Below are 1,143,972 nucleotides of genomic sequence, written 5' to 3' on the forward strand. Positions count from 1 at the left end.
TCAACGCAAGACCATGCAGGGTTGTGCTTAGTTTCGACCTGACTCTCCACAGTGTTGACAGGGTTTGTTGATATTTTGTGCCATCTGCTTAAATGTTTGTCAGAAACATTTTCCACGCTCTACTGTGGAGGGTCACCTGGACTTTCTATAGGCATTCATCTTTGGTAGTCTGTTGAGCAGTATCTTCTAGCCTCAGTCTTTGGACACGCCACCTGTGTGACTTGTTGAACATACTCCTCTGTTGCTTTACTGTGTCCTCCTGCTTGTGACTTGTCATCTGTCGGTGCCCTGAGCGGTTTCTCGGGCTCAGTTGATATTGCACTAAAAAGTCATACTTCTTAAGTTCGATGACACATTTTCCATTCTGGGCAGCAGATACTGAGATGGGCTTGAAGCAGGTTTACTGATGGATTGTTATCGGTGATTTCCCTGAACCACATCCTATACACGTATAGGTGACAACGTGTGCAACCCCCATTGGGTGGCCAAATCTACATGGTGAATCTATTAATAATTGGATTCAGTATCTGAGAGTTCCATGACCTGATGCATGTTTAAATACATCATTGCTTCATCATGCAGGGTAGTTTTATTGCCCTATGTAATGCTTCTTTATGTGCTCATGCCCATTCCTATTTTCTCTGGGCTTTCATCAGAACTTTCAGCAACCCTGTCAGGGTTGCTAAGCTTGGATTAAAACACCGACATTAGTTAGTCATTTTCAGGTGTCATTTATCTCTTTGAAGTGTTAGTCCATACTCAGAGTCTATTCTGCATTGCTTTTAGCCTCTAGTGATGTTTGTCCTTAGTCACTGACAATATAAGAATGTTGTCACTCAGTCACTTATGTTAATAATTCGCTCCATCCTTGACAGTGTCTTCCTGACAGCATGTTTAAACACTTCAGTCACTGAAGAGATTCCAGAGCTGAGCCTTTTATATCTCTGGAGCCCTATATGAGTGGAGATTGTGGTTTTATACTGGCTGGGTCCAGTAGAGTTAAATACCTTACATTCAAATCCAAGTTCGAGAACCACTGGACTCTGTCAAGATCCCCTATGATATGTGTCTCACATGTTAATGGCCTGATTTGGCAATCTTGTGTCAATGTTGTAAATGCAAATTTGGATGCATCCCACTGCCCAGTGCCCAGTGTCTTAGGCTTAGTGGTAACTAAGGGTGGGCGTAGTTCGCGAAGTAGCACTTCGCGAAGCTACGCAAAGTGAAGTTCGCACTACGCGAGCTACGCGTAGCACTTCGCGAACTGCGTAGTAACATGTTCGCACTGTGCAAGATGTTGTTTTCAATGATTGCACAGTGCGGACAAGCAACCGGCACTGTGCAATCATTGAAAATGGCATCTTGCACAGTGCGAGCTGTAGTTTTCTGCTGCTCGAGCGGCAGCTTTCTCAACGCGAACTAGTAGTTTCTCATCGCGAGCATACGCGACCCCTCGCAATGAGAAACCTGACCTCCTCGCGTTGGGAATCTCGCCGGGAGGTTTATTTTCCATGCTCGCGATCGCGAACAAGGAAAAAGTCTCGCCGGGATGTCATTTTGCTTGCTCGCGGTCGCCAACTTGACGTTGAGGACCGCGAGCAAGCAAAAAATGACCGCAGCACTACGCAACACTACGCTACGCGTGTTCGCACTGTGCTATGTGCAGTTCGCGTAGTGCGAAGTAGCGCGAACTTCGCAAACTACGCGAGCGTAGCGTAGTGCTTCGCCCAGGCCTAGTGGTAACCACTATGCAGAGGCCCACGGGGCTGGTCCCGACACATTTTCTATCATGGTAATTTTCTCAAGCTATTTTTCCACTAACGAGGAGGAATGGCACCTAGCTATGCCGCAGAGCCATGGGCTTCACTGTTTTGTTGATGTGCAAGGATATTATGGTATCCTTAAGGCACTATACACCTTTAAAGAGATGGCTGAATTCTTGCAATATTTGTCCCTCTTGCAAGGAATATGAGTGCTAAATGTTCAGTGGTACTACAGCTGAGTAATGTGTCTGTGCCCCAGAATTTTGTGTTAACAGTCTGGGCCTGATTCTGTACCTTTATCTGAAATACAGCAGTCAGGGTTCAGTGAGTCCCAATCATGTGCATATATTCAGATTTTTGTAGACTTCATCTCTGGCACAAACGTCTGTTGACGGACAATCCATAGTCAGTTAAAGCTGTGATCCGCCGTCTGTGTACCTTCACCTTACAGGTGAGTTGATGCTTCCTCAGTTTGCCCTCTGCATTGGTGTAGGAGACAAGGAATATATCCTCCACCTCTTCCTCTTGGCCACTATCAGCTGCTTAAAGGAAAACGGGATGCATTAAAAATAAATAAAAAAATAAAAACATTTTCGTTTCATTTATTAAGGGCAGGTAGTGGTCCCTGGGACCCCTGCCTGCCCCTAAAAACAATTCCCCTGCATTTTCAAAGGGGAAGGGGTCCCCCGGCAACCCCTTCCCATTTGCGAGTGCTTTACCACCCTTCTGAGAAGGGTGGTAAACTGCGAGTATTTTGCAACCGCAATAGCATAGCCCACAGGATTTTTGCATGCGCAAAAGGGTCTGAAACCCATTTGCGCATCCAAAAATCCGTCATACATCTGGCCCTTAGTTCTGCTCTGCCATCATTTCTGCCATGACATTTCACATACCTGGGGCAGCTTTGGTCTCTCACTTTGTTTTCTTTCTGCTCCCTCCATTGACACAGACACAATGGTTGGCTTTGCCACAATCCTTGTTACTTGTTCCTTGTGCAGGGCACTTTGTCATTGCATGTGTTTTCAAACCACAGCTTCCACGGCCAGCTGCTTGCAACCTTGTTCCGTCCTCTTGTGCCGTTCTTTGGCCTTATTGTATCCAATGTTTCCTTGTTGATGAAGGTCGTGCTTTCCAAGACTGTCTTGATGTTTATATCAGTTAGATCAGATTCCATTTCTTCTGCCTGGGTATTTGATAGATCATGTGGCCAGGCCAGCACTAACATGGCATTGAACATCATCCTTGGTTCTCTTAGAATGAGCAGTCTTATCACCTATGAGTAACAGCCCGGCATGTCTTGGTTGCAATCTGCTTTCTCTGGATTATCATTTGAATATGTACCGGCCAGCTCCTTCAGTTTCACTTCATCTAGTCAGTTGGCTCCCCTTCTTGCTGCTTTGCCTGTCTCAGTTTGAATCTCTCATAATTCAGATTCAGCTGGGGTCAAAGTGCCTATGATAGCCACTTGCACAGCCTCATAGTCATGGTCTGCCCCAGTGTTTGGAAGATTTTCAGACTGTTCATAGCAGGGCAATCACTTCACTCAATGGTGGGATGGGAGTTAGGGTTGAATGCGCTAAAGGCACCTCCTGAGATTGGGTAGAAGATTGGCTTCTCTGTGGATCATTGCCACCAATTAGTTGTTGGTCATCAGCCATCCTTTCTCTTTTGTGGTTTGTAACTGGACTTCTGACTTTCACTGGCTGTTGCACTATACTAGTCTACCTTCTGTTATTTCTTTGTGTCTTATGTGTCTCCACAACAAGTCAGTGTTTCGAACTATAACTAATGTGAGTTCATCTCTGTGCTGCCTTTAGTGTTCACTTTAGTTGCACAAATTTGACCCTTGCCTGTGCATACAGGCCGAACCAGATGTGTGCAGTGATGGGCATCCATCATGGTGGGGTCTAGAGCAAATAGCCTTCACACTCAACCCCCAGCTTCCAAACTGCTGCTGCTCTGGCAGCTACGGCCCCCATGTCTATTTTTTCCCACTGCACACCAGTCCTGCCCCACCTGACCTCACATGCCCATCTTTGTTTTGGGACTCTTCTTCAGCATCAACAAACATCCGGCGAGAGCTTGCCATTAGTGTGTTGTGCTCTGTTACAGGACTGGGCATCTCCGTTTTTTTGCACCCAATTACTATGCTGCTTAGATTCATTGCTCTGCCTGCCAACCTTGTTTTGGCCTTAGGCACTGTGATGTTTAATTGGTTGTCTTCCAATCTAAAACATCGTAAATTAGACTTACATATTTAGATAAAGCATTTAAAAAATTGAATGTCTTATTGAATAGCATTTTTTGAATCAGTTTACTTTGTTAGTAGGAACCTTAGAGGTTTGTTAGCAGTGCGCATTGTGGAGAGTGCACAGATGTTGCACACTTCTCCCGAATAGCCTTCATGTAGGCCCACATCCCCCCTTCCCTGTACACACCACACTCAGATATGTGGGGTGGAAACAGACCACAATTGATCTGTACCGCTATATTTATCTCCCCAGCAAAATCTGGCCCTTGGGTTATGTGTGACGTCAAGAGTTCTAGCCGTACAAGTCATGTGGCTCACACAACATGGATGCCGTTTGTACGCTTGAGTTAACTAGAATGACACTCCCACCAAGGCCAGGGCACTGAGACATATACAGCTGGTCATGGCCTAATCAGGACTGTTCTAAAAGCGTCAATTGGTCTATTTCTAATGACAGAGAGCCAGAAGCAAGAATTCTGTAGGGATTGATTGTGCTACCCTACACAGGACTGTAGCAGGTTAATGGGAAACTGGCAGCTAAATAGAAAAGCAAATCATGAAACAGCTGCAGCAAGATTCAACAATTTCAATCCCTCTGGGCAGAAAACACTAATAACGCATTTATACTTGCTAAATGCATTTAATCTTTTATTGGTTTCTTCATCCACTTTTGATCCCATCCAAATGAAGGTGTTATAAAAGCAGCAACAGTCAGTAATGTCAAGATCGCTTACCAATAACCTTGTTATTCTGGATCTCTTTTCCTTGTCCCAGCCCTTACATTTGAGCGCACACTACCTTCTGGCCAACCCTTTGTGTAGCTCATTATTATTTCTTTCTTTCTTTCCCCAGTATTCCCGTTAAAAAGGGTTCTACCCCAGTACCTCCCAAGAAGCACCTACTAAAGACAGTAGCCAAAGCTGCAGAACAAGACTGGATGGGAGGCAAAGGCCTGGAACGAGGAAGGGAGAATTGGTGTTATGTGAGTGCTCATATGTAATCTAGGCTTTACTTTCTCATCTGCTTCCCTCATTCTGTCCTTCAATGTGGGGACATACCTCAGTAGTCACAGTAGCTTTGGAGTAGCACAAAAAAGGCACATACATCTACAGACTGCTGAAAACCCTGCACACTTGTATTGAAACTGAAGCTCACCAAAGGACTAACAATCAAGTGGCCCCCACATCTGTAATGGGAGCCAAACACTGAGGAAGTGCTTGGTTTTGCTGTCTGACAAATGCCTTCAGCACCATAGACTAGCACCAAACACTCCCAACAAAGACACTGAGCACCATCAGAACCACCAGAGTTCTATTGGATGCATGGAGCAAAAGCCCTGAATAGACAGAAACCCTATTGTTGCTCCCTTTTCATAGTCCGAACCATCCATGGTCACTACCAGCAGCTCCCAAGCCCAAAGAGGACGCTCCTGTTCCAGATGGGCAGGCACCAACCGCAAATCTAGTACCACCAAAATCATCAGACACACCAGAAGGTTGCTGTTGTCCTTGTTGGACACGGGGTCCTGCGAATGGATAATGTCAAATAAGACAAGACGCAGGTAGGGCCAAGGCAAAGCACAAGAGACCACAATATCATCTTGCAGGGAGAGACCAAGAGTAGAACAAGTCATAACAAGACATCCGACTGATACAAGATCAGAGTAAGTCATCATAGAGACACAAGCTGAATGTTACAATGATGAATTGTAGGAACTCCAGACGTAGCCATGAGGTATACAAATAAGTAAAGGTTTATTTAAGCTTGGAAAGAAGATGGTAGTTACAGGATGGTAGTTAAGATAATCCAAAGCCCCACCAGGAGCAGCATCCTTGCTGCTCAGCCCACAGTCTTCAACTGTCTTTCTCACACACAATCATGCACTCCAACATTCTGCTCACTCATCAACATTCTAACATTCCACATCCATATCACATTCATACTGGCTGAGCAGCAGGGAAAGGAAATCAAGGTACAACACTGAACAGATCACCTGTATCCAGCATCAGGCTAACGCCAATGGATTGGCCAGGAGTACTCTTGTAATACTACATATGAAACACATGGTCCAGAGGCTAGGGCATTTTCCCACTTCCAAATGAAATCGAGCTCCAATACAGTTTAGATTCTAGGACCGCTCCAACCAGGACCTAAAACATTGACCAGGATGCCCAGAGAACCCAACAGGCAACACACCTCCTAAACATGCAATGCAGTCTTCTCCAGGGATGGCAAATAGACCAGCCAGTTATGCAGGGGTGTGGGTGAAGACTAATCACTCAGTCTTGCAACTCCCCAGTCACTAGGGCTAGCATCTTGGAAACGTCCTTGTAGCAGACATCAGGCCAAAAGTAAGGACATCAAACAGAACATAGGAGGGCTAGATTGTAAAGCGTCGATTGGGACAATATGTATGCCAACCTCGGATGTGGAGATAAGCAACCCTCAGTTTCAAGGCTTGCCTACGCAATCTAGTTCACCATCTTCAAATGCGTAAAGAAAGAGTAGCTGCTGTCACCTTTGGTATCAGGAACATGTGGGAGCAAAACACAATGGACTTTTTCTCAAAGGCAGCAAGAGAAATAGCAAATTTCTTCAGCATGGTCTTAACACCCAACCAGTTGTTGGCCTGCCAGCTTAGGTCTAATGGAGTAGATAGTGTTCCAGAACCCAGCTGAGATTATGATAATTCAATCTTGTACTGTACAAGCCATTGCTTGACCCAGAGTTTCCCCCAGAGTCAGATTACTCTATCCCAAGAAAGTACTCAGCATGACTAGAAAAAAGAACCAGAAGCCTCTTGGGCCATGGTAATCCCTAATAATGTGAAGCATGTTTTCCAGCATGATGCAGTGTGGTGGCCACCTTGGAATTCTATTTTTTTCATTTTTATTTATAGCTATGCCATTCCAAGATGGCCACAGTATTTAATCGACAAGCAATGTGATGCAAAAAGGTGCCCACTTTGAAACAATATAGCTCTAACAAGCGGTTCAAAAAACCAGGGACAGACTGACAGTTTTGGCTTAGCATATGGTTTTTATGCACAAACAATGACACGGCCATTTCCACCCTAGGCAAAGCAAAATCCATTGTGTACAAGCCAAAACTCTTTTATTTATTTATTTTATTTTATTTCTATATAAAGAATACAATCACAACCACTGTTGCAGGGTTAGCCAAGAGTGGTAGTAGTCGTTTGTACAATGGTGAATATATAGCTAGCCCCTACTGCTTGTACTTTGAGAGTGAAAGAGAGGTAAGAAGGAAAGGACAGAAAAATTAGTGGTGAAACAAAAGAGGAATAGGACAGGCATGTAGAGAGGTACAGTCGCTTAACATGCCATTGGCATCATCTGTACATACTGCATTACATCTGACACACTCTCAGAGTGCTTGAGTCCTCATGCTAGCCCACCCGGGCTATGTTGGGGAACCACACTTTTGGGCCGAGGGCCGGTACGATGTTTGTGCAAACCAACTGTTTATGGAGGTTCATAAGAGTCTAGGTAAGTGTCCAGCGCTTCCCACATCCCCTTCGACGATGCTTTCCAGGGTGAGTACTGTAGCGCAATATTGTCCGCTCCTCTGAGATGTGTGTCCCAGTTGATCCATCCTTTGTAGCTAGTTTTGCTTGTGTCTTTCCAGTTGGTTAGTACCATTTTCACAGCTGCTGTCAGTAAAAGGTCCATTAGGTCTGTATCTTGCTAAGTCCTCAGATTTGTGCGTATAAATGCCGAAGTGAGGGTGGAGAATTCCATCACTAGATTGCACTCAAACACATTATTAATGAAATCAAAGATTTTCCCCCAGAATACCTTGAGTGTTGGGCATTGGAAGATAAGGTGTGCTAGGTCCCCCTTCCCTTTGTTACAGTTCCAGCAGAGTGAGTCCTCCCTGAGACCTAATGAGTATATTCGAGCTAGGATCCAAAATGCCCTGTGGAGCAGCCAAAATTTAGTTTGTGCTAGAACTGGGGTAATCATATTACGCGAGGTCGAGCACCACAGAGTTGCCCATTCCTGTTTGTTGAGTGGGGAGTTAGATTGTATATCCCAGTAGGCAATTGTTTTTTCATTAAGTTTGTTGGTTTTGGGACGTAGTAACTTGTAGAGCTGCGAGACTTGGTGTCCTAGTTTGTTAATGTTTGATGCATATCAGAAGATTGAGGGTTGGGGCATAGTTAATTTCTTCTTTGATAAGGCTGCTCTTATTTTCAGGAACCTATATAGTTTGATGTCTTTTAGTTGATGTCTTGATTTGAGGTCAGAGAAGGTGATGGGGTATTCCCCATTTTCGAGTTGGTGCGGGTAGCAGATACCTTTCTCTATCCAGGTATCGAAGGTAAGGCTTTTCCATTTGCACCTAAAGTTGCTATTCGCCCATAGTGATTCTGTCTTAGACGCTTTGATGCTAACCTCCATCTTCTTGTCTACTTTTTGAAGTGCGATTTTTGTGTTTTTAAAGATAGGTTTGGATGAGTGGGGATATGTATTTGCTGTTAGGAGGGCCAGTGGGCTCAGATTGTTCAGGATGGCTTTCTTTACCTGAAGCCATAATGGTATATAGTCGGTTGCTGGGGCAACCCAATATGTTCCCTGTTTTGGTAGAAAGGCTAATTGGAACACCCTAAAGTCTGCTAGGTTTACCCCTCCTTGGGCTTTTTCTAATCTCCGTTTCCTAATGCTTATTCTTACCTACTTCCCGCGGCAGAGGAACTTAGTGTGCATGATATCGACTTTCCGGTGGAAATCGTCTGTGAGCATGAGTGGGAGCATGCTTATCAGGTAGTTGACCATTGGGGTAATCATCATTTTGATAGTTTCAATTCTTCCCCACCAAGTTCTGAATTTTGGACACCAGGAGTCCAAAAGTTTCTTAATTTTTTCTAGTAGCGCCTTCTCATTGTAGTGTAGGGTGTTTATTAGGTCGCTACCGAAATATATGCCTAGGTATTTAATATGCCCCGTCTGCCAGGTCAACCCCGAGTCCCCTAGAATGTCTCTTGTGCAGTGAATGTTTAGCGGTTTACATTCAGATTTATCCTTGTTTAGTATATACCCTGTTAGTCTGGAGTACTCTGCTATCGTGGTCATCAGAGCCCCTATTGAGAACTTTGGTTGTTCTGTTACGATCAGCATATCGTCTGCGTAGGTGGCTAGTTTTACTTCGGCTCCATTGATATTGACGCCTTTTATGCTAGTGTTTAGCTTTATGTCTTGGATGAGGGGTTCAAGGGCCAGTAAGAACAGCGCTGGTGACAGTGGGCAACCCTGTCTAGTTCCTTGTTGCAGTGTAAAGGGGTTGGAGAGTGTGCCATTTACTGTGATACGGGCTGATGGGGCCCTATATAGGGCCATAGTCATCCGTATATATGCCTCCCCAGGTTGAAGGTCTGCATACAACGCTCTAGGAAGGCCCAGGAGGCTTTATCAAAGGCCTTCTCGGCATCTAATGCTATTGCTACCGCCGGTTCTGGTTCAGCGGACACTTGTTCCAATATATGGTAGAGAAGCCGTGTGTTGTCGCTAGACATACGGTTTTGCAGGAATCCAACATGGGAGTTGCTTATTAATTTGGGGAGGATCGTATTTAGTCTGACCATCAAGATCTTGGCGTAGATTTTACAGTCCACATTGATGAGGGATATGGGTCTGTAATTTTTTGGTAATAGGTGGTCTTTACTCTCCTTTAGGATGACCATTATATTAGCCTCTGTCATGGATTGAGGCACTTCCCCTTTAGTTGCAGCCTGGTAATAGACCTTTTTCATGGTTGGTTTAAGCTGGTTTAGGAAGGTCTTATAGAAATTGGGTGTGTACCCGTCTGGCCCCGGGGCCTTATTTTTTTTCAGTGATTTGACTGCCATTTCAATTTCCGTGCAGTTAATTTCCTAACCTAGCCAGATTGTGTCTTCAGTGCTTAGCTTTGGGAGCCCGATTCTGTCAAGGTATTTTGTGCAGTCCTCTTGGTTGAGGTTCTGGTCATTCCTGTAGAGCTCTGAGTAGAACTCGTGGAATGTCTTGAGGATATCCTTGTGTCTTGGGTGGGTTTTATTGTTTGTGTTTGTGATAGACAACACCGCAGACTGGTTGCGTTTGTATTTTAGGTAGGAAGCAAGAAGCTTCCCCGCTCTTTTGGCTTCGCATAGGTTAAGGGCTTTGCACTTGTTGAACCACAACCCTGCTCTCTCGCTCAGGATTTTGTTATATTCGTATTTGTTCTGAGTTAATCTTGCTAGGAGCTTGTTGTCCTCTGTGGCGTTTGCATGGTTTAATTCTAACCTTTTTATCTCCTGCTCGGGGTTAATCTCAGGTTTGTATTCTTGTTTATTTTTGACTTAATTCCAATTATTGTGCCTCTGACAGATGCTTTTAGAGCATCCCATAGGGTGCAGACGCTAGTCTCGGGGGTATCATTGGGAATTAGGTAGTCCGTTATGGCATCCTCAATCTTTTTTTTTGTTTTCGGTGTCTGATAGAACTTCACTGTTAAATCGCCACCTCCTGGGGACGGCTTTGTTGTGGCACCCGCTTAGTTTTAGGCTGATACATGAGTGGTCCGAAACTAATCTTGGCGCTATTTTGGAGTGTTTGATTAGGTGTCTGTGTGTTCCCGAGATAAGTATGTAGTCTATCCTGGTGTAGGAATTGTGTGGATTGGAGTAGAAAGTGTAGTCTCTAGTATCTGGGTGCTGTAACCGCCATGCGTCTTTGTGGTTGAACTTGGAGCAAATGTTTTGGAGTGAAGCGTGCAAGTTGGTGGGGTTGTATTGGCAGGAGGATTGCCTGTCTGTTATGTGATCTAGTGGGATGTTAAAATCCCCCGCTATGATCATGAGTTCGTTTTGGGGAAAGTTGTCTAGTGTGCGTGACACCTCCGCCCAAAAGGATGGGTCATCTGCATTGGGGCCGTATATGTTTGCTACGTGGAACCGTTCCTCCCCCCTCCTCAGATGTGTTATTAGAAGTCTGCCCTCATTTTCGTGGGAATGTGAGTCTATTGTTATGTTTGAACGTTTGGATATTAGGGTCATGACCCCTCGCTTCTTTCTGTTGGCTGGTGGGCAAGCAATCAGCGCAATCCAATTGCCTCTGACTAGTTTGACATCCTCCAAAACTCTTGATGTGGGTGGGAGACTGGGTATTTCTTGCAAAAAATACTGTTGTCCGTTCGCCCTGCCCTGTCTTTCTGTTTTTTTTTAATAACAAATGTTATTGATTGCCAACAGTGTCTCACGCAACAGTTACAAGCAGCATTTTTCTTTGGTATTTCTTGTCATTTTACATTGATTATATTCAAACGAGATCGGTACATTGCCTTCATGCAGTGTCAGCATGTTTTTAATTTGGTATAATAACATTCCATACATTGCTATAAATGGTAGGTTTCCATATTAAGAGTAAGGCTAACAACATAACTAAGAACAACTACCCACTTTCCCCCCCTCCCCCTCCCATGTTCTGGCCCATCATGTCAGTTATCTAGTATGTCGATTGCTCACACATAAAGTTGCATAGTGCTCTGATTTGTGTAGATATATATATCGCCCATTCGCTCTGTTACATCACAGTCTGTTGTGGCTTGACTTGCAATTTACTGTGTAGCTGGAGTGGCAGGATGAGAATTGGGGTCTATGGTTTTAAAGCTCTCTAACATGATATCCCACTCCATGGATATCAGGTGTTTGCGCAGCCCCCGAGCCTCCTCCCATCTGATAGCTGCACTTTCTGCACCACTCCATGGTTCTACCTCACCATGCCAAGTGGATATCGCAGGAGGTCTCATTGACGTCCACCTCATTGTTATAGATCGTTTCGCTAGTATAAAAGCGAGATCTAGAAAGTGAAGTTGGAGTTTCTGAGCACCTGTACATTTACGTGTATGGTGTCTACAACCTGTAAATGCGTGACTGTCCCCACAGCTCTATGCACCTACCCCCAAAATCCTCTAAGGTGAGGGCAGGCCCATAATATGTGTATGAGATCCACCTCATCCATCTTACTGCGAGGACAGCAATGCTGTGTGTTTTAAAACATTCGGTGTAAACGGCGTGAAGTTAAATAGTACCTATGTAGAACCAAACATCGTATGAATTTAGATTTTGCCTTCCGGGTCACTCATTAGGGTGTTCTAGAATACTCGCCCAGTCCTTATTGGACAGTTCCCGCCCTACGGTACCCGACCATTTAGTTCTCAAGTAAATGAGGGGAACTGCCGCATGAGCCCGAATACCAACATACAGCCACTTTATAAGGTGCCGCCCCTCCCCAAAGTAGTATATGGTGTGGACTAATTTATGTGGCGGAGGCTCTATACGATGAGGGGCCCAGTTCTTCCTCACATAATGCAGCACCATGGCGTGTGTCAAATACAAATTACCTGATGCCCCATGACGCGTTTAAAATTGTCGTGATCTAGGAGAGTGTTGTCGCTAAACAGAGCTTCCACCGTGTCTATTCCCACTTCAGCCCAGGCCTGGAAACACCAGGAATCGGTATTCCCAGTAGTGGAATATTTCCCTTCATAGGGAACGGAGCGGGACATATATTGCGGCGCTTTTCTCCAGCACTGCAGTGCTGTTCTGAGTAATGGTGGTGCAGATGGGGGGAGTTTGCTTTTCGGCAACAACAGTGTGTGTTGCATACCCCGGTTAATATCCTGCATTGTGTACCCTAGTTCCTGCAGATTTATGCCCGTGGTCCAACAGGACAGCCATTGTAGTTGGCTCGCGTAGTAGTATGCGCTAAAGCCCAGAACTCCCAGTCCCCCTTTATGCGGTGTCAGTTGTAGTTTTTTATGGCTCACCCTTCTTCGTCCAGTCCCCCAGAGCAGATCCAGTAGTATGGTGTCTAGTGCCCAAAATATGGATAGTGGGACTAGTATTGGCAAGTTAGCAAAGTAATGCAACAATCGGGGAAGGACCACCATTTTAGATATAACTACCCGGCCCATAACCGATAAAGGCAATGAGGTCCAGAATTGCCGTCAAGCATATCAGCATGTGACCTATATATATGTATGCCTAAGTACTTAAATGTATGATGTGCCACCCATATAGTATATTGACCAAAGCCAATTACATCTGGGCAGACGCCTTCATGTAAGAAGAAGGCATTTGATTTTCCTTCATTGATTGCTAGACCTGACATACGCTCAAAATTGGAAAAGATACTGGGGAGGGGCTCCAAGACATCTGTGAGGTCCCGTACATATACAATTATGTCATCTGCATAGGCCGATATCAAGTGCATTGCATTGCCTACTTGAATCCCCAACTGATCGGCCTCCCGCTGCACTTTAGGTGCCAGCGGCTCTATGGCAAGCACTAATAATAATGGGAATAGGGGACAGCCCTATCTTGTTCCTCTATGCACTTCATATTCTTGCGATATGTGGCTGCCGGTGCGTGGTCTTGCAGTGGGGCCTGTGTATAGCAGCCGAACCCATTGGAGATATTCAGGGGGCAACCCAAACCTCTCCAGGGCCTTAAACATATATTCCCATGTGATGGTGTCAAAGGCTTGCCGCAGATCCAAGGCAATGCAGCCAGCATCAACATATTCCTCGGGGGGTAGCGGCAATGATATGGTGTAACCACCTCATATTTAATGACGTACTGCGTGCCCGTAGGAAACCACATTGGTCCCTGTGTATTAATTTATGTAGGTGGGGAAGAAGTCTGCCTGCTATGATCTTACTTAAAATTTTATATTCCGTCGCCAAGAGCGATAATGGGTGGTAGCCCGACAGATCTGTTGAGTCTCTTCCTGGCTTGAGAAGTGAGACCACCAGTGCCTGCATGATGGCATTCGGAAGGTGTCCCAGCTCCAGCGACCCATTGTATAATGCCTTCAATTTAGGCATTAAGGCCTCCGAATATGAGTCGAAAAGCTCAATTGGCAGACCGTCCAGGCCTGGTGCTTTATTTTGTGGGAGCCCTTTAATGGCTGGTTTTATTTCAGTAATTGTGATCGGACCTATGGTGCTTTTCTGTGCATCAGCAGTGAGCTGTGGGTAGGGCAGATCCTCTAGAAATGTACTGATAAGTGTGGTGTCAATTTGAGGGGGTTCACTGTACAAGGTACTATAATATGTGCAGAATGTTTCATTTATGTCCCGCTGAGAGCAAGCCATTCCTTCCCCCGGGACGTTGACATTACAGATCACATGAAGTGGCTGGTCATCCCTCAGTATTCTAGCTAATAGTGTCCCAGATTTATCAGCGTCTGTATGTTTCAATGAAGTGTACGCCCTGTGGTCAATTACCCTGAGGGTTTCTAGCAACTTTACATGCTGTATGCACGGTTCCTGCAATGGAACCTGTTTAGCTGGATTACCCACTGCTTCCTGCTCCAACTTGTTCATTACATCTTCCACTTTGGCTAAGTTTTTTTGTGTTTCTTGCCTAGCTCCTACTGTGGTGCTAATCGCTGTGCTCCGTACCACTACCTTCAGCGCATCCCATTCAATCAGAATCAAGGAGGCAGTATTCCCATTTTCTAGAAAAGAGTTTGTGATAGCTGTGTATTACGTGCTACGAAAAGGAGTGTCCGCTAGCATCTGGGGCCATAACTTCCATGTAGGGACTGTAGTGGGGACTCTGCCCCATGTAATGCAGACCTCTAGGGGGTTGTGGTTCGAGAAGGTCTTTGCTAAGTATGTGGCATGGGTCACTTGTATTGCTTTGGTAAGGGAGCACAGCATTCTATCAATGCATGTGTGTAATTGATGGACTGGTGAATAAAAGGAATATTCCTTACTTGCTGAGTTCTTCATTCTCCATATATCCTCCAGCCCCCACCCATCAGCCCAGTTGCAGAGGGATTCAGCCTGTTAAATAGTTCCCGCCCCATTTAAAGGGGGGTGTGAGCTATCTGACTATATGTCCATCACTGTGTTACAATCACCTCCTAATGTCCATGGGTGTATCTCCCATTCTGCCAACACCATGCTCAGCCTTATGAAAAACGTATCCTGGTCAAAGTTTGGGGCATAAATGTTACCTAGCACCACTGGCGAGCCATCTAAGGTCCAGCGTAAAAATATATATCTGCCTTGTTCATCAATGTGCCTTTCCAGCTCGACAAACGGAACCCCGTGCCTAATCCAAATAGGCAACCCACTTGCAAAGGCCATGTAATTAGTAGAGAATACCTGCTCCCTCCATTTTTTGCGAACGTTTTCCGCATTTGACTCTGTGAGGTGTGACTCTTTCAGGAACACTATCTGTGCCTTGCATCTGAGTAATTGCGCATGCACCCTGTGCCACTTTGCACATACCCCAGCCCCTGCACAGTCCATGTGATTAGGTTATAGGAACCAAGCATACTCGATTAGTGATAATGTGTGACTGCAATGTGAGTGTTGAGCTCCTCAACTCTGACCTAATCACGCGCTGTGAGCCAGAACCCCCAAACTCCATTTGAACTAGTAATACACGGCTCAACCATTGAACTATGCTGAGCAAAACAGAGAACTCAACCATTCAAGTACTGCTGCATCTATGCGGTGCATATGCTTTGTGGGGGAAGCCGCTACCACCTGCCATGTTTTCTTACACACAATTACTAGTTCCGCAAGCTCTACAGAAACCGGGAATTATATCATTGTCCTCGCATTAACAGTTACCATCATAGCTGTACAAGAAAAGGATATATTGGTCCATGAAACCACATACTGAGCACCAACCGCTGCTTCGCCTTAGTGTCAGAGAATGTCGCCTGTCCAGTGTAGTTCTAGCCCAACATATCATCCGTTGTCTGAGATGTCACCGTGGGGCACAGCGTAAAACTTCGCTCTGAGTCAGAGTGTATAGTACTATCCCCTGTTGAGTCAGTTGCCATCTGGACAGTATCTTCCTTGAGGGTGGTCGCAGCAGCCAGCACCTCTTTTCTGCTAAGCTGGGATTGCTCATATGTAGGGCTCAGTGTTTGAGACATATGTACTTTTCTGACCTACGTTCTTGAGTCCGTTTAGGACTGTTGGGCGGGCTGCGAGATGTGGCTCCGGAGTTCGAGATTGGGTCCATTACTTCAATCCACTCTTCTGCATCCTCAGGGCTGTCAAAAAAGTATGGTTTTTTGCTTGTGAATGTGTTTTAAGTGGGCAGGGAACAACAGTGCATATTTGAGGTTCAAGGCACGCAGCTTCTTTTTAACTGTTTGGAAAGAGGACCTTTGGTGCTGAACAATTATTGTATAATCAGGATACCTGAATCTGCGATCGCTCACATGTTTTCTGGAGTAGTACATCACGGTCCCTGTAATTTAATATCTTGACTATTAGGGGCAGCGGCGGCACTCTTACTTTTGGCTTGCCAGTGGGGATCCAGTGGGCTTCCTCCTCATAGAAGAAGGACGATAGACCATCCAGGGCTATATATTCGGGGAACCATTGCTCCATAAAGCTGGCAGCGTTGGGGCCCTCACTGCGTTCCGGGAGTCCGATGACGCGCACCTTATTCCTGCGATTTCTGCCTTCCGCATCTTTGATCCTGACCTGTAGGCCGTTAACTTACAGCTGCAATTGATGTATTTGTGATGCGTGTTCCTTATGTTGGGGCTAGATCTTGTTCAGGGTTTGCCCATGCAATTTCACTGTGCTTGCTAGCTTGGCATGGTCAGCCTTACGCAACGTGAAGCCCGCCGTAAGCGATCCAATTTGCTGTTCAATGGCCTTTCGGGATTCCCTGACTTCCTCGAGTATTAAGTCCAGTTTGTCTTGGGGCGCCTCTGTGTTCGTGGGAGGGATGGAATTGGGTGATGAGGGTTGCGTAGAGTAATCTGGGTCTTCCGTGTGGTGAGTGGTGGTGTAGGTCGTCTCCAGCACTTTCCCCTTGGGTCGCCCCATTGCTCGTGGCAGCCCTCCTTCCAGTCACTGTTATTCGCATGTGCGGGTGGGCCCTGCCTTTCTGTTGGCATTCAGATCCATCTATTCTTTTTTGGCCATTTACAGTTTAATTCTGAATTAAGATTTTAACAGTGGTTTTAATATTACCTTGCATTTTCACAATATTTGACCTATATAAACTTTCTGTATAAAGGATATTGTTTACGTTTAACATACTACTTTTGAGGCCTATGGTATCAACAGCTTCGCATGGCAGAGCCTTTACCTTTTCTTCCTGTTTCTTGTCAGATAGTAGTCTTTTTTGTCTGAGAATTGTTGAGATAACAGAGAGATCTCACTGGAAATGTAGACATACATTAGGTATGTTTCTAATAATGTAGCTGCCTGCATTCAACAGTTCTTCTTTTCAGAATTGGCTACCTAAATCTTATTGATTTGGATGATAATCAGATGTAGCCACTGATTTATACAGCAGGAGGCCACACCACTAGGTAGCTTCTGAAAAGTTGCTAAAGATAACAATGAATCACTTGATGTTGAATTAAATTGGATATGGGAATTCGATGTATTAAATTGCATTCCCAAAACGTCCTCCAGTCAGTATTATGTGATGGTTGCTTGCAAATCTAAGTTGAGAATAGCTGTAGGTTCACAATGTGCATGCTCTTCTGGCAGTAGAATGTGTTACACAGTGAAGATAGTTTCTAGTAGACAAGAAGGCTGAGGGTCACCAACACTTTATGAACTATTTTTTTTAAACAAGACTTTAAGTGTTGGTTACACAAACACAGTTACTGGGGGCTTATGAAAAAGGAGATTACATATGCTGTATGACCCTAATGAACACATATGGTTGTGTGTACATCAACCCTGTTCACACAAAGTGAAAAGTCAACTTTCAATTCATTGGAAAATGTGCAGCTACTGAAGATCTTCATTGGTCCTGATTTTGGCATGCCTAGCTAATTAGGTTGTGGATTGTAGACAGTTTTACATTTCTTTTTCTACTGGTCATAGTGCAAGGTACTTAAAGTAAGAAAAACTCTCCTGACATATTAGTGTAAGAAATCAAACTGTCGATGTGAGATGGGAATGATATTTGACATAACCTAAAAGGATATTCTCTAATGTTTTGATAGTTTGGCCACGAACAAAATGCATGCTACTGGGAAATCCAACAGTATTTTAGGTAACAATACTAGCTAAACAAGCATTAGCAAAGCACATGAGTCTGGCATTGGATGCCATCCTTTGCCGTTGTCAATTCTTGTATTGTTTTGCCATGATTTTTATAAAGCATTGTTGTGTTTCTGAATCTATAATAGAAACAGGTCATGGATGCAGAGCACTAGTGATACTATGTTGCTTACTCTTTTACTGTGAATATTTTCCCCACTGTTTCTTTGCAGTATTTTATGATTCTGAACACTGTAACTCTATATTTTCCCTCAGATTCGGACAGCGGGATCACGCATGGACACATGGGATACGTATTTTCTAAGTTGTACTCCGTTTCAGATGACAAGTATGGATGCCTGGCAGGCAACATCCCTGCCCTTGAACTAATGGCGCTGTATGTGGCTGCCGCCATGCATGACTATGATCACCCCGGAAGGACGAATGCCTTTCTGGTAGCAACTAGTGCACCCCAGGTCAGTCCAATTAATGTTTTTAATTAACATTTTGAATTGAGAACACTTATTCACATGAATGTTTTTTAAAGAAAACAACACACTTTTTTACATTGGATTATGTATCTCTCTCTGAAGTAAATATAACCTTCATCTACGTTTAGAAAAATGAATGAGGAAAATGACCACCACTATCCTACATTTTAGCATGTTTCCTTTTCTTTTAAATTTCAGGGGGTTCATTAAACGGGTAAAGTAGTGGCTCAAGTGACTGGAGTGGTCTCTGTTAAGGCGAAAGGTTGTATGTTACAGTTTGCTGGGGAATGTATGGGATCTGTGCCTGTGAGAAATGCTTTAGATGTATGCCTTTTATAGCAAAACCTGAAGGAACTCATTAAAGCAAAGGCTCATGAGACGGCACCTTCGAGGGGCTGATAAGAGAATACGTCATGGAAGAGAATGGTCCTAGAATACATCATGATAGGTACAATTATTTTACTTGGTACACGATAAAATGCGGGTGAACATTTATAGACTGCCAAAATTGTGAATATAGGGATACACTTATCTGAAAACAAATTCCTAAGCATCTAATCCTGCCCCGAATTTGCTAGGTCTAACCAGTCCTAAAGCACGTGGCATATGCATTCTGCTGGATTCAGGGATTCCAAAGAGGTTGATATTTTTGTAGGCTAATATTTACGTATGTCTATATTTTGGAATTGTAAAATTTTTAATTCTAGATTTTTCAATCTGATGTTGTTATATGGACAATTGTATTAAGGTACATGGCTAAAGAAAACACTGCAAGGAAGGTCTGAACATACACGTGATGGGGCACAGTGAACATTTTATTACAGTGTGATGTAGGATAACAAATATGGGGGAAAACTCAAGTTTTTGAAAGATATTGTGGTTAATGCACTCCAAGGAAGAGACAGGTGAGTTTATTAACATAGCAGAAGCGAGGGGTGCAGTAACACTGGTAAAAGGATTAAAGTTTATTTTACAAGTAGGTCAATGTGAGTGGAGAACTTAAGACCAATAGTAATTAATACAAAGCATATAGGTTTAAGAAGGGCTAAGTTGGCTCCTTGAATGAGACATGTGTGGCTCTGGGTTATTCCAATATGCAAAGTGGATTGTGCTCTAAATATCAGGTACTCATTAAATTAAACAGGGTTTGTTGAAAATGATACATTGTGCAAGATCTTTGTGGTGCAGGGCAATGAGTTTCCAGTTCAATGAAAGATACTTGGGTGCTGGTGGTTACCAGGGTGACAGTAAAAGGAATTTTCTGTGATGACTTTAAAATAAATTATTCTTCTGATTAAGTCAGACCAAAGAGGTATGGAATTTTCAAATATTAAGTAGAAGGTCAGGGAAATCTGTGGACAGAGAGACTCTCAGAGTAGCTGTCATGGAATACTGCAAGGTTTAACTAGGAATAACGATTGTAATTATGTAATCTTATATATATTATAAATGTGGTATTATGTACCTGCAAGTATACTGGGCAATAACATCTGTGATCCTGAATGGTTTCCAGATTTTTCAACAACTTGCTCTTGGATCAACCAAGGATAGGGTAAAACTAGTTCTACTTACATCTCTCTCCTCTGGAACTGGTTTGCACAATTACTACTAGGATTTTCATTTGACCACTAGTGACTTTTATAGGATTCTTTTATGGACTATTAGATGGCTTCCTTGATGGACTGGATTTCTAGTGGAGGCTAGATCAGGTTAGGTTTTTACCTCAGAACCAATGTCAGTGTGGTCAAAACTTTGCTAAGTCATTGCACTTATGAGTGCTTTGAGGTATGCATAGGTGATATTCCTGTTGTTCTCTGACTTGATATATACATGTTTCAGGGGTGAGAACAATTACTCTACTACACTATTGTCCATTGTATCATGTTTGGAAGGCTGAAATGGATGCAAGGGTGGAGAGCGTCCACAATGTACAACAAATTATTTTTATAGGCCTTAGGGTGCATAAACAGGCTTCCAAGGTAATAGGCAATATGGTTGGGTTATGTATGATATGAATTTTTTAAATATTAGAGACAAATGTTGATTGCTGGTTGCAAAATGGTTCCCTACCCCATCTACATGTCAAAGGCACTTGCCACCATCACACACAAAGGAATCTGACTATTTTCTTTTGTCACCCCAGACTTCTTGGAGGCTTGACAGGTAAGGGAAGCCTAGCCTAGGGGAAAGTCACAAGTTCAGGTCAACTGCTTTGAAGCACGGGCCGGCTACAGATACCAGGTTAGTCTCGCTGACAAAGTTACCTTCTGAAAGTCCAGTGCAAATAGTCAGTTTGCGGTGGAAGAGGCCATGAGCAGCAAGGCGTAGTGGATGTTTGTCGCTGTAGAAAAAAGAGCATGCCTGGCGTCATGAATGGTCGTCACTGTAGCACAAAGATACAGTCAGGCGAAGTGCATATTTCGCATTGGTGGTCATAGGTGATAGTTGATGTAGCACGAAGAGTCTGTTTCACCAGAGGTATCGAGATTTCTCTCTTTTTTTAAAAGGAGTGCACTCTGGTGCCAGCCAAGAGTCCAGGACTTAGAGAGGCATCTTTTGGGAATCCAGCAGAGCCAGCAAGGCTTAGACAGGTCCAGTTACAGCAGGTCAGCTGGGCAATTGCAGTGAGACCTCTGGAACCTCTTCTGTACCTGTAGCTCAGAACAGGAAGTCAGTCTGCTGACTCTTGGAGTCACTCAGAGCTTTGTGTTCTCCTTCAGCAAGGCAGATCTCATGCAGCAGGGCAGTCTTCTGAAGAACAAGGCAAGCCTCAAGCAGCAGGCAGTCCTCTGGTAGCAGCAGGGCAGTCTGCTGGGAAACAAGGTAGGTTGCAAGCAGCAGGACAGTCCTCTGGAATACAAGGTCAAGGAGTGTACTGAAGATTTGGTCTGAGGGTCCAATTGTCATACCTTTTGTCAGCTTTGAAGTGGAGGAAACTTCTAGGCTACCCCCACAGGAATGTTCCTTCCTTCCCCTGCTCAGGCTATAAGTTGTCTAGGGTGACAAAAGGCTGGTGTCCAATTCCAGTGTGAGTGTGCTGGTGGCAGCCTTTTGTAATGTAAGTGGGACAGTGAACAGCTTTGCCCCGCCTAACCTGGCAGGAGGGCCCATCCTGCCAGCATCTGATTTTATTTTTTCTCATTGTCTGGGAGTGGCATTTTCAGAGTGTGATTTAAAATCCGACTTTATCATTAAAGAGGGTTATAATTAAAAAATGTTGAGACCATTGCTATCTGATCTCAAACCAAAATTATCACTTATTAAATGTAATAAGGTAAGCAAATGCTATCCTATGGGAGAGGTATGCCTCACAGTAGAGTTAAACGAACCTGGGAGTTTTTCACTACTAGGACATGTAAAATGTGCAAATGGCCCAGTGGGCTGTTTAGGGCCTGTCGTAGGGGTCACTTATATCTATTAAAAAGGGAGGTTTAGCTAGGCAAAAGGTTTATTTTGTCAAGTTGAATTGGCAGTTTAAAACTGAAATAGGCTGTATTGGTAGTTTTGAGACATGGTTTAAAGGGCTACATATTGGGTGGCACTGATGGTTGGAGAATACCATGGTGTGACAGCCTGAGATGAATTCTTTTCCTTGGGGCTTTGAACTGTGATCTTGCCCGAGTCTTGGACAGTTTGATGAAATTCTTTCCCGTGAATCAGTATAGATTTGTATAAACGTGAACTGGAAACTGTGGTTCCCTGAGGTACTGGAGTTATGATGGTCATGAATTTTCCGAATAGAGGATTTAAAACCGTTTTTTGAATTGTAATTGAAAGTAAACACACTAAAAGTAGGATTACATCGTTTTCTCTTAAATAATGTTATTTGTCCTGATGATGACCTAACAAATCACTAAGGTCGAAATGCTGTCAAAGTTCGCCTTTGGCAAATCAAGATTTAGATGCAGTATGTTCTTGTTATAATACAGACAAATACTTGGATCATTAGGCCTCTGTCATTGTGTGTGTTTTTTGTTTACACTATTTGCTGTATATGTTGGTTAAGTGTAACTTTGTGAGCACTACTTGTCGGTTTGTACTGGACTCTGTATTGATTTGTGCTAAATAAGAATAATTAAAATAACAAAACTTTAAAAAAAAGATTTACTGTAGTACCATGTTTTCTATCTGTTGTTTTTTTGTTTTGTTCTTATTGGTGATTTTAACCACTCATATTTGTTTTGATTATATTGTAATTTTCGTCCTTTTCTTATAACTTTATCCCTGAACCCTTGTAGTTTTTACATTGCAGGCCCACTAATAGCATTTAATTTACAGGCCCTGGGTATATGTAGTACCACTTCACAAGGGACTTCAAAGTAAATTAAATGTGCCAATTTGGTGTAAGCCAGTTTTACCATGTTTGAGGGAGACTAAGAGTGGTTAGCAGTGGTAGAGTGCACAGAGTACAAATGCCAACAATAGTGAAATTCAGAACACAGGAGGATAGAAGGTGGAAAGTTTGGCGGGTGACCTTGCAGAAAGGGCCAGGTCAAACAACAGCTGTTGGTGCTTTGATCCTTTTTGTGCTATTTTACAATAAAAACGTTTGAAAAATCACATCTCCAGTTCTACTGATTAGATTTCTGCCCTTTTGGTACCATTGTATTCATTAAAAACACGTTATTTTTCAAAATTGGTTTGAGATTCTTCTTGTGTGGTGTTTTCACTTTATTACCGTTTCTGTGCTGCATAAATAATTTGCACTTTGCCCGGTTGCTTTTGTGCCAAACTACCAGAGGGTTAAGCGCAGGTTAATTTAGTGACTTTTGTGGTTCACCCTCACAAGGATTGTGGTTGTTGCTTGAGTGGGGCTTTCACCCCCCCCTCAACAAATAACCAAGTTTATTACAATTGTATTTTACATTTCTATTAATTTGAGTCCTTGAATCATGGTTCTAGCTATTCCCAAACTGAAGTTATGCATTATAAGGTGTTCTAAGTCTACCCAGTGATTTTCTGTGGGAGAGCCAGCCTTGCCTCAGTGAAAAAATTGACTTCAGAGATTTGTAAACCTTAAGTTCATATGTAATACTTTTAAAATACCATGCATCTTGCATTTTGGGCATGTCATCTAATCTTTCAAAACCTACTGCCACTTTAGCGTGGTGTGGATCTTGAGAGGGGAGTGTAAGAAAGGAAAACTGTATCACGGAGAAGGCTAACACCACATTCCTTCAGTTCATTCAGCCTTCGATGAGTGGGGTGGGGCATATTGTTAGGGGTTTGATTTTACGAACATGTGTGTATCTAGTAAGGGTAATGTCAGTTTTACCTGGATGTATTTGGTTATAGCAATGCACATCTCAACGATGAAATCCTGGGTATCTTTGGAGTTGATTCACTCGGAATAAATACAACTCCTAGTGCATGCTCAAAGTATCCTTTTACTTAATGAGTAGCAAGGAACCTTGACGAGTTTAAGTCGGAAAATGATAAAATTATTGAACAGAAACAAAATGTAGGTTCCAGAATTTGTGGTGAAAATGCCCCAAACAGATAACTTCAGGGTTCAAAGTTCCAAGATCCCCTTACATGTTGATTTTGATTTCCCTCATGAAACTACTTTCAACTTTCAGCCTCCAAATCTTACTTTTTCCTTGCAAGAGCACTTAACATACTTGTTTCTGTTATTCCTGGAGATACTTCTAGTATACAAAAATAATTCTATCCCTCTGTCACTTACAACAGCACAAGTGTGTGTGCATGCACACTCCATGCCATCACACACATACCAATACATAGATCCGACCTCCTCCCTTTAGTCCACGTCTCCTAGTCCTCTACATCACTTTTAGATTTAGCTTTTTTGATGCAGATACATTTAAACTCCAAGACAAATTGCAGCTGTAAGTGGGCATGCGCCAGGCAATGAAGTCCAAGATACTTTTGTTGAGCACAAAAAGTCTTTATTAGAAATCAGTATTTTCCATATTATAAAAGAACATTCAGCTCAGCCAACGCGTTTCGTTCTCGCTTGGAGAACTTCATCAGGGCTTAAGCAAAGTGAGGCTAGATGGCAAGATAGTCATGTAGAGGTGGTCCAATGTGGATGCTACAGTGTATTGCCCTAGACGCCCCAGGGCTAAGTAGGGACCGGAAGAAAAGAGCCTTCTCTTTATGAAAGACAGTTCCGTCTGGAAGAATACACTGGAGCATCCACATTGGACAACCTCTACATGACTATCTTGACTTAGAAGTCAGGCTTCTTGTGCCTGAAGTGTGTGTGTGATTTAATGGTCCATGGAATTATGATGAATTCTGCATGATTCTTAACAAGATACCATTTCAGCCTTTTATTCGCCTGTTGAAAAAGTAGCAACATAGATTTGGCAGCAATAAAAGTTTGTCTTTTTTCTCCCATTGCCAAGATACTAGGGGGAGAATGAGTGCCTTGCATCGTTAGGCGTTTCTGTAATAATGCAGAGTGAGTAATATGCCTGAATGCAGGGTCTGCGGGAGTGCAGGATGAGCCATGTGCCTGAGTAAGTGCAGGATAAGCTGTGTGCCTGAGTGATTGCAGGGTCAGCGTGATGCCTGAGGGAGTGCAGGGTGAGCAGTGTGCCTGAGTGAGTGTAGGATAGGCCATGTGCTTGAGTGAGTGAAGGGTCAGCATTTTGCCTGAGGGGTTGCAGGGTGAGCAGCGTGCCAGAAGGGCTGCATGGTGAAGGGTGTGTCTGTATGAGTGCAAGGTGAGTGTCTGAGTGTAGGATGAGCACTGTCTGTTTGAGTATTGGGTGAGTGGTGTGCCTTGTGAGTTACTGTGAGAGTGGTGTGCCTGTATGAGTACAGAGTGAGCAGTGTGTCTGTGTTTGCATAGTGATCAATGTACAGGGAGCATCTTATTAATACCAGGCCTATTGCCATTGCCAGTGCTTGTTTTTATGTGTTTAAAGTATAACCTTAATTATAATTCAATGTCCTTATTCTTGTCTCATATTGTTTATTTGTTGCCTGTTTAGATGCCACTACCTAACTAAAATAGTTGTTTTGTTCCCTAGGCGGTGCTGTACAACGATCGTTCCGTTTTGGAGAACCATCATGCAGCAGCAGCTTGGAATCTGTTCATGTCTCGACCGGAGTATAATTTCCTAGTCAACTTGGAGCACGTGGAATTCAAGCGTTTTCGTTTCCTTGTCATTGAAGCAATTCTGGCCACTGACTTGAAGAAACACTTCGATTTCCTGGCTGAATTCAATGCAAAGGTGAGGATATTTGATCATACCTGCACCACTGGTCACGGTTCATGCCAGATACAGTGGTGGTTGCCAACATGAGTGTCTGGATTCTTCCCTCTTTATTTTCTCCCCCAGTTTTAATTCATTGAGATTCTTTAAAAAATGCACACACACCTACACGCTTACTGTCTGTGAGTTACACTCACCTCCATTTGTGCTCACTCCCTTGTTCAAGTGGGGCATTTGAAATGCACTGATGGCTGGATGTGCATGCACCTAGCCATCCATTTGCTAAGGACATTTGTTAAGCTGGTGATCGCACTCCCTTGTGGTCTATCAGATCGTCTGTCCAGCAAAGCCATAGCTTCCTGGGCTAATCTCAACTCCCTGATGATGTGGAGGCAAAATGACCTCCAGGTGTTTCAGGCACCGCAACACCAAGGGTTTCTCATCAATCTTGCAGTGGTTTCCAAACCACCCCACACTTTCCAAAGTCCTCACCAGATGGAGTAGAGGCTACAGGTGGGAAGCATAGAGATTGAGCCTACGCAGTATATTATCAGACGTTTTGATGACACACTGTGCAGATTTGCGTTTTCTTGAGCCTTGAAACACTGAACTTAAGGGAGTGTGGACTGCTTCAGGTGCGAAGGGAAGCTGAGTTGAGCTACAAGCAAGCGCAAACCCTGGGAAAAGCAGCACTGGGAAAAGTGGCACACAAACACAATGCAAGGGATGCCGGAAGGGTGCGTCCCAGGGAAATCAATGCTGGTATGCAAATAAAGTGTGTGGGTCCTCCTTAGCATGTTTGTGTCCAGACTGATACGTACTTCTCATAGCGAACTTCAGACAGTGGTGTCACAAAAAAGAGAACCCATATGCATGAAATATACCAATTCCTAAAAATTGTTGTTTGCTCCTTTGTGTTTATCTGTTGTGATATACACCTCTAATTAATGTAAAGCTAATTAGAGTTGAGCTCTGAAATTGCTGCATATTTAATTAAAACAATTTGTGTTAGAAAAATAGTATGAGGAATTGTGAATGTGATTTTTATGAAAAGCAGAAAGTGGGGAGATTTCTCCACTGTTCGAGTAGTACATGGCATGCTGATCATCTCACCAACCTCCTATTTTGTCTCCAATTGGATCTCTCCTAGGAACTCAACAAGATTCTATACATGCTGTTGCCATTGTCCATCTAGAACACCAGCTTTTTGTTTTCTCTCTGTAATCCTTCCTGGGTGCACTAGCAACTTAATTAATATTTGAAAAGCTGTTTTGCAAGAGAACAGTTTGCACAGACGGAAAGGATAAGTGCAAAGGCCAAAGGTTGATACTGATAATTTGTCTCCTCCTGTAGGTTTTTGATATTTACACTGAAAGTTCCCCCTTTTTAACAGATTGAACTATGATTTTAGACACCACATAGGTGTCAGCTCTAAAGTGCTACCAGGGAGAACGCTAGACTTTCTATCCAAGGAGGGCTTATCAGCGGCTGAGGAGGCTAAATGACCGCTTCAAATTTATAGGCAAAAGATACACTGTTCCCTTGAGACTGGGGAGCATCCCCAAATAGCCCTGAAGTTTTGAGTATCAAAATAATTTGTTCAAGTGGTATCGAGGTAACTACTGAAGTTCTTTTTATTTTATTTTATTTCCATGAACTACATCATTATTTACATTGTAGTAGCCGTTTAAATTTTCTTCAAAATCATTTATCCATAACTTAAACCTGTCCAATGCATTTCGGGCTGCACCCTTCATCAGGGGATTAATCCTATGAAAATAGAAGAAACTCTAACTCAGTTGGGTGCAGTGCATTGTTCATGTTCTTATAAATTCACCAGGTAATAAATGGCGATAAAAGGCAATGGCTAGTATGTCCACAAGAGATCATGTGTGCTGGTAATCGTTAGTCTGAAAAATCCTGGATATTGTGACTGTTAACCACGTGTTCGTGAGAAAGACGAAAAAAAGAGAGAAAAATGTGTCAACCATGTTATTATGCTAAAGGTCTGTGGAATTGACTCGTTATTCAAAATTTGTCATTGAGAATAGTGACTGATGAAGTGAAATGTGCAAAACCGACCTAGAACGTGTCTTACACCTCATAGATTCATCAATGATGCAAGTGACTATAAAACGTCATGTAGTGCAGACCGTTGTACAGTTTTAGTTTCAATCATTATAAATGTGATGGTGTAAAGGGTATACCACAAATGTAACTTGCTGTTCACGGAAACTAGTTTCTACATTTCAAGGGTCCGATAGTTATGCCTTTGAAAAATAAAACAATTAGTATCACCAACTAATTGTGATGGAAAAGCATTTGAAAGAACACCGTCGTACAGTAGTTAAGAATTTACCCGATAAAGACACGAAGTGTTACGTAGCCGATTCCTGCGGTGCAATGGTTGACTTTCTCCGAGATACGGATAACCAAATATATCCCTTCCTTCCCCCAGAAGTGAAAGACTATGTGTATTGCATAGATCAACTTAACTAAAAAAACAACTGTGACGGGACAAAGTGATGTCCCATATACCGCATGGTGTAATGGGGTGTAAAAAATGTAAAAAAGTGTAAAAGAAAATTGTTAAAAAAATTATACATGTCACAAAAAATTGGGAATTTCTAAAGGGAGCTCCGGTTATCCAAGCTTCCCCCTGTGTTATAAAGAAGAATACAAGATTTGAAATGTGTAATCATCTAGATGCAGTATCGTACTGCCTAAAAAGTACTAACGAAATGTGTTCACCAGTCTTCTCAGTACAATAAATATGTCTAACAATAATCTGATAACAATCAATCCTCAGTAACATGATACACTTTGCAGATGAATGATATATACTATAATTGTTCTAGACATTTATATCAGTAATTGTAATGAATCACTGTCAGTCCAAAATCCAATTCTGTCATCACTCTACACAAAAAATGTCATAATGGACGCAACAATTGTGAGTAAATGTCTATGTGATTTTTGTACTTTTTTAAATACTTCATACTTCTCTGATATGTACGTCCGTGTGTTGAAGCTTTAGATAGACCATCTACAAAAAACAGCTTAAGTCCATGCTTTTGTTGAGGCCTTTAGATTTGACTTTATATAGGTAGTTGATCCAGTAGATTTCTCTTTGAAGCAAGAATCGAGTATTGTGTCTGCCATCTACAATTGGACCTTGTTCAAGGATCAAAAACCTAACTTGGCTTATGTTGTGATTATTGAGATTAAAATGAGTTGCAACTGTAGATTTCAGTTTTTTTGTTCAAATGTTACTATTATGTTAATTGAGGCGTATCTTCATTGTTCTATCAGTCTTTTCCACATATACATATCCACATGGACATTTCAGTATGAAAATGGCGTTACTAGTGTCACACGTAGATGTTACTTTGAGTTTGATGATTGTGCCTTGGGTAGGGTGTAATATAGTGTTGCCTTTAATATTTGAATTGCAACTCCCACAATTCATGCAGAGTAAAGTACTTCAATGGTTCTGGTGCTTTGGTCGTATTTTTTGTTGAGAATTTGTGCACAAATAAGCGAATCTGGGTTGTTTTTCAAATATACCCCTGAAATCTTTTTCCATTTGTAACAGGCCAGTATTTCAATATTTAATTTTTAATCCTGTAACTGCGGGTGGAGAGTTTGGATACAAAGACCATAGCCATTACTAGTTGCTGTGCCTTTTACATTAGAGAATGATTGGTGGTGCATAAATAATGTGATGGAAGGGAACTGACATGTTCTCAAGTGACTTTCGCCCTCCAGACACAGAAGCGTTTGTACTCTTCTTTACTCTTCTTTACCCCTGATGCTCGCCCAGCCCATGTATCTTCATTACCATATCCGTTCTGACTATCATCGGACCTAGAGGTTGAAGTGCATTAAAAAAAGAGAGATGGGTGTGCCACAGAACCCTCGAGCCAGAACCCTGGCTGTGGCTTAACTCGGGGTCTGCTTGAGAAAACCAGCCAAGCTTTCATTTGACTTCTTCTGGCACCCTTGCTCTAACCTCATTGTAAGATCCTCTTAGGGTTGAAGAATCATGAGGGAGGGTAGCTTAAGTTGAAGAGCAGTTTAAGATTTATTTCCAAAGAATGAAGAACCCATCTATACCACATCCAGCACAGGCAACTGCTCAGAGAAATGTTAAATGTATACATTCCAAAACCTAGGCAACACAGGTGGAAGAGAACCATGTGAATGATGTCATTAGTTGCCATGGTACATTAACATCAGAAGATGCCACACACCTTCCCCCTTAAAAAAACCCAATTAAGATACATAGTCTTTCAAATAGTTAGGTTTCTTGACAATTCTGGAAGATGCACATTGAGAAGATCCAGCATGGAAACCAACATTACCTGTAGGAAAATATTCACAACAAGTGGAAGAACTTGAACACACAGAGATTCTATTCAAATTCCAAACTCTGTGATCATGAATTCTCACAGCATTATTAAAAACCTTAATAACCTTGAGAATTGAGCTTTTGAACCAGGATGTCTGATAGCAACCATGTCCCCAACTTTGACATTTGTAACTTTGGTAGATTTCTTTGAGTCAAAGTGTGATTTCCTAGCTAAACATTTGGCTTCCTCTCTCTTATGCCATCCTAAAGTGGAATCAGATGAGAGAGAATTAGAAGCTGATTCCTCAAGAAGTCTGACCCAGGAAGGTTCCACTAGGGTACAAGGAGCTCTACCTTTGAAAAGAAAGAAAGGAGACTTGCCAGTGGAACTGTGTGTAGTTAATCTGTAACATTCCAATTTTTAAAGAACTTCTTCTTTCCAATTGAGACCAGAACTTTTGGCCCAAGAGATGGTCTCTTTCAACACCTTATTAAACCTTTCCACCATTCCGTTGGTTTCTGGGTGGTAAAGAGAGCATTTCTTGTGTTTGATCCCTCGTTTCTTAAGGAATGCTTCCATTTCCTTTGAAACTAACTGTACCCCATTATCAGTAAGGATCGATTCCGGATATCCTTCCCTGGCTATGAGTGCCTCTAGGAACTTGATTACCTGACAAGTTTCCACGCTACTATTAAAATGAATTTCTGGCCACCTAGAAAATAAATCAAGAAGCACTAAAATAAAAACTTGATGACTATCTGATTGGATAGGACCCACAATAGCCAAAGCTACTTCCTTCCAACGCCCACATGGGAGCTCTCTGATGACCATTAGTTGTACCCTCACCACCTTTGATTTCCCACTCATGGCACACACCATACAGTCCCTAACAACTCTTTCCACTTGTAGATCCATTCCAGGCCACCAGTAGGAGGCCCGGAGTCTCTCTTTTGTTTTGGACATTCCAGAGTGAGACTCATGAGCTAAGACTATGAGTATTTTACGAAGATCAGAAGGAGGTATAAGCCTAGTTCCACGTACAAGTAGTTTGTCACAAAGAGCCAATTTGTCTTTGACTCTCCCGAATTTTGAAGCTTCCTCAGAACTTTGTTTTTTCGTGTTCCAACCTTTATGGATGAGAGAAACTACCTCAGACAACACTGGCTCTGAAGCTTGCTTGCTTCGCCATTGACTTTCATTAACGATCTCCCCACCCACTGAACACACATGAACATTAGCATTGTCAAAATCATCATTAATAACGTCATCAGGACAATCATCAACTAATCTTGAAAGGGTGTCAGCAATGCAGTTTTCCACCCCAGGAATGTATCTGATTTCAAAATCGTATTCTTGGAGAGCAATAACCCACTTCATTATCCTGCTTGAGATCAGATCAGTCCCTTTTTTAGAAAAGGTCTCACACAATGGTTTATGATCTGTCCTGATCAAGAACTTAGTTCCCCACAAAACAATTTTCATTTTCCTAACAGCCCAAGATACAGCAAGGGCTTCACGCTCAATAACAGAGTACCGAGATTCCGGATCTTTAAGTCCTTGTGAGGCAAACATAATGGTCTCCAAACCATTTTCACCCTCTTGTTGGAGGACAGCCCCCAACCCCTTAAGGCTCGCATCAGTGGTAATTATAGAAGTTTTTGAAGGGTCAAAACTTTTAAGCTTGGGTGCTTTGTTCAGTTTATTCTTAAGGGAGGTAAATTCTGGCAAGAGTGCACCAGACCGCACTGAATTCAGAGTTGAAAGGGGCGAGCTCGCACTGATAAAACAACTCCCAACCCACAATGTTCAGCCGCCTAGACTACTGCAACGCGCTGATGATCTCAGCTAACGAAAAGGACATACACAGACTACAGGTTATCCAAAACACCGCGGCCCGTTTGGTGACCAATGCCCCCTCAAGAACAGCCTGCCTCCCTTTGCTGCAGAAATTACACTGGTTACCCATTCGAAAAAGGATCCTTTTCAAAATTTGCTGTATGGCTTACAAAGCCATAAACAGATTAGGCCCTAGTTATCTCAATGACAAATTTGTTAATTATGTTCCTCTCAGACCCCTCCGCTCAGGAGACAAAGCCCTTATCTCAGTACCTCGCGTTAGAAAGGCTTGACAAGGCGGGAAGGCCTTCTACCATCTAGCCCCGCGCCTATGTAATGAACTCCCTTTCTGCCTGCGACAATGCACAGATTACCTGGCATTCAGGAAAATGCTGAAAACACCTCTCTTCTAAATCAGTCTCCTCGTTCACTAGTGTGGCTCCAGCGCTGAGATACCCTTATGGGGTGATTCGTGCGCTTTATAAATGAAATAAATAAATAAATGTTAGTCAATGGGTGAATGTGCGGCGAAGCTCCCAACCCCTCTTAAATTCAGCAAGATGAGTTTAGATTGTTGTAAGTTATAAAGGATTGTTTTGCGTCCCAGAAACAGCAAAGAAAGTACAGTACCTTTAAGTAGGCAAAAGGTATGAAGAGTTGAGGTTGTTGGGTTCCTTTCCGTTCCATCCTGCCGACTACACCAGTGTAAGATCCTCTTAGGGTTGAAGAATCATGAGGGTGGCTAACTTGAGTTGAAGAGCAGTTTAAGATTTATTTCCAAAGAATGAAGAACCCGTCCATACCACATCCAGCACAGGCAACTGCTCAGAGAAATGTTAAATGTATACATTCCAAAACCTAGGCAACACAGGTGGAAGAGAGCCATGTGAATGATGTCATTAGTTGCCATGGTACATTAACATCAGAAGATGCCACACTCATGCAAATTAAAGGCAAAGCGTGGAACTTTGACCTAAAACATGCAAGAGGAATATAGCAGTATAGTCATTGGAAGCCCTCTACAGAGGAATTTGAGGGTGTAGCCTAAAGAACTATCACCCGGTATCCCTGCTGCCATTCCCAGCCAAGATTCTGAAGCGGCATGTCACCAAGACCTTTACAAAATATGTGTAGGATCAGCAACTGCTCCACACTCGACAATCTTGCTTCCAGGCCCACCATAGCACAGAATTAGAAATGCTTTTTGCACTGGATTAACTCAGGTTGGCGTCAGATAAAAATAGACCTTCAGCGCTAATCCTGTTAGATCTCATGGCAGTGTTCAATACAGTTGATCATCAATTGCTAGTGCACCCGTTGCTGGCTTGTGAGATTACAGGGTCTGCCCTTCTCTGGCTTTTACCATTTTTGAATGATTGCTCTCAGAGGGTACAGATGGGTGGTTATGTCTCCAGGGCAAGGGCATTAAACTGTGGGCTCCCTCAAGGATGCACAATATCCTTCTACTGTTTAACATCTATATACAGCCTTTGATTGCAGCTCTGGCACAGCTGAAATTACCTACTGTTTAATTATGCGGATGGCACTGAGTTGGTGTGAGTTGATTTGGGAGCTCTACGTAGTCGCAGTTGAATGTGCAGTTTATCTTGTGGTTCACTGTTAACCGGATGACAGCGAACCCTTTGCAGATCAATCCAGAAAAGACCAAAGTGCTGGCAGTCACCACAAAGGGGAATCCCTGGTTGGGCAGTTTCTGGCCACTGGAGCTTGGCCCTCCCCAGTGTTCCGTAATAGTAGCAAAAGGTCTTGGCATTAAGCTAGACAGTAGCCTGTCAATGTCCAAACAAGTGGCGAAAGTATGTGAAAGCTGTACAGCTCTTCTCAGACAACTACGGAAACCAGTCCTAGTTCTTTCACTCTCAACTATGAGGACAGTGGTAGCAGCAATGATATTGTCACGTCTGGACTACGGAAATACCTTGTACATCAGCCTCCCTAATAAGTTGATGGACAAACTCCAGGTGAAAATTAATGATGCAGCAAAATTGCTACTTAAACTGCTCAGACAGGCGCATGCCACTCCATTGTTGCAACAACTTCATTTGTTGCATATTAAACAGAGGGCCTTGTTTAAAGTCTTATGTATTGCACATAAGACACTGTATAGTACTGTGTCGGTCTACGTCAAGGAGGCCTGAGCACCATCTGTCCAGTTGCCATCTGCGATCTTCTGAGGCACATTTGTTGACCTTTGTACCACAAACGGTAGAGTGAGAGAAAATTAGACCAGTTGCAATCTCCCAATTCATACACAAGGGCAACTGGAATGTTCAAAGGGTTGTTGGGGAGCTTGCTCGAAGACAATATCAGAGTGGGTTCCAAAGATAATCTCTTGAATATCCAAAGATATTGGAATAGACGCCTCACTCAATTATTGTGACATTCTTCATCATCAATGCCTATCCACAACCCGGTAGGATGATACCACCAGGGCGGACTCAACCAAAGGTTGAATTGGGAGTTCATACATTAAATCTAACTGGATAATCAGGGTTCCAGGTGAAACTTTTACTATTAACAATACCCACAGAAATACCCAGAGGTTTCCTTTATTCGTCAGGTACCTGAGGTGTGTATAAAAACCTATGCTTTATATTGAAAATAATTGTCCAATTAAATCTATCCCTGACTTGTAATGCATGCATTCCATTGACATACGTGAAGCCTAATGCTCTCACCCTTCTTGTTATTTCTTCTTTGGAGGATTTTCTGAAAGACAAATAATTTTTAGATATATATTCGTGTGCTAGAGGTTACACTTATAGTATTGTGCTTGGTGACGTTGGAGATACTGGTTTTATTGACTGAGTGATTTCAAACATTAACACCTATCTGATCCAGGTCTAAAAGATGTGTGGGCATAGTTCTCATAGTACAAACCAGTGGTCAATGTGTCGATCCCAAGACTTTGGGATGTATATGTGTGTTGGTTATTGAAACTCACAAACAGACTTTTAAACTTGAAATCTAGTGTCATTCGACACATCTTGTGTCTTTTGTTATTATAGTGCCCCCAGGTGAAGCATAATGGAAATAAAGGTGATTCTCGCGATCCAGTTTTCGCATTCATACCCTATGCTTACCCCCTATATTTTTTTTCCGAGTCATGTGGTCCCTGGAGGGTTGTGCTGGCTTGCAGTCACACACTTATTGGATGGAGAAATTGTTTTTGTTATGGGTCAAAATAGGAAGAAGACATCATGGTATCATAACCTGTTAATTTATTGAGCAGAATCGCCAAGATTTTGAAAACAGCCTGCAGTAACATGTCATGATAGTCCTAAGGTAAATGCCAAGAGAGCAGTGTTATTTGTGCCCTGTATAAGTATCATTAACATGATATAACATTGCAGAATGTAAAACCAGAGAACCTGGTATCCTTCTTGGCTTCCGTGCTTCACCACATTTTTTGATGCAAGGCAAATATTTGATTTCACTGAGCCTCCTTTTTCCTCTTTATCACTTTTTCCTCTTTATCACATATAATGTTATCCTTAAAATACTAGAGTGCAAAACGTGCACTACAAAAAACCTCTAGTGTTTCATTTAAAAGACTATATAACTTTGCTCCATGTATAAAATTAAATTTAGGAAACATTTAGGGAGCACATGACAAATGACTTGCCTCCTAGTTCACTCTTGGCATTGCTGACGCGGCAGAGGGACAGGAATGTTTCTAAGTTAATAATTATAATGTATCACTATGAAAAAGAAATAATCATCCACGGGAAGTTGGTAGATCCCCCAAACTCCTCTTAATGCCAACAACTTTAAAATAGCCCTTACTGGCTGAATATCTACCAACATGTGTATTTCATGCTATTTTCCGACCACAGAAACTTATATTATTGAACCTAAATAATGTAATGGTTATGTCGCAGACTGTGGGAAGGGACCCCAGGTGCACCCTATGTTTATCAGGCACGAATGAAGATATCGCACACATTTTATTCTTTTGTCCAAGATATGTAGTTCCCAGAAGAAATTGAATCAAGCCTCTGTGCAAGAACTTGAAGACCAGGAAACACCTAGAGGTGGTGAGAATACTAAAAGCAGATAGCTCACAACTCATTGTATTTGGTGTTAGTAGATTCCTGCTGGCTTCTAGCTAACTAAGGAAAAAGAGAGGGTTAAAATTTGAATGCAACCATATTATAATTACGCTCTCCTAATTGGTTCTTAACAGAGATCACGCTCCTATCAATATGCTATTCTCCCGTTTGGCACAATCTGAATGAATTTAAATTATCCAGAAGGAAATACATCAGTACTCAATAAATGAATTACTATATATTTTATCTTTTTTAGCACAATTTTTGCCAATTGTCTTTTCGGACTGTGTTAATTTAGTATGCATTTGCACTTTATATTTACCTCAAATCAGGATGACTAATGCAACTAAGGATCTTTCACTAACTGAAAATTGTATTTTGTATACTTTCTATGCATCTCATCTTCTAGCGAAATCATCCTTATTAAAAAAAAAACTTTATATGTAATTTCTATGCTTGCTTGGTATTTTTAATGACATGTTCTGTTATGATTCTTTGAATCGAAATAAAGACTGGTTAATTGATTGACTCTAGTGGTATAAAATCTTTCGATTTTTGAATAGACAGCATTTGTGGTGGTTACATTTAGCATTGTTTAATTTGAGGTTTTTTTACTTGGCTTTTTTGGAGAATTTTAAGAGGTGAAGCAGGAAAAACAACTCAACTATTTAATGCTAATTTCCCCTGTGTGCTGTGTACAATTGTTATCTCCAGTTAACATTGAAACCAAATGCTGATTGTTATTGAAAATGTGTATTTCCAGGAAACATTTAGCAGGAAGCCCCCTTTTCCTCCGCCTCTTGCACTATATCTCACGCTCTCCCAAAAAACACTTCCCTGTTTGGTTTGTGCAATATCCTCTCAAGAAGATACCCTCCCTGCATTTTTCTGTTCCTTTTCCTAAAAAGAAAAAAACCCTTGCTTTGTCACTCAATCCAGAATGGAGCGCAAGCCATTGTCCAAATTCTTAGTCGAAGTCTGATCTAATGAGAGGAAACATTTGCTATGAACATTAATTGCACTTAATTCAACCCATGAAATGTATCCTATACTATTGTGTTTTAGCCAAACTTTTAGGTAGCATTTTAGCTAGCAGGATGACCTTGGCATGTTATTTTAAGCAAACATTTAGAACACACTGAGACCTAAAAAGTGTCCTGATGCTATGTAGTGCAGAAGGATGAACCGAGAGAGAGAGAAAGGCTGACTTGCTGGGTATAAAACCAGGTTTTTAAAGCAGATTTTGTGATTTGCACAAAGAAAAGTGACAGAATTCCAAAGGTGCCCATCACCTACGGAAAAAGATCTGCCCAAGTGTCAGAAAGAGCAGTCTACCAATAGGAGTGCAATGTAGGAACTTCTGCTGAGTATAGGAAGGTCCTTTGTCATAGGAAGCCCTATGTACACAACACAGGGACTGAAAGCTAATCATTTTCATTACTGACAACCATGGAAGTTAGTCTAGAGTCGCAGACGTATGGTGTGGCCCGCATAATGCAAGTCTTGTAGTTGTGTTTTGAATCCATTGGAGCCATTTTGAAACTCCTACAGATGAGTCTAGAAAAAGAGAATTGCAGTAGACCAAACCAATAAGAAGTCGACGGGACAACTAGTGAGTGAGCAGAAATGGGAAGTAGTTGTACCAGCACAAGAGTATAAAATAGGTGGACAATACATACTTAACCTGCCCAGCAAGACCTGACTAATGTCAGGTCCGTTTTATGTATCGGTGTAATGATTGCACCCTTCCAACATTCTGATATCAATCCTGTTACAGCTGCAAGTCATGTCCAAAGCCTTGCACCTTGCCCACCGCCTCTTCGGAGTGGACCACCAACTGCATACCAAGGTGCCGCTGTGGGGAAATTACAGCATCCGCATTAATGGCCAGGTCCTTCGCTAGCCGCTTTGGGCAGAATCAGGCATACATACTATGGACCAGGTGCTGCTGGACAGTGACCTGAAACCTTTCAACCACTTTAAGGAGGAGTTCGGCCTCCAGCCACAACAGGCCTGGCAGTATGTGCAACTGCAACACTGCCCACAGTGCTGCATTGGCCCCCGCCCGAGGTCTTCACATCCCTCGCCAGTTGTGGAATACATGTCTATGTGTGGCCAGCATTGGGCAGTGATGTTGGGGCTTTACGGCACACTCATGAGCCACCTCTTTTCCCAACCCCTCTCTCGTAGCCTCTGCACCAAGCGGCAGGACCGCCTTTAGATTACCATCGAGGAAAGGAACTGGCCTGATGTGCTGGCAGCCCTGGACAGAGGTGCCCGGGAAGCCCGAGTGAAGTTCTGCCTGTTTAATACACTCCACAAGTGGTACTGGACTCTGCAAGGGCTGCAAAGGGCCAGCCTCCTGTGTCACTTGAACTGCTGAAGGTGTCTGGCTACCCAATGCAACCTCACCCACATCCTATGTGACTGGCCCTCAATCCGGCCCTTTTGGGCCCATGTCCCCAACAAACTGGGGGATCCATGCCTCTCCAACTCCCCCTCGCTCCCTCAGTCATTCTATTGCACAATCTCAGAGGTTCCTCTGACCTGTCCAGGCCGCAACACTGCCTCCTGCACACAGCGCTGTCCACCGCCAAGCTCTTTATCCTTTGCCAGTTGCATTCTCCTGTACCCCCTCTCAGGAAGCCTGGACGGTGGCAATGGTACAGACGGCGTCCTATGAACACGTTATCTACTGTATGCAGGACCAGGCTGAGGTGTTCTTTCAGACATGGGCCCTTTTCCTACAAAATGCCACCGGAGGCAGATCACGTCAACACTGCCCCGCCACAGGTGCAGAGGCTGTTATGCATGAGGGATTGATTGCTACATACTCTCGTTCCCCTGGTCCCCGCCACAGCCGCCTTGAACGTGCAACCCACATGCTATCAGGGCCCCCCTCCTCCCTTGGTAGTACTCCTGGCTTCCCATACCCACTCCAGGCTCCCTCCCTCCCTTCTCCCTCCCCACCCCCTCTTCCAATGCCTGCTCTGATTTACCCCTACTTCTCTCTCCCTCTCTGCATCTCCTCCTCCATTCCTATCCCTCCGCTGACCCCGCTGCCTCCTGTGGTTCCGCCGCCACTCCTCCCTGCCCATGGTCCTCCCCCTCTGCATTTCCATCCCCTGCCCCTTTGCCCCTCTTCTTCCTACCAGGTACGCTGATGTACGGACCCCTGCCTCCATAGGTTCCCACCATCGCACGTCCATGATCCATCGGGCTCTCCCCCATAGAGGATGCTGTATTCCCCAACAGACCGGCGGCCTAGGATTCCCCTGGGTCTGCTTCCCGAGACCCCTACTCACCACCATTGCAAACCATTGCCCCCACTGTGGCATTCTTATCATGGTTCAGGACTGCGGCCCACCCCAGCCCTACTGCATGGGCGACGGCCTTTCCCCTTCTCACCCTGCCCTCCCGCCCACCGATCCAGAGATACCACGGCCCATGGGCCCCAACGCTAACTGCAGTAGGAGGATTTCTTGCAGCCCACCACGCTACGGCCTCTGCCCGGGGCCCAGCACCCTTGAACAAGGCAAAAGGCTGGGCATACTGTCTCCACTAGTGACCTGCACCCTCCCATTGCCACTTCCGCCACTCCCCTCCACACCCCCTACTCGCCCCTTCCCACCTCCCCCCATTTATTACTGTACACTCAATGTTGCTTGTTACTACCTTTTTTGCATTCCTACCTTGTTCTAAATGTTCACTTCAATACAAATTTACGACACAACAAAGAGAATGCCCTGATCCCCACTGAGCAGGGATGCTTTAAGGAAGGTCGCTCACCAATAGAACATTGTTTCAGCTTATGGCCTATTGTTGGGAAGGCAATGGAATGTAAGGAGAACCTATATTGATGCTTCGAACTCTTCCTTTGGCTTTTGATCTTGAGAACTGAGAGATACTTTCTGATAACCTAGACAAGCTTGGACTCCCAAGGGGTCTACTAGGCATCATTAAGGAACTCCACAAGGGAAATTGGGCAAGAGTGGAATTGGATAATGGCGGCACTGTATCAGAGAAGATTTAGTTAAGAAATGGTCTACAACAGGGATGTGTGTTGGCCCAAGACTATTGGAACTTTATCTAGTGGACTTACTTGAAGCCCTCTCAGAGGCCGCCTCTTTTTCCCCAGGAGATGGGAAGCCACCATTTGACTTGTCTGTATTATGCTAATAATTTAGTAATTATGGATATGACACAAATTAGCTCCCGAGAAAATTAGATGCCTTCCTTAGGTATTGCAGGGATACAAAACTCTTGATTAACATGAGCCAGAGGAAGAAAGAAAAAAACAGATTTCCTACAGAAATAAAGTAAAAAAAAGAGTTTAAACGATATTTGGGAACAACAAAAATTGACGAGGTAAATTTTTACCGATATTTGGGTATGCATTTCACATCTGGAATGGATGGAAAACTCACTGTGAATAGTTGAGGTGAATGCCCTGCCAACAGTAATGGGGTTATGCAAATTCAGGAAGGAGTATGGGGCAATCTTGGACCACTTTTTACAGTATTTAAAGCAATGGTCCAGACAGAATGCTTTTGCAGTACTGAAGTCTTTTTCTGAGTGGGCAGCGGCATTGGGAAAGCATTGAAGATCAATGTTAGAAAAATGTCAGTAAAAATTCCAAAAAGTAAAATGCATGTAGGAATAGTAGAACATTCCAGAAAAAGGGATTTTAGATATATTTTTACCAAGAGGTCACACCCTGTTGGTCCTATGTGTTCCTCTTACAGATGGCCTTGAAAATTTAATAGCCACATAGCTATTGTAAACATTGTTCTTGGTGTCCGATTGTAATCTGATCACTGTTTGCACTATGCGGTTTTCATTTGTCAGCCAAAAGGCTGGCAAATCATTACACTTCGATTGTTTATATGCAGATTGCATAATTTGTTATTAAATGCTGTTGTTCACTAAATGTTAAGTCATATTTGTGCAATGTATTGAAATAATCATCGACCTCTTGCTGTTGTAGGTAAATGAAGATGTTGGCCCAGGTATTGACTGGACTAATGAGAATGATAGACTTTTGGTTTGCCAGATGTGCATTAAGTTGGCAGACATTAACGGACCAGCTAAATGTAAAGACCTGCATTTACAGTGGACTGACGGCATCGTGAATGAGTTTTATGAACAGGTAAGGGCTCTGCTTACAGAAGGAACACAGAGCAGACAGCATATGATCTGATCACATTCACAATCATTACATTGCAGGCACACATGCATTTTATCACCAATATTTTAAGAGCACTTTTAGTGACACTGGAGAGTTTTTTGTCAGATCAGACAATTATTGTGATCACCACTGTATTTGAGGTAGGCACTTCTGCAGCTGGTAACATATTTTATGTAACCAAATGCAACAATTACCCATTTCTAAATGTTTGCTTGTGGCTAGCCTAATCAATGACCTCCATATCTCACAGCAGAAGTGCATCCCTAGGTAGCCAGGTCAGTACCTCACACACCTCACACACAAGAAGTAGCTCCTTGTGTCTGTACATTGGCAGTCTGTGGTGAATAGTCATGCTGGTATGGAAACATTTTTCTTTATTCTAATCAGATCAACCCGTAACATACAAAAGGGTCTCCAGCTCCACACCGAAATCTTCTTCTCTGCAATGGATCTTTGCGTCGGTTTTCAAATGCAGCATCAATTGAAAAGATCTCAATAAACATCATCAATTTAGTCATTTAGTTCAATCAATGATGAGAGTTTTGGATTACTTCGAAAACCTTTATTTATCCATAAGAGTTTGTTATAATGTATTGGTCTCTATTTTAATTAGTAGATCATATAAATCCATTTACAGAAATATCAAGAAAATCATGGTTAGAGTCAATTAAGAAAATGATCTGTGTTCCATAAAGAACTGGAAGCCCTAAGTCCCTATTCTACTCTAGCGGATCCTAACCTACCAGAACCCATAAAGAGTTCTTTTGGAAAAGAGCAATATTTAAAGGAGCATTGAAATAGAATCAGATTGAAGTTGAACTACTCAGGTAGAGTACTTTCAGAAACTCGTCCGAGTCTCTTCTCTCAAACAGCATCAGCAAACAGTCGAAGTAACAACTATTCAAAATTAAGCTAAGAAAATAGTCACAACAGTAGCCATAACCATTAAATAAAATAGATACCCACAAAGTAGTAGGCGACAAGAGTCACTGTCAGCAGTTGCGCACAGCAAATAGGATAAAAATTGCTAATTGGCATTATACCGGGGTCATCCTTCACTCACAATGAACCACCAGATCAATGCCATATCCTCGACCTGCTTCAACACCCTCTGCTTGCATCGAAAGACTTCCAGATGGATCCCACCCGAATCCAGAAAAAACGTCACATACGCGCTCATCAGTATCAGACTAGACTACAGCAACGTGCTCTATGCCGGAATCAATAAGAATTTTCTTCTCAAACTCCAGACTGTCCAGAATGCCACAGCCAGACAGATCCTCGACATACCCCGCCACAGCCACATCCCCCAACACCTCCGCGATCTCTAGTGGCTCCCAGTCGAAAGAAGAATAACCTTCAAACTCCTCAACCACACATACAAGGCCCTGCACAACACCTTTCCTTCCACAAACAAAAAAGACACCTCTGATCAACCGACCTCTCACTGGCCTCCTTCCCTCGCATCCACAGGAGCAGAACAAGAGAAAAGTCCTTCTCCTACCTTGCAAGGCATGGAACGACCTCCCCCTCCACCTCACACAAGCACCCACACTGTCCCAGTTCAGGAAGGACCTCAAGACCTGGCTCTTTGGCTCAGCCACCAGTCCACTATGAACCTCACGACCTGGCTCTTCGGACGACCCCTACACTCAACAGAGCCCCCCCAGCACCTTGAGACCCTCACGGGTAAGTAGTTGCACTCCAATAACCCTGATTGATTGATTGAAGGGAAATAAGGATGCTCACAGGAGAATAGCCTGGATCATTCTGGGCAGCACTGACTCTATTTCTAGCTTGGAACACTTATATTTTAAACACAAAAACACTTGTAACAATTGATGCTGGTGTTAGGTCATCTTAAGCCAATGAAGAAGGATCGTCAAATGGTCTTCCTCATCATCCCTCTTTCCCATGGTAAAATTCCGAAGTCGGCAAAGTGCTATTTATAAGTGTCAACTTATTTGCTAAACAATCATATGCATTAGTTTCACTCTGAATTCCCAAGAAAATCTGCTGATGAAACTATTAGTTATTTAGTATTCCGCTGCATAACAATGAACTATTCTGGAGCAGTAGCTTTTTCATGTAAGCATTATTGTTTAATACACTAGTCAGTATTGAGCATTGTGAATATGTGGCAGCTACAAACTAACTAATATGATGAGAACATGTAGCTTAGGAAAAGAAGAAAAACATTTTAAAGTCAGCACATTCTACAGAAATGACACATTTAAGCAATGCAAGTGTGAATCATTTATCAAATAATATTGCATAGTTCAGCATTCCTAAAAGCATTTATTTATTAAAGAAGAAAATTACCTGAAAGATAGAAAGATGAATGAGGCTCAATGGATGCAGTAAGTCTGTATCTGGGAGGTTATTCTCATTCTAGGGAGTTTAACTTGTGAGCCCTTTTTATAATCCTGTCCTGCTATCCCCCTGCAAATTCAACAGGACACTCGGAATGGGAACCTTAGTGCTGGTTTGTTCTCCTTGTTCTGAGAGACTTAATGGCTCTTTCTCTCTCATTTGAACAAGATCAGGCAAAGACCTGTTGCGATTGTATTGAACTAGTATTACCCAGCTAATTCCTCTCGTGCCAGAACATTATGTTCAACATTTTTGTGAATAAAAACTAGGTGGAGTTTAGACAGTGATGCTGCCTGTGCGCTCTGGGGAGTTTCAGAAGAGCCTTAGTGGAAATGTAGCATTTTTTTGTAAAGTATAAATAGCATTGATTATGTTTTCCCTATTTGCAACAATGCCGTCCTTAACTAAAGTGAAACATGCAGAGACACGTATTCCATAAATGTCCACAGGTTTTGAATGGCAGGAGAAATTTGTTGCACATTGATAACAGAGAATTATGGAGATTGCCAGAAAGAGCTACATTTTTCTTTAAGGGCTTTATCTTTTTTTCACACCTTTGTCAAACCATGCTTTGTACTGCAGTAAGACTGGAATTTATGAGCGTCCATGGAAAGATCTAAGTCAGGCAGTGATCATATTATGACTTATCAAAATTTCTTGCATACTTTTCAGTTTCTCTGGCTGATAAACACCTACATTGTCAGGAGATGAATTATGCTTTACATACATACCCATGCTGTATGAAAAGATGTGCCACCAATAAATGTGTTGATGAATTTATTTTGGCTTATGTTCCTATTTGTAAGGGATTTAAACGCTCATAATTCATGTGGGTTATGGAAATAGGAGAAATCTGAATTATCTTTCTATTGTCCAGATAAACAAAGAGTGATTTTATATCGTGAAGCTCTTAGAAATATGGTTTCAATTTTCTTTACAAATGTTTTAAAATGTCATTTTGTAAGAAATTGTGTTTCTGGTTAAGAGGGAGGGAGGTGTAATCCTTCTAAAGCAGCAACTACAAAAGCAAACCCTAATTAACCTGTACTCAACCCTCGGGCAGCTTAGCACAGAACAGTCAGGCTTAACTCAGAGGCAATGAGTAAAGTATTTGTGCAACAAGTCAAACAGTAACTCAGTGAAAACACACAACAAAAGGACCCCACACCAGTTTAGACATTTTTAATTTTTTTATAAGTAAAACAAGGTCAAAACATAAAAAATCCAATCTGTTTTCAGTAAAAACCAACTGTGGATATCGGGTCGGTCCGGACCATGATGGAGCGTGGGCAGGCTTCAGGGATTTAGTTAGACACGCTGAACAAAGTACCTTAAATCCTAGTTTGCGGTGAAGATGTATTGCGCAGCCTAAGTGATGTGTCAGTTCCAAGATGCTGCAAGACTGCAGTGCGAGGTCCTGGGTCATCATTGAGGCTCCCGTTGTTGTGGGCTTACAATGTGAAGGCCAGCTTCGATGATGCATTGCACAGTCGGGGTAGTGCTTTGGTTCCGAAGAGCTGCGATGCAGAGTCCAACTTCGTCGTTGAGGCTGCTGTCAACAAGGGATGAGATGGGCCTGCACCAAGGATGCGTTGTGCAGTGGTGTGTCAGTTCTGCTCGGGGTTGTGCCATACAGTAGAGGAGGGGCATTGGTTCTGCTGGATCCACAGAGGCAGGCAGAGCAACTTAGGCCCACTTACAAGACCCATGACTGGCACCACTTTGCAGGATGTGCTCACAGATGACAGAGTCCAGGTGCTGGGTTCACAGTTGTTAAAACCTTTTGTCCCTGAGGCTCAATTCAGGGGGCCTGCCAAATAGGCATTGGAGTCACTTTGGGATCCTGGGTTCATTAGATACAAGTCCAGTCGTTCTTACCCCAGCAAGAAGTCAGCATGGCAGCACAGCAGGGCAGAAGTTCCTTCAGGACAGCAGTCTGGCAAAGTGGCAGTCCTTTCAGCAGCACAGCAGTCATTCTTCCTGGCAGAGTATCCACAGGTCCAGAAGTGTAGAAGTGTACTGAAGTGGTGGTGTCTGAGGTCAAGAAATAATAACTAGTTGCCTTTGAAGTGGGGGATACTGTTCTAGAGGTTTCCCTCTGAAGTCCCTAGGCATTCTTCCCTCCCTGTCCTGGCTCCAGACTAAATACGGGGGGGTGGTACACAGCAGTTTGTGTGGAGGCAGGACTAGTCTATTCAAGTGTGAGTGGGGCTGTGTCTTGTATGTATTTAAAATGTGAAACGTTTGTGATAAGTTTTTGCGTAACTGTTGCACAACACATCTTGGTTTGTGTCATGCATACCTAGTTTGGTATTGCTAGAAAAAAGGGGACACATAATGGCTCAAGCTTGGTAGTATGAGCTGCGCACAATCTCCCATGGTATTGGTTCAAAACTGACTGTGCTGAAAAACACAAATTTAACATGGGCATAACTACTTTGCTAAACTTGAAATAGTCACTCATGGTGTCCCACAAACTTCATTGGAATTTCACATGTAAGGTCACTGAAATTATATTAATGACCAATTTTTGAAAGAATAAAGCGTGCCAACTTTTCAGAGAGTGCTGTCACTAATCATGCAGTAACTTTGAAATTGAAGTTCCTCTTCAATGACTTTGGTGTGCCCGGGCATTTTCAAAAGTTACTTGCTGGCTTTCTCTTGCCTCCCTGGGCTCTCCCCACCATCCCTGAGTTGGGGAGAGGATGTAGCCTTACAGCTAGAGCGTCGACCTCGAAGCTGGAGAATGATGCTCAATATCCTGTGATTTTGGGCAAATCACTTAATCTCCCCGTGCTTAACAAAAATGAATGTGTTTTTCAGTAAGAAAACTGGTGCTCATGTAAAGTGCTCTGATACCCAATGTCTCGGGTCTAGTTTGCACTATATAAAACAAACAAACAAATTGATCAGTAGCATTCTTAAGCCACCTGCTACCGTGCGCAATGGATTTCCAAGCTGCCTTTGTGACAAAATGGAGCAGGCAGTGTTGGCAGCAGCCATCTATGTGCTCCCCTGTCCCTCACAGGCTCCCTAGGCATTCCTCCCCATGCGTCTAGAGCAAGACTGGTTTTTGCCCCGCCATCAAAGTTTCTCTCTTAGTGTGTGGTGCTAGGTCCGCGCTCTGGGAAAGAATGTAATCTGTGGGGAGAGCAGGCGCGCACCATAGAGGGTGCACACTTTAGGAATATACTACTAGCTTTGTGCATTTTTTCATTTAACCTCTGTAAGGCTGTATTTTGTCTGTTAGAACTCAAGATGTTTAGTGGCTCCATAATATCTGTAAGGTCATATGAGCTGTCAGCAGAACTGCAACCCTTCAACTTCATTTAACTGGTAACATGGCTTCCCATGGCAGCCAATACAAATGCAGCCTTTCATCTACATGTAATGTTTTTTTGCCAGTCTATTAGTCTTCAGTGGAACTGAAGCCTTAGGCCTCCATGTTATATCTGAATAGGTTCTTGAGGTCAGTCAGCGGAAATGTATACCTTGGCCTCCATGTATTGTTTTGTGGGAGTACCCGTCTGCAGAACCAAAACTGCACACTTTCATCTCTATGTAGTATCACATGTGATATAATGTACATGATGTTACTGATGATATCATTAGTTATATTTGATGTATAAATGCAGCAATACTTCATTCACTTTATGGAGTAGTAATTCAGTCCCAAAAAATCAGTAAAAATCTCAAATGGCCCACTTTAGTCGATCATTTTTTCTTTCTGTGCTAGCATACAAATCCAGTTATTTAATGCTTTAAGCAATACCTTAATTAAAAACAAAGGCTCAGTCCTCGAAATAAACTAGTTTGCAGATACACAGTGTTGGACCTGATGTCGTTGGCATGGATTTTCCTAACATTTTGCCTTCAACCCTCCTGTTTTAGATGGCTTTTGGACTCCGTGCACTTTACCACTGCTAAACAGAGCTCAAGTTCTTGTGCTCTCCACTTTAAACACCCAATTGGCACAGTTACTTTTCTTTTAAGGCCCTAGTACAGTGGTACAACATGTACCCAGGGCCTGTAAATTAACTACTTGTGTGCCTGTGGCTCTTATTGTGCCACCCACTTATGGAGCCTTTTAAATATTTCTCAGGCAGGCCATTGAAGCTTATTACATTAAATAAATTATAACTTTAAATTGTGAGAAAGTATGAATGTCGAATTTGGTGTCTAAGGCATTGTAATCAAAAAATCTCTTTAATATTCTGAAAATTCCACTTTTAGAATGTTGAATCAACATACGGGGGTTAGGCCCTTGACTGCAACCACCATGGACCTCTATAAACATTCAAACACAATAACAATTGGCGGCTGCGTGTTTTAAATAAGTTTAAGTCTTCAAAATTAGTTGCCATTTTGACGAAGAGAGTGAATTTCAAAAACTGCAATTCTCAAAGTACAAAGCAGTGTGCTACATAAAAGAATCACAAAACAAGTGTTGAAACATACTAAAAAGAAAAAATCATATGCAACATTCAGTGTTCAACCAGTCCTAAATTAAAAAAAACAAGGGAAGAACATTTTCTACACACTCTTGGTATATACTTTGGGGCTTCCAAACACCATCTAATATGGAAATGAAAGAAAAAATGCTTTTCTACAGAAAGTCCTAATCATCCTCCATATTGATGTAAGTTGTGTGTGGAAGCCTCAATGATCCACAGTCTACGCGTTTCAAACCCCATTTTTTTGGTTTCTCCTCAGGACCAGGTCTAGATGATTTCTAAAACAAAAAAGTGAGAAAGAAAAACAAGGAGTTGGTTTTTCATTTTTCATTTTGCAAAAAGGAATTGTTCTATACGAATCACTCTTCATATTACAAAGGCCTTCCTCAAGATCTGTATGTACATTTTACCTTGAGCGATCATAAGGGAGTTTCAAGAGGTGGTACCTCTGCAAGCACAGTCTGTTTGTAGTAAAGGAGGTTCAAAATCATAGAAGAGCATGACAAGGTTTCTTCTGACAGGTCTGTAGGGGAAGGGTATTTGGCTTCGTAAATATAGAACTTTATTAAATTATTGACGGCCTAAACCATTCACACAAATTTGTGTCTTTGCTGCTGTGCGAGGTTTACCTTAAATCTTCAAAGGTTTTCTCAAATGATGGTGTCCTTTGAGAGTAAATCTTTTATAAAGTGTGGAAAATTCGAGCTCCTTCAAACCTCATTACCAGGTTTTTTGAAGGCTGCAAAAGTTTGATTAATGGACCAATTGTTTTTGTGTGCTTTATGCATAAAGGAATCATTATTATAAGTACTTTATTGTTGGTTAATTAAAACCCTTACAATATAAAAACACTTGCAGCATATTCTTAGAAGAAACATTAAATAAAATTACAGAAGTTACAATTAACATTTTTTTTTTCCTCATCTCACCTATAAACTGCTTGCAGGACTTAACCGGTCTACGTTGTTAACGGGGCGCCCTCCGACCGCCTGCACTTGTTTAGGTTATCCAACCAATCTCCTTTTATCATCCGGGATTTAGGTGATAATCATAGGACCATGATGTTTATCGACCCTTAGAATCAACATAGTCTCAGTTCCTGACCCAATCTTATAAATGGTGCCCAGAGCATGGGGGGGCTAGGGCTGGATCTTATAAATTCTAGCCGAGCCATTGCCAGTGCGGACTTTAACCAGTCTTCAACTTTCGGGGGGAGGAGGTCTTTCCATTTAAGACAGATTTCCCTTCGGGCCAACAAAATCAGACATAACAGCAGACCTCTGTGGGACTGTTCCAGATGAACAGTAGACACCTGATCGTTGGCAAAAAAAATCAAAGATCTATTAAAAACAATATCAGTTCCTAAGGTCTTACATAGATACCTACACACCCCTTCCCAATATATTTCTAATTTAGGACATTCATAAAAAATATGTATATCATTAGCTTTGGGGAGCGAGCACCTGGGGCATCTTGGTTCGGGATTTGGGGCAAATTTCGAGATCTTGTCCGGAGTGTAGTAAATTCGATTGGTAACGAAAAAATGGTTTTTCTTCAGACTAGCTGAGTTGGTATATTTATAGAGCAGGATCATGGAAGGTTCCAAAAGATTTCCAATATCAGCTTCAAAAGGAGAGTCGTTCCAGACTGACACCTGTTGTGGAATACCTACATCGTCTGCATTAATCAGGAACCTATACCAAATTGAAATTTCCTTCTTCAGATGTTGAATGGTTTTAAGCACAGCTTCCACCTCTCCATTGCCCCTAAAATTCTCCTTTTCTGTTTCAAACCAGGATTTTAATTGGATGAACTTAAATCTTGAAAACCTATTCTTACTTTTAATACCTCCCAAGGGTGTATACCGTTTTCATCCCCCAAGTCGGACCCTATGGAGACCCCCGCTCTTTTAATGGGGAGAGCCATACTGTCCTGAAGACAGAGGGGGGTCCCAGGGGAGTCCCAGATCGGAGCCTGATCGGAATAATAACCTATCCTACATCTAGAACGGATGTTATACCAGACTTCCAAGGCATTTTTGATCACCTTTAACCTTACTTGTTTAAAGAATTTTGGTGAACCAAACTTATAGAGAAACCCAACCTTACCCCCCCTCCTTCAGTGATGACCGACTCCCCAACAGTTAACCCCAGGCGCTTACAGTTGTTTCACCCAGGAGCATCCTAATAGCCTTGAATTGAAAAGCGACCAGATAGCAGCGGATATCAGGGAGGGTCAATCCCCCTTTAGCTAAACGGCGCCTCAGTTTTTTCCATGATAACCTAACACCCTTCTCCCCCCAGATGAAACTCCCAATTTTACTTTGCGCCTTAGAGATAGAGTGTTTAGGGAAACCTAGAGGGACCGCGTTGAACAGATAAGTTAACTTCGGGAGGATGATCATTTTTACTAGATTCACCCTCCCGAAGACAATTAACATTTTACTTCTGCAGAGCTTCTCGGCAGTTAATGTTCGACTCGAAGGCCAAGTTCTGGTCGACAGTTTATTGGTGGTCGAAAAACTGTTACTGTGTCCAAAGATGGGATACCGCGCTGTTGTAGTGGGGAGTGGTTACCAGCACCAATGACTTCCAACAGTTTTAATGCCTTCATGACAAATTTTGTTAGCCTGATATTCAACTTTGTGTTGTCCGGGTTTAGGGCTGCTATTATGGCTTGGCGGCATGATCGAATTCCGAGCCTAATCCATTCTTCTCGCAGTAAAAATCGTCTAACAGTAAGCATTGCGGGGCATAGACAAATTATATGTTCCATTCCTACAGTGTGGTAGCCGCACAACTTACATTGGCTATGATTATCTGGACGGCGTCATTCTGGGAGGTTCTTTAGAAAAGGCCATTCACCCATCCTTAGGGCCAGGAACTTTCGTTTCAGATAAAGTGCGAACATGCTTGATAAATAAGGGGGTACAACTCCTTGTTTAAAATTAGTGATCACTGCCCAGGCGTGGTTCCTTTTAGACAATATTGCCCTGTCCGAATGAAAGGACCACAACCTGATGCTCTTCTTGATAACTGCTTTTAATGCCACCTGGGAGGGGTTTGTTCACCAGAATTCCTTGACACCAGGTAGTTGTAAACTATGATCCAGGTGAAGCCGATATATATGATTGGCGTGACTTTTCTGGATTTCTTGCCAAAGTCTGGCCTCTAAAGAACCCTCCCGGGCGTGACGCAGTCTATTGCAAAACTTTATGAATGCTCCAGCCTCTACGCCTTGATGGGCAAATACACCAAATTCGAGGCAAACTTGTGCTGACGATGTTGACTTTGGCAGATGAAATGCAAGTTTAAAAAGTTTTATTATTAGTTTGTTTAAAAGAATATTTGTGGTGCCCTTCATGATCTCGTGGCCATACGTCAATGAGTTGGTTATCTTCGCCTTCATCACTTTCAACATTGGGATTAAACTAGGGCCAAGTAGCTTTTTAGACAGTTTTCTAGCGGCGACCTCTAGTGCCAGGGCTTTGGTCCTCAGTACTTCTTCCTGCTTGACAAATTAGCTTCTAGTATCCAGAAATATTCCCAAATATTTGTAATGAATCGATTTTTACGTTATTAAAATGCCATCCTCCATGCATCTTCTTTAGCTTCCCAAAGGTAATTGTTTTTGTTTTTGATAGATTCAACTCTAAGAGGTTGCTTGTTGTATAAGGGAGTAGTTCATCAAGTAGCCTCTGTAGGCCTACTTTCGTATGGCTAAGCAGCACCAGATCGTCAGCGTATAAGAGGTTGCTGATACGTACTCCGTCTAATTGGAGGGATGACAGTTAACACTGTCAAGAATTGGTGAGAGATCCGATATGAACAGGTTAAAAAGGAGTGGAGCCAGCACTCAGTCTTGTTTTACTCCGCTTCTGGTCTCGATCTTCCTAGAAACATGAGAGCCTTCACCCAGCTTGATTCTTATCCATGTTTCGGATTGTAGTTGAACTATTGTGAGTAGCAAAGACCGGGATACGCCCCAGGCCTTTAATTTTTGCCACAGTAGGCCCCGGGGTACTCGGTCGAAGGCCGCTTTAAAATCTACAAAGCAACAGTGCAATTGAGTTTGTTGAACTGTTGCTTTCTCTATCAAAACGGATAGAGTTAGTAGATTGGTTGTTGTACCAGAATTAGCCACAAAACCCGTCTGATTGAACGGGAGGCGCTTTGTTTCGTTGGCCCAGCTCAGCAGATCTTCCAATAAAATGCTGGCATAGTATTTAGACTCAAAATCTAGGAGTGCTATCATTCGATAATTACCAGGATCATTTCTCTTCCCGCTCTTATAAATGGGATGAATGAAGGAACATCTCCAGGACTCAGGAACTTCCTTATTTAGCCGAAAAATAAAAAAAACAGGGGTGTCAGATGGACTGACCAGAATTCGGCTTCTGATTTAAACATAGCCTGGGGAAGACCGTTTGGCCCGGGTGCACCATCGGCCCTAGATTTCTTTATTGAGTGTAGAATCTTATATGTTAATGCTTCTGGTATCATAGAGGAATCATTTTCAGGGGCAATGATTCTTCTGCCTTAGTGCTGACAGTGAAAGGTGCTCAGGTTTCTCCTTTTCATTAGTAAGCATAAGTTTGGCTGTAGCGCTTGTCTGAAGGAAAGATTTTGGTGTTTCCTTATTAACTTGTGGAAGCAAAATGTTGATACAACATATCAACACCTTGTTTCAATGAGTGAAACTGTTCAAACCCCGTTATCCATGGTCGGTAGGGACAAATGGAAACTGTTGAAGTTACCAACAGAAACTTTATAACTAGGAAACATCTTGTTTACGGAAATGGCGCCTTCTTGTCATATTGTTTGCTAAAAGCGCACCTTTTTTTTTTAGCTGGACAAATACCTACATTAACACTTGCTTGTCAGTTGGATACTGACCTTGATTTTCTCTTTGAGAACTCCTTCAGCTTTTCGCCATACTGACGGCCTGCTTGTAAGACGAATTTAAACCTAGGAATACTTAATCAATAGTGAGCTGCAAGCGCAAAGGGTTGTGGGATATGTAGTGTGTTCTGAGTGGGACCAAGGAAGGAGCAGTGCTATGTGATCTTTTATTGTGACGTATTAATTTCCGACATTTCATTGAGACCTCTGCTTGTCGTGTTGAATTTAAAATCAGGTATGCTTCTTTGCGCATTAGCTTATTTTCCACATACCCTCCTCTGGGGTCGGCTCTTGAATTACACTTGACACAGTCCAATGGAAATCTTTTTCAGAGTTCCCCATTTGATGGAAATGGTTCACTGTAAGTGCCGAAATGATGTATGTTTATATTCTTGACTTGTGATTTGTCCATGCAATAAAATTTGTATTGGAAAGACCAATCAAGAAGTGAAGCACCGTCCATTATTTGTGAACTCACACTTTTAGAATGTTGGCTTTTTCTACTTCTAACCATTTGATGCCTGTATCCTAGGTCATATGACTAGGTGTAGCTGGCAGTTGGTTTTTGTGTATTGCTTCAAGATTTAAATAAAGGGGTACTAGGTCTTGGTAGGGTGGGCTATCTCTGACTTTTTTACTTTACCACACTTGCACATAACATAACATCTATTTGTAAAGCACATGTTCACCCGCGGGCATCTTGGCGTTGAATAACAGATGTTTTTTGCTACCCAAATCAATGATACTCATTTTATCGACTTTAGATGGATAAAAGGCTGAGTGGACCCACCAGTATATGAACATCACAAAGGCTCTGCCTCAAATCAGTCACAAATGGTTTGGCACTAGTCTTTTGTGCCCCCAGACAAGCTCAGGCCAGGTCAGGAAACCAGGAAGGTCCAAGCATCTCTTGGGATGGAAACCTGAAGAACCTTATCCTACTTTGGAACTGGCACCAGATATAATTATTGGGCCCTCAGACCCAACTTTTCAGTACACCTCTGTACCTGTGGAAGACTCAGAAGAACCTCTGTGCTTCTCTGCTGCAAGTAGAACTGCTCCTCTGCTGCCCTGCTACTCTGGTACCCTGATGCCTGAGTGAAAAGAACTGGACCTGCATCTTGAACCCTGGACCATCCGAGCGACTCCAAGGGCTAGTTGGCTGGCCTCCTAATCAAAGCTTCAGAGACAGAAAAGGCTACAGCCACCTTGAACCCACCACCTGAACTCTGCTGCCACCCCATACCTTGGGCCTTGGATGTGGGCCTGAAAGTGCTCTGCCAGCCCAGCTGCGGTCCAAGCAGAAGCGACACAGCACAACACATTGTATGGCAACTCAGCATCAGAACCGGTGCTGCGTGATGCATCCTCAATGCAGGACCTCGCATCACAGCCCATCAAAACTGATGTTACACGACGCATCATCCATGCAGCGTGTTGTAACACTCCCAAACATGGATTTAAGGTACTTTGTTCAGCAGGCTTAACTTGGTCCTTGTATCCGGGCTGCGTTCCATCGCAGTTGGCCTGAAATGTGACTTTGTCCCAGTGCGGACAGATGACAACAGTTGGTGCTATGTGATTTTAGGCTTAATATTTAAAATTGCATATCTCCTGTTTTACTGATTGTATTTATGTCATCTCGGTCTCAGATAATATATTACATTGTACTCTATATATTTCTAAATTGGTTGGGAGTCTTTTCTTGTGTTGTGTTTTTATTTTACTACTGTTTGTGTGCTGCATAAATACTTTACATATTGTGTCTACATTAGGCCTGACTGCTTTTGCACCAAGCTACCAGAGGGTGAAGCACAGGTTAATTTGAGGCTTGCTTGTGTTTCACCCCGACAAGAATTGTGGTTGCTGCATGAGTAGGATTTCATCCCTTCAACCAGTAATCCAATTTCATACACACAGTAATGCAGTATTATTATCATTTACATTCCAATGGAGATGTGCTATTGAATCAGTTGTATACTTTCAAAACATCATACTTTCATACAATTTGTCTACCTTCTTCAGACGACTGAAGTAAAACAAATGGTGTTAAGTACATTTCGTAAATTCCTCTGCAAAGAAACACTCAATCCTCTACAAAAGAATCAGGAAAACACACCACCACAATGTCAGAGAGGGAGCATACAAGAAATGTTGGTGCTAAAAATGTGCAATAGGCCTAATTATGCCAATTTCTTCAAATAAATATCTAAACTATTTAAAAATACCAGTGTAGCTAATTAAAACAAAAATGAAAACAAAGGGAAATAAGAACATGTATCCACTGATTTCAAAATGTTCCTCCTAAAATAAAAAGGTGGTGGGCATTGGGGAACAAGGTGGAGAAAGGTAGGCTGTAACACTGCAGAAGTGTGACGGAAGAGGATTATGAGGTGGTTCCAAGATCCTCTCTCTGTGCCTGAAAAAAGAGTCCCCAAATCAGAACAAACATTAGCACTGACAATTGATCTGACTTACATTTTAAGTTAAAAGCCACACTTGCAAGTTTGTTTTAATTTATTTTTTAAGTCTTAATAAATGCAGGTTAAAAAGGAACAGGTGCAAGAAGGGGAGGGGACTACCTGTAGAGATAGCACTTTCTATGACACGAGATAGATGGACTTGTAAAATAGGTTTATTACAAGTAACAGAATAAACGTCTGAAAGGGCCCAGGAGTTCTGTTCATTGTAACACAGTCCTAGAGGCACAGGAAGACTAGCAATACACAAACATAACCTGTACAGTATGCTAAATATACTAACTGTGAAGACCCTTATTACAACATAGTATAGACAAAAGATAAAAGTGAAAATTAGTCATTCAATTTTCTTGGTAATTTCCTTACTCTCATACTATTCTTTATCCTAGATGTTACTTGGCTTTCCAAAGAACCTTCTTTGGTAACATTTTCCTTACTCTGCTTATTTTAGCAATGCGTGCCATGTTTCACCATTGGCCATTACTGGTTCTCACAGCTTGACCTCTGACTTCGATTATAATGGTTGGTTCCCTGAATTTTGATTTCCCTTTTTGCAATAACAAGGGATCTTTAACTCTTATAACATTCCCCACCTTAAACACAAGGGAACGTCTTTTCCTTTGTACTTGTAATTTTTTTTTTACATACTTTTTTGTTGAATATATCACTGACACTATTGGCTTTAACCGATTCATTAGAAACATCAATTTCTTCCTCAAATAAAGCTACATTCCAGAATGGATTCAATGTCGAAACAAATATACTATACTACCAATTAAACTTAGCTTTTATAGCAATTTACAGCACTTTGTATGCACTTGGTATGCATTCCACAAGTACTCTATGGAATCTTTCAATGTTGCCATTGGCTTGGGGATGATATAAAGGTGTATGTAAGTGTTTAATCCCCATTTTGTTTAAAAATTCAGCCACAGCATCAGAAGTAAATTGCACACCATTATCTGTTAGAAGCTCTTGAGGAACCCCCTGTCTGCAAAATACATCTTGCAAAAAACGAATGACAGAATTGGTGTTTGGTTGTGAAATACCACTCACTTCCACCCACCTTAAAAGGTAATCAATGAAGACCACAAAATGGAAAACAGCCTTTACAACGGAAGTGTTACAATGCATGCCATTACAGCGCATGTGGTTACAACACGAAAGGTTTGTGGCAGGGGGTAGAAGGTATTGGAGTTAACTCCAACACCTTCCCTACTGTTGCACACACTGGAGTTGGAATAGTAAATTATACTATTACAACTTCTGACACACCCCCAAAAGGCAAGTCGGGGTAAAGGTATGCGTTGTAACGGCATGCGTTGTAATGGCATGCGTTGTAACGTCATACAACCCCACAAAATAATTCATGTTGCTTGGTAAAATATGAAATTGTCCTAGGAAATCCACGGCTTATCTTTGACATACCTTGTCAGGACAGATAACCAGCTTGGGAATGGGCATAACTGTTGTCAAATGTTTGTCACTGTAAGAACACTGCACACAATCTCTAACCAACATGTCCACTTCTCTGTTCATACAGGGCCACCAAAAATAATTTCTGACTCTGCGTTTGGTTGCTGAAATTCCTAAATGGCCTGAATGAGCTGTCTCTTATATTTTATGTCTCAAACAAGTTGGAGGAATTAACTTACCACCTCTAACCAACATGCCATTTTCTAGTGAAAGTTCAATACACACCTTCCAATAAGGTTGCAAATCAACAATTTGTGACTCCTCTTTAGGCACAACCTGACATCACCAACTTCACTACTTGATCGAGAACTGCATCAGCTTTCACAGCATTGGTCTAGTCCTCCACGTTTGAACAAATTACTATGTCTTCAACACTGGCAATGGTGCATTCCTCAATTTCTTCCTGTTCCCTAGAATCTGCTTCGCTGTTTTCAATTGGTAATCTGGACACAAAATCTTCTTTCACATTTTTCCCCCCTGCAATATGACTAACTGAAAAATGTAATTCCAGTAATTTTGTAGATAACCTTGCCAACCTGGCTGTAGCTAAAGGTTTGTGGTCCATTTTGAGACAAAATGTTCTCCCCACAAATAATGCCTAAACTTGTTTATGCCCCACACACAAGCAAACATTTCTTTCTCTATTACACAATACCCTCATTTCAACTTCTTTTATCCTTCTTGAAGCAAATCCGATGGCAACCTCTTTCTTTCTGATCTTTTGTGACAAGAAGGCTCCCATTCCATAGGAACTTGCGTCAACTGTAACAAATGTATCTCTACCCTCTACATATGGTTAAAGTGCAGGAGCTGTAACTATACTTTGTTTAATTACTTGAAAATTCTCTTGGCATGCAGAAGTCCAGATAAAATCTGTACCTTTTTAAAAAAGATTTCTGAAACATTCTGTTAAACTCGCAAAACTTAAAATATACTTTGTGTAGAATTCACACAATCCAAAAAATTAATGCAACTGATCTTTATCAATCGACTAGGAGCATTTAAAATACCTTGTACTGTGCTAGGTTTTGGTTTCATGCCATGTTTTGAAAGAATGTGTCCCAAATAGTTGATTTCCTTTACTCCAAATATACACCTGTCTTCCCTAAGACTTACACCATCGTCTTGTAGTGTCTTTAGAACCTTTTCTACTACTTCATTGTGTTTCTCAGTATGCACAAGAATATCATCCTGAAATACAACTACATTAGGCAGATCTTTAAAAAAATCAAACTCATCACATTTTGAAAGACAGATGCCACTGAGGCCAGTCCAAATGACATGCAACAAAATTGGAAGGTACCATCAGGTGTGACAAATGCTGTTAAATGTTGTGATTGTTTATTCAACACTACCTGATGGTATGGTGCTTGCAAATCCAACTTTGAAAACCATTTGGGCTGACCTACAGACATGATGAAATCATATATACATGGTAACGGATAGTTTTCAACCCTTGGGGCATTGTTTAGCGATCTTAAATCTGCACACATGTGTAAAGCGTCATTCTTCTTGGCCAGAACAATGGGTGATAACCACAGTGTCATGTCATGTCAATAGGAATTTGTAGAGCGCATGTACACCGGGGAGGTTTCATGGCGCTAGTTTGGCAGGAGTCCAGGTCCCTGAGAAAAAGTTAGAAGGCCTGTCGAAAGAGCCATGCCTTTAAAAGACTTCTGAAGCCAAGAAGATTGGTGGAGAGACGGATTTCAGATGGGAGAGAGTTCCAAAACGAGGGGGCCAAGGTTGAGAACCTGACACCGCCGGTGCGCCTGAGTCTAAAAGAGGGGGTAGAGAGAAGGTTTTTGTGTGCTGAGCAGAGGTGGCTTGTGGGAGCATATCTTTGGATCATGTTATTGACAAATTTCGGGCTATTACCATTAAGTGATTTGAAGATGAGACATCTGATCTTGAAGGCACACCGCTGGGCAACAGGCAGCCAATGAAGTTGCTTCAGAATGGGGGTGATGTGATGATGCCGGGGTAGACGAGTAATCAGACGCGCTGCCTGGTTTTGTATCAACTGTAGCCGTTTAGAGAGATAGAGAAGGATGCCAAAATATAGAGAATTGGCATAGTCGACGTGTGACATGACCAGAGCAATAACTACCTGGATGTGAGCGTCGTAAGTGAAATATTTACAAATCTTCTTTATTTTCCGAAGTTGAAAAAAACAGGTGGAGATTACCGAGCTAATCTGGGGCTTCAGAGTAAGATCCTGACTGATGATCACCCCAGGGCTTCTAGCCGAACTGGAGTGACCAGGAGGCTGACCCAATTCTCCGGGCCAGAAATGGGGACCCCAGGGATTTTTGTCAATACCACCAGTTAGGATAAGTTCAGTTTTATCCGGATTAAGTTTCAGATGGTTCCTGTTCATCCATTGACTGATGAACAACATGGTGGATTGAAAAGCATGGATCGACTCGGAAGTATTACTAATGGAAAAGATGAGTAAAAATCATCGGCGTAATTGAAAGTGCAGACTTTGCGCTCCTTCAGGGCTCGGACAAGTGGGACGAGGTAAAGGTTGAACACCAAACGGGAGAGGGAGGAGCCCTGGGGGAGTCCCCAAGAGATTTTGACGCTAGGGGCAGTGAACTGAGCTGTGCGAACTGCCTGAGATCGATTTTCCAAAAAAGAGTTGATCCAGCTTAGGGCTGGGACTGAGATACGGCATCCCTGACACGGTCGACCAAAAGAGAATGGTCAACCGTGTCGAAGGCAGCGGAGAGGTCGAGCAGGAGGAGGGCCTGTGGAGAGCCTTTATCAGCCTCACTGCAAAGGGTGTCCAGTACAGTAAGAATAACCGCCTCAGTTGAATGGGCCGGGCGAAAGCCAGCTTGGTGAGGGTCGAGGAATTCTGATTTCTCCAATAAGTCAGCAAGACAGCTGGTGACATGGGCTTCCAATAGCTTGGCCAGGAAAGGGAGAAGAGAGATGGGCCCGTAGTTGGTCAAGACTGACGGATCGGAACCCGTCTTCTTCAAAAGGGGGACGACGATGGCCTCTTTAAAGGTTGCGGGGACGGAACCTTGGAGTAGGGATTCATTTAAAAGATTTAAAGCAGGGCCAGGAAGTACAGTGAAGATTTCCTTCTAAATGCTAGGAGGGCAACAGTCAGTGGGTGATTTGGATATGACTTTGGAAAGAAGGTTGAAAAAGGTGCGATCAACTAGTATGGGAAAATGCGAGAAAGAGCTGTTGTTGGTGATGTGAGGGGTAGTAAGAGACAGGTTTTGACTGGCAGGGATGCTGGACTTGAATTTCTTAATTTTATCAATGAAGAAGAGATTTAAGGCATTGCAAAAGGTTTGAGAAGGTGGGGGCCTACACAAGGTTCTTTCAGGATTGGAGAGCTCATCTACAGTGTGAAAGATCTCCTTAGAGCGGTTGGTTGTAGACAAAATGTTTGTGGAAAAATAGGCCGCTTTGGCCGCTGAAATTTATTTTTTATAGGTTTTCAACAAATTTAGATAGGACTGTTTGTCTTCAGGTTTGTAATTGCTACACCAATTTCTTTCCAGTTGCCTAAGAGCTAATTGTAGACGTTTTAATTCACTTGAAAACCATTTTTGAGCATCGTGTCGGCGGGGCGCGTGGATCTTCCTGAGGGGAGCAAACTTATCACTGGCGGCCAATAACCAGTTAGTGAGCTGAACGTCGGATAGGTCAAGTAGGGGATTGCCCAGGGGAGCTGAGTTTATGAGGGAGTCAAGAAATGATGATTTGTCAATCTTGTTTCAGTTTCTTCGAGTGAAACTAGCTGGGCTGGGGATTTTATTCATGGCGTTGTTTAGGATAGAAAAATGGATTAGATGGTGGTCAGACCAGGTGCAGGGTGAAACTGAAACAGGAGACAGAGTGACGTTCATGGTCCTGACCTGGTCGAGAATGTGTCCTTTGATATGAGTGGCCATGGATATATGTTGGGTAAGGTTTAGTTTGGTGAGTAGCTCGGTTAGCTCCACCGATTTGGGTGTCATTGGCCCAGTAGTTGAAGTCGCAGATCAGTAAAACCCTCCCATAGTTCGTTACCAAGTGGGCTATCTGTTCGCCCAAGGAATAGGGAAAGTGGGGCATGCCTTGAGGAGGCCTCTAAAGCAGGACGCATACTAATGGCGTAGCGCCAGATTCTAACTTAAATTTCTTCACCAGGTTTTCCACCAGGGGTAAGTCAAGCGGGGTAAGAGTCTTGCAGTGAAAGTCATGGCGAGTGATTATAGCAAGTCCTCCACCCACTTTCCCCTGGGGACGATTGGCCTGGGTGATGTGGTAATCCAAGGGTAATGCCGCAAGAATATCAGGAGATGACTCTTGAGACAGCCAGGTTTCAGAGAGCAGGAGAAGGTCAGGCTGCTCACATTTAAGCAACAGAAAAATGTCCAACTGGGGTTTAACCAGTGAGCGAGTATTAAGATATATGACTGAGATCTTGTGGGCGTTATGGTCCTGGCCGTGTTGAGTTGTGGCTGGGCCAGTTATGTTAGTCCCACACATTTCAGGGAAGGTAGTCCTGAGTTCCATGATTCCCTGCTCAAGGATGCTGGAGTGTGTGAGGGGACTTAGTGTGTGGTTGGCAGAGGCTGTTTGGAGTGCCAGTAGCTCACCAGAAGTATAGCTAATTCCCTGTGCATGATGACAGGCCCCAGGTCCCGGAAGGGCGCGGATGGGCACAGACGGGCTTGCCTTTGGCACGCCTTCGGCGCTCCCGCACTGCGACCGGCGTGAAATAGCCGGTGGCAGCCTTGGCTCCGCCCCCTTTTGCGCTGATAGGCTGATGAGAGGGTGTGACAGCCAGCAGCAGCTGGCCCGGGAGAGAGCGCGCGGGTGAGTGAATCAATCGATTTCAATTTTGAAAAGCACAAACACAATTCAAGTTGTTTTTAAAAACGTACAACAAAAGTCAAGCGAGCAGTTTCTATCTTGATCTAATGTGCGAGGAGATCTAGCCAAACTGCTGCTCAACTGTAGCATCAACTCTTTCAATTATCCCTTCTTCTTCCATATTTTTTAACATTTGAGACAATTCATTTCTAATGCTGGTACATTGCAAATTGTATGTTTTACCGGAATTGCTCCCTCCTTTACTTTAATGGTGTATGACTTTTTTTTAGTGCAACCCATTTTTTTACAAAAATGGAAACATTTGCTTCCAATAAGTGTGATCACAACCAGAGTTCACAATTGATACAGGATTCTTGTTTCCGGGTTTAACTATCATTCTAAATTCAGCCTCATGCCACCATCCAAAAACATTTATACCTTTACGTGCCACATAAATTTTGCCATGAATAGTTTTATTTTGGGATGAAATATCACTCCAAAAATACCCCTCGAGATCTATTCTGCTGCGTTCAAATGCAGTCACTACATCTTCTGGATGTAGCAATTTTTTCATGCATTCAGGACTATTTGTACTTATCAATTGCTATAATAGTTATTCTTGCACCTAAATCAATAAGAAGAGAAATGGGATGATTGTCATTACTCACTGGAACCAGAGGATCACCATATTTCTTTTCTTTTTGCACACTGTTGATATCTACACAATCTATAGATAAAGCTAATTCTTCCACTTTCCTTTGAACGTCATCAGATTCTTCATTTTCAATATGATCATGTACATATCTAACCAAAACACACCTACCACCCCTGCATACCTTACCAAAATGCCCCATCTTTTTACATCTCCAGCGTTCTTGACCAACTGCAGGATACTTTTTTAAATTAGGCACATGAGAAGAAGACCCACATCTGTAACAAGACACTTTGAATTGATCTTGCCCTGCATTCATATTCTTCTCCTCTTTCCTTTTGCTATCTGTACAATTTTTGTTTCTCCCAACATAAACAGGTCACACAACGTTGTTTTGAGAATTACTACTCAGAATTACTACTCACAAATGATATATGAGGATTTTCTGTTTCTAGTAGTTTAGCATCCAATTCCGAACTCTCTATACTTTTAGCTAAATCAATAGCCTCATCCAATGAAGGATTCTTTCTAGGACAATAGTTTTTGCTGTATATTTTTAGAAGGACATCTACAAACTATTGGATCACCAATTAATTGAGATGTGAAACTTTCAAACTCACAATAACTGGCTAGTATTTTTAACCCTGTTACATAAGAGTCAATTGATTAATTGTGATTTTGCACTCTCGGAAAAAATGTGTTTCCATGAACAACTAAATTGACTTTTCTTTCAAAATACAGACTTAATTGCTTAACAGCCAATTGAATCTAATCAATATCTTCACTGTCCACACCTGTATATTACGGTAAATGATCAAACACATTTGACCTTCAAATGCAAGATAATAATACATAAGACTTTATTTCCTATCTGCTTTATATTTCACACCATCAGTGGACCCTAAATATGCATTAAACAATCTAAACCACAATCTCCATTTCACTGGAGGTTCACCTGGACTTGGAGGACTAACTGCTTGCATAACTGCCATGAAACAATGAACTTCACAAGGGACCAGGGAAATGAAAAAAAAGCTAAAAAAAATAATTATGCAATCAACATATAAAATAATAAATAAGGAATAAGAACCTTTGGAATAGGCATAAGCTGTTCTCCAATTTTCATCTGTATTATTCATTTGTTTTCTTATTCTTTTGTGTTTTTAAACTGAGAAACGCAGTCAAAATTGTATTCATTGTGGATGCACAACAAAGAACATACAATACAAGTGTGCGTATCTCTGAAGCAACACGTTTTTGTAAAACAAAGTGTGCCTGTCACTGACTAAATGTTGTAATGGTCTAGAACAAGAAAATATGTTGCTGAATTTATTACAGTGTGTGCGTCACTGAATTGAATAGACAAGCTGAGTAGAAGCAAATTGTTTCCAAAAAGATTCTTCCCAACTTAATATGGCCACTGTACATCTTCCGTGACTGTCACTGGTTAGTCTAGTTCTGCACATACGTCACATTGCGAAAGCTCTCCTGCACTAAGGAAGATGCTTGAAAAGAACACAGATTCCCGTAGACAGCTTGAGGATAGCAATGCTGGAAACTTTCTGGAGATACATGGTACGTAACATTGGTGGTAGAAAGAGAAATATGGAGAATTCCCATGCCTGAACAATGCTGTTAAAGAATTATAAGTAGAATTGAGTGTAGCTCAAAACTCTTCCATGCGCCTGCGGTCTTCCAATATTTGAAAAATGTGCTTCGTAACTGTTGTGTGGCAACAGCTGAAAAATGAATATTGTCCAACAGAGTTTCATTAAAAAGTATATAATTTTTCCAAATGTTGTAAAATTTCTCTATTCATCTAAGAGCTCACCACCACTAGAATAACATACTCCATAGCTTAGCTGACTGTAATGTTGAATAATGTCCAACTGTGCCATTCACCACAATGCTAATGTGCTCACATTAAAATGTGCTCAATGAGAAATTCATGAACTAAACAATTCTTAAAATGATCCCCTGGGCTCTGAGTAACAGTACCTTTGTGAAGAGACAACAAAAATTGCCAGCCAAAGTTGGTAACTGGAATGTGGAGAAAATAATTTGTATCCCATACTTTGTAGAGAAAACACTTTCCAGGACACGAGATAGATGAAATTTTAAAATAGGCTTATTACAAGTAACAGAATAAACATCTGAAAGGGCCCAGAGGACCACCAAGCACTGACTTCCAAGTTCCTTTTCATTGTATAATCACATTCCAGGTGCTGTACATTCTAACACAGTCAAAGTGGCACACAAAGATTAGCATTACACAAACATAACCTGTACAGTATGCTAAATATACTGTGAAGAACACCACACCACCCTGGAACGATGTAGTCAGACAAGAGACACTGGGAAACAGGTGTGAGAGGAGGATTAGTCCCAAGTCCATAATCATCTGGGTGGGTGTGATGACCTAAGATTGGTAGCATCTACAGTGTAAAACTTCCACCAAGCGCAAAACAAGTTAACAGTACTCAGTATAAAATAAGTGAACAGAACAGCACTGGAATGAATAACCCCTCAATTTAAGCTAAAACCCTGATGGGCTTACCTGAGCGTATTCTGCAGTGATGTGTCCTTCGAGCCGCCATTGCTGTAGCATTTGCTAAATGGCGGGCCAGTTAATATGTAACAAGTGGGTATTGTTAATTTGTTTCCATGACTCTCTCCTCTACCATATTTTTGAGCTGGGGATTTTGATTTGGTTGCTCGCCCTACAAAGAGACCTTGAAATTTAGGAGGATCACTTGAAATTCAGGCATGGCACAAAACTTTGTTGTCTCACTGAAATGTTAGATGTGTAGCCAAAGGGCAGATTTATCTGTCTGCAGTGCATATTTGGCAATTGAGCATTCTTAAAGTTATTCACTCAAAATTGCATTCATTCATGGTATGAATCATACCTTCAGCTTACTGCATTTCGAAATGACACCATAGCCTAAATAAATACCTACAAACAAGAAAAACATGTTATAACAAGGTAACAGCTAACATTTTGTTATGATATTTCTGATCTCCAGGGTGATGAGGAATCAAGCCTTGGCTTACCAATAAGTCCCTTCATGGACCGCTCAGCTCCTCAGTTAGCCAAACTTCAGGAATCCTTTATAACGCACATTGTGGGACCACTATGTAACTCGTATGACTCAGCAGGACTGATTCCAGGGAAATGGGTGGAGGACAGCGATGAGTCTGGAGACACGGATGAAAATGATGAAGAAGAAACAGCTGAGGAGACTACATCGGAATGTTCAGAGACATCAACGGGTAAGGATTCGTTTACTATTACATATCTTATGTAAATAATGGAATTGTCTTTAATGGACCTCATGTGGACTTTGACAGTAAAAATAACACTTTGAAGCTGCAATAATGAATTACTTGAAAAATAGAGTTACACTCAGTCTCAGGATGAGAAACTTTGAGACTCAAATCTGATTTGCTTGTTTAGTTCTTTTTTACCTAACAACAAACTTACTCAGAGAGACCTAGTAAAATTGCCTTTAAATGGTAGGACGTTTCTGATGATATCTTGCCTGAAAAGCGTGCAAGTCCCTAGTGGGCTCTTTCTGTATATATCTAATGTCTGTAAAGTACTGGTAATTTGACATTGTGATTAAATAGGTATATTCTTCTGAATTAATAAGAACCTGTATACTCATGCTGCCACAGTGAATTTAATTCAAATAATTGTATATGCAAGAATCAACTGCAACTCACTTATATCTGAAGATGTGTATAATCGGAAAACAAATCTAACTCCATGGTTTTGTAGTTTTTGAAGATGTTTTGTTAATTATTGTGAGCCAGTGTAAATTACTTTTGAGTAGTCCAATTTGGAGGGAACCAGCGAGCATACAAAATAATGATGGTGATTGGTGTGTATGTTTTATTTGAAATAACACATTGTATCTTCATTGTTAAATCTGTAGAATGAAGGACAGATCAAAACTTGTTTTTACCCAAAGGTTCATGATTTCTTCACTATGTGGTATTTTACACTCTTTATTTTCTTAATGTGTTGTTATTTTGGTTAGCTGTTGTGCATGTACCACATGCATTTCTCGTAGGCGAGTCTTGTTTCCTAAGCCAAAGAACCAAGGGTAAGCCAGCGAATCCTTGCAGAAACCAGTTTTAGGAGTCAGTTTGTCTGGACTTTGTTTAAGCTCAGTCACAGCTCACACCATTATTTTGACCTCTCTCTAAGACAGCTCAACAATTTGAACTACTGCAGTTGGTATCCAAGCGTAAGAGTGGTTCAATAACATATTATTTGTATGCTACATTAGGATACAGAGGGGATTTTTGAGTGTGAACCAGTATTTTCAATACATTTGGCATGGGAGGTGGTTGTTTTAGAACAAATGCATGATAATAAGATGGAGTGTTTTAGACATTCTAAAATATGTCACCTTTAATTTAATTCACAAGTAATGCAGTATTCACTTTTCTTTCAGCATCAATATTGCACAATTGATTCACTTGCGGTAAATAGTATCTAGCATACATTGGTAGTTTCCGTCCTTTACACCTCCAAGTCCTCTAGGGAGGTTTGCGTCGGTAATTTGGGTGATTTACTTAATTCTCCCCTATAAGAATTCCATTTACTTCATATTTGCATCCATTTTCTCGTTCACCCCCTGAATACATACACTGTTTTCTCACAAAACATACACCGATCCATATCTTCCTTCCATTCCCTCAGTGTTGGTACATCATGTGACCCCCACTTCCTCACAATGTTCCTTTTAGCTACCATTCTCCCCAGTGCCACCCACAATCTCTCTTTAGTTTCTAGGTCTGTTGGCTCCCATACATTTAGTAGACACCATTTAGGCTTTGGTTCCAAGTGTACTCCCAATACATCCCCCATGCACTTGATGACGGCCCCCCAGTACCCACCTATAAACGAACAATCCCATCGTATGTGCAAGGACATACCCTCATGACCACAGTTCCATCTTCAACTAGGGTCCTCTCTGTATACCATCTTGACTAATGTGGGTCTTGTAAAGTATATTCTATGCAGCACTTTCAATCATACTAACTTCAGTTTTGACGATATCGCCACCTCTCTGGGTGATGCTAATGCCTCCCGCCATTCCTCCTCTTCCAATTCCCTAAGATCTTGTTCCCACTTTGCAGGGAGCTGTGAAAGTTGATCAGGGTAATTGTTAATCAGCTTGAAATAGGTCAGCAAAATTGCCTCGCGCTGCATATACCCATCCAGGAGCCGATCCTCAAAGGGCGAGGCCTCCGGAGGTGACACATTTCCAGGCACTACTGCTTTCAACGCATGCCATGCCTACCGATACCTGAACCTCTCGTTCTCTGCTAGCTCAAACTCTCGTTGTAATATCTCAAAAGTCACCACTTCACCTTTTTTCCAGAGATCTCCCACCCGCGATCTCCCTATAGTGTCCCATTTATCAAAGCCTTTCGATCTCCAGATGGATCCCAGCTGTTCTGAATCCCACAGTGAGGTGGCCAGGGTTATTGTCTTTGCACATCCCATGCTTTTCTGTGCCATATGCCACACCTGTACCGCGTGATATGTAGGCCCTGTCAACCCTAGTTACTTTGGGTTGGAATATAATGCTCGCGTGTAATTACTCTCTGGCAAAAGCCACCTTTCCATCACAATCGGGCCTTTTCTGGGGCCGCACCAAGAATTTGGAACTCACTCCTGCCCGCCATTAGAAGAACTCCATCTCTGGCACACTGTAAAAAGGATGCCAAAAGCTTCCAAATGGGCAAATTCCTTTCCTGAATATTGACTTGAAATCACCTCAGCGACCTTGTCCCGCTGCCATTTACTTCCGACTACTACCTCTCATCTGGTCTATCCTGTTGCCATCTATCCGGCACCTCCGGACACCCCACCCTGGGTTCTGGGACCTTCTGTTTTCTCGTAAAATTTATTTTCCTGTGCTTATCCCAAATGCACCGACCCCCCCCCCCCTCTAATTCTCTTGTATACAATTTGCGAATTCTGTAAAGCAGAGTGCTTCGGGCCAAGTATTTTTGTGTTTACCCCGAATTTATCAACCACCCCCCTCAAAGTCTCTTGTATACATCTTGCGAATCCTGTAAAGCACTCTCATACCCTAATGGGTCACGTTCGCGCTCTATAAAACACAAATATATAAAAAAATAATAAATAAATAAAATATCCTGGATCGTTGTGAGGGCGATAAATACAATGATTGATAGAAGCTAATTGAACCACACAGTAGTTTTTTTTTATATTGGGCAACCCGATTCCCCCGTCATACCAGCTTTGCACCAATTTTGGAAATTATATTCGTGGTGGCTTATTAACCCAGAGCAGTGCTCTCTGCACATTCTCCACAGCTTTGAAGTAAGTCACTGGGACTACGTCCAGCGATTTATGAAGGATGTATAAAAAACATGGTAATGACATCATCTTGAATAGCGTCGCTCTACCCAGTAAGGAGAGCGACAGCGCTTTTCAATGTTCCACATTGTGTCTTAGCCGCTGTAGCGGCGGCAACAATTTGGTAGTATAGAATAGTTTAGGATCTTTAGTGATGTACAGCCCTAAATACTTGAACCTGTCCTTAGCTATTGTCACCTGACAATCCCTGGGAAGGATGGGAGGGTCAACATGCAGGACACATATCACCGATTTTGTCAAATTTATTGCATACCCAGAATAGGTACCATAATTTAAATTTAATGATTGAACAAATTCTGGCTGTTGCTCTCTATTGCGTAGAAGTCTTGTACCGCTGACAAGCAGTACATGCATAAGCAGGGAAATGTTGAAATTAAGATACTACTCTTATTTTATAGCTTTGTTATAATATACATTTGATTTATTCTACTTTCGGATAGGTTCTTCTCTCTTTGCAAACAACTGCATATTCATGATATTAGCTTTTAGCATCAGTTGTTATGTCCATGATGGATTGGCATGACGTTGGGGTGAAAAGGATCAGTGATAATGCAGCAGTTCCCAACAAATTGGGGCAGACCATGTTTGATGTTGGTTGCTGAAGCTCACAAAGAGTGGTAAGCACACTATTAGGGTATCTCACAATTCTAATTGTTCAAGTAGACTGAATTTCCACACTTCACATTTTGTGGTTTTTAGGACTGGAGCATTTGCCACTCTTGGAAGGGGTACTGAGGAAGCCATTCACTAGTGCAGGGATCCAACTTGCTGACTGCAGCAAATATTATAATTAGGGCTCCCGGTTTTATGGTATTAATTTCCTTGACTTTTCCATCTGTATTTATCCATATTTATTGTTTGCTCAGTGTATCTGTAATTATCCATATTTATTTTGCGTTTTGTGAAAAAATTAAGCTGACGCTAGTATATTTCTGCATTTATTAAACCGCAAAAAGTACACTTGTACTTGAATACGTTACAACATTCAATGATACGAACACCCATAGACAATAAACCAATAGCCTTGTATGAAAACAGATTTTAGTATTGTGCATGTTCACATTTGCAGCTGTTACAACCTCATTCCTAAAATTTCTATCTTTTTTTAGCTTATTTACTTATCATTCCAGACACCTATCGGCCTGGCCGCCATGATTGACAAAATTGATAATCACTCAACCAACATTGTAATTTCTTTTATATCCACATTGAACAATTAATACAGATTGGAAAATAAATAGTTTTCTGTCTGTATTGATCCATAAAAATCAGTAATAACGAAAAACGGGGAGACTTAATTATAATCAGTAGATGTAAATACTTACTGGACATACACCTCAGATATTTTTGAAACATGCTGCAAACAGCTGGTTTGAATTTCAGCAGGACTTATGTTATACAGATGCAACCAGGAGACTGATGATACCCAGGTGTAAGATTATCATTAAAAGTGACAGAACTTGGTAAACTGTAGAGCAATATTGCCAGGAAAAATGCATGGTTGCAGCTGCTTTACAAAGGTAAGGAGATTTATTTGAATAAGTTTGATAAGTAAGGATGTCTGAATCTTAGCAGCAACACAAGGAAAGACATGAGCCCCACAGCAGGCAGAAGATAAGTGGAGAACTCAATGAGACCTGTATCTTCAGAAGTATAACAGAGGAAAGATTAGGCTGCACCCAGTGGTGAAACAAATTGCCTTGAAAATCTTGCTTTAAGTGGTAGTCGCCAATGTATTTTGGCTTGGTGATTGGATTTTTGAGTGCAGCTGTTGTTCCTGAAAATAAGGCCTGCCTCTGACTTTTGGATAACTTGTGGGTTTACTTAAAGGTACGTAGGCAGGCCCAAACACATTGCCGTCATAATCCAATTTGCATGCAGCTGCCTGCATTGCAACTTCACAAGACATTGCAAACAGAGTTATTTATACTGAAGAGAGCTATTTATTTTGGGCTTTCAATGGGAAAGCAGAAACAACATTTAATTTGTAATTTCATAAAACGTTACACTTCTGAGTTGGAGCCAATATTAATCAGCCACCATTACTTAGACCAAAGGTCATAAGGGCCACCAGTCACCAGGACTGGGATGAGTGTTAAGCTGTTCAAGCTCATCCAATGAGCTACTGCACAGAGACAGTTCCAATACTTGGTTTGGATGGGGGTTTCAGCATCCAGTTTAATGATGTTCTCTGCCACTGATGTAAGAATGACAGGTAAATTGTAAAGAACGGATAAGCAAGTTCTAAGGAAGGACAACATTTGTGTCACACTGTGAAGACCACTGAAGAACTCTCTGTATTCTACGTACGTTTTACAAAATGGCAGCCACAAGACTTCCATTGAGGAAAATACAAGCAAGATATTGTCCATTTCATTGCCCCCAACTTTAATAGATGAGATTCGAGTGAGATGTGAGAGACGGTGTCAAGAGATGCTGAAAAGTCTGACAGAATGATGTCAGCCTACCTCTCCTATCCAAGATCACATGATGGTTGTCAAGGGAGCCTCAATGATTGATGCTGGCCTAGCAATATCAAGAAGCAATCACTTTTCCATAAATTTAAGTGGGTGATATCAGCAGCACTTTCAGAAATGTTGCTAAGGTAAGGCAATAGAGAACTAGGTCAGGAACTGGGAATAATCACCTGATGTGCCATGGAGTGTTTAGAAGGGAAAGTAGGTAGCTCCTCTGTGGACCAGCTAATGTTATAGCCACTGCACCTTGACCACTGTCATAGAATAGGCGCCCAAAGAAGAGTCCGCTTTAATGCCAATGACAACAATATTCACATGAGGGAGACTTTGCCGATGAGTCATAGTTAAACTCGAGATTGGGATTTGAACCAAAAAATGTTGACATGGGAAATCAATTTCTGAGGAGAAGGCCTGACCTATTGCTGCAGAGCTCCGGGACTTGTAGCCAAAACTGAAAGTTTACATTTCATTTGGATGTATTTTAAAAATCCTACTGTTTCTGCAGGAAACCTTGCTTCTTCCCATGGATACCCGAGATATTTTGGCTTTTTCTAGACACTATTTTTGCTGGACTTAGAATTCTGTGTACTGTTACCCCTGCTAAACAACAGTAACATACCTCTGCTCTCCTTTTAAAAAGGTAGGGTTTGTATCCCTGATTAACGTATTTACCTTGCCTGTAGAATATGATATAGAAAGTTTTACTTATGGCCTGGAAGTTAAGTGCTACCTATGGGTTGTAGTGCCTGTTGTGCCATCCACAAAGAGGGCCTTATAAATAAGCCTTCAGGGCTACAAAGAGTAGCTGACTGCAGCAGCCAAAAACCCTACTGTCTTACTTGTCAAAATAGCCCTTTTTGACAAGAGTGAAATTCAGATTTTAATAAGTTACCTCGAAGTAAAATTAGCATGTTATTTAATATAAGTCTGTTAGAAATGGGGATCTCTAGTTGGCAAGGGTTTGCACCTTTGTCCAAGTAGGGACCCTTCTTCCTAGTCAGGGTAAGGGTTTTAAACTTCTAAAATAACCCCTGATCACCCCCTTGGTAGCTTGGCACTAGCAGACAGGCTTATCTCAGAGGCAGTGTGTATAGCATTTGTGAACACATATGAAAAAGACTACAAATGGACACCACATCAGTTTTGAAAAATAAGTAATCTTTATCTAAACCAACAAGACCAAAACAACAAAAATCCACAATACAGTAATAAAAATATGACTTTCAAATGGAAGAAATAGTTCAGTTCAAAGAAAATTGCAGATGACACTTTTCACACAAAGTACCTTGGATGCATCGTGCACACAAACAAAAAGGGTCGCAGGGAAGGTGATGCGTCAGTTCCTTACCCTCAGGAATGTGATGCGTCGGTTCCTTGCTCCAGTGGAGGTGATGCGTCGGTTCCTTACAGCTGCGCAGGGGAGGTGATGCGTAGGTTTATTACCTGAGAGGAGGTGATGCACCAGTTTCTTACTGCGTGGGGAGGTGATGCGTCAGTTTCTTACTGCTTCCCCCAATGATGCGACAGACCTGGCACCTCGATACAATGCGACGATCCAGGACGATGCATGGGTTGTTGCCGCTGCATAGCAGGGCTTGCGTCGGAATTGGTGCTGTGATCTCGTTCTTCGAGATGGGTGCACTCGATGCAGCGTGCAGTGATTTCTTGAGCTGTGGGCAGGCGCTGCAACGATTTCTTTGGTGATGCATCAGAAACAGGTGCGGATGCTTCACGCTTCTTCCTCTCAGCGGCAAACCGCCTCCAGGGGTCCAAAATAACAACAGGAACCTCTTAGCAGGTCAGACCTCCCAGCAAGGAAGTTCAGGGGAGCTGGTGGTGAAGTCTTTGTGTCCCTGAGACTTCAGAACAGGAGACGGGCTCAGTTTCAAGTCCTTGGAGATCTTCCTCAAGCAGGGTACACAGCAAACAGCAAAGTCCTTTTCACTTTCCTTGGCAGAAAGTAACCACTGCAGGCCAACCCCTGACAGCAAACAGCACAGAGGCAGTATTCCTCCTCAGTTTCTTCAGCTCCTCTTCTTGGCAAAGGTTCCTCTTGATTCCTAGAAGTGATCTAAAGTGCTGGGGTCAGGGCCCTAATATTTATATAGCAAAATCCTGTGTTCTCTGGTGGCAGAGAAGCCCTGTGCTCAGTCAAAACCAGTTCTGGCCTCTCTGGTGCAGCTTCCTGGCAGGAGGTGGAGACAGCATTGTGGAAGGCAGACAAGGCCAATTCAGGTAAAAGGAAATCTCCTCCCCCTACTCTAAATGCAGCCCAGGTCTATTCAGCCCAGCCCTGACTCATCCAGACTCTCTGGAGCCACTGCACATCCCGAGCCCCTGTCACTCCAAAGCAAGACAGTCGAGTTGAGTCAAAATTCTTTATTCGGCTGATGAGAGCTATAAAACCTCACTGTTCAAACATGTACACACATTTCAATAGACAAACTATTTAAAAAAGAAAAGATAATATACAAATCCATTAGAAGGGTTCTCATCATACACATATTACATATACATTAGTTAATCACCTGGATCCCGTTAAAATAGGACGCATTAAATAATATCATCCAACCATCAATACATTTAAGAACTTTCAACAAATAAAATATCATGGTAAAAGGTGCTTGACAAATATCCCCATGATAAAGTAAAAGAGGTGCTTAAAAAATATGTAATATTATAGACACATTTTAAGAGGCTTATTTTTCAGCTACTACAGGGACATCTTCTTCCTCAATCTCATTGCTCATAGCAAAAACCTTACGACCCCAAAGCACTTTACAGGGGAGGGTAGCATTTGTAAAAATAGCAAAGCATGCCTTACTGGAACAAAGTTTGCCTCTCTCAATAGCGGTATTATACATTTCTTACGAAGGGAGATATATAATTCCCCAAAAAAGATAAAATGCAAAGTGTCCTGTTCCAAAAACTTTTAAAGTACTTGGCTGCGAGAAACCCTTTGAAAAGGCTAAGAACCAGGGTACCTGATTCAGACGGAATCTTGTTAAAACAAAACAATGTTGTATGTTTGTTACTAGTGATAGATAGGGCTGTAGTTTTGGGGTCGAGTAAGAATTGCATATCTTCTTACCATAGGCTTGGCTAATTCAAGGCCCTCCCTGATCACCTGCCCCCTGCCTAGAAACTGTGTTTTAATCTCCTTGATCACTGCCGGTCCCTACAATGTTGGTTTACTATACATATCCGGGCAACCCAGCAACGTCAATTGCTCCCTATGTATTTTAACCACAGGATTTGGAGTACCCGTCAAGGGCAATACAATCCCTGATGACTAGCTGATTCTAGGTGGGAGCAAAACTTGACCAGATCCTTATTCAACACATCAGAGGGGCAGCAGCAATACAGTCTGGAATGTAGCCCAGGCTGAGTTCCTCATGTAAAATAAAGATTGGGGTACTAGAAGGGAGAGCTAGAGGGCCACCCGCGAATTTATTCTCTACCCCCTGGATGTCGCTCACATCCTTATAACCCCATGCATCACACCCATATGTCGCCATAGAAATTCATTTCTCTTTATAAATCTTCAGTATGGCAGGTATTGGTTTCGATCCGAATCTTTTGGCAAAATCCCATACAGCCCCAACTGCTCTTGCCTTTGTACAGCCCAGGACCCTTTATCGTCAAATAACACCCCCAAATACGGAAAAGTATACACTTGTGACAGTTCCAATTCCTTGCAGGAAACTTTGTGCCGGTGGCCTTCTTGCTGCCCATTGTCATTGTATGTGACTTTGCAAAATTAGTAGCTAGATCTAATGATTCCATAAAATCAATAAAAACATTTAAAAGATTTGGAGACCTATTGCGGTCCTAGCACAAAAGACAGCATCATCTGCATACAGTAATGCTGGCACCCACTTGGAACCGGCTTTTGGGATATCTTGAGTACTGTCTATAAGTAGATTTCCAGTTTATTTATGTAAAATGTAAATAGTAGGGGTGCTGTAATGCACCCTTGGCGTACCCCCCGCTTGACCTCCCAGGGGTCCGTTAGACTACCGTCATCCTTAAATCTTACTGCCACTGTTGTGTTGTTGTGGGCATAGTGTAAAAAGGATACCAGACTCGGTTCCATGCCCAAATCCCCCAGTATCTGCCACAGTTTTGAACGATTTACTTAGTCAAAAACGGACATTAGATCCATAAATGCTCTTCTTTGCTATGGTATACTTCCCGAGCACCAGGCTCAAATTTATACATTGGTCTAGTGTGCCTCTCCCTTGTCTGAACCCATACTGCAGGTCGCTAATAACATTAAACTTTTCTAACCATGATGAAAGCCGCATCAGAATTACCTTTCCCATAATTTTGGCAGCAGAGTCCAAAAGTGAGATAGGTCCGTAACAAGCATCCTTTTTTAAAATTGGGATGATAATAGCCGTTGCCCATGATGGGGGAAAACCACAAGTACTAGCAGTATTAAAAACCCGCACCAGTATTACAGCCCATGCCGTGGGATCTGCCGTATACAGATCAGCTGGTACCCCATCCGGGCCTGGGGCCTTTCCCCCCGCTGTGGCAAGAATAGCTGCCTGGACCTCAGCAGCATTACAATGAAGTGATTCTAGTGGAAGGGTAAGCTCCTGCTGTTGCTCCAACCTCTCCAACTCACTGTCACTATACATTCTCCCAAAAAACTCTACCCACCATTCGGGGGCTACTGTACAATCTGTGTTGGCATTTCCAGTGTCAGAAAAAAACGGGCTGTTCACCACCACCTAGACATTTTGCTATCCGAACATATACTTGCTTGCCCAAGCTCCTCCCAGGCCCTTTCCCTGATAGCTTTCTTTCTCTCCTGGATGGCCTTCTTATATACTGCCCTACATGCCCTGATTTCACTCTCATTTCTAGGTTTTTGTTTGACAGACAATACTAACTTCTTATGTGTGCTAGAGCAGGTGCCATCAAAGCATCTCTTTAGTGTAAAACCGTTACCCCGGCGTGGAATAGTTAAGTTGCTTGTTATCTTATTGGTCAGTATTCCAAACGCATCTAATACCTCACAATCCACCCCAGTGCTGTCCATACATACTGAAACCTCAGCTATGCACTCTGCATACAACTTATCTAAAAACTGTTCCGGTACCACTTTTGTCCATTTTAATCTGCGTGACTGGTCCTTAGTACAGATGTCTGAATTTGTGACACCCCTACTCTCTACCTTATAAAATGCAGATGAATATAATAACAAGTGTGAGGGGATTATAATCACTATGAGTGCTCCAAGAAACACTCAAACTGCGGCCCACAGGAGCTAGAGATGCAGAGATCATTATAAAATCAATGATGCTGAGACATCCCATTCCAGTAAAGGTGGGTATGGGAGTATTCACCCCGTTTGCTCTAGACAGTACAAATTATTTGCAACAAGAGACCCCTCTAAAAGTGTACCTGACTCTGTGTGTTCAAAGTGTATATTTAAGGCTAAACAATCCCTAGAGGATTTGTTCATAATACAGTTCAACCTGCACATGTGTGTGTTAAAATCACCCAAGAATAAGATCTCGAAATAAGTATGTATTTTTTATATGTTTTAACAAAATCTTCCAAGGCATCTAAATGTTCATTGGCAAATGATCTAGTAAAATATTTATAAAAATGTATTATTAATAAAGGGCAGTGATCCTTAAAAGTCAACTCTATTGCCAAAATATCGGGGGAATTACACTCTAAACGACTTTCTTTATAGGCTAGGTCAAGAGAAACCAACAAAAGAAGACCTCCCCTTGCATGTCCTGACATGGACGGGACTGCACGCTTAGCATATGAGGTATAACCATCCAATTGAAAGCCTTCACCGGTATCCCATGTCTCTTGTAGTGCAATTATTTGGCAACCCTGGAATGTCCTGCACCAAAGAACATCATCCCCGTTGGTCCCAATACAATGGCAGGCCTGAGTTACATTTACAGGGTGGCCCACTTAGTGCTGCAGGCCAACTTGCAGCATTTGATTTACATGCCCTGGGCACACATAGTGCACTGTACTAGGGACTGACTAGTAAATCAAATATGCTAATCATGGAATCACAAACCCATAACAACTATTGACAAAAGAAACACTTGCACTTTGACACTGAACAGCAGTGGCAAAGTGCCCAAAGCTTCTAGATCAGCAAAACGAAGTCTAACACACAGCAAAATAACAGGAGGTAAAGGCAAAAATACAGGGAAAACCCACGCCAATGATGTCAGATCTAACAAAGTCCAAATCATTAATGAAGATACATTTTAATGTATATTTAGAAAACATGCCTTTTAGAACATGAGCTTTTTCCTGCCTAAAACTCCTGGACGCTAATTTGCATTAGTTCTTCAGTATCTAGCTAGAGAGTGCTTGACCTTAATGAGATGTTAAAGCAGCTTTCGGAACAGTGAGTTAGGCCTGGTGATTGGAAGGAGTGGTGTATGGCATTTGAACCTTATAGGCTCAAGAAGAAAGGCTGGGTTGAGCCAGGAACTTCGTCAAATTGAAAGGGACTGAGGGGAAGCCTGCCCAATCATAGTCTATTATAAGGGAAAACAGTACCAGTCCTTCAGGACTTCTATCAGACACCAGGCCTAGTCCTCTTCTGATTTTACACAGGTCAAGAAAGTCATCTAAAGTGTCTGCCTGAAGGTGACCCATTTATGCCCAGAACCAGCTAGTGGGTGAAGGTGATTTCTTAACCCTCCGGAGCCAATGGGGTAAACGTTTTGGGAAGGCAACCCTACCTGCTTTTTCAATAGTTCCTACTTGTCTTATGCAAAACAGGTCCAAATTGTCATGTGTCAGTGCTGTTTGCAAAATGGCAAAAGTCTTTAGCCACACCAGCCTGGGCTCTGAGGTCTATATGTGGGAGTGTCATAGGGGAACCCCCAGTTTCCTTTCACATCTAACTCAAAATTATAGTTCGAGGCAGGCACAGAAGTCTGGTTGGGCAAAAGCCAGGTCCTTCAACATCCATACTCGGGTTCCGCATGAATTTTCTTGGCATCTCGTTCTCTCCCTTTCAAGTGTCCCCCAAGTGTTACATGTGGCTCAGCAGACCTTTCAAGCTGGATTTGACAGTTTGGTGTCACAGGATGCCCACAGGCCCAACTTTGTGGAGTTCTAAGGAGTCAACTCTGCCAATTCAGGTCAGCCTGTTGTTTGCTCTTGGGAGGCATTCCACACCTTGTTCGCATCTATTCTTGGCTGATCACAGGCTGGACGAAGCTGGAAAGCTAATGCAAATTACCACATGGGAGCATCAGGCAGGAAAAAGATAACTTTTAAAAAGTTACTTTACTTCAATATTTATTAAAATTCCGACTTCATCATTTAATTATTTTTCTAGCTAGTCCCTTTCCTGAGTTAGCAGTAGTATTATTTTAATCTGTACTCTCTTCTTATACCTAGAACAGCTTGATCTGCCACAGTGAAAATAGTTTTTTGGGACTATGTCCTGCTTGTAAATACCATGCACTCTTCCTTGTGGGCCATAAGGCATACATAGATGTGACTTACCGATATATACAAGGAAGGTTCTATACGTCATAAAGAGTTATTTACACAGTTCTCTGCAGGTTTTACACTGCAGCAGTCAGGCTACACAGAGTTACGTGTAGCCATGCTTGCACTGCCACTGTAGTGGATGGCACAATAGGCTCTACTGTCCACAAGTGACATTTAACTTCCAGGCTTTTGCACTTTCTACACCATTACAGGCAAGGTAAATATGCCAATTAGGAGTAAGCCAATTTAGCCATGTTTAAACAGGGATCACAGACACCCTTCTCTTAGTTAGCAGGGGTAACATGCATACAGTTCCAATGTAAGCAAGGCAATTAGGGCAAAAATCTGGGGTGATGACACAAAAAAAGGTGGCTTTACTACACATTTCAAATAACACACATTCACTGTGCCTGATTCCTCTGCCCCTATAATGCTCCCGAGAACATTTTTACTTGTTTCCATAGTTTGATAATATTTCATGCACATGTAGAATATGCAAACATGATTCCCTCTTTACTAGTAGCTATGCTCCCATGTAAACAAATTATATCTTTTAAACAACAAGGGAACCCAAAGGTAATGGACCAGGGACCTTGGGAGTTAATTATTCTAGACAACAATGGTCCCTAGAAGGAAGAATTTTTGAGAGCGAAATGAATATAGATTCAGTCGTTACTATATTGGCTTGACTTGCCCAGCCGGGCAGAAGTCTAATATTTACTTTTAAACAAGTTTAAAAAACAATTAGTACACACAGTACATAAAGTGGGACACAAGCCTGTGTCCTACTTAGTCATGCGGTACAAGAGAGAGCGGTGAACAACAGGAGGCCCAGGCAATGCTAATTGGTTTGTTACACATGAGTATACACAGAATTGTGAGGAACAAATCGCAAAAAACACCTTTACAAAGAAATAAATAGCAGTTTTTTGTATAAGGTGTATCAAGGTGTCGACGGCGTTTCGAACCGTGGAGAGAATGAGCGGATCATCATCAGGACATAAGGTGCCTGTTAGGTAGAGCCCATTAGCCTGAAGGAAAAGTGTGGAAGGAAAATACAACAAGGAGGCAATTAGGGTATATATGCTTAGATGTCAAGAAGTTAAAAGACAACGTTGTTTTAAACTCAGGAAGGTGTGGATTGAAGAACGGTGAGTGGTAGTGAGTTGCATAGTTAAGGAGCGGTACTGGAAGTGATAGGGTACGTGGTATAGTGGATTAGGGATATGCTTGTGACCCATCAAGGTGGCTAATTAGGCCAAAAGCGTACAGTGCTGATGCGAGCAATAACGGCAAATAAGAACCATGGTGGGGAAGATGTGAATAGGATCATTTAGATGCCACGAACATGTAGAATGAGCATATTTAAGGTTAAGGTGTCAGCGGAGAATGACCGGTGTGCACATTACAATGTAGGGACGCAATAAGAATAAAAGGAAGTGAGCCGCTAGAAATTTAGAAAGGACATGCCAATTATAAATATGCGAATCGTAATCGTTCGTGTTGAGCCCGCATGAGTCGTGCACACAACCGGCAGAAACCTTAGACGTGGATCTAGTCAGAAGGTATCACAAAGATCTTATAATTGTGGGTCAATTTGTTCTAATACATGATAGTTAAACATTAAAAAACATACAGTTGATGGAGTGAAACTATAATATAGGCAGCACGAGTGATTTATAAAAACAAGAAGGTCTTGTCATAGGACCACAATTTACTGGCAATTTGAAGCGGGAATTACGAACCACATCATAATGCATTACATGAATGAAACATTCAGAATTATGCAACCCACAGAAGCGTAATTAATAGAGGGAGGTTTGTGGGGGGGCGGTTGTAAGAAATCTTGTGCCAGAGTTGTGACTTGTGCGTGTACATTACATACCTAAACGGGTTTGGGTTAGGGAACAGAAGGTGCTTCTGGAGCGCTGCTGAATTGGCGGCGATTGGGGGTGAGAGCGCTGCTACAATGGCGGCATCTAGGAATTGTAAACAAGAGACACAAGTTTGAAGTTCACTTATTACATCAGGTCCCTCATAGCCCCATTATGTTAAAATGTTCATATTGGAGCTCACATTGATTGCTAGAGTGGGCATGGGTTTTCAGAGGTAAATAAAAGGCATGATACAATGCAGACACACATTTTTGAGATTAATGATTTACTCCTACCCAACAAGTCCTTAACTTGGGGGTCATATTTGGTTAGTACCTTTATGGATTCTCAGACTTCAGAGTTTGTGAATGCAAGCAACATATTTCTGGTCCCTCTTGAGATTGTTTGCATACATGGTCTATTGTCAATGTATTGGAGACATTGCAGCAGTAGTTTTGACCACACCCAATTGCTGAAATTAACTGCATTTTGAGCTGCCAACCTCCATTTGAATTCTCTGTAGACAGTTCATAATTTTGCAGCCTTTTCCATCAGCTGACTCCAAAGCATAATGAAGGTTTCGCTCTTGCACAGCACACAGCTCCACTGACTGCCGGAAAAAAACATGGTTAGTATCTCCATGATACTTCTGTCTTGATTTTTAACATTCCCCCATTCCTTTAGCAGCAGTGTACACATCTTGCTCACCCCCAAGAAAACAGGATACTCTTCCATTGCTTTGCCCCTGAAGGTTCCCAGGTTAAAAAAGGCAGTGGTGGAAAGACATTTGCTCTCGTCACGTGCATGTGGATATCCATTGTACCTCATGACCAGAAACTGGAAAACACAAATAGTATTTAGGAAGCAAGTGATTGCTCACTTGGTTTTATAATCTAAGGAATAATAAGAATATGCTTGCCTAGAACTCTATCAACAACAGTCCCAGTTTAGACAAAGCAAGTAATGGCTAACAGTTTGTTAATTTTAGAGAATAGCAGACAGACTGCCATGCCAGAGGAGGTTATTGCCTCCACCCTACTGACTAGGGTGTATTTCTGCGAAACAAAAAATAAATCAATGCGCTGTGATTTTTCTCCTTTTGAGCGGGGGGTTATTTTTTAGGTTTCGCCTGCACAGCACTTGCGCTGTGCTTGTGAAATCTATTGGTTTTAATATAAACTTAAAAGGGGTTCTACATCCAACCCCCACTCTTTCCTGGCTTTTCATCGGCCCCTGTGTGTGCCACTTACTTTTCCTCCATTTCTATTGGCTTTAGCATATTTTCCTACATTTAACAATGGTTCTTCCTTGCTTGCTTCTCTTATCAGTTTCCCATAGCGAAATACTGTTAACATCAGCTCTGGTAGGACTATTTTTTTCACACAGACTTGCCTCTGTTTTTTTTGTTTTCAACTCGCAGAAGATTTAAATAGCAACTTATCACTGGGGAGATTAAGTGATTTACCTGGAATCGCAGGAGGTCGCATTGTTGAGACTCGAACCGGGATCCCCAGCTCTCGAGCCAACAGCTCTGCCCACGGCGCCACATCCTGTCCACTCCTGTGTTACTTGTTTCCATTATCTTGGTTTTAACTAAGCTGTGAAGTTCAGCACAAGCACTGTGTGAGCAGTTTAACAGTCAGGGCCTATGCGGTTGCTGCCTGGATTGTTATTTTCCTCAGCTGAAAGGGGTGTAAGAAGCACCTGCTGCTGTGCTAGATGTGAAAAAAAATGACACTAGATCTTGCATGGGTGAAACCTTTCGGCTTTGCCAATGCTTGTTGTTTCTGTTGCTTCCTGTTAGGGACTGCTAGGGTTTTTCTGGTGGTCCTGAAGAGGAAATATGTAAGGCAGAAGGATAGTCCTTAGCAGGGCAGGCTATGTAAAATACCACGACTGACGGTCCTGTGTGCTCCCCCATCTGGAAAGCTGATGCTTTCCCCACCTCTAAATAGGGAAGACAAACTATAAGTGTCAGCCAAACTCTAAACGAACCTGTTTGTACCACAATTGGCATACCTTTGACAGCATTCTAGAAATTTCCTGTCATTTTTAGTCCATACCATTGTGACCCTGAGTGCACAGAATAAGTGCATATTTAAATGGTTCATTATGATCACTCTGAACCACATCAAAATGCTATGTCGGTTTCAGCTGTGGTGCATCCAGTGTCTTAGTACATGTGTACTGAAAGTACACTTTTATGTAGGTGGTATCAGTGCATTGCTCCATGATTGTGGGAAATTGAGTTGTATACCACCTGCACCGGGGGCCCTATACCCTGACAATAGTCTGAAGCCCTAGACGGTACCTACCATTGCAGGTGTGCTCACCCTCCAAAACCAGAATGTAGGTGCATTTATGCTTTGGAAGGAATCCAGTCTCCCCTGTATTGGATTCAATCTAGAACTGCATCCTCTTTTGATCATTGTCTCTTGGGCATTCAAATGACCCGCCCCCCTCCACACGGGCCCTCCTCTTTCGTGGAAGGATCCTACATTTCCCTGTACTATAGCAGCCAATCTGTGTCTTTTTCTGATGACTTTTTTACCCCTAGCTATGTTTTTGTAATGAGAGCAGTCAAAATGGTAAAAAGGGGGTCCTTCATGTGGATGAAATCCTGTGTTATACAGAGGAGAGCTTGCTCCCTTTTAAATGTTCCAGTAGCTATGTAACCTATCCAGTTGATTGAGGTTTTATTTCTAGCTTGCACAGTGTGCTAATGCGGTCTTTATTTCATGCCAGTAATCATTCATGTTCCTAGTTCATAGGGATCCCATTTTACATTCATTTAACATTTTGACAAGATGACATTTAGGAAGGTAGTTGTGTCCTTCACCTTATATTTCTGAGGTTCATGTTTGGTATTGCTCCAGTAAAATAGTCATCCAGTGAAGGTCAGAATTTTCCCTAGCCAGAAAAGAGGTTTTCCTCTCCTCACACATTGCTGTAGGGATATGTTAATTTGGTGCATTAAATTATATTGACGATAGATGATCACATGACAAGACATCTTAGTGGAGTGAAAAGGTTTTGCTAAATGTACACAGACCGGCATTACGGATAAGTGTACTGGACATCCTAACAAGCTATAAGAAGTAAAGAAACGAATGCCATGGCAGGCGACATGTGTTCCTCAGCTGTTTAAAAGTTATAGTTTATTTCTTCCACTAAATATCTCTTTACTGGCAAACCTTGTATCCACAATGGCCCCCATCATAATAATAATCCAACCATTTTGATATATTATTCAAATGTTAACATGTAACTTCATTTGCATCCTAACAGTATCCGTTGAAATGTCAGTCATTTTATTTATTTATCTATTTATTATGCTTCTTTTTATTGCCGTATACTCAACAAAAGTACATCAGTGATACAGTTTCATGTATCTTAATCCACTCATTAATTTATATATTTATCATTTCAATAATCAATGAAAGGATAATCAACGTAGTGTGGTAACAGTCTCTGCATATCCTACTAATCCCCGCTAGAGTCCTTGATAAGCCTGACAGTTCCCCCAATCTTTTCCCATTTCTTTGGACACTCTCTGCTCAGGTATATTATGTGCTCTGCCTGCCAGCACCAGTCTAACTACGTTTTCCAGTCTAACACTTTCGGTAGGGCAGGTGCCCCCCCAGTTCCTTGCAGTGTTACGCTTTGCCACCATTGCGGCTTAGGTCAGCCTTATCTTTATATATTCAGTCCAGGTCTCGTACCCTGGGATCAACAACAAGAACCACTTTGGCTCAACTGAGACCTTCACCCCCGCAACTGTTGCCATGATCCTCCCAATTTCACACCAATATTGCTGTTTCACCAGACTTTCCCACGGCAGATGGTAGAAGATCCCCTTCCGCCCACACCCCCTATGACATAAGGCATTCTCTGTGTGGCCCAGTCGATGTAATAATGTTCGAGAATAGTATATTCGATGAAAGACCTTTAATCAAATTAGTCGGAATTGGGAGCTTATCGCTACCTGTCTCAGGGCCTGTAAGACCCCCTCCCAATCTACCTCATCAATGGGGCCCACGTCACCCCCATGCTGTTATTCACTACTTTCCTGTATATTAGTGCTATCACTTTTTCTCTAAAGGGTCCGTCAACAGTCGGTCGTCTAGGGGGGAGGCTTCTGCTAGCACCTCCCCCTCGCAAATATGGCCTCGAAGCACGTGCCCCAACTACAGATACTTCAGCCACTCTCTTTTACCCATATCGTATTCCTGTTGAAGGTTGCCAAATGCCACATACGCCTGCCCTCTCCAGACATCACCCAATTTTTCCAAGCCAAGAAGTTCCCATTTCCCAAAAGTGTGCAGCCTTGTCACCCCGCCAAACTGATCACTATACCACAGCGGGGTAATCACAATTAGCCTGCCCTCCCAGCCAGATACTTCGCAAAGGAAGGTATTCCCTGGCCCCAGTGACTGACCTGTCCGCTCTATATGCAGGTCCGCCCAATCCCCAACGACCCAACCATTCACTGTGACCAGTTGAGAGGCCCAGTATTATATCTTGATGTCTGGAATCGCATGTTCACCCTCATAAATACCCGTCTGCAACCTGTGCAGTGCTATGCGCAGGGTTCTCCCTCTCCACAGTAGGGTCCGCACCTTGGCCTCTACCTTTTAAAAAAATGATTGCAGAAATCTGTGTTATGCAAAATATACAGCAGGCGTGGAAGTGTCATCATCTTAAATTGGGTCGCATGGCCCATTAATGTAAATGGCAATGATCGCCAATGCTGGGCATCCCTTATGACTCTGTCTATTTGGTTTGCTAGGATCCGCTCGTAAACTTCCCTGGGATCTCTTGTTATGTAGAACCCCAAGTATTTGTCTCTAGGGGAACATCACTCTTGGATGTCAGTCTTGGGGCCCCGACAACCAATGGAAACAGCAGGGATTTATCCCAGTTTATAGGGTACCCTGAATAGTCCCCAAAGATACTGAATATTTGTAATATACTGTCTATGGACTCCTGTGGTCTCCTAACGTACAGTAGAATGTCGTCCACATACAAGTATATGCACTTGTCCCACTGGTATACCCCATATCAAGGGGTCTTGTCAGTCCATGCTGCCAGGGGGTCCAGGGCCAAGGCAAATAAAATCAGGAATGGAAAGCAGCCCTGTCTCATTCCTTTCTGTAAGGAGAACATCAGGAACACCGCCGAATTGACTCTTACACTGGCCAGTGGTTGTTCATATAGCAGTTTCACCCAGCTGGTGAAATTCGGCCCTAACCCTAGGTGGTGCAGGACTGCTAGCAGGTAGCACCATTCCGTGCTGTCAAATGCCATTCTGCAAAAAGAACTATTGATGGACAGAATGCAGAACAATGTCATACATTCACCCCAGTACAGAGATCTGGGCCTAAATCCATCATTTTTTTGCTCACCATGCCATTCCAGTTTGGACCCAGCCATATGCAAATCAGTCTTGACCCTGTGACCCATGGGAAAAGTCCAGCCTGAACTGCCAGGCCAGGTCCTCCCTGGACTGGAAACAAGCATCCTAGGACCGGTTTCGGGGTTTCACCCCTCTTCAGCCAGGATAGCTTGATTCCAGTGGCATGGAGAGCACGGGACTCACGTCTGAGCATACCCGTCCCACTCGGGGTGACAAATGCAAAAAGAACTATTGATGGACAGAATGCAGAACAATGTCATACATTCACCCCAGTACAGAGATCTGGGCCTAAATCCATCATTTTTTTGCTCACCATGCCATTCCAGTTTGGACCCAGCCATATGCAAATCAGTCTTGACCCTGTGCCCCATGGGAACAGTCCAGCCCATACTGCCAGGCCAGGTCCTCCCATTCTGGCATCCAAGGACATAAGGGCCAACGGGCTCCAGAAACCTGCCTCCATTAAATGTAGGATCCCAAATTATCTACAAAGGTTCAGCAATTTCTTCTCTGTTTTCATTGCCCCTATCTGGGCCTGGGCATGGCCTCTAATCACCATTTTGAATAGCTTCCAATTCATCACCATGGAGCCCACTCACCCTAGGTTCTCTGCAAAAAATTGCTCTGTGCATTTTCTCATGTTGGTTTTAAATTGTACATCTTTTAGGTACCATGGGTCGATCGGCGGGGGCAGGACATGATCCAGCGTTGGACCCTCTAGCCTGGCCTCCACTGGGGAATGGTCGGATATCCCTCATGCTATATGTGTGGCTCCCTTAAAAAGCCCTATATTGTGGACTTGCGTGAGCAGATAGTCCAACCTGGTGAGGCTTCTGTGGGCCGTTGACAAGTGGGTATACTGTTTAAGACTAGGATGTTGGTTTTGCCAGACATATCCCAAACCATGGCCAAGAGGCAGTCCCTCAGTGAGCCCACCCTCCTCCCCGATGTTGCCCCCCAAAACATCCAACTCTATTTAAACCACATTGTTAATATCCCCACCCAATATCAATTGCTCCTGAGGCAGCCTTAGGAGTAGTTGGCCCTGCTTGTCCAGCATGGGAGCCTGCAGCCTATGTGTGACATACACCAATCCGAAATTAATGGTCTGCCCCTCCCACTGGCCACTTACTACCACAAATCTACCCATAGGATATGTCCAAGTTTGCACTGGAATAAAGGGGAGCGTCCTTTTACATACACTCCCACTCCACTGGAGCCAGTATTATAACCAATGTGCACCATCAGGGTATACCCAAATCTGTCTAATGCCTTGCAAGTGTGTTTCTTGTAATATAATAATATCTGGGGCCTGTTTCTTAATGAATTGCATTACCACTGTTCGCTTTATCCTGCCATTAAAGCCGTTGACATTCCAGGACCATATTTTCATTAACAGTGCTTGATGTTCAGGCATAGATAGGATAAGAGACTTTTACCCCCACTTAGAACTTTCCTGACTTCGATAAGGTCTTGCCACTTCCCCCGGCACCCTCTTGCTCTACTCTCTGTCGAAGCACTGCACTGTCTATCTATAATACTTCCATAACTATTCCCCATTCCCCAACTCTGACTCCTCTCCCCCACCCTGATACCCTGCTACCCTGCTAAATAGGTTGTGCTTTCCCCAACTACCCAACCTGCAGCTTGTCGCCCACACATTAACAAAGAATAACAATAAGGGGTTTCTCAGCACCGCAAGGATAACCAGCTAACTTGTCACTTATTTCAAACCCCTACAAGACCCTTCTCTCTCTATAGTCACCAATTGTCCCAGAATGGTTATGTCCAGGGTGGAATTGCGGGCATTCCATTTACAGTTCCATTATGTTCTTTCCGGCACTTCAATGCTGCCTGGGCCTTTGCACTCACTCAATTTCAGTATCAGGCCCCATGCTCACTTACCTTCCCGATGCCCCAATCCAGTCTCCTGTGGCTGCCTCCCAGTCCTTTGCATCTGTTTTGACCAACTGTATGTACGCCACCCCTCCAGCCACTCCCAGGTTTCCTCTGGGGATGCAAAGTGGCAAGTTTTTCCCTCTGAAATTACACAAAGCTTTGCTGGGAAGAGAATACTGCATTTGATTTCTCTCTCTCTGAGTACCCTCTTCACTGCCTCAAAGCTCCTCTGTTGGTGCTGCACTTGTAATGTAAAGTCGGGAAAGAAGCGGACCAGGGTATTTTCGTAGTGTATGTCTCCTTTCGCTTTGGCCTCCTGAAGGATTGCATCCTGGTCGCAGTGGTTGAACATTTTTGTGATAATCGTATGAGGAGGAGACCCCGGCCTAGGCGGGGGCACCGGGGCCCTGTGTGCTCTTTTGATTGTGAAAAACCACAACACCTCTCGGTAATTTAACTACACCAACCCAATGCAACATTGGCCACCCCCCCATGTCTGTACCGTCATCAAGACGAGCTGCGTCATCTATGCTTGAGGTGTCATTTGAAACGTTCCTCACGCCTGGCCAGGAAACAAACTTTCTCAGATGAACAGCTCCATACCAAGAACTGTGATGTCATTAAGGCTGGAGATGCAATGTACAAGAAATTTAAAAACAGACTACCGTTCTTTCCCATATACAGTCTCAGAATATGGAATAGCTCACCACTGACACTGACATCAAAAATGCTTCCACCCTCCAGCAACTCAGACAGAAGCTGAAGACTCATTTCTTCTAGGCGAAGTAGTATCCCCACACAATAAAAAAGGCATGTGTTTCCTACCACTATGTAAATGACCTTCATCCAAAACCCTGGCTCTTGTCTGTTCTATGCTCCTTTATTTCTTAGCTAGGTTACTGCTGCACAGATATCTTTTTGTAAATTCACACAATAGTTTATCTAGTTTACGTCATTATTTCCAGTTCCCTTGTGCCGCCCTATTATATGTATTTGGGGGACAAGCTGGTACTGAGTGTCTAAATTTTGTGGATAGAAAATTGTGGCTTCAGTCTGTTGGTCCTTTCAAACTGTGCAGCAAACTTGACTGAGAAATTTCACTGGACTTTTCTGCAAAACTGTATTAAGTTAAATCCTCCAGTCATCATGGGAAACCTGTCATAGAAAGCAAGTTTAAAGTTGAAGGCCAAGCAGAGTCTGATATCAAAATCTGGCGGTTCCATTCTTACTGAGTTGTCTAAGCAATACTTATATTCCTCAAATGCCTTTGGAATTTGGTTTGAGATGTGCCAAGCCTATAATTTTATTAAAAAATTGTATCATTCTTTGTTTGTTTTGTTTTACCACAGGGAAGAAAAGGTTCAAACGGAGAAAGGTCTACTGCCAAATTACTCATCATCTGATGGAGAATCACCTGATGTGGAAAAAAGTCATTGAAGAGGAGGAAAGGGCAGCAGGCGCTGCAGAGAAGCCTCAAGGAATGGATCCAACCACCCTGCACCAAACCTCGGAACAAATTCAGGCCATCAGGGAAGAAGAGGAGGAGAAAGGGACCTCCCACCGGGGAGGGTCTACCCCTCCCCCACAGAACTAATGACAATGCATTGAGCAGTATTTGAAGAGTTAAATAGACTGGTGCACAGACTCCTTACAAACCAGCACAACATTTAGACACAACACTGTAGAATTATGGGATAATGTGCCTACATCTGTTTATTTTAGTATCCCCCCTTTATATGGCGAGGAACATTGTTTAACCTCTTATGCTCAAGGAAGCTTTCGCACTCATAACGCCGGTTCTTACAGCCATCAAAAACAATAGGATGCCGGAGTTATAGGCTGCACACTTCAGCAACATAAGTAAGAAAATATATATAACGGTCACTGTGATAATGCAAAGAATATGGAAATGGTGCTTCGGGAGCCGAATGTTAGCTTTCTGTGCGGAACGAATTAAGTAGCATTTGCTCTTAACACAGATTGATACATGTTCCAAAGCTTTCCCAGACTTCTGATGCATCCTACCAACATATGTTTGTGTAATATATATTATTATTGTAGTTTGAGTACTTATTATACTATTTGTAGCACTGTAGCACATGACACAATACATGTGAACAAACATAATAGGGAGGACTATTTTGTTTCTACATCGTTCATGCTGTGAGCCAAACCCTCTATTTAAAAAGTTGATATTCACTTTCATTATTTTATTTCACAATATTATATTTGTCAATGATAGTTATCTTGTTGTAAATATGAAGAAATTTTTATTGGTTCCTGTAGATAGCGAACTGTTTTTTAAGAAAAAAGGGAAGCATTTTTGTAAAGATGATAATTTTTTAATCACCCATTTTTATACCAAGTAGACATTTCCATGCCCAGCAAATACGTTTGTGAATAGTTTGAATACATAGTGGCCCTATGGGAAATCACTGGTCTGTCTACTTATCTTGTTTGTGGTCTCCTTTCGAAAGGGTGTTATTTCCTTACTTGGACTGGTAGCATCAGTTAATAATAGGGAAGAAGGAAGTGTAGGCATTGTCAGGATTTTAGTTTTTGTCTTTGCCAATCACGGGAGGCCCAAGCGGCTCATTAGCCAGACCTCTTTTTTCATCATCTAAGTCAGTGGTAGTGGAATACATAATGTTACATTCCTTTGCGCCCCTCATTGAGAATTGTTTCAATTTCTTCACTGAAAGTGTATACCAGAAGTGCCAATCTTTGCAGTGCCAGATTATCTAAAGTGTAGCATCTAGCCTTATGGCATATGTTAAATTCCTTGGTGACACCTGGCAACTAGCCAAAGACACCTTTGCCTGCAATAGTAGAAGGTGCCCTAGTGATCATAGGAGTAAAACGTTCCTGGTGTGGAAAGGGCAATTAGTGTTTACTCTGCCTAACGGGTAATAAAGTGTGACCTGTATCTTTGTGCCATACACCGCCCTCTGTGGCTGGTCCTGAGTTGTTGATCCAGCACTCAGTAAAGAAAGTCACACGTTGCACACAGAAATAACATACCGGATCACTTCTTGGGCAGAATTAACAACTAGTACAAGGAAACACGGCTGCCTCCCAAATTCTTGAAATGGCAATGCCGGGGCACAATTTTATGCATCCATAGGATGCAGTTAGTCTTAACCGTCCGGTACCTGTCTAGGTATAAAAAACAGATCCAAGCAGACTCTGTTATTGAGCAAGGACACCTCAGTGCTGGGCAAGTTTGGGCATTTCTTTTAAATTGCAGAAAACATGAGGTAACTTTAGAAATGCATATTTCCAATTCCTCGTGCTGGTAAACCTCTATTATTCGCGAGTAGCATGTCCACAAAAATTACAAGCAAAACAATTGCCGCAACAATTGTACATAATATATTTTTAATACAATTTTAGTAGTGTGGGAGTGAATGAATGGGTATTTCCCACAATAATATAGTAAGAAGCATTTTCACACAGCATGGTCAAGAGTAACACTTTCCCATCCTCACACCTTAGGACAGGACACAAGTGATCGACATGGGGCCTTGGTGGTTTCTTGAAAAAAAGGGACAACAGTTCTGCAACATGAATCCACTGGTTGCAGCCCGTGGCATTATGGAAGGAAATCTACCTTCACCACCCTGCTGTATCACACAACAGATCACATATTTCACTCCTGCTTGAATTACTTCACAGTAAGTCGTATCAGTTCTTTAGTTAGAAAACGTTTGACCCAAAAGGAATTTCTTGAAATGTGTAAAAAAAATGATGAGTTTCAAATTAATTAGATTGAAAGTCTGGGGCTGGAAATTTGAATTGTGTAAAAAGAAATTCAAAATGTTTTGTTATGATTAAAAGACAGGATTTTTAGGAACTGTGTGAGGCACTTGGTCCCAAAGACAGGAGTTGAAATCTTTGTACATCTGTTCGAGGATCGTTTTGCAGAAAGATGTTTTTAAAATGTTTATTTTCACTCTAAGAATTTTGACCAAAAACATGAAATAATGTATAGGGTACGTTTTCAAACGTATCCTTCAAATCAAAAGACACATATGGGAGGACATCTATTAATTGATTTATTTGATTGGTATAATGTAGTGAAGTACCCAAATAAGTGGGTAAGCTTATTATCGCCCTAAATGGGTAGATGTGTACATGCGATCATAGGCAGACATTGGCATGTCTTACGTCCCACTGTTGTGTTACAAACCCATTTATGCTTGCACTATTTTGAGACCTATTGTGGCACCCGGGTGGGTCATACACGTTTGCACATGTTGTATCAGGAAGAATAATAAAGACGTATTCCGGTTTATGAGAAATCTCATACGATCTATTAGTATTACTTCTTGAAGTTAATTTAAAAGGGATACTCTTGCCTAACCCTCTTGCCTGCAGATGATGGCTCCATCTTCCAGCTCACAGATTTGTAAGAGCGATTTAAGGGAGATACAGTAGGACCAGGAAGCGGCCTCTTCTTCATCGTCATCGAACGTGAAAGGAAAAATGTGCCTGAAGGTGAAATCTGAAAGATGGTCCATGTGTTCGGTTCTGCTGCACTTCAAAGCAATATTACTTTCTGATGAGGATTTGTCATGTTCTGTCCTGTAACTGTCGGGAATGTCATTACACTTCTTCACAATCTACAGCATAAGTAACGCAAACTCAGGTCTGTTGAAATGAAGGAAGCGCTGAGTGACTCCACAAAGTATTCTGAATATTTCTGTTGTAAATTGTAGGCTATTGAAGCAGCCAGCCTTCTTTTCAATTGTAATACAGTATGAAGGATGTGCAGAATCATGTGTCAATCATTAAACAAAATCAGCTTCCGGCATTAAACCAGCTATTACTGTTGCATTCCAAAGTTGCTATCATAAACAACTCCTGTTATACTGACGCATGGCTGCTATACTGCTTGAGTTTAACTTGCGTCCTGTTTGTTTGTTTTATTGTAGTCTCTGACGTGATCAATGCACCCTCGTGCTCTGTTTTACTGTGGAATCATGCAGGAATATTTCATGAAAAATTAGGATATATATCTGTTCTAGTTAGTGTCTAGTAGAAAAATGCAGCATGTAGCGATCTTACATTCCAGACTGCTCCCCTGCTAGAAAGCAGTCTGTCATCTAAATAGAAATATGACGTAGGGCACCCTTTTTGCATATTAAAGAAAGGCCTTGGAAATGCTAGGCAACTTATGGAATTTGAAATAAGCCTATATATGTATATACACAGTATGTCTTCAGTTTAGACAAGGAATATCTTTGGAATCTTGTCTCCGAACAGAGTGCCTAGCCCAGGGTTCTCGCACCTTGTGAGTAATAAGAGCTACTTATGTTCAATCAAAATTATTGTGAGCTACTAATATTATTAGTGTTGTAATAGTGCCCACATCAGACAAGATTACATTAGTGGCACCATATGCATGGTTAATAGACAAGGCCATCAGCAGTAAGGTAAGAAAAGGCTTTGTCAATTTGAAATGCCTCTATATAAGTAACACAAAAAAACCAAAGCTGCAATGGCCTTGGCACAAAAATATTAGTAATAAGTCTCCCTACATGATTTATCTCTCTAAAATCTGCATTAAATATGTGTTGGAAATGTAGCCCTTTATCTCAAAACATCAGCTTATGAGTTCTGAAAATATACAATTTTTTTACTTGAATGCACAATTCTGGCATACATACAATAATTCAACCAACCGAAAGCTTCTAACTTAGTAGGCTGAGGTGCACACAGGCATGCTACTTACCGGTAGGTGGAGGGTTACCAGTAGCTCAATAGCTACTAGTTGGAGAAGCCTGGCATAGTGGCAGGGCTATTACGTTCCATTTTCCACTATTTCAACCCAATGCATCTGGAAAGGCAAATAGATACGGATCAGATTTCTCACAATGAGATCACAATAATATCATGTTTACTTTCACCACTATGCCAAATAATCACCAGTCTAGAAGTGGATGGGGTCGCATTTAAAGGTTAGTCATAGGGGAAGCCGTAGTAAAGTCTTGCTTGTGCCACTCCAAGACACGAGAGGTGCTTGAATCTGGGTGACAAAGATGGCACTACTGACTCCAAGTGTTATTTTCTTACTGTGAATTACAGCTTCTGATCCCTGCAGTAAGGGACATGTCATGTTGGAAATTCAACTCTTTCTGCTCAGGTGGTCTGTGGCATAGAGATTTGAAAACTTGCTATCCAGTGCTCTTGGTCTTAGCAGCCTCCAGTTTTGTAGAGAGTTTCTAGCTGCTACTACCTTTACTTTGTTCTGTTACATCAGTTCTGACGACTCAACTTGAGTGGTGTAGCAAAGGAGGAAGAGAAATGATTCCCTCATCTCCTGGTTTAATGGTATAAACCACTAATTAGAGCTAAGTCGGCCTCACCCACGCTATGGATAAAACCCATCAGAGTCACCAAGCGCAAAAGTGTCAGAACAGTTGACCCAAATGCCAGAGACTCTATGTCACCTCTGACAATACGCTGTTGTGACAGTGTGCAAAGCTTGTTTTCGCTCTGAGCCCTGGTTATCCCAGGTAAGCACCTGGTACTGGCCTACATTCAGATTTCAGTATGAATGTAACAGTATGGCCCAGGCCCTGCTGCCTTTGCACCTGCCACCTTATTGATAGCTATGCCCCTTCTTACGCTGCTGCACTTTTTGGATCACATCAGGTAAAAATGTCATTTCATTGTGATGTTACAGGCTTTATCTGTTGAGGAAAGGCAGATACATTCAAACTCAATGATAATGGAACCCTATGGTATGGAGGTACAGAATTATCATTCCTGTCCAATGATTCCTGTTGTACAGTAGACTTACTCAGTGACTTTCAATAGCCCAATGCCAAGCATTCACAGGACAGGGCTCATCTGATTGCTCTGGCAATGATGGAGTGATTTGTACTACACGTTTTCATTATAGATTAAACTACTTACCCTATAGATATTCCATTGATTTGGTTGAGAAGTCAGGAAACACAGTTGAGCTACATGGAGGTACTGCCATCGCTTGTATGATCGAGGCATGTATGGCTAAACCACGCGTGCCTCTACCACGCAGCCTACACCATGAATGCTTCTTAACCACTCATTCCTTTACCATGCATTCATTTCCCACTTAATTTTGTGGCAAAGACATGAATGGTAACGGGGTATGCCTGGATACGGTCTTACTGCCCCTCCCTGCACTAAGCTACACATTTCCCACCTGCCCCGCCTTGAGGTCCAAATACCCTGACCCCCTCCCAACCCCCATGCTGTCCCTAACCCTTCACACACACTACCCTGACCCCCCTTGTGTTGTCCCTAAAACTACCCCAACCCCTTTCACTGCCCTTAGGCCTAAAACCCAAACCCCAGAGCCCTAAAAACTACCCTGCCCTCCCCTAAACCCTAAAAACTACCCCAACTACCCATTCCTGTCACCCTGCCCTGAGACATAAAACCGTGTCCCTTAATAAGCACTACCCCAAACCCCTCCCATCCCCACACTGTCCCTAAAACTGCCCCAACCCCTTCCACTGCGCTTAGGTCTAATTCCAACCCTTAATTAAAAAAACTACCCCTATCCTCCCCACCCCTGAAAACGGCCCGACCACCCCAGCCCTGAAAACTACCTTAGACCCCCCCATCCCTGAAACCTACCCAAACCTCCTCCAGCCCTGTAAAACTATCCCCGAACCCCACCATGCCTGAAAAGTACCCCGACTATCCCCGAACCCCCAGCCCAGAAACCTACCCAGACCCTCCTAGCCCAGAAAACTATCCACGGCCCCCAACCCAGAAAAAGACCCCACAGCCCAGAAAACGACCCCGACCCTAGCCCAGAAAACCACCCGACCCCCGCAGCCCAGACAACTACCCCAACTTCCCAGCCAAGAAACTTACCCTGACACCCAGCCCAAAACACCACCCTGAACCTACCCAGCCCAGCCCAGCCCAACTTCCCTACCCGCAGCTCTCTTCCTGGCGCGGTCTTCCTGTTTCTGTCCCTGCAGAAGCCAGTAGATATAGCTCGCATTGCTTTAACCACACATATGCGTGGTTAAGGCAAGGATGGTTATGCGTGCAATGTCAAAACACGCATGGCTGGGCTACGGTGTTCCGACTGTTTCCCACTGCCATTACTCCAGGAGTAACACCCTAGTAGTATTCCGTGGTACATCAAAAAAGAAAATGAGAGGTCATAGGTTCTCAAGAGTTAACCTCGGGATGTTGACCTTGTAGGTCACAAACTGGTCTTGCTTTGTACATGTGTGGGATTGTATGCCAAAAGGTCTGTTGAGCACCAATCTGGATTACCTCAAGTCTGCAGTCTTGTAATTCTTGTTAGAAATAGCCATGGAACCATATACAAGGCACCAATCTCCTCCTAACATAAAGAACAAGGACATAGGCTAAACAAGGAGTAGAATACAGAAATGAAACAATCAAATCTGCTAGAAACAAATCCGGAACAAAAATAATAATAGTAATGGCAAAGATTGTGACAAAAATAAGGGAACTAAATCATTTGCAATACAGCTTCCTCTCAGAAAGTCTCCATAATATGTGATAAACACAGGAATTGAGAATAGAGGAAAGGACTCTACAACATCTTGGATTGGAAACCATCTTGTAAATGGCTGTTTATAAGGATTGTTTCTGCCCCCTTTCAAGAACACATGGTGTTCGTTCGATAACTGAAGAAGCCCAAATTTAGCATCTTGCACACCATGTTGAATTTTGAAGTCCCGCCATCACCTTTCTCGCTATGAATAAAATCCACTAGAGTCACCAAGCGCAAAAGTGTCAGAACAGATGACCCAAGTGCCGGAGACTCTATGTCACCTCTGACAATATACTATTGAGACAATGTGCAAAGCTTGTTCTCGCTCTGAGCCCAGGGTATCCCAGGTAAGCCTATTACAAAACGGTTAAATACCGGAGGGTCGGAGGGAACATTTTTGAGACCGCACAGGATTATATCCCCAAATAAAGTATTAAAGACACTAAGAACCCTGAGGTCTAAAATTACAAAAAAGAAAGATGAAAAGGTGGTGTGTGAATGAGAAACAAAAGCCCAATGCACCTAGTGAGAGGGCAATCCCTTTAGGAACGTAATCCCTCACTCACCCTGGGTGACATGCTTCATCATATGGGATTCTCCTCCCAGAGAAAAAGCCTAGTTTCTCTGGGGGCTACAACCCCCTCTATGAGAGGGAGGAGCTCAGGGATGTTTTGATTTTGCACTAAAGGGTGGACTAAATCCACATATGAAGAGCTGGGTGTGAGTGGGGGGTGCAGTGCTAATGAAATAATAGTGCAGTAAAAGTGTGTTAAAACTAGTCACGGGACGGCAAGGAGGAATCTCTTAACACCACCGTACCGATGCTAGATTAAAAATGTGAGCACCACTAGTTCAATATAACCAATGGTGCAATGCATAAGACAATGGTCGACATGTTTCAGCCAAGGTGCCTAAATAGGCTCGGCTTTCATCAGGACCTAGTTAGCTACTGCAAAAGGAAAGAATAGTGTAAGAACTACTCAACAAAGGATACCGTGAACACCCCAAAGTTGCTTGTCGGGTGTACGTCTCCTTTCTAATTCAAACATCACCTAAACAAAAGAGAATCACTGTAAGAAAAAGTTGGTCACAAATGCTAAGTAATAAAAATATAAGAGTGTGATAACTTAAAGCATTGGCCACTCACCCGTGAAAACTGGGTGGAAAATTGACCTCCACCTGGCAACCGCTCAGGAAGGAACACCGCTCTGAAAGAAGATGTAAGACTACTGAAGAATGGGGTACTTACATATCATGAGCGAGTGTAATAAACATGTGGACTGAACATCTAATAGCGAGGGAGACTGACAGAGTCAATGAATGCACGATGTGCTGATTAATACAAAAAATGGGATCACCAAAATGATCTTATAGTGATAGAACCATGACAGGACCACCACATGTCCTGTTAGACTGGGTATGGTGAGTCTGTGTGTCTAAACAAAGAGCGGAAAAGCTCAAAGTAACTGTGCCTCGTATACAACGAAGCCGTAACGAGTGACCAGACATACCAATAGAAGATTATAAAGTTACCGCCTTCATAAAATCATAATGTGAACTAAAAAGGAAGGGTGGTGTGAGCACAGCATCAGAGGTTATCGAAAACGCCTACCTCTCCGTCGGGGAACCGGGCCGGAATGAGCCTGCAGCCGGAGGTCCCGCGGGGCTAGACGGAGTTTGGTTAAGAAAAAATGTGTCATCAGAATTGGGCCAATCGGAGGACTCAATTCTCTAACACCAAATGGGGAGAGCCAATCAAAGATGCTCTACCGCCCGTGTGCCAGTTACCACGGAAACGGGTATGCAGCTGACGGTTGAAATCAAGCTGTCAAAAAATGTGGGAGTGCGCGCCACGAGTAATTAAGGGAAATGATGACAGCGCTCATTACCGAAGTGTGTTAGTTAAAAAGGGGAGTTAGGGAAACAAAATGCGTGTCACCGACTCTATGACGCATGATGTTCCCAATTGACAGAAACAAAGTATGCTCATGCTAAAGATTCATTATTGAATCCAACACGGAGACGAGCTAGTTAATACGACACTAGCTCCATTAGGAGAGTCGCTCCGTGAATAAAAGCTCACATCGGGGAATGAATGTGAACTGATGCTATGGCAACAATTCATACAACACGGCGGAACCTAGTTAGAAATGCACTAGCTCCGCCGGAAAAAATCTTAGCAAATTAATAACTAGACAGTTGGTGGAAGAGAAAACAAAAGGTGCTCTGATGCCCTAAACTATGGATGTCTGGAAAAAGCAAGACAGCAGTAGACTGTCAAGGGAGAATAAATAAAGTCAATGTTGACTGGCAGCCTAAATGTGTAAAACATGTGGCAAATATAAGGTGGCCCAACAAGGCCGCCGCAAAATGTGAAAAGCAGCAATAATTCATGAAGTGTACCCTATAGGTTATGCCCATATGCAGAGTGTGAAAGATGGGGCCAAAGAGTAAACTGGTGACGCGAAATTCAAAGGGACAGCCATGGAATCTCATCGTTTAGTCCTTGAACATGCGTCTTAAGCTTGTACACCCACCTTTGCTCGCGTTTAAATAGAAAAGAGGAGCAATCTGTCAGATGGGGTGGTATGAAAGGTTTGTCAAGGACGGTCCAATGTAGGTCATTGGGAACATGATTGACCGCCAGAAAGTGGTTGGTGAGTTTGGTAGAGGAACGACCACACCGTATAGTACTTTTGTGTTCCAAAATACGGGTTTTTATCCGACGGGTGGTCATTCCAACGTATCTTAACCCGCACGGGCAAGTTATGAGGTAGATCAAATTTGAGCTGTTGCAGTTACTGTGGCTTCTGAGAGTCCACGGTCTGCCGGTGCCAATGTCGATCTCTTTAGTTACAGAAGTGTGGCTGCATGCCGCACAAGAACCACATGGGTAGTGGCCCACAACCGGTGGTAGACCCCACAGAGTATGTTGAGTGCCTGTCTGATTAGTGCGTGGGCGAGTATGGACCAATTGATCTCTGATGTTACTACTGCGTTTAAACGCAAAAAGAGGTCTAGGCAACCCTACATTACCTATGTTCAGAATTTTCCAATTTGACAAGATGATTTTTTTGATTTGATTGGAGAATTGACAATAGGTGTGTACACTGGTTAGCCTGCTGTCAGATGTATTGGGGACCTTAGGTGCTAAAAGAGTCTCCCGATTGTTATTCGCGGCGCGTTTGGACGCTCTGCGGATCAAATGTTTAGGATAATGTCTAGCCAGTAGTTGTTTGGATAGATTGCTCGCATGTTCCTTGTATTTATCAGTTGAGGAGCAATTCCTTTTGAGGCGCAGAAACTGGCCGAAAGGCAGATTGTCCCGCAATGCCCGCGGGTGAAAGCTATCATATTTCAAAAGAGCATTCACCGCCATGGGTTTCCTGTATAGCTCAGTACTCAGGCCACCATCAAACGGGGTTATCAAAATGTCAAGAAAGGGTAGCTGAGTTTTGGAGTACTCACAGGTAAATTTCAAAAAGGGATCACAATTGTTAAGCCAATTCTTAAAAGCCAATAATGAGGATGGTGGTCCATGCCATAGTACGAACACGTCGTCTATGTACCTCTTCCATGTCCTTATTTGATCTTTGTATGGATTGTTGGTACTAAACACATGTTGTTCCTCAAAGACATGAACATACAGATTCGCCAGGCTGGGAGCAAAAATGCTCCCCATTGAAGTGCCTGACACCTGCAGGAACAGCTGTTCCTCAAATTGAAAAAAGTTCTCTTTCATGGCTAGCTTCGCACACGACATTATGAATGAAACAGGAGTGATGGAGTCTGGTGGATTGGCCAACAGGAGAGATTCGATGACATCCAAAGTCTCATCCTGCGGAATGCATGTATAAAGTGACTCTACATCAAATGAGACTAAGAATTCTGTTTCACAATCAAAGGACAAGTCTTTGAGTAGGATCAGGATGTCCTTGGTGTCCTTGAGGTACGTGGGCATTTTGGCCACAAATGGACGTAAGAAGTGGTCTGCAAAAGCCGACAAAGGTTCCAACAAGGACCCTAGTCCTGAAATGATGGGGCGACCAGGAGGGGGACTCACATTCTTATGTACCTTGGGCAGAATATAAAAATAAGGTACAATGGGCGAGGTGTTAACCAAATATTGAGCTTCATTGGAGGTGATCCAACCATTGGTGCTGGCTTCATTCACTAGGACCTGAATGGTCTTAAGTAAACGTTTAGTGGGATCTTGAGCGAGAGGTTGATAGAAGTTGGTATTACCCAACTGTCTCAAGCATTCGGTGCGATAAGCGGTGGTGTCCATGATGACTGTGGCACCACCCTTATCTGCCGGCTTGATCATGATGGTGTCGTCAGAGGTGAGAGAGCGTAAGGCTAATCGCTCTGACTTGGTAAGGTTTTGATATTGGCGGCTTTCTGAAGCACAGGTGGAAGACACCTGTGAGGTCACCGCTTTTTCAAACGTGAGTACCTGTGGAGGGACTTGACTGGGCAAGGGATTAAATGTAGATTTATTGCGCAAGCCCATGTTCAAGTCTTGGTCATCGGAAGAGGTACTGAGTTCTGCACGAAAAAAGAAATTCAAGCGGATCTTTCTGAAGAACAGAGCAAGTTCTTGATTTATGGAGAACAAATCACCTTTGAAGGAAGGAACAAATCCTAATCCTTTGTTCAGGAGGGACATTTCATCCTGTGTGAGAACTCTACTGGATAAATTAATGACTAAGTTGTGCTCGTGCTCGGGACCACTGGAGTCTCCCTCGAGCTCGATGACGGGGTTGCTTGTTGTTGATCTGCCCAGTGGACTTGGTTCCGTCTTCTTCCCCTTGACCTGCCTCAGCCAAACCCTAAAAAAGGCTGGTTGGAATACATTTGTGGAGGTGGGGGATAAGGACAAGGTTGTCCAAAGGGAGGAAAGGGGGGATAGTTGTATGGGCCAGGAGGCCACCACTGAGGAGGATACATAGGATTTGGTGCGCCTCTCAGGTTTCTCCTGTTACCCCTACCTCTCTTTTTGTTACCTCTCAGCGAGGAATCTTCACCTGAGGCAGTGTCTGACCCACTTGACCAATCGTCACTCCCTGATGTAGAGTAGTCGGACCCATACCTGCGGCCCTGGCGATTGAGTTGAGGGGGCACGTAGTCAGCACTAGTGTACGGGTACACCTTCTCTAGGGAAAAACGGGCCAAATCTTTTTTAAATTTGGTGATCTTAGTCATCAGTACCGAGTCCTTAAATTCTTTGTTGTGTTTATTAGATTCCTCTTGTTGTTTCTTGAAAAGAGCGCCTGTAAGTGTCACTTTGATTTGTGATTCCAATGCCTGAATCTCAACTAAGACAGCATCGGCAACTCGTTTGGCAGTGCTTATGATGAGGATTAACCAGTCTCTGGTGCACTTCCAAGCTATTAGGGACCAATCATTGAGAAAAGTTTTGTCATCCAGAAACAATCTGGGAGCATTAGTCACAATGATTTTTATCCCAGGTAAGCACCTGGTACTGGCCTACATTCAGATTTCAGTATGAATGTAACAGTATGACTCCTTCCTGATTCTCTAGGCGTATCATGTGTACCGTTGAAAGCAACAGCAAACTAGTAAAGTGGCCTGAATTTAATATTTGCAAATGTGCTCACTAGAAAGATTATCCTCCTACTGGATCAAGAGTTAAAACCGACCTCAAAACTTCAACTTTCTTGAACCTCATGTTCAGGTTGTACTTGTTCCATAACTGGGTGAGTTTTAGCTGCAAGTCAATGAAAAGGATCGGAAACCTAAGGTTTCAGTTCAGATGAATTAAAACCGGAGTGCATCTTCCAGTTACAAGACAGCTATATTTTGAAGCCCAATGAATTAATCTGGTGACCTACCAGAAATGGTCATAAAATAATGTCGGAATTTAACAGGCAGTGTATGAACTGGGAGAAAGTGAGAATATGAGAAGGAAGTCAAACAGTCTCTATGTAAAAAGGAAACAGGATTTTCTTTTTGATATATCAACATGTTCCTTCAACTTCATTTTAGAATGATGTAAGTAATTTGAAACAAGGTGTCTCTGCTTCTAAAGTAATGTAAATGATCAGTAGCTTCTGGAACCAGACAATTAATACCATGGAAAACTCTAGGATGAAACATTTCTAAACAAAAAGAAAGGTACAACTTTGGTAGCAATAGGAGTTGAATTATTGCAAGAAAATCTTGAAATTATTAGATAAGGCCAGTTGCTTTTAATAGCATCACAGTAGCATTGTAAATGTTGCCCAATACTTTGTTTAGTCTCTGTGCGTGCTCATTGGACTGATGGTGATAACCAAAGATAAAGCTTGTTCAGCTCCTTCTAGCAGAAATGAGAGAATGAGGCGAATGATGATGTTCAAAAATATCAGTCAAAAATCATTGAATCATTTCTTGAGCAGTTAGTGATTTAAACAAAGGAGAAAAACAGGCCATCTTTGAAAAAGTGCCTCCAGTGACCATTATTGCTTAGTACCCTTATGAAGGTAGATGATCTGCTATAAAATTTGTAGAAATTATATGCCAGAGTTCAGGAGCTACTGGTAAATGCTGCAAATATCCAAAAGGCTTAGAGTGAACAGATTTATGCCTGACACAAATATAGCCAGAAAGAATATATCTCTGGATATCAGAATCAATTATTGGCAACCAAAAACATGAGAGAACCAGATCTAAAGTGCCTGATCTTCTTTTGAACCAGAATTAGCTGAATCATGTCACATCCCCCATAACATCCAATTTTGCCCAGGCAATGCAGATGTATGTAGATGGGTATTCAGACACCTATCCTTTCTCTGTTGTGGCTGTCTAGCGGGAATGCAGAAAGTGTAGCTGTCACCAACCCCAGACGTGTTTTGGAGACAGGCTGTTGTGCACACAGAGCAGTAAGTGCAGAGAAATGTCCACTTTCTAAAAGTCGCATTTCTAAAACAATAATGTTAAATCTAACTTCACCAGTAATGAGGATTTATCATTTCTATTCCAAACATATGAAATATGCAAAAGCTACTCCTCTCTGATCAGGAATTACAGCTTAAAAGTGTATGAAGGAATTCCCAATTCTAGCCTACGAGAGGAGTAGGCATCACAGTAGTGAAAAATGAAATATGCTGTTTGTCACTACCAGTACATGTAAAACATAAATGTACATGTCCTGTCTTTTACTTACATAGCACCCTGCCCCTAGGGTTAATTAGGGTCTACCGTAGGGATGGCTTATGTGTAATAAAGGGAATCTGAGACTTGGCAAGTAGTTTTAAAATGCCAAGTTTAAGTGGCAGTAAATTGCACACACAAGCACTTCAGTGGCTGGCCTAAGACAGGTTTGTAATGCTACCTATGTGAGTGGTACATTTAGTGCTGTAGGCCCATTAGTAGCATTTGAAGTACAGGCCCTGGGTATATGGTATACCACTTTACAAGAGACTTACCAGTGCATTAAATATGTTAATCAGGTATACACCAATGTCAGCATGTTTAGGGGAGAAGCACATCACTTTAGGAGGGAAGGGTCTCTGGTCTTCTTGAAGCGGAAGCGGAAGCAGAGAATCAGAGCTGAGAGTGGAGAATTGAGATGCAGCGAGGGATCGACAGGAGTGGAGCGAAGCCCGCTGCTGTGCCGTTTGGGCGGAGTAAAACAGGAATGCCGCAGCAGGAAGCAGCGCAGAGGTAAGGGGCCTGAGCGCAGGGGGTTATTCTCCACTGTGAAGAGCAAGCCCGGGATTCCAGCCGAAGCGGCCTGGCCAGGCTCGGCGCGGCTTGTGGTGATCTTGAGTGCTCCCGCTCGGGCTCCCACCTTCTCCCCTCCCCACTGAGAAGCCCATTCACCACCAGCCACCGCACGATAATGGCCCATTAACGCTGGACATAGTGACACAGTGCCCAGTTCCCAAAGGAGGCAAAGGGTAGCAGAAGGAGTGACAGGTGAGGGGGTGTGAGGAGAAGCAGGGGGGCTCACAGGGGCCTCCTACACCAGCCTACCACTCTAGGGTGCTGCGAACGAGCCCCAATTCCACCCCTTAGGCAAGCATCTGGCTAGCAACGGGCAGGGGAACACCAGCACTACAGCCTAAGACACAACCCCCACATACACACAGACTAGTAAACTTCTGCCCCAGCTCCCAGCACACTAGCTTTTTGGAAAAACCCCTGGTCAGCCTGGCCACCTAAACAGTACTCTTCAACAGCTGAGCCAGGGCTGTCTGGCCTTCTGGCAGGGAGGTTGGGAGGTCAGGGGCCAGGGGGCTGAAAACAAAGGATACAAAGTAAGCAGAGGACAGGCACAGGACAACAACAGGAGCAACCCTTCAGACCTTGCGGATCCATGGTCCCGATCATCCCGGAGGGCTAAGGACTGCGCCTAACTAAGTACAATAACAAAAACTGGGGTATCTCCCTCTCCCAATCCCAAGCCCTGCTCAGTAAGTCCAAAAACCTGCAAAAGCCCTGCCAACAGTATTTGCCAAGAGTATTCAAGTCCTTGGCATTGAGGCCCAGGCCCTAGCGACCTTTGAAGCAACAACCGCTAGCAACCGCCAGCATTCCGCACCCACGGTAGTCTGACGTAGATGAGGTCAGGGAGAACCAGGGTGGCCATTCCCCCCAGGCCAGGGGGGAGAAAAGGAAAAAGACAAATCTCAGGCCCTAGTGCTCAGCACAGTGCCGAATTGCAACTAATAGCAACAGACTAGGAACCAATAGACATGGCAGCAGTAAGCGGCTCAACGCATGCAACTCATCTAAACCAAACTACAATTTGCACAAAATTCAGTTTTCTTAAGGATGCAGGATCTGTTCTCTGCTCAAGTAACACCACCCACAAAGGTCTGCAGACCCACTGCTACCCCTAGAGCCACAGCTGCCTGTTCCATTCGCAATGCCACTAGAGGAGCCCAGCCAGGGCACTGAGGATTTAAAGAGCCCAATGCAAAGAGCAATGCAAAGGCAAACGCAAAGGCAAACCAACACACCTCAAAACTATGCCCATCTGCTTGATCTGAACACCTGGGAAGCCCAAGGGACATGACTATCATTCAGGATAAAAATCTGTTCCCAACCTGGCTACCACGAAACCCAGGAAACTCTGCGCTGCCTGAACAACAACAATTACAACAAGCATGGCAACAAGCTCAAATTAAGCCTCTAGCCCCCACAAATCCAGCTTCAGACCTAGCAGCAGCACTAACACCACCTCTGGCTTCAGACGGGGGCCCGCATACCCGGCGCCTCTCCTAAAAGCAATCAGCCCACAGGGCTTCTCACAGGAGGACCTCTTTCATGAAGATCCCGATTGCAAAAGTATCATGAAGATTCCACTCCCAGAGCTTGGCATAGAGGCTAGCACCCCCACAACCAAAGGCGAGTTGCTATAGGAGGAACGGGGAGTTGTTTGCTGGAAGAACAAGTTTTGGGCATCAATCTCAGCCCCACACCGATTCGGATGAACAGCAAGAATAGCATCAATTAGGACTGGTTAGCAGTGGTAAAGAGCTCCGAATCCTTTGGCCAAAAAAACAGAATCAGCAAAACGTGGAAGCAAAAGGTAAAATGTCTGAAGAAAGACCACCCTAAGGATAACTGGTCTAAAAACAATGCATTAAAAATCATGAAGACAGCGTCAAACACAGCACACTATCCTGCTGCAAAATAATCACCCAAATATTGTTGTGTCATCGATAATGATCCGAGACAGACAGGGGGCCACACAATTGTTTTGTCCTCCTTGGTTTTTAAGTCGGTTTTCCTTGAGGAGAAGTTTGAGTCCTTATGTTTTTCTTTCTTTTATATGCAGCAGATGATAAGCCATTTGGCATTCAAGATTAGGAACGACTCATGCTCCATGGACTAACTTCAAGGTGCCCTTTAGGAAAGGCAAAGGATATCAATCTTTGTGATGTCAATCAAGTATCTATAAACAATGCAAGATATGAAATCTTAATCTTTCTTGAGAACAGAAAACAAAAGCGTCAAAGGAGGTGATGAAGAGGGCACATTTGACCCTTTTTATGAATTTTCATGTAAATACTCCTCTAGATTCTTCTTTTCTTTCCTAGTTAGGGAATAAATATGTCTCAAAGGAACAATAGCATCTGTTTCTGTGGATATGGCATTATCATATTCCCTCTAACGACCAAGTGAACAAACAACAGGCTTAACAAGAAAAATTGAAAAAAACATGGCACAGCAAGGACACTAGGAAAGGTTAGACATTATTAAATTGGAGGTACAATCTCTAATCTCATGAGTCGGTGACAAATAACTTTTAGAAGAATAACAATGGTTATGACAAAATCTTGAAGGCTGTGATATTGTTCAAATGGGTATGTTGCTATATGGCTTATTCTTCTGAATTCTTAGACCACCCATATGAAAGAACTCCGCCAGTCAGAATAAATACCTCTGGACTTCCTCCTTCCTCTTTCCCTCTCTTGTAATCTATTTTCAATCAATTATGCTCAATCAGTATGTTCATAAAAAAGTAGGAGACTGCAGTCAAATTAATTTATCCTGTTTTTTTAAAGTTTGAGTTTATTGAAATCAGCAAGATAAAAACAAGTTATCAATAATAAACATAAGTCACAATATGAAATAATAAGAATAAAAAAATACCTTAGATGCAAGAAAATGTGACAATAGAAAACTAAATACAAAATACAGTAAAATATACATTCTACGCTGTAAGTAATTCTATAATGAAATAATGAGAAAAGAAAGGAGAGCAGGGGGAAAAACAATAACCAACTTGCTTTAATAAATAGAGAAACTGTCAACAACTTCTAAGTAAAACGGTAGACGTTTATAGAAAGAGGAAGAGAAGATATACATCATATGCATATTTTAAAGTTTGAATAATATTATAAAGGTAACTTAGGTGTAATTCAAGGTGGTTTCTTTACCTCATTCAAGACAGTACTACTTTTATTAATAGATGTAGCACAATATGATAAGTATGTAGTTAATGGAAGCCATAAAAGGTCTTTTTTTATAGCTAAGGATATAGGTGAGACATAGTTAGTGTCCAGTTTACGGTGAAAGCAAATGGTATTCCACTAAACCCTAAAGGTAACATTTTGGGCTTGTTTCCAATTTGACGTAATAATATGAAATGCAATAGCCAACAGCAAATCTATTATCTTATAACCTGGGGTTAAGTGAGACCATTGTGGAGATAACCTATCCAAAATATGTTAACTAAGGAAAAAGAATATCAGTTTTAAAAATCTCATTAATTTGATTCCAAACCAGTTTCCAAATATGTTAAATAGTAGGCCATTCAAGTAGCGTATGTTTTAAATCTCCCGAGGAGCAAGCACAGGACCAGCAGAATGAGGTTGCATCTGAAGAAAATGATTTTAGGCTTACATGAGACAATAACAAATGATGACAAACAAAATAAAGGATCTGTGTAGTGTTAGCAGCTCATGTAGTTTTACAAAGTTTAAGCCAAATTCTATCCCGTAAAGTAACAGGCCAACTTTCCATTGAATCCTTTTCCCAATTCAGTTCAGTCATTGATTTTTCTCTATCTGAAATCTATTGAAGAGATTTAAAAATAGCAGAAGCTGTAGGAGTATTATTAATTAATTAAAAAAAGAGTGTTAGATTGGGAGGGGGGAACATGTAGAGGGCAGAGCAGGTGCGTACTGATTGAGGAAGGTACATTAAAGGGCATATTGTGAACTTTGGGGCATATTATCGCTGGCCGTGCTTAACGATAATTATATTACCGCAGGCTATCTCTGGTATTTATCGCCCTGGTAGCGCGTTATTAACAACGCGTTACTCCAGGGCGATAAAAATCCCAGAGATAGCGAGGTTATCGCCCTTTTGCAGGGAACATCGCTGGTTTTCCAGCGATGTTCCCTGCAAAAGGGCGATAACCTTACTGATATGACCCACAGGGTTGTATCAGCATAATCCACCCCCTATGTTAGGGATAGCTAAATCAGGATTTTAGCAGACGTCTGTTTTCGCCAAAATCTAATGTGTGCTAAAATCATGTGGGCTACCTTGTAAATATCACGATGTAAACATCAGTGATATTTGCAAGGTAGTCCATCTTGGGTACGCCCAGTAAATCCCCACTTTGCATCTTATTGGAGATGCAAAGTGAGGTGTTGGGAAAAAGGGTGCAAACATGCATAATCGCATGTTAGCACCCTTTTTCCCAACACCTCACTTTGCATCTTGTAAATAGGGCGCTGGTTTTATCTCCGCTTTTTTGGCCTTGTAAGCCAAAAAAGCGGAGATAAAGCCCTTCTAAATATGCCCCTTTGTTAGAAGGGCAGAATAGGGCAATATTTGGTCATTACGAAAAAGTTGGGATGCCCAACTAAAACCTCTGTCTCACCAAGATTTCGAATAGATAGAACAATTCCTAATTCATAGTAATTTATAATGCCAAATGTTTTTTTGCTGATATGTAATAGACCATGAGTATGAGAATAAAAAAAGAGGTGTTAAGTATGGGAGATAACAAGAGAGCGTGATTGAGAAATTGTTGTTGTGAAAGCAAGGATTTCTTTAAAGTCAAAAGGGGAAATTAAAGATTTCTTTAGTTGCAACCACAAAGGACAATGTGCAGATGTATCTGAAGAGAGCCAATTGGCAGCTTGTTTTAAGGAAAAGACATAATGATATCTTTTTTTAAATCTGGGAATTCAAGGCATCCATCAGATTTATAGTTTTTTTAATTAGGACAAAGCTATACAGGGTGACTTGCCTTTCCAAAGACATATAGATAAATGAGAGTCTAGTTTCCTAAAATAATAACCAGGAATGTGAACTAGAATCATAGCAATTATATATAATATTAAGGGAATAAGCATCATTTTAATAGAATTAATGCTGCCTCACTATGAAAGAAAAAGCGGATGGCATTGAGCAATATTATCATTTAGTGTCTTAGTAATGCAATCAAAATGTAATTTCAAAGTTTCTTTGATCGTTTCTGAGTTGCTTATTCCATAGGACAGTTAAAGGTAGAACTTCATATTTATCAGTGGTCGATAATCGGACACCTGGAACAAAGTGGTAACTTGTTCACGAAAATGAGGGAAAATGTGGGTTTGGAACAATATAGAAGAATATGGTCTGAATAAACTGACATCCCAATTTGAAAACCTGACATGTGCGTATCTTGGCAGATTTTGGTTAGACAGGGTTCAAGTGCGATAATAAATAAAAGAGGTGATAATGGACAACCTTAGTGTACCCCTCAGAACAAAGCATCTGAGAGGAATCCATTAACATAAATTGCAGCCTTAGGGCCTGTGTATAACAAATAAACCAAAGTAAATAGTTGGGGCAGAAAGCCAAACCATTTCAATGCCTAAAACATAAAGTCTCAACCAGTCCTATCAAAATCTTTCTCTGCGTCCAGAGCAATGGCAGCAAGAGGATGGTCTAGTGTGGAGGCTTTGCTTAAGACATTGAAAAATACTCTAGCATTATCAGAGGTTGTTGGACGTGGCCCTTCTGGCAGGTTCACCCCTAAGCTTTTTGCATTTATCCTAGCCTTTTTCCCTATGTAGTGTTAGTGCTTTTAGGCCTCTGGGCACTTTAGCACTGTGTCCCAGTGTAAAGTGCGTGCGTTCTGTGTTACATTTAGTGAGACTGGCCTGCCCTCCCATAGGAATGCATGGGGGATATGTGTGTCCATGGTAATTCCTGATGTGAGAGGAGTGCAGGGTCAAGTTTAGTATGTGCGAACTCATAAGAATAAATGCTGTGCAATGATGTGCGCGGATATATTATACCAATAGGAGAAGTGCCACTTCTAGAAGTTGTCACTTCCGTGTGCTGTGTGTCTGCCTGCCTGATGTGGAGTGCATGGCTGGCTTGTGATTGACAGGTGCTGGATGGTGTGGGGAATTCCAGGAGCCAGGGGGAGTCAGCCCAGTGGTGAATAGGGAGATCAGCAGCTAGATGGGAGGGAGGAGTTGCAACAGGGACCTGAATAGGGCTGTGCCTTCCCTCCACAATGCTGGCTCCGCCCCCTGTGGTGTGTCTGGTGTCTCTAGCCTGTCCTGTGAATAGGGAGAGGGGCTGAGAAAAACAAAGTGCTCCAGAACCAGTTGCATCTGGTTTTCCCCTTGCCCTGCACCTTGGTGACAAAGGAAATATATGTATAAAAAGGGTCTGTGACCCCATGTAAGGGGTTCTATCTCTGTGTTCCTAACTTGAGGGGGGCCTGCTGCTGCTGGGTGCCAGGAGATACCGCCACTGGGGACTGCCTCCCTGCTGGAGGGCCCTGTGAGCTGGCCCCTGGGCCCAGCCTTTGCCCCCCCCTGCATCCTGAAGTTCGCCTTTTATAGGGAAGGGCACTCTATCTTTCCCTGGACTCTGAACTTCTGCGCCTGTGGGCGATTTATTTTCCATTGTCGAAGAGCGCTTTTATTTCCTTGCTCCCAGAGGAAACGAGAGCATGTGGGGGCTTTGCAGCACAGAGCTGCACTTCATTGGGAGCGAATCCCCGGCGTAGGGATTCCCCCAGGCTTCGTGGAAAAGCGGGAGCCCACCCCGCATCTGTGCCGCTTTTTGGTAGATTTAAAACGACGGGTGCCCACCCTGCTTTTTGCCAGTTTTCAGCGGGGGCCTACCCCGCTTTATGGTAATATAAAAAGCAGAGGGTGCCTACCCCACGGTTTGATAGAAAGAGCGGGTGCCCACCCCGCAGTTTTGTGTCTTAAAACGGTAGCCTACCCCGTATTGCAGCCGCCGAAACCCTGAGGGCCGCCGCGCTGCCTGCTGTGCCCCGGAAACTGAACCGGCAAACCTTGACTGTGGGCGAGGCCTGAGGTGACACGGAAGTCGGCGCCAGCTGGAGCGGGGCTCCCAGGAGGAAAGGGAGAGCTCCGCGTGGTGCATCGTTCTGCTGTTCAAGAGTTAAAGACCCAGGTGGGAGCCTACCCCACGCTGGGCCGGACCGGGAAAGAAACGGCAACGTCTCGACCCAGGCGGGAGCCTACCCTGCGCTAGTAAGGGCGTCGGAGCAAGTCCCCCGGTGCCCAGGAGAGTGGTGCCGGAAGAGAGGGAAGGTCCCGCGTTGGAGGCCACGAAGCAGACACCGAAGGAGCCTGGGTCAAGGCGGGAGCCTACCCCGCCTTTGTGTGACCCCCGCAGTGAAGTCCGGAGAGCCTCCGTAACCGCCCGGTGAGTGGAGGTGCAGAACGGGTGATTTTTTTGAGTGCCCACGGTACCGTGGGCGCAGTACTTTTTCTTTGGGGCAAGTTTCGTCGAGGAGAGCCCCAGAGGGGGGTTCATGAGGCCCAGTAAGTGCCGGTACCATTTTCGCCACAGCTGCACCGCGAAAGAAAGCGGGCAGCTGCAACTTGGGGCACTTTGATTTCCGCTGCATTAGCTGCTCCAGGGGACAGTAGAAGGCCCACCGCTTACGCCCTGACATTTCAGGGACTTGGGGGGCAGATTGGGTTGAGAAGCCCTAGTGGGGGCCCAAGAAGCGCCAGGAGTGCCAGAGCTCGTTTTCGCCTAAATTTCCCCAGCTGCCCTGCGAGAGCGCAGGCAGCTGCAACGTTTGGGGCCACATTTATTTTGTTAGATTCCCAGTGGGGGACAGGGACTGCCCGTGTCCATCTTGTTGATTTTACAGCTGCCCAGCAAGTAGTAGGCAGCTGCCACGTTTAGGCCTAAACTCTTGCGCACTCTTCTTTTGCTGCATGTGCAGCGCCCTGACTGTGGGACATAGGGCATTGGAGCCCCATGGAAGGCCAGTTGGCCTGAGGCTAGTACCTAATGTGATTCTTGCGCAAAGGGATTGCATCCTGTGTTTTAGGTCTAATATGTTTTATGCCTAATGTGATTGTGATTGCATAGTGTGCTCCTAACTTGTACCAGTAGTTACTGGTTGTTCGCTACATTTACTATTTGTTCTACATTTACAATTGGTGATTGGTGATGGTTGTGACAGTGGCCCCATTGGCCCTGTCGTGTGTAAATAGTCCCCTGTAGATACTGCCCAGTGCCAGTTGGCACAGTGTAAATTGTGTGATTATTATCTAATGTGTTTATTATAACACAAAGGCTATTTTAATATATAACCTTGTGTGGAGTTTCTTTTGTGGTGTGCCTAGGGTGTTGTTGCTGGGTGCGTGCGCAAACGCTTTACACATTGCCTCCGGGATAAGCCTGACTGCTCGTGCCAACCTAACAAGGGGGTGAGCAGGGGTTATCTTTGGCGTGTAACTTCCTTGCCCTGACTAGAGTGGTGGTTTCTGCATGGCTTAGGGGCACGCCTTAGCCAACCAGAAATCCCAGTTCTAACAGAGGTCAAGCGGCCTATGAGGTTGGGTAGGATAGGGTCAACACATAATGCCAAAATCTTTGCAACATTTTTATAATCAGCATTTACCAAAGAAACGGGATGATAATTCTTACATTGTGAAAAATCTTTATTTTCCTTGGATATCAGGCAAATCATAGCATCCTGGAATGATCCTTGAGAAGCACCTTAAGTTATGAATGAGTTAAATAAATGTAAATGGTTAGGAAGGAGAAGACTTGTGCAATGGTTAGAAAACAATAGTAAAACCATTTGGTCCAGGAGCTTTACCCCTACGTAATATTGAAACTGTGTGGGTGATTTCTGTAAGGGAAATACCTGTCTCTATTAAAACAAATGAAATCAATATGGCGAGAAGGAGGGGAAGCAATAGATTGGAAATAATTAGTCAAGCCTGACTGTAGTGGTGGTGGTGTTTCTGGAGAATAGAGGTTTGTATAGAAGTTAGAAAATTCCTGGAAAAAATCTGTAAGCTTGAAAAGAGTAGTTCCTGTATTGTTTTGTAAGGATTCAATTTTTGTTCTGTCTCACCTGAATTTTAAATATTTTGCAAGCAATATCCCCATTTTATTTTGCCCTCCATAATAATGTGTACTGTTCTGCAATTGGTAAGAGGAAGCAGCATTTGCAGTTATTATGTTAAAGGTAAGCCTAGCATCTATAAGGTTTTGTAAGGAGTACTCATTTTTTGAGTGATAGTAGGTATACTCCAATTTTTTTATTTTATCAAACAATTGGTTTGGTTGGATTTCCATAGATTTCTTCTTTTGTAAAACAAATGTATTATAAATCCTTTTGCTGCAGCCTTAAAGGAATCCCAAACCATGGCAAAGGGGGCATCACGTATGTTGTTAATCAGAAAAAAATCATAAGCAAAAGCTTTAAACTGGGATGGTAATTTGGTATCTAGAAGTAGCGAATTATTAAAGCGTCATCTACCTGTGTGAGGTGAAAAGGGGATAAGGTCAAGGCCCGTGTACATTGATGCATGATCAAATATTAATATCAAACCTATATCAGATTGAAGAACATGTTGGGCCAGTCACTTACTTAGTAAGAGATCATCTATATGAGATTGTGAATGGTGGGGGGTCGGACATAGGGTATATTTTCGGAGGTCTCAGTGGCATAATCTTTAACTATCAACTAAAGACTTACGTTTGAGGGCTGATTTGAATTGCGAATGCATTTTACTATGAACAAACTTCACCACTGAATTTCTATCCAATGTAGAATCATGAATTTGATTACAGTCACCTCGAAATATAATATATTCATCATCACATAATAGCAGTTTATCAGAAATGGTGGTCCAAAAAGTATTATCCACTGAAACAGGACCATATTCATTAAAAATAGTTAAATGTATATTATCAACTGTGAGTTTAACAACAACCCATCAACCTTCGGAGTCAGACTCTTGATTGATAACTGTAACATGTAACTTTTTATGGCAAAGAATCAGTACTCCATTCTTTTCCCCCAAGCAGGGTAAGCAAACACATTGCTTAACCAACATCTTTTCAATTTAGCAACCTCTATATCACAAAGATGAGATTCTTGTAATAAGGCTATCTCTGTTTTGAATTTGTCTAAATGAGATAACAGCCTTTGACATTTAATATGGTTACTTAACTATTTAATATTCCAAGTAGTTACCCGGAATGAAATACAATAAGAAAGAATGCACAGTGAGTGAATATGTCTACAGAAATAAAGTTAAAAAAGAAATGGGACCAATATTGCAGCAAATAAGAATGTAGCTTAATGAGGAGCGTGAGAAGGAGAGTAAAGGTAGGTCAGGAGAAGAGGAAATCATAAAATATAAACATAGCAAGAAAAATCAGGGAAGAACTAGTGAAACAGAAAACAAAAAGACAGTACAAGTCATACAAATGATGACTGAAAAACATACCTGCACATCACAGAACCAAAGGGAGGGTAGCAACATCCGAAGTCGAGAGTGACAACATCCGAACTCCACAGGACATCAGGATAGTCATGATTTGGATGAAAACATCACACATAGCAGGACCTTACAAGAAAACAACGCAAAGACATATACCTGTATCATAAAAAGAAACATTACGTAATTAGACTACATTATAATGAGTAAAGTACATAGTAATAATGTAGTCCTAAAATAAATCAAAAGCCTATTATTAACCAGAGAGGAGTAAAAAGCAACAAAATAACATTCAAGTAACTTTTGAAGTGCCATATCATCTCCTCCATGCAATAGAAGAACTCATTTAGGTGCAGCAGGTTCCTCATAAATAGTAGTTGTTTTATCCTTGTATGTTACTTAAACAAGCATGGAAAGATTAGGCCAAATCTAGTGTTTATTGCTCTCAACTGGGGGCACATATTCAAGAATTGTTTCTGGTGATCTGCAGTAGCTTTTGCTACATCCTGAGAGAAAAACAGTACTTGACCAGTTCAGATAATGAGCTTTTTTCTTTTAACAGCAGACATAACCTGTAATAGGTCGGAATATTGCAAGAAAAACAAAATAACTTCTTGTGGTTTTGTAAAAACTATCAAACCAGGCCTGTGCACCCTTTTTATATTAAAAGATGTGTTTGTAGACATATCAAGACATTTTGGTAACAAAGTTTGAAAATAATTTGTAGGCTCAGAACCTTCAATGTTTTCCAGAAGTACATAAATGTGCAAATTGTCCCTGCAATTTCGATTTTCTAGATCTTCTGTGTGTTTTTAAGTAAATAAATTTCCAGATGGGAGATACACCAAGTTGCAAGCTGCAGACTCTGTTTTTTGTACTACTATTGAAATGCGTGTCTCAAGGGAAGACCATTTCTCATCTAAGTGTTGCAGTGTCTTGGTAGTTTCTTCCATGAAGGGTTTCAAAGAGCGAATTTCTTGAAGAATGACCTTCATAGAGGCTGGAATAGATTTCACTGGAGATCGAAGATCCTTTTTAAGTTTTTTATTTGGTCCTGTTAACATTTTATTTAACAAAGAATTTTTCAGAATGACACATGAATAAGCTTCAACTTTCTGAGAGATGGTCTCATCCATATCGTTATGGGTAGAGTCTGAATCAAACGGAATAACATTGGTAGCGGCACCAGAAGGTTTCAGGGTTTTGATTTTCCACCATTTATTTAAAAAAACTAAGAAAAAAACTGAAGTGTTGATAGTAAATTGATAAGTTTTGAGTAATAAGCACAGCAACTGAAATTATGCAGGAATTCGCAATACATTGGGACCAATGACAATCAAACTTCCTGTGAATAGAACAAGTCTCTCATGAAAAATATGTCAATGGGCCCAAGGTCTGAAGATAACAACAAAAAACTCAACAAGTTCGTCAGGAGACATGAAGAGCAATTAGAAAAATTCACACCGAAAATTCAAAGTCATATTAAGAGTCCATAGACCAGCAAAGCATAATAAAGTAGAAGCACTATGATGATGAAACAAATTGGTGCAGAAAAGGAACTTCAAAAGCCCTTGCAGAGCCTTCTTTGAGGAACAAAAACAAGAAAAACAAGAAAAACAACATTGCAGGTTGCAGGGGCCAGACTGACAAGGCCATTGTAGAAAAAAGAAAATGACACCATTTATTTTTAGTGAAGTAGCGCAAGCTCCACAGACAGTGGTACTTGTCTTGTGAGGAAACGCAACCACCACAGAGAAAATGGCGGACGCGACCTTTCACTGTGAGGCAATTCTTCCCTGGGGCCTGCAGCAGCAGAAAGTACAAAGGTAAAAAATAGGGGGAAGCCTTAATCACACCGCATCCCAAGGGCTAACCGAAATACAATAACGACACAATATGAAATGTGGGAAAAGATATCTGCTACTATTCTATCAAAATGATTCGTTTCATTAATCATTGATCAAAATGCAAATTTCATGCATTTAATTTTGTTTAAACACATCCAGTTGTATTATACAACTATTCTGTACTAGAAATGTAATACTGTATGGTGTCATTCATAAGTCGTTCAGATTAAACATTTATACAAAAACAATACAAAACATCACATAAAAAGCCATACAAAAATTGAAATAAAAACTCCTCTTCTTCCAATAGATCTAAACTCAAGGTTGAGATTTTATGCACAGTCGAAGTGATTAATAGTCTCTTTAGTCTATACAAAGTATAATTCCTTTCTTTGTTATTAAATGGAGCGTATGGGGTACTTAATACATAGTTATTAAACTTCGAGAGACTTCTTTAGAGGGATGTACCACAGAAAAGAGCTCAGATAACTAACCAAATCATCCGAAGAAGTCACATGGTTGTCTCCTCCCCTAGATGAGTGTTGGAGCAGTCCAGAAGAAGCTAAAGGCTGCAGTTTGTACATCCATTCCTCCTTGCTGAATAACACAACACTTCATAAGTGGTGAACTCCAAATCAAGACATTCAAACATATCCTTAAAATAAGATCGGAAGATCAAAGGACTGTAAACAAGCATCTGAGTCGGCTCCTTGTGAAAACCTATGCATATCTAGTAAGGCAACAGGTAACAAACCTTTGCTTGATCTTGCTTAAGCTGTGCACAATGAAACCTAAAATACACCATAAGCGAGTCCAAACATTCTCATAACCCACAAAAATGAAGGGCACTTGAAGGAGCTACTGGAATATCTGTAGAATGTTACATTGAGTTCAGTCTAAGCACTGAATTCCCATGGCACAATTGTTGTAGCTTTTGTACTAGGTCCTGAGAAGTATCCATAGTGTTACAAAACTTAAGCCAATGGTGGCGCAATCTGTCAAAGTGTGGAGACTGAGAAGTACCTCTTAAGCACCCTTTTTCACTGCCCAAGGAAAAGGTGACTCTTCCCCGTGGCCACAGTGCCGCCCTGCACAGAATAATAAATGTGAAAGGTATTCATTGTCTACTTGAGAGCATCCCAGCTAGGAGAAAAAATCCACAAAGTTTAAATGCCTCTTTTGACAATCTTGTAATTCTTGACTAAAAATGAAAATACCACTGGAGAAATAAGCAAGGCATCAAACTTCTGGCATCAGGAAAGAGAAAGGAGCCACCCTGTACCAGGAGTAAAATTCAAAACGAAAGTGGTCCAATTTTCTAGAAGCAAAAATAAGGGACAAAGATAGTAGCAAGGGTGAAGGATCAGAACAAAACATCAGGAAACAAAACTCATTGAAACACACCTTCCTTTAATACAGTCTCCTTCATATATGCTTCAAACAGAAACTGACATCACAGGAAAAGAGTAAAGCCTGTACTGCATCCTGACTTGGGAATCCCAGATATCCTCCACTGAACAGACCATCTTCTTTGAAATGACTACTTATTGGTTTACTTTTTTGCCCCTTTCCAAGAATTATTGGAGCTCGTTTGACAGTTAAGATGAGTTTAATATCCTGCAAGGAACTCTTAATTCCTACCATCGCCCTTCACGCTCAATCAGACTTGGGAAAAAAGAGAAACCTGAGCGAACACAGAATTACCTGAATGACCCAGGCAACGAGGATGGCCAATTACAATCTGAGTTCGGAATCTGACGAAGTGCTGATGGAGACCATGTAGAAAGCGTGTCTACCCATATTTAGAAGACGGACAAAGGTATGCAACACTGTAACATGCTCCTGCACACCAGTACATGAGTTGTCCAATGTCAGTTTCATAGATACAGTTTTTAGAATAAAATTAAAGAATAACATTTTCATCAATAATCATTTATTGGTCTTTTTTTTTCAACAGCAGCAAACCCATGTTTCGTCCGGCAGCATTGTTTGAAGGCCTGAGTTATAGAACACGTGAAGTAACACTGATAAAAAGTAAATGGCTTGTGTCTCAAGGCTCTGTACCTTTAATATTAGCAGTACGTTTCAGGTATCCCAAAGCAAGTAAGTAAAGGGTAGGGATGTGTGTCCATGGATCATAGCAGTAGACACTTCCATGGTGATTTGTAGATGGTCTTCCTGATCTGATAAAGTGACCTCCGAGTTAAGGTGAATGGTGTTCCCTCATAGAGCTAACTCATATTACAGCAAGCTCATTGCATTCAGCTAATAAAATGTAGATCCCATCTACTGACAGCCTTTTAGTTCTAAGTGAAGGAGAGGAAACTCACAAAAGCCTTTACATTTTTCAAACCCATACTTCTTTTTAGGTCTCGCTGAGCCCAGCGCATGCGCTGGCTCGAAGAGACATTATGTATGTGGGCCCCAAAAAGTGCTACCAGGCAAGCCTAGAGCTACAGTGCATGTGCGCGGGCGCGCGCGCCGCACTTACTTTCACTTTCGCAGCCGCACGGCCGCTTTGATCGCGATCAAGCTAACATCTGGTGAAAAACACTCAGGAAGATTAAACCAGTTTTACAAGTGCAGGCCACCAGGGGGTTATTAATCGGGCCTCGTTACAGAAAGGCTATTTTTCTTGTATTTAATATTCGATTACCAATCACATCAGCCCTTCATGAATGTTTTTTTCTTTCCGACATGAATCCCTCCCAAATAAACTCACATGAGCTTTTGATTAGGAGAGGCCGTCTTCAGCTGCAGCGCTTTAACCGTGTACCCCTCACCCTGCTGTAGCCTCAGAATGTCTCCTCCCTACAATGCAACCATGGCCTCGGTGGGGGTTTAGTCATGTTTTCCCAGGTTAGCGTTTACATTCTCGGAAAGCAGTTGCGCATACACAATATGTTGAGCTTTGGCTGTGAACGCAGCACATGTGTAAATCGATCCATTGCAAATTCACAAGATTTAAGAGGGGGACAGCGAGAGGAGACTACGGTGAAGTCAGTCACCCACAGGAATGACCTTGCGCCGCCGTGATTAGCCGCGAGCTCCACTCTAGCCTCAGGTGAGTGCTTCCTGAATGAGTCCCTAAAGGAAACTGGTGATCCATGCAGCACTTTTAACAACTGACCCTCACTTAAGTCAATCAAGGAAGATGGCTTCGGAAATGAATGGCTTTCCTGTAAGGAGGCGCAGTCTAAATCTTCAGCAAACTCGTTCACGTGCGGGTTCTCCAGCCAATTGGCAGTGCCCGAGCTATTTTCCTCGTCAATTTTGAATGTCTTTTAGCGGTGCTGTCCATCAGCACATCTGCTGTTCATCATGTCTGAAAGTCATTGAAAGGCCAGAATCACAGAATGTTGAGCAAAAGCTGAGTCTCTTCACCCCCAAGGTGAGTTAATTTCCCTGCTTCTCCTAACACAAAATAGCGCTATGATGTTGCCTGTGTTGGCTGCATCATAGCGCTTTTTTTAGGTCTCGCTGAGCCCAGCGCATCTCGCTGAGCCCAGCGCATGCGCTGGCTCGAAGAGACATTATGTATGTGGGCCCCAAAAAGTGGTACCAGGCAAGCCTAGAGCTACAGTGCATGTGCGCGGGCGCGCGCGCCGCACTTACTTTCACTTTCGCAGCCGCACGGCCGCTTTGATCGCGATCACTCACTTTCGTGCGCAGACCCAGCCTCCTCTGCCGGCACACCCACAACTGGCAACATTAGTTTTCTACAGCGCTTCGATCTAGCGCTTGAAATCACCTCACCTACCACCTGTTACTCTCGTCACTCAGCAATGTTTAGTTTCACCCACCCAGCCCAAACTAACATTGCTCCCCATCCCTTCCCATCATATCCCTTTAAAATGTTGTCCCTATCCAGCAACTGCAATATGCTGCTATGTCACTCATTTATGAAAAGGGTCATTTGCGCATATTTAACCTATTTTTTTATTTTTGTATTCACCCCTTTCAAGATTGGCAAAGAAGCATCTTGGAACTGCAAAGAAAACATAAATGGCGGCTTTGTCATTCCTTAAGTGGTGTAGCCAGTGTGCCATGGGTCTTATTGCAAGGAAGAACCCCCCCCCCCCCCCACCATTGCTTGAGCTGTGACCTTGGGGCCCAGTGCCACTTCACCTGCTTTAACAGTGATAGCAACAACCCTACATAACTTAAGTGCACACATGCATGTCGATGCATGAAAGCATAAACACACTCATGGTGAGTCGCTGCAGCGTCATGCCACCTATGTGTATATGTGTGATGACATGTGAGCTTACATACTGTTGGACTTTTTTTTTCACCAATGCTATTCAGCATTGGCAATAATCATTTCTCTTTTTGTTGATGCAGCATCAGTAAAAATAATTGCCAGAGCCTAAAATTCTGCATTGGCAAAGCATGCTGCCAGGGTTCTTGGCCCTCCCACATCTTACCACATCCCCCCCGGATCCCTTTGCATGCATATCAGCGCTAGAGCCTGGGTGCTCAAGATGCCACCATTGAAATGCATGGGAGAAAGCCCCGAGTGTAAGGGGAGAGCCTCCGCTGGGAGACTGAGCGCCGCGAACGGGGCTGTTTCTCCTCAAGATTGACTCCTCAGGTAACGACCCCTGAGGTTAGCCTGCAACTCAACTTTGCTGCTGCACAACAAATGCCTCAATCGCTACAAGTAGTTTTCCTAGCATATGATACCAGCTGAAGCCCGCCCTCCCTGTTTCAGTATTTTCTCATTTCTTTCTGATTCTGGGTGCTCTGTTTGCCTGCAAGTGCAGGTCTAGAAACACATCTGAAAATAGTTTCCAAAATATTCAGAATATGCGAGCAGTTTCCAAAATGTACAAGGAATTTGTAAAATCTGCACTCATTAAGAAATCAGAATTCTCTGAATATAAAACCATTTCCACGGATTTGGGCAGTGCCTACCTGTCGATGTTGGTCAATAAATGTTTTAAAACTGATGTTCAGTACTGATTGTACATGATTGTACAATCTGTTTCATTATTGTTCAATATTCGAGTACATTACTCTAAGTTAAAACTCGCTTTTGTGACTTTGGTTCAATGCTGGGTTCGATATTCGTCTTTGCCCCACCACATTTATTACTCAAGACAAGAAGGATGCATATTAAGTTGGTGCTTTGATTTATAAGCCATACCTTGAAAATCACACTGGACAGAGGCTGAAGCTAAGAGTGCCCCCCCCCCCCAAACCCCGCCTTTAAACTTCTTAGGTAGTACAAGACAGCAAAAAAAAGAGTGACAATGCATGCCCTGACAAACTAGTCTTTCACATTTTAATATAGCATTAGTATGCTATGAAGATTTTTTTTTTGACTTATGATTGTCAGAATGGCTCGGCTTGTAGTAGACAGTCGTGTTTGAATTGTACGTCCAGATTTCTCGAAATGACCCTCAACTCGGCTGCTTTTCGGAGGCAATCCTTTAAGTACGACACACGCGGCTGTATGAGCCTGTATTACGCCTTCCAGTGGGATAATGACCTAGACAGCACCCAGGAAGGAGGGGAAGTTTAATCTCTGGAGGCAGTCCTTTTATCATCCAAACAGGGGGAACTTTTCTGTGTCCTCTTTTGTTTCTCTTGATTACTTCAGGGCTTGCAATCAAATGCAGCTTAGTTGCTGCTTCTATGTATGACCAGAGCGCCATGCGCGCTTTCACTGTGGCAGTGCAATGGGTCTCACATTTGCGAGAGTTTGAGCTATTTGGCATTGTAAATGACAATGCCTTTTATTTATGTGTTGGTTTTTAAAACATAAATAATAAGTATTGTCATTTACAGTGCCAGTAGCTTAAACTCTTGCAAATGCGAGACCTATTGCATTGCAAATGCTTGTTTTAAGTGCACTGGATCACAAGTCCTCTGTTTTTTCATTACTTTGGCACATGTAGATGGGATCAGAGTTTGATGACTAATAGAGCAATCGGTCTGTGATTTCCACTACCTCCCTACTCCCCAAATCTATTTGCATTGGTTGAAGATTGTGAGACCCTGGCTCCAAAGTAGGGCAGTTCTCCGTCATCAGTAAATGATTACAGTAGCAAGGGGAGTATAGACAAGACGGCACCACTCTGCATTCTGCTTAGCAGAAGTGCAGTGCTTAACTGGAAATATGACATGTCCTACAGAGTCCACCCGGTTGGCAGACAAACAAAACCAGGCACAGAATGCTACTGTTGTGTAAGGTCAGCAGCAACAGAACACGCAGCAAGTTTGTCCTATTTTCAGTACTTTCGATAGGAAACACGCAAATTTACTTAAACACTCAACTGGCACATTATCTCTACTTAGAGGATCATCAATGGGGCATCAAACCAGCAAAATCCACAGCAGCAGAAGCCTGCTCATAGTAATGGTAATCCTGACGATCATCCTGGAAGCAGAAAAGGCCCAACCACTGTAGATGTTACAACTGACAGCTGAAGTTCCAGAAGAATATTGCGCTGTCAGCAGTGCTTTAAATGGGGAAAAAATAGTGTAGACAGGCGCGCAACACCCATTGGATTCAAAAGGCTTCAGCCTCCCCCCCCCCCGTCGTGTGTGGCAGCCCGGGATGAGACAGCTTCCCGGGCACACACACAGCCGCACCCAAGCACTTCACAGGTCTTTAAAAGACCATTTGCATGTTAATGAGGCCTTGCTGTTGTTTCACCCCTTCTAAGAGCCCCTGCAGCTCCACTCTGCCTATTGCTTAAAGATTCAGCCCCCCCCGCGAAATCATCTCCACTCTGCCTATTGCTTAAAGATTCAGCCCCCCCGGAAATTTTTTCTTAGCCCCCCCCCCCCGAAATTTGGCTCTAGTTGCGCCTCTGAGTGTAGGTACTCATTTCAATGTGGTGAGTGGGCGGGGGTAGGGACGGGGCGAAAGGCAAGACATGCCAATGCTTATTGACTTCTTTACTTGTTGCAGCACATACCAAAACACATGAGAAATTCGTTTCTATAACCAAAACAGTTTAATTCGTTATACAAGACGAAAGCCAAACACAGTGATATTTTAACATTTCCTTGTGTTGTAATATTTCTCTCCCTTTTCTCTCACACGAAACATGCACAGGCAAGCAGGTAAACAAACAAATATAAGCAGACACTCACACAAAAGGATCAGGTGTGATTAAAGCCATTTTAAGCTCCGTACCTCCCATGTCTTACCTCATTGTGCTGTCACTGGGCTGCCTCGAATCCTTGCAACACAGCGTGATGGTGAACGCCCGGGTTATCATGCAAATGAGCCCACGCTGAATAGTTCAGCGGGGTCTCTGCACTACAAAACTGCTTTGGCTGCCAAAGAGACAAGCTACCACCACTGTCAGCCAATGCGCCTACCCTTTCATGAGTACCTGTGCTCTCCTCAGCAGTAGAGAAGTGCCGGTACTCAGAGTGATAAAAATAGGAAGTACTGGTACTCAGTACCTGTGAGTACCGGCCCATTTAAAGCACTGGAGCCTGTCAGAACTTCAGAGTTCCATGCTAAAAATCTGTGTAGAGTCGGATGCAGTTGAAGATGTGGTGCACAATATTTGTGTAGGATTACAGACAATGCCATGCCAGCACCAAGATGCAGGTCCACAGAGTATCATGGCTTAAGTCAGCTTAAACAGGCTGATGCCTTCATGTTTTTTGTACCACTACCGAGACGTGAGCACAAGCACAAATGCCTTCCAATTGAACTGTCCAGTGTTTTCAAGAAGAGCACAGTCTGATCAAAGAAACTTCTTCACCGGTCTACAATGGCTGAAGCCAAATAAGACATCTGGCATGATTTCTGAAAATGTTTAGTTAATGTTTTCTCTGTTTTGCTAATACCCCTCATGGTAGTTTCTCAGCACGACACTCAAGACCTGCTTTTCATGACCACACTGCCATATCTCAACAGCCAGTACGTGAGGGGAGGCTCTCATTTTGTCTGCTTTAGGACTAGGGCTTATTTTTTAATATAATTAGTGCTAGCTGCTTTTACTATACCAAATTAAACAAAGAACTGTTGAGAGCACCTACAAAACATTACTCTGTCAAGTGAACCTATGAAACAGTAGCGTTTAAATGTATCCCCAACATAATATCTACGTTTGCACTACCCATACCATATAATAAATTATTCACCTCAGAAAAACTGTCAATAAACCTTTCTGCTGCAGTCAAAAGAACTTGCAGGGCGATAAATATTGTAGTGTTAAATCCCTACATTTCCTACCATACTATACATGCATAGACTCCTGAGGGTCACATCTAGTAAATCTTTCTGATAAAGGCTAGGTAAGCCTCAAATGTAGTAACATTGATCTCAAGTCAGGTGCAGGTACAAACAAAGAGCGGGAAGTTAACATCAATTGCATTTGCCTGATTCCTGAGAGAGCCCCTTCCTCTTATGCAAACCAGGCCATCCTGTGAGGAAGCATACTGTCTGACAAAGCTTCACGGCTAAGCATCTTAAGCCAGGAAAGGAGCATTTCCGGGATCGGACTGGCCTACAGGGCAATCAGGCAGTACCCGTGAGGGTGGTCTGTCAGGTCAGTGTGTGGGCCGTTTGTAGGTCGAGCATAGACAGTGCCTGCGCTGTCTGCAAGACATGTTGTATTGTATTCTATCTATATGTATCTAAAAATTAACTGCTTTCTATTGGCTGAGCCATTCAAAAATGTATCCTTTGTATTGGGGTTGGGTTCTAAAAGTCCCTCCCTTCTCTCTTTCTGGTGATTTCACTTAGTGAGTATGCAGGGGCTCATTAGGATTGTGGGCGGAGACACATCCGCGTTGCAGGCGGTGGCGGAAAATGTCATTTTCCGCACTCCAGCAGCGGTCCTCGCGCCTGCCATATTACAATGGGCAAACATAGCCCCTTTTCCGTCCGCTGCGGAGTGACATGAACCGCCAGAAATTTGCGCCTGCCACCGCGGCGGAGGGAGCCGATAGAGACACACCGCTGTTTGGAATGACTTCCTGTCCGCCGTAAAAATCCCGATGCCGCAAACAGCCCATCACACCACAGCGGAGAATCCACCCAACCAGAGACGGTGGAAGCACGACAGCGGAGCTTGAAACCAGACTCCCGGTCCCCTCCACACGGTCCTGACTGCAATGAATCCAGCTCTACAAGCCTTTCCAGTGCTGTACCTCATCCACTACCAGCAAGTAATGCTCCGTCGCGGACAACGCCGCAGGTACGCAAAAACACAACTTCGCACACAACCACAACACACAACTCCTGTGCTGACATACGGTTCCTGTCCACATCAGACACTCTAGTGGGGACAGGAACATATCCCCCAGTGTACCCACACATTTACCACCTGATAGAAACTCACCCTCTGCATCCGGGTCACCCATCAACCGTGAAATCACTGAAATGTCCCGGTCATGTCAACGCAGCGGTGAAGACGCGGGAAAACCTGCGCACAGTGGAGTAGGCTGGGCCGGCGCCAGGCATGGGCAGTCTAGGCAGGTTCCCAGGGCTCCACCTTCACCCTACCCACACTAGGCTTCCCACACCCATCTGTTAACATGCTGTGTGCTCCTCCTGTGTCCCCCCTGCACAATTAATCTGCCAGGCGTAGCCAGACCTTCAAGCCCACACACCAAAGGACAAGGGAGCCTGACTTGGAAGGTGGGGGTGAAGAGGAACACCCTGCATAGAAGCTCAGGGACAGGACAACCATCCTCCTTACACCCACCTCCCACTCATGTGAAGCAAACTGAGCATGATTACAAACTGAAGACTCACACTGCCTATGAACATCCACTGAACTGTTCACACTGCCTGTCAAGTCACACACAAACACCCAGCCACATACTCATACCATAGGTCAGCAGCAATGGAGGACAAGAAATGGACCAGTAAAAAGGGAAGTGTACAGTGCTGGAAAACCATGGAGCAATTGGACACTCAGCTAACACAGACAGAGACACCACACCACTCATCAAGTGAACATGGTGTCACAGTGTACCACAAACATGCACATGCACAATCCTGACAAGTGACAGGCCCAAAATAGGAGGACAAACCACTAGTGTGCACTCAAAACATGCTCAGGAACAAGAATACACCTTGCTGCATGTGACAGACACACAAGCAATGCACACTACACTTGCAACACACATATGAATGTATCACACAGCAACAACTACTCACACATGCCATGCAAATAGAACCTCACACACACATAGGATCTGCCAGTAGAAAGAGCCAACACAGGTCAAACACTGCATCCATCAACAACAAAAACACAACAGATGCACAGACCAATCCACCACATTGCAAACTCAGCTGGGCATCAGAGTGGTGCACACCAGGCAAGTACAAGGTAACATACACTGACAGCACTGCATGCACACCAAGCAGTGTGTGCCCACCAACCAAACCAGTAGCACACATATGAACTCCCACAACACAAATCCTTACAGCACAAACATAACATCACACTCAGGAAGGGTAGCAGAACCTCAGCAAACACATATAAAGCTTACCCATCACCCACAGATGCACAACTCAGGGACACCCAGATGCAAACAACATGACTAGAGGACTGTGCTGCTCAAACATATGCACTGCACATGACCAACCATGCTAGCAAACCAGTAGAAGAAAATGGCACACAACTAATTGTGAAACTGTCCTGAGGGTCACATTGGTCCTGTACACAGTTCAGCCTCACACAGCATATTGTCACACTATGAAGTGGTGGGGAGGCTCACACACTGGCAAGCCACGGGGTGGAAGACAAGAGATTGAAGTGGTGTGTACTTCAGTAGTGGACAGGTGAAGAGTGTACAGTACACAAACGCATAGAGGAGTTACTCACAATGTGTATGCATCAGAAGCACCTATAGGGGATGGTATGACTCTTCATATCACATACTATAAAATGGATCAAGTGACAGCAATGCATGAGAAAACTCACAAATAATGTCAGTGTGGCTGAGCAGGTCTGCACAGTGAGCACAAACAGTAACAAGACACATGGCTGATCAACAACACAACACAGACTTGGCAGTCACACACTCTGCATACTCACAACTGGCAGCAACAACAAGTAGGTATCCCCCAGGAGTGCAAGGACACACCAACACACTGCACAGTGCCCACCCTACAACTCCTACATGTGCCCACAATCTGAAGCACATGGCAGACAATTGAAACAAACAGACACTCATTACCTGGATCACACATGTGTGCAGTTGGCATTGCAGGGGCACACACATATCAACACTACTGACAATGACAGCCCATTCACACTGTATGACCACTCAAGTTCACACATCTAAATGTAGCCATGTGACTAGGAAGACAGGCCTGCACAAGATGACCACACATCAACACTGCTGTACACACATCAAGAAAGATCACACAGATATGATGGACCCTGCCACCCCACAAGTAATTCTGTGGATAGGATTCACCTCTGTTGTGGTATTGCAGCATAACATGACGTGTACGGTTTAGCAAACATTACCCTAGAATGACCAGGATAACAGTAGATCATCACAAACACCCATCATTGCACCCTCAAGCCTCAGAGTCAAGAAGAACAAAAGTGCCTGTCACCTCTGGCAAACCCTGAAAAAGTAAAACAAGCAATTAGCAATGTTAAAGTGGCATACAGAGCATGTGTCACATGCAACCATACCCATCCAGAACACATTTCATTTAGCAAGGACACTGACAAAGCAGACAACATCAGTAACTGTCTTTATTACATATTACCCAGATAGGCATCAACATTATAAGACAGCAAGGCCATTGGCCAGTCCATAGTTAAAAGTATGTACATATGTGCATGAGAAACTGCACAGAGAATGGGTAACACCGTAAACTGCCATGGGAATCACCACAGCTCGGGGGATACAAATGGGCAGTCCAGGCACCGCTGTGGGAGAGATGTGTTTGGAAGGGGGCTTTGCCTCAGACTTGGCTGTCAGTTGAACTGGGAGGTGGCTGATTGTCAGGGACAGTTGGAGGACTGGACCTGGGAAGAGAGGACCAGCTGAGGTTGAGGCATCAGTGGCTTTGTGGGCCGGAGGGCTGCTTGGACCGGGTGGCATGGTGGCACGGGGAGGCGGCGACATGCTGCCATAAGACACAGTATGTGAGGGAGACTGTGGAGGGCTGCCTTTCCACTTCTTGGGGATTCGATAGATAAAAATTGTCTTGGTAGGAGTGGGAAGCGGGGTGGGCACAACAGCCTCACTCTCCACCAAAGGTACATCAGGTGCAGGTGGCTCTCCCTGTGGGGGTTTGCTGGATCTGGTGATACGCTTGGGCTGGCCTTTCCTTTTCCCCTCCATCTCCTATTGACCAGGTGAACCCCCAACATTGCTCTCCTGCCCCAGCTTCACAGGGGTATGGGTGGGAGTTGAGGTTGTGGGTGAATATGCCTTAGAGAGCTGTTTCTGCAGAATCTTTGCAGGCACCAGCTTTACAGCAGGCAGGGCAATTGTGTGTTTGTCTTTGGGAGCAGGTTTGGGGACGGGAGTGTCCTTGGATGGGGTTGATTTGGATGCATGTGAGCCTGAGGCCTGCTCCTTGGCCTGATAGCCTTGAGTGGCACCTGAAGGGCTTTTGCCTTTGCGCTCCTGTGTGCCTGTTTTATGTTTTGGGGATGGTGTCTGTGCTCTGGGCTGCTTGGAGTGCTGCTGTTGTGTGCTGCGTGTTGAGTACTTGGAGCCTGAGGGCTGTGGTCACTCTTGTCAGATGTTGCCACTAGCAGGGTGGTTGCCGAAGGGACTGGAGCTGGACTCTGAGCCTGTGACAGCTGAATGGTTGCCGTCACTTTGGAGGACAAAGACTGGACAGTCCTCACCCACACCTACAAATCCCTCAACAACATCCAACCCAAATACCTCAACGAGAGAGTATCCTTCCACGTATCCAAAAGGAATCTCCGCTCCGCCGACCTCGCCCTGGCAGGGGTCCCTCGCATCCTCAGAAACAGAACTGGTGGGAGAGCTTTCTCCTGCATCGCAGCCAAGACCTGGAACAAGCTCCCATTGAACATCAGATGGTCCCCGACCCTGCTCACATTCAGGAAGGACCTCAAGACCTGGTTCTTCGACGGATCCTGAGCCGTTCCCCCCAGCGCCTTGAGACCCTCACAGGTGAGTAGCGCGCTTTATAAACTCCCTGATTGATTGATTGATTGTGTAGCCCACCCACGTCAGAATGAAGGCAACTACCTGTGCCAACTTCTTGTCATGATCCTGGAAGGTTTTCAGGAGAGTAGTCTGACCCACACACAGCTGGTGCAAAAGGTCCACTGCCTCAACACTGAGGGCAGCAGGGGGGCAGGGGTGGCAGTGCCTGGGGGAGGGTCACTCTACCCTTCTTACTGCTGTGGGAACGGGCAGCAATAGTGGTAGTAGCCGGGAGGGTGGGCACTGGATGATGTATGGTGGAAGAAGAGGCAGATTTCCCACTCCCTGTGCCCACCAACATAGAGGAGTCACCGCTGGAGTCAGATGATGTTGAGGTTGGTGTTTCTGGGCATGATTCTTCCAGGTCACTCCTGTGCCTCTCCGAGGCGCTGGTCACATCAGTGTCAGTGTGCTCATGTGTAGCAGTCGTGCCAGATGCCTCACCACTGGTGTCCGTCCCCTGTCCTTCTTTGCCCTCGGTAGATGCCCCAAAAGACAGAGACATAGGTCCAGTATAGTGCCATACTCACAAACATCATATGCAAGCAAAGCACAAAACTAGAATATGATACCCCCATGTTGCATACCACCCCGTGCAGTCTGCATGTGCAACCTTAATGCAAAACTCAGAAGATGCATGGAAACATGCATAGTTGGCATTAATGACCCATGTGATGTTCACACAGCCAAATAGCTGGCCCGTGCCTCCTGGTAACCTGACATACTGATTTCTGTAATCATACCTACGTGCCTGTAGGTGAGATGGAGGTACATCTCAACATGTTGTCACAGTCACATTCAAAGTCACTTTAAGGGGACAACACAGGTACTGTCTCCAGAATGTCCCTATACTATGGCCATGAGCCACTGATGTCCACCATGTTGTGCTTTGAAGCACAACGACCATTGCACATTGATGTCAGATGTGTAGTACTCACAATTTCTAAGTCAGGCACTGCACACATCGACAAAATCACACTAAGATGAGGCACACTGCTGTTCACTTCCCGGTGATGTCTATGACACCCATAATGAAGCAGATGTCAGAAGGCCACATCTCATCTTGCAATGCCAAGGGCCATTATATCAAATACATGAGAAAGTACATGTAGCAAAAATGTATGACAGCTGCACTCAACCCAGAGGCCACTTACAAGCTATTGCATCACACTAGAAACATCACAGAGCTCTGCACTGGCTCAGGGTTGGTATACATGCATTCACTCACACCCAAAGTCACCCTTCGCAGAATACTCACCCCCAACTTGCTGATGATGGGCCCTCAAACATCCATCCAACTCTGGCTGTGTCTCCGCCAAGATGCGGGCCATTAGTGGTGTCATGCTCCTGCGCGCCAACCTTCCAGTCCGAGGGAGCAGCCCCAGCGTCATCTCTGCCACGTAATTGCTCAGCCGGCAGATGTCATCTCACCTCTTATTACAGTGTGTGTGCCATCGGTTGGAGACACCCAGAGCCCGAACCTTGTGTGCAATGGCCCTCCATAAGGCCTTACGCTGACAGACTTTAAGCTGCAGGCATGGGAGACATGAAGAGGAAGTTTCAGTGTCACTGGGTTATGTACCACTGTGTCTGCACAAACTTAGCAGAGCAATGCAGATACGTTTAGCTCACTGTGTCATGGAGGTAACATCAAGGGACATGATATTACATCCTCATACTCTTCTCATAAGGTCTGTCTTGTGCAATCCACAGGCTTAAGATAAAACATTGATGAATAGGGTGGCAGACAACACATATGTCCCACTCTGTCATTTACTGATGAGTCCCGGTCAAATTGGGCATTTTCTGTGCAGGCCAGGGGCACTCACACTGAGGTTAAACGTGGACCATTAGAACATTCACATGCATGTACAATATGAGAGGGCAAACATGCAAGTCAGTACACATAATGAAAACAAGGGAAGGAGGATGTTTCAGGAGTACATTAATATGATGTGTCATAGGTGCATTTCCACCAAGAGTGTCAGCGTCAGGCATTTCAATCTTGTGCATAATGCTTACATATCCATGGTGGCAACATTAAAAATGGACACACATCCTTCAGTACCCTCTGGACGAAACACATTTGTAATGTCACAAAATGTGAAAAGCTCATGGACTCTGACATCCATTAGCACAGGCAATGTTTGTTCTGACTTACACTTTCCAAACCAGCAGTTCTACTGAAAGGCTGCACAAACACTGCATGTCCCTCCCATCCTGAAATACAGCCATGTATCTGTGGGAAATAGGCTACAAAATACATTGACATAAAGTCAGCATGCTAGGCAGTGTATCATACAAACTTGCACTCACAGGCACATACTACAGCAGATCAACTTCATGTGTGCACTCTTTGCACTCGCCAACTTTCACTCTGAAACACTTTCCATTACATCAGGAGCACCATATAGCCTCCCATATTGTGAAAGCACCTCGTTCACCTCCACCTCCAGCTCCCCTGTGGTGAAGGGAAGGGCCCTGATGTTCTCAGTTCTCGCATCACTGGGTCCAGGAGACAGGTACAACAGCAGTTGGGGAGGAAGAATGGCAGGCAGCAGTGTCTGGATGCAGTGGAAATGTGTGGCTCTCACCCAGACATATATAGGCCCCTGGGGCAGTACTCAGATGCTGCAATTGGGGTTCCAGATCAGCTTTTTTCAAATGTAACCAATGACCGGCCCCGCGGTAGCAGAGCACCCCCACCGCGATTTCCAAAATTGTATTTCCCTACTGCGATTGCGGTTCCCATTGGCTGAATGGACCTGGGCATCGGCGGTGACACACCGAGGGGCCCAGGCGGTCACTACCACAATCTTGCATCTTTCAATTGCATCCAATGACCAGCCTCTGGTAGCGGAGCATGTCTACCGCGATTTTCAAAATTGTATTTCACTACCGCGATTGCGGTTCCCATTGGCTGTGGGGGCATGGGGATTGGCGGTGCCACACCGCAGGGGACAGGCAGCCGCTACCGCGATTTGGCATCTTTACATTGGTCATAAACAACAACAATTAGACCTAATCTGCTCAGGCAAAAATCATATTCACTTCATGAGTGGGAGTGGAAGTTTATTTTCTTCCTCAGCAGCAACCCTTCATTTTTTATAGGTATTGTCCCTACTCATACTTGCCCTGTATCTTATTATTTAAAAGAACCAACCTAAGAGTCAACAGTCACTGTGTTCAAACAAAATACCCTGCACTTTAACAGGTGTTCATAACACACAAATGTGCCTCAATGTGAAAAAAATGTGATCAAACGAGGTAGCACCTCACATGTACACCACCAGAGCGGCTTGCTGGTTAATTATCACCAGTTATGACCACGTTTCTCATCATTGGTCGCTACCTCATGAAAACAAAAATTTTTGGTGTCCAGAAAGCCAGTGAAAACAGTGAACATGTGTATAATAATAACACAAATCAACCCCGTGTGATTAAAATTGAGATAAGCCACACAGTCACCAAGGAGCCACTTGTGGGCTTATTCAAAATAAAAGCACACTGCATGTTTGCAGACCATGTAATGATGGATGTAAATTGTAGTGGCAATTACTTCAGGGCACGAGGACTTTGTCCACCTTTTCTGGACCCTTATTATGAACACACAGTGACTGTTAAAACAAAGAAGGTTCATTAAAAGCACATCCAGCCAGTACAGAATTCTTATTACTGCATTCATCCTATATGTCTTCACACCCAAAAATGCATATTTACCCTGTAGTAGCCAAGGCCCCTCATACCAGCTAGCCACCTCGTCACACAGGGACTATAAACTCTTAGTAGCCCTGCTTCATAAAAAGGACACTTATGTTATCCATGTTCTGCAAAGACAAACAGGCATTAGCGACCTCATGTAAAGCAGTTTTGTCATAAATCAATTTTTTAAGGATGTAAAAATACATGCAACCGACTGTGATCCATTGTCATCAATCTGCCACCCTGATCTTAGTTGGTATTTCAATCGCTGACTGTACAGCATACCAATTTGTTCATGCCAGAATTTTAATCGGCTATCAATGTAAGCAAACACCCGCGGTGGCCTCAATTGCCATCCCACTGTGCTGCTAAGAGAGAAACAGAAATACTTCAACTTGTTTCAAACAAATCTCATTACCAACACTCATCTTACAAACAGTCTAATAAAGCCAGTAACTCAGGCTACGACCCCATTCTGCAGTCTATGTCTCCCAAAATTCTAACGGCTTTGGACATACAAGAGCTTTTATCTCCTTCCCAAGTAAAATACGGAAGACGCATCCACGCTTAGATACGGTAGTTCCAAAAGTCACCCGGTCCCTCCTGTGTAACTCCTGATAACCTTACAGCGTCTTGACACAAAACGAGCCTCGTCTCGTTCCAGTACAATACACAGAAGTGGACGTCTCATTTAAATGTGGTGGAAAAAACACCGGGGAGCTGCCTAGCTTTCAGGTCACATGATCGGCACTGAAATCAAAGCGCCATATTGGAATGGTCTAATTAACCAAAGCACCGATTCTAAACAAGAACCGGAACAGATACCAAACGTGATCTATCCTATTAAAATTCAGGTGTTGAATTTTTTAAAAACATTTATTAACACACAGCAAGTCAAACATTTATAGCCATTCATTTATTGATGACACAGTCAGTACTATTCAGTAAATGCACATGTAACCTGAATTACTGACGCCATATTTAAATTCCCACACTGTTAAGCAGCATCATTCCCTGTCACAGAATTTTAATGGAGACAGACTGGCCAGCTCTTTTAAAATGAAGTGAATATGATTTTTGCCTGAGCAGATTAGGTCTAATTGTTGTTGTTTATGACTTTGAGTGGAGGGCGACCTGATCTGATTTTTCCCTCTTTAGCTCCTTATTGTATAGAAGAATCTTTACATTGGTGCCAAAGACCGGCCCAGCGGTAGCGGAGCACACCTACCATGGGTTTCAAAAGTGGATTACACTACCGCAATTGCAGTTCCTATTGGCTGTAGGGGCATGGGCATTGGCAGTGCCACACCGCAGGGGACAGGCGGTCGCTACCGCGATTTGGCATCTTTACATTGGTGCCAATGACTGGCCCTGCGGTAGCAGAGCACGCCTACCGTGGGTTTCAAAAGTGCATTTCACTACAGCAATTGCGGTTCCCATTGGCTGTAGGGACATGGGCATTGGTGGTGCCACTCCGTAGGGGACAGGTGGTCGCTACTGCGATTTGGCATCTATATGTTGATGCCAATGGCCGTGATTGCATTGGTGGTGCCCATTTACAGCACATATGGACCCATCATGCTGTGTCAATGGCAATTGCAACTTCTCTGCATTGAACAATAGACACATACTCACAATCATGCCACCAGATAGTGTAATTCAATGCTAATGTGACATTTAACTTACTGATGACTACACATGCCATGTCAGGGCACAGGATTACATGCATTGGCATTTACTCCCTCACATGTCAGTTGTGATGTTGTTGTGCATGTACACAGATCTGTTGTGTGATGGACTCTCAAATATGTACACATGTCAATGTGTGAGATGGCTAAGCAACCCACAGTAACGATGGGCTGACTACATAATGTGCATATTTCACTGCATAGATTGATGGATTCATGTTTCTACTAGATCTCTATGCACACACTGTGCTCATTGTGTTGGTGATGTGTGCCCTGTCCGACTTACGCAAGAAGGTGTGGCAGGTACAGCAGCCACGTAGAAGCCAGCAGTGTTGCTGTTTCAGACATGTGCTGCGTCAACTACTCTCAGGGTTGGTGACACAAGATGTTGGAATGTTCCTTTTGGCATTCACATAGTCTGAATCTGTTCTAGGGATACTCACTATGTTAATACTGGACACGTGTACAACTACCGTAGATCAAGGTGTCTCTACATGTGACATGTGCTGTAAGCTGTAGTTTTAGTCCAGTCATTGTTGGCGCTGTGTCAGTCAAAACGTAAGATGTTGGACACATCTCATTGGGGAATTGAATTGACATGTGTCCCCTTTAGTCTCACCTAGGAGGCGACCAAATGTGCATCGTCCATTCACATTTCTTGCGGACATGGAGAATGAGGACATCATATGGAAATTCCATTTGGATCGACCTACCCTTCAAGACCTGTGTGCTCAGTTGGGGCCCCATCTGAGGCCTCACAGAACCTATCCAACTGCTTTGACACCAACATGTAAGGTGATGACGGCCCTGCATTTCTTTGCAACTGATTTGTTCCAGTACACGATGGCTAGAGCAGGTAGAATGTCTTAACCAATGATCAGCATGGTGCTACATGATGTCCTGTTCGCTATGATGACCTACAAGGACAGCTACATCCATTTTCCCAGGAGACATGAATTGGCAGCTGTAAAGAGTGATTTTTATGTCCTTGGCCACACCCCTAATGTTCTTGGTGCCATTGACTGCACACATGTTGGCCTGGTTCTACCACAGGCACATGAGCACATCTACAGGAACAGGAAGGATTTCCATTCCATTAATGTGCAGGTGGTATGCCAAGCAAATATGATAATCTCCCATCTCTGTGCCAAATTTCGGGGAGTAGCCCATGACTCGTACATACTGCGTAACAGCATGGTTTGTGGGTGAGTATGCAGAGTCAAGTAGCGTGCTGTATGTGTGACATGCTATCCTCTGCCACAGTTATATTACAGAATTGGTCTGTGTATCACACCTAGGTGACTCTGCATATCCCAACCGGCCTTGATTGCTGAGTCCACTGAGGAATACCAGGACCCCGGGTGAAGTCCGCTACAATGAGGCCCAACGGGAAGACACGTCGTGTGGTGGAGCGTACTTTTGGGCTTCTAAAGTCTCGATTTCGGTGCCTGGACAGGACCAGAGAGGCACTGATGTACTCTCCCCAAAAGGTGTCTCAGATCGTAGTTGCATGCTGCTTACTCCTCAACTTGGCCTTGTGCAGAGATCCCCCTGATCCTGGACGCTGATGAGCAGCAGATGCCCCGCCTGCAAACCTACACATGTCCAGTGAGGAGGATAGTGGAGAGGAGGAAGGTGTCAACCTGCATCAACAGCTCATCAACCGCTACTTCCCTTGAGTGTGAGTGACATTGTACAACTGTGCCATTGTCTGCTGTCTTTAATGGTAGTGAAAAGGCCTAGGGGACCTTTTAAACTGCTGCCTGTTGTTGGCTCTGTGCTGATGGCTGATGTTTGTGGCACAGTGTAGTCATGACCAGCCACATGATGTCTATGTTGATATCGTTTCTCATTGTGATGTGAGCTGGGTTGTGTACCTTGATGAGTAGTGTTGTGTACTGTCTGTGATGCATTCACCTGACAAGTAAATGTCATTCCCTTCTGTCTTTCTAGGTCCCTTCACGCTCTCAATGTCTCATCACAATCAAAGCTTCTGGTACCTTGGAATCAGAGTCAACATTGTACATCCTGTGATAAACATGGTGGTGACATAAAGACATAGGTGTGTGAAAAGTGTTAATTGACAAAGAGTGTTTGTGACAGACAAGTGATGTTTGAGAGAGAAAATGGTGCTAGGTGATTTAATGATTTCTCAGTGATGGTAAACAAGACAATAGAGTAGTCCCACATTGATGAGGCGACATAGTCCAACAGACACACGACATCAACATGGCAGTGTGGGTAAGGATAGTCAACAAAGTCAATGTCAAGGTGAAAAGAGGTGCCATCATTGCTGGCTCTTTGACCTGTGTTTGGCTGGTGCTTTGCCACGTGATCCTCCCGTGGTGTTTGTCAGACGGCCCCTTTTGCATTATCCCGGAGGGGCGTCTGCTGCGGGCTCAGCGGGGTCTGAGGAGTCATCCAGTTCCAGCTCACCCCCTCTGTGGCTGCAGATTAGGTGATGGGAGTTTCAACCTGCGGGCCACTGGAGGGAGGTTGAGCTGTCCTTTGGGCCACAAGACTGTCCCCCAAACCCCCACAAACTGGCCCATGAGGTCCATGATTTGACCCATACGTGTGTTCAAGGACCTCACCAGCAGGGGGAGCTCACGCAAATCTTCCAGACCCTGGCCCATATGTCCCTGGGTTTGTTCATATGCACCAAGGACTCTGGCGATGTTGGCTAGGGCTTTGGTCCCAGTGTCCTGTCGATTTTGTACCCCAGTTGCCCTCCCACCTGTCCTGCTGTCCCGGACCTGTGGCGTTACCACTCGACGCACGCGCAGACTCTCCCTGCCCTCCTCTGATTGTGGGATGGTGTTGGTATCCTCTGAGGCAGGGTGTTGCAGGCAGCACTGGTGGTGGTGGTGGTGATTGAGGCGGCACAGGTTGTAGCAGCAAGGGTCAGCGTGGTTGTTGTTGCTGAGGTGGTGGTGGTGGTGGGGACAGTGGGGGCCTGAGATGTGTACGCCCTGGCAGTCCCGATGGGCCAGGGTCAGGCTCCGCATCCGATGAACTTGGGGAGTCTGCATCCGAGAGTCCATGTTCTGGGGGGGGGGGGGGGGGGGGAGAGACTGGCTCTGCAGGTCGGTGTTGTCATCTGTAGCTGTCAATTGTTGATCTCCTGTTGAACAGAGGTGAAATGCTCATTGAAGGGCACCCCACACACTTGGTGTTAGACGTTTGGATGTTACGTGTGATACACCAAACAGTTTACATTGCAATCATGTGGTATGGCTGCAAGATACCAAGCATCATGACATGATGTTGATGTACATACATTACTCGTCCATGGTGTGAAATGTCAATAGATCCCATGTTTCACGTACAGATTGTATCATTGCAAGGACATGTCCTCATCTGACAACTAGCAGCACAACAACTTTATGTGAAGCGTCTTTTTGGTTTGCTCTGCATGGAAGCCGTTACATCTGAGCATGAACTAGCCATCGTAATCTAAAGCATACCTTTGTCCTAACATGTACTTTACTTTCTTTTTACAACTGACCGTGCATGTTTTATGTTCATATGGGCCTTGATGCATGATTGTGCCCAGAATTTCTTCATCATGTGATTTGGTGAGTCAAACTGAAATTTCTGTGACAGTTACATACACATTTCTGTGTACACACTGGAAGTGGCTATTGGATCTATGCAAAGTTTGCTGACATGTGAGGGCTAGTGTGGTCATATGCCTCCATGCTTTCTGAGAGTAATGGCAGGGTGCATGCTCTGTCTACCTATCTGTTATGTGACACAGTTGAGGGGAATAGCTGCCACATGTTTGGGGGGTTGTTCCATCCTGCTCTGCTGTGGGAAAAGATGGCCTGGTGGGAGTTTTAGTGCAGTCTTCCCACCCACAAAGACTCCTCCCTGTTGAGATGGCTACCTACCTGTTAGTTTGATGAGTGAAATGCAATATCTGCCACATGGTTATGGGTGTGGGGAGTGCTCCATCCTGCTCAGCTGTGGGACAGGGGGGCCTGGTGGGAGTTGCAGTGCAGTCTTCCCACCCACAAAGACCCCTCCTTGTTAGGATGGCTACCAACCTGTAAGTATGTTGTAAGCAAACCCCCTCACTGTTAAGATGGCTACCTACATGTAAGTTTGTTATGAGCAAACCCCCCTCCCTGTTAAAATGGCTACCTACCTGTAAGTTCATTGTGAGCAACTCCCCCCCCCCCCTGTTAAGATGGCTACCAACCTGTTAGGTGAAGTTGAGCAATGCAATGTCTGCCACATGCTTTGTGGGAGTTGTAGTGCTGGCTGCCTGTACACCTTCCCCCATGGTAAAATTGCTAGCAACCTTTGGGGTGAATCAGAGGGAGTGAATGTTGGAACTGTGAGACATGTGTTGGGGAGAGTGTGGTGCACATAAATGTATTTGGACCCAGGAGGTGTAGCTTTGTTGTTGTGCAAGACAGTACATAGCAGTGTGATGGTAGACATTTGTTGGTACTTACCAACCTCCACTCCTACGGCTATTCCTGTGAGACTCTCTGGATACAGTGGGGCAAGCACCTTCTCCTCCCATACAGTGAATGTTCGTAGTGGAATGGGAGGGCCACCGCTAGCCATATGAGCCAGCTTAAGGTTCTTGTTGTTCCTCTCTTTCACCTTGCTCTTGAGGTCATTGCACGGCATCCTGATCTCCTTCTGGGAGCGTGGAATGGTCCCTACTGCATTGACCTTGTTGACTATCCTTGCCCACATTTGATTTCTGTTGGCTAATGGTGTCTGTTGGACCAGGTTTCCGAACAAATGTGGTTTTACTCTGATTACCTCATCTACCATGACTGACAACTCATTGTCAGTGAATTTGGACATTTTCTTCTGTAACATGGTGTCTAATGTGCAAATGAGTTAAAGGTGCAGGTGTGAAGGTGGTGGTAATGTGTGTGGTGTGTGTGTGTGTTTGTGTGCAGATTTGCCACTCCTTTGTGCTGTGGGTTTGTGCCCTTCAGTCAGGGATGGGGCTGGTTTTATACTCAGCTATATTGGTGGGTCAAAATGGTGTAATCCTGTCAGGTGTGTTGTGTGGGTTGACCTCGGATTTGTATTTTTTTGTTGCCATGGGGATGTGTCATTGGGGTGTGTTAGGTGTTTTTTTAGGCTGAGCCAGGGTAATGGCCACACTTGGTGGCCTTGTTGTGTGTTTTTTTGTCGGCCTCCATTACTGTTCCGGAGCGACCGTGACGTGGGTATACAACCACCATTCTACCGGCTCTCCCATTCATCAATGGTTGTGATCGCGGCGGTCGGGAACAGCGGATCATTCCGCTGTCACCACAATGGTATCCTAATTTTCCGTGAGTTCAATCCGCTGACCGGGTGGCGGGTTTGGGTCTTTCCGCAGCGAATCTGTCCGCCGCAGATGGATTTTCACCTGCTCCGCACGCTACTGGTGGTCTTTCGTGGCATCGGTCCGCCACGTTTGGATTTTCCTGTCGGTTCATCATAATCTGACCGCCGGTTTTCCCACGGTACCTGTGAACGGTTAATTTCCGCTACCACGGAGGTCGGAATGGTTTTCCGACCGCCATCCTAATCGACCCCTTAGTTTGGCCATCATACTGTGTAGCCCCTGTTTACAGAGATGTGCATCTGTTAACAATTATCCTTATCGTGACTGCAGTCTGCAGTCTGACTTCCATTCTGACCTAAAGAAGCTCTGTGGCTTTGTTTCTGTTTCAGCGTGCATCTGTTAGCAATTATCCTTATCTTAACTGCAGGTTTGCTTCAATTCTGACCTAAAAAAGCACTGTGCCTCTGTTTATGTTTTAACGTGCATCTGTTATGAATTATCCTGATGGTAACTTCAGTATGACTTTTATTCCAACAGTCAAACTTAAAATTGATATTAAAAAACCACGGAGCATTTTATCTTACTAATATGAAACATTGCGTGTTATTAATTAAATAATACAGTAGAGCGTTTTTAGTTTCCTTTTCTGTTGAAGTTGTTGGGGTTTGTTTTCCGTTTTCCCAGCAGACATGGGCAGAGATGCTGGAGTCATGTAAAGTGTGGCTGGAAGTAAATCGCAGTGCATATGCACTTGTTTCAGCACCAGCTTTTTAGAGCTAACAATGGTGAGCACCGTCAGGACCTGGGCCAATTAAAGCTGGTGGTATTAAAAAATACTTTAGAGCATTTTTAGTTTCCTTTTCTGTTGACGTTGTCGGGGTTTGTTTTCTGTTTTGCCAGCGGACATGGTCAGAGATGCTGGAGTCATGTAAGGTGTGGCTGGAAGTAATTCGCAGTGCATAGGCACTTATTTCCGCACCAGCTTTTTAGAGCTAACGATGGTGTGCACCAGCTGGACCTGGGCCTATTAAAGCTCGTTCTCTTGGGCTCATTAATACAACTGTATCAAGTAGTAAAACTTAAAAATGATCTAAAAAATCCACGGAGCATTTTATTTTAGTAAAATTAAGCATTGCGTGTTATTGAAAAATACTGTAGATTTTTTTTTTCCTTTTCTGTTGACATTGTCGGGGTTTGCTTTCCGTTTTGCTACCACTGCTCTTTAATACTTTCACTGCTCTTTAATACTTTTTATATACTAAACTCCAATATACGATGAGACGTATTGGCACTGCCAATGCTTGTTTGGCTGCTTGTGGACCGTTTTATAGCCTGCTGGGCCGTTTTCATGTTGATTTCCCTGACATCAAAATAATCATAGCCTACAGCAAGCACAAATACATGCAGCCTTCCATACTTTGTAAAACACTGATACAGCGTATCTTCATAAGTTCAAACTGCCCCAATCTGCAAACATGGACTGCTTTTTTAGCATAATTCTCTAGCAGTGCCATTTTTATTCTGGTGCCCGGGCCTATTTTCTGCCTCAGTACGACCTTGAGCACTTCCAGCTTGCTTTGATATTTACCCTCTTCACCTTATATATTTGAAATTAAGAAATTAAGTGAAAATTAGGTTGTAGAGTTCACTATACCTGTCAAGGCAATGAGGGAAGGCATTCTATTGTATTCTTGACACACCTTGAGAGATAATAGAGGGACTGAGTGGAGAAGAGCCAAGTTTTTAGATGTTTTTTTAAAAATGGGCAAAGAATCGGTTTCCAAAATATGAGCAGGCCACTGAGTTGGAATTGCCACCCCATCTTGCCTTATGAAATCCGTGAATGATCACCTGCTCCCGGGAGGAAGTTCTGAGAGGCTTGCAAGGCGTGTACTACCAGCCACACAGTGTATTGAGTTGGCCGGGTCCTTTCTGATGCAGGGCTAAGAAAACCACACAGAGAGACTTGAAGGCAGTTTTCTTGCTGTCAGTGAGCCAGTGGAGAGAGCGGACCGGAAGATGTCTGGGGATGTTGAGGATAAGGCGGGCAGCTGCGTTCTGAATGATTTGAAGCGTATTGAGGCTAGATGCCTTGATGTTGAGATACATTGAGTTACAATAGTCCAGTCACAAGGTAATAAGTGTGATGGCAACTGATTGTCGTAGGTCCAAGGGGATAAATGGGAAGATCTTTCCAAGGGATCTAATGATGAGGAGCTCAGGGTCCAGCTGACCTGGGTCTCAAAACTCAAAGTATCACCAAAGATGACACCTAGCTTTCTGGCTGACTTGACCAGAATGAAAAGTGGGGCACAGTTCTTCTCCCCCCAGATGAGGGACCGGACGGACTCTTGAGTGCCAAGCACCAAGACCTCAGTCTTATCTGCATTCAGTTTTAAGGCACTGTCCTTTATCCATCCACTGATGTTGGACATGCATAGATTGAACTTCTCAGTGACAGATGGCAAGTTGTTAGAGATAGACACTATGATTTTGGTGTCATCTGCGAAAGACAGTACATGGAATCCAAAAGATCACACCAGTTCAGCCAGAGGGGCCTCATTTATATGTGAGAGATGGTCAGGCTCAGGGGTGAACACTGCGGCACCCCACAGGGAAGACTGAAGGCTTCCGCACTGAAACCCCCACAGCTGACAATTTGTGGTTAGAAAAGAATAGAGGGGCCTAAGGGTGGTCCCACAGACACAGACTTGCTGCAGGAGTTCGACCATCCGTACAGGCGAGCCAGTGTCAAATGATGCAGACAAATCAAGAATTAACAAAATGGCTGTCCCACCCTGGTTGACTTGGTGAAGGACACTGTCTGCAGCAACAATGAGGGCATATTCTGAATTTTGGCAGCTCATGAAGAAATTCTGCGAAGGGTCCAGGATGTTGTGCATATCAATTTAATTTAACTGATTCCTGGTTGTTACATTTTTCAAGTATCCTGGCTGGAGCTGTTAGCAGGGATTCAGGGCCACGTGTATCAACCTATCTTGCATTCGCATATGATGTGAATCGCTAAATTTGACCGTTTGTGAATGTAAAATAGCCTTTCAAGATGTAGGAAAGGCTTAACAGTGCATTTTAATTTTTTACTCAGGCTTCTATCTTGCAATTCCCTAAAATTGCGACTGCAAATAGGAAATCACAATTTGCGATTTTCTAAGCACATGTACCAAGCATTTTCTAAATGCAAACGGTGCATTTAGGAAATGTTATTTCCATCGAGTCCAAGTCAATGGTGACCACGTACAAGTTAATGAAAATGCACATAAAATGCATTGTCAAAGTACCATGTAGTGCACACATGCCCTTAAGGCATGTGTGCACTTTACATCTGCACATTTATTTTTGGGGTGCTTCAGGGGGGCCTTAGGCCTCTGGGCATCTTTGGTTTTGCATTACCTAATTTATGATTACCAATTAGGTGATGCAAAACCATTTGCGCCTTTGGGCCCATAGGAACAAATGGAGTAGTATTACCTAATATTGATTACCTAATTGCGATTTAGACTCTCTAGGGATCGCTATTTGGTAATCGATATTTTCTTACAAACCATTTTGCATTCCTTAAATAGCAATTACATAAAATTCACTATTTAGGGAATGCAAATTGGATTTTTGATACATGTGGCCAATAGGGCGGAGTTTCTTCAGATCTTCAGGATCCTCATTGGGTTTTTTAAGGAAAGGAGTTACGATTGCTTTTTTCCAGGGGGAGGGATAATTCCTGATTGCAGTGAGAGTGAAAACATTCTGCAAAAAGTCGGTGACTGGGACTGGGGCCAATTGGAGAGTTCTGGGAGACCAGGAACCCGATGGAGATCCAGAGTTAATGTTAAGCAGCAGGTCCTTGGTTTGCTGCAGGGAAACTGGGGGAAATTCAGACAGCTGATTGGGCTGAGAGTCTGAGGAAGCAATTTCGGTAAGTGCCTCGTTCTCTATAGACGGATAGAAGTATTCAAAATATTCAAAATCTTTTCCTGGAAATAAGGTACTACCCTGTCACAAAAGTTTTGAGATGTCTTCAGAGCACCCTTGGAGGGGGAGTGAAGAATGAACTTTTGGTCATTTTGGTGGCTTGTTTGCAACGCAGTAAGAGGACCTTATGTTTCTCCTTTTCCCTTGGGCCTGGATTAGCCTTCCATTTCCTCTCTTGTCTATGGCAGGCTTGTCGTAGGCCCTTAAATTCATTGTAGAACCGGGCACAGATGCTTTACATCTGATAATCTTTCTAACCTTAAGGGGGATGATAGAGTCGAGAGCAGCGTTGACCCAGGCTTGGAAGCCTTCGGTGTAAGAGACAAATAGGAGTCGTCGGGTGTGGCCCTGGTGTGATTGAGCACTTGTTGTAGGCTCTCGGTAGTGATCTTACTCCGATCTGTACATTATAGGTTTAGGGGTGTCCTCAGGTGCCCCAGGTTTAGGACTGGAGACAGATTGTAAAGGTGATTGCCTGATCGCCCATATTCAATGGACAAGGAATTGCGATTGGTAAATATGCCATCAAGGTTATGTCTGGCAATGTGGATGGGGAAGAGTACCTGTAGGGAGAAACCTAAGTTGGACATCAGTTCTAAAAGGGAGGTTGTTTCCTTACATAAGGACTCATTAAAAAGGAAGTTAATATCCCCCAGAATGGCGACGTGATTTTGCCCCAGGAATGACTCCAGTGTCTGGCAGCAGATCTATGGAAAATCATCTCTTGACGATGGCATATTAGGAGACCGGAGAAGATGTCATTAGAAGAGAGTTGGAGCCTGAAAAGGAGTACCTCCATAGAGTCCTCATTACTCATAGCCACAGACTCTAGGGTGTTGCAAAGCACATCAAGTGTCATAATGGGCAGTCCGTCTCCCCAACGGCCCTAGTCTGGAATGAGTGGAGCCTGATGGCACCGCATCCATCAATTCGAGGCCAGGGTCCTCTTTGGCCCTGGCTTTTGTTATAAATAGGCAATCCAGGGACAATGAAAGAATCAGGTCGTGAGTTTCAAAATTATGCTTGAAGAGAGACTGGGTATTGAGTAGGGCGCTGGAGAGATGTTTTAAATTGCCAACGCTTATTCTTGCAGCTTCAGATGCGTGCTCACACCCTGGCAGCGATGGGGGAAAGCCAGGAGCAAGCCGAGTGTTGAGATGGGAATCACAGTCGGGGCAGTCGCTGACTACTCTATCATATAAGTTAAGCTTAGCCTGACATGCACCCTCAGTTCCCATAGACCATTGGGTCATAAATTGGGCCTGGGAATAGCGACTTAAAGTGCTTATGCTGTGTACACTCCGACAATTGGCAGCATCCCTGGTGCCGTCCAGGCAGATTTCACGAACTGTATTTCATCGCTCCTTCTTTCACCTCCTGGTGCTTTCCATTTTCTTGTGAGAATTATTGGAAAGGCAAAAATCCGTGATTGCATAAATAAAATATAATTATGTTTACTCAAAAATTCCTAAATAAAAATATATATACATAGAGAAGCTTTAGTGCCAAGCGCCAATGTTAGAAAACACTCCAAAACACGACGTGGGGACATCGAAATATCAGCAAGATAATTAAACCAGTTTAGGTCGCTTTTGAAGTGCCCAAGAGGAATTAGTTCTGATGGCAGGCAGAATGGCTTTCCACATTTTGGGAGTGAAATCCTTTAGGGTTTTGGTTTTTATGATTTCAAGTCATGGAGAGTCTGTGATTTGGAAGGTGCAGATACCCCCTGAGATAATTAGTTTGTGTGTCAGGTATGTGGCATAAAGCACTCGTGAATTATGCAGGCAAGGGTTTCATGCCCCTGACTTCAATGGGGAGCCAGGTAAAAGTGCCTGAATAGGAGTAATGTGATTGGATTTACTAGTGCCAGTGACTAGGTGAGCTGTGGAGCTGAGGGCTACCTTTAGAGTCACTAGGAGTATTTTGGGGATATCAGCTAGGAGCTAGGCCTCTGTACACATGCTTAGGTTCACATGATGCCAGGGTCAAAAGAGCAGTGAGGATAAAAGATATACATGCAATTGGGCACTCAAGGCAGAGGATTCCACTGCCAGACCGGAAGCATTTCTGACCTTGGAAGGACAGCGGCAAACTCCCTGCCTGTTGGCAATCAGAGGGAGCACGGCAGAAAGGGGCAGGAGAAAGCCCGCCAACGGGGGAGAGAGAGTGAGTGGGCTCTTGGTGACAAGGACATGCGATCTTTAAACAGCCCAATCACAGGGGTAGGGGTGTAGCTGCATGTGGGGACAAAACGTGACCGGTACAAGTGTGTGCACTATACGGTCACCATAAGGAAACTGATACCTACCCGCCCACTCCAGGTCTCACGGGCATTGCAGCAGAATGACGGGGCTTGGCAGAGTGTTCCCATGGTCCCGATGTTAACTTAAAAGGTAAAGGGAAACAGCATGGGGCATTGTTCCCGAGATACCTTGCAGCAGGGACGCTTACAAATTCCTCAGGCCAAGTGTTTTGGGATGCTGCATGGCAGGGACACTCAGCCGGATAGGAGTTATCAACAAATATCTTCACTCTAAAGTAAAAGTGGGCAATGGCCCTGGGTAAGGGCCTTGGGATGCCTCACTGCAGAGATGCACAATTACCCGGACAGGGTCCTTGGATTGTCTTTCTGCAGGGACACCTGAAGGCAAAAGAAGTGGTCATCGCTAGGCGGTCACTGCACCTGCGGCCCAGGGATGGCCTCGTGGCCACGAATGCAGCAAATCCGGTAGCAGGGGAAGCCACCGAAATTGCAAACCGCTGTACCGAGTAGCAGCAGAAGGAGAGTTGTCCACACAATCAAAGTAATTTATGACTGTTTGAATGAGACATGGCATAGTGAATCGATTGGAATGTTACTATGCAATAAAGTTGAATGGATACATATAGCAATTAGGAATTAATCCACTTATTACAGTGCAAGAAAATCACCTGTGCATGCCAATGACTGTATATATCCTGATGACCATTGTACCAGTTTTTATGCCAATACACTGTGGCCATTCTGCCACCACAACCGATCTTGTCTCTCGGTATCCTTTAGTTGATGGGTAGGGAATGGCGCGAGGGTCTCTGGCGATTGCCTGCGTAGCTGGGGGGAGGGATTACACCTTTATAGCATGCAAGGGACATTCCTGCTCTAACTGGTGACATGAAACTAAAGATTATAAGTTAAAAAGTCAGGTTTTTAGAAATTATCTAAGGTGAAGAAGTTTTTGGGGCACATGCATCAAAGTTAAAATTTGCCAAATTACTAAATAGCAATTATTAAGCAATCACGATTTGATAATCGCAAATGCCAATGCATGTAGGAATCGCCCAAAAAATTGCGATTCCTTTACATTAGCTAATAGTGATTCGGAAATTGTGAATCGCTATTAGCTAATGTGACTCCATTCATTCCTATGGGCCTACCTGCCCATAGGAATGAATGGCATTGCATTCGCTAATTGCGATTACCACTGGTAATCGCACATAGCGAATACAAATCCAAGGGTACCCGGGGCATAAGGCCCCCCTGAAGCACTCCACAAAAAAAGGTAAGTGTGAACATTTGTACGCTACATGGCACTTTGGAAAATGTATTTTTGTTAATTTTTTAAAGCATACACATATTACCATCAACTTGAAGTTGATGGTAATTAGTGTTTCCTAAATGCACAGTATGCATTTAGGAAAGGCTACATGCATCTGCATTAGGGAATCGCAAATTGCGATTCCTTAAATGCATTCTCAATTTAGGTAATCGCAAAAAATAGTGATTACCTAAATTGCGAATGACAAAACCTACATGCATTGGAAAAGGCCTGTTTCCATCCACAAACGGGCAGATTCTGAGAATCGGCCCATTTGCGAACAGAAAAAGGCTTGATGCATGTGCCCCTTTGTTCTTATCAAAGGGATAGAGGCAAGGAATTTCAAAGTGCAAGGTCTGGTGAGGTAAAAACCTAGAGGCCAGCAATGCAAGGGAGTCTGTGGGATAACTTTGTGCACAATTGTAATGGACTTAAAAATGACTCTTCACTGCATCTGTAAGCAGGGATTATATATGTGTACTCTTCTAGCAGGGCATATGCACAGGATGTTGTCATTGGTGGTGGTGAAATCTACAGACAACTGCCAATGTCTATAAGCCTCCTCAACTTGTTCAGTGCAGATAGAACCACAAGTTCAGTGCTATGCTATGGTCTAAACCCAGCTTGATGCCCATTGAACATGGCATTTGCTTTTGCAGCGCTCTGTGGTTGTGCTAACGACAGCTTTTCCAAAAGATTACCTAACTAGGATAGAAAGAAAATGGGGCAAAATATGTTTAATACAGGTGTATTGAGAGAGGGAGACAGCCTTTACAATTTAGGGTTAAGGGGTGGATAAGGGTATATGGTGGTAAAGGAATTTTCAGGGATTAGAAGTAGGTGAGAATACAGGGTGGTAAGGGTCTTTTTAGGGATTAGGGTGGGTAAGTGTATAGGGTGGTAAGGGCATTTTTAAGGTTTGGGAGTGGGAGAAGGTATATGGTGGCAAGGGTATTTTATCGGGTTGATGATGGCAAAGGATATACAGTGCTTAAGGGTATTTGTAGGAGTGGGTAAGGGAATAGGGTGTAAAGGGTATATTTAAGGTTTATAGGGTGGCTGGTGGTAAGGGTTTTTTAGGGTTCAGGGGTGGATAAGGGTATAGGATATTCTAAGGGTTTCGTATGGGTAAGGGTATAGGGTGGTAAGGGTATTTGTAGGGTTTTGAGCCGGTAAGGGTACTGGGTGGTAACTGTATTTTATGATTTAGGGGTGGGTAAGGATATATGGTGGTAAGGGTTTTCTCAGGGTTTAGGGGAGGGTAAGGGTATATGGTGCTAATGATATTTGTAGAGTTTAAGGGGGGGTAGCGGTATGGGGTATTAAGGGTATTTTTAGGGTTTAGAGATGGGCAGGGGTACAGGGTGGTAAGGGTAATTACAAAAAAAGCGGAAGTTTTGGGGGGAACCCCCAACAAAGAAAAACATTTAATTTAAAATTATTTGTTTTAAAAAACTGTGTGGGGGGTCATACAAGCTTGAGTGAAGACAAAGGCTTCACTAAGGCAGCTATCCAAAGGTCAGGGAAAATTCCTTTAGTGACTAACAGCTGAAAAGGGTGGTAACAAAATCTTCGTAGGTCTGATGAAGACATTTGATTGGACATTTGTCTTTGGGACTAAAAGAGGGCGACTTCTCTCGGTCATAAAGGAGGGGCAGATGAAAGAAAATTCTTTAAAATGTTGAATACACACTTGGCTGGCACATGTTTCACAGTTCAAAAATCTCGTCTTCAGGACCATGCATTCAATCCTTCAATTAGAGCTGAAATTATCTACATCTCAGCATATTGGCATTTGCTGTAAAATATAATTCAGTAATACATCATAGTACCGCTGTACCAATTTAACTTCTTAACACATTCACATTGAAACGCAAAACGCATGTTGGGGAAGCCCGGATTCTACATTTTAAAGAATAAATCAATAAAGAGGTTCAATCTCCACCTCATTTATGACAAAAAGTACTATTAGATACTAAGGGGCTGATTATGATGTAGCGGTGGCGATCCGCCCTACATTTCCCTCCGCCCGCAACCCATTTCCCCAGCCATATTAGTATGGTGGGGGGCACCCCGGCGGACGGAAAGACCATCCGCCGGTTTTACCAGTCGACTGGGCGGAAAAGGGCTAGATATGGTGGCGGTGTCTGCTAGACACCGACATCCATATTAGCACGGGTGCGGGAAGCAGCATACGGAAAGGCATGCAGATTTTGCTGTCGGGGGCCCGTTGCGGGCCCCCAGAATATTGAGGGGGTGGGGGGTTGCACATGGGGGGTACCTATGGTACCCCTCTACATTGTCATGGACAAGGTGTCAGGCACCGCATGGTGCTTGTCGCCTTGTGCATGACAATGCACACAGTGCATTCCCAGCATTGTGGCGTGCGGTGCTGTGAGCACCACCCACCACAATGCTGGGAATAGAGGATGCCACTGCCACGGTGGCGGTGGCATCCTAATTGCAGGTGCAGGACCGCCGCACCACTGGCGGCCGGTCCCTCGTCCGCCCGCCATCCTAATCGGCCCCTAAATGTGGCTACCTAGTATAAACAGAGAGCAATCCTAGGGGCCTATTACGATGGCAGGCACGTAACGGTGAACGGGACCATCCGCCAGAGGTGCGGCGGTCTCGCTGTGGCCATTAGAGGCCACCGTGGCAGTTGCATCCCCCATCCACAACATTGTGGCAGGCGGTGTTCACAGCACCGCCCGCCACAATGCTGTGGATGCACGTTGTGCATTGGCATGCACAAGGTGACAGGCACCGGGCATTGCCAGTTACCCTGTCCACACCAATGTAGGGGGCTATCATAGGTACCCCCATGTGCACCCAGAGCCCCACCAACACTCTGGGGGCCTGCAATGGGCCCCCAAAAGCAGAAACCACATGCCTTTCCATGGAGGCGTTGCCGCCATAGAAAGGTACATCTCTGCCAACATCATGATATGGTGGCGGTGTCTTGCAGACACCGCCACCATATTGTGCTCTTTTTCCGCCCGGTCGACTCGTCGACCGGCAGAAAAGCGGCGGACGGTCTTTCCGTCCGCCGCGGACCCCCCAGCCATACTAATATGGCGGGGGGTCAATCACGCAAGGATGGGGGACGGATCACCCCCACCGGGCTAGCGGTGGCTACCGCCGGCCCGCCGGGGGCAATCTGCCCGCCTTCCTAATTGGCCCCCTATTCTTTTCTTTTGCAAAAAGGCCATAGATTAGATGGACTAATATTTTTTACTGTGAAAGCGGCAAACAATGTCATACTGATATTAAAGGTGGATACCTGGAAAAAGTTAGGAATGTTGTCAGGTAAGGAGACTGTGTCATTGGTAATTGAGCACGTCATTAAAATCTTGTCACTAAAGTAATCGGGAATTATTCTCGGTTTGTTGAGGGGAAGCTGGGCCTTAAGCCATCTATCTGGTCCTCAGATTTCTGACACTATTTAAAGGATCTCCTTGGATAATTTGGAACCACTACACAGGGTCCAAGAGAATGCTTTCATTAAAGCACAGTATTTTGTACTTTGTTTAATGATCTAAATAAAGGAAGATTGCCTGAGTGATGGCACCATTTATTTTTCACTAATTTTTATTAACATTTTTGAATCCTACAGCAGGAAGCGGCACACTACCTAACAGTACTCGAGATGGATATCTCCAAAGCTTTGCCAAAATTCCCAGTCAGACCACTGGGTCAGGTCATGACCCTAATTCGAGACTTTGTTGGCCAAGAGGTCACTGCGCTTCAGCGGTGTTTCGCTCTTGGTTGGCCCATCCAGTGTAGGAGGAATTTGCCACTCTTAATCAGGCCCAAGCCCCTCAATCTCATCAGGCATGCGAGCTCCCTGTTGTCACGCTTCAACTATGCTAAGACAGGTTTTCAGTCAAATACATGTGTACAACATCTCTTTTAGTTTATATGTTGTGAGAAGTTGGCCTGATATAGGCTGTCCACTAGTTATAGTGGGCACCCTGTATCAGTCCAAACAACCCCTTATGGTGAATAGGTCAAAGACAACCTTTATTGAAAGCTATCCTAGTGGTAGCTATGGAGAGCAGCCTTCAGGCTTAGTCTTGAAGGAATGTAAAGCAGCTTGTTTTACCAGTCTATAACCTCTTGAATGATTAAATGAAAGGACAACCACACCAGGTATATATTTAAAATATATGTATTTAAGCTAAAGCACACCCCTCTAGTCTCTTTATGAGGCTGGAGTTCGAAGTACTTAATTTACAAGTTAGCAATCAACAGTAATAGCACAAATACACATTTGGGCCCTAGGGGCATACCAAACCATATACCAATAAAGTGGTATAAGAACCACGACTGAACTAGACACAAGGCCTAGAGCCTGTAGAATTGCTGGGACCCCAAGGAACCACCCAAGGTAGTGACACAGGGGACCCACGGGGGCCGTGTGCAGTGTGTGAACACAGCCACGGGTTCTCGTTAGCTTCTATGGGCAATGTCGCGGTTGGAAATATAAAGATTAGGGACACTTAGAAGTGAGTCATGACCAAACCCTTTTGGACTTAGGAAGTTCTAGGGCTAGCACCCACGGGAGCACCAGAGTACTCGTGTTACCTCACCCAGGGAAGCCGGGTGCATAGGTGTCTTTTGGTGTTGGGTCGTGTCGTCGATTTCAATGGAAGCTGGCAAAGAAGTGCTGCTGCCGTGAAGAGGAGAAGTGTCTTAAGTGATCCAAGCCAGGATCTAGGATGGAAGGAACCTGAAAGCAGAGGGGACAGAGTCTGGGTTACGTACCAGTGACCAAGAGCAGGATGGACCAATGCCAACAGATGTCGGGTGCTTCAGGTGAGTTGACGGGTGTCTTGACTCTTCAGCCACGAGGTCCAGGAGGCGCCAATGATGACAAGGAGCTGCATTCGAGCTGTCCCACGAAGTCTGTCGAGAGCTGCGGTGTCGGCGACCATATTGGACCCAACAAGCCTTAGCAACGGCAAGTCACTTGGAATCAGAGAAAGGATGTCAGTGCAGACCAGCTAGGTCTGTGGGACTCACCCAGTGAGGGTAAGTCGGGGCACATCTGGAACAACCAGGAAAGCCCTATCAGAAGAGGAGTTGCCTTCATGGGGACCTACTAGCCAATGGGCTAGCGATCGCCAAGGGGCCTCGAGCGGTCTCACTGGAAACTGACCCACGGGTCACTCGTGGAGCGAAGGCCAGAAATCTTCAGTGCAGGAGGTGCTCAAGGCTGGGACTACTCGAAGCCCAAAGCACCACTTCAAAGAAGACCAGGAAGATGATGTTGCTGCAAAAGTTCATGGTGTCGAGGGGTCATGGTTCCATGTCACCAACGATAGCCACGGGCCTCAGTTTTGCTGTGAACTCAGGGCAGCCTCGGAGAAGTCTGGAAATCCACCTCTGGTGATGCAAACACCTCGGCATCCGGCGGGAGCTTCAGCGATCCAGACCGGTCAGCTGCTTCCTTGGTACCTGCCAAGCAGGGGAGTTACTCCTTGACCCCAACGGAGATTTCTTCAGTATTCTATTTAAAGTAGAACATCGAAGGTCCAGGATATATTTTGCAGAGTTTTGTCCAGGGTAATCTAAAGTCGCAAGAACTGGTTTCCCATACTTTTACAAAGTTTGGGGGTTGGACATACTCTAGGGACCCACCTATGAGAGGGTCTGGAAAGAGGGGTGGTTACACCCATTTCCTTTGTCCAGTTTCGCACCCGAGCAGGGGCAGGTAGCCCCTGCAACCGGTTTGAACTGGACTATGCACAGGGACACCAAGTGTGCCCCCAGTGCAGGACTTCAAAGCACCAGGAGTGCTCCCACCCAGCCCCAATACACATCTGCCTGTCTGGGGAGGTTGTTACACCTCCCTGGGACAGGAAACCTATTGTCCAGGCCTCCCCTGCCGGAGTTTCGGTCAGCAGCAGGAGGCCAGACCTGTGTCTCTGGCAGAGGCATCCATTTTGTGATGCCAGGGCTGTAGAAAGTCCTACCGGGTTAGACCAGTGTGAACATGTCTCTACATCTAGAAGGGTGGAATGCTACCCCCGCTGCCAGAACTGGCGGGGGGTGGGGGGTAGCATTCCAAAGCGTTTGACACCAAACACAACATGTTTCTGTGCAGCCATCCCAAAGTTAGAATTTACCACGAGGTTTTAATGCACTAAAGAGTATATGGTCAGGCTGCACTACACACAGCATCAGAGGAGATACTCCAAACGCTGCAGAGGGGCTCTGCTCATGCAGGGGCACCCTCTCACATAAAAACCAAGCACTCTGCCTTCAGGATTGTTAAGGCCTGCCATAGGAGTGACTTAGAGGTTTTATATGTGTGTGCAATGGTAGTGATATAGGTAGCCTATACCACTGTAAGGGGTACAAGCACCACCTTACCCAGGCTGCAGTAGCAGACCTGTGGTGTCATTTTGGAGTGCTTCCCAGGGGTGGCATAATATATGCTTCAGCCCCTGGTAGGCCTCTGAGGTACCTATGCCCTAGGTACATAGTACACCATATACAAGGGGATTATAAGGCACTCCAGAATCCAATTAGATATGTACCTAATGTACATGGAAACCATTTTAGAGAGGAAGCAGCTAGGCTGGGGTCCTGATTAGCAGGGCCACAGCCAGACTAAGTTAGAAAAACAGTGAAACACCAGCAAAAAGTGGGGGTACCCATGTGAAGCAGATCCTACTCTCCTACACAACCCCCCCCCCCTAAAAAAAAACTCAGGGACATTAAACTAACCTTGACCAGTCGAGTCTTCATGTTCTAAGTGGAAATACCTAGAGAGTCCATCTGCATTGGCATGGTTACTCCCAGGTCTATGTTCCACTGTAAAGTCCATCCCCTGTAGGGAAATGGACCACCTAAGCAGTTTGGGGTTTTCACCCTTCATTTGTTTTAGCCATAAGAGGGGCTTATGGTCTGTCTGAACAATGAAGTGAGTACCAAACAAGTATGGCCTCAACTTCTTCAGAGCCCAAACCACAGCAAAGGCCTCCCTCTCAATGGCTGACCAAAGTTTCCCTCTAGGGGTCAGCCTTCTGCTTATGAAAGCTATTGGCTGATCTTGACCTTCATCATTCAATTGTGACAGTACAGCCCCCACCCCTAATTCAGATGCATCTGTTTGGACAATGAACTTCTTGGAGTAGTCAGGACTCTGCAGAATGGGAGCAGTGCACATGGCCTGCTTCAGGTCATCAAATGCCTTTTGACAGCTAGCTGTCCACTGAACCTTTTTGGGCATTTTTTTAGAAGTTAAGTCATTCAGGGGTGTCACTATTGATCCATACCCCTTGACAAATCTCCTATAGTACCCAGTCAGGCCTAAGAAGGCTCTCACCTGAGTCTGGGTAGTGGGAGCAACCCCAGCATTATGGTCTGAATTTTGCTCTGTAGTGGTTGAACCTGGCCTCCACCTACAAGGTGGCCCAGGTACACAACCTGACTCTGCCCTATCTGGCACTTAGTAGCCTTGATAGTTAGGCCTGCCTTTTGCAGGGCCTCCAACACATTCCTCAGGTGGACCAGGTGATCCTCCCAGGTGGAGCTAAAGACAGCAATATCATCTAGATATTCTGCACTATAGTCTTCCAGGCCTGTAAGAACTTGATTCACCAATCTTTGGAAAGTGGCAGGTGCATTCTTCAAACCAAAGGGCATTACCACAAACTGATAGTGCCACTAGGGGTAGAAAATGCTGTCTTTAGCTTTGCAGCATCAGCTAGTCTGATCTGACAGTAGCTAGCTGTCAGGTCAAATGTGCTTAGAAACTTGGCTGAGGCCAAAGTATCTATTAGCTCATCTGCCCTGGGGATGGGATGGGCATCAGTCCTAGTCACTGCATTGAGACTCCTGTAGTCTACACAAAACCTCATTTCTCTCTTGCCATCTGTGGTGTGAGGTTTAGGTACCAGGACTACTGGACTAGCCCAAGGGCTAACTGAGGTTTCAATCAATCCCAAATACAACATCTTTTGGACTTCTGTCCTTATACAGTCCTTGACATGGTCAGGTTGCATGTAGATCTTATTCTTCACAGGCAGACTGTACCCAGTGTCCACTTCATGAGTGCACCAGGTGGTCTGACTTGGAGTCAGAGAAAACATATGTCTGAACTGGCTGAGAAGTTTTCTGCAGTCAATTTGCTGCTGGGCAGTGAGGCTACCTGCCAAGGCTACACCATCAACTGACCCATCATCAGGGTTCCGTGAAAGCAGGTCAGGGAGTGGGTCACTCTCTTCCTCCTGTCCTTCATCAGTAGCCATGAGCAAGCCCATGTCTGCCCTGTCAACATATGGTTTAAGTCTGTTGACATGAAGTACCCTGTGGGGACTCCTAGGGGTTCCAAGGTCTACCAAGTAGGTAACCTCCCCTTTCTGTTCAACAATTGTATGGGAGCCACTCCATTTGTCCTGGAGGGCTGCTGAGGCCATGGGCTCCAACACCCACACTTTCTGTTCTGGCTGGTAAACAGTCAGTACAGCCTTTTGGTCATGCCAGGCTTTTTGCAGTTCCTGGCTAGCCTCAAGGTTTTTGGTTGCCTTTTTCATATACTCAGCCATCCTGGAGCGGAGACCAAGTACATAGTCCACTATGTCCTATTTGGGGGGCTTGAGAGGTAACTCCCATCCTTCCTTAACCAGACACAATGGACCCCTGACAGGGTGGCCAAACAAAAGTTCAAAAGGGCTGTAACCTACCCCCTTTTGAGGCACCTCCCTGTATGCAAATAAAAGGCAGGGCAAGAGTATGTCCCATATTCACCTAAGCTTTTCTGGGAGTCCTTTAATCACGCCCTTTAAGGTTTTGTTGAACCTTTCAACTAAACCATTGCATTGTGGGTGATAGGGTGTGGTGAACTTGTAGTTCACTCCACACTCCTTCCACATAGCAGTCAAGTAACTAGACATGAAGTTTGCATCCCTGTCAGATACTACCTCCTGAGGAAAGCCTACTCTTGAGAACACACTCAAGAGAGCTCTTGCCACCACAGGTGCTGTAGTGGTCCTTAGGGGAATTGCATCTGGGTACCTGGTGGCATGATCCACTACCACAGTATAAATCTGTGCCCAGATGCTGTTTGAGGATCCATGGGACCAACAATGTCAATCCCAACCCTCTCAAAGGGAACCCCCACCACAGGTAGTTGTATCAGGGGGGCCTTTGTAGTGCCACCTTCTTTGCCACTGGCTTGGCAGGTTACACAGGAGCGACAAAACTCGTTAGTGTCTTCAGACATGTGGGGCCAATCTGTCCCAAGTCTTGTTCTGGCCCAGGTGTCCTGCTACGAGAATATCATGGGCTAGTGTCAACAGGAAACCCCTAAACTTCAGAGGTATAACCAACCTCCTGGATGCACCAGGCTTGGGGTCTCTACTCTCTGAGTAAAGGAGTCCATCATCCCAATAAACTTTATGGTTGCCACTAGCATTCCCAGCAGCCTCATTAGCAGCTTGCTTTCTGAGGGGTTCAAGAGAGGGGCAGGTTTTCTGCTCCTGGCTCAGATCACACCTGGAAGGGCCCCCTGTCCCCAAGAACTCAACCTGGTCAGGTTCAAGCTCCTCTGGGACTGTTCCTTCTTTAGGCTCAAGATCATCTCCATGAGGAGACTGATCAGCATTATGAGTCAGGTGGGAAGGCTCTGCCTTAACCCTACTGCTCCCCCTCTTGTGAGGCACCTGGTCCATTCTTCCAGAATTCAGGGTCTGTCCAGCTTTAGACATTTTGGCCTGTGACCTAGTCACAGCAAAGACATGAGCAGGGATCCCTAACATTTCTGCATGTGTCCTGAGCTCCACTTCAGCCCAGGCTGAAGTCTCTAGATCATTGCAAAGCAAGCACTGTACTGGTAGGTCTGCACTTACCACAACCTTCTTAAGGCCAGTTACCCCTCTCCAGGAGAAGTTAACAACTGCCAGAGAATGGTCTGTTCTGACATTGCTAGCATTGGTCACTTGGTACATTTCACCAAGTATAATCTGCCCAGGATCCACAAGATCTTTTGTCACCATGTGACACTTGCTTCTGTGTCCCTGAATGCCCAAGCTTTTACTCCATTTATCAAAGGCTGTTGTCTGTATTTGCCCAGGTTACTGGGACTCACAAAGGGGGACATATCCATGCCCCCATCACAGACAAGCACATCCTGAGTTTTAACTCTGACTAGGCCAGAGTCCATCTCAGAACCCAGGGTCAACCCTACTACACCTTTATTCTGAACATTGCCACCACCTATTGTAGCTGTACTAGGGCGAACAGTTGCCTTAGGGGCAATGGTGGCTGGAGTAAATTCTTTGGACTTGGTGCAGTCACTGGTCCAGTAAGGTTTCTGTTTACAGATTTTGCACCAAGGTTTCTTTTGGCCTTTTCCCTTGTTTGACTGTGACTCCCCATTAGAAGAAGATTGTTGGGGCCCTTGGGAAGACTTCTGGTCTTTACCCTTGTCCCCACCCTTGTCAGAGTTCTTAGAATCCTGCTTCTTTGGCTCACCACCTCGGTTCTGTACCTTCTGCCTTACCCTGGTTCTGACCCATTTGTCTGCCTTCTTTCCCAATTCTTGGGGAGAGGTCAGATCAGAGTCTACCAGGTACTGGTGCAACAGCTGATTTTGACAGTTATTAAGAATCTGCTCCCTCATTATCAGATTGTACAATCCTATGAAGTCACACACTTTACTGCCCAGTAACCAACCTTCCAGAGCCTTAGCAGCACAGTAAACAAAGTCAACCCAGTCTTGATTTTGTGCTTTTTGGGTATCTCTAAACCTTAACCTGTATTGCTCAGTGGTTAGGCCAAACCCATCTATCAGTGCACTTGTCAAGACCTTGTTATAATCAGCATCCTCTTCTCTTACAGCGAGAAGCTTATCTCTACCTTTGTCTGCAAAGGAGAGCCATAAGATTTCTGCCCCCTGACCTTGAGGGACCTTCTGTACTTTACAGGCCCTCTCCAAGGCAGTTATCCATTTGTGGATGTCATCCCCACTCTGGTAGGGAGGGACAATCTTACTTAGGTTTCTATGGTCATAAGACCTCTCCCTATCTCTAGGGAAATTGCTCCCACCAAGGGACTCTAGTCCCTCCTTTTTACTAGCTCTGTAGAGCTCTAGGGCTTCCCTATCTAGGTCCATCTGCTACTTTCTGAGGTTGAACTTATCTTGCCCATACTTCAGCAGTCTCTCTCTCCTCTCCTGTGAGGTTTCCCTCCCTCTGTGAGAAGAAACAGAGGTCCCTACAGAGGAGGTAGACTGGACAGATCCCCTTGAGGAGACCTATCCCTTCTAGCCCTACTTCCAACTCTTCCTGGAGGAACACAGAGGGGAGCATTGTTGTCATCCTCCTCATCCTTATGCAGTGGAGCTGGGTTCACCAGATCCTGATCATTGTCATCAGTCTGGTCAGCAGTAGAGGTGGGGTCAGGGGAGTTTCTACCCCTAGACCCACCCTCAGCTGCTGCCCCACCCACTCTGCCTACCCCTTCAGGCCCACTAGACCCTGAGATATCATCCAGCTTGAGTATCTTTATGAGATGCTGGGTGGTTGGGCTTTTGCATGTCTTTAGCTTCCTAATGGAACATAAGGCCCTAAGCTGTGCAAAGGAGAGATCCCCATATTTATAGGGGAGAAGCTCACTGGCTTCTGGCAGGGAACCACTGGTTCCTGGCTGATTAGACATTACTAATGCGGTGTGGTGTATTGCACTACCTACACTAGTGTGGCCTACTAAACTCTCTTGAGTTGTAGAAAGGGTGTTGTTAGACCTGGCACCTTGGAGTGAGTCTCCCTTCCACTTTTTGTCGCTGTGCCTCATGTGTTTTGCTGGTGTTAGCTCCTCAGAGCACTGTGCCACTGCCAACCAGTGCCACAGTGCAAGTGCTCCCTATCTAAAATGTATATGTTGGTTGGATTCCATGATTGGCTTATTTGATTTACTGTCAGACCCCAGTAAAGTGCACCAGGAGTGCCCAGGGCTTGTAAATACAAATGCTGCTGGTGGGCTTGCAGCACTGGTTGTGCCACCCACAGAAGCGGCCGAGTAAAATGTGTCTAAGGTCTGCCATTGCAGAACCTGCATGCAGGCTGGTACTGTCATGCTGACTGGGCAAGTGCACCCACTTGCCAGTCCCTAAACCTTCCCTTAACTTCATATCAGTCACCCCTATGGTAGGCCCAAGGGCAGGGTGCATTGTAAGCATAAGGTAGGACAAGCCCAGATGTGTGTGGCATGTCCTAATAGTGAATTACAGCCATTTTCGTTTTTCACTATTGCAAGGCTACCTGTTCCCATAGGCCAGAATGGGCTGTTAGAATTGTTACATCTTATGATCCTAACAGACCCAGGGAACATGGTAGAAAATTGAGTTTAGTATGTCTAAACTAAGAATAATAAAATACATCTTTTAGTAAAGTTTATTTTAATATTCTGTGTTTGCAAATACCACTTTTAGAAAGTTGGTATTTGCTTGCCTAACCATTTCAGCCCGCCTCTGCTATGATGTGTATCTGCCTGTCTGGTTTGTGTGAGTGACAGGGCTGGGGGAACCCAGAGGGGCAGGGCTAGGTAGCCTGGTGGTGAATAGAGAGATTGACATCCATATGGGTGGGAGGAGTGCACCTGGACTCTGAATAGGGCTGTGCTCTGCCACCACAATGCTGGCTCCACCTCCTGTGGAGCGGCTGATGTCTCCGCCCTGCACCATGAATAGAAAGTCAGAGTCATGTCAACAAAGTGCTCAGGAACTGGTTTGGGCTGGGCAAAGGCCCCTCTACCCCTGAGGAACAAAGGAATTAGGGGCATAAGTATTGGGGCCCTGCTCCCAAGAAATTAGATCCTGCTTGACAAGAAGAACCTCTGCCTGAGGAGAAGGAACTGGGAAAGCTGTAAGGAGGAGTACTGTCCCTGACCTGGGGGATTGGCCTGCAGTGGTTGCCTTGCTGCTGAAGGAGAGGAGAAAGACTACAAAGACTTTATTTCAACTTGTGCTTAAAAAGATCTCCAAGGGCTTGGAATAGAGCTTGCCTCCTGCGAAGTCTCAGGAACAACAGACTTCACCCCCCAGCTCCCCAGAGTTCTTTGGAAGTGCCTGCTGCTGTTGTTGGGCCTTCTGAGGGACTGCGTATCGCAAGGAGCTGGAAGCGCGACTCAAGAAAGAGAAGCGTGCCGCCGTCGGAGCTGCTGTCGTCGCATCTCGTAAAGTGTGTCGCCGCTGCAGCATCGCATCGAGCGGAAGCGTCTCGCATCATCCAAGAAGTGTCTCGCAACGCCGAAAAAGCGTGTCGCCATCGCAGCCATCGTAGCTGACGCATAGCACCGCATCAAGAGAAGAGTCTCACATCGAGGAAGAAGCGTGTCTCCATCGCAGCCATCGTAGCTGTCGTATTGCACCGCATCAAGAAAAGCGCCTCGCATCCACGGAGAAGCGTCGGAGCTGCTGTCGTCGCATCGCGTAATGGGGTGTCGCCGCTGCAACATCGCATCGAGCGGAAGCGTCTCGCAAACGTCGGAGAAGAGTGCCGCTGCCAAGGCCGCTGTCGTCGCATCGCGTAAAGGGTGATGCTGCTGCAGCTGACGCATCGAGTCGAGTCTTCTCGCAACATCGGAGAAGCGTAATGCATCTGGAAGATCTTCACGTCTTTATTTCTTTGCACCAAAAACTTCATCGCATCAACATTGTTGCAACACTTTCGTTGCCCTGCGTGTTGCATCTAAAAGGTACATTGACTTAAAGTGTCGCATTTAAGAACTTAAGAGAACTAAGTAAAATTCTACCAGCTAAAGTAACAGTATTGTGTATTTTTGTCGTTTAATGGTCTTGTGGTAACTCTATATAAAGAATCCTTATTTTTAATAGAAAACCTGTGTGATGTCCATTTGTGGTGTTGTCACTTGGTTACTGTATGTGTTCACAAATGCTTAACCTATAACGCTCTGAGATAAGCCTTGTCTGCTCGCGCCAAGCTACCAAGAGGGTGAGCAGGGGTTATTTTAGGAGTGTAACCCCTTACCCTGACTAGAGGAAAGGTTCCCTGCTTGTCACAAGTACCTACCTGTGCCAACCAGAGAACCCGGATTCTAACAGGTGTGCTATCCCTTAACACACAACTCTAAGTTCAGTAGAACGTACTGTATACCAAACTTGATATTATATGTACCTAAGGTACCTTTAGTGGTTTTCAGTTGATCAATTCAATTGAGATTATCTGGTAAAACAAAGCAAGCTGGAATCCCACAAGCTGCACACCAATGTGAGAAGTTGGCCTGATATATGCTGTCCACTAGTTATAGTGGGCACCCTGTATCAGTCCAAACAACCCCTTATGGTGAATAGGTCAAAGACAACCTTTATTGAAAGCTATCCTAGTGGTAGCTATGGAGAGCAGCCTTCAGGCTAAGTCTTGAAGGAATGTAAAGCAGCTTGTTTTACCAGTCTATAACCTCTTGAATGATCAAATGAAAGAACAACCACACCAGGTATATATTTAAAATATATGTATCTAAGATAAAACACACCCCTCTAGTCTCTTTATGAGGCTGGAGTTCGAAGTACTTAATTTACAAGTTAGCAATCAACAGTAATAGCACAAATACACGTTTGTGCCCTAGGGGCATACCAAACCATATACCAATAAAGTGGTAAGAGAACCACGACTGAACTAGACACAAGGCCTAGAGCCTGTAGAATCACTGGGATCCCAAGGAACCACCCAAGGTAGTGACACAGGGGACCCACGGGGGCCGTGTGCAGTGTGTGAACACAGCCGCGGGTTCCTGTTAGCTTCTATGGGCAATGTTGCGGTTGGAAATTTAAAGATTAGGGACACGGAAATGAGTCATGACCAAACCCTTTTGGACTTAAGAAGTTCTAGGGCTAGCACCCACGGGAGCACCGGAGTACTCGTATTACCTCACCCAGGGAAGCCGGGTGCATAGGTGTCTTTTGGTGTCGGGTCGCGTCGTCGATTTCAATGGAAGCTGGCGAAGAAGTGCTGCTGCCGTGATGAGGAGAAGTGTCCGAAGCAATCCAAGCGGGATCTAGGATGGAAGAAACCTGAAAGCAGAGGGGATAGAGTCTGGGTCACATACCAGTGACCAAGAGCAGGATGGACCAATGCCCACAGATGTCGGGTGCTTCAGGTGAGTTGATGGGTGCCTTGACTCCTCAGCCACGAGGTCCAGGAGGTGCTGATGACAACAAGGAGCTGGATTCAAGCTGTCCCACAAAGTCTGTCGAGAGCTGCGGAGTCGGCGACCAGATTGGACCCAACAAGCCTTGGCAACGGCAAGTCACTTGGAATCAGAGAAAGGCCGTCGGTGCAGACCAGCAAGGTCTGTGGGACTCACCCAGTGAGGGTAATTTGGGGCACACCTGGAGCAACCAAGGAAGCCCTATCAGAAGAGGAGTTGCCTTTGTGGGGACCTACTAGCTAATGGGCTAGTGATCGTGAAGGAGCCTCGAGTGGTCGCACTGGAAACTGGCCCACGGGTCACTCGTGGAGGGGAGGCCAGAAATCTTCAGTGCAGGAGGTGCTGAAGGCTGGGGCTACTCGGAGCCCAAAACACCACTTCGAAGAAGACCAGAAAGATGATGTTGCTGTAAAAGTTCATGGTGTCCAGGGGTCACGGTTCCACATCACCCACGATAGCCACGGGCCTCAGCTTTGCTGTGGACTCAGGGTAGCCTCGAGGAAGTCTGGAAATCTACCTCTGGCGATGCAAAGACCTCGGCGCCTGGCGGGAGCTTCAGCGATGCAGACCGGTCAGTTGCTTCTTTGGTGCCAGCCTAGCAGGGGAGACACTCCTTGACACCAAGGGAGATTTCTTCAGTCTTCTAGTTAAAGTAGAACATTAAAGGTCCAGGATATATATTGCAGAGTTTTGTCCAGGGTAATTTACAGTCGCAAGAACTGGGTTCCCATACTTATACAAAGTTTGGGGGTTGGACATACTCTAGGGACCCACCTATGGGAGGGTTTGGAAAGAGGGGTGGTTACACCCATTTCCTTTGTCCAGTTTTGCACCAGAGCAGGGGCAGGTAGCCCCTGCAACCGGTTTGAACTGGACTATGCACAGGGACACCAAGTGTGCCCCCAGTGCAGGACTTCAAAGCACCAGAGAGTGCTCCCGCCCAGCCTCAATACACATCTGCCTGTCTGGGGAGGTGGTTACACCTTCCTGGGACAGGAAACCTATTGTCCAGGCCTCCCCTGCCAGAGTTTTGGTCAGCAGAAGGAGGCCAGACCCGTGTCTGTGGCAGATGCATCCATTTTGTGATGCCAGGGCTGTAGAAAGTCCTACCGGGTTAGACCATTGTGAACATGTCTCTCCCTCTCGAAGGGTGGAATGCTACCCCCGCCACCAGAACTGGTGGGTGGGGTAGTATTCCAAAGCGTTTGACACCAAACACGACATGTTTCCGTGCAGCCATCCCAAAGTTAGCATTTACCCCGAGGTGATAATGCACTTAAGAGTATATGGTCAGGCTGCACCACAAACAGCATCAGAGGAGACACTCCGATCGCTGCAGAGGGGCTCTGCTCATGCAGGAGCACCCTCTCACATAAAAACCAAGCACTCTGCCTTCAGGATTGTTAAGGCCTGCCATAGGAGTGAATCATAGGTTTTATATGTGTGTGCAATGGTAGTGATATAGGTGGCCTATACCACTGTAAGGGGTGCAAGCACCACCTAACCCAGGCTGCAGTAGCAGACCTGTGGTGTCATTTTGGAGTGCTTCCCAGGGGTGGCATAATATATGCTTCAGCCCCTGGTAGGCCTCTCAGGTACCTATGCCCTAGGTACATAGTATACCATATACTAGGGGCTTATAAGGCACTCCAGAATCCAATTAGATATGTACCTAATGTACATGGAAACCATTTTAGAGAGGAAGCAGCTAGGCTGGGGTCCTGATTAGCAGAGCCACAGCCAGACTAAGGTCGAAAAACAGTGAAACACCAGCAGAAAGTGGGGGTACCCATGTGAAGCAGATCCTACTCTCCTGCACATGTTAGCTTCTCATGCCCTAAGAGTGTCCATGATATGTCATGAAGAAGTGGGAATAATCCTCAGTTACTTGATGGTGGTGCTACCAGGCTTTAGCAAAGCCTTGGTCTTCCAACAAGTCTTGCCACATCTTATAACAGCACATGGATGACTGTTCACAAGTGAATGGGTCTAGCCAGTGCTTCCCATAGAAAGTTGTCTTAATTTTTCAATAGAAGCAGAAACACACACTTTTTTTAACAGTATATAAAGAATGAAGGGAATCATTTTTCTTGCAGCATTAGACACTCTTCGACACTAGACATTTGACACTACTCAATAATAATAGCCTATTCTTCTCTCATTTTTAGCATCTGTAAGCAGGCATTGCCATACATCTTTTGAAAAGGCGCTCGTGGAACTAAATATGTAAGCGTCACTTAAGGAAGCTATGTAAGGTCAATAGATTTTTTATTTGCAAATGTCGAATACTATTGCTAATGGTAAACAGCCTCCGAAGGAAAAAAGAGTGCTTTATTTGAATGACTATCGTTTATAGAAAGAAGCAGCTAAGGCAGCATTACTTGATTTTAAAGATCCTGCTGTTGCCCAAGACAACTTTTTGTAGGCATCAGACAATAAGTTCCTTGATTTCAAGCATTTCACAAAAATACAGCTGTTTATTCTTTTTCACCCATCCGGCATCATAGAAATTTTTTGACTAAGGGGCCGATTCCGGCCGCAAAACGTACCGACCGACACAGACCCGGAACGGAGACCGACCGACACGGACCGGCCCTGTACGACCCGTGCAGTATGATGCAACGCGTGTGATTTACAACCGACACGTATGGAATACAAGCTGTACGAACGAGCCATAGGGAAAAAAGTGATTCACCCGGAAAACGGACGCGATTCACACCGCCGACACGCACCAGGATGAACCCGACCGACACATACCCGCGATGTCTGATCCGCGCAGTACGATGCAATGCATGTAAAACCAGACCGACTCGCACGGAGCCCAAGCCGCATGACCGACACGCACAGAAAACAGGGACCTGAAGCAATAGAGATCTCCGTGACCGACGCGTATGAAAAACAGAAGAAAGTCAGCGTGAAAGACCCGGAGAAGCCCGCACGAGCCAACATCAGCGTCCGTCTCGGTCAGAAGAACGTCTCCTTCATGACTAGAAAACCCAAAGGAAAAAATACAAAAAAAGGACAAAACAAGCAATGACAAAGTCAATAAATAAATATCCCCCAAAAAAACTTGGAACAAAGACACACCCACAACTGCACCTATATAAAAGACACCAATCACTACCATGATCCTTTGCAAATTCAAGACAACAGCCAGCAGAGAACACCATCACACAGCAACCACATACACACTCAAGACTCACCCATCACACTACTTTCACACCATTAGCATCTCACCAAAAGCACTCACACATACACCTAGCAAAACTGACACTCACCCACCCTCACTTGCACCCTCACACAAACATCACTCACCACCACCACCCATCACCATGCCCCCAAATAAGAATCCAAAGTTCACAGATAGTGAGTTAGAAATGCTGGTAGACGAGATCATCGGAGTAGAGCCACATTTGTTTGGTACATTGGTCCAAAGGACCCCCATGTCACAGAAAACAAAGATGTGGGCGAGGATCATGGACAAGGTGAGCGCACAAGCATCAATGTTGCGCACAAAGGATGATATCCAGAACAGGTGGTATGACGTGAGCAGGAGGGTCAAGAAACTCATCGAGAAAGATCACGCCTTGAGTCAGCACACTGGTGGTGGCCCTCCTGCCAAACCAGTATACTTCAGGTCCTGGGAGGAGACGGTGCGGGACATCCTCCCACCAGAGAGCGTCCATGGTCTATCAGACATACCAGAGCCTGGTGAGTACATTACCAATATACTCAATATTGTGTGGCAAGGGGACAGTGAAACCATGCACCGTTAGCAAAGCTACAGTAAGCAATAGATAATCATCCAAAGATGTGTATGCTAGTCAGACAAACACAATACCTGCCATCTCATAGTGACTTTTAACTGTGTCATGACATGTACAAACCTACCAGCAAATAGAGCAATGCAGTGGCACAAAGCCAAATAAACACTGTCAGACAGTTTGCCACCACAAACACACTACCTCACAGTGCAGCTGACTGACAGGAAGGAATAGTGGGTATGCAGGTGAAGTGAGTGTATCCAAAAGCATGATGGGGTTTGAAGTCACAGATAAAGCTCCCCCTCCCAATTGGCCCATCAAGACCTCTCTGAACCATGCCCACATCACAGGGAGTGGAAAATGACTGACAAGATGGCTGACACTGGGTCCTGCTGTGGGGAGCACAAGGCACTGGTAGGGCATTTGCGCAAATCAGAAGCAGGACACCACTGCCTGACATCCTAAAAGCCAACTTGCACGCCCTCCAATGGAAGCTCGTTTCATGGTGGGATGTCTGGCCGGGTGGGAAGGAGGACTGACAGCTCTGACCATACTTACCAGGATGTGTAGACACACACACACCCCTCAACACAAACTCCACACAACTCACCGGGTATAATGCGTTGACTCACACTCTTGTGAAATATCACCCAAAGACACACCGCACTGGGTTCTGCCGTGTGAAGCACAGGGGCTCTCTTTGGACTTGTAGCCAAGCAAACACCAGGACGTCACAGTCAGCCATCTTGCCATTGCTGTCACACTCCCTCACAGGGAAGCAGAGTCAAAAGGAAGGAAGTATGGGCATGCTGGGAAGGGGGGTGTAGCCAAAAGCATGATGGGAGTTGCAGTCACAGACATTCCCCCCCACATGGCCCAGCAAGCTCACACTGAACCATGCTCACCTCACCGGGAGTGGGAATGGACTGACAAGATGTCTGACACTGGGCTCTGTTGTGGGGAGCACAAGGCCCTCCTGGGAACTGGGCACCAACAAACACCAGGACTGCACTGACTGACATCCTGAAAGTTAACCTGCACCCACTGCAATGGTGGCACGCTTCATGATGGCATAACTGGCCTGGGGGAGAAGGAGGTCCTGACTTGAAAACAAATAACACCGATGCTGGAAACACACACACTTTCTATGCAAAAACCCATTGCACACGTGGTACTAGTCACTCACAAAGATAATGCCCGGGCAAGATGTCTGACACATGGGCCTGAGAAATGATGTGGCTGAAAATCACACATATGCACTGGCCAAACCAAACATGGTCGCACATACAGCCATTGAAACCATATGTTCAAACTCACTGTCTGGGGATGCAGTGTCCAGGGGTGCCCCCTGGCCTGGCTGTGGAGGTGTGTCTTGCAGATGACAAGTGTGGAGATCCATATATAGTACATTGCACAAAACACACAGGAACTCACATATACATCATTGACAGGGGACATCTGACAGTGAATGGAATGGACACACCAATCTAGCCGACACCATAGCATGGTCTCATTCACACTCGGTGCTGTTGTGAGCTGCATTCCACTCCTACATCATGCTGAAACATATGCATCCTTCACACAACACACCACTCACTGACATAGACACTGTAGACACAAGGTCTAACCTGGACTGCATTGGAGGAGACATGTTACTCACAGCAGCCAAACCGCAACACACACACCACCGGCTCTCACTGTCATAAGCATTGAAAAGCCAGAGTGCTTCCTTGCCCAATCCATGTCACCATGGAGAACATTGACAAGTCAAATCACATATGCATGTACAAAACTCAGCACCAGGCTCATTAATGATGGTGACATCATCACTTGTATGAAAAGAGATGGGATCTAGGAACACTGTAATAAAACACTTTCTCCCAAGAGATCACAGGCATACCGGACTGTGACCATGTCGTACCAATACACCAATGTGACACACAAAGACTAGCAAAAGCTGCTACCACACATGCCCCAATCTTACAACATATCCTCAGTGGAATTGCACGTATGTCCTTGTTAAAGGTCAAATGTGTACAGGGAAGGCACACCTGTGTCAGCAACGTGATGGACCTTGAGTAGTAATGGCCATGTACAGCCAAATCTATACATGAGCTGGGCATGCACACACTTCGACATGCACATTGAAATGTTTCATGTTGGCTGGGCAATGTGCCACAACAATATCAATCTCTGTCTGTGGCAACTTTGGACAAAGCAGTGTACAGGCATGCATCCTGATGTACAGTAGAAAATGTCATGTATGTGAACCATTGATGCCTGTAAAAACATAACTTACATTGTGTGTCTCTTCCAAACACAGGTGGTGCTGGGGACACAGCAGCAAATTAAGAGGAGTCCCTGTCCTAGACTCTGGTGGACCCTCAGCTCTCTCGTGTGGATCAGTCTCTGTCCTCTTCGGATGACGAAGAACAACCTGGCACCTCCGGTGTGAGTCATCATGCAGCACCAGCAGTACCAACATCTGCACCCCCTGTACCCACGCCTCCAGCATCTGGCAACAGACAGGGAACCCCCGCCAACATGGACAGACCGAGGACACAGAATACCAACGGCACAGGACCCCCATGAAGGAACGGACAACACCACCAGTAACAACACCCAAGGGGGCCCAGTGTCCCCTGTGCGTGCCGCCGCAGGTCCTGCCCATGTAGCTAGGGGTACTGGGAGGGGTGGTAGGCAGAGGGTGCGGCCTGCAGAGGGGTCTGGACTTCATGATGACCCCCAACTGGCACGCATCATAGATGCGTACCAGGATAGCCCTGAGAATTCGGCCAGGTAGTGGGGATGCTCAAGGACATTCAACAGGAGCACCACATGGAGGCAAAGTGGGATGCACTTATTGCGGTGCATTGGAACATACTCCAATGCCTCCGCCAGATAAGCACCAACATGTCCACACCTCCCTGTGTGGCCACAACATCTGTTGCAGCAAGATCTGCCAGTGCCACAGGGAGGGAGGATGACTCTGGCGGAGAGTCCTCTGCACCTCAGACGCCTGCACCTGAGGATCCCCCCCCGAAGAAGAAGAGGGGTCATCCGAAGAAGGACAAGTGAGACGCAGATATCCAAGCACATCCCCCAGGGCCTCTAAACCTGTAATGGAAAACGTTCTTTGTGCGCAACCCGTTCACCTTGTCGTATTGTGGAAATATGGATTTTTCTGGTCAGTTATGTCCCCTATCTTGGACCCCAACGGTTCTATGTGCATGTCGCAAATACATGTATGCTCCCTCCAGTTCCAGTAATGATGACGCAAACACATGTGCGTCCACCGTCAACATGTCCTCTGTCAGATCCGCCATAAATGGGCTGGATATTCCATTCCTAAATATGAAAGGCCACCGGCTTTATATGGTTCACTTATGCCATTTTACAGTCCAGGCAAGTAGGCCCTGATTCTGTCATCGAACTCCTCTTGCCTTCTGCCTCTGAGAGCTCCAGTTCAAGCCTGCATCTGTGACCATGAACTTTGTCTCATTCTCTGCGCGGCTCACGAAGCCTGACATCAGCCTATTCTCTGCCAAGAACTGTATTTCACCTTCGAATTATCTGCTTCCCCCTCAGCCGATGCATTCCTGCCTAGTAGCTTAAGTAAACATTCTTCCAGTTACCAAGCAAAAAAGGCCCATCTTCTCTGTCCCCATGCAAGTAATTCATAGCCCTGTTACCATGGAATATTCCTACCCCCTCGCATTCAGTGTAGACACCTAGACGCTTGTACACGCACGCACAGTCAGTATAGAATAGATTCTGTCCGAGAGTCCTTCTTTTGTGGATAACATAGTTCTTTAAACATAGGATGTTAGATATGATTTGGGATTAGGTTGACTTGACCCCCCAGACTTCTTGTCTCCACACGTAGAGCTAAATGTCAAGTCCCCGTCACCCCCTAGTTACACGTCAATTACACGTCAGACTGCTGCGCGCGCATCAATGCCAAGTATTATCTTATAGATCCACCTATGTATTACATCATAGCCAATCATGTTCCTTTTTACTCATTATTACACCCATTTTCGGTTACGTAGAACCAAACGTCAATGTCCTTATCAATTGTTACGCCTACTGTATTCACTTCATTATGATGTATGTATTATAAAAGTTACTGCTTGTCAATAAAGTATGTACTTCACTTCCTGAACTCCCGTGGTGATGGAACTTGAAGCATCCGATTATAATCGCTTATTGGAATAAAGCCCATTCTGAAACTCTAATATCACGGATTCTGCCTCTCATTTTACTGAGCTACTTTATAATGTTCCTGTATCAAATTCAGTCCCGGTAAAGGAGAAATATTTACCACATGATGGCGCCCGAACAGGGACACTTTCTCATCTCACGCGCCGGCGGTGCGTTGCAGGCCCGGTCTCCTGCCACAGCTGGACGGACAATAACGCGTACCAGCAGGATTTCCTGTATCTCCCTCCGGTCAAGCGGGGGCGACTGAGACTGCAATCAACACCCAGACGAGGCGGTGAGAAGTGCGAAGTATCCCGACCAGAGCCTAGCTGAGAGAGCAAGATCCGAGGTATACAGAGACCCACCAGTCCGACGTCAAGCCCAGTGTCCGACGAGTCGAGTCGAGTCCAGTCCAATCCGAGTCAAGTTCAAGTTACTGAGGCCTTCCGTTTCCGAAGCTACCCGGTGAGTACCATTGCTGGGGAGGCATTTCTGACGTGCACATAGGTTGTGCCGGTCAAGACGGGTTTGGGTACACAAATCCGGTCTGCACTGTTTTAGCAGTGTATCTGTACTGTTTAGCAGTATATCAAGTATTCCGAAGTATTCCGAAGTGTCTAGTTATTTTATCTAGTTATTGTCGAGAATTAAGCTTGGTGATTAGTTATGCAGACGATCATCATTGTTGTTTCAGTTAAAGGTTAAATGTTTAATGTTTGAAGTGTTTAAGTATATCGTGGTATGAATGACTGTTCATTATCGTGTTTATTGTATTAAGTCTGTTCAAATTCAAGTATCAGGTCAAAATCAAGTATAAGGTCAGTTCTCAATATGCCGCTCTTTTCGAAATTAAGACAGATCACTACCAGAAAAGGGGTTCTCGAAGAAGCCGTCCCTATTCCTCCTAGGGACACTCCAGGGCATTTTATGTATCACAAACATGGCTTAGACGCTATATTATTTCTTGACTTATGGGTAGACTATACCAAGGGATTACCAGAAAGTCAGAGGTGGCCCACAGCGGGGACCTGGGATGCAGAGTGCATCATGAAAGTCGAGGAAGAGTTATGGAAAAGGAAAGTCAGACAGTCACAGAAAGACGCCGTTGAATTATGGCGTAAAGAATCACATAGACGAACAGAAAAAGCACGTAGACAGGAAGAGAAGAGTAAAGAGAGTTCCAATAAAGTTCGAGAGAATCTATTAATTGAGGAAGGTATCCGAGTGAAATCAGAACAAGTAGACAGACAAAGAAATGCCCTTATGAATGGTATGTATCCCCTTCTGGCCGAAGGATTACCTAAGGCTACTCCGGAAACGCCAAAAGACTTGCCAACCCCATTGTTCCCCATAAAGGTACATCCTAAGGGGCATCCTAGAACCGCAGAAGATGTTTTTCTTTCCTCATATTTAGATGACGCAGCTCCCGAGTATGCCAATTCCGCCCCACATAGACCGCATACCAGGGAGGTTCAACGCCAAGATCCGGTACCCGTATCCCTACAGCAACAAATCGAGTCACAAGTTCCGGCAAGCACATCTGTTTCTGTATCCGCTCCTACAGCTACTTCTATGGCTGTGTCCACACCTGTAGTTGCTGTGTCACGTTCAACGAATCCTTTTACACCCGACGCCCCAGATGGAGCCGCGGGAGGAGCTACCAATGTCTTTTCTACGCCACCCAGAATAAATAAGCTTACTTTTCAAGAGTCAGCGCATTCACGTACACCCAAACTCCTTAGTGCCCGTGCGCTTAAGGAACTTCTTATAGATTGTAGATATGACCCGGTGCCTGGAAAAGAGGACGAAATGACCCTAGCATCATTGCGTATCAGACGAGCCGCAGTGTATTTAGCGAAGTTACCAGGAATGACTGCGCATCTAGATAATATATATCATTTTGTCCAAACAGGGCGAGATCCAGAATGTATTTACAGAGCTATGGAATACCAGAAAGTAGAGATACAGGGGGAACTGTTACGTTTCCTCATAAACTGTGTGATCAGAAATCAAGACCGACCGGGGGTAGACCCGGAAGCCATGAGAATTCTTACAAGATGGAGCCAGAATATATCAGAAGGGAGACATGATAAACAAAATTGTATAATAGCCATGTGCCGAAAGATCCGTAAAGAAATAGAACGCCTACACGAAGAGAGATTAGAGACAGACGAGTTCGAACAAAACGAGGAAGAAGGGCCAGGACTGCCCACAGGACAGTCAGACTCCATAGCCTATGTAGGTAGAGGAAGATCTTGTAATAGGAATCAGACTAGATATCATACTGACTCAATACATCCGACGTGTCCAGATAATAACAGGAATTTTCAAATACCTATAATTAATATAAGGTCTAACGAGCATTCGTTCCAAACCGCCGACAAACTACTCCGAGAACGAAGGGGTTATCATTTCCTCGATTCTATGGATGAACAAGATTTAGCCAGGGCAGCTGTCCATTGGGTGGACAGTCCCGGAAAATATAGTGATGATACAGTAGTACGCACATTTTTGAATCTTACCCCAGATGAACAAAGGTTAGCTGGGATTTATATGGTCCAACAACTCATTATACTATATCGGAGTCAGCATTCGGACCCTGGTCCCTTGCCTGACATACTGACTGAATTACTTATGAATAAATGGAGAGGTCCAGGTACTGAATTAATTAAAGAAATTCTAGAATCAAGAAAGCAGTATATTCTTTTCGTATGTTCAGAACATGTTCCATTGTCCGTCAAGGAAAGAACTACGTATCACATAGATAGACAGAATCCCTTACGAGAAGTGCACCCAATAAAGGGTGAGGACAATGAGTTTAAACGCGTATTTGTATATACGCCTATATCGAAAATAGAATTATTAGAAATGAAGAAAGTAGTACCCAGTCATGACAAGGACCCAGCGGGGTTTCACCGAGAAATTAAAGACATGTTACTCATGGGAGAGTATACCTACCCCGACATTATGACAATATTAAAGGTGTTGATGCCTGCTGGCATTTATGAGAAACTCAAAGAAAAAGAGTGGGAGGTAGGTGATCAAAAGATAGAATGGTCAGCATTAGAAGCAGAAGAAAGGGCCCGAGGTCCAGGTTCGGGGCTTGGGGACAAAACTAAGGCATTACCAGGACTACTAGTACAGGTACTGCCACGTTTATTAACCACGAAAAAGGAAGATTGGGGTACAATTTCAGCCTGTAAACAGAAGCAAGACGAAGACACTAGTGATTACTATGCCCGTTTTGAAAAATGTTTTGGTATAAATAGTGGCATAAAAGCAAGTAGCGAATCCTATCCACATCTGTTTGTAACAAAATTAGTAGAAAATGCTCTGCCTCCAGTAAAGAATAGAGTATTAAAATTCGAAAGTACCTGGCAAGGTAACACTCCAACACAAATGTTACAAATGTTACAGTACCACCACAATAGAATTAAAGAGGAACAAGAACATGAACACAGACGCATGAAAGACACAAAAATGAAAATGCTAGTTTCCCAGACAGTTCCAGCTGAAGGACATAAAAAGGGTATGACACATTCCGATTCAGCAGGACCTGTAAAAGGGACATGCAATTATTGTAAAAAGCCAGGCCATTACGTACACGATTGTTTAGTTTTAAAACATAATATCGCCATAGGTAAAACACAAGAAAGATCACGGCCACTCAGACAAGACCAGAATGAACAAGGAGCTATACCGAATGCCCAGGCAATGCCAGCCGCACAACAGCCAATACAGTTTGTGCCAGCTGCACCCCCATTGCCTGTTGCAGCCACACAAACAACAACACGACAAATGTATCAGACCGCACAGTATGAATATCCCGAGTATCAGCGTTACGCATGAACTAGCCTAGAGAGGGAAGTTGACTTACCCCTTATCGAGATTCCTGTAGATCAAGAAGGACCTTATGTACATAGTAAATTATTAGGTCAAGATAGAAAATTTTTACTCGATACAGGGGCAAGTCGAACAACAATAAAACGTAGTGAAGTTCCAGGGGCACCCCTCTCAGGCTCACAGAATATTTCCCTTGGTTTTTCAGGAAAACCTATGGTTAATGAAGTGTCACAGCCTCTTCCACTTACGATAGGACCTCTGACCCGAACTACAGATTTACTGCTTACTAAATCATGTCCAGAAAATTTATTAGGAATAAAAACGTTAAAAGCTCTAGGAGCCATAATATGTTGTTCTCCGGAAGGAGTAAGATTGTTTTTACGTGATTTTAAAGGTCACTATGTATCTAGAGACATGGATCCCCGACTACAGACTTTACCTACACATCTATGGGCACAAGGCCCTACTGATGTTGGTTGCATGAATATTACACCATATCGAGTCACGCTAAAGGCAGGAGTGGTGCTACCACGAATGCGACAATACAAGTTACCACCAGATGCTGTAGTGGCTTTACTACAAATCATTGACGAGCTCATTGCCCAAGGAGTAGTTGTGGAAACAGACTCCAATATATGTAATTCACCGATAATACCGATTCTTAAACGAACAGATCCGAAGGCCCCGCCAGTATATCGATTGGTTATTGATCTGCGCGAGTTAAACAAATGCATTGTGCCACAATTCCCTGTGGTCCCAGATATCTCGTCATTACTGACAGCTATTGATTCCGAAGCGACATTCTTCACTGTAATCGATCTCAAGAATGCCTTTTTCAGCGTCCCAATAGATCCGGAAAGCCAATATTTGTTCGGATTTAGTTTAAATGGACGTAGCTTTAAATTCTCACGCGCACCTCAAGGATTTACAGAAAGCCCCAGCATCTATAGCCAAGCATTGAAACGAGAACTTGACAGTATCCACATGCCAGTTAACACGGCTCTGTTTCAATACGTCGATGATCTGCTGATCACCGCAAGAAGTGAACCTGAATGTGAGAAAGCATCACTGACAGTTTTACAATTTCTAGCCGAAAAGGGGCACAAGGTGTCCCCTTCTAAGCTGCAATTCTGTGTCCAGCGAGTTGTTTATCTTGGACACTCGCTGGACAAGGAGGGAAGGCAGCTTACACCCGACCGCATTCAGTTAATAGCTAACATGCCAATACCCAAGACACAAAAAGAGGTGCGGGCTTTCATAGGCCTCACTTCATACTGTAGACAGTGGATCCCGCAATATGCATTCCTAGCAAAACCACTCATTCAGTTGACAACCCAGGAGGCAGCCACACCGACTGTTCTCCCTTGGACTCAGGAACACACACAAGCTTTTGAAAAACTAAAGAAAGCTTTATGTCAAGCACCAGTTTTAGCAACACCATGTTACAGAAAACAGTTTACACTCTTTGTTACAGAACGCGAAGGTACTGCTTTGTCAGTACTCACACAGGAACAAGCAGGAGCACACAAACCATGTGCTTATTTTTCCAGTACATTAGATCCCGTAGCTCAGGCTTTGCCTGCATGTCTGAAATCAGTGGCAGCAACAGCCTTAGCAATCAGACAAAGTGATGCCATAGTGTTAGGACATCCATTAACAGTTCAAGTACCACACGCAGTAGAGGTTCTTGTAAATAGAACACAAACACAACACTTGACCGTAGCACGACTTACAGGGTATGAACTTACATTGTTTCAGCCACATATAGAAATCAGACGCTGTAACACATTGAATCCTGCCACACTTTTGCCAGTAATCGGAACAGACCCACTAGCCCATGACTGTATTGAAGTTATTACTGTAACGACAAAACCCAGACAAGACTTGACCGATGTTCCATTGTCAGATCCAGACTTGACATTTTATGTCGATGGTTCATGCATGAGAACAAGTACAGGAGAGTTAGTAGCCGCTTATGCAGTCACAACAGATACTGAAGTCATTGAAACTAATCGTATAAATACTTTGTCAGCTCAAGCCGCAGAGCTCATCGCTCTGACACAAGCCTGTATTCAAGCCACGAATAAAAAAGTCAACATATACACTGATTCACGTTATGCATTCGGAGTTGTACATGACTTCGGCGTGCTGTGGCGAGAGAGAGGTTATTTAACTTCTCACGGTGCCCACATTCAGCACGGACCCCTCATTCATGCCTTATTAGATGCAATACATCTACCCACTGCAATATCAATTATGAAATGTAAAGCCCATACAAAGGTTACTGATACCATTTCCCAAGGCAATGATCTAGCCGACAGAACAGCTAAACTGACTGCTCAAACTCAAACCCCCGATATGACAAAGACAATAGTCCCGACACCGACACATTGTATGACAGTTAAAGATCCTACTCTTGACGTAATTGACATACAGACACATGCTACACCGGACGAAATAAAGAAATGGACTGAATTAGGAGGGATCCAAACGGACCAAGGATGGATGATGAAGGAAAGGTCTGTATGGTTCCTCCCTGATTCAATGGTCCAAGTCGTAATTAACACTATACATAGTCCAGCACATCTAGGAGAAAAAGCTATGCTAGACAGCATTCAACACATTTGGTTTAATAAGCATTTACGAGCAGCAGCCAAACAAAAGGTCCGTACCTGTATGATCTGTTGCCAGTTCAACCCAGGAAAAAGTGTTCCCGTAGAACAGGGTGGATTTCAGCCTCCTGATCACCCTTTTGAAGTCCTACAGATGGATTATATCCAGATGGAACGATGTCGAGGATTCAAGTATGTTCTCGTAGTTGTCTGCGCTCTGTCCCGTTGGACAGAGGCGTACCCGGTTTCAGATTACACTGCTCCGACTACTGCCAAACAGTTGGTTCGAGAATTCTTCCCACGATACGGTTTACCACGTGTTGTCTACTCAGATAACGGCCAGCCGTTCTCATCCGAATTAATGAAACACGTTTCACTTCTGTTAGGTTATCAGTGGAAATTCCACTGTGTCCGACATCCCGAGGCAGCAGGCCTCGTAGAAAGACATAATCAGACACTGAAAATCAGACTGTCCAAAATATGCAGACAGAAAGGGGTCGACTGGATAGTAGCATTACCAGTTGCACCTTTTTACATGAGAATGGTAGCACACTCTAGAACAGGGCTATCCCCGTATGAGGTGATCTTCGGTAGACCACCGAATATGTGGGGGACGCCCATACCACGCAAAATAACTGATATTGACTGTAATATGCTGACAGATTACTTGGCTTCCTTGATGTCTGCACTACAATCTTCTCGTTCACAGGTAGCTGCAGCCTTTCCCGACAACACTGAGGTGAAACCCCATGACGTTGTTCCGGGTAATCTTGTCTTTGTGAGAAATTTCGACAGAAAAACTCAACTGGAGCCCAGGTGGAAAGCACCCAAGTTGGTCCTGTTGACCACAAGAACAGCCGTGAAGATCGAGGGCCGCAAGGGCTGGATTCATTCAAGTCACATAAAAAAATTTCATGGACTACCTTCGGATATAGACACTGTGCCCTGCACTCCCTCCCAGACTGATACAAAGCTTCCTTTTGTTGAACCGAACAAATCTGAAAATTACAAACTAAAGCTTAGGCCCACCAAGTCGAGCAATTTGATTGTTTAAGTCCTCTCCAAGGTGAAGCGGTTGAATTGTCTCTGACATGTATCCCTTGGACCTAAGTAGAGGAAATACCGGAAAAATGTTGAAACGACAGGCGTATTGTAAATCACTGCGTAGCCACTGCATAGTGACATTATTAATTTTGTTTTCATTAAGTCTTTTAATAATTATTACAAGTATGTTGTTGCACATATATTACCCTATTTCTAGACATGTTTATAATGTTGCTGCAGAACATTCTTTTAGTGACTTACCTCCGCATGAATTGTCTTACAGACTTGCGCTGCGCAATAACACTTTCATTAGTATGTTACATCATTCCCATCAGACTAGTAACGCCACCAATTGTTGGGTGTGTGGCCGACTCCCTCCCTATCAGAATTATGAAGGAGTCCTGCCTTTCTTTCCGCATCCATTTACACATAATGGCTCCTGTGGAGCATGGTTTAGTTTAATTAATTCCATAGACTCAGACACAGCAGTTTACCAAGACCATTGGATATGGGGAAACCTGAACCTAGTTTTACTCAAAATCTGCTACCCTGACAAGGAGGGTCGCCCCAAAAGAACAGGAACTGATCTAGAAAATGAAGTATATGGATTAGGTAATTTTACACCTAACCTCATGATTCTAAATGTCGTATCCGAAGTTGAGCTAGTCTTACCCACCATGTCAGTATTCCCAGCAAAAGGTGAATTGTGTGTAAGAAAGGTTGGTTCTATACATATGGGCCATAGTAAATGCACTACTACAGTAGAATTCGGTGATCAAGGCAAATCTTCATTCAGAGCTTCTCGCCACTCCTACTTTATATGTGGTCAGACTGCATATATGCGTCTACCTCTAGATTGGGATGGTACCTGCTACATAGCATTCCTTTTGCCACCTGTTTTCCTAGCTCCTCCTGATTATTACAGAAATATTCATTTAGTACACAACAGAGAACGGAGAGATCTCCCCATTGTCGATTACACTGAGACGGCATGGGACAAGTATGTAGATTTTAATAAAGGCATCTTTCCCTATATAGGTACTGTTACTAATAGTAAGCTAATACGTAGATTAACTAGAACCCTTGAAGCAGTAGTGAATGAAACTATTTCCGCCTTAGGCAATTTAACAGAAGAACAGTCTGCTATGCGGATTGTTGTGCTTCAAAATCGTCTTGTCCTTGACGTCATCCTGGCTGATAGAGGCGGAGCTTGTAGGGTCATCGGATCAAGCTGCTGCGTATTCATACCAGAAAATTCGCCATCCGTATATAAAGCCATCACTCGCCTTCATAAGATAGTAAGCCAGATACACCAGAACCCAGGCACTTGGACTTGGTCCAGTTGGTTTTGGAATACGGTATCAGCCTGGGGATGGAGAGTTTTATCCTTCCTAGGTATTGGCCTTCTCATACTATTCAGTTGCTGTCTATGCCTGCAATGTGGACCAGCAATTTGTGGTCTATGTGCCACATCGTGCATCCCACATCAAGATTTTCATTCAAGATCCCGGAAGAAGAAAGAAGAACAAATGATGCTATATGAACAGATCAATGGATTGATGAAGATTGATATCTCGTGAAGGGCAAGAAGGGGACAAGGAGGGAATGTGGAAATATGGATTTTTCTGGTCAGTTATGTCCCCTATCTTGGACCCCAACGGTTCTATGTGCATGTCGCAAATACATGTATGCTCCCTCCAGTTCCAGTAATGATGACGCAAACACATGTGCGTCCACCGTCAACATGTCCTCTGTCAGATCCGCCATAAATGGGCTGGATATTCCATTCCTAAATATGAAAGGCCACCGGCTTTATATGGTTCACTTATGCCATTTTACAGTCCAGGCAAGTAGGCCCTGATTCTGTCATCGAACTCCTCTTGCCTTCTGCCTCTGAGAGCTCCAGTTCAAGCCTGCATCTGTGACCATGAACTTTGTCTCATTCTCTGCGCGGCTCACGAAGCCTGACATCAGCCTATTCTCTGCCAAGAACTGTATTTCACCTTCGAATTATCTGCTTCCCCCTCAGCCGATGCATTCCTGCCTAGTAGCTTAAGTAAACATTCTTCCAGTTACCAAGCAAAAAAGGCCCATCTTCTCTGTCCCCATGCAAGTAATTCATAGCCCTGTTACCATGGAATATTCCTACCCCCTCGCATTCAGTGTAGACACCTAGACGCTTGTACACGCACGCACAGTCAGTATAGAATAGATTCTGTCCGAGAGTCCTTCTTTTGTGGATAACATAGTTCTTTAAACATAGGATGTTAGATATGATTTGGGATTAGGTTGACTTGACCCCCCAGACTTCTTGTCTCCACACGTAGAGCTAAATGTCAAGTCCCCGTCACCCCCTAGTTACACGTCAATTACACGTCAGACTGCTGCGCGCGCATCAATGCCAAGTATTATCTTATAGATCCACCTATGTATTACATCATAGCCAATCATGTTCCTTTTTACTCATTATTACACCCATTTTCGGTTACGTAGAACCAAACGTCAATGTCCTTATCAATTGTTACGCCTACTGTATTCACTTCATTATGATGTATGTATTATAAAAGTTACTGCTTGTCAATAAAGTATGTACTTCACTTCCTGAACTCCCGTGGTGATGGAACTTGAAGCATCCGATTATAATCGCTTATTGGAATAAAGCCCATTCTGAAACTCTAATATCACGGATTCTGCCTCTCATTTTACTGAGCTACTTTATAATGTTCCTGTATCAAATTCAGTCCCGGTAAAGGAGAAATATTTACCACAGTATCAAACACAACTCGCCTACATGACATGGAGGGTTCATGTTGGTCCAATGTAGCAGATGACTGTGGACTTTACTCTGGACATTTCAGCTACCAACAATTCCAACTCTACTGTGAACTTTGGATTCAAAGCCCAATGTACAGCACACACCATCCTGTGCACTATCCTCACACATATTTGTAAATAAACTCACCAGTACACTATACTTGCCTCTGTTGTGATTCCAACTTGTTATGTGTCATGGAGATGTTGATCTGCTAAACAACACAGTGCATGCCAAATACTGCAGCAATGTGATCACCGTTATGTGAGTCATGGTGATGTGACACATGTGAGGGAGACACACCACTATTGCACCACAACACATACTCACCATGGCCATGTAACTCATCCCACACAATGATGTTGACCTGAAATACATTGGAATGCATAGACACCACACCTATCCACAGTCAGTGGTAACAATCCCACAGGTGAGGTAAGCAAATGTCAGTCAGATGTGGGAAGACAGACAACGCACATAACAAAGCGTAGCACAGATTCGTTACACATCAGCAACATGTTTATTCAACAACAGTTGCAAGGTAATTCTACGTTAGAGTGGACACACGGTCACAAAGTGTCGGAGAGTTGAAGTCCAGGCGAGTGTGGTACATCGCTTGATGGGAATTGACAACTTCCACCCTGGTGTTGGATTCTGGGTGTTGGGGGTCAGTGTTGACCAAACAACAGGCAAAGTACCCTGGGAAGGACAGACATAAGACACAGTCAAAAGCACAGCAGAACAGGAGAGAAATGCAATACACATGCACAAAAGATGTCAAAAGAAACCTACACAGAAACAAGTTAGCAGTTCGACACTATTGTGGAGTGCAGACCACCTGAAAGGACACATCACTGCACGCATCCAGTCAAGTAGCACACAGACACACTCAAAAAGCAACAGAGCAGCCCAACACATTTCAGGCTAACTCAATACTTTGACATAACAACCCTGTAAACTCACATTCAGGTGAAGAAGTTGTTGATGAGCTGTGTACGGATGTCACCCTCATCATCATCATCACTGGCATCGTGGCCCAGGCCTGGATCCTCCACAGGTGGCGGAGGTAGGTCATCGTCATCCTGGATGAGAGGTAACTTCTTCCGCACTGCCATGTTGTGTAGCATGCAGCATACAAGGATAATTTTGCACACCTTTGCAGGGTCATATGGGAGGGCCTGAGGTTCTTTAATTTCGACTCCATTTTACATTCACCGCCATTTTGTGTTGCCGTTACACAGGCTGCTCGATTCACAAAGTGTCTCTGCCCCTTGGACTGCAACGTGTCAAAAACCCCCTCCGTCCTTGTCTTGAAACCCATCTCAGACACCAGCCGGCCTAAACTAATCCTTGTCTGGACTACCTAATCTCTATATCAACTATCTGTTAGCCTTTAGTATTTTTCTCATGCCGTATCTTATCTTTTGGCCTTCGCTATTCTCTCCCTGTGTTTTCCTATTCTACAACCTTTCCTTTGAAGCACACAAACATGTTCTGCCATTACTGATTGACCTATAGGTGCTGTCATTGATTGACTTATGGGATTGGGCAAAAACACGACTCAAGGGGGACGTTCTGGTTACATTATGCCTTGTTTTGAATGTTTTCCTATTGGCTAATATTTGGCAGATCTTGCATGTCCATATTAGGCATTTTGCATGCTTGCATGAGCTAGGACTGCCCTTTACTTTTATGCTGAGTTTGTAACCCTCACATATATAAGACCCCAGTGTTCTGTACTCTTTGGACTGCCTCATTCAGTTGCTAAGGCTTCTGGGTGACGTAGTCACACTCATTTGAGTTTAATAAAGATGTTATTTTATATTCCAGCTTCTGTGTCAACTTCTTCTTTGTATTAGTGAGACCCCTGAGAAGGTGTTTTGATTTCTTCGATTGGCGCGCCAACGTGGGCTTCATCAGAGAAGTGACTTTCTGAGGGAGTGATCTTGTCAGGAGACTGAAATCTACTGAGGAGGAAAGGACAGGACTCTACTAAGGAGGTACTCTGTGCACGGAGATTCTGGGGATTCTTTGTTTCTGCAGCCCAGCATATTTCTGATCTTCCTGATTTTGATCCTCCACATGATGTCACTCCTGACTGAGAACCTTTTTGGCGTGAGTATTCTAAAAAAGACCGTTAGGTCATTCAGAACTTGGCAGTTAGAATTTGGACAACCTTTTGATTGGTAAGAGTAAGGTAGTTTAGTAACGCTTACTGTAGCTTTGGAATTTTGGACTTTGTGTTGGCCAACTTTGGATTTGTATTGGATTTGATATGCAAATTGCAATTTGTGTAGGCAGGTAATGAGGAGATTTTTCTCTATCTGATTTTGTTGAACGGTGCACGTACGAAGAGTACCTTAAGCACTACTTTGATTATAATATTTGCATATTCTGCAATATTTTTGGCATGCCTGTTTCAAGCTCACATCGAAGAATGTGCTGCTTTTTTGTTGTGAATTAAATTAGCCGGCTCCCCTAGAGGGAATACCTAAATAGGTTTAGGTTTAAAAACATATTTCTTCCTTGGTGATTTTGTATCCCCAGGGAATTAAAATATGACAAAATACAAACAAGGATCCTTTGTTCTGTGCAATTTTATGAATGGAGATATGCAGAGCGATTTTTGGTGTTCTGCCAGCCAAAGCTAGTGAATTGAGTGTATTTTGGCTTCTTGGACATACAGCAGTCTGTTGGGCTGTTTTTGCAGTCTTTTGGAACACTATTGAGAAGCGCTTCTTGTAAATATGACTTACAACTAGTATTTACAAATGGTTTGGTTTAAGTACAGTCTGTGGGCTGTCCTTTGTTTCTGTCCTGAGTATTGATCTGTGGGTTAAATGTATGTTTAAATGTCTCTGTGGGTTTCCCATTAGTGCACCTTCTGTAAGTAAATAGCGATGGCGCTATTTATGAAATAAATGGCTAAAGCACGCTGTAATGTGTGTCCTGAGTGTTTGACCCCTTTCTGTTTATGTCTGAAATGAGCTCAATGTGTGTTTGTTTTTTCTTCTTGATGTTTTCAGTTTATTAAGCAAAATGTCTAAATGCTTAAAAAATAAAATTAAAATTCACATTCACTAGGAATAAAAAAGGCCTCAAAAACGAAATTGTGTGTTTTGTAGAAAAATAAACTTATAGTATTTTTTACTTACATACATTGTATTAGATATTAACAGGCAAAGACTTCAGCTGAAGTAAATTTTTGCTGAACTCAAACGCAACACGCATTGATATGTCTTAGTTTGAAAAAGACTGCCACGTGCTCATGTTACAATGCTGAGAGACAAGCTTTTATTGTCGCTAAGCAAGCAGCTCTAATAGACAGGAATGTTTACTCAGCCAGGACTTCGCCCTCAGTTGAACACGGGTGAAACTTTGCATTTCAAAATGTTGTTTTAAAAAAGGTTCCAAAACTAAGGTTCATTATTTTGTATTACAGGAAGACATTTCAATTAAGGGGTTTCCTCTCTTTAAGCATTTTTGTAAGCATATTCTTGGTTCTGCTGCTAAATAATAATTGTCCTTTAAAAAATAAAAAATAAAGTGGCGCAAAAATGTGTCATGTTTCAAGTTACGCATCTGTGCTTAAACTTAGAAATGAATGCGTCTAAAATGATAGGCAAGGGATGCAGCTTGCTTTTATATGTGAAATTATCAAAAATGATTAGAGTTATCAAAAATAATTATTAATTATGAAAAAGAAGTATTAAAAATAGGTGCTTCTAAATTCGTTTTTTAATATTTATAAAGCTTAATACTCATACTGAGACCTCCTAGCATTATAATTTAATTTAAGTTGTGTTGTACTGCATAGTGAGGACATTTGTATATGGAATTTCACTTGGCGCTGGCGAAAAAAACAACCCCAAAAAACTCATTTTTTCTAAGGATTTGCATGAGATATGTCTAATGTCCAATATCTGCAATTTGTAAAAGTACATTCTGAGGATGATTAATATGTAACACAATTATAGGATATTTATTTTTAAGTGCCCCAAATATCATAGTCAAAATTGGTGCAAAATAGACTATTCAAACAGCATTCTTGCCATTTACATTAGCTTTAAAGTGCCTTAGGCTTCAGTAAATGCATACATTTAGGTATAATACAAATTTGCAGGTTGTTCCCATTTGGGGTTTCTTTTAATGGCTCAGTGAGCCAATGTGCCCGGTGCAGAGGTTTGAGTTTAATAATCAGGGTTGAAGGTTCTAACTCTAGCTAGACCTACTGAAACGTTCATTCATTTAAGGTTGATGAACTGAATACCGTTGCATAGGGTAGTAAAAAACATTTTTTCTAAAGTTAGTATGTTATGTTATTATGTTCTGTGAGTTATTCACAGTAAATGTTTTAATAATTTAAGAATAGAAATAAATTGTAGCCTCTAACAGAAGTAATATATATAACATGTGTTTTTAAATAGGGTTAATTATTGCAGGTTAAAAAGAGTTAGGAAGGCTTTTTGTCTTTGACAGCTTCAGGGTGAGGAAAGAGAGACACGCGAGGCAGATTTTGACCTCAGGGTCAGTAAGGTGGGAGTTAGGAGTGAGTGTAAACAGATGAAAAACCATTGCTTGGAAAACTTCTCTGACAAGAAGACATTAATGCTTGCACACTATAGGAACCTTGAAAAGTGGCGGGGACCAGGAATGCTGGCAGAGGCTGGATAGCAGCCCAAAAAGTTCTGCTGAGGTGTTATTCTTAGCTCTTGGAGGACTGTGCAAGGTCGAGAAGTGCATTCCTGCACGGCCTCGCTCAAAGCAGGGCCTCAAAGGAAGTGATACATTCATATTTTTGCTTTTGAAAATACTGTCCATGTAGTTGCCTTAATTTAAGATGGTTAGTTACAATTGATATTTTGTGTGTTATGTGAAGTATCAGCAGTAGGTTGAAACAAGATGATTTTTTGTATGACTTCTTTGAAAACAAAACAAAATGTTTGTGTGTTTTCCATGTTTTTGCATTTTGTCCTTCTATGAATTGTTCCTGCTGGTCCTGTGTGTCAGAAGCAACACAGTAAGTTATATTTGACAGCCGGTCACCACTGACTGGTGACCAGCTGTCAAACGGAGGGTTAGGAAAGTAAAAAAGTGTAATTTTCATTTTAAGCCTGACAAATTAAGCAGGCCCGAATATTGGGTTTTGGGCTGCAGGTTCACAGTGCATAAAGTACATGACATGGTGTTGTGCGTCACCGCTCATTTACATATGCTATTGTTTTGTCTATGCTTTTTGTGCTTTGTATACAGCAAGTATATCTGATGGCTTGACATGTGCGTTTTTTTAATTTTATGCATGTTTTTTGTTTTATGTTGTTGCTTCCGATGCATATCGCTGCGCAACGGTTGGTTGGACGTATTCTGAAACTAAATTCCACAGATAATGATACTTCATGCTGTGAACATGAGAGACAACACTTCACCAGTGCATCTCTTTTTGGCTATAATGGTGTTGAAGGAAAATAAAAAGAGATATACAGGATCAAAAGTGTGTCACCTGCAGTTAGTCACGTTACTGCCCCCTTCCTTTAAGGAACAGGCAGCCCTAGATTTATGTATCCTGATTGGACGTAAGGATAAATTATAGATCTGTGACTCTTGTACATGGTGACCTAATTTCTATATTACATTAGTCAGTTTTGTTCTGCTTCCTAAGTAGTGTATGGCTTTGTTCCTTAAAGGAAACCAGATTTCATTTTTCCCTGAAGAAGGAACTGGAACATTAGCTGAGATTACCGTATATGGTGTAGCGGCCAGCGGTAGAGTTAAAATTTGTGTACTATTTTGACTTTTGTGTATCACCCATACTCTTGGTATTGTGTCACAAACTTGAATATCACCCGAGTAATTTTTCGTTCTTCCTATAGATTTTTCTTTTGCCACTTCTCCCCTGATTGATGTCGCATTGTGCCAAGTTATTGGGGATTTTAGCTATGTCCTAGTCCCATTTCTCTTTTTCGAATTCCTTTCACCAGCCAGCCCTTTTATTATTATTGGTGTATTGTTTCAGGTTCACATTTCCAGACTGTAGTAATGTACCAGGGACCCCCATATTATGTATAATTCCCTTTTTGTATGACCAGACTGGTTTTCAAGAATTTTCCTTAGGCCTACTTCGATGTTTTCCAGTCTGACTTTTTGAACATGACAAATTTTCAATGACTATTTTTAATTTGGTCTTTTACCCTTTTGTTCCTGCTTCTGTAATTTTCGGTGGGATCAGATGTGTTCTAAATCATGGAAATACCAGCTCTCTCTAGTTCTTATCTTTTGTTTCCACATTTGATTATTAGCCTGTGTATTGCATAGTGCACCTGATGCACAGTTATTAAAGGGAGGTATCTACATGTCCCTAATAATCTGTATCAGGTGATTTCTCTATTGAGGTGTTCTAGATAAGTAATTTAGGAACACCTAGACGTAATCATTAAAAAAGAAAAAAAATGTTTACCCCATTAGACAATGCCACCATGTGTGAGGACATCCATTTAACTATCTACCCTTAGATGGCAGAGGATAATGAAGGGTACCCAATTGAAGAGATTAGAAGTATTGCCTTTGAGAATGACAGTGTATTCTAGACCAGAGTTGTCCCATGGCATATGATCACTCCCTCGCAGATTGCAGGCCACCTGCTTGCAGTCCCATTGTTAAATACAATGAACTGTTTTTGTACTAAATTGAAGGAAACTAACAACTGTGTCACATTTCCTACGTCACTAGATTCTGCTGGTATCAAGTCATAATAACCTGCAGAACTCTGATTTAAGCCTAATTCCCATCAGTGACAGCTACAGATGAAAGACGGACGTCTTGGCCCTACAGTCCCAGCACCCAGAAAGTAGCAAGGCTGGACACCGATCGCCAGCGCGCCATCAATGGTATCGTACTTGCTCCATCAGATGGCGTTGGACATCACAAAACCAGAGTTTCAGTGTAAAAGAGCGAAAGAGAAGGATTCCTGTTGTTGATGGCAGAGCTGGTTTGAGGCTTTAGTTTTCTACCTGTCATGTGCTGGTAACCTCTGACAGTGTGCAGTCCCTTGAGCCCCTTGGCCTGAGTTTTGACCACACACCCCCTTTTCTTTGCTCCAACGGAAGGGCAGTGCACCGGAGGATCCAAGATTGGCAAAAGGCACTACATTGTGGTACCCATGATGAAAGGAAAAATTAAATGAAAGAGCTGTCCGAGAATCCTCTGACACTGAATAGCGAGTGTTGGAGCCTGAAAGTGTTGCTGAGTGTGAAAGTCTGTTGCTCTTTCCCGATTAATAGTACTTGGGTCTGCATGAGATGATCTGTTCCTACGACCAATGAAGAGCACAATATCTGTAGTGTCTGCCACAGAGGAGAGACACTAGTGCACTGCATTGAGACATTGAGACTTTCGAGTGAGCTGTGAGTGTTTGCCAGGAGGGCACTCCAACGGATACTGAGAAGCACTATTTTCATGGAAGGCCTGAATCAAGAGGCCCAATGCGACAATGGGAGCAGATTTGATGGACGATAGAAGCCTACCAGAGAGGCTTAGAACGGACTTTGGGTATAGTTGTGGTTGCACAAGTGTTTCCAGTGCCACTGTATGAAGTGGGTGTTGGATATGTTCATCCAAAATGGTCCTGAAGTAGTGTTCTGTCTGTACTCTGATAAAGGATATTACCATTTCACCTAGCAATGAATTAGGATTTGCCTGCGTAATGGAGGGTCTGAGGTTCTTTAATTTCGACTCCATTTTACATTCACCACCATTTTGTGTTGCCTTTACACAGGCTGCTCGATTCACAAAGTGTCTCTGCCCCTTGGACTGCAACGTGTCAAAACCCCCCTCCGTCATTGTCTTGAAACCCATCTCAGACACCAGGCGGCCTAAACTAATCCTTGTCTGGACTACCTAATCTCTATATCAACTATCTGTTAGCCTTTAGTATTTTTCTCATGCCGTATCTTATCTTTTGGCCTTCGCTATTCTCTCCCTGTGTTTTCCTATTCCACAACCTTTCCTTTGAAGCACACAAACATGTTCTGCCATTACTGATTGACCTATAGGTGCTGTCATTGATTGACTTATGGGATTGGGCAAAAACACGACTCAAGGGGGACGTTCTGGTTACATGATGCCTTGTTTTGAATGTTTTCCTATTGGCTAATATTTGGCAGATCTTGCATGTCCATATTAGGCATTTTGCATGCTTGCATGAGCTAGGACTGCCCTTTACTTTTATGCTGAGTTTGTAACCCTCACATATATAAGACCCCAGTGTTCTGTACTCTTTGGACTGCCTCATTCAGTTGCTAAGGCTTCTGGGTGACGTAGTCACACTCATTTGAGTTTAATAAAGATGTTATTTTATATTCCAGCTTCTGTGTCAACTTCTTCTTTGTATTAGTGAGACCCCTGAGAAGGAGTTTTGATTTCTTCAGGCCCCTCCGGTCTTGTCCAGGCAGCGGAAGCGGCTTTTCAGGAGACCAAAGGTCCGCTCAATCACCCTCCTGGTCCGTCCATTTGCCTCATTGTAGCGCATCTCGGCTGGTGTCACAGGGTTCCTGAGGGGTGACAGCAACCATGGCATGTTGGGGTATCCGGAGTCACCTACATACAAACAATTGAACAATTAGCTGAGTTTTGAAAGAGGGTGGAATACAACATTGCCAATCACACACAATGGTAAACAGTCAGTACACACCGACAAGCCAGGCACGCTAGTCTGGCATCTGTGACATCAGCGTTGCAATGCGACTACTCCTCATGATGTAGGCATCGTGCACAGAACCGGGGAAACGTGCACAGACATGTGTGATACATATGTCTGCAAGACATACCACCAGAGCATTGATGGATTGGAAATGTTTCCTGTTCCGATATGCCTGCTTATGTGCCCGTGGTGGTATCAGGGCCACATGTGTACCATCAATAGATCCGATGACGTTCGGCATCCTCCCCAGGGTATAAAAAGCATCCTTTATGTCAGTGAGTTGACCTGGGCTAGGAAACTTGATGTACAGGTCAAGGAAATGCAACATCCCATCCAAGACATTGCGTAGCACACGACTGAACATAGTTTGCGACATACCACCAGCAGTAGCCACAGTGTACTGGAAGGTACCAGTAGCAAAGAAGTGCAGGGCTGATATCACCTTCTCCTCTGAGGTCAGTGCTGTACGGTATGTCCGGCCAGGTAGCAGGTGTGGTGCTAACTGCTCCGCCAACTCCTCAATCACTGGCCTGGTGAAGCGGTACTGTCGGATGCAGTCGCATTCCTGCATGGTTTCAAGGTCTGGGAATGGTCTATGGACAGCTGGTGCCTTGCAGTACAGAGATGAACAAAGGAAGATTGTCGATTCATCCACCCATGTGGCTATGACCAAGCAAAATATCACATGATACATCATGACAATACACAATGTACTGAGGTGTGTGCTGTTGGGTATGGACACATATTTCACCTACATGCATATCACCTCACATCTCAAGTCCACATGTCTACATAAGTTCCATGTAGTGCAACGGCCAATCATTGGGCTGTGTCACAGTACCTATGTACTGCTGTCACGGTACAAACACACACCACAGTGACAAGTGAAGCCTGATGTCTCCCAGGCATCGCAGCTCTTTGACATGCAGATACCCAGGGTCCCTGTATTGCCACATGGACACTGGCATGACATGGTGTATCATGTACATGCCACAAAACAACTGTGAGTCCGACAGGTAGTGTCCACTGTTGTCTCTGCAGGCCCTACATGGACGTCTCGTAGATACACACACAACATCAATGTTGATACACAAACCACATGGATGTGGAGACTGTCTCCCACTGGGCACATTTGATCAGCCACATCTGAGACACAACATGCACACAGACTGTGGGTGTACATCAGAATTGTGGCTATAGGTCTCACTGTGACGTACATACCATCACACCCAGGACTCAGGGTGTATGTGACATGTCCTACACATATCCAACCTGCCACTGTGTCCATGACTCATGACCATAACTGTACAGTTGCACATCACAGTGGTAATGTTCACAACACACAAAGGATTCTGTCCCCATGAACACGTGCACAGCCTGGGAGTGGCTGCACAAAAGTGCCACACAACAAACCAAATTTTGCCCCCCCAAACACACAGGTAATGCAGCCTGGCAAGTAATTGTGTGTGGAAGCCATCAAAAAGTCACACCAATGTCAACCGATGCGGGTGACTATCATGCGTACACATTGCACAGTTCAGGACCAAGCCGTACGTACGCTTAGCCATTGACTGCAATGAGAACCGATGTGGGTGACTATCATGCGTATGCATTGCACAGTTCAGGACCGAGCCGTGCGTACGCTTAGCCATTCACTGCAATGAGAACCGATGCGGGTGACTATCATGCGTACGCATTGCACAGTTCAGGACCAAGCAGTGCGTTTACTTAGCCATTGACTGCAATGAGAACCGATGCGGGTGACTATCATGCATATGCGTCGTGCAGGCATGGACTGAGCCCTGCGCACGCCTTGGCCATATAATCGTATGGAGACGGGTGCGTGTGGATTTTCAAAATACGCGTTGTACAGTCAGTTGACCGAGCCGTGCGCACCCATTGGCTCTGGACTGTCATGGAGACGGATGCGGATTCAAAACTTGTACGAGTTGTGCGCTGGAAATTCAGTTGGCTGCCTACAACAATGTTGCAATTTCTAGGGTTTTATGAAGGTGAAGATTTGAACGATGCGGAAGACGTGTACGAGTTGTACAATTCCATGGATTGGCCAGATTCATAGAATGCAACCGTGTTGGAACTATCACTTGGGACACATGGCACAGATTCTGCCTCTGCAGCACAGATATAAGGCTGGCTGGCCCCCAGGAAGCTCACTTGCCTGCACTACATGCTACTGGACCACATCTCTGATACCACTGCTGTTGTCTCTGCATCCTCTGGCTACTGCTATGGCACGTACTCTGGAGAGGGCCCCAGCCTTCACTGAGGAAGCTGTATGGGAAACCAGGGGAGCAGGTGAGTGTGCAGTCCACTGCCTTCCTAATTGTGCATGTTGTCTGACTAGCAGTACTAGCAGTGTGTACACCAGTGGCAAGCGTACTCACTGAGTACTTTCATCCCCCAAAGTGTGTAGGTACATGTAATGAACAGGTGTTCTGCAGCAAAAGTGCATTTGTGCAAGCTACAACTTCCCAGGCAATGTTAACATGTCAGACATGTAGGGCATTTGTCCATTTCCATGGGTGCACTACCTGTGTAACTCATTTTCCTTTGTGATGACGACATGTATATCCAACTGTGTGCAGCACAAATATGGGGCATGTGTGTTAATGGACTTTTAACTCTGTCATCCTCACAGGTTGATGTCCACCAGAAGCAGGAGATCTGGCTGACCATCGCCCGGGCAGTTAGATCAGTGGGGGTCTACAAGCGCCGGATCCGCAACTGCCAAAAGAGTTGGCAGGACCTTCGGGGCTGGACCCGGAGGATCGCAAGGGTCCAGCTGAAGCTGTTGCCTCCTTGCAGGAGGGGCGGACACCGGACCCTGACCCCCACATGCTCAGGATTCTGGCAGTGGTCTTCCTGGACCTGGATGGGCAGCTGAAGGCCAGACAGCAACAAGGAGGGGGTAAGTCCATGCCTAATCTGTGTACTATGTCTGGCATGCTATTTGCAGTCTTTTGGCTTGGTCACACTTCCACATTACGTAGGTCTTGTAGTCCAGGACTCATGTCCCTCAATTGTTTGATGCATCTGATCCACAGGTGTGGACCCTACAGTCTGTGGCTTGTGTCACTAGGGCACTGTGACCCTGCAGTCAGCTATGCTTCAGGTTCCGGACAGCATCTGTTACCGTGACTCTGTTGTGTGTTTCATGGGTGGGTCAATTGTTTACACAATGCCTGAGATCTGACATGTGATCTGTGTGTGCCCTTGATATGTGTTCCAATTGATGGTCTGACTCACCACATGTGCCTGGGGTATATAAAACACACCCATGCCTCAGGGGACTCCAAATTGTGGGCCTCAGGAGTATGTATATCAAGTGTGTTACACTTGCTTAGCTACCTGACTACTGTCCAGGGCTATACACTGTTTCACGTAGACCTGGGCAGTCATGCCTACTCAAGGGCATTTAGAAACACTCTGTAATCCCACTCCTTTGTATCAACTTACAGGTTGTGCTTAGTGACATGTACTTTCAGGTGTCTGCCTCTGTGTCATTGTGGTGTGGCTTCCTTTTCAGGACAACTGGGGTGTTCATGAGTTTGAGGGTCAGTAGGACGTCTGAGATGTGACTATAAGAGACAAGACCTGTGTGACATATAGGTGTGTGATCACTTGACAGTGCACAATGGTGTATGCAACGGTGAACTTCAGGCAGCTGTGTTTCATGCACAGCAGACTGTGATGTGCTCATGTACAGGGATTTGTGTTCACAGAGACTCATATGTCTGTTTTGTATGATATGGGGTCATCTGGGTCCGGGATATGTTGTTTGCAGGGGATGGATAAGTGCAATTGTCAGCTGCAGAGTTTGCTTTACCCATAACCTATGATTGTGACACAGTGCATACTGTTGTTGTCTGCATGCCAGGAGACAGTGATGATTGACTTTCCAGGCATGCCAGTGCCATGGCATTTAACTTGCTATGAGTGATCATGCATTGGGGTCAAATGTGCTCCATGCACCCCATTGTGGCATTGACTTTCAGGACATGACAACATCATAGTGTGTGTTGCTGGTATGCATCACAAGCATGTGAAATGAGACTCTGGCCATCCCTTCATCCTGACACCTGTACTGAGTCAGTGGCAAGAGATGTGATGTGTGTATAGTGACATACTCCTACATGTCCAACAAATGTGTAGGTGGTGCATGTCTGCACATTGGGGTATTAGCATCCAACATGCAACAGACATATGGGTGGAAGTCCAGGAGGGATATGAGTGCCATGGTTGATGGTGAGACTGACAATTGTCTTATTCTAAACAGTGTGAGCACTTTGAGCATTGTTCAGCTGATGCCAGGGCTTGCCCTGTGTTGTGCTGTACTCACTGTGGTGTGTGCGGTCAGTGCAGGTGACTGATGTTGTTCTTTGTTTCCTAATTCTATCCAGATACATCCACGGCCACAGGAGGGGACAGCTCCACAGACCAGGAGGAGCCACAGAGCCTGACTGGGACAGAAGGCGAGGAGTTGGAGGGACCCAGTGGCACAGAGGGCGAGTGGAGCCACACCAAGGAGTCCTCAGCACCATCCACCCCAGCTGAGGGCCACAGCAGCTCGGAGGATGACTCACTTGTGGAGGCGGGTGTCAGCAGCCACCAAAGCCCAGCTAGTGAGGCTGTCCCCGCCACCACCACCTCCATCACCACCCTCCCATCGGCTCCCATCCCAGAGGTCCGTGGAGGCTCCCGTGTTCGGGAGCATGTCTCCTTTGTGCCAGGTACCGCACCCCCTGCCCCTGTGTCCCCTGCTGCCCTGTGTGTGGAGTCTGTGGACTTGCTTCATGTCTGCCCTACAGAGGACCAATCAGTCCATGGCCTCCTCCCTGATGGCAGCAGTGTCCCTCCTCCAACAGTCCCTCACCCCTTCTACCCCTGCCCCATCCATGATTCCTAGCACCCTACCTGTCCCAAGCACACACACACCAGCACATTCACCCAAACCCACAGACACGGCCAGCACACAAACACCCAAACCAAGGTCTAGATGTGCACACAAGCAAATTCAGGGGACTGATACCACGCTCACAGGGGATGGTTTGTAAACACACACAGAGGCATCCACAACCACTCCGCAGTCCTCCGATACATCTCCCTCCAAGACCCCTTCCCTTGCCTCACCTGCAACCCTATCTCCCAAGAAGCTCTTCTTCTGTGACCTTGGCCTCTTCCCCACCGATCCAGCATATCCAGCTTACAAGGAGAAGAGGAAGTCCCCACACACAGAGGGGAGTGCCCCTCACACCCGGACACCCTCCCCTAGGCGCAGTCAGACTGAGGCCCCCACCCGCAAGTCCCCCCGGAGTCGGAAGAGCAAGACCCCACCCCACCCCGCAGCTCCACAACACAGTCTCCGTCCTCCATCCCCCAGGCTACCACTCCAGAGGTTCCCCCGCCACACCCTGCCCCAGGTTCCCCCACCCACAGATACATCATCCCCAAAATACTCCGGCCCTCCCACCTACCACTTGCTCTTCCACCCCCACCCCCTCCGGTCAGACTGTTTGTGCCACTGATGTGGGGACCGTGGCTCCCCCTCTGTCCTGCCGACCTCACCTGAACCCCATTCCGCTCCCATGGAGTTGGGCACTGCAGTGGAGTCCACGACCACCCCGTCTGACTTGGGCACTGCAGTGGGGACCCAGTCCACTCCATCTGACCTGCCCACTGCAGTTGTGCCAGCACCCACCCCATCTGACTTGTGCCCCACAGTTGTGACTGCGCCCACTATGTCAAAGACCTCCACTGCAGTTGCCAGTGACTCTCCTGCATCCACCACCCCTTCACTGCCTCCTTCTGCTGAGCCCTGATCCTGTCCCTGTGGTGCCTGGCCTGCCCCCATGTATGCCCCTCCGAGTGGATGTCCCCTGTCTTCACCAGTGCAGGCAAGCAACGTGTGACAGTTGTCACTCAAATCACATTGTTGACATTTGGATATGGGCTGGTCATTGGCCTTTGTTTAGAAAGCACATTTGCATTTGCATTGACATTTGGCTGAATAAAGCATTTGTATTTATCCTTGTGAATTTGATTTAGCTGTACATTATGTTGATGATGTTTACCATGACCTTGCAGTTATAATGCTGGATTTCCTATGTTGAATACTGAGGTGTTGATGTGAGGTACTCCATGTGGTCCATGAGATATGTATCCTATTCTGGTCAGTATCCATGTCATCCTTTGCAGCTAACTGGGTGTGTCATGATTAACAATTTGTGAACATCTCTGTAAACATTTCATTTGCATGGTCACATCTTGGCTTGCACACAGGCACATATGATGTGCTTCCCATTGTCCAATTTGTCTATTTCCCTGACTGTGGACGCATCTCCACTGGACCTGCAGGTGTGGGCATCATTGGTGTAGGAGCAACTGGGTCCTCTGTGCAACTTGCTGGACATATGTATTGAGTATGACCAGATGACTTAAGGGACAATCCCGTACCCAGGCTGTTGTGACCAGAGCCTTCATTGGGTGGTAACTGATGGCTGACTGACCAAGTGTTCTGCTATCAAAGAACAACCTGAGCTAGTCAAGTCAAAAGAACCTAACCTAGGGGAATGGGAGGTGTCAGAAATCAACTTGATTCTGAAATTCACCAATTTGAAAGAAAGGAAAAGATGATCTCTTTCTTGAGTCCCCTCACTCACCAGGGTTTCCCCACGGTGACATGCTTCATCATTGGGGTCCTCCCAGTCCTCTATGAACTGGGGCGTGCTGCGACTTACGGAATACGTAGGAGCACTAAAAGTCAGAATATGTGTAGTGCAAGTGAAAAAGTGGAGTGGGATAAGGAAAATTAAAATAACCAGCTAGTGGGCCAAATAAACTTTATTGATGCTCTTAGCTGATAGGTTTAAAAACGGGGTAATATGCTAAAAGGCCCTAACTATAATGGATAGGTGTGCCTAGAATATAATCTGTTACAACAAACAATTGATGGACAGAATGCTGACAATGCAGACATTCTCCCCCAGTCAAGAGATCTGGGTTAAATCCATCGTTCTTTTGCCGACTACACCACCCCAGTTTAGACATGGCCATGTGCAAGTCAGTCTTGACCCTGTGCCTCATGGGAACAGTCCAGCCCGAACTGCCAAGCCATGTCTTCCCTGGACCGGAATCAAGCATCCTAGGACCGGTTTCTGGCTATCAGCCGTCATCAGCCAGGATAGCTTGACTCCAGTGGCGTAGTGAGCACGGGTCCCACGTCTGGAAATACCCATCCCACTTAGGGCGAAAAGCGTTACAACAAACAATTGATGGACGGAATGCTGACAATGCAGACATTCTCCCCCAGTCAAGAGATCTGGGTTAAATCCATCGTTCTTTTGCCCACTACACCACCCCAGTTTAGACATGGCCATGTGCAAATCAGTCTTGACCCTGTGCCTCATGGGAACAGTCCAGCCCGAACTGCCAAGCCATGTCTTCCCTGCACCGGAATCAAGCATCCTAGGACCGGTTTCTGGCTATCAGCCGTCATCAGCCAGGATAGCTTGACTCCAGTGGCGTAGTGAGCACGGGTCCCACGTCTGGGAATACCCATCCCACTTAGGGCGAAAAGCGTTACAACAAACAATTGATGGACGGAATGCTGACAATGCAGACATTCTCCCCCAGTCAAGAGATCTGGGTTAAATCCATCGTTCTTTTGCCCACTACACCACCCCAGTTTAGACATGGCCATGTGCAAATCAGTCTTGACCCTGTGCCTCATGGGAACAGTCCAGCCCGAACTGCCAAGCCATGTCTTCCCTGGACCGGAATCAAGCATCCTAGGACCGGTTTCTGGCTATCAGCCGTCATCAGCCAGGATAGCTTGACTCCAGTGGCGTAGTGAGCACGGGTCCCACGTCTGGGAATACCCATCCCACTTAGGTCGAAAAGCGTTACAACAAACAATTGATGGACGGAATGCTGACAATGCAGACATTCTCCCCCAGTCAAGAGATCTGGGTTAAATCCATCGTTTTTTTGCCCACTACACCACCCCAGTTTAGACATGGCCATGTGCAAATCAGTCTTGACCCTGTGCCTCATGGGAACAGTCCAGCCCGAACTGCCAAGCCATGTCTTCCCTGGACCGGAATCAAGCATCCTAGGACCGGTTTCTGGCTATCAGCCGTCATCAGCCAGGATAGCTTGACTCCAGTGGCGTAGTGAGCACGGGTCTCACGTCTGGGAATACCCATCCCACTTAGGGCGAAAAGCGTTACAACAAACAATTGATGGACGGAATGCTGACAATGCAGACATTCTCCCCCAGTCAAGAGATCTGGGTTAAATCCATCATTCTTTTGCCCACTACACCACCCCAGTTTAGACATGGCCATGTGCAAATCAGTCTTGACCCTGTGCCTCATGGGAACAGTCCAGCCCGAACTGCCAAGCCATGTCTTCCCTGGACCGGAATCAAGCATCCTAGGACCGGTTTCTGGCTATCAGCCGTCATCAGCCAGGATAGCTTGACTCCAGTGGCGTAGTGAGCACGGGTCCCACATCTGGGAATACCCATCCCACTTAGGGCGAAAAGCGTTACAACAAACAAATGATGGACGGAATGCTGACAATGCAGACATTCTCCCCCAGTCAAGAGATCTGGGTTAAATCCATCGTTCTTTTGCCCACTACACCACCCCAGTTTAGACATGGCCATGTGCAAATCAGTCTTGACCCTGTGCCTCATGGGAACAGTCCAGCCCGAACTGCCAAGCCATGTCTTCCCTGGACCGGAATCAAGCATCCTAGGACCGGTTTCTGGCTATCAGCCGTCATCAGCCAGGATAGCTTGACTCCAGTGGCGTAGTGAGCACGGGTCCCACGTCTGGGAATACCCATCCCACTTAGGGCGAAAAGCGTTACAACAAACAATTGATGGACGGAATGCTGACAATGCAGACATTCTCCCCCAATCAAGAGATCTGGGTTAAATCCATCGTTCTTTTGCCCACTACACCACCCCAGTTTAGACATGGCCATGTGCAAATCAGTCTTGACCCTGTGCCTCATGGGAACAGTCCAGCCCGAACTGCCAAGCCATGTCTTCCCTGGACCGGAATCAAGCATCCTAGGACCGGTTTCTGGCAATCAGCCGTCATCAGCCAGGATAGCCTGACTCCAGTGGCGTAGTGAGCACGGGTCCCACGTCTGGGAATACCCATCCCACTTAGGGCGAAAAGCGTTACAACAAACAATTGATGGACGGAATGCTGACAATGCAGACATTCGGGCTGGACTGTTCCCATGAGGCACAGGGTCAAGACTGATTTGCAGATGGCCATGTCTAAACTGGGGTGGTGTAGTGGGCAAAAGAACGATGGATTTAACCCAGATCTCTTGACTGGGGGAGAATGTATGCATTGTCAGCATTCCGTCCATCATTTGTTTGTTGTAACGCTTTTCGCCCTAAGTGGGATGGGTATTCCCAGACGTGGGACCCGTGCTCACTACGCCACTGGAGTCAAGCTATCCTGGCTGATGACGGCTGATAGCCAGAAACCGGTCCTAGGATGCTTGATTCCGGTCCAGGGAAGACATGGCTTGGCAGTTCGGGTTGGACTGTTCCCATGAGGCACAGGGTCAAGACTGATTTGCATATGGCCATGTCTAAACTGGGGTGGTGTAGTGGGCAAAAGAACGATGGATTTAACCCAGATCTCTTGACTGGGGGAGAATGTATGCATTGTCAGCATTCCGTCCATCATTTGTTTGTTGTAACGCTTTTCGCCCTAAGTGGGATGGGTATTCCCAGACGTGGGACCCGTGCTCACTACGCCACTGGAGTCAAGCTATCCTGGCCGATGACGGCTGATAGCCAGAAACCGGTCCTAGGATGCTTGATTCCGGTCCAGGGAAGACATGGCTTGGCAGTTCGGGCTGGACTGTTCCCATGAGGCACAGGGTCAAGACTGATTTGCATATGGCCATGTCTAAACTGTGGTGGTGTAGTGGGCAAAAGAACGATGGATTTAACCCAGATCTCTTGACTGGGGGAGAATGTATGCATTGTCAGCATTCCGTCCATCATTTGTTTGTTGTATAGAATATAATCTGGTCAACTAGTTTCGAGCTTCCCCAGCTCTTCTTCAGGACTACACCGGGACCAGCCCAGTGTAAAAGTGCCACTCCTAGTTAACCTAAATCAGGTGCAAAATATGAGACGCTGCAACTATAAGGCATGCGTTACAATTAATACATACGTAATGTACGTCAGGCAATATCTGTAGGATACAATAAAACAAATGTTAAAGGGAAAGAAAATGTCATATGTACTGTTATCCATAAAAATTGTGAGCACACTACACCCAAGTGTTCATACACTTTAGTCTCTGATGTGCCTCTTTGTGGTTTAAAAACAAGAAAGGAACAATAAATCACTTTCTCCATGCCGGCGTTTGTGCTGAAAAGTGAGTCGAAAATGCAAAAAACTAACGTGTCTGACACAACATATAACACTCATACAAACATACAAATGACGAAAAAGGACATTACATAATTTTTAAAAAGCAACAATGTGCCTCATGGTCAACGGAGGCGGTGTGGCGATCTTGTACATCTAAGAGAAAATGTAAATGAGGCCGTTAAGACTGTGGCGTGCTCCGAGTTAATGGTTCGCCCTTAGGGAGAAAAACGGGAAGAATGGTTGTTCTCCGCGTAGCGGGTAGGTTAGAAGGTCCAACATAGAGCTATCACTTACTTGTACGTGGACTGCCACACTCAATAACACCTACTGGAGCCAAAACCTACCGGACCGCATTCTGGCATGTCTCCGGTATGGAGCTGGTTATCAAAGGAAATTCTCGCATGGAAAGCGAGGAAGGCTCGTTATCGGAGACCCTTCGGGGGTGGCCATTTTGGATTGGGTCGACTTTGCAAGAAAATAATGAGACACAATGTTAGTGTCTGATTAGACTATACGCTATGGCGTGACGAGATATAAATACTAACTTACAGAAGGCAAATGATGTCTCATGTATGGTGATCATGATCAAGGGTAGTAGTGCGTTGTCACAACGGAGCGGCCTTGACGGATTGGGGGAAAAAAGCATTGGGAATTTTTTTTTTGCAAAAACTTTATTGACCTCATATCAGAAGATAGACTGCAAGGATATAATGTCTATCATGGGACAAGAATTATTAATAATCAGGGGTAGGGGAGTTATTGTCAACCAAAAACTGGCAAGGTAATGGGCAACGTGTTAGAATCACAAAACTGACATATGGTGTAATAGATGTGAGGAGGTTCAATGGGTGTCTACGATGTTCAGAGTGAGACTGCTTTGGAAGCACAGTAGGGTTAAGGCATATGCAATGGATGTCAATGTCACGTAAATTGTCCCCAGGGTATATCATCATTTAAACCCTTGCTGTCGGAGCATAACTTAAACACCCAGCGTTGTTCTTTTTCGTGTAGTTTTCTTTCAATGTTTGGGTGATTGTTTACGTGTTCCAGAATGACCCAGTTAAGGTCATTAGGTGTGTGTTGTTTTTCCCAAAAATGAGTGGTCATTTTTGTGTTGTTGCGTTTACACCTAAAGTTACTCCGGTGTTCGATTATTCTGGTGTTCACCTTCCTTGTGGTCATCCCCACATAGTGAAGGTTGCAGACGCAGGTAATCAGGTATACCACCCCTGTTGTATTGCAGTTGGTGAAGGATCGAAGGTCCCATGTCATTCCATTGTTGTAGGTTACTGTTTTCGTCACTTTAGTTAAATGACATACACTACAGTTACTACATGGGTAATGGCCCTCAGGTAGTGGATGGAGCAAACGTAGAGGACCCATGGTTGTAGTAGGGTTGGGACGAGTATGGACTAGAAAGTCCCTCCGATTTTTAGCTTTCCGATGGCTAAACATAGGTTTTTGTAAATCTAAACCTCCACTGTTCAGGGTTCGCTAGTGTTTCCTTATTATTTTGGTTACTTGGTTAGATGCAATATTGAAGGTGGTAATACAGATTTGTCTTTTGCGATCTGTGTGTCTGGTCTCAGGGTTATCTTCCAAAAGTGCCTCTCTGTTATTGTTTGAAGCTCTTTTTCGGGCTCTGGACACAAGATGTTGTGGATATTGTCGTCGTATCAGTTTCTGAGAGAGATCATTGGCTTGAATGTTGTAGTCTTGGCGTGTAGTGCAGTTGCGTCTCAGACGCAAAAATTGTCCAAAAGGAAGATTGTCTTTCAAACTCCTGGGATGGAAGCTGTCATAGACTAGTAGGCAATTTCTTGCTATGGGCTTAAAATGTGTAGTAGTGATTACACGTCCTTCATGTGCTATTATGTTGAGATCTAGAAAGACCAGATTGGACTTACTCATAGTACAAGTAAATTTCAAGAAAGGGTCTTGTTGGTTTAGCCAGACTAGGAAGAACTCAGCCTCTTCTTCGTTCCCCTCCCAGATCAAGAGCACATCGTCTATATATCTTTTCCATAGTTTTATATGGTCGATGTGTGGGTTATGCTGATGGAGAATCTTTTGTTTCTCTAGGTGATATACGTAGAGTCCTGCTACGCTCGGCGTGAATGTGCTTCCCATGCTGGTACCGTGGGTTTGTTTGTACAAAGAGTCGTTAAATTGGAAGAAATTTTCAGTCAAGGCCAGGCGACAACACTCGAGGACCACATGTCTGGGTGTATGGTAATCCCAGTTACTTTGAAAAAGTACCTCCTCCAGGATATCTAAAGTGTCTTTATGCGGGAGGCTAGTGTAGAGGCTCTCTACATCTAAACTAATCAGTATACTGGTTGTAGGGTTGAATTCAAGGTCCTTGATTAAACAGAGGACTGCCTTAGTGTCCTGTAGGTATGTTTCAGTTGCTTGGACCCTGGTAGACCAATAGTATCAGGAATAGGTTCCATTCTGGAACCACTATCTAAGTTTGCAGACGCTTTCTTGAGACCTTTGGTCCAAGCAACTGAAACATACCTACAGGACACTAAGGCAGTGGTCCTCGAGTGTTGTCGCCTGGTCTTGACTGAAAATTGACTTTGTGACTTATCTTTATTTAGATTAAATGTGATCTTAACGAGTATTTTTAGTTCACAAATGGCACGGCACCGGCACTGTGGGGATTTTTGAAGTTTTCTGCTGTTAATGTGCCTTTGGTTTCATGTTGTGAATGATCATGTCACGTGGGAATTGCTACACTTTTGTCACAGTTTCAGTCCTTTTTGATCTATTATGTGAATTTTGATGATTTTGCAACAGGGTTTTACACATTGTTATGAGACATCTCTGTAGCCCTGAAGAAGTCGTGGGTTCACAACCTGACGAAGCACGTGTTGGCTGGGCAACGGATCTGCATTGAATCAAAAAGATACGTCATACTGGACTTTGCTCACTGTTTTTATTATCTGATTGTTCTCTCCATTACGTGCTGTAACTATGCTGTAATATATGGACTGCATGTGCACAGGCCAGCTGCTTATAAATTCTCACAGACTCCGGTCTATTTAGGGGGTTCAGGGTTTTTCCCCCTGCCTGTTGCACCGTTATAATTTGAAACTATTTGAATATTTACGTACACACAAGTGGGCGCCACCGTATACCGCATTTTCAAACCCTACTTTGTTGCTTATGATTTGTGTTTGTGTAGGTGTGATGTACGTTTGTGGCACAGGACACATGTCTGGGTTTCCCAGTTTGTACGACATCTACCTTTGTCATCACAGTGAATGTATCATGCATGCTTGTGTCACCCCAATGTATAGTCCCTGGGGGTAGTGCTGTTGTGTGTCAGTTTCTTGCTGTGTTAGTTGCTGTTCATTCCAGCTTGTGTCACATGTGTCTGTTGTGCTCCCTCTCATCTCACAATGCCTGATTGCCCACTAAGGGGGACCCAAGGATGGGTTACTTTTGTATGGCACTGTGTCCACATCTGTCTCACTGTGGTTCAGCCCCCCTCATGTGTTGTGTATTTGCCTGGGGATACTAAGACACACACACACATGTTGTGTCAGATGTGCAGTGTGAGGTTGTCTGTTTGTGTTTGTGCATCTGCAGCAGTGCATTGGTATTGTTGTTGTGGGCCATTGTCTGCATGTTGTTTTGGTGATTTTCCATGAGGTCCCTGTGAGTCATATCACATCATTCTGCACATTCATCCTGGTTGTTAGGTCCCATTGTTGGGAGTTTGTGACCTGACACCTACAGTCTACACAGGATGTTTTGATTTGTGTGTCTATTTTCGAGATGTGTGTATGCTTTGTGATGGTTACTTCTGCTTTTGTGTCATTGTACACTGTATGCAATGTCAGCCCCCATGGGTGGTGCTTGTCTGCACATGGCCGAGAGCATGTTAGGTTTTCACAACACTGTTAGCCTCACCACATCTATGTGGGTATGGGACACAACCACTACTTTGCCACAAAAGTGTTTCATCTGTTGGGACCAGGAATCATACATGCTGTTTGGCATTTGCAGCTTTGACCATGATGACACTTACCTTTTGGTCACTGTGATGAAGGGGGTTTTAGACCCCATCACCACAATGCTCAACATTTGCTGCAGTTTGGAACCCCACACTTAACCTTTGTTCTACACAGTGAGGGGGTGTTTGTGCACATTGACACAGTGCTATTGTGATACTTGCCTTGTGTAGGCCACACTCAGTTTTTGGTCACACATGTGATGGATGTTACACTGTATGTTCGAAGTCATAGTCACTGTTGTGGGCATTTGTCACAAACTACACACTGTTGTCATGATGTTAGGGGGGATGTATTTTGCTGACATACCTAATGTTGGTGTATGATGGATGTGTGGCGCATCACCCATCCTATGGGTGGGTGTGGCAGGAGTGATGGGCAACATAGTCCCTATGGGTGGGGGTGGCAGGAGTGATGGGCAACATAGTCCCTATGAGTGGGGGTGGCAGGAGTGATGGGCAACAGGTCCCCTGTGAGTGGGGGTGGCAGTAGTGATGGGCAACATAAGCTCTATGGGTGGGGGTGGCAGGAGTGATGGGCAACAGGTCCCCTATGGGTGGGGGTGGCAGTAGTGATGGGCAAGATAAACCCTATGAGTGGGGGTGGCAGGAGTGATGGGCAACAGGTTCCCTATGGGTGGGGGTGGCAGTAGTGATGGGCAACATAAGCCCTATGAGTGGGGGTGGCAGGAGTGATGGGCGACATAAGCCCTATGGGTGGGGGTGGCAGGAGTGATGGGCAACATAAGTCCTATGGGTGGGGGTGGCAGGAGTGATGGGCAACAGGTCCCTTATGGGTGGGGGTGGCAGGAGTGATGGGCAACAGGTCCCCTATGAGTGGGGGTGGCAGGAGTGATGGGCAACAGGTCTCCTATGGGCCTTTGGGTGGGGGTGGCAGTAGTGATGGGCAACATAAGCCCTATGAGTGGGGGTGGCAGGAGTGATGGGCAACATAAGCCCTACGGGTGGGGGTGGCAGGAGTGATGGGCATCATAAGACTTATGGGTGGGGGTGGCAGGAGTGATGGGCAACAGGTCCCCTATGAGTGGGGGTGATAGTGGTGATGGCCATGCAACCACTATGGTGGCTTGCTGCTAGTGGCCAGGATATGGATCCCCTGGGTGTGACATTTGGCGGGTACGTGTAATTTGTTTGTGTGGTGGGTGTCTGACTTACCGTCTGCGCCGTTCACGCCTGTTCCTGATCCGGTCATAGATGTTCAGTACTGGTATGACCTGCGCGATGGGATTCATGATGTGTTCGTCTCGTACACGCTGCTTGTTGCTCCGTCTTGTACCCGTTGCTAGGTGGTCCGTCTCGTAGCCATGGATTGTGTTCTGGTGCGAATCATACCTGATATGCTTCTTTTCCGGATGCTGTGACGTGTTGTACGTGGCGACCCGTCCGGCGCGTATTATTTGCGCATCGTACTTGTCCGACCAGAAACTGCTGTGGATACTGCTTCCGGGTGACTTGGTTCCGCGTTTGGTAGTACGGCTTGTACGGAAAATGAAGCTTGAATAACAGCCTACGTGTCGGTCGGATTTGTGTCAGTTATGCGCATCGTACTTCATCGTCCGGACGGACCGGCTCGGGGTACGAGTCGGTCGCAAGCTAAGGCTACGAACAGCTCTCGGAGAGCTGTCCGACCCGGATCGGAATCGGCCCCTTCGTTGTTTACTTGTTTACATTGTGTGCACTGGTGTTCTCTTTCATTAAGACTTATTTTTTGTTTTAATATTTACCATATTGATGACCTCTTTACCAGTCGGGCAGAGTGGAATTGCTATATAGAATTCCACTGCTTCTGAACACAAATGGCCCATTTTACTGGCCAGAAAACCCAGCTGGTAAAATTGTTTAAGCTTTGGCTGCAACAGCAGCCAGACCTCCTCCCCCAAACCTCCATCTCTGGCAAGGGAGGAGCATGAAATACTCCTCCCTGCAAGGGCAGTTCTTACCCTTCCTTCCCTTACCCTCCCCATCTCTGCCTGAAACAGAAGGCTCTGTTCGCATTTACCATTTGGTCAGAGTAGGTGGTAAAGAAGAGTGGTGAACCCCATGGAATTGGTAATTCTGTGCACACGATTATTCCCGATTCTTTGGGTTTAAGCTCGCAATTCAAAGCCCAACTCTTAGCCAAGCTAAATGGCTTCAGCTGAACCTCATCCAGTGGCTTTCCAGCTTTGAGAGGACTTTAGCAGATACAGCCTGAAACCTGACACAATGGAGAATTTAGACTTTCATTTCAGAGACTAAGGGACATATTTACAAGCCACTTGCACCGCCGGTGCGTCACTTTTTGTGATACACCTGGAGGCGCATTTTTCTGCCCCATATTTACAAGGACAGGAAAAGCCACACTGCATGGATTTTCCTGTCCTTGTAAATACGGCTCCTTTACATGCAACACCCATGGAACCTGACACATTTCCAGATCTACGAAAAATCGTAAACCTGAAAATATGCCTGAATGCTACGCCTGGTACAATGAGAAGTATTCATTTCGCCAATTTCTTTTCCTCTTTCTATGCATGCTGCTTTCTGAAACACACATAGAACGAGGAATCAACTCTTATGATTGTTTACGTTTTTCAAGTTCCTTTATGTGCTAGTGCAACACACATAGAAGTTGAAAAACGCCATTTAAAATTGTTTATGTGCAGGAAGGAACACCTTCCTGCACATAAACAATGATCCCTGTGACGCAGGCATCCTTGCACTGTGGTGCAAGGGTGCCTGCGTCAGCGCATGGCAGCCAATTGTGCGACATCGCAGGGGAGAGCAAAGGGATCCATCATATCTATGTAGATATGACACATGCCTTTGCTTTGAAACTGCCTCTGCGTGGTGCAGCCAAAGTGCTTGAAGTGCCACGTTGCGGCACTTTCTTTTAAATTAGGCCCTAAGTTGGTAGAGAAAATCTTTGACCAGTATGGACCGACTTGGTGTATCAGACCCACGCTCCATTGCGGTTGGCCGAAAATTGCTGCTAAGTCCTGGTCAACCATGTACACTCACTACTGATCGGTGCTTTACTTTTTCGTGGTTCTTTTTGCCTGAATTCTTTAAATAAACATATATCTGTGTTCCCTCATTTGATTTTTGTTGACTTGCTCTCAATTTATTATTTTCTATGTTTCTGAACTGGTTGTGGGATTTTCATTGTGTTGTGTTTTGACTTTTTAACTGTTTTGTTACTGCTAAATACTTTACACATTTTCCTAATTAAGCCCGCCTGCTCTGTGCCAGAGCTACCACGGGTTTGACTCGAAGTTTAAATTATTGAGACTGTTTTGTGGTCTTATTCTTTATGGTGGGCTCCAATCCAGCCCAATTAATAATCCACTTCCTTAAAAAGACATAGTGAATTCTTGAACAAATAAATACTGAAGTTTGATAAACCGTAATAATACTAAAAATTTATTTTTTTAAGCTGCATGGAGTATTCCACATGAAGGGTTTCTGGTAGTACTGTTTTTGTTTGCTTTATGTACAAACACTGAAGCACTGGTGCGTTTTAGTCTAGCAAACTGCAAATATTACAGCTATATTAGGGACTTATTACTTGTGGTGTTCTAATTGAGCTGTGTTCACAGCGTGAATTGGGTATGTTTCTAAGTTCAGCCTTGAAATTACCGATAATCATGTAGTAATCAGAACTATTCCCTCCAATTTTCTACATCACACTTAGAGGGCTAGACCCAGCAACTAGCACTTCACTACATTGACAGGTTTCAGTCCCCCACTAGACTGTCTACATGCAAGAGTGCTCATCTGTGTAGCTTTGGCATGGATAGATGCATATGTAAAGTCATGGGCTTAGTAAATCATGACGCAGACACAGTGGGTATGCTTAATGAACTTTATTGAATTGGCCAATGGTTTGAGGGCTCTGACCCTTTTATCAACAGGCCCACGTCACTCATGATGCCTGTGTTGGATGGGTGGGGGGTGGGTGTATGGACAGCCCTCGAAAGAGTGTCTGATAAACAAGTACCTGCTGAGACACTAGAACGTGTCCATCAGGACACCACAGTGTATTCCCCCAACATGTCCGACCCAACTGCACAAAATGTACAGGCAGAAGCAGATGGCTTGCCTTTCTCTTGCCCATTCTCTGTACTGTTGCACATTTGACTCATTGTAGGTATCTGAAGCCCTGTACATCCTCAGTGACTGGGGTGTGAAGCAGAACTCACCTTTTAAGATTATGGCCATAGTCAAAGGACACTTGGCGGTGCGTTATTGGGACACTAGGCTTGGGTGAAAGAACTCTACCAATCTACAGAACCCATTAAGAAGAAAGAATATGGTCAGTGTTCGAGTCACAGAGATGATGGTATGTGAAGAAAAATACATTGAGGAGAAAGCAGTGCTAAACCATAATCCAAGCGTATAAAGTGCTAAAAAAAGCTGGACACACCCACAGAAGTCTTTAGGAAAAGAATACAACTCATTCTGTCTGTGGGCTGTTTCAGAGAAAGTAACAGTACTGACGTCCCTTGCAGAAACGCCTCTATATGGGCGCCTGTCACTCTGCACATCTCCAATGACCATCGCACTTTTTCCAAGATGGCACCAGCCAAGAAAATGGTACTTGGGTGTGGTGAAAGTACGCTCGACCAACCGAGAAAGGCTATTAAGGATAGACAGTCTGGTTAGACTCATTTGTTATATTGGTTGCTTGTCTCCTGCTATCTGCTGACGCACCTCCGGTTATTGGTTGTACAGCACTCTGAAACACATATTGTGTGGCTTTTTTTAAACTTGTTGACAACATGTTGATGTAGGTCACCACAGTCAATTTGTGGTTGACAATATGATCTTTTTGAAATAACAGTGCGCTCTGAAACCCAGTAAGGGGAATTTGCAGTATATAAGACAATAAATAGGCAGGAAACCTTTGTTATTTTTTTTTTTAATTATGGTTACATTTCTTTACTCTGCATGGGCTACTCATCCCATATTGATTTAGCTTCCATTAAATTAGATTCTTAAAAATGAAAAATGTGGGTGGCTTTTCTTCCTAGACTGTTGACTCAGTGTTTTTTCAATACAGAGTTTAACATTGATTAGGGGGCAGCTTTGAACCCACCGGTGCCACTTTGAATGTAGCTGTAGCACTTAGTTGCAATGCAATTTTACTTGAATATGCTTCATTTTGTAGGGCTCATTTTGGGATCGTTATTACCAACGACGATGTAGTGTCCTGAGGAGTGGACACTAGGACCTGGGAGAGGGCGAGGGGCAGCACAGGTCACCGGACACCAGTTCCGGTCAGGGGGTGGCCGAGGGGCAGAGCACAGGAAGCGATGGTCGAGGGCAGACGCGCAGCATGCTAGCTGCCGATGATAAGAAATAAAGAAAACTTACTCACACTGCGTGGTGGTGGTCATTGCCGGGCAAGCGACGCGACAACTGGCGACGAAGGTGGGATCGAAATCCACGCGTCGCGGCGACTGTCGGAGCCCACCCGGTCGCGGAAATCATCTTGGAGCCAGGAGCCCATCCTGGTCCGAAGTGCCCAGCAGAAAAAGAACATCGTTGCGGGAGCCAAACCCCGGCACTGCCAACACAAGTAAGAGCAGCACGAAACTGAAATTGACGAAGCAGCCGAGAAAGGAAATTAAGACGCTCCTGCGCGTGAGTTTTCAACAAACTCTCGCGAGAGGAGGCGGCCATTTTTGAGTCAGGCAAATTGGGCCAATGAGCATCCAAGATAGACGGCGACCATTTTAAAGAGTCAGGCAAAGTCCCAGACAGCGCGAAATCACGCGAGAGTGTGGCGGCCATCTTGGAGTCAGGCAAATTTGGTCAATAACAGCACAGGAAGGCCGGGAGGCCATTTTAAAGTCAGGCAAAAGGAAATAAAGCACTAAAAAGGTCGGAAAAAGGAGGAATAAAAGAAAAAAAGGTGCTAAAGAAAGAAAATAGCAATAGAGGAAGAAGAAAGAAGAGTAAAAGAAAAAAAAATATATATAATAATAAAATAAAACAAAAGAAGGGGTGACGAAGACACAAAGAACGCAAGTTGTGTTCCACAGGTCACTGTCATTTAACATATCGGAACAGCAAGCAGGCATCAGATGGGAGAGATGGCTGCGACAACTCGAACGCTACATGCGCGCAACGGACGTCGCAGAGAGCAAACAACTAGATCTGCTGATTAACATTGCGGGGGACGAGATAGAAGACCTAATGATGACATTCCCGAGTGAAAAAACGGCGGATTACAAAGGCGCGAAAGCGTGCCTCACGGAGAAATTCGACCCCCAACGCAACATCGACTTTGAAAGGTACACGTTCCATACAGCATGCCAACAACCTGAAGAGAGCATGGATGACTTTGTGACAAGATTGCGGAAGTTGGTGACATATTGCGAATTCGAAAAATTAAACAATGAAGAAGCAATTCGAACGTGTCTCATTGTAGGGTGTCTTTTAGTAGAGTTCAGGGCACGCATTCTAAAAGAACCAACAACACTTGAGAAAATACTGACGATGGCCCGCACAGAAGCATGGCCCACGGAACATGCCAAACAAATACAAACAGGCAAAGAAAAAGGAATAGCTATGGCGCATCGGAGGGCGGAAAATTTTAAAAGGAACGATAACAGAGAGCAACAACATCCCAGGAAACAAGCCGTCACATGCTACAGGTGCGGCCTTGAATTCCCACACATTGGCACCTGCCCAGCAATGGGCCAGAAATGCAGAAAATGCAATAGGGACAACTATTTCGCAAGCACCTGCATGAGCCGGCAATTCAGGAATAAGAGGGGACGAACAGCAAGACCAAGGATGACGGGCACAAGACACGCCCGACACATAGAGACGGCGGAGAGAGGCTCGTCCGAAGAATCGGACGAAATGACGGCGGCCGGGAGGGAAGCACGGCTATACCTCATGTCCGACAAATTAAAGGAAGGAAGACAGCAGGAACACGTCCAGCTGGTGGAGAAGCAGCAAATAAAAAAGACGGCCACAGTAGACATCGACGTCGGGCGCCACAGAACAAAATTCGTGCTAGACAGTGGCGCAACATGCAACATAATGTGCATGTCAGAGTACATGAAGATGAGAGTAAAGCCAACGTTATCGCCATCAACAGTAGACGTGTTCACATGGGGATCAAAGACACCCGTCGAAAACATGGGCAAATTCGCCGAAACTCTGACATATCAGGACATGACATGCCAAGAAGAGATACACGTGTTGAAAGGGGACATCCCAGCACCCTGCCTGCTGAGCAACGTCACGGCACAAGTCATGGGGCTGTTGGCTATGACATATCTCATGACAGAAAAAGACAACATACTGCAAGAATATTAAGAAATACTGAAAGGCTGGGGAAACTAAAAGACAAACAGATCACCCTACACATAAATGAAGCTGTGAGGCCAGTGACACAGCATCACAGGAGAGTGCTTATTCATCTACAACCGCAAGTGGAAGAAGAAATAAACAACTTACTACAGCAAGACATAATTGAGCCTGCAGATGGCCCGACACTGTGGGTGTCACCGATTGTGGCAGTCCCGAAGAAGTACGCGTCCCAAATATGGATCTGTGTAGACATGAGAATACCGAATACCGCAATATCGAGGGAACGTCATCCGGGACCTCATCTGAACGACATGATCAGCCGGCTGACAGGGGCGTGCCGATTTTCAAAGCTAGATCTGTGCAAAGGATATCACCAACTAGAACTGGACCCCCAGTCAAGGTACATAACGACGTTCTCAACACACCTAGGACTATTCAGATACAAAAGGCTCAGTTTTGGCATCTCGTCAGCAGCTGAAATATTTCAGGAAACATTAAGACAGGTGATATGACCAGTGCACAACAGTTTCAACTACAGTGACGACATCCTAGTGTTTGGGAAATAGGACGAATAACACGATGGCGCCCTACGGCAAGTGTGCAAACAGCTGAAACAGGCCAGGCTAACACTGAATGGAGAAAAGTGCGAGCTAGGGAGAACAGAACTGATATTCTTCGGGCACATATTCTCGGAAAAGGGGATGAGGCCTGATCCCAGCAAAGTGGAAACGCTGAAGAACACAAGGCCACCGTCAGATGTGGCAGAAATAAGATCATTCCTAGGCCTGGCAAGCTACTGTGCCAGATACATACAAGACTTTGCTACGGTGAGCACGCCGCTGAGAGAACTAACGAAACAAGGCCAGAAATTTGTCCGGTCTCAACAATGCAATGAAGCGTTCGAAGAAATACGGAAGGCCGTGATGACTGTGGAGCACCTCGCATACTTCGACCCTCTGCTTTGCACCGAGCTGACGGTCGATGCCAGCCCAGTGGGGCTAGGAGCGATACTAGCACAACACTTGCCAGGAAAGGAGTCACCAAGGAAGATTGTTTCATACGCCAGCAAAAGCCTGACAGACATTGAGAAGGCATACTCACAGCCGTAGAAAGAAAGCTTAGCGGTGGTATGGGCATGCGAGTATTACCACATGTTTGTGTACAGGAAGCCATTCACCATCATCACAGACCACCAAGCACTAGTAACAATTTACGGCAACCCAGCGGCAAAGTTGCTGCCCCGCATCGAGCGCTGGGGCATCAGATTGATGGACTACGATTTCAAAATTGTCCACAAACCAGTGAAAGAACATAATCCAGCAGACTACATGTCACGGCATCCACTACCGCATGCAGAGACAAAGGCCTCAATGGCAGAAGAATACTTAAACTTCGTGTTAAAGCAAAGCACGCCTGCACCAGTAACTCTAACAGAAATAGAGAGAGAAACTGAAAAAGATGACACTCTCCGAGCAGCCATAGAAATGATGAGGCAACAAAGGTGGAGACATGTCAACAACAACTGCACATGGAAGGGAGGAGTAAACAAGGAGGACTTGCTGGCTTTGCAGAAAATAAGCACAGAGCTATCAGAGGCAAATAGTGGAATAGTAATGCGGGGCAGCAGGATAGTCATTCCAAGCTCACTACGGCGCCAAGTGGTCAGCATTGCACACGAGTCACACAGGGGCATTGTGGCGACAAAGAAGTTGCTGAGAGAAAAAGTGTGGTTCCCCGGTTTAGACCGTCTAGTCGAAGATACGATCGCAGCCTGTCACCTATGTCAAACAACAGGTCCGCCAGCAAGACAAGAACCTTCGAACATGTCGGAACTGCCAAGGGCTGTATGGACAACAATGGCTGCCGACTTCTTTGGACCTCTAGAAGCGGGAACTTACCTACTGGTCATAATAGATGAATACTCCAGATTCGCCATTGTGAGACAAGTCTCCTCAACGTCAGCAGCAGCAACCTTACCTGTTCTGGACGACATATTTGCAGCATGGGGCTCGCCAGAAACACTGAAAACTGTTAATGGTCCTCCGTTCTCAGGAGAGGAATTCCGAAGGTTCATGGCCTACCTCGGAATACAGCACAGGAAGATAACACCAGTATGGCCACAAGCAAATGGCATGGTCGAAAGATTCATGGGAAACATCAAGAAGGCAGTTCAGAGGGCGAAGCTGTCACAGATTTCCCTGGGCCAAGCACTATGCCAAATACTGAGAGACTACCGAAACACGCCCCATGGGTCTACAGGGAAATGCCCGGCCGAGCTGGTACTAGGGAGGACAAGCCGAACGAGGCTGCTGCAGGTAGAAGGACTGACGGCGCCAGGGCACGAGAGCGTGGCAGCAAAAGATGAGGAGGCTAAGAGAAAAATGAAAGAATACGCCGACTGCAGACGACATGCCATCAGATCACATTTCCATGAAGGAGACACTGTAGTAGTCCGCCAGAGACAACAACGAAAGTCGGACAGTTTGTTCGCCCAAGACCCGTTGACGATAACACAAGTAAAAGGAACAATGATTACAGCAGAATCAGACCGCCAATGAATAACAAGAAACAGCTCACATTTCAAAGGCCTAAAAGAAGAAAAGGACGAAGAGCAAGTGACAGGCATCGAAGAGACAACAAAAAGGGAGTGCAATGGAGCAGGTGCAGCAGAAGCAACTAGGCCAAAGGAGGGCCAAGGACTTGTGACGAGGCCGAGAAGAGACATTGTGAGACCAAAGAGACTGATAGAATCTGGGTAGCATCTCACGGGTCACATCTATCGATACCATCACATCTTGCAACGGACTCTACCTCACCAACTGTCCCATTTCTGATTACGAACTAATGTTACTGTCGTCACGTCTTTGTGACAAAGGGGGGAGAGATAGTGTCCTGAGGAGTGAACACTAGGACCTGGGAGAGGGCGAGGGGCAGCACAGATCACCGGACACCAGTTCCGGTCAGGGGGTGGCCGAGGGGCAGAGCACAGGAAGCGATGGTCGAGGGCAGATGCGCAGCATGCTAGCTGCCAATGATAAGAAATAAAGAACACTTACTCACACTGCGTGGTGGTGGTCATTGCCGGGCAAGCGACGCGACAGACACCTGAACCATAGCCATAAACTGAGACTATTTTATACCAGACCTTCTTTCAGAATGTATTGATCGTTGTGATTTGTCTGCTTCAACTGGTTCTAGTTATTGACAAACAGCACCAGGTAGAGGTATTAATTAATAATATATTTGATTGAATACATGTTTTGTTTTATGCTGTGTTTTTATATTATGTTCTTGTGTGTTTATTGTGGATTTGTAATGAAAATAAAGTATTACTGGTCGGATGCAGAAAGGGCTATTTGCCAAGGATGCAGTGTGCAGCACTTCAATGAGAGAGGAAATCATCACTGCTACTTTATTTCCTTTTTCCATGACGAAAAGTGCTTCTGTCTAATTATATCTCTATTATAGTCGGCCTGTAAAAGGGGGCGACATTTATTGCTCCAGATATTTTCTGACACCACAGGGATGGGAATTTATTGTGTGTGATAAATAGCAGATGATTGCGATTATTGCCACACAGAAAAAGGGGCATAACGTGGATTTTGGCAATTACCAGTCACAAATCTGCGGATGTCCCATTATTTATGAGGCATTTCCCCCCAATGAAGTTCATCAAGTTTTACCTGCCAAAAGTTCCTGGGAAAAAAAATTGTGGGTCTGGGTCTTGTCAAAATTGTGATATGTACTGTAACAGGAGTTACTATGCATATTTCAATTTAACAGGCCGAAAGTAATTATGGTCTAAGTGTATAATGTTCTGATGCATCACAAATTAGTGTAAATATATGTTTTCTAATACAATTTACTATGATGAAGCAAATGAGTTGGATATTTATGATACAAAGGTGGATGGCCTGATTATGGTGCAAGTGGAACCGGGCTTGGTACTGAGGCTAGCTGTACGCTAGAGGAAATCTGAGGTTATGTTATGTTATCAAAGATTTGTGTACCTGTATTTTCATGGGCATGAATTCACAGAGATGTCGACTTCAGGTACCCTTACACCTACGTCTCAGGGTTTTAGTCCCAGAAAGGAGTCTTTTTCTGTTTGATTAGTATCAATAATAGTATGGACAGAGGTAATAAAGTGCGAGAAATTGGAGTGTTGGTTGACTGGGTTGCTAGCTCTGGTCAAGCAACAGCCACAATCTCTTGCATGATGAACCACGACAAGTCCCTAAATTAACCTATGCTTAACACTAGGCAGCTTTACACATAGCCATTAAGGCTTAACTTATAGGCAATGAGTAAAGTATTAATACAGCTCACAAACAGTAATAAAGTGAACACACAACATGAGAAAAATCCCACACCAATTTAATAAAATAGAGCACATTTTAATAAATTATTTAACACCAAAATGACAAAAAGTTTTTAGTGAAAATGAGTGGCTAAAAGCTCAAAGCATCGACCGCAGACATCTAATTGGCTGAGACCGGATCAAAAGAAAAATATATGGCCGATCATGATTTAGTTCAGGTCTTATACAAGTGGATTGGACCCAATTATCTTTGGACTTAGAAGAATTTTCAAGGAAAGTGTTCTGAGAAGGTAAAGGCTGAAGGCAGTGTCCGAGGAGCGAGCGTCATCGCTGGGGAGCCTTGTGTCGAAGCCATGGTGAATATTTCAACGCTCTGACTGAGTTGTTTTTATTGAAGTGTAAAATCTCCAGCAGGATGAGGCAGAAGACTGCAGTCGAAGACAACTCCTGGGGCTTAGACACCCCTGTGGCGAAGGACCGCTGAACAGGATTTGCTGCAGCAAAGCAGAACATAGCGGGAGCAGCAACAAAGCCAGGATGAACCAGTGATGCACATTGGCCGGATAGACAAGCAGGTTAGTCCCATTCTCTCCTTGGATTCTCAGAGTAGGTTTTAGCAGAACATTGTTTAAATCCTCAGTTTGGGATATTGGCTATTTGGGAACCTTCTGCACCACAAACAAGGGTCTAGGGCTGGTGGGACACCACTTGTGGGTTCATGACTCACTCAGGCTAGGTCCAGGTGCGGGTTCAAGATGGCAGGAGCCTTTTATGTCCCTGTGGCTCTGACCAGGAGGCAAGCAAATTAGCCCTTGGAGTCACTCTGGTAGTCCTGGGTTCAGGTGAACAAGCAGGGCTCAAGGCAGGCTCTGGGCAGCAAAGCAGTCCCTCCAGGTACAGTAGAGAAGTCTTGCAAAGTGCACAGTGGGTCACAGAAGCAGGAAGTCCTCTGACAGTCCTTCCATAGGTCCAGGAATGAACTGAAGAATGGGTCTGGGGGTCCTAATTTGAGAAGCTTCTAGAAAGTCTATTTAAAGGGCATGTAATTTCCTGACTTCCTGTCCTGGCTCCATGCTGGCTGCTGTGGATGTGATAAGTCCTTTGTGTGAAGGCAGAGTACAGCCTAATCAGAGGAAGGTGTGGCTGTGCTCCCATTCAGGCACACCAAAAATCCTATATTGTGTGACTGTCTGTGAGGAATTCACAAAGTCTATCTGTCAGTCACACTCAGTCTTGTACACCAAGACAGGCTGCAGGCGCAAAAGAGCTAAAAATATGACAACTTTCTAAAAGTTGCATTTTAAAAATTGTAATAAAAAAAACAACTTTACCATTAAAGCAGGTTTTTCATTAAAATTTCATAGATACCAAACATGAACTGTGCAATGTTCCAATGAAAAGTTAGTACCTATTACATTCAAAATGGAAACCCAATGTTATTCTATGAGACAGGAAGGCTTCACATTAGTGAAAAACAAATTTAGGAGTTTTCACTACCAGGACATGTAAAACTTAAAAGTACATGTCCAACCTTTTAATTACAATGCACCCAGTCCCATGGGCTACCTAGGGGCTAACTTAGGGGAGATGTATATGCAATAAAAGGGCAGTTTAAGGCTTGGAAAGCATGTTATATTGCCATGTCGAATTGGCAGTTTAAAAACTGCATTCAATAGCAGGCCTATGACATGTTTTAAGGTGCTACTTAAGTGGGTGCCACAATCATTTCTGCAGGCCTACTGGTAGCATTTATTTACAGGCTCTGGGTATATGCTATACCACTCCACAAGGGACTTATAGGTTAATTAAATCTGTCAATCAGGTGTAAGCCAATCAAACCATGTTTAAGGGAGCGAGCATAAGCACTTTAGTATTGCATAGCAGTGGTAAAGTCTGCAGAATGTATCCCCCAAAGAGGACATCATAACAAATGCAAAACCTGTGAACACAGCTTTTGTAGCTAGTTAATTTAATCACAAAAGTTCTTCGGAGTCACCACGGAAAGTCAATACATGATGCACATTTAGGCTCATTGGCCAAAGGTGGTTGAGAGCTGAAGGTGCTGCTTCTTGGGTCCTCTCTGTAGGCAGTACTCTAGTTTAACTTCTTATGCTTTACTGCCGAATTAGTAGCCATATCACTCCTACACACCAACCTCCATGGAGTCTGATAGAGGATTGGTCACTAGAAAGAGTATATCATAATAATAATTATAACAATAATAACAATATTTTTTCTGTATATATTACAATAGATTATCAGACAGCAAAAGGAATTGTTTTTACTCCAGACCAAAAAAAGAAAAACACAAGCTTGATGTATCTATACTCTCCTCATAGCTGAGGGGAAAGCCACAGGACTGAATGTGAAGTCTTAATACATAATCAAACACATGTTTATATCATAATCATTTAAGGTTAACAAAGTATAATCCATTGATATACAGAGTTTATCTAGTAACAGTAAAATAGAGAATAGATGACTGTTTATCATGTGTGCTTAACTGCTCACCGCTGTCAAAAGAAGGGAGCAGTAATGGGGGCCCTGAGCAGAGTGGAAGGAGCAGCCCTCTCTGATTGGAACATTTGGGGGAAACGTCGTGAGTGATCACATTAGCAAATAACACAGCTGATGTATGGGGGCTGCATCAGCGCATGATGTCTGAGTAAATGTGTAGTGGGAAGTCTTTTTACTTTGTGCAAGAAAGGATGCAAGTGGGAAGAGCTGGAACTTGAGATGCCATGCCAAGAAGGACATCCTGGTGATGAGCAATGAATTGGCAAGAGATGAGGCTGGGGTGTTGCTGCCTCATAGAGTGGAAAAGCCAAGCAAGGTGTTGAAGCAATGGAATGGGCACTCTGGCTAAGAAGTGGTCCCAGTTTCAGTCCAGGATCCCAGTGAGGATAGGCAAGCTGACTAAAGTGGACAGCAGCTGAGCATGAGGCAGACTGGGTACCACTCCACCTCCTGAAGGTCATAAGAGGCCCAAGAGACAGTGGCAGGATGGAGAGCTCAAAGCGGGTGGGGCCCACAGGAATTTCAAAGTTAAGGGGTATTGGTGGACATACATGAGACAGCTTTTGGATCTGGGATTAGGGGTATGGAGCCTAAAAAGATGAGTAGGATGCCAAACAAACAGACAGGCTACTTCTATTAGATAATATTAATATGAATAATATCACCAACTATCATCAAAATAATATCAAGCACATGAATACAACCATCCTATACATACATTCCATACATACAGCACTACTATTGACTACAAAAATATAGGAGTACAAAATATAAACAAATTATTGAATTTAAAAAATCTAATCAATAAATACAAAATATCATCCACACTATATGAAAAAAGAAAAATGACCACAACTATGGAAACAAAAATATCATCAACCAACATATTGCTAAATATTGCTAAACTAAATATAAAAAAAATATTTCTATTTAATTCCTTAAGCAAAATGTAATAAACATGAATTAAACACACATGAATATAAAAAAACATAGTTAGCATTTTTCATGTAAGGTACAGATTAAAAGCAATCAAATTACTAACTGTGCAACCAATGAAATGAAAATCGAGAACAATTAAAACATGAAAACACTTTCCCAAATAAAATAATTGAACAAAAATGTGCAACTATGTGTGGTAAAAGTCCACCACTGCTAGGCATCCTCATGCCTGACTGAATCTATGAGCTGAAAGGTGGCAACACTCTTCAAAAATAAACCCCCTACATTTACATGGTAAGTGCAAATATAATATATAACTTAACTGCCAAAATAATTTCTATATTTTAACACACACACATAAAGTAACAATTCTTTAAACATGATATATCCACATGTGTAAATGTTGGCAATGAAGACACCAAACAGCACCACAAGAACAACAAGCCACCACATTATTGCAAATTCATGTTGCAATAAAGACACAACAATGTAAGTATAATAACTAAACCAAATGAAGGATTACCCCTAAAATTAATTAATAACAGACCTTTTTACACTTAGAAACATCCAATAATAATGTGTAAAGAAAAACATAAATAAACATCAATAGCTAAAACATTTCTCTTTCTCAACAGGACAATTACAAAAACTGAATATTAAGAGCCCTCTAAAAACACAGATTCAACCAACCTGAAAAAACAAAAGATATTGTAAAACGTATTGTAAAAATGTCATCTAATATCACATAATACACCTTCGAGAGAAAGGATACATTGGAAGTGCTCTAAATATTACTCCAGTGCTTGGCAGGGCCTCCTTCGAAGAAGAAATTATTGAAAGTGTAAGGGAACACAATCGTCCTCCAAATGTGATGGAAAATCGAGTTAGGAACATTCTACGGGTTTTAAGAGAAGCAAGCACATGCTTATAAGAGCCCACAGGTTCTTTACAAAATATATATTTCCCCAAATTCCTGAAGAAGGGAATATAGAACTCACTCCTATAGAAAATCTAAAAAGACTAATAAGTAGAACAAGAACAATTCCTGTAGAAATACTAATTGTGCCTGAAACATATAATGAAAAACAAATACCCAAACATTTAACAATAATATATACTAACAAGGTTTCGTTACTGCATGACAATGAAAACAAGAACAAACAACTCATTATCTATGCAACTAACAATAACATGGTAATCTTAACACAATGCAGCATATGGATGAAGGAAGGGAATTGTGCCTATCATCCTTTAAACAAATATACACTATACATGGACAAAACCATAACAGGAAACGTATCAACATATGCAGTACTGCCAAGCAAGTGGAGTCTATACATATTACTGTTACAGTCCCAAAAAATCAATACTGATTTTGAACAAGCTATGATTTCTGCTAGTCTAATAAAGCACTCAAACAAGGAAATACAAGGATATCATTACAGCTTCACCCAAAGTAGATGAAGGCACCTAAACAAATCTATAGTTTACATAGATTCCATCACAAACACAGTATATGAAGTAAAATAAATGAATAGCATCAACCTAAGGCCCTGTGACCCAACACTGTGAGATGGTAATAGATTCAGGCTTCAACTATTATACTGGAAGACGGTGTCAATAGAGGGTGGCAGCCTCTATTTGATATTCGTCGACCTTAAATCGGCCTTCAATCTGGTCCCCCGAGACAAACTGTGGGAGGTTCTTGAGCAGCTGGGTATCCCGCCCTAACTGTTGTTACTGATTATGCGATTGCATACAGGCAACTTTGCCCAAGTCAGGTATGGGAAATACGGAGAATTGACCCCAGCTTCCCAGTTAACAGAGGAGTGAGACAGGGGTCTGTGCTGGCCCCTACCCTGTTTTGCCTTTTTATCAATGCCCTGGTGGCCCAACTAAACAAAGTAGCGGACAATGACGCCCTGAAGCTGGCGCAAGGCAGGGTGCCAGCAATGATGTTTGCGGACGACACTTTGCTGTTGTCTAAGTCCCCTATGGGCATTCAAAGGATCCTGGACAGCTTTTCCTTATTTTGCAAAAACCGTGGGTTGGAGATTAACACTACGAAAACCAAATTTATGGTCTTCAACCCGGCTAAAACATCTCGCCCAAACCCCTCCTTAAATGGCACCTTGTAAGAGAGGGTGACTGTCTTTGAATACCTTGGTGTCACATTGTCCGAAATGTTCGAATGGGGCCCACAACTAGACAAGGCAGGCTTGACGCTAGCGCAGATGGTGGGGGGTATCACTAAAACCTTTAGGAATTCCCTATACAAACCGCCTGGCCCGGTTGCTGAAATATATAAAGTTCAAGTAAGGAGTGCTGTAATGTACGGGGCAGAACTATGGGGTCACCGCCCCTCTGGCAGATTGGCCAAAATAGAGAACCAATTTATGAGAAAGCTCTTGGGCTTACCGCCCAGCATTTCCCTCATCCCTCTGCGCCTGGACCTAAGAATCAAACCCATTGCAGAGGAGATCGGACTAAGACCATTGACCTTCTGCCGCAGACTGTGGATGACCTCTGAACTAGTATTCTATCAAAAAGAACTCAAGGGGGTCCTGGGACTTCCGGGGGCTGGTAAACTGCCATGGTTCAAATTCATCAAAGAAGCCTGAGCTAGAATAGACATGTCCAACCTGTGGAGCAATCCCAAGGAAGTGTCCCCAATAATATCTCAACTTCAACTCGTAAGAGCATATAGATCGCTCAAATTAGCCGACCTGCAGGGAAACACCAATTCGGGGACCTAACGGCTGACTTTCTCAACATAAAAGCTGAGTATATTTTTGAGCCCTTTCTGGATGATATACAGCCCCTCATGGCTAGGAAGCTGTATATCCAGTTTAGAACAGGGCCCCCCCTCGGTTAACGCTTTTACGAATAAATGGTCAAAAGATCTCTCTGGTGGGTGTCCCGCTTGCAACAGTCCTGATGAGACCGACATTCATGTTTGTTTCTTTTGCCCCGGCTACAAATCTGCCAGATGGCGTTGGCTCATACCTCTATGTAGGAATTTGGGCTGTACACAGTGTTTGGAGGTGTATAGAATTCTAAGATTTGACACACACCCCCCCATAGTTTTTGCCGTGTCCCGATTCCTCAATTCTATGTGGCACAGGCGTGGGGCCATTTGTAATATATCTCAGCAACTGTAAAAAATGTCCCCTCCAATTATGTCATTTTTACTTTTAAATTTAAAAAAAATATTTATCTGGTTTTAATCATCTTTGTTTTTAACTGGTGCAAAGTTATTGGACAAACTAAAATGTTTCTCTGGCCATATTTTGTGATCTGCTATCAATTAAATGTCATGATTTGTCCTAAAAGAGCTATATATGTATTTTTTACTTTTTATGGCATTTTATGACCGAAATAAAGTTGAATGGAATGGAATTGTAATAGATTATCCACACTACCAAAAGAAATTAAAACAAACTCTGGTCACAAATGGACTAGTTTGAAGACACTTGGATTGGTTGCCTGCACTGATCAGGGCACAGGGGTCAACCCAAATTTCACATTCCATGGTGAAATATGTACCAAGCTCTCTAAGAGGCAGAAACAAGGAACACTTGAAAGAAACCAATCTAAACTCAAAGCCTTGACATGCTCAAAAAAGAAAAACGGTACCAAAACGTAAGATTAGAACAATCCCTAACACAACTGAAACCAATAACATCGAAACAAAAGAAAAAAAACATAAAATTCTAGCAAGAAAACCATGACTATATACTAACAACCACAGCCTACTCTACCTTGAAATAATAGGCGGAACACAATTAAAGAAAATCGACAGAAATTAAACCAAAATAAAAAAAGACTTAAACATTTAAACAACAACCCAATAAATAACACATTTTTAAATCATTTTGATTACACTGAATAAAATGATCAAATAAACAGAAACATTTGAGATTGAAAGCACAACTATAAAAATATTAGTTATAAAAATACTTTCTCTCAGTAACAGAATAATACACAACACACAAAGACAAAATTAATACATATATAACACAATAATAGTGTACATAATTACAAATCAGCAAAACATAAATACACAAAGTACAATAAATAATTCTCATCAAACAAATAAATAATATAAATATTCTAATATGATTTCAGAGATGAAGTCCTCTAAGGGCAAAATACCATCACAAATCACATAACCCATCAAAAATGTGTTAAACATCAGAGCAAGATGGCGTATGTGTAGGATGCGAGGTGGCGTCACTCCCCTCCCGTGAGTCTCCCGCGGTCAAAGGAACCCCCGAGCCGGAGTGTGCAGTCCGGCTTCTGTGTTGGTGATTGGTGTTGGCGGGGCGTGGCCAGGTCGAGAACAGGAGCTTGCAACGGTTGAGGCTGGCTGATCCAGATTGCGGTTGGCGCGACCTGAAACACGGCTTTGGTGTTCCTGTGGACCTACCTCTGCCTGCTACTGTTCAGGGCTATTCTGTTGTGGAACCGAGGAATGCCCGGCCACGGGACCAAGAAAACAGCAGTGGCTAGCACAGGTATGGCGATAGGACACCCTCCCTCCGCTAGCTCTCTGCAAAACCCTGATAAAGAGGTGAAGGGGGAAGAATCCTGAAGGAACCTCTGGCAGGGGCAAATCCAAGTTAAATAGCTGGGACAGTGGAACCAAAATAAGTAAATGATCTGGAAAGCCAGGCTTCCTTAGTGATACTAAATGGTCTCAACCATTAATTCCTACCTTATTTACTGTCAGCAACAAAGCCCCCACTGTGGATTATGAAGGATTGAATCAGGCTAGCGGGTCTGGGGATAAAATAGAGATACCGCTGGAAAATGGGAAGGCAGAAGTTTCCCTCGCTGTACAACCGAGGAAAGTAGAAGACCTAAATAGTGGTGTTATGCCACATAGTGAAATGTTACCCCAAAATGACAAGCCTAATCTAATGTTAAAGCTGGGGGAGGACATGTTATCGGGCTCTACGTTGACCTCAGCCATAGCTCATGAAGGAGATACTGGAAATGGAACCAGGGATCACGGTCCTGAAAGTCAAAGACAGATGATTGAATCACACTCAGAATCCCAGTTGACGGAACAATCAGTGATCACCAGTCACATGGAGATGCAAGCAGCCGGAGCCACGGGGGGCCAATCTGAAACCCCTGTGATAAGAGGTCAGAGTGGGAACCTTAATGGGAAGCAGCCAATACCCATAGTTAAATCTCCTGATATTGGTGAAATAATTTTCTCGCTCACTGATGAGTCAGGTCTCTCCAACATGGAGGATTCGCCATCTTCTTTAAGTGATGAACTCGTTTCCTATTTTACCTCCAGTGATGCTCTAATGCTACTTGTTTAACCCGGCGCAAACTGTCAGGGAAGGGTGAGAGGGGGAAAAAAAAGAAGAAAAGAAGGGGAGGCTATGGCGAAGAATCCGATAGTAGGAAAGAGGCCTCCATGGACAATATACAATGAGACTACTCAACAACCCATCTGATTTCTTTTGACAGAGGAACCTGGGGGACCCCAAAAGAAATTAATGACGTGACAGGGGGTATTTCCCTAGAACCATCTACAGTTGAAACAGGTGCAGGAAGAAGCCCAGAGCTCGAGCCGCCGAGATAGGCTAGCTACAGAAAAACCGCGTAGAATGATCAAGAAAATAAATAAGACATGTTCAGATATTGCTGATAGAATAACTATGGTGGAGGAACGGACGGATAGTCTTGAGTCTGAAGGTAATGCTCTACAAATACAGAAATCCTCACAGGAAGCCGCAATGGCCGATGTCCTCTGGAAGTTAGAGGATCAAGAAAATAGACAGAGACATAAAAACCTGAGAGTTCTGGGGGTGCCTGAGGGAGTGGAAGGCTTGGACGTAAGAGCCTATATTGGTAAACTAATTTGGGGTGCCTTCCTGGAAAAAGCAAAGTGGGATTGGGAGTCAGAAATTCAACGTGCCCACAGATTTCCCCTAATGCTGAAGAAGACTCGGCCCAATGAAGTAAAGAGACCCATTGCTATTCTGGTCTATTTTGGAAATTTCTTGCTGCATCAGGAAATATTTGAACAAGCTCACCCTAATTCACAAAAGGAGTTTAAGGGTGTCACATTTTTTGTTAGACCAGATTTTGCAAATGCCACAGTAGAGAGGCGATGGTGGTTGCAACAACTTTTCAATCTGTTTTAGAAAATTGGGGCAGAAGTATACCTCCAAAATCCAGCCCGCTTGAAAGTGATTTATAAGGGGCATACCTGTAGTTTCATGTCCGAGATTGGAACGCAGGATTACCTTAAGGAAATTAGTGGTGGGCTGGCTGGAAGCCTGTAGGTAAACACCTATAGGACGTAAAGGCACCCCGGGTAAAATAGGGACTGGGTAATAGTTAGCTAAGTCAGTTGAAAGGTTCCACTGAGCCCAAAGTCTTGAATACACACCTGGAGTAAGCTAGCCACTTTGGTTATCCTTGGGTTTTTTGTGGTTTCTTTATTCCATTGTTAGGGGGGACGGTAGGAGAGCGACCAGGGAAGCATGCTTCCACGGGTGCATTCATTCAAGCATGTCACCTGATTGCTCACTTGGTGGTGGGGAGAGGGAGAGCTGGCGTGGAGGGGGCAGGGATGGTGTTGGCGGGTGGATGCTACGCAAGTAATGCAGAGGGCACAGAGTCGTAATAAGAAAAGGGGAATGTTGAGTCTATTGGTTGACCAGCATCGAGATACTAAGGGGCCCATTAGGATGGTGGGTGGACTTTAGTCCGCCCGCCACCCTAGCGAAGCTGGGACTGGCCGCCAGCAGTGCGGTGGTCCTGCACCACTAATTAGGATGCGACCGCCACCCTGGCGGTCGCATTCTGTATCTTTGTCATTGTGGTGGGTGCTGCTGTAAGCAGCACCCACCGCAAAACCAAAGAGGCATGTTGTGCATTGCCATGCACAACGTGGCAGGCACCGCGTGGTGCCTGCCACCTTGTGCATGGGAATGAAGGGGGTACCAAGGGTACCCCCCAAGTGCAGTCCCTCACCCCCAACCCGCCCGGGAGCCCCAAAGCAATGCCCACCAGCCGTTCTATGGTGGATTCAATGGCCCGTGAAACTCGCCATCATAATATGGATGGCGCTGCCTTCTAGGCACCACCACCATATTATGTCCCAGCTCTGCCCACATAGCAATCATAACGATTGCCAACCGGCGGAAAAGCGGCGGATGCAATTTGCATCCGCCGCGATACTCCCGCCATAATAATATGGTGGGGGGTAAATCTAGTTGGGATGGCGGGCGAATCGCCACCACCGAGTTGGCGGTGATGATCCACCCGCCTTCCGAATGACCCCCTATGTGTGATATCTCCAAGAAGGAGTTAAAAAAAGGGAGGGGTTGAGTTAAACGAGAATTGCCTCTGTGAATTATAGTGGGCTTGACGATGAAAAAAAGAGGGCTAAAGTGGCTCTGGAATTACTAGCTTTAGAGGCTGATATAATCTGCCTCCAGGAGACACATATTGAGGGATCTCAATTGTCACTGCTTGACTCATTGGGGTTTAAATTGGTTGGTGGTACTCTTCAAGGTACACAGACGTGTCGGGTGGCAATTGTAGCCAGAAGCTCTTCACACTTCTTTACACAAACGTGTGCAGATAGATATGGAAGATGGATTATAAGTTCTGCTCTGATGCAAGAAGATTTTCCTTGCCTTCTGTATATGGGTCCATTAAAGATGATCTCTGGTTATTCGACTGGCTGTCTAGTGAATTAGTATTTTGACCATCACCCATAGTTTTCTGTGGGGATTTAAATATTAATCTATCCACTAGCTGGTCTTGTGAGGAGCATTATAAATATTGTGGACGGAAACCAAAGGTATTCCAGTCCTTAAAGGGCTCTGTAAATATCATATGCTGATGGATGTTTGGCAGACAAAGAGATCTACGGAACATGGCCATACTTTTTTTTGTTCTCCTCATCAGTCATACGCTCGGGTAGATTTTTTCTTTGTATCATGCTCTGCGATTCAAGACTGCAATAGCAAAATCTACCCCTGGGTCATTTCCAATCATAATTCCCTTGTGTTGGTGCTAAAGAATGGGGGTTGTCCCAAAAAGGGCACTAATTGGAGTTTTGAGTGAGTGTTATTAATCAACAGTGACCATCTATGGATACCAATGGATACCAATATTCCTTAGAGAATACTTGGGTAGCACATCTGTGGAAGTTGTTTGGGACACTCTGAAAGCCGGGATTGGGGGGGAGACCTTGCAATTTACATTAAGCCGGAGTAAAAAGGAAAAACAGAGGATGCAGGACCTTTATTCTACACTAGCTATGGAAGAGAGTAAACTTATATTTGCTACTCAACAGAAAAATAACATTCAAAAGGCACATTTGGGGGTAACGTTGGCAAAAGCCGCTATTAATGAGATTAATGCAGCAAAAATAGCAGATAAATACACAGTGTGGAGGGGGAAAGCCTATGAACATAGTGAGGAAGTCGGTCACACTATCTCCATCAGGGTGAGGCCGAAGGGTGGTCAAAATAAAGTTAGAGAAATACGAGATCCTGTACGAGGCATGATTTCTGATCTGGTAGGAATAAGGATGGCTTTTAAAAGATTCTATCAATCCTTGTATTTTGAAACTGGCAAGGTAGAGGCCATGGCTACAGCTCACTTTTTGGATTCAATACAACACCCAGGATTCTGTTGTCTAGAGGGGGCTCCCACTTGGGAAGAGATCTTAGCAGCTGTCTCCTGCCTGGCTGCAGGGAAGGCAGCTGGGATTGATGGCATCCTGGCAGAATTCTACAGGGTATTTGCACTAGAATTGAGGGACTGCTTTACCAGTCTGTTTACACATATCTTAAAAGGAAACAACCCTCCACGTTCCTGCTCTCAGGCAAAGATTGTGGTCTTTCCTCAGAAAAACAAACCGGCATCGGAACTTGGGTCCTACAGACCAATCACCCTAATTAATGGGGAATCTAAAGTATATTCGAAAATCCTTGCCTCTCGGTTGTCCCCAATTATCAGTAACATAGTGTCCGGACAGCAACCGAGGTTTATACTCGGGAGAAGTACTACTGATCATGTCAGACGAGTAATCTCTTTGTTCGTTGCAGCCCAGGTAGAGGGAGACCCTAGAGCTTTGATTTTGCTGGATGCGGAGGAAGGTTTTCATAGGGTCTCCTGGCACTATCTGTGGACTGTGATGGAGAAGGTTAACATTGGGCCCAAATTCCTGTTAGCTATTAAGGCTTTATACTTTTATCCATAAGCCAGAGTATTTGTTGCGGGGAGCTCTCTGAATCATTTAAGATCTCACGAGGGCTAGGCAGGGGTGTCCCTGTTCCCTGCTCTTGTTCGCCCTATAAATAGATCCATTCATACATAAGCTTAAACAAAATACCTGTATTCCCCATATGGTTTTTAGTGGTTGGGGTACCAAAAGTCTAGCTTATGCACATGACATAGCCTTAGTCACACCAGAACCGTCTACAGCACTTGCTGAGATAGAGAAAGAGGCAAGTGAGTTTGGGCGAATTTCGGCCTATTTGTTAAATAAAGAAAAAGCTGTGATTTTATGTTAATAGTCGGATTTCCTTGGAGGACGCTCATGTAGCCTCAAACGCAGTATATTTAGGATTTGGATGTTATTGTTAAAGAAAATCTTGAGACCTTTATTGAAAAGTCGAAAAGAGACGTGTGTAGGTTAATTAAGTTACACTTATCCTTGGCAGGGAGGTTTAACATCATTATAATGATTCTTTTACCCCAAATCCTCTACTTTTTTATGCTATCCCTTTAGTGATAGGAAAGCTGTGGTTTAAGAAACTGGAAAAGTTGATCACACGATTTGTCTGACCCTCCCTAAAGAATAGGCGGATGGGGGGTTAGCAAATCACAAATTATATTATTGGGCTACTAGACTGCAAAATTCATTGGATTTACTGCAAGAAAAACCACCCCTACAAGCAGGAGTTGAGTATTTCCTCTCTCATTATGAGTTATTAATAGGTGAAGTGGCTTGGGGAAATCTAAGGAGGCAAATTGAACTTAATTATTTTAAGAGAGTCTGTTTTAAGATCTTATTGAATGCCTTTAAAGTTTGATCAATGGCTCGTAAACTAATGGGATTAGGTAGAATTAATTTTTATACTCAATTAAGTAATAATAGGAACCTTCCAGAGATCTTTGCTGATCAGTATATCCTATGCTGGGTAAAAACTGGCTTAAATAAGGTTGGTCTTTTCTTCTCTCCTGTGTGTGTAATGCCGTTTCAAGAGATTAGGAATGAATTTGATATTAGCCAGAACGATTTTTTTAAGTTCCTTCAGGTAAAGGATTTTTTAAATGTAAGGGAGGTGGCCCTGTGGCATTCCAAAGATGTGATCTGGTGGATATATTGGTAGATGAGCGTAAATCCCCTATTGGAGTTATTTATACTCTCCTTAATAAACGTATAAACGATGATGTAAATAAATATTCTTTGAAATGGCAAGAGCAGTTGTCCATCCCTGAATCGAGTTTTCTGGAATCCTTTTCTCTGACTCAGTTGGCTTTATTATCCTCGAAGCTGCAAGTACAGTATTACAAAATGTGTTTTAACCTTTACCATACTCCTAGTAGGTTTAATAAATGGGGGAGGGTAAAGGTTCTTGATCGCCCAGATGCCAACGTAGGGTTGCGCATAGTGTACATATTTTTGCTACCAGTCAAGCGTTAGCAACTATTAATTCCCATATTACAGAGTTTCTTAATGAAAAATTAAATATGAGGCTTTCCCTGACACCTGCTGTGATACTTTTGGGAGTGTCAGATGGGGAGAGGCTGGTAAAGGGCAGAGCACTGCTATTTATCTCCATGACTATTTTCTGACTATGTATTGCTTCTGCATGGTTAGATAATAACCCACCTGTCTTTCAACAATGGCTAGCCTGGGTGCTTGCAATCTGTAATGAGGAAAAGGCAATTTATTTGAGGAAAGGGGTCTGAGGAAAAAAGAAGGGTCTAATGCGGTGGGCACCGCTACTTGACTGGATAGATTCAAGGGGCTGAGACCCTAATGAAAGGTAGATCTGACTGTGAAATGTTTAGATAACATGACGAGAGGTGAATGTTATGCACAATGCACTTTGATTATGTGATTGGACTCTATTTTGTGACTCTGGACCTGGAGTTCTGTTTTCCCCTTGTTTGTAATCATTGATGATTTGTAATGTGGTTACTTAATGTGATTCTGATTAAGTGTGTAGCGGGGGTTGGATGTGAGATGTTTTTTTTCTTGTCTTTTTTGGGGCAAAAGGATGGTCTCTTTGTATTACATGAATTATTGAAATGAAATAAAAAATAAAAACATGTGTTAAATATATAGCTGCATAAATTGCATAAAATGCAAATAATAAATATAGTGCAGCGAATACAACTATATAAAATCAAGTGAAACCCTCTAATACCTGAAAAACATTACAAATACCAAAATTGCAATAGGAAAACTGGACAGAACAGAAAAAATAAAATAAATATTTGGTTAAAATATCCCAACTATTTTTTCTTTGATAAAAAAAATGCATCCACAACTCAAAAATAGAAGACCAACTTCAATAAACCTCTCCCACTAAAACAAAAACAGAGAACATCTACCCTCAAACAGCAAACCCCACATTAATATTTCCAAGAAGCCTGAATAAATAAAAATTATAAGAATAAAACACATTTTCTTCCAACAAAAATAAATACATAATAAAACAAAATTAGACCAATGGCATGCACGGTAAGCTCCTATGAGAAAGCCCTATACAAATTATAACCTAAAAATCAGATTAACATACACATGCTAACCTTACTCAAAATCTACCATCTCTGTCCAGACACACTAACATCACAAAATAAACTAAAATCAAACGTATCTTTGCTATAGAACATCAACAAAGCACTACTAACGTGCAGAGTGGCTTGTGTCCAAAATGATTAAAACACAGTACAAAAAAAGCAAACAGTAAACAGAGAATAACGATAATTAAAAAAATACTTTTTAGTCTAGGCAAAAATTGAATACATTGTTTCAAGAAGATGTGTAAAATATATGTATATGCTGGTATAATATATAACAAAAATGTAAAATCTATGTTTTGAAAATGTGAACGATAAAATGCATGTACATTTGTATGAGAATCCAACACAATGTGTGTTCTTATAAACATATATTATATATACAGACGTTATAAAATGTTAACAAATAAAACAGGTAATAGTGTCATTAAAAATTGTTGAAATAAATAGTGTTTTACAAAAATTAAATGTAAACAATTAATACATTGTAAGTTAACTTTCTTTTTTACTCAATAAAATGTAAATACTTTAACCCATATCTAGCCAATTTCACCCAAAGAGCATTTTTTAAAGTTACATTAATTATTTTCACTCCAAACTTAGGGGCATATCTACAACGCGGTGATAGAAAATTATCGCCACTTTTGCGGCCGTTTTCGGCCGAAAAGCGGCGATAATTTTATCGCCTAATTAGCAAGCTCACACTGACGCATGAAACCTTGCGTTAGCGCAGGATTTCCTAATGCCCAGCTTTGCATCTCTAATGAGATGCAAAGTGGGCGTTCCTGACCTGACATGACAGGAGAAATGTCGCTAAGCGACATTTCTCCTATCATCAAGCCCCACGCCATGAAGCATAGCGGCAAGAAAAGTAATGATAACCCCTGTTATCGCTACTTTCCTTATGCCTGCTTCAGGACTGACTTAGCCATGATATCCTATGGAAGGTGGATATCATGGCTAAGTTTGTGAGGCCCTATCAACAAGCTAACGCCACATTTCGTGAGATTATCGCTGGGTTTCCAGCGATAATCTCACGTTAGGCAGTTAGCGCTAGGATTTTTATCGCATTTAAGATAAGCGTTGCTAATAGCAATCCACGCTAGCCGGCGATAATTATCCTAGCACTAAGTGTGCTTAGTGATAATTATCGCCGGTTGTTGCTGATTTGCCCCTTAGTCGCATTCGGGTAAGTGTTAGATTTAGTATTCCCATTCCAAACCTAAACAGGTTGGGAAAGGATTCAGAGCTTGGGGAGGGTTACATTTACTATTCCCACTCCACACTAAACCACATTCGTAAAAATGTGGGACTTAAAGGGAGTTAGTTTTAGTACTCACACTTCAGATGCAGACACATTTGTGAAAGTGTTGAATTTTAGAGTGGGGCACATTTAATTTTCCATCTACAAATTTAAGCACATTAGAGAAAGTGTTGTATCATGCAGGATGTTGGTCTATATTCCAACTCTAGTCTTAACTATGTTTTGCAAAGTCTTGGATTTTAGGAGAAGTTCAAATGAATTTTTTCCACTCAGAACCTACCCACTTTCTAAAATATTATTGATTTCTGGGGACTTATAGTTACAAAACAAAGTGCCTCCCAACAAATACAATACACTTTGAATATAAACTTTATTAAATACACAAATAAAGTTAGAAATGTACCTTAAAACCATTTTTTACACATTTTGAAAAATTAGTTTAAGAACAATAAACAACAAATTTAAAAATAACTAAAAATAATTAAGTCATGGTCACAATAAAATAAAAAAAGAATAACATAAAAACTTTTGAATTAAATAAGATACAACAACCTTTAATAAAGTAAAGTCAGAATTAACATACAAAATAATTCTCACCGAATTCCCGCACTAACCCTAAAACCTGTGCCTAAAATATTTACAAATAACACACATATATAATAGATAAATATAATATTTATACAATTCATGACTTAAATAATAATAAACATAGCATAAACTATATTTTGTATGAAAATATTTAAGAACTCGCTGTTAACTGTTAACTAAAATATTAAAAAAGATTTGCAATAAAAGTTCCCACAATACAAAAACATAAGGTCTCAGTATAACTGAAACAATATTAAAGACTGCCAATATTTGTGACACAATATTGTGGTAGAACACTGGGAAGACTACATAGCAGAGTCAGAGGAGAGCACAGACAGGAGAGAAGGCAAGTGATAATGGCATTAGCAGTAGTCAGCCTGGTGGCTGAGAGATGATGGACAAGGGTAGCAGACCACATTGGGTGATAGAGAATGCATTGGTGCCCGTATAAGAGAAGAGCAATAGTAGCAGGCAGTCAGTTGATATGGGGCAGGAACATATGAAAAGGCCCTCAGGAGGGCCACTGAGACCACTGTGTGTGGCAGACGACAACAGTCAGCAAGAGGAGTGACAGCGAGGAGCGATGGAGGGGACAAAAGGTCTAGGTGGCTCAGATGCATGAGGAATGACCAGGCTAGGATGGAATATAATCATGAAAATCTGTGGTGGGATGTTTAGGGCAATGTCTGTGGTGAGGAGGAATGGAGTGAAAAGAAAATGGCAAAATGTGAAGGATCCATTGGGGATAGGGGTTCAAGGTCTTTTATTTTCAGGGGCTGTTACAGACCATGATCGGAGTCAAAGGACGAATTTCCAGAGAAGAGAGGACAGACGGAGAAGGGAACAAAGGAGCAAGGAAGCAAGTGCAACAATGGATGCTGCTGTAGCGATGCCGCTAAATCAGAAGGGGAGGAGCAATGACATAGGGAACAAAATTAAAAAGTGACTGATGAGGAGGTGTTGACTCGGGGTTACAGAAGGAGATACTCGGAATAAAGGAGTTGAGTGCAGGATTGGCAGAGATTGGGCATTGCAGATCCATTGTGGGAATCAAAAAGAAGCGTAAGTTATGTAGCCATATTTAACATACTGTATTGGGAGACCAGGTTGAAGGAAGGATCAAAGATAGAGGAGAGGGAGCTGGCCAAAAGACTAGCAGCTCAGATTAACATTGATACATGGATGGTAGAATTCACAATATTTCCCACCATACACTGTGAAAAATACCTCACAAACCTTGATATAGTAAGGATAGCCAGCAATCAGTTTTGGGGAGACTAGCATGGCTTTGGTAAGATGAAGAGTTCAGGGCCAGGAGAAGCCTTAATGCTTTCCCGTTATAGGGGGATATACAATGACTTGTCACAGCTAATGGCCCCACGTTTTGGCCCGTAGGTTGCTATTGCCATTTATGCACATTCCTGGGTAGCCCACTCCTACAGGTGTGGGGGTAATATAAGGTCAGGAAGTTAGCATGATGGAAATTTAATAAAGGAGGTTGCAATTGATTTCTGTGTGGATTTTGAAATGCAGTGGGAATTACTCTCTTGTGCAATGTTGTGCAACAAGGGTCCAAGTTCAAGCATCTGGGGATGAGGACATGCTAAGGTTTGGCAGTGACAGGCCAGTATGGCAAATAAACTGTAGACAATGTTAAAATGGCTTAGAAAATACGCTGGCAAGTAAACTGCAGTAGTTAAGAACCAGATTTTAACCAAAGTTTTAGGATTCCGACAGCAAATCTTCCCTCTGTAGGAGACAGAAAAGCATTGTGCGGATGAAACTGATGAAAGAGGTGAGGCAGGATAGAATACTTAAATCATGTGCATGGGCTTCATAGGGAGTATTTGGGGTGTGACACCACCCAAATAAATGCCTTCTGGCACGGTAGTTGGGTCTGCTATGTCTATGTTTGTTTTCTTTACTCATCCTGGTTTCACTCAGTTACTTTAACTGGGTATTTTTTTTTGGACCAGAAACTTCAGTATACATAGGTTCACTCTGCTTTGCATTGCTTTCAGGGTACTTTCCAGAAGTTTTGCACTGGAAAGTAAATTAGGAAAAAATAATTTTGTGCTGGTTAGCGTCGCTATTGTGATGCTACGTCAGCGCAAAGTGTTTGTAAATCTATCCCAAATTGTCTGGTTTGCATTGCTTTTTTTTATGGAAACCCAACAGAAAGTATAGTGGTAAAATCTACATTCCAATGCTTATTGCGATTTTGCATTGGATAGTAACCTAAAGTAATCCAGAGCTGCGCAATGTGCTTCGTGCATTACTTTGCATAAAGTGGGTATTCCATGGGTGTGTAAAAGAGTGTTTCTATGGAACCACCCAACGTATTGCAGACAGGGACTTAATCAATAATCCTGTACTTCTTTAAGGCAGCCTTAAGAAGTCTTGTTTTTAGGTCTCGCCTGACCCAGCGCATGCGCTGATCTGGCAAGACATTTTGTGAGGGCTCCAAAAAGTGCTACCAGGCCAGCCTAGACCTACAGTGCATGTGCGCGGGCGCGCGCGTCGCGCTTTACCGCGATTACTTTCACTTTCACGGCCGCACGGCCGCTTTGATGTTCTCCGTGAGGCTTCAATAGATTGCAGCAGTTAAAACAAGCATTGGCACAGCCAATAGGTCTCACTTTTGGGATCTTATAAGTGTTTAGTTCTGCAACTGTTGCATGGCTAAACACTTAGAAGGTCCCAAAGGCGGGACCTATTGGCTATGCCAATGCTTGTTCTCTAATGGCATGTGTGCACTGTTCTGAAGAACGCATACGAAGTGTAAAATGCCTTATAGCTTTTGTTTTTTACTGGAAGTGACCCACCATTGTACAAAAAATAAGCACCAGAACAGGAAAACTAAGCACCAGGACAGGAAGAGAGCAGGCCAGTGCCACATTTAAGTAGATCTGATGATGTTCTGTTCTCTTCCATTCATGCAATGCAGCACAAAGCAGCAGCTTTTCTTGCTGATGGATTCTTTTTTAGTAAATATGGGCCAGAGTGACCAGTTTTCCAAACAAGCATTTGCAATGCAATCGTCTTACCTTTGGGACCATAAATGTATATAGCTATGCAGCACATTAGCCTGGATGTTGAAACATCTACTGTTCTTTAACATGGAGGGAAAGTAAGCACTAAACTGTGTGACTCACCAGGTATGGGAAAACATGGAGAGAAATATTGCCTTTCAGCAGGAAAAGGTAAGTCCAAAGCTCTGTTTTAAATACAATATCAGGGCCTTCGGTGATCATCTCACAAAAAATACAAGATTTGAAAAAAATATTATTGTCTATGGGAGTCCATGGAAGACAATTTCTACGTACTGGAATCTAGAGAATGCTAAAGTGATTTTGGTATTTTACTGACCTCTGCTGGTCGTTTTCTATCAAGAAAGTTAAATAGAGGCAGTGGCCAGAAAAATAGAAAAAAAAGTCCCTCAGCAGAAAGCAATTCTGGTATTTTACCCACCTCTGCTGGTTGTTTTCTATCGAGACAGTTAAATAGAGGCAGTTGAACAGAAAAAAAAGTCCCTTAGGGGAAGCAGACAAGTCAAAGGGCTGATCTCCAGAGCCCACTAAGTACATGGACATATAAGTATATAATAAGTATATACTAAAATATATACACAAGAGGTCTCGAATGCTCAACCTAAAAAATAGTACATCTGCACCCATTTAAGTACACCTTAAATGCAAATTTACAACTTTTTGTAATTCAGAAATATTGGCAGTAGTAAGCCTCGAAAGCTGCACCAGTCTAAGATTTACAGGCACACTACTGGCAAAAAACCGATAAATGGTGATGGGACAAATGCTTCCAAATAGTTTAGGTACTGGCAATCATTTGGGTTAGCATTCCAACCTATCCTTTTGTGCTCACTGTGGCACACTAGAGAAAGATCCGGATTTAGGGTTTTATCTAACCTGGTCCTAGCCAAAATAAAAAGGATCAACAAGGCTACAGTGGATGGCTGTTCTTTTACCTATTTGGCTGCTACTCACTGAGGCTCTCTCCCTCTTTCTTACTGATGAATAAAATGGCATTTCAACACCGTGATATCCCTTTGGGGATGATAGTAAGTGCTTTATAAACACCATAACATAAATAAATAGGGTTTAGCAGATGGAGTAAAGGTAGATATGTGGTTGAGGACTTTACATCAGCCATTCTGCCTTTAGTCTGTCTACTAAACCAGGGGCCTTGTTACGAGTTTGGCTGCCCCATTCCTACACGCCAAACCCATGTGTGCATCGCCCACCAGATTATGACTTTTACCGTCATTGGTGGCGGGTGTTTGTCAGTCCCACGGCGGTGCCCATAAAATACGCACCGCAACAGGAACTTCAAAGGCAGTACCTGCATGGCATGGACTGCACCAGTGCAGGTACTGAGATGCATGCAGACAGGGGAGTACCACATGTGCCCCCCTGCATGCACCCCATGGCACTGAGGCAACCGGGGACATGTAGGGCCCTCTTTGTTTCCTCTCCGCCATTGTTTTCATGGAGTAGGAACCGCCACGAAAACTGTGGCAGAGAGAAACTCATAATATGCTTGGCCGGACCATGGCAGTCCCGCCAAGCATATTGTGGCCTCACCACAGCGGCGACACCGCCAGGGATTTCAGATCCCTGGTGGTTGAAGCAGTGTAATGGCGGTCTGACTGTCCAAGTTGTAATAGGATGGTTGGACCACTAGTGCTGCAGTGCCACCATGACTACGGCGGCCCATAGGATATGTTGTAGTCATATCCAGCTCTTATAGATGTCCACTGGCCTAGAGGACATCTCTATAAATAGCAGGGACTACTGTCATTGCAGTTCCTGTCACTGTAGGAAATGTTTGGCGTATGACTCCATGCTAAAATAATGGCCTGCCATCAAAGTTTTCCAAAGCTTTTTATTTTTCAAAACAAAACTCCTAAAGCGGGAGTTTGCTTTTGAAAAATAAAAGCCTGAATGACCCTCATATTATGGTAGTGTTCGCCGATGGTGTGGGGTAATCTTTTTTTCTTTCACTATCCCTCACTGCCATGACATACCTGATGGTGATGGACAGTTAAAAATAAGCTATCGCTGTCAATAGAGCAGCTGGTCGGTTGTCTTACCTCTAACAGTTCCTACTCTATTGAGTCGTCAGTGGATGTTTTACACAGATGGACTAAATTTTACTTCATCACTGCAAAATTTTCAGTCCACCCAACTCAAAATCAGATTGGGGGACATTGAGTTTAGTGAGCAGGGTGCTACATTACCAAAGCAAAGGGTACCCACCCCAAGGTCCACCTAATGCAAATGAGAACAGACTTGCTCCTCGTGGGAACAGTCCATACCGAAACTTTGTAATTCACCCTGACGTCTCCTGCTTTTTTAGTTGAGGTTCATTCCCCTCCAGTCCCACTGAATAAGCAACTCCCCTGCCCATTTGATCACATTTCAGACCGAAATGTCATAGTTTTCCCATTTGGCATCGTATCCCAAAAACACAAATAGGGAATTTGGACTGATTTACCCCTGGCATTGAGATTTTTGCAACATGTGCAAGATCACCTACATATTGCATGCAAGGTGATGGGCAACTGACTATTGCCATAAGGGATGCAGACACGCCTCCCCACAGAACAGGAATTAAATAAGGATTAGACAGGATGTACACCTATGTTTAGATTTTATGGAACACAGAACGGAGTGAAGGTGTGGCACTTGAATGAGCTGTTGACATGGAAGGTGAGATATTTTTGGACACATTTTTGTCAGCTAGTATCAGTCCATACAAGCATGGTCGGTGGTGTGCCAGCAGTAGGCTGGAAGAATGAAGGGGAGGGTTCTTACCATCAAATTCCTTGAGTTCTTTTGTGGTGCTGGCAGTCATGCTGTGTAGTCAGGAACTGAAAAGCATTCGTAATGTATACGTAATCAGTATTACCGGTTGACTAACAGGATGACAACATGTGACAAGTGGGTGCAGTGGCTGTTGAGAGAACTAATGCCAATGTGCGTGGGGTGAAATATTCTTTTACCAGTTCAACGGATTGCAGTCTTGGACAATCTGGTAATAAACACATTATCTCATTCACAATGGCCGAGATTTTCTGGGTTGGCATTCATGGCAGACCAACTCGGGAATACAGTTTTGGCCGACTTGTACACTCTTGGTTTGTGAGAGCATTGGAACTAGCAAAAGGATCCCTAACAGTGAAAGCAAGACCAGCAGATTGTCCAAAAAGGATGGAATATTTTCAGCAAGGAAAAAAAGCACCAAGGGGCCTATTTATCAAAAAGTCACACAGAGCATCAAGTATCCTTGCTGTGCTGCATGGCAGGGAGAGCACATAAATTTGTGAGGAGGATTTTGGAGAAGTAGTCTAGGGAGAAGAGAAGGAAGCTGGATGTGGAGATGTCCTATAATGTATGGAATGCTGAGAGGCAAAGGGGCATATTTACAAGGGCATATCGCCACCAGAATGTCACTTTTCCTTATTTACAAGAGCTTAATGCCACCTTGTAAATACGGCCCCTTTTCACGCTTCACTTAGAGTGAAAGGGACATGAAATGGGTGTTGCCGTTCCGCCGCAACACCCATTGCCTTTTGACGCTTCCCCCTATTTACAAGGATGGGGCAGCACAAAAAATTGAGGCCAGGTAAAACACAGTTTTAGGATTGTAATTGTAATTGCATTTATATAGCTTACTACCCCTGACGAGGCGTCAAAGTACTTTTTGGTGAGTAGCATGCTTCTCCAGGACCCAAAAAAGATTAGTGGCGAATTAGTACTGGGAGTTATTACATTAATTTCAACAGTGGACATGTGAGTTTGTTATTTAGATTGAAAAAGGATAGTGGAGGGAAGATTAGTGGCGAATTAGTACTGGGAGTTATTACATTCATTTCAACAGTGGACATGTGAGTTTGTTATTTAGATTGAAAAAGGATAGTGGAGGGGTAGAGAGGGAAGGGTTTGCATTTATATAGCGCTTGCTACCCCATGTCGAAGTGCTTTTTGGTGGGTAGCATGCTACTCCGGAACCCAAATAGGTTTAGAGAGAAATTAGTATAGGGAAATATGAAATTAATTTGAGTGGTGGTCATGTTAGTCTCTTACCTGGATTGAAAAGAATAGAAGAGGAACGGGTCTAGAAATGTTTTATTTTATTTTGGAGCTCACAGCAGTAGAAGGAGGTTTGGGATGAGTAAAAGGAGAGTTGGAGGAGGGAAGATTCAGAGGGAAAAGTTTAGAAAGGCTTGTTTAGGATATCTGAATAGTAAAAGAGGTGTGAGATGATGCAGGAGGGGTAGAGGAGGGAAGAGTCTAGAAAGGGTTATTTTGTGGATCGTAGTAGAATGGAGTCAGAAAGTGGAGCTATAGGATATATGGAGAGAGGTATGAGGTGACAAATAGGTAAGTGCATTGGATAGAGTAGTAAAATGAGGTTTGGAGTGAGCCAGAGAAGGGAGGTAGAGGATATATTGCAAGAGGTTTAGGGTGAGATACAGGGTAGTGCATTGGAGATGCTTGATTGGAAGTAAAGTAATAAATATAAAGATGCATAAGTACATGGAAGGTATATGTGTATAAGGAAGGTAATATATGTAGTTTTAAGTTGTTTTTCATAAACTTAGACTTTCAAGTGTTGCTGTATTTGAAGCCAATATATTTGTTTTGATATATTTTATATTTGTTTTGTAATTCAATAGTTAAGCAATTGTCGATAAATAGTTATGATAAAAGATTTACTTATTTATGCAGTCACCTATATACATATTAACCATAGAATAATATAACTGTCATTAATATGTATAATTTTTAAGCAGAACTATCAAATATTTCTATATCTATAAAAAAATTATTATACATGTTTATACAAAGCAATACACATATGTAGGTACACATCTATAGTCCAAATAAATGCTTATGGACAGAGAGATATGCTGTATATATCTGTTTGAGTATGGTAGTTATGTGGGAAAAGAGCCAACTCTCTAGTTATCTGTGATTCTTAAATTTGGAGGAAAAGAGTTCCATAGTTTGGCTGCTTAAACAGAGAAGGATATGCCACCTATGGTTATTTTCTTGCATAGTCGGATTTTGATAAGAGGTGCCAATCTAGATCGGAGGTTCCTTTGTTGAATATATTTGGTGATTTTATTCCTGATGAAGAGCAGTCCTGTTCCATGTATCGCTTTGTGGATGATACAAAGCAGCTTGAATGTGGATTTTCTGGCAACTGGTAACCAATGTAGGGCCTTCAAGGCAGGGGAGATATGGGCTTGTGGCTTTCTATGTAAGAGTAGTCTGGCAGCAGAGTTCTCAATCCATTGTAGTCTTTTCATAGTTGTTAAAGATGATCCGTGGTAGAGGCTATTGACGTAATCGAGTTTAGACAGAACAAGAGAGATAGTAGCCTAGACCTTGTGTGGAAATCCCAGGTGGGGGAAGTTGCTTTGCAGAGGTTTTATAGTAAATAAGTTGGATCTTGCCAGTTTGTCCACTTGGGCATTCCTTGATAGCTTGGAGTCCATGGTAATTCTGAGGTGTCTTACTTCCTTAGATACTCTCGGCGGTGTTCCCAGATCGTCAAGCCAGGCGGTGAGTGGGTTATAATTTTTCCAACCGCCACACATGAGTACTTCTGATATGAGGAGGAATTATTACTTTCTCCTAGTATTTTGCTCTTTGTATCTGCACACGTAGAAACAGCAAATCACCTTTAAAGATAGTTTATGTGCAGGAAGGTGTCACTTCCTGCACCTTCTTCAACATAAACAATTGCCCCTGTAGCTCAGGCACTCTTGTAACATGGCTCCAGGGTGCCTTTGCTGGTGCTAGGCAGCTTTTTTAGCGCCAGTTCAAGGGGAAAAGCAGGGGTGTGCCATATCTTTGTAAATACACTGTATCTCTGAGTTGAAAATGTCAGAGCGCGGTGTTACTAATTTTGGAGTACTATCGCACTCTGACATTTTATTATGAATATCCAGAAAAAGTTGCGTAAGCAAGAATCGCATACGCTTCCAAGTAGGAATCTAATCTCTTTTTGTCCATATTTTCAAGGAGGTTCTTTGGGTTTTCAGAGTCTTTTAAGTGGTCGGTGAAAGTGGCACAAGGGAGACATTGCGGATGAGGTTGACAAGGTAGTTATTGGGACTTGAAAGAGCAGGACTGACCAGAAAAGGGTGGAGACTTGTATGAAGCTGAACAAGTTAGGGAACAAACAAACTCATCTGGAGTGGGCATTAACCAGGTATGTTCTACCGAGTGGCTTGGGGAACAACAGTCATATAATCATGAGAATGGAGGACAGGCAGGGGTTATGTGGCAAGAGGAGGGGAGGGTGGCAAGCAGGATGATTTGGCAAACAGTTTTTCAGGATGGGAGCTGTCATATTGGGATTGAGTTGGATGTGGATGAGAACAAATTAAAGAGCAAAGACAGATGGACAGGAACAAATGTAGTGGGATATGACAGCCTAGAAGACAATAGAGTAGGAAGTGAGGGTTTATTATTCGTTGTCCAACCGGGTGGTGTTCGCATAGAAGCAGGAAGAGGATGTCTTAATTTGTGGCCACTCAATATTGACGTGGGCCAGAAAACAAGAGGACAGGTAGAGCCATGGTTAGCAGTTGGTGCTGGGCAACAAGATAGGGGTGCATTGGTTTAGGAAATTTGGTAAGCAGTGGGGAAACTGTTACCTCGGCTGTATGAATTGGGAGACTTGCGGCCTAGGTCTGATGTGATCTTAATCCACCTGGGGAAAATGATCTGTTACAGAGTTCTGGGATGAAATTAATAAATATGAGGAAGAGAAAACTGAAGGTAGTTCCGTGGGAGAGAACAGAGGTTTACTCCCCAGGAGGATATAGAGAAGGTAAAGAAGCCAGCAGCCATCAACAGGGAAAAAAGTGAACAGGAAGCTGTCGGGCTTTTGCAGATCCAAAATCACAGGGGTGGTGAGGCATGTGGATACCAGTTCTATTCGGCCTGGCGGGTGCATTTATCGCTATTGTAGAATAGAATGTTTTTTGTGACGTTGATGGAAGAAGTAGTGAGTGCAGAACAGAGAATGCCTCACGGGATGCTTTTTTTCTGGTGGCAGAGAGAAAGAGCCTAGGAATATCTTAAGAACAGGAGTGCAGGCGAGAACATTTTTCAAATGTAGAAATGAGAGGCAGTCCTGGACCTATTGGATGACAGGCTGGACTTGAATGTGTATCATTTTGGAAATAAAGGAGAAATACGCTGGTAATATTAAGAATAAGATTACTGAGTTAATAGAGTTGGAGTAGTGCAATAAGATCAGAATGATTGGGGTTTGGAATGTTCGAGGGGGGCGAGGGGATAATTTAGATATGCCCTGTTTGAAAGATAGTAGGGACATTTCGGGGCATATTTACTAGGAAGTGGCGGAGCGCGGTGTTAGCCACCTTGGCTTAACGCCGCGCTCAGCCACTTCCAAAAAGCAGGGCTGCACCATATTTACAAGGATACGGTGCAGCCCTGCATTTCCCCCTTGCGCTGGCACTAATGTTAGCTGCCTAGCGCCAACGCAGACACTCTTGCACCATAGTGCAAGTGTGCCTGCGTTGTACAGGAAGATTGTTTATGTGCAGGAAGGTGTTCCTTCCTGCACATAAACAATCTGAAATGGCATTTTGCAGCTTAATGCAGCACATATAGAAGTTGCAAAATGTCATTTTTTTCATTGACTGTTTATGTGCAGGAAGTTTCACCCCCCTGCACATAAACAATCAATGGCCTTTTGCTGTTTCTAAGTGTGCTGCACAAACGCAGCTTGTAAATGTGCCCCTTAGATTGGATGACTATTGCTGAAGGTTGTTAGTAGGTGAGCTCTACTTGCTTCCGATAAAAAGACCTTTAACACAGTAAAGCGAGTGGTGGCGTTCCTGTTTCTCCCACGGGGAGGGACAGCACAGGGCGCAGTTAATCTGTCATTATGCATTGGTCTCTCCTCAATTGCCTTTCAGTTCTCCCAAGCTCTAAATTTCCATACGTGAGAAACTTACCCATTCCCTGTCTTTTCTTTGCATTCTGGGATGTGAATTTCTTCTGATTCCATTATGGAACCAGGATTAGAAGTCACAAAATGCAAAGCAAAATGCTGGTCTGTACGAGGTGCTGAAGCATCGACATGCCAAACTTGACAGCTTTCTAACCAGTAATAATTAAAAGGCAGCTGAGCGCGCCTTATTTGCCACGGACTGGCTGAATACTCTAGCGCCAATAAATTGAGCTACATTTTACGTTAGATGCGATTGTGTTATATACCCAAACGAGTTACTTAGTATATTCTATATTTAAATAAGTAATGATATTGCCTTAAATTGTAACACATAGCGAGAGTTAGTAACTGTTTAAGAGTGGTGTCCTTCACTTTCGCTTCAGTTCAACCCAAGCTCTGCCGCAATGCAACCTTCCGTGAACAGATACCATGTGAAGGCACTAGATGGCAGCGTTTTGTTATATTTCGGAAAGTATGATTTATAAATTATTTTACAAACATTACCAAGCATTCATTGCAAGGCGAATAGTTCAGGCTAAAAACGTGAAAGTGTTTCTTCATTAATTATTTTCGCATGTGGACTGGTGAGTGGATGAATGTGAGATTTATTTCAATTGAATTCAATTAAATTAGATGGAATTAGAATTCCATTTAGAAGGATTAAGGATTAAATTCGATGCAATGGTGCGGGACACTTAATGGATGGATGAAGAGGGAAAGGGCATAGTGAGGGGAGCAGAGTAAGGAAGGGGTGAAACGGCAGTGTACGGGGAAGGGCAGTTAATGGGTCAATGGATGGATGGACGAATGAGTTCATAGATGGGTGACATGATGAATGCTTCAGCGCATGAATGGAGGAAGTGGGCATGGGCAGTATGCAGGGTGGGGGACAAGTGTGGTGTGGGGGCAATAGTAGGGTGGTGTAGGTGGGACAGTGAGAGCAGGATTGTGAGAGTAGCCAGCTTATGATGTAGAAGCAGTGGTACATGTGAGTGCATGGATGAATGGTTGCATGGATTAGATTATGCTTGCAGTGGCGTCTGTAGATGGAGCTTGTGCCCCAGCCATTTTTGTACTGGACCCTCCTTCATCCCAACATCACAGATGCTGAGGTGGCACAAAGAAAGCAGTCACTGCTATGTGCCGTAATTTGCCAGACACTTTTAATTGCAAAGCAGTGTTATTTAAAATGTTGAAATCTGACTCTGTACGTATGTGTAAATTATATGTGTCTGTGTATGTATGTATGTATCTATATATATATTCACTGAAAAAAACATATATTTCAGGCACGTTATAGTTAGGAATTAGCATTAAAAAAACCTTAGAAATTCACTGAAAAAACCATAGGTTTTAGGGGTGTTATAGTTAGCTGGACATTTCACTTGTACAAAACTATTGAAATTCCCCCGTTATAGTTAGTTCAGCTAACTATAACTCGCGCGCCTGCAATGCACTGCTGATGACGTCACATATTACATCACTCATGACATGGCCAGGGACATCACTCATGACATCTCCCGCCCTGTCATTGCAAACGGCAGTGTCCTGGGGGTGGGCAACCCGGGACACTGCGGGAGCCAGCCCTGGGGGGTGGCGGTCCCCAGGGCCTGTACAAGGCTCCAGGAGGGGGGGCCATGCCCTAAATCTTAAAACACTAGCCCCAGCATGACCTCCTACACTACCCAAACACCACTGCGCTACCATAAACCTTAACACACTACCCCCAGCACGACACCCTACACTACACAAACACCACTACACTACCCTAAACCCCAAAACACTACCCCCAGCACGACCCCCTTCAGTACACAAACACCACTGTGCTACCATAAACCCTAAAACACTACCCCCAGCATGACCCCCTACACTACACAAACACCACTTCGCTACCATAAACCCTAAAACACTAACCCCAGCACAACCCTTTACACTACCCAAACACCACTGCGCTACCCTTAACCTTAAAACACAAACCCCAGCACGACCCCCTACACTACCCATACACCACTGCGCTACCCTTAACCCTAATACACTACCCCAGCATGACCGCCTACAGTACCCGAACACCACTGCACTACCCTAACCCCTAAATCTTGCCCAGCATGACCCCCTACACTACCCAAACACCACTGCACTACCCTCAACCCTAAAACACGACCCCCTACACTACTAAAACACCACTGCACTACCCTAAAACCTAAAACACGACCCCCTACACGACACAAACATCACTGTACTACCCTCAACCCTAAAACAGTACCCCCAGCACTACCCCCTACACTACACAAACATCACTGCACTACCCTAAACCCTAAATCTAAACCCAGCATAAACCCAGCACAACCCCCTACACTACCAATCACCACTGCACTACCCTAAACCCTAAATCAGGACCTCCTATACTACACAAACACCACTGCACTACCTAAACCCGAAAACACTACCCCAGCACTACCCCTACACTACCCAAACACAACTACACTACCCTAAACCCTAAGACACTACCCCAGCACGACCCCCTACACTACCCAAACACCACTGCACTACCCTAAAACCCTAAAACACTACCCCCAGCACAACCCCCTACATTACCCAAACACCACTGCACTACCTTAAACCCTAAAACACTACCCCCAGCATAGCCCCCTAAACTACCAAAACACCACTGCACCACCCTAAACCCTTTAACACTTCCCCCTACACTTCACAAACACCACTGCACTACCCTAAACCCTAAATCTACTCCCAGCACGACCCCCTACACTACCCAAACACAACTGCACTACCCTAAACCCTAAGACACTACCCCATCACGACCCCCTACACTACCCACACACCACTGCACTACCCTAAACCCTTAAACACTTCCCCCAGCATGCCCCCTACACTACGCAAACACCACTGCACTACCCTAAAGCCTAAAACACTACCCCCAGCATAACCCCCTACACTACCAAAACACCACTGCACTACCCTAAACCCTTAAACACTTCCCCCTACACTTCACAAATACCACTGCACTACCCTAAACCCTAAATCTACCCCAGCATGACCCCCTACACTACCCAAACACAACTGCACTACCCTAAACCCTAAGACACTACCCAAGCACGACCCCCTACACTACCCAAACACCACTGCACTACCCAAAACCCTTAAACACTTCCCCCAGCATGCCCCCTACACTACCCAAACACCACTGCACTACCCTAAACCCTAACACACTACCCCCAGCACAGCCCCCTACATTACCCAAACACCACTGCACTACCCTAAACCCTTAAACACTTCTCCCAGCATGCCCCCTACACTACCCAAACACCACTGCACTACCCTAAACCCTAAAACACTACCCCCAGCACAACCCCTAAACTACCCAAATACCACTGCACTACCTTAAACCCTAAAACACTACCCCCAGCATAACCCCCTACACTTCCAAAACACCACTGCGCTACCCTAAACCCTTAAACACTTCCCCTACACTTCACAAACACCACTGCACTACCCTAAACCCTAAATCTACCTCCAACACGACCCCCTATACTACCTAAACACAACTGCACTACCCTAAACCCTAAGACACTACCCCAGCACGACCCCCTACACTACCCAAACACCACTGCACTACCCTAAACCCTTAAACACTTCCCCCAGCATGCCTCCTACACTACCCAAACACCACTGCACTACCCTAAACCCTAAAACACTACCCCCAGCATAACCCCCTACACTACCAAAACACCACTGCACTACCCTAAACCCTTAAACACTTCCCCCTACACTTCACATACACCACTGCATTACCCTAAACCCTAAATCTACCCCAGCATGACCCCCTACACTACCCAAACACAACTGCACTACCCTAAACCCTAAGACACTACCCCAGCACGACCCCCTACACTACCCAAACACCACTGCACTACCCTAAACCCTTAAACACTTCCCCCAGCATGCCCCCTACACTACCCAAACACCACTGCACTACCCTAAACCCTAAAACACTACCCCCAGTATAACCCCCTACACTACTAAAACACCACTGCACAACCCTAAATCCTAAAACATGACCCCATACAGTACACAGCCACCACTGCACTACTCTAAACTCTAAAACACTACCCCCAGCATGACCCCCTACACTACACAAACACTACTGTACTACCCTAAACCCTAAAACACTACCCCCAACATGACCCCCTACAATACACAAACACCATTGCACTACCTAAACCCTAAATCTACTCCCAGCACGACCCCCTACACTACCCAAACACCACTGCACTACCCTAAACCCTAAAACACTACCCCCAGCACTACCCCTACACTACACAAACACCACTGCACTACCCTAAAACCTAAATCTACCCCCAGCACGACTCCCTATACTACCCAAACACCACTGCACTACCCTAAACCCTAAAACACTACCCCCAGCACGACCCCTACACTACACAAACACCACTGTACTACCATAAACCCTAAAACACTACCCCCAGCACGACCCCCTACACTACCCAAACACCACTGCGCTACCCTAAACCCTAAAACACTACCCCCAGCATAACCCCTTACTCTACCCATACACCACTGCACTAACCTAAACCCTAATACACTACCCCCAGCACGACCCGCTACACTACCCAAACACCACTGTGCTAAACTAAAACACTACCCCCAGCACGACCCCCTACACTACCCAAACACCACTGCACTACCCTAAACCCTAAAACACTACCCCCAGCACGACCCCCTACACTATCCAAACACCACTGCGCTACCCTAAACCCTAAAACACTACACCCAGCACGACCCCCTACACTACCCAAACATCAAAGCGGTACCCTAAACCCTAAAACACTACACCCAGCACAACCCCCTACACTACCCAAAAACCAATGCGCTACCCTAATCCCTAAAACACTACCACCAGCACGACACCCTACACTACCCAAACACCACTGTGCTACCCTAAACCCTAAAACATCGCCCCCAGCACAACCCCCTACATTACCCAAACACCACTGCGCTACCCTTAACTCTAAAACACTACCACCAGCACGACCCCCTACACTATATATAATATCTACTGGCGGTCTCCAGTATTAGCTTCTGGCAGTCGCCAGTAGATAGTTATAGTTAGGACCTAGTTTCCATAGGAAAAGCGTTTTTTGTTTTCCCAATAACCTTGGCGCTGGTTGACGAATCTTCAGGAAATTTTCAAAATGTATGGCCTTCTCTGGTCAGCTCCTATCCTGAAAGTTTTGGGATGATTTGCCAAGCAGGGGCTGAGAAAAAAGGGGGGCCCCAAAACGTGTTTTTTCCATGTTATTTTCCATAGGATACTTTAGACACGGCTACAGCTCGAACTGCTGAACGGAATTGCACCAAGTTTGGCAAAAAGGTAGCCCTTGGTTCAGAAAGAGACCTTTTTGTTAAATGGTGTAAATCCGTTCAGCAGTTCCTGAGAAATTAAAAAAAAAGAGGTCGAAAAATGCATTTCCCTTAGGAAACTTTAGACACGGCTATAGCTCGAACTGCTGAACGGAATTACACCAAGTTTGGCAAAAAGGTAGTGCTTGGTTCAGAAAGTGTCCTTTTTTTAAATGGTGTAAATCCTATCAGTAGTTTTTGAGATATTAAAGGAAAAAAATCTTTATATATCTGGGCGGAACCTAACTACACAAGCACAAGCTTGGCTCTAATTGGCTGCCAACACTTCAATCCAGGAAGTGTTGGCAGACATCTTGGTGCAATGCTTGTTAGCTCTCGCCTAGCGATGCAGCACATGCACTACACAAACACCACTGCATTACCCTAAACACTAAAACAATTCTCCAGCATGACCCCCTACACTACCCAAACACTACTGTATTACCCTAAACCCTAAAACACTACCCCAGCACGACCCCCTACACTACCCAAACATCACTGCACTACCCTAAAACACTGCCCCCAGCATGACGATCCCCTACACTACCCAAACACCACTGCACTACCCTAAACCCTAAAACACTACCCCCAGCATGACCCCCTACATTAACCAAACACCACTGCACTACCCTAAGCTCTAACACACTACCCCCAGCATGACCCCCTACACTACCCAAACACAACTGCACTACCCTAAACCCTAAATCTACCCCCAGCATGACCCCCTACGCTACACAGACACGACTGACCTACCCTAAACCGCTACCACCAGCACGGCCCCTACAATACCCAAACACCACTGCACTACCCTAAACCCTAAAACACGATCCCCTATACTACACAAACACCACTGCACTACACCAAACCCTAAAACACCACCCCCAGCATGACTCCCTACACTACACAAACACCACTGCACTACCCTAAACCCTAAAACACTACCCCCTACACTACACAAACACCACTGCACTACCCTAAATCCTAAAACACTACCACCAACACGACCCCCTACACAACCCAAACACCACTGCACTACCCTAAAACCTAAAACACGACCCCCTACACTACCCAAACACAACTGCACTACCCTAAACCCTAAAACACTGCCCCTACACTACACAAACACCACTGCACTACACTAAACCCTAAAACACTACCCCCAGCACCAACCCCTACACTACACAAACACCACTGTGCTACCCTAAACCATAAAACACTACCCCCAGCATGACCCCTTACACTACACAAACACCACTACACTACCCTAAACCCTAAATCTACCCCCTGCATGATCCCTACACTACCCAAACACCACTGCCCTATGCTAAACCCTAAATCTACACTCAGCACTACCCCCTACACTACCCAAACACCACTGCGCAACCCTAAACCCTAAAACACTAGCCTCAGCTCGACCCCCTACACTACCCAAACACCACTGTTCTACCCTAAACCTTAAAACACTACCCCCAGCATGACAGCCTACACTCCCCAAACACCACTGCGCTACCCTAATTCCTAAAACACTACCCCCAGCATGACCCCTTACACTACAAAAACACCACTGCTCTACCATAAACCCTAAAACACTACCCCCAGCACGACCCCCTACACTACACAAACACCACTGCGCTACCATAAACCCTAAAACACTACCCCCAGCACGACCTCTACACTACCCATACACCACTGCGCTAACCTAAACCCTAAAACGCTACCACCAGCGCGGCCCCTACAATACCCAAACACCACTGCACTACCCTAAACCCTAAAACACTATCCCCTATACTACACAAACACCACTGCACTACACCAAACCCTAAAACACCACCCCCAGCATGACACCTACACTACACAAACACCACTGCACTACCCTAAATCCTAAAACACTACCACCAGCACGACCCCCTACACAACCCAAACACCACTGCACTACCCTAAAACCTAAAACACGACCCCCTACACTACCCAAACACAACTGCACTACCCTAAACCCTAAAACACTGCCCCTACACTACACAAACACCACTGCACTACACTAAACCCTAAAACACTACACCCAGCACCAACCCCTACACTACACAAACACCACTGCGCTACCCTAAACCATAAAACACTACCCCCAGCACGACCCCTTACACTACGCAAACACCGCTACACTACCCTAAACCCTAAATCTACCCCCTGCATGATCCCAATACTACCCAAGCACCACTGCGCTATGCTAAACCCTATCTCTACACTCAGCACTACCCCTACACTACCCAAACACCACTGCGCAACCCTAAACCCTAAAACACTAGCCTCAGCTCGACCCCCTACACTACCCAAACACCACTGTGCTACCCTAAACCTTAAAACACTTCCACCAGCATGACAGCCTACACTCCCCAAACACCACTGCGCTACCCTAAATCCTAAAACACTACCCCCAGCATGACCCCCTACACTACAAAAACCCCACTGCTCTACCATAAACCCTAAAACACTACCACCAGCACGACCCCCTACACTACACAAACACCACTGCGCTACCATAAACCCTAAAACACTACCCCCAGCACGAACTCTACACTACCCATACACCACTGCGCTAACCTAAACCCTAATCCACTACCCCCAGCACGACCACCTACACTACCCAAACACAACTGCGTTACTCTAAACCCTAAAACACTACCCCCAGCATGACCCCCTACACTACACAAACACCACTGCACTACCCTAAACCCTAAATCTACCCCTAGTACGACCCCCTACACTACCCAAACACCACTGCACTACCCTTTAACCCTAAAACACGACCCACTACACTACCCAAACACCACTGCACTACCCTAAACCCTAAAACACGACCCCCTACACTACACAAACACCACAGCACTACCCTAAACCCTAAAACACTACCCCCAGCACTACCCCCTACACTAAACAAACACCACTGCACTACCCTAAACCCTACATCTACCCCCAGCACGACCACCTACACTACCAAACACCACTGCACTACCCTAAACCCTAAAGCACGACCCCTACACTACACAAACACCACTGCACTACTCTAAACCCTAAAACACTACCCCAGCACAACCCCTACACTACCCAAACACCACTGCACTACCCTAAACCCTAAAACACTACCCTCAGCATGACCCCCTAGACTACCAATACACCACTGCACTACCCTAAACTCTAAAACACTACCCCCAGCATGGCCCCCTACACTACACAAACACCACTGCACTACCTTAAACCCTGAAACACTACCCCCTACACTACACAAACACCACTGCACTACTATGAACCCTAAAACACTACCCCCAGCACGACCCCCTACACCAACACAAACAATACTGCACTACCCTAAACCCTAAAACACTACACCCAGCACGACCCCCTACAATACACAAACACCATTGCTCTACCTAAACCCTAAATCTACCCCCAGCACGACCCCCTACACTACCCAAACACTACTGCATTATCCCTAAACCCTAAAACACTACCCCCAGCACGACCCCCTACACTACCCAAACACCACTTCGCTACCCAAAACCCCAAAACACCACCCCATCACACCCCCTACACTTCCCAAACACCACTGCACTACCTTAAACCATAAAACACTACCCCCAGTACGACCCCCTACATTACCCAAACACCAATGTGCTATCGTAAAACCTAAAACACTACCACCAGCACGAGACCCTACACTACCCAAACACAACTGCGCTACGCAAAACCCCAAAACACCATCCCCAGCATGACCCCCTACACTACCCAAACACCACTGTGCTACCCAAAACCCTAAAACACCAACCCCAGCAGGCCCCCTTACACTACCCAAACACCACTACGCTACCCTAATCCCTAAAACACTGCCCCCAGCACGACACCCTAAATTACTGAAACACCACTGTGCTTCCCTAAACCCAAAAACACTACCCCAGCACGAACCCCTACACTACCAACACACCACTGCACTACCCTTAACCCTAAAACACTACCCCAGCATGACCCCCTACACTACCCAAATACCACTGCACTACCCTTAAACCTAAACACTACCCCAGCACGACCCCTTACACTACCCAAACACGACTGCACTACCCTAAACAATAAATCTACCCCCAGCACGACCCCTACACTACCCAAACACCACTGCACTACCCTAAAACCTAAAACACGACCCCCTACACTACCCAAACACAACTGCACTACCCTAAACCCTAAAACACTGCCCCTACACTACACAAACACCACTGCACTACACTAAACCCTAAAACACTACACCCAGCACCAACCCCTACACTACACAAACACCACTGCGCTACCCTAAACCATAAAACACTACCCCCAGCACGACCCCTTACACTACGCAAACACCGCTACACTACCCTAAACCCTAAATCTACCCCCTGCATGATCCCAATACTACCCAAGCACCACTGCGCTATGCTAAACCCTATCTCTACACTCAGCACTACCCCTACACTACCCAAACACCACTGCGCAACCCTAAACCCTAAAACACTAGCCTCAGCTCGACCCCCTACACTACCCAAACACCACTGTGCTACCCTAAACCTTAAAACACTTCCACCAGCATGACAGCCTACACTCCCCAAACACCACTGCGCTACCCTAAATCCTAAAACACTACCCCCAGCATGACCCCCTACACTACAAAAACCCCACTGCTCTACCATAAACCCTAAAACACTACCACCAGCACGACCCCCTACACTACACAAACACCACTGCGCTACCATAAACCCTAAAACACTACCCCCAGCACGAACTCTACACTACCCATACACCACTGCGCTAACCTAAACCCTAATCCACTACCCCCAGCACGACCACCTACACTACCCAAACACAACTGCGTTACTCTAAACCCTAAAACACTACCCCCAGCATGACCCCCTACACTACACAAACACCACTGCACTACCCTAAACCCTAAATCTACCCCTAGTACGACCCCCTACACTACCCAAACACCACTGCACTACCCTTTAACCCTAAAACACGACCCACTACACTACCCAAACACCACTGCACTACCCTAAACCCTAAAACACGACCCCCTACACTACACAAACACCACAGCACTACCCTAAACCCTAAAACACTACCCCCAGCACTACCCCCTACACTAAACAAACACCACTGCACTACCCTAAACCCTACATCTACCCCCAGCACGACCACCTACACTACCAAACACCACTGCACTACCCTAAACCCTAAAGCACGACCCCTACACTACACAAACACCACTGCACTACTCTAAACCCTAAAACACTACCCCAGCACAACCCCTACACTACCCAAACACCACTGCACTACCCTAAACCCTAAAACACTACCCTCAGCATGACCCCCTAGACTACCAATACACCACTGCACTACCCTAAACTCTAAAACACTACCCCCAGCATGGCCCCCTACACTACACAAACACCACTGCACTACCTTAAACCCTGAAACACTACCCCCTACACTACACAAACACCACTGCACTACTATGAACCCTAAAACACTACCCCCAGCACGACCCCCTACACCAACACAAACAATACTGCACTACCCTAAACCCTAAAACACTACACCCAGCACGACCCCCTACAATACACAAACACCATTGCTCTACCTAAACCCTAAATCTACCCCCAGCACGACCCCCTACACTACCCAAACACTACTGCATTATCCCTAAACCCTAAAACACTACCCCCAGCACGACCCCCTACACTACCCAAACACCACTTCGCTACCCAAAACCCCAAAACACCACCCCATCACACCCCCTACACTTCCCAAACACCACTGCACTACCTTAAACCATAAAACACTACCCCCAGTACGACCCCCTACATTACCCAAACACCAATGTGCTATCGTAAAACCTAAAACACTACCACCAGCACGAGACCCTACACTACCCAAACACAACTGCGCTACGCAAAACCCCAAAACACCATCCCCAGCATGACCCCCTACACTACCCAAACACCACTGTGCTACCCAAAACCCTAAAACACCAACCCCAGCAGGCCCCCTTACACTACCCAAACACCACTACGCTACCCTAATCCCTAAAACACTGCCCCCAGCACGACACCCTAAATTACTGAAACACCACTGTGCTTCCCTAAACCCAAAAACACTACCCCAGCACGAACCCCTACACTACCAACACACCACTGCACTACCCTTAACCCTAAAACACTACCCCAGCATGACCCCCTACACTACCCAAATACCACTGCACTACCCTTAAACCTAAACACTACCCCAGCACGACCCCTTACACTACCCAAACACGACTGCACTACCCTAAACAATAAATCTACCCCCAGCACGACCCCTACACTACCCAAACACCACTGCACTACCCTAAACCCTAAAACACGACCCCCTACACTACCCAAACACAACTGCACTACCCTAAACCCTAAAACACTGCCCCTACACTACACAAACACCACTGCACTACACTAAACCCTAAAACACTACACCCAGCACCAACCCCTACACTACACAAACACCACTGCGCTACCCTAAACCATAAAACACTACCCCCAGCACGACCCCTTACACTACGCAAACACCGCTACACTACCCTAAACCCTAAATCTACCCCCTGCATGATCCCAATACTACCCAAGCACCACTGCGCTATGCTAAACCCTATCTCTACACTCAGCACTACCCCTACACTACCCAAACACCACTGCGCAACCCTAAACCCTAAAACACTAGCCTCAGCTCGACCCCCTACACTACCCAAACACCACTGTGCTACCCTAAACCTTAAAACACTTCCACCAGCATGACAGCCTACACTCCCCAAACACCACTGCGCTACCCTAAATCCTAAAACACTACCCCCAGCATGACCCCCTACACTACAAAAACCCCACTGCTCTACCATAAACCCTAAAACACTACCACCAGCACGACCCCCTACACTACACAAACACCACTGCGCTACCATAAACCCTAAAACACTACCCCCAGCACGAACTCTACACTACCCATACACCACTGCGCTAACCTAAACCCTAATCCACTACCCCCAGCACGACCACCTACACTACCCAAACACAACTGCGTTACTCTAAACCCTAAAACACTACCCCCAGCATGACCCCCTACACTACACAAACACCACTGCACTACCCTAAACCCTAAATCTACCCCTAGTACGACCCCCTACACTACCCAAACACCACTGCACTACCCTTTAACCCTAAAACACGACCCACTACACTACCCAAACACCACTGCACTACCCTAAACCCTAAAACACGACCCCCTACACTACACAAACACCACAGCACTACCCTAAACCCTAAAACACTACCCCCAGCACTACCCCCTACACTAAACAAACACCACTGCACTACCCTAAACCCTACATCTACCCCCAGCACGACCACCTACACTACCAAACACCACTGCACTACCCTAAACCCTAAAGCAGGACCCCTACACTACACAAACACCACTGCACTACTCTAAACCCTAAAACACTACCCCAGCACAACCCCTACACTACCCAAACACCACTGCACTACCCTAAACCCTAAAACACTACCCTCAGCATGACCCCCTAGACTACCAATACACCACTGCACTACCCTAAACTCTAAAACACTACCCCCAGCATGGCCCCCTACACTACACAAACACCACTGCACTACCTTAAACCCTGAAACACTACCCCCTACACTACACAAACACCACTGCACTACTATGAACCCTAAAACACTACCCCCAGCACGACCCCCTACACCAACACAAACAATACTGCACTACCCTAAACCCTAAAACACTACACCCAGCACGACCCCCTACAATACACAAACACCATTGCTCTACCTAAACCCTAAATCTACCCCCAGCACGACCCCCTACACTACCCAAACACTACTGCATTATCCCTAAACCCTAAAACACTACCCCCAGCACGACCCCCTACACTACCCAAACACCACTTCGCTACCCAAAACCCCAAAACACCACCCCATCACACCCCCTACACTTCCCAAACACCACTGCACTACCTTAAACCATAAAACACTACCCCCAGTACGACCCCCTACATTACCCAAACACCAATGTGCTATCGTAAAACCTAAAACACTACCACCAGCACGAGACCCTACACTACCCAAACACAACTGCGCTACGCAAAACCCCAAAACACCATCCCCAGCATGACCCCCTACACTACCCAAACACCACTGTGCTACCCAAAACCCTAAAACACCAACCCCAGCAGGCCCCCTTACACTACCCAAACACCACTACGCTACCCTAATCCCTAAAACACTGCCCCCAGCACGACACCCTAAATTACTGAAACACCACTGTGCTTCCCTAAACCCCAAAACACTACCCCAGCACGAACCCCTACACTACCAACACACCACTGCACTACCCTTAACCCTAAAACACTACCCCAGCATGACCCCCTACACTACCCAAATACCACTGCACTACCCTTAAACCTAAACACTACCCCAGCACGACCCCTTACACTACCCAAACACAACTGCACTACCCTAAACAATAAATCTACCCCCAGCACGACCCCTACACTACCCAAACACCACTGCACTACCCTAAACCCTAAAACATGACCCCCTATTCAACACAAACACCACTGCACTACCCTAAACCATAAAACACAACACCTACACTACACAGACACCACTGCAGTACCCTAAACCCTAAAATACTACCCCCAGCAGGCCCCCTTACACTACCCAAACACCACTACGCTACCCTAATCCCTAAAACACTGCCCCCAGCATGACACCCTAAATTACCGAAACACCACTGTGCTTCCCTAAACCCCAAAACACTACCCCAGCACGACCCCCTACACTACCAACACACCACTGCACTACCCCAGCATGACCCCCTACACTACCCAAACACCACTGCACTACCCTTAAACCTAAACACTACCCTAGCACGACCCCTTACACTACCCTAACACCACTGCACTACCCTAAACAATAAATCTACCCAGCACAACCCCCTACACTACCCAAACACCACTGCACTACCCTAAACCCTACAACATGGCCCCCTACACTACAGAAACACCACTGCACTACCCTAAACTGTAAAACACTACCTCTAGCACAAACCCCCAAACACTACCCAAACACCACTGCACTACCCTAAACCCTAAATCTACCCTAGCATGACCCCCTACACTACCCAAACACCACTGACCTACCCTAAACCGTTAAACACTACCCCCAGCACGACCCCCGTATACTACACAAACACCACTGCACTACCCTAAACCCTAAAACACTACCCCCACCACGACCCCCTACACTACCCAAACACCACTGCACTACCCTAAACCTTAGAAAAGTAACCACCACCCCAAGCCCAATCCCCCTTACCTGTCACTCCACGTGGTTCCTGCTTCACGTCGTCTCTGAGGGGTGGTGCATGTCGTTGTGAGGAAACGGAACAGCCTATGTTTCCTTACAACGACGTGGATCGTCTACATTTTTTTAGAACGCATGGTCATTTACCATACATACCTTTACAACGAAATTTATTGTAAAGGCATGCGTGGTAAATGACCATGCGTTCTAAAAAAATGTGTAGTAATTACTTTGCGATGTACAATGCATACATGGTAATGCATGCGTTGTAATGGTATTGCGAAGTAAAAAAGTCATTGTAACAGCTGTTTACCGATCGAAGCTGCCCCCTGTTCTTCAGTGAGTCTTTTATTTGATTAGGTCGGTTTCAATCTAGAGCAGTTCTGTTGTTGAACAGGGCCGGTGCGACACGTCATCAGAAAACACAGCCAATGGAAAGTGTCCTCCCCGAAGTGTGGAGCAGTGCCATGAGAGGTCAACGAGTGTGCGTCCCACCGCAGTTTGACCGTACTGTGCCGTTCTCGGTTACGGGAGGCAGAAGCTGCATCCATCGCAGGTCCTCTTGTACACTTAAAAAGGACCAAACAATGCTTTCCTTGCTTTTCTTCTTCTGCTGCACCATCTGTTCTTCCTCCTCTACTGCAAGTGGATCAACTTCGGCAAAACTAGAAGCCATAGTTGTATTAAATGTAAACAAACACACAAAAAAGGTATATCAATACAAAGAGAAGCAAGAAACAGGTCTTCTCTCTATCAAGGACAAAAAGTAAGGGAAATATCAGAAGGATGGATCCTCCCTCTTTCACAATGAATTTGATTTCAACCAATCAGATTCCTTTTTAGGTCTCGCCTACGCAGCGCGCATGCGCTGCATAGGAAAGAGACCTTTAGAAATCGCTCCAGCTTGCAGCCAAACACGTGCATGCGTTCCATTGCCTTCAATGGCAAGGCGTGCACATGAGGTGCCGTCATATGGTAGCAATTATTGCTCCCGCAAGTAAATCGCGCAGGCCACCCTCCCCCCCTGCTTCTAGCGTGCGCGCGCACACACACTCAACTCCAGGGCTTGTTTTTTTTTTTTTACTTTAAGCGCGAGGCACGCGTGGGCCAATGCTTGTTTTTCCTGCACTCAGCACGGCCGCCTGCATTCCTGTAATAGGAGCAGCAACTGAGGTGGATGGTGCACGTGAGCTCCCTGCTTGTTTAATTTAGATGTGCACTTCTTGTTTGCTTATTGTGAACGCGAAATTAACGGATAACTACTTCATGGGACACGCATGGGTGTGTGAACATTAACTGTCTAAAACGAGGCTCAGCTCAAGAATGTTCTAGTTCGATAGCTCGGCAATGCCAAACGAGCAGCCAGGTCAGGCTCAGCCCACCCGCTTCCGAGAGGCGACTCTGCCTGCATGCACCTGTTGGGGAGGACAGACAGCTACGGCTTTGCTAATGGCTGTTGAAGAAACCCGTCAGTATACAGTCCCCAGCTGAACGTGCAGGTCCTGTGGTACAAAGTTGTGTGGAGTGGGCGGAGTCATTCGCCGCCATCGCTCTATGCTCTTCCAGAACAGACCGAGTACACAGGAGCACGCCTCTGCAAGAACAACCCACAAAACCATGGACATCCCTGCATAATGTAGAAGAATAACAGGGTTGTAGTGAGAGAGGAGTACGTTTCATAATGCAAAGGCAGGATCACCTATTGTATACAAACTCCTATAGGTGTGTGACAAACACGTATTTAGATTGGTGTAGGTTTTCTAAAAAACGTACCCCCTGCAATTTTCTCTGTCAATTCTGTATGGTTAAGCACAATAATGGCATCGCGCACAGCACGTGTTTTTCTTCGTACCAGTGTTGCAATCAGTTTACAACGCCAATAACTCTAACTCTCACAAATGCGAGACCAATTTGCATTGCAAATGCTTGTTTGTTTTGGTTACATGAGTCGCGTAGGGTGCACGCATTCGTCACGCACCGTTCGCGCACCCGCGAAAATCATATATATCATTATACACACTAAATAAAAATTTCTATAAACTTTTAATAAGTATATTAGCAAAACTGTTCAGTCTAATATCATATTCAAACTTTCTTTAGTAATTTTTTCAACTTTAAAATTACGCCGAAGTCTCGACTTCGGCTCGATCTCAGCGCGATCACGGCACGACCCCAGAAATACGCGTGGGGGGATGTTGCACACATTAAGCAGCTACACTGCGCATTTCGTAACTTTACTTTAGTCGAAATTATATTGAAAATAATACTTTAAAAATACTTTTATCAATAAATTTATACAAACACCTAAAGGAAAACTTTTATTTATAATTAATTTAAAGATATTTCATACTTTACAAATTACGCCAAAGTCGCGACCCCAGCGCGACTTTTCAAAATGGCTAACGGAATGCGCGCAGCCATCGTGTAGGATGCATGAAGGGTGCGCAACTTCTGTATAATATAACAAAAAATAAAAAGAATGAATATAGTTTTCCTAACTAAAAATGATTCCCAATTTTTATAAATATATATATATTATATATATATATATATATATATATCTATATATATATATATGTATAGAAAATAAAAAAACATAGGATTGAGGTACATTAGACTTACAAATTTTCATTTAAAAAACCTTTGAAATTCACTGAAAAAACCATAGGTTTCAGGCACGTTATAGTTAGAAATTAGCATTTAAAAAAACAGAGAAATTCACTGAAAAAAACCATAGGTTTCAGGCACGTTATAGTTAGAAATTAGCATTTATAAAACCATAGAAATTCACTGAAAAAACCATAGGATTCAAGATTGTTATAGTTAGTTGGATATTTCACTTGTACAAAACCATAGATATTCCGGTGTTATAGTTAGTTCAGCTAACTATAACTCGCGCCCCCGGAATGCACTGTTGATGACGTCACATATTACATCATTCATGACATGATTAGTGACATCACTGATGACATCACTGATGACATCTCAAATGACATCACTGATAACATCACTAGCTGATGAATTTCTGTGCATTTTTAATTCAAATTGAAATTTTGTCAGTGACATATTCTCTTAACTATAATGTTACTTTAACCTTAGGTTTTTACAGTGAATATATTTATTATCTACTGGCAGTTGCCAGTAGAAGTTATGGTTAGGACTCAGATGAGTCACATAAAAAACATAAAAAACATTTTTTTGAAAGAAAAGGGGGTATGGTAGAGTCCTGACCCCACAGCCCTGCCCTGGGATCCCAGAGGCACCCCGTCAGGGCAAAAGAGCACTTTTTATTTAAATTTACACACAAAATTGTGATGTAGCAGTGACTCTACAGCAACAAGTTTAAAAAAAAAAAGTGCGGTCTCCCACGCTTGTTTAGATTATAGCCCCGGGTGGGCCAGATCCTAGGGTTATGCGCACAAAGACAAATAAAAGGAAGAGCCCCCCTCCAAGGGCTTACTTTTGCCTTTGGGACCACCACCTCCCTGCTGCTATTGTTAATAATTAGCGGGGGCTGTGTGGAACACCTTAGGCCCCAAGGACCACCACCTCCCCAGAGCTACTGTTGAAATTTAGCGGGGGCCAAGTGGACCCCCACACCTCGGGGACCACCACTTCCCCAAGGCAATTAATAAAACATTATTGGGGGGGGGGCTATGCAGCACCCCTCTGGCCCCAGGGACCTATACCTCCCTGGGGCTTTTTTTTTATAAGGAGGAGAGCTGTGCAGCCTTCATCAGGCCATTCTCGGCCCTAGGGACCATCACCTCCCTGGGACAGGCCCTTGAAAATCAAAGGAGGGGGCAGTGCAGCCCTGCTCCTGGAGCCATGCATGGCCCAGGAGATCACCACCCCCACATGGCCGGCTCCTGCTATGTCCCAGGGTTCCCACCCCCAGGACATTGCTGTTTGCCTGTGCTTGTTGAGAACTGTGACTGCTCCCACCAACCAAAAGCAGGCTCTCCGCTTCCAGCAAGTGGGAGCTGTCAAACCGCTTCTATTTGCTTGAAATGGAGGTTTAATCTCTTTCCCTGCCCACAGACATGCAGGCAGGGGAAGAGATAAAACTATTGCTCTTGCACTCAGGGAGCTGCATTTCCAGCATCTCCCTGTGTGGAATAGCAATGCTGGCTCCTGCAGGAAGCGGGGCGCTGGCAGGGAGCGCAAGGGACTTGAGGCTCTCTTTGGTCCCCATGATGGACACTGGGTGCAGCGGGTAGGCTCCAGGGCAAGATCACATGGGTATGCAGTCCCTAGAAAGTAAGGATTTGCTTGCTTAGGTCAGTTAAGTTACACAGAGTCTGCATGGAGCATTACTCTGTAGGAACAACTGGCCTCACACACCCAGTGGCGTAACAAAACTTGAGGGGGCCCCCCTGCATGGTAAGTGGAAGGGCTCCCTCCGGACTCAATCTGGAGCTCTCTGGCCGAAATGCGCTGCTGAGGAGGCCCCCTGGAGGTTGGGGGCCCCCGCACAGTGGGGGCTGCAGGAGCCTGTGTTACACCACTGCACAGACACAGATAGGTGTCATGCTTCTTAATTGGGCTTTTTCTCCAAGTCGGGCAGATGCTGCAATGCCTGACGGGCACCCTTAATGGGGGCGATTTACCGGAGATCTTTTTATAAGCCATATGGTGAAGTGTGGGTGTGTGAGTGACATAGTAGATTGGTGTATTTTAAGCAAATATGTGAAAGAGTGGGATACAAATAGGACAGGGGGTCTTCTACAGAAATATTTTAATGATTGAGTCCTACTGCCTATGTTAAAGTATGCGGTGCCACCTACTAGAAGTGATTATCTAAGGTAGCTGAAGGTCGACATGGTTCAAGCCTAATTAGTCATGTGAATGATCTAGCGGCTTTTCTTCAGGACCATAAAAGCCTAATCTACACAGTGAATGAGGTGTCAATATATGAGCAGAGGTGTGCTTTGGCACAAGCTAACTTGAGATCTAACAAATCAATTTTCCTTGCAAGACAACCCAGAAATATTTCCTACTTCCCAAACTTCAGCCCCATAAAATGAGGGGAGTAACACAACTGAACTCATGTAGCGAAACCCCAGTCACTGTGTAGAAGAGGTTCCTTCTTGATATATATGGGCTCCAGGGCACCCAGGGAATAATGGCCCCTACAGAGGATCAATATTGGGATATGGTGTGTAACCGGCTGGGACTGGATATGTCACCCACCCATTGCAGAGTGGGCCCAGTATTATGTTTTGTATACTATGGGGAGGGCGCCTTTAAACCAATTAATTTTCACTTGGGGCAGATGTACGACCATTGGAATTTGCGACTCGCAAATTCTGACAAATTATGAGTCACAATTTGCGAGTCGCAAAATCCAATGTGCAACAGTGTCTCAGACACTGTTTGTGATTCCCAATGGGGTCACAAATTGCATGCCTTATGAATATTAATGAGGCTGTCGCTATATGCGACCCCATTGAGAATGGCTGGCACTCCCAGGGATGGTGGCCTGCTGGGATCAGCAGACCACCATGTCTGGGACTGCTTTGTCAATAAAGCAGTTTAAAAAAAAATGGAGCCCGTTTTCCTTAAAGGAAATCGTGATGCATTTAAAAAATAAAAATGAAGCATCTCAGTTTCATTTTTAAAGGGCAGGCAGTGGTCCCTGGGCTATCCTCAGTGACATCACTGATGACATCACTGATGACATCATCCAGAGAATGTTGTTTGGTTTGTTATTTAAATATGTATTATATATAGAGCAATTTGCATTGAAGAGTGAGTGGATATATAAATATAAATATCTGGATGGAGGATTTAGTAGCAGTGTGATTGACTGTTTACTTGACTAATTTATAGTGTTTCACTAAATATATTGGATAGTGACTAAACTGTGTGAATATCTGTATCACTTTGTCAGTTGTTGTGTAAACTGCTTCACCAGTTGGTTACTAGCTACGTGAAAGTCTATATTATTTATTGATTAGTTAACTGACTATTTGTATGGGAGAGTGAATGTGTGTGTGGTTTGGTGGGGGGTGTGTGACTGCCCAAAGATGTGTAAATAGTTGATTCAGTAGGTATATGAAGTTAAAACTACATGTTATAACAGTTGTTTGGGTGAGTGAATATCTTTATGTGTGTGGCGATGAGCAAATATATGTCTCAATGGTACATGTCCAACAAACTAGAAAAATAAAAGCCAGTGTATGTGTCAGTTGTTGTATATAAATAAGTATACATAAGACACATGGATTGTATGAGTGACTGTATGGATAACTGTATAGTTGTAATGTAATAGTGATTTTAAAACACACTAGTATAAGCTATTATCTATATGAATAGATGAAGTGGTGTTTTTATAAGTGTATAGCTAAGTAAAAGTAAGTATGATCCATTGTCTGCATAGATGAGTAGGATAACTTCATAAGTGATTAGGATGTGTGCTGGTGTGTAATGTCGATATAGGTGTATAAGTATATTTGATAGTGTTCTATTGATCATTGACAGGATGTATGAGTAAATCTATAGGTAAGTGATTAGATGGTGTATACATCTAGGAATCACTGAGTGGGTGTTTAGAAACTTGTATTGGTGTGTCAATGGTTTTAAATCTGGCACTCTCTATTTTACAGTGAGTGATGAAAGGTTATACTAGTGTATGATGAGGTGTATCTGATTGTCACACGGATGATGATCAGTGATGTCATTTGAGATGTCATCAGTGATGTCATTGACCATGTCATGAATTATGTAATATGTGACATCATCAGCAGTGGATTGCGTGCGCGCGAGATGTAGTTAGTACAACTAACTATATCGGAGGAATTTCAATGGCTTTGTTCGAGAGAAATGTCCAGCTAACTATAACACCCCTAAAACCTATTGTTTTTTCAGTGAATTTCTAAGGTTTTTAAATGTTAATTCCTAACTATATCAGGCATGAAACCTATGGTTTTTTCAGTGAATTTCAAAGGTTTTTTAAATGCTAATTCCTAACTATATCAGGCCTGAAACCTATGGTTTTTGCAGTGAATTTCAAAGGTTTTTTAAATGCTAATTCCTAACTATATCAGGCCTGAAAGCTATGTCTTTTTCAGTGAATTTCAAAGGTTTTGTAAATGACAATTTCTTTTTTTTTAATTTTTTTATTAAGTTTTTGAAAATCAGCATTAATGATATCATAATTACATACAGTTAACATTCTGTTACATAGACCATAAATAAAAACTAAAACAGAGAGGAAAGAGCAGTCAAAGCATAATTGCATACAATAAAAAAACAGAAATAACAGAAATAATCATACCCAGTTCATGATTGGGCCCCATAGTGCAAGTCCAAGTTTCTTCTTTTCCCTGTCTTTAAGTTTATACAGAGCAATTTCTAAATTATACAGAGATAGTAATTTGGTTTTCCACATCGAGAAAGACGGTGAATCAGGGCTTAGCCATTGGGAGGTGATACATAAACGGAGAATAGCCATACATAAAAACAAAAATCCCTTCTCATGGGTTGGCCGATTTCTGATGTTTGCTCCAAACTCAAAACCGAACAGCACGAGTTGAGGTGACATGTCAACAGAGATACCTAAACTTAGATTAAAAAAACATTGTATCTCTTTAAGCCAAGGGGAGAGAACGGGGCAATCATAAAGCATATGTACCAGATCGGCAGCCCTCAGAGTACATCTAGGACAGAAGACCCCTCTGTTCGTTCCCCATTTGGCTATCTTTGCTGGGGAATAATATAAATCAAAAATGGCCATATAATATTGACTCTTATAACTACCTGAAAAAATTACCGCATCAGATAGGTTAAGTACTACTTGTAGGTCAACCCCTGACATCCCTAACCTCCTCTCCCAGCGCTGCTCAAAAAGCATAAGGTCGTCCTGTTGAAATGCAGTCAGTATTTTAGAGAGCTGAGAAATCTTACATCTCCCTTTTATACATTCCAATATCGTATTCTTCTCCCAACTAATCTGTCCTCTTATATCAAGCTTATCTAAAAAACTTCGGATTTGGAGATATTTGAAAAAGTCCGTACGTAACAGCCCAAATCTCTCTTGAAGTTCTACAAATGACATCAGTTGTTTGTCTGAAAAGAGGTCACCAATAGTTCTAATCCCCTGAGCATTCCACCTCCGCATATTAGGATCACAAAAAATTAAGGGGAGTTTCCCTGGTATTCCCACAGGCATATATCGATTATATTCCTTTAAAATAGAGTATTTACAGATTCTAGACCAAACTGCAGCTGCAGCAACCAAAATCTTAAAGCGGGTCCTTTTGTAGTAGCTGGGCTCAAAGAACTTAGAAAATATGTAATTGGCTTCCGGGCCCATAATAAGCTCATATATAGACGGATAAATAGCTAGATCCGTATAGGCCTGAGCACCAAAAAACAATATTCCCATATATTGAAGCATGGCCGCCCAATAATAATGTTGAAATTGAGGGATAGTTAGTCCCCCCCTCACCCTTGGTAAGCTCAGTTTTTTAAAGGCTCTCCTTGTTCGCTTGTACCCCCATATAAAACGGGAGCAGATTCTTTCAATTTTCGTAAAAATTAGATTAGGAACCAAAAGTGGGATCGTGCGGAATAAATAGAGAAATTTTGGGAAAACCACCATCTTGATAACATTACACCTACCATATAGGGATAAGTGCAGATAATCTAAATTCTCTAACATTTTGTTTGTTGAGGTTAGGATCGGATCAAAGTTTAGATTAACTATAAACTGTACATTAACGGCAATTTTAACCCCCAAATAAATAGCCTCTGTAACTGTATTAACACCTGGTAAAGCATCAGAACCGGTAAAAAGAACTTGTGTTTTATGTAGATTCAGCTTGTAGCCAGACACGGCACCAAATTCTGATGTCAAATTTTCAATGCGTCTCATCATGTTGACTACATCCAATGTGACAACAGCCACATCGTCCGCGTAGGCTAAAACTTTAATGGGTTCACTAACGGGCTGAACTGGAATGATCTCTAAATCATGTTCAATTTTGATCAGCAGGGGCTCGATATATAGAGCAAAAAGAAGAGGGGAGCAGGGGCATCCCTGCCGGGTACCCCTATATATCTTGAACTCCCCTGAATGATTCCCTGAGATACGAATTGTGGCAGCTGGACAGATGTACATAGCTTGTATAGCTTTAATAAAGGTGGATGGAAAGCCTTTCCAATAGAGAACTGCCCACAAAAATTCCCAGGAGACCCTGTCGAATGCCTTCTCAGCATCCAACAGGGCCACCCCTATTGGGACTTCAGAAACCTGGGACCAGTCCAGGAGAGATATTATGCGCCAGACATGGTCCGTAGTATCTCTGCCTGCCACGAACCCGTGCTGACGCAATGAGACTAGTGGTGCTATAATCTTTCCTAATCTCCTAGCAAGTAGTTTAGAAAAAATCTTGCTATCTGAATTAATTAATGTAATTGGGCGGTATGACGCTGGCTCGACCGCGTCTTTCCCTTTTTTTTTAAAGACAATTATAGTTGTTTTAGACCATGAGTCAGCTACTGTGCCCCTGAATGCTTGCTGAGATAAGGATAGTAACGCATCCCGCAATTCAGCCTGGAAGGAAACATAAAACTCCATAGGGATCATATCTGGCCCCATTGCTTTTCCCCTTTGTAAAGATGCCATTGCTTGGGTAATTTCCTCCCAGGTTATAAGAGTGGACAAAATGTCCTTCTGAGGGAGACCCAAGCCAACAGTGGAGATTTCCCCTAAGTAGCCCCACGGGTCTAAAGTTTTCCCACTTTCGTAAAGCTTTTGATAAAAATGTTTGAATGCCTCCCGGATACCAGACTCCGAGGATTGTAGAGAGCCATCTATATCCTTTATTTTGTCGATTTTACTTTGTGATTGTTTTTGCCTTATTCTATTGGCCAGCACTTTCCCCACCTGCTCCCCATATTCAAAACATTCCCTTCGGAAAGTCTGATATTTAGCAGCCATTTTGTCGACATACTGTTTATAAATTAGGGATCTCTCTTTGGTGATATTGTTTTGTACTACAGAGACATCTATCCGATCCTTAATCTTCTGGGCTAGCTCTCGCTCTAATAAACTTAACTCTAACATATCTTGTTCTAGTTTTTGTCTCATAACATTACGTTTCCGTAATACGTAACTAAGGGTTTCCCCCCTTACACCGGCTTTGAAAGTATCCCAGACAACTGTATCTGGGGCTGAGCCACTATTAGCTGAGAAAAAACTCGGAAGCCAATGTTTAATATAATCCCGGTATTCCTCGTCTACTAATAGCGTCCTATCGAAAGTCCAATTGGATCTTGGGCGTGACACAACAGAGATCTCAAATTTTAACACAAGGGGGTTGTGATCTGAAATTGATCTCCGCAATATCGTAATAGTGTCATCCACCAAAATGGAAGAAGAGACCAGTATATAATCTAGACGAAACAGTTTATTGTGGGGAGCAGAGTAGAAAGTGCTGCCCTGTTGAGATTTTTTAAATTGATTCCAGGCATCATAGAGGCCTTGTTTCCTTGCTAGATTACATAAAGATCTAAAGACTTTTGGTTTCCGACCAATATAATTTAGACCTGAATTTATATCAACTGACTCGTCTAAATGTATATTGAAATCCCCACATAGTATAATAGGGTGGGGCCATAGAGCTAATTCCAAATTGAGAGAATCGTACAATTCAGGTTCGTCTACATTAGATCCATAAATAGTGCATATAGTTATAACCTCAGCAATACCAAACCGTGCCTCAACAATAACCCACCTACCTTTTTTATCTTCCTTATACTTTCTACAGGAAAAAACACCTGATTTGCAAAGGATTGCTACACCTCTCGTATTTGTAGATTGCTTTGAACATGCGATCAGTTCAAACCCCATTTTTTTGAGCCATGCCCTATTGGCCCAGGCAATATGCGTCTCCTGGAGACAAAGAATGTCCCAGGAAAAACCTCTAGCTAACTGTGCAAAAACCAGCCGTTTTTTAAAATCATTCAGGCCGCATATATTTAAAGTACATAGCTGTATTTTTTTCATTAAGTGATTTGAAAACTTAGCTCTAAACTAATCATGCCTGTATCAAACATGGACCCAACTACCTCCCAAATAATAATATTTTTAGAGCTGGGATCTTGTCTCAAACAGTGTAGCAACAACAAAAACATCAATGCTGATTTTTCTTTACACCCCCCTACACCACCCACCAACAGCCCCCCAACCCCCACCCATGCCCCGATCGAGGGCTCCCCTCCCAACCCCCCCTTACCCTTCCCATGAAGCAAAGGGACACTAGTCCCAATAGATGGTGAATTGATCTGCCATCTTCCCCCCCCGAACTCTTTACCATATCTTAAATATGACCCCTCCGTGCCTAGCCTATTCTACCCCGGCTGAAAGAGAAAAAAAAAAAGAAAAGAAGAGTAAGAAAAGAGAACCTTCTATGTTATTGACACCTAGATTCAATTTCGCTAAAGATTAGTGAAACAGAAGGATAGAACTAGATAGATCCCATACATTATAAATCCCAAAAGCTCAGAATCTAAAAAACAGCTAATCGTTTATAACTTATGCAAAAATTCTTTGGCAGTAGATTCTTCAGTAAACACTGATGCCCGTCCTTTAATAATGATTTTAAGCTTTGCAGGGTTTTGTAAGAAAACTTGCGCTCCTTTTTCCTGGAATTTCGGGATCAGCTGTCGAAATCTCCACCTAAGATCCACCGTTGATTGACAAAAGTCAGGCCTCACAAAGAATTCGCAGCCCATGGCGTGAGCTCTCTTATTAGGGCGAGACAGATCAAAGAGAGCTTCTCGAGCAAGAAAATGATTTAGAGAGATTAGAATTGCTCGGGGGAAAGAGGTTTCTTGAGACATCGTTTTCTTCTGAAAGAATGGAAATCGGTGGGCCCTCTGCACCTCTAATTTCCAGTCCCAGCTGGTGATTTCAGGAAAGGCCTCAGACAAAAGTTCCACTACAAATTTCCGGGGGTCTGACCCTTCCTTTCCCTCGGGTACCCCAAGAATTCTAAGGTTGTTGCGTCTTAGCCTGTTTTCCATGTCCGTCATTTTCCATAAATAGTCATCTTTGTGAGCGTTCAATGCTGTAATTTCTTTTCTCTGAGACGCTACTTTCTCTTCCAGCGTTAATATCCGCCTTTCGGCTTCACCAATTCTTATTGCAGAGTCGGCACATTATTTGGCAACCCTACGTAGAGAGTTCTGTAGTTTTTTTAGCGCGTTCTGTGTACGAAGGTTTTCTGCTTGCGCCTCTGCTCTTTGTGCCATGATGACATCGTAGATAGTGTTAAGCGTAATTTCCTGATGCTCCCGATCAGAGGAATCCGAGGTTGTGATTGATTGTTGCACCATAGGAGGCTGGTTATTGATTTGGGGGTTTGGGGAGTCTTGATATGCATCTCTCGAAGAGTCGTCAGACCCATGTAGACTTCCAGTGGCAGAAAGCTGTCCTTGCGCTTCGTCCATTGATATTTGGCCCAGCTTAGACGTCAAATCCACATCATCTTCGCCCCCTGAACAGCCCTCGCCGAGCCACTCTTTAACCAGGCTTTCCGTAGAGGAACGGTCAGACATTGAGAAAAAATCACCCCCTACCGACATTTTATCTTGAGCCTCTATGCTGTAGCTCTCTGAATAAGCACCAGGTGCATGACCCCCCGAGACATGTCCATGTAATTCATTCTTTTTCAGACCGTCAAGCGAATTTATACCTGCTAGAATCGGAAGCACGTCTTTAGGAACACCTTCAGATTGCTCTGCTCTCATTGTCAGTGGCGTAATTGGCACTTGCGGAAGGACTACAGCTCCCATAATGCCGTTCTCCGATAGTCCGACGTTAGACACCGCGTTCTGACAATGAGGCTCTCCCAGCGATATCGTTTCATCCACGGTGAGTGGCGAGGCCAATGGTTGCGGGATAGTAGCGTGCATCACAGGTAGTTCCAAGTTCTTACCAAGTACTTTGTTGCCCCGAGCTTTAATAAAGAGAGAAGGAACCTTAAGCTTGGCGGCCTCTGCGGGGGGAGAATACTCTTCTCTGGTCACAGAACTGACCGTAGCCCCCTCCTGCGATACTACCGATGTTTTCTGGACCGAGGCATCTCCAGTTGCTGGGCGCATTTTCGCCGGCGGGAGAGATAGCTTAGAGTGTGGGCCCCGGTGCTGACCTTTGGGTGGCATAATGTCGGGCGGTCGTAACTTCGGCTCCAAAGAAGAAAATATAAACTTCTCAGTCAGGCGGGGGCAAAGACGATAAATGAGCGGTGTTTTGTACGGGCGCTGCAGTAGCCACCAGAACATCACGTAGTTAGGTAGAGTATCAGGCACTCATTTTCCCGAAATAAAGGAGAGTCCGGGAAGGAGAGCAGACCGCTCACACAGCCAACTGCTTAGCCGCCATCTTGCTTCTATTCTCGAGGGATAAGGTCTTTCATGGAAATTGACCAAATACGCATGAGTTTATTGTCTCCAATGAGAACTGTAATTGACAATTTCTAATGTATTAATTGTTATACTGGTTTGTTTTTATACTGATTTACTACATTTTTTTAACTATTTATTTTTAGATATATATTTTTTTAATTACATTATACATTACAATACAAAATATACTTTCTCAGAATGAATTACTTTTGTTTAAATACTTTGCAAATAGGCAATAGACTTTTAAGTACAGTAGTTACAGTTGTTGCAATGGGCAACACAATTTCAAACACAAAGCAACATTGTGCTCAATGTGAATTTCTAGTCAAATGCAATTAATTCAGTCCTTGGACATCTCCTGTAAACAGTTGAGTAAAAGCGTTTTGGTTACAGTAGTGATTTTTAAGGATTAATATTGTATTTTAAAAGTTGACAGAAATTTTTTCACATAGAATCACCAATGTTATCCTATGGCAGAAAATTAACTTAGCAGGTAAGTACTGTTATCTTTACTTTTTCTTACTCAGTGGTGGATCCTGGATCCAGCACAGGTGAATCTCCTGTAAACAGTTGAAAGAATGTGTTTAAGTCATACAGACGATTTTTTAGGAATATTTTTAGTTTGTGAAAATAGACACTTCGAAACTTTCCTGCTGAAAACAACACAATGGATTCCTATGGAATGAAATACAAGTTACTGGTAAGTACGCTTAGAATTATTTTTCAGGGTCAGTGCTGGGCTAAAAGATGCAGCCCTGGGTTCTCTCCTGATAACAGGTGAGTACATTGGAATTCCTAGTTCAGCTGATTTTAGAGGAATATGTGTACGTTTCAAAAATGGACACACAGAAACTTTTCTGCTGAAAACCACACCATGGATTCCCTATGGAAAGAAATACAAGTTACTGGTAAGTACGCTTAGAATTACTTTTCAGGGTCAGTGCTGGGCTAGAAGATGCAGCCCTGGGTTCTCTCCTGAGAACAGGTGAGTAAATCGGAATTCGTAGTTCGGCTGATTTTAGAGGAATATATGTACGTTTTAAAAATGGACACTTAGAGAAACTTTTCTGCTGAAAACCACACAATAGATTCCTACGGAAGGAAATACAAGTTACTGGTAAGTACGCTTAGAATTATTTTTCAGGGTCAGTGCTGGTCTAAAAGATGCAGCCCTGGGTTCTCTCCTGATAACAGGTGAGTAAATTGGAATTCATAGTTCAGCTGATTTTAGAGGAATATTTGTACATTTCAAAAATGGACACTTAGAAAGTTTTCTGCTGAAAACCACACAATAGATTCCTATGGAAGGAAATACAAGTTGCTGGTAAGTATGCTTAGAATTATTTTTCAGGGTCAGTGCTGGTCTAAAAGATGCAGCACTGGGTTCTCTCCTGATAACAGGTGAGTACATTGGAATTCCTAGTTCGGCTGATTTTAGAGGAATATTTGTACGTTTTAAAAATGGACACTTTGAAACTTTTCTGCTGAAAACCACACAATAGATTCCTATGGAAGGAAATACAAGTTACTGGTAAGTACGCTTAGAATTACTTTTGAGGGTCAGTGCTGGGCTAGAAGATGCAGCCCTGGGTTCTCTCCTGAGAACAGGTGAGTAAATCGGAATTCGTAGTTCGGCTGATTTTAGAGGAATATTTGTATGTTTCAAAAATGGACACTTAGAAACTTTTCTGCTGAAAACCACACAATGGATTCCTATGGAAGGAAATATAAGTTACTGGTAAGTACGCTTAGAATTACTTTTCAGGGTCAGTGCTGGTCTAAAAGATACAGCACTGGGTTCTCTCCTGATAACAGGTGAGTAAATCGGAATTCGTAGTTCGGCTGATTTTATGGTTTAAATGTTTTTATTAATTTACAAGACAGAAGACACAACCACATACAAACATCTATCTTCATGGGATGTGATATTAATACCACCGCACTCAGTGGCTATGAAACATTACTCAACTGTATGTGTCCCACTGTGCAATGATATCCATAAAATGAACAATAAAACACCTCCGCCCGCGTCCACCACTTAAGCTATATATGAACCGTCCGACTACTCCTTTAGCCATCCGCCTGCCTCACCTCTGCGAGCCGTAGCAACCGTAAATATCTGGGACACGTGAGTTCTCAAAATTCAGTAGCCAGCAATGACAGAAATGGTTGCCACAACTCCCCATATTTAGCTCCTTCCCCTGCCAGTGTGAGCGCTAGCTTCTCCATCCCTAGGACATGCCACAGGCGTTGTAGCCAACCCGTTAAAGCTGGGGAAGTGGGAGTGCGCCAATGTGTGAGAATGTTTTGTGTTGCAGACCCTAGTGCAATAGCTATCTGTCTGCCTCTGAGGGATTTTAGTGGATAGGTCAAGGGATTGGGAAGACCCAATAGGACATAGGCCGGGAAGCGCAGTATCTCAGTCTCGAAGTGCTTATCCACCTCATCCAGCACCTGAGTCCAGTATGGTTGGATGTGTACGCACTCCCAGAGTAGATGTACTAGGTTGCCCACTTGGCCACAGCCTCTCCAGCACGTCGCCTCTCGGGTATGGTCCATGTCGTACAAGAGTTCTGGGGTGTAGTACCAGTATGTCACTATCTTCGTGAATGTCTCCGTGAGTCCCATGTGATATGCGGAATGCCTGGCTCTATAGTATATTCCCTCCCACTCTTTATGTGTTAGTGCTCTGCCCAACTCGCGCTCCCACCATTCTCTGCTGGGGTTGTGATTGTGCGCATGTATCATCTGCAATTTCTTGTAGAGTTCCGATATGAGTTTTTGGTCTGACGTACGCATGAGAAGCCATCTTTCATAGGAGGAAAAGCACATATCCGCCCCAGAGCGGACCCGTGGCTGGAGCGCCCGGTGCCTCACCTGAATATATCGAAGTCTCTCTGACTCCTGGAACCCAAATTCCTGCTTCAACTGAGCAAATGAGTGAACCCTGTCAGCGCCGTAAATGTGGTACAAAAATCGTCAGCCCGCCGCCCTCCAGCCCGAAAAAGCTGCTTTATCCACCCCAGGAGCAAAATCAGGGTTGTCCATTAGGGGAGTGAGCGGGGACGGGAAGGTTGTGAGTTCGTGTTTAGCATTAGCAGAATCCCACACTTCTAGGGGGACTCGTGTGATATATGAGGCGTATAGGTTAGGAGGCCTGTGAGGCTTGCGCAGGAACGGGCTGCCACTGCCTGATCCTGGAATAGCCAATGTTTCCCGGATTCCCATCTACTCCACTCCACCAGGTACCGTAACTGTGCCGCCTGGAAATAGAGCTGGAGATCCGGGACACTCAGTCCTCCGATTTCCGGAGCGAGCACTACTAGGGCTCGTCGCATTCGTGGTTTCCGGCCATTCCAGATAAACTGGGCCAGATCGGATTGAGTCCGACGAATCCACTCGGCCGGCGGTCGCAGAGGTATGGTGCGGAAGAGATAAAGTATCTGCGGTAGAACAGTCATTTTCACTGCGGCCACTCTACCTAACCATGACAGGGGGTAGTGTTTCCACCGGCCCAGCTCTTGACGGATTTTCTTGCGCAGTATCGCATAGTTAACATCAACCACTTCAGGATCCCCAGATATGAGATTGTGTCCGTCGCCCATTGGATGGGGAGTAGGGACTGTAGGTAATCCCGAGTGGATCGCGTCAAGGACAGGTCGAGGGCCATGGACTTGTCAGTATTCACCTTAAATCCCACGACTCGGGCAAAGGCGTCTAGTTCTGCTATACATGCCGGCAGCGCAGACCTCGGTTCCGTGAGTGATATCAACACATCGTCTGCATATAAGCTAATTGTGTGGGTGTAGCCCCCAAATTTAATCCCCTGTACCTCCGGGTTCTGCCGTATTCTTTGAGCTAGAGGTTCCATATAAAGGGCAAAGAGGAGGGGGGATAATGGGCACCCCTATCTCGTGCCTCTCTCAATATGGAATCGAGAGGAAGTATAGCCATTCACTCGAACCGTTGCAGTGGGAAACTTATAGCAGTTGAATATGCACGTGCAAAACCGTTCCCCCATCCCGACTTTCCCTAGCACCTGCTCCAAATATGGCCAGTGCACATGGTCGAATGCTTTTTCGGCATCGATAGCTAGCATCATGAACTCTCCTGGCACACGGGTAGCTTTCTCGATAAGGTGCAAAACTCTTTTAGTGTTATCAGCCGTTTGCCGTCTGGGTCAATGAGGTCAGGCATGTGGGGGCCAAGACGGGAAGCCAAAATCCCCGTGTATAGTTTGAAGTCTGTCTTGAGGAGGGAAATTGGGCGGTACGATCGACAGCGGGATCTGTCCTTCCCGGGTTTGGGTATCACCACTACGGAGGCCTCCAAAAGATCCCCTGGTATTACCCCCTGGACGGCAAAGGAGTTAAACAACCGAGTGAGGATCGGGGTGAGCACGGCACAATACTTCTTGTAAAAAATAGCGGAAAAACTGTCCGGGCCGGGGGCTTTCCCCAGCTTGAGACGAGCTATAGCTGCTATGACTTCCTCTTTCTGAATATCCCTATCTAGGTGGTCAGCTTGGGCCGCAGTCAGTGTAGGCAGAGTAACGGAATTAAGGAAGGCCATCCCCTCCGAGCCGTCCAGCGAGTCCCCTGCGTAAAGAGTGGCGTATAAGTCATGGAATGTCTCCGCTATAGCACCATCCTCAGACACACATGTGCCGTCCACTCGGGTGATATTCTTGACCCCACGCTGCTGATGGACTTCCCGCAATTTGTGAGCAAGGAGGCGTCCACATCTATCCCCTCCTGTGTAGTATGCATGCTTCAGCCGTAATGCCGCAAATTCCGCTCTATCCTGATCCAATGCCGCTAGCTGGTGGCGCACAGCTTTAAGCTGTCGCCACACCCTCGGGGCTCCCGTTCTCTGGTGCATCTGCTCCAGCTCCCGGGTCCGCTGCATGAGGTCATCCCGTTTACGCCCGCGCTCTCTATTGTCCGCCACCGACAATGCTATAAATTTCCCTCGGATTACTGTTTTTAGGGCCGCCCATTGTGTAGCAAGTGTGGTATCGGGATGTGCGTTATGTGAGATGTAGTCATCTATAGTGTGTCGTATGCGTTGAACAATGTCTTTTCGATGTAGAAGAGTGTCTATGAGTCGCCAAACCCTGGTCGGCCACGATGTGGGTTGAAGGGCGAGGGTGGCCAGGACTGGAGCGTGGTCTGACAAAGCTGCCACTCCAATCGCAACTGTCCTCGTAAGTGTGCGTACGGAATCAGACGTTAAGAAATGGTCCAACCTTGCGTATGTCTTATGGGCATTAGAATAGAATGAGTATTCCCTGGCTTGAGGGTGAAAGCTGCGCCACAGGTCGCATAGCCCCAAATCCCGTATATGTGCGATCCCCTCGGATGACAATGCCCCCGTGCGGTGAGTGCGTTGGCTGGATCTGTCCTTGTGGTTGTCAAAAACAAGGTTCAGGTCGCCCCCCAGAATGATATTGCGATCCGTCGTGGCGGTGGCCTCTATAAGAGCGGAGTGTAAAAATCGTTCTTGGTCTTCATTTGGGGCGTATAGGGAACCAATTGTGAATGTCTGTCCCCCCAAGGCGAAGCGGTAGGCCAGTAACCTCCCCTTGATCTTGGCCACCCTATGAAGGACCTCACCCCGGAACCTCTGAGCCACTAATATCGCCACCCCCGCAGTCTTAGTAGGGGCAGAAGAGAATAATTGCGTGGGAAATTTCCGGGACGTAAGACGGTGGCAGTCCCTCAGCAGCAAATGGGTTTCCTGTAAAAGGCAATAGGTCTGCATGGGAGTTTTCTAGACAGGACAGGACTGCCCTGCGCTTCTCCGGGTTATTGAGACCCCTTACATTAAGGGTAAGTACCTTAAGTGTGGTGATAGGCATGTATATGATCCAATGATAGCTGTTGCAGCAAGCGGGCACCTCTCGTGTCCATGCCTGCAAGCGCACCCAGCAGTCGCAGAGGGTGTGTGCGGGCGCCAATAATCCTTTTAACTTTAAAGAAAAGGTGAACACGGAGCATCGGAATCCCTCCCCAAACAACCCCCAAATAACTCCCCTTCAAAAACAATTCACAGCAAGAACATAGAATCTGTAGTCCATCACTCGTCAGTGATTGGTAAGAAAGCATCCGGGTAAGTTCACCCACAGCGAAACGGAAGCCCCCCTCCCGCCAACGATCCAAATGTTAGGGTAACAGGCAGTTGCTATCAAACAGTGTGAAGAGTCAGACAGGATCAGGACTGGATAGTTCTGCGGAGACGGCCTCCAGAGCTGACCTCTGGCTCTCTGCGATTTCTGCAGCTGGGGGTCTCTTGGGGCGACGCCTGCAGCTCTCTTGATGCCATTGGGGCCTGGATTTCTCAGGCCCTGTTTTAGGTGGTTCTCCACCAGTCTCCTCTTCCGGGAGGTCTATGCCCAGAATTGTGCGTGCTTCAGACAGGGAGCATAATTGGTACAGTTCATTGTCTTTGCGGAACACCAGCCGGAAAGGATGGCCCCAGCTATAAGGAATGCCGTTCTGTTGAAGGTGCATAGTGACAGGCTTGAAAGTTCGCCGCTTTTGTAACGTGAGAGCAGATAAATCCTGATACAGAACCGGAGCCTGGCCATGAAACTGTATGAGGTGCATTTGGCGTGCTTTCTGGAGGATAGCTTCTTTAGTGCGATAGTCCTGGACACACACTAGGATGTCCGATGGAGAAGCCGTTGGTGCCCTCGGGGGTCCCACTCTGTGAGCGCGATCTATTCGCACCTCAGTCTCAGGCGATCTACCCAAGATGTGATTAAAGAGCTTCTGTGTGTAAGCGAACAGATCTTTCGATACATCATCTGCTTTCACGCCTCTAATCCGGATATTATGGCGACGGGAGCGGTTTTCCAGGTCTTCAAGGTGGGTTTGGAGGTCTACTTGTTGATCGAGGAGCCGAATGATCTCTTGCTGCAACTCCGAAATCTCCATGTCTCTCCCATCGCCTTTGCCCTCCAGATCCGCGACCCTCTCTCCGATAGAATCCATATCGCGACGGACCTCTTTTAGTTCCGATGTGAATTCTTGCTTGAATGGGCAGATGTCTTCCCTCAACGCGCTAAACATAGATTCAAGGAACGCCCTAGTAACGGGCTCCGCTCCACCGCCCTCCACCGCCGCTCCCCCAGAGGCACCCACCTCCGCACCGGAAGCCATCTGTCCGGCCGGTTCTTGGGCGAACACGTCCTTAATCAACCTAACCTGGCGTTTCTTGGATGAAGGCATAGCCCACCCCGTCTGGGCCTCGGGGAGCGCGCTGGGGGCCTGGCACCGTGTCCCCACCCCCCGGTAGATGATAGCACTCAGCTCAGTCCTCTTACCAGGGTTAGGAATGTCGGACCCCCAAGGGCCAGGAGGGCGACCAGACCACCCCTCTATTCCCCCGTTGGCGTTTCTATATGTGGCCCATCTCGGCGGGCAGCCGTGTCGCTAGGGTAGGTATTGGACCACGCAGCACCAGCTTCCACCTCTCCACTTCCTGTTGTTGGTCCCCTCTCCCCGCGACAGGGGATCTTCCGCCAGCCCCGCAGGTGTTTGACCCGCCTGCCTCTATGGGGCCTGCCTCCAGCCCAGATCAACAACCTGGGCCAATCTGCCGGTTCTGGCGCCGTGGCACTGTGGTACGGCTCGCTGTATCGGTGTACCGCTCCAATCACGGCCCGGGTCCGTCCCTTCTCACATCAGTAGGGCTCCCTCACCTCCAAATCTCCACACCAACGCCGCTGAACCTCTAAGCGGTGCGCCCCTTGTTTTCCGGGTGTTATGGCATAGCTTCTTTAGGCCGCCGCCGTTCTTTAAATGTCCACCGCTCCCGATGCGGAGGAGGGCCACTCGCCGATCCCCACAGAGGGGTGCCCAGCCGCCTTCACCCCGTCTCCAGCCGACCAATCCCCCGCCCCGGAGGACAGCGCCGCCTTGCCTCAGAAAGTTCCTACTTGTGGAGGAGGGAGGGGGAAAGGAAGAAAGGAGGCGCGGGGCCCACTCACCGGTTCAACCACCGTCGTTAACAAGGCCCCTGCTCCACTACCGCCGCTCTGCAGGGCCGTTTCTTCCTCCGTTTCCACGCTGAATATCCCGGCCCGTCTCCTCTGTGCATCCGTCTCTGCCTCTGCTCCAGCAGCCGCTCTTTCCTCGCCGGCTGCCGTCGCGAAGTCAGGGCCCCGCCTCTCGGCAGCCGCAAGCTCCGTCTGTCTGCCGGCCTTCTGCGCGGCCGTGCCCCGGTGTCGCCTCTGTCCCGCTTTGCACCGTGCCGTGCTGTGCCGGAATCTCCTGCAAACTGCCCGCACCAATCTCGGGACTGTTCCGGCCCCTGAAACCTACACTGTGTGCGCCAGTGACGGTCCGCAGACCGGTGCTGTAGCGATCGTCGGCGGGAGCACCAGAGCAGTACGTCTGCGGCTGATTTTAGAGGAATATTTGTATATTTCAAAAATGGACACTTTGAAACTTTTCTGTTGAAAACCAGTCAATGGATTCCCATGGAAGGAAATACAAGTTACTGGTAAGTACGATTAGAATTACTTTTCAGGGTCAGTGCTGGTCTAAAAGATGCAGCCCTGGGTTCTCTCCTGATAACAGGTGAGTAAATCGGAATTCGTAGTTCGGCTGATTTTAGAGGAATATTTGTAAGTTTAAAAATGGACACTTTGAAACTTTTCTGCTGAAAACCACACAATGGATTCCTATGGAAAGAAATCCAAGTTACTGGTAAGTACGCTTAGAATTACTTTTCAGGGTCAGTGCTGGGCTAGAAGATGCAGCCCTGGGTTCTCTCCTGAGAACAGGTGAGTAAATCGGAATTCGTAGTTCGGCTGATTTTAGAGGAATATTTGTACAATGGTAAAGGAAGGGGGCGGGGCCTGAGGTGACGTGTGCAAACACTCCCTGTGGCGCGTTTTAAGTTGGGGAATTAATTCCTCTTCAATCCTGCGGTCCCCTGGCGGCCAACTAGCCCACCAGGTACCTCCAGTATGCGTCAGGGAGCTGCGTTGCAGAGAGGTGTGCAAAGGCCATGCCCCTTTTTACAACACTCTGCAACGCAGCTCCGTGGCGCTTCCTGGAGGTACCTGGTGGGCTAGTTGTCCCCTAGGGGACCTTTGGATTGAAGAGGAATTAATTCCCCAACTTAAAACGCACCATAGGGCGTGTTTGCACACATATCACCTCAGGCCCCGCCCCCTACCTTCACCACTGTGCAAACGCGCCCCGTGGCGTGTTTTAAGTTGGGGGATTAAGTCCCCTTGAATCCTGAGGTCCCCTAGCTGCCAACTAGGCCACCAGGTACCTCCAGTAAGCGCCACGGAGCTGCATTGCAGAGAGGTGTAAAAAGGGGCGTGGCCTCATTACACCTCTCTTCAACGCAGCCCCCTGGAGCATATTGCGGGTTCCTGGTGGGCTAGTTGGCCCCCAGGGACCCCCAGTATTCAAGGGGAATTAGTTCCCCCTCTGCAAATTCTCCAAATTCTTTTTTTGGCCCTGGGGGTGCTTGTGGGACCCCTGAGCAGGCCTAGGGGGTCAGGGTGTTTCTACCCTGCCCCCTTGTCATGTTTTTTGCGTTCATTTTTTAGGTTTCTTGTGCCTCGGTTATACCGAGGCACAAGATGGCTGCCAACACTTCCTGATCTGGAGTGTTGACAGCCAAATAGAATACAGTTCGTGCACGGCAGAGTGCGCGCTGGGTGCGGGGAGGGGGCGCGGATCCTCCGAGGCCATAGATATATCTATCTTTTTAACTCTAATTTTCTCAGGAACTACTGAACGGATTTACACCATTTAAGCAAAAGGCACGAGTCTGACTGCCTCTTTACCAAATTTGGTGTAATTCCGTTCAGCAGTTCGGGCTGGGGAAAACGCGTTTTGGGACCCCCCTTTTTTCTTGGCCCCCGCTTGACGAATTGCCATGAAATTTTCAGGAGCGGACCGGAGCTGGCCAAAAGTTTGGAAAATTTCGTGAAGATTCGTCAATCAGCGCCAACGTTATTCCAAATAGAATGTTGCGGATTTCCTATGGAAAATAGGTCCTAACTATATCTACCTACTGGCGACCACCAGTAGGTAATATATATATATATATATATATATATATATATATATTTTCATTTTTTTTCAGCAATGGGGTTTGATGCCGGATCGCACAGCAGCGGGTGCAAGCGTGGGGCCAAACCCAGGCCAACTTCAATTTTATAACAAGAGACGCCGCACTCTGGAACCAGTTATTTTTAAAGCTTTATTTTTGCAAAGCCCAGTCTGTCAAACCGACGCGTTTCGGCCATGACGGCCTTTTTCACGGTAGGTGACATTACTGTCAGCTGACTTTATATGTCATTTCCTGTTGGAGAATCACTCCCATTGAATTCTGGGAGTTGAAGTTCAAAAGTTACAACAATCACCTTTAGACAGAACAAACTAAAAGAAATTTATAGTTTGTTGGAACAGTTTTCAGATATACCAGTGATGTTACTAAAAGTTGATTATATGCAAAAAGAGTGTAAAGCACAACAATATCGTTTTAAGGATAATGATTTCCATTGTGTAGTACTACATTATGGAAAGCAGATGTAGTAAGTACCTATTAGATTGGTTATGTTAACGTATAGTACAAGTACTTGTTGGCTGTGTGAAATAATGCCATAGTGGCTGAGTATTGTTGTGCATGTATATCTCAGTTCCTATTAATCATATGTTGACACAGAAGATTTAGTAGGTCTAGTACTATTGAAAGGAAGTGGATGCATATAACAGTTAGACCTTGTGGTTCAGATCTATAAATGTACGTAGTATTCCTCATCCAAGTTCATCCCTTTGGGATTCTTAGTACGTAGCCTGATGATGTACTTGGATTCAAGCTGGCGGAGCATCTTCTTGCGATCGCCCAAGCGTTCATTTTCTTCAACTGAGATATACATGCACAACAATACTCAGCCACTATGGCATTATTTCACACATATAATCAACTTTTAGTAACATCACTGGTATATCTGAAAACTGTTCCACAGTAATGTCACCTACCGTGAAAAAGGCCGTCATGGCCGAAACGCGTCGGTTTGACAGACTGGGCTTTGCAAAAATAAAGCTTTAAAAATAACTGGTTCCAGAGTGCGGCGTCTCTTGTTATAAAAAAAAAAAAAAGAAAAAAAAAATATATATATATATATATATATATTTGTGTATTTGAATGTTCTGCATTTGGCATCTGGGAAAGCCTTTCTCTTAGAGAGCATTGTTTAAAATAAAACCCCAAGCCTTATTCTAAAACGAGAGTCTTTGCATTTTGTAAAATGAAACCCTTCTCTAAAGGTGTTGTTTGTTTTGTGCTAATATCTCCTGCCTCGCCGAGTGTTGAGCCACCGTGTGGGAGCTGTATTATCTGAAAAGCGAGCAAGGCATTTTTGGCGTCACTTGTCAGGATACGAAAATAAAATTAAAAGGGAATGATGCTCTCTAAAATGCTTATGTTTTCAATTGCAGAGTCCCAGGTGCCAACTTAGTTATTTGAGAGGGAGATTGCCTCCCTTAAAGATGGAAAACAACTTTATCTTTCATACAAAAATAGTGTTGTCATTTTGAATGCATTTCTTAGCATGTATCAAAAATATAAACATTTAGGAACAAGAATGCAGAGAGAGTTAGCTGACGCTCAGTTTGAAAAAAAGTAATTGAAAAAGAGTTAAACATGTACCAAGCTCCGAATCCGTTTGTTTTGCCAGGCTGTTCAGATAGCCAGGGTGAGTCATTCATGAAAAATGTGAACTTAGAAATGTTCCCAGTAAATCTGCAGGTTTCTTTTAATTAATCTTTTGTGGACATTGCTCAGCCAGAAATGAATGTGGACCAGGAAAATGTGAATATGCAGGAAAAACAGACCAGTCTGTTAGAATTAGTGATCGTTGGTTGCAGGTATAAATCAGACATTTCAGTCAATGATGAATCTTGCTCTACATGGAAAGACGCTATTTTGAAAAAAGAAATGCAGCAATGTGCTTTTGAATCTGCACAACAGACTGTGCAGTGTGTTTTAAACATGTGGCCAATACAGAAAGGTGACAGTGAGTTATATGTGCCAGTTCAGGAGCAGTGTGCTATTTTTAGTAATTGTGAAAAACAGGGAAAGAAGAGTATGCTTTTAAAACTTGTGGACTGAAACATTTTCAAATGCTGGACAAATATAGATGCTTTTGTATATTGATAGGCACCGGGCAGAATACAATAAGACATAATGTGACTTTGACCTTTGAATTTTCTCAAATGCAATGGGAAAAAGCAAATGTTATTAAATGGCACATACAGACAGAAACTGCAGTTTTGCATGAACAGTTGGTGCAGGTCCCAATAGAAAGGCCAGGAGTTGTGTTTGAGACACAGGATTCCCGAGTGAAGTGGCAGAGTTTACTGTAAAGCCCAGCTACTGTGTATGCTCATGGTCCTAAACATTCACTAGACAGAACCTTTAATTTCCTTACAGAAGAAAAGGCTAAAATCTTGGAGACAGAGGTGATGATATATCATTCAGATTTGGTGCGCATGACTAAATGCGAGCACCTAGGAGAGAAAAACCATACAAACAGGTGGGCAGAGAATGAAGGCACTCATATCCCCCTAGATTTACCTAGAACTGTGATTCTTATGTGTCAGTATGCACAACCAAGACCAGTCCCATAGAAGGTGTGGGGCGAGTTGAAGAAAGCAAAATTACCAGAGCAGATAGAGCAGATGGATTGCCTTGGGCATCTGCCAATTGATAAAGGGAGCACATATTCAGCTATCAGTATAAAAATAGTCAGAAAGGAGACTGCCCCAGCCCTTCTTACTGTGCAGGGAAAAGGAGAGTTTCACTCCAATACTAAGAATTCAGAGGCCATAGTGTGGGTAGAATTCTCAGATAATTCCCCAGAGCCAGCAGAGAACCCTGCAGACGGGAATGATAATATTGTGCCATCAGACCCAAAACAGAGAAAGGAAAACATGCGCTTTTTGAAAAATATTTTTTGCAAGAAGAGTGATACTTGTTTCTTTTCCAGGTCATGATACTGCGACGTGTTGATATCCCTGTCCTGTGAGTGGGTGCCTTGGTCTGACTGGCCCGTGTGGGCCCCCTCCCCCAACCCTGGAGTGATCACTGGACGGTGCAATCTGACATCCTTTGGCAGAAAAAAACTGGAGAACTTACCAAGCCAGGAATCATGAACTGATATCATAAACATGAAGTAAAATGTTCACAGTTATAATTTTGAATGCAAGAAGGCTGTGTGTCTTTCACACAGAAGGACATTATTTGTTCTGCAAATGCTGGTCAAGTTGACGAGAAGAGAAAATGTTCTGCAATCGAAATTGAAGAAGATGTTTAAACCCTTTATTTTTAGGCACAAAATATATAAGTTTGACTGCTTCAAATGTAGAAATTCCAGAATTAGCCATTTGTAACATTAAGAGCATTACTGAGTTATTATGCTTGATTGTATTTGTGCATTTATTTTGTCTATCCATCATACATTTATTCTTGCTGAGTATCCAGATATACATGAGATATTTTTACATGCTTTGAAATGAATATTACATGCTGTCATGATTCCACTATTTTAATGTGTGTTTCAATTATATTTGTGCTTTCAGTTCAACACATGAGTCTATAATGTTACTGCTTTAACATATGTTTCAATCATAGTTGTGCCTTTAGTTAAGGAATTCAGTTATTTTTATATATGTTTGTGATGATAGTCAAAGCTCATGAGGTGGAATATAGTTCTAGAGACACTCTGTGATGACCTCTGACTACCAATATTTTAATTGACTTTGGTGTGTTATTTTACCCTAGCCTGAATGTACAAAGTCCTGCATATACCCTGCTTCTCTTAAAAGTTTCTTTCTTGTAATCTTGCAGTTTTTCAGTGGGAGTTGTCACAGAGTAGAACAGCCTTGCAAGAACAGAACGTGTGGGATGTGCATTTGAAAGCATGAGAGGGAGAGAGAGGTGTGGAATGTACTTTTTGATCTCGAAGAACAGTGTTGTGAGTAGTGATGCACAAATGTACATTGTATTGTACATTGATGAGTATTATGAAGTTCTAACTATTGGCTTCGACATGGCCTTATGACATCCTGCTTTCTGACTCTGCTTGGCTTCAGCTTTTCTGCATGCACAGCAGTGCTTGGAAGTTGTTTGGGTTAATCACGTTCAAGGATTGTTTTGTGAGAGATTGTTTAATGTACCCTGGAAGGCTTTTGTGAGCTTTGTCAAGATAAAGGTTGGAACATGCGAGATTGGAGAGGGAACGTGAGAGCTCCTTCCTGCCATTAGAATGCTTGCTTGGAAGCTGGCCAGTTCTGGTAGGATTCATTTGGCTCAACGGGGAAGGTTTCTCTTGAACCATCTAGTTTGTTTTGAGATTATAAAGCTGAGGGGTGTTGATTTAGAAACCTGGATTTTGGAATCCGAACGGGGACGGACGCCTCTACTTCAGAGTGGAACTCTGGTTGCTGAGGCTCTTAACCACGGCTGTTAATCCCCTGGTCAGGAGTGGGCTAAGATGCAGTGTTTGCACCAGGTGAAGTGTTGAGTTTTGTGTATTTCCATTGTGATGTTTGGCCAATGGCTTTGATCATTTGAGGTGCTTGAGCTTTGATTATTGCCATTGTGATGTGTAGCCAGTGTCTTTGATCATTTGAGGTGTTTTCTTTGTGATGTGTGAGTGAGGTGCACATCTAAAGCAATCATTTGATGTATCTAGTGTATATATATCTTTCTGATCTCTTGCAGGATGTCCATTATATTATATTTTGCTTGAATCGTATCTCATATTATTTGCTGCTTATTTATTCATCAGTATTATTCATGCATTTAACTGTTGCATTTACCAAGTGTGTTATTATTGCTTGCATATAAATATATATATATCTATGATCAAGGCCTGTGAGGCTGAAATGCGTCATGGCGGACAAAACGGGTTTACAATAAAGAAACTTGCACAGATATCGGGTCTGCTTCGTCAATCTGACTGATGGATTGCAGTGGCGAATGCTTACATATATATATCTTTGTGTATTTGAATGTTCTGCATTTGGCATCTGGGAAAGCCTGTCTCTTAGAGAGCAATAAAACCCCAAACCTTATTCTAACAAGAGCGTCTTTGCATTTTGTAAAATAAAACCCTTTTCTAAAGGTGCTGTTTGTTTTGTGTTAATGTCTCCTGCCTCGCTGAGTGTTGAGCCACCATGTGGGAGCTGTATTATCTGAAAGGCAAAGCAAAACAATTCCCAAAGGGGAAGGGGTCCCCTGGGGACACTTTCCCATTTGCAAGTGGTTCACCACCCTTCTGTGAAGGGTGGTAAACTGCGAGTGTTTTGCAACCGCAATTGCAAAACATTCATACATAGGTTTTGGAGTCGTTATTAGGAAGGGACGCCCTTGGCGTGCCCCTTCCTAACAGCGAGGCGCTAACCGTATTTTGCGACTTTTTTTAAGCGAATACCTCTGACACCATTGATCACACTTGTTACTTATCTCAGCAAGCCTATTTATTGACTGCGAGTCTTATCTCTTTTGTACAAATCTTGAATTCTTTGAAACAAATAGAACACTTCTTCACTGTGCCAAATACATGTCCTTTACATGAAACATTAACAACACTTTATACAAACATTGAAAATTACTTTACATATTGTACATTGACTTGATGACAAATCTACAAATGTAGACAAAACATAAGGAAATTATAACTCTACAGTACTCAGATATCCCTCTTTTTTAAATTGCGGGAACTTAAACTTATTGTTGCCTCTACGTGAATTACTTTCTGGTCCTATGCAGGGTCAAAGAACAGTATTCAAGGTTAGTTATACAGGGCATTGACTAGATGTATTGCTTTCGCTCTCCTGGGGACGAAGGTGTCTGATTGCTATCCCAAGTATGTCTCGTTATCTGCTAGCCGACGCGTTTCGACCTGTGTTTGAAGTGGACCTGTATTTTATTCAAGAGGTCTTCATCAGGGCTCATGTATGGTTCCAAATGGACATCTTTCTCCTGTAAGGGTAACAATGTGCCTTCTTTTAGTATGTGCTATAAAACTAAAACTATTTTTGTTTTTTTATTTTTTTATATTTTTTATTTTTTATTTTTAATAAAAACTTTGGTTGGGGAAACTTACGTACTACCAGTTGTAGGTTACTGTCGTCTTCTTTTGCCTATAATACACAAATGGGAACATTCTGTAAGGTGTAGAGTTAACTAATGATCTGTGCGTTTTAGAGCTGTATATAGCTGAACTCTATGTGAGTACTTTTTACATACCTATTGGCTCAGTTCGAGGGGAAGGGGAAACTGGAATGTAGTTCTGGTCCAATCTCACTTTGGGCAGTTGGAGTCCCTGTGGATGCAAATGGGATGCAACGATTTAATGGGCCATGAACATGATGGCCATTTCTGGGGCAAATGGACAACCCATTGCTGTACCCATGACTTGTAAAAATTGTGTTTCATTGAAGGTGAAATTTTTTTATTTCAGGCAGATTTCTGCTAACTGTATTAAAAAGGTCGTTGGTACGTTATGTGGGCGCATGCGGTTGTCCAAAAATACTTGTAGAGCTTCCAGCGCTGCCTCCTGGGGAATGTTGGAATACAGACTTACGATGTCGAGAGTCACTAGAAGTTCGTTTTCTTCATCGAAAGGAAAGTGTTCCAGTGCACATTAACCCGCGAGACACGGAGCCCAAAGCTGATTCCCCCAGGAACAAAGAAAATTCTAACTGCATGATACAGAGGTGTTTCCACGCGGGCTCTGCATAACTACGAGCACCTTCAGGAACAACGCTTATTATTATTTATTATTTTTTGTAGCAAGGTATTCCTAAGGTCCACAAGACACAGAAACCGGCACTTAGTCAAGTAAATCCACAAGGGTGTTAACTAGCGGACATTCCCTATTTTTCCATTAAATCGTTGCATCCCATTTGCATCCACAGGTACTCCAGCTGCCCAAAGTGAGATTGGACCAGAACTACATTCCAGTTTCCCCTTCCCCTCGAACTGAGCCAATAGGTATGTAAAAAGTACTCACATAGAGTTCAGCTATATACAGCTCTAAAACGCACAGATCATTAGTTAACTCTACACCTTACAGAATGTTCCCATTTGTGTATTATAGGCAAAAGAAGACGACAGTAACCTACAACTGGTAGTACGTAAGTTTCCCAAACCAAAGTTTTTATTAAAAATAAAAAATAAAAAATATAAAAAAATAAAAAAACAAAAATAGTTTTAGTTTTATAGCACATACTAAAAGAAGGCACATTGTTACCCTTACAGGAGAAAGATGTCCATTTGGAACCATACATGAGCCCTGATGAAGACCTCTTGAATAAAATACAGGTCCACTTCTAACACAGGTCGAAACGCGTTGGCTAGCAGATAACGAGACATACTTGGGATAGCAATCAGACACCTTCGTCCCCAGGAGAGCGAAAGCAATACATCTAGTCAATGCCCTGTATAACTAACCTTGAATACTGTTCTTTGACCCTGCATAGGACCAGAAAGTAATTCACGTAGAGGCAACAATAAGTTTAAGTTCCCGCAATTTAAAAAAGAGGGATATCTGAGTACTGTAGAGTTATAATTTCCTTATGTTTTGTCTACATTTGTAGATTTGTCATCAAGTCAATGTACAATATGTAAAGTAATTTTCAATGTTTGTATAAAGTGTTGTTAATGTTTCATGTAAAGGACATGTATTTGGCACAGTGAAGAAGTGTTCTATTTGTTTCAACGAATTCAAGATTTGTACAAAAGAGATAAGACTCGCAGTCAATAAATAGGCTTGCTGAGATAAGTAAAAAGTGTGATCAATGGTGTCAGAGGTATTCGCTTAAAAAAAGTTACTACATGATTCTGGCCTCTGAAAACCTCATAGAATCCCCCCCCTTAATTTTATAACCATATTTTGTGAGTCGCTAATTGCTTAGCAGCGGTAAACCAGGGGTCAGAAGGTTTCCTCCTGGCCTGTTTCAATTTCTGAATTAGGGCAACTTTGTCCAAGGCAGAGGTAACCCAAGAATTGAAGGAGCATGCATCCCTACAGGGGTCATCCGACAACTCAAGTGGGTCAGCCTCTAGCATGGATTCTATGATCTCAGGGGAGATCTCTCTCCAATCTCTCCTCTCTTCATACAAGGAACTACCTTTATTCAACCATGTAGGGGAAGTACAGCTAAAAGGAACTAACCGATGGTCAGACCAAGTAAGCGGGAGCGGGGCCTACACCATCAGAGTGGGATCATTAGTAAAAATAAGATCCAGCATGAGTCAAGCTTTATGGGTGGGAGCGCACACTTTCTGAGCTAGATTCATGCCAACTGAGAGGCAAAGGAGCAGTTACTGTTGTCCATATGGACATTGAAGTCTCCGAGGACGACAAAGTTGGGACGTCTAAGAGACAGGTCTGCAATAGTGCCACACAGCTCCAGCAGGTGGCTGGCAGGAGTATCCAGGGGTCTATAAACCAGCAACCCTGCTAAGGACGATGCCGGGAAAGTTTTAATGCAGAAAGACAGGGCCTCGATCATCCCAGAGCCATCTATTCTCTTGCTTGAGATTTCCCATTCGTCTCTCAGAATTACAGCGAGCCCGCCCCCACTCTGTTACCCACGGGTTGGAGGTAACATCCCGAAAACCCCCAGGAATTGCCAGGAAGATATCGGTATTAGAGCTATCCTTTTACCATGTTTCCATTAAGAACATAAGATCCCAAGAGCTTGACTTCAGTGCAAGCCAAACCTCATAAGTATATTTTGATAAGGACCTACAATTTAGCAGACAGGCCTAGAACACATGGTTTGTGGTCATATGACTTTTGGTGGGAGATACATCTGTTATTCCACCCTTCTTTGTGCGTCAAAGAAAATGTTGACATATATATATATATATATATATATATATATATATATGTATATATATATTCACTGAAAAACCATAGGTTTCAGGCCTGATATAGTTAGGAATTAGCATTTAAAAAACCTTAGAAATTCACTGAAAAAACAATAGGTTTTAGGGGTGTTATAGTTAGCTGGACATTTCACTCGAACAAAACCATTGAAATTCCTCCGATATAGTTAGTTGTACTAACTACATCTTGCGCGCCCGCAATCCACTGCTGATGATGTCACATATTACATCATTCATGACATGGTCAGTGACATCACTGATGACATCTCAAATGACATCAAAATCGTGAAGGGGGCCGTGTGGCCCACCTCCCGAGGCCATAATTTGCCCCGGGGACCCCATCCCCCAGGGCATGGCCCTTTTGTTTAAAAAAAATCATTTTTATGGAGGGGGGCTGCGTAGCCCTCCTCCTGTGGCCACTTAAGGCCCCTGGAACACCATCCCTTGGGGCCGGCCATTGATAAAAAAATATATATATATATTTGGGGGAGGGGGGGCCGCGTGGCCCCCCTCCCGGGCCACTTCCGGCCCCGGGGACCCCATCCCCCGGGGCCTGGCCTCTCGTTGGAGACTGTGGGGGGGTCCCCAATCCCCCCATGGTCCCAGCCGGCTCCCCACCTCCTGCGGGAGCCGGCATTGCTTTTCCACATGGGGAGCAGCTAACATGCTGCTCCCCATGTGGAAAAGCAATCTGCTTTGCTTCATTGAAGCGAGAGCAGGTTTCCCTGCTCTCGCTTCAATGAAGCAAAGCAGTTTGCAATGGCATTGCAAACAGCAGTGTCCCGGTGGTGGGCACCCTGGGACACTGCAGGAGCAGGCCCTGGGGGGTGGTGGTCCCCAGGGCCTATTCAAGGTTCCAGGAGGGGGGCCGCGTGGCCCCCTCCCACATGTACAAGTTGCCCCAGGGGGTGGCGGTCCCCGGGGCTGGGGGGGCCTGAGAACCCACCACATCAAATTGTTTTAAGCCCCAGGGTTGGCGGTCCCCGGGGTTGTGGGGGGGCCGTGAGCCCCCCCACATATACAATCTTCGAGCCCTGGGGGTGGCGGTCCCCGGGGAAGTGTGGGGGGATTGGGACCCCCCCACACTTTTTTTTTACTCTGCCCCTGGGATTTGGCCCCCCGGGGGTAAACTACCATATTCAGCGCAGGAGTACGCGCTGAATTTTTTTTTCTAAAGGGAGGATTCGCGCATCCAGAGCGCATCCTCCCGTTTAAAAAAAAAAAGTGTTTGGCCTTGGGGGTCCTTGTGGGACCCCCTGAGCAGGCCTAGGGGGTCAGGGTGTTTCTACCCTGCCCCCTTGTTGCGTTTTGCGCCTTTTTTATTTGGTTTTCTTGTGCCTCGGTTCCACCGAGGCACAAGATGGCTGCCAACACTTCCTGATTCAGAGTGTTGGCAGCCAATTACAATACAGCTCGTGCTCGGGAGGGTGCGGGGAAAATGGGTCCTAACTATAACTACCTACTGGCGACGCTATACCACTTCTACTCTATTCCCTGCCATTGGAATCAGAAAGGAACGTACACCTCTTGACTGCGTGAGATTTCTTTATTTGAAAAAGTGCCCAGCAGCCATGACGCGTTTCAGCCCCTAGAGGCCTTGATCACTTGACGTACCCATACTTCCCCCACAATGTAAAGTGCCAGTGCAATAACAACGGAAAACAGACTGCTTGTTTGTTTCCTTATCAGCCTTGTCACTGTTACATTTTCAAGTTTACAGGTAATTAGGAAGAAAGTACTTTTTTTGCATGTGCAATTTAACGTAGTGCAGAATTCAATTTTTACAGATAATCTGATATACAATGCTCTTTTTTGTATGTTCAAATTAGCGCAATGTGCAATTCATGCGGCTTCACATTAAACTTCATGTGCAATTGTTGATCTTAATTTCAGCAAGATGTGAAAAAATCGCAATACTATCTGGTTAATACGTATTATCTATACAATTTATACATCTTTACTCGGGACCATAATTTTATGCAATCTGTGCAAATATATTGGTATAAATAACTTGGCCCTGTTTTTGTCATCCTGTGCAAACATCGAAATACTATCAGCACAAATACCTAATATTCTCAATTTTTACTAGTTACACGCAAAACAAGCATTGGCTTAGCCAATAGGTCTCGCTTTGGGACCTTATAAGTCTTTTGCCATGCAACGGTTGATGTTGTTGCACCAAGGATATTGTGCTGCATAACTAAATATTTATAAGGTCCCAAAAGCGAGACCTATTGGCTATGCAAATGCTTTTCAACCTTTATACTGAGGGAGACTGCTAGCTCTCCGAAATGAAGCATTTAGATTAATGTGATGTCTCATGTATTTTTCCTAATCCTGATTTCAGCTAGATTAAGCGTGATGGATAATGCCCAGATTGTTATTTCATTGTTCCCAAGTGCCCCTCGCTGTGCTGAGTGCAGCGAGCGGTCATAACCTCAGAGTGTGCAGTCAGGGGAGGTGTAATCAAATGTAGGACATGCTTCACACACATTAAGAAGCTTCCGCTTCAACCGTTTCAATTTAGACTGTCTAGCATGAGTTCTAAAAAAAATCTGCAGTCACTTTTCCAAGGTTTTCATGATCGAAAAGCGTCACTCTTGGAAGTTATAAAAACATGATAAAGAGAAGGTGCACAACCTCACCGGGACTGTCCACCGCTGGTCCGCAGAAGGCGGAGCCATGCTGGAGCTTCAGGCTATTCACATGAGATACATTTACAGTAAATCCTAAAACAGAATGATTCACATAGTGGAAATCCTAGAAATGTGGCATCCCTGGGCCTCTTGTTAGCCAGCATCAGACTCCCCTACTGAGAGAATTTTAAAATATGCTTTAGAGCCTGAAAACTTTAAGAAGCATATGCAGCACTAATAAATGAACAATGCTGCCCATCATATTTGAATTGCAGCATAGCCTGACTGCATAGGGTTTGGCACTCCAAGGTGGGCTGTAGCTTTTTGCACATTTCAGTGTGCTCTTCTGGTGAGAACTAGGATATCGTTTAGCAATAAGATGTAAATGAAAGATAATGAAGTGCTTATTAAAATACTAGGTCTCGTAAAGAAAAATGTAAATGTGGAAAATAACACAATACTTGGTGGATAGTGAGTGCATGACAAAAATGCTTATACTACCTCAAAAATTGTAAAATTCTCCCCAGTGAATTGCTGCAGGTTCTAACCTTTCCTATCTTCGTTCTGCGTTAGTGCCCTTTTCTAAGAGGAGTGCTGCCTCTGAGGCACAAGAACACGGATCCATAGTAGCAGGTCATTTTGGTGGAGGATTTGTTATAATTTCGATCATTCCCCAATTTTGAAAGATGGAAAGATGGCCATTGAGCTATTTTTTTTGCAGGTTTTTTTTGTTTTATATAGCACGAACTCAACCAGAAGGTATTAAAGCGCTTTTACACAAGCACGAGTTGCATTGCAGCCTGACACATACACATATTATTATTTTTCGGCAGGGGGAGATAAAGTAATTTGGACAGAATCACAGGATGTTTGGGCCTCCCACCGGACTCGAACCTGGTTCCCCAGTTTCAAAATCGGCCGCTCTAGCCGTTAAGCCACATGCACACATAAAAAACAAGTGTAAGCTAGTGGCATTGTAAATGACAATGTGCTTTAATTACGTTTTAAAAGCCAACACAAAAATTAAAGGCACTGTCATTTACAATGCCAATAGCTCAAACTCGCATACATGCGAATAAATAACAGGTACAGAGTAACAACTGAAGTAAAAGGGCCAGTAGCTATGGGTGATGACAAATGAAGACCATGCGGTACTAAGGAGGGACTTACACGCCTATTTACGAATCAGAAGTCAGCATTTAGGAAGGACAATGACACAAGCCAATGGTAAATATGGGCGGAGAGTGGGCGGTACTTCCATTCCCTACTCCACAACAACTAGTCTCGCAGAGCTGCGCATGCACGCTGACTCAAGGCTCAACCTAAAAACTAGGATAACTTTTATTACACTAAATGCTACCAAAACAACAACATTCCAATAAGGGGAACAAGAGATATAATGTTTTTACGTTTTAAATGAAAATGTTGCCAAAAACAGACGGCACTAACTGCGGATAACTGGTCATTCCACTGGATCACATGGATTTATGACCATGGATTGAAATCACCTAATTATTGTCCAATTATCCTGACTCTGTTAACAAATAGAAAGCCTCCATAAACCTCCCAGTATTGTACATATGTAGAAATATACCAGTGAAGCCTATTATTGTGGGATCAAGCGTCAGGCTACATACGTTTAATGGCCATTTTTTAATGTTTTTTTTAATAGAACATTAGTAGATGTCCACCATGGAAGCGTGCATCCTTGGTTGCCCTCTTAGAAAGGGATTTGTTAAAATAAAACCAACCCAATTGGAGATACTTGCTGTGAATGAGTGCGCCAATGCGCATGCAGGTGCCCATCTTGGAATGGTCACTAAACATTTTGTAGATGGCCACCTGCCAGTAGTGGGGCATACAGCAAAAACAGTTAAAACAAGCATTGATAAAACCAATTGGTCTGGCCTTGGCCAGGACACTGGTAAAAGGAATGAAGAGTAAAGACGATAGCAACACACAGAATATGAGAGAACAACATGGAAGAGGACACAGAATGACATGTGGCACAGAGTGGAGAAACACATACAATATGGCAAGAACAGTATAGACAATAAAACACAATGCTAGAGCAAAAACATATATTGCTTGAGTGAAAAACCAAAGAGTTCAGGATGGGAAAAAGACCAAATAGGTGAGCATAGGAAGAGAGAAGCAGAGTGTGGGAGAGAACAAAAGTTGTAGTTTAGAGAGAGAAAGATGTAAGAGAATATAAGTTGGGAAATGGCACAGAAGGGTGCGTGCATGGGGCCTGGATTTGGATGATGAGAAATAGTATATTACAGGAGGGTTCATGCAGTGATCAGAGAGGACAGGATGAAAAAGCAGGAATCTACCAAAACAGAGAAGAGAGAGCATGGAATGAGGGACCTAACAACTAAAAATAGTGACAGCATAGGATGCAATAATAGGAGAATGGGAATAAAGCAAGCACATGTGGAATGGGGGAGTAAACAAGATGAATAAAAACAGGAACAATATGACACAGGGAAGGGGAGCACACAGACGAACATCACATTGTTGGTAGCATAAAATGAGAAAATGCAGCCATTGAATGAGAGAGCTTAGGGTGATGAAGCACGGGGTGAGAGTACAGAGGATGGACGAGAACAGTGGATAAGAAAGAGCAAGTTATAAGATAGCACAGGATGAAAGTGAGATGGATTAAGGAGAGAAAAAATGAGATAGAGGACAGGACAGTTCATGGCATGTGAAAATTGAGCTGAGGATGAGAGAGTAAAGGATGATGGAGCACTACATGGAAGAGGGCTAGACGGAAAAGAGCGCAGAATGGTTGAACCACATCAAGTAAGAGAACACATTGGAAAGTCACAGGATTGGGTGCATAGAATACAGGAGAACAGGATGCAACAGACCACAAATGGCACATTATGGAGAACATAGGATCACAGAGCACAGAAAGAGAGGGTACATTATGTTGACACGGGATAGAAGGGGCAGTATGCAGGGAATTGAAATAGGGAGTATAGAAATGGAAAATGCATGATGGAGTATCACAGTGCTAGGAAAAGCATAAGTTGGGCAAACCATAGGATAGAAAAACACACACATATAGAGCATTGAATGTGAATGGCACATGAGGGGATATAGCACTAGAAGGGACAGTACAGGATAGGAGAATGCATGATGGGGAGCACAGGGTGGGGAGGAGTAGGACATACGATTTCTGAATCAGAGATCATGGAATTGTGTAGTATGGGACTAAAGAGGCCACAGAAGTAGGGAGAACACACATCGTGGAAAAGAAAAGAATGGAGTGCAAATTGGAACAAGCAGGTATTAGGGGCCAAAGAAGATGCAAAACAATAGAGTGACAAAAGAACATGTGATAGCTGAGAATGGTCTGGGCAGATCCAAGCAAGGCAGACCGCATAACAGGATAGATCAGGAGAGGAGGGCATGATGGGCTTGGAAAAATAGGATAGATGAGATCTCATGATGGGAAGGATGTATCAAGAGGAGTATCACTAGATGGGAGTTATAAAGCTCTTTTTAAATGTGCAATTTTGGGTGACAAATAATTTTTTTACTAATAATGATTTCTATAATTAATATGGTTGTACCCAATGAATTATTAATGTTGCAATTGAAACAATTTTACGTAGCGGTTTAGAAGTGTGTATATTAATATAGTTTAGTTATGCCAAATTTCTACAGAAGCGCCATTTTATTCAAATGGATGGTGTTTGGTGTTCTGTTCATCTTCCTCCTGCTCATTGCCCCTCCCAATTAATGTCCCCCTTCATGTCTTCTCTCTCCACTATTTTCACAAAGCACAGAAACGCAGTGATGAAATTGGCTATTTTCTTCAGAGAGCATGTATTGTGAATGAGCCTTTCTTCATGTACCTAATGCAATATTGTGTAGGACACTCGTTCGTACCCTGGTGTATGAGTCTTTGTTTGAAATTTTTTGATATTGTGTTGTAAATCTCTCGAGTGTGCTGTTGCTGTGTAAGCTAATGGAAGAATTTACCTGACTTAGAAATGGGTTAGCAGTTCTTGTTGTGACGATCATCATTCTTATTTGCTCAATATCTATTATCATTAGTCATGTCATGCTATATTTGTAGTTTCAGCTTATTACCTGTGTGTAAAATGTGCATGAAATCCCTTGGTTTTGGAAGTGATGCAGAGACTTTTCATTTTCCTCACAGGTCTCTGTCCAATTGTTGAGAACCTTTTCCTGATCTATTAGAGACACTATTTATTTATTTAGTTTGTTTTTCTCCTTTCCCTGGAGATGCTATCAGAATTCCTTATGAATCTGACGTAGATCATTTTCCTATTCCTCCCAATTTTTGTCTGTTCCACTTAAGATTTTTGTTGCCTAATGGGCCTTTGAATAATTTTGATTTCAGGCTGCATACTCTCTATCTAAGCCTTCATGGCATTGCAGTACACCAGAAATTTTCAAAGAAAGTGGGTTCTGCACCCATAGTGCGAGGCATCTTTGGTATGAAAGAGAATTCTAGAATTTTGAGCTAAGTACTCTTACCAATTCTGACCAGAAGGGGAAAAGGTAGGAGAGCAAAGGAAAAGAGAGAAGTAGAAGTAAAATAAGAGGGCGATTTATAAAAAGAGATGGGAGCCCTAAAAACGGGAAGATGAGAATCAAAGACACAGGCAGAGAAATACAGAGAAGAGATATATGCGGAGAAATAAAGAATAGTGAAGGAATGACTGAAAAGAGCATTTCAGGGAAAGGCAGACAAAGACAGCCTGAAGGTGAGAATGACATGCATAGCATTTGAGATACTGACTATGGAGTGAGCCCGAGAGGTGTTTAGGCAGGTGGGATGCAGGTCTAAGATTTCAAATGAGTGGGGGCAAGCAAGAGAGTGAGTATGTACATGTCGGCGTTTGAAGACAGGGAGATTTTTGACACTAGATCGATGATATCGCAAACCTACCGATAGGAACAGTCTCCTACTTTTTAGTAGTCATCATCCAAAGACCTTGAGACAGAACTTACCTTTTGGACAGTTCCTTCGTATTCGAAGAAACTGTAGCAATCTTTCTGATTACAAAAAAGAATCACACACATTGAAAAAAGATCTTCTATTGCGTGAATATCCTAATAAGATTGTTGATATCGCTTGCAAAAGAGCCCTAAACAACAACCGCGACAACTTGTTGGAAGACAGGGTCAAAGTACCAGATCCAGCGATAACGTGTGTCACTACATTTACCCCTGACTCACATCGAATAAGAAAAATTATTCGCAAACACTGGAGTATCCTGAATATAGGTACACTAAATTTACCCACTCCTCGTTTTGCTTTTAAACGAACAAGTAACATTAAAGATATCCTGATCCACACTAGGCCTAAGATACAAGCTACAGTTCGCCAAAGCACCTTGTGGGGCCTTCCCCCTGTAACAGGTCATTACCCCTGCGGTTCATGTTCCGTCTGTCACCTCACTAAGGCGACAAAAAATCTGGATTTTCCCAACGGGGTTTCATGGACCATCACTGCACACACCAACTGTAACTCGTCCAATTGCATTTACCTGTTACGATGTAAATGTAACTTACTTTACATCGGCATGACAACAAGACAGGTAAAAATACGCATAATGGAGCATAGGAGCAATTTCAGATGCTTAAAGAGCAACACCAAAATGACCACACACTTCAAAGACAAACAACACTCACCAGACTCCATCGAATGGGGTGTATTAGAAACTCATCCTGGAATAACAAAAAATGCTTTATTTCGCATCGAGCAACGATGGGTCCTACGACTTGCCAGTGACAAAACTGGGCTAAATGAAAATATCCCTTGGAGCCTTCTGACCTAACTCAAGCATGACATGATCCTTTAGATTTGTGGTTAATAGTTATTCTGATCTGACATTAACCATCTTTGCCAATTAGTAATGACCACTTGATATCTGAAGATTTCCCTATGGCCTGACCCTTACCATTTGTCATTTCTAGTGACTCACAGTACATTAGAATATTTCTTTATGTATTACTATGGCCCGACCCTTTTTGGCCTAAAGTCACTTAGCACGCACTGAGGCTTACGACAGATTTGTTGTCCCCCACAAGCTATCTCTGCTTTGTGTTGGTTTCAATCTGCATGCGCCCGTTACATTCAACATAATGGTGTTTAACACATTCCGACACCCTTGATATGTTTATTCTTAAGTAATGTTCACTACTTTAGCATAATCCACGCTGTCGGCATTGCACTGGTACCATTGGGTGCTCCTATCAGCAGCACACCACAGGTATTCCGAGGCCTAATCACATATTTTGCTAAAATCACCGTTTACTTCCTCTTTTCTGTCCCTACGAATATTGTTGCGACTTGACTGGTTTATGGGAGCGTTGGCGAGTCCGGGGCTTCGGCTCACATGGTCGTGGAGGAATTCAGAGTTTCCCCTTCCAACATGGCGCCTTACTAATACCTCTTTCTAGTCTACTCGCGTTTCCGGTGAGGTACCCGGAAGTCCTTCTACCATTGGACGCCATGTACAGGATATTACACGACTCCCGTCGATTCACACTTGTGATTCCCGGACCGGCGACGTGGGGGTAGGTCTACCGCCACCTCCAGCTTTGGAAATCGTGAGTACTACCGACCTAGCTATGCCTTGGTCGATTATCATTTGTGCACACACCTGGCACTGCACTGTTTGGAACGCTGATCGCGCGGCTTCGCTGCCCTGGCTCCGCGGCGGTCACCACCAGCATTGCCCCTCAATCTCGCTCCCTAGGTACTGGTTACCGCGCCAGTCTCTGCGTGCATTGCTGCTCGCGTTCATTGTTATCCTACGGTGTTTTTCATACCTGGTTTGACACTATCGGGTGGGACCACGACAGGCTTATTATTCACAGCCTTGACCTCCCGCGGCTTGGCTGCGTGTGGTTTCTTGCCTGCCGGGGTATCACTTTATGTCATCCGGTGCCATATTGTATACTTCTTCATTTTGTGCACCCAGCCTTGATAGGCGGGGCACCTCTCTGGTTCATTTTGAACCCTTGGTGTACTGTTTGGACACTCTGATCTTCTGTATGCCCTCTACGACTCTAGGTACCTTTGTCCTGGACTTTCTGTACTTTTCTCATGCATCAATTATGTCTCTCTTCGTTTTAATCCCCGTTTACTATTAGGACACTACACCTTAGTGTCTCCACTAGCCGGATCTGAAACACCATTCCCATGATCCTAATGGGTGAGTCTACCTTCTTTGTGTGCTCTACTTGCTGCATTTATTTCATGTTGTTTTTACCTCTCTGTTCATATCTGTATGACACTATTTTGCATGTCACGAGCTACCTTAAATAGCATGAGGTTTGCATCAAAATGCTGCATGTCCTGTCGTGTATAATTGAAGAATACATTGACTTGATTTTCTACTATTGTTAATCTGTTTTTACTTTGCAGGTTTTATGTTTTTTTGAAATCACAGGTACCACACTTTCTTTGGGTGCTGTAAGGGTGGTCACTTGTATATTATACTTTAGACCACCACCATTTAAGTGTAGGTAGTTTTCTCTGGTCCTGACGAATTGCAGTCAAATTGACTTAAGGGCAAGAAACTTGTTGACCACTTGACAGACGCAATCAACCATCATCCTTATAACTGGTTGTAGCGTTGGTTTGTCTTATCATTTTTAATTGGGGTTGGGGCCATGTTCATTAAATAATTTTCCCTATTTTAGTTTTCCCTACACACCACTATCACCTACACTATTTTTTAGGGCCCTCACACGCACTTCACCCATCGGCTTCCGGAAAAAAGATCTCCGCCAGGAAGGCCCCATCTCGGGTGCCGATCGTGGATTGCAGCGCCGCCCCGATAAGGTGCAGACCCGATGATGAAGCATGACACCTAGCTGGCTGGGTGTGTGAGGGTCTTTTTCCGACAAGGAGAAGTACCTTCTCCCCTCCTTTATTTCCAGTATTTACTAGAGTTCACTCCTTAAATACATATAACCTGCTTGCACATTAGGCATTGCATACTTACTTTGTCATAGCGGCTAGGCCAGGGGGGTGAGACATCAAGAGAGAAATCAGTGGTGAAATAAACAATATGGGTGAAAGAGAAATTGGTAAATGATTTTAGGAAAGGCCGGGAGAGAATGACATAAGAATGTGAGAAAGGGGACACAGGGGAAGGGCAAGGGGTGGCGAGAACAAATAAGTGGAAGAGTAGGGGGACAGTGAGAAAGAATGTAAAGAATTGTGAGTGGCAGAGAGAAAAAGCTCATAATAGATTAGCAGTAAGTGAATGAGTGTTGGGGAGAAGTGCTAAAGTGTAACAGGGAGAGGGGAACTGGAGGTAGAGAGCTGAAAAATAGCAGAGAAAGCAGAAGAAGTATCAGTTTGGGGAGAAGTGAGATAACAATGGTAGCGGAGATATTAAGAGAGAGAAAGAAACAAGCGGGGTGCGCGCACCGTGCGCGCACCGTCACGAGGTGCGCACGGCGGAAAACAAATCATGAAAAAAATAGAATTAAAAACTCAAATTTAGGTGTTTAGATGTTAGGTGGCTCTAAAAAGAGCCTTTGTGTTAATTGAGGAACAGAGGAACAAAAAAATGAAAAAAATTATAGGGTGCCGCATGTGTGCTGCTGTATCTTGCTCTCTATTTGGGGAATGCTGGTGTCCCCATAAGAGAGAAGAGCATTGCACGCATTGCACCGTATATGCACCCTCTTGAAAAAAGGGTGTATATCCAGAGGAACAGAAGCAGGTGAAGCTGCCGCCGCAGATGAAGTGCTCGGTTGAGCTGCCGATGATGTGCTCGGCTGAGCTGCTTCGGATGTGCTCGGCTGAACTGCTGGAGGGTTGTCTTTAGCAGCTCGAGCAAAAGCCACAGGATGTACTCCTTTAACGTGCCTGATCATAGTGAAGATACTAAAAGAGTATTTCTTTTTAGGACCTCCTCTTGATAAGACAACACCACAAATAGTGCAGGTGACTTTTGGAGCATTCACCTTCTTCTACCCCTCTGGAAATCTAAAAAATTGCCAGATAAAAGAGTCTTTCTGTTTCCTCTGTCTCACAATGGTCTCCTGCTCACCCCCAGAAGATGACTGCTGCTCTGGCATTCTCATGTACTGGAGTACTGGAAAAGCTGCTCAGCTCCTTCTCCCAGGGAATCAGAAGAAATAATGAGAGGAGTGGGTGTGGTGTTGGAAGTTTCTGGAACTGAAACTACTATAAACCAATGAAAAGTGTTGTTTCTTAATCACATGACCTGAAACTACTATAAACCAATGAAAAGTGTTGTTTCTAAATCACATGACTTGCCGTGCGTGCACCGTGCGCGCACCGTGCGTGCACGGAGCACGCACGCGCGTACGGAGCACGCGCGCATGCGCGTGCGCACGTGGAGCACGTACGCATGCGCACGTGCAGCACGTACGCATGCGCGCACCGTGCACGCACTGAGCACGTGGAGCACGTACGCATGCGCACACGGAGCACGTACGCATGCGTGCACCGTGCGCGCACAGTCAAAAACCCTTAAAAAAATATATATTTTTTTTTTAAGTGTTTATAACTTTATAGAAGATATTAACTATGCTGTTCAACTTTATCCAAATAAAAATAAAAAAGAGCTGAGCCATTCCATATTACAGGATAAAGTCAATCTGAAGTATCGGGTTTTTCAGAACCCAGCGGTGCCAGGGAACACCCCCTAAGACTTCGAGTTCTTCCTGTTTCAGACTACAGAAACACAGAGTCTTCTTGGTGAAGTCAAAGATCGTATTTATTGGCTGCAACCAGTAACAGGTATCCTAGAAGTACAACACGGTGTACATTCTCAGGAGACTGCTCAGAATTACAAAGCCAGCCTTCTCCTTTTATACAAAATATTGTGCTTTAGGCAAACATTCCTTGTTTTACAGTTGACCATTCACATATTTCCACTACAAAGAAAAAGCAGAGTCATGATGACAAGCCCATATTTCAGTTTGTCCAGCCCTTAATCAATTACCCGGCAAGGCTCGGTACTTTCATCAGATATCGAAGGACCCCTAATAAAAACGGGCACCTCCTCCTCGTAAAGCAAGTCATAAAGAAAGAAACAGGGACAGGTGTGTGTAAGATTAGGCATGGTTTGTGTGTGATGAAAAGGTTTTATGATGTGTTGTGCTTTGATACTGATCTCATTCGGCCACTGGGAAAGGAACTGGCCGAACAGGTTTTGCTTCAGGCAGTGGAGTCAGCTTGCCCAGGTCACAGAGGAGTCAGCAAAGGTGTATGTGTCCTTTAGACTCAATTTTTGGCCTAGTCATTGGCCTATGTGAGGGCAACCACAAAATGGCTGCCGTTCAATGGGAACCGAGGGTACAGAACGGAAACTCTGATTTTAGGGTGATTTCGTCACCCGAATATGACGAAAATACTTGTGCACAGTATTCTGATCATTCTCGGTCTGCTGATACCAAAATCGTCATGATGCGACGATGTTCATAACACGGGTCCAGAATTTTCAGTACCACAGACCCTCCTTTTGCCCTTACGTAGGCAATAACCTATACCCATGTTAATCTGAGTCTAGGTCTGAGTCCAGGTCTATATTCATAAAGTCGTTGAGATGTTGCTGTAGCATCATCCTATTACTTAGCTCGTCTCTTGATGCAGGTTTCCTTACACACGATGTAGCACAGAGGCTACATATTGCAGGAGCACACTGCACACACAGACAGAACAGGAAAAGAATGGCTAAGATCATCCCAATGACTATCAGGATCTTCCATCCCCACGCGGATATCAGTTCCCAGAACCACCCCATCAATAACCAATCTCCTTTATCCTCGTGAATAGATTTGGAAATCCTATGCAGTTTGGAAATGGCCTGGTATACTGTCGGAGCGTTATCTGGAATGAAAACACAGCAACTAGATTGGATCACTCTACATACCCCACCTCGGTCTGCAAGTATGACGTCTAGTGCGACCCTGTTCTGAAGAGTCATAAGGCGATCCGACTGGAGCTCAGCAGTCAAATTACTAAGGGCACCGGCGGTTTCATCCACCGTGGATTCAACCACCCTTGTCAATTGCCTTATGTTCCTGCTGTTAACCATAGGCTCCCAAAACGGCAGAAAACCCTTTACGAAGTCTCGAAGTTCTTGTCCTGTAGTGTCTTCTTTACTGATGACACCTCTAACTATCCTTGTTTTATGGTAATCTGCCGCGGCCGTGTAGGTGGGAGGCAACAGGAACGAAACAAAACATGCGCCTGAGAAGTCAGGGGGCAACCATGTATAGGCTCTATTATGGCAGATGAAATAGGTACCCTTAGCTGCTAAGAACAAAGGGGAAGTCTGAGACGCAAAAACATATGTTTCAGTACAGATACTTCTCCTTAACTGAGCTCTGGGATTCTTGCCATTACCTTGCAGACATAGGTGACCCTGATGGGGTACAATCCAAATCGGGGAGGATCTCTTTGCTCGCTGGTTCTCACTCAGAGTAACTCCATATCCTGTTATGTTCCATCCAATAAATGCTAGTGTCTCATCTCTCGGGATAGTCTCATAGGAAATATCTTCTCTAATCATATCTACTATACCCTTAACTAGAGCACTATTCTTAGCATTATCTTTCACAGAACGTAGGGGGTTGGCTTCATGAGCGTATATGAATATTGTTCTATATGCCCACACAGAACCATTATGGCTAAAAGGCAGGACCAGATAAGGGATACCTTTATCAGTAGTATGAGGCATAAGACCACACACCCAACAGTTAGTTGTGTTAACTACTAATTGGTGTTGGTGTAGAAGCTGAATGAATGAATTATTGACAAAATCTTCTAGCAGACTCGTGTTCAGGCAGAGGGTGAAAAGAATGCGAGGAAACAGTAGAAGAAGGTATAGGCTGTGTAGTGGGTGCAAAGGTCACTTGAAAAGAGAATAAAACATATCCTATTAAAAACATCATTACACTAAGCAACATGAAAATACATAATATCAAAAATCGTTTCTTTGTCATCATTATACACATTCTGGTTTTAAAGTTCATCTGTTTGGCAGGTTTCTCAATCTCAAAAAACTCCATCCTCTCTAATTGCTGCTCGTGGTGGTAGGGTGTTCTATGCTAAGGAATGCTTCTGTCAGTCCAGGGCAACTCCCTTAGACTGACCAGAACTGTCGACCTAACGTCTTCAGCTGCACTCCAAAGACTTGGGCAACCACGACCCTACAGCTGAACCCGGATGGCGGTTCGAAAAAGCAAAAATAAGAACGTTTCTCAGATGAGAGAGCTGCACTTTCAAAAAAAATAGCAAAGAAAAAAAAAATGTATTTGTCCATAGTTCTCGGCCTCAAATTGTAGCGGCTTTTTGCAGGTACTGTCTGGTTCTGGAACAAGAGTTCAGGCTCTGTAGTGTTCAATCGAATTGACGGTGGCACAGCTTCTTGCAAAATATTGTCACTTTCCTGCTCAGAAAGTGTTCCTTTTACACGTGCATCGCTAAAAGGCAGAAATAGAGGCACAGTCTCAGTCTCAGAGTCAGCGATCCCCTCCTGGACCCACCGGTCATACGGTAGAGGCAAAGGGACCCTCTTGCAGTGTACGCCGTGGATCCAGTTATTTTTCCCTTCTACTCGAACAGCTGATCTTGTTGAGAGAAGGACGAGGTGGGGGCCGGTCCAACGGGGCTGATCATTCTTCGTCCGCTGGAAGTTTTTGACCAGCACCCATGATCCAGGATCGATAGGATGTCCTGGAGCTTCAGAGACCTGAGGCAGAGTATCGTGAACCTGTTGGTGTAATACACGCAATTTAGCCGTCAATTCATACAAATAATCAAGCAGTACAGGGTGTTCGATCTCACTGAATTTTGTCGGCCTTGGCACTCCCCATATGATGGCTGGGCGGCCGAACACAATTTCATAGGGACTAAGTCCCACTCGCGAATGCACAGTCATTCTAGTTGATAGGAGTGCTAAAGGCAAAGCGTCAGGTCATTTAAGACCAGAGCTCGCTTGTATCTTGGCCAACTTCAATTTTAACGTGCCATTATAGCACTCTACTAGTCCAGCTGATTGGGGGTGATTTGCAGCGTGGAATTTTTGCTGGATGCCTAGCCCTTCACATACTTTTTTCATCACTCGACCCACAAATTCACTCCCATTATCACTCCAGACCATTCTCGGCATTCCAAACCTAGGGAAGAATTCTTTGGCAAGGGCTTTAGCTGTGGATAAGGCAGTGTTGTCTTTTAAGGGATATGCTTCTACCCATCTTGAAAAGGCACAAACAACAACGAGTACGTATTTCAAATTGTTGCACCTTTCCATGTGGATGAAATCTAGCTGCAAAACCTCAAACGGATACGTTGGAGGTGCAAAATGACCAGCTGGAGTTGGGGTTCCCCTACCAGGACTGTATTTCAGACACACCATGCAATTCTTGACCACATTCTCTGCACATATAGGAATTCCAGCATTTTGCCATACTGGAGCCAACAACTTACAAATCCCTTTCACACTGATATGGGCCATTCCATGAGCCATTGTCACCACTGCAAGCACATACGCATCGGGTAACAACCATCGCTGATGTTCTGACAACTCAACCCAACAACCATTTTCATCCAATTTACCCTTGCTTTCTCTCCATTCATTCAACTCTTTCTCTGAAGCTTCAGCTTGAAGAGACTTCACACTCTCTATCGTATCTTCACACATTCCAACGTCACCAACCCATCTTGCAGGACCTGCAACATACATTCGATTCATCATATCTTTTGCTGTTTCTTTTGCAATTTCGTCAGCAAATGCATTGCCACGACCAACATCATCAGTAACCTTCTTGTGTGCACTGCATTTCACAATCGCAACTTGTAATGGCAAGGTCAGTGACTCAAGAAGCTCATTCACCAACTGACCATGCTGAATCTTAGCTCCATGCGAAGTCAGGAACCCACGTTCTTTCCACAATCGTCCAAAATTATGAGCCACACCAAACGCATACTGGCTGTCGGTGTATATGGTCACTTTCATTCCTTTCGATAACACACACGCTCTCGTAAGTGCAATCAATTCTGCTGCTTGAGCTGAATTATGTGGTATACGTGCAGCTTCAACAATCGTATGCAAAGTCGTGACAGCATATGCTGCAGTTGTGTCACCATTCGGAAGCTTGAAGCATGAACCATCCACCCATAAGGTACCATCACACTTTACAAGAGGAGTATCTTTAAGATCTACTCTCCCTTTCGTTTCTTCTTCTGTCCTGAGAAAACAATCATGCTGTTCAACATCATCTGTCTCTATTGAAATTGGCAATAACGTGGCTGGATTCAACGTATTGCACCTCTTTATGTGCACATGACTTGCTAACAGTGTCAACTCGTGACCTGACAATCGAGCACTAGTTAAGTGCTGTGTCTTAGTCCTGTTTAACAACATGTCCACTGCATGTGGAACCATCACAATCAACATATTATTCATCACTAACCCAGCAGACTGTCGAATAGAAACAGCTGCTGCTGCTGTGGCTCTCAAGCAACTCGGCAATGCTTTAGCTACCGGATCCAAAGTCGATGAAAAATACGCGCATGGACGCTGCTTGTCTCCAAAAGACTGTGTCAGCACTGACAATGCACAACCCTCTTTCTCATGGACATACAGAGTAAAGGGCTTACTGTAGTCGGCGGTACCCAACACAGGAGCCGAACACAATGCATTACGCAATTCGGAAAAACTTTTCTGACAATCTTCAGACCATGGAACGGGATTCGGTGTATCTTTATAGGGCAATGCTACCAAAGGTTTGGCCAGCAAAGAAAAATTTGGTATCCGCTGCCTACAGTATGATGTAATGCCTAAGAAAGCACGTACTTCTCTCTGTGTCTTAGGCACACTCAATTTTGCAATTGCCTGAATTCTTTCTGGGGTCAGTTTCCTTCCCTCCTTCGATAAGAGATGACCTAGTAGGTCACTTCTTGTCGACAATATTGCAGTTTTGAAAGGGACACTTTATGATGTAAATCAGACAAATGACGCAACAACGACAAAGTGGCTTCTTTAGAAATCTCTTCAGTATCTGCAGCGATTAGCAAATCGTCGACGTACTGAATAAGAGTAGCGCCATCAGGTAAAACAATTGCATCAAGTTGTGTTTTTAAAACCTGACTATATATTGATGGACTTTCACAGTAGCCTTGAGGAGCGCGTTTGAAGCGGAAACTTCGGCCTCCTAAACTTAAGCCAAAAATATCCCTGCTCTCCTCGGCAATCGGTATGCTGAAGAAAGCATTCTTCAAGTCAATCACCGAGAACCAGGTGGCGGAAGCTGGAATCATAGTCAATAGGGCAGTGATATCAGGGACAACTGGAAACTGTGGCACAACTATTTTATTGACCTCTCTAAGATCTATCACGAACCTGTAAACAGGTGGCTGAGAAGGGTCAGTACGTTTCAAAACAGGCAGAACAGGACTATTACAAACATTGCCTCTTGTCTCTTCAATTACATCTTTTTCAATCAAATCATAAATGATCGCTAGCAACGACTTTTCACCTTCACTAGAGATCTTGTATTGGGGAATGCGTGGCAATTTAACATTGGCTTTCAATGTCACAACATATGGCGGTATTTCCAAAAGACCCACATCATTAGGACCGGTAGCCCAAAGAATATCAGGAAGAGACAACAATTCGGTCGGAAGTTTATCCTTCGACAAATACATTGGAGAGATCACTTTCCTACCCAGTGTAAGTTGTACTCCCGAAGGAGAACAATATAATGTTGCATACAATCTTTTCAACAAATCCAATCCTAACAAGTTTTCACCACAACCTGTCGTCAGAATAAGGGGTGCTTCCAATTCACAAGGTCCAACAGAAAGGGACATAGGACTAGAAATCGGATTCCTAACCGGAGCGCCAGAAAAACCTACTGAAACATTCATCTCGCCAGACAAAGGTGCGCCAGGGAGTTTTGAGTGCATAATAGAACTCTTTGTAGCACCAGTATCCAACAGAAAAGGCTCTGACACACCTGATGTAATCACCTTAACATATGGTCCACTCTGATCTACTGGAACTGAAACAACTCCTTCTCTTTGTCTATGGCTGTCCTAGCAATCATTACCTTCCATATCCTCATCCTCTGCATAGTAGTCGTCAGCATAGTACTGAGCCGTCCTACCAGACGCGTTATTTTGCTGGTCAAAGCTATTCATTGAATTCTGAGGCGGCAGGGAACGCGCGTTCTGGGGTAAACCCCCACGTCCTCTACCTCTAGGGGCTTGTTGAACACCTCGACCTCAGAAGCACCATTCGTACGTTGTAACAAAATAGGACAACTACTCTTGAAGTGACCCTCTTCTTTGCAATACGCACACTGATTAGGACCTACAGAAAAACGCTGTTGAGAAGACTCGAACCTTTGCGAGTTTCTCTGAAACTGTTGGGGTTGCTGATAGTTACTCTGACCACCATGTGGCGGATACACCTGTTGTAGAAGAACTTTCGTCTTCAATTCTTTAGTTCTCTTTTCTGCTCTATCCTTCTCATCTTTCTCATCTTTATCCCTATTTTCGTAGTACTGTGCAGTAGCCAATATTTGTGCTGAAGAGGAAACGGCCCAAGAACTCTCTGAATCTTTCAATTTCTTACACAACTCGGGAAGCAAATTGTGCACAAACTTGTCAACGAACAACCGTTGACCACCTTTTGTACTCATATCTTGACCACTGTGGTCGATAAACGTTTCCTCAAACCTAGTGAAGAAATCAGACACTGTTTCATCTTTCTTCTGCTTACATGCAGACAATTTATCCCAATTCACACGTATCGCAGGCATTAAAGTCTTCATGTAAGTAATGATCCTAGCAGGAAGTTCGTCTACCAAAGGCTCAGGCTTGGCCCCACCAACTTGTGTATCATTTGCAGTACTAATATTAGCCCATGTGTCACCTAACTCTTGCGCATGATCTGTATGGCGAATCAATCTCCACAAAGGCTGTGGAATAACATTCCCAAATAACATGTCTATGTCGGCTAAATTCATAATGCATGAGTCTGCAGTCTGTGATAATTCCTTATAATATCCTGCAGGGTTTTTACGGGGGTCAGGCAAAGTCTGCTTAAGGGCTAACACTTCAGCTTGCTTCCAAGGTACATGTACCCAAACACGCTGAAAATGAGCTGGAGCAGCAACGATGTTATTAACGGCATCAGCCGCAACGGCTTCCTTCCATACCGGAGGGACTTCACTCATTGGGTACTGTCACACTTTTTTAACAGAGGGGTCAGGTTCAAACAGTGACTGGGAAAGATCCTTATTCCTAAAGGACAACAAAGTCGCAACTGCTTTCTCAACATCGGAACCCACAATCGTTCCCTTTGAAAACTCAAACCGTACACGGCATAATTCAGGCGGATTTGTTTCCAAATCACTTTCCTCCAATTCCTCACAAAGGAAAGCACACATTTTCTCGAAAACATATCTTTGTTTTGGTGCTTCCCATTGATGGAAAACATCCATAACGGACTCTACATCATATTTAAAAGGGAAAGTAACCCATTTACGCGCCATATGGTCAAACGCTTCTCTCTCTCGAGAATCAGGCAGTTGACTATGCGACTGCTTACGTTCCGAATTAGGGGTCATACCAGATGACCCGAAGAGTGGGAATATAATGCTAGCAACAGTATCAGTCATTCTCTGTCGGATAGTAGGAGAAGTTGACAAGAGAACAGGAGGAAAAACAGAGGGAGGCAAGGCAGGTGCAGATGCAGACGCAGAGGCAGTATCAGGAAGAACACCAGAAGAAGCAGTCGATGTAGTAGACAAAGTCGTAGGAAGTACAGATGGAGCAGGTAGCGAAGTCGGCGGCCCTTGAGGGGGCTGCGCCATAGGGGTAGGAGCCAACTGAAGAGGAGCTGGCGGCTGTGGAAGAACCTGAGGCACAATAACTTGAGGTTGCACAACTAAAGGTTGCGGAGGTGCTGTAGCACTCTGCGCATAAGGGGGTGGCGAACTCAACAAGTGTGACATTAGAGGATCTTTTTCAATTTCTTTTGCTGCATCTTGCTGAAGAAGCGGCAAAACTGGATACATTTATCAATCACCATTTTACGTTGCTTGTGCAACTGTTCACTCATTTGTTCTTCTTCATTATCTTTAAACTGCATAGCAGCTTGCATTATCGACATACCCTTTTCTCTCTTATTTCTCTTTGCTAACTTAATTTCCTTCTGTTTGGCTTCCTTACGCCATAGACGGAAAGAGTCAAACATCGCCGGCCGGGCTTTCTTTTTAAAAAGCTTAACCTCTAGATTATCCAGAATCTATGTGTCAAAACTACCATATTGGGGCCATTTTAAAGCACCATCTTTCCTGGTGTACCGGATCCATACTTCATTATATGTGATGGGGCCTACGCCATGTTTCACATATAGTTCATAGGTTGGAGTTCCAATTGGAGGAACCGGACACGAGTCCTCCAATCGTGAATCCCTATTATAACCAAGACAAAACAAATTTCCAAGTCTGCTAAGACCAGGCATCTTCGCTCTCTAGTCTAGCTTCAAACTTCAAAGGATTATCGAATACGATAGTCTCGTGAATACACGAGTCCCTCGGCTTTGGTACTTGCAAGTTCCAAATCAAAGATCCCATGGGGATACCAAACTAAGAACCAAACTAAGGACTGGGAGACGCTCCACTTATACTTAACTGAGATATCGATGACGTCACCAGAAGACTTGTCTATCGTTTCGCTCTACCAATCATCAAGGGTCCAAAACAGGGTGATAGTCAGGGCAGCAGTCCTTCGTAGCCGTCGGGAAGCGGGGAACCTCGCAGCAAAGACTTTCGGACCACGTCGACATGCAGGTGTCGATGAAGTGGCGGCCTTCCTCCAGAATTTTCGCACGAAGCTCCTCACGAACCTCTGGCTTGGACCGGTACCGCTGAAATTGCCCCACGTTGGGCGCCAACTGAAGTACTGGGTTTTTCAGAACCCAGCGGTGCCAGGGAACACACCCTAAGACTTCGAGTTCTTCCTGTTTCAGACTACAGAAACACAGAGTCTTCTTGGTGAAGTCAAAGATCGTATTTATTGGCTGCAACCAGTAACAGGTATCCTAGAAGTACAACACGGTGTACATTCTCAGGAGACTGCTCAGAATTACAAAGCCAGCCTTCTCCTTTTATACAAAATATTGTGCTTTAGGCAAACATTCCTTGTTTTACAGTTGACCATTCACATATTTCCACTACAAAGAAAAAGCAGAGTCATGATGACAAGCCCATATTTCAGTTTGTCCAGCCCTTAATCAATTACCCGGCAAGGCTCGGTACTTTCATCAGATATCGAAGGACCCCTAATAAAAGCGGGCACCTCCTCCTCGTAAAGCAAGTCATAAAGAAAGAAACAGGGACAGGTGTGTGTAAGATTAGGCATGGTTTGTGTGTGATGAAAAGGTTTTATGATGTGTTGTGCTTTGATACTGATCTCATTCGGCCACTGGGAAAGGAACTGGCCGAACAGGTTTGGCTTCAGGCAGTGGAGTCAGCTTGCCCAGGTCACAGAGGAGTCAGCAAAGGTGTATGTGTCCTTTAGACTCGATTTTTGGCCTAGTCATTGGCCTATGTGAGGGCAACCACAAAATGGCTGCCGTTCAATGGGAACCGAGGGTACAGAACGGAAACTCTGATTTTAGGGTGATTTCGTCACCCGAATATGACGAAAATACTTGTGCATAGTATTCTGATCATTCTCGGTCTGCTGATACCAAAATCGTCATGATGCGACGATGTTCATTACACGGGTCCAGAATTTTCAGTACCTCAACATAGGTAGCTTATTGTAAAAAAAATATTTTAAAAATATAATAATACATTCATAAATTAGCATTTAAAAAACCTTGCAAATTCACTTCAAAAACCATAGGTTTCACACACGTTATAGTTAGGAATTAGCATTTAAAAAACCTTGCAAATTCACTGAAAAAACCAAAGGTTTCACACACGTTATAGTTAGGAATTAGCATTTAAAAAACCTTGCAAATTCACTGAAAAAACCATAGGTTTCACACACGTTATAGTTAGGAATTAGCTGGACACTTCACTCGTAAAAAACCAATGAAATTCCCCCGTTATAGTTAGTTCAGCTAACTATAACTCGCGCGCCCACAATCCACTGCTGATGACGTCACATATTACATCACTCATGACATGGTCAGTGACATCACTCATGACATCACTGATGACATCTCAAATGATATCACTGATGACATCACTGATGACGTCATCCATGTGATGAATTACCACATCTTCTCACACCCTAATATAACCTTTGATACACCGACTCAAAATTTCAGAGTTCCATTCTCAAAACCATAGATACTGCAATAACTACATACCCACTTATTAACTCTGAGGTCTACATACACCTCCACTCATTCACCTGTACAGTCACTCATACTTACAGTCACTCCATACAAGACTATCATATGCATTTATACACCTATATAGACACTCACACACCACCAATCATCCATAGAGGTACTCTCACACCTAGTCAGTCATGCAAATAATCACACTCCCATTTACTCACCTATGCGGTTATACACACTCAAGTTCACTTACTCACAAAAATAGTACCACATTCTTACGCTCTTAAAGAATCATTGATACAAGCACACACTCATCCATACAGTCACTCTCACAATCACACACTCTCACATCTACCCACTTATATACTCTTACACGCATATATACTGCCTTTCACATATGTAGTTAGTCACAAATGTACCACTGAGATATACATTCAATGCCTAACACACCCATACATACACTCACTCAACCATACAGTTCATCACAGATGCACTCTTAAGACCATGCACCCACTGAATCACCCACTCACACATCTAGTAACAGAGTAACACACACCCTAACCACACAAACACTCAGGAACCCATACAGATACTCAGACAAGCAATCAATAACTCATATAGACACTCATATAGCTATTCACAAAACCATGCAGCCACTTATACACCAACATACAGACACATACAGACATTCACACAGTTTAGTCACTAGTCTGCAGTAAGATACATTTAATGACTCACTTATAGAGTCAGTTACGCACCTAGAAAATCACCCATTTACACACTTGCACACCCACTTATTCTTCAACAGGCCTTTCCCTATATATATTAAAGATATTAAAATTGTTCAGAAACACATACTCAATCAATGATGTCATCAGTGATGTCATCAGTGATGTCATTTGAGATGACATCCGTGATGTCATGAGTGATGTAATATGTGACGTCATCAGCAGTGGATTGCGGGCGCGCGAGTTATAGTTAGCTGAACTAACTATAACGGGGGAATTTCATTGGTTTTTTACGAGTGAAATGTACAGCTAACTATAACATGTGTAAAACCTATGGTTTTTTCAGTGAATATATATATATATATATATATATATATATATATATATATATATTCACTGAAAAAACCATAGGTTTCACACATGTTATAGTTAGCGGAAATTTTACTGATAAAAAACCAATGAAATTCCCCCGTTATAGTTAGTGCAGGCAACTATAACTCACGCGACCGCAATCCTCTGCTGATGCTAATACTGTATTTAGACACTTATTTGCCCATGTCTTCTTCCATACATTTTTAGCTATACATATATTACAAATATTTTTTTTTTCATAAAGACACATATGTCATCAGCAGAAGATTGCGGTCGCGTGAGTTATAGTTGCCTGCACTAACTATAACGGGGGAATTTCATTGGTTTTTTATCAGTAAAATTTCCGCTAACTATAACATGTGTGAAACCTATGGTTTTTTCAGTGAATTTGCAAGGTTTTTTAAATGCTAATTCCTAACTATAACGTGTGTGAAACCTATGGTTTTTTCAGTGAATTTGTACGGTTTTTTAAATGCTAAGTTACTTTACGCCATTCGTGGCGTGCGCGCCCACTTAACGCAGTTCGTTCCGTGTGCGCACGGTAAGCACGCGGTGCGCTTCGCGCACCGCGCGCCCACTTTACGCAGTTAGTGCCGTGCACGCACGGTGGGCACGCGGTGCGCTACGCGCACCGCGTGCCCACGTTACGCTAGATGGGCCATGTACGCACGATGCGCTTCGCGCACCGTGCGCACATGGAGGACACATGATGCACTTCGTTTTGAAAGGTAATAATTTAATTTTTCGTAATTTTTATAAGCCATGCACAAATGGTGCCCTTCGGGCACCATTTGCACACGGGGTGGAGAGAGTGTGGATAATTTTTTTTTTTATTATTTTTTATTTAAATATTATAGTTTATCTCAGGTGTGATAAGCCATGGACACTTGGTGGCCTTCGGCCACCAATTGTACACGGGGTGGGGAGAGTGTGGATAATTTTTTTTTTTTTATAATTTTTTACCGTACGCGTACGGTAAGCGTAATCGGCGAAATTGGCGAAAAAATAAAAATTCCGTTTTTGGCCTTGGGGGATCTTTGGGGACTCCCTCAACATGGCTATGTGTGTGGGAGCTGTCTAAACAGCCCCTTTACATGTTTTTGTGCTTTATATTTTAAACATCTCTCTCAGTGCGAGAGAGAAAATGGCGGCCGCCGCTTCCTGGTTTCGGCCGATTCGAATGTTTACTAAGATCTAAGAGCCAATCAGAATCGCGCTCGCGCACGCCACCGTACGCGTACGGTAAGCGTACCGTAAGCGCACCGTAAGCTGGCTCAGATATATATATTGATTTAAAGGCTATTTTCTCAGAATCTACTAAACAAATTTACACCAAACCTACAAAAGGCACTTCCTTGACCTGAGGACTACCTCTCTGCCAAATTTCTAGTAATTCTGTTCAGCCGTTCGGGCTGTAGCCCTGTCTAAAGGTCCTATGGAAAAATGCATGGGAAAAACGCGTTTTGGGACCCCCCTTTTATCTCAGCCCCCGCTTGACGAATCCCCCCGAGGCTTTCAGGGTAAAAGCGGAGCGTAGCGCCCCACCTATTTTGAAAAATTTGCGAGGATTCGTCGACCGGCGCAAAAGTTATTCAAAATAGAATGTTGCGGATTTCCTATGGAAACGTGGTCCTAACTATAACTACCTACTGGCGACCGCCAGTAGGTAATATATATATATATTTTTATATATATATATATATATAAAACTCCAAGACAACGCTCCTTCTGAATTGCTGCGACCCAAGGGAGCTGGCGCACACGCCGGCGGAGCACGCCGGAAATTAAATATTCCAAAAGTCAGATAACGTGCGCTCTCAGGAACAAAGTAGATCAACACAGATAGCGCTATCTGTGTTGATCTACTTTGTTCCTGAGAGCGCACGTTATCTGACTTTTGGAATATATATATATATTACCTACTAGCAGTCGCCAGTAGGTAGTTATAGTTAGGACCTATTTTCTATAGGAAATCCGCAACATTCTATTTATTTGGAATAACGTTGGCGTCGTTTGATGAATCTTCGCAAAAGTTTCCAAACTTTTGTCCAGCTCCGGTCCGCTCCTATCCTGAAAATGTCACGGTGATTCGTCAAGTGGGGGCCGAGAAAAAAGGGGGGTCCCAAAACGCGTTTTCCCCATGCATTTTCCCATAGGACCTGTTGACGCAGCTATAGCCCGAAGTGCTGAACGGAACTACACCAAATTTGGTAAAGAGGTAGTCCTCAGTTCAGACTCGTGCCTTTTGCTTAAATGGTGTAAATCCGTTCAGTAGTTCCAGAGAAAACCAAAAGTAAAATCACATATATATCTGGGCGGAGCCTAACCACACATCCCATCGTGAGATCTGATTGGCTGTCAGCACTTCATCCAAGAAGTGTTGACGCAGCCATCTTGGGACCAATATACATGATAGCACCTCATTAAAAAGCATTGCAGTTAATAGAAGGTTTTAAGACTTTAGTTACATTATAAATCATTTGTTGATGGTACCATACTCATTTTAGGAATTGTGGTGTGTTCAAAGGTGATTTTACCATGTGAAAAAGCCTTCTGCTGTGATATCATGAATCATGTTTGAGCGAAAACTATTTTCTCATGCTTTTCCCACAGAGGTTTGGAAGGTGATCTATAAGCTAAACTGAGAGCATATTTTCTGTAAATTCACATTATCTTTCTGAGTCATGTGAGAATGAAGTCTGTCATTCTCAGTAAAACATGTACATCCAACAAGGGCAGACACTGTCAGTTGATTCCTTTGTGTTCTACTGCAGCTTACCAGAGTGTTCTAAAGAACAACTAGAGCGCTAACAGTCCTGCTTATGACAAACGTATGGCACACCTAAAGCCATCTTGGTTGGAATAAAGTGGTAACTCTTAAAACATTTAATTTAAAAAGGAACAAAATGAGGGGGTTCATTTTGCCATAGAAAGTATGATTAGTGCTGCAGAAAGAAAAATTAGGGCACGTTTTGAGTGACTTCTCAAATCCTCTCCTATTTCATTAAAAAATTCTGACATGCAGACTGAAACATGCACTTTGAATACCAGCAGCAGACTTCCCTGGTGAGCAGTAGCTTTACTACAGTGATCTAATGAGCAACTAGAGTGCTAACATTCAGAATTTATGGCAAATGTGTGACACATCTGAATGCCTTCTTGATGGAACCAAAGTAAAAAACTGAAAGTATTTCCTACTGAGGAGACTGCAGTAAATGAGGAAATTAGGAAACTTCATAACAAATAAATCTCCCAAGATGGCCACCAGAGACAAAAGTGCCCAAATGTAGCCCAAATATCACCCAGATGTAGCCCAAGTATAGCCCAATGACAGAATGTCCCAGAGTGTTCTAACGAACAACTAGAGCGCTAACAGTCTTACTTATGACAAAAGTATGGCACACCTAAAGCCATCTTGATTGGAATAAAGTGGTAACACTTAAAACACTTAATTTGCAAAGGAACAAAATGAGGGGGTTCATTTTGCCATAGAAATTATGATTAGTTCTGCAGAAAGAAAAATTAGGGCACATTTTGACTTCTCAAATCCTCTTCTATTTCATAAACAACTTCTGACATGCAGACTGAAACATGCACTTTGAATACCAGCAGCAGACTTCCCTGGTGAGCAGTAGTTTTACTACAGTGGTCTAATGAGCAACTAGAGTGCTAACATTCAGAATGTATGGCAAATGTGTGACACATCTGAATGCCTTCTTGATGGAACCAAAATAAAAAACTGAAAGTATTCCCACTGAGGAGACTGCAGTAAATGAGGAAATTAGGAAACTTCATAACAAATAAATCTCCCAAGATGGCCACCAGAGACAAAAGAGCCCAAATGTAGCCCAAATATCACCCAGATGTAGCCCAAATATAGCCCAATAACAGAATGTCCCAGAGTGTTCTTAAGAACAACTAGAGCGCTTACTGTCTTACTTATGACAAAAGTATGGCACACCTGAAGCCATCTTGATTGGAATAAACTGGTAAGACTTAAAACATTTAATTTAAAAAGGAACACAATGAGGGGGTTCATTTTGCCATAGAAATTATGATTAGTGCTGAAGTAAGAAAAATTAGGGCACATTTTGAGTGACTTCTCAAATCCTCTTCTATTTCATTAAAAAATTCTGATATGCAGACTGAAACATGCACTTTGAATGCCTTCATGATGGAACCAAAATAAAAAACTGAAAGTATTCCCACTGAGGAGACTGCAGTAAATGAGGAAATTAGGAAACTTCATAACAAATAAATCTCCCAAGATGGCCACCAGAGACAAAATAGCCCAAATGCAGCACAAATATCACCCAGATGTCGCCCACATGTAGCCCAATGACAGAAGTGTGCAAAACACTTATTTTTTGTGTATTTGCAGTTTTATATAGTGCAGACTTGTCAGGTATTGGAGTGCTTTACACGAGCATTGGTTACATCACACAAATTCAAATTCATTTTGCTTGTAGACATGGGGAGATTAAGTGACTTGACCAGAATCAAAGAATGTTGAGCTGAAGCAGAAACTCCAACCTGGTTTCCCAGTTGCAATGTCTGCAGCTCTGGAAGTAACACCACATCCTCTCCCCTAGGTGCAACATTTAATCAAGTGGTCAACTGGATAAAAAACATAAAGATTACAAATAATTAAAAAGTTCTTTGTCGCTATTTGAAAACTCTGAAAATATGTCCTCATTTTAGTTTTTTGAGCACTAACGATAATTTTGATGCAAATAAGACCCCCTCATATATGTAATTTCTAAAGGAAATACTCTAGGTATTACAGTTTTGATTACATCAAGATGACGTCAGGCGTTCCACACTTTTGTAATAAATATAGAATGTTAGCAATCTAGTTGTTCATTGGGATACTGTTGAGAGGCAGAGGCCAGGGGCACGGACTCTGAAAATTGAAGGCAGGTAGGAGAGTGCAGAGGCAACAATTTGACCACACTGGGCAGGCAGGAAGGGCAGTGGCAGCACAACAGACTATGGAGGGCAGTGGAAAGGGGGGCAGGGGCAACAAACCAACAATACAGGACTGGCAAGAGAGGCTGTGGCAATATAATAGACCATTGTGGGCAGAAGGAAGAGGCAGTTGTAGTACAACCATACATGCCAACAGACCCGTTTCAGCCAGGAATTGCCCAATGTTTTTCAGCTCAAATAGGCTTTATTTGATCTGTCTCCTGTCTACAATCTCCTCTTTTTCAATGTAACTCAAAGAGGAAAATCAATACCCCAGGTTTTTTTTCAAAATCTCCCTCTTACCAATTTCAAAATGTTCGCAAGTATGGTACATTGGATCATGGTATGCAGGAGGAATTGGGGTAGGAACATGGACACGGATAACAGAGGACAGGAGGGACATGGAGAGGTGCACCAAACTGACCCTACAGGGCAGGCATCAGGGTTTGCAGCAGCACAATACACCACACAGCGCATGCGGGACGGGAGTGCAGCACAACAATCAATAGAAAGCAAGAGGGGGGGACAGGACCATGCACATGGACAACAGAGAACAGAGGGGAAAGAGGCAATGGTAGCTAGCTGACCATAATGGACAGACAGGAGAGAAAGCTGCAGCATAACAGACCATAAAGGGCAGGAGGGACGGATCAGGGGCATTACAATGGAACAGACAAGCCAGGAGGGAGGAAATAGGGGTCTGCACATGGAAACAGAGGGCTGGGGGCAAGGGGGCAGGGCAGGAGCAGCAAGATGACCATGGAGGTCAGGCAGGATGGGCACTAGAAACAAGACACACCATGGAGAGCAACAATGAGACTATGATGGCATACACACAGACCATGGAGGGAAGGTGGGAGGGGGTCAGGGGCAGCTAGCTGACCACACAGGGAAGGTGGGAGGGGCCATGGTAGCACAGAAGACCATGCATGGCAAGCGGGAGGGTTAGTGGCAATGATGGGCAAGAAGGAGGGTGCAGGGGCATGCACAAAGAACCATGGAGGATAGAAGGGAGGGTCAGGACCTGTGCACAGACAAGAGTGTTCAGGGGAAGGGGCCTCACAACAGACCACGCGGGGCAGGCAGGAGGATCAGTTGCAGCACAACAGACCAGGGAGGGCAGTAGGGTGTGGCAGTAAAATGGACTATGGAGGACAGGAGGAAGGGGATAGGGGCATGGCATGTGGACAGGCATGTGGACAGGCAGGTGGAGGTGGCAGGGACAGGTTACAGTCATCTGACAATGCTAGGCAGGTGGCAGGGGAGTGGCAGCTCAACAGAACACTCAGAGTAGATAGGAGTGGCAGGTCCATGGAACATGGTGGGCAAAAAGGATGGAGCAGGGGCATGCACAAAGACATCGGAGGGCGGGGGAAGGAGAATAGGGGCAGCAAGCTAAGCACAGAGGCTAAGCAGGAGGTCAATGATGGGCCATAGAATTTGGCAGTGGAGGGCAGGAAGAGTGGACTGGTACATCATGCTAAATGGAGGGCAGTGGCAGCACATCAGACCATGCATGGCAGGAGGGAGGAGGCTAGTCCATGGATTCAGACAACAGAGGATAGGGAGGAGGTGGATGGGGCAGCAAGCTAACTGTTCAGAGAAGGTGGGTATTAGGAACTTTATTGTTTTTTAAAATGTGTGTCTGTGCGAACTACTTAAAATATGAACAAGTATGCAGCATAATCTCACTTTTATTCAGGAAGAAGAGGACGTTTGTGACTCTGACTCCGGGCTCACTTGGCAGAAACATCCCCTGACCTTCCACCCCCATCACAAAATGTAATGCCCGTGAAAAGGGTAGGTGGACGCAGTGTTATATAGAACATAGTCCTGAGAGCACGATTGAAAATGAAAACTAGATATAGTATATGGTATAAACTATGCACCAAAAAGTGTGATATAAGATGAACCAGGGCATGAAATATAATATGCAATACATTGTGCGCAATGACAGACTCATTGGAGATTGCGAGATAGCACAGGCACTAGCGCGTGCTATGCGATATTCGCCTTGGAGTGTAATATGCACAGGGCAGTGTTGTGTAACCTAACTAGTATCTAAAGTTGTAATATAAAATATGTGCTGGGGAGTGTAATGTTGCATATGCACTGTGACAAAGATATGGATCCCAAATTGTAGTATGTAAGGCATAGCGCTGTGCGTTATAACATAGGCATCGAGGAAGGCACGTTAGATGGGGCAATATAACCCGTGCGAAGGCAAGTGTGGCATGACATATTCAAGGGGTGGTGTTACAGTGCACATGGGCTAGAGAGTGTCATAGCATACGCACTAGCTGGTGAAATACAACACAGAGGTGTGAGGCACTCGGTGGGCACTGGTGGTGTAACACAGCATTGGGCTCAGCCAGGAGCACGCTGTGACTGTCAAGTGAGGTTCTTCTCCTTTCCAGAGAGTAAAATAAAAAATATTACACATCCGGCGGTGGATGTGTATTTTATTAACCGTGAGGGGGGTTTCTTGCATAGTTTGGTCGAATTTTTGTCGAATCCCCTTTGAATGGCTTGGTGTGCGTGTATATTAAATGTGCCCGTCAATAGCTACCCATGTTTGTATAAATAAACGACAAGGGTGTCTACTTGGGGAGTACCCACCGGCGGGAGAGCCCGGAATAGGCATGGTAGGGCGTCAGACACGTCAGAGCTTCACTAGCGGTGTAAATACATTCCATGTGGATTCATTCTATGCATAGTCGCCTTTTAACGAATATCACGCAAATCGTCATGGTGATAGGTACGTACGGTTTGTCCAGCATGTCCTAGGTGTTTCTATAAATATATATTTTTTAAAAATAATAAAAAACAAAGGCGGGCCCCGTGGGATGGGGTCCCTGGGGCCAGAAGTGACCTGAGGAGGGGGGCAATGCAGCCCCCTCCTAAAGAATAAAAAAAAAATAAAGGCCATGACGCGAGGGTTGGGGTCCCCGGGGCTGATTAAGGCCTTGGGAGGGCCAAATGTATTTTTTTCAACAAAAAAAATTAGGGTGCAGGCCCTGGGGGATGGGGTCCCCAGGGTCAGTATATTAGAAAAAGAAGGGGGGCCACACAGCCCTCCTTCTTAAAAAAATAAAATAAATAAAAGACCGGCATCGCGCCGGAGGCCATGCCCCATCCTTGCAGCACTCTGCAAACGCGCCCCCTGGCCAGTTGTAAGTTGGGGAATTAATTCCCCTTCAATACTGGGGGTCCCTGAGGGCCAACGAGCCCAACAGGTATCTCCAGTATGTGCCAGGGAGCTGCGTTGCAGACAGGTGGTCTGAGGCCACGCCCCTTTTTACACCTCTATGCAACGCAGCACTGTGGCGCTTACTGGAGGTACCTAGTGGGCTAGTTTGACCCTAGGGACCCTTAGGATTCAAGGGGACTTAATCTCTCAACTTAGAACGGCCACAGGGCGCGTTTACACAGTGGTGAAGGGAGGGGCCTGAGGTGACGTGTGCAAACACGCCCTGTGGCGCGTTTTAAGTTGGGGAAATAATTCCCTTTCAATCCTGAGGGACCCTGGGGGCCAACTAGCCTACTAGGTGCTTCCAGTAAGCGCCACTGCTCTGCGTTGCAGAGAGGTGGTGCAGGCCATGCCCCTTTTTACACCTCACTGCAATGGCGCGTACTGGACGTACGTAGTGGGCTATTTTGCCCATAGGGATCCTCAAGATTCAAGGGGACTTAATCTCCCAACTTAAAAAACTGCCACAGGGCGTGTTTACACAGTGGGGAAGTGAAGGGACGGGGCCTGAGGTGACGTGTGCAAACACACCCTGTGGCGCGTTTTAAGAGGTAGTTTTAATCCCCTGCCCTATTATATACTAGGGGCTTACAGAGGAGGTCATGCTGATCACAGGGGGGCCCCAACACATAGTGTTCCCTAGTGTATGTAGGGGTTTTCACTGTATTCTGAGTGTCTTTTAACATAGCACTGGCTCTAGGACTGGTTAGTCAGACTCAGTTACCACCAGTATCCGTCTGAAAAAGTTGAGGGTACAGGATGATTTTACAACAAGGCTTCTTTCTGCTCTTCTGTTTGTTCTTTCTGCACGTTATCCTTCTTCCTGCACTTTTCTTCGTCTTTAAGGACTTCTGTTGCTTCTTTCTGCCATTCTTTATTTTCTTTCTGTGCGTTTTTTCTTCTTTCTTCACATGTCCTATCTCTGTAGGCATAGTTAGAAATTAGCATTTAAAAAACCTTTGAAATTCACTGAAAAAACCATAGGTTTCAGGCACGTTATAGTTAGGAATTAGCATTTAAAAAACCTTAGAAATTCACTGAAAAAACCATAGGTTTCAGGGGCGTTACAGTTAGCTGGACTTTTCACTCGTACAAAACCAATGGGCATACCAATATCAGTTACAACAACCTATTCAATAATTGTGAGATCCACATACACATCCATTCATTCACAACAGTCCTATACAGTCACTCATACATGTAATCACTCATCATATGTACTCATACACCTATACATCCTGTTACACAACACCACTCATCCATAGAGTTACTCACACACATAGTCACTCATGCTAATAAAGAATCAAACATCCATTTACTTGCATATACAGTTATACACACACCACCACACTTACTTCTACAGAAGCTTACACATACTTAGTCTTTTAAACAATCACTTATAGAAACACATACTTATTCATACAGGAACTCTTTCAATCTCTCACTCTCACATATACTCACTTATATACACCAATAGTCACATATACTAGTTTAAAACATATGTAGTTACTCATAAAGACACTATTGAGACAGTCATTCACTCACTAACACACCCATGCACACACTCATCCACCCATACAGTCCTGCACACATGCTGTCTTCAACACATACAAACAGTGAGTCACTCATTCATGCACCTATGCACTACGTAATACCCCCCACCGAACCATACAGACACTCAGGCACTCATACTGATACTCAAATAAACAACTAATAACCTAAATAGACACTCATGTAGCTACTCACCAACCCATGCAGCCACTTATACACAAAGTGAGAGACTGATACAGATATTTACATATTTAAACATTACTCATTAAGCCATGTATTCACTAAGATACACTTAATCAGTCAGTTATACAATCAATTTTTCAAAAACAAATCATCCATTTAGACACTTTTATACCCATTTATTCTTCCATCGACCTTGAGATATACATATATAAAACATATGTAATTTTCAGAAAAACACACATTCACTGGATGATGTCATCGGTGATGTCATCAGTGATGTCATTTGAGATGTCATCAGTGATGTCATGAGTGATGTCATGGACCATGTCATGAGTGATGTAATATGTGACGTCATCAGCAGTGCATTGCGGGCGCGCGAGTTATAGTTAGCTGAACTAACTATAACGGGGGAATTTCAATGGTTTTGTATGAGTGAAAAGTCCAGCTAACTATAACGCCCCTGGAACCTATGGTTTTTTCAGTGAATATATATATATATATTTATCTCCTATTTGCGGTCCGTGATTCCTGGAAAAAGCTAAAGCTAATGAAGTAATGGAATAGTGAGAAAGGCTTTTTGCCAAAATGCATCTGACGCTCTTTTAATGCCTTCGCTAAGCTGAAATAAATTTCAATTTGAATGCTAGCTACAAGGAGTGCCGTTCTGTTGTGAATAATGATCAGAAGTTTAGTTTTGTGGAATATGCCCGGGCGCATGCAGTTTGTGTTCACCCCCAGTGTTTTCACAGCACACCGTGACCACATAGACCTGCAGCAACATATATATATATATATTTATATATATATATATATATATATATATCCCAAAACCGCTGAGACGATTTGAAGACGGCAGTGAAGATGCACCAACTCCAAAAATCACACGGACACGGACCTTCAGATGAGTGCTGTCGTCTTGACGTTTCGGCTCCCATGAGTTTTAACCAGTAAGCAGGCACTGGCTAACCGGCATGCCCTCTCGGTCTGGAGCGACGCGCATGCCAGCACCTTTTGGACAGAGTATTAAAGTACAGCGCGTCGCCCCCCTACGCGGATACATCAGCATTGTGTTCCGCACTGGGAGAGAGGATGCAGCATTGGCTGCAGGGGACACAAAATTAGGTTCCATTTTAACATCTTTATATTGGTTCCGCGATGCTGAGGGTAAACGTGACCTGAAAGCCTACTAAGTTGGGACACCACTTGGTGTTTGGAAGTCCCTCACTTTACGGACTCCCGCATTAGACTACGTTGACCAGCATGCACCTGGACTCAGAGAAACACGAGATGCAATATCCCTTTTTTAAACAGAGGCGGGGTTGTAACATCCAGCCAATGAGAGTGGCTATATGAGTGTCACAGGACATCAAATAACCCCCAGGTGAGAGGCTCTGTTTGGAAACCGGCACTGAAGAAAGCTTACCGGCTGAAACGCGTCTGCCCAGCGTTTCCTGAACATGTGCAGCTTTGTGCTTTTCAACTATTTGGAATAAATCCTTTTTGTGTACCCCAGCATATGTCGGCCTCATTCTTCGTGTGGAGTGAGGATTGGACTTTGATATTTAACCAGTAAGCAGGCACTGGCTAACCGGCATGCCCTCTCGGTCTGGAGCGACGCGCATGCCAGCACCTTTTGGACAGAGTATTAAAGTACAGCTCGTCGCCCCCCTACGCGGAAACATCAGCATTGTGTTCCACACTGGGAGAGAGGATGCAGCATTGGCTGCAGGGGCCACAAAATTAGGTTCCATTTTAACATCTTTATATTGGTTCCGGGATGCTGAGGGTAAACGTGACCTGAAAGCCTACTAAGATGGTACACCACTTGGTGTTTGGAAGTCCCTCACTTTACGGACTCCCGCATTAGACTACGTTGACCAGCATGCACCTGGACTCAGAGAAACACGAGATGCAATATCCCTTTTTTAAACAGAGGCGGGGTTGTAACATCCAGCCAATGAGAGTGGCTATATGAGTGTCACAGGACATCAAATAACCCCCAGGTGAGAGGCTCTGTTTGGAAACCGGCACTGAAGAAAGCTTACCGGCTGAAACGCGTCTGCCCAGCGTTTCCTGAACATTTGCAGCTTTGTGCTTTTCAACTATTTGGAATAAATCCTTTTTGTGTACCCCAGCATATGTCGGCCTCATTCTTCGTGTGGAGTGAGGATTGGACTTTGATATTTAACCAGTAAGCAGGCACTGGCTAACCGGCATGCCCTCTCAGTCTGGAGCGACGTGCATGCCAGCACCTTTTGGACAGAGTATTAAAGTACAGCTCGTCGCCCCCCTACGCGGATACATCAGCATTGTGTTCCGCACTGGGAGAGAGGATGCAGCATTGGCTGCAGGGGACACAAAATTAGGTTCCATTTTAACATCTTTATATTGGTTCCGGGATGCTGAGGGTAAACGTGACCTGAAAGCCTACTAAGATGGTATACCACTTGGTGTTTGGAAGTCCCTCAATTTACGGACTCCCGCATTAGACTACGTTGACCAGCATGCACCTGGACTCAGAGAAACACGAGATGCAATATCCCTTTTTTAAACAGAGGCGGGGTTGTAACATCCAGCCAATGAGAGTGGCTATACGAGTGTCACAGGACATCAAATAACCCCCAGGTGAGAGGCTATGTTTGGAAACCGGCACTGAAGAAAGCTTACCGGCTGAAACGCGTCTGGCGTGCGTTTCCTGAACATTTGCAGCTTTGTGCTTTTCAACTATTTGGAATAAATCCTTTTTGTGTACCCCAGCATATGTTGGCCTCATTCTTCGTGTGGAGTGAGGATTGGACTTTGATATTTAACCAGTAAGCAGGCACTGGCTAACCGGCATGCCCTCTCGGTCTGGAGCGACGCGCATGCCAGCACCTTTTGGACAGAGTATTAAAGTACAGCGCGTCGCCCACCTTGCGCGGATACATCAGCATTGTGTTCCGCACTGGGAGAGAGAATGCAGCATTGGCTGCAGGGGACACAAAATTAGGTTCCATTTTAACATCTTTATATTGGTTCCGGGATGCTGAGGGTGAACGTGACCTGAAAGCCCACTAAGTTGGGACACCACTTGGTGTTTGGAAGTCCCTCACTTTACGGACTCCCGCATTAGACTACGTTGACCAGCATGCACCTGGACTCAGGGAAACACGAGATGCAATATCCCTTTTTTAAACAGAGGCGGGGTTGTAACATCCAGCCAATGAGAGTGGCTATATGAGTGTCACAGGACATCAAATAACCCCCAGGTGAGAGGCTTTGTTTGGAAACCGGCACTGAAGAAAGCTTACCGGCTGAAACGCGTCTGCCCAGCGTTTCCTGAATATTTGCAGCTTTGTGCTTTTCAACTATTTGGAATAAATCCTTTTTGTGTACCCCAGCATATGTCGGCCTCATTCTTCGTGTGGAGTGAGGATTGGACTTTGATATTTAACCAGTAAGCAGGCATTGGCTAACCGGCATGCCCTCTCGGTCTGGAGCGACGCGCATGCCAGCACCTTTTGGACAGAGTATTAAAGTACAGCGCGCCGCCCCCCTACGCGGATACATCAGCATTGTGTTCTGCACTGGGAGAGAGGATGCAGCATTGGCTGCAGGGGACACAAAATTAGGTTCCATTTTAACATCTCTATATTGGTTCAGGGATGCTGAGGGTAAACGTGACCTGAAAGCCTACTAAGTTGGGACACCACTTGGTGTTTGGAAGTCCCTCACTTTACGGACTCCCGCATTAGACTACGTTGACCAGCATGCACCTGGACTCAGGGAAACACGAGATGCAATATCCCTTTTTTAAACAGAGGCGGGGTTGTAACATCCAGCCAATGAGGGTGGCTATATGAGTGTCACAGGACATCAAATAACCCCCAGGTGAGAGGCTCTGTTTGGAAACCGGCACTGAAGAAAGCTTACCGGCTGAAACGCGTCTGGCCTGCGTTTCCTGAACATTTGCAGCTTTGTGCTTTTCAACTATTTGTAATAAATCCTTTTTGTGTACCCCAGCATATGTTGGCCTCCTTCTTCGTGTGGAGTGAGGATTGGACTTTGATATTTAACCAGTAAGCAGGCACTGGCTAACCGGCATGCCCTCTCGGTCTGGAGCGACGCGCATGCCAGCACCTTTTGGACAGAGTATTAAAGTACAGCGCGTCGCCCACCTTGCGCAGATACATCAGCATTGTGTTGCGCACTGGGAGAGAGAATGCAGCATTGGCTGCAGGGGACACAAAATTAGGTTCCATTTTAACATCTTTATATTGGTTCCGGGATGCTGAGGGTGAACGTGACCTGAAAGCCCACTAAGTTGGGACACCACTTGGTGTTTGGAAGTCCCTCACTTTACGGACTCCCGCATTAGACTACGTTGACCAGCATGCACCTGGACTCAGGGAAACACGAGATGCAATATCCCTTTTTTAAACAGAGGCGGGGTTGTAACATCCAGCCAATGAGAGTGGCTATATGAGTGTCACAGGACATCAAATAACCCCCAGGTGAGAGGCTTTGTTTGGAAACCGGCACTGAAGAAAGCTTACCGACTGAAACGCGTCTGCCCAGCGTTTCCTGAATATTTGCAGCTTTGTGCTTTTCAACTATTTGGAATAAATCCTTTTTGTGTACCCCAGCATATGTCGGCCTCATTCTTCGTGTGGAGTGAGGATTGGACTTTGATATTTAACCAGTAAGCAGGCATTGGCTAACCGGCATGCCCTCTCGGTCTGGAGCGACGCGCATGCCAGCACCTTTTGGACAGAGTATTAAAGTACAGCGCGCCGCCCCCCTACGCGGATACATCAGCATTGTGTTCTGCACTGGGAGAGAGGATGCAGCATTGGCTGCAGGGGACACAAAATTAGGTTCCATTTTAACATCTTTATATTGGTTCAAGGATGCTGAGGGTAAACGTGACCTGAAAGCCTACTAAGTTGGGATACCACTTGGTGTTTGGAAGTCCCTCACTTTACGGACTCCCGCATTAGACTACGTTGACCAGCATGCACCTGGACTCAGGGAAACACGAGATGCAATATCCCTTTTTTAAACAGAGGCGGGGTTGTATCATCCAGCCAATGAGGGTGGCTATATGAGTGTCACAGGACATCAAATAACCCCCAGGTGAGAGGCTCTGTTTGGAAACCGGCACTGAAGAAAGCTTACCGGCTGAAACGCGTCTGGCCTGCGTTTCCTGAACATTTGCAGCTTTGTGCTTTTCAACTATTTGGAATAAATCCTTTTTGTGTACCCCAGCATATGTTGGCCTCATTCTTCGTGTGGAGTGAGGATTGGACTTTGATAGTTAACCAGTAAGCAGGCACTGGCTAACCGGCATGCCCTCTCGGTCTGGAGCGACGCGCATGCCAGCACCTTTTGGACAGAGTATTAAAGTACAGCGCGTCGCCCACCTTGCGCGGATACATCAGCATTGTGTTCCGCACTGGGAGAGAGAATGCAGCATTGGCTGCAGGGGACACAAAATTAGGTTCCATTTTAACATCTTTATATTGGTTCCGGGATGCTGAGGGTGAACGTGACCTGAAAGCCCACTAAGTTGGGACACCACTTGGTGTTTGGAAGTCCCTCACTTTACGGACTCCCGCATTAGACTACGTTGACCAGCATGCACCTGGACTCAGGGAAACACGAGATGCAATATCCCTTTTTTAAACAGAGGCGGGGTTGTAACATCCAGCCAATGAGAGTGGCTATATGAGTGTCACAGGACATCAAATAACCCCCAGGTGAGAGGCTTTGTTTGGAAACCGGCACTGAAGAAAGCTTACCGACTGAAACGCGTCTGCCCAGCGTTTCCTGAATATTTGCAGCTTTGTGCTTTTCAACTATTTGGAATAAATCCTTTTTGTGTACCCCAGCATATGTCGGCCTCATTCTTCGTGTGGAGTGAGGATTGGACTTTGATATTTAACCAGTAAGCAGGCATTGGCTAACCGGCATGCCCTCTCGGTCTGGAGCGACGCGCATGCCAGCACCTTTTGGACAGAGTATTAAAGTACAGCGCGCCGCCCCCCTACGCGGATACATCAGCATTGTGTTCTGCACTGGGAGAGAGGATGCAGCATTGGCTGCAGGGGACACAAAATTAGGTTCCATTTTAACATCTTTATATTGGTTCAGGGATGCTGAGGGTAAACGTGACCTGAAAGCCTACTAAGTTGGGACACCACTTGGTGTTTGGAAGTCCCTCACTTTACGGACTCCCGCATTAGACTACGTTGACCAGCATGCACCTGGACTCAGGGAAACACGAGATGCAATATCCCTTTTTTAAACAGAGGCGGGGTTGTATCATCCAGCCAATGAGGGTGGCTATATGAGTGTCACAGGACATCAAATAACCCCCAGGTGAGAGGCTCTGTTTGGAAACCGGCACTGAAGAAAGCTTACCGGCTGAAACGCGTCTGCCCAGCGTTTCCTGAACATTTGCAGCTTTGTGCTTTTCAACTATTTGGAATAAATCCTTTTTGTGTACCCTAGCATATGTCGGCCTCCTTCTTCGTGTGGAGTGAGGATTGGACTTTGATATATATATATATATTCTAATACAACTTGGGTTACAGGTAACATTGCCCGGCGCCACCAATCTCAGACACTGGTCCCCACCAGTGCAATTATATATTCAACACAAACAAATCTGAGGTAGTTTCATATTACAAGCAAAGAAACAATATATGAGTCTTCTTATGCATCCATCTTCTGATGTTTATTCTTATTTTCTTTGTAGAGATTTACATATAAGAATCACAGTGATGCCTTCTTTTTCCTTTATGTTCAGATTTACATACAAGTTTCACAGTAAAGCCAACACGTGTTTCGCGCACACTGCGCTTCGTCAGGGCTGTCATACAAACAACATAAAACAATTTTTTTTTAAAACAGAAAAAGAGAACAACTTACAATAAAGCACGTTCCTGATACATTATTATACAAATTAACACTTATTTAAAATTAGAACATAATTATTAATTCATAAACTCAAAAGCAGTATCTAAATTATAACCGATTGTTAAATGCAGATTGATATCATTCCATACGAGGAATTTCTTAGAGCTAAAAGAAACTGTAGTGAGGATATGGAATACCAAACTGTAACGAAAGATATAACTGAAAGATTTTTGAGAAGAGGTTATGACAGCAGAACTGTAGAAAAAGCTAGACTCAGAGCACAGAAAGTGACAAGAGATGAACTTTTGAATGACAGACCAAGACCCAAAGAGAATAAAAAAGATGTGATTAGGTATATCACTACATACAGTGAAGGAAACGATAGGGTCTTATATTCACTTCATAAATATTGGGACATATTGACTTTAGATAAAGAAATTGCCCAATTTCTTGACAACAAGCCTAAAATGGTGTATAAAAAAGCACCACCACTTAGAAATCTTCTGAGTCCCAGTGATACATGTCAATATGAAGTGCAGAATGAGCAACAACTATTAACAAAAACTATCTTAACACCTGGATGTTATAGATGTAATCAATGTATTTTGTAAATATGTTGTAGATAAAACTCAAACTTTTTGTGATCACACATATAAAAACACATACATAATCAACTCTTTCATTAACTGCAATACGAGCCACTGTATATACACAATGACTTGTATTTGTAAAAAAATATATGTGGGTTCATCAATGAGAAAACTGAAGATTAGATGGATGGAACACCTTAGAGCCATCAAAAACTGCGATCCTAAATATCCAATGGCAGTACATTTCAAAGATAAACATAAACTGGCTGAATTAAAAGATATGCAATTCATGGGTATTGAACAAGTTAATATTGATAGAAGAGGTGGAGACTTAGAAGCAAAATTAAGATCGAGAGAAACCTATTGGATTAATAAATTACGAGCAGTACAATATGGGTTGAATATGGATCGTGAAATATATACATTATTAAGTTAACTTGGTCCTTAATAAGTAGGATATATATACAGTATGTAGGTAATATCTCAATATCTTAATTAAATCTTCTTTGCGACTCTGTATGTCACATGTAGGAATGAATAAGAGAAATACATATGTATTCTTATTGATATTTAAGATGATCATAATTGGGACTCTAAGTTACTTCCCATAGATCACGACCTCCTGCTACAATACAATTAAGAAGTTGAGAATAGGTACAGTGACCTGAGCAGGCAGCTTTGATGTTGATTCTAATAAACAACAATTATTGAGTATTCTAATTTTGGGTACGTTCTTTCATTAAAATGGTCTGAGTAAATAATACATTTTGGGTTTCAATTAGATGGAGGAGGAATTAACAAATTTAATAAATTACTTACCTAATAGATTTAATACTAGTTGTTCAAGAGGTTTTTTATAATAGATCGTATGCATATTTGTTTTTTACTTTGGTTAATTTTTGTTGTCCTAAATTTTAGATTATGACTAAGGACTTATGAATAAATTGCGTAATATTATAGAATTGTGTGGTAGGAAAACTATTATAAGATGCAACTTTTATATAGTTCTAGATAGCACAACACATAAGAACGATCAAGTTCCAATGCTAGCTATCTAGGGCTCGATTCTCGGCTGAGATACATAGAAGATGCATGGGTGTGGAGAATTATCAAGATACCATGTATTTATGCCTTAGGCTTTATTTTTTGTAACCTTTCTTATGTTGAACTATATATATTTCTAATTTATCACCATTATTATAATACTAGTTCTAGGGTAGAAACAGATATCTATTAAAAGACTGACCGCACTGACTTACAAGATAGCTCAGAGCAGTAAAACAAGGAATCTCAATAGAGCTAACATTAGAGGTTCGTGTTCATGATGAGAAAATAATTCAACTAAATCATTTTTCTTTTTATAAATCCCTTAATTTTGCTACATGTAGTACTCTATTTTTATTTTCTATTTTAATATAAATTCAGATTTTGTTCTAAATAAATGTTGAACATTATTAAGGAGAAGAACTCATGTTGATTTGGCAACGACGCATCTTGAGTCTGCTAACATTTAAACAAATTTTCCCGCCAAATTACGCTAATTGATTGACTAAGGGGGAGTATATAAAGTGGCAGTTGACACTAATGTTTTGTCTGCGGTACGGGCTGAGGAAAAGGTTAGACGATCGTCGAAAGGTTGAGAGGTAAGAAGAATTCTCTAGCATTGGGACTCTAATTTTGTTGAACTTAGACATAAAGTGTAGTCATTCCTCTGTCAATTTGACTTTACAATACTGACAGGTCCTGTCCTAGTTCTTAAATACTTTTCACAGCTATTTGAGTCAATTGTCATAGATATATATTTTTTACTGATATTGACAGAATGAAGCTTTTTAGTCAGTATGAAGAGTAGAGTGTACCTATAGTGTAGATTCAAATGTGTAATATTAGTAAGTGTTCTTTAATTTTGGGTATAATTCATCAGAAGCCTTTCTGAACATACAATTAATCTAAAAAACCAAACAGATAGCTAGTTCAAACTGGATTCGCTTTGACAAGCAGGATAGCGTAGCGCATTAGATCAAGGTATCAACAAAAAATTAACTTTGCGGGTTCGATCCTGGTATAAGGTTCAACAAGTAATTAATTAAAATAAACTCTTTAATATTTAAAAGAATTTTCTTCTTTAGACTAGATGACACTGTGTAAGGTATATGTTTGGTTTTTTGGACTATTACAGATCTTATCAAGGATCAGTAGACTGAGGACTGATAAAGAATACACTCTGATTATGAAGATATATTTTAGCTGTGCAACAAGTATACATGAATAATTAAGGTGAGAATTAAGTTTCAATATTAATAATGATTATTTGTAAATAAAAAAGCAATAAGGTAACATCAATATATATTATTTTAGGAACCTATACTTAGAAAACGGAGACTCTACTAATGGGAGAACTTTTTCCAAAATACAAGGCAAGAAGTGAGATTAGCTCCTTAACTGAGGTAAAGAAATGCTCCAGCCATTATAAGAACTGGGAGGATAAAAATGTTTTAAAAATTGATACACCACTATGAATCATTAGAATGGGTATACTTACCATAGAAAATGTGTATATTATTATGACAACCCGAATTTTTGTACACGTTTGACTGATTGAACAATCGGTTATAATTTAGATACTGCTTTTGAGTTTATAAATTAATAATTATGTTCTAATTTTAAATAAGTGTTAATTTGTATTTTAATTTATCAGGAACGTGCTTTATTGTAAGTTGTTCTCCTTTTCTGTTTTAAAAAAAAATTGTTTTATGTTGTTTGTATGACAGCCCTGAAGAAGCGCAGTGTGCGCGAAACACGTGTTGGCTTTACTTTGATACTTGTATGTAAATCTGAACATAAAGGAAAAAGAAGGCATCACTGTGACTCTTATATGTAAATCTCTACAAAGAAAATAAGAATAAACATCAGAAGATGAATACATAAGAAGACTCATATATTGTTTCTTTGCATGTAATATGAAACTATCTCAGATTTGTTTGTGTTGAATATATATATATATATATATATATATATATATATTCACTGAAAAAAACATAGGTTTCACACACGTTATAGTTAGGAATTAGCATTTAAAAAACCTTGCAAATTCACTTAAAAAACCATAGGTTTCACACATGTTATAGTTAGCTGGACATTTCACTCGTGAAAAACCATTGAAATTCCCCCGTTATAGTTAGTGCAGGCAACTATAACTCACGCGACCGCAATCCTCTGCTGATGACGTCAGATATTACATCACTGTATTTAGACACTTATTTACCCATGTCTTCTTCCATTAATTTTTAGCTATACATATATTACAAATATTTTTTTTTCAGAAAGACACTTATGTCATCAGTGATGTAATATCTGACGTCATCAGCAGAGGATTGCGGTCGCGTGAGTTATAGTTGCCTGCACTAACTATAACGGGGGAATTTCAATGGTTTTTCACGAGTGAAATGTCCAGCTAACTATAACATGTGTGAAACCTATGGTTCTTTAAGTGAATTTGCAAGGTTTTTTAAATGCTAATTCCTAACTATAACGTGTGTGAAACCTATGGTTTTTTCAGTAAATTTATATGGTTTTTGAAATGCTAAGTTGTGTTTCTTTTTTTTTTTTAAGGTTTTTCACCGTGCGCATACCGTACGCGCACGGTGCTCTTCGCGCACCGTGCGCGTGCTGTGGGCGTGCGGTGCGCCTCGCGCACCGCACGCCCACATTACGCATTTCACGGAATTTTTCCGTTTATACCATACGCGCACGCTAAGCGCCCCCCGCGATTTTTCGAAAAAAAATTTAAAGAAAGTTTGGCACTTGGGGGTCCTTCTGGGACCTCCTGACAAAGGCTAGGGGGTCAGGAATTGTCCACCCTGCCCCCTTTTCACGTTCTCCACCTTTGTTTTTCACCCCCTCAGACTGCGAGAGACAAAATGGCGGCCGACACTTCCTGGTTTTGACCGATTCGAATGTTTACTAAGATCTAACAACCAATCAGAATCGCGCTCGCGCACGGCAGCGTGCGCGTACGTCAAGCTTGCCGTACGCGCTCGGAGCGCGCCTATAGATATATATATTGATTTAAATGCTATTTTCTCAGGAACTACTGAACAGATTTACACCAGACCTGCAAAAGGCACATCCCTGACCTGAGGACTACCTCTCTACCAAATTTCTAGTAATTCTGTTCAGCCGTTCGGGCTGTAGCTTGGACTAAAGGTCCTATTGACAAATGCATGGGGAAAATGCATTTTGGGACCCCCCCTTTTTCTCAGCCCCCGCTTCACGAATCTCCCCGAGACTTTCAGGGAAGGAGCGGAGCGGAGCGCCCCACCTATTTTGAAAATTTCGCGAGGATTCGACAATCGGCGCCAAAGTTATTCAAAATAGAATGTTGCGGATTTCCTATGAGAACACGGTCCTAACTATAACTATATATATATATATATACACACATTTATATATATATATATATATATATATATATATATATATATATATATATATATATATATATTCACTGAAAAAACCATAGGTTTCAGGGGTGTTATAGTTAGCTGGACTTTTCACTCGTACAAAACCATTGAAATTCCCCCGTTATAGTTAGTTCAGCTAACTATAACTCGCGCGCCCGCAATGCACTGCTGATGACGTCACATATTACATCACTCATGACATGGTCAGTGACATCACTCATGACATCACTCATGACATCTCAAATGACATCACTGATGACATCACTGATGACATCATCCAGTGAATGTGTGTTTTTCTGAAAATTAAATATGTTTTATATATGTATATCTCAAGGTCGATGGAAGAATAAATGGGTATATAAGTGTCTAAATGGATGATTTGTTTTTGAAAAATGTATTGTGTAACTGACTGATTAACTGTATCATAGTGAATACATGGCTTAGTGAGTAATGTTTAAATATGTAAATATCTGTATCAGTCTCTCACTTTGTGTATAAGTGGCTGCATGGGTTGGTGAGTAGCTACATGGGTGTCTATATAGGTTATTAGTTGTTTTTTTGAGTATCAGTCTGAGTGTCTGCATGGTTCGGTGGGGGGTATTACGTAGTGCATAGGTGCATGAATGAGTGACTCACTGTTTGTATGTGTTGAACACAGCATGTGTGCAGGACTGTATGGGTGGATGAGTGTGTGTATGGGTGTGTTAGTGAGTGAATGACTGTCTCAATAGTGTCTTTATGAGTAACTACATATGTTTTAAACTAGTATATGTGACTATTGGTGTATATAAGTGAGTATATGTGAGAGTGAGAGATTGAAAGAGTTCCTGTATGAATAAGTATGTGTTTCTATAAGTGATTGTTTAAAAGACTAAGTATGTGTAAGTTTCCGTAGAAGTAAGTGTGGTGGTGTGTGTATAACTGTATATGCAAGTAAATGTATGTTTGATTCTTTATTAGCATGAGTGGCTATGTGTGTGAGTAACTCTATGGATGAGTGGCATTGTGTAACAGGATGTATAGGTGGATGAGTACATATGATGAGTGAGTACATGTATGAGTGACTGTATAGGACTGTTGGTGAATGAGTGGATGTGTATGTGGATCTTAGAATTACTGAAGAGGTTGTTGTAACTGGTATTGGTATGTCCATTGTTTTGAAAATTTTAGTCTCTATTTTTGAATGTGTATATAAAAGGTTATATTAGGGTGAGAGGAGGTCTGCCACTCTATCACAAGGATGATGTAATCAGTGATGTCATCAGTGATGTCATTTGAGATGTCATCAGTGATGTCATGAGTGATGTCACTGACCATGTCATGAGTGATGTAATATGTGACGTCATCAGCAGTGCATTGTGGGCGCGCGAGTTATAGTTAGCTGAACTAACTATAACGGGGGAATTTCAATGGTTTTGTATGAGTGAAAAGTCCAGCTAACTATAACACCCCTGAAACCTATGGTTTTTTCAGTGAATTTCTGAGGTTTTTTAAATGCTAATTCCTAACTATAACGTGCCTGAAACCTATGTTTTTTTCTGTGAATTTAAAGGTTTTTTAAATGCTAATTTCTAACTATGCCTACAGAGATAGGACATGTGAAGAAAGAAGAAAAAATGCACAGAAAGAAAAAAAAGAAGTGCAGAAAGAAGCAACAGAAGTCCTCAAAGACGAAGAAAAGTGCAGGAAGAAGGATAACGTGCAGAAAGAACAAAAAGAAGAGCAGAAAGAAGCCTTGTTGCAAAATCATCCTGTACCCTCAACTTTTTCAGACGGATACTGGTGGTAACTGAGTCTGACTAACCAGTCCTAGAGCCAGTGGTATGTTAAAAGACACTTAGAATACAGTGAAAACACCTACATACACTAGGGAACATTATGCGTTGGGGTCCCCCTGTGATTAGCATGACCTCCTCTGTAAGCCCCTAGTATATAATAGGGCAGGGGGATTAAAACTACCTCTTAAGACAGGCCACAGGGCATTTTTGCACACGTTAACTCAGGCCCTGTCCCCTCCCTTCACCACTGTGTAAACACGCCCTGTGTCTGTTTTTAGTTGGGAGATTAAGTTCATTTGAATCCTGAGGGTCCCTAGGGTCCAACTAGCCCACTAGGTACCTCCAGTAAGTGCCACAGAGCTGCGTTGCAGAGAGGTGTAAAAAGTGGCACGGCCTGGACCACCTCTCTGCAATGCAGCTCAGAGGTGCTTACTGGAAGCACTTGGTGGGCTAGTTAGCCCCCAGGGGCCCTCAGTATTGAAGGGAAATTATATCCCCAATTTAAAACGTGCCATAGTGCGTGTTTGCACATGTCACCTCAGGCCCCGTCCCCTCCCTTCACCACTGTGTAAACGCGCACTGTGGCTGTTCTAAGTTGAGAGATTAAGTCCCCTTGAATCCTAAGGGTCCCTAGGGTCAAACTAGACCACTAGGTACCTCCAGTAAGCGCCACAGAGCTGCGTTGCAGAGAGGTGTAAAAAGGGGCTTGGCCTCAGAACACCTGTCTGCAGCGCAGCTCCCTAGCGCATACTGGAGATGCCTGTTGGGCTAGTTGGCCCTCAGGGACCCTCAGTATTGAAGGGGAATTAATTCCCCAACTTACAACTGGCCAGGGGGCACGTTTGCAGAGTGCTGCTTCTGGGCACTGCTGGGAGGACTCTGCACACACCCCTCCTGTGTCTGCGCACTGCTGGGTGGACTCTGCACACACCCCTCCTGCGTCTGGGCACTGCTGGGAGGACTCTGCACACACCCCTCCTGTGTCTGGGCACTGCTGGGAATGATAGGCACACACCCCTCCTGTGTCTGGGCACTGCTGGGAGTGTTAGGCACCCACCCCTCCTGTGTCTGGCCATGTACGCTCCATACATACACGGGTGGGGGTACGGTCCGTACATACACTGTTGGGGTGGGGGTACGCTCCATACATACACTGTTGGGGTGGGGGTACGGTCCAAGCATACACTGTTGGGGTGGGGGTACACTCCATACATACACGGGTGGGGGTACGGTCCGTACATACACTGTTGGGGTGGGGGTACGCTCCATACATACACGGGTGAGGTACGCTCCGTCCATACACTGTTGGGGTGGGGGTACGCTCCATACATACGCGGGTGTGGGTACGGTCCGTACATACACGGTTGGGGTGGGGGTACGCTCCATACATACGCGGGTGGGGGTACGGGTCGTACGTACACTGTTGGCATGGGGGTACGCTCCATGCATACGCGGGTGAGGGTACGGGTCGTACATACATGGTTGGGGTGGAGGTACGCTCCATGCATACGCGGGTGAGGGTACGGGTCGTACTTACACTGTTGGGGGGGTACGCTCCATACGTATGCTGGTGAGGGTACGGGTCGTACTTACACTGTTGGGGTGGGGGGTACGCTCCATACGTACACGGGTGGGGGTACGTGTCGTACATACACGGTTGGGGTGGGGGTACGGTCTGTACATACACTGTTGGGGTGGGGGGTACGCTCCATACATATCCGTACCCACGCTATGGAATGCTTGTGCGGGCCGTACCCAGCCCTTTGCCACGTGGGTACAGCCGTCCCGCCATTGTTGGGGTGACGTAGGTGTGGGCGTGGTACGACTCGTACCCACGTTCTTAAGGCGTGGGTACGGGACGTACCTGTATTGTTGTGTTGCCGGTTCGCGTCATCAAGCACTTCCGTTGTGGCGGACGCTGGCTTTGCTGGACATGCCCCCACCCCCTCGTAGTGACCAGGGCCTGGGGGTCAGGTATGTCCAGGGCATGTGTGCTGTGTGACTTTGGTGGGGGTTTTGTGGCCTGCCCCTGCTCCTGCCCCCCCCCTTTCCACCCTCCCTTTGTTGTTCTGACCTTCTGCGGCGTCTGCGTCGTAACCTGTAGAGGAGGTCGACTGCTATGAGGGCCGGGATGACACGTAGGTTCGGGTCCATGTCTGTCCGTCGCGTGCAGGTACTCCTTGTTCGCTTTGTCTTGGTTTCCCGGCAGTTTTTGGCTGCCGGAAAATATTGTCCATGCGGGATGACGTCGGTGCGAATCGTACTTCCTGGTTCGTGAATGGCAGGCTGCGTGCGTCCCGACGTCACGTCGGCGCTTTCCCGGATCTCATTTGTATGTTTATTTTCGTCGGTCGGGGTTTTGTACGATTCATACGGAAATGGTATTTCCGTGCGAATCGTACTTCCATGTTTGTATATTGTTACGACCGGGTACGCGTCGGACGGAGAATATGCTCCGTCCGACGGTTCGTACCCGGTTTTTGCAGGATCGTAATTGGCACCCTAAAATTTTAAAGGCAAAGATTTAGGATGATAATTCACTCTCTGAGGAATTTATTATTATAATTTAATAGGATTACCATTGGACAATTTACATAAAAAGGAGTGCAAAAATACCATTTGGCCTCAAGGAAAGGTATATGTTTGAATTATGGACTTTTCGTGCTCATGGACTCGGTGAATATTTTAAAGCGACAACATTTACAGTTTTTATAAGTTAAAGTTATAAAATGTTGTTAGCAATAAGCATTTCATATATGTGTGATTTGTATTTTCTGGTATTTTACTGAGAATAGCATGTTGGTTTTCTTTAAACAATCTTTTTGATTGTTTTTTTTTGCCCGCTGTTATGTGATGAGTACGATTGAAATCACTATTTCTAGTGAAATTCAATATATTCTGAGAACAGCAAAAAAGGCAAACAAATTACTTTGTTTAAATTATGCTGTGCTGTTAGAAATGTATTATTACATGTTATAACAATTTTTTCTTTTCTTTCACAGATCCCAATTCTAAAATAAGCAATTTACCCCAATTTGCATTACAAAAATCATCTGAAAAAAATGTGTACCATTTTTTATTTCTATCACTGTGAAGGTAAGTTTAACTAAGTATTAATATGTACAATGGGCAGATCTGGAAGAAGCTACAAAGTTTGAATACGTTTTTCAAAACACCCTGTTTATACCTATGTAGTTTTTGAATCTCCCTGTCTTAGGATATCATGTGACCTGCAAAAAACAGATTTGAGTGGTTCATAATATTTCCCATTGTACCTATTGAAGGACCGCAATCATTTCAATCATTCTTCTTTGAGCATCTTTGCAGACAAAACTCTGTGCTTACCTCCTATCATTCGCAAGCAATTTTTCTAACAGAAATATGTCACTTTTTGTAACATAGTTATAGCGCAAGACACTCTTTCATATTTACAAAGAGAGGAAAAGGCACTCTGTGTTCCTTTTCTTCTCCATGTAAATACAACCTCATCATACACATCACTTTGCGTTGAAAGGGCGTTCTATAAGTGTTGTTGTGCGTGATTGCACTGAATACTCATAGAACAAGACACATCTCCAGATTTATCAAAAATCATAAATCTCGACATGTGTGTGAATGCTGCACCATTCTCCAATTGGTGTAGCAAAGCACAACAAGGAGAATTGTTTTCATTTCTCCTCATTTTTTAACCTTCAATGCATGCTAAAATGTTCAGCATACATTGAAGGAGAAAAATGTGTTTACTGATTGTTTTTGTGCAGGAAGGTGTGTCTTCTCGCACAAAAACAAACACCACATGACACAGATATCCTTGCACCATGGTGCAAGGGTGCCTGTGTCACTATATGACTGCAGTTTAAGCAGCCGTGCAGAGAGAAGCATAGATTTGCAGCATATTTATGTACATATGTTGCATCCCTGTGCTTCGGAAGTACTACAGCACCCTGCAGTTAAAGAGGTTACTGTGTGATGCTACAGCACTTCCTCATAGTTCTGCACTTATACATTCACCATACGCTACTAATGCATTTGTTCAGTCAATTACGTACTACACATACATTCATCTAAACTTTCACACACTAACAAACAAATATAGCTCTTTTTTTAAACCAGGAAAGTTAGTTCTTAGAAGAACTTTTTTTTCTTCATTTTTTGAACAATTTAAAAAAAAATGGTTTTTCTTGAAAAATAAAGGAAAAAACAGAACTGGAGGAACAAAACAATGAACTTCAGGGGAAAAAAACCCCCCAAAAAACTAGCAATGATGGTTCTCTTGCTTTCGACAGATAAGGTCAATCGACTGCTCTCCATAGCAAAGTACAGCATTGCATTTTATGCAGAGCACTTTTAAGGTTGCAAACTGTGGACGGATGTCCAAGTTTTGCACAGATGGATCCATCCTTGAAGTACTCGGCTGCGATGCATTTGATGGAGCTGGAAGAACTCGCATTCTTCGGCATTCCTCTCGAGCAAGGTTCACCGGATGGAGGGTCCTCAGATGCTTCATCATACTGGCTGTACCGCAGGAATATTTTTTGTTGGGATCCCCACGGGAGAGCACTCGCTGGCAGATCTTACATGACACAAAGGTGGCATTGGTTTTGGTTTGCCCCTCAGGAAAAGTAAAAAGTTTCCAAACCACACATATATCTTGGTTGGTGTGGTGGTTCTTCCAAAAATTCATCCTCAGATGAATGAGCAGATGCTGGTGAGGCCTGCTGCCCTGAAGCCATTGTTTTTGAAAAAAGTTTGAACTAAGTGTAAACTTAGCCAAAAAAAGTTCTTCTCTGCAGAGAGATGCTCCTCCAAAGAAGGTCAAAGAAGAATGATTGAAATGGGTGGGGTCTTTCAATATTTAGAATAGGAAGTGTAATGAACCAATCCAATCTCTTTTTTTCAGGTCACATGGGATCTGCGCACCGTGCGCATAGGCAGCACGCACCGAGCGCGAATTTGCGAAATTGCATTTAAAAGGAATATAGTTTTAGAAGTAAAAATATATTAATTTTATTAGTAGTTTAGATTATGTCTTCAATTAATATTCACATGAAATACATATATATATGGTTTTTGACATTTAAAATATTTCGCGGGATTCGCGCACCTACCGCGTCAAACACGCACATGACGTCACGTGGAGGCATGCGAGTGTCGCGTAACGTGCTTCGTACGTGTCGCGTATGGGCTTGAAGTCGTGTACCGGTCGCATAGCAATCGCTCACAAAAATACGTACCCAATGCTTACCGTACGCGGATCCTACACTACACTCGTAAAATGGCGACTATGTTCTGCGCAGGGATTGAGAAAGATGCGTATAGGGTGCGCGAATCCCAAAAAAATAGTTAAAAAAAATAACAAAGTATTACAAATATAGTTTAAAAAATATAAAAAAAATATAAAAAATAGTTTAAATAAAATTACAATTTAAAAATATAATCATTCAAAACAAATAATATTTTTTAAGTTTTAAAAGAATTAATTGAAAAACAACGTTTAAAAAATGGTGAAAAAGTATTATTCAAAAAAATAATTAAAGGAATTGACACACTGAAATATAAAGATTTAGAAATCCAATGAAAATCATTAAACCTCATAGCTTTAGAGATAAGTTATAGATAGGAATTAGCATTTAAAAAACCTTTGAAATTCACTTAAAAAACCATAGGTTTCAGGTATGTTATAGTTAGGAATTAGCATTTAAAAAACCTTTGAAATTCACTGAAAAAACCATAGGTTTAAGGGGCGTTATAGTTAGCTGGACATTTCCCTCGTACAAAACCCTAGAAATTCCCCCGTTATAGCTAGTTCAGCTAACTATAACTCGCGCCCCCGCAAAGCACTGCTGATGACGTCACATATTACATCACTCATGACATGGTCAGTGACATCACTCATGACATCACTGATGACATCTCAAATGACATCACTGATGACATCATCCATGTGATAAATTCGTGCATCTTCTCACACCCTAATATAACCTTTGATACACCCACTCAAAATTTCAGACGGCCATTCTCAAAACCATAGATACTCCAATACCAATAACTACAAACCCACTCATTGACTCTTAGGTCTACACACACATCCACTCACTCACCTGTACAGTCACTCATACTTACAGTCACTCAGTACAGGACTATCATATGCATTTATACACCTATATATACACTCACGCACCGCCACTCATCCATAGAGGTGCTCACACACCTAGTCAGTCATGCAAATAATGAATCACACTCCCATTTACTCACCTATACAGTTATACACACACAAGTTCACTTACTCATAAAAATACTACCACATTCTTACGCTCTTATACAATCACTGATACAAGCACACACTCATCCATACAGCCACTCTCACAATCACACACTCTCACCTATAGCCAGTTGTATACTCTTAAACACATATATACTGCCTTTCACATATGTAGTTACTCACACATGTACCACTGAGATATACATACAATCACTAACACACCCATATATACACTCACCCAACCATACAGTCATCACAGATGCACTCTTAAAACCATGCACCCAGTGAATCACCCACTCACACATCTATGCACAGAGTCATACACAACCCACCCACACAAACACTCAGGCACCCATACAGATACTCAGACAACCAATGAGTAACCCATATCGACACTCATGCAGCTATTCGCAAACCCATGCAGCCGCTTACAAACCAACAGACAGACGAATACAGACATTCACACAGTTTAGTCACTAACCCATGCATTCAGTAAGTTATGTTTAATCACTCACTTATAAAGTCAGTCACACACCTAGTAAATCATCCAGTCAGACACGTATACACCCACTCATTCTTCAACACGCCTTTCCCTATATATATTAAAGCGTATTTAAACTTTAGAGAAACTCACAGTCAATCAATGATGTCATCAATGATGTCATCAGTGATGTCATTTGAGATGTCATCAGTGATGTCATGAGTGATGTCACTGACCATGTCATGAGTGATGTAATATGTGACGTCATCAGCAGTGCATTGCGGGCGCGCGAGTTATAGTTAGCTGAACTAACTATAACGGGGGAATATCAATGGTTTTGTACGAGTGAAAAGTCCAGCTAACTATAACGCCCCTGAAACCTATGGCTTTTTCAGTGAATTTCTAAGGTTTTTTAAATGCTAATTCCTAACTATAACGTGCCTGAAACCTATGGTTTTTTCAGTGAATATATATATATATATACATATATATATTATCTGCTGGCGGTCGCCAGTAGATAGTTATAGTTAGGACCGTGTTTCCATAGGAAATCTGAAAATTCTATTTTGAATAACTTTGGCGCCGGTTGACGAATCTTCGCGAAATTTTCAAAACTAATGGGGCGCTCTGCTCAGCTCCTACCCTGAAAGTCTCGGGGGGATTCGTCAAGCAGTGGGCGAGAAAAAAGGGGGGTCCCAAAACGCGCTTTCCCCATGCATTTTCCCATAGGACCTTTAGTCGAAGGTACAGCCCGAACGGCTGAACAGAATTACTTGAAATTTGGCAGAGAGGTAGTCCTCAGGTCAGGGATGTGCCTTTTGCATATATGGAGTCAATCCGTTCAGTAGTTCCTGAGAAAATTGCAGTTAAAAGCACATACATATCTATAGCCACGCACCGTGCTCGCACCCTAACATGCGCGAGCGTAATTCTGATTGGTGGTTACATGTTAGTCAACGTTCGAATCGGTCGAAATCAGGAAGTGTCGGCCACCATTTTGTTTGTTTTCAGTGCGAGAGTGAAAAAGGAAGGTGGCGAACGTGAAAAGGGGGCAGGGTAGATAGTTCCTGACCCCCTAACCTTTTTGTCAGGGGGTCCCTGAAGGACCCCGAAGGCAGAAAAAAAAAATGTAATTTTTTTTAAAAAATCGCAGGCGTGCGCGCACCGTGCGCGCAGGGTGAAAAACCAAAAAAAACAAACAATTTTTTAATACGTAGTTTATTGTAAAATAAATATATATAAAAATAATAATACATACATAACTTAGCATTTAAAAAAACGTACAAATTCACTGAAAAAGCCATAGGTTTCACACACGTTATAGTTAGGAATTAGCATTTAAAAAACCTTGCAAATTCACTTAAAAAACCATAGGTTTCACACATGTTATGGTTAGCTAGATATTTCACCCGTAAAAAACCAATGAAATTCCCCCGTTATAGTTAGTTCAGATAACTATAACTCGTGCGACCGCCACTCTATCAAAAGGATGATGTCATCAGTGATGTCATGAGTGATGCCACTGACCATGTCATGAGTGACGTAATATGTGACGTCATGAGCAGGATTGCGGGCGCGCGAGTTATAGTTATTTGAACTAACTATAACGGGGGAATTTAATTGTTTTTTTACGAGTGAAATATCCACCTAACTATAACATGTGTGAAACCTATGGTTTTTTAAGTGAATTTTCAAGGTTTTTTAAATGCAATTCCTAACAATAACGAGTGTGAAACCTATGGTTTTTTCAGTGAATATATATATAGTTTAGATATCTATGTGGGCATATTGGGAGAACTGTTCCTGAGGAATCAGACATTGACATGAATAGAATTTTTTTTTACAGCAAACCTAGCATCGTTGACAGTGCCAAATCCCTAGGAGTCATCTTGGACAAAAGACTTAACCTAAGATACCAAATCAACACCATGGCCAAAAATGCACGCTACCAATTGCTCCTTCTCAGGGGATCTGACGTTTCATTCCTGGACAAGACCTAAAAACAGTTTTTCAATCGTTGGTACTCTCCTGACTTGACTACTGTAATTTTCTCTGTGCAGGCCTCCCTAAGACCCACCATTCTCCTTAAAAATCCATCCTCCATTCCACGGCACACTTTGTCCACAGGTCCATGAGTAACAAACAATATTTAAGACTGCCTGTATTACCCATAAAGCCATTCCCACTTCATCCCCTTTCTACCTAGCTAACAAACTTAAAATGTCTCCTTGGCTCCAGACCCTCACGTAAAGCTGAAAATCTACTGCCTGAACTTCCAACTTTCAAAAGGGAAAGACTTATGGCAAAATCTTTCTTAGATAATGCGACCAGAATTTGGAACTTACTACCCCCAAATCTTCGCACCACCACCTCTTTCCGGATCTTAAAAATGGACCTTAAAACTCATCTCCTCCAAAGACACTTTTATCAATAATTCTACTTACCTAGTTCCCCACCAAGCACTTGACTGCACATCGTATGGCTTGACTCTGACTGTTGCATGACACTCACGAGAGAGGTAGTGCGAAATTCCTCCTCAACTCTGTACATTTGTATTATATATTCATGCAACCCTAATTGTTCAATGTCTCTTGATATGTGATGGTTGGTGCCTATGTAATTTGTAAATATGTAACCCTCACTATGAGTACCTGTAGTAAATTTACATATTGTCACATACTGCAATGTTACTCAGAATTTACTTGCGTAATGTACTTCACTCTATTGTAAAGTGCTCTGACAATTCGGGGTAAAGTATGTACAATATAAAAACACATAAATAAATAAATTGTGTGGCTTCTCAGCTTGGGGACTGGTTCATCATACAGCCCCCCACTCACTCCCCTTTGTTATTTTCCTTCCATCAGTTTACTTGGTGCCTTTAGTAAAAGAGTGTGTGCCTAGCTCTTTATTTTTGTGTGTGTCTATGTATCTTGCTTCAGCAGCAAGTTTCTGACTCACAGCTCCTTGGCCTCCTGTGATTTTCTGCTAGTTTCCAAGTTGTGTTAGATCTTGTGAAACCATCAATCATCTTGGAGTATGCAAGTGGTTCAAAATGTCCTTTAGTTAATGGTGCTGATATTTCCCAATTCCTCTATTTAACGTTATGCTCTGTTTCTCCTCTGTGTGGAAACTCAGACTGAAGAGATTGTGTGCAGGAAGCCCTGGTGACTAAACTGACTCACAAAGATCACTAACTCTTGAGTCTCTCTCCCTTTCTCAATTAGCTTGTATTCTCTTGGGTCTCACGGATTATTCACAACTCCTTTCATTTTCCTAGTTTTTGCAGGCTCTCTATCTCTCTGCCTTCTGTCTCTAGGGTGAGCTTTCTCTGATAGGGTTCCAGAATTATCTGATACAGCACCTTGATACCTTCAGGTTAAGATCACTTTATAAGTTTCTTTTTCATTTTTTTTCTTCATTCCTTTCACCTCTCCTTAAGACAGCTGTTGCCAGCACTTGCTGGACATCAGGTGGGAGTAATGGGGCTCCCAGGAAACCGGTATTTAGACAAAATATCAGAAAAAAAAACCAATTGTGATACAAGTATATTCTGGCAAGAATATTGAGAATATGGAAATATCATTGACAGGAGTCTGGAAGGTAAAAATATAATTTTTAGTGTTGTTTTTAATATCGTAAAAAAAAATCAGAGTAGAAAATGTTGTGGGCAATATTGTTTGTAAGTGTTCATTTTGTGCACGTAATTTATTGTTGTGTGTTTAATTGTATTTGTTTGGTATTTTTTAGTTGTGTTTTTAGTAAAATCATTTTTTTGTTAGGAAATTGTTGAAATGGTTAATTTTATTTGGATTAATGTATATGAATAATGGTTTTATAATTTATTTAAGAGCAGCATATGGAATTTTTTGGGGATAAGGGTGGCAAGCTTTATTTACAAAAAGTGTATATTGTAAAGTAGAATTTATGGCAAAAATGTTAATTAAATGCAAAATAACATTTTATAATGTTATAATTGATTTTGTTAATTTAATGTTGTAACTTTTTTTAAATGTAATATTAATAAGAATATATATTAGTGGTATTAAGTGTAAAATATTTCCTAATTAGAAATCAAACAACTATGAAAGAAATGTACAACATAGTAATACAAATTTTTTTGAAGTAAAAAATAGAAATTAATATTTTATTGCAGTTTTAAATGTTATTACATTTCTAAAATACAATCTGTTTTAGTATTACAAAATAAAATATAAATAAAATAATATAAATATATATTAATGGCATAACGTTTTACCTATTTTTTTTACAAAAGTGTAACTTTAAAAAAAAATAGCATAATTACATTTCAAATTATATATTTTTTTAAAAGTAAACATTTTAGAAAATATCTTTTTTTAAATATTCTAAAATGTAAAGTTTTTGAAAACAGTTCCTCAAAATGATACAGTTTAATATGTATTTTGTTTTAAATTTGTTGTTCAATTTAAAAAAGATATCTTTCTTTTTTTTAACAATCTTTATTCATTTTTCAATAACTATCCACACTTCCCTCCCACCCAGCCCCCTCCACCCTTCAGACAGGTAATAATTAAGAAAGATACATATAAATATCAAATACAGATTAGAAACAGGTTGATCAAATTCATGATATTATTACAAAATTGCAAAAATGTCATACACTTAACTGATAGCTAGGGGCCTATTAGGATGGCGGGCGGACTTCAGTCCGCCCGCCATCCACGCAGTGCTGGGACCGGCCGCCAGACATGCAGCGGTTCCACACTGCTGATTAGGATGCGACTGCCACCCTGGCGGTCCGATTCCACATATTTGACATTGCAGCGGGTGCTGCTTACAGCCATAATGCCAAATTAACATGTTGTGCATTCCCATGCACAACGTGGCAGGCACTGCACAGTGCCTGCCACCTTGTACAAGGAACTGCAGGGGGTTACCGTGGGTACCCCCCAAGTGCACCCCCCAACACCCCTGCCAGCACATCCCCGCCAGCCTTTCCAAGTCAGCATCACCGCCATGGAAAGGCCTTTGAAACCATGCATCATAATATGGATGGCAGTGCCTTCTAGGCACCGCCACCATATTGTGCCTCAGCTCTGCCCGGCCAGCAATCGGAATGATTGCTGACCGGTGGAAAAGCGGCGATACCCCCTGACATAATAATATGGTGTGGGAAAATCAGGTTGGGATGGCGGGTGGATCGCCACAGCCAGCCCGGCGGTGGCAATCTGCCTGCCATCCTAATGAACCCCTAGTGTTTAAAGTGGCTCGTGCAATATCTTCCTTTCCACCCATAATAAATATTCAGGCTATCTTTCTTAAAGGCCCACAATTGTGCACACAAATTGAATTGCCAATTCCTCTTATATTATTCCCCTTTTTGAATTGAATCCAGCTATCTATGGGGGTCTAAATTTTCAGCCCTCTTCTCCGCATGTTCTTTCCTTTTTGTTTATAAATAGCCTTCTCCAGGTTAAATATTGCTCAAAACCTAGCTAACCATTGATGAAATGGAGGTGCTATTGGGTCCAGCCAAGCATAAGCAATACAAAGTCTTAAAACTGCCAAAGCAATTAAAATTAATTCATGACCTGTTCCAGCAAGACTAGTTTCAGAGACCCCTAACATCATTACATCCTCCGTCAATATTATTTCATTTACAAGTAATTCTTTTTAAACCATTACGTGATGCAAAAATATGTATACTATCTACGTTAAATAACAAACAGCGTGGGCAGAAAGTTCCCTTTCCACTCTCCCATTTGGCTATTTTATCTGGGGTGTAATATAAAAAGGAACGTTGTAATGGGATAGCGTGGTAACATCGCAGTCGTTGTAACGGCCGCGATGTAACATCACTCGATGTAACAGCACGCGTTGTTACATCATACATCCATAAATCCATGTTGTCGCTCCAAATTGACTTTATATATGATGAGTGCAAGTCTGTTGGCTAATACTTTTGAATATATTTTTGAATCAACGTTAATTAATGTGATTGGACGATATGATCCAAGTTGTATAGATGTTTTTTTTTTTTTTTTTAAATCAACATTTTTGCATTTGACCATGAGCCCGGAGGATGCCCACCATTACATATATGTACAATTAGATCCATAAGAGTGTATTTCAGCTGTTCTGCAAGGACCTTGTAGAATTCGGTCGGAATACCGTCTGTTCCTGTCGTTTTCCCATTACCCAAGTCCTTAATACTCACTTTCACTCTGCCCATTGCCTACCTTTGCTGTATATAGGGTGCGATAAAAACACACAAAAGCTTCTCTTATATGTTCTGGATTCGTGGTCTGGCCAATCACTGGATCATTTATCTCTCGAATTATATTTAGTGAGGTTTACTGTCTAATAAGCACCGCCAACTGATGGCCAATTTGTTCATTAAGCTCATACCCTGCTTCATTCTGGGTGTTAGCTTTACTTACTGCTTCATCAGTATATACATTAATAATTTCTGCCTTAGCAATTGCGACCTGCCACTGTACACCTTCTAGATCCTCCTTTCCTCTCACAGCCCTCACTAATTCCTCCTCTGCCGTCACCAAAATATCCTGTAAAATCTTCTTAGACAGCTTATCTTGTTTATTACGGTTTAAAGAATACCTTGGCGTTTCGCCCCTGATTCCAGCCTTCATAGCATCCCATACCATTTCAATAGTGGTGCTCCCTAGATTGTCTTCCAAAAACTGTGGTATCCACTGCCTCATATGTGTACAATATCCCTTGTCTGAAAGTAGGGATCTTTCAAATGTCCAGGACCTTGTGTTGGAATTAGCCATATCTATCTCTAAACTACGATCAGATAGGACCTGAGGTAATTTTTCTATTTGACATTTTGATTTTATGGAATTGGACATAAACACATAATCCAGTTGAGCAAGTGACAGATGCGGATTTGAAAAATAAGTATATCCTGCGATTGCTGAGTTTATAGCCTGCCAGCCATCATCTAACCCATGAGTCTGGCATTTATTTTTTAAAGCCCAAAATACCTTTGGTTTCCTACCCCCATATCGCCACCCCTCCTCCATAGACCAATCGCTGGGTAAATTAATGTTAAAATCACCAGAGACTATCAGTGGGATAGGCTAGTGCATTTGTTTATTCGAGATATCATCCACCACAACAGGATCGTCACAGTTGCTTCTGTATACTGTGCAGAGTGTAAACTGCTGTCCCGCATTATATTGAATTTCAGTAATTGCCCACCAGCCAAATTTATCAGACTTTGATCGATTGAATAGCAGCCCACCTCCTTTAGCCAGGATCACCACGCCCTGGACCTTAGCCCCCTGTGTTGTAGCACTTATCAGTCTCAACCCTAGTGTTTTCAACACATGTATCTGTGAGCTCTCTATGTGAGTCTCTTGGAGGCATATGATGTTAACGCCCAATGATTGGAGCCCCACCGCAACCTTCTGCCTTTTTCTCACATCGTTCAAACCACATATATTAATGGATGCAATGTTCAACACCCCCATATGGGGTTATACCACCTTACTACCACGGCTATCTCGTCCTCAATGTACATTTTTTCCAGTTTTCTTTTATTTATGAACGGTACGACCCGACTGTTCCGCCCTCCAAAGATCATATAATTCTACCATGAACCTACTTATCACCTCTCTGAAAGCCCCCCCAGTCCTCCCTTTCCCACCCACCCTCCCAACACCAATGCCTAGGCAGCCAGGCTCAGCCATGAGTCTGTGTGAGAACGTCTAAATCCTTCCACCACACTTCCCCCCCTTTCAGCTACCTTTACTCCTAGTTATACCTATATCCAATGCTGTATCCGATATCCTGGCTTGAACCCTCCATAATTGGTTTTAGTCCCCCTTTTTATCCTTTTTAAAAAAAAATTACACTTTAGATCCAAAAGTTCCTTTTGTGATGTCCTACAGCCGGGCCGGATTTTGTAAAAATACAATGGCCCCTGCTGCTTGAAATGGGGTCATTAGTTGCCAGAGGTGCCATCTCTGTTCCACCGTTGCATGGGCAAAATCTGACATAAACTGCCTGACGGAGTAAAAAGTTGCCAAAATAAACTAAAATGGCCCGTGGTAATGATTTTCCTTCAGTTGCATGCCTTAGTGGATTCAGCGGGAATCTGTGGGCTCTTTGGACTTCTCCATCCCAATCCAAGTATGACAGTTCAGGAAAGGAGTCCTTTAGCATTTGTACCACGAATTTCCTTATATCCTTAGGGCCCGATTCACAGAACTAACTTATGACAAAATCCTAAACTTACTACCATTTTGGTATTCACAGAAGGCACTTACTCATTTCGGTATTCACAGAAGTTAGGAGTCCTAAGTTTAGGACTCCTAAATGCCTTCTGTGAATACCGAAAGCCTTAAAATTGGGATTTTTCTCAGTTTAGTAGTAGTATAGTTAGGACTCCTAACTTTAGGACTCCTAAATGCCTTCTCTGAATACCGAAAGTCTTAAAATTAGGATTTTTCTCAATTTAGTAGTAGTAAACTTAGGACTCCTAACTTTAGGACTCCTAAATGCCTTCTGTGAATACCGAAAGCCTTAAAATTAGGATTTTTCTGAGTTTAGTAGTAGTAAAGTTAGGAGTCCTAACTTTAGGACTCCTAAACTGAGAAAAATCCTAATTTTAAGACTTTCGGTATTCACAGAAGGCATTTAGGAGTCCTAAAGTTAGGACTCCTAACTTCTGTGAATACCGAAGTGAGTAAGTGTCTTCTGTGAATACCAAAATGAGTAAGTGCCTTCTGTGAATACGAAAATGGTAGTAAGTTTAGGATTTTGTCTTAAGTTAGTTCTGTGAATCGGGCCCTTAGTCTCAAGGTTCTCAGGTACCCCAAGCAGCCTTATATTATTCTGACGTTGCCGGCTTTCATAGTCCTCAAGCTACCACATGACATTCTTAAGGACCTTATCTTGAAAAGTAGATTGTACCTGCAAGGTTTCCACTGATTTTTCCAGCACTTCTGTGCGTGACTCTACCATGTTCATCTGTTCCGCAATATCCGAACCGATTTTTCCTACTTTTCAAACTGATCCTTGCAGTTTCTTGGTGGCTAGCCTTGCTTGTCGGTTATCCGTTTTGACATCATCCTGAAAAGCTCTTAATGATTTTAAAATCAATGCTAATGCTGGCTCAGTTTAATTCTTTCCTTTAATATGGTCCGGGTCTGCGCCTCCCACGGCCATGGGTTGTTTACCATCTTCATTGGACATCTCTGGTGACAACATCAGTGTTGTTGAGTAGTCCCATCCTAGTTCTGTCATTGATTCCTGTTCTCCCAGGATCTTTCTCCGAGTCTTTTTTCCGGGTACCTTCTAAGCCGTTTTCTTGGCCTTGGTGAATTTTCCTCCTGGGGTGCTGTCTCCTGAGGATGACCCAACCTCCTCATTGCTACTGTCGGGGAGATCAATATCCAACACCTCAGAATCTTCTGTTAAGGAGAAAAACGTCTCTCCTGGTACGTCGGGCAACTGGTGACCTAATTCCTTGGCTCCTGTTTTCTCAGCTCTTCTGGGGGATAGTGTATTAGTTATTATATTTCTTCTTCCATCATTAGACAGATTGTCCCCTGGAGTAGTCATCTCTATCTCAGGCCCGAGGGCCTGACCTTGTTTCATTAATGCCCTTCCAACCAGAATGGGAACCGAGGTTAGCGTTGATGATTCTGCCGCATCTTTTACCACTTCAATCGGTCCAAGGCACCCATTTCTCCCCCCAGGATCCTCTATCAAAATGTCAGATACCCCCGGTGTCGTACTGTTCATGGCACCATCATCCATTTTTTCCCTTGCATTTTCTGTTTTGGAGTCAGATAAGGGTGAGAATATACTAGATATGGCTGGTTATGTTCTCCCAAGTTCATTATGAATCTTCGTGCGCCGGCTATTTAATTTCCCTGGAGGATCATTTTCCCCCCTTCCGTATCTGCTTTCCCTGCTTTGTCCACTTTACTGGCACATATGTCCCCTTTTTATTTACCTCATTCTTGGGGTCCATACCGTCTTTTTATGTTATGTTGTTATGTTATGTTATGTTAATTTGATTTGTAAGGCGCAACAGCTACCCAAAAAGGGTTTCCCGGCGCCGACCTGAAAGGAACAGAAAGAGGGGAAAGATTATTGATTTAGCAGCCAAGTTTTTAGGCATTTACAAAAGTTCTTGTAGACAGTTTCGTTGCAGAGCGGCACGGGGAGAGAGTTCCATAAGGAAGGACCTAAACAGGCAAAAGATCGACCGCCCATGCGAGACAGTCTAATTCTAGGGACCAAGAATTTGGCCTGGGTGGCAGAGTGGAGGGGACGTGAATGCAAATAAGGGTGGACCAGAGCTTGCAGGTATTGGGGGGGCCACTCCAGATTTGATTTTAAACATGTAGCTCAGAGCTTTGAACTTAATTCGGTTTTGTACTCTTAGCCAATGAAGGTCACGAAGAGAGCCAGAGAAAGAGGCAGTTCTGGGAACCTGACAAATAAGTCTGGCGGCAGAATTCTGCACCACCTGTAGCTTGCGTGTCACATCCTTGTTAGTCCCTAGATAAACAATGTTGCCGTAGTCCAGTCTAGAGGTGACAAGAGCCTGGAACACGGTTCTTTAGGTAGGACTGGGCAACATCCAAATAATCTTTTAAAGCCCCTTTGGGATAATGAAACAAGTTGCAGCCACCTTCACAGCTTGCTGTCTCATAGATAATAAATCATCAATGATGAAGCCTAAGTTGCGAACTTGGCAAGAGGGCTGAGGGAGAGCACCCATTTCAGTAGTCAAATGTTGGGGACCCCAAAGATCCTTATTCCTCCCCAGAATCAGAACCTCTGTTTTCTCTCCATTGAGTCTGGAATTAGTGCTATTTTACTCAACCCCAACTGGAGAGCAGATGTCTCATTGTAGTATCCTGGTTTGTTATGGTTCATGATGTGCCAGTGGAATGCTACCTGAATGATGCAAGATGGAATGTTGGGAGTGGAAACTCACAGTTGGAGATGGGCTGAGCACCTGGCTGGCTGCTCCTGGTGGGGCTGAATACTACTGAACCTACATCTTGTAACCAACCTGAATAAATCTACTTTAAACTGCATTCTGGATGTGGAACTGATTACTACATTTTATTGGCGACAAGTTAAAGAAAGAACCTGCGATCTCTACCTCTCAAGTTCAAGTGAAGTGTCTGGGAACCTCAAGCTATCATCAAACTGCCACGCAGGCCCACCAGTGACCTCTAGTTCGGTCGCCCTCATCAGCCTTCCAGTTGGTTCCCGTGCTGTGCCCTCAGTGAGGGTAAGCCTGACACTCTACAATGCCTTGGTCAGGTGCTGTGCCTTCAAGAGAGGGTAAGCCAAGCATTCATCAATGTGTGTTCCTGTGCTGTGCCTTCAAGAGAGGGTAAGCCTACCTGCGTCTGGAAAAGTCTACAGCATTTATCAATGTGTGTTCCTGTGCTGTGCCTTCAAGAGAGGCTAAGCCTACCTACGTCTGGAAATGTCTACGGTGCCTCACAAAGCAAGGTAATCTGTGGCTGCCTGTGTTTCTGCCCCAGCGCACGTTTAAATGCTTCTGTTTGGCGAAAGGCAACTTCTTGCTCAAGTTTTACATCTGTGACATCTGTGACCTGTCGTGTCAAGACAACCTAGATTTTGTTGGAGATCATACATTACAATGTGTGTCTACTAAAAAAAAAAACGTTGTCTTGGTATGTGCCTTCTGTGGAACAATACCTTTTTGTTTAAGGACATACTGTTTAAGTACAAGCTTTTCGTTATTCAACAGTCTCATCCATGTCTGGATTGTGGTGGGTGTTTCCTGCTCAACGTGCCCCCGTGTTAGCCATGACTTGTGGAAACTCTCTCTGTTTTGTGCCGTTTTACTTCCTCTAACGGGTATTTAAAATATCGCTTGGTTCATCACTACTTCTATGGCCGTTTTCAATGCTTGCCGCAAGAGGTGGGCCATCTAGGTGAGGAATTTACAGTTTTCAGTTTCTTGTCATTAAGATATTTGTTTTCCACATATTGGGCCTCTATTAAGAAAATCAACAGTTACTCTTCGTTTTAAAATTTCAAATACAGCTCGTGCGCCTTACCTTGTTCATGGTGTCGCGCGGAGCTGTTGTGGAGGTATTCATGACGTCTTCGTTCCTATCCATTCTTCAATGCTGTCGTTGGACGCCTTGCTGCATGACCGTGCCGTGAGCCACTCGGTGTGCGTCTTATGAACATGCTGCCATCTTGGAATTGGTGTGTGCAGATATAGTTGTTGCCTTTTACAGTCTGCGATTTATTTTTCTTCCGGTAACATGCCAACCACGTTTTGTTCGCTCAATAAAGTTAACTGCATGATGAAGTCTGCTCCCGCCTTGCAAATCAAAGATTGTTATGCTCCTCATTGTCTTCGCAATGACGCTTAGTCAACTTACGCATGATGTGATGGACAGCATTGTGATTGCCAAGAAGGTGGTTTTCGCCCAACGTTTTACAAGTAAGCGCAATGGTTGGCATGTTCAACGTGTGGTGATGAGTTTGAGTTCTCTCTGGTTCAGGCCCTGGACACAGAACTTTGCTGGCAGATCCTGTGGAGAGTTTGTTTTTCGTAACAAGACCTGCCCTTTAGTCTTCACTGGGCGTCCTCTCAGCAGCATTGTACCTTTGTTACTCAAGCTGCGTGTGCCACTACTTTCATTTGTAGTGCTCAATTGTTCCTAGGAACGCCTGTCCCTCATCATCGCGGTGACAGGCACACCATTGACATTTTCGGTATACAAGTTTGTGGTTCATGTTTACTGTATTTAATGCTAAAATATTTTTATTTTCCAGGAAAAAGTGATATATGCATTTACAATGTCTTGTTATTGCTGTATGCCAACATTTGTTTTTCAGAATTGTTTTCCACACGTACATGTTTAGTTGGCATGGGAGTGGGTTTTAGTCCCATTTTCCTTCTTCACGCATGTTTTTGTTTCAGATGTTTTATCCATGTCATTGGGATGGGAGTGGGTTTTTAGTCCCATGACCCCACGTTCACATATTTTATCCCTGCTTAGGGAGGGGAGTGGGTTTTTAGTCCCATTACCCTAAGTTTCAGATATTTGATCCCTACCTAGGGATGGGAGTGGGTTTTTAGTCCCATTACCCCATGTTCACAGTAATTTACATGTGGAATGGGTTTTAGCCCCATTTGTTTTTCTGTTTAAAGGGGGTGTGAGTCCCACCTTTGTTACGTTTGTGTTCGGTGTCAGTCCCTTCATTTCAATATTGCTGTTGTGTGTTGTGGGGTCTTTCCCCCATCACCTTGTCCATAGCATTTTACCTCCAGTCGAGGTGCGTCCGTACATGGACATCACGTTACATGTCTTATGCCTTCACTGCAGTGCACGTTTACCTTTCCTAAGGTGTCTAGTGTTGGTCATGTTTTTTTTAACAGTGCACATATCCCTACCTCCACTAGAGGTTGCCCATGCATCAGCAAATGTTTTTACCCTTAGCGGGTGTATGGTTTAAGGCGCCGTAGTGCATGGGTTACGTTACTCTGGGCGTTTAAATAGTTCTAGCTTTGTTTTTCACGCTGTAGCCCAGTTGTATTTTCTATTTGTAATTTCTTTCTTCATGTTTTTGATGGAGAAGAATGAGTATTTGCATTCCTCTCCTTCTCTGTCGTCTTGTTTTCTCCTGATGTGAACTGCCTTCTTGCATGCCCACCTGGCCAGTGGGTGTGCAGAGGACAGTCATTAATGGTTTCTCCTTCTATTCTTTGCCCTCTAGTGTTTCTGCTCTGTTTCTATCTTTGGAAGGGAAGATGAGTTTGGTTTATGTTATTTTTTCTCATCTCCTTTCATTATATTTTACCCCTACTCTCTCTGGTGTTTTTCGTTCTTCTCGTTCCTTTAGCCTGCGTCTAGCTTCTGCACTCTTTCTGTCTTGTTATTCTACATTTTGGCGTTCCTTTTGTTTTCCTTTTGGAACAAAGGAGGATATGTAGTATCCTGGTTTGTTATGGTTCATGATGTGCCAGTGGAATGCTACCTGAATGATGCAAGATGGAATGTTGGGAGTGGAAACTCACAGTTGGAGATGGGCTGAGCGCCTGGCTGGCTGCTCCTGGTGGGGCTGAATACTACTGAACCTACATCTTGTAACCAACCTGAATAAATCTACTTTAAACTACATTCTGGATGTGGACCTGATTACTACACTCATACAACCTCTCAGTAGAGAGAGAGAAGATAATCTGGGTGTCATCAGCATCGGAGAACAGGGCAACCCAACCTCCTCTGCAATGTCAGCCAGAGGTCTGACATACACGTTACATAATAAAGGGCTAAGAATGGAACCCTGGGGTACCCCATAGGGAGAGGAATTAGTATCAGAACTGGCCATTGGGGAGAAAAAATGGAACGTCCAGTCAGTGAGAAAAGAGATAAGCCTGGTGAGTGCTGGCCCAGTGACACCCAAAGATCATAAGGCTTTCACTAACACGGTGTGAGACACCGTGTGAAAGGCTGCCCTTAAATCGAGTAGTATAAGGGCCACCGTGTCTCCAGAATTTAAATGGTGTTGCAGCCTTTCCATGACTCCAAGAAGGGTCGTTTCAGTCGAAAAGCTGTCTCTAAAGCCCGACTGAGATGGGTGTAAAACATTTTGTGACTCGACAACCTGAGTTAACTGTGAATTAATATGCCTTTCTAGAATCTTTGAGAAGGCCAGAAGCAATGAAATAGGCCGATAGTTTGAGGGCTGATCAGGGTCAGCATTAGCCTTCTTCAGAAGAGGAAGCACCATTGCGTGTTTCCACTCTGGGGGAACCATTGCTTCCTGTAAGGAGGCATTCGAGAGCTCCATGATTATCATGAGTGAAGGTAACTCAAGCTGCTGGAGCACGGAGATCGAGAGAGGGTCACTAGGTGAGCCAAATTTAATACTAACTAAAAGCCTTTTGAGGGAGCTCATATCTAGTACAGACCAGGTTTCCAGTTTTTCCTTGGATTCAGAGATCCTATTGTCTCTGTGAAAGATGATTCTAGCGGTTTGAGAAGATGTAGGTGCTTGCTGAAGGGGAGTACCTGGTGCAGTCTTGCAGCACTGGGGCAGCCGGTACCGTCACCCGCTGCTGTTTGCCTCTTGTCAGCCCTTGTTGTTGGATTTTCCAGGGATCCTTCTGGGTATGCGTTGCTGTATCCTAGCAACCATCGTGGAGCACGAACACACTCTGCACCGGCAGCCACGCCAAAGCCTCCCAGCGATTTTCTCCGTGTAAGTGGTGTCTGCCCCCGGCTTGTCCTGAGCACAGTCATGGCCACTTGAAATACACTGCCAGTTGTGATTAAGCTGACCGCATCTCCGTACATACCGGCAGACACAGCCGGGATAATCTTCTTCAGCCTGGAGGGGAGAGGTAAGCGATGGTCTCTAGTCAGAAGCCATCTGGCCTCCTAAAAAAATATATCTTTCAATGTTAAAATAAAAAACTGGTTTGAAATATATGTGTTTTTAATTCAGGATTATTAATTTAGTTCATTTTTTGTGGCCTAAAGTTTAGGAATGGTAGCATTTTTAAATTTATTGATAATTGTATTCAATGTTTTTTAATATATTGATGTTGAAATTAATATATAGGTCTCTAGTGTTGGATAGTGTGTTCTAATTTTACTATTATTTTATTTTTAATAAATTGTGTTTAAGTATGCAGTATTTATTGTGTATATAAAATATTTATTTTGTATTTGTGTAATTTAAAAGATTTTCTATTGAAGTGTATATACCAATTTTAGCTCTTTATTGTTTAACTCTTCTTCAAGTAGCCTTACATTGAAGTGGGAATAGTTATTGCAAACCTTTTATTGTCCAACACCTTCCCCCAATATGGTTATGATGGAGTAGGAATAGTAAATGTCACTCCTTTACTGTCCATCAACTTCCCTAATATGGTTAGACTAGTGTGGGAATAGTAAATGCTACCCCTTTAGCATCCAACATCTTCCCCAATATGGTTAGACTGGAGTGGGAATAGTACATCTTACCCCTTTATTGTCCAACACCTTTCTCAATATGGTTAGGCTGGAGAGGGAATAGTAAATGTCACACCTTTAGTCTCCAGCATCTTCCCTCAATATGGTTAGACTAGAGTGGGAATAGTAACTCTTACCCCTTTAGTGTCCAACACCTTCCTCAACATGTTTAGACTGCAATAGGAATAGAAAATGTCACCCCTTTAGTGTCCAACATTTTCCCCTAATATGGTTAGACTGGAGTGGGAATAGTAAATGTCACACCTTAGGTATCCAACACCTTCCCCAATATGATTAAACTAGAACAGGAATACCAAACGTTACCACTTTAATGTCCAACACTTTCCTCAATGTGATTAGACTGGAGTGGGAATAGTAAATGTTGCCCTTTAGTGTCCAACACCTTCCAACATGTGGTTAGACTAGAGTGGGAATAGTAAATGTCACCCCTTTAGTGTCCTACACCTTCCTCAATATGGTTAGACTGAAGTAGAATTAATAAGTGTCACCTTTTTAGTGTCTAACACTTATTTTTTTTTAAATGAACTATGTTGGAGAATCATTATTTAATTTTATTGTTTTAGTCTGAAGTTCTTCATTTTAATTGTGTCTCTATGTAGTAGATATAGTTTGTAATGTTTATTAATATTGTTGGTAATAAAAAATAGTTATTTGCATGTTTGTACGTAATAACATTATGACATAATAGTGAATAATTTGGTTTACTAAGTGGATAAAGAGGAAGATCTGCAGCTACAGAACATTGCATTTATTTATTTTATTTATTTATTTATTTCATTTCGGTGGGAAATGTGATATTATTTTATTTGCATAAATATTATATGATTGTTCTTTGGAAATGTGTGATTTTATGTGTTATAATTCTTTTATCTCATGGCTTGAGTTTATCTTTAGTTTCTTGGGGGTGATGTTTGCATCTTTTAAAGAATACTTTACATATATCAATATATAAATAAATATATACATAAATATATATATATATATATATATTCACAGAATACAGAAACACACAGTCACTAGATGATGTCATCAGTGTTGTCATCAGTGATGTCATTTGAGATGTCATCAGTGATGTCATCAGTGATGTCACTGACCATGTCATGAGTGATGTAATATGTGACGTCATCAGCAGTGCATTGCGGGGGCGCAAGTTATAGTTAGCTGAACTAACTATAAAAGGGGAATTTCTAGGGTTTTGTACGAGGGAAATGTCCAGCTAACTATAACACCCCTGAAACCTATGGTTTTTTCAGTGAATTTCTAAGGTTTTTTAAATGCCAATTCCTAACTATAACGCCCCTGAAACCTTTGGTTTTTTCAGTGAATTTCAAAGGTTTTTTAAATGCCAATTCCTAACTATAACGTGCATGTAACCTATGTTTTTTTCTGTGAATTTCAAAGGTTTTTTAAATGCTAATTCCTATCTATAACTTATCTCTGAAGATATCATGAAAAGCATTCTTTTTTAAAAGTAGGGTGCACATTAGTTTTGTGGAAAAGCATCTTTGTGATTGGTTAAGAAAAAACAGTTTCAACGTGGAGTACATATCATAGGATAAAATTTGCTCAGCTCAACCACACCTGCTACTTGCATTTGGAAGGCACTGTTCGAACTTAAAACAATCATCAACTTTTAACCTGCATGTTTCGTTAAATGTTCAAGAAAATGTTACAAAAAATATCGTAAAGTTTAAAAAAATGTATGAACTTTTAAGCTGCACGTATTGTAGAATGTTCTAGAAAGTGTGTTGATAGAATACGTTGCACTTCTGACTTCTATGTGTTGATAAATATTTTAAAAAACGGTTCATATGGAAAATTAAAAAGAAACCAATAGGGAAGTTTTGAAACCTAAAAGAATCAATAAACTATTCTAATGTAATATTTACATGTATTTATGTGTGCAGCAACACAATTATAGACACAACAGCACTAGGAAGAGGAAGAAGCAGGGAGTGGGGGGAGTGGGGGAGATGGGCAGAATGGCACACATGCACAATTAAGTACAACACACATATAGACTAACAATGGCCAAAATGAAACACACCAACAAGGAGCACAAGTCACACAACCTGCCAACATCACACCACTGAATGAGCATAGAAGTTAAAACCACGCTCCATTCATACAGGATGTGTACAAAGGCCAGTCGTTGGTGTTGTGGGATGTCTGAGACCGTGGTCATCATGGATGAGATGCCCAGCATGTGGCACATGGTCGAGTTCACTGTGTGTTATGTTGCCAAATGGCTGTTCCTCCCTCCCACAAGCCCCCACACTTTTGTACGGTGAGCTGTTGTATCTCGTGCACTCGTACGGCACGCCATAGTAATGCCTATTTGCGCATGTCCTGCTACATTCCAACTACAACATCACAGTGCGGTTTGGAGGTGGTGCATGCCACTTCACAGCATCGACTGCTGCGGCTCTTGTAACAGGCCACACCAGAACACAGAGACACACTTACCGGACTTCCTGTACACGGACATGTCCGAGACACCCCGTTCCCCTTGGCGGATAGGCACACCCCTGCACTGACCTGTGAACGACAGACCAGCACACGCCAGTTGTGCATGCAGGAGGATGCGTACGTAGCTACACATCCAGCCTCACGGCCAACGCTGAGGTGACAGCACACTGTGATGTTGCAGGGCTCGTGCCTATCATGCTAAGACAATGACCACAGGGACACACTTACTAAGATGTGGGTTTGGGGGGCATTGGCGGTCCTGGAGTTGTTGAGATGAGTCTTCTGGCCCTCATGGGTATCCCTGTATCATTCTCATTGACTCTATGGCACCTGTGGGTGTTCTGGTGTGGCTCTTGGCTGTGTTCCCTTTCATGGTGCAGGTAGTTGTCCTGCTTAACACCAGCAGAAAGCAGGTGTAAAATCCCCGGTGCTAACGTGTCTTATCGCCGGAATTTGTGTCGCATTGCAATTGGTGTGAAAGTTGTGATGTGATTTTTTTCGTGTGCACAACAATATACGAACTGAGCAGTGTATCTCGTCAAGATCCAGCACGTGACGCACTATTCCCAATCAATATAAATACAATGACATTTCTTAATAGATTTTGTGTGTACACTGTAAGTGCAGCCAATACCTCAGTGCAATACAATTCAGAATTTAAGTATTTAGAATAAATCGCAAAGGTGCACCTCGTGTCTTTTTGCACGGGAACGGCTACTCTCCATTTCATTATCAGCACTTTAACGGAAGTAAAGTTGAGATAAATCTAACACACTATTCACAAGTTGGTGCAAACTGCAGATATCACCAGTATTCCAGCGATAAGTGCCCCAAAATTTAACACCATGGTGGACTCCATCAAATAACAGTAATAAGAACAAGAAAGAGTCACACAGCAGTTAAGAGAACAACCAAAAACATTATTAATTTTTTTTCAAACTTTATTTTTTATAATAATAAATATATAAACGATAAACTATTTTCAAACTTTTTTTTTTTATTAACATAAATATAAACAATAAACTAATAAACAAAATGTAACAACAATAATACAAAACAACAAGGCGGAACACTCCTGTGGGAACCACGGATGTCGACGACAGACCTGGAAAATCAGAAAGATTGTTAAAAAAAAACAATATGGTATTCTCAACAAAATACCACAAGAAACAAATCACAGATATATAAAATGAATACAGCTAACAACATTTTATAAGTTTAACTTACAAAAACTGTAAATGTTGCCGCTTTAAAATATTTACCGAATCTGAGGAATTTTTTTTGCAGAAGGCACCACGCCCACAACGTTTTTCTTCAGTGGTGAAGAAATTTTTAACTTTTTCCAAGGGGCAAACAAAGACCAATGTCACCTTCTTCATTCGCAAGATTTGCCAAAGAGTTCTGTTACGAGGGGATCCTAACAAAAAATACTCGTACGGCACAGCAAGTATGATGAAACACCTAAGGACCCTTCATCCAAACAATCTTGCACGAGAAGTGTGCAAACAGATGAGAAACACTCCTGTTCTGTATCTGTAAAAAAGAATCACAAATAAATGTATATTAATAACTTTCAAATTTATACTATTCCATTACTGTACAAACACATTTTATATAAAATCTGACTAAGAAACTATAGCCCTGAACCACAAGTGTGACGATGGTTAAAACACTACATGCATAGTGCATACTACTTTGAAGCAGTTCATGCCCTAAAGCCTACCTCACTAAAAGACTACATGCTAACTGACTAAATGATTACAGTACTATAAGGAGACACACTGGGTGAGTGACAGGGTGTTTGCTAGAAGTGTATGAATACTAACTAGGGAATTGAAGGTGTGAAAGACAACTGTGTAGGTGGTTAGAAAACTGCATGCATACTGGATAGGCATTTGAAGCAGTCCATGTGCTAAGGCCTGGCTCAGTGCATGAATACTTAGGCACTGACTGAATGATTAGAGTACTGCAAGGAGAGTGCCTTGGTGAATTTATAAGTGTTTGGGTTTTGGCACAGTGAATGAATTAGTACATGGTGCTGAATGGGTCACTAGAGGAGTGCAAAGGGAGTGACAAGTGCTGGACTGTATGGATACTGACTACGAAATTGAAAGTGTGAAAGACAAGTGTCTAGGTGATTAGAAGACTGCATGCATAGTGCATAGGGGTTTGAAGCAGTCCATGTGCTAAGGCCTGGGTCAGTGTATGAATACATAGGCACTGACTGAATGATTAGAGTACTGCAAAGATAGTACTTGGTGCATTTATAAGTGTTTGGGTTTTAGCACAGTGAATGGATTAGTACATGGTGCTCAATGGGTCACTAGAGGACTGCAAAGGGAGTGACAGGGTATTTCCGGGAAGTGTATGGATACTGACTAGGGAATTGAAGGTGAGAAAGACAATTGTGTAGGTGGTTAGAGGACTGCATGCATAGTGGATAAGGGTTTGAAGCAGTCCATATACGAAGGCCTGGGTCACTGGATGAGTACTTAGGTACTGACTGAATGATTAGAGTACTGCAAGGAGAGTGCCTGGGTGAATTTATTAGGATTTGGCGCAGTGAATGGATTAGTACATGATGCTGAATGGGTCACTAGAGGAGTGCAAATGGAGTGACAGGGTGTTTGCTGGAAGTGAACGGATACTGACTGGGGAATTGAAGGTGTGAAAGACAAGTGTGTAGGTGCTTAGAGGACTGCATGCATAGTGGATAGGCGTTTGAAAAAGTCCATGTGCTAAGACCTGGCTCAGTGCATGAATTCTTAGGCAGTGACTGAATCATTAGAGTACTGGAAAGAGAGTGTCTTGGTGAATTTATAAGTGTTTGGGTTTTGGCACAGTGAATGAATTAGTACATGCTGTTGAATGGCTCTCTAGAGGATTGCAAAGGAAGTGACAGGATGTTTCCTGGAAGTGTATGGATAATGACTAGGGAATTGAAGGTGTGAAAGACAAGTGTATAGTATGTTAGAACACTACATGCATACTGCATAGACATTTGAAGCAGTTTATTTGGTACTTAGAAACTGACTAAATCATCAGACTACTTCTAGGACAGTGCTTGGGTAAAACTTTTAAATTTTCAGTTCTGTCACAGTGAAGAGAATAGTACATGGTACTGCACCTTAGTGTCAAACCCTGACTCATTTTATCAATGCATAAGCAAAGACTAGCTTCTAATGCTACTAAAACTTGACAACATGAGAGGTTTTTAATTAGTTATCTGTCAGCAAATACACAATGTTACCAAATGCTTCTCTCACAGTGGTTCTCAAATGCACACAGACTCACAGTGTGATTCTAGACAACAACCACTATACCTAGGAGTTTACCAAAAATCATTCACTACTGTGGAAGTGGTAAGCGAACTGCACACAATCTTCATATTTCAGGACTGCACTTTTATGTCAAAGCCTGACTCATATAATCAAAGCATAAGCAAAGACTGGCTTCTAATGCTACTAAAACGTCACAACATGACCGGTTTTAAAACAGGTATATGTCAGCAAATACACACACACAATCCTTACCCAAATGAACACAGACTCACATTGTGATTCTAGACAAGCACCACTATCCCTATGAGTTTACCAAAACTCATTCACTACAGTGCAAGTGGTAAGGGAACTGCACACAATCTACATATTTCACAACTGCAATTTACTGTCAATGCCTGACTCATATAATGAAAGCTTAAGCCATAACTGTCGCCTAAAGCTACTAAAACTTGACAACATGACATGTTTTACAACACTTATCTGTCAGCAAATACACGATGTTACCAAACACTTCTCTCACAGTGGTTTCCAAATGCACACAGACTCACAGTGTGATTCTAGACAAACAACACTATCCCTAGGAGTTTACCAAAACTCATTCACTACAGTGGAAGTGGTAAAGGAACTGCACACAATCTACATATTTCACGAATACACTTTAATATCAATGCCTGACTAATTTAATCAACGCATAAGCAAAGACTGGCTTCTAATGCTACTAAAACTTGACAACATGACAGGTTTTAAAACAGTTATCTGTCAGTAAATACACAATGTTACCAAATGCTTCTCTCACAATCCTTACCCAAATGCACACAGACTCACAGTGTGATTTTAGACAATCAACACTATCCTAGGACTTTACCAAAACTCATTCACTACTGTGGAAAGGGGTAAGGGGACTGCACACAATCAACATATTTAAGTACAGCACATCAGTGTCAAAGCATGACTCATTTAATCAACATATAAGCAAAGACTGGATTCTAATGCTACTAAAACTTCACAACATGACAGGTTTTAACCCCTTCGCTGCTAGGCCTTTTCCCCTCCTGTGCTAAGCCCTTTTTGGGCTATTTGAGGTAGTGCGCGCTTAGGCCCCTGTAACTTTTTGACCACATTAGGTATCCACGCCAAATTTGCGTCCTTTTCTTCCAACATCTTGGGGATTCTAAAGGTACCCAGGGTTTGTGGATTCTCCTAGAGGGGTCACAGAAATTAGTCAAAATACAGCAATTTTTTTTTTTTTTGTGAAAAATGTGAAAAACGGGCTGCAAATGAAAGCTTCTGGGCTTTTCTCTGCAAATGGTATCAAAAAAGGGTTTGTGGGGCTGAAATCACAATTTCTCCAGCTTTTAGGGAATGACAGACTTTTGTTAGAAAACCAACATTTTTTACACAGTTTTGGCATTTTTCTGGGACATACCCTATTTTTGCTATTTTTTGTGCTTTCAACCTCCTTCCAGTTAACGGTAGAAAAGGGTAACAAAGCAATAATGGATCCTGGAAAGCTATACATTTTTGAAAAGTAGACAAAATTCTGAATTCAGCAAGGGGTCATTTGCGTAGATCCATCAAGGTTTCTTTATAGAAATTTACAGGCAAATATAGGAGAAATTAAAAATTTGTTGAAAAAAGCAGCCTCTTGAGTCAACGTTTTTACCTGTAACTTCTTCGAATTATGACATCTCTTTGAAAGCAATGTACCGTTACATCCGGTAGACCTTCCTGGTTGTGTGGACATATAGGACTTGTAGGTTCATCAAGAGCCCAACGAACCCAGAGTAGAAAAATGAGCAGCATTTTGTAATGTTTTTTTTTTTTGGTCCGGGTATATAGCAATTATTGTGGGAAAATGTATACTTGGAAAAATCGGTATGAAAGTCACCTATGTATTTCTGAAATGGGAACAAATTACAGAGTTCAGAAACAGTGCATATTTGCACATTTTCGAAATTGGGAATACTCATATTTGCATGACAATTATTGGTCATTTTTCAAAATGACTTTTTTTTTACACAATGTCTTTCATTTGGAAGGGAGAAATGCATCAAAAATCAACAGGTAATAACAGTTGCTTTACAAATTTGAACTACCCTAAGTCTCCCGAGAAAAATGGTACCTCACTTGTGTGGGTAGGCATAGTGCCCACGACAGGAAGTGGCTCAAAACCTAAGGTGAACACACCACATTTTCACACTGAAAATTTACACTTTTTTTGCAAAGAGTCTAGCTGTAGTTTTTGAACCCTAGCCCTGCCGGCACCTAGGGAAACCTAGCAAACCTATACATTTTTGAAAACTAGACACCCAGGGGAATCCAGGATGGGGTGACTTGACTGCCTCCCACCATGGTCTGTTACCCAGAATCCCTTGCAAACGTAAAAAATTGAAAAAAAAACCACATTTTCCCCACATTTCTGTGATGGAAAGTTCTGGAATCTGCGTGGATCCACAAATTTCCACCCACCCCGCGTTCCCCAAAGTCCTACGAGAAAAATGGTACCTCACTTGTGCGGGTCGGCCTAGTGCCCGCGACAGGAAACGGCGCAAAACGCAACGTGGTTTTGGAGTGAAAAATGACCCTTTTTTTGGCAAAGTGACTAGCTGTAGATTTTGTACCCTAGCCCTGCCGGCACCTAGGGAAACCTAGCAAACCTATACATTTCTGAAAACTAGACACCCAGGGGAATCCAGGATGGGGTGACTTGACTGCCTCCCACCATGGTCTGTTACCCAGAATCCCTTGCAAACGTAAAAAATTGACAAAAAAAACACATTTTCCCCACATTTCTGTGATGGAAAGTTCTGGAATCTGCGTGGATCCACAAATTTCCACCCACCCCGCGTTCCCCAAAGTCCTACGAGAAAAATGGTACCTCACTTGTGCGGGTCGGCCTAGTGCCCGCGACAGGAAACGGCGCAAAACGCAACGTGGTTTTGGAGTGAAAAATGACCCTTTTTTTGGCAAAGTGACTAGCTGTAGATTTTGTACCCTAGCCCTGCCGGCACCTAGGGAAACCTAGCAAACCTATACATTTCTGAAAACTAGACACCCAGGGGAATCCAGGATGGGGTGACTTGACTGCCTCCCACCATGGTCTGTTACCCAGAATCCCTTGCAAACGTAAAAAATTGAAAAAAAAAACACATTTTCCCCACATTTCTGTGATGGAAAGTTCTGGAATCTGCGTGGATCCACAAATTTCCACCCACCCCGCGTTCCCCAAAGTCCTACGAGAAAAATGGTACCTCACTTGTGCGGGTCGGCCTAGTGCCCGCGACAGGAAACGGCGCAAAACGCAACGTGGTTTTGGAGTGAAAAATGACCCTTTTTTTGGCAAAGTGACTAGCTGTAGATTTTGTACCCTAGCCCTGCCGGCACCTAGGGAAACCTAGCAAACCTATACATTTCTGAAAACTAGACACCCAGGGGAATCCAGGATGGGGTGACTTGACTGCCTCCCACCATGGTCTGTTACCCAGAATCCCTTGCAAACGTAAAAAATTGACAAAAAAAACACATTTTCCCCACATTTCTGTGATGGAAAGTTCTGGAATCTGCGTGGATCCACAAATTTCCACCCACCCCGCGTTCCCCAAAGTCCTACGAGAAAAATGGTACCTCACTTGTGCGGGTTGGCCTAGTGCCCGCGACAGGAAACGGCGCAAAATGCAACGTGGTTTTGGAGTGAAAAATGACCCTTTTTTTGGCAAAGTGACTAGCTGTAGATTTTGTACCCTAGCCCTGCCGGCACCTAGGGAAACCTAGCAAACCTATACATTTCTGAAAACTAGACACCCAGGGGAATCCAGGATGGGGTGACTTGACTGCCTCCCACCATGGTCTGTTACCCAGAATCCCTTGCAAATGTAAAAAATTGACAAAAAAAACACATTTTCCCCACATTTCTGTGATGGAAAGTTCTGGAATCTGCGTGGATTCACAAATTTCCACCCACCCCGCGTTCCCCAAAGTCCTACGAGAAAAATGGTACCTCACTTGTGCGGGTTGGCCTAGTGCCCGCGACAGGAAACGGCGCAAAACGCAACGTGGTTTTGGAGTGAAAAATGACCCTTTTTTTGGCAAAGTGACTAGCTGTAGATTTTGTACCCTAGCCCTGCCGGCACCTAGGGAAACCTAGCAAACCTATACATTTCTGAAAACTAGACACCCAGGGGAATCCAGGATGGGGTGACTTGACTGCCTCCCACCATGGTCTGTTACCCAGAATCCCTTGCAAACGTAAAAAATTGAAAAAAAAAACACATTTTCCCCACATTTCTGTGATGGAAAGTTCTGGAATCTGCGTGGATCCACAAATTTCCACCCACCCCGCGTTCCCCAAAGTCCTACGAGAAAAATGGTACCTCACTTGTGCGGGTTGGCCTAGTGCCCGCGACAGGAAACGGCGCAAAACGCAACGTGGTTTTGGAGTGAAAAATGACCCTTTTTTTGGCAAAGTGACTAGCTGTAGATTTTGTACCCTAGCCCTGCCGGCACCTAGGGAAACCTAGCAAACCTATACATTTCTGAAAACTAGACACCCAGGGGAATCCAGGATGGGGTGACTTGACTGCCTCCCACCATGGTCTGTTACCCAGAATCCCTTGCAAACGTAAAAAATTGACAAAAAAAACACATTTTCCCCACATTTCTGTGATGGAAAGTTCTGGAATCTGCGTGGATTCACAAATTTCCACCCACCCCGCGTTCCCCAAAGTCCTACGAGAAAAATGGTACCTCACTTGTGCGGGTTGGCCTAGTGCCCGCGACAGGAAACGGCGCAAAACGCAACGTGGTTTTGGAGTGAAAAATGACCCTTTTTTTGGCAAAGTGACTAGCTGTAGATTTTGTACCCTAGCCCTGCCGGCACCTAGGGAAACCTAGCAAACCTATACATTTCTGAAAACTAGACACCCAGGGGAATCCAGGATGGGGTGACTTGACTGCCTCCCACCATGGTCTGTTACCCAGAATCCCTTGCAAACGTAAAAAATTGACAAAAAAAACACATTTTCCCCACATTTCTGTGATGGAAAGTTCTGGAATCTGCGTGGATCCACAAATTTCCACCCACCCCGCGTTCCCCAAAGTCCTACGAGAAAAATGGTACCTCACTTGTGCGGGTTGGCCTAGTGCCCGCGACAGGAAACGGCGCAAAACGCAACGTGGTTTTGGAGTGAAAAATGACCCTTTTTTTGGCAAAGTGACTAGCTGTAGATTTTGTACCCTAGCCCTGCCGGCACCTAGGGAAACCTAGCAAACCTATACATTTCTGAAAACTAGACACCCAGGGGAATCCAGGATGGGGTGACTTGACTGCCTCCCACCATGGTCTGTTACCCAGAATCCCTTGCAAATGTAAAAAATTGACAAAAAAAACACATTTTCCCCACATTTCTGTGATGGAAAGTTCTGGAATCTGCGTGGATTCACAAATTTCCACCCACCCCGCGTTCCCCAAAGTCCTACGAGAAAAATGGTACCTCACTTGTGCGGGTTGGCCTAGTGCCCGCGACAGGAAACGGCGCAAAACGCAACGTGGTTTTGGAGTGAAAAATGACCCTTTTTTTGGCAAAGTGACTAGCTGTAGATTTTGTACCCTAGCCCTGCCGGCACCTAGGGAAACCTAGCAAACCTATACATTTCTGAAAACTAGACACCCAGGGGAATCCAGGATGGGGTGACTTGACTGCCTCCCACCATGGTCTGTTACCCAGAATCCCTTGCAAACGTAAAAAATTGACAAAAAAAACACATTTTCCCCACATTTCTGTGATGGAAAGTTCTGGAATCTGCGTGGATCCACAAATTTCCACCCACCCCGCGTTCCCCAAAGTCCTACAAGAAAAATGGTACCTCACTTGTGCGGGTCGGCCTAGTGCCCGCGACAGGAAACGGCGCAAAACGCAACGTGGTTTTGGAGTGAAAAATGACCCTTTTTTTGGCAAAGTGACTAGCTGTAGATTTTGTACCCTAGCCCTGCCGGCACCTAGGGAAACCTAGCAAACCTATACATTTCTGAAAACTAGACACCCGGCGGTTTCCAGGGAGGTATGGCTTGCGTGGATCCCCCAACGTTTCCTTACCCAGAATCCCCTGCAAACCTCAATTTTTGCTAAAAAAATCACTTTTTTCACACATTTTGGGGTGGGAAAGTAGTGGCATCACCGGGCTCACACAAATTTACCACCACCCAGCGTTCCCCCAGGTCTCCCGGTAAAAATGGTGCCTCACTTGTGTGGGTGGCCCAAGTACCCGCGGCAGGCAAGGGCCCCAAAGGTAGTGAGGCGACCTCAAGATGGCCTATTGCCAAACCACCTGGTTTTGCAAGGGGGGTCACTTTGGTTTTTGGCCCGGTGCGCGGCGGCCATCTAGGGAAACCTACCAAACCCAGGCATTTTTGAAAACTAGACACCCGGCGGCTTCCAGGGAGGTATGGCTTGCGTGGATACCCCAACGTTTCCTTACCCAGAATCCCCTGCAAACCTCAATTTTTGCTCAAAAAATCACTTTTTTCACACATTTTGGGGTGGGAAAGTAGTGGCATCACCGGGCTCACACAAATTTACCACCACCCAGCGTTCCCCCAGGTCTCCCGGTAAAAATGGTGCCTCACTTGTGTGGGAGGCCCAAGTACCCGCGGCAGGCAAGGGCCCCAAAGGTAGTGAGGCGACCTCAAGATGGCCTATTGCCAAACCACCTGGTTTTGCAAGGGGGGTCACTTTGGTTTTTGGCCCGGTGCGCGGCGGCCATCTAGGGAAACCTACCAAACCCAGGCATTTTTGAAAACTAGACACCCGGCGGCTTCCAGGGAGGTATGGCTTGCGTGGATCCCCCAACGTTTCCTTACCCAGAATCCCCTGCAAACCTCAATTTTTGCTCAAAAAATCACTTTTTTCACACATTTTGGGGTGGGAAAGTAGTGGCATCACCGGGCTCACACAAATTTACCACCACCCAGAGTTCCCCCAGGTCTCCCGGTAAAAATGGTGCCTCACTTGTGTGGGAGGCCCAAGTACCCGCGGCAGGCAAGGGCCCCAAAGGTAGTGAGGCGACCTCAAGATGGCCTATCGCCAAACCACCTGGTTTTGCAAGGGGGGTCACTTTGGTTTTTGGCCCGGTGCGCGGCAGCCATCTAGGGAAACCTACCAAACCCAGGCATTTTTGAAAACTAGACACCCGGCGGCTTCCAGGGAGGTATGGCTTGCGTGGATCCCCCAACGTTTCCTTACCCAGAATCCCCTGCAAACCTCAATTTTTGCTCAAAAAATCACTTTTTTCACACATTTTGGGGTGGGAAAGTAGTGGCATCACCGGGCTCACACAAATTTACCACCACCCAGCGTTCCCCCAGGTCTCCCGGTAAAAATGGTGCCTCACTTGTGTGGGTGGCCCAAGTACCCGCGGCAGGCAAGGGCCCCAAAGGTAGTGAGGCCACCTCAAGATGGCCTATCGCCAAACCACCTGGTTTTGCAAGGGGGGTCACTTTGGTTTTTGGCCCGGTGCGCGGCGGCCATCTAGGGAAACCTACCAAACCCAGGCATTTTTGAAAAGTAGACACCCGGCGGCTTCCAGGGAGGTATGGCTTGCGTGGATCCCCCAACGTTTCCTTACCCAGAATCCCCTGCAAACCTCAATTTTTGCTCAAAAATCACTTTTTTTCACACATTTTGGGGTGGGAAAGTAGTGGCATCACCGGGCTCACACAAATTTACCACCACCCAGCGTTCCCCCAGGTCTCCCGGTAAAAATGGTGCCTCACTTGTGTGGGTGGCCCAAGTACCCGCGGCAGGCAAGGGCCCCAAAGGTAGTGAGGCGACCTCAAGATGGCCTATTGCCAAACCACCTGGTTTTGCAAGGGGGGTCACTTTGGTTTTTGGCCCGGTGCGCGGCGGCCATCTAGGGAAACCTACCAAACCCAGGCATTTTTGAAAACTAGACACCCGGCGGCTTCCAGGGAGGTATGGCTTGCGTGGATCCCCCAACGTTTCCTTACCCAGAATCCCCTGCAAACCTCAATTTTTGCTCAAAAAATCACTTTTTTCACACATTTTGGGGTGGGAAAGTAGTGGCATCACCGGGCTCACACAAATTTACCACCACCCAGCGTTCCCCCAGGTCTCCCGGTAAAAATGGTGCCTCACTTGTGTGGGAGGCCCAAGTACCCGCGGCAGGCAAGGGCCCCAAAGGTAGTGAGGCGACCTCAAGATGGCCTATTGCCAAACCACCTGGTTTTGCAAGGGGGGTCACTTTGGTTTTTGGCCCGGTGCGCGGCGGCCATCTAGGGAAACCTACCAAACCCAGGCATTTTTGAAAACTAGACACCCGGCGGCTTCCAGGGAGGTATGGCTTGCGTGGATCCCCCAACGTTTCCTTACCCAGAATCCCCTGCAAACCTCAATTTTTGCTCAAAAAATCACTTTTTTCACACATTTTGGGGTGGGAAAGTAGTGGCATCACCGGGCTCACACAAATTTACCACCACCCAGCGTTCCCCCAGGTCTCCCGGTAAAAATGGTGCCTCACTTGTGTGGGAGGCCCAAGTACCCGCGGCAGGCAAGGGCCCCAAAGGTAGTGAGGCGACCTCAAGATGGCCTATCGCCAAACCACCTGGTTTTGCAAGGGGGGTCACTTTGGTTTTTGGCCCGGTGCGCGGCGGCCATCTAGGGAAACCTACCAAACCCAGGCATTTTTGAAAACTAGACACCCGGCGGCTTCCAGGGAGGTATGGCTTGCGTGGATCCCCCAACGTTTCCTTACCCAGAATCCCCTGCAAACCTCAATTTTTGCTCAAAAAATCACTTTTTTCACACATTTTGGGGTGGGAAAGTAGTGGCATCACCGGGCTCACACAAATTTACCACCACCCAGCGTTCCCCCAGGTCTCCCGGTAAAAATGGTGCCTCACTTGTGTGGGAGGCCCAAGTACCCGCGGCAGGCAAGGACAACAAACGTAGTGAGGCGACCTTTGGGATAGGCAATGTTGATGTTGCCTCACTACGTTTGTTGTCCTTGCCTGCCGCGGGTACTTGGGCCTCCCACACAAGTGAGGCACCATTTTTACCGGGAGACCTGGGGGAACGCTGGGTGGTGGTAAATTTGTGTGAGCCCGGTGATGCCACTACTTTCCCACCCCAAAATGTGTGAAAAAAGTGATTTTTTGAGCAAAAATTGAGGTTTGCAGGGGATTCTGGGTAAGGAAACGTTGGGGGATCCACGCAAGCCATACCTCCCTGGAAGCCGCCGGGTGTCTAGTTTTCAAAAATGCCTGGGTTTGGTAGGTTTCCCTAGATGGCCGCCGCGCACCGGGCCAAAAACCAAAGTGACCCCCCTTGCAAAACCAGGTGGTTTGGCGATAGGCCATCTTGAGGTGGCCTCACTACCTTTGGGGCCCTTGCCTGCCGCGGGTACTTGGGCCACCCACACAAGTGAGGCACCATTTTTACCGGGAGACCTGGGGGAACGCTGGGTGGTGGTAAATTTGTGTGAGCCCGGTGATGCCACTACTTTCCCACCCCAAAATGTGTGAAAAAAGTGATTTTTTGAGCAAAAATTGAGGTTTGCAGGGGATTCTGGGTAAGGAAACGTTGGGGGATCCACGCAAGCCATACCTCCCTGGAAGCCGCCGGGTGTCTAGTTTTCAAAAATGCCTGGGTTTGGTAGGTTTCCCTAGATGGCCGCCGCGCACCGGGCCAAAAACCAAAGTGACCCCCCTTGCAAAACCAGGTGGTTTGGCGATAGGCCATCTTGAGGTCGCCTCACTACCTTTGGGGCCCTTGCCTGCCGCGGGTACTTGGGCCTCCCACACAAGTGAGGCACCATTTTTACCGGGAGACCTGGGGGAACGCTGGGTGGTGGTAAATTTGTGTGAGCCCGGTGATGCCACTACTTTCCCACCCCAAAATGTGTGAAAAAAGTGATTTTTTGAGCAAAAATTGAGGTTTGCAGGGGATTCTGGGTAAGGAAACGTTGGGGGATCCACGCAAGCCATACCTCCCTGGAAGCCGCCGGGTGTCTAGTTTTCAAAAATGCCTGGGTTTGGTAGGTTTCCCTAGATGGCCGCCGCGCACCGGGCCAAAAACCAAAGTGACCCCCCTTGCAAAACCAGGTGGTTTGGCGATAGGCCATCTTGAGGTGGCCTCACTACCTTTGGGGCCCTTGCCTGCCGCGGGTACTTGGGCCTCCCACACAAGTGAGGCACCATTTTTACCGGGAGACCTGGGGGAACGCTGGGTGGTGGTAAATTTGTGTGAGCCCGGTGATGCCACTACTTTCCCACCCCAAAATGTGTGAAAAAAGTGAGTTTTTGAGCAAAAATTGAGGTTTGCAGGGGATTCTGGGTAAGGAAACGTTGGGGGATCCACGCAAGCCATACCTCCCTGGAAGCCGCCGGGTGTCTAGTTTTCAAAAATGCCTGGGTTTGGTAGGTTTCCCTAGATGGCCGCCGCGCACCGGGCCAAAAACCAAAGTGACCCCCCTTGCAAAACCAGGTGGTTTGGCGATAGGCCATCTTGAGGTCGCCTCACTACGTTTAGGGCCCTTGCCTGCCGCGGGTACTTGGGCCTCCCACACAAGTGAGGCACCATTTTTACCGGGAGACCTGGGGGAACGCTGGGTGGTGGTAAATTTGTGTGAGCCCGGTGATGCCACTACTTTCCCACCCCAAAATGTGTGAAAAAAGTGATTTTTTGAGCAAAAATTGAGGTTTGCAGGGGATTCTGGGTAAGGAAACGTTGGGGGATCCATGCAAGCCATACCTCCCTGGAAGCCGCCGGGTGTCTAGTTTTCAAAAATGCCTGGGTTTGGTAGGTTTCCCTAGATGGCCGCCGCGCACCGGGCCAAAAACCAAAGTGACCCCCCTTGCAAAACCAGGTGGTTTGGCGATAGGCCATCTTGAGGTCGCCTCACTACGTTTGGGGCCCTTGCCTGCCGCGGGTACTTGGGCCTCCCACACAAGTGAGGCACCATTTTTACCGGGAGACCTGGGGGAACGCTGGGTGGTGGTAAATTTGTGTGAGCCCGGTGATGCCACTACTTTCCCACCCCAAAATGTGTGAAAAAAGTGATTTTTTGAGCAAAAATTGAGGTTTGCAGGGGATTCTGGGTAAGGAAACGTTGGGGGATCCACGCAAGCCATACCTCCCTGGAAGCCGCCGGGTGTCTAGTTTTCAAAAATGCCTGGGTTTGGTAGGTTTCCCTAGATGGCCGCCGCGCACCGGGCCAAAAACCAAAGTGACCCCCCTTGCAAAACCAGGTGGTTTGGCGATAGGCCATCTTGAGGTCGCCTCACTACGTTTGGGGCCCTTGCCTGCCGCGGGTACTTGGGCCTCCCACACAAGTGAGGCACCATTTTTACCGGGAGACCTGGGGGAACGCTGGGTGGTGGTAAATTTGTGTGAGCCCGGTGATGCCACTACTTTCCCACCCCAAAATGTGTGAAAAAAGTGATTTTTTGAGCAAAAATTGAGGTTTGCAGGGGATTCTGGGTAAGGAAACGTTGGGGGATCCACGCAAGCCATACCTCCCTGGAAGCCGCCGGGTGTCTAGTTTTCAAAAATGCCTGGGTTTGGTAGGTTTCCCTAGATGGCCGCCGCGCACCGGGCCAAAAACCAAAGTGACCCCCCTTGCAAAACCAGGTGGTTTGGCGATAGGCCATCTTGAGGTCGCCTCACTACGTTTGGGGCCCTTGCCTGCCGCGGGTACTTGGGCCTCCCACACAAGTGAGGCACCATTTTTACCGGGAGACCTGGGGGAACGCTGGGTGGTGGTAAATTTGTGTGAGCCCGGTGATGCCACTACTTTCCCACCCCAAAATGTGTGAAAAAAGTGATTTTTTGAGCAAAAATTGAGGTTTGCAGGGGATTCTGGGTAAGGAAACGTTGGGGGATCCACGCAAGCCATACCTCCCTGGAAGCCGCCGGGTGTCTAGTTTTCAAAAATGCCTGGGTTTGGTAGGTTTCCCTAGATGGCCGCCGCGCACCGGGCCAAAAACCAAAGTGACCCCCCTTGCAAAACCAGGTGGTTTGGCGATAGGCCATCTTGAGGTGGCCTCACTACCTTTGGGGCCCTTGCCTGCCGCGGGTACTTGGGCCTCCCACACAAGTGAGGCACCATTTTTACCGGGAGACCTGGGGGAACGCTGGGTGGTGGTAAATTTGTGTGAGCCCGGTGATGCCACTACTTTCCCACCCCAAAATGTGTGAAAAAAGTGATTTTTTGAGCAAAAATTGAGGTTTGCAGGGGATTCTGGGTAAGGAAACGTTGGGGGATCCACGCAAGCCATACCTCCCTGGAAGCCGCCGGGTGTCTAGTTTTCAAAAATGCCTGGGTTTGGTAGGTTTCCCTAGATGGCCGCCGCGCACCGGGCCAAAAACCAAAGTGACCCCCCTTGCAAAACCAGGTGGTTTGGCGATAGGCCATCTTGAGGTGGCCTCACTACCTTTGGGGCCCTTGCCTGCCGCGGGTACTTGGGCCTCCCACACAAGTGAGGCACCATTTTTACCGGGAGACCTGGGGGAACGCTGGGTGGTGGTAAATTTGTGTGAGCCCGGTGATGCCACTACTTTCCCACCCCAAAATGTGTGAAAAAAGTGATTTTTGGGGCAAAAATTGAGGTTTGCAGGGGATTCTAGGTAAGGAAACGTTGGGGGATCCACGCAAGCCATACCTCCCTGGAAGCCGCCGAGTGTCTACTTTTCAGAAATGCGTGGGTTGGAAAGGTTTCCCTAGATGCCCGCCGATCCCTGGGCAAAAAACAAAAGTAACCCCCCTTGCATAACCAGATTACCTATTGTTACTACAGCGTGAGAATTTTGGAATAATACTGCAAAGAAAATGTGGCAGACAATTTGAGGTTTACAGGACAATGGGGATAAAATATATTTTTCAAATCACTAGAGAGACATCACCATGAACTCCCAAAGGTTTTCGACAATATCTACAGTTGGTGGGTTATTCTTACATGGAAAGTGTACCTTGGCAGAGAAACAAAAAAAAAAGATTCCTGCACAACCATCTATTCCTCAAACACACACACATACTGGTTGGATTTGGCACGAGGGCAAGTCATGGTTCAGTGTATTAAATTTTATTAACAAGAGATTTCACAAATATGAAATGCACTGTCAATAATTAAATTCACAAAAAACCAAACCAATGACTTGCAGCTCGTGAGCTGTAAAGCCACGTCAAGGCACCAACCGCTTTACAGGCCATTCACACACCTTTCATACGTGATACAAACAAGACCATTCGCACCACCAGGTACAAAAGCAACACAGTACAAAAATCACCAAAAAGGGACAAGGTACACCCTGCTTCAAAAAAACAAATATTACTGCACAGTCATCTAACCCGCAAGCACACGCACATACTGGTTGGATTTGGCACGAGGGTGAGTGATGGTTCAGTAGATAAAATTGTATTACCAAGTGATTTCACAAAAAATGAAATGCACTGGTAATAATTGAAAGGGCAAGAAACTGAACCACTGACTCACAGCTCGTGAGCTGTAAAGCCACGACAAGGCACCAACCTCTTTACAGGCCATTCATACACCTTTCATACGTGTGAGACATACAAAACCATTCACACCGCCAGCCGCGGGCCCATCACATAACAAAACTCACACCGGCACACAGCGCCATTCAAGGGCCCATCACTTTCACACGCCCACAATCCAGACTCAGCAACTACACAGGCAGAAGAATTGCGTGGAGTGGCACTCAGCTAGCAGTGTGTGTAGTGACCAGCAGAAAGTCACTACTCGCACACAGCCAGCCAAGCACCGGTCGACACACACCGCTAGCCAAACGCCAGTCCACGCACACCGCTAGCCAAGCGCCAGTCCAGGCACACCGCCATCCAATCGCCAGTCCAGGCACACCGGCAGCCAATCGCCAATCCACCTACACCGCCAGCCAAGCTCCAGTCCACGGACACCACCAGACAAGCACCATTCCACGCACACCGCCAGCCAAGCTCCAGTCCACACACACCACCAGACAAGCTCCAGTCCACGGACACCACCAGCCAAGCTCCAGTCCACGGACACCACCAGCCAAACACCAGTCCGCACACACCACCAGTCCACACACACTGCCAGCCAAGTACCAGTCCACGCACAGCGCCAGCCAAGCACCATTCCACGCACACCACCAGCCAAGCACCATTCCACGCACACCGCCAGCCAAGCACCATTCCACGCACACCACCAGCCACGCACACCGCCAGCCAAGCACCATTCCACGCACACCACCAGCCACGCACCAGTCCACGCACACCGCCAGTCCATGCACACCGCCAGTCCACGCACACCGTCAGCCAAGCACCATTCCACGCACACCACCAACCAAGTGCCAGTCCACACACACCAACAGCCAAGCGCAAGCCTACACACACCGCCATCACATTTTGGATTTTTTTAGAAAAAAATAAAAACACAAACAAATTGCAAATAGATACAAATCTTCTAACAGAAAATCAGCAACTAAATACATTGCACTAACACCAACATTGAAACAGAATCAAATTATCCAAAGAATACAGACCAGCCAGTTCACTTTACCACTCAAGAATCCTCCCAAAAATTTTTTCGCGTGTGGTACGCTCTAAAACAAGCAGAGAGACACAGTGCAGGATGAGAGGGACAATCGGGGCAGTACATACGACTCTCCTTCCGCAAACCTCTTCGCCAACAGACTCTACATCTCCTACTGGGAAAATCTTTTGCGGGTGTGGGAGGAATGTGATCTGGAAAGTGGCGTTCTTTCAATCTAGCAACATCCTCCACCAGTCCAACTCTAGGAACACTTGCCTGTTCCACTACAACAAGGCTGCCTATTACAGACTCCTGAAACTTAACAAAAGTCATCTTTGACTCAGGGCAAGAATCCTGGAACACAACAAAAGCATTAAACATTGCCAAGTGGAAAAGATGGATAGCCAACTTCTTGTACCAAATGTAAGCCTTACGAAGAGCAGTGTAAGGTTCCAACCTCTGATCTACTCTGTCAACACCACCCATGTACCTATTATAGTCTAAAACACATACAGGTTTGCGCGCTTCAGCGACCTGACCCCAAACAGTCACAGGTGCAGTGCTTTCATCATGGATGGAAGTCAGCATGTAGACATCTCTCCTGTCTGTAAACTTCACAGCAAGAAGCTCCTGGCAACGCAACGCACTGCACTGTCCCCGCACAAGCTTGTGACAAACAAGTTCTTTCGGAAAACCTTTACGGTTACAGCGGACTGTGCCACAAGCAAAAGTGTCCACTTTGGCCAATTCCCTGAACAACCGTACACCAGTGTAGAAGTTATCTACATATAAATGGTGGCCTTTGTTAAAAAATCCTCTTCCAAGTTCCCAAACAATTTTCTCAGTCACTCCAAAAGTGGACGGACAACCAGGGAGGTTAAACCTAGATTCCTTACCGGTGTACACCCTGAAATTAGAGACATATCCAGTCCTACTGTCACACAGCATATACAGCTTTATTCCATAGCGTGCCCTCTTACTAGGAATGTATTGCCTAAAAACCAAGCGGCCCTTGAACAACACCAAAGACTCATCCACTGCAATTTCTCTACCAGGGGCATAAATCTCAGAAAATCGATCAACAAAGTGATCAAGGACAGGCCTAATCTTAAAAAGACGGTCACAATCAGGGTGATCTCGTGGCAACGCTAAACCATTATCTACAAAGTGCATCATCCGAAGCAGAAGCAAATACCTGTCACGACTCATGACTGCCGGAAAAATAGACGTTGCCATCAAGGGACTGCTAGACCAATATGAAGCCAATGATGGCTTCCTTAGCAAGCCCATCAAAAAAGTTAAACCCAAGAACTTCTTCATCTCTTCAACATTTGTGGGAGTCCACCGGGTAGCTCTAGAGTGTGGCTTAAGACTGGCACAGTTGTCCCTCAAAAACTGTTCGGCATACAAATTAGTCTGCTCAACAATCTCTGCCAAAAACACATCGTCCATAAACAACTGAAAAAAATTTACAGGCAAAAAGTTCTCGGTATTCACTCTAGACCCTGGAACACCAGTAAACTCAGGAAATTCCGGCTGCACCATGCCAGGGGCAACCCAGAGGTCATCACTTTCAACGGGAAGACTTGCAGCCCCAGCCTGCAGCCCAGATGTCTCTTGCCGCACTACACCAACGGAAAGGCTTGCAGCCCCAGCCTGCAGCCCAGATGCCTCTTGCCGCACTACACCAACGGGAAGCCTTGCAGTCCCAGCCTGCAGCCCAGATGTCTCTTGCTGCACTACACCAACGGGAAGCCTTGCAGCCGCAGGCTGCAGCCCAGATGCCTCTTGCCGCACTATCGGCACATCAGTCTCCTCCTCTAACACAGGCACTTCATCCGCGCTAAGAGTATCTTCATCATCCGATGACCCCATACGGAGAGAAAACTCACTGCCAGAATCGTCCCCTGCCCCCTCTCCCTCAGAAGCAGAGTCAGTCTCTGACCCAATATCAGAGGAAGACTCAAACAGCAAACCAACAACCTGCTGAGCAGTCATCCTGCGGCTAGCCATTATACCTACTAAGATGGAAGACTGTACAAACAAGTCAACAACAACCAACAATGTGCAAACCAAGTAAGTAAAGAAATGTGTACCTTATATCAATAAGATCAATGTACTCAAAAACTATACAATCCAAAATCAAAAGAGACAGCTACACTCACCAGAAACAAACTCTGCAGTGACACAGCAAAGACCAACGATATCAAACTAGAAAGAAGAAAAAAAAACAAATTACTCACAAGACAACAAAATACACATCATGCACCAATGCAAAAAGTTTTTGAAACTCAAAAACCAAACATACTGCTATTATTACACCATTTGCAAAAAAAAACAGGCAGAGAAATCAAACACATTTGCATTGTACAAAAAAACAGTCTCTTACCAAACTACACAAACAGCAAAACCACCAGAACCAAAATGTCACCGTGAACAGAAGAAAAGCCTTCACCTAGAACAAAAAAGTAAACAAAAAAAACATTACAATTGGAAATCACAAAACATATAACAATAAACATTATAACATGCCATGTCACTACCCAAATGGTCAATCGGTTTGTGTGCCAGGTCAGGCAGAAAACAGCAGGAAAAAAAAGGCTATTCAGTCCCGGGGCAGGTGACCCAAATACATATAACAAATTGCACCCTGGAAGCGAGGGGTCACTTCTATTTCTAATTGAACTAATTCCCTGGTGTCTAGTGGGCTTTTCTGCCTCCAATGGGAGCAGAAACAGCAAAAAAATAAAACCGATCTGCCCACAGAGGGGGCAGAAAAGTCTTCAAAACATTTAGGGGCCCAAGGAAGCGACCCTTGCCCAAGGGGTCGCTTCCTACAATAATATTTATATCCCTGGTGTCTAGTGGGCTTTTCTGCCCCCCCCCAAAGAGCAGAAACGGACAGAAAGACGACCAATCTGCCCCCAGGGGGGGGCAGAAAAGTATTCTAAAAAATTAGGCCGCAAAGGAAGCGACCCTTGCCCAAGGGGTCGCTTCCTACATAAAGAAAAAGACATCCCTGGTGTCTAGTGGGCTTTTCTGCCCCCCCTGGGGGCAGAAACGGGCAGAAAGACGACCGATCTCCTAATCACTTTACCACCCTAGGAAGCGACCCTTGCCCAAGGGGTCGCTTCCTACATAACGAAATAGACATCCCTGGTGTCTAGTGGGCTTTTCTGCCCCCCCTAGGGGGAGAAACGGGCAGAAAGAAGACCGATCTGCCCCCAGGGGGGGCAGAAAAGTCTTCAAATTATTTGGCCCCCAAAGGAAGCGACCCTTGCCTAAGGGGTCGCTTCCTACATAGCATAAACAATATCCCTGGTGTCTAGTGGGCTTTTCTGCCCCCCCCCGGGGGCAGAAACGCGCAGAAAGCGGACCGATCTGCCCCCAGGGGGGGCAGAAAAGACTTCCACAAAATTTGCCCCCAAGGAAGCGACCCTTGCCCAAGGGGTCGCTTCCTACATAGTAGGAACAGCATCCCTGGTGACTAGTGGGCTTTTCTGCCCCCCCCGGGGGCAGAAACGCGCAGAAAGCGGGCCGATCTGCCCCCAGGGGGGGCAGAAAAGACTTTGCCAAATAATCGTGCCCAGGGAAGCGACCCTTGCCTAAGGGGTCGCTTCCCAAACTCCAAATGCAAAATCCCTGGTGTCTAGTGGGGCATCCCTACTCCACGATCGCGACGCTGTGCGCGATCGTGGAGCAGGAATGCCCTGTATTGAGAGATCGGGGGAGAGGAAATACTCTTTCCTCTCCCCCGATGCCTCAATACTAGAGATTTCACCGCCGCGGCCCCCACCAGACGCCAAACACCTACCTCTGCTCCCCTCGGACGCGCTGGAAGAAATGGATTCCAGCGCGTCCAACGCTTCCTGATGACGCCGGCGCGCGCTGTGCGCGCTGACGTCATCAGAAAGCGTGGGGGGGCTCGGGGGGGGTCGGGGGTGGCAGCGGAAGCTCTTCCGCTGCCACCCCCGTAAAGGGGGCCAAGATCGAGGGACAAGGGGGGGAGCGCCAGCGCTTCCCCCGGGGGCTGTCCTCATGACGGAACGGTTCCGTCATGAGCACAGCCCAACCGATGCTCATGACGGAACCGTTCCGTCATGAGCATCGAAGGGGTTAAAAAAGTTATCTGTAAGCAAATACATGATATCACCAAATGCTTCTCTCACACTGATCCCAAATACACACTAACTCACACTGTGATTCTAGATATGCACCACTATCCCTAGGAATTTTCCCAAACTCATTCACTACAGTGCAACTGGTAAGGGAACTGCACACAATCTACATATTTCAGGACTGCACTTTAGGTGTCAAAGCCTAACTCATTTAACCAACGCATAAGCAAAGACTGGCTTCTAATGCTACTAAAACTTGACAACATCACAGGTTTTAAAAGAGTTATCTATCAGCAAATACAAGATATTACTAAATGCTTCTCTCACAGTGGTTCCCAAATGCACACAGACTCACTGTGTGATTCTAGACAAACAACACTATCCCTTGCACTATACCAAAACACATTTCTTCATCTAGAAGTAGTACTACATTTTATTATAGAAACATAACATAACTCATTTCACAAATTCATAAACAATGACTGGTGTCTAATTCTACCAAAATATAAAAACAGCACAGTTATCTATTTGCAAACACATGAAAAACACAAATGCTTATCACAGAATGGTTTCTACATGCACACACATTGTAGAGAAAAAACAGTACTCCCTACACTTTAGCAGTAAAATTACACTAGTCTGATTAAATTCAAAATAGTCTACATACATCCCCTCACAATTAAATAACTCATCTTTCAAGTTATTTTGTAGATTAAGAAGTATATCAATCACTCACCATATTTTCTTTTACAGAATCTCTGCACTATGCACCTCTCAGCAAAAGCAAAGAATGGAAAAGTTTCCCTTTCATTTTCCACACATATACATTTAAACATCAAATCACAATCCTTCACACATAAACTCAAAAGCAATCACACATTTCTATTGGTTAAACATTTCAACCCTTTCCAACTGAAATACATTTCAACCCTTCCCCCAATCTGCCTTCTGCCTGTTACCATAGAAACAGGTCAGGGAACACTGCACTGAGCTCACAGGTCACAAGTTCAGCACACAATGTTCCTACACAAGACTTTTCAACATATCAGCTTATCATATATAATGTTCCTTACAATCTGTTTTTGTTAACCAATAACAATCATACCTTTAAAAAACAGAAATATACACCCTACCTTTAAGTGTAGAAAGTTGTCATACAACCGATGTCTTGTCGTTTTTCAAAAAACATTGCCGTGGATCCGCGGACCCACCGCGAGAGAATCCGTGCATCCAACGCGATAGGATGCGCGCAGCGTGCACGCATTTCGCCGTTTTTTTTTCCAAAAAAGGGGGGCCCCAGTGGGTCCTTCTGGGACCCCTAAGCACCTCTAGAGGGTCAGAGTATTTCCACTCTGCCCCCTTTATATCTTTTACACACTTATTCCCCTTCCATCTTCAGCCTCGCGGCCATAGATATCACTAACTTTTTACCCTAATTTTCTCAGGAACTACTGAACAGATTCACACCAAATATGCAAAAGGCACAAGTCCGAACTGAGGACAACCTCTTTGCCAAATTTGGTGTCATTCCGTTCAGCGGTTCGGGCTGTAGCTGCGACAACAGATCCTATGGGAAATTGCATGGGGAAAACGCGTTTTGGGACCCCCCTTTTTTCTCGGCCCCGCTTCACGGATCACCGAAAAACTTTCAGGGTAGGAGCAGAGCTGGCCAAAAGTTTGGAAAATTTCGCGAAGATTCGTCAATCGGCGCCAAAGATATTCCCAATAGAATGTTGCGGATTTCCTATGGAAAATAGGTCCCAACTATAACTATCTACTGGCGACCGCCAGTAGATAATATATATATATATATATATATATATATATCTGGAACTCCACAATCTTCTTTCGTTTTTTTAAACAAATGGAGCACGGACCACAATATCAGCGATCTAGAATTTTATTTTACCCGACAAAAATGTACGGCAGCCATTACGCGTTTCAGCCCCGGAGGGCCTTGATCACAAACTCCATCTGTTATAGGCATGGATATTTTGCGAGACATTGCAGTTTTCCTCCATGCTAGCCCACTTTGGACATATTGTTAATATGGACAGAGCACCGGCTGCTACCACTTCGGAGAAAAAATTCCACTATAGTAATGAACTCCCTAACCCACAATGCACTGGCTACAGAGGGTGGAGATTATGGTATAAGCATGAGCAGCTGTGGGGGTCTGTGTCCATGCCAGTGATCAAGGGCATATGCCCAAAACGCGTATGGTACTTTTTGTCATGGAGGAGTAATGCGCTGTTTGGCTTACCGGCAATAAAGAAGGGATTTACCTCTAACGGTGTTGGCGTTCTCAAAGCAAGGTGACTTTTCTTTTTGGGATATATATGTATATAGATATATATATTTATTTATATAATATTTTACTATTTCAGTGCTCATTAATTTTGAAATAGTATTTAATTTTTTGACTAACGTAATGAATTGTATTTATTATGTAAAAAAAACATGATTTGTTATCTTTGTTTACATTTTGTGATAAATGTGTAGTACTTTGGTTGGTTATTATTTATTTCATAATATGCTTTTGTCTTTTACTTCTAAGTAATCCACTCCTTTGATATTAATGAAGATTTTGACTTTACATTGTAGCAAGTCGTACTTTCTTTTGGTTTGTTTGTTAAGTTTGGCAATTTGGCTAACAGACTTCCCCATTCTTAGTTGTTGGTAGCGTTGCTATTTTTTGTAATGCTTCTATGAATTTATAGAGTGTATGTTGCGTTCTGCCTAGTGTGGATTGGAAGGTATTCTGCCATCCTTCCCTTGCATTGTTTGTGTTGGCTTCCTGTGCCTAAGGGCTGTTATAGGCATTTTATCATTGTATTTGGAATTTGGATTGGGGTCTGCGTCCAGAGTCAAGTCAGGTCAAGTCATAGAATTTGTATAGCGCACTACGTACCCAGAGGGTTTCAAGGCGCTTAGGAAGGGGAGGAGGGTTATTTGTCAAATATCCACGTTTTAAGCTGCTTTCTGAACGCTAGGTGGTTCTGGGTGAGGCGAAGGTAGGCGGGGAGTGAGTTCCATGTTTTAGCAGCCAGGTATGCAAAGGATCTGCCTCCCATGGTGGTCTTGTTGATGCGAGGTATAGTGGCGAGGGCTTGGCTGGAAGATCGTAGTTGGCGGGAGGGGGTGTAGAAGGACAGTCGAGAGTTGAGGCAATCTGGTCCGATGTCGTAGAGTGATTTGTGTGCGTGGGTAAGCAGTCGGAAGGTGATCCTCTTATTGACGGGTAGCCAGTGGAGGTCTTTAAGGTGATCAGAGATGTGTTCGTTGTGAGGGATGTCTAATATGAGCCTGGCTGATGCGTTTTGGATTCGTTGGAGTTTCTTCTGGAGCTTTGCGGTAGTACCCGCGTAGAGGGTGTTTCCGTAGTCCAGTCGGCTCGTGACAAGAGCGTGGGTAACTGTTTTCCTTGTTTCGAGGGGGATCCAGCGAAATGTTTTTCTGAGCATGCGAAGAATGTTGAAGCAGGAAGAGGATACGGCGCTGACTTGTCTGTTCATTGAGAGTGAAGAATCCAGGATGACGCCTAGGTTCCGTGCGTGGTCTGTCGGGATGGGTGCTTTTCCGAGGGCTTCAGGCCACCAGGAATCGTCCCATGCAGAGGGGGATGTACCTAAGATGAGGACTTCAGTTTTGTCTGAGTTCAGTTTCAGACGGCTTTGTTTCATCCATTCGGCAACTTCTTTCATTCCTTCGTGTAGGTTAGTTTTGGCGGTGCTAGGGTCATTGGTGAGAGAAAGGATTAGTTGAGTGTCGTCCGCGTAGGAGATGATGTTGAGGTTGTGTCGGCGTGCGATGGCCGCGAGGGGGCTCATGTATACGTTGAAGAGGGTGGGACTGAGTGAGGATCCTTGAGGGACGCTGCAGATGACTTCAGAGGCCTCGGACTTGAATGGAGGAAGGCGGACTCTCTGGGTTCTTCCGGTGAGGAACGAGGTGATCCATTCAAGTGCTTTTCCTTGGATTCCGATGTTATTGAGGCGTTGTAGAAGGGTGCTGTGGCAGACTGTATCGAATGCTGCAGAGAGGTCGAGGAGGATGAGGGCGACTGTGTCTCCGTTGTCCAGTAGAGTTCGAATGTCGTCTGTTGCTGCGATGAGGGCGGTCTCAGTGCTGTGTTTGGCTCGGAAGCCGGACTGTGAGGAGTCGAGGGATTTGTTGGCTTCGAGGAAAGCGGCGAGCTGGTTGTTGACGGCTTTCTCGATGACTTTGGCCGGGAATGGAAGAAGCGAGATGGGGCGGTAATTTTTGAGTTCGGTGGGGTCCGCTGTTGGTTTTTTCAGAAGGGCAGTGAGTTCGGCGTGTTTCCAGTCTTCTGGGAAGGTAGCGGAGTTGAAGGAGCAGTTGATGACGTCTCGGAGGTGCGGTGCTATGACGGAGTCTGCTTTGTTGAAGATGTGGTGAGGGCATGGGTCTGTGGGGGATCCTGAGTGGATGGAATTCATCAGGCGGATGGTGTCCTCAGTGGAGATTGGGTTCCAAGCGTTAAGGGTGTTCACGGGGGGAAGGTGGTCAGCAGATGGTAGGGTGGGTTGGTTTCCGGGTTGGTTGTCAAAGCTGTTGTGGATGTCTGCAATCTTGTTGTGGAAAAAAGAGGCTAGGGAGTCGCAGAGGGTTTGAGAGGGGGTGATGTCGTTGGAGTTGGCCGAGGGATTGGAAAATTCCTTGACGATGTTGAAAAGTTCCTTGCTGTTGTGGGCGTTGTTGTCAAGTCGATCCTTGAAAGCTGTTTTCTTGGCTTTTCGGATCAGTTGGTGGTGGGTGCGGGTGGCGCTTTTGAAGGCGTCCTTGGTGCTGGTGGTTGGGTCTTTTTTTCCAGGCCTTTTCAAGGGAGCGGCAGAGTTTCTTGGACTTCTTGAGATCATCGTTGAACCATGAGGCTTTCTTGCTGCCAGGTTTGCTTTGACATTTTTTCAGTGGAGCTAAGGTGTCGGCGGTGTTGGATAACCATAGGGTGAGGTTGGCGGCAGCTTCGTTGGCGTTAGAAGAGAGGGCTGGGGAGTTTCGAAGGAGCGATGCGGAGATTTGGTCCGTGGTGATTTTGTTCCAGTTTCTTTGCAGGGTAGGTTGGGAGTGGATGATGGGTTTCGGCTTGTTGTAGATGAAGTGAACGCAGCTGTGGTCGGTCCAGAGGAGATCCGTAGTGTGGCAGAAGGAGATATGATTGCTGGATGTGAAGATGGGGTCGAGTGTGTGACCTGCGATGTGGGTGGGGGAAGTGACTAGTTGTTTAAGTCCGAGGTTGGCGAGGTTGTCCACGAGGGTGGAGGTGTTGTGGTCGTTGGTCTTTTCAAGGTGAAAGTTGAGGTCTCCCAGAAGGATGTAATCTTTGGAGGGGAGCGCGTGTGGGGTGATGAAGTCCGTGATGTCTTCACTGAATTTTGCGCGGGGTCCTGGTGGTCTGTAGAGGAGAGTGCCTCTGAGTGTTGTTTTGGGGTCGATGTGGATCTGGAAGTGAAGATGTTCGGAGTTGGCGAGATTGACGTCAGAGCTGGTTGAGATGCGGATAGATTTCTTGTGGACGATGGCGATTCCTCCTCCTGTGTGGCTGGTACGGTCTTTGCGGGTGGTCTTATAGTCTTCAGGGATGGCAATGGTGATGTCTGGTGCGGAGGAAGCATTCATCCATGTTTCCGTAAGGAAGGCGATGTCCGGGGAAATGGTGTCTAGTAGATTCCATAGGTCAATGGCATGCCTATGGACCGATCGGGTGTTGAGAAGGATGCATTGTAGGTGGTTGGGGTCGGGAATCTGTGGTGTGGACGTAGCAGAGATGTTGTCGGTGCCGCTGAATTTGCAGGAGTAGCAGGAGAAAGGGCCATGGGTGTGTCCAGGAGCGGCAAGGACGCAGTTGGGGGCGCGACCGGGGTCGAGGGCTAGGAGGGAGGCGGCATCGTAGGTAATGCGGGAGGGCTGGGCAGCTCGAGGGGCAGGGGGTCTGGCGCTGGGCGCGGTCCAGGCGCGGACGGGCGTAGACGGGCTTACCTTTGGCGCACCTTCGGCGCGGGTTGGGCGCGGACGCTGCGCGTGGACGCTGCGCGCGGGAACTACTGTCATATATGGATAGCGGAGGGGGAGGGGCGAGGGCGGCTCAGCTGGGAGGCGTGGCGGGCTCAGGGGAACACAACAACAGCAGGATCAAAATGGAGGGGAGGTCAGAGCAGGGCGCCGGGGGAAATCACACACAACAATGCAATCAAAGCAATGTAAGCGCTGTGGGATAATAGCGCTATGAAATTACGAAGCTTACTAAAAATGGAGCTATGCAGATATCACAACTTGGTTACAATGCAGCAATACGATACCACGCTGTGAGGAGCAGCGAGGGGAGCGATCACTCAAGGCGGAAGCAGCGAGTGAATCACAGCGCTGCGAGGTTTGGGGAATGCTTTTGGGTGCTTGTGGGAGGGCGGCTCAGCTGGGAGGCGTGGCGGGCTCAGGGGAACACAACAACAGCAGGATCAAAATGGAGGGGAGGTCAGAGCAGGGCGCCGGGGGAAATCACACACAACAATGCAATCAAAGCAATGTAAGCGCTGTGGGATAATAGCGCTATGAAATTACGAAGCTTACTAAAAATGGAGCTATGCAGATATCACAACTTGGTTACAATGCAGCAATACGATACCACGCTGTGAGGAGCAGCGAGGGGAGCGATCACTCAAGGCGGAAGCAGCGAGTGAATCACAGCGCTGCGAGGTTTGGGGAATGCTTTTGGGTGCTTGTGGGAGGGCGGCTCAGCTGGGAGGCGTGGCGGGCTCAGGGGAACACAACAACAGCAGGATCAAAATGGAGGGGAGGTCAGAGCAGGGCGCCGGGGGAAATCACACACAACAATGCAATCAAAGCAATGTAAGCGCTGTGGGATAATAGCGCTATGAAATTACGAAGCTTACTAAAAATGGAGCTATGCAGATATCACAACTTGGTTACAATGCAGCAATACGATACCACGCTGTGAGGAGCAGCGAGGGGAGCGATCACTCAAGGCGGAAGCAGCGAGTGAATCACAGCGCTGCGAGGTTTGGGGAATGCTTTTGGGTGCTTGTGGGAGGGCGGCTCAGCTGGGAGGCGTGGCGGGCTCAGGGGAACACAACAACAGCAGGATCAAAATGGAGGGGAGGTCAGAGCAGGGCGCCGGGGGAAATCACACACAACAATGCAATCAAAGCAATGTAAGCGCTGTGGGATAATAGCGCTATGAAATTACGAAGCTTACTAAAAATGGAGCTATGCAGATATCACAACTTGGTTACAATGCAGCAATACGATACCACGCTGTGAGGAGCAGCGAGGGGAGCGATCACTCAAGGCGGAAGCAGCGAGTGAATCACAGCGCTGCGAGGTTTGGGGAATGCTTTTGGGTGCTTGTGGGAGGGCGGCTCAGCTGGGAGGCGTGGCGGGCTCAGGGGAACACAACAACAGCAGGATCAAAATGGAGGGGAGGTCAGAGCAGGGCGCCGGGGGAAATCACACACAACAATGCAATCAAAGCAATGTAAGCGCTGTGGGATAATAGCGCTATGAAATTACGAAGCTTACTAAAAATGGAGCTATGCAGATATCACAACTTGGTTACAATGCAGCAATACGATACCACGCTGTGAGGAGCAGCGAGGGGAGCGATCACTCAAGGCGGAAGCAGCGAGTGAATCACAGCGCTGCGAGGTTTGGGGAATGCTTTTGGGTGCTTGTGGGAGTGCGGCTCAGCTGGGAGGCGTGGCGGGCTCAGGGGAACACAACAACAGCAGGATCAAAATGGAGGGGAGGTCAGAGCAGGGCGCCGGGGGAAATCACACACAACAATGCAATCAAAGCAATGTAAGCGCTGTGGGATAATAGCGCTATGAAATTACGAAGCTTACTAAAAATGGAGCTATGCAGATATCACAACTTGGTTACAATGCAGCAATACGATACCACGCTGTGAGGAGCAGCGAGGGGAGCGATCACTCAAGGCGGAAGCAGAGAGTGAAAGTATCTTTAAAATATGCCACTAGGGAGTTTAGTTTGTCTTCATTTTGTTGGTAGTAAGGGATTTCTATGAGCAAATTGAAGTGGTTGGCTACCTCTGTTACAGGGATATAGGCTGGTGCTAGATTTTTTTAAATTTCAAATGCAAATTGACTGTTTGTACAATATTCTGCACTTAGGGCATAATTACGATGTCGGGCAGACTTACCGTTTCTGTACTGGGACCGACCAACCTCCTGCCGGCAATTAGGATGCGACTGAACATTATTTGGTCACACTCCTATTCTTTACAATCGCAGCATGCATTCCAACTGGAATGCACGCTTCCAATGTGCCTGCCACGGGGTTCAGGGATCAACAGGGGGGGACCTCGACCTCCATCTAGCAGTCTTGTACCCATGGGGGTCCTGCTGGGGGCCCCCAAAATCGACTTCTGACAGCCTTTCTGTGTCCGAAAGGCCGGAACAGAAAGGCTGTCAGAATCCGACATCGTAATCCCTTGGGTGGAAAGAGCTGCCCTTGGGATTAATGAACTCATTACGACTGGCAGACGGGTTCTCCGAGCCTGTCGGAAGTCAGTCGGCATGACCGGTCAGATTTGTTTCTGACTGACACCATCCTAATGGGTCGGGCGGAAAGGAATCCGACCGACTGATTACAATGGTGTAATAACTGCTGTGGCAGATGGGAGAATGCCACCAAGCCAGCAGCATCTCGACCTCCATACTCTCAGTACACTGCTGGGCTGGTGGTGTTGTTGGAGGTGCCACGGTGGCAGCATGCTTTGGATCATAGAGAGCCTCAAGCATATGCTGCCACCGTGGCAGTACCACTTGCACATTGGTGCACGTGTACCATGTCGTTCATTTACACAGTGCACACACAACAGTGCACGGAGTGGGGGCACATATGCCCCATGCACTTTTCCCAATGGACAAAATCACCTTGGGACCCTGTTTCTGCCAATGTTTCATTGTGGTGTCCCCTGGCATGAAAGGTCAGTGGTAATGCTGGTCAGAATCTGCACAGTGGTGCTGTCATCAGCGTCGCCACCAGAGACTGCTGCTTTCCCCACCAACGCCCCATTGGGATCCAGGGTCCTGGCAGTAACAACGGTCTTGTGTCAGTCCGACCGCCCTTCTTGTAATCGGGCAGTCGAACCAACGAGGAGGTGGCGGTCTGACCGCCACCGACGTTACAATGGTCTTGAGACCACCATACTCGGAATCAGGCCTTTGATATATTTTAAGAGATCATAGTAAGTGCTGCTTTGTTTATTTGGTAGTAGGGGATATATAAAAGGTATATATGTATTTTAGTATTCACCATGAATGGTGTATATTTAAGTGAATGGTTTGGGACACATTTTGAAGGTCCCATCCATCGTCCCCGTTTAAATGTTTAAACAAGCTATTTTCTATGGAGATTATTAGGATTTGGTTCTCATTATTTAGGTTTTCAGGTTTTCTATTTTTGTAATCTTCTGGGGACAGGAGGAGTATCACTGGTGGCTTTTTTAGTTTGTGCAAATAAACATTTCAAATTGGGAATAGGTGGTAGTTGGCCTCTGATGTGTACAGGGACTTTAGGCAGTATATCTTTAAGGAATTTGGTTGTGGGTTCCTGGAAACTAGTGCTTGCCTCTCCTATGTCTTGCAATATCTCCCTTACTTCTAATTCTGTCAGATTTTGGGGGTAGTTGTGATTCATTACATAAATTACATCATCTTTTGTAGTTGCCCTCCCATAGCATGCATTAGAATAATATTTGGTACATTTCCAGTTTATGTTTCTGGTGATATACTCTCTTGGCTATAGGCGTAGCCCATGTGATTAAGTAACTGCTTTCCTTTCTGAGACGTGATGTACTTTGCTGACTCAGTCATTGTATCGGAAAGTAGTGCAATAGTATAAATATATACAATACTGTAAAGTTTGTAAGTTTGTTACATACATGTAAAACTGTGCAATCACTTCTATTTTGTATACTTACATGCATGTTCTGTTGATATGTTTCATAGAGTTTTGCAGCTTTTTGTTCTAATTAGGCCTGGGCGGTGAACTTGGCTCCGTTCGTGGAGTTTGCAGAGTTTTCTGCACTCCACAGAGCTCGCAGAGTGCAGAAAACTCCGCTTCACAATGAACAGCAGATTTTAACCCCGCACACGATCGCTAATGGTAAGTTTGCAATCGCAAACAGTAAGTTCACGAGCGCGAACGGTAAGTTCGCGAACGCGAGCTGCCGCTCGGGTAGAATTTTACCTGAGCGGCAGGAATACCAGCACAAACTGCAGTTCGCACTGCACTCCGCTACTCACGGAACTTCGCAGGTTTTTTTTGTAACTTCGCGGAGTTCCGCGTAGCAAAACTCTAGGAACTATGCCCAGGCCTGGTTCTAATGTGGAGAAGGTGTTTTCTTTTCTGCTGAATGGAAACAAAAACATTAGTTTAATTTTAAATGTTAATTTGGTGGTAGTTTACAGAGGTTTAGGTTGTTAGATTGATTTTTAATCACTATTTGGATAGGTTTACAATTTTGCAATCATTTATGAATACTTACTTGATTTTGTTGTAGGGTTGATCTACGGTAGTTGTTTTTTTATGGCAGTTTATCAATTTCTCAAGTCGTAGTTTTGTCTTAACGGAAGTCTATGTAAAGAGATGGAAGTTTGAGAGTATTTTATTAATTAATCGTTGTTAGATCTGGGGGTCTCTAGTTGGCAGGGTAGGTACCACTGTCCAAGTAGGGACCCTTGCTTCTAGTCAGGGAAAGGGGGATACACTGTTAAGATAACCCCTGCTCACCCTCTATGTAGCTTGGCCTGAGCAGTCTAGGCTATCAAAGGCAATGTGTAAAGTATTTGTACCAACACTCACAGTAACACAGTGAAAACACCACAGATTTACTCCACACCAGTTTTAGAAAAATAGGTATCTTTACTAAAAACTTCACAAGACCAAATACTACAGACAAACCAACATATAATTCAAAAAGGTTACTTTAAAGATAGTTCAAGAGTTTGCAGAAAGTGCGACTCTCAATGCACAAAATGCGACACTTTCGTGCCCAACAGTACCTGTAGTTGCGATAAGGTTCCCAAAAGCTATAACAAGGAAGCTTGCAAAGGCGATGCGATACTCCTGAGATCCTGGGGAGGCTTTGCAGCAGCCCTGCTTCACGCAGCAGAGGTGGATGCGCCGGCTCCGATCTGTAAGGGGAGGATGCGATGACTTTGGCCTTCGTTGCGTAGGTTTCTTAGGGGGAAGCTTCACGCACAGGTTCGATGCGACACGCTTCGATATGGCACGATGCGCGGCGCAGCGTTGACTTCCGGCGCCGCAACTCTCGATGCGCCACGGAACGGGACTCTGCGTCGACGCACACGATGACTGGAGACTTTTCACGCACCGGCAGTGGTGCGGCCCGCAAACTGGTTCTGCGACGACCCTCGCAATGTCAGGAATGTTCACGCTCCGGGACGATGCTCGACGCACTCGGCGATGCGGGGACCCTGCGTGTTGCGATGGTGCCGCGATGAAATTTTCCACGCACTCTCGTCCTTGCGACACACAATCGGATGATGCGTTGGGTACCAGTTACTCTTTTCACGCTTCTGCTTCCCAGCTCCCAAAACACAGCAAAACGACCTCCTGAGGCCCCAAGACTGGGCAAGCACTCCAAGGCAGGTCAGAACTCCTTCAGTAGAGTTCCAGGGGAGCTGGTGGTGAAGTCCTTTTGTTCCTGGGACTTCTTAACAGGGAGCCAGCTCTTCTCAGGCCCTTGGAGATCAGAATCAAAAGAAGGGGACACAGCAAAGTCCTTCCCCTCTCCTTGGCAGCAAAGCAAAACAGCAAGCAGGCAGTCTTCTCCTCTTCAGTCCTTTTCAGCTTTCTCCTTGGCAGAGGTTTCTTCTTAGTTCCAAAGTGATCTAAAGTTTTAGGTGTCTGGGGTCCTCTTCTTATACCCCTCCAAGTCTTTGTCTCTCTTTGTTCCAGTGGGGGGATTCCCCTGCTCAAACCGGTTCCTGGGTGTGCTCTGCTCTGGAGCACCTGGTTCCTTTCAGAGTGAGGGGCATGGTCGTTAGACGCTCAGCAGGAGGTGGAGCCTTCTTTGTGCCAGCAGAGGCAGAGTCCTCAGCCTGGCCAGCAGGGGGTGGAGCCAGCATTGTTTTTGTCAGGGGCAGCCCTATTCAAACCCAGGGACTACTCCTCCCACCCATCTAAAGCAGATCTCCCTATTCACCCTGCTGCTGACTCATCCAGGCTCCTGGAGCCACCTAACCCATCACATGACACCAGTCAGCCAACCAGCACACAGGCACACAGGAAGGTTAAACAGGAGAATAGCTACTTTCTAAAAAGTGCTATTCTCACAAAGTGAATTTAAAAACCATCTTGCTAAAAAGATGTATAATTAAATTCTGAACACAGAGATACCAAACTTGGATTTTCTATCTTGCCCTTATGGGAAGATAGGCATGTAAACAGCCTTCCCCATTCTATCCTATGGGCAAGATAGCCTCTCAGCAGTGAAAAACGAAAATGGTTGTAATTCACTACCAGGGCATGTTACACACCTCAGTACATGCCCTACCTTTCAGATACACTGCACCCAGCCCAGGGGGGTACCTAGGGCCACCATAGGGATGCCTGACATGTACAGAAAGGGAAGGATAAGGCCTGGTCAGTGGGTGCACTGGCCAGGTCGACATGGCAGTCCTGGACTGCACATAGGCACTGCAAGCAGGCCTAAGACATCATTTTAGCGCTACTCCTGTGGGTGGCACAATCAGTGCTGCAGCCCACTAGTAGCATTTGAATCACCAGCCCTGGCACACCCAGTGCACTTTACTAGGGGCTAACAGGTGAAACAAATATACCAATCATGGATGACCAATCAATATAACAATTTATACAGAGAGCATATGCACTTTAGCACTGATCAGCAGTAGTAAAGTGCTCAGAGTCCTATTGCCAACAACCACAGGTCAGAGAAAATAAAGGAGGAAGAAGCAAAAAGTTTGGGGATAACCCTGCAAAAAGGGCCGTTTCCAACACAACCCCCTTCCAGCCTAAAGCCAGGGTAGACCAAGCGATACCTCGATGGGATTCCCTGCTTAGGGCGATAGAACACGGAAACTGGCCCAAACAGCAGGGCACTATTCCTGTTCTACGCCTTCCTGAACCTGGTTGGATCTCTCCCTCCATACTCTCAGGGTCCACCACGCCAACCCATGTGGAACCCTTCTCCTCACCTGTGGACACCACCTGTGCAGCACCTAGCCTTAACTTGCTCACAGGTGTGTCCCAACAGACAGACAGCAAGCCGCAGTGACCAGTGACAGTGGTCAGGGATGAGACCCAGGCCTTATGCCTCTCAGGGCCCTCAAACCCCTGTGGCGTCAGAAGGTGGGGGGCAGTAGCCCCAGGTGCTTGGCAACCTTTGTCCACTCCCTTTCCTGTCAGGTCGGGTCTGACAACCTGGCACTGACCCACCAGCCCCGGGCCTGTATCCGGTGGCTGGACAGGAGGCTGGGGTGGACTGTTCCACACCCGGTCCTCCTCTTCCTTGGGGCTCTGTACCCTCCCACCTGGAGCGGTACCCCCTTCTAGAATAGTCAGGGCACCTGTGGCAGGTGTCCTGCACCATTCGCCCACCAGTTCAGGGGTTCTATCCTGCAACTGGGATCCCAGGTCAGGGGGGACACCCCGGACCTGGCCCTCCAATCTAGGGTCTAAACCCTCCAGGTGAACCGGGGTCAGAGGCGAGGACTCTCTCCCTCTGCACCCCCTTCCAGAGTTCTGCACCCTCCCACTCGGAGTGGTACACCTCAAAGACAAACTGGTAGAGACACTGCTTACAGATGTCCCTCCCTCCAGTTCAGGACCTCTCTCCAGCAACTGGTCTCCCAACCTAGGGTCTAAACCCTCAGGTTGCACCGGGGTCAGAGGCAAGGACTCTCTCCCTCTGCACCCCCCTCCAGAGAGCTGCACCCTCCCCACTGGAGGGGTACCCCTGGAAGCCAAACCGGTCAGGACACAGCTTACAGATGTCCTTCCCCCCAGGACAGGCAGATCCTGAAACTGGCCTCCCAACCCAGGCACTAAACCCTGCGGTTGCACACCTGCCTGGCATGCCAGGACTTCTGGGGACTCACACAGTATCTCCCCGAGGGTGACACATGACTCATGTGTCTCGTGACAGTCTGCCTGGCGCAGATCTTCCGGCCCCTGTCCACCTGACAGTGCGCGAAGATCCCCCAGGACAGAAGTGGTGTCCCCATGGTCACTCCTAGGGGACTCAGCCCTTCTGGCTGGTCCCTGACCCACTGGTTCTCCCACTGGGGAACACATCCCCCTCTCAACCCTCAGTCTGGACTTCTGCACCCTCCCAACTGGAGCGGTACCGCCAGACACCAGAACCACTGGAGCTCTGTTTACAGAGGCTCCAGGTTCTCCTGACACTAGGAGATCCTCCTCAAATGGCCTACTAGCACTGTCTAGGCCCCCAACCTGGTGTTCCCTTAAGGAACCCTCCAGGCCCTGAGACTGGGTTTCGGGCACCTTGGGACCCACAGTCCCACACTCACCCCTTCTCCACTGAGACAGGACGTGAGCCCCTACACCCTCCCACTACACTGGGACCTAACCGGGCTACACTGAACCTCTTCCACCTCACAGGTCTGGAAGATATCTGGGCCACTCCTTTTGGGATCACTCCCCAATGCCTCTCCAGACCTTTTGGCATCCAACCAAAGGTCTGCCTCCAACGCAAGCTCTCTGGAACCAGAGAACTCACACTCCACCGAGTGTTGGCATAGCTCTGGAAAACAGGGACTTAAAATATGCTCTCCAACAAATGAATCACACGGCCCCCCACAGTTGTTAACCAAGCTACCATTTGCCTCACCCTCCAGTGCCTCACACAAGTACCCCACACCACTCTCCTGAGATTGGCAAGGCAGTACCTGACTGTCTCTGTCACACAACTCACACTCTTCTGGGCGGTCTTCACACTCACACACCAAGGTTTCTACCATGGGGGAACCCCTCTCCCTGTACCTCTCATCTAGGGTCAGTAGAGTGTCCCTCCCACCACTAGGAATATGGTCCCCTGTGCCAGTTCCCCAATCCACTTCAGGGACACTGCACTCCACAGGAACTACATCATAAACCTGAACCCCCTGGTGTATGTCAACCCCCTCCCTCAAGTTAGGCGCCACATCTCTGGGTGTTTGTACCTCTCCCTCAGCACTGGATATTACAATCTTGCTGCCACCATCTGAGCTGGACTCCGCCTCCAACTCAGCAAAGCTCACTTCTTGAGCTAACCATTCTTCTTCAGCTGAGACACTCATGGCCTCAAGCCTCTCGAGCTCCAAATCAAGCTCCCTCATTCTTAATTCATATGCCAAGGTCAATTTCAATTCTTCCAAGGCATACATCTTCTTGCTCTCCTCCGCCGCCTTTTCCATTTTAATTTTTTCCATTTCATGGTCTCTCACCCTTTGATTCTCCTCCAACTCCTCTGGAGTGAGCCCCCTACTGGAATGGGAGCTGCCAGCCCTTGAGACTGCTCTGCCCACGGGCAGATCTTGGGGAACAAAACCATCCTCTTCATCTGCATCGTCTTCCTCTTGGGCCTCCCAACAGGCCTTCAAGAATCTTTGTAGCACATCCTTTCTAGATCCGCTTTTCACAGGGCAACCAAGGTCTTTGCAGAATTGCTTGAGCTCCTCAACTTTGTACGAATACAAATCCTCAATGGAAAACTCCAATTCTGCCCTCTCACTTGTTGCCACCTGAGACATGATGCTCTTGAAGAGTTACTCAAAAATAGAAAAATACAGTATGTGGTTGTCTATTGGTCTGCACTTAAACTAGTGATGTACACCAATTACTGTGGGTCAAGTACAAATACAAGTTCAATCCTCACCGCTGACCACCAATGTTAGATCTGGGGGTCTCTAGTTGGCAGGGTAGGTACCACTGTCCAAGTAGGGACCCTTGCTTCTAGTCAGGGAAAGGGGGATACACTGTTAAGATAACCCCTGCTCACCCTCTAGGTAGCTTGGCCTGAGCAGTCTAGGCTATCAAAGGCAATGTGTAAAGTATTTGTACCAACACTCACAGTAACACAGTGAAAACACCACAGATTTACTCCACACCAGTTTTAGAAAAATAGGTATCTTTACTAAAAACTTCACAAGACCAAATACTACAGACAAACCAACATATAATTCAAAAAGGTTACTTTAAAGATATTTCAAGAGTTTGCAGAAAGTACTCCAGGATGTAAAAGTCAGTGTCTTGCACAATGCGACTCTCAATGCACAAAATGCGACACTTTTGTGCCCAACAGTACCTGTAGTTGCGATAAGGTTCCCAAAAGCTATAACAAGGAAGCTTGCAAAGGCGATGCGATACTCCTGAGATCCTGGGGAGGCTTTGCAGCAGCCCTGCTTCACGCAGCAGAGGTGGATGCGCCGGCTCCGATCTGTAAGGGGAGGATGCGATGACTTTGGCCTTCGTTGCGTAGGTTTCTTAGGGGAAAGCTTCACGCACAGGTTCGATGCGACACGCTTCGATATGGCACGATGCGCGGCGCAGCGTTGACTTCTGGCGCCACAACTCTCGATGCGCCACGGAACGGGACTCTGCGTCGACGCACACGAAGACTGGAGACTTTTCACGCACCGGCAGTGGTGCGGCCCGCAAACTGGTTCTGCGACGACCCTCGCAATGTCAGGAATGTTCACGCTCCGGGACGATGCTCGACGCACTCGGCGATGCGGGGACCCTGCGTGTTGCGATGGTGCCGCGATGAAATTTTCCACGCACTCTCGTCCTTGCGACACACAATCGGATGATGCGTTGGGTACCAGTTACTCTTTTCACGCTTCTGCTTCCCAGCTCCCAAAACACAGCAAAACGACCTCCTGAGGCCCCAAGACTGGGCAAGCACTCCAAGGCAGGTCAGAACTCCTTCAGTAGAGTTCCAGGGGAGCTGGTGGTGAAGTCCTTTTGTTCCTGGGACTTCTTAACAGGGAGCCAGCTCTTCTCAGGCCCTTGGAGATCAGAATCAAAAGAAGGGGACACAGCAAAGTCCTTCCCCTCTCCTTGGCAGCAAAGCAAAACAGCAAGCAGGCAGTCTTCTCCTCTTCAGTCCTTTTCAGCTTTCTCCTTGGCAGAGGTTTCTTCTTAGTTCCAAAGTGATCTAAAGTTTTAGGTGTCTGGGGTCCTCTTCTTATACCCCTCCAAGTCTTTGTCTCTCTTTGTTCCAGTGGGGGGATTCCCCTGCTCAAACCGGTTCCTGGGTGTGCTCTGCTCTGGAGCACCTGGTTCCTTTCAGAGTGAGGGGCAGGGTCGTTAGACGCTCAGCAGGAGGTGGAGCCTTCTTTGTGCCAGCAGAGGCAGAGTCCTCAGCCTGGCCAGCAGGGGGTGGAGCCAGCATTGTTTTTGTCAGGGGCAGCCCTATTCAAACCCAGGGACTACTCCTCCCACCCATCTAAAGCAGATATCCCTATTCACCCTGCTGCTGACTCATCACATGACACCAGTCAGCCAACCAGCACACAGGCACACAGGAAGGTTAAACAGGAGAATAGCTACTTTCTAAAAAGTGCTATTCTCACACAGTGAATTTAAAAACCATCTTGCTAAAAAGATGTATAATTAAATTCTGAACACAGAGATACCAAACTTGGATTTTCTATCTTGCCCTTATGGGAAGATAGGCATGTAAACAGCCTTCCCCATTCTATCCTATGGGCAAGATAGCCTCTCAGCAGTGAAAAACGAAAATGGTTGTAATTCACTACCAGGGCATGTTACACACCTCAGTACATGCCCTACCTTTCAGATACACTGCACCCAGCCCAGGGGGGTACCTAGGGCCACCATAGGGATGCCTGACATGTACAGAAAGGGAAGGATAAGGCCTGGTCAGTGGGTGCACTGGCCAGATCGACATGGCAGTCCTGGACTGCACATAGGCACTGCAAGCAGGCCTAAGACATCATTTTAGCGCTACTCCTGTGGGTGGCACAATCAGTGCTGCAGCCCACTAGTAGCATTTGAATCACCAGCCCTGGCACACCCAGTGCACTTTACTAGGGGCTAACAGGTGAAACAAATATACCAATCATGGATGACCAATCAATATAACAATTTATATAGAGAGCATATGCACTTTAGCACTGATCAGCAGTGGTAAAGTGCTCAGAGTCCTATTGCCAACAACCACAGGTCAGAGAAAATAAAGGAGGAAGAAGCAAAAAGTTTGGGGATAACCCTGAAAAAAGGGCCGTTTCCAACAATTGTTATTTACAAATTTGTATTTAGTTAGCAAGTACATTTTGGGTTAAATTTAAGTTTTACTTACTTGATTAGGTAGTTATATTTTTCATTTAATTGTTTGGTGAGAGAGTACGGCAGAGTTTCCTCATCTTGCAGCATTTGTCATTTTTGAAGTATTTAGTTGTTTAAATTAGTGTGCCTTTTATATTGTTGAGTTAATTGTTTGTCTGCTTTTATTGGTTAACGCTGTTTATACTTTAATTGTATTGGTTGGTTTAGTTTGAGTTTGATTTTTTTTATTTGCAATGTTTTTCTATAGTGAATGCTAATTTTGTTTATTTAATGCATGATATATAGTTGTATAGTTTTGAATATAAATGTATTTATATATTTATTAATATTTAGAGTGTTGTTTAAACATTTGTAGTTAATGGTAATATTTTATTTGTGAGTTTTATATAGCAGGAACTTGACCCAAAGGTATCAGAGCACTTTACAGAGTACGCACAACAACAATAACATACGATACATAGAGAGTAGATAGAGATATATACTAACAGTAGAAAACAAACAAATAAATGTATACAATGGGATACGTAAACACAATATCAGCAAGAACCCTAGTTACAAAAAGCTACAATGAAGATACATATCAGTATTGTCACAAGAAGAATCCAAAAGACATTTAGATAAATGAACGCAGCAAGTTCTTAGATAGTTATCGTGGGGAGTTGCCAGGGTGAGGAGAGTAGAGGCACAGAATTTCCCGGACATAGTGAACGGACATTGTATCTTGGCACTTCCTTCATGATATCTTACCACTTTACAAAGTAAATACAGCATCGATAAACTGAGGTACATAGAGAGAAAGTATAAATATATAATGACAAACAGAAAGATTAAAGAATATACAATGATATATGTAAACAAAATAGCAGCAGTACGCAAGGTACAAAGGTGTAAATATCCATACATAGTGACAAAAATCAAAGAAGAGTACGATAGATAGTGCACATAAATGTTCTGAGGTAGTTGAGGAAGTTTGATGCAAGGGTGAGGAAAGTAAATGCACAGTCTTCATCGAGGTAGTGATGCGTAGATTAATGTGGGGGGTGAAGTGTGACTTAGGTCCAAGATTCAGGCATGGTATGGTGAGACAGAAGGAAGCAGACAAAAAGAGGGTGAGGTCAGACAGGGTCAGGGAGCGTGGCCAGGTCCTCAGTGTGACAAGAATTTGTTTGATAGAAAACGTTTAACTTTTTTCCTAAAGAAGGTCGTGGATAAGTCTGGGCATTGAACTCCACCCTGCTCACGGAGTTTGCAGAGATTTCCGCACTCTGCGCTCTGCAGAGCTTGTGGAGTTTGGAGCAGAGTTTTTTCCTCACTCGCGTTCATCAATGTCAAGTTGGCGAGGAAAATCCACCTCCCGGTGAGATTTTTCCTCATTCGTGATCGTCAACATCAAGTTGGCGAGCGCGAGCGTGGAAAATCAACCTCCTGGCAAGATTACTCAACGTGGGCGGTCAGATTTCTCATTGCGTGTGGGCACGTATGCTCACGTTGAGAAACCGTGCGTTCGTGTTGAGAAAGCTGCTACTTGAGTATTATTATTATTAGCGGATTTGTACAGCGCATAGCTGCCCCAGCGACGGGGCGTCCCAGCGCTACCCAAAACACCAGTAAGTAGTGACAGCCCAGGAAAAGGAGAGAAAGTTACACCGGGAAGAGCCAGGTCTTTATGGCTTTCCAAAAAGCTAAGTGACCTTGGAGCCCTCTAATAGCAATCGGAAGGTAGTTCCAGAGTTTGGCCGCTAAAACTTTAAAAGAACGGCCACCAGCTCTGGCTCTTAGGACTCTGGAGGTACACGCCAACCCTTGGTCAGCTGACCGCAAGAGACGTCTCGGAACATACGGTGTTAGCAGGTCTGCTAAGACCGGAGGAGCTTGTTGAGTCAAGATTTTGTGAGCAACGGATAGTGTCTTGAACTGGATTCTTTTTTCTACTGGTAGCCAGTGTAGCTTAGGTAAAAACATAGACACTGAACATGATTTCAGAAGCGCCAGCAGAGTATGGGCTGCTGAGTTTTGTATTCTCTGAAGGCGCTGAATACAGGATTCGTTGGCACCTAGATATAGGGAATTGCCATAATCCAGTCTAGATAGAATTGTAGCCTGTAAAATAGTCAGGCGGATTCTGGGCTCAAAGAAGCCCAGCAGAGGTTTTAACCCTCTCAGGAGCCCAAAGCAGGTCCTTGAGAGTGGAATGAGCGTCAACAGAGAGACCTCTATCGATCCAAAAGCCCAGGTTCTTGACTGCCTCCTTAGGCAGGGGTGCTGGTTTTAATTGGTCTGGCCACCATTGCTCTGACCACATATCGCTGTCTCTCCCGTACAGCAGAATTTCCGACTTACTGGCATTTAGCTGCAAGCAGTTTGTTGTCATCCAATTAGCGATCGTCAGCATATCCTCCTTAAATTTGATGAGATTATTTTTACATTTCTTAGAAAAGGTGATGACTAATTGGGTGTCGTCAGCGTAAGAAACCAAAGACAGCCCTCTGCTTTTTGCCACCACTGCCAAGGGTTATACATAGATGTTAAAGAGCACGGGGCTCAATATCGATCCTTGCGGAACCCCATGTCTGATCGCCAACTCCTGGGAGTGGTAGGGTGGCACTATGACCTGGAAAGTTCTGCCTTCCAGGAACGAGTGAAACCAGGCCAAGGCCAAACCCCCAATGCCTATCTCCTGTAACCTGCACAGTAATATTTCATGAGAGACAGTGTCGAAAGCGGCACTTAAATCCAAAAGAATTAAGGCCGCAGAATTTCTTTTGTCTAAGCTACTACTAATTTCCTCAATCACTGCCAACAGAGCCGACTCAGTACTGTGACGGGCTCTGAAGCCATTTTGCAAAGAGTCCAGGATTGCATTTTTCTTTATAAACTCTGTCAGAATAGTAGTTATATGGGATTCAGTAGCCTTGGCTAGAAAAGGGAGCTGAGAAATGGGGCAAAAATTACCCGGTTCAGATGGGTCTTTTTCGCTACCTTCTTCAAAAGAGGTGTAGCTAGAGCTCGAGGTCAACGGTCCAAAATCACAACCCTCCACAACGCTCAGGGAGAGAAGCTGGGAAATGACGACCAGATAAGGTAATTCTATGCATCGCTCTACAGCGAGGACTTGTCTCTTGACAAAGATGGGGAGGCCTACTTAAGTCGGGCAGCCGACAGCTCTCAACGCCGCTGGTGCCACCTCGCTGCATGCACCTACCAAGCTTGAGGAGGTGGTCGGTGCGATATCCCGCCTCAGACCACTGAAATATCCTGGGTCGGACGGCTGCTCGGCCGGCTTTTATAAAAACTTTTGCCCACTCCTAGCACCGCTTCTAACCCGACTTTTTAATTCATTCCAGGGGCCCGGCTCAATACCTCCAGATATGTTGGAGGCGGACATAATCATACTGCCTAAGCCAGGAAAAGACGCCACCCAGTGCACTGCTTACAGACCGATCTCCCTACTTAACCTAGACCTCAAACTTTTCACAGGGGTTCTCGCTTCTAGACTTGGACCACGACTACCTGGCATCACTGAACCAGATCAATCTGGCTTCATCCCAAGCAGACAGTGCAGCGATAATACTAAACGCCTCATGCACCTGATAGACAAAGCTCACTTCACGGGGATGGACGCCATATTACTGTCGGTAGACGCCGAAAAGATGGCACACTTTGGCATCGGGGAGCGCTTTAGAGCATGGGCCACAAGTTGCTATGACAAACCGAGGGTAACGATACGCGTGAATGGTATAGGCTCACGGCCTTTTGACATGAGGCGAGGCACGAGGCAGGGATGCCCGCTATCGCCCCACCTCTTTGCGCTCTACATAGAACCCCTACCACAGAGGATTCAAGATAACCCTGACATCGCAGGCATTCCCTTCGGGGGGGAACAACATACAATTAGCTTATACGCAGACCACATCTTGGCTGCGCTGGATAAGCCCAAACAATCAGTGCCTGCCTTCTTGAGGGTGCTGGAGGCCTTTGGGAGGGTGTCCGGCTTCAAAATGAATAGGGGGAAATCCATGCTCCTACCTTTGGGTCGCAACACACATAAGCTATACGGCGCATCTCCCGACTACAGGGGCCTGCAACCCCACAACTCAATCCCATACTTGGGGATAGTCCTAACCCCGTCCAACGAACAGACAGTCACTCTGAACTACACGAACCTCACCTCCCAAATACAGGGAGACTTGGGGAGATGGCAGAAACAACCACTATCACTGCTCGGTCGGGTCGCGGTGGTAAAAATGTCCATCCTACCCAAAATTCTCTACATCTTTCAAACCATCCCTGTTGGTCCTCCCATGGAAACAATAAGTAGGCTACAAGAAGAAATCCAACAATTCATATGGGTCGGGAAAAGACCAAGGATGCGAAGGGACCTATCCCACCGACCTCCTGACGAGGGAGGGTTGGGGATCCCAAATATACTACGATACTTCCAAGTGGCACAACTAAGATACCTGGTGGAGTGGAGCCAGCCCGAATGAGATGGCTCTTCCAGGACAGAGCGATGGCGCAATCATTGCTCTGGAAGATACCTTTTCTAAAGCGATCTAATAGACCATCCTACCTCAACAAATCACCTGCACAGTGAGGCGCGTTTGGGACACAGTGGCGACTAAGAGGGGGCTCACCACTTTCTCTTCACCGCTCATACCTTTATTTGACAATCCTGAATTTACACCAGGGATGGAGAGGCGGTTGTTCCCGCAGTGGCGTACGTCGAGTTGCAGGTCCGCGGGCCATTTATTCGACCTTGAAGGGTTCCTCCAGTTCTCCGATTTACCACAGCTCTACGACATCAAAGCCCCAAAACAATTTCAATACTTTCAAATTAAACACTGGTTGACACAGTCAGAGATACGTCCCCTAGTAGGTAGAAAGCTGACAACCTATGAGAAATGGCTACTCACCAAGCAGTCAGACCGAAAGCTGATCACAGAACTCTACAAGATGATCTGTCCTCCAGCTCCTTTGCGACCCTCGGCCGGTCAGAAATGCTGGGAAAGTGAGCTGGGGAGAGTTATCTCGGAAAAAGAATGGCAAGCTATATACTATAGAGCCAACCACACAGCTAGGAACACTGTCAGCAGAGAAGCAGCGGTTAAATTCGCAACATATTGGTACTTGACACCAGTCAGACTAAACAGAGGTAACCCTAACTGCAGCCCAACTTGCTGGAGGGGTTGTGACGAAGAGGGCACACTGACCCACCTCTTTCCAGGTCATAGTGCCACCCTACCACTCCCAGGATACTGGACGGCAGTCCTTAACGACATTGACAAACACTTCGACACTGAAATTCCCCGTTTCCCCGCTTATACACTCCTAGGGCTGCCCAACGCATTCACCTTCCCACTGAAGTCAGTCGGGGGAGACAGATGGGACTAGCTATGGGAGCAGCTGTCCAACATATCCTATCGCTTTGGGGAACACAAACTCACCCTACACACACAGGGTGGCTGCACAAACTATGGTACATTGTTGGTATGGAGTGCATACAAGCCACTCTTACGCAATCTGCAGCCTCCTTCAACACTATCTAGCATCCTATTCTTTCCCTCTTGGTGTTGGAATTCAACGAAACCACTTGTCCGAAATATCTTCACCTCTCACTGACACATCGACACCAGAAGGCGCTCTAGAAAGATAGACACCTGGCAGTCCTCACAAATGATGTCCTAAAATGGCAGGACCATGGCACACCGGTTCTGGGGGGGTGCTAAGGGGGAGGGATTTTTTTGTTATTTACTTGTTTTTTCGGAAGTTGATAATTGGCTATCTCACGGGAGCCTCTGCCTCATCTTGCAACCGTGGACACTCGCCATACTGACGAACTCTCGATGACGTGCAACATTGTAAGGGGAAAGGGTTGGAATCGGGGACAGCCTTCATTGTTCCTAAATGGGAGCGTATGAGACCTCTATTGTGTCTGCTTCAATACCCAAAAATTAAATAAAACAAAGTTAAAAATAAAAGAGGTGTCACTTTAGCGTGCTTCCAGACTGATGGTATAAGCGCTGAGGACAGAGATAGATTAATCAGTTCCCTGGCCACTTGTAAAATGGGGTTGCGAAATTGACAGAATTGAGCTGGTCTCAAAGAATCAGTTGGAGAGCCTGATTTGATTTTCAAGCAGAGAGACTCAGTCTCAATAAGGGATAGTTGGGGGAAGGAACACAGTGTTTTATCCGTGATGGGTCCCATGTCCTTATGCCCTTCCCTCTGGTCAATATTTGTAGTGACCGGGGGAAAGCTTTTATAAATTGTATCCACTTTTTGTACAAATTATCCAGCCAAATCGTCGCACTGATTATTAGAAGTGACAGGTAAGTCAGCTTTCAAGTTTGCACATTTCATAACTTTAAGAAGGGAGAAAATCATATTGGGGGAATTGTTGCTCTCTGAAATTTTACCAGCGATATACTCCACTCTGGCTCTCCGGACCAGCTTATGGTATGCTCTAATGGATTCGCGGTATTTATTTTTTGCTTCTGTATCATACAAGCGCCTCCAGGCCCGCTCAATTTGTTTGCATTTTTTCTTTGCTTTAATCAGTGATTCGTTGGACCAGGGGTTTGACTGTCCTCTTTTTTGTTTAAAGCTAAATTTAGCAGTAATACAGCTGTCCAGAGCTTGAGTCAGCCAATCCTGAAAGCATGTATTAGCTAACTCTGTATTTAGTGGCAGCTGTGGAGTGCGGTTTGACAGTAAATCAGAGAATTTATTAACCTCTAATTTGTGCCAAGGTGATTTAGACACCGATAGTGGACAGTTCGGCGCTAGCTTGCCTTGCCAGTAAAGGGAGAAAGGAACAAGAAAGTGGTCTGTCCAGGCCATGGGGATCGAAAGCTCAGTTTTTAAAGAGCCTAGGTCTTTCTGCCGCTTGAGTAAAAGTCTACTCGAGCTGCAGAAAGGAAGCAGTGCCCGCTTGCGTTGTGCATGGTGCCGTTCGCAATGATAGCACAGCGCGGACAAGCACCTGGCACTGAAAATCATTGTGAACAGCAATTATCTAAAGAAACTCAGCTGCTTGCAGAGGTCCGCGTAGCACGGCGGAGTTTTTTTGCACTTCTTGGAGTTACGTGTAGCGGAATTCCGCAAACTCCGCCATGGATTGGTTGCACCTGATCTCAGTTGGAAGAGAGTTCCAGATATTTGGGGCCCTGCCAAAGAAGGAGCAGTAGTAGGTTTTTCTTTTTTCTTGAATTTTTGTGGCTTGAGCAGTAGGGGCCTCGTACTTCTGGAGGATCTGTTTCCACCCGAAAGGGTCGGTTTCTGGGACAGGTAGGAATGGGTGTTGTAGTGCAGTGCTTTATGAGTCATGCAAGCAATTTTGAAATGCATTCTGGCCTCGAATTGCAGCCAATTCAGGACTCGAAGGTCAGTAGTAATGTGATCACTTTTTTACATCCCATGGTGAGCTTAGCTGCTGCAGTAACAGTGGCCTTAAGAGGAGCAAGTGAGGTTTTCGCAAGGCCCACTAGGGTAGCACTACCATAGTCTAGTTTTGGAAGCACAAGTGCATGAGTCTTGGTTGTGAGGTCATCTGTGCTCCACTAGTGATAGGGTTGATGCATTTTTGTATGACAAGGTCTTTGTCTAAGGTAATACCTGGGTGATTTGGTGAAGTTGAAGATGTGTGGGGTACAATTTAAAGCAAAGGGAAGGGGGAGCCATTCTTTGATTTTAGAAGAGGAAGTGGGAACTGTGATAGGTAGGAATTCAGTTTTAAAGACATTGAGTTTGAGGTGATTGCGAGTCAGCCATTGTTGTGTTAATGTTAGGGTGTTGTTGAGGGTGTGGAGTTCCTCAGGTGAGGTTATTCACATGTAGAGTTGGGTGTTGTCAGCATACATATAATAGGAGATGTCAGAGTATATGGGGATAATGATTAGGGCCTCCATGTAGAGGTTGAACAATGTCAAAGAGAGGATAGAGCCTTGGGGGACGCCCAGCGAAAGTGCGCCTGCTTGGATAGAGTGTGACTAGTTAGGAAATGTAGTGACCTGTTGTGTAGAAAGGAGGAGAATCATTTTAGCACAGTGCTGGAGAAGGGCATGCCTTGTTCTAGAATATCGAGCAGGGTAGCATGGTTGATGGTGTCAAAGGCTGTATCCAGTAGAATCAAGAGGCGAGATACATTCTAGTCAAGCAAGCTTAGGGCATCATCGACAATGTGGACCATGGCAGTTTCAGTGCTGTGACCTGATCGGAAGCCAGATTGGCAATGGCAAGAGTTGAAATTGTTCAATGTGTTTGTAGAGCTGTAAATTCACACATTTTTCTAGGAGTTTGGCCAGAGTAGGGATGTTGGAGATGGGGTGGTAGTTATTGTGGTCGGATTGAACAGTGTTGGTTTATTTTAGAATAGGGATGACCTTACCAATTTTGAGGCAGTCTAGTAGGGAGCCTTGGGAGAGATAGGCATTGATTATCTCAGTCAATAGTGGGAGTAGGAGGTGAATAGACTCATTCAGGAGTTTGGGGGGGAGGGGATCAATGAAGTGGTTAGAATGTTTCAAGGAGGTCAGGAGATTTAGAGTGCTGATCTCATCAAGGGTTAAGAAGCAAGACCAGGTGGCATCATTTTTGGGCAATAAAAGGCGGTTATACAGGCGAGCTCCGTGGTCCATTGTGTAGTGGAGTAGGCAGGGTGGGGGGAAGAAGCGGTCTGAATTTCGTTGGTGATTAACAATGTTTTCTCTCTGAAAATGGCGGCCATAGGTTTCACAGGTACGGGGTGATTTGTTATTTATGGAAGCGTGATCGCTTTTGCAGGTAGCTTGATTTCTGTTAATTTCAAATAGTTCCTTAGATCTATTAGTAGCAGTGTCTAGTTGATTTTAAAAGTATGATGCTTTGGCATTCCTATTGTGACTCTTGTAGGTGCTGCGTCTTTTACGCAGGAGTTTGAGGTTGGCCAAGAAGGGGGTGTGTCCACATGCTCTTTCAGCCAGCCTAAGGAGTTGTCGTTGTTTGTTAAGATCACAGTTGAACCAGGGGTTAGATCGTTTGGACGGGATTTAGTTGTTTAGGGGCCATGGTTTCCATGATGTGTGACATTGAATTGAAATAGTGATCAGTGATGTCTTGGGCTTCGGTCATGGTGGAAGACGGGAGCAAGATTTCGTAACAAGCAGCACATATACAAAGGGAGTTAATGTTATGGGTGTTGCGGATCCAATATTTGGCTTGCTTAGGTTTGCGCTTGGAGGTGATTGCTTTGATATTTAGAGAGACGGTGATGCAGTGGTGGTCAGTCCAGTCGCAAGGAAGAATAGAGTCACCTTGAAGGGTGTTCTTGTTCGCAATGATTAGTTCACGGGTGGCTCATCTCTTATAGGTCGGACCGATGCAGGCTTGGGTGAGGTTGAGGTCCTCGAGGAAGGTTTTAAAACAGTTCACAAGCGGGTTATTTGTATTATTCCAATGGATGTTGAAGTCACCTATGAAGAATGATCGTTGATGTTGGCGGTGATGTTTGTGTTTTTACTAGTTAAGGATAGGATTTTGATATTTTGCTTTCAACATTTAATTTCTGCTATTTTTGTGTTTTTATATTGTATTCATCAATATTAGTGATCTCAGGGAACCATCTCCTTTGAAGAGGAATAACATTCTAGGGAAAGATACTCAAAAATCAACAAGAACAATGCCCTGGTTTCCTCTATCATAAATCATACTCCAACGTCAATATCTACAAACTCACTCCTCAATCTAAAAGATATTTGTTTTATTTATTCAGATTTTTATTTGCATATTGTTATCATAAATGTAGTGTATTTTTCATTTCATTCTTCCGCACCCCCATACTCCGCCGATTCCCATAAGTAAAGTGCAATTTCCATAAAAAATTAAAAAAACATTGTTCAAAGCATTGTTCGATGGTTTGCTGTTAACAGCAATCTGCAAAGCAGATCTCGAGATAAGCTCACACATATTGATAAAGTGTTGTTCTCTCAACATCTTTCTATTTGTTTATTTGATTTAATAAATATATCTTTGATGCTCCATATTCATGTATATATAACATCAACTTTTATTACGTATGCTTTCTCTATTTGGACAATTTTCTACATTTGCTCCTGTAATACGGCTTTCATTTTAAGTCCAACTTTCATGAATTTTGTTTTGACAAATTTCAATGCTGCTTTAAACTTGCTTATTGAATAAGGGCCTAACATTTGATATTACATGCACTTGAATTTGAAGCATCAAACTTGACTTAATTACATCAATGTAATCAAAAACGAGTTGTTTGTGTTATTTGAGATGTGTAAGTAGTGAGTTATTAGGCATTGATGTTGGAGCACTGTTTATGGTTAGAGTATTTGTATGAAATTAGATTACTGGGTTACTAATTGAGAAAGGTGGCAGTCCCACTAAAATATTAAACACAATACTTGTCAGGGTAAAATGCAAAAGATTTTTTTTTTTCAACTTTATTTATCACTATTCAAACATATACAGTAAATGGTATCTTGACAGTTGTTCCTGATAAATATATATGAACAGTTCCATGCACAAGGAGCTATCATAAACCCTGGCACACAGAAATAAAAGGGAAGTCACAAAATTACAATGTATAACAATCACAAGTTCAATTGTTTCTCGACACATCATTCCATAACCAGCAAATTCCCACCCTCCGATGCACATAATGTCTTGCGGATAATAGTAACACCCGTGCAAACTGTTCATCCCACGCCTGTCGGGACTATGACAGCTGGGGTTTGAGTGAGGGCACTAGGGTCCAGACTCTGTAAATAGGACTTGAGCGGGCTCCAAATATCTTTTGGACAGAACTTGGGTGGAAGCAATGTAGCATTTAATTCGCAATTCGTGCTGCAATAAGTAAGAATAGCAAGCTTCGTCGGAACAAATTTGTTGCCCCATCGAAGCGCTATTTTGCTTTTAGCCAAAAGCAGCATGAGGGCAATGAATTGCTGTGTTTTCTTGGGCATGTTATGGACGTACCTCATTAGCGCAACCTCCTGGAAGGGGGCTATTTCTAGCTGTGTCATGTGCAACAGTGTCTCAAAAACGACAACCCAAAACACTACAATCTTGGGGCAGGTCCATGTCAAATGGGGAAAATGGGCGTGAGCTCTGTTGCACTTCCTACAACAGTGCGGCCTAGAAGGATCAATCGTGTGGAGTTTGGCCGGGGTCATGTATGCCCTCCATAAATATTTAAAGAGTATCAACTTATGTTGGTTGTTGACGGAAATTCCCCGAGTTTGTGCACAGCAGAAGGCCCATTGGTCGTCCAGTATCAGATGCCCTAAGTCCGCCTCCCAGGCAACCTGGATCTTCGTATCATGGCACGGGAGTAGAGTCATACAGTCCTTATATAATTTAGATGTCAATCGAGCCCCGTCCGGTTTAGTAATTACGAGTGATAGAGGTCGGAAGGACTGCGGCTCAAGCGGGTATTCCGATATTTTAGCATGCAGCGCCCTGCGTACCCTGGCAAAAATAAACTGGTCCATAAAGGTCAGCTTGGTACCCGGTCACTGCTCGCATTATCAAACACATGCCCATCCGGAAATAAATTGCCAAATTTTACCATGGAGTGAGATTTAAGTACCCGCAGAACCAAGTTCTCTTCTGTAATAGGGAGCCATGGATTGTGTGCTATAGGGATGTCAGAGGAATACAGGGAGCCATGTCCTGTGATCCATGAGAGTTTACGCCACGCCCAGCTCATGGTAGATACCATCTGAATATCCCTCCTATCACGAGGAAAACCCTGGGGCAGAAGGGTGGAAAGTGAATTCGGGAGGGCCAAGTCAGATTCAGGGATCCCATATGGAATATGCACGTCTGGATGGTACCAAGAATGGGCAAAACTGGCCTGCACAACCAGATAGTACAATCTGAAGTCCAGGGCCCCCAAGCCCCCCCTCTCATATGACAAAGTCATAGTTTCCAAGCATATCCCGGGTTGTTTGCCCCCCCAAGAGCCGGATCAAGTGTGTTCGGAGGGTCTTGAAGAAGCTATCTGGAAGCGGGATGGGGACGTTGTGGAACATGTATAGAAATTTCGGGAGAACTACCATCTTCATAAGTGCACCTCTGCCGGACATAGAGAGTGGAAGCTTCAACCAGCGTTCTATCTGCGTTTCAAGGTTATGTATAGCTGGACCTTAATTTAGGCGCAGCATCTGATCCGTCTCTCTGTGTATTTGTATACCTAAATACCTGACTGAGTCGCGACACCATGTCAACAGGAATTCTCATTCCAACTCAATGGTGCCCGTGGTCAAAGGGAACAGTACAGAATTATTCTAGTTAACACCCAGCCCAGAATACCCACCAAAATGAAGAACCTCCCTGATCAATGGATCCAAATTAGTTTGAGGGCAGGAGACATATAAAACAATATCGTCGTCATAGAGTGACAAGAGGAGGAGGCCCTTATTAAACTGTATACCTCTGTGGAGATGCTTCTCCTGAAAGTGGCGAACCAGGGGGTCTAGTGCCAATATAAAAAGTAGTGGGGATAGCGGGCAACCTTGCCTAGTGCCACATGTGAGAGTAAAGGGAGGGGATAAGGTACCATTCATGCGGAGCCTGTCGGTGGGAGAGGCATACAGCAACGCCCTGAGGTCTATGAAACCCTTGGGAATGCCTAGTTTCCTCATTACGGCCCATATAAAAGGCCATTCCAGCAAATCAAATGCCTTTTCGTAGTTCAACAGATTTGCCGCGGCCGGGATCTCTGGAATAATTCTAAGTATTACTGCAAACAATGTACGCAAATGCAGAGCAGTGGACCTATGGGGAACAAAACCAGATTGCACTGGCGATCCAAGAGTAACGCGAGCCTCAACGCAATCATTTTGGCTAGGATTTTATAGTACAAATTTAACAGCGATAGCGGCCTGTAAGAACCGCAATGAAATGGATCTTTGCCTGGCTTGGGTAATAACACAATTACGGCTTCATGCAGTGTTGGCGGCAATAATTTATTTTCCAGGCCTTCATTGTATACCTCAAGGAGATAAGGTGTCAGTATAGATTTATAATGTTTGTAAAAAATGCCGGTGAAGCCATCTAGTCCAGGTGCTGTAGTGCCGCTTAAGGCATCTATGGCGCTGACAATTTCCTCCTTAGAGAATGGCTCTGCCAAGAACTTTTGCACATAATTCTCAAGCCATAGCAATCTCATCTAAATAGGCCCTGCAGTCATTCTAGTCTTGCTGCGTGCTCGTAGTGTATAAAGTTGTGAAATAACGACAAAACTCATTTTGGATCTCAGCTGTGTGGAGCTGTCCGTCCTCTGACTGAATATATGTAATGTAAGTCTTCCCCACACAAGACCGCAACAACTGAGCCAGTGTGTGACCCGGCCTGTCCCCCTCTCCATATCGCCTGGCAGTGGCATGTTTCCCTAGGATCTTTGTTTCACTCTCCGCCGTCTCCCGAAAATCTGCCAACAGCAACAGATGATTGGCCAGCTTAGTCGGGTCTGAGTGTTCAAGCAGGTCTGCGTCTAATGTTTTCAGTCGGTCCTCGAAGCGAGTTAGTGTGCCCCTCAAGGACTTCAAAACCCCAAAGTGTTTTGCCATAGATTGACCACTTATGAATGCCTTAAATGCCTCCCAGTCGCCCATGTGCCAACAGAACCCACAATTTGATCAAAATAAGTCATTATGGACTCTCGAATTTCCACTGAGAATACCGCATCGTTTACGGCCTGCCCCGGGATCCGCCACAGTCGCTCAACACCCTATAGCCTGGGGAGCCGGACATGCATACAGACCGGTGAGTGATACAAATACGTTCTAGGCAGATGGGTCATGGTGCGAAACCAAGGAACCATGGTACGGGAGACAAGCCAAAAGTCCAGCCCTGTCCAAGTGTCATGGGGGGCTGAGTATTGCGTGTAAGCAGAGTCGTCAGGGTTGCGCATGCGCCATACGTCAATGAGACCAATAGTGTTACAGATGTCATTAAGTACACTGTTAGCAGGGGGAGGCGCTGTGCTGTCTTGGGCAGGTTGTAAAAGCAGGTTGAAATCTCCCCCTAAACAAACATAATCAGCACCCAAGGGAAACAATAAGGCATGCAGAGAGTGAAATAAATCAGGGTCAACCACATTCGGCTCATAAATACACATTAAAACAATATTATATACCATCAGCTTCCCCGTCACCAATGTGTACCAACCCGCCCTATCCGTGGTCACTTTATACAATTGGAAGGGTAGACGTTTGTGTTTGAGTATGGCAGTTCCCCTGGAATACGTGCTATAGTTCGCAAAATAGGGGTGGTTGTTGTCTCTGGGGGAGTTCGGCGGAGCTCCAACACTACGCAGCCATCTTGGTCCGTGGTCCAGCCAAACCCCTTGGTGAAATGCAAAAGTTACTAAATTAACCTGTACTTTACCATTTAGTAGCTAGGCACAAAAGCAGTCAGGCTTAACTTTGAGGCAATGTGTAAAGTATTTTTGCAGCAAATGACAAATTACAACACAAGAAAAATCCCTAAAACAACTTTGAAAAATAGAGTACAGTGTATTAAAAGTAGATACCAGAATGAACAACCTCCAATCAGTAGAACCAGAGATATTAATTTTAAAGGTTTTTTGTAAAAATAGTGCCAAGAAGCAAAAAGCGCTACTCACAGTTATCTGGTCATGTTAGACCAGGGTAAAGTCAGATTAAGTGCCGGTTGGAAATAGGGAACAGGTTAGTCCTGTTGTAGAGTTACCTTCTCAAATCTGATGATAAGAGGTCCAGTCAAGTCAAGTCAGGGGTCCAAGAGAAGTAGGCTTTTGGTGCAAATAACAGGTTGAGCATTGTAGCACAAAGAGCTGGTCATTGCTGGAACTTCACATTAGGTTGATCATCGCAGGCAGTTGCTATCTGCATTAAGTGCAGTTCTCGCATTTCCCTGTCATTGCTGATGGTCAATGTGAATTGAGGGTCCTGTGGGAGCTTCACATTGGCGTTCGTCACAGGCATCACAGGCCATCAAAGGCAGCCGATTTTCAGCACAAAGAGGTCACTTTGTGGTTGCGAGGAGTACACATTTCAGGATTTTCACCTTTCCTTGAGGAGGAGTTCACAGTGATGCCTATTAATGGTCCAGAACCCGGGGTGGGGGGCACCTCTTGGGGATCAGGACTCCACAGAGGCCAGCAGCAGTCCTCAGGCATATCCAAATAGGCGCAGTTGATGTTGGTCAGCTGGTCAGTTGCAGGGAGGCCTCTGGAAGCTTGTTGCATCCCTGCAGCACACAAGAGGACAGAGGACTGACACTTGGAGTCACTGTGGGTGGCATGTGATCAAGCAAGCACATCCAATTGTCCTTCTTTAGACAGCAAGGCAGTCCTTCCAGCAGCAGGACAGTCCTTCTGGCAGCAGGATTTTCCTTCTTCTTACTCTTCCACAAGGCCATGAGTGTTCTGATGGCAGGTTCTTATGGTCTCCTTTTTATACCTGTGCCGGCCTTTGTGTGTGGGAGTTCCCTGACCTACCCCCAAAACTGGTTCTGGTCAGTTCTTCCCCTGGTTTTGGCTCTAAACAGAATAGGGTGAAAAAAGTCGTCCTGCCAGGAAGACCCTCTCCCCTCACACCTAGGCTCACTTTGTCTCACTGCCTGGAAGCATTACACAACCCACAACAGCAGAGCCATCCACCATCATGTGACTCTGGAAACTGGCAGAAATGTTTAAATTGCAGTTAATTTGATTGTAAACAGCATATCTCTATCTACTCCCTATCTGAAGTTAGCACTCATTAAGTGTAAATGTAAATGAAATGTAAGTGTAATATGTAATTGAAATGTACCAATTAGGTGTAGGACAATTTTACCATCTTTTAAGCGCAAGCACTTTAGCACAGGTTAATGGGTAACGTGCACAGACTATTAATGCCAAAAAAGTTCACAAAAAACAGTGAGTGAAGGCAAAATGTTTGGGGGAACACCGCGCCAAGGATGCCAGGTCTCACAGTGTTAAATAATTCTACAGTGGTTGCCTTTGTTGGTTTTTGAAATGCTAGGGATATGATAGATAAACTGCAGATCTCCAATCTGTCTAGTACATTTTATTTTCCTGTTAAGAAGACCTGTGATGGGCCGGACTGAGGAAATAAAAGTAGCCCTGGTAAAAGTGCTCAAACAGGCCCCACTCCTTTTGACCCCTCACTCTATTCCTCTCAATCCATCCACTCTCTTTCTATCCTTCTGTCCACTCTCTCTTCTCCCTCTCTGATCAGTTTTTCTCTACCCCCTTCTATTTTTCTTTCTCTTGAATTCCCCCGCCTTGCTGCAATTAACCTCAGGGGCTAGGAAAAGTGACAGAAGCACCAGCAGCAGTCCTGGGCTTTCAAAACTGGCTTCTAAGACTTTGAGTACACTGGCCATATGTCCAGTGGAAAAAAAGCCTGTCCAGCTCTGGTCCTGCGCTTTGATGTCAGATCTCCCTCCCTATAGCACGCCCTACATAAGAACGCTATAAATCTATCAATGTAGGTAGACATCCATATTTTACATAAAGTTGGAGGTTTGCATCATAATCTTGACTTCCTTTCAATGAATGGGGTCATAAATGCAATAACCTTGCTAGGAAACTTTGTAAATGTCACCAGCAGAGGACAGTAATTTGTGTTCTTCATTTCTCTAAGCCATAACACTTCAGATGTCATCAATCTGACCGTCTACAGGAACTGAATACTGCACGAAATCCTAATTAACATTTTATTGCCTGCAGTCTTATGTAAAGCTGAATAATTGCTGAGGGTCTGCTGTGCTGCGTCAGGAGGCTATAAGCTGGGAAGTACTAATCCCCAACTTGCCAGACTGCTTGCGACATTTTAACCCCTTCGCCGCGGCAGGAATTCTGCCGCGGCGCTGGGGGGGGTTTGGGGGCAGCACGGTGGCGCTGTGCTCGTGACGGAACCGCTCCGTCACGAGCCACGGTTGAACTGTGCTCATGACGGAGTGGTTCCATCACGTCTCCGCCCACTGCGCTAATCGCCCGCACAGGCGGGGAATTAGCGCCGCGTGGGCGGAGCGGCGGCCAACGGCCGCAGCATGACGGAACCACTCCGTCATGAGCACAGCGCAACCGTGGCTCATGACGGAGTGGTTCCGTCATGAGCAGGGAAGGGGTTAATGTGATAAGCATCTCTCCGCCCTGCCAGAGGTGAGCATAAGATATGAGTGGTGTAGATGTAAAATGGCTTGTGAACTAGGTCATATGGCTGATAGTGGAGAGGGATACCAAACGCATCCTTCCAGTCCTAAGGAGCAAGACGAGACAAGACCATCCTTTACCACATATTTTTGTACAGCAGTGATGAAGAGGAGGACAGACACTTAGGTGAAGAGTAGAGGAAAACCTTTCTAAAGATAAGCCAGTCTTAGTAATACTAGATATTCTCTGCCTTTCTTCAGGTGCTGTTGGAGCAGATAACTATTGAATTTGAATTACTTATTGAGGGGGTGAAACCCTTCTCAAGCAGCAACCACAATTCTTTTCACGGTGAAAATGCGCAACCCTAAATTAATCTGTGCTTAAACCTCCGGTGGCTAGACACAGAGCAGTCAGGCTGAACTCAGAGAGCATTTGTAAAGTACTTGTGAAACACTTCACATAATAACACAGTGAAACTGCACCACAGTATAAGCCCACAACAGAGTTAGAAACATAGAGTGGTTTTTAATAATTGAAACAACAAAAATCCAATTAGTAAAACCGAAGATATTGTATTTCAATGTTTTTAGAGAAAATAGCGCCAAAAGGCATAGATCAGCAACTATGGATATCTGGTCATGCCGGACCAGGAAAACAGGACAAAGTCACATGTTCAGGCCAACTCATCGGATCACAGGTTGGCTACAAGGACCCAGTCAGGCTTGCTAAACAGAGTACCATAAATCCTGATTTGCGGAGCGTGGCCTGGATCTGTGTTGAAGATGTATTGCGCAGTCGGGGTGATGAGTCGGTTCTGAAAAGCTGTGAGGCTGCAATGCAGAGTCTGGTGTTGTCATTGAGGCTGCTGTCAAGGAGGGATGTGAGGGCCTGCACCGAGGATACATTGCACAGAAGCGGTTCCAAAGGCATTGCAGGTTGCACAGCGATGTGAGTCTTTGCAATGGGTTCAATCCATGAAGCTGTGGAGATGCGTCAGTCCTGCTCAGGGTTGTGCCACGCAGATGAGGAGATGCTTTGGTTATGCTGCATCCACAGGGAATGGTAAAGCTCCGTAGGCACATTTCCAAGGGTCCAAGGCTGGGGTGGCAGGACTTGGCAAGGTAGACTCACAGTTGGTAGAGTCCATTTTCAGGTACAAGGTTTTTGGAAGCCTGTTATGTCCCCAAGGCTTCAGAGCAGTAGGCCAGCCAACTAGTCCTTGGAGTGACTCTGGGGGACATATTTACCAGCCCCTATCACCACCACAACGTCACTTTCAGTGACGTTGTAATGGCTTTAGGGGCCTCGCCTTATTTACAAGGCACCCTTCCATGCTGTATTTAGCTTAAAAGGGGAGGGCAATGGGTGTTTCAGTGGGCGTTCCACCGCAACACCCATTGATTTTGATACTGCCTCCTATTTACAAGGGCAGCGTAAATAGGAGGCAGTGCCAAAATTAAGACCAGGGAAAACCTGGTCTTAAACAGGCAAAACGAAGAGACATGCTTTATTTCTCCTTGTTTTTGCTGTTTCCATGTGTGCTGTCTTGGGCAGCACACACAGAAACAGCAAAATGCCATTGATTGTTTGTGTGCAGGAAGGTCTTCCTTCCTTCGCATTACAATAATTTTTTTTTTTAATGCCTTTTTGCAACTTCTATGTGTGTTGCATTAAGCAACACACTTAGAAGTTACAAAACAGCATTTAAAGATTGTTTATTTGTAGGAGGGGTGACCTTCCTGCACATTTACAATCTTCCGCCCAACAAAGACACCTTTGCACTATTGTGCAAGGGTTTGTGCGTTGGCACTAGGTAGCTGAACTCAGCCCCAACGCTAGGGAAATGCAGGGATGCACCACATTCTTGAGAATACGGCACATCCCTGCATTTTCAGAATGGAGAAGTAAGTGTTAGCAATGTTTGCTTAATGCCACGCTTCTTCATTTTACTATAAATATGCCCCTGGATTCTGTGTTCAAGAGATGCAGGCCCAGTATTTCTCACCCAGGTAAGAGGGCAGCAGGCAGCAGGTCAGTACAGCAAGCAGTAGTCCAGCAGACTGCACTCCTGCATAGTGGCAGACCATCAGCAGCACAGCAGTCCTTCTTCCTGGCAGAAGTGTACTGAAGTGGTGGTGTCTGAGGTCCAATATTTATACACAGTTGCTCCTTTGTAGTGGGGGAGAAGCTTTCAGAGGTTCCCTTAAAAGTCCCCGGGCATTGTGCGTTCCCTGCCCCGGCTCCAGACTAACCACAGCGGGTATGTGCAATCCTAGGTGGGGAGGCAGGACACACCCCATTCAGGTGTAAGTGTGGCTGTGCCCAGCTCCTCCTTCCCACCCTACCAATGATGGCCCATCTAGGCACACCTAAGCTCCCTATTGTGTGTGGCTGTCTAGGTGGAATGCACAAAGCTCAACTGTTAGTCATGTGACCAGAGACAGCCCTTGCAGTAGTGAAAAAGAAATGTAAGAGTTTTTCACTACCAGCACATGTAAAACTTAAAAGTACATTGTAGGAGAGCAGGATCTGTTTCACATGGTTACCCCCATGTTTTGCTGGTGCTTCACTGTTTTTCGACTTTAATCTGGCTGGGACCCTGCTATTCAGGGCCCCAGCCTAGCTGCTTCCTCTCTAAATTGATTGCATGTACTTTAGGTACACTCCAGACTAGATTCTGGGGTACCCTTGTGAGTCCCTAGTATATGGTATACTATGTACCCAGGGCATGGGTACCCCAGAGGCCTACCAGGGGCTGAAGCATGTATTGTGCCAGCCCTTCAAAATGACACCACTGGTCTGCTACTGCAGCCTGGGTAAGGTGGTGCATGCACCCCTTACTGAGGTATAGGTTCACTATACCTCACCGATCACTGCACATAGTAACCTATCAGTCACCCCTATGGCAGGCCTTATCAATCCTGAAGGCAGGGTACTTGGTTATATGTGATAGGGTGCCCAGGCATGAGCTGAGCCCCTCTGCAGCATTCAGAATCTCTTCTCCGGGGTTGTCAGCGGTGCAGCCTGGCCATATACTCTTAAGAGCATTATATCTAAAACGGTTAATGCTAACTTTGGACTGGCTGCACGGAAACATTTCGTGTTTGGTGTCAAACACCTTGGAATCAAACCCCCACATCAATTCCTGATGTGAGAATATGATCCCACCCTTCTAGAGGGAGAGACATGGCAGTACTGGTATACCCGGTAGAAACTTAACAGAGCCCTGGTATCACAAAATGGATGCTGCAGCCACAGACATGGGTCTGACCTCCTGCTGCTGACCGAAACTCTGGCAGGGGAGGCCTGGACAATAGGTTTCCTGTCACAGGGAGGTGTAACCACCTCCCAGACAGGCTTATTTGTATTGGGGCTGGGTGGGAGCACTCTCAGAGTGCTTTGAAATCGAGCACTGGGGGCACATTTGGTGTCCCTGTGCATAGTCCAGCTCAAACCGGTTCAGGGGATTCCAGCCCCTGCTCTGGAGCAAAACAGGACAAAGGAAATGGGTGTAGCCACCCCTCTTTCCAAACCCTCCCATAGGTAGGTCCCTAGAGTTAGTCCAACCCCTTCCCTAGGTATAAGTAAGGAACCTCTGTAACCAGAACTTTAGATATCCCTGGATGAAACTCTGAAGCTGAATCCTGTAACTTCGACGCTCTATTAAAGACTAGAGGACTGAAGAAATCTTCCTTGAGGTCAAGGAGTGACTCCCTGCTTGGCAGGCATCAACGAAGCATTTTGCCGGTCTGCATCTCCGAAGTTCCCGCCGGACTCCGAAGTATTTGCAGCCCAGAAAGAGGATTTCCAGACATCTCAGAGGTCGACCCGATTCCCCAGCAAAGCTGAGACCCGCAGCTCTCGTGAATAGCATGGAACCAGAACTCCTGGTCACCGTGCACTTTACAAGTGCATAGTCTTTTCGACGTCTCTTGAAGTTGTGCTTGGGGTTACCTGTAGCCCCTACCTCGAGCAGAGAATCCACTGAAGATTGTTGGCCTAGTCACTCTGAGTGACCCGTGGGCCGCCATTTTGTGTTTCCTCTCGAGGCTCCTTCGCGATCCCTGCTCCGTCAACTGGTGGGTCCCTGTGAAGGCCACTTTGATTTTCCTTGGGCTTTCCTGGTTGCTCCAGACATGCCCTGACTCTCTACCAAGTAGTGAGTCCCTCAGACATTGCTGGTCTCCACCGAAGCATCTTTCTCCTTTCTGTGTGGGTTGCTGTTGCCAAGGCTTGTTTTGTCCAATCCGGGCACCAATGCTGCAGCACTCGACATTCTTTGTGGAACAGCTCGAATCCAGCTCCTGGTTGTCTTAGACGCCTCCTGGTCCTCGTGGCTGAAGAGTCAAGCTTCACCTTCTTCACCTGAAATCACCCGACTTCGGCGGGCATTCGCCTATCGTCCTCCTGGTCACTGGCTAGTGACCCAGACTCTGTCCTTTCTGCTTTCAGGCCCTTCTCGACTTCGATCCAGGCTTGGATCTCTTCGGACACTTCGCATCTTCCCGGCAGCAGCACTTCTTTGCCAGCTCCCATTGAAATCGACGACGCGACCCGACACCATTTGACACCTATGTACCCCGCTTCCCTTGGTGAGGTAACTCGAGTACTCCAGTGCTCTCGTAGGTGTTGACCCTAGAACTTCCTAAGTCTCAAAGGGTTTGGTCCTGACTCGTTTCTAAGTGTCCCTAATCTTTAAAAATCTAACCGTGACTTTCCCCATAGAAGCTAACGGGAGCTCGCGGCTGTGTTCTCACACTGCACACGGCGCCCGTGGGTCCCCTGTGTCACTACCTTGGGTGGTTCCTTGGAGTCCCAGTGATTCTACAGGCTCTAGGCCTTGTGTCTAGTTAAGTCGTGGTTCTTATACCACTATTTCAGTATATGGTTTGGCTCGCCCCTAGGGCCTGATGTGTATTTGTGCTATTTTACTGTACTATTTGAAGTGTAACTTATGTGTTTTGACCTCTAGCCTCATTAAGAGTCTAGTAGGGTGTGTTTAGAAATAAATACATATATTTTATATATATACCTGGTGTGGTTGTCTTTCATTTAGCCATTCAAGAGATTATAGACTGGTAAAAGAAGCTGCTTTGCATTCCTTCAAGACTTAGCCTGAAGGCTGCTCTCCATAGCTACCACTAGGATAGCTTTCAATAAAGGTTGTCTTTAACCTATCATCAATAAGGGGTTGTTTGGACTGCTACAGGGTGCCCACTATAATTAGTGGACAGCATATACCAGGCCAACTTCTCACATACATGTCCAACTTTTTAATTACATTGCACCCTGTCCTCTGGCCTGTTCAGTGCCTACCTTAGGGTTTACTTATATGTATTAAAAAAGAAAGTTTGGAACTGCCAAAAGATTTATTTTGATAGGTCGAAATGGCAGTAAACTGCACACATAGACTCTGAAATGGCAGGCCTGGGACATGTTTAAAGGCTGCTTAAGTGGGTGCCATAATCAGTGCAGCAGGCTCACTAATGGCATTTAATTTACAGACCCTAAGCACCCGGGGCAGCTCCTCCGTTGGAGCGGAGGAGCGTCACCCCATTTAATTAGCCCCAAGGCCCCAGAGATAAAATATAAAATGGTAATTCATCACCTATTCCAAACAGAGTGTCAGTCATGGGCGGGGCTGCTCCTGAGGGACAGCAGCAGGGCAGAGTGTGGGCTGCCTTTTGCACTTGTTTAAAGTGCGAATTTTTTTAGGCCAGCTGTGTTGTGACGGCCAGACACACATGAACACTTTAAACATCTCGTACTCAGCTTAGAGCAGGGGTCTTCAAACTGTGGGGCGCGACCCCCAGGGGGGCCGTGGAGCAATGCAAAGGGGGTCGCACCTTCTCAGTCACACTTCTGCCCAGGCCCAAGGGTTTCAGCCCCCACTCTTCCCCCGTCCTGTGTCTCAGCCCGGGCTGCAGTGTCTGGAGTCTTATCTCCGGGCACGCCCCAGTTTTTCACAGGTCTTTGAAGACCATTTGCCTATTTACATACCTTTGTAAACTGGTTACAGAGGCTTAGTGTTTTTTCCTGGTTCCAGTACCCCCTGGGTCCCCACTGTGCCTATTCCTTACATTTGGATTTTACATTCACTGCCCTAGTGTGAGAATACCTTTCATGTAAAGGAATATTAAGTAGGGTTGCCAAAAAAAAAATGCCTACCGTGTTTTGTTTAAAGAGCCTGCAAAGACCTAGACTTGACACTAAATAGACTTATAAATAAAAAAGTATGTATGCATTCGTTATGTGACTTTTCTGTCTTTGTTCTCTTTAATTATCAGTCATGTATCATTGAGGCTGCCCTAGAACACAATTAAAAGTGCTTTCTATTTATATTTGCTGTTCGAAGTATGCACAGATAATAGCTGAAAATACAGCTTTAGGTGACTGCTTATTTTTGTACCGACTGGGCCATCAAAATAATCTGCTGGCAACCCTAACCATAGGACTGTAAGTTTGTTGCAGGATCAGCACATTATTTATTTCCTTCACCCTCGATCCCCGATTAATGCCTCAATAATTTAACTTATATCTGAAACACTACGCCGCCGTCAATATCATGCTGAGTTACTTCATGTGTCTGGGAATGCACCCTGCATTCAGACAACTCATTCCTCATTCTCGCCCTTCACTTTCACGCTCACCCTGGACTCACAGCGATCACAATGCACTCACACTGATCACCATGCACTCACACCATTCACCCGCTCACCCTGCACTCAGTGATCACTCTGCACTCACAATGCACTTGCGCTGTTCACCCTATACCTCATCCTGCAGTCACACGAGTACACTACTCATCCTCCACTCATGTGACACTTCGCTCACCTGTCCCCTCTCACTGCTCAATATGCAACTCACTCAAACAAGCCCATCAGTAATCATACATTCATTCATCTCATTCTGAACTTGCATCCGCACCCAAATACATACGCCACCTCACTCACCCTGCAGTCACTCCTCTTACCCTACTCTCACACTGTTGCATCGCTCACCGTGCACTCACATGGACACTCTTGTCACCTACACAGTGCAGATGGTTAATGTGCCTGCTACAAAGTATATGTACCATGCAGATCATAGAAATGAGTGTGAGTAAACTATGAGTTGCGCTATAAAAAAATGAAATGTTTGTCAGAAAGGTGCTATAGAGAGATGAGGTGCATTGTTGGTGAGTGACAGTGAAGAAATTCATGGAGAAGGAGGAAACGGGGGTGGGCACCAAAAAAGACTGTTGCACCGTGTGTGACCAGTGTTAGGACCAGCCCTGGCTGGGAGTGTTAGCACCCCTCTCCGAAGTTCTGGTCTAGTGACTCCCCTGCTTCTGTCTATTATTATTATTTACATTTGTAGTGCGCTACTGTTACCAAAAGATGTCCTGGGGCTAATAACCATCTGCTGCCTGAAGGCAAGTGAGAAAAACACAGAAGGAGAACCAGCCAAATGGGGTAACCTACAGAGCATAGAGAAAGGTTTTTATATCTTCCTAAAGGATAATAGATTCTTGGTGGAGCAAAGCAAAGGAGGGTGCAAGTTCCATAACTGCGCGGCCTGCACCAAAACTACGAGACAGACAACTCATGCCTTCTTGAATTAGGGAACAATAAGCAGAGTGGCACAGGCCGAGAGGAGCATACAGGCCCGACCTGTATGCTTGATGAGGAGCGATGAGAGGATGGGAGAGGACAGCAAGGGAGTGAGAGAATTTGATTGAAGAGGTCAGGGATGAGGAGAAATGTGAATTGCCGAAGAGAAGTGTGGACACGCAAGAAGTGAGTGTGAGCCAAAGGTGATGGCTTCTGTTAGAGCAAAGGGGAGATGTGAAAGATGAATGGGGGGACTGGAGAGGTGTAAGATACAAATAGACAAAAATGTGAATGGAGACACGAGGTGAATGAGAAGTGCTGAGGGGCACGGGAGGTGACAGGGCCAGAGAGGCCATGAGATAAATGCGAGAGACTATTAGAGATGAGGGCAGTGAAAGGACAGAATGGCAAAAGGTGATTAAAGGTGAAGTGAGAGGTTGAATGGGGAGAGTTTAGAAGTTGTAAAAAGGGGTGAAAGAAAATGGCCTGCAAAGTGAGAGAGGGATCCAGGGTTAGGAGAGGAGAGAGGGATGGAAGGGAGGGGGTGAGAGGAAAGCTGCATGGGTAAATTGCCTAACTCGGCGCAAAACCGCCAGGGTTTTAAGGGACTCCTGCTTCTCCCGGCCAGGGCCAGGTGAGCTTCTAATATGGCAGCACGTATTCCTGCAGAGTCGATGGCCCTTCGCAAAGGTTGACTAGAAATCTTTCTGATGTTAATTGCTGTATTTTGGTTATAAACGGTTACTGATGGGGTGAAATCTTTCCTCAGTGTTACTGTGTGTAAAACATTTCAAAATGATGAAGCAATGCTGTTGGACTTGGCCCTTTTTGCAGGGTCATCCCTAAACCTTTTGCCTTCCTGCTGTATTTTTCCTGACCTGTTGTTGGCTGATTTATGACTCTGGGCACCTTACCACTGCTGATCAGTGCTAAGGTGCATATACTTTCCCTATCGTAAAATGTATTATGTGAATTTACTTCCATATTTGGCTTATTTGGTTTACTATCAGTCCCTAGTAGAGTGCACCAGGGGTGCCAAGGGCTTGTATATCCAAATGCTGCTAGTGGGCTTGCAGCACTGGTTGTGCCACCCACAGAAGCAGCCTGGTAAAATGTATCTAAGGTCTGCCATTGCAGAACCTGCATGCAGTCTGGTACTGTCATGCTGACTGGGCAAGTGTCCCCACTTGCCAGTCCCTAAACCTTCCCTTACCTTCATATTAGTCGCCCCTATGGTAGGCCCTAGGGCAGGGTGCATTGTAAGGATAAGGTAGGACATGTCCTAATAGTGAATTAAAGCCATTTTCGTTTTTCACTATTGTAAGGCTACCTGCTCTCCATAGGCCAGAATGGGCTGCTAGATTATAACTCTCTATAATCCTAGCAGGCTCAGGAAGCATGGTAGAAATTAATGTTTAGTATGCCTGATCTCAGAATAATAAAATACATCTTTTAGTAAAGGTTATTTTAATATCCTGGGTTTACAAATGCTAATTTCAGAAAGTCCGCCTTTGCGTGCCTAACCATCTCAGTCCGCCTCTGGAGGGGAGGGCTATCTTCTTTGTGTGTAGCTTGAGTGACAGGGCTGGGAAGTTCCAGGAGACAGGCTGGGGCTACCAGGTGGTGAATAGAGAGATGACACCAGGATGGGTGGGAGGAGTGCACCTTGACTCTGAATAGGGCAGTGTTCTGCCACCACAATGCTGGCTCCACCCCCTGGGGAGCATCTGATGTCTCTGCCCTGCCTGCCGAAAGAAGAAGCCAGAGTCCCAACAGCAAAGTGCTCCTCACTGAAAAGAACTGGACTGGGATTATGCAAAGGCCCCCCTGGCCTGTAAAGACAAAAGAAACTTGGAATAAATGTAGGAGCCCTGCTCCTAAGAAATCAGATCCTGATTGAACCACGAAGAAACTCTGCCTGACCAGAAGGACCTGGAAGAAGCTGAAGGAGGAGTAACTTTCCCTGACCTGGGGGATTGGCCTGCAGTTGGTGCCTTGCTGAGAAAGGAGAAGAAAAGACTAAGAGAGACTTTGCACTTTGTTTTTCAACAATCTCCAAGGGCTTGGAAGAAGAGCTTGCCCCCTGAACTGAGTCCCAGGACCATTGGACTCACCTGCCTTCCAAAATTGAGTTGCTTGGACAATTTTTGCTTGTTTCCCGCTGGATTTGGCCCCAGTACGACTCGTACTCCATCCGCCGTGAAGCCGTGTCTTTGCCGCCCGGCACCATGTGTCTACGCTGATCCAAAAGCATTAGTACGCACCGTATCCCTCCCGGCCGCATCTCACCTAACCTTCCCCGCCGATTCGAGTCGTACAGCCCTGGCTGCCGAACCCTGTACGCCGGACCCAAGCTTCATTGTCCCGCAGGTACGGTCCGTACGCTGCTAACGTACTGCACCATGCCGTACTCCGAGCCAAGAAGCCGCATCACGCTGATCCTCCCCGTACGCTGTACGGCGCCGAGAAGTGTCGCCACCTATCCGCACCGAAGGTACGGCTCGAACGCCGAACGCCACGGACTCTGCAAGCTGATCCGGGCCATCCGCACGTATCCCTGAAGGTCCCGTACCAGCGCCGCGTCCCGACGCCGCGACCCGACCAGCATCTGAATACGTTGTTGAACCACGACCCGGACCCATCAACTTGTCCCGCACTGTCCGTCGCGGACCCCACGAACTTAAGGTACTTTGTTCTGTTCGCACCGCAGCGTGCATGTTACGGACCCCGGAGTCCGCACTGATTGTTTGACTCGTACTTTCCTTGTTTTTAATGCGGACGAGTCGCACACCCAGGTACGAACCGTACAAAGCCTGAAAAGAAGCAGAATTGACTAAAAGAAGCCTATTTTTGTATTTTAAGCCTTTTTACAAGAACATTGAACTTTAAAATAATACTGTGATCATTTTATTCGTTATTCTGGTCTTGTGCTAAGCCTTATATAAAGAGAACTATTTTTGGTACAACCTTGACTGGTGTCCATTTGTGGTGTGTCATTGTATTACTGTATGTGTCCACAAATGCTTAACCAATGACGCCCTGAGAATAGTCTTGACTGCTTGTGCCACACTACCTAAAGGGTGAGCAGGGGTTATTTGAAAGGGTGATCCCCTTACTCTGACTTAGAATTGAGAGTCCCTGCTAGTCGCAAGTGCATACCTGTGCCAACTAGAGATTCCCAATTCTAACATTGGTGGTCAGCGGTGAGGATTTGAATTTGCATTTTTGATTCATGTACAGTGATTGAGTGAACGCCACGTAGTGAGTTCAGACCGATAACGCAGCCACACAGTATTGATTTTTGTTTTGCTGAAGAATCTCCACTTAAGAAACCATGCCTAGCTCAGTCAATGGAGGCGGGGCGTCCTCTATGTTCTCTGGGGTTGATGACATAGATTGGGAGGAGAGGGCACTGCTGAAGTGCACAAATAAAGTCTTGAAAGGATACCTCTCCAAGTACAGAATAACCAAACTGGATTGAAAAACAAGGAGCAGTATACAAAGGCGCTGAGGGCCTGGTACGAATCCAAGTTCCCAGAGAATGTGCTGAAGGTGATACCCCCAGAAGGTGCTTCTAAGCCTGGCAGAGGCCTGTCATCAGAGGAGATGGCCGACAGGATGGCTGCAAGAGCACATTAAGTGGATATGGCAAAACTGCAAATGGAAATGGAAAGACAAAGGCTGGCCATGGAACATGAGGTAAAAATGAGGGAGTTGGATCTCAAGGTCAAGAGTTTAGACCGCTCTCCCTCTGGTGGCAGCAATATTGAATTTTCTAGTGCTGAGAGAGTAGTACACACACCCAGAGATGTGGCGGCTGACTTGAAGGAGGGGGTTAACATACACCAGGAGGTTCCAGGACATGAGGTAGCTCCAGTAGTGCGCAGTATCCCTGAAGGGAATAGGGTAACTGGTGCAGGGGTTCATGGTCCTAGTAGTGAGAGGGACACTCTACTGACTCTAGCTGAGAGGTGCAGGGAGAGGGGTTCCCCCAAAATTGAAGTCCTGGTGGGTGAGTGTGAAGACCACCCAGAAGAGTGTGGGTTGTGTGACAGAGACAGTCAGATACTGTCTTGCCAGTCTCAGGAGAGTGGTGTGGAGTACGTGTGTGAGGCACTGGATGGTAAGGTGAAGGATAGTTTGGTTAACCCTGTTAGGGGGCTGTGTGATCCAATTGTGGGAGAGCATATTGTAAGTCCCTGTTTTCCAGAGCTATGCCAACACCTGTGTGAGGGTGAATTCTCTGACCGCAGAGAGCCCACATTGGAGGCAGACCTTTTGGTGGATTCCAGAGGGTCTGGAAAGGCATTGGGGAGTGACCCCATGGGGAGTGGCTCAGGTATCTTCCAACCCAGAGTGGTGGAAGTGGTGCAGAGTAGCCCAGCTAGGTCCCCTGGTAGTGGGAGGGGTGTAGGGGCTCACGTCCTGTCTCAGTGGAGAAAGAGTGAGTGCGGGGCTGCGTGCCCCCAGGTGCCTGAAACCCAGTCTCAGAGCCTGGATGGTTCTGTAAGGGAACACCAGGCGGGGAGCCTAGGCTGTCCTGATGGTCCGCCCGTTGAGGGGGATCCCCTAGTGTCTAGTGGACGGGGAGTGTCTGTAAGCAGGCCTCCCTCGGTTCTGGTGTCTGGCAGTACTGCTCCAGTTGGGAAGGTGCAGAAGTCCAGGGTGAGGGGTGAGAGGGGGAAAGAGTCCCCAGTGGAAGAACCAGTGGGTCAGGGGCCAGCCAGAAGGGTTGCGTCACCAGTGAATGACCATGGTGACACCACTTCTGTCCTGGGGGGTCTTCAGGCACTGTCAGATGGACAGGGGTCGGGAGATCAGCGCCAGGCAGACTGTCACACGACACATGAGTTATGTGTCACCCTCAGGGGGGGCATGCGTGCTCCCCGGGAAGTCCTGGTGCGCCAGGCGAGCGTTCAACCGCATGGGTTGGACCCAGGGTTGGGAAGCCAGGTTCAGGTGTTGTCTGACCTGGAGGGTGGGACCACTGTAAGCAGTGTCCTGACCCATGTTGCTTCTACGGGTACCACGCCAGTTGGGAGTGGGTAGTACTCTGGAAGGGGGTGCAGAGGGAGGGAGTCCTCGCCTCTGACCCCGGCTCAACTGAAGGGTTTAGACCCTAGGTTGGAGGGCCAGGTTCAGGGTGTCCCCCCTGACCTGGACGCCCAGTTGCAGGATAGAACCCCTGAACTCGTGGGCGAATTGCGCAGGACACCTGCCCCAGGTGCCCTGGCAATTCTGGAAGGGGGTACCACTCCAGGTGGGAGGGTACAGAGCCCCATGAAGGAGGACCGGGTGTGGGAGAGGCCACCCCAGTCTTTAGTCCAGCCGCCGGGTACAGTCCTGGGGCTGGTGGGTCAGTGCCAGGATGTCATACCTGACCTGACAAGGGGGAGAATGGACAAAGGGTGCCAAGCACCTGGTGCTACTGCCCCCCGCTCCCTGGCGCCACAGAGGTTTGAGAGCCCTGAGAGGCATACGGCCTGGGTCTCATCCCTGACTACTGTCAGTGGCCACTGTAGCATTTTACTGTCTGTCTGTTGGGACACACCTGTGGGCCAGTTAAGGTTAGGTGCTGCACAGGTGGTGTCCACAGGTGAGGAGAAGGGTTCCCCAGGGGTTGGCTTGGTGGGCCCTGAGAGTATGGACAGAGGGATTCCAATAGGTTCAGATTGGCGTAGAACTGGAGTCTGCCCCTGCAGTTGCGGGCCAGGTCCTTGTTCTATCGCCCCAAGCAGGGAAGACTATCACGGTGGTGATTGGTCTACCCTGCGTTTTGGCTGGAAGGGGGTTGTGTTGGACTTGGCCCTTTTTGCAGGGTCATCCCTAAACTTTTTGCCTTCCTCCTGTATTTTTCCTGACCTGTTGTTGGCTGATTTATGACTCTGGGCACCTTACCACTGCTGCTCAGTGCTAAGGTGCATATGCTCTCCCTATGGTAAAATGTATTATGTGAATTGACTTCCATATTTGGCTTACTATCAGTCCCTAGTAGAGTGCACCTGGGGTGCCAAGGGCTTGTATATCCAAATGCTGCTAGTGGGCTTGCAGCACTGGTTGTGCCACCCACAGAAGCAGCCTGGTAAAATGTATCTAAGGTCTGCCATTGCAGAACCTGCATGCAGTCTGTTACTGTCATGCTGACTGGGCAAGTGTCCCCACTTGCCAGTCCCTAAACCTTCCCTTACCTTCATATTAGTCACCCCTATGGTAGGCCCTAGGGCAGGGTGCATTGTAAGGATAAGGTAGGACATGCCCTGAGGTGTGTGGCATGTCCTAATAGTGAATTACAGCCATTTTCGTTTTTCACTATTGTAAGGCTACCTGCTCTCCATAGGCCAGAATGGGCTGCTAGATTATAACACTCTATAATCCTAGCAGGCTCAGGAAGCATGGTAGAAATTCATGTTTAGTATGCCTGAACTCAGAATAATAAAATACATCTTTTAGTAAAGGTTATTTTAATATCCTGGGTTTACAAATGCTACTTTTAGAAAGTTAGCCTTTGCGTGCCTAACCATCTCAGTCCGCCTCTGGAGGGATGCATGTTACAGACCCCGGAGTCCGCACAGATTGTTTGATTCGTACTTTCCTTGTTTTTAATGTGGACGAGTCGCACACCCAGGTACGAACCGTACAAAGCCTGAAAAGAAGCAGAATTGACTAAAAGAAGCCTATTTTTGTATTTTAAGCCTTTTTACAAGAACATTGAACTTTAAAATAATACTGTGGTCATTTTATTCTTTATTCTGGTCTTGTGCTAAGCCTTATATAAAGAGAACTATTGTTGATACAACCTTGACTGGTGTCCATTTGTGGTGTATCATTGTATTACTGTATGTGTCCACAAATGCTTAACCCATGACGCCCTGAGAATAGTCTTGACTGCTTGCGCCACACTACCTAAAGGGTGAGCAGGGGTTATTTGAAAGGGTGATCCCCTTACTCTGACTTAGAATTGAGAGTCCCTGCTTGTCGCAAGTGCATACCTGTGCCAACTAGAGATTCCCAATTCTAACAAATGCTATCCCAAAATACGTGGCATCACATAACCTCATTTACATTTTCTTCCCACACAATTTAGTCAAGCCTGTCGCGTAATTTGTTCCTCACCTGCCTCATATTTCCAGTAGCCCTGCTTACAGGTTTAGAAATTTTTGTCAGGAGGGGGTCCTTACGCCTCAAAATGTTGACAGGGGGGTCTCGGCATCCAAAAGTTTGAAGACCTCTGACTTAGAGTAAGTGCAGGCCTCCAGAGTGCTGTGGAGCTTCAAGTGAGGCCGCTCCCTCCAATCACAACACTTACCTAATGCTGCATGAGAGCAGCGCCAGAATTGGCCAAGTGAGTTTCCTGTTGGTTGGGCTGCAGTTCAAAAAAGAAGCGGACCAGGTACGGAAGTGTTAAATATTGTATTTATTTATTTTATTTGCGCTCGCGCGTGCCTGCTCCCCATAGGTGCCAGCCGCCACTGCTCAGCATGTGTAGTGTCACTTTACTACGGTTGTACAAGTAAACTAAATATGCCATTTGTAGATCAGCCAATGTTACCATGTTTACAGGAGAGAGCACAAGCACTTTCACGCAGGCTAGCAATGACAAAGTGCACAGATTCCTACGCCCAGCAAAAACGAGAACAGAAAAATGGAAGGGGAAGGCAAAACATTTGGGGGAAGACCACCCTGAGGCCGATCAAAGAATAACATACAGGCCCAGTCATAGTTCAGTGCCCTCAGCCGAAGATCAATTGTTTGATGAAGAATACAGTGACAAAGATGAAGGATCCTTCTCTTTTTTCTGAAACATACACAAAAGAGACCAGTTTGGAAGGGATCGATGATTAGTCCCTTATTATCACAGAATGAAATTCTTTGAGTTCATCATTTGCTTCATTATACTGCAGAGCATCTACCATTAGTGGGCAGAGAAGTAACAAGTTTAAAGCATCTCAAAGCTCCTGAAACATCCCAAGTCACTGAACCCTCTGGGGCACTTTTCTGTGGTTTGGACCCAAAGCGTTGATCTGTGCAGGAATCTTCCCCTCTGTCCCCGTGTGGAATTCTCACTGATGCCTCCCGTGGGGTTGGAACTCCAAAGACCCAAACATTGCTGGATCTAACCTTGATCTTAATTTATTTTATTTTTTATCTTTAGTCTTCTGTGCTAAATATATGTTTTCTCCGATTTAAACATAACTTCTTACACAACGTGTCAGGTTCGGATTTTCTTCCTGCTGAACTGTCTGTGTAGGCACGCTAGTCACAAAATAGCTATGGTAAAACATGTTTGAAAGGATGTGAATATGAACGAGTGTGTAAGTATGCTCCTGGCAATGCCTTAACATATGTCGGACCTGTCCTACTTGCCAATCCCGACACCAGAGCACGCGCAGGACGGCTCTCCTTCGGGGTCCTACCACGGTGCGTGTGGATGACTGACGCAGCCACCGTGTGTCAATAATCAGCTGCCCTTATGGTATGGTGCCACGTAAAGGAATTCTGCCCCCTCACGTCATATGTCTGATGTCACAGTAACACTGGTCCACTCAGTCACCAACGCCAAGAGGCCATTGTGTGGCGTATGGGCACTGCTAAAATAACCGCCAAGATGGCATAAAAGGCAAAACTCGACAGAAAGCAGAAAGCATTTCAAGGCAACTCAGTTTGTGTAGATGGCTAGTGTTTGAATGCAAATACGAGATGCTCGAAATCATGGTTTCCTCGTATATTGTTTGCATGGGCTGTAGAGGTATTTTGTTTTAAAATACCTTTTTCCAGATAATGTTGTTTACTTTTCGAAGAGCAACATGTTTTTGATTGCATGCATGTTGGGGGGCGGTGCGTTTGCAGAGGGGGTAGGAACGATGCAAAATGTTTGCCCGGATCCTGTTTCAGTTTGTTTTGGGCAAAGATCAGTTAAAGGAGAGTTAATCATTGTGAGCTGCTAAAGGTTGGAACATCTTGCTCAAAGACGTCTCTTTGCATCACACTGATGGACTAGGAGCAGCTTAACACTACTTGCAGGTTCCAGGTATGTCTATTTTAAAATCCCCCCAATATGTAAAATGACATGATTGTGATAAATATCGTAGTATGTTAATGTGAACTTGTGAGAAAGATACTTGTAGCGAAAGTTGGAATACTGCTGTGTTTTTTTTTTGTCCTACAGGTTTTTTTTGCATGTTAAGGTACATAATGCGTTATATTTTTCACATGAAGTGCAGGATTCTTGTAACACACCTATTACATGTCCGAAAATTATGTCCATGCTTTCCAACTAATATATTAGCTGCCGGAGTTCTGCATTCCTGGAAACAGAAAACTATGTTCCCCTTGCAGCGTAATCGGATTAGTTTTTGTATAATGTCCATTATGCGAAAGCTGGAAACTAGGTCGCTTACATACTTGAGGGAAAATACCTCGAAGATGTCTGTCAGCACTTCTTAACACAGCTTGAGAAAGTTGCAGTTGGTAACGCATTCTGCTGAGACTTCACTTACAGGTGCTGGGGACTGAAACTGCGCACCTTCAGGAGAACCGCTGATCCCCGGCCCTGCAAATTCACATCTGCGCAACACAAAACGTAGGCAGCAGAATTGTAAGAGGCAAAATGCCCGTCATAAATGTGTGGCCGCGGTTCCGGGCCCACAGTTCTCAGTTTGCTCTCAAGACTGAGGGCAGGGAAAGGGCCAGGCACTTACAGATGCAGCCCGGCCCCTCATGCATCGACATAGACACATTGGCAAAGCCAATATGTCTGTCGTTCTGTCAACGCTGCGTTTGTAAGGGTGCTTTGCAAACTTGATTGTTTGGGAAGATTCTGAGGCCTTGAAAATAAAAAAGAAGAAGCCATTAGCTTAATGGAAAAATATGTTGACCTCAAAAAGCACACATTTGTATAGTAGGGCCTGGCAGTGAAATGAGCAACGCTGTGTGTGGATGTGCACCTTGTGGAACAGCAGAAAGATGTCACTCACAATGAATGTAGTCAATAACTGAAGTGGTCAATGTAGGGAATGCCCAGCTGTATGCTGTAGTGGGTGGAAACACGTGTGAAGGGCGCAGCAACAGACCACAGAATGGCGAATGCTACTGAAACCCTTATAGGTATGCCACAGCTATATCAAAAAGTGTAGTATAACACCAGACCTAAAAATCAGCGGAAGCACGACTACTGCTCTGTTATTTATTGTCTCTTACGAGTGCAGTCACACACGGAAATACATTTTTATCATTAGAGCTTGAAGGATCCGCACATGCGAATTGCAAGTCGGAAAAGCATTTGCAAACGGACAAAGATATTTAGCAACAGGTAACAAACTCTTTTGATGCCGTAACTCCTATTGTTTTGCGAATCTCACGTTTTCCACCACAAAATGACCCCTATCTCTTTCTAAATCCTACGTTAAAGTGTCACTTTTATACTTTTTTCAGAAATGTGTGCAGTGTATACTGCTCATGACCTTGGAGCCCGTTTAAGAACGGAAACAGACAGTGATTAGGGACACTGTGTGACAATCTATCACACTCTTTGATGGAGCCGCCCAGAACAAACTCACTGGTCTAGATCTCAATCATCAGTAGATTTGTGGAGCGCTTCTAGTCACCCGTGAGGGTACCCAGTTCTGAGTGAAATTTACACTTTCTGATTTTCAGTTTAAAGTTAACCAGCATATTTTAATTCACTGAACCGATGACTCCTGCTTCTTTTAAGGGGTTCTTATTTTTCATGGTATGGTGCCTATCTTTTCGGAACAGATAATTACTTCTTTCAGGATTTATCTACCCCCTGCTGTGCACACGCCTTTCACACATTTTTAAGGTCTTCATTTACTTTGAGTCGATTTCAGGTAATCTTGTCACGAGTCAATCCTGTGCGATCCATCCCGGCGCTCACCGGGGGTTCAATCACAGCTGTAATCCCAGCTGCTGTTGTCCCATTTCCTACGGAAGAAAACATTCTTCGTTTGACAAATCCGTTTCTAATATCCACTAGAAACCAGGCACTGTTATAATGTATTCTTTTTTTAAGTGTGTTTAATATAATACACTGGAAATCACTGCTCATCACCTTTCTTTTCATTTTCGTTGTGCATAGTTTGTCTCAACATCTGAAGGACCATTTTAGGCGTCCCCTCGCGCTTAATACTATCGCTAGCAGGCGAGGTTACCTTTAACTCTACACCTGTTTAATTTTACCGAGATCCAGGGCTCTCTCGCTAATGTGCTTAGCGTCTAACGGCTAGTGACAGTATCTCGGTTCGCGAGTGTACCGCGGTCTCTCTTTGATCCTTTTCGCTAGAGGTCGGATTTTATTGAGAGTCAACATTGCATTTGAAATGATTTTACCTAGTAAGACAATATCCAAATAAAACGCTAGCTCTTGAGTCGGGTGTCTCTACTCAACGATTGGTGACATTTGAGTGATTTGAGCTTTATTAGACTACCTGAAATGTAAAGGTAAAGCTCACTCGCTAATTTTGACGTTACTTCTAAAATAGAGATAATTTACATCATTTTAGAGTGTGTTATTATTTTTATGAGAATGGGCAACTATTATGAATCATTTAGACCAGCCCATATGTTACTTTTGAAACATTACATTTTGTATTTTCTTCCTATGAATACACTAGGAGGGTGTTCTGTGATTTAGGCTGTACCATACAATCAAATTTATTCTGCTCTTGCCTATTCATTTTTTCTCAATAACAGAAACCGACAGAGGTGAGTGACTCTGATGACGGTTGAGTGGGATTACAATGATAAAGTCTAGTCAATGATGATGATGAAAAAGCTTTATTCGGTAAGGCAATTACAGACCATAAAAGCATTTACATAAAAAGCAATTACATTTATACATTAGACATCAGTTTAAAATACATTTTAAAAAGTATTAGAAGATTTAATTATAAAAAGGAAGGAGTTTGTTTTTTTTGCCTACAGTATAAGAATATGTGCAAATTAGCAAACAAATATTCGTATGCCATTCGTGGCCGTTGATCAATAGATGGAATTATATAGTTGTTAAAAATTAAAAAGACGGAACAAAAACAAACCCCCCGGTAGCAGATTTAAGATGCATAGGGGGGTAATCCCGATTCATCGTAGGGTATGTTTTAATTAATTAATAATGACCGTCTTTTTAGATATTTAGAAGGGGAGCAAGTTTCCATTTAGAGGTTTGTTCTGTGTCGCACACAGATTTTTAAGAACTTCGTCATGTTTTTTGCCAATAGTTCTGTTTCTAACATTTGGAGAACCATTAGGGCTGGTCGACATTGCTTTAGGCCCAGTTGTTTCAATAAAGGGATCAGATATAACTTTCTTGGTTCGATATAAAATTTACAAAACATGATTGCGTGCAGAGTCGATTGGGCAGAAAGATCGTCACAAGGACATAGGGTCAGTTGGGGTGCCCAATCGTTTATCGTTGGAAAGGGGATTAGCCGATGGAACATATTAAGTCGCAATCTTGTCAGTAAGAATTTCTCAAAATTACTTAAGCTTGAATTCAAATAAGGCTCCATTTGGTCTGTGGTCTGAATGGGAAGAAAGAGCTGTACAGAGTTTTCACTTAATTCAAGAACCAGACGCAGGTCTGCTAGATGGCTTGAGCACATGTCTCGTAATTTCTTTCTTGAAATTGAATTTAATTTATAGGGATTAGAGAAAAAATGGCCGAGTCCCAAATCAGATAAAAAGTTTTTAACATAAGATAGCCAAGTGATTTGGGACCCGTGATCCAGATTCATGCAATCGGTGATAAGTGCCTGCGTGAATTTTAATTCTGGTGTGGTCCAGACGCGATGCCATAAGAGAATTGGCTGCATTCGTATCACGTCTGTAATGAATGGGAGGCCCAGTTCGCTGTGGATATTAAAAATTGAAGTGGACGACAGGACTGCCAGCAAAAATTTAAAAAATGTGTTCTCTACCTTTCGGATTGAATCGACTCGTACGTTACCCCAAATCCCTGCCCCATAAATTGCCGTGCTAAGGCATTTTGAGTTATAGATGTCGAGCATTTCTTTGGAGGCTCTCTTGCCCAGTCTCCGAGCAAACACTGTCAGTGCCGTTGTTGCTTTTAGAAATTGTAGTTTTCTATTTTCTGTTGAGCTTTTCCAAGTGCCTTTGTTGTCTATTACAACTCCCAGGTAAGGGTAGGTGGTAGTATGTTCTATTCTTATGTCATTTAGGTAGATACTTTTTATTTTTCGAGATTGATTACCTGATGTCATTATAAAGGTCTTTTTGACATTAATGTTTAGATCCAAAAGGTTCATGAAATATTTGTATCTGTCCAGGGCCCGTTGTAGGTCCAGGGCGGTGCGGGCGACTATAACTGCGTCGTCCGCATAGAGGAGGGCGGGGATCGGGCGCGATTGAACATATGGTTGGTCCTGGCTACCCTTTAACAAGGCTGCATCTAGGCCGTTTGTATACAGATTGAAAAGGAAGGGAGCCAGGACACAACCCTGCCTGACTCCCCGCTCAACTCCAAATGATGACGTTAGCTGCCCCCCTAAGCCATATCTTACTCTTGTGGTCGTGTTAGAGTAAATTTCCCTGATATAATTAACCAGGTTAGTGTCGATTCCCATTTGTGTCATTATACTCCACAGCTTGTTGTGGGCTACGCAGTCGAAGGCTGCGGATAGATCTACGTATGCCATGCAGAGGCTGCCACCCTTTCATGGACATACTTCCCTCTCAGAAGTGTGAGGTTAAGGACCTGTTCAATGGTGCCTCTTCCTTCCCTGAAGCCAAATTGAAGATCGGATAAAATATTATTTGCCTCTGCCCAGTTTTGTAGGCGTGCCAAAAGGATTCTTCCTACTACTTTTCCTAAAGAGTCCAATAGGGATATGGGTCGGTAGCACGCTGGGCTATTCCTGTTACCCTTTTTAAAAATCGGGACTAGGATCGAGTCTGACCAGGTAATTGGTAATCCTACCTTTCCCATTGCCTCTAGAATGTTAAGTAGCAGGGGGGCCCAGAGATCGATATTCGATTTATAAAGGTCCATAGGGACACCGTCAGGTCCCGGGGCCTTTCCTGATCTACTTACGTTCAGGGCCATCTTCACCTCGACGAGGTTGAAGTCCATGTCTGGTGGAATAATCCGATCCGTTAGAGGAATATGGATCTGTTGACTTATCCCTTCTGGGATAGAAAATATTTTTGAGAAATGGGTGGTCCACTCTTGTTCAGTGATGGCTGTTTCGAGTGTATCACATTCTTTAGGACCTGCGAGAAAGGACGAATTGACGATCTCCCAGAAGGTGACCGAATCTTTGTTGTAACAGCCATCATGTAAGGCAGTCCAATGTGCCTTTTTTAGTTCTTTTTTCCTAGATGTAAGTGTTTTGTTATATATTTTCCTGGCTTGTGAAACCTCTGTGACATTTCTTGGGGATTTTGTAAGGTTTTTTTAAGGAATTTATAAGCTGTAGTACAGGCTGAATTAAACCACCGAAACTTAGGTTTGTCCTTTGGGGTTTTCTGCCCTTTGGGCAGCACTGTCAAGGCATTCTTTACTTCAGAAATTATTTTCTCGTAGTTGGCTACAATCTCAATGGGAGATGACGTCTCCGTTAGACATACTGTAAAGGCTGGACGTGCCACTTTAAGTATTGTTTCTAAAATAACGGTGGAATCGATATGAGACCATTTGAGTACGTAGCCGTTTGGACGGGGCATTGAGATATTATCTTCGTGATATAGTGTTTGTGCCTTTTTATGTGGAGCAGTGGTTTGAATGGTGATGGACAATGGGAAGTGGTCACTAAATACACAATCGTGAGTAGTGACTGCAGTGATCAGCTCTGAGGGAATGTTTCCTGCCAGGATAAAATCAATGCAAGAAGATAATCCTCTACCATTAAAGGTTGGGGCAAAGACAACTGGAGGCTCAATGAGTTCGTTTGCGTAGGCTAATTGAAGGAGGGTCATAGTCTCGTTCAAGAAAGACCCCTTTTGAGAGTGCGAAAAATGTGTGGTGTTATTATTTAGATGGTCTATATAACCACATTTGCCATTATGTCTGCTCTTGCATAGTGTAAGGTTAAAGTCACCTCCCCAAATTATTATTGGTTCTTTCCCTTTGCTATGGATAGTTTGTTTTTGTAAAAAGTGTCGAATTTCTTTCGTAACCTCCATAAACCTAGGGTCTGTCAGATTATTGTAAATATTGACTATAAGGATGGGTGACATTCTACTTACGGTTGCTCGTAGTATCTGATAAGATATCTTGTTTTTGAGAGCCTGAACTTCCAAAGTTGGGACTAGATTTGAGACATAGGTGGCTAATCCGCCCTTTGCTCTGCCTGATGTTGAAGCCAGGGCTGGACTGAAAAAGGTTTTGTAGCCGTTTATATGAATAGGGGTGGTTGCCCATGTCTCCTGGAAGGAGACGATTTCACTTTCTATAATGAAATTCATCCACGCTTCATTGTGGATCTTTGATCGAAGGCCCGATATGTTCCAGAAAGTTATGTTTAAATCTGAATCCTTCGGGGAAGTTTTATTAAAACTGATGGGGATCCTTTGAGCATTTGATTTGGCTACTAAAGGGTCCATGGGTGGGCTGATGTCATCCTTCTTACGTGATCTATCTGTCAAAGGGGCTATTTTTTCAGGCATGCTGGTGGATTTAGAGATAGGGGAAAACCCTGTTTGAACTGGGAGCACCGGGAAGCTGAAAATAGAAGGTGCCGTATTCTTGCCGTGACCATAATTGGGCTCAAGGTGTTCGTTTGATGTGGGAAGAGTCTGGGTAACGTTTGGGGGAACAGGGTTATCTGGGGGTGTTGGTTGTCAGTCCACCTCCTCTAGTGTAGCAAGTTGTTCAAATCTATTTTGTGAGAAGATGCACCCATTCCTTCTGTAGTCATTTGTTTGCTCAGTGAGGTAGGAAAAATCAAGTGACACCAAATTAATTTTTGTGTTTTCGTGTATTGTTCCCCTATTAATCCTGAGAAGGGAACGCACTAGACCTGGTGATTTGAAATTTACAACTATGCAATTTCCAGAGCACCTTTTCTGGGAGTCCCCGATCCATCCCACTCTTCTGACCATCAAAATCTGATTTATGTGATTTGGGTGAAAGTAGGTGTATTTAGTGAGCCAGTCCGTAACCTTGTTTCAAAGTGAAACCCATGTTTCGATTGAGTCTTTATTTAAAGGTGGGACGCCTGTTAAGACTAGGACATATGGGCGAGCAGCCGGCAGTAAGTTTAGGCGCTCTTAATTTACAGTTGGAAAGGTTTTAGGAACTGGCGTTTTATCTTGTTTGGAACTTTCGGATGCTCTTGAAGATTGTTCCACTGTTACATTTGGTCTAATCTTCCCCTTGGTACCCTGGTTGTTTACCGGTATAGCTGTAGAGGGGAGGATAAGAGTGTTTACGGTGGGGTTGTTAGAATATTCTATTGCAGAAGATGAAGAATGTGCCTCATAAGAGGTGGATTGACTATTTACAGCCTGTGTTCTAAGCGAGTTTGGTCGTGTTATGCCCTCAAGTAACGATTTCCTTAATTGAGCGAATTTGTCTTCGAACACAGCAGAGAGTATGGAGATCATTTCGCCCAATTTCTCTTCTATGCCTTGGTTTACTGCTGTTTGGATTGCCTTCTCACTTTGCTTAGCTGTCCTCTCTATAATTGCACCGAGGGTATCTAGTTGGACCGAGGGAATTTGATTATTTTCCTCTGTCTGTGTGCCTATGTCACAGGAGACTGGATGGATTGAGGTCTTCCCCACTTTGTGGGGGCGACCTTTTGTGTGTGCCCCCCTTCCGGCAATCGGTTTTGTTTTGGTTTTCCTTCGAGTTAGGGGTCCTTTCGATTGTGGGGGGGTAGTTTTTGACAATGCTCCTGTACACCCCGGGGATTTTAGAAGGGGGTAGGCTAGGGAGTCAGAGGTAGGTATCAGAGTGGGTGATTTGGTCGGTGGCGATGGGTTTGAAACCTCAGAACTTCTAATTACTCTGGTGGTTGGATCTATTGAGAGCCTCCTTTCAGTGGATTGTATTTCCTGTTCGAGTAAGGATTCTGCTCTTTATAAATAGGCGTCTAGAGTGCCCACAGCGCTTTTGCGTTTTTCCATGTTTGGAGCAGAAATTAAAATAGAAACAAGTTACACAGACTACACAGTCCGACTCAGTTATGTTAACTAATAAGTGTCTTTGTAGAAGGATGGTCACAGCCAGTCCATGTGAAGCGAAGAAGCGATCGAAATCTTAGTCCCTGGAATATAACGTACCTCTTAGTCGCTGTTTCTTTTCGTGGGTGGAAAGGGGGGTAGCCCTGCCCTGCCTCTGTCTGCCCCTGATGGCCACGGACGGCCCGCCCTTTGCCCGGGCTTCGCTCGGCGCCGCCCACGCGCGTCCCACGATGCAGAGGGAGCCTCTGCCTTTTAAGCGCCTCTGGGCGCGCTGGTGGGCGGAAGTGCTCCGATGCTGCTGGGTATGCTGGGAGCTGTAGTCTCCCCCGACTGTGGCCGGTGGTGTCCTTCCGCGGCAGGGTAGACTAACAGCGTTGCCGCCCCGTTGTCGAGAGTCTGAGAGCAGGTCAGTGCAAGGTTCTCCGTGTGTCAGCGTTTGAAAGTTCCCCCCGCTCCACCAAGAGAGCCTCTGCCTTTTAAGCGCCTCCGGGCGCGCTGGTGGGCGGAAGTGCTCCGATGCTGCTGGGTATGCTGGGAGCTGTAGTCTCCCCCGACTGCGGCCGGTGGTGTCCTTCGGCGGCAGGGGAGACTAACAGCGTTGCCGCCCCGTTGTCGAGAGTCTGACAGCAGGTCAGTGCAAGGTTCTCCGTGTGTCAGCGTTTGAAAGTACCTCCCGCTCCACCGAGGGAGCCTCTGCCTTTTAAGTGCCTCCGGGCACGCTGGTGGGCGGAAGTGCTCCGATGCTGCTGGGTATGCTGGGAGCTGTAGTCTCCCCCGACTGCGGCCGGTGGTGTCCTTCGGCGGCAGGGGAGACTAACAGCATTGCCGCCCCGTTGTCGAGAGTCTGAGAGCAGGTCAGTGCAAGGTTCTCCGTGTGTCAGCGTTTGAAAGTTCCCCCCGCTCCACCGAGGGAGCCTCTGCCTTTTAAGCGCCTCTGGGCGCGCTGGTGGGCGGAAGTGCTCCGATGCTGCTGGGTATGCTGGGAGCTGTAGTCTCCCCCGACTGCGGCCGGTGGTGTCCTTCGGCGGCAGGGGAGACTAACAGCGTTGCCGAGAGTCTGAGAGCAGGTCAGTGCAAGGTTCTCCGTGTGTCAGCGTTTGAAAGTTCCCCCCGCTCCACCGAGGGAGCCTCTGCCTTTAAAGCGCCTCCGGGCGCGCTGGTGGGCGGAAGTGCTCCGATGCTGCTGGGTATGCTGGGAGCTGTAGTTTCCCCCGACTGCGTCCGGTGGTGTCCTTCGGCGGCAGGGGAGACTAACAGCGTTGCCGCCCCGTTGTCGAGAGTCTGAGAGCAGGACAGTGCAAGGTTCTCCGTGTGTCAGCGTTTGAAAGTTCCCTCCGCTCCACCGAGGGAGCCTCTGCCTTTTAAGCACCTCCGGGCGCGCTGGTGGGCGGAAGTGCTCCGATACTGCTGGGTATGCTGGGAGCTGTAGTCTCCCCCGACTGCGGCCGGTGGTGTCCTTCGGCGGCAGGGGAGACTAACAGCGTTGCCGCCCCATTGTCGAGAGTCTGAGAGCAGGTCAGTGCAAGGTTTTCCGTGTGTCAGCGTTTGAAAGTCCCCCCCCCCCAGTCAATGATAAATTCTAGGTAAGAGCAATGTTTTTTATAACTAATGATACAAATCTAAATATTTTTTATGGCACAACCCTAATATCATGAGTGATGATTCACTGTTCAATTGTTTCATTTTGCAGAGGGTTTTGACTATCAACTAAAGAGGATTGACAAGATTGGTCAAGTATTGTGGCTTTAGTAATGAAAACTTTATATAATAATTTTTTGCCCTTTTTGCTAGCAGAGTGACTTAGGTCCATAGGTCCTGAAGAAAGCCCATAACTTAATTGTCATTATGGCTGAAACATGTCGACCTAATTAGAACAAGGGTATATATATTTAACCCTTTTTCACTTGCTTTTTAAACACTACCACTTTTTGGGAGGAAGAATAAAAGTTGGTGCACCTGAGTAGGTAGTTTTTAATCACTGTTTAATTTTTGCACTCTGCCCCTCCTTACCTTTGAGTTGGGAGATCCTACAGGTGCTTTGCACTCCAGCTCCTTCCCACTAGGGGTCAAGTTGTAGCCCACATGGGGTACCTTGCGGTCCCCATGTGTTGGAGGAACCCAATGATGAAGCATGTCACCCTCGGGTGAGTGAGGGTTTTCGTCCAAAACTAGTTTGTGCCCTATCCTTACACTCTTCAAATTTGTGCTACCCTATACATGGTGTGATTGATGATTATCTGGTAGAAGTATTTGGTGGCATTATTCTACCTCTGACCCTCGTGTGTGGGAAACATACAAATAGGACACTCCCACCCACTTTTCAGTTTTATTTCTGGCCTGTGGAAGGACTATCAGAGAAGTGCCTGCTGTGTACTTCAGAAAAATGCTTTTCTACACCTGAAAGGACTTGAACCCCCAGAGTCCTACCCTGCTTCCTGAGCCCCGTTCCACCTCTTCAACCCAGGGAAGCCAGAGAGAGTCCAAGGGCTAGTTGGCCAGCATCCTGGTTAGAAAAGGCTCCAGCTATCTTGAACTCAGAGCTGGACCCAGCCTGAGTGAGTGTTAACCCTCCAGGTGGTGCATTTTCAGTCCTGGACCCTTGAAAGTGGAAGTAAAGGTGCCTAGACAACCCAAATCCTAAATTTGGAACTTAGTAAGTGTTTGCCTAAAAAGTGTTCTGAGAACTGAGCGGAGACTGGGACCTACCTGCTCGTCAATCTGCTGAAGCTGCATTCCCGGCCAGACTGACTTTGCCGTAGCTCCTGCTAAAATGTTTCTCCACAGCAGCAAATCCTATTCAGCGATCATTCGCAAATGGCATATTGGGCATCGGGGATTTTCTCCTAAATCTAAAGGTAATGGCAGCTGCACCCAATCCACTTCTTGTATCCAACCCACGCTCTATCGTGGTCAGCCAAATATTTTGACTTTGACCTGTTCTTGCGTGACTAGATGTTCGCAGTTGGCACTTTAATCTTTTAGATACTAGTTTTTAGCTTAAACTTTAAAAATTCATAACTTATGTTGCACTGATTGGATGTTTGTCTTTTTGGTGTCAAATAATTTATTAAAATTTACTTCTTACATTTGTCTGGGGCTATTTTTTGTTGTGTTTTCACTTTATTACTGTTTGTGTGCTGCATAAACACTTTACACGTTGTATCTAAGTTAAGCCTGAGTGTTTTTGTGGCAAGCTACCAGAGAGTAAAGAACATGTTAATTTGGTGACTTTTGTGGTTCACCTTGACAGAGAAAGTGGCTGTTGCTTGAGCAACCCCACTTAACCAACAACCCAATTTCTCGCAGTGCACCATAGAGAACAATTCTAAGTTGCAAAATACATTGTTATGAATTTCACTTACACATTTGCAACCAATTGATTAATGCCTGTTGACCAATAATGACTTTCTGATACTTTAGCAGTTGTTCATTGTGTGAGCCCTGATCAAGCAGCAATTGTCATAGTAAGGGTAAGGCACAAACAAACCCCACATTAACCTATGCTCAATCCGTTGATAGCTTGGCACAGAGCAGTCAGGCTTAACGTAGAGGCAATGTGTAAAATATTTGTGTAACAATTAGTTACACGCAGTAAAATAGTGAAAATATGACACAAAAGAGATCCCACACCAGGCTGGAAATATAGATACTAAAACCACAAAAGTCCAATTAGAAGAACTGGAGATATTGGATTTTAAAGTTTTTAGGAAAAATATTGTTAAAAGGCATAAAGCACCAACTCTGGTTATCAGGGGATGTATGTCGTTACAACGCACACTTTTACAACGCATGCACTTACAACGCATTTTTTACAACGCAAAATCCATTACAACGCATTGCATTACAACGCATGACACTACAACGCATTTTTAAAAACTACCTTTACAACGCATTCCATTACAACGCATACTACCTTTACAACGCATACCATTACAACGCATAATATTAAATTGCATTTAAGGTAAGTATTAGATAGTATAGGGGTAAAAATTACTATTCTAACTCCAGGGGGTGCAACAGTAGGGTAAGTGTTGGATAGTATAGGGGTAAAAATTACTATTCTAACTCCAGGGAGGTACAACAGTAGGGTAAGTGTTGGATAGTATAGGGGTAAAAATTACTATTCTAACTCCAGGGGGTGCAACAGTAGGGAAAGTGTTGGATAGTATAGGGGTAAAAATTACTATTCTAACTCCAGGGGGTGCAACAGTAGGGTAAGTGTTGGATAGTATAGGGGTAAAAATTACTATTCTAACTCCAGGGGGTGCAACAGTAGGGTAAGTGTTGGATAGTATAGGGGTAAAAATTACTATTCTAACTCCAGGGGGTGCAACAGTAGGGTAAGTGTTGGATAGTATAGGGGTAAAAATTACTATTCTAACTCCAGGGGGTGCAACAGTAGGGTAAGTGTTGGATAGTATAGGGGTAAAAATTACTATTCTAACTCCAGGGGGTGCAACAGTAGGGTAAGTGTTGGATAGTATAGGGGTAAAAATTACTATTCTAACTCCAGGGGGTGCAACAGTAGGGTAAGTGTTGGATAGTATAGGGGTAAAAATTACTATTCTAACTCCAGGGGGTGCAACAGTAGGGTAAGTGTTGGATAGAATAGGGGTAAAAATTACTATTCTAACTCCAGGGGGTGCAACAGTAGGGTAAGTGTTGGATAGTATAGGGGTAAAAATTACTATTCTAACTCCAGGGGGTGCAACAGTAGGGAAAGTGTTGGATAGTATAGGGGTAAAAATTACAATTCTAACTCCAGGGGGTGCAACAGTAGGGTAAGTGTTGGATAGTGTAGTGTAATATTATGCGTTGTAATGGTATGCGTTGTAAAGGTAGTATGCGTTGTAATGGAATGCGTTGTAAAGGTAGTTTTTAAAAATGTGTTGTAGTGTCATGCGTTGTAATGGAATGCGTTGTAATGGATTTTGCGTTGTAAAAAATGCGTTGTAAGTGTAGTGCGTTGTAAAAGTTGCGTTGTAAAGGTTGTTCCCCGTTATCAGGTCGTCCTGGATCGGGATGAAGTCACAAGTTCAGGCCAACTGTGATAGAGCATGGGACAGAGAAACAGCTAGGCCCGCTAAACAGAGTGCCTTAAATCCTGGTTTGTCGATCAATACATGGATCCACGCCGGAGCGATACGTCGGTTTCGAGATGCGGTGAGGCTGCAGTGCAAGGGCCTGTGTCATCATCGAGGATCCCGTCAATGGGACTTGCACTGCAAAGTCCAGTATCGAGGATGCAACACATAGTCGGTGTGATTCGTCGGTTCCGAAGAGCTGCCAGGCTGCAATGCGGAGTCTGGTGTTGTCATCTGAGAGATTAGAGGGTCCGCTCTGAGGATGAGAGTTCGGAAAGCGATGTGTGCTGCAACAGAAACTGCTGTGTTGGTGGTTACTGTCAATGCTTTTATAAATGTCCCCCTGCTTAGCTGTCATTTATAAATGAGGTGGGCAGCCCCTCCGCAATGTGGATAGAGTAATTTTCTCTGTCCCCATGGTGGTACAGCGGGCCACGCTCGTGATTTAAATCAGGCCTTTTATATTAAATCATAACTTGATTGATACAGTTTATTAGGCTTCCTCACAACCATAGACTATCAAATGTTTTATATCCCTACACCAGGTGTCTCCAACCTGTCGATCATGAGCTATCAGTAGCTTCTTGACACCTCTAGTGTAGATCACAGCCGTAAGGTAATTTTTAATATAAGCAAAAGGTCATAAATTTTACTTTTAAAGTTAAGAGAAGGCTGTGCTTATTTTACATGATTTCTTTCACACTACCAATAGCAGGGCCTGATAATGAGCAGTGCTGGAGTCAGATTTATGACCCAGGGCACAGAGGTCATGAACTGAAGCACTGAGGTTTTAACTCCTAAATAAGTCTTTGACAACTTAATATGTTTCTTAATGCGTTTAAATGGGTAAATGGAAAATGAAAATTAAAAGTTACCTTGATGAATAAGGGCATGATTACTAATTTGGCGGTGTGGTAGCAGGCCACCACGCCAGTGCCTCACTGCCACACCACCAAAATCAACCGCCGGCCCCTCCAGATTACAAATTATTTCATGGTATGGCGGGCGGTGCTTTGGTGGTCCCATGGCAGCGCCGTGCTAAGGCTCATGTGTGAGCAGTAGCAAGGCAGAGCCGTGGGATTGCCGAAGCCCATTCCTGCATGGAACTGCACTATGTTATGCAGTCCATGCTGTACAGGAACTGGAGGTGCAAACAGACAAGGGGGGACAACATGTGCTCCCTGCATTCAACCTCAGGCCCTGAGATAACAGGGGGCCCTGTAGGCCCCCCTGAGTTTCCTCAGTGCTAGCATTTTCATGGCGTGATCACTGCCAGGAGATTGCTGGCGATGAGGAAACCTGTAATATGCCTGGCAGTTGTGGCGGTACTATGGCGACTCGACAACCGTACTCATAATACGACGGTGGGACCACTGATGCTGCAGTCGTCGACCCCCATTGCACCTAAAATTCGTAATTAGCGCAATTAGGCCCTAAGTTAACTCTTCATTGAATTGTTTTCCCATTTCAAAGTCTCACATTTTCAAACAACAGGCCTCTTGCTTCGAGTAGCCAGTAGACACTGTGCCATATTTATTACTGAAGAATACAGTCTTCTTTTTTAAATGGGAGAAATTTAAAGTGAAGAAAAATATTTCTATGAAACATTAAGCCTTAATATTCTTCTCTACTTTCAATTAAGCCTATTAAGACTTTGGGCCTGATTTCGATGTCGGTCGGAGTTGCTTCCGACCAAAACTGTTTCGGTGGGGGAAGCTACTGAACATAGGTCATCGGTTTCGCACACCTTATTACAATGCAACGGCACATGGTGTGGTCACAAACTCCCATTTCTCAATGGGAGCTTGAGAAATGGGTGTTTGTGTAAATCCCTGCACAGTGTGGCAGGCACCATGAGGTGCCTGACAAACAATACAGGGATTTCCAGGCCACAACCGGAGGGCTGGAGGGAAGGGGGCCCTGCAGGGGCCCCCAAAGACACTTTCCGACAGCAGTTCCATGTCGGAAAGGCTGACATGGAACTGCTGTTAAAAAAGTGGTATAATAATCCCAACGGCGAAAATGCCATCCGTTAGGGATTATGAGACACTTCTGACTGGCCAATGGGCTCTTTGAGCCCATCGGAACTGAGTCGGATTCCCCGGCTGGTATGAACTCAGACTGCCGTCATTGTAATATGGTGGTCGGAGTTCAAACCTATGATGTCGGTCGGGAAGCCTTAGTCCAGTGGTCGGAGGCTTTCCGATCCAAATCAGGCCTTTAATGTTTTATGAGGCATGTTTCTTCACCTTAAATTCCTCCCATTTAAACAAATGGCTGGATTTTTCAGTTAAAAATATGGCATCTTTTATAGTGGTAACTGGGTGCAAGATGCGTGGTATTTGCAAATGTTTTTCTTGGAAATGGGATTATATTTAAATGATGAGTCTTATGGAATCCATATAAACATAAAGTAAACTCTTCAGTTTCATTTTCTACCATTTCAAAGTGTTGCCTTTAGACACAGCAGGCAGTGGCTGTTAGACAAAGTGCCATATTCATAAATGAAAAATACAGCCATTATTTTAAGTGGGAGAAATTTAAAGTGAAGAAAAATGTTCCATATCATGAACATTTTTGTAGAACATTTTCAACTCTTCAAATCTCACCCATTTTAAAAAAAGTGTTAAATGTGTTTATTATACATGTAACGGTGCCACATATGACGAAAGGTATTCCAGTGCCACAAGTACATACAACATAGGCTCTCAGTGCCAAAACACTTTTGTCCCATTCACATGCACACATGTTCATACTTCACTAAAGACCATACTCTCACTGATACATATGACAGTCCCATCATAGGGCCACTGGTCAAGGTAGTTTGTTGAAACGATAGTATCTGGTTCCATGGACATTAGGCTTAAAGTCAATGGAGCTGGGCATGAGGGAGTCTGGTAACAATGTGCTAGTTGCTTACCCTTCAGTGTCTCACAATGATTTACACAAATCAGATGTAGCTCTCACTGCAGAAAAGGTTGGAGTCCCCTGACCTACACCATTGTAATTTATGTTTCTATGCTTCTTAATGTTCTTCGAATCTACGAGTATCACTCTGACTGGTCACCAAGTGCTGGTATCAGCCCCTGCCATTTTAGTTACTGCAGGAGAGAGTCCATGGTGTACCTACTATGCTGTAGCCCAGACTTCCTAACTGCATGTCTCACTTTATTAAAACCTATCTTCTTGCTGAATGTGGTGCCCACCTACATTAAGGTGCTCAACCTTTGCATGACTATCACAACTCCCATGTACTTGGCACGCTTTGGGAAATTTGTTAATATCATTTTTTACAACAATCAATTCACAATGACCCTGATAATTTTTAATGGCAAACTTGTCTGAAGGTCAGTCATTTCTCACTAACTTTTCTATTAACTAATGAGATTTTATAATTGTGTGCCTTGGAGCAATTTTATATTGATTTGCACTATTCTGGGTAGATTATTTTATGCAGTTATTGTGATACTGTTCTAATAATTTGTTTAATTGCAGGCAAAGTTGTATCAGTTATAAATAATTGACACAAATAAAATAAAAAAGTAATTGAAAAAAGTCACTCATTTTATTGGGTACTTCCTGAAGATTAAAACTTGTTTTTTCTAGAAATATGTTCAAAGTGATAAAGGCTGAATGAAACCCTCTAACCTGATTACATTAACTTCCATGTGTACTCATTACATACCACTAAACAGCCATATGGTCTGCCCTTACCCCTTATCACTTTCCACACAAACAAATGCACATCAATGCAGTAATGCTGAACTAAATTTCAGTATGTTCGACTGTGTTTAAATACTTTGCATGAACTTTGGAAAACGTGTGTTGCTACTGTTGGATAAAATATCAAGTGTAAAGATTAACATTATTACAAATCTATATGCGTTTGGTTTCCAGATATCTACATCAAGAGATCATGACTCTGGAAAAGGACTCAAACAATGGAAGCGAGCCAGCATTGGATTCCCCCTTGAAATTTCAAAACCAGAAAGAAGACCAAGTCAAGAAAAAAACATCCTGCTTTGATAGTTTAAAGGTACAGTGCATTAGTACAGAAATATTTCTCTGCAGAACTTGGAATTGCATGTGATATAATTCTTATAATAATGCCTAGATAATTACATGATGACTTACAATACATGAAACCACAGCGTTGTCTAAAACCGAGTACCATTCTTTCAATAACCCATTTTTTTGTCATGGACCAGCATTTGTCTTGTTTGATTTTGCTAGCTTTGGGACTCTATGTGCTTTAACATTGATAAACAGTAGTAAAGCACTTGTGCTGCCTCCCAAACATATACTCTACTTTGGAAGTTCCTTTTTGGCCTTTCTAATGTTCACATGTCCATTGTAATGGTGCCTAAATGCACCTCTTTCCTGGCAGGCAATATATCGCATGTCGGCAGCAGAGTGTATTTTACCTACCCACACGTGCGCCCAATATATATGTCTGCTAGGAGCACCACTGTGTCCCTTTGCCATGTAGGCAAGACCTATTCTATATTTTTGTTAGTCAACCCTAAAAATGTGACTTTTAAGCCCACAGAACTTTGAGCTCATATATCAAATAGGGCATGCCACATAGTGAGATCAGTGTTCTCTCAGAGTGAAATAAACTGTCTTATTTTTCTCTTCATATGCCCAGATAGGATGCATTTTTGTTTCCTATCTCTGCTTAAAGAAATGATCAAAAATGCTTCAATACTATTTACTGTGTTATCTTTAAAGTCTGATCTAATGCTGAAATCAAGTGGAAAAAAGAACTTTGTTAAAATTGACATTAAGCCACAACTGATGTATAATCAGTTCGACCATCCATTAGCAACAGCACTAGAATAAACACACTTGGCTGGGAGAGTTAAGTTTAGCTGAGAGGACAATAGCCTGCCTCTGAGTCCAGGAAGAGCAAATGTTAACCTCTGACCACTCAGCAGGGAATAGGTATGTGGGTGTGCATTGGAACACTACCTCCTTAGCACATTCCTGGACCTGGGACCCATTTGAAGAAAAAGGCCTTGCTGGAAGAAAATCCCTGCTTGAAGAACAGGTCTCACTCAAGGACTCCTAACTTATGCTGGCATCGAGGGACCGTAAGTGGTCTCTAAGGGTCAGGTGGACGGTCTCCTGAGTGCCTGCTTCAGGGACACAAAAGGACCAGCGAATCACAAAGGAATAGACCAAGCAGGAGACTTGGCTAGAGAGAGACCCTGGGGCAGATTTATGTTGCACTTGCGCCACTTTTGCTGTACAGAAACCTCATTAAGTGAGACATCCCAGCGAAGGTATCCCTCCTTGTGGTGTTCTGCCCAGTTATGGCTTCCATCTATGCCACACTAGAGGATTTTGACTTCCAAAAAAAGTCACTAATGGCAAGACTTATCAGCACATTGTGCTGGTACAAAGTTGCCAAAACTGATGCTAACCAACATAGACTCTCACGCATACATTTACGCTATTGTGCAAACGTGTGTGTGACACTAGGCGGCCTGACAGTTACAGGGCTTGGAAAGAGAGCAGCATGACCATATCGTGTAGCTAGATTGCTGTCCTGTTGTCTCCCTTTCATACAAAACAGCACTGTGTTGCATGAAATAACAGTACATTTGACTCCATGTTCAAATTTCTCAGAACAGTGCAAACCGGCAAATTCGTTTGACCTGCGAAGTGAACTCATGGCTACGAAAACCAGGTTTGACCCTCTCAGAATGTTTGTCACCAAATCAACAGCTTCACTGGGAACTCGATGATGATGTATCTGCATTTGAAGGACCCTCAACAACTACACTCTTGGACCTGGCTAAGCTGGAAGATGTTGACACTTATTTCAGGGACTAATTCCCAAGATAAAAACTGACTGTGACAACCTCTTCTGTAGTGCCCAGCATGAAATCATGCCTAGATGTTGGTCAACCGCAAATTATTGCTTGCGTTTGACACTGTAGGCCCTTTTTGTGTGATAGTATTACAAAATGCACTTCTCTAGTTGCCCGTAAACTATTTTAATGATCTTTATGTCCTTTTACTCATTAGCATGTTGTCTATTGTTCTAAATTAATATGGGAATTTTATTATGCTGTGTTTCTTACATTAAATACATTTATAATGCTTGACCTTACAACACACCTCTGAGGATTACGTGCTGCGTGTGCCATAGAGTTGATCATAGATTCTAACACAACTTAAACAGAATAGGTTTATTGTAGGATCACCCCCAAACTTTTTGCCTCGACCCCTCCTGTTTTTCTGAATTCATTTTTGTTGGCCTATAGGACCCTACCACTTCTAACCAGCGGCCACATGCTTATGCACTCTCTTTCAAACATTGTAAAAGTGGCTTACACCAGATTGGCACATTTAATTTACTTGTAATTCCCTAGTAAATGGTACTATATGTGGCTAGTGTCTGTAAATTAAATACTATTAGTGAGCAGCAGTACTCATTGTACTACCCGCTAAAGTAGCCTTTTAAAACATGCAGCACAGTTATAAACTGCCATCTGATTTGGCAAAAACACACCTTTGACCATGCTAGACTCATCCTTTTTAATTTAATACTTATAAGTCACCACTAAGGTAGTCCTAAAGGCTCATTGGGCAGGGTACATTGTATTTATGAAGGAGAACATGAGAGTTTAAATTGGCAGTGAAAATCTCTTATGGTTTTTCACTAATGTAAGGCCTATCTCTCCCAATGACTAACACAAGGATACCATATTACATTTAATATGTCATAACTTTGGCTTGATAGAGATATGCTGATTAGACTCAAATGAATTGTAAGTCCTCTGGTAAAGTTGGATTTTTAAGTCACAATTCTGAAAATGCCACCTTTAGAAAGTTATAGCAAAACAAAAAGATGATGGACGGATTGCTGAGCATCTCAAACATGCACTCTCCTGTCACAGATCTGGGTTAAATCCATTGTTCTTTTGCTCACCATGCCACCCCAGTCTAGACCCAGCCATATGCAAATCAGTCTTGACCCAAGCCAGGTCCTCCCAGATGTGGGTCCCCTGCTCACCATGTTACCGGAGTCAAGCTATCCAGGCTGATGAGGGGTGATGCTCCAAAACCCACCCTAGGATGCTTGTTTCTGGTCTGGGGAGGAACTGGCCTGGCAGTTCAGGGTGGACTGTTTCCATGGGAAGCAAAATCAAGACTGATTTGCATATGGCTAGGTCCAAACTGGACTTACAAGGTAAGCAGAAAAAAGATGGATTTAGGCCCAGATCTCTGTACTAGGAATGAATGTTTTACATTATCCAGTATTCCATCTATCGTTTTTTCTTTTTGCATTTTTCGCCCTGAGTGGGACGGGTATGCCCAGATGTAGTTACTGTGCACACTAGGTCACCTGAGTAAAACTATCATGGCTCATGAGGGGCGATAAACCAAAAGAGGGCCTATGAAGCTTGTTTCCGGTCTGGAGAAGACCTGGCCTGGCGGTTTGGATGGTACTGTTCCCAATGGAGCAGGGTCAAGACTTATTTGTATATGGCTGGGTCCAAACTGGAATTAAAAAAACAAAGGATTTAGATCCAGATGTCTGAACTGGGAGTGAGTGTTTGACATTGTTCAGCATTCCGTCCATCATTTGTTTTTTTTTTGCATTTGTTGCCCTAAGTGGGACTGGTATGCCCAGACTTGGGTCCTGTGCTCACCATGCCACCAGAGTCAATCTATCCTGGCTGATGAGGGGTGGAACCCCGAAACATGTCCTAAGATGCTTGTTCCCAGTCCAGTAAAGAACTGGCCTGGCAGTTTGGGCTGGGCAGTTCCCATGGGGAGCAGATTTGCAGATGGCTGTGTCCAAACTGGAATGTCATGGTGAGCAAACAAAAGACAGATTTAGGCCCAGATCTCTGTACTGGAGATGTGCGTTTGACATTGTTCAGCATTCCATCCATCATTTGTTCTTTGTGCACTTTTAGAAAGTTGGCATTTTCTTGTGCTACCCATTTGTGCCTTCTGCTAGTGTACTGGGTCACATGACTGTGAATGGCTCTGCTTTCAGTGTTTATGTATTCCACACAGACAGTGACACAAAGAGGACTAGGGCCAGGATGTGCCCTGCCACACTTGCACTTATTATTTTTTTTAAATCTGTTTTTATTAAACTTTTGCAGTTTGTTAACCATACATAGTCTGTACATTTGTTTGAATGATTGCGTTACGTAATTACTAACATACCATTTCTAGCAATCGTTACGACATAACATATACTTTACATCGATTCATCCACAGTTTTCCATTAAATTTGCAGCCTTAGTTTGCATCTCACAATGTTATCTACAATTGGCCAAACTGCCTCATAGATTATCAGTTGATGCAACCGTACTGCGGTTATTGCGGCTTATGTTACATATCTGTGCTTTGATTGCAAATTGTTTGGTACATCTGTGAACTGTGGAGGAGGATTGTAATGAAACGGTGAGAAAGTAACTCTTAATAGGGAATGGATCTAAACCATGGAACTGGTTCTGGGGCACCACAGTTGTAACTTTCCTGGGGTTGATGCAGCTGGCTTGTATTTTGGCAATGATTGTTTGTCTAGTGAGGGGCATGTGTGTGTGTGTTTTTGTTCTCTATCTTCCTTACGTGTCATTCCCTGTGCCACCCATCTTTTTAGTAGTGTATGTGTTTAAGCATAGCATCCACTGGGGTCGTAGGTGGTGTGTTGTCATTCTGGACAAGGGTCAGAGCAGTCAAGATTGCGTCCCAACTAGTGGCGAGAGGGACCTTGTGAATCCCTAGCGTGTCCTCTCAGTGGAGTGCCACACTTTCCGTTTTGGCCCTGGTGAGCATCAAGTGTCTCCACATTAGTATGCGCAGGGGATCAGGGGCTTTCCACCTTTTTTTGATCAATCTTTTGACTACTGCCATCCCCAGGTCAAGGAACCTGGAGGTGACTCTTTTGTTACGGTTTCTATGGTATAGATGTAGAATGTATGTGTGACATTCGAATGAAAGGGTTCGATCTGTGCATTGTGACAGGAAGTCTGCTGCCGCTGTCATGTAGACAGATTGGGTGGGGCATCCCCACAGCATATGCAGTAGGTCTGCATCGGTTTGTGTGCATCTGGGGCATTCAGCATCTTGGCACTTAAAGTATTGGCTAATTTTTGTGGGTGTGAGATATGCTCCGTGAGAGATATAGAATGGGATTTGGCATAGGCTTACGTTCCTGGGGATTTGTGTTGGGCTCACCAGTACCGAGGCCCACTCAGAGTCTGTGAGCTGGCAGTCCATGTCCGCTTCCCAATGCTGACAGAGGGTCGACATGTTGGCCGCAGTGTGATGCCTGAGTGATGTGGCGAACCATTTGGTGAGGTAACCCCCTTGTCCCATAACATGCATATATTGTATGGTGAGGTGTGTCACTGGTTCGGTGGTAAAGGTCCCCCATTTAGTGGTGAGCGCTGTCAAGAGGGAGTGGTGGAGCAGAAACTGAGTGGGGGGGCAGTTCATCCTCCTCCACCAGAGTCATGTATGGGATTAGCATGCCCTCACAGTATAGGTCTCCTATGTCTTGGACCCCTGCCTCATGCCAGCTTCCAAGATCTGACACTGTGGTGATTATGGTGCTTCTGGGTGTACCCTCCAGTGGCAGGGCTGGTGCCTATGGGGTAACTGCTCGGGTAATATAGAGCGCTCTACAGCAGCACCTGTGCGCTACATTATGTAGCAGGGAGTATGGTGATTTGGTTTTTGAGAAAGGGTGTAATAGTTCTATCAGGTCTGAGAGACATAAGGGAGGTTCTGTGGTCACTGTGTCTCCGCTGTGGCAGTCCGCTAACCATCTGGCCACCCACTGCACTTGATCTGCGAAGTAGTATTGCTCTAGGTTCGGGGCTGCCAGGCCTCCTTGATCTATGGGTAAGTAGAGCTTGTTTATCGCCACCTGATGTCTGGAGTTTCCCCATCTGAAATCTCAGATCGGATCGCATCTGCCAACGGCTCAATAGCTAGTTAGAAGAGCTTCGGAGAGAGAGAGCATTGCTGCCTAGCCCGCCTTTGCACCTTATCCGGGCTTGATATGCAGGGGCCTGTTTTTACTCTCACCGTAGGGGCAATGTACAGCAATTTTACCTTACTTAGGAAAGTCTCCTCTAGTTTGTATGTTTTCAGCACGGCGAATCGGACCCCCCACTCCGAGGAGTCGAAATCTTTTTCGAGGTACAGTATAAGGCAGCCTGGTTGTGGCCAGAGGGTTTTCGAGTAAATGGTGATCCTGAAGAATTGCCTTACATTTAATGAGGTGCTCCTGGAGGGCACAATCCCATTATGGTCCACATGGCCCAGGGTGGGGACCACCTGCTCGAGCGGATCACCTAACATGTTTGCTAATATCTTATAATCAATGTTGAGAAGAGCTAGTGGTCTGTATGAGCTCAGCTCTGTGGGATCCTTATCAGGTTTGGGCAGGGACACCAGGTTAGCCTCTCTCATGGGTGGGGGTAGCCGTTGCTCATTCAAGTCAATTGTGTACAGCTCATTTGAAGGGGGTAAGCATTGTAGCGTAGGTGTTATAGAATTCTGCTAGGAATCAGTCTGGGCCTGGGGTTTTCCCACTCGTCAGCTCCTTTATCGCGCTTCGTATTATCTCAAGTGTTATATGCTCATTTAGCAGCTCATTTAGCAGCTCCCTCTGTTCCCATGTAGTTTCTGGTAAGTGCACTGATTCTAAGAACGTGGTGAGTTGCCTCTCTTCTTGGGACCACACGGACTGGTACAATGTAGTATAAAAGTGCATCATTGCAGCGTGTATTTCGTGTTGTGTATACACAGTCAATCCTGCTTCAGTTCTCAGGGCAGCTATAGCATGGTGTGCTTGTTCCTGGCACAATAGCCATGCTAGTGTTTTACCCGCATGGTATGCTGTGGTGTGTGCACGTGCCGAGTGTGCTGCATAGTTGTGTCACCGGAGCTGTTCTAGCAGATCTGTGTGTTCTGCCCGGAGCGTGTCAAGTTTTCTCGTATTCCTGCTTCCCTCTGACTGCTTTTGCTCCTGGCCCATTCGCTGCCTTTCTACTTTGCTGAGCGCCTCATTTAGTTGTTTACGTATGTTCCAGGTGGCCCCCAGGCAGTGCCCTCTGACAGTTGCCTTAAAGGCATCCCACTCAGGAGGTCCTCAGTGGAATGGTCAATGATCTCAAAGTGCTCGAGTATTGCCTTCCCTAGGGAGGAGCCTGGTCTTCTAGCGCTGCTGGTTGTAGGCACCAAGTGGGGATTGTGGGGTGTCCTGTGTCCCATGTAAGCTGTGGGAATTGGGGATCATGATCTGAATGTGTTCGCCCTAGGTATTTGATGTGTTTGATGAGTGGGAGGAGGGCTGGCGACAATACAGTCGAGTCTGACATGAAGGTCATGGAGAGGGGAGTAGAATGCGTAAATTCGTGTAGTGGGGATAAGAGTTCACCAGAGGTCCATCAGCACCCAACTTGCGAGCCATTCAAAAAGGGTTTGCGCATTGGAGGTCACCGTGGTGCGTGTAAGGGGAGGATGTGACCAGCCTAACTCTACATCTAGGACGGCATTAAAGTCCTCCCCTATAAGCCAGGGAATCCCACTCCATCCAGCGAGCACTCCTGTAAGTTTTCTAAGGAATGAGGCTTGATCCACATTCAGGGCATACACAGAGCTCATTAGCAGCGCTTGCCCATTTAGTTTGCCTTTCAAAAATACATATCTCCCCTCCTTGTCTGTGACCTCTTCTTTTACTGTGTGTGAGACACCTGCCTTTATCCATATCAGTGCCCCCCTTGCCTGGGAAGAGTGATTTGTACTATATACTTGTCCCCTCCAACGTATACGGAGGCGGTACGCTTCAGTTTGGGTGAGGTGTGTTTCCTGCGTGCAGGTGTATGCATGCCCCTCACGTTCCATGTTATAGTGTTAGTCTGTGCCATGAGTGCATCTTGTAGTTCCATGTGTAGCGGGGTTGAGATTGTTATCGATGGCAGGGATGCCAGCCGGAGCTTCTGAAGATGGGGTTAACTTATAAGGGGTTAAGGATGCATGCAACATTATGAGGGCGAGCTCGTAGTCGATGCTTGCCAAACTCTAAGGCCAAGCAGTGGCAACTATCATGTTTGATAAGTCTAACTGTGGGGGGGTGCTGTGCAACTCTGTGTGTTGGGGTACAACCCAGTGTTTACTGCGCAGAGGCCATGCAGGTGCTCAGTTGGGCTTTCGTCCACAGGCTATTGGTTGGATCAGGGGAATCCCTGACTGTGCGAGGTGGGAGGGACTCAAAGTCTCACTGGTGTCCTTTTCCTATTGTCTGTTAGTCTGCATTCTTTTATGGCACATGTGTGCTGATTCTTCCTTTTCTTATTCTCCTCCAATTCTGTCGCTCCCAAGTGCCAATATCGCTTCCAGGGGAGAGCTAGACAGCTCCTCTAGTTGATGGTGTGCACTTCGTGTGTTGTACTTCTGCTGGGTCTCGCAATGTGTTGTCAGGCGGGGAAAAAGCGTTCAAGGGTTTGTTGCCAGTGCCTTATCCATAGCATCTCAGATGCCCCTCATGTGGACACTGTGTCGCCTGCAATCTCTCGTCTGGTGTTGGGGCTTAGTTCAGGGCCCTTTGGGGCTGTCTGCAATGTCAGGTTATGTGTGGCAGTGTAGACTCTGGCGGGCGCGCACCAGGTAGGGCCTTGGTGCGTCAGGGGCCCAGGCTTATGGTAGTCTCCCACGGTGCTCCTTTATCTTGTGCACAATATCTGCTGCCCGTGTGCTGCCACAACAGGACTCTTGTCAGCACAATGGTTGGGGGAGGCCATGCATGTCTGCAGGGCCGTTACCCGTGATTCTTGGCGTCTCTCCCTTTGTCTCCCCCAGCGGAACACCAGACCCGTTCATTTGCTGCCTGACATCTGTGGTGCAGCTTCAGCGCTGCTGCTTTAATTCGCAGGGTTGGTCTAATGTGGGCCGACGCTGTATTTAATCACAGGCATCTAGTTGCTGACTTCAGGGTGTGTGTGTTCCCCAGGTGGTCTTCGGGCGGGGCACTTGCATTCCGGGGGCAATCCCAGGCCAGCACGGGTCCAGCATAGGCCTCAGCCTGCCCAGGTTCAACGTATTTGTTTCATCACCTGCCGCGCCAGCTCTCTCCTGCAGCTTGCGCAGCAGCGGCAGACCGGCTCCCTATTCTTTTCCAGTCTGCGGTGGGTGCGGGGACCTTCTTTGGTTACTGCTTCTTTAAGCATCAAGGAGGCCCCCGCACTGCAGCACCAGCCCGCCCGGTCGATCCCCCGCTGTCAGTTGGTCTCACGTCTCCCCTCCGGGGGCTGGCGACTATCAGGCCTCAGCCCGCTTAGTTGCACCGCTCTTGTTTCGCTGTCTATCATGCTGGCCTATTCCAGTGGGCTTACGCCGCCAAGGTGGGCCAGCTCCCAGTTCTGCTCTGCTCTGTGGTGGGGGCAGAGGTTTGCTTCTCCTTTGCTCAATACTTCCTTAAGTGGTGAGGCACCCCTTGCACTGATGCAGCGTCCTGCCCAGTCGATCCTCCACCGACTGCTGATCTCGCTCCTCACCTTTGGGGGCCAGCAACTTTCATGATGCCATCACTCTGCGACTTTGCCATGTCACGACGAGTGCCTCCTCCCGTATCGTGTCAGAGGGCTCAAGCTTTGCTTACCTCAGACGAGCCTCAGAGCCGCTTTCGACACAAATGATCTGCAGACCTGCGCTGCTTCACAGTGTCGCACTAGGGCGCCACAGGCTCTTCCCACTAGTACTCTCTCAGCTCACCGCTCTCCTGCAGTCCTTGGGTTGGGCCCCTCGGGTGCATGTGGTGCAGCAACATTTCCTGTCGCTGCTTTTTTCCCCCTGACTGTTGTGGTCACTGACACATCAGGGGTAGGTTCCGCCCCACTTCAGGGTGATGGGTCGGGATAACACTGTGTTTTTTAGGATATACGGGGCGATATGGTCAGAGCGTTAAAGACTCCTATCTGCCGTCTTGGCTAGTGAGCCACTCTCATACTTGCACTTCATAGGGCTTGACTCATGAACACACAAAGGAACCTGGCACTAGCCAGACTTAGGGCCTACCTTAGGGGTGACGTGTAATGAAAGGGGAGTTTAAAGTTTGGAAAGTAGTTTTAAATGCCAAGTCAAAGAGGCAGCAAAATGCACATAACAGCACAGCAGTGTGCAACCATGACATGGAAAGAGAAGGAATTTCTAGAACCAGATGTGTGGGCAGGGTGTGGTGTCTACCACAGACAAAGGCTGGCACCAGGTACAATTACTGGACCACCAGAACAACTCTTCACTAAACTCCTAGACCTGTGGGAGATTCAGGACTGCCCTGCTCCCCTACTGCAGAAAGGCCTGCCTTGTTGACCTGCTTTCTGAAGAGGGAGAACTGGACCTGGTCCATGAACCCAGGACCACTAGCGCCACTCCCTGGGCTAGTTGGTTGGCCTGCTGTGTGAGCTAAGGAGACATAACAAGCTCCTGAGGCCTTCTATCCTCTGCTGAAATGGGTCTTAAGCCCCCAAATGAAGCCCCCACCAAGTCCTGGACTCTTTGAAATCGTCTCCTGCCTAATCCTAAAACCTGGGAGAACCCACAGAAGACGTGGACCTACCTGCCAACCAATCCGCCCAAAGTGCATTGCCGGTCAGCCTGACTTTGCAGTAACTCTCACTATGTTCTTGTCCTCAGTAGTGAATCCTCTTCAGCTGGTCCTATTGGTTAAGGTATCTGGCCTGCATCCTTGTCCTGCTTGGTGATTCCAAGCACCAGAAAAACTTTAAGGCTGAAGATAGAAATCTTCATTAGGCTTGATGAGGACTAGCTCCCCATCGACGATGACAACCTCCTCGGCCGGGAAACCATCTTTTCATACCATCATTAAGTCCAAAGGCAAGCTCTGACTAGGCCCAATCTACCTCTTGCATTCAAACTGCGCTCCATTGTAGTCAGCCTTAATGTTTGACTTTGACCCCATTTCATGCACTCGGATACCCATGGATGGCGTTTGATCTTTAGGCTCTTACTAGAAACTTAAAAAAATATTAACTTTGATTTTGTTGATTTTGGTGGTATTTTATTTATTCAAATGTACTACATTTATTATAAAGCTTTGAAAATTGTTTTGCGTTGTGTTTTCGCTTTGTTACTGATTGTGTGCTGCATAAATACTTAACACATAGAACGCCTGGCTGCGTTGCCAAACCTGCTAAGCTACCTTAGGGTTAAGCACAGTTTAATTTAGTGACTGTTCACCCAGGCAAGAATTGTGGTTGTTGCCTGAGTGGTGATACCACCCCCCTCAACAAATAATCCAATTTGTTTAAATAGAGGTGCCCACTCCCACATTAATAACCTCATTCCTGATCAAAGGGACACACAATTTTTGGACTTCTCTTTAGTTATCCACTAGAGCTACTCATACAAAGACGGGTACATTTCTTTTGTATTGTATTTTTTTTTAATCCTGAATATCTTAAAATAGATCATACCTGGTGATACATAATCTTACATTCCAGTCCTTACACTAGATAACGTATACCACAACAGACAGACGAATGACGGTGGCACGAGCCAGTGAATAAAAAGTTATATTTATTTAATGAACACACGAAGACCTGTAGTTCATGTCTGTGGTATATTTCCCCCAGTAGTGAATTTGAAGTGAGATTCCAAAATCGACAGTTATGAATTTTTCTGTTGCACTTAATTAATGGATTTACAATTAGCACTTGGTATCATTAGCAATTTTAGCTGCATATGTCTCAATTTCCTCAATGAAAAAAGGAATTATGTTTATCTCAATATAAATAGAAACATGTTTACACTGTTTCTGAAAGCCTAGTCGGGCTCAACGCAAGGTGCAAAAGCTGCACCCTTGAGTGGGAAGGGTTAGACCTCTCATCCTGAAGGTGGTTTTTCCCTAGACTTTTCGACTATTGCTTACTATTGTTTGCTGATTCTTTTTGTTGACCTTAGGACTCTACCTTAGGACTTTACCACTGCTAACCAGTGCTAAAGTGCATGTGCTTCTCCCGTAAACATGAGGACATTGGTGTTCACCTAATTTGCATATTTGTTGTACTAGTAAGTCTCTTGTAAAGTGGCATACCATATACATATGCATGGGGAGAGAATGTGGCCTTGCGGCTAGAGCAGACAACCTTGAAGCTGGGCAGGGATGATCAACATCTTGTGATTCCAGGCAAATGACTTAATCTTTCCGTGCCTAACAAAAAACAAATGTATCCTTCTGTAACGCAACTGGTGCTCATGTAAAGTGCTCTGATACCTTCAGATCAAGTTTGCGCTATGTAAAACTCACCCCACAAAAAAATATATACCCAGGGCCTTTACTTCAAATGCCACTAGTGGGCTGCTGCACTGATTGTGCCACCCACAGAAGTACTCTTTCAAACCGACCTCATTCATGCCACTGCCGTGCCTGTGTGTGCAGTTAATTGCCACTTTGACTTGGCATTTAAATCTACTCACGAGCCTTAAACTCATCTTTTATTACACATAAGTTACCCCTAAGGATGCCCTAAGTAACCCCAAGGGCAGGGCGCTTTGTAAGTAAAAGGTAGGACATGTACCTTTATGTTTTGTACGTCTTGGTAGTGACAAGCAGCCTATTTAATTTTTCACTATGTGAGGACGACCCCTCTTACAGGCCATCATTGTGAATTCCTTAATACACTTTTAAGCTGTAATTGCTGATCAGAGAGGAGTAGCTTTTTTATGTTTCATATCTTTGGAATGGTAATGATAAATCCTCCTTACTGAAGTAGTGAAGTTGGATTTAACATTACTGTTTTAGAAATTTCACTTTTAGAAACTGGAGCATCTCTATTCTTACTGGATTTTGTGCCATACAGCCTTTCTTTAATAAAAGGCTGGGTTGGGTGACAGCTACACTTTGTGCATTACCGCTAGACAGCCACAAACACAAGAAGGTCAGATTCATCTGCATTTTGAGCACCCATCTGCGTGCATCTGCATTCTGATCACCCATCTGCATGCATCTGCATACTGAGGCATCTTTCTGGGCACGGAGGAATGGGTGGGAGTTGAACAATGAATTAAAGTGAGGGCAGGAGTCAGAGAAATGCAATTCTGATAAGAAATAGAGGCATTACCTCCTCCTTAAATTCATTGCATAGTGAGCTTTACCCAAGTCAAACACCAGTATAACTGTGAATTCATGCTTAAACTTTTAATCAACATAAAGATATGTCTCCTATTCACTAAATAGTAGAAATAACTTTGAATCCCAAAATATCCTTTACATCCATTTCCTGCATTATTCTATAAAGCTTTTCAGTGATGAAAGGGGTGGTGCATGTAGCTGCTCTGCAGATCTCCATCAATGATGTTTCCCGAATCTGCTAGAGAAGTTGACATTCCTCTAGTAGACACCAAGTGGAGAAGTATGAGTGAATTCCTTCCATGCAATAGATAATAGTGATTTTATCCACTTACTTAGGGTTTCGACTGTAGGTTTCAATCGCCTCTAAGCTATTCCAACCCTGTCCAGATAAGGTAAGAGTTCCCTTTTAACATCTGGAGAATGAAGCTATATTCTTTTTGATTCTCTGGTTTTCGAAAAAATACTGGTAGAACTACCTCCTGATCCTTATGGATGGCAGCATTTACCTTTAGAACAAAGCAAAATCCTGGATGCCAAATGATTCAGTTCTCAAAAAACTTCCAAAAAGGATGTTTACATAATGAAGACTCTAATTCTCTTAATCTTCTGGCAGAAGTGACGGCAACCAAAAAGAACATTTTCATGTTAATAATTTGATCCCCACTTTCTCCAGAGGTTTGAAAGGGCGATGTGCTTCTGTGACGAAAGAAAGGCCCCAAGATAGACATGAAGATTCCTCTGGATGGTGATGCTGCTAAACATACTAAACATTCTTTGGACCAATCATTGTTCATCTGACAGGTTGTCCCAACAATCCCTAAATGCTCTTATAGCAGCCTACTGTATATTTAACGTTGAGACTTTAAGCACCAACGCAAACCCATTCCACTGAAAACAAAGGGTGTGAACCAACTCAGTGGTTTGATGGAATAAATTCTTAGATATGCACCATTTACTACACGTATCTAAAGAGTTAGTATAGGATTTTAATTTATAAGACCACCTTGAACACTGAATAGTTTTGGCTAACTGATCTGAAAGACTCTTCCTAGGGGAGAAAGAGCAATTGGCTGTAACCACTCCCATTGTGTTACTAATGGACAAATTAAGGTTGCTAAAGTTCAGGGCATTTGCAACCACATGAATTGGAACACTCATAATTGGATTGAGTACCAGGATAACTACATGTGAATTGTCATGTCCTGTGTCTGTTTCTCTATATGTTCTTCTCTCCCTACATATTTGCTAACGTGTTCAGAAGTCCTGAATGCGAGAACTGGTGAACCATGAGTAATTTGGTTCCCTTTAAGACCATAGGTTAGGGTGCACCTTAGCGAGTGCATACCGCCATGGTCCCTGGTCCTAAAGAAAGCCTTGTGATTAGCATTTAAAGGCTGAAACATGTAGACCTCATTTTTTATTTAGGATGTGACTGATCAATCTACTCAGGCACAACATCCACTGCACATTTTTAATCTAGTCTTACTATTCAACTATTAAATTCATTAGGAATAGTAAAGACTATTTTACTCCCACTTTTTGCACTATCACTTGCAAATGTCACAAAATAAAAAGTCCAGCTCCGCTGTAATCAGGCGTTGTAGCACATGGGAGAGGCACTCGGCCTCTCTGGTGGGGGCCCAATGATGAAGCATGTCACCAACTAGGTTGGTGAGTGAGGGCCCTTCATAAAACATGAGTGATTTCTTTTAAAAGCCCTTCACTTTTTGGCTTCACTCTTCTGTTGTTTTTTTAGCACTCCCTTGGAGAATAAGAGTGGAAGCATTAATTTTCCTCTCTCTCATTTTGTTTATATATATTGAGGCAGCGTGCAGCTGCCAGAGATTTTTTGCAAGTGGAACACGTTGTTAACGATTAGACCCCCGATCTACAACAACACAATGGGGAACAATGGTTTAACCTTCAGCGATGCTGAAGTAGATGCCATTCTGGCAGATTCCTCCCATTTTGCAGATCCATCTATAGTACAAACTATCTCCCAAACAACTGAGTGGGATAAGTTAACTGAGCAAAAGCGAAATCGCATTAGAACGATTTTGCATGGCACCATTTTACCGGAGTACCTACGCAACAACATGGCACCTAGAGGCCTGCTTGTTACTAATGCCCCCAGAATCTTTTTAGAAGACCCTGTGTTCAGAAACGAATGGGCCCAGATTGCGTGGCAATGTGCCCACGACTGGTTGGGACCGATCATAAAAACTGCCCGAGATTGTCAGAGGCGATATTGGTGGAGATACAATTAACTGAGAACCACTTTAAGACCACGTTGACAGGATATAAAAAGAAACTTGACGAGCTTAACAAAGAGATCAATGAATATAAATAAAATATTACCCAAGCTAAGCTTAAGAAACTCCAAAAGGATATGAAACGTTTTGCCTTCAATAAAGTCTACCCATATGCAGATCCCGAATACACTCCCTCCACCAAGAGTGCAAATAACTCTGAAGCCTCAGAAGATGACACCTCTACTACTAGTGGCTCCAGTGGGGACAGCTTTAAATCTAGACAAAAAGGCAGGGGTAGAGCTAGGCAACAATACCATCAACAATCATGGTCCCAGTTTCCCACACCAGCGGGAGGCTTCTTGCCTAACCAGTTTCAACCACCGCAGCATCCACTAATGGGCTGGAATCCAACCTTCATGCAGATGCCTCCGTTCCCCCAAAATATGTACAAGCCGCCTTTTTTAGAGAGGGGCAGGAGGGGAAGAGGAAGGAGAAGAGGGGCCAATCAGGTCCATTGGCGAGAAGAAGATCAGGTGGGGAACAACACTCACAGCACGGCCAAAGAACAGACAGCAGGACCAAGCAATCAGAGAGTCTGGTGACCAATTTATCCAAGCGGACCCTCACTCCAACAGAAATGAACATACTGGAAAAAGGTCTGGGTTTTGTTCGCACAGCACGTTTGGACAAGTTCTGCCTCCACTGTGAGTTGTCGGACTTCTTCAGAAAGCTCAAACTAAGGGCCAGCAGAGACATCGTATACCACGGGCGAAAATGGTCTCAGACTGAAATCCACTTTCAGTCCACCCCCCACATATGGTCCCAGTAGAGATACTAACCTTTGAACAGGCTGTCTTTAATGATATGGAGAAATGTGAAGATTCAAATGCATTTAAGAACCCAAGTGCTGACGAGTTTCTCGCCCTTCAGAATCTGCAAAATAATGATACCGTTGTGATTAAGCCGGCAGATAAAGGGGGTGGCCTGGTCATTCTTGACAAAGTAGATTATGACACGGACTGCAGATGCCTTCTATAAGACCGGAAGAACTATACTCCACTGTCAACAAATCCTACAGCCTCACTCAAATCAGTATTTGTAAGCCTGGTACATTGTGCTGAAGCCAATGGTTACATCACTAAGCATGAAGCAGATTTCCTTACTGCAGGTGACAGTGTTATTCCATATTTTTACACACTACCAAAGACACACAAAAATGTGAGCCCTCCATCCGGGCGACCAATTGTTTCGGGTATGGGGTCCTTGTTGGAGCCGTTGTCTAGGTTTTGTGACTTTTTCCTTAAGCCTTTGGTTCAAAAAACCTCTACTTATCTTAAGGATACTAAGACCCTCCTAGCATTTCTACAGGTTCTTTCTGTAGACAAAGATTCCACTATACTGGTCTCGTTGGACATTGAAAGCCTTTATACTAGTATTCCTCAAGATGCAACAATCAGGGTACTAGCTAAGGCACTAGCAGAGGAACCATAAGAATACAACACCCCACAACAGTTCATTATCGAATGTGCCACCTTAGCACTGAAAAGGAATTTTTTCATGTACGAAGGTGAACTGTTTCTGCAGACAGCAGCACCTTTGCCCCAAGTGTGGCCGGTCTTTATGTATATGACTTCAAACAGAAATTTGTTTTGGCCGAAGACATTCCTTTCGCGCCTTACATATCATGCTGGAGAAGATATATAGGCAAGGTGCTTGTCATTTGGCAAGGACCAGAAGAAATTCTGTTGAACTTCTTCAATTGGATTAACACCTGTGATACCAATTTACGGTTCACACATACCCATGACAAAAAAGAGATTGTGTTCTTAGATGTAACCATTACTAAAGTAGAAGGTAGACTAACAACTAAAACATACTATAAACCAACCGCCAAAAATAATCTCCTATATTTCCCCAGTTTCCACCCAAGAACACTTCGGGAGAACCTTCCGTATGGACAGTATTTAAGGATTAGGAGAAACTGCAGCAGTACTGATGACTACCGCTCTCAAGCTACTGACCTATCAATAGAACTACACAATCTGGGTTACTCTGAACATATCCTCAAGAAGAGCTACAAGCGAGCAAGGAACCAGCCTCGAGAAATTCTCTTAGAGGATACCCGAGGAATGACGAAGAAATTCCATTGACATGTGTGACGACGTATAGCACGGCGTCAAATGCAGTAACAAAATCTATCAACAGTCATTGGAAAATCCTCAAAATTGGCAATTGGAAATGGAAAAAAACACTGTTCTCTTTTAAAAGAGCGAGAAGCCTCAGGGATTGTTTGGTCCACACCCACCCCAAAAAACCTGACAATAACACCAGTCTGTCAGTTCTTAACGCATGGGGCTTACCGAGTGTAGTTGGCCACTTTCCCTTTGGCAATTGCAGTGTCTGCCATCTGGCTTCTGCCACCAAGACACTCACACTCGAGCCCAATAAAACCTGGACTCAGAGAGCCCACACAAACTGCAACTCAACCAACATGATATACCTTATCACGTGCCCTTGTGGGTTATGGTATTTGGGCATGACCACCAGAAAGATAAAATAACGTATATGTGAGCATCGGAGCAATATCCGTTGTAAGAAAAACACAACTAAGATGACGGAGCATTTCTTACTGTCTAATCATACCACCAATGACACTCACTGGACAGTAATTGAACAACCAAAACCAGGCAGAAATACACAGAGGGCCCTTTTTGAGAAAGAACAGCGTTGGATAAATCGCTTGGCCACCCACAAACAAGGAATGAACGATAACATTCCATGGGGCTCAGCTTTAAACCGGTGATCTGTCTGCAACACAAAACTATTTCTTTTACATAGCATGTGTTATCTAGCAAGATGTTACCTTAATATATATTTTAAATGTAATTTTGAAGATTCTCTGAAAATCTATATCAGCATTAAACAGTAGAAGGTTGAACTTACACTTACCGCTCTCAATATTAAATATATGTGCACAATTGTATATTCTACCTTTTGGCAACACCTCGCCGGTCATATCCTGCTGGTGGTTAGTATTAAATCCTTGCACTTACTGTGAGATAACTATATGTTACCATTGTACTACTGCCCATTTTTTTTAGAATTCTTTTAGAATATATGTGCACAAGGGTGTATTCTACCTTTGGCAACATCCCGCCGGTCATATCTTGTTAATGGTTAATATTAGATCCTTGCACTTGCTTTGAGATAACGGTACGTTATCATTGTATTACTGCCCTGAGTTTCCCAAAAACGCAGGCGCAAATTGCTTATTACGTGGGTAGTCACAGTCGAGAAGTTAGCGGTATTGTCTTCCAGCTGGAACAGGCACGCACAGGCACGCAAACGTGTACTGGCTATGGCTCGTCCGTGGAATTTCCGCCCCAGGTAGCGCCAGGATATCGGTTTAAAAGTAACTGAATGGCAGAACTTATCTATCTTCGGGGTCCTTAGGACGGGCTTGACCTAGGCACAACGCGGGTGGCAGACTTTGGAGTAGTAAGTGACCCTCCATTTACCGCAAGACATAAGGTATTTATTGCAATCATGCACCGATACGAGTGAAGGTGTTTTATCCTTTGTTTCTCTACCGCCCCCTGCCAGGACCCATGATGTTTAACTATTCTACATCAAATGTAAGCCTCGGTTTCTCTGTAACATTTTAAAATGACCGTATCACATTATCCAATATCGTACGTGGCCTTTTTAAGTCAGTTTTCACCGTGTTTCACGTATAATCAGAGACAATCAGAGCGGACAAACTTATAATCTAAGTACCTCTTTATTATTCTGACTATACCTATTTTTTTTAAAGTCTCTGGCTGGATACTCTCCAGTTTATTAAATGCTAGTTTTGAGCATCAGGCACAATTAGCCATCCATACTAACTCCACCATAGCACCCATTGGGTTACTAATGCACAAATCAAGGTTGCTAAAGTTCAGGACATTTGCGACCACATGAATAGGAAAACTCATTATTTGATTGAGTACCAGGCTAACTACATGTGAATTGTCATGTCTTGTGTCTGTTTCTCTATATGTTCTTCTCTCCCTACAGATTTGCTAACGCATTCAGAAGTCCTGAAGGCGAGAAGTGGTGAACCGTGAGTAATTTGGTTCCCTTTGAGACCATAGGTTAGGGTGCACCTTAGCGAGTGCATACTGCCATGGTCCCTGGTCCTGAAGAAAGCCTTGAGATTAGCATTTAAAGGCTGAAACATGTAGACCTCATTTTTTATTGAGGATGTAAATGATCAATCTACTCAGGCACAACCTCCACTGTACATTTTTAATCTAGTCTTACTATTCATCTATTAAATTCATTAGGAATAGTAAAGACTATTTTACTCCCACTTTTTGCACTATCACTTGCACGTATCACAAAATAAAAAATCCCACTCCGCTGTAATCAGGCGTTGTAGCACACCGGAGAGGCACTCGGCCTCTCTGGTGGGGGCCCAATAATGAAGCATGTCACCAACTAGGTTGATGAGAGAGGGCCCTTCATAAAAAGCATGAGTGATTTCTTTTAATAGCCCTTCACGTTTTGGCTTCACTCTTCTGTTGTTTTTTGTGTAACCACACCAACTCATTCTTCATCATGTCATAAGAGGATACTAATAAGACTGTGGCAACACAGGCTCAACCTGAACAGTGACAGCCCTCTTTTTCTTCAGTCTGATTAAAAAGTTTAGAATCAAGAGAACATACAGAAGTCATAAAGTAGCCTCTTTAGCCAAAGACAAAAGACTGCGTCCACTATCCAAGCCCTGCTCTGCTTTGTTCTTGTATGGAATCGAGGAACTCTGAGTAGCTTGGCACAAAAAGTAGTCAGGCTTAACTTAGAGGCAATGTGTAAAGTATATATGCAGCACACAAACAGTAATAAAGTGAAAACACAACACAAGAAAAATCCCACACCAATTTAGAAGCAGCATGCAGTCCTCTAAGAGTCCTTGTGCTGGTCCAGGAGTGAACTGAAGAATTGTTGACTTGTATTTTTATACCCTGCTACCCTCCTTCTGGAAGTTGGGGGAAACTTTTAGACAGTGGCTTTGAAGTGCATAGAATTGTTGAATTGTATTTTTATACCCTGCTACCCTCCTTCTGGATGTCGGGGGAAACTTTTAGACAGTGGCTTTGAAGTGCATAATATTTTCTGACTCTCCTGCCCTGGCTCCAAGCTGGCTGCAGTGACAATATGGAGGTGATATGTCCGGTGTGTGAAGGCAGAACACTTCCTATTCAGTTACAAGTGGGACTGTTCTCATCTCCACCCCCATCATTCCAGCAAATGGCCCATTTAGGCACACCTAATCCCTCTATTGTGTGACTGTCAGAGAGGAATTCACAAAGTCTAACTGTCAGTTACAACCAGTCATGTGACCCAAGACAGGCTGCAGGCACATGAGGGCTAAAGGCAGAAAAATGTACACTTTCTAAAAGTCTATCTCAAAACAGGGGCGACGTCTCGCCCCAAACCAAACGCACTGCGAAATTATGCCTGTTATGGCGATCATGAAATTCATTCAAATTTGTCCTTGTAATCCTTTTAATCTGAACACTTGGATAACTTGTTTCAATAATGTCGATGTTATGCGCTACCACACGTGGAGTGGAATGCCAATTTACTCTTTTCTGATGTTAATGGTGGGCCATCCGAACCTCTTCCAAAAACACGAAACGCAAATTCATCCAAGACAGTACTTTATTTATGGAAAAACCCAATGCATTTCGGGCCATAATTGCCCTTCGTCAGGGGTCACTGTAATAACAAACAAAACAGTAATCAAAATCAATTTGAACCATAATAAAACAAAGTGTAGCATTCCTTATCACAAGTCTAAAAGATTTTTTTCGTGTATGACTACTTTAGCAAAATGTCGTGCGTATCGGTCCCAATGAAAATCCCTCAAATACTCGTCTATAGATCAAAACCAATAAATCATGGACTATTCCCAATAGATAATTAGCATAACTTTCTTTCGAATCATGAAACAAATGCGAGAAATGAAAATGAAACTGAGATGTAAACCCTTTGTTCCCCATGAGGCTCTTACTTCATTGACCCCAGTTAGCTCAAGCTTATGTCTCCCTCTTCTTTACGTAATCTGGCCAGCTCACATTTATTGTCGACCTAACATATCCTTCCTTTTCTCCTACATATAACCCAGCTTGCGTTGTATCCCGCCTCACTCTCCCTTTCTCTTACCTACATCACCGCACTGTAGCGTGTCACTCTTTCCTCACTTCGCTACCACATGTTTGCTTAATAAATCAACATAGTGCTCTTGTATCTCTCAAACCTTATACAACTCTCCATACCTGCCATAAATGTAAAAGGTGGCCCACTTCATCTCCCATCCATCGGAGCGTTCGCTCCCCTCAAAACTGTAATCAACGAGCAATCATCCCCTCCCAACTGCAATCTCTATTTAACCACACGTTCCTATCTATCATTACTCCCAATTGGTTAATGGTTTCCACGATTCCCACCATTCTAGTTGCAATTGTGACGTGACAACACATGCATGAAAACTTCATTACCCACAATGCCTCTCAATACTTGACGACTGATGAAGACTTGCCATATCTTAATGGTTCATAAAAAATATCCTCATTCGGATGTCAGTTTACTGAAGTGATGTGTTATTAAGTGCAAGTGAAAGTTCTTAAAATTGTTCCAAATAAATAAAATGTCAGCTTGTATGATGAACCACAATGTCTCGCCACGTGTGGATTCAAACAAAGTTTATAAGTTTTATCTTCTTTCTTTTTCTGCGGTGCTATCCCTCGTAGGGCAGTGAATTCAACAAGAAACATGAGGATGAGGAATGCACTCAGTTTTATCATAGCTTCTCACGTTATTTTCAAAGAGTGCGTGCTGATTGGTTGGTGCCCTGCCCAAATGGCACCTGGAATAACTATCTCAAAACAGGGGCGACGTCTCGCCCCAAACCAAACGCACTGCGAAATTATGCCTGTTATGGCGATCATGAAATTCATTCAAATTTGTCCTTGTAATCCTTTTAATCTGAACACTTGGATAACTTGTTTCAATAATGTCGATGTTATGCGCTACCACACGTGGAGTGGAATGCCAATTTACTCTTTTCTGATGTTAATGGTGGGCCATCCGAACCTCTTCCAAAAACACGAAACGCAAATTCATCCAAGACAGTACTTTATTTATGGAAAAACCCAATGCATTTCGGGCCATAATTGCCCTTCGTCAGGGGTCACTGTAATAACAAACAAAACAGTAATCAAAATCAATTTGAACCATAATAAAACAAAGTGTAGCATTCCTTATCACAAGTCTAAAAGATTTTTTTCGGGTATGACTACTTTAGCAAAATGTTGTGCGTATCGGTCCCAATGAAAATCCCTCAAATACTCGTCTATAGATCAAAACCAATAAATCATGGACTATTCCCAATAGATAATTAGCATAACTTTCTTTCGAATCATGAAACAAATGCGAGAAATGAAAATGAAACTGAGATGTAAACCCTTTGTTCCCCATGAGGCTCTTACTTCATTGACCCCAGTTAGCTCAAGCTTATGTCTCCCTCTTCTTTACGTAATCTGGCCGCCTCACATTTATTGTCGACCTAACATATCCTTCTTTTTCTCCTACATATATCCCAGCTTGCTTTGTATCCCGCCTCTCACTCTCCCTTTCTCTTACCTACATCACCGCACTGTAGCGTGTCACTCTTTCCTCACTTCGCTACCACATGTTTGCTTAATAAATCAACATAGTGCTCTTGTATCTCTCAAACCTTATACAACGCTCCATACCTGCCATAAATGTAAAAGGTGGCCCACTTCATCTCCCATCCATCGGAGCGTTCGCTCCCCTCAAAACTGTAATCAACGAGCAATGATCCCCTCCCAACTGCAATCTCTATTTAACCACACGTTCCTATCTATCATTACTCCCAATTGGTTAATGGTTTCCACGATTCCCACCATTCTAGTTGCAATTGTGACGTGACAACACATGCATGAAAACTTCATTACCCACAATGCCTCTCAATACTTGACGACTGATGAAGACTTGCCATATCTTAATGGTTCATAAAAAATATCCTCATTCGGATGTCAGTTTACTGAAGTGATGTGTTATTAAGTGCAAGTGAAAGTGCGTTTGGTTTGGGGCGAGACGTCGCCCCTGTTTTGAGATAGTTATTCCAGGTGCCATTTGGGCAGGGCACCAACCAATCAGCACGCACTCTTTGAAAATAACGTGAGAAGCTATGATAAAACTGAGTGCATTCCTCATCCTCATGTTTCTTGTTGAATTCACTGCCCTACGAGGGATAGCACCGCAGAAAAAGAAAGAAGATAAAACTTATAAACTTTGTTTGAATCCACACGTGGCGAGACATCGTGGTTCATCATACAAGCTGACATTTTATTTATTTGGAACAATTTTAAGAACTTTCACTTGCACTTAATAACACATCACTTCAGTAAACTGACATCCGAATGAGGATATTTTTTATGAACCATTAAGATATGGCAAGTCTTCATCAGTCGTCAAGTATTGAGAGGCATTGTGGGTAATGAAGTTTTCATGCATGTGTTGTCACGTCACAATTGCAACTAGAATGGTGGGAATCGTGGAAACCATTAACCAATTGGGAGTAATGATAGATAGGAACGTGTGGTTAAATAGAGATTGCAGTGGGGAGGGGATGATTGCTCGTTGATTACAGTTTTGAGGGGAGCGAACGCTCCGATGGATGGGAGATGAAGTGGGCCACCTTTTACATTTATGGCAGGTATGGAGCGTTGTATAAGGTTTGAGAGATACAAGAGCACTATGTTGATTTATTAAGCAAACATGTGGTAGCGAAGTGAGGAAAGAGTGACACGCTACAGTGCGGTGATGTAGGTAAGAGAAAGGGAGAGTGAGAGGCGGGATACAACGCAACCTGGGTTATATGTAGGAGAAAAGGAAGGATATGTTAGGTCGACAATAAATGTGAGGCGGCCAGATTACGTAAAGAAGAGGGAGACATAAGCTTGAGCTAACTGGGGTCAATGAAGTAAGAGCCTCATGGGGAACAAAGGGTTTACATCTCAGTTTCATTTTCATTTCTCGCATTTGTTTCATGATTCGAAAGAAAGTTATGCTAATTATCTATTGGGAATAGTCCATGATTTATTGGTTTTGATCTATAGACGAGTATTTGAGGGATTTTCATTGGGACCGATACGCACGACATTTTGCTAAAGTAGTCATACCCGAAAAAAATCTTTTAGACTTGTGATAAGGAATGCTACACTTTGTTTTATTATGGTTCAAATTGATTTTGATTACTGTTTTGTTTGTTATTAGAGTGACCCCTGACGAAGGGCAATTATGGCCCGAAATGCATTGGGTTTTTCCATAAATAAAGTACTGTCTTGGATGAATTTGCGTTTCGTGTTTTTGGAAGAGGTTCGGATGGCCCACCATTAACATCAGAAAAGAGTAAATTGGCATTCCACTCCACGTGTGGTAGCGCATAACATCGACATTATTGAAACAAGTTATCCAAGTGTTCAGATTAAAAGGATTACAAGGACAAATTTGAATGAATTTCATGATCGCCATAACAGGCATAATTTCGCAGTGCGTTTGGTTTGGGGCGAGACGTCGCCCCTGTTTTGAGATAGTTATTCCAGGTGCCATTTGGGCAGGGCACCAACCAATCAGCACGCACTCTTTGAAAATAACGTGAGAAGCTATGATAAAACTGAGTGCATTCCTCATCCTCATGTTTCTTGTCACTTTCTAAAAGTGGCATTTTCAAAAGTGGAATAAAAAAAAATGACTTTACCGTTAAATGGAGTTTTTCATTACAATTCCATCAATACCAAACATGATATAGCCACTTGCTCCCAACTGGATATTACAGCATATTAAATGCAATAAGGAACCTCCAGCGTTATACTATGGAAGGGGTAGGCCTCACAGGAGTAAAAACTAATTTAGGAGGTTTTTACTACCAGGATGTGTAAAACTAAAAGTACACGTCCAACCTTTCCATTACAAGGCAGCCTGCATTATGGGCTACCTAAGGCCCACATTAGGGGTGACATATGTAATACAAGTGGAGTTTAGGGCTTGGCAAGGGAGTTTTATTGCCAGGTCGACATGGCAGTTTAGAACTGCATACAAGCATCAAGGCGCTACTTAAGTGAGTGACACACAAAGTGCTGCAGGGCCACTCATATCATTTAATTTACAGGTCCTGGGTGTATGGTATACCATGCTACAAGGGCCTTATATGTAAATTAAATATGCCAATTGGGTATAAGCCATTTAACCATGTTTAGGGAAGTGAGCACAATCACTTTAGCACTGGTTAGCAGTGGTAAAGTGCACAGAGTCCTAAGGCCACACAAATCATTTTAGCTAAATGATGGAGAAGAGGCAAAGAGTTTCGGGTAAGACCACCCTAAGGCTGACAGGTCGAACAGAGCATTAAAGCCGTCAAGGGAGCTAGAACCCTGGTCAAGTCTCAATGGGCAGTCTTTAATCCAAATGGGATCATGCTGAACTGAAAATGTCAATCCCTTTTTGCGATTTGTAGATACGTCTATTGCTTCCTATACATTGGAATATGAAGGTAAGCATCTTGACGCTTAATTGTAGCCAGCAAATCTTCCACAGAAGTAATAAAAACGGCTTTTGGTAGTGTCACCTCATGTGGCCTTTCTTACCAGAAACTTTTTTTCCTGGAGGTCCAGAATGATGGCTTTCTTTTCCAGGAATGCCCATTCACTATTCCTTAGGGTCTCTCTGTTCACAGAATCACTGAAAACAGGCGTAAAGATGAGACCTGAGTCTGGAGGTGAGGCATCAAAGTCTACCCAATTACCCTTTTCAGCACCCATCTGCCCTGAATCCTCTATGGTCATACCATGTAAAAGATCTAGAACTTTCCTCCCACAGGGTACGCATTGGAAAGGTGAGAGCAAGTGTCAGAATTTGCGATTTGATGATTTAGTGACTGTTGAGGGTTCCTGAGCATTACACATCTTCAGCTGGAATTTCTTTCTGTGTGAAGAATAGGATTTTAACTTTCTTTTAGCGATGTCAGAGTAGTCTTGACTCCAGGATTAAAGGAAGGGGCAGAACATCCGTTATAGGGTAGAGTGTATTTCCTATCTTTAACAGCTATTTTGGTCATTGAGTGCAGCTGATCATTGAACAACTTTGTACCCTCAAATAGGACTTTTATGTAAGACTTCCCGTCCCTCATCTACAGGTTCCCACTTTCCAGAATGTTGGGCCCTAGAGAGACTGCTGTTGATCTCAAAATGTCCTAGGAGATAACTGCGATAGATTTGATCTCCTGAACCAGATGATTGGAACTTTCTGTTCCCTTCTGAGTCGTTATGCTAGGGTCTCGAATTCCCGAACTAGTAACTAGCGGCGGCGGGAACAGGTAAGTGCAGTGGGGCGGGGCAGGGTGCAGCTGGGGGAAGTCCACAGATGACAGTATATGTATGAATTATTTATTTCATAAAACCTATTCCATTCTCTATCGACTTCATCCTTACCCTGGCCTGCCCAGTCCCACTGCGTTTACCTATGCCAGCTGCTGCTAGTGACTGAGATGTAAAGGCTGCATAAGTACCGGATGAATGATTTCATCAACCTACTATCAATCTTCATAATTTAGAGTGCAGTACAATGGACTTACAGGTGATCTTCCAATCAAACATCTACTTGGACATTATGTCAGATAAACTCTTCTGACTCCGCTAGTTCACATGTCTTTTGTAGAAATCTTGGGGTGTAAGTTTGATCTACTTGATATATTGAGGAAAAAGATCTTCAGAATCATCAGGTAGTGGGACTGGATCAAATCCCAACTTGCCTCTAATGTGATCCAACAATTGTGGCATTTCCTATCTTTGTACATATTTACTAGAGAAAGAAGTACTCTGCATATCAGAAGAAGAGTGGTTTAAAAGGAAATGGATAACCCATCTACCTGCTTTGAACTTCCCTCCTTTCCCAGCAGCATTAGTCTGTAGTGATTTAGAGACTGCTTCATTGATCATCTGCTGCAGCAGGCTGTGACGTTCAGCGGGTTTAGTCAAAAACTTGTCTGAAGAAAACATGTTTTGAGTGATTGTCTGAATTTCATATAGTTGGAAGCTGTTCTGATCTTGAGGGGAAAGGAGTTCTAGATGCGATGACAAATACTGAGAATCTGGAGCCACTTATTCCCTTCTTTTTGAATTTGGGGATTGTGAGAAAGTAGATATGAGTGGATCTTACATTTTGGTTGGTGGTGTACTTTTGAATTTAAGCTGATATAAAGGCTGGGATTATTCCATAAGGGTTGTGAAAATGATGCAGTCAGTTTTGAAAATAGCCCTTTGTTCAACCTGTAGCCAGTTGAGATTTCTCATTGATGGGGTGATTTAGCAGTGTCTGGATTGTTGGAAAATTAACCTGTTTGTCTGGTTCTGGAGGCCTATGATTAAGGCATTTTGGGAGGCCCAGGTAGAGGGAGATAGAATAGTCTAATCTATAGATGACTAGGGCGATTATAACTTGATCATGGGCCTCAAAAGTGAGGAATTTACAAATGTTCCTGATTCTACAGAGTAGTAGAAATCAAGAAGAAGTAAATGCTCCTAGTTGTGGTTTTATAGAGAATTCCTCATCAATGAGGACCCCAAGGCTCTTTACTGATTTCTTGGGTGAGGCGGGAATGTTCGTTGTAGGAGGCCAGAATGAAATACTTCAGAAATCAGACTTGCTTCTGGTGATGACAATTTCCATTGTGTCTGGATTTAATTTTAAGTGATTGCTGTGCATCTAGTCACCGTTGAACAGCCTCTTATTTTTGAAGTCCCTCTATGATTCAAGGGAGTGTCAATAGAGAGAGTAACTGCATGACATCTGCGGAGTAATAAATATGACATTCTAATTTTTGAGGGTATGGGCTAAGGGGTGTACATATAGATTAAAAAGGTGAGGAGAGAGGGATGATCCCTGAGCTACTCCGCAGTTCGAATGAACTTTGGATGAGCTAAAAGGGGACACCTGGACAGAGTGTGAGCTATGTGCTGTGCAAACCTGCAGCTCCAACACAGTTCACCAAAAGATTATTGTTGAACGTGTCCAAGGCCTCTGAGGAGGACCAGAACTTGGGTGAGGCCCCTGTCAGCTTCTTCTCACATGTCATGTCTGCAGAGAGGACAGCTTCAGTGGACTGAGCTGAACGGAAACCCGCCTGGTGAGAGTAAAAATATTTGGACTCCTCTCGAAAAAAACAGGGGTTTCGAGCAACGTGTGCCTCTAGTACATTCTCTAGATATGGAAGTAACAAAATGGGATGATAGTTTTTCAGTTTACGTTGGTCTTCATCAGCTTTCTTTTTGAGAGGTATACTATAGCCTTCCTAAAGGAGCAAGGAACACTGCCTTAACTGAGAGACAGGATAAGGAGGAAAATGGTTGGTAAGGAAGCTAAGATATCTAGGGAGGATTCGTCAGTGAGCCATGTTTCAGTTAAGAGCAAAATATCAGGTGATTTAGTCTATTAAGTGTAATATTCCAGATTGGTGTTTGACCATGGATCGAATGTTGAGTTAGGTGACCATTAGCTAAATAATAATATTACCCTTGTGGGTAATAGGATTAGAATTTCTAGCTAGGTGGTGACAGAGGGTTTAGTTCGTCTGACCAGTACTGCAGTTGGTCTGGTCAGTACTGTGGTTGTAGTATTGTTATTTAGTAACCCTAAATTGTTTAGTTTTAGTATGAGTAGGAGGTCTAATTGATGGCTTTTGGGCATAGTGGTTGGCCCCATGCCCTGGCCAGCTGCGGACTGGTGCAGTAGGGCTTGACTTTGGCCCATCTTGGGCGTGTTTGGACAGCTGCTTTCATTAAATGGCTGGGGAGCTCTGACTGGCTCTGCCCACCTCTGCACTGATTGGCTCCCCCCAATTTTCAATCTCTAGTGCATGTAGTGAGATTTAAAGTTCAATTTAAACAAGAATAAAACTAACTTAAAATCTGGTGATAAAGTGCTCCTTTTAAAACTAAGTTGCAATGCTCAGATCCTATAGGAAGCACTAAAGTGCAGCTAGAGCGATTGCAGTTACCGGTGTGTCAACGCAGCTGCTTTCATTAAGTGGTTGGGAACCTCTAACTGGTAGTGCTGACAGACACAACAAAAACAGGAAGTGTTGGCAATGGAAGCGTATTTATACTGCAAAATTACTTTTCTTTGTATTGGCGTACCTGGGGAGGAGTACTGCCTCACTATTTAATGACTTAAAGTAAGGTGGAGGAGGAGGTAATGACCGTTGCACAGCACATAAAAAATATCCATCTTTTATCGTATTCACAGCAAAGACCTTTAGAGTATTTATGTCCGAAACTGAACCCACCATACATTGTTTAGTTAATCAAATTCACAAACATTTTGTTGAAATTATATGGTCCATGGCTGAAGTGGCTGTTTGTGTCCTGTTATTATGCATTATTTCTAATATTCGAAGATAACTGTTGGAGAAAAAACAACTTAAAATGTATTCGATCATGAATGTATATCATTTGTTTACACCTCTTGTCCACATCTTAATCCTTCCCTATTATAATGCAACAGGTGAGAAGCAATCTGGCAGTGGTAAATTTGTTTTTGGTGGCAAATTTGTTTTCAGCGTGGCGTTTGCATATTAAGCAAGCTACTGGGCATTAAATCACATCACAATTTAGTATTGAAGAGTAGCCTTAGTAAAGCTTAAGTGTTATATGATTAATTAAAGGTAAAGGTTACCACACTAAGTTTTCTTACGCACAATGGAATTATGGGTATATTTTTAACAACCTACACCTTTACCATCATGGAACTAGGTTCCCTTGTATGAGCCTGCTTTAATACTAAGAATTCACTCACAGTTTGTTTGGTTATACAGTCAAAAGAATAACCATTGCAGGCTTATAATTGTAAGACTGAATGTTGTTAAGTCATATTCATTCTTTCCTGAAGAATGGGGAGATTTTGGGGGGAATGTAAGCTTCTTATAAAGAGTTTGATGTAAAACCATATCGTGCATATTAAGGGGCTGATTAGGAGTCTGGCAGCTCGAGGACTGTCAAACCCACGGTGGCATTGTAGTGGCAGTCCAGCCACCGCCGCACTGGCGGTCCAACCTTCCTATTACAACTTGGACAGTAGGACTGCCATTGCACCGCCGCAATATGCTTGGTGGTGCCCTGAGGCACCGCCAAGCATATTACGGCTTTCCTCACCGCTAACGGTCTACAGGAGGCACAAGTTGTGACCCCTGTAGTTTTGCACCCCAAGTTCCTGAACTGAAAGGAATGCACAACATGGTTCATTCTTTCCCATGAAGGAACATCTACTATGAGCCATTAAACTGCACGGCTGTGGGACCACCATGCTGCCCACCCGCCGGACCACAAAAATACTTGTAATGTGGCAGACGGGTGGTTGTGAATTTCGGTGGCGCGAGACTGTGGAGTTGAAGTGCCGCCCACTCCTGCACCACCAAAACTTGCAATCAGGCCCTAAATGTATTCGAAGTGAGAAAGAACGCTGTTTTACACTATTTTCAATGGAAATCATTTTGGATTTTTGAACCATTCCAAAGATGTTTTACCAGTTTCCAATTTGAAACCTATTTTAAGAGTATGAAGGGAAGAATACCCATTGCATTTAAGTTAGCCCATTGAGTACACCAATCAATGTGACTTCTCAGTAACATGTAGCGGAAGGCAAAAGCACTATGTTAGAACATGAATACTTTCTTGTCAACCTCACCTGACCTGTCTAGACTGTATTTTTGGGAAATGAAGAAATCAACAAGTTGGGATACCACGTACACCTTTTGAACTAGAATACACAATTTGAAAAAAAGGATAATGGTGTGCTGAAGAGGAGGCGTCCTCTAAACCAAGGCGGAAGAATACAGTCAATAGATGCACTGCCCAAAACTGAGCAGTGTCCCTCTTGTAGCACAGCAATAATGGGCGACGAAGTCGCTAAGGGTCCAAAAGTTAACTGACCAGGTAATTCAAGAATGCTTTATTGAGCAAGAATATCCATTGTTCACTTATAAATCGCAGATCAAATGTTGAACATATTCCAAAATGTTTTTCAGAAGAAACCAAAGGAAAATCCCCGATGCATTTCGGGTAAATGACCCTTCATCAGGAGGAATCCTAAACAATAAAAGGGTAGGAGTGAAAATCACAGCCCCCACTGGACTAAATACGTATAAGCATTAACTAAATATGCAACGTGCAATGTTGAAATAAAAGTTGAGATTAATCGTGACATTGAAAAAACCAAAGTGATAGCACTTGGTGCCCCAACCAAATGACACAAACAAGAGGGTAAATGCTCAATGAATCGAACACCAATGGTGAGAACTCGAGGTGACGTGCTATGTTGTGTTATGCGTGCAACAGGTAAAAAGCTGAAATGATGAAAAGATACAGTGATGCAGAAACTAACGGCATACTGATGCCGAGTAATTAGAAGAAGAAAAAGAAAAAGAAAAACGACCACCAGAAACTGCCACCATGGAAGTGAAAACTAACGAAAATCTCACGGCGTGAAGTAGCGGCATTTAAAGTTGTATAAAGCAGGCAGTACAAATAGAATCCCAGCCAGGAAGATACGCAGGCAATCGAAAAGTAGAGGCTTACGATGTGCAGTTACCTCGGTTTCATCAAGAACGAACATCCGACGAATGCTCGCGTAGACTCAGCCATGAGCTACTGCCGTGTTTGTGTCTTATGAACATTGAATATTAAACATAGAAAACGGACACCAGAACGGCGACCATCTTGAAGAGGGCAAATGCCGCTGTAAAAATGCGGTAAGATAACCTGCTCGTGTCAAGTCCAGTGCAATATATGTGGTGATGTGATAGTACAACCAGTCATATGAATGAAATAAGACAATAGTGATAACGTAACTGAAATCTTGTACATAGTCAGTAGAATTATATGAAAACAGAAACAGAAAGGGAAGAAAAGAAAAAGGTTAAGAGAAGCAGGTAAAGTTTAGTGGAAACGTACAGAGACAATTGACAATGATGAACGTGACTGAAATCTTGTATAGTCAATAAAGTTATGTGAAGACATAAAAAAGAAAGGGAAGAAAAGGAAAGATTTAGTGAAAACGTACAAAGGAAATTAACATGTGTGAAAAAAGTGTGAAAAAAATATAAAAAATGTAAACAAGTAATGGTGAGAAAAAGTGTGAAAAAAATATAAAAAATGTAAACAAGTAATGGTGGAATTACGAGAAAAGCCATGGTTGTGCCAAATAGGGAGAACAGTTGACTGGTGAGAAAATTATGATGATGTAAGGAAAATTTTATGTGTTGCGCAAACAACAGGAATGCGAGAAAATTAGAAATGATGAAGAGACGTGATAAAGAGAAAATTTGGAAATGATAAAGATGCATGTAAAGAAATGCCCATACTTAGGAACAGGCAACAAAGTACATAGCAAATTTAAACGAAACTGTTAAGTTCAATCCGATCATTGAGTTCATAAGGTACCAAAGAGTTCATTCTGTAGATCCATGATGTTTCACGTTGAATCGGAAATTTGCGATTGTCACGACCTTCTTTGAGAGGAACAGTTTCACACACCAAGAACCGTAGCTGGCTAACGTTATGTTTGTATTCATTGAAATGTGTGGCGACAGTGGATTTTAAGTTGTTATTCCGAATGTTGCTCTTGTGTTCATTCAAGCGTGTTTTGATTTTTCTCTCAGTTTTACCAATGTATGGTAAACCACACGGACATTTCAACATTTAAACCAAGTTTTTGGAATCACAAGTGGCTGATACGAATAATTTGATGTTAAATCCCTTTGTTGGATGCTGAACGACATTGCCCTTGATGATACTGTTACAATTGCCACAATTGTGACAGGGCATCGTGCCCTTGGGTGTCGAAAGGGTCTGAAGTGAATTGACAGGTTTTAAAAACTCCATGAGGTTTTTACTTCTTTCATATGCGAATAATGGTTTTTCTGAGAAAATCTGATTGAAATCCGACTCAACTTGTAACAAAGGCCAATGTTTGAGAACAGCTTTTTTGATGTTATGGCTTTCTGTGGAGTATTTTGTGACTGTAACGGCTCTTGAAGAAGACTTGATAACTGCCCGTTGTTGACCCAATAGGTGTTTCCTTTGTGTTTTGGAGGACTTGTCAATCGCTTTAGTGAGAATGTGTGGAGGATAACCTCTGTCAGAGAAACGACGTTCCATAGTGGAAACTTGTTCTTGGAATTGTTCAGGTTCAGAAATGATGCGCTTGATCCTGAGGATTTGAGTCAGTTAACTTTTGGACCCTTAGCGACTTCGTCGCCCATTATTGCTGTGCTACAAGAGGGACACTGCTCAGTTTTGGGCAGTGCATCTATTGACTAGACTGTATTTTTAACATTATGGACCAGATGTACATAGCTTTTTTGAGCTCGTAAATGGCCTGATTTGCAGAATTGGGCTGTTTGAGACTGCAAAAAAAGCATTTTTATCTGTACAAAACCCTATTTTGCGAATCTGTAACCTGTTACTGAATCACAAAATGGATTTGCGAGTCGGTATTAGGAAGGGGTGTGTTTAGGGCATCCCTTCCTAATAGCAACTCGCAGTGGTATGTATGAATGTTTTGTGACTGAAATGAGGTCCCAAAACATTCTTATTTCACTGCCAACACTGAGTTTGTGACAACCCATTCGCAAACCAGAACTTCCCCTTTGTCACTGTATGCAAAAACGTTTCTTAAGAGCAGGCTGTGCCTCTCTTCAAAAATGAAAGGAAACTTTTCATTTTACATTTTGAAATGCATCCCATTTTCCTTTATGGAAAACGGGCTGCATTTAAAAAAAAACATTGCTTTATTCAAAAGCAATCACAGACATGGTGGTCTGCTGACCCTAGCAGGCCACCATCCCAGTGATTTTAGCGATTCCCAATGGATCGCAAAGTATGACCTACCTCATGAATATTAATGAGGTAGGTCAATTTGCAAACCACTAGGAATAGCAAACAGTTTAAAACACACTTTAGGACATCGCTGTTTACGATTACCTAATAGCGAATCGCCAGTGGTTAATTTGTAAAATAATAAGTGCCGGGGCTCTCGTCAGGAGGCAGCTTCTACCAGCCCATTTCTCCTGTTAGCGCTGCCTAAAACAGACGCCATGAAACCCTACAAGTGGGGAGAGGATGTGGTGTAATGGCCAGAGCTGCCGAGCTGGGGAACCAGGCTATTTCATTTTTTCGTGTACGCGTCACAGACGGCACTCTGTGTGTTCAGGTTAATTATCGACTATCACAACACGACTATACAGCATTAGTAAACTTCGATCAAACCTAAGAAAGGTTTCATTTGTAAACAGGTTTCCAATGCACACAAATTCACAAAATCAAAACTTGTTTTTAATATCAGAAGTTAAAAAACTCTCCCCTAAAAGTCACTTTTTCATATGTACAGTAATGTTACTGATCCCTCTATACATCGACCTCTTATAAACTTACAAACAGAACAATAACACAAGATGTATACACCGGGTTTAAAACATGTAGTTTCCAAATCAGCATCTGGCCACCAGTGCTGAGACTGGGGAAATCAGGAGGGTTAGAGACGCCACAACTTCTGCTAAGAACAGAGACAGATTTGAGATTGCTCTTCTTAACCTTTTTCTGATGGGACCGGTGAACAATGCTGTGATCCTTTTGCTTTGAAGAACACTTTCAGGAGAAGAATGGGCTTCGAATTGGTTTATTTTACTGTCTCAAATGTTGAAAGATTAAATTCAAGTATTTCCCGGTTGGCTGGCTTGGGGCAGCAAAATGGTGTTCAGTTACCTGAAGCATTCCGTTATTTCACTCAATGTCGGTCTGATAATGTGTTTTAGGTTCCTTAGGTTTCAATTTGGGCGTCTGTTACCAAGCCCGTTTCAAGGGTCCATGTCTCAGTGCACAGGCAAATTTTCTGTGCCGATTCGAATTTCTCCAAGGAAGCTGTTTTGTCACTATAGGATATACTTTTTAGTACAATCTTTTCCATTTCGGGAACTAGGTTTGAGTCTCAGCATCGACACCATTTTGTGATTTTCGGTGAATCACTTTATCGCCCTGTGCCTACTGAAAATGAATGTGTCCTTAACTGGTGCTCAAGCACCGGTGTTGATGTTTAAGTGCCGGTGCTGGGCACCGGAAAGCACCGGCTCAAATTAAGCACTGCGAATCGCAAACATTTGCTATTAAGTCATCGCAAACACAAAGCTATGTACATCTGGCCCTATATTCATAAAAGTGGGTAAAAGCATTTTACAAATATCGTGCCTAAGCAAAAGTTTTGTTATGGAATAGGCAGTCAAAAATGTGTTGACTTCTAGCTTTGCCACATAAAATATAGCATAATAAAATAGTACGTAAGAAAACTGACTAGACACAATATTTCAACAAGTTTAGAAATCAATGACTGAAACTGTCAACAAGTTTTCTTTTGAAATATATTACATTTAACGGTGGCATCAATTCGGAACATCAATTGTTACCCTTAGCCTGCCCTTTGATAACCATGGCATTTCTTTGTAGACCTTGGTCTCCAAGGGCTATAGAGGTGGGGCAGGAAGAGTAATTAAATAGAGGCTTGACAACCCTTTTTTTAATAATGTTTCTACACAAAACCCTTCCCCTGGCCACCCAGCAGCAAGCTGGAGGCTATTTGCATCAATGGTGAGCTAAGGGTAGCTTCTGTGATGTCCTCTGAGGAGGTCAAAGGTTTCTATCAATTTTGATACTATTACACTACAATGAATAGACACCAATGACACCATGTAAATACATATTTGATCTTGAAAGAATATCAAGTGAGATACTTATTCAGAATATCAAAGTTTGTTTTTAAATTTCAGAACATTTTATTGAGTTTCAGTAAAAAACAAGTATAAGATCATTATTCCATCACAAATTTCACTCCAGCCTGCCCCACACCTCTACATCTGATCAGCCAGTGGTCCCACTCTCTTCTCCCCCTCATGCTGAATTTCACCATCCTTCCACCTACAGCACACACCAATTCTCCCTCACCTACCTTCTCTACTCACCCCCTGCCTCGGATTACCCCACTGTAATAATACCATATAACGAATCGGATCACCTCCTGTCACAGGACCCCACACAAATAATAACCTGTGTCGGGTCTCCTCCTCCTCACCTAATTACAGCCCAGGATATGAACTCGATATCTCTGACACCTGACCCTAGATTAGATGAAATAGTGCTATCCCGACAACGAATCAAACAGGATATTCAAACACTCCATGACCTGATCCAGCAACAGTCCAAGACACAAGGGAAACTCACTCATCAGCCTCGTGCTAACTCCCCGTCTCGGAAGCTCGATAGATGGAAAACACTACCTTTTCCCAATGCCTTATCACGCCCGATCAGAAGTAATAATCCTCTCTCAAGGAGGACCTCACTTCCCTACTACATTCTTACGAGCCCCTGACCACACCACCTGATTTTGAACACACTGATAACACACAGAAATCGTCCCTAATTCAACCTATCCCTCCAAATGCCTCTAGAGTTACAAAACATATTCCCAGAGGTATTGTGGAAAGTAATCTCAAGAGAGTACTCATCTTAGACGACCCAACACTACTCCCACCAAGCCCTGGCTAAAATGTATCCTACTACACTGTAGGTCGGCCGCACGCCATGCCGCAGATATAGCTGACCTCATTCTAACCAATGAACCTGACCTCATAATTTAAACAGAAACTTGTCTTAATGAATCATCCATGCCTATCCTAGACATTCTAGTTCCCCCAAACTATCACATCACAAGACTAGATAGAATTGATAGGCTAGGCCGGGGAATTGCCTGCATTCATCGAAACTACCTCGCTGTGACCCGCTCCAACTCACCTGTTCTCTCGTCCTGCGAATACCTATGCTTAGACATCGCTAACCATAACAAGCCAATATGTTCACTACATTCATTTTACCATCCTCCAGGCAATAACCTGGGGGACTTCAACCTCCACTGAAATGACCTTGATGACCCAGAGGTCAATAGCCTCAAAGCATTCCTATCCGACCTCAAATTTGTGATAGTCCCACCCACCTTAGAGGTGCCTAGGTCAAGCCCGTCTGCGCCCGTCTGCGCCTGGACCTCACCTGGACCGTGCCCAGCGCCAGACCCCCTGGCCCCGGTGAGCACAATGACACCTGTCACCGCTACGACGCCAACCTCCTCCACGCACTCAACACCGGCCGTTCATCTACCTGCTTCCAGGCCAACCGAAGCACACCCACCGACCCTTTACCTGCCGAAACTGCAGCTTCACCAGCCAGCGTACCCCAGCACGACATGCCCCTCCCACCAGTGCAGGCCACAGCCATCTCAGATGCATACTACTCAACACCCACTCCGTCCACAGGCACGCTGTCGAACTCTGGGACCTGCTCGACTCATCCTCCCCGGACGTCGCCTTCCTAGCGGAGACCTGGATGAACACCTCATCGGCACCCGACATTGCCATAGCCATCCCAGATAGCTACAAGATCACCCGCAGGGAGCGCACCAACAGACAGGGAGGAGATATCGCCATCATCCACAAGAACACCCTCAGAATATGGACCAACACCGAAGATACCCTCAGCTCCGCCGAACACCTGCACTTCCAGATCCACATCGATCCCAACACCACCCTCAGAGGAACCCTCATTTACAGACCCCCAGGACCCCAGCCACAGTTCTGCGACTCCATTACCGACATCGTCAGCTCGCACGCCTTGGCCTCCACAGACTACATCCTCCTCGGAGACCTGAACTTCCACCTCTGAAATGCCAATGACAGCAACTCCACCACCCTGCTTGACATCCTAGCCAACCTCGGACTCAAACAGATCGTCACAACACCTACATACTCCGCCGGACACACGATCGACCCCATCTTTTCCACCAGCAACCATGTCACCTTCAGTCACACCACCGAACTTCCCTGGACTGACCACCGCTGAAGCCACTTCTCCATCAAGAAAAACACCGCACACAACCACCCACAATGAATACCCCCCCGCAGCTGGAACAATATCACCAAAAACCAGCTAATCACCAACCTCGCCCGAGACCCATCAATCGACCACAACGACACCGACACAGCCGTCCGTAACCTCATGCAACTGTGCCAACACCCTGGCCCAATCAAGAAGCCCTCAAACAGACGCACCGACAGAAGGGCCATCTGGCTCACCACCGACCTTCAGGCATCCAAGCGGACCTGCCGAAGACTTGAGAAGAAGCGACGCCACAAACAGACACCGGACAACCATGCGGCCCTCAAGAACGCCAGCCGCAGGCACCACCAACTCATTTGAACCGCCAAAAGGACCTCCTTCAAGGAACACATTGACAACAACGCACACAACTTCAAAGAGCTCTTCAACATCGTGAAAGAACTCGCCAACCCCAACTCCAGCTCTAACGACATCCCTCCGTCACAAGACCTCTGCGACTCCCTAGCCACCTTCTTCCACCGCAAGATCATAGACATCCACGACAGCTTCAACACTCAGACCCGCCCCGACAGCTGCTGACACCTCAGACCCAACGCCCCCCAGCCACACCTGCCTCCTGCTCTCCTGGAATCACGTCAACGACGAAGACACTCCAGCTCACTGTCAGACCCCTGCCCTCACCACATCTTCAACAAAGCGACCTCCATCATCGCACCCCAACTCTGGAAGATCTTCAACAGCTCCTTCGAGACCTCCCCCTTCCCGGAGAGCTGGACACATGCCGAGATCAACGCTCTACTCAAGAAACCCAAGGCAGACCCAAAGGACCTCAAGAACCTCTGGCCCATCTCCCTGCTCCCGGCAAAAGTCATCGAGAAGATCATCAACAGACAACTGACCGGCTTCCTCGAAGAGAACAACACCCTTCACTCGTCCCAAGAAGTGTGGCTCAATGGTTAGAGCGGCAGACCCTGATGCAGAGGTCTGGCCCGGGACCAGGGTTCAATTCCCCGCCTCGGCGGGTCTTGGGCTCAAAAAATTCCACGGACCTGACAATTCTCGCCTCGGTGCCTGTTTCATTCATGGAGTCCCACTCTGCAACTCTGGGCAATTACTTGCTTAATCTCCACAACGGCCCCCACAATGCTAAGGATGCCTGGCCTCCACCTTGGGGGTGCCCAGGAGTGGACACCTCACAGGGAAAGCCAGGATGGGTTCCACTGCGGTATTCATACAAGCGCCTTGAGACCCTTGCGGGTGAGTAGTGCGCTATACAAGTATCAATTTACAATTTACAATCCGGATTCCGCAGAAACCACAGCACCAGAACTGCTCTCATTGCCACAACCAATGACATCAGGACCCTGCTGGACAACGGCGAAACCGCGGCCCTCATCCTCCCAGACCTCTCGGCCGCCTTCGACACGTCTGTCACCACACCCTATGCACACGCCTCCACAACGCAGGAATCCGTGACAAAGCCCTGGACTGGATCACCTCCTTCCTCACCGACAGAACCCAAAGAGTCCACCTCCCCCATTCCGATCTGAAGCCACCAAGATCACCTGTGGCGTACCCCAAGGATCATCCCTCAGCCCGACCCTTTTCAACATCTACGTGACACCACTCGCCAACATCGTCCGATCACACAACCTCAACATCGTCTCATACGCTGATGACACCCAGCTGATCCTCTCCCTCACCAAGGACCCCGCCACAGCCAAAACCAACTTCCACGAAGGAATGAAGGCCGTCGCCGAATGGATGAAGAACAGCCACCTGAAACTGAACTCAGATAATACGGAGTTCCTCATCCTTGGCTTCACCCCCTCCACCTGGGACGACTCCTGGTGGCCGGCCTCACTGGGAGCTGCGCCGACACCCACCGACCAGGCACGCAATCTGGGGTTCACCCTGGACTCAGCACTGTCTATGACCCGGCAAGTCAACACCGTCTCCTCCTCCTACTTCAACACCCTCCCCATGCTTCACAAGATCTACAGATGGATCCCCACCGGAACCAGAAGTACGGTCACCCAGGCCCTCGTCACCAGCAGGCTGGGCTACGGCAAAGCCCTTTACGCGGGAATCACGGCCAAACTCCAGAAAAGACTTTAGCGCATACAGAACGCCTCCACACACCTCATCCTCGACATCCCCTACCACAGCCACATCACTGCCCACCTGAGGGACCTGCACTGGCTCCCCATCAACAAAAGGATCACCTTCAAGCGCCTCACCCACACTCACAAAGCCACGCCGCCGGACAAGCATATCTCAACAAACGACTCACCTTCTACACCCCCAACTGCCAGCTTCGCTCCGCTGACCTCGCCCTCGCCACCGTTCCACGCATCCACCGAATGACCACCGGCGGCAGATCCTTTTCCCACCTCGCCGCCAAGACATGGAACACCCTCCCCATCCACCTGCGCCAGACCCAGGACCTGTTGACCTTCAGGAGACTTCTCAAGACCTGGCTGTTCAAGCAGTAGCAGCTCCCTCCCTTAGCGCCTTGAGACCCTTGCGTGTGTAGTGCGCTTTACAAATGCTTGATTGATTGATTGAAAAAGGCTCAACCCTGGATCTAGTAATTTCCAAAATGGACTCCACCCAGCTGGAATCAATACTCCCCTGTGACTGGTCTGACCATCACAACATCACTTTCCATATCAATGAAGCTATTAAACTACTCTCTGTCCAACCCACGAGATCGAAAATCTGGAAGAGAAATCTAAACAATGTAAATCCTGTCTCACTCGCAACTGCTTGTCTGACCCTCTTGTTCCCACCAGATCGATGTCCATGATCTGACTAATCACTACTTCCACGCTATGAACTTAGCATTAGACAATCTAGCTCCCCTACAAAGGAAAGAGTCACCTCTAAAGTTTCAAACACTTGGTATGATGGTAGGCTAAATGAAGACAGAAGATCACTTAGAGCTATTGAACGACAATGGAGAGCTGCACCATCCTCCGACCACCTCAAACTACTAAGAAGCACGAGAAACTCCTATTACAGAAAGATTAGATGATCTAAAGCTGACTTCATTAGCAAAAAATTAGAGCAGGCCAAGAACCGTCCCAAAAGATGATTCGAAAAAATAAAATTTAAATCTAAGGGCATCGCCCACTCTCCCCAGGTCGATGCAGAAACTCTCCCCAATTGTGAGGAATTTGCCTCCTTTTTCACAAGCAAGACCGATAACATAAAGATTGAGCTTCTTAACGATCCATTATCCCACACTGACCCACACTTGCCCACCTCATTGACCTTGCTAACGACCTCGCTTACTTATCTCACAAAGCATGACCTCAAAAACAATGCCTCCTGGATCACCTTCACCCTCTACAGCAAAGAAAATATTGTAACAACACTCACAACTCTGAATCCCTCCAATCACTTTATTGACCCTCTCCCAGCAACCCACCTAAAAGACTTCATCCCAATGTTAGTGCCTCTATGGACTAGGATCATAAACACTTCCCTTCTCCAAGGAGCCATCCCAAATATCCTCAAACCTGGACAGGTGTCCCCGTCCTGAAGAAACCTTCGGCAGACCCGTCTGACTTTAATAACTATCGCCCTATATTCAAAATCCCTACCCTGGCCAAACTATTAGAAAAATGTGTTCACAAGCAGCTTAGCAACCACATAGACCATTTCAACTTGCTCGATCAATTCCAATCTGGTTTTCGGACAGGGCACAGTACAGAATCAGCCATGACCCACATTATGGATGATGCATTACAAATATTGGACGAAAACAAAGCTTGTTTGCTAATCTGGCTCGACCTATCTTCAGCCTTTGATACCGTCAAACACGAAAACCTACTAGACCTCCTGAAACATAGAATGAGACTATCTGGAACATTTCTAAATTGGTTCACTTCCTTCCTCCAAAACAGAACACAAAGAATCAAGATCAACCAATCTTTATCCAAGTCCACCCATGTCACTTTAGGAGCACCCCAGGTTTCTTCCCTCTCTCTGACACTCTTCACTTTGTTTATGGAGCAACTCACCGAGCTTCTCAACTCCTCAAATGTCCAATATCAGATGTACGCAGATGACACACAACTCTACATTAAGGTCCACTCACTTGAAGACATCAAGTCCCTCAATTTGACGCTACAGAAAACACAGACATGGCTTGCCAAAAAACACTTGAAACTAAACACCCTCAAAAGAGAATTCCTCCTAACCGCGCCCCCCAGCCAAACAACCATCGTCCGCGAGTGGATGAAGCACCTAACTGCACTCGACGGCCAACCCCGAATTATAGACTCTGTGAAATCACTAGGAATAACTTTGGATAATAAGCTTAATATGCAAAATCACATCAGTGCAGCAACGAAAGGAGCACATTTTCAGCTGAATACCCTGAGGAGATTGAAACCCTTCATACCTGCAAATGACTTTAAACAGGCAGTTCAGACTCTTGTAATTCCCAGAGTGGACTATGGGAGTGTAGCTCTCTGCGGCCTTCCCAGATCTATGACAGCCCCCCCATAGAGCCTCAATCAACTGAGCCGCTAGACTCATCACAGGCTCCAAAAGAAATTCTCACATCTCCCCTGACCTTCGTGCCCTGAACTGGCTACCTCTCAAAGCTAGAATCAAATTGAAAATTGCCTGCATGACACACAAGGCACTGCACCCCAAAACCCCAAGATCTCTAGCGGAGAAATTGGTACCATCGGGTAGTATCAGAACTACTAGGAGTTCCGATAACCTTCTACTGAAACCACAACGATTTTCCAAGAAGAAAACATACAACTGGATCTTCTCAGGAATGGCTCCTGGATATGGAACTCTTGACACGAGACTGAACCCCTCCACGACATCTTTCAAAAAAGAAGTGAAAACGATCCTTTTGGCCAAATTCACTTGAACTAATTTACCATGTATATATGTGCTTTTCTATATTAGCTACCATTTCTATATTTATCTAATTCACAGTATTTTTATGCTTATGTCTGCCACCTGTATCTGCCCTGTAAAGCGCTATGATACCCACAAGGGTCTTGTTCGCGCTATACAAAACACTCAAAATAAATAAAATAAAAATTATACACTTAGGGGCTTATTTATGAGCTCTTGCGTCACTTTTGCACCACCGGTGTTTCACTTTTTGTAACGCACCAGCAGTGTAAAAAATGAGCCTTGTTGCACCATATTTACAAAGGGACACATCTAGGTAGATGTGTCACTTTGTAAACCCCTGCACCACATTATACCTGCGCCAGGTATTATATATGCAGGGGGGGTGGCGTTCCAACGCAAGAAATGGTCGTAGAAGTGATGCAGTGAAATCTATAACATTTCAATGCGTCACTTCTATGATGCAATGCATCTTACGCCTGCCTCATGGCAGGCATAAGACTAACGCAGGCACATTTCACAAGGGACTTGCCCATGTGTCATGACCCATTGCTAGAGTTGCGTCACTTTTGTGACACACTCCAGCAATGTGTTATTTTTGCGCCTACAGATACGTCAGAAATAATGACGTATCTGTAACTACTTGCGATATGATGCATCATACTCTAAATATAACGCATCATTGGTGTCGCAAGGGGGGCGCAATGAAAAGTGACGCATCAGTGTTTTCTCGCAGCGATGCATCACTTCATAAATGAGGCCCTTAGTATCAAAATTTCCACTTTTGAAAATCCTTATTCGATAAGTATATTTACAGGATGAAATGTAACAAAAGTAAACTACACCATCTCATGAGGGAAGTAGAGTAATAGTACAGTAAGAGAGAGAGTAAAATAAGAGTGAATAATAAAGAAGAGAAGAGATCAACATGTATGACAGTAAGGAGTTTATGCATGCAGATCAATATGTGACTATGTGACGGATTGATTGTTAAAACACGGAGTGATAGATTACATAATTATGGAGGTTTAGCTTTTTCCAGGTAGCAGTCTAACTTTTCCCAAACTTGCCACGTCTTGGGTTTCCATTGAAAGTGCTGGAGCGTGACTTTGTTTGCCCCTATAGTATAAAATAGCAATTCTTTCCAATTGTGTGAAATGAGACTTTATTGTGCCTTTCCAGTTGTTCAAAATTATTTTACATCTGAGAGTGAGAATTATGTCGACAAAGCAGCTATCCTTTATATCTGGAATGAGTGGGTCATGTGGACCCATCAGTAGGTAAGCAAAGCACATTTTGTTCTAATTTGCACGGAGTCCTCAGTATTTTTCCAGAACTCATCCGCTAAATGACAGTAAAACATCATGTGTGAGAAGTCTCCTGTCACATGCAAATTCCAGCAAAAGGGCCGTCTCGTAACTTCATCTTACATACATGTTACGAGGTGCAAAATGTTCTATGCAGGAGGTGAAATTTGTTGTGAGATAAAGAGGATGTAATTTTCTTCCAAAAAACTGCTATCCATATTTCCTGAAAGTTGAGATTGTTCATACTTGCGGTGTTTTCTAATTCCCAATTGGATTGTGTGTAGCCATGAATATATTTTGTATCAGTAGGAGTAGGGAGTAAACCTTGGGGAAAAAATGACTCCTATGTAAGAATATGGATACAAGGTCTAAGATAGATGTGTGCCCATCAGATATGATGGGCTTTTAATTTAAGGAATTGGTAGATAACTTGTAGATATCCTGAATATCAAGGATGCGGCACTAATAGAATATATTCCATGATAACCTTACACAAGTATGTCATTGTATCATGTTATGCAGAGAGAGAGACACTTAGGCACTTAGTTTACAGTGAGGGAAATAGAAAGATCTCATGGCCATTCAGTGAGGGTGGGGGCTACACTGATATATGCCATGTAAGCTCTATTGGCACTTAATGTAAGCCTTTGACCGTTAAAATGAAATTTGCCTTGAAGACTGTAGTTAAGTGTGTAGATGGGAACATCTTGCATGAAGGAGAATAGAAGGGGCAGTTTGAGAGGAGAGAGTAAAATTCTGAGGGTGGAGTACTAGGCATAAATACTAGGTACAAGGTCAAAGGCTTGAGTCCTGACCAAGCACCAGTATATATAATTATCTACTAACCTCTGAACAACCCTCTTAAGTTATACAGATACATACTTATGATCAGAGCCAACTTTATCTCTGGTGGTGCCCGGGGCAACTATCTTTGTTGGCGGCCTTCCAGTTTCCTCCTTCTCAACGAATTCCCTCACTACCACCCTCCAATGGTGCTCCTCATCTCTCTATAGGCCTTCTCGCACATCTATTTCATTTTTTTTATAGCACTGCTAATACCAATGGAGTAAGTGAGAGTGGTTTACATCACTAGATGTTATACCGGGGTCCGAGACAATGTATAATACATATGGAAATCAGTTAATAAGATATGATACATAAGACAATCAGGACTACAACCTATAGGAGTCACATGTCATCCATACTTGAAAGCATCATATTTTAAGAGTGCTTGGTCTAGAGAAGCACAAACTCAAGATTTAAAATGTAACACAGAGATTTGGGGTTGGCTTTACGAATAAGAATTCTACACAAACAAACTGTCTTTACTAACCCTAGGATAAGGAAAGACTGGAGAAAGAACTCAAGTTTCTGACCTATGTCTTGGAGTTTGTTTGCAGCTCTTTGATGCTATTTTATAGCTCATTGTGCTGTATTAGGATTAGGATTTATGGACTGCAAGTAACAAAACGATCCATGTGACATAGGCAGTAAACCACTGAACTGTCTACATAAAAAGCAGTTTTGTGGCCCGCATGGTACCCTTGATATGTAGGTGGTACAGTTTGCCTCTGTGCTACTTTATGGTGATTTACACAAGACAAAAATTCGATCTCTGTCCAGCAGGTACATTGATCACCAGAGTTATGTTTACATTTTTATTATTGCCTTAAAATTGCTGGGAGCACAAGTGGCTCTGCAGCAGGTGGCTTCCTTTTAATTCTATCAGACGTTTCAAAATCCAGCGTGCCCTGAGCTCAGTGCCAGGTGCAGTTGCACCGGTTGCCCCACTCTAAAGCAGGCCGTGCTTATGGATTGCTTTCAAACTATTATAGCAGGAATTTTTAAGTACTGGCAAATAGAATAATTTAGCTTAGGGCTAAGCATGGAGAAATGATGGCTCTTTATCTTGAGCAAGTCTTTTGCACCAGGGTTTCTGCCATGATAGTGGATTGAGCGGAACTGTGAGGCTATGATGCAAACAGAAGCGTATGATTTAATCCAGCATTGCTTCAGTAGAAATGTATGACACTGAGGAGAACTGCATTTTACATCAATCTCTATGCCAGATTATACAGTGTGTGAGATTTGTGGTGAAAAGAAGCTGTTCTCAAGAATAGACTTTGTGAGCACTTCATAAAGACAGTGTTTCCTCAAACTGTATGTATGTCTATATGAGGTACATGGCATTTCTTTAATACAACCTATCCAAAAGGCAGTGGAATGCTATACATAGTCAAATGCAAGCATAAAGTCAATGAGTAAAAGGAGATGGAGCTGGATTGAGGATTGTCATTGCATTGCATTGTTAATGCAAAGTTGATAAGGAGAAAAGTGTCTGCTCCAGAGTGTTTTCTTCCACTCACATATAAACACAGAATACAAGAACTACTGGAGTCATTGTATAAACATAATGTACCAGTGGAATGCATTTGGTAGTCTGTAAAGGATAAAGGATAGATGTCAGATGATCAAATATTTAGAGGAAAACTCTAACTCCTCAAGGGTTCTCCCTCAATGTACTGTGCATGAAAATGTGCATTCTAACCACTCCACCCAGATGACTCAACAGGTGACCATGGGGCTCTAAACAGGGCTCAGCAGGAAGCCCTCTTTGGGACGAGCCTCACGAGAGGTACTTTCATGGGATATTTGACAAGGAAAGGTCCAGAGATGAAAGCCCCATGTTCCCTCTCATGCACCTCGGCACTTCCATTGCAACCTTGTGGTTATAGTAGATGCAGATCTAAATGTGTTGCTGAACACATGGCAGGAATCTGGTATGTTTGACAAGGAATGTGCTAGGTGCAGTTGCAGGAGATAGGATGCGTTCCATGTATCCCTTTGAAATAGCATTCAGGGCCACGTCCATACTATACCTTGTTTGGAGAAAGTCACTGGTAATCCAGACATTCATTTGAATATGGAGTACTGCAAGCTGTAGAAATGTCATACACGCACATTTATTTCTGGACTTGCATTTTCATATTACATGGATTTGCCTTCTTGGAGATTTATGTACTTTTGTTTTCTCTTGAGATTAATTTCTTATGTTCTCTATGAGTTTATTAGCTCAAAAGGCGGATTAACAAATGAAATACAAATATATATTGGGGCATCTTTTTCATTTAAAATGTTGCTATAAAAGAGTTGTCAATGTACTTGAACTCCTGTCCCAACAACCAAAGAATTACCTGTTATACAGATGTATCCTTCCATTTATCCTTACTAACACGGTATACACAGCCCTGCAAATGTATTTTTTTAATTGCTAAAACAAATTAATATATTTGTCTTTTCCCTGTTGGCAAAAACTACACACATAAATATGAAACTATTTCCACAAGCCTACTAGGTGGTTTCCATAAGCTGTTCTTGCTTATAGAGGCAGTTTCCTTTGCAGTAAGCAGGAAAGAAGAAATCAGATCTTTACAAGCAGTGAAGGCCTCCACATTCTTGGAAGTGTAAGGAAGTACTGTTTACAAGTTGTCAAAATTGCCAAATTAAATGATCAAAGTTTGCATCTTTTAGAAGTCACACTGTACTAAAATGGCATGTAGGCAAATACCTGGATTCTGGGTCAAACACTACAGTTTCTCTCACTTTCACCAAAGTCGTTTATAGATTCATCTGTACATGAGAGCTAGTTAGAGAAGCGGTACAAAAGGGGGTGGTGATGGACGGAGCATCAGAACCAATCAAACACTCACACCCAGTCAACAGATCTGGGTTTGATCCATCACCGTTCTTTAGCCCACTCTGCCACCCCAGTTCAGACATGGCCATATGCAAATCAGTCTGACCCTGTGCCTCATGGGAACAGTCCAGCCCGAACAGCCAAGCCATGCCTTCCCTGGACCGGAAACAAGCTTCCTAAGACCGGTTTCTGGCATTTCAGCCGTCTTCAGCCAGGCTTGCTTGAATCCAGTGGCAAAGTGAGCAAGGGACTCACGTCTGAGCATACCCTGCCAACTTATGGCAAACAAAGCGGTACAAAACGGGGTGGTGATGGACGGAGCATCAGAACCAATCAAACACTCACACCCAGTCAACAGATCAGGGTTTGATCCATCACCGCTCTTTAGCCCACTCGGCCACCCCAGTTCAGACATGGCCATATGCAAATCAGTCTGACCCTGTGCCTCATGGAAACAGTCCAGCCCGAACTGCCAAGCCATGCCTTCCCTGGACCGGAAACAAGCTTCCTAGGACCGGCTTCTGGCATTTCAGCCGTCTTCAGCCAGGCTTGCTTGAATCCAGTGGCAAAGTGAGCAAGGGACTCACGTCTGAGCATACCCTGCCAACTTATGGCGAACAAAGCGGTACAAAACGGGGTGGTGATGGACGGAGCATCAGAACCAATCAAACACTCACACCCAGTCAACAGATCAGGGTTTGATCCATCACCGCTCTTTAGCCCACTCGGCCACCCCAGTTCAGACATGGCCATATGCAAATCAGTCTGACCCTGTGCCTCATGGGAACAGTCCAGCCCGAACTGCCAAGCCATGCCTTCCCTGGACCGGAAACAAGCTTCCTAGGACCGGTTTCTGGCATTTCAGCCGTCTTCAGCCAGGCTTGCTTGAATCCAGTGGCAAAGTGAGCAAGGGACTCACGTCTGAGCATACCCTGCCAACTTATGGCGAACAAAGCGGTACAAAAGGGGGTGGTGATGAACGGAGCATGAGAACCAATCAAACACTCACACCCAGTCTGAACTGGGCTGGTGTGATGAGCAAAATAACAATGGATTAAACCCAGATCTGTGACTGGGGGTGAATGTTTTGCCAATGTGCAACATTCTGTCCATCATCTAGTGTGTTTTGCTGTTCGCCCTATGTGGGAAGGGTATGCCCAGATGTGGGTCCCGTGCTCACTACGCCCCTGGAGTCAAGCTATCCTGGCTGATGACGGCTGATAGCCAGAAACCGGTCCTAGGATGCTTGATTCCGGTCCAGGGAAGACATGGCTTGGCAGTTCGGGCTGGACTTTTCCCATGAGGCACAGGGTCAAGACTGATTTGCATATGGCCATGTCTGAACTGGGGTGGTGTGGTGAGCAAAATAACGATGGATTAAACCCAGATCTGTGACTTGGGGTGAATGTTTTGCCAATGTGCAACATTCCGCCCATCATCTAGTGTGTTTTGCTTTTTGCTCTATGTGGGAAGGATACGCCCAGACGTGGGTCCCGTGATCACTACGCCACTGGAGTCAAGCTATCCTGGCTGATGACGGCTTATAGCCAGAAACTGGTCCTAGGATGCTTGATTCCGGTCCAGGGAAGACATGGCTTGGCAGTTCGGGCTGGACTGTTCCCATGAGGCACAGGGTCAAGACTGATTTGCATATGGCCATGTCTGAACTGGGGTGGTGTGGTGAGCAAAATAACGACGGATTAAACCCAGATCCGTGACTGGGGGTGAATGTTTTGCCAATGTGCAACATTCCGTCCATCATCTAGTGTGTTTTGCTGTTTGCCCTATGTGGGAAGGGTATGCCCAGACGTGGGTCCCGTGTTCACTACGCCACTGGAGTCAAGCTATCCTGGCTGGTGACGGCTGATAGCCAGAAACCGGTCCTAGGATGCTTGATTCCGGTCCAGGGAAGACATGGCTTGGCAGTTCGGGCTGGACTGTTCCCATAAGGCACAGGGTCAAGACTGATTTGCATATGGCCATGTCTGAACTGGGGTGGTGTGGTGAGCAAACCCCAGATCTGTGACTGGGGGTGAATGTTTTGCCAATGTGCAACATTCCGTCCATCATCTAGTGTGTTTTGCAGCTAGTTAGAGAAGCCAGATTTTTGTCAAACACCACAGGAAGCTCTGTATGCCTTTGGTACCCTGCCTGTGTCTTAATGCTTGTGATTATAAAGTCCAAGAGCACACAGAAACCAAAAACCTACAGACACTCCTTGAAGTCTTCCTATTCCAAACCTGATATCTAGCAGTGAGGAAAGAAGTGTGCACACACAAGTAAAGTTGAGTTGGTCATAAAGCAAGAATTGTGAAAAGTCCTTCCTGATTTCTGTTTACAAAGTGTACACACAAATTACTGTGGTATTCATTGGTGTGGTAAGTTGCATTACTAGTGCCCAATAATGTTAAATGGTCTAAAAGCCTATTTAATGTCTGTAAAAAGCTTCCAGTTCCCATCAATAAAAGACACAACCTCCCAAGTCTTCACATTTGTGTCAACCTGCTTGCATTTTTGAATCCAGAAAACCACTCCACCATGACCCACTACACTGTATTTGATTTTATGGATCACATTCTGATTTAGCCATGCAACAAACAATGATGAAGGATAATGACATACAAAAAATGTCAAATTCTAATGGTAACATGGTTCACCAGCGCTAACACACAAACCCCATCTGACTTAATGCAAGCAGCCTTGCTTTTCACCCAACCCACACTTGGAAACTGTTCACTTTTTGTCAGATATTCCCACCTGCCGAACTCTAATAAGGTCCCCAGTCTTTGAGCACTCTCTTTGATAACCAAGGATGAGCCAGCTTGTTTGTGGAGATTTTAGGTTTGTCTCTATACAGCATTTAGTTCTGGGTCTAGAATCAGGAGTGGCCTTGCAGGTAAGAGAGGTGGGGCGGGGTGGGGGACGTACTCAAAGGACGACGACGAGGGAAAATGCAATTTTTATTTAATGTGCCATAGGCTGTTGAGTCCTGCCCACTCGCTCTTACCTGCACGGGCCGCTCCTGTGCAGCGTTCTACAGATGGCATGTATAAAAAACCGTAGCCATGCTTTCACCTCTACAGTGCCAATAGAACATTTAACAACTATAGCTTGCTTTTGCTCTTTAGTCTAGGCGGTCCCTTTAAAGAAAGAAAAAAGTAAAAACTAGTAAGAGGCTCATGAAAGAAATTGATTCCTTTTATTTGCTTATCCGCGATAACCTTACTTAAGCCCTAAAGCTCAGTGGGTTAAGGGGATATTTGTTTTCAGATAAGAGGGGCATTGGCATGTGGAAATACCAGGGTAAAGTTCAATGGGTACAGCATAGGTCATGTTTTTCAATTGATTATACAACTCATAGTGATGAGTTAAACACAGAAGGGTCAGCAATAAAAAGCCCAGCTGGATCAAAAAAACAATCTGAATGTTCTGAAGTTTGGTGAAACAGTTCAGTGAAAATTAAGTTACTAACTTTTAGTAGAATGCTTTAGTCTCATGTTTAGCCCATCTTACACATGGCAAGGAGAGATTTATTAATAGAGCCTGGGGCTTATCTTACGGTGAAGTCTCAGATCAATCCCAGTTGGCAGAATGAAATCATTCATAAGGGGAAATATCATTTGAGGCACTACACAACCATGAATCAAATCCAGGCATTACTAGATATATGTTAGATATTACTTTATCATATCATTTGACCTAAAAAGATTTCTTATACTGTGTCACTTTGGCCTTTTATTTGACCATCCAGGCAATTCAAAATATATAATTGTATAAAAGGATTCCCAAATTATATTATACATTCTTTTTACTTTGTCCGATAGTCATGTATGAGAGGAAGAAATATGTAAGACCTGCTTTTGAAGAAACTGCAATTAGAACAACCAACGGTTTCTAATATGTTTATCTTATACACACCGATTAACTTGTAAAAATTATGGAATGTTTTCCAAGGAGTGTGTATAGTAATACTTTTATTCTTTTTAACACTGTTTTAAATGTGTTGTTTTTATTGATAACATGTATGTCTAAAGGCCAACTTTGTCTAAATAAAGTACTTTCCTTCTAAGATGCCTATCGGGCCTTTCTATGCATTGCATCTATGCAAATAATTTTAATTTTCAATGCTATCATGAATGCATTTAGACTGTTATGTAAACATTTAAACATATCCAGGTGTTTCATTTAAATACAGTACTAAAGTGTTTCGAAATATCTTAAAATGGTATAATGGTGAAAGGAACACTTATTTAACCAGTTTTAAATAGTCCCTAACTGTTTATTATAAGTTCATTTTAAGCTTTAGGTCAATTTTACCGAAACGTTGTTTACCTACTGATTGGAAAATATAGGGAAAAGACTGTAAACTTAGGACACATTGCATGCAATCATTAACTGTGAGGATATTGGAACAATTCTAAAATGTTCTCTGCTGAGACCGGGACTAGACTATCTAGGGATAAAGGATTTTAGGAGGAGTGGTTTAACACACACTGTGCAAACTTAGAAGGAGAAAGACAGGACCACAGCAGAAGACTAGAGCAATGCACAATGTAAAGGAGGTCTGGGAAGGGGTTATTGTGCCTATAGGAGACAAAACTGTATACATTACAACAAACAATAGTAAGGCAATAAGAGAGTACAAAGCAGAAGAGAAATAGACAAACTCGTAAACAATGGTTTGTATGCTCTGGAAAATGAGCTATCTGTAGTGAAAAAAGATCAAAGAACAGTTTATCTCACAAGCACCCAGCAGCTCTTATGGAAGAAGCGTGCTGGGGGAGTCTCTTTGCAATTGGCATCAACCCTTGTAAACTCGCTGGCACCGTTGGTAAAAATTAGTTTCAACATAAACACAGAAGGGGGCACAGAGAGTTATTTTCCCAAAAACATTTTAATTTGCACAGCTCCAGTTGGGATTTTTGTTGTTCTGGTATCACATTATTTATAAAAATTTGCTCAATTTTTATAAAATATTTTGTGTTTTTTTGTGTTGTGTTTTCACTTAATTATTGTTTGTATCCTGCATACATTCTTTACATATTGCCTCTAAGATAAGCCTGACAGTTTTTGTGCCACAAGATGGTTAAGCACAGGTTCATTTAGTGACTTTTGTGGCTCACCCTAACAAGGATTGTGGTTCTTGCCTGGGTGGGGCTTCCACCTCCCTCAACCAATAAACTTCTTGCTGTAGGCTTTTGGCAACAGCTGCAGTTCCAAACAATGGGAGTCATTAACCCGTTCGACGCGCATGACGGAACGGTTCCGTCATGCACGTCGGTTGGGCTGTGCTTATGACGGAACCGTTCCGTCATGGCCCCGCCCGCGCACGGAACCTTCAGCGTGGCGCGGAAATCCGCGCCGCGCTGAAGGGGTTAAGAACTTTCTGGTCCAGCCCGGGAAGATTACACCACTGCAAAGAATAAAAGCTGGTCCGAGGTCGTAAACTTTTCAGAGCCTCATATGGAACAGAAGGTTCGCCAGCACTGTTTTGTAATGACTCTGGTATGCAACATTGATAGGTTTATCAGAAACACTGTTATTTACATGTTTGGTATCGGATTTTGGAACTTCTATTCCCAGGATGCACTGTTTTCACTTGAAACGCCCATGACGGGACAGTATTGGTAATATGGGCATTGTAGAATTCTCTGTGATTGGCCGCACATGCAGCCTATGAATAAGGACCGGGGAGGTCTGAAAAGTGTCAGGCGATGTAATTGCCGTTAATGTTCATCACCTGAGTTTTTAGCCGCGATAAATAGAGCAACCTAAAACCGAGTGAATCTTACTTTTGTGGGTAAACTGTAAATGGAAATGTTACAGCTGGGCCAGGTGGGAAGACTGCACTGTCGCACTGTAAAACTTAGGGGAAAAATATTGGCACAGAATTACTGTATAGTAATCAGACATCACTATTAATAAGTATATATTGACTGGGGTTTGAAACATGTAATGTTAACCCCTTCGCTGCTAGGCCTTTTCCCCCGTGCTAAGCCTTTTTTGGCTATTTGGGGTAGTGCGCGCTTAGGCCCCTGTAACTTTTTGACCACATAAGGTATCCACACCAAATTTGCGTCCTTTTCTTCCAACATCATGGGGATTGTAAAGGTACCCAGGGTTTGTGGACTCCCCTGGGGGGTTCCCAGAAATTAACCAAAATACAGCAAAATTTGGTTTTTGGGTGGAAAAACGGGCTGCAAATGAAAGCGTCTGTTTTTTTCTCTGCAAATGGCATAAAAAAGGGTTTGTGGGGCTGAAATCACCACTTTCCCATATTTTAGGGAATGACAGACTTTTGTCAGAAAACCAACATTTTTTACACGGTTTTGGCATTTTTCTGGGACATAGCCTATTTTTGCAATTTTTTGTGCTTTCAACCTCCTTCCAGTTAATGGAAGAAAAGGGTGTGAAAGCAATAATAGATCCTGAAAAGCTATAAATTTTAGAAAAGTAGATAACATTCTGAATTCAGCAAGGGGTCATTTGTGTAGATCCATCAAGGTTTCTTTATAGAAACTAACAGTTAAATATAGGAAAAATTGAAAATTAGTTGAAAAAAACAGCCTTTTTGTGTCAACGTTTTCACCTGTAACTTCTAATTATGACAGCTTTTTGAAAGCAATATACCTTTACATCTGCTGGACCTTCCTGGCTGTGGGGATATATAGGACTTGTAGGTTCACCAAGAACCTGACGAACACAGTCAAAAACTGAGCAGCAACTTGCAATGGTTTTTTATTATGTTCCGGGTATATAGCAATTATTGTGGGAGAATGTATACATTGAAAAATCGGTATGAAAGACACCTATGTATTGCTGAAATGGGAACAAATAGAGTTTAGAAACAATACATTTTTGCACATTTTCGAAATTGGGAATACTCATACTAGCATGAGAATTATCGGTCATTTTTCAAAATGACTTCTTTTTTACACAATGTCTTTCATTTGGAAGGCAGAAATGCATCAAAAATCAATAGGTAATAACAGTTGCTTTACAAATCTGAATTACCCTAAGTCTCCCGATAAAAATGGTACCTCACTTGTGTGGGTAGGCATAGTGCCCACGACAGGAAATGGCTCAAAACCCAATGCAAATTTACGAAGTGTCTAGCTGTAGTTTTTGAACACTAGCTCTGCCGGCACCTAGGGAAACCTAGGAAACCTATACATTTTTGAAAACTAGACATCCAGGGGAATCTAGGATGGGGTGACTTGACTGCCTCCCACCAGGTTCTCTTACCCAGAATCCCTTGCAAACCTAACATTTAAAAAAAAACCCACACATTTTCCCCACATTTCTGTGGTGGAAAGTTCTGGAATCTGTGTGGATCCACAAATTTCCACCCACCCTGCGTTCCCCAAAGTCTTCCGAGAAAAATGATACCTCACTTGTGTGGTTCGGCCTAGTGCCCATGACAGGAAACGGCGCAAAACGCAACGTGGACACACCCCAATTTCGCAGTGAAAAATGACCCTTTTTGGGCAAAGTGCTTAGCTGTAGTTTTTTAACCCTAGCTCTGTCGGCACCTAGGGAAACCTACCAAACCTATACATTTTTGAAAACTAGACACCCAGGGTAATCCAGGATGTCGTGACTTGACTGCCTCCCACCAGGTTCTGTGACCCAGAATCCCTTGCAAACCTAAAACATTGACAAACAAAACACATTTTCCCCACATTTCTGTGGTGGAAAGTTCTGGAATCTGCATGGATCTACAAATTAACACCCACCCTGCGTTCCCCAAAGTCTTACGAGAAAAATCGTACCTCACTTGTGTGGGTCGGCCTAGTGCCCGCAACAGGAAACGGTGCAACACGCAATGTGGTCACACCTCAATTTTGCAGGGAAACATGACCCTTTTTTGGCAAAGTGCCTAGCTGTAGTTTTTGAAACTTAAGCTCTGTCGGCACCTAGGGAAACCTAGAAAACCTATACATTTTTTAAAACTAGACACCCAGGGGAATACAGGATGGGGAGACTTGACTGCCTCCCACCAGGTTTTGTTACCCAGAATCCCTTGCAAACCTAAAAAATTGTAAAAAAAACCCACATTTTCCCCACATTTCTATTGTTGAAAGTTCTGGAATCTGCGTGGATCCACAATTTTCCACCCACCCCGCGTTCCCCAAAGTCTTCCGAGAAAAATGGTACCTCACTTGTGTGGGTCGGCCTAGTGCCCGCGACAGGAAACGGCGCAAACCGCAACATGGTCACACCTCAATTTCGCAGTGAAATATGACCCTTTTTAGGTCGAGCCTAGAACAGCGCATGTGCTGTTGCTCGACTTTTTGTAAGGGGGATCTCAAAAGTGCTACCCAGGCATTTGCTGGCTGGCTACAAGCTTGAGTGTGCGTGCACCCGCGACCATCTGCCTTTCCTGTGCACCATCTGTATTTTCTCTCCCTTGCTCCCTGCCTCCGCCCCTCCCCCCGCTGCTGTGCACACATCCCTAGCGTCATCGCGATCGCGATGACTTTCGCTTTCAAAGTGATCGCGATGACTTTCGCTTTTACGGCCGCGCTGCATTACTTTTACTAACGCGCTGCCAATGGTGTCTCCCGTGTTCACCTCTAGTCTGTGCCCAGGCTCGTTTTGCTAAACGGAAAGTGCCAGGCAAACACTTGTACTAATATTTTTTATAAAAACATGGCATTGACACCGGGCTGCCTCCATGTGTATGAAACTGCCTGTGACATGAATTCCACATTTATTGTAGTTAAAGAGCCTTTCCTTGTTCAGAGTTCCTCAGTAGTCATCTCGCCGTGACTGTCATGAGCCAGCTCTGTGGCACTCACAGTCGAGTGTTGCATTTGACGTTTTGTTGCACGTCATCTCACCATCAGAATAGTTTAATTTTTGTATCGTATTGCAACTTCATTTACATAGCGCTTCCTACCCCTTAGAGGGGCCAAAGTGCTTGAGGATGAGTAGAACACTACTCTAGCGGTGCCATGGATGGAAGAGTGTGAGTCTTAAATGGCTGGCCGGTACACATCTGTTCCCCAAGCGTGCGTGCCTCAGTGAACAGATGTGCACCCTTTGTTGTGTTCCTGCATCTGTGCATGGTCTTAAAGAGAAGGGAGCGAGTGGCTGATGCTGTCATGTAATCCATTGCGCAATCTGTCAGGCGAGCGAACATGCAGCCTTCATGCGAGCGGTCATGTAATATATCACACAATCTGCCAGGCAAGCAAATCTACAGCCTTCATGCGAGCGGTCATGCAATCTGCCAGGCAAGCGAGCATATAGCCTCCATGCGAGCATTCATGTAATCTGTTGTGCTATCTGCAGTTAAGCAAACATGCATTCCTCATCTGATCAGTCATGTAATCTGCCATGCAAGTGAACATGCAGTGATCATGCGAGCAGTCATGCAATGTATTGTGCAGTCTCAGGCAAGTAAACATGCATCCTTCATGTGAGCGGTCATATAATGTGTTGCACAATCTGTCAGGCAAGTGAACATGCAGCAGTCATGTGAGCTGTCATGCAATGTGTCAGGCAAGCGAACATGCATTGTTCATGTGAGCTGTCATGTAATCTGATGTGCAATCTATCAGCCAAGGCAAACATGCAGTGATCATGCGAGCAGTCATGCAATCTGTCAGGCAAGCAAACATGGGCCAGCCGTGGGCAGTCTGTAATGTGTTGAACAGTCTGTCAAGCAAGCACACATGCAGTGATCATGCGAGCTCTCATGCAATTTGAGAGTCTCGTGCAAGTCTGGTACTGCCCACGCCGGGTCCCTTCAGGTGTGGCACTCATAGTTGCTGTGTCTGCCTCTGGCGTGGTACGCAAACGCCATCTTCTCTTCAGATGTGAAACCCACCGCCCGTGCCCTTCTCTTGTGTGGTCCTCACCCCTGCCGTGTCCTTGTCAGAGGTGGAACTCATTGCCCTGTCTCTCTCTCTCTCATGAGTGGTACCCACTGCATCTGTCTCTCTCAGGAGTGATAGTCACTGCCTATTTCTCTCAGGGTTGGTGGTCACTGCGCCCCTCTCAGAAGTGGTTTTCACTGCCCCTGGCTCAATAGTGGTACTCACTGCCCATGGCTCAGGAGTGGTACTCACTGCCTATGGCTCAGGAGTGGTGCTCCTATATCTGTCATGAGTAGTACTCACTCATGCTCCTTGGAGCTCTTTTGCTTCCTCACCTCCGGCTTCGCATTAAGAGCCCCCCCCATATGTGTGCGTTCACTTTACAAATGGCAGAGTGCAACAAAGGCAGGACGGCATGGAAATCTACCCCTGGGCACGGTCATCACAGGTTAACTTCCTCGGGAGCAGTACACTTTTATCTCCCCTCCACTCTGTATACACCGTTTCACTTTAGCAATGGCAGAGTGCAACAAACTTTAGCAGGCCATGGCGTGCTCCTTGAAGTTTTTTCTCCCCCCCGCTTTGCATTAAGAGCCCCCCTCTCTGTATTTCTTTTGCACGCCGCGACATGCTCCTAGAAGTTAATTTACTTCTCCCCTCCCACTTCGGATTAGGAGCCCTCCCTCCCCCACTCGGAATGCGAACCTTCACTCTAGCAAAGGCAGAGTGCAGCAAAGGCAGGAAGGCACAGAAACCTACCCCTGGCATGGACATCACAGGTAAACTGCCTCGGGAGCGGGGAGCAGTACACGTTCCCAAAGCCTTAACCCAAATAACCGTATCTGCACACTCAGAGCCATAGACTTTCAAAGATAGCACAGCGGTGTGATGTGTGCTTACACAACATCATGCTGAGCTGCCTTTTGTTTGCTTCTTTATTGCACAGTAAGAGCAGCTAACTCCCCCTAATCCTCACATCCTTGAAGTTCTGCGATATCCTGTACTTGCCAAATAGTTTGGACTGTTTTTATGTGCATTTTACAGGTGTGTGTGGCTGTTAGTTATATACACCCGTATTAATTAGTCATTCATCTTTTTTTCACGTTATAGGTGTTTTCCATTCGTTATATCGCTATAAGAGTGCATTAATCTTTTTGGCATAGTCTATTGCTCGTTTATATCGCCACATTTATGGGTTTTCACACCTGACTCTGCAAGTCATTGTGCCGCATTGATCTTTATTACGGTGTGTGTTTCTACTAAGCAAAGAATATGTGAGTATTTTGAAATAGGTGCCTCCATGGCGCGAGTAAAAACTTGAATTCTTTGTACAGGAAGGACCGCAATCCTCTGGGCATCTGTTGTGTCCGAATTCATGGACAAGCATGTTATTCAAACAGGTATCTACCTGCCCTCTCTGATAAGAACTCAGGGTTTGTACTGCTTCCAGCACACAGTTTGCTTTTCCAAGTGTGTTACATAATTTTTTACAACAGCACAGGTGGCAAGTGTCTTATTAAGTTGCAATCGGTGTCAAAGAGACAAGTGGAGGGGGTCGATCTATTTCTCTTCTTCCCAAACTAGAGTATATAATCAGGTTTACTTGGGCCACTCTGCAGTCATATGTACAAGAAAGGATTCAGCTCAAATAATCGCTAGTACTAATATTCTCCCATATACAAGGGATAGCCATTATACAGCACAGTGAAGGCTTTGGGAGATAATTTTCATTTTATTTGAGAGCGCATGCTCTAGCAAGTCGTCTCACCTCCTCCCCAGTCCTTACTTGTACCTGGACTTTTGCAAGAGTTTAAGCTATTGGCATTGAAAATGACAATGCCTTTTATTTATATTTTAAAAACCAAAACATAAATAAAAGGCATTGTCACTTACAATGCCAATAGCTCAAACTCGTATAAATGCGAGACCTATTGGCTATGCCAATGCTTGTTTGGCAAAGTGCCTAGCTGTAGTTTTTGAACCCTAGCTCTGCCAGCACCTTGGGAAACATAGCAAATCTATACATTTTTGAAAACTAGACACCCAGAGGAATCCAGGATGGGGTGACTTGACTGACTCCCACCAGGGTCTGTTACCCAGAATCCCTCGCAAACCTAAAGAATTGTCAAAAAAAACAAATTTTCCCCACATGTCTGTGGTGGAAAGTTCTGGAATCTGTGTGAATCCACAAATTTCTACCCACCCCGAGTTCCCCAAAGTCTTACGAGAACAATGGTACCTCACTTGTGCGGGTTGGCCTAGTACCCGCGACAGGAAACTGCGCAAAACGCAACATGGTCACACCTCAATTTCGCAGTGAAAAATGACCCTTTTTTGGCAAAGTGCCTAGCTGTAGTTTTTTAACCCTAGCTCTGCCGGCACCTTGGAAAACCTAGCAAACCTATACATTTTTTAAAACTAGACACCCAGGGGAATCCAGGATGGGGTGACTTGACTGCCTCCCACCAGGGTCTGTTACCCAGAATCCCTTGCAAACCTAAAGAATTGTCAAAAAAACACATTTTCCCCACATTTCTGTGGTGGAAAGTTCTGGAATCTGCGTGGATCCACAAATTTCCCCCCACCCCGCGTTCCTCTAAGTCTTATGAGAAAAATGGCACCTGACTTGTGTGGGTCGGCCTATTCAATTCAATTCAAAAACTTTATTCGATCATTAATTAATAATCATAAAAGTACATACATACATAAATATAAAAACATGAGGATTCAGCAAGTTTTAAATTAATCACATGTCATGAAAATGGTGCTTTTCCTCAGACATATCGATTTTAAAATATATACAGCAGTAAAAAAACAGATGTCCTGTGAATTAAGTCCAAATAAAAGCCCCATGGCCGAAACAATATTGGATACATTATATTTTTTAAAAAGCGGTTTCAGATATACTTTTCGAAGATGGAGATAAAGAGGGCATAACAGTAAAAAATGCTCCGTACTTTGTTTTGTAGTCCCGTCACACGGACAGGGGGCGGTAGTATAAGTCTTCATTACAAGATACGCAACAAGCAAATGAACAATCCCCATCCGGAGTCTTGTCAACACAAATTGGTGGGAACGGATAGTAACCAATTTAAGGTATCCTGGGGGCCCCATTTCTTCCTTATTATATCTGTCATAAAAAACATGTGAGGAGAACTGAACAGTAGCTGCGTTACGCTTCATCATGCTAACCCTCAAAAATTCATGTTTAATCTCACTCTTCGTGATATCTAAAACACAAGAAGGGTTATCACAGACCCTAAAATTAAAAACATCATCAAATGTTCGGATAATATAGTTAAGCCACGGGATGCGGGAACATTTATCCAAGTAAAGACAATCAGAGATTATCTTTCTTGTAAAGCCAGTCTGTTCCTTAGACCAAATAGATCTCCATACTAACAGGGGTCTTAGTCTGATCAAGTCAGATAGATGTTCTAGACCAGACTCTTGATGGATCAGCTTTGTTGAGGAAGAAGATGGTAAACAAAGGAGTTTTTTGACGAATTTGTTCTCCTCAACCTGGAGCATGTTGTTATTACAATGGCCCCACACTCCTGAACCATATAGGGCCAGAGCAACACATTTATGTCGATATAAATACAACATGTCTAGTATCCGTCTTGAGCCTAGCTTGGATGCAAACCTAAATAAGCCAAAAGAACACTTGGCCATTTTGGCTCTTACATTGATCATTTCGGAAGTCCACATCCCCCCACTATTAAAAGTGATACCCAAATAACAAAATTTGTACACCACTTTTATGGTTTGGTCCATAACTGTAAAGGGCCTTAGGTTCTTAATTTTCTTCCCACAGGGCATTATAAAAGTTTTTGAATTATTAATTTTTAATTTTCTCCCCTTAATAAAATCTGCAAATTTATTCATAAGTTTTTGCAACCCTAAGGGGGTTTGTGAGAGCAGAACCGCGTCATCCGCATAAAGCAATATTGGGATGGACAAGCCACCAGCAGTCGGTGCATCTGCACTGGTGGACCGTAGTTCCGACTCAATTGCATTAATAAAAAGGGAGAAAAGGAGAGGTGCAAGGACGCATCCCTGCCTAATTCCGGATCCTATTTTAACACTGGGGGAACACTCCCCCGATTGCCCGTATCGTATCTTGGCTGTCAGGTTCCTATAAAGTTGGGCCAGGAAATAAATAATATCTTGAGGGGCACCCATGTCCAACAAGGTTGACCACAGAAGACCATGGTCAACCAAGTCAAAGGCACTGGACAGATCGGCAAAACAAAGAAACAACGAGCCTTGTTTGGCTCGTGTATATTTGCATATAATAAGGTCTAGGTTAATGCACTGTTCTATAGTGCCCAACCCCTTGCGAAATCCATACTGTGAATCTGCAAGGATCCCTTTATCTTCTGCCCATTCCTCTAGACGACTCAGTAATACTCTACTCATAATTTTTAGGGAAGCAGTAAGGAGGGAGATCGGGCGATAGTTTTTTGCCTCACCCCTCTCCCCTTTTTTATATACCGGGATAATAATTGATTCCCCCCAGGTCTGTGGAGCCGCAATCGTCGCAGCTGCATTAAAAACCTTTGTTAACAATGGGCTCCAAATGGAAATCTCGGCTTTATAAAGGTCAACGGGTACCCCGTCCGGGCCCGGCGCCTTTCCCCCCTTACTGGCCCGAATGGCTGCATCTACCTCTAAGACTGTGATATTGAGAGGTATGGGGATTAAAGCCATGGTTTCACTATCCCCCCCTACAGCTAATCCTTCGGGGTTAAAAATACTAGTAAAATGAGACACCCATTGTTCCTCAGATACCTGGGCTGACATTACCGGGACTTCTTCATTTTGGAGGAAGGGACTATTTACAGTGGACCAAAAAAGCTTAATATCCTTAAGGTCCACTGCCTTGGTCAAATTGTTCCAGGCCTCTTCCCTTAGTTCCTGTTTCCTATCCCTCAGATGAATTGTGTATTCCCTTCTGAGGGTTTTAACTGCTTCCTTATCTCTGGGTTTACCCTTAAGAGCAGCTTTGAGTCTTTGTAAGGATTTAGTACATTCTCTGTTAAACCATCCCCCATTAATCCTAGGGCCCTTTGGTTTTCTTCCCGTTAAAATTTCAGCAACATTTTTATTAATAATGTCGAAACTAACTAGAATATCAACATTATTCTTTTCGGGTTCGAGACAGCATTCCACCTCGTCTATACAGGCAGACACGATAGTACATAGTAAATGTTCCTCATTTTGCCTACCCCATTTAATTCTAGGGCCATTAGGTCTATGTGGAACTATATCTGTCACTTCACCATGTAACGCCTTTTCTTTGGCCCCCCACAAGGAAAGATACATTGTTAAACAGTTATGATCACTTAGGGCCGGGTCTACTATTACAGGTAAGGAACACAGAGCTATAATACTGGTGGAGACAATGAGGTAATCGATAACCGTAGCACAGTTCCTACCAATAAAGGTAGGTACCGAATTACCCTCGCTGTCTACCCTAGGTAACATAATGCATAAATCCATTTTAAGCATAAAAGTGTTAAGGGAATCCCCATAAACCGAATGTATAAAGTGGGTCTGATCTTCCCCCACCTCATCCCCATGCCCACACACCCTATTGCCACCAAATGGGCACATGTAAATGTTAAAATCTCCGCCCCACAAAATATCAAAAAGCACATCACTGCATCCATATAGCCTTTCCACCTCCGCTTCAAGTTCGTCAACCATATCTGTTTTTGAGTGGTTAAAGGCATTGTTGTAGTGGTTTATAACTAAAACATTTCGCCCATTCCTATTTTGTAACCACAACAACTGAGAGTGTAGACCGACGGTCCGGTGGATTTTTACTCGAACCGGTAGCCTCACAGAAAGCAATATCACCATTCCACCACTGGCTCTCCCCATGTTGGATGGCTGGGCATGGCAATTATAGGCAACATACCCGTCAAGATAGACATCTTCGGCCGCCCAAGTCTCCTGGAGACACAGGATATCAAATTGGGTTATAAATTCAAACCATCCTAGACATTCTATCTTGTTATTCCATCCAGCGATATTCCAGCTCGCCATCTTATATCCCCGTTCAATTAAACTAACAGCCTCAGTGGATGGTGGGGATAAGGTGTGGACATGGGTTGCTTCCCCTGGCACGGAATCTACAGATAGTAAGGTCAGGCTTGTGCTTCCATTGGCCGGGGTAAGAGCATCGGAATTACAGTAAAGCTGGGCAGAATTACATGTATTACCCCCAGAACTACATGTAGCATTGTATCCATTGGGTGAGTTAATACCTGTTGAACCTTTTTCCCCCGTGCCCCCACCCGTGTCTCCCCCTGTGTCACCACGGAATTCCTTCTCTCCCTTCCCTGTGGCTCGATGGCATCAATCGCAGTCTTCCAGGCCACTAAACACCTCAAACCTGTTGGTGGTATCTAGGGGCGTAAAAGGTTTGAGATGATCCATTCTCCTATGTGTTAGGGGGTTATACCTTGGGCCTATAGTATTCCACCCATACAAATCTACAACTAATGGTGGTTGCCTGTCGCTAAATATAGGGCCATTATTGTAGACAGGTGGACGATATGGGTTTGGAAGCATTTGCCTCAATAACGATGGTGGCGGAGCTCGCTGTGATTGATGATTTGGTGGAAACACCACTGAGCGAGGATAAAAATATGTTAGGGGACGGGGGGTAATAGGTTTACTATTGTGGTCTGACGGCCAATTATGTATAAAATGGACGGCATTCTGATCTCTAAAATTAATGACCACTATGTCTCCCTCAATATCTTTGGGTCTTCCTCCCAGCCAAGGAAGGCGGCGGACATGTATAATTTCTCCATTGATATTATTTGCAATGGGTCTATACAGACTTAACCAGTGTGATATTTTATTTTTCAACTGGGTAAAGCTCTCCCGTTTGTCCTTCTCCAGCTCTGGTACCCCAGTAAGGACTACTACAAGGGGTACAGCTTCTGGTGGAAGTTCTGGAAAAGGACCCTTGTTATAATTATCTCGAGCCGGCCGCTCGTTTCCTCTCTCTCTATTTATATTCCCTGGGGCTTGACCAGAATTATTCCGGCCTATTGCCCATGACAGGAAACGGCGCAAAACGCAATGTGGTCACACCTCAATTTCGCAGTGAAAAATGACCCTTTTTTGGCAAAGTGCCTAGCTGTAATTTGTGAACCCTAGCTCTGCCGGCACCTAGGGAAACTTAGAAAACCTATACATTTTTTAAAACTAAACACCCAGGGAATCCAGGATGGGGTGACTTGACTGCCTCCCACCAGGGTCTGTTACCCAGAATCCCTTGCAAACCTAAAAAATTGTCCAAAAAAACACATTTTCCCCACATTTCTGTGGTGGAAAGTTCTGGAATCTGCGTGGATCCACAAATTTCCACCGACCCCGCATTCCCCAAAGCCTTACGAGAAAAATGGTACCTCACTTGTGTGGGTCTGCCTAGTGCCCGCGACAGGAAACGGTGCAAAACGCAACGTGGCCACACCTCAATTTAGCAGTGAAAATGACCCTTTTTTGGCAAAGTGCCTAGCTGTAGTTTGTGAACCCTAGCTCTGCCGGCACCTACGTTCCCCAAAGCCTTCCGATAAAAATGGTGCCTCACTCGTGTGGGAGGCCCAAGTACCCACGACAGGCAAGGGCCCAAAACGTAGTGAGGCGACATCAAAATTGCCTGTCTCAAAACCACCCGCTTTTGCAAGGGGGGTCACCTGGGTTTTTGGCCCCGTGCTCGGCGGCCATATAGGGAACCCTACCAAACCCACACATTTCTAAAAGCTAGACACCCGGGGGCTTCCAGGGAGGTATGGCTTGCGTGGATCCCCCAACGTTTCCTTACCCAGAATCCCATGCAAACCTCAATTTTAGCTGAAAAAATCATTTTTCTCACACATTTTTGTGTGGGAAAGTTGTGGCATCACCGGACTCACACAAATTTCCCACCACCCAGCGTTCCCCCAGGTCTCCCGCTAAAAATGGTGCCTCACTTGTGTGGGAGACCCAAGTACCCGCGACAGGCAAGGTTCATGTTTGCAATTACATTTTTGGGGTTATCCAATGACATACTTTGACCTTGAGCAAAGCAAGGATTTGCTAAGCATGAACTTTTGCTATGAACAAAATGTATTGGTTCATGATGTAGCATTCTCCCATGCCTCTGTGCTTTCAGAACTCACTTTGCGTGAGTTTTAGATTCAGACCTAGACCTCTACCCTTATACGGTAACTCCACCCTTAAAGTTGATTATGCCCCAATGTCAGTAATATAAGGGTATTGGTGTCACCAGACCAATTTTCAGGGATATGGAAAAATGTGGATGGAACAAATGCAACTGTTTTGTCTCCACCTATTTGAAAACAAGGGATTGCCTTTTATTAGCACCCCTTGGTGGTTATTTTACTCATTTTATCATGTGCTCTGCATTATCACAGCTCAGGCACCTCATGAAAAACAATTTGACATTGAGTAAAGGGATTGAATGCATAGTTACCCCATAGGAAGGCTACCGCATGCCCACAGACCATTTGACACGAATGCATGGTTACACCAGAAGTAGCTATTGCAATCCCACAAACTATTTGAAATTGTCATCCACTATAAGCGCTGGTAGCATCCATATGACATTCATCAAGATGCTCAAAGTGTGGTACACTACTGATAGTAGTTACTTACATGCTTATTCTCACAACTGTGCAATTTCATCCCGCCATGTTGCATTTACAAAGTCGTAACTGCTCACTGGGGGCCAGATTTATCAAACTTTAACAAAGCGCAACACTCCAAGACAACATTCTGCGCCGCACTGCGTCAAATGGAGAGTACAGCAATACTCCATATCTATTGAGAAATCACACCTCCTTCTCTCTCTTTGCACTGACGCACTCAGTGCAGCCTAGCACCACCACAGGCACCCTTCCATCATGGTGCAAGGTGCCTGCCTTACATGTAGTGTGGTTGTTTTTGTGCAGGAAGGGACACTTACAATCCTTAGAAGCTTTTTCCTCTTTTGAAGTGCTCTGCACAATGATTCACATTTAGAAAGAGAAACAATGGGCAGAAATAAATATATTTCTCCTCATTGTACCTCTATTGTGTATAGCATTTTGATGCATTCCCAGGTTTACCTGTATTGGTAAATCTCGGAATGTGCCAAAATCCATGGATGATTGCGTGGAACACCCATGCTCCACCCATGGAGCGCCTTGCTAGGGCTGTAAAAGGCAAGGCATTGACTTTCCCTGCCTTGTTTTACTTCAGATTTAGCAAGCAAGGCAGGGCCACACAAGGTGGCCTTGTGTTGAATGGTGAATCTGATTTAAGGATTGCGTTGACCTTGCGAAACCATGCATGATACAAAGGCAATGTAATCCGATGATAAATCCGGCCCCAAGTGTCAGCAGCAAGTTTGTATTCTGCACTCTGACTTGTTCTGATATATCCTAAATTTGCCCACTCCACAGTCTCACTTGCCCTATTGAAGTTTCCAAACCGTTAAGATGACTTTACCATGATATACTGTTTACGAACTAAGGGGGCCCTTATGAAGGCGGGCAGATCGCTGTGGCGATTTGCATGCCATTCACCCCCCGCCATATTAGCATGGTGGGGGGTACTCCGGCGGACGGAAAGACCGTCCGCCGCTTTTTCACCGGCACGCAATCGTCACGATTGCCTGCCAGGCGGAAAAGGCCCACAATATGGTGGCGGTGCCTTGCAGGCACCACCATCCATATTACGATGATGGTGGTGGGCATGCCTTTCCATGGCGAAGACTCCACCATGGAAAGGCATGCGGAGAATGACATTGGGGGCCCGTTGGGGGCTACCGGGTGTGTGTGGCTGCACTGGGGGGTATAGGTACCCCCCTTCATTGCCATACACAAGGTGGCAGGCACAGCGCCATGCCTGTCATGTTATGCATTGCAATGCAAAGCATTGAGGCGGGTACTGCTTACAGCACTGCCGCCGCAAAGTCCACCCGCCTTCGTAATCGGGCCCTAAGTACAAACCACAATTTTACAATACACTTTAGGGTGGAATTCGCATGTAAGGTAGCAAGTGAAATACAAATGGTCAAATAATGCACATTTGGGGTTAAATCATTGTGAAAAAGAGCATAAATCTGAGAAGTAGTAGTGATTAAAACAAAAGTCACACTAAAACGACATTAAAAGTATTTGACTGGTCCTCATTTATAATAGTTCATGAAACTATCAAATATGTCAGAAAATACAACACAGATTGCTATGAAACTAGAAATTCATGCAAATGCAAGAGTAATAATGCCTATACAAAGAAAACATGCCTTTCTATTTTAAAGAACAGAGCTGCATCTCCTTCAAAAGTTGAAATTGTCGCTTTCCTGGTTTAAGCTACGGTACATTAGATTGCCATCTGAGGTCCTACCAGTCACACACAAGAGTCTTTGCTGTAGCAGGTTATAGGTACCTTAAGCCATTACTACAAGTCTCTTGAAACAGGCTGTTCTACTTTAAGCTGTTATGAGAGGTCCTACAGGCTTCCATCACTCCCCCCTTAATGTGAGGACTCCCTTGAATGTGTCCAGTCGTTACACGTTAAAAGAACAATAGCAACAGATGGAGGAGATGGACCAGATCTCTAGAAGGGAACAGATCTCTTCCTGTTTCGTGTAAGGTATAAAGTGTAGCCACCAGAGGACTCAGCGCTGATAGGGTCTGTGGATATTAATCCGGGGACCAGGATTAGGCTGTCCCTTATCGCCCTTATTATTTACATTCTTTATAGAACCCCTAGCGATCAAAATACGTGCTAATAGGAATATTCAAGCTCCGATTTTAGGCATGGCAAAATTAAAGCTCTTTGCCAATGATGCCATTTTATATCTTTGTCCCGCAAAAGCCCAACATAGACCAGACTTTGGCCGAATTCAGACAATATGAACTAATTGAGGGATACAGAACTAACCCAACAAAAACAGAGATTATAATATTAAATACTGGAGCAGAGTTTTTGCCATATAATTTAAAACAGCAGGCTATCAACACTGATCCTATACGATATCTTGGGATTTTTGCTACAGGTCATTATGGCCAGCTAGTTAAACTGAACTATGAGGCTACTAGTTTTAAGATTCAGAATTTACAGGAAAAATGGGCACGCCTTCCATTAACTCTGATAGGTTGAGTGGCGCTCATTAAGATGTCCATTTTACCACTTTTAATTTTTCTTTTTTCCAATATCACTATCAAGATCAATGCTAGCTATTTTAAAGGGCTTGAGTCTATGATAAGATCATTCATCTGGAATAAAAAGGTCTCTAGAGTTAAACTCCCGGTCCTACAACTAGATACAAACTTAGGTGGCTTAGCCCTACCAAATATTCGCACATACTAAGAGTCAGCATTTTTGGATTTGGCAGCCTGTTTATTGTCTAATACAAGAAGTTTAGATAACTTTTTTATAAATAAGATGATCCAAGTAGTGGGAACTCAAATCCCCACATTTCTCAAAAGATCTAAACTTCCCAAAAAAAACAGGTACAAAACGCTTTTGGATTTGTCGAGTAGACTTCAGTTTTTCTTTAAACAGAGTGGCTTTTCTGGCCTTTACACTCTAAAATTAAATGAGTGTAGAGATCTGGGTCTTCATATTCACTCCACCACCTTAGAAATTGGCAGGACTCTGGATTAGGTGTAGTGAGTCCGTTATTTATTCGGGAGAGGATAATTACTTGGGAAGAAGTTCAGACCAGGTGCCACGTTTGGAATAAGCTACCGTTTTTTGAATACTTGCAAATAGTTCATTTTTTAAATAAATACAAGTTAATATTAAGTTGGTCCCCTTCTAAGGCAACTACCGCATTATACTCCGTAAATAGGAGTGGGGTAGGAAACTGGTACCGCCTTTTACGAGCCCAAAATGAATCCCCATGGGTAGAAAAGTTTTTGTAGAATGTAGCCTTAGAAACCCAATGCTCTTTTTCCAGTCAAGAATGGAGAACTATATCTACTACGGGAAATAGGGCCCTGAGAGCTGGTAACTTTTAAAATAATGGCCTTTCTTTCTCATTGGATGGCCTATTACCCTCTAAAGGCTCTAAACAGAATGTATCCCGAGGTTTTAAATAGGTGTTTTCGTTGTCTCGCCCTATCTGAAGGGGGATGGAGGCACATATTCCTTACCTGTCCAAAACTGGGGTTGTTATGGGAATTTATTTTGGGGCACTTCAGTCGAGCAATCCAGAAACCTTATGTTCCAATTGCGGAAGCTGCCCTGTTTGGTATAACAAGTCAGAGGGTTCCGCTGTCTAAATCCGAGGGGTATTTTTTAGCTATTTCAATGTTGGTGGCTCATTCTTTAATGTTATAAAACTGGAGATTGTTGGAAGTACCGTTGTATGAAAAATGGCTTAATAAGATGAGGCATACTAAAAAGTTTGAAGAAGCTTATGCTAAACGAGTGGGGGCAATCAACATTTTTTCTCAGACTTGGAAATATCTCGCTAACTGTGAAACTTGAGTTTTTTGTTCTTTTTTTTTTGTTGCATGGATGACATAAGCAAATTTGCTTGGTTAAAGATCACAATTTAGCTGTATAAACTTCTTGCACTTTGCTTAACAGGCTGAATAACGAGATATACCAGACGATGATTTCTTTTGAATTGTATTTAAGGGATTACATTTTTCTCCTTTTCTCCTTCTCTCCCTTCCCTGTGGCTCGATGGCATCAATCGCAGTCTTCCAGGCCACTAAACACCTCAAACCTGTTGGTGGTATCTAGGGGCGTAAAAGGTTTGAGATGATCCATTCTCCTATGTGTTAGGGGGTTATACCTTGGGCCTATAGTATTCCACCCATACAAATCTACAACTAATGGTGGTTGCCTGTCGCTAAATATAGGGCCATTATTGTAGACAGGTGGACGATATGGGTTTGGAAGCATTTGCCTCAATAACGATGGTGGCGGAGCTCGCTGTGATTGATGATTTGGTGGAAACACCACTGAACGAGAATAAAAATATGTTAGGGGACGGGGGGTAATAGGTTTACTATCGTGGTCTGACGGCCAATTAAGTATAAAATGGACGGCATTCTGATCTCTAAAATTAATGACCACTATGTCTCCCTCAATATCTTTGGGTCTTCCTCCCAGCCAAGGAAGGCGGCGGACATGTATAATTTCTCCATTGATATTATTTGCAATGGGTCTATACAGACTTAACCAGTGTGATATTTTATTTTTCAACTGGGTAAAGCTCTCCCGTTTCTCCTTCTCCAGCTCTGGTACCCCAGTAAGGACTACTACAAGGGGTACAGCTTCTGGTGGAAGTTCTGGAAAAGGACCCTTGTTATAATTATCTCGAGCCGGCCGCTCGTTTCCTCTCTCTCTATTTATATTCCCTGGGGCTTGACCAGAATTATTCCGGCCTATTGCCCATGACAGGAAACGGCGCAAAACGCAATGTGGTCACACCTCAATTTCGCAGTGAAAAATGACCCTTTTTTGGCAAAGTGCCTAGCTGTAATTTGTGAACCCTAGCTCTGCCGGCACCTAGGGAAACTTAGAAAACCTATACATTTTTTAAAACTAAACACCCAGGGAATCCAGGATGGGGTGACTTGACTGCCTCCCACCAGGGTCTGTTACCCAGAATCCCTTGCAAACCTAAAAAATTGTCCAAAAAAACACATTTTCCCCACATTTCTGTGGTGGAAAGTTCTGGAATCTGCGTGGATCCACAAATTTCCACCGACCCCGCATTCCCCAAAGCCTTACGAGAAAAATGGTACCTCACTTGTGTGGGTCTGCCTAGTGCCCGCGACAGGAAACGGTGCAAAACGCAACGTGGCCACACCTCAATTTAGCAGTGAAAATGACCCTTTTTTGGCAAAGTGCCTAGCTGTAGTTTGTGAACCCTAGCTCTGCCGGCACCTACGTTCCCCAAAGCCTTCCGATAAAAATGGTGCCTCACTCGTGTGGGAGGCCCAAGTACCCACGACAGGCAAGGGCCCAAAACGTAGTGAGGCGACATCAAAATTGCCTGTCTCAAAACCACCCGCTTTTGCAAGGAGGGTCACCTGGGTTTTTGGCCCCGTGCTCGGCGGCCATATAGGGAACCCTACCAAACCCACACATTTCTAAAAGCTAGACACCCGGGGGCTTCCAGGGAGGTATGGCTTGCGTGGATCCCCCAACGTTTCCTTACCCAGAATCCCATGCAAACCTCAATTTTAGCTGAAAAAATCATTTTTCTCACACATTTTTGTGTGGGAAAGTTGTGGCATCACCGGACTCACACAAATTTCCCACCACCCAGCGTTCCCCCAGGTCTCCCGCTAAAAATGGTGCCTCACTTGTGTGGGAGACCCAAGTACCCGCGACAGGCAAGGTTCATGTTTGCAATTACATTTTTGGGGTTATCCAATGACATACTTTGACCTTGAGCAAAGCAAGGATTTGCTAAGCATGAACTTTTGCTATGAACAAAATGTATTGGTTCATGATGTAGCATTCTCCCATGCCTCTGTGCTTTCAGAACTCACTTTGCGTGAGTTTTAGATTCAGACCTAGACCTCTACCCTTATACGGTAACTCCACCCTTAAAGTTGATTATGCACCAATGTCAGTAATATAAGGGTATTGGTGTCACCAGACCAATTTTCAGGGATATGGAAAAATGTGGATGGAACAAATGCAACTGTTTTGTCTCCACCTATTTGAAAACAAGGGATTGCCTTTTATTAGCACCCCTTGGTGGTTATTTTACTCATTTTATCATGTGCTCTGCATTATCACAGCTCAGGCACCTCATGAAAAACAATTTGACATTGAGTAAAGGGATTGAATGCATAGTTACCCCATAGGAAGGCTACCGCATGCCCACAGACCATTTGACACGAATGCATGGTTACACCAGAAGTAGCTATTGCAATCCCACAAACTATTTGAAATTGTCATCCACTATAAGCGCTGGTAGCATCCATATGACATTCATCAAGATGCTCAAAGTGTGGTACACTACTGATAGTAGTTACTTACATGCTTATTCTCACAACTGTGCAATTTCATCCCGCCATGTTGCATTTACAAAGTCGTAACTGCTCACTGGGGGCCAGATTTATCAAACTTTAACAAAGCGCAACACTCCAAGACAACATTCTGCGCCGCACTGCGTCAAATGGAGAGTACAGCAATACTCCATATCTATTGAGAAATCACACCTCCTTCTCTCTCTTTGCACTGACGCACTCAGTGCAGCCTAGCACCACCACAGGCACCCTTCCATCATGGTGCAAGGTGCCTGCCTTACATGTAGTGTGGTTGTTTTTGTGCAGGAAGGGACACTTACAATCCTTAGAAGCTTTTTCCTCTTTTGAAGTGCTCTGCACAATGATTCACATTTAGAAAGAGAAACAATGGGCAGAAATAAATATATTTCTCCTCATTGTACCTCTATTGTGTATAGCATTTTGATGCATTCCCAGGTTTACCTGTATTGGTAAATCTCGGAATGTGCCAAAATCCATGGATGATTGCGTGGAACACCCATGCTCCACCCATGGAGCGCCTTGCTAGGGCTGTAAAAGGCAAGGCATTGACTTTCCCTGCCTTGTTTTACTTCAGATTTAGCAAGCAAGGCAGGGCCACACAAGGTGGCCTTGTGTTGAATGGTGAATCTGATTTAAGGATTGCGTTGACCTTGCGAAACCATGCATGATACAAAGGCAATGTAATCCGATGATAAATCCGGCCCCAAGTGTCAGCAGCAAGTTTGTATTCTGCACTCTGACTTGTTCTGATATATCCTAAATTTGCCCACTCCACAGTCTCACTTGCCCTATTGAAGTTTCCAAACCGTTAAGATGACTTTACCATGATATACTGTTTACGAACTAAGGGGGCCCTTATGAAGGCGGGCAGATCGCTGTGGCGATTTGCATGCCATTCACCCCCCGCCATATTAGCATGGTGGGGGGTACTCCGGCGGACGGAAAGACCGTCCGCCGCTTTTTCACCGGCACGCAATCGTCACGATTGCCTGCCAGGCGGAAAAGGCCCACAATATGGTGGCGGTGCCTTGCAGGCACCACCATCCATATTACGATGATGGTGGTGGGCATGCCTTTCCATGGCGAAGACTCCACCATGGAAAGGCATGCGGAGAATGACATTGGGGGCCCGTTGGGGGCTACCGGGTGTGTGTGGCTGCACTGGGGGGTATAGGTACCCCCCTTCATTGCCATACACAAGGTGGCAGGCACAGCGCCATGCCTGTCATGTTATGCATTGCAATGCAAAGCATTGAGGCGGGTACTGCTTACAGCACTGCCGCCGCAAAGTCCACCCGCCTTCGTAATCGGGCCCTAAGTACAAACCACAATTTTACAATACACTTTAGGGTGGAATTCGCATGTAAGGTAGCAAGTGAAATACAAATGGTCAAATAATGCACATTTGGGGTTAAATCATTGTGAAAAAGAGCATAAATCTGAGAAGTAGTAGTGATTAAAACAAACGTCACACTAAAACGACATTAAAAGTATTTGACTGGTCCTCATTTATAATAGTTCATGAAACTATCAAATATGTCAGAAAATACAACACAGATTGCTATGAAACTAGAAATTCATGCAAATGCAAGAGTAATAATGCCTATACAAAGAAAACATGCCTTTCTATTTTAAAGAACAGAGCTGCATCTCCTTCAAAAGTTGAAATTGTCGCTTTCCTGGTTTAAGCTACGGTACATTAGATTGCCATCTGAGGTCCTACCAGTCACACACAAGAGTCTTTGCTGTAGCAGGTTATAGGTACCTTAAGCCATTACTACAAGTCTCTTGAAACAGGCTGTTCTACTTTAAGCTGTTATGAGAGGTCCTACAGGCTTCCATCACTCCCCCCTTAATGTGAGGACTCCCTTGAATGTGTCCAGTCGTTACACGTTAAAAGAACAATAGCAACAGATGGAGGAGATGGACCAGATCTCTAGAAGGGAACAGATCTCTTCCTGTTTCGTGTAAGGTATAAAGTGTAGCCACCAGAGGACTCAGCGCTGATAGGGTCTGTGGATATTAATCCGGGGACCAGGATTAGGCTGTCCCTTATCGCCCTTATTATTTACATTCTTTATAGAACCCCTAGCGATCAAAATACGTGCTAATAGGAATATTCAAGCTCCGATTTTAGGCATGGCAAAATTAAAGCTCTTTGCCAATGATGCCATTTTATATCTTTGTCCCGCAAAAGCCCAACATAGACCAGACTTTGGCCGAATTCAGACAATATGAACTAATTGAGGGATACAGAACTAACCCAACAAAAACAGAGATTATAATATTAAATACTGGAGCAGAGTTTTTGCCATATAATTTAAAACAGCAGGCTATCAACACTGATCCTATACGATATCTTGGGATTTTTGCTACAGGTCATTATGGCCAGCTAGTTAAACTGAACTATGAGGCTACTAGTTTTAAGATTCAGAATTTACAGGAAAAATGGGCACGCCTTCCATTAACTCTGATAGGTTGAGTGGCGCTCATTAAGATGTCCATTTTACCACTTTTAATTTTTCTTTTTTCCAATATCACTATCAAGATCAATGCTAGCTATTTTAAAGGGCTTGAGTCTATGATAAGATCATTCATCTGGAATAAAAAGGTCTCTAGAGTTAAACTCCCGGTCCTACAACTAGATACAAACTTAGGTGGCTTAGCCCTACCAAATATTCGCACATACTAAGAGTCAGCATTTTTGGATTTGGCAGCCTGTTTATTGTCTAATACAAGAAGTTTAGATAACTTTTTTATAAATAAGATGATCCAAGTAGTGGGAACTCAAATCCCCACATTTCTCAAAAGATCTAAACTTCCCAAAAAAAACAGGTACAAAACGCTTTTGGATTTGTCGAGTAGACTTCAGTTTTTCTTTAAACAGAGTGGCTTTTCTGGCCTTTACACTCTAAAATTAAATGAGTGTAGAGATCTGGGTCTTCATATTCACTCCACCACCTTAGAAATTGGCAGGACTCTGGATTAGGTGTAGTGAGTCCGTTATTTATTCGGGAGAGGATAATTACTTGGGAAGAAGTTCAGACCAGGTGCCACGTTTGGAATAAGCTACCGTTTTTTGAATACTTGCAAATAGTTCATTTTTTAAATAAATACAAGTTAATATTAAGTTGGTCCCCTTCTAAGGCAACTACCGCATTATACTCCGTAAATAGGAGTGGGGTAGGAAACTGGTACCGCCTTTTACGAGCCCAAAATGAATCCCCATGGGTAGAAAAGTTTTTGTAGAATGTAGCCTTAGAAACCCAATGCTCTTTTTCCAGTCAAGAATGGAGAACTATATCTACTACGGGAAATAGGGCCCTGAGAGCTGGTAACTTTTAAAATAATGGCCTTTCTTTCTCATTGGATGGCCTATTACCCTCTAAAGGCTCTAAACAGAATGTATCCCGAGGTTTTAAATAGGTGTTTTCGTTGTCTCGCCCTATCTGAAGGGGGATGGAGGCACATATTCCTTACCTGTCCAAAACTGGGGTTGTTATGGGAATTTATTTTGGGGCACTTCAGTCGAGCAATCCAGAAACCTTATGTTCCAATTGCGGAAGCTGCCCTGTTTGGTATAACAAGTCAGAGGGTTCCGCTGTCTAAATCCGAGGGGTATTTTTTAGCTATTTCAATGTTGGTGGCTCATTCTTTAATGTTATAAAACTGGAGATTGTTGGAAGTACCGTTGTATGAAAAATGGCTTAATAAGATGAGGCATACTAAAAAGTTTGAAGAAGCTTATGCTAAACGAGTGGGGGCAATCAACATTTTTTCTCAGACTTGGAAATATCTCGCTAACTGTGAAACTTGAGTTTTTTGTTCTTTTTTTTTTGTTGCATGGATGACATAAGCAAATTTGCTTGGTTAAAGATCACAATTTAGCTGTATAAACTTCTTGCACTTTGCTTAACAGGCTGAATAACGAGATATACCAGACGATGATTTCTTTTGAATTGTATTTAAGGGATTACATTTTTCGCTCTAATTTTTACCTTATTTTTAATATGTTACAATGTATTGTTTCTCCGGTAAGCTCTGCTCAATAAAAATTTACCCTAAAACATTGCCTATTATCAAATCTTAAAGAGAATACAAATTGGCGCTATTATAAATGTCTACAAAATGCCATGGCCCAAAGCCAGTGACAAACCTTGCAATCCCTAGAATATCAATAGCATGAAGGGGACGTGATCAGAAACAACTGATGGAAACAAATTAATGTATGTTAAGCTGTGAAACACACTTGTATTTAGTCTAGTTAGTTCCTTTTTAAGTCTTGCTAAACCCACAGAGAGCTAAAACTAAAGCTGTTTGTTTAGCGAAACCTAAAAATGCCTAGACTGACTACATACAAGTGTGTTTCACAGCTTAACATACATACATTCGTTTCCACTTGACTTGCTTCTGATCAGGATTTCATATTGCCCAGATGTTTTTTAAACAACAAAAATAATAATTTGTGCTTTCATTGCATACACATCTCTAAAGTCATAATTCCTCATCCGATATGGTGTTTGTGCATGTATTATTGTTGTACAAATTTAAAATGAGTTTGGCATTCTATTAAGAAACCATAATATTGGCATGTCACCTAAGATGGGGTTTTTGCATTGAACTTGATAACTAAGGCCCTGATTTAGAGCTGGTATATGGGCATCCCTTCAGAAACGTAATGGAGACTCCATCTGCCTTATTACAAGTGCATCATATCTCAATGTGATGAAGTACTGCTCGGCAAAACTCTAAATCAGGTCCTATGTATTAAAAGAAATAATCTTTCTACCACATATTTAAGACTCTATGTTCATCTAGCGACATTCTATTTTGAGACAAATACTTGCTGATTTGTTAATTTTCAAAGATCCTTGATGTTTTATTACAGTGTAATTTAGTATGTATGTATTCATGTATTCATTTATTGCTTCCCCAGGTGTTCTTAATAGCACTCTCCTTCTCTTACTTTGCCAAAGCCCTTTCCGGAAGTTATATGAAAAGTTCTATCACCCAAATTGAAAGAAGATTTGACCTTCCCTCTTCTGTAGTTGGCATCGTTGATGGAAGCTTTGAAATAGGTAATAACTTTGTGGAATTTCTTGTTTTCTTCCTGGGCTATAGGGGTGTAATGTGCTGGACTCTTGACCTTTACCCAGCTTCTCTGTAACTACACCTGCTAGTTAGGTTTTCATTACTACCCAGTAGACCACTAGACCATATGACTACCATAGAAGTATAAATCAGTAAACAAGGAATGATCTATTAATTTTTGCTCTATTGTTTCACAAAATTGTTTTTCCTCAAAACGTTATATGGCATCGCCCCAATATGATCCAAGTAAACAACAACAACTTCAGTCCTTCTCATGTAAAATCATACAACTTTTGCAACACAAAACAAATAAATTGTGTCAGTAACATTGCTTATTTGAAAATTGAGCTAAGCCTTCCCCTGCCAATGAAGAGTCATATGCTTCAAAAGCACACAGCCACCTACAAAACTGTTTTTTTGGTAGTAGAAGGGACGATGTGCTCCAGTCTGAAAATCAATGAGCCTTGCCTAAACACCACAATAGGTATTAATTAGGTGGTCTAATTAAGCTCCCCACGTCTTATAATCTGCAAAAAAACATCACAGTGAGTAAGGTAAATGCCTCCGAAAGGACCATGTATCTAACCTGGAACCAAGAAGGGACAAGGAACAATGCCCATTTTTTCCTTTCGCCTACACAGAAACCAGAAGCTGGCCAACATTGTCCGGGGTGGGCGACAGCTGAACTTTGTGCATTCCCTCAAGGTAGCCACATACAAAGGGAGCTTTGTTGTGACTGAATGGCCATACACATCCTGATGGGCGATCCTTTGCAGGATGGGTGGGAGGAGCTGACACACCTGAATAGGCTCTGTCCTGTCCCCACAAAAAAGGCTGCATACCACCTTTAGTGATTCTGGAGCCAGAGCTGGGAGGGAGGACCTATGTGCACTTCAAAGCACCTCATTGAAGTCACCTATACTTCAAAGGTGCAACTGGGTATAAGTAATGTGTCTCTGACCCCATCAAATCAGGTAATCACAGACATCTCATCTATTTGCAACGGTACCTGGACTTTGTTTGCTGCAAGTCTTGCCCTGCCAAGTGATGCCAATTCAGTTTGGGGCCCTTGGAAGTGGGTATAACGTGATGCAACTGTTGAAAATCCATAAATCAACAACAATGCGCCAATCAGAACTGGTTTATCACCCTTGATGCACCGCAAATGTTGCAGGGACCATGTACCTCGCATCGCAGACTGTGTGGCACATCACCTTCTGTTCCCAACGCATTGCCTAATTCCTGTGGCTAGACAATGAAGTATCTCTGATTTGCTCAGCTCGACGATGACACATCACCTTTGATCCTGCGATTTGACTCCAATGTATCGACCCTTTGCTTCTTGCATCTTGACCCTGTCAACGACCATAAGCATAACCTTTAGCATAACTCTTTGATACATTTTTCACTACTGTGAAGACTTCCTCTCCCATTGGATAACATTGGGTTACTTTATTACATTTAAGACATGCTAATATTTGATTGGGAACAGGTTGAAATGTCCTTTTTGGTCTTAAAAGCATTGTAATTTAAAACCTTTTATAATTGTAAAATTGTATATAAAGTCAATATTCTGAAAATGCCACATTTAGAAAGTTGGCCTTTTCTTGATCTAACCCTTTGGCACCTTCAGCATGTGTCCTGGGTCACAACTGTGAATAGTTGGCAGTTTTGTATTTTTGTATTTTTCCCAAATAGTAAGAAAAAGGTTAACTAGCTGTTGGTAGGATAAGCCATTGTGACAGGATGGATAGGACATAGCCAACTTAAGCCCCATTTAGATTTCAAAGGGCTGCCTTCTGCAAACATGCAAAAAACCTAACATCACCCATTTGTCACCCTTGACCTCTTGTGGTCTGGGCAGTAGAAGTAAGGAAATTTCCGGAACCAAATGGAGGGAGAGCCTAGAAGTTTCTCCTACTTCAAAGTCTAGGACCACTTATAAATACTGGACCCTCAGACCAACTGCTCAGTTCACCTATGGAGGATCACCAGAAGGACTGATTTGTGAATCAGAGGACTGCCTTGCTGCTTGACGCCTGCATTATACCCTCAGGTGACTGCCCGGCTGCCTGAGGCCTGTCTTGTTGCTTGATCCCAGGACTATATGAGTGACTCAAAGAGATAGTTGGCTGGCCTCTTGTACTGAGCTACAGAAACACAACAAGTTAAAACAACCTTAAACCTGCATCTGGACCCTGCCTGAAGTGAATACTCTCCTCTAGGTGGTACCCTGCCAGTCTCCAATCCTTGAAAGTGATGCTAAAGGTGCCCAAAGATCCAACAACTGAAACCTGGGACTTAAACATTTTTCCACTAAAATGTGGCCTGAGAACTCACAGGAGACTGGGACCTAACTAATCGCTGGTCTACCCAATGTGCATCTCCGCTCATTCGACATCGCAGTTACTCCTGCTACATTCTTCTCTATAGGAGCAAATCCTGTTTAGTTGGTCCTCTCAGGAAGGGTATCTGGTCTTGTGGAACCCTCGTTGGCTACAGGCTGGAGCTGTGTCCCACTGGAGATTCTTATATATAACAAGGAGAAAGAAAGGTATCAAGGAAATAATACATCAAACATTAAAGAAGAGAGCACATTTAATTACCCCTTCATGAGTATCAAATATTCGTTTTGAGTGCATCTGACATCATTTTCAAAATATCACAACAACAGGCGCTTATTCAAAGAAAGACACAATGACATAAATCACACAACATCAATTCTGTACAAAACACACAAAATCTACTACACATAACAATTAACCTACATACAGATTTTTTACATCAGTGTCCCCTTCTAAATTGCAGGCGGACCACTGGGAGGTAGTCGAACACAGGGGGAAACACAGGACAAAGAGGGCAAAAGTGGCCCAAAATATTACAAGTGTTTCAATAACAATCAATGAAACACTAAGACTCTGGTGACTCCTCCATCCAATGTCTGTCGACGTGACCACGTTTCAGCCAGAATAAATTTGTGGCCTCTTCAGGACAAAGGTTGAACAATAAATGTATCTTTCTAATTTTTTTCTTGCGTGACTGCTCAAACAATGCACGACAAATTTCTGCCAGCCAGGAGGAACTTCGAGGCGTTGCGCGCGCTTATGCACAGGTGCTGTTCAATAGATTCGACCACCGGTTCTCCACAAAGTTTTGGATCGAGGTCGGGTCGATCTCCACATGCAGTCCTTGCTCCGACGTCAGCCACACACACTCAATGAGGTGTAACGACCGGGCGTTACGAGTCCTACCCGGAACTACAACTCTTGCAAGAGTTGTAGTTCCGGGTAGGACTCGTAACGCCCGGTCGTTACACCTCATTGAGTGTGTGTGGCTGACGTCGGAGCAAGGACTGCATGTGGAGATCGACCCGACCTCGATCCAAAACTTTGTGGAGAACCGGTGGTCGAATCTATTGAATAGCACCTGTGCATAAGCGCGCGCAACGCCTCGAAGTTCCTCCTGGCTGGCAGAAATTTGTCGTGCATTGTTTGAGCAGTCACGCAAGAAAAAAATTAGAAAGATACATTTATTGTTCAACCTTTGTCCTGAAGAGGCCACAAATTTATTCTGGCTGAAACGTGGTCACGTCGACAGACATTGGATGGAGGAGTCACCAGAGTCTTAGTGTTTCATTGATTGTTATTGAAACACTTGTAATATTTTGGGCCACTTTTGCCCTCTTTGTCCTGTGTTTCCCCCTGTGTTCGACTACCTCCCAGTGGTCCGCCTGCAATTTAGAAGGGGACACTGATGTAAAAAATCTGTATGTAGGTTAATTGTTATGTGTAGTAGATTTTGTGTGTTTTGTACAGAATTGATGTTGTGTGATTTATGTCATTGTGTCTTTCTTTGAATAAGCGCCTGTTGTTGTGATATTTTGAAAATGATGTCAGATGCACTCAAAACGAATATTTGATACTCATGAAGGGGTAATTAAATGTGCTCTCTTCTTTAATGTTTGATGTATTATTTCCTTGATACCTTTCTTTCTCCTTGTTATATATATTGTCCCTTATACCCAGGTATCATAGGGTGATTTGGGTATAGCCCTGTTGTTTATGCCCACTGGAGATTCTTGACATACAAAAAAGTGACAAAGTCCGAATGGAGACATCCTCACCACAACCTCATCCACTGGCACCCATGCCCTGCAGAACCTTACCTTCCTAGCAACGTTTTCTTTAATATTTCTGCTAAGTCTGAAGGTAAGATGAGACTGGGTCCAAAACTGTGCTCAATCATGGTTGACCATAATGTTTGAGTTTGCCCTGGTCTCGTGCTTCTAGATTGTCCTGGTTAGTGGTTTGATATTTCAGGTACTATTTTTACTATAAACCTCAACTCCACTTCTACTGATTCAAGTTATTTTGTTTTGGGGTCAAACAATTTATTAAAATTGTTTCATTTTTTCTAAATTAGAGTAGGATGCTTATTAATAAAATGATTTCTATTTTTCTAAATTAGTGTAGGATGTTTCTTGAGTTGTTTTTTAAAGATGTTATTACTGTGTGTATGGTAACCCTAGGCGTAGTTGGCATAGCAGGGCTACGCGGAGGTCCACGGAGTTGTGAATAAACTCCACGGAACTTTGCTCCGCCACCCGCCTCCAACCCCTATTAACAATTAATTCTACATTAATTAAAAAGCACTTAACTGTACTGCGATGTCCCCAGGCTGCCCTCTTCCTCTTCCTCCCCGTCTCTGGTGATCCTTGAGAAAACTGTGCATGCGCGGGCAGGCGCGCATGCGCAGTTTTTGCAAAGATTACCAGAGACAGCGAGGAAGAGGAGAAGGGCAGCCTGTGGATGCCACAGTACAGGTAAGTGCTTTTTAATTTACTTTTCATTGATGTAGAATTCATTATTAATAGGGGGGTGGAGGCGGGGGCTGGCCAACTCCACTCCGCTCCTGAGTGTGCGGAGATTTGTCTTGTCCACTTTCTCCGCAGAATGCGGAGTAGGCAAATCTCCATACACCCCGGCGGCGGAGCGGAGTTCTCCGCCTGCCCCAGTGTATGCTGCACAAATACTTAACACATTGCCTTCAAGTTAAGCCTGACTGCTTTTGTGCCAAGTCCCAGACTATTAGGCACAGGTTAATTTAGTGAAAAGCTATTTCCTACAGTGAACTATAAAATGCACCACAGATACATGTACTTAAACCTCTGGTAGCTTGGCACAAAAGCAGTCAGCCTTGACATAAAGGTAACATGTAAAGTATTTTTGCAACACTGAAATAATAATAAAGTGAAAACACAACACAAAAAAAATCCCAAATCAATTAAGATAAATACATTTTAATAAAATCACACAAAAATTACGAAAAATGCAATAAGGAGAACCAGAGTTATTCATTTTTAAAGTTTAGTCTAAAAATAGCACCAAGAAGCAAAAGGTGCCACTCACGGTAATCTGGTTGTGCAAGTGCAGGATGATTCGCGTGTCACATGCAGGGACCAGGATTGTACCAGCGAGGAACTTACCTTCTTATACAGTCCAGTTCCGCATGAAGTTCCCGGGCCTGAGCTTCACATTAGTGGGAGCCACGAGGAGATCATTGCTAGCGTGAAGAGCAGGTTGCTGTCAGATCTTTGCATTGGCAGAAGACTCAGGCAGTCATTCGCCATCATAAGGAACCCCAAATGTCTGAATGTTTTAGCTAGAGTTCAGTTCTTGCAGATTTAATGTAGGAGGAGGACACTCTGAAACCAGCTAAGAGTCTAGGACCTGTGGAGGCACCTCTTGTGGTTCAGGATGCACTCTGGTAGAGGACAGCAGCAGGGCTCAAGCAGGATCAGTTGGTGTTGGGCAGTTGCAGGAAAGGCCTCAGGAAGCTTGTGGTGTCTCTGTAGGAGCTCAGAATATTGACCCTTGGAGTCACTTCTGGTTTTCTTGGTTCAAGGCAAGCAAGTCCAGTCTTCCTTCTTCATACATCAGGACAGCCCTTGTTCTGAATCTTCCACAGGTCCAGGAGTGTCATGATGAGTGGTTTTGAGGATGCCACTTTTTATTCCTAGTGCCAGACTGTGTGTGAAGGTATTTCACTTTACCTTCCCCTTCAACTGGTTCTGGTCTGTTCTGTACCTTCCCCTGGGTCTGAATCTAAACTGTCTAGTGGGACAAAGGGCAGGCAGGTCTAGGTGTGGAGTGCTGAGTCAGGCAGCTTCAAAAGTCAGAAAGTGGATATGTTCAGCCAGTAAGATACTCTTTAAAGCTAAGTAAGGGTGTAATACCATATCCCAGGCCATCCTGCTCATGAGAGGAATATCCTCCCCATACTCATAGCCCTTTTGTCCCCATGCCTAGAAAGAATACACATCACACCACAGGAGAGCCACTAACATTCATGTGACCACGGACAATGGCAAAAAGGTACATTTGGGTTATGCAGAAAAATGCCAGAGTGGAATTTTTGGAACAGCAACCCAAAACATATCTTTACCAATAGAGAGGATTTCAAATGACATTTTAATGGGTGGAGAAGTATTTCTCCATCTGCTCCTAAACTGAAGTTATCACTTGGGCAAATGACTCCCTTGAAACCAGCTCATCTCATCATTAGCTGATACTACTAGCCCTGCAATAAATAAAGTGGAAAGAAATTGATTAGAACTGCTGTGGAATCAGTTACCAAGGCCTAAGGGCCACTTCGAGAGAAAAATATACCTCAAGGCCATAAGTGACGCTGCTCTTTTCCCACCTGGAAATACTTAAAACCCTAAATGAAACATTTTTACCCACACTTTTCTGCACACACAAAATAAAAGGGCACATTTAGTGCTACAATTGCAATAAAGATCTGTACCAAAATGCCTTCCTAGAGCATTTTCCAAGCTTCTTACCCAATAGTGACCCTTAGCTTAGAGGCCAGTCGCTATGGTGGCCATTCAGGTCACAGCAATGACTTTAAAAAAAGAAAAAAAAGGAAATGGTCCCCGAATGGAAAACATTTCACTGTTGCACAAAAAAGGTTAATAGAATTTTGCAGTTAAGTTGTCACAAAGAATTTCTGTACCTGAATCCTTCATTGCCACTCGGCTGGTTTTTATGCAGAAGGCATGCCTCAAATTACTTACTTTTTACGCAGCCTAGCCCCTAAACAACCCTGCATACCATACTGTCCGCCCTCCATTCGGAGCAATGATTTTTTGTGTGCACTAGGTGCAACTGGACCACGAAGGCTCCAGACACAAGAAAGTCTGCCACTAATGCGCCTATAGTTGGGTTAAGAACTGATAAGTATTCAGTGGTTTTTCTGAATGTTTTTTCAATGCAGAAACACAAAATGCATGTTGGTTGAGGATGAAACGCCAGACTTTATGTTTCTTACAAAAACCTGGCTTAATGAGTTCTCGAACCCAACAATAGCTAATGCCATCCGCAGAGGTTATAAAATCCTCCGGAAAGAACATGACAAGGGGAGAGTGGGAGGGGTATCCATTATATATAAGAGTAAATATAAGTGTGCACCAATCCCTATAGATGAAGTTGAGGGCGCCGAAGGTCTAGGCTTCTGCTGTTTGCTGTCTTCCCCTGGACAAACGGGCCAGTTTCTGGGATGCTTGAATAATGCATTAGCCTCATGGTCCCTGAAATATTCTCACTTTCTGGTGGTAGGAAACTTTAATATTCACATTGATAAACTGGCAGATCCTGAGGTATCCTCCATTTTAGATACGATGTCCTTACTTTTCCTAACATTATAACTGTAACGGCTGACACACACTCCCAATGGCCTGAACGGATCACTACTTGATCAATTTCAGTTGGTTAAAATTCAAGAATACCCAGCCTTGCTTGGAAGTAACATAAACTATAGCCAGAGCCTTTCACAAAATATTTGCGCAGTGCTCTAGAAGCAGACCCCCCTCGCTTTGTCTGGGGATCCAGAATCAGATGCAGAGCACACTAATGACCAGATACGCAACAATACCAATGACTTAGCACCCATCACCATCATACAATCCTTTCAAGCTAAACAATTGGCCCCATGGTTTAATGAAAACCTCTGGTCTTGCGAAAAACACTGTAAATGCCTCAAAAGAAAGTGGCAAAAAAATGATAAGTTGATGGACAAGGACACCTATAGAAAATCATTAAAGAAGTACTATCTCCAGGTACAACTAGAGAAAATGTTGTTTGAAAGGAAAATTGTACAATCCGGAAATAAATCCAAGGATATTTTTCAAATCGTAAAATCATTTCTTAATCCGGAGGCGATAACTAATCATCTACACACATCAGGCAAATGGTGTAATCAGTTGGCCGAGTATTTCCATGAGAAAATAACTACAAACCTAGCTAGCCTGCTAAACACCATCCAGCTATAGAATAGCAGCACTGTAGAGGTAAGCTCACACAGAATCAGGAAAACTCAAAAGACGTCCACGCTAACCACGCTCCCTCATTTCTCCATGGAGGAATCTTTGAGACCATTAAGCAACTCAAATCAGGGTCTCATGTGGATCCGTGCCCACCCAGCCTTCTGACCGAAGTAGCTCAGACCATTAACCCAGTAATTAACAGAGTCTTAAATGAATAACTAGAGTCCAGCATAATGCCCGTCAGATGGAAACATGCAAAAAAGTCTTCCCCGTACTTAAAAAGCCCAAGGCGGACCCCAAAGTGCAAACCAACTACAAGCCTATCTCACTTCTTCCAGCATTCTCAAAAATCTTGGAGAAGCATATTAACTCACACATCTCGAGTTACCTTTCGAACAATAACCTCTTCAACCCAGTCAGTCAGGTTTCAGAGCTAATTGTAGCACAGAAAAGCAATACTAGAAATAGATGAACATATTAAAGACACGCTTGACAAAGGGGCCAAGGTCGTCCTGATATTGCTGGACTTATCGACGGATTTCAATCTGAAGTGGCTAACCTCATTCCTAAATAACAGGAGTCAAGAAGTATGGATCCCTCAATATGCAGCCCCTGTTCGTGAACTAGTTGTAGGAGTGCACCAGAATTTGTCATGGAGTCCCACATTATTAACACATACCTTACTACCCTAGCTGGGCTGGCAGAGGCTCTGGGGGTGAAAGTAATATCATACGCAGACAATACTCAGCAGCTTTTTACCTGTGAAAAGGGAAAGTAATGTAATGGAAAAGCCAGTAAATCTTGTCTTTCCAATGTCTTCAACTGGTTATTGCTGTACCAGCTAAAATGCAACCCCGATAAAACTTTGATCTTGTTCATTGGTGATATCTCTCCTGAAATATGGAGGACTTGGTGGCCGCAAGATACTCCTCCCCAGGGGCACAACAGAATGTCGTAAAAAAAAAATGGAATTAAAATTGATAGTGCCCTGCCTTTTTAACTACACATCCAGACATTGGTAGGCTCCTGTTTTAGGATCCTACAATCTCTAAAGAAATGCTTCCCTTTTTTTACAATAGAGACTAGGAAAATGGTGGTCCAAGTCCTGATCACCTTGAGGCTTGATTATGGAAATGATCTCCACTTGGGCCTCCCAGACTACTTGCTCAGCAGTTTACAGGTAGTACAGAATGCGGCAGCTAGATTAATTCTCAACTTGGCTCCAAGAATGCATATGACTCCCCAGTTAAAGGCACTACACTGGCTGCCTATAAAAAGAGGATTTTTTTCAAGAATTTGGACCTGGCACATAAAGCTTTCCATGGGAAAGGAGCGGTCTATCTGAGGGGGAGGATATGTACGTATAGCTCCCTCAGACAACTGCCATCCTCCCATAGGTTTTTAGCCAGGATTCCTAAAATTCGCCATGCAAGAACAGGTGGAAGATTGTTCTCTTTCCTTGGCCCCGAAGAAATGGGATAAACTCCCTAGAGAACTCCATTCCATTTCAGAGCTTCCTGTTTTGAGGAAAAAAATAAAAACATGGCTTATCCAGCAAAATGAATAATGCAATCACCTATTTGGCAGACGGCAGGTTTTCTCACAAGGCCAGCACTGGGACATTCGTTGGAGTCTGTGCGTGCTATATAGTTCATTCATTCATTCATTGAGTCACCAACAAAATCAAATCAGGACCACAGGCAATAATCAATTATAATATACCAGCACCTCCTCCAATCAACTAGGTTATCCATCATCTACTTTCTCTCTTTTACCAGCACACCAGGTCTTACTTTTCACTATTAGTCCTGGCATCCTTGGAATGGTTTTCCCCATCTTTTTTGCCTCTACCTCCTGTGATTTTAACTCCATTTTTACTGGTTTAGGTACTCTGGGCACTTTACAACTGCTGATCTGTGCTAAAGTGCAGGTGCTGCCTGTGTAAATTGTGATTCTAATTGGTTATCCATGATTGGCATATTTGATTAACTGGTAAGTCCTTAGTAAACTGCACTATGTGTGCCCAGGGCCTGTAAATCATATGCTAATAAGGGGACTGCAGCACTTGTTGTGCCAACCACATGAGTAGCCTTGTAAATGTGTCTCAGGCCTGCTCTGCAGTGGCTGTGAGTGCAGTTTTCAACTGCCATGTTGACCTGGCAATTGTATCCACTTACAAGGTTATAACCTTCCCCTTTACTACATGTAAGGCATCCCTAAGTAGGCACAAGGTACCCCCATGGACAGGGTGTACTTTATGTGAAAGGTAGGACAGGTACTGGTGTGTTTGTACAGATCCTGACAGTGAAATACTGCCAATTTTGTTTTTCACTATTGAAAGGGCTAGCTCTCCTATACGCTATCGTTGTAGCTGCCTTGTAACGTAACAATTTCAATTGAGAGCAGATAGAGAGTTGGACTCTCGGAGCTCAGGATTTATTATATCTTTTAGTAAAGGTGGTTTTTAAATTGTGTGTTTGAAAATGTCACTTTTAGAAATTGTGCATTTTCTGGTTCAAGCATCCTGTGCCTCTGCCTGCCTCTGGAATCAGCGTCTAGTTTAGATTGACAGGTGCCTGTTTGTGCATTCATTCCAGACAGTCACACAACAGGATTTGGGGTGTGCCCTGTATATGCTGATGGGCATCACCAGGCTGAATGGCCATCCTGAGATGGTGGGAGGAGCTGTCACCTGCACATGAATAGGGCTATATCTGCTCTTCACAATGCTGTCTCAACCCCCTGTCATGTTGCTGGACCAGGGAGGACAGAACTGCTTTTACTAAGCAAGAGAGACTTTCTTTACAAAGACTTCAAAGACTAAAAGGTGTATAAGTATTGGACCTAAAACCCCAGATTGCAAGAACACTCCTAGATTAAGAGGACTATGCCAAGAAGAAGAGCAGCCAGGAGGAGCACTGGCCCTTTGCTGTGTGTTGCTCTCTGAGTTGGTCTGCAGTTGCTGCTTCTGTATGTGCGCAGTGGAAAGGGCTGGACATTTGCCTTGCTGTGGTATCCTGCTTATGAAGATTCTCCAAGGGTTTGAAGTAGAGTTTGCCTCTTATTAAGAAGGCTCAGGAACTCAAAGACTTCACTTGCAGCATCCCTGAACTCCACTGCTGGGAGTTCTGACCTGCCTTGTGGTGCCAATTCCAATTCAGGGCCCTTAGAGGTTGTTCCTGCTGCAAAGACCTGAAGAAACCATCAAAATCTTCTTGTGGCTGTTTACTTTGATGCAGCACCTCTGTGTGGAAGAAAATTCAGACGCACAGCCCTGTGTGTCCGAACAAATCGACTCAGCACCTGTCAGTGGCCCAAAGAATTACCGCTCACCAAGTTCAGTGCACCATGTCTCCGTAAGCCCAAGACTACCACACTGACTTCGAAGCAGGCCCTGCTGTGCAGCTAAAAGAAACAACACTTTGCTTGACGTGGCTTAAGAAATCAGCCAAGAGACTGTTTGCCGCTGCTGCATCTACCTCCAGCGCATTCTGGATTTCCAAGCATCGCACCTGTGCCGTAAGATTTTCCACGCATCACCTACGGATGAGAATTGCCTTGGAATTTGACGCATCGCTTCCCCTCACAGGTCGGATTCAAAGCAACACTTCTCCTGTGTGCAGCAGAACTAACGCATCACCTCCCGGCGGACTCAGAAACCGATGCATCCCTGTGCTTTGCGACATATCTCTTCTCTGCAGCTGTATTCCTGTGCATTTTGAAGCATTTGAGGTACTTGTTATAAAATCACCGCATCCATAGTTTTCAATGGACAGAATTGCTAGAAACCTTTTAAAAGTCATATTTTGAGTTGTGTATGTTGGATTTTTGTTGTTTTGGTCTTGTTTGGTTTAGATAAAGATACTGTATTTTTCTAAATAGGTGTAGAGTCTATTTGTAGTGTTTTCACTGTGTACTGTGTCAGTTATTTACAAAAACTTAACACCTTGCCTCCGAAATAGGCCTGACTGCTCGTTCCAAGCTACCAAGGGGGTGAGCAGGGGTTTTCTTGGGTGTGTAATCCCCTTGTCCTGACTAGAAAGAAAGGTCCCTACTTGGACAGGGTGTATACAAGTGTCAACTAGAGATCCACATTTATAACATTCACTGAAAAATATAAAATGGATTTCTGAATGCTGTAGAATTTTTTTATCAAGTCTTTCAGCTGTTTTCTGTAGTATGCCTTTGCCCCTATGTCTGCAACTGAACAGGGTTCACCTTAATAGAACTTTATTGCAGCCACCAACTGATACTTCACAGACATTTCGCTACCTTGCAAAATCTGGGCTTACTGACAGAATATTGAAGTCACTAATATCGTCCTACAAAATAATCGACACGAAAATATCGACCACAAAAATATCGAAATCTTATACTTGTCAAAACAATCATGTTTTTATATATAAAAAACATAAATAATAAACATCAAATATATTTAAAAGTAACAGTAATATAATGAAAATTACATGTATTTTATTTTATTAATATTATAAAATATAGAACTATTGTACTTATTCAAAACAATTCAACACCCATATATGTTAATATATACATTTAATTTTCATTTATATGATAATGTAATAATTTGTTTCATATAATATATATATACTATATATAGCCAATAAAGTAAACAATTTAGAAAATATGCCAATTTAATTACAAATAAAAATACACAATACAAACATTTACATTTACAAAAAATATATTACATATCACAAACATTACTAATCAAAAATATTATATTTTCAACTAGACAAAAACATTATAATATCAATGTAATTAATGAAAACTAAAGTATACAATTCCAAAAATAATACATATAGTATAGCCACTCCAACTTATAAAACAGTAAACAAAAAACGTATACTCAGGAAAAGTACAAATTACTGTTCCCAATGCAATAAATGCAACAGTGGGGAAAAGTGTTGAATTGCACAGGGGTAATATTTACTATTCCCACTATGCTCAGTGCAAGTAGGGAAAGTGTTGTATTACAGAGGGATAAAATTCACTATTTCCACTCCAATAAGTGCAATAGTGGGAAAGTGTTGCATTACAGAGGGGTGCAATTTACTATTCCTACTCCAGTCAATACAACAGGAGGGAAAGTGTTGGATTCATGAGGGGTAACATTTACTATTTCCGCTCCAGACATAACAGTAGGGAAAGTGTTGAATTGTTGAGGGGTAAAATTTACTATTCCCACTCCAGTCAATGCAACAGTAGGGAAAGTGTTGTATTGTGGAGGGATAACATTTATTATTCCCACTGCAGTCAGTGCAACAGTAGGGAAAGTGTTGGATTGCAGAGTGGTAAAGTTTACTATTCCCGCTCCATTCAGTGCAACAGTAGAATAAGTGTTGGATTGCGGAGGGATCACATTTATTATTCCCACTCCAATCAGTGCAACAGTAGGTGAAGTGTTGTACTGCAAAAGGGTAAAATTTACTAATACCAGTACACTCTATGCAACATTACAAACACAGTAGTTCACTTTAAAAAATAAACAAATAAAATAATTACATACTTTTTTAAATAAACACATTGCACATTTATTACAATCTTTAATACATATTATAAGTGAATACAAATATGATCATTATAATTAAAATACCAAACTATATTCCCATAATAATAACAATAAATAAAATATAAAAAATTGAAATAAAAAAGCACTACACAATTATCACATAACCTAATAAAAAACATTAGTTTAAATATTTCAATATTTAAAAAAAACATTTTTCTTAAGTAACTTTGTTATATCCTGAGTATTACATTTAATTGTAATCAGCCTAGGTCCTCCTAGCTGCTCAGCCAGAGTGAAAGATGGTAGCGGAATGTTGGTGTGACTGTGATGCGTGGAATGCCTGGGTGCCAGTGTGAATGAGTGGTGACAGTTGGAGATGGGCTGAGCAGCTATGCAGGCTGCTCCTGGTGGGGCTGGTGTAGGAGCTGGTACATGCCTGAACTAAGACTGATACTGTTTGGAACTGGAACCAATAAAGAAGACTTAGAAACTTACAACATGGCTACCAGTGTCTTCATGTACAGAGCACAACATAATTTTGGCGACGAGGATGTGATACGAACCCACGCGTGCATCACAAAGCTTCTTTCTGATTCACAAGACCATTTTGACTGTCATGGATCAAGATGTTCCAGGGTCTGCGTGCAATAGTTGCACATATGGACATTTCAAATTGCCAACAGACAGATTGGAGTGAGGCTTTAGAATTTTAACCACATCTTCACATTCAGTAAAGCAGTCTTCAAGTTGTGTATACTACTGTGTGTTTGTCCTGGATCAAGAAGGTGTGACAAACTGCTTGCGGTAGTTTTCACTGTTTGCCAGCTGTCAAGTTTATTTTTATTGGAGCAGTCAAGAGATGGTGTCTGTGGCCGTAGTTGTGGAGCTGCCATTCTGTTATGCACATGCGGTCTCTGTTTTTTTTTTTTTTCGTCGTGGGAGACAGAGCGCTGTCTACAGAACTTAGTTTCTGCATGTGGAGAGAATTTTCATCTTATTTTTATGACATAATTTTGTACTTCGCAGTCCCTCTGGACAAATGGCAGTTAAACCGCTCCTCAGCGGTTTAAAAATCATGGCCCGTGCTGTTCTCAACCCGCGCGCAGCCTTACCTTCACCCTCAGACGTGTGGGGTCTCTGTGGTTCTTTGGTGACGCTCCACCGTGATTCCTGTGTTCTGCAGCTCCTGAATGAACCTACATGCCTGGAGCCACCCAGCGTGACGCCGAAAACGTGCCGCCATCTTGGGGCTGGCACACTTTGCCTTTTTGCTCACTACCTTCGTATTGCCAACCACGTCTTCAGCGCAATCCTGCGCGTTACTTCTGGATTCATTACCAACCTCGTTTCCTTTGGATGTTGAAATATAGTCTCCTGGCAAAAAGCACGATGCAGCTTTTACAAGATGTACTTCAGGGATCGACGACGTAATGGCTGTCAAGTACGTGGGATCGAGTGACCTTTTCCAAGTCAGTCATCTGTTACTAGGACCTTGTTTGGACCGTTTTTAAGACACCGCACATCGCAAGGACCTTGGGTAATGTTTAGAGCAACTAGTTTTGGATCTCTTTGGTGAAGAGATGTTCACTGGCATATACTAATGAAATGATTCCACTTGTCATATTTTCAATTTTGATGTGTCCTGGGATTTTTATTTATTACACATTGTTAATATCGTCCGATATTGCTCTTGGTCTCACTGTTTAGACTTCTATAACTATGTATTCTGGTTTATTCCAACGTGGCAATTCTGTATTGTGTTCGAATCCTGCCATCCAAAGTGTTGTTACCGTTGTTACACATGGTGTGTTTGCTATACAAGTTTCAGGATGCGTGCACTGTATCTTAGTGTGCACAGTGTTCTACAACTCGGGTGAGAGATCGCTCACCGGCGTGGGGCACAGTTCACCAGTGTTCTACACTTAATCATATTGTATATCTATTATCTATGGTACAGTTTCATTAGTATTTCGTGATGCCACAGTTTTACGCTGTTTATGGTTGGGACGTCCTAGTCTCATGGTGGGTGGACATCACAGGTTATCTCTTACATGAGGGTGGTTCTGGTCTTGGTGGGTGGTTTCCCACTTCTTTGTGTTGTGTTGGAAAGCCGTCTTGCGCTGCACGTCTTGTCTGTTTGTATGTGTGTAAGTCGCTCTGCGCTTCATGTGTTGTCCTGTGTAAGTCGCCCTGCGCTTCAGATGTTGTTTTGTGTATGTCACCCCGCGCCTCACATGTTGTCCTGTGTAAGTCGCCCTGTGCTTCAGATGTTGTTGTGGGTAAGTCGCCCCGCGCCTCACGTGTTGTCCTGTGTAAGTCGCCCTGCGCTTCAGGTGTTGTTGTGTGTAAGTCGCCCTGCGCCTCACGTGTTGTCCTGTGGAAGTCGTCCTGCACTTCAGGTGTTGTTGTGTGTAAGTCGCCCTGCACGTCACATGTTGTTCTGTGTAAGTCGCCCCGTGCTTCAGATGTTGTCGTGTGTAAGTCGCCCTGCGCCTCACTGTGTGTACCCTCTATGTGGTCCATATTGTGGTACAGGTGTATCTGTAGTGTTGGTTCTCCCTTGTTGTCTGTTTCTGGCCTCGGGTGTTTGTCGTGGGGTGTGTGCACACTTCACTACTTTATTTTCAAATGTTCATGGGGAAGGATGGGGTTATTGCTAGTTTGTAATTTAAATTGCTTGACAATTTTTATTCCTTCCCAAAAGTACGCAGTGTTAGTCTGCTTCTCTGCGTTTTAACATAGTTTATGATTTGATCATTTATTTCACGTTTTGATATGACTTAATCTTCATGAGAGAGGATGGGGAATTTTGATGCATGTTTTTATATGTCGTATTTTGCCCATCTTTTCTTTATTTGCATTGTTCTCTCTTTTGTGATGTTTTACTTTTAGTTGCATCCTTGAATTACGAACATTACTGCTTCTTTTGTGTATAGTTCTCTGCTTTAGTATTGTAATCTTTATTTTCATTTTAAAAGGAAAGGGATAATGTTATATCCTGAGTATTACATTTAATTGTAATCAGCCTAGGTCCTCCTAGCTGCTCAACCAGAGTGAGAGATGGTAGCGGAATGTTGGTGTGACTGTAATGCGTGGAATGCCTGGGTGCCTGTGTGAATGAGTGGTGACAGTTGGAGATGGGCTGAGCAGCTAGGCAGGCTGCTCCTGGTGGGGCTGGTGTAGGAGCTGGTACATGGCTGAACTAAGACTGATACTGTTTGGAACTGGAACCAATAAAGAAGACTTAGAAACGTACAACATGGCTACCAGTGTCTTCATGTACAGAGCACAACAAACTTCCTACCTTATACGACCTGCACCACACACACCTAAAATATGTTTATTATATTATAATAGAAACAAATTTTACATAATTATTTATCAATTAAAATATTAATTATCAGATTATCAGTTAAATATTTTCTGTACACTAACATTAATTAAATACTATAATTAATGTCCAGCACACACTTTACCCATACAAAAACAACAAACAATACAAAATAAAATAAAAATTAGTACACAATTATATAGTTAACTACATAATAATAAATAATCCTTTATTCTTTATAATTAATTTACTTCCCACCCTATACCCCTAGAAAACCCACAACCCTCACCTAAAACTTAAATAAAAAAATGCATTCAATCATACCATTACCATACGTAATTATCAATGAAATTATTATTTTAATTAAAAATGAAATTTTAATGAACTATAATTGATTCACTCCCCCCCGCACTCCTACAAACCCCACAATCTGCTAAAGTACTAAAAATGACAAAAAATAATTAGATTAAATTTAAATGTACTAAAAATTCACAACCTATTTTAAAAAAGCATTAACAATAATTATACAAACAATTTATAACATATACAATTAAAATATATAGTAATATTCATAAAATTAATTAAAAGTAGATATTATTAGCAATATTTTTAACATCAATATTAACAACATATATATTTTTGTATTCAATATTCACACTTTCTATATTTCTAACATCGATATTACTTACCTTAAAATCGATATTCTTGTCAACAACATTCTTGCTGATGATATTTCTGTGTGACTATACTTCCAACTTGATATTTCTGTAGGTTGATATTACATTTTCAATATTTTTAGCCTGAATACCCAAAGTCTCCATTTCTTAAATAATTTTATGCAATATCATCTGACTTAATGCTGAAGAACTGTTTTGTCAAATCACCCATTGTTCTTTTGTCACCTACCTTTGATTCAAATTCCTACCTTTCAACCTCCTTCTGATTCAGAAATTTCCAACAATAACTGAATATTCTTGTATTTTACATCTTGAATTTCTTTGTTAGTACCTACCAATACTCATGACTAGACAAGTTTTGATCCTCTCACCCTAATTACGATGTATGACACCCTTTCAGTGTGGGAACCGACTGAACTTATGTCGGTGGTTCCGAACACCCTATTAGGATGCAACCGCACATGATGCAGTCGCAAACTGCCATTTCCCTATGGGAGCTTCCCTATGGGAAAATGGAGGCAGCACAAACTTCCATAGAGAAATGGGAGTTTCTGTAAACCCCTGCACCACATCGCAGGCACCTCATGGTACCTACAGGGATTTACAGGAGAGCACCATAGATGACCCCCAGTCTCCCAACCAGAAGCTGGGGAGGCATGGCGGCCCTGCTAGAGGCCATCAAAGGACTTTAAACCAAATGAGCCTCTCTGTCTTCAATCCAACACCTAAAGATTGTAACTGTATTTTCTGCACAATTGGAACAATAATGTCTACTTTTAGCATGTTTCATTTTCACATTGGAGTCCGTTTTTTTACTTTTGTTGTGCAGCTGCGCAACAGTTATGCGCTAACTGCAAAGTTCTCAAGATGTTAGTGGTGCCGCACTTTGACATTTCTCAGTCACTCTCCGATGGGATGTTCTACATTTGAATGTCCTGTAAGTGCTTAGCTCTCACACAGAATGCTTGGTGGACTATGTCACAGTTTTTAATGCCAATTTTGGGCATTTCATGTGCACAGATTTTCACCAGTATCATATAAATTTTTTTTAGATTAAAAGATAGTACTATTTAATAAGTCAGTAGTAGATCGCATGCGGACTGTTAGCACCATGTCGTACCATATAAATTATGTTAAACTATTCCTAGTGTAATTGCAATGAATAACATTTGCACAACGTCCACCGTTTTTCTGATTACCACTTTATAAGTCTTATCGGTGGTAGACTGCCTCCTACGCCACAATGCACTCTGCTAAGCGGGGACTGGCACAGTCCTGCTCATCATATTATGAGTTCCTGTACTGCTAGCCTTTTCATTGTGGAGCCCCACCATGAAAAGGCTTCCATATCCACCCCGCTATAGGGATATATTCTGGGGGCAACAACATGTGTCCCCCTGTCTATATTCCCACAAATTTCTACCACAGCATAGATGTACTGCAACTTTTTTTTGCTGTTCTCATTGCGGTGCCTGTTTTCCAGGCACTGCCATGGGAAGGGCAAAGGACCGCCAACCGTTTCACGAGTTGAAGTTGTGTAAAATGAGTTCAACTTGTGAAATAGTCGGCAGTCCTTGCGTGGGTTTGGCGCAGCGGAGCCGGCGTTGAGCCAGCGACATTGCTCAAAACACGTAATCAGGCCCTAAGTTCCAAGCTTAAGCATTCTACATCATCAAGCCTGGTTGGTATATTTAACCCACACTCCTAGGTACTGGTTTACCGGGAGCGAAGAGCAACTGGGAGTCGAATTGAGCAGAGCAGAGCGGCAGCCTCGAGCCTTCCTGCGACCGCCAGCAGCACTTGGACCGACCAGGACCAGGAGGCACAGAATAGCTGCGAGATTGCCCCAGGTCCTCGTGACTCCGTGACCATCAGCAGTGCTCAGTGGTTAACGGCGAGCGGGAGAAGGACCGGGAAGTACCACGAAGCATAAAGCAGCCGCGATACAGCCTAAGAACTCAGTGGCGGCAGGCGGAGGCAGGCAGAGGCAGAGCGCGGGTAAGCGAGCAGCCGTTGGTAGTGACGGGGGACTTGCCTGACTTCCAGCACACCTAGGTGTGGCCTCTGTTCTCCGCAGGGGGGTTTGTTTGCTTTGAAGGGCAGCAAGCGGAGTGCAAGTGGAGTGCATTTGAAAACTCGGCATTCCTCCGTCATTCCCTGGTCAGATCCTCCGTGGCAGCCTTAGTTTCCGATCAAGGGGGGGGGGCATCGTGACTGTGTTCTCCAAGCGGTAGCTCTGTGTCTGGCAGTAATTTTTGCGGTGCCTGTGTGAGCTCAGGATTAGTCCTGAGGACTGCCCAGCGAGTGTGGAAAAACATCAGTGAAGAGAACTGAGTTCAAAACAGACAAAATGATGAAAACAGCATTCAAATAAAAAAAATCAAATTAAACTTAAGCCAACACAAACAGGGCTCAAACATGGCTGTCAATTGTTAGACAAACTCCAACTATGCAGGGACTGTGCTAAAACATTAGAAGTTAGAAGTTTAAAATTATAAATAACACAGACTATCAATCAAGCAGCCCTATTCAGCCCTCAACTCAGCGTTTTAGCCGCAAAAAGGAAAAAGAAAGAAAAAATCACAATAACAATACAAGTTAGAAACTGACAGACAAACAGATAAACAGACAAAAAGACATTAGGTCGGGTAAAGAAAGACGGAGCATTACAACTATTATCAATAATCGGAAAAAGAAAAACAAGATCCTTAAAGTACTGACCAGTGTATCTGCCAGCGCCCAGGAAAAAATTACAACAACAGACGCGATGGCCAATGTGGAGTATGAAGTGCTAGTGAAATTAGACAGGGAAACAGAAACAGAGGGAGCAGCGTCAACACTTATGAAAGCACCAAAATCTTCCTATCAAGCAAAAATGTATTCCAAATTTTCCTTTGTAAAAGATGCGGGGCAGTGTTAAATTTCACTAATGACACACAAAAGGGACTCCCCTCCCCTTTGTGCCCAGAAAAAACTTCCTCAAAAAGAACAGAGAGAACAGATACAATAGGGATAACAACTGAGTTTGCACAGAAAAATGACAGAGGAAGAAAGGAACATCTGGAGTCAAAAACGGAGGAAAGCAAAGAAAGAACATGTAGCCAAGATCAAGAACATGAGGGATATTGGAAGCAATTCAAATGCAACAAGGACATCAAAGAAGAGCCTCCTTCAAAGAAGAACGAGAAAGGTGACGAGAAAGGAAACAAGGAAGCCAAGCAAACCTTAGGAAACTTGCACATTACCCGTTTCCCGGAGCTCCCGAGAATTCCACTGGAACCAAACATAAAAATTCAACCCCGTCAATATGGGACAAATGCAAAACGAGACACAGCGGTTGTAACAGCCTCCATTCCCATCCCCGACAACCCCCCAGAAAGGCAAGACAGTAATTCTGACACAGTTGAACTACCTACAAAAACCGGAGAAGAAAGGACCCTACAAAAAAGTATAGATACATTTTTCCTAAATCAATTTAGGTCCGATCTGAAACCGAGAACGCTGCCTTGCTGGGACCAGGGATGGGATTCAACTATCATAGTCCCTATCATATGAGTCTCAGAAGAACACCGGTCAACTTCCATGTCTGCAATCTCAGAAAAAGGAATTGAGAACACCGGTGCCTTACAAGAAGAGACTCCCAGTATTGCCGGAAGCAACATATCCTTCCTCACAATGGAAGAGTGGGAAAACACGGTTTCCACATACTCCCAGGGAAAGGGCGACACACCGCAGCAGGACACAGGAAAAGCAACGAAGGAAGAGATTGAGGATTTATCAATAGAAGAGAACAAACTATGGGCGTCTCTATTAAATACCATGCAACTTTCAACAAAGGCTATGGAATACTACTCTGACAAGATGGACATTCGATTAACTCTCCTAAACCGTCTAGCCATGCACGTTACAAAAATCGACAACAAGCTTTCAGAATTGAATACTTGATTAAGAGAGCCCAATCTGAAATGGCAATAAACCCTCCAAGTAGCACCTGCTACTCAATCATTGATAAACTAGCCACACTACCGGCTTTAATGGGTGCTCTCCTAACAGACATAAAGAACGCAAACAATACCAAAAGCAAGGGAACCATAAATGCAGATGGAAATGTAGAAGGTAAAAGAGAAGGAAATACACCAGAAAGGGAATCCCAAAACAATCCAATAGGAGAGGCATTGAATCTATTTGACTTAACCAAAGAAGGAAACAGCATAGAGGTACCACCCAAAGAAAGGAATGATCTGAAGATAGGAGAAGGAGTCGCCCAAGGACTGACGCAACAAGAAAAACAGGAGGAACGAGGCAGCCCCAAAGGGAGCAAACCTACAGGACCAGACCAAACAGGGCTCCCAGACACACTTCAACAAGAAGAGCAGCACCAGAACAGCTCCATCGAGCAGTTAAGCAATTTAGAAGAAGGAGACACACAGTTCAGTAAAAAGCAATCATCGAAACAATGACGTAAACTGAGGAGGAAAGGGAGGAATAAAACCTCCACTATAAAGTCCTTCTTCCAATCGGCAAGTAAAACCCCAACAGAGATTCAGATGGAACAAGGAGAAATCAGAGATGAATCAACTTTGCACGAGAAGCAGCAAATCATTAACAAACTTTGGCCAAAGGTATCAGGAAGTATGATCCTGCAAACCAAATGTTCAACAGAATCAACTGTAAGAAATGAGAAAAAAGGAAAAGAGGAGGAAACAGACCTGCAAGATGTTCCAGGAATAAAAACATCAATCAAAATGAATACTTAAGGAATTAAAAGAACAGCAAATCAAACCGCAGAAAGTGCGGAATAACAGCAAATAGAGAAAATTGACCCCCAGGAAGTCACCGTTGCAAAAGTACCAAAAATACTGACAAAAGAAATTGATGCTAACCTTAAAGGGGAGATATGGAACCAGGGGGGAAAAGACCCTCAATCATCCAGGGAATTTTAGAGGGCAGAAACTGAACTAAAGATCAAAACACCTCAGGACACCCCCCACCACAATGATCTCAAATCAATTCTGTTTATTCCAGAGTTTAAATCAAAGAGTCGAGGGGACATTTTAAACAGAAGTAACATTCTTCGAGTATTAAACTCCATCAGTAACCTGGCAGGACTAGCTACCCAAGATCTGGAATCCATGGAATTCAAAAGACATAAACATCTGTCGGAACAAGAAATAACAAAAACTACCTGGATCACAGGAGACATAGTGGAGAACATTTTAAAAGAGGAACATCAATAAGAAGCACGGGGGATCCGTATAAAACCCTATTGCAAAGTCAGTTACCCAGAGCAATTACTTCGACACTTCCAAGAACATAACGAAAACACACAAAGAAGAGATTGGACCGGAGTGCCCACAAAATCTGTGTTAAAAGGAGCCCATGGAGTTTCATTTGAACCTAAGGCTAGAGACATCTCAATTCTCTGGGACAAAGGTGAGAATGATATAGGGAAAGACTGGACCTGGGTAGCAAAAGCCATCAATACCAGATTGGTAGGTCCATGACAGATTAAAGAACAAGACAGGAATTCACCACCATTAAAACTATGTTCTTGGAATATAAATGGCCTAGGATCGAAAACCATGAACAAAGATCTATTGATGTACTTCCAGCAGTTTGATTTAATTCAACTCCAAGAAACCTGGTTGGAAGAGCCGTTCCACTTTCAAGGTTATAAATCATACCACCTGGGGGCGTGGCTTGCACGCCGCTGCGAGATGGCGGTTTGTGCTTGAGCTCTGCGCTGGAGCAAGCGCCGACGGAGGTTTGCTGTCGCCTCGGATTGCCCCGGTCATTTGTGAAGGTGGCCTCATGGATATGAAGCTGCCAAGCATGTAATGAGAGACATTTCCTGATCTTTGAGGCGGCCGGTGACCATATTTCGGGCGTTTTTAGGTGGCGCTCGGTGTTTTTGCGAGCGGCCGCCATTTTGTCTCTCTCAAGAGTGGGATGTTTTCTCTCCTCAGCACGACGCCGTCACTGCTACGGATTTGCCATGAATAAGGACTGACAAGAACTGGTGAAGTTGCTCACATTTCCTACATTTATACTGTTTTTTTATTATTTCCTCCTGCTGCTTTGCTGCCTGTTATGACCATATTGTTTGGTTTCCTACTGTCATATTTCTAGTCAGCGCACCGCCATCGCCCTCTTAGGAGGTCTCGTTGACTGATATTTCCATACTTCGTGGCTGTTTCTGGTTGTTGGAAGGTGCCGTTTTTGATATCTGTAGGGCATGATATTTTTGTGAGGTGGTTCCTTTCTCTGCCCTGGAAGAAGCCATTATTATCGTTCTCTTGATGTGAGCGCGCTCTCTATTTTTGCTTGTTTCCTTTTTTTTGCTCCTGCTGAGGTGGTGTGCTCTATGGCTGCGAATATGGGCCCGTCACCAAATGCTAAGGACGCAAAAGACTCTAAAGCGTCTCTTAAAAGGTCCAAACAGTTATCCCCTACACCTGAATCTGCGCAAAAGGACCCTAGCGCCACTCTTGAGTCTATCCTGACGCGCCTTAATGAGGTCTATGAAATTGCGCAATCTACCAAGACTAACACAGATTTACTGCAAGTAGAGGTGCTAGCCATCAGGAATGACTTCAAGGCCCTTTCTCTTCGTGTTTCGGACACAGAAGTACGTATTAGTGGCGCAGAGGACTCCATGCAAAAGCAATCTAGATCTCTCTCACAGTTAGAGCGTTCAATGGCAGCTTTGCGGAAAGACCTTACTGAGCAAGAAGATCGTAACCGCAGGTCTAATCTGCGCATTTTTGGTCTTCCGGAGGATGTTGAGAAAGATGCATCTTCTATGATTGATTTCCTTTATCAATGGATTCCTTCCACACTGCAAATTTCTTTCCAAAGGGATTTTGAACTGGAACGTGCACACCGTGTTCCCACATTTCGTCCTAAGTCTGCTACGCAACCTAGAGCGATCATTTTCAAGCCACTGCGCCATCAACACACTGAGCAAATTCTGGCTCATATGCGGAAGGTTAGAGTTGTCTCTTGGAATGGCCATCGCATTTCAATTTCTCAAGACTTTGCCAGAGACACGGTCATTAGGAGAAAGGGCTTTCTTAATCTCCGGAAGCGTTTAGCCGAGATGAATATTCCCTTCTCTTTTGCTGGCCCTTCAAAATTCCGTATTACTTTCAAAGGGCGCTCCAGAATCTTTGATGAACCTGCTGATTTGGCCTCGTTTCTGGATAATCAGTTGGAATCGCAGATGGAACTTCAAATGGAGGCCTCGCTGGATCCTGGCTCCTCTGGCACCTGATATGACTATACATAATGCAATGAGTTTTTGTCTTTGCCAGGTCTATTAGGTTTACCCTCTCTTAGATCTGCGTGGTGGTCCTAATGTCCAATGTTCTGGACGTGCTGTTGTTGTCTTATGTTTTTCATTCCTATCGTTATAATGTAGTGGCCTTTTATTGTCGTCAGTCCTACGGTATGATTCGTCCAATTTTTCGTGGTAGTTTTCTTGATGGTTTTATTTCACTTATGTTCACTTGTCGTCCTTATTACTCTTCTCATCCCCAATGTGCATTTCTATATTGGTCCGGGTCCGTTTCTTCGCCCATTGTAGGGCTTCTTAATTTTCTTCAAATTTGTGTGTCTGATTTGGTCTTCTTTTTTTCGTTTATGGTCTTTCTGTCTGATCTTCGTCTTCGGTTGTCTCGTTTATCTGGAGTACGCCATTGTTTATTAGTGTTTTGGTATATTGTTTGGTTATGTATTTGAGTCATAGTATTCTTTTTAGATAAGTATTAATTGCTGTTATTAGAGATAATCTTTCTTTCTGTATAATTAGTGTCTATATATTTCTTATTGTTATATCATTGACTGTTTAAGAATTATTATTAATTGTCTTCTTCCACTAGATTGGAGGTATAGCGTTGCACTGTGTTGGTTGGGCTCATGCTTCTTTATTTTCATGCTCATATATCTACGACATTATCGCCTTTCTTAGTTACATTAGTTGTAACGGATTCTATGTTTCAGTGGTCAGTTATTTACAAGCTTATTTATAGAGTTTACATACTGATATATAATCTCGTTTATCTTAATTATTTGCCATAGAGCTTCATTGACTGTTATACTTATCTTTACTACATTCCGTTCTCTACTATGTTTCACTTTTCTCTTTTTTATCTTCCTTTCATAAAGTACCATATAATATTCTTTGTATTGTATTTCTTTTTCTTTTTTCTTTTCTGCTCTTGATGATGTCTACTCTGGCTTGGTTATAATTATAGTGTTGTTTTGATTCATTTTTCACTAGCTCTTATTGAATTGTATTTTTAGTTTATTATTATGAAGTGCTGTTTATCTCCTTTAGATGGTTCCTCTTTTTAATTACACATAATCAGCTATGTATTGGTCTGGGGTTATATATGCTGATGAGTTTTATTCCTCCTGTTGGTTCCCTTGCTCTTTTTCCCATGCTCCCCCTGATATGAATTTGGTCTTTTTCAGACCTTCCTTTTGGGCTCTTATCTCTCCTGCTTTATCTATTTTCTTGCTTTCTTTTTCCTCTTCTTTTTCCTTTTCTTTTCGGATTTCCTTCTTGGATTCTCCTTGTTTCGTGTTGTTGTCTAGTGTCTGGAGGCGTGTCTTTTTGGAAGTTGTACTTCATATATTATATATGCCATATCCTTGTTTCCTGAGGCTAGCTCTATGTCTGGTTTGAATATACTCTCCCTTAATGTTAAAGGATTAAATCACCCAGTCAAGAGGTCAAAAATTTTAGACTACTGCAAATCCCTGTCTTCGGATATTGTCCTTTTTCAAGAGACAAAGGTCTCTGTCAAGGAGGCGTCGTTTCTAAAGAAAGAATGGGTTTCTGATGTTGCGTGTTCAGATGTGTGTGGTAAACGTAATGGGGTAATTACTTTAGTTTCTAAACGATCTGGATTATCTATTGTTTCCTCTGAACAGGATACAGAGGGTCGTTGGCTACTTTCTAAGATATCCGATGGTAATGCTGTTCTCTTTGTTATGAACATTTATGCCCCTAACAAAGATGATCCGTCTTTTTGGAAAGTAATCTCCAAAAAGCTAAATAATACTCCTCACTCTGGCAATCTTGTTGTAGGGGGAGACTTTAATTTACCAATGGATCCTATTTTGGATAGGAATTCTGCCTTTACCTTTCGTCCCCCTCAAGCACATAAACAACTGATTAATATGTGCTCTCTGACACATCTCCAGGACGTGTGGCGTCTTCATAATCCCACTGGCAGTGATTTCTCCTTTTTTTCGTCTCCTCATTCGTCCTTTTCACGCATTGATTACCTTTTGGTTCACTCCTCGCTTGTTCAATCTGCCTCTTCCCCGCTTATCCATCCCATTTTAGTTTCAGACCATGCTGCAGTGACGTTCACGCTTATGTCTTTTGCCCCCAGAGCAAGGTCTCGATCTTGGAGACTAAATACAGAAATTTTACATGATGACTCCCTGATTCGAGAATTTTCTAATGAGATTGAGACGTTTTTCCTTGAGAATGTTGGATCAGTTAGTTCTCCTGTGGTTCTCTGGGATTCTTTCAAATGCACTTTCCGTGGTCAGGTTATTCAATGTATGTCAAGGAGGAATGCTGCCATTAAGAAGGAACTCACGGATTTAGCAGATGAGATTAAACGTCAGGAATCTCTTTTTCGCAATTCTAAAGATAAGTCATATTTACAATCTATTAAAAACTTAAAATACACGTACAATACCATAGTTACTAAGAGAGCTCATATTGGCCTTCAGGCTCAAAAATCTAAGAAGTTGTTGTTAAAAAATCGTGCGGGTAAGATTCTTGCAGCTACATTGAAGTTCCAGGATTCTTCTTATAAATCCTCCCAAATCTCTTCTATTACTGACCATCTTGGTACGAAAAAATTCCAGACTGCAGAAATTCTTGAGGTCTTTCGCGACTTCTATAATAATTTATATACGCCCTCTACTCAGGCTTCTTTTGAACGTTGTCAGGAATTCTTGAAGACGGTTCCTTTGAAAGCTGTTTCGGAGGAAGATAATAATTCTTTGAATTGCCCGATTACCTCTGATGAGATCATTTCCGCGATTAAAGCTACTCGTTCTGGTAAGGCTCCGGGCCCTGATGGCTATCCTATTTTGTTTTATAAGACTTTTTTCTCCGTGCTTGTTCCGAAACTTCAACTGGTCTTTGATGCTTTTATTAAGGATGGCTCGGTGTCTGGTTCTGCTGCTGATGCTACTATTGTAGTAATCCCCAAAGAAGGGAAAGATCATTCAGACCCCAAAAATTTTCGCCCTATTTCCCTTCTTAACATGGAAGCTAAGATTTTTGCAAAAATTGTGGCTAAACGCTTAGAATCCTTTATCCCTCAATTGGTTCATCCTTCTCAGACAGGTTTTGTGAAGGGCCGTCTTGCACGTGATAATATTCGTACTTTCTGTCACATTCTCGGGGCCGCCAAGCGATCTAATCTTCCAGCAGCGGCCTTGGCTCTTGACGCTGAAAAGGCCTTTGATAAGGTTTCGTGGTCTTTTTTACGAGCCGTTTTATGTGCGCACAACCTTGGTGATTCCTTTATCCGTATGGTTATGTCTCTGTATTCCAGGCCTCGAGCTAACATAAGAGTGAATGGAGCTACGTCATCCTTTTTTAACCTCCGCCAGGGTACGAGACAAGGTTGCCCTTTGTCCCCTCTTTTATTTTTGCTGTCCATTGATCCTCTTCTCAGAATGATTGATGTTCATCCAGACATTAGGGGTTTTTATTTTGGATCTCATCAAATTAAAACAGCTGCTTATGCTGATGACGTTCTCATTTTTTCAGAAGATATTGCACGCGCCATCCCTGCTATTTCTGATACAATTTCTATTTTCTCAACGGTTTCAGGGTATACCCTGAACAAGGATAAGACCGAGATGTTGCCATTAAATGCTTATTGTTTCTCCTCTCATATGGGTTCGGCTGGTTTTAAGTGGCAATCTAAGCAATTAAAATATTTGGGTATTTATTTTTGTTCCACTCTTTATGCCACTGTTACATATAATGAATCTCAAACTATTCTTAAGGTACGACATCTTCTAGAAAATTGGTCTCCGAAACATATTTCTTGGTGGGGCCGACTCCAAACTCTTAAAATGATGATAACACCTATTATTAATTTTGTTTCCTCTATGCTTCCAGTTCAGCTCTCTGATGCCTTCTTTCATGAACTTGATTTAATTACTTCCAAATTCTTATGGAATGACAAAAGGGCTAGAATTGCCTATAAATTCTTGAGAAAATCCTATGATATGGGAGGTTGTAATCTTCCTGATTGGGGGAAATATCAGTCTGCTTTTTTGGCCTCCCAGGGGGCGCTCTGGTTTTCCTCTCCCTCTATGCATGTTCCGGCTTGGTTGCTAATAGAACAGGAATTGGCCTCTCCTCTTCCGACTGCCTCTTTCTTAACCACAAATACCCTTTCTATTCCATTTTCTAGATCTATTATTCTAGACACTATTGCTGCGGTTCGCAAGGTTGATAAGAGAGTGGCGATTCCATTACATAAAACTAGATGGTCATCTATTTGGCAGAATTCCAAAATTAAAATTACTATCGATCCAGACTTGGTGTCTTATTGGTCGGGGAAAGGTATCTCACTTGTTAAACATTTATATGATTCCAACAATGATCCTCTCCCTTTCTCTTCCCTGGCTCAACTTTTCTCTTTATCTAATATAGATTTCTATACCTTCCTTAAGATAAAAGTAGCACTTGCTAAAGTACATCTGCATCCTTCTTCCCCTACGATTACGCTTTTTCAGTTATGGGTTAGATCTGGTCATGTAGCATCTAGGATTTATAAATTTTTATCGTCCTCGACACTTCCCTCTCAAACTGTTACACAGCAAAAATGGCTTCATCATTTTGAACATGATGTTACCGATCATATCTCTTCAGACACTTGGCAGGATATTGGTAGGCTTTCTCTTCGTAATAAAATTGCCCCTTCTTTAATGCAGTCTAAGTTTTTCTCTATTAATCTTCTTCACTGGACTCCCACTCGTTTGTATTCGTTAAATCTTAAGGAAGATAATTTATGTTGGAGTTGTGGTCTTGCACCAGGCGATTTTCAGCATATGTTCTTTGATTGTTCTCTTCTCCAACCCTTTTGGGGTTTAATTCATAAACACCTCATGCTTATCTTTAATATTAAGTTTCAACTTTCATTTCCGTTAGTCCTTTTAGGCCCGCTGGCGGCCTCGGTCCCATTGCCTCTAGACTCCATGGAGGTACAACTGTTGGATCTTTTACTAACCGTTGCAGTCAAAGTAATTCTCATGGAGTGGAAATCTTTTTCTTCAGTCTCTTATCATACTTGGTGGGCATGGGTTTCTTTCCTACGTAGTGCTCATACTTCAGTTGAGCATGCTCATCTTTCTCCGTCTATATCTTCTGGTGTGTGGTTGGCGCTAGATACGTACATGCAATTGGCCTCAGAGGGGTTGGTGGATCAATATCCCTTTGATTTGTCTATTTAATGTTGTCTTGAGTGTTCGGTGAATCCTTTGGAAATCCCTCTCTTTTCTCTCCCTCTGTCTTGTCTCTCCTCTTCTCTATCCTGTCTCTTCTCTATCTTTGCTTTTTTCCTTTCTTTCCTCTTATCCCCAGTTTAATATCTAATGATGATACTTTTGCGATAATTACTTCTCCCGGTTTTTCATTGCTTCCTCCTCAATTGACGTATGTCTCTGATACTTTCAGAATAATGAATGTTTAGATATATTTTTATTGGTTATTATCAACCTAACATTTTATATATTTTAGCTGTTATCAAATGTATCATTCTTGCCTGTATATTATGTTTGTATCTAATCTTTTAAAAAATAAATTCTTTTGAAATCAAAATAAATCATACCACCTTTCAGCCAGCAGAAATTCAAAGTTTGGTCACCAGAAAGGAGGCCTCACCACGTATTCCTCAATAAAAACAATAAATATTGTTAAAGAACTGCTGAATAAGAATATATCAAATAACGGAATCAACGCAATGCAGATGGAGATAGTAGGTCCCTGGAAAATCAAACAACAGCTAATTCTGGTAAACACTTACTTGCACCCAAACGGGAAATAAATCGGCGCAAAATCCCTGGTGTCAGAACTGACGAAACTTATCACTGAAGTGTAAATATCAAATTATATTGTATCAGGAGACTTTAATATGTTCCTCTTAAGGGGCCCCAGAAATGATCAGCCTGCAGATGATCAATTGCTTGAATGGGGGGTCCCACCTCCGGAAGAGTGCATGTGGGGAAAACAAACTAAGCTATCCAAAGACGTACTGATGGATTTAACAAGTTTGGGATTGATATCATTAAATGGGAGAACACCTGGCGACCGCCCCCAAGCAGCAACTTACCATAATGCCATGGTTAGTACTGCGATAGACTATACTTTCTTATCCTACTCACTTTTCAAATTAGTAAGCGATTTTAAGATTGGAATGTCAGATTGTAGCGACCACCAGCCACAAGAGCTGACCCTGATGGCACAGGGAACAGCATTTACCTTCCCAAGCGAAGCCAACATTTTAATGGTCTCATCAAACTGCAAAAGAATTAAATGTAAAACTAGCGACCCAGAAAAACCTTTGGCAGAGGCTAAAACTTGCTGGGAAGAAATTAAACTACAGAATGATAATAGTATAAATGCCTGGGAGGATTTCTTGAAACATTTTGGACCAGCTAACTCCAAATTAAAACCATCAAAAGCAATTAATGGAAAAAACAACCAAAAGGAATTGCCCACAAATAGTAAAAAAATCAATCCCCCTACAATCCAAACTGGCAAATGAAGGCAAATAAAAAGCGACATTAATAGAACACTCCGCAGACTCTGTAAAAAGGGTCCCGACAGCAGCACACAGATGGAGCTGAGGAAGTTAAAAAGCAGTAAGAACAAGATCATTTGGTGAATAAAACAGGAAAACACAGAAAAAACATGGCCTAAATTGATATATGACGCAAAAACTAATAATAGCACGAGATTCTGGCACACAGTAAACAACATAGAGAATCCTAAGGCTCCCGGAATCAACTCCCACATAACTGAGGAGGCCTGGGTAAAACACTTAGTGCACTACTTCAATAAAGAAGCTGACGGAACAAAACAAGATGCTGCGGCCCGGCATCTAGATCTGGAGGCCCTAACACACCCAGTCGAGGACACTAATTTCCCAGGTACAACAAAAGAGAGCAAGAAAAGAATCGCAAAAGACAGGAAAGAGGGGGCCCCTGGGCCAAACGGAATTCCCCCAATTCTTTACTAACAGGATCCAAATTATTGGGCAGAGCAACTGCACCCTCTCTTCAAGAACATCTGGAACGCAGAACGAATCCCCAACTCTTGGAAGGGATCAATTATTTCCCCGATCTATAAAAAAGGCAATAGGAGCCAGGCAAAGAACTATAGGCTCATCGCTCTAATAGATATAGATGTCAAATATTTTGCGGGACTCTTATTGGAAGAACTTACCGAATGGGCATCAGTGAAAAGTTTAATTCCCATTAACCAGACAGGCTTTCAAAAATGCACAGGGACAATGACAAATAGTCCTGCTCTCTCTCTTTTAATAGATGCCGCCATAAAACACTATTTGTCTGTTTTATTGACTATTCATCCGCTTTTGACAGTATAGATAGAGGGAAACTCTGGGCTAAATAATCAGGCTGGGAAATAGACCCAAAAATTCTGAATCTACTAATTTTACTCCCTTCTGAGACATGGATTCAAATAAAGCTGGGGACAGGCAATTGTTTATCAAGGGAAATACCAACAACCAAGGAGCTGAAGCAGGGTTGCGTCCTCGCCTCGACCCTGTTCAATCTCTTTATGTCTGACCTCTCAGCAGAGCTTGATAATTGCAACCATCATGCCCCAAATCTAGGGGGCCTTACACTGTTGAATCCTCTGTACGCAGACGATTTAATATTGATTAGCCGAACTCCAGTAGGCCTCCAACACCTTATAAATACGACAATCAGCTTTTCCGATAAGAATGAGCTAAGTATTAACCTAGAAAAATCAAAGGTGATGATACTAAATCAAAAATGTAAAAAACATCAACCTCAGTGGGTTCTACAGGATCAGAGGTTGGAGGTCGTCAAAGAATATAAATGCCTGGGCATAATCCTCAACAGGAAAGGAACATTTGGGCAACAAAAAACGGTGATCAGAAACAGAGGGATATCTCTGGCTGTTGCATTAAAGAGCATCAAGCACAAAATAACGGGTCCAAACTTAATCCCTTTGCTAGAAGTATTACAAGCAAGATTACTACCGTCTATAACTTATGGCAGTGAATGTTTGAGAGGGAGAGATGAGACCACCTTGGATAAAGTGATGTCCAAAGGAATGCGAATAATATTCAACCTCCCACAGTACACTTTACCAGCGCAACTAAGGCTTTAGTTCGGCCTCCAAAAACAACAAATAGCACGCAATGGTGCCTACACCAAATGTTGGGAGCCGAGACAGGTACTCTGAATTCATATTTATGGAAAGAGCTGGAAAGGAATAAAGACAGCCCAGCAATGCTCTATCTCCAGACAGCAATAAGCATTACAAGACCTCTGGGAAGTGAACAGGACCCACAAATGTTTCAAGCAGCTCGTAAACAAAACAGTGAAGACATTCTCTCTGGAAGAAGATAAAGCCACATTCACCAGGAGGGCCCATGGGTGGTTTTTCATCCAGAGTTATACCAGGTCTCTACCACAAGTTTATTTGGGAATAGGGTTTTCATGGACTGTGAAGGAATCTTTCCTGCAATTGAGGATGGGAGTCCTACCACCAAAAGAACATCTCCCTCCATGGAAACGTTTGGAAATAACAGCGAACTGTAGACTCTGTGGTGACCAAAAAGAGGAGGTTTTGCATTTACTGTGCAGCTACAAAGGTCTAGAGAAAGAGCGAAGACTATTATTAAAACAACTCTGGAACCAAAGACGGCTTCGAACATGCAGACAAGCATTAAAAGCCTGTTTTGCAGGAGGAGACATTCAATTAGCTTGTAGATTGATACGTTTCATGAAAATAGCAAAAACCATGTTAAATCCTTCTGCTAGCACATGATTTGACTAACAATGCCAAAATTCAAAATTTTAATTCAGATCTGTAATCTTTATCTGTTAAGCAGTCCTCTTGTTAGATTTGTTATGAATTCTTAGGGTATAGCAAGTAGAAAAAGCATAAGTTAATATTTGTCAATTGGAAACCCTCGGCTTTTCAATTTTTAATCTAGGTTTATTTTAAAGAGATTTTATAATTTTTATTTGCAGTAAATAGTATAAACATAAAAGTATAAACACATTGTTAAATTTTAAACGGTCTTAAACTAACCTCATTGTAATGAAATGAGTTGTTTTATGTGTTTTTGCAAAGGTGCTTTCTTTTGTATTTTTAACTTAATTGCAAAGATTTTTATCAATCATGCAATAAAGACAAAATTTCAAATTTCGACTGGTTTACCACAACCGCTGACTAACTTTAGCAAGTTATTGGATTTCTGTTGTTTTGATGTGATTTTGTCCATTAAATTTGACTCTCTTTTTATACATTGAAGTGGTATTTTTAAAGTATTATCTTTTTGCCATTTTAACCATTTTAGTACTTCTAAATGCTTCAAACATTTTCTCCAAGTTAAGCCTGTCTGCTCTGTGCCCTCAGTTCCAGGGTTTGAGCTCAGATTTAAATGACTGAAACCTTTAACTGGACCTAACAAAATAGCATCTTTATTACTTGTGGTCGACCTCAGTCCATCCCAAATAATAAGCCACTTTCTCACATAAATGTTTTGAACTGATTACATGTATGTTTCTGAATATATTAGCTAATAAATCTGAGAAGTTGTTAAGGCTTTCAGATTAAGGAGAAATAGAAGCTAACTTTTCCCACTTTCTTCTTTCATAGGTAATTTATTAGTAATAGCGTTTGTAAGCTACTTTGGAGCAAAATTTCATAGACCGAAAGTGATTGCAGCTGGCTGTTTCTTAATGGCCATCGGAAGCTTTTTAACTGCAATGCCGCACTTCTTCATGGGACAGTAAGTAAATAATTTACCAGCCTCTCAGTAACCATCATAAAAAGGCTTAGGTGTGTATGCTTTTGCTTGTGTGTGGGAGATGATGCCTATTGTTCAAATTGTTGAATGAAACCCTTTGTCTATTGTCTTGTTTAGGAAGAAATACTGACAATCAATATTTTCATTTCCCTTAACTGTGGTTTCAGGCAAGCAGTATTTGTTGTTTGGAGTAGAACTATTTATTGTTTAAAAAATCGTAACTAGTCTATGATAAATTAGAACATTACAAAAGAAGTGAACCTCTACCAAATAAAAAACTTTGGGGCAATACACTTTCTACATGAGAAAATGTTCCCTATTTCTAAATATAAATTTGACAAACCCGGGTATTCACAGGTGAAGATGTTGGTGAAAATAGTGGTTCCCTCAGTAAGGCCGTCATTATGAGCCACCTCTTTATTCCAATGAGGATGGTAACAGCATTGGACTTGTGAGATCTGCTGAAACACCATGGGTCCTTTACTTTCACATGGAAATTTTGGTGATCTGTGTGCAAGTACTGAGGAAAAATAGAGCACTGGATCCAGAATTACTGACTCCCCTGGTAATTCTTCTTTTTTTTGGTGGACCTCGAGGGTCTAATCTGTAATCAATTGATTGTACACACCCTTGAGTTACCAGTACCAATGGTATTCTGGAAAATCATGCCCATTTCCATGACTACTCAGAATTGGGACCTAAGTGAGTTATTGCTAAAATTGTTGTCCTACATAATCTACAAGTGTAAATTGTTTTTCTCTTCTTAAACTTTGCAAAGAGTGTACAACATGCAACGTTTTAGCGAAAATTATATAATATTGTAGGTAGAACTTTGCAGATCCCTAGAAATAGTGTGAGTATAGGCTTGATTTACTTACTTGAAACTGCTTCCTTTATTATTCAAATATCCACCTTGTAAATATTATTTATATAAATCCAGTTTTCGGGAACCTCTAGGAACACTCTGGGGAAGATTAATGTAAACACACACATGCAAGATATTCAGCTGTAAGTAAAGCTACAGAGGTTCAGTCGGGGAGAACAATTACATTGTAAATGGAGACGAATCTTGTTACCAATATTATATATGACTCTCTGCTTAACTAATATGCCAGAGAGAAAATTAGGCTAAATCACAGCGCGCAACAAAATAAATAATGAATATTGGGACCCAATCGTACAACTAGGTGCCGATTCCGATCCTGTAAAACCCGGGTACGAATGGTCATACGGAGCGTATTCTCCGTACGACTCTGACCCGGGAAATCCTCCTTACAAAGCAGCAAGTACGATTCGCACAGAAATACCATTTCCGTACGATTCGTAAAAAACGACGTGCGGCTATAAAATACCCACAATTCTGATCCGGGACATTGCGTACGTGACGTCCGGACGGAGTCAGGCAGCGTTTTACGGACTAGCAAGTACGATTCGTGCCTACGTCACTCCGCACGGCTCATTTTTTATGGCAGCCAAAAACTCCCGGGAAAATGAGGACGAAGCGAAGAAGGAGCACCGGGACGCGACGGACAGCCATGGACCCCATCCTACGTGTCATCCCGGCCCTCCTAGCCTACGACCTGGTGCACCGAAACCGCCGCGCACGCCACAGAAGGTCAGAACAACACCCAGGGGCAAAGGGGGGCGAGGGGCAGGAATCATAACCCCTACCCAATTTAAAAAATACTATATTCTGTACATACATTACCTCCAGGGTCTGGTCCACCAATCCCTGCGTACCGCAACAATGGAAGTGGATGTGTACGCATACCCGTCACCACTACAATGGTGGGACGGACCGTACCCACGCTCTGAGGGCGTGGGTACGGTCCGTTCCACCATTGTAGTGGTGATGTAGGGGTACGCGTGGTACATACTGTACCCATGCCCTCAGAGCATGGGTACGGTCCGTACCACCATTGTAGTGGTGATGTAGTGGTACGCGTGGTATGGACCGTACCCACGCCCTCAGAGCGTGGGTATGGTCCGTACCACCATTGTAGTGGTGACGTAGGGGTACGCGTGGTACGGACCGTACCCAACCTATGAATGCGGGGATACGGACAGCATCACCCGTACCCCTAGGGCACCAGTACATTTGTGATAAAAGGTGTACACACCCCACGAATGTTGGCTTAGGGCCTGGTGCAGAATATAACCAGTATATTGGGGTGTGTGTATGCCCAGGACAGCAGTGTACTGCACCAAGGGTGCGGGTGGGTGGGTGCTTGGCTGCCTAGGATTCCCAGCAGTGGACAAAGACATGTGAGGTGTGGGTGCAGAGGAATACCAGCAGTGGACAGAGACATGTGAGGGGTGGGTGCCTATCACTCCCATCAGTGGACAGAGACATGTGAGGGGTGGGTGCAGAGGAATACCAGCAGTGGACAGAGACATGTGAGGGGTGGGTGCCTATCACTCCCAGCAGTGGACAGAGACATGGGGGTGGGTGACTATCACTCCCAGCAGTGGACAGAGACATGTGAGGGGTGGGTGCCTATCACTCCCAGCAGTGGACAGAGACATGTGAGGGGTGGGTGCCTATCACTCCCAGCAGTGGACAAAGACATGTGAGGGGTGGGTGCCTATCACTCCCAGCAGTGGACAAAGACATGGGGGTGGGTGCTTATCACTCCCAGCAGTGGACAGAGACATGTGAGGGGTGGGTGCCTATCACTCCCAGCAGTGGACAGAGACATGTGAGGGGTGGGTGCAGAGGAATACCAGCAGTGGACAGAGACATGTGAGGGGTGGGTGCCTATCACTCCCAGCAGTGGACAGAGACATGGGGGTGGGTGACTATCACTCCCAGCAGTGGACAGAGACATGTGAGGGGTGGGTGCCTATCACTCCCAGCAGTGGACCGAGACATGTGAGGGGTGGGTGCCTATCACTCCCAGCAGTGGACAAAGACATGTGAGGGGTGGGTGCCTATCACTCCCAGCAGTGGACAGAGACATGGGGGTGGGTGCTTATCACTCCCAGCAGTGGACAGAGACATGTGAGGGGTGGGTGCCTATCACTCCCAGCAGTGGACAGAGACATGTGAGGGGTGGGTGCCTATCACTCCCAGCAGTGGACAGAGACATGGGGTGGGTGCCTATCACTCCCAGCAGTGGACAGAGACATGTGAGGGGTGGGTGCCTATCACTCCCAGCAGTGGACAGAGACATGTGAGGGGTGGGTGCCTATCACTCCCAGCAGTGGGCAAAGACATGTGAGGGGTGGGTGCCTATCACTCCCAGCAGTGGATAGAGACATGGGGGTGGGTGCTTATCACTCCCAGCAGTGGACAGAGACATGTGAGGTGTGGGTGCAGAGGTATACCAGCAATGGACAGAGACATGTGAGGGGTGGGTGCCTATCACTCCCATCAGTGGACAGAAACATGTGAGGGGTGGGTGCCTATCACTCCCAGCAGTGGACAGAGACATGTGAGGGGTGGGTGCCTATCACTCCCAGCAGTGGACAAAGACATGTGAGGGGTGGGTGCCTATCACTCCCAGCAGTGGACAGAGACATAGGGGTGGGTGCTTATCACTCCCAGCAGTGGACAGAGACATGTGAGGGGTGGGTGCCTATCACTCCCAGCAGTGGACAGAGACATGTGAGCGGTGGGTGGCTATCACTCCCAGCAGTGGACAGAGACATGGGGGTGGGTGCCTCTCACTCCCAGCAGTGGACAGAGACATGTGAGGGGTTGGTGCCTATCACTCCCAGCAGTGGACAGAGACATGTGAGGGGTGGGTGCCTATCACTCCCAGCAGTGGACAAAGACATGTGAGGGGTGGGTGCCTATCACTCCCAGCAGTGGACAGAGACATGTGAGGGGTGGGTGCCCATCACTCCCAGCAGTGGACAGAGACATGTGAGGGGTGGGTGCCTATCACTCCCAGCAGTGGACAGAGACATGGGGGTGGGTGCCTATCACTCCCAGCAGTGGACAGAGACATGTGAGGGGTGGGTGCCTATCACTCCCAGCAGTGGACAGAGACATGCGAGGGGTGGGTGCCTATCACTCCCAGCAGTGGACAAAGACATGTGAGGGGTGGGTGCCTATCACTCCCAGCAGTGGACAGAGACATGGGGTGGGTGCCTATCACTCCCAGCAGCGGACAGAGACATGTGAGGGGTGGGTGCCTATCACTCCCAGCAGTGGGCAAAGACATGTGAGGGGTGGGTGCCTATCACTCCCAGCAGTGGACAGAGACATGGGGGTTGGTGCTTATCACTCCCAGCAGTGGACAGAGACATGTGAGGTGTGGGTGCAGAGGTATACAAGCAATGGACAGAGACATGTGAGGGGTGGGTGCCTATCACTCCCATCAGTGGACAGAAACATGTGAGGGGTGGGTGCCTATCACTCCCATCAGTGGACAGAAACATGTGAGGGGTGGGTGCCTATCACTCCCAGCAGTGGACAGAGACATGTGAGGGGTGGGTGCCTATCACTCCCAGCAGTGGACAAAGACATGTGAGGGGTGGGTGCCTATCACTCCCAGCAGTGGACAGAGACATGGGGGTGGGTGCTTATCACTCCCAGCAGTGGACAGAGACATGTGAGGGGTGGGTGCCTATCGCTCCCAGCAGTGGACAGAGACATGTGAGCGGTGGGTGGCTATCACTCCCAGCAGTGGACAGAGACATGGGGGTGGGTGCCTATCACTCCCAGCAGTGGACAGAGACATGTGAGGGGTCGGTGCCTATCACTCCCATCAGTGGACAGAGACATGTGAGGGGTGGATCCCTATCACTCCCAGCAGTGGACAAAGACATGTGAGGGGTGGATGCCTATCACTCTCAGCAGTGGACAGAGACATGGTGGTGGGTGCTTATCACTCCCAGCAGTGGACAGAGACATGTGAGGTGTGGGTGCCTATCACTCCCACCAGTGGACAGAGACATGGGGGTGGGTGCCTATCACTCCCAGCAGTGGACAGAGACATGTGAGGGGTGGGTGTCTATCACTCCCAGCAGTGGACAGATACATGTTAGGGGTGGGTGCAGAGGAATACCAGTAGTGGACAGAGACATGTGAGGGGTGGGTGCCTATCACTCCCAGCAGTGGACAGAGACATGTGAGGGGTGGGTGCCTATCACTCCAAGCAGTGGACAGAGACATGGGGGTGGGTGCCTATCACTCCCAGCAGTGGACAGAGACATGTGAGGGGTGGGTGCAGAGGAATACCAGCAGTGGACAGAGACATGTGAGGGGTGGGTGCCTATCACTCCCAGCAGTGGACAGAGACTTAGGGGTGTGTACATCATTATCAGATGACCACAACTCCATGGGTGTGTGTACGCATCCCAAATTTTCGACTATGTTGATAGTGCCATAACAACACATCACTGAGAACAGTGTCCCACTCCCATGAGGATGGATGTCTTTCCCCCACTGCATGACACACCACATGTGGGTGTGAGGACAAATGACACATGCATACCCACCCCTGGCAGATGCAGCACAATACACACACAGAGATCATGCCACAAGACTGTATAGTCAGTTCAATGCCTACTAAACTAAGAGAGCCAAAGGGAACACACACTGTCAAGCACATCCCAGGACTGATAGGAATGTACAGGTGCTGGGACAGCCACCAAGATGTTGTCTCTCATGGAAGGAATAGGTTGGAGTTCCCACAGATACAATGCCTACAATTGTGAGTCAGGTGCCCAAATACCCTGCAGAACAAGTACCATATGTGTGCTGGGCTGGGATTACACACATGCATAGTGCGGAAAAGGGAGAATTTCTCCATGAAGGCGTGGCAACATTCTCAATACACAAGTACAGTGACAAGCAAGGATGGCACAGACGATGCAGCCGGAGACATTGCTGAGCAGGCATGGCCATAGTTGAAGGGATCCGTCACCAACAAAGGGAATGTATACACAGGTCAGCACAACAATTGTGCAACTCTCTGCAGGGAAGATGTCAGGTGCCACGGAGGAAGGGACACTCCTTGGTACAATGTCTCAAAAAACAAATAACACACACGACCAAAGATCCTTTGCAGAGACCTTGTGATGGCATGCAGATCCCATGGTCCACCTCATGACCATCAGACTCGAACCTTTGCCCGAAACATAACACATTACCACAACCCCAACTCCTGGAGCATCAGCACCAACATCAATACCTGAAATGCAATTGTGTTCAAAGTAAAAAGAAAATGCTTTAATCAGCATAAAATAATAATATTTCAAGCACACTATATACAAAGGCCAATGGCCAGTACAGAATAGAAGTCCTTGAGGGGACACATGGGCACGCGTCTCCCCTAGCTTGCCTGCACATTTGAACCCTCAGGTTCATCGACTGGAGGGGGGGCATCATGTGGGGAAGGACCAGGCACCACAGGGACAGGAGGGGTAAGGGTAGGTGTGGTGGGTGCAGGGACGGAAGCCTCCACCACAGGGGGTGGGGCAGCACCAATTGTGGAGGTGAGCTCAGCGCTGCACACTTCTGCCAGGGCGTCCAGAGTATCCCCTGCACCGGAAGAAACCACAGGCACAAAGGAGGGGGGGTCGGAGGGATGGGGTGCAGCGCTACTGGGGGAGGGGGTGGACATGGGGGGAACTCAATTCCCCTACCCGGGGAGTGCCTTGCCCGTTTGCGGGCTAGTGACCTAGTGGGGCTGAGGCCCAGCACAGACATGTAGTTCTCCTTGTTTGACTGTGTGGCAGGGGAACCAAGGGGAGTGCTTTTGGAGGGACTGGGTAGTGAGGCATGCGGACTCAGACTGTGGCTGCGTGTATGCCTGTGTGCCCCAGACCCAGTGGGTGTGCCTTTATCCCCCTGAGTGTGCGTGCCAGGAGGTGTGTGCTTGCCCTTACGTGTTGGTGTGCTGCCTGTGTCTGGTGGGGTGCATACTTGGGAATGTCTGGGTGTGCATGGGACAGGCATGGGAGTGGGAAGTGTGGATGGGGCTGGAGTAGGGGGGGACGAAGCGCTGCAGGAGACTCACTGCTGCCGTCAGTGAAGAGTCCATGGACCTCAGCAACATCCGTTGGTCAGACATCGCTGCTGACATGCCCTCCATGAACGACACCATCTGTGTCAGCAGTCTGGTGTGGCCATGGAGGACATTCAGCATCGATGTCTGGCCAACCTGCAAATGCCGTTGAATGTCCACAGACTCTGCAGTGAGGGCAGCAGGGGTGACAGGGGCAGAGAGTGCGGTGCCTGGCACGAAGGAGACATGGTGGTGCCCTGCACGGACAGAAGGGACCGGAGCAACTGGGAGGGCGGTGATGGGAATGGAGGAGGTGGGGACAGATGTTGTGCTGCTGCCAGGTGTTGTAGCAGCCTCCGCCCCCTCCAGGAGTTCAGCCTCGGACCCGTCAGCATTGTAGTCGGTGTCGCCACCAGACAGGTCCTCCGCCTGACTCCCCTCGCCCTCCGTGCCACTTGCTCCCGCAGACTTGCCAGCAGTGGTGGCACCGGTGCTGGATCCCTCCTCCAGGTCCATGCAGGTGTCTCCCTCGGTGTCCTCCAATGATGCTGTGGGCATGGTGAAGATACAGAAAATAATCAGTCACCTGTATACATCTGACACATGAGTCCAAACAAAATAGGTCACAGTGCATATCAGGCAATGCATCATGAGTAACATCTAGATTACTCCGCACATATGTAAGCCCTGTACTCCCCAGTTGGTTGACCTACCATGCCACTTGGAAACAAGGAAAAATAGGACACAACAGCAAATAACTTAATATCGAAATATACTGGGAAGCTAGTGTCTGGGAACAGTTGAGCACAGCAATACTATGAAGGCATGCCACCTCTTGTTTACTGTGAACGAAACAGTATTGGTGCACCCAAGGCTAAATAACAGACCTCAATGCTGAAGGTGTCCCCACACTCAGAGACCTGTAAGAACTTTGGAAACCCTAACGAAATACATTGTGATCCCTTGGGAATCACACCACTTTACACAATCTACATGTTTAGAATGTGTGATTGTGTCACTTTGTGAACAGAACACACATGTGCCTGTATAAAAGAAGTCACACAAGGAGGTGCACACACAACTACATTTACACAGTCATTGTATGAGCTGCCAGCCTTATTCAAAGAAGCTACTGTTAGAAAGAAATTGGGTTTCAGTAAGTATATATACATGGCACCACGGCGGTCTGGATGACTTGACACTCGTAAGTTGGTATCAGCAACAACCAAGGACTTACCCAAATGCCACCACACTGTGGGAACATGGATATGTCACAACAAAACATCAAAGTCAAGCATTGAAAACATGAAGACATGTTGACAAGTGTAGTGTAGTGAGTGCCAAGGTACAAGACTTCTTGACTAACAACTTGTACCATGATGACACAGTTGGCAACACATCTGACCCACTGCCTGTCATGTGGAGTGGCACACATGTCCAAACACAGGACAATGCATAAGCTAATGGGCCTGCAATTGTGTCGGAATAAGGCACACCTGCACTGAGGAGACACCCTCATGGCAAGCAAGAATGTCCACACAGATGTCAGCACACAAAGACAAAACAAAGTAGCGTCTGGACCACACACTGGTGCCAAAAATGGATGAACAGGAATCATGTATTTAACCTTTTGACACATGCTGCAAAGCACAAACATTAAACCCTGCACAACATGACTGGGTCACTGCATGTTGAGTGTCTGTCCAGACAAATATCACACACAGGTCAGACCTGGCAAGGAGACATAAGGTTTGGACATGTAGGCCTCGCCCGCACAAACCCCCCATAACTGAGACAATGTGATTGAGACAGATCAAGAAGTTACACCTCTTAATCAGGGTTTACAAAAATGTGCATCAAGAATTCCCAAGTGTACTCCACATCACCTCGTGAGGCTGCCAACACATATTTGTGACAAACAACCATCAACAGATAGTTTTAAATAGACACACAGGCACTGCCCAGTTTGAGGATGCACAAGCCAAATGGGGTCACCCTGTCCAGTGGACACATGTAGCACACTTTAGATAAATACAAATGAGGCCAGGGAACAATGCCACAGAGGCCAACCTATGCTGAACACACAGAGAATGGGCACAGTGTTGGATGACACACATGATTCTGAGGCAAGGGTGTCTCAGGGGACTGTAGTGGGCACACTGCTCCATGGTCCTGGAATGATCTGACTGTAACATGAGCAACCGTCCCGGCACTATGCATATCTCCCACTCATGCACATCATGTCTGAGGCCACAACATCGGTCATGCATGCTGCAAGTCTGTTCATTTGAAACCTCACACTCCTATGTTGAGACTCAGCATCAGTGCCAACAAATATGGACCCCCAAATGACTGAACAGGACAGGGCACAGGCAAGGTACCAACACATGTCACAGACCACCCCCACACATGATGCAGAAAGCAATGTGCACTTGGATTAACTGGCAGCCTAGATGACCATGTGCAATAGTGATTACACACAGACCAGGGAACACATGTCAAGGAGAGGAAGGGAGGAAGAACAGCACCGGTTGACTTGGGGGAACAGGATATGCACTGCACATATAAACCCTGGCAGTGTATCCAGGCGACTGAGCACTTCCAAAAGCTGGTGACACACAGCAAACACACATGTACCTACCCCCTCCTTGCTGCTGTCTCTCCTGTAACCGCCTATCCATGTCAGGGAAGACCACCGCCAGGACACGCGTCATCTGGTGGGTCAGGCGTCGGCGCCCGCCATGGGCGTGTGGAGGTGAGTCCTCCAGCAGGACCCAGGCGATCCTCCGGGTCCAGCACCGGATGTCCTGCCACTGTTTTCTGACTTGGGCTAGGTGCCGACTGCGACCCTCCACCGATCTCACGGCCCTGACGGCCCGCTTCCAGATCTCCCCCTTTGCGTAGGCAGTTACCTGTGAGGATGACAAAGTGAGACAACATCACTACACCTGCTCCATGTCAGAGAGACACACATTTGAACATCTTTGATATGTTGAACAGGGCATAGGATGCTGCCAAGGAATAGCATCTTTGTCATATGGACATTGGCCTCTGTGGAAGCCCCAATGCACTACATGGCATATAAAGTACACAGGTGGCATGAGGGGTGCGACACACTCCATGATCATGGCACACACTGTGCATCACAAGCAACACCAGGCTGATGGACAGCACCTCCAAGCAGTTACATGCCCCAGGCCACTGACGCAACCTCAGCAGAGTACACAGACACACACAGGCACAGATCAATCACATGCCATTGGCAACAGCGGATACAAACTTCACTCTGCACATGTGCCACTTTCCTGTGGGGTGTCACAGGTGTGGGGCTAGCTCAGCAAGTCAGACACACAGCACGGCTTACTTCTCAAATCAGATGGGTAGAGCTGTTGCCTCCTCCATGCAGATGTGGTGCAACACTTCACATAGACACTCACCCACATGACAAGGAACATTCACACACATCAATGTCCAGGGGGCGTACACATCACTTGGACACTCACCACAGCTCCACTCAACTCACATACATATGTGGGTACAGTCACCTGTCACACCGGGGGGACCACTGAATCACCTCAGGACTATAGACAAAAAATGCCACAAAGGATTAGGCAGGATGAATGTGTCATGCACTATGCAGTGAATGTCACTGTAAGCACAATGCAAGTGAGGAGTGCACACATGAACTACATCATGCTCTGCATGGGAGACATAAGCCATTCTCCCCCTGGGACCCACTCTAAACAACATTGCATGTCTGTCACACCTGGACACAATGCCAGAAGTGACAAACACAAAAAAGGTGCACAGTCAAAGCTAGTGGAGTCAGCACTCACCTGCTCCCCTGGTCTCCCATACCGGCTGGTGTGCTGTGGGAGGATGACATCCAGCAATGCCTCATTCTCCTCCTGGGTGAATGGCTGGGCCCTCTCCACAGACCTTGACATGGTGCCAGAGGAAGCACAGACAGCAGCAGTGTTGTCAACAGGAAAGTTGTGCAGGCAAGTGCCCTCTCATGGGTTCTGGCTGACTTATATGTGTCTTGCTGAGGGGCATTCATTTAGAGGAGTACATAGTGATTGGTCAGATTCATTCGCATCTTACATTTACTCCAATCCCTTTCCACTTACACCAGTGACAGCATTTGCATCGTTCAAATTTTGAGCATCATGTCAAGTCAACAACCACTTTGCAACATTGTATTTTGTGGCCAACTGACTTTTCCAGGACACCTGATGGAAAATTTTGAACTGAAAACTCTTTATCCATGACAACCAGCATGCATTTAGTGCCTAATTCTTGTCCCTTATGTGTCCCCTATGTAATGTTGTAATCCACACACAGGTAAAGTGCGTTTTACACGTACCCCTACGGCACCAGTTGCACAGTGCGTTTCACACGTACGTGTACGCACTGGTAGTACACGTACGGGTATGTGTACTACCAGTGCGTACCCGTACGTGTACTACCAGTGCCTACATGTACGTGTACTACCAGTGCCTACATGTACGTGTACTACCAGTGCCTACACGTACGGTGTACTACCAGTGCCTACACGTATGTGTAGGCACTGGTAGTACACGTACGGGTACGTGTACTACCAGTGCCTACACGTATGAATACTAGCAGCGCCTACACGTACGTGTAGGCACTGGTAGTACACGTACGGGTACGTGTACTAGCAGTGCCTACACGTACGTGTACTACCAGTGCCTACACGTACGTGTAGGCACTGGTAGTACACGTGCATGTAGGCACTGGTAGTACACGTACGGGTGCGCACTGGTAGTACATGTACCCGTACGTACGTGTACTACCAGTGCCTACACGTACGTGTACTACCAGTGCCTACACGTACATGTACTACCAGTGCCTACACGTATGTGTACTACCAGTGCGTACCCATATGTGTAGGCACTGGTAGTACACGTACGTCTAGGCACTGGTAGTACATGTACGTGTAGGCACTGGTAATACACGTACCCATACGTGTACTACTAGTGCCTACACGTACGTGTAGGAACTGGTAGTACACGTACGTGTAGGCACTGGTAGTACACATACGGGTACGTGTACTAGCAGTGCGTACCTGTACGTGTACTACCAGTGCCTACACGTGTACTACCAGTACCTACACGTACATGTACTACCAGTGCCTACACATACGTGTACGCACTGGTAGTACGTGGTAGTACACGTACGTGTACTACCAGTGCGTACACATACGTGTACTACCAGTGCCTACACGTACGTGTAGGCACTGGTAGTACACGTACGTCTACGTGTAGGCACTGGTAGTACATGTACGTGTAGGCACTGGTGGTACACATACGGGTACGCACTGGTAGTACACGTACGTGTAGGCACTGGTAGTACACGTACATGTGTATGGTCCGTACCGTGCGTGCTCCTACGGCACCACTACTATAGTGATACGGACCGTACTTGTATGGCCCGTACCACGTGTGCTCCTACGGCCACACAACTCTAGTGATATGGACCGTACATACGCCCTCAGAGCGTGTGCACGGTGCGTTTCACATGCTTACACTGTTGATAGGATGCACACACGAAAGGAATGGAGGTCTCAGACTTGCACAAGGATGTACATCAAGTAATTGTCATTGCTGTCCTACATGTGCAGGGCCTAGGTGTGTTAGGCAGTGATATTGCACATGTCTCCTCATGTATTTGCATGATTGATGTGTGATGACCTGTGTACACATGTCATGTGTGATGGGGCACTATGTGGCACACTTCCCCTTCACACTTTGCACATGTGTGCATGTAGTACAAACGTGTCAAGCACAGCATCACTGGTATGGCACAGTCACCACCACCCGTAACTGTCCCCTGATGCCAGGGACAGGGACACTAACAACTGACATTTAATGACCAGCATGCACCGATGTGACTATGTCATGTGTGTGTCATGTGTTCCCATGAGCTTGCTGTTGGTGTTCCGTCAACTGCATCTGCTGTTGCTGCATCCAACATGTGTCTGTGTGTAGATGGGCATGGCACACATCTACGCACACCATGCCACATGTGGATTTCCACGTAATGTGTGTCTGTATGCATCGAACTTGATATTTTGACATGAGGACATATCTGCGTCGTCTCAATGTCTGTGTTTTCTGTTTTCACGTGTACCCCTTCATCGCAATGTGTGTGATCTGTACATTTGACATTCCATGTGATCTGTGCGTCTAGCTTGCCGTCAGCTGTCTGTATGAGATGACATCCTTCAAATGCTGATATGTGGATGTATGTCACTCTTGTGATGTCTCTGGCTGTTCACTGGCCCACCGCTCGTTTCAGGGCATGTCATGTAGACTTGACAATCAACGGGTGTAGCTGGCTTTTCGTAGGAGTATCACCTGGCTGGCATACGTGTCCTGGGTGTATTGCACAGACCAGACTCTGTATTTAGCAGATGTGTATTAGCAGTTGAGCATGTGCTCAGTTCATTGACATTGATGTTGTTATGTTCTCACTGTTCGTTATTCATTCAAATTTTCTGCAGGGCACCGCCTGTCCCCAGACCAATGCCAGACTTGGGTGCCATGAGGGAACGTGACTGCATACGCCGTTACAGATTCACCCAACAGTTGATTGAGGACTTGACCACCAAGCTGGCACCACACCTCTAACCACGACACAGGTATCCTACTGCGCTGACCCTCAAGATGAAGGTGATGGCAGCCCTACATTTTTTTGCCACAGGTATGTTTCATTCACCATAGCTGATGTTGGTGGCATGTCACAGACGATGTTCAGCCGTGTCCTGCATGATGTTTTGGCAGCCATGTTGGAGCACATGGATGAATTCATCCATTTTCCGACTCCTGAGGAGTTGACAGGTGTCAAGGGTGATTTCTATGCCCTGGGAGGGATGCCCCATGTCATTGGGTCCATTGATGGGACACATGTGTCTTTGGTACCACCACAGGCACAGGAGGTCGCCTATCACAACCGTAAACATTACCACTCTATAAATGCCCTTGTGGTGTGTCTTGCTAACATGCTGATTTCCCATGTCTGTGCACATTTTCCAGGGTCAGCACACGATGCCTACATCATGAGGCGTAGCAGGGTGCCACAAATGATGCTGCGGCTGCACAACGAACGAGCATGTCTTGTTGGTGGGTATACTCTGTTTGTCCTGTGTTTTGCGGTATCTTTGTATCTTACGGCATCTCCTGACCCACTTATTTACATGATGTTTCCATGTAGGGGACTCTGGCTATCCCAACATGCCATGGCTGATGACGCCTCTCCGCAACCCAAGATTAGCTGCAGATCACCGTTACAACAATGCACACGGGCAGACCAGGCGAGTGATTGAGAGGACGTTTGGCCTCCTGAAGAGCCGATTCCGGTGCCTTCACAAGACCGGTGGGTCCCTCCCATATGCACCGGCAAAGGTCTGCAAAATCTTCCTCGTCTGCTGCATGCTGCACAACATGGCAGTGGAGAAGGCAGTGCCACTCATCGTGGAGCAGCATGAGCAGGAATATCCCCCCGTGGAGGATGAAGGGCTTGGTCACGAGGCAAGTGAGGAGGAGGAGGAGGAGGATATCCGGAGTCAGCTCATACGCAACTTCTTCTCATAATGGTGAGTAACTGGGTCTGAGTGTGCACGCTTGGAGCCTTGTGTGGCATGTGTTGCAATGTGTGTGTCCAGCTGACTGTATGCTAAGTGACTTAGATGTGTGTTCTGATGTGTCACTCGAGTGATGATGTCATTCCACTCTTTTTGGCTGAGACACTACATTTTCAAATCGCATGGTGACAACATTATTCTTGTAGAGTAAATGACCATGTATGCGGATAACAATCTTTTAGCTGACTTCTTGTGTGTCTGTCATCCACAGGTTCGTGCGCATGTTGTCTGGTCGTGTCATTGTTGGCCTCCTGCTATTCCTCATGAGTATTGCAACGTGTGCTGAATCAGCGTTCCATGCACGGACATGGGGAAAAGTCATTTTGGGTGAGGATTGCAGCAAGGCATTTTGGGGGTGTTACGTGTTTGGAATATGTGGGGACTGCTCCTGTGCATGTTGGGTTACCATGCATACATGTTGACTCACCATGGGGCACATAACATGTAGCATGACTCCCATGAATTGATAGTCAACCTTCGTGACAGTCATCTCTAATGGTTTGTGAAATCTGATGAAGGCATCAATGTGTGTAAAACTTCCCTCAGAATCATACGGGATGCTACGGGTGGACATGGTGTGGGACATCCCCATAACAGGCTCAATGGGGAATTGCAGCCTCTCCGTGTGCAGCAGGGGGTGTTTGGCTCATCCCCTTAACTTGTGTGCCAGGCCATTTGGATTTACTACATCTGTGTTGTGAAAGGGGTGTCCAGTGTAGGTCCCACATGTTCAGCCAAATGACCTGTGTGTCTGTTCATATTGATGCATTTCCCTTAGTGTGAGCCTGAGTAATAAAGGGGGTCCTCACCCTCCAAGGTGCCTCATCTCTGTCAATGCAGGTCTCTTGCCACTTTGCATGCGGCATCTCTGGCATAGTTGTCAAAGATTGTGCATATGAGTCTATGTGTAGTTTGGCTACATGCATGCAGTTCTTCATGGGTTAGAATCTCGATTGTGCATGAAGTCCATGGTTGTGTATGTATTTGGGCATGTTGGTCCCCACGACGGTCTGTCAACCCCTGCTGAGGGTGTGTCTCCTGTGCGCGGCTCGGCCTTCTGTTTCCTGATCCTGTGTCAGTCATCTTTGGTGATTGTGCATCCATTTTCTCTGGGTGTGCCATGGGTAACCGGACACTCCTTCCTTTACATACGCCTGTTGCAGTTGTCCTTTCTGACATCCTTGTCTTTGTGTGCTACTTTTGGCATAGTTTCCAGGACATGCTGTCTGCTGCTGTGGCCCCTGCAGCAAGGGCCCACAAAGTAGCGGGATTCGGCAACACACACGCCTCAAAGATGCTCCTCCCTGCCTCCCTCCACCCATTAATTTGGCTGTCATCATCTTGTCTGTGCCACTGTTGCGGCCACGCGGTGCCAAAGGCAGGACCGTCAGCACATGCAACGTGCACATTGCGCGACCCTCATGTCCTTGCATGACCCACATCACACTACAGTCTGATGTTGTAGCCACCCTCCAAGCAATGTCTATCCGAAACTCAACCGCCTGCTCTCAGGCATACCCTAAGCGCACACACGACACCTTTGCATGCTGAGTGTGCAACTCCAACTGCCTACACAGAGCTGCCCCGCCTTCAAGGCCCTGTCACACCAACCAGATCATGTCCCTCCTGCTCCACACCGGCTCCGTCCACCAGCAAGGCCATGGGAGTGGGACTCAAGCCTTCAGCATGTGGTATAGTGGCGTCATCTGGCACATGGCCCAGGGATCATGTCTCAGCGTGTCAATCTTCAATGTGTCCAGGACCCCCTCTCCACCATCACATGCGCACACAACCTCATCATCATGTCGTATGCCATTGACACCCAGGTGCTCCTCACCCTCACCAAAGATGCAGCCATTGCCAGTTCCAACATTCAAGAAGGCATGAGGTCCGTGGATGAATGGCTGAACATCAGCCACCTGAGGCTGGACTTGTACAGGACTGAGGTAAGCATCTGAGGATTGTCCCCTTCCAGCTGGCTCAACACCTTGTGTCCCACCCGCAGGGGCCCTACACAAGCACCCAGTGGCCATGCACACAAGATGGTGTGCATCATGGATTTGTCACTCACATTTGCCATGCAAATCACCAGCATCTGTACCTCATGCTGCAACACCCTCTGCATGATGCACATGATCCTCAGATAGATCCACTCCAAGGAAAGACAGACCATCCCCCAGGTCCACGACACCAGCCGTGTCAACTACTGCCCCGCCCTCTACGGAGCAAGTGCATCCAAACTCACGGGAAACTTGTCCACATCCAGGGTGCATCTGCACAACTCAGCTTAAACATCCCGCACCCCATCAACATCACCGTCCACCTGAGATAGCTGCAAGGGATCACTGTGTGCTGCAGGATGACCTTCACACTCCTCACACACACTCAGGAGGCAGTCAACAACCCCAGACCCCAAAATCAACCTTGTACGTCTGTCATCCAAGACCCCGTTGGTCCAACTCTATGCATCCGAACTTGGCCTGGCCACCATTCTTCACATCCACAACACTCCAGCATGAAGGAGATGGTTCTCACGCCTGGACAAAAATACCTGTGACTCCCTACCCAGGAACCTCCACATGAGCCATGACCTCTAGGCCTTCAACATCCTCTTCCTGATTGGTGTGTCCGCACAGTATTTCAAGCCCCCCCTCAGCAGCTTGAGGCCATCACGGGTGAGTATTGGGCTCCCAGGCTGTTTCGGATGATACATTGCGACCCATGTGTGTCCTGTACCGGACTCAGATCCCAGGGTATGGATGGCTGGAGTTAGTTCAACACTCAGGCATAGTTTGACATTTACCCACACGTATGTTGTGGACTAATGCAAAATGACTGCAACATCTCAGACAAATAAATAGTTTTATTCTCGGTGGGGTGCGTGTTTTGGTAGAAAAAATAAGGTGCTCTACCGGGTGCATAGAATCCAAAGTTCACAGGGGGAGATGGGATCCTTGGCATTTGAAGTCATCAGAGTCCAGACCACAGTGTTGGTCATCATTGGTCAGACTGTGACCAGCAAGTCCATGTGGCATAAAATATCAGTGAATGATGTGTTGCTGTTGCGCATGAAGGCCAGGTGGCAGGCCAGGTGACCTGGGAGATGTAGATGGTCCGCTGCCTCTCACGGTCTTTTCCGTGGACGACCCACCTTCCTCCGGGGACCCTCAGATGCAGGCCTTGACGATGTTTGGGACGCTCCGTCGGACGAATCCTCCTCCTCCTCCTCCTCCCTCCCTGTGGCTGGTGCTGGTCTGCGCCTGGTGTCACAGGGAGGGTTGCCCATGTTGTAGGCGATCTGACGGAGTGAATGGCTTATGTCCCTTTGCACCGCCAGGAGCTCAGCCAGTCTTGCCTCCATCCGTCCTTGGTGTTGTTGTTGACTGGCGTGTTGCTCGGCCTGCTGATTCTTAATGTCTGTGAGGGTCGCCACTGCCTGACTGATGGCCCTGGTGTCACGCCGGTATGCCTCCATGATGTTGCGTATGTGTGACATACCGGTCCCTTCAGCTGTCTGGTAAGGTTCTCGCCTCCGCCTGCCTCCACTCCCACCACCCCTGCCCACACGAGCCTGGCCTGCCGTTGTGGGCACATCAGGTCTACGGGACCCCTGAGGGATGGCAGTGTCGGTGTTGGCTGCCTCCTCCTGGGTGCCCAGCGAACCTTGTCCCTCCAGGTCAGACTGGCTCAGTTGTTCAGTGTGGGCAGGGCTCCTGGGTGTCTCCTGGGATGTGGCAGGAATGGGGGTGGTGGTTGGCACAGATGTACCTGAAGCAGGTGCTGCAGGGGCTTGGACACCAGAGGGGCCAGGTGGGTTGGGGTCATCCACGGAGTTTTGTTAGGTGTTGCTGCCGGTGGGATCAGGTTCCTCCCGAGTCTGGGACTGTGGTACTTCCCCCCCATTGCCAACGACACCCAGCTCATCCTCTCCCTCACCAAGGACCCTCACACCGCCAAAACAAACATCCACGAGGGTCTGAGGGCCATCGCCGACTGGATGCGGAGCGGGCATCTGAAACAGAACTCGGACAAGACGGAGGTCCTCATCCTCGGACCCACACCCTCATCCTGGGACGACTCCTGGTTGCCGATCGCTCTGGGGTCAGCGCCGACACCCACCCACCACACATGCAACCTAGGATTGATCCTCGCATCCTCCCTCTCCATGTCCAATCAGGTCAACGCCGTCTCCTCCTCCTGCTACGACACCCTACGCATGCTCCGCCGGATCTACTGGTGGATCCCGACCGAAACAAGTAGAACAGTGACACAGGCCCTCGTCAGCAGCTGACTGGACTACGGCAATGCACTCTACGTATCCAAACACCAACGGCGGCTACAACGCTTCCAAAACGCCTCCGCACGACTGATCGTCAACGCCCCCCGCCACTGCCACATCACCCCCCTCCTGAGTGACCTGCACTGGCTCCACATCGACAAGAGGATCACCTTCAAGCTCCTCACCCACGCACACAAGGCACTCCACAATGCCAGACAAGCCTACCTGAACATCAGACTCAGCTTCTACACCCCAACCCGCCAGCTCCCCTCCGGCAGCCTCGCCCTCGCAGCTGTCCCCCGCATCCAACGTACAACTGCCTGCGGCAGATCCTTCTCCTACCTCGCCGCCAAGACCTGGAACACCCTCCCAACCCACCTACGACTGACCCGAGACCTACTTGCTTTCAGAAGACTCCTCAAGACCTGGCTCTTCGAGCAGTAGTGGAACCCACCCCCTCAGCACCTTGAGACCCTCACAGGTAAGTAGCGCGCCTTACAAGTACCCTGATCGATTGTTGATTGATTGACGGTGCCTGCTGGTGGGTGTAGTGTGATTTGGCAGTGGGTCTCCCAGGTGATGTATCTGTCCCCCCATGGAGCATGCTGCCATGTCAGTGAGTGTGAGTTCCTGTCCTAGATATCTGAGCTTGTTGTGTTTGTGTTAGAGTTTGCAGTTGTCACAGGAGGGTCTTGTGCTGCCTACAGCAGGGCCAAGTCTCAGCTACCTTGTCAGTACTTTGCCAGTCCCTGTGCATTGTGCATGGTGCATGGGTATGTACCTGGGCCATATGGGCTGAGGGCGATGGTGTCTGATTCTGAGTTGTACAATATGTTTAGTGATCCCTACCCTCCCAGCATCCCGGACATCCAGTCTTGGGTTTGTGGTTTGTGTAGGCTGGGACATGGCATGGCCTTGCTTTGTGAATGGGGCATACATATGTTCGTGGCATGAGTGTTGTTTTTGAGTGTGGTTGTGTCCGGTGAGGGCTTGGGGGTAGGTGAGTGCATTTGTTGTAGTTGGGGTGTGGATGCCATTACCCCCATGTTACGTAAGTTGTTTGTGTACTCACCAGGCTTGGCAACTCCTTCGACTCCGTGTACTCCCACCGGCGGAAGCAGGGCCATCACGTTCTCTTCCCAGGGATGGTAATGTACCGGTCTGCGGGGCAGCCCACCTCCAGTGATGTTACTCTGGGCATAGTCCTCGTTCATTTTGCGCTTGACTGCCCTCCGCAGATCGTACCACCTGGCTTGGCATTCATTCCTGGTCCTTCTGATGGGCGCAACAGCATTCACCCGATCGACGATCATCTGCCACAGGTGTGATTTTTCGGCTATGCTGGTCTGTCTGACCAATGTTCCAAAGAGCTGTGGCTCGACTCTGATGACTTCGTTGACAAGGATGTTCAGCTCCTCCCTTGTGAACTTTGGATTCTTGTCTGTGGGCATGGTGTGGGGTGTGGGTGTGGATGGTTGCGGGTGTGTTGGTGTGAATGTGTAGGTGTGTGTGTGAATGTGTAGAGGGGTATGTGTGAAGGAGGTTGTGTGAAGGTGTGTAAGTTAAGGTGTATGGGTGCAGTTGTTTGTGTGTGATGTCTGTCAGCAGTGGGTCTGTTGCAAAGGTTCATGGTTTGTGAGTGTGGGCCCTTTTTATTGGTCCATTTGTGGGTGTGGCTGGGTTTGAACTTTTGGTGGGTGTGTTATAAGAGGTGGTTGCGAGTTTGGGCCTCTGTTTGCCTGTTTGGATGTGCCAGGTCAGTCTTTTAGATGTTATTCGTACTGTAGATGTGTTTTGTGGTGTTGTGCGAGTCAAATTGACCCTCCTTGTGCTGTTTTACAGTGTCCTGGTTCTGTATGAGTCGTTTTAGAGTATGTAAGGTGCGTACATACGCGATGTTGTTGTACAGTGCTCACATATGCAATGTTGTTGTACGGTTCGTACATACGCGATGCTGGGGTACGATGCGTCCAAGTATTGGGCTGGGGTACGGTGTTGGGGTACGGTGTGCACAAGTACGGTGCTGGGGTACGGTGTTGGGGTACGGTGCGTACATGTACGGGGCTGGGGTACGGTGCTGGGGTACGGTGCATCCAAGTAGGGGCATGGGGTACAGCGCTGGGGTATGGTGCGTCCAAGTACGGGGCTGGGGTACGGTGGTGGGGTATGGTGCGTACAAGTACGGTGCTGGGGTATGGTGTTGGGGTACGGTGCGTACATGTACGGGGCTGGGGTATGGCGCTGGGGTACGGTGCGTCCAAGTAGGGGCATGTGGTACGGCGCTGAGGTACGGTGCGTCCAAGTACGGGGCTGGGGTATGGTGGTGGGGTACGGTGCGTACAAGTACGGTGCTGGGGTACGGTGTTGGGGTAGGGGGCTGGGGTAGGGCGCTTAGGTAGGGCGCTGGGGTACGGTGCGTCCAAGTCCGAGCCTGGGGTACGGCGCTGGGGTACTGTGCGTCCAAGTACAGTGCTGGGGTACGGTGGTGGGGTACGGTGCATACAAGTAAGGGTCTGGGGTACATCGCTGGGGTACGGGGCTGGGGTACGGTGCGTCCAAGTACGGGGCTGGGGTATGGTGGTGGGGTATGGTGCGTACAAGTAAGGGGCTGGGGTACGGTGGTGTGGTATGGTATGGTGCGTACATGTACGGGGCTGGGGTATGGCGCTGGGGTACGGGGCTGGGGTAGGGCACTGGGGTACGGTGCGTCCAAGTCCGGGCTTGGGGTACGGCGCTGGGGTACGGTGCATCCAAGTACGGGGCTGGGGTACGGTGGTGGGGTACGGTGCGTACAAGTTAAGGGCTGGGGTACGGTGGTGGGGTACGGTGCATACATGTACGGGGCTGGTGTACGGTGGTGGGGTACGGTGCGTACATGGGGGGTACGGTGCTGACATATGGGGGGGAGGGGGGAGCTGTACGACTCGTATGCCGGGCACAAGTTTACCCGGATACGTGTGGTACGGCGTTCGCTCCGCACGGGGCCTTTTCCATGTGCTTGTGTTTTCAGACGGGCGGTACAGATCGTACTTGCGCGCTCGGACTTCAGTTTTACGATTTGTATGTAAAACTGTCCAGGGACGTCTCGTAGACTTTTCCCGAAGCGATTCGTATGTATTTTTCACGTACGAATCGTACTTCACCGGTGGGACGGCACTTGTACGATTCGTACGTAAAAAAATACGGATACGAGTCGTACGGTAATTTTTTTTAACGGATCGGAATCGGCACCATAATGTTTGCAAAAATTATAATTATTTGCTATTTTTGAGTTTTTTCACAGAGCAAATTGAAGATACATTTATCAAGGGCTGTCAAAGTGACGCTATATACCAATATATACAAGTTGAAGAATGGTCAGAAAGACAATGAAGCCAATATCTCTGGGCGTGGCAAAGCCGCTCATTAGTGTGCAACCAGAGATTTGTTAAGACTGAGCCATGTGTTATCGTCGACGTTTCAACCCTAATAATGCATTAGTGTGATATCATAGCGGGTCTTCTTCAGGACAAGTGATAGTCTGAAAAGGGGGAGAGAGAGAGTATCAGATTGTGTTCCAGTGCTAGGGGACCATACGGGGAAGGCATGGTGATGCCCATTACTCACCCAGCAAGTGGGAAGTATTCCTATGTGCCCCTCACCGATTGGAGGCTGCCAGAAAGATCTGAAATTGTATCAGATAATTAATTTAGGAAGCAAAGTTATGGGGACAGGAAAAAACCCTTTGCGTGCTGAAAGAAAGTATTACCTGCACTTGTCTGGAAGGCTCAAAGGCTCAGGTGAGTGGAATCTAAGAATAGATATACATGTCAGGTAAGTGTGCTACTGTACAAGGGAAAAGCTCAGAAAAAACTTTGGACATCCAAGTTCAGCGCTTACCTCTGAGATGAGGTAAAGTGAATATTTTTCTTTAAAATGACACGGTCCAGTTGTGCCCTAGAAGAAAAAAGTGCATGAGGGTTATTGCGCCTTGAAATTCCAAATGGAATACACTTTTGGGAATTCTCTGTAGTAAGTGGTTCAATTAGTGCCACGCTTGAAAGGGAAAGTCAAAGTCTTACCCATGTTCAGTACGAAACGAATCAGGAAAATTCCAGGCATAAAGTCCTGGAAAACAAAGCACAGACGGGTTAGTGCGCTCTTAAGAAACCCAATTAATGTGATGGATGGGTTGTTTAAAGGGAAAATTCTATGGCCTGGGAGAGCGCTTACTGTGGATGTTGACGCTTCCTAATCAGCAATACTAAATGAAGACAGCTCTCCCGCGTTTAATAGTGAAGACCGCCCGAGCGTGCACGTTGAAACGTGACGCTGTGCAGCAGAACAATGTTAACCATCGTGTCACTGGTTGTGCAATAGCAGTGACTCCGGTAAAAGCTTGAGGCTGTGCCTGACAGTGTGATAGTGAGGAGTGAGGAGAAGCTTCTAGAGGCATGCCTTCGAAGGGAGTCTGGTGCTCTGCCTTCTTTGCCCTGGCTCCAGACTAACTACAGGGATGTGCTGTCCTTTGTGTGGAGGCAGAACACAGCCTATTTATGTGTAAGTGGGGCTGTGCATATCTCCTACCTCCTATCCTGTCACTGATGGCGCATACAGGCACACCTAAGTTCCCTAATGTGTGTGGTTGTCTTGGAGGAATACACAAAGTGCAGCTGTCAATTACACCCAGTCATGTGACTGAGAGACAGGCTGCAGCCACCAAATGGTTAAGTCAGATAAATGCTAACTTCCTAAAAGTGGAATTTCAAAGCTATAATTTAAAGTCCGACTACACCATAAGTTAGCATTTTTCATTACAGTTCTTAAGACATCAAACATGAAAGAGTCACCTGTTCCCATTCAGCGGTTACAGCTTATTAAATGTAATAAAGTAACTCCAATGTTATCCTTTGGGAGAGGTAAGTCTTGCAGTAATGCTTATGTACACTGCACCCTGCTCTCTGGGGTGCCGAGGGGTTACCCTGGGGTGACCTATATGTATTAGAAAGGAAGGTTTGGTCCTTGCAAAAGGTTTATTTTTCCTGGTTAAAATGGCAGATTAAAACTGCACATACAGGGGGCAATGGCAGGCCTGAGTGATTTTCAAATATCTACTTAAGTGGGTGTCGCAATCAGTGATTCAGGCCCACCTGTAGAATTTAATTAATAGGCCCTGGGCACAGGTAGTTCCACATACAAGGGACTTTCAAGTAAATTAAATATGTTAATTGGGCATACACCAATCCTACCATGTTTAGAGGGGAGAGCACTGGTTAAGAGGGGTAAGGTGCGCAGAGTCAAAAAGACTCCAAAAATGGATTCAGAAAACAGGACGATGAAGGGAAAAAGTGTCGGGATGACCATGCAGAAACGACCAACCCCAACACACAGTCAGAGGGATGAGGGCAATTCAGGGATTTCTTTAATCATGATATCCTATCCTCATTTGAAGAATTTAAAAAAGGAGTACCAGCTGCCAAGAACGCTTTTTGAGTATTCACAAATGTAAGCTTACTTTGCAGGTATTTCACAGGAAAATAATAATTTTGAAACCAATTTTGTATTAATATTCCATATAAGGGCCCAAAGTTGCAATGATTCGCACAATGCAGTGCTTCATTTGTAAAATATTAAGTGCCAGGGCTCTGACCACAAGGCCACTGCAGCACCCATCGCCCTTGTCATCGCTGCCAAAACAACTACTAAGCATCTCTCTCGCACCTAAATGCGGCAGTTCTTATTATTCCAGGTCCACAAAGCGAAAGGAATGGCTGGGGAAGCAGGCATTAGCAATTGTAATGTATATTGTAGTCCTAAACAACCGTTATTCTGCTCATCTCTAAATTAGATGAGCAGCGCCACCATGTGGTGGACTGTTCTAATTATAGATTTGAAAATTAAGTGCTGGTGCCGAGCACCGGAAACCAATTAAGTGCCGGTGCTGAGCTCTGGAAAGCACCAGATAAAATTAAGCACTGGTACACTGTACTCACTGTTCACTGAGATAGTGTATGATGGTATGAAATCATTAGCACAGAGAAGAGGCAGGATCTGAATATAGAAACTCCTTCGGGCAGAAGGGCACATTCTATTAACCTAGGTCATGAGGTGTTGAGAAAGGCACATTTGAAGCTTTATCATTATAAAGTTATTAAGACATCTTTATTATACTCCTTTGAACATTTTTCAGTGTAAAGTCAACAAAACTCTACACGTGACTTGGGAGATGGTGAGAATATTAATCTGTTTGCCAATTGACGACAGTAGAAACCCTATTTGATGAAGTGACCCAAAAATAAATATCATATATGGACAAGAGGTAGTACTCAGAAAAACCACAATAAAGATGGGGTTTTTAAAACATAATTCTGAGTACATATTACTGAAAGGCTGTTTGTGAGTAGTATTTTGGTATTTATAATGAGAATAATACTTTGAATTATATTGCAACATCCCTGTAACCAATACATCTATGTCACATGGAACAATGAATTATGTACTGCACCAGAGAAGCCTTTTAATTTTAACCCCTTCCCCGCTCATGACGGAACCACTCCGTCATGAGCCACGGTTGCGCTGTGCTCATGACGGAGTGGTTCCGTCATGCTACGGCCGTTGGCGGCCGCTCCGCCCACGCGGCGCTAATTCCCCGTGTTGGACTTGGCCCTTTTTGCAGGGTCATCCCTAAACTTTTTGCCTTCCTCCTGTATTTTTTCTGACCTGTTGTTGGCTGTTTTATGACTCTGGGCACCTTACCACTGCTGACCAGTGCTAAGGTGCATATGCTCTCCCTATGGTAAAATGTATACATTGATTGGTGTCCATGTTTGGCTTATTCGGTTTACTATCAGCCCCTAGTAAAGTGCACCAGGAGTGCCAGGGCTTGTAAATACGAATGCTGCTGGTGGGCTTGCAGCACTGGTTGTGCCACCCACGGAAGCGGCCTTGTAAAATGTGTCTAGGGTCTGCCACTGCAGAACCTGCGTGCAGTCTGGTACTGTCATGCTGGCTGGGCAAGTGCACGCACTTGCCAGCCTCCAAACCTTCCCTTTGCCTCATGTTAGTCACCCCTATGGTAGGCCCACGGGCAGGGTGCATTGTAGGCATAAGGTAGGACCTGCCCTGATGTGTGTGGCATGTCTTAGTAGTGAATTACAGCCATTTTCGTTCTTCACTATTGAAGGCTACCTGCTCTCCATAGGCCAGAATGGGCTGCCGGGATCACGCCAACGCTGTGACCCCAGTGGACTCAGAGAGCATGGTAGAAGTGTCAAGTTTAGTATGCCTGAACTCAGGATGATAAAATACTTCTTGTAGTCAAGTTTATTTTAATATCCTGGGTTTGTAAATACTACTTTTAGAAAGTTAGTATTTACTGACCTGACCATCTCAGTCTGCCTCTGCTGTGTGTATGTGTTCTGCCTGGCAACAGTAGGAGCAGGGTTGGGGAATCCCCAGAGACAGGTTGGCTGCCAGGTGGTGGGTAGAGAGATTACACCTGGATGGGTGGGAGGAGTACACCTTGACTCTTGAATAGACCTGTGCTCTGCCACCACAAAGCCGGCGCCACCCCCTGTGGGGCGGCTAATGTCTCTGCCCTGCTGCTGAAAGGAAAGAGCAGAGTCACCATAACAAAGTGCTCCAGAACTGGACTGAGCCAGGCCTAGGCCCCCTGGCGCTAAAGAACAAACGAATCATGGTATAAAAGTAGGAGCCTGGCTCCTAAGAAATCAGAATCCTGTTTACCACAAAGAACCTCTGCCCGACTAGAAGGAGAAGGAGACGCTGGAGGAGCTGGCCTGCTGCCTGCCTTGCTGAGAAAGGAGAGGAAGAGACTTACTGAAAGGACTTTGCTACTTTGTGCTTGAACATTCTCCAAGGGCTTGATCTGAGCTTGCCCCCTGAACTGAACCCCAGGAACAGTGGGTTCTCTGTGCTTCTTGCTCATCCTCCAATTCGAGCCGTGTGGGCATCCCGCTGGAAAAGAGACTGCGCCCCTCATCGCCCCTCCTAGGGCCGTGACACTCAGGAGCTCGCCTGCCGCAATCCCGTGAGAGCCCCGCTCCGTCCGGAGCCGCTCTCTGTCCCCGGGCCAGGCCGCCTGCACCCCTGTCACCGCCTGCCATTGGAGTGCGCTGAACACGCTATCACCCCTCCTGCCGGAAGCCGTCCAACGACTGTGATCTACGCCGGGTCATCCAGCTGCACTGACCGTGCCCTGTGACCCCGCTTCGCTATCCCCGGACATCTCAGGCCGCGCCGCCCCCGCTGTGGAGACCCTCCTGCACCGCCGTGCTAAAGGGTCGCTGGCCGCGCCTGCCTACGTGCCCACGCCTGCTGATTGAGGACCCAAGAACACTTCCCAAGCTGAGAGTCGCACCGATCTGTGCCGGCTCTCCACATCACGAAAGAAGTTCCAGTATCGGGCTCGGGGCCCGCAACGCCTTATTTCCCCGTTCGCAGGAACCGATCTCTGTGAGTACTGGAACTACAAGTAAAGAGACTACGAACCATCCATTTGAAACTACGAACCAAGAACATTTGCCTGCTGTATAACCTGGTGGCCTAGCGACAACGTTATTGGTCTTGTGATAAGTCTGTTGAGATATATATACCTTATTTTTACATAAAGAATCGTATTTTTATATATATCCAAGTCTGGTGTCCGTTTCTGGGGGGATTGATGTATTTACTGTGTGTACGATTGTAAGTGCTTAACCAACAACGCCTGAGGAATCGCCTTGGCTGCTCACGCCACGCACCTAGAGGGTGAGCAAGGGTCATTCGCGAGGGGTTATCCTGCGCCCTGACGTGGAGGAGAGGGTTCCTGCTTGACACAAGGGCAACCTTGCGCCAACCAGAGATCCCCGACTCTAACATTGGTGGCAGCGGTGGGATTTCGGATTTGCACTTGTAATTTGCATACAGTGAATTATTAATCACCAGATAGTGAGAGCAGACCAAATAACGCAGCCACAGGTTTGTAATTGTTGAACTTTGTTGAGACATCTGCCATTACTGCAACCATGCCTGGCTCACACTCCGCTGGGAGGGCCCTCTCTGTGATTTCTGGAATCGATGAGGTGGATTGGGAGAGACTGGAAGGCTACACGATGGAGCAATTGAAAGGCTACAGTGTACAATTCAGAGTCCCCCATGCTGGATGCAAGAGGAAGCCCCAGTACACCAAGGCGTTGAGAGCCTGGAAGGAGTCACGAGACCTACGGAATGCGGGGGACATCGTTCCACCCGACAACCTTGTGGAGCCCAGCAGAGTCCTGTCCCCAGAGGAGTTGGCAGACAGGGCAGCAGACAGGGCGCATGCAATGGAGATGGCAAAGTTGGCAGGACAAATGGAAATGGAAAAGCAGAAGTTGGCCTTGGAGGCACAACAACGCCGAATGGATCATGACCTAAAAATGAGGGAGTTGAATCTCAAGATCAAGAGTTTAGACCGCTCTCCCTCTGGTGGCAGCAATAGTGAGTTTTACAGTGCTGAGAGAGTAGTACGCACACCCGGAGATGTGGCGCCTGACTTGAAGGAGGGGGTTAACATACACCAGGAGGTTCAAGGGCATGAGGTAGCTCCAGTAGTGCGCAGTATCCCTGAAGGGAATAGGGTAACTGGCGCAGGGGTTCATAGTCCTAGTGGAGGGAGGGACACTCTACTGACTCTAGCTGAGAGGTACAGGGAGAGGGGTTCCCCCAACATTGAAGTCCTGGTGGGTGAGTGTGAAGACCGCCCAGAAGAGTGTGGGTTGTGGGACAGAGACAGTCAGATACTGTCTTGCCAGTCTCAGGAGAGTGGTGTGGAGTACGTGTGTGAGGCACTGGATGGTAAGGTGAAGGATAGTTTGGTTAACCCCGCTAGGGGGCTGTGTGATCCAATTGTGGGAGAGCATATTGTAAGTCCCTGTTTTCCAGAGCTATGCCAACACCTGTGTGAGGGTGAGTTCTCTGACCGCAGAGAGCCCACATTGGAGGCAGACATTTTGGTGGATTCCAGAGGGTCTGGAGAGGCATTGGGGAGTGACCCTGTGGGGAGTGGCTCAGGTATCTTCCAACCCAGAGTGGTGGAAGTGGTGCAGAGTAGCCCAGCTAGGTCCCATGGTAGTGGGAGGGGTGTAGGGGCTCACGTCCTGTCTCAGTGGAGAAGGAGTGAGTGTGGGGCTGCGTGCCCCCAGGTGCCCGAAACCCAGTCTCAGAGCCTGGATGGTTCTTTAAGGGAACACCAGGCGGGGAGCCTAGGCTGTCCTGATGGGCCGCCCGTCGTACGGGATCCCCTAGTGTCTGGTGAGCTAGGAGTGTCTGTAATCAGACCTCCATCATTCCTGGTGTCTGGCAGTACCGCTCCATTTGGGAGGGTGCAGAGGTCCAGATTGAGGGGTGAGAGGGGGAAAGAGTCCCCAGTGGAAGAACCAGTGGGTCAGGGGCCAGCCAGAAGGGCTGCGTCGCCGGTGAATGACCATGGTGACACCACTTCTGTCCTGGGGGATCTTCAGGCACTGTCGGATGGACAGGGGTCGGGAGATCAGCACCAGGAAGACTGTCACGCGACACAGGAGTTCTGTGTCACCCTCAGGGGGGGCATGCGTGCTCCCCGGGAAGTCCTGGTGCGCCAGGCGAGCGTTCAGCCGCGTGGGTTGGTCCCAGGGTTGGGAAGCCAGGTTCAGGTGTTGTCTGACCTGGAGGGTGGGACCACTGTAATCAGTGTCCTGACCCATGTTGCTTCTGGGGGTACCACACCAGTTGGGGGTGGGCAGTACTCTGGAAGGGGGTGCAGAGGGAGGGAGTCCTCACCTCTGACCCCGGCTCAACTGAAGGGTTTAGACCCCAGGTTGGAGGGCCAGGTTCAGGGTGTCCCCCCTGACCTGGACGCCCAGTTGCCGGATAGAACCCCTGAACTGGTGGGCGAATTGTGCAGGACACCTGCCCCAGGTGCCCTGGCAATTCTGGAAGGGGGTACCACTCCAGGTGGGAGGGTACAGAGCCCCAAGGAGAAGGACTGGGTGTGGGAGAGGCCACCACAGTCTTGGGTCCAGCCGCCGGGTACAGTCCTGGGGCTGGTGGGTCAGTGCCAGGATGTCATACCAGGCCTGACAAGGGGGAGAATGGACAAAGGGTGCCAAGCACCTGGGGCTACTGCCCCCCGCTCCCTGGCGCCACAGAGGATTGAGAGCCCTGAGAAGCATACGGCCTGGGTCTCATCCCTGACTACTGTCAGTGGCCACTGTAGCATTTTGCTGTCTGTCTGTTGGGACACACCTGTGGGCCAGTTAAGGTTAGGTACTGCACAGGTGGTGTCCACAGGTGAGGAGAAGGGTTCCCCATGGATTGGCTTGGTGGGCCCTGAGAGTATGGACAGAGGTAGTCCGATAGGTTCAGATTGGCGTAGAAATGGAGTCTGCCCCTGCAGTTGCGGGCCAGGTCCTTGTTCTATCGCCCCAAGCAGGGAAGACCATCACGGTGGTGATTGGTCTACCCTGCGTTTTGGCTGGAAGGGGGTTGTGTTGGACTTGGCCCTTTTTGCAGGGTCATCCCTAAACTTTTTGCCTTCCTCCTGTATTTTTTCTGACCTGTTGTTGGCTGTTTTATGACTCTGGGCACCTTACCACTGCTGACCAGTGCTAAGGTGCATATGCTCTCCCTATGGTAAAATGTATACATTGATTGGTGTCCATGTTTGGCTTATTCGGTTTACTATCAGCCCCTAGTAAAGTGCACCAGGAGTGCCAGGGCTTGTAAATACGAATGCTGCTGGTGGGCTTGCAGCACTGGTTGTGCCACCCACGGAAGCGGCCTTGTAAAATGTGTCTAGGGTCTGCCACTGCAGAACCTGCGTGCAGTCTGGTACTGTCATGCTGGCTGGGCAAGTGCACGCACTTGCCAGCCTCCAAACCTTCCCTTTGCCTCATGTTAGTCACCCCTATGGTAGGCCCACGGGCAGGGTGCATTGTAGGCATAAGGTAGGACCTGCCCTGATGTGTGTGGCATGTCTTAGTAGTGAATTACAGCCATTTTCGTTCTTCACTATTGAAGGCTACCTGCTCTCCATAGGCCAGAATGGGCTGCCGGGATCACGCCAACGCTGTGACCCCAGTGGACTCAGAGAGCATGGTAGAAGTGTCAAGTTTAGTATGCCTGAACTCAGGATGATAAAATACTTCTTGTAGTCAAGTTTATTTTAATATCCTGGGTTTGTAAATACTACTTTTAGAAAGTTAGTATTTACTGACCTGACCATCTCAGTCTGCCTCTGCTGTGTGTATGTGTTCTGCCTGGCAACAGTAGGAGCAGGGTTGGGGAATCCCCAGAGACAGGTTGGCTGCCAGGTGGTGGGTAGAGAGATTACACCTGGATGGGTGGGAGGAGTACACCTTGACTCTTGAATAGACCTGTGCTCTGCCACCACAAAGCCGGCGCCACCCCCTGTGGGGCGGCTAATGTCTCTGCCCTGCTGCTGAAAGGAAAGAGCAGAGTCACCATAACAAAGTGCTCCAGAACTGGACTGAGCCAGGCCTAGGCCCCCTGGCGCTAAAGAACAAACGAATCATGGTATAAAAGTAGGAGCCTGGCTCCTAAGAAATCAGAATCCTGTTTACCACAAAGAACCTCTGCCCGACTAGAAGGAGAAGGAGACGCTGGAGGAGCTGGCCTGCTGCCTGCCTTGCTGAGAAAGGAGAGGAAGAGACTTACTGAAAGGACTTTGCTACTTTGTGCTTGAACATTCTCCAAGGGCTTGATCTGAGCTTGCCCCCTGAACTGAACCCCAGGAACAGTGGGTTCTCTGTGCTTCTTGCTCATCCTCCAATTCGAGCCGTGTGGGCATCCCGCTGGAAAAGAGACTGCGCCCCTCATCGCCCCTCCTAGGGCCGTGACACTCAGGAGCTCGCCTGCCGCAATCCCGTGAGAGCCCCGCTCCGTCCGGAGCCGCTCTCTGTCCCCGGGCCAGGCCGCCTGCACCCCTGTCACCGCCTGCCATTGGAGTGCGCTGAACACGCTATCACCCCTCCTGCCGGAAGCCGTCCGACGACTGTGATCTACGCCGGGTCATCCAGCTGCACTGACCGTGCCCTGTGACCCCGCTTCGCTATCCCCGGACATCTCAGGCCGCGCCGCCCCCGCTGTGGAGACCCTCCTGCACCGCCGTGCTAAAGGGTCGCTGGCCGCGCCTGCCTACGTGCCCACGCCTGCTGATTGAGGACCCAAGAACACTTCCCAAGCTGAGAGTCGCACCGATCTGTGCCGGCTCTCCACATCACGAAAGAAGTTCCAGTATCGGGCTCGGGGCCCGCAACGCCTTATTTCCCCGTTCGCAGGAACCGATCTCTGTGAGTACTGGAACTACAAGTAAAGAGACTACGAACCATCCATTTGAAACTACGAACCAAGAACATTTGCCTGCTGTATAACCTGGTGGCCTAGCGACAACGTTATTGGTCTTGTGATAAGTCTGTTGAGATATATATACCTTATTTTTACATAAAGAATCGTATTTTTATATATATCCAAGTCTGGTGTCCGTTTCTGGGGGGATTGATGTATTTACTGTGTGTACGATTGTAAGTGCTTAACCAACAACGCCTGAGGAATCGCCTTGGCTGCTCACGCCACGCACCTAGAGGGTGAGCAAGGGTCATTCGCGAGGGGTTATCCTGCGCCCTGACGTGGAGGAGAGGGTTCCTGCTTGACACAAGGGCAACCTTGCGTCAACCAGAGATCCCCGACTCTAACACCCCGCCTGTGCGGGCGATTAGCGCAGTGGGCGGAGACGTGACGGAACCACTCTGTCATGAGCACAGCGCCACCGCACCTGTCCCCAAACCCCCCCAGCGCCGCGGCGGAATTCCTGCCGCGGCGAAGGGGTTAAACCGTTCCAGGTAATGAGGAGCAATAGGAAAATCTGTGTGCCTTCACATTTCAATGCAAAAGCACACTACAAAATACTCCTATCTCAGCGATAGATTTTTCAAAGAATACCATACAAATATCAATGTGTTTAGCACAACAACACGATTCCGAAAAGAAAGTTAGAACATTTTTCAAAATATTTTTAGAAAAATCGAATGTTCTCACCTGTAAATTATGGTAATGTTTGGCCCTTAGATCAAAAACTTAAGTACCTAATTAATGTAATGTCCTACTCTTTTGATGGTCTACATTTATGGGTGCTATACATGGCATATGGACTTCATTGCACCGACCAAGCATGGACAGGCACAAGTGAATGCCTCATGCAAGTGCGATGACCTGTAAATCACTGATATAACTCATAGTGCGTTGCAACATGTTTCTCGCTTGATTGGAATTCCTAAGCAATCACTCCGAGGATAGTGTGTTTAATAAAAGGAGTATTTCGCTACCATGACCTGTCCTGGTGTGGAGTGTCTGGCTTGTGCCCAAATGACGCTTGACCATTAGTTTTAATGCCAGTGCACCCATATTAACCTTTGACCTCATGTATGAGTGTTTATTTGACCCTTTAGCTGCACATTATGTGACATTTACCTGTCACAATAACACTGCACAATTGTCATCATCTTCCTGCCATTATTAACTCCCTAACAGAAAGCACCATCAAATGCACAGCACAGCATCACAGGAGCACGGCATGGGGCCAGATAAGTGATGGCTTCCAAATAAAGGGAAGCAACAGTGGTAGAAAGTGAGTAGAGGCATGCAATATGTAAATGAAAAGCCAGCCACCAGCACAACATGATGGCTGTGAGGTAAAGGAAAAATAGAACCTGGCAGCTGGGAAAGAGACCTGCTACACTGTCGTCCATGAGTAGGGACATGATGTGGAGAAAGAAGCAGGGAGCAACGCGTGAGTCGCAAGTACCCACACGGGCATCTACACAGAAGGAACAAGTAGCCCTGAGTGAAAAAAGATGGGGCCCATGCTTTTTATTTTGGGACTGCCGTGCATGGTGTCCCATGCAATAAGTACAGAATATTTAACTTGTTACTATAGGACCTTGAAAATCAGGAAATATTTGGGTAGAGTAGCTGCTACAACCCACGCCTTGTCTTATTACACTTCCAGTAAAGGACGAATGCAGTGGAAATGATGGGCTGGTGGTAAGTATGGGTGAGCTCAGTACATCTTTAAGTAATCTTGTTGACACCAGTTCTAAAACGTTAAACTGAAGGAGTAAGAAAAACCATGACCATCAAAGCATTATTTGTTATGTGATTAGCTGGTCGAACAGTAGGGCTCCTGTGCTGAGCAATAAAAGACTGTTTGGAAATATGCAACTTTTATGCCCAGGTTAAACAAGTGTGGAAGCTATATAGCTGCTCGGAGAAAATAAACGCAATGTTTTTTGAGAGGCAGACTGAATTATGCAGTTCGGTTAAAAGTTAAAAACATTATATAAATGCACTGGAAAATACACACGAAAGGTTTTTCTTTTTTCAATTTTTATTTTACCTCTTTACTCAGTGAAAGGATAACTTAAAACTAATGTTAGCCTCTGAAATAGCGAATTATTTCTTTCAAGGTCATCTAAAATTTAACGCCCCTAGTATAGGTTAAAGAAAAAAAGTTGAATGATAACATCAAAAAAAACCTTAAAAACAAATACATTTTCACATACGGTTATGAAGTTTCATTTAAAATATAAAAAATCTGTTCATGAAATATGATTTGGACAACATAGGAAAACTTTTGAAAATAACAAAAATGTCTTGCGAAATATAATTCATTCAGTATTATTTTTTCGCAGTATCACTCAACTTGGCAACTCTAATCATTTTCTTTATAATTGTAATAAAATGTTTGGATGTTCTCAGATATTTGTAATAAAAACCTGTTGTCTGAATACACAGTTACAAGTATGAGACATCAATGACGCATGAATCAACCACCAGTAACTCCACTTCCAACATATCCCCCTGCCTTGCTGATCTACAGGAATCAACTGTAGCAGATACCAGTAGGAAAGTCGCAGGTAAGAAAATGTTTCACAACTGTGTTGAATATATTCACAATGGGCATTTTTCTAAAAATATAGATAGATGTGCAAAATATCGTCAAAAAGTCCAACGAATGCCCCTTTTCGTTTTTTTCTCAACATCAACACTACCTTCATGACCTGAAAACATTAGTGTTTAATAAAACGTTTGCAATTGCTTTGGCATGCAAGAGATCTGCGATCAGATAGTCCAGTAAATGAAATAAAATATTTGTAGCTGCAAGCTGGAAAATACTTTACAAACAGAATGAATGCTTATAATGCTAATCAACAATCTTCTTTCTGGTATAGCATCTGGCATTTAGGCCATGTCGTTGTGTGACAAAATGCATAAGCAGTCTTTTTATGGTTTAGCATTTTCCATTTACTCAGCCCCTCCTTATTAATAAAGGATATGGCTCAGCCCCCTGTCGACTCTATACATAAAGTAAATGCCATTTAGAATTGCTCCATAGCTGAATCCAAAGCCACCTGGTCTGCTGACCACTAAGGTTGCGGGATTTAGCACACACCTTTGAGCGTCTGTCTGTCATTTGTGTGATTCACTCAGTTAGACAAGGCCACCTTGTCTGCTGACCACTAAGAATGCAGGATTTAGCACACGCTGTCCAATGCCTTTCTGTCATTTATGTGATTCAATCAGTGATACAACCTTAAGGACTAAGCATGTAACCTTGTCCTCAAAATCTGTGGGCATGGCCTTTAGTTTACAAATATTATTTCTATTGTATTTACATAACTATTCTAATGCACATTTGTTGTTTTAGCGGCCTTTTCACAAAGAAATTGTGGAGTATGTAAAGTGGCACACCTGCAGTATTCTTTTATGTACTGTTAAAAGCCATTGTAAAGTGGCTTCAAACATCTAAACTGAGAAAATAATGGGCTATTCATAGGAAAAGTAGAAATAGAAAGGACTTTTCCATCTTTGTACTTTTACTAATTCGGAGTTGAACGTTTTGGTGTCTGTCCACAAAGGCATGTAAGAGTATGTCACCAAGGACCACTTTAGTACTTTTTCCTGTTCTTACAAATGATTTTGTGAATCAGTCACTTGGTGTTTTAATAAACACTAAGGGCCTGATTATGAGTTTGGTGGTGTGGGAGTGGGACAGTATGCCAACACCCTGCTCCCACACCAGCAAAAACCACCACCAACTGGATTACAAATTGTAATCCGGGCCAATGGTCCTGCATCAGCTGGCCCACGGTGATGCCTTTCAAAAGCTCATAGGAGAGTCTTAGAAAGACAGTGCCGTGGGACCACCACAGAGTATTTCAGCACAGCATGGACTATAAAGTCCATGCTGTGCTGGAACAGAGAATCACTGCACATGAAGGCACAAGATGTGCCTCCCTGCAGGCACCCCATGACATTGAGGCAGAAGGGGGCCCTGTAAGCCCCCCTGAGTTTCTTAACCACCACCGTTTTCTTGGAAGCCTCACCATCATTAAAACTGTGGTGGAGAGGAAACTCCAAATATGCCTAACATTCTAACTTCCAATGCCCCACTCTATTCCAAATATGACAGGCAGTAACTTTCTTTAAAGTGGCAATGTCGGTCCCAGATCGCACACCAGTAGGAACACCTCTATGTCTTCCCTGAGACACTTGCATTCTGTCATCCATCCAGCTTGTGGGACAAAAACCCCCTGCGTCATACCTTGATCTCCAGCAATCGACAGACCTTGAAACCCTTTCTAAGCAAACTTCGTCTGAGCGAAATTGAATTTCTCCTTAATTTTCCTCTGCTTCATTTCCAATTCATTGCAGCAATAGTTTGTATACCACAGGACTTCATCTACCGACTTTGATTGCCAACAGATGACATTATGTGTGATGTGTGAACTAATTTCAGGTTTCAGTCCCAGAACAAACTTCAACACAAAAATTCTGATATCCTTCTCTTTGGGGTATTCAGTTTCACTATGCTGTTTGAAAACGTGCAACAACCTTTGTTAGTATTCACAAACAGTTTCTTTTGGTTACTGAGTCATTCTCTTAATTTATAACCAATCAATATCCCTTGGAGAAATTGTTCCCCTCAGGAAGTTTATTACTGCCTCATATTTCTCCATCAATATAGGTGATGGAGCACCTGTTCCTTTCTCACTCTGGAGCTCAGCTTATTCGCCATTGTACATACATTTTACACTCAGACCATAAATATGCTGGAACTACAACGTCAAAGAATGTATCTAGATCCTTCCACAACACCTTCAAAATTTGAATAAACCTTTCCACCTGATCATACCACTGCACTGGTTTATCTCTCAGCTTTGGAAAATTGTTTGTAAATGCAGTCAAATCACCTCTATTCCATTACAAATTCACATAAACACCCCAACTACTTCTTCCAATGGATGATCTGCCAATTCTCCCACATCACCCTGTCTTCCTTCCATTTCCCTCTTTCATGCTTTCTTGCCCATCTAAGTTCTAACATCTCCACATCCTTCCATCTGCAGATGCATTCTATCAATTCCATGATATCAACATACATCCTTGCAACCCTCACATTCTCAATAGCTTGGTCATCCAATTCAACTCTAGATTTTTAAATCAAATTCACATCATATTTCTTTGCTATTCCTGCTAAATAACTGTGTGTAGCAGCTGCTCTTTAGGCAATTTCTTTACATAGATATGTTCAGGACTTTCCTATTGATCTGTATGACCAAAATCCAAACATCCCTTTATTAATTCCTCCAAATCAATTTTTAATTTTGCAGTGTCAAATATTTAGCCTTTTTAATTTCTGTACCCTTCGGAGGCTTTGTAGCTTCAACCCTTCTTTCCCTAGTCAGTTCATCAATCCAAGCTGATAATCCACCATCTCCACTTCCAGGTAGATCGCTAGAACCCAAAGAGGTCGTAGACTATAGTTCCTCCTCCGTCAATCAAGGCTTGTAAATTTTGTGGAGGACTCCACAACACTAGCTGAGTATTCTGTGTAGGCGGTACTTTGACAACTGGTTTTGTTGTAACCTCTAGGCTTCATTTGATTTGGTGTGGTGCAGTAGGGATTAATTGTGGCACAACTGGGTCAGAGTCAATGGGGACCACAGTTATCGGTCACCTCATTACAAATGGGGCAATTTGTAAAACCTATAAGGTCGTTCAATGGAAGGTAATTCTGGTTGTACTGGAGCAGTAGGCACAATCTGACTCGCACTAATGTTGATCTCTCCTGGATCAGTATAGGTCACAGGAGGTGGGATCTTCCAGTATCTCATCTCCTGAATCAGTGTCAGATTCATCTCCTTCTCGCTTTATCCCGTTCTTTAACTTCTGATGTAAGAATAGGATACAGTCTAGTTCCCTCAGAAATTCTCTTCCTCCATCTACACTGCTCTTCATCCCATTGGGTGTTTGCATAATTTTTCATTGCTCTACCTGTTCTCCTCTGACATGTTTCTTTCTCCTGCTTTCTTGTAACCTTTTCCCAACTCTGTAAAGTTTTATATTGAATTGGTCAAGGTGGTGGCTCTGTCTCATACAATTGTCCCCTCAAATGATCTATAATTCTGGTGTTAAAAGTTCCATAACTAGGGAAACGCAATGCACCCTTACCTTCAGTAATTCTCATCCATTGTTTCAACCACAAGTACATATATAATCCATGCTCAGTAGTCATTGTGTAAGCTGGAGTACCCTCAGGAGGCACCTCCTCACCTTTCCGAACAGGAATAGTAACATCTCCCCTCACAAATTTCTTAAAATCCTTTAAAAATTTCATTTTAGCCACTTAATTGACTGAATCATTTTCGTTAAACCAAATGTTCTGATATTGTTCTGTATATGTACGACAAGAAATGTCAATCAACCAATACCAGGGTGTAGCACACCAACCAGGCAATCCAAGTGCGAACACTATGATGTCATCCTCTCACTCCTAGCAACATCCACCCTCCTTCACAATTTTTCTCCATTATTTCGATCAACAATAAGTCTTGTTTGCTTAGCTCCTTTCTTAGAGTAAATATTTAGATCCACTTTCACTCAGAAATATTTCACAATCACAAGTGACTTCTCAACCAGCAAAAATTCACACCAATTAATGCAGCTTCACCCTAGTGCGCAAAAGGTTTCACCAACATTAACAAGGTAATTAATCACCAAAACGTGTCCCTACTGTTACTGATGGAAGTGATGGTACCTCACACTCCACATCTCCAGGTCTTTTTGCAAACCAAGATGAATATCCTAGAATCTTTCAACTTCTTGGATTCTGCAATCAACTTCTTCACAACAACAACTTTTCAATGCTATTCCTGTAAATATTGATTCCTCCAATTTTAACTCATTCACTCTATTCTCACAACCACAACATTATTCTCCCTATTGATACTCACAACTCCAAACTGCAATCGCCAATACCATAACTGCTCATCACTCCATCCCAAAACGGGCAATGGAAACTGGAATTGGGGACAATTAAAATATACTTTTGGTAATATTTTGATGCTCTATTCTTGGTGTAAAACTATCAATCTGCTACCAGAAACTGCTGGAGCGCAAAAAGGACTCATCAAGATGGTTCAGACCTTTAACATACACTGACTTACAAATGTCACCATGGAGAATCCCAGGGGCTATGGAGAGGTCAATGGACCTTTTCCACCATTTGAGGAATTAGAGCTTTCCTAAAGAAAGTCATTAAAACGTCATAGACATTTAGAATTTGCAATAAGTCAACGGAGGTAGATTGGGATAGTTTTAAAACCTTTTTTTATCATAAGGCTGCAGCAGTTTCTTTATTTGGGTGTGGGGGCGTTGACCCACCACCCCTGTTGCTCCCACAGTCACATTGTTAATCAAAAGTGCCAATTTGCCAAATGTTATTTAGTTACCTCGGCTGCAGCATGTTTTTCCTGTACGCCCGTGTCTGGGTAGTGCTGATTGGCAGTCAGGAGCTAAAGGCTAGTACCCATGTCAGGTGCACAGGTCTTTTATTCTGGCCAACCAGACATATGCACTTTAGGCTTCTACATCGCACTGCTAAGGAGCCAGGGGAAAGCGCAGCACAGCTGCCCCAGTCTCCATTGGAGCGCTGGGTTCCCCTGCTCACACTAGCCCTCTCTTTGCTTTTGTTCTGTTTACTAGTAAAAACAGCATGAGAGCAATGCACGGATTAGTTGTTTTTGAAACAGTGACGTGACAATGACGAAGTGCTGCTCAGCCAGAAGTCTGGGATTACTGAAGAGAGCAGCAGCAAGTGCCGTCTCCACTGCCCAGAGAGTGTTTCTAGCAATTTACACATTCCGGCACTGACTGAAGCAAAATAAAAATAGCAAGGCACAACTAGCCGCGGCAGAGATATTGCCCCATGAGGGGGCAACTTCCAAGTACAGTAAAAGTTTAATTTGTGTTGGTGTTGACCTCAATAAATAGAGTATTAGGTCATTTGTTGACGCAGCTCTGTAATAGAAAGCCACTACTACCCGTGTCTCCCGCGCTTTCCCTTTCTCACACCAGAAGTCCCTGCTTCTACCCGATTCACTGCTATCTTAAATGCTTTCTTTCTCGGAAGCTGACAATCTTTACTCTACTAACGAGGCGCAGGAGCCCGGGTCAGCTAAAAACAGTGGGAATCTCCCCGCAAGATTATGATGTTTTGTTGGGAAGTACCCTCAACCAGATATCAGCCTATGTCAATATAAGAAATAATTAAAATATTCCCCTGGTGTTCCTTTGCCTCGACTACGGTACTACTGGAGTTTGGAAGCCATTTTCCTGATTGTGATATTGTATTTAGAAGTGTCTTCAGTCAGATCTCAACCTATGTCAATGTATGAAATATCTATCTGCAAAGAGTAACTTTGGCACATTCCCCTGCTGTTCCTGTTGTACGTGCTGTTAGCGGACTAGCGCCGCGGGGACACACGCAGTCTTTTCTCCCTGTTTGCCGGGCCTCCTGACGTCGCGGCCAATCGCACTTCGAGGTCGGCCGTGACGTCAGGCGGGGGCGCGGCAGATGCGGATGGAGCGCGGAATCCCAATGAAGCGGTTGTCTCTCCGCTTGCTCCTCGTGGGCCGTTACATTTGTGCACAAAACGAATAAAGTGGTTTTTGCAGCATCTACGTCTCGCCTCCCTCACTCTGCCACTACAAATGGCGACGAGGGTCAATTAACGTTGTGCGGCCCACGAGTGGAGTCTGGTGCTCTGAGCCCCTCGCGCTCCTCCATTACTGCGGTGCTGCCCCCTGCTGGTCTTCTTGCTGCCCCGAGGGGCCCCTGACGACGTGTGGCCCGTCCTGCTGCTGGCTGGGTGCTGCCTGTCCCTTCTGGGCCCCGGTGTTCCAGTTTGCTGCTTGCTGAGGGGGCTGGAGTGTTGGACCTTCCTGTCTCATGTGCCCAGGCGGTGTGCCGTGAGGATCGTACTTCTCTGTCCCGCCCGGTGTGCTCCGGTGAGTGAGGGGTCCTACATGCTGGCGCATCTGCAGACGTAGTCCAGTTCTGCGTGCTGAGGTTCCAGGTCGTGCTGTCAGCCGTGCCTGTTCGGTGGCTGTCCTTGTGGTCATCGTCCTCCTGCTGTGGTCCCTGATCTCCAACGATGGCGCAACCCGTCAACATCTGCGTGCCTCCCCTGTTCCTCGATTCTCCTGGTAAGCCGTGCATGAAATGGAAGGGGTGGCTACGCGCGTTTGAGAACTATATCGTTTCCATAGACGGTGAGGGGTATAGCCCCGAGCGCAAGAAGGCACTCTTGTTCGGACTGCTGGGGAAGGCCGGCCAGGAAGTTTTTGACAGTCTCCCAGTGTTCGTGGACCCCCCTGGGGCTCCCGCTCCCCTGAATGTGTATCAAGAGGCGGTTAAGCGGCTTGAACTGCAGTATTCCGAGGAAGGTAACATCATGGTGGGGCGCCATAAGTTTGCTTTGCGGCGACAGGAGGAAGGAGAGACTATTGAGGAGTACATTGCCTGCTTACGCGTTCTGGCGCAAGACTGTGAATTTGCGGAGATGACCGATACTTACATCAGAGATCAGGTGGTGTTCTATTGCCACTCTAAGAAGGTGCAGGAGAGATTGCTGTCATGTAGGAACCCTTCCCTTAAAGATGTGGTGGCCATTGCGAAGGCCGTGGAGCGCTCCATGGTGTCCACCAGGGAGCTTGCATGCACAAGTCAGGCTTCGACGGTGTGCTACGTGCAGGACAAAAGTAAAAGTGTGTCAAGGACTCCCGACAAAGCAGCAAGTGATAGAGGGGGTGGCAGGAGGCCGTTCGCCTGCTTTAGATGTGGGGCGCGGGACCACTTGGCTGATAGCAGGTCTTGCCAAGAGCTGCACGAAATGCAGGAAGGTGGGCCATTTTGCAGCTGTGTGCAAGACAAGGAAACCGGGGGGGGGGTATGAAAGTGAGCTCGGTGAGTGATAGCGATGCGGAGGCGAGTGCGGACATTGTGTTGTCCATTGATGCCGAGGACGGCAGAGTGAAGGGGCCTATTGGCTCCGTTATGATTGGTGCCGTAGAGCTGCAGTTTACGGCTGATTCTGGTTCGCCTATAACCCTGATTTCAGACACCACGTTTGATGCTAAGTGGCAGGGTGTGCGGTTGCGTGAGACTGATGTGAATCCCAAGGCCTTTGGGGAACAGGATATAGTGATGAAGGGTTTTTCTGCGATACACTCACCTTCCGAGGGCGCACTGTGATGACGAAGGTCTATGTGGCTGAGAAAGGGAGGAGCCTTGTGGGATGGAAGGACCTGGCGAAGCTGGGTGTGATGCTAGTCCCGGGGGCCGACGATCCCATTGTTCTGCGTGATGACTGGGTTGGCTACATACAACCAGGCGAAGTGCATGGGGGATTGGCTGAGGTCATTGGCGAATTTGAGTCCGTTTTTAAGAATGAGGTGGGGCATGTGAGAGGGTTTGTACACGCCATTCAGTTGAAAGAAGGGGCAATACCGATAAAGCATAAGGTCAGAACTGTCCCTCTCTCTGTCACAGGGGAACTGAAGAAGGTCCTCGATAAGTTGAAGCAGGAAGGCGTGATAGAGGAGGCAGGCGCATCAGAATGGGTGTCCGCGATAGTGGTGTCCAAGAAGAAGAGGACAGGGGACATTCGTCTATGTGTGGACCTGCGGTCCTTGAACAAAAATATCCTAGTGAACTGCCATCCGCTGCCCAACATCCAAGAAATTCTGTCGTCCACGTCAGGGTCCAAGTTCTTCACTCTGATAGACCTGAAGTCAGCATACCACCAGGTGTGTCTCACTGAGGAGTCCAAACAACTGACCACCTTCATTACCCCGTTCGGAGCGTACAGGTACGTCCGGCTCCCCTTCGGCCTTGCATCGGCGTCGGGTGTCTTCCAGAAGTTGATGGACTTGCTTTTCTGCGACATGAAGGGCGTCGAAGCATTCCAGGACGACATCCTGATCCACACGGAGGATGAGAAGGGGCACCTGGAGCTGCTGGGCACGGTGCTGGAGATCCTGCGGGAGAAAGGGATGACGGTCTCCAAAGACAAGTGCAAGTTCATGGAGGGCAAGATAGAATATCTGGGGCACGTCCTGACTCCGGATGGTATTGCGCCCAAGGAGGACCTGGTGAAGGCCATTCGAGATGCCCCATGTCCCGGAGATAAGGACGCCTTGCGGTCGTTCCTGGGGCTCAGCGAGTATTACTCGAAGTTCATGCAGGGTTACGCACTCACAGTGGAGCCTCTTCGGAAACTGCTGCGGAAGAACGAAAAGTACGTGTGGGCACAGGAACAACGAGCTGCCTTCGAATCTGTTAAGCTGGCCATTGTTGCGGCTCCAGTGTTACAGCCTTACAACAAGGATCACCGGAATGTCATCACTGTCGATGCCAGCGCCAAAGGTATCGGCGCAGTGTTCTGCCAATTCCAAGGAAAGAAGGAAAGCACCATCGCGTTCATATCCCGGTCGCTGAGCGACGCAGAGAAACACTACAGCACTATCGAGCGGGAGACGCTCGCGTGCGTCTGGGCAGTGGAGAAACTGAAGAACTATTTGTGGGGCAAAGAGTTCGAGCTGGTCACGGATCACAAACCGTTGATTTATATGATGGACGGCGAAGGCCGCGGTAATGGAAAAGCCAGCTCGAGACTCCTGCGCTTGCTGTCCAAATTGCAGGAATACCACTTCACCATCAGACACATCAAGGGTGGCCTCAACAGCAGGGCGGACTGCCTATCGCGCTTGCCTATCGCCGGCGAGGAAGAAGGTTCCCTGGACGACACGGAGTGTGTGGTGGCGATGGTGGACGCGACGGGCATTTGCGAGGGGTCTATCTCTGAGGAAGAATGGCTGACTGCCCAGGAAAAGGACGTGACCATCCGAAGGGTAGTGGACCACATGACGACTCATTGGCCTCTGGTCCGGAACTTGCACGGGGCACTCAGATGTTTCCAGCAGATCAGCGCGGAACTTACGATTGAAGATGGCTTCCTAAAAAGGCATGAACTGTTTGTGCCCCCGGAAGGTCTGAGGGACAAGCTGATCAGGATTGCTCACAGGGGCCACCCGGGGAGTACAGCCACCAAAAACCTCCTCAAGCAGTACTACTGGTGGCCGGGGATGTGCAGCGATGTCTGCGGCTTCATTGATAGATGCGGGCCGTGTTTGAGAGCCGACAAACATTGGAAGATGGCCAAGGGGGAACTGCAGATGGTGGACATTCCGGTCGGCCCATGGTGCAAGATTGCCATAGATTTCGCGGGCCCGTTTACCATACTGCCGGATGACTGCAGGCATCTCATTGTCCTTACGGACTACTTCTCCAAGTGAATCCACTACAAGTTCGTTAGGGAGGTTACTACTGACCGGGTGATCAAGGTGCTGAAGAAAATCTTCGCGACGGAGGGGCAGCCGAAGATCATGGTTTCCGACAATGGTACTCAGTTGGTGTCCCGGCAGATGACGGAATTCCTGACTAAGCTGGGAATCAAGCAGGAGAAGACTCCACTGTACAGTCCGAAGAGCAATGGGCAGGTCGAGCGAATGAACAGGTTCCTCAAAGAAGGTGTCCAACAGGCTGTTGCGTCTCAAATGGACGTGAAGGCGTTCTTGGCTGATAAGGTGCACACTTTTCATAACACGCCTAATGAAGTCACGGGCCACACTCCGTTCTATTTGATGAGAGGGAGAAGGTGCATGAGCGAGCTTACCCCCAAATTCAACGATTGGTATGACATGAGGGGCACAACTGAGGACATACAGGAAGAGGGGTTGAGAGTCAAGGAGCGAATAGTGGCTAAGCAAGAGAGCAATAAACTGTATGCTGACAAGGTTAACAGAGCCAAACCGAAGGAAATTGCGCAGGGAGATTGGGTACTGGTGAAGAAGCCCTACAAAGTAATGAAGGGAGAGTCTGTATTTCAAACCACATTGCGGGTACACGGAGCGACCAGAGGGGCAGTGTGCCTGGAAGGGGGGGATGGCGTAGCAAGGACGACATAGTCAAACTCAAAGCTGGGCAAGAGGAAATCATCATGAAAAGTAGTCACATGCGTGAGTCCGAGAGCGATGATAATGTCCTTGAATGGCAAGACAATGAGGTCACTGGCGGAAGTGTGTGCGATGAGGAAGTTGGGGGTAATTCTCCCGCACAAGTTTGGGCCGGAGGCGGAAGGGCACACGTGAGTGGGAGCACATGGCATGGCACGGGAGGTGTTGAGAGGCAGATGGGCACAGGCTCCAGACCAGTGAGGTGTGACAGTCGCAGCATGGGGAGCCCAGGTCAAAGCGGTAGTGGTGCTGGTGGCGTGGGACAAACCCCGTATGTTACCCCTAGCAGGCCGACACGGCATGTCCGAGCACCCAAGAGATTTGATGACTTTGTTATGCGATGAAAATGTGTTTTACTTATTTCTTTCTGTTAATAAGGGAGATGTTGTACGTGCTATTAGCGGACTAGCGCCGCGGGGACACACGCAGTCTTTTCTCCCTGTTTGCCGGGCCACCTGACGTCGCGGCCAATCGCACTTCGAGGTCGGCCGTGACGTCAGGCGGGGCGCGGCAGATGCGGACGGAGCGCGGAATCCCAATGAAGCGGTTGTCTCTCCGCTTGCTCCTCGTGGGCCGTTACATTTGTGCACGAAACGAATAAAGTGGTTTTTGCAGAATCTACGTCTCGCCTCCCTCACTCTGCCACTACAGTTCCTGTTAGAGTCGGGGATCTCTGGTTGGCGCAAGGTTGCCCTTGTGTCAAGCAGGAACCCTCTCCTCCACGTCAGGGCGCAGGATAACCCCTCGCGAATGACCCTTGCTCACCCTCTAGGTGCGTGGCGTGAGCAGCCAAGGCGATTCCTCAGGCGTTGTTGGTTAAGCACTTACATTTATACACACAGTAAATACATCAATCCCCCCAGAAACGGACACCAGACTTGGATATATATAAAAATACGCTTCTTTATGTAAAAATAGGTATATATATCTCAGCAGACTTATCACAAGACCAATAACGTTTTCGCTATGCCACCAGGTTGTAAAGCAGGCAAATGTTCGTTGTTCGTAGCTTCAAATGGATACTTTGTAGTCTCTTGCAAATGTTACTTGTGGTTCCAGTACTCCCAGAGATCGGCTCCTGCGAATGGGGAAATAAGGCGTTGCGGGCCCCGAGCCCGATACTGGAACTTCTTTCGTGATGTGGAGAGTCGGCACAGGTCGGTGCGACTCTCGGCTTAAGAAGTGTTCTTGGGTCCTCAATCAGCAGGTGTGGGCACGTAGGCAGGCGCGGCCAGCGACCCTTTAGCACGGCGGTGCAGGAGGGTCTCCACAGCGGGGGCGGCGCGGCCTGAGATGTCCGGGGATAGCGAAGCGGTGTCGCAGGGCACGGTCAGTGCAGCTGGATGACCCGGCGTAGATCACAGTCGTCGGACGGCTTCCGGCGGGAGGGGTGATAGCGCGGTCAGCGCGCTCCAGTAGCAGGCGGTGACAGGGATGCAGGCGGCCTGGCCCGGGAACAGAGAGCGGCTCGGGACGGAGCGGGGCTCTCACGGGTTTGAGGCAGGCGAGCTTCTGAGTGTCACGGCCCTAGGAGGGGCGATGAGGGGCGCAGTCTCTTTCCAGCGGGATGCACACACGGCTCGAATTGGAGGACGAGCAAAAGCACAGAGAACCCACTGTTCCTGGGGTTCAGTTCAGGGGGCAAGCTCAGATCAAGCCCTTGGAGAATGTTCAAGCACAAAGTAGCAAAGGCTTTTCAGTAGTCTCTTCCTCTCCTTTCTCAGCAAGGCAAGCAGCAGGCCAGCTCCTCCAGCGTCTTCTTCTCCTTCCAGTCGGGCAGAGGTTCTTTGTGGTAAACAGGATTCTGATTTCTTAGGAGCCAGGCTCCTACTTTTATACCATGATTCTTTTGTTCTTTAGCGCCAGGGGGCCTAGGCCTGGCTCAGTCCAGTTCTGGAGCACTTTGTTATGGTGAGTCTGCTCTTTCCTTTCAGCAGCAGGGCAGAGACATCAGCCGCCCCACAGGGGGCGGCGCCGGCTTTGTGGTGGCAGAGCACAGGGCTATTCAAGAGTCAAGGTGTACTCCTCCCACCCATCCAGGTGTCACCCCTCTACCCACCACCTGGCAGCCAACCTGTCTCTGGGGATCCCCCCACCCTGCTCCTTACTGTTGCCAGGCAGAACACACACACACAGCAGAGGCGGACTGAGATGGTCAGGTCAGTAAATACTAACTTTCTAAAAGTAGTATTTACAAACCCAGGATATTAAAATAAACTTGACTACAAGAAGTATTTTATCATCCTGAGTTCAGGCATACTAAACTTGACACTCTACCATGCTCTCTGAGTCCACTGGGGTCACAGCGTTGGCGTGATCCCGGCAGCCCATTCTGGCCTATGGAGAGCAGGTAGCCTTCAATAGTGAAGAACGGAAATGGCTGTAATTCACTACTAAGACATGCCACACACATCAGGGCATGTCCTACCTTATGCCTACAATGCACCCTGCCCTTGGGCCTACCAGAGGGGTGGCTAATATGTAGGTAAGGGAAGGTTTAGGGACTGGCAAGTGGGGGCACTTGCGCAGTCAGCGCGACGGTCCCGGACCGCGCACAGGGTCTGCGGTGGCAGACCCTAGACACATTTTACAAGGCCGCTTTCTGTGGGTGGCGCAACCAGCGCTGCAAGCCCACCAGCAGCATTGGCATTCACAAGCCCTGGCACCCCTGGTGCACTCTACTGGGGACTGACAGTGAACCCAATAAACCAATCAGGGACATCAATTACCGGTACACTTTACCTAGGGAGCACTTGCACTGCGGCACGGATTAGCCGTGGCGCAGTGCCCTGAGCGGACAACACCAGCAAAACAATCGAGGCACACCATCAAAAAGTGGAAGGGAAACTCACGCCAAGGTGCCAGGTCTAACACGTGTCCCCTCCAGCTGAAATGTGGGGAGAACTACCCTTGCCCAGGGGGTTCCTCGTCACTAAGGCGGAAATACCTGGACAGACCGTCAGCATTGGCGTGATCTGTACCAGGACGGTGTTCCACCGTAAAGTCCATACCCTGTAGGGAGATGGACCACCTCAACAGCTTCGGGTTCTCACCCCTCATTTGCATCAACCATCTGAGGGGCCTGTGGTCCGTCTGAACCTGGAAGTGAGACCCAAACAAGTAGGGTCTTAGCTTCTTCAGCGCCCAGACCACAGCAAATGCTTCTCGCTCAATTGCACTTCACCTACTTTCCCGTGGAAGTAACCTCCTACTGATGAAGGCTACGGGGTGGTCCCAGCCCTCCTCAGTCATCTGTGAGAGAACAGCCCCTACACCATGCTCTGAAGCGTCTGTCTGTACTAGGAATTCCTTGGAGAAGTCAGGGGCCAAGAGCACGGGCGCCGTGCACATGGCAGTCTTCAGGGTGTCGAAAGCTTTCTGACAGGTGTCAGTCCAAATCACGTTCCTGGGCTGCTTCTTGGAAGTCAGCTCTGTCAAGGGGGCAACAATCGTTCCATAGCCCTTGACAAACCTCCTGTAGTACCCAGTGAGCCCCAGGAAGGCCCTCACTGCGGTCTGCGTCTTGGGGGGTTCCCACGCCAGGATGGTCTCAATTTGGGTTGCAAGGGTGCCACCTTGCCACTCCCCACTTGGTGTCCCAAGTACACCACGGAACCCTGCCCGATCTGGAACTTGCTTGCCTTGATCGTGAGGCCTGCTCGGCGCAGAGCCATCAACACTTCCCAGAGGTGGTGCAGGTGTTCGGGCCAGGTGGCACTGAACACTGCGATGTCATCCAGGTAGGCGGCACTGAACGCATCCAGCCCAACCAGTACCTGGTTGACCAACCTCTGAAAGGTGGCAGGGGCATTCTTCATCCCAAATGGCATGACTCGGAACTGGAAGTGCCCATCTGGTGTAGAGAATGCGGACCTCTCTTTGGCCCCATCGGTCAAGGCGATCTGCCAGTACCCAGACGTTAAATTAAACGTGCTGATGAACCGGGCAGCCCCCAGCCGATCAATGAGCTCGTCAGCTCTGGGGATGGGGTGCGCGTCAGTCTTCGTCACTGAATTGAGTCCTCGGTAGTCCACACAGAACCGGAGTTCAGGTGTGGCTCCCGGCGCAGCAGCCTTTGGGACCAAGACCACGGGGCTGGACCAAGGACTGCTGGAGGACTCAACCACCCCTAGCGCAAGCATTTTGGAGACCTCCTCCTTAATGCAAGCTCTGACCCTGTCAGTTACCCTGTAAGCCTTGTGCTTTACAGGTAAGCTGTCTCCTGTGTCCACATCATGGACGCACCAATCTGTGACACCAGGAACCAGGGAGAATCGGTCGGAAAACTGTCCCAGCAAGTGGCGGCAATCTTCCTGTTGTTCGGGCGTCAGGGTGGGTGAGAGGTTAACTCCATCCACTGACCCATCTTTCTCAGAGGCCACTAAGAGGTCAGGAAGAGGCTCGGTCTCCTCTTCCATTCCATCATCAGTGGCCAGCAGCATGCCCACTTCGGTCCTCTCTAAGTGGGGCTTAAGGCGGTTAACATGTAGGACCCTCAAAGGGTTCCTGGGAGTCTGCATGTCCACCAAGTAGGTGATAGGACTTTTGCGCTCCACAACCTCAAATGGACCTGTCCACTTATCCTGAAGTGCACAAGGCTCCACCGGGGCCAAGACCCACACCTTTTGTCCAGGTTGAAGCTCTACCAGAGTGGCATTCCGGTCGTACCACCGCTTCATCTCCTCCTGGCTGGCTTCCAGATTTGCCTCAGCAAGTTGCCTGAAACGCCGAGTCTGGTTTCGGAAGACCAGCATGTAACTATATACATTCTGGGGAGGTTTCCTGGGAGATTGCTCCCAGCCTTCCTTTACCAAACTCAGAGGTCCTCTTACCGGGTGACCATACAGAAGCTCAAAGGGGCTGAACCCTAGAGACTTCTGCGGCACCTCTCGGTAAGCGAAGAGCAGGCATGGCAAGAGGACGTCCCACTTACGCCTCATTGGACCGTCCAGGCCCATGATCATGCCTTTGAGGGTTCGGTTGAATCTCTCAACCAACCCATTTCCTTGGGGGTGGTAAGGAGTGGTGAACTTGTAAGTTACCCCACACTCCTTCCACAGGGATTTCATATATGTGGATATGAAATTGGTCCCCCTGTCGCTCACCACCTCTAGAGGGAATCCCACTCGGGAGAAAATTCCCATCAGTGCCCGTCCCACCACGGGGGCCGTCACTGTCCTCAGAGGGATGGCTTCAGGGTACCGGGTGGCATGGTCCACCAAGACCAGGATGAACCTGTTGCCCAGGGCTGTCTTGGGGTCCAGAGGCCCCACAATATCAATACCCACTCGTTGGAATGGCGTACCGACCACAGGGAAAGGTTGCAGAGGAGCCTTATGCTTCCCTCCGCTCTTACCACTTGCCTGGCAAGTCTGACAGGTTCTGCAGTAGGAATCTGAATTCTTATGCATTTGGGGCCAGTAAAAGTGGGTGACAAGTCGGTCATAGGTCTTGTCCATCCCCAAATGTCCTGCTAAAGGCACATCGTGAGCCAGCCCCAGTAGGAAGGTTCTGAACTTCTGGGGTACCACCAGCACACGGGCTGACCCAGGTTCAGCAGCCTTAGGCTCGGAATACAGGAGGTCACTCTCCCAGTACACGTAGTGTGTTTTGGCCTGAACACCGTTGGCCTGGTCTGCAGCCTGTTGCCGCATACCCACGAGAGAAGGGCATTCTTTCTGCTCCCTGCAGAATTCCTCCCTGGAGGGACCTCCTTCTTGCTGCCAATGGGTCAGCTCAGGCAGGTCTCCCAGTTCGGCAATCTGTTCCCCGGTAGGCTCCAGAGCATCCCCCTCAGGGTCTACTTCCTCCTGGGCCGTGGGAACTTTGGGGGCCGGTTTCCCGCGCCTCCTGCGCCTTCTCCCTAAGGCCGGTTCCTGGACCTCTCCCTCAGGCTCCAGGACCCTCTCAACACCCCTACTGGCTGCCATGGACCGGGTGGTCACGCACGCCCAGTCGGGTAGACCCACCATCCTCAGATGCATGGTCTTCTCCACCTTTTCCCAAGGGGAACTCTCCAGGTCGTTCCCTAGCAGACAGTCTACAGGCATGTCAGTTCTCACAGCGACTTGTAGAGTACCAGAGACCTCCCCCCACTCAAAGGGAACTTGAGCCATTGGACAACGACTCTCTACGTTGTCAGCATTGACAACCCTACAGTAGGCATTGGGTACAATTTGCTCTTGAGACACCAGGTGTTGCCTCACCGAGGTCACGCTGGCTCCTGTATCTCTAAGAGCCTCAACCTTCTTTCCATTGATGGTCACTACTTGCCCATATTTCTTAGTGTTAGAGGGCAGGTAGGTTACAGGGACCATCTCACTGTCTCCTAGCGAGACTAGGGTCATCTGCCCGGGACCCCCACCCTCCTGGACTGCTACCTCCTCCCCAAAGTTAACACTAGCTACTTGCCGGGGGGAGCACCAGTGGGTGCGGTCTTACCAAACAGGCGACACTTAGGATCAGAGGCAATGTGACCCGGGTCACCACACCTATAACAATTGAAGGGCCCCTTTGGAACAGGTCTACCTGTCGGGGCCCCGTTCTGCTGCGGGGGTGGGAGAGGCTGAGAACCCTTCTGCTGGTTCCCTTGGGGATTACTTTGGGGGCCTTTTTGGAACCCTTTCTGTTTACCCCTGTCCCCCCCACTCTTCTGCTGGGGACCCTGCCCACCTTTGGCGGAGTCTCCCACTTGACCCTTGTGGACCCTGGTGCTGAGCCAGCGGTCCGCCTCCTCAGCAAGCTTCCTCGGGTTGGACAGCTTGCTATCTATCAGGTGCTGGCGTAGCTCAGGAAAACATTGACTGGACAAGTGCTCCCATGCAATTAAATCAAGCAGCCCTTGATAATCATTCACTTTGCTACCCTTCACCCAACCATCCAGCGCTCTGCAGAAAAAGGTCACATACTCCACATACGTACTCTCAGGGATCTTCTTGGTCTCCCTGAACCTCTGTCTATATAGCTCAGGAGTTAACCCATACCTGGTCATTAAAGCTTCCTTCATATGGGGGTATGAGGTCTGGACTTCTAAGGGCAAATCTAACAGTGTGTCCCGCCCTTCCGCAAGGAACCTTCCCCACAACCCCGCTCCCCAGTCTTTCTCAGGGACCCGGTGTGAGGACATGGCCACCTCGTAGGCTCTAAACCACTGCCCTATGTCATCCTTTCTAAAATACTCCTTTACTACATCTTTGGGGATGTACACCTTGGACTCTACCTGCGCTGGTGGAGTGCTGCCACCAGAAGGAGCGGTGTCCAAACTTTTCGCCTTCAGCTCCAACTCCTTCAATCTTATATCATGATCCATTTGGCGTTGTTGTGCCTCCAGGGCCAACTTCTGCTTTTCCATTTCCATTTGTCCTGCCAACTTTGCCATCTCCATTGCATGCGCCCTGTCGGCCGCCCTGTCTGCCAGCTCCTCTGGTGACCGGACTCTGCTGGGCTCCTCAAGGTTGTCGGGTGGAACGATGTCCCCCGCATTCCGTGGGTCTCGTGACTCCTTCCAGGCTCTCAGCGCCTTGAGGTACTGGTTCTTCTTCCTGAATCCAGAATGGGGAACTCTGAATTTTACACTGTAGCCTTTCAATTGCTCCGTTGTGTAACCTTCCAGTCTCTCCCAATCCCCCTCATCTATTCCAGAAATCGCGGAGAGCGCTCTTCCAGCAGAGAGTGAGCCAGGCATGGTTGCAGTAATGGCAGATGTCTCAACAAAGTTCAACAAATAAAAACCTGTGGCTGCGTTATTTGGTCTGCTCTCACTATCTGGTGATTAATAATTCACTGTATGCAAATTACAAGTGCAAATCCGAAATCCCAACCGCTGCCAACAATGTTAGAGTCGGGGATCTCTGGTTGGCGCAAGGTTGCCCTTGTGTCAAGCAGGAACCCTCTCCTCCACGTCAGGGCGCAGGATAACCCCTCGCGAATGACCCTTGCTCACCCTCTAGGTGCGTGGCGTGAGCAGCCAAGGCGATTCCTCAGGCGTTGTTGGTTAAGCACTTACAATTATACACACAGTAAATACATCAATCCCCCCAGAAACGGACACCAGACTTGGATATATATAAAAATACGCTTCTTTATGTAAAAATAGGTATATATATCTCAGCAGACTTATCACAAGACCAATAACGTTTTCGCTATGCCACCAGGTTGTAAAGCAGGCAAATGTTCGTTGTTCGTAGCTTCAAATGGATACTTTGTAGTCTCTTGCAAATGTTACTTGTGGTTCCAGTACTCCCAGAGATCGGCTCCTGCGAACGGGGAAATAAGGCGTTGCGGGCCCCGAGCCCGATACTGGAACTTCTTTCGTGATGTGGAGAGTCGGCACAGGTCGGTGCGACTCTCGGCTTAAGAAGTGTTCTTGGGTCCTCAATCAGCAGGTGTGGGCACGTAGGCAGGCGCGGCCAGCGACCCTTTAGCACGGCGGTGCAGGAGGGTCTCCACAGCGGGGGCGGCGCGGCCTGAGATGTCCGGGGATAGCGAAGCGGGGTCGCAGGGCACGGTCAGTGCAGCTGGATGACCCGGCGTAGATCACAGTCGTCGGACGGCTTCCGGCGGGAGGGGTGATAGCGCGGTCAGCGCGCTCCAGTAGCAGGCGGTGACAGGGATGCAGGCGGCCTGGCCCGGGAACAGAGAGCGGCTCGGGACGGAGCGGGGCTCTCACGGGTTTGAGGCAGGCGAGCTTCTGAGTGTCACGGCCCTAGGAGGGGCGATGAGGGGCGCAGTCTCTTTCCAGCGGGATGCACACACGGCTCGAATTGGAGGACGAGCAAAAGCACAGAGAACCCACTGTTCCTGGGGTTCAGTTCAGGGGGCAAGCTCAGATCAAGCCCTTGGAGAATGTTCAAGCACAAAGTAGCAAAGTCTTTTCAGTAGTCTCTTCCTCTCCTTTCTCAGCAAGGCAAGCAGCAGGCCAGCTCCTCCAGCGTCTTCTTCTCCTTCCAGTCGGGCAGAGGTTCTTTGTGGTAAACAGGATTCTGATTTCTTAGGAGCCAGACTCCTACTTTTATACCATGATTCTTTTGTTCTTTAGCGCCAGGGGGCCTAGGCCTGGCTCAGTCCAGTTCTGGAGCACTTTGTTATGGTGAGTCTGCTCTTTCCTTTCAGCAGCAGGGCAGAGACATCAGCCGCCCCACAGGGGGCGGCGCCGGCTTTGTGGTGGCAGAGCACAGGGCCATTCAAGAGTCAAGGTGTACTCCTCCCACCCATCCAGGTGTCACCCCTCTACCCACCACCTGGCAGCCAACCTGTCTCTGGGGATCCCCCCACCCTGCTCCTTACTGTTGCCAGGCAGAACACACACACACAGCAGAGGCGGACTGAGATGGTCAGGTCAGTAAATACTAACTTTCTAAAAGTAGTATTTACAAACCCAGGATATTAAAATAAACTTGACTACAAGAAGTATTTTATCATCCTGAGTTCAGGCATACTAAACTTGACACTCTACCATGCTCTCTGAGTCCACTGGGGTCACAGCGTTGGCGTGATCCCGGCAGCCCATTCTGGCCTATGGAGAGCAGGTAGCCTTCAATAGTGAAGAACGGAAATGGCTGTAATTCACTACTAAGACATGCCACACACATCAGGGCATGTCCTACCTTATGCCTACAATGCACCCTGCCCTTGGGCCTACCAGAGGGGTGGCTAATATGTAGGTAAGGGAAGGTTTAGGGACTGGCAAGTGGGGGCACTTGCGCAGTCAGCGCGACGGTCCCGGACCGCGCACAGGGTCTGCGGTGGCAGACCCTAGACACATTTTACAAGGCCGCTTTCTGTGGGTGGCGCAACCAGCGCTGCAAGCCCACCAGCAGCATTGGCATTCACAAGCCCTGGCACCCCTGGTGCACTCTACTGGGGACTGACAGTGAACCCAATAAACCAATCAGGGACATCAATTACCGGTACACTTTACCTAGGGAGCACTTGCACTGCGGCACGGATTAGCCGTGGCGCAGTGCCCTGAGCGGACAACACCAGCAAAACAATCGAGGCACACCATCAAAAAGTGGAAGGGAAACTCACGCCAAGGTGCCAGGTCTAACAGTTCCTTTGCCTCAACTGCAGTATTATTGGAATTTAGGGTCCATGCGGATCCCTCCTTCCTAGTGATCCACATAATCCATCAATTAATTGCCTTCCCTCTTTCAAACATCTGGCCTTGAACTTGCAGTTTGGTCTGTCTGAGTAATCCCTGCCTGGAATCCGGTGTTGTGTAATATCTGGTATCCCCTCGAGATCTGGTATCCCCTGCTCTTCGGAATTCTCCGGACGTCCTGCCTATTGGGCAGCTCGGACGAGCCCCCAGCAGTACCGCCCACCCCAGGAGAGAGGAACCTCGGCTCCAGCAGGCAGAAGGAGCTGCACGCCGAGCAGAGCTGCAGATAGAAACGCACGCATTGCAGTTAGGTGATTCTTAAACAGCCATTGAATCCCTTACGTCTTGGAGACAGGAGAGAAAATAATTCATGGTTCTGAAATTAGCTCATATTACAATTCTTTTCTGGGCCATTTCCAACTGCTGGCTAAACAATTACGTTCGCAGATGCAGAGTTCTTTTAGGAAGCACGATTAAAAAGTGATTTACAGTAAAATCTTTATTGAAATGTTATTCGAGTTTATGTGCACTAATATGTATTGTGTGTCTGAGAAACATCATGTATGCCTGCAAGGTTTCAGATTGCTATGTGTGACATTTTCATAATTTTAGTGTAATTATGATTGACAATTAAATGACTATGAGGGGCACTTTCTCGCGCGCAAAATCAATCAATGAAAACATGAAAAACATGTAAATATCAGAAATTACTCCCATTTGAGCAGCGAGAACCTCTACGGGCCCCTGACAGACATTAATTTATGACGCCCAGTGAGAATACCCGACTATCACAATTTCAGGGATAGTAGCATAGTGATGCACATAAAAATGCATAGGTTAAGTAACAGTCACAAAGAAGAACTTACATACAACAAAAAGGAATTATAAACTTGTATAGTATGAGAAACAGTACCAGAGTCATAAACATAGTCGTACACAATATTCACAGTTGTATAAAAGGTCAATTTGTATGCCAGCTTTAGTTTGGAATGTTGAGCGGAAGCTATTATGCAAAGGATCTATGGCCTGTCACCCTAAATGCATTACAATTAAACACTTCTACTCATTCACTGTGCCTGTGTTCACTTACATTCTTACTCAAACTCGCAGTTTTTGTGCCCTTTAAATAATTTTTACCTAATTCATGAAAAATTCTATTCCGACGCTAGTTCAAGAAGTCCACTTTTTGCTCAGATTGAGTTTCCATCGCTTTGTAAGCGATCAAAAATATTGCAGTATAGTAGTGTCAACTCAATTGTTACATTCAGCCCACTTACCAAAAGTAGTATTTTGCGCAACACAAGTGATACATGCGAAATAGACAAGAACGAACTCACAGTTTATACAGCTGAGCTGCTTGTAGGAGGCTGCTCTATTACAGAGAGAAGATAATTGGAGGAGGAAATGCTGCCTGCACGACCAAAGCTGGGAGAAGTGGCTCTGATTTACATGCACTCACACGAAGCAGACATTTTTTGCTGCAACAGGCAGGCGCGTTATGCAAACGGAACTTGTAACATATTAAAGATTGTGGCCACCTTCGAATAATTTTGGGTAGGGCAGTATGGCAGCGCCAGAAGGGCATTGGTGCACATGCTTTTTGCCAGTGATGGAAATGGATGCTATGTTGTTTTGGCACTGGTGTAACTTTAGCACAAAGCATCCCTTGATAACCTAAACAAGAACCCTCCCGTTGGTTAAATGTCAATCTTACGTGTAATAGTGACATCATTCATAGTTCCTTTATTCGTGTTTGTTGGGGTAAATAAAATAATAAACTTGTAGGAACTAAGGATCCCTAGCCTCGTTCCCATATTTACACTCTCGCGTCTCACCTCCCCTCGACTGATGCTTGCTGGTGTTTGTCATTACTCTTTTCTATAATTTAGTGTGATTTATTAGAGCTTTGGGGAATGGGTGGGAATACTCCTTTGGTGTAAAGGTAATGTGGATTTAAGTGCCAGACTGGAGCCCAGGACACTTGTGGAATGGTGAAAGCTGTTGCTGTCCGCATTCAATGTAATACAATATTTAGTTAAATGTGAAATGTAAACTGAACTGTCCCTGACATTGATTACCTTAGGGGCTACACTGAACCACTATCCCTGCTGCACAGTTAGTTGTTGTGCGAGCTCGGCTGCCGCTGCGTCACTGCTCTGTCAGAACAGTCATCCGACCTGAAGGAAAGAGGGCTGAGCATAAAACAGTGAGTACCTCGAACTCCTCAGGTCAGTGTTGTCAGCTTGCCCGCTTATGGCCTGCCTTTACGTGTCCCCTCGTGGCTGCACAGTCTTTGGATAAATCCTTACAGTCATTCTCATGACGTTGGGTCACGTGAATCAGAATGTTGGGACCAGGTCAAATGTATCCAGAGTGGAGCACAGCTGAGTCTGCCCCAAGCCGCGAGCAGCACGAACCAGCACTTCGAGATTTGCTCAGACAGACACTGCAAATTACTATATTGCAGTGCTCCTGCTTGACACTGAGGAAGCGCTATAATGCGTGATGATTATTTTTAATGCGGTGATGCGGGGACTTGCCTTCAAATGCGTTAGGATCACGCGTGATGCATGGCACTTGGCAGGGCTGCAAACACCTGCCTTTGCTTGTTTCTGTAAGCTTCGGTGCGTGTGCTTTGTCGTTCATGGCAAGTTTGTGTGTTTGCATGTGTGCATGTTTGTGGGTGCATTTGTGAGGGCATGCATTATGTGGATGTGCATGTGTTTGGGCACCTGTATGCTTTTGTTTTGTTTGTGTGAGTGTATGTGTGTGGGCCCTTAACTTCCAAAGCAGTTCTCTGTGCTCATGTTTGTGTTTGCATCTATGTGGGCATGCAATGTGAGTGCGTGTGTGATTGCATGTATTCCTCGTGTGCAGACTTGATTGCTGCAATGTATCTTTCAAAGTTAAGATATAAGATACTAACTTATATCCTGTACTGTCAATTTTTGGTAAATAAGAGCAAATACAACAGTCTAAACGGTATGAGTCTTATTTAAAGTTTTGAAATGGATGGAGACAAGAAGGTTCCTGCTCTCCTGAAAAGGTGCTGTTCCGCACAAAACCAAATGAGGTGCATATTAAATGTATCATATGGAAATGATTTAGATGATTAGTGTGAAAAGAGTCAAAATAGAGAGCTTCCTTTTTATCAAGTATGTTAGTGGCTCTAGGTGTTGTGCTCACAGAGTTTCTTGTGAAGTGATTGGCATTTAGCCATGAACTTGTAATGAGGGCCTTTCTAGCCTGCTAGCACAGATAAACTCGTTTCCCCGATTTTCACTCTCTGGGGTCGATTCCGATCCGGGTCGGACAGCCCTCCGAGAGCTGTCCGTACCCTTACCTTGCGATGACTCGTCCCGGGAGCCGGTCCGTCTGGGCAATGAAGTACGATGCGCATAACTGACACAATTCCGTCCGACACATAGGCTGCGATTCCAGCATCATTTCCAGTACGAGCCGTACCTCCGAATGCTGATTCGAGTCGCCCGGAAGCAGTTCCCACAGCAGTTTCCGGCCGGACAAGTACGATGCGCAAATCCCACGTGCCAGATGGGTCGCCACTAGCAGCACGTCACAGAATCCGGGAGAGCTGCATATCAGGTCCAATTCGCGTCTCAAAACGATCCACGGCTACAAGACGGACCAATTCTCAACGTGTACGAGACGGAGCAACGAGCAGCAAATACGAGCTGAACCAACACTGAATCCCATCGCGCAGGTCATCCCAGTACTGTACATCAATGACTGGATCAGGAACAGACGCGAAAAACGCAGACGGTCAGTCAGACACCCCCACAAATTAACATCACGAACACGCGAAATGCTACACACACATAGGGGGTGAAATCCCTTCCACCAGCAACAGCAAAACAACAGGGGTAGCAAGGTCCCCACTAGCAGCAGTCACCACACCTAGGGGGTGCCCATCACCACTCCCCTCCCCACTCATAGGGGGCTGTATGTCCTGCACCACTCCCCTCCCCACTCATAGGGGGCTGTATGTCCTGCACCACTCCCCTCCCCACTCATAGAGGGCTGTATGTCCTGCACCACTACCCACAACTCATAGGGGAATTATGCCCTGCACCACTCCCTTCCCCACTCATAGGGGGCTGTATGTCCTGCACCACTCCCCTCCCCACTCATAGGGGGTTGTATGTCCTGCACCACTCTCCTCCCCACTCATAGGGGGCTGTATGTCCTGCACCACTACCCACAACTCATAGGGGGATTATGCCCTGCACCACTTCCCTCCGCACTCATAGGGGGCTGTATGTCCTGTACCACTACCCACAACTCATAGGGGGATTATGCCCTGCACCACTCCCCTCCCCACTAATAGGGGGCTGTATGTCCTGCACCACTTCCCACGCATAGGGGGCTGTATGTCCTGCACCACTCCCCTCCCCACTCATAAGCGGCTGTATGTCCTGCACCACTCCTCTCCCCACTCATAGGGGGCTGTATGTCCTGCACTACTACCCACAACTCATAGGGGGACTATGTCCTGCACCACTCCCCTCCCCACTCATAGGGGGCTGTATGTCCTGGACCACTCCCCTCCCCACTCATAAGGGGGCTGTATGTCCTGTACCACTACCCACAACTCATAGGGAGATTATGCTCTGCACCACTCCCCTCCCCACTCATAGGGGGCTGTATGTCCTGCACCACTTTCCTCCCCACTCATAGGGGGCTGTATGTCCTGCACCACTCCCCTCCCCACTCATAGGTTGATCAAGCAAACCATCCCCTTAACATCTTGGCAAGATCATATGTTTGTGTGTGCAAAATGGCCACAAGCCAGATCCAGACAGTGAACATACAATGTGACTCACATCACATGCCTGCCCAAAAGTCACAAAAAGTGAGTGTGGGTAGTACTTCTGAAGAGCGGGCCTGCCGGGGACTGCATTAATTAAATAGCGGGCCTGTCGTGGAATATGCGGATATGCCCTGTTAGTTAGAACACCGCCTGCCTCAATCAAGGGACTGTTCCTCCCAGCGTTTCCTGCCCGAACCTGATAGCTTATTTGGCCCGTACACGCATAGAAAGGCATTGCGGTACGGGGGCCCATTCATCCTCAAATTAGTGGCAGCAGGAGCATCGTTGCGCTGGGAAGAGCAGACAGGTGCTCAATCCTCCCTGTTCACTAAAAATCAAGACAGTCCATACCTCTAAACAGTGACTACTTGCCTTTGTGGGATTATTGCCTACCCGGGACTAAAGAGTTGAATCGAGCCTGCCGTCTTTCGGAGCCTCAGAGTGGGGACTTCATCTGCCCATATTTTTCGCCATAGCTGCGCGGGTCCCACTTCGCTGTTCCTGTCTCCCTGACTGGCGGTGAGCCTGCCTTCTCTTCCTGAGCTGACTCTGTCGAACTGTCACTGCGAGTGCGGGTGTGTGTGCGGGACCACAGGGCTGCGAGCTGACCCGCAGGGACTCAATGTTCCAGGAGTCCCTGCGTGAGGTCGAGACCCGTAACGCCTGGGTCGCTCTCCCTGCTTGCCCCGACCCCGCCTCACTACAATCCTTATTACTGGCCTCTACCCCCGCTGCGCGGGAGCGCCCGGGGCTAAGCCCGGGCAAAGGGCGGGCCGTCTAAGGCCGTCTAAGGCCGTACAAGGGCGTACAAGGACGGGCCTGGCCCATTCTCTTTCATTCCGGACTCGAGGACCTAAAGTATGTTTTAGTAATGAATGTGATGAAATACTTAATGTAGTCACTGTGTGTAAGTTTAGTTTTATCTTCTTGTCTCATTTATATTTTAAATTGTATACACTTTTTAATGATGTCCTCATTATCAGGGAAGGGTAGGCGGGTCACAGTAAAGTCAAGTAATGGTAAAGCCACTGGAACCCTAGATGATTTCATTATCCGGGCTACGGGGATACTGGATAAAGAAATTGCCCTCACTGAAAAGCGTTTGTCTCTGGATTTAGTTACGGGGAAACGTTCATCCCTGGGACGGTTTGCCTCTGTGGTCACTCCTGAAAAGACTATAGTTAATGACTTGGAAGCTAGCCCAAATTTAGTCGTAACCCCAGATTTTCAAGAAATATCTATGGATGATGTAGCGAACGGCCCAATAGAGGATCGTACTGTATTGAGTAACATTGGGGATGGGAACCAACACCCTAATTTGAATTTGTTGGGGCCTTTTCCCTTACAACCCAAAGTTCCGGACCCTGCTCAAGTAGCCATAAAAATTAGCAAACGTAAAAGAGGGGGAGGTCACATGAAGGGAAGGGGAACACGATTGGGAGATCCCGGTTATTTGACTCATTGCTGTCAAAATAATAACAACGAAGATTTGTTAATACACATTGAGAAGTTGGTAAAAAGTCTTTTGATTCCCCTTATAGAGAGAACACAAATTGTTAACTTAAAATTGGATCAATTAGAGCATTTAATATCAGTTAACACACATTCGCTGGAAATTCTGGCTAATAACAGCAAACCCCCTGAGCCCTTGGGGAATCGTACTATAACAAAGAAGGGGGCTCAGAAAAATTCTATCCAAAATCAAAGTAATCCATTCCAGCCTATTGCATCTGCTGATTCCCAGCGAATCCCTGTACAGTCAGTTTCAACTAAACCTACATTGGCGGCTGTTGTGGGCTCTCAGTCAATGTCTATTACAGCTATAGCACCAGCACTGAGCTCAACTACGTCTAAGCTAGTGGCCGCACCTGAAGTTAAATTAACTCCATTGAGCGGTTCATTAGTCCCGGGTAAAATGGCACCTCCAAGCAAATCAATCTATGTGAACATACCCCCTGATTCTGCCCCTTTTATGGCCATCCTGACAGGTGTCCCGGTGGTCGCACTGAATAAACATGAATCAAGTCAGGATTTATTAAATAAAGTCATATTTTGGCTTAACAACAATAGACCACTTCCCCCAGCTTCTGCTACAAAAATATTAAGTGTACGAAGGGTCCCTTGGGTTGGTCCAAGCAAGAAGGATTTAGAGGGGGACTGTATCCTTATTAACTTTAGGGACAGGTGGGTCAAGGACTTAATTTGTAACAAAGCAAGGTTTGCCAGAATGGGGGATATTCAATGTATAGGCCTTGAATATTTTTACCCCAACCTGTATCATGCTCCCCTTAATCCTTGCTACCCTGGGTCAAGATTGCAGGGCAATAGTCACTCTGGGTGGACACAGAGTAATACTGCATCTCGACCTCCCCAAAATCATCCTGGTTTGTGGCACCAGGGTGATGGATGTCTCATGGGGCCACCAAGTTTCAATAATTTCATGCAACTGCCCTATGATCAATCAAGAAGGAGATTTCAGGGGGAGGAATACCTAGGGTGGATGCCAAATAACAATATTCCTCTAAGAAACCGCTTTGACCCACTGGCGGGAATGGAGGGTTTAGATTGACCATTAGACAAGAAAAAGGAAAATGTTTTATTTACTTCAGATCTGGCCATGGGGAAGAATGAGGGGGAAAGGCAGACGGTTAAATCGGTGGTGGATGTTTTCAACCTCAATGCACAGCCCAATATACCTTTGGACACTCAGGTTGTCAGTAATTTAGGCTGTGAGCCAAACCCACCTATTATTGGGCACGACCTGGCAACTCCAAAAGAGCTTGTGGATGATAACCTAGGGGAACCTACGCTGTGCCTAATCTCATGGAATATTGCAGGTCTTGCGGGTAGATTGGAGGACGAAGCTTGGCTGGATTATGTGGGTGGCCAGGATATCCTGTGCTTTCAGGAGACATGGAGCAGAACGGGTGGGGAAATTGATGGTTTTCAATCTTTTAATGTCTTGGCGGTGCCATCACCAGCTGGGAGAGCTAGGGGTGGGATAATGACAGCACTCTCCATCAAACTGAAGAATTTGATAACTTCAAAAATAGTGGATACTCCCTGGTACCAGTTGCTCCTGTTGGAAAATTTGTTCCCAGAGCCCTTGTTATTAATTAATTGGTATCACAATGTTTTCGACAGGAATGATGTATCCACAATTCAGAGTTTGGAGGAAGTAATATGTAAGGCTCGTAGTGAACGACCTCTATTATTTGTTATTTGGGTTGGCGATTTTAATTGTTCATTGTGCAAATATGGTGGTTCAAATGTGTGTGGTTTCGAGGACCTAAATGAACAGCCCTTGATGCACTTTAAACACACACCCCAGGGGGACGCTTTAAATAATATCATTGTTTTAAATGATTTATGTATGGTAGAGCCCTGGGTCGCCCCAAACATATCGCCAATACCAACCTTTCAGGGAATAAGAGGTGCAATGAGCACTATTGATTTTGTATTTGTGTCCAGTAACTTTCTCCATTATGTTAATAGGCTTGAGGTAATAGCAAATGCTGTAAGCGATCATAACCCTTTAATGCTATCTTTGTGTGCTCCTGCTAGTGGAAAACATCCGGTTTGGGAGCAACACATAAAATATAATAAAAATCAGGGTGTCACCATGAAGTGGGGGAAAATAGATGCTGTAGGCCTAAAGGCGGAGGTTTTGAATGTTTGTAAAACTGAGATTGATTCATGCCTATTGCCAACATCTGACTCAGACAAGGTCATTGGGAGTTTCGAAAAATTATGTGGGCACGTGGCTGAGCACCTTAAAAAACCAGTGGGGAAAAAGAATTTAAGGTGTTTTAGATGGTTTGATTCCGCATGCTCCGCCTCACATAAATCCCTAAAAGCGCCCTTACACAAAAACCAAGAAACAAAGAATTGATAAGATCGACTAGAAGGGCCTATAAAGAGGCCATCACAAAGAGGAAGCAGGAGTTGAAAAACCGTGCCTGGGAAGATCTAGAGAAGGCCTCTGAGTTAAAAGATAGTAGGCTCTTCTGGGAAGTAGTAAATCGCCCCCTGTTTAAAAGTGACGACAAGGAAAGCATAGTGACGCAGGTTACTGGTGAATCTTGGGAAGCTCACTTTGCTAAAATTTTTAATCCCAAAGCACTATTACTCCCGGATCTGTTGGATGATGCAGGGGTTTTGGTGGTACCATCCACAGCTTCGCTCCTTAGCTCTTCGCTTACATTGGAAGAGGTTGAAGAAGCTTTGAGGAAAGGTATATCATTAAAAGCCCCGGGCCCTGATGCTGTCCCTTTGGACTTTTTTAAACACAATACTGAAGTATGGGCACCATTACTGTTGAACGTTTTTAGGGCCTTTGTTGTCGGTCGTATCCCTGTATCGTGGAAGGAGGCAGTGGTGGTGCCGATTTTTAAGAAGGGCGATAGGTGTGATCCCCGATGCTATCGACCTATATCCTTGATTGATGCATCATGTAAATTATTGGGAAGGGTCATTTTGGCCAGATTAGAAACATGGGCAGACTCTGTTGGTCTAATTGTGAATTCCCAGTATGGATTTAGAAGTGGGAAGGGGACAGTTGAACAGTGTCTGAATTTGGCGCTAATTATTGGCAAGTACACGAAGGCAAGGAGTTCTGCAATTTACCTTGCCTTCATGGACTTGTCAAGCGCCTTTGACACTGTTTGTAGAAGTAAGCTGTGGCAGATGATGGACGACATGGGTTTTGAAGAACCCCTGGTGACACTTCTCCGCAGATTGCATGCAGCAACGTCCGTGGTTATAAGATTTGGACCTGGGGGTGAAACAACAAAACCCATTCCCTCAACTGAGGGGGTGCATCAAGGCTGCATTTTGGCGCCTTTTTTGTTCCTAGTATACACAAACGGATTGGAGAAGTATTTGTTGGACCACTGTTGTGACTTTCCAAAGGTAAATGGTAGGAGTATTCCCATACTCTCATATGCAGACGACACTGTTTTGATGACCCTCACTGGAAATAGTTTGCAGGTGTGCCTAGATGCTTTTAACACCTTCATGCTGGACCTTGACCTGAAGGTAAATTTTGCAAAATCTTTTGCAATGGTCTGTGGTCCAAAAGGGTCAAAATCAAGGAAATTTGTGGTGAATCACTTCACTATTGAAAAGGTGGTTAATTTTAATTACCTTGGAAATCTCTTCAACAACAAATTAAGTTGGGCCCCATTAATGAAGGCTCGAGTCCAGAGTGCCACCCGCTCCATAGAAGGTCTTTTAGGTTTTTGTGGTAAGCTGGGTCAAAAACCTGTTGCGCATCTTAAAACCTTATATATATCCAAATGTTTATCTGTGGCCACCTACGGGGCAGGGGTATGGGGGACCAAAAATCCCTCAGTAATATAGGTGATGGAAAATAAATTCCTAAAACGGGTATTATTGATCCCATCGGGTTCATCAAACAGCTTTTGTCATAATGAAATGGGAATGACCAAAGTGACTGACATTATCCGTCTGTCGCCCCTATTATTATGGGGCAAAATATGGTTATCTGATGACCTGCAGCTCTCCAGAGAAATTCTTTTAGACTGTATGAGCCTGGATAATGCAAAGCAGATCCCCTGGTTGTCATATGTCAGTGACATGCTGAACAAGATAGGTTTGGGTTATATTTATGAAAATCCTGAAAATATCCAGGGAAACATAAAAACCCAAATTAAAGCAAGTTATTGGAAATTTTTAGACACACCTTGTTTGGGAGGCCCAACTAGTTATGTACCTAAGTTACGGCATCAGTTTTATTTAACTTTTACAACTAATGTCCAATGGCGGTTTTACTTCACGAGGTTTAGGCTAAATATCCTTCATTTTCTCTTCGCCTTTCCTAAACAAGGGGGCTAGTGTAAGAGGCTACCCCCTTGTCCTTGCAATGACAGAGTTAGCCAAAGTACCATACATGTTGTCCTCTTTTGTTCTTTATATCAGGAACCAAGGATTAGATTTATTAAGCCTATCCTGAAGGGGCGGCAACCATGTACTTATAAAGAAGGCTATGACTACTTGTTGTCATTATCTTCTGTTGAAACTTGTTGTGCCATGTTAAATTTCATATGAGTTTCACTCCAGATTAGGAAACGCTATGGATAATTTAGCTGTAGAACTGTATTTTGCCATCGGATTTGTATTTATGCTGTATGATGGATTCTCAAATTACAATTATCGTTTTATAGATGGATCATCTTAATTGTGTATTTTATGGTTTTTTAACTTTGTGCTTTTATGATTCATTGTATGAATCGAATAAAGATTTTGAACCGAACCGAGTGTGGGGTCCAGAAAACCAGCATTGTCAGATCAATGTGGTAATGGGGTACAAACCCCCCATCACTAAAGTGACCAAAAGGTGAGTGTAGACATAACAAGAGCGGCATAACCAGACCAGCACCTGTGACTACTGCAACCAACGTAGTGGCAATGTGGTAGTTGTGTCACTTACAAACATAGATATGAGAGGCAAAAAATGCTGTGTATAACAAGAACTTTCATGTGCAGACATGCATTGGCCATGACCCCCGACAATACCAACAGTGTACAATTAGACTGTGTGAAAAGTGAGCATCATGAATGATGCATACACACATATCTCTACAAACAGACACACAAACTGCGGAATCCTGTGGAGACTGTCAATGTTAGGTGACAAAGTCACATACCATGGCAGCAATGGGACATACCAAACATGATCAATGTGCAGGATGATGAGCTACAAGAACCATTGGACACTAGGGACAAACCTCCAAACAACATCCCCCAATGGAACGCTAAAGCCACACCAATGCAGAGGCACAGATGCACAAACACAGACAGGCAGCCACACACTGCATATCATACACAACACATGTGTGTGTCACAGTGTCCCCAGGCTAGTGCACAACGCATGACGGTGAGCTGAACTACAATGACACACATGTGTACACAGTGCCATACAAAAGTAAATCTTTGACTGGGCACACCTTTGGGGGGCAAGCAGGCATTGTCAGGTGAGCGGGATGACAAAGGATTCATGTGACACAAGGTGGGTGGAACAGCAACCAACACAGCATTAGACAGACCCAACACAGCACTACCCTTTAGTACCTTGATTTGTGGTGACATTAGCCTGTAGGCCAATCCCACTGTTATGATAAAGCAAGTTTTTCCCCATACTGTGTAGAACAGTCAGATGTGCGTCCTGCATCATGTATCCGGGATCACAAACTCACATCACATCTCCATAAACACAAATCACTGGCCATGGCCTGCAAACAATGGGCAAAAAGTAGTCATGGGCCTAGACATGATTGACTAGACATGAAACAACTCCCATTGTGCATCAGCTAGGCACACAGGGACTAGTGATATTGCTCGTGCACACATGACAATCCCGGGGGGGGATCCAAGGTACCCATAAATCCTCACACATGGGCTGACAACAACACCTGTGAAGGTCTGCCACACTGCACAGCATGCGGCACATCGACATTACGTGAAAACTACACAATTAATTCGGAACCCTGCCACACACCTACACCAATGTTGAACCAAAGGAGAGCCACAACGCACAAAGGTCGACACCTTATAACATAGCAGCAATGAAGGAGAAGTGTGGCTCAGGGGTTAGAGGCGGCAGACCCAGAAGCTGAGATCGGTCCTGGACCAGGGTTCAATTCCCCGCCTCGGCGGGTCTTGGGCTAAAAAATTCCACGGACTCGATAATTCTCGCCCCGGTGCCTCCTCAACTCACGGGTTCACACTCTGCGACTCTGGGCAATAGCTTGCTTAATCTCCACAACGGCCCCTCGCGGCAGGATGCCTGACTTTCACCTTGTGGATACCCTGCTATCTCACAGGGGAATACCAGGACGGGTTCCCTAAGCAAGCGCCGGGAAACCCACAGCGGGTAGCTGTGCGCTATATAAGCTCAACTACATTTACATTTACATGACCCTGATGATAGGGAGTAGTCTCTCACACACACACAAGTGAGCTTGTCAATGACAGATATCACAAAGGAAAAACAACATGATGTTGGTAACACATAAGTGCCAATGGTAATCCAGAATGTGTCCCACGTGCGTTGGACAACATCCCTGGAATTTACTACTGAAACAGCCAGGGATGCCAGCCTTATGAGCAGTAGTTTGTCATGCACCTACATCCCACAAAAGGCAGGGCAAAGAAGTTAGATGAACACAGGCCAAGTCTGCAAGTCCACAAAACAGGTACATCTGTCTGGAACACAGGCTGCATCCAAAAACGTGAAGTGAACACATACAGACATGCTCACACAACACACACCATGTGCCCAGGCAATGTCATGGAATGAGACAATGCCATGAGGGTACTGCACTCCTGGGGAAGGTCAGCTGTGCCAAATGTAGTCTGTGCAGGCTTCTGTCACGCCAGCACAACACTTGCACAGTGATCCAACTATTACAACTCAAGAAAAGCTATGTCACAGAAGCTTGTGTACGGGAGTCCTCCCTCAGTCATCTGCACATATGCAATACACATGTACACCAAGTTGGACTGATGACACAGATGACTTGTGTAACATGGATGCACAAACATGCCTGTCCAGTGGAGATTGTCCAAGTCAGGGAATCTTTCCATGTGCCCAAATGTAAGCACAACCTATGTGCAACAGAGTATGCTAAAGATGCGAAGTTGCAACCCCAAAGAGAAAATCTGGCCTAAAACATGTAGCCAACATCACACCCTGAAATTGCAGCTGAGGATGTCATGGATACATATCTGAAAAGTACACAGATTTCAGGGACCACATGGAGTACATCCCATCAAAAAATATTCAGTTATACCTTTAAAACACCTGTACAGTAGCAAGTCTATGACACTCATCATCAACATCATGTACATTTGATGCAACAACACTGGATAACAACAATTGACTTTATTGGGAACATAACTCTTTGAAACCGTTTAGCCACAATTTCAAGAGGCCAATGGCCAGTCCATTTCTGGAGTCCACACAGGGTGAGATGTGACAAGTCGTCAACCATTGCTTGCCTGCACTGCTACGGGCAGGGGACATCTCCCCTTGGAAGGGCATACACAAAGGCAGGCCAGGCACTGCAGTAACAGGATCAGGGGACAGCAGAATGAGGCAGGGGAAGGTTGGTGGGTGCAGGAGTGTCACTGGCAACTGCAGCAGAGGTGTCTGACACAGTTGGCGCCGTCACCACGGCAGGGCCCAAGTCCAATGGGGTGTGTGCTGACATGAATGCAGGGCCCAAGTCAGATGGGGTTGTTACTGGCAGCACTGCAGTGGGGAGGTCAGATGGTTGGGACAGGGCCTCCACTGCAGTGCAAAACTCCAAGGGAGTGTCATGGGGCTCAGGTGAGGTTGGCAGGACAGAGGGGGGGACACGGTCCCCACATCAGTGGCAGGAACAGGCTGAGCATGTGAGGTGGGGGTGGAAGTGCATGTGGTAGGAGGGGATGGCCTAAGCATTTTGGGGGTGCGGTATCGGTGTGTGGGGGAACCAGGGGCAGGGTGTGGTGGGGGACCTGTGGAGTGGTGGCCTGGGGGCTGCAGGATGTAGACTGTGACTTTGAGCTGCGGGATTGGGGGGGTCTTGCTCTTCCTGCTCTGGGGGAACTTGCGGATGGGGGCCTCAGTGTCCGGGCTCCTGGGGGTGGGTGTCTGTGTGGCAGGGGAACTCGCCCTTATGCGTGGTGACTTCCTCTTCCCCTTGTGCAGCTGAGCAGATGGATCGGTGGGGAAGAGGCCAAGGTCACAGAGGAAGAGCTGCTTGGAAGGGGGGGGGTGCAGATGAGGCAGAGGAAGTGCTTTTGGAGGGAGAAGCATCTGAGGTCTGTAGAGTGCTCGTGGATGCCTGTTTGTGCGTCTGTGACCCATCCCCTGTGTGTGTGTCATCAGTCCCTGGAGTGTGCGTGCCTGCGGATTTTGATTTTGACTTGCATGATTGTGTGCTGCCTGGGTCTGTTGTGGTGCGTGCCGGTGCTGGTGTGTGTGTGCATTGGACAGGTAGGGTAGTGGGGGCTGTGGGTATGGCAAAGGTAGGAGGGGTGAGGGACTGTTGGAGGAGGGATACTGCTGCTGTCTGTGTGGAGGCCATGGACTGAATGGTCCGATGTAGGGCAGACATGTTGGATGAGATGCCCTCCATGAAGGACACCAGTTGAGTCCACAGAGTGGTGTGGGAATGGAGAACACTCAGCATCGCAGTCTGCCCTACATGGAGCTGCTTCAGTAAGTCCACAGACTCCACACTCAGGGCAGCAGGGGAGACAGGGGCAGGGGGTGCGGTGCCTGGACCAAAGGAGACATGTTACCTCACACGGGGGCCTCCACGGACATCTGGGAGGGTGGAGATGGTGGTGGTGGTGGTGGGGACAGACTCGCTAGGTGTTGTCTGGGGTCTGCTGACACCTGCCTCTACAAGGGAATCCTCACTGGAGATGCTGTGTTCCTCAGCAGAGGTGTTTGTAGCTGAGGTCTCCTCTGTGTGGCTCCCCTCACCCTCAGTGCCACTGGGTCCCTCAAAATCCTCTGAAGCTGACCCAGTCTGGCTCTGAGGCTCCTCTTGGTCAATAGACTGTCTCCTCCAGTAGCCGTAGATGTATCCGCAGTCAATCGGGATAAACAGATCCACATCAGTCACCTGTTTCACCTGACACATCACAGTCAGTACAGCACATCACAAAGTACGCCTTGGCATCAAGTGCCAGATATTGCGAAAAGTGGAGACATATTTGGGAAATGACACCGGTCAGTCAACCATGCCCCTCATATCCTGCCCCTCCATGGACCCATCTGTCTGGGGCATGTTGTATGCCACTTCTCATATTTGTGCACACGCACCACATGGACATATCTCAGAACTGCAGGACTCATGATTTTAATCTGCCAGGACTAACACATGCCATCTCCTGCCACTGACTCAGTATATGTGTCATGCAAAGGGATGGCCAAATTCATTGTCACTAAAATGGATATGCTTCACTCACAAAACACCATGATGTGCACATGTTTTGATGGTCAAGGCCACAATAGAGTGCATGCTGTACAACTGATATCACTGTGGGATACACATCAGCAAGTGGGATACCATGCTACGGCCCAGTATGGCTAAGCAGTCAGCACTGGCTTCTGTCTCAGGGGCAGTGCATCCAAATTTAAACACACTGCACTGTGTCACAACCATTAACATGTATGAGAATTTAAGCCCTGCAGATGTCAAGTGCACAGGTACACCCAATGCTAGCCACATCTTCAGGCATCTGATGATCACACATAATAAAAAATGCAACAGATGACTGACTGCAAGCACAAATCTGTAAGCATGATGACATCACAGCATGATGAGAATGAATTGAGACTGCCTGCACTGTGATGTACAATACAACATTATGCACCGTCAAGAGATTCCACACCTATGCATGAACCCATTGTGATGATCCATTGGCCACACCCCAGCTAGCTGCACAAACCAAAATGACCAACACCACAGGAGTCTAAGAGGCTAGGCCACCTCACAATGACACCGATGCAGACACCATATAGCACACTTCACAATGCACTAATGTTAGGCTGACACACAGGAGTAGAAGAACAGAGTGTACTTCATGTCCGGAGTAGGCATACCTGTCCAGGAACATGTGCAACATGGGATTACCCTTGACACCAGGCATGTGTCCATGCATGTGTGAAACACATGATGTACATTTTTCTGATGCCCATAAATTGTCGTTGCTGCTACATGGCGGTGTGTCAAATACCCCTGGCACATATGGTGTGCCAAAACATCAACTGGAACACATATCAATTGACCACACAGAGTACATGTCTTTTTTTCTGGCAATGTGCAGACACATGGAAATCTTGTGCCTCACTCATGAAGACCAAACAATGCACCGGTCGCAGATGCTGTTCACAACGTTAAATTTGTACAACAGCAGGAACACACAACCCAAGTTACACAAGTCACAGACTGAAAGGGGCACACCTGTGTATCAGATGAGAATGGGACATGACCTATTTTTGCCACACGACTCCTGTACAATCAGACAGGAGATCTGTGGAAGTGAAACCAGGATGTGGGAGTGCAAAGAGCATGTGAGACATTGGACACAGAGAATGCATGCACTTACCCCCTCCTTGCTGCTGTGTGGCCTTTAACTGCCCATCCAGGTCCGGGAAGACCACCGCCAGAATCTTGAGCATGTGGGGGGTCAGTGTCCATCGTCCGACCCTTCTGCGAGGAGGCGACAGCTTCAGCTGGACTCTGGAAATCCTCCGGGTCCAGCCACCTCTTCTGGCAGGAGCGGATGCGGCGTCTGTGGGCCCCCACAGAACGAACAGCCCGGGCAATGGTCAGCCAGATCTCCTAATTCTGGTGGGCATCAACCTGTGAGGATGACAAGGAAAGAAAAAGTCCTTTACCACACATGCCACATGTTTGTGCATCACACAGTTGGATATACATGTCTCTCTCGCAAGGGTATATGATGGTCACAGGTAGTGCAGATATGGTGATTGACAGTTGTCCTGAAGTTCCAACAGGGAAACATTGCCTGAGTATTACAACCGTGTGAAAAGGCACTTTTCATGCACAGTACCTGTCCACTACAGGAACCTACACACCCTGGGGGTATAAACACAATTTCATTGGTGACAGTCAGACAACATACACAATGAATAATGGATGTGGAGTGCACACTCACCTGCTTCCCTGGTGTCCCATACAACTTGCTATACTGTGGAAGGAGGCTGTCCCGCAGGGCCTTGTTCTCCTCCACTGTGAAGGCTGGGGCCCTCTCCGCAGTACGTGCCATTCTTGGAGCCAGAGGATGCAGAGACAGCAGCAGTGGTAGCAGAGATGTCAATCTTGATCATGTACTGCAGTCAAGTGAGCTCCCAGGTGAACAGACAGACTTATATCTGTGCTGCAGAGGCAGATTCAGTCCCATGTGTCAAAAGCGATAGGTCCAACACGTTTGCATCCTATGAATCTGGCCAATCCATCGCATTGCACGCCTCGTACACGCCATCCGCATCATTTGAAATATTCAAAAGCATTGCAATGACGAGTCTGAAACATTGTTGCAGGCAGCCAACAGATTTTCAAGAAACCGATTTGTACCAGGCTCAAATCCGCATCTGTTCCTATTGAAGACATTGTGCAAGGCATGCGTGCAAGTCGTGCGTGCGGCTCCGTCCACCCGTGTCAGTCCCCATTGAAGACATTGTGCAACGCGTGCGTGCAAGGCGTGCATGTGGCTCCATCCCTAGGTGTCCAACGCGTCTTTCGCATTGGTCACCCGCGTCACTCACCATAGAAGTAACTGTTTAAGGCGTGCAACACACCATAGCTTGCCATTGACCCATGGGCACAACAACAATAAAGTCTGTGACACAGTAACTCAAAGTGCATGTCAGGCTGTATTACCTGTGTGAGTATGTGGATAAACATGTGATTTTGTATGTTTAACTTAGTGGCACCCACTCCCAGGCAGGGCAGGTTGTCATGGGGACAGATACAATTTTTGGCTGGACACATAACCACTGTGTTTGACAACAGTACATTTCAGTGCATGAGGCATGTACACAGTTCCCGGTGTACATTGTGTATGTCATGTGACACACACCCTGACTCTTCAGTGGAATGGTAGGTGCCTCACAGGGTGACACAGTGCCACATATGTGATGTTCATCCACAGTATGTGTGCATTTTCATGCAGAGATGATTTAATGTGCTCAATGTCAAACGTTCACAGCATCCCTGTCTATTGTCAATGTGAGTTGATGTTGCATCTGTGTGTCACAAACATCCATGTGTAAGCTGGCATGAAATAAGGGGGCACTACATGTGTGTGTCATGTGTGCTTTGTGTTGTGCATATGGGAAGCCACATCATGATGGTGTCCAAGTTGCGACACAAGGTCCCTGTGTCTGTCTGTTAGGATCCTGTGATGTGGGGTAGACATCTGTCCTCACTAGTCTCTGTGGTGTGTGTCTGGTATGTGACACTCGTACTGATGTACTGTGACGGAGTCCATTGATTGCTCACAGCACAACAGGGACCTTGTTGTGTGGCCCTGCAGTGCTGAGATGTCAGATGATGGGCATGTATCTGATATGTGTGTCCATACCCAGAGCACACACATCATGTTCTTGTGTCCTGTAATGTGGTCTCATGTGCTATTTGTCATGTACATTGGCACATAGATAGGGGGAATGACAAACTGTCTTTGCTCTCTGTTGTACTGCAGGAGACCAAATGTCCACAGACCGTTCCCGGACATGGAAACCATGGGTTAACGTGACTGCATGCGACGGTACCACTTCACCAGGCCACTGATCGAAGAATTGGCGGAGCAGTTGGCCCCACATCTGCAACCTGGCTGGACATACCCTACAGCGCTGACCCCCAAGGTGAAGGTGATGGCAGCCCTACACTTTTTTGCCACCAGTACTTTCCAGCACACTGTTGCTACTGCTGGTGGGATGTCACAGACTATGTTCAGCCGCGTGCTTCGGGATGTGTTGGAGGCAATGTTGCATTTCCTCGACCAGTACATCCATTTCCCCAAAGCACAACAACTAGCTGACATCAAGGGGGACTTCTATGCTCTGGGCAGGATGCCACATGTCATTGGCTCTATCGATGGGACACATGTGGTTTGGTACCACCGCAGGCACATGAGCAGACGTACCAGAACAGGAAGCATTTCCACTCTATAAATGCTCTTGTCGTTTGTTTGGCGGACATGACCATTTCCCATGTTTGTGCAAGGTTCCCGGGCTCAGTGCACGACGCCTACAAGATGAGGAGTAGTCGCATCCCAACGATGATGGCACAGATACAGTACCAGCGTTCCTGGCTTGTCGGTGTGTACTGACTGCTTATCATTGTGTGTGTTTGCTAAAGTAGATTCGCACCCTATTTGCACACTCAACTAATGTGCAATTGTCTCTCTGTAGGTGACTCCGGATACCCCAACATGCCATGGTTTCTGACACCCCTCAGGAACCCTGTGACACCAGCGGAGATGCGCTACAATGAGGCACATGGTCGGACCAGGAGAGTGATTGAGCGGACATTTGGCCTCCTGAAAATCAGATTCCGCTGCCTGGACAAGACAGGAGGGGCCCTCCCATATGTACCTGCAAAGGTGTGCAGGATCATCATTGCGTGCTGCATGCTACATAAACTGGCAGTGCGCAAGCGGTTGCCTCTCATCCAGGATGACGATGACCAACCTCCGCCAGCCGTGGAGGATCCTGGCCTGGGGCATGATGCCAGTGATGATGAGGGTGATGGTGATGTTCGAAGCCAGCTGATCCAGAAATTCTTCTCATGAATGTCAGTATACAGGTATGTGTTGTTAAAGTAATGTGTCGGCATGACCTATGTTGGCGGTGCACTGGTGCCGATTGAGTGTGGCTGTATGCTACTTGTCAGGATGCTTGCTGTGATGTGTCCATTCTGGTAGTCTGTACTCCCAAACAGTGTTTACCTGATTGTTAGGATGTGTCTGGGTAGTTAGTGTTTTGTTTTGGGCATGTATATTGTTGTTGTCTCCTGTAAATCTGTGTTTTTGATTGTGTTTTCTGTCTTTCCTTCACAGGGTACTTTGGATGCTGTGTGGTGCGGTCTGAACCCCAAGACACAGATCCTTGTTCCAGAGTGCAAGTACCAACCAATGATGTGCTACACACCCCTGGACTTTCATCGTTCACCACATGTTTCCTTTTCTGATCACTGTCACGTTAGGTTAACGTGCATCAGTTGTGGAATTCTCACAATGTGAATATTTAATAAACCTGCCCTTCACTTTGTGATGTGCTCCGTGTGTGTCCACACATCTAACAGTAATTCGGATCCTGTACCTGTGGGCTGCTTGCCAATGATCCCGGATGGGTGTTGTGTGTGTGCATTCCACTGTGTTTCCTGTTGACATCAGTGTTGACGAGGAGTTAGGGGCCCTGGTGAGATTGTGTTGTGTTGTCCTAGTGGTGTGTCTCCCTCATATGTGCCACATTCACATGACTCACATAACTGTGTTCACATTGCTGTATTAGTTTGCATGCACTGTGATCCTTAGCTGCTCATCATCGCCATGGCACAAAGCAAGTAGGAATCACGACAGAGGCAAGTATTGTGTGATTGTGAATTTATTTACAAACATGTGTAAGGATAGTGAACGGAATTTGCAGTGTTGTACAATGTGATGGTAATCCAAAGTTCACAGGTGAGTTGGTAGTCTTGGTAGTTGAAATATCCAGAGTAGAATCCACAGTCATTTGGTGCATTGTCACAACTTTAACCCTCCATGTCAAGTGGGTGATTTAGATGTAGGTCGACAAGGTCAACTGGTTTGCACACAAAGGATGTTAACAGGAGCAGGTGTTGGGTGCTTGGGGGATATGCATGGCCATCAGCATCTTAATTGCCCTTCTTCGGATGACCCCTCTTCTTCCTCGGGGGACCCTCATGTGTAGGCTGATGCGGTGCCGAGGACTCTCCGCCAGAGTCCTCCTCCCTCCCTGTGACTGTTGCGGATGTTGTGGCAACAGATGTTGTGGGCGCACATGGAGGTGTGGTCAGGTTGGTGCTGATCTGGTGTAGGCATGTCAGTATGCCTCTATGCACTGCTGTTAGTTCATCCAATTTTTCCCACTTGGACTCCACCCGGGTCATGTGGGAGTCCAAGCGGGCATGATGGGCAGCCTGCTGTTCTTTGCGTTCCTTGAGGATCCCCAAGACCTGTCCAAACTCTCCGGTTCTTTCCTGGTACGCATCTATGATGCGTTCCAGGTGTGGCTCATCATGCAGTCCAGCTCCATCGTCAGGCTGTGTCCTCTGCCTGGCCACCCTCGTACCACCCCGACCCACAGGGGTAGGACCTGCCATGGCCGGCCCAGCCAACACTGGGCCCCCTTGAGTGTTAGCGCCGGTTGTGTTGTCCCTTGCTTCCGGGGGGCCCTGTGTACCTGTTCCGGTTGTTGTTCTGGGGCCTGGGCCTGTCCGTGTCGGCATGGGGACTCTGTCTGGTGTCCGATGTGGCAGGAGTGGTTGAGGGGGGTGCTGATGTTACTGCTGCTGGGGTTGCACGATAACTCACGCCAGAGGTGCCAGGTCGGTCAAGGTCGTCGTCCGAAGAGGACGGAGAGTGATCCACGCAGGGGAGCTCAGGGTCCGGCAGAGTCTGGGACTGGGACTGTTCCTCAGGACCTGCTGTGTCCCTAGCATCCCCTGTGTTTGAAGGAGACACACAATGTATGTTATGTTTTTACAGACCTCAATGTTTCACACACATGACATTTGACACTGAACATCATTATGAGAGTCTGTACATTGCATTTTCCTAAGTTGTGACAGACAGAGGTTGATATTGTTGGAGCACTTTGTAATGGCAACCTGGAGCATTTTGATGTGCACGTCAAGCTGTGTGCATGACCAGCTCATGTATTGACCAATTGTCTGTAGATGCAGATTGCCACTCAGGTTCCATTACATACCTGACACTGCTGTATTATCACTGTCCACATTTGTGCTTTAACAATGACATACGTACAATTACACTTGGGGTATGTGTCGAGCTTGGGGCATGTATTGTGTGATTCTTCTCTTTCCTCTGTGTGTCACATTGGTGTGTCTGTGCAACATGGTTGCAGTATGGTATGCCTGAGATCCAATGTGAGACACTAATTTGTTGTCTGTGTTCCTAGTTCACATCTCTTTTCATACAAGTCATGGTGCTAGCATAGCTAATGAAGTTGGTGCTGAGTTTTGTATGTGCTAACGCCTTCTATCTTGTCAAATTTCTCCACAGTGAGAGGGATTGGGCACAGAAGCTCTCTTGCTTTTCAATGCTCATTACAGTGATGGGCAGAGGCGTGTGTGTTACAGTTCAGCTGTTGTGAGTTGCATACCTCCTCAGATACAGTCCAGGTTAGTCATTGTGTTTGGGGTCTCCATGACAGTGAATAATGTGTTGCATGAACATTGCGTACAATGCAGACCGATGTGGGATTGAAATGCAGCTCACAACTGCACATTCTTTGAATGACACCATGCTACAGTGTCAGCTATGTGTGTGTTCATTCTAGCCACTGTCAGGTGTCCACTGTCAATGATGTATAGGTGACATTGTGTGTGCTTGTTGCTATGTACTATGTCTACATCTCCGCAATTGTCATCTACAAGACACATTTTCACAGCCAGGTCAGGGGACTCCACAGGGACACTGCATCTCCAGAGAGTGGGAGGATACCTACAGTTCCAATGGGTGTGAGTGTAGATGTGTTTGAGTTGGCCAGTGCATAGGTGTGACTTGCAGACAATTCATACATCATGACCATGTGTCATTCATCTTGCCAAGACATTTACTTTTGGAGTGACTAGTCCCAAGGGTGCACTTTGTTCTGACTGAGAAGGTGTGCTTTGAGGCGACATTGATGGTATTGCAGGACCTCCTTCACCCACAGAGGCCAGCGAATCCCCCATGTGTCCTGCTTCCATTGCAGGGAGTCACAATGTATGTTCAGGATGTCTGGTCTTAGTGTCCTGTTGTCAGTTAGAGGTCAAGGCCCAGCATGGTCTTGTGCACCCCACAGCAGGGCCTAGTGTCAGCCATCTTGGTAGTACTTTTGCACTCCCTGTGAGGTGAGCATGGTTCAGTGTGAGCCTGCAGGGACATGTGGGTGGGGGACTGGTGGCTGTGACTGCAACTCCCATCATGTGTTTGGCTCCACCCACCTTCCCACAATACCTGAGCTTCCTTCCTGTGGATCTTTTTCCCTATGTGGTGGTGGGCCTGTGCTGACAGTTTGGCAGGCAGTGGTGTCCTGGTGTTTGTTTGCACTCAGGTCCTGAAAAGCCCATGTCTTTCACACAGCAGATCCCAGTGTGGTCAATATTTGTGGGATATTCAAAGGGATTCTGAGGGATTGCATTAGACCAGGTGGTTTGGGTGTAGTTTGTGTTAAGGGGTGTGTGTTTGTGTATGTGCAAGTGCCTGCTGGTAGTTGTAGTCAGAGCTGGCAGTCCTCCTCCCCCACTCCAGACCTTCCACCATGCATCATGCTTCCATTGCAGGGAGTAGTGGTCACCTTTCACGATGTCTGGCATTGGTGTCCTGTTGTCAGTTAGAGGCCAAGGCCCAGCAGGGCCTTGTGCTCCCCACAGCAGGGCCTAGTGTCAGCCATCTTGGCAGTACTTTTGCACTCCTTGTGAGGTGAGCATGGTTCAGTGTGAGCTTGCAGGGACATGTGGGTGGGGGATTGGTGGCTGTGACTGCAACTCCCATCATGCTTTCTGCTACATGCACATTCCCAGCAGCCCAACCTTCCTTCCTTTTGACTCAGCTTTCCTGTGAGGTGGTGTGACAGTGGTGGCAAAATGGATGACAGTGTTTGTTGGTTATTTATGGTCATGCCTTGCAGTATTGGTCATTAGGTTTGTACATGTTAGGACGTAGTTCCATCTTACTGTGGGATGGCAGATATTGTATTTGTATAACTGATATACACCGCACAGGATACTTGCCTTTCCGTTGCTATGGCTTTGCTGGCGGTAATTTTTTTCACAGTCCCCTTGACAGTGCTATATGTGTGTTGCCACACAATTATGAGTGAATTGGATGTGTACTCACCAGGCTCTGGTATTCCTGTTAATCCATGTATGCTTTCCGGTGGTAGGATGGCCCGCACCTTCTCCTCCCAGGACCTGAAGTGCATTGGTTTGGCAGGAGGGCCACCGCCAGTCTGCCTGCTCAGGGTGTGTTCCCTGTCGATGAGCTTCTTGTCCCTCCTGCGCATATCATAATACCTGTTCTGTATATTGTCCTTTGTGCGCAACCAATGTGCTTGTGCATTGACCTTGTCAACAATCCTCTTCCACATCTTGGTTTTCTGTGACATGGGGGTCTGTTGGACCAATGTGCCAAACAACTGTGGCTCTACCCTGAGTATTTCATCAACCATGACTTCCAACTCACTATCTGTGAACTTTGGATTCTTCTTGGGGGCATGGTGCTGGGTGGTTGTGGGGATTGATGGGGGGGTGTATGTGAGTGTGGTAGGTGTGAGTTTGTCAGTGAATATGTGATTTAGTTTTTAAGTGGTGCAAATGGTGTAGTTGTTGTGTGCGTTGTGGTGTGTCTCTGCAATGTGGTGGTGGTGTCTGCTGTCCTATGCCTGTAGTTTGCAAAGGATCATGGTAGGGATTTCTTGCCATTATACAGGTGGAGTTGTGGGTGTGTCTTGGTTCCTTTTTTATTTTTTATTTATTGGCTTTGTCATTTGTTTTTTGGGGCTTTTTGTTGTGACTTTTCCTTTGCTTTTGTTGTGCATGGTGGAGACGTTCGTTTGACTGTGTCTGACGCTGCCAGAGGCTCGCGCGGGGTAACCCGAGTCTGTCACACTGATATTCTGCTGTTTTTGATGTTGTCGTATGCGTTGGACACAGAGGGGTCTGTAGTTTGCTAGTCACTATTTGCTGTGCGTCTCGGTTTTCATGATCGTGCTCCGTGCGAGTCGGTCTCAATTCATACGTTTTGCAGCATACTGCGAGGCTCGTGCATCGCGGGTACGTTTCGGTCTTGTCAATTCCTAGTGCGTGTCGGTTGGTAGGATTCCCGATCATTTTACGGGCGAATCACTGATTTTTCGTACGTTTCCGTTGTTCGGTTCGTGTTCCGTGCGAGTGGGTTGTAATGCGTTGCATCGTACTGCGCGGGTCGTACGGCGCCGGTCCGTGTTGGTCGGTCTCCGTTCCCGGTCCGTGTCGGTCGGTATGTTTTACAGATGGAATTACAATCGGCCCCTCGGTCTTAAGTCTCTATGGGAAAGCCTTGCTCCTGTCACATCTTAAGTGCCCCTCCACATGTGGGCCATAGAAGAGGTCCACAGGGCAGCAAAGCCCAGCTATTTACAAGATGCGAGAGGAATTAGTGAGAAAACCCTTTCATGCTGCACAAAGCTTTCTCATATTTCAGAATGGTGGGAGCAGGTGTGAACCTGGACTTACTTGGGCATGTGCAGAGCCAAGGAGTTGGGTGCTTTATATGAAACTAGATATTCAAAGGTAGTGATACCTGTTGCAATCCGATATGGTGGGCTAATGCACCTGCAAAAGAATCCTGTGTATAATAAACAAAAAATGAATTAGAATCAAGTTGTAACTACTAAACCTTGTTTCGAGGTGTCTGCACTATGAGAAGGTATTGTCTAAGTCAATTAGTCTGGCTTACAACTGAAAGTATCTCTATACTTTCATCCATTCAGTCACTCATCCGCACTCACATGAAAGTAGTCACTCTTTATCATACAGTCAAGCATCTGGCCTCACCTTATCAACCTAAGAAAACCTCATGATCGGACAGTGCTCCACAGCTCATTCATCAAAAGCCCAGAACACTGACAAATGAGGAAGGTGCTTGATGTGTGTGAGGCCTCACTTTGGTAACGACCGGACCCTTTTTATGAGAAACCTAGTAAAGGGCCTTCAATTCAGAAACCACCTTAGAACCTGCCTTTTCAGAGATGCATTTAATGTTCACACTTTAAAACATAGTCAATATAAAAACCAGGCAAAAATGTCCTCCAAGACTTTTTTCTAGGAGGACCATTTACGTGTCTCCTATGTGTACCATATCCAGGTGGTTCAATTACTTTTCATCACCATATAATTCTATTCCTTTCACCTTCTTTACTTCCACAGTGCTCTAAAGTAGTCATAGGGCAACACCTAAGAGCTTTGTAAAACTATTAAATGCATAAACACATCTGCACTTTAGTTGCGCTTCCATAACTAAATAAAATGATATATGTCCTATTTGTCTTGCTTGCAGAGGGGCTCAGACTCAGTAATTCAGTACTTTGCTTGACTGGCCAACAAGAGTGGAACCTGCTTTGTCCATACGCAATTCCTTGCTGTCAGACTGGTTGGATAGAGTGGGAACTGCACTACCCACAGTCATCCATTCATGGTGGTCATGTGATGACTGCTGGTGTCGCTTACATAGGCGGGAAAGTACAGGTATTCCTGCTGACCCTCCTCAAGCACTATAACATGTGACACCAATGTGTGCTCCCTCAGCCTTCCCAGAAGGCACAAGTGACTTACCTTCATTGACACTTGTCATCATCCCTAACGAGTGCCACCATCCATCATAACATTCACTCAGCAAATCAAGGCTGAGCCCAAGTGCATGTCTGTGCCGCACCTGGCGATTGAGATGACTGGTCTGTTGGTGTTGAGTGGATATGATGCAAGCTGGCACACAGGCCCCTAATGATTGACAGCACAGCAGAGCAGTACAAAACTAAAATCATCATTTTAAATTGGTCCTAATTTTACTACTGAACTAGAAGGCTGCATGGGCTGGGCCTCATGCACAGTGACAGTGCTTGTACAGGAAGAATAGAGGCGTCCCAATGACCACCAGCCTCACCCTCGTCCATGGTGAACTATGACCCCTGTTGAGGGTATAACACTGGGGTGTCATCAGCACAAGAGATAGTCATGGCACACCTGCAGCAAGTGGCGCACCTGTTCAAGGCAGATTACATCAATCCTAGTGGAGATGCAACTGCCCCATCTAAATCACGCGAAATTAACCTCGAGAAGAATGGTGCCAGCATATTGTTTTTTCTTTCCAAATGTGTCTTTAAACATGTCTAGCTTCCGCTACTGCTGCACTGTTCTGATAAATAGCATCCTTTGTTAGCATGTTCATTTCCAATGAGTGTTTATGTTAACCCATTTGCAGTGAGTAGCTTGTATTTGCCTTTGAAAGGCTATCTCTGTCCTCTCACCTACTTGGCTGTTGATGCCCTGCAAGAAAAAAGTCAGTCAGGATGTAATTTTCCTTTTCGCATTTCACAAGCCTGCCAAGTAGCACTATGACATTTGATACTATCAGCCATTCCTGGCTTTTAAGACCACAGCATTGCGGGCCATGTAGTTTTCCATTTTACACTTTCATTAAGGGCTCATAATCCTAGCATTCAAAGTGCTGCTGACTAAAATGCCAGAATTGGCTTGGCGTTTTATACATCCCCATGAGACACTTGTGAGCTATGTTTAAAAAACAAATCAAAGCAATTTACATCAGTGGTTCTTAACCTGTGGTCCCTGGATCCCTGGGGGTCAGCGAGGCAAACTCAGGGGTCCATGATTGTGTTACAAAATGAGATAATATTAAAATAAATACATTCAACATCATAAAGTGTATACAAAAAAGGAAGCAAAATTGAAAATGTAAAAGTTTATATTGATTGTGAATTAAACAAAATATTTCAATATTTGAGCATTCGTTTGGTATATGTTTGTTTTTGTATTTTTGTGCATTGTTTTGAGATTCAAATTATGAAAATTGCTTAGGCTCGGGGGACCCCATCTTCCAATAATGACTCAGTTCGGGCCACCACATTCGAGTAATGACTCAGTGGGAGTCCACAGAAGTCAAAAGGTTATGACGGCCTTATCTAGATAACTTAAAATCTGTTTGTTTCACACATAAAACCAAAAGTAAATTCTGCCCCTGTATTTTGTGAGGGTTTACTCACACCATGCATTAAAACAAGCATAGGCAATATAAATAGTTTTGTCCTTTGTGTAGTGGAAAGTATAATACTAAGCTTCATAACGCAATACCACATGGACAGCAGCAGCTCAACCTTTCCTAAATCTGGATGAAAACGACATGATATCCCTTTATGGGGGGGAGGGGGTTCAGTGTTTTTATGCTACTTTATAATTTCGCCAAATTGTTGTAGTGACCATTTTTAGTAATGTATGCAGGTTTTTTTATGCCAGTGAACTGTCATGTTTTGTGTATCCGCAGCTTTGCAGGGCAGTTCTGCTTTGTGCGTCTATGTGGCTTACAATCCTATTGTGTAATGCAGAGTAGGTGTTCTAGAGTCAGCTGTGGATGGACAGTGTAATAGCAGCCTTGCTGATTGTGTTCCAGTTTCACAGGGAGATCTGTGCATGTGTACATGTGTTGGGGGTTAAGCATACTTTATCGGTCGAGCAGATGCATGTTTTGCGTGGTTGCACAGTGAAACTTATGCTGGAGATCCGCTTATTGCATGTCCTGTCCCTGTTCCCTTCATTCATTACATCTGTTTGCTTCCTCGCCCCACCCTGGCCCCTCTACTGCTTGCCCCTCCACCCACTTGCTTTTGTCTGTTTTTTTTTGTAAATATTTTTATTGCACATTTTCTATCAATATAAACACCCTATACCCACCCCCACATGCCCTGCCCCATACACTCAGAGTTAATCACTATACACAAAGTGTATAAAAAAAAACATCCATATAACCAAAAATACAATCTTTTCTATTTTACCACAACATAGAGTTGGAGCTGACCAACCGGGCGGCAGATTTACCCCTAACAAAGTCAGCTGTCCTACTTTGTAGTGCTTTGTGCAAGAATAAACATTGACATTAAATAACATCCCTCCAAAAATACCAATAAAAGTGACAGACCCCCCTCAACCTGAGGGTCTCATACCCCATTTGCATTCAATTTGCCCACAGGATATACAAACAATTGAGCAATCCTTATATACATATACAAATTCCTAACCGTCTTGCTAGCCACACAATGTAACCTTTAAAGATAGTTTGGCTATTTTAAAAAGACATAGAAAAGGCTATAGCCCGACCTCCTGGGTCTCCCACTGCCATATATACTAAATACAAATCCCCCAAGAGCCCTTTACATATCTAGTTGTTTACCCAACCACTTAGGGGTGCCCAAAGTTTACTTCCCCTTTTCTTTGCTTGTCTGTCTTTCCTAGCATAAATACCCTTCTCCAGATTGTGGTTCACCAATAGCTGTCTCAACCAGTGTTGGAACACTGGGGGATTCGGATCTAGCCAGGCCGATGCTATAGTGAGTCTTAAAAAAGCCATTGCCACTGCCAAAAAAGGTTTTGCCTTCATAACCGTCCCTCTTTTTGAACTCCCAATAAAATAAGATGTGTGGTCAGACTGACTTTTATCTCTAGTTTATATTCAAGAAAACGGGCGATGTAGTCTTTTACAGGGCTCAGGGCACTAAAAGGTGCAAACATATGCACTACATCATCACACACATGGAAATGCGAGGACAGTTCACACCTCAGCCCTGCCCCATTTTGCTATACTAGTGGGCGTGTGGTATAACATAAAGCAGGTCTGAAAGAAGTGAGCTTGCAAATTAGCTGACATAAAAACAGATTGCGAGAAATTAAGAGCTTTATAGAGATCCAAATCCAATATCAACACATTCTCTTCCCATTTTGCCGAGAACTTTACGAGATCACCTTTCATCTCTAAATTCAGAATATTATATAAATTCCCGATTCTGCTTTCGCATCGTGCGGTTATTTCTCGACCAGCTCAATTATGCCAAAGCCCACTGAGCCACCCCCCTTATGCTGCAGATAGTCCCTGACTTGCAGATATTAAAAAAAGTCTCTATCGTTAATACCAAACTTATGTTTTAACTCCTCAAATGAGAAAATCCCAGTGGAGGAATAAAAAGCCCGTAGACTGTTGATACCTAATTGCGACCATCTTTGTATACACTAAACCCCAAAAATTAAGGGAAGATTTTCATTAGTCAGCAACGGTTTGTAAAAGTTCATTCTTCCTATTTTCAGCAGTTTGCATACCCCGGCCCAGACTTTATAGGCACCCAAAATGCACTTGAATCTAACTTTTTTGTAATAGCTAAACTCTAGTTGTCTCCAGAAGCAACCCCAGGCTTCATTGCCAATCAATAACTCATATGTTGAAGATATAGCCTCTTGAGGCTTATTAATGTGCTGTTGTCCAAGTAATGTAGAGCTATATTGCAACATAAAGGCCAATAATACAATTTGAGGTTTGGTAATGCCCCCCCTCCTTTTTCTTTTGGAAGTGAAAGGTATTTCAATGCCTTTGTTGGTTTGGAGTAGGCCCATAAAAACCTTGAGAACACTGCCTCAAGCGTCTTCAACCAATGGTTCGAGAATTCTAAATTGATTGACCTAAACAAATAAAGAATTTTAGGGAAAAAAATCATTTTTATTAAATTACACCTCCCCACAATTGTAAGATGGAAATTGTCTAATCTGCCTAGATATTTTTTCATCTTTCTTATGAGAGGGTCCAGATTTAGTCCGCCTCCGAGTTGATGCTAACACCCATATAGACAGCTTTTTTATCATTCTTTTATTCACCATCGTTATCTTATCATTTATCACCATGTGGGTCTCATCCATATTCAACGAGTATCCGCAAACCTCCCCAAAGAGTACTGCCTCCCTTTCAATTGTTTTATGGGCCATTTCACATTTAGGGGTCACCACGGCTATATCGTCTGCATACGCTAAGATTTTCTTCTCATACCCTTGTACTACCACTGGTGTAATTGCTGAATTTAGCTTGAATTTACGTTTCAGAGGGACTATATACAGTACAAACAGCTAGGGGGAGCAGGGACACCATTGCCGTATCCCTTGTGTGATCTCTATATTTTCAGGCAAATCACATGAGACTAAAATATTAGCTCCTGGTTTGTAATATAGGGTCTTAACCACTTGTAAAATGTCCAATGCCCATAATCTGCATTATCTGCCAGAGAAAGTGCCAGAAGACCCTATCAAAGGCTTTCTCTGCATCCAATAAGACCAGAGCCATAGGGTCCCATGACACTTGTACTGCATCGAGCAGTGTGACCACTCTTCTGATCTGATCTGTCATGTCCCGCCCGCTATAAAGCCATGTTGTCGGCTGGACACTATCTGTGGCATAACCTGTGCCAACCGTGCAGCTAAAATCTTAGGACAAACCTTTGCATCCCCGTTCATTAAAGTTATTGGTCGATATGAACTAAGAACTGTGGCTGGTTTATTCTTTTTTAAGGAAAACAACCATATTTGCTGTAGACCACGATCCTAGAGGGGGAGTTCCTCTATAGATCTGATTTAATAAATCAGTCAGATGTACTTTCAATTGGGGGGCAAACGTTTTATAAAATTCCACTGGGATCGAATCAGGCCCTGCGGCCTTACCTGTAGCCATACCAGCTAATGCCGTATAAATCTCCTCCCAACATATGTCCCCTTCCAGGGACTCTTTATCTTCCGGGGACAATATCCTGAACGACACTCCTCTCAAAGTATCGGCTATCTGATCTGAGCTGGCTATTGATAATATGCCCTAAATGCCTCCCTGATCTTCCTGGGCTCAGAAACTGCCCCAAAACTGGGATCACATATTCCTCTCACTTCATTTGCTGAGATTTCTGTCTAGCTCTTGCAGCCAGATGATGCCCGGCTTGCTCGCTACATTCATACACTTCCTCCCTCCGGGCAGCCATTTTTTCTGCAGCTCTATCTGCAAAAATCTGATTACGTGCTGGTCTAGCTAAGGTGACCCCTAGGTGAGCCTCCCCTATCTCCCCTCCCTGCTTGACTATTCCAAACAGGTCCTCCTCAGCAGTGGCTAACATATCTTGTTTACGCTGAATGAGTTGTTTTTCTTCCTTCTCTCTATCCAACGAGAACCCCAGCATCCCCCCACGTAAACACATCTTCAGTGTGTCCCAAACTACCCCTATTGGTGCACTACCACTTTTCCCTTTAAAAATATTGGGATCAATTCCTCATATGGCTGCGATAATCCACATTTGTTAATAAGGCCCGCTCAAAACTCCACTTTGTTTTAGTTTCAGTCTCCCCGACCCTGAATTTCCAGCATTAAAGGATTATGATCTGACAAAAAACACGGGTATCATTCAATTCTACAGCTCGTCAACAATGTATTTGAGATTAAAAAAATTGTCTAGCCCCGCAAGCACACCATGTGGGCCCGAAGAATAAGTGAACCCATGCTCTAGAGGTCTCTTCCTACTTCAGACATCAATAAGCCCATGATCTTCACAGATGCTTTCTTTGGCACGAGACACTTTTGTTTTCTGACCCACATACTTTTTAGATTTGCCACTATCCCAACCACTGGGCAGATTGATATTCAAATCCCCACATACCTTTATTGGCAGAGGCTGATGAGTTGATTCATTCGATAAGTCGTTAATAATATGTGGAATGTCCAAAATACTCCCATACACAGAACATAATGACAGTACACCTCCGTTTTTAATATGACATCCAACAATCAACAATTTACCTTGTCAGCTGGAACTTGTGTGAACTGTATTTTATTACCTTTGGCCAAAATCGCCAGCCCCCCTATTCGAACACTTTGAGAGATCCCCACAATCAACCTATAGCCAAGAGTATTTAGGACATCTCTACGTGAGCCTTCAATGTGGGTCTCTTGCAAGTAAACCACATCTGCTTTCAATGTTTGCTGACAAACTGCCACTCTCGCTCTTTTTTGGCATCATTCAACCCACACATACACACTTTTCCTTGTCCACCCACTACATGCCTTTCATAGCCCGACTATAGCTCTTATACATGGATACAATTAACAAAAATGGCTCTGTCCTAATTTCCAACTTTTACACCTCTGAGCGTATGAACCCCCTATCCTCCCCCTCACCCCACCCCAACCCATCACCCAAAACCCCCTTTCCCTTCAAACCCCCACACCTCCTCCCTCTGCCCACCCCACACATGTGAGCAATCAAGCCTAGCTTGTGTGAGGGTATCTGTATAACTGCTCTCTCCACCCCCCACGTTATCCATCTGCTACAACCTCTCCATATGTTGTCCTGCTTCAAAGCATCATAAGCTTGATGGTCCCATCTCATTGTAAATCATTGGGGAATCTCTCTCCTCAACAGCTGCATCTAACTACTCGGCTCCCTCCCTCCATTTCTCTGTTGAGGCCTTTCAGATCTCCCCCGACAGTTCAATCAGGTAAGGCTACGAACACTACCCTTAAAAACTATTTTCAGTTTCACAGGGTACTGTAAATATACCTCCGCTCCCAATTTCTGGAATTGTGTGAATAATTGCCTCACACGCCACCTCCTCTCCACTGTGGCATAGGTGAAGTCAGGTCTTGCACAAAAGGAAACCCCTTCAAACTCCTTTTTTGCATTTGGCCGTGCTTGCGCATATATACATTCCCTCAGAAAAAATTTGCCTGAAAATACAAGCATTGGCTGAGGTTGCTCTTGATTGCCTGCATGATGAATTTTAAGAGTTAAGGGAACACGATCGGCCCTTTGAATTTCATTTTCCCAGTCCCACCATATCAAATCTGGGAAGGCCCCCTCCAAAAGTTTTATTCTATACCCTCTTGCATCCCCCCTTCATGGCCTTCAGGTATTCCTAGGAGTCTGAGGTTATTTCTTCTTTGCCTGTTCTCCTTCTCTTCCAATTTCCGCATCATGTCAGTTATCTGGGAACTTGAGATATCTTTGTCTTCTTTAATTCTGCTGCCTCTCATTCAAGAAACTCTGTACGGGCCTCAACCATTGTCATTCTCTCCGATATGTCTGTGCATGTTTTATTGATCCCCCTTACTGCACCCTGCAATTTTTTAGAGGCTTGCTATGCCCAACGATTGTCACTTGTCACTTCCTCCTGCATCTGTTTTATAGAAAATAAAATATCAGAGGGTGAAGGTTCTCCCGTGTTCTGTACTTCTGAATCAGCTGTGCCGCTGGGACCCTCTATTAATCCGTTATCTGGTTTCTCATTTTCCTGAGGCAGCAACTGTGTGTCTGGATAATCAAATCTTAGGTTGGGTGAGTTCCCCCGACTCAATCCATCTTGTCTAGAGCTCTCTTTTCTCACATTTCCTTTTCTTTCCCCTCTCTTCTGCAGTGAGGCTTTTTTTTTCTCTCTCCCCACCCTCGGACCTACTTTTTCTCCCTACAGCCACCACTGATTCCTCCAATGGGCTGTTGCTGCTTAGGTCCGAAAAGGTAGTAGTGGAGGACTTGTTTCCTGGTGGTGATGATTCCGAGTCATCCATCAACGAGAAGAATTTTCCACCCAAAAGCTTGGGGGAGCATAAAGTTATTGGGCCCGTTAAACTGCCTTGGATTATCTGGGTAGGACTCGCCTTACTGGAGGACACAACAACCGCTGACATCTCAACCCCACTTTTTTTTCCGCTCTATATGACCCCGCCAGGGTGCCAACCTTAATGGATCCGACTGCAGTGCTGATGAGGGCACCAGGATTACTGTCTCTTCATCCACCTCGCTCTGCATCGTAATTGGAAATTCCTCTGATGACATCACAGGGGTGTCCAAATCCAACTGGACCGCTAGGATAACTGCCTTTTTCATTTCTTTGTTCCTTGTAGCAGAAAACATATCAACAAGTGATGGCTGGCCATCTCCAGCTTCCATGGGGTTAATACCACGAGACAGCTGTTGTGCCTGTTTGTTGCCAACATCTGGGTTTCCTTATCCTTTAGCTGTCTGATCGTCACTTTTTCTCACCATCCTTCCTTCCGTTGCTGTGTCTCGGCTGCTTGGTACTTGAGCTGAAGTTGGTGCACCTGTCCTGGCCCATCCGGTTGAACAATTACCATAACTTATTACCATAAATAATATTGGTCTCTGAGTCTTAGCTCTTTGTCTCTTCTGTCATAGTGCCGGGACACTCTGTCAAGTAGCTGTGTGCTCTATAAATCTATGATTAACATTAACATTAACAGAGCCGCCGTGACGGTTGACGATGGAGGTTTAGTTTTCGTGGACTTTGCCCCTCTGTCTGCCATCTTTGCCAGCCACTCCTCTTTTAGGCTTACCGTAACGGCCTGTGTTTGTAGCACATTAGCCAGTTTCTTCGACGTCATAAGGTTCACAGCCAAATTATAATCCACGGCAAATTTGAGGAGACCGCGTCTAAAGCATCCATAACGTGAGTCACCAGAGCTCCTCTCACATTTCACCACCATCGGCTCACCCTCCCGCCGGACTTCCTCGCGCTGTTCAGGTACTGGAATGGACCACCGAGCTATCGAAATGGGGTGGGGCGATACGCAGTGAGGTAGGTTACACAAGCACCATCTTGCTCTCTCCCACTTGCTTTCGTCTCTGTCATCTCTTTCTCTTCTCACTCAGTTCCTGCATTGCTTGATCTTTTCTGCCTCAGTTCCATCCCTGTGTCCCATTCCCCCCTCAATTCAGTTGTCTGCCTTTCTTTTCTGTGGTCCTCGTTCATTTCCATTTTGCAATGATTAAAGACCCCCTATGACTCCAGAGGCTATACATATGCAGCATTCATGGGAGAGTTGCCCACTTTTCCTGTTCCCACTTAGCTCCCTGTTTCTTTGCATGGGTGTCATGGCCTCCTCTCCCTGGGTAGGGGGTTGAATCAGGATCAGACCGGAGGGAGGAACAGGAGAATCAACTCAGATGCCATCTCACCCCCTACCCTCCAGGACGTTCCCTGTAGAAGCCCCCAACAAATGGGTCTTCCTATCAGCCTCGTAAACAACAAGCCTCTGGCCCACATCGGCATAGCCATGGGTTCAGCCTCCATTTGTCTTTCATATTGTCTTACGTGAGCTCCACCAGGCAGTGTAGGAGTGCTTTGCATGGACGCCAGTTGCATTGCATAGGAACACACCGATTTTGTAGGCACGAGAAGATGGAGTGGTTTGCCCGTAGTCAAGGGATGTTGGGTCGACGCGGAGACTCGAGCCTTGTTTCCCGGCTCTGGATTCAGCATCTCTGTCCGTTGCCTCACACCCTCTCTTAGCGTGAATGAAAGAAGGCATTATAAGGCATACTGATATTGTTTTACAGTTTTATATTGCGCGAACTCAGGTTCGGGGGCACTAGAGCACTTTAAATGAGCATCACACTTTTTTTCTGCAATATCTAGGGCTCTTAATGTTGGAATGATGTATACACTTGCAATCACATGTTTAAACTGTTTGCCCTGGATATAGAACACAATGTATAATGTTACTCTCTACAGCTGACATTCTCTAACTACTTGAACACAGAAAGCCTTCTCCTACTATACTCCTAAACACTGCTTGAAAAAATGTCATTCATTTACTCTTGCTTGATTCCTCTCCTTTCTTTCTTCAGAATGCCCCTCTGCTTGGCTTCCATCCTCTGCATATCTTCTATTTCTGAGAATAGTAGTTTAATTAAACAATAGTCTCCTCTGTCTCTTGCCTGTCTGCCTCAATCCTTTTTATTGTCATTCTGCATTTGGCTGATACCTCATTTCATAGATCACAACCTTTCCTCTTTAAATCCCTATCCCTGTGATCTAACAATTACTAATATCTGCCAGCCTATCTATCCCACCCAACAGTTCACCGGAAACTACACAACTAATCAAAATAAACAACAATAACCACTGGACGAACCACTAATCGTTCCGGCGTAGTGTGCTATTTGATGTAAAGCGCTTTGACACCTCGTAGTAGGCACTATATAATTACAATTACAATTAAATGACAGCCATGGAGGATTTCTCATTCACTTTATTGCAAAGAGCATTACAGCCTTTGTTTGGCACTTGTAATACGGCAGAGTGGATACCCGTCACGTTTTGTTAAAGTTTCACATCTGAGAAACTCTAAATAAGATTCTGTGTGTCTCAGCTAAGAGAATGCCTGCTATTAATTTAGCATATTATTAGTATACTCCTAATTGCAGGATTGTATTATGTTTATAATTTTCAGTAGTAAGGCATCATTAGAAATCATCCACTGTGCACATGTGAGCAGCGCACAATTTATAAAGGAATCAAAACATGATGCGTTGGGGGTTTCAGAGGAAAAGTTGAGAAATTAGGTTTCTGGTGAACTCAGATGGCGAAAAGAAGTGAGACATGCATTAGCAGTAGGATGGTAAATAAAAAGAATCAGGTAGGAAAGGAGACAAACGGTGAATAGATTTCCAGAAGGAAGAGCAATAGGCAGTGCTTAATTTGTAAAAGAATAAGTCCCAGGGCCCAATGTTTTGCATTGTTTTCTAAGGCACGCCGGTGGGATTATGCCCGAGACATATAGATCGACTTAGAATCTCCGACTGTATTAATTCTAGAAGACTCGTAAGCTCAATTGATTATCTGATACACCCTGAAGAAGCCCCAGGCCGGATGGCCATGTAAGGGGGCGAAACACGAGTTGGCTGTTTTTTCACTCGTTATTTAACCTATATAGAATTCCTAAATCACCTTTATATAAAGAATTTTCACCTTGAACTCAGCCTACTGGAATTTTTTCCTGAATCAGAACAAACACAAAAACTTGTCCAGACATCCTTTTCTGTAACCAAAGTTTTGCTCAGATGCCCGCGGCTGTCATTATTAAATGGCGGTGTGTTAACATTGCATTGTCTTGCTTCCACCTCATTCCCTGCCTCTTTATTTCACTCTTGCAGGTGCTTGTTTATCCCTGCTTTGTCGCTGTGTCACTGTCTGCCTTTCTCTTCTTCCTTCCCTTCTTTTGGGGGTTTTCTCTCCCCTGCTCTGGATCAAAACCTGTTGAGGAAAAATAAATGCTCGTCCCTAAAAATAAGTGCATCCAAGCAGTGGGGAGACTCCATGTGTCGACTGAACAGTAAGGACAGATAATCTCATAAACAGAAAGGAAAAATGAATGGAAGAGAAAAGAGTACTGATGGACTTTGAAATAGGCATAGATTATATATATTGTACCACTGACATTACACAACAGAATCAAGAGTTCATGGTTAGCAGTGCAGAGTATCACACAGGATGTAGGATGCAGAAGCCAAGGCAGGACCTTGGAGGGCGCAGTTCGAGCGTGAAGCTTTTGTGGTTTACAGCCTCTGAGGTGAGGCTGAGGAGAACGGTGCCACGAGAAGCAAGTGGAGCGCAAGAGACATCTGAAGCTCACAGGTGGTCAACCCGGGGCTCCCAGTCCACACGGGCCTCTGGAGCTGTGGCCCCCAGACTGCGGCCCGGCTGACACCAGTCCCTCGCAGCACTTGACTGCCACATCACTGGGGGAGTACACAAGTTTCCACAGTATTTGAGGGTTGATAATGCCAGTGATCAATATACCTGCCAAACAGACACCCCTTCAACCCAGCAGCACTTAGCATTCTGGGGCAGTTGTCCCCCCGCGTTACCACCAAACATTACGCACCATGCCAGCTGGTGGGGTGCTGATCGCTCCTTGCAGCACGGAGGCGCGATATAAGACAGAGTCAAGTCAAGTCATAACATTTGTATAGCGCACTACATACCCAGAGGGTTTCAAGGCGCTTAGGAAGGGGAGGAGGATTATTTGTCAAATATCCACGTTTTAAGCTGCTTTCTGAACGCTAGGTGGTTCTGGGTGAGGCGAAGGTAAGCGGGGAGTGAGTTCCATGTTTTAGCAGCCAGGTATGAAAAGGATCTGCCTCCCATGGTGGTCTTGTTGATGCGAGGTACAGTGGCGAGGGCTTGGCTGGAAGACCGTAGTTGGCGGGAGGGGGTGTAGAAGGACAGTCGAGAGTTGAGGCAATCTGGTCCGATGTCGTAGAGTGATTTGTGTGCGAGGGTAAGCAGTCGGAAAGTGATCCTCTTATTGACGGGTAGCCAGTGGAGGTCTTTAAGGTGACCAGAGATGTGTTCGTTGCGTGGTATGTCTAATATGAGCCTGGCTGATGCGTTTTGGATTCGTTGGAGTTTCTTCTGGAGTTTTGCGGTAGTACCCGCGTAGAGGGTGTTTCCGTAGTCCAGTCGGCTCGTGACCAGAGCGTGGGTGACTGTTTTCCTGGTTTCGGAGGGGATCCAGCTAAATGTTTTTCTGAGCATGCGAAGAATGTTGAAGCAGGAAGAGGATACGGCGCTGACTTGTCTGTTCATTGAGAGTGAAGAATCCAGGATGACGCCAAGGTTCCGTGCGTGGTCTGTCGGGATGGGTGCTTTTCCGAGGGCTTCCGGCCACCAGGAGTCGTCCCATGCAGAGGGGGAAGTACCTAAGATGAGGACTTCTGTTTTGTCTGAGTTCAGTTTCAGACGGCTTTGTTTCATCCATTCGGCAACTTCTTTCATTCCATCGTGTAGGTTAGTTTTGGCGGTGCTTGGGTCATTGGTGAGAGAGAGGATTAGTTGAGTGTCGTCCGCGTAGGAGATGATGTTGAGGTTGTGTTGGCGTGCGATGGCCGCGAGGGGGCTCATGTATACGTTGAAGAGGGTGGGACTGAGTGAGGATCCTTGAGGTACGCCGCAGATGACTTCAGAGGCCTCGGACTTGAATGGAGGAAGGCGGACTCTCTGGGTTCTTCCGGTGAGGAACGAGGTGATCCATTCAAGTGCTTTTCCTTGGATTCCGATGTTATTGAGGCGTTGTAGAAGGGTGCTGTGGCAGACTGTATCGAATGCTGCAGAGAGGTCGAGGAGGATGAGGGCGACTGTGTCTCCATTGTCCAGTAGAGTTCGAATGTCGTCTGTTGCTGCGATGAGGGCGGTCTCAGTGCTGTGTTTTGCTCGGAAGCCAGATTGTGAGGGGTCGAGGGATTTGTTGGCTTCGAGAAAGCGGCGAGCTGGTTGTTGACGGCTTTCTCGATGACTTTGGCCGGGAATGGAAGAAGCGAGATGGGGCGGTAATTTTTGAGTTCGGTGGGGTCCGCTGTTGGTTTTTTCAGGAGGGCGGTGAGTTCAGCGTGTTTCCAGTCTTCTGGGAAGGTAGCAGAGTTGAAGGAGCAGTTGATGACGTTTCGGAGGTGCGGTGCTATGACGGAGTCTGCTTTGTTGAAGATGTGGTGAGGGCATGGGTCTGTGGGGGATCCTGAGTGGATGGAATTCATCAGGCGGATGGTGTCATCAGTGGAGATTGGGTTCCAAGCGTTGAGGGTGTTCACGGGGGGAAGATGGTCAGCAGATGGTAGGGAGGGTTGGTTTCCGGGTTGGTTGTCAAAGCTGTTGTGGATATCTGCAATCTTGTTGTGGAAAAAAGAGGCTAGGGAGTCGCAGAGGGTTTGAGAGGGGGTGATGTCGTTGGAGTTGGCCGAGGGATTGGAAAATTCCTTGACGATGTTGAAAAGTTCCTTGCTGTTGTGGGCGTTGTTGTCAAGTCGATCCTTGAATGCTGTTTTCTTGGCTTTTCGGATCAGTTGGTGGTGAGTGCGGGTGGCGCTTTTGAAGGCGTCCTTGGTGCTGGTGGTTGGGTCTTTTTTCCAGGCCTTTTCAAGGGAGCGGCAGAGTTTCTTGGACTTCTTGAGATCATCGTTGAACCATGAGGCTTTCTTGCTGCCAGGTTTGCTTTGACGTTTTTTCAGTGGAGCTAAGGTGTCGGCGGTGTTGGATAACCATAGGGTGAGGTTGGCGGCGGCTTCGTTGGCGTTAGAAGAGAGGGCTGGGGAGTTTCGAAGGAGCGATGCGGAGATTTGGTCTGTGGTGATTTTGTTCCAGTTTCTTTGCAGGGTAGGTTGGGAGTGGTTGAAGGGTTTCGGCTTGTTGTAGATGAAGTGAACGCAGCTGTGGTCGGTCCAGAGGAGATCCGTAGTGTGGCTGAAGGAGACATGATTGCTGGATGTGAAGATGGGGTCGAGTGTGTGACCTGCGATGTGGGTGGGGGAAGTGACTAGCTGTTTAAGTCCGAGGTTGGCGAGGTTGTCCAAGAGGGTGGTGGTGTTGCGGTCGTTGGTCTTTTCAAGGTGAAAGTTGAGGTCTCCCAGAAGGATGTAATCTTTGGAGGGGAGCGCGTGTGGGGTGATGAAGTCCGTGATGTCTTCACTGAATTTTGCGCGAGGTCCTGGAGGTCTGTAGAGGAGTGTGCCTCTGAGTGTTGTTTTGGGGTCGATGTGGATCTGGAAGTGAAGATGTTCGGAGTTGGCGAGATTGACGTCAGAGCTGGTTGAGATGCGGATAGATTTCTTGTGGACGATAGCGATTCCTCCTCCTGTGTGGCTGGTACGGTCTTTGCGGGTGATCTTATAGTCTTCAGGGATGGCAATGGTGATGTCTGGTGCGGAGGAAGCATTCATCCATGTTTCCGTAAGGAAGGCGATGTCCGGAGAAATGGTGTCTAGTAGATTCCAAAGGTCAATGGCATGCCTGTGGACCGATCGGGTGTTGAGAAGGATGCATTGTAGGTGGTTGGGGTCGGGAATCTGTGGTGTGGTCGTAGCAGAGATGTTGTCGGTACCCATGAATTTGCAGGAGTGGCATGAGAAAGGGCCATGGGTGTGTCCAGGAGCGGCTTGGACGCAGTTGGGGGCGCGACCGGGGTTAAGGGCTAGGAGGGTGGTGGCATCGTAGGTAATGCGGGAGGGCTGGGTAGCGCGAGGGGCAGGGGGTCTGGCGCTGGGCTTGGTCCAGGCACGGACGGGCGTAGACGGGCTTACCTTTGGCGCACCTTCGGCGTGTACGTAGCGCGTGGACGCTGCGCGTGGGGGCATTGGCCATAAATGGATGGTGGGGGGGAGGGGCGAGGGCGCTTCAGCTGGAAGGCGGGGCGGGCAAAGGAGGACGACAACAACAACAAAATGGAGGTGGAGGGGTCAGGGCGGCAGGAGCGCTAGGGGGGAAACGCAAATACTACAACAGGGTCACGCTACGGAACAAAATGCAAATGAGTTAAAGCGGCGAGATGAAAACAAAATATGCATCAGAGTCACGCTAGCAGTATCGCACTGCAAATGGGCAAATCGGTAAATTCAGCAGTCAAAAATGGGCAAAGCGGCAGTTCCAGCACGCAGCGGCAATAAGAGCATACAGCAGGCTGTAATTATTAATCGCAGTCCAGGTTAGAGCGTAAGCGCTGCACAGACGATACCTCAGCAGCAGGGGAGCGACCACTCAGCTCGGAAGCGGAGAGCGAGTCACGGCGATTCCTGGTGTGGGAGCGCTGTTTGTTGTCTGTGGGAGGGCGCTTCAGCTGGGAGGCGGGGCGGGCAAAGGAGGACGACAACAACAACAAAATGGAGGTGGAGGGGTCAGGGCGGCAGGAGCGCTAGGGGGGAAACGCAAATACTACAACAGGGTCACGCTACGGAACAAAATGCAAATGAGTTAAAGCGGCGAGATGAAAACAAAATATGCATCAGAGTCACGCTAGCAGTATCGCACTGCAAATGGGCAAATCGGTAAATTCAGCAGTCAAAAATGGGCAAAGCGGCAGTTCCAGCACGCAGCGGCAATAAGAGCATACAGCAGGCTGTAATTATTAATCGCAGTCCAGGTTAGAGCGTAAGCGCTGCACAGACGATACCTCAGCAGCAGGGGAGCGACCACCCAGGAAGGGGAGGTTAGTGCCAGAACTACCAGGACCTCCCGCATAGTTCGCAGGCCTGCATCTGCCTTGAAGGTCAGCAGAGCAGGCATTGGAGATACTGAGCCTGCATGACAACAGGGCTGCGAGTGGAGAAGGTGGCGAATCCCACATCGAGGGCGATGCAAGTCAATGTCCGGAGAAGCTCCAAGAAAGAAGGAAACTAGGATGGAAGAGATTGCTGAGCTCTGATGTGGAGGGTGGAATATGAGCTAAGGTAAGGCCATAGTGCTGTGGCACACAACTGGTAGGTGCGGAGGTGGCCGGCTTTAGGTCAGTGCAGCTTGTGCCTTCCTTTTTAGAATCCCATACCAGCTCCGCCTTTACCATTTTTACTGCAACATTGCCACTATCCCCTCCCCCTTGATCTCAGCCAGTAAGCTCAGTTTTGGTTGCAATCCCTGCTGGGATACACAGGGCATCCCTACTAGACAGCCACAGGCTGAGAATTGGCTACAAGTGCTCAAAACAGCCAACTAAGAACCATTGTAGTAAGATCCGATACTTTTAAGACACCATAAAGTATCTAACAAGGACACAAGCCTCAACTCATATTGGGTAGTGGTGTGCTCGTACCTCTCCCAGTAGGCAGTGAGTGATAAAGGGTTATGTGTAGCCACAGGAGGAGGGAGACATTGGCTCTGGCTTTTACTGTGAGACGACTGAGATTGGGCGCAGCATAAATCAACAGGAGGTGGGGCCTCCTGATGCTCATTGGAATAACTTGGGGAAAAAGATCCCAGCATGTGATCAGGTAAATCCGGGGCTCCAGTGGTGACCCTAAAGAGGAAAAGGAAGGCGCCAAAGCAGCCAATATAGCCACTGACACTAACACCTATATTGGTATCTCCACACTAAATTGCATCAATTTCACTCCTGGACTCCTCATGCTTCTCTAGGAAGGCCAATGAGGGGCTGCTACAGCCAAAGATTACGTTTAAGTTTACCTTCTTGAAAGACGCTGGGGGAGTCAAGCAATTTGAACATCAAAGGGTTTACTGTTTCCCTAAGCCCCACAGTACTGGCACAAAACCCTCTTAGAGGACCAGCTATCCCCCGGCAGGCGGTGGTTTCCACAACTAGCAATGGCACCATGATACTTCAAGAAATCCGCTATGAGACCTGTCGGTATATACGCGCTATACAAGATTGAATTAACAATAACAATAACAATAGATCCCCTGTTAAGCAGAATAATTTAGATAACCAGGGTATGATGCCGGTAGCTCGAGCCAGCCTGAGAGTCAAAATCAACCCTTTATGCCTAGAGCTCTTAGAACACTCTGAGCAGACAGAGGAAACAGTGATGAAAAATTATATCCCCCTGACAGCAGAACATTTCTTGCAGCCAACACTCGGTCAACCACTGGGGAGCGGGACGACCTGCTACAGTTAATAAACCAACTTGAAGGAGGAAGAAAGGAAATGTCAAAAACTCATGACTGACTCACCGCCAGGGCTAGGAATGGGATCCCATAGCAACTGTTCAACTCCACTGAGTCGTGCTGTGGCTGCGACTATCCCCCCCACTGTGCTGAGCCGTCAGGAAACAGCTGACAATTTGGCTGGTACTGACAATGAGGACTCATTAGCAGCTGTGAATGATACTTATGTCTCTACTCGAAGGAATGGGAGAGGATGCTTGTCTCATAGGGCATTGAGGCACCAACAAACTCCAGCCCAAACCCAAAAGGAAGCAAGAACTCACAAGGGGCCTTATGGTCAACCATGTTAAGGATTCTGCAGGGCTCAGAAGAGGTACTCAGTTTTCAAGCAAACAAGCAAATGGACATACAAATTAGCCTACTGAACACTCTAGCAATGTATGTGTCAGGCATTGATGAGAAAATTGCGAACCGAAAATTGCAAACCAAAAGAAAGCACAGGCTGACATGCAGGGAATAGGAAAGAGGTGCGGGTGCTCCCCTGTCTTAGACAAGCTGTCGACACTTCCGGTGAATATGTCGAGTCTACTGGTTGACCTCAAAGACCTGCATAAAGACAGGCCCCAAATGAGCATAGGACCCCTGAACACTAAGGCAAACCATTCAGAGGCACCACTTCCAGTAGAGCCAGAGGGGCTGAAGTGTGGCCACCTTTCCTGCTGCAACAATGAATGCCGGGGACTGCTGGATCCAACACTGGGATGGCACCTTCGCCAATGGCAGGCTCACCAGATTTTGACAGGACCCAATAAAACATGGACGAACCACCAAAACAGCAGGGAGCAAGGAAGAGAAAGGGCTGCAACAAAAAGCTCCCACGGCCTAGCAGGCTGGCAGCCACCCAGTCTTCAATACAAGACTCAGGCCACACTCCACCCCCAGGGATGCAGATCTCTATGAGAAACTGACAACTCAGGGCAGGGAGGATGTTCCAACATTAATGACCACTTTTAAACAAACCAGCCCTGCGAACAGATAGAGGTAACATTCTCAAGCTCATTCGGACAATGGATGAGATGGGGGAGGCCGCCTCACATAATATAGTATCAATTGAATGTATTGACCCAGGCGCTGGTCAGTGAAATGAATCAACTAAGGTAGTGTGGGGATCTATTGAGATTGCTGAGAAGATCCTGAGTGCAGCCAATATATTCCAGGGCGGGGGGATTACCATTACACCATTCAAGGGAACAGGATATAAGTTTGCCTTAACATCGACCTGACCGAGAACTGTCTACTCTGTCCTGAGAGGCGCAAGAAGCAAATTGAATGGGCTGAACGGCCCTGTGGTGGGTATGCCACAGAACCAGACGTGGCACAGAGTGGGGTTGGCTGTCTGGTGCCTTGAACAGAACCGGAATTTTACAATGACAAGACACTGCTCTTACTACTGGTATTGACAAAGCACTTAGGATCTGCTCTTGGAATATTAATATGCTTGAAGGACTAGACACCTACCAATACCTGCGCACCTTCCATGTAATTCTCCTCCAAGAAACCTGGGTTCATCTAGAGGGCTTTACAAGCTTTTATACTCCTGCAGTCAAAGCACACAAACATGGCTGCAGTAAGGGTGGTCTGGCAATAGGAGTCTGAGCTTCAAGCAATATTGAAAACCTAGAGCAAGAAACTGATGAAGCTGGCCTACAAATCGTAGTAATGACGGTCACGACTACAAACAGCCAGCCAAAGAAAATTATAATGGTAAACGTCTACATTCACCCCAACGCCGCAACCAAGGCTATGCTAACAGAGAAGCTGACTAAGACAAACCTGACTCTAAGGCTAAATGAACAAGAGTGAAATGATAGTTACAGGCCACTTCAACATGTGGCTAATGAGCAAGCTACCGAAAAATGAGGTCACAGCCCAAGAAGCCCTTTGGATGATGCCAACTCAGGTGGCCCCCAGTGACAAAAAGAAGATAGGAGAAGTCAAAGCCTACAAGAAAACCTAGATCATTTAGGCCTTAGAGCATTAAACGGTCGGTACAACCCCGGCAAACCACCTGAGCCTTCGTTTCTGTCCAGATCTGGTGCATCACTCATTGACTACACATTTGTAAGTTTCTCACTACTGCAAGCTGTTAGTGCTTATGAGTATGGCAAGAAATTGGGAAATGACCTCCGGTCCCAAGAAATAATTCTATACTTAGGCTTAGAAGCACTCGTACCCGCAAAGGATAATGGAACTCCAGGTTACATGATCAACCTCAAACGCATAAAATGCACATTCGCCTCTGGTGAAAACCCACAGATCAGCTGGGAAAGATTCACTATAAAACTCACAGATCTAACTGCAAAACCAGTCAAGTTAATCTTAATAAACAGGCAACATCAAGAGATTAAGGTCAACTCCCTGGAGAGGGGAGGAGGGAGTGTAACCCCGATTCTGGATGGCCAAAAAGGAAGCCAACCGCCTCTGCCAACCCCTCAAAAGGTCACCTATGGACCCTGTCATTCTGAAAGATATCGGAGCTTCAAGGAAACAATTAAAAAGAGCAAAATGGCAGCTTCAAAGGGCATCTCAGGATTCATTCTGGACTAAGCTGCTGGATGACATAAGAGAAAACAACTCCACCTCCTTTTGGCAAACATTAAACGAATCAACCAGCCCCTCCCAAGAGTGGCAGCATCCAACAACTCTGAGACAACCTGGTATCATTTCTTGAGCTATCACTATAATCAAGGGGCACTGGAGGAACAACAAAGGTGCAAATTAGATGACCCTGCCCCAGCAAGCACATCTCAAACCTCACAAAGGGAGAGGGCCCCAGAATTAGCCAGGTGCCCAATCCGACCTTGCGATGTGCAGAGGCAAATTGCAAGGGGACGTAGGTAAGGGGCACTGGGCTCGAATGGCATTCCACCAGCCATTTACAGGGAGGACCCACTGTTCTGGACAGCTCAACTTGCCCCATTTAGCTCCATAGTATTCTTTCCTCATGGAGAGGTTCAAATCTTGCCCCAAAATACAAGGGGATGTAAGGGCAACCCCAGAAATTACTGTTTAATAGCCTTAATTGATAATAATGTAAAATACTATGCAGGTGACCTATTGGAGGAATTTTAACATTGGGCTGAGGCATACTTACTTGTTCCTGTAAATCAAACCGGCTTTACTAAACAAACAAGGAACAAAACAAACATCATGGTGCTTTCGTTGCTGATTGATTGTACAAAAATTAATACAAACCCTGTCCACCTTTGTTTAATTGATTTTAAATATGCTTTTGATACAGTGGATCGGGGTAGGCTCTGGAGGAAATTGGCAAACCTAAAAATGCCAAATGGTTTGTTAAGATCCTTGGAAATACTGCACACAGACACCTGGGTCATGATCAAGGTAGGGGATGGCTCCCATTTATCAAGGAAAATAAAAACCACGCCAGGGTTGAAACAGTGATGTGGTTTGGCCTCAACCTTGTTTAACCTGTTCCTTGCAGACCTCATTCCCTCACTAAATGAAGTGAACTCACCAAAGTGGTGGGCTTCCAGTTATCAAAACTACTGTATGCAGATCATTTAGTCCTTGCAAACAGAGCCAAGCTCGACCTACAGCGCTTGTTGAATGAAACCCTCGCCTACGGTGAACAGAAAAAAAACAAAAATGTTACCAGTGCAAAGAAAAATGAAACAGAAGCATACCTGGCATCTGGGGAATGAAATAATTGAATCATTAAAAAGCTTCAAGTACCTTGGAGTTTATTTCAATGGGAATGGAAGCTATAGCGACCGACTGGAGGAAATCAGGAAGAAGGGCACAGCGTTGGCATATTTTTTTAGGTCTCTTTGCAACAAGCTTAAAGACCCCACACTTACCCCCATCTTACAGGTAGCACAGGCTAAGATCCTTCCCACCTTGACATATGGGAGGGAGGCTCTTGGCTCTCAGGGCCAGGACAGTGCAAATCTGGACAGAATGATTCTCAAAATATAAGGGTGAATTTTCCAACTTTCTCCGAACACATCACCTGCTCAAATAAGGCTGGAATTTGGTTTTCCCAAAGAGTCAAGGGCTCGGAAGGTGGCCTGTGTGTCCTGTTGCCACAAGTTTAGGAAGGCTTCAGAGGGCTTTCTGGGCGGCCACCTCTGGCAAGAACTGGAACTCAGGCCGAGCTCCCCACACATGTCTATGTAAACCAGGCATTGAGTTCACAAAGCTTAACAAATGTTTAGGGCTTATCTCTAGTCCACCGGGAGCTTAGAAAACTAACCAAATCTAAAGCACAGTTGGCATCAGTGTTTGAGGATAAAGATAAACTGTCTAGTTATGGGTGGATTACACTTCAAAACTACACCACGTTTAAATCACAGGGCTACCTTGACGAAGGCTATTGCAATTGGGCCAAGGTGCATTTCCTGAAGTACAGGCTGGGTTTATAACCATTATTAAAGCACTCCTCCCATGGAGAAGAAGGCCAGGGCAAGCCAGTTGCCGGTTATGCCTGTGCCACACCAGTATAGGGGATCTACGTGAGCGTTTGTGCAGGAAGTGGAGAAACCTGTCATAAGGTCATGCAGGGAGACAGTGCTAGCCTGCTTTGACCCTACAGATATCAGTCTGAACTGTGCCATGATCAAATTCCTTCAGAGATTTGAATAGAGGGCTGTGACTAAGGAGCAAGTAGCCAGTGGAGATGCAAGAGCTACTTGAGAAGTCACCACTTGGGCATTAACACTCCTAAACGCTTGTGATTGCCTGTAGCTAGGCTCAAACCAAAGGCACAATACTCGAAGGTGGGAACAATCACACTTCAACTTTGAACTGCACCACCTCGACCCCCTTGACAACTGCTCTATTGGTTTACTTACGCCTTTTTTCCAGCAATTAACTTTTGTCTTAATATTTAGAAAAAGGGTTTTTATGAACTGATATCTTGCACTTTAATGTTTTATTGCTTACTAATGCCCGCACCAGTACAGATATTCTATTTTACTTTTTAAAGTAACATTAAATGCTTTCAAAATAGATTTTCATTGACCTTACTGCTATCAAATTAGTCATTTTATGTGTGTTGTATAGGTGTTTTATCATGCATTTTGATGCAAAGATTTTAATTAATCATGAATTAAAGATTTACTTACTTAAAATAAATCATGAGCTTTTCTTTAACTTCCAAAAAGGCTTCAAAATCCACAGCTTGCTGTTTGGTCACAAACAGGAAAAGATGGTTATGTGCAGAAGGATGGGTGTTAATAGGACATGAGAGTTATAGGTGACGTATCAGTTTTAGGAGAGGTGGGCAAAGCCGAGAGAAATTGGGTGTAAAGGACAGGGGTGACATGAACCAGAGACAAGGGTAGTGAAAAGAGGGAAGGGCTGCAGGAGCAGAGCTTAATATACAACTTATTAAGTTCTCTGAAAAAGGAGAAGCAGCTCCAGAAGTAAATCAAAGGGCAGACAGCAGCGTAGCTTTGGTGCGGAACAAGAGTCTGTGGAATTAGCCCATCATCTATGAGGAATTTGGGGCTGGTCCTGCTCATACCCACGTGACCAAATGGCTACTCTGTGACATGTGCCAGCCCTCATTCAGTTAGATTAGCCGAGACACAAAGAGAAGAAGAAAGATTAAGGCCTCAATTATGATTGGGCTGCACAAAATGGGTGCACTGAGGTGGTATGCAATTTGTGCATGGTACGAGTAAGGCACCTTGAATTGTAGAATGTCATGTGAAAAGCTCATGCTATTCCATACAGGGGTGAACAAACATGGCATGTGCTTTATCTGGTCCCACAATTTGCAGCAGGTTTCACCTTGCATAAATCACGACGATAGCAAACCGCCACAATTTGTGAACACATTTTAATTATCAGCTCACTCTTAATATAGTCCTGAGAGAGATACAGAAGGGAAAACACATTTGAAATTTAGCAATTAGTCAACCCATATTAACTAATTTCTTATTGGTGCATCAATATGTATCAAACAAGTCAGTGAGTCACACAGTTTCTTTTTTTTTTTTTTTTTTTTTTTTAAACCGTTTATTACAGGTCTTAAAAGTATACAAGTATGGGCCCACAACCTTCCGGCCGGCCGCTAGCAATGGTAGGAACATACGACATACATTCATGGAACACGTGGTATTACAGGAGGAGCATTTCTCAGTAGATAACAATGTCAAAAACCACATCATCCAGGCCCCATTATGCGGTTTCATTTTAAATTAAGAACAACAAAAATTAAAACCACACCCACAAGGCAACCCACAATCAAAAATAGCAGCACGTGCTCCCCAAGAGGGGGGATCCCAACTATACACAGAAGTGTGAAGAGGGGGAAGAGAGCAAAGCGAGGACTGGGGGAACCCAATGCCCGGCAGCGAGGGAATGAGTCGGCTAAGGGGATGGGGCTGGCGAGGGATCAGGCAGCAGCGGTGGCGCGCAGATACCCCCTCGGTAGGCGTTCCAGGGGCCCCATACTTTCACCCATGTCCCAGGCTTACCCCTCACCACATACACCACTTTTTCGCGAAACATGCACCAGTCCATGTGTTCTTTCCAGGCCGAGACCGTCGGGGGCCTCTGGGATCCCCACAGTTGAGCAATATCACGCTTGGCTACCATATATCCCAGAGTCACCCACCACGTCTGCGGCGCTGAGTAATCAGTCGGTTCCCACACATTCAACAGGCATCTCCTCGCTTCAGGCAACAGCGCCACATGCGTAACCAGACGCAGCACCTCATGTACACCACGCCAGAACCCCTCTACCTCCGGGCACTCCCACAAAATATGCATAAAGGTCCCCAAAGCACCACACCCACGCTTACATAACCCATCTCCGGCATAGCCCATACGCAGAAGCTTTGGCCCCGTCATGTAGACCCGGTGGAGTATCTTGAGCTGGACGAAGCGGAGGCGAGCCGGTATGGCCACCTCCTTCGGGGAGGCCACCGCGGAGGTCCAGTCCTCGTCGTCCAACTCCAGCCCGTCGGCAACCCAAGCCGCACGAAGGGCAGTCAACAGGCCCGAGCGGTCGTTTATCAGCTTTTTGTATATAAGTGAGATCGTGCTGTCCGGGCCGTGCCCATCCAGCACTCTATCTTCCAGGGGGAGTCACACAGTTTCAAGTAGTAGAGAAATGTATTTTATATGTATGTATGTGGTATTTATGATGCACCAAAAGGTAGTGGATCTCTCAACACAGGTCAAGGCAAAGACAAAGGGGCAGATTTACAAGACCCTTGCGCCACTTTTGCGTCACTTTTCCCATGTTAAAAGTGATGCAAAAGTGGCGTAGGGCTGCCAAGTTTTTTTTTATACCACTGTAATTTTCGCGACGTTCCCAATTGCTACAATTCATAAGGTTTGCAAAGTTTCTGCCCAGCTAAACTTCCTCATTCACCAAATGCATTAATAAAATGTGGTTCAGATGGAAAAATGTTGCAGACTTTTTCCCTGCAAGTTTACCTTGGTCAATTTTTTTTATTAGCACAGGGACAAATGCATGTAGAGGTTTTGATCACATTTGCTTTTTTTGAATAGTTTGTTCTCAATACTTGGGTCTCTTCTACCCCGTTTTCATCCTCTCTGTGCCACTTTTCACACTTCTCTACCTTTCAATTATTAACTGTACCATCCTGACTCTTGCTTTCGGGTTCTTATAGAGGGTGCAGATCTAATTAAGATATCCTGGCCCGACGCCGATTTCCTCCACAGTCGCCAGAAGGTAATCCCAACCCAGTATGTCAAACTCCTTATCTAAGTCAAGCGCCACCACCAACTGTTCCCCCGTCTCACTCAAGTTAGGTTTCATCAGATTAAGTAGTCATCGTATGTTGAAAAAAGAATTGCATTCTGGAATAAACCCACATTGATCTACGTGCACTAGGGTGTTAGCAACAGGGAGCAGCCAATGAGCCAGGGCCTTCCCTAATATCTTATAGTCTACGTTTAATAGGGAGAATGGCCAATATGAGGGGACTTCGGGGGTATTTACTTCGAAGTCTTTACTTCGCAAATACCTTTACTACGCATGATTTTAGTGTGCATGTTTTCACTTCGCAAAAATATACAAATATACAAAATCTTGCGGAATGATGTATAAATTTGAAAAGCTACTGTCGTCTGCTATCAAATAAATATTCACCTCAGCTGGTCAATGGCTGAATGGCAGCCCATGAAATGTAGGGGATACGAGATATTACAGAAATGCGTGAGCTATAATATTTGGTATCCCCATAGTAACCCATGTTAGAAAGCAAAATGAAGGGTGCTATTTGGCATAGAAATACTGTGCTCACCCATCCAACAGAAGACCATGTCAAATTGAATCCTGGTAAGTTTTAACCCGAGAAACACAGGGGATACCAAATATTATAGATGGCATAGCCCATTATATATGGTATCCCGTAAAGGAACCGGATGTAAAATGTTTTGGAGTGATGTATTAACTGTGAAAAGCTGCGTTAGTCTTGTATCAAATAAATGTCCACCTCAACTGGTCAATGGCTGAATGGTAGGCAAAGAAATGTAGGAGATACAAGATATTACAGCAACGCCTGAGCCATAATATTTGGTATCCCCATAGTAGCCAATGTTGAAAAGAAAAAGGAAGGGTGCTATTTGACATAGAAATACTGTGCTCACCCATCCAACATTAGACCATGTCAAATTAAATCCTGTTAAGTTCTAACCAGAGAAACACCAGGGATACCAAATATTATAGATGGCATTGCCCATTATATATGGTATCCCCTAAAGGAATCGGATGTAAAATGTTGTGGAATGATGTATAAACTGTGAAAGCTGCTGTAGTCTGCTATCAAATAAATGTCCACCTCAACTGGTCAATGGCTGAATGGTAGCCTATGAAATGTATGGGATACGAGATATTACAGCAATGCCTGAGCCATAATATTTGGTATCCCCTTAGTAAATGAAGTTGGAAGGCAAAAGGAAGGGTAGTCTTTGGTATAGGAATACTGTGCTCCCCCATCCAACATAAGGCAAAGTCAGAGTGAATCGTGGTAACTTCTAAACCGAGAAACACTAGGGATACCAAATATTATAGGCCGTAAAGGCTATTAAATTTGGTTTCCCCTAAGGGTACGGATGCAAAATCTTGTGGAATGATGTACAAAATGTGAAAAGATACTGTAGTCTGCTATTAAATAAAAGGCAAATTCAATTGGTCAATGGCTGAAGGGTAACCCATGAAACATAGGGGATACGAGATATTATGGCAATGCGTGAGCGATAATATTTGGTATCCCCTTAATAAATGATGTTGGAAAGCAAAAGGAAGGGTGATATTTGGTATAGAAATAATGTGCTCTACCCGCCAACATAAGGCGATGTCAAACTGAATCCTGGTAACTTCTAACCCGAGAAACACTGGGGACACCTAATATTATAGGCCGTATAGGCTATTATATTTTGTATTCCCTAAGGGTACCGGATGCAAAATCTTGTGGAATGATGTATAAAATGTGAAAAGATACTGTAGTTGCTATCAAATAAAAGGCAAACTCAATTGGTCAATGGCTAAAGGGTAACCCATGAATCATAGGGGATACGAGATGTTATGGCAATGCGTGAGCCATAATATTTGGTATCCCCTTAGTAAATGATGTTGGAAAACAAAAAGAAGGGTGCTATTTGCTATAGAAATACTGTGCTCCCGCATCCAACATAAGGCAAATTCAAATTGAATCCTGGTAACTCCTAACCTGAGAAACGCTGGGGAAACCAAATATTATAGGCCCATTAGGCTAATATATTTGGTGACCTTCTGGAAGGTCGCTCCCCCCCGCTGCAGCTCCGCCTGCACCTCCGCTGTAGTGTCCTGATCGTCTCCGAAGTCGAGGCCCTCCACCACCCGCAGGCTTCCACATGCGCCTCATCCCTGGTGGCCGGTGGTGGCCTTGGTTTGTATCTGCTCTACTCTGCCTTCTCTGCCTATCCTCCTCTGTGCCCCCCTGCCCCCCGCTCACTGCTCTGTTCTGTGCCCCCTTTACTGTGTGCCCCATTTCACTCTGCTGTTGCCCCCTTTTATTGTGTGCCCCGTTTTGACTCTGCTGTTGCCCCCATTTATTGTGTGCCCCGTTTCACTCTGCTGTTGCCCCCGTTTATTGTGTGCCCGTTTTGACTCTGCTGTTGCCCCATTTTATGTGTGCCCCGTCTTGACTCTGCTGCTGCCCCCTTTTTATTCTGTGCCCCGTTTTTCACTGCTGTCGCCCCCCTGATTCTGTCCCCTTCCCGAGTTTGCCCCACTCCGCTTCCCTACCCCCGCCGCTGCTTCCCCTGCGGCCCCGCCCTCTCCGTGCCCATTCGCTGCCCCTGTTAAACACACCTCCCGCCTTCCAGCTGCTTCTCCCTCCCCTCCTCCCCACATATGGTGGCCACTGGGCGGCCACCCGCAGTGGGCGCGCCACTGGCACGCCAAAGGCGCGCCTAGGGCAAGCCCGTCTGCACCCGTCCGCTCCTGGACCGCGCCCAGCGCCAGAACCCCTGGCCCCCACAGCAGCCACGAGGACCGCCACCTCTGCTACGATGCCAACTCCCTCGTCGCTCTCAACCCAGGAAGGACCCACACCTGCTGCAAGGCCGCCCCGAGGCGCACCCACGGCCCCTTCACCTGCTGGAACTGCAGCTTCTCCTGCCTCGAAAGCGCCAAGACGCCTACCACGACGGAACCCAACCAGCTTAGATGCATCCTGATCAACACCCGCTCCGCACACAAACACGCCGTCGAACTCTGGGATCTACTCGACACCACATCACCGGACGTCGCCTTCCTGACCGAGACCTGGGTGAATGAAACCTCCTCGCCAGACATGGCCATAGCCATCCCAGACGGGATCACACGCAGAGACCGCACCAACAGGGCCGAAGGAGGAATCACCATCGTCCACAAAAACACCATCAGGGTCTCAACAAACACCAACGATACCCTCAGCACCCCCGAACACATGCACTTCCAGATCCACACGGACCCCAAGACCACCCTGAGAGGCACCCTCGTCTACAGACCGCCAGGACCCTGGCCACAATTTTGCGACTCCATCGCCGACCTCATCAGCACGCACGTACTGACCTCCACCGACTACATCCTCCTCGGAGACCTGAACTATCACCTGGAGAACAACAATGACAGCAACTCTTCCACCCTGATCGCCAACCTCGCCAACCTCGGACTGAAACAACTCGTCACGACGCCGACCCACATCGCCGGCCACACGCTAGATGCCATCTTCTCCTCAAGCTCCTACGTCACCTTCAGCCATGCCTCCGAACTCACCTGGACAGACCACCACTGCATCCACTTCTCCTTCCGAAAACCCCACACACACCACCGCACACTACAGACACCCCGCCGCTGCTGGGGCACAGTCACCCAAGAACAACTACAGACAAGCCTCGCACTCAACCCTCCGACGAACCCCACCAACCCCGATGAGGGTGCACTCACCCTCGAACGCTGGATGAACGACTGCACCAACACCGTCGCCCCGCTGAAAAATCCCACCAGCAGAGACACCAGCAGAAGAGTCAGCTGGTTCACCCCGGAACTCCTCGACTCAAAACGCACCTGCCGGAAACTGGAAAACATATGGCACAGCAACAAGACGCCAGACAGCCGCACCGCCCACAAAGACGCCATCCACAACCACCACCACCTCATCAGGACCGCCAAAAGAACCTCCTTCACAGACAGCCTTGACAACAACGCACACAACAGCAAGGAGCTCTTCACCATCGTGAAGGAACTCTACAACCCCAGCTCCAACGCCAACGACATCCCACCATCGCAAACCCTGTGCGACTCCCTCGCGACCTTCTTTCACCGGAAAATCACCGACATCCATAACAGCTTCAGACCCCGGACGACCACTGCCGACCGCGCCGAACCGAACCCACTGCACCCCACCGCCCACGACACCCTGACAACCTGGGCCAACGTGAGCATCGAGAACACAATTAAGACCATGGGAACAATCCACTCCGGATCCCCGTCCGACCCTCTCCCGCACCACATCTTGAACAAAGCCAGCAATTCCATCGCACCCCACCTGCATAAAATCATCAACCTCTCCTTCGAGACCGCCACCTTCCCTGAGAACTGGAAGTATGCAGAGATCAATGCCCTACTGAAGAAACCCAAGGCGGATCCGAGCGACCTCAAGAACTTCCGACCCATCTCCCTGCTTCCGTTCCCAGCAAAGGTCATCGAGAAGATAGTTAACACCCAGCTCACCCGTCACCTCGAAGACAACAACATACTGGACCCATCCCAGTTCGGATTCCGCAGCAACCACAGCACCGAGACTGCCCTCATCGCCGCCACAGACGACATCAGGATCCTGCTAGACAATGGCGAGACAGCGGCCCTCATCCTCCTGGACCTCTCCGCCGCCTTCGACACCGTCTGCCACCACACACTACGCACGCGCCTCCACGATGCAGGGATCCGAGACAAGGCCCTAGACTGGACCACCTCCTTCCTCTCCGTCAGAACTCAGAGAGTCCGCCTCCCCCCGTTCCGATCCGAGGCCTCCGAGATCATCTGCGGTGTCCCTCAAGGATCCTCCCTCAGCCCGACGCTGTTCAACGTCTACATGGCACCACTAGCACGCATCGCCCGACAGCACGACCTCAACATAATCTCCTACACCGACGACACTCAACTGATCCTCTCCCTCACCAACAAATCCAACCTCCACCACGGAATGAAGGCCGTCGCAGACTGGATGGAGGACAGCCGCCTCAAACTGAACACAGACAAGATGGAAATCCTCATCCTCGGGTCTAACCCCTCCGCATGGGACGACTCCTGGTGGCCCACGTCACTGGGGTCCCCCTTGGCCCCCACCGACCACGCACACAACCAGGGAGTCATCCTCGACTCGAAACTCTCCATTACCAAACAAGTCAACGCAGTCTCCTCCACCTGTTTCAACACCCTCCGCATGCTCCGCAAGATCTACAGATGGATCCCGACAAACATGAGGAAAACAGTCAAAAGGGCCCTTGTCAGCAGCAGACTCGACTACGGAAATGCCCTCTACGCCGGAGCCTCGTCAAACTCATCAACAGACTACAGAGAATCCAGAACGCCTCTGCATGCCTGATCCTCGACGTCCCACGCCGCGACCACATCACCCCCCACCTGAGGAACCTACACTGGCTCCCCGTCGACAAAAGAATCTCCTTCAAGCTTCTTATCCACACACACAAGGCACTCCAGAAAACCGGCCCAGCCTATCTCAACAGTCGACTCTCCTTCTACGTACCCAACAGGAAACTCCGCTCCGCTGACCACGCCCTGGCCACGGTCCCACGCATCCGGAGAACTACTTCCGGAAGCAGATCCTTCTCCCATCGCGCCGCCAGGACCTGGAACACCCTCCTCCTCCACCTGGGACAAACCGAAGACCTGCTGACCTTCAGGAGACAACTCAAGACATGGCTCTTTGACCAATAGCAGCATCACCCCCCCCCCAGCGCCTTGAAACCCTCCCGGGTATGTAGTGCACTTTACAAATTATGTGATTGATTGATTGAGTGTCTCCTAAGTGTACCGGATGCAAAATCTTGTGAAATGAAGTACAAAATGTGAAAAGATACTGTAGACTGCTATCAAATAAAAGGCAAACTCAATTGGTCAATGGCTAAAGGGTAACCCATGAAACATAGGGGATACGAGATGTTATGGCAATGCGTGAGCCATAATATTTGGTATTCCCTTAGTAAATGATGTTGGAAAACAAAAAGAAGGGTGCTATTTGCTATAGAAATACTGTGCTCCCGCATCCAACATAAGGCAAATTCAAATTGAATACTGTTAACTTCTAACCCGAGAAACACTGGGGATACCAAATATTATAGGCCGTATAGGATATTATAGTTGGTATCCCCTACGGGTACAGATGCAAAATCTTGTGGACTGATGTATAAAATGTGAAAAGATACTGTAGTCTGCTATCAAACAAAAGGCAATGTCATCTTTTCAATGGCTCAAGGGTAACCCATGAAATATAGGGGATTCGAGAAATGACAGCAATGCGTGAGCCATAATATTTGGTATCCCCATAGTGTATGATGTTGGAAAGCAAAAGGAAGGGTGCTATTTGGTATAGAAATACCTTGCTCCTGCATCCAACATAAGGCAAAGTCAAATTGAATCCTGATAACTTCTAACCCGAGAAACACTGGGGATACTAAATATTATGGGCCATATAGGCTATTATAGTGGTTATCCCCTAAGGGTACGGATGCAAAATCTTGTGGAATGATGTACAAAAATGTGAAAAGATACTGTAGTCTGCTATCAAACAAAAGGCAATTTCAACTAGTCAATGGCTAAAGGCTAACCCATGAAACATAGGGGATACGAGATATTACAGCAAAGCGTGAGCCATAATATTTGGTATCCCTATTGTAAATGATGTTGGAAAGCAAAAGGAAGGGTACCATTTGGTATAGAAATACTGTGCTCCTCCATCCAACATAAGGCGATGTCAAATTGAATCCTGGTAACTTCTAACCCGAGAAACGCTTGGGATACCAAATATTATAGGCTGTATAGGCTATTATAAGTGGTATCCCCTAAGGGTATCGGAGGCAAAATCTTGTGGAATGATGTACAAAATGTGAAAAGATACTGTAGTCTGCTATCAAATAAAAGGCAAACTCAATTGGTCAATGGCTAAAGGGTAACCCATGAAACATAGGGGATACGAGATGTTATGGCAATGCGTGAGCCATAATATTTGGTATCCTCTTAGTAAATGATGTTGGAAAACAAAAAGAAGGGTGCTATTTGCTATAGAAATACTGTGCTCCCGCATCCAACATAAGGCAAATTCAAATTGAATCCTGGTAACTCCTAACCTGAGAAATGCTGGGGATACCAAATATTATAGGCCCTATAGGCTATTATATTTGGTGTCTCCTAAGTGTACCGGATGCAGAATCTTGTGGAATGAAGTACAAAATGTGAAAAGATACTGTAGTCTGCTATCAAATAAAAGGCAAATTCAATTGGTCAATGGTTAAAGGGTAACCCATGAGACATAGGGGATACGAGATATTACAGCAATGCGTGAGCCATACTGTTTGGTATCCCCTTAATAAATGATGTTGGAAAGCAAATGGAAGGATGATATTTGGTATAGAAATACTGTGCTCTCCCCACCAACATAAGGCGATGTCAAACTGAATCCTGGTCACTTTTAACCCGAGAAACTCTGGGGATACCAAATATTATAGGCCGTATAGGCTATTATATTTGGTATCCCCTAAGGGTACCGGATGCAAAATCTTGTGAAATGATGTACAAAATGTGAAAAGATACTGTAGCTGCATTCAAACAAAAGGCAATTTCAACTTTTCAATGGCTCAAGGGTAACCCATGAAACATACGGGATACAAGATATTACAGCAATTAGTGAGCCATACTATTTGGTATCACCATATTAAATGATGTTGGAAAGCAAAAGGAAGGGTGATATTTGATATAGAAATACTGTGCTCCCGCAAGCAAAATAAGGCAAATTCAAATTGAATACTGTTAACTTCTAACCTGAGAAACACTGGGGATACCAAATATTATAGGCCGTATAGGATATTATAGCTGGTATCCCCTAAGGGTACAGATGCAGAATCTTGTGGACTGATGTATAAAATGTGAAAAGATACTGTAGTCTGCTATCAAACAAAAGGAATTGTCATCTTTTCAATGGCTCAAGGGTAACCCATGAAACATAGGGGATACGAGATATGACACCAATGCGTGAGCCATAATCTTTGGTATCCCCATAGTGTATGAAGTTGGAAAGCAAAAGGAAGGGTGCTATTTGGTATAGAAATAACTTGCTCCTGCATCCAACATAAGGGAAAGTCAAATTGAATCCTGATAACGTCTAACCCGACAAACACTGGGGATACTAAATATTATAGGCCGTATAGGCTATTATAGTTGCTATCCCCTAAGGGTACAGATGCAAAATCTTGTGGAATGATGTACAAAAATGTGAAAAGATACTGTAGTCTGCTATCAAACAAAAGGCAATTTCAACTAGTCAATGGCTAAAAGGTAACCCATGAAACATAGGGGATACAAGATATTACAGCAAAGCGTAAGCCATATTATATGGTATCCCTGTTGTAAATGATGTTGGAAAGCAAAAGGAAGTGTACCATTTGGTATAGAAATACAGTGCTCCTCCATCCAACATAAGGCAATGTCAAATTGAATCCTGGTAACTTCTAACCCGAGAAACGCTGGGGATACCAAATATTATAGGCTGTATAGGCTATTATAAGTGGTATCCTCTAAGGGTATCGGAGGCAAAATCTTGTGGAATGATGTAAAGAATGTGAAAAGATACTGTAGTCTGCTATCAAATAAAAGGCAAATTCAATTGGTCAATGGCTGAAGGGTAACCCATGAAACATAGGGGATACAAGATATTATGGCAATGCGTGAGCCATAATATTTGGTATCCCCTTAATAAATGATGTTGGAAAGCAAAAGGAAGGGTGATATTTGGTACAGAAATACTTTGCTCTCCCCGCCAACATAAGGCGATGTCAAACTGAATCCTGGTAACTTCTAACCCGAGAAACACTCGGGATACCAAATATTATAGGCCATATAGGCTATTATATTTGGTATCCCCTAAGGGTACCAGATGCAAAATCTTGTGGAATGATGTACAAAATGTGAAAAGATACTGTAGCTGCAATCAAACAAAAGGCAATTTCAACTTTTCAATGGCTCAAGGGTAACCCATGAAACATACGGGATACAAGATATTTCAGCAATTAGTGAGCCATACTATTTGGTATCCCCATATTAAATGATGTTGGAAAGCAAAAGGAAGGGTGATATGTGATATAGAAATACTGTGCTCCCGCATCCAAAATAAGGCAAATTCAAATTGAATACTGTTAACTTCTAACCCGAGAAACACTGGGGATACCAAATATTATAGGCTGTATAGGATATTATAGTTGGTATCCCCTAAGGGTACAGATGCACAATCTTGTGGACTGATGTATAAAATGTGAAAAGATACTGTAGTCTGCTATCAAATAAAAAGCAAATTCAATTGGTCAATGGCTGAAGGGTAACCCATGAAACATAGGGGATACGAGATATGACACCAATGCGTGAGCCATAATATTTGGTATCCCCATAGTGTATGAAGTTGGAAAGCAAAAGGAAGGGTGCTATTTGGTATAGAAATAACTTGCTCCTGCATCCAACATAAGGCAAAGTCAAATTGAATCCTGATAACTTCTAACCCGACAAACACTGGGGATACGAAATATTATAGGCCGTATAGGATATTATAGTTGGTATCCCCTAAGGGTACGGATGCAAAATCTTGTGGAATGATGTACAAAAATGTGAAAAGATACTGTAGTCTGCTATCAAACAAAAGGCAATTTCAACTAGTCAATGGCTAAAAGGTAACCCATGAAACATAGGGGATACGAGATATTACAGCAAAGCGGGAGCCATAATATTTGGTATCCCTGTTGTAAATGATGTTGGAAAGCAAAAGGAAGGGTACCATTTGGTATAGAAATACTGTGCTCCTCCATCCAACATAAGGCAATGTCAAATTGAATCCTGGTAACTTCTAACCCGAGAAACGCTGGGGATACCAAATATTATAGGCTGTATAGGCTATTATAAGTGGTTTTCCCTAAGGGTATCGGAGGCAAAATCTTGTGGAATGATGTACAAAATGTGAAAAGATACTGTAGCTGCTATCAAATAGAAGGCAATTTCAACTTTTCAATGGCTCAAGAGTAACCCATGAAACATACGGGATACAAGAGATTACAGCAATGAGTGAGCCATAATATTTGGTATCCCCATATTAAATGATGTTGGAAAGCAAAAGGAAGGGTGATATTTGATATAGAAATACTGTGCTCCCTCATGCAACATAAGGTGATGTCATATTGAATCCTGGTAACTTCTCACCCGAGAAACACTGGGTATACCAAATATTGTACCCGGTAAAGCCATTATATTTGGCATCCCCTCAGGGAACCGGATGTAAAATCTTGTGGAATGATGTAAAAATGTGAGAAGGTATTGAAGTCTATTATCAAACATAAGGCAACTTCAGCTGGTCAATGGCTAAAGGGTAACCAATGAAACATAGGGGATACAAGATATTACAGCAATATGTGGGTCATATTATTTGGTATCCCCATACTAAATTATGTTTTAAAGCGAAAAAAAAAAGGGTGCTACTTGGCATAGCAACAATTTACTCACCCATTCAACATAAGACTATATCAAATTAAACCCTGGTAATTTCCAACTCGAGAAACACAGGGGATACAAAATATTAAAGGCCATATAGGCTATTATATTTGGTATCCCCTAAGCGAACTGGATGTAAATTCCTATGGAATGATGTATAAAATGTGAAAAGATACTGTAATCTGCTACCAAATAAAAGACAACTTCAAGTGGTCAATGGCTAAAGGGTGACCCATGGAAAGTAGGGATACGAGATGTTACAGCAATGCGTGAGCCCAAACACTTGGTATCCCCATAGTAAATGATGTTGGAAAGCAAAAGGTAGGGCGCTTATTGGCAAACGAATACTGTGGTAAGCCATCCAACATTGGACCACGTCAAATTGAATCTTTGTAAGTTCTTACCCGAGAAACACAAGGGATACCAAATTTTATAGGCGGTAGAGTCCATTATATATGGTACCAGATATTACAGCAATGCAGAAGCTGTAATATGTGGTATCCCCATGATACTATATTATGGAAAAAGGAGGGAAGGATGCCATTTGGCAGGAAAATACTTTGTTCACCCAGACAACAGAATGTCATGTCCAATTGAATCCTGATATGGTCTATCCCGAGAAACATAGGGGATACCAAATATTATAGCCTTTATGAGACATTATATTTGGTATCCTCCAAAGGAACTAGATGTGAAAGCTTGCGCAGTGAATTCAAAAATGTGAAAAGATATAGCAGTCTGCTTGCAAATAAAAGGCAACTTAAGTTGATATGTGGCTAAAAGGTAATGCTTGAAAAGTTGGAAATTCTAGATATTACAGCACTGCAGAAGCCATAATATGTGGTATCCCACAGTAAAATATTATGGAAAACACAGGTAAGGGTGCTATTTGGCAGGAAATTAATTTGTCAACAGAATGCCATGTTAAATTGAATCCTGGTAAGCTGTAACTCAAGAAAGGGATACCAAATATTATAACCCAAACAAGGCGTTATATTTGGTATCTCCGAAAGGAACCAGATGTGAACGCTTGTGGAATCAAATGAAAAAATGCAAAGAATTAGTGTAATCTACTATCATATAAAAGGTAACTTGAATTGGTCAGTGGCTAAAAGGTAACCGTTGAAAAGTAGGGGATATCAGAAATTACAGCAATGCAGGAGCAGTAATATGAGATATCCCCACAGTAAAAGATGTTGGAAAACACAGTAACCGGTGCTATTTGGCAGGAATATAGGGGGCAAAATCTTGTGGAATGATGTACTAAATGTGAAAAGATACTGTAGCGCTAGGATAATTATCGCCGGCTAGCGTGGATTTTAATCGCTGAGATAGCGTGCTATTAGCAACGCTTATCTCAAAAGCGATAAAAATCCTAGCGCTAACTGCCTAACGTGAGATTATCGCTGGAAACCGAGCGATAATCTCACGAAATGTGGCGTTAGCTTGTTGATAGGGACTCACAAATTTAGCCATCATATCCTCCTTCCATACGATATCATGGCTAAGTCAGTCCTGAAGCAGGCGTAAGGAAAGTTGTGATAACAGGGGTTATCGCTACTTTTCCTGCCGCTATGCTTCATAGCGTGGGGCTTGATGATAGGAAAATGTCACTTAGCAACATTTCTCCTGTCATGTCAGGTCAGGAACGCCCACTTTGCATCTCATTAGAGATGCAAAGCTGGGCGTTAAGATTTCGTACGCTAAAGCAAGGTTTCACGCGTTAGCGTGACCTTGCTAATTAGGCGATAAAAGTATCGCCGCTTTTCGGCCGAAAACGGCCGCAAAAGCGGCGATAATTTTCTATCGACTCGTTTTTGATATGCCCCAAACTGTGTTCATGGAGCACAAAGTTTGCCATGTCAAATTGAATCCTGGCAAGCTCTAACCCTAGAAACATAGGGAACACCAAATATTACAGCCCTTATTAAGCATTATATTTAACATCCCCAGAAGGACCCTGATGTGAAAGCGTGTGGAATGAAATCACAAATATGAAAAGATACAGCAATCTGGTATAAAAAAAAGGCAACTTGAGTTGAAAAGTAGGGGAAATCAGATTTTACACAAATGCATGAGCTGGAATATGTGGTATCACTTTAGGAAAAGATGTTTGAAAACTCAAGCAAGGATTCTATCTGGTAGAAAAAGTAATGTGTTCATACAGCCAACATCAGGCCATGTCAAATTGTATCCTGGCAAGTTCAATCTTCAGAAAAATAGGGGCTACCAAATATTATAGGCTGTACAGGCCATTATATTTGGGATGCTCCGAAGGAAGCAGATGTGAAAGCTGTGAAATTAAATGCAAAACAAGACTGTAGGCGTCTACAAAATAAAAGGCCATTTAAACTGGTCAGTGGCTCAAAGGAATCTTTGAAAAGTGGGGACAAAGATATATTAATGCATGAGCAATTTTGTTTGCTACCCCCATACAAAAAGATTTTGGAAAACAGAAAGATTGGTACACATTGTTAGAAAACAATATTGTGTTCACTTAACCAATATGGAAATGTCTTGTTACTTACCCATTTCAAATGTTTTCTAAATGTGAAATACAAAATGCTATTGAGCAAAGAAGAATGTGCTGTAACCAGTAGCACCCAAGATTGGCTGCTAGTCACTAACCAGACCAAGTAGAGGGAGTATCCACCACCTAAAACCAAATAACATATTGAGACTAAGGATATTTTTTAGCTTTCAATTTTTTTTTTAATTTGCAATGTTTCCCCTTGAATTTGGCATGCCCTTCACTTTGCACCTGAAGCAACCGCCTAGTACACCTTATAAACTCTGACCGTAACTTTTATTTGTTAAAGTGAAGCTTGCGCTGCAGGTATTTGAATGTCTGGATTCTCTTTGGGTTGTTGACCATTACACTGTTCATTTTCACACAGCACTTTTAGTGTTCCCAAGCCAGTAAGTCTCCTCCATACTGGCAATCTTAAAAGAGTAACTAAAAGTCCCAGAATGCTCAATGTAGACTAAAAAGTGAAGATTTACATCTCTCATAATAAAGAGAGACCTGACACTGGGGCTGCACCAGAAACAAATATCATTTGGTTATGTTTACTATTCTGAAACAGCCAAGTGTTGGCACATGAAAAGGTTTTTGTGTAAAATGCCCTATATTCACTTGTAACAATTATGCTTCCTTTTAATAATCATTGTAGGAAATGACCATATTTTGTGTGGCGTCCCTCCAGATTTTTCCCATATCTGCTTTGCTGGCTTTACAACTCTGTGCAATTTACCCCTGCTAGTAGGGTGCCTGTGTGCCCTCTTAGATATGGTTAATTTGGCTTATTTCTCATTGGAATATTTAACTTGATTGGATGTCCTTACTATATGATGAAGAAAGTGAACACAGGGTCCGGAAATGTAATGGCACTAGAGGACTGCAGTGCCTATAGTGCCATCAACTACAGCAGCAGGGCAAACATGGCTTCAGGCCTACCCTGTGTATTCCTGACTGCTGCACTGTAAACATTTACTGTGCATTCATTCAACAAAAAGTTTTTGTTAGGTAAAATCATTTCTTTTGAATATCAAAAAGTCACTCCTGTTTAGGCTGCATAGCCCACAAGGCAGTGTGCAGGGTTTATAAAAGTAGAACAGTAGTAATATACAGTCAACAGTAGAAATATACAGTTAATATGCCCTTATAGTGACTTGCACCCAAAAGCTATTTGTACTGTGAGAAGGCTCTTGCTATCCCAAAGGGAAACACTGGGAAGCGATTGTAAAAATAAATGTTGGTCTCTCCAGTTAGGGTCCAGCTACAAAAATGATGAAACAACTATTTTCTATTAGTTATTAAAATCTCAATTCAATGGTGTGAAGTCGCATTTTTAATGAATCTTAGGGAACGGTATATTTTAGAAAGTAAAATGTTCCCTGCTTGAAGCTGCTAAGGCTAATTTGCATTCTCTCATAAGCAGTGGCACAGCCAGGAATAAGCCATGATGAATGGTATGAAAAATTATCATAGGGCAGGTACAATGGCTTGGGAATCAGGAGTTGTTTTACCCTTCCCCTGGCAGAAAGACCAGTGGGGTTGGCCCAGGAACTTAATTTACTTTGAAGGGGTGTCCCCTGTAACATGCAAATGTTTGGTAACCCCTGGAGAGGTCCGGGCTTATGTCCTTCTTATTAGGCTGGCCCCAAATGCTACCTCCAGAACTGGTGTAGGGTGACCTTAGAGAAGGAGAGTGCTGATTTCTCTGGTCATACATCTGGGAAGGCAGTGCACAAATACTCTGCATAAAGAGAAAAGGATTTCTCCATCTTGGAATTTGAGAGTGAGGGGGCACTGTGGGATTGTTTACAGAAGGGCAAACAGGAACAGTTTCAAAAGCGGGTAGAGTTAACCCTAGGAACTTTTACCCATTCGCTTTGAGCGCCATTAGGAGCAATACACTCGTCGGTACCAAGCGTGAATATGGAACCTCAAGACACACTTTTTAATCACACTTTATGGACCTGTGGAAGAAGAGAAGAGGACCAGACCTGATTTCTGTAACTAGAGCAGAGCCTTGAAAGATTGGGCTTGCTTTCCCTTGTAACCGGGACAAAAAAGTAGACGCCTATTGACCTGTATAGCTATAGGGCCACAACAAAATGCAAGAGGACTTTTCCATGAAGTGCCCAGCTGACCAATAACAACTGGACCTGACTTGATACCTGCTGATGGCCTCTCCTGGAGTGAGTCTTGACTTCCAACTGTTGTTTCTCAGGCCCTGGAAACCTGACCTGTGTCTAACTGCACTTGTCATACCACCTCTGAAAAGTTGGTACCTACAAGGTTTTAGATTTCCAGTTCTCAAGAGGACCGGAACACACAAACCCATTCTATCCACCCACGGCATAGCCACGCTGGTTTGAAGAAAGTGGTTTCTCCCACTTGGAGCTTCGCCGCAGCAGCAAATCAGTGGGCCCTGATCAATAAGGTACCAGGCCTCATGGACCTGACCGTCGGATACAGCCTGGGGGCTTGGCCCACTGAAGGATTTTGACTTCAATTTCAGAGACTGAGTCCCAAGGAAAAACTCTACTGTGGCCATTGACTATCAATGGTGTGAAATCCTTTTCAGTGCTATTATCACTTTAATCTTTAAAATTCAGACCTGATGTATCCCTTAATGGATTAGTCTTGTTTTGGTGTCATTTGGCTTATTACATTTTACTCTATTTTTATATTGCTTGGTGTTTTTTACATTATTACTGTTCTGACAGTGGATAAATAAGTCACACATTGCCCTAAATTAAGCCTGTCTTATCTACACCATTCCTATCAGCGGGTGGAGCTTAGGTTAATTAGTGACTATGAAGGTCCACGCTGTCTCGAGTTGTGAATATTTCTTGAGATGCATAGTTGACCACACCAAATATGAATCCAATTTCTTGCAATCATAGAAGAAATGCATATTTTTAAAGGACTGCTTTGTGTGCTTCTTGTTTTAGGTGTAAATGTCAAAAGGAAAAAAATACATAGTTGTATTGCTTTTTAGGTTGAGCCTAGGGAACACACATGTGCTGTCTGGAAGACCTGTTATATTGATAAAGGAGTCTGCTGCTTAACATTGGTTCAGTCCAGTGTCGCTCTTCTTTGTTGCCTCCTAAGTGGTTCATGCAGTGATACTTCACTTCAGTTTTTCACAGAGGAGCACCGCCTAAATATAGTTTCTTTCCGCTTGCATTCTTCATCTGTTGTTGGGTAGAACTATTTTCTCTTATTGTGGCAGCGCGGCATGCCATGCTTTATCACTGTGCAACAAATGTAAAGCCCAGTTCATATGTACAGCCGCCCACCCCTGCATTTCTCTCATTACCGGCCCACAACCCCCCATTTCTCTCATCAGTCAGTGGTGAGAATAAAATAGTGGTGGCTCGCCTGGATGCTGTGAACTTAAATGCATGAAGTCTGCCCTCCGTGTGACAGTGCCTCTGCTAAGAGCCGTCTTGCTTCTTTCGCTAGTACTTGTTTTGTGTTGCTGCCGCTGTATTAGGTTCACGAGCCCTCAACCATGATTACGCAGTTTGCGATCCCTCAACCAAGATGGCGCATCCTAAACAGATTATCTTCAGTGTTGAAAGTACCGTAACCGATATGGCGCCCTTAGGGTGACAAAGTAAGGGTGCTGCGCTGGTCAAAATAATCCAGTTTTTGCCTTCCTTCTGCCTCCGGTGCTGGCTGAACTGCTGGAGGCCCTGGAAGACAGCAACGAGACCATGGGGTCCACGCTGCTGCAGCAGCAGCAGGTGAAACTGGGCCTGGCAAAGCTGGAGCAGGCAACGCGCATGGCCTTGGAGCTCCATTTGTTCAGGTAGGGCAGGGGTGGTGGGCTGTCCGGGCAGGTACAGCATCACAAGTTCGGCAGGAGTGCTGTTTAATACAATACATGCTGAACACCTGAAACTGTTATCTGCAACTTTGCAAGGCATACAAAATGTTTCTGGAGCGTGCTTTGGGTATAGTTATACTTCTGATTTGTGAGGCTAGACTATTGTTTTTTCAGAGCGCAGTGCAGCCTTATTTCTTCTTCGTAGTGCTTCAATGAATGTATGGGTCAGGTGTTTGGTGAGAGAATAAGGACTTTCACCTAGACCCATCAACTAAAGCAGTATCTTAAACATTCTGGGGCCGTACTGCAGACGAGTGCGCCAGCGCTAATTGTCGCTGTGCACCAGAGTATGTCTGTGCTTATGTGCATTTGCGTCTGTGCGCTAATACAATATGCACACAGACGCAAACGCTTATAAGCACAAAGTTCAAAGTCTTCACCAACATCACGGCGCATTACAGACTGATCCTCTGTAATGCCGTTGGGCGCACAATCTGGCGCACAGTGACAATTAGCGCTGGCGCAGTCATCTGTAATACGGCCTCAGAATATGATATCATCTGTTTGTTCTTCCAATCAAGTAAGCAACAGAGATACTGGGAAGCTGCTGCTGTGAAGGCTCACTGGGAAATGTTGCAGTCCTCAGAACAAAAAGACGGTAATGCTGACCCTGCTGTGCCAGTCATGTCATCCCTTCCTTGCCCTCATGGTTACAAGTTGCAAGACTCCGGAAACATGTAGCATGCCCTTTGTGTGCATGTCATGCACCAGAGAGTTTACAAATAGACCTATATTTGGCAGTCTCAATGCCACAGAGTGGCATAATTGTGTTCTTCAACAGGGCATTGTCAACGTGTCCTTGCAACGTGCAGAACACCACATGCAAGTGCTATAAATGGGACCAGTCATCAGGCTTTTCCTTCATCAGTCATAATTAGTAACTGTCTCTTGTAAGGTTTGATGGAACACAGCATTTAAGATTTGAATGGGTTAAACCAGCGTCCAAGTGTAATACTGTGTTGGAAAACTGCAGATTAGGTAGGCATCCAAGCAGCTGACAATGAAGCTTAGTTTCAGGGTAAGGGCACACAACCACCACCAACTTCTGAATTGTAAATGGGATTTTATGTTTATTGAGATCTGGGCCACCATGTAGCCTGATATATCATCCAGTCTTGACCAAAGGTCCAATAAAGTACAACACTTTCCTTTTTATAAATATTTTCCCTATGTGTCCATCTTTTTCTTTCCCATACCAACCATCTGTAACTTTCCTACCCATGCATCACCTATCATCTTTTCATTCAACTGATCACCCAGACATCCATGCATGTACAGCCATCCATCCATTCAAGCATTCATACAAATAGCTATCATTCCACCAACCCATCCATCCTAACTGCACCTCTGCTTCTTAAATGCTCACATTATCTGGATGGTAGCCACATAATTCCACTACACACCACATACACCGACTCTACTCTATAACACATAAATATTTACATTTACGATGCCAATAGCTATAACTCTCTTTTTCTAACTGATCACTCCACTGCAAACAAAAACAAGCATTAGCAATGCAATAGGTCTCGCATTTGCTAGAGTTTAAGCTATCGGCATTGTAAATGTCAATGCCTTTTATTTATCTGTTTTGTAATTAACACATAAATAGAAAACATTGTCATTTACAATGCTAATATATCAAAGTCTTGTAAATACGAGACCTATTTCCTAGCAAAGAAGCAGCTGCCATTGTCCCGGGCTGCTTGGAAATTGAAAGCACGAATGGCGCGCTGAATGTTGCAGGAAGCGATACCAAAGGGGATGATGGATGGAGCGTTTGAGCAAATCAAACACTCACCCCCAGTCAACTGATCTGGGTTTAATCCATCATCATTCTTTAGCTCACTCCACCACCCCAGTTCAGACATGGCCATATGCAAATCAGTCTGACCCTGTGCCTCATGGGAACAGTCCTATATAAGCCCTACCTACCCTCTAATCCTTTGGGCTAAACCCCTCCTTTTTTGACAATCATGGGAACAGTCCAGCACAAACTGCCAAGCCATGTCTTCCCTGGACCGGAAACAAGCATCCTGGGACTGGTTTCGGGTTCATAACCCTCATCAGCCAGCTATCTTGAATCCAGTGGCAAAGTGAGCAAGGGACCCACGTCTGGGCATACCCTGCCAACTTAGGACGAACAAAGCGATACCAAAGGGGATGATGGACGGAGCGTTTGAGCAAATCAAACACTCACCCCCAGTCAACTGATCTGAGTTTAATCCATCATCAATCTTTAGTTCACACCACCACCCCAGTTCAGAATGTTGCTGGAAAGCCTGTCTGCCTGCAGTAGGAGAAACTCATTTGAAAACCTTTTTTTTTTTTAAATTTATTTTATTGATTTTAAAACAAGCTGGACAATCAAAGTACAAGCCATAGTAAATAATAGAATCTTTGCAAACCCACAGCTCCCCCCCACCCCCTGCCACACCCACACCCAGGCAGAACAATAGCAGAATTACAGTACATTTCGGACAACAAGACATCCATTTATGCCAAATTATACCAAGAACAAATCCAAAGAAAGCTCTTCCCCCTATTCAACCCAGAGCCTAGTACTAAGACCAACTCCAGGACCAACCTCAATCGACAATCACCCTTTGAGCAGGCCGGCCCCTCCCTATAGCCTATACACTAAGGAAAACAGGAGCCTAAAGAAGTCACACAGCATAACGCTCACAGTAGGTCCGGGTGGGACCCCAGATACTCCGTCAAGGGGGCCAAAAAATCTTTAGGTCGAGATGATTCCAGCAGTTCCTCCTCATATATCTGAAGCTGGTTCTTACAGTACACCAAATCATGGAGCCACTTTTTTATAGTAGGCGACGTTTTTGCTCCCCAGCACTGCGCCACTGCCCTTTTTGCGAGAAGAGTGGAGACTGCAACAATGTGCCTATTGCAGGGCTTAAGGCGCTTAACATACCCCAGCATAACTCAGGGGTACAGCACACAGGTTCCAGCACCACTTCTGATAGAATAGTCACCACCGCAGTCCAAAAAGCATACACCCTTGCACATAGCCAGGCAACATGGAAAAAATCTGCGTCCGCCGCCCCACACCTCACACAGTCAGCGGTATCTCTGAGACCATATGTATATAACTGTAGGGGGGAGTAATATACCTGATGCAGGAACTTAAAATGGATAATTCGAAGGTTGCAATTGGCAGTGAGGCGGCCCGTAAGCTGGCAGCACGCTTTCCAGACCTCAGATGAAATAGGAGTGCCCAGTACCAGCCGCCAACGCACGCAAGAGGGACGTTCCTCCAGATCGCGTTCATGCAAGGAGGCATTATAGAGTCTTGTGATTAGCTTTTTTCGACTCTCTCCCGTCAGCAGCACCTGCAGTGCTAGTAGAATGGTGGGCTCAGCAGGATAAGCCGGATACGCCGCACGGACAGCTTGACGAACCCGGACGTATGTGAAATTGAACATAAAACCGCGCTCTGCACCATGCTGTGCCTCTTGTGGCGTTTAAAAGCATCCCCCCGCGTATAAGTCACCCAGCCGAGAGATGCCAGCTGCAGCCAACTCCCGTAGGTCAGGCCCCGCCCTTGCCGCAGAGATTTCTGGGTGTGATGCTAGAGGCAGCAGCGGCGCATACAGGTAGCGTAATGCGCCCTCATAGCCAGCATGCGCCAGGCCCACGCCGTGCACTGTGTGGGGTTGATCTCAGACCGTGGACCACCCGACCCCCCCGAGAGAGTCACTGCCAGCAATGGAACAGGAAGTACAGCATCTGCCTCAATAGCCACATGGGGCTGGAACCGCAGTGGGAAATACCAATAGTGCGCAAATTGCGCTTGAGCGCACAGATAATAGAGGCGAAGGTCAGGAGCCTCGAAACCTCCCCGATCAAAAGGCTGCACTAACAGATCCCATCTACACCTGGGCTTCTTACCTCCCCACACATTCAATTTTATAGGGATATTGACAAATAAATACAACAATTTAGGCAAGAACACCATCTTTACAACCGCAATCCTATCCGCCAGGGAGAGGGGCATGTGCACCCATCTCATAGCCTGTTCAGAAATACGGGTAACCGTGCGGCCGTAATTCTCAGTGACAACCATATCCGGGTCCCTGTGGACCCAGACCCCCAGATATTTCACAGGGTCAGATGTCCATGACAAGGGAAAGTCCAGCTCCACTTCTTTAGTACCAGCAGTTAGCGGAAACACCACAGATTTGGACCAGTGGATCCCTAGGCCAGAGAAGCGCTCAAACTGTACGTACTCCCTGAGGAGCGCAGATAGGTGGATAGCAGGTTTGCGAACATAAAGCAGCATGTCATCCGCATAAAGGGAGACTATCAATGGTCGTTGCCGGAACCGTAGTGCAGCTGTAGCGTGTTTTTGACGCAGCTTGCAGGCAAGGGGTTCCAATGCTAAGGCAAATAGCATAGGCGACAATGGGCACCCCTGCCTTGTGCCTCTCCTGATGGGAAACAATGATGACACCCACCCGTTAACCCGCACTCGGGCAACCGGGTCACCGTACAGAACCCTTAGCCACTGCAAGAAGAAAGGGGGAAAGCCCATTCTAATCAATACTGTGAACATAAAAGGCCACAGTAGAGAGTCAAAGGCCTTAACTGCGTCTAGCAGCATAGCCACCACTTGGAAGTCTGACTCAAAGTAATGCAGAGTAGAAAAAAGCATGCGCTAATTATGCATGGTGGAGCGCTCCATGACAAACCAGGCTGATCTGGCAATACCAATAGTGGAACCAGTGGTTGTATTCTAAAAGCTATCATTTTTGCCAAAATCTTTGCATCTATATTGATAATAGAAAGTGGTCGATACGATCCGCATTGATTTGCCGGTTTATCCGGTTTCAGTAGCGTGACCAGTAGGGCCTCCCGGAGCGAAGGCGGCAGGGTCCTGGTCTCATAGGCCTCCGCATAAACTGCCAAAAGTCGAGGCGCGAGGTCTGTCGCATATGCCTTGTAAAACTCGCTGGAGAGTCCGTCAGGACCTGCAGCTTTGCAGGTCGGTAGAGACAGAATAGCCTCCATAACATCCTCCTCGTCGAACGGTCTCAAAAGGTACTCTCGATGTCGAACGGACAGCCACCCAAGCGCTATATCATCGAGGTATTCATGAATCTCCTCTATTGGTGGTGACTCTCTAGCGGCGTATAGGCGAGTATAGAATTGCAATACAATCTCACAGAGATCAGTGGTAGAGTGCCGGGCCTCCCCCGCCTCATTCAGGAGCTCAGTTATGGTTTCCTGGCTACTCGGTTCAGACACCTTCTGCGCCAGCGAATGGCCAGGGCGGCCACCCTCACCATAGTAACGCGCTGTGCGGCGCCGGGAACAATGTAACAGCTCTTGGTCAACAGTCTCATTATGGCCTGTAACCAGTTCCCGTATGGCGGCCAGTTTGGCAGTGGTTGGGTCAGAGTCATAGTCCCGCTCCAACTTGGAGATGTCAGATTCTAGCTTCTTTATCCGACGCCGAATATCCCACAATACCCCGGACTGGACACTTATGCAAGCCCCCCGTACAGTAACTTTAAACGCTTCCCAAAGCGTTCCCGCACTTTCTACAGTCCCCTCATTTTCTCTAAAATAATGTTTGATGGCATCTGCTATAGTGTGCTTGAATACTGGGTCCTTGAGCTCCGAAGGCTGCAGCCACCAAGCAAAAGGTGGCGTCTGATACATAGGAATCTGTAACGCTAGAGATACCGGGGAGTGGTCCGATAAAGTGCGAGCCCCATGTGATACCTCTGTCGTCCAGGTGCAAACCGTCTCCGATACCAACCAAAAATCAATGCGGGACCATGACCCATGCACTGAGGAAGCGAACGTGCTCTACCAACTTGAAGGATGACGTCTACGCCAGACGTCATGTAAGTGACCAGTATCTAGAAGCCCCAGCAAAACATCTGCCGCACGTTTGGGTCGGGCCACACTACTGTCAGTTCGGTCCAAGGTAGCATCTAAACACAGATTAAAATCCCCCCCCCATATGACCAATGCCGGGGGGAACGACGATATCTGACACCACACATCAGAGTAAAACGAAGGGTCATCCACGTTCGGTCAGTAAACATTCACAATCAACACACTCTCTCCAGACAAACGGCCATGCACAATCGCAACCCGACCACAAGCATCAGTTTCAGATCTAATCACAGTGAAGGATACACCTTTCTTCACCAGGGTCAGCACGCCCCTAGAATAGGATGAAAAAAAGGAGAAGAGCCGAACCTCCGCCCAACGAGAGCCCACTTTGATAGCTGATTCCCCAGTCAGGTGGGTTTCTTGTAGGAAGGCAACCTGCATTCCCATACGATCTAAGTATGCAAACACCGCCCTGATTTTTTTAGGCGTATTTAGGCCACGAACATTCCAAGTAAGGAACTGGATCCCACTAGTCATCATGAAGGACCTGACATATATGGACCCATATATATATATATATATATATATATATATATATATATTCAATGAAAAAACCATAGGTTTCACACATGTTATAGTTAGCTGGAAATTTTACTGATAAAAAACCAATGAAATTCCCCCGTTATAGTTACTGTAGGCAACTATAACTCACGCGACCGCAATCCTCTGCTGATGCTAATACTGTATTTAGACACTTATTTGCCCATGTCTTCTTCCATTAAATTTTAGCTATACATATTTTACAAATTTTTTTTTTTCATAAAGACACATATGTCATCAGCAGAGGATTACGGTCGCGTGAGTTATAGTTGCCTACAGTAACTATAACGGGGGAATTTCATTGGTTTTTTATCAGTAAAATTTCCAGCTAACTATAACATGTGTGAAACCTATGGTTTTTTCATTGAATTAGCAAGGTTTTTTAAATGCTAATTCCTAACTATAACGTGTGTGAAACCTATGGTTTTTTCAGTGAATTTGTACGTTTTTTTAAATGCTAAGTTACTTTATGCCATTCGTGGCGTGCACGCCCACTTAACGCAGTTCGTTCCGTGCGCGCACCGCGCGCCCACTTTACGCAGTTAGTGCCGTACACGCAAGGTGGGCACGCAGTGCGCTACGCGCACCGCGTGCCCACGTTACGCACCGTGCGCACATGGAGGACATATTATGCGCTTCCTTGTGATAGGTAATCTGTTAAATTTAATTTGTAAGTGATGACAATAATATGCCATGCACAGAAAGTGTTTTTTTTTTTTTATTAAATTTTTTAGCGTAAGCGCACCGTACGCGTACGGTAAGCGTAATCGGCGAAATTTTCAAAAAATAAAAATTTACCGTTTTTGGCCTTGGGGGATCTTTGAGGACTCAACTAACATGGCTATGTGCATGGGCGCTGTCTAAACAGCCCCTTTATATGTTTTTTGCCTTTGTTTACAGCCCCCCCCCTCAGAGTGCGAGAGAGAAAATGGCGGCCGCCGCTTCCTGGTTTCGACCGATTCGAATGTTTACTTAGATGTAACAGCCAATCAGAATCGCGCTCGCGCACGCCACCGTACGCGTACGGTAAGCGTACCGTAAGCGCACCGTAAGCTGGCTCAGATATATATATTGATTTAAAGGCTATTTTCTCAGAATCTACTGAACAGATTTACACCAAACCTACAAAAGGCACTTCCTTGACCTGAGGACTACCTCTCTGCCAAATTTCTAGTAATTCTGTTCAGCCGTTCGGGCTGTAGCCCTGTCTAAAGGTCCTATGGAAAAATGCATGGGAAAAACGCGTTTTGGGACCCCCCTTTTATCTCAGCCCCCGCTTGACGAATCCCCCCGAGACTTTCTGGGTAGGAGCGGAGCGTAGCGCCCCACCTATTTTGAAAAATTCGCGAGGATTCGTCGACCGGCGCCAAAGTTATTCAAAATAGAATGTTGCGGATTTCCTATGGAAACGTGGTCCTAACTATAACTACCTACTGGCGACCGCCAGTAGGTAATATATATATATATATATATATTCACTGAAAAAACCATAGGTTTCAGGGGTGTTATAGTTAGCTGGACTTTTCACTTGTACAAAACCATTGAAATTCCCCTGTTATAGTTAGTTCAGCTAACTATAACTCGCGCGCCCGCAATGCACTGCTGATGACGTCACATATTACATCACTCATGACATGGTCAGTGACATCACTCATGACATCACTGATGACATCTCAAATGACATCACTGATGACATCACTGATGACATCATCCAGTGAATGTGTGTTATTCTGAAAATTAAATATGTTTTATATATGTATATCTCAAGGTCGATGGAAGAATAAATGGGTATATAAGTGTCTAAATGGATGATTTGTTTTTGAAAAATTGATTGTGTAACTGACTGATTAAGTGTATCATAGTGAATACATGGCTTAGTGAGTAATGTTTAAATATGTAAATATCTGTATCAGTCTCTCACTTTGTGTATAAGTGGCTGCATGGGTTGGTGAGTAGCTACATGGGTGTCTATATAGGTTATTAGTTGGTTTTTTGAGTATCAGTCTGAGTGTCTGCATGGTTCGGTGGGGGTATTACGTAGTGCATAGGTGCATGAATGAGTGACTCACTGTTTGTATGTGTTGAACACAGTATGTGTGCAGGACTGTATGGGTGGATGAGTGTGTGTATGGGTGTGTTAGTGAGTGAATGACTGTCTCAATAGTGTCTTTATGAGTAACTACATATGTTTTAAACTAGTATATGTGACTATTGGTGTATATATGTGAGTATATGTGGGAGTGAGAGATTGAAAGAGTTCCTGTATGAATAAGTATGTGTTTCTATAAGTGATTGTTTAAAAGACTAAGTATGTGTAAGTTTCCGTAGAAGTAAGTGTGGTGGTGTGTGTATAACTGTATATGCAAGTAAATGTATGTTTGATTCTTTATTAGCATGAGTGACTATGTGTGTGAGTAACTATGGATGAGTGGCATTGTGTAACAGGATGTATAGGTGTATGAGTACATATGATGAGTGAGTACATGTATGAGTGACTGTATTGGACTGTTGGTGAATGAGTGGATGTGTATGTGGATCTTAGAATTACTGAAGAGGTTGTTGTAACTGGTATTGGTATGTCCATTGTTTTGAAAATTTTAGTCTCTATTTTTGAATGTGTGTATCAAAGGTTATATTAGGGTGAGAGGAGGTCTGCCACTCTATCACAAGGATGATGTCATCAGTGATGTCATCAGTGATGTCATTTGAGATGTCATCAGTGATGTCATGAGTGATGTCACTGACCATGTCATGAGTGATGTAATATGTGACGTCATCAGCAGTGCATTGCGGGCGCGCGAGTTATAGTTAGCTGAACTAACTATAACGGGGGAATTTCAATGGTTTTGTACAAGTGAAAAGTCCAGCTAACTATAACACCCCTGAAACCTATGGTTTTTTCAGTGAATTTCTGAGGTTTTTTAAATGCTAATTCCTAACTATAACGTGCCTGAAACCTATGGTTTTTTCTGTTAATTTCAAAGGTTTTTTAAATGCTAATTTCTAACTATGCCTACCGGGGTAGGACATGTGAAGAAAGAAGAAAAAATGCACAGAAAGAAACAAAAGAAGTGCAGAAAGAAGCAACAGAAGTCCTCAAATACGAAGATAAGTGCAGGAAGAAGGATAACGTGCAGAAAGAACAAAAAGAAGAGCAGAAAGAAGCCTTGTTGCAAAATCATCCTGTACCCTCAACTTTTTCAGACGGATACTGGTGGTAACTGAGTCTGACTAACCAGTCCTAGAGCCAGTGCTATGTTAAAAGACACTTAGAATACAGTGAAAACACCTACATACACTAGGGAACATTATGCCTTGGGGTCCCCCTGTGATTAGCCTTACATCCTCTATAAGCCCCTAGTATATAATAGGGCATGGGGATTAAAACTACCTCTTAAAACAGGCCACAGGGCGTTTTTGCACACGTTAACTCAGGCCCCGTCCCCTCCTTTCACCATTGTGTAAACACGCCCTGTGTCCGTTTTTAGTTGGGAGATTAAGTTCATTTGAGTCCTGAGGGTCCCTAGGGTCCAACTAGCCCACTAGGTACCTCCAGTAAGTGCCACAGAGCTGCGTTGCAGAGAGGTGTAAAAAGTGGCACGGCCTGGACCACCTCTCTGCAATGCAGCTCAGTGGCGCTTACTGGAAGCACTTGGTGGGCTAGTTAGCCCCCAGGGGCCCTCAGTATTGAAGGGAAATTATATCCCCAATTTAAAACGTGCCATGGTGCGTGTTTGCACACGTCACCTCAGGCCCCGTCCCCTCCCTTCACCACTGTGTAAACGCACCCTGTGGCTGTTCTAAGTTGAGAGATTAAGTCCCCTTGAATCCTAAGGGTCCCTAGGGTCACACTAGACCACTAGGTACCTCCAGTAAGCGCCACAGAGCTGCGTTGCAGAGAGGTGTAAAAAGGGGCTTGGCCTCAGAACACCTGTCTGCAGCGCAGCTCCCTGGCGCATACTGGAGATGCCTGTTGGGGGCGCGTTTGCAGAGTGCTGCATGGAGGGGGCATGGCCTCCAGCATGATGCCAGTCTTTTATTTATTTTATTTTTTTAAGAAGGGGGGCTGTGTGGTTCCCCTTCTTATTCTAATTTATTGGCCCTGATGACCCCATCCCCCAGGGCCTGTCTCCTAATTATATTTTTTTGACCCCAATCCCCAGGGCCGGCCACTGTTTTTTATTATTTTTAAAAAATATATATTTATAGACACACCTAGGACATGCTGGACAAACCGTACGTACCTATCACCATGACGATTTGCGTGATATTCATTAAAAGGCGACTATGCATGCAATTAATCCACGTGGAATGTATTTACACCACTAGTGAAGCTCTGACATGTCTGATGCTCTACCATGCCTAATCCCGGTAGACACCCTTGTCGTTTATTTATACAAACATGGGTAGCTATTGACGGGCACATTTAATACACATGCACACCAAGCCATTCAAAGGGGATTCGACAAAAATTCGACCAAAACTATGCAAGAAACCCCCCTCACAGTTAATAAAACACACATCCACTGCCGGATGTGTAATACTTTTTATTTTACTCTCTGGAAAGGGGACGAACATCACTTGCGAGTCACAGCGCGCTCCTGACAGAGCCCAATGCTGTGTTACACCCACCATTGCCTGCCGAGTGCCACACACCTCTGTATTGTATTCCACTAGCTAGTGCATATGCTATGACACTCTCTAGCCCATGTGCACTGTAACACCACCCCGTGAAAATGTCATGCCACACTTGTCTTCGCACGGGTTATATTGCCCCATCTAACGTGCCTTCCTCGATGCCTATGTTATAACGCACAGTGCTATGCCATACATATTACAATTTGGGATCCATATCTTTGTCACAGTGCATATGCAACGTTACACTCCCCAGCACATATTTTATATTACAACTTTAGAGACTAGTTAGGTTACACAACACTGCCCTGTGCATATTACACTCCAAGGCGCATATCGCATAGCACACGCTAGTGCCTGTGCTATCTCGCGCTCTCCAATGAATCTGTCATTGCGCACAATGTATTGCATATTATATTTCACGCCTGGTTCATCTTATATCACACTTTTTGGTGCATAGTTTATACCATACACTATATCTAGTTTTCATTTTCAATCGTGCTCTCAGGACTATGTTCTATATAACACTGTGTTCACCTACCCTTTTCACGGGCATTACATTTTGCGATAGGGGGTGGAGGGTCAGGGGGTGTTTTGCCAAGTGAGCCCGGAGTCACAGTCACTAACGTCTTCTTCTTCCTGAATAAAAGTGAGATTATGCTGCATACTTGTTCATATTTTAAGTAGTTTGCACAGACAAAATGTTTTAAAAACAATAAAGTTTCTAATACCCGCCTTCTCTGAACAGTTAGCTTGCTGCCCCATCCCCCTCCTCCCTATCCTCTGTTGTGTGAATCCATGGACTAGCCTCCTCCCTCCTGCCATGCATGGTCTGATGTGCTGCCACTGCCCTCAATTTAGTATGATGTACCAGTCCACTCCTCCTGCCCTCCATTGCCCAATTCTATGCCCCATCATTGACCTCCTGCTTAAACTCTGTGCTTAGCTTGCTGCCCCTATTCTCCTTCCCCCTGCCCTCCGATGTCTTTGTGCATGCCCCTGCTCCATCCTTTTTGCCCACCATGTCCCATGGACCTGCCACTCCTATCTACTCTGAGTGTTCTGTTTAGCTGCCACTCCCCTCCCACCTGCCTAGCATTGTCAGATGACTGTAACCTGTCCCTGCCACCTCCACCCTGCCTGTCCACATGCCATGCCTCTATCCTCTTCCTCCTGTCCTACATGGTCCATTGTACTGCCACACCCTTCTGCCCTCCCTGGTCTGTTGTGCTGCAACTGCTCCTCCTGCCTGCCCCGTGTGGTCTGTTGTGAGGCCCCTTCCCCTGAACTTTCTTGTCTGTGCACAGGTCCTGACCCTCCCTTCTATCCTCCATCGTCCTTTGTGCATGCCCCTGCACCCTCCTTCTTGCCCATCATAGCCATTGTGCTGCCACTAACCCTCCCACCTGCCATGCATGGTATTCTGTGATGCCATGGCCCCTCCCACCTTCCCTGTGTGGTCAGTTAGCTGCCCCTGACCCCCTCCCACCTTCCCTCCATGGTCTGTGTGTATGCCATCACAGTCTCACTGTTGCTCTTCATGTTGTGTCTTGCTTCTAGTGCCCATCCTGCCTGACCTCCATGGCCATCTTGCTGCTCCTGCCCTGCCCCCTTGCCCCCAGCCCTCTGTTTACATGTGCAGACCCCTACTCCCTCCCTCCTGGCTTGTCTGTTCCATTGTAATGCCCCTGATCCGTCCCTCCTGCCCTTTATGGTCTGTTATGCTGCAGCCTTCTCTCCTGTCTGTCCACTATGGTCAGCTAGCTACCATTGCCTCTTGTCCCTCTGTTCTCTGTTGTCCATGTGCATGGTCCTGTCCCCTCCCTCTTGCTTTCTATGGATTGTTGTGCTGCACTCCCGTCCTGCATGCCCTGTGTGGTGTATTGTGCTGCTGCAAACCCTGATGCCTGCCCTGCAGGGTAGGTTTGGTGCACCTCTCCATGTCTCTCCTGTCCTCTGTTATCCAAGTCCATGTCCCTATCCCATTTCCTTCCATGATCCAATGTACCGTACTTGCGAACATTTTGAACTTGGTAAGAGGGAGATTTTGAAAAAAAACTGGGGTATTGATTTTCCCCTTTGAGTTACATTGAAAAAGAGGATATTGTAGACAGGAGACAGATCAAATAAAGCCAATTTGAGCTTAAAAACATTGGACGTTTCCTGGCTGAATCGGGTCTGTTGGCATGTATGGTTGTACTACCATTGCCTCTTCCTTCTGCCCACAATGGTCTATTACATTGCCACAGCCTTGAAGGAGGATAGATTTTGTATCACAGGGGGCCCCTGGCCCGTTCTGTCCACACCTGAAGTATGAGACCCTTGTCCTTGCCCTGCCAGCCGCATTTGTAGGCCGTATTAAATTGACCAGCGGGTCCTGTGTTGCTATATAATTATCCTGAGACATCCTTACCACTCAGCCAGCATAAAACCCCTGTGTAGGCCCTTCTGTTCAATATGTAGGCCTCTTTGTTAAATTGACCATAGCTCTGCAATTTTAGTGTATAGCAGTCTGAAGGCAGGTCTGCGAGGCCTTCTGCTCCAAACTAGTAGCCCCCACCCTACCCGAGTGCTCCGTGCTCGGTATCAAAGTTCAACATCCCCCTGAAGCTGTCGACATACAGTAGGCTGCATCCTGGACTGGTACTTGCTTCCTGGGCAGGTTTCCCGCTTTTAAGGAAGTGGCAACCGCAGAGCGTCAAGTTAGGAGAACTGAGGAGATTTTATACATGAATATATTGAATTCCTGTACAATACCCATTATTTTCTGCTTGCTCTATGGAACTTACGATAAGCGATTGGCCTGAGAGACTGACCTTTTCACCCAGTCCATTGTCAGCATTAAGTGGGTAAATGACGAAATGTCTGGTAAAATCTGCAGACGAAGCTTTTGGGTAGCATACGTAGGTAGATGTAGCGTGCAAAGGAGCCCACAAAATGATATACAAAGGGAGCACCCACAGATATCGACGGACAACCTCGCCGTCTGTATGTAGGTTAACAGGCTGTGCAGGTTTTCCCCAAGAACTGGGAGCTCTTGTCTTCCTTTGCTTAAAATGTCTTGCTCGGCTTTGCTTGAAGTATCTTATTCTATTTTACCTATATGAAATGTCATGTTATGTTTAACCATTGTTCTCTTTACTTTTGCATTTAAAAGATGTTGTATTGTAATTGCAGGAATGCTTGCTCTAAGAGTAAATGTGAGTGTCCCTAGGTAACATTTTCCTTGGTGTAACTTGTTTCTCATGATGCATTTATAGATGTGTTTTCTCTCTCTCTCTGTCAGTCCATTAATTGAGATACAGAGAATATCATGACAGCTGTATGATTATCTGGATTCTGTATTTTGTACTTTAGGTCTCTATTCTGCGGTTTCTTTGAAGTTGCATCTTCTCATTAAACTGCCATTGTATTCTGCCTCCAATTCCATGTCTCATATGTCTGTTTTCTTCATTTTTGGAGCAAGCGTTCCTAGGCACCCCGGCTCAAATTAAGGTGCCCCTTTTGTCCCTGACTCACTCTCCTGCTCAGTTCTGTGGTGGCTCCCGGGGCTCTGGGGACCGCCCCTAGCTTCCTTGACCCGTAATAGATCTTCCCTCCAACAGCCTCTCTTGCAAGTCCTGTATTGTTGGTTTGTTGCCCCTGCCCCCCTTTCCACTGCCCTCCATAGTCTGTTGTGCTTCCACGGCCCTTCCTGCCTGCTCAGTGTGGTTAAATTGTTGCCTTTGCACCCTCCTACCTGCCTTCAATTTTCAGAGTCCGTGCCCCTGGCCTCTGCCTCTCAACAGTATCCTAATGAACAACTAGATTGCTAACATTCTATATTTATTACAAAAGTGTGGAGCGCCTGACATCATCTAGATGTAATCAAAACTGTAATACCTAGAGCATTCCTTTAGAAATTACATATATGAGAGGGTCTTATTGGCATCAAAATTATGGTTAGTGCTCTAAAAGACTAAAATAAGGACATATTTTCTGAGTTTTCAAATAGGGACAAAGCACTTTTAAATTATTTGTTATCTTTATGTTTTTTTATCTAGTTGACAACTTGATTAAATGTTGCACTTAGGGGAGAGGATGTGGTGTTACTTCCAGAACTGCAGACTTTGCAACTGGGGAACCAGGTTGAAGTTTCTGCTTCAGCTCGACATTCTGTGATTCTGGTCAAATCACTTAGTCTCCCCATGTCTACAACCAAAATGAATTTGTTCTTGTGTGATGTAACCAATGCTCATGTAAAGCACTCCAATACCTGACAAGTCTGCACTATATAACACTGCAAAAACACAAAATAATAAGTGTTTTGCACACTTCTGTCATTGGGCTATATTTGGGCTATATCTGGGTGATTTTGGGCTACATTTGGGCTCTTTTGTCTCCGGTGGCCATCTTGGGAGATTTATTTGTTATGAAGTTTCCTAATTTCCTCATGTACTGCAGTCTCCTCAGTCGGAAATGCTTTCAGTTTTTTACTTTGATTCCATCATGAAGGTATTCAGATATGTCACACATTTGCCATGAATTCTGAATGTTAGCACTCTAGTTGCTCATTAGATCACTGTAGTAAAACTACTGCTCACCATGGAAGTTTGCTCCTGGTATTAAAAGTGCATGTTTCAGTCTGCATGTCAGAATTTTTTAATGAAATAGAAGAGGATTTGAGAAGTCACTCAAAATGTGCCCTCATTTTCTTTCTTCAGCATTAATCATAATTTCTATGGCAAAATGAACCCCCTCATTGTGTTCCTTTTTAAATTAAATGTTTTAAGTGTTACCAGTTTATTCCAATCAAGATGGCTTCAGGTGTGCCATACTTTTGTCATAATGAAGACAGTAAGTGCTCTAGTTGTTTTTAAGAACATTCTTGGACATTCTGTCATTGGGCTATACTTGGGCTACATCTGGGTGATATTTGGGCTACATTTGGGCTCTTTTGTCTCTGGTGGCCATCTTGGGAGACTTATTTGTTATGAAGTTTCCTAATTTCCTCATTTACTGCAGTCTCCTCAGTAGGAAATACTTTCAGTTTTTTACTTTGATTCCATCAAGAAGGCATTCAAATGTGTCACACATTTGCCATAAAATCAGAATGTTAGCACTCTTTTTGCTCATTAGATCACTGTAGTAAAGCTACTGCTCACCAGGGAAAACTGCTGCTGGTATTGAAAGTGCATGTTTCAGTCTGCATGCCAGGATTTGAGAAGTCACTCAAAATGTGCCCTAATTTTTTCTTTATGCAGCACTAATCATACTTTTTATGGAAAAATGAACCACCTCATTTTGTTCCTTTTTAAATTAAATGTTTTAAGAGTTACCACTTTAATCCAAGCAAGATGGCTTCAGGTGTGCCATACATTTATCATAAGTAGGACGGTTAGCGCTCTAGTAGTTCTTTGGAACACTCTGGAAAGCTGCAGTAGAACACAAAGGAATCAACTGACAGTCTCTGCCCTTGTTGGATGTACATGTTTTACTGAGAATGTCAGACTTCATTCTCACATGACTGAGAAAGATAATGTGAATTTACAGAAAATAAGCTCTCAGTTTAGCTTATAGATCACCTTCCAAACCTCTGTGGTAAAAGCATGAGAAAATATTTTTCTCTCAATCATGATATCCCAGCAGAAGGCTTTTTCACATGGTGAAATCACCTTAGAACATACCACAATTCCTAAAATGAGTATGGTACCATCAACAAATGATTTATAATGTAACTAAAGTCTTAAAATCTTCTATTAACTGCAATGCTTTTTAATGAGGTGCTATCATGTATATTGGTCCCAAGATGGCTGCCAACACTTCTTGGATGAAGTGCTGACAGCCAATCAGATCTCAGGATGAGATGTGTGGTTAGGCTCCGCCCACATATATATATTGATTTAAATGCTATTTTCTCAGGAACTACTGAACAGATTTACACCAGACCTACAAAAGGCACTTCCTTGACCTGAGGACTACCTCTCTGCCAAATTTCAAGTAACTCTGTTCAGCCGTTCGGGCTGTAGCTGTGTCTAAAGGTCCTATGGAAAAATGCATGGGAAAAACGCGTTTTGGGACCCCCCTTTTTTCTCAGCCCCCGCTTGACGAATCCCCCCGAGACTTTCAGGGTAGGAGCGGAGCGTAGCGCCCCACCTATTTTGAAAATTTCGCGAGGATTCATCGACCGGCGCCAAAGTTATTCCAAATAGAATGTTGCGGATTTCCTATGGAAACAGGGTCCTAACTATAACTATCTACTGGCGACCGCCAGTAGATAATATATATATATATATATATATATATATATATATATATATATATATATATATATATATATCTAATAGATGGCATCCAAGCTTCGCGTGCAACCACTTCTGAAGTTTATCTGTAGAAATGCTAACTACATTCTGCCTTCCCAAAAAGAACCACCCCCACCCACTTCAGCTGCCTCAACATGCCAAAGCCATCCCAATACCCTACCCCATCCTCCCCCCACAACCCAACAACTAAAGAGTACATTTGGGGTACACCCATCATCAGGGGGCACAGAGTGCTGCTAGCCTCCAATAGGTGGGAGGTGGCCAAGCTTGTCCAATACATTGAACTGCATGCATAGAACAACTGTGACAAACAGTCTTAAACAGAATTACAAGGCATCTGGACGGTAGTGATTCTAAAGATGAGCCTGCCACCATGCCCATGACTAAATGCCGATGGCCATGAACCCTTATAGGACCCACGCTCCAACCACACATAAGGTAGCCACAGGACAAGGAAAAGGGCCAACTGGCAATAAGAGTCTGTGAACAGCCACGTGGAAGTTACAAAGGCGCATTAGTGCTTGCACAGAAGAATATGTTACATAAAAATGATCAACATTAGAAATTAGAGCAAAAGGAAAGCGACAGCAGACAAAAAAAGGGAGTCGCAGAAAAACAAGAAGCCCCAAGATGACGATTCATCCTACCCCTACTCCTCTGCCGCAGGAGTAGTAGTAGAGTCCCATCTCCTGCGCTTCAGCTGCTTGGCGTCGTCCATCGCGGCCCTTGGGGATGAGAATATCTTGCTGTCGCCATCCACCCCGATGCAGAGTCGGGCCGGGTACAACATCGCATAAGAGACCCCCTCAGCCTGCAAAACATTTTTCACACCACCAAATTCTCGGCGGGCCGCCTGGACAGCCACCGTGAAATCAGGAAAAATGGCCAATGTGTTACCCTGATGGACGATAGTGCCTTTCTCTCTGGCCATTCGGAGGATAGTGTCACGATCCATGTAATTCAACATTCTAGCGATAAGGGGGCGAGGAGGCGCACCTGGGACCGGGTGAGCAGCTAAGGAACAATGGGCACGCTCCACTATAAACATGCTGGATAATTGATCCGAACCAAAGATATCTACGATGAGGCGTTCAATATAAGTCTCCATTTTACCCACATTTGTGGACTCCGGCAGCCCAGTAATACGGATATTGTTGCACCGGGACCGCGCTTCTAAGTCCTCGTTCTTTGCCTGAATGAGGGCGGAACTTTCTCCATGCTGGAGGTTTTGCCTGCTACAGAACTAAGGTCGTCCTCCGTCGCTGACACCCTCTGTTCCACCTCATTCACCCGGGCATTCTGTTTTTCAAGTTGGAAGGACATGTGATCAAGACGGGTATTCACCGCAGCCATCGTGCATTCAATAGACTGCAGTGAGCGCTGCATAGCCATCAACGTGGATTCCAGCGTTGGGGGGCCCTACGCTAAGGAGTCAGCCTCAGAGTCCGACGCAGCCTTCTGCATGGTCTTGGTAGTCTTCCACAATTCGAGTCAGGCGCGGCTGCGACTTGTCAGTTCTCCCCATGGCCCCAGACCTAGCTCGCCCGGTCGTATACAACTGAGCCAAGGATAGAAGCACAGGTGGTCGTGCAATGGTTCACGAGGGCCGAGAAATAACTTAACTGGGGGGGATAGTCGTAAACTCCAAACAATGCAGAATCAGCCCCCGCCAGCGACACTCCCCCCCACAGCAGGTTCGCAAGTGGTAGCAGTGGAAGCCCTTACCAGCAGGTAAGTGCCATACACAGTCAAGAGAGATAGGAGGCCAGAAGGAGTATGTTTGTGGGCCCACAGAAGCAGTGATCAGCAGGAGGCCTCCAATCCAGGCCACTGTTAACCCCCTAGTTCTAGGTCGACAGCGCTGCGCTCCGCAGTCACCTCAGCACACCAGCCAAGGTCCCAGAGCTGAGAAGTTATGCCCCCAGGCCCCCGTCCTTCAATGGTGGTATCTGAGAAACTGTCATGTGACTAGGGCTGAAGCGTCGGTGCAGCACTGTCCACAGGCTCGGGGGCCGCTCAAGAGTCCCAAGGGAAGCGGCGCCTGCAAGGCCGAGGGGATCTCCAAATAAGCCGAAGGCGACACGCGGGAGCCTAACCGCAACATCGCGCCCCGTGCCAGCTGCAGCAAGCAGGCCAAGGTCCTGGATTAAGGCCCGATCCCGCTGCCGCAGCCCATGCCTCTACCCGACCCCAGCCCCACTCACCACTGCCGGCGCCGACGGGCGTCCGGAATTTAGAGTCACCGCACACCAGCAGAAGACGTGGGGAGGATGATGACTGCAGCCCCGGGGGCCTGCTCCTCACGATCCGAGCAGCCCCCGGCACCCGCACCAGCAAACGGGCAATGGCTCACTTTTCCGGCGCCCGGCCCTCAGGATCGGAGCAAGGCAGGCAGCGTCAGCAGGTAGTCGTTCTGCCTCAACAGAGCAGGAGACACCGCACATAGATCCAGGTCAAGCACCAGACTCCGCCTCTAAGTACGGCCTAAAGCAGCATGGCGGCCGCCATTTGCAGCGCCACGGTAGCGAGACAGCACAGGTTCGGCGAGCCGCAAGCAGTGAATCGTCAGAGGCAAATCCATCACCGAGGGACACCGCAGAATACCAGGAATTCGCAGGGTAATTGTCAGCTATCAAACGTGCGAGATGCAGCAGATAATTGGCGGTTTGTGGCTCGGCCGGGTAGAGCCTCACAGCAGTGTGGCCATTTTGCCAGACGCCCTCTAGCGCCCCCATTTGAAAACCTTTAGATTAGATTGTGCTGTGCAGCATGAGGCATAAGCGTGCACCAGGTTCTGTGAGTGAAAAACAGCCATGTGGGAAACCGGCATTAAAGTGTGCTGTGCAGTGTGAGACACAAGTGTGCACAAGGACCTGTGCCTTAAAAACAGTATTATGGAAAACCAGTATTAGAGTGTGCTGTGCCACATGAGACACGAGCGTGCACCAGGGTCCATATATGAAAACTATCATTAGTGTGTGCTTTACAGCGTGAGTCATGAGAGTGCACCAGGATCCGTGTGCGAAAACCAGCCGTGTGGGAAACCTGCATTAGAGTGTGCTGTGCAGCATGAGGCATGAGGTTGCACCAGGGTCCATGCACGAAAACCAGCTGTGTGGGAAACCAGCATTAGAGTTTGCTGTGCAGCGTGAGGCATGAGCGTGCACCAGTATCCGTGTGCGAAAAACAGCCATGTGGGAAACTAGCATTAGAGTTAGCTGTGCAGCACGAGACATGCGCATTCAGCAGGACCTGTGCATTAAAACCAGCCCTGTGAAAAACCAGCATTAGTGTGTGCTGTGCAAAGTGAGACAAGAGCGTGCACCAGGATCTGTGCGCGAAAGCCAGCCCTGTGGGAAACCAGCATTAGAATGTGCTGTGATGCGTGAGACACAAGGATGCACCAGGATCCATGTGTGAAAACCAGCATCAAAATGTGTGCAGTGCTATGTGAGACACGAGCGTGCACCAGGATAAGTGCATGAAAAATACCCCTGTGGAAAACCAGCATTAGTGTGTACTGTGCAGCATGAGACATGAGCGTGCACCAGAATCTGTGCATAAAAAACAGACATGTGGAAAAGTAGCATTAGAGTGTGCTGTGCAGCATGCGACACAAGCACGCACCAGCATTTGTGTAGGAAAACCTGCCCTGCTATGTGGAAAACCAGCATTAGGGTGTGTTGTGCAGTGAGTGACATGAGCGTGAACCAGAATTCCTGTACAAAAACCTACCACGTAAGAAGCTGGCACCAGAATGTATGCCGTGAGCCCCCAGCATGCACCAGGATCCGTGTACGAACAAAGGCAGTAAGGGAACTAGTTCCAGAATGTGTGCTGTGTAGCCTGAGACACGAGCATGCACCAGTATCTGCGTACGAAAACCAGCAATGTGAGAAACAAACAACAGAATGTGTCCCACCAGTGTGCACCAGGAGCCATGTATTACAAGCATTTGCAATGCAATAGGTGTCACATTTGCCAGAGTTTAAGCTATTGGGATTGTAAATGACAATGACTTTTATTTATCTGTTTTGCTAATCAACACATAAATAAAAGGCATTGTCATTTACAATGCCAATAGTTCAAACTCTTGTAAATGCGAGACCTATTCAAAGAAGCGGCCGCCGTTATCCCAGGCTGCTCGGAAAGTGAAAGCACGCATGGCGCACTGAATGTTGCAGGAAAGCATGTTGTGCCTGCAGTAGAAGAAACTCAATAAAGAAAATAGTGCTTACAGACTAAAAAAGACGTACCGTGTAACAACTGAAGTAAAAGAGCCAGTCCTCATGGGAGGTTACAAATGAAGACAAGGCGGTACTAAGGAAGAACTTACAAGCCTATTAACGAATCAGAAGCCAGCATTTACGAAGGACAATGACACAAGCCAATGGCAAATATGAGAGTAGAGTGTACGGGGCTTCTATTCCATGCTTCAATACATCATGCCACAGAGTAGCGCCTGCGCTGCCCAGGCACGACCTAGAAAATAAGTAAAAAACATTGTCATTTACATCGCCAATATGCTCTAACTTTCACAAAAGTAGGAGACAGATTGCATTGCCAATGCTTGTTTAATTAGCATGGGCACAAAAAGATAGGGCAGCTGGTAAAATGACAAGTATGTTATATGAGTCAAACTAAACATGCACTGTTATTCAACTTATTGTGCAAGTTATATGTTTGTCATTAACACCTTGTAACATATTCATTATATGAAAATCAAAACTCTTTCCCCATTTTAATACTTTGCCTTTTTCATTGCCTTTTTTTTACCTTTACCCTTTAATCTTTCGCTCGTTTTGATTTTATTTTTCCCCTTATTCGAAACCCCTGTTGCTTATATTCTCTTCCCCTCATGTTATTTCGTTACGATTCGATATCCTTCAGCAATAGTTTCTTTGCTTTCACAATGTTTATTCACTTAATTGCTATTTCCATTACGATTCATTTGCTCCATTTATTTCCGTTTGTCTCTCTTCGTGCAAAAGTTTCACGTGATATGTTTGTCATTAACACCTTGTAACATATTCATTATATGAAAATCAAAACTCTTTCCCCATTTTAATACTTTGCCTTTTTCATTGCCTTTTTTTTACCTTTACCCTTTAATCTTTCGCTCGTTTTGATTTTATTTTTCCCCTTATTTGAAACCCCTGTTTATATTCTCTTCCCCTCATGTTATTTTGTTACGATTCGATATCCTTCAGCAATAGTTTCTTTGCTTTCACAATGTTTATTCACTTAATTGCTATTTCCATTACGATTCATTTGCTCCATTTATTTCCGTTTGTCTCTCTTCGTGCAAAAGTTTCAGGTGATTTATCGCCTGAGCCGAGTTTGACATGCTGTTCAATCGTGTATCCCCTGTATCCCCTAACTCAGCCCGAGCAGTGATCAGCTGCTTCTGTCTGAACCTGCCTGGGCTGAGTTTCGTTTCCGAAAAGTCCCGAAGTGCAGGGGATACACGATACCGTGGGGATACCAGATATTACACAACACCGGCAAGCAGATAGTAGAGAAGTGTAGTGAGGCAGCAACGGGAGTTAATGATCAGGAACTGGTCCTTTCCATTCTGAGATGCAGCTGTATGGCTGTCACATCAGAAAGGGCGAGAAAGCAAAAGACACACAATTGATGTATGAAATGCAGAGCAAATCAAAACATTCACCCACAGTCAAGAGATCTGGGTTAAATCCATCATTCTTTTACTCACCATTTCACCCCAGTTTAGACCTTTTCAGTGAGCCCAGGATCAGATCAGGATTTCCATGATGGAATCTTTGTTCCTATCAAGCCCTGGTGGCCAGTGGTGAGTAATTAGCTGCTTTTTGTATATGATAGGCATGACTCTTGATTGCCATAAGGGCAGGTGATGCGTAATGAGCACAGCCAGGCCTTGGGGCACTGTGACCATTACATACCAATGTGCTGTAAACAAAACAGCTCCCTTGAACGGAGCAGATGGTTTTACAGTATGGTTACTGTTTATATTGCCTTGAAGGGACATTCATATATAGAGGCCAATGGCTGACCCACAACCTCATCCATCCACCCATCCATCCATAAACCACACATCCATTTGTTCACCCATCAGCACATTTGCCCATTAATCCATCCACCTCCTCAAACACATTATACCACTCACCCACCGATTCCATCCATATAACCAGTTATCCATCCATCCATCCATAAATACATACATATCTGCATGCATGCATCCACCAATCCATCCATCCACAACTGGCAAATAGCACGGATCGATTTCTGAACAATGAAAGTATACAATACTAAGGTATTCCATGTCAGTGATTTAGTTCCTTTTTATATTTCACATGCTTTACTTAATATTGCATTCTTTAAGAGTGCTGCTCAATATTTACAGGGCGTTGTATTTCTGTATTGTTTGTGTACCATATTTATTTTGTACAGTGCATACTTTGTACAAAGTTGCCATCATGGAAGTTTTAACTAGCCACCATTGAGAGCTCAAGAGCAAGACTGAAGGTATTGCAAATTTCTTACAGTGCCTGTCAAAGAGTCAAAAAGGTGTTCAGAACACTTGGTCACCCATTCCTTGGCCTCTCTGCTGAACAATCACAGCAATGGTCACTTATTCCAGTTGCAATTGTGATTCTGTGCAACTGTGTGTGAAGGTGGAACACAGTTGATAAAATATTGAAAAGGCAAAAGTAAATGAAAATAGAGTGCTTAAAGGGGAGTCGATGCGATGTGTGTTTGGGGGATTGTAAAGTGAAGTTCTCTGGTTATAGTGAATAAGCAGCTACCTACGTCATTAGCATATGAAATCACTTTATGGGTGTCATTTCATAATTGCTTTATTAACCTTCTTGCTTTCTCAAATTAGCTTAAAAATGCACCATTTGCCCAATAATTTACTGGGTGGAGAACCCCCCCCATGTTCCCTATGACACTTGGGTGCACTCACTCCTCTTGCCACAGGGCACTCATTCCACACTTTTACGCCTCACCACATTCAAATTTCACCAGCCGCAGCTGTCATAAGGCTAGAGTTTCTAATTATCTTTATTCAGTTTAGTAATTTAAATAAATAAAATAAAGTGGTTAAAAATCAACATATTCCATAAAGAAACCTAATAAAATAGTTAGGGGACCTATTCTATAAAAGAACCCACGAGGAGTCCTATTGGAAAAGAGAGAACAAGGAGGAATGAACTTCGTATAAAGAGTAGCTCTGGAAAACTCCGACGAGTTTCCTACAGTTGCAATACCAACTATGTTTCGAATAGTGATCTATGCAGGAGCATCTACCATAAGTTGATAAAGGCAAATAACCTCAAGGATATCTAGAAGGAATCAACTCTCCATAAAGAAGAGTCACGGGGCAAAGGAAAATCCAACAGCTGGACCACAGGATGGGTAAAGGAAATAAAGAGGTGCATCGAACTAGCTAGAACACCTCATTATTATAGCTTTCTCACACAAATATCAACTTTGATGGTGTCTCTACTTGATGTCTAATCAGAACAGTTCACAAGATGGTGTCGTCAGTCATACAATGCATCTTCTTTTGATTCCCACAGTCTGCACTCGTGTCATCAGGTTTGAGACAGTTTTCTTAGCGTAATTGTTACATGAGGGAAGGGTCCCATGAGAACCCTCTTTCCTAAACCAACAGATGCAGTGTAGGCTTATTGCATACACAAAGCTAGTCATTAATGTAAAAACAAATGTCAATGTTATTCTGAAGCAAACACTTATAAAAGTATATGTCACCATTTATTCCATACAGTTTTAAAGGGTTCATTATACACTAGTGAAATGATCTAACTGGGGTGGGAAACTAAATGACTCATTAGAGACAGCACATTTCTAAAGATGAAATCAATGCCAGGCAGGAGCCCAGAATGCTTACTATGAGCAAAGGTCAAAAGGAAAGCTTTGGGCCTAGTCACTGCACAGGCTATAGTTACTTGGTGCAAAATTTTGAAATACGCATATTTATAAATGAACCATTTCTAATTGCATCTTCCACTTATACATTAGCTAGAATAAGGAATAGTTTTGGTTTATTTATTAATATTCTAACAAAGTGCATTCACGTTTATATTTGTAAGTCATTTTCTAAAGCAAGCATTTCAATAGCATTTAAACGTGTTCTAAAATGCAATTCTAACATCGTACTTTTCTAAAATATATGGTCATTTTTTCCACCGGTAGACCAAACCTGCAATCACCAGCTCAGTCTAAGAAGCGGCAGGACCACACTTCAGGGTGCACATTCAGAAAGACACTCAGCTTCATCATTGGTCACTGCCCTCAACTTATCTTCCGATAGGTTGCCACACAGGCCTAAGTGAGCATAGAGAACAAGGAGCGAGGAGCATGCAAAAGCACACATGTGTGAGTCTCACTATGCAGGAACTCAAGCAACCAGCTGCTTTTGCATGCCCCTCACTGAAGTAGATCAGAAAAAGAAATGCACTTAACATCTTTCTGAAAATAGTATGAGTGACTGTGAACTTAAATTGGGATGGTGTTCAGAAGTCAATGTTCTGGTTTCTGAGAAGAGAGAGCATGCCCAGTAATCGGTTCACTTTGAATCTTGGAAACGTTTAGCAAAGACAGGTGATAAGATCGGAATGAATGAGTAGGTATGTATTTCTGAAATGCATGAGCAAGAAATGATGGACATACACCATGATAGTCTCTATAAGACATGGCCAAGTGTAATTTAATTCGATTTTGATTTGCCCATCAGAAGAGCTAAGTTCACTAAGTAAGATCTGGGCTGCTGCAGGCTAACTCAATGAAAATGTGACTATCTGTATTTCAGCAAGCTGAGATTGGTGTAGACAATTAAAATGTGATGTCTTCAAAGTGTTGGAAATCATGTCTATTTTCTTTTTGCAGACTGTGAAAAGGAAGTTGGAACGAATATGTGGATATATGTGCTGATGGGAAATCTTCTTCGTGGTGTTGGAGAAACACCAATAACACCATTGGGTCTTTCGTACCTTGATGACTATTCAAAATATGAAAACACTCCATTTTATATAGGTAATGGCAACATCTAATGAATTAGACATCCCTTTGTGAATCAGTTAGGGAATTTTGATGTAATTCAGTGCTTGCCATGCTTAGAAAGGTTCCACAGATAGCTGCAAAAATTGGGATAACTGTTGGAGTCTGCATGAGTTTTATAGTATGGATCAGAAGCTCAAACTATGTATTAAAAGAAAGCAGAATGTCAATGTCGAGGTGTGTAGGAGTATTCCCATGCACTTGATTTGTAGTACTTATTACTAACCCTGGGCGGTGAACTCCGCTCTGCTCCCTGAGTTGAGGAGTTTTCCACACTCCTCGTTATGCGGGGCTCGCGGAGTCCCTAAAAAATCCGCTCCGCTTAGCGGTGCAGAGTTTTTTTCCTGGCTCTCGTTTGTCAACGCGAGTGAGGAAATTCAACCTCCCGGTGAGATTTTTCCTCACAGTGCGGACAATCATCCGGCACTGTGCGTTCACCGCGAGCAGCATTTTTCTATTGCACTCCGCCGCTTGCGAAACTCCGCTCAGTGCGGCAGAGTTTTTTGGGCACTCCGTGGAATTTCGCGTATCGCAACTCCATGAACTCCGCCCAGGCTTACTTATTACATGCAAGACAATAACTATTCATGCTTACAAAACAAACTACACTATAAAATATATGCTTTTTTCTCATGGCAATAGCAATGGAGATTAAGGGCCTGATTTAGATCTTGGCCGACGGGTTACTCTGTCACAACGGTGACAGATATCCCGTTAGCCAAAATATGAATCACATGGGATATAATGGGATTTATATTTTGGCAGACGGGACATCCGTTACCGTTGTGACAGAGTAACCCATCCTCCAAGATCTTAACCAGGCCCTAAGTAGGGACAGAAAGTTGTTACATTTAGCAAAAACCTATCTAATGAGGTGGTGGCAGATTCTTCTCCCAATGGAAGCATAGAACATTTTTAAGGTGAGAATATCTTTGATGAATACAATACTAGGTTTATGTTTTTTGTAAGTAATTAGGTAACTGGTTGACTGGGGTGCAAGCCCTGGTCAAGCAGCAACAATAATCCTTGTCAGGGTGAGGCACAAGCTAACTCTAAATTAACCTGTGCTCAACCCTCTGGTAGCTTGACACCAAGCAGTCAGCCTTAATTTAGAGACATTTTACAGTATTTGTGCAACACTTCAAACAGTAAAACAGTGAAAACACCACACAAAATGGATCCCACTACAGATTAGAAAAATAAGCTTAATTTGACAAATAAAACATGACAAAAATCCAATCGGTAAAAACGGATAAATTCAATGTTAATGGTTTAGCAAAGATAGCACAACTGTGGCTATCTGGTTGTGCCTGACCAGAACAAGTCACAAGTTCAAGACACACAGAAGGACTGCTCTTGACAGTCGACATCTGGTATATACATTGTTGCTCTTTTTCCAAGAGCAGTCCTTCTGTGTTTCTTGTGGTTTGTTCAATCTGCTCTATGACCAACCACTATAAATCCTTTGTTGTGTGTTCAGTTCTTAGGACAAGGTGTGCCATTTTTGTGTTATTTCGCTTGCACCTTATATTATTGCCGTGATCGCAGATTCGTGTTTTAATCTTCCTGGTGGTCATACCCACATATCGGAGGTTGCATGTGAATATGAATACAGGAGACTACCAATATCTCAGAGCTATCCACTACTGTTTTTAAACTTGCCCATGATGCCCGCTATTAAAACACCCCCTAAGGTAGGAGGCCATGAGTCAATTTTAAACCACTTTCACTTCACAAACAACCCAGTTCTGCTGTAATCAGGCATTGAAGCACACCCTGAAAGCATTCAGCACCCAGGGTGGGAACTCAATGATGAAGCATGTCACCAACTATGTTTGTGAGTGAGGGTTCTTTGAAAAAACCTTTCCCCCTTGTTATTGAGTTAAAGACCCCTCTATAGTTTGGTTAGGTAGGCAGTGAGTTCATTCTTTTTGTTGTTTTTTTGATGTAGGTCAGGAAAGATGGATGAGTTCCCTTCTCTCTCTCTCTGCTTTGTTAGTCATAAGGCAATAAAATGCCAACTTTCTAAAAGTCACATTTCCAGAATTGTAATTTAAAATCAGACTTCACCATGAGTTAAGATTTTAAATTGTGACTCCAGAGACACCAACCATGAGCTGGTTATCTCTTCCCATTTGGAAATTACACTTATAAAATGCAGCAAAGCAACTCCAGTGTTATTCTATGGGAGGCATAGGCCTTGCAGTACTGAAAAACAAATGTCAGAGTTTTCCATTACTGTGACATGTAAAACTTGAAAATACATGTCCTAATTTTTAAATATAATGCACTCTGCCATCTGGGCTGTCCAGGGCTTTCCCTAGGAGTGTCTAATATGTATTAAACAGGAAGCTTTGGGCCTGACAAAAGACTTATTTTGACAGGTCGAAATGGCAGATTAAAACTACGCACACAGGATCTTTAATGGTCGGCCTGAGACAAGTTTAAGAGGCTACTTAAGCGAGTGGCACAGTCAGTACTGCAGGACCACTAATGTAGAGGACCTTGGCACATGTAGTGCCACTTTACTGGGGACATACCAGTAAATTTAAAAGCCCATTGTACCATGTTTTAGGGAGGGGACGCAAGCACTTCATCACTGGTAAGCAGAGGTAAAGTGCACAGTCCGAAGGCCAACAAAAACAAATTCAGCAAAAATAGAAGGAGAAAGGCAAAAATTCTGGGTATGACCCTGCAGAAAGAGCCAGGTCCAACATAACACCCCTCCAGCCTAAATCTGGGGAGACTAATCAATACATTGATAGACTTCCCTGCTTAGGAAATAGAATGTAGACAATGGCCCTCTTCTGCAGGGGTACTTGTCAGTTCCACAACTTTCTGAATCCAGTTTTACCCCTCTATCTAAACTCTCCTGCACCACTGAACTGACCCATGGGGAACTCTTCTCCTAAGCTGTGGACCTCATCTGTGCAGCACCTAACCTTAGCTTGCTCACAGGTGCATCCCAGTAGGCAAACAGTACCACCATGGCTAAAAAAATGATGTGGCCCATTCCACACCTTGGATCAGATATCTGTCCCCAACCCAAGGAAAATTCTGCTCATAAGGACAGCAACCAGCAGAGGCCACTGACGGCTGCCAGTGTCAGGAGCCAGGCCAGGGCCATCCACTGCCAAGTTTAGGCTTTTAGCATGGAGATTTGATACGCCTCTCTTCCAGCCTTAGGGTTGGCAAGGAGTTACCTATGGACTAAAGGTTGTTCTCAGACCTCTGAGGTTTCTCAGAGTGAGGAGCAACAGCCATGTGTGTTAGGCATCCTTCTTCCACTCTACATCCCAATGGTTTAGGTGTGGCATCCCGAGACTGGTCACTTAGCCCGGAGTTTGTACCCTGAGACTGAGCATGGGACAGGGGTGAGTCCTCCCACACCTTGCACCAGCATCTGGGCTCCCATACCCTCCACTTGGTAGTGGTACCCCAGAAAACTGGGCTGTCACAGCGCCCAGTTGGGCTTCCCTCTCAGTTCTCCTGACACCGGGGGACAACTCATTCCCCATAATACAGTCTATGGCCATCTGGGGACTAACTATGAGTCTGGGTCACCTCCCCACTCTACTCCAAGGATCAAGGCCATAGGGTGGAAAACGACCTGCCCATGGCCCTGAGTTACCCTACACATCCGGCTAGTGTACTGCTCTAGGGAAACTAACCTTTCGACTATCTTGATCTGGCTAGCCAAGGTGTCCCTCAGAGCAGTGACCCCATTCAATTTCACCCGGTGGAAGTGACGGCTCCCACCCTCAGTGATCACCAGCTCACCCTCGGAGTCTACCACCCAACCAAGGGAGATCATGGCATGATCTATGACCTTCCCCTGGGGACTACTTACCCCAAGGCCATATTGGTCATCCCTAAAGAGGTCCCACCACTCAGTGGTTTCTTTGGGCAGAAAAGCCCCCCTGCTTGTGTTATGACTGTGAGCACTGGAAGCAATGAGGTTGAAAATGGGGTGCCCTGGGCCACCGCCCACCATAACCACCCCTTGTTTTCCAGAAGGGGCTTGGTAACCCTTTTCCCCTGGCTTACTCTGGGACTTGTCTGGGTCATCTTTAACCTCCCCTCACTCAATTGGAGGGAATCTGAACCATTCTTCTTGGGGCCACTACCAAGTACCTTCTTGGACACTCTGGAACTGGACCAGAGTTCGGTCTCCTCACCCAGCTTCCTTGGGCCAGTTATCTTACTGTCTACTAGGTTCTGGTGCAGCTCTGGAAAACAAATGCTGAGCATGTGATCTCCCAGAATTACATTGTACAACCCACTATAGTTATTAATCTTGCTGCTCCACACCCAACCATTCAGTGCCTTGCTAAGGTAGTCCACAAAATCCACCCAGGACTGGTTGGGAAGCTTCTGGCTGTCCCTGAACCTTTGGCAGTACTTTTTAGGGGTCATCCCAAAGTTAGTGATCAAGATGGCTTTCATGGGGATAGTACTTGGTTTGGTCCCCAACCTCGAAAGTAAGACATGCCCCACACTGTAGGCATGTGTTTCCACAAGCCCCCCCCCAAACACTCCAGTGCTCTTCTGGTATCTAGTGAACACTCAGGGCTACCTAGAAGGCAGAAAACCATTTGTCGATGCCCTCTCCAACCACAGAACTGGACACCGGATCCTTGGGGATACAGACCTTTTTGTCACCTTCAAACACTGCAGGTATGCTGACACCATTACTGCTGGACTCTGCCTGTCTGACCTTGTGTCCAGCTACTTAAGACTCAGCTTGTGAGCCAACAAGATATTCTTTCATGGCCATTTTCCTTTCCTCCATGGCCCTCTAAGCCTCAGCCTTCTCTTTGGCTGCCTCCATGGCCAGGTTCCTTTCCTCTATACTTCGCTTGGCCATCCGTAGCCTGAACTCTCTCTCCTCTCTCCTTTCCACCAGCTCCTCTGGGGACACTCATCAGGAAGATACACTGCTTCATGCTCTGGCTTGGAACTCCTAATCAAGGGTCACGTTATCCCCTTCAGCAGGCTGCTGCCTCTCAGTACTGAGATCCAAATCCTATTCTTGCCTATCCATCTCATCATCTCCTTCCTTTGCTGTAGCAAGCGGCTGGTGGTTTTCCACTCAGTCCATCAGAATCTACACTCAAATTGGTCTTAGATATGCGATGGTAGTGTACACCAAATCACTGTATGGCACTGCACAAACAGAATTCACTTTGTCACCACTGAACTGTGAGAAATTGGGCTACTGGTTGAATGGGGTGTGAGCCTTGATCAAGCAGCAACTGCAATCCATGTCAGGGTGTGTTAGACCTGACAGCTTTAGGGTGGTCTTCCCACTCAAACATTTTGCCTTCCTACTCTATTTTTCAAACCTTGTTTTTGCTGGCTTCAAGACTCTGTGCACTTTGCTACTGGTAACCAGTACTAAAGTGCTTGCACTCTCTCCCCTAAGCATGGCAATATTGGCTCAACCTCAATTGGCATGTTTAATTGACTTATAAGTCCCTAGTAAAGTGCACTACATGTGCCCAGCACCTGCAAATTCAATGCTACTAGTGGGCCTGCAGCACTTTATTGTCCCACCTACTTAAGTAGCAGTCTAACCAGCGCTCAGGCTTGGCATTCCGATCAAGCAAGATAAACCTCTTGCCAAGCCCAAATCTTCCCTTTTTATCCATATAAGTCACCCCTGAGGTAGGCCCTGGACAACCCAGAGGGCAGGGTGCAAAGTATTTAAAAGGCAGGAAATATACTTGGAAGTTATACATGATCTGGTAGTGAAAAACTCTCAAATTCCCTTTTCACTACTGTAAGGCTGATCTCTCCCATAGGAAGCCTAATTAGGCGTGGCATCCACCAGGGCTGCGTTCTTGCTCCCACCTTATTTTATTGTTCATTAATTAATGTATTTATTACTTAGTGGATTGTGTGAATGATCCCCCTAAAAATGCTGTGTCCAAAGTGCTGTGTCTGCTTTTTGCAGACAACACACTTCTTTAAAAAACAGTCCAAGGCTTAAACACTCTTTTTGGAAGGTTTAGCCTATTTTGCCAAGACAATGGTTTAGAAATAAATAACTTAAACACTATATAACTGCTATTTAGCCATAAGAAAAATCTTAGAGGGAATGTGGTATCAACTTAACCAAACTAGAAAGGCTCTCAGAATTCAATTATCTAGGGGTGAGATTGAATGATTCCAACAGTAGGGCCGCTCAGTTAGAAAACAGCATGCTGACTCTGAAACACAAAGCTGGGTCCATTGTCAGATTTGTGAATACAGCTTCCACGTATTCATTGCACTAGCTTTGAAAACATATAGGGCCCACTTATGTGGGGCAATTTTATAAGGGACTGAACTGTGGGGATTTGGTAAACTTGACCAATTAGATAGAGGTGAAAACTCTTTCCTTAGATCGTTGTTGAGACTCCCAAAAAGTACCCTATTAATCCCTTTAAGGTTCGATCTCAACATCAGACAAACTACAGATATAGCTTGCCTAAAGCCTATCTTATATTGGGTTAAGACATCAGAAATATTAGCACCATAGGGAGTGTCTCAGAGAAATACTTGCCAATTATTCATCACATAAAATCCCCTGAGTATTCCATATCAAAACCTGGTTGGTCAGGTTAGGACTGACCGACTTTTGGATTCATTTACTGTTTTTCTGTGGCGCTTATGTAAAACAGTTTGCTCGCTTGATTATTCCTTTCTGTTGCCTTCTTGGGCTTGATGACAGGGGCAATGCTCTGAGAGTATGTATGACTGATACCATGAGCTGTATTGTTTACTCGTTATCAAGCTACCTATGCTCCATATGGTATATCACAGCGAGAAAAGAGGGGGAAAACTAACATTTCAATGGCTGTGTCCCTATTTTTTCACTTTTATGTTGATTTAAGCATCTTAATTCAAGCAGGTTACTCTGTATAATTCAAGCACGTCCTGAAAGCTAGCTGTAGAATTTGCATTTCGAAGTTGATCCAATTCCACCCAAGTCAAATTAACTTTACAAGAATAGTGGGGAGACACTAATAGTTCCAGATGGGGGCTCTGTTATTTAATTTCTCATATTGCACAATGCATTTTAACTTGGATAGATGTAGTGCTCTTGAAGTTACTTTTAGGGCCCCTTGAAATCCCTCATTCTTTCTAGGACTCCTTCTGAGGTTTTTGTCCCTCTGGCAACTGCTTGACTAAGAGGGTAATTGGTGGGGCCTATTACATTATCAGATGTATTATGTACTATTTATAACTTCAGACAAGTTCACCTTTTACTCTATTTTTAGTTATGTACACTAACAGTGGATTTTTAAAAATCTTTATGTTTTTATGTATTGAGTATATTTTATGTGTACTTTTATGTTTTTTTAAGGACTGAAATACCATCTCTTGATTGATTGATTAATTACCTTGTTGATTACCTTACTCCAATTTGTAGAGTCATTCCCAGTTGGGAAGAGGAAGCCTTTTTAAGTTTGGTGTCCCTGGAATCACAATTTAAAACTCAAACTTATGGTAAAGTTGGATTTCCAATGGCAATTCTGAAAATGCCGCTTTTAGAACATTGGTCTTATCACATATTAGCCATATGCTGCCTGCTGAATCTCTCTGCTACAGATCTGGGGAGGGTGACAGCTTGACTTTGTATATTCCACACACTATCAGAGCTTAGGTATGACTTGATGAGCCATCCTGGCAGGATTGGCTGGAGTAGCTGGAGCCAGCTCCTATTTACACCTGAATAGTCTGTGTCCTGTCCCCACACAAAGGGCTGCATAACTCTCTGTAGTGAGTCTGGATCCAGGGCAGGTAGGGAGGACCTCTGCGTATTTCAATGGCATGTTTTGTAGTCTCTCCCACTTCAAAGGGACAACTGCATATAAGTACTTGACTTTGGAGAACACCACTTCAGTAAACTTCTGTATCTGTGAAGACTTTGCCAAGAAGGACAGCTGTGCTGCTGGACTGCTGCTGTGTTGGACTCCTGCCTTGCTGTGCTGCCCTGCTGCCTGCTGGTCCCCTGCTTGTGTGAGATGAACTGGAACTGGATCACTTGAACCCACAGTGACTCCAAGGGCTAGCTGACTGGCCTCCTGATCCGAAGTCTCAGGGACATAAAAGACTTCCAACTACCCTGCTTTTGCACATGGACTCTGCTAACTGTGAATCTGCCCTGCCAAGGGGTGCCACCCCAGTTCTTGACCCTTGAAGTGGGCCTAACGTGCTTGATCCAGCAAAACTCAAGCATCCTGTGTCGAACCGATGCATTTCCGCCATTGTATGGATCAGAACCAGTGCATCACCCCTGTTGTGAGGATCAGAATTGGCGCATTGCTCATGCTGCATGGATCAGAACCAGCTCATCGCCTCTACTGCATGGATCAGCCTGATGTATTGCCTTCAGAACCACCATTGCATGATGATCTTCCCGGGAGAAGGTCTTCACATCTCTGTTGACGACATACTTGATGACAACAACGTTGAATCTACACATCGCAGCTCTTTGTTCATTTAGGCAATGCTTTGCCGCTGCTGCGTGGATTAGGACGGGTGCATCAATACTACTGCATGGATCGACACCAATGCATCACTTTGGCTGCACCTAGCATCTTCCACAAACGACGCAGCCAGGATCAAGGTGCTTTTGTTCAGCAGAGCTCACTGGGTCCCTGTATCCAGCCTGTGTTCCATTGTGGTCAGCCTGAACTTTTAACTTTGTCTCTGTGTGGCGCAACCAGATTCCCACTGTTAGAAATGGGGGTCTCTAGTTGGCAGAGGTGAGTACCTTTGACCAAATAGGGACCCTTGGTTCTAGTCAGGGTAAGGGGTACACACTTTAAATAACCCCTGCTCACTCCCTTGGTAGCTTGGCATGAGCAGACAGGCTTTTCCCAAAGACAATGTGTAAAGTATTTGTACCAACACTCACAGTAGCACAGTGAAAACACCACAAATGGGCACCATACCAGTTTACAAAAAGAAAGTATCTTTATCTAAACTACACAAGACCAAAACGACAAAAATCCAACGTACAGAAACTCAGTAGAGTGTCTTTAAAAAGGGTTGTTGCAAAAATAAACTTATAGATGATAAACTATATACATGACTTTTAGTCTCAAAGTACCTGGGATGCATAACAGCAAAACAGACAAAAGGGTCGCAGAGAAGGCGATGCATCGATCCTTCCTGCGCTCCGGTTCCACTGCGACAAGATGGCGCCTCGATGCGTTGTGACGATCCGGTGTGATGCGACAAAATGGTGTCTTAATTTCGATGCGACAACGTGGAGGCGATGCGTCAATGCCCGACGGCCACGTGGCGAACTCTTTGGTTTTCTGAGCCATGACAGGCCCTACGACACGCTTCTCCGGTTATGCCACGACACCCTTGCTGACGGCGACACGCTTCTCCGGTGTTGCGGCGGCGATCACCTGCGGCACGCTTCCTCAGCGGTGCGACGACCCTGCGACACACTTCTCCGGTGATGCGACGGCACCCTCTGCGGCAGTGGCAGGCTTCTCCGGTGATGGGACGGTGAACAGTGGCAACGCGCTTCCTCGATGATGCGACAGCGGCTGCAACGGCAGCGTCACGCTTCTCTCTCATTGCGTTGCGCTTCCAGCTCCCAACAGCAAAAAGGCCTCACACACAGTTACAGGCCCTCCTGGCAAGACTGGAACTCCCAGCAAGAAAGTTCAGGGAAGCTGGAGGGGAAGTCCTTTTGTGCCTGGGACTTCAGAAACAGGAGGCCAGCTCTTCTCAGGCCCTTCTAGACTTCTCTTCAGATGACAGATCACACAGCAAAGTCCTTCATCAAGCAGGGGGGACACAGCACACAGCAAAGTCCCTTAGTCCTCTCCGCAGTAGAAACAGCAAACTGCATGCCTGTCATTTTTAATCCTAGTAGGGCGTGTATAAGAATAAAGTTTGTGTTTCACACACTCTAACTAGTTTTAATTGCACTTCCAGCACATTTAGCTAATTTCTTTGCGCTGCGTCCCTCCTCACATATATCTTTAACTCATCATCTGTGGATTTAGTAAATTCCATCTAGGTGTATAAACAAAACATCCCTGAGCTCCTTCCTTGTAGAGAGGAGGTTGTAGCCCCCTGTGGAACTAGGCTTTCCTCAGGGAGGAGATTCCCATATGATGAAGCATGTCACCAATGGTGAGTGAGGGAATTCGTCCTGTAAAGGTATATGCCCACAGCTTTATACTGTGAGGTCTAGTCATTTGGTTAAGATCTGAGAGGTGGATACACACTTTTACATTTAAGTTCCGTTGGAGCTTGTCCATTGACCCCAAGATTTCATACTGTTTTGTGAAGATATGCAGGTAAACATGTTACACAGCATTCCCCATTTTGTCCTATGGGCAAGATAGCCTTTCAATAGTGAAAAAAGAAATTGGCAGTATTTCACTATCAGGACATGTTACCCACACTAGTACATGTCCTACCTTTTACATACACTGCACCCTGCCCAGGAGGGTACCTTGGGCCTACCATAGGGGTGTCCAATGTGTAAGAAAAGGGAAGGGCCAGGCCTGGCAAGTGGGTACATTTGGTCAGTGTCAAAAACACAGGAGGTAGAGGCAAAAAGTCTGGGGAAACCACGCCAAGGATGCCAGGTCTAACACCCACATACGCGCTTATTGCTTCTAAGCACTATTTTCTTTCAAAATTATTAATTCAAATTCTAAAGTTGGATTTTTGTAATTTTGTTCTTGTTTTTTTCCTTAAATTAAATAAATTTTTTCCTACCTGGTATGGAATATTCAAGTGTGGTCTTTTCATTGTTCTATTGTTTGATGTGTTGTACAAATACTTTACAGACTGACTCTAAGCTAAGCCTGACTGCTCTGTTCCAAGCTACCTGAGGGTGAGCATAGGCTAATTTATTCATCGAGGGTGCTGTCGATGGGGGCTGCGATGTGAAGTGCAGTATCAAGGATGCTGTGAGCAGCACACGTTATAAGGTCAATGCATCGGTTCTGAAGAGCTGCGGGGCTGCGATGTGGTGTCCGGTGCTAACACCGAGACTGCCATCACCGAGGGATGCGGAGGCCTGCACCAAGGATGTGTTGTGCAGTCAGATTGATGTGGTAGTTCTGAAGTGCTGAGATGCAATGTGGGTCTTTGTGATGGGTCCAATCTGTGCAGCAGCGGCGATGTGTTGGTTCTGCTCGGGTTTGCGCCACACGGCAGAGGAGATGCATCTGATCCGCTCAATACATAGAGGCAGGTTAACACTGGGGTGGCACCAAATGTCAGGGTAGACTCATAGAGGGCAGAGTCCTTGTGCAGGTTCCAGGTTGCTAAAGCCTTCTGCCTCAGAGGCTCAATTCAGGAGGCCAGACAACTAGCCCTTTGAGACACTATGGGATTCTGGATTCAAGAGATGCAGGTCCAGCCCTTCTCTCCTGAGGCAGGAGGGCAGCAGGCAGCCGGTCATCACAGTAAAGCAGGAGTCCATAAGAGAGCAGTCCAGCAGAGAGGCAGTCCTTGAGGAGTACAGCAGTCCTTCTTCCTGGCAGGCTATCCATAGGTCCAGAAGTGTACCGAAGAGTTGGTGCCTGAAGTCCAGTATTTATACCCAGTTGTGCCTTTGAAATGGAGCAAGAAGATTCTAGGGATTTCCCTTTGAAGTCCAGAGGCAGCCTGCCTTCCACACCCTGGCTCCAGACCAACTAAACGAGGTATGCAGCCCTTTGTGTAGAGCGAGGACACAGCCTATTTTGGTGTAAGTGTAGTTTTGTCCAGCTCCTCCCTCTCATTGTGCTAGTGAGGACCCATCCAAGCACACCTAAGCTCCCTATTGTTTGCGGCTGTCTTGGAAGAATACACAAAGCCCACCTGTCGGCTGCACCCAGTTATGTGTCCACAGACAGGCTACAGACACCAAATGGCTAAAGCAAGAAAATGGCAACTTTCTAAAAGTAGCATTTTCAGAATTGTAACTTAAAATCTGACTGTACCATAAGTTAGGATTTTAAATTGTTATTCCGAAGACACCAAACATAAACAGATTATCTCTTCCCATTTGGAAATTACTCTTCTGAAATGTAATAAATCCAATGTTATTCCATTGGAGAGATAGTCCTTACAGTAGTGAATAGCTAATTTAACAGTTTTCCACTATCAGGACATGTAAAACTTAAACGTACACGTCCTACTTTTTTAATACATTGTACCCTGCTCTCTGGGCTATCCAGGGGCTTCACTAGGGGTGGCTTATATATATTAAAAAGGAAAGTATGGGCCTGGTGTAAGGTTTATTTTGCCAGGTCAAAATGACAGGCTAAAGCTGCACACACATGCTCTACAATGGCAGGCTTGAAACTTTTTTAAGGGGCTACTTAATTGGCTAGCATAATTGGTGCTGCAGGCCCACTAGTAGCATTCAACTTACAGGCCGGAGGCCTGAGGCACATGTAGCATACTTTACTATGGACTTCTCAGTAAATTAAATATGCCAATTGGCTATAAGCCAATTCTACCATGTTTTAGGGAGAGAGCACAAGCACTTTAGCACTGGCTAGCAGGGTTAAAGTGCACAGAGCCCAAAGGCAAACAAAAACCAATTCAGCAAAAATAGGAGGAGGGAGTAAGAAATTTGGGGATGACCCTGCAGAAAGGGCCAGGTCCAACAATTTTGTAAACTTCTGCTTCCACGTGAAGAGAATCTGAAAATGTGCAACCTTGACTAACATCACTTCTGTACTTAAGTCCTGCACAATAGGAAGCGTAATCAAAGCTACTGGTAGCTCCAAACTACTGTGAAACAACATCCATGTTTTATCATAAAACATTGGTACATTTTTGATTATATATGTAAAGAACTGTAACACACAGACGTATATGAGCATGATGCAAACAGGATTTAGATTTTCACATCATGTACAGTAACAGAAAAATATCAGGCTCATTACAGCACTAGTTTCAGATACTTTTGCCATATAAAGCAGGTTTTCCAGGCAGTTCTCAATGAGCATTCAGGACATAAGCAAGAAATCAATTCTTGTCTAAGAAGGCTGGCCTTCCCCATCGTGTAGAGTGATTTTCAATTACCACTGAGAAAAATGGGTCTAAATTGGGAGTTTTTATTAACACAACTTTCAAACAGATAGACAAACGTAAGCCTTACTATTCATACACAATTCTGAATGGGCACCCATGGAGTATTGCACTAATTTCATTGTGTGCAGACAAACCTGATATTCACACACTCAAGTGATAGCAAACAAGAGCATTTTTCAGTCAAAATATTTGAAATTTGGATGAAAATCCAATATAGTTTGACTATTCTGGAAACCAAATTGAATTTTTTTAGATTTATGTCTTCAGAATTAAATCTTTATCTTCCACCTCCTTTCAGTTTTAAATTTTCCATTTTCCATCCAACTCTTCTCAATTATATTTGTATTAAAATACTATGACAGAGAATGTGCTTGCAGAGCGAGTACGCCTAAGTGCACTTACTCAGAATGAAAGATCACGAGATTTAAATATATATTGGAAATGCAGTAATTTTATATCCAAACATTTGCGTCACATTTTCTGCAAATATGTGCTTTTTGTTATCAAATACCAGGTTAAACATCTGAAATAAATTCAATTTACCTAAACAACAGTTTGTAAATGTTTTAAATTAACTACTCCTTCACCTCCAAAATGCTTTAGGGCCTGATTACGAATCTGGCTGTCTTTCAACCGCCAGACTCATATTGGGGGTCCACTGGCCACCGCATTATGACTTTGGAGGACCTCCGGCTGTGCCAGAGAGCGGTTATTCCCTGAGTGTGGCACAGCTACGCCACAGTGTAAGATGCTCAGTGGTACTGGGGCAGTACCACTGAGCATATTACAAGTTCCGCCATCGCCAGCCATTTCATGGCGGGAGCCCAGCCATGAAAAGGCTGACAGCGGAGGAACAAAGGGGGCACTACAGGGCCCACATGTCCCCCTGTCATGGGAATACAAACAGAGGGCCACAACATGACACCATCCATGCCGTGCTGGAAATTGTTTGCTGTTCCCATTGCGGTGCCTGTTTTTCAGGCACCGCCGTGGGAAAGGCGACGGACCATACACAAGTTCAACTCATAATACGTTGGGCGGTCCTTGTGCAGGTTTTGTGCAGCTTTGCTGGGGTAGAGCTGGCGCAACTGCTTCAAATTCGTAATCAAACCCTTAAACCAAGACATTTGGTCCACATCATCATTTTGGTTCATTTTCTTACTGCTTTTTCTTTCTTTTGTCACACTATTACATCTTCGTTCTTTCATTCTTTTTCTGCTCTTTCTTTCATGATTACCTTTTTCTTTTGTATCTTTTCATGCTTCTGTTCTTCTTACACCTTTCAATTTGGCTTCACTCTTCAGTCTGCTTCAAGCTTCTTCATGCCTTTTGTTTTCTTCTCATATACTTCTCATAATATTTATAGTATTTTGCTCTCCCTCTTTTTGCACTTATGTCTTTGTTCCTTCCTTTTTTCGTTGCATCTTTTTCTTTCTTCCTCTTTTCATCAGTGGATCTCGGGGCGGGTCTGGGCTGGCCAGAGCAGGAGGAGGAGTGGCTTACATTTCCTAATTGCGCACAACTGCTTCCCAAGGCGAGGTCGCCCCCCACTCCTCTGCTCCTACCTGCTGCCTGTCAGCCTTGCTCCTGCCTGCTGCCTGTAAGCCCCGTTCCTGCCCGCTGCCTGCATAGCCTTGCTCCGCTGCCTCGCTGCTGCCCTTGGGTCCCCTGCCGTCCACCGGACGACCCAGCCGCCGCAGAGCCGCCCTCAGAGCCCCTTCCCGCCACAGTCCACCGCCGACTCCGCCCCCCCTGCCCATTGGCCTCCCCGCTCCCGCCACCGAGCTGACCCGCCCTCCCGGCTCCTCTCTTATGACGCCCCCTGAGCGACCGCGCAGCGGACGCGCGCAGCGGGAGCACCGAATGAGCGCTGAAGGTCCGCGCCTGGACCGCGCCCAGCGCCATGACCCCTGGCCCCCGCAGAACCCAGCCCACCCGCCGGACGTACGACGCCACCACCCTCAACGCTCTCAATGCCGGCCGAATCACAGGATGCTACCGAGCCACCCCGAGACGCACCCACGGACCCTTCTGCTGCAACGCCTGCAAGTTCACCTGCATCCGGACCAGCACTACTCCAGCACCGACCAAGATGTGCAACAGCAGCAGCCACCTGAAATGCATCCTGCTCAACACCCGCTCCATCCACAGACACGCCATCGAGCTCTGGGACCTGCTCGACACAACCTAACTAGACGTCGCCTTCCTCACGGAAACCTGGATGAACGCCTCTTCAGCGCCCGACATCGCCATAGCCATCCCAGACGGCTACAAGATCATCCGAAGGGACCGCATCAACCAGACCGGAGGAGGCATCGCCATCATCCACAGGAACACCATCCGCATCACGACCAACACCGACGACACCCTCGCACCCGCCGAGCACCTGCACTTCCAGGTCCACATCAACCCCAAGACCACACTCAGAGGCACCCTCATCTACAGACCCCCGGGACCACGCACACAATTCAGCGAAGACATCGCCGACTTCATCAGCCCGCACGCCCTCCTCTCCGCTGACTACATCCTCCTCGGGGACCTCAACTTCCACCTGGAGAACAACAACGACCGCAACACCACCACCCTGCTGGACAACCTCGCAAACCTGGGACTCAAGCAGCTGGTCACCACCCCCACCCACTACGCCGGACACACACTCGACCCCGTCTTCTCATCCAGCAAGGACATCGCCTTCAGCCACGCCACAGGACTCCACTGGACGGACCACAGCTGCGTCCACTTCAGCTTCAGAAGGACCACGATCCACCACCACCAGCAACAGGTTGCACGCAGAAGCTGGAACAAGATCACAGCCGACCAGCTCGCGACCTCCCTGAACATGAACCCTCCCACCAGCGCAACGAACCCAAGCCAGGCGGCCACCAACCTCGCAAAGTGGATCAGCAACTGCGCAGACGACCTCGCCCCTCGGAAGACCCCGCCTAGCAGACCCGGTAGCAAGAAAGCCCCATGGTTCACCGACGAACTCAAGAGCTCCAAGAAGAACTGCCGAGCCCTCGAGAGAACATGGCGCAGAGACCCAAAACCGGACAACATGACTGCCCTCAAGCTCGCCACCCGTAAACACCACCAACTCATCCACGCCACCAAGAAAACCGCATTCAAGGAACGACTGGACAACAACGCAAGGAACTCTTCAACATCGTTAAAGAGCTCTCCAACCTCAACGCCGGAAACAACGACATCACCCCTTCGCAAGACCTCTGCAACTCCCTCGCCTCCTACTTCCACAACAAGAGCGCGGACATACACAACAACTTCAGCACCCAACCGACACACGCCACGACCGAACCACCGCCCCCCACCACCACCCTCCACGCCTGGACCCCGATCAGCACCGAAGACACCTTCCGCACGATGAACTCCATCCACTCCGGATCTCCTACCGACCCCTGCCCTCACCACGTCTTCAACAAGGCCGACGCTGTCATCGCACCCCACCTGCGGGACATCATCAACAACTCCTTCGACACCGCCACCTTCCCGGAGAGCTGGAAGCACGCCGAACTCACCGCTCTACTAAAGAAGCCATCTGCCGACCCCACCGACCTCAAGAACTACCGCCCCATCTCGCTGTTCCCGTTTCCTGCAAAAGTCATCGAGAAGACCGTCAACAAGCAGCTGGCCGCCTTCCTCGAGACGAACGGTTCCCTCGACCTCTCGCAGTCTGGCTTCCGGGCCAACCACAGCACCGAGACCGCCCTGATCGCAGCCACTGATGACATCCGAGCACTGCTTGACAACGGAGAAACAGCAGCCCTCATCCTCCTAGACCTCTCCGCGGCCTTCGACACTGTCTGTCACCGTACACTAGTGCAGCGACTCAGCAACGTCGGAATCCAGGAAAAGGCAATGGAGTGGATCACCTCCTTCCTCGCCGGAAGGACACAGAGAGTCCGCCTCCCCCCGTTCAGATCTGAAGCCACCAAAGTCATCTGCGGCGTTCCCCAAGGCTCCTCGCTCAGTCCAACCCTCTTCAACGTCTACATGAGCCCCCTCGCAGACATCGCACGCCAGCACAACCTCAACATCATCTCCTACGCCGACGACACCCAGCTGATTCTCTCCCTCACCAACGACCCCGCCACCGCCAGAGCCAACCTTCACGAAGGGATGAAAGAGGTAGCCGAATGGATGAAGAACAGCCGCCTGAAACTGAACTCGGACAAGACGGACGTCCTCATCCTGGGATCCTCACCCTCCGCCAGGGACGACTCCTGGTGGCCCCCCGCACTAGGCAGCGCACCCATACCAACAGACCACGCACGCAACCTGGGCTTCATCCTGGACTCCTCCCTCTCCATGACCAGACAAGTCAACGCCGTCTCCTCGTCGTGCTTCAACACCCTGCGCATGCTACGTAAGATCTTCCGGTGGATCCCCACCGAGACCAGGAAGACGGTCACCCAGGCCCTCGTCACCAGCCGTCTGGACTACGGCAACTCCCTCTACGCCAGAACCACCGCCAAGCTCCAGAAGAGACTCCAGCAGATCCAGAACGCCTCAGCACGACTCATCCTGGACATCCCCCGTCGCAGCCACATCTCCGGACACCTGAGAGACCTGCACTGGCTCCCGGTCAACAAGAGAATCACCTTCCGACTCCTCACCCACGCACACAAAGCCCTACACAACCAAGGCCCAGGATACCTCAACAGCCGCCTCAACTTCTACGCTCCCAAACGCCAGCTTCGATCGACCGGCCACGCCCTCGCCGCCATCCCCCGCATCCGAAGAGCCACCACAGGGGGACGGTCCTTCTCCTACCTCGCCGCCAAGACATGGAACTCCCTCCCGACCCACCTCCGCCTGACCCAGGACCACCTCGCCATCAGGAGGCAACTCAAGACCTGGCTGTTCGAGCAGTAGCAGACCCCCCCTCCCCCAGCGCCTTGAGACCCTCTGGGTGAGTAGTGCGCTATATAAATGCTTGATTGATTGATTGATTGAACTGCTTGGCCCGCCCTCTTGGACGGCCAAACAGTCTTGCACACTTTGCATGTTTTCATCCAGGCTGCATTACACAGCCTGGTGAGGATATTGCAAAGCCTCCCGAACCCTGGCTCTCAGACCAATCACAACACTGCATTGCAGGGTTGTGATTGGCTCAGGGGAGCTCAGGAGCCCGGGTGCTTCCTGCTGCCGGCCGGGACTGCAGGAAGAGAACAAAGGTGGCGGAAGACGGAGGAGAGGAGGCGGACGGCCGTTACAGGTAAGTGGGTTTATTTTTTTATTTTTTCTTGATCTCTCCCTCCTTCCCCCACCTCACCACACGGGTCTGATAGCAGCCGCTACTGGAAAGGGTGCACAATCATGAGGGGAGTGGGAGGTGGGCCCCCATAGCGCTTCAAAGTGCAAATGTTACTCCTGCTGCGTGGGACGCTAATTACTTTGTTGGGAACTCCAAAGCATGAGATCCATCCCACAATGAGGAGGCACGCACAATCACGAGGGGTGGAGGAAGTGAGCCTCCTTAGCTCTACAAAGCACCACTTATACTCCTGCTGTGCAGACTATACGTAGACGGCCCGGGCCAATGGCAGGCCTGTCTTCCCACTCAAAGCCCAGAGGACGCTATGCTGGCCCATCCCCCAGCCTCACTGCTTTGGATTTATTCATGTTTAAACTGATGAGCCTTGACTTTGATTCATAAGTCTTTTGGAAATTCCTAGATGTTTACATTTTACTTTTTTTTTAATAAATGAATCCCTTGTTTAGCATCGCATATCTAGATGCCTTAAAGCCTAAGCTCAGTATAGTGGCGAAGGGTTGGGACCCCTACTTACCAGACAAAGCTCCTGAGCTCCCACCTCGGATTCAAATTACAAAGAGCGGCAATAAATATGGAAAAGGAAGACCGCTGATAATCCACCATGTGCTGTTAAAACCAAATAGCCCACCAGATTATCTATGTATCATTGCACCTTGATGAATATTGATGCTCTTATTGAGAAGGTTAATACTATTTTAAACTGGAAAAAGCTTCCAATTTAGGATATGCTAGCAAGCCACCAAAATATGCTAAATTATTTGAAAAGGGGTGAAAAACAAAATCAAAAACCTAACCGCCAAGCCTTTTCTGTTGAATAGCTCAACAGAGAAGGTCAAAGTGATGAATGACTGCCCGAACCTTCTACCATTAGCTCCCATACACCAGAGCTGAGTGTACCATGTAGTAGGAGGTTCTCCCCAGTAGCACACATGGACTCAGTTGCAGAGTTTCGTAAAAACAAGAATGAGGATAAAGAAAGATCAAATAGTCCACCAGCTATAGAAAACAAAGATCTAGTTGGAATAGTGAGTGATTTGAAGATTGAAATCTCAAGATTCTGGCTAAGCCATGCGTGATTAAATTGGCTGAGCTCTACTGCTGTCATTGGATGCACAAAAACAAATAAAATATTTGAAAACGCAGGGGTTGCCCAATCCAACTCTGAGGATGATAGTACAATCGGCAGGAGGAGGGGCCCTAGTGAGTCTGTTTCATTTGAAATTAGAACTACTCATATTGGCACACAAAGATCAATGAACAATTTACATATTCTGTTAAAAGAACAAACAACTTAGATAGGATTACAAATCATTACAGGGACACAACAGACATAGGAAGGTTATTAACTCAAATAGGTCAACTAAAAAGTACGGTGGAATTGGCCCACAAAAAAATAATAGCCCCCGCCTCAGACCCCACCCCGTCAGTGTTTCCCAAAGCTTAGTAGAACTTACATGGAATCAAAACAAAGTTCAGGGGGAGTAGTATACATGATCAATGTTGCAAACGTAGCACATTGTACTAGAAAGGTTGAGTACTCTTTATTTATTATGACAATTCACTGGAAATAAAATTGTTGTCCCATCTATGCGGTGATACATTCAGACATACAAAAAGCTGTGTAATGCTAGCATATCAAGACGTGGTAGTTTAGTGGCATCAGATGCCTATACATCTCCTGTATCAAAGTCACCCATCTAATTCAAATATAATCACCACTATGCAGGTTTCACCAACTCAAGCTTTCCCATTTAGATAGCACTTCAACATTAACAAATAAGGATTCAGGCTTGGATAGAGTTGACTGAGAAGAGAGGTAGTGAATTCAACAAGGTCACCTCACAAATCATCATTGAATATTTGCTAGGCAAATACATATAGTAATCTTCAAAAAGTTGCTAGTGGTGAAGGTGTTGCTGCACAACAAATATATAGTGACAGTCAGAGCAGATGCATTATATGTGCCCTAAAAGGAGCTCAATGTCAGATGAATGTCTTTGGAACAGCCAGTAGCCTTGCTAAACCTAATGTCATGGAACATAGCTCATCTAAGAACAAATCTTAGTAACACAGTCTTGGGAACCTTTATAGACCAGTTAGATATTTGTATTTTTCAAGAGACCTGTTGCACTACCAAGGCATTAGGAACAGGTTATACTAATTTTTTCATGGTAGGAGTTTCCTCAGGGCTGGTAAGACCGTTGGAGGGCTTAACAATCTCGGTAAAAATTCACTAAACTATATCATTAAGATTTCATGCTTTTAATCACTCAATGTTTTCGGAAGCAACCTTCTTTCATTGTGGGAAGTTCGTTCCCATATTTATAACATACACAATCCAGGACCTCAAGAAATAAGGAACATGGAATCACACACCAATTTGATCACATGGAACATGACATAGAAAGTGTTTCATTTATAGTGGCAGGGGATTTTATTCTCACATATGAACCACTGGATAACACTGAACTTGCCATCAAGTAGGTAGAAGACAAGAAGCAGGGCACCTCAAGATTCGATCTCCCACCAATTACATATTGGTCAGCATTAGCAATCCAATTGATTGCAGTAACATTTTTCTCAGGACTTAAATCTTGCAACAGTCGCTCAAAGTCTGACACTATTCATTTTTATTTATTTATAAAGTTTTGTATAGCGCGAACAAGACCCAGATGGGTATCAGAGCGCTTCACAATTTGGATTGCCGAAGGTACGACAGGGGAAAGAAAAACAAAGAAAAATAAAATGTCATTTGAGAATGCATGAAAGGATCAGTGAAGTGGGGATTATCAAAATGGCAGCCCTCAAAGCAGAGGTTATGAAGCAAACGGCTCTTATTGAGTCTAGAGCTACTAGTCCCGAATTCCCACAAATTATGATAGACACTCATTTATCCCTCTTTGCCAAGCTAAAATCTTATTTTGTTCAAGCTTCCAGGAATGGTAAGCAGGCGTCAAAATTTAATAAGGCCGGATGGTTTAATGCCAATTGTAGGCTGGCACGCCAGAAATTGATTGAAGTGCTCAAATCTAAAGATCACTTTGGGGTGAGAGATGCTAGGGACAATTATAGGCGAGTGCAAAGGGTGGCAAAAAGAGAATGGGACTATGAAAAGTGGCAGGAACTCAGAAGTGCTTGCGTAGCCAAAGACTCCAAACTATTTTGGAATATTGTTAATTGGGACCGGGGAGGGTGTCCGGAACCGCCCAAAAATAATGTAGCTCAAACACAGTGGCTCGATTTCTTTATACCCCAGTACGCTAGAGACCCCTTAGATGATGTTTCATTTATGAACCCTTTTACATTTTATCAAGGTATGGTGTTCTCCCCAAAGGACGTAGACATAGCACTTGATTGTGTGTTGGGTGGGAAGGCCCCCGTCATGGATGGTATTCCTGCTGATGTCTTTTTAACCAATAGACCAACTTGGTGCCAGTACATAGCTTTTCTAGCTAACGCTTTGGCCAATGGGTCCCCAGTCCCACCATCTTGGAAGGGAGCCGAAATTATCCCCGTTTTCATGAAAGGGGATAAATCTCTTCCTAGCAAATATAGGCCCATCAGTCTCATTGACTCTATACAGAAAGTAGTGGGCTGATTGGTGCTAAATAAAGTACAAGTGTGGGCTGAAGAAGCAAAAATGTTGTCTGCGTTCCAGGCCGGGTTCCGTTCCTGTACTAGCACCATTGACCAGGTTTTCTGGTTTATTACCATCTACTGGAGAACTGTGGTCTTGGGTAAGGGGTCACTATATGTTGTCTTCGTAGACCTCAAGTCGGCTTTCGACTTAGTCCCCAGAGGGAAACTGTGGGGGGTGTTGGGGGAAATGGGGACGGAGCTGGAACTGTTAACTCTACTTGAGGACAATTTTGCCAGGATTAGGTGGGGGTCACAGGGGGAGGTTACCAACTCCTTCCCTGTCGAGCATGGTGTTCGGCAGGGTTGTGTGTTGGCTCCCACCCTGATTTCTTTGTACATCAACGGGGCGGTTGAGTACCTCTCCCTGACACCATCTGACGCCCCTATCCTGGCGGGAACTCGTGTCCCAGTCCTCATGTTCGCGGACGATACGCTGATCGTCTCCAGTACCCCGAGTGGTCTACAGAGGGCTGTGAATGCTTTTAGTGACTTCTGTATAGAAAGAGGGCTTGAAATTAATACTTCTAAAACGAAGTTCTTGTCAATCAACCAGCACAAGTCTTTCAAGGGAAGGATATTATTAAATAACGTGCCCCTTGAGCAGGTGGATGCTTTTACGTAGTTAGGCATATCACTACAAAAGGACATGGGCTGGAAAAGTCATTTGAACCTCCCAACTTTAAAATTTCACCAGCATATAGGTGCCTTGACAAAGAAGCACAAAATGTCTCTTACAAAACCTGTCACCCCGGCCCTTGAAATTTATAATATTAAGACGGTGAGCTCAACTCTATATGGAGCAGACCTGTGGGGATTCAATGACCTAAGATGTATAGTCCTGGCAGAGAACAAATTCTTACGTTGCCTCACAGGGGTCCCCCAAAGTACCCCGATGGTTCCTCTCCGCCTAGATTTGGGCAGGAAAAACATAGAGGATATGGCAAAGTTATGCCCGCTTTTATACTGGAGGCGTTTATGGTCTACACCGGAGCTTTCACACTTTGCCCAGGGCCTTAAAGATGTGATTGCTTTAGATTTCTTTTACAAAATAGGATGGCTCAAAGAAATTAGAACCGTACTTACTAAGCTTGATCTGCTGCACCTCCGGGACAGCCCGGAGACTTCAGTTTTTCCAACCAAGATGGTTCTAAAGCAAAAATATTGGGAATTGGTTTTTTCAACATCTTTTCAATCTATTCCTGCCACTAGCTTATCAGGCCGGTTTTTGGATCTCAAATCCTGGCCTGTGTGTGAGAAGTATTGGGATCTTATCGAGAAGCCATTTGATAGGAAACTGTTTTTCCAATTTAGGATTGATTCTCTTCCTATTAAATTTTTTACACGTAAATGGGCTTCTACTACTAGTTGCAAGTGCCATAATTGTTTGACAGATGAAACCATTCCACATGTATTTTTTATTTGTCCGCTATATGCGGTACCGCGACGCAAATGGTTGAGACCAATCTCCGTCTTAAGAGTTCTAAGTTCTAAGCTCCGATTGCAGTCCTCATACAGCTATCGCTGTCGCTAAATTTTTAAGTTGGTTTTGGGCCATCCGCACACGCACATTAAATTCTATTGTTACTGTTTAAATTTAAACAATTGTTACCACACCTATGCACTGATATGTGATGTTTCTTTCTTTCTAACTAGGGAAATTCACACACAAATGTTTTATATGCTTTTATGATTTTTAACTCATAGTGGAGCTTTATAGAATCTAATAATTTTTTTTGTATTATTTTTAAATAGTTTTTTCATGTTTTTTGTATCATCTTGTGCTTTTATGACAAACGTCGAAATAAAGCTTTATGAATTTGATAACATCACATATAGATATAGATAATATAAAAGCGTGTTTGGTGAAGAACAAACATAACTTATGATAGTATAACCGAATATCTCTGGGCTTCACAAGTGATAGACTCATATAGAAGTTAATCCAAGGGCAGTGAGTGAGACAGACAAGCCATGGTCATTTAAGGCAACAACTTGTTCATAAGGATTATTTTCACTTCCTTTTTGAAAGAAGAGATTCTGTGGACTTCCAGTAGGTGAGAGATCCAAATCTTTGGGGCGGAACCTGAGAAAGCTCTGTGCTTCATTCTTTTTTTGCAGGAAAATCTGTGGTTTCAAGAAGAAAGAGTTTGCACTTCTTGATGGTCTGCTCCCTCCTGATAGTTCGAGCTTGTTCACCAGATAACGGGGGCTATTGAGATGGAGGGCTTTGTGAGTCATGCAGGCAATCTTTAGTTGTATTCTTGCTTCAAATGGCAACCAATTTAGGGATTTTAGGGATGGGGAAATGTGAGAATTTCTCTTTGTACCTGTAATCAGTCTGGCTGCGGCTTTCAAGGAAGCCCTTAGTCATGCCAAGGTATATTTGGGGAGGCCACAGAGCGTAGCACTGTCATAGTCTAGCATTGGCAACGCCAGCGCTTGAACCACCTGCATGAGGTCATCTTGTGTCAGGAATGGTTTGTGATTCCTAAGTATAGTCATCTGGTGCTTAACACTCATGCATACCTTACTGACATGAGTCTTCGTGTTCAGGTGCGTGTCTAGGGTGATTGTGAGAGATTTGGCGGAGTCAATAATATGAGGAGAGCAGTTGCAGTCTGTGAGGAGTTTCATCCAGCGATCTTTCTTGGAGTGTGATTAGGCGGAGATATGAGAAGGAATTCAGTTTTGGAGGTGTTGGGTAGGAGAATTTTCCATAGGAAACATTAGACAAGGCTACAGGTCAAACTGCTGAATGGAATTATGTCAAATTTGGCAGGGAGAAAGGTCTTGGTCCAGAAAGCGCGGTTTTGTTGAAATCGTGTAAACCCTTTCAGTAGTTTTTGAGATATTAAAGGGAAAAAATATATATATATATCTGGTCGGTGCCTTACTCCCGAGCCCGAGCCTGCCTCTGATTGGCTGCTAACTCTTCAAAGCAGGAAGTGTCCTCTGATTGGCTGCTAACACTTGAAACCAGGAAGGTTCTGGGGGCAATTTAATATAGTCTGTGTAATGATGATTTGGACACAGTGAAGGTTTAAGATTTATTAACAATAAAGGACAAACAGGTGAGCGCCAGGCAGCATGACTTCCACCCTTTGACGCTCCCTGTGCCCCACATCACCACTTTGGAGGTATGCCTTTAGAAGCCAGTCCGTCGGCTCGCAGCTGTCTACCTTTGCGAGCTAGTACGCTGCTGTGCCTGTACCTCTCTGAGCTACTACACTGCTGTTCCTTTGGGAGCGGACGGCTTGTAGTTCTGCCTCTGTGAGTCCAGCAGACGGGCCGCAGTTGTCCCTCTGCGAGCCTGGGTACGAACTGTTCATAAGTCTTACTATATGAGCATTGAAAAGCCATTTTGTGATTCAGTCCGCCAGCTGGCATATGTCCGAGGCATTTCTGAAAACATACCAGAGCTCTGTTTTTGAGAGATACCCCTTTCACGCTGCCTCTCCCCACATCAGCAGGTAACGCACCCTCTTCCCACATCACTAGCATACCGTCAACAACCTTCTTGGGCTCGCAAGTCTCCCTCTGCGAACCACTGGTGGTCTCGCAGCTCTTCCGGTGCGACTTCTCGGGCCCGCAATTTTACGAGCCAGGCCGCCGGTTTGCAGGTCTCTGAGAAGAGATGCAATGGAGGCAATGATGATGCAGGTCGGACACGCAACAGTACTCTGACATCCCCCAGCAGCAGCTGCTTGTCCGCCATCCCCGCTCACCCCCCACAAACAAATGTGACAGGAAAGTTTTTAAATGTGGAGCCTAACAAATCGGCTGGTGTTGCAGTTTAAATAAAAAAGATGCTTGTGAGGTTGGACAAATAAGAAACTTAGTCATGTATGGATTTACATATAAACATTTTAATAAAACAAAACAACAACATATAAAACTATGTGTGTAAAATATTTTATTAAAAGAAAACATCAACAAATAAAACTATATACAGCCATGACGTGTCATCCCTCGACAATTTGTGAATCATAGCCTGCAAGACAAAAAGACAAATAAGATGGTGCGTTATGCGTCCAGCAAAGGAGAGAGAAAGAGAGGAAGAGTGAGATACAAGGAAAATCGAAAGAGAGAAACAGCGTGAGAGAGAGGAAGAGAGAAAAAGAGTGAGAGAGGGAGGAAGAGAAAGAGCGAAAGACAAAGCGAGAGAGAGAGAGGAAGACAGAAAGAAAGAGGAAGACAGAGAGTGAAAGAGTGAGAGAGAGAAAGAGAGAGATGCAAGGAAGAGAGAAAGCGAGAAACAGTGTGAGAGAGAAGAGAGAGAGAGAGAAAGAGAGAGAGGAAGACAGAGAGAGAAAGAAAAGAGAGAGAGAGAGAGAAAGAGTGAGAGAGAGGAAGAGAGAAAGAGTGAAACAGTGTGAGAGAGAGGAAGAGAAAGGAAGGAAGAGAAATGGAGAAGGAGTGAGAGAGAGGAAGAGAGAGAGACAAAGAGTGAGAGAGCGGAAGAGAGAAATATTAAGAAAGAAAGAAAGAGTGAGATAGAAGGAAGAGAGAAGGAGACAGTGTGAGAGAGAGGAAACGAGACAAACAGTGTGAGAGAGAGGAAGAGAGAGAGAGAGGAAGTGAGAGAAAGCAAGAATGAGAGAGAGAGGAAGAGACAGAGAAAGAGATAAAGCGTGAGAGAGAGAGAGAGAAAGGAAGAGATGGAGAGGGAGTGTTGACACTGGAGAAAATCTTCGCAGCTCACCTTTGCGTCACCGGTGTGTCTCCAACCACATGCCGGGACATACTGCACCCTCAAGTTTAGTTATCTGAAAGCTGGGATAGAATTAGTAATTGCAGACTATATACAACTGCACTCGCGTAATTCTCCGTTTCGGCTCTGTGCACCCAGGCTGCTGCATCCCATCCACTTCCAATGCCCAGAGGTGTCTAACAGCCGCTGCGCACCCAGGGCCTTATTATCAAGAACGGCGCTTTAGCAGCAGGAAACTGCAGCAAAAGCGGCGATAAGGGGCTTGATAATATGCCCTTGTGAATTCCCATAGAAGCCCAGGTTTGATGTCCTTCACACCAGAACCTGGGCTTCTATGGGAATTCTCAAGGGCATATTATCAAGCCACTTATCGAAGCTTTAGCTGCAGTTTCCTGCCGCTAAAGTGGTGATAATGTTATCGCTGCTCTTGATATTATGGTCCCCAGTCTGCTGTAGCCCATACACTTGCACTGCCCAGAGGTGTATAACAGTCGCTGCGCACCCAGGCTGCTGCACCCCATGCACTCCCTCTATCCAGAGCTGACCGCCTGCCGCTGCACATCCAGGCTGCTGCACCCCATCCACTCCCACTGGCCGGAGGTGAGTGCCCGCTGCTGTGCAAGCAAGCCTCTCTGCTCACCTTCTGCCAATGGCGTGTGTCGAAGAGAGTCGACCATGTGCCGAAGGAACCTCCTCAGCCTCAGTACACGTGGTCAATGGAGCTCACATTTCAAAATGGATGTTGATTGCTAGGATGGCCACGCAACATAGCAGGTTTTACACGTGTTCAGCTCTGGTTGTGTTAGGGGGCGGGGATGTCAATTTGTGAATCAGAATCTGTTAGATAAAAAGCAAGATAAGATGTGCGTCATGCATCCATCAAAGGAGAGAGGAAGAGAGAGAGAGAGAGAGAGAGAGAGAGAGAGAGAGAGAGAGAGAGAAAGAGTGAAAGAGTGACACTGGAGAAAATCTTCGCAGCTCACCTTTGTGTCACCAGTGTGTCTCCAACCACGTGCCGGGACATAGTGCACCCTCAAGCTCCCACATCTGAAAGATAGTACAGAATTAGTAATTGTAGGAAAGACCAGTATGCAGGAATGAAAAGACAGAGACGGTAATTCTCTTGATGTGGTTTAATCCTCAGAACATGTTTTGTAAGCAGCAAGTATAAAGCAAGAATTACTGAACCCCTGTTAACTTCTACCTCCCAACCTTCTCACATTCAAAACATAACATTCCAAAAGCGACGCGAGGCAGCCACGAGCTGTGAGAGGAATGTCACGCTTGTGTCTGCAAGCTTTGATGCTCCCAACAAACCTTACCTCTTTATAAAAAAACAGAGAAAGGAAAGTTTGTCAAAATTTGATGGTAAATTTAAGGGTACAAAGTATGAAAAAAGAAATACTCAACTACTTTGCTACAGATATGGGAGCGACGGACATTTGGTCAAATGTAAAAACTGTCCTGCTCTTGGAAAACTTGTTCAAAATGCAATAAGAAAGGGTAATGGCAGGGTATATATGACTGCGTACGCCTAAATCGCTGTGCAGCCTTTCTGCATTCAGGCTGCTGCACCCCATCCATTCCTGCTGCCTAGAGGTATCTGCCCGCTGCTGCGCACCCAGGCCTCACTACTCACCTTTTTGCGGTCACGGCACCCTCCACATCATGCAGCTCCGTTCTGGAAGGTAATAGGTCTCACATTGGGTACTGAGTCTTGATATGGCCATGGCAGGGGACATACTAGTGCACCTATCATCATCGCAGGTTGTACACCCGCTCAGTGCTTGCGGTGCTACTAACTCAGTGAGAAGTGAGACCTTATACGCTAAACTCTAAAATGGCGTAGTGCTTGTGCGACCGGTATTTTATATTAGCAGGGTCACGTATACTGTGAAGCCTGTGCTGGATGGGTGTGGTGTGGGTATATACCAGCCGTGAGGGAGTGGCTGTGGCAATGCAGGTGTCCGCGTTGGAGTGCTACCGTCACCCAGGTTGCAAAAGCCAAAGTGTTACTCAGTGAGCCAAGTCCCACAATATGGCCAACATGGAAGGTACGGGGAATTACTGACCCTTTATTCATCCATAGTTCCACACAACAAAGATGGTGGACATGAGATATCTGTGTAGATATGAATGTTTATTGCACATTCAGTAGAGTGTTGCAGCTGTAGCAATACAGGGCCATGGAAAGTTGAAGTTTCAGTTTTTGGCACATGGAGGGCAGCCAATTAGATACAAGGTCATTGTCGGAGTTAGGCTGTGCCAACATCTGTACTTATACTATCACTCCGACGATCCTCACGCACTTATAAATTCAGTATCCACTCTCTTTGCAGTAGTCTAATGATGCAGTCTCTACGTACGTACCTGTATAATGACCGAGACAAAGTTACATAACTAAAGGTTCCCCCACTGTAAAAGGTAGGATGGTTGCATACGCTGTCCAGAGCACTATGTAATGTGGTAGGGCCTAGGCGCAGCATGTTGCATACATAATGAACACACAGACGCAGATAGATAGTGGAACTTTGATACGGGTACGTGCGCTCGACTCCTTTTTATTACCAGGGTCACATGTCCAGTGATGTCTGTGCTGGATGCTTGTGGGTTGTGTGGAAATATGGATTTTTCTGGTCAGTTATGTCCCCTATCTTGGACCCCAACGGTTCTATGTGCATGTTACAAGTACATGTATGTTCCCTCCAGTTCCAGTGATAAAGACGCAAACACATGTGCGTCCATCGTCAACATGTCCTCTGTCAGATCCGCCATGAATAGGCCGGATATTCCATTCCTAAGTATGAAAGGCCACCGGCTTTATATGGTTCACTTATGCCATTTTACAGTCCAGGCAAGTAGGCCCTGATTCTGTCATCGAACTCTTCTTGCCTTCTGCCTCTGAAAGCTCCAGTCTGAGCCTGCATCTGCGACCATGAACTTTGTCTCATTCTCTGCGCGGCTCACGAAGCCTGACATCAGCCTACTGCCTGCCAAAAACTGTATTTCACCTTCGAAGTTATCTGCTCCGTTCCCTGCCCGATGCATTCCTGTCTAGTAGTTTAAGTAAACATTCTTCCAGCTACCGAGCAAAAGGCTCGGCTTCTCTGTCTTTACGCAAGTAATTCATAGCCCTATTACTATGGAAGATTTCCGCCCTCGCATCTAGTGTAGACACTTAGACGCTTGTACACGCACTAACAGTCAGTATAGTCAGTATAGAAACAGATTCTACTCGAAGAGACCTCTCTTTTGGATAACTTAGTTCTTTAAACATAGGATGTTAGATATGATTTGGGATTAGGTTGACTTGACCCTCCAGACTTCTGTCGCCACATGTAGAGCTAAATGTCAAGTCCCCTTCACCCCCTAGTTACACGTCAATTACACGTCATGCTGCTGCGCGCGCATCTCTGCCAAGTATTTCTGCTGACATTGCGAAATTCTTTCATGTAACCACCCTCTTATGACATCACATCTGATGACGTTCTTTCATCACTCCCAGTTATGCCTACTTCAGCTACGTATGTGAAATGTTATCTTTGCTTTCAATTGTTACGCCTCTTGCATTGGCCTCACTGTAATGCCTATTGTATAAAAGTGAATAATTATCAATAATGTATGTACTTCACTTCCTGAACCTTCGTGGTGATGGAACTTGGAGCAACCGATTATAATCGACCACTGGAATAAAGCCCATTCCGAACCTCTAATACCACGGATTCTGCCTCTTATTTACTGAGCTATTTTATTATGTTTCTGTATCAAATTAAGTCCCGGTAATGAAATTATTTACCACATGAATGGCGCCCGAATAGGGACACTTTCTCATCTCACGCGCCGGCGGTGCGTTGCAGGCCCGGTCTCCTGCCACAGCTGGACGGACAATAACGCGTACCAGCAGGATTTCCTGTATCTCCCTCCGGTCAAGCGGGGGCGACTGAGGCTGCGATCAACACCCGGACGAGGCGGTGAGAAGTGCGAAGTATCCCGACCAGAGCCTAGCTGAGAGAGCAAGATCCGAGGTATACAGAGGCCCACCAGTTTCCGAAGTCCCAAGTCGAGTCCAGTCTCCGCAGTGTTCGAGTCGAGTCCAGTCCGGTTCAAGTTCAGTTCAGTTTCCGAGGCCTTCCGTTTCCGAGCTACCCGGTGAGTACCATTACTGGGGAGGCATTCTGACGTGCACATAGGTTGTGCCGGTCAAGACGGGTTTGGGTACACAAATCCGGTCTGCACTGTTTCAGCAGTGTATCTGTACTGTTTAGCAGTATATCTAGTATATCAAGTATATAAATTCAGAATAATTCAGTTAAAGTCGAGTATTATGTTGAAGTGATTAAGTTTTCCTTAGATCATCATTATTGATTGTTCAGGTAAATGTTAAATGTTAAATGTTTTAAGTACGTTCTGCATATTGTGGTGTGAATGACTGTTCATTATCGTGTTTACTGTATTAAGTTTGTTTAGAATCAAGTATCAGATCAGTTTTCAATATGCCGCTCTTTTCGAAATTAAGACAGATCACAACAAGAAAAGGGGTACTCGAAGAAGCCGTTCCTATTCCTCCTAGGGACACTCCAGGGTACTTCATGTATCATAAACATGGCTTAGACGCTATATTATTTCTTGATTTATGGGTAGACTACACCAAGGAATTACCAGAAAGTCAGAGGTGGCCCGCAGCGGGGACCTGGGATGCAGAGTGCATCGTGAAAGTAGAGGAAGAGTTATGGAAAAAGAAAGCTAGACAATCACAGAAAGACGCCATTGAATTATGGCGTAAAGAATCGTATAGACGTACAGAAAAAGCACGTAGACAGGAAGAGAAGAGTAAAGAGAATTCAAATGAAGTCCGAGAAAATCTATTAATTGAAGAAGGTGCACGAGTGAAATCAGAACAAGTAGACAGACAAAGAAATGCCCTTATGAATGGTATGTATCCCCTTCTGGCCGAAGGATTACCTAAGGCTACTCCAGAGATACCAAAAGACTTGCCAACCCCATTATTTCCAATAAAGGTACATCCCAAGGGGCATCCTAGAACCGCAGAAGACGTTTTTCTTTCCTCATATTTAGATGACGCAGCTCCCGAGTATGCTAATCCCGCCCCACATAGACCGCCTGCCAGGGAGGTTCAACGCCAAGATCCAGTACCCGTATCTCTACAGCAACAAGTTCTGACACAAGTTCCGGCAAGCACATCTGTTTCTGCATCTGTTCCTACAGCTACTTCTATAGCTGTATCCACACCTATAGTTGCTGTATCACGTTCAACGAACCCTTTCACACCCGATACCCCAGATGGGGCTACGGGAGGTGCTACCAGCATTTTTTCTACGCCACCTAGAATAAATAAACTTACTTTTCAAGAGTCAGCACATTCACGTACCCCCAAACTCATAAATGCCCGTACGCTTAAGGAACTTCTTGTAGATTGTAGATATGACCCTGTGCCCGGCAAAGAGGACGAAATGATCATGGCATCATTACGTATCAGACGAGCCGCGGTGTATTTAGGGAAGTTACCAGGAATGACTGCGCATCTAGATAATATATACCATTTTGTCCAAACAGGGCGAGATTCTGAAAGTATTAACAGAGCTATGGAATACCAGAAAGTGGAGATACAGGGGGAACTGTTACGTTTCCTTATAAATTGTGTGATCAGAAATCAAGACCGACCGGGGGTAGACCCGGAAGCAATGCAAATTCTTACCAGATGGAGCCAGAATATATCAGAAGGGAGACATGATAAGCAAAATTGTATAATAGCCATGTGCCGAAAGATCCGTAAAGAAATAGAACGCCTACACGAAGAAAGATTAACGGTAGACCAGTTCGAACAAAGCGAGGAAGAAGGATCAGGACCGTCCGCAGGACAGTCAGACACCATAGCCTATGTAGGTAGAGGAAGATCCTGTAATAGTAATAGATGTCTTATTGACCCGATACGTCCGATATGTCCAGATAATAACAGGAATTTCCAAACACCTATAGTTCATATAAGGTCTAACGAGCATTCGTTTCAAGCCGCTGACAAATTACTCCGAGAACGAAGGGGTTATCATTTTCTCGATTCTATGGATGAACAAGAATTAGCCAGGTCAGCTGTCCATTGGATTGACAGTCCCGGAAAGTACAGTGATGATACCGTAGCACGCACATTTTTGAATCTCACCCCAGACGAACAGCGTTTAGCTGGGATTTAGATGATTCAACAACTCCTTATACTATATCAGAGTCAGCATTCGGATCCTGGTCCCTTACCAGACATATTGACTGAATTACTCATGAATAGATGGAGAGGTTCAGGTACTAAATTAATTAAAGAAATTCTAGAATCAAGAAAGCAGTATATTCTTTTTGTATGTTCAGAACATGTCTCATTGCCCATCAAGGAAAGAACCACGTATTACATGGATAGACAGAATCCCTTACGAGAAGTGCACCCAATAAAAGGCGAGGACAATGAGTTTAAACGCGTATTTGTATATACGCCCATATCGAAAATAGAATTGTTAGAAATGAAGAAAGTGGTACCCAGTCATGACAAAGACCCAGCGGGTTTTCACCGAGAAATTAAAGACATGTTACTCATGGGAGAATATACCTATCCCGACATTATGACAATATTAAAGGTATTAATGCCTGCTGGCATTTATGAAAAACTCAGGGAAAAAGAGTGGGAGGTAGGCGACCAAAAGATAGAATGGTCAGTATTAGAAGCAGAAGAAAAGGCCCGAACTGCAGGAGCAGGACTTGGGGATAGAACTAAAGCACTACCAGGTTTATTAGTACAGGTACTGCCACGTTTATTGACTACGAAAAAGGAAGATTGGGGTACAATTTCAGCCTGTAAACAGAAGCAAGATGAAGACACTAGCGATTACTATGCCCGATTTGAAAAATGTTTTGGTATAAATAGTGGCATAAAAGCAAGTAGCGAATCATACCCACATCTGTTTGTAACAAAATTAGTAGAAAATGCCCTGCCTCAAGTGAAGAATAGAGTATTAAAATTCGAGAGTACCTGGCAAGGTAACACCCCATCACAAATGTTACAAATGTTACAGTACCATCACAATAGAATTAGAGAGGAACAAGAACATGAACATAGACGTATGAAAGACACGAAAATGAAAATGCTAGTTTCCCAGACAGTTCCAGCTGAAGGACATAAAAGGGGTACGACACATTCCAGTGACTCAACAGGACCTATAAAAGGGACATGCAATTATTGTAAAAAGCCAGGTCATTACGTACACGATTGTCCAGTTTTGAAACATAATATCGCCATAGGTAATACAAAAGAAAGACCACGGCCACCTAGACAGGATCAGAATGAACAAGGAGCCCCGCAGCATGCACAGTCCATGCCAGCTCCACCACAGTCTATACAGTTTGTGCCAGCTGCACCAGCGCTGCCTGCTGCTGCCACACAAACCACGACACGACAACTGTACCAGACCGCACAGTACGACTATCCTGATTACCAGCGATACGCATGAACCAGCCTAGAGAGGGAAGTTGACTTACCCCTTATCGAGATCCCTGTAGATCAAGAAGGACCTTATGTACATAGTGAATTATTAGGCCAAGACAGAAAATTTTTACTCGATACAGGGGCAAGTCGAACAACTATAAAACGTAGTGAAGTTCCAGGGGCACCCCTCTCAGGCTCACAGAATATTTCCCTTGGTTTTTCAGGAAAACCTATTGTTAATGAAGTGTCACAACCTCTTCCACTTACGATAGGACCTTTGACCCGAACTACAGATTTATTGCTTACTAAATCATGTCCAGAAAACCTGTTAGGAATAAAAACACTGAAAGCTCTAGGAGCTATAATATGTTGTTCTCCGGAAGGAGTAAGATTGTTTTTACGTGATTTTAAAGGTCATTATGTGTCTAGAGACATGGATCCCCGATTGCAGACTTTACCTACACATCTATGGGCACAAGGCCCTACTGATGTTGGTTGCATGAATATTACACCATATCGAGTCACACTAAAGGCAGGAGTGGTACTACCACGAATGCGACAATACAAGTTACCGCCAGATGCTGTAGTGGCTTTACTACAAATCATTGACGAGCTCATTGCCCAAGGAGTGGTTGTGGAAACAGACTCCAATGTATGTAATTCACCGATAATTCCGATTCTCAAACGAACAGATCCGAAGGCCCCGCCAGTATATCGATTGGTTATTGATCTGCGCGAATTAAACAAATGCATTGTGCCACAATTTCCTGTGGTCCCAGATATCTCGTCATTACTGACAGCTATTGATTCCGAAGCAACATTCTTTACTGTAATTGATCTCAAGAATGCCTTTTTCAGCGTCCCAATAGATCCGGAAAGCCAATATTTGTTCGGATTTAGTTTAAATGGACGTAGCTTTAAATTCTCACGCGCACCTCAAGGATTTACAGAAAGCCCCAGCATCTATAGCCAAGCACTGAAACGAGAACTCGACAGTATCCACATGCCAGTTAACACTGCTTTGCTTCAATATGTCGATGATCTGCTGATCACCGCGAGAAGCGAACCCGAATGTGAGAAAGCATCACTGACAGTTTTACAATTTCTAGCCGAAAAGGGGCACAAGGTGTCCCCTTCTAAGCTGCAATTCTGTGTCCAGCGAGTTGTTTATCTTGGACACTCGCTGTCCAAGGAGGGAAGGCAGCTTACACCCGACCGCATTCAGTTAATAGCTAACATGCCAATACCCAAGACACAAAAGGAGGTGCGGGCTTTCATAGGCCTCACTTCATATTGTAGGCAGTGGATCCCTCAGTATGCATTTCTAGCAAAACCACTCATTCAGTTGACAACACAGGAGGCAGCCACATCGACTGTTCTCCCTTGGACTCAGGAACATACACAAGCTTTTGAAAGCCTAAAGAAAGCTTTATGTCAAGCACCGGTCTTAGCAATGCCATGTTACAGTAAACATTTTACACTCTTTGTTACAGAACGCGAAGGTACTGCCTTGTCAGTACTCACACAGGAACAAGCAGGAGCACACAAACCATGTGCTTATTTTTCTAGTACATTAGATCCCGTAGCTCAGGCTTTGCCTGCGTGTCTGAAATCAGTGGCAGCGACAACTTTAGCAATCAGACAAAGCGATGCCATAGTGTTAGGACATCCATTGACAGTTCAAGTACCACATGCAGTAGAGGTTCTTGTGAATCGAACGCAAACACAACACTTGACTATAGCGCGACTTACAGGGTACGAACTGACATTGTTTCAGCCACATATAGAAATCAGACGCTGTAACACATTGAATCCTGCCACACTTTTACCTGTAATCGGAACAGACCCGCTAGCTCATGACTGTATTGAAGTTACTACAATCACGACGAAACCCAGACAAGACTTAACCGATGTCCCATTGTCAGACCCAGACCTGACGTTGTATGTAGATGGTTCATGTATGAGAACAAGTATAGGAGAGTTAGTGGCCGCTTACGCAGTCACAACAGATACTGAAATCATTGAAACAAATTGCATAAATACCTTGTCAGCTCAAGCCGCAGAGCTCATCGCTCTGACACAAGCCTGTATTCAAGCCACAAATAAAAAAGTCAACATATACACTGATTCACGTTATGCATTCGTTGTCGTACATGACTTCGGCGTGCTGTGGCGAGAGAGAGGTTATTTAACTTCCCACGGTGCCCACATTCAGCACGGACCCCTCATTCATGCCTTATTAGAGGCAATACATCTACCCACTGCAATATCAATTATGAAATGTAAAGCTCATACGAAAGTTACTGATATCATTTCTCAAGGCAATGATCTAGCCGACAGAACGGCTAAACAGACCGCTCAAACTCAAACATCCGACATGACAAAGACAATAGTCCCGACGCCAACACATTGTATGACGGTTAAAGATCCTACTCTTGACGTAATTGATATACAGACACATGCTACACCAGACGAAATAAAGAAATGGACCGAATTAGGAGGGATCCAAACGGATCAAGGATGGATGATGAAGGAAAAATCTGTGTGGTTCCTTCCTGATTCAATGGTCCAAGTCATTATTAACACTATACATAGTCCAGCACATCTAGGAGAAAAAGCTATGCTAGACAGCATTCAACACATTTGGTTCAATAAACATTTGCGAGCAGCAGCCAAACAAAAGGTTCGTACCTGTATGATCTGTTGCCAGTTCAACCCAGGAAAAAGCGTTCCCGTAGAACAGGGTGGATTTCATCCTCCTGATCATCCTTTTGAAGTCCTCCAGATGGATTATATCCAGATGGAACGATGTAGAGGATTCAAATATGTTCTCGTAGTTGTGTGTGCTCTTTCCCGTTGGACGGAGGCATACCCGGTTTCAGATTACACTGCCCCGACTACTGCCAAACAGTTGGTTCGAGAATTCTTCCCACGATACGGTTTACCACGTGTTGTTCACTCAGATAATGGCCAGCCGTTCTCATCCGAATTAATGAAACATGTTTCACTTCTGTTAGGCTATCAGTGGAAGTTCCACTGTGTCCGACACCCCGAGGCAGCAGGTCTCGTAGAAAGACATAATCAGACTCTGAAAATAAGATTATCCAAAATATGCAGAGAGAAAGGTGTCGACTGGGTAGTAGCATTACCAGTTGCACTCTTTTACACAAGAATGGTAGCACACTCTCGAACAGGGCTATCCCCGTATGAAGTGATCTTCGGCAGACCACCAAATATGTGGGGGACGCCTATACCACGCAAAATAACTGATGTTGACTGTAATATGCTGACAGATTACTTGGCTTCCTTGATGTCTGCACTACAATCTTGTCGTTCACAGGTAGCTGCAGCTTTTCCTGACAACACTGAGGTGAAACCCCATGACATAGTTCCGGGAGACTTGGTCCTCGTGAGGAACTTTGATCGAAAGACTCAGCTGGAACCTAGGTGGAGGACGCCCCAGTTGGTGTTGCTCACCACAAGGACAGCCGTGAAGATCGAGGGCAGGAAATGCTGGATTCATTCAAGTCATATCAAGAAATTTCATGGACTACCAGCAGATGTGAATACCCCACCTCGTGTGACTTCACCCATTGATTCAAAACTTCCTTTTGTGGAAAAAAGTGATTCCGAACATTATAAATTAAAGCTCAGGCCCAATCAGTCGAGCAATTTGATTGTTTAAGTCCTCTCCAAGGTGAAGCGGTTGAATTGTCTCTGACATGTATCCCTTGGACCTGAATAGAGAAAGCACCCGAAAAATGTTGAAACGACAGGCGTACTGTAAATCACTGCGTAGTCATTGCATAGTGACATTATTAATTTTGTTTTTCTCAAGTCTTTTAATAATTACTGCAAGTATATTGTTGCACATATATTATCCTATTTCTAGACATGTTTACAATGTTACTGCTGAACATTCTTTTAGTGAATTACCTCCGCTTGAGTTGTCTTATAGATTTGCGCTGCGCAATAACACGTTTATTAGTATGTTGCATCATTCCCATCAGGTTAGCAATGCTACAAATTGTTGGATATGTGGCCGACTCCCTCCCTATCAGAATTATAAAGGAATTCTACCTCTCTTTCCATACCCGTTCACACACAACGGCTCCTGTGGAGCATGGTTTAGTTTAATTAATTCTCTAGATTCGAATTCTGCAGTTTATCAAGATAACTGGGTATGGGGAAATTTGAACTTAGTTTTGCTTAAAGTCTGCCACCCTAACAAGGAGGGACTTCCCCAGAGAACAGGAACTGATCTAGAAAATGAAGTGTATGGATTAGGTAATTTTACACTTAATCTTATGATCCTGAACGTTGAATCTGAAGCTACACCAATCTTGCCCGCCATGTCCGTATTCCCAGTAAAAGGGGAATTATGTATAAGAAAGAATGGCTCCATACACATGGGCCATAGTACATGCACCACTGTAGTAGAATTTAGTGATCAAGGCAAGTCTACATTTAGAGCTTCCCGCCATTCTTATTTCATCTGTGGTCAGACGGCATATGTACGTTTGCCTCTAGATTGGGATGGTACTTGCTACATTGGATTCCTTTTGCCACCTGTTTTTCTAGCTCCTCCTGATTATCACAGAAATACTCATTTAGTATATAATAGAGTAAGGAGAGATCTCCCAATAGTCGATTACACTGAAACAGCATGGGAAAAATACACAGATTTCAATAAAGGTCTCTTTCCCTATATAGGTACCGTTACTAATAGTAAGCTGATACGTAGATTAACCAGAACCCTTGAAGCAGTAGTGAACGAAACTATTTCCGCCTTAGGCAATTTGACAGAAGAGCAGTCTGCTATGCGGATTGTTGTGCTTCAAAATCGTCTTGTCCTTGACGTCATCCTGGCCGATAGGGGCGGAGCTTGTAGGGTCATCGGATCAAGCTGTTGCATTTTCATACCAGAAAATTCGCCATCTGTATATAAAGCCATAACTCGCCTTCATAAGATTGTAAGCCAGATACACCAGAATCCAGGCACCTGGACTTGGTCCGGTTGGTTTTGGAGTGTATTATCTACCTTTGGATGGAAGGTCCTATCTTTCCTAGGTATTGGCCTTCTCATACTATTCAGTTGCTGTCTATGTCTACAATGTGGACCAGCGATTTGTGGTCTGTGTGCCACATCGTGCATTCCACATCAAGATTTTCATTCAAGATCCCGGAAGAAGAAAGAAGAACAAATGATGCTATATGAACAGATCAATGGATTAATGAAGATTGATATCTCTTGACGGGCAAGTAGGGGACAAGGAGGGAATGTGGAAATATGGATTTTTCTGGTCAGTTATGTCCCCTATCTTGGACCCCAACGGTTCTATGTGCATGTTACAAGTACATGTATGTTCCCTCCAGTTCCAGTGATAAAGACGCAAACACATGTGCGTCCATCGTCAACATGTCCTCTGTCAGATCCGCCATGAATAGGCCGGATATTCCATTCCTAAGTATGAAAGGCCACCGGCTTTATATGGTTCACTTATGCCATTTTACAGTCCAGGCAAGTAGGCCCTGATTCTGTCATCGAACTCTTCTTGCCTTCTGCCTCTGAAAGCTCCAGTCTGAGCCTGCATCTGCGACCATGAACTTTGTCTCATTCTCTGCGCGGCTCACGAAGCCTGACATCAGCCTACTGCCTGCCAAAAACTGTATTTCACCTTCGAAGTTATCTGCTCCGTTCCCTGCCCGATGCATTCCTGTCTAGTAGTTTAAGTAAACATTCTTCCAGCTACCGAGCAAAAGGCTCGGCTTCTCTGTCTTTACGCAAGTAATTCATAGCCCTATTACTATGGAAGATTTCCGCCCTCGCATCTAGTGTAGACACTTAGACGCTTGTACACGCACTAACAGTCAGTATAGTCAGTATAGAAAAAGATTCTACTCGAAGAGACCTCTCTTTTGGATAACTTAGTTCTTTAAACATAGGATGTTAGATATGATTTGGGATTAGGTTGACTTGACCCTCCAGACTTCTGTCGCCACATGTAGAGCTAAATGTCAAGTCCCCTTCACCCCCTAGTTACACGTCAATTACACGTCATGCAGCTGCGCGCGCATCTCTGCCAAGTATTTCTGCTGACATTGCGAAATTCTTTCATGTAACCACCCTCTTATGACATCACATCTGATGACGTTCTTTCATCACTCCCAGTTATGCCTACTTCAGCTACGTATGTGAAATGTTATCTTTGCTATCAATTGTTACGCCTCTTGCATTGGCCTCACTGTAATGCCTATTGTATAAAAGTGAATAATTATCAATAATGTATGTACTTCACTTCCTGAACCTTCGTGGTGATGGAACTTGGAGCAACCGATTATAATCGACCACTGGAATAAAGCCCATTCCGAACCTCTAATACCACGGATTCTGCCTCTTATTTACTGAGCTATTTTATTATGTTTCTGTATCAAATTAAGTCCCGGTAATGAAATTATTTACCACAGTTGAGTGTAAGCCAGCCCTTCAGGAATGGTTGGGGCTGGCAACAAGTACAACAGTAATCATTGGATCACACACAGAGATTCAATCATAAAGGGTCCACGACTTGTGCTGCACTAAGGTAGGGGCACCAGATGTGAAATAACACACAAAATATTCTATCATAAAGGGTCACTGACTTGTGGTGCACTGAGGTGGGGGCAGCAGATCTGAAATCATACACAAAAGATTCTATCATAAAGGGTCCATGACTTGTGGTGCACTGAGGTAGGGGCATCAGAAGCATTCAGCGTGTGCGCAGCCAGCGATGATGCGTGGTGCGGTCCGGTCGCACTGGGAGCAATATCTCTTGCCTACTGGACTGTAATATCTGCAATCGCGACTTAATCTGAATTGTGGGCCCTGCTGTCCAAAGTGTAGATTGAAGGCAGTAGTCAGCTTAGACATCGAGGAATGCTTTTTGTCACTTCCTCCTGACAAAGTCGGAGGACATAGAGTACAGTTCACTCTACAATTAAGAAATCAAAACTGAATTTGAAATATGAGCTCTGATGTCCACAGTGTAGACTTCCATTCAGTGTTCATTTGGACTTACAAGATGAATTTGGTCATTGTAGTAAAGCTATAACTGATATAAAAGAAGTTCTTGAAGCAAGGATACTAAAAGGATATTGTGTAGGTTTCAGGGACGCTGTAGTTAGTTGCCTATTGGACTTTTTCGATGATGCGTGGTCCGGGCAGCCGCACTGGTAGTAATGTCTTTTGTCTAATGAATTCTGCCTTAATAAGGCCATGTGGCATTGACTTGTGGTGCACTGAGTTAGTGGTACCTCTGGTGCTCAGCGTGTACGCAGCCTGTGATGATGCGTGGTCCGGGTGGGCCGCACTGAGAGCAATGTGTCTTACCTACTGGACTGCGTCATCTGCAATCACCACTCCATCTGATTTGTGATCCCTGCTGTCCGCAGTGTAGATCGAAGGCAGTAGTCTGTACAGATATACGTCTGCGGAGCTGTGCCGCTGTGTTCGCAGAGGGTCAGTGTCGAGGAGACCAGCGGTCATGGCGGCAGCCACGTGGCAGGGTGAGGGCTGCTACTCTGGCAGACGCATTGCCTTCACACAAGTGAACCACGCCCAAAGTCCCGGCCTATTTATTCACACTTCTACACTGGAATGGCGTATGTTGGACCAGCCCACTGCGCTTCTGCTTACAGGGGATGACAATGCAGGTACATGACCGAGATCTTCCCCACTGCCTGAAGTAACATGGTTGCGTCCACTGTCCACAACACTACAAGCACCAGCAGTATATGTACACATGGAGAGTTTTGTGCTCTGCATAGTGAGGTCTGTCCAGCACATCACCGCTACACTTGGTATTGTGGGCATTATTATTTGTGGGTGACTTGCGTCCCTCACACATGCTTGGTTGCCACATCTTGCAACATTCAGCTATTGTGTGGCTGAGGGGCCATGCCATTTTTGGAAGGTCCACTGTCCTGTTGTGCGCTGCGGCGGTGGTAGTAGGGGGGGTGGTCCGGGGGAGGTCCTGTGGGGGGTGGCAGTGGGTTTTGTGGCATTCTTGGGTGTCGGAGGTTCATGATCAGTAGCTATATGACATGTGTTTGTGTTCAGATGTGATTCTGGGCTGAGCTCCCTTTCACACTGTAGGTAGTCGCCCTACTTTACACCAGTAAAAGGAAGATGGTACATTCCTACTGCTAACGCAGCTTATTGTCTGTTTTTGGATCGTACCGCAGAGTTGGCTGCCCATTGAAAATATCAGGAAGTGGTGTTTTCGTGTTATTTTGGTACAGGAATGCCTACTCTGCATATTATTTGCGCTAGTTGTTGCTCTCATTTGTGGCAATTTTTTTTGCAGAAGCTAATGCTGGAAAACTGGCGATATCGCCTGTTTACACCAGGTTGAAAATGGAATGATAATTTAAAATCACTGAAAAAACCATAGGTTTAATGAACATTATATTTAGAAATTAGCATTTAAAAAACCTTTGAAATTCACTGAAAAAACCATAGGTTTCAGGGACGTTATAGTTACAAATTATCATTTTAAAAACCTTTGAAACTCACTGAAAAAAAGGAGGTTTTAGGGACGTTATAGTTACAAATTAGCATTTAAAAAATCCTTAGAAATTCACTGAAAAAACCATAGGTTTCTGGGACGTTATAGTTAGTTGCACATTTCACTCATACAAAACCATAGAAATTCGGCCGTTATAGTTAGTAGAGCTAACTATAACTCGCGCCCCGCAATGCACTGCTGATGACGTCACATATTACATCACTCATGACATGGTCAGTGACATCACTGATGACATCACTGTTGACATCTCAAATGACATCACTGATGACATCATTCACGTGATAATTTGATGCACCTCTTCACACCCTAATATAACCTTTGATACACCCACTCTAAAAATTCTGACTTCCATTTTCTAAACCATAGACAAATCAATAGCAGTTACTATCTATCCACTGACTACTTCCTAGTTATGCACACACATTAATTCATTCACCCATACAGTAACTCATACATACAGTCACTCATCAATATAGCACTATTTTATGTACTCATACACCTATACAAACACTCATACACCCTCACTCATCCATAGAGTTATTGACACACGTAGCTAGTCATGTAAAGAATCTACAACACTGACGTTTACTCACCTATACAGTTATACATTCAGTATCTAACCTATTCATACAAATAGTAACATATACTGACTCTCTTATACAATCACTGACACAAGCACACACTCATTTATACAGCCACTCTCACAATTACTCACTATCACATAGAGTCATTTATATACTCCAACACTCACATATACTGCCTTTCACATATGTGGTTACTCACACATATACCAGTGAGATATACATTCACTCTCCAACACAGTGATACACACAGACACTCACCAAAACAGCTTTTCCACATGCACTATTGAACCCATACACCTAGAAAATTAGTCACTCACACATGTTGGCAGAAAGTTACACACTGCCCACCCACCTACACACACAAACACTGAGCCACCCATACTAATACTTATGCTACCAATAAGTAAGCCATATAGACAGTCATGTACCTAATCATCAACCCATGCAGCAGCTTATATAACAACTGAGAGACTGATACAGAGATTCACACAGTTTAGTCACTAACCCATGCATTCAGTAAGAGACATTTAATCACTAACTTATACAGTCAGTCGCACACCTATTAAATTCTCCACCAAGACACTTATATACCAACTCATTCTTCAATACACCTTGGCATTAACATATATAAAATATATTTAAAGTTTACAAAAACACACAATCACTGGATGATGTCATCAGTGATGTCATCAATGATGTAATTTGAGATGTCATCAGTGATGTCACTGACCATGTCATGAGTGATGTAATATGTGACGTCATCAGCAGTGCATTGTGGGGTGTAATTTATAGTTAGCTCTACTAACTATAATGGCCGAATTTCTATGGTTTTGTGCGAGTGAAATGTGCATCTAACTATGACATCCCTGAAATTTATGTTTTTATTGTGAAAAAAATATATGTATATATATTTAGATATATACACATACATATATATATATATATATATATATATATATATATATATATATATATATATATATATTCTGGTACTAAATAATTGTTTCTTTCACGACTTTGCTCTTTCAAAATTAAATGTATTTGAAAATTAAATTGAATTACATGTGTAAAATGCATGTTGCTAAATTTTCATGATTTTATTAAAACAAGTCTTTGACAAATGGTCTCCAGATGCGCAAAATCGTATCGCAAAAGGTCATCTTGCAGACACCAAATCACCTGCTGTCCTTTTTGGACCAATCTGATCACTTGGAACCATGAGGAGCAATGGGCTGGCCCAAAGCTCACTTAATTTAGTATTTTATATAATGCTGTCTTCGACTGCTGAAGCTGTCAGTAGTGATACCAAAAAAAGTACATTTATTTTAGGTAAAATGTATATCTTTCTGTAGCTTCAAAACAACAGCAGCTAAATGTTTTATCTCAACTTTCTTTACAGCTTGTGTACATACGGTGGCAATTTTTGGACCTCTTTTTGGCTTTATGTTGGGATCCCTCTGTGCCAGATTATATGTGGACATTGGATTCGTAGATCTAGGTAAGGCATGCAAAAGCATAAAGTTTGGTTCAAATGCACTTTCAACAGAGTTATATATGTTGAGTAATTATAATGGAGCAGTATTGTTTATCAGATGTTTCCATGTGCACTCAGTTTAGGACAAGAGGAAATGTAGGCACGGGGAGCTATTTGTGAACCTATGTGAAGAGCAAAATCCAAATCGTGACTGATGGAATCTGGTATGGTTAGCTTTTGCCTTAGCATTCTGCCACTGACGTGTAATTCTCAAATTAGCTCATAAGAGCAGGTTTGTGGTCATTCTAGTCTGGATGAAACCTTAATAAATAGAGAACATCCTTAAATCCAAAATGTATTCAGAAACCATTTACAGGACATCTACCCCAAATATACACCTATAGATATATTCCTGTCATTGGGAGGAGTAAGGGCGTATTCAGGGTTGGAATAATAGAGAACACCTTCAAGGTTAATGAGAGTGTTTTTATTTATCCTGTTTTAAACAAGAAAACGTTTCAAAATGCAGGTGTGCATTTGTCTAAACTAAAATGAACACATATAGAAATTTGATCAGGTTACATTTTCAAATGTGTAAATAGTTATACGTGTTAGAACTCCTGCAAGTCTACTAGTAAAATATCTAGGAGTGCTCCTGGAATTTCTTCTGAATTCCAATAAAAGTCAGACATGTAATTCAAATGTAATCATTAGTCTACAGGAGTCAATTTCTGACCCACGGTCAGAGACTTTTTAGATTTGAGCCAAGGGAAATTAAACAGTTTGTACAAAATTATTATGTTTGAGCATGTCAAACATCTAATATTCGAGCTGCGACATCTGATTTCAGAAGTTGTAAATAAGGTTGCGGACAGTTCGTGTATGGCACATGTCATCCTTGTGAATACTATAACACACACTATGTATGTGGTGGGTGAAAAAAGAAAGAAGAAAAAGAGACATATATATAGGCGCACTATTCGGTTTGGACGGTACCCCTCACTCACCCAAGGGTGACATGTTTCATCATAAGGTCCCCTCCATACACTCTGGGACTGCAAGGAACCTAGTGTGGGCTACTACTCCCTTTGGGTAGGAGTGGAGGTGTTTTCTTCCTTAGATGAGCTATGGTAGATGTATACGAGAGCTGGGTAGAGTGACGATCAAGTGAAGAGAAGGGAATTTGTGCGTGAATCGTGATTTGCCTGATTCTTCTGTTGAAGGCTGTTGTACCAGTAAAACAGGCATTCGACCTGTCTCAGTAGCATGCTGCCTGCCCAACCCCAACAAGGTAATGTACTTTGCGCTTGGTGGAAGGGTAATTTTCTTTATTTTTCACATAGTTACACATTTTGATACCACATAATAAGAACAGCACTAAATCATAATTCCACAATAGATTTGCTCCAACATGAACTGTATTTTTTATTCCAGAAAGTGTGGCAATAACTCCACAAGATTCTCGCTGGGTTGGTGCTTGGTGGATTGGCTTTCTACTGTGCGCGGTCATCAGCTTACTTGCCGCCATTCCATTCTTGTTCCTGCCCAGGAGTTTGATAAAACAAGGAGATAAATCAATGACTAAAAGCACACAAGAACTTGCTGCATCTAAAGAAGAAGGAAGCAAAATGCCCGAACAAGAGAATCTTCAAAGGGAGGCAATAAACGTAAAAGGCAAGTTTGAAAATGAAGTATTTAAAAACAGCGATCATTTTAAAATCATGTACGCAATTTTATTGACTCTGGATCTGAGTTTCAGACTAGAAAATATCATATATTAGATTATCACATCAAAGTAATTCAAATACCTTATTTAAACATAATTAACCTAAAGGTCTCAGAAATGAAGCTGGACTGTGATACAGAGTATTCCGAAGATCTTATCTCTTGGGCCATTTGTGAGGCTGATAATCTTAGAGCTGTAGTAAATTTGCCTGTTAGACTATGAGACAGAAAGGCAATCATCTTAGTAGGAGCTGTGTCTGAGATCCCACAAGGTCTAAATATGAGATTCCAAGTTATCTATGAAATCCTCCATCAGCTCAGAGGTGGATCAGAGTGCTGGGCCTGAGGGGTGCTCATGCTGCATGTTGTCATAGAACAGCAAAGCAAAGCTTATAATAAGTGCTACAGAGTCCCCATTTATTGCAGGCAACAACTGTGAGAAAGATGAGTTAAGTATTATTAAGTTAGGAGAAATTATTTTTCAGTTCAGAAAATAAGTTTATTGAGAAAACTCTAAATGACAATACAAAGGACAATAAAAACAACAAAGTATTTCCTAAATTAAAATAAAATTCAGAATCAGAAAATATTAGATGTATAAGACAGGGTAACTTATCTTGAGATAAAGGAAAAATTACAGGGGTATGCAAGGTAAACGGTGCAGAGAAAAGAGGGTTATAATTCATATATAAATCGTAATATAAAATATAGAATAACCAATTACTATAATATCAACTCAAGGAAAATCAAGGAGGCTTAGAGACTTCTTGTTGCACTGGATTCGGGGAGAGGGAGTGTTTAGCACTGGCATCAATAAACAATGTGATAGGTAACCATAAATTTGAACGTTTGGTTGCCATGTGAATAGGGTAAACAAAAGTTGTATCCAATCTATGATCATAGCAAACTGCGTACCACCATTCTTGATATGATAATTTGGTAAAGTCCTTCCAATTCTTGGTTATTTGCTGTAGAGCAACTGCTAACAGTAAGTCTATAAACTTTATATTACATTTAGACTCCATCCAGATAGGGGATAAACTTCCCAAAAATATGTGAGAAGAAGAGAAAGGACGATTGGAGCTAAAAATGTAATTGATTTGAGTCCAAACCTTTTTCCAAAAACTATGGAAAAGCGGACACGTAAAAAGTAAATTATATAAATCCACATGAGGACAAAGACATGTCCAGCAGGTGTCTGAGAGTTCAGCATGTCTTACATTTAGAGTGACCGGGGATAATAAAAGCCTATGGTATATAAAACAAAGTGTCTGTATGGTGTTTGCTGCTCTAGAGGATTTCCTAATCTTGGTCCATATCTTATTCCATAATGTCGTGGGCCAGCAAACATCTAAATCATGTTCCCATGATATCTCCACCTTAGTTTTTTTCTCATGGTTTACCTGAAGTATGTAAATAATTATAAATAACAGAGGCTTTGGGATTGACACGCAGGAGAATATGCAGGTTGTTATTATTTGAAAAAGGAGTATGAGCGTTGAGAGAATATGGTAGTGTGTATTTGGCATAAGCGTTGAGGATGGCCTGTTTCAGAAGGAGATACTTAGGGAATAAGAAGTAGGTAAACCAAAATGTCTACTAGCATGCGAGAAAGACATAATGTCATCCTGTAGGTATAGTTGATATATCCACACTACACCTTTTTTCCTCCAGGATTTCCAATACAAAGGCCTATCATGGATCAAAAGCATATTATCATGCCATATTGTGGATCTAGAAAAGGAAGTCCAATCCATAGGACCTAACAGAGAGATGGGAGTCAATATTTTTGATGTGTGTTTAAGTATGGGAGTGGATAAAGATTGTGGCTTGCAAGAAAAATATATTCTTGAAACATAAAAGGGTAAATAAAAGATCGTTCAAGTTCAGCCCATTAGGGAGACTCCAGGATGGGATCATCTAGCCACCTTGACGCTTGGCGGAGTAAAAAAGATTTGTGATATGTGGGGAAATCAGGAAAATTGACACCACCCTCTGACTATGGACAAATTAATTTTGATAAGGACATACGTGATTTCTTGTTGCTCCATAAAAAAGAAGATAGTATAGAATTTATTTTTGTAAAAAAATTTAGGGAGATAGATTCTGGGATGTTAGAAATTGTGTGAAGAACTATAGGAGACATCATCATCTTTATGGCATCCAGACGACCCCACCAAGATAAATACAGAAGGTGCCATCTGGTGGTCAAGGAAGATAATCTGTGTACGCAATTTTCCATACAACGGGAGACTGTGCCTGAAATAGAGGAAGTAAACTGTAAGCCTAAATATTTAATCTGCTGGGGGCTCCATGCAAAACCTGACATAAGGAAGTCCTCTTTGAAATTATATTTTGTTAGAGGTAAGATTTCACAATTATCCCTATTTAATTTATATCCAGATACAGCTGCAAAGGAATCAACTTCTTGTAAGAACACCAGGAGAGAGGTTTGAGGTTGTGAAATAAATAACAAAACATCATCAGCATAAGCTGCCAATTTAATTTGAGTGTCTTTGAAGTCAAATCCATGTATATCCTTATTTTGACTGATGTATTTTTGAAGGAAAACTTTCTTGGGCTAAATTGAAAAGGAACATAAATAATGGACATCCATGTCGGACACCTCTGCCCAAATTAAAGTAAGAAGATGTACTGCCGTTCGCACATACAGCTGCTCATGGGCTTGAATATAGAATTGATATTAAAGAAATTATTTTGGGGCCGAAACCAAACCATTTAAGTGTATGAAAAAGGTAGGGCCACTCCATTCTATCAAACACTTTTTCAGCATCTAAGGCTATTGCTGCTAGGGAATGTGAGACATGGGAGAATTTGGATAAAACATAAAAAAATAAGCGGGTATTATCTGTAAGGAGATGACCTTTTACAAAACCAGATTGTTATTTCCCTAACAAAACAGGCAAAAAAGATTCTAGGCGTATAGGCAAAGCTTTTGAATTTGTTTTAGAATTTTTTGAATCAATATTAACTAGAGAAATAGGCTGGTAATTTTTAAAATATTGTAGGTCTTTGCCTTCCTTAGGAATAAGACAAATGTGGGCATCTGAAAAAGAACCAAGAGATTTATCTGAATGTAAAAAAGAGTCTAAAAGATTATGCAATTTGGGGATTAGCAAGTGGGCAAAATGTAAAAAAAACTCAACAGTGAAAACATCTGGTCCTGGGGCTTTGTCTTTCTTAAGTGTCTGTAATGCGGTTAGGAGTTCTTTTTGTGATAAGTCGTATTCCAAGAGTGCAAAATCTGGTGGATTAACAGGGGAATGTTGAATATCTGACGTGTATAGGGTTTTATAAAATTGGAGAAATTCATTTAGAATATCAGTGTCTTTAAATTTCAGTTTGTGATGTTCATCCATAATGGATTCTATATTGAGTTTGTTATGTTTAACTTTCAGATAATTAGCTAGTATATTCCCTGCTTTATTCAGACCCCCATAAAATGAAGCATTATCTGTCGATTCCTTATTAAACTGAAATTTGACTTTTATAAGTTCAGATAAACATGTTTTGGACTTAGAAGAGTAGTAAGAATGCTCCAATCTCTTTATCTTGTCTTGGATGTTTTGTGTGAAATCTTTAGATTTTTTATGCTTTTTTGAGACATAGCCAATAATAAAATCTCTGGCTGCTGCTTTGAAAGCGTCCCATACCACATGAAGAGGCAAAGTATCAGACTGATTAAATAAAAAATAATCATTAGAAAATGAAACAAAAGAGCAGGTAAATGCAGGATCTAAAAGTAAGGCATTATTAAAACACCATTTCTGGGGTGTATTAGGCTTTTGCAAAACATCAAGTTGAATAGTGATGGGAGCATGGTCGGATATTAGAATAAAACCGATATCCGCCGCCATCAATGACTGAGAAATATTGTGTGAAATAAAAAAGTAATCTATACGAGATTGAGTGTGATGGGCCTGGGAGTAATAGGTATATTCCCTTAGAGTAGGATTACAAAGTCTCCACGCATCTATAAGTTTGTGCTGTTTAATAGCTTGAATAAAAAGTTTATGTGCTTTATGATTGACGAAGGACGCCTGTGAATTGCTATCTAAAAAAGGATCAAAGACTTGGTTGCAATCACCTGTAAGGATAAAGTTATCATCTATACATTGTGTAATTTGTTGAGCTATGGATGTCCAAAAAGAGGAATCCCCAGCGGTGGGTGCGTATATATTAAGTAAAGAGATCGGAACATTTCCCATCAACAATTTAGTAAACAACCATCTACCATTCTCATCAGAACATTGTGAGAGCAATTTAACAGGGAGCGATTTACGACAGAGAGTTAAGACTCCATTAAGTTTACCATCTCCAGGTGAATAAAAAACCTCCCCCACCCAACCTCTCTTTAACTTTAATGATTCCTCTGCGGATAAATAGGATTCTTGTATACAGGCTATATCTCCTCCCAATTTAGCAAAATGTGTTAACACTCTCTGTCATTTAATAGGCGAATTTAAACCCTTGACATTCCAAGAAATAAGTTTTAAGGACATGAGGCTAGCATAAGAGTAAATAAAGAGCACCAATCAAAGTTGATCAATAGACAATGGGAAGCATACCGAAGAGTTAATGAACTTCATATAGAGTTTATCAAACTGAAAGGAAAGAAACAGAAATAAAAACAGAAATGCATGTGTAAATATGATATTAGAGAAAGTAAGAAATAGCAAAAAGGGATAGGGATATGAGTAATAAAAGAGTAGCATAAGCAATTAAATTGAAAATTACAAAACACAGTGTAAATGCAAGAACATGAAATGCAGTTATGAAAAAAGCAAAGAAAACAATGGGAAAGGAAAGGAGAATAGTGCAAGTAAGCCAAGAGAAAAGGTTAGCATGAGATGAGATGGAAAAGACACAAATAACATACTTACAAATACTCCAAGACATATGTGAGGTATGGGGAGATGAGGCCAATGACGAATTCAGACTCCAAACGGAAAAGTGGGGAGGACAGCAGAACCAACTGGCAATACAACATAGGGGAAGTACAACAAGGAGACAAATCCTGGAAGGGAAAAAAAGGAAAATAGTAGTCATTCAGAACAATTAATCAAGAGATAAGAGAAAAAACAGCAACCTCAACCATTTTAACCAGAAGATAATTGTCAACAATACGGAATGAATTTCATAAAAGAGCACAGGCGAGATCAAAGCATAACCAACTACTTATTATGCAACGAGGACATGTCCATAAACTCCATGCTGCAAGAGTTGAGAAAACTCTTCAGTTTTATGTGGTCTTCATAGGTAGTAGTCTTATTATTGATGGTCACCTTGAAGAGACATGGGTGAAAAAGGCCATATTGCGTACCCATGGAACGCAGATGTGGTCTCATACCAAGACATTCTCTGCGTCTATCAGCTGTGGGCTTTAAGTAGTCCTGAGAGAAGAACAAAGGATTACCTGACCAAGTAATATGGTTGATAGCTCTGGCAGCTAATAGAATCTTGAGCAAGTCAGTATATTCTAAAAAGTATAAGATACATCCTCTTGGTTTCCTCATGGTGGATGAAGACATTGTAGGAGTAGGACCCTGTCTATGAGCCCGCTGAATGTTGAGAAGAGTATTGTGTGGTAACTTGAGGACCTTTAGGGGGAAAATATTTGAAGAAAGTGATGGGATCAAAGCCTTCCGAACCCTCTGGTAATCCATAAATGCGTAGGTTGTTTTGTCTATTCCTATTTTCAAGATTTTCGACTTGTTTTTGGAGCAAAGACACTTGAGAGTGAAGGGCCTACACTTTATTGTGAGACGAGGATAAAGATTAGCTGTTCTGTTCCACTATCGTAACTCTGTCTTCCAAGCTTGACCATCTGTCAGTCAAAGTTTGTATTTTAGAGTTAGTTTCCTCGACAAATGGATGAAGAGCTCTGATCTCCTCCAGCAATAGGTCTAAGGATACTGAGGAAGGTTGTTTGGGAGGAGAGGGAGGGTCTTTTTCAGACGCTTATTTGTCGCTGTATTGCTACCAGAGGAGGTCAAAATTGTGGATGCCATGGCGCTTTTATGTGAGATATTTATTGAATCCTCCATTGAGGTGCAATCTAGGCGAGATTTAGAACGAGTTGACAAGTTATGTGTCCAAAGCGATGAATGGGATAGGACCTTAATTAGTTTGCCCATGCACTTAAGCAGGAAGAAGCTGGTATAGTGCTTTCTAAATTGAAGGAGAAACTATTCCTGGTATAGACACTCCTTATGTAGAAACAACACCCCAAAAACCTGAAAGAAAATGATACGGTGAGGGTGCGAGTTAACAAACCCACATATATATAGCATGAGAGCACCTCCTCAACATGTGGGACACATTCATGTATGGACTATTTTTGCATTTAGCAGCAGAACGTACACTGCATGAACATCTTATGTGCAACTGAAATTTGATAGGGTGGGAAAAGACCCCTAAAATCCCACTCAAAACAACATCACACATTAGCAAAACCACAAGGTGAAATGTATTTTGGTTGCAGCTGCGACCACTTCACACAAGAAATGCGCAGAGGTAAAGATATTCGCAACCTCAGTCCGCAAAGTTAATGCTACGCACGTTGTTATAAAAGGGAAACAAGTGACGCTCACCACTTGCTTGTTAATTTGAAAGTTAGTGTCTCCAGGGTTGTCAAACGTGCTACAGGGTGTCAAGAAGTCTTTAATTTGAGAGGAAATACCTGAGGCGCTGTTACAGAGTATCAGAAATGTCCATAAGAGAATTGCTATGTGCACAACATTAAGCTCAATACGTTTTGTCCATCAAAAAGAAGCCATAGCAGGAATGTGAGGAGATAATGCAGCCGGCAGCGTGCGTAACTGAAATTCTTCATCAAATTCTTCATGAAGTGCGAGTCTAAAATGGCGGCCATTCATGTCGCAGAACCGCTCCGTAAGGGAATTAAATGAAAGTGCTGCTTACATGGCGATTCAGCCCTTGAAAGACGACTCCTCGTGTGCAGGACTGCTGATGGAAGTCAGCCAGTTATTTCGGAGCTCCTGCAGGCAGTAGGCATCTCGTCAGTTTCGCCGCCGTCACCGCCGTTCTGGAGAGTCAGGGAATAGCCGCCATCTACCTCGGGCGCTAGACACGCCCCCCCCCCCAAGAGAAATTCTTAATTTGAAGAAACACTGTTATAATTTAAAGTGAGCTAGTAGTTAAACAAAAATTGAACACTTTTGGGGCAGATTTATCGAGACATTACACTGGTGCAAAGTCACCCAAAGTAGTCCAAAACCGCAAAGCCTCGATAAAGCATTTTGCTTTCTGCTGAAAACATAAGATAGGTAAAGAATGGGGTACCAGCTTTACTATAGCCTTTTACATGCATCATGCACAACTACAAAAAGGATGCAGGTGGTGCTGGCCATATAACAGTCAAGATGTACAGAGAAAGGCTCCCAATAATCAATAAAGATTGGACATTGAGCACAACCTGTGGTGGGATGCATTTTCAGGAATCTACAAGAGGTGGCTGCAAGATCATCAAGGAAGCTCACTTATAAACTGGAATGGAGTGCCCTAAATATAATTTAACATTCAGGGCCATATGTAGATAATTTTTATTTACCGATTCATAAATACCGAATTTTACCGAATCGGTATTTATGAATCGTTAAATAGAATGTAGGTAAACATTCGGTAATTATTACCGAATCGGTAATATTCGGTATTTATGAATCGGTAATTACCGATTCGGTAATAATGCATCCCTTCCCATTCATTCCTATGGGCCTGGAGGCCCATAGGAATGAATGGGAAGCCATTCACTATTCCGAATCGGTAATAGGGGGAGCATATTCATGGGTGGAAGGGTGTCACATTGACACCCTGTTGCACCCCTGAATCGTGCATGTGTGCACATGTGGCGCACATACATGCCGTAAGGGCATGTATGTCTGCCACATGGCACTTTCCAAAAAGCACAAAATTGCTTTTTCAAAGGTATTCGTCATTTACCATCAACTTGTAGTTGGTGGTAAATAACGAATCCAGAAACAAAAAATGCACTCACTTGAGTGCCCCCCTACATAGGATTTCAGGATTCGGTAATTTACCGAATCGGTATTTTACCGATTTCTTAAAATTCCGATTTGGTAAATTACCGAATCCTGAAAACCTGCCACCTACATCTCAATTGCCTAAATACCAGTCGGTAACGGGATATTTACCGATTTTCGGCCGTTACCGACCGGTATTTAGGAACCTACATATGGCCCTCAGTGAGTTATGTTGTTGCACAGATGCTTCATCAGTCGATAACTGTTTATCTCCCTAAGTATAGGGACCTACTTGAATTGCTGATGTTGGGTGTGTCTTAGGAAGCACCTCGTCAGGGGCAATTAGAAATGTGGGTTGACCCTCCTGAAGTCCAACCAATGTGTGGATATAGGTAAAAAGCAGTTTTCTCTATGAACCCAAAATCATTTTACTGCAGGGTATCCCAGAACACTGGAGGATGGAAGGAGTGCTCCAAGAAGTGGGGGTACCTACTGCCCTCGGGCCCACGAGTTGAAATTGTAGATATAATCAACGAGATCAGGTTGACATAGAGTTACTGCAAGTGGGCCACTGAAGGAAACACTGCTGTAGTAGTTAGTGGCAACATGCTCCTGTCCTTAGGGTGTGGCTATGAGTGTGGTGAAGACCATCCTAGCCCTCTCTTCTGAGGTGAAATGTGATTGCAAATGAATATGGAGGGAGTTAAAATATTTTTTAATTTCCTCATGTGATTTGGAACGGCAGACAACTCAAACGTTTAACAACCACGTCATTGGAGAGCCACTGGGCAAGGTCTCAGTGAGACCACTGACTTTTGGCAGGAGAAACTCGAATTTCATTACCAGGGACGGTCACTCATTGGCTAGTTATTTTCCACGCCTTCGGCCAGTAAAGATTTCAACCTTCAGATGCAGTCACTTTTTTGGAGCACGGATTCTTCCAGCAGGCCAAGGTTGCAAGTTGTAGCCAAAAAGGGCTACACGAGGCTGGGCACCTTCTCTGCTAAGTCATGCTGGATAAGGAATTGCTGCTGTGGAGAAGAACATAGGAGGAGATACCTGAACTTTGGTTCTGCAGCAATGTACCTTTGTCAGATTGGCTAAGTAGGTTTGTTCCAGTACATCATCAGTTCTCAGAAATACTTTGACACCAGCCAGTGCTCCAGAACCTTAGGGATAGCACTTGGGGGGTCACATTTCACTCTAGCAGAGTCCAGCAACAGGGTCCAGAGAAGGTCTATTTGGAACTGGTCAGCTGGATAGTTGCAGGAATGGCCTCTGGAAGCTTGTTATGTCCCTGCAGCTCAAAAAGGAGGTCAGCCAACTCATAGTTTGAGTAATTTATGAGGTTGTGGGTTCAAGGCAAGCAGGTGTAGTCTTTCTCAGGTTCTTCCGATTCATCACAGGTCCAGCCTTGTTTTAAGAGGGGTACTGGGGGTGCTACTTCTATGCCCAGTGCCAGTCAGTGGGGGCGGGGGGTTTAAACTCCTGGCCTCTAACCAATAGGGTAAAGGTTTGAAGGGTTGAACCTACCTACTTTTTCAACACTACATTTGTGTTTTACCGTAAGCTATCCCACTATACCATTCTCCTCCTCAATCCAACATGGCAGAACCCTTCTTCCCCTGTTCAGATTTCCATGTGCCCACCTGGAGGTGTGGTTAAGATAATGAGAAAACACACCCTTGGGCTCACTAAAAACCGTTTTTGGGGCAGCTCTCCCTCCCACTGGGTTTGGAGCCAGGCTGACTTGTAAGACAAAGAGAGGCAGGCCTAGGTATGTGCTACATCAACCAGTGACAGGGTAGGGACACTGTGAAGCTCAGGGAGGGGCTGGGCACAACTCCATAGCCCATCCTGCAGAAGGAAGAAAAACAGCTTCCCACGCCTAGGCCTCGTGTCCACTGTCTGTGAGCAATCTTCATCTCACCACAGGGGAGCCATTCCCCAGCCACATGACACTATTAGAAAGGCACATTTGAATTAGGCAGGAAATTGCCAACTTTCTAAAAGTGTAATTTTCAAAATAGTATTATAAAACCTGACCTTACCATGAAGTTAGATTTTAAATTTCTAATACAAAAACATCTTGAATCATTTTTCTAGCTGCTACCAAAGTAAAAGTAAGAATTATAAGTAGTTTTAGTGGAATCAAGTGTTTACTTTTGGGAGAGTCAGCCTTGCTACAGTGAAAAATGATATAAGGGGGTTCACTGCTAGAACATGTAAACTGTTCAATCAATCTGTGGCTTGTAGAACACAACTGCTCACCTGTAAGGGTCTCAAGGCACTGGGGGGCTGCTGGTCCATTGAAGGCACTTTGGATCAGTCGAAGAGCCAGATCTTGAGGTCCTTCCTGAATTGGGGCAGTGACAGTGATTGCTTGAGGTGGAGAGGCAGAGCGTGCCAGGTTTTCGCTGCAAGGTAGGAGAAGGATCTTCTACCGTCTGTGGTCTTGTGGATTTGTGGGATGGTAGCCAGAGCCAGTTGGGCAGAGCGGAGTTCTCTCGTGGGTATGTGGAATGTGAGGCGATGTTTGAGGTACGCAGGTCCCACATCGTGTAGGGCCTTGTAGTTATGTCTGAGGAGCTTGAAGGTGATTTTTTTTGTTGCCTGGGAGCCAGAGGGTTTGCCATAGTCGATTCTGCTGCTGATGAGTGCATGACCGTCTTTCTGGACTGAGGACCAATTTGATGATCTTTCCCTGCAGGCATAAAGTGTGGAAGCAGGATGATGAAACAGCATTGATCTGGTGGTTCATGGTGAACGAGGCGTCCAGGATGATGCTGAGGTTCCGCTTGTGGTCTGTGGGTGTGGGGGAGTTTCCAAGTGCTGTAGACCATCAGAAGTCGTCCCAGGCAGAGGGGGTAGAGTGCACGATGAAGACTTCAGTCAGTTAAATATACATCTCCTACTTTTTAAATGCCATTCACCCTGCCCTATGGGCATTTAGGACCTACCTTAGGGGTGACTTATGCGTATTAAAGAGTTTTAAGTCTGGCAAAAATATATTTTGCCAGTTCAAAGTGGCAGTTTATTACTGCCCCCTCAGGCTGCAATAGCTGACCTGTAGGCATGTTTATTTACAGTTCCACTTTATTGGGTGGCACAATGAGTGCTGAAGGCCCACCAGTACCATTTAATTTAAAAGGCCCTGGGTGCATGGTGTCTAATATATTTGGGTCTTACATGTAAATTAAATGTGCCAGAGAGTGGTATTTTATCATGTTTAAAAGGGAGAGGAAACACACTTTACCATTAGTTAGCAGCAGTAACGTGGCCCAGGGTCAGTTGGCTCATCTCCTGTGTGGCAATAGGGGGCATCAAAAACTGCAAGAGGTCCTTTTCCTTGAGTGGCCAGTTACAACGTGTCCCTGAATGGACCTGGACAGCAGTTTTACTCTGATTGGATTTTTATGTGTAATTTTTTTAATGATAATTCCTTGATTTTTAGAAATTGTTTGATTTTATTGTATCATGTTGTGAGTTTTTCTTTACTAGTTACTGATAAATACACTACACACTTTTCCTGGGTTAAGTCTGTCTGCTGTGCCAAAGAATAGATACTGCAATTCACAATGTTTGCACTATGCTGTGTGCTACTCACTCTGTTAGTTCTAGTTATCCTCTATACCTGATTTATAGTATTGTATTCATATAATTTGGTGTATTATATGTTTAGATTTTACATACTATATGTTACCTCCCTTTGTTAAAAGCTGGTTCCTATTTAACGCGCTCTGCCACTCACTGGGGATTGTCCATGCTGTATAAAGATTTAAGTTGATTGAGAGATCTTTTGTAGATGTAATCCATAACCATGCATGACCAATTAACCTCTCTCTTGTTAGAGCTAGTAAATATGAAATAGTCCCAACAACACGTTGAGATGTCTTACCTCTAAAATGCCCAGATTTGGTACGTTGCAAAACTGTGGAGTGTAGGGAACACAGTAGCCTAGTCTTCCACAAAGAGAACAACAGTAGGATAAGACTGTGAAGGAGAAGTGTTGTACAATATGGAGGCCTCTGTGGTTAAGACTTGGCAGTATTTTTTGAGCTATGATGCAGTCAGTATAAGATAAAGAATGGTTCCCTGAGGTATAGTCCAGAGGCATAATCTAGTTGTGAACGACCAAAGTGATGATAGGGTAGTATGTATCCTGTGGGAAAGGTGAAAGTATATGAACATGCTTTGCATGATCTTCGTGGTGAGAAACGATTTGTTGACCCGACTGAGGTAAAAGAGAGATGCCTGTGTTCATAATCTCAATAAGGTTGCTCACCTTGTGTTAGAAAGTTGTTCATTAGTGGTGATAAGCAGTGACTTATCACTAGTAATAAAACCATAAACACAATAAAAGGTTCAGTTGGGGTCTCAATAAATTAATCACTTACTCAGCCCTTGGTAGCTGGCAATGAGCAGACAGGCTTAACTTAGGAGACAGGTGTGTAAAGCATTTAAATACACAAATACAATAAATAAGTAAGACGCAACACACAATAAAAATCCAACTCCAATTTCTACAAATAGAATATATTTTTATGAATATATAGACACCAAAACGACAAAAACATCCAATGTAGGGAACCACAGATATCACATTTTACAGATTTAAAGTAAAACTAACACTAAGAAGCAAATAGCACTCAACGGGTTAAAAAAGATTATACTGGACTAGGATAAAGTCAAGAGTTCTTTACACTTGTTTCCAGAGGGTTTCTTGATGCAGGAAAGTGGTCCATAGCACAAGACGAAGGTTCAAATGTTCTAGTTTGACTCTTGGGGTCTGGGACTACAACTTCCACAATGCTCATGGTCAACTTATGGAGCTTTTTACAAAAGTTACTCTAATCTTCTGCAAACATCTGAAACTCCTGCCTGAAGTTCCCGCTTGAGGGTTCAAAGTGTCCATAACACCAATCCAGATTTCTAGAATCTCTGGAATGGTCCTTGGAATGGTGGATCTACAATTCCCACAATGCAACCTGCCAAATCTTTAACAGTCCAGTGGACACACTTCAGGAAGGGGACTTCTTGGTTGAGAGGATGAAGATGAGCTTAATTAACCCTTAGCTGGCAGATAGTTCACACCTTAATCCTTTTTGAAGCAAGGTAATGATCTTAGGGATGTAGTACCAGATTGTTCAGTAGGTACAGTCCTTCAGAGTGCAGTTCTTTGGCTGCAGATACAGATTCCAGCAGGGCAGTCCATCTTCCACTTGTAGTTTCAGGAAGCAGATCAGAGGAGCTATGCAGCTCTCCCATTTTTATTCACAGTTTCTGGCCATCAAGCAGAGGGTACCCTTGACCAATAGCATGTAGGGTGCAACAAATGTGTATAAACACTTCCTCCAAAGTGTGGCATGTTCTTGTCCCAGAAAGCACTATTCTTTCAAAATACTACACGGAGAAAGTCTCTCCTTTGGGGTTAGATCTGGCTAAGCCAACACACTGGTGTAGCTAAGTTTCACTAACACACCCCTTCCAACCCACTGACTAATCTAATTACAAGGCTCCTGTGTAGATGGGGGTGTAGGATGTGGGGGTCAACCTATGCTAGTCCCAAATTGTCATTCTCCAACTTAGGACCAGTTTGGCTTCCCCACCCGCTTTCTGTTTTTTGGCTTCTGAAGCTAAAATTCTCCACCCACCATTCCACCATTGTCTACTCTGACAGGACATTTCACCCCTCATAAAACAGCTCTGGCTCAGCCTGGGAAAGGCTGGCCAATCAGGAAAGGGAAGCCGGAAAGCTAGAGTTTGGCTCGCAGAAAGGAAAGTTTAATTACATATTTTCTGCAATAGTTATTGTAAATCTAATAGTGGCAAGTATAATTTTAGCTGGCTCATGTCAATATTTATACTTAAATAAAAGATCTCAAGGTTAGCCTATGGAGCCATTCACTACTATGGGGAAAATGGAATTGGCAATTTTTCCCTTACCATGACTTATAAAACATCTTTTATAATGGCCCTGCTTGTAATGTCCCTGAGACACCTAGGGGAGACCTTAGGGGTGACTTATATGTGTAAATAAGGTAAATTTGGAAGTACCTTTAATTCAAAAGTCGAATTTGCATATACTTAACATTTTAAAAGCAGTCTGCAAGGCTGGGCAGGCTTTTAAAATGATAGCGTACAACACAGCAACGCACACTCTGGTGCAGGAAATCGACTTGGCCTCTACACCTCCCTGCCCAATTGTCTACTAGGAACTTATCATTACTTTGAATCCCCTTTGTCTAATTATATACTAGGGACTTACAGAGGTTTGTCATTGCCAATTATAATTATACCTAACCATGTACTATTAATCTTAGCCACTGGTAATCACTTGTGCCACATCCCAATTCATCGTAATTTTGCACTTTTTACTCTCTGCAATTGATGATCACTCTTTGTTTATAATGAACTCGATGGCTCTCCACTGAATTCCAATGTTCACTTTGACCGTAATTTTACCTAGCAAAGTGAAATTCTACAATGATAACTCTTAATACACTAAATGCAACTGATTTCTATATGAATAAATGCTTGCTTGCAAGGGAGGCATTCAAGTGATTGATAATTGAAACACCTGTTGTCATGGAACCAGCATAGTGCATGTTCACAAAGTGAGCATCATTTGAGAAAGACAGATTAGAACCTCCTCATACTCTTTCTAATCCCATTCCTTAAGTAATGGGTAAGTGAGGACTATTCTCAGCTGTTGGATACCATGGAGACTGAGGCGAAGTTCCTGTCTGATGTGGCCTTTGACATTGAAAGCTTCAGCGATGGAGGCTGGTGCCATTGACGCCAGCCTGTCAAGGCCCCATCAGAAGGGAACTTTTTCTAAATCTCCATTTCGGTCAATAACTGAGAATTGAACATTACCAATAAGTAATCATCCATATCAAACATTCATAAGAAGAGCAGACTGGTCAGGAGACAACTCTTGAAACTTTACTCTAATTTCAAAAATACTCTGCAGCAGGTAAGCTTGAAGATGAAAGGTCTGCATACATTAATTTAAATTAAACTGGACTCGAGTAGAGTGCAAGTTATCTCATTATGCAGTAAAAATGAATTTGTTATGCAGAGTAAAACTTTGCAACCGAGAAGGTGAAGGTAAATCAAAAACTTCAATAAGAAAAAAAGCAAGGAACTTAGCGCTCATCAGAATGGCATTTAATTTAATGGCCATTTATGTTCAGATGGTAATCATGTGAGGCGCCTGCAGATTATGGTAAAATGCAAACAACATTTTCTTATATTTGAAAAAACATTTTGGTTATGAAAAGTACACAAACTGCAAGCATTATATGCTAAGAGTTGGTGCATCTACACATTTTTGGGAATTCCTATTTTTTTGCCCTGAGCTGTGCCCACAGGGCAGCGCTTTCTGCCGTTCAAAATTACTACTTTTCAACCATTCCTAAAAATATTTAAGTAATTTATAACTTTTCCCAAAATATTCCAGGACTGGAATTGGATTACTAAATACACCTCCTGGAAAATTTGTGGTAAAGTTTCCCTTTCCCCAAATGTTCTTGTACTGGATTTATAATATTAATTGTGACCTTTCAGTGCCCCCCACGCCCACTGCTACTCTAGGGGCACAGTTCTATCTATAGTACCCTAGTCTAAATTTGGAACTGGCAGCAACGAAATGTGAGCCGCTGGCTGCGGTGTTTTCCGAATGAAAATAAACTTTATAAGATCATAATATATTGTAGTAGAAAATATTCTCTGTTTTGCAACAGGGCCACTGTGACCTCAGAGCTAAAAGTAATCATGTATTTACAATTGGTCACCCTCGAGACATACCATAGTTCCTTGTGCATCACAAAATGGACCTAATGCCAAATGAAACCCGAAGCTGGCAGTGCAAAGCACTTCTGAACATTTCTACTTTTAAACAGCGTCTATTCTTTTGTGATTGAATAGCCTACTTCATGCTGTGCCGAAAGATAAAAGCTACAGTAATAAGTTTCAAAACTGTCTAAATAACTCTTTTCCACATCCTTCTTTCAGGTTTCCTGAGATCTATAAAAAGATTAATGAGCAACCGGATGTACATTCTCTTTATTTGCCTTATGATTTTGCAGTTCAGTGGCTTTATTGGGTTTATCACTTACAAGCCAAAGTACATGGAACAGCAGTATGGACTGTCCATATCCAGGTCAAACTTTATAACTGGTAAGCATAAGCGTCTGTTGTTTGTCTCAGCAATGACACACTGTTTATTGTGTGTTAATGAAACTGTGTTGTGGTGTGAGCTAAGGATATCCAGGAATTAAGATAAAGATTGGGAATTACATGGAGAAGAACTGCAGATGCAATCAAAAGTATTCACAACCATTTCAGGGCAGTTTTAAATGAAGGTCTGCACAGCTGCCTGGAACCCCAGCGCTCCACAGGAGTCTGGACAGCAATGAAGGTGTAGAACCACTGGGTGCTGTCGCTTGTAACTCCAAAGAATTGCACTGCAGGACAGTCTATGTATCAGATGTATCTAATGCAAGGTTTGCTGCAAAGCAACACAGCTCAGTATGAAAGGGTCAACAAACGAGAGAGTAACGATGTAAGCAGAAGGGGAAGATGGTAGAAGGAAGCATTGGGAAAAGACAGGAGGGGGAAGTTCTTTAAAGGAGATCTTGGGTTTAAAAGGATGGTCAATTGCTTGAGGAAGACGGAATTAATCTGCATGCCCGTGTCAATATGGTATCCTAGATGCTTAGCCCGCAGCCTGAGAAGGTAATTTCTACATTCTCTGATTTCTGTAAGATCTTGAGAAACTATGAGGCATATTAAGTGAGAGACTTTGGAGTTGTTGATATTGCTTGTTTGGTACCTAAGGGTGCTGCGTTTGCCTCTTTGCAAAGGACTCCATAGGTCTTGAAGGTCAGGATGGCAGGCAGAGGGAGCCAGTAAGGTTTGGGAGAACGTGTGGATGAGTCTCTTATAAGTCTTGGGATATTTAATCAGGCTGCTGCATGCAGGATACTCTTCGAGGGGATAGGCGTGCCTCTGAGATGCTGGCCAGAAGGCCATTGCTTCCACTGGTAGGTCTGTAATTGGGCCGTAGTTTGAAGAGTCTACAGGATCCAGGAAGGGCTTCATTGTCCATATCTGTTCACCATTGAGGGGGCCTGGAAGCACCTCGGATGTCGATTCAGCTGACAATATTTGGAAATGGGTTGAGATCTTCACCAGAGATTTACTTCATTATAGACAGGTACCTGACATCATTTATTTGTAAAAATGCAACATCAAGCCAAGACATGTTGGTGCTGTGGTGAGCAGGTGGTAATACGGAAAGCGAACTACATGAACAACTATCAGTGAAAGTGAAAGGTTTCAAGGGATTGTCTAAATAGCAGGAACTTTGGGTGGCCCTCAGTGTAGAGAAAGGAGATTTCCGGTCCAATTCATGCCTTTTCGAGGCTGAACAAGTATAGTAATACATTGACATTAGAGAGGAATTTGCGCATGGACTGCTAGACAGAGAAGTAGTCATCAGGGCAGGGCCATTCTCTGCTGTAAAAATCTCTGTGCATGGTGTTTTAAACCTCTTACTTTAAACTCTTTAGGCCACGAACAACCACGGCGTCTGTCTGACAGCTTGTGAAACATGACTGAATTTCCTACGGCTGCAAATCTTCTGGACTTCAAGGTTTTGCTCTGTAATTTCTTCAGAGCATGATCTGAAAGACCTAGGTGCAAGAAGTTATAATAGTCCACTTGTGAGAGCACACACCAAGATCCATTGCAGTGATGGCTCAGAGGAACAAATGACTTTGCACTTGTTTAATTAATTATCCAGGGTGATAATGCATTTCAGTAGAAAGCATTCTCTCTGGTGCAAGGGTGCCTGTCTTGGCGGTAGCCAGCTAATTTTACCGCCATCACTGGGGAAAACACAGGGGTTTGCTGTATGGTTGTAAACATGGCACATCCCTTTGTTTTGAAAATGTCAGTGTGGTGCTGCCAAATTAGGAACAGCTCCGCGCTCCAACATTTAGTTGTAAATATGCACTTTACTTGTCATTGCTTGCTATTAAAATGTTTGCTTGGCAAAAGATATTACTCAAAGTGGCTGCTTGGCTGGATGCATTCCTGGTGCTGAACCTTAGATTACTCTGAGAAGAAGAAAACTGAACGCCTTCCTAAAGGAAGCTGGTCCTTAAGGCATCTCAAGACCTTCTCGAGAGATTTTGAAGCCATAGGCAAGGCACATTTATTCTGTGCATTCCTATATTCCACACACGCAAAGTTTCTGCCTTTCTCCCCTACATTACACACTGTAATGTCTAGATACAGAGAGAATATTGATTGCTGTATGTGTTTATTTAATGCTGAGTGCAGAAATGTAATTAAAAAGGCATTTGTATCTGATCTGAATCATTGTTGCCGTAAGTGATGATGGGGTGTGCATTGTTATCATGTGTGAGGTAACATTACAGTCCATTTGCTCAAACGTTTATTTTTTTGAATGCTATAGACATGCTATAACCAGAATAAATTGTGCTCCTAATTTTTGTCAATAAGGAAATGAAGCTTACAGAGCTAAAGTGATTTGCACATAATCCCATGATTTGCCCATGATCACATAATTAGCTCATGATCAAACTGTTTTGTCAGGTTTGGGAAGTTGAAATTTTAGCCTGGTTTTTCTTGGTTCCATAACGTGCAATTTAGACACAAGACTACATCTCCTTCAGTTTGTATACTTTTTACATTTTCAATTTTGAGCACACTAATGTAATAAATAGTCTATATTATACATGGATACGAAGGTCTAATATGTCTTCACATCACTGTAATCACATTTTCATAATATGGTGGTGCATAGTGTTGGACTTGGCCCTTTCTGCAGGGTCATACCCAAACTTTTATCCTTCATTCACTCTTATTTTTGCTGAATTCGTTTTTGATGGCCTCTGGACTCTGTGCACTTTACCACTGCTAAACAGTGCTAAAGTGCCCTTGCTCTCGGCCTAAAACATGGTTTGATTGTCTTATACCTAATTGGCATATTTATTGTACTTTTAAGTCCCTAGTAAAGTGACACTAGATATGCCCAGGGTCTGAAAATTATATGCTATTAGTGGTCCTGCAGCACTGGTTGTGCCATGCACTTAAGTAGCACGTTTAACATATATAAGGCCTACCATTGCAGAGCCTGTGTTTGCAGTTTAAACTGCCATTTCAATCTTCCAAAATAAACATTTTGCCAAGCCCAAACCTTCTTTTTAAATACATATAGGTCACCCCTAGGGTGGGCCCAGGACAGCCCCCAGGGCAGGGTGCAATGTATTTAAAACATATGACATGTACTTTTAAGTTTTACTTGTCCTGGAAGTGAAAAATGGGAAGAGATAACCAATTCACATTTGGTGTATCTGGAATCACGATGTAAAATCCTAATTTATGGGGACGTCAGAATTTAAATTGCAATTCTGAAAATCCCGCTTTTAGAAAGTTTGTGATGCTAGAACAAAGGTATTAGTCTTCAAGTGCACTACACTAAAACATTACGGTGGAGTATATCACATATTACTCTAAGTGATCAGATATAACAGGTAAGTACATATACAATAAAATTCCTTGGCAACCAAAATATCCAAAGTAAATGACAAACGAAGCTGGTGACGGTAGCTCAAAAAATATCTTCTTTTATTGAGCAGACTTGATGAGTCTCCTGTAAAGAACTTCAATCAATGCTGCAAAGTAACAATTGCGAGCTTCTTGCAGATTCTAAAAGAATCCCAATGCATTTCGGGCATAAATATCTGCCCTTCTTCATGGGAATCTACAAGTGAATAAACATAGTGTCTAAGTTTTTACGTGAATGCAACAACAATATAAACAAAAACCCCATCCAGGCGGCGAATCTCCCCTCCCCGCTTCCCCCCCTCGTACCATCCAGCTATGCTCTGCTACCTCAAATCACCACTGACAACTTTTGTTGGGTGCCTGAAAAGGTCGCAGTTTATTCGCATAATAACACTTTATACATTTGTATCACATTGTTCATGGTTATGTACATGTTGCATTATTATTCTTGACCCAGCTTTATCAATCACCTGGGAGGGGAGGGAACCCTTTTTGTGTTTCTGCTTCCGGGTCTAGGCTTCAGCTTGCTACCGATTAGGCGGGTCTCCGTTTGGACCTGTCTGGGCCGCAAGTGCCGTCCCGCTCGCCCTGTGCCCTTACGTGGGCCCTCCCTTCTCCCAGAGGCCCCTGCCGGCTGGCATCCCAAGGGCCTTTCTTGCGTATCTACTTTAATTTCTTGTGACTGGGTCCTTTGCTTTTGTCTCCTTCTGAGCCCCTGCCGTGAGGTATCCCAAGGGTCATGGGGAGAGCATTGTCTCTAGTCTTTGCTGGCGGCGTGCCGCCCTTTTGGCTCCCTCAGTGCCCCTGCCGTGCGGCATCCCCAAGGCACTGCGAGAGCCTCTCATCTATCTTCTAATGGATTCTCCCCTTTCGTTTGTTAATTTAGTCCGTCTAGCTCCGCTACCCTCCACCTTGCAGCTGCGACGCCCGACTCCTAGGTGTGGGTGGGTGGGATTCTTCTTTCTTTGTCCTTGGCCCGGGGGGGGATTTGTGATTCCACTGGACCCTGTGTCCCCCTTTTATCCCCCCCCCTGGCCCCTGTGCTCGCCCCCTTATTGGGGGGGGCTTGCTCGCACCTTCGGGGGCCAATCCTGGCCCCCATCGGCCTAGCCCTTATGTAAATGCAGGAAGGGGGTGGCCGGGGGAGGGGCGCCGCCCCCGGACGGCGTTTTGCCCGGGCCTCTAATGGGTCCGGCTTTGCCTACCCGGCCCGGGTTCTAACCCCATCCAGGCGGCGAATCTCCCCTCCCCGCTTCCCCCCTCGTACCATCCAGCTATGCTCTGCTACCTCAAATCACCACTGACAACTTTTGTTGGGTGCCTGAAAAGGTCGCAGTTTATTCGCATAGTAACACTTTATACATTTGTATCACATTGTTCATGGTTATGTACATGTTGCATTATTATTCTTGACCCAGCTTTATCAATCACCTGGGAGGGGAGGGAACCCTTTTTGTGTTTCTGCTTCCGGGTCTAGGCTTCAGCTTGCTACCGATTAGGCGGGTCTCCGTTTGGACCTGTCTGGGCCGCAAGTGCCGTCCCGCTCGCCCTGTGCCCTTACGTGGGCCCTCCCTTCTCCCAGAGGCCCCTGCCGGCTGGCATCCCAAGGGCCTTTCTTGCGTATCTACTTTAATTTCTTGTGACTGGGTCCTTTGATTTTGTCTCCTTCTGAGCCCCTGCCGTGAGGCATCCCAAGGGTCATGGGGAGAGCATTGTCTCTAGTCTTTGCTGGCGGCGTGCCGCCCTTTTGGCTCCCTCAGTGCCCCTGCCGTGCGGCATCCCCAAGGCACTGCGAGAGCCTCTCATCTATCTTCTAATGGGTTCTCCCCTTTCGTTTGTTAATTTAGTCCGTCTAGCTCCGCCACGCTCCCTATGGTTTCTCGATCAGAGGGAGCTCCCCCCCAACCGACTCCTACCGTGCCTGACTGTCATAGGAAACCCCTCTGCTCCAGAACCCCTACAATATTCAGCAGAAACATATCCATCCCCACCCCTGTGAGGTGAACTCCGTCCTCCCTGTGATACCCCGGGGATCTTAAGTTTATGAACCCATGTCGTACGAAACCCCAGCCATTTGCCTTGCATACTTTTGCCATAGTAATATTGAGTTTCCTCCTAGACTTTTCCACCGCTCCCAGGTCAATTGCCCCCCGCCAGGCGTTCCGCACTATGATTTCAGAAAAAATTATGTCTGCGGGGCGTACCATGCGTGCTACTGCCGTGAGGCCCTTCTGCATGTCTTCCAGGAGTGCCTTCCGCCCCATTGCTGCCAAGTCATTCCCGCCCAAGTGGACCACCACTGCGTCTGGCTTGCTGCCCCGCTGTAATGCATCCCGCACCACGGACAGCAGATTTTCCCATCTCATCCCGGGGCGCCCCCACCATTCTATGTCCTTGGCCCGGGGGGGGATTTGTGATTCCACTGGACCCTGTGTCCCCCTTTTATCCCCCCCCTGGCCCCTGTGCTCGCCCCCTGATTGGGGGGGGGGCTTGCTCGCGCCTTCGGGGGCCAATCCTGGCCCCCGTCGGCCTAGCCCTTATGTAAATGCAGGAAGGGGGTGGCCGGGGGAGGGGCGCCGCCCCCGGACGGCGTTTTGCCCGGGCCTCTAATGGGTCCGGCTTTGCCTACCCGGCCCGGGTTCTAAGAGAGAGAACAAGTCCAGTAGCACAAGACTTATTACTAATGGTATCCAGATAAAGAAGATGGACTCACAGGTCTTGAAATGACATTCATTAAGTTAAATGTAGCTCTGCACAAACGAAGACATAAGAAGATAATGAAAAAAGAGAAAAAGAAAGACATGAATAAATAGGTAAATGAATAAAGTCCTCCACCTAGTCAATCGTGCCGTGAGTCCATGTTTAGAAACTGCACAAAACTTTCTATGTGCATTGGTGCTTCTCGTTTTTAAAGAAAAAACAGTACGTGAGAAAAAAGTGCTCAGAGCTACTGAGTGACACCCCACGTGGAACCGTTCACAAATTTCATGCAACGTGTATCGAACTCGCCTAATCAGTAACAGGGGTTTACCTGAAAGCTCTATCGTAACACAAATGGAAAAAATATACCAAATGTGTCCCTTCTACGCTACAAACAAAAGAAACCAACATCAGCATCCTTATGTGTAAAGGTGTTAATGTAAGGGATAAAAGTACTAGCGACAAAAATAAAAACTCACCCAATAAACAGGCCACAAGACCCGAAGTCCCCCAGTCAACAATTGAGAAAGCAGGCTCATAAAAAAGTAATCAGATGCGAAAACGACCTGAACAGAAAATAATGACCGCAATTAGCTATATTAAGCCCCAACCGGCTGTCAGAACATGCCGGCAAGTTTTTAATGAGAGAGAGAACCAAAGCCTGATCACTTCTTGCCTTACTAAAATAGTCGTCAGCTACACCGCGATATAAACCGAACTTCAGCAACGCGAGGCGCAGTTCTACCCCAGACTGCGACTATCCCCATGGCGCGCTAGCAATGAATCTTGACGCGCGTACGCTACCTGGAAGTTATGTTATCGACCAGCCTTCAAGACACGGTGTCAATGTCATGCAACAAGTACACCGGTGTATCTAAATAAGGTTGCGGGCGAAAACGTGAAAAACGAAGTAAATAATGTTATAAAAGGTAAAAATAGAAACGGATAACCAAGCATGGAAAAAATACGAGTTTGACCCAAAGATGAGTCAGCAGTGACATAGTACGCAATAGCATGCAGCCAATATCAATAAGCCAATACAATTCAGTACATTTTTATAAAAACTAAGGGGCATATTATCAAGCACGGCGTTAAAATTATCGTCGCTTTAGCGGCAGAAAACTGACGCTAAAGTGGCAACAATGGGCTTGATAATATGCCGCAGAGAATTCCCATAGATGCACATGTTGACACCAGAACATAGACTTCTATTGGAATTCTCAAGAGCATATTATCAAGTCCATTATCGCCGCTTTAGCGGCAGTTTTCTGCCGCTAAAGCGGCGATAATTTTAATGCCATTTCTTGATAATATGCCCCTAAAATAGGCCTTGGCCAAAATGCCGTTCCGCTCGCGGAAATTGTGATCATTTGGCATTTTCGTGTTCCGCGGAAAGCGCGAAAATTTCAAAATTTCCGCAATCCACATCTTACCGGTAATGTTTTTCTTGCTCGCGCTGTAAAAAAATACATTCTCGCATGCGCGCGATTGCCTTACCTGAATCCCCGCGTTCACCGACAAGTTTTCCCAATCCGGTCGCGTTCTCCGCGAGATGTTGGATTGTTTGTAGCCATTTGCGCTGTCTCGCGACAGTTCGCGCCTGCATTAACGTAATTTGTCGCTTGATCACGTCTTTCTTCTCCCGATCATGAACCGCGAGAGTATGAGAAGATTGAGATCTCGAACACGTCATTCTCCACCCCGAGCGAGAGCGTGAGGACACAGGCACGTCATATCGAATGCGAAAAGGAGAAAGAGACCCCGAACACGTCATATCCAACGCGACAGGGAGCGAGAGAACGCGATCAAGTCATTTTGGACACACCATCGACATCCGGCGGAAGTAATGTGAAGCTCGAGAACTCGAACATGTAAAATTTTCAATTTGGAGAAGAATATCAGCTCTAGCAGCATGAAACCTTCTGCAAATAATGATTTGGATGAAAACAACTCCTCAGATTAACATTTGGCTGTCCTTTTTTGTGCAAGGAGTCCTTTTTTGTGGGCGCCGCCTTCCACAAGGAAGGCGGTCGCGGCTCTGGCTGCGGCGAGCCCTACCCTTTGACATGGTTCTGGGGATGAGAGACGGGGCGGGAAAGAAAAGGTAATAAAATTAAAAAAGTAAGTAAAGGAAATAAATCGCAGGCAATAGAAAAAGTGAAAAAGTAGCTAAAAAACAAAAAAAAAGTAGACAAAAAACAAAAATATAGAAGCAGGAAAATAGTTAGAGAAATAATTAATAAAAAAAGATCAAAAAAAAGTGTCTTCAAACAAAGGATTGGAAAGATGCAGGGAGGATTGAAAATCAGGCCCCAGAACCATGCAATAGAGTGAAAAACAAGATGGCCGCGCCCATTGCGACCACGTGTGCAAGTTTGCGCGATATTTTCTCCCCGGGCACGCAATAAGCAACGCGAACAAGTAAAAGCATTCCCGAACAGGAAATACGTACCGCAAACGGGCGCGAACATGCATTGCGCGACCCGGAACAGGAAGTAAGCATCGCGGGCGGGACAAGTGAAAACAAGATGGCTGCGCCCGTGAGCAACCGCATGGGTAAGTTGGCGAGCCGCGATCATGCAAAAAATACCGCGAATAGGCGGGAAAAAAACTTCTGCGTCTTTGCGATATTTCCGGCATGTTTGCGGAGAATTTCAACATTTTCACGATAGTTTGCGAAAGTGAATTTCGCAGATTCCGCCCACCCCTACCCTAAAAGAGCAGATATGATCGATTTCTACATTCAAGCATCACACACTTTTTAAGTTGGGGGTGGGCTGTACCTCCCTCTTCAGGTGCACACCAATTTGATTAGCGTTGATGTTATTGTTTGAATCTGCAGTATCATTTGTTGTATTGAGTGCATATCAGTTGTTATTCCTCACACTTTTAGAAAGTTGGCATTTTCTTGCCTTAGACATTTGGGGACTGCAGCCTCTCGCTGGTCACATGACTGGATGTAGGTGACAGTTGGGATTTGTGAATTCCTCCTACACAGTCACACACAATGGGAGTGGAGGTGTGACTGGATTGGACATCACTGGCAAGATCAGAGGGAAGAGCTGCCACAGCCCCACTTGCCCTTGAATAAGCCGTGTCCTGCCACCACACAAAGGTCTACATACCCCCTTTAGTTAGTCTGAAGCCAGGGTAGGAAAGGCAGGGCATATGTGCTCTTCAACGGCATGCCTCTAGAAGCTTGTCCCCACTTCAAAGCACAATTGCATATATAAGAAGGACCTCAGGCACCACCACTTTAGTACACAACGAGGCCTGTGGATACTCTGCCAGGAAGAAGGACTGATGTGCTACTATAAGGACTGCTATTTTGCTGGAGTGCTACTCTAAAGGAACTGCTGCCCTTCTGTACTGACCTTCTTCCTGCTGCCCTCTTGCCTGGGGAAGAAGAATTGGACCTGTAACTTCATTTTGAACTCAGGACTCCAGATTGACTCAAGTAGCTAGTCTGCTGGTCTCATAGTGTGAACCTCAAGAACATAACAGGCTCCCCAACCAGCTCCTGGATCTAACTGTAGCGAGTTCCTGACACCCAAGTGGTGCGTCTCAAGTCCTTGACCCCTGGTGGGGCTCATGGGCTCTTGAAATCAAGCTTTTGGGCTCATCGCAACCGCGAACGGGACCGTTTGCATCGGAACCGCACAGCTCACACCGAAATTCGCCGTGAGCTGCCACCAGCCCATCTCTTCACACAGCAAGCATCGATCGCCCGTCGAGGATGCCAAATCAAATATCCAGCCCATCCATATGTGACGCCGACCTGCTCTTCGTGCCATGCTGACCACCATCCATGACGTGCGATCTTTTTGTGTGGTGTTTTCACTGTTTTACCATTTGAAGTGTTGCACAAATTCTTTACACATTGCATCTAAATTGAGCTTGACTGATCTGCACCAAACTACCAGGTTCATTTTGGATTTGCTTGTGCTTTGCCCTAAATAGGATTGTGGTTGCTGCCTGACTAGGGCTCACACCCCAGTCAACCAATAACGCAATTTCTGACACATAGTGTGCACAAAATATATAAAATAGATTCTTCCATTTCTAAAAAATTGTGTCTGTTCCTTTGATAGCTTGATGCAAATAATTTCCTCCATTTGTTTTCAAAGCTGAATAGTTGCCATTGGGAAGTGAATGGAAGCACAGAAGTGAAAACCCAAGACTATGATCTTTGCAAAGAACACTTGACTTAATGTACCTTATCTGACTCCATTGGTTCTTGGCCTTGGACTTCTGCCTCATCTATACATATGTATTTGTTTCTTCTCTAGTGCAAATATAACTGGAAAGCAAGATGGCTACACATTCATGAACGGGTTATGGGATAATATTAAAGTATGTACATCAACTGGGGATTGGCACTTTTTGAATGATTACTTTGCAACTTTTTAGGCAAGGGGATATTAACTCATTTTCCCAGAATCATATGATTATCAGTCAACTGCCAAAGTCAGTATTATAAACTATGTAGCTAGGTTGCAAATTCAGTTTTGAAAACGATTCAGCACTTTCTTCACAAAGATAATCCAGAGATCAGTAGTTCCCAAATTTTGAACCAACAAATTGACAACAAATTTCACAACCCACCTACCTTTAATAGACATGTGAAGGGGACATTTTTCAATGTAACTAAATCTTCGAGTGGTAGCACATTGTCATTTATTGACAGCACATTGTCAATTCAAATGGCCATTACATTTTCACAGTCACACAGTTTTACTGATAAAACGATATGGCATTTAGCAGTTGAATGAAAATGTGTGACAATTGGGGTTCTGTGACTATGTATCATTTGTGCACCACCATATAAAGTGCCTTTATTTGCTATGAAACTATTCAAATCGCTGTTTCTAGCACACTTCCGAATTACAAACAAATGTGCTTCATTTTGTTCCCTAACTACTGAATGCATACATCTCATTTAAAGTTATGTAAATTTGTTGTGTGTTGCAATATAGCAACTTGCTACAGCCTTTCCTTTCACACTCCCTACCCTCCAGCAAATCGCCATGTGATTCACTTTAAAACTATTCCCAATTTACAGTCAGAGAAAGAAATGAAAGCATCAATCCCATATTAAAAGAATAAGCAGCAATGTGCCAGAAGACATAGCCTGACATTTGACCTCTTTCTTTTGAATCACCACAAATGTGACATGATAAACACAGAATTTAAAGTTATCCTTATTTATTGCTCAGACTTTCCAGATGGACCAAAAGCCGATGTGCCACTTATAGTGCCCTAGATCAAATTTGTAACTTAGGTGGTTTAAGAAAATATTGTGCCTTCATTCTTATTCTTTCAGTATGTCACTCATCACTGTCTCGTTATTAACCTGGATGTATTACAGGTATGCCTTATATTTGAGTAAAGAGTCATATTATATAGTTATTGAAGATAAATCTGGATACGGTTGTTGACTCTCCCCGTGCAAGTCGTCGGGCTTCAGATTTCTCTACATTTGTGTGAAATACAAAATTTTACATATTTATATAACATTTTAATATTGTGAAGCAGATTCAAGGTGATGTCTGCCTACTTTACAAAGGAAGAACACGGTGAGCGACGTCCCTCTTCCACATAAGAAATTACCATAGTAACATAGACAGACAATGAGTAGATTGTAGGAATTGATATGCATATTGAGGCCCAGATTTACAAAGATTTTGCGTCTGGTTTGTGTCACTTTTTTTGACAAAGGCACGACACAAAATCCCTTTTGGTATTTACAAAGTCACATAAATGTCAATTTGCATGGCTTTGTAAGAAAAAGTAACGCAATGCACCGCATTGCACTCCCATGTGTTACTTTGTGTCAAGTGAGCCTTCCATGGGTGGTGTAGGGCATTCCCATGCATCCACCCATGGATAGTGACACAAACCTATATTTACAAAGGGATGGAGACATGGACTTGCACTAAAATGGTACGCCTCTCTGAGGCTTTTTTCGCCTCATTCTTTGCTTTTTGCATGTGTGCTGCATTCTGGGGTGAGTATCTTACCCTCATCCAGGGCAGGAGGGACAGTAATGAAACAAGATGTCAAGCAAGATACCAGCGCTGATCCCTGGGATGCCAAAGAGATGAGAGCTCTTGGAGCAGCAGCCAGATGGAAAATATATAGACAACAAAAACAAAAGTCCAGAATATTCAAGGGCAATGTACACCCAAAAAAGGTGAACCGGGAAGGGAGGAAACAAGAAATGTGATGGGGTGTAAGGTCAGGTGAGTAAACTAAGTAGAAGTGAAAAGCCAATACCGATATGACTCGATGCCAGGCAAGCAGCTATGAGTGAATTTGCTCTACAACTATTGACCTTGAACTGCAATCCTGAGCTTAGTAGTTCACACCCATGCAGTAGTTATTGGATTATTAGTTCCCAGATGCCATTTCCCAGACTTCAAGATATTTGCAATTATTCCTCCTTCCCCTTTCCTGTTTCCTGCACCTCCTCACTTGGCATCCTCAGCAAAGGTTAGATGAATACAAGAGTCTCTTATATGGCCTCTTTAGGCCTTGAAATTGCCATGGCCCATAACTATGGTAATGGACTCCTTAGACGATTCACTACACATCTGCCATTACTCTTTGTCTACTACCCATTGTACCCAACACAATTACTACCATTGTACAGATCCACAAATGTTATGTTCATGCACAGCCAACCCAAATTAACTCATTCAAATCCCATATGCATCCACCCATAACATGTACATAGATCACAATTTGCTTATAATATTTTTATCATTGCCCAATCCATAGTACAAAATGTATCTGACATTAAAACTATAATATACAGATTAAATGCACTCTTGATCATGCATATCAGGGTTTCATCCAACTCCTTCTACATCTCTAACATCCTTGACCCATCTGGATCTGAATACAACCTATTTGACTAAGTTCACAAGACAGTAGGTGGGCTTGCAGTCATCCACAGGTGCACAGGATTCTGCAATCTGTAGCAAGCCTTCAGTCAAGTTATTTAAACTATCAGCCTGCCAGACCTGCTTTCTGCAACACAAACAGTCACATTGCCCTTCACCTACAGGTCCCCAGGAGGCAGCTCAGCCGTCAGCAACACAATTTGCATCCTCATCACCTTGGCTTTACCTAAGCAGTACATTAACTGCTGATGTCCCCATTATCCAGGACACATTGTCATGAAGAACTGGAAAGAACCATTCGTCAGCTTTGTTAATAGCACCACAAACATATTTTCACATTTCCAACTCACTTAAAAGGAAACAACTTTGCCTCATTTTATCTTCCCTGCTGACCCTCACAAGTATTTCTCCTTTAGCCCTGGAATGGATCAATCAACAGGTTTTACCCTTTTGCCACTTCTGCACCCGCCAGATGGTCTCACCTCAGCCTAGTTGAGAAACAACCACATTGATTATGCTTAGCATATGTGAACATGCTTGTCACCATATTGGACCTTCCACTGATGTCAGTACTCAGTGCTAAAACCTGAGTTACTTATCCTGAGCCATAGTGGACAGTCTTGCACTCATGAAGGTCACCCATTCATCTTAATGCAAGCAGTCATCACCGGGTACTCCAGTAACACACAAACAACATGCATATCAGCCTGTCAAGAGAAGCACTATCAAGAGATTACAGCTCTAGCAAGATCATGAGATCACTCAACAAAACATTAAGATCATCTCCAAAAAGAAGACAACATGCTACACAAAATTAACAGATGTTGATATCTGCAGCACCACAGGTTTCTTGCAATTCGTCATGGACTGAGAGGAAACAGAAGTTAACATTTGAAAATAGACCCTACCCATTCATTAATCATTAATGACTCTGTTGTAACAAAGGGCATGGCACTCATCACAGTGCAGAATTAATTGAGAATGATTCTGAGGTTGCTGACTTTAACCTCTAGGATCATTATGCAACCTTTCACTGTTTCATGCCACACTTGCTATGCCACACAGTCGACAGGCCAGACGGAGTGGGAGTGAGAGCTCAGGTCTTAAACTGGGTTCAGTCCTTTCTAACAGACCATTCCTAGACAGCATTAGGCCTCCTTTCAGGTCCTCAGTTAGCCTTATCTTACCTGGAGTTCCTGGGGGCTCCTCATTGATCCCCATGATGTTGACTCTTTCATAGTTCTCTTGAACGGTTCATTAATGACTATCATTTGTCTTACGAGTGCTACACAGATAATCCCAATGCTGTATAGTAACACCGACAAAGCCCACTCTAACTCTCACTCTGGCCTCAATGGAGTGGTGGGTGGGATGTCCAGAAACTGCCTGAAACGGAACTCGGATAAAACTGAGGTCATGGTGTCAGGTGGATTGCCTGCCATCTGCTCCTTGAATTGGTGGCCAAACATGTTAGCCCACTACACTGCCGGCAAGGACTGTGAAAATGTATTTTTTACTGCATATAAGGCCCAGTACAACAACCTCTATATTCTGCTACAAGGTTTGCTGCTAGTGTCATAGCATCTGTGAGAAGGGTGCTTGCCAATGCCTGTTAAAAAATTACTCAAAGACAGCAGCATCTATCCACCACTTCTAATGAGTTGCTATTAGTAGCCCAGATCGTATGGTCATTAAATTGATCAAATTTCATTATTTTCTCCTTCTCTTGCTTATCTCTTTTTTATTAACAATTCGATTTGTAATCATAGCGTTCTTGCCACCCTGAAGGCTACGGAATATGTGGTCCACTTTTAATTTGTCATCTGCAAGTACATCATGGACTCTTACAAATCGGCATGTAAATATTGAACAAGATAAGGACGAGGGAGCCTCCTTACTTCATACCACTTGTACAGTAAACCCTATAACTTAGAAAACCTTTTTTTTTACAAAAACACTAGAAAGTCCAGCGGTGGCTATAAAGGGGAAACATCGTTTACAACGCGGGGATTACATCGCGATGCCATTACATCGCGGTTTTTACAACGCAAGTCGTTACAACGACTTGCGCTAGATGGCGCTCTAGGACAAGGAATAGTATAATTTACTATCCAACACCTTCCTTACTGAACGTAGACTGGAGTTGGAATAGTAAATTATACTACTCCTAAATCCTATTCCTTGTCCTAGAGCGCCATCTAGCTCAAGTCTTTGTAACGACTTGCGTTGTCAAAACCACGATGTAGTGTACCGCGATGTAAATGTATGCGTTGTAACGTCATACATCCCTATAAAGTATTTAGATTGCATTCAACATTGAATATCAATTCTCCATTTGAATATCTTTTCAAACATTTTTTTGTTTGTCTATTTTATTGAAAGCTCTGGCCAGCTCAACACAAGCACAACCGAGACTTGTATTCAATAATAAAATATTTTACGTACCTTTCTTACCAAATGACTTGGGGCCTGATTTAGAGTTCAGTAGACGGGTTACTCCATCACCTTTTTCCGCCTTACTACAAGCCCATTTCATCCTATGGCACCTGTCATATGGGAGACAGGATGTCAGCCACGTCACTTAGCACTTAGCAGGGCCTTACTATCTTGGTATTAGGCAGTACTGATTATTTTATCCAGAATTCCATTTGAGTATCCATTCTAAATCCAACGTCCACATTTTGCGATCATTTAAATAATAGAAGATTTGCATAATTATTGTAGGTGATGCCCCGCTTAGAGAGTAGTCAGCAGATTTCAGGATTTATTCTGGGACAGAAACAGTCGCTCGCTGAGATTGAGGTATGTGCAAAGAATTATCAACAGAAGCGAGTACCTTGACCCGGATAGGAAACAAGCTAGTTGCATTTTTCTCATGGGTGAGGCTAGTACAGGCACCTATGCGAGATGGAGCTTGTAGACAAGGGTCCCAGCGTAGCTTTAACCACGGCGCTCACATATATCCACTGCAATAGATTCACAGGGTTCATTCATTCCCGGCATGTAAGCTCTCAAACATGTTCTGTTCCTGTGTCTTTCTTTGTCTAGGTCACTTTTAAAAGTGAAAGTAATACCGTTTGTCTATTTTTCAGGAGCAACATCTTTACCAGCCGTTGCCACTGGGATGTTCATAGGAGGATTGTTCATGAAAAAATACAAACTTGGCATGTATGCAACTGCAAAGCTAGCGTTTGGGACATCGTTTTTGGCTTTTCTTTTAAGTTTGCTTATTTTTGTATTGGGGTGCCATAACAATAATGTGGCTGGGATCACTGCTTCCTATAATGGGTAAGTATCTATAACGTCAAGATAGTTTTAAAGTGTTTGGCTAGTATTGTCATACAATGAAAAAAGTGCAGAATAACAGCAATTTTCATGTAAATACATGTGAGTCTCTCTCTCTCTCTCTCTCTCTCTCTCTCTCTCTCTCTCTCTATATATATATATATATATATATTGGCATCCAATTTTTTTGGTCTGTCAAATTTCGAAATGCAAAAAGATACATAACAATAAACCAGAAAGGCTGTTTTGTGATCCTTATCCATCAGGAAAAGACACTTAGGCCCTGATTCCGATGTCAGTTGCAGTTGCCTCCGACCAGCATCGTTCTGGATTGGGAAGCGACCGACCTCAGGTCGGCGGTTCTGACCTCGCAATTAGGATGAGACTGCACATGGTACGCTCATAAACTTTCATTTTTCAATGGGAGCTTGTGCGGCAAGCCGCAACTGCAGAGGGCCAGGGAGAAAGGGGGGGCTACTAGGGCCCCCTGATGTCACTTTCCGAAAGCCTTTCTGTGTCGGAAAGGCTGACATAGAAAGGCTGCCAGAAACTGGCATCATAATCCCGACGGCAGGACCGGAGCAGTAGATGTGGTTCAGACCACAACCGACAAGCTGTTGGTTGCAGTCTGAACCGCATCGTAATGAGGCCCTTAACGTCTTAGCAGAGGATACATTTCACTATATTACTAAGGTAAGTGAAAAATGACGGCAATGTCTCCATAGAGAGTATTTATTATCAATAATACATCTAAATAACAGAGTTTAAACTAATTATAAAAAGTTTTTATCCTGATAAAAAAATATGCCAAGATCATCCAAACATTGAAAACCCCTATTAATTTTTCCAGACTACATCTTTGAATCTCCCTGGAAACTGAAGAACAAACTCAACTTGTTGCTTCATATTTCACAGTTTTCACATCCTAATTATTTCTCCGCTATTTTATTAAATATCACTTTGGAGTGTTAATGAATGCTGACAAATGCCCATCATATGACACTTTTAAAGAAACCCCTATTTCCCACCCCATTGTTAAAAATATGAACGGAGTAACCACTAGGCTGGTAGACTTTCTCATGTTATGAGAAAGAATTCACAGTCGTAAACATCTGCCATTACCAATTCTGTATATTAAATTTTGTCTCCCTCTGTTTATCTTGTTTGTAATCTCTCACTTAAGCTCCCTCCTTCCATTGATAGGCAAATACATTCCTCCCACTGCACCATCTGCCTTTCCTTCCCACTTCTCATTTTCATCATTAAATTATTTTGATCATTTTTAACAGAGGTGCCCCTCAAATATTCACGTTTTGTATGCAGAATCACTTTACCTCCATTGCTGGTGACCTCCCTCTTTGCTCTTTGTTCTTGTTATGTATTCCTTTTGATATATTTCTCCCCTTTTCTCCCCATTTTCACCTTGCTCTCTACTGGCATACTTTATACTTTTTCCTTAGCATTTCTGCTTTTCTGTCCCACAAACTGCGACCGTTCCTCCTGTTACCAGATCAGCTGCTGATGATGAGTGCTTCCCTGAAATATTACATTACTTTCCAATTATGATTATTTTAAGAACTGCGGTAGGTTTTACAATATTTCAGGAAAAATGTTAGATTATGGACCTGGAATTCTATATCAATGCAGAAGTTCTTTTCATCGTGTTTATCATCAGATTTGCTAGTAGCCAATGTGACATTTCATCATGGCTGTCTTTTATCAGTGCCAATTCATCATCTTGGGTTCTCAAAGTATTTTTTCCATGAAATAAATTTTGATCTAGGTAATCCCATGCCCAGACTTGAAATTTACATACTTTCTTCAAAGGGAAGTTTGGAATAGTGAGCAATGACATTTAAAATGTGAAAGAAAATATTCACTGGAGTAGCATTACAGAGATTGAAGTTCATAACATCATTCAAGTGTTCAAAGATGCTTCCACAAGCTCCACAACAGCTAGAAGTGCAACTGTACAACCTCACCCACTCAAAATACAAACTCAAGAAATAGGAAAACCTCTATCTGTTCCCAACCGAACGAGCGCTACACCTTGCAATCGGAGAGCAGAAAAGAGAGTAAATTCAGCTCAAAAACGTATGTAGAATTGGATATTCTTCACTTTCACCCATACCAAAGAAGTATTTAATTGGCAATTTGGGACTTGATAGACAGCTCTCACCTCATGTGCTCTTCCCAAAAGCTAAAGAAGGTTTTTATGTTAAAATGGCCTTCTTCAACATTTTGTAAGTTAGGAATATTGTGTGCTTAGCTTGAGTAATTCGAAATGGAAATGTGCAGAGAACTTTACTCCACTTATACTTCAAGCAAAAACTGCAACATGGTCTTGTGCATACCCATGTAATAAAAGAAGCTCAGGCTGCCTTTTCAAAAGATTAAGCACTATGGCCCTCATTAAGATGTCGATCAGACTGAAACAGACAGCCTGTCGGTTGCGGTCTGACTGACATCTAGTGCTGTGTTCTGACTGCCTCATTAAGCTGCACGGCGGTCAATGGCAGCATGCGTAGGGACCGACCGACAATTCTGACTGGTGCAAGGAGCCAGCTCGACAGACGGTTGGAAAGTAGTGTCCTACAATGGGACGATGCTTGCTCTGGCACCGCCCTAGAGATTACAGTTTCCCTTTCAATAGCGGTTCGTTCACCATTGAAAGGCTGTCAAAAATGGACTTTGGAGGCCCCTGTCAGGGCCCCCATCACTATGCAGCCTCTGCTGTGAGGCCATACATCCATGCCCTGCGTGCCTGGCTCCTCATGGTGTCTTGCACGTGGGGTATGATTGTTTGTAAACATTCATTTTCCCAATGTGGCTAGTTTCCGACAACCTCGAGCACGGTCTCATCCAAATTCATCAGATGGAACTTTGTTGTATTTCACCTCTTCTTAGCGCCCCTGCATCTCCACTTTGTCTATCTCTGGAATAGAGCAGAGTTTCGTGGAGTCTGCACTGCTGCAACCGGCGGTGTTTGCTGACACTATTTAAAAATTAAAAAGACAGGTACAATGTCTGCAAGGTCCGCGGGCTGCCAAGGAAGGCTTGCCGGGCTGCTGGCAGCCCATGGGCCGTACTATCCGTGGTCTAGATCCTTTAGCTGGGGGAAAGAGTGGGGGGCAGGTGGGAACCATGACAAATGCCTACTTTGCTCATGCCTAAAACTGTCTCTGACCTGTCCTTCATCAACAGCTTCTGTTTCCCTCTCAAGCACAAATGCTCCAGACTCTCATAAAACCCACATGCATTCCTCACCTGCATAATCATAAATTCAAATCTAATAGAACACGTGTTCAAAATGGGCTTATAAGTTTATATTCTACTGTAAAATATTCCTTCAGGACGCTAATTATCGCTGTCAGAAATCAATCAAACATTGGTTCACTTTGCCATCTCATTTCCCTCTGCCTGCTTTGCCCCTTCCAACAGAGTTATGTTGTACCCCAATATCTTCTCATATTAGTTCTGTGTGTTAATCTCTACTCTTTAAATACATCCTTTCTCCACTACCACTATCGACCTTATGTCCATGTCTTTTTGTGCCTCTCAGTGTTACTACAAACTGGCCACACATTGATGATTGATGCCTTTTAATGCCCACCCCACCATGAGAGGTGCGATGGATTCAATGCATCCATCTTTTTCACGATAAGTGTCATCTTGTGTTAACTTGTATGTTTTAAAAGATTAATATCAGATGCTTATTGCATTCTCACTTCAAACAGCTGTAGCTACTACTATCAGACAGCATTGTAAACAATACGTCTTAGAAAGAGATTTGGGTCTGTCCTTTGCTTATGAATGGTTGGCTTTCTCATCATTCTTAGTTCCCTGCTGTTTAATCAATGGTTTTCCTGGCTTGTCTTGCCCATGATACCAGTCAACAATATGTTTTCTATAACTATTTGTGACTTGGCACTCCATGGGAGGTCATGTTCTGCTATTTTCTCTTTGTTGCTCTCTGGTTCTGAAGCATAAGCCTGGCTTCACATGATCAAGCTCTTTGCTTCAGCACCTCCTGCTCCTCTTTTCCAGAGTTGTGGTCTGTTCTCTTCACCCACTCTTAACTGCCTTGGTATTTCTAACTCTAACCATCTCTTACATTTCTACTGACATGAGTGCTTCTAGGCTTCAAAGTCTTTCTTTCTCGCTCGATCCTCCTCCATCTCTTTCCACCACTATTGCTGTGTGAAAAAGTTTGTAAAATTAAACCAGCATTGGCACATAGTATCCAAATCCAACAGGAAATTGCACTGGTTGCCAGTTAGTCAAAGGATCACCAAAGCAATGCAGAGCTTAGGCTTGGAATTTCTTAAAAGCAGTTTTAACTGGTACATCTCAGGTAGGACACTATGGTCCACGACAGCCAAATTTGCCATATTACCCAAGTTTAGGCGATCCTCCTGGGGAGGCAGACATTTTGTGATTGGAGAGGAAAAAGCATGGAACTCCCTCCCTTTGCATATCAAAGCCATGCCCAACCGGTTAGCCTTTAGAAAGGCTTTGAAAAACTGGTTGTTTAATACTGACTAGTTCTAACATTGCTGGCTTCTCCTCTTATAAAAGTGAAGCTAGCACCAAGACGCCTCTGAGCATTCAAGAGCTTTAGAAATGTATTTAACATAAAATAGTCAATAGTGATAGTTGGCAGTCTCGTAATTTTACTTTGAATACTTTCAAGTTGGCTGTCACATTGCTTATAGATGCAACATGCTAGTCATCTTGAAAGTATAGAAATTAAGGTTCATCTGTTTTGGAATGCTACTTATATACTTCTACAATGGATGCAACATTGCATGAACATGCGACAGGGCAGGAACGTGGAACAATATTTACTATACTTCTAAGATGAGCACCACATTGCATGTACACCCAACATGGCAGGGATATGGGAACAATAGTAAATAATGTTCCAAGAATGCTGATCCTTATTTTGTATACTTCCAAGATGGTCTCCTTGTTGCATCTACATGCATCATAATGGCTATCTTCGAACCATAGGCAATATAATTCAGTTTTGAAAACCAAGATTCGGTTATAGGAAAAACCATAAAAGTACATTTACAAAATACATCATACATAAAACAATAAAATAGCATTCCAGGGAGCATGATAAAAGGCATACACAATGTACTGTTTTAAAGTGTGGAATACTTATAATAAATAACAGCTACAGAAAAGACTGCAGAACCCACCAGCAATTTTAATTTCGAAAGCCTCTAAGGGTCCATCTGACTAAATGGACATAGAACATTTAAACACAAAACTGAAGGCCAGTTATCCTTCCATAGATTTACATCATCTGTCTGCTCTCTTCAAAAAGGAACTAACTCTAAAGCATACCTCCAGAAAGGAACTAACTGTAAAGCCCACCTCAGCATTATCTAGAAGTTGCAAATTAGGCAACAAAATTCTACACTGCCTGAATGCTAAATGTCTTAAAAAAGGTTTTAAAAATAATTCTAAATACATTCTAATCAACTTAAAAAAAACATAAAAAGTAGTAAGGACTGGAGAGAAGCATCATCACATGGGCAAACCCGCGGGCTGCTACTAAACATTTCAGGCCTAAGCATAAATCTTAGTAATTGCTAAACAATCTCTGCCCTAAAGTGAACTAAAAGGGACCTTTCTCACCGAGTTAAAGGGAAATGTAAATACAGAATAGTAGCATTAATTCCCCTAAATTGGATAAAATCCTTAACAGAAGGCTTCTCTCATTCATACCTTAACCTCTCTATCCCACTAAGCACCAAAAAAGTAAGCTTGACATTCCATTTATCGCTCTTAGAAAGGGACTCTGGCATATAAAACAAAATGCGGAAGGCCAATGACACATAAGGAATCCTTCAGATAAGCACGCCACGTTAGCCTAAGCTTTTTCTAGACAGTCCCTAATGATCTCCCTGTTCAAGCCTGCTTCCTGTGAGGTCTAGATAGAAACCCAAAGCATTAATGGTGCAAGACACACTCACTGGCATAACGAACCTTGAGGGGGCCTCCCTGCAAGGCACCTGGGGGGGCCCTCTCTGGGCTCAATCATGAGCCCTGCAGCCAGAGTACTGTGCTGAGGGGGCCCCCTGGAGCTTGGGCCCCCCCACACTGCGGGGGCCTGTGTTACACCCCTGGACACACTAGATCCGAAGCATACTGCAATGATAACTATGTGTGCATAATATAGTGTGAGCTGGCTTGTGGGAGTGAGTGGAGTACCCTACAGACTCAATTTTCCTCAAACTGGAGCGTGATGGATCAGAGTAGCTCCACACACCAGCTCCATATAAAGCAGCTGGAACATGCTTAGTTTTATAAACAGAGAGAAAAGTCATCATAGTAGTGTGGCCTTGGGACTGCGGAAGGTTAAGTATTACTTCTGCAGATTTATACATCTTCAGACAAGCATTCTAGACTTGAGTGCACCAACTGCCTGATGATTCAAAATATATACCTAGGTGTGGGAAACTGTTAACCCCTGTCAAGATGTTACCACCAATGGGTAAATTCAAAATGTCAATTTTGCCTGGGCCGCAAGCCATAATATGGAACTTGCTGAAGTGGTAGACTGGCTCCAGTTCCACATAAAAGATACAAAAGACCTTACAAGTTTGCGAAGAGCATTAGGTGTACCGGCATTAAGAACTTCGTCATCCACATAAAATAATGCTGGAATGTGGGTCTTCCCCATCATCGGAACATCAATAGAGGCACTGGCTAGACATGGGATAAGGTTATAGATATAAAGAGTAAATAATAATGGGGTCATGATACAATCCTGATGTTCTCCCAAAGATAAATTGAAAGTGTCAGTCAACCCGCCCATAATGCCTTAACAAACTCTGGCTGACAAGTTAACATGAAGAGTATGTAAAAAACAAAAGAGGCTTCAACACCCATATTCAACAAGAGTGGCACAACTTGGTTCGATTAACACAATTAAATGTATTTGACATGTCTATAAAGGCGAGGTACAGTGGGCAGCACCCAAAATAGGATGCAAATTCAGGCACTGCTCCAGTGTACCCAGCCTGACCTGAAACCATGCTGACAGGGGTAAATAATTGTATTTTCTTTAGATCAGAATTTAAGGAGATAAAACACCTCCCTGCCTAGAATATTCAATCAATCAGTGAAATGGCTCCATAGCACCTAGGGAGTTTAGGTCACCCTTCTTAAAAATCGGAATGATGACTGAGCGAGACCATGAGTGTGGTAACTTGTTGTTCAAAAAAGTGTTACACATGTTGGTAAGCAGAGGGCCCCAGACCTCAGGTTTACACTTCATAAAGTCAATGGGTATACCAACAGGCCAACTAGACAACCAACTAGACGACAACACCACATCCCTCCTGGACAACCTCCACAACATTGAACTCCACCAGTTTGTGACCGAACCCACGCACTGAGCAGGACACACCCTCGACCCCTTTTTCACAACAGAAAACTCCTTCACTTTCAGCCACACCACCGAACTCCTGTGAATAGACCAACGATGCTTCCACTTCACCTTCAGAACACACACCATCCACAGACACCAGCACCTGCTCCCACGAAGAAACCGGACCAAAATCACCGATGACCAGCTCACCTCCTCACTCGGCAACTCCACAATAACCACCGCGGAAGACGATGACCCCAACACTGCAGCCCGAACTCTGCACAGATGGATCTCCGACAGCGCCAACACCATAGCCCCCCTCAAGAAGAACAATAACACACACGCCAAGAAAGCCAGATGGTTTACCACCGAACATCGAGAGTCCAGACGCACATGCCGCCGCCTCAAAAAGGCCTGGAGGAACTCAAAATCCACAGAAGCCCACAACAACTTCAGAGCCGCCACCCACGCCCACCACTAACTCATCAGAAATACAAGAGAAACAGCGATCGAAGACAGAATCTCCACACACGCGCACAACAGCAAAGAACTCTTCAGCATCATCAAGGAGTTCACCCAACCCACCAGCGAGTCTACTGACATTCCTCCCTCACAAGACCTCTGCAAAAAACTCAGCACCAACTTCCACCACAAAATCAAAAACATTTACGACAACTTTGACGAAGACAACCAACACACTGAACCGTCACCAGCCACCCCATCACCCTGAAGCCAACGATTGACAGCTGGATTGCCCTCACCACCGAAGACACACTGAAGACGATGAACTCAATCCACTCCGTGGCCCCCACGGATTCCGGCCCCCACCACATCTTCAACAGAGTCACCAACACCATTGCACCTATGCTTCGCCACACCATCAACTGCTCCTTGGTGAACGCCTCCTTCCCTGAAGACTGGAAACACGCCAAGATCAACCCCCTCCTGAAGACGTTCTCGGCAGACCCCACCGACCTCAAAAACTACAGACCCATCTCCCTGCTTCCGCTCCCAGCAAAAGTCATTGAGAAAGCCATCAACAGCCAACTCACCACCTTCATCGAAGAGCACAGCATCCTCATCTCCTCCCAATCCGGCTTCAGAAAAAACCACAGCACAGAAATTGCCCTTCTCGCCACAACAGATGACATCCGCTTCCTCCTGGACAGAGGAGAAACAGTAGGCCTCATCCTCTTCGACCTCTCAGCAGCCTTCAACACAGTCTCCCACCGCACCCTAACATTCAGACTATACGACTCAGGGATCCGGGACAAGGCCCTCGACTGGATCCACTCTTTCCTCTCCGGCAGAACGCAGCTGGTCAGACTCCCTCCTTTCCTCTCGGACCATACCCCAACCACCTGCAGAGTGTCCCAGGGGTCCTCCCTCAGCCCCACGCTCTTCAATGTCTACATGGCTCCGCTCGCCCCCATCATCAGAACCCACAGACTCAACATTGTCTCATACACAGACGACACCAAACTCATACTCTCCCTATCCAACAAACCCAAAGCAGCAAAACACAACTTTCAAAAAGGCATGGAAGCCGTCGTCAAATGGATGAAAAGCAGCTGCCTACAACTCAACACTGACAAAACAGAAGTACTCATCATGGGCCTACAACCCGATGCCTGGAACGACACCTGGTGGCCCCCCGCCCTTGGAAACCCACCCACCCCCAAAGACCACGCACACAGCCTTGGACTCATCCTGGACTCCGACCTCAAAACGGACTGCTAGATCAACTCTGTCACATCCTCCTGCTTCCACACCCTCCACTCCTACGTAAGACCTTCAAATGGATCCCCCTTAAGCACAGAAAGACCGTCACTTACGCCCTCATCACCAGCAGACTCGACTATGGCAATGAACTCTACGCCGCAATAAACAAAAACCTCACCCACAAGCTAAAAAAATCCAAAAACGCTGCCGCAAGACTGTCCTCAACCTGCCAAGACACTGCCATATCTCCCAGCACCTGCGCACACTTCAATGGCTCCCCATCGAGGCTAGAGTTACCTTCAAGATTCCCACCCACGCACACAATGCCCTCCACAACACCGGACCGGCATACCTGAACAGCCGACTCAAATTCCACGCACCCCAAAGGACCCTACGATCAGCCCACCTCTCCTACGCCGTGGTCCCCTGTGCCAAAAAGACAAGATCGGAAGGCCGCTCCTTCTCCTTCCTCGTGGCCAGAGCATGGAACACCCTACCGCTCCACCTCAGACAGACATCACTCCCCATCTCCACAATCAACCTCAAAACTTGGCTCTTCAACAGACCCCTCCTTGATGAACTGGAACCTGCACCTCCCCTCCTCCCCAGCACCTTGAGACCCTTACGGGTGAGTAGTCGCTCTTAACAAACACATGATTGATTGAGGCCAGGAGCCTTGCCCCCTGGACTTAGCTTAATAGCCACGGAGACATCAGCTAAAAGAATTGACAAGCATGCAGCATCCCCCAACATACTTAGTAGTAACTTGGTTAACCTGTCATCCATCTTTGTGAGATAGATAGACTAACAACATGAAAACCATTCACTGCCAGTAATGCTGAATTACAGCGTGCTGGCCTTGGCATCCTTCTGACGAATTCTATTAACAAACCCCAGAACGTTTTAATGTTCTTCTTGAGTGCTGCAACCTCTGTCTGTTCTCAATCTGCTTGGCAACTCAAACCTTCCTAGAGTCTTGCGGAGCATTCAGACTGAACAGTTTAGGTTGAATAGGAACAACCTTCTCTGGCTTCATTAGGCCTTCTTTAACACATAGACAAAGATTCCCAAAATGAGCCAACAAATCATCCCCCCTTACAACGTTTGATGAATAGGCAAGAAAGGTCCCTTGGTTGTTAGCAATAAGATAGCAAGAAAAGGTTTAGGTGTCAACAGGTACAAACATAGCCTTTGCCCATTGTTAGAAGAAATTGGCAGCGCAAGCGGACTAGCGGGGGAAAGCACTTTTAATGTTGGGAACCGCCCTGTTACCACTAAGGCACTATGGTCACCCCAGCCAGCTGCTAGGGTGTAGCCCTCATTGAAACTCCAGGGCAAATTATGTGTAGAAAAAATATGGTCAATGGTAGAAGGGTGACACTGCTCTCTAAAAGTTGGCACTGGGGTATCATCTTTGTCAAAAAGCTGAATGATGTTAATAGGAACGCATACTGCTATATAAGATGCTAGCTGAGCACCTCTACGGCCCAAGTCTACAACATGGCCAATGCAATCACACTCCCCAAGCTAATGGTATTGAATCTTAGTTTAGCGTTAAAGGCACCACATATAATACAGTTTGGTTGTACTTCCCTTCCAAACCTTGGGACCTTAAGTTCCTCTGTGAAAGAAAACAATTCAGCAAAATCATCACAGACTGCATTAGTAAATTCATCGCTGTAAAATTTATTAAATAAATGTAAAAATAACTCATAGAGTCTTTAATCAGCACATAGTGAGAGGCAGAGCAACAGGTATCTAATTCAGCTACCAAAATATTGGGAAACAGTTTAATCCAAATTGAAACACCGCCCTTAGCTCGACTACAAAAAGCGGGAACTGAGAAGCACTCTCTCAATACAGGGCAAGTGGCCTTGGTCTCTTGGAAAAGAATATTATCAAAATGACTAATAGATGTCAACCAATCTGGATTACTATTCTTGGAACTAATCCCTGTAATATTCCAACTAATCAGTATAAAAAATAGGAGGGCATCAAAGCAAAGGGCACTGGAGTGCTGAGGCCCTTCCCAGGCCCGAGGTGATTTTACACTAAGGACAAAATAAGACGAACAGGTTTGCTATGTCCTCTAGTGGATAAGTAACTAGTCAGTCAATTTGGGAACAACTTGAAAGAACTGCATAATGATTAGCTAATGGGACACCCCAAGATGAGAGCTTACTTTTGGCATACTTGCCAGGGGCAACATGCTGATCAGGTGTCTGGTTAAGGCTACAACTGCTACCTTGCAATACAATAGGCCCTGAAGGTACTGGGATGTACAGAGGTTGACATGGGCAAAAACAAACTGAGGTTTATAGAAATAACCCAACAGGATCATCATAATCTTGCTTTCAATATGTGCCCGGTCAAAAGAATAGGTCAACAAACTGTGGGCTTTCTCGGGTGGCTAAAACTGATGATGACACTATCCCCTTCACAGCTTTTCGGGGATGCACCAATCCAGCCTACCCTACATATCATAATGATCCCCAAAGCAGCAGAAACTGTGAATCCTTTGTTGCTACCCAACCAGTTCAACACCATGGGCCCGATTCACAAAAGTAATCTGAGACAAAATCCTAACTTTACGACTTTCGGTATTCAGAAAAGCCATTTAGGAGTAGCTAGGAATCCTAACTTTACTACTCCTAAATGCCTTTTGTGAATACTGAAAGTCGTAAAGGTAGGATTTTCCTCAGTATGGGAGTAGTAATGTTAGGAATCCTAACTTTAGTACTCCTAAATGCCTTTTGTGAATACCAAAAGTTGTAAAGTTAGGATTTTGTCTCAGTTTAGGAGTAGTAAAGTTAGTAATCCTAACTTCACTACTCTTAAACGCTTTTTGTGAATACCAAAAGTCGTAAAGTTAGGATTTTGTCAGAGATTACTTTTGTGAATCGGGCCTCTTGTTGGTAAGTTGTTCAATGGTCTAAGACTGACCATACAAATGCTAAGGGACCCCTATAAGTACTGCAACATAGGGACAGGTAGCTGGAGGAAGAGGAGGTAAATTGACTAAATACACAATGACGTGGTAACCTGTATGGAGGGCACTCAAAAGTTTTTGGTACCCCTCAAGAGATTTTATCTGCCTTTTCCAAATTTCCTCTTTAAATCCTGGCAATTCCATGAATTGGATGAGGTGGGCTTACTCATCAGGGCACATATACTATATACTATATCATTTAACATGATAGTATAAAGAAATGTGAAGAGGATCTACCTCTCGTTGGTGAGTTGTAAGGTAAGTTCACCTAGCCCAGAGAGGCCCTGTCCCACATAGTCTGTTCAGAGGTGGGCGACTCCTGTTGTCACACTTTCATCAAGGAGAATCGCCCTCCTTATTCCTCACCTGCCCCCAGGAATAGCCATCTGGTGGGGAGGTTAATGTTGACAGCCCGTACAAGACTCCTGCCCAAACTCAGAGCTCAGAGCTAAGATAATTTAGGTTAATCTCCCTGGCATTTACAGGGATTAGATAGTTGAGATGTAGGCTGTAGAACATCATTGCTAGATGTCTTCATCCAGGTACCATTCACAGCCTACAAAAAGTGGGACTGTAGAGGAGTTCAAGCACTTGAAGGGGCACCCACCAGCAAGCCTACATTGGGTTTGGAAGCAGCAGTGGCAACATCAAAAATGCCTCCTAAAACCAGAGACTGTCCTGCATTAGAGCTGCGATCCTGGAGATAGTTGCACTGTGAGAAAGCGGGAGAAACTCAAGTTGGCTTTCTACACCCTTGAGTTGATCCACAATCTGGGATAGTTCCGCTTGAAGAATAGTCAGAAACATTTTAAAGCAATCATCCACTATAGTTTTGGTAAAAGTCTGGATGACGTTTGTGTCCAGACAAAATCCCCCTTGATTTAATTGACTTGATTCCACACAGCAAGAAGCCTTTGCTTCCCTCTTTTTTCTTTTGGCCATCAGAGAACCAGAGCTGGCCATAATTGTGACTTTAAGTGGTGGGTGACAGAAATCAGGCATACTAATGGAATTTATAAAAAGAGTAGCCAAGGCAGAGGGGCTGTTAACCAGATCAGGGGCAGGAGCGGGACAATGACCAAGGAACAAAGATAGGGTACTTTCATTGCTAAATACGCACACCCACCTCTCCAACATTTGATCAATGGACGTGCTTTTAGCTGGTGCAGCAGCTGCTACTGTAGTTACTTCAATTACCTTGCATTTAACCAGTGCCTGCAGAGTACACAGACTTACTGTTACTATCTCAATTTAATTCCAAAATGGTTAGCTGCAGCAATTGCCTTTGCTTATTCTTTGTAAGTTAACAAACATTGGCAAAGCAAGACTGATTGGCTTTGTCAATGCTTGGCTTTACAGTTCTACATATAACTATTTGAAGTTTACTGGCATTTCTTGCAATACCGTTTAAATTCCAATCAAAGAAATATCACTGCCATATTTTTCTTTTCAACATATTGGTTCTGTATGTCAATTCTGCCTATGATTTACATTCAGCATTCTGAAGCCAACTTGAGGACTGGCCACATTTACAAATCAGTAGCGGCTGCTACCGGATGACGGTGGTGAGGTGGGGGAAATGGATTTTTTTTAAAAAGACACCTGAAACAGACGGACAGATGGACGGATGGACGGCCACCTGTCCTCCATCCTCTTCATCTTCCGGTCACAGTCCCGGCCGGTAGCAGCATCAGGAAGCAGCTGGGCAGCAGGCTCTCCTGAGCCAATCACAAGGCTGCAATGCAGCGTTGTCATTGATCTGAGCGCCGTGGTTCTGAGCTCAGATGGGTACAGGGAGGCTTTGCATGTTCCTCACCAGGCTGTGTAATGCAGCCTGGCGGGGAACATGCAAAGAGAGCATTACTGCTTGGCTGGCCCAAGAGGGCCGGCCAAGCAGTCATGCACAAGGGAGTGCAAACCACTCCCTCCCCTGCGCTTCCCAGACCCGCCCACCCCATGAGACACTGACTTCCATAGGAAAAATACAATGATAACGCCATTGTATTTTTCCTATGGAGGAGTGGGATGATGCTCCTCCGCCTTAGCGGAGGAGCCGCCAGTATTACAAATGCCTTTTGCATTCTTACATCAGTTCTCTCCTCCAACAACTCAAGTGCACTGTGCAGAGCGTTTATGATGTTTGTTGCGTTTCTATAAGCTGTCTTCATCCAGCATTTACTACTTTGGGCTGATTTGGTTTATTGACAATAAAACAATCTTTTTTCCGGCAGTTGCAATGCTCTTCTTCTATACTATTTGCTAAATCTTTAGATGCCTTTCTTCACTATCATGAATATTCTAACCAATTTACTATCTTTTAATTGACTCTATATGTCTCCTACTAATGATCAGTTAGATTAAGTCTACCAAAATTCCATTTTTAAAAGAGAGTTAAATACTCCAGACTTTATGAAAGCTTTTAACTGTTTCCAAAATCAGGGTTTTGGCTACCTGGGGCCAAACTCAAAAGGGGACTCTTTCACTTCACTGAGAGAAATACAGACCTGCATTTGCACATTTGATGACATTAGAAAAATGTACTTGTAGGTGATTCAACTTGTGCATCTGTGGATGCACCTTCACAATTTGTGAACAGCCAATGATGTTCTGAATGAATTAGGAAAGGGTTGTGTGACTCTTGGCAAAACAATTGTGTATGAAGATGGGTTTCTAATTGAGGGTGGTGAAGACCCTTCTCAAGCAACAACCACAGTCCCTGTCAGGATGAACCACAAAAGTCACCAAATTAACCTGTACTTAACCCTTTGGTAGCTTAGCACAAAAGTAATCAGCCTTAACTGAGAAGTAACACGTTAAGTATTTTGGCAGACCACAAACATTAATAAAGTGTAAACACAATGCAAGAAAAATCTCACACCAATTTAGGAAAATAAAGAAATATGTAATAAATAATTAGACATCAGAAAAACAAAAATCCAATAAATAGAGCTAGAGATATGCAGTTTCAAAATTTTAGTTAAGTATAATACCTAAAAGAACAACGTGTCACTTGCAATCATCTGGTCATGCTAGACCGTGGAAAAGACACAAGTTCAGGCCAACTTGAATTGAGTGCGGGCCAGATACATGGACCAGGTTAGTCCTGCTAAAAACGTTACCATCTCAAAGTCAGGTGCAACGAGTCCAGAAGGGAGGTTTGGCATTGCAAAAGTTTATTCCGCCAAGTCGAATCGGCAGTTGAAAACTGCATACAGGCTACAAAGACAGGCTTGGGACATGTTTTAAAGGAATACTTAAGTCAGTAGCACAATAAGTTGTACAGGTGGAGGAGACTGCGAGGAGCAGAGAGAGCATCGTGGATGGTCCTCGATGTAGCTTGAAGAGCAGAACTGGCGTTGCGGACGGTCGTCGCTATAGCACATAGATTGGGTCAGGTGTTGAATATGGTCACTGCAGCACGAACGAAGAGTTGAGACTTGACATGGATTGTCATTGCGGGTGGCAGAGTCTCCAAACTAATGGGCTTGTTTATCATCCCAAAGAGCCTAAAACCTCACCCTTTCTTTCCTTGGAACAAGGTGATGGGCCTCTCTCCTTCAGCAACAAGGGAGGCCTCAAGCAGTAGGGCAGTGCTCTGGAGAACAAGGCAGGCTTCAAGCATCAGGGTAGTCACCTGAGAAACAAAGCAGGCCTCAAGCAGAAGGGCAGTCCTCTCACTACAAGGCAGCCTTTCTTAATTCTTTCACAGGTCCAGGGGTGTACTGAAGAGATTGTCTGAGGATTCAATATGTATACATGGTGTCAGCCTTTTAAGTAAGGGAAACATCTAGACATCCCTCCACATCTGGTTCTATAATCTTCTACCCTGCCCAGGCACCAAGGGGTCTAGAGTGACCAAGTATTAGTGTCAAGTACTTTTGGGTGCGCTGGAGGCAGACCCCCTGAAATGTAAGTGAGGCAGGAAACAGTTCCACATGCCCCATCCTGGGAGGAATATACAAAGGCCAACTGGTAACTATTCACAGTTGTGTGACTCAGGACACAGGCTGCATTCACCAAATGGTTAGTGTAGGAAAGTGCCTCTTTTGACACGGTAAGCCCCCACTTTTTTGCCTAATGCCTGATGTGATATCAAACTGTAAGTGCACTCGGTCCCTGCTAACCAGGTTCCCAGTGCCAAATCTCTTTTCCAAAACTGTACCATAATTAGTACATCTTCAACCACCCTTGTAAGTCCCTAGTAAAAGGTACCCCTGGTACTTGGGGCCTAGGTAGGGAAGAGGGCTCACTGGGGCTGCCGGATGAATTGTGAAACCCCAGCCACCCCTCACCAAGCTGCCACTGCAGGCTGCGTGTCTTAGTGCAGACGAAAATTGGCACCAAACCCTGCCTCCTGTCACTAGGACAGGGTTCTCCAACCTAACCTTTTCTGTATTGAGAGCTACTCATGGTCAATAAAAAGCATTGACAGCTAATAATATTATAAGTGTTTTATAAAAAAAAATGTTTTAATGTATCATACTTCAACCTAGCAAAAACATTTTAATTTAATAAGCTGGGCTGCACCAGGTGAGCTACTCGGAGGTAGCTGGAGAGCTACAGTAGCTCACAAGATACTGGTTGGTGACCCCTGCTTTAGGACTTCAACAATCATGGTGTGCTGTGTCGTCCTGCCTTGGTGAGGACTCCAAATACCCCTGAGGTCCTCCAGTCTTGGCAAAATCACCAAGAACTTCCCTTGGAGTGAAGGTATCACTCCCCTGCACACCGCAGGCCTTCATCCAGCTGAGCCCGGTTTGTTGAAGTGCTGCTCTCTGATGACTTCAATGCAGCACTCACACCAAAAGAGGTACACCAGTTCTGGAGGGTCGGATCTGTCTACCCACCAAGTCAGGCAGCCCCAGGACCTACCGGAGCCACACCATACCAATAACCGGGTTACCGCGTCCCCATTAGGAAATAGTGAGATGAAGAGTCTATGCTGGACTCCAATGACAACAGAAGCAATCACTAATCAAGAGACTTTAAGACCCCTGTGACCCACATCCTGAGTGGCCCAGCTGTCCCAAAATTGCCTCTCCAAGTTGCCTGATCCCGAATGAGAACCTTCTCGGCGCACGTCACCAGGCTGTTCTATCTGCTCTGCACCCAGCCACACTGGCCTCAGTAATGACAAACCAGTCATACTCCCATGGTCCTGCGACCCTTGTGACCTCCTCTCTCCAGTGGGACTCACCGGAATTACCTCTAAGTCCTCCTGTGCAGTGTCTTTCCAGGTGACTCCCTTCATCGTAACACAACAGTTACCAACACCTTCAGCACCTTCTCCCAGCAGAATCTGGGATGCTCCCGAACATCTGCTGCTGGAACTTTTAAACCCAGTCCTGCTATCGATCTAAAACCAGAAAGTGAACTTCGTGAAAGCATTGCCTGGTTTTATATGAATTTTCTGCTTTTCTCCATTGACTTCAATGTTGCCTGATGGTGTACAAAAATAATATATTTTCCGAACTCTTAAAAATCGTAACTTCTAAAATACTTACCGTGGATCATAGTTCTTGATCTTAAAATATACATAAAAATCGATATTATTTTTATAAATTGGTCTCTGGTTTATTCTTGAGTAGGTGTCTCATATATTGCCTCTGTGAGTACAACAAATGTTTAGCACTACCCTCTGATACGCCTAACTGCTCGCCCACACTACCACATAAAGGGCATTAGTGTTATCCACTTTAACCGCTATCAGTAAGGGATCCACTGGACTCTCTGCACAGTGTACTACAACATTTAGAGAACCAGCTTCCTATAGTTAGGACAAGAAAATGCTGACTTTCTAGAGGGCCCTTTTCAGAACTGTGACGTAAAATCTGAATATGCCAATAAAAAAGATTTTAAATCACAATTCTTTTGAGACCAAATATGATTTTTCTACCTGTTCCCAATCAAAAGTTAGCACGTATTGAATGTAATAAGGCAACCCAATGTTTTCCTATGGGGTAGGTAGGATTTGCAGTAGTAAATTCAATGTTTTTATTACCAGGACATGTAAAACCTAAAAGTACATATCCAACTTATTAAATACACTGCACACTGCCCTATGGGCTGTTTAGGCCCTGGCTTATGGGTAACTTAGATATATTAAAAAGACTGTTTAGGCTTGCAAATTGTTTATATTTCCAAGTCGCATTGGCAGTTTAAAACTGCACACAGGCTGCACAGGCTTGGGACGTAATTTAAAGGGCTACTTAAGTGGGTAGCACAATAACAGCACAATAACAGCTTCAAGCCCAATAGTAACATCTAATCAACAGGCCCTGGAGACACGCAGTACCACTTTACTAGGGATTTCTAGGTAAATTAAATGTGCCAATTGGGTGTAGGCCAATTTTATCATGTTTAAAGGAGTAAGCACAAGCACTTTAGCACTGATTAGCAGTGGTAAAGTACACAGAGTCTTTAGGCCAACACAAACGAATTTCAGCAAGCAGGAGGTGGTCAAGCAAAAGGTTTGGGGGAAGACCACACCAAAGGCTGTCAGGTCTAACAGTTTGGCGCTCCAAAGCTCCAGGCACTTGCTTCATCATGTTTTCTTAGTCTAAACAGGAGTTAATCGTATCTCTATTAGCTAGTTCCTCTATGAAATTATTGCAGCTCGCTGCATTAATTTTCCTCTTTAAAAGTGAGATGTTAACATGTCCCTACTCATAGGCAAATCCTTAGAAAAAGGCGTTTATAGCCCACCTTAAAAACGTTAGGTCGCAGATCCATGAAGAAATGTCTGTCAAACACACTAAACCATTTATCCACAGGCCTATCAATTTTTCACATTCAATGGAAGTTTATATAAAGTTAAATACATTTCAGTGCAATTTGATGATGTCACTCATTAGTCAGAATCAAGGCATTTAAGTGATATATTTATTTTTGCACTAGTGATACCAAATACTTTTCTTTTATGACTGCTTACCTAAAGCCACCTGTGGTAGACCACATCCCTAATTGATTTACATAAGCGTATCCACTGCTGTTATCCATTTCAAATTCCATCTTACTTGGTTCCCTTCTGTAAAATGTAACAGTGCAATGTCTCTTACATGTCAATCTGTGATTTTTTTTAGAAGCACGCTAACAGCATTTCAAGAGAGCTCCTTGTTTTCAACCTGCAACTCTGACTGCAAATGTTCATCACAGCAGTGGGATCCTGTTTGTGGAGACAATGGAATGACATACATGTCTGCTTGCTTTGCTGGCTGCAGAACTTCTACGGGATCTGGGATAAATCGAGTAAGCACATCTTTTTTTTCCATGTCATTTAAATCTCCACATCCATTGCCTTTTCTCCGAACATTTTGTATTTAGGTCACTCTGCTGACTGGGACCTGCTGTTGGAAAGTGGATTATTAGTAGTGATAAGTATTAAATTACCTCTAGTACTAAGGCCACAAACACAATAAAAGATTCAGTTATTGTCTGAGTAAATTATTCCCATGCTCAACCCTTGGTAGCTGGTAACGAGCAGGCAGGCTTAACTAGGAGACAATACAATAAATAAATGAGACACAACACACAACTCCAATTTTTAAAAATAGATTATATTTTTATGAACAAATACACACCAAACGGACAAAAATCCAATGTTGGGAACCAGAGATATGAATTTTTAAAGAATAAACACTATCCAGTGCTTAAAAATATAGAGCACCGCTTTGGGACATCTGTTCGATATGACCGGGACAAAATTTGAAGCCAACCACAATGGATCCCCAGTCAGATACACTAAGCCGGAGGCCTCAGTCAAAAGTTTACCCCCTTTTATGGAAGATTTTTCTCTCGATGTCGAGTGGTCCCCTGAGCAGGCCGATTTGATGCAATGTCATCGAATTTCTTCTCCGTGAGGCCTCAGTCAAATCCTGAAAGTCTGCAGCTCCGGAGCTTTCAGCAGGAGGAACCTGAAATGCAAGCCTAGTAGCGGTTGAAGGTAGCCAAATTTACTCTCAACGTTGATTCAGTCACCTTATGGAGCTTTTTGAAAAAAAATTCCAAACTTCTCCCGTCTTCTGGAACTTTTTCCTGACATTCCTTCTGATGGTTCAAAGTGTCCAAAACACAAATCCAAGGGTCTGGAATATCCTGGATGGTCCTTGGGATGTCTAGACTACAATTCCCGCCTTGCACCTGAGTAAATCCTTAAAGGTGCACTGGACACACACCAGAATGGGAACTCTTGGTGGAGATGATGCAGGTGTGCTATGTTAAGCTGTAGCTTGCAGGTAGTCCACTCATTAATCCTTCTTGAAGCAAGTAAAAGTCCTTAGGAATGTAGTACCAGATTGTGCAGTAGGTGCAGTCCTTCAGAGTGTAGTCCTTTGGGTGCAGATCCAGATTCCAGCAGGGCAGGTCTTCTTCTCCTTGTAGTTTCAGCCAGCAGATCTGGGGAACTATGCAGCTCGCACATATTTATTCACAGTTTCTGGGCACCAAGTGGGGGGCACCACTTACCAATGAGATGCAGGGAGCCACCGAGGTGTATGACCACTTCCTCCAAATTATGACATATTCTCGTCCCCACTATTCTCTCAAAGTCCAACATAGAGAAAGTGACTCCTTTGGGTTAAATCTGACTAAGCCAGTCCCCTGATGTGGCTACATTTCACCAACACACCCCATCCAACACCCTTACTAATCTAATTACTGAGGCTTGTGTGTGACTGGGGGTGCAGGATGGAAGGGTCAGCCTGTTCTCGTCCCAAACTCTCATTCTCCCTTTGAAGACCAGTTTGGCTCCCATACCCTCTTCCTGCCTTTTGGATTCTGCAGCTAAAGTTCTCCACCCACAGAAAATCAATTTTCTACTCTGACCGGACACTTCACACCTTATCAAGCAGCTCTGGCCCAGCCTGGTAAATACTGGCAATCCGGAGAGGGCAGCTGAAAAGCTGGATTTTGGCTCACAGAAAAGAAATGTTCTATAACATATTTTCTGTAATAGTTATTATAAATCTAACAGTGGCAAGTTGTTGGTTTTGTCATAACCATCAAGTCTTTTCTAGCTCACTCCTGTCAATATTTATAATAAAATAAAATATCTCAATGTTTGCATATGGAGCTAATCCCAAACAATGGGGAAAAACTGAATTGGCAGTTTTTCCCTCACCAGGGCTTATAAAACATATTTTAAAATGTCCCAACTTATAGTTACAAGGCGCCCTACCCCTTGGGCTATTTGAGACTTTGGAAGTACCTTTAATTCCACAGTTGAATTTGCATATAAGTACAATTTAAAAGCAGCCTGTAGAGGTAGGATTTTAAATTGACAGCAGGCAACTCAGCAGTGCACAATATAATGCAGGAAATCTTCTGGGCCTCTAAACCTCCCTGTCCTATTAGATACTAGGAACTTATAGGTAGTTTTAACCTCCTTGCCTTATTATATACTAGGGACTTACAGGGGTCTGTCATCGGCAAGTACAATTATACCTAATCATGTACTTCTAATCAGAGAGCAGGCCCTGGGTCTGGTTACAAGGGCCTAGGGCACAATCAGAGTCCGAAAACCAGCACTTAGTAGTCACAATGGGGGCAGAAAGCGGTCCTGTTTTCTCAGGCCTGCTGAAAATAAGAGTAGCAGAAAAAGAGGTATTACATTAGAATGCACTTCCTACTCATGTCATTGATAAAGTCAATATTTTAATGTTTTTTCCTCATAAATAAAGACATGGTTTTAGTATTCTAGCTCTGTAATCCTATTATTTAATGTTTTGCCACAGGCAATTTGTTTTTCTTCAAGCAGTGACCAAAATATTTTACTCCATGTTAATAATCATATGATTCTTTGAAATGTATTCGGCAGACTGACATATTTATTTTCAAATCAGGCTATTGCTTTTAACCCACGTTATAAAGGTGAATATGTTAAGAAGCTAGTCTTGTTCAGTCTCTGCCCTGATCACTCTGGATTTCATGCAACTGCCGTAACTCAGCTTTTGCATCAACCTATTGTGAAGAGTCTCCTTGCTGTGTTCACTAAAAATGCATAGGCAAAAGCCTGCAAGCATCTAGCAAAGGCAGAATTTGATCCAAGTTCATCCCAAGCCAAAGGGTAGGACAAAGATCCCACCTGTTTGCTAGTATAGATTTGGACTTGTGATGGTAAAGGTGTCTACAGAGAGCTCAGATAAGGGTACCTCTTTTTTCTAGTTTTACTTAGGTATGATAACTAATACATTCTCTATGGAGAAGGTGTACTGGAAATCATTATTTTGACATGTTTTCCCTACATTATTTTTGTTTTCGGAGACTGAATAGTTGATCGTCTTGTCCTCTCAGTAAGTTTGGGCCTTCCAATCTGATTCTTGCTGCCGGTGATTAATTTGATAAAAGAATGAATGCCAAGGCCCTTGCCTGGAGGCCACTGAAGATTGCACCACCCATTGCTCCTTCCAGTGCTGCCAATGACAGTACTAACACAGCTACTAACTATCACACTCCTACAAGTGTGATAATTCAGACTATTTCAGGCTCCCAAAGCTATGAGAATGACTTGGGTGGCATATGTTAGTCATTTGTAATGTATATTGAATTAATGAAAAACTTTTGTTGTGGTCATCTCTAAATTAGTCTTACAGTGCCACCATGTGGCAGACTGTCATAAGTGCCTATGTTGATAATTAACCGCTGGTGCTGGGCAATGGAATACCCCTTGCTCAATATAGGCATTGCTTACTGACTATACCCTTACCTAATGATGAAAACTAATTTTGCTATTCGTATCGCATGTGTAAACAATTGGTACATCTGGGTTAAACTGCTTAAGCTTGGGGAAAACCTTTCCACCTTTCACATTCCTAGAAGGCCCAGTGACAATCATCCTTTCTGGCAATACGTTTTACATATGCAATTTGCCAGGTTAAATACTGTATTAGTCAGCTATAACTATTTTTTGCAATAATTAGTTCTCAACAACCGGTGGTTCAGCCTGAACTGTAAGCTGTGCCCACACTTATGTAAAAAGCTATAAAATGAGCACTAGTCACGTTACACTTTTAAAAGTAGGTTTTGCTAAACCCTTCTGTCATGATATATGCCCACAAAAAGAGTCCATGAAATATCTCTTCTTTGAAGACAAGATGCATTAGGCACCTGGAGAAGTCCATCACACCTGGAATGGAAAGGACATGTACTTTCATATTCTGTGGTGTTTTGTGGGTTGACTTTTGGAGGAGATATGGAAGAGGAGAAAAAGTGAGATAGAGAGGAAGAGAGAGAGAGAGAGAGATAGAGAGAGAGAGAGAGAGAGAGAGAGACAGAGAGAGATAGAGAGAGAGAGCGAGAGAGCGAGAACTCAATAACTCAGTTCTGCTATTTTGGAAAACTGAAGTGCAAAATGTTTTGGGATTGCTTAAGCAGCCACTAACCTTAGGGGAACAATAACTGGGTCATAGAACTATACAATAGAGGAGATACCTTTATGTTAACGTGACTGAATCTGCTCAGGGAAGTTTACCAAGCACAGCTCAATACAACATGTAAGAACTGTACATCCCCTGTAGCACAAGCATGCTCTCTCCCAGCCACTGAGGGCTGGTGCAACACTCTATCCAATTTTTTCATGGATAAAATACCCACGATTCAGGCGGCCTTCACTGCCTGCCCGGTCCTTCTTCTGCCCCTGCTGTACTGCCTGTTGTCCCCAGGCACTCTCTGCGAGCCTTCTCTATTGTGGATCTGTCTAGCTCTCTTAAAATCCTGAAGGGCTTGAAATCGGGGTCACCCGCGGACCCCTGTACAGCGAGACTGCTTGCCGCAGTCGCAGAGATTATTAACCCCGAAGTTAATTCAATCATAAATGCTTCCCTTCGTGAGGCTCGGGTACCGAAGGACTGGAAATAGGCAAAAATCCTTCACCTTTTAAAGAAGCCTACTCTTGACAACCTGACCCCAGGGAACTATCGCCTTATTTCCCTCCTGCCCAGTTTAGCTAAAGTCTGTGAGAAGGTGGTGACCAGACAACTGAGGGAGTTTGTGGAAGTGTATGATGTTTGCATCCAGCGCAGTCTGTGCTTCGCTCTGCCTACAGCACCGTGACAGTGCTGGTGGAGATTTCCAAAGCCATCCGCCACTGTTTAGATGCCGGTGGGAGAGCAGCATTGGTAATGCTCGACCTGTCGGCAGCATTCGATACGGTCCTGCACGCCCTGCTGCTCACCCGACTCACTGAGATTGGTGTCTCTGGCACTGCCTGGGGCTGGCTGAGGTCCTTCCTTGAAGGGCGGGCTCAACAGATTTGGTTGCCACCGGCTGCTTCTACCCCGCATCCGGTCACCAACGGTGTCCCACGGGGGTCTTCCCTTAGCCCCCTTCTTTTTAATATATACGTTACTCCTCTGGTCTATTTAGCCGAGGACTTGGGGGCTAAAGTGATAACCTATGCCGACGACACCCAGCTTCTCTTTACGTGGGGAAGGGATGAGGACTCTGTATCTGTTGTACAGCATTGCTTGTCTTCGGTTTTTGAGTGGCTTGCGGTGGCCCAACTCAAATGTAACGAAGACAAGTCAGAGATCCTTCTCTATGGTAACTTCCCCCCTGGCTTTAGAAATACGATCTGGCCTTCTGGGTTTCCGCTACCAACCTCCAATGGGAAATCCGCAAAAAACACAGGAGTGTGGTTTGAGGATGACCTCTCCTTTTCTGCTCAGGTGAAAAAGCTCTCAGGCAGCTGTTTTGGCCCTCTCAAAACACTAAGTAGTTTTTTACCTCTCCTTCCCAGGCCTGCCAAAGAGACGGTTGTGCGTGCCCTGATCCTTTCTCGATTGGACTATGCTAATGCGTTGTACATAGGTATCCCTGGATACTCTCTGAATAGACTCCAGGTCAACCAGAATGCGGCCGCTAGACTGCTCCTGGGAATTGCTAAGAGGAGCGGCGTGCGTAAACATCTTCGCGTACTCCACTGGCATCCCGTGGCGGACCGGGTCAAATTTAAATCCCTGGTCATTGCTCACCGAGCCTTCTATGGTCGTGGGCCTGCCTATTTCCAGAAACAGTTTTCCTTTAATGTCCCATTGAGACAACTGCATTCTTCAGCCCTCCTTCTAGCTAGGGTCCCCCGCTTCATCCGCCACAAGCTGGGCGGCTGCTCTCTGGCTGTTAAGGCTGCCCAGGCTAGGAATGCCCATCCATTTCAACTACGCAATACTCAAGACCGGCTAGCCTTCAAGAAACTTTTAAAAACTCACCTGTTCACTTAAATGTTGGTGGTGTAGTTCAGGGGTTCCTGTTGGATCCGCGCCAGGACACTCTTCGGAGTAGCTGTTGAGCATTATAAGAGCACTTAACATAACATAACATAACTGGTGCAGCTCCATTTAAGATCTGAAAAAATTGAAGATTATGCATGGGAACCTGAAATATTTCTTGAAAACTGAGAAGAGGTATCTCACACTTTGCCTTGAATTGCTGAAACTGGATGGCTGACCTTGAAGTTAAAGAAAGTAATCTCTTTCTGACCTTAAAAGAGAAATGGAGAGCTGTCGCTAAGCTTTTTTGACTTTTCCAAGCGATATGAAATTTAAAGGCGAGGTCTCTTCCAAAGGAGAATCAAAGTAGTTTTTATCATCTGTGACCTGAGGATTAAAGCAGTCTAGGTACTTTCCAGCTTATATTTGTGGTTAACCCCTTCGCTGCTAGGCCTTTTCCCCTCTGTGCTAATCCTTTTTTTGGCTATTTGGGGTAGTTTGCGCTTAGGCCCCTGTAACTTTTTGACCACATAAGATATCCACGCCAAATTTGTGTCCTTTTCTTCCAATATCATGGGGATTCTAATGGTACCCAGGGTTTGTGGATTCTCCTGGAGGGGACCCAGAAATTAGCCAAAATACAGCTAAATTGTGTTTTTTGGCAAAAATGGGAAAAAAGGGCTACAGATGAAAGCATCGCTTTTTTCCCCTGCAAATGGTATAAAAAAAGGGGTTGTGGCAATGAAATTACCATCTTCCCAGCTTTCGGGGACAAGCAGACTTTTGTCAGAAAACCACGTTGTTTTACACAGTTTGGGCATTTTCTGGGACACAGGCTATTTTTGCTATTTTCTGTGCTTTCAACCTCCTTCCAGTTAATGGTAGAAATGGGTATTAAAAAGCAATAATGGATCCTGGAAAGCTATACATTTTAGAAAAGTAGACCAACTTCTGAATTTGGCAAGGGGTCATTTGTGTAGATCCTTCAAGGTTTCTTTATAGAAACTAACCGTTGAATATAGGAAAAATTGAAAATTAGTTGAAAAAAACTGTCATTTTCACCTGCAACTTCTTCTAATTATGACAGCTGTTTAAAAGCAATATACTGTTACATCCACTGGACTTTTCTAATTGTGGGGAACTATATGACTTGCAGGTTCACCAAGAACCCGACGAACCCAGAGCCAATAACTGAGCAAGATCTTGCAATGTTTTTTTTATTATGTGCCGGGTATATAGCAATTAATTTTGGAAAATATATACATAGAAAAATCTGTATTAGAGACACCTATGTGTTTCTGAAATTGGAACAATAATATAAAGTTTAGAAACAGTAGATATTTGCACATTTCTGAAATTATGTGTACCCACGCATGAGAATTCTAGGTCATTTTCAGAATGACTTGTTTTTTACACATTGTCTTTCATTTGGAATGCAGAAATACATTGAAAGTCAATAGGTAATAACAGATGCTCTACAATTCTGTGTTACCCTAAGTCTACTGATAAAAATGGTACCTCAACTTGTGTTGGTAGGCCTCCTGCCCGTGACAAGAAACAGCTCAAAACGCAACATGGGAACACCACATTTTCACAGTGAAAGCTGACCCTTTTTTTGCAGAGTGCCTAGCTGTATATTTTGAACCCTAGCTCTGCCGGCTCCTAGGGTAACCTAGCAGAACTATACATTTTTGAAAACTAGACACCCAGGGGAATCCAGGATGGGGTGACTTGACTGGCTCTTGCCAGGTTCTATTACCCAGAATTCCTTAAAAATTGATTAAAAAAACACATTTCCCTCACATTTCTGTAGTGGAGAGTGCTGGAATCTGCGTGGATCCACAAAATTCCACCCACCCCGTGTGCCCCAAAGTCTTCCAAGAAAAATGGCATCTCACTTGTGTGGGTAGGCCTAGTGCTCGCGACAGGAAATGGCCCAAAACGCAATGTGGACACACCACATTTTCACAGTGAAAACTGACCCTTTTTTTGCAAAGTGCCTAGCTGTGGATTTTGAACACTAACTCTGCCGGCACCTAGGGAAACCTAGCAAACCTATACATTTTTGAAAACTAGACACCCAGGGGAAACCAGGATGGGGTGAATTGTCTGGTTCTCACCAGGTTCTGTTACCTAGAATCCCTTGCAAACCAAAAAATGTGTCAAAAAAACACATTTTCCTCACATTTCTTTGGTGGAAAGTTATGGAATCTGCGTGGATCCACAAAAGTCCACCCACCCCGAGTTCCCCAAAGTCTTACGAGAAAAATTGGTACCTCACTTGTGTGGGTAGGCCTAGTACTCACAACAGGAAATGGCCCAAAACGCAACGTGGACACACCACATTTTCAAAAGTGAAAACTGACCCTTTTTTTGCAAAGTGCCTAGCTGTAGAATTTGAACTCTAACTCTGCCAGGACCTAGGGAAACCAACAAAACTTATACATTTTTAAAAACTGCACACCCAAAGGAATCCAGGATGGGGTGACTTGACTAGCTCTCACCAGGTTCTGTTACCCAGAATCCCTTGCAAACCTAAAAATGTGTCCAAAAAACACATTTTCCTCACATTTCTGTGGTGGAAAGTTATGGAATCTGCGTGGATCCACAAAATTCCACCCACCCCGCGTTCCCCAAAGTCTTCCGAAAAAAATGGTACCTCACTTGTGTGGGTAGGCCTAGTGCCCGCGACAGGAAATGGCCCAAAATGCAACATGGAGAAGCCACATTTTCACAGTGAAAACGTACCCTTTTTTTACAAAGTGCCTAGCTATAGATTTCGAACCCTAACTGCCAGCACCTAGGGAAACCTAGCAAACCTATACATTTTTGAAACTAGAAACCCAGGGGAATCTAGGACGGGGTGACTTGAATGGCTCTCACCAGGTTCTGTTACCTAGAATCCCTTGCAAACCTAAAAATGTGTAAAAAAACCCACATTTTCCTCACATTTCTGTGGTGGAAAGTTATGGAATCTGCGTGGATCCACAAAAGTCCACCCGCCCCGAGTTCCCCAAAGTCTTATGAGAAAAATGGTACCTCACTTGTGTGGGTAGGCCTAGTGCTCGCAACAGGAAATGGCCCAAAACGCAACATGGACACACCACATTTTCAAAAGTGAAAACTGACCCTTTTTTTGCAAAGGGCCTAGCTGTAGATTTTGAACCCTAACTCTGCCGGCACCTAGGGAAACCTAGCAAACCTATATATTTTGGAAACTAGACACGCAGGGAAATCCAGGATGGGGTGACTTGTCTGCCTCTCACCAGGTTCTGTTACCCAGAATTCCTTGAAAACCTCAAAATTTGTTTAAGAAAACCACATTTTCCTCACATTTCTGTGATGGAAAGTTCTACCCCCATCTGCCCCCCGGGGGGGCAGAAAGACTGTCTGTGCCCAAAATAAAATGGGGGTAGCAAAGGCCCTTGCCCAAGGGGCCGCTCCCCCCTCCCTGGTGCCTAGTGGGTGGATCCCTGCTTTCCAAGATCGCTCTCCTGTCTTTCTACATTGTCAGGGGGCTGAGATAGCCCCCTGAGCACGTGGAAAGCAAACCTGAAATGAGCCTCTTGGCTCATTTCAGTTTTGGTTTCTACTAAAATGATAGCATGACGTGCGCGCTGATCGTCATTTCAGGGAAACCGTGCATGCAGCCTTGGGAGCTGGGGAAGCCCTTCCCCAGCTCCCGAGGCTGTCGGGGAGAAAATGAAATCCCTCTGGTGCCTGCACGAGAGGGACTTCCCCTGCCATGTGCGAGGACGGCCGGGAGCCATCCTGCGCTCTCGAGCACCGTGGTGCAGGACTGCTCCCGCCCGTCCTGCACATGGAAGTGGTTAATTAATCATGAACGGGGACAACTCAGTGTTGTTGGGTTGTGGTGCAGGAGGGTAATTGGCATCCATTTCTGAATTAGCACAAGGAATTTTTTGAGATCCTGAATGTGGTTGGTTGAGGAGTTTTTAAGGTATGGTTGAGTGTAGTTGTGGTATTGATAGATACTGATGGTGCTGTTGTTGAGTAAGGATCCAAGGGGTTCCATCTATTGACTGAAGGAGATGGCAGAGAGGATGGAACACCAAGGGACTCCACAGGGTGTGGAGTTTTTGGTATGTTATTCTTCATATATGTAAGTACTGTTGCCAGTTGGCTACGTAGTATTGGAACATTTGGAGGACTGAATAACTGAGGCCCAAGTATGCTGAATGGCATCTTTCTCCCACAGTTGAACTCCTGGGATTTGCTGTCTTGTATGTTACCATTCTAGTACCTTCACTTCCAGCACAAAATTGAAAAGTAATTCTTGCTAGCTCATTCAGAAGATCTATATTATATCATGCCAGTTAACCCCAAATATAGAACTGCAAGCCAAGTGTGGTTAACAAATTAAAATTTCCTCAACATGGAAGCTTAGAAGAAATAATAAACTGTCATTAACTGTTACATTATTAGGACAAACAATCAGTTAATATATATATATGAAATAATATAGCAACAAATGCAGATAATACAGTATGCCTAGGTATGACCCTAGTGCTTAACATGTAATGGAATAAGTGCTGGTGCCCCCAGCTCTGCTTAGAAACCCGGAACCATCGGCGGACTGAATACCAACGTTTCTGTTCTTGATTCGACCTCATGCTTCTTCCATCCACTAACAGGCACTCTCCGCCTTTTATCGCAATTGTGCAGGTTCCTACTTTCTCTGTTTGCAATAGTTTTTCCACCTTTCTCTTCCTATTTCTTTTCCCTCTGACTGTTTTTCCATATGTTGATCCAGGTCAATGTCTGAAGAGGAAAAATATGTGCTGTGCTCAGAAATGAGTGCATGTGGCCCCACTGGCAAGCACTGGCTCAAATTAGGCAGCGTGTTGCTCCTTTTATGAATATTAAACATGTGCCAGTCAAGGGGCAGTGCAGCACAGGGAGAACTTTCACTGAGAACTTTCTCAGAATAACTCCGAAAAAAAGGTGTTTGCAAATAATACCCCTTCCCCTTCTGTAACCCCATCTTACAGCCCATGCAAAAAAATCATTTCAAGGTAAGAATTTCACTAAGGTAACTGCTGAGTGTGTGTTGATAAACACAAATCATTACTTTTCTATACCACAGAATTTTGCTAGCGTATATGCCCCATCATATATATGCATTTTTTTTGTTCAAGAAACATGATTTGAAAAGGTTTCACGCTGCCCGCTTTCAGGAGTCATTTCTTTCAATTCACTGATAATGTAACACATCTAACAGTTGCAGAATTAATTTGGTAGCTCTTACTCACAGTGCTTACTTAGTGAAAGAAAGAGTGCCAGTGACCAAATCTCTGCTCAGAAACTCGCGGCCGGGTCAATTAAACATGGGTGCGCCCAATACCAGGGCTGCAGTGGCGGCTCCTCCACTAAGGCAGAGGAGCGTCGCAGCTCTGACTTCAATAGGGAACAATTCCCTATTGAAGTGAGTGCCTGTCGGGAAGGGGCTGGCCAGAGCAGGTAGAGGAGTGGTTTGCATTCCTTAAGTGTGCAGGACTGCTTGGCCGGCCCTCTGGGGCCAGCCAAACACTTGTGTGCACTTTGCATCTTCCCAACCAGGCTGCATTACAAAGCCTGGTGAGGAACATATAAAGCCTCATAATCTCTGTCTGAACGCTGAGGTTTCGGTGCTCAGACCAATCACAACACAGCATTGTAGTATTGAGGCTATAGGGTGCCTGGGAGACCGGTTGTTTCCTGCTCCTTCCTGCAGCCGGCGGAGACATGAAGAAGAGGACAGGGAAGAGGCCACAGCCAGCCAGCCCATGTAAGAGTTTTTAAAATCAAATTTTGTTAAGTCCTATACCCACCTCTGCCCCTGCCTCTGCCCCATCACTCCCGATTTGTAGCAGTCGCTACTGCAAGGCCAGTAGTCTTTAATCCATTACCAGACTCTTCTGGCACCTTTTTCTAACTCTTGCAGGTTCCTGCTTTCTATTTTTGATGGTTTTGCCATCCTTTTATTCCTCTGTCTTTCCGGTCTGTGTGTTTTTCCCTTTCTTGCACTCCGTAAATATCTCATGCAAGAAAATAAGTTGCAGTCCCCAAAAATAAGTGCTGGTGCACCCACCGGCACCCACCTTCTCAAATTAAGCACTACTTACACATATGGGTACACAAAATGATAGTTGCATGTTTGTTTGTGACCACCTATTTGATATTTTGATCACAAATTTAGTACTGTCACAATATGCACCATCTAGAATGTGGCGATGTGGCGATTTACACAGAACAAAGCCATTTAATTGTGCCTTTCTGGGTTTTGTACTCGATCCAGCTCTACAATGTAGCAAAATATCAATGCCTGTAGATATTAATCTACAGCACAGGTGTGAACATCCATTGATATTGCCACCTTATTGCAAGCAAATACAAGAAAAAAATAAGACAATTTTGTTTCAGGTCTTGGGCCTTGATAGTGATAGTGTCATTTGAGATGTCATCAGTGATGTCACTGACCATGTCATGAGTGATGTAATATGTGAGGTCATAAGCTGTTAATTGTGGAGCACAAGTTATAGTTATCTCAGGTATATAACTGCTGTATTTCACTGGTTTTGTACAAGTGAAATCAGGGCCTAATTGTAATGTTCCTCTAACCTTTAGTTTTTTCAGTTAATTTCAAAGGGTTTTTTTCAAATTATATTTCCTAAACTATAACATCCCTGTAACCTTTGGTTTTCTCAGTGAATTTCTAAGGTTTTCAAATTTTTATTTTTATACTATAATGTCCCTGTAAACTTGTTTTTTTTCAGTGAATATCTATGGTTTTTATTGTTATATCCTAACTGTAATCTGTAGCCTTTGAGAGTGAGTGTGTGGATGAATGTCACAGTGGGTGTGCGAGTGAGTGTGTGAGTATCTCATTGGATGTGTGAGTGGGTGTGAGTGTCTGAGTGTTTCAGTGAGTGGGTATGTGAATGTCTGAATGGGCACATGAGTGTCAGAGTGGGTCTGAGAGTGTCTGAGTGGGTTTGTGAGTTCCTCCATGACTGCGTCAGTCAGTCTGTGAGTGACTGCATGAGTGTCTGAATGGGTCTGTGAGTGTGTGCGTTAGTCTATGAGTGGGTCTGTGAGTCAGGCATGAGTTTCTGAGTAGGTCTGTGAGTGGGTTCTATAAGTGGGTGCATGAGTGTCTGACTGGGTCAGTGAGTGGGTATGAGTGTCTGAGTTGTTCTGAATGGAACCATGAGTGCCTGAGTGGGTTCTGCTCATTCTCTGCTCATTTACTGCTCGCTTTTGTTCTTTAATCTGCCTCTTTTTGCTTGTCGCTGACCTTTATTTTGCCTTTATCTACTAGTTTCTGACCTCTATTTTGCCTCTTTCTGCTCATTTCTGACCTTTATCATCCCTTTTTCTGCTTGGTGCTGACCACTACTTTACGACTTTCTACTAATTTCGGATCTCTATTTTACTCCTTTCTGCTTGTTCTTGACCTTTATTTTGCCTTTTTCTGCTAGGTTTCTGACTACTATTTTACTCATTTCTACTCGTTTCCGACCTCTGTTGACTCTTTCTGCTTGTTTCTGATCACTATTTTGCCTCTTTATTCTCATTGCTGGCCTTTATTTTGCCTCCTACTGCTCATTGCTGACATTTATTCTGCCTCTTTCTGCTAATTTCTGACCTCTATTTTGCCTCTTTCTGCTCGCTTCTGACCTCTATTTTATCTCTTTCTGATCGTTTCTTATCTCTATTTTGCCTCTTTCTGCTCATTGCTGCCCTAGATTTTGTCTTTTTCTGCTCCTTTCTGACCTCTATTTTGCTTCTTTCTGCTAGTTTCTGATCTATATTTTACCTCTTTCTGCTTGTTTCTGACCTTCACCTTGCCCCTTTCTGCTCGTTGCTGACCTTTATGTTGCCTCTTTCTCCTAATTTCAGACCTCTATTCTGCCTCTTTCTTCTCATTTCTGATCTCTAGTTTGCCTCTTTCTGCTTGTTGCTGGCCTTTATTTTGACTCTTCCTGCTCTTTGCTGACCTTTATTCTCCCTCTTTCTACTCCATTCTGACCTTTATTTTGCCTCTTTCTGCTCTTCTCACTGGGACTGTAGGAGGAGACTCAAGGACCCCGCGGTCCCAGCCAGCTCCCCACCTGCTATGGGAGCCACATTGTTGCTTCACGAAGGGAGCTGATGGAAAGAAGCTCCATCCAGGCAGGATCAATCATTTTATCTCTTTCCCTGCCTGCATGTCCGCAGGCAGGGAAAGAGGTAGAACCTCTGCTACCAGCAGGTGGGAACCCATTGACAGCTCCTGCCCACTAGAAGTGGAATGTTTGCTGTAGCTTGGCGGTAGCTGTCAGCTCCAAACAAGCAAAAGCAAACAGCTATGTCCCGGAGGTTGGGAGTCCAGGACATCCAGGGTTTCCAGGGCCATCTCTGGCTCTAGGAGGTGGGCCGCGTGGCTCCCCTCCTTCTATTTGCACGATCCACCCCCAGGGAGGTGGTGGGCCTTGGAGCAGAGAACGACCAGTGAGGGAAGCACATGGCTCCCCTTCTTCTCATAAAACATGAAAACCCCAAAGAGATGGTGGTCCCCAGGGCGCTGCGGGGGGTCTGCTCTGCCCCACGCAACAAATTGGCTTAATTCTTAGGGAGGTGGTGGTCCCCAGGGTCCAGAGAGGTCCATGTGGTCCTCCCCACTTTTATAATGAAATCCCCGGGGTGGTAATGGGCCCCGCAGCCTGGGAAGGACCATGCAGTCCCCCGATTAAAAATGGCATTAGCCTGGGAAAATATTGGTCCCTGGGGCATTATAAAGATCTTGGAGGGGGGCCTCATGCGCCCACTCTTCATTTAAAAAAAAGAAATAAATTCTGCGTGCCCCAGGACTTGGCCCACCCGGGCGCTTTATTATGAACAAGCATTGTTCTCATGAATATTCATATTCGCTGCAAATTTTCTTTGCTATGCCTGGGTCCCGCTGGAACCCCAAGACCCTGCCCCTTTTCTTTTTCTTGCATGTTTTTGTGGCTCTCGGCTGGAGCCAAGTCCCAAAATGGCTGCCAACACTTCCTGGTTGAAGTTTTGGCAGAGCTCTGCATTTCCCTGAATGAGCTTGCTATTATTCGCGAATTAGCCACAATCATAGATATCTAAAATTGAATTTCCTTAAATTTCTCAACAACCACAGATCAGATTTACTCTGCATAACTGACAGTGTTATCTGCAAACCAAAATCTACTTCCTGCTAAATTTGATGTAATTCTGTCCAGAGGCTCGTTTAGCATTCTTGTCTAAAGCTCCTATGGCAATTAACATGGGAAACACACTTTTTTAACTCTCACTTCTCTCAGCCCCAACTTGACAGACCACCCATAAACTGTCCATGCACAACAAGATTCACTATGATATGTTTCTTGGAAAATTGCATGAAGATTGGTCAAACACCGTCAAAGATATAAGCAAGTCAAAACACGCTTTTTGCATGGCAACATGGCCCCAACAATAACTACCTACTGGTGACCACCAGTAGGTAATATATAATTCCCATTGTGTATTCTGTGAAACAGAGGATTACTGGACTACAACACAATGGGGTAGTCTACCTTTAAATTTGACCACCTGGCATTACAAACTGCTGTCCACCGATTAAGGCTAACTATTAAGTCGAAACACATCTGGAATTATTTGCAATCTGCTCCCTTTTGTTCAATAAAGTGCCCACTTTCCTCTGAAGTTGAGCATCGACTAATTTCTTTCTCGGATGCCCAGTAAAAGGATGCTCAGTTTCTGCATTCCCAAGACTGCCCTGCCAGGTGGCCCCCATTACGGAGTAATCTGTTCTGTGAATTTCACTATGGGGACATGACTTGCCCTCATACATTGCAGAAATACCTAGAAATTAACCTGAGATCAAATATTTGGATGCGAGCCAGGATGCAAGAGGGGTATTTTACCTCCTCAGGTGGACTTCGGAGGCCTGAGCTTTTAGTGACAGTTATCATCAATGGCAGCGCAGAGCAAGACGTGCCTTGGGAGTACATTCATTGGAACTAGACTGCAGTGTGAAACTATGATTGATAAAGTAGTGCACTGTGATGTAAAATGGTGCACTGCATTCCAAACTGATTTTTACAGAAACTACATTGTGTATTCTAGCAAATAGAGGGTTATTGGACTACAAAACAATGGGGTAGTCTACCTTTAAATTTGACCACTTGGCATTATGAACTGCTCTCCAATGATTATGGCTAATTATGAAGTCGAAAAGCTTCTGGAATTAATTTCAATCTGGTGCCTTTTGTTCACTAAAGAACCCACTTTCCTCTGAAGTCGAGCGTCGGCTGATTTCTTTCTCTAATATCCCAGTAGCAGGACGCTCTGTGGCTGCATTGCCGAGGCTGCCCTGCCAGGGTCGGTGGCTCCCAGTATGGATATAGTTGATGGGAGAGGTGTGGCGCAGTGGCAAGATGGACTGACTCCGGAGCGCGGGACTCACGGTTTGATTCCCGGTGGCAGCTCAGCATCATATGACTCAATGTGCAATAGCTCACTTAATCTCTCCAACAGTCCCCAGCACATGGATACAGCAGCGGCCCATGGAGGGAGTTCCGTGGGGGCAGAAAGGCGGGGCGGGGGAGGGGCAGGGTGAGGGGTACTAAACACCGGAATATGGATAATTGGAGGTAAGTAAACAAATAAATAAATAAAACGAATTTCGTTGCGCGCATTTTGCGATGCAGCGCGCACAACGAAATTTATTTAATTGTTTACTTACCTCCAATTATCCATATTCCGGTGTTTAGTACCCCCCACCCTGCCCCTCCACCGCCCCAGCTTTCCGCTCCACGGAACTCCCTCCACGGGCCGCGGCTGCCTGGATACCCTTAGGTGTGATAAGGCGTGCTTTACAAATCTGGAATTATTATTATTATTATTATCATTATTAGCTAGGACTCAGATTCCAAAGGAAAAGCATATTTTGTTTTGCTCATAACTTTGGTTCCGTTTGATGAGTCTTCAAGAACTTTTTTAAACGAATTTGCCAGTCACTTCAGCTGCTGTCTTTAAAGTTTTGGGGTGATCCCTCTAGCAGGCACTGGGAAAAAGGGAAGGTCCCAAAACATGATTTCCCTATGCTAATTCCCATAGGGACTTTAGACACAACTACAGCCCGAACCGCTGGAGAGAATTTCAGAAAATGTGGGACACAGGTAGAGCTTGGCCCAGAATGGTGCCTTTTGGTAGTTTTAGAGATATGAGCCAAAATCCAAATTAGTATATTTAGGTACACGAATCTTCAGTGGATGTGACAGTTCCCGCAATCTGATTGGCTGCCAAGACATCAACCAGGAAATGTTGACAGCCATCTTGAGTCCCACAAAAAAAGCTTAAAAATATAGAAAAGGGGGAAAATAAGGAATACCCGACCCCCTAGATGTGGTTTTAAAACTTTTTTTTTTTAATTGCAGTGATTTGCTGCAAAATTGAAAATTAAACTAGTGTGGATTTGCATGTTATGAAATGAGCCTCCGGTTGGGCCAGGTCCCGGGGGCATTTAAAAATAAAGGAGGGGGCACATGGGCCCCCCTCATAAGGCTCTTAGAGCCCTCGGGACCCCCACCTCCCTGAGGCTTTATCTTTAAAAATGGAGGGTAGGCCACATTGACCCTCCTCCTGAGCTTTGAAGAAGGCCTGGGGACCACCATCTCCCTGGTGTAATAAACTAGTATTTGTATTTGTATGGGATTTATAAAATGCCGGAATCCCCCCTGAAGGGGTATCTCCACGCTGCAAGAGAAAAATATGCCAAGGCAGGGCGATCAGGAACAGATTAGTTCTGTCTTTAGGAGTTTCCTAAAGAGAAGAAGGTTGGTGCACTTACGCAGCTCCACGGGCAATGAGTTCTAGTATTTCGGAACCAAGAAGGCAACCGTTTTGCCGCCAGTGGGAAGTTTTCTATAGCATGGGACAAAAAGCAGACCTTTTCCCTCAGAGCGAAGAGATCTGCCTGGATGGTAGAACTTAAATGTATCCGCCAGATAGCTAGGGCTTCCACCAGGAAATGCTTTGTAGGTTAAACAGCAAACCTTAAACTTAATTCTCTGGCGAATGGGAAGCCAATGTAGCTTCCTCAGCAGTGGTCAAGAAGAAGTTCCAGGAGGCATGTTGAGAGTGAGGCGAGCTGCTGTATTTTGAATCACCTGCAATTTATTGAGAAGGGATTCATTGGACAAAGCAGGGAGAGCATTGCAATAGTCAAGATGGCTAACAACCAAGGCCTGGATCAGGGTTCTACGGACTGATAAAAGAAGCATCTGGAACACTCTGCGGGTAAGTCTCAGCAGATGGTAACAGGTGCCTGAGGTGGCCAAGACTTGGTCTTTCATAGAAAGCGAGTCGTCCAGTCGTATGCCCAGGTTTATAGCCATCCACTTCGGAATAGGACCTGGACCATACGCAACAGACCACCAGTCGGGGAACAAGATCTTTTGAGCGGTGCCAATTAGCAGAATCTCAATTTTGGCAGCATTCAGCTGGAGAAAATATTCAATCATCCAACCAGATATGGCTAGCATGCCCTTAGGGAAGAGACATTTGGTCAAATCTATCTCATTCTCAAAGGAGAGGAGCAGTTGGGTGTCGTCTGCAAAGGAATAGGGAGTAAAACCATATTCTCTGATGATTTTTGCAAGGGGGGCCACATAAATATTGAACAGAGTGGGGCTGAGTCAGGAGCCTTGGGGGACCCCTTCAGTAAGCTTCAGAGTGCGAGACTGGAAGTGACCCAGATTGACAGTTTGAGTGCGCAGAACCAGAAAGTTGGAAAGCCACTTGAGCGCCTCCTGTATGCAGATCTCACTGAGTCTGTGGATAAGCTTCTGGTGAGAGACTGTATCAAAGGCAGCTGTCAAGTCCAACAGAACAAGCAGCACTGCCTTGTTATTATCTAGGACCAGTTTGGTGTGGTCTGTAACTACTATAGGAGTGTTTTCAGTAAAGTGGTCGGGTCTGAAACCTGACTGAGAGGGACCAAGTTTGCCTTCAGATTTGAGATATCCCATAAGCTTAGTGTTAATGTACCCTTCTAATAGTTTGCGTGGGAGTAGTGAGATAGGATGGTAATTGGCCAGTATGTCGGCGGGTGCCTGTGCTTTTTTCTGAATCGGTAGCACTTATGCCGCTTTCCATTCCAGTGAAAGGGTCCCTTTACTCATAGAGGCATTGAAGATGGAGCAGATGGAGGAGGCTATTAGTGAGGAAAGTGAGGCAAACAAATTAAAGTATTAAAGGGAGGGCTGCAGGGGAGCCCCAGGAACCACCACTTCCCCGGGGCTTAATAAGTAAATAAAACTGGGAGGGAGCGAACAGCTCCCCTCCCTGGCAATATACAGGCACGGGGACCACCATCTCCCAGGGCCAGCCCATCAATACAGAAGGAGAGGGGCCGCACGGCCCCCCCTACTGGAGCCAAGCATGGCGCTGGGGACCGCCATCTCCCAGGACCGGCTGCTGTTTTGTCCCTGGGTGCCCACCACCGGGACATAGCTGTTTGCTCTGACTTGGAAGTAGTTTTGACAGCTGCTGCAAAGTTAGAGCAAACACAAACTCTGCTATCAACACACGAGAGCAGTGAAATCACTTCCGTTTGCTGAGAGCAGAGTTTTTGTCTGTTTCCCTGCCTGCTGTCAAGTGGGCAGGGGAACAGATGAAAGGATTTCTCTTACAGACAAGGAGCTGCATATTTAACAGATTCCTGCTAGTGAAAGTAATGCCAGCTCTCTCAGGAGAGGGGAAGCCGGCTGGGACCGCCAGGGCCTTGAGGCTTCTCCCTGCCCACTGTCAAGTGAGCAGTGGAACAGATGAAAGGATTGCTCTCACAGACAAGGAGCTGCATGTTTAACAGCTTCCTGCTAGTGAAAGTAATGCCAGCTCTCTCAGGAGGTGGGGAGCCGGGTGGGACCTGGGGGCCTTGAGGCTCCCCGGTGGTATATGGGAAAAAGAGGAGAAAGAGGCAAAATAAAGGCTGGACATGAGCAGAAAGAGGCGGAATAAAGGTCATCAATAAGCAGACAGAGGCAGAATAAAGATCAGCAGCAAGCAGAAAGAGACAAAATAAGGGTGAGAAACGAGCAGAAAAATGCAGAATAGAGGTCAGAAACGAGCAGAAAGAGGCAGAATAAAGGTCAGCAATGAGCAGAAAGAGGCAAAATGAGGCTAAGAAATGATCAGAAAAAGGCAGAATAAAGGTCAACAACAAGCAGAAAAAGACAAAATAAAGGTGAGAAACGGGCAGAAAAGGCAGAATGAAGGTTTGCAATGAAACCCTTAAGGGGGGATATGTTCGCACTTTACAAATAGCAATTATTCTTATTATTATTAGAATGGAAGCTTAGTTGTGACTTTATAGGGCAGCACTGGCCTGATGGAGGGATGAGCTGGGCACAGCCCCACTTACACTTGAATAGGGTGTGTCCTGTCTCCATACAAAGGCTGCATAACCCTTGTCGTTAGTCTGGAACCAGGGCACGTAAGGCAGGGCATCTGTGCACTTAAAAAGCATGCCTCTAGAAGCTTCTTCCCACTTCAAAGGCACAACAGTGTATAAAAGGGGGACCTCAGACACCAACACTTCAGTACTCTACTGGACCTGTAGATACTCTACAATAATAAGGACTGTTGTGCTGCTGTAAGGACTGACACTCTTCTGGACTGCTGCGCTATAGGAACTGCTGCCCTGCTGTTCTGACCTGCTGCCTTCTGCTCTCCGGCCTGAGGACGAAGAGCAGGACATGCAACTTCATCTTGAACCTAAGGCCACTGAGCGACTGAAAGGGCTAATGTGCTGACCTCCTGATCTGAGCCTCAGGGAAACAAAAGGCGCTCAAACCATCTCCTGCACCAAGCTGCAGCTTGTTTCTGGCTCTCTAAGTAGTGCCTTTCCAGTCCTGGACCCTTGGTGTGACTCACAGGCTCTTTCAATCAAGCTTTTTGGCTCTTCGCGACTGCAAACAGGTCCGTTCACAACGGAACAGCACCGTTCGCACCAAAATTCAGCGCAAGCCTCCACCAGCCTGTCTCTTCACACAGCAAGCATCTATTGCCCGCGGAGGGCTACCACCGTGAACCTTCAGCCCGCCCGTCTAACCGTAAAGCCCACCGGTTGTTCGCGCCATTCCAGCTGCCAGTCACCACCCACAAATCTCTCCTTGCTTTCTGTGACTCTTTCTAAGTGAATGGGACTCTAAGCACAAAACTTAAGAAGGTAAGATTTCAGCAGTACTAATCTTGGACTGTATCTGACCTGCGTGACATTGCGGTCAGCCAGATTGCCACAGTTGGCGCTCTAGGATTTAACTTCTAAATTTCACTTTATTCTTTAAAAAATCATAACTCTGGTTCTACTGATTGGAGTTTAGTTGCTTTGGTCTTGTTTTATTTATCACATGTTTCTTTATTTTTGTGCGGTGTTTTCACAGTTTTACAATTTAAATGTTACACAAATACTTTACACATTGCCTTTAAATTAAGCCTGACTGCTCTATGCTAACCTACCAGGTGGTTGAGCATAGGTTAATTTGCTTGTGCAGGACCCTGACTAGGATTGTGGTTGCTGCTTGACCAGGGCTCAGATCCCAGTCAGCCAGTACCTAAGGATGGGTGGAACTCAAGGAGTTTCACTCTGAGGAATTCCTTGAAGTTACATGAAAACTCCACGAGATACCACAGCATTCCACAAGCAGATGAAATCAGCAAATCATGCTGATTACGCTTATATTTAGCGCTGGGAGCTTGTTTTGATGCTGCACAACCATTGCAAATACTCAACACGGCATGCCAGACGGAACTACTTCTTTGCTGCTGCTCGAGTCAATTTTCTACTTGAGTGGCAGCCTTCTCACCGTGAAATGTTTACGACCTCCCTCGTTGAGGAAAAGGGAGACACCAAATCTCGCTTGCGAACTTACCATTGATGAGCTGTGTGTGACTCAGCCACACAGCAGTTGGTGGAATTTTGCTGGAACTCTATGTTACAATTATAATATGGAGTGGGCAAAACCTAGTGAACTCTGATGGCGAAGCCAAATTTATTGCCCACCCCTCCCAGTAACACAATGTCTAACAAAACCACTCTTATGAACCTTTTCATAGTTCCATTGGTTGAAATCTGATAATTTTCTCTTTACTTTCTATTCCTGCCTTGCCCTTCTCCCCTCTTTATGAATACACCTTTCCACTGCTGTCTAGGGGGAATGGAAGGGGGCAGGAGACAGGACAAAGATATAAAGGCAAAGGGAACAGTGCAGTGGCATAATGGAAGTAGAGTGAAAAAGTACATCTGGCTTACATGGTCAGTGCTGATGAGTAGGCTAGCACTTGGAAACCTTTCAGGTAGCCATGCGCTTTTTGAGTCAATGTATGATAACATAACAGGGAGGTGGGTGGGGTAGCGGCACACATAAGGTAAAGAAAGGAAGGTGATGTAGCAAGAAAGAAAGAGAAGAAGGAAGAGGTAAGATAAAAAAAGGAGGGGTAGAGACATACAAGAATTAGGATAAAGAGGTGAGAATGAGATGGGCAGAGATAAACCCAAAGAAATGTGAGGTAGTGAGAGGCGCATAGACAGATGTAAGGAAGAGAGAGATGAGGTAAGGTAGAAAGACAGTAAGATGAGAAGTGAGGTACAGAAAGATAGGTCAGATCATCCTAGATTTTTGCCTTGAGCAATACCCTCAGGCCAGCACTTTCTACAAAGCAAAATTGCTACTTCACCACCCTTTCTAAAAATACTTTTTGACTATGCTACAAAATATTGCAGGATTGGTCTAAGAGTACTAAATGAGGCTCCTTTAGTATTTTGGCCCACATTGCACTTTCCCTCAATATTCTAGGACTCGAGATAAAATATTTTAGGCAGATCCTTCTCCTTCATTGCGGCCAAGACCTGGAACAAACTCCCCCTCCGCATCAGACGAAGCCCAACACTGCACCTATTCAGAAAGGATCTCAAGAAAGACCTAGCTTTTCCAATGACTTATGGAGGTGCTCGTACTCCCCAACCAGCACCTTGAGACCCTCACAGGTGAGTAGCTTGCTTCAAAAATACCTGATTAATTGATTGAGTTTAGCTTGCCCTCTACTGCCCTGAGGGCACAGTTCAAGGCAAGAAGCAGAATAGTGAGGGCAAGGCATTGTACAGTGATTGAAGGGCAGAAAGAGAGAAGAGATGTAGAGAAAAGAGGTAAAGTAGAGAGAGGTGTGTAAGAGAAAAGGAAGGGGCAGCTAGAGGGGGTAAAGTAGAAAGAGTGGGGAGGGAGTGAGCAAGGCATAGACATGAGGCAGAGATACATATAAGATAGGGCAGTAGAGAGAAACTGTAGAGAACGTAAGATGGTATAGAGAAGGAGGTAGCAAGAGAGAGTAGAGAGTGCAGAGGTATTGATAGAGAAAATAGGTAGAGAACAAGAGGTAGTGAGAAAGGTGTAAGATAGTGAGAGCTGTGTAAGAGGAAACACAAGTTCCTTGCGTTGCCAAGGCATTTTCTTTGCTTTGCCAAGGCAATGCAAGGACAACGCAAATGGTTTAGTAATATTTATGAAGCCAAAAAAGTGGGGATTTGCATGACTTTGTAAAGAAATTAAATACACCGCAGTAGCTTTTGCTATGTTATGATATATTTCAAACTGGGAGGAGTTTTGAGGGTGTAGCATGGGCATTCCCATGCATCCACCCAATGATATAGGAACATCGCCAGATTTGCGAAAGCTAATAAACCTGGGAATGTTTTAATATGCTACACCTTCCCACATGAGGTGTCGTGAGGAGAAATATTACTGGAGTCTTTGCGTTGTCCTTGCGTCGCTTTGGCAATGCAAAGAACAATGCAAAGGCTTCAGTAATAGTTACAAAGCCAGACAAGTGGCAATATGTATGGATTTAGTGATTGATGAGAAAGAGAGAAAAATAACACCATAGATCTGTAGAGCTGAGAACAGGTAGAGGAAGGTGAGATTGAAAGAGGGAAGAGGAAGAGAAAGGCAAAGTAGATGAAAGGGAGGTAAGAATGGGAAAGTAGACAGAGGGAGAGAGAAAGAGAAATTGAGATGTGTTGTAGTGTTAGACTGGGCCTGAAGAAAGTTTTTTGCACACTTGTTTATTTTTAGTTCCTATCAATATTATTTTACTCTATCCTCTTGCCACCTAACAGACTCCCTTGGTCCTCTGATTGATCTTGTTCTGTGCTGAAAGGGACTGGATATTTGGAGGATATGCAGCTATCCAATGAGGACCAGGAATAGGATAATTGTCAATTTCTAATACCACCTCTTGTTAATAGTAATACGCAATAACAATCATAAGGATATTAAACAAATGATTTACCCTCAAGAAATGATCAATCAATCAATCAATCAATCAGGGGATTGTAAGTGCGCTACTCACCCATGGGGGTCTCAAAGCAATGGGGGGAGGGGGCTTCGCTGGATTGTTAGCCAAAGACCCGCCTGCTCTGGCTCTGTGGATGCGTGGGGTTTTGGCCAGTGCGAGGTTGGAGGATCGGAGGTTTCTTTTGGCACGTAGAAGTTGATTCTGTCATTGAGGTATTCGGGTCCGTTGTTGGGTAGGCATTTGTAGGTGTGGGTGAGGATTTTGAAGGTGATTCTTTTCTCTACGGGGAGCCAGTAGAGTCTTGGTATGTGCTGGCTGATGTCTTCTTGTCGGAGGATGCCAAGGACGAGTCTGGCTGCGGTGTTCTGTATGGTCTGGAGTTTGCGGAGTAGGGACTTGTTGATTCTGGCGTAGAGTGTGTTTCCATAGTCCAGTCTGCTGGTGATGAGTGCGCGGGTGACCGTCTTCCTTGATTCCGGGGGGGATCCATTTGAAGGTGTTGCGGAGTATGCGGAGGGTGTTAAAACAGCTGGATGTGATGGTATTGACCTGTCGGTTCATGGTGAGTGAGGAGTCGAGGATGATACCCAGGTTCTTGGCGTGGTTTGCGGGGATAGGTGGGCTCCCGGGGGCGGGCGGCCACCAGGAGTTATCCCATGCTGAAGATGAGGATCTTCTGTCTTCTCGGCGTTGTGTTTCAGGCAGCTGTTGGTCATCCAGTCTGCAATGTCTTGCATCCCTTTCTGGAACTTGAGTTTGGCGGTGGTGGGTTCTTGGGTGCGGGTGAGCTGGGTGTCGTCGGCATAGGACACGATGCTGTGGCCGTGTTTTCGTACGATGGCTGCAAGGGGGGCCATGTAGATATTGAAGAGGGTCGGGCTCAGTGATGATCCCTGAGGGACTTCGCAGGTGAGTTTCGTAGGATCGGAAAGGAAGGGTGGTAGCCTGATTCTCTGGCCTTTTCCGATGAGGAACGATCAGATCCAGTCCAGGGCTGTTCCCTGTACACCGTAGTCGTGTCGTCTGGTGACTAGTGTGCGGTGAGAGACGGTGTCGAATGCTGCTGATAGTATGAGTAGGATGAGTGCTGCTGAGTGTACTTGATCGAGGACGGTGCTGATGTCGTCTGTGGCGGCGAGTAGGGCAGTCTCCGTGCTGTGGTTACTTCGGAAACCGGATTGGGATGGGTCGAGGATGGAGTTTTCTTCGATGAACCGTGTCAGTTCTCTGTTGACCATTTTCTCTGCAACTTTGGAGGTGAAGGGGAGGAGCGAGATGGGCCGGTAGTTTTTCAGGTCGTTCGGGTCCGCTGTTGGCTTCTTGAGTAGGGGCCTGACTTCTGCACGTTTCCAGACATCCGGGAAGGTGCCTGTTTTGAAAGTGGTGGTGATGGTGCGTTGCAGTTTGGGTGTGATGGCGGCCGCAGCTCTGTGGTAGATAGGAGGAGCACAGGGGCCGGTGGGGTCCCCGAGTGGATGCCTTTCATGGTCGAGGTGGTATCTTCGGTCGTGATGGGTGTCCAGCTGGAGATGGTTGGTTATCTGTTGCCCTTGGATGGCGGGGGGAAGCTGTGGTGTCTGGAGGATGGTCCGTGAAGTTGTCGTAGAGGCTTTTGATCTTGAGGTGGAAGAATGTTACGAGCTTGTTGCAGAGGTCTTGGGACGGGGTGATGTCTGTGGCTTCGCTGCATGGGTTGGTGAATTCCTGGTTGACGCTGAAGAGTTCCTTGGAGTTGGTGGAGTTGGTGAGGATTTTGTTGTGGATGAAGTGCCTTTTGGTGGATCTTATTTGGTTCTGGTAGTCCTTCATGGCGTCCTTGTAGGTGGTGTAGTTTTTGGCTGTCTTGGTGTTTCTCCAGTTCTTCTCCAGGTGTCTATAGGTGCACCTGGTGTCCTGAAGGGCGGTGGTCAACCAGGTGACTTTCCTGGGGCATTGTTTGTCGGGGTTGCGTAGTGGGGCAAGTTCGTCTGTGCAGTTAGAGATCCAGGTGTGGAGTTCTCTGGCTGCACTGTTGATGTCTGCAGTACAGGTATGGGTGAGGGTGGAGTTGAGTTGCTCGTCGGTGACTTTGCTCCACTTCCTTCGCAGTGGGCGTGGTATAGCTTTGGGTGCCCTAGGTTTGTCGATGGTGAAGTGTATGCAGTGGTGAACGGTCCAAGGTGGTTGCGTTGTGTGGCTGAAGTGGACACTGTTTCCTGAGGCGAAGATGGGGTCGAGGGTGTGTCCTGCTCGATGGGTCAGTGTGGTGATGAGTTGTTTGAGTCTGATGTTGGCGTGGTTGTCACAGAGGGTGGAAGAGTTAGGGTCATTGGGGTTGTCGTGGTGGAAGTTCAGGTCTCCGATGAGCATGTAGTTCATTGATGCGATGGCTTGGGGTGCGATGAAGTCAGTGATGGTGGTGGCCAAGGAGGCCCGGGGGCCAGGGGGTCAGTAGCTGTGATGAGTCGTAATCAGCAGAATCGAGCTTAAATGTTTTAGTTAGTCTTTGTAAATAAAGAACATCATGTTCAAAAATATCATATAGCTCTATTATTTAATTAGGGTAAGATTTAATATAGCAAATACTGAGCCTCAAAGATTCATAGATAATGGAAAGAAATGTTCCTCAGCCGAGGCAGGTTTGGACACATACTGTGTACGTGTTGTTTAAGAGAATTAGTTGAGCCTCATACCAACCCTTACGAAAGGTCAGTAAGTTCTAAGTGACCCATTCCAGTTCATTCAACACAGCAATCTGTCTCAATCTGTCATTGTACCAGCACGCCAGTCGGTAGCAGGTAACAGCGTCACATCATAAGTAGCTGAAATACTTGGATGTCCAAAATTGAGCTGTCTCCAATACAAGAATAGGTATTTTTGCCTCCTCCTTAGTTGCCAAAGTTGATCTATTATACCACACATGTTTCTGAGGTGACACCCGTGGGCATCAGCAGTAATGTCAGACCACTTTATTGGTTAGTTTGATGGAGTGAGGATGATGCAGTAGAGACAAGAACATAATCCGAAAGAATTAAGGGCCCGATTCACAGAACTAACTTAAGACAAAATCCTAAACTTACTACCATTTTGGTATTCACAGAAGGCACACTTACTCATTTTGGTATTCACAGAAGGCACTTACTCATTTCGGTATTCACAGAAGTTAGGAGTCCTAAGTTTAGGACTCCTAAATGCCTTCTGTGAATACCGAAAGTCTTAAAATTAGGATTTTTCGCAGTTTAATAGTAGTATAGTTAGGACTCCTAACTTTAGGACTCCTAAATGCCTTCTCTGAATACCGAAAGTCTTAAAATTAGGATTTTTCTCAATTTAGTAAACTGAGAAAAATCCTAATTTTAAGACTTTCGGTATTCACAGAAGGCATTTAGGAGTCCTAAAGTTAGGACTCCTAACTTCTGTGAATACCGAAGTGAGTAAGTGTCTTCTGTGAATACCAAAATGAGTAAGTGCCTTCTGTGAATACGAAAATGGTAGTAAGTTTAAGATTTTGTCTTAAGTTAGTTCTGTGAATCTGGCCCTTAGTTCTTCAAATTACATAGTTTCCTTAAATCATGTAAGCTTAGTCGTATGACAATGGAATATTTCAGAGAGAATGATGAAAAAACGGTATGACTCATCAATTTCTCCTTTCTCAAGCATGTGTTCTAGTCTGTAACTGATAATGTTGCGATTGCAGTTAAACTGTGCTGAGGATGTCAAAAGAAATATTGAAGAGTTAAAACATAAATGGTAAAATCGCTGGATATTCCCATAAGTCTTCAAACTGTTCAGTTCACGAGTTCACGCTTGGAAAGGAAGAAATTAGCAAAATGTGAGACTTACATGAAACGTACATTTTTAGAAGTGTCAATGTAATACATATATGAAAGGTACACATAAATCTCCTTTGAGTGTATCTTATTCAAAGCACACATATGTGAAATGTGTTTTAGATGAAAGTTTTACAAAATCAACTCTAACTAAATTTGTGTAACACCTACTTTTCTTGTGTCATTTTCAGTGCACACGGTACAACATGAAATCATAATGCATCCTTTTCCATTGTAAATTGCTCTATCACATGTAGATTTTCTTCATTTTTTATTAATATCACATTATCAAATCATAAGGTCAAATAATTAATAGTTGTTAATAATCACATCAATTGAGAATGAACATAAAATATAACACAACTATTCTACCATATGCATGCTTTTACGATGCAGTATCTGAATTAGATCTGTATGGCATTTCCAAAAACGGGAAACTTAGCACACGTTTGTCATCATTTTGGCAAACATTCTTATAATCATGTGTTTTTTTGGCTTACAACTTGTTAGGGGAAAACTCTGCTCTATAAGATGCTAGCAAGACAGGAAGCTAAGCACATTCTAATGTAGTAATCCATCCACCAAACTCTAAATCAGGCCCAAAGTTTGAAAGACAGTATGGCTGTGGTGAAAGAACATGAAGTTGGGATAGATGCGACACGGTTCAGTGCAATTATTAAACGGAAATAGTAATTTCTGGCATTCCTCGCTCATGAAAAAGATCAGTGCGAGCACATTCATGATTACAAAACACCCCCTAGCATGTGTTAAGTAGCTGTAACTGTCGTCAGGAAAGGTTGGATATTTACACAAAGTACACCAGCAAATACCTTGGGTGTAACAAATCAGCTATAGATGGACATTACACTACCACACATTGATCTACATCATTTAGCCAACAGGTGTAGTTCTTCCTTTAACGAATTGATGCATCTGAATGTAGCGCCAATTCATTGAACATTTAGGTGCAGATTTACCATACCTTTGAGTTGTCTTTGCATTGCCAAGGTGATGGAAGGAAAATGCAAAGGCTTCAGTAATATTTACAAAGCCACAAAAGTGGCAATTTTTGTGGCTTTGTAAAGAAATGTAATGCAACACAGTGGCGTCCGCTACGTTGTGTTACATTTCAATCTTTGTGGTGTTCCATGGGTGGAGCATTGGCGTTCCCATGTATCAACCCTTCAATTTAGGCCCATTCCCAGATTTACTGGAGCTAGTAAACCTGAGAATGCATACAAATGCTACACATCCCTACAGAAGGTGTAATGAGGAGAAATAGCTTTATTTTTTTTCTTACTTCATCTTTATATGCACGATGCATCCCGCATAATGCATACAAAGATGAAAATGTCTGTAAGGATTGGTTTTGTGAAGAAAGGTGTCCTTTCTCACCAAAAATAATCCTTCCCATAGCACAGGCACCCTTGAACTATTGTGCAAGGGTGACTATATTAGTGCTAGGCAGCACACAATGAGCCAGCTCAAGGAGAGAGAAGAAATGCTTCATATCTTTAGAAATATGGAGCATTTCTGCTCTCTTTTGTGCACACAACTCCTGCCCTACATTGTGTGAAAGATTAGTAAATATGCCTCGTAGCCCTTCCAACAAAGTATTCATGATGAAATGACCAATTTTGTCTGGAAAATCTAGTGCGTGTAATACATTATTAACTCTCACAACTAATGTGCCCTATACGCGAGTATGCTACTGTTCATGTTTATGCTTATATGCTTGTATAGCGCTCGAATGCCAAGGCGTCTTGGCGCTGGGGCGTGAGGGCAGGGAAAAATGCATTTGTGAATGAAAGGCATATGCGGCTGTGAACAGCCGAGGTTTTCCGACTCTTCCTGAAAAGATGAAAGTTAGGTTGAAGCTTCATGGGAAGTGGCAGTTTGTTCCAGAGCTTGGTCGCACAGTGTGTTATTGCTCGGTCTCCCCATCTCGCCCGTCTAATCTTTGTAGTTTTAATGAGAACTTGACTAGCTGATCTGAGAACACGTGAAGGAACATACGGTTTAAATAGTTTTTGAAAGTCCTCAGAACCACCACCATGAATTGCCTTATGCACAAGGTTTAAGGATTTAAATTCTATGCGCTGTTTAATGGGCAGCCAATGAAGTGATTTAAATCCAGCCGAGGTTGGTTGTCCTCTAGGTATGCCCAGTAGAAGTCTCACTGTGGCGTTTTGTAGGGATTGCAATTTTTACAGTTGGAAATTATCGATTCCCTGGAATGGAGCGTTACAGTAATCTAGTTTGGATAGAAAAAGAGCTACCATCACTGTCTTTTGAAGCTCTTGAGAGATGAATGGAAACATTTTTCTCAAGATTTTTAAGAGGAAAAAACACGATGAAGTTGTGGTAAATATTTCTCCTTTACCGGGACTGAATTTGATACAGGAACATTATAAAATAGCTCAGTAAAATGAGAGGCAGAATCCGTGATATTAGAGTTTCGGAATGGGCTTTATTCCAATAAGCGATTATAATCGGATGCCTCAAGTTCCATCACCACGGGGGTTCAGGAAGTGAAGTACATACTTTATTGACAAGCAGTAACTTTTATAATACATACATTATAATGAAGTGAATACAGTAGGCGTAACAATTGATAAGGACATTGACGTCTGGTTTGCGTAACCGAAAATGGGTGTAATAATGAGTAAAAAGGAACATGATTGGCTATGATGTAATACAGAGGTGGATCTATAAGATAATACTTGGCATGGATGCGCGCGCAGCAGTCTGACGTATAATTGACGTGTAACTAGGGGGTGACGGGGACTTGACATTTAGCTCTATATGTGGAGACAAGAAGTCTGGGGGGTCAAGTCAACCTAATCCCAAATCATATCTAACATCCTATGTTTAAAGAACTATGTTATCCACATAAGAAGGACTCTCGGACAGAATCTATTCTATACTGACTGTGCGTGCGTGTACAAGCGTCTAGGTGTCTACACTGAATGCGAGGGGGTAGGAATATTCCATGGTAACAGGGCTATGAATTACTTGCATGAGGACAGAGAAGATGGGCCCCTTTGCTTGGTAACTGGAAGAATGTTTACTTAAGCTACTAGGCAGGAATGCGTCGGCTGAGGGGGAAGCAGATAATTCGAAGGTGAAATACAGTTCTTGGCAGGGAATAGGCTGATGTCAGGCTTCGTGAGCCGCGCAGAGAATGAGACAGAGTTCATGGTCACAGATGCAGGCTCGAACTGGAGCTTTCAGAGGCAGAAGGCAAGAGGAGTTTGATGACAGAATCAGGGCCTACTTGCCTGGACTGTAAAATGGCATAAGTGAACCATATAAAGCCGGTGGCCTTTCATATTTAGGAATGGAATATCCAGCCCATTCATGGCGGATCTGACAGAGGACATGTTGACGGTGGACGCACATGTGTTTGCGTCATCAAAACTGGAACTGGAGGGAACATACATGTACTTGTGACATGCACATAGAACCGTTGGGGTCCAAGATAGGGGACATAACTGACCAGGAAAATCCACATTTCCACATTCCCTCCTTGTCCCCTACTTGCCCTTCAAGAGATATCAATCTTCATTAATCCATTGATCTGTTCATATAGCATCATTTGTTCTTCTTTCTTCTTCCGGGATCTTGAATGAAAATCTTGATGTGGAATGTACGATGTGGCACACAGACCACAAATTGCTGGTCCACATTGTAGACATAGACAGCAACTGAATAGTATGAGAAGGCCAATACCTAGGAAGGATAAAACTCTCCATCCCCAGGCTGATACCGCATTCCAAAACCAACTGGACCAAGTCCAAGTGCCTGGGTTCTGGTGTATCTGGCTTACAATCTTATGAAGGCGAGTGATGGCTTTATATACAGATGGCGAATTTTCTGGTATGAATACGCAGCAGCTTGATCCAATGACCCTACAAGCTCCGCCTCTATCAGCCAGGATGACGTCAAGGACAAGACGATTTTGAAGCACAACAATCCGCATAGCAGACTGCTCTTCTGTTAAATTGCCTAAGGCGGAAATAGTTTCATTCACTACTGCTTCAAGGGTTCTAGTTAATCTACGTATCAGCTTACTATTAGTAACAGTACCTATATAGGGAAAGATGCCTTTATTAAAATCTACATACTTGTCCCATGCCGTCTCAGTGTAATCGACAATGGGGAGATCTCTCCGTTCTCTGTTGTGTACTAAATGAATATTTCTATAATAATCAGGAGGAGCTAGGAAAACAGGTGGCAAAAGGAATGCAATGTAGCAGGTACCATCCCAATCTAGAGGTAGACGCATATATGCAGTCTGACCACATATAAAGTAGGAGTGGCGATAAGCTCTGAATGAAGATTTGCCTTGATCACTGAATTCTACTGTAGTAGTGCAATGACTATGGCCCATATGTATGGAACCAACCTTTCTTACACATAATTCACCTTTTGCTGGGAATACTGACATGGTGGGTAAGACTAGTTCGACTTCAGATACGACATTTAGAATCATGAGATTAGGTGTAAAATTACCTAATCCATATACTTCATTTTCTAGATCAGTTCCTGTTCTTTTGGGGCGACCCTCCTTGTCAGGGTAGCAGACCTTGAGTAAAACTAGGTTCAGATTTCCCCATACCCAATGATCTTGGTAAACTGCTGTGTCTGAGTCTATGGAATTAATTAAACTAAACCATGCTCCACAGGAGCCATTATGTGTAAATGGATGTGGAAAGAAAGGCAGGACTCCTTCATAATTCTGATAGGGAGGGAGTCGGCCGCACACCCAACAATTGGTGGCGTTACTAGTCTGATGGGAATGATGTAACATACTAATGAAAGTGTTATTGCGCAGCGCAAGTCTATAAGACAATTCATGCGGAGGTAAGTCACTAAAAGAATGTTCAGCAGCAACATTATAAACATGCCTAGAAATAGGGTAATATATGTGCAACAACATACTTGTAATGATTATTAAAAGACTCAATAAAAACAAAATTAATAATGTCACTATGCAGTGGCTACGCAGTGATTTACAATACGCCTGTCGTTTCAACATTTTTCCGGTATTTCCTCTACTCAAGTCCAAGGGATACATGTCAGAGACAATTCAACCGCTTCACCTTGGAGAGGACTTAAACAATCAAATTGCTCGACTTGGTTGGCCTAAGCTTTAGTTTGTAATTTTCAGATTTGTTCGGTTCAACAAAAGGAAGCTTTGTATCAGTCTGTGAGGGAGTGCAGGGCACAATGTCTATATCCGAAGGTAGTCCATGAAATTTCTTGATGTGGCTTGAATGAATCCAGCCCTTGCGGCCCTCGATCTTCACGGCTGTTCTTGTGGTCAACAGGACCAACTTGGGTGCTTTCCACCTGGGCTCCAGTTGAGTCTTTCTGTCGAAATTCCTCACAAAGACAAGATTACCCGGAACAACGTCATGGGGTTTCACCTCAGTGTTGTCGGGAAAGGCTGCAGCTACCTGTGAACGAGAAGATTGTAGTGCAGACATCAAGGAAGCCAAGTAATCTGTCAGCATATTACAGTCAATATCAGTTATTTTGCGTGGTATAGGCGTCCCCCACATATTTGGTGGTCTACCGAAGATCACCTCATACGGGGATAGCCCTGTTCGAGAGTGTGCTACCATTCTCATGTAAAAGAGTGCAACTGGTAATGCTACTATCCAGTCGACCCCTTTCTGTCTGCATATTTTGGACAGTCTGATTTTCAGTATCTGGTTATGTCTTTCTACGAGACCTGCTGCCTCGGGATGTCGGACACAGTGGAATTTCCACTGATAACCTAACAGAAGTGAAACGTGTTTCATTAATTCGGATGAGAACGGTTGGCCGTTATCTGAGTAGACAACACGTGGTAAACCGTATCGTGGGAAGAATTCTCGAACCAACTGTTTGGCAGTAGTCGGGGCAGTGTAATCTGAAACCGGGTACGCCTCCGTCCAACGGGACAGAGCGCAGACAACTACGAGGACATATTTGAATCCTCGACATCGTTCCATCTGGATATAATCCATCTGTAGGACTTCAAAAGGGTGATCAGGAGGATGAAATCCACCCTGTTCTACGGGAACACTTTTTCCTGGGTTGAACTGACAACAGATCATACAGGTACGGACCTTTTGTTTTGCGGCTGCTCGTAAATGTTTATTGAACCAAATGTGTTGAATGCTGTCTAGCATAGCTTTTTCTCCTAGATGTGCTGGACTATGTATAGTGTTAATTATGACTTGGACCATTGAATCAGGGAGGAACCATACAGACCTTTCCTTCATCATCCATCCTTGATCCGTTTGGATCCCTCCTAATTCAGTCCATTTCTTTATTTCGTCTGGTGTAGCATGTGTCTGTATGTCAATTACGTCAAGAGTAGGATCTTTAACTGTCATGCAATGTGTCGGTGTCGGGACTATTGTCTTTGTCATATCGGGGGTTTGAGTTTGAGCAGTCAGTTTAGCTGTTCTGTCGGCTAGATCATTGCCTTGGGAAATGGTATCAGTAACCTTCGTATGGGCTTTACATTTCATAATCGATATTGCAGTTGGTAGATGTATTGCATCTAATAATGCATGAATGAGGGGTCCGTGCTGAATGTGGGCACCGTGGGAAGTTAAATAACCTCTCTCTCGCCACAGCACGCCGAAGTCATGTACAACTCCGAATGCATAACGTGAATCAGTGTATATGTTGACTTTTTTATTCGTGGCTTGAATACAGGCTTGTGTCAGAGCGATGAGTTCTGCGGCTTGAGCTGACAAAGTATTTATACGATTAGTTTCAATGACTTCAGTATCTGTTGTGACTGCATAAGCGGCTACTAACTCTCCTGTACTTGTTCTCATGCATGAACCATCGACATAAAATGTCAAGTCTGGATCTGACAATGGAACATCAGTCAAGTCTTGTCTGGGTTTTGTCGTTACAGTAATAACTTCAATACAGTCATGGGCTAGTGGGTCTGTTCCGGTTACTGGCAAAAGTGTGGCAGGATTCAATGTGTTACAGCGTCTTATTTCTATATGTGGCTGAAACAATGTAAGTTCATACCCTGTAAGTCGTGCTACGGTCAAGTGTTGTGTTTGTGTTCTATTTACAAGAACCTCTACTGCGTGGGGTACTTGAACTGTCAATGGATGTCCTAACACTATGGCATCGCTTTGTCTGATTGCTAAAGCTGTCGCTGCTACTGATTTCAGACACGCAGGCAAAGCCTGAGCTACGGGATCTAATGTACTAGAAAAATAAGCACATGGTTTGTGTGCTCCTGCTTGTTCCTGTGTGAGTACTGACAAGGCAGTACCTTCGCGTTCTGTAACAAAGAGTGTAAAATGTTTTCTGTAACATGGTGTTGCTAAAACAGGTGCTTGACATAAAGCTTTCTTTAGGTTTTCAAAAGCTTGTGTGTGTTCCTGAGTCCAAGGGAGAACAGTCGATGTGGCTGCCTCCTGTGTTGTCAACTGAATGAGTGGTTTTGCTAGGAATGCATATTGCGGGATCCACTGTCTACAGTATGAAGTGAGGCCTATGAAAGCCCGCACCTCTTTTTGTGTCTTGGGTGTTGGCATGTTAGCTATTAACTGAATGCGGTCGGGTGTAAGCTGCCTTCCCTCCTTGTCCAGCGAGTGTCCAAGGTAAACAACTCGCTGGGCACAGAATTGCAGCTTAGAAGGGGACACCTTGTGCCCTTTTTCGGCTAGAAATTGTAAAACTGTCAGTGATGCTTTCTCACATTCAGGTTCGCTTCTTGCGGTGATCAGCAGATCATCGACGTATTGAAGCAGTGCAGTGTTAACTGGCATGTGGATACTGTCGAGTTCTCGTTTCAGTGCTTGGCTATAGATGCTGGGGCTTTCTGTAAATCCTTGAGGTGCGCGTGAGAATTTAAAGCTACGCCCATTTAAACTAAATCCGAACAAATATTGACTTTCCGGATCTATTGGGACGCTGAAAAAGGCATTCTTGAGATCGATTACAGTGAAGAATGTCGCTTCGGAATCAATGGCTGTCAGTAATGACGAGATATCTGGGACCACAGGAAATTGTGGCACAATGCATTTGTTTAACTCGCGCAGATCAATAACCAATCGATATACTGGCGGCGCTGTAGGATCTGTTCGTTTAAGAATCGGTATTATCGGTGAATTACATATATTGGAGTCTGTTTCTACAACTACTCCTTGGGCAATGAGTTCGTCAATGATTTGTAGTAAAGCCACTACAGCATCTGGTGGTAACTTGTATTGTCGCATTCGTGGTAACACCACTCCTGCTTTTAGCGTGACTCGGTATGGTGTAATATTCATGCAACCGACATCAGTAGGGCCTTGTGCCCATAGATGTGTAGGTAAAGTCTGCAGTCGGGGATCCATGTCTCTAGATACATAGTGACCTTTAAAATCACGTAAAAACAACCTTACTCCTTCCGGAGAACAACATATTATGGCTCCTAGGGCTTTCAACGTTTTTATTCCTAACAAGTTTTCTGGACATGATTTAGTAAGCAGTAAATCTGTAGTTCGGGTCAGAGGTCCTATCGTAAGTGGAAGAGGTTGTGACACTTCATTAACAATAGGTTTTCCTGAAAAACCAAGGGAAATATTCTGTGAGCCTGAGAGGGGTGCCCCTGGAACTTCACTGCGTTTTATAGTTGTTCGACTTGCCCCTGTATCGAGTAAAAATTTTCTATCTTGACCTAATAATTTACTATGTACATAAGGTCCTTCTTGATCTACAGGAATCTCGATAAGGGGTAAGTCAACTTCCCTCTCTAGGCTAGTTCATGCGTAACGCTGATACTCGGGATATTCATACTGTGCGGTCTGATACATTTGTCGTGTTGTTGTCTGTGTGGCAGCAACAGGCAATGGGGGTGCAGCTGGCACAAACTGTATTGGCTGTTGTGCGGCTGGCATGGCCTGGACATGCTGTATAGCTCCTTGCTCATTCTGATCTTGTCTGAGTGGCCGTGATCTTTCTTGTGTTTTACCTATGGCGATATTATGTTTTAAAACTGGACAATCGTGTACGTAATGGCCTGGCTTTTTACAATAATTGCATGTCCCTTTTACAGGTCCTGCTGAATCGGAATGTGTCATGCCCCTTTTATGTCCTTCAGCTGGAACTGTCTAGGAAACTAACATTTTCATTTTTGTGTCTTTCATGCGTCTGTGTTCATGTTCTTGTTCCTCTTTAATTCTATTGTGGTGGTACTGTAACATTTGTAGCATTTGTGTTGGAGTGTTACCTTGCCAGGTACTTTCGAATTTTAATACTCTATTCTTTACTGGGGGCAGAGCATTTTCTACTAATTTTGTTACAAACAGATGCGGGTATGATTCGCTACTTGCTTTTATGCCACTATTTATACCAAAACATTTTTCAAAACGGGCATAGTAATCACTAGTGTCTTCATCTTGCTTCTGTTTACAGGCTGAAATTGTACCCCAATCTTCCTTTTTCGTAGTTAATAAACGTGGCAGTACCTGTACTAGTAGTCCTGGTAATGCCTTAGTTTTGTCCCCAAGCCCCGAACCTGGACCTCGGGCCCTTTCTTCTGCTTCTAATGCTGACCATTCTATCTTTTGATCACCTACCTCCCACTCTTTTTCCTTGAGTTTCTCATAAATGCCAGCAGGCATCAACACCTTTAATATTGTCATAATGTCGGGGTAGGTATACTCTCCCATGAGTAACATGTCTTTAATTTCTCGGTGAAACCCCGCTGGGTCTTTGTCATGACTGGGTACTACTTTCTTCATTTCTAACAATTCTATTTTCGATATAGGCGTATATACAAATACGCGTTTAAACTCATTGTCCTCACCCTTTATTGGGTGCACTTCTCGTAAGGGATTCTGTATACGTAGTTCTTTCCTTGACGGACAATGGAACATGTTCTGAGTAGTTTGTCGGCGGTTTGGAACGAATGCTCGTTAGACCTTATATTAATTATAGGTCGGATGTATTGAGTCAGTATGATATCTAGTCTGATTCCTATTACAAGATCTTCCTCTACCTACATAGGCTATGGTGTCCGACTGTCCTGTGGGCAGTCCTGACCCTTCTTCTTCGTTTTGTTCGAACTCGTCTACCTCTAATCGCTCTTCGTGTAGGCGTTCTATTTCTTTACGGATCTTTCGGCACATGGCTATTATACAGTTTTGTTTATCATGTCTCCCTTCTGATATATTCTGGCTCCATCTTGTAAGAATTTTCATGGCTTCCGGGTCTACCCCCGGTCGGTCTTGATTTCTGATCACACAGTTTATGAGGAAACGTAACAGTTCCCCCTGTATCTCTACTTTCTGGTATTCCATAGCTCTGTAAATACATTCTGGATCTCGCCCTGTTTGGACAAAATGATATATATTATCTAGATGCGCAGTCATTCCTGGTAACTTCGCTAAATACACTGCGGCTCGTCTGATACGCAATGATGCTAGGGTCATTTCGTCCTCCTTTCCAGGCACCGGGTCATATCTACAATCTATAAGAAGTTCCTTAAGCGCACGGGTACTAAGGAGTTTGGGTGTACGTGAATGCGCTGACTCTTGAAAAGTAAGTTTATTTATTCTGGGTGGCGTAGAAAAGACATTGGTAGCTCCTCCCGCGGCCCCATCTGGGGCGTCGGGTGTGAAAGGATTCGTCGAACGTGACACAGCAACTACAGGTGTGGACACAGCCATAGAAGTAGCTGTAGGAGCGGATACAGAAACAGATGTGCTTGCCGGAACTTGTGACTCGATTTGTTGCTGTAGGGATACGGGTACTGGATCTTGGCGTTGAACCTCCCTGGTATGCGGTCTATGTGGGGCGGAATTAGCATACTCGGGAGCTGCGTCATCTAAATATGAGGAAAGAAAAACATCTTCTGCGGTTCTAGGATGCCCCTTAGGATATACCTTTATTGGGAACAATGGGGTTGGCAAGTCTTTTGGTATCTCTGGAGTAGCCTTAGGTAATCCTTCGGCCAGAAGGGGATACATACCATTCATAAGGGCATTTCTTTGTCTGTCCACTTGTTCTGATTTCACTCGGATACCTTCCTCAATTAATAGATTCTCTCGAACTTTATTGGAATTCTCTTTACTCTTCTCTTCCTGTCTACGTGCTTTTTCTGTTCGTCTATGTGATTCTTTACGCCATAATTCAACGGCGTCTTTCTGTGACTGTCTGACTTTCCTTTTCCATAACTCTTCCTCAACTTTCATGATGCACTCTGCATCCCAGGTCCCTGCTGTGGGCCACCTCTGACTTTCTGGTAATCCCTTGGTATAGTCTACCCATAAATCAAGAAATAATATAGCGTCTAAGCCATGTTTGTGATACATAAAGTGCCCTGGGGTGTCCCTAGGAGGAATAGGGACGGCTTCTTCGAGAACCCCTTTTCTGGTAGTGATCTGTCTTAATTTCGAAAAGAGCGGCATATTGAGAACTGACCTTATACTTGATTTTGACCTGATACTTGAATTTGAACAGACTTAATACAATAAACACGATAATGAACAGTCATTCATACCACGATATACTTAAACACTTTAAACATTAAACATTAAACTTTTAACTGAAACAACAATGATGATCGTCTGCATAACTAATCACCAAGCTTAATTCTCGACAATAACTAGACAATAACTAGACACTTCGGAATACTTCGGAATACTTGATATACTGCTAAACAGTACAGATACACTGCTAAAACAGTGCAGACCGGATTTGTGTACCCAAACCCGTCTTGACCGGCACAACCTATGTGCACGTCAGAAATGCCTCCCCAGCAATGGTACTCACCGGGTAGCTTCGGAAACGGAAGGCCTCAGTAACTTGAACTTGAACCGGACCGGACTCGACTCGACTCGACTCGTCGGACACTGGGCTTGACTTCGGACTGGTGGGTCTCTGTATACCTCGGATCTTGCTCTCTCAGCTAGGCTCTGGTCGGGATACTTCGCACTTCTCACCGCCTCGTCTGGGTGTTGATCGCAGTCTCAGTCGCCCCCGCTTGACCGGAGGGAGATACAGGAAATCCTGCTGGTACGCGTTATTGTCCGTCCAGCTGTGGCAGGAGACCGGGCCTGCAACGCACCGCCGGCGCGTGAGATGAGAAAGTGTCCCTATTCGGGCGCCATCATGTGGTAAATATTTCTCCTTTACCGGGACTGAATTTGATACAGGAACATTATAAAATAGCTCAGTAAAATGAGAGGCAGAATCCGTGATATTAGAGTTTCGGAATGGGCTTTATTCCAATAAGCGATTATAATCGGATGCCTCAAGTTCCATCACCACGGGGGTTCAGGAAGTGAAGTACATACTTTATTGACAAGCAGTAACTTTTATAATACATACATTATAATGAAGTGAATACAGTAGGCGTAACAATTGATAAGGACATTGACGTCTGGTTTGCGTAACCGAAAATGGGTGTAATAATGAGTAAAAAGGAACATGATTGGCTATGATGTAATACAGAGGTGGATCTATAAGATAATACTTGGCATGGATGCGCGCGCAGCAGTCTGACGTATAATTGACGTGTAACTAGGGGGTGACGGGGACTTGACATTTAGCTCTATATGTGGAGACAAGAAGTCTGGGGGGTCAAGTCAACCTAATCCCAAATCATATCTAACATCCTATGTTTAAAGAACTATGTTATCCACATAAGAAGGACTCTCGGACAGAATCTATTCTATACTGACTGTGCGTGCGTGTACAAGCGTCTAGGTGTCTACACTGAATGCGAGGGGGTAGGAATATTCCATGGTAACAGGGCTATGAATTACTTGCATGAGGACAGAGAAGATGGGCCCCTTTGCTTGGTAACTGGAAGAATGTTTACTTAAGCTACTAGGCAGGAATGCGTCGGCTGAGGGGGAAGCAGATAATTCGAAGGTGAAATACAGTTCTTGGCAGGGAATAGGCTGATGTCAGGCTTCGTGAGCCGCGCAGAGAATGAGACAGAGTTCATGGTCACAGATGCAGGCTCGAACTGGAGCTTTCAGAGGCAGAAGGCAAGAGGAGTTTGATGACAGAATCAGGGCCTACTTGCCTGGACTGTAAAATGGCATAAGTGAACCATATAAAGCCGGTGGCCTTTCATATTTAGGAATGGAATATCCAGCCCATTCATGGCGGATCTGACAGAGGACATGTTGACGGTGGACGCACATGTGTTTGCGTCATCAAAACTGGAACTGGAGGGAACATACATGTACTTGTGACATGCACATAGAACCGTTGGGGTCCAAGATAGGGGACATAACTGACCAGGAAAATCCACATTTCCACAAAGTAAGGCTGTTTACCTGGGCACCGAAATTTAATTTGTCATCGAAGATGATCCCTAAATTTCTGACCTTCTCTCCTGGGCGGGGACCTCGGTTGGCCACCAGGACTGGTTCCACAGAGGCTGGCCCAAACTCCATCACCTCTGTCTTATCTGTATTTATTTTCAGATAGCTCTGACTCATCCAGGCCATAATCTCGGTGAGACAGGTATGGAACCTGGCTGCTGTGGTCTCTGGCTGATTTGTGACAGAGATGACAAGTTGAGAGTCATCAGCGTACGAGACCAGAGCAAAGCCATGCCTCCTGACGAGATTGGCCAGCGGGGTGACGTAAAGATTGAACATGGTTGGGGATAGGGCGGACCCCTGTGGGACACCGCAAGGAAGATGGAAACTGTCCGACTTCATGCCGTCCCAGAACAGCCTCTGCTCTCTTGCTTCCAAGAAGGAGGACAGGAGGGCCACGGTGGCCCCCCTACCCCTATGTCCCTCAGCCGCTGCACCAGGACAGTATGGTTTACGGTGTCAAACGTGGCTGATAGAGCACGAGGGCCGCCCTCCCTCCCTCATCCACCACTCTGCGGATCTCTTCGGCTGCAAGGACTGTTTGGGTGGGTGAGAGTTATTTTTCTCTGGTCACATATTAGTTATAAGATTGATAATTGGCCAGCTCACAGTGAGTACTTTTTTGTGTATGAATTTGTAAGACTGGGTGAGTGTACTCAGGATTTCTTCTCCTGACTCCTCCTTTGTAATGGATGGTAAACACTAAGCCTCAGTTACCATGTTTGTTAGAGACACTTATAAATGTGCTTTTGTTTTTTGAGCAGAATACAAATATGCACACTGTTCACATCAAGGATAGCTGCTTGCAATTCATTACACAGTGGTATTGTCGGTGGGTCTCTCTCGTTCTGTAGAGCATCAACTGAGCTCTTGGACGATTTCTGGAATCATATTTAAATCAATGGAAAGAAGTGTTATTAGGTTTTTGTTACTGAATGATTTAGGTGCACATTTTCAGAATTTAGTGAAAGATTCTACTAAATATACGCAAGGTAAAGCTGTAAAAAGGCACTTAACCCTTCATTTGGTCCAAGGTGCCTACACCTTAAATGAGTTGGCAGTTACAATATCAGAAAGAACCATCTCTCACTTTGCTGTAGCGTAATATACAACATTGCTCACAACACTTTGTTGGACCTGTCAGCCCTAGGGTGGTCTCCCCCTCTATTTTTGATCGTGCCTCATTTTTTCCACCCTCATTTTTATGTTGGACTTAGGTCTCCGGGCGCCTTTTCATTGCCAACCAGTGTTAAGGTGCAGGTGCTCCCTTCTCCCAAGATGGCTGCCACAGGCCCCTGCTACTGCAGAGTGGTCTTCTCTAGTAGCACCGTAGCTGCCAGGAGCTGGCTGGAACCCCACAACATTGTTGCGACACCAGCCCGCCTTTTTTGTCCCATAGGTAGAATGGGGAAGCTCCTGGACTGTGCTGGAACCTTCTAGAAGGGAGGTGTGGTTTTTACTTTTGCCGCCTTGGATAGAGGTCACCTGACCTAGGGCTACTTAACAGAGGGAGGGAACTTTTTCTAGTCAGTTGGCCAGTTGGGGTAAAGCAGAGCTGGGGAATCCACGCAGGAGTTTTAGGCGGTAGGGCCTAGCCAGGGACTTATGCCTCTGAAAGTGACAGGACTTAGGTACTGCCTTTTAAGTGAGTGAGGGATCCTGTACAGCCCACTGATCTAGCCCAGCGGTAGGAAAACCCAGGGACCCTCTGCCAAGCTTGACTAGGAGGGAACTAGTCACCAACTCAATCCCTACCCCCAAGGAACAGAACCCCTAAGGGCGCCAGAGACATCTGCGCCAGTAAGACTGCTAAGACGGAATGCTGAAACTTTATGCTGAACCTTCATGCTGAAACTGAATGCTGAAACTAAACGCTGGAACTTCATGCTGAAACTGAATGCTGAGATCTAATGCTGAAGCTCCTTATTGAAACCTAAACTGCAACTGACTGCTGGACTGCTGGGGATCAACCAGGTACTAGCGCTGTGTCCCCTGCGCTCTCCGACCTGGCCTGGGATCCCCCGAGTCAGTCCCACGCTGAGCTCTGAGCTCGCTGTCATCCCGCTTAATTTGTACCCCCCCTGGCGCGGGGACCGGAAGCGCGCTTATCGCCGCAGCCCAGGGACCAGAAGTTGCTCCTCGTCGAGTTGGGGCCCGCGGAGAAGCCTGGGGCCCCGCCGCTGCCGTCGCAGCGTCTGAGTGAGTCGCGGAAGGCCTGGGAAGGCCGTGAAGCTGTCTACCGCCCCACGTGACGAGGGCGGACTGCGCGTCGCCGCCCCCGCCGCTGAGCACGCTGACTGCGGGGCCTGAAGCCGTAAGGAACCCCCGAGTGTCTCCCGAGACCAGGACGCCGAGATCAAGGTAACCCCTGGGGGCTGGGAGGTAGCGTGGCCGTATGTGGGCCTGGGACTCAGCCCCCTGCTCCCCGGGAGGCTTGCGGAGGACCCGGTGTGCCCCCTGCTGATCGGGAGTGTCATCGCACCGTCTGGCGACCGCTCCGGTGCCTGCCGAGACTCTGATTTGCCTCCGTGGGATTGCCCCCCTTGCCTTGAGACTGCTGCGTAAAAGGGGACCGCTTGCTTAAGGCCTGTTGAGTGCGAGAAGCGCTGTGTTCTGAAGTTCTACTCCAAAGTGCTTAATGTCTCATGATTACAAGAAGCGCTGTGTTCTTGCGTTCTGCTCAAAAGTGCTTAATGTCTCATGATTACGAGAAGCGCTGTGTTCTTAAGTTCTGCTCAAAAGTGCTTAATGTCTCATGATTACGAGAAGCGCTGTATTCTTAAGTTCTGCCCAGAAGTGCTTAATGTCTCATGATTACGAGAAGCGCTGTGTTCTCGAGTTCTACTCTGAAGTGTTTAATGCTTATGATTACGAGTAGCACTGTGTTCTCTAGTTCTGCTCTGAAGTGCCTAATGCCTTGTGATTACGAGTAGCGCTGTGTGCTCAAGTTCTGCTCCGGAGCGCTAGTAATGCCCGGGGTAACGATATGCTTGCGAGTCCTGCCTTGACGCGCTATTAGTTTTCTGAGGTGGCGCTAAGTTTCCCAGCCCTATTTCAAAGCGCTGATAATTGTTAGTCACCGCGCGTGGTACCCACGGCAGAGTGAAACGCTAGTGGTGGGAGGGGCGCAGCGCTCTGATTAACCGCTGCAGTTACCGCTCCCCCAGGTTCGCCAGGTATTGCCACTGGAGCTATGATGAAGCGCCCTGGAATCTGACGCTAAGGTATACAGGGGTGGCCTACTGCATAATAATGAATTACTGGTGAATCTGACGCAAAGGTATTCAGGTACTGCCTATGTGACCATAATGAAATGCCGGTGACTCTAATGCTAATGTGTTCAAGTGATGCCCATTGCCATCTAAGAAACTGTGCTTGCATATCATTTGATTAGATAAAACTGATTAATTTGCATTGATCTTACTGTGTGGCGTCCCTTATTGTGTGCGTTTCCTGCTTCAGGGGATGTGTGTGTTGTATGGTCGCTTTACACATAAGCCTTTGGGTGCCCAACCGCTCGAGTCACGTTACCCCCTTAGGGCTTGGTGACCCCAGGTCTTACACACTTACAAGCAGATTCATGGGTAGACCCTCAGGCCCTCGCTTACTTATAAGCAGAGAATTATGGAATTCTGCAAATACAGTTTTTCTGCATAATTATGGATTTAGTACATTTGCAAGTAATCCATCATTTGCTGCAAATCCTAAATGTTTTACCAAAACATAATTAGTTTCTAGCTCAAACGGATCAAAAGTTACTAAAAGAACATGAACGCGTACTGCTGTGCAGTGGACGACTCTTCATAAAAGTCGACTCAGTTACTTATTGCTTTATTTGGATGTTCAACTGGTGCGAATGCTGTGGAACCTTTGCCTAAACATTAATAACGTGTAAAAACTGAAAACTAATGAATACTATCACAAAATGTGCTGAATTTGGCGGAATAAATTGCATTTTCTTGCCGAATAATTTAGTGTATGCTGTTGCATAATTTGTTTCTCCCAAGCCACCTGATTCGAGTGGCCCTACTCAGAGGGGGAGTGGAAGAAAAACATTTGATTATGTGTATAAACATGTGACAATGAAAGGCTAAAATGTAGTGGCTACCCACATAAATAGCAATTTTCGGGTGAGAGGGCTACCATTTGCTACTCTAGCTCCCCCTTTGCAACTCTCTGGCATGAGGCTTGAGACTCGAGGCAGAAGACAGTAGGACCTGTATGCAAAAACACCTTCTCTAATACCACCACTCAGTTGAATGCTCAGCAGTAGAAAGACTGGGAGACATTTTCCCACCTCTGCCCAGAGATGTTTTAATTTATACACAACAAGGGAAACCCAGGAATCATTAGGGACCTCGGGTAGATAACTGCAGCTCACAACAGTTAGCACACAATTATTATAATATATGTCTTGTTTCTAACTAATATCTTCATCTGCATGCTGTTTTATGTTTATGCTTCAGACGTGGAAAGATATGATATTGTATTGCTTTCTCCAATATTTCTTTTGGTCTGGACTGTAAAATACAGGGCAGACCAGTAAAAACACAGCCAGGTGGCAACCCTAGGGTAGAGTCAAGGGATGTCTAGATAACAGACAGCCTTCTTTCTTAATTCTGTAATGTTTAATACAGAATTCTGTAATCTCTTCAAGCTCCCAACATATCCTGATTGTCTTTCCATGTCTCTGTCCTTCCCCAAGGGTTCCTCCACAGCATTTTGTTTCAGTCCACGGTCCCTTCCTCCAGGATGAAATCAGGTCTGGGTGAAATCGGGTCAAATGGTGCCACTGTTATGCTATACTGGAGTATCTGCAGTTATTGGCTGTCCTAAGGTAGCTGTACAGATAAAGCCATTGCTGTGTCATGAGAATGAAAAGATATCAGGGAAATAACTATTGATCTAGGGACTTGGCTGCTCAAGATTCGTTGAATGATGGTGCCATATATATGTTTTTTCCCTGTTCACTCACACGTTACAGAAATCGCTATATATCTATCTACATGCCACGAAACACACTGCACCCACCATTGTAGCGCTTTGAGTATTTTATTGTAAAGATGTCAATATAAAAAAATAACATGTGTAAAGCACACATTCACCCAAAATTCAATCAATCACATTGAATTTATATAGCTCTGCTCGTCACCCGTGAGGCTCTCCAGGTGCTTGCTGTAGGTCTTAGTTGAAGGGCCAGGTCTTGTGTCCCTTCCTGAAGTTGGTCAGTGAGGGTGCAGCATGGAGGTGGAGGGGGATTGTGTTCCAAGCTTTGGTGGTGAGGTGGGAGAAGGATCGTCTTCTGGTGCGGCTGTGGCATATGTACGGGATCTCTGCGAGGGTGAGGTGTGCAGAGCGAAGGTTCCTTGGTAGGTTGAAGTGTAGGTGGTGGTTCATGTTGTGGGTCCCTGGTAATGGAGTGCTTTATAGATGTTAGTCAGATGTTTGAAGTGGCATCTCTTGTGACCTGGGAGGCAGTGGAGGTTTTTTAGGTATTGGGTGATGTGGGTTCTCATGGGCAGGTTGGGGATCAGTCTGGCCGCTTTGTTCTGGATTGACTTGAAAATCATTGAATTAGTTCTGTGGTGGTGCCTGCATAGAGTGTCTTGCCTTTGACCAGTCGGCCGGTGATGCAGGCCTGCATTATCATCTTCCTGGTGGGGAGCCATTCGAATATCTTGCAGAGCGTGTGGAAGCAGGCTGAGGAGAAGGCGTTGACTTGACTCTTCATGGACAGTTCACTATTGTGGATGATGGCGAGGTTGCCTCCAGGAGTCATTCCAGAGGGTGGTGTGTTTGCCAACAATGAGGACTTCTGTTTTGTCCGTGTTGAGTTTAAGACAGTTGTCCCTTATTCAGACTGAGACATTCTTCATACAGTTGTGGAAGTTAGTCTTCACCCTAGTGGGGTCCACTGAGAGCAATAGGACAAGCTGAGTGTCGTCGGCATAGAAGATGATGTTAATGTTGGGCGTCTGACGATGTCTGCGAATGGTGTCGTGTAGAAATTGAAGAGGGTTGGGGTGAGGGATGAGCTCTGGGGAACACTGCGTATGTTGTGCTTATTTTGCAATGTACAGGGAGGGAATCAAACTTTCTGGTTGCATCCTGCTAGACACGGTTCCCATCCAATTGAGCGCATTGTCTGTGATGCAGATTTGGCACAGGCGATTGATGAGTGTGTGGTGGGAGACGGCGTCGAAAGCTGCAGAGAGACAAGCAGGATCTGTTGATGTCATCTTTTCTGGCAAATAGAGCTGTCTTGGTACTGTTGTTGTTTTTGAAGTCTTGTTGGGAGGGGTCCAGTAGGTTCTTCCTCTCCAGGAATTGTATTTTGGCACTGAAATAACAGATGTTACCCCACAATACTATTTTTTTCAACTTTGGAAGGGTGAAAGGCTGAGTGAACTTGTCAGGATTCAAACCTTTGACCAAGAAGTCAAGCATAGATCTCTTCAGTGGATGCATTATGCACTGAGCCAGCAGACCTGTCAAGCCATTAAATTAACCCAGAGAGCTGCAGTGGTCTGTCTTGTCCCTCAAAGCCAACAACAATTCCATTTGTAAACCATGTGGCAGATTGACATGTGTCTCTTAAGAATGTCCAATATTTTCTTGGATGGAGCATCATTATTATATACTGAACACTGTACCAAAAATGTTTTTGTAAAAGGCACTTCCTGCACTCAGTCAAGGTGCTCTCTGATGTGACAATCAAGGAAACTTAGAACAATGAAGTTCAGTGAGTTGACTAGGATCATACAGTTTTGTCAAGTGGGGATACTAGGATTTGAACGCACCCACTTCATTTTTTGGGAAACATACTGTGTCAGTTTAGACACTGGATTTACATTTCTGCTCTATCCCATTTAACACCAAATAATAGTGATGTTAGTTCAGTTTTGTCAGGAAATAAACAATACACTGTGGTAAATAACACAAACAATTGAATTTGAAACCTTTGCCATGCCATACACACACTATAACAAGCAGGATGGTTCTGTGGGAGGAATGATCACCACCGAAAGAGGCGGAGAGTGTCAATGCACATGCTGCATTGGCTGAGCCGATTAGCATTATTATTGCTATAGGCCACATGGGATTTATTTCTCTACAATCCATAATTAATTGTTCTGAATTCACCTACAATAAAATCTGGGTCCCCCACAGTGTAGGATTTTTCCCTACCCTAGACAGAGGGATTCCTGACTCTGAGGTGTGGTTCAGAGATCATTCAGACTGAAGGTGCAGCTCATAGTGTATTTGTGCATGTATGGTCAAGTTGAAAGCAGATTACATAATAAAAGGATGCGATAGGGAGTTGTGAAGGTGCTTAGTAATGATGATGTATTGTAATGTAACGTTTGTATAGCACTTTCCTACCCCCTTAAGTGATACTGTAGCTACATGAAAGGCTGTTAACTAGGTTTACACATTTTGGCACAGTGTGGCAATGGATTTCAGCATAGGTTTTCCAGTTACACTCATTGACTACAATTTAGCAACAGGTGTTGTCATCAGCATTGTCTGACATCAGATTTTGGGCATAGTTGTCTTTTCAGAACTGAAGATATGATGTACCAAGCTAAGAAGTGTAACAAAGACAATAACAATTTAGCAGGTCTTTTCCATCTGTGCATTCAGGATTAGGAACAATACCTTGTATTCATTATGACTGCCCCAAAGTCCCCATATATTGGAAATAATTGAAGACATACCTCTTCAAAGAACAGTACCTCACAATGCTGTAATTATCCACAAACCTCATTCATTTAGTGTATGCTGTCTTTTGGCAGTGTACTGTGCTCAAATGTTTTTTTACTATGTTTGTGCTACACAAATACCACATACATAAATACATACACAGGGTTTGTGGCCGCAAAATTGCTTTTTTAGTATATTATAAACCCATTTTGTGATTTAGAAAATAATTATAGACTTGCAAAACAGGTTTACAGACTCAAACTGAATCGCAATTGAAATGGAGTGTGACAGAGTCATCCACTACTAACTATGATTTGGTATGTCATATATCAATGCAAGATATCATGACGGTGGCCTTTGGGGGAGCAGGTGGGTGGTCCACTGCCTGCTTCTCCTCCTTCTCTCTCCAATGTCTCCCCAAACTTTAATCTTTTTTTTTGTTAATTATAGCACTGGTCTATTTTCATGTAATTTTTTTTTAAAAATACATTGTTTCCTATTCAGTATGCAAATCCTGGGATGGAGGTCTGATGTCACTTGCATGCCTCCATGCCTGCATTTGCAGCCAATCACATGGTTTCCCAAACAGTAACCTGCCTATTTAATATTCCTTAGGCAGGTTGTTTTGTGATCCCTTTGAAAGGCAGTTTGTGATGAGTACAACATAGGTCACATTGCAATTTGCAAACGCATCTGCAAACCAGTCAGTGTGCAAATCACACTTCTCTGGTTTTGAGCATTGGAATAGTAAATCAGACCCTTAAGTGGCACACGCAGACTCTATTCAATGTATAGCTGACTTGCACCTTATTTTGTTCAAAATTTGTCCCCCTTTTTTTGGTTCCTCTTTCTTGATTCAGTGACTAAAAATCACAGGCAGTTGCAAGATACCAAAGTGATTCTCTAAGTCTCCTTAAAAAACATTGACAGGGGCGTGGCTGAGCACGATGGCCGGTCGGACGGGATCTGAGCTGGCTCCGCCGCCAGCCTGCTGTCAGGAGTGGTAATTAAGCCCCAACGTAGCTGAAAAACACAGGAGCAGGTACCGGCCGACGTGGAGAGCCGAGGTTTCGCTGCAGAAGCGGCTTGCCCACAGGACAGCATGGGAAAATTCTGAATTTGTCAGAGCGGCAGGAGCCGCCAAAATGGCACTGACACCCTGTGACTGCTGCAACTAAACACCGATGGACGAGACGGGCAGGGTGCTGCATGTGAGGGAGCAGATAGCCGGCTGTACCGGGAAAAGAAAGTGAGCAGGCTGACAGCAGAAGGACTTACCAGCACACACAACAATTCTGTTGAGTCGGGTGTCCTAGGACATGTGGCAGACCCTGGAGGCGGGATACTGGGGCGCCCCAAGGGGGGAAAAGTGCGAGGTGAATTGGTAGGCGGGCGCTCCCTGATTCCCTCCCAAGGCCAGTGAAGTGCAGCATTAGGAAGGGGGGCTGCTACTGGGAAATCGAAGTTCCCCCCTCCGCGCCACCTGACTCTAAGATGGTGGATGAAGCACCCCTGCATTAAGATATCACCTGAAGCAGCCTGGGAGGCACCAGTTGATGGGGAGGTCATAAGCAGGAGTCCCTGAAGACCATAGAGGAAGCAGCGTTGGGACCAGATGCGTGTAGAATCCAGAGACTTAACTTTTGCTTGACCCTAAGATGGCTGCCACTGGGAACTTTTGACTCGTGGAGTCACCACTCTCTCATGCCAGAGAAGCCCGAAGGTCCACAATTAGGTCTCCAGTGAGGAAGCGCTAGACGTCAGGCCAAGGTGCCCAGGCAAGCAGTGGGATCAGATAATGCCCCGTGGATGCTGGAGATCACATCTATGCCACCAAAAAAGACCACAACAAAAGTATCAATTATTTTACGCCCATGGAGAAGAAACATGTGGCTGAGCACAGGAACGCAGACTCCAGCATGGCACTGACCAAGGAGGTCCTGTTGGCATTCCTGGAGGAATTCAATACCGAACTGCGCACTGAAGTAAAAGGTGACCTCCAGGCCTCTATGGAACAGCTGAAGGCTGACCGATCAGGGAAGATAACGGCACTTCAACATGATGTGGACTCCATTTGGACAAGACTGATGGAGACGGAGACGCAAACGCAAGATTTGGACAAGAGAGTGACGGACACACATGACAAGATGCAAATTCTTCATACACAGCTAACGTTGACCTTCTTAAAGAATGAAGACCTGGAAAACAGGTCAACGAGGGACAATATCTGCATCAGAGACCTGGAGGAGGGAGCTGAGGGGACCGACCTTGGGGACTTTGAAGAGGGGCTATTTGCAGAGATCCTCGGGCCAAAACATATGTAGATCAAAATAGAAAGAGCACACAGGGTTGTGCCGGCAGCATCAGGAGAAAGAAGACACACTCTGGATATACTAGTCAAGCTCCACTTGTTTAAGGTTAAAGAAGCGAAACTACAGTAGTCAAGGCAAAAAGGTTCAAATGCGCGCTGTTCCAGGACCTGGCGCAGGTGACCCTATAATGCAGGCACTTGTTTTGGGTTCTCACAGAATAACTGAGAGCTGAACGTGTAAGGTACCGTTGAACTTACCCATTTTGGTTGGCCTTCGAGTTTCAGAACAAACAGCGCCGCATCACAGAACTCAAGGAGGGCCTGGAGATTTTGGGCTTGCCGGGCCCCGAGTAGGAGGGGACCCAGGGCCTACGACCACGAGAGAGCCTTCACAGACAAAAGCACCCCAATAGAAAGCGGCCTCCAACGGTAGTCACACTAAGACTTAACCTAAGAAAAGATGGCAAATAAGGGTACACCACAGGTGGGACTAAGGACAAAGAGTCTAGAGTATTGACAGATGGTTATCTCTACCAATTCAGTTGAGACCTGAACCTCGAGAGGAATACGAGGCAAAAACAGATTGACCTCACATTAGGAAAATGATTTACCGGTGACATCCGAACATACCAATTACCTACTTTGACCAAAGCAACATTGTAATTGCTATAGAGACAGTTAGGTGGCGGGCTTATGCCGAGTCCCCAGGCACTATGCTTGCAACCTGGTGGGACACTAAAGCAGGATACCAGGTGGTCCCGCTACCCAGGTTTATTTTCTTTGTTACTTGTTTCTATGTTTCTATTGGGGTGAGTTTTCCAGAGGGATGGTGGAGAAGCAGAGTCAATAGAGGGAACAAGGATATCCTTTGCTGTACGAGTCAGCGTGAAGGGGACAGGGATTTGAGACGCCCAAGGCGTAGACAAGGGGGAGTGGGAATAGAGACACACCAGGGGGGACAACAAGCAGGTGAGGTCCGTGAGCCAGAAAAATGATATCAATTGCGACCTGAAATGTGAAGGGGCGGAATTCCCCTCTTAACTCCAAAAGATCTGGTAGTATTTGATAGACCATCAATTCTATGTAGTGGCTCAGTAGGAGATGCACCTAAAAAAACAGGATGAATTGAGGCTGCAGCACAAAAGCTACTCCCCAGTATATAGATCCTCAGCCAGCACAAAACACAGTGGGGTGGGGTTGATGTTTCACAACAACATAAAATTCCAACTGGAAGGGATAAAGACAGACAGGGAAGGACGAGTGATGATGGCAAGGGGGAAACTTAGGGAGAGAATGGTCACCTTTGTCTCAGCTTACTGCCCCAACATGGGCCAAACAGCATTTGTTATCAAGATGTTGGATACGATAGGGGGTTTTGCCAAAGGAATGATAATTCTAATGGGGGAATTTTATCTTACTTGGCACTCATCAGAAGATAGTAACCACCCCAACAGATCTACAGGAGGGAGTTTCCCTAAAACACTGAAACATACATTCCACGATCTGGGTCTTTTCGATGCTTGGAGGTCCCTCCACCCAGAAGCAAAAGACTATACGTATTTTTCACATGTTCACCAGACTTATTCTAGGTTGAACTATGTCTTTGTTTCACAGGTTATGCAGGGTATAATCCAGGATGCTAAGATTCTCCCTAGCACTCTGTCAGACCATAGCCCAGTCACTGTAAGTCTTCAATGCGGGGAAAGGTGCAGGGCCCAATGAGATGGTATTTACCAGTTTCTGTGACCTGGGACAGACTGTTGAGGAATGAGTTGAGGGTCGCGATCAAGGTTTTTTTTCAGTTTAATGACCCAACTGTCACGACACACCTTAACAACTGAGATGCCTTCAATCCTGTGGTGCGAGGCAAGTGTATCTCATTGGTCTCGGCACTGAATAAACAGAGAACAAAGGAAAGGATGGAACTCGAGGTAACGTTGAGTAGCACAGAATGCAAATTTAAAAAGAATCCCAGGCGGAATCTGAAGCGCCATATAGGTGCCATAAAAGGGAAACTCTGCACCATTTATACCAATAGAGGGGAATTCACTTTATTGAGAATGTGGCGTAGTGCATTTGCACAGAGAAATAAGGTGGGCTCACACCTGGTGCGACAGCTGAGCGAAAAAATGGAACAGGAGTACATTGGGGCTATAAGCAAGGAGGGAGGGGTAGACAAAATATGATGATACAGGCAAGGCAAACATGTTTGGTGACTTTTACCAAGAGCTTTACAGGGCAACTCCCCCTGACATCACAGCTCAGATGAATTACCTGGCCACGCTTGCACTTCCCCAGATCTCTGCAGCTTGGAGGGATCAGCTAGACGCTCTGATTTCTGAGGAGGAAGTGGGACAAGCAATTTCAGCACTAAAACTCCACAAATTGCCAGTGACTGATGACCTGACAGTGCATTTCTATAAGACCTACGCGCCGGAACTGATCTCCCACCGGACTGCGCTTTTCAATGAGATAGCGACAGGGCAAAAGGTGTCACCCTCTATGGCAGAGGCCCTGATTACAGTAGTAACTAAGCCGGGGAAATATCCTCAGCAGTGCGCCTCTTATAGGCTGATTGCCTTCTTGAACTTAGACGCTAAACTCGGCAATACTGGCAACCCGCTTAGAGAACCTTATGCCAGATATTATCCACCCTGCTCAATCGGAATTCATAGAAGAGACAAACACATGACAATATTTGCAGGACGCTGCACCTTATAGTAAAGGCGTCCAAGTTCAGGGTCCCAGCGGTATTGGTGGGATTGGACGCAGATAAGGCCTTCGACAGGGTGGATTGGCATTTTCTCTTCCTCACTATGAAGAGCTTCGGCTTAGGGGACGCATTTATTAATATGATCAGAGCTAATTATGCTTACCCACGCTCGGGAGTGAAGGTCAACAGAGCGAGTTCAAGTTTCTTCAAGTTAGGTCGCGGCACCCGACAGGGGTGTCCGCTGTCTCCCTTGTTGTTTGCCCTAAGTATCGAACCTCTGGCGATTCGGCTTCGGACATCTCTAGACATCCATAGGATTAGATTTGGGGGGTATGAACACATGGTATCGCTTTTTGCGGACAACGTCCTGCTGACTCTCACTTCCCCAGAACCTCATTACGAGCCCTACAGGAGGAGCTAAAGAGCTTTGAAATCGTTGCGGGCTTCTGAGTTAACTTGGCAAAGGCATTCATATTAGACTTAACACTATCGGACAGAGAAAAGTTACTTGTACAGGGGGAGAATCTGTTCACATGCACCAAACATAAACTGTTATATATGTAAGGATCCAGATCACACCAGACTAGAGGGTCTTTTTAAGGCAAACTTCCCACCCCTACTCACACAAGTGCAAAAGGATCTAAAATGCTGTAAACCACTGTTCATTTCCTGGTTGGGTTGAATACACGCAATCTAAATGACCGTCCTCCCCAAGCTGTCATATATATTCCAAGTGCTCCTGATCAACCTAGAAAAAGAGTTCTTACCTGGGGTCCCCTCCATGATCCTATGCTATATTTGGCAAAATGGGAGGGCGCGTTTACCCTTCCACGTACTAAGGCGGCCAAGGGCCGAAGTGGGAGCAGCACTCCAAGATTTTAGGCTACACTACAGGGCGGCCCAGTTACGAGTAGTGGCAGAGTGGACCTTGAGGGAATTGGACAAACACTGGCTCCACATGGACTGCACTATTGTGGGCAGGACAATCAGGGATGTCCTGTGGAAACCCAAAAAGGACAGACCCCCCCACTGCGCATCTTAGCACCCCCACTCGGACTACTCTCAGGGTATTGGACGAGGTCACCGGGGGCCAAGGGTGGGCCTCCTTTCCATCACCATACACCCCGATACACTTCAATCCTGAGTTTCCCCTGGCCTTGAGGGCAGGACCGTTTAATGCTTGGGGGCGAGGGGTTGCCTCATTCTCTCCGACTTATTCCACAATCACGACATTTTCACGTTTGAAAATTGCCAGCGGGATTTTCAAATTGCTCCCACAGAACACTTCCATTATCTTAAACTCAGTAGCGGTCCGTGGAGGGAGTTCCGTGCAGCGATGCAGCGCACGCAACGAAATTCGTTTTATTTATTTAAATGTGTACTTACCTCCATTCATCCATATTCCGGTGTTAACATTTCCCCACCCTGCCCCTCCCCCGCCCCGCCTCACCGCCCCACGGAACTCCCTCCACAGACCGCTACTGCTTAAACTTAAACATTGGGCACTTCAACCAACAGTGAGGGAGGTGGCAACGCAGGAGTTGACACCGATAGAATCCTTTGTAAGGAGAGTGGGCTCCATGAAAGGGGTAATTTCATTTCTGTATGGGCTACTGGTCTGTACAACAGTTGCACCGAGACCACGATCTGTCCATTTTTGGGAGCACACCCTGGGAAGAGAGGTGAGGGAAAGGGAGTGGAAATACATGTGCTCAGACATTGCCATAAACAATCACTCACTAGATCTGAGGGAAGCCCACTACAAAACACTGTTCGATTGGTACCTTGTTCTCACCAAACTTAAATTGATTTTTCCACAAACATCTGATCTTTGTAGGCAGGAATGCGGCCTGCTGGGGGACTTTCACCACATTTGGCGGGACTGCCCAACCATTAAACCTTTCTGTGAGGAAATTCTGGCCTAAATGAAAGAGATACTGGGGTACCCCCTGCCAAACTCAATTTATGCGACACTCCTAGGCCTTAGAACACCAAACCGAGGCGGATAAGGCAATTATGTGGGCATGCATAGGGGCAGCAAAGAAGGCTGTCCTTCCTGAAAGAAAACCGAGACGCCCCGGTGCTGGCATAGTGGCACTCACGCTTGTGGAGGATACTTACTATGGAACGATTGTCTGACATATTTAGGGATGATTGTGAGAATTTTGAGTATAAATGGGGTCCCCTAGTGTCCAATCTCACAAAGGGTCTGCCACTGATGGTTTGCCCTCCCACATTGAGGACTCTACACTTGTTACAGTTCTAGGCTCCCAGTGGGGAGACTCTAGACAACACCTACAAGTGGAAGGTAGGGGGCCCCCCAAAGGTCACGAAAGAGGAGACGACTCCACGTTTCAGATGTTCGCAGAGGGTCAATGAGAGGACAGTTAGGACTTCTCCACCACGAGGGAGTGAGGAGATAGGGGATGTTATAAAGTTGTACCCACTTTCTAGAGATGCAAAATTGGCTTAAGACAAGCGTTATATTATTGTAACTCCTGCATTGTAAGACACTGTATTTTCTTCAGCTTGGGGGGAGCTAGTGGAGATTCTTGGTGGCTAATAGCCTTGCTGTATGAAGACAACACATTTTATTTTTTCAATAAAAAGAAGTTGACAAAAAACATTGACAAACTAGAAGACATTTCTTTGGGATGATATACTGTTGCGTTTCAAAGAAACAAGCAAGACTGTTCAAAAAGATGATGTGAATATCATCCCGTCTTTGAAGTTTATGTGCAAAAGCTGAGAGGTCAATTTGATGACTATGAATGCAGTGCATAGGAAAAAGCACCTGATACTGATTTTGGCTGCCAACTGACTAGCTGTAAAATACCTGCATGTAGAGGGTCATGCAAATTTCAGGCAGAAGTATACTTATCAATCATTGATGCATTGCTTGATGATTTAACACAACAAGGTTAATCTTACAGGGGCCTGAATAATCCATTTGGCTTCGTCTTGGAATTGAGGAACATAAATTACAAAATCCAACAGCGGAACAAAACATTTGCCTCTGTCTTACAAAGACCTTGGTAGCACAGATATCAACATTGAATGTCAGCAATTTAATCATTATGCATTTTAAGAGAATGAAAAAATGTCAATATCACTATGAAAAAATAACATCTGGTGGTGCAGAACTGCCGAGGAAGGCGGTGCTGCTAGCTGTGTGTGAATATTTATACTAAATACTTCTGCCATATTTTTTCAAACTCATCGCTGCTAAAACCTCGCTTCTAAATTGCTTTTATATGTTTTTAAAATTGCACTTTGCACAGACCTGAGCTTACCCAGCGCTTTCCTCGGGACCCACGATATTTAGGGAACCGGGTGCTTGCTCCTCTAAATTGCCAAACCCACGCCGCGGTCCCACTCAGCAAGTGCCGTTGAGCGGAAGGCGGTTCACGGTGGCATTGGGGACTGGTACACTTCCGGGCAGCAGCGGTTAGCGGGCTAGTCTTTCCCGTGATAACCACTATTTTAGCAGATGCCAGAGCGCACGCGCAGCCGACGAGCGCAGCGGCGCACCGCTGGCGCACTGAAGGCAAGCCTGTGTGCGCCCGTCCGTGCCTGGCCCGTGCCTAGGGCCAGATCCCCTGTATCTCTAGCCACAGAACATAGCAATGTGACTTACACAAGAGAAGTGCTCTGGAAATGGAACACAGGACACAAAAACTCCGGTTGCACGACATTCGATCCCCTAAAAGAGCCTAAGTTCTGTGAACACTGTCTGCTACTGTTCAGCTTCAGAAAAGTTAAGTCGCTAACACCACAGCAAAAACCACCAAGTTCACCCACTAGCAAGGGCGTAAAAGCCAAGCCATGTTAATCAATGCACGATCGCTAATAAAACATAACACGGAAATCGCAGAAATGATCGAAAGCCATAAGGTTGATCTGGCTTTCATAACAGAGACTTGGGCAGACGCAGCTTCGGATCCCGACCTGGCATTAGCACTTCCAGCAGGATTTACTATTATTAGAGCCAATAGAACACTCAAGCGGGGGAGGGCTAGCTATTATTGCCAGAGAAGATATGCCAGTGTCAGGTTCCCCAGCTGGTAGCACCCCGGAGTGTGAATTGTTATCCTTCCAGATATTACTTAACAACAATTACACACTAAAAGGACTTCTTATATATCGGCCACTAAAGGTACGGACCCACCTTATGGACAAAATCAGCTCCTTTCTTGGAAGCCAGCATTAATTACTCAGACGTCACAATTTTAGGAGATTTTAGTAATCACCTTGAAAATGCAGCAGACCACAACGCGACCGCACTCATTAACGCCTTGTCGGGTTTCTCACTGGGACAGATAGTCAAGCAAGAGACTCATGTCGCCGGCCACACCCTGGACGGAATTTTTACCTCCAACACTATGATTAAAATCTTGGAGGTGATTCCTGTTCCTTGGTTGGACCACAGAGCTGTAGTGCTCAACATAAAAGCAAACTCGCAACAAGTAACATCATCTAACACACCTATCACAGTTACCTATCAAGACTGAACCAAAATTAACACTCCCGACCTCCAAACTTCATTATTGGAAACTAAGCCGGACTTAGCAGCAGATACGAATGAAGCAATTCATAGATTACCCACTTGGATTAAAACAGCAGTTGACGCTGCAGCCCCTATTAAGAGTCTTAGATCTAGTAGAAAAAGGCCGTCTGAACCTTGGTTTTCAGAGAAACTGAGAGCTTAGAAACGAAATTGCAGAAGGTCCGAAAGAAAGTGGAGGGCAAACTATGATCAGGCCAAAAAAAAGGAGTATGCACAAACACTATCAGAATACAAGAGACTGATCATTGAGGAAAAAAGTAAATACTTCACGTCGAAAATTTTGGAAGCAAAGAATTCCAGCAGGGAACTGTTCGCTACAGTAAAAAAAACTAGCTAATCTCCCAGCCAATTCCAAGTCAGCACCCTGGAATTTTGTAACACTTTGGGTCAGTTCTTTATCAACAAAGTTGAGACAGTATACAAAACCTTCATAGATGGTAATCACCCCTCCCCTAAGATATCTAAGCCAGGGTCAGATAGTCACACACCTGGCACTGGCTTCTCCTTCACGTCTCCCACGTGGGAACAGATCGTCCAAGTAGTAAGAACAATCAAATCAGGAGCCCCGTCAGACCCCTGGCCTCCCAAAGTCATCCATCTGTTCCCTGAACTACTCAGCGAACAACTAAATTTATTGTTTAGGGAGATTATACAGTCAGGCAGGTTTCCTGATGCATGGAAGACAGCCTCAGTCCTGCCTCTGCTAAAAAAAGCCAATCTAGATCCCGAAGAACCTGGCAGTTACCGGCCGATTTCTCGGATCCCTTTTTCATCCAAGGTATTGGAGAAATTGCTCAACACACAGATTACCTCTTTCATCTCTGCTGGAGAACTCCTGGACCACTCTCAATATGGGTTCAGAGATTGCCACGGAACTGAGACTGCTCTGATCATGGCAACAGAGGAACTCAGAAGATCATTGGACTCAGGCTGGAAGGCCGCTGTTAAAGCGAGGGAAACGTATGTTATAGGAATAAGGTTTATTCGTGAGAAACAGGTGAGCGCCAGGCAGTACAACCTCCACCTCAGGACTCGAGTTACAACTGACGTCCTGGTTGGAATACATGATGGAGACAATGTACATTCCACCCCACGCTCCACATCATAGACATAAAGACACGATTACAATTATATGCAAACACTACACATCCCCCTCCCTTTGAAAGAAAAAGCACAAATACATAAGTAATTAAATAACAATACCTAAACCCCGTTCCAGCAAAACAAAACAAAATTATTACCTAACATACTCACTCAACCACCCTGGAAGAACTCTTTTCCTCTTAGCTACAACAACCTTATCACCCTCTTGAATGAGTTCATTGTTGCAATTAGAAGTACTAGCAACCCCTTGGGAAGGTCAGCAAAAAGTTCGACCAAAAAAATCTACACATTATCCTGGATCCAAACAGTGCAGAGAAGGTACTTATAATGGATGAGAACAGCAAAGTAAGTGATGTCTTAGTTAAAAAATTTCCAGAAGTATTTGGGAATAATTTAGGAGCACTAAAAGGTTTCGAACATAAAATCAGATTAAAGGAACAAGCGGAACCTAAGGTTCACAAAGTAAGACCTATACCCATATTAATAAGAGAAGAGGTCAATAAAGAGCTTCAAGGGTTGTTATCTAAGGGGGTAATTGAAGAAGTGGAGAGTTTGGAATGGATTTCTCCGGTCGTGATCGCACGCAAAAGCAGCGGGAAAATCCGCTTATGCATCGATTTGCGCCATTTGAACGATAGTATCGTCATTGAGAGATTTCCCCTTCCAAAAATCAATGAAATGGTTTCTTCTTTAAGTGGAGCGAGTTGGTTTTCCACAATAGACTTGTCAGCAGCGTACCATCAGATTATGCTGTCACCTGAATCTATGAAACTTACGGCATTTATAACACCATTTGGGTGCTACCAATTTAAACGTATGCCGTTTGGGTTAGCCTCAGCCACTGCTGTATTTCAGCGGTTGATGCATAGGTTGTTTGGAGAAATGAAAGGAGTAAGTTTCTTTCAGGATGATATCCTGGTGGCGGCAAAGAATGAGGAGGAACACAACCTTATCCTTTATAAGGTGTTAGGAATATTACAAGAAGCAGGGCTAAGTGTAGAACTTAGCAAGTGTAAGTTTGCGCAAAGGAGTGTGTCGTATCTTGGACATGAAATAAGTGAGGAGGGTGTGAAACCGAAATCATCTTTAGTGAAAGCTATCATGGATCCCCATCTTAGGTGGAATTATCCTCTCACCCCTAACTAATAAATCTCTGTCCAAAGACAATTCATTTCGCACATCCCATCCTCGTCGCCAATTGTTAAAGCGAGGGAAACGTATGTTATAGGAATAAGGTTTATTCGTGAGAAACAGGTGAGCGCCAGGCAGTACAACCTCCACCTCAGGACTCGAGTTACAACTGACGTCCTGGTTGGAATACATGATGGAGACAATGTACATTCCACCCCACGCTCCACATCATAGACATAAAGACACTATTACAATTATATGCGAACACTACAGCCGCCTTGATTTTGTTAGAAAGATTAAACGGCAGATTAGCGGAGCTGGGCTTTCAGGAATCCGCCCTCAATCTACTCTCATCCTATCTAACCGGCAGAACTTTCTCAGTAGAACTGGGAGGCTCCACATCCAAATCATTTGAACTGCTGTGTGGTGTGCCTCAGGGCTCCTCTCTGAGCCCCACACTCCGCTGACCTTGATTATTAGGCAATGTGGTTTCTCAGTGGTCTCTTATGCTGATGAACCAAGGTGGTTGTGTCAGTAACAAATAACGTGGACGCGACATCTGATCGCTTTAACAATTGCATGTCACAGGTAAACACCTGAATGCAGAATAACTGCCTAAAACTAAACGGAGAAAAAACGGAGGTCCTGATGCTGGGCCCTGACCCTTCCTTCTGGTCACCAAGATCGTGGCCAGATAACCTTGGAGAGTGCCCGACGCCAGTCTCCAAGGTTCAGAGCCTAGGTGTGGTCTTTGATTGACAAACTGACATTTGACGCTCAAATCAACAAGCTCTCATCCACTTTCTGGGGGATCTTAAAGATGATCAGAAAGATTTGTTCTTTCATACCCCGGAAGCATTAAAGACACTGGTGACAACCTTGGCCCTTTCCAGACTGGACTACGGCAACGCCCTATATGTAGGGATACAATCCCAGTATCTACAAAAACTGCTGCGACTGCAGAATGCTGCCGCCAGATTGATACTGGGTATCCCCAAATATGAAGCAATCTCCCATAGACTGAGATCCCTTCACTGGCTGCCAGTGGAGAAAAGAATCATTTTCAAATCACAGTGTCTTGCCTATAAGGCACTTCAGGGTAAAGGACCACTATATCTGAGATCGCACTTGAAATGGTACGTACCAGCCAGAAATCTCAGATCATCTCTCTCAAAACTGCTACAACTACCCAAATATAGGCAGGTTCGCTGGGGAGGAAGAAGTTTTGTACTGGGAACAGCAAAAACCTGGAACCGTCTGCCAATGTCGATAAAAAACAGTACCTCACTCATGTCCTTCAGAAGATTACTGAAAATTTGGCTCTTTTCCAGCTGAGCTCATGAAACCCATAAAAATCATCGCTCAGTCCCGCCACCTCATATGTCCTGCCAATCGGGCATACACGCGCAATACGCTATACAAGTCGACAAATCAAATCAATCAAATCATATTCCTTTAAAAAATGTTGGAATAGAACTGTGAATATTCTTGTTCATGATAGTCGCAAACTTAAGTGATGGATGCTCTTTTTCAAAATTGAAGCGCATTAAACATGAGCTATGAAATCATATGCTTCAAGCTAGACTGTTCTCCCTGGCTCTTCTAAATATTGGGTCAGATGTGCTCCAGGAAATTGAATTTTCAGATCTGATTCAGTTTGCAGCAAAGCAAATCCAGAAAGAGATGCTTATTTCAATTAGTAAGTGGTCAAATGTCCATTAAAGAGAAGGCAACGATTGTAACAAAGTCTTCTTTTGAAGATGTACATACACAAAGAATTTGTATCTGTTAAACCTGACATCCTTGGTATGGTCTTCCCCCAAACTTATACGTGCTATATTTATCTAAACTTTTGAAACTGCATATCTCTGGTTCTACTGATTGGAAGTATGTTGTTCTGATATCATTTTATTTATTAAAATTTACTCTGTTTTTCTAAATTTATTTGGGACTTTTCATGTGTTGTGTCTTCACTTAATTACTCTTTTCTGTGCTGCAAACTAACTTTATACATTGCCTCTAGGTTAAGCCTGACTGCTTTGTGCCAAGCTACCAGAGGGTTAAGCACGGGTTAATTTAGTGTCTTTTGTGGTTCACCCTGACAAGCATTGAGGATGGGGTAGGGCTTCCCCTACCCCAATCAAGAACCTGATTTCTTACAATAAACATTTAATAACTCAGAGTTTGCTATGATGTTTTGTTGCTACAAAACAATTGGGGTGTCCAAAATAAAATAAAACACTGGCGCGGGACAAGAGAAATGAACATGCTCTCACTGCAAGAACTCAGGATGTCCAAATTAAAAAAAAACTGATATCTGAATCAGACAGGAGCACAAGAGAGATGTTCCTCTCTCTAAAAAATAGGGGTGTCCAAAATTAAATGGAATTACAAAGTCTGAATCAGTCACGATCAACAGAGAAATGTTCCTTGCTAAATGAAGAAGAATCAATCATTCAATCAATAAATCAATCAATCAAGTGTTTGTGAAGCGTAACTACTCACCCACAAGGGTTTTAAGGTGCTAGGGGGGCAGGCGGCTCTGTAGGGTGCTGTGGTCATCTGAAGAGCCAGGTCTTGAAGTCTCTCCTGAACTAGATCAGTGTCAGGCTTTGTCAGAGGTGTTGGAGGAGGTTGTTCCAGGTGTTGGCTGTCAGGTAGGAGAAGGACATTCCCCCAGTTCTGGTCTTGTTGATCAAATGTAAAATAAATACTGATGTTTGAATCAGGTCAGTCAGAAGCACTAGAGACATGTTCCTAAACAATGAAGGATGTCCAAATGTAAATTTAAACCTGATGCCTGATTCCATTACTCTGCAGGTATTTACTTCGAAGTTTTTACTTCGCAAATACCTTTACTACGCATAATTTTAGTGTGCATGCTTTTACTTCGCAAATATATACAAATACATAAAAAAATGCTTTTACTTTGCAGTTAATTATTACGCATACCGTTACAACTGGTACTTTTAAACAAAAAATTTATCATAATAGTAACCTACCCCCTAGCATGCACCCTGAACCCTAAAAATACCCCCTACACCCCAAAACCCTATCTCACCCTGACCTCTAAAAATATCCCAGTACCCCAAAACCTAAACGCACCCTGAACCCTAAAATTAACCCCTACCCCCCAAAACCCTAACCCACCCTGACACCTAAAATTAACCCAGCACCCCAAAACCTAAATGCACCCTGAACCCCAAAAATACCCCAGCACCCCAAAACCTTAAACGCACCCTGAACCCTTAAAATACCCCATGCACCCCAAAACCCTAACCAACCCTGACCCCTAAAATTACCCCTGCACCCCAAAACCTAAATGCATCCTGTACCCCAAAAATACCCCAGCACCCCAAAACCTTAAACGCACCCTGAACCCTCAACCCTCAAAATACCCCATGATACCCCATGCACCCCAAAACGCTAACCCATCCTGACACCTAAAATTACCTCAGCACTCCAAAACCTAAATGCACCCTGAACCCTAAAATTACCCCCTACACCCCAAAACCCTAACCAACCCTGACACCTAAAATTACCCCAGCAACCCAAAACCTAAACCCACCCTGATCCCCAAAAATACCCCATCACCCCAAAACCTAAACACACCCTTAACCCTCAAAATACCCCATGTACCCCAAAACCCTATCCCACCTTGACCCCTAAAAATACCCCATCTACCCCAAAACCTTAAATTCACCCTGAACCCTAAAAATACCCCCTACACCCCTACTCCCTAACCAACCCTGACCCCTGAAATTACCCCAGCATCCCAAAACCTAAATGCACCCTGAACCCCAAAAATACCCCAGCACACCAAAACCTTAAATGCACCCTGAACCCTAAAAATACCCCTACACCCCAAAACCCTAACCCACACTGACACCTAAATGCACCCTGAACCCCAAAAATACACCAGCACCCCAAAACCTTAAACGCACCCTGAACCCTCAAAATACCCCATGCACCCCAAAACCCTAACCCACCCGGACACCTAAAATTACCCCAGCACCCCAAAACCTACATGCACCCTGAACCCCAAAAATTCCCCAGCACCCCAAAACCTTAAACACACCCTGAACCCTAAAATTACCCCATACATCCCAAAAGCCTAACCCACCCTGACACCTAAAATTACCCCAGCACCCCAGCACCCCAAAACGTAAACCCATCCTGAGCCCCAAAAATACTTCTGCACCCCAAAACCTTAAATGCACCCTGAACCCTAAAAATACCCCCTACACCACAAAACCCTAACCAACCCAGACCCCTAAAATTACTCCAGCACCCCAAAACCTAAATACACCCTGAACCCCAAAAAAACCCCAGCACCCCAAAACCTTAAAGGCACCCTGAACCCTAAAAATACCCCCTAAACCCCAAAACCCAAACCCACCCTGACCCCTAAAAATACCCCTGTAACCCAAAACCTAAAAGCACCCTGAACCCTAAAATTACCCCCACATCTCAAAACCCTAACCAACCCGACCCCTAAAATTACCCCAGTACACCACAACCTAAATGCTCCCTGAACCCCAAAAATACCCCAGCACCCCAAAACCTTAAATGGACCCTGAACCCTAAAAATACCCCCTACATCCCAAAACCCTAACCCACCCTGACCCCTAAAAATACCCCTGTACCCCAAAAATATAATTTACACAGTAACTCCATTATCCAAGTGCATGCTAAGTAATGGAACATGCATAGTAAATGCATGCTAAGTAAATGCATGCTAAGTAATGGGATCTGCAATATAAAATATGCGTAGTAATGGTAATACGAAGTAATGACCTCGTAGAAAAGGTAGAATACTGTTCTACCTGCTAAAACGACTTTTAACATGAAATTGGTGCCAAATACAACCTAGTTTAAGTACTTGCTTATCTATTGTCCTCATTCTTTTACCACTTCTGAAAGTGTAATGTATAATTCAGTATTGTTTGGCATTATAAGTGCTTGAATGAGGTGGAAATGTGTAAAAAATCCAAAGGTGTACCGATCAAAGGGGGCCTCAAAATATGTCTTGTCGAGCCCCCAAAAATGTTTAAATGGCAGTGCCTTTACCACGTAATAAGAATGTGTCAGAGGAGGAACAAGCAAGACACTGGGCCTGTCTCAGCCTGTGCTACCTTACCAGAATGTGTGAGCTGGAATCCCGAGCCCCTCCTTCTGGCCCGCCATGGAGCCACAAGGGAGAAGAACAGGTGTGTAAATATGGCACTCATAGCAATAAAGATATGTTACGATAAATCAGAGATTTCAGGGTGCACTGCAGTTTAATTTCTTCCTTTTACTACACTTGAAGAAATGTCAAAATATATTTTCTGTCTAGTAATGAATAAAGAAAATAATCCTTCCTGCTCTTTATTTTAGGCATATGGAAACTGTAGCTGTATTGAAGCAGCAAGCTCTCAGTCAGGAAATGTCTCAGTTGTCTTGGGCCAGTGTCCACGGGGAGACGATTGCTCCAGAATGTTCCTTTACTACGTAATCTCACAGGTCTGTGGTGCATTCATATATGCCTTGGGCGGAGCCTCCTCCTACATTATTTTGTTTAGGTAAGTGAAAACAAATCAGAGGTTTCATTATTTGTAGCATTTTTTCATAACTTTTCAATTCACTAGTTCCTTGTGGTTTAAACTAAATATCACACTAAAAAAAAAACTGCACAAAAAATGAAATTGTCTAAGATGGTCAAAAATCACAAATAAACAATATCTGTCATTTCCAGCCAAGACTGGAATATGAGTCACTGTTAGATGGTAGAGTAATACAACGCAAATCAGCCATTAGTGGGCAATGTATGAGGGAAGGCCGCATTGTATAATGAACTAAGTTTAACAGAGAAGAGCTAATGACAGAAAAAATACAAACATTGGCGAAGCTAAAAGGTCTAACTATAATTATAAATCCTGACTAAAACATTTAAAACGCATGTGTCATTTGAAAATAATTTAATGCCTGATGATTCAATGGATTCTGAGATATACAATTGTCCTTCATGCCTTCATGCCTTACAGTGCAACTAATTCATAGGAGATTGAAAAGTATAATAAACAGCCAATAGCAGGAGGTTTGGCTTTGTGGGGCCAAGGCCCAATCAACAACAAGTATTGCAGGAAGCTGTACTGTAAAGCCACATCTAAGTAGGCATTGGCAAAACCAATAAATTGCAAATTTCCACAAATTATATTACCAATTACAAACATTATGCCAGTTCAAGCATTACACCAATGGTATGTGCCATTGTTCTAAGATTGTCAACAGAAAATCACGAATTACCACTCTCATGTCACCATTAACATTATTTAGTAGTCGAGACCAACGAGACAACAATGCCCACAAAATGTCAGGATTAACTACGTTTGCATGTTTAAATTTATCAATGGGAAATTCTGGCGTTACCTTTCTCCCAATGAGAAATTCTTTTGTCCATCATCAGGTATCATAAAGTGCACAGGAAATAAGAAGTTGAAGACATCTTATCACAAAACAAATGGAAAAATATTAATATATATTATTAATATGATCCTTTAATCTTTGTCTAACCCAGATGTGTCACATATCTTACTCGTCTCCAGCTCTACTGGTGTTCGTGAGAGACCAGCAAAACGTGTTTGACTCTTGAAAATCCCCAAACCTGTTTATAGAACCATGGATTGAAAGATGTGTCTTATACCTACTGTGTTTTCTAAGCCATAAAAGAATGATATAATGCAAAAGCTAATGGATCTGGTGTCAATGTGCTACTCAGTCACCATTGCTGCAAGCCTGACTTTTATGTGAGACTACACAAGCATGCTGACATGCTGTTTGAATGTGTTGGCATATTAAATCAAGACCTATTGGTTTTGCTAATTTGCCGAATTTCACAACCTGAATGTTCATTATTTATTGCAATGCTCTTTACAGGCTGAATTTCTTCAACTGTTTACTATATTTATATTTGAGATTCTGTAATGTGCTAAGAAGAGGCTCTTCCCCAGGCCTAAACAAATTTATACCTGTTAACAAGTCAAACCCCTCTATTTCCATCTCACCACCTCAGCTGATGTTGTCAGAGGTGTCTGTGTTTTCCAGGTATTCCCTCAATTTTGAAACAGGGCCCTCTGTGACTCTGGGTTTGCAGCCTCTGCAAGCCTCTCAGCTTTTGTATCCAGGCAAACTGGAGCAGGTGTTAATGGGGGAGCATGGGTCGACTGCCAAGAGGTTTTCTTTTCCTTCTCAGATCTCTCTGATAGTGATTGGGAGGAGGGCCTAGATCAAGTGGTTCAATCAATCAATCTTGGCCTCCAATTTGGGCTGTAACTGCGCTGAGCACCCAAGTAAGATACCTGTGGGACCTGACACCCCAGCTACTGTACTTCATCGGAGGGGTAGGTGTGGCAGCCTTCCAGTGGATCAAGCTGAGAGCCTTGTGATGGTGGTATTTGATCAAGGCGCAATCGACCCTGCCTCATTTGAGGCACAAGATGAACTGTTATGTGATCCTGATGGGATTGAGCTGACTTCAATGAACCACTCTCCTCTGGGGATGGCCCCCGAACCATCTGCAGCCTCGGACCAGGATGTGGGAAGGGAGCATTCATCCTCCCTTGGATACTCCTACACTAGCCTGGCTTAGGATCCCCCCCACACTGGAGGCCATTAATCCTCTCCACTTACAACACAGAGAGGATTATCACAAGGATTCACTAGCGTTGAAGGCTGCACATCTTAAGACCCAGGCGGTTCTCCTGAAACTGTTTAAATATATAGACATTGTTCAGTCATGACTTCAAGCAGTTGAAGCTTCTCAGTCAGCCCTTCAAAAGGGGATAGAAACCTAGAAAGAAGGTTGGGGATTATTCAGCATGAGAGGCAGATTACCACTCTATTCTCAAGGATGGAGGATTTGGATAACAGATGAAGTCAGAGTAATCTGCGGCTCTTAGGCATCCCTAAGGGGACAGAAGGATTCGACCCCCATAGTTTTGTTGTTCCTCTGTTTCGAGAAGCCTGAGGGACTGGGATATGGATTATATGGTTCATCATGCTCATTGTTTCCCACTTTGCCTTCTCAGCAAGCCCTCCAGGTATCCTTGGGCTACACTGATTTATATTGGTAACTTTATTCTCAGACAAGAGCTCTTCCAGGCCGCCATTCCTAAGCAGCCGGTGAAGGCTAGCAGTATCGACTTCTTTGTTCAATCAGATTTCTGCCATCAAAAAGTTGTGAGTAGCTGGTATATCCGGGAATATATATAATTCAGGGCCTCTGTCTCCCTCATGTAGCCTGCAACTCTGCTGACTCTAAGGATGGTCAGACTCTCTATTGCTGCGACAGTCTAAAGGTCCAAGAACTGCTAACCAAGTGGCACCGGGGGGATGAGAATGTTATTTCTGGATTTGCTGTTGTATCAATCTCTGGGTGCATCAGGCTCCTTACTGTTTTTTTTACTATGGTATTTAACCCTGGGTAGGGGGGCTATCTGGTTGGCAGGCTAACTGGCTGGGAAATACAAGGGTAAGTCCCAGGGCAGTCAGGGTGGGGACAGTGGGTGAGGAGTTGGTCTTTCTTTCCTCTGTAGGAACCATCTTTTGGGGCTTTTTTATTTTTTCCCCTTCTTTTTTCTCTTGATTTTCGGCTTCTTTTTTTGCGGGATCTGTGTGAAACACGAAGAAAAGAGGAAATGGGAGGGGGTAAAGGAAAATAAGGAACAGCTTTTCTCCTTCAAGTTGACCGCAGGTGGGGCGGTCAAGCCCTTGGGCTGACCCTAGCATGGGACACCATCGCTTACAAATCCTAGTAGTAAGGGTATGGGGCCTAGGTGTGAGGGGCATATCATTGGGGGCTTGCCACCAACAGAGTTAGGTGTGGATCTCTAGGTGGGTTGGGGGTGGTCTGGGGAAGAAGGATCATTTTTTTGGCTTCTTGAGCATTTGGGGCAGTGTTTTAGGAAATGTGACCTGGACCAAGGACGTTACCAGAAGTAAAAATTGTGGAGGAGAATCTCGTGGATTCTATGTTATTATGGTTATAGTTAGCAATAGCAGCAGTCCTGGCCAGCAGCTTCATGTCCTTTCATGGAATATTAATGGGGTACATTTCTTCAAAAGAGTAAATAAGCACAAGAAAAACTCAAAACGCTCCAGTATCAAATTTTCTGTCTCCAGGAGACCCATCTTTGTTGGATGAAATGTGTACTATTAAAGGAGCTAGGTTACCAGATGGTATCCCTCTCTTGTAACACTTCCTCTCAGAGGGGGGTTGCACTTTTAGAGCGGGACAGCAAGTGGGACAGATTCAGAAGGGAGCTGGCTGATAGCACCTATTCAGAAGGATACTCATCGGTTTACTATCTGTGTTTTATATGGTGATAACACAGATGACCCAAGGGTTTTTGACTTCCTAGTATCTGAGTTGCATCTCTGGGCCCCACCCTATATTGTCTGTGGTGATTTTAATGTAAGACAGTGTCCCAAAAAGAACTCAATATCTCAGCGTGCTCTCTCTCATCAGTCATCCGATGATATGTCTCTACCAGGTAAGAACCAGGTCCAGGTGTCTTTCACCAGTTACTTTCCTCATGTTCTCTGATCGACCTTTGGCGGTGCTAGTATCCTCCGGATCCGGGGTTTACCTTTTACTCCGTGCCCACAAAGTGATGTATAGGTTAGATATGTTTTGGGTGAGCAGCACTTTGGTTTCCTCTTCCAATACTACACGTAATCCGCCGGTCTTGTCTGATCATAACTCTCCTTCATTGACTACTTCTTTATGGGCAGTATTTCAGGGCCATCAAAGGGGGACATTTGAACATAGGCTCTTTTTGGAGAAGGATTATGTAAGTTACATGAATGTACATTTAGGGGAATTCCTCAAATGTAATATTGTATCAGCTCCACCTCTGATGGCTTGGGATGCTCTTAAATCCTCGTGTAGCAGACACACCCTTCAGTTTGCCTCTTGCTGTTGGAAAGTTTCACTGATAAAGGAAATCCGAAATGATCGCTCGGCGGACATTGAGCATCTTAGAAACTAACTGGGGTCATTGTCTAATGGTAAAGGATTGGCCACAGATGACCTGCTTTGGGCGTAGGTTTCACTTTACTGAGTCAGCCGCTATCTGCAAAGTTTTTTGTTGGTTATATCAGGACCTTTATAATGAGGACTGCTCATCTTCCCTAAAGGACATACTCTGATTTAACCAGCAGCATTTTGAGTAAAAGGCTACCCTCAAGCAGCGGTATGAGTTGGCATCACCTATTACCCTCAGAGAGGTTAACAGTGCTCTTGGCTTGCTGGGCAGGGGGAAGGTGGCTGGTCCCAAACAGATTCCTTTAGAGTTTTATGCACTTTCCCACAATATTTGGCACCAGTTCTGAGGGACTTGTTGAATTCTTTTGATGTGTCACACTGGCTTCCCTAAAAAGGGGGAAGAACCTACACTCTACGGGTCATACCGTCAAATTCTGTTAATACATACTAACTCCAAGATTTACACATGTTCTCACTAATCGGTTGTCTGCTATTATTGCAGATTTGGTGGACCCAAATGAGTATGGTTTTATCCCCTACATGACACAACACCTCATCGAGATGGCTTCCGTCTGGGGTGGGCCAATTGGCTTGATGGGCTTGGATGCTGAGAAGGTGTTTGATCAGTGGCGTAGCAAGTGGGGAAGGGTATGGTCCACTATGGGTAACACAGGTTTTGGGGGTGGTGGTCTCCCCACGCTCTTAGCTGCGGCTGTCGTGGCAAAAGCAGGGACCGCCAGCAGCCCCCCTTTTACCTGCGGACATCGCAAGGGATCGCCCAAACACCCCCCCTGGGTCTTACATGCTGCTGTCGCGGGCAGAAAACACAGGGACCACCACGGGTGGCCAAAGGTGTAGCTACTCCACTGCCTTTGATAAGGCCTCCTGGCCCTTAGTTTAGGGGGTCATGGAGGCTACTGGCTTAGTCCCAGGTTTTATCTCAAGGGTCAGGCATCTCGTTTTGGGCCTCACAGCTTTAATATGTAGTGTGGGGATCAATCAGATTCTATTTCTATACTCTGTGGGACTAGGCAGGGGTGTCCTCTTTCCCCTCAGTTGTTCGCTCTTTATATCGACCCATTTATCCAGTCCCTCAAACAGATGGTAGAGATACAACCCCTGATACTTCATCACTTTGAAGTGAAAATCCTGGCTTATACAGATGAAATAGCCATTTTGACTCCTGTCCTGATCAGTGGTCTGCATGTGGTAGTGGAATCCATTTGGAGAAATTGCTGGCTTCAATCGAAATCAGGAAAAGATCCAGTTTTTATCTCATGTGACTCCTTCTGACCAGGACAAGAAGTGGGTTCCGTCTTTGGTATATCTGGGGGCTACTCTAACAGTTAATACATGGGACATCTTAGAAAACAACTATGGCAAGTTGTTCCAACATTCAGCGGAGGTGTTCCTCAAGCGGATCTGTTTGTATTTGGAGCTCATTGGCTGCTGTAATCTCATTAAAATTATTATTCTTCCTCGATATCTTTCTTTTTTCCATTGCATTCCACTTTTTTTACCGGTGGTCTTCTTTACAAAAGTGGAGTTATTTGGTCATAGCCAAAGCCTCCCTGTAAGATTTCGTTTTTATAGCAGTCCAAGGAGAATGTCGCGGTTTCACTCCCAGCCCTCAGGCTCTATTTTCTGCCATCTTTTTTCTCACAACTCCTGTTGGTGTTGGGCTGGCGGCACTGACACTTGGGTTGTATGCTTAACAAGTTCCTCCCCATGGGGGATTCGATCACCTCCGGCAATGTACTTCAAGCCAACTTGGTTCAAGACTCTAAGGGGCAAATTATCAAGGACAGCGTCAAAATTATCGCCGGTTTAGAGGCAGAAAACTGACTGGCTTGATAATATCCCCTTGAGAATCCCAATAGAAGCCCATGTTCACACCAGAACATGGACTTCTATTGGAATTCTCAAGGGCATATTATCAAGCCCATTATCGCCGCTTTAGCGGCAGTTTTCTGCCGCTAAACCGGCGATAATTTTTAACGCCGTCCTTGATAATATGCCCCTAAATGTTTTTCATCTTATTTCTACGTTCAAGGGCGTAGTGAAGCACTCGCTATACCAGCTTCAAAGGGGTTTGAATAACTTGCTCTTATTGGTCTATAATATACTTAGAGCTGCGAACTCAGGCCACAAGATAGCAACTAATAAATGTGGCATGAAAGAAGCTAACATGGCAGATCTGTGGATTGGGACTAAAGGGGTACCAAAGGACCCGTACCCTTGACAGAATTAAATAGAAATAGTGAAAATGGCAAAGAAAACAAGCGAGAATCCAGTGGAGTGAGGGGACAAGAAATAGGAAAAGGCAGAAGATTGCAAAGAAGTTAAAAAAAGATTGTCAGAATGGAAACATGATTGAAAGAAATAAAAAAGGACTAACAACATATAAAAAGAAGAAACAAAAAATAAAGGAAAGGGGAGAGAAAGAGAGACTAGGAATGACAGATAGAAAGGGAAAATGAGGAAAAGAATGAATGAAGGATGTAAAATGACTGAAAGAAGACAAGAAAGAAGGAACAAGAAAATAAAAACAAAAATTAAAAGAAGTGAAAGAGAAGAAAAAATTGAGGAAAGGATAACATTACAGAAAGAATGAATGAGATGAAGGAAGGAAAGAAGAAAAAAGGAAGGAAAGAAGGGCAATGAAAGGAAGGAAAGAAAAACAGAGAGGAAGAAAGAAATAACGAAAGCACAGAATATTGGAAAGAATGGGGAAAAGGGTGGACAGGAAGATGATAATAAAGGGAGACAAAATGTTGACTTAGGAATGGGAAGAAAAAAGCAAACGTGGTGAAGAAGGCAATAAAATGAAATATGCGTATAAAAATTGATAGCAAAATGGTGCAACAATGAAAGAAGAATAGAGAGAATAAAACAAACAAATATAGAAAACAAAGCAGAAAGAAAGAAGGATCTAAATAATAGAGAAAATATCGAAAGAAAGGAATTAATGACAGAAAAATAAAATAAAAAATGGATAGAGTGAAAGGAAAAAAGACGGAAAAAAGAAAGAAAATAATTAATGAAATTAGCACTGTTGCCCACATTCTTTTAAAATCACATAGGGGAATCTCAGTAAATATAGTGATGCGTGGCTCTCTCCTGTCCATGCAATGCAGCAACCTGCCTTGGTGCACTGCGTTGTGTGAACTATTAGTAAATATGCCCCTGATTACTTTTTACAGAGTAGAGGGGGAAGTGATGGGAGGAGTCATTGCACAATGCGCACATGTAAATACTACACACTCCTCTAATAGCTTCTTGGTGCAAAGTTAAATCATCATTCTTTTCATCAGCTCATATATGTAAAAGCCAAACCTGCTGTTATTTTTAGCACCTACTAGTTGGCCTGGGGTGCCAGTTCCAAAACTGCTGAGTGGCGAAAACCCTCTTATATGATAGATCAGATACTGCCACAACTATCTCAATCCCTAAACACATGGCGAAAGGCTTATATTGTAGGTGCTGCTTTGTTAAATAAATACAGACTAAATAAATGCAGAACACTTAATTCACTTGACTGCACCTACTATGGAAAACTCTGGGCAATTAAATAAAATATGTATCTGTTAGGGAAAAGTGGCAGTAACATAGTCCAACTATGGCAGGAAAAACGATAAAGGGGATTGGAAGAAGGGTGATAGCAGCAGAGTCTTCTCCCTGCCATTTCATCAGAAAGAGGTATACCATGTAAACAAGAAGAATAATGGCATATGTACTCCATTGCTAACTGCCAGTTCAGTAGACTCACAGTGGAGTTTTCTTTCTATAAATATTGAGGGCGTGGCGGAATTTGCATCTTAGTCTTCAGGTGTAATCATTACATAACCCCTACCACTGGTCGAATGCACCTTTATTCATCAACGTGTTGAAATTAAAAGGAGCAATCATTTACATCAAACCTTAATATTCTTTGGAATCATTTAGCACTTTTCATAATCAATAAAGGGAGTTGTTGTGAGTGAAAGGGTTTTATTAACAATTCCAGCACCATCAGTTTGTTTATGTAGTAAATATTAGTCTGAAGTCATCATTGTTAGAAACTCAAATAATCCCTTCGTATTTCAAAACAAGGTAAAATACTAAGGGCCTCATTAGGAATACGACGGCCCGGGGATCCGACATCCCTATTAAGAGTTTGTCGGTTGGACCGCTAAATGACCACTGCAACTGCCAGTGATCCGTGACCCCTCGGCAGTGTTGCAGGGGTTTGAGGCTGCAATATGCTGGTGGGGCTGCTGCGGCACTGCCAAGCATATTAAGAGTTTCCTCACATCCACCCTTTTCGTGGTGGTGACCCCGCCATGATAAGGGTGGCGATGAGGAAGCTAAGCCCTGTTGCCTCTGGGCCAGGGGATGCATGCAGGGGGGTACCTGTTGCGCCCCCCCATTATGCATGCACCTCCAGTTCTTGCACATCATGGACTGCCCAGTCCATGCTGTGCAGGAATGTGGTTTGGCACTCCCATTGCAGCGCCTTTCTAATGCACGGCCATGGGACTGCCAAAGCACCGCCAGCCGGACCAGGATTAAACTTCTAATATAGCAGACGGTGCACAGACGGCTTTGGTAGTCTCGTGGAGGGGTACTGGAATGAGGCCCGCTGCGAAACCACCAAAGCTGTAATCTGGCCCATAAATTGTAAATATCACAGATAATATTCAGATAAAACAGCAAGCATGTTCCCTAAAGGAATTTCCCTTCTTAAATTAAGGATTACAACTGCAATTTAAAGAGTAAAGGTGTCAGTTCAGAAACCCAATAAAGAGATCTGATGAGAAAATATGATGCCTAAGAATAAAGCTTTCACATTTAGGCACAGGTGATTTCCAACTGGAAGGTATTCTCAGCTATAAATCAGCAGACATTTCTCTAAAAATAAATAGTTAAAAGGGAATCTGTTCTGAAGAGAGATAAGCTCACAAATCTCAGTAAAGAGTCCAGATTACTCACAAGACTTGAAGCCAGGGTGTCAAGAGAAGAGTGAGAATGTGAATGAGAGAATGAATCTATCTACTTTAGGAACACGTTAATATAAATCTGTAAGGACACAATTTGTAACACCTGCCCATTCTCAGTGTCCAATAAGATTTCTTTAAACATATGTTGTGGAGGCAATACAAAACATATGTTGTGTAGGCAATAGGATTTGCGCGTTTAGACAACATAAACTACAGGATTGGTGTCAAGATTGATTCCAGACACTCCAAAGGATATGTTAGCCTTTAGACCAGCTAGCTCACAGTGCCACCATAAGCCCCCTAACCTTACCAAGGAGCGAATAGTTTCTGGCAACTATCGAACATGACAACCCTTAATCCTTCAGGGATCGTGGAAACAGTGCAGTACTTTATGCTCAGTTAATTGTGCCTACTTGGTCTCAGAGAGATATACAGAATAAACGATGGGGACGTTTTCAATAAGCATTTACTCAACCAGCGTCATTCTAGTATAAAACATGTTTGCTGCAACAATCATTAGACAGAAACAGATATATAAAATTACAAGCACCGAGAGAGTAGATAAAAGGTAGAATTCTACCATGGTGCTAAAACATGAAATATATGTAGGCATTTCGATACATGGCAGTAATCGAGCGTACTCCTTAACGAAGTGTACCTGAGAATACCTAGCATGTATATGGGTGTAAAGCCAAGATTCCCCTAGGAAAAGGCCAACACCATTTCCTGATGGGAGAGAACGAAGGACCCAGTCTTGGTCTTGAGTTGAACACCCTGCAAGGAATGTCAGACTACTGCATGCTGGAGCTTCTGCAGGCCGGAATCTCAGAGTCTAGTGTCAGCATAAAAGCTTCTCCTCTTGTTTCCCTGCGAAGATGTGTTTTTTTAATACCCACAAATTACCCTCAGGGGCTCTGCCTAGATATGAAATGGCTTTCCATTATGTATAGTGGACCTGTCGTCCAAGGATGACATTAGTGGTGAATTTTGTTCAGGGTTATTATACAGAAGATGGTAATCCTCCTCTGTACATCCTGGGCAGGGGATTAAGATATGATACTCGGAATCCTCATGCAGAATAAATGGGGATAGTTTCGGAGAAAACCGATCAACATTTATTCAGCACATAACTAGGCAAAAGGTCAGTTCCAGAACCGTTATGTAGAGCAAGGTAGGACGAATGTAGGTAAAAGGTTGTGCAGCTACCTATATCTTTATTGAGGTACTTTGGGAGTTATAACACGTGGTAGCTGGTAAACGAGCAGGTAAACGTCCTAGTTTCTCACATCTTCACAATAGACCACAGAAACAAGTACTTGAAAAGGTACTTCATCCACATCTTACAGTTCAGGTATTTCTTCCCAAGTGTCATATTTCCTGTGAGAACCTCACTATTAGTTGTCTAATACATAAGAAATTTCTGTTCACTTGCCAACAAAAGGTCTGGAAAGTTACAGCATCTGCAGTGAGAGATTAAAACATACCATGCAAAACAACAGTTCAATGTGGAAAACAGGCCTTTCAATGCTATTGCATAAATCAATGTTAATATGGCATCATGTGTCAGGCTAATTTCAATCAATACATTATGTTATTCGATGTGTATGCTTGCAATGACTAAGTGTGACTACCCACTACACGTTTTGCATTTAAAACACATTCGTTTTTTTTGCTAAAGCTTTTGCACTTTGTCTTTGAATGTGTTTTTATTTTTAAATGAAGAAGATTTGCTTTAGCACCATGAGAGAAACAGGCTGCTAGAAGCATATGAATCATTGAGAGTAGCTGGTGCATGGACTCAGTGTGGGTGCACGTAGTTTGTAGAGGTGGACCTAATGCCTTGTTTGACATACTCTGACTAAACTACCCTGAGGGTGTGTGATGATTTGGTTAAGAGGGGAATAGGGATGGTTGTGTAGTTCTTCCTCAAATGTTGCTGGCTCTAGATTGTTATAGGCAGAGGGAGGCACAGAGGACTCTGCAGCCCTACCAGACTGGTGGAGTCATAGGTGCTCTGCAGCTACGTTCACGGCAAAAAACAATACCAGTGGTCAAGTGATGTAAAAGCTGCAGTCAAAGCAACAAACTACTTGATTCTCCTTGTAGCCAATGCAAAGTTGTCGTCATAATATATACATCTTCAAAATGCCATGGGCATGACTGAAAATCCATCTTACTAACCGTCTCTAATTCAACAAAAACTAAAGGTGTCTGTAGCGAGACCTAAAAAGAATGGTCCAGCATGAGAGAAAACGGCAATTAGGTGAGTGTAGAAGGATATATGACAGTCAGTGTCAAGTAAAGGAAACACATATGCTTCCAAAGAATAGATTATTGGTGTTAAGTGGTGAAAGTAAGAAAAATGGATTCTTTGTTGGGGAGGATGTGAGTCTTACCAAAGTAATAAGTCCCAAAATCCTGTTAGGGTTAAACACACAGTTTCAACTGTTGAAAACGAGGTTTATATCTTTGTTCCTATGGCACAGAGCAGACAGGCTTAACTTAGGAAAATGTGAAAAGTATTTAGCAACACTAAAACAGTCACAACACAACTTAATAAAATCCCACCACCAATTTCTAGATATTAAAAACATAAGTTAACAAGAAACATGTAACCAAAATGAGAAAGAAATCCAATAAAGGGTACAGAAAATATAAATGTAAAACTTTTTGAGATAAAAAGCACCAAGAAAAAGTAAAGTACCAACTAAAAAATGTATGTTCTCGATTGACCGGCACCCAGGAACAATTTCAGGCCTACCCCGATGGAGTACAGGTTAGATACACCAAGCAGTTCATCCCAATCAAAGCTTTACCTTCATCTTTTTAGCCTCTAAAAAGTTCAACTTAGTCTTTTTTGTGAAATTTAAAATCCTGCAGCTGGGCCATTTCTCTCAAAGCCGGATAGCCATAGGATGAGTTCCAACAGAAGCCACTGGATTTGGCTGGAAAAACACAGATCAAGAGAAATTTAAATTTCATGGGCAACAAGTCCTCATGTCAGGCAAATAGTTTTTGTGCATTTGCCCATTTAAGGTTTCAAATATATTTTATGGGGATCAAAATCCTCCAGTGGGGCAAACCTAAAGCTTTATCCAATTAATTTGTATCAAAATTGGATACCTATGCTGCGAGAGCCCACTAAAGCTCTAGAACTCCTGGAAGTCCAAAATTATTCTACATTTCAACTTTTCAGACTTTCTTGAGCAGTTCCTCTTAATCCCAGGACCTCAGGGACAGTACTTACTGGCCAGGACACACTGTTGCAGAGGACAGCAAGGTCCATCCAGGTCTAGTTGGAAAAGGGTCCACTGATCACTCCTTGTCAAAGGGCCTCCTGCAGCTTGTCATGTCCCTGTATCTACATAGGAGGTCGGCCATCTGACCATTGGAGTCCACTACTTACTTCTGGGTACAAGTGGGAGCACATCTAGCTTTTCAGGTCTCCTCCCAGGTTAAGACAGCCTGTTTAGGCCTCTTCTGTTATGCCAGAGGTCCAGAAAGTATTCTGAGGAGCTGGGGGTGAGGTGCTACTTTTGTTCAATTTACTAGCCAGTGGGTGGGGCTAACTATTGTACACTTCCTGATGAATGGACAAAAAATTCCCAAGTGCAAAACCTTCTAATTTTGCATTACATTCTGTTTGCCTCACTGCAAACTGTCCCACAGTGCACCATTTTCAATAAAATGCATCATGGCAACATCTTTGTGCTCTTGGAGGGAGTTTGTGGTAGCGGTGTATTAAAGGTAATGAGCATTTAACTTCAACCCAACCACTTTAAGCTGATTCTAGAGCCAGTTTCCTACTTCTCTGAAACTAAAACGAGGAGGCTTAAGTGTGTATTGGGATCAAAAGAACTCTCTCTTCCAGGCTTCCCCGATCGCTAAACTACAAAAGTTCAGGCATCCTCTTGGTCCCTTTTAGGTTAGTGAAATTCCTGGACACTTTTAAACCACCCTGATTTGTTGAAGCTGGGCCACGTTCCTCCTCTTAGCCCTCCTGCCAGGCCTAAGCCAATGTCTCTACTCTGAGAGAAGTATTTCACACCTAATTGAAGTAGCACTGATGGGAAAGCTGCTGGTAGGCCGATTAGCCCACATTAGCTTCAGGGTGATAAATTATGAATTTTTCAAAGTGATTTTTTCCTGTACATTGTTCAATACTCCCAATTTGCCATGAATTGGATTTTAATAAATATTTAAATAGTGGTTGTGCCTTCTCTGCAGCTTATTCCAAACCCATTATGCAGGGTTAACATATTAACTGTACTTTAGATTTTTCTTCATAGAACCAGCTACATCCCTCACAGTGTAAATAGCTTTCAGGGACTATTGTATAGTAGGAACAAGCAAACATTACATTCTTACAAGTTCCACTTTTAAATATCTGACACCCTACCTTGTGGGACACAAGTCCGACAAACAAGTGACTTGCTTTTTATTTGAAAGCAGGCTATCCCTCCATTCAAAGGTATATTATGGCAGGCCTGCCTGAAGGTCTAAAAGCAGAAGGAGCCAGTCTATGTATGGAGGCCTGAAGCCATGTTTTCCTTGTCAGCCTAGTGAATGGTTCACAGGATTTGCAGTACATAGGTGACATTTAACTTTATATGCCGTTGGTGTATTTTCTTACACCATATACTGTGGGCCCACTGGAACGTTAATTTGCCAATTGGGGATTAGCCAGTTTTACAATATTTTAGGGGCCAGAGCACCTGCAGTAGTGACTAGGCAGCAGTTCTCAAGTATGCAGAGCAGAATCAGTCCACAGAAAATAGTGGAGACAACACAAACAAAGGTACTTTCTCACTGTGACAGTAAATCAATCGATCAATCAACTAAGTAGCATTTATAAAGCATGGCTATTCACCCTGGGAGAATCTGTACATTCGACAGAAAAGGATGTAGTTTGAGGAGCTGGAGAACTGAACACATGTGAAATCAAAAAAGGTAAATATGGTTTTTCATGTAAATTAAAAGTGGTAACAGGTGGATTATGATAGCATTCTGTACACATTTGAAGTAAATACAACCAGACTATCTAACATGAATTCATGACCAGTAATGATATAAAATTAGAAAAATATGTATGGTGGTTGTCTTTTCTAATTGTAAAGCTTTCGTTATGAGGTCAACAAAACATTATGGCTACGCTATCGTAAGCAAATCGTAGAATAATAATTACATTGGCTTACAAAGGGTTCATGTACCTTAAAGTAATAGACAGAGAAGTCACAGAGCCCTTCCTAGCATACATTTTTATGTTTTTCTCACCCTAGGGAAAGCTAAAACTGAAAACGTTGTGTTTTAAGTCATAAATCTAGTGAAGCAACTTACAAAGTATTTGCAAGTAAGACTTAGAGTTGAACTCTGTTACTTATCATTATGGTCCTATATAAATATATGTTAGGTTATACTTAATTTGAGTAAATGTTTCCATCTTTATAAACATTTTTTTCTTGCGATGATTTATTTGCTGTGTTTCTTTGTTGTAGATGTGTTGATCCAGATCTTAAATCACTTGCAGTGGGCATCCACACACTCATTATGAGAACGCTAGGTAAGACAAGTGGATTATGGGGAAGTTATGTTCCCAGTATTAGAACATTTAGGTTAATGGAGTAAATGAGATAACATGTTGAACGATTGTAGCAAAGCTATCAATGACCTTTTCATTTTAGGATTTTATTACTCCGAGTGTGCATAATGTTACATGTCAATATTGCATAATTTCAGTTGGTAAAATAATAGGAGATTTTTTTTGTTCCGTTCCTGATTTAATTGAAGTTTGCATACTACATGATTTGAGCATTTGTTTGTGCATGATTGTGTGGCAACTATGTTTACTAAAACCAGCATAAATAAAAATTAGTACTAAATAATCCAACGGTACTTAATATTCACCAACCACAAAATAATGGATGCTTGTTACGAAATTGTATTTGTTAAGCACACAAGGGGTCTCACGGCGCACTAGCACCTCCACAACTCAGATTAAAATAAGTTAGAGGTTAAACAGCCAGGTTTTATGAGATTTTTCAAATAAAATGAAATTTGGACAAGAGTGAAGCTGCAAAGATAGCTGATTCCAATATTTGGCAGACAAAAAAGAGAAAGAGCAGCCTCCATGTCTGGCCGAATGGATGCGGCTAGGACATAGAAGGAGTTGCTCCATGGATCTAACGTTGGCATTTGGTATATATGGCAGTAACTTAACTTGCAAGTATCCTGGGCCACTGCCAGATAAGTATTTCTAGACCAAGCATAGGAGCTTAAAGAGAGCACACTTCTACATGGGAAGCCAGTGTAGGGCTCAGAGTGTGGATTCAGAAGGAGAGCGGGGTGGAAGGCTACACATTAAATGGGCTGTCATATTTTGTGCAACTTGGGGCTTGGCAAAAAGGCCTTCATTTATTGCAACCATCAGAGCATTTTTGTAGTCCAGGTGACTAATGATAAGTGCCTGGATGAGTGAATTCCTAGTCTGAAGAGGTAGTCATTGGACAGCTTTTCTAAGCATTCTCAGCAGGCCAAAAGATGTGCCTGAGATCGAGGTTCACATGTTCTGTCATGGAGAGGTTTTCATCAATTAGGAAACCAAGATTTGTAACTACTCTTTTTGGAGTGGGAGTCATTCCCAATTCCAGGGGTCCCCAGTCACTGGACTGAAACTCCATTTTACTGGAGTTCAGCTGAAGGAAATTGACAGACATCCAAGAGGCAATCCTAATCATACAATCCCTGAACTTGTGTTTCATAGATTCTGGGTTGGATCCCATGGTCATGACTAACTAGGTGTCATCTACATATGAGATGACCTCAAAGCAACAGGATCTTATTATTTTGGGTAGGGGGCCACATACATATTAAAAAGGGTAGGACTCAAAGATAATTCTTGTGGCACTCCCTTTTCCAAGGTCATAATTCTAGAATTAAAAGTGTCCAACTGTGCTGAGCGCCTTCGTATAGTCAAAAAATTTGAGATGTTGAATGCTTTGGACTGATCAAGGAGGACCGGCATGGCTGAATCCCCCAAGTTGATCGGATATGAGCTTAACTTAAGTAAATTAAAAGACAAGAGGCATTTGGCAAAACAGGAACAAGTTGGTTTAATTAAACGCTTTGGCTGGCAGAGCCCCGACAGAGTGCATCTGCTCAAAGTCTCTACTTTGAAAAAGTTTTGCCCACTGTTATATACAGTTCATGAGGTACAGTAAAGTAAACTTCTACATTACGAAGCAACATCTCAGTCATTATTTCAACATATGCAGACATCTGATAAGGACAAAGATGGTTCTCGAGCTTGGGAAGAGCTAGCGTGGGCAAGTCTGTATGTGTCTAGATGTCCGGCATGAGGAGCACGTGGTCACTACTTGTGGTGTGCATGTCGTGTCCTGATTACTTGAGTGTTTATATCTACATGTGGTATCTAACTTTGTGGTATTTTGGGGAACACAAGCCCTTGGCCAATTTCCTCAGAACTGTTTGTGGTGCAACTATCTATCTGTGGGATCGATCATGGTTTTCTCTGGGCACGTGTTTGTCTTTAGATTAAGAGAGACCCCACGTGTGACATGATATTCAATTTCTATGGGTGTGGGTAATAGGACTTGTCTAATCACATATCTATGACTCAGGGTCGATGGGGTGGTCACCTTGGGTGAATCTGACAGCAATGATATGAGTTTATTGAAACTCCTGAAAAGAATATGGCAGTCACTGGTATAATTTTGATCGACATCCTTAACATTGTGCATACACTTTTCATAGAATTGATATTAGTCTTATTGGTAGTGACACAGTGAAGGTTACATAAGTCATAATCTACATCAACATTGTTTTTACTAGCAACAGTATCGTCATTTGTGCATGGACTATGACATACATTCATCTTGTCATTGCTAGTGTTGGTGCCATTGTACAGGTACAGGTTATGATATACATTGATATTACATTGGCGGGTATTTGCATGGTCCTGAGGGCACAGGTTATGGCATACATTGATTTTGCCTTCATTGGTTTTGCCATTGTCGGCTGCACATATATGGTATTCATTGACATCGCATTCACCCATTCCAACAACCCGATCCAGAGCAAGTCTGACCGAGCCAAGGACCTCTATAAGTGCTGTTTCAGTGCTGTGAGATGCACAAGAACCATACTGAGAGGCATCCAGCAAGGAGTGGGTTTCAAATATAGAGATGAGCTGTTGATTGACTAATGTTTGCATCACCTTTCCAAGAAACAGAAGCAAAGAAATCGTCCTTTAGTTGACCAACTCTCAGGGATCAGCCTTCATTTCGTTTTAGAATCGTCCTGAAATGGGCAGCTTTTCATTTTACTAGTTACGATTCCAAGGTCATGGAGAAATTACACAGATACTGAATCAGCGCAAGAAGGGCTAGTGCCAAAGTAAAATTCTTTTAAGGAATTGCCGCCCTTGTTAATCCTCTCCACTATAACGTACTTTCTTGCCACTTTAATGTTTTTTGGCACTTCCTTAGAGCACATTTGTAAGTGATCTGGTTCTCAGGAGATTTGGAGGCCCTCCACTTGTGTTTTACATTTCTAAAAGAGTCTTTGTCCCTTTTTAAGGACTTGGAGTTCCAGGGTGAGCTAAAGTTCTGAGTTAATGCTTTGCAGAGTTTGAAGGGGGAAGTAGTATCTAAGGTCTGAGTAATGTGCTCCCTCAATATCTTTCAAAGCTGTATTGATACCTCCGTAGTCTTTTAAGGAAGAAGAAGTGAAAGCCGGACGGAACACAGCGGGAATTACCTTCCTCCAGGAGTAGTCATTCTAGGGAATCTCATATTAGAGTCCCTAGATTTGTACATATTAAAACTAAAGTTAATGGAAGAGTGGTCTGTCCAGACCTTCGGAAAGGGGGTATCAACCAATTTGTTGGAGATGTTAGTGAATGTAAGGTTGAACATATGCCATGCTATGAGTGTAGGTCCTACTACTTTTTGTGGAGACCTTCAGACTCCAAATCCACAGCAGGCATGATGTTTCTGAGCCATTTTCTGTATGGTGATTGAAATCGACAATTAGCAAAAAATTGGTGCTAAAATATTTGTTTACACCCGGCGGTCGATAGAAAAGTGCCCCCCTACAATTTGATTTTGCTGATGAGTCTGGTTTAAACATGTCCATCTCAACCCAATTAGTGGTACATGTCACTAGGAGCGTAACTTTTATTGTGTTTCAAAAAGCAACGTTCACTTCCCCTCTCCGGTTTTAGACTATCTATCAAGTCAAATTAGACTATACTCTGGGGGAAAAGCTATAGTGATGCAGGGCAGAGCTGTCGCATAGAGCCATGTTTCTGTTATAAAACAGATATTTTCTGAGCTTAGAATGTTTCATAGCATGTTTAGGGAAAGAGTGAGCATTTAGGTGAAGACAATGGGACTGTAGGATAGGAGGCTTAGACCTTTTCTGGCCGAACTCTCCTGTCTTTTGTGTGGGGTCTTTCCCCAGCATCATTATTATTTATAGAGCGATATTTTGCCTGAGGGGTAGGGGAAGATATACAATGTTGTAGTGCTGACAAAACCAGGGGCCCTACTGTTCTAGGGATACTCCTCCCATATATAAAGGATTGAAGATAGAGTCCCTAAACTCTGGAGATTGGCACTGGTGTAAAAATAATGAGCCATAATCCTACTGTTTGTGTCAGAGATACAGGATCCCTGGATGCTGGTGGCGTCCATGCTTGGACGCTTCCTAAATAGCCTATAATCTGCCAAACAGGCAAGGGAGACTGCTGACAACTAAACCTTCAACTGTCCGAAAATGGCAGGTGCCGGTGATCAAGGTCTAAGTTTCCTTAAAAATAATTGATTCTCCCTGCACAATTGGCACAAGCCGTGACAGACTGGAGAACCAGGCTAATTGAAGTGATGACAATTCAAAAGATATTAGCCCCCCAATTAAAGTGACAGTGCAACAAAAGTGTAAACATAGGTTAAATTAATCAGCAGCAATATACTCAGTAGAAATTTTAAGATAAAATCAAATCTCTAAAGAGGATTAAAATAAGGTTATTGAATAACTACAATAATTAAAATTAGGGAAATGATGGAATGGCAGATAGCAAGGTAATACAAAGTTCAGCAAATGAGCGACCAGTGAGGTACTCTTGATTATATTCAATTTGGAAAGGGGAATTCCTAGCGTATACTGAAACTTTGATTTAGTCCCTGCATAGTATTATAGGGATTAGGGATTATAGGTGCACTGTGCCATCTAGTATACATCTCCCATTCACTTTTTAAATATATCTTGTTTGTGGTATAAATTAACTGCATTTGAGTGCAAATTAATTTACAGAAACTTTGCCAAGTCAAGTCAATCAAGCTTTATTGCGGTTGAATTTACCATAAAAGCACATAAAAATGAACAACAATACAACAAATCGGGCAATCCATTTCATGCATATAATCTCAAATCATTGGATGATTGTTAGACATTTTTTTAAAAATTTAAATATTATCCAAAATTCTAAAATTGTTAAAACAATGATCATTATAAAAGATAAAATGTTATCTGTTCTCTCGATATCCATAAACTTAATACTAGTGTACAGCAGCATTGTTTATCAGGTTCCTTCGAATTATCCACATTGAATGCAAATATTTGGCTACTGCAAAAACAGTCACAGCATCGGTATCTGTTTTTAATATCCTAAAAAAGGCCAAATATTGCGTTATACCCAGGTTTTTGCACAACTGAATTATCCATTTCTTCCTAATGTAAGCATATGCTGGACAGAAGAGGATAACATGTACAGGAGTTTCTTCCTCAGTTCGACAACCTGGGCAAGGACGTGCCGGTCCCCCTTTCCACCTATCAATATTATGAAAAAAGGGCAAAGTACCATATCTGAATTGCAAATAAAGCTTCTTTGCTAAGGTAGGTTGTATTGTATCAATCTCAGGCTCAAAGCTATAAAAGGACTTAACGTCCAAAAAAATATCAGTTAGGCTTGAAGTTTTTACTGAGCGAAAGAGATTCCTTAAGTTAAATTCTTTTACAACACTTGTGATAGTTTTCTTGGGAATAGCTGGGCAGGAAACCTCAGGATTTAACCAAAGTTCCTCAAGCTCAGTCGATATAAGTGACTGTTTTAGAAATGTTAACCAAGGGATCCTACCAGATCCTAGTGAAGCCAGGACAACTTTGAGCTCCTCCTTATAATTCACCAGCTCAGGAGTGCTCCACAGGCGCTTCCAATAAAGTAAGGGCCGGACAGCAATAACATCTGCAATTGAGCAGATATTTAAATCTAATCTGAGCGGGACCAAGGGAGTGCTTTTTGGCAAATCCAATAGTTGTCTTATAAAATTATTTTCAGTTATTGATAGGTTACTTACTGGTATGTGTCCCCAAAGTTCCGCCCCATAAAGGGATGATGCCCTAGCTTGAACTTTAAAGATTTCAAGGGGGGAACTTATTATTTTGTAAGTACAATTCTTCTGTACTTTTAGAATTCCCCCGGCTGCTTGGGTTAATCTTAGGTTGGCCTTGGCCACTTGTGGACCCCATCCCATTTTATCGTTCAGAGTCAAACCCAAATATTGAAAGGTTGGGACCCTTTCGAGGTGTCTGCCTTCCATCATTGGGTGGGGGCAGTTAACAGTATTGGCATTAAAAACCATATACTTAGTCTTATTTATATTAACCACCAGATTACTTTTAGTGCAGAAATTGGAAAATTGATTTAACACGCGCTGCATCCCCATAGGGGATTTTGAAAGCAGGAGCGTGTCATCCGCAAACATTAAGGCGGGAAATCTTCGGGCACCCAATTTGGGGGAGTCGATGTCGTTTTTGGCTAAGAGATCTTCGATAAGCCCGTTGAGAAAAAGAGAAAACAGGGTCGGTGCAAGAACACAGCCCTGCCTAACGCCTTTCTCAATCGGGAAAGGTCCAGTTAACTGCCCTTGTCTACCAAAGCGTACTCTCGCAAAAGTACCTTCATGTAAGATCTTAAGCTGGTAGCATAAGTATGGCGGAACCCCCATTGTTAGTAAAATGGTCCATAGCTGATTCCGATCCACCATGTCAAATGCGGACTTTAGGTCGACAAATGTAAGATAGAGGCTACCCCCTTCCAAGACCACATGCTTCCAGTAAAGCACTTGCAACCGGAATAGTTGGTTAATTGTTGACGTTTTAGCCCTGAATCCCGCCTGAAGTGGCGTCAGAATGTTATTGTCACTAGACCAAATCTGTAAACGTTGTAACAATAGCCTGGCGTAAATATTTTGTGTAACATCAATAAGGCTAATCGGCCTATAATTACAAGGTTGGAGCGGAGAGCCCTTCTTGTATATTGGAATTATCTCCGCCCCCAGCCAGGTACTTGGCAATGGTAGGCCCTGCAGTATCGCATTAAATAACACCCAAAGGTATGGGCCCAAAACTACTAGTTCTTCTCTGTATAAATCACCTGGGATCCTATCGAGTCCCGGCGCTTTATTAGGCTGGATACTTGAAATGGCCAACTTTACTTCCGCCAATGTAAATGGTTGCGCTGGCCACATAGGGTTCGGAGCCGATAAGCTCAAAGGAGCTTCACTTGTACATAATGGAGAAAGAGAGTAAAGATCTTTAAAATAGATAGACCAAGCTTCTTCAGATATGTTTGGAACAATTGCGGACCTGCCTTCTGATTTCCCAGTGTGAACAAGGTTCCAAAAGGTCCTTGGGTCCTTTGCCACAAGTGCAGATGTAATAGCAGCCCAACGGTCTGCCTCCCATTCTAATTTTGCGTTTTTTAGCATTTTCTTATATGCTTGTCTGGCTTTTATAACGCAAAGTCTATTGCCTTGGCTTAAAGCCACCAATAGCGCAGCTTTCGCGTCCCTACAACATCTGTTAAACCATAGGTTGTCATCATTACATGGTTTAGGTTTAACAGAACCTTTCTTATAGAAGGTATCCTTTAGTATTGTGACCATTTGACTATGGATATCGGCAATTTTACCCATATCAATGATTAAGGGATTGATGAGGGTAGAATTTGCCCTTTCGAGCAAGGGGGTTACGTCTCGATATAATTTTGCCATACATTCAATAGATGATTTCGCGGCCGCCCATCAAATTCTTCTCCCACCTTGCTCCATTCTTAAATCACTGCTTGGAGTGCTAACTATGGCACTATCCCCACTGATTAGTTGAAAATCCATCTAAATTATCAGGGGATTATGGTCGCTTTCTATGCGAGGAGGAACGCTAAAATCTAAAATTTTTGTCCAGGAAGACAAACTCACCAAAAAATAATCTATCACGGATGTATGTGAGGTTCTGGACTTTTAAGAGTCCAGAGGTGTCAGGGAAACAACACCCGAAGACCCCTGAGTTCCTCCTGTCCCGGTGCACAAATAAACAGAGACACGGGCTTCTCGATGGCGGCGTCAAAGACCAAAGTTTATTTACTGCAGGGACACAGAAATCATAGGAACCACACAGAGGCAGAATCTACGAGACTGTTCAAATTGTATTAAGTGGGTTACTCTTTAAATACATGCAAAATGTCTTTGGGCTACATTACACGAATATTTCTCATGCCTAACCCGGTATCCCAAACAAACAGTAAATTTGACATCAAACAATAATTAGTCGTTGGTTTTCGGTATTCGATCAGGCCCTCTCGACAGTTTTCCATTCTTTGCCCGATCCTCCCCATCATAAAAATCGTAACCTCCCCATTGTAAAAGCCCAGAAGGTAAGGAGCAGAGTCAGGTGCAAAGGATTGGAATGTAGGATAAGAGGTGTTTATGGATCATAAACGGGCATGGCTACCGTCTTCGGCCTTTCAGTCAGGACAACGGACACGAGAACCAGTATAGCAGGACTGGCCGTAGGCAAGGGAGGCAGCTTGATTCTGCCTAGTCATGCAGCGTCAACCTTTCTCGGGGCTCAAGCTTACGTGTCCTTAACAAGGTGACTCTGCCGAGGTCATCGTCCGTTCATTGACTATGTGAGGATGCCGTAACTAAAATGGATGCCATGACTTTAGTGACAGAATGCCCTATTTTCCAGTGAATTCATGCTAGTTGCGCAGCGAAAACACTGTCATGTATATAATGGATCATTTGCGGTTCATTGGTACCAAAATCGTGTCAGTACTACGATACCGAATTCATGGGTTCGGATCGCTACAGAACCTCAGACCGTCCTTTTACCCTTACATAGGCAATAACTCACTCTATGTCAGAGTCCATCTCTATTTTCATCAGGTCACTGATATGTTGTTGGAGCATTACTCTATCCCGTGGCGTATCTCTAAAAACAGGTGGTCTTCTTACGCATGTAGAAATGCAGAGATTACATGAGGCAGTACCACACTGAACAATGAGACAGCACGAAAATAAAAATACTAACGCAACACCAGTGACTATCAGAACCTTCCATCCCCACGCAGACAGCAGGCTCCAGAACCATCCCATTAATGACCAGTCACCTTCCTCTACATGAATAGAGTAAGAAATCTTATGTAACTTAGAGATGGCCTTGTACACCGTTGGCGCATTATCTGGAATAAAAACGCAGCAACTTGATTGGATCATCTTACATACTCCACCTCGATCTGCAAGTAACACGTCAAGGACCATACGGTTCTGTAATGTCATGAGGCGATCCGCTTGAAGCTCTGCTGTTAGGTTACTAAGAGCACCCGCCGTTTCAGTGATAGTGGATTCAACCACCCGTGTTAGTTGACGTAAGTTTCTACTGTTGGCCATAGGCCCCCAGAATGGGAGGAAACCCTTGAAAAAGTCTCCTGCTTCTTGGCCAGCAGTATCTTCTTTACTGATAATACCTCTCACAACTCTAGTTTTGTGATAGTCCGGTGCAGCAGTATATGTCGGAGGTAACAGTTGAGCGATGTAACATGAGCCTGAGAAGTCAGCAGGCAGCCATGTGTATGCTCTGTCTTGACAAACAAAATAGGTACCCTTAGCAGCTAAGAATGCCGGGGAAGACTGTGCCGGAAAAACATATGTTTCGATACAGTCACTCTTCCCTAGTCGAGCTTTCGGATTCCTCCCATTTCCTTGCAAACAGACTTGACCTTGGTGGGGTACGACGCAGATCGGAGTTGAGCTCTTACGTTTGTTCTCACCCAGAGTAATGCCATATTCCGTAACATTCCAACCCATGTAAACTCGCAATTCATCCTTGGGAATGAACGGAGTATTATTGACATCTCTCACCATGTCAGTGATTCCTTTTACCAAGGCTCTATTAGCAGAGTTATACCGAGTGGAACGCGGAGGTCGTGGAGGATAGGTCTCTAGGGCATAAGCGAACATGGTCTGAAATGCCCAGAATGATCCATTATAACTAAAAGGCAGAACCAAATAGGGGATGCCCTTGTCCATGGTATGTGGTATCAAACCACACACCCAGCAGTTTGTTGTATTAACCACTAGTTGATGTTGGTGCAAGAGTTGAATGAAAGTGTTATTTATAAACTCAGAACGTCGGGCTTGTTCGTGGGCAGGAAAAGGATGGAAAGAATGAAGAGAAACAACAGTCGGAGAAACAGGAGCATGGGGAGATACTGTAGATGCAACAGGTGTAAAGATCAACTGAATACCAAAAATAATTCCGCCTGCCAAAGTTATTAAAACAATTAGAAGTGTCAGAGTACATTGCATTAGAAAACATTTGCTATCCAATATGTCATATAGCTTTGTCTTGTGCACATTTATGACATTAACCCTTCGTAATTCAGGAAGCTCCATCTTCTACAACCGTTCGCAACGGATGGTTTGTACCTGTTAAAAACTTGCCTCTGTTTATCCTGGGAGTTCCCAAGACAAACAGAAAAAACCGACCTAGTGTCTGATTCCCTGCAAATTAAAACAAGGCACACGTTACGACCCTACGGTAACCCAGATGGCAAGGTGAGAGAAATAATAAAAAAGATAAAAATTTTGAGCAAACTTCCTGACTGAATGGAATGCAGTAAGATCAAAACAGTTTTCAAACAGAATGGTAATTATGCAATGTCATTAGTTCATAACATGAGAACGTAGATTATATCTGTACTTTCCGGGTCTTGTCTGGTCTTGAAATAGCTGGTCTACAGGTGCGGAAATGTTCGACTCCACAGGCGACAAATGTCCACTTTGTACAGTACTTGGTTCGGGATTCAAAGGAGTAGTTGCTGCTGGGGTGTCAAAGTTCTGTGTTTCCGTTCGTGGGTGGTCCGTTATGTACTCTGCATCACTGAAAGGGATGTGCCTAGGAACAGGTTCTGTCTCAGATATACCAATTCCCTGTCTAACCCAGTTATCATAGGGGAGTGGAAGAGGGACACGCTTCGTATGGCTGGCGTGCACCCAGTTTTTCCTTCCAGCTAGGCGTACTGCAGTTCTTGTTGTGAGGAGGACCTGGAACGGACCAACGAATCTTGGCTGGAGGTTTGGGGTACGTTCAAAGTTCTGAACCACCACTTGGTCGCCTGGTTTCAACGTGTGGCCTGGACTCTCCGGCAGTTTAGGCAAGGATTCGAATACCTGTTGATGAATAAGGCTCAATTTAGCAGTCAGATCATGAAGGTAATCAATCAACATTGGGTGTTCAATCTGTTTGAATTCCTTTGGCCTAGGGACTCCCCAAACATTAGCAGGGCGGCCGAACACAATCTCATATGGACTAAGCCCCACTCGAGAGTGTACAGTTGCTCTGGTGGACAGTAAAGCTAAAGGCAGTGCGTCTGGCCAAGAGAGACCAGTGGAAGCTTGAATTTTCGCAAGTTTCAGCTTCAGGGTGCCATTGTACCCTTCAACCAAACCCGCTGATTGTGGGTGATTCGCACTATGGTATTTTTGGGAAATACCCAGACCCGCACACACACTCTTCATAACTTTCCCTACGAACTCACTTCCATTGTCCGACCAAACAATCCGTGGCATACCATACCTGGGGAAGTACTCTTTGAGGAGGATTTTGGCAGTGGACATAGCAGTGTTGTCCTTTAACGGATATGCCTCAATCCATCTCGAGAAGGCACAGACTACCACTAGGACGTATTTGAGATTGTTACATCTATCCATGTGGATATAATCCAACTGAATCACTTCAAAGGGGCAAGAAGGGGGAGCAAAATGGCCAGTTGGGGTTGGGGTTCCCTTGCCAGGATTATGCATCAGGCATACCATACAATTTTTCACCACTCTTTCTGCACACTTAGTAATTCCATCGTTCTTCCATACTGGAGCTAACATTTTACAGATCCCTTTCGAGCTGATGTGCGCCGGTCCATGCGCCATCGTGACTACTGCAAGTACATACGCATCGGGTAACATCCAACGCTGCTGCTCAGACAAATCGACCCAACATCCACTTGCATCCATTTTACCCGTTTTCTCCTTCCATTCATTCTTCTCATTTTCAGTTGCTTCATTCTGGATTGTTTTCACACTTTCAATCGTATTCTCACACATTCCTGATTCAGCAATCCATCTTGCAGACGTTGCAACATACATTCGGCTCGTCATGTTCTTGGCCGTCTCTTTGGCGACCTCATCAGCAAACGCATTTCCACGGCCAACATCATCCGTAATCCTCCGATGTGCACTGCACTTCACAATCGCAACTTCATTCGGTAGAGTCAGGGATTCCAATAGATCGCTGACTAGCTGTCCATGTTGGATCTTAGTCCCATGGGACGTGAGAAAACCTCTTTCTCTCCAGAGACGCCCAAAATTGTGTGCGACGCCGAAGGCGTACTGGCTATCAGTAAACACATTCACTCTCTTTCCCTCAGCTAAAACACACGCTCTTGTTAATGCAATTAATTCTGCAGCCTGGGCAGAATTCTGACTTACTCTTGCAGTCTCAACAATCGTACTCAAGGTCGTAACTGCATACGCGGCCGTCACATCACCATTCTGTAATTTGAAACAAGAACCATCGACATATAAAGTGCCATCTGGATCTAGTAATGGAGTGTCTTTTAAATCAATCCTACCTTTTGTTTCTTCCTCAGTTCTGAAACAACAATCATGGGGCTCTGAATCACTCGACTCTTGAGTAATCGGCAACAATGTTGCTGGATTCAATATGTTGCATCGCTTGATCTGGATATGACTTGCCAAAAGCGTCAGCTCATAGCCTGATAGTCTAGCACTGGTGAGGTGCTGAGTTTTCGTTCCTGTCGAATAGACACTGCAGCTGCTGCTGTAGCTCTCAAACAACTTGGCAATGCTCTGGCTACCGGATCTAATGTGGATGAGAAATATGCACAAGGCCGCTGTTTGTCACCAAATTGTTGCGTTAATACACTCAAAGCACAACCTTCTCTTTCATGGACATATAGAGTAAACGGCTTACTGTAGTCAGGAGTACCCAACACAGGAGCTGAACACAGCGCATCACGTAAGTCAGAGAAGCTCTGCTGACATTCATCAGACCATGGCAAAGGGCTCGGAACACCTTTTCCAGTCAGGGCTACCAATGGTTTCGCCATGAGAGAAAAATTTGGGATCCATTGCCTACAGTATGACGTAATACCCAAAAACGCACGCACTTCTCTTTGTGTGCTTGGTACAGTCATCTGTGAAATTGCTTTGATTCTCTCTGGGGTCAACCTTCTTCCCTCCTTTGACAAAAGATGACCTAAGTAGGTCACTTCTTGGCAACAATATTGCAGTTTAGAAGGTGACACCTTGTGATGTAAGTCTGACAAATGACGTAATAAAGAAATTGTAGCTGCTTTGCAAGTTTCCTTATCATCAGCAGCCAGTAAAAGATCGTCTACGTATTGGATCAGAGCAACACCAGGAGGAAGTACAAGGGCATCTAATTGACTCTTTAATGCTTGGCTGTAAATTGAAGGGCTCTCACAATAACCTTGTGGAGCGCGTTTGAACCTGAAGCTGCGACCTCCTAAGGAGAAACCAAAAATGTCTCTACTTTCCTCGGCTATGGGAATGCTGAAAAAGGCATTTTTCAAGTCGATCACTGTAAACCATGAAGCTGAGGCAGGAATCAACATCAGTAATGCAGTGATATCTGGGACTACAGGAAACTGTGGAATCACTATTTTGTTAACTTCTCTGAGGTCAATCACAAATCTGTAAATTGGAGGTTTGGAAGGGTCAGTACGTTTCAAAATCGGCAGAACAGGACTATTGCAGACGTTCCCTCTAGTTTCCTCAATCACATCTTTCTGTATTAGGTCTTTCACAATCAATAAGAGTGCTCGTTCCCCTTCATTCGAAATCCGATACTGTGGGATTCGTGGGAATTTAACATTAGCTTTCAGACTTACCACATAAGGGGGAATTTCCAAGAGGCCTACATCGTTAGGACCAGTCGCCCAAAGAGTATCAGGGAGAGAACGCAGCTCCGGTGGGAGCTTATCCATCGACATATACATTGGAGAGATGACTCTTTTGCCTAATGTGAGCTGTACTCCTGAAGGGGAACAGTACAGTGTCGCGTGCAGGCGTTTCAACAGATCTAAACCAAGCAGATTCTCATTACAACCGGTTGTTAAGATAAGGGGTGCTTCTAGTTCGCATGGCCCAACAGATATTGACAAATGACTAGAAACAGGATTGTAAACAGGGGCGCCTGAGAAACCTACTGAAGTGTTCGTTAAGCCAGACAAAGGTGCGGCAGGGAGTTTCGCATGCATAATTGAACTTTTTGCCGCACCAGTATCCAACAGAAACGGTTCGACCACGCCTGAGGTAACTACTGCGACATAAGGTCCACTCTGATCAACTGGAACTGATACTAATCCCTCTCTTTGCCTGCGGCTGTCCTAGTGCTCGCTTCTTTGAATTTCCTCATTATGGTCATAGTAATCTTCAACGTGGTACTGTGGAGATCTACCTGTTTGCGCAGATTGTGCATCTCGCTGATCGAAATAATTCGATTGGCGATCGGCCTGTGGTGTCATCGTCCCACGTCCTCTACCTCTAGGAGCTTGCATAAACCCTACATTGCCTCTCTGGGCTGGGATACCACTAGTTTGTGGGTGCAGTACTGGACACTCATTCTTATAATGACCCTCCTTTTTACAATAAGCACACTGATTCCATGCTAACTGTTGTCGTGGAAAACTATAATTAAATCCTTGGGCCGTCCCTTGCTGGAATTGTGGTTGTGGCTGAAACTGGGGTCGCTGCCGTAAATCTGACTGATTCGAACGAGGCGGATACGCCTGTTGCAGAAGAACTTTAGTCTTTAAATCTTTTGTTTTCTTTTCTGACTTTTCCTTCTCTTCCTTCTCTCTGTTCTCGTAATACTGAGCAGTTGCAAGTATCTGTGCTGTTGTCGACACTGCCCATGCACTTTCAGAATCCTTTAACTTGTTACTAAGCTCAGGTAGTAAATTAAATACGAACTTGTCGACAAACAATCTCTGGCCTCCCTCAGTACTCATATCTTGCCCACTGTGGTCTACGAAAGTCTCTTCAAATCTAGTAAAGAAGTCAGAGACGCTTTCGTCCTTCTTTTGCTTGCATCCCGATAATTTATCCCAATTGACTCGTAACGCTGGCATCAGCGTTTTCATTAGAGTAATTATTCTGCCAGGTAAAGCAGCAATCAGAGGTTCAGGGTTAGCACCGCCAATTTGTTGCGCATCTGCCGCTATAATAGCTGCCCAATCACCTCCTAAGGCGACTGGGTGGTTCTCTTGCCGAATTTTGGCCCATATAGGCTGTGGCACCACATTACCAAATAGCATTTCAATGTCTGCTAAATTCATGACACACGCTTGAACTGTTTGCGTTAACTCTTTGTAATAACCAGCAGGATTTTTACGTGGGTCTGGTAATGCTTGTTTTACGGCTAATACTTCGGCCCGTTTCCAAGGGATGTGTATCCACACTCTCTGGAAATGTGCCGGAGCAGCTGCAATACCCAAGTTCCCATCAGCTGCAACTGCATCACGCCATATCGGTGGAACTTCCCTCATCGGATATTGACCTCGTTTTTTCCTAGTAGTAATCGGTGAACCATTAGGGTCTCTTGTCGCTCGAAGAGGGGACTCATCCCTATAAGCTAAAATCAGTTCTATCGCTCCCCTTACTTCTGGACCTATCACCATTCCTGCGGCAAATTTCTGTTGAATATTTATCAGGTCAGAGGGGACGGAGTCTAAATCATCATCTTCCCATTCTTCACGTACAAGAGAACACATCACGTCAAAAACATAATGTTGGGTTGGTTCATTCCATTGCATAAAGGTATCTAACACTCTTCGTGCATCATACTTCGCAGTTTTCGACATCCACCTAAGAGCTGTCGAATCTAACGTGTCTCGTTCCTGGGGACCAGGAAACTGGCTACGTCTCTGTATAGAGTCAGAAACGGGGGTCCCAATTAAAGACCTGTAGAGAGGAGTTAAGATATTAGTTACAGAGTTGGTTATTTTCCGACGAACGGAAAGCGGAGTCAGAATGTTCACAGGGTTCGGGGACAGAACAGCTGAAGCAGATGAAATAGTAAGGGTAGGAGTAGCAGGTAAAGCAGTTTGCGAAACGACAGGCAAAGGCGGAACGGGCGCCCCAGGAAGAGGGGGTGCCGAAGGAACATTAACCACGGGAAGGATAGGAGCTGGAATCAAAGGCAGTGGAGCAACTATTCCAGGCTGACCAGCAGCTGGCTGTACAACAGGTGGTAACTGTGGTACTGTAATACCCTGTGCATACGGTGGGGGTGAATTCAACAGGTAAGACAACAGAGGATCCTTTTCATGATCCTCTATCGGCTTGGCAGGACAAGATGGCAATACAGGGTAACATTTATCAATTGCCAAATTATATTTTCTATTCTCCATCTCCATTGCTTTCTCAGTCTCGTCGACATGCAGCTGCCTAGCAGACTCCATTAAAGTCAACCCTTTCTCTTTCTGTTCTTTCTTCGTTTTCCTAATTTCTCTCTGTTTGGCTTCTTTGCGCCATACGCGAAAGGAATCAAACATTGCCGGCCGGGCTTTTTTCTTGAACAACTTCATTTCTAGATTGTCTAGTATTTCCGTTTCGAAACTACCATGCGGTGGCCAACTAAGGACACCATCTTTTTTGGTATAACGGACCCATACTTCATTATACGTAATAGGACCAACACCATGTTTACAATAGAGCTCATATGTAGGAGTTCCAATCGGAGGAACCAAACACGAATCCTCCAACCGGGAATCCCCGTTGCAACGTAACCAGGACAAAAAACAGTTACTACCGGTAGTCATGACAACAAAGACAAATTCCAACCAAAATGCGCAGAGAACTTAGGCCTACCAAAATGAACCAATACCAAAACAAAGATTATCTAAACAAGAGCAACCAATGATAATCTACAAATTAAACCAAAGCAACAAGGAACAACCTAACTGAGCGTAGCCCACTTAATACTTAACTGAAATGTGGAAGACGTCACCAAGGAGAACCCGTCTACGTCTCGCCGTACTAAGGTCTGCACCTCGGGTCCGTCCAAGACAGGGCGACAGTCAAGGCAGCGGTCCTCTGTAGCCGTCTGGGAACGGGAACCCTCGTGGAAGAGATCGTCGGGCCACTTTTACGACATGCAGGGATCGATGAAGCGGGGTACCTCCCTCCGGAATCTTCACACGAAACTTCTCGAACTTTTTTCAGGCTTTGGACCGGTACCGGATGACGTCGCCCCACGTTGGGCGCCAATTTGAGGTTCTGGACTTTTAAGAGTCCAGAGGTGTCAGGGAAACAACACCCAAAGACCCCTGAGTTCCTCCTGTCCCGGTGCACAAATAAACAGAGACACGGGCTTCTCGATGGCGGCGTCAAAGACCAAGGTTTATTTACTGCAGGGACACAGAAATCATAGGAACCACACAGAGGCAGAATCTACGAGACTGTTCAAATTGTATTAAGTGGGTTACTCTTTAAATACATGCAAAATGTCTTTGGGCTACATTACACGAATATTTCTCATGCCTAACCCGGTATCCCAAACAAACAGTAAATTTGACATCAAACAATAATTAGTCGTTGGTTTTCGGTATTCGATGAGGCCCTCTCGACAGTTTTCCATTCTTTGCCCGATCCTCCCCATCATAAAAATCGTAACCTCCCCATTGTAAAAGCCCAGAAGGTAAGGAGCAGAGTCAGGTGCAAAGGATTGGAATGTAGGATAAGAGGTGTTTATGGATCATAAACGGGCATGGCTACCGTCTTCGGCCTTTCAGTCAGGACAACGGACACGAGAACCAGTATAGCAGGACTGGCCTTAGGCAAGGGAGGCAGCTTGATTCTGCCTAGTCATGCAGCGTCAACCTTTCTCTGGGCTCAAGCTTACGTGTCCTTAACAAGGTGACTCTGCCGAGGTCATCGTCCGTTCATTGACTATGTGAGGGCAAGAAACAAAATGGATGCCGTAACTAAAATGGATGCCATGACTTTAGTGACAGAATGCCCTATTTTCCAGTGAATTCATGCTAGTTGCGCAGCGAAAACACTGTCATGTATATAATGGATCATTTGCGGTTCATTGGTACCAAAATCGTGTCAGTACTACGATACCGAATTCACGGGTTCGGATCGCTACAGAACCTCAGATGCCCCATACCATTATAAGTGTACTGGGCTGGGGTGTCGCTCTTAAATCGACCGTTACAGGCTCTAACAGAAAACGTATAGGTGAGGGAAGTCAACTGTAGGACTAAAGCTGTCCAATTTTTTACAGGATAAGCATTGGAGGGCAAAACTGACCAAGTTTAATCTTCATCCATTGTGATTGGAAGAACCCCTTGTAATGGTTCGAAATGGCAGTTGAAGTCGCCTCCAATCAACAAGGCAACATCACCCCCATGCGAATGCAGTAGGGTGGTTAGCATATCCAAGGTTGTGGATGTACCGCCCGATTGTACTGGCCGTGAATAGATGTTGATCAAAGCCAGTTTTGGTGTTTTTTATGGGACATCAGGATGCACGTAAGATCAGGACTATTTGTCTGTAGCCTTTTCAACGTGAATCCAAGATGAATACCCACCCAAATACACAACCCCCCTGACGGTCTGCCTCTTGAACCTTTTACTGCAGCTTCCGCAAAAGTTACATATCCCACTCTATGGGTGGAACCTACCGCCCACGTTTCCTGAAATAAACAGATCCCATGGGAATCCACAAATGTGCACCAATCCGGGATATCTAAATTAGATGTGAGGCCCGCTATATTCCAAGATAACATTTTTAAGGTCCCTTTTGACAATGCCTGCTTATTTCCCAGGCTTCCCTCGTGGCAAGACCCTACACAGCCATGCGTCCCAGGACCGACTGAATGGTGATCTATATGTACGTAAGCAGTCTGGGATTGTGGCTCCAGGATACATTTATCAATCATGGGGGGGGATAGATCATCCCCTGACTCCCCTATGATTACATAGGGTTTTTCCTTAGACATCATTGTAACTTCTGTAGGGGGCAAGGGGTTAATTACAGCTTTTACCAACCCCATGTGATCCCTCCTAATAATCTTCAAGTCTCCTTCCCTTTTAATGACGTCTATTTGATGGACCAAAAAGGGGCTCGGGGGTACAGGGAGTCAATACACTTGATCAAGCAAGCTGTATCTATTACTTATTGGAACTCCTATCGCTTCACCCCTAAATTGTCCACCCCTACTTCTATGTACATAATGCCAGGAGTCCTCTTGCTGAGGCCACAAATCATACCTCCCGTGGTCAGGAAGGTAATAAAGATGATCTGTTGGATAAAAATAGTCTAACCTCAGGGATTTAATCATTGCATTGGGACTTATCTGTTGACTGCTGCATACATGGTCAACTGCCCTGTAATCCTCAAAATTGATAATTACACAATCCCCACCCACATTTTTTGGTTTGCAACCCACCCACCCTACCCTTCTAACAAACAAAATTTTGCTTTGGATGGATCTAGGCAAGGCTCTATGAGTGTTCAACCAATGCATTGTCTTGTTTTTAAGTTCCTCGTATGATTCCTGTTTAGTACTCATCAACTCAGGGACCTCCGTTAGAATAACCACATATGGGGCACAGTCCGGGGGTAGATTAATACATGGTAAGTCTCGAGAGGCGACTTTTTCCCCGAGGTGATTTGAAAGCTCCTTACCTAGAGTTGCGGTATTTACAGAATTTACCGATTGCAAGGGTTGCGCCTTTTTCACAAATGTTGGGTTATTTTTTGGGCCAGTTGTACTAGAGCCCAGGGTCGGCCCCTGTATAGTAGATAATGTGGGTTGATCATTTGCAGTAATATGTGTTAGCTTGTGTTGTGGCTGTGGAACATTCACTGGTGTAGCTAAAGCTTTAACTTGGGTTTGAATAGCAAGAAAGTCGTTTCTAAGTCCCATGCAGTGCCTCCATTTTTCCCAATCTATCGTCTAAATGTTTCAATTTTTGCTCCACAGGCTGAATAAAGGAAGATAAGACCAGACTCAGTTTCCCCACCAATAGATCTAAGTCGAGGGAACATATGGTTGCGGGTTCTCTACCAGTCTTAGCAGGACTGTCTATGAAAGTCACAGAGGGGCAGGACTCCGATTGATCCGTAATTGGGGGTACCAAATTGTTATTGGATTTAGACTGTTTAGGTTTTCTACCCTGAGATGAGGTGCCAGCCTTCTTCTTTTTCGGGATTGCACCCTCTTTAGATCTTGTCTCTTTCTGGTTGTTTTGGCTCACTTCATTTGGGGCAGGTATTACATTTATGGACTGTGGCCGTCCACATGGTAGTTGGATTGAGCCATCCACCTGATCACCTCTATTGTTCCCAGTGTGATGTGAGTTAGTAGAAAGCTCCACAATAACTGTATTTGGCTGGGTAGTGGCTGGTGAGCATGCATGGGCAGCAGGGCCCAAGGAGGATCTCCTTAGGAAAACCGGATCTTGGGACATACGGCGTTGCGTCATTTCAATTTCACGTTCCAACACCGATGATGCTCTCGTTATAAATTGATCTAAAGTCCCAGCTACCATCCCTATTGGTGTCGTTTTCGCACCCCTTCTGGCGGCCATAGTAATCAGATGATAAAGTTGGGAGCGAATATTATGTGTATTCATGGTTCGCACTGAGTATCAGAGGGCTGGCCCAGCCCGGCCTCCTCCGGACCCGGACGGCCACAGACGGTCCCGCCCCTGTCCCGTGCTTAGCCCGGCGCCGCCCGAGCGCGTCCCGCGATGCGGAGGAAGCTGCGTCCTTTTGTGCGCCTCCGGGCGCGTGTGTGTCGTCAACGCCCGCTATGGAGTCTGGGAGCTGTAGTCTCCCCCTGCTCTCGGCCGCGAGATGGAACAGCGGCAGCAGGGGAGACACGCAGCGTGTAGGGCCCAGGAGCAGCGGCGGTATTCACAGGCAAAACAGGGCAGCAACGGAGTCCTCCAGCAAGTAAGGTCGGCTTAGGTTCTGTTCCCAGCTCCACCGAGGGAGCTGCGTCCTTTTGTGCGCCTCCGGGCGCGTGTGTGTCGTCAACGCCCGCTATGGAGCCTGGGAGCTGTAGTCTCCCCCTGCTCTCGGCCGCGAGATGGAACAGCGGCAGCAGGGGAGACACGCAGCATGTAGGGCCCAGGAGCAGCGGCGGTATTCACAGGCAAAACAGGGCAGCAACTGAGTCCCCCAGCAAGTAAGGTTGGCTTTGCATTGGTGCTGTTCTTCATGGTATGCAAAGTATTTTCTGCTGTGTCGGACCCCATTTGGTGCACCACGTGGCAGGCAGGAGCTATTTGGTCTGCGTTTTAGTGTTCAAGGTAGTTAGCCCCTGGTGTTCTGAGGTCAGCCTTACTGTAGCACTGCAAACTTGGCCAAGTAAAATCCTTTCTGCTCTTACTTTCATGATAGTGAGGGTAAGAAGTCACAGGCTTCTCAAGGGCTAGTGTAGGGGCAGGAGTGCAAAAGATCATAACCAGCAAACAACAGACACAATATTGCAATGTCCAGTCTAGTGCATATCTTTAGGAATAACTGTCTTCCCTCCCTTTGTGGTCAAGATCATGCTATTAATGTACCAACTATAGTAGGGTATAAGCAAACATTAGGCTTCACTGCAGGTTAATCACAAGTTTTCACAAGTAGAGTGAACCACTCAGTTCAATGGCTTTTGTACTAAAATGTCTCAAGCAGGCCTAGAAGATTTGCCTGCAATTCTGACTTTCTCTTTTGTCCCACGGTAAAGGTTAAGCCCAGTGGCTTCCATGATGGGGTTCTCTGAATGTCTGGGATATGCAGTGGGTACGGGTCACATTCCTGCCCCTACGCGGTTGATTTCTTAGTCAACCACCTCAGAGGCAGGACAATCTTTGAAAGACTCCCTCCGGGCTTTAACTTACCTGGTGGCACTCCAAGGTCAGGTGCAAACTGGTACACCAGCTTGCAAAAATTTCAGCCTCCAAGCTAAATCCTCTTGTGTGTTCGGAGGGCAGTTGTGGCCTTTGGGCCATTTTCAACATCCTGCTCTGGTGGCAATTCAGACTGTTGTGTGACCCAGGTGAAGCACAGTTTTATTGACAGCTCGTCAAGAACTTTGCAGAGAGACTGGATGACACCATAGAGCACAGGTCACTCCAAAATTGCTCACTCCAGTTCGCCAGTTTACTCTGGGTGCTCCTCACATCGGGAATGTACTGGGCATCTCCTGCTGTAGTGTCGGGAACTCTCCTTCATTCTCTCCGTAGGCAGTCTAGATTCTTCAGGCAGATTCTTAGCTCTTCAGCTGAAAGTGTTGACTTGAGTGATGTCCCTGTTGATATTATCTTATCAGATAATCTAAGATAAAGTGCCTAGGCAGGATCTGAGATGATGTTAAGCATTAACCTCAAGAACAAATGAGGCAAGAGTAGCAATAGATAACAGTTTTAACAGCAAATACATCAGGATAGTAATTAAATAGGCCTGAATCCAAAATGATGCATTCCAGTGAGTTTAGAAACTATGATGCAGTATTTTTAAAACTGTGTATCAATACAAAAAGCAAAACAATGAGGTTGATCACAATGCATGGAAATCATGATAGGGACTTAGCATAGGGCTCAATCAGATGCAGCAAAGAGTCTGCCATGAAGTCAAGTCTCAAAGAAAAATTATCTAAATCAAGAGACAGACTGACACAGTTCTGCTTTGATAGAGTCAGGGCAAACCAGATTGGTGCACCTCCAAATACACCAGCCCTTGATTTTTTGGAGTACTTAGCAGAGCACCCCTTTCTTTGGTAAAGAAGAACTTTGTACCAGGATAAAGTGAGGAGGTTTGGATTTCACTTTATACACAATTGCTAGACAAGCTGTGAATCCACTATCCAATAACCAGTTTAAGTTGGCTTTCATTGGCATCATTTTCAGACTGCTCTCCAAACACAGCCTTAGTGCAAAGTGATGGCACACACAGCATGTAGCAATGGGGCTGTCTTCGATCAGGAGTACCCACAATAGGCGAACAATGATTCAGTTGATTTGATTTGAATTTATAAAGTATGTTATTATCCAAGTCAGGGTGCCCTAGAGATGGACACTGAACATCTGAGACAGTGTCTACAGAGTGACAACAGAGTGATCAAGCAGGGTTTAAAACTTTAGAACATTTTCAAAAGGTTTTTTTCAGTGCAAATGACCATAGGAATATCATTTCAGTTCAGTGAACAGTGAAAAGGGTCAGGCTCTAAATTGAGATTTCTTATATTTGAGGATGATGACAGTGTATAATGCTGTGAACTCAAAGGGGTGGTGGAGAAAAAAAGGAGTGCCAAGTAGCTGTCAAGAGATAGGCTGTATAACTCTTTGTAGAAATGAGAAATGAGAAGAAATACCAGTATTTCTGCTAAAACTTAAAATGAGGCAAGCAGCAGCATTCTGTATGATTTTCAGTCTACGAAGAAGATAGTGCACAGTGTGTTACTTTACGGCACCATTTATAGTTGCTTGAGATAACCTTTGTCAGTGACATTCTAAGGCTTTATTAAACATATTATTACAATTTCTAACTACAACTAAGGGTGGGCGGAGCTTGCAGAGTTGCATTATAATTCTGTGGAATTCCGCAAAGTTCTGCTCCACCTAGTTACTCGGTTATTCAACCTTCATTAACATAGAGGTGCCATGGGTAGCCACAACAACATGTGTGCTGTTTCTGACAGACTTCTCTGGGGTTTATGTGCACTGCTGACAAGTGAGCGGCTGTTTCATAAAGAGCTTCCTACCCATTAATTTGGTGTCCCACGACTCCCAACCCCCCAGGACCCCTCCTTCCCCCTTGATGGAAATGCGGGCTCATCTGCCAACCACAGAGTGCAGATTATGGAAGATAAAAGGAGGCGCGCACAGCTCCAGAATGTAGCTCATTATGCCAGCTTATGCCTAAACACTGGAAGCAGGATGAGTATATTGGTGCAGATTAATAAAGGTAACAGGGGATATGCACAGATGCTCAGAGCAACAGATGGTACCCAGAAACAGTGAGGCACCAGCTGGGATCGATACCTCAAGAACAGAACAAGAACAGAATAACTGGTGTTACCGAGGAATCGCTGAACACCACTGGTGCTCAACACCTCTGGAGTAGGTGGGTAGTTGCTAGAATCACTATTTTAAAAATACTGTTAAAATTATTTTTTGTCACTCACATGCAAACGCACACACACACACGTTCACTGGCACACACACACAGACTGAGGCACAAGCACACACACACTTACACACACAAGTACTCACCGACCACCCCTGCAACTCTCCTCTCTCACTGTTGTGCTCCCACCTTCCTCTCCCTTACCCTCACTCACTGTCACTGTCTGGGGCCATCCCATGCAGCTTGCTGCTCAATGGAATTCGCAGCTGCAGGTTGTTGTTGGCCGTGAACTGGGTCAACTCAGGTCAGGTGAGGTCCCCTTCATTGCACAAGGTGCTCCAGGGCGCTGCAGATGGTGGCTCTTTTCGGGGATGAAGGCCCGACTAATGCTGTCTAGGCTCTGGCTGTCCTGCAGCTGCAGCAGCCCAGCGCAGAGACCTAGGGGGGATTCGTTAATCTCTGGCCCCTGGAGCCACTCCACCTCGGCCATGAAGTACTGCCGGGGCCCAAGGACTTCATGGGGCTCGCTGCTGGCCCCCTTGGCCCAGAAAGCAGTGCCTCCCTATCAACAGGCCAGTTTCACGATTGCCAAAACGAAACTACTCAGGCCGGACATTCGGTCTGAGAATGTGCACTGTACACCATAGAGATGGGGAGGCTGCTCTTTTAGGCAAGACTGACCCGGGCCATGATGCTGGCTTAGAGCAGCCGATTTTGTGTCACGCTGCCATCTACTGGTCAGTTCATGAATAGTGCTGTCTCTCATCGATTCTGTGATCATCATGACAGAAATGAAACCTCCTAAACCTCCCGGGCTTAGGTAAACTCTGCTACGCAGCAGAATGCAGAGGCCAGGCCCTGCATCCAACCCCATTCTGCGGCTCAACCTCCCACTGCAAACTGCTTTTAACTGTGTGAGTCACATGGGGATATGCACAGGGTTTTGCCAAAAGCAAGGCCCTACATCCAGCCCCCTACAAGTGCCTTAATCCGAAGGCACAGCCTTTTGCCATGCACAGAGAGGTTGGCTGCCCGACCCTGTGCCCAACCCTTTGCTGGTAATCAACCTCAACTGCAAACTGCCTCTGGTTGTGTGTGGCCTGAGATTTGGTGCATGGCCTGACCTGCTGCTAGGCCCTGGACCCAACCTCTTGCTGGCACTCAATGCACCACTGAACACTGGCCTCTGGCCTCTGGCCATGCGTTGTGTGGGGGTTGTACACCGGGCCTGGCTTGCAGCCAGGTATTGCACCCAACCCCTGCAGGCTGACTATGTGAGGTTACAATGTAAAGGGAGTTCTAAGAAGCCCTCACAGGACATTATGGGGCACTCGTTGCCAGAGCAGTGAGACATAAATGAGTGGCTCCTGACACTCCTATATTATTCTTTATGTTTTGTTAAGGGCAGTGAGAGGGAACCCCAGGGCTCCTGCTGATCCGCCTGCTTCCTTTTATAGAAAATGGAGTGGCCTGGTGCCCATGAAGGGAAGCCAACAATTTCTTTTTATGTTGGGCATCCCGGGGAGCCCTAGGGGACAGGCACTATTTTTTTAACTGGTGTGCTCTGGTGCCTGCCTGGGGCACCCAATAGAATTGCTAATATTTGGAGCTTCACTGGAACCCCCAATGCCCCAGCAAACTGGCTCCCCTGCAAGCTGCCACCTGTGGTGCAGCAGGAGCCAGCAGTGCTCCCACCCGTGAGAGCAGCTTATCTTTCTGCTCCAGCCGGGCAAGAGTACTTCTGTGTTTCCTTGCCTGTGAAAGTGCAGGCAGGAAGAAATGTTTGTGCACATGCCCAAAAGAAGCGACTTTCTGCTCCTGCCAGGTGGGAGCACTTTAGATTTCTTTGCCCATGCTCTTGTGGGCAGGGAATCTATGGTGTCCTGGGGGTTCCAGACACCACAACAATGCCAGTCTTGGGATATATTTAACGACCCGGCACTGTCACTTCAACCAGCTGTGAGCCAGGGCAGGGGAGGCAGGGAATTCCTTGCACTTCAAAGCCACTGTCTGAAAGCTTATCCGACCTTCCAGAACCAGGACTCCAGTATAAAAGAAGGACTCCAGACACCACCACTTCAGTACATTTCTGGACCTGTGGACACTCTTCCAGGAAAAAGGACTGCGGTGCTGCTGGAGGGACTGCCACTCTGCTGGACTGCTACTCTGAAAGACCTGCTGCCTTGCTGTGATGTAATAAACACCTAATATTGCTATAATTTATTTCAAAACAGGCAACCACAAGTGGAGTTACCTTGCACACAACTGGGTCACCATTTGAATGGTGCAGCAGGTGCAGTAGCACCGGGCCCAAAAGTTGTCAGAACACCACTAAAGACATAATATTGCTGTATTTGACTACTAAACAGGCAGTCACAATTGCACTTACCTTGCAATTTAAAAGAAGCTTGATTTGAATGGTACAGCAGGTGCAGTGACACCGAGACCAAAAGCTCTAGGGACCCCACTGAACCCAGATTATTAAAGTTTACTACTAAACAAGACAGTCACAGGTGCATTCATCTAGCAAGCAATAGGTTTCATGATTTGAATAGTGCAGCAGGTGGAGAAGCACCAGGACCAAAAGCTCTAGGCACTCCACTAAACACCTAATATTGCTATATTTTTCTACTAAACAGGCAGTTGCATTACAAACAACAGGGTCCTGATTTGAAAGGTGCAGTAGGTGCAGTGGCACCGGGCCCACAAGTAGTCAGAACTTCTCTAAACACCAAATATTGTTATATTTTACTACTATACAGACAGACACAATTGCAGTTATCTTGCACTTAAAAGGGGCTTGATTTGAATGGTGCAGCAGGTGAAGCGGCACCGGGGCAAAAGCTCTAGAGACCCCACTAAACACAGAATATTGCTAAATTTTACTACTAAACAGGTACTCACAAGTCCAGTTACCTCACAGGCAATAGAGTCATGATTTGAATGGTGCAGCAGGTGCTGTGGCACCGGGGCCATACGTTGCCATAACTCCTCTAAACACAAGATATTTCTATATTTTACCACTAAATAGGCAGTCAAAATGTAGTTATCTTGCAGGCAGGCACTAGGAGCATGATTGAAATGTTGCAGAAAGTGCAGTAGCATGGGGCCCAAAATATGTCAGAACTCCTCTAAACACATAGTATTGCTATTACATCAATTAATTCAATGTATTTCCCTCTTTAATTTTATTTTCCAGAATGTTGCTGATTCTTATCCAAATGACACCACTAGTAACAGCACAATATGATGCCTTTTTGTACATAAACAAGTCATAACACTTTAACAGACTTTGTAACTTATATTGTACAACTACTCAGTAAGCTGCAACACACAATAAAAAACAGCTTATTATTAATCAGATAAGCGAAACCTAAATGCATTTACAAATGCTTGTTTTTGACTCCCTTTCCCATGTCGAAATATGCAATTGGCAATTAACTGTTGTATGTTGATGATGTATGCTAATAGAAAAATATGTTAAATGTGGTAACATTCTCATGACAGATTCATCAACCGAAAACCCCACTGAAAACAACTTTTCACTAGATGACCCTCTAAAAACAACTCTTCAGTAGATGACACTCTAGAAACCAACTTTTCAGTAGATGACACTCTAAAAACAACTTTTCAGTAGATGACCCTCTAGAAACCAACTTTTCAGTAGATGACCCTCAAAAAACAACTTTTCAGTAGGTGACCCTCTAAAAACAACTTTTCAGGAGATAGGCATCAATTGATGTTGTGAATAAGCATAAGAGTTTCAGTAAAAAAAAAGACACAAACTGATTCAAACCATTATATGTGAATATGTCTCTTTACATCGTGGATTTTACTCTGCGATGCAAACACAATGCGGTTGTTACAACGACCGCGTTGTAACAACGCACTACCTTTACAACGCAAGTCGTTACAACGACTTGCTCTAGATGGCGTGCTGGACTTAGGAATAGTATGATTTACTATTTCAACTCCAGTGTGTGCAACACTTGGGAAAGTGTTGGAATAGTAAATCATACTATTCCCTATCCTGAGCGCCGTTGTAAAGGTAGTGCATTGTGACAACGCGGTTGTTGTAATGACCGCGTTGTGTTTGCATCGCGGAGTAATATACGCGATGTAGACGTTGTTTCCCATTATATGTTGCTAATGACCACCTCAGTATCTCCCTCTGGCATGCTTGTCAGCTCGTGTTCAGTGCATGGCGAATGAGTAGACGAGAAATATCAATGTGATATAGAAGTGGATCTCAGTCAGGAATTGCAGAGTCGGGCACCTAGTAGTAGCTGGCCAAACTCTAATTCAACATACGACCTGCAGATACTATGCATTTCTAGTGGTAATGTCAGTAAGGCAGCTTTTCTGACTACGAGACTATGATAGTCTTTCCCAGTGTCTTTGCTAGTCCCCATGTATGCCTCATGCACAGCATTGAAAGCTCTCCAGGCAGAATGATATATCTAATAGACTATCACATGTGGAAAGAGAGAAAAAGTCCCTTGAAATCTCTTTTTAGAAAGGGTGCGCCAATAGTTCTGACAGCCAGCTCTAAAAAGTAAAATTAGACTTATGTAACTTTAACTGTGTTGTTATTCATGGCTCACACAAATAGGGGAAATAAAACACAAAAACATGAAAATAAATATAAATAAATATATAATATTGGTCATAAAATGACAGGCCATCGGTCCGACCACCACATTACAATTCAGGAAATCGGACTGCAGTGGTCGGGGGAAAAGACTTTCACCTCCGTCAGGACCATCTGATCCTGACGGGGTGGCAGTCGGAATCATAGTCCCAACAAGAGGTGGCTTCGTGATCACAGTGGGGGTACATCGTAATCCTGACTGCTGTGGTCCGACTGCCTGCATTGTATTTGGGCAGTCGTACCAATGGCCTGTATGTCAGGTGTATCATCACCGACGGCCTGTCGTGGCTGTCCGCCTGTCATTGTAATCAGCCCTAAGTCTTTTGATAGTGACTGAATTTGGAGAAATAATATCTAAAGTTTAATATCTAAAAACATGTACATTGAAAGCTGAATAGCGAAACATAAATAGCCAAAAATATGGTTGGACTGTACATTAAAATAACAGCAAAGAAGTAATGTATAATTAGAATAAAATTGAAAAAAATGAATGAACTCATAGAAGCAATTTAATTTGTATAAATAACTCTAATTGTATTCAGGGTGGGTGGTGAACTTTGCTCCACAACCGGATTTAACAGAGTTTTGCCCACTCCATGCTGCGCTTGGAGAGAGGAGTTCTGCAAAAAGACTCCGCCATCTGCTGGTGGAGCAGAGTTTACCGGCACACTCCACTCACTCACTGCAGAGGTCACTCCTGTTATATTTGTTTCCAGGTGTAAGGCTTCCATTTATAACATAAAATGACTGCAATTCTAACACTAGCCACAAGATGGAGACGGCCTGAAACAGCGTAGCTCTGACTTCGTACAAGTTGTAATTACACTACTCTATAAACCGACAACAGCTAAACATCCCCAATAAAGACATGCAATTGTACTTGCGCTTCACGAGGATTACATTCTTCTTTCTCTCCACCCTTTCAGTTGCCAGTTATTGTGTGGAACATTCACACTAATTTAATTTCACAGGTAATGGTGTGCAAGGTATGCCTTCAGAAGTCTCGTATTAGAGAAGCAGCAATGGTGCCGACATTTGTCACTGAGGCCTTCAATCTGAACGGCGAGTATTTTGTAACCGCAACACATGCCCCCAATAAACATCCTTGCATGTTCACTGAAGTTTATGATGAGCTGCCTGTTACCATGTACCAAATGGGATGCAATTGAACTAAAATAACATACATTTGCAAAGAAATGTTATTGTAGGAAGGATACTTCCTGTCAAAGTATCCCGCCATGTACCACTGAAAAAGAAGCCTTTTACATTAATGTATACATTCCCCGCTGTGCCCCTCCCTCCCACAGCCTGCTCTCTGTCTGTTGCAACAGATCATGTGTGAAAGTTAGAGTGCACCCACTGAAGGCTTCTTAGCGTCAGATTTGCGAGCCTCAGCAGTCCAGTCTCAAGATACACAGTTCAGGTGTGCAATGTCACCTGTGCAGACCTCTTGGAGTGCCTGTTGGTATCTCCCATGCATCCAGGATGAAACTGCTTTGTAATCAGTTACTAGTTTTATTTGAAGTTTACCAAAATAGACATGGCGTCGGAAGCAACTTGTTTACAGTACTCTTATAATGAAACCTATGGACTAACCCATGTGCAAATTCGAAGATCTCTTGGAGCATTTCCCTCCCCGATGCCCAGCAATCCACAATGGCTGTCTTCTTTACCCATTCCAATATGTGTTGGCATTCTAGTCTTTGCTGCATGTGAGTGAGGCTTCCAAAATGCAGGCTGCGGCCAGAGAAGAACCTCTCCCCCCCACGCTCAGCAAGCAGCAGACACATGCTGGAGTGGACAGAGATGGACCTCTTCATCTCTCTTAAACCACAAGATAAGTTAAGGGTATCATTTTAACTAATAATAATAATAATTAGAATAAAAATGAAAAAAATGAATGAACTCATAGAAGCAATTTAATTTGTATAAATAACTCTAATTGTATTCAGGGTGGGTGGTGAACTTCGCTCCACAACCGGATTTTACAGAGTTTTGCCCACTCCATGCTGCGCTTGGAGAGAGGAGTTCTGCAAAAAGACTCCACCATCTGCTTGTGGAGCAGAGTTTACCGGCACACTCCACTCACTCACTGCAGTGGTCACTCCTGTTATATTTGTTTCCAGGTGTAAGGCTTCTGTTTATAACATAAAATGACTGCAATTCTAACACTAGCCACAAGATGGAGACGGCCTGAAACAGCGTAGCTCTGACTTCGTGCAAGTGGTAATTACACTACTCGTCAGATTTGCGAGCCTCAGCAGTCCAGTCTCAAGATACACAGTTCTGGTGTGCAATGTCACCCGTGCAGACCACTTGGAGTGCCTTTTAGTATCTCCCATGCATCCAGGATGAAACTGCTTTGTGATCAGTTACTAGTTTTATTTGAAGTTTACCAAAATAGACATGGCGTCTGAAGCAACTTGTTTACAGTACTCTTATAATGAAACCTATGGACTAACCCATGTGCAAATTGGAAGATCTCTTGGAGCATTTCCCTCCACAATGCCCAGCAATCCACAATGTCTGTCTTCTTTACCCGTTCCAATATGTGTTGGCATTCTAGTCTTTGCAGCATGTGAGTGAGGCTTCCAAAATGCAGGCTGCGTCCAGAGAAGAAGAGCTAAGGGTATCATTTTAACTAATAATAACCAGCTGTCAAGGCGGAATTGTATGAGGTGGAAGGGCGGGCATGAGTGAGAATTGGGTAAACAAACATGAAGGCAACCCACAGTGTTAGCACAGGAGTTCTTTTCCAGCTGTGGGTGGGGGGAGCAGCAATAATCCACCTGCTCTTGGTACTCTGTGGAATTGCATGGAGTTTCCAAGTTCCTCTGCAGAACTCCATGGACTGAAATACCGTGAACTCCCCCCACCCTTAATTAGTGTGGCACATGCTATCTCCCATTGGCAGGATGAAATAAAGCACCATCAAGGAAAAGCAAGTAAAAATTTGCAATGGAATTGTGAATCCTCGAAAAATTAACCACATGTATAAATCCATATATATTCTGCTCACCAAAACGAAAAGTTCCATAGATGTAGCATTCTCCATCGCACAATAACTCACGACCCACAACTTCTCAATAGCAAAAAAGGCCACTTTATTAAGATAGGTGCATATTATATTTCTCAAAAACACATCTTACAGATAGATGATAAAGCAATCCCCAAAATCAGCTTGACATATCTTCAAAAACATAACCCCCAAAATGTTGACCTAAGCAACACCTGAAGAACTGACTCATGTTGAGAGATCCCCATAATTTTCTTTTCCTTTCCCCGTGATCTGTATACCCCACCTCCCCCTTTGGAGGATGGACAAGCCCACTCAAGACTGCTCACCTCCCCTGAAAAAATCCACCATCCAGGAAAACCGGAGAGTTTTCCTGTCCCCCCCCACCAAGGAGAAAAGTCATGACAATCTGCTGGAGCACCATATATTTTCCTTCCATATTTGTGCGATCAAATCCCTCAACTCCAGTAAGTAATATGCTTGCCCCATCTGAGACAAATGCACCCAATCCTCACGAAAAAGATGCCCCGCAGTACTTTTTAGGTTACCGTGAGATAAAACTGTGATTCCGATGTCTCCACAGAAAACTCTCATGGCTCTATTAAGCTTACCTCTCGCCTTCTCCAATGCTGCGTGGCATCTTGCTCCTCTCCAATGCAGCTTCGTTATGAATTCAGTCCAAATCACCGTGGTACCCCCCCCCCAGTTATTCCAGATAACTGCCAAATCCAGTTTCATTTGCTTTATTAGAGTCCGGCCACATAAGTTAACCAGATTATTTTCGCCTAGGTGAATGATAAGCAAATCAGAAGGGCCCAACTAGAACACAACATAGACAACGTGGGAAACACATTCCCCCTTTTCCTTTCCATACCACCTCATGACTAACATTTGTAAGTCCGAGTGATCTGCCACAAATCTGTTGCTCTGCATAAACAGCAGCCCACTTTACGAAGGAGTGTCCTACTATCCAAATTGTCTTTTTCTCTCATACAATCCCTTGAACATGACCTTGGTAGAAAAAATAACATTAACAAGAGAACAAATTGATGCACTGAAATTATTTCCTAACTTATTTTTCACAACATTTGGACTTCCATCTCCCGATCCAACGTATGTCTTTCCAGGACCAACCCAATCTCTCAGCCTCCGTTGCTGCCCCAATATGGAAGGAGTGTGTGCCAAATCGCAAAGGATTCTCACCCAACTTAATGAGCACCTTCCTCATTAACTATCAGCTGGGCAAAAGAAATCCGCCGCCCCTGTGCGTGGCAAAAAATTTCCCCTGGTGAGAAAAATCTAGAGACTTGGAAAAACTCCCATTCCCCCACAGGACAGCAAACCTCCACCCCATTCCTGTTTAAGAAAACCCATTTTCCCCTGCCCATTTGATCCGTCTTGGAAGCCCTCAACCAAATCTGCAACCTTTATTGATCCATAAAAACGTCATCACTGCGTATGCCTGCCTTGTTATGTAAACCAAGTAACTCAGATGCTCTAAATGCCCCAAAGAACAACCATAATAAGCATAATCTAAACCTACAACACTCAAACTCACCATAACAGCAAAAAGGCAACTGCAGCAACATCCTTTGTAACAAATCAAATGTCCCTGGCTGACGTAACGCTTGGTACCAGCCTGTTCCCTACTTAAACCTCTAAGAACCTTTTTCACTAACACTCCTCCCACCGGATCCCTCCCCCACCGTAACTGCCCATAAAAAGAAATTCCTGTCAATTTGCCAGAAATGGTAGTGTGAGAATAACCTCTATCTATCAAGTGTAACACAAAACCTAATAAAAACTGTTCATCATTGACCATCCTCCCATTCTTAGCAAACTTATGAACTCGGTCCACGCCTGAAGATAGCTTCGTCTCGTAGAGGCCGCAACTGATTTCTCTACCAGTTCGACAATCCTCATTCCCCCCATGCCTAGACACACTGTGGGATCTGAGTCTTGTTGGGTTCTGCCCCAGGAGCCAGACTGAGAAATTTCGTCCACTGAAAACGAGACAGAGCGTCTGCTATACAATTATTGACTCCTGGGATATGTCTTGCTTTAAAAACAATGTTAAGTTGTAGACATTTGAGCATAAATGCACGTAACAACCTCAAGACTCTCAAATCCTTGGCCTTTTGCTTATTGATCAACTCGACCACAGCTAAATTGTCCACATTGAAAAGGGCTGGTCTATTCTGGAATTCTTCACCCCATGCACACAATGCCACGAGCAGAGAAAAGAACTCCAGAAAAGGCTATACTGCGACCCTGCTTCAGCCAATGCACCGGCCAGCATTCCGCACACCAATGCCCCTCCCAGAATATGCCAAAACCTTTTGCACCAGACGCACCCGAGTAAATCTGAATTATATCTTCATCCGCAAAAAACAAAGATACACCATTAAAGTTTGCTAGAAAAACCAACCAGATGTACAGATCAGCCCTAGTGGCTGCTGAAATACGCACTCTGTGGTGGGGAAGATAGGCCCCTGACATGGACTTTCCCAGCCTCCTACAGAAGGTTCTACCAGCCCTAACCACCCTACAAGCAAAGTTCAGATAACCCAACAATATCTGCACCTTCCTGAGCTCCAGTTTACGTTCTTCAATCACAGATAACAAAAAGGCTGAGATGTCCTGCACTTTCTCCGCAGGTAACCTAGCTACCATCTCCATAGAGTCGATGTCAATTCCCAAAAAAGTCAACTTTGTACTGGGACCTTCAGTTTTGTCAGGTGCCAACGGCACACCAAGCTCCTGGGCCATAATCTGGAAATTGTGCAAAGCATTTTGGCATTGTCCTGTAATCTGTGCACCAATGAACATAAAGTCGTCCAGGTAATGACAAACGAGTTCATGTCCACTATCGTATGTAAAACACCACCGCAAGAAAGTGCTGAAGGTTTCAAATAGAGCACACAATACTCAACACCCCATTGGAAGAACTTTATCAACATAGAATGCTCCCGGAAGTGCATACCTAAAAGTTCAAAGTCAGAAGGGTGAATGGGTAAGAGCTGAAAAGCTGACTGTATATCACTTTTAGCCAACTCTGCAGCTCTCCGAGCTGACCTGACTAACCTCAGCGCAGCATCCACTGAGGCATATGACACACTAGAATCCACTTGTGAGATGAAGTCATTAACTGACGAGCCCTCTGGTCACGAAAGGTGGTGTATTAAATGGAACTCCACAGCTTTCTTCTTAGGCACCACCCCCAGAGGTGAAACTATCAAATTTCCATTGGGCAATGAACGAAAGGACCCGCAACTATTCCTGCTTCTATTACAGACCGTAACTTCCGCTGAACAACCTGTGGAAACTCCTTAACTGATTTTAAATTATCAGACCACCTACTCTGTTGAGGACACTGGTAACCTATCTTAAACCCGTCATGGAAACCCCAGAATAATCTGGATGCTGCCTCGGTGTCGGGATATTCCCCCAGCCAGTTGACCAAAATCTCCAGCCTAATTGGAGTATGAGCCCTTTGGTGCAAATTGATATGCCTGACCTCTTCCCACCTGTCCCCTTTCTTGATCACCAAACCTCTGGCCTGCGAAACATTGTGTGAGGGGGTGTTTGCCTCCACATTGAGAGCACTCATGTTTGTACCTACAGAATTGTCTATTGCAAAAATCTCTTTTGAAGTTCCAGCAGGCTCCGGAAACAGTTTATTGACCCCTCCCACTAAACCCCACCCCAGCCTGGGCGGGACGGTACTGAAAGGGCCGATAAGATACCGGTAGACCACTCGCAGTATGGGTGGTAGCTGGCAGCTGAGAAACCCCATGCGCCGCCTTCCTCTTCGTGCGAGCGAGCCCCACCCAGGCCTCACCGGTGACCCCAGGCTTCAATAAATCATCTCTGCCAGCTGCACAGAGCACTCGAATGGCCTCCCTGACCTCCGCATTCTCAGACATCCTGGAGGAGAGGCCCTCGCAAAGTGAGAGACACCGGGTTAAATTGTTAAGGAGACAAACTAAATTCCGCTCCTCCCGCCGCCCTCAGGCACAGTGATTTTCCCGCCCCGCCACACCTCTATAAATAACCTTCCCCGTGCGCCCACGGACTTTCCCAATTAGCCCTCCTCACACCTGGGTGGCCGTTTCATTGTGCGAACCAACCCAGGGGGAGACCGGCTCGTGCCCAGCTCCCCTGGGTCCCCCCTTCCTTTAGCCTTTGATATCTCGACATCTATTTGTGGATAGCTCGTCATCTATTTGGTTACAACTGGCACGAGAGGTAAACAAGAGACACACATTAATAGGGTAGATAGTCTGCTGTACTGCAGCATCTGACTTTGTGATTTTTTGCGAACACCCGCCCCTCTGGTAAAACGTGTTTTATTGGGTCCAATCTCCTGGGACCGTTGTGTTGTTGCTGCCTGTCTGTGGGATCGATCTGGGTTTTTCCAGTTTGCACGTTTGTCTCAGGTTTACGTGTCACTGTCAATAAGTTGCTTCTGGCATAAGTCGCAGGTCCTGTCACATAAGGGTAAAATCAACAATGGAGACATGAGTACTTTTTATTTTTTATGGTGAACATCGACCGTATTTTCCAATATTAACATATTTTTCTATAGAGTCCTTTGCCACATGATCACATCAGTTGACATAGCCACTGGAAAAAAACCACTCTATCAATATATTTCAGTTTATTCAACAAAATGTATTTGAAAAAGCAGTTTAATGGGCTTCCATTAGGGCATCAGCTCATAAAGGCTATGAATTTCCTGATGGAGGATATTCCATAATATAAAATATACAAGGGTTTGTCTCTATGGCATGTATGATTAAATATACCATAATTGCACTTAAATTGTCTCCTTTTAAGTGTTTATTTATTTGTAATATATATATTTTTTACGATATACCTCGAGAACAAGAAAAAGAATGTTCAATATACATTTGCTTATTCATATTTGAACTTAGAGGGCACGATGGGGGTGGAGGCTGTAGGTCACCTATAAGCAGTTCTTAGTGGAATTCGTACCTTTGTTTCTAAATTGTACATGCAAATCTAAATGACATCCTGATCATATGTCCTCTGTAAGATGTTTTTCTTCTAAGTAAGAAACACAATACTAAATGGAAAGAAATTTTTCTATACTAAATTCCTGTATTGTTTTTTTAAATTATAGCTGGAATCCCAGCACCCATTTATTTTGGAGCCTTAATAGATAGGAGTTGCTTGAAATGGGGGACAAAAAGCTGCGGAGGTCGAGGTGCTTGTCGAATATACGACTCTGCCTTATACAGGTAAGGTGTTTGATACCATAGAAATACACAAGTGCATTGTAAAACTAAATGATTAAATAATTGACTTAGAACTTTTATAAATGTGTGGACAGAATGTACTTATTGCAGAACAATATTTTTAAGTGTATATGAGGAGCCGTCAAGCTAAACATTAGTAAAAACACATTGATGTGAACGTCATGAAAAAAAAAACAACAGCCTAGGTTAAAAGTCGGGTTTACCTTAAATTGGTTTACTAACTTTACAACCGAGCCTCAGGTTCTGAACCTTAGTTTGAAAAGACATGCATTTTAATAACCATTAACATTCTTAATGGCTCTTCTGAGACGCTCAGATCCTGAAACTGAAAAATGAATTGTGCATCCCAGAGCATTTTGATTTGCTCCCGTGAACAAAGTATCTTTTAACCCCTTCGCTGCTAGGCCTTTTCCCCCCCTGTGCTAAGCCCTTTTTGGGCTATTTGGGGTAGTGCGCGATTAGGCCCCTGTAACTTTTTGACCACATAAGGTATCCACGCCAAATTTGCATCCTTTTCTTCCAACATCGTGGGGATTCTAAAGGTACCCAGGGTTTGTGGATTCCCCTGGAAGGGTCCCAGAAATGAGCCAAAATACAGCAACAATTTTTTTTTGTGAAAAATGGGATAAACGGGCTGCAAATGAAAGCGTCTGGGTTTTTCTCTGCAAATGGTATCAAAAAAGGGTTTGTGGGGCTGAAATCACCATTTCTCCAGCTTTTAGGGAATGACAGAATTTTGCCAGAAAACCAACATTTTTTACACAGTTTTGGCATTTTTCTGGGACATACCCCATTGTTGCTATTTTTTGTGCTTTCAACCTCCTTCCAGTTAATGGTAGAAATGGGTACAAAAGCAATATTGGATCCTGGAAAGCTATACACTCTTGAAAAATAGACAACATTCTGAATTAAGCAAGGGGTCATTTGTGTAGATCCATCAAGGTTTCTTTATAGAAACTACCAGTTAAATATAGGAAAAATTAAAAATTAGTTGAGAAAAGCAGCCTTTTGTGTCAACGTTTTCACCTGTAACTTCTTCTAATTATGACATCTCTTTGAAAGCAATGTACCGTTACATCCGCTGGACCTTCCTGGTTGTGGGGATATATAGGACTTGTAGGTTCACCAAGAGCCCAACGAACCCAGAGTAAAAAACTGAGCAGCATTTTGTAATGGTTTTTTATTATGTTCCGGGTATATAGCAATTATTGTGGGAAAATGTATACATGGAAAAATCGGTATGAAAGATACCTATGTATTTCTGAAATGGGAACAAATTACAGAGTTTAGAAACAGTGCATATTTGCACATTTTCGAAATTGGGAATACTCATACTAGCATGAGAATTATTGGTCATTTTTCAAAATGACTTTTTTTTTACACATTGTCTTTCATTTGGAAGGGAGAAATGCATCAAAAATAATAGGTAATAACAGTTGCTAATTAAAATTTGCCAAAAAAATCCCTGGCCTCTAGCGGACTTTTTGCCCCCCCTGGGGGGGGCAGATTGGGGGTTACTGCCCCATCTGCCCCCCAGGGGGTAGGGAGGCTGTTATTTTTGCGGAGAAGGGGGTGGGGGCATGGGCATGCCCGTTTTGGGAGCCCCCCACCATAATTCAAATTTGTCCCAAAAAAAACCCTGGCATCTAGTGGGCTTTTTGTTCCCCCCCGGCAGGGCAGATTGGCGGCTAATGGCCCCATCTGCCCCCCAGGGGGGCAGAAAGTCAACTAGACGCCAGGGAGTTTTTTGGACAAATTTTAATTAGGGTGGGAGCTGCCCAAAACGGGCATGCCAATGCCCCCACCCTAATTAAAATTTGCCAAAAAAATCCCTTGCGGCTAGTGGGCTTTTTGCTCCTCCGAGGAGGGCAGATTGGGGGCTATTGCCCCATCTGCCCTCCAAGGGGCGCAGGAAGGCTGTTATTTTTGCGGGTGGGGGCATGGGCTTGCCCGTTTTGGGAGCCCCCACCCTAATTCAAATTTGACCCCAAAAAATCCCTGGTGTCTTGTGGGCTTTTCCCCCCCCCCCTCCGGTGGGGCAGATTGGGGGCTAATGCCCCCATCTGCCCACCGGGGGGGCAGAAAGTCCACAAGACGCCAGGGAGTTTTTTGGGCAAATTTTAATTAGGGTGGGGGCTGCCCAAAATGGGCAGGCCAATGCCCCCACCCTAATTAAAATTTGCCTAAAATATCCCTGGTGTCTACTGGGCTTTTTGCCCCCCCGGGGGGCAGATTTGGGGCTAATGCCCCCATCTGCCCCCCAGGGGGGGCAGAAAGGCTGTCATTTTTGCAGAGGGTGGGTGGGGGCATGGGCATGCCCATATTTGGCAACCCCCACCACAAATTACAAGAAAAAATAAATCCCTGGCGTATAGTGGGCTTTCTGCCCCCCCGGGGGGGTAGATTAGGGGCTACTGCCCCCCAGGGGGGCAGAAAGGCTGTACATTATGCCGGGTGGGGGCATGGACACCCTAATAAATTGTGTGCGCCAAGTAAATATCCCTGGTGTTTAGTGGGCTTTTTGCCCCCCCGGGGGGGGGGGGCAGATTGTGGCTACTGCCCCCATCTGCCCACCAGGGGGGGCAAAAAGACAAAATTACACTCCAAATATTTCGGGGGAGCAAAAGCCCTTGCCTAAGGGGCCGTTCCCCCCTCCCTGGTGTCAAGTGGGTGGATCCCTGCTTGGGGATCGCCCTCCTGGGGTGATCCCCAAGCAGGGATCCACTGGGGAGGGGTACCATTGGAAAGGGGAGATTCTCCCCTTTCCAATGATACCTCTCCCGTCTTTCTATGTGCCCGGGGGGCTGAGATAGCCCCCTGAGCACATACAAAGTGAAACTGAAATGAGCCTAAAGGCTTATTTCAGTTTCGGTTTCTGTGTAATGAAGACAGCGCGACGTGCGCGCTGATCTTCATTGCACAGAAACCAGGGAGGGGGCCTCGGGAGCTGGGGAAGCTCTTCCCCAGCTCCCAAAGTCAAAGGCATGAAATAGAAATCCCTCTGCTGTCTGCAGCAGAGGGATTTCGTGCACCTGGCCTCATGACGGAATGGTTCCGTCATGAGCACAGGGGCACCGATGCTCATGACGGAACCATTCCGTCATGAGCATCGAAGGGGTTAACCAGGTGTAAGACAATGCTGAAGATAGTACCGCTTGAGACTTGAACAGTTTGCACCACACCAACAAAGTTGCAGATCTTTCATGCAGAAATGCGTACAAACCTCAGAGTAATCAAATGGCTCAGTCACCGCCTAACCCTACTCAAGAAAGAACTGGTTGTCAGTGCAGTGGACTATGTGGCTGCTCTAAAACCCGTATTTCTTGGTTTAATCTGTGGCTGAACCAATGGGCTATGTTATATCCAGAGGGCTTAGGGCAGGCAATTAGACCGGAAAATTAAAATTTCATAGCTTTTTATTTTTACATTAAAAGCTCGATCTTAATAGGTTTTAGTTGGAAGGGGAGAAAGTGTTGCACATTCTTCAGATTTATCAAACGGTATGTCCTGTGAAATGGAATATTCCATTTAGATATTAGCTATTAAAGGCTAAACAGAGTTCAACCTATTGTATGTATAGGCAAGAAGATGCAAAGAAGAAACATGGATACAGCTAAATCTCATTACTTGCTGTCCATCTATTTAAAATTGTGTCTGTACTAGAATGCCCTACTCTATAAATGATCTTTCACATCTTAAGACTTTTGTAAGTGTGACAATTGTAGTGTCTTTTAAAAATATTTGCTGACCTCTATATTTTGACGTAAAGCAAATATAACTTAAGTGTCTCGGTGTATGGGAATTGGTCAGTGAAGAAAGAAAAACAGTGAAGCAAGTGAATGTCCTACCACAAGTTATGTATGGATGGGGTGGCTTCGGTTGAAAAAAGTATATTCATAGTTGAATTAGACTACACAACAGCGTAAACCCAGGAGACGCAATCAAATGGATCTGCTTATTCCTGACTGGAAGGACTCAGTAAGTCAGCCTGGCACAATATACCTTGGGCGCCTGCAACCTCGTCTGCAGAGTTACCCCAGGATCTTCTTTGAGTCCAACCCTCTTTAATGGATACATGATCCCTCTAGCCAGTATCATCCGCTCTCATTACACCAACATCCTCTCCTATGCCTACAACATTCAACTCATTCTCTACATCATAGACAAAACGCTTAATAACCAGATCCTGTTCAGTGTCTGCATGACTGAATTTCCCCACTGGATAAAGACCAGTTGTCTGAAACTGAACACTGACACAAAAGAAATCTTGATCTTCAAGTAGAGAACTTCACTGTTGGAGTCCACAGGAGGACAACAGAGCTCAGACTGACCACCACCTCACCACCCAAGAACCTTGGAATAGTTATCCACTGGATGAAGACAAATGTTCTGAAGCTGAACACTGGTAAGACTGAAGCAGTGATCTTCATGAAGAGCAGTTCACTATAGGACTCCATCTGCTGACCAACAGAGCTAGGACCAACATCCATCCCCCACACCATGTAACTTGGAATTGTTATTAACAGCAAACTTGAAATTGCCCTCAGATTGCGACCAATGTTCTGAAGCTGAAATACATGCAAGACCAAAATCATGATCTTCAGAAGTACCATTTCAATGTGGGACTCCATATGGTGGATTACTTGCTAAGAAGGAAGACACACATGGCCGATTTTAACGTGTTTTGGCAGTGACCCCTGAAGAAGGGCGCTTGCAGCCCGAAATGCATTGGGTTTTTTAGAATAAACGCTGCCTTTTGACGAACTCTGCTTCAGTCGTATTTATGTAGAGAGGTCCGGATGGACACATCATGAATATCAGAAACTTGGACAGTGGCACACAATTCCATGGGCGGATGAGTACTTAAATGAATGTGGAAAAAAAGAGGAAAAGAAGAAAGCATATAAAGAATATATTGATGAGTAAAAAAGAAAGGATATTGGCCGAAATGGCGCAATTAAGCTGTGCGAGTGGTTGGGGCGTATCTACGCCCCTGCTATTATGTTGTACTCCATATGGTGGCCATCAGGGCTATAACCAACACCCATTCCCACAAACCACAACAAGCCTAATGTTTTTAACCCTTTCAGTGCCACGCCCTTTCCCCCTCCTGTGCCGGGCGTTGTATTAGTGGGTGGGGTTCATGACGAGATAGTCTCGTCATGGGCACAGCGCGACCGTGCTCCATGACGAGACTATCTCGTCATGGGCACTGAAGAGGTTAAAAGAACAGTGTGTTTTGATATACTAAATATTTTATGGAATAATTACCCAAATAGATCTCAATAAAGAATGAATGACCTGCTAATAACTGAGGCCATTGTGGGATTGCAAGGAAGAGCAAGGCACTGGAATTTTGTGCTTCTGTGGCTAGAGCATTTTTTGAATAATCATGTACTTGCCACACTTGGCACATAATCCATTTTGTGCTGCATAATTTAAGATTTCAACTAAAAAAACAGTTTTTTGCTCTAATAGAGCAAAAGTCGCTTAAAATTTACAACACATGTTGCGTGCACAAGATGGCACTGGTCATCTTCTAGTTTGTTTTTGGTGTGCTGACTATTAGACTGGCATTCAGTTAACATGTGTAAAATAACAAAATAATGAATTGATACTATCTGAAAATGTGCATAGTTCCAGTGGCCCTGAGTAAGAGGCACATTTTAGGAAGCATGCTAATCATGAGTTTCAAGGTTATCTTGGTCAAATGAAGTAGTAAATGGAAAGAGAGAACTCCACAATAACATTCTTTCAGTTCCTAGACAAATAGCTATTGTAAAGTCACATCCTCTATTAGAAAAATAGTATAGGAATGACCACGGATTGACATACATGACAGTGGCTGCTGCAAACCAAATTACAAATTCAATTTTGTTACATTACTTCAGTGTACTTGGTGCTCTTTTATTAAGAGCCAAAGTGTTTTGAAATACTAAAAGAGGACCCTTAGTTTGTGACAATACCAGCTTCTTAGGGCAATGCAATAGGCTCCTTGCCAGTGAGGCGTGGTAGGTTTTATAATCTGGGCAGTATGATCTACCTAGAGTCATGTGATTCCTTAGTCTTTTTGACTTTGGGACCTCTTGATAGGCCAAACACTGTGTAGCAAGGGGCTCTTTTGTGGGCTTCCTGCAATTTAAAGCAATTTCGTCCTGGGTTTGGTAGTCTCTGTTAGCTCATGGAAATATTTTCTGCTGTTTCATTGCATTAGGCCCTGTAATAAGTGGACGTTGATTGCTGAATTATCGTCCTATCTGTTCCATTCCTCATATTGGGGTTCTAAATGACACATTTTATTAAAGGAGTACTTACTACTACTTGGATTCTTGATTTTTCTATCTATGTGATCCTGCCGTGGACCTCTAAAGGTCTCCTAGATGTCTTCTTCATTTAAATCTTCAAGGCGCTTGTTAGACCTGGCACCTTGGCGTGGGTCTCCCTTCCATTTTTGCTGTTGCCTCATGTGTTTTTGCTGATGTTAGATGCTTTGGGCACTGTGCCACTGCTGTCCAGTGCCACAGTGCAAGTGCTCCCTATTGTAAATTGATGTATGAATTAGTGATTCCATGATTGGTTGGTTTGGGTTACCTGTCAGACCCTAGTACAGTGCACCAGGAGTGCCCAGGGCTGGTGATCCAAATACTGCTTGTGGGCTTGCAGCACTGGTTGTGCCACCCACAGAAGCAGCCTGTAAAAGTGTGTCTAAGGCCTGCCAATGCAGAGCCTGCATGCAGTCTGGTACTGTCATGCTGACTGGGCAAGTGCACCCACTTGCCAGTCCCTAAACCTTCCCTATTCTTCATATTAGACACCCCTATGGTAGGCCAAAGGGCAGGGTGCATTGTAAGTATAAGGTAGAACATGCCCTGGTGTGTGTGGCATGTTCTAATAGTGAATTACAACCATTTTCGTTTTTTACTATTGCAAGGCTACCTGTTCTCCCTAGGCCAGAATGGGCAGTTTGAATATTACATCTTATAATCCTAACTGACTCAGGGAACATGGTAGAAATTCGAATTTAGTATACCTGAACTCAGAATGATAAAATACATCTTTTAGTGAAGTTGGTTTTAACATTCTGTGTTTGAAAATACCCCTTTTAGAAAGTAGGTATTTTCTTGTCTAACCATTCAAACCTGCCTCTGCTAGGCTGTGTATTCCTTGTCTGGAGTTTGAGTGACAGGGCTGGGGGATTCCAGGAGACAGGGCGAGTCAGCCCAGTGGTGAATAGAGAGATCTGCATCTAGATGGGAGGGAGGAGTTGCACCTGGGACCTGAATAGGGCTGGGCCTTCCCTCCACAATGCTGGCTCCACCTCCTGTGGTGTGTCTGATGTCTCAGCCCTGCACTGTGAAAGGAAAGAAGGAGTCATGTCAACAAAGTGCTCCAGGACTAACCAGAACTGGTTTGGACTAGACAAAGGCCTCTCTGCCTTCAGAGAACAAAGAGAAACTGGGTATAAATATTGTGACCAAAACCCAAGAACTTTAGATCACTTTGGGAAACAATAAGAAACCTTTGCTGAGGAGTGGAACCAGAAGAAACTGAGGAGAGACTGTCCCTAAGCTGAAGTGCTGCGTGGGGGATTGGCCTGCAGTGGTTGCCTGACTGCCAAAGAAAGGAGAGAGGACTTTGTGTGCATTTTCATTCAACTTGGAAAAGAGCTTGCCTCCTGCTGAAGTCTTAGGGACAACAGACTTCAACCACCAGCTCCCCAGAGTTCTTTGGAAGTGCCTGCTGCTGTTTTGGGCCTTCTGAGGGACTGCGTGTCACAAGGAGCTGGAAGCGCGACTCACGGAGAAGAAGCGTGTCGCCGTCGCAGCCGCTGCCGTCGCATCACTGAACAAGGGTGTCGCCGCTGTAGCTGTCGCATTGCACCACATCAAGAAAAGTGCCTCGCATCCACGTAGAAGCGTGCCGCCGTCGGAGCTGCTACCGTCGCATCACTGAACAAGGGTGTCGCCACTGCAGCTGTCGCATCGAGCGGAAGCGTCTCGCATCTTCGGAGAATAGTGTCGTCGCCAAAGCCACTGTCATCGCATCACTGGACAAGGGTGTCGCCGCTGCAGCTGACGCATCGAGCCGAGTCTTCTTGCAACATCGGAGAAGTGTGCCGCATCAGGAAGATCTTCACGTCTTTATTTCTTTGCATCGAACTTTCATCGCATCACCATCGTTGCAACACTTTCGTTGCCCTGCGTGTCGCATCTAAAGGTACATTGACTCAAAGTGTCGCATTTAAGATCTAGAAGAAAACTAAGCTAAATTCTACCATTTTTAAAGTAACAGTATTGTGGATTTTTGTCGTTTATGGTCTTGTGTTAAATCTATATAAAGAATACTTATTTTTTATATAAAACCTGTGTGGTGTCCATCTGTAGTGTTGTCACTTGATTACTGTATGTGTTCACAAATGCTTTACACACTGCCTCTGAGATAAGCCTGTCTACTCGTGCCAAGCTACCAAGTGGGTGAGCAGGGGTTATTTTAGGAGTGTACCCCCTTACCCTGACTTGAGGCAAGGGTCCCTATTTCTCACAAGTACCTACCTGTGCCAACTAGAGACCCCCAAATCTAACATTGGTGGTCAGCGGTGAGGATTCTGGACTTGCATTTGTGACTCATGTACAGTGATTGGTGAACACTACTAGTGAGTGCAGACCAAAACGCAACCACATACTTTTGGTAGATTTATTTTTGGGCTTTTCTATTTTTGCTAAGTTTAAACCATCATGGAGGACACAGCGTCCGTCACCTCTGTTGATTTGGAATGGGAAGAGGAGAAACTGGAAAGCCACAAAGTAAGGAAGCTGAAGTACTTCTGCAAGAAATTCAATGTTTCCATTATTGGGCTCTCCAGGAAGGAAGAGTTCTACAAGGCGCTGAGGGCCTGGGTAGAAGAATGAGGAAGGAGATGAGCATGCAGATAGGCAGCTGGGTGGGCCATTGGGTCCAGGAGGAAGGAGAGCACCTTCCCCTCAGGTAGAAGTGTTTCTGCCAAGAGTCTGTTTCCAGAGGAGCTGGAGGACAGAGAAAGATGTAGGAGGCATGAGATGGAGCTGACCAAGCTCAAGTTGGGTGGGCAACTGGAATTAGAAAATAGGAAATTGGCCCTAGAGAAAAAGAAAATGCAGTTGGATCATGAGAAAAGTTTGAGGGAGTTGGAATTGAAAGCCAGGAGCTTAGAGATTGCAGCCTCTGGTGGCAGCACACCGTCATTGCCTGTTGAATCTAGAGTGTATATTCCCAAAGATGTGGTGAAATAATTTTTTAAGAATGATGATATTGGACAGTGGTTCAAGGCCTATGAGGTAGCCATGTCTTCCCACCGGTTCCCTGAGAAGGATTGGGGAGCTGGGTTGTGGGGGCGGTTCCTTAGTGAAGAGCGGGACACACTGTTAGACTTGCCTTCTGAAGTCTATAATTCATATCCCCACATGAATGATGCATTAATGTCTAGGTATAGTTTAACTCCTGAATTGTACAGACAGAGGTTCAGGGGTTGCAAGAAGATAGAGAACAGTACCTGGGTGGAATATGTCACTTTTTTCCTGCAGAGCATTGGATGGTTGGGCGAAGGGTAGCAAAGTTGATGATTTTCAGGGGCTCTTTGATTTGATTGCATTGGAGCACTTGTCGAGTAATTGTTTTCCAGAGCTACGCCAGCACCTGATTGATAGTAGGCTGACTAATCCTAGGAAACTTGCTGAGGAGGCGGACCGCTGGGCCAGTACCAGGGTCCACAAGGGTCACGTGGGAGATTCAGCCAAGAGTGGGCAGGGTCCCCAGCAGAAGAGTGGGGCGGACAAGGGTAAACAGAGGGAGTTCCAGAGAAGGCCCCAAAGTAATCCCCAAGGGAAAGGTTCCCAGCCTCCCCAACAGAAACCGTCAGGGGCCCCAACAGGTCCACCTGTTCAAGGGGGACCCATGAAATGCTACAAATGTGGGGACCTGGGTCATAAAGCGAATGATCCTAAGTGCCGCCAGTTTGTGAAAACAGCACCCCCAGGTGCAGCCCCCCGGCGGATGGCTAGTGTAGCCCTTGGTGAGAAGATGGGTGCCCAGGGTGGGTCGGGGCCAGCAGAGAAGTCCCTTGTCTCTTTAGGGAACTGTGAGGTGGTCCCCAGGACCCAACTGCCTGATAACACTAAGAAATACAGGCAGTGTGTGACCATCAATGGCCATAGGGTGGAGGATCTTAGAGATACAGGAGACAGTGTGACAACTGTCAAGTGTCACCTGGTTTCTCAAGAGCAGGTTGTCCCCAATGCATTCTATCCAGTTGTTGCCGCTGACAACACAGAGAGCCACTGCAAGGTGGCTCAGGTTCCCTTTGAGTGGGGGGGGTCTCTGGCACTCTTCAGGTAGCTGTGAGGCCCGCCATGCCTGTTGACTGTTTGTTAGGGAACAATCTGGAGAGCTCACCTTGGGCGAAGGTGGAGTGGAGTGCTCATTTGGAAATGTTGGGTCTGCCTGACTAGGCGTGTGTCACCACACGGTCCATGGCAGCCAGTAGGGGTTCTCAAGAGAACCTGGAGCCTGAGAGCGGGGCCCAGGTACCTGCCTTAGAGAGAGAAGGCAGGGGGCGCTGGAAACCGGCCCGAAGGTCCCACAGTCCAGGAGGGAGCAGACCCTGAGGGGGATGCCCTGGAGCCTACAGGGGAACAGGTAGCTGAACTGGGGGACCTGCCTGAGCTGACCCATTGGCAGCAAGGAGGACCCTCCAGGGAGGAGTTCTGTGAGGAGCAGAACAAGTGCCCTTCTCTCGAGGGTCTGCAGCAGCAGGCTGCAGACCAGGCAGCAGGTGATCAGTCTGGGTCACATTGGGTCTACTGGGAGAATGGTCTCCTGTATTACGAGCCTAAGGTTGCTGAGCCTGGGTCAGCCTGTGTGCTGGTGGTGCCCCAGCGCTTCAGAGACTTCCTACTGGGGCTGGCTCACGATGTGCCATTGGCAGGACATTTGGGGCAGGACAAGACCTTTGAGAGCCTTGTCACCCACTTTTATTGGCCCCAAATGCGCAGGAGTTCAGACACGCACTGCAGGACATGTCAGACTTGCCAGGCAAGTGGAAAGAGTGGGAGGAAGCGCAAGGCCCCTTTCCAGCCATTCCCTGTGGTCAGCACCCCCTTTGAACGGGTGGGTATTGACATTGTGGGGCCACTGGACCCCAAGACAGCCATGGGCAACAGGTTCATCCTGGTCTTGGTGGACCATTCCACCCGGTACCCGGAAGCCATACCTTTGAGGACAGTGATGGCCCCTGTGGTGGGACAAGCACTGATGGGAATTTTCTCCAGAGTGGGATTCCCTACAAGTTTACCACTCCTTACCACCCCCAAGGAAATGGGTTGGTTGAAAGGTTCAACCGAACCCTGAAGGGCATGTTTATGGGTCTTGAGATACCCATGAGGCGTAAGTGGGACGTCCTCTTACCATGCCTACTCTTTGCTTACCATGAGGTGCCACGGAAATCTCTAGGGTTCAGCCCCTTTGAGCTTCTCGATGGACACCCAGTGAGAGGACCTCTAAGTTTGGTCAAAAAAGGCTGGGAGCAATCTCCCAGAAAACCTCCCCAGGATGTTTATAGCTACATGGTGGCCTTTAGGAACCAAACTAGGCATTTCAGACAACTCGCTGAGGTGAATCTGGATGCCAGCCAGGAGGAGATGAAGCGGTGGTACGACCAGAATGCCACTCTGGTAGAACTTCAGCCTGTGTGGTGTCCATCTGTAGCGTTGTCACTTGATTACTGTATGTGTTCACAAATGCTTTACACACTGCCTCTGAGATAAGCCTGTCTGCTCGTGCCAAGCTACCAAGGGGGTGAGCAGGGGTTATTTTAGGAGTGTTCACCCTTACCCTGACTAGAGGCAAGGGTCCCTATTTGTCACAAGTACCTACCTGTGCCAACTAGAGACCCCCAAATCTAACAGCGCTCATTACAAGACCTAAAAGCTTCTTCGTGGTACATTAACACCCAGTAATTGCCGCCTCTGCCTGGTGTGCAATTTCCATACCATTCCAAATATCAGACATCAGAATGGGTGATCATTTATCAGGCCTGTGAAATTATGCACATTTGTGAGTGTGGTGTTTTCTGCATAATCCTCAATAGCAAAGTAATACCAGTGTTTCCCCTCTTTTTGCGGCATGAAGAATGTCCATTGTTTTCCTGCAAGTATTTCATATGGTTTTACCTGGAGCAAATCATGCAGATAAAATCTGCTTGATTGCGGAATTACCACAACAATGAAATTAGGATTCTGGTGCAAGTTGACTGATTTAGATATAAACTACCATTTGCACCTAAATAGTTACTCAGATATGCTCTGGGAAGTCTTCATTCTTGGATTTACACACTGCTTTTGGACAAAAGATCGATAGCAATGGTAGCACTCACCTTTATATACAGTCTGTCCAATTCGTTATGGTAAGTATACACAGTAGATTTGATGTACAGCTCTAATCCTACACCTAGGTGTAATTTTTCCTTATTTTACTATTTAACATTCATGAGTGGATAGTTACATCCAGCTACATTTATTCATCCCTCCAATGATTGGGTGAAACTATCTATCACAACATTCATGAAAGTAAATTTACTGCAAGTAACTTCTCGCATATTGGTGGAGATATCCGCTACCATGGTTTAAATCTTCTTATGAAAAAGTACACAGAAATGTAATAAATGTTATCATTTTCTTTTAATAACGAGAAATATACATGTAAAAAAAAGAATTAATTTTAACCTGAAACTAATATCATAAAACGTTGCAGCACATTAAACTGCATTTGCAGTACATTATAATATAATTTACATATATATTTATTTAATGTATAAATCTTTCTAAAATCAAAAATAAAATTACCCACCCTCACCAATTTTTTTATTTTTGTTTAAGTTGTAGAACACCTGGTTCAAATGCATGTATTCTATTAATCTAAATACTTGTATTTCTTTTTAATGTTACAAAATGTTTGTTTTTTTAAATTAAGTTATTATTGAACTTTAAAAAATAAAGAACGAATAGCTATCTATCAATTTATCTATCAATCTATCTATATTTCTATCTCTGCATCTCTGCGCTTGCGTACAAAGCTGGTAAGCACACAATTTGCACATTGAATGGAAGTTTTTTCTTTTGCAGTAGACTTGTTTTCTGTCGCATTGTGGCACAAAGGCAATATGTGTTCCATCAATTGCTCCAACCACATGCGGTAGGCGATACAAACCATAAAAAAATCCCTTCACATAGGCAACATCAACATTTTGTGGTAACTTTATCAAGCTGTTGATGTGTCCCATTATTGAAGAAATAACTTATTGTAGTACACCACTGAAAGTTGTTTGTGACATACCATCACAGACTGCAACTGTGTATTACCTACAGGAGATTTATTTATGAGTGAGCAAAATAAAAGCAACACCAGTCTTTAAGTTTGTAATTTTTGATTTAATTAAATAAAAGAAAAACAAAATACAAGTTGAAAAACAAGCATTGGCATAGCCAATAGGTCTCGCCATTGTGACCTTATAAGTGTTTAACCATGCAACAGTTGATGTTGGTGCACCAAGGATATTGTGCTGTATACCTAAATAATTATAAGGTCTTAAAAGCGAGACCTATTGGCTATGCCAATGCTTGTTTTACAGTGCTATAAATATAAGCACCGACAACCACTGATTTGTACACATTTATGCAAGTAACGAAAGATGCCGGGAACCCCCACCTGAGTGCACAATGTCATGCCCAGAAATATAGCTTCACCAACAATGACAAACACTAATCCAGGAAAAGCAACAAAGAAACACATTATGTTAAATCTGCTGTGTCTAGTGTCAGCACTGTTTGGCCCCAGCATCTTCATATTCAACAAACCCACCCAAAACTACTCACACAGTTCTCAACAACATCAAATATTAAATGACTCAAAGCATTAGTGTCATACCTAAGGCATTGGTCTTTACACTCTGCAACCCACTGCCTATCAATAGAGTAGACAAACCCTGCCCAAAGTGCCTCAAACAGACACAGATTGGTATTTATGACTTGGGTAGAGATAATATTGACGTTTCAGGGACTTAGCATGTTGCCAGACTTGTAAGAATGACATCTGTTCAGGAGACGGTAGGGACTGTGACACATAGCTGTACAAAACAAGAGAATACATCACTTACCAATAACCCTGAAATACCCAGGCTAACAGTGTGGTGTAATAGTCGAGACAGCTAATCTGATATGACCCTTAAGCCAGAGCTGTGAAAACTGTTCTGCACACATTGCTACATTAGGAGTCAGGTCTTATCTTTTGGGCCATTGAAGCTATTGTGCTCCCATTAATACTTTTTGGCACACACCTAGCTAACAATTGGAGCGGTTGAAGTCTCTATTTCCTTACAAAGGTATTTCAACTAAAGTGAGGTACTGAAAGCGGATGTGCTTGTAGACTGCTGAAGGCGTGAGACCTGGCTGTTAATTCAAACATTGTGAAGCTGCTGTATTTGCTTGTAAATGTATACGGAAGGCTTAGCCCTCGTTCCAAACATAATCATAAAGTGCTCGCAGTGCAGCAAGTGTTCAGGGGGTTACCTAGATGTCTCCGTGGGGATTCGGAAACTGTTCTGCTCACAGTTCGGAAAGTAGATCACAAAAGTTACTGCCAAAGGTCGTGCAGTAGCTCTACTCACGCACACTACTGGAAGTGGGTGATCTAGATCTCACTACATGAGTTCTGCAGCAGCAGTCCTGAAGGTGTGTGACCAAGATCCTCTATGGGTTTGAAACAGAAGGTGCCTTGCTGACACGTCAGCCAAATTAATTAAATGTGCTGCTTTCGCACAAAAGGTTTGTCTTGCAAAGAAGGCGTTGTGATGACAAGACATGGGACAGCTATGCCCCGTTTTAATTCAAGACAGATGACTAGAAGGCACTCAAACATCTGTCTGTCATCCAGGAAGGTATTCTGTCTTCAAACCAACAAGCGTGTAATAATCTTGCAGTACTTAATCTGGGTTGATTTAGGGTTCCAAGTCGCAGTTGTTACTTTTAAAAAAAGCCTTTCCCATTTGCAAAATTTAGGCAGCAGAGTCGGGACTTTAAAATAAAACAAGTATACTTCTAGAACCGACTTAGCAATGGCAAACAGCACAAGCATTGATCGCGATCAAACATCAAAGCGGCCGTGCGGCCGCGAAAGTGAAAGTAATTGCGGTGAAGCGTGGCGCGCGTGCCCGCGCACATGCACTGTAGCTCTAGGCTGGCCTGGTAGCACTTTTTGGAGCCCTCTCAATAAGTCTCGCCAGACCAGCTCATGCGCTGGGTCAGGCGAGACCTAATAACCAAACCAAAAAAAGTAAAACAATCATGGTGAATAAAACTAGTATTGAAGATCAAAAATTGTTTAAAATCCAATGTACAAAATACAACTGGATTCAAAAAGAGAAATGTGTCCAGAAAATAGTTCACAGAGTGAATGGTAGTCACACACTGGAGGAAATTAGTTTTTGCTTCTCTTGCTGGTGTGGTTGGAGGTCAAGCCATCCTCTCCTACTGGTCTGGGTGAACATCCCCTCCTGAGTATGCCTGGTGGATCCACAGTTGCAGGGAATGAGGTTGGTGCAGGTCTTTCCTCTTCTGGCGGGGCCACCCCTTCTGTGGCTAAGGCAGTTGTAGTAAGCCAAGATGTTGCCGGACCACAGAAATGGGAAGATGTTGATGAAAAAGTCCTCCACGCATTGGTAAAACAATCCTGCAGCACCCCAGTCAGAGAGCCCACATTGGAGTTAAGATGTTCCATATGAACATTGTGCTGCCTCTGCAACAATTCATCTCTCAGAGCTCAGTAACGACCTGGCCCATCATGTTTTGGGACTGATTAAGGGACCCATGACCTGGTCTGTGGTGGTCTGGGTGACAATGAACCCAGCGGCCTCACTTTGTTGGCCCACAGATTCCCTCCCAAGTACCCTACCCCCACTAACCTGTGCCCCTGACCCAGTGTGCCGTGACTGACTCCCTCCATCAGCAATGTACCGCTAGGACAACACCTGCACAAGTGTGAAATCAAAATAGGCTTGGAGCAATCCTGCCTCCCTGATGGCAGTGGAGTAATGTTAGCCAGCAGGCAAATCCGCGGTGTCGACAGCACTGAGCCACTGACACAACAGAAAACAGTCTGTCAATGTGAACAGCGGATCACCCAGCACACATCTAAATGTGGCGGTGGGAATCCGTCAGCTCAATTGAGTAATTGTAAATGCCGCCTCGGAGGGACAGCAGTAGTCCTGCCAATATCTAAATCAGATCATCAGTCTCCATATATCATCAGTAAATGTATTTTTGGCTAACTAATGAAACCACATCTAAATTCCCAAACCTTCCAGAGTTATAGATGCTGTCGGAAACCCCGAACATGACCACTCTTATTCTCTTGGAGCAGAAGACCCAATCTATGTGACCTTTGGGGGCCAGTAGCAATTGTGCAAAAGCTAGAATTAGTGAAATCTAATCTTGGCCTCATGAAGAAATGTGTCTTAAATACTTAGGAGATTCTCCCAATCCTCAAAATTGTAATCCTGGTGGAACCTGGTCTGCCAATTTACTCTAGTACTCTCCCTTGTGGTGGCAGAGAAGAGCTTATCAATAATAAGCAATACAGGCCAGAAACCACCCCCTTGTGTAAAACTAAAGTCTTTAAGTACTGGGTTATAGGGGAGAGCTGGAGATCGTATCTATTGCCTCCTAGTTGACTCCTGAGGTAATGTCGCAATTGAGTAAAGACTCATCTATGGAACTGATTAAATAATAAACTTAGTTTGAAGCTCCTGTAAGCCATTGAGGGTGATGTGTGTGAACATTTGTTCAATGTGTGAAATACGGTGTAAATTGCAGCCCAGCCAGGATACTGGGGTACATCCTATCTGAATTAGACCTGGGCGGAGTTCGTGGAATTTCACTCCATGGAATTCCGTGGAGTCACAGTAACAGTCCACAGAACTCTGCAGAGTTCTGCGGGCGTGCATAGTATTGCCTGGCCTTCCACCACACCAGGGTGAAGTCAAGGAGTGTATAGACAGGCTGACCTCCAGGGGAAGGACGGATACACTGACAGTTAAAGGGGACCTTGAGCTGTGAGCAGAAGAATAGTACAAGAAAACGGCAGCAGGTCGTGTGAAGAGGACAGTGCCTTGATGGGCAGACAGCACTCACCTCTGCTCCTGGAGTCCTGGAGATAAAAGGGCATGCTGCATGATGAGTGCCCAGCAGGGTATGCTGGGTGCCCCTGCTGTGGGAGCCATGGCTGTGGCCCAGCTGTGGCACCTGGTGCACGTTCAGATGCAGTCTTGAAGTTCGCCACTGCCCATTAACGCCTTCAGGCAGGAGGAGGTGTGAGCAAGATGGTGGGCAGGCATATGCTCTTTTGACACAGCAGGCTCAGAGCAGAAGTTAAGGAGGGCAGAACAGGCTCGCCAGAAGACAAAAAAATGCTGAATGCTGATGAAGAGTCAGCTGTCTGTCAAACTATACTCTACCTCCCGAGCTGTAAACATTAAACACCAGTGGGAACCTAATCTTCTGTGCAGTACACATGAAAGCTGAGTGCCACCCTGTGTTGGCCTCAAAAGGAAAGGGCATAAGAAAATGTCCAGCTGTACCCAACAAATGAAACCTTCGCTGGAATTCTAGACGCTCAGAGGCGGGAGAGGCCACAGGGAGCGCTATATGCAAACTCAGATATAAGTGAAGTATGAATAATTATTATTGCAGTCCTACTGTTAATTTTGCTAAATGTAATGCTTGTAAGTGCTTTTCTTACCTCCCCCCCACCACCCCAGGTGTAGGTTGTGCTCTCAACAGTCTAGTATTTCTCACTGAAATTTGCCTTGAAGACTTGATATATTGTTTTTTATTTCAGAATTATGTAGCACTTCCTACCACAGATTGGGTCACAAGGTGCTACGAATTGCATTGGGATCCTGTGTGCCCTTTTGAGGGGCATAGTTGAAAAGCGTTTAGGTTGTAGAATGACCTATGTGGGAGGAGTCAGTGCAGTGGGTGTGGTTTGCTCTAAAGAAGGCACAGCGGTTTTTCTGTGTTTTCAGCACTAATGTCAGATTGGCGGATATGCACCAATGAGGGTTGAGCCTGCTGAGCAGGAAGGAAAAAAAGACGACCACCCTCAGCACCAAATACACCCTGAGGACCATGAAGACCACCCACTCCAGGGCCCCCATGGACCCCTACCCTACCACATCTACCACAGAGCCGCAGACATCATCGCCCCCAAGCTTCAATGAATCATCAACCGCTCCTTTAAGACCATTTCCTTTCCCGATGGCTGGAAACACGCAGAGATCAATCCTCTCCTGAAAAAACTCTCGGCGGACCCTACCGACCCCAAGAACTTCAGACCGATCTCCCTACTCCCATATCCGGCCAAAGTCATGGAAAAAAACATCAACAGTCAACTTGCTGCCTTCATAGAAGAAAGCAACATTCTTGACTCCTCCCTATCAGGCTTGAGGAAGAATCACAGCACAGAAACCGTCCTTCTTGCGGTGACAGACGCCATTTGCTCCCTCCTTGACAAAGGAGAGACGGTGGCCCTCTTCCTGCTTGGACTCTCTGTGGCCTTCGATACAGTCTCTCATCGAACCCTATCCTGCAGACTCCCCTACGTGGGAATCTGGAACAAGGCCCTTGACTGGATCCACTCTTTCCTCTCCGGCAGAACGCAGTGGGTCAGACTCACTCCTTTCCTCTCAGAACCCACACCGACCACATGCGGAGTCTCACAAGGATCCTCCATCAGTCCGACCCTGTTCAAAGTCTACATGGCCCCGCTCGCATCTATCGTCAGATCACACAGACTTACCATCGTCTCGTACGCAGACGGCACCCAACTCATCCTCTCTCTTCCAACAAACCCAACATCACAACTTTTAAGACGGAATGAAAGCAGTCGCCAGATGGAAGAATAACAGCTGCCTACAACTCAACATGGACAAAACCGAGGTGCTCATCATGGGCCCACTCCTCGACACATGGAATGACACCTGGTGGCCCCCACCCTCGGGAACCATCCCCCACCCCCACGGACCACGCACGCAACCTTGGAATCACCAGATCAACGACCTCACCTCATCCTGCTACCACACCCTCATCCTACTCCGAAAGACCTTCCACTGGATTCCCCCCAAACACAGGAAAACAGTCACTCGTGCCCTCATCAGCAGCAGAATGGATCACGGCAACGCACTCCCAACGCTGGGATCAACAAGAACCTTACCCCCAAACTCCAGAACATCCAGAACACTGCCACCAGACTAGTCCTCAACCTACCTCACCACTGGCACATCAGCCAAAACCTACGGACACTACACTGGCTCCCAGTTGAGAAGTGAATCACCTTCAAGTTTTCTCACCCATGCTCATAAGGCCTTTCCTAACACTGGACCCGCCTACATGAACCACCGCCTCATGTTCCAGGCACCCCAATGATCCCTCCGCTTGGCCAAGGTCTCACTTGTGATAGTACCTTGCATCAAGAAGATCAGAGCCAAGGCATGTAACTCCCTTTCTCCCCACCTATGACAGACACCATCACTCCCAAAGTTCTTGAAGGACCTCAAGACCTGGCTATTTAACGGAGCCCTGTGAACCTCCGAGAACTACATGCCCCCCCTGCCCCTTAGTGACTTGAGACCCTTTTCGGGTGAGTAACTGCACTTTATAAACCCGATTGATTGATTGCTCTTTGCTCTCCTTCTATAGCCCTCAAAGAACTCTTCGTTCTTCCAAGGCATATCTGGCTAAAGTTCTCCAAATCAGAAGGGAAATATTCGAAGGGCGTTCCTTTTCATATAGGGAAGCTGTACTCTGGAACATCCTGCCTTTTTCCCTGTGCTCTGAAACCCGTCTTCTTTTTAGGAGGTGGTTTAAAACCTGGCTTTTTCCAAATATAATACAGTAATAGTGTACTGACATCCTGATTTTTTTCCCAGTACTTTCTAGAGCTAGGATGCCTATGGGAAGCCATGCGCTTTATAAGTGCAAATAATAAAACAAAAAACTGTTGTTACACTCAGTTATGGGACCCAGGACAGGCTACATGCAGAAAAGGGCTAGCTTTCTAAACATTGAAGGTAAGAGGATAACAATGGAATTGTTTATGAAAAGTTAATTTAAAGTAAGTTACTTAAGTTGTCTGTCCAAATGCTAACAGCAAGGAATAAATCAGAATAGAACCCTGCATGTAATTAGCAAATGAACAAATCTTAAGAACAAGGTGCACACTGATTTTAAATTTGGAACATATTTATTATATTCAATATTCATGAACGAAGAGTACAAAACATGAAATTCCACATCAACATTATTCTTGCAAAAAGGATCAAGTGAAAAACGTCAAAGATGAATGTATATACATGTATATAAAGTCCACGTCTGATTGATATAAATATGCCAAGATAGAAAAATCAATTCAATGGTAAAAGTCCAATAACTGCATGTTGAAGAAGTCAGACTTGGTGCCGACATTTCGGTCTCTATTGTTTAGAGTCCGAGAGACCGTCCTCAGGACAACCAAATTACATTGTAAAAGTAATGATTATACCCCATGAATTTAAAAAGACCTATCATACTAGCCTTAACAATGAAAGATGGGGACTAAAAATATCTATAACCTAAAGAAAGCTGAACAAAACCTCAAGAATGAGAAGGCATTTTCTAAACCTATACTGAGCAAATAAGTTTGTGTGAAGTCTCACGCATAAGTTAGCTCTATAAGCATGAGACTCTGCGCAAACTGATTTGCTCACTATTGAATAGATTTTTCTTTCTTGACATATTGATATCAATCAGAAGTGGACTTTGTATACATTAATCTTTGACCTTTCTTACTTGATATGTTTTTGCAAGATTGATGTGCATGTGGAATTTCATGTTTTGTACCCCTAAATTCATGCACATTGAATATAATGCATGTTTTCTAAATTTGTAATCATTGTCCGCCTTGTTCTCAAAATGTGTTCATTTGTTAATTGCATGCAAAGTTCTATTTTGATTTATTCTCTGCTGTCACTGTTTGACAGATAACTTAAGTAAATTACTTCAAAATAAAAATTCACAATTGATTTCCTTGTGAGCCTCTTACCTTCATTATTGTTTATACTGAAGCTCAAAAGGGATTATTGGCTTACCCTTTTCTCTTGACAAGCTTTCTAAAAGTGTAGTTTTCAAAACTGTAATGAAAAATCCGACTTTACCATAAGAGAAGGTTTATCATTCCAATTTCATAGGTAACAAACTTGATATATCTACCTCCTCTCAGTTAGTAATTACAGTTTCTTAAATCGAATTAGGAATCCCAAATGTTCTCTTATGAGAGGGGTATGCCTCGCAGTAGTGACAAATGAATTTGGGAGTTTTTCTACTGACAGGATATTTAAAATCAAAAGTACATGTCCAACCATGTCATTATACTGCACCCTGCCAAATGGGCTACCTAGGGCTTACTGTAGGGGTGACTTATATGTAATAAAAGTGAAGTTTAAGGTTTGGCAAAGGGGTTTAAATGCCAAGTTGACATGGCAGTATGCCACTGATTTCATGCTGCAATGACAGGCGTGGGACATGTTTAAGGTGCTACTTTTTACTCATTTGCTCTCTCTCTCTCTCTCTCTCTCTCTGGGGTTTTCCCAGGTACACCCACAGCTCCTCCTTATGCCTGAAAGCTCTGTACTTTGGAACCTTTCCCTCAACTTGATTAACCTCTTACCGCCTACATCATCCAAGCAGCCCATAAGCCCAACTTCCCTCCCTCCCCTACCCCCATCTCCATACAAGCAGGCCCTCTACAAGACCTCCCTGACCCACAAATATTCCATGGCTGTAATAATGCTGTCCCCGCTCAACCAGGTCTCCCATGTGGCCTCTCCCCTCTATTGGAGCTCACACCACAACCCATAACCAATTGTCACCGCGCTGCCTGGGTTGCACGCCTTGATGAGATTTCTCTTAGCCTGTTCCACCACGAGAACGAAATCCAGAAACTGACATCCATCACCAAAGAGCTTCTGCCCAGCCATAGACCCAATTGTGCCTTAATGAACCGGACCAGCTCCCAAACAGGCATGTATTTCTCCCATGATCCGCACACCTATCATCTTAACTCAGAAACTATGCCCTTCCCCAGTGCCTTCTCTCATCCCAGGAGACTGACTGCTGATCTACCTGACAGTGACATCCACGACCTCCTTCTGTCTTATGCCAACTCGATAGACACTAACAAGTCCTACCAGGGTCAAATCCAAGCCATTAAAACTAACCCCTACAGAGAATTTAACCACAATCACAGCTATGTAAATAGAGATGACCTCACGCGCATTACTATCTCTTGGGCTACTACTGTCCATTCCACTAGCCAACTGAAATGCGTACTTCTCAACTGCAGATCAGCTAGTAAACATGCACCCGATATTTATGATCTCATCCTCACAAATAAGCCTGATATCGTTATCCTCGCTGAAATCTGGCTAAATAGCTCCTCTCCTCCTATCCTGGACTTACTAGTACCTCCTAGCTACGACATAATTTGACTCGACAGAACTGGAAACCCGAAACACAATCTCTGTGTACCAAGCAGAAACCGTCACCTTGTCTACCTGTAAATACTTCTGCATCAGCATCATGAGCAACAACAGCCTCATTTCGGAACTACACACTTTTTACTATCCCCCTGGAGGCAATCTGCTGTTAATTGAACAAATCATGGAAGTCATCACATCCAAAGATGACCCTCAAGTGGCCCAGATTTTCCTCAGAGACTTCAACCTCCACTGGAAAACCCAAATGAACATGCAGTGAACTGCCTTAAATCCTTCCTATCAGACCACGATCTGGTTCAATTCTGTGACAGTCCAACCCACAACAAGGGAGACACACTAGACCTTATCATATCTAAAATGAATAACATCACATTGGAATCCATTATCCCCTGTGACCACTACAATATCATCTTCCTCATCAACGTGGAGGTGACCCTGACGGTAGATCAACCGAGAAAACAAAACAATGGAAAGGGAATCTGTGAAACATTAATCCTAGCGACTTATCAACCTGATGTAACACTGCCTTGAGTTCTATAATAGCTCTATTCGAGATTTCTTTGATTCTATTGACCCCTTCAACAAAAAAACATTTCCACTAAAATCTCCAAACCTTGGTTCAATGACAATCTAAACTCTGAGAGACGCAATTTAGGATTAGCGAAAAGAATCTGGAGATCTGTACCATCCAGGGAACACCTAAAACACCTTAGATCAGTGAGCAACACATACAACAGGAAAATCAAAAATGCAAAGGCTGGCTTCTTCAGAACTCAGCTTAATGAAGCCAAAATGTCGACCCCAAACCATTTTGAAATCGTCAAGCAACAATTGCTTAACACCCCAAACCTGCTGGATCCTGTAGACATCACTCCCCCAAACTGTGAGGAATAGGCCTCATTGTTCTTGGGAAAAACAGAAACCATTGAAAACAACCTACAATTAAAGGGGGAACTACTTCCAGATACCGTGCACGCTTCTCCACTCGCCTCCCACGTCACAGATCGGTTTGGTCCCCCGGGGGATGTCCTCAAAAACAATGCCTCCTGGCACACTTTCACTCTCCTCAATGAAATTGACATCTATATCATTCTTCTAGCAGTTAACCCATCTAACCACTTTAGCGACCCGCTATCACCACTTCAAGGAGATAAAGCTGCTATTCTCCCTTTATGGTCCAAGATTGTTATTGCCTCACTACGGCAAAGCACTATCCCTGACTCCCTGACTGCCTAAAAGTAGGGCAAGTAAACCCGATTCTAAAAATAACTGTTCAGATCTTAACAACTTTTGCCCTATCTCCAACATCCCTACTCTGGTGAACCTTCTAGAAAAATGCATGCATATTCAACTCTGCAACCACATGGAGAACTTCCAACTCCTGGATCAACATCAATCCAGTTTTTGACAAGGTCACAGCACAGACTCTGCACTCACTCACATCATGGATGATATAATTAAAATGCTAGACCAAAATGAATCATATCTTCTGATACTACTTGACCTATCCTCTGCTTTCGACACTGTTAAACAGTGTACTGTCCCTACTGGAACGGAGGATGGGCCTATCAGCACCTGTGCCGCAATGGTTGACTTAATTCCTCCACAACAGAACCCAAATAGTCAAGGTGAATCAATCCCTCTCTCATCCCTCCGTGGCCACTCTGGGGGTAACACAGGGGTCAGCCATTTCACCCATTCTTTTCAATTTATTCCTGGAACCTCTTGCATATGCACTGAATTCTGCCAACATTCTTTATCACATGTATGCAGATGACACTCAATTGTACCAGAGAATCTCCTCCCCAGAAGACATCATTTCCCTCAACTCTACTCTGCAGAACACTCAAAACTAGCTCACTGGCAACCACCTCAGGCTAAACACTACCAAAACGCAATTCCTCCACATCACTCCTCCTAACAACATGCCCAAGATTGACCTCTGGATGAAGCATATAACAGCCTTCAACTGTTCTCCTCACATTATTGACTCTGCTAAATCTCTGGGAATTAAATTAGATAAATACTTGAATATGCAGAATCATATCAGTAATGCCATCAAAGGAGCTATTACCAGAGAAGTATCATAAGGAAACTTAAACCCTTCAGATCACAGGATGACTTTAAGCTGGCGGTCCAAGCTCTTGTGTTGCCTAGATTGGACTATGGAAGCTCCACTCTATGTGGCCTTCCTAGATACAAACTTGCCCCGCTAAGGGCCTCCCTTAATGCTAAGGCCAGACTGGTGCTCCGGAACAAAAAGAAATAATCACATATCCCCGGCCCTAAAAGCACTGAACTGGCTCCCTTATGAGGCAAGAATACAACTAAAGATTGCTTGCATGACTCATAAAGCCCTACATTTCAAGACCCCAGATATTTGGCACAAAAGCTAGAATTATCGGGGGGATGTAGATCTTCACAAGGTGCGAGCTCCCTGCTACTAAAACTACGGATTTTCCATAAAAAGAAAACCTGCCTCAGAGCCTTCCCAGGTATCACCCCAAAGATACGGAACACTCTGACGCCGGATGTCAGACAAAAAAGAAGTGAAAACCCTTATGCCCTAAGATAATCACCTTATGTTCTATTGATAACACCTTATGTCTTATTGACTATATACCTGCCTACTACTCTGGTTCGGTGTATGACTGCTACATTGATGAACCTCTATAAATGTAGACTTATTGTGCTACGTTCATATATGTGCCAAGTTTTTGTTCTTACAACTATATCCTGCCTTCCTCAAATGTAATGTGCTCTGCTACCCTCTAGGGTCATGTTTGCGCTATACAAAACCTTACGAATAAAAAATAAAAAAATACTTTAGTGGTTGGCACAATAAGTGCTGCAGGCGCACTGGTAGCATTTAATTTACAGGCCCTGGGTATAAGGTATGCCATTCTACTAGGGACTTGTAAGCAAATTAAATATGGCAATCAGATATATGCCAATCAAACCATGTTTAGTGGAGTGAGCACAAGCACTTTAGCACTGGTTAGCAATGGTAAAGTACATAGAGTCCTATGACCAACATAAGCAAAAATCCAGCAAATATTGGAGGTACGTTGACAAAACATTTGGGGGAAGACCACCCTTAGGTTGACAGGACTAGCAATTCATCAGCCATTTAAAATTAAAATCTGCCACTGATGCTCCTGTAGAGCTCCTTGGTGGAGGCAGTACCTCTCTCTTCCCCTAATCAATTTTGTAGCCCAAAAAGGATCAACATTCATTTATTAGATACATCAGTGGAGAAGTGGCAATTGTGTATTGGTCAGCATGAGCAAGATGTCACCACCTTTAATGTGCTGTGCTTAGGACAAAGAGGTTCTAATGCTGCCAAAAACTGAAGCCAGGTAAGGAACATCCCTGCCATGTGTGCTACAGGTGTTAAATATGAAACCGTTCTCATTCTATTTCAGATGAAGGGGCATTGAAGAAACCCCATCACTGTTAAGGACTGAGAGGGCACCCTTCCGATCAGAGAAGAGGTAGTCTAATAATTTCTCATGGGCACTCTTGAAATGTGCTGGGTCCAAGTAATAAGTAGATGGGAAGGGGGCCGACCTTTGCTGAACAGGGAGATGCAGACACAGGTCTGCTGCGGTCCTGAAGCATTGCTATAAATCTGTGTATACTACACCCTATTTGCTTTCTGAATATTTTGGCACCTAAACAGATCATGTAATTGATTCTAGGAAATCTTACAACTGTAAAATCCTATTAATTCATGTAATTCATGTAATGATCATATGAAATAAATCATCCATTTGAGACTAATATTCTTTCATGGAATTAATGCAGACTCATTTAAGAGTGCTGGGAGGTGTCAGGACCCCTCCTTACATGAGATATGATGCATTTTACAGTCCCTCTTCCAATATATTAATGTAAACATTAAATAAAATAGGGACCATGATACATCCCCACTACTCCTAGTCACAGAGTGAACTCAGTTACTGCACTCCCTCTGTGTGAAGTACCTGACCAATGCCAGCAGTCTAGAGGGAAATGCACTATGAAATTCAACAGTCCCATGTCACATCTGTAGGGTCAGACTGGGACAAGAACGGCCCCTGCACCAAAATAAAAGTGAACCCCATTAGTGAATCAGTTAGCTAAACAAGTGGCCCATGTTTGCAAACTGGCACAGTCTTGAGCTTTCAAAGACATGCTGTGCAAGTCATTTGCAAGGTATCGGACACTGCGTGGATGTGAGATTTCGGCATTTAATGTTTATTTAATATCAGTGAAATCAACAGTGGAAACCGTCCAGCATACCATAAAAGAGGCACGGCAAACATCAAAAAAGCATGGTTGCTGATCGCGAACGAGGAATAAGTCTCACCGGGATGTCATTTTGCTGGCATTGAGGAACGCGAGCAAGCAAAAAATGACCGCTGCACTGTGCTACTTGCAATTCACGTAGTGCGAAGTAGCGCAAACTTCACAAACTACGCGAGCGTAGCGTATTGCTTTGATCAGGCTTAATTGTTTTAGCACCATGGTAGAATTTGACCTTTTATTTACTCTGTTGGTGCTTATAACCATAGACATCTGTTTCTGTCTAATGGTTGTTGCAGCACATGTGTTTTATACTAGAATAACGCTGGTTCAATAAATACTTGTTGAAAACGTCCCCACCGTTTATTCTGTATATCTCTCTGAGACCGAGTAAACACGAGTGACTGAGCGAAAAGTATTGTACTGTTTCCATGATCCCTGAGGGGTCAGGATTGTCATGTTAGATAGTTGCCAGAAACGATTCACTCCTTGGTAAGGTGGTGAGGCTTATAGTAGCACTGTGAGCTAGCTGGTCTACAGACTAACATATTCTTTGGGGGTGTCTGGAATCAGTCTGGACACCAATCCCTTATTTTATGTTGTCTAAAATGTGCAGATCCTATAAAGATTTGCAGGTACTAAACACCACATTCTGGATCAAAGACTTCAAGCACATCAGTTTGTCAATTCTAAATATACTTATCTCCTCAATTTTGTGGGCTTTCAATAGGTAAACCCACACAACGTTGATGACAAACCAATAGTATACTGTACTGACTGAAGTTGTGGCCCTTCTTGCACTAAGAAGACACAACTATAACAAATCCACACAATGCTGCTTCTCTAAAGAATTACATTAAGTAAGAAAAATACAAAGGATAAACTTGGAGTAAAACACATGGACAACTTCTTAGCCTTTGACAAAGATTACAAAAAACATAATCAATAGCAAGACATATTTCTTCAAATCTGAGCTAAATATTGTGGACTACCACCTTCAGAAGTTCTCAGAAGCAGATTTTGTGGTTTTGAAGGAATACTGTGAGAAATTCTCAAGCGACTTCTAAGATACAATAAGAAAGAAAGATCTCCCTGTTTTTTAGCCATCAAGTTTGATGTACCAATGATTCCGTAAATAGTAAACCCACAGAAGTTTGGTCCTCCTTTGAGATGTTTTCAGGATCTAAACTAACATTGCCACAGACCCAAGATACTCTTTACATTTCTCTGACACAATCCCTGTCAAGTTTGTGAAAGAGATAAGAGATATCAATTATCGCAAACACAAGCAGATGATGGATGGAGCACTGAACCGTTTCAGACACTCACCCCCAGTCACAGATCTGGGTTGAATCCATCATTGTTCTTTAGCTCACTTTGCCACCCAAGTTCAGACCCAGCTACATGCAAATCAGTCTTGACCCTGTGCCTCATGGAACAGTCCAGCCCGAACTGCCAACCCAGGTCTTCCCTGAACGGAAACCAGCATCCTGGGACTGGTTTCGGGGTAACACCCCTCATCAGCCAGGCTAGCTTGAATCCAGTGGCAAAGTGAGCGAGGGATCCACGTCTGGGCATATCCTGCCAACTTAGGGCAAACAAAGCAAACACAAGGAGATGATGGACGGAGCCCTGAAACTTTTCAGACACTCACTCCCAGTCACAGATCTGGGTTGAATCCATCTCCTTGTGTTTGCTTTGTTGCCCCTAAGTTGGATTTAAAGTTGCAAGTCTGAAAATGTCACTTTTAGAAAGTTGGCATTTTATTTCTTAAACCATTCTGTGCCTCTGCCTGTCTCTGAATACACGTGTGGGGTGGGTGACAGCTAGGCTTTTTAAATTTCCTCTAGACAGCCACACACAAAGGGAACTTAGGTGTGTCGGATAGGCTATCCACATCCTGATGAGTCTTGATGGGTTGTCCTGGTCAGAATAGGAGGGAGGAGCTCACACTTGCACCTGAATAGGCTGTGCCTGTCCTTTTGCTGGCCCGGTCCCACGTCGTCGGTCCCAATTTGTCCTCTGCAACAGGAAGCAGGCAGCCTCCCTTCCCTCACCTAATGGCAGCGTTGTAATTGGTTGTGAAGCCAACCTTACAGGTGTATATGGGGAGGCTATTTTCTCCATGTAGGCTGAATGCAGCCTACATGGAGAAAATGGAGAGTGCGCATGACTGGTTTGGTCAGCCCCAGAGGGCCAACCTAACAGTCAGCGCCAACAACAGTGGGCAAGCCACTCCTCTGCTGCCCTAGAGCAGGCCCGTACACCCCCCACCCCTAACCAAACCCTTCTGTTTTCTCACAGTACGAGAAGCAGAAACATAAAATGGTATTTATAATACCATTTTATGTTTCTGCTTCTCGCACTGTGAGAAAGCAGTGGGGTGACGCTCCTCCGTCCACATGGAGCAGCCACCCGCATGGAGCGGCACCCCTGGTCTGCCATCTGACCACAGCCACAAAAATGATTGATTTGAAACTGAACTTCAAGTGGACGCTGAGGAGACTCATAAATTGCAACATCTCCCATGTTATAGACAAGATCACGTGTCCTTGTAATTTACGGTACATCTGCATGAAATGTAGAGAGGTAAACACTTGCATATGCAATTATAGGAGCAACGTCAGATGCAAGAAATCAATGACAAAGATGAGCAACCCCTGTCTATTGGACATTGTGCTAATTATGTGAAATTGGTTGGTATCGGAAAGCTTGGAGAACATGGATACCAATGCTGAAAGAAATTTGCTACCGAAAAAACAACATTGGATTTACTGTCTGAGCTTGTTCCAGAATGGACCCAATGACAACATTCCATGGGCAGAAGTCACTAGATAAAGTTATAAAGGACCTAACTGCATGCCTATATGAATAGACTTGTCAGTTGCCTACCAACCGCAACAGATGGATGCTTGAGATACTAGTCCACATATAGCGAGAGAGTAGTAGCCTTACTAGTCAGTTAGCTTATACAGACATCTAATAACTATGAGCATATTCTCTTGACTCATCGCAGGCCCCTCATAACATCAGGTTACAGGGAGCTCACAAGGTTATTTTTCCTCAACAGAAAGATTGGGTTCCATCCGGGTTTATGCAAAATATCCATAACATCAACAGTCAGGGCCATTAGGATTAATTTGGCAAAAACACAAGCCATACTTTATAGATTGTATCGGAACTTCTACCAAGTAGGCAGCACTTGCAAACTCTCAACAGGCCTTCTTTTTCAAACCTAGCTGAAGGGAAAATAAGATAGGCCCGTGATAAGTAATTTGTTTTAAAAACTTAGGTCTGCCCTAAATTATACAGCACAACTTAGTCACCAGCCCAAAACTGCTTCTATCAGACAAATTTGCATACCACACAGAAACCATGACCAAAAAACCGAAATAACCCCTTAACACAACTGTTTAAATAATGTTTCGAAGGGACATGACCAAAGGTCTTGTTCATCATTTAACATCACATCCAGGGGACAAGAATGACCCTTTAACAGCACTGTAGAAACATCATTTTGAATGGACACAAATAGAGGCCCTAATCATCATTTTGTTTTAATGGGATAAGTGGAGTGTTTAGACTCATAGTTCGAATCCCACCTCCCCCACACTTTGAATTTTGGCAAATATATTACCTAACGCCTAAATAAAGGTCATCTGGCATTTGCCACCAATATAAATATTTTCCCTCAATAATTTAAATTAGAACCCTTCTAATTGAAATTAGAATGATCTCACATTGGAATTAACCATAAAACCATTTTTCAAAAAGAGTTGATAAACTGCTGCAGGTAATTCTAGAGTTTGTCTACCGTGCTGTTTTGGAGTGGCGCACACGCGAGCCAAGACACATCTGAAGAATGGTACATTGCTTTACAGCAAAAGGCACCTGGTCAGTAAGTCTTTGGATGCCATAAGGGGAGAAACTTTTACTTACCTCCTTTCATCATGCTTTTCACTGCACAATGTGCCACTGATACACACAAATGGTGTTGTTTTTATTGAAGCTCAGGAAAGCATTTAAGGGGCAAACTATGTTACAAGAATGCTGTAATGTTGACAATCAGAACAGGTTATATGTGAATATGTGTACGTTTTAATTTCAAATAGATCTCCGAGGGCTCAATAAGACAATATTGAGATCGCTGTATCCACTGTACTTTTATTGCAGTATCTGGTTTTAGTCCATGCATATGGACTTGCAACTAGCCCAATTTCCCTGCCAACACGTGTTTTGTCTGAGCTGTATCCTGTGACAGCAGACTTTCTCAGGGATATAAGGTAAATATACATATACTTAAAGCAGAGGAAATTCTAAAATTCATTTAAAGAGTCCAATTGCAAGGGTCCGTGATCCAAAAGGACACCCCACTCGTGCTACCTATGACCCATGAGTGAATAAAAAGTGGAAGGTAGTTGAAGAAGTGTAGCCAAAAGGGTGAATACAATTCATTGAAAGAGGGAAGAGGGGGTGGGGGGCGGGGGAAAAGAATGCGTATGCAAAGTTACCTCCCATGCTGTTAGATTTCAAGTGATAAATATGTATATCTCATACCATGAATATTGTGAATCTGGTTAAGTTCAAATAACCCAAAATGAGTTTGCTAGTAGGCTTATGGGGCAACCAATATCAGGCACAATAATTGACCTCATTCGCACAATAAACATATTCAGCATTTATTGAGTATCTCATGATTCCCGATCCAGTGATCATTATCAGTTGGATCGTTTGTAATTCATATCTAGGGAAAACCATAAAAAGTAGTCAATCTAGGATTTCATCAGGACCAGCCCAAAGGCAGTGTAGAAAAAACAAGATTTCTCACCTAATATACTGTATCCTAGAGTATGGACCGGTTTTGTACGGAGCTAAATCTGTAATAGAATATTGATTCCCCAGTTACCAAAAATGTGCATCAATAGGCCTCACCCTAACACTATATTGAATCATAGTCTGCGTAAGAAAACCAACATCTTTGACCAGCCATCCAGAACTCAGAAAATCATCTAGACAACAAATCTTGCAAGGCATAAGTTCCCGATATCAAGTCCTTTGCCCTTCATTTATATAAGTAATTGAAGACAGTCACTATTCCAAATTCAAATCATTGGATTTGAGTCATGAAGAGGGAGCAATTCAATCTCAATATTACCAAATGACTTCGAAATGACAGCCGTTCACTAAAAAAGGACAACAGTGGGAATGCTCACCTCTGTACAAGGGTAGTCCCGTCATGTGCTAGGACGCTGGCGTCTGCATCAGTGCCATCTTAGTGAATCTATTTCTATGTTAAAGAAACTGTAATAGGACTCAAACCAACGTCGGTCATCAAATCGTATCAGAGCACGGTCGCCATATTGGAATGGAGATGTTGTAATGTGAATGTATAGTGATCGATTATTCAAACACTCAAATCAAGTTACGGTCACCATATTGGATTGGGGATGTTGTAATGTGAATCTATAATAATCCATTATTCAAACACTCAAGTCAACTAATTGTAACAAAAGGAAAGGTTGCCTACCGCAATGCAGAAATCAAATGAGTGTACTACAAATTAATTGATGAAAAATAGTCTGATGCCGATTTCAAAATCGTATTGATCTATGCCCTTACAAAGTCAGTGAGATTTTAAGGTTATCGTTGTGATGTTAGTGCGATTACTGCCTCCTCATTAATTGTATCCCATGATCATACGTAAAGCAAACAAGTTTGTGGGTACAGTTTTGGCTATTTCATTTCAGAAAAAGGTCCCACCACCCAAAATATTAGTGAGGCAATATTGTTGGCTAAAAGGGGGTTATTGCATTACACGCATTTTCGCACATAAATAGTGCACACAATTACAAAGAATGCAAATACTGCAGTAATGTAAATGGGTATATCACAGATATTACACATGTTGAATCTGTGAGGTTACGCTGATCCACAAAATTGCAGGTTATTTCATTGACTGTATAATCTCTAGTAAATACATACAGACTTGAAACAATACAGTAAATAAATGCGCAATCTGTATCATACTCATTAGGTCCCAGAAAACTGTACAGATCTGGTATACACATATTACCTAAACTCGCACCCTCCAATGAAACTGGGGGTTTGCTTTGCATTACTGAACCAAAGACGGTTCGTGAATAATGTTCAGAACCATGGTCACCCCAAAAACGAATCTACCAAGAAGTAATGAAGTTCTCTATCATAATTGAGTCCCATTTCCACAGCTTTAAGATGCATGATCCAGCTTCCTGTTGATGCAATTTAAGTTCACTTTTACCGCCCCTGACACTGATGTGCCAATTACGATCCGGTAAAAAAAATTCCCGTACGACTTGTATCCGGTCTTTTTACCGTACGAATCGTACAAGTGCCGTACAAACTGGCAATCACGATTCGCATGGTAAAAAGTCCATACGAACCGCCTTGGGAATTATTCCCCACACGTCCTCGGGTCGGAAAATGTGTCCGACACGTCCTCGGCCGATTTACCGTACAAATGTGAAAAGCGAAGTCCGACCGGGGAATCACGATCCGTCCCAGGCGTCCGAATGTACAACCGTATGGTTAAAAGACCGTCCGCACCGAACTCCAATAGCAACCATGGAGACGTCCAAACAGGTGCCCGGTATGCGCCGTACCCCCTCCCCAGCCCCCGCATGGACGAGCCGTACCCCCCCAGCCCCCGCATGTACTTGCCGTACCCCCCCACAGCCCCGCATGTACGCGCCGTACCCCCCCAGCCCCCGCATGTATGCGCCGTACCCCCGTGTATGTACACCCGAGTACGTGTCGAACCCCCCGTGTATGTACACCCGAGTACGTGTCGAACCCCCCCGTGTATGTACACCCGTGTACGTTCGAGTCGTACCCCCACCCGTGTATGTACGGTGCGTACCCCCAGTGCGTACGCACCGTACATACACGGGTGGGGGTACGACTCGAACGTACACGGGTGTACATACACGGGGGGGTTCGACACGTACTCGGGTGTACATACACGGGGGGTTCGACACGTACTCGGGTGTACATACACGGGGGGTTCGACACGTACTCGGGTATACATACACGGGGGGTTTGACACGTACTCGGGTGTACATACACGGGGGGTACGGCGCGTACATGCGGGGGCTGGGGGGGTACGGCGCGTACATGCAGGGGCTGGGGGGGTGTACGGCACGTACATGCGGGGGCTGGGGGGGGTACGGCGCGTACATGCGGGGGCTGGGGGGGGTACGGCGCGTACATGCGGGGGCTGGGGGAGTACGGCGCTTACCGGGCCACCTACTCTGGTCGTTTCGCGCCGTACTTCGCTTTTCCGGTGCCGTAAAAATATTGCCGTCCGGACTGCTGTCGGTTCGAATCGTAATTCCTGGGTCGTGAAACGCGGCCTGAGAGCGTCCCGACGTCACGTCGGCGCATTCCCCGGATCCCATTTGTATGTATCTTTTCGTCGGTCGGTGTTTTGTACGACTCGTACGGAAATGGTGTTTCCGTGCGAATCGTACTTGCATGTTTGTAAAGTTTTACGACCGGGTACGAGTCGGACGGAAAAAAGCCTCCGTCCGACGGTTCGTACCCGGTTTTTGCCGGATCGTAATCGGCACCTAGGTGTAATCATTTCCAAGCTGTGGAAGTAGAAGGTACTGTGATAGTCCTGTTTATCACAGGTTAATGTATGTAATGCAAACAGGTATCTAAAGTCCCCTTGTTTGACTGCCCGAAGATGTTCCGATATTCTCCATCCTAATTGTGCTGCCCACATAAATCTTAAAACAACTACAAATTAGTATGTAAACCACAAAACGTGCAGTACAATTGATATTGTGCTTAATCTTGAACCTAGGGCTCTGATTGTAAGTGAGTTCCCTGATTTCAGTTGACAACCAGCACATGGTGCACTGGCCACATTTATAAGAGCCATTCATTTTTGTGGTAAGGTAGTTTCCTTGAGGACTAGACTGTGGATAGCTTGGGCTGATCATGCCTCCCAATGTTAAACCCCTCTGAAAGGTAATGTTAGGGTGTTTGGTAATTTGTGTGCTGATAATGGCATCTTCAGTTAATAAATGTCAAATGTAGCATATGTCATAATCGTTCTTACGATCTGTGCAAATTTGTCTTTCTTGGGTTCGCTATCTGTTAATGTCTTGTGTCTCTCTAGTTTCTTCGCTCTGTTATATGCCTTGTTAATGGTTTCCTCATCATACACTCTGATCCGGAACCTGTTTTTAATGTCATTCAAATTCTTAGCGAATTATGTATCACAAGTGCAGTTTCTTCTAACTCTAACCATTTCACTACAGGGTATAGCTTTGAGTTGGTGTATAGGATGAGCGCCGAATGCATGTAATATCACATTGCATGATGTCTCTTCTAAATATCCTACTCATAAGTTGATAGTCTTGTACATATAGTTCCACATCTAGAAACTGGATTTTGGAGAAATCATAATTCATTGTGAAGGACATGTTACATGTTTTGTCCTCTAAATAATGTATCCATCTAATCTAACAGTCCTGATGAAAGCCATTGACTCACTTGGGTGGAAGGAGGCTGACACATGTTGAGCTGATATGTATTTTGATGTGAGGGACACAATATTTTTCCCTGGACACATTTCTCCTCTGTTTTTAACCTTACCCATACCCATTTTTTTGAATAAATAAATGTTGTCTTGTGTTAGGAGTTAATTTGACATCACTATCTAGTTGTAACGGATACCACACCCTCTCTTTCCCTGTTGAGATGCCTTCCTGGTGGAGAAAAGACCTGATGATGATGCTACCAGTTACTAGTATGTCAGTGGGGATTGAAAATAGCTGCTGAGGGTCCCAAATCATTTTTCAAAGTGAACCCTGTGCGATACTACCTGGTCACACTCTTTTTGATATTTAATGCATTTTTTGGGAAGCGGAGTGGTACTCAGATTTTTTTTGCTTCTCTCTCCCTCCTATTGATATTTTCACATGTACTCTCTGCTATCTGATACTTTTAGCAAGTTTTATCGTAGCCCATAGTATCTTCAATAGGTTTAAAAGGACCCCCTTTAGTCACCATTCAATTTATACTGCACAGGCACCTAAGACTAGTATGCCTTCTTTACTGTTGGGTTTGAAGCCTCTGTTCTTTTTAAGGCTTTGTACAGATTTGGGGCCTATCAGATGATGGATGCCCTCACTACACACCATGCTTACCTGCTGAGTGTACTACATCACCAAGTTTTATATAATACTGTCTTCATACCTCCCAATCCCACGCCACAAAACAGACCATGTTTAATAGCACTTTATAAAAACCTTAAAAAAAAATTATAATAGTCAATGAGGAACATTCAGTGTATGATTTGTGCATATTTACAGTAATAAATGTAGAAAACATTTCTCCTCAATGCGCCTCGTTACGCCACCTCTAGGGTGGCGTAGCATTCAGACGCATCTCCAGATTTACGATTTCTTGTAAATCTGGAGATGTGTCTTGTTCCATGGGTGTTGCGTGGGAATACCCACAGCAATGGAACGCCCCTTCAACGCAAAGTGCTGCGTGTGAAGGGGCTGTATTTACAAGGAGAGCAAAAGTCACGCAGGGTGGCTTTTCCTGTCCTTGTAAATATGGAGGAGTCCCCCGCGCCACCAGTACGTCACGAAAAGAGACGTACTGGTGGCGCAGGGGCTTCTTGGGAATCAGTGCATGGCATACCAGTTCACAGTGGAGATGATGTGATTATCAGAATTGGGCCAGTAGAGAGTGCCCCTATCAAAGGAAAACACACATCAGCTAGGCTTAGCTTCTCTACTCTCTATATAGGCTCTCAACATAAAGATGGCAGTACAGCAGTCTGGCAGGACCTCTTGCATTAACTTGGGGAGAATATCTCTCAGCCTCAGTGGTCAATTTATGGTGTTCTTATGGGGATGACCACTGATGTTTACCCTACACTGAGACACTTTCCACTTAGTCTAAGAGTGACACAGAAGTTATGAACCAGTATAACGAAAATACCTCAATTCAGACTACATGTTTATCTTACACTTTCACTATCAGACCTTGAAATGTAAATATTTGGGAACTTGTAGTAGGCTTATGTCGCCTTCTATGTTAGCGAAGTCATTGTTTGGATGATTTGACCTGGGAAAGATAATGATATGGGACTTTTAGGCCAAAGGCAGGCAGTCGAACCAAACCTGCTAAAAATGGAATCTGGTTTGAGATTTTACAACACTACAAAGTATCTCATAATGACAAGAATGCAAAGATTTGGCAATTTTTTTTAAATTGAAATACTTTACCAGGACATACACAAATATAACAGAGCATTTATATTCGATATGCTGAGTGTTATTTTATATTCCAGGTACCTATATATATATTATTTTATAATTCTTTAAAATACATGAAAAATTCCTTAATCCATTATTTCTTTTCTTTACCTAGGAATACATACTTGGGCTTAATTGCAGGGCTCCGAGCACCATCGTATCTTCTATGGATCGTGTTCTTGTTTATGGTTAAGAGACATTGGGGTAACGAAAATGCAAAGCCAGCAGAGAATACAGAAAAAGGAGAAGGTTTCACAAAAGAAGATGTTGCCTTAAAAAGTAATGAATGTTCTGAAGTTCCGATTAAAGTAAAGGAAACTCATATTTAAAATGACTGATATTTCACTGATCTAGAAAAATATGTAAGTTAGAATGAATTTGCACCGATGCTGAATATGGACTTATTTCCGGAATTTAAGGTTGGGAGACATTTGTGACAAATTGCAAAATCGGAACGTCAAACCAAATAAATGTTCTTTTCTTTTCCTAATGTTTTGTGTTTTTGAAGCAATCCATTTTGACATCCCAGTGGCATATTACCAATAAAAACAGCATACAAATGCATGTCACTATCCTTCAAAGGCCAATGTCAGAAATATGCAACGTCCATGTATAGCACCGTATGACTATCGGATGGGGAACTTTAAAGACACAATAATGTGGAATTTCAGTATAAGCAAAAAATAACCAATCAATGCACCAATCTTGTGGATTCAGAAGGAGATAATGGAAGGAGAATCGAGTCATTGGTTGAAACTGGAAAGTGCAGGGGCAACATCTTGAAATGACTTAATGGGTGACCTGTAAATATAGACCAGAAATAAATACCTAAAGCACCCTTTTATATTCCAAAGGCTTCCAGCCCACCGTCTCAACCACCGATGTTCTCTACTCGCATCTCACAGTGATTCCTGACACTGCCTAGTATGCATAACGCATAGCAGTCCCATCATGGACACAGGAATCCTTGTGAAAGCATGGCAAGAACATGACAATCATATGCATGCTCTGGTGCCGACAAGACGCAAACATTTGTTGAAACATCATTTACACCTACATAGCTGGATAGAACTGAAACAATGTACTTACTTACTGTTTATTTAGGGTTCTGGTGCTGTGTGACAAATAATCTGTAGTGCAGCAGATGCAGGAGACAGATTATTTTTACATCAATGGGCAGTGCGTGCTGCTTGTAATCTTGCATTTTTGCATAAGTATTTGCACGTTGAGACACATGCTGGCTGACGGTTTCAATATCTGTTCATGTGCTAAGGGTTCATGGAATTTAGTGCTAGTTTAGATTTTGTAGGGCTTGGCCATAGATATCTCCTTCCAGACGGTAGGTATGGAGGGCCGTATTGTGCAGTGGGGTGGGAGATGGTAGTAGTTTTTTGGAAATTACATATGTTCTGAACGTTTCAGAACAAGTATCTTTGTACAGAATGTATGCATCATGCAACCTAATTATGTCGGACCGTCCAGACTAATAGGTAAACACTCAAACCATGCAGTTAAATTAAAATATCTCTTATGAAATATTTACCCCCGATTTAACATCAACCCTCGCTAAGCAAAAATATAAAAAACTTCAAATGGACTATATGAGAAGCCATTGCGGAGGAAGCTACTTCCAAAAAATAACAAGCACTGACAAAGTCAATAGGTATATATTTTCTGTAGTCCATTCACACATTGACATAGATAAATAAATAGAGCATATTCTTTCTATTCTACATAGAACATTTCCAGCAGTTCATATGTGGCCGGGTTGCTAGTGACCCCAATGACATTTATTTTTGCTCATCGGGACACCCTTTAGGCTTCCAGTGTGCAGAAGCCATGATGAGGAAAGGTCCCACTACACTGTGCCTCCCCGGCCTGTCCCTGTGGCTCTTCACAGACAGAAATCAAGTGTCTTGTCCTGGGTGGGCCAAAAAGGACAGCTCGTACTAGCACAGTGCAGTGGAGCATTTTCATGGGTAGTTGGACGGTGGGCTGCGTGGGGGCTTTGATATTGTGACTTTAGTTAGACTTTGAAAGACAATCTTTCACTGTCACAGTAATTTTGAGAGATTTCAGTTTAAAACTAAAGTAAGTCAAGCGAGAAACATAGCCTACAGGTGACCTGTGATGTGCTCTTGGGGCGGGGTGGGGGGGGAGGGGATTGAGGGCATGTGGGTGAAACACACTGGTGCTGGAATAACTTTCAGAGTGGGGTCATCAATGTTACCTCAAGGAAGTCATAGTGACTGTGAAAACTCCAAGTTTCATACAAACAACAGTGTAGCAAATGAAGCACACCCATTCATCAGGATAGTGGTAAGGGTGTAGTACGTAGAGGATGGCTCATTTTGGAGCAAAGTATGGTGTAGTAGTGCACTGACATTTACACAAAAGCATAGTTTGTATTGAAATGGTCTCCTGAAATGGCCACTAAATTGGCATCAGATATTCAGTTTTAGTGATAAACCTGTATGGTGCACAAACTATGCGTGGAAATCATGATCTGGCGAATATTTATCATTTGCATAACACACAAGTACAGTGCCTTGATTTGTTTGATACTGTTAATATCTACCACACCCAGAATTCTGAAATAAAACAATTAGACTTGTGTGCCTTTCTTAATGCTGATATATATAGAAACATTTGAACAGTTCAACTTTAAGTATTTACATTTTATTGTGTTAAAAATAAATGACATCTTACAGTTTCCTTGTACCCAGCAAGATTGTCACATAGCTCACATTACAAAGTCCTCTTATTTTGCAATCAGAAAAAGTGGAGAACAGCACCAGTCTCCATGTTGATGGGAAATTCAGCAAATTGCCACATGACATTGCCCGACGTTTGACCGCACTCATATGCAACAAAATAGGGCCTCTTTCTTGCTCAATCACATTCCACACCCTACCATCGATATCTTGGGGGTGCTACAGCACCCACCGTGCCCTAACCTCCAGCGCCCATGGCTGGTACATCCTACTAATACATTCTCAGTTCAGTCACGTACTTAAGTCAGTGCTTAAAACAGTGAATTTTCTCCAGAGTGGCCATGGATGTGAATGATGTAAGGACACGGGCCTCCTTGGCCCCTCCCTGTCTGTCTCTCGTTGTCTGTTGCATTGACCCCCATTGACTGAACAGCAATAACCGATGGCAGAGATATTGGCCAGTCTGCTTTGTGTTGACACTTTTTTTAGTGGGAACTTTTGCAACTTGAAGTCGCTCTTATGTGGTTTCCCAGAGTCCCCTCAGTAGTGCAGCATCAGCTTCCGCTTTCCTCTTACCGCCCTCTGTCTTATTATAGACATCAGATTACTGCCAGGCACCAAAGATGTGTGTGCTAGAGTTGCTCCTCTTGGGACACAGACTCCAAGAAGTCGAATTTCTGAGTTGAGAAATATGAATCACATATTCCTATGAATTGCAGTGTTATTGTTTTACATGATGTGTGTACCAATATGTAATAGAATATGGATGTCGAGTTTTATTGATTTGAAATATCCTTTAGCCTCAAACATGCCTGCTAAATTTCATGGATCTAAAGTGTATGATTATTGATAGAACAAAAGAGGCAAACAAATGAGAAGATAAATGTTAGCTTTGTGGGTTAAATTCAAGGGCACCTCTTCAACTTTACTGTAGTAAAAAGCATTTTATGCTAATTGCTCACAAGTAGGTCCGGAAGTCATTTTATTCAGGCCGGTACATTTCCACATTACTGGAAGGAATAACCTTCTTTCCAGTATTGGCAACTGAAAGTAGGATTTTGGAAGAATAATGAGCCTAGTATTGTATTCATGAATGATATCTTCTCCTCAAGGATAGCTCTGGCTTCCTTTGGGAGAAGTTTCCGCTACTTGCTAAATTACGTACATTTTTTATGAAAGTAAGAGGCAACCTATATAAACAGACCTAAATGTGATTATTTTAGCATTATGCTCTAACTGACCCTTTTCTAGTGAGAGCCCTGGTCAGTTGAAATGACACTCGTCTTTTAATTATATGTTGTGATTTTTGCATTTTTCATTAATTGCAAGTTAGACTTTGGGCTTTCCAACATATGTTTTAATTTTATTAGCATCTCCACAGCACAGATTTTATTTAGGCTCTCTTGTGTGCCGCCCATCAGTGCTTGCACTGGTATGACGCAACCAGTAGCCAGTTTATCTGTGGTGCGGTACCCGGGTCATTGTTTTAGAGAAGCCATTGCACCAATGAGACAATGAACCCACACATGATGCGTTATTACATGGTGGCTCTAAAGTGCTGTAAATTATGGGGTATATTCTCAAACTACATTTTAGCAGGCCTAAAGTCATACTAGGAGCAAATAAAAACACATACAGAAGAGTGTGGTGCAAACAAACTGCATAGTTTGTTAAAAGTGCCCTAGCCTCTAATAGTGGCATACTCCAAAAGTTGGCTTGCTAACAACATCCCCGCACAGACCAACGCCTGGGATGGAGCATAAGGGAGAGGAAAGCAATACAAACAGAAGAGTTTAGGGGATCTTCACGGGCAGAGACTAGGTATAACTGTGATTAAATCTGGCTTGGAATATCCCCAACAAACTGTGGGGCAGATTTACAAGCTCCTTGCTTCACTTTTGCGCTGCTGGTGCCTCACGTTTTGGGACTCAGCTGCAACGTAAACAATGCACCACGTAGCGGCTCATTTGCAACGTGACGCATCTAGGGAGATGCGTCACCTTGTAAAGCCATGCACCACATTATAACAGCGTTAGGTCTAATGTATGCAGGGTGGGCATTCCCACAAAGGAAACCCTTGTAGAAATGGCGCAGTGACATTTACAAGATTTCACTGTGCCAATTCTAGGACGTCACTGCATCAAAACCTTACGCCTGCTTGGAGCAGGTGTAAGGAGTGACGCAGCACAATAAGTATAGGACTCCCCATGCATTGCTGGAGTTGCGTCATGCTTGCAACACAACTCCAGCAATCTGTGACTGTTGTGCCAACAGATGAGTCAGAATTTCTGATGCATCTATCAATTCTTGTGCCATGGTGCGCCGCATTGTAAATCTGGTGCATCCATGGTGGCGCAACAGTTTCGCATGGAGTCTCAGGGAAACTGACGCATCTCTACAGTTTCGTCAGTTTCTTGTAAATCTGCCCCTTAATTTTTAGGTTTCCCGTCCAGGATAAAAACTACTCTATCAGACGATTATAATAGGGATAGTTATTATCCCTGCATCCCTCTTCTCTGCAAAATTGTTGGCATGTCTCAGCCGCTTTATTTTGCCTATAATGGTGAACCTGCCTTCATCAGGTCTACAGATATCATAATGCCCATATTTTCCTACCTTATTTGTCGGTAGAAAGAGGTCTGACCCACTCTGGTGATTACCATTTAATCACACTGCAGTAGTTCCTGCAATGAAACATACCAAAAATCCACACAAACAACACTGACAATTGTAAGTAATGCTTTTGGACAAACAGCATCAATAAAAAAATACCTTGTGCAACACACTCATCCACTCTTTCTTTGTGTAGGACACATAAAAGTAGAAAAAAGTATTTTTTTAAAAAATGATTGTTAATGTGCAGGAAATGACACCTTCCTGCACACAAACAATGACAAGAGGTGATTTCCTCATTCTATGTGTGGTGCAGAATGCAGCACGCATAGAAAGAGGAGAAAAACAAGGGGAAAATAAAATGTTTCTCCATGCTGCGCCTCCCTACGCCTTCCCTGGAGAGGAGTAGCATTCAGATGCATTCCCAGGTTTACTACCTCTCATAAATCTGGGAATGTGTGAGGTTCCATGGGTGTTTACGTGGAAACACCCACAGCAACACCCACGGAATGCCCCTTTCACACAAAGTGCTCTCTTTAAATGGACCATATTTACAAGGACTGGAAAAGCCATGAAGAGTGGCTTTTCATGTCATTATAAAAATGGGGCAGCAAAACGCACCACAGTTGCGTCACAAAAGGTGACGCACCAGTGGTGAAAGGGGCTTGTAAATAAGCCCCAAGGTGTTCCATCAGAAATGAACTCACACAACCATACAACTTTGCTTTGCCTTCATTATGTCACTGTATGTCTTTTCCCCTTTGCCTCTCATTCCTGAGGCGCAAATATTTGAAGAGGAGCGAAATTCTTTACAAGCGCAGGATCAACATTGTTGGCAGAAGTCAATCATTGTCAGATACCGCATCTCACCTGAAGTGATTCTTGACATTGCTGCAGAGTGGAAGCAGAAACATGACTCACCTACAGCCTCACCTACAGGCTATCCCTCAAAATACTGCCTGAACTCCATTTCATGGCCATGGGGACTGTACAGAGGGTAATTTCTAACAACGTAGGCATTTTATAAGCACTTTAATCGTGAGGCTTGAATCAGGTACTTTGACGCAATAACAGAAGAGTGCACCAGTTTATCACCATACCAGAGTTACTGGTGGAAAGGCCAAGATGGCAAGGGAATTCTATGCTGTTTCACACCTCCCTCATGTCGTAGGTGACATAATGTGCACCCATGTGGCACTGCAGCCATCTCACACAGGGAAAAATATTCCTTTCAAAGACACCTCCAGTATGTCATCAATGTGCAAACAGTCTGCAATGCCAGGGGCTGCTGCACTAATGAGTGCACTGCTCTTTCAGGTTACACAAAATTTAAATAGATATTATGCCAATCACCTCCTGCATCTTGGTTAATTGGTGTAGATTTCTGTGACATTGAGATCATCTCACAATGTAATTGCATGTGCATCTAGGAAATGCGATCTCAAATATAGTCACCCAGTGCTCACTACAACATAATAGATATAAATTACTCAAATAAACTCTGCATGTATGTATATATGATGCTGTTTATATGGAATAGAAAAACATGCAAGCAAATGTCACGATGATTTGTAGCAGGTGATACCAGTTATGCTCTCTTCACCATCTCCTCAAACCCTTCAGACATCCAAGCACATTACTTCAAGAGAGGTACAACAGGGAACACACACCCAAGAGAGCCATAATTGAACCTTAAGGCAGGTTTCAGATGTCTCAACTGTACAGGGGTGTGCTGGGGTAATCCCCAGGAGGTCTGTGCAGGATAGTAGAAGCCTGTTGTGAGCTGCACAATATCAGCACTCAACAGGGCTTACATATAGACATTACCCTTGATCTGCGTCCACATTCAGGTCCCCAGCGTAAGCCATAGAACATAGGCCAGGGTAAATGTTGTGGGATCAACTAGCTGCCTCATTTTCAAAACGAGCTACTTGTTTGGTTGATACATTTATGTAGTTGATCAGTGTTTAGTCACATGAATTGTGGACAAGGTCACCATACACTGTTTCACTACCATAATGTTATAATCAATCATGCTCTCCTCTAAGTATTTTTTGCATGTACGTTTCACTTTTGCAATCTTTTTAACAGTTTACATTAGAATACTAAAGTAAATCACTTGTAGTATGGAGGATTATTTAAGTATATGTTGCAGCATATTAATTATGTTGATAAATCATGTCCCAAAGCATTCACACTGACAATGATGGTCTTATTCCATTGTTTTGAGCTTTCCCCACATGATGGGTGCTCCCCTCCACATGCAGAAGTCCCCCTCCCATCAGTAAAGTTTCTGCCCCACATGTGAGGATGAGAACTCTTCATGTGGGGCTGTGACGTCCGTTCTTAGGGAGGAAATTTCCATCTACAGTGATAAAACAGGAAATAACGCACAGGAAGTCTGCCATTTTATGATCATTATGACCCATCCTTTCACCACAACAATATTCTCCTACATCCAGCTGCTCTTCTTGAAATCAAAACCCCCAACATGGCTAGGGACAAAAGAGGGTCCCAGGACCCCAGGTTCACTGAGTGAAAATTAAATACCATCTGTGATGGGGTCCTCCAAAATTATCCACAGCTTTTTAGTTGTTCAGAGATTCAGTGAATAGAGCTGTGTAGGCCCAAATTTGTTTGACAACACCACTGCAGTGCAGTGGGTGTCCACACCTAGTAAGGAAAGGAGCACCCCAAGAACTGGGGACACCTTTGTCCCTGGGCCAGAATTAATGCCCAAGACATTCATTGTGTACCCTCCTAGCCACCTTCACTGCACCCCAGAATGACATGACGGCACAGAAAAGTCCCTAGGGCAGCCTGGTCCATCCTCCATGCTCAGTTGGAAGCACTTGAGAAGAGTGCAGACAGTTAGTATAATAAGTGTATATTGACATAAGAGTGATTGTGTTTTGAAAGTGTTGTCACGTCATCTCTTGAGTCTAATGTGTGTAGTAAAGTTCCAAGATGTCTATAATATGTGTTGTCAAAATTTAGGAGTAGACTGAAAATGTGTTGTTATAACTGCATACCAGCTTTGCTCTTCACTTATAGAACATTTCCATTTTGGCAAAGTATGTGTATGTACAGCTGATATTGTGTAACTTTAATTTGCTTTCAAACATGCTTTGATTTATTATTGTCCAATAAAACCTACAACTTTGTGTTTATAAAATAAATCTTTCATATATGTTTTCTCTTTCTAATTTGAATATCAATGAAGAGGCTTCATTATCAATAACTCATTTCATTGGTAGGCCATCTTCTAAAAATAAGTTTACATATTTTTTTATTGTTTGCCATGTTTATCTACTCTATCTGTATCTCTGATTATTTCTATGACTGCTTTCAAGGATGTATTGAGGTCGATACAAGATATTCCATTAGATGTTCAGCTAGGATGTCCAGGAGTTAATAAATGATGCGAAGATACTGCGGAAGCAAGACTGGTCAGCTTCAAACTTTATGTAGCCTCATGGCCACCTTGCTTAGAGGCATAATGTCTTGTCTGCTTCCTGAACCACTCTACCTTCTGTTGTTCAGTCTTCCAGTTTGGCACTTGTGTCCCTCGTCACCACCATCAATTTTCCTAAGGGAGGTCTGGCTTTGCAATGGGATTGGATCTATCATTTATGTTAGAGGGTTATATTGCCATTCTGGTAGTTAGGAACAAGCCAGAGGATGACCACAAACCTTTTCCCAAAAGCCAGAACAATAACTCTTAACCCCGCCTCCCTCTGACTTGGGGAATTATTGTATTATTCTTCTGCACATTGGACTTTTGACAACCTTTGGGTGATTCGAATTTTGTTAAGGACTCTGACCATATTTTATGGCTGGTTATATTGAATATTATTTGTTGCACATATATTTGTACTTTATCCCCTTTTGTACATAAATATGGTGCCCTGACATCTCCCAGCATCTTTATATTACATGCCAATCCCCCTCCAAGTTTACATTTCCCCTCTGATGAAAGATATTCTTTATTTTACTCTTCCAACTCACAATGGCATGTTTATTAAGTTTTTTTACATAATATATTTTCTTAAAAGAATAAAAAAATAACAACATTGAAAAAAATGTGTCTTTCCTTTTTAAAGGCTTGTTCTCCAAGCAATTGTTGCCATGATAATAAATGTTGTTTCACATTTACATTACACAGAGTAATATCAAGACTGTTTACAAATCCAGTTAATAACAGACATTTTATAAAATTTTAGTTTATTTTTAACTAAACTTTTAATTCTAAATTTACACAGGTGTTTTTTAGAATGGTACATCATTGAGTTTTTCAGTGAGTGTGTTATGTATACAATAGAATGTAACTATATACAAAGTTAAGATTGTGGGTTAAATCAGTGAGTCCACCTAGGTAATACTGGTTGTGAGTCTTGATGCAAGTCTGCCTGTGATTGTGCTTGTTTTGGTGGTGGTTGAGTTGGTAGTAGTGGATTGAAAATAGGATCTGTGAACGGTGAATGTCACATAGGCCATGGTGCCTCTGTAAAAATGTTGGCTTGCCTTGTTCCTGAAAATTTGGCATTGGCATTTGGTGAGTTTTGCCTCAGTTATCATGGTTATGGGGTGTTACTTGCTCTCTCTTCCCTCAGACTACGAAGATACTCAAGGTGCATTTTAGCATTGTCTTGATAACATTTCACAACATTTTCCAAAGCATGGGTGTGATGTCAAACATTTTAGGGAGTCATTTAGGGTGGTCAGCAATCTCAATCCTAGGGAGAACTGTCCTATATGAATGACCATCTGACTTGGCCAGCAAGTTATCTATCACAGAGTGGGCTGCATACTGGGAGCTTTTGGAGGGGAGATTGATGAAGGGGAAAGAGTGGCTCCTCACCAGCAGTGTTCAGTTCCTCTATTAATTGCATGAAGTTCAGAGATGCACTTGGACAGTGACTTATAGATTGAGGGCTGTGTAGAGGTGAGCCTTGTGCAGGCAGGATAAGAATCTATGACTGCTTATCTAGTTACTGAGGACTTGTAAATCTAAGAAGTAACATTTGAGGAAGACTTTCTTCCTGGCCACAATGAGGTTATCTCTAAGATTTTGTGTGTAGGGGTAACAATGTCCTCCTCATCAACATCCTCCTCAACCATCTCCTGCTATTCCTCCTTTGCTCTCCTTTTTGGGTTTTAATGGCCAGTGAGATAACATTTTCTCTTGAGTTGCCACCCACCATTGCTTGTAGATGGTCCAACATTATTGTCAGGCTTACTGTCCCCAGAACCTGCCACAAGAAGATGAAAACAATTAATACAATTAATAAGGTTTGTCACAACACTTCTGTAAACTATTTTAATAAAACATTTAGGAAATACATTTCTATTTAGTTTGGTAACATGAAAACTGAAATAAATATTTGAAGGTAGGGGTTGATACTTGAATACATTTATTGCATATTTACAAGAACATTTAATCCAGCATGCTACCCCTTGATCTAGCAGCTGAAGGAAAGTTTATTGTAAAAAATACTACAACATTATGAATCAAATTATGAAAATGTTGTATTGGACACAAATGTGGTCAAAGTAGAGACAAATAGATGAAAGATAAGCAATAAACCATAATAAAATCACATCAGACCAAATGATCTTAATAACTTACAGAAGATGTTGTGAAAAGAAAAATGATGTTTCCTGTCTTAGTCAAAAAACGGATTCTAGTAGGCCTCATTTTTAGCTTTTGCACCTAGAGTTGCAGTGCGTAGAACTGCTCGCGCAGCGCGAAACATTTAGTAGGTGAAAAACGGGGTTTCAGAGACGGACCTAGGAATCACCCACGCTTGTGCGTGTGCTTTTCCTTTTGTGCCACGCGATTGGGCGTTGCGTGTGTGTTTTTTACTAAGACGCCAGGCAAAAGGCGGTCGCGTTGCTCCGTCCATGGCCTATTGGTGTCTATTATGCGCTCCAGGCCGTCATGTGGTTTCAATTATCGTGCCCAGGCACGGGCGCGATAATTGAAACCACATATCTCCCTGTGGTGCACATTTCATAGGGGAGCAACTAATCCGGAACCCCTGGCTAATGGACCACACAGGTGAGCTCTGTTTTATGAGTGTCTTTTAAGCTTGTTAACTGTTGTATTCTCTTTAACAAAAGATAAAATGTGATCCCTATCGGCTAAGCTTTGTTTTTGTTCGTGTCAACTTTCTTTCTGAAGCACTTTTGTCGTTCCAAATTTTGAGTACATCTTTCTGAATTTAAATTGACCTTTCGGCCTTGGTACACGTGTGCGTTAAATTAAGTTTGGTAAATCCATAGCACAGAAATAATAGTCGAAACCTGAGCTCCGTTTGATGGTCAGCGGCGGAAGCACATAGGAACCGATCTGCGGCTGGCAAGTCACCGTCTCGGTAGTGTTCCACTGAGACAGGCTGATCGGGAAGGTGCTCCTCGTGATTTGTGCGCCCCTTTTGGATCCTCTCATTGTCTCCGTTATAACTCCGCCCCCAGAGGCCCTGCTGTTGTCCTCCCACCTCACGACAGCATTGCTGACTTCAGTCACGCACGTGATCACTAATGTATTCTGCTGAAAAAGTTCTTCAAAAGACGGCTTGTTTTAATTTTAAGCTGTGTACTTAATAACAATCTTGACGACCCTACGGCTCGGAGGGCAGGCTTTTAATAGGATAGGGTGGGGCTGGGCACCCCAGGACTTCATCCCTTTCATATTCAGAGTGTAATCACTGCTCCGAGACGCGGGCCGTCGAGGCACTGTGTGAGACCCCTCGAGTCGCCCCTTATCTCCCTGTTCCCAGAGGCTAGCCCAGCGCCTGAGTACCGCCTCAGCTTTCTGAGCTGAATAGAGCGCTCACCCGCTCCCCAAGGGCAGTAAACGTACGGGTTTTGTAATGGGTGCCCTCGCCGGGTACTAATTTACATACCTTTTCACAAGAATCGATCACCTGCGGGTGACTCTGAAGTCTATGTGTTAGACTTGTCAGCCCTAGGGTGGTCTTTCCCTGTATTTTTGCCCTTGCCTCATTTTTTTCCACCCTCTTTTTCGTTGGCCTTAGTTCACCGAGCGCCTTTTCATTGCTAATCAGTGTTAAGGTGCAGGTGCTCTCTTCCCCCAATATGGCTGCCACAGGCCCCTGCAACTGCGGAGTGGCCTTTTTAGTAGCACCCTAGTTGCCAGGAGCTGGCTGGGACCCTACAACATTGTTGCAACACCAGCCCGCCTTTTTGTCCTATAGCTAGAGTGGGGAAGCTCCTGGAACTTGCTGGAACCTTCTAGAAGAAGGGTGGGGTTTACTTTTGCCGCCTTAGAGAGTGGTTACCTGACTTAGGGATACTTAAGGAAAGGAGGGAACATTTTTAGTCAGTTGGGGCGACGCAGACCTGGGGGAACCTACGCAGGAGTTTTAGGCGGTAGGGCCTAGTCAGGGACCTATGCCACTGAAAGTGACAGGGCTTAGGTGCTGCCTTTTAAGTTGAGTGAGGGATCCTTTTGAGCTGCTCTATGGCCACCCCGTTAGGGGGCCCCTCAGCCTAGTGAAGGAGGGGTGGGAGAGGACTTCGAAGAAGCTTCCCCGTGATGTTGTCAGCTACATGCTGGCATTCCACAGCCAGATGGCCAAGCTGTGGAAGGCAGCCTCAGAGAATCTGGAAGCTAGCCAAGCTGTCATGAAGGAGTGGTATGACCGCAACGCTCGGACGGTAGAGTTGGACGCTGGACAGAAGGTGTGGGTCATGGAGCCTGGGGACCTTAGTGCCCTCCAGGACCGGTGGACTGGTCTGTACGAAATTGTGGAGCGACGAGGCCAGACTACCTATGTCGTTGACTTGAAGACCCCCCCGTCAGCCCCATCGGGTGCTCCACGTCAACCGCCTGAAGCCGCACCATGAGCGATCTGAGCTTGCTCTCCTCATGGTGACGGATGGGAGCGAGGAGGAAGAGAGTGAGACTCTTCTTGACCTTCTGGCGGCCCAGGAGAAGGATGGATCGGTGGAGAGCGTGATCCTCTCCCCATCCTTGCCCCAGAGCAACAGAGGGACTGCCGCCAGGTATTGGGGCAGTACGCCTCGTTGTTCTCCCTCACGCCTGGAATCACTCATTTGTGTACCCATGATGTGGACACAAGAGACAGCCCACCGGTAAAGAACAAGTCTTACCGGCTATCTGACCGAGTGAAGAACAGCATCCAGAGTGAGGTGGCGAAAATGCTGGAGCTGGGGGTGATCGAACCTTCCAGCAGCCCGTGGGCTAGTCCGTTGGTGTTGGTGCCGAAAGCGGCCCCGCCGGGCACCACACCAGAACTGCGGTTCTGTGTGGACTACAGGGGATTGAACTCTGTCACGAAGACAGACGCTCACCCGATCCCACGAGCAGACGAGCTGGTGGACCGGCTGGGAGCAGCTCGGTACCTCAGCACCATCGACTTGACGTCAGGGTACTGGCAAATTCCCATGGCCGATGGAGCAAGGGAGAAAACAGCGTTCTCCACCCCCGAGGGTCACTTCCAATCCAGAGTGATGCCTTTCGGGCTCAAGAATGCTCCGGCCACTTTCCAGCGGTTGGTGAACCAGGTGCTATCTGGCCTGGAGTCCTTTTCAGCGGCATATCTGGATGACATAGCTGTCTTCAGTAGCACCTGGGAGGACCATCTGCAGCACCTCCAGGAGGTACTGCAGGCTCTGCAACGTGCTGGTCTGACTATCAAGGCCAGAAAGTGCCAGATTGGACAGGGAACTGTCGTTTACCTGGGACACCTGGTGGGAGGGGGTAAGGTGCAACCCCTCCAGGCCAAAATTGAAACCATCATGGCCTGGGAGCACCCCAAGACCCAAACTGATGTCCGAGCTTTCTCGGCCTCACTGGGTATTACCGCCGGTTTGTCAAGGGATATGGTACCATTGTAGCCCCCTTGACAGAATTGAAGTCCAAGAAGCAGCCACGAAAAGTAATCTGGACGGCTGCTTGCCAAGAGGCATTCGAGACTCTGAAGCACCCGATGTGCACCGCTCCGGTGCTTGCAGCACCTGACTTCGCAAAAGAATTCATAGTACAGACGGACGCCTCTGAGCACGGCATAGGTGCGGTGCTCTCGCAACTCAAAAACAAAGGCCAGGACCAACCTGTGGCCTTTATCTCCAGAAGACTCCTCCCTCGGGAACAACGATGGAGCGCCATCGAGCGAGAAGCCTTCGCGGTGGTCTGGGCTCTGAAGAAGTTGAGGCCATACCTCTTTGGCTCTCACTTCCTGATTCAGACGGACCACCGCCCCCTTCACTGGCTCATGCAGATGAGAGGTGAAAATCCCAAGTTGCTAAGGTGGTCCATTTCCCTACAGGGGATGAACGCGCTATTGATTTGCTATGTGCAGCGCTATGTTTATATGCCATGTTTTGGAGCGCTAAGGACTTGCTATGTGCAGCGCTATGTTTATATGCCATGTTTTGAAGCGCTAATGCCTTGCTATGTGCAGCGCTATGTTTACATGCCATGTTTGAAGTGCTAATGATTTGCTATGTGCAGCGCTTTACGTAAAGGCTGGGTTTGACGCTCCCCAGGATCGCCAGGTGCTGCGCTTTGATTCCATGCCAGGTTTTGATGTGTTAATGAACTGCCCAATCGACTCCTAATGAAATGCTTTTGATCCTAATGTTGATCTAGATAAAACTGATTGGTTTTATTCAACCTACTGGTGTGGTGTCAATTATTGCACGCGTTTCCTGTCTCAGTGGATGTGTGTGCTGTATGGTCATTTTACACGTAAGCCTTTGGGTGCCCACCTGCTCGAGTCACGTTACCCCCAGAGGGCCTGGTGACCCCCGGTCCTACACTATGTAACACGTTGGCTATTTAAAGGTTGAAATGCGTGACATCAGGACCGATATGGGAAGCCATTCCTTTTCATTCTGAGACTCCTCCGGTTTCTTTTCTAAGCGGTTAATTATTTCGATTCGAGAACATTTATACCTGCGGGCACTAAGAGGCGCTTTCAACATCAGTTACCTCTTTCTCGGCTGCCCAAGAGGGCTTACACGTTTGCACAAGTTATTTGTTGCAGCTTTTTTGAGAGTTGTGAAAAAACAAAACATTGAGGGGCGGGGGAAGGGTAAATTTGTTAGGCGCAAAGTGCAAAAATAGGTGAAACATTTCACTGGTTCTGGTTTAAAGTCTTTATTTCGATTTTTACATCATAAAAGACAATTGAAAACAGTAAAAATTAGACATACAGAAGATAGGTAATTTAAAACCATCACAATTACAATTTCATAAATTTCAAAAAACATTAAACGTTAAAAATAGATTTAAACAGTATGATAAATACCTAATACATGAAAAAACCAGTTGAGAAGTTAAAAAACGAGAGCAAGATCAAGGTGCCTGCAGATATCTTGCTCTAATCACCCATGCCCACCCCAGGAATTTGGCTACGCCCACAACTACCACCTCAGAGGTATTGGTACGAAGCACCCATATAGCCTCAGCACTCCCTCTGACTTTAAGATGGCGGCAAATGGGTCTAATCCATTTGCTTCTTGGAGCATAATAAGCTGGACATGCAAATAGGAGATGGCCAACATTCTCCTTATGACCAATGCACCAGGGGCAGAAATCACTGGCTCGGTTAGACCAGTTCTTGGTGAAGGATCTTAAGGGCAGAGACCCTACTCGGAACTGGTGGTAGAGCTTTTTGTCAAGTGTCTTAGTTATAACGTCCCAGTAATTCTCCAGGAAAGGGTCCAATTTATGGGACAAGAACCTTCCTGTTAAGCTAGTAGAATCTGAGGCGATAACTAATGCTTGGCGAACAGAAGCCCAGTAAAGTGCTTTAAAGTCCTGTTTTGAAGGAAAGGTGGTTGAACCCGGGGAAACCCACAGCTGATTAAGACCCATATCATCCAAGATCAATTTCACTTCACGAAGCCAGGGTATGCTACTGGACCCCCAAATGGATCTTACTTCCTCAAGTTCCCTAGCAAAGAGGCTTAAGTCTGGGGAAGTCCAGACACGTCTCCACAGGGCTACTAGCCTGTATCGAGCCATTTCGTTAATTGGGTTGCAGCCCATATCCAGACATAGTGGTTTGATTGGTGCTGATTGGGGGAGTCCTACCAGTTTCCGCAAGAATTTATTTTGAACTTTCACCAGGGTTGATAGGTCCATATGCCCCCAGAGGTCTGCCCCGTACAGTATCGCGGAGCTTACCTTGGTGGCATAGATCTTAAGTGCAGGTTTGACACGTTTAGTTGAGGACCTTTTTTGCTCCTACAGAAGACAACCAGTAAGGCGAGCAAATTTTAGGTGTAATATGTCAACCTGTGGTTTCCAGCGGAGACGGTAGTCCAAGGTTACTCCTAAATAGGTCATAACCTCAACTTGTTCCAATCCGACTCCATTCATGCTCACTGAGCTCTTAATAGGGCGACTTTTAGTTAGAACCATAAATTTAGTTTTGCTCACATTGATTTTTAAATCGTTGACATTACAAAACTCCTCAAATCGGGTCAATGCAATTTGCAGACCCCTACGAGCCTTTGAGAGAAGTAAGGTGTCATCGGCAAAAATTAGCATAGGGAACTTGGTCCCGCCCAAAGAGGGTGCATCAGTGGGGGTCTTAGCAAAGAACTTGACCACCTGGTCAATGAACAACAAAAAGAGTGTGGGTGCCAGAACGCAACCCTGACGGACGCCACGTGTTACGGGGAAGCTATCCGTCACCTGCCCTTCGCATCCCCACCTCACCCTAGCAAAATTTCCCTCGTGTAATCTTACATTCATATCCAATATTTCTAACGGCAGTCCCAAATTTCTAAGAACGGTCCAGAGTTTAGCCCTTGGCACAAGATCAAAGGCCGATTTCAGATCTATAAAGGCTGCGTAGATGGATCCGCCGCCCAACAGCACCACCTTCCAGTAGATCAGACAAAATCTGAAGACCTGGTCAATGGTGCTGGTATCTGATCTGAAACCGGCCTGTAGGGGGGACAGGATACCCTCCAACTCCATCCACCCCTGAACTCTGGCAAGGACCATCCTTGCGATGACCTTTTGAAGTGAATCAATTAAACTTATGGGACGGTAGTTTCCCGGGACTGAACGGTCCCCTTTTAGGTGAAACATTTATTATAGACCTGCATAACAAAGCATTTGTTTTCTGTCGCCATGGAACGAAATACATTTTGCAGCCACAGCACCACTGCACCCATTCCATGCCAGGCGGCAACCGTGCATACATCCAATCCTGGGACTTGCCTTTACAAACATGTGCCCTTTGGCAGTTTCTGAAGAAATGTTCTTCAAAGGAACTCACAGGAATAAGACACCAGATAAAAGCGATTTGGAAATAGAAACCCCAAACTGTCTGCCCAGTGTCTGGAGAAATGCAGCGATACAATGGCAAGATGAACCAACTTTGTCTTTAATTTAATTTATACCAACAGACTAGCTCTAAAATGTCCTAGGTCCAGGTGCGACCAGTTCATCCAGTTCATGTTTCCTCTTTGCATTATCGGAATTGTAGCCCTAGCGATCCGGTTGTAAAATGTGACTACATGTCCCAAAATGCAAGGAGAAAACGTTGCATGGATGAGCTACTTATGCATGGGCCTTGGTGACATAAGAACTCTGGGGCAGATTTATTAGCCCCGTGTGCCACTTTGCGCCGCCGTTGCGTCACTTTTGTGACGCAGCAGCGGCGCCAAGCCAGCGCCATGCTGCGGGCTATTTACAACGTGACGCATCTAGGGTAATGCGTCACGTTGTAAAGCTTGCGCCACATGTGGGCGTACCTGCACAGGGGGTGGGGGGCATTCCGGCGCAGGAACGCCTCCGAAAAGTGGCTGAGTGAAATCTACAAGATTTCACTCAGTCACTTTTCCGGCCATGCTGCGTCAAATCCCTGCGCCTGCTTGAAGCAGGCGTAAGGATTGACGCAGCATGTTAGGGATAGGGGCACCCCGAGCCTTGCTGGAGCAGTGTTGCGGTTCCGACGCAACTCCAGCTATGCGCCAACCTTACGCCGGCAGATGCGTCACGCATCTGCTTGTCCTTGCGCCACCATGCGCTGCATTGTAAATGCGGTGCATCTGCGGCGGCGCAAAAGCAAACTTGCGTGACACATCTTCCCTGGCGCATCCATGCTGATTTGAAGGGATGCGCCAGGGAACATAAATCTGCCTCTCTATCTCTGCCAGTGACACTTTCCCATGAATGGCTCATCCAATCACAAAAATTAAAGTAATAATCCATGTTCAGCAGACCCCTCGGGCCTCTGGGCCCCGGTATCACTGCACAGTACACCTGCTGCCCCAGTGGACGACCGGCCCCTGTGCATAGGCCTGGCTAGGTTGACATTAATTAGAGTGAACTTGTAAAACGATGTTAGACACTAAATAGGCGGCCGCGGCTTGAATAAAGCTTAGCCAGTTGTAGTTACTGCCACACACAATGTAGTGTCTGAATAAGGGTGCCTACTCCCTCGGTTAACCTTCAGATCCCCAAGAAATCAAAAATTTTATATTATAGAATGGGAGAGGCACTCCAACCATATTTATAAGTCCAAAATTACTGCATAATCAGAATTGCAGTAGCGTATTCAATTCAAGTCCTGATTCATGAATCTTCCAAACAATGAATAAAGTCCATCCACATTGTTGGAGTATTTGAGGTAACAGTGGTTCTTTATTAAATATTCTTGTTAAATGATTCCACAGTACAGCCAATGCGCTTCATTCCGAAACACAGAGCTTCCTCAGGGCAGCTGTGTATAGCTATTGCTTATAGTCACATATAGCAAGTGCATTATTCTTACTCCCATGACAGCGCTGCTGTGATCACAGTGCATCTAATTTCTGCACTCCATGTTGTACTAAGTGTCATAGAAAGGATTGACATGGCACACTGAGCCACAAATACCCCAACAGAGTGAATGGACTCTACGAATTGTTTAGAAGACTCATGAATCACGGCTTTGTTTGAATACACCACCACAATGTTGATTATACAATAATTTTGGACTTAAAATATATTTGGAGTGACTCTCCTATTTTAACAATATAACAACTAACAAAAGGTTTCGAGAGGACACCCCTCTCTCATCAGGGACATCATTTTACTGTCACGATCCTTTCGTAAACAACCTGGTGCATCTGGGAGTCATAGTCTTGGCTTATTTCAAGTGATCCAAATGGACTAACACAGCTTGAAAACCAGGCCTTGTTGAACTGGTGCCTAGGACTGTAACATGGTGCCCCTGGTGATATGGAGACATCTGGCGCTGCTCGCTCTGCAAGGCATACAGTAGTAGAGTTAGCCTCGCCCACTCTCCGCCCATACTTTTGATTGGCTGGTGTCATTGTCCTTGGTAAATGCTGGCTTCCGATTCATTATGATGCTTGTTAGTCCCTCCATGTTACTGCCTTGTCTCCATTTGTTACCACCCATGAGGACTCGATCTTTTACTGTGTCCTAACTCGGGAGCTTTCATTACCAGTTCCGAGAACTATTTACTTCATTAAGGGACACAGCATGCACGGGGTGCCAGCTTCGGTAATGGCGGACGCTTCCTAACCTAAGTTGCATTTAGTTTTCTGTTTTTTTTTTTATTTCAATCTTTAATACAGAGTGGGGCGCCCGCTTCAGGGACACCTTGCTCAGTTTATTTTTTGTATTTTTTTTAATTTATTGCGGAGCGCGGCGCCCGCTTCAGGGACAACGTGCTCGGTTTATTTTATTATTTTTAAAAATGTAATACCAAGCGCTGTGCCCGCTTCAGGAACACCACGCTGTTCTTTTTTTTTAACTTTAATGAGCGTGGCACCCACTTCACAGAAACCGCGCTCTGCAATGCAATAGGTGTTACTTTTAATATTGTACATGACAAAGCCTTTTAATTTTTCATAAAAGGCATTGCCATTTACAATGCCAATAGCTCCAAAACGCGTTTTTCCAGCCAGCACATTACTCTTGTCTCCCCTCGCTGCTAACCTACTTCCCATTTTCTGGTTCTCCATCACCGCAAGGTCATACGAATGGTGATAGCGCTATGTAAATAATATCACTCGACTGCATACAAAAAAACAAAATGTAAAAATATTGTAATTTTCAACATCAAGAGCTCTAGCTTTCATCAATGAGAGACCTATTGCATTGCAAATGCTTGTTTCTTTCAGGATGTGCCCTGATGTCGACAGTGGAATTGGTTGCAATGCTGACAACAGGGGTTGTTGTCTGACTGTAGCAGACAGGAGAGAGAGACATATATTTAGGAATAATCCACAATCCAAATTAATGTATGGTGATGGTTTTATTAGAAAGCATGAGACACCAGGATTTGACTCCTTTAAGTTAACGGGAGTCCTAAAAGAATTATTATAGTGCTGCCGCTGTAAGTCGAAGGGTAAATAGAAAGTTTTAAAACTCAGCCTGGCGAAAAGAGGAAACCATGGAAAAAAGAACCAATATGTTAGGGGACATAAACTATAAGAAATTAAAAACTTTACTTATTGGGGTATACTTATCCCACAAGTAGACTATTGGGCCCCGAGTTAAGAATTGCGAAACTTAAATTTTTAAGGAAAACTGAAGCCCTGTTTCGATTTGAAAAAATGGTAGTAAACCAGTCAGAAAACTGGTGCAACTATACAAGAGCAAATGCATATCAAGCACCACTTATGGGGCAACTCCGTGAAGTATGGCAGAGAACGCGATACTGCAGACGCAAGAACATTTCTTTTTACGCAGACTTTTAGAGGTCCCTGCTCAGTATCAGCCTAAATTAATTACAGAGAACGAGACATACCATACCTTGAAGATGCAATCCAGTTTAGAACGATCATTAGTTGGAATAGCATCTGGAGTAAGTAAGGTGCTGCATTCACCAAGGAAATTATAGAAGATTGTCTTATAATCAAGCTCTGTGATAAGATTCCATGGTTGATGAATGTGAATAGTTTTTTAAAGGAGATTGATGAAAACATTAGTATCGAGAGCCCCACAAGCATTTTGAAATATAGCAAAAAATAACTGAAAATGATTTTAACCGGGAAACAGGGGACCGAAAAAGAAATAAGAGAAAGCTCAAAACCTACTGTATCTAGATATATAAGCACCCATATGAAAAGGCCTAGAAGGGTATGTGACCATGGAAACCAATATACAGAATAGAATTTATCTCACCTGATTACACCTGGGTATTCTACATTAATAAGTAACTTTTCCAAAAATGGAGGCACGGGCAGAATAATTAACCAAATGTCCATGTGATGGAAAAGCAAACTACTCCACACTACATTTCATACTGTTTTGCAAGTTCTATAAAAATATCAGAATACATGTTTTGCACCCTCTATTTTTATCAAAAAACATATTTATTATCAGGATGCTTTCAATTACCAATGTGAACTGGAGGACGATGGTATATGTTATGCAGTCTCTTCATATATCTTGTTTGCAGTTAAATGAATGACATCTACTTTACAGCTGGATAGATTAACATACGATAGAGAATAATGGAGTAAAAATGTGATTGCCTTGATATTCCAGTGCGTTAATTCTAAATCAACTCTTCGGTCAGTTTTTGCACAATTTTTAGTACAGTGGAATGTTTTTAACGCCTCCCCTTTAACACGTCTGTCAGTTTTTGCACAATTTCTAGTACAGTGGAATGTTTTTAATGCCTACCCTTCAACAAGTCGGGAAAAATAAATTACCTTTCTTTATTTCCCTATTTTTACCTCTTATGGTCCCAAAAATGTATTGTGTTTTTAATATTTTTTTGTTTGTGTATTTTTATAATATTGATGGCTGTGTCTTTTAATGGTATAACATGTGCTGTAGTCCTAATTGAGTTCCTGCCCATAATATGGTCATGTTAAGATACTGTAAAGATGACAGGTTTTATATAATATTTTTGAACGTCCCTCCCTCCATATCCTGCGATTTGTGCACATTTTTGACAGCTTCCGCAATAGAGCATTATTCACTCTCAATTGGATCATACAATTTGTTTCAACATGTTTATGATAAGAGGAAGTTTTAAAACTGGGTGTCAAGGTAACTGTAACACACGTACTATATTTCTATGTTTTAATTTTTTTTATGGATTCTAAAAAATCCGAATAAAGATTTATAATTGATTGAATGAACCCCCCACTGGTCTTATGGGCCTTTGGTTGTTGACGGGAAGTGTAGGAGAGGAGCTATCATCAGCAATGCATCTCAATTACAGTGAAACAAACGTGGCTCCACAGAAACAACAGAGAGAATGGTGTTCGAACCTTAATGGTTTTATTAACAAATGAATTCAGATAACAAGTTAAATCAATCAATGAAATTTAAGATAGCGTATTATAAGTGCATACCAGGGGCGTAACACAGGCCACCACAGCCCACGGGGTGCAGGGGGGCCCCCAAGCTCCATGGGGCCCCCTCAGCACAGCCCTTTCGCCGGACAGCTACTCATTGAGTCCTGAGGGGGCCCCTCCATGTACCTTGCAGGGGAGCCCCCTCAAGTTTTGTTACGCCACTGGTGCATACAGATTCAAATGCTAATAGAGTGTGAACTTTTATATTATAAACAAGAATGTGCAAAATAGTATCACGTACAGCAGCAAAATATAACCCAAGCATGTTCCATAAAGGAACTTCCCTATTCTAAATATACTATCAAAAGTATTTAGGGGAAACTCTATCACATGAACCAGATTCAAAGTTCAAACCTAATCCTCTGGGCAGGGAACTCAGCAGAGTCAAGAAAAGGTCTTCTCTCAGAGAAATTCAGAATAGGGTCTGGTCTGCTATTCTAAACAGCATACAACTAATGCATTAAAAAAGATTCTAGAAGGCTTCTTTTTTATCGCTTTCCACCCAGTGAACCAATCAAAAGACAGTGTCCTTCTTGACGCCCAGAAACTGTGAATAAATATGGGAGAGCTACATAGCTCCTCAAAACTGCTGCTTGAAGAGACAAGACGAAGCAGGACTGCCCTGCTGTCTCCCTGGTTTGCACCAAAAGGACTGCACCTGCTGCACACTGTGGGACTCAGCCCCAGAGGGACTTCATCTAACTCTGAAAGTCTAAGGAGTGGACTCCCTGCAAGCTACAGGTTAACAGAGCCCATTCGCATAATCTCTTCCATCCTGGAGTGCGTCCAGAGGACTTTTACAGATTTGGCCTGGTGCATTGTGAGAATTGTAGTCCAGACATTCCAAGGAAAATCCAGGAAACTCCAGACCCTTGGATTTGTGTTTTGTCCACTTTGAACCCTCAAAAGAAACTTCAGGGAGAAGTTTCAGAAGTTTTGAGCAACTTTTGTGATGGACCTGACGTCGAAAGTCAAGCCGCCTACCTTCAAATGCGACCCGGCCTGGATTTTAGGTTCCTCCGGCTGAAAACTCCAATCCTCCAGACTTCCAGAATTTGACCAGGGCCTCACACAAAGTCACACTGGTGAACCTGTACCAAATCTGGCCTGACGAAGTGCCTTTCTCAACGTCGAAGGAAAAAGCTCCAGAAAAATGAACAAGTGGGAAGGTAAAATTTTGACTGATGCCTCCCACTCAGTGTATCCGACCAGGGCTTCATCGCGGTCAGCCTCAAACTTTGACTTTGCCCCGGTGAAGCACAACCAGATGTCCCAAAGTGGTGCTATTTATTTTTAAGCACTAGAAAGTGTTTATTTTTAATTTATATCTCGTTCACTGCATTGGATTTCTGTGACTTTTGTGTCTATTTGCCTATAAAAATATAATCTATTTTTATAAATTGAAGTTGGATTTTTATTGTTTTGTGTCTTACTTAATTAAGGTATTGGTGTTTTTAAATGCTTTACACACCTGTCTCCTAATTTAAGCCTGCCTGCTTGTTACTAGCTTCCAAGGGTTGGACAAGGGATACATTTATTGAGACACAAACTGAACCTTTAATTGTTTTTGCATCCTTATTACTAGTGGTAAGTCACTATTTACCACAACTAATAATCCACTTTCCAACAATAAGCATACATTCTTAAATCAACTGCAAATTAATAAAGACATACAATTTCTTTCATGGTGAGTACATTTATTATAATTCAACTAATTGCATTAGTGGCTCTCCTTAATGTGAATATATATAGCCATGTACTACGCTATATTACAAAAAATGTGCACAGGTTAATGCAGTTATACACATGTTGGGTATATAAGTTGCATATAAATGTGGTGGCTACTAAATTATGCTGCTCCATTAGCATTCACCAACTAATGCCCCCACCCTGACAACACCAGGCTGTGGCCACTCCTGCATTCCCCAGCTGTTCTAATCTACCTCCTGTGTTTTTTAGATGGGTACTACTGTTTCCTGTTGGGAAATCACAGGCGCCAGGGACTAATGGGCCAAATTATTGCAATGAGGATTGGATGTGTTTGATCCAGCCAGACCTCTGTTATAACATAATCTAGAAGATAAGTCGAGCGAAGGGCATAAAGCAGTCTCTGAGGCCTATAGATACAGGAAACACACCCAAGACTAGTGGCACATGGATGCTAAACAGAACAGGGGAAAAACAATGTCTTCTGGATAGCCAAGAGATTGAGAAGTGAAATACGCCCCTCAGTGAAAAATCTCTAGAAGAAAGACTGCAGAAGTGAGCAGAAGAGCGATAGAAATTTTTGATGGATGGGGGTAGCAGTCCCATTCTCCTTCCCTAGAAAATAAACTGTTGACAGAGACTGAAGAAGGGCCTCAGAACACTAGAAAATCTCTTGTGCCACTTGGCTAATTGAAAAGGACCTGCTCCAGTTCCCCACTACGATTTTTATTGGCCCTTGAAACCTGATTGTTCTTGCAACTAGGGATTTCCCCTTCAATTTCTGGGAGAGAATGTGAAGAAACCTGGTTTCCCTCCAATTGGAGAATGGAAGGGGTCCTGAATTAGACCATTGCCTTGACCAGTAAAATCCACAGAGGAGCTCTCCACACCACCTGACTAGCAACTGTCATCTGAAATAAAGCAATTCACAAGATTGTCTGTCAAACACCAACTTAGACAGTCTTGAAAAAATTAGAACATAAAATGAGTGGCAAAAACAATCCTCAGCTTCCTCAGGGGGAAATCATATAAATAATGGTATATCCTCTTTGTCCACCACTTTGATATATGGAAAGTGTACACCGAATGCCATTTTTCCTACGTGCGTCCCACAAGATGCTGCGGTGTGGGAGATTTTCTTTCCTGTACACGACATTCAGTGGACACTCTGCAAATCTGAAAACTTGTCAAACCTGTTGATTCCCAATAAGGATAGCAGCGCCAACGAGTTCGATATTGGACAAAGGATTTAGTGACATAATAAATTGACGATCAACTTGGTGAAGACACCAAAGTGGTGGACAAAGAGTATATACCATTATTAGGATTTCACCATCTTTTAGGTGAAATGCATTGGCTAGGCTTGATGAAAGGAATGGAATAAAAGAGAGAATTAGAAATAGTCACTGATTTGACTTGCTTCTTTCAGTACTGTGCTTAAGTTGCTGCCTGCTACACTGAGAATTGTTGTTGTCTCTCATTTCATGTTCTGAAAGTCATTTATGTATGACCAATTGGTAACTGGTCATTTTTTAGGGGAGCAACTGAGTTCTGATTAAACGATAATTACTTCAGGTGGTGCAGTTACTAATGTCTGTCATTAGCTGTTTTTTTTTTAACAACAAATTTTATTTGGTTCTTTTGCAGTATGTAAGGGTCACAGCCCCGCCAAAACATGAAAGGCAGAAGGATAATTTGCTTCAACAACCATATTTCTGAATTTTAACAACACCCATTAAACATGCAGGTGCAATAAACAAAAGAACATACAGACAGTTCCCGGTCTCCACATTTGAGCAAATGGTGCATTCGTCGTAGCGTGCATTATAAAACATGTCAGTATATCCATTTTAAAACATACATTGGGAATAGTGAAGCTCATCAAAAGCAAGGCCATTCTCAGGGGTCTACCTCGGGAAAAGGGGAAAGTCCGATTCCACGATAATCTGCCCATCGAGTCCATATTTTGCAATGTTTCGCAGGGCATACTCGGGCATCAAAAACAGCAATCTCAGCCCTCATACATTTATCTAGCTCAGTTTTCCATTTACCTAAATTCGGGGGAGATGTTGCATTCCACATTTGCGCTATGTCCCTCTTGGCCACAGGGAGAGCTAAAAACAATAGGTACTGTTTGTACCTATTCCCCCCAATATCATCTGTCGAGTGTAACAAGAAGAGTCATGGATCTAGTGGGAGGTCCCACAACAGCACCTCATGGAGGCATGATCTGATACTATACCAAAAGGGCTGTAATGCCGAGCAGCTCCACACTGTGTGTAAGAATGTCCCCTCCTCCCTGTCGCACCTCAGACATGTGGAGGATTGGATAACACCCATCCGCCACAGGAGGACCCTTGGGAAATATGCGCGGTGTAGATACTTGAATTGGATGAGCCGATAGCGCATGGAAACTGCCGCACCCCTTGGGCTAGCAATGGCTTCGGTCCAGTTGTCATCTGGTAGTTCGGGTATATCAGCCTGCATGCAAGTCGTGTCTTGTCTAGTGTAGTAGGCAAATGGGTCGTCAGCATCTGATATCTTTGTTTGATCTTCTGAAGTCCAAGATCTCCCATAAGCAGTCGGCCCTCTAGAGGCTGAAACTCGAGGAGGGTCTCTAATGTACGGATCTGAGGGAGAAGTGCATGTCGGAGTTGGAGGAATTTGTAAAATTGTGATTTGTGTAAATCGAAATCAGCCTGTAATTGTTGAAATGATTTCATTGTGGTGCCGCGTAGTACGTCCCCAAGAGTCGAAATCCCAACGTGATCCCACCCTCCGAGCAGAGATATGTGCCCTGCCATAAAGGAGTTAATTGGGTAAGTGTCCCCTGCCAGCCCATCTGTCGGGTCTTAGCCCACCATAGTTGTATCACCACCCTGCCAGCCGGCTGCAAGTGATCTAGATGGGCGGAGCTGTATAACAGGTGAAGGAGAGGGACCTGGTCCATTGCAGCACGTTCAGCCGAATATACTGGATGTGTGGGGGAATTATACCACCATTCGTTTATTACCAGGATGTGGGACGCTACGTAAGAGGCATAGATATCTGCTGCGGCAATCCCTCCGAAATACGTTGATTGCGTACACATACGTAGCGCCACCCTGACAGCCCCACTGTTCCACATACATTTATTTTGTATGGCAGCGACTTGCGCAAACCATGATGGTGGAATGGGATATGGGAAGTTCTGGAGGCGATATAAGATCTGGCGCAAAGGACACCATCTTGAAAATAGAGGAGCGCCCATACATGGAGAGAGGGAGAGAAGACCATATAGCGGTTTCACTGCTGAGGCCAGCTAGTAGTGGATTAATATTGCGCGCCCAGGAGACTTTCGGACATGGGGAGATATATATGCCAAGATATTTGAAGCCATCTGTCGCCCGGGAGAGTTGTGAAGCCCAGGCGTCACAACCTTGATGTCCGCACACCGGGAATAATATAGATATGGCGGGGTTGGCATGAAGACCCGTAGTCCCCCCGAAAACCCTGAGGATTTCCAATATGCGGGGTCCCGAATACCAGGGATCCGACATAAAAAAGAGGACATAGTCTGCGTATAATGCTATACGGTCTGAGCGCAACCGGGACCAGTCGAAACCCCAAAGGACCGGGTCGCTCCTGACCCATGCCGCCAGGGGCTTGATTGCAAGAGCAAACAGTAATGGGGACAGGGGACAGCCCTGCCGATTACCCTGCTGGATAGTGAAAGGCTGTGAACGCCGTCAGTTGTGTGTATAGCAGGCGTGTGTATGCTAAGAAGTGGGGCCCAAAGTTTATCGCCTCGAGGAGCTGAAATAAATACACCCAGCTCAAGGAGTCGAATGCTTTATCTATGTCGGCGAAGAGCAGGGCGGCTGGCTGGCCTAACACCAGGGCTGACGCCATGGCATTATGGACTCGTCGGATATTATGACGAGTAGCCCTGTGCGGCATTAAGCCCGACTGATCTGGGTGTATCAGGTCAGCGATACAGCTCCGCACCTTCCCCAACAGTTTTGGTTCAAAGTTTATAAGAGAAATGGGGCGATAAGATGAAGGGTCGTCCGGGGGCCGGCTGGGCTTATGAAAAAGCACAATTTCTGCATGGCCCCAGTCCCTAGGCAAAATAGTGAGTTCTGTGGCCTCCTGAATGGTCGCCAGCAGATGAGGCCCCAAGGTGTGTATGTTCGGCCTCAGGAATTCCATAGGGAATCCGTTAGGCCTGGGAGCGCGACCAGGATGAAGCGCGTTGAGGGTCCTGGTCAGCTCATCTGTTGTAATAGGGGCGTCTAGTTGTTCAAGGAGATGTTCAGGGAGTCGTCGGTGGGGATATCTACGAGAAATTCGGCAATAAGTTCTGTCGAAATTTGATCTTGCCGTGTATAGAGGGTTGCAAAGTGCCTCGCAAATTCTGCAGCGACACCCTGTGGTGTCATGTGTAGGGAACCATCTATACCACGAATTGCAAGGGTAACCGCCGGGGATGTGTCCGCCTGGCAGAGTCTATGGAGCATCTTGCTGGACTTATCGCCCCATTGGTAAATCCGGTGTTGTGAAGCCTCCCAGACCTCCTTTGCTTCACCCATAATATGCTGCCTAAGATCCTGTTGCGCCTGCAGTAGGTTCCGTCGAACAGTAGGGTTGGGTTCTATATTGAGCTGGGAGGCCAACGTCGCTTGACGAGACTCCAGAGCCTCCGACTGTTCCTGCCTTGCCCGCTTTTCATTAGTGTGATAGCTAATAGCGGCACCATGGATTGTCAGTTTAAGAGCTTCCCACAAAATAGTCAGAGAGGGGGCAGTGGGGCAGTTATCTTCTAAGTATGTAGTGACCGCTTTGTGGACCATATCCTGGTATGCGGGGTCCCGTAAGTGCCGCGGGGACGTACGCCACTGAAAGGGGGGTTTCCAGGAGCGGGTGTGAAACTGTAGGCTAACCAGAGAATGGTCGGATAACCCGCGGGGCAGATGAGTCGCATGGGAGAACCTATGAAGATGCATCCGGGGAACAAAAAAAATAATCTAATCGCGATTGTGACCCATGCACCGTGGAGAGATAAGTGAAGTTGTGTTCGGTGGTGATATTCGCGCCACACGTCAGCCCATCCCAAGGTGGAGACTAATGTATGTAGCTTAGTTGGACCCAGTAAAGGTGCGCTGTCTGGGCTACGTTGGCGATCTAGCGGCTCTATGGTATCGTTCCAGTCGCCCCCTAACAGAGTCATGCCCTCAGGTATGTCGCCCCAGGTCCCCAACAGTTTATCAATAAATGCACTTCTTAGAGGGGGAGGAGCATAGATACTGCCTATGGTTACCTGTCCCCCAAACAATATGCATGTAACAAAGAGGAAGTGGCCTCCCAGGTCTGCCTTGTGTGCAATGTATTGGAATTGGACTCTTCAGTGGATAAGAATAGCCACACCCCTGGAGCCCCGAGTAAACCCAGCATGGTATACATGGTGAAAACTGAATCGAGCTAGACAAGGGGCCTTAGTGCCTAATAAATGGGTTTCCTGTAAGAGTAGGTTGTCAGCCCCATATCTTTTGGCTTGCCATAAATTTGTCCCCGTTTCACTTTGTTAAGGAGACCCCTGACATTCCAAGACACTACTGTTAGATCCCCAATGATAGTAGCATCACCTGACATTATCACCTCTTGAAATTACAGGGAAGAGAGCACAGAGATCATGGCCTGTCTGTAAGAATAAACATAAAAACTCTAACATATCAAAATTAAATTTCCCTAAGACCCCACCACCCCCAGCCAATACTGCCAAAAGATAGGAGTATCTGTCACGGTGTGTGGAACAGGAGACCCCCAATGGGGGGACTCCCCATACCCACATAAAAAGATCCCTTCCCACCCCACAACCATATGAATCAAGGGGCACAATAAGTCTGTGGCTATGCAGTCCCATGGTCGTACCCCACGCCCATCCAGAAAAGACTATTGTTATCAAAGTTCTAAACAGACCAGTCCCAAATTAACTTGCGGTTTGATCACTTATACAGCTCCGGGACTGTCAAGGTGGCTGCTCCGGACTTGCCAACATCCTGCTTGATCTGGAGCCACGCTGTTTTTTGAATTTGTTTCGCCATGGCCATTGACTGCGTGAGCTGCAAGAGGAGTCCGAGTCAACCACAGGTGGAGAGTTCGGCCTAAGTTCAGGGCACTCATCTGTCCATGTGAAAACGGCCTCGGGGGTATCGAAAAAGAATGATTTGGAGTTGTAGATCACTCGCATCCTGGCTGGATATAACAGCATATATTGCAAGTACAACTCGCACAGAATGCTCTTCGCAGCGGTGATGGATTGGCGTTGTTGCTGAACCTGGCGTGTGTAATCCGGGAATACCATAATGGAGCAAGAGTCATGTCGAAAGCCGTCCTTGTGAGTCCTGGCGAATCGTAAAATTGCATCTCTATTGACATAGTTCAGTATTCAATGACCGGCCTGGGGGCCGCGCCAGGGGGAGGTTTTTTCATCAAGGCTTGGTGGGCCCGCTCCACTATGAAGGTCGAGGAGAGGAGATCATTTGGTATGATTTCTGTGAGCCACTTGGCGATGAAGTTGGTAATCGAAACACCCTCGCATCCCTCTGGCAGGCCTACAAAGCATAGATTGTTTCACCTCGCATGACCCTCCGCATCCTCCACCCTGGAGGCCAGTTCCTGCGACACCACCATGAGCTTATTCACCTTTTTTTGGAGGATGGACACCGTGTTCTCCACTGTCGAGACTCGGGTTTCAGCCTCAGTGATGTGGTCCACAGCCTTACGGAGATCTTGATGTAAAAAGGAGACCTTAGACCCCACCGCACCTAACTTGGCATCCAGGGTGTCTCTGGCATGATTGATTGCTGCCAGGAGGGCCGCGTTATCTGGAACCATGCTGCCCCCATCTCACCCTGTGGCCCCTCCAGTGGGTGTTGAGAATTGATTGATGGTGCCCTGTTTGGGGCCCACATCCCCGGGTCTATCCTTGCCCATCTTTGGAGGTAGCCCCGGACTCGGGGAAGTGGAGCACTGTGGTGCAGGATTCAGCATGTGTCCCCAGGCGGATCATTCCAGCGCTGGAGAAGATCAGCAAGCCTTCCGGGTGTGCCAGCCCAAGCCCCCCAACAACACCGCCGAGGCGCGGAAGGCGCCCAGTCAGGCCAAGGCGCAGACCATCATCCCCACATCATGGACGCAATGGCCGCAAATAGCCTGCGTCACAAATTGGCAATCCAGGATCGTGGAAGGGGGTATCTATACACACATACGGCCCCCTTCGGCCCCCGCCAGGCAGCAGATCTCTCAATGGGGTCTCGGCGGGTTGGCAACCCTACACAACATTTGCCCAAACAGGATCACGTCCAGGGTGGTAGCGGCGCTCTGGGCCTCATCCTCAATAGGGCCCAGCAGCATCAGGACACCTCCGGGGCGGCAGACAGTGCAACACCCCCAGCGCGGCCGCTCAGCCAGGGGACAGGCAGGAGAATGTGGCGGCAGTAGTGAGAAGTAATGCGGGGGTCTGCTCCTCGCGCGTCCGTTGGTGTGTCTCGCGCACTCCAATCACCCCTCAGCGGCGGTGCCTCCCCACACCAGATCAGATCAGCCCAGCCAGCCTCAGGCACCAGTGTTGTCCCTATGGTGTAGTCTGGAGAAGTGCGGGCTATGTCCTGCGCAGGCCGCGCTGCGTTATCGTCCTTTAGCGCCGTAAAATGGCAACTCGTAAAGGGGGGGGGTGGCAGCACTTCCCCACCAAGTCGGAAGCTCCCAGGTGTCTCGTGGTGCAGTCCAGAGAGCAGGGGCACGCCCCACCTCTGGCCCCCACGTCCAGGCACCTCACTCACCGATGGGAGGGGGGGAGGCTCCGATGTGTCGGCAGCAATATCTCGGGCTGATTCAAACACGGGCCCGTATTTGTCACCCATGGCCTCACATGCGGCCCGACGCTTCTTCCGTGGTATACAGTCGAGCTGGGCCTCCAGGAACCGGCCGCACTCCTCAAGCGGTTCCGACCAGGCCTGGCATCACTGAGGGCGCCGGCCGGATCCCACGATGCAGGCAGGCAGACCGATGGATCACAGCGAGCGCTGTAAGCCGGCCCAGCCATGCCTCCAGCCATGCGGGTGAACTAGATTGTGGATCTCCACCCCGGGTCTGAGCCCAGTCTCAGCACTCACACAGGGCCCAAGGCAGCTGCCGGTGCGGTCCGTCAACGCCTCTCCGGCTTGCAGAGCCAGAACCGCTCAGTAGATTTCAGCGCAGCAGCCCGCATAGAGGGTTGCAAAGTGCCTCGCAAATTCTGCAGCGACACCCTGTGGTGTCATGTGTAGGGACCCATCTATACCACAAATAGCAGGGGTAGCCGCCGGGGACGTGTCCACCTGGCAGAGTCTATGGAGCATCTTGCTGGACTATCGCCCCATTGAAGACCCAGCTCATGCCTCTCCGGGGTGCTCCTCGCCGAGAATCACCACTTCGGCACAGCTACCCCAGGTAGGAGCAGAGCACGATATTCCTGAACATTCAGGGCATCGGCCACAGCAATCTTTTACTCCTCTGGGCAGGATTACTGTAGGATATCGGCGGATTTTCGGCATGGGTGGACAGAGCCCGATCAGGCTGCGTCTGCCATGATGGCTACCCAAGCCACACCCCCGTCATTAGCTGTTTTGGTCTTGAAGAAATAGTGATGCTTGCTTAGGAATGTCATAGTCCAGTCAAGCTGGAGACCAATTTGCCACATAAATTACTAGGAACTTGAAGTGGAAGTGAACCATTGAAACTACAAATATCGTGGATGCAATGAGTCTCTAATGGATGATTTTCTTCTTTGCAAAAATGATGTTAGGAGAGACTATCTGAGTTATCCCATTTTCAAAATAAAAAACCTTTTCTTATTTTGTTGGAAATGGGCTCCTATAATTGCCAAATCTAGTGAGGGTGAAAGATGAGATCTTTTGATGTTGACAAGGAAGAAGTCATCCTAGAGAATTTGACACATCAGAATGGCAAGTCTTTGAAAAAAAGAAGGAACAATCACACTATGGAAAATCTCTGAAACCCAGAAAATGCAAAGACGTGACCAAGGGAACCAGAATATTTGTGAAAAGCGTGAGGAACTGCACTGCAACAATTACCACGAACATCTGATGACTGAGAAGTGTAGGAACATTAAGAATTGTGCCCCTGTTAGAAATGGGATTTCTGGTTGGCTAGGGCTTGCGCCAAATCCAAGCAGAAACCACCACTCTAGTCAGGGCAAGGTACTTACACACTAAATATAACCCCTGCTCACCCCCTTGGTAGCTTGGCACGAGCAGTCAGGCTTATCCCAGAGGCAATATGAAAAGCGTTTACGCAACACACACACAGCAGCAACACACTAGACACCACAAAAGAAACTCCACACAAGGTTATATCAAAAATAGTCTTTGTATTATCATAAAGACATTAGAAACATAATTACACATTTACACTGTGCCAACTGGCACTAGGCAATATTCACAGGGATTTATATACAGGACCAGGCCAATCGGGCCACGGTCAGAACCATCAGAACAGGCAAGTAAATGCAGAACACAACCAGTAACTACTGGTACCATAATGACCTAAGCATTATCACATTAGCATTAGACACCATCCTAAAATATCATAGCATGACATTAGGCAATAAACCACATTAGGCCCAAACCTCATCAGCATAAACACATTACGCACTAGGCCTCACCAGCATCAACAAATTATGCATAAACATCCTAAACACAAACAAATTATGTCATAGGCATCATAAGCTTAAATCACATTACGCAATCACAATAGGACCTTGCGCCCTACCAACATAGAACTGATCCCCTGGCCAACTGGCCTTTCGCTGGGGCTCTAATGCCCTCTGTCCCAAAAAGTCAGGGCTGGCTGCCAATGCAGCAGAATCCCAAAAGTGTGCCATTGCGCAGGCCTGAACGTGGCACCTGCCGCTAATTGAGGAGCAGCTGTGCGGGCAAAAATGTGGGTACTGGCTCTCACTGTGCCCTCTGGCACCTCTGGTTCCACACTGGGATTCTCTAAACAATTATGCCCAATCGCTGCAGCTACCCGCTTTCAGGCGGGGCAGCTGAGGCAGAAAACAGTGGCACAGGCACCTCTGTGTCTTAGGGCGACCCTAGGTGGAGGACACAGACAATGTGCCCCGACACCCCTCCTTACTCCTGGTTAAAGATAAAAGTGATTGTGGGACTGCTCAGGTACTAGGCACTGTGCCTTGACTGGCACTAACAAACTGAGTGCGCCGAGAAATGCCCACAAGCTCCGCAGGGACTTTGTAAAACAAATGCAGCTTCCCGCAAGAGATCAGCCCCCGCTCACCGGGGCATCCCAGGGCTCCTTCTGTCGTCTTCTCAGGCCGGGGAGGACTTTGATGACCTGCACGTGGAGCACTTGAGGCTCCGGACGGATTCTTCCTTGTCACTGGTCACCTGGAGAGACTCCGGTCGAGCTCCCCTCCTCACTTGGCTTGGCGGTGCAGTACCTCGGCAGGGAGTCCGCGAGGCTCCTCGCCTTCTTCTCTTGCTGCACTCACTAGGCTTAGGACAACGTGCGGGGGCTCTCCGGTGTGATGGGAGCCCCGTCTCCAACCAGGCGCAGATCTTGCCTGGCTTTCGGTCACCTGCTTCGCCTCTTCCCTTGACGGCCGGCCGTCAACTTCCTGCTCTCGGCCCCGCCCAGAGTCAGGCAACTTTGCCTGTCTTCCTGGTTGGCCGCGAGCTGCGGCTTCTTCTCGGGGCACAGCGGTGATTTCTCGGGCAGCGGTAAAATGCGGGGTGGGCACTCACCTTAGCAATACTCCTATAAGCGGGGTGGGCAGCCGCCAACTAGCACCGCATGCGGGGTCGGCACCCGCTGCTTAGATATGTATAAAGCGGGGTAGGCTCCCGCTTCACGGATGCACCAAACAGTGGGGTCGGCTCCTGCTGGGACCTGGCAAAAATGCGGGGTGGGCACCTGCTCCCCCACGCTGTGCAGGGGAAGCTCCAGGTCGCAGCCCAGTGCTGCAAATCCACAATAGAAGCGTTACACGAGGTACTAGGTCCTGAGTAAAGGTCAGGGGCCACAAGGCTGGGCTCAGGCAGGCCAGCGCACAGGGCCCTCAAGCAGGGAGGCAGTCCCTCATGGCGGTTCCACCGGGAGCCCAGCAGCAGCAGCCCCCAGCGTCAGAACAAGCACACCATCATGGGGTCACAGCCCCTAAATTTATACTAACATTTCCTTTCTCTGCAATACAGGGCTTTGGGGGAACCAGATGCAACTGGTTCAGGGGGGAATTGGAGCACTTTGTTTACAAGGCTCCTCTTCCCCTTTGCCAGGTGGGGCTTGTCATCAGACACACCACAGGGGGGTGGATCCAGCATTGTAGAGGCTAGGCACAGGCCTATTCAGGGACCAGAGACTACTCCTCCCACTACTCCAAATGAAGATGTCCCATTCAGCCTAGTGCTGACTCACCCTGCCCCTCCTGGAGCCACACACACCTCACCAGACCCTGTCACTCAAAAGCCAGACACGCAATTCACATCAGGCAGGCAGACACATAGCACACAGAAATGCCAACTTCTAAAATAGTTATAATAAATAAGAGCACACCATTGCATAGCATGTATCATTACTATTTTAAACATACCAAACTTGACCACGCTGCTCCTCTCATATCAGGAATTACCACTGAAACACTTATCAGGGAATCCCCAATGCATTCCTATGGGAAGGCAGCCCCACAGTAGTGAGAAACCGAAATGGCTGTTTGTCACTACCAGGACATGTCACACTCTTAAGGTACATGTCCTATCTTTTACCTGCAATACACCCTGTCCATAGGGCTAGCTAGGGCCTACCTTAGGGGTGACTGACATGTAGTAAAAGGGGGATCACGGACAAGGCACACACTTTAGGTGCCACATCACAGCGGCAGTAACACTGCGCGCAGTGGTCCTGCAATGGCAGAGGCCTGGGATAGGGTTGAAAGGCTACTTTGGTGGGTGGTGCAATCAGCGCTGCAAGCCCATCAGTAGCATTTAATTCACCGGCCCTAGGTATATGAGATGCCATTTTACAAGGGACTGATAGGTACATTAAATAGGCCAAACAGGTGTAGACCAATCTTACCATATTTAACACAGAGAGCACACACACTTTACACTGGACAGCAGTGCTAAAGTGCCCAGATTCCTAAAACCACCAACGCCATGTCAGAAAAAAGGCTAGGAGAAAGCAAAACGTTTAGGGATGACCCTGCAAAAAGGACCAAGTCCAACAGCCCCTTATAGCAGATATAATGAAAGGTTCTTTGGATGGATCGGATGCAGTAGAGAGTGAAATGTTGAATATTTTTATGGACTTATTCAGAATTAAGATATTTATAGAATTTAGCTCTAGAATATGCCTTAAATACCAATTTGGCTTGCACATGAAAAAAGAACAGAATATGCCTTGACATTCTTTATTTTGAGCCCTCCCGATCCCCTATTTAATGGCGGCCACTGGGAGGACAGGACTCACTGTCAGTGAAACTGCTCCCCCACCCGCGCAGCTCCGCCATTAAGTGAGGCCCTCTTGAGCCCCTGCACTCCTGTAGTGTTGGTATTCGAGGCCCTCCTCCACTCGCAGGTTATACATGTGCCTCATCCCTGGTGGACCTCTGACTCCTTCTCTCGCTCCGCTTTCTGCCATCTTCATCCTCTCCTTTCTGCTCTGTTTCACCCTTTAGCTTTTTCACCCCCACTCTCCATATCACTTTTCTTCTGCTTTCTGCTGTTTCACCCTTTATTCTTTTCACCCTTTTAATCTTTATATCATTTTTCCTCTTCTATTTTGCTTCCTTTCCTCTGTTTTTCCTGCCTCAGCTGCCATGGTGGCCCCTCCGCCCCAGCACGACCAGCCTGAGCCAGTTCCCCTCCCCGCTCCCGCCTCCCTGCTGTCCTACTTCGCTGGTGCACCAAATGCGCTCCAAAGGCAAGCCCGTCTGTGCCCGTCCGTGACAACAACTGCAAGCTAGCATCACCAGTCGACACCCACTGATCCTTCAGCTGTCACCTCTGCCGACACACCTGCAGCACCGTCGGGACCATGGATCCAGCACAACCCACCCACAAGAACACAACCAAACCGAAGGCCATGCAATGAATCCGCCACAACATCCGATCCCTCCAAAAACACGCCACAGAAATACTGGGACCTCCTCAACAGCACGACCCCGGACTTAGCATTCTTCACTGAAACCTGGACCAACACCACCTCGGGACTGGACATTGCCATTCCCCAAGGATACAAGAGCTCCTGGAAGGACCACCCCAACCGCCATGGAGGAGAAATCGCTATAGTCCACAAATCCACCCTCCGGCTGAGCATACTACCCGACGAACCCACAGACCTGATGGAACTCCTACACTTCAAAATACAGGCGAGCCCTACCACCACCCTCTGAGGAACTCTCATCTACCAACCCCCCGGACCCCGCAGACCTTTCACCAACTCCATCACGGACATCATCTCCCCACAAGCCATTGCGTCCACCAACTACACCCTTCTGGGAGACCTCAACTTCCACCTCCACAACCAACTAGACCCCAACACCACATCCCTCCTGGACAACCTCCACAAGATTGGACTCCGCCAGATCATGACCAAACCCACTCACTCAGCAGGACACACCCTCACCCCCTTTTCACAACAGGAAACTCCATCACTTCCAGCCACACCACTGAACTCCCATGGACAGACCCTTGAAGCATCCACTTCACCTTCAGAACACCCACCATCCACAGACACCAGCACCAGCTCCAACGAAGAAACTGGACAAAAATCACTGACGACCAGCTCACCTTCTCACTCGGCAACTCCACTCCAACCACAGCGAAAGGCGATGACCCCAAAACCACAGCGCGAACTCTGCACAGATGGATCTCCGACAGCGCCAACACCATAGCCCCTCTCAAGAACAACAACAACACACACGCCAAGAAAGTCAGATGGTTTGCCACAAAACTTTGAGAGTCCAGAAGCACATGCCGTCGCCTCGAAAAGGCCTGGAGGAACTCCAAATCCACAGAAGCCCACAACAACTTCAGAGCCGCCACCAACGCCCACCACCAGCTCATCAGAAATACGAGAAAAACAGCTTTCAAAGACAGAATATCCACACATGCGCACAAGAGCAAAGAGCTCTTCAGCATCATCAAGGAGTTCGCCCAACCCACCAGCGAGCCCACTGACATCCCTCCCTCACAAGACCTCTGCGACAAACTCAGCACCTTCTTCCACCACAAAATGAAGAACATTTATGATAACTTCGATGAAGACAGCCAAGACACTGAACCCTCACCAGCCACCCCGACACCCTGAAGCCAAGGATTGAGAGATGGACAGCCCTCACCACCGAAGACACACTGAAGACAATCCGCTCCGGGGCTACCACAGACCCCTGCCCCACCACATCTTCAACAGAGCCACCGACACCATCGCACCCATGCTTCGCCACACCATCACCCGTTCCCTGGAGAACACCTCCTTCCCTGATGACTGGAAACACGCCACGATCAACCCACTCCTGAAGAAGCCCTCGGTGGACCCCACCGACCTCAAAAACTACAGAACCATCCCCCTGCTCCCGTTCCCAGCAAAAGTCATTGAGAAAGTCATCGATAAAGCCATCAATAACCAACTTGTCACCTTCATCGAAGAGCACAACATCCTCGACTCCTCCCAATCCGGCTTCAGAAAAAAACACAGCACAGAAACCGCCCTCCTTGCTGCAACAGACAACATCTGCTCCCTCCTGAACAGAGTAGAAACAGTAGCCCTCATCCTCCTCGACCTCTCAGGGGCCTTCGACACAGTCTCTCACCACACCCTAACACGCAGACTCCATGACGCAGGGATCCGGGATAAGGCCCCTGACTGGATCCACTCTTTCCTCTCCGGCAGAACACAGCGGGTCAGACTCCCTCTGTTCCTCTACTCTCAGACCCTACACCAATCACCTGCGGAGTCCCCCAGGGATCCTCACTCAGCCCCATGCTCTTCAACGCCTACATGACTCTGCTCGCCCCCATTGTCAGAACCCGCAGACTCAACATTGTTTCATACACAGACGACACCCAACTCATCCTCTCCCTATCCAACGAACCCAACGCAGCCAAGCACAACTTTCAAGAAGGCATGGAAGCTGTCACCAAATGGATGAAAAGCATCTGTCTACAACTCAACACTGACAAAACAGAAGTACTCATCATGGGCCCCCACTGCAATGCCTGGAACAACACCTGGTGGCCCCCCGCCCTCAGAAGCCCACCCACCACCATGGACCACGCACGCAACCTTGGAATCATCCTGGACTCCGAGCTAAAAATAGACTACCAGATCAACTCCGTCGCATCCTCCAACTTCCACACCCTCCTCCTCCTACGTAAGACCTTCAAATGGATCCCCCTCGAGCACAGAAGGACCGTCACTCACGCCCTCATCACCAGAAGACTTGACTATGGCAATGCACTCTATGACAGAATAAACAAAAACCTCAAAGCAAGCTACAAAACATCCAGAACGCCACCACAAGACTGGTCCTCAACCTGCCAAGACACTGCCATATCTCCCAGCACCTGTGCACACTCCACTGGCTCCCCATTGAGGCCAGAATCACCTTCATTATTCTCACCCATGCACAGCAAGCCCTCCACAACACCGGACCAGCATACTTGAACAGCCGACTCGAATACCACGCACCCCAAAGGACCCTACGATCAGCCCAGCTCTCCTACGCCATGGTCCCCTGTGCCAGAAAGACCCGATCAGGAGGCCGCTCCTTCTCCTTGCTCGCGGCCAGAGCCTGGAATGTCCTTCCGCACCCCCTCAGACAGACAACATCACTCCCCATCTTCACGAAAAACCTCAAAATTTGGCTCTTCGATAGACCTCCTCCTTGATGGACTGGAACCTGCACCTCCCCTCCTCCCCAGTGCCTTGAGACCCTTACGGGTGAGTAGTCACACTTAACAAGCACATGATTGATTGATTGAGGAAAAATTTTTACTGAAAACAATTAAATATCTTGCCAGAGGGTGTCTCTATTTATATGAGAATGTGGTAAGACATTTGGCTAAAACAAGATTTTCTAAGTTAAACACAAGTAATCAATAGGTTAATAAATGGCGCATTTAAGATTAAAGATAATGAACATCAGAATCATTTTGTGGTTATCTCTTCTCAGTTCATATTTATTACAATTATTTCTTCATAATACACAAAATGAAAAGATTGTTTTAGCCAGCCAATGAGTTTCAACCACTGAGATGAAAGTATTTCTTCAAGGCAGAAAGTGAGTCTCAAATATTTCTGGTCATTAACTCATACACATACAATATTCAATATAATAATGGTAAAAACAAATATATCAAACCTCTAGAGTTCTGTTTTTTAAGAAATCCATTCCTGAATGGGTAACCAAATTTTATAACCCAACCTTCTCTTCCTTCGCCCTTTGGTTCTATAAATTGATAGTTCAAAATTATACATAGCTAACAGTCTTGCTCTCCAATTAAAAAAAGTGGGGGGATCGGAGCTTATCCACTCAGTAGTAATACATGAACGAGCCACTGCCATCATAATAAACAAAAGTGCACTCAGTGTATCATTTCTTGCATTAGCAATTGGGTCCGAACCTACCCCAATAATAACTAAATCAAACGTGTTCTGTATGGGGGTTCCAAATATAACTTTTAGAAATTCCTCCAACTCAAAAAAGAAACTCCCCAATCTCGGGCAGGCAAAAAACATATGACGTGAATCAGCAGCAAATAACCCACATCGATTACAGTTAACCCCAGTTGTAGCCCCCCACCGGGATATCTTCCTAGGGGAATAGTAAAGATCAAACAGGGCCATATAATGCTGACTGCGCATTCTTCCTGTCATTAAGATGCTGTTAGCGAGCTCAAGTGATTTGCTTATATTGAGTTCATCAACCCCAAATTTGAGTTCCCATTTCCTTCGGCATTCCTTCAAATCATCAGGAAGGACTTCAACTAACTGTTGATAATACTGCCCTATCGTAATTCTGCTCTTCATTTTCTCTATTATAATACTATGTTGACCAATATCTGCACCCAATTTATATATATAGCTCCGAATTTGTAAATATTTAAAGAAATCCTGTTTGTCTAGGCCAAACTTTTCTCTAAGGTCTAAAAATGCTCCTAGGCTCCCCTGATCAAACAAATCCCCTAGACAACAAATTCCTTTTAGGCCCCATTTGAAGGCTACATGATCCCGTAACCCAGAGGCATAACAGCGAGTGTATATATTTATTTTAGGGATATGATATAGCCGTTTAACGTGTTGCCAAACCTTATAGGCAGCCTTAAGGATCTTGAACCTGTTTTTTTTGTAGTAACTTGGTTCTATCATAGTTACTAAGCAGCAATTTGCATCTCTACCTAACCCGAATTCGAAGATAGATGGTCTATGGCAATGAGGGATCGAGGTTTTACTCCCCACTACTAACAGCCCCAAGATCAGCATCATGGCAGCCCAGTAATACATTATGATATTTGGGATACCCCAACCCCCCCGATTTCTTGGAAGAATCATTTTCTTATAAGCTCTTCTAGTTCTTCGATATCCCCACAGAAATCTTGAGCCCATCCTCTCCAATTGAATGAAACTTGACTTAGGGAATTCTATAGGGATTGTTCTAAATAAGTACAAAAATTTGGGGAGAACTAACATTTTTAGAACATTGCATCTACCATAAATAGAGAGCTGTAAATGATCCAGGCGTTCCAGAGTTGCATTGACCTTCCCAATAACTGGGAGCATATTCAAAGCAGGAATTCTATCCAATGTTGGAGCAATTATTATTCCCAGATATGTTGCCTCTGATGTTATTACTACATCGGTCGGAGGGTCCTTACCGGAATAAAGTACCTGCGTTTTTTCGATGTTGAGTTTGTAGCCTGAAAATTGACCAAACTGTGCCGCTAGTTCTTTTATTACCAGAAGAGCACCTGACGGAAAGTTCTATAGAGTTCCAATGGAATGCCGTCGGGACCCACTGCTTTGCCCTTAGCTAGTGATAATATTGCAGCGTCCACCTCCTCCAAAGTAACATCTGCTGCCAATAGCACATTTTGATCGTTTGATACCTTATTAGTTACAACATCGTTACCAAATTCCTTCATTGCCCTCCTACATTGGTTGTTACATCCTCTGTGTAAAGGGTTGTATAAAAATTACAAAAGACCTTCAAGACTTCCTCTGGTGTATCCTGTATCCTACCATGATGGTCCTGAATCATACATATTCGATTCTGTATCTCCCTTTGCTGAAACCTCTTAGCTAGTATTCTACCCGCATCTTCTCCTGCTTCATAAACCTGAGCTCTGTGTATGGCCAATTTCGCTGCAGTCTTTATTATAAAATGTTCGTGGACTTTCATTTTCAAAATAGCGATAGCCTTTAAAGTTTTGTCAACATTTTGCCGATGGATCAGTTCTTCCATAAAACAAATTTCTAAGAGCCTAAGCTGTTTCATCTCCTCCTTAATTGCCATAAGTAATTTACGTTGTTTGATTATCGAATAGCTCAGTGTTACCCCCTGCACACCTGCTTTAAATGTGTCCCATACCATGGGATCCGAGGCTGTAGCACGATTAATCTTAAAAAACTCACACATAAGTTTACAATATTTGGGGTATAACAAGAGATTGCGCTCAAAGGTCCAGACCCTTGGTTGTGTTTTTATTCTAATATCGAGTTCAAGTGCCAACGGATTATGGTCTGAAATTATCCTCGGCATAATCTCTATTTTCGCATTTGCCATCATATTTGCCGAAATAAAAAAAAAGTCTAATCGAACATGTGTCTTATGAGGGGCAGAATAAAAAGTACTGCCGGGGATATTTCTCTTCTGGGCAAACCATACATCTACAAGACCGAACTCTTTGACTATGCCCTTATTTGCTCTAAACACTTTAGTCTTCTTGCCCATATCTGGGTTATTTCCCATGATATCAAAGCCCCCCTCCAAGTGGACATTGAAATCCCCGCCGAAGATCAGGGGCGATGGCCAAGCTGCCAGTTCAATACTTAAATGATATAGCACCTCTGGGTTATCCAAATTGGAGCCATATACCGAACAGATTGTGCATAAAAAACCATTAACCGCCAATTCAACAATTATCCAACGCCCAAGGGCATCCTCTTTTACCTGCTTACAAACTCCTAACCCATACCTCATAAGAATTGCTACCCTTCTAGTATTAAAGCTTTGTTTGGTGCATCCTAAAATTTCCATACCAAGATCGTTGAGCCATCTGCGATTATTCCACGCTATATGTGTTTCTTGTACACATAACAAATCATATCGCTGCATCCGCAGCATCTGAGCCATCACCCCCCTTTTCCTTTTGTCATTTAACCCGCATATGTTCCACGAAGAAATAGACAATCGAGCCCTAGACTTTATAGGTTTAAATCAGCAACATTGATCGAGCACTCTAGACTGTCCTCCATTACCTTCAAACAGAAGCTCAAGTATATTAAAATCCACATCAAAATCATAAGTACCATATACATTCTAATTGTCAACCGCCCCTGCCGCCCCTCTGTGCCTTCCCCCCCTCCCTTCCCCTGACCTCCATCCCCTGACCTCCACCCCCTGTCCCCCCCCCACCCTTCTCCCACCCAAATGAGGCATAAGGACAGAGTCCTCAATGATGGATAGTGGTTTGAAAGCGCACACCCCGAGACACCCCCCTAAAAAAAACTAAAAGAAAAACCTCCCCCGTAGCCCTCCTAGAGCCAAACGAAGGCTTTTGAGACAGATATATATCATGCTAATGAAATCCTATATCACAATAGCATATAATCATATTGCCTTCAAAAATTCCTCTGCTAAATTTACTGACACCAAAAATTGAGTCTTCTCCTTATAAACTATTTTCAGCTTCAAAGGATTCAACAGAAAGGCCTGAGGCCCTTCGGCCTGAAAGGATGGAATCAATTGGCGTAGCTTCCATCTCTCTTGAACAGAGGCCTGACAGAAGTCTGGATGGACAAAAAAGACACACCCCTTACCAGTCCTCTTCCTGTCTGGCCTGGCCAGGTCATACAGTGCCTCCCTCAACAGATAATTATCCAAACAGATGAGTATTGCCCAAGGTTTTTCATTAGGCCCTCCTGCTCCACCCCTTAGAGAAAAAGGAAACCTATGTGCTCTTAGAATCTCTGTCTCCAAATTCCAATGTTTAAGATCGGGAAATGCTTCCAAAAATACCTCAATAACAAATTGCCTAACATCCTTCCCTTCCCGCCCCTCTGGAATACCCAAAACACGTAAGTTATTTCTTCTGGAGCGATTCTATAAATCAGTTAGCTTCCAGTTAGTGTCATCTCTTAGGTTTTGAAGGGATATTATCAACGCCTTCTGCTGCACTATTTGATCTTCTATGGCGGAAATCCTCTCCTCTGCTTCCCCAATCCTGGTTGCAATTTCGGAGCATGTCTTTGCTACATGTCTCACCGAATTCTGTAGCTTGCGGACCGCGGCCTGGGTCCGCATACTTTCCACCTTAGTCTCTTCTCTGTGTGCCATTATTAGTTGACAGATTGTGCTAAGGGTAATTTCGCTTTAAGCTGTTTTAGCTATATTCACCACCGGGGACATGGAGCTATTAACTGTGTTGCTATCGGTCGCCATCTGGGGGGAGAGTGAGCAATCCCACACTGCAGAATGGGCTGGTTTTTCTTTCGCACACGGGATATTGTTGTTTAGAATTTTCCGGGCAGTCCCCTGATTAATAGAAACATCAAAACTTACTTCCTCCTCATCACGCTGGGAACTATTGTCGTCGGCTCAGTCCCCTGCAATGCTTTCACTCTCAGAGGAGTTAGAGGGATCGGACATTGAGTAGAATTTCCCTCCTGAATCTCCAGACTCCAAGTCATTAATTATCTCATCGTCTCGATTCTCCCCCTCTGATTGATATATATCCCTTCTCAGTATTTCTGCCCCTCTAGTCTTCCCCGTAGCTCCTAAAGTGGCACCACAACTTTCCCCAGCCTCATTCCTGCTTTTTTTAGTCAAGCTGCCTGACACAGCGATATTGTGCAACATTGTCTCACTCTCGAGAGAATTATGCGATTGATCTTCCTCAGCAGCGGATGCTTTGTTGCCCCCCGATTTTACTTTCTCCTGGCCCCCGGGCTTGTTTACCTCAGGTTTACCTTTCCCTGCAAGTTTTTTAAAGATAGCAGACACCATTCGTTGTTTTTGCCCCATGCCTCCTTTCTGCGCAATGAGTTTCAACCATTGAGATGAAAGGATTTCTTCAAGGCAGAAAGCGAGTCTCAAATATTTCTGGTCATTAACTCTGAATCAAGGTGCCCATTAAATCATGGTTTGTTTGACCAATATTTCCATAGATCATGTAATATACTAACGTGAACAATGCATGATAGCGGCGTACTAATTGGTAAAAACATGCTTTGAATTTCAGAAACTAAATTAATTACACCACTAGACAAATCTATTGGTCCGAAAAAACCTGCTCAGTGGTGTAATGGAGAAAGCAGAAGTTGGAATGTATGACGTTACAAAGCATTCTTTTACATTGCATGTCATTACATCGCATTTTTAGAAACCACCTTTACAACGCATTACAACCCATTGCATGATACCATTACAACGCATACCATTACAACGCATACCATTACATTGCATTTAAGGTAAGTGTTGGATAGTGTAGGGGTAATAAATACTATCCTAACTCCAGTGAGTGCAACAGTAGGGTAAGTGTTGGATAGTCTAGGGGTAAAAATGTATATTGTAACTCCAGTGAGTGCAACAGTAGGGTAAGTGTCGGATAGTGTAAGGGTACTATGCGTTGTAATGGTATGCGTTGTAATGACTTGCGATGTAATGCCTGGGTTGTAGTGACATGCGTTGTAATGACATGCGTTGTAGTGATATGCGTTGTAATGGACGCGTTGCAGTGACATGCGATGTAAAGGATGTTGCGATGTAATGACTGCATTGTAAAGGTAGTGCGATGTAATGACTGCTTTGTAAAGGTAGTTTCCCTAGAAGTTGTTGTCCAGGTTTTGTGATAGATATACACCTTCTCAGCCTCGGGCATTTTATGAAAGAGGCATGTAATTTGGTGGCGTTCTCTGCCAGTGCTGGAATTGCAAAAGCATTTCTTTTGGAACCCATAAATTGGTGGTCAACGTGTGGCAACAAAAAAGGGGCTTGACTCACCAGGGGCGGAGTTTCAAAAAGAATACACATTGGCAACAACGAGAAACCTGACAGGAAATCAATTCTGTCTCACTGGGTTGCAAATCCAGCTTTTAGATATCTTTTGGGGTTAAGGCTCCTGCTGTACAGAGATTTGTGTGTCCGGAAAATCTCAGGAAATAATGATAATGGGAAGATAATTGTGGTGATCGATACACTTGCTGTAGATTCTGTGATGTGTCCAGTCACAATTTTGACACATAAAGTGGCATAGAGGATTAATGTCTTTCCTAGAAAGCAAACCTGTAACATGCAGATGACAGATTTTTTTTTTTTTTTATGTAAGAGTTAGGATACTGTTTTTAACACTGCTTTTGACACAGAGATCCTTCTTGCAATTCATAAATTGCAATCTTTCTAATACAGCACAGTGAGCTATGGACTGGTGTCAAGGACTTGCATGCACAGTTCAAGGCATGGGGCTGTTTTTTCTTTGTCTGTTGTTATAAAGCTGCTAAAAAGGTTAAGCAGTAATAATGTAACACGCCCCTACCAAATGCACGTTGCTGCTTCAAACAGAAAGTAGAACAACGTGCAGAACCTAATGAATTATGTCCCGGTGTTGCCAACTTCCACTGGGACAAATTAAGCACATTTCACAGGGACCCGACGGATCCCCGATTCGGCTCAATAATAGCTTCTGTTATTGATGATGATCTGAATCTAGATGTCAAAAATGTAATCAAATACATTGATGCCAGAAAGGGCAGCTCCTGGAGATGCTGCTGCAGCTGATAATTCGTCAAATGTTGTGTTTGAAAGGAAGCAGCTGCACTGTTCCTTTAGAGCCAAGATTGACTTAGGATCACCTCCTTTTTGAAGAATTTAAGGCAGTCTTAGCTCTTAAACTAAAATTAGACACTGAATAAACTTCTCAAAATAAAAGGTCAATTGTTCATCCGTGGCCTTTGTGCAAGCTAGAACTTCATTTTGAAGGTCATCCAAATAATATGGTTTGCCAAATCGAGAGGGAGAGGCCGATTTCTATATCCTTCCACGCATTTGAAAGAATATGGCAAAGAGTTACATGATCTAGTAAAGGGTCATTTTTTTGGACCGAAATGTAACAAATGTAGATTTAGAAGTAGATTCATCTTCTCCGGGGGCTTTTCTGTATCCCTCTACTTAACAGAGCACTTCGCTGGTTCATCTGCCATCACTGCATTACCAAGAAACATGTCTCACAGCTGCTGGCTTTCTTATAAGCTGTCGAAAAGTCATGACCCTAGAACGTAATAGGTAGCCCATCTTCTTCAAACACCAATGATTCCTGTTACCAATGTGGAGGAAACACTGGTAACTTAAAAAAAAAAAAAAAAGAGAAATCCCTCGCTATAGCAGAACATGACAAAATGAACGTCAGGAAGGGACTTAAAACTATCAGGGAGAGACTTGGGGGCCTCCTACACCACACAAAGTATTGTTTTTCATAACCAGTGCTCCCACTTAGTCGTAGGTCGTAGCACGCCCCGTCCCGCAGCGGGGTGGGATGACCCCGATGATGAAGCATGCCACCAAGGGTCCTTTTGGTGGGTGAGGGGTATTTTAACAAAGCTGTTGTGGTAATGTGAGCATTGGCTCAGAATGTCCAGACATTAGAATGTGTGATGAGGTCATGAGAGCACTGCATTCTGATTGTAAGCAGTTGCTCCAGGGCCCCTTCATGGTGAGACTTATCCTCCTGATTAAACATCTTCATACTTCTTCAGACTGCTTGGAGTTTTCCTTACTAAACTGGCGACGACCTGGGGAGTTCCTAGATGTTACTACGCAACTTGGATAATGACTGGATAAAGAAGGGGCCAGAGAGCAAACTATTTACTGGCTTGTCTTCTTCAAGATTGAATTCGTCATTGTTCACAAGTATGTGAACCACCAAGGTGAGAGACTCATCTTTCTTTCATCTGCTCATCGCTTCATATATTTTTTTGTGGTTCCCACATTGATTTTTGCCCTTGAGCCCTGCCTCGCGCTTCAACTGCCACTGTGTACTGTTTCACGCGCTATTTCTCGAGCGCTCCGCGCTATATCTTCAACAATCTGCGTTGTACTTTGAGCTCTGTGTTGCTTTCATTTTCATATTTCAATTTCTGTAGCAACAGTGGTTTTTGAATTGGCCTCAGTATTGGACTGCCACTGATTTTCAACCGGCCTCCGTACTTGCCACGCTCTCTCTCACGAGCCCTAGACTTTACTCAATACCAACAGAGAGCACATCTTTACTTCGCCTGCATTCTTCAGCATTTTACGCTCCATTCTCCTTGTTCAGCAATCGCAACAACCTACATTACCTCAAAACTCTCCTACCTGCTTCCTTTCTTGCCTTGCACTCGTCTTGCCTTTCTGATCTCATTTTTACCATCGAGTTCAGCGTGTAGCGAGAGAACTACTGTGCTTTCACTGCCATCTAGTGGTTTCTTTTGGCATTTCTTTCTGCTTTAGTAACTTGCACCAATATCAAGCACACGCTCATTAGGATCAAGCAGCAGTCTCTCAAACCTCAGCATTTATCCTCTGTACCAACAGAATTTTTTTTTTTTTCACCAGCAAATACTGTGACATTTTATTCCAAGCAGCATCCTTTAAAACAAACAGCAACATTAATTATTTCTACCAGCATCATTCCTTCTGTGATGTACTTACAAATGCTACGTTGAGCACCTTATGCAGGTCTACATTTCAGTGACTTGCACACTGGATTTACATGCAAGTCCTCACGTCTCTTCTCAGTGCAGATCCACGTTTCAGGGATTTGCACACTGGATTTACATACAAAGTCTTCACATCTCACCTCAATGCAGATATACCTGTCAGTGATTTGAACACTCTAATTGAATACAGAGTTCCTGTGTTTCACATTCCAGTGCAGACCCACGTTTCAGTGATTTACACACTTGAATTGAATACCATGTTCATATGTTTCGCACTTCAGAGCAGATTCATGTGCCAGTGATTTGCACACTTGTTTACTCTTCCTGCAAATTCTTTTACGCTTTGTGCAAATATATATATATATATTTTTCTCTTTATTTTATTTCTTATATTCCAGTGATTTACTCACCTTATATCAAATACCATGCAGAGCATCTCGCCTCCAGCACCCTTTCTATAAGAACCAGGTGAACCTATACTGGAATGGAAATTATGGATTCGCTCATTTAATGCATATTTAATAGCTATTGATGCTACAAAATTTAAACCGGATAGGAAAAAAGGGTTGTTGTGCTACCACTTAGGAGTGGATGGGCAAAACATCTTTGATCACTTACCTGATTACACTGATATAGATGAGACTGATTTGGACGAATATCAACTTGCTACTGCTCAATTAGATAAATATTTTTCCAAATCCAAAAATCTTGTTGTTCACAGATTCAAATTTTTCACACGAGTACAAAAACCGACTGAAAGTATTGACTCTTATGTTACTGCTTTAAAAGTACTAGCAGCAACCTGTGAGTTTGAAGATTTTACTTCCCAATTAATAAGGGACCAACTTGTAGTTAGATGTAATTAAAAAAAAACACAAGAACGTCTCCTCACTTGTAAAAATCCATCTTTAGATAAGGCTGTTGATATAGCGAAAAGTATTGAGGGTTCTTGCCAAGATGTGAAGCTTTTGGAAGAATCTCTTAACAAAAGTTCCATTTCTGGTGCTGTCATCAAGAAATCTATCCCTAGTTTTGACAAAAGTGACTTCAAAAACAACAAGATTGCTTCCAAACCCACATTTCAAACCCCGCATCCTTTTTCGCAAAATCGCAAGATTATTTGTTTTAAATGTGATTCACCTAACCATGTTGCCACTTTCAAACATTGTCCTGCTCTTGGTCAACAATGAAAGAAATGTGGAAAAATAGGTCACTTTTCCAAAGTTTGCAGAGGTGGTAAACCTTTTAATGGGGGTAGATTTAACAACTCTAATCCTGTTCGTTGTTTAATAAATGATGACCATAATTCTGATGACAGCAACAGCGATGTTGTGATTAAAGAGTTATCATTAGGTGTCAGATGCATCAAACAAGAGACTGTTTCTTCCATTGCTGTTCCAGAAATTGAAGTTTGGATTGACAGCATCTCCATCATGCTCTTAGTAGATACTGGAGCTCGCATCACTATTATAGATCAAATTAAGTACACACAATTCTGGAGTTCACACCATTGTTCACCTCCAGATGTCATGACTGTGGCTTTCGAGGGCAGTAAAGTGGACTTGATGGGGTATTTTTGGTCTTCTATTAAAATATTTGATTCTTCTATCAAAGGTAAAGTCTATGTAGCACGCAAAGGAATTATTGTTCTAGGTCTTATTCACCAAGCAGAGTTCAATCTAACCATCAGACCTGGTTCAAATAACCCCATCACTATTAAGAGACATGATATTAATTCGGTTACCAATATCAACATTGATTGGGAAAATAAATTCCCCAAAGTTTTCCAGAACAGTTTAGGAAAAATTTCAAGTTTTGTATATTCTGTAAAAGTGAAACAAGACATTGCACCTGTCAAGCACAAATTACGCAATATACCTTTTAGCGTCAGGAAGGAATTATCGGATATGTTATCTGATATGTGCACCCAAGGTATTATTGAAAAAGTAGAGGGCACGTTATGGCTTTCTCCAATAGTTTTGACAAAGAAAAAGACAGGCGAACTAAGAATATGTGTTCGCTTAAGAAGTGTCAATGAGGCCATCTGGGTAGACAACTTTCCCTTGCCCAGGATTGAAGATTTAATCACTAAAATAGGTCAATCCAACTGGTTTACCAAATTAGATCTCTGATCAGCATACCATCAGGTGGAATTGGACAAAGCTTCTCGTCACTTAACTGCTTTCATTACACCTGATGGTACTTTTTAATTTTGCAGAATGCCGTTCGGCATAGCTTCTGCGGCAGCTGTGTTTCAACGTTTGATGTCTGAAATGTTTATTGGTATTTCGCAAGTAGCTGTTTTCCAAGACGACATTTTACTATTCACTAAGAGTGAGTCTGAACATGACCTCTTAATATCAAAAATCCTAAACATACTTCAATCCAGAGGAGCTACTTTAAGAAAGGATAAATGCATTTTTAAAACCACAGGAATCGAGTATTTGGGACATGTATTTTCAGCTCAAGGCGTTAAGCCTAAGCCCCTTGTCTTGTCAAAAGTATCACAGATGCACCGGCTCCTAAAAACAAAGATCAGTTACTTTCTTTTCTAGGTATGTGTGAGTTTTATAGTAAATTCCTCAAGAACTTTGCCAATTTAACAGAATGTTTTAGGCCTTTATTAAAGAAAAATTCAGAATTCCTATGGTCAGATACTTGTGAACAATTCTTTAAGGAAATTAAAGAAAGAATCATGAACGTTCCTGCTTTACAGCCTTTTCTTGAAGGCAGAACCACCATTGTAACTGTTGATGCCTGTGATTATGGTCTTGGGGCTGTTCTCACCCAAATGGATAATGGGCGTGAATTTACCATAGGGTTTGCGTCCAGAACTCTCAGAACTGTTGAGCGCAAGTATTCGGTCATCGAGAAGGAACTTTTAGCTTGTGTTTGGAGTGTAGAAAAGTTCAAAGCCTATGTTTGGGGTAGACCTTTTATAATTAAAACTGATCATTGTCCCTTGGTAAATATTCTATCTGGCAAGAACATCAAGCGTACCACTGCTCGCATTTCAAGATTACAAGCTAAACTTTTAGAATTCACCTTTTCTATCCAATACATTCCCGGTGGGAAGAATTCACGTGCCCACTGCCTCTCCAGACTTCCGATTGATGAACCTGAAAATCAAGAATGGGAAACAGAAATAGAGGAGTGTTTTATTGCATATATAGGGGATGCTTCCTTTTGTGAAAAAGATTGGATTTCGGCTATCCAATCAGATCCCATTCTCAGTCAAGTCATCACATTTGTAAAATCTGGTTGGCCAAAAGAATCTGTGTTACAATATGATCTTCAAACATTTTGGAAGGTCTTGGATTATATGTCTCTTGAAGGTGACATCATAGTCCGAGGAGATAAATTAGTGGCTCCATTTTGTTTTCGTCAACGTTTAATCAGTTTAGCTCATGGTGGTCATTTGGGTTCCACTTTGACCAAGAGGAAAGTTAGAGAGAGATTTTGGTGGCCTCGCATGGACTCTGAGGTCGAAGAATTTGTATCCAACTGTACCAAATGCAAACTTAGTGACAAAGTTTTAATAACTGAGCCTCAAGTTCAATCTGTCAATCTCTGTCCCGAAAAACCTTGGCAACGCTTTGGGGTAGATTTTCTAGGCCCTTACCAGATTCTTCCCAAGTACATGAGATATTTTGTTGTAATGGTGGATCATCTTTCTAGATGGGTTGAAGTTGAGGCAATCTCTGAACCCAATTGAATGTTTTCAGAGAGTGTTTTCAAGAGAAGGTCTCCCAGGTGGGATCCTCATTGATAATGGGGTTCAGTTCACGTCCTCTGAGATGTCTTCATTTTTAGAAAATTGTGCAATAAAACACTTGAGAACGCCACTTTATCACCCCCAAACCAATGGTAAAGTTGAACGCTTTAACAAAGTACTTGTAGAATGCATTCAATCATCTATAAAAAGCAAGTCTTGTGTTGCTAAGTCAATACTTGAGTTAGTTTGGTCGCATCGCACCACTCCACATTCAGTGACTGGGAAATCTCCTTTCGAATTGATGAGAGGGAGAGAACCCTACACTGTACTTTGCCCTTTTTGGACCACAAACATTTCTCAAAAAGATGGAAATGTGGATGACTGGTGGAAATCAGCTGAATTTAATTCCAATTTTGCAAACTTGAAGAGATTTACTAAAAGTATTCCCAGTTCAAAAAGGGTAACCAGATTGAAAATAGGTGACTGGGTATGTGTCAAGAATCCAATCCTTGTTAGCAAAGGCTTGTCCAAATTCAAAAATCCAGTTCAAGTTTGTGAACTAGGGAAGAATTCTTTCCACCATTGTAGGAGGCACACGTAGTCTGGAGGAACGCTTCTATACTTTCCTTTTTTGAGGTCTACTGACCCTAGCAAGTCACCATCCTTGTGAGTGCTGGCCTTTCCTAAATGGTCGCACATTGCGACCTGCCTCATGAATTTTGATGGGCAGGTCATTTGCCACCCCATTAGAAATCGCAAACAGTGTCTGAGACACTGTTGTACATTCTATTTTTTGAGTCGCAAATTGCGAGTCGCAAATCATCGCAATTTGCAACTCGCAATATGGAATGGTCTTACATCTGGCCTTTGGTATTCAAAAAATTACCTTGAACCCTCTTTGAAACAGTATACTCAATTGATTTTTGTGATAAGACAGGAGAACGTACACTGGACCGCCTGAATCTCTGTGTCCTTATGTCATGGAGAGAGTAGAACTGCACCATATTTACAAAGGTATGATACAGGTCTGCTCTTTCCTAGCACTAGCGCATTTTTGGCTGCTTAGCGCCAACACAATCACTCTTAATTCATGTCGCAAGAAAGCCTGCATTGTGGTCAGGACACGTTTTGTGCAGGAAGGGATACCTTCCTGCACAGTAACTATCCTGTGAGGCTATTTCTTTTTTTCATGTTTACAGCACACATGAAAAAAGGAAAAAACAAGGAGATAGAAAGATATTTCTTACCGTTATGCCAGGCTTGGCTAGGTGCACCATTTTGGCACAAACACATGTTTACAAGTATTTGAAAATATGGGTTTGAATGGGTGGATGCTAGGGAACACCCATTCTTCACATATGTAATGTAATGACTACCATGAAACTAGGTAACACAAGGCAGCGCTATGAACTGTTACCTGTTTTTTTCAAACTACACTTTTCATTAATTTTTAAATCACATACTAGAAGTTGCATCAGGCTCCACCAATGAATTGCACAACCCCATTAAATATCTTGGCAAATCTGAGCCTAGATATTAGGCATCTGGTTGGCAAAATGGGAGCAGGAAAGAATCTAGGAGGCAGGAGATATGAAGGTGTAAGAGAAAGCAGCAGATATAAATTATGAGGATGCTCTGGGTGTGGAACCTCAGCCTTACAAAAAGGGTAAGTAGTAGAGTTAGGAGACATGGTAGACAGTTAGCAAGATACTAGTCCACACCTGTAAGAATCAGCTACCCATGTTCAATTACTAACTTAGAAAGACTAAGACACAATACAGACCCATCTACTGTGGTCTATGTTACCTACATAGTCAAACAGTACACAAGTGACTCACATGTAGAGGGATGAGGAATACAAAGAAGGACATTTCAGCTGCAGATGTTATGTCATTTTCAAGACAATTAGCTAATTTGAAGTAGAGAATGCTGTCAATCTCTGATCATTTTTTGCCCGTCCTTTGAGAGATCACTTCCTCTGGGTTGGGTAATTCTTCAGCATCTCTATCCATGAAACATGGCCTCATTATAGTGATCACCTGTTGTTACCAAAGCAACACTCTCTCCATAATCTTTCTACCCTTGGCCTCCTTTGTTTAATAATGAATACAGAGCACTGAAAGCCAGGGACTTCATTTCTTTCATGCTAACATGCACAAAAGGTTTGTCAAATCCCTCCATCTACACCAACCACTTTGTCTCTCATTCTGGACATTTGCGTTACAAATCATAATAAAGGCCATTGGTAAAATGAAGCAAACAAACACTACAAAGCCCAGAATCCAATAAGTGTTTAGATGAAAGCCTAGGACTAAAACTATGATGCTAGCTGTTAGAATTGGGGGTCTCTAATTGGCAGAGGTATGCATCATGTCCAAGTAGGAACCCTTGCTTCTAGTCAGGACAAGGGAGTTTCACACTTAGATAAACCCTGCTCACCCCCTTGGTACCTTGGCACGAGCAGACAGGCTTATTCCAAAGGCAATGTGTAAAGTTTTTCCATCCAGACAAACAGTAACAGATTGAAAACACTACAAATGGATACCACACCAGTTTAGAAAAATAAGGTATCTTTATCTTAACCAAACAACAGCTAAACAACAAAAATGCAACATACACAATCCAAAATATGACTTTCAAAAGGATTAGTGCAAGAATAGAAACATATAGCTCCATCTGGGGTAATCACGATGACGCGATAGGCACGAATCCAAAGTACGGTACCGACCGCAAGGTGCATGGGACAGCCACGGAATCACATAGACCCCCAAGTAACAGCACCTTGGAAAAGTAAGCCAACAGATGGTGCACGGGGTTGTGGAGGTGAGGCATCGATGGGCAAGGCAAGGCCAGCTCCTTACTGCCACAGGAGAGGCAAGGCATCGAGTCCGCGAGAAAGCGTGGTGTCAAGTCTGGGCTGGCAGGGGAGGTGAGGTGGTGTCGGCGGCAAGGCATCAGTTCTGTTTAGCAGTGCAGCATCGATGAATTCGGGAAGTCACACATGTGGGTTATTGGCTCTGGGATGATGAGATGCAAGCGTTGCCGGTAACAGGCGTCGGTTTTCAGAAAGATTGATGATTTGCAGGTGCAAGCGGGCACGGCGGTGCGTCGTGCACTTCACGAGCACTGCCTATGGGCTCTGTGCAGGTCGCGGAATCACTGGTGGCATTGCTGATGACGTTGTTGTTGATTTTCTTATGTTGCGGCATCAAACACATGATTCCAAGGGCCCAAGAACTTGAATTAGCACCCTTTGGTAATCAGGAGTCCAGCAGAGGAGTCCTAATGCTGTTTACCAAGATGCACGTGAAGTCTTTGTGTCGCTGAGAGTTCAGAATAGGAGGCATGCTCTACTTCAAACCCTTGGAGAATCTTCTTTAAGCAGGATACCACAGCAAGGCAAAAGTCCATTCCTTTCCACTGCACACAGACAGAAGCAGCAACTGCAGGCCAACACAGCAAAGTAACACACAGCAAGGGGTCAGTACTCCTCCTGGCAGCTCTTCAGCTCTTCATCTTGGCAGGGTCTTTTTGGTCCAGAAGTAATCTAAAGTTCTGGGGTTTCATATATAATATTTATACCCCATTTTCTCTTTGTAGTCTTTGTTGCAGGAGTCTTTGAGCTCAGTAAAACCCAGTTCCGTCCTCCCTGGTCGAGTTTCACTACAGGGGTTGGAGACAGCATTGTGCAGAGCAGACACAGTCTATTCAGGTGCTAGTGAAAACTCCTCCCACCACTCTAAATGCAGAAAGGTCTTTTCAGCCTGGCTATCAGTCACCCAGAAAAGGCAGGGCACACCTCAACCCTCTTTGTGACTGTCCAGGGTGAATGCATATCCCCAGCTCCTGTCCCTCCAAAACCATACAGTGAATGCACAAAGAGACATAGGTACACAGGAAGGTTAAACAAGAAAATGCCCACTTTCTGAAAGTGGCATTTTCAAACACAATTTAAAAACCACCTTTACTAAAAAGTGTGTTATTAAATTCTGAGTTTAGAGAGCCTAAAATCCAAATCTCTAGCCATTTCCAATTGAAAGTTACACATGTATAATGTTACAGTGCCGCTCCAATGACAGCATATGGGACAGCCAGCATTTCAACAGTAAAAAACTAAATGAACAGTATTTCACTATCTGCACATCTAAAACACACCAGTACATGTCCTATCTTTAACATACACTGCACCCTGCCAATGGGGGTGACTTGGGCCTATCTTAGGGTTGACTTGCATGCAAGAAAAGGGAAGGTTAGGGTTAAGCAAGTGGGTGCACTTGCCCGGTAAACATGGCAGTTGTTAAACTGCACATACAGACACTACAGTGGTGGGTCTGAGACACCTTTACAGGGCTACTTCTGTGAGTGGCTCAACCAGTGCTGCAAGCCCACTTGTAGTATTTGATTTACAGGCCCTGGGCACACACAGTGCACTTTACTAGGGACTTACCAGTAAATCAAATATGCCAATCATGGCATTGCATGGCATGGTAAGCACTGATCAGCAGTGGTAAAGTACCAGGAGTCCTAAAGCCAATAAAAAATAGGTCAAAAGTAGGAGGTCAAAAAGAATAAACTCTGGGGCTAAACCCACAAAAAATGACTGGTTCAACACTAGCATAGATAGAGGCAATTAGTAAATGTTTATTGTCAGATCTCATTTGAGGGCATGGGCTACTAAGAAAACAACTGTGAGGGTTGAGGCTGTGTTTCTTGTTTGTCCTGAGATCTGCCTTGTTGTAGCTTTGCAAAAAGAGACTGCAAACTGACATAATTTCCATGCTTGACTCTCAGGCTAGCAAGTGCAATACTGGAGAGCTTCTGTAAAGTAGAAGACTAAAAGGAGGATGTTTAATGACACAGCAAAACATAATACTGAACACACTAATGTGTGCAGGGTTTGATGATCCTATTTAGTGGTTCCGGTTCAGTGTCACAAAACCTCATGTCTTATTCGCAGTGCCCCCTGTATCCACGGTATCCAGTGGGAATAACATGTCATAGGTAAGGAAAGGCACATGTTCCAGTTCACTAAACAACCATCATGTTAGGCAACTGATTGGTGAATTAGATTGATCTGAACACAAAGAGTTCATGCTACCAATGTTACTTTCCTAACATCAAGTCTTTCTCTGTAGTTCAAGACGCATCCACTCAGTCTTTTATTTCCAGGCCCCATGTTATCTGTTCACAGGGAAAGCAGCTTGGGTGCATCACTGAAGGAGTGCTAGTTGGGTTTGACTCATAAAAGTGTTTGGGAGTGGCTTAGGACCACAAGTGTTGACCTCACTCCTCACTGGGCCACTTGAATGAACAGCATTACAGGCCTGGTCGCTGAGTGCTTGTCTTCAGCAGTTGTGGCCTTTGTGATGTGGGGCAGGTTTTCAGCTCTGGTGGCAATTTTGATCTTTGCAGTGTACACCCAAATTGTAAATGGCCCTTCCTGCGGGCTCATCTGCATACCTTTTGCCTTTATCCTCCTATTTTTTGCTGCATTCATTTTTGTTGGCCTTAGGACTCTGTGTACTTTACCACTGCTAATCAGTGCTAAAAGGCTTGTGATTGCTACTCAAAATATGGTGACATTGGCTTTTGCCCAATTGGCAAATAGTATTTTCTTATAGGTCACTAGTAAACTGCTCTATGTCTGCCAAGGGCCTGTAAATGAAATGTTATTAGTGGGACTGCAGCATTGATTGTACCACTCACTTAAGTACCCCTTTAAAGATGTCTCAGGCCTGCCATTGCAGAGCCTGTGTGTGCAGTTTAAGCTGCCATTCCAACCTGGTAAAATAAACCTTATGCCAAAACCAAACCTTCCTTTTTAATACCTATAAGTCACCCCTAAGGTAGACCCTGGACAGCCCTAAGGGCAGCGTGCAAAGTATTTAACAAGTTGGACATGTACTTTTACGTTTTACATGTGCTGGCAGTGAGAAACTCTTCCATAGGATATCATTGGAGTTGCCTTATTGCATTTTATGTGTCATTTCCAAATGGGAAGAGATAAATGATTCATGTTTGGCGTCTCTGGAATCTTAATTTAATATCCTAATTTATGGTGAAGTCAGATTTTTTATTGCAATTCTGAAAATGCCACATTTAGAAAATTAGCATTTCCTTGCATCAGCCATTTGGTGCCTACAGCCTGTCTCTGGTCATGTGACTGGGTGTAGTTGGCAGTTTGGCTTTGTCTATTCCTCCCAGACAGCCACACACAATGGGATCTTAGCTGTAGAGATTGGCCATCACTGGCAGGATGTGAGGGAGGGACTGAGCTCAGCTTCACCTACACCTGACTAGGCTGTGCCCTGCTTCCACACACAGGGCTGCATAGCTCCCTGTAGTGATTCTGGAGCCAGGGCCAGAAAGGCAGTGCATCTGTGCACTTCTAAGGCATGCCACCAGAAGCTTCTCCCCACTTCAAAGGCACAAATGTGTATAAAAGAAGGACCTCAGAAACCACCACTTCAGTACACTTCTGCACCTGTGGATATTCTGCCAGGAAGAAGGACTGCTGTGCTGCCGAAAGGACTGGAACTCTGAAGGAGCTGCTGCCTTGCTGTGCTGACCTGCTGCCTGCTGCCCTCTTGTCTTGGGAGGACGAAATGGACCTGCAACCCATCTTGAACCCAGGCCCCCAGAGTGACTCAAATGGTTAGTTTGCTGATCACCTGATCTGAGCCTCAAGGACATAATAGGCTTCCAACAGCTCCTGGACCCGTCTTCTCAAGGTTCCTGACCCCCAAGGGGTGTCTCTCAGATCCTGGACCTTTGATGTGGCTCTTGAGCTGTTAGAGTCAAGCTTTATGGCTCTTTGCAACAGCAAACGGGCTTGTGCTCACCGGAACCACAATGCTTGCAAGGATAATCAGCACGAGCCACTGCATGTTCGTCTCTTCGTGTAGCAAGATTCGATCGCACGTGGAGAGCACCAATGCAAAGCACGAGCCTGCTCATCTAAGATGCCTATCCTGCTCCTTGCGCCACGCCAACCAGCAACATACTCCTTGCTCCCTACTCACTTCTATCCCACGAACAGGACTCTTGGCACAAAACTTAAGAAGGTAAACCTTCAGCTTCAGAACTAATACGGGAACTGTAAATGACCCATCCTCCATTGCGGCTGGCTTAAATTTTTGAATTTGACCCGGTTTAGTGAGAATATATATTCTTGGTAAGCACTTTGGGCCAGATGTACGACCCTAAATTGCATGCACAAACAGGTGTGTGACTCGTTCGAGCATGCAAAATGTTACAGGGCAATGTACAATTCTTAATTAGAGAGTCGCAATTTATGTGTGACTCGCTAATTAGGAATTGCGAGTCGCTATTAGGAAGGGGCATTCAAAGAGTGTCCCTTCCTAAAAGCGAGTCTCTACCCTATGTAAGCATATTTTGCAATTGCGGTAGCCAAACACTCGCAAATTACCGCCCTCTTCAAGATGGTGGTAATGGTGCCGCAAAGGCAGAGGGGTCCCCAGGGGACCCCTTCCCCTTTGTGACTGGCTCCAAAAATATTTTTTAGGGGCAGGCAGAGGTCCTAGGGACCACTACCTGCCCTTAAAAAATTATACGAAAATGTTTCACTTTTTTCTAAATGCATCCTGTTTTCCTTCAAAGAAAACGGGCTGTATTTTTTTTTTAAACTGCTCTATTGAAAATCAGTCCCATACATGGAGGTCTGCTGAGCCCAGCAGGCCACCATCCCTTGGAGGGCCAGCCATTTCCAATGGGGTCGCAAATTGCAAGTGGCTCATTAATATTCATTAGCCTTGCATTTTGCGACCCCCATTGGAAATCGCTAACAGTGTCTCTGACACTGTTGTACATTTGCTTTTGAGACAGGCAAATTGCGACTCGCAATTTTTCGCAATTTGCGAGTCGCAAAAGCAAATGGTCGTACATCTGGCCCTTTATGCTTCAAGGCACAATTCATAACTCCTGTTCTACTGATTGGATTTTTGTTGTTTTGGTTTTATTTATTTATTAAATTAAGCCCTATCTTTCTAACCTGATGTGGGATCTTTTTGCGCGGATTTTTCACTGTTTTACTGTTTGAAGTGTTGCACAAATACTTTAAACATTGTCTTCAAGTTAAGCCGGACTAGCTTGTGCCAATCTACCAGGAGGTTGAGGACAGGTTCATTTGGGGTTTTGCTTGTAACTTACATTGACCAGGATTGTGGTTGCTGCTTGACCAGGGCTCACACCTGAGTCAGTCTGTTGCCCAATTTCTGACAGTAACGCATTGGACTGTGGCAGAACATGTCCCTCTACAAAGGCTGCAATGGTGATAGACAGTGCTGGACTTGGCCTTCTCTGCAGGGTCAGAGTGCCTTCATCCCTTCTGCTTTGTGTCTTCATCTTTTCTGCTTTACTGAAATTTGTTTAATGGCTTAAAGCTCTCTCCACTTTTCAAGTGCTAAAGTATTTGTGCCCTCTCCTTTAAATATGGTAAAACTGGCCTACACCTGATTGACAGTTTGTATTTAATTATATCTTCTTATTATATGGTACTACATGTACCTAGGGCCTGTAAATTAACTGCTCCTAGTGGGCCTGAAGCCCTTAATATGCCACCCATTAAAGTAGCACTTTAAAACATCTTAGGCCTGCCATTGAAGCCTGTAATGCAGTTTTAAACTGCCATTTCAAACTAGAAAAATAAACCTTTTTCCAAACACCCTTTTTTTAACATATTAATCATCCTTTAAGTTGGCATTGAAGGCTCATAGGGCAGGATGCCTTGTATTTAAAACATAGGACATATGGGTTCACGTTTTACATGTAGTGGTAGTGAAGTACTCCTATAGTTGTTTTTCACTACTGGAAGACCTATCTCTCCTATTGACCAACACTGGGTTACCTTACTATATCTAAAGGCTAACTTTGGATCGGTTGCAGGTACAGATGTCATGTTTAGAGTCAAATGAATTGTAATTTAAAACCATATTTAATGGTACAGTTGGATTCTACAAATGCCACTACTGGGGTGAATGTATGGCATTGTTCTGCATTCTGTCCATCAATTGTTCTTTTTGCATTTGTCACCCCGAGTGGGACGGGTATGCCGAACCATGAGTCCTGTGCTCTCTATGCCACTGGAGTCAAGCTATCCTGACTGATGAGGGGTGTAACCCCGAAACCAGTCCTAGGATGCTTGTTTCCAGTCCAGGGATAACCTGGCCTGGAAGTTCCGGCTGAACTCTTCCATTGGGCGCAGGGTCAAGACTGATTTGCATATAGCTGGGTCCAAACTGGAATGGCACCGTGAGCAGAAAAACGATGGATTTAGGCCTAGATCTCTGTACTGGGGTGAATGTATGACATTGTTCTGCATTCTGTTCATCAATTGTTCTTTTTGTACTTTTAGAAAGATGGAATTTTCTTGTCCTAACCAATTTGTGCCTCTGCCAGTTTCCTGGGTCACATGACTGTGAATAGCTCTGCTGTTGGGCTCAGTGTATTCCTCTCAGACTGTGACACAGCAGGGGGCTAGGTGTTGGCAAGACAGGTCATCCTGCCAAGATGGCTGGGGGCAGAAGTGTTCCCTGCCCCACTTAAATGTCAAAGGGCTAGGTTCCAGCACACAATCTGACACTGGCCTCTTGTCACCCAGAATTCTTTGTTGATACTCTCCTGACCGCTGTATTTAATTAAACCAGCCTGTTCCTTTTTTGCCAAACACCTCTTGTCTTTTTATTTATTTAAGGCAACGTCATATTCGAGCAACTATGGTATCATCTATAAAAAGTACTGCAGTGAATGAAGCACGCACAGCTTTGAGGAATCATGATTACACTCCTGGAGGTGACTCACAACGTCATTGGCATAGAGAGAGAACAAGGTGCTTGCAAGTGCGCACCCTCGTCTCACTCCCCTTTTTATGGGATTTGTTCTGTTAGGGCCACATGCATCAAACTTAGGAATAGCGATTCCCGAATTGTGATTTTTAAGAACTCACAATTCCTTATGCATGTAGAAATCGCCTAGAGGCCCATAGGACTCAATGGAAATTGCATGCGCAATTTGCGAGTTCCAAATAGGTACTCGCAAATTGCGCAAGCAATTTCAAGGGTGCAAGGGTGCCAAAAAGACACCCTGATGCACCCCTGAAAGTGCAATTAAGAACATGTTGCACACACAGATGCCCCAAGGGCATGTTTGTGTGCAACATAGAATTTTGAAAAATGCACTTTTGTGCATTTTTCTAAGTTTTCACAAATTACCATCAACTTTAAGTTAAATTTGCATTTCTTAAAAGTGAAGTCGCTAATTTTTATTTTTTGTTGCATTGCATTTAGGGAATCACAATTTGTGATTCCTTAAATGCAATCACAATTTAAGTAATCACAAATTTTGCGATTACTTAAATAGCGATTTTTGCATTTGGGATGATGCATCCCAAATGCAAAAATTGCGCTCACACAGGCAGATTCTGCTAATCTGCCCCTTTGCGACCGCAAAAATCAATGAAGCATGTGCCCCTTAGTTTGCCATTTGGACCCCAGCAGACTTGTACCTAAACAAACCTTTTTAAAAAATGCCGTTTTTTAACTTACATGTGTGCTGCATGAAGCAGCACACATGTAAGTTACAAAATGGCATTTTAGGTTTGTTTATGTACAGGAAGGGACACCTTCCTGTACATAAACAAACCTCCCTGCTCGCAGACATCCTTGCACTGTGGTGCATCCTTGCACTGTGGTGCAAGGGTGCCTGCGTTGGAGCTAAGTTGTAAAACTTAGCGCCATCGCAGGGGGAAACGCCAGGCTGCACCACAGTCTTGAGAATAGGGTGCAGCCTGGTGTTTCCGAAGTGGCGGTGAGAGGCATAAACGCCTCTCACCGCCACTTCCTCGTGAATATGCCCCTTTCTTTTTCTTGTAAAAAAACTAGCAAACTCCTAACATCTCCTGTAAGTATATTCCACTTTATAAGTAGATACATAGAGTGATATTGTTATTGGATTTATGCATTTATTTTTCTCCTATAAGTGAGGCAGAGGAATCTCAGGTTTGCTGAAGTGGGAGTTGTGTTTATTTACAAAAGAACAACTGAGCTGCCAAACTCTAAATGACCCACTTAGTTATTTTGAGTAGAAAATTAACAATGTATTTCTCTTATTTACATTATCTTTCAAAGAAGTGGAAGTAATTATAATTTAAAATGTTGCATCATTGAAATTAGTGGCATTATCATTACATCTTGACTATCAGTAAAAAGGCGAGATTAGAAAAACAAATGCCTGATGAGATTTATGTTATTTTCTTACCAAATCCAAATGTTTGGTCTTGTTAGTTGACTAATGCTCACTGTTTTGGAGAAGGCCAAGAATGGTCTGACCTTTCATATTGGATAAGGAAATAAACTAGAAAACAGTCTTTTTTTAATAATGACGAAATCACGAGGGCACGTGTGATGTGATTGGTTGTCCATCAATTGTGGATCAGGTCAATATGAAGTAGAAAAAAGCAAGAATGGAGAGCCTGTGTTTAGTAACAATGTTGTGTGTAAGTTGCAATCATTAACAAATAATAATGTAGAAATTGTTGAGAAGTGTTCTGCTCAGTGCATTTTTACGGTGTGGAATAAATGATCCTGATTCTAATGGACATTGATTTGGTGGACTTCCTATAAGTTCTACCACCCGTCACAGAAACATTAGGAACACTTCTGATGTCACATGTGTTCAATGAATGGAATTTACATAAAGTAAGGTTTCCCCTATCAAACTGTCACAGTGGCTCTACGCCAATCCATGCAACTACCTTCTTCACCACTAATTTTTATTTAGCCATGCTGGTGTAGAACATGACAACAGCACATTGCGAAACCCAGTAGCTCTCACAAAGACGAGATATATTGGCTTTGGCAATAGTTGTTGCTACTGGTTGTGGGCTAACCCAGTTTCGACTTACCCAAACTTGTAACACCTTCTTTGGGCTTCTGAGTTTGTTCTTCATTATTAGTAACACAAATTATGCGATCAAACCTGCTATTAAGACTGGTGGCAATCTGGGGAAAACATTTGAAAATATATACCCTAGTGTTTGTAAAGTTGACTTGAATGTTTCTCCAAATTATACGAGCATCTGTAGCTATATTAATGTGTGTTATTAAGCCAGCTGTGTTATATGTGAAACATTGTTTCTAAGCCTTCAATAATTGAAGGTGGATATGTTGTTTGTTATAAATGTGCCATTCTGCTTACTTTGTGCAGCCTGAGCTGTATAATAATCACTGATTGTTTCTAATACTAAATCTTGAGTTGACAACAATAAAATTGTGCTTGTCATTTTATTAAGATTCACATACGAGAGCTTGATAGCGTCTTGCCATTAAAGCACAACTATCAATGTTTGTGTTGGGAGTTGCAGTAACTAAATATGTAAACCCTTTGTTAGGTGAACGACAATCTCCCCTGAACCATTGTTTCTAGACTCTGTGATATGCAATCATAATTACCAGATGATGAGCCACATTCCTTGTAAAACAAATGTTTGTTTACGTATAAGTGAAGTTTCCAACAGATGTGAACAGTCTTTTACATTTAAAAATATAAATTGTTCTTTGAGAAAACAATGTATTAAATATGGACTTTCCCGACCATATTTCAGGAACGAGTGCCTAACTGTGTGCACTATATGGCATCTTCCGTTACAAGGTATCTTTCAAATTGTAGCCTATGATTGGGTATTGCTATAAGTCCATACTTTGCGTTGAAGAAAACAAGAATGCCACCAATGGGATGCAGCTGTCTCCATCTAGTCCATGGGTCGAAGTTACCTTTGAAACCAAGGGTTCCATTTCAGGGTCAGATTACTCTGTGGTCAACAGTTCCCTCTTTGACCTAGGAGTATTTTTTGTTTTTTGTGTTCTTGGAGCAGTTTCTGGGTGTTAGCCGAGTCAGTCAAGAATCTTATTTGGCCCAGCATAACTTTCTTCCTCAGCTGTAGTCCTTCTTTTCAGTGGGGCTGTCTTTTTCAGGTGTAGTTTTCCCAAGATTGTGAATGTTCTGATGAGGTGGTGGTGAGAAGCCAGTCCTATCCTGTGCAACAGCCAGTTATTTGAAAATTTAGCATACCCAATTCTGGCTATTTTCTCTCTGTATGCTCACCTCTGTTTGAAGCACTTACCTTTTGCTCTACTATAAAAAAAATAAAAAAAATGCCAGAAATCTTTGGAAGAACTGCAGTCAGGTCTCTAGCTTCTATAATATGTGTGTGAGCTCTCCTCCACTCTGCTAGAGTATCAACTGGTTCTTCCTCCTGCTGGGGCTGGAGTCAAAAGGCATAGGGAGGCTGCGGGAATGGAGGAGAGTAGATCCAGGCCCAAATCAAAGGAAAAGGCTGTCGTTTGTTCTACATCTGTCCTGTACCCCTCTTAATGGGCTACTCCATGGTAATTGGCAAGTTGCAGAACAGTATTCTTTGGAACAGAGAACAAACTATTGTCTTCTGGCAGGCAGAGTCAACTCCATCTAGAAATATGTGCTGGCTTCTGGGGCTTTTCTGCTAAAGTCATCACAAATGTGATTTTACCATTATAATTATAATCAAACATAGGCCTATCCATAAAAGTCTATCCTAATCTAAACTGTGAAAAGAGCATTTAGGCTTTCAGTCACTGCATGGGCATCTCTGTCAAATATGTTGTGGGCCACCTTTTTAATGTGTTAGACATTCCGCCTTACGGGCTTACCAGGCACAACTTTGGGGTAAGCTTTCAATAAATGAAAAGAAGGTTTCTTACCCGGTCAGGGCACTTTTCCATGCTATTTAATATGTAGTGCTTTTCCTGCAGCCCAACAGAATAGTGCACCTCACAACCATATATTTTAGCCATATGTGTGGGCTGTGAAAGTAAACACTGCAGCAAACATATGCACTCCATGATTCAATTTCTGAGTTATGGCCTTACAGGAACGTTATACAGAACAATTGAGTGACATTTTAGCAATGCCTTTTCAGGGTACTGGCACACACTGACACTGAATAGCAAAGTCACAGGCCAGAGAGTCCTAATACCAGCTAACAATAGGGCCAAGAAAACGGCAAAATACTCAGGCCTGGTCAGGCTAAAAAAAAGTGTATTTCTCTGCATTGCTACATTCTACTGTCCAGGGAGCAGGGTTTTCTGACATGCTGGTACAGTGGTGCAATGGTACATGGGCTGCTTGATCATAAGTTTCCCACAGGAGAGTCAACAAACGTTCTGCCATTGGAAACATATCAGTTTTTCTAAAGGGAGTGAAATTGACTTTGGTGCACCAGGAACCTCCTCATATGTGCCATATGGGAGATATTGCTTAGGAAATGATGCAGCACACATTAGAGACTTTCATTATGGCAGAAGAGCATGTATGATCAGTATTTGCCTACCAGGTCCTCCCTGGTTGCTCCTTTCACCAGCACCATTATGGTGCTTAGCTGGCTCATATCCGAACTCTTCAAGTATTTTTTGTGAAAAATAGTGAGTAGGAATAAGGTGAAACTGCTGGAGGGTAACTCCTGAAACTGATATGGGATGGGTTACATCAGTATACTTTTTATTAGTTAGTGCTCACAGATGCTATACCATGCAATCCTAAAAAAACAAAAAGGAGTGTGAGAAACTAGGCACTATTATAATATCTTCCTCACAGTACTCCTACTGTTAACATATTTCAGCCCTGACATAAACATTCTGGGTCTTCAGAATCTCAATATAACCCCTACTAACAATTATCAAGGTTTCGACAAAGATGAAGGACAGAACTACAAGGAACAGAGCAGGGAACTCTTAATATAGAAAAGGGCAAAGGGGGAAGTAGGAACAGACTCAGAGAATAGGAACAGGACTAAACTAGACTTAAGCACACAAGGTATGAATACTTAAAAAAACCTGGAAAAACTGATCACTAACAAGGCAGGCCTGAAGTATGCATGCAGGACTGGTGTTGGACTTGGCCCTCTCAGCACGGTCACCTCCAAACGCATTTTGCCTTCTCCCCGTCTGTTTTCTGAATTTCATTTTTGTTGGCATTATGCCCCTTTGAACCTTAACCTTGGTAGCCAGTTCTAAAGTGCTTATATTCATACACTAAAACATGGTCAAATTGGCTTAGAGCTGATTGGCATAATTAATTTACTTTGAAGTCCCTAGTAAGGTGGTACCCCATATATCCAAGGCAGGAAAATTAAATGCTACTGGTGGACCTGCAGCACTTATTGTGTCACCCATTTAAGCATCTCCTTAAAACAGGACTGCCATTGTAGCCTGCATGCAGTTTTAAGCTGCTAATTCGGCCTGGCAAAATAAACCTTTTGCGAAGCCTAAAACTCCCCTTTTAATACATATAAGACAACCCTAGGGTAGGCCCTAAACAATGGTTAGGGCAAGGTGCATTGTATTTAAAAAGTTGGATATGTACTTTTAGGTTTTACATGTCCTAGTACAGAAAAACACACAAACTTGTTTTTCACTACTGTGAGGCCTATCTTCCCATTGACAAACATTGGGTTACCTTGTTACATATATTAAGTGATACATTTTATTTGGGAGAAGGTAGAAATGTACTGTTTGATGTATGTGGAATTGTAATTTAAAATCCTGTTTTTTGGTAAAGTCGTATTGTAAGTCATAATTCTGAAAGCGCCTCTTTTAGAAAGGTGTAATATTCTTGTCCTAAACATTTGGTGCCTGCAGCCTATTTCCTGGTTAACGTGACACATTATAGTTATAGAGTGGTTGTCAATTGCCTTTTGTGTATTCCTCCCAGACAGCCACTGAACAGAGGGTCTAGATGTTGGCATGATGGAGGGGACAGAGCTGTACATAGGCCTACTTGCACATCAAAGCAGCTGCCGCAGCCATCACGCAAAGTTGATGTTCTTTGCTTTATGAATAAGAAAAAGTTTAAAAAGAGGCGGTTAAAGAATGATATAGAAAAAGTGTATTAAAGAAAAGAATATTAGATATACCAGTATTAAACATTAAGGCTAATGTATGTGTTTGCCTATATTAGTTTTTAAATCAGGTTTAAAGGAGCTGTAGTTGTCTCACCAGCTTTTTATAATTAAAACAAATCATAATTAAAACACACAAATGTGTACGTACATAGAGGGGCTTTGGGGCATCCCTCTTTAACCTTTCATCTTTTTCTCTGTCAGTCACATGTTACTTCCACTCATAACAACATACATCACCATTGTTAAGCTCAATTTAGCCATTGCCTCTTGTATTGTAAGTAATTACATTTTGCCTGACAGCATGTGAATATCATTCTAAAAAGTGTCCTTCAGCAGCAGGGCTTCTGGACCGTTGCTTTACATTGCAAAGGTTTTTTTGTTACGTTCTTTAGGATGCTTTCTTTTTTGTCATTCTTTTTAGGCTCTACCAAGTTGAAATTGGCTCAGGATTGTTTGCCCTAATGTATCCATACCATACATTCTCGCATTAATTAGAAAGATTTTAGAAGGAATAAGGAAACATAACCAGACATTAGAGGTTTGCAAATCTGTAATGAGTCAAAAGCTAACAAATAGAACCAAAACTATGCTTGACAATAATGGCATTTAGGACACTGTTACAAAATACTCAGGTGCACTGATTCCTTTTGTTTCTGATATACCACTTGACTTCCAGAAAACCAAAGATCAAGTGACTACATTACTAAATAGGGACTCTTTATTTCTAATGTTAAAGTCACACCAGGACTCTGACATTGCAACTTCTTATTAAATTGCCTTTCACACACTCGCTTGCAACATATCTAACTTGTATATTCATTATCCTCTTTTACCAGGCACTGTTTTCTTGAATAAGTGATGTATTGATAGATTTAATGCCCTACCTCAGCTAATGAATATTCTACACGTGGTCACATGCATATAATGTGTAAAAGGTGAGTTGAAAAAAACACATGGTGAATAGCTGACATAGTATCAGTGTACGAAACTTTTACTAACTAGAAACACAAGCTCTGATTCTCAAAGAGACCTGGAAATCTGCATCCAAAGGTTTCAAACCTTGCACGAGTACAGATTTTTTTACTTTTGGAATTCACAAAAATTGTGCTTATAATACCTAGAAACCTGTGGCATTACCAGAGTGACAGGCTGGCAGACCCTCTTAAGGAGGGTTCATGAGTCTAGCAGGAACTAGAGTGCCTCAACTGTGGAGGCTGAGGTAATTTGCCTCTGATGCACCTGGCCCATCCTAATATGGATATGCAGAGTGTGCCAAGTAAACCCCTTCAGTACTTGACTCTCAGTGGTAGCAGGGGGAGCTGACACAAGCTCTCAGAAAGAAAGTGTGTGTGGGTTGGTGGTGTTCGAGCTAGCTACTCAACCAGCACACATCAGAATGATAAATTATTGTTGACGTCAGTGCTTGACCGTCAAGAAGAATACTACAGATAGGAACATATACATGATACAAATTATCATCCTGGTATTAGATTAGGTCAGCAACCTTTCCCGCTAATGACCCCTATCCTCCTTGCGGTTCAGGATGGTCCCTCCCTGGGTCTGCTTCTAGCATGATTAGAATTAGGTGAGATTACCCTCATGCTGTTGTGTTAGTGCACTGTCTTTTTAACTCAGTTCACTGGTTCTCACCCAACCTGTGACTTTCAGTCTGAGAATGGGCCCCTGATCTACTGCTGACCAGCATAGATATTCTTTGCATGCTGATGAGTATATTAAGGAGAGTGTAAATATTAGCATCGCTCCATTGGATACTGATTGCGAGGTTAGATTAACCTCAACATTGTTTTGCGGTGTTGCCATTGACCCTATGACAAGCAATAGACCTAGGTGACCCTCAATCATTCAGCCATCCTCCTATTTCTCAAAATCCTTTGGCATAATCTGCAGCCATTACACAGTCCCTCTTTACACTGCAGCTCAGTAAGTGATAGTCATAACCTTGAGGCTTGAATCAACCTCCCCACACCATCTAGTAAATTCTTCCAGTGATGCTTATGTAGGGCTTCTTTAACCGCACTCAGTTATCTACATTGGAGGCCTCCACTAATTCGGCCAGGGACAGTGCTCTCGGGCATGCTAACTCCGTGATCCATTTGACAAAATCTTCCATATCTCGATCGACCTCTTGCTGATTCTGGGGATCTGCTGTCATGGGATGGTGTGATAGGTAGTCTGCCAGGTTGTTGATTCCATGTCAGTAAACCACTTCAAAATCATAGTGCTGGAGTCGTACTGCCCGTCTATCAATTTGCAGGGGGCCCATTTCTCGCTGCCCCACCGAACAGCGGCACCAACGGCTTCTGATCAGTGACCACCCAAAACTTGTGCCCACAGAGATATATGTTGGAGTGTTGGCACGCCCATCTGATAGCCAGTGCTTCCTTTTCAATCTGTACATACCTGGTTTCGACTGCTGTTAATGCCTTGCTTGCATATGCAATGGGCTCCCGTTTCTTTTGAGCATCTTGGTGAAGGAGCACGGCCCCTAGACCGAAAAGACTGGCATCCACTATTACCACCGTGGGGCTCCCTGGCCTGAAATGGGTCACTGTAGCTTCCTGCTGTAGTGCCCCTTTCAACTCCTGCAATGCTTATGATGCAGCACTTGACCATAGCCTCTTGGTGTCCTTCTTTGTGAGAGCCCACAGAGCTTCCGAGATGGTTGAGAGATAAGGTATATATCTTTCATAATATTTTGCCATCCCTTGAAAGCTTCACATCTCTGTCGGGTTTTGCGTTATTGCGGCCGCCCTGATAGCATCCATTGGTGTAGAATGCACACTTGTCTCTGTGGAACGTTAGCCCTTGGTCTACCAGTCTTTGCAGGGTCGCCCTTAAGCACACATGGTGTTCCTCCAACATCTGAAAGAAAATCAACACAACGTAGCTGACATTTATGGTTCCTATCAATCCTGATAGGGCGTCTCTAGTGGCGTCCTGGAACACCTCGGCTGCTGAGGATACTCGGAAATTAAGCCATTTGAACCTTCTCAACTCCAGGTCCTCAGGTGAGTCATAGCCGAGTAATGTTTCTTCACTGCCCTGGGTCACATTAAATTTAGATTGTGATGAGATTTTGCCATGGGTAACTTCTGCTTCAATAGCTCCTTGTAGAGGAATGGTCGAGTCACCCCCATACGTGAATATTTTTGCTCTGATGGCCATCAATTTCGTGCAAGGGTTTAGCTTGCCTTATTAGGCAATCCCATGTCCACACACAGGCGTATCGCTCCTGGCTGCATGGGTTTGGGAGCGATTACCAGCAGATACACCCATGGTGTGGGCCCTGACACCTTTTCCATTACTCCTTCTTTCTCGAGTTTCTCCAGCTCCGCCTCCACAAGGGGCCGCAGATGAAAGGGCACTTTTCTGTGATATAGAGTCACTGGCTTGACTGACTGGTCAATATGTAATTTGACTTTGACACCTTTCAAGGAACTGAGTCCTTCAAAAAGTTCAGCAGGGAACTCTGACATGATCTCAGCAGCATGGGATTTTTGGACTTAACATGGGAGCATTACCAACCCCATGTCCTCAGCTGAGTGACAGCAGAGTAATGTTTCTGCACTGCCCTGGGTCACATTAAATTTAGTTTGGGATGAGATTTTGCCAAGGGTAACTTCTACTTCAATAACTCCTTCTAGAGCAATGGGCGTGTCGCCCCATACATGAATATTTTTGCTCTCGTGGCCATCAATTTTGGGCAAGGGTTTAGTTTGCAATAGTGTTCTGAGTCCAGGACGTTAACTCAAGCTCCTGTATCTATGAGGGTGGTTACTTGATTATCTCCAATTTCTATTTGGCACATTGGTGGGGGCCGTTTCTTCTGATTTGTTCGCCCTGCAAGGAGATGACGAAAACCTCCTCTTCATCGTCCTCCTCTAGTGAGCGCATCTGCTGGCACAAGGTCTCTAGGTGCTCTGGGGCTTCCGCACTACTTGCGATCTGTTTGACTTGCCCATACTTTTTGGTCTTTCCTCCGGCAGTTGCTGTCCGAGATACTCTTTGGCACAATTTTGCGAAATGTCGAGGTTTTCCCCACTTCAGACATGGTTTTCCATAGGCTGGCACCCCCATTGTGCTCTACGGAAAAACCTCATAAATGAAGCCCTTTGTCCTCATATTCCCTTCATTGATCTTCCTCTATATCTTTAGATTAACAATCAGCTGTTTTCTTGAGGGTCAAATACTTTTTTGATGAAACAGTTCTGCTAATTTCTGTTAATTAGGGGTTTTGACACTATTGTTTCTACTGGGATGTAAATCTTTATAAACCCAGTCCAGACTTAAATTTTTCATTTAAGTATTGTTCTGTTCAAACACCTCTTCACCTTCTGTGTACTCCCTGTTGACATTTGAAGAGCGCCCCAGTGTATATCTCTAGTATGTGGGTACTTTAGTTCTGTGACACATGGTTTAAACGAGACACTATTTTGGAGGGTTTTCTGGACCCATTCAAGCCTTCGTAGGTTGAGCTTAGCAGCTTGCAATCACTGCTCTGCGAAGCATACTGTATTCACTTCAACTGGCGTTGGCCACACCCTCGCTGTGATTGATTAAAGTGTGTGTCTTTCTGAAAAGCTTTCTTCTCTATGGTTTCTTGTGGGTAAATGTCCCACCTTCTTGTACCTTACTCCTCCCCTGGAGTATTGGCCTATTATGTTGTTCCATAGTGTTTATGCACTACAGCTGCTCTTCATCTCTGCGAATGCTCACTCCTCTCCACGCTTATGTTACAGCTACAGCTTCCCCCTCCTCCCTGGGGCTTACAGAGACTCAGGAGGGGGGCCCGTGTAGCCTCCTCCTTCTTTATAACTTAAGCCCCAGGGAGATGGTAGTCCCTGGGGCTCTGAGAGCCACAGGAGGGGGCCCTGTGTGCCTCCTTCCTTTTTTTACACAATTCCCCCAGGACCTGGCCCACCCATGGCTTTTTCCAAAATAAGAGTAGAAATCAGTGCTTGTTTAGTTTTTTAAATTTTTCACTGAAGTCACAGATCTGCCTCGATTTATGATGAAAATTAAAATAATAAAAGCTTTTTGCCCTTGTAGGGTCCCTCTGAGACCTCACAACCAGAGCTAAGGGGTCAGGACCCCTACCCTGCCTCCGTTTCTTTTTTATTAAACTTTTTTTATTGGACTCAGCTGAATCGAGTCCCCAGATGGCTGCCAACAGCTCCTGCTTGAAGTGTTGGCAGCCAATCAGATCTCAGCACGAGACCAGGAGGGTTCATGGAGCCTTTACATCCGTAGATATCGAAAAGTCATTTTTCTGTAACCCATTCTGTGCCTTGGACGTAATGGTTACATCCTCGGCTGTAGTGCTCCTGTGCTGAGGACATAACCATTATGTCCAGACACCTACCCATGGGGGAAGTGATGGCTCTCTCCCTGTGGGGCACCCACACCCAGGCCCCCACTGGGAATGGCAGCAGAATCGCTTCCGTTGCTATCCCCAACCCCCTCTCTGAGTTCTGATGATGTTGGCGTGCTCATGGCACACCGATGTCATCAAGTGCAGCTGGGTACGAGCTGGAAGCCATTTTCTTCCAGCGCGTTCAAAGCGAGAATATTTTTGGTAAGTCCTTCAGCCAGGGAGGGTGGTTCCCAGGAATACAAATGCAAGGGGAAGAACATTCCCCCTGCATCTATAGAGAGTGGATTTGTGCTCCACGATAGCTTGCATAGCTTTTCAGGATCCATTATTGGTTTCATACCCATTTCTATCAGTAGCTGGAAGGAGGTTGAAAGCACAAAAAATAGGAAAAATAGGCTATATCCCAGTAAAATGCCAAAACTGTGTAGAAAATGTTTGTTTTCTGACAAAAGTCTGCCAGTTTCTGAAAGTTGGTAAGAAATTGATTTTAACACCATAAACTCTTCATTGATACCATTTGCAGGGAAAGAAACAGATGCTTTCCTCTGCAGCACTTTTTTCCCATTTTTGCCAAAAACTCAAAATGTATATGTATTTTGCCTAACTTTTTGTTCCTCTCCAGGGGAATCCACAAACACTGGGTACCTTTGGAATCCTCAGGATGTTGGCAGGAAAGGGAGTAAATTTGGAGTGGATACTTTATGTGGACAAAATGTTAAGAGGGCCTAAGTGCGGACTACCCCAAATTGCATGACACAAGGGAAAGACCTGGCAGCAAAAGAGTTATTATCTCCAAAACTACTGAACGGATTTACACCAATGTAGTAAAAGGTCGCTTTCTGCACCAACAGCTACCTTTCTGTCAAATCTGATGTAATTTGGTTCAGCGGTTCGGGCTGTAATCATGTCTAAAATTTCCCAGCCCCCCGTTTGACAGATCACCCCAAAACTTTTCATTCACAACAAGAATCACCAGTTCACTTTTTTAGACATTGTCGTGAAGATTTGCCAAAATGAAGTCAAAGATATAGGAAAGTCAAAAAAAACTTTTCCTATTGAAACGAGGTCCTTACTATTACTACCTACTGGCAGCCGCCAGTAGATAATATTTATGTATAATTTAAGATGTCATCAGTGATGTCATAAATGATGTCATAGAACATGTCATGAGTGATGTCATATGTAAGGTCATAAGCTGTGCATGGCAGGGGCACAAGTTATAGTTAATTCTGGTAACTATAACTGCTGAATTTCTAAGGATTCTTTAATTCAAAACATTCATTTTTTCAATGGGAAATTAACCTAACTATAACGTTACTTTAACCTTTGTTTTTTTCAGTGAATTTCAAAGGTTTCTTAAATTAAAAACACATATTTTATTACACCTAACTATAATGTCACATTAACGTTTGGTTTTTCTGTGAATTTCTAGGTTTAAAAAAGCTAAATAAAGGTATATTTAAAAATAAATAGAGACTATCTACTCCAACAATGTTTGTGCTGAGAATGATCAACTTCCTAGTTTTTGTAACTTACATAACCCACATTGAAGCAGCCCCTTCAGGACAAGAAGCAAACAATGTAAATCAGATGATCAAAAACATCTTGACAATCAGTTCTACAGACACACGGCTAGAGGGACAATGGCTGAAAGAAACGGAAGTCTGGAAATCCCTGAAGAAATTGAGATCAAGAGGGACCCCAGGCCCAAATGCCAAATCCCAGTGCCCTATTTACGTGCGATCAAGCTTTTTGGGTCTCGTACCTCACCCCATTATTTAACCTGGCTTTCTCCACCAATTTAGTTCCCGCATCTTGGAGAGGCAGTGTCCTCCATCCCATTTTCAAGTCTGGCTCTCTGACCAACCCAGCGAATTATAGACTGATCGCTCCCTTCAATGTCAAAGCTAATCTGTCTGCTTCCAATTTATTAATAGAACTTGAAGCATGGTATCATCTGAACACATCATTCTGATCACATAGATGGGATTCAGGGCCGGTACGAGCACAATGACCAACCTTCTTGCCCTCAGCCTTCTCGTTGTAAAAGCAAACCACAAAGCCTATAATTTACATTCTTGCTTTGTCGACTTAAAAGCAGCATTCAATATCGTCCTGAGGGACCTTCTTTGGGTAAAGATGTCCAGATCAGGTGCCCACGAAACTACTTGAAGCCATAATTAACTTGTACTATATAGGCAAGGGTGACAGAACTACCAGAAAGATCTCCATACACATTGGCCTAAAGCAAGGATGTTCTTCCTCTTGCCTATTTAATATATACACATCAGACTTGGACACATGATTATCAGAAGCATTGAGTGATCCACTGAAACTTGCAAAGAAACCAGTGTGTAGCCTACAATATGTGGATGACATTGTCTTATGAAGTCAGACCCGAATCGGCCTTCAGCGCCTAATAATCAACCTAATCAAATTCACAGAATCGCTAGACCGAAAGCTAAATTATAGTGAAACAAAAGTAGTTTGCTTCTCATCAAAAATCAGTGCACTTAATATCATGTTCAAATGGAAAGCAGCAGGGAACAACCTACACCTGGTCGGCTCCTATAACTATCTAGGGGTGGAAATGGACTCAAAATTAAATTTCAAAAATCATTTAGTACAAAGAAGGGCTTTAGCCAACAAGTTACCACTTGCTTTCAACCTACTTCAAAAACAGATGAAGAGCTCATCTCAGTCATAGCTGTTACAAGTCATCAGGGCTAAGTTTTTACCTTCGATCGCCTATGACATGGATCTTCCAAAGGGAAAGGACGCAACCAACCTAAACCAACTTCAGTCCGTCCTGTTCAAACACAACTTTTGACTACCACAACACATGTCCAAAGCACAAGTGCATCTGGAATTCGGGTTATTCCATCAACTCCTGGTAAGGATGGCCACTTTAACCAAATGTGTTGGAAGATGAGAGTCACACCACCCAAGTCACTGGCTGCCGCAGGCTGATCCAAAATGGAGAACCAGCACACTGCCAAAAACGACTGGCCAACAGAACTACACCAAGCGTTAACCACTCTTAACTTGTCTAAATTCTGGGAGTTAAACATCAGCTTCCCAGCGTTCCAAAAAATTGCCAATAAAGCGGCCAAGATATGATCCTGGACATTTGAAAAAGCAGAGATGGCTGGGAAAAATGGGAAGCAACACGGCAGGACTGTCCTCCAAACCTACAACAAGATCATAGATCTATATACTTCCTTCTGATCTATTGTACAGAGGTCCTTTTCAGGTGGTTCCTTATTATTGAAACCCAATCTTTCATAAAAAAAGTCAGTACAGTGTGTATTCGGTATTAAATATTTTGTTTATTAATTGCAAGATGACTGTGGGAGTGAAACACAAAATCCGTGCGTGGACCACGAGGGGGCTGTACTGCTTGTCCGGCTCTCGCAATCCACTCACAAGAATGTACATTTGGAATGGAGTTCATAACGGTGCATTTTTGTCATTTTGAAGAAAGTAAGACATGAGAAGTGTTGCTTAAATGAGAAATACAGTTGATATATTGATGCATTTGAGATATTAGGAAAGGCCTCTGTTTTTACAATCTTGCGGGCCTATCGCTCAAGACGCCCAGGTAAGGAAAGACATCCCAAGGAAGGATTGTGATTGATTCATAAGGATGTCTTTATTTAGCAAGCAAAGATTCCTTACTTTTTGATCATTAACCCTTTGGGATTTGCTGTGATGAGACTTTTTTGGCTACCTCTCTGACTTTGCTGATTTTCTGTGATCAGAATGTAATTATTTGATTTAGATGAGAACCCTACTCCTGTCCTGCAAGTCAGCCACCTCAGCCACCCAGGGAGTCCTTGGTCTGGCAATTTTTTCAGATGAGGCCTGGTGAGAAGGAAGTATGTTGCAAATATGTAATTTGTAACATATGCAAAAAAGAGTTCAGCAGGGGCAGCCGTAACAAGCGAAATTCCTGAATACCTCTGGGATATGGTGACATTTGAGGGCTTTGCACCCTCAACACCTTGTTCAGGCTGAGTTAGCCCTTGCTGCAGGACGTGATAATTCATCAGGGGCATCTACATATTTTCAACCTTATGACACTGTGCCTGCCCTGGTACTCCCCACTCAAGCAGATAACAATTATGCTTATATGAACAAAGCCTGTTTTTGCTGTTTATGCAAGGAAATCATATTTTCTTCTGAGACAAGCAGGGGTGCATGGAATAGGCTTTTCCAGGATCATAAATGCCAACTCAGGCAGTAGGTTTTTAAAAAACATGTTTTTCTAAATTTTTCTCTGCTTTGTTTTAAGCGAGATGTTATTTGTTTTGCTCTCAGTTGCAGTTATTGAAAATGATACTTGGAAAAGCAATTTTCAGAGCTACCCTATACTTTCATTGTGTATGTTGTTTGTACTATGTACCCTTTTTCCCCTTCTTGATGACTCTCACGGGACACTCACTAGAGCCATGATGCTCTCATACATAGCTTGGTGGACTCCTGCTGGCCTCTGGCGAGAGTCAGGCGCAGAGTCCTCCACGTCCACTCTGAGGGGGCAGTGTTTGCTGCTGGACGCTCGCAAGCCTCTCACAACAGCGCACTTTTATAATGTAATTTGCATTTTCGCTGAACACATCCTGTTGTAATAGTTATAATTTACATGCACCAGATTTTCTTTACCTTGTTTTTATGTGATCTCACAAGACTCTTTTGAGATCATAAACATATTTTAGAGGAACTATTTCAATTATCCTTCATTGCAATACTTACCTCTCACAATTCTCGCTACTAAAATATGGGAGGCACTGCCCTCTCCACTGAATTCTTGCATGAAGATTATCAGTGTGTAGAGTAGGCTATAAAGAGACACTGCGTCTCCATTCACACCTTTCCCAGGCTGGGTAGACGGAACGGTATGATACGCATCATACATGTAGGACCTCCCTTTTCCATAGTAAGTATAACAAGTACTAGCTTTCCCACTGACACCTCTTTTCAGGGATATAACCATAGAATGAAAGAAGGAGTATCCGCTCTGTTGACAACTGAGTCCTTGAAGGAAATGGCCCAAATAGGGTCATCAAGGTCACTCACGACCACCTCTCAGCCTTCCATACCAAATTAAGAGTCGGTCAGACAGTAGAGAACACAAACCAATATCTATTTATTCAGATACACTCAGAGCGGAGCCCAGTCTGCCTAGTCTGTTAGGAGTGTTGACATCAACAAGCATAACAATACATTATGTACACTTCGAAACCAAAAAGAGTACGCCTACCATGGAATTTTCCAAGCAGATGCAGCTGGACAGTAAATTACAAAGGAGTAAGTTTCGATTCTGAGGCCAGGCACACATTATCTACTCTTCAAGGTCACTCTGCCTATGCCCACATCTAGATTTGGGAGAAGGCCTATATCTAAAAGGAAAGATATGCACTAATAAGAACAGTGCATTCTTTAGTGTAGCAGAACTCACATGAGAAGAAACAACTAGGATTAGTTTCGATCATGATTTAAAAATGGTGCCCATTCGCAAAATGACGCAGCAAATGTTAACTTACATAAAACAATACGAAAGCATAATTTTATTCCTTCTAACATCCTGCACAACCAATGTTCACATTTAAATATAAGCACACACTCACCTCTCTCTCAGACAACTCCCATGGGGACATGCATGTGTAGTAGGGTGTACAGAAAGACAGAGCCCTGAGCTGAAACTTCTCTCCAGAGAGACAAGCATACAAGATGTACAAAAGAACTGCCCTCTCCACCAGCAGACAGCAGTGCATAGTATACTATGAGAATGCATTCACCGCTGTACCAAAACCGGCCTCTTGTATAAAAATCTTTATTCTACAATTTGAAGAAGCACTAATCTCGCATTAGTTCCCTAAACACGCATATACATGCAAGAGAACAGTTACAGTCCTTGAAGAATAAACTGCCACTTTAAGTCAGCATAAGAAACCTGTATTAATTTTCAAATCTTTAAAAACTATTAAGGAAAGAAATCAGTAGTAACTTAAAACATTTGAATTAAAATAAACTATTTAACAGCATAAAAAACTGTAACATCAATAGTAAAAACAACAAACTTTACAAATTATTATTTATATTTACTGATTTTTAAAACATACAAGAAAGAGTTAAGCAGGGCAGCAAGACAATTAATACACCATGACTACCACTGGCATGTGGAGAAGTGTGGCTCAATGGTTAGAGTGGCAGACCCTGATGCAGAGGTCTGGCCTGGGACCAGGGTTCAATTCCCTGCCTCGGCAGGTCTTGGGCTCAAAATTCCACGGACCTGACAATTCTCTCCTCGGTGCCTATTCCAATCATGGAGTCCCACTTTGCAACTCTGGGCAATAGCTTGCTTAATCTCCACAACGGCCCCCACAACGCTAAGGATGCCTGGCCTCCACCTTGGGGGTGCCCAGGAGTGGACACCTCACAGGGAAAGCCAGGATGGGTTCCACAGCGGTATTCGTACAAGCGCCTTGAGACCCTGGCAGGTGAGTAGTGCGCTATACAAGTATCAATTTTACATGTGATGACATTTGAGGGCTATGCATACTCAACACCTTACTCAGGGAGAGTTGACTGGTGCTGCAGAGCTTGATAACTCCTCAGGTGTGTCATTATCTTTGGAACCCAGTGACACTGTGCCTCCCCAGGCACTTAATGCTCAAGCGTATAACAACCCTCTTTATATAAATAAAGCACTCTTTTGCTGCTTAAGTAAGCAGATCATTTTGTCATAAAAAAGTAGGGTACAGCTACTCAGAACAAGCTTCTACAAGGGTAAACATTTTGCCATAGGATGGAGGAACAACATCAGCTGTGCAGTTACATTTGTTTCCTGAATTTCCACACAGTTACTGTTCCATATTTCTTCTAAAGTGATCATTTTGTTTTTTTCTCCTCCATATATATTGTGTGACACGGTACTTCTGTTTCTTATAGCGTCTGCTTTTCTTTTTTTTACCTACAAATGACAAAATAATCAAAGAATATAAGGTTACATAATCAGTAATTGACAGCAATGATACAGCACTCCATTCTTTGAAGATTTCAACATTTTTCATCTGCAATCACATATTTATGTATACTGCACCACCAACTTCATTCTCCTTTCCATTAAAAAAACTAGAGCCTCGAACACTGCATTTCGTTATCCACAATTAAGTTATAACATGCCTTCAAACATGGTTCCATAACAATGTGTAACGTAACACATTCCTCTTTACGCACCTTTCCTAACAATAAGCACAGTGTTTTACCCTACAAATGGCAATATCACCACTCAAACATCATCGCATAGTGGTAAAATATGTGCACAGTAAGGTTCTTAAAATCCATAGCCCTTGTATTAACATATTGCAGTTGCTTTCTTTATATTTTTAGAAACACTGCCTCTTTTCCTTATAACTACATACACATAGAACATTTTATTATTAAACACAACGTCCATTACTTGGTGATATCTCTACACATACTAAAGTCTACCTCTCAAAACCTATAATAACAAAAATGCACGTCTTCAAACAGCTTTTGACTCACGAAACGTTAAATAAAATCAGCTAACCAACAGTAGTGTGCTTACGGACACTTCTCAACAAACTTCATAAAGTATATTTCTAGTATCTGAACTTAGAGCAGTTTCTTATATACAGCTGAAGACACCAGTCTGTCTCAGTTCCAAATTAAGTCACTTCTGTTGAGCACATCTCCAGTAGGCTTACTTTTCTGCCATATCACCAAGAACAATCCAAGCAATCCATGGTACTACACCCAATTACATCACAGCATTCCTTCAACCATGCAACTAGAATGGTAACTATTGGTATTGGTTGATAATAGGCCCTTTTTTGTACTCCCTCCTGTATGATCTCGCAAGACTTTTGTGGGATCGTCACACACCTTGTGGCAGGTCCAGTAATTTTCCATGTGGGTCTCGCAAGCCTCTCACGCAATTGCATATGTCCATGCAACATGCTACACTCCCTGAAGCTTGTGAGCTACATGTGAGAGTCTGGTGGGTTCAAAAACAAATTGTAAAGAAATAGTAGTATGTGGGATGGAGTATCCTCTCCTCTGAGACCCATCTCATATATAACAGGTGTTTGTAGTAGTGTGTGGGGAGAGTCTGGCTTCTCTGCTGAGACCTCTCTCAATAATAATGGGTAAGTATACTACAGTGTGGGGAGGGACTGGGCTCTCCTTTCAGACCTCTCTCTCAGTTGATGATGTGCATAGTAGGGTGCTGGGAGGCAGCACCCTCTCCTTTCAGACCTCTCTCTCAGATGATGGCTGTGTGTAGTAGGGTGTATGGTGGGACTAACATCTCTGCTGAGATGTCTCCCTGTAATATCAGGTATGTGAGGTACGGTGTAGAAAGGGACTGGGGTCTCCTTTTACACCTCTCTCAGATGAAGGGTGTATGTAGTAGTGTGTGTGGAGGTATTGGACTCTTCACTGAGACCTATCTCTGGGATGACGTGTTTAGTAGGGTGTGGGGAGGGACGGACCCCTATCCTTGGATCTCTCTCTTGAATGTTGGATATGTATGGTAGGGTCTGGGGAGGGTCTGGCCTCTCTGGTGAGACATTTCTTGGAAATTATGTGTGTGCATACTACATTGTGGGAGAGGGGTTGGCCTCTCCTTTTAAACCTCTCTCAGATGACAGATGTGCTAAGTAGGGTCTGGTGTGAAACTGCCCTGTACTTTCAGACCTATTCCCATGTGATGGGTGTGTGTAGTAGGGTTTCGGGAGAGAGGCCCCTCTCCTTTTAGACCTCCCTCTCAGATGACGGGTTTGTGTAGTAGGGTGTGGGGAGGGTCTGTCTCTTCTCCCAGACCTCTCTCTCAGATGAATGTGTGAATAGTAGGATATATAAATGGACTAGACTCCCCTTCCAGACCTCTGTCTCAGATGATGGGTGTACATAGTAAGGTGTGGTGAGTGGCAGACATCTCCTTCCAGACCTCTCTCCCAGATGGCCGGCATGCGTAGTAGGGTGTGTACATGGACTAGCCTCTCCATTCAGACCTCTGTCTAACAGATGTGTATAGTTTCCTGTGTGGAGAGAGACTGGCCCCTCTGCTGAGACCTCTCACCTGGATGACAGGTGTGCATAGTATACTTTGTCCAGGGACTCTTCTCCCTGCTAATACCCATCTCTCTGATAATAGGTGTGCATAGAATGGTGTGGTAAGAGGCTCTACTCACAACTCTTGCAAAGCCGATAAACATAAATAGTAGACTCTGATAAACATCTCCAGTAAGTTGCCTTCCTACAGTAATAAGTGTGCATACCATACAGTGTATTCAATGATCACTAACATCTTTTTACTGTTCATGATCCAGTGATAGTCTCCTAAGATCTTACAATTTTGGGGAAAATAGAAATTAACCATCTACTCATCACAGTACTTATCTCTTACATGCTTCCTCTCAAAAACAATGACCACAATATGCATTCCTAGCATTGGAGTGTATTCAGAACTCATTTTGCCCTTTTTACTATACGCAATCCCAAATGAGTCCCACAAGATTGTAAAAATTAGTCATAAACAATAAACGTTTATTTTCCTCACAGTAGGTATCCCTTAGACACCTCCTCACTTAAGGGGGCAGCATGTCTTTCTGCTGCCCCCTTAAATAGTTTTTCTATTTCATTTCCACAACACCTCAAATTTTTCACAGTAAACAGTAATGGGCCCATTTCATTTTTAACATTCCAACAGCAAGCCAATCAGAGTGCTGCTTTTGCAGGACTCTCTTGCTCAAGTGAGAGCATGAAGGCTCAGGGAAAAAACGTGTCTCTTGGTCAATCACAAGGCTCCACTTTGATCTAGTGGTCTCGCAGGAGGCTTTCGGGACTCTTGAGAACCCAACTGCCAAATTATAAAATTATTTTTGACCCTTCATATCTTAAAAACTACAGAATGGATTTACACCAAACCACAAAAAGCATAATTTGCGAAACAAGGTCTAGCTTGCTGACGAGTTTGGTGTAATTCTTTCAGCATTTTTTGTTAAAACCTGTCTTAAATAAGTCTATAGAAAATGCTTTGAGATTTTGGACCCAATTCACAAAGGTAAAGTGAGACGAAAGTCTAACTTTATAACTTTCGGTATTCACAAAGGGCATTTATTAGTTGTAAATGCCCTTTGTGAATACTGAACTCATAAATTTTGACTTTCGGTATTCACAAAGGGCATTTATGAGTAGTAAATCGCCTTTGTGAATACCGAAAGTTGTAAAGTTAGACTTTTGTCTTACTTTACCTTTGTGAACCAGGTACTCTAAATGTTGGTACCCCCCCATTTTCTTCGTCCGCCCTAGATGGATCATCCAGAATCTTTCCAGGAATGATCTGAGGTGGATGAACTTTTTTGGGGGAAAGTTTCATGGAGATTCATCAAACAGTGCCAAATTCATTAGCAAACCAAAAAACTGTCTTCCTATGAAACTACATCCAAACGATATATTGACTGCCAGTAGGTAATATATATATATATATAGGATGTTGGGTTCATAGGAAGAACGTTTTTTTATTTGCCAAATTTGTGAAACTAGTTTGACGCTCACTGAAGCTGCTGTCCTAGAAGTTTCCGGGAGAGCCTTCAAGTGGGGGCGAGAAACAAGTTGTGTCCAAAAACTTTACTATCCTTATTTCAATTTCAAATGACATCATTGATGACATCACTGATGACATCATCCAGTGAATGTGTGTTTTCTGAAAATTACATATGTTTTATATATGTATATCTCAAGGTCGATGGAAGAATAAATGGGTATATAAGTGTCTAAATAGATGATTTGGTCTTGAAAAATTGATTGTATAACTGACTGATTAAGTGCATCTTAGTCAATACATGGCTTAGTGAGCAATGTTTAAATATGTAAATATCTGTATCAGTCTCTCACTTTGTGTGTAAGTGGCTGCATGGGTTGGTGAGTAGCTACATGAGTGTCTATATAGGTTATTAGTTGTTTTTTTGAGTATCAGTATGAGTGTCTGAGTGTCTGTATGGTTCGGTGGGGGGTGTTACGTAATGCATAGGTGCATGAATGAGTGACTCACTGTTTGTATGTGTTGAAGAGAGCCTGTGTGCAGGACTGTATGGGTGGTTGAGTGTGTGCATGGGTGTGTTAGTGAGTGAATGACTGTCTCAATAGTGTCTTTATGAGTAACTACATATGTTTTAAACTAGTATATGTGACTATTGGTGTATATAAGTGAGTATATGTGAGAGTGAGAGATTTAAAGAGTTCCTGTATGAATAAGTATGTGTTTCTATAAGTGATTGTTTAAAAGACTAAGGTGCCGATTCGGATACTGGAAAAAATTTCCCCATACGAATCGTATCCGGGATTTTTACCGTACGAATCGTACAAGTAGCGTACAAACTGCCAAGTACGATTCGTATGGGAAAAAGTCCATACGAATCGCATTGGGAAAATATCCCCATACGTCCTCGGGTCGGAAAATGTGTCCGACACATCCTCGGACGATTTACCCTACGAATCGGAAAAATGAAGTCCGACCGCGCAAGTACGATCCGTCCCGTCCTTCCAATTTTACAACCGTATGGAAAATACACCATACGGACCGAACTGCAATAGCAACCATGGAGACATGTGCCCACATACGCGCCGAACCCCCCCCCCAGACCCCGTACCCCCACCCGTGTATGTACGAGTCGAACCCCCACCTGTGTATGTACGAGTCGTACCCCCACCCGTGTATGTACACGACTCATACATACATGGGTGGGGGTTCGACTCGTACATACACGGTGTACATACACGGGTGGGGGTTCGACTCGTACATACACGGGTGGGGGTACGACTCATACATACACAGGTGTACATACACGGGTGGGGGTTTGACTCGTACATACACGGGTGTACATACACGGGTGGGGGTACAACTTGTACATACACGGGTGTACATACACGGGTGGGGGTAGGACTCGTACATACACAGGTGTAATTACACGGGTGGGGGTACGACTCGTACATACATGGGTGTACATACACGGGTGGGGGTTTGACTCGTACATACACGGGTGTACATACACGGGTGGGGGTACAACTCGTACATACACGGGTGTACATACACGGGTGGGGGTACAACTCGTACATACACGGGTGTACATACACGGGTGGGGGTACGACTCGTACATACACGGGTGTACATACATGGGTGGGGGTACGGCACGTACATCCGCGGGGTCTGGGGGGGGGGGTTCAGCGCGTACCGGGCCTCCAATTCCGCTCGCATCGCGCCGTACTTCGCTTTTCCGGCACTTTTTGGGTGCCGTAAAAATATTGCCGTCCGGACTGGTGTTGGTACGATTCGTACTTCCTGGTTCGTGAAATGCAGCCTGCATGCATCCCGACGTCACGTCGGCGCTGTCCCGAATCACATTGGTATGTGTTTATGCAGTCGGTCGGTGTTTTTTCCGTCTCGTACGGGAATGGTGTTTCCGTACGAATCGTACTTGCAAGTATGTAGGGTTATTTTACCGGGTACGAGTCGGACGGAGAAAACCCTCCGACCGACGGTTCGTACCCGGTTTTTCCAGGATCGGAATCGGCCCCATAGTATGTGTAAGTTTCTGCAGAAGTAAGTGTGGTGGTGTGTGTAGAACTGTATATGCAAGTAAATGGATGTTTGATTCTTTATTAGCATGAGTGACTATGTGTGGGAAGCTGCAGTAGAACACAAAGGAATCAACTGACAGTCTCTGCCCTTGTTGGATGTACATGTTTTACTGAGAATGTCAGACTTCATTCTCACATGACTGAGAAAGATGATGTGAATTTACAGAAAATATGCTCTCAGTTTAGCTTACAGATCACCTTCCAAACCTCTGTGGGAAAAGCATGAGAAAATAGTTTTCTCTCAAACATGATTCATGATATCACAGCAGAAGGCTTTTTCACATGGTAAAATCACCTTAGAACACACCACAATTCCTAAAATGAGTATGGTACCATCAACAAATAATTTATAATATAACTAAAGTCTTAAAACCTTCTATTAACTGCAATGCTTTTTAATGAGGTGCTATCATGTATATTGGTCCCAAGGTGGCTGCCAACACTTCTTGGATGAAGTGCTGACAGCCAATCAGATCTCACGATGAGATGTGTGGTTAGGCTCCGCCCAGATATATATGTGATTTTAATTTTGATTTTCTCGGGAACTACTGAACGGATTTACACCATTTAAGCAAAAGGCATGAGTCTGAACTGAGGACTACCTCCTTGCCAAATTTGGTGTAATTCCGTTCAGCAGTTCGGGCTGTAGCTGCATCAACAGGTCCTATGGGAAAATGCATGGGGAAAACGCATTTTAGGACCCCCCTTTTTTCTCGGCCCCTGCTTGACAAATCACCGTGACATTTTCAGGATAGGAGCGGACCAGAGCTGGCCAAAAGTTTGAAAAGTTTCGCGAAGATTCGTCAATCGGCGCCAACGTTATTCCAAATAGAATGTTGCAGATTTCCTATGGAAAATAGGTCCTAACTATAACTACCTACTGGCGACTGCCAGTAGGTAATATATATATATATATATATATATACATATATATATATAAAGGCCTAGCCTTGGAGGATGGGTCCCTAGGGTCATGAGTGATGTAATCTGCACGAAGCATACGCCCACTGGAGGCAGATAAATAAAGCCGTAAATGAAATGCGAGATTCAAATGTCATGTTTGTTGCAGCCCAGGAAGAAGAGTCTTTGACCTTGAAACGCGTTGGCAATGAAAATATTAATTGGAGCAGAAAAGCAGTCTGCATTGTGAAGCCAGATGGCAGAAGGCTGTCGAGTGACCTCTCGTAGCTCTGGCACATTGTTTAAAAAATATGCACACGGCAGCCCGGCCGTGGAGAGGAGCACCATCACCAGCTGGGGAAGGAATGCTGTTACCAGCTTGGTGAGGCCACAGTTTTGAACTTTCATGACTTTCGGCACAGCTTTCTATATGCTAATTAGCCTGCTTTGATGTTTCATAACCTACTAGAGGAAATAATGAAGCTTTTAAAATACAATCGAACATTTGAACTTACTTTAAGTAATACCAATGCTCGCAGTAAGGGAATCCATGTCCCATCATGCACCAAAATCTCTGCACGAAGCATACGCCCACTGGAGGCAGATATATAAAGCCGGAAATGAAATGCAAGATTCAAATGTCATGTTTGTTGCAGCCCAGGAAGAAGAGGCTTTGACCTTGAAACGCGTTGGCAATGAAAATATTAATTGGAGCAGAAAAGCAGTCTGCATTGTGAAGCCAGATGGCAGAAGGCTGTCGAGTGACCTCTCGTAGCTCTGGCACATTGTTTAAAAAATATGCACACGGCAGCCCAGCCGTGGAGAGGAGCACCATCACCAGCTGGGCAAGGAATGCTGTTAACAGCTTGATGAGGCCACAGTTTTGAACTTTCATGACTTTCAGCACAGCTTTCTATATGCTAATTAGCCTGCTTTGATGTTTCATAACCTACTAGAGGAAATAATGAAGCTTTTAAAATACAAACGAACATTTGAACTTACTTTAAGTAATACCAATGCTCGCAGTAAGGGAATCCATGTCCCATCATGCACCAAAATCTCTGCACGAAGCATACGCCCACTGGAGGCAGATAAATAAAGCCGGAAATGAAATGCGAGATTCAAATGTCATGGTTGTTGCAGCCCAGGAAGAAGAGGCTTTGACCTTGAAACGCGTTGGCAATGAAAACATTAATTGGAGCAGAAAAGCAGTCTGCATTGTGAAGCCAGATGGCAGAAGGCTGTCGAGTGACCTCTCGTAGCTCTGGCACATTGTTTAAAAAATATGCACACGGCAGCCCGGCCGTGGAGAGGAGCACCATCACCAGCTGGGGAAGGAATGCTGTTACCAGCTTGGTGAGGCCACAGTTTTGAACTTTCATGACTTTCGGCACAGCTTTCTATATGCTAATTAGCCTGCTTTGATGTTTCATAACCTACTAGAGGAAATAATGAAGCTTTTAAAATACAAACGAACATTTGAACTTACTTTAAGTAATACCAATGCTCGCAGTAAGGGAATCCATGTCCCATCATGCACCAAAATCTCTGCACGAAGCATACGCCCACTGGAGGCAGATATATAAAGCCGGAAATGAAATGCGAGATTCAAATGTCGTGTTTGTTGCAGCCCAGGAAGAAGAGGCTTTGACCTTGAAACGCGTTGGTGATGAAAATATTAATTGGAGCAGAAAAGCAGTTTGCATTGTGAAGCCAGATGGCAGAAGGCTGTCGAGTGACCTCTCGTAGCTCTGGCACATTGTTTAAAAAATATGCACACGGCAGCCCGGCCGTGGAGAGGAGCACCATCACCAGCTGGGGAAGGAATGCTGTTACCAGCTTGGTGAGGCCACAGTTTTGAACTTTCATGACTTTCGGCACAGCTTTCTATATGCTAATTAGCCTGCTTTGATGTTTCATAACCTACTAGAGGAAATAATGAAGCTTTTAAAATACAAACGAACATTTGAACTTACTTTAAGTAATACCAATGCTCGCAGTAAGGGAATCCATGTCCCATCATGCACCAAACTCTCTGCACAAAGCATACGCCCACTGGAGGCAGATAAATAAAGCCGGAAATGAAATGCGAGATTCAAATGTCATGTTTGCTGCAGCCCAGGAAGAAGAGGCTTTGACCTTAAAACGCGTTGGCAATGAAAATATTAATTGGAGCAGAAAAGCAGTCTGCATTGTGAAGCCAGATGGCAGAAGGCTGTCGAGTGACCGCGTGAACAAGGCGAAAGCCGAAACGCGTTGTGTTTGCAGTCATTAAATCAATCTGAACTGCAAATCTCCTGGGTGTCCGTGTGATTTCTTATCTGAAATCGTTTGCTGCGTTATATTTAGGGGCTGCCGATTACCCCTGCATGGACCGCCCTACGTGACAGCCTTCATCTTTATCGGGATCGAGAAGCTATATATATATATATATATATAAATACTATATATATATATATATATTACATACTGGCAGTCGCCAGTAGGTAGTTATAGTTAGGACCTATTTTACATAGGAAATCCGCAACATTCTATTTGGAATAACGTTGGCGCCGATTGACGAATCTTCGCGAAATTTTCTAAACTTTGGCCAGCCCCGGTCCGCTCCTATCCTGAAAATTTCACGGTGATTCGTCAAGCGGGGACCGAGAAAAAAGGGGGGTCCCAAAACGCGTTTTCCCCATGCATTTTTCCAAAGGACCTGTTGACGCAGCTACAGCCCAAACTGCCGAACGGAATTACACCAAATTTGGCAAAGAGGTAGTCCTCAGTTCAGACTTGTGCTTTTTGCTTAAATGGTGTAAATCCGTTCAATAGTTCCTGAGGAAATTAGAGTTAAAAAGATAAATATATCTGGGCGGAGCCTAACCACACATCTAATCGTGAAATCTGATTGGCTGTCAGTACTTCATCCAAGAAGTGTTGGCAGTCATCTTGGGACCAATATACATGATAGCACCTCATTAAAAATCCTTTGTGTTCTACTGCAGCTTCCCAGAGTGTTCTAAAGAACAACTAGAGTGCTAACAGTCCTACTTATGAGAAACGTATTGCACACCTGAAGCCATCTTGATTGGAATAAAGTGGTAACTCTTAAAACATTTAATTTAAAGAGGAACAAAATGAGGGGGTTCATGTTGCCATAGAAAGTATGATTAGGGCTGCAGAAAGAAAAATTAGGGCACATTTTGAGTGACTTCTCAAATCCTCTTCTATTTCATTAAAAAATTCTTACATGCAGACTGAAACATGCACTTTCAATACCAGCAGCAGACTTCCCTGGTGAGCAGTAGCTTTACTACAGTGATCTGATGAGCAACTAGAGTGCTAACATTCAGAATTTATGGCAAATGTGTGACATATCTGAATACCTTCTTGATGGAATCAAAGTAAAAAACTGAAAGCATTTCCTACTGAGGAGACTGTAGTAAATGAGGAAATTAGGAAACTTCATAACAAATAAGTCTCCCAAAATGGCCACCAGAGACAAAAGAGCCCAAATGTAGCCCAAATATCACCCAGATGTAGCCCAAGTATAGCCCAATGACAGAATGTCCGAGAGTGTTCTAACGAACAACTAGAGCGCTAACAGTCTTACTTATGACAAAAGTATGGCACACCTGAAGCCATCTTGATTGGAATAAAGTGGTAACACTTAAAACATTTAATTTACAAAGGAACAAAACGAGGGGGTTCATTTTGCCACAGAAATTATGATTAGTGCTGCAGAAAGAAAAATTAGGGCACATTTTGACTTCTCAAATCCTCTTCTATTTCATAAAATTTTTCTGACATGCAGACTGAAACATGCACTTGAATACCAGCAGCAGACTTCCCTCGTGAGCAGTAGCTTTACTACAGTGATCTAATGAGCAACTAGAGTGCTAACATTCAGAATTTATGGCAAATGTGTGACACATCTGAATGCCTCCTTGATGGAACCAAAATAAATAACTGAAAGTATTTCCTACTGAGGAGACTGCAGTAAATGAAGAAATTAGGTAACTTCATTTTTTTGTTTTTTTTTGTTTGAATATGTTTATTAACATTTAATAGCATGCGAAACACATTACAGTCAGCAATCAATACAGCCTGAAAACACCCATCTGAGCCTCATACCTAGGACCATCATACCCACTGGCACCCATTGTCATATTTACTGATTAATCACTCCTCCCAAAACCCAGCGATATAGTCCCCAGTAGGTCCATCAGCAAGCCTTCATGCGAGGCCAGATTGCGGACATAAGAGTAAAAGGGCTCTCACTCAACAGGTCCAGTTCATGATCAATGTAACTCATCTTGAAGCTATCAGCTATACTCCGCAATAACTCCCTCCCCCCTCCCTCCACCCTCTTCCCACAACTCCTCCGGCATGACTCTTTGGCCGAATATATGGCCAGGCAGTAAGTTCCTTGTAACATACTCTGTAGTCTATCTTAGTACAGTACCATGGAGAACCCAAGTGAGGCATCACCCAATCCCCCCGGCTCCCCTCTAATCCGATATAGTAGGAGATCTCCTCTGTACCTCTCCATTCCCGGAGGCCCCCTCCCCACTAGTGTCTGCGGCTTTCAGTAGGACTGCCAGCATCCCCCAAGAATGAGCTGCCTCCAATGCCCTCTCACTATGCGCCCGGGTGGCCATCTGCAATTTAATGACCATTTCACAGTCTGCCCACCGGGAAAACTCTGCCCTCCACTTCTTCAGCCTCGGCCCACGCTGCGCCTTCCAATTAGCAGTAATTTCCCGCTTGGCTAGCACCAGCCCTAGGTCTATAAATTTACTGGTTAGTTTAGTCTTGGAAGTATTGTTGTAAATTGCAACTTCGATGTGATTAAGCATTTACTAAAGACATGAATTCTCCTGTCTTACACATGTCTCTTTTGTTATGTTGACTGAAGCCTGGACTCCATTTTGTATTGTCATGTCTCCACGTGTGCAACACGAGGAGAGTCTTATCTTTGTGTTAGTTGCTCTTGTAATCTGCCTAGTAACAATCTATAAATAGTTCCTTTGTCCGTCTGGCGCATGCCCAGGCTTGTCCACATCTGTTATCCGTTAGTCCTTGCTTGACCATGTTTTCGCGGGCTTAAGGAGTATGTCAGCTCCGCCCACATATTGATCTTGTATTGAAAATGTCTATAAAAGGTAACATTCTTCGTCTCATGTCGTATCCTCCCACTTATGAGCCCCTCTGTTGTGTATAAAAGGGGACCGTGTATGCAAGTTCTTTGTGCTACTCTATGCAATACTGAAGGGTATTGTATGGATTGTAGGACCACCCTTAAGGGTTAATAAACTCTGTCTTTGTACTTTGCAGTTTCCGTGCCAACTTCCTTATAGATTCCTTTACAGGAGAGCGAACCCTTGTGTCCTGCGGGCCTAGCTGGGGCCTGTATTCATCAATTGGCGCCCGTCACGTGGGGCTCATCGGCGACTCGGATGCTCGAAGGATTGGTCGCGACGAAGGTGAGGAATTTGGCCGGGGATGTGATCACTGCCAGAGGCATTTTTAGTCCTGGCATCCCGAGGTTTTTCTTCCTTCCCTTCCGACCTGACCATCTGGGTGGCGCCGGTCCTCGACTGAGACCTCTTCTGTCGGTCCTGCCGTGACAGCCGTTTGGGCGAATTTCGGAGCTTGGCAGTTGGAATCTGGACTCTTGATTGGTAAGAACCGTTGTACGGTACTTGCTCCGAGTTTTTGAAGCCTGGGTTGGCTATTTGAGTTTGATTTGTGATGACCGGTCATATCTTGTATTGATTATTGTGAGAATATATGCGTTGCAACACATATAGGCAGGTAATGTGGAGATATTTCTCCGGAACTGTGTAACTTTGAACAGCACAACGTTTAAGTGCCATTTTTTTGATAATACTGCATATTCTGCATTATTTTTGAGCATGCCTGCTTTTAGCGCACTCCGTAGGTGGTGCTGCTGCTTTGGAAACCGGTTAAACCTCGAGGAATCCGCTCCAGCTCCCCCAGAGGGGACTCCTAATAGGGATATGTATGTGAAGCATGGTCTTTCCTCCATAATGTACAGCACAGTATGGAGGAAATATACCAAAAAGGATCCTGAGTTACGGTGGCCGTTGTATGGGTCGTTTGATATACGTAAGATTGAGTATGTGGAACAGTGTATGTGTAAACGGCGTGCTCGTCAAGACATGTTTGAATGTGTGCGATTATGGGTGAAGGAAGTGCGTGAGCGAGAGAAACGCGAGAAAGCGCTGTTTGATAAAGAGCAACGAAAGAATGATCATGTGAGAGCGCAGGAAGCAAAGCGTCGGGAGGAAAGAGAACAGACGGAGAAGCAAGAGAAAGAACGCAGGTTACAAGTCTCGGGTCAATATGCTGTTCGTCAGCCACTCTATCCTGTCCTTAATAATCATGACGATGATTTTTATTTATTAGATCGTTCTCCGCCTCCTTATGTTGGCGCGTCTGCCCCGAGGCCACAAGATTCTGGATCGGGTTCGAGTAAGGTAGACACGCGGTCCATGTTATCGGCTGAGCGAATGGGTGAGCTTCGACAGTTTTCCTATCGTGCATGTAAGGGCAAGTTATCCCTTGCTGAGTTGTTGGATTCTTGGGAGTCGTGGCAGGATAGAGAAAGGTTGTATTTCTTGGGACACTTTTCTGATGAAGTGATTGCTGCCTTTCGGAAATATTCCAGTGTCTTTGAACCTGACGATGTGGTATTAGATGCTAAAGCATTGCGTAATGGTGTTTTCTCTCCCTCTAAGGCGCCTGAGGCGGTTCGGCGACTGTTTGCGTTGCGGGATGCGGCGGCAGATCTTAAAGAGAAAGCGCGCCAACAACTTGAGGGGGAAAAGCGGTCGGATTCGCGTACCGGAGGCGGCCATTCATCCACCTCTCAATCAGATAAGAGTGATCTAGTGCATGCTAAACCAATGCGCGAGGCGGCGCCTTTGTATGTTCCTCCTAAAGGAGCGGGGACTAGCTCGGATACTACCTCCGCCGATGCTAAGGGATATTTTGTGTATAATTGGGTTTATACTCCCTGGCACAGGGCTGACGTCATGGCATTAAAGAATGCGTTGCCTGATCCCCGCAAGAATCCAGCGGCCTTTTACGAAGAAGTCGAGGGGGCCTTGAATTCTTGTATTATGACCTTAGCGGATATAGATTTGTTCTTTGGGCTTATTCTACCACCAGATATGTGGCGATCTGTGCGGAAGGTGGATGATGCAGCCACTTTTAAGGCTCGATGGTCTGAGCTTGAGGATGAGGATAGGGAGAGAAAGCCCGCGCAGAAACCACCTCAGATTATCTTAGATCTCCCCGCTGCTATTCTGACTAAGTTGAAGACAATCATTCCCCCTAAAAAGATTGACTGGAATATGCTAGCCTCGTGCAAGCAGAAAGCCAATGAATCAGTTGCAGATTTCTTTACGCGCTTTGAGGAGACGTTTCATGATTTTAGTGGTCAGTCCCTTACGGATGATACGGGTCGGCACCTTTTTGCTGATAAATATGTGGCGAATTTATTACCGGCGATTGCAGCTCGCCTAAAAGCGAGTGAAAGTTCTTGGTCCACTGCGACCCCGACAGCCCTCCTGACTATAGCTCAGTACTATGAGCGCCAGGAGCAGGAAGCAAAGGGGCAGGAGGAGAAGAAATCGGAGGACTTAAAAACAAAGGTGATGTTAGCACAAGTATATGGTCCGCCCCGACGGGGTGTAAATAGAGGTAGGGGAGGATTTTATGGTCCTCCCTCGGGCCGATCTGATCTGAATAGGAATCAATGTGCGTATTGTAAGCAATCGGGACACTGGGCCAGAGATTGCCCAGCGTTGCATGCTTCGCGTCAGGGACACAGTCAGGGACACAATCAGGGTGGCCCGAGAGGTAGAGGAGGTTTCTCGAATTTTAGAGGGAATTCTAATGATCACGCTCGTTTTGACCCTGCCGGGCAGCAACGAGATAGGTCTAATGTTTTCGATCGACAAAATCAGTATCAAGTGTCGGGGATTGACCGTTCTGGGTACCATGATTCTCAGCATGCATAGGAATGCGTTGGATGGGGGTTAGAATCAGTTGAGGTGCCAGTTGATCAGAAGGGTCCTTACGTATCAGCTGAGGTTTTGGGCTCTACTGATCAGTTCCTAGTGGATACAGGAGCGACTCGTAGTGCGCTGTCTAAACAATTGGTTCCGAGGGCTCCCCCATCTGGCTTAATGGTTACATCGGTAGGGTTTGATGGTACACTCTCCCGAAGCCCTCTTTCGCAGCCCCTCACATTTCAGGTTGATTCTTTTTCTGCACCCTGTCCTTTTTTGCTTGCCCCGAACACGCCGGACAATATTATGGGCCTTGATATGCTGAAGCACTTCAGAGCTACGATCCGCTGTTCCCCTGCTGGAGTGCGGGTGATATTGAATGACAATTACCCCCTGTCTGAACGGATGTGTGTGGTTACAGAAGATGCTGTGCTAGCTACCCTCCCTTGCGCCCTATGGGCCACCTCGGATACTGATGTGGGACAGATGGTGATTCCGCCTGTTCACATTAGTGTCCAGGAGGGGGCGATGTTACCACGCCTTCCACAGTATCGTATTTCGCAGGAGGGGGAAGAGGCTCTTATACAGATTGTGCAGGATTTGATTAAGGTGGGAGTAGTGGAAGAAGTTCCCTATAATGTTTGTAATAGCCCGATTCTACCCATTCTGAAAAAGGATACGGATGCCAAAGTCTATCGGTTTATCATTGATTTGAGAGAAGTAAACAAGATCGTGATACCTCAGTACCCAGTGGTTTCAGATATCACGACGTTGCTTACTTTGGTCCCGCCTACGGCGACCACGTTTTCAGTTATTGATTTGAAAAATGCCTTCTTTTCAATTCCCATTCATCCCGATAGTCGATACCTTTTTGGTTTCACTCTAAATAATAGGTCTTACCGATTTTGTAGAATCCCTCAGGGCTATACGGAAAGCCCTAGCATCTACAGTCAAGCTTTGAAAAGACAATTGGACTCCTTTGTTCTGCCCGAGGGTGTCGCCCTCATTCAATATGTCGATGACATCTTGCTGGCGGCCGACACTCCGGAGTTGTGTGAAACAAGTACGTTGTCTTTGCTTTCCTTTTTGGCATCCCACAATCACAAAGTCTCTCGGAAAAAGTTGCAATTCTGTAGACCAAAGGTGACTTATCTGGGTCACCTTTTGTCTAAGGAGGGACGTGCACTCACACCAGATCGTGTCCAAGTGATTCTGGACACACCGACGCCGTCCACGCAGAAGGACATGCGCGCATTTTTGGGTCTTGTTTCTTTTTGTAGGCAGTGGATATTAGGGTTTTCGCACATAGCCAAGCCATTGTTAGCCCTTTTGACAAAAGATACACCTATCCCGCTTCCTTGAACGAATGAGTGTGACACTGCCTTTCAGAAACTGCGACAGGCCCTCTGTTCAGCACCAGTGTTAGGGACTCCTGATTATACCAAGCCTTTTTCGCTGTATGTGCATGAGAAAGATGGATGTGCATTATCGGTTTTAGTGCAGATGCACGGCGACAAGCAGCGCCCTTGTGCATATTTTTCGGCTGTATTTGATCCTGTTGCCCGAGCATTGCCTGGTTGTTTTCGCTCGGTTGCGGCAACAGCTGTGTCAATACGCCAGAGCGAGGGAATTGTGTTATCTCATAAGCTGTTGGTATTAGTCCCCCATGCTGTTGATGCCCTGCTTAATCAGACAAAGACGCAGCATTTGACCAGTGCCCGTTTAACGGGATATGAGCTGACGCTTTTGGCTCCTCATATTACGTTGAAGAGGTGCGTGACGTTAAATCCTGCCACATTGTTGCCATACCCCGAGACTCGGTCTGAGGCACGAGAAGCACATGATTGTATCCTTGTAACCGAGGAACAAACAAAGGGTCGTATTGATCTCCAGGATACGCCCTTTTCAGATGTAGATGGAGAACTGTGGGTGGATGGGTCATGCCTGAAGCTACCAGATGGTACGACTTCAGCAGCGTATGCGATTACCACATTGCAAACAATAGTGGAGACAGCGCGCATTCCACAGAAATCAGCTCAAGCAGCGGAACTGATAGCATTAACACGAGCATGTGAGCTCAGTACAGGATTGTGTGTGAATGTTTATACAGATAGCCGCTATGCCTTCGGAGTAGCGCACGATTTCGGCCTGCTCTGGAAGGAAAGAGGGTTTTTAACGTCACATGGAGTACAAATAATGCATGGGGAATTAGTTCATAATCTTTTAACTGCATTGACATATCCGAAGAAAATTGCCATCGTTAAATGTAGCGCCCATAGGAAAGTAGTCGATAAAGTTGGAGAAGGGAATGCGTTAGCAGACCGGGTGGCGCGGGAGACTGCGATGCAGCCTGGTGCTACTGCCATGTATGTAGTGAAGTCGCAAGTAGAAAGATGGCATGATGCGAAGGAAGAAGTGCGAGAAATACAGAGGACCGCTTCTGACAAAGAACGGGAGAATTGGTCCAGTGAGGGAGAATTGGATGATGAGGGCTGCTGGAGAAATAAGCAGATGGATAGATGGAAATTACCCACGGCTTTTGTACAACCTATGGTTCAGATGGCACATGGGCTAGCACATGTTGGAGCTTCTGCAATTGTAAAATTGCTTACCCAAGTTTGGGAGCATCCAGAGATTGCTAGCACGGCAAAGAGGGTGGTGCAGACCTGTATGATTTGCCTGAGGTACAACCCAGGAAAGGGTACTCGGACCCCAGCAGGAGGGTTTGTAACACCTACTGCACCCTTTGAGGTTTTGCAGATGGATTACATCCAGCTTGAGCGTTGTAACAATTTGAAGTATGTTCTAGTAGTGGTGTGTGCCTTTAGCAAATGGGTTGAGGCATACCCTACGAAGGACAATACTGCAATGACTACCGCTAAGATGCTGTTGAAGGAGTTCTTCCCTCGATATGGCGTTTGTAGACTTCTGTGGAGTGATAACGGACCCCACTTTATAGCGGATGTTATAAAGTATGTTTTGAAGGGTCTAGGCATCACCCAGAAGTTCCACGCAGTATTCCACCCTCAGTCTGCAGGGCTAGTCGAGAAATATAATGGTACACTGAAGCTCAAGATCGCTAAAATTCAAGCTTCAACGTCTTTGACTTGGCCAGATGCTTTACCGCTGGCATTGTTGTCAATTAGGTCGGTACCACACTCTCGAATCGGTCTTACACCGTATGAGATTGTCTTTGGACGTCCAATGAATATTTGGGGTCCACCAAAACCCAAGGCTGTGTATGATGTACCTTGTGTAATGATGAATGATTATCTGGCACAGTTAACGGATAACTTGGTTTCCATTCATCAACAGGTCCGGGAGGCGCTCCCTGATCGGTCCACCGGCGAAGGACATAGTCTCCGGCCTGGAGACTATGTCATGCTGAAAATCTTTGACAGGACGAACAGCCTGGAGCCGAGATGGGTTGGCCCTGAGCAAGTCTTACTGGCAACGAGGACGGCTGTGCGAGTTTCCAACAGAAATAATTGGATCCATTCCCTGCACTGCCGCAAAGTACCGCCCGGATTGGTGGAGCCCGCTGCATTGACCGATCAACGAGAGATTCTGACCACAGAGAAAGGCCGTGCTGTGGAATCGAACGACGCTGAGGAGCTCTTTCCGGACCACGCAACTCCTGGAGGAAGGCGATATCATCTGAGGCCAAGAAAGTGAATCCTTCAGTATCGGGACATGTTGTCAGAACGGCCCTTGGGTTAGTGAAACGGAGAGCCAATGAGGCAAGGGGGGGGGATCAGCCCTGCATTAGTGTAGCGACACCCGTCTTGGCCCGTTGGTGAAGAAATCGACCGCTACCCAAGGGGAAGAGTTCTGACAAACCTTTTAGTTTCAGGAAGATATTGATTCTCTATTCTGACACGGAGAAAAAGAAGATCCTTTGTGCAACAGGTTTTATGCTCACAGTAGCTATTGTTGGGATAACCACATGGTTTGTGGAGGATGTGACTCCTGCTCGAGAGTTGCTTGTGTTGACCACTCCAGTGCCTGCGGAGCACTATTTCTATACCCTTCCGTATCAAGAATTGAAGCATCGTCAGTCCTATTTGAATAACACTTTCATCCAGATGTTACATCATACCCATGTTGCCACCAATGCTACGAACTGTTGGATATGTGGTATGATGCCAGCTCATCAGAAGAAAAGAGGAACGCCATTCATACCTCTTCCTTTCTCTCATAATGGCTCTTGTAGAGCATGGTACACTTTGCTTTTTGCCACTCGGAAACCCACAGTGGGACGATTACTCTTCAGACTCAATAAAGAATGTCATCAGGATAAAGATGGATATCCGCAAGCGAATGGGACAATTTGGGAATGGGAAGAGTATCGACCAGACAATGAATCGATTCCATATGTTTTCACGAACACCAGAGACACTGTGGGAAAAGACAAATTTGTGATTCAAGTGGCACAAGCTCAAGCGGACCTGTGTGTCCAAAGTGTGGGTTATATTCCTGTTGGTGTTAGCGATTGTATTACCATATTAAACATCGATGGGTTGAATAACAGTACCTTCTTAGCATCCCATAATACGTACTTTGTATGCGGAAATAAAGGTTATTACCGTTTGCCAGCCGGTTGGTGTGGAGTATGTTATGTATCATTTTTGTTGCCTCCTGTATTTCTGGCACCAGCATCCTATCATAAGGATTTAAAGTTGTTAAATAATGTGACTGTAAATAGGTATAAACGTACTCTGTCAATTGACGACGTGGACCAGACTGACACCAGTTTGCAGCAGTATATTGATTTCAATTTAGGATTGTTTTTCTTCGTTGGAGCTGCCCTAAATAGTAGGAAAGTTCGAAGATTAACACGAGTGGTAGAGGCTGTGACAAACCAAACCGCTGCTGCTCTTGGGAATCTTACGGAAGAATTACAGATTACCAGAATTGTTGCATTGCAGAATCGTATGGTGTTAGATGTTATGTTAGCTGATCGAGGTGGAGCCTGTAAAATTATCGGAAGTAGTTGCTGTGTGTTTATTCCTGACCACACACCTTCAGTCTATAATGCAATTAACAGGTTGCATAAAATTGCAGCTGAAATCCATACAGAAAATGGCACTTGGTCCTTTTCTGGATGGTTCTGGGCATTGATCACTGCTTGGGGTTGGAAGGTTTTAACTGGTCTCTGTATAATTATAGCAGTTCTGTTTTCTTGTTGCATCTGTGTTCAATGTGGTCCCTTGCTCTGTTCCTTATGTGTATCATTCTGTATCCCCGATAAGAAAGCTATTGCCAATGTCACTTATCAGAAACGTTTAGCTAAGGAAGTAGAAGAGATGATGATAATTGATATATATGATGATTATTCTAACAAGCCGGATGTCTTCAGTAAATGCTGAAAGGGTCGTCTGTTGTAAATTGCAACTTCGATGTGTTTAAGCATTTACTAAAGACATGAATTCTCCTGTCTTACACATGTCTCTTTTGTTATGTTGACTGAAGCCTGGACTCCATTTTGTATTGTCATGTCTCCACGTGTGCAACACGAGGAGAGTCTTATCTTTGTGTTAGTTGCTCTTGTAATCTGCCTAGTAACAGTCTATAAATAGTTCCTTTGTCCGTCTGGCGCATGCCCAGGCTTGTCCACATCTGTTATCCGTTAGTCCTTGCTTGACCATGTTTTCGCGGGCTTAAGGAGTATGTCAGCTCCGCCCACATATTGATCTTGTATTGAAAATGTCCATAAAAGGTAACATTCTTCGTCTCATGTCGTATCCTCCCACTTATGAGCCCCTCTGTTGTGTATAAAAGGGGACCGTGTATGCAAGTTCTTTGTGCTACTCTATGCAATACTGAAGGGTATTGTATGGATTGTAGGACCACCCTTAAGGGTTAATAAACTCTGTCTTTGTACTTTGCAGTTTCCGTGCCAACTTCCTTATAGATTCCTTTACAGGAGAGCGAACCCTTGTGTCCTGCGGGCCTAGCTGGGGCCTGTATTCATCAATATGGGGGAACCAATGTAACAAGCACGGGCTCATGCCAAATTTGATCTCCCTGTCTGTGATAGCGCAAAGTAAGGACCACACCTCCCACCAATAGTCCCTAATCTGGGGGCAGCTCCACAGCATATGGAGAAGGTCAGCTCCCTCCATCCGGCACCGAGGGCAGGACGCCGCGAGCGTATGAAAATAGCGTTGGATTTTGACTGGCGTAAGATACGCTCTATGCAAAATAAAGAATTGGATCTGTTGGAATCGAGCTTTCCTGGAGCATTTCCAGGGACGCTCAAGCAGCTCCCCCCAGATTTTAGCAGGTATGTCCCTCTCTAGATCCTCCTTATTAGGTAACTTCATAACAAATAAATCTCCCAAGATGACCACCAGAGACAAAAGAGCCTAAATGTAGCTCAAATATCACCCAGATGTAGCCCAAGTATAGCCCAATGACAGAATGTCCCAGAGTGTTCTTAAGAACAACTAGAGCGCTTACTGTCTTACTTATGACAAAAGTATGGCACACCTGAAGCCATCTTGATTGGAATAAACTGGTAACACTTAAAACATTTAATTTAAAAAGGAACACAATGAGGGGGTTCATTTTGCCATAGAAATTATGATTAGTGCTGAAGAAAGAAGAAGCTGAAGAAGTCCTAACTCCTGAGGCGGAAAGCCGGGAGAATCGCTGTCAGTATTTTAAAACTTGTGATTGTTTAATACTGTGTTTTTACTCACCTTTCCCTCCTTGCACTCGATCTGGTGATAGGGCACCTCCTAGGATCACCCGTGCAGCGGATTTTAGCGCTGACGCGGGGCTCTCTTCCTCTTGCCGCCATCTCCCCGGGACACGCACTAGCCACGCCCACTACCGCTAGGCCACACCCCCATCTTTCCTCATAATCATGTGCCCCGCAAGGACGCGCAGCGGGCGCGCCATTTGCGCGCCGAAGGCGCGCCTAAGGCAAGCCCGTCTGCGCCCGTCCGCGCCTGGCCGGGCCCAGGGACTAGGCAGAATGGAGAAATTAACAGCTACACTTCTCTCGAACTCCTCTCTTTGCAACACTCTGGCACCCCCGACCCCGATCCCGCCACACTCACCTGCCTAAAGGCTAATAACATTTATCCTCTCCATCTAATAGAGGAGAACTCTTATACCACACCTCAAAGTTCTATCTCCACTAGCTTCACCCCAAGTCCCAATGCCTCGACCCTCCACTGTCTATACCTTAACACCCGATCTCTGGTAAAACACCAATTAGACATCTAATTATTTCTTAAATCCGATAGACCAGATATACTACTTATATCTGAAACCTGGCTCACGGCGGACTCCTTACCAGATATTCTCACAGCTTTACCGGCAGACTATTACATTCTATTGGCAAACAGAGAACCAGGAAAACCTGGGGGTGGCGTTGCCGCAATCATTCATAAAAACCATAAGTTTACCACTCTACCCCCCTTGGACCTACCAGACACGGAAAACCTTGTAATCAAATTCGAATCAGACAAAGGAACTATGGTACTGGTATTGATTTATCGTCCACCCAAAACTATGCCTACATTCCCAGTCTCGCTGTCTGAGCAAATGGCCAGCCTAATCGTCAATTAGGATAAAGTCATGTTGATTGGGGATTTAAATTATTGGTATAATGACCCGGAAGCAGGGCCCCAGGCCACAGAACTTTTTGAGCTTCTCTCCCACATGAACTTCTCTCAATCAGTTCTGACCCCTACCCATGAAAGGGGACACATTCTGGACCAGATTTGGTCTCGTAATGTCCCACTATCCACTCCAACGATAATGCCCTGCATATGGTCGGATCATCACCAACTGCAATTCTCCATCACCTTTTACGGCCATTTAAAGGCTCCGGCTTTTGCGGGGGGGCTAGCAAGGAAATGGATTTACAACAAACAAATGATGGACGGAATGCTGACAATGCAGACATTCTCCCCCAGTCAAAAGATCTGGGTTAAATCCATCGTTCTTTTGCCCACTAAACCACCCCAGTTTAGACATGGCCATATGCAAATCAGTCTTGACCCTGTGCCTCATGGGAACAGTCCAGCCCGAACTGCCAAGCCATGTCTTCCCTGGACCGGAATCAAGCATCCTAGGACCGGTTTCTGGCTATCAGCCGTCATCAGCCAGGATAGCTTGACTCCAGTGGCGTAGTGAGCACGGGTCCCACGTCTGGGAATACCCATCCCACTTAGGGCGAAAAGCGTTACAACAAACAAATGATGGACGGAATGCTGACAATGCAGACATTCTCCCCCAGTCAAAAGATCTGGGTTAAATCCATCGTTCTTTTGCCCACTAAACCACCCCAGTTTAGACATGGCCATATGCAAATCAGTCTTGACCCTGTGCCTCATGGGAACAGTCCAGCCCGAACTGCCAAGCCATGTCTTCCCTGGACCGGAATCAAACATCCTAGGACCGGTTTCTGGCTATCAGCCGTCATCAGCCAGGATAGCTTGACTCCAGTGGCGTAGTGAGCACGGGTCCCACGTCTGGGAATACCCATCCCACTTAGGGCGAAAAGCGTTACAACAAACAAATGATGGACGGAATGCTGACAATGCAGACATTCTCCCCCAGTCAAAAGATCTGGGTTAAATCCATCATTCTTTTGCCCACTAAACCACCCCAGTTTAGACATGGCCATATGCAAATCAGTCTTGACCCTGTGCCTCATGGGAACAGTCCAGCCCGAACTGCCAAGCCATGTCTTCCCTGGACCGGAATCAAGCATCCTAGGACCGGTTTCTGGCTATCAGCCGTCATCAGCCAGGATAGCTTGACTCCAGTGGCGTGGTGAGCACGGGTCCCACGTCTGGGAAAACCCATCCCACTTAGGGCGAAAAGTGTTACAACAAACAAATGATGGACGGAATGCTGACAATGCAGTCATTCTCTCCCAGTCAAAAGATCTGGGTTAAATCCATCTTTCTTTTGCCCACTAAACCACCCCAGTTTAGACATGGCCATATGCAAATCAGTCTTGACCCTGTGCCTCATGGGAACAGTCCAGGCCCGAACTGCCAAGCCATGTCTTCCCTGGACCGGAATCAAGCATCCTAGGACCGGTTTCTGGCTATCAGCCGTCATCAGCCAGGATAGCTTGACTCCAGTGGCGTAGTGAGCACGGGTCCCACGTCTGGGAATACCCATCCCACTTAGGGCGAAAAGCGTTACAACAAACAAATGATGGACGGAATGCTGACAATGCAGACATTCTCCCCCAGTCAAAAGATCTGGGTTAAATCCATCGTTCTTTTGCCCACTAAACCACCCCAGTTTAGACATGGCCATATGCAAATCAGTCTTGACCCTGTGCCTCATGGGAACAGTCCAGCCCGAACTGCCAAGCCATGTCTTCCCTGGACCGGAATCAAGCATCCTAGGACCGGTTTCTGGCTATCAGCCGTCATCAGCCAGGATAGCTTGACTCCAGTGGCGTAGTGAGCACGGGTCCCACGTCTGGGAATACCCATCCCACTTAGGGCGAAAAGCGTTACAACAAACAAATGATGGACGGAATGCTGACAATGCAGACATTCTCCCCCAGTCAAAAGATCTGGGTTAAATCCATTGTTCTTTTGCCCACTAAATAACAAGTTTTCCTGTCTACTCTGGCCAACTCCCTCCCAGCATCTCCCCCAGACATTAACCTCATGGACAAAGACCTCACTGAATGGCTCCTGGCAGCCAGCAACGAGCACGTTCCTCTTACCAAGTTCTCACGTGCTCGCCGCATGGATGCCCATAGATGGTTTACTGCAGACCAAAAAAATCAAAAATTAGAGCTGCGCCAACTGGAGAGAAAATGGAGACACGGGTACCCTGATAAAGATAGATCATTATATACAGCTGCCCGCAGGAAGTATAAAAACTCTATCTTATCTGCTAAGGCAGCGTTCTTCTCTGAAAAAATCTCTAACGCCCAAAACAAATCCAGAGAAATTTTCAGGATCGTAAATGACCTATGTAATGATGTCAGAACTTCCCCCTCACAAGTTCCCACTCAAATGATGTGCAATCAGCTCAATGACTTCTTTAAGGATAAGATTGCCATTATAAAAGACAGTATTCAGTCCAGCTTGACTACTGCGGAAAGAGTGGACATTTGCAGAAATCCCCACGAACTCGAGGTTATCCCTCCTATAGATCAATCGAGGTTAGCAGAATTGATGAACTGAGTAACGTCCGGGTCTCCCAACGACCCCTGTCCCCCGCACATACTGAAGGAAGTTTATTCTACACTACCCCAAGGAATACTTCCCCTCCTGAATGAGTCCCTGTTACAGGGAATAGTCCCCAACTCTTTCAAAAACGCCACGCTGGTCCCACTAATTAAAAAACCTGGTGCTGACCCTTCCAATCTATCGAACTACCGACCCAGATCACTCCTCCCTTTCGGTGCAAAAATTCTAGAAGCCCATGTGGCCAGCTGTATCTCTAGTTTTATAGAGACATCTGACTTTCTAGAGCCCAATCAAGCCGGCTTTTGCCAGGCCCACTCTACCGAGACGGTGATCCTAGCTGTCCTGGACACAATAAGGTCTAATGCCGATAAGGGCATACATCAGGCCTTGGTGCTTCTGGACTTGTCGGCAGCGTTCGACACGGTGGATCATACTATCTTATTACACCGTGTCGAACAGGCCGGCCTGCGAGGCACGGCTCTCGGATGGGTCAAGTCCTTTCTGAATGACCGATTCCAGGCTGTCAAGCTTGAGAACTTCACGGCACCCAAACTCTCCACCACCTGCGGCGTTCCGCAGGGCTCGTCATTGTCCCCCCTCCTGTTCAATCTGTACCTCAAACCGTTGTTGTACTCTTTGAAAAACAGGAAGGTTACAATATACAACTATGCGGACGACCTGTAGCTCATATTCCCACTAAACTCCACAGACTCCGTTGAGGAATTCCAGGCCACTATGTTGCACATTCAAGGGTGGATGGAGATGAACCATCTAAAACGCAACACTGGAAAGACCGAGCTGGTACTCCCGGGTAAAAGTGCAACCAGCTGGGGCCCTCATTTTTGGCCGCTCTCAATGGGATCTCCCCCGCCTTCCTCCCCATCGGTAAAAAGTCTCGGGATCACCCTTAACATCGATCTCTCTTTAAAAAGTCAGGTGGGAACTGTGATCTCTTCATGTTTCTTCCAGCTACGGAAGATTAAGAAGATTGCTCATCTGCTCACGCACTCCGCCCTCATCCAGGTGGTAATTGCCTTGGTCCTCTCCCGCTTAGATTTCTCTAACTCCATTTATCTAGGCATCCCCTTGGCTCTCTATAATCGCTTGCAGATTGTGCAAAATCAAGCGGCCAGACTAATATTTAAATGCAATGGTAGGAGTTCGGTGAAACCACTGCTAGCCACTCTTCATTGGCTACCTATAGCCCAACGGGTAACCTTCAAAGTGGGCTGCCTGGCCTTTAAGGCTCTTCATGGAAAAAGCTCCAAGTTTTTAAACCATCTCATAAAGAAACACGAACCGACTCGTAATCTCCGCTCTGCCCACCCGTCCCTCCTCACCTTGCCCCTCTTTAAAAAGAAACGCCTCGGCGGATGCCGATTTACCTATTGGACCCCAAAGATCTGGAACTCGCTTCCCTTATCACTCCGGAGTTGCACGAATCTAATGAATTTCAGGGGTGCACTGAAGACCTGGTTGTTCAAACAAGCACACGGTTAGGATATTGCTTACCATCTTCTCTCTTCTCTAGCGCCATGAAACCTCTGGGTGCCCGTGCGCTTTACAAATCACGAATAACATAACATAACATAACATAACAAAGAAAAATTAGAGCACATTTTGAGTGACTTCTCAAATCCTCTTCTATTTCATTAAAAAATCCTGATATGCAGACTGAAACATGCACTTTTAATACCAGCAGCAGACTTCCGTGGTGAGCAGTAGGTTTACTACAGTGATCTAATGAGCAACTAGAGTGCTAACATTCAGAATTTATGGCAAATGTGTGACATATCTGAATACCTTCTTGATGGAATCAAAGTAAAAAACTGAAAGCATTTCCTACTGAGGAGACTGCAGTAAATGAGGAAATTAGGAAACTTCATAACAAATAAATCTCCGAAGATGGCCACCAGAGACAAAAGAGCCCAAATGCAGCACAAATATCACCCAGATGTAGCCCACCTGTAGCCCAATGACAGAAGTGTGCAAACACTTATTTTTTGTGTACTTGCAGTTTTATATAGTGCAGACTTGTCAGGTATTGGAGTGCTTTACATGAGCATTGGTTACATCACACAAGATCAAATTCATTTTGGTTGTAGACATGGGGAAATTAAGTGATTTGACCAGAAACACAGAATGTTGAGCTGAAGCAGAAACTCCAACCTGGTTCCCCAGTTGCAAAGTCTGCAGCTCTGGAAGTAACACCACATCGTCTTCCCTAGGTGCAACATTTAATCAAGTGGTCAACTGGATAATAAAACATAAAAATTACAAATAATTTAAACGTTTTTTGTCGCTATTTGAAAACTCAGAAAATATGTCCTCATTTTAGTTTTTTAGAGCACCAACCATAATTTTGATGCAAATAAGACCCTCTCATATATGTAATTTCTAAAGGAAATGCTCTAGGTATTACAGTTTTGATTACATCAAGATGACGTCAGGCGTTCCACACTTTTGTAATAAATATAGAATGTTAGCAATCTAGTTGCTCATTGGGATACTGTTGAGAGGCAGAGGCCAGGGGCACAGACTCTGAAAATTGAAGGCAGGTAGGAGAGTGCAGAGGCAACAATGTGACCACACTGGTCAGGCAGGAAGGGCAGTGACACCACAACAGACTATGGATGGCAGTGGAAAGGGGGGCAGGGGCAACAAACCAACAATACAGGACTGTCTCCTGTCTACAATCTCCCCCTTTTCAATGTAACTCAAAGGAGAAAATCAATACCCCAGTTTTTTTCAAAATCTCCCTCTTACCAAGTTCAAAATGTTCGCAAGTATCGTACATTGGATCATGGTAGGCAGGAGGAATTGGGGTAGGGATATGGACTCGGATAACAGAGGACAGGAGGGACATGGAGAGGTGCACCAAACTGACCCTACAGGGCAGGCATCAGGGTTTGCAGCAGCACAATACACCACACAGGGCATGCGGGACGGGAGTGCAGCACAACAATCCATAGAAAGCAATAGGGAGGGGACAGGACCATGCACATGGACAACAGAGAACAGAGGGGAAAGAGGCAATGGTAGCTAGCTGACCATAATGGACAGACAGGAGAGAAAGCTGCAGCATAACAGACCATAAAGGGCAGGAGGGACGGATCAGGGGCATTACAATGGAACAGACAAGCCATGGGGGAGGGAATAGGGGTCTGCACATGGAAACAGAGGGCTGGGGCAAGGGGGCAGGGCAGGAGCAGCAAGATGACAATGGAGGTCAGGCAGAATGAGCACTAGAAACAAGACACACCATGGAGAGCAACAATGAAACTGTGATGGCATACACACAGACCATGGAGGGAAGGTGGGAGGGGGTCAGGGGCAGCTAGCTGACCACACAGGGAAGGTGGGAGGGGCCATGGCAGCACAGAAGAACATGCATGGTAAGCGGGAGTGTTAGTAGCAGCACAATGGCTATGATGGGCAAGAAGGAGGGTGCAGGGGCATGCACAAAGGACCATGGAGGATAGAAGGGAGGGTCAGGACCTGGGCACGGACAAGAGAGTTCAGGGAAAGGGGCCTCACAACAGACCGCACGGGGCAGGCAGCAGGAGCAATTGCAGCACAACAGACCAGGGAGGGCAGAAGGGTGTGGCAATAAAATGGACCATGGAGGACAGGAGGAAGGGGATAGGGGCATGGCATGTGGACAGGCAGGGTGGAGGTGGCAGGGACAGGTTACAGTCATCTGACAATGCTAGGCAGGTGGGAGGGGAGGGGAGTGGCACTCAACAGAACACTCAGAGTAGATAGGAGTGGCAGGTCCATGGAACATGGTGGGCAAAAAGGATGGAGCAGGGGCATGCACAAAGACATCGGAGGGCAGGGGGAAGGAGAATAGGGGCAACAAGCTAAGCGCCAAGGCTAAGCAGGAGGTCAAAGATGGACCATAGAATTGGGCAATGGAGGGCAGGAGGAGTGGACTGGTACAGCATGCTGAATGGAGGGCAGTGGCAGCAAATCAGACCATGCATGGCAGGAGGGAGGAGGCTAGTCCATGGATGCAGACAACAGGGGATAGGGAGGAGGTGGATGGGGTAGCAAGCTAACTGTTCAGAGAAGGTGGGTATTAGGAACTTTATTGTTTTTAAAATGTGTGTCTGTGCGAACTACTTAAAATATGAACAAGTATGCAGCATAATCTCACTTTTATTCAGGAAGAAAAGGACGTTTGTGACTGTGACTCTGGGCTCACTTGGCAGAAACACTCCCTGACCCTCCACCCCCCATCGCAAAATGTAATGCCCGTGAAAAGGGTAGGTGGAAGCAGTGTTATATAGAACATATTTCTGACAGCACGATTGAAAATGAAAACTAGATATAGTATATGGTATAAACTATGCACCAAAAAGTGTGATATAAGATGAAACGGGGCGTGAAATATAATATGCAATACATTGTGCGCAATGACAGATTCATTGGAGAGCGCGAGATAGCACAGGCACTAGCGTGCTATGCGATATGCGCCTTGGAGTGTAATATCACAGGGCAGTGTTGTGTAACCTAACTTGTCTCTAAAGTTGTAATCTAAAATATGTGCTGGGGAGTGTAACGTTGCATATGCACTGTGACAAAGATATGGATCCCAGATTGTAATATGTATAGCATAGCACTGTGCGTTATAACATAGGCATCGAGGAAGGCACGTTAGATGGGGCAATATAACCCGTGCGAATGCAAGTGTGGCATGACGTATTCAAGGGGTGGTGCTACAGTGCACATGGGCAAGAGAGTGTCATAGCATATGCACTAGCTGGTGGAATACGACACAGAGGTGTGTGGCACTCGGCGGGCACTGGTGGGTGTAACACAGCATTGGGCTCAGCCAGGAGCACGCTGTGACTCTCAAGTGAGGTTCGTCTCCTTTCCAGAGAGTAAAATAAAAAGTATTACACATCCGGCGATGGATGTGTGTTTTATTAACCGTGAGCGGGGTTTCTTGCATAGTTTGGTCGAATTTTTGTCGAATCCCCTTTGAATGGCTTGGTGTGTGTGTGTATTAAATGTGCCTATCAATAGCTACACATGTTTGTATAAATAAACAACAAGGTTGTCTACTTGGAGAGTACCCACCGGCGGGGATGCCGGGATTAGGCGCCGTAGGGCGTCAGACACGTCAGAGCTTCACTTGCGGTGTAAATACATTCCACGTGGATTCATTGTATGCATAGTCACCTTTTAATGAATATCACGCAAATCGTCATGGTGATAGGTACATGCGGTTTGTGCAGCATGTCCTAGGTGTTTCTATAAATATATATATTTTTAAAATATTGAAAAACAAAGGCCGGACCCGGGGGATGGGGTCCCCGGGGCCATAAGTGGCCTGAGGAGGGGGGCAATGCAGCCCCCCTCCTAAAGAATTTAAAAAAAAAGGCCATGACCCGGGGGTTGGGGTCTCCGGGGTCGATTAAGGCCTTGGGAGGGCCAAATTTATTTTTTGCAACAAAATTAATTAGGGTGCAGGCCCTGGGGGTTGAAGTCCCCAGGGCCAATGAATTAGAAAAAGAAAGGGGGCCACACAGCCCTCATTCTTAAAAAAATAAAATAAATAAAAGACCGGCATCGCGCCGGAGGCCACGTCCCCTCCTTGCAGCACTCTGCAAACATGCCCCCTGGCCAGTTGTAAGTTGGGGAATTAATTCCCCTTCAGTACTGAGGGTTCCTGAGGGCCAACTAGCCCAACAGGTATCTCCAGTATGCGCCAGGGAGATGCGTTGCAGACAGGTGTTCTGAGGCCACATGCCTTTTTACACCTCTATGCAACGCAGCTCTGTGGTGCTTGCTGGAGGTACCTAGTGGGCTAGTTTGACCCTAGGGACCCTTAGGATTCAAGGGGACTTAATCTCTCAACTTAGTTAGAACGGCCACAGGGCGTGTTTACACAGTGGTGAAGGGAGGGGATGGGGCCTGAGGTGACGTGTGCAAACACGCCCTGTGGCGCATTTTAAGTTGGGGAAATAATTCCCTTTCAATCCTGAGGGACCCTGGGGGCCAACTAGCCCACCAGGTGCTTCCTGTAAGCGCCACTGCTCTGCGTTGCAGACAGGTGGTGCAGGCCGTGCCCCTTTTTACACCTCTCTGCAATGGCGCTTACTGGACGTACCTAGTGGGCTATTTTGCCCCTAGGGACCCTCAGGATTCAAGGGGACTTAATCTCCCAGCTTAAAAATCTGCCACAGGGCGTGTTTACACAGTGGGGAAGGGAGGGGTGGGGCCTGAGGTTACGTGTGCAAACACGCCCCATGGCGTCATCAGTGATGTCATGAGTGATGTCACTGACCATGTCATGAGTGATGCAATATGTGATGTCATCAGCAGTGCATTGCGGGCGCGCGAGTTATAGTTAGCTGAACTAACTATAATGGGGGAATTTCAATGGTTTTGTACGAGTGAAAAGTCCAGCTAACTATAACGCCCCTGAAACCTATGGTTTTTTCAGTGAATTTCTAAGGTTTTTTAAATGCTAATTCCTAACTATAACGTACCTGAAACCTATGTTTTTTTCAGTGAACATATATATATATATATATATATACTTTTTTTTTCTAGGGGAGGGGGGCTGCGTATCCTCCATACCCAGGCCGACAGGGGCCAGTCCTTTTCTTTTTCTTCTTGAAAGGGAGGGGGCGAGCAGCCTTTTTTGGCTCTGGGGATCCCAGGGTCTGCCTGTAGTGTGGGTGCCCAGGGCACCCACATTTTCCACACTATGGGCTGTGTGAGGAGCCTGAATGTCCACACAGTCCCAGCCAGCTCCTGTTGACATGCAGCTCCCCGTGTGCTAAAAAGCATAGTATGCTCCGCTTTGAGCAAGCAAGAGAAAAATGCCCCTATTTACTCAAAGCGGAGCACACTGGGGCATATTTACAAAGAGCTAACGCTGCCGTAGCTCCAATTTTTTTATGCTACGGTGGCTTTTTTTGTCGCCGTATTTACAAGCTGCCGCAAAGTCCAGTTAGCCATATTTTACCAGTGTTAACATGAATATTTCACAGCGCCTCTTCTGTTAGCGTGACTTACCAAATATGAGAAGCGAGGTAGGCTTTCCCACATAAAAACTTCTGCAAAATACACAAAGCAATATTTCCAATGATTTCCTTGTACATCGCTAAAAAAGAAAAAACAATGCTAAGACTTAGCAGCAGTTTTTAATTTCAGCAATTATCTGGTCTTAAAAATGAGGTTAATACTCTTGTCTATCAGAAAGACAATTCCAGTTCATCCTTGGCAACCTTAACAATGCCATGGAGTTTCTGTTACTGCAACACGGAGCACCAAGATGACCACCACCACAGAGGCAGCGCTGGAAAAGGGAGCGGATCTACTGACAGCGGATCACTCTCATACACCTCCACCCAAAGGAGGCCATAGCCCATTACAGGCTGAAAAGGGGCTCCATTGTCCGCCTCCTCAACCAGATTGCACCAAGGCTGCAGCCCCAATCCCAGCGCTGCACCAACATCCCTCCACAGACAAAGCTACTTGTGGTATTACACATGTTGGGCTCAGGGACTTTTCAACCAAACACTGACAGAGTGAGTGGAGTCTCCCAGGGATTCTTCTCTAGGTTCCTACCCACTGTCATGGATTCCACCATCAGCCTGACGCTGCTGTACTTCCACTTCCCCAACACTGCACAAGAACAACTCACCAACAAGCAAGGCTTTAATGCCATTGCTGGTTTTTTGCATGTGTTGGGGGCAATGGACTTCACCCATGTGCAACTTGTGCCTCTGCGGAAACTGCGCAAATTTACCAAAACAGGAAACGCACGAACTCCATGAATATGCAGGCAAAAGTTGACAATCTTGGTGTCTTCCTCAATGTTATGGCCAAGTACCCTGGCAGTGTCCATGATTCTTTTATCTTCTGCCAATGTGTCATCAACCAGCGGTTCCAGAATGGCATCTATGGAAATGGACTACTTGCTGGTAAGTACAACCCTAACACACCACACACCTCAATGCTCTCAATCATGTAGGTCAACAATGTCTACTTGTTCATGTAGGAAATGGCATTGTGCATATATTTTTTCTGTCCCAACTTCAATCAACAAACGTATAATTTAAAAAAATACTATGTATACTTAACAAATTCTACCAAGGGAGTAACTAGGACATTGAATTACCACCCACTTTGTTACTCAAGGAATAAATATTTCCCAAAAGTCATTGAAATCAACACTTACCATTCAAGTGCCTGGGGTCTTAGCTTCCCTTAGTCAATTGTTTGACAACATTGTTATTGCAGCTGTACAATTTAAGTAATGTGCAAAACTGCACATTTGCCAGTGACATTTTCTTGCTTCATACCTTACCTAATTTAACTTGGAATATCTTTCCAACACTTGATTTATATCCTCCACTTCCATTTGCCTCCTCTACTTTTTCAATTCATACCTCACTTTGGTCCATTCACTTAAAATTTTGTTCACCTCCTAACTTTCAGCCCTTCTCATTGTTCATGTTCGTATATTTTTTAGCTGTTTCACAATGTATCAATCTAATCAACTTTGGCATGTCCAGTTGGACAATCTCCCTGAATCCCTTCCATTGGCCCTTTTTAACATCTCACATTACCTTTTATTTTCCTTCCATTCATCCAATCCTACTTTGCCCTTCCATCCATCGCTCAGTTCTACGTGAAATATGATTTGCCAGCTTTCCAAATTACTTAGTCCAATTCAGTTTGTAATCACATAAACTTATATTTGTAATAAGATGTGCGTCACCTAAACCGTTTTCCAAGCTTTAGACTTTCCATCTCTCACACTCCTTATAGTTAACAATGACCTATGTTACATGTGTACTTTAAGTTATATCCTGTTTCAATTATCTTTCCTTTTCCACTCATTCAGACTGCTATCATTCTGTCCTGCTGTTGCCACCTCTCTGTAACTAATAAATGTTTATACAGCAAGTGTTCATAAATTGTGTGTTTGGGTTACGTGCCAAAAAACTCTTGTAATACAATTGTAGCTTAATACGAAATGCTTCCACTGTCGTTAAGTTACACCTTTGGCCTTACAATGACAGTCTGTCCACAGATGATACTTAAGAATGGGTTGTAAAACACATCTGACCCAATATCCCAGGCTCAATCCGATATAGAGTGTGGTACCCTATGCCCTGCCAATACACATGTTGACATTCAGTAAGACATTGTGGTCCACAGGAACCAGTCTCATGGATGAGGCACTGTTATCTAGCATGATGCTACGGTGGAGGACATGGCTATTTTCCCACAACCTGCTTATGTCAAGAAATTATGCAGAGTCTTGCTAATACCAATTGGTAATCTGTAAGGCAGCCAACTACAAAGGACATCACACACTTTGCAAATGGCAACATTGTCTTCCATGGTCAATTTTTTACCCCTCAACACTCAAGAAAATTTGAGTGCAAAACCTCACCATACACATCCAAGGTAGTGCATCCATGTCACAGTGTGCAAGTGGTGTGCCACCCTACAGAATCACAACTGAGGATACAGAAGCATAGTGGTCATCCTCATCTATACCATGATTAGTACCTGTAAACTGTATCACGTATTATAAGAGGGAGTAGCTCAGCTTACATTGCAAAGTTTGTGACATATGTACTACATAACCTAATGTCAGCTCCAGGTAACAAGATTACATGTCCTCAATGTGGCAATGGTAGTTGCTCAGTCAGGTAAATGCATTATTTATTAATTATTTTGAACCTGAACAACATGGATGTCGTGTATGCCAAAGTAATCCACATAACAACCCTTTCCTCTGCATTCAGATTAGTTCAGCCTTGTAGACAATCAGCGATGTACAGTGGCAGATCACTCATCATAGGAACCGTGTTCACATCCAGATATTGTCCAGGACATTCATATAAACACACTTCATATTGAACAGCTACAACTAGACAATGAGACAGCAAACCATCCCTGTTGTGAACTTTGTGTCCCATAAGTCTTTCCCATGGGCAAGAGGAGAGATGACCTTACACACTTCTTAGAATAACCAAATGAATCACAGACACAAGTACTGCAATAGTCACGCTCATCAATGCTGCTTAACATTACACATCAAATGCGCATATCAATTACAATGTACACAACAGGCCAAAAATTGACTTGACCACACAAGCTCTCATCCCAGTGACCAAACTGTGGAGCCAGGTAATCCCCCCATACATACAATACATCTCTTATCACAACTAATAACAACATCTACAAGGGCATATTACATGTGTCACAGTGGTAATCAGCCCTGCTGGTGCCAGGGCAAACACACAATGAATGGATAACAAACAGTCTCAAAGAAATGGCATATATTTTCACAAAGGTGTCTTGCCTTGCAGTATATGCAGTAAACTTGTGCCAATATTATTGTCTAACCTCCATACACATATAGGGACACATGCATCATTCTAATTACCGGTCGCAAAGGGGCAGATTCGCAGAATCTTACCCTTTGCGACCGGTATTTTTGCATTACGGATGCATCAACCCAAATTAGCAATTTAAGTCATCGAAAAATGTGCGATTACTTAAATTGTGAATGCATTTAGGGAATCACAAATTGTAATTCCCTAAATGCAATGCATGAAACAATTGTAAATTGTGATTTCGCAATTAGGGATCACAAATTACCATCAATTTAAAGTCGATGGTAATTTGCGCAAACTTTGAAAAATGCACTAAAGTGCATTTTTCAAAGTTCCATGTTACACACACACATGCCCTTGAAGCATGTCTATGCGCAACATGTGGTCCCATTGCGATTTGAGGGGTGCATTAGGGTGTCCTTTTGGCATCCTTGCACCGTTGAAATTGCATGCGCAATTTGCGGGCACCTATTTGGTACTCGCAAATTGCACATGAAATTCCCATTCATTCTCATGGGCCTCTAGGCCCATAGGAATGAATGGGAAGTTATTCCTTATTTGCGATTCGCAATTTTGCGAGTCGCAATTAAGGAAAGTGTAGGAATCACAATTTGTTTTGCAATTCCTACATGCATAAGGAATTGCAATTCCTAAATTGCGGTTCCTTAAAAATCGCAATTTAGGAATCGCAATTCCTTTTTTTGATACATGTGGCCCATAGTTAATAATGTATGGTGTCTCAAAAGTGGCCAGTGTGCAAAACATGTGCAGATCAAAACTCACAGGGTCAAATACATCCGCTTTCATGTCCATGCCTGACACATTGAAAATTTTACATCCAGAATAAAAGTGTAACTATATTTTGTCCCAAATGGAAGTAACTCCTGCAGCTACTGCCATGTGCCCTGTGATCGTAAGGATGATGACTGACACATTTTTGTAAAGGTACCCATATATCCTGACTGTAACACTATAGAGGTATCACAGAGGACTGTGCCGATGGCAGTGTAGTAATGTGTATGGTGTAAACACTTAGCAAGTTAATGGCATAGGTGCTGTGTAATTGCATGTACCACACCGTGTACAAGGTGAATTTACAATGCTGGACAATGGACACAAAGTTAAATAATGTAATTCTCAAACACATCATGATAAGAGACTTATGCATCTTTTCACCAATATCTTGTATGCTTGTTTTGTGAAATTAGAAGGTGAACAATCAGGAAAAGTGAAGTAGTCCAACTAATAGTGACACCTAGCAGAGAATAACCAAACCATGACCTGGAATGCTAAAATGTTTTGTGCATCTGAACTACAGATTGCATATGGACCATCATTGTGAAATACAATGTGCTTGTTGTGTTTTGCCTGAGGCACCATCAGGTCCATTTTCTCATAAGAGTTTAGGAGTCAAGACAATTTGCATATGGTGCTTCGGTGTAGCTGCCGCCACACTGCTCAAATATGTTCCAAATGTTTGCTGACAAAAGTCCCAAAGAAGCATGACAATAGTGATCAGGATCAACTTAGTGGTGGGAAGGCTGAAGAATCAAAGGATGAGGGAGCCAGACTAACTGATGAATCAATACAGCGTAGGTACTGCATCCTACACCAATCATGCACATATTGTCCGGCCTTGCAGGTGATACTACCACTATACCCCACGTATGTCACTGTAATGATACATTTGTAAATGTCTTGCGTTACTAATGCTGTGTATTATTCATCTTTCAACACTGTACTGACCTTACTTTGATAACAAACTCGCAGCACAAACACTGACACCTAGGTTAGCTTGGGACAACTGAAAAACATCAGCATTCACTATTGTGTACGTAGGCCAAATAGGATGGCAATGTAATGACAACAATGTGTGGATGTCCTTTGTCCACCACGAGTGTGGCATGCCAATTAATGTTGTCAACTGGCACTATCCTCATCCCATCACACTTACAGTATGTATACAAGCAACCAAACAATTCTGCCAGACGTATGAGTAAAGTGTGTCAGGGATACTAACAAGCATGTCCAATACATGCAAGTAACCTGCAACTAATCACAGTCTCAAAGGCTATTGAATTTGTTGAAGACCTACCACAAAAAATATGGTACCACAATGAAGTGGCAATATCTACCTCTGTAATGCCACAACAACATTTTAAATGTTGGTTTGATAATGTGTGTAAGCTAGGTATTTGTTACCACTACACATGTCAACATATCACTCTATATGCAAGCAAATTTGTACACAAATAAAAGCATCCATCTTCTAGGAAATGGTCATGTCCCAAACTGTTGTATATCTCCAGGAATGTACACAACACTCTTAACACACACACAAATTTTACATGTGTGTCAAATCACCCTGTGCGGTGAACTCCATGCTCCAAGGAGCTCGCGAAGTGCAGAAAACTCTGCTCCAAGTTTTCCCCGCTCGTGATCTCCAACGGTAGGTTGGCGAGCATGAGCTGCTGCTCGGGTAGAATTTCTACGTGAGAGGCAGGAAGATCAGCTCCCCTGCTCGTGATCGCCAATGGTAAGTTGGCGAGAGCGAGCTGCCGCTCAGGTAAAATTTCTACCCTGCCGGCAGGAAGATCAGCGTGAATGCCAGTTCGCGCCGCACTCCGCCACTTGGCAAACTCTGCTGAGTTTTTTTGTCACTTCGCAGAGTTCCGTGAACTCCGCCCAGGTCTGGTGTCAAATCATTCAATCTCACCATTTACTCACACATTCATGCACATATGGCCTTTGACACATAGTGCGACATAAACAGAAATTGCCACAGCATGCAGGACACAAATTGAAATCCTGTTACATGGAAAGGGAAAGGTATAACGTGTGTCGAAACCACCCAGGACCACATTTACCAGTGCATACCGCAAATAGAACGTCACTGTTAGTAATGTTTTGATGTGAAATTCATACTCTACTAATTTTCAAAGAGGGGTTAAGCAACATAACGTGACTGGATGGTGCAATCAATGTTAGGTACATGCACATGCTCCACTTAGCACGAAAGGGGATGCAAAAGGTATTGGAGTGACTCTTACGCTGCAACATACTTAGCCTGATGATGCTAAAGCAGATGTAGTCATCTGAGACTGTACATGTAATGGCTCAGAAAAGCAGGCTTAAGAATTTTGATAGAATGAAAAATACATAGCATTCGCCTTTCAGTTTTTTAAGAAAATGGTGAATGTATGTCCCCGTGCACATTGACAAATCATTTTCAGTTAACACTTTGTTGGGGTAATCTATGAGGAAAGGTCTGAGGCATGTGTGTAACATTTAATCACATAGCACTTTGTCCTGTGTTAACACACAGGGATGAGGCATATGTAACAAATATATATGGGGCTTCTATGTGCATGCCTTTGTGGTTGTGTTGAACCATCAGGGCAGTCCCTGTGCTGGCACACGTGTGCCATCTACAAAGGGTGAATGGACTGCATATTCTAATGTTTTTTGCATGAAGGGACACCTTCCAGCACATTTGTTTATGAAATTAGAATTGCCTCATCCATGAGTGCTGCATTATGCATCACACATTGAATGATATGTAAATCACAAGTACTCATTACATGTCAACGGTTCTTGGCTTTTTAAGGTTGCATTGACAGAGAAGTCAAAGACCACACAGCCCTTGACATATCAATCTAGACAGCCATAAACAATTCTGCAAGTTGTGTTTAACTGTACAAATCCACACCAATGTCACACCAAGTTACTGTAGTGGACTGGTGTGGCAAGTATAAAATGGACAAGGTGGTGTTAATCCACCTTGAGTGCCTTTGCACAAACTTATTCAAATGTTCATGTAATTAAATCCACCTAAGCATATACCCCAATGAGATCCTATTGACAAAATTTTCATTGTATGCCGTAATATAAATCTTCATCACAAGTAGTGAATGCTTGGTGTACGAGTTAGAGAATGTCTCAACCCCATGACAGTGGTACACACCTTACTGCAATAGGGTATGTAACTGCCTCATATATATACACATATACAACCGATGGTAACTAGTATGACTACGACTAATGCATGCATTGCCTATCAAACATTCTTAAATATGGCTTTGCATTAATGTGTGAAGGTGAGCATCTTGACAGTCTATATTTTTCTTAGATCAAAATATATCAGATAAAGGAAAGTTACATACACAATACAGGTCACATGCATAGCAATAATGTGTTGCTAGTCATGCAATAGCATATTTCAGATCAACTACTACTTAGCGACAATTTTTTTGCTGCTTTTCACATAAGCATTAATTTTTATAGTCCAGCTATAGAAAACACTCGCAAAGTACCTATGTTGACAATGGAAAATTTCTGCTAAACCTTCAGTGGGAAAACAATTCATGCAAACTCACAAAACGGGATAAAAACACATAAGAAGTGATGTCAGCATGCATCCTGTTTTATGTAGAAGTGCTGTACACTTTCACTTTAATTTTTACTCACACTGTTAGTGTCTATTGAGCTTTGTGGATGTGTTTTAAGGAGTCTGGCAAATCTCTGTTATGAGAGAGTACTACTGTCCCTGTCAAGTCCTGTGTCGCTATTATTTAGTGTTTCTTGCCATTTTGAACTTGTCTTGTCGGGGGTTTGTCTACGGGGTACATTTATTATATATTTATAGTTGCTGTTTCTTTAATTGAGTTTTTCTTTTCATAGTGGGTTTAGTTGTGTTGTGGGAGATTTACCCTCCTGAAGATGGTTGAGAGTCGAGAATGTGTACGTCAAGGTCCGGAAATTGAGGTGGGAACGCATCTGCCACCACATGCAGCGGATCTTCAGAGTGGAAAGGACTGTCCACCAGTTAAAACTGTAAGGATTGCGTCGGCTGTGAGGGCGACCTATTATGTAACCTGTGGAACATTGTTGGCAGGAAAGGTGGTAAGTAAATGACACTTTATCTGCTTTCACACAGTCTGTTCCATGGAAACAACTGTATTCCTTGCCAAAATGTAATTTATGCAACAGGATGTTGCCATAGCCTTTGTGAAAAATGAGCCTGCCTAGCATCAACGCAGGCACTCTTGCACCATTGTGCAACGGTGGCTGTGTTGTAGGGAAAATTTGTTAATGAGCAGGTAGGTGTGTCTTCCTGCACATAAACAAAATGTAACATTGCATTTAACTTATACGTGTGCTACTACATATCACACACTTTGATGTTGCTATTCATCATGTAGTGATGAATTGTAATGTGCAAAAAAGTCAAGCAGAGTGCTAACTCAAGCTAATTTCTGTGTTTCAGCTTTAAATATGCATATGTTGAGCACATGATCTGTTGATTAGTAAACGTTTGAACTTGCAGCTCATACAAACACCTCCTACTTGGAGTTGTTAGAAATGATTTAGGCACAGACTTGCTCATCAGGTTTTGGGTCACGAAAAAATGGATATTGTGTTTCCATACCCACTAATTGAATGTATTGCCTGGCCCCTTGCTGAAAAGCCCTACTGTGGTAAGGGCCATATAAAGAAGGTATTTTGAAATTGTTACCAGACATCCAAGTATGGTAGGACAATGATAGATTTAAGAGTCAGGGATTTATTTTCAAGCCCCTTGTGCTGTCAGTATGTCATTTATTCCCATTTTAAACGTACGCAACAGCTGACCAAGGGTCTTGTAAATAAACCCCATATAGTCTGATGTGCTTGTGAGATTGAAAAATACAAGACCTTGCTGGCTCTGACAAATGAGTGATGTAGGCTTGGTGTTTTCATACACTCAGCTTTTAATAGGTTGTTAAGCAAGGTTGGATGCGACTGCCACTCTCAGTTTGTAGTCACAATAAAATCATCTATTTTTGCAAGATCTTCTCATACTCCACAATTCTGCATTGGGCATGTTTTGTGTGTCAGTCAGTTAATTCACATCCCTTCATGTAGGCAAAATGAACTGACATATGTATGTAATTGTTTTGAATTTGTATGTAGATGAATTCAATAGTGAACATGACAAATATGCCACCTCATGACTGATGAATACTCCTTTTCCTTGTGTTCCAGCTGGATGCCCATTATTCACCCAAGGGGACGTCAATGCATTCGGGGACCCCTACGCCACTGGTGAGGGCCTTAGTCCATGTATGTTGCTTTCCAGAATTGGTTGTTTGTGATAACTGTTCCGGTATGTTGTTGAACCCACTCTGGGTGTGCATGACATGGATATCACCTCTACCACAATGAGGCAGCATCATGAAAAGATGTTGGGGCATAATTACAATGAAGCGATGGAGTGCGGCATTAGTCTTCTTGGCTTAACGCCGCACTTCGCCACTTCTGAAATGCAGCCCTGAACCATACTTACAACAATACGGCTTAATCTTGTGTCTTGCCCGGCGCTGGTTTAATAATAGCTGCCTACCAAAAATGCAGGCATTCTTGCACCATTGCGCAAGAGTGTCTGAATAGGTGTTAGGCAGCAAAGATGGCATTGTTGTCTTTGAAAACCGCTAATATACCACATTCCTTGCTTCCATGCATTTTTTACATGTTGGAGCCGATTTCCAACTAAAATTAAATGACACCACCCTACTCCAGTCTTCTCACAGGATGTCCCCTTATGTTTGATTTACATTTACTGTGATACCCATTGGGTCCATCCTTCAACTTGGCAATTGATGCTGTGACCTAATGGTACTTCTACAAACCTTAATACTGTGTCAAGTTGTTACACTATGTACCTGCACTGGGCATAGTGTTGTGAAGTCAACTGCAACTTATTTTTCATCTCCCTAAGGGAGTTTGTCTTCTTGGTAGAGTAGCATGTGTACATGACAGCATTAGCACACGTTGTATTGCTACAGAAAAATTGATACACATGGTGTAGGCTGTTGTGACTCTGGGACTATGGGAATCTTGTGAAGTTCCCGTAGCACTCTCACTGTGTCAATAAGTGCAAATTGGCTAAGTTGCTGTTGTGTCTTACTTCAATGTTGATGTGTCATTCTGTTTGGATGTACCTTTAAGGTGAGAGTGTGCATGCATGGAATGTCACTGGGTAAGTGACATTATCTCCGTTTGTCATGATGAGGGGTAGAACGCCAAGGAGTAAGTACAACCCAAATTGGTTAGTACAGAGTGAAGTGCAACAGTGGTCTCCTAGCGATGTACGGGGAAGATTGGAAGAAGTGCATTCAAAGGTAAAGGCTTATTATGACAGAGTGCATGGTGCTAGGGAGGTGAATATTGAGGTTGGTGATTGGGTACGAGTCAGGAAACCGTTCAGAGTTGTTAAAGGAGAGAGTAAATTTGAGGCACCCAAGCAAGTAATGGAGGTATTGAGGAATTCTGTAAGATTGAATTATGGAAAAGTGTGGAATTTGAAAGACATAGCTGTGGTTGGCAGTCGGGATGGAGATGATCATGTGAAGGATCAAAGGGAAGATTTTGACTGGGTGGAGGATTATTTTGAGAATAGTAATCTACAGTCGCAGTTGGCTGCGGAAGATGCGCGGGACTGTGAGGTAGCTCAGGAGGATGAATTACTTCTTGGGGGTGCCAAGGTTACTTCTTCTGTTACAGAGGGGGAAGGGTCTGTGATGCGTCGGTCAGTCATGGTACCCCACACAGGGAAGTGTCACGGTACCTCCACAGGGAAGTGTCATTCCAGGTGAAGGTTGCATAGGGAAGAGGAAAAGGATTTTGCCAAGTTGGCTCAAGGAGTATATTGTGTAGTACTGTTGTTTTGTGTTTTTGTTTTTATTATGTATGTGGGGGGAAGCTGTTATTTTTGTATTTTGGTAGTGAGTTGTTTTTGTTATTTAAGGGGGGGGTGTTGTGTCTTACTTTAATGTTGATGTGTCATTCTGTTTGGATGTACCTTTAAGGTGAGAGTGTGTGTGCATGGAATGTCACTGGGTAAGTGACATTCGGATTCTGTGCAGTAGCAGTTAGTCTGGGAAAAGAAGTGGAGGTGTATCCTGGCGCTCACCTGTTCTTGTATATCTTACTGAAATAAAGAGCTGAACCACTACAAGGAGTCCTAGCTTCACTACAGTTGCTTCCTCCTATGCATCTGAATTTCACAGTGTACATACAGACAACAATATGTTAGCAGGATGTTGGAGTTATATGACCAGACAAGGAATCCATGTACAGACTGGCATGATGTAGCAGTCACTGAAGATCAGAGTATTGCTTCAAAACTTGTCAGTGACAATTATTCTTACGATGAGGCAGTCTCATACACCAGAGGGTATCTGTTGTACATGACAATGTTGGATGAGTTGTCTAACCAAGACCTACAACCGTCTGGAATAGGAAAATACAAGGTTTATACATTGTGATGTGCCCAACAACACTTTCCACCATTGTTCCCTGTCTTACTTCCAATGTGCAAAATGTATGAAATGTTGTGTTTCAACTAGCTGCCTTGTGACATACGAGTACTCAGATGTTTCAAGTAGATGTATACAGCATGACTCCTGGATGAGTAGCTGTGGAGACACATCATACTATGTAGTATTTGGAGGATTTGCGAGTTTGGTGACTGTTGTATAAGAGTAACACTTTGGTGCTTAGTAGTATGTCCCTATTATACCCAGTGCATCCTATGAGTGTGGGTAAATGCCATGCACTGGGTCTGCAAAGGGCCTGTAACTCATTCTCCTTGGGTACATTGCCCTGGTAGACTCTGTCTGAGCTTGTGTTAATGCCATAATTCAACTTAGCTGCCCTTCTACTGTTGTTGTTGGACTCTGCTATTGCTATGTGCCATACCAAACAATACCATGATAGTATCAATGTCATGTAGTGATTAGTGTTTTGCTTTGCATGTGACTTGCTATATCATGCTTAATGTGGCAAATAGTTAATAAGAGTGTAAAGTTCCTGTTGTTGTACACTTGAGTGTGGAAAATACTTGCTGGGCCTTGTTCTTTGTCTTGTTTCTTACTTCTTTCATTACAGACAACATGTCACCCCGAGGCAGCCAAAATATTTATGCAGTGCAAGTACAGATACACCCATATCTGCAAAGTTGCAAAGAGGTGCCATGCAGTGGAGAAGAGGTACACTCAGGAAAGGGTGACAGGACGGTGGAAGGCCATTCCCCTGGGTGCCCCACAAGCCACGAGACAAAGTGGTGTGCTGCCTGCCACTTCAAGACACCAGAGTGACAGAGACAATCTGCCAAGTTCCTCTAGTGTACAACATGCAACTCCACATTGAGTGCTATCAGCAGGTCTCCAACATAATGCACCTTCCTCACCTGTTCCACCTGCCGCACCAAAGTCAGCTGCACAATATGCTGCACAGGCACCACCTGCCCCACCAATTGCAGCTGCCCAACCAGCTGCACCAGCCCCACTGGCCACACAGAGACAGACAGACTTCATTTTACACCTTGGATGACCGCAGATTATCTTTGGACCTAAATGTAAGAGAAATGGCGAAGATGTTAAACCACCTTCAGAACATTAAGGGTGCCCTGGGGCTTCCTTTTTGAGCCACTTCTGATTGGACAATGCCCCTCGTACAGTCCTTGTAATCCTTGTTTTTTACCTAAATCAGATATGGTATAATGTAGTGATAAGTTAAGGTTTTGGTTAGGTTTAGGTTAGTGTTAGGTGTAGGTAAGGTTTTACAGTAGTTTAGAGATTGACATACTGTTTTGGGTTGTTTCCTTTTCCTTTGATTGGGGGTGGTAATTAATTAAAAAATCCCCCCAAAAAATAAATATATTTTTGTTTAGGAAATATGTTAGGTAGTGTTTTTTTGTCCTGTCTCCACATGTGCCTTAAGGGGGAGGGGGGCTGATGTTTCATAGATGTTGTTATGTGTATAGATTAAGATGAGGAAATTAGGTTAGTGTTTAGCAGAATTAGCATAAGGTAGAATAGTCTATGTTAGTATAATATTTTAGCATTTTACATTTAAGTTTAGCTTTGGCACCTAATTGTTTATAATGTTTAAGAGCTTTTGAGTAATTAAGGTAATCGTCTAGGTACAGCTACTGTCATACTGCTGATTGATTGGGATTATCAGGCATGTCTGATATGTAGGATAGAAAAGGTAAGTTCTGCCATTGCATGGGGATAGTGTGCTCAATACGTTGTCCTACACAAAAGTTTTCCGTGTAGTAATACATATTAGGTAATGGAGGTATTGAGCTCCCACAGCTTTGTTTCCCTGATGTAGGTATGTTGGGTGGTACTTAGTTGCCTGCGTCTTGTACTATGAACATCACTACATTTGCCTCTCACACAAAGAGCAGTTTATCAATGGTTGACATGTTTTCACATTGTTCTATTTGTTGGACTGGTCTGTGTATATTCTTTAATGGGTTCATGGCAAATAGACAGTTCATCAATATAGTGGTCTACTTTTTTTGTAGTCAATGTATGTGAGCCATTTGTGCATATTTACAATTACAATGGATGTAGGCCACTGTTAGGGCAAAAAGGCTAATGCTGCGTTCCCTCACTAGAGAAGCACAGGGCTGTGGCGTAGTTCAGACATTACAGCACAGCTATGCTTTTCTCCATGGACGTGAGTATTATATCGCTGTATATCGTAAATGCAGGCACTCTTGCAAGGGTGCCTGCATTGTGGAAATGTTTGATTATGTGCTGGAAGATGCCCCTTCCAGCACATAAACTGTCAGTCATGGTGTTTTGCTGTCTGTATGTATCTTGCAAAATGCTGCACATCTAGCTATATCAACAAAAGTTTTATTTACACTGCATTTCTCCTCGATCTGCAACATTTGAACATCATCCTTGGGAATATGGTGAATATTCTATCGTAAAATGTATTTTGGCTGAACATCCATCACAACACCCATTGTCCACCACATTGACAGTAAGTATAGGGCCAATGTGTGCCTTATTAGTAAGCTGCCGTTAAGCCACTTCAAGTGGCTTTACGCTAACTTGAATTGTGATCCAAGGCCCTATCAACAACTGAACTTTGGGAAAAGTGATGTTCCAGTGGCAATAATGCCTTGGGAATTTGACCTACTGTCACTCACACATGTTCTGTCATCTCACTGCATATCAAGGACCCAGACTCTGCAGACCCCATTTTTTGCAATGTCCTCTGTATTTGTTGCACTGGCAACTCTGCTTAGGCATTTTTGACACCTCTCCAGTTTAATGGTCAGACAACACACATCATGCAAATGAAAGTGCATATATTTACATGTGCAAGGTAGAAATTGACATACTAGACCAGTTCTTTTGACAACAACCCTAAAATTGTGTACAAAGCCAGGGAATGTCCAGACAGAGTCCTTGGGGGTCAACATGTCACAGGACATGTAGAGGAATCATAAGTCTTCAGTCAGGAGGATGATTGCAGTGCCGTTGAGGATCAATGGCCACATTGACAGTCCATAAAATGTCCAATGTGAACGTATCATATTCAATATGAGGACAGTGATTTTTGATGCATTGGCGCTAGGCAGCATAATTAGCACCAGCACAGGGGAAATGCAAGGCTGAACAGTATTCTTGTAAATACGGTACAGCCCTGTGTTTCCAAAGTAGCGGAGCACAGCGTGAAGCCAACAAGGCTAGCGCTGCACTCCGTCACTTCATTGTGAATATTCCCCTATGTGTTTTAAGGTGAGCAGCACATAGATAAACATGTAGATCTCATTAATGGATGTTTATATGCAGTAATGAACACCTTACTGTTCATTAACAGTCATTCCCTCTATCCAAACACCCTTGCACTTCGGTGCAAGGAAGCCTGTGTTGATGGTAGGTAGCTTCGATACCCACAGGCACAATTGCAAACGCAGGGGTGCAGCTTTAATTTGTAAGTCTACAGAACCCAGATATTTCATTAGGGTGAAGTATGATGTTAGCAATTTGAGCTTAAACACACACTTTGCCTATCTGTAGTAAAACTACTGCAAAGTGGCTACATCCTAACCTATTTTTCTAATAGGAATCACTGACATTCTTTGTATTGCATTGTTTTTAGCGTAGCTGTTAAGCAGGATGTGAGGCAGCTGAGGTATGTCTTCTGAACACATGTATGTGTGCATTGATCCCTCTGTGTGATGAAGACTGAGGTCAGGACAAACAATTGACTGTCACACAGTTATGGAACTTTGATGACAAGTGTTTTATTATGTGCCTACTACTCTTGCATCATTTGTAGCTTGCCACAGCAGGAAGATGTTGCAGTCTGTAAGAAGGTGACATGTGTCATGCAGCACACCAGAGAATGCCTTTCTTGGGTTAATGGTGTAATTTCACAACATATACTCCTTAGCCCGGGTTGTGAATGGACATGGTGCAGCAACAACTTAAACTATACAAACCAGCATGTGTCTACATTCACAGGAATGGGCCAGAGCAAAGATCTGTGTGCCTTCCCCTTGTGTTTTCCACAGCAATGACAATGAAGACAAAATGAAAGCAGGAGGACTGAGCACTTTGAGACAGACTTCAAGAATGAGTGCATTGTTGAACAGCAGACCTTTATTGAACATTACAGGGGTGAGCACATGGATGATACATACTGTACTGTACATGGTCCTTCGATGGATTTGTTATAGGAAGAATGTTTACAGAAATCAAGAGTTATGCATTTTCTCCATGCCACCGTTGACTTTACCTAAGGCCTATGTTCCACACATGTAAATGAGTCATTGACCAAAAAACTCAGGACCATGAATAGAATGTCATACTGCCAACGGAACATCACATTAAGCAACTTTCATGTGGAGAAATGCAATTTGAGGAAAAATGGTAAGACAGTGTGTAGCCAAAAGAACATTGCATCCACAACAAGCATGTTGATATTTTAATGAACCCATTCCTGCAATTCTGGGGTAGAACACAATATTTAAAACTGCAGAACACTTGGACATATTTTGAATGCACCTTCACTATGTCAGTTTTAATCATTATGTAATGTGCGCAAATTAATGCAAGGTGCTTGCAACCGATGGGCAGGTTTTCATGTATATAAAAGGGGTAAGTCAACTGCAAAAAGTTATATCCAACTATTTTGATGTTTTTTGTGTGTGCTGCATTCAGCTGCACATATCGAACCAGCAATTAGGCTATTACTATTGATTGTGGCATATTTAGATGCCCCTATCGCCATAGAGACGTCAATATTTTTTGCTTCACCGTGGCAAAACATGCTTTGCCATATTTACAAGACAGTGTTGACACATTTGATGTGGCTTTGCACTGCCTTGAATTAGGCACATTTTCACGCTATATTTAGCATGAGAGGGGTAGGCAATGGGTGTTGCAGTGGACCTTACAACACAAAAGCCAATGATTTTGATGCTGCTCCGTATTACCAAGGATGGGGAAATTATATGGCTAGGCCAACAGTAAGGGCAGTAATAATAGATAGGGTATTGACATTGCGCAACAATGGAAAATGCTAGACTTGTCCTCATTGTTTATGTTTGTAAGTGTGCTGCATTGTGCACTGCAAATTGAGACAGATAAACAGCATGCATGATTATTTATGTGTAGGTAGGTGTCTCTTCCTGCACACAAATCATTAATTCACCACAATGCAGCCACCCTTGCAAAATGGTGCAAGAGTTCCTGCGTTGGTGCTAGGCAGCTACATTTAGCGCCACGCAGGAGGAAACACAGGACTGCATTTCAAAAGAGGCGGAGCACTGCATTGAGCCAAGAGTGCTAATGCTGTGCTCCATCACTTTTATTGTAACTATGCCACAGAGTTAGAAGACAAATGACTGCTCAGTTGTCATTTTATGTATGCATGTGTGCTCAATTACTAGGCCCTTACACCACCATTATGTGACTTTCCATGTATTTGTAAATTATACAAACAGCTCAAGAGACATGTGAATGTACCCCAGAGTACCTATGTAGCTAGCATTTGATCCGTGCACGGTGTGAATGGGCACTGAGACATAGGTAGATGGATTAAAACAACATTACTCATCCACTTCCCATGTCCCTGGTTGTTAATTAATCTGTTGCTGATGCAGTTGGTCATAGTCAACACTATCCTGTTCCTCTATTCCAACCACCCAATGCTCACTGAGAACTATGGGCACCTGTTCCTCCAAGGCATCAAGCTCCTCCTGTAGCACTGGACTCCCACCTCCGGTCTGCTCTGCTGCCTGTCGATTGCTAGACAGTTTCTGCTTAGTCTTGCGCTTGGCATAAATGCAGGTACTTTTTGCAGTCAGTCGCTACAGAGTTCACCTTGCTGACAATGGACTGCCAAATGGCATTTTTGGTCCCCAATGACACCTTGGTTCAGGCAAAGAGCTGGTGTTGACGCTCCATCACCTGCGCAATCAGGATCTCATTTTCCTCATAAATGGATCTGGTTTTCCTCTTCCTCTGGGACACTGGCTGGTCATTCTGGCTGTTGGGGGGGGTTTGGGGCTTGTTAGCTGGTTCTCAACTGGGTCCAGGCTGCTCCATTCTGCATTCAGGTTTTTTTTTGGTTTGCGGCATATTTGTGTGCTTTTTCTCAATGGAAAAAGTGACGTCCGGCTGACTAACATGACTTTTCTTGCCACTAATTGGCCGGATGTCAATTTTATCACACTAATCTCAATATTTTTATCGACGTGACACTATAGTTAGCGGCAATTTTTGTTTCCACTATTTGATCCTAACGCCATGCAACAACATATTGTAAATACATTGCAAACATGGCATTAGATTTCAGCGATAGACAGCGGTATAAAAATTACAGCTGTGCAACGTCAAAACTGCTTAGCGGCAATTCTTGTGAATATACCCCACTGTTTGCTATGGCATGTCAGGAGCAGTGCTCCTGCCATGCCACAGTAAACTGCAATGTCCTAGGGGTGAGAGATTGTTAGAGCCGGCACTGCGGGGCCATGGAGGGCTCCTGGAGGTGGGCTGTGCGGCCCTACTCCCTTGTTCACATTTGCTCCGAGGATGTGGTAGTCCCTAGGGCCACAACAGACTCCCCTAGTTATTGCATTTGTCAACCCGTGGAGGTGGCGGCCCTGAGGCAGTGGTGGAGACCACACGGCCTCCCCCGCATTTCTTTTTTTTAAAGTGTGCCCCCGGGAGGTGGCAGTACCTGGGGCAGAGGGTCGATGAGGTCCCCTGTTATTGTTGAAATTGGCCCCAGGGAGGTGGTGTTTATCGGGGTAAGGGGGTCTAAGAGGCCCACCATATTGTTTTAATTAGTCCCAGGGAGGTGGCGGTCCCCAGGGAAAGGGAGGTCCATGAGGCCCAACCCACATAATTTTAAATAGCCCCAGAGACGTGGGGGTATCTGGGGCTGTGGACATGTCCAGTGGGCCCGTACACAGTCCTGATGAAAAGTGTCCCAGGGAGGTGGCGATCTCCAGAGCTTTGAAAGGCCCTAGGAGGTGGGACCCGTGCACCACCCTCCTAAATTTACCATATTCTCCGGGACTTGCCCACCCGGGGGTTATTTTAAAGCAAATGCAGGGGTCTGCACTTGCTTTTTTTTACATTTAAAAACTCAAAAGAAAATGCTTTTTTATCCTGGCGGGGTCCCTCAGGGACCTTCTGCCATATTTAGGGGGTCATGGTATTCTTACACTTACCCCTTTTCTTCTTTTTAAACTTTTTAGCTGGGACTCGGCTTCAAACCGACTACCAAGATGGCTGCCAACACTTCCTGGTTGAAGTGTTGGCAGCCAAATAAATTTTAGTAGGATTTGCAAGTCCACTGCAAGAACTCGCGTTCCCAGATATCTATATTTTTTAAATATAAATATATCAAAAACTACTGAATAGATTTACACCAAGTCACAAAAAGCACACTTTCTGGGCCAACATCTAGCTTTCTGCCAAATTTGGTGTAATTCCGTTCAGCAGTTCAGGCTGTAGTCATGGTAAAAAAAAATTACATCCCCATAAACTTAACATGGGAAAACACGTTTTGGGACCCCCCCTTTTTTCTTGGTCTGCGCTAGAGAGATCTCCCGAAAACTTCCAACACAGCAGCTGATCCAAAAAGGGGAAATTTTGTGAACATTTCAAGGAGATTCATCAAGAGTCCTTCGGTCCTAATTATAACTACCTACTGGCGACCGTCATATGTATGTATACTTTTAACCGAGACAAAATCTGAATTCAAATCGGAGGTCGAAATAGACCCAGAAGAAGGAACAGGAATGTCTACGATGGGGGAAACAATCGGGAACCACCGACAGTTATAGATGAGGTCGGTTTTTTACAGTTAGACTGCATATTGAACACAAGATCGCGCCCCAAAAGAAGAGGAAAACCAACCAGAGAAGGTTCCAAAGAAGAAGGAGAAGTATGGAGCTCATATCAGGAACCAAAGCCAAACAAACGTAACAATGATAGTGACAAGGATGGCAAATGCCCTAACTGTGGTCAACCTATCGGACTTCGAGCTTTATGGTGAAGAAGAGGACATGCTCTCATTAGGAATGTCATTCTGTAATCAAACTAACTTCAACTATGTACAGACTCGCATTGATTTTTTCTGTTTCATGCGCAAACTAAAAGGCTGAATTTTTTGCAGAACAAAGGCAAAATGAACGATCGGGGTGCAGCGCCAGAAACTAACCTGGCGGTCACAGATTTGGAATTATTGTTTGATCTGGAACAACTTGAAAGGGACAATAAAGAAAGGCACTTATTTTCCTCAGCCAGGGAGACGGCTTACGCCCTTGGAATTGAAATCTATGGCAGTGTTGATACTCCATTTAAACCCATTCAGTTTTCCTTCCAAACCAACCTAGTGACTCATTAGACATATATTCAGAACTGGTAATTAGTGACGTGAAATCATTATCAGTAACAACGAGTGAGAATTTTCTGTCTGGAAGTGAAATGCAGGGGGTGAGATACCAACAAGTCGCAAATAAAATCAAAAGTAGAAAGGACATAGTAATTTGTCAACAAGGGACAAAACATTGTTCTATGGCCTCTAGAAAATTACACCACAGAGGTAAAGCATCAATTAAGAGAGGCTGCGTGCTACCAAAGGGCGTTACAATCGAACCTAGTTAAAACAAAAGACATTTACTTTGTTGAGGTATCAAAGTGGAGTGGGGTAGGCTTGATCAAACAGGAAGAATATCTTTATTTGAAAGTAGATATATCAATAACTCCCATTTTATACTTGATCCCACAAATTCCCAAGAATTACCAGAACCCTCTGGGTAGACCCATAATTTCAGTAATAGGAAATCTGTTTGAAACTGCATCATGAAATATTGATTACTTTCTACAAGAACACGTAGACAATCTACTGTTCAACATTCAAGATACCGGAGACTTTCTCAGAAGAATTTATGACATTGCATGGGAGGAGTTGTATGTTCTTATGACATTAGATGTTACCTCTCTGTATACGAGTATCTCCCATAAGGATGGACTGAGGGCTACGGCACACCTCTTAGGGTCTAGGCCAATACACCTATATTAACATTCAGAAATGCTATTGAAAATGACAGAATGGTATCTAGAGAACAACTTCTTCATGTTTGGAAGAGATACCTATAGACAGACAAGAGGTACTGCCATGGGCACCTGCTTCACCATGAGTTATGCCAACCTTCACATGGGGTGGTGGGAGAAGAAAGTGCTCATGACTAAATACACAAAGGAATGGTCAGAGAGCATTGTCCTATGGACAATGTTTATCGATAATTTATTTATTTTCTGGAATGGTACCCCTGAGTCCACACAGCCGTTCACATTAGAATTGAATAAAAATAATTTGAATTTAAGTTTGACTTCCAGCATCAGTATCCCTGAGGTCCACTTCCTTGATCTGGTAGTTTTTGTAAAAAATTAAAAATTGCCCACTAAAACCCGTAGGAAAGTCACGGCAAGGAACTCCATTCTACACTCAGAGGGGCATATTCTCAAGGATCTATCGCTGAGTCATTGGCCCTTTAGCGCAGCCAAAATCGAGATAAATTAATTGCGCCATTCACAAGCTGGTGCAAACAGCCGATAGATATCACCAGTTTTCCTGCAATAGCATCCTCAAAAAACATCGCCACAGATGACCCCGGCAACTATCGCTAATGAGATGCAGAGTAGGCGTTCTCGAGTAAAAAGCTGCGACAATACCACAGCTCAACATTCTCAATGACCAGCCAGATCGGCGATAAGAACACAAAACATGCAATAAGGCGCGTTAGTAGCAGGAAAGTAACACCTGCTCTGACCTGGTGCAAAGTCGGATGACAACCGGCACCAGAAAAGGGAGTCCAGACCACAGCCACACCTGAAGACCAACAGATGCCATGGAGCCACTGATCATGCAGCTCGGAGCCCCAACAGAGCCACAACATCCACCGCCACCACCACCAAGACCGCCACCCCCCCGGACCTCCCCGGACCACCACAGAGGCAGGGCAGACAAAGACAGCGGACCTTCAGAAAATGCACCAGCCTCACAGACCGAACACCATAGAATGTCAGTGCCCACCACAAGCTGAAAAGTACAACCATCCCATGCATCCTGACCACCATTGCCCACGGGCAGATGGCACCAACACAGCTGACAACCAACATCCCATCTCAGACAAAGCTGCTAGCCGTGCTGCACGTGTTGGCCTCTGATGCCTTTCAACCAACGACTGCCAGAGTCGGAGGAGTCTCACAGCCAGCCCAATCCAAGTTCCCCACAACTGTCTTGGATGCCATCATCAGCTTGGTACCACACTACCTATACTTCCCCCACACTGCGCAGGAACAGCTGGAGACCAAGCAAGGCATCTATGCAACAGCTGGCTTCCCGCATGTGTTAGGGGGCAATTGACTGCACACATGTCCTACTTGTGCACCCTGGGAACACTGCACACAATAACCTCAACCTAAAGCACACGTATTCCATCATCAAACATCTGTTATTCAGCGCCAAGATACCCGTAGTGGTGAACGTGCGCTTTACAAATACACATGTTATGTGTTGTTATGTGTTATTCCATCAATGTGCAGGAAACAGTGGACCACCGGGGAAACTCCACCAACCTTGATGCCAACCACCCAGGCAGTGTGCATGATTCCTACATCTTCCATTAGTCCATCATCAACCAGCAATTCCAGGCTGGCACCTATGGAAATGCACTGCTCGTAGGCAAGTACCAAATGAACACACCACACACCTCTACTGCACAATCATGCAACTCACAACACTGGGAATGCACATGTCACAAACTCACAAACAACATGCCAAACAACATGCCCACCCACCAGACACGAAAGCACAACTTACTGTGGCAACCTGGGCCAGTCATGCACATAAGCCATCAATGGCATGGCACCTCAGCCACACGATAGCAGATTGTGGGAAGAGGTGGAGACCAGGCATGTGCGAAAGAGGCAAGTGACCGATGAATGAGAATGTACACAATGGCAAGTGTGGCGTGGATGTGATGGCCAGACTGCATTATGCAGACCACACACATATCCATGTCGACATACACTGCTGGTGTCTGGAGTGTAGTGGACAGTGGACGCAGCCATGTCACCCCAGCCAGTGGGGAAGATCCCGGAAATGTAGCTTGTTACGTCCCCCCCGTAAGCATGAACGGAGAGGGCTGGCCTGGCGTACGCTAGGCCAGAGTAAGGGTGTGAATATGAAGCACGTAGCTCTGTGTGTGGTTCTCTTCCAGAATGGCACCCCTCACCTCGCCATGAGGCCGACGCTATCGCCGTGAGCGGTGTTGCCTGCGATCCTGTGCGCCTGCACAGCAGGCCTCACACCAATCCAATCCAGTCTGTATCAGGCAGGACACGGCATTGTCGCTGACTGAACACCCGCTCAGCTCTGGTGCTCCTACCTGCGACAGCCACAAGTCACCCCCACATGCCATTTCAACATCGTGTGTTAGAGTTCCATGAGGAGCTCTCTGAACAGCGGTTGTCCAGCGCTGACCGCTGCCTCGGGCCTACACTGAGGCCAAGTGGGTCACACTTTCAGAACTCAGTCTTGATATATTCAAGGCAGATTTTAATCTTTGTACAGGCTTCATCCCAGACTGCATCCCCTTTCCGCTCTGGTGCCACTAAGTCTGTTCCCTGACATCCATGGACACTTTCTGGTTGAACTTTGGTGGCGACTGAGTCTATGGACTTGGGGGTTTCATAATCATCTTGTGGGTGATACTGACTTGGTGGCAAAAATGAGACAGTAGCATTCCACTCCTCCATTTGCCTCTTCCGGACGGCTTCTACCCTCTGCATCATGCCCTGGAGGACACCTTCCGCTGTCCCCCACAACCCTCCACCACATTCACCTCGAACATCGAAGAGGACCCGCTCAGCTCACGTGTCCCTATCTCACTGCACAACAAGTCACTGTCCCGTGACAGTGTGTCTGTGCTGGCCGCAGTGCATCCGGGGCCACTAACTCTATGCAGCTCAAGTCAGGGACCCTGTCTGCTGAGATATTGGATGGCCTCTGAGACTATGGCCTTGGGTCTTCGACACCATGTGTCTGTGACCCTGCGCTGTCTGCTGCCTCTGGCCTCAACTGCGGTCCAACAGGGATCAGATGTCAAATCGAGTCCTGACCGGCCCGGACACCGCATCACCGCAGGAGGCACACGCCACCCCCGCCAGGACCACCTCCAAACGCCAACTGCCAGATTTGAAAATATCTTACTGCCAGACTATCAGAGTTGCTCACACCTGTCGTGGATGCCATCATCTGCCTGATACCCTGATCAGCACTACAGGTGCCACTGACTCAGTGCACCACGGCTCATGGGCACTTCTGTTTGCTCATTGGGTGACCTCTGAACTTGCTCCGGCTACCACCATGATGCTCCGCAGTTGTCTCTGTAATGCTGGTGTTTTCTGTTTCCATTTTGATGGTGTCCACTCATTGCAGGCTGGCTTACACTCACCCTACACACATCCAGCACAGGCATCACTGTACATGTGACTCTGCCAATAAATGGGCCGGGCGCACGCGCCTGTAGCCAGACCCATAAACTATCTGCATGTGTCCGTGTGTTCATAATATATGCATGAGGGTCCCGGACCCTACAACATTACATTGTGCTGTGTACAGTGGCCCCAACCATGTCCCTGCTGGCAGCTGGTAGGACCTTGGATGTGTAGCTTTTTCATCACCCACGCTATACATAAGGGAAGTAGACAGGGCCGTCGTACGGAGGTCCAGCATGGGTGCGTGAATGATAATTCTGTGGCTCTGGGCATGGTTCATTACAGTACATGTGCAAATGCATGGGTCTCTGTCCAGTGTGTGTCTCCTTTGTGGGGTGTAGGTGGTCCCTGATGGGACTGAGACACCCACGTATGTGTCCTAGTTCGGCTTCCATGAGCTCTGACCCCACCCGCACCTGTTCAGCCACCTTCTTTTGGCATTCTGACACCTGGCATTGGAATGCGATGTGTACCTCGTGGAATGTTGGGAGCCAGCCGTGGTGGTGGGTGCTTCTTGCTGTGTGGTCTGTGCAGGGGCTGGGGTCTTCTCCATGTAGCTTGAATGCGCTGCTCCTGGGGGTGGGTTGCCTAAGATGTCCATGAGCTGTTGTAGGGTGTCGGTGTCAGAGGTGTGGCAGTTCTCTCCAGCATCACTGATGAGTTGTCTGGTCTGCTCTGGTGTTGTTTGTCCCTATGCAATGTGAAGGGGAGATGCATGTGACATTGTGTTGACATGTATGTTGGCGCATTGTTCTTGTTTACATGTAGACTGTATGACAATGTACATTGTGACTGTTTGGGAGGTGCTGCAATTTGAGACAGGACAGTGGACATGTGGACTACATGACGGATGTGAGTTTGTACATGTATATTTCTATCTCACAGTTTCCTGCTATGTTAGATGTGATTGGCCAATTTCTGAGCATGGGTGGACCCAGTTGTGTCCTCTGTTCTGCAGTGTCGGTGTTGCACTTTGTACCATATTGTCGTGGGATGTGCTGTGATTGTTATTTGTGTGTGCTGCAGTGTGCCACCGGGATGAGGAACATGATCCAGGGTCATTGTGGGTGTGCGGTGTGCTACACGTCTTTGTGCATGTGTGCCATTGTGCCCGTAACCCCCCGTCCCCCCAGTCCCAGGTCGTTACTCACCCTGTTGAGGTTGTGTCAGGTCCTATCGAGCTGTGTTCGTACTCCCAACTCCTTGCACCGTCTCCACTCTGATGACTGTGGTCTCCATTTGCTCCTGCTCCTCCTGTGGCACACAACTCCCACCTCCAGTTGCCTTTGCTGCATTCCTGTTGGCAGCGGGTTTGTGCTTGGTTTGGCTTTTCACTTCATGCCAGTGCCTCTTGTCCTCCTCTGTAGACCTCCTCGACACTCCAACTGCATTCACGTTTGTCATATTGACGTTCAGTTGATGGTAGTGTTCTGTCACCTCCGTGGTGCTGATCTGGTTTTCCTGAGGACTGCACCCCATATTCCTCTCCCTCTTCTCCTTGGTATTCCATGACACCGTTGTTCTTTGCTGGTGGTCTGTGGGGATTGTGGCGTTCGCATTGCCCTCTGCACTCGGTCCAGGAGCATCCATGATGCTACACAGTTTCTTTTGGTTTTGGTGTGTTTTTTTTGTTGCTTTTATGGTGCATTTCCCCGCATGACACGTGGGAATTGCAGGCCTGTTGCTGGTTTTTGGTTATTTTTGTATTGCGATTGGCATCATCGCCGATTTTTTTGCATTCGTGTTTCGCATTTTTGCTGCGTCGTGTTGACTTTATTGCGGACATTTGACGCGTTCTCGTGAGCCTATCGCATGGTACCGCCGGCTTGTGAATACCATGTTAACATGGAGTTATTTTCCAGCGATAGACTGCGATGTGAAGGGTTGCGTTAAGCTACTTTTGCGGTAGTTCTCACACGTTCTTGAGATATCCCCCAGAGAGTTCTATCCAAGTAAACATAAGCAAAGTATCCTGTATGCAGAACATCTTCGAATGAAGAGAAACTGCAGTGAGGCAACTACTCTGAGTGAAGCACAAACAGAACTACAGAATAGAATTATAGAAAGAGGATATAGTCATCAAATATTAGAGTAAGCTAAAAACAAAGCAGAGGAGATATCTAGAGACACACTACTGTTCCCACAGGGAAATCAGAGAAGAAGGCAGGAACAAAGAACAAACTGAGAATGCTTACTGGGCTTAATACTTATAATCAGAAAATAAAAGGGATACTAACTAAACATTGGAACCTTGTGAAAAGCGATCTAGTAATAGGCCAGGAGTTACCCAGGCAACCCTTACTTACCTTCATACGCACTAAGTCCATGAGTCAGGAACTGGTGTTCAGCAACCCAGAGGTACTACAACCTGAAACTTGGTTAAGAGGCAATCCTGGGTTTCTCAAATGCCATAAATGTAAGGCATGCCAACATGGTCACAATACAAAGGAAGTAAAATCACCTTTATTAAAAACTCCATTAAAGATACGCAATTCATAAAATTGCAGGAGTGACCATGTTGTGTATGTATTATAGTGCTCTTGTCCCAAGCTATTTGTGGCAAGCACCATGCATGTGGTACATGTGAGAGTCTTGCAACATCTCAGAGCAGTGAAAAATGATGATAAACGTTTCCCCGTCACCAGACACATCCATAAAGTTCATAAGGGCAACCTTAATGAATTAGCTTACTATGTCATAGATTCAGTTCCCAAAGGCAGAAGAGGAGGCAATAGAGAACTTAAACTGAGTCAATTAGAGTCCAAGTACATTGTGATGCTCAACACTAAAATACCTAATGGCTTAATTTCTGATGAAGAACCATATGTTCACATTTGAATATCAGTCCTCTCTCAGCACTAGACCAGTTTAAGATAGATGAATATATCAGTATTTTGATTTTAACATCAATTTTAATTTCAATCAATTATTAGACACAATGGGTGGCACTCACTGACCATGCACTTTGAGAGAGGTATTAGTTTGTGGGCATGAATTTGAACTGTGATTAATTGTGAGCCTTGAATTAAGTCTTGATTAACAAAAACCATTGTGATAAAAACATTAAAATCCTGAATTAAAAAAACACAATTCCCTGTGATTAAGTGCTTTACTACAGTGGAGATTATCACATTATCGGAGTATGTTTGATGGAGCATGAAATAAATGTACATATTAGTTCCATGCAGTGGTAGTGATAGTGAGACCTTGCTAAAGCAGTGTCTCCTATTGGGGTTTTAGTCGGGAGAGAGAGCCCACTTGGGACATTTCCATGATACTAAAAAAAATCCCCGTAATTGAATCAATAACTACCACAATAGGACTTTTGTAACCATAGATCACTGAAGATAAACATTGATATTAGTGTGTCTTCAGAGGGATTTATCATAAATATTTATGTAATTTATTATTGTACTGTATACAATTGAATTTGCACAATGAATGTTATAATGAAGTAATAAGTATAGCATAAGCACTTTAAATTTATAAGCACTTTGACACGTAAACAATCATGATGGTAACCCAATATTTTGCACAGCACTAGCACTTTATTACTACTTTGGATACTTAGAAAAGGAATTGTGAAAATTGAATAAATGAACATCAAGAAAGGAAAAAAGCCAATAACAGAGCTAAAAATGTTATAGTCAGGGCCTAGTTTCCATAGGAAGAGTGTTATTTGGTTTGCCAATAACTGTGGCGCCGCTTGACGAATCTTCCTGAAATGTTCAAAACATATACTTTTGTCAGTTCATCTTCTTTGTGCCATTGTATAAGGTATAGGTAAGTCATCCCTACCGCAGGGATCACTATGCCCCTAAAATGTCCAGTCTATTCTGAGATGATCTAAGTGCACAGGGAAGCCATGAAGAGTGCACTGGCTGGATACCTGTAAACATGAGTTTCCTAGCTCCATGATGGCTTCACAGAATTCTAAGATGTTTGGTACCAAACATCTTGTTTTAATAAATCCACACTGATGCCAGTGATGGATTTATTAATACATTCACCCAGGTGACCCTTTTAGAGGGTCCCCTGAACGCCTACCAAACACTGGCATGGTTTCTGGCTTGTTTTCACCAGCAAGCTACTGCCAGACATGTTTCTGACCTCATGTAGTGAGGACCAGTGCTCTCAGAAGACAAAAACAAAGCCTGTTCTGAGCATATGTGCTTCACTCCTCCTCCAGGATAGGATGGCCTTCCTGAGTGGGAATCTTTAAAGGCAATGCGTCTTTGAAATCCAACAGAGGAACCACCAGATAGCAGGTGAAGTTGCTTCACTTTTGGCAGAAGGAAAGGCGGGAAAATTAGTTAGATTAGGAGGAGCATCCCCACTCAGCCTACACCAACCCTAAGGTGGGGCAGGTAATGTGAACCCTTCTCCTGAAATTCCACCATCTTAGGATGGTGGGAAAACATTCTAATAGGACTAGGGTAGTGCCTCTTCCCTCAGGAAGTGGTATCTAGATGGTGTAGACATCCTACATTTAGATAGCCTATAGGCTACTACCTATCTCCCCTTGTAAACACCCTGAAATTCAATATTTAGGTGATGCCCCAGACCTAAACATCAGATTAGATGGACAAGAGAAGACCAGGACAAAAAAGATCCTCTGCACAGGGACTCAAGCCCTGCTGAAGAAAAAAAGCTGCCAAACCCTTCCTGCTGCTCCCAGGACTAGTCACACGGCTGCTGCTGTGTTGTCCTGAAACCTGTGAGGACTCCAAGAAACCCGGAGCACCTCCAGCCTTCAAGAAATCACTGAGAACTCCAGTGAAGTGAAGGTATCACTCCCCTGCACACCGCAGGCACCAATCCCGTGAGGTCCGATTTGTCAACTTGCTGCTCCCCAACGACCTCCATGTAGCACTGAAGCAAGAGAAGATAAACCAGATGTGGAGAGTGAGATCTGCCTTCTCACCAAGTTTAGATACACCAGGACCTACCAGAGCTGCGGCATACCAGTACGCGGCGTTCCAACTTCCATCGCCAAATCCAAGAAGATGAGTCTATTCCGGACTCCCCAAGCAACAGAAGCAAGCACCCATCGAGTGATGTCATGATACCCGAGACCTCCTTCCAGAGTGGCCCCCCTTGTCCCAAGAACCCCTCTCCAATTTGTTTGCTCCTGACCATGAGCATCTCATGCACCAGCCAACCAGCTCTGCTCCCATAGTCCCTAGGCCCTTGCAACTTCCTCCTTCTGAGGAGACCCACCGGACATGCCTGTGAGTCTTTCTGCGCAGTGCATTTTCAAGTGGCCCCCTTCGTCTTTGCATACTAACTTCCAAGACTGCAGCACTCTGCTCCCACCTGATCCAGGATGATCCTCAACTTCTTCGGCTGGAACTTTGGACTTGGTCCCAACATCGACCTAAAACGAGAAGGTGAACTTCATGAAAGCATTGTCTGAATTTCTATGCATTTTCTGCGTTTCCCCATTGTTTCCTATAATGCGTAACTTCACATAGAATATATTTATTGAACTTTGCAAAATTGTATCTACCTTAGAACTGTCTTCTTTGTCTCAAAAATTATATAAAAATCAATATTATTTTTCAACTTGGTCTCAGATTTTTTCTTGAGAGTGTGTCTCATTTATTGACTCTATGAGTACATCAAGTGCTTAATACTATCCTATGATAATCCTAACTTCTCGCCCACACTAGAGAGAGTTAGTACTATCTAATTCTACCTTTGTAGGAAAGTGGGTTTCTGTTGCAGTAACCCTCCACTTTTTGCCTGGCTTTTGATGCAACTTTAACTGAGGTGTACTGGATTCCAGCCGTCCAGGTTCCCAGTACCCGTGCTCTTTCCTTAAAACTAAACCACAATTGGTACAACTTGAGTTACTCCTATAAGTCCTTCGTAAATGGTTCCCCTGGTACCTAGGGTATGGGTACTGAAGGGGGTCCTCTGGGGCTGCAGCACTTGTTGTGCCACCCTAGGGACCCCTCATCAAGGCTATGCACTCTGCCATTGCAGCCTGTGCATCTTGTTGCCGAGAAATCCAAAGAGTTGACTGTGTGACATGACCCCCATGCCCTGCATAAGGTATAGTTAATTCACCCCTACTGCAGGCCTCAAAGCTCCATGATGGCTTCAGTGATTCCTAAGGTGTTTGATACTAAACATCTTTATTTAATAAATCCTCACTGATACCAATGATAGATTTATTATTACATTCACACAGGTGACCCTTTTAGAGGGTCCCCTAAACACCTACCAAACACTGGTAAAAGTGTGGTTCCTGACTTATTTTAGCCAGTCTGCCACTACCTGATATGTTTCTGACTTCATGGAGTGAGAGTCAGCGCTCTTTGAGGACAGAGACAAAGCTTGCTCTGGGCAGAGGTGCTTCATACCTCCTCCAAGACAGGATGGTTTTATTGGGTGGGAAGCTTCAAAGGCGATACAACCTTTGAAATCTAACCCAGGAGCCTTCAAATAGTGGGGGAAGCCAAGCCCCCTTTCCTGCTCCACTTTTGGCAGGAGTAAAGGTGGGAAAATTAGTTAAATTAGGAGGAGGATCCCCACTTAGCCCACACCACCACTAGGGCATGGCAGGCGATGTGAACCCCTGTCCTGAAATTCAACCATCTTGAGATGGGGAGAAAACATCCTATCAGGGCTAGGGTAATGCCTCTCCCCACAGAAAGTGGGCACTAGAGGGTGTAGACAGCCTAAAAGTAGGTAGCCCATTGGCTACTATTTGTCTACCCTTGTAACACCCCTAAACTCAATATTCAGATGGCACCGTGAGACCTGAACATCATTTTCGGTGGACAAGAGAAGACCAGGACAAAGAAGATCCGCTACTTGAGAACTGAAGCCAGGGTGCAGTAGAAAAAGGCGCTAAACCATGCCTTCTGCTCCTAGGACTGGTCAATTGCTGCTGTTGTGTCATCCTCAAACCTGAAAAGACTCAAAGAATCCTGCAGCCCCTCCAACTTTCAAGCAATTGCAAAGAAGCTCTCTTGGAGTGAAGGTATCACCCCCCTGCACACCGCAGACACAAATCCTGTGAATTCTTGCTTCTCCCCAACGACCTTGATGCAGCACCAAACCAAGAGAAAGTACAGCATTTCCAGAGGGTCAGATCTGACTCCTCGCGAGGTTTGGAGACACCAGGACCTACCGTAGCCGCGCTGAGTACCAATGCCCAGGGTTCCATACCCTCAACACAATTCCCAAGAAAAAGAATCCCATCCAGACTCCTGAAGCACCAGAAGTAAGCATCCATTGAGGGGAATCGAGACACTCAAGACCGATTTCCTGAGTAGTCCAGTTGTCCCGAGATCACCTCTCCAAGTTACCTGCTCCTGACTTCAAGCACCTCAAGATGCACAACACCCGGCTGACCTGTTCCCTCTGCACCCGGTCCCACCGACCACAGCACTGACTAACCAGTTCTACTCCTGTGGTCCCCAGGCCCTTGTGACCTCCTCTTTCTAAGGAGACCCACCGGATTTACTTGAAACTCCCTCTATGCAGTGCATTTTCAAGTGCCCCCCTTCGTCTTTGTGCACCAGCTGCTAAGACCTCAGCACTCTGCTTCTGGCCAATCCGGGACGGCCCCCGAACTTTTCCTGATGAAACTTTGGTCCTGGTCCCGATGTCGACGTAAAACGAGAAGGTTAAGTTTGTGAAAGCATTTCCTGAATTTCTATGCATTTTTCAGCTTTTTCCCTACTGTTTCCTATGTTGCTTAATTGCGCATAGAAGGGATATATATTGAAATTTGCTAAATCGTATCTCCAAAAGTAATCTTAGAACCGTGCTCTAGGCCTTAAAAATTATATAAAAATGTATAATTTTTTTACAAATTGGTCTCGGGTTTATTCTTGAGTATGTGTCTCATTTATTGCCTCTTTGATTACAACAAATGCTTAATACTTTCTTCTGATAAGCATAACTCCTTGTCCACATTACCACAAAAAGAGAGTTAGCATTATCTAATTATAAGTACAGAGAGACAGTTTCCTACACTGACACACCCAGCCAAACAGTAATGCTTTCAGTAACACACTTAGACACACACTAATGCAGACACTGACACACCCAGGCATACACCAATGCAGACACTGGTACACCTAGGCATACACCAAAGCAAACACTAACGCAACCAGTGAAACACTAATGCATCCAATAACACACCTAGGCACATGCTGATGCATACACTAACCCACCCAGATATACACTGATGCTTATCATAGTCTGACACACCCAGGCATGCAACAATGCAGACACTGGCTCACCTAACCAAACTATAATGCATCCAATAACATACCGGGACACTCTCTGACACATACACTGACACTCCTAGGGACATACTAATGCATGCACTGTCACTCGCCAACCTACATAAATGTAGACACTGACACAGGCAGGCATACAGCAAAGCAGACACTGACACATCCAGCCAAACACTAATGCATCCAATAGCACACCCAGGCACACACTGATACACCCAGGCATGTACCGTTTCATAGACTGACAACCCAGGCATACACCAAAGCACACACTGGCACACCTAGCCAAACACTAATGTATCCAATAACACAATTAGGCACACACTAGCGCATACACTGACACACCCAAGCATACACCAATGCAGACACTGATACACCAAGCAGACACTGACACACCCAAGCAACACTAATGCATCCAGTAACACACTCAGGCATACACTGATGCATACACTGAAACACCCAGGCATACACTGATGCATACACTGGCACACCCAGGCATACGCCAATGCAGACAGTATCAAACCCAAGCACACATCAAAGCACACACTGACACATTCAGTCAAACCCTAATGTATCCAATAACAAACTCACACATACACTGATGAATACACTAACACACCCACTTTCACAATGATACAGTAACTGACACATTAAAAACACAAAGTTAGCTCTTTGTTTGACCAAATAGTGGTTCTGAAAAGAACATTTTTTTTCTAGAAGGGATTTTTTAAGTGCTTTTCATATTTTTTCATTTTTTCTTCTTATGTTTTTTAACAAAAAGTGAACAAGGTAGTAGAAAGGGTGAGGATAGGAAAATGCAAAGAAGCAACTGGCTACAGTCTTCAAAAACATTATGTGGTCACTGGAAGCAACAGCAAAACAAATAAACTAACATTGATGCTTCTTTACTTTATCCAAGAATGCACACACAGAAGGCATTTTCACAGCGACAAGCATGTGGCATTTTCCACAGTGAATCACCATGTCACTCAATTCTTCGCAGGCAGCTGGTCTTGTAATGATTGCAGCTGATGATGGTTCTTCCAAGGCTGCTGCAGAGGTCGACTGTCCTGCTCAACCTGCTTTCTCTTGTATCATTGATTTTAGGGGCTTCCACATGGAAATTGCCCCATGTGAATACTTCTTTGCAGTGCCTCTCGATAGCTACTTGTTACAAATATTGCACTGCACATATTTTGCTGTTATATTCTTTTCCTCGGAAGGTATAGTAAAGTGCTTCCAGACATCACGTTCTTTTCTTCGAGGTGGTGTATCTTACTCCTCATCTTCAACAGGTTGTGAATGCTCATCCTAGATGGAAAATGTATCTTCCGCCGTTCTGTAAAAGCAGAGCACCACTGGTTCACAATGCTCCTTCTAGAGAATACAATGGAGAAGTAACTGGCTTTGGGAGTGGTTTTCCATATGCAAGGGTGGGGTCTTCATGTATCCAATCAAAAGACAAGGACTGAGTGTGGTTTCAAGTGAATTCATGAATCTCGCGCATACAATCACAGATTCACGAAACTCGTCAAATGAGTAACTTTGTTGAAAAACAGAGATAAGGTGGTTTATATATACTTGAAAATTTTTTCACACTGCTGTCATTAATAAAAACGGAGGGGTGTACTAATTTGAAAAAACGTTCTGCAAATCCACGGATTCAAACTTGTGGATTAATTCCAATCACATGATCAGGATTAAAAAACCATAGAGGTACTACGTTACCCTAAAAAATAATTTTAAAAGGATACATTTGTGTAATTACATTAAAATACCTCATATACTTTACATTAAGTCAGATGTGATTTTTATTTTTTTTAATGTATCTAAATTATATTTCTAAAAAAAGAATATCTACAGTTAAAAGAAACGTAAATTAAAAATCAAAATAAATTGTATTACACTTAGTATTCAAAATAAACCCTCCAAATAACTAAAAAACTAAACATTAGAGGGACATAACACTCTAGAAATAGAATTTTGAAAACCTTTGAAATTCAGTGAAAGGGCAACGATTTACAGGGATGTCATAGTAAGGAAATAGAATTAAAAGAACCTTAGAAATTCACTGGTAGAAACACCCTCACCCGCTAGGCCACAAAAAGCATTTGTTTAAAACAATTCCTGCAGGATTTGCATTGGATGCGCGAATCCGGACAAAAAATGAAGTGCGGGCTCCCACGCTTCGTTTCCTTTAGACCCCTGGGTGGGCCAGGCCCCAGGGACAATTGACATAATGTGGGGGCCGCGTGGGACCCCACAGCTCCGGGCACTGCTACTTCCCCAGGGCTATTTACATAAAAATGCAGAGAGCCACGTGCCCCCACCACTGCCTGGGGACCACCACCTCCCCAGGGCTATATTTGTAATAGAATGCGTGTGGGGCTCCAGAGCCCCAGGCAGCCCTGCAGACTGCAACCTCCCCAGGGCTATTTACATAAAAATGCAGTGGGTCATTCGCCCCTCTCCGCTGCTGTGGGGACCACCACCTCCCCGGGGCTATTTACATTCGAATGCATGGGGGTCACGTGCCCCCCCCACTGCTCCAGGGACCACCAGCACCCCCATGCAGCCCCGGGGACTGCCACCTCCCTGGGGCTATTTACATTCAAATGAATGGGTGCCACGTGCCCCCCCACTGCTCCAGGGACCACCAGCCTCCTGGGGCCACATTACAACATGCGTGGGGAGGGTGCCAGCCCCCCCACGCAGCACCGGGGACCGCCACCTCCGCGGGCACAAATTAAGTTTAGACAGGGGTCTGTTGTGGACCCCTGGTCCCGGGGACCACCACCTCCCCAGGGCTACAATTTAGATAGGAGGAGGGCCGCACCAGGAGCGCTTCATGGTCCTGGGGCTCCAGCAATGTTCCAGGGTGACCACCCCTGGGACATTGCCGTTTGCTATGGCTTGGCGGGAGCACTGCTCCCATCAAGCCACAGCAAACTGTGCATCGTTTCATGGAAGCAAGAGCAGGAAAAATTCTCTTGCTCTCATGAAGCGAAGCAGAATTGCTTTTGGGCAGGGAGACGCGCGAATGCGCGATCCAAGATGGCCACCTCCTGGTGAGCTCCAGCTCGTTTTCGCCCATTTTTAGCTATAAACAACACATTTCTTTCTGAAGTGTTTCCATTGTGAGGTCGCTGTGTTTAATAAGCCATTACCTGTTGATGTGAAGTTTTTCCAGCGTTTCTGGTCAGCGGAAGTGGGTTTTCCTCCTTCAGGCTCCAGCACCCAGCTCTGCATCGAGGTATTGCCCGACTTGTCTGTCAGGGGGGTGGAGGAAGTGCTCAAGAGAGGGCCTGGCTTTGGCCTAACCACTCCCACAGTCTATTTTAGCTTCTGCTCCAGTCATTATCAGGCTTTTTTCTCAAATAATACTCTGCCTTCTCCTTAACTTTATATTGTTCTACAAATGTAATTCTTCCTATAAGAAAATGGAAAATAAAAATACTCATTCTCTTCCTAATAGAAGAAGACAGCAAGTTTCACCACCTCCAGTTAAATCTAAAGTGGTAGAATCATTTGAACCTTTGTTGACATTAATTCTTGATGAAATTCAGGCACTTTGTGCCAATACAGATACAATTGCGTCAGAGATTAAAATCTTGCACAAAGACATGACTAGTTTATCAATGAAAATGTCTGATAATTCAATTAAAATACAAGATAATAAAGTAAAAATTGACGCTCTTACTCCACTTGTGGCAAAAATATCACCTATGTCTACACTCCTTTTAGATATGGAAAATCGTAACAGACAATATAACTTACGCATTTTCGATTTACCAGAAGATGTTGAAGGTTCCAATTGCAGATTGTATTTGGAAAATCTGATTCCTGGCCTCTTAAACATCAAATTTCCAGAACAATTTAACATTTATAAGGCACACAGGATTCCTTCTCTTCGCAACCCTCATCACACAAAGCCTCGACAAATGATCTTTAAAGTTCTCCATCACCACCACTTGGTCTTGATCAGAAAAGCAGCACGAGAAATTCCTTCATTGATGGTCAATGAAAATAAAATATTTATCCACCAAGATTTTGCTAAGGAGACTGTTTCAGTTCGCAAGGAATTCACTGCTCTTCGTCCTCAACTAAGATTTCTTGGTTTCAAATATGGTCTTTTTGACCCATCAACAATGCGCATTCGGAAAGATAATTTCTCTAAATCCTTCCATCGTCCTGAAGATCTAAAACTGTTTCTGGAACATTATTCACAGCACTCAATGGATACTCATGACTCTGCTACTTGAATATCTATTATTACGTATATTCTGACAAATTGATGGTTTATTTTCTCATAGGACTCCAACGGTTTCGGTCATGCTTGTAAAGCATGTGTGCATTTAATTCCTGCTATTAATGTTTCTTGTTTGCCGTTTTTCCATGTTTTGTTTGTTTTCCTTTTTACCTATTCTCTCCTTTTTACTTGTTTCTGGAGCTACTATTTTTCATTCTCTTTCTTTACTTCTTTCTTCTCTAAATGATCTTCTTCTTTCTTTTTTTTTCTTCAGACTAATTTTCATAATATCAAGATAGTCTCTTTAAATGTCAAGGGGTTACACCATCCAGATAAGCGTACAAAAATGTTAGATTAGTTGTAAAGCAGATATTTGTCTTATTCAAGGAACTCATATTGATGACAAAATCTTAGATTATATGAAAAGAAAGTGGCTGGACAGTATTGTGTCTTCCCCTGCAACTGGCAAAAAAAATGGTGTTGCTATCCTTTTTGCAAAAAGGCTATATTGCCAAATTTTGAGTACATTTTCTGATACTGATGGCAGATATGTCATAGCTAAAATAAAAATTCACGTTTCGGTTGTGTTTTTAATAAATGTGTATGGTCCAACTGCTGATCATCCTATATGTTGGTACACTCTAACAACAGAAGTTCTTAAATTGGGTAAAGTTCCTCTTATAGTTGGAGGAGATTTCAATATTATATCTGATCCCTTATTAGATAGGTTATCTCTCCTAAAGCCTTTTTTGCTTTTAAATCATTTCTTCAGACTACAACACTAGTTGATATTTGGCGATTACACTTTCCTACAGATTTTTTTTTACATTTTTCTTTCTAACCCACACAACTTTCACTCTAGGCTTGATTATCTTTTAATTTCCAGACAATTAATTAACTCTGTAGTCACTCCTATTATTGGTAATATTGATATATAGGATCATGTTTTAATTTATTTTATTTTGAGATTGAATTCAAATTTTACTTCGCAATCCAGATGGAGAATGAATACTAGTATTGTTCTTAATGAACAAAATAAACCTAACATTTTAAATGCTATTCATGATTACTTCCTTCGTAATCCAGAAGGCTCTATTTCCATGGTGAATAGATGTGACGCTTTTAAAACTTATTTTAGAGGTGTTTCTATTTCTCTTATGGCCATGAAAATAAGTCTTTAAATGCAAATATTAAAAATTAAGAGAAACAAATCTCAAAATATGAAAGACTTTTTATTTCCTCTAATGATCCTCAATATAGATTTAAATTGCAAAAACTTAGGTAGGAATTTTATTCAATCCTTAGGAGAAGAGCTGGTATTCAACTATCAAATTCTAAAGCCAAATTTGGTTTTAATGCTAACAGATCTGGAAGGTTGTTAGCGAATTATTCACGCATTTAAAAGGATAAAGCACAAATAAATTCAATTCATGGCTTTAATGGTAAAAATGCTTTATCCCAAATGATATTGTTAATGCATTTCTAGATTTTTATACCACTTTATATAATAAACCTGATTTTAATGATGCCTCTTTAGTTGATTCTTTTTTAGCTAAATGTGGATTACCCAAGATTTCCCAATGTGATAAAATTTAACTTGACTCACCCATCACTCAAGATGAAATTTTATTAACCATAAAATCTCTCCGGAAAAAAAATCCCCTGGACCAGATGGTATTCCCGCTGAGTTTTATAATGAATTTCAGTTACAACTTATTTCTCATTTATTTCAACTTTTTACTTGTTTTGGTCCTACGGGAATTACTACTGGTTCTTTTACTGAGGCTTTAATTATTGTTTTACCCAAGCCTAATAAAGACCCTACTCTTGTGTCAAATTATCGTCCTATCTCTTTAATAAACCAAGATTGTAAGTTGTATGTCAAAATACTTGCTACTAGATTATCCTGCGTGTTAGACTCTGTTATATATCGGGATCAATCTGGTTTTATGAAGAATAGATATTCTGCTAATAGTACAACAGCTTTGTTATGCTATTGAACAAGGATCTACTTTATCTCTACCTTCAGGAATTCTCGCTTTAGATGCTGAGAAAGCTTTTGATAAAATTCACTGGCAGTTTTTATTTCGTACTTTATTATCATTTAATTTTGGTGACATGTTTGTCCGTATGATTTCTGCTTTATATTCTTCACCTATTGCTGGTTTATTTATTAATGGCCAAATTTCAAATCAATTTTCTCTTTTTAGAGATACAAGACAAGGTTGTCCCCTTTCCCCGCTTTGTTTCTTCTCGGTATTGAACCCTTACTTACTTCCATAAGAAAATGTGACAAAATTATTGGAATCAAAGATGTAATTATTAAAACGTTATCTTATGCAGATGATGTCCTTTTATTTATTAGTGATCCATTATCCTCTTTCCCCTCCCTAATGGAAATTATTTTGTTTTATTCCAATGTTTCTGGATATAAATGAAATACCAATAAAACGGAATTCTTTCCTTTAAATATTTACCTTTGAATGAAATTATTTGGCAAAAGGATACATTTAAATACCTTGGTATTATGTTCTCTTCATCTATGAAATCAACAATATCTATAAATTGTGACTCCATCTTCAATTATACTAAAAATAAAATCTCCAAATGGTCTTCACTTCATCTTTCATGGTGGGGTAGAATGGACTCTATAAAAATTACTATTGCACCAATATTTTTTTATACCCTTGCTATGATTCCTACTTAATTTCCTTTAACCCCTTCGCTGTGGCGCTAATTCCGCCGGCGGCGCTGGGGTGGTTGCGGGGTGAGCGCGGTGCCGCCATGCTCGTGACGGAACCACGCCGTCATGAGTCACGGGCGAGCTGTGCTTATGACGGCGTGGTTCCATCATGACTCCGCCCACTCGTTATTTCGCCCGCACAGGCGGGGAATCAGTGCTGTGTGGGCGGAGCAGCCGCAGCATGACGGAACCACGCCGTCATGAGCACACACCGCCTGTGGCTCATGACGGCGTGATTCCGTCATGCGCGTGGAAGGGGTTAAAGTTTTATAAAACTGTTGACAAGTTCCTCTCCCAATTTCTTTGGTAGTCAGCTCGTATCAGTTATAAAACATTGAAAGTACTCAAATGTAATGGGGGGTTTGGATTACCTGACTTTTTTGTTTATCACAAAGATTTTATTTTAAAACAAATCTCTTTTTGGTTTAAAAACATTTTTTTGAGTAATCCTCCTAATTGGCTCCTTATCAAAAAAACTTTCATAGAACCTTTTCCTCTACCCACTTTGCTAACTATGTCTAATAAATCTCCATTTCTCCATGAATCTGTTATACTAAAATCCATCAAACTAATTTTACATGATTTAGATATAATTTTGCAATCGCCCATATCCTCTACTGCAGACATGTCATTATGGTATAATCCAGTCATAAAACCTAAAAGAAATGTTAGATTTTGGTATTCATGGATCAACGCTGGCATTTTTTACCTTAAAGATGTTAATTGTAATAATGCTTTTATATCATTTGAAGCTTTACAAACAAACTTTCTTTTACTATGAATCTTTATGTAATTCAATTTTAGATTCATTTCCTCATAATATTCCTTCTAATGTTAAATCAGATTTATCAATTTATATTCAAACTGTTTCTACTTTATCTCATGGTGTTTCTGTATTATATAAAAAATGTCTATCTCTCAAGGGTCCAACATTGATATAATCTCAAGATTTTGGAATAATGTGCTTTCAACTTCTTTTTCTATTGATATATGGAAAGTTTTTTGGCTTAATAGTATTTCTGGTTGGTTACCTGTTTCGCCCTATCAAACTAGGAGGTAATAGTTGGCCCTAAACAACGTCCTTCGGGGCCAACTACCCGTCCTGTTACCTCTAGTAAGTCCCACACAGTGGGATTGTTAAGCGGTATTCGAAGGCCACGCCCCCTTTGTCCACCACTCTGCAAACATGTTTCCTGGTACACTACTGGTTGGGGGATGACGTCACTTTTACTCCTCAGGGTCGTTGGGGGCTAAGAAGTCCTCATGGTACCTCCTGTTAGTCCTACGCAACAGAATTCCTGAGAGCTGGTTGGAGGCCCAGTCACTTTCTCCACCACTCTGCAAATATGATTGCTAGTTAAACAACCTTGGAAATTCACTAAAAAAACATAGGTTGCAGGGATGTTATAGTTAGCAAATAGAATTTTAAAAAACATAGAAATTCCCTAAAAAAAACAAAGATTACAGGGACATTATAGTTAGCAAATAGAATTTAAAAAATATAGAAAATCACACAAAAAAACAAGGGTTACTGGGACATTATAGTTAGCAAATAGAAATTAAAAATACTTAGAAATCCACACAAAAAACCAAAGGTTACAGGGATGTTATAGTTAGCAAATAGAATTTAAAAAACCTTAGGAATTCACTAAAAAAACATGGGCAACAGGACGTTATAGTTAGGCTGACATTTCACTTGTACAAAACCAGAGAAATTCAGCCGTTATAGTAGGCTGAGTTGACTATAACTTGCGCCCCCGCAATGTACTGCTTATGACCTCACATATACCATCACTGATGACATCAGTGATAACACCTCAAATGACATCACTGATGATATCAGTGATGACATCATGCACATCATCTCTGATGCACCCATTCACACACATATCGAATCTTTTAAACACCCACTGGCACTCCCACATAATTGTTCATATACCCATTGACAGAGCCATACCATAACTTACACAGCCACTCACTAATTCATAGATCTACACACATATCCACTTGCTCACCCATACTGCCATGCACCCACTCATTCACCAATACAGCCATTGACATATCCATCCATATACTCATACAGGCACTCACACACTGATTGAGTCACCCATAGAACTACTCACACACCTACACACTCATCCATACAATTAATCATATAAGTATGTACTAACCCAGTTACATACACATCTACTTACTTGCTCATAAAAATAGTAACACATACTCATTCACCTATGCAGTCACTGACAAAAGCATGTACTCATCTATATAGACACTCTCACATTCACTCACTCATGCGGTCGCCAGTAGATAGTTATAGTTAGGACCCTGTTTCCATAGGAAAACCGCAACATTCTATTTTGAATAACTTTGGCGCCGGTCGACGAATCCTCGCGAAATTTTCAAAACTAATGGGGCGCTATGGTCCGCTCCTACCCTGAAAGTCTCGGGGGGATTCGTCAAGCGGGGGCTGAGAAAAAAGGGGGGTCCCAAAACACGTTTTCCCCATGCATTTTTCCATAGGACCTTTAGACACAGCTACAGCCCGAACGGCTGAACAGAGTTACTTGAAATTTGGCAGAGAGGTAGTCTACAGGTCAAGGAAGTGCCTTTTGTAGGTCTGGTGTAAATCTGTTCAGTAGTTCCAGAGAAAATAGCATTTAAATCAATATATATATCTGTGGCAGCTTACGGTGCGCTTACCGTGCGCTTACCGTGCGCTTACCGTACGCGTACGGTGACGTGCGCGAGCGCGATTCTGATTGGCTGTTAGATCTTAGTAAACATTCGAATCGGTCGAAACCAGGAAGTGTCGGCCGCCATTTTCTCTCTCGCACTCTGAGGGGGGGAGGAAAAACAAAGCTGGATAACACGAAAAGGGGCAGGCTAGACAGCTCCTAACCACATAGCCATGGTTAGAGTGTCCCATAAGAACCCCCAAGGCCAAAAAATAAAATAATTTTTTTTTTCAAAAAACGGCGATTACGCTTACCGTACATGTACGGTAAAAAATAAATAAAAATAAAAAAGCAATATCCACACTTGCCCTACCCCGTGAGCAAATGGTGCCCGAAGGGAACCTTTTGTGCATGGCATATATATCAATAAAACAAATAATAGATAACCTTTCACAACGAAGCGCATAATATGTCCGTGTGCGGACGGTGCGTGAAGCGCATCGTGCGTACATGGCCCATCCAGCGTAACGTGGGCACGCGGTGCGCGTAGCGCACCGCGTGCCCACCGTGCGTGCACGGCACTAACTGCGTAAAGTGGGCGCACGGTGCGCGAAGCGCACCGCGTGCTCACTGTGCGCACACGGTGAGCGAAGCGCACCGTGCGCGCACGGAACGAACTGCGTGAAGTGGGCGCGCACGCCACGAACGGCGTAAAGTAACTTAGCATTTAAAAAACCGTACAAATTCACTGAAAAAACCATAGGTTTCACACACGTTATAGTTAGGAATTAGCATTTAAAAAACCTTGCAAATTCAATGAAAAAACCATAGGTTTCACACATGTTACAGTTAGCTGGACATTTCACTCGTAAAAAACCATTGAAATTCCCCCGTTATAGTTAGTGCAGGCAACTATAACTCACGCGACCGCAATCCTCTGCTGATGACATATGTGTCTTTATGAAAAAAAAATATTTGTAATATATGTATAGCTAAAATTTAATGGAAGAAGACATGGGCAAATAAGTGTCTAAATACAGTATTAGCATCAGCAGAGGATTGCGGTCGCGTGAGTTATAGTTGCCTGCACTAACTATAACGGGGGAATTTCAATGGTTTTTTACGAGTGAAATGTCCAGCTAACTGTAACATGTGTGAAACCTATGGTTTTTTCATTGAATATATATATATACATATATGTGCACATACAATAATGTGCACAGAAATCAAGTTCACTCCAGTTGTTTTGAGTTTCTCAATTACAATCAACATGTAGGGCTCCTTGTAACAAAGTAGCATTAATATCATGAACTCTTTCAAATGTGCATCTAGCAACTCAACATCCATATTTTTTACTACAAGGTTTCCTAATTCTCTTTAACTCTTCTAGTTCCAGAGTGTTTACTCTTTCTCAGTTATAGCAGTTAGCTTCATACGCGGGAAGCTGAACATTAACAGAGCAATCGAAACAAAAATGCTGGCTTTGCTTTGATCAGATGCTGGAATGGTTGACCCGCAAAATCAATTATTGTGCAATATGGTGCAAATGTTTTTGAACTTTAGCAAGATCAACATTCTTTTCTTGAAAATGAGCTCTGAAGCCTGTTTGACTTTATTAATTAGTAAATCAGCCCAACTTAGTATATTAGGATTTTCATCTTTGATGTTGTTTTGCCTAAATTCTGTAGAGTGCATTTAATTTAAAGCCATGTTTTAAACATTGTTTATTCCTAATGAATCACAACAAAAAATGCACTAGGCAAAAGAGAACAGGTCCCCAGCTATTTGGAGGCATTAAAAAATGTAGAAACACATATTTCACATTTCAAAAGGAAGATTTTTTAAGAAAGTATATATTCTACATTGTTGTGTAAATGTTGACTATATACGTCTTTTTTACACTTGGTGTGTTATGTTTTTATGTCATCTGGGGGCCTTATCATGAAGGTGCAGTGTGAGCTACAGCTGTGTGCTTGTGTTTATTCGATTATATCTTCTTTTCTAAAGCTGATATAATACATTACCAAGCCTCCTCAGTTTCCCATGCTGTAACACAAGCATACTCATGCAGAGGACTACATTCGCACTTGAGACATTTCCACTGTTAAAGCAATGCAATCATAAATCTAAAATAGGTGCAAGAAAGTCATCCCATTGGGTGTAATCGCTAGTAATGCCAATACGTCTGTCTGGCTTATAAATGAAAGTTTCTCATAACTCATTGATAGTGTCTTGCACTAAATAACTCATCGTTTACTCTGCAACTCATGCTTGAATCTATTCATCCACCCACTGACTCAATCTTGCATTTACCCACTTACACCAACACAATAAAACCCATACACAATCTGAATAAAATATGCAAGATCAAATAAACATTAAAAGTAGAAAAAAGAAAACATGCTGCTGCTTAATCATGGACAATAATAAAATTAAACATGGTAGCAGTTGGCCTTCTTCCAATGGCATTGTGGGTGTGTATCATTGTTTTAAAATTCCAGCATGGCCGTCACATCAATGTGTTGACCATCATAGATCCGTAAAACAATGATACAGCGTGGAAAATTAAGCCCACAAAGGTTGTCTGGTCCACAAAGGGGAAGGGGGAGGGGAGTTAAGGTTGTCCATGGGAGAATGCTTTCTTTAGGCCAATAACCCTCACTCAACCAAGGGTGACATGCTTCATCATTGGGTTCCCTCCTCACTCTGCACCAAATCGTACCTGGTGTGGACAACAACTCTCCCTTGGAATCATGCCAGGAAATAAACGACAAGCAGGTATTTCAAAAGCAAAGTGAAAGCAGGACTTTCAGTCTGTGTTTCCCTGTTTAAAATTCATGCTTGACATAGAAACCCATTGGAGGGTAATAATTATGCAAGCACTACAAATACCTCAATGCCTTAGGAGAAAGAGCACACCGGAGGCTGCAGCACACCAGAGGCTCATTAACTGAACAGAGCAGGAAGGTAACTGTGGTGCTTTGAATGTTGAAAACTCACATGCCTTTGAAAAAGGAGAAATGTTCTCTGAAACGCTTCAGGCAAGAGACAAGCAGTGAACTGGAAAAAAGCCTCGGACTAAAATGCCTGCTTTACTCTGAATAAATGATGGTGTTCCAACTTACCTGTGTGGAGTGCGGGCTCATTTGCAGGGCAACTTTGGAGGATATATATATATATATATATATATATATTCACTGAAAAAACCATAGGTTTCACACACGTTATAGTTAGGAATTAGCATTTAAAAAACCTTGCAAATTCACTGAAAAAACCATAGGTTTCACACATGTTATAGTTAGTGGAAATTTTACTGATAAAAAACCAATGAAATTGCCCCGTTATAGTTAGCGCAGGCAACTATAACTCAAGCGACCACAATCCTCTGCTCTAAAACCAGTTTGTAAGTCTCGCCTTGCATCAACTGCGGAACCTACAAGACCTACCAAGGTATTTGAACTATTGCATGTGGAAGAGCAGCTGTTGTGATAGAAGGACTTTCCTGATACAACGAACTCGAAATACCAGAATGCAATGTGCAACCACGCCCAGTGGGCGAGACTTACAAACTGGTTTTAGAGCAACGGTATTCTGCCTCCTACATTTGCCAGAGTCCTGTGAACAAGGGCGCTGTGACGCCCGAAACGCGTAAGGAAATACTTACTGGAAAATGAACTGTGTACGTCTGCATTTGATGTGCAATGCTGCCTGGCAGGAATAAAGTAGTCAACAAGGTGCGTGGCCTCCCAAGTCTGGTCCTTTTCTCGTTGATGTTAATTGCGGCCTCCCAGGGTCGCGGGAAGCCCCCCTGCGCATAAAGCGGTGTCCAGCGCGTTACCTAACAGCGCAGTATGGAGCCTTGCCGGTTTCTGCCAAAATGGGATTACGACTGCCTTGCATCAACTGCGGAACCTACAAGACCTACCAAGGTATTTGAACTATTGCATGTGGAAGAGCAGCTGTTGTGATAGAAGGACTTTCCTGATACAACGAACTCAAAATACCAGAATGCAATGTGCAACCACGCCCAGTGGGCGAGACTTACAAACTGGTTTTAGAGCAACGGTATTCTGCCTCCTACATTTGCCAGAGTCCTGTGAACAAGGGCGCTGTGACGCCCGAAACGCGTAAGGAAATACTTACTGGAAAATGAACTGTGTACGTCTGCATTTGATGTGCAATGCTGCCTGGCAGGAATAAAGTAGTCAACAAGGTGCGTGGCCTCCCAAGTCTGGTCCTTTTCTCGTTGATGTTAATTGCGGCCTCCCAGGGTCGCGGGAAGCCCCCCTGCGCATAAAGCGGTGTCCAGCGCGTTACCTAACAGCGCAGTATGGAGCCTTGCCGGTTTCTGCCAAAATGGGATTACGACTGCCTTGCATCAACTGCGGAACCTACAAGACCTACCAAGGTATTTGAACTTTTGCATGTGGAAGAGCAGCTGTTGTGATAGAAGGACTTTCCTGATACAACGAACTCGAAATACCAGAATGCAATGTGCAACCACGCCCAGTGGGCGAGACTTACAAACTGGTTTTAGAGCAACGGTATTCTGCCTCCTACATTTGCCAGAGTCCTGTGAACAAGGGCGCTGTGACGCCCGAAACGCGTAAGGAAATACTTACTGGAAAATGAACTGTGTACGTCTGCATTTGATGTGCAATGCTGCCTGGCAGGAATAAAGTAGTCAACAAGGTGCGTGGCCTCCCAAGTCTGGTCCTTTTCTCGTTGATATATATATATATATATATATATATATATATATATATATATATATATATATATATATATATATATAAATAAATATATATATATATATATGTACATATATATATATATATATATATACATATATATATATATATATATATATATATATATATATATATATATATATATATATATATATATATATATATATATATATATATATATATATATATATATATATATATATATATATATATATATATATATATATATATCCAAAAACCAGTTTTCCGTTTCTGGAGCCCAAGACCCCTCAGGGCGGCCTCAAAGAAAATGGGCACGGAACATCCCACAAAAGCACTTGACATGCAAATCAACGTTATGAGGCCCAATACTGCAATTCAAGTTCCTGCACAGTTCTACAGCGCCTTCTTCCCTTTTCCCTAACGTTTCAGCTGTATAGCCTTGATCACAGGAGGAAGGAGACACTGACGTGCGTATAGGCGTGCTATTTCAAGAGTTATTTTAATCACGTGACTGATCCTGAAAACATCAACTCCCACAGTGCAATACAATTATAAGATGTATAAACTGGAAGTCCTTACTTTAGAGCCTTGTTGGACAGTAATGCTCAATGTCTGCACTGATGTTCAAGTGGTTTTAAAATATAAAGACAGTCAGGTGAAATTGCCGCAGTGTTTTAATTCTGCGTGCGACCAGCAGAAACCATCTGTTGCAGCACGATCTTCACAGGAATCATCCTGCTCGAATCCCTTCCACACGCTTATATATATATATATATATATGGAATCACAAATCCATAAGTTCACACGTGCAGGAACACAGGTACAGACCACAGCGTGCTGGTATAGTTGTCAGTGCAATTTTATTTGATTTGGCATGACGCGTTTCGGTCGTGTTGCCACGACCTGGATCACATGTCACGCCCAGAACCATTTTTGCTATATATAGTGTACTCAAAATATCCTCCTGTTTTCTCAACCAATCACAGTGAACAATGGACATGAAAAACAAACTACAAGCCCAATGTACGTCAGCAGTGACACATAGAAAGAACACTCCATCTTGGAGAATTATCCATGAGAAATACATGAATTGATGTTCTTCACGTGTTAACAAATATATCAATAAAACCATAGTGGTTGAATGAGTAATGTCTGATCATACATAAGCGACCATAGTCTACTGGTTTAGAACTTCAGTTTAAATCAGGAGGCATGAAAAAAAAAAATAAATAAACCCAAAGTGAGCTAATGGAAAACAACTCATAAATATTCATTAATCTTGGCCTCTATTCGAATCATAGCCAAGAGTAAAAAAGGAGAGTGTGTAATATAAAAAAAGAGGGTAATAAAAAAGAGAGAGAGGGAGAGACCGTAGCGGATGGCTTATAACTCTGGCAGTTTGTACATCTCTGCCATAAAGCATGGTATAAAGTTAGCAGCCATGATCTAATCTTGTTTAGAACCAAATGGCATTACTTGAACAAATGTGCTGTGATGGGAAACTTCATGACGTGTAAGGACCAAATGTCTCCAGGGTATAGCTAAAGCCCATTTTGCAATAAATCAAAACCACTGATAGTGGATTTAAAAATGCTAATAATATAGATACTCCAATGAGTGATAAAGTGCATAGTGCAATAAATATCATCAATCTATAAAATAAAGATAGGAGTAAAAATACTAGAAATGGGCTAAAATGTTTAGAATATAATGAGATTTAAAACATCACATTTATCAAAAGCTAAAGTGCAAGCGCATTTGTGCAGAAAAAGATTAGAGCAGCAATCATTGACCACAGGTGCGGTAAAACATATGACATGTGCAATCAGGCAAGAATATACAACGAGTAACCGATAATCAAGGCAGACATCAAAAACAAATAATACCAAAAAAAAAACTGAGTTTGTAATATAAGAAGATAAAAGTGTGGGACCTTAAAAACCATCTAAAAGCTCCTGAACCCGGACCCCGATAAAAACCCAATCCCAACCAGAAGGTTAAAAACTGGGTAAAAACCAAAGCACGAACAGGCTAAAAGAACGGTTGAAAAATGTGCACACTAAAATCCTCCTAATGAGTGAGGGTAACAAGTAGAATTAGTATTAAAAGACCTAAAGGCTCATAATTCAGTAGTACTATAAAAAGTTGTGTAGATCTTCAAATGTATTAAGCCCATTTGGCATCTTAGTATCTAACAGTACAATGTAATGAGATTCTATTTGTCTAAGTCTTTTCTCACGATTACCTCCCCTAGGTAATCTGGATACCGCATCAATCACAAAGTATTTGAGGTCATTGAGGTTATTCTGATGGTCTATTTTAAAATGACGTGCTACAGGGTAGCTGGGATCAGAGTTCACAATTGCGCGGAGATGTTGCAGTATACGGATAGGTACTTGTTATTTGGTGCTACCAATGTATTTCAACTTACATGTGCATTCTAAAATGTATACTGCATACTCCATTTTACAAGTAAAGAAGCCCCTGATGCTGGTAGGAATCTGTTCAAAGGCATTAGTGAACTCAAAGGTGTTAGTGCCAAATTTGCAAGCTCTACATGAGCTACATTTAAAAAAACCCTGTGCGGTTAGACAGCCAAGTTTTAGTAACCCCAACCTCAGGACTCGTCTATACAAGGGCATCCCTCATAGAGGGCGCTCATCTAAAAGTGATTTGCGGTAAATGGGGCAACAATTGAGACATAGTAAGATCAGTTAGTACCATTGGCCAGTTCTTATAGATTAATTTACGCACTTCTTTATCCTGATTGCTAAAAGTGGTTATCAAACGAACAGTGTCTGGTTCATTAGAGGTAGAATTGATGTTAGAAATAACTTTATCGGTGGTTTTATTGGTCACAGTCCCCAAATACTCAACACAACTTAATTCATTGGCTTTAGCCAAAGCCACTTTTAAGTCTTTAAGTTTGTATCCACGGGCTAGAAATCTAGAGGGGAACTCATTCTGGCAGACGTCAAGATCAGTTTCAGAGCTGCAAATATATATATATATATATTTTCACACTCTCCTTTGCAGTATGTTGGCTTGGTTCCTTACCGCAGGTGGTGCTCGGGAGAACGCCCTTGCCGAGCGTTTTAACATCCAACACTGCTCCTTCACATAAAAAAAGACCCGGCACTCTGGAGTGGGTCCATCAATTTCTTTAATGTATGTCGTAAAAATTCATTAGGAGATGCGTTCTGGCAATCTCCATGCCTTTCTCAATCTTAAATAGTCTCCATTGAGATTGCGCTGCTTAAATACAATACTTATCCATAAACATGGAAAACATACTCATTGCAACATTTTCAGCAACCATTTTGCCTTGAGAAACATAATGTCTTTAAAATGTCAACTGTTGCACAGTGAGTATAAAAAAATAGAAAACAATATTCATAGGGCAATTGCAAGGTTTCCCTGAGTGGGGGAGACATGTCAAGTCCTTTTAAAACCACAATCCTCACCTTTGACCGATACCATGAGGTGCTCTGCTTCATATTCCTCCTGATTTTTTTCAGCTGTGGTGGGCCTTGTCTTGGAGCCTTCGAAGGCCCCACCGCATGAGCCTTCCTCCACACGGCATCAGACCACCACTCCTGCCTCGCCCCACTCTTACTTATGATACATTGCTGTGGATTACAGGGGCAAATCAACCTTAACTTCCACACTCTCCTTTGCAGTATGTCGGCTTGCTTCCTTACCGCAGGTGGTGCTTGGGAGCAACACCGCTCCCTCCCGCAGAGCGTTTTAACATACAACACTGCTGCTTCACATAAAAAGAGACCCGGCACTCTGGAGTTATTCCATCAATATCTTTAATACATGTCGTTAAAATTAATTAAGAGACTTGTTTTATCAATCTCCATGCCTTTTTTCAATCTTTAATAGTTTCCATTGCGAGTGCGCTGTTTAAATACAATACTTATCGATAAACATGGAAAATGTACTTTTCAGCAACCATTTCGTCTTGATAAACGTAATGTATTTATAATGTCAACAGTTGAGAGCATGGAAACTGTCTTCTGGTGGGCTGAATATTCCCGTTGCCCCCAGTGGATAGGATTAAAAAAGAGAGTAGTAACAGGGAGTTTGGAAAAAATACTCCATATGCAATGTCAACATGTTTTTGCACTGGTGTGACCTTATCTAGAATTCAGAAGCATTCATCAGCACCAAGTTGTTACAGCCAGTCTGCAACAAGAAATCTAAAACCTGGGAACTACCTTAGGGTAGTTAGCCAGGTGATACAGAAGATGGCCCACAATACCTTTGTTATTACGGTCCATCTTGGTACTGAATTATGGAGAGACAAAGAATAATGTTAAAAGCATTCAAGGACATGGCAACATATACAAGTCTTCCTCTGAAGTGATGTGTATAGACCTGAGTGAAAGAAGTGAAGCAAGTACCCGCCACCAATGTACACACTATTGATGGAGGCAGCAATATTACCCATAACATGGGAGATGTGCTCACTCTCAAGCCGCAAAAGGCTGCCTAGAAAGTAGGGCTGTGTAACACAATTTATAAAGGGAATAAAATCAATAGGGATCATGGGGTGCACACAGCCGGCAACTCTCTGGAAGCCATCTGAAGCTAGAAGGCCACTAGATATATGTGCACTGTGAAAGGAGGTGCAAATTCACTTACTAATCTCTGTGAATATAGCTGTGTGGGACCTGAAAACCGGGCCTCTGCTATAGGATGACAAAGTAGGTAGCACCAACCCTAGCTATATGTACAGAATCATGCTGCTTGCCAGTGGGTGTGTAAATGCCTGCCCCAGGTGAAAAATGACAGATATTATAAAAGACCAATGTGCTACTATTAGCAAGTTCATGTGGGGTGAAAATGATGTTCAACTGGAATCTGGACTGAGATGTAGTGTCATATTGCTGCTTCTTGCTGTGTGACCAACAGATGGTCTGACACAGAACTTGAAGAATCAATACAGGATGACACAAGTCATACTAGGACCAAGAGGCTACTAAATTGGTTCTGCCAGCAGGCATCCATGCAGTCAGTGTGAATTGCCCAATACAGTGTGCCCTATGCAATATAAACAATCCGTGTCAGTAAGATACAATCAGAGTGCAGTGAAAGTCTCTGATGTTGCAAGTAGCCAAACCACGAAGCGGTCTCGGGCTATTGCTCATAGTGTGTGACCGATAGACGTTCTAACTTGAAGCAAAACAGAACAAAGCAAACTCATGCAGGCCACAGTGAGACAGAAATATGGTATGGACACGGTACTTACTGTGCTGCAAGCAGGGGGTCACAATTATCATTTAAGCGGTGCGGCAGGAAAGGACAAGACATACCTGGTTCAAGTCCGCACGTCCGTGGATGGCGTGCATGGTGAGGAGAAGAGTGAAGCCCGGTGCATCTTTTTAAAGGGGCTCGCGTCAGAATTTCGGCTGATGGGCAACAGGTGGACTGAGAAACATGGGAGCCATAGTCTCCTTAGAACTATAAGACGAGGAGAATGGCATCGCTTGACTTACGGGAAATGCGGTCCCTGTACTGAGTAAGATCTTCAGATGGTCGACAGATAATGTTTAAGAGATCAGTCCTGATTTCTGGTGCCATGTGCTGTGAGGGACCTCACACTTGTGAGGAGGTTGCCTTATTGAATATTCAACACAGTCTGAAAAATGCCATAACAAAACATTGATACATGCCACAGATTATGTATGTAGTATCTGTGTGTGCCGGAGGAAATATACTGGCGGTTCAAAGCACTAAAGAGTATGAATAAAGGACACATGATATAGGACACATAAGTAAGTCGTAAATTACATGATGAAAATCACGTCCCTGTATAGCAAGGTAAACTGCGCTGAAGATCTATAGGTAGAGCCCTGGTTTGAGTATCATGCTTAAGGTGCGTATTTATAGTGGGAATGTAAGGAAATGGTCAGCGCCAATAATAAGGGTTATAGATTTCCAATTTCAATCATTTATGCTGTGGTGTATGTACATGGGTCATGGCCATTATATAGGTACAGCGAGGGATGATGATCCAGCACGCGGTGAATACCTGATCAGGGATCAATACTCAATTCAAATACATTTCAATGGCCCATACACATTCACCCAGAATCCCTGATGCGCTGGTGTCAAATTGTTTTGTTCAACTATTTCTCCCTTCTTGAATTGAATTGAATTGCATGGGGTACTTATAAAGCGCAACTGTCGCTCTGGAAGGAGCCTCCTGGCGCTGAACGGATAGAGGCAAGCCCAGACCTTGATAAGGGCATGACAAAGTTCATCTGAGGCTCCAAAGATCCAGGTTTTTAGGACCTTCCTAAACTGAATTTCTGTCTCTAGGAATCTCAATTTGCTTGGCATGAGATTCCAAGCTCTTGCTCCGAACACTGCTGCAGATTTCCCTCCCCGCGTTTTAAGTCGGAAACCAGGCAATTTGAGGAGGTTTGCCGATGAGGATCTAAGTGTCCTTGTTGTAGAATATGGAGTAAATCTTGCTGAAAGATATACTGGACCCATTGAGCGAGCTGCTCTGCAGGAGGTGACAAGAAGCTTAAATACAATTCTCTTAAGCCAATGAAGAGATTTCAAAGCAGCTGAGGCAGTGGCCCTACGAGGAAGTTTTAGTACCAGGCGGGCTGCTGCGTGCTGAACTACCTGTAGGCTCTTCAGGGTAGATTTGTTAGTACCCACCAGGAGGCTATTACAATAGTCCAGACGTGAGAGTATCAATGCCACCGTGACTGTTTTCCTGGCCGAGAGGTGAATGAGATCGAATAATTTTTTTAGAGTTTTAATTAAACCAAAGCAGGTCCCAGCCACTTTAAGTGCATGCGGCTTAAAAGTAAGGGAGGTATCGAATAACACTCCCAAATTTCTTGCCACTTCCATGGTGGAGGGGGGGGGGCTGCTGCCTCCTCTGGCCACCAGGCCTTTGGTTGAAAGGGATTGTCTTTTCCTATCAGCAGGATCTCTGTATTATCTGTGTTGCAACGCGGGTGGTTGTTTATCATCCATAGGATGACCTCCTTAAGGCAGAGTTTGAAATTTTCTTCTACACATGTGGAATTGTTATCCAGGGACAGGATCAAATGCGTGTCCTCTGCATAGGATGTAATCTCAATCCCAAATGATGAAATGAGGGAAATGAGCGGGGACATATATATATTGAACAGGAGTGGGCTAAGTAAGGAGCCCTGTGGCACTCCTGCTGTGATGGAGCGTTCAGGGGATAGAAAGGGACCGAGGGAAACCGCTTGCCTCCGATAGGTCAGGAAAGACTTGATCCAGGCCAGGACAGTGTTAGAGATGCCACAAGATATTAGTCTGGCCAAAAGTATGTCATGAGAGGTGGTATCAAAGGCGGCAGACAAATCAAGCAAAATCAGTACTGCCTTCCTGCCACTATATGTAATAAACTTTAGAGTCTCTGTTATCTCAAGGAGGGCAGATTCTGTGGAATGTTTGGGGCGGACACCTGACGGGTCTGAGTGGAAGGTCTGAGAGTTTTCAAAAATGTTTGAGAGCTCCTTATAGACCATTCTTTCAGTGATTTTACCCAGAATTGGCAACAAGGATATCAGGCGGAAGTTAGAAAGGTTGGATGAATCCACATTTTGTTTTTTCTTTAATGTTTTTACTATAGCGAGCTTCCACTCGTCAGGCACCTTACCGGAGTTTAGAGAGGAGTTCACAATATGGTTAATTACTGGATTAACCATATCCAAAATTTTGGTGTAATATCACAGGGGGACATGCATCCAGTGGTGAGCCTGATTTAAAGGCTATGATTGCGGCGTGTTTGGCCGAAAGTGTGACAGGTTGAAAGGTATGCAGGGAGGGCCTATTGTACGTATGATCCACTTCCTGATCATTAACAGGATCTTGTGGAATAGGTGTTACAAAATCCTTTTGGATGTTCTTAACCTTATCCTCAAAGAATATGGCTATATCATTGCAAAGTGTCTGGGAGGGGGGAATTTCAGAATGTAGCGCTCTGGGGTCAATGAAGGATGCGTCGATTGAGAATATCTCCTTTTGATTGTGCTTGGCAAGGGCTATTTTGTTAGAAAAATTGTCTTTTATTGCCAATTTAATAGCAGTATGATATTCTTTCTTGTATGTTTTGAAAGCATGCAGATATGCTAAATCATAACCCCTTCTCCACCTACGTTCTAGTTGTTTACAGCGTAGGTGTTGCTATGCAAGATCTTTTGTAAACCAATGGTCATTATGCGATTTTGCTTTACTCCTTCTCATGGAGTGTTTAGACGGATTTAATTCCTCTCTTATAGCCGTCATCCATGTGTTAAAGCGAGAGGAGTCCTCTGTAGGATCACCAGTTAAGACTGGCTTGCTTTCTTGGGCAAGTTTGGGCAATCCGGGATTGGAGGCTACCAGATGCCACTTACGTCTAGGCAGGCAGCGCTATAGTGGATTTCTTAGCTGCTAATGCAGTGTTAGGTGCTGACTTGGTCAGGGGGATAAAGCTATGATCTAACCAGGCCTGCTGAGTGGGAGTGTCAGTAAGGAGTAGAGAAAAATTGGAGCAGACTCCATCCAACATATGCCCTGCCCGGTGTGTCGGCGCCCTGACTAGTTGACTTAGGCCAAGGGAATTAGTTATTTCCAGAAAGGTGGCTGCCCCTGGGTCGTTGCTACAGTCTAGATGGAGATTGAAATCACCAAGCATGGTGAAATTGGCGTATCTTAGCAGGGCGTGACTAAGTGTTTCACCTAAGGAGTTGAGAAAGGTGCTACTCTGGCCAGGAGGGTGATAGGAATGAGAGGGAGCCATGTATCACGCAGCAGAAGCCGAGGCTTTCTGCCCCCTTAAGCGTATGCAGGTAGAAATCTTTCCATTGTAGTGAATCCCTATGAATAATGGCCAACCCTCCTCTTCTAATAACTTCTCTGTCTTTCCTGCAGATCGAGTAGTTGGGGGGCAATGCAATACAATATCTGGATTGCAGCCTTCCTTTAACCAGGTTTCTGTAATACATAGGAAATCCAATTCCTGTTCTATAATTAGCTCTCTGATGTCAAGTAAATGTTTGACTAAAGAACTTGCATTGATTAATCCCCCTTTTATTAAAATCTGACGATGGGTGCCATTATTTCCAGCCAATTAATGTTTTACTCCGATTAAAGATAACTTAGCTCGGCATTCCAAGCAGGAAATGGGGCCTCTGATTTTGTCTACTTCCATTTGGTGGCTACACTTCGTGTTAGTGTTTAACTTTCGTAAATAGGTCGACGAAAATGAGGTAGATAAGCTAAAACTAGCAGCATGACTGGCGCTGGTCGCAGTCCGGACGCGGACAGGCGTAGACGGGCTTGCCTTTGGCACGCGTTCAGCAGCGAGCCCACTGCGCGTCCAATTTAAACATGATGCATGTTTAAATGCCTATCTGAAAGCCCTCCAGCAGCCTGACAGCCGGACGGAAGTGGGGGTGGTCTAAGTGGGTGGGAGGCTTAGCCTATAGCATTTCTCCGTACAATCGGCACATAGCAGCCGCGACGGACCGGAAACGCAAGTATGTGCGAATACAATTTGTGCAAATAGATTAAAAGATTTAAAATCTCCAAACACTATTTTAAAATTCCCAGTGATAAAATTCCCGGACTTGAGTACAATAGTAATATTGTTTAAAAAATCACCGAGGAAATCATGTTAATAGTTTTGATACCTCTTCATTTAATTAATCAACTTCTCCTCTACTTGGTCGATGGACCAATTAGTTGAATAGTTGATAATAATGATTATCATAC

At 44.5% G+C, this 1,143,972-nt stretch overlaps 2 protein-coding genes across 4 annotated transcripts in view; both read left to right on the forward strand.

Annotated features, from left to right (window-relative positions):
• Window positions 1–92,228, forward strand: part of PDE3A (phosphodiesterase 3A) — a 1,085,163-nt gene extending 992,935 nt beyond the window's left edge. For all 3 annotated transcript variants that reach the window (XM_085652713.1, XM_085652714.1, XM_085652715.1), the window contains 5 exons: window positions 18,319–18,518; window positions 25,535–25,738; window positions 40,969–41,130; window positions 65,359–65,605; window positions 89,272–92,228. In XM_085652713.1, the coding sequence (XP_085508839.1) occupies window positions 18,319–18,518; window positions 25,535–25,738; window positions 40,969–41,130; window positions 65,359–65,605; window positions 89,272–89,516 (1,058 nt within the window). In that variant the 3' untranslated portion in view covers window positions 89,517–92,228. The remainder of the gene's footprint in view (window positions 1–18,318; window positions 18,519–25,534; window positions 25,739–40,968; window positions 41,131–65,358; window positions 65,606–89,271) is intronic.
• Window positions 92,229–438,470: 346,242 nt separating this feature from the next.
• SLCO1C1 (solute carrier organic anion transporter family member 1C1) lies at window positions 438,471–974,614 on the forward strand. Its single transcript, XM_085652717.1, has 15 exons — window positions 438,471–438,586; window positions 455,700–455,838; window positions 533,938–534,079; window positions 568,890–569,022; window positions 603,755–603,876; window positions 719,843–719,989; window positions 764,749–764,847; window positions 766,258–766,497; window positions 782,592–782,756; window positions 798,874–799,069; window positions 818,247–818,412; window positions 884,791–884,975; window positions 899,913–899,977; window positions 936,768–936,885; window positions 974,240–974,614. The coding sequence occupies exons 2-15, from the start codon at window positions 455,719–455,721 to the stop codon at window positions 974,451–974,453; spliced, it is 2,112 nt and encodes a 703-aa protein (XP_085508843.1). The 5' UTR covers window positions 438,471–438,586; window positions 455,700–455,718; the 3' UTR covers window positions 974,454–974,614.
• The last annotated feature ends 169,358 nt before the right edge of the window (window positions 974,615–1,143,972 follow it).

Source organism: Triturus cristatus, chromosome 4_1, assembly GCF_964204655.1.
Source record: "Triturus cristatus chromosome 4_1, aTriCri1.1, whole genome shotgun sequence".
Taxonomy (NCBI): Eukaryota; Metazoa; Chordata; class Amphibia; order Caudata; family Salamandridae; genus Triturus; species Triturus cristatus.

What these genes read in the sequence shown, in the direction of transcription:
- SLCO1C1 (XM_085652717.1), top strand. Translation starts at nt 455,719, where the DNA reads ATGACTCTGGAAAAGGACTCAAACAATGGAAGCGAGCCAGCATTGGAT. An exon ending in CAGGTCAAACTTTATAACTG is followed by an intron (nt 782,757 to 798,873) that starts GTAAGCATAAGC and finishes TCTATTTTTCAG; the next exon opens with GAGCAACATCTTTACCAGCC. An exon ending in ATCACTGCTTCCTATAATGG is followed by an intron (nt 799,070 to 818,246) that starts GTAAGTATCTAT and finishes GATTTTTTTTAG; the next exon opens with AAGCACGCTAACAGCATTTC.